We start from the raw sequence: 1,153,433 nt of genomic DNA, 5'->3' as shown, positions 1-1,153,433 counted from the left end.
GTACGCGGCTGGTCTGGCGATGGGTGCCCCATCTTCATATTGGTCCTCGTCATCCTCCTCCTCCTCTTCCTCTTCTTCAATGGCCTCCTCATCAGAAGATGATTGACAAGCGCCTTGGTTGTCCTCCACCTCTAACCCTCACTGCTGCACAATGTTGTGCAGGCCGCAACATACCACTATGATTCTGGACACCCTTGCTGGTGTGCACTGAAGGGTGCCTCCAGACCTATCTAGGCATCTGAAATGCATCATCAACATGCCGATGGCTTGCTTGATGATACACCTGGTGGTCATGTGGCTCTCGTAGTGCTCTTGCGCATCACAGGTGTTATGAGCCAAGTTTGAAGGAGGTATCCCTTGACTCCTACGAGCCAGTCCTTAAGTCTGTTTCTTGATACAAAGAAATTTGGAATGTTGGACTGCCGCAGCTCCCAGGGAATCTGGTGCACAGCTGCATGACTCTCTTGTGATTGTACACCAGCTGTACATTGATGGAGTGAAACCCCTTGCGGTTGATTAAAAACTCCTGGTTCATGTGATGTTCCACGGATTGCCACGTGTGTGCAATCGATGGCACCCTGTACCTGTGGAAAGCCAGCCAGAGAGGGCGAAACCGATTTCCCCGCTCATTCTGGCTATTCTCGCGCAGTGGAAGTTGACATTAGTCGACGCCATGGCAAACAGCCCATATGTTACCTGCCTGACACATTTACATGCAGCTGACTGAGAGACCCTTGAGATGTCTCCGATGGTATATTGGAAGGAGCCAGAGGCAAAGAAATTGGGGGCAGTGGTAACTTTGACAGTAACCGGCAATACCTGGCCACCAGGACCAGCAGGGAGCAGCTCTTGTGCAACCTCCTTCAAGATGTCAGCAACCACTTGCCGAGTCAATCTGAGCCTGCGGAAGCACTGCTCTTCAGATAGGTCGAGGAAGCTGAGCCTCTGTCTGTAGACCCTCTCATGTGGGTAGTGCCCCCTGCGACGTCGGCCCCTCTGTTGCTCTCCCCTCTGCTATTCTCCAGATCTGTGTTGTGCACCTGCAGATCCCACCACAGCATGATGTTGCAGCTGTGGATGTTGATTGTCTTCCTTGTCCGATGTCTTATGGAAAACATCCATGGTGTTCCCCCCATCCTGATGTAGTCTTTTTGAAAGACTCCAAACTTCTGAAACACATCTATGATCACAAGAACTCGCTGCAAAACATTTGCCAGAGGGAACTGAGAAAGCAGCTGTAAGCACTGAGCTTTTATTCACATCGGGCAATCAGAACTTTAAACAACCCCATGAAGTGCTGCTCAATCTCGCCTTCGTTTCACTGATGAGTTTCCCGAGCCCCAGGAAACCTCTGCTTGAGACGTTAAATTCAAATCCCTGTTGAAATCTCTTCAAATGCGCCTTATTAGCATGTGATAATCATCGAACCGCCTCCGTTAAAAATGGAAGTGGGCAGGTTAGTATCGAGTTTGAGAATTTTCTAATTGTACCCAACCCACCCCTCCTTGGGGATAAAATTCCTCCCATTGTCTTGAGTAGGGCGAAGTGAACCTATACTGCTTGTAAACAAAAGTTAGTGCTAGATACTTACAAGGACAGGTAACTTGTAAGTGATTTTACCCTATAATAAAGGCAGAAATGCATGCTCTGTTATTTTATGGTACAAGGATGATAGGGAATTGTTTGATTCTCATTGGAAAACTATTTTGTACATTCTTATATTTCATGTAAACATATCCAATATGTTGGTTCACAGTCAGCCTCATCTAACTAGTAAGCTTTTTAGTATGCCTTACAAAATGACAGAATACGTGGCAGCACTTGTGAGATCATAGTATCCAGTAGACACAACAAGAGGTCTATGTTATGATCCCCAGGTCACTCTATTGTTTAACTAGATATCATGCAGCAAAAGTGCTCTTCAGATCATAGAGAATACAAGGTCCACTTACACAATTGATGGTGACACACAACCCAAGAGAATATGTAGCAGACCCATGAAATCTGGAACAGCCCCTACTATTAGGAGGAACGGGGATGGAGGGCAGACCTGCACTCTAAATTAAGAAACGGAGATTAGGAATCTTGTAGAGGGGGTGTAATAAAAAAAGTGGGACACCTACACATTCAACTCAAAGGTCAACAAAAGCCATAGAATCATAGAATCATAGAATCATAGAAGTTACAACATGGAAACAGGCCCTTCGGCCCAACATGTCCATGTCGCCCAGTTTATACCACTAAGCTAGTCCCAATTGCCTGCACTTGGCCCATATCCCTCGATACCCATCTTCCCCATGTAACTGTCCAAATGCTTTTTAAAAGACAAAATTGTACCCGCCTCTACTACTGCCTCTGGCAGCTCGTTCCAGACACTCACCACCCTTTGAGTGAAAAAATTGCCCCTCTGGATCCTTTTGTATCTCTCCCCTCTCACCTTAAATCTGTGCCCCCTCGTTATAGACTCCCCTAACTTTGGGAAAAGATTTTGACTATCGACCTTATCTATGCCCCTCATTATTTTATAGACTTCTATAAGATCACCCCTTAACCTCCTACTCTCCAGGGAATAAAGTCCCAGTCTGTCTAACCTCTCCCTGTAAGTCAAACCATCAAGTCCCGGTAGCATCCTAGTAAATCTTTTCTGCACTCTTTCTAGTTTAATAATATCCTTTCTATAATAGGGTGACCAGAACTGTACACAGTACTCCAAGTGTGGCCTCACCAATGCCCTGTACAACTTCAACAAGACATCCCAACTCCTGCATTCAATGTTCTGACCAATGAAACCAAGCATGCTGAATGCCTTCTTCACCACCCTATCCACCTGTGACTCCACTTTCAAGGAGCTATGAATCTGTACTCCTAGATCTCTTTGTTCTATAACTCTCCCCAACGCCCTACCATTAACGGAGTAGGTCCTGGCCCGATTCGATCTACCAAAATGCATCACCTCACATTTATCTAAATTAAACTCCATCTGCCATTCATCGGCCCACTGGCCCAATTTATCAAGATCCCGTTGCAATCCTAGATAACCTTCTTCACTGTCCACAATGCCACCAATCTTGGTGTCATCTGCAAACTTACTAACCATGCCTCCTAAATTCTCATCCAAATCATTAATATAAATAACAAATAACAGCGGACCCAGCACCGATCCCTGAGGCACACCGCTGGACACAGGCATCCAGTTTGAAAAACAACCCTCGACAACCACCCTCTGTCTTCTGTCGTCAAGCCAATTTTGTATCCAATTGGCTACCTCACCTTGGATCCCATGAGATTTAACCTTATGTAACAACCTACCATGCGGTACCTTGTCAAATGCTTTGCTGAAGTCCATGTAGACCACGTCTACTGCACAGCCCTCATCTATCTTCTTGGTTACCCCTTCAAAAAACTCAATCAAATTTGTGAGACATGATTTTCCTCTCACAAAACCATGCTGACTGTTCCTAATTAGTCCCTGCCTCTCCAAATGCCTGTAGATTCTGTCCCTCAGAATACCCTCTAACAACTTACCCACTACAGATGTCAGGCTCACTGGTCTGTAGTTCCCAGGCTTTTCCCTGCCGCCCTTCTTAAACAAAGGCACAACATTTGCTACCCTCCAATCTTCAGGCACCTCACCTGTAGCGGTGGATGATTCAAATATCTCTGCTAGGGGACCCGCAATTTCCTCCCTAACCTCCCATAACGTCCTGGGATACATTTCATCAGGTCCCGGAGATTTATCTACCTTGATGCGCGTTAAGACTTCCAGCACCTCCCTCTCTGTAATATGTACACTCCTCAAGACATCACTATTTATTTCCCCAAGTTCCCTAACATCCATGCCTTTCTCAACCGTAAATACCGATGTGAAATATTCATTCAGGATCTCACCCATCTCTTGTGGTTCCGCACATAGATGACCTTGTTGATCCTTAAGAGGCCCTACTCTCTCCCTAGTTACCCTTTTGCCCTTTATGTATTTGTAGAAGCTCTTTGGATTCACCTTTGCCTGATCTGCCAAAGCAATCTCATATCCCCTTTTTGCCCTCCTGATTTCTCTCTTAACTCTACTCCGGCAATCTCTATACTCTTCAAGGGATCCACTTGATCCCAGCTGCCTATGCATGTCATATGCCTCCTTCTTATTTTTGACTAGTGCCTCAATCTCCCGAGTCATCCAAGGTTCCCTACTTCTACCAGCCTTGCCCTTCACTTTATAAGGAATGTGCTTACACTGAACCCTGGTTAACACACTTTTGAAAGCCTCCCACTTACCAGACGTCCCTTTGCCTGCCAACAGACTCTCCCAATCAACTTCTGAAAGTTCCTGTCTAATACCATCAAAATTGGCCTTTCCCCAATTTAGAATTTTAACTTTTGGGCCAGACCTATCCTTCTCCATAGCTATCTTAAAACTAATGGAATTATGATCACTGGTCCCAAAGTGATCCCTCACTAACACTTCTGTCACCTGCCCTTCCTTATTTCCCAAGAGGAGGTCAAGTTTTGCCCCCTCTCTAGTCGGGCCATCCACATACTGAATGAGAAATTCCTCCTGAATACACTCAACAAATTTCTCTCCATCCAAGCCCCTAATGCTATGGCTGTCCCAGTCAATGTTGGGAAAGTTAAAGTCCCCTACTATTACCACCCTATTTTTCTTGCAGCTGTCTGTAATCTCCTTACATATTTGCTCCTCAATTTCCCGTTGACTATTTGGGGGTCTGTAGTACAATCCTATCAAAGTGATCTCTCCCTTCTTATTTTTCAGTTCTACCCATATGGACTCAGTGGGCGAACCCTCGGATATATCCCCTCTCACTACTGCCGTGATGTTCTCCCTAATCAAGAACGCAACTCCCCCTCCTCTCTTACCTCCTGCTCTATCTTTCCTATAGCATCTGTACCCTGGAACATTGAGCTGCCAGTCCTGCCCCTCCCTTAGCCATGTTTCAGTAATAGCTATAACATCCCAGTCCCATGTACCCATCCATGCCCTGAGTTCATCTGCCTTGCCCATCAGACTTCTTGTATTGAAATAAATGCAGTTTAATCTAGTCTTCCCTTGGTCTTTGCCCTGCTTTCTCAGACCATCTGTCCGGTCATGTTCTGTACACTCTCCCTTACTAGAGAAGGAAACGGTCCTACATTGATGTGAACTTTGCCAAGTTGAGATGAGGAGAATACATGATCCATTATGCGCTGTCAACTATAACACAGGTGTAACTCAGATCTCAAAAGGCTAGGATACATCAACAAACAGCAAAAATGGTCAACCAAGTACCCTGTATTAGAACTCAAAGGGAATTCCAGTGGGAGCTCCAGTGGAAGTGAAGTGGATTGGGCTCAACCATGAGGCCAGTGATCATTTTAATTTTGTTCATAATTATAGCCAAGTATCCAAGGATAATGTGAGATGGGGCAGAACATACAAAAATGACAGGCAGGAAAAGACCAGATGGTCTATCGAGCCTACCTCACTCTCACGATGTTTGAAGCATCGTGACTGGACACTTCCTACTCTTTCCTCGCACCCCCCCCCCCCACCACCCTCACCTTGGAGCCATGTAATATCCTGGGAGAGGCAAAAAACAAGAAAAAATATCCCAGGGCCATAGGGAAAAAAAATGTCTGGAAAATTCCTCTCCAACCATGCCAAGTGATCAAAAGCAGTCCAGGAGCTCACATTGACCATGCATTTGTTGATTGTTAATTCACTTACCTTCTAAATGATATAATCTCTGCCCCAGCCAAGGACTGGTCCAATTCCTTCTTGAGCATACATTAGGATGTGGTCACTAGTGGTTCAAATCATCTTTTTAATAAGCCTTCCAATGTCATTATTCTTTGTTGCCCTGTATACCTTTTTAAAATATTTGTGTTTGACCTGCCGGTTAGTTTTTTTTAATCTAGCTGTTTAGCCATTATGGTCTTGCTATTGTTCCTCCTCGGAGAGAGAGGCTCTTAAAATCACTTACATAGTCCTTTAAACCATCCATTTTTCTTTTTGATTTCCTTGTTCAGCATCCTGCTTAATGTTTCCTGGATTTCTTCCCATAGCTCCATAGTTTGCTGTCTAAGGTCTTGCACAACCATATTTTTTTGACTTGGTGTTAATTACTATATCCAATGAACCTTAGAATCGTCATTGAAATTCAAGTATTCAGCTACTTTCAGGCTACTAACCAATTCTAGTATAACATCGAGTTACATCAAAACTACAGTACAGAAACAGGCCATTTGGCTCAACTGGTCTGTGCCGGTATTTATTTTCCGCATGTGCCTCCTCCCTCCCTACTTCATCTAACACCATCAGTTTACCCTTCTATTCCTTTCTCCCTCGTGCTTATCTAGCTTCCCCTTGAATGCCCTATGGTATTTGCACCATTCTGCAAGTTTATTAATGTCCTGTTGAATTTCAACACATTCTTCCTTTGTATTAACTACACCCCCAATTTGGTGTCGTTCGCAAATTTTGAAATTGTACTTCCAATTCCTGAATCCAAATTGTTAATGTAAATTGTGAACAACAGTGGTCTCCACACCGATCCCTGTTCAACAGCATTTCCCACCTTTTGCTACTCTGAGTAGATACCCTTCACCTCTACACTTTCTTCTGTTTTGTGGCCAACTTGCTATCCATTCAACTAACTGTCCCCTGACACCATGTGCTCTGACCTTAGCCATTAGTCTACAATGTGGTACCTTATCAAAGGTCTTTTGAAAATCCAAATATATTACATCTACTGCATTACCCTTGTCTACTCTTTCTGTTACTTCTTCAAAGAATTCACAAAGCTTGGTCAAGGATGACTTTCCCTTCTGAAATTCATGCTGACTATTCTTTATTATATTTTTGTTCTCTAGATGTCTTTCTATTACATCTTTGAGTAAAGGTTCCATTATCTTTCCTACCACTGATGTTAAGCTAACTGGTTTATAGTCCCCTGAACTTGTTCTATCTCCTTTTTTAAATATTGGAATTATGTTAGCTGTCCACCAATCCTCTGGCACTATTCCCTTTTCTAGTGATTTTTTATATAGATGTAATAGTGCCTCTGCTGTCTCCTCCCTAATTTCTTTTAATATTCGTGGATGCAATCCATCCAGTCAAGGGGTCTTATCCTCCCTAAGTTTGATTAGTTTTTCAATTACTTAAGAAGTAGTCACTGGTTATTTTCCATGCAGTACAACAGTGATTACGCTTCAAAAGTGCTTCATTAGCTATGAAGTGCTTTGGGACATCTGTGGTCATGAAAGGCACTATATAAAAGCAAGTTCTTTCTTTATGTCTTTGAAATTGTTAGTACAATCTACCGTTAATTTAAAGTATTTTTGTTTGAAAAAATCTAATTATCCAGCAGTTTGAATTGAATAATTTTAATAAGACAGTACAATAAGTTTTATTTGCACAATTTCAATTCAAATTAACATAATTTTAATCAACTTTGAAATAAGAGGAGTTTTCTGCACTTGCTCCCCACCTTCTTGGCTTTTTTCTCTCAGCACTTTATCGCTAGGATATTGAATTTGCACATAATTATCACATTATCACATCTTTGCCGGCTCTATTACATGCCTAAATTGTTCATTATCGACCTGTTCAGCTCAAGATATGAGTTGCCAGTTATTATCTGTTGCCCTTATCATTACTAATTTCGATCCATATTGTTTCAGTTTCCTTCTGCTGTTGGATCCACATGTATAGTAGTTCTTAAATTTAAATTTACCGATAATGCCAATCCTTCACCTAACCTGACAGTTACATCTTTGCAAAGCATTCTGTACTTTCTTAGCTTCATCTTTTCTCCACCTTGTGCTCACAGCCATGTTCAGGTAATGTCAATAGCATTTACTTTTTCGCTATGTACTCCTCCTATTCCAAATGCTGCTTGCTTTAATAGAAAAACATTCAAGCGGGACTATCAATATCTTTTTGTCCTTATTTCATTATTTTATAATATTTGTATTTCTGTCTTTTCCCTGAACAACGTTAGCCAGAGTTCCTGCCCTCCCTCTGATTTTTTTTTCATTGGGACTGGGGTGGGCTCATATTTACCTCAAGTGATGGGTGATTTTTACAGGATGATATATGGGAAGGTGTGTCTGGGCCACTTCTATTTACTGTGTATACCAATGATTTGGATGTAGGTCTAGAGGGAGTGGTGTTGTAATTTGAAGAAGATGCCAAAATAGGAGTTACAGTTAATTATTTTAGAAGACCAAGGGAAGCTGCAAAGGGATGTTGATAAGATGGGGGAATCAACTTTAAAAAGTGGTAGATGGAATTCATTGCCAGTAATTATGAGGTGGATGGAGTAACCACTGGCTCAGTGGTAGTATTCCTGCCTCTGAGTCAGAAGCGTTGGGTTCAGGCCCCACTTTCAAGTACTTATTCAGTTCCCTTTTTGAAGGCCTCCACCACCCCCTCAGGCAGTGCATTCCAGATCATAACCACTCGCTGTGTAAAAAAGTTTTTTCCTCATGTCACTTTTGGGTCTTTTGCACCTTACATCTATGCCTTCTGGTTCTTGACCCTTCTGCCAATGGGAACAGTTTCTCTCTATCTACTCTGTCTAGACCCTTCATGATTTTGAATACCTTTATCAAATCTCCTCTCAACCTTCTCTGTTCCAAGGGGAACAACCCCAGCTTCTCCAGTCCATCCACATAACTGAAGTCCCTCATCCCTGGAATCATTCTAGTAAATCTTTTCTGCACCTTCTCTAAGGCCTTCACATCTTTCCTAAAGTGCAGTGCCCAGAATTGGGCACAATACTCCAGTTGTGGCCAAACCAGTGTTTTATAAACGTTCATTATGATGTCCTTGTTTTTGTACTCTATGCCTCTCTTTATAAAGCCCAGGATCCTGTATGCTTTTTTAACCGCTTTCACAACGTGCCCTGCCACCTTCAATGATTTGTGCATATATAACCCCCAGATCTCTCTGTTCCTGTACCTCTATTAGAATTGTGCCCTCTAGTTTATATTGCCTCTCCTCATTCCTCCTACTGAAATGTATCACTTCATATTTTTCTGCGTTAAATTTTATCTGCCATGTGTCTGCCCATGCCACCGGCCTGTCTATATACTCTTGAAGTCTATCACTATCCTCCTCACTGTTTACTACCCTTCCAAATTTTGTGTCATCTGCAAATTTTGAAATTGTGCTCTGTACACCCAAGTCCAAGCCATTAATATATATCAAGAGAAGCAGTGGTCCCTGCACCGACGCCTGAGGAACACCACTGTACACCTCCCTCCAGTCCGAAGAACAACTGTTCACCACTACTCTCTGCTTCCTGTCACTTAGCCAATTCCGTATCCATGTTGCTACTGCCACCTTTATTCCATGGGCCGCAATCTTGAGAACAAGCCTACCATGCAGTATTTTATCAAATGCCTTTTGAAAGTCCATATACAGCACGTGAACTGCATCGCCCTCATCTACCTTCTCTATTACCTCATCAAAAAATTCTTATCAAGTTAGTTAAACACTATTTGCCTTTAACAAATCTGTGCTGGCTTTCCCTAATCAATCCACACTCGTCCAAGTGACTGTTAATTCTGTCCCAGATTATTGTTTCTAAAAGTTTCCCCACCACCGAGGTTAGACTGACTGGCCTATAGTTGCTGGGTTTATCCTGACACCCTTTTTTGAACAAGGGTGTAACATTTGCAATTCTCCGGTCCTCTCGCACTACCCCCGTATCTAAGAATGTTTGGAAGATTATGGCCAATACCTCCGTAATTTCATTCCTCACTTCCCTCAGCAACCTAGGATGCATCCCATCCAGACCTGTTGACTTATCTACCTTAAGTACAACTAGCCTTGCTAGTACCTCTTCTTTATCAATTTTTAGCCCATCCAGTATCTCAACTATAACTTCCTTTACTGAGACTCTGGCAGCATCTTCTTCCTTGGTAAAGACAGATGCAAAGTACTCATTTAGTACCTCAGCCATGCCCTCTGCCTCCATGAGCAGATCTCCTTTATGGTTCCTAATCTATCTATTTTTATATATTGAAAATCTATTCAGATGAACAGAAGTACATAAGGTGTAATTACTGTGAATTTTGTGATAGCAATGCTGGGCACCAGGGATAGCTGTTCAGTGGAGCACCATTTAAAGTTTGATTCGAAGATTGTTTGCATTGGCTTGAGTGCTTTTTGTGCTTTTAACCTTTTTTTTGGGACATCTTCTGCCATGACTGAATCCACCGGCAACATAACCCTGCCACAGGTCTCTGTTCCTTTCTGCAGAAATCCTCCCCGTTTCTCCCAGCCAGAGCATCCCACGGAGCATGTCATAATTATGTTAATAATCCTGCGGTCGGGGTTCACCTTAATAGCAGGAAGTCATGAGTGCTGAAGATACTCCCCATTTCACAAAAGTGGGGTATTATCTACTCCTATTGTTCTTCATTCTGCAAGAGAAAAAGTGACCAGCATTGAAAAACTGATGTTTTTCTGCATTATGGCATTTTGAAATTGAGAATTCTGCTACTCTTAAATTTGTGTAATCCCTTTGGCACTTACAGATTTAGATTAAATAGAAAGTTAGATTTTTTAAAGGTTAGTCTTATAGGTTATGAATCAGAATTTTTTACTCTTACATAAGAACATAAGAAATAGGAGCAGGAGTAGGCCAATCGGCCCTTCGAGCCTGCTCCGCCATTTAATAAGATCATGGCTGATCTGATCCTAACCTCAAATCTAAATTCATGTCCAATTTCCTGCCCGCTCCCCGTAACCCCTAATTCCCTTCACTTCGAGGAAACTGTCTATTTCTGCTTTGAATTTATTTAATGATGTAGCTTCCACAGCTTCCTGAGGCAGCAAATTCCTCAGACCTACCACGCTCTGAGTGAAGAAGTTTCCCCTCATCTCAGTTTTGAAGGAGCAGCCCCTTATTCTAAGATTATGCCCCCTAGTTCTAGTTTCACCCAACCTTGGGAACATCCTCACCGCATCCACCCGATCAAGCCCCTTCACAATCTTATATGTTTCAATAAGATCGCCTCTCATTCTTCTGAACTCCAATGAGTAGAATCCCAATCTACTCAACCTCTCCTTGTATGTCCGCCCCCTCATCCCCGGGATTAACTGAGTGAACCTTCTTTGTACTGCCTCGAGAGCAAGTATGTCTTTTCTTAAGTATGGACACCAAAACTGTATGCAGTATTCCAGGTGCGGTCTCACCAATACCTTATATAACTGCAGCAATACCTCCCTGTTTTTATATTCTATCCCCCTAGCGATAAACGCCAACATTCCATTGGCCTTCTTGATCACCTGCTGCAACTGCATACTAACTTTTTGATTTTCTTGCACTAGGACCCCCAGATCCCTTTGTACTGCAGTACTTTCCAGTCTCTTGCCATCAAGAAAATAACTTGTTCTCTGGTTTTTCCTGCCAAAGTGCATAACCTCACATTTTCCAATATTGTATTTCATCTGCCAAATCTCCGCCCACTCACCCAGCCTGTCTATATCCCCTTGCAGGTTTTTTATGTCCTCCTCACTCTCCACTTTCCCTCCCATCTTTGTATCATCTGCAAACTTCGATATGTTGCACTCGGTCCCCTCCTCCAAATTGATAATATAGATCGTAAAGAGTTGGGGACCCAGCACCGACCCCTGCGGAACACCACTGGCTACTGGTTGCCAGTCCGAGAATGAACCATTTATCCCAACTCTCTGCTTCCTGTTAGATAACCAATCCTCCACCCATGCCAGAATATTACCCCCAATCCAGTGATTCTTTATCTTGAGCAATAATCTTTTATGTGGCACCTTGTCGAATGCCGTCTGGAAGTTTAAATACACTACGTCCACTGGTTCCCCTTTATCCACCCTGTACGTTATGTCCTCAAAGAACTCAAGCAAATTTGTCAGACATGACTTCCCCTTCGTAAAGCCATGCTGACTTTGTCCTGACTTTGAGCCATTAGCCATCTCCATTTTACAAGCATTTGCCTGTTAAATCTAGGGAAATTGTATTAACTAATGTTCTGCAAAAAGACTCCCACAAATATAACCTGCTTTTCATGCACTTAAAATAAGATAATGTGGTTTTGCTGAAATTTATATTGCTCCATAACAAAGTATTTAACGGCACTCGAGTCCATTAGCATAGTATATTATATTTTGTCTATCATTATCTGGCATCCAAGCTGAAACTCATTATTTTGAATTGATCTTATAGTTACAAAGTGGAGAATCAGAAGACATTGTCTGATGGAAACATTTTGGAACACGGGGAATTTTTAATTTATTATAGGGCACTATAAATTTAATTTCTTATTCATGATCGGTGAACATGATTAACTTCTTAAAATTAGAAAGTAACAGCATCGATCTAGTATGAACCTATTGGAAGGAAGGAGCTTGCATTTATATAGAGCCTTTCACGACCGTAGGAATTCCCAAGGTGCTTCACAGCCAATGAATTTCTTTTGAAGTGTAGTCGCTGTTGTAATGTAGTATGCTCTGCCATACATATGGTTCATTTTTTGGGAGGAGGGGTTAAAAGCATATTTAAAAGAAAAAGCCACTGGCCATAAAATTGCTTGGGGACGTTACTGTGGGATCATGGTCTCTGGTGACCTCAGTCACTCACCTTACTGGACTATGTAGAATCAGTGGGAGTCTATTTAAATATTGCTGATGGGCACCTGTGTCCATAGGGATGCATCTTGGATGCTGGTCAGCCTGCTATCATTGGGGTTGTCCATTCCCCCCCAAAGTCAACTTTGTGGTCCCTGCAGCCTCCTTTTGTAAGGAGGCTGATAATATCATTAATATTAAAAAAAAGATAAAATGTCATTGTCTTCAAGGGTCCAGGCTGCTTCCTGGGCCTGGATATTCCCGGTGGAGTGCACTTAGACCCTTCAGGAAGCCAATATGTCTTATCTCACTCAGCATATATTGCCTCCAAACTTAAACCAGGCCTGTTTGAGACTCAAGATGCTGGAATTCCCAATGTAGAGAGACCGAACTTTCATCCCTGCCCCTTCAGTTTCAGTGGCCTTGTTTTGGGGAGGGTGAAGACGCTCTGCCCCAAGCAAGGTTACTAGAACTCTATTGCAATTCTGGGACTTGGGTGTTTCCATGTCCTGGAGGAGTTTGCGACCGTTCCACTGTTACAGCAGAAGTATGTCAGAACGGCAAAGCAATTTTGGGTCTACTGTACATAATTGGGTAATAGGGATATGCTTAGTATAACAGATTCATTAAACAGCCATATGCAGTCCAGATGTCTAGAAGTGCTATCCAAATTTGGACATTAGAGGGCAGTAACACAAAATGTTCCCTTACATTTAGCAGTGCTTGGAACATTTTAGATTGGGATATTTTTTTTCCTACCTCATGCTCCATCTGTTTAATAAAAGTAACATAGAAATATTTATTTCTGTTCCTCTTCAATTATCTTTACCTGAACATTTACTGCTTTGGAATATATGCAGTAGAAGTGTACTTTTGTATGACAGGCTTAATTAGAATAGAAATTATACTAAGGGTTGAAAAGAAATGGCCGCCAACTTCAAAGCGGTGGGCAATATACCCAATGAGCAGCTAGGTGTGCTGTATGATATGTTTATCGTATGCAGTACCTCCATAGCCAGTATTTTTCTGTTTTCAGGTCACTCTCAACTGTAGATTTTTCTATGGTCAGCATCAGTGCTGTTCTATGATCACTTAAGTAAAAACGATGATAAAAGCAGCATCTTCCATTTAGTGCTCTGTCTATATCCTATAACTGTTGAACATGCCAATGAATACCCTTCCTTTTAGAATTACTGTATGCTTCACAATTATGTTCAGTATCTTTTGCAATTGTGATAAGAAGCAATCACTAATTTTTGTTTCACCTGCCAAGATGCCACCTATCATATCTGCAGGCTTTGGCACACCTAACTGGCAGTAACTATAGGGATCTACTCTAAGGATCTAGGTCAGCGGAAAAGCAGATACAGCTACTATGCAGCACTGGCCAGGCTCGTCCAGTGACAATAATAATCAGTTGTAGCATCAGGCCTGCATCTATCTCCTTGCAGGCATGTTGTATTGCTGCCCTATAGGGATGGTGCCATGGAATGGTGCAGAGGTCCACTGCCTTCACCAACATCTCATGTCAGACCACCTCCACTTCAGGCAACCATCAAACAGGGTCAGGTACTGGGCTGCACCATCACTTCCTCATGCCTGCATCTTGGGTTTACCCTTTTCTTCATTATTGCCTTTCTTATTCATCCACCCCTTAAGCCTTGGAAAAGACTGTTAATAGATTGAGATCCTTTTTTAAGGTTTCCAAAGGCTTTCAGAATTTTGGTCCCTGTATTGTGACACTCTCTTTTAATTGTTTTCATCCTTTTAAATGTGACTTAAACTCTTTTTATCTCACACCACTGCTCTGCTCTTTCAGTCTGTCCAAATTTAAACTTGAAGTTATGCCACTGAACTGACCAAGGAAAATTGACTGTTAACAGCTCACCCCCATTCCAGTCTGTCTAAAACTCGCCAAAAGCCATTCTGATAGAAATAAACCAGAAGTAGAAAATAATTTTAAATTTTTTTGTAATGTACTTCGCTCCTCTTCTGGAGATGGCGTGTCCTCTTCTGTGAGCCTTGATAGTGAATGTCAGCAGATATATGCAATGACAGGTATCACAATTGAGCTCAATTCTTTACTCATCCAGTGTTCATACCCATGTTTATTTTCCATAACAATTACTGGATAACCATCAGGAATAGGGAGGTTGGGTGATTTTTTTTTCCCACCCTCTAGTCCAGGGAGGCTCAGATTAATCAGTTAAATCAATGCAGACCGGGAATCAAAACCGAGATCCTCCTGATTTGTATGGCTCAGTGGTACACCTATTATGTTTTTATCTAACTAATCATCTGGAGATTCCATCTTATAATTTTCATATGAGCACAAAGATGCCTGCCATTCAAGCACAACCAATGAATTACTGTTATCTGTATATTAGATTAGAATCATAGAAATTTACGGCATAAAAGGAGGCCCATCATGTCCGTGCCAGCCGAAAAAGAGCTATCATGCCTAATCCCACTTTCCAGCACTTTGTCCGTAGCCTTGTAGGTTACGGCACTTCAAGTGCATATCCAAGTACTTTTTAAATGTGATGAGGGTTTCTGCCTCCACCACCCTTTCAGGCAGTGAGTTCCAGACCCGTACCACCCTCTGGGTGAAAAAATTTCTCCTCAGCTCCCCTCTAATCCTTCTACCAATTACTTTAAATCTATGCCTCCTGGATATTGACCTCTCTGCTTAGGGAAATAGGTCCTTCCCATCCACTCTATCTAGGCCCCTCATAATTTTATACACCTCAATTAAATCTCCCCTCAGCCTCCTTTGTTCCAAAGAAAACAATCCCAGCCTATACAATCTTTCTCCATGGCTAAAATTCTCCAGTCCTTGCAACATCCTCGTAAATCTCCTCTGTACCCTCTCTAGTGAAATCACATCTTTCCTGTAATGTGGTGACCAGAACTGTACACAGTACTCAAGCTGTGGCCTAACTAGTGTTTTATACAGTTCTAACATAACCACCCTGTTCTTATATTCTATGCCTCGGCTAATAAAGAACAGTATCCTGTATGCCTTCTTAATCACCTTATTTACCTGTCCTGCTACCTTCAGGGATTTGTGGACATGCACTCCAAGGTCCCTCGGTTCCTCTACACCTATCAGTATCCTCCCATTTATTGTGAATTCATAGAATCGTAGAATGGTTACAGCACAGAACGAGGCCATTTGGCCTGTCGAGCCCGTGCCGGCTCTCTGCAAGAGCAATCCAGCTAGTCCTACTCCCCAGCCCTTTCCCCGTAGTCCTGTAAATTTTTTCCCTTCAAGTACTTATCCAATTCCCTTTTGAAAGCCATGATTGAATCTGCCTCCACCAACCCCTCAGTGCATTCCAGATCATAACCATTCACTGCGTAAAAAGGTTTTTCCTCATGTCGCCGTTGGCTCTTTTGCCTTCCTTGCACCGCCCCCCCCAAATGCATTACCTCACATTTCCCCAGATCGAATTCCATTTGCCGCTTTTCTGCCCATCTGATCAGTCCATTGATATCTTTCTGCAGTCTACTGCTTTCCTTCTCACTATCAACCACATGGCCAATTTTTGTATCATCTGCAAACTTCTTAATTATGCCCTTTGCACTTAAGTCTAAATCATTGATATATACCACAAAAAACAAGGGACCTAGTACTGAGCCCTGTGGAACCCCACTGGAAACAGCCTACCAGGCACAAAAACACCTGTCGACAACTGCCCTTTGCTTCCTGCCACTGAGCCAATTTTGGATCTAACTTGCCACTTTCCGTCGGATCCTATGGGTTTTTACGTTTTTGACCAGTCTGCCATGTGGGACCTTGTCAAAAGCCTTGCTAAAATCCATGTAGACTACATCAAATGCGCTACCCTCATCGACCCTCCTTGTTACCTCCTCAAAAAATTCAATCAATTACATGGATTACATGGATGGATTGCTTAGAAAAGAATGTCATTTTATAGAGGAAATCTCTTGATGATTAAAGGATTACCATCATGCTCTAAAGATTTTCCTCGAAGTTTACTGACTCTTTTGGCATCTTAGTATCTCTGGATATTTCCTTTCTGAAAGGAATAATTGATTCATCATCTTCCTGAATAGGGGATTCCTTGGCTTTGATGCTGGTTTGCATTTTATCCACACATCCATGATTGATTTATTTCGTCCTAAACCACATTCTGCAATCTGGTTTTAAGATTTTAAAGCAGCACTTTTATTTTAAGCAATGTGTGTTAATTTGTATCATATGTGATGATCTTGCAACCTCACAGCTGTTAATCTGGTACAGTAATTGTATAAGCTTGGACAAGCTCAAGATTTATGCTTCATCCCTCGTCTTAAGGCACTATTAATCAGCTGTCCAGTTATAGTACTTGTGCCTAGTCCTGTTTGAATCATCTGCATTCTTCTGCTATATTCCAGCCAACTCTAAATACAGGAGCATCTCACAATAAAATTGGTTACAGCGCAATCTAATGCACTTCATCAGTGACTTCATCACCCATAGCTGAAGAAACTCTCATATACTCTAGGGCTGGTTTTAGTCTTTATTTTTCCACAGAAACGTGCACGGACAAAATGTGAAATTTGGCAGCGATCAGTACTGACTGATTGAGACCCATTCTGTGTGCTGTTGAGGTTTGTGGTGAGCATGTTTGGTTGGCTGGCAGAAGCTCCCATTCAGAACAGGCAGAAGTTTCATTTAAAATTTAGTAGTGGAGATGGGGACATCCTGCATGCAATTTCCCAATATGCAAATGTGCAGGATGTCCAGTGTAAAGCGCATCCAGGGTAACTGAGGACTGAGAGGTCATGGGGTACTTGAAGGGCACACTGGACATTTTTGGAGAATTGTTTTCCTTGTTTTCTTTTCTGCTCGCAATTAAATTCACATGAGACTTTGTGCCAATTGTTCTAACTTTTTTTTGCCTCCTGCACTGTTACTGGCACCAAAGGGGTTGCCAATGACAATTCTCCTATTCAAAGTGATTGGGAGAAGAAGAACAACCTACAGAGAGACAGTAGGCAGGCAGATTGCATGAAAGGCACTCTATACTCACCTGCCAGTATTATCACACCCATTTCTCTTCTAAGGTGTAGTAAAAGATCCCAAGGGAACTATTTGAACATGGAGTTCTGATGTTCTGGCCAATGTTCTTCTCTCAACCAACACACAAAAGCAGATTAGCTGGTCATTCATTCTTTTGCTTCGTGTGGGGCCTTGCTGTGTGCAAATTGACTGCCACATTTGCTTACCTAAGTGACTGCACTTCAAATTAATCTGTTGGTTGCAAAGCACTTTGGGACTTTCTGAGGACACAATGCTGTGCTATATAATGCAAATACTTTCTTTCTTTGGCAGATTGTTAGTGTATGCAGAGGTTCTCTTTCCCAATAGAGGCAGGGAAAACAGTAACAATGGCATCACTGAGATATATAAATGCTTGACTAACCTTGATGTTTTATGCCCCCTCAGTAGCACCTTAAGCACAGTATGTCCTATTTTCAGTGGCACTGGATAAAAGAAGATATGCAAAGGTAACATAGCCTGTTTGCCTACACACACTAAGATGCCACCAGACATATCTGCAGGCCAGGGCATACCTACCTGACAACAACAATGGATAACTATCTATGCAAGATCTAGGTCAGCAGAGAACCAGATGCAGAGCAATGCCAGCTCCTGCAAGGACACCTGCAACTCCTGTGTGGCATGAGACTGGCACATCCAGTGTCAGTACCAGTTAGCAATGCTTAGTCAAGGAGTGGCACTGCCTCCATTTCAGCAGCCATCAAACAAGGAGTCAGATGCTGGATTGCTCAGTCCCTGGCCTGAAGACTAATACCTCTAACTTGCATTTCGGTTGCTTTCATTTTTGCCTGCCACTTCTTAGTCCTCTATGCCATTCAGTTTTGGCAAAGGCTGCTAATGGGTGCCTTTTGAACTTTTGCAATAGCTTTCAGAATATTTGTGACACTTCCCTTAAATTGGTCCTATCCCTCTAAATTTCACACTCACCATTGGTGTACTCATAAAACCATTTGAATTTGCATTTTGACCTAAGAGTGATTGTGGAATTGAGCTTATCCCAGAAAATTAGTTGCTGTTAGCACTTTGCCATGCTGGCAGGATTCACATCAGTTCTTAATCAGCCAGAATTGCCCTGCATCTACAGATGAAAATTGTCCCCCCTCTGTCAATTGTGTGTGCTACATTCTTCATATGAGTTCCATAGACAGCATTACAAAAGGGTCTTTAAATTATGGAAAAGTAATAATATATGCTGATATAAGCAAATGTTTGTCATATGTCAATTTATTTTACCCTCAATAAGTAACTTTATAGATCTCGTAAGAATCGATGTCTTCATATGTTTTTGTCTCCCAAACGATTGTGTATGGCTAGATTCTACCGTATTTCTAAGAATTTTGTATTCAATTGAATTTAAAGGTGAAAGTATAACTTATGTGATTTTCTTTTTTCTAGAAATAGGCAACTGGATATTAATGGCTATTGACAACACAACATCCCGTCATCTGGCACAGGACTCAGACTGACATTCCCCACATAGACATGCAGTCCAGGTTAGCGCCTCTCTGATATTTATGGCATCGCTACATGCTCAGGCTAATAAATTATTGTGCATTAATAAATGGCAAAATGTCCCTGGATTCTTGGTGCCAAAACAAACCACGAAGACTGTCAAGTTTTATGCAGTGGTATTTAATGTTTCAAGCTTAGCATCTCCTTCAATATATATGTGGCTTTAAAAAATATGTAGACAGTGACAGAGTTTAATTTTTTCGTCAAGTATCAGTGCTGACTTTGCAATGTGTTGAAAACATGGAGAAAGATGGATAGCTTTTTTTTATTCGTTCATGGGATGTGGGCGTCGCTGGCGAGGCCGGCATTTATTGCCCATCCCTAATTGCCCTTGAGAAGGTGGTGGTGAGCCGCCTTCTTGAACCGCTGCAGTCCGTGTGGTTGTGGTTCTCCCACAATGCTGTTAGGAAGGGAGTTCCAGGATTTTGACCCAGCGACGATGAAGGAACGGCGATATATTTCCAAGTCGGGATGGTGTGTGACTTGGAGGGGAACGTGCAGGTGATGTTGTTCCCATGTGCCTGCTGCTCTTGTCCTTCTAGGTGGTAGAGGTCGCGGGTTTGGGAGGTGCTGTCGAAGAAGCCTTGGCGAGTTGCTGCAGTGCATCCTGTGGATGGTACACACTGCAGCCAAAATGCGCCGGTGGTAAAGGGAGTGAATGTTTACGGTGGTGGATGGGGTGCCAATCAAGCGGGTTGCTTTGTTCTGGATGGTGTCGAGCTTCTTGAGTGTTGTTGGAGCTGCACTCATCCAAGCAAGTGGTGAGTATTCCATCACACTCCTGACTCGTGCCTTGTATATGGTGGAAAGGCTTTGGGGAGTCAGGAGGTGAGTCACTCGCCGCAGAATACCCAGTCTCTGACCTGCTCTTGTAGCCACAGTATTTATATGGCTGGTCCAGTTAAGTTTCTGGTCAATGGTGACCCCCAGGATGTTGATGGTGGGGGATTCGGTGATGGTAATGCCGTTGAATGTCAAGGGTAGGTGGTTAGACTCTCTCTTGTTGGAGATGGTCATTGCCTGGCACTTTCTGGCGTGAATGTTACTTGTCACTTATGAGCCCAAGCCTGGATGTTGTCCAGGTCTTGCTGCATGCGGGCTTGGACTGCTTCATTATTTGAGGGGTTGCGAATGGAACTGAACACTGTGCAATCATCAGCGAACATCCCCATTTCTGACCTTATGATGGAGGGAAGGTCATTGATGAAGCAGCTGAAGATGGTTGGGCCAAGGACACTGCTTTGAGGAACTCCTGCAGCAATGCCCTGGGGCTGAGATGATTGGCCTCCAACAACCACTACCATCTTCCTTTGTGCTAAGTATGACTCCAGCCACTGGAGAGTTTTCCCCCTGATTCCCATTGACTTAAATTTTACGAGGGCTCCTTGGTGCCACACTCGGTCAAATGCTGCCTTGATGTCAAGGGCAGTTACTCTCACCTCACCTCTGGAATTCAGCTCTTTTGTCCATGTTTTGATCAAAGCTGTAATGAGGTCTGGAGCCGAGTGGTCCTGGCGGAACCCAAACTGAGCATCGGTGAGCAGGTTATTGGTGAGTAAGTTCCGCTTGATAGCACTGTCGACGACACCTTCCGTCACTTTGATGATTGAGAGTAGACTGATGGGGCGGTAATTAGCCGGATTGGATTTGTCCTGCTTTTTGTGGACAGGACATACCTGGGCAATTTTCCACATTGTCGGGTAGATGCCAGTGTTGTAGCTGTACTGGATCAGCTTGGCTAGAGGCGCAGCTAGTTCTGGAGCACAAATCTTCAGCGCTACATTTCGGGGCCCATAGCCTTTGCTGTATCCAGTGCACTCAGCCGTTTCTTGATATCATGTGGAGTGGACCGAATTGGCTGAAGACTGGCTTCTGTGATGGTGAGGATATCGGGAGGAGTCCGAGATGGATCATCCACTCGGCACTTCTGGCTGAAGATGGTTGCAAACACTTCAGCCTTGTCCTTTGCACTCACGTGCTGGACTTCGCCATCATTGAGGATGGGGATGTTTGCAGAGCTTCCTCCTCCCGTTAGTTGTTTAATTGTCCACCACCATTCACGACTGGATGTGGCAGGACTGCAGAGCTTTGATCTGATCCGTTGGTTGTGGAATCGCTTAGCTCTGCATATAGCATGTTGCTTCCGCTGTTTAGCATGCATGTCGTCCTGAATTGTAGCTTCACCAGGTTGGCACCTAATTTTTAGGTACGCCTGGTGCTGCTCCTGGCATGCTCGTCTACACTCCTCATTAAACCAGGGTTGATCTCCTGGCTTATTGGTAATGGTAGAGTGAGAGTATGCCGGCCCATGAGGTTACAGATTGTGCTGTCAGAGAATTACAATGCAGAAATAGTTAGGTTCGGATGTCACCTTATACTGTAGGAGTGAGTGGTTTATGTTTGAGATGGAATCACTTCCTTGAACTCACTTTTTGTGGAGGTTTTTTGATGTTTGAATTTCAAAATATTACCATATGATTTAGGATGAAGAGTATCGCCTATTTTCCTCAGGTTGCTTTTTTAAACGAAATTGTAAATATAAGTAAAAAGGTGAGCGAGATAGATAAAAGCGGTAACAGACTATTTGGGAGTGAAATTAATCTTGTGCGGTAACGCAAAACGGGCAACACAAATCAGCAGCCCGATTTACACACCACAAAGAAAATTAGGCAGATTGTAAAACGCGCTGCCCATTCGCTATCGCCCATTTTGTGGTATTGGCCAAGACGAATTTCACCCCCTGTCTATAATTAGTATTGCTCTGAGTCTTGGTCTCATCATAAAATAGGTGAAAGCAAATTAGCATGAAAAAGAGAGAAAATACTTCTTAAGGACAGTTAAAGCCTTATCAATGTCCTATCCTGAGAGTATTGTTGGGAGGGGGAGGGGCATGGTTATAAATCAAAAGTGAGTCCTGAATTTGATTAGTCAGTCATATAATGGAATCAGAATGATTGATACTTACTGTTTAAAATTAATCTAAATACTGTGCAGTTCAATAACAACATAACAATGCTATAGATAATTCAGATTTATTTTTATAAAATGTCATTATAGAACCGTATTATAATTTATGGCAATATTATATTAAGAATATAGTGCAGTTTTTCAGTGTCAAATGCATTGTAAAACATCAGTTACAGTTTCTCTGCAGGACAAATTAATCAATTGCAGCAGTTTCATAATAATAAAATACAGTGTTATGATTTAACAATGGGTTGATTGTACAAAATATGAATTTCTAAACATTTCAACACCATTTTAGAAGATCTATTCCATTGATATCTAGGCGGTCTTGGACCACAGGACTAAATGCCTGGTATTCTGATAGCAGCCATGATGTCTTCACTTTGTACTGTTCCTCTATTATTTGAAGGAGAAGGGAGACTGGGTGGTTAGCTTAAGGGGAACAAGGAGCCTCTCTGGAGTCCTTACTGATGACCCCATTCAGAAATCCACACATGCACAGATCGCTATTATAGCAAGGCTCATGTCATCGCTAAAATTCTGGTGGAAAATACCATTGCTCAAGTCGAGATTCCATTGTTTGGATTGTTGGGGAAGGGTGGGGTGCAGGGCGGTGTGGCTATATCTCCAAAGTGGTAGCCATCTGTTGCATCTTGAACAATGTTGCCATCAATAGAGAAGTTAGAATGCAAAAGGTGACTGAGGAGGCTCAATCCAAATATTTAGTAGAGAACAGTGAGGAATAGGAGAAAATTACTTAATGCCTGTGAAGACATGTGTGCTAATCACTGACAACACATTCACCCAAGTGACTAATCTGGCTCCTGCACAAATTGTTCTGTCCTGTTTTTCACAATATAGCGCACCATCAACACTACACCCTCCATTACACTACTGTACCTCAACTACCGTGCATCTGCTACCAACTTACTCAAATAGATTCTTGGGACCATGTTTGAAAATAGCACTACCATTTATATCCCTACAAGTGAAATGTTTGTATTGCACTACTGCTTGAAATCACAGTACTTCCCCTTTTGCTTGTCTTCTCGAACCTAATCTACTGGATGTGGTCCTGTTCCTCAGGATCTTCATGCACAGCCCTCCTCTATTTATATCTCTAGGTTCATATCCCAAGTCACTTCACAGAAGTTATGCTTTTCTATGTTAAAGATGCTATAAAGATGTAAGTTGTTTACCATATACATTCACCAACCTAGAAATCTGCTCTCTTTAGTGAACCACTTAGCAAATGTTACCTGTGGGGCCATTTGGTGAGTGAATTATAGGGAATTGTAGAAGATTGCCCTGCATGATAAATGTGAGCCAATAAAATAGTGCTGATCAGGTAGTAGTGTGTTAAATAATGGGCCGGAAATTGCTTTAAAAATAATGGTGAGCCCAACAGAGGGGTCATCGTTATTAGTGGAGTAATTGAAGAGCAAGTCCTGGCGAGCACATGTGCACAGTCAAATGTGGAAATCCAGAACTTGTTCTTCCTAGCTGGCGATCTGACAGCTTCGCCTTAAAGGTATATCGACAGCTGCAATCAATAGAATCAATGGACCGACGTCAACTTGCTCTCCTGCCCAGCTGGAAACTAACTAATATCGCCACAAAACAGGCACGCTCAATTTTTTAAGTCTAAACTAAAAAAGTTTAGCTGTTTAGTGCGCTAAAAATGAACTTTTAAAAATGTGGAGTCTCATTACTCTTGATTTTTAATAATTTTTGGAAATTTAAAAAAAAAAAAAATTTTTTTTCCAACTTTTTCGTTCTGTCTCTTTATCTCAGTCTTCTAATCTTATCCTCACTTTATTTTGCTTTCTCCATGTCATTTTATAATACCTTATCGGGCACATCCGGGTTTTTAGTTTGCACTGTTTGTCTATGAACAGCACTTCCTAGTTGTCGCAGTGTGGCTTGCTTCAAGCTGATTGGTTGAGGGGACATAGAGATCTTTCCACCACTCACACAGCCTGGGAAAGATCGCTGATGTTATTTGAACTTGCAGTTCAAGGAAGTGACCGCTAAAAAGAGCAACTTACTCACCAATATTGCTATATTGCTCGGACCAATTTACGAGCTAATATTATACATTTGCATTTTTTCTTTAGATATAATACATGTCACCTATTCATGTCTCTGCCCAATGAATCCACAAAAGTGATAAATGTAATACCAAATTTTAATGGCCCAAGAAACAAACTGGAGAATGCAGCTGTTTAAATGATTGAGATTTGAATTTACCCAACTTTCATTACTACTGAGGAATTTAGTTCTGGCCAGTTATCAACTAGACTGTGACTGCATTGGCATCACCCTCTTGACAATAGCATAGACCACAATGCAGACAAATAACATATCCCATCAAATGTTTTATGACAAGTTATGATGCTCATCAAGCCATTTGTGAGGAAGTCCTGGCACCAGTTGCCTACCTAATGAGGGCTTAAACCTATGCTTGTCATTTGCCTAATGACCAGCTAATGACCATCCTCCTGGGGATGGGAGGAGAGTTAAGCAATGTCTCTTTGGGATCGAGAAGGCTTCAAGATGATATGCATGGCAATGAAAGATTGAAACTGAATCATCTCTCCAGGAAAGACTTGTTAATCTTTTATCTAAGCTAGGCAGGTTTGCAGTACTTCAAGGTACTGTTGATTGCACAGCCAGTCTAGCTCATTAATGGGATCTGGAGGGATAAACCTGTTGCAGAGAGCTGGGATTCTGCCCACTTGGCTTCAGATATAATGCAAGCCAACGCCCTAATGGGTGATGTGGTCCTGCCTGGACAAGTAGTGAGAAGTTTATCAATGTTAGTAAGCTGTGAGGCTTTAGCTGGTCTCTAGCAGTATACTGTGCATACATGAGGGCTCCTAAGCCATGGCTCTTGCCAGCCTGCACCTATGCTCTCTCTACTTGGGGAAATGTGGTGTGTACCTACAGGGAGAGCCATATTTTTCTATATGTTCTAAGTTTGCAAAGAAACTTACCAGCCACTGTTGTGGGAGACCTCCACCTCAACTTTTTCAATTTCCTCCAAACTCTCAAAAATAAAAGGTATGTCACTGTCCGTTTGGCCTCAGAGAGCTTGTTCATATCCTGGGTTCCATTTGTGGTTGTGATCCTTATTCAGTGATGGAATGCATTTTACTCCTTCACAGCCTTTTCATGTCATTGAACAATATCCTGACATGGCATGTCCTCCCAGGAGCAAACTTCTCTTAGGCCAGCTTTCTTGTTCATTGGAATACTTAGTGTTAGTGGCTTGGCAGTACACATTAGTATAAATTCATTGATCTTGTGCTTCCAGTGGGGAGCCACACTCAATATGAATGTGAGTTGGAGAAATGTACCCACAGTGTTGAAACCCTATCTCTGACTTGTGCTCCCTTTGATGCGGCTCCCCATTGGAATTAATGTGGAGAGTAGTTCATTCATCCCGAGCAATTGCAATGATTTATTCATTTTATGTAACTCGGCACTATTTGAGGGGCAAGAAGACTGGATGGATGGCCACTAAGGGAGCAAGGCTGCTTTACACCTTTTAAAGGAGCCCAAGGTCATGAGGAGAAGAGCGATATAATTAAGCGCACACTGCTCCCAAGGGTGTGGTCCATCATTCTCTCTAGAACCTCCTACAGGAGCAGCTGCAAATCAGTAACTTAAAGTGGTACTGTTCTGCCTCTCTGCCTTACTTCTGTCATGTTTTAAATTTGCAACCAGTTTCCCTTTAAGGGTGACCAGCAGCCCTTTAACAACTACTGGCACCAGATAACCCAATTCTTGGGTCTTCCCAATTCATCATGTGCTCGGAGTGCCAAAAAGGATGTGGGGAAGGGTGCAGCTCCATTTGATGGCCAGTGGGCTTGCTGAATTTTAAGTTCCCTGCATACCTTGGAAACTTGGCAAGAAGGGGGCATGGGGCGAAGGTGGGTGGACCTTTAAAGGCCCAAGGATATCTGAAAGTATGTGTTCAAAGGGCTTTTCTGGGCTCTCTTTGTAATTTCTTTTGTTTATTTTAATGCTGGCATTTAGCCTTTTAGAGCCTTTTGTTGGGGCCTCGCATGCAGTGAGTGGCATATTTGGGAAAAACATGGCTGCACTGCCTGTGATTTTCTATCCATTAATATCAGTGGATTTTCTTATTAGCCACTTATTGTATACGAGATCCTGACGATGATCCATGTGCATTCCTCATAATTGAGGACAGTACTTTGTCAGCTTGGCTCAGTGGTAACATCATTGCCTCTTAGACAGTAGGTTGTAGGTTCAAGCACCACTATAGGGACTCAACCATATAATCTAGGCTGACACTCCCTATGAGCATTGCTTTTTGGTAGGTGTTACCGATTGGGCAGTCAGCTGTCAAAAGTAATTCCTTGGCTGTGAATCACTTTAGATCATTTTGAGGATGTGAAATATGCTATATAAATGGAAATTATTTTAGTGCAGGGAAAAGGCAAATGGTGTATATCTAAGAAATGATCAAGTTGCATTTCAATTTAGAAGCATATTGGAATGGTTTTAGATGGGAAGAACAAATCCTTCAAAAAACTCCTTTCGTCCAACAGCAAAGAGGTTCAACACACTATCACCAATGCCTTTTGTCCATTTGAAAGTTACTATTGGAATGGTTAGATTTGAAACTTGGGACCTCTAAAAGGGACCACACTATGGAGCAGTCAATAGATTTTGGCAGACAAAAGGCATTCTATGTGAAAAGAACATGGTACATCAGAAGAAAAAAAAAATTCTACAGTATTTGCATAAACATGTCTGTAATGCAAGATACCACAGCATTGGTTATTTCTATATTTACAGTTCAGTTTAGTCTTACCGGCTGGAAGCAGAATTAAATGTCCTGGAAAAAATGGATCCAAGAGCTTGTTGGAGAAAATGACAAAGAATGTAAGACAGGTTTAAGTGATATGAGGAAATCAAGAACAAGTGATGATACTGAAAAATAATTAGATGCACATCAACCAAAAAGGAGTTTTTTTGCAATTTGCTGCAAATCATATGTATTTGAACCTGGGACTTCAATAAATAGATATATGACATTGTAGAAATATTGTTAAATGCAATTTTTATTTTGATTGGATAATCATTCCAATATTTATATAAAATATGCTTTGCTGAAAAAAAGAGTAAAATGATTAAATAATCAATCTTTACTAAATTTCTTGTGAACCAACCAGAAGAGAAAATTGAAAATGCTGGAAAAGCTCAAAGTCAGGCAGCATTTGTAGAGAACGTTAGTTAACTTTTCAGTTAACTCCCTTTCTTTCTCCACAGATGCTGCCTCAATTGCTGAGCTTTTTCAGCACTTTCTGTTTTTATTTTAGATTTCCAGCATCCGCAGTATTTTGCTTTTGATTCAGAAGAGAAAATTGCTTGTTCTGAGTACTAATCTCAGTCCTTGTGTCATTATTTCTGTTCATTTGTTCCAACTACTGTTCAACCATAGGATTAAGACATTGTAGTCAGCAATGTGTATGCCTTATTTGTGATATAGTAATGAATGGCTTGTGGTAAATATTAAAGTTGGCTTGGGCGCTTGCCAATCCCCACCCAACACATACCCACCTTAATATTTATTATTAAGCTGGCAGCTGAACTAGTGGTCATGAACTGCAACTTTTAATCTAAAATAAAACAGAAGTTCTATAATGCTGCAGACATATCGTCTTTCTAAAGAGTGGTGAGGTAATTTCTTTACTTTAGTCTCAGTATGTGGATTAGCATAATTGAACTTTTTTTTTCTCCCTGCTGATTCCAGCGCTGTTTCCATTTGTGGTTAAACCCAGATAGTCTCTTTGCTCTTGTGCAAAGCGCTATTCTCTCTCTTGAATCTGCTTCATATTTACACTCAAGACATTATGTTTTTTGCTTCAGGATTCCTGGCCCCACTACAAGGGCAGCAGCAGCAGCCAGCAACAATACCAAGTCTTTCACTGCCATGAACAGACAAGGTCAAACTATTAGCAGTTTGAACAAACACAACCCCCTGCAGTGCAAATCCGGGAGTCAGAAAGGTAAGGACAAAATGTGTACCGGTGCATTTTAAAAGTCAGATAAATTTGAATGGTGGCAAAATAAATTAAATTACAGTACCAAGGAACAAAGCTTTGGGAGCATTGTTGTATTAAGTTGATAGAACTAGGGTTGCTTAACTTGATAATAATAGTGCTACTTATAGGAATCCAAATTTGTTATAATTTGTCTTTTGCACAGGGTTTGCATTTCATGTCTTGCTTCAATGTGCTATTGAAAGATTCAGTATTGTATTACATGAGATTGCTGTATATATTTTACTAAAAATTTTATCTTAGATGAAGCAATATTATCATTACCAATATTATGAGGAAAAATGATGCAAAGCAAAATATTTACAATTCAAAGTTAGTCTTCTGTTTTAAAGTCTGAGTATTGCAGTGGTGAGATTTATAAACAGGGTGTGGTGCCTTAACAGGCTACAAAATGTTTTTCTGCAGTTATTCAAAACTACCAGTAAACGGTTAATTGCTGTGTTCATCCAGTACATGGATTTGTAACCTTTTGTACTAAGTAAAATCGTCTACATTTGTTAAGCTGTTAGCTGTTGCTTAATATTTTAACTTTATTTTAACACCGTGGAAAGATTTAGATACTTATTAAAAATGTTGAGATTTATTTACTATTTTGACTATTATGCTTAAAACAACTAGAAAATGTTGTTAAATACCTGTGTCTAAGTAGTGCAACAAAATTTTTATTCTTCTGGCCAGGCACACTGTCGGGTGTATTTTAACAGTGATGGAAGCAAGAAGCTATGGTTATATTTTCCACTCACATCACTGTGGAGCGGAGGAAGGCAGATGCATACTCAAATTCACATACTGAGTTCTAGTTACTGGCCTTCAATTATCTATCCAACCTCCAGTGATTGAGAACAGATGACAAGATACTCGGCTCTTTCTTTTCAATCACTGGAAATGGAAATGTGGTACAATAACGTAATGGTGGTTTAAACCTTAAAGGTTAAAGTTTGAAAAACTTCTATGCTGGCTGCAGTTGGCCTGTAGACGATGCCCATGCAATCACCTTTTCCAAGTGTGGTCCTAAGTGCCATCAATCGGTCTTACAATGTCAGATCAGCAGTTAAACAGTGGAACTCGCATGAGGGAGGCTATAACTTGGGTATTAACTGCAAGTCTTGCTAAAGACCTGAACAGCCTTATTGTTTAGTGTGTTTTATCAGTTATGTATAATGTGTTCATATGAACGTTTCATTTTAAGTAGTAGTAGATAATGTAACATATGTACATTTGATTATTTATGTTATAGCCAAACTGTTTTATATTAAAATGTCAAGGTAAATTGTGTAGAGCAATTAAAAAAACACTCTGAAGTTAGTATGATGCAAAAATTATAATTTAGATGTTGATTAAATCCATTTGTAGATAAAATTGATTTGAATCAGATGTGTAAAATTGTAGCTCCAAGAAAAACCGTGGCTCATGGGTTGGGTTTAATGTACTTTAGTAAGGCAGAGAAGAGTGTAAATGCTTGATCCAAAATAAATGTCTTTTCCCAATATAAAGGCGGATTTTCATGGAATGGCAGTCATGGTACATTTACACTGTAGCCTCTGAGATTGCATTCAGCTTAACTGAGGATGATCTGGATTGAATAGGATGTCAGAGGATTTATATCTACAGCTGCCTCATTCACTTCATGTGCTTGCCAATATTAAATTACCAGCCCAAGGCATGCGGTAAAATACTCATTCTTGTTACAAATGCAGATTTCCTGCTGTTTTCAATACTCAAATGTGAATCTCCTATTCCGTAGTCGAAGTCAGATGACAGAGGTTTTTGCTTTAAATTATCAGTATATAAATAATTCTGCAACAGATATACTTAAAGGTTTACCGTAAGTCAGGCAGAAGATCGTGCCAAATGCAGACATACAGCTGTAGCATAAGAAGGTCATTTGTAACTTTCAACAATGTTGCCAGCATTCAAGGCATGGTAAGTGCCCGCTGAACTAAAGTATTCAAGTGATAGATAAATATTAAAATAAACTGTTAATGTTTATTCTGGTCTTTGAGAACTTGTCAAAACCAAATACGAACTGCAGATTTCAATTAACAGTAAACAGCTAAAGGGTCGTATCTTGGCAGTAAAGATGTGTAGACAGGGAAAGCTAGCCAACAACCTTTAAAACATGCCTTTGGATATTAGCACTTATTAACTATAATAGGAAATAGTTTGTACTTGATTTTTAAAATAATGGGAGTAATTTTGACTTTGGGCAATAATGATTCAGCCGCCCGTTATACATCTATCCTAATTTTCATTTCCGCAGAAGTCAATGTGTAAGATGAATAATGGGTGCTGAATTGATATCGCCCATTTTACACTATTGCCGAAAGTTAAAATGACCCTCAATCTAAAAAGATAAGTGCAGAACTCTTTTACCATATTTGATTTTCATGTCTTTTGTAATTTTGACAAGCAACATTGAAACACTTCTACAACTGCTACCAAAGTTGCCATAAAATGTAAATGAATAGACCCTAATCTGGTTAAAATACAAGTTTTACAAAGCTATGTGTTAATAATGCAATATGCAAAATGCTCCTGATAGCAAAAGATTTCCTTCAAATCTGTACTTAAATCACAATTGTTTGATGAAAAATCAATTGGAATGGAATAATGTCTAGTATAAGCATAACAGTGTTCTCGGGTCAAGACCAGATGTTTGTCATTAACTGTTTTTCCTTCAGATACAAGCACAAGTTGCAAAGTGCCAAAATAAGTACGGAAACAATTAAACTAAGGTTTTATTTTCCAAGTTATTTGTATACAGGAAAGTCATCAAGGAAGTATTAGAAAATAAGTCCTGCATGAGCAATAAGTTATTTATAAGTAACATTTTTAATTTGTTTTACTATTTACTTCTGCATTTCTTTTTGTTTCTCACTTATAGTTTTGGTTATATTTATCTTGCTGACATGTCTCCTTTTGCATTTATTCTCTTGTTGCTTGTTTTTGTATCTGTCTTTGTCTTCTCTTCTTCACAAGATTGCAAGATGAGGAAACCTTTTGGCTCTTTTCTGAACCACCTCCAGAGCTTGAATGTCTCCCTTGTGACCAGAACTATGCACAGGTGTGGTCTGTAGTGATTAGGCATGTTGGGAGCGTAACGTGCAAAAACCAGCCGACTACTTTCAACGTCATTAGTGTTTCAACACCATTCATGAAATAATTATGTGGCCAGTTGATTCTAATATGCAAAATGTTATTTGTATTAAATTTCATTTCTTATTGATCTGGCTATATACATACCATGTGTAGCTCAATTTTTAGTTCCCAAGCTGCCTCGTTAAATTCACCTGCTCCACCAAGTTTGGTACCATCTGTGAATTTGACCAGTTTGCATCTCTTCTGTATCTAAACCTTCTCTTTTCTCTGCTGTCTATCTGTTCACACATACCTGTCGGGAGCATGTTAATGGTTGCACTGGCTCTGGCAGCTAGCTGAGTAGTATGGAGGGACAATTATGGCCATAGAGATTCTCCTGCCATTTTGGAAAAATGGTCAGGGCATATCGTGGCATAAGCTTCCGCACATTAACAGAGTTTGGCATCGTCTTGCCTGTATCTGTGTATGAATCAAGGCTGTTACTGCTGATGGGGATCTCTATGAGCTGGGGAATATTCAGCAATATATCTAACTAAAAGGCCTTTTATGGCAGGAGGCTGAATAGCAAATGTTCTCATTCTAGTCTTTAACTCGCATCATAGATCATAAAACCATTGTGAAGCTATGCCTAACTAATTGAATTTTATGCTACATGTTCTACAAGGACAAGAGCAGTAAAGTCTGTCGAAAGACACTGTAATTTTTAAGTTCCCAAACCTAGCTTGGTGGCATGGAGCACTGATAAATGGGGAGTGAAATTAGACTTTGCCACTAGCGTGAAAAATGCTCTTTGCGAATTGGCAGTCCGTTTTACACTGCTCCCGATTTTCTTTTCCATTGAAGTCACTGGAACTTGGCCCCCAGTTCAGTCTGGGCGGCAGAATCGATATTGTCCATTTTACACTATCGCACAAAGTCAAAATTATCCCTCCCCCCGCCGACCCCCCCGCCCCCCCCCCCCACCATCTGCAAGGTTACAGGCGATCACTTAGTTAGATTAGCAAAGTCTCTTGTTATTTGAAAAAACGTGCTGTAAAATGCAACTTTGTGCTCTAAATTATCATGTATGAGTTTATAGGTTGAGCTTCAGTATACCTGTAAACAGATTAAGGTGTTCACGAGGAATCGTTTTTTATCCGTCCCACTAACCACTAAGTACTGAATGAATTGTGACCCCGGCCTAGTACCAAATGTAGCCCAGTGAAAAAGACAAGGATGCTACAATATACATCCAAGTTCTGATCAAGCAATTTTCTTACTTCCTTTCAGCATTGATGAAATCCGAAATTGTAATATTTCTCTTTTTAAAAAAAATAAATCCTGTTTATAATTTTAACCCTCAGAGTGTTGGATCTGTTTTATTATTCATAATGGGGAGAGAGGTTCATCATATCTTTTCTCCCTACCAGAAAGATATCTCTCTCCCTCTTTCTTTCTGTATTTCCTCTCTCCCTCCTCACTCATTCTTACAAATAAAAGCTGTCCAGACAAATACAATTTTAGCCAGCTTCAATCTTGTAAATGTCTCCCACTTACGAACTGAGATGATATTACATAAATTATTGCTAGAATGTTCCAGGGTAAGTGTCAAATTGAATTAGCTATCTTGTGTTTTTTTTAATTCGTTCATGGGATGTGGACATCGCTGGCGAGGCCAGCATTTATTGTCTATCCCTAATTGCCCTTGAGAAGGTGGTGGTGAGCCGCCTTCTTGAACCGCTGCAGTCCGTGTGGTGACGGTTCTCCCACAGTGCTGTTAGGAAGGGAGTTCCAGGATTTTGACCCAGCGACGATGAAGGAACGGCGATATATTTCCAAGTCGGGATGGTGTGTGACTTGGAGGGGAACATGCAGGTGGTGTTGTTCCCATGTGCCTACTGCCCTTACCCTTCTAGGTGGTAGAAGTGGTGGGTTTGCGAGGTGCTGTTGAAGAAGCCTTGGTGAGTTGCTGCAGTGCATCCTGTGGATGGTACACACTGCAGCCACAGTGCACCGGTGGTGAAGGGAGTGAATGTTTAGGATGGTGGATCGGGTGCCAGTCAAGTGGGCTGCTTTGCCCTGGATGGTGTCGAGCTTCTTGAGTGTTGTTGGAACTGCACTCATCCAGGCAAGTGGAGAGTATTCCATCACACTCTTGACTTGTGCCTTGTAGATGGTGGAAAGGCTTTGGGGAGACAGAAGGTGAGTCACTCGCCACAGAATACCCAGCCTCTGACCTGCTCTTGTAGCCACAGTATTTATACGGCAGGTCCAGTTAAGTTCCTGGTCAATGGTGACCCCCAGGATATTGATGGTGGGGGATTCAGCAATGGTAATGCTGTTGAATGTCAGGGGTAGGTGGTTAGACTCTCTCTTGTTGGAGATGGTCATTGCCTGGCACTTGTCTGGCGTGAATGTTACTTGCCACTTATCAGCCCAACCCTGGATGTTGTCCAGGTCTTGCTGCATGCGGGCATGGACTGCTTCATTATCTGAGGGGTTGCGAATGGAACTGAACATTGTGCAAGCATCAGCAAACGTCCCCATTTCTGACCTTATGATGGAGGGAAGGTCATTGATGAAGAAGCTGAAGTTGGTTGGGCCTAGGACACTGCCCTGAAGAACTCCTGCAGCAATGTCCTGGGGCTGAGATGATTGGCCTCCAACAACCACTACTATCTTCCTTTGTGCTAGGTATGATTCCAGCCACTGAAGAGTTTTTCCCCGATTCCCACTGACTTCAATTTTACTAGGGCTCCTTGGTGCCATACTCGGTCAAATGCTGCCTTGATGTCAAGGGCAGTCACTCTCACCTCACCTCTGGAATTCAGCTCTTTTGTCCATGTTTGGACCAAGGCTGTAATGAGGTCTGGAGCCGAGTGGTCCTGGCGGAACCTAAACTGAGCATCGGTTTATTTCAGAATACTTAAACCCGGATCAATTTAGGTTCAACTGGCCAAATTGCAAATATGTATAATGTGATTTTGACTTTCCTAGTAATTTTAGCTTTTGGTTTTGCAGTTCACGTGCAGTAAATGTTTAAAGAATCTATAATTGGTCCCAACACCATATTTACAAATATTAGATCATTCGGTTTTCAGCTAAGGATGCCTGAGACACCTAATGGCTATGGAGACCATTCTATAACGCAAATGGCTGATATTCCTTCAAGCTAGAGATATTTCTTAGGAAATAAGTAAATACATATGACTAAACTCCTATTCCAACAGAAATGGAGGTCCCGATTTTAACTGCCCCCACGTGGCAGAAATTGGGTGGGGGGGGGGGAAACAGTTGAAATAATGCGAGTCATTTACCCTCTCCGAGCCCATTGCCTTCCCACCGTGTCCCGATATTAACCTGCTCTTTTGAGCAGGCAAGCAGGATACCCGCAGGAAGGAAGTGGGGCTCCTAGTTTAAATACACAGATCGGATCTAGTGATGTCATCAAGACCTGATCTGCAATTTTAACCTGAGGCCTGAGCGGGGGAGCAGTGTTGACTTCCCCTTCAGGCAAACCAGTCGGGAGCCGGATCCTGGGCCAAAAGAGGCCCAGAAGGTAAATTTTAAAGTTTTATTCTAGGCTTCCTTATGGGGCAGGAGCGCTGGGCTTATCCCCCCTCCCCGATCTTTGACTGATTTTTTTCCCCCCCCTGATCTTTGACTGATCCTCCCCCTTCCCCAATCTTTGATAGATCCTCCTCCTCTCCTCCGCCCCCCAACTCCTGTAGGTGGCCAGAGGCTTCCAGCACTCACTGATTGCCAGGGACCTTTTACATGGGTCCTCAGCTGCGGCCTCTTGCTGCTAGATCTGCTAGATGCACACTCCCGCCCGCTGGCCAGGTAGTCATATCTGGCTAGTTGTCGGTTGTGACTTCGCATAATTTTATTTAAATGAGGCCCTGCCATTAAGATCAATATGGCCACCACGTCCCCAACCTTGCCAGGATCGTCGCCCACCACGGGGTCCTCCCCTTTCCACCTCCCCGCGTTCCCCCACCCCCCCGTGAAAATCGAAGCTATAGTCTTTTCTCCATTTACTTTGATATATTTGCATTCTTTTTAAATCCTTATTCCTTTGCTGCACATAAATAAAACTCACTTATTTCAGATGTTTCGTCTGCATTGAAATTATTTTTTTTTAGTCATGCATTAGAGGGGAGAATGACTTCCCAGGGAATTGGTCGTGCAAACACTCCTCTTCCAAAGTTGCAATAGTAGCATCTTAAAGATAGTGCTGGTTGGGGATCTGAAATTTCACAGGTGTTTCAGGCACAAAGAGTACAATATCACTTTGTATGGATGAAAAAAGCACACTGAGGGAAAACTTGAGGCCTGTGGCATACTACTATAGTAAACTTTATGCAGTTTAATTAGACATTACCTAATTATGTGAACCAGTTGTGCAGTATGCATGAACAGTCTTTAGGAATCCACGGTACACTGAAGATCTTGTTCTGTGCAGCTTAAAAGTATAAAACTGTGTGATTCTACATGTCGAACTACAAAGCAAAACCTTCATTTCAGAAGTCAATCTTAAAAACTTCAATCTACCGTAGCACCTACTTTCCATTTTATGTTGGTTGTAGTTTTATTTTTGATAATTTTGGGACGCAGTATTTGAAGATAACATTCCAGACTGTCCAGATGGTGAAAGTCATAAAGAGTTCGTTAAATATGGATAGGTCACACAACCAAAGAGGATTTTGAGCTCTAGAACTGCTGTACATTCTGAAGATTATATAAACCAGTGGTTTGATTCCTCTGCTGGATTACTCATGTTGCTTTAGTCTGCTATCTGAGGACTACATGTAGACACAGACATGCTCTGAAGAGCTGACCTATATTTTTCCATAGCCATCAGCAAATGAGTATGCGCTGTTATCTTTCTGCAATGCAGTGTATTACCAGACTTGGCAATTGTACAGAATCAGAGTCTTTTTCAGGATTATTATTACTCTCTTGAATGTGTGGAGGATGTTTCTGGCTAAACCATATACATTATGTTTTTGCATATTTACAATTGAACATTATTTTTGTAGGTTTGAAATGCCAGATACAATCAGAAATTATAGACAAGTATTACCCCTTCACTCTCCCATTTGGAATATAAAACAATTGTCTATATTGTGCTGTTTCTTTACTCGAATTCTGAGCACTACTCTTAATCCTTGGTTTTCCAGCAGGTGTAAGGAAATTGCTGTTAATCTTGGTTATCCAGCTTTTGCAAGTTTTCAACTCACTCATGTCACCTACTAACACTTAAATTGCTGTAATAAAGCTATTCAGACACCAGAAGTAGCTTTATTAGAGATATTAAACACGAACAATTAAATTGATTCCTACCAATAGTCATCAATATATGTTTAACATCTCTGCTAATAGAATACAGAGATATTTAATACAATTTTAAATAAAAGAATTAAAACACTTTTTACTTGGCTTCACTGTGTTGTCTCATTTCCCCCTAATCTTTCTTCCTCATCTTTTTCTCACTTGTTTTTGTTATTTTACTTTTAATTTTACCCTTCTAAATATTATAATTGATTCTATCCTAATTTTTGAAGTTAAAATACTTCACATACCTATCTTGTTTCCATAGCCTCCTTGCTCTCACTGACCACATTCGAGGAAGGAACAATTTACCTCCAATCATATGATACAAGATCTCAAGACTAATATGATCAAATCAATCTTTGATGTATTTTCCTCATCAACGAGAAGGGACTACTGACAGATGAATATAGTCTGTCCTCAGAAGATAAGAAAACTGGGGAAAGGAATTATCTCCAATCATAATAACATTTGGGGGTAAATTTTAACCCCGAAGAATGGGTGGGTTGGAGGCGGGTGGAAAGTGAAAATTGTTGGTTTTCAGAGTGGGACCATATCCCGGCAGCGTGTTGACTTTCAGGTTGGACACAGATGCATCTAGGTGTGCGCGCGCTTCTGAAACCCGGAAGTCTGGTGAGACAATATTTAAAGGGCCAATTCAGGTACTTGAACTAGTTAAAGATCTTAAATTTTTGTGGTTTGAACTGTACAAATCATTTTAACTGCTTCTGAATGTGTCTCCCTTGGCCTCTGAAACACACCATGGAAACAGAGGCGAGTTGCAGCCGGCACCCATTTGGACCTTGAAACCAGTGATTGACGCATGTGAAGAAAAGGTAAGTTTTTGCAGCAGGGCAATCAGTTCTCTCACACAAACCTTTGTCTGGGAGTTATCATAGAGTCATAGAGTTATACAGCACGGATAGAGGCCCTTCGGCCCATCGTGTCCGCGCCGTCCATCAGCCCTGTCTACTCTAATCCCATATTCCAGCATTTGGTCCGTAGCCTTGTATGCTATGGCATTTCAAGTGCTCATCCAAATGCTTCTTGAATGTTGTGAGGGTTCCTGCCTCCACAACCCTTTCAGGCAGTGAGTTCCAGACTCCAACCACCCTCTGGGTGAAAAAGTTCTTTCTCAAATCCCCTCTAAACCTCCCGCCTTTTACCTTGAATCTATGTCCCCTTGTTATAGAACCCTCAACGAAGGGAAAAAGCTCCTTAGTATCCATCCTATCTGTGCCCCTCATAATTTTGTACACCTCAATCATGTCCCCCCTCAGCCTCCTCTGCTCCAAGGAAAACAAACCCAATCTTCCCAGTCTCTCTTCATAGCTGAAGCGCTCCAGCCCTGGTAACATCCTGGTGAATCTCCTCTGCACCCTCTCCAAAGCGATCACATCCTTCCTGTAGTGTGGCGACCAGAACTGCACACAGTACTCCAGCTGTGGCCTAACCAGTGTTTTATACAGCTCCATCATAAACTCCTTGCTCTTATATTCTATGCCTCGGCTAATAAAGGCAAGTATCCCATATGCCTTCTTTACCACGTTATCTACCTGTTCCGCCGCCTTCAGGGATCTGTGAACTTGCACACCAAGATCCCTCTGACCCTCTGTCTTGCCTAGGGTCCTCCCATTCATTGTGTATTCCCTTGCCTTGTTAGTCCCTCCAAAGTGCATCACCTCGCACTTTTCCGGGTTAAATTCCATTTGCCACTGTTCCGCCCATCTGACCAACCCATCTATATCGTCCTGCAGACTGAGGCTATCCTCCTCGCTATTTACCACCCTACCAATTTTTGTATCATCAGCGAACTTACTGATCATACCTTTTACATTCATATCCAAATCATTAATGTAGACCACAAACAGCAAGGGACCCAGCACCGATCCCTGTGGTACCCCACTGGCCACAGGCTTCCAGTCACAAAAACAACCTTCGACCATCACCCTCTGCCTTCTGCCACTAAGCCAGTTTTGTATCCAAAGTGCCAAGGCACCCTGGACTCCATGGGCTCGTACCTTCTTGACCAGTCTCCTGTGGGGGACTTTATCGAAGGCCTTACTGAAATCCATGTATACCACATCCACTGCGTTACCCTCATCCACACGCCTCGTCACCCCCTCAAAAAATTCAATCAAATTAGTCAGACATGATCTTCCCTTGACAAAGCCATGTTGACTATCCCTGATTAATCCTTGCTTCTCCAAGTGGAGACTAATTTTGTCCTTCAGAATTTTTTCCAATAATTTTCCTACCACTGATGTTAGGCTCACTGGCCTGTAGTTCCCTGGTTTTTCCCTACTCCCCTTCTTGAATAATGGTACTACATTAGCGGTTCTCCAGTCCTCTGGCACATCCCCTGTGGCCAGAGAGGTTCTGAATATATGTGTCAGAGCCCCCGCAATCTCCTCCTTTGCCTCACACAGTAGCCTGGGATACATTTCGTCCGGGCCTGGGGATTTATCCATTTTTTGGCCTGCTAAAACCGCCAATACCTCCTCCCGCTCGATGTTAATATGTTCGAGTATATCACAGTCCCCCTGCCGTATTTCTATGTCTACATCGTCCTTCTCCATAGTGAAAACAGATGCAAAAAATTCATTTAGAACCCCTCCTACATCTGCCGGCTCCACACACAGATTGCCATTTTTGTCCCTAATGGGCCCTATTTTTTCCCTAGTCATCCTCTTACCCTTAATATACTTATAAAACATCTTAGGATTTTTCTTTATTTTGCTCGCCAGTGTTATTTCATGGCCCCTCCTTGATCTCCTAATTTCTTTTTTAAGTATCCCCCTGCACTTTTTGTACTCTTCTAGGGCTTCCTCCGTCTTTAGCCTTTTGTATCTGCCAAAAGCCCTCCCTTTTTTCCTAATCCATTCTCGTATATCCCCTGACATCCAAGGTTCCCTGGAGTTCTTGGAACCACCCTTGACCTTTACGGGAACATGTTGCCATTGTATGGTCTCAATCTCCCTTCTGAAAGACTCCCATTGCTCCGATGCGGATTTTCCTACAAGCAGCTGATCCCAGTCCATTTTGGCCAGATCCTGCCTTATCCTATTAAAATCGGCCTTCCCCCAATTTAGAACCTTTATTTCCGGCCCCTCCCTGTCCTTTTCCATGACCACCTTAAATCTCACCGAATTATGGTCACTGTCACCAAAGTGCTCACCTACTAGCACTTCTTCCACTTGGCCAGCCACATTCCCTAGAATTAGGTCCAGTACCGCCCCCTCTCTTGTAGGACTTTCTACATGCTGGCTCAAAAAGCTCTCCTGGATGCACGTTAAGAATTTTATACCCTCTAAGCCTTTTACACTCTGAGTATCCCAGTTAATATTGGGGAAGTTGAAATCCCCCACTATTATTACCCTATTATTTGCACAATTTTCTGAGATTTGCCTACATATCTGTTCCTCTATCTCCCCCTGACTGTTTGGGGGCCTATAGTACACTCCCATCAAAGTGCTTGCCCCCTTTTTGTTTTTAAGCTCCACCCATATGGCCTCATTAGAGGAACCTGCTAATATATCATCCCTCCTTATGGCAGTAATTGATTCTTTAATTAATATTGCGACCCCCCCTCCTCTTATACCTCCCCCTCTGTCTCGCCTGAAGATTCTGTACCCCGGAATATTGAGCTGCCAGTCTTGCCCCTCCCTCAACCATGTCTCTGTGACAGCAACAATATCATACTCCCATGTGTTTATCAACACCTTCAGTTCATCCACCTTATTCGCAAGACTCCTTGCATTAAAATAGATGCCATCCAGCCTTGCCCTCACATATTTGCCCTGTCTTCCAAGCTGACTTGTTTTTTTCTCAATATTTGGCTGCACATCACCCCCTATTGTAGCTCCACTCTGTATCCCATCCCCCTGCTAAGTTAGTTTAAACCCCCCCCCAACAGTGCTCGCAAACCTCCCCACAAGGATATTTGTCCCGCTCTGGTTCAGGTGCAACTCGTCCGACTTGTACAAGTCCCACCTTCCCCAGAAGCAGGCCCAGTGATCCAGGAAACTGAAACCCTCCCTCCTGCACCAACTCTTTAGCCACGCATTCATCTGTTCTATCCTCCTATTTCTATACTCACTAGCCCGTGGCACTGGGAGTAATCCAGAGATTACAACCTTTGAGGTCCTGCTCTTTAATCTGCTACCTAGCTCCCTGTGATGTTGCACAATAGTGGTCTCTTGGTGCAGGTCTGCTGCTGCTTTTATTCCACAATCTCAGTCTTCTACTCTCAGGTCCACTACCGCTCTGCAGGAGTTCTTTGTGTTTAGTTTGAGATTTCTTGGTTCACACTCAGAATTCTTGTGCTCACACATTTACCTATATTTTGGACCCCCTCAAACTGACACCATCAAGAAGGGGGGCGCAATGGATTTATTCAGCAGTACATCTGAGAAGGAGGCATATCAGCATCCGTGGCAGGCACGGCGTGCAGTTCTGGGAGTTGCAGCTCCACAAGACAGAGGTACACCACAAGGACCTGCAGAAGAATAGAGAAGGGACCAATGGAGGGGCCGACGTCGCAGGAGGCACTACCCACGTGAGAGGATCTACAGGCAGAGGCTGAGTTTCTTGGACTTCTCTGAGGAGCAGTGCCTATGAAGGCTCAGGTTGTGTCGGCAGGTGGTCGCAGACATCTTCAGGCTCCTTCATGCAGAACTGCTCCCGGCATCTGTGTCCAACCTGAATGCCCGTCGCAGTTAAAGTCACCAGTGCCCTCAATTTCTTCACCTCTTGATGCTTCCAGGGCGCCACCGGTGACATCGCCAGGATGTCTCAGTCGTCTGCACATAAGTGTATATGACAAGTCATGGTGGCTTGTTTGGCAGGGCATCCGACGACTTCAACTTCCCCATTGACAACATCAGCCATGCTGAGAGGGTAGTGGGTTTCCACTCTCTGACAGGCTTCCCACGGGTGCAGGACGCAATTGATTGCACACACGATGATCTGTGCTTGAGCCAGCGCTGTTCCTCCACAGAAAGTGATATCGCTCCATCATTGCGCATCTGGTTTGTGACCACCAGAGGAGGTTCCTGCAGGTGTGTGCCTTAGTTCCTTGGCAACTGCCAAGATTCCTTCATTTTGCGTGAATCTAACATCCCGGCCCTCTTCCATGCACAAGATAGACTTGAGGGCTGACTCCTGGGAGACAAGGGATAGCCCCTGCAGATGTGGCTCATGACACCTCTGAGAAACTCCACCAGCAAGGCACAGCAACGGTACAATGACAGTCACATCACCACCAGGTCTGTCATTGAATAAGCCATTGGAATGCTCAAGATGTGCTTCAGGTGCCTGGATCGATCTGGGGGATCCCTTTAGTACTCACCGGCAAGGGTGTGTAGAATAATAATAGTGTATTGCATCCTGCACAACATCGCTCAGTGGAGAGGGTTACAGGTGGATGAGGTCCCATGCACTCATGAAGCATCCGCACCTGCCATCTACATTGAAGAGGAGGAGGAGGAGGACGATGGGCAACCCATTGGCAGTGTAGCGGCACACCTGGCTGTTTGTGATGCCAGGGTGTCACTGATTTGAGTGCAGATCTCCTTATGAGAATCTAAGTGAAGATAGTCAAGTACTCAGATCTCATGGAACGACCACCACCACCACCAACACCAGCCCCCTCCCCCTCTGTTTGCACAAAACAGTCCTACACCCATTGTAAATGTGCCCAATGGGTGGCATCAGGTCTTGCAGTTCATGATGAGGGACATGAAAGGGACTCAAGAATGGACAAGACATGGAAATGGTGGTGACAAATATTACATTTATTGTGAATATAAAAAAAAGAGAAATGAGGAATATGACATTTAGTCAAACTTCCTTGTGCATACCCTTGGTGATGACAAAATTTTGCCTTCCTCTTCCTACTACTTCAACGGGGTGCATCCCTTGTGGCTTCAGCAGAGGTAGTGGCAGGTTGCTCAGGCCCCTGCCCTGACTGCTGAGATGCTGTCTGCCTATGTCCTCTGGGATTTGGTGCCCATGAGGGCCCCGCCAAAGACTGCTCCACCTCCAGACTTGGCCATCTGGAGAGGAGGCAGCATTGCGGGTACTGGTTGGGGTGGTGGGGGGTGGGGGTGAGGAAATAGTGAGATGTGGGAGCGCATTGAGTGGAGTCTCCACTTCCATGTCCCCTTTTGCCATCGTCCCTCTCCTGGGCCAGGGCCACATCACTCCTACCACTCCGCTGGACAACAGCTTGGAGGACATCTGTGACGCGTTGTAAGGCCACTACTAAAGTATCTGTCTGCCTGTTTAAGGCAGCAGAATGTTGGTCACCCTGAGTCCGCACGGCTGTTGTCAGGGCCTGAATGTACTCATTTGTGAGCCGTGCTCGAAGCTCAAAGGAGGCTGCCATTTTCTCAGTCACAGACATTCCCGCACATACCTGCGACACTATCTCAGACAATCCCGCACTTAACTGTGCCACCATTCTAATGCTGGAGGTGGACTCCTCCATCCTCTCTGCTATTGTGGAGAGTGAGCATGGCACATCTTCCAGTACGTAGCAAAGGTGCATCTATTCCTCAATCATTCTCCTTTTAAAGGATGGCTCCCGGGGCTCAGCATCTGTCCAGATGAGCAGAGCTTGGAGAGGAGTGCGTCCACCGACGTGGACTCTCTACAGCTGCCCCTGCCACCAGTGTGTGCTTGTGCTCACTTGTGTGTGGTGAATCACCAGGTGACAATCCAACTAACTCTCTGATGAACCCATCGAGGTGTGAGTTTCTGTTCTGCTGCATGGCTCGCTATGATGTGACTGTACCCCTCAGAGGTAAGGAGCTCTTCTGAGGAATTGCCCTTGTCCATGTCGTGTGCCTCTTCAGCACTCTTTGAAGGCCCTGGAAGAGAACATACAGCAATATTAAGAATCATCGCAGAAGTGATGTTGCGATGAGCACCCAGAGGTGTGCAATAGGTCAGTCGTTGGTAACATCAATTCATGATGCTTGTGAAGGATGTTAAAGTTCTGTCACCAACCGTTTGTGGGTTGTCAGTCTCGCCATCTCCAACGGCTGAGCATTCCTCCGCCTCTGTCAGGGCCATTATTTCTGGTGGGCCCCGTCCAGACCTACTCCTCTCGTGTGTATTTTGCACTCTCCTACAAGGGGAGAAAGAACAAACGTGTGAGTGAGTGAAGGTGATGTGTTCACCCGATGGATGCATTGCTTTGGGTGAGGCTGACAATGAAGCAAATACATCAGAGGGTGACCAACAGACAGATTCATCACATTGCATCAGGATTGGGGTGAGTGAGGGTGGTAGGTTCACAAATGGGGAGGTGAGGAAGTGCACAGAAAGTGAAGGTAAGTTGGTGATAAGAATTAAGTGGGTGTGAGGAGTGATGTGATGGAGTATGCTTGGCAAGACAGAATGGGGGGGGGGGGGGTAATGTACACCACAGGGTGTAGGTGAATCAGTAACTGTACTCACTTTTCCTGAACTGGTTAGGTCATTAAATCGCTTCCTGCATTGTACCCACGACCTTGCCACCATGCCCCTGCTGCTCAGCTCCTCTGCCACCTCGAGGCAGGCATTTTTGATGGCAGAAGCAGGGTGCTTCCTCCAGTCAGTCAGGTATAGTATCTCCCTCCTGCTCCTGACACCAGCCAGTAACAACTCAAGAGATGAGTCGCTAAAGGGGAATGCTGCCTTACACCTGTAATGTGGAATCTCTGCACGTTCCTCCTTTCTCCCTCAAAATCCAATGCTTGCAATGGCCCTTTAAATACTCCAGTTCCCAGCACATCATTCGGGTGTGCAGTATGCCGGCTGCACAGTTTGGAGACGCAAAACCCGTAAGTAACATTAAGGGCCTTCAACTTAGTCGTGATCGCTTGAGAAAAGGCACACACATTTCCTCCTGGTTTTCCACCCACTTATTGACCCCCCCCCCCCTTCTGAGATCCTGCCGTTAGGTTAAAATTTACCCCTTGGTGTCTATTACACATGAAGAGAAAGCATTTCAATTGCACACTTCAGCAATGGAAAAATATTCTTATTCTTTTGAAGTAAAGTTGTTAACGGGAACAACTACATACACACAGGAAGGGGACTTCTTACTGATGAAATGTCTTAGAAAGAATTGTTGACTTGTGGAATGAACTTCATGTAATACACTTAAGGAAACTAGGGTCTAATGGATTCCCATCTCCGTGTTCTATAATTGTCCCAGTAAAAATAGTTCTATAGGGCTATTATCTGAATAGTCTACAGCAGGACATATCAAGATATCCAAATAGTTTGGATATAGAAACAGGCTGTATGCAGATTCTGTTTGGTGTGAGTTCCTGTCATCAAATATTTCATCATTTCTATTCTGTGAACTGAGTTGGTTGCCATGTATTCCAGGGCTTTTAGCTTATTCCATATGAACTGTTGCTCTGCTTTTCCTTTAGTGGCGAAATTAGACAGTTGTTTTTGGAAACACTGGGGTATATTTTCCTCGGTATGTAAAGCTAAATCTCCCCATTTAGTAAAAATAAATTGTTTTGAACTCAACACACATTGTCTAATAACAGGACATATCCAAATGAACAAGAATAGCTGTTTAGATAGTGTAACAGTGTGGATATGCAGCTGTGAATAATTGAAACGGTATTTTAAATGGAAAAGTTGTCACAAAGGTACAGTAGGAGTGCTTTTCTGCATGTTGTTAGAGTAGAGTTGAGAAAGCTTTACACTCTGTATCTGGCTTTGCTGCATGTGATTTAACCTGGGAATGCTTGATGCTAATACTGGAGCCCTGGAATTCCTCTGCTTTTGCATTGCAGAAAGGAGGAATTTTGGGGCTGGACCCAGTTCTTCACACGTTTCGCTGCATGGTGACTTGTTCTTGGCAGGACCATCAAGATCCGTAAGGCAATTCCCTTAATGACGGAAAACTGGGGAGTGAGATCAGCTATGTCGATCACCTTTTAACAAATGGAAGATAACCTTGAATAATGTTACTTGTTCACCCTGTTTGACTGTGAAATGGGTTATAACATGAAGGAACAAGAGAAAAATATTGTTATTTGAAATATTAGGCATTTTGGTAATCCTTCCAACAATAATCTTTAAATTTATTTTCTGATTGTTAAAATCAGTTACTTCATTATTCCATTGCTGAGTCCTTTGCCAAGTTTCCAAAAAAACATTACATTTTCCAAGCCAAATGTTTGGAAAGTACTTCACATATGTATAGCAAATGATGTATGTTAGTAATATTATAAAGTGATGAGTTACAATGTCAACACCCATTAGGGAATGCTGCACCTTTTTGCTAATCTTGGTTATTAATGAATGAAGAGGCAAATCCTTCATGAGAACAATTTCCACTCCTTCCTTGCAAGTTCTTGCATAATTTTTTCATTTTTTCCCACCCTCTTTTGCCTTCCATCCTCTTTTGGAGTTAGACTTGGAGAGGCATTTCTACATAATGAATCTTTTAATGCATAATATCTTACCATTTTTCTTGAAACCAATGCTTCCTGAATTTGAGGTCTTCACAGTAACGAGCCCTGAAAATCTGCAATGGGGCACATCCCTATGTAACTACTAAGATGTACCTGCAAGGAACATAATCCTGGTGAACCTAGGGGATTTTCTGAGGCTGAGCAAGGTTCCCTCATTAGGCTGCCAGTGGTGAGCACCTATTCTACAAGGGGTATATCAATTGTGCCTACTTGCTGAAGAGGCTGGAATGTCTGGCTGAAGATTGGTGCTGCCCCCCACTCCCCATGCCCCTTTGAAACAAATGAGAAGTGGCTTCCTTTTGTAAAGGATCCACTTTCAATGTTTTTTTTTAAATAGCTCCTCCTGTTCATGGATCCAGGCCTTGATCGCAGTCTGAACTCCCAACTGGGCTCCATGACCATCCATCAACTATTCACTATCTTCCCTATGTATTACTATACTCCAATTACTAATAAGGCCTCAGAAATCCTCAATACTTTCATCACTAATACTCATGACCTCCTCCCCTCACAATTCCTCGTTCCCTTTCCCTCTTAGTGAGTCCCACATATCTCCTAAATCCGTATAAACCAAGGAAACTGTTCCCAAAAGGAGCATTGTCTCATGTATCATAATAAATGCTACAATTCATCCATTTCCTTAGAAAAGAAAATACATTCACTGACTATAGGCAGTGTTGCAGATGATTTCCTTGTAATTAGAATAAAACACATATTATAAATCCATTTTGCCTGCCAATTCCTAAAGCCTGTGACTTTACAAGATTGCTTATTTTGTCACAGTCACAACAACCTTTGTGACAACATAGACCAAAGGCTTGACTAGGCCCAGGCCATCACTTTGCTAACTTTTCAGTTAAAAATTTTAAATGATCATAGTTATTTTAATTACTTATTTAAGCTTTTATTTTTTGGTGTGCTAGTGTGATGGCTGATTTCAGTGCTTGTTGAAAAATGTAAATCTTGGCTATTAATACCACATGGTTATCCAGGACCACTCAGAAAGCAAGTTGAAATGCTGCATTCACACTCAAAAAAAATATTTTATAGAATCATAGAAAGGTTACAGCACGGAAGGAGGCCATTCGGCCCTTTGAGTCTGCGTCAGCTCTATGCAAGAGCAATCCAGCTAGTCCCACTCCCCCACCCTTTCCCCATAACCTTGCAATTTTTTCCCTTTCAAGTACTTATCCAGTTCCCTTTTGAAGGCCACGATTGAATCTGCCTCCACCTCCCCCTCAGGCAGTGCATTCCAGATCCTAATCACTCGCTGTGTAAATAAGTTTTTCCTCATGTCACCTTTGGTTCTTTTGCCAATCACCTTAAATCAATGTCCTCTGATCCTTGACCCTTCCACTAATGGGAACAATTTCTCACTATCTACTCTGTCTAGACCCTTCATGATTTTGAATACCTCTATCAAATACATACGAACATACGAATTAAGAGCAGGAGTAGGCCATTCGGCCCCCTGAGCCTGCTCTGCCATTCGATAAGACCATGGATGATCTGATTGCGACCTCAACCCTACTTTCCCGTCTACCTACTATAACCTTTGACTCTCTTGTTAATCAGGAATCTATCTAACTCAGCCTTAAAAATATTCAATGACCCTGCCTCCACTGGGGAAGGGAGTTCCACAGACTCACGACCCTCAGAGAAAAAATTTCTCCTCATCTCCGTCTTAAATGGGAGACCCCTTATTTTTAAACTGTGGCTCCTCGTTCTAGTCTCTCCCACAAGCGAAATGGTCCTTTCCATACCTTGTCCTTAATTTTATATGTTGACCTTCTCCACAATGTTTACTTAATGTATGCCTGCTGCTCTAAATCCAGTTGTTGATCTGCAAGAAACAAATCAACACCAATGCTCATGCAAATGCATCCACACTCGTACGAGTGCACGCAGGCGCACACACACAAATCTGCCACATCTACTATTCAATATATAACTAGCCTCTGACTTGAGATAGCTGACAAGAGTGCATTACTTAAAATTCATCGAAAATGTTGCCTAGTAAGTAATCTGAATCAGAAATGCATTTAATGCATTTTCCATCTAGCTCTACTGTGTACTGTTGCATCTACTACTCTGAAAGTTGCATCAGGATGTAATTACTTGAGCAGAGGGACAATTTTCACAAAAAAAAATTTGGTCATGGCAATTGAAGGACTGTTGAACCTGAATGGCACCAATATGTATATTTATTGTTGCTAAACTTTGGAACAGGATAATAAAGTGTCTTGTACAAAGTGAATTGTTAAAACTAAATCTACTTACCTGCCCGCACCCCCCGCCCCCCACCCCGGCCATTATTATCTTATCCTGGGGGAATTTCTTAAATGAGTATAGTCTTAAATTGAACAAGAAATCTCATTGTTTACTTTTCTCAGAACAATGTAGTTTAGTTAATGCTTCCTATATTTATTTTTATATATACATCAGCCATGATCTAATTGAATGATGGAACAGGCTCAAGGGGCTGAATGGTCTACTCCTGTTCATGTGTTCCTATATGCATACTGTGGAAAGTTTCCTATAATTAGCATGTATTCTTGGCAGAGTAAACATATTGGGAAGAGATTTTCTCTGCTTGGTATTTCCAGCAAAATCATGACTATCTCCTATGTTAGTTATGGCTATGATCCTGCTAATGTGTAGTGACCAGAACAAATCTTATCTCTGTGTTAAATTGTGTTGAATACTTTAATGGTGAATTTTTATTTGTTGCAAGGTACTTCCAGTTAAAGATTTAAAATACTTAATACGAATAAATCGCAAAATGCACATACAAGGTATTGAATTATTTTGGTAGATAGATTTGTTGCAATTACTTCTTTCTTTCAGAAAATAAGTGCTTACAGAACCGAAATAAGGATGTGTGTTGACATAATGCCAGAGACATTGCTAACATTAGGAACTAGCATCATTCATCCAGGAAATATATGAATACAGATACATTTCACTGCTTATCCTTTTCCAACATTAGTTAAGTCTTGAAATTTACTTGAATTGATTTGTATTGATTTTTGTTTCTTTTTTTAAAGTGCTTTGTCCTGTTTAATACATTTATTTTGTATTGCAGTCACCCCTTAAAGGATACACTGGAATGGCATTTTTCAAATTTAATGTCTTTTTAACAACAATTTGCTATTGAATTATGAGGGATGGTGACTTTACCAATGTAAAAATAACTCTTTATTACCATTTGCAGATTATTTAAGTCTTCCACCAATTTTTTCATACATGTACCAATGAAATATCATTATGTATCTGGTTCTGAGTTGGTTTTGGGTCAGCATGTGGATGTGTGGTGTGAGACTCGATGCACACTTGTAGTTTAATCCCTGTCCATCTATTGATAAATATATGTGCACACACATTACTTTTTGTGAAAAGTATTCTCTGAGAACTGTTTATGTCTGTTATTAGCTGCCACTAGTATTAATTGTGTTTGTCCATGTTAAATATCAGTGATCTTCATGAAAGTTTGTCTCCAAAGATACGTAAGCCGGAGCATTAAGTGTATGATAGTAACCTACTAATAACAGCTAACATGGATTCAGACGATGAGCATGTCTGACTAACCTCCTTTTAACTTTTTGAGGAAGTGGTGTGTGTACAGTGCTGTGGCATGGTGCAACTAGATTTTCAAAAGGTCTTAGACAAAGTTCAGCATCAAAGGCCACAACTTGATCTTATAGCAGTGGTGATTCAAGCTATCCATGGGTAAGAAATTTGAAGGATTGGAAGCAACCGGTACTGTTAGGTAGGGGGAAGAGATAAGTATAGTATCCCAGTGATTTGTATTGGAATTCCTACTGTTTCTAATTTACATTAGTGACTGTATTCAGAAACTCAATGATGCTCAGCTAACATACAACTGAATGTGAGGAGGCAGCTAGGGACCTACAGAAGTCCAGAACAAGGGGGCATAATCTTAAAATTAGAGCTAGGGTGTTCAGGAGTAATGTCAAGAAGCACTTCTTCACACAAAGGATGGTGGAAATCTGGAACTTTCTTCCCAAAAAGGCTGTTGAGGTTAGGTCAATGAAAATTTCAAAACTGAGATTGATAAATTTTTGTTACGTAAGAGTATTAAGGGATATAGAACCAAGGTGGGTAAATGGAGTTAAGATACAGATCAGCCATGATCTAATTGAATGGCGGAATAGGCTTGAGGGGCTGAATGACCGACTCCTATTCCTATGTTCCTAACTTGGGGTTGAACAAAGCACCAAGGTTGTGTACAGTCTGGTTCAGCTTGAGACAGAATGAGTTAGATAAAATATGTAAGTGCATGAAACAGTGGTAGATGAAATTTAATACAGACAAGAGTAAAGTATTGCACGTGGGAAGAAAAAAAATGGGCTTCATATTTACTCCCAAGAGTGAAGTTGAAATAAATAAAGATGAAGTTGCAAGAGATCTGGGAATATGTCAAGTCACTGCAGAGCAGCAATCAACAAGGCCAATGTAATGCTGAATCATATAACAAAAACAGCAGAGTAGAAGTCAAATGGAATCATACCTAAACTATTGCAGTCCCCTGGTTAGACGACGCCTTGAGGACTATGTGCAGTTCTGGTCACTGAGACATAAGGGATATGTTCAAGCCTTGGAAGCACCACAGAGATGAACCACAAAAATGATCCCTAGCATCAGAGGATTGGGTTACAACGAAAGACTGAAGAAACTTGGGGTTTTCAGCCTTGAATCTGAAACACTTCAAATAAAACCACAGCAATAGGACAAGAGGGTGTAAGTTAGAACTAGTGAAAGGCAAATTTAAGGCTGGTGCTAGGAAGTAGTTCTCCGTAGAAAAGTATGATCAATACGTGGAATGGACTTAATGAATAAAAAATCCTGGAATTATTTGCCAGCCTTGTCATAATGTGTCAGCTTTGGCTCAGTGGTATCACTCTGGCCTCTGAGTCAGAAGGTTGTGGGTTCAAGTGTCACCCCATAGACTTGAGCACATAATCTAGGCTAGCACTTCAGTGCAGTACTGAGGGACTGCTGCGCTGTTAGAGGTGCCGTCTTTCAGATGACACGTTAAACTGAGGTCCTGCCTGCCTTTGCACATAAAAGATTCCATGGCACTATTCGAAGAAGAGCAGAGGAGTTCTCCCAGTGTCCTGGCCAACATTTAACCCTCAACCAACATCACTAAAACAGATTATCTGGTCATTATCTCATTGCTGTTTGTAGGAAGTTGCTGTGCACAAATTGGTTGCTGTGTTCCCTACATTAAAACAGTAACTACACTTCAAAGTATTTCATTAGCTGCAAAGTGCTGTGGGACATACCAAGGTGGTGAAAGGCGCTATATAATGCAAGTTCGTTCTTTATGATCACATTAGAGCACCCCTAGTGATTCTGCCTCTGATTACCTTCTCTTGTGGGAACTATGCAACCTCTACTTCTCCCAGTTGAAAAACCAAGGGTAAAATCTTGTCAAATGGGATGTCATGACAAACTACTAGATTAAAAAAGACGGGCGCTAAATTGGGCCATGTAGCGCCCATTGTTTCGGCGCTACACAGCCTCTCCAACCTCCAAGATGGCATCTTGGATGCGCACGCCATTTCCAGCGTGACGTGCGCCGGATGCCTTCTTGGTATAGGAGTTAGCACAGGCGCAGGCAACAAACGCTGGAATCATGTGAAGTAGGGAGAAAATGGCTTCAATCAGTGTGCAACGCTGATTTAAAGTGATAAGTCCCAAAATGGTGTCTAACGCTCAACTCAATGCACAGTCTTAACCCCAACCACCTGAATGTGTCTTAGAGTGCCTGGATGACCTCCCACCAGCGCTATTTAAAGGGACCATGCAGGATTTACAGGTTAGTGGCTGGACTATTGCTTCTGGCTGCCGAAACATGTGTAACTGTTTTTGGAGGTCTCCTACACTTGAATACTAAGACGCGGGGACATAGCCTAACATTTAGACCCAGGATGTGCAGGAGTGAAGTTAGGAAATGCTTCTACATGCAAAGGGTGGGAGATGTTTGGAACGCTCTTCTGCAGACGGCAGTTGATGCTAGATCACTTTTGAAAGTTAACTCTGAGATTGAGAGATTTCTGTGAATCAAGGGTATTAAGGGATATGGGGCTGAGACGGGTATATGGAGTTAGGTCACAGGTCCACCATGATCTCACTGAATGGCGGAACAGGCTCGACGGGCTAAATGCCACTGCCACTTGCTGCCTCTTGAGATGCGCCACCTTTTCCTGCAAGAAAGCGGGACGTGTGTCTGGGTGATGTGCTGGTCATGGTTGAATAGCTGTCAGTGTTTGTGGCCAGTGAATTGCGCGTGGGCGGCTTGAAACAGTGGTAATGTGTATGGGTGAGAGGAGGCATCTGGTTGGAAGAGTTGAGTACTGATGGAAAGAGTTTGTTGGTATATGAGGGGTGTAGTGCGTGGTGCAGTTTGTAGGAGATGCCACTTGACAGTTGACCTCACTCACCTTGACCACTCATTTCAAAGCATTGAACTTCTTCCTGCACTGCATCCACGTTCATGATGCCTCCCACTGCTTTTTGGATATATGTCTGGAAGGCCACTTGCGCCCACCCCCCCACCCCCCCGGCGGCTATAAGATGTCCCTCCTTCTGTTCACCTCTTGCACCAAGGTCTCCAGTGCATCAGCAGAGATCCTTGGTGCATGCGCTCTCGCAGGCCTGGTACCAACTCAGATCGGCAGATTGGTGAGGTCTGGCGTGCAGATTGGAGGGTGTGGGATTTAGTAGTGCGCAACCTTTATTCAATGTTTTAACATAAGTCATCAGTGTGTAAACATAAGGATGGGACCTGCATCTGTGTTTCACGTATGCGAAATTTGCGTCCTGCTTGCGCAGCGGCCATTGGGCGCAGGGTAATAGCACATCACGCTACCTACACCCAAAAATGTCCCCTATCGAATTTTTCCTCCGACATCTCTAAATATTTGTATTTCACAATTCAGGCTTTAATGGAAATAACAATTAATGGTAGTGGGAAATGTTGATATTTTCTCCTAGAAAGAGTATCACCCCAATTTTGAGTGAATGGCAAAACAGGGTTGTGCTGTTCCATGGCACAGGCTCTCCTGTGCCAGCAGCTTGTGTGGCAGGCCATGCCATGCCAAATTTTGCAATAGGAATACTACCCTCTAATTTTGAATAGGCTACTGGCATGTAAAAAATGTGCCCAAAGAGAAAGGCCTGTAAATGCACTGGGCTGGGGAGCGTAAAATGCAGTGAGGCAGCAGCTGCTAACGGACCACCATTAAAGGGGAAATTGTGATTGTGGCAGCAAAGTGAACTAATCATTTACAATGTCACAGTGGAGACATAGACAACTTTGCTTCCTTTGGTGATGAAGATTTGGAGGTGCAGGAAAGGAGGATGGACCTATTTGGGGCTGATGACCACCTTCCAGTAAAGATATGGATGCTAGCTGAATGGAGGAAGGTCGCTAACTGAGTCAATGTAATCACCCCGGTCCCTTGGACCTGGCTGCAAATGAAGAATGTATTAGGAGGAAGGTACAACTAAGTATGTTGCACATTGAAGCCTATCATGCATGTCACAAACCTAAGTTGGGAACTCCCGCTCTCTCTGGGAGCTACCATTTCAAACACTGCACTCAACCATTGCCCTTTTTGCTCACATCCTTTCAGTGTGCCAAAGCTGGACAGCACAATTTTCTTGCCAATAGAAATGAGGATGTGGAATAGCAAACAGATGTTCAGTCTTCCAGCCCAAAGCTCTCCTTTGTTGTTGAGGGATTTCTTAGTGGGGTCAACAGCCATGCGTGCAGAAATTAGCCCTGGCCTCCTAAGAGGCATCCCTCCAGTGTTTTGTCTTTTTCCAAAAATGCAGGCACAGTAGACTGTAGCATAATGAATGCATCACAGCTTCTTCCTGGATAAGGGCCTTTAGCATGCATAATAATGTTTGTGGTCATCTGAACAATAATTGAGTGCAAATTTTTTGTTATTCATGGGGTTTATATGAGGAGCCCTAATGCCCACACGGATGCTATCTGCAGTGCCTTGCACTTGGAAACCTGTCACAGCGTAAAACTTCCGCAACCCGTCCAGCTGATACTTTCCTTCAACAGAGAAAGTGATGATGTTGTTTCCCCTTGTAAGCATTGCCTTTGTTACATGCTTGATAAATGTGTACATTGCAGACTGCCTGAAATGGCAGATGTACCTAGGGTGGCTTGGAAGGATCGAATATGAAGGCTTCATGCAGTGGTAATCTTCATTTCTGTGGGACAGAACCTTTCATGTTCCAGATGTTAATCTACAGGTTGTCCTGCAGCAGATGGTTCAGCTGTGTGACAACCTGCCTTGTGAAATGTAGGCAATGAAGACATGCCTCCATTATATATCCAGGTATGTATGGAGGGGTCTATACACATCGATCCCAGAGTAGTGACAGGTGCTGATGAAACACCTCAGGCGTCACTGCATTTATATTTGTTGGCCCCTCAGGAAATTATCTTCCACATCTAAATCATACAGAACCTACAAAGGAATATTCAATCTCACCACTCACCTCACCACAGGTATTATGTTTTGATGATTGGGACCAAGGTAATTGCTGTGTTGTTTGCAAGAATGTTCAACTCAGGTCAACTCATTGCTAATTTTGTATTATAAGATTTCTGACTTTCCCTACATGATGTAACCAGTACAATCTTCATAATCGAGGCTTTTAAATTTCTGGGAAAGCTGATCTTCAAAGCTACTTTTCAGGCAATAAAAAGTATATATATTTTTTAAAAGTTTACTCCCAGCTCTAAAATGGACAGTGCAAAAAGAAGAAGAAGGAAAAGTGGAAGATTTTAAAATTAAAATGGCACGAAAGGATAGAATAATTAGAAAATAATAAAATTGAAGGTAATAAATAAAAGGCAGACAGAGCTTGGGAAAGAACAGAAAATAAAAGGAAAAAGATGAACAGGGTAAGCACAGGAAAAGTGATCACATTATTTTTGTTCTGATGTGAAATTATGTTTTAGGTGTTTATTAGTTTGGGATTAATACAACATTTAAGTTATTCCTCATTAAGTAGCTTTATTGCTTTAATAGTGTTTATTTCACCAGCACAGCACACGAACTATAAACAAATAAAACCAGTCGACCAAGGAAGGGAAGAATTTCCTTGAGCCTGTCAGCAGGCAAACGGTTAAAAGCTTTAAAAAATGATCTTGATAAATTTCTTATTGGGAGTGGCATTGAGGATTATAAGGCTAAATATTCATTAGAGCTGATTGAATGCTGGGTGGGACATGATGTTTTCTGAATTACTGGATCATATAACTGTCATGCCAAGGAAAGCAATGAGTCATGAATGAATAGTGTAGGACATAAGGTTGGATAGATATTGTGGAATTTTGCTCACTTTAGCTTTAGAAGGCGGAGGACATTTGCAGAATCTTTCCATTAGTCATTTGAATGTTTTGGGTAGAGTTCAAGACCAAACTTATCAATAGAGATACAAAAAAGAAATTACCTGAATGAAGTGGTAACAATGAACATTGGCATATTGTAATAAAAGTTGCATTCAATTTTTTGCAGTTCCTGATGCAGACATTTATTTTCCAAGATCATGCTTTTAAAAATTGCTGATTACTTGGTTAGCTACAACTGCATAATTTGTGAGGTTTTGCCCACAGATAATTAACTTGGAAATGTTACTTTCTACAGGCCGTTCCCACTTCGCACAACTGCAGCAAGAGTCTACTGTGACTTCCAGAAACTGTAATGTGAATAATGCCAGATTTTTTTAGGAAAGAGTGAGCTATGTATATAAGGACATAAATACTGAGTATAAAAGTTATGACGTATTTCAATTTGTTTTAATTTTCCTGCTTTATCTGAACTGTTTTAAAAATGTACTCAAAATGAAATCCATTCTTTTTTCCCTGCAATTATAAAGGTTGAGGTATTGTCAGCAAATTTAAAGAAAGAAGATTGCATCTAGACCGAAAATTCCTTTTGCAACAGTGTTTTCTTAATAGGCCTATAAAATGTGCCGTTTCAACTTTAACTGTTAGTTTAAACTAGAAACCATCCACAAAGTGACAGTTTAGTTTAAAGTGGATTTTCAATTTTGTTTCAGATTTATCTGACAATATTTCTCAACTGCCAATCATGAATGGGAATATACAATTAAGTTCAACCACAAGGCAACAGCACGTTTCAACCATATCTCAACCCAGAAACCTACCACCTAATAGAAAGCAAACCACAGAGGCGTCATCCAAACAGACTCTCAGGCAGTTTAATCCTTCAGTTTCTTCCTCAGTAAATGATTTGCAGAAGGTACCTGCTTCAGGAAATGAAAAAAGCTTATCTAATGCAAATAGACCAGTGGAGGACTTGAAATATCACAGTAAAACTTCTAAAAATGCTACGCAGAGTAGAACCGAAGTCTTTTTGAACAACAAAGGGCAGGATAGTTCATTAGAATTTGGCAACACTGAGTTATGCAATACTGAAATAGATGCTGGAGGATCTGCTTACAACAGTCCACGGATACCACGAAAGGGGATCGTTCCGTCTTTGAACAAAACTCAAGGTATGAAGAAGTCAGCATCCAAAACCCCAGACAGAGGTCAAAAAGAAGAGAGGAAAGATAGTAATGGAATCAATTCTAGAGGAAATGTTGCTCCTACAAAAGCCTCTCGAATTGCAGGCTTGAGCCATACAAGAAGCAAAATTTTGTATGATGTGCAAAAGGGAGTTGCAACTCTTCCTCCCAGGGGAAAGTGTAAATCCAGATTCAGTATTTCAAATGATAATCTATTACATCTGTCGAGTTGTGGAGGTACAACAGATATAGAGAGACCTAAAAGCAGTTCAAGTCAAAGACAGTGGAAATCTGATGTTAGCTGGAAGTCCTACAGTTTCTCCAATTTACTTTTAGATGAAAATGAAGATTTATCAGAATTGTCTGTCTCCTCTGTGAGTTCTCCTAAACGCACATTTACAGGTGGTGTAAAAATGTCAATCAACAGCAATGTTATCAAACTTCCTTCTCCAACACATAATAGTCATCCTAACACAGCTACGGTGGCTCCTTTCATGTACAAGTAAGTCAATTTTTTCATTAATTGTTCTTATTAAAATGCACAAAGTTGCAGTTCACAAAATAAATACAACTGAGGGAAGTCATTTGACCTTTCTTAGTTCATCCATTTAGAATTATGAGTTTGATGTTACAGCGTCAACCTGACCTATATTCTTTGCATACTGCCAAGTTTAAGCCATAGTAAATCTAGCCTAATTGCACTCCAACATGACTTCATAGATGTGGTATGGGCATCAAAAGTGTTGCAAAGTGAACTGATATATTTTAAAAGTTACAAAAGCTGGAAAAGGAACTTTGTAGTCATGATTATAACCTTTTTAGTTATTTTTGCTTTTTCCCCCCAATTTTGGTTATTTGTTAGACCTCTGGACAGTCAGTTGGCCTGTACCCAGGCCAATGAAGTGCACAAGAGTAGCTGGGGTGACTTGCCATCTGATTTTTCCCTCTTTCGGTTGGTGAGTTTATGAACTCTGTTTGTTGACTCCACCAAATGCATGGATGAGATTAAGAACATAAGATTATAAGAAATAGGAGCAGGAGTAGGAGTAGGCCATACGGGCCCTCAAGCCTGCTCCGCCATTCAATAAGATCATTGCTGATTGTCAACCTCAACTCCACTTTCCTGCCTGACCCCCATATCCCTTGATTCTCTTAAGAGTCCAAAAATCTATCAATCTCAGCACTGAATATACTTAACGACTGAGCATCCACAGCCCACTGGGGTAGAGAATTCCAAAGATTCACAACCCACTAAGTGAAGAAAGTTCTCCTCATCTCAGTCCTAAATGGCCGACCCCTTATCCTGAGACTATGCCTCCTAGTTCTAGACTCTCCAGCCAGGGGGAACAGCCTCTCAGCATCTATCCTGTCAAGACCTCTAAGAATTTTATACATTTCAATGAGATCATCTCTCATTCATCTAAACTCCAGAGAATATAGGCCCATTTTACTCAATCTCTCCTCATAGGACAACCCTTTCATTCCAAGAATTAATCTAGTGAAGCTTAGTGGTACTGCCTTTAAGGCAAGTATATCCTTCCTTAGATAAGGACTGTACGCAGTACTCCAAGGTGTGGTTTCACCAAAGCCCTGTACAACTGTAGCAAGACTTCCATACTCTTATACTCCAACCCCCTTGCAATAAAGACCAACATACCATTTGCCTTCCTAGTTGCTTACTGTACCTGCATGTTAACTTTCTGTGTTTTGTGGACAAGGACACCCAAATCTCTCTGAACACCAACATTTAATAGTTTCTCACCATTTAAAAAATGTACTGTTTTTCTATTCTTCCTACCAAAGTGGCATAGGTTGGCATTGGGGTCATGAGTCATGGGGATGGGATCGGGGGTTAGTCATGGGAGGAGGCGGAATCAGGGTTCGTGGCAGGGGTCCACGATCATTGAGGGGAGGGTCGGAGGATTGGGGTTGGGGTTGGAGGGGGAGGATCGGGGTCAGAGAATCAGGGGTCGGAGGGGGATGATCAGGTTTGGGGGATTGGGATCGGTGGTCGGAGTCGGAGGTCCGGGATCAGGGTCCACAATCGGTGGGAGGGAGTATAGGTAGGCCTGTTGTTCCTGGGGGAAGCACTCCTGCTCCTCCGGGCCCACAAGCTGTGCCTTTCTGGGCACCTACCTACCTGTTAGTCTCTGGACCTCTTGCCTTGTTTCACCAGGCGTAAAACAGAAGGCCCGGGAATCCTGGCCCCCCGGGGTTGAAATCGGAAATTAGTGAAAAATGGAGGCCTGAAGCCCCCTTGAAAGGTTTTAAGGCCCGACCTGCCTCCTGGAGCAGGTCGGTCGCCCGCCTCTCGTCCTACTCCCGTGAAAACTGGAAATGGGCAGGTTGAAGGTGGGTTGTGGGCGGGCCTGAAATGGTGGCAATTTTCAATGCCCCCCCCCCCGCCCCCAACCCACCCGTTTTTTCCTTTTAAAATCGAGCCCTTTTGTCTCCTCCTCACAGCTTACTTTCCCATCTAGCTTTGTATCATCAGCAAACTTGGATACATTACACTTGGTCCCTTTATCTAAGTCATTAATATAGATTGTAAATAGCTGAGGCCAAAGCATTGATCCTTGCGGCACCCCACTAGTCACAGCCTGCCAACCTGAAAATGATCCGTTTATTCCTACTCTCTTTTCTGTCCGTTAAGCAATCTTCTATCCGTTCTACCCCCAACCCCATGAGCCTTTATCTTGTGTAACAACCTATTGTGTCGCACCTTATCGAATGCCTTTTGAAAATCCAAATATACTACATCCACTGGTTCCCCAGTGCTCTACCCTGCTAGATACACCCTTAAAAAGTTCTAATAGACTTGTCAAACACGGTTTCCCTTTCATAAGACCATGTTGACTCTGCCTAATCATATTATGATTTTCTAAGTGCCCTGTTACCACTTCGTTAATAATGGATTCCAGCATTTTCCCGATGACTGATGTCAGGCTAATTGGCCTGTAGTTCCCTGTTTTCTTTTACTTTTGTATAAATGGCTAAATTGCACATGTGCTTCAAGAATAAGGAAGACCAGACTGAAGGTAGCTAATCTTAAATTCATCCTTAACGTATATCAGGAGAATACCAAAATGGTATGCAGAAGAGAATTATAGGATTTGATGATATTTATCTGCCAATATGAAATTATATATGAACGTAATATTTAGTGAAATACATGGCTATTTCTCCAAGTGGCTGATCTGAAGATCGCATCTAAGGTGTTTGTTTTGACAGCTCATGAAGTAGCAATGACCTGAGTAGAATGAGCTTTTGTTTACCCTCACAGGTACTCAGCAGCTATTTTTCTAACATACTCTGGCATCAACCCACACACTGCTTGAAAAGGGATTATCAGAAGTCCATCACTGAGAAATAATTTCTTACAATAAGGTATCTGCTGATCCAATCAACATAGCTTGGCAGGGCTCAGAATAAGCTCTACAATGTAACTTGCATTGGACATCCGAGGAATGTGGTTGTGATTTAAAAAGTCAATATAGTAATATTCTGGGACAAAGCAAGTTCCAAAACAATTTGTAGGTGAAAAATTTCAATTGGGCCAGAGAAGACTGGTATGTGAGTGCAATAAACAACATGGTTAGTTTGCCACCAAGGTGTGCAGCTCATATACTGTTTGAATTGTTGGGTTAATTGAAGGCTGCGGTGTTTTCTCTGTAGACATATAAAGGTGTGTCCTAAGTTGCCTAAACCAATGCTGTTGAGGTGATTGGTGACGCAACCAAATATTCTTCTGCACCCAGTGAGTCCCTCTGACTGCTGCTAGGATTTAGATTGTTGGCCCAGCTCCAAAGAGTCACTCCTGTTAGGAGGAAATAAGTTATACCGAGTAAAACTATTTTGTACTCTTCTTGTCATTGAGATTTCCCCTGCCTGTTTGTGTCTCTGGGATCCCTCCACTATTTCTGGATCTTTACTCCTGTTTGCTCCCTTCTCTGAGATTTGCCTCACCTGCTCTGTGCCTCTTGAAATCCCTCATTCTCCAAGCATTGTACCTAACTGATTTCCACTTTTGGCATCAAAAATATACCCTCCAAATTTGATAAAAATAAAAGTTATGGTATTTAAATTGCAACAAAATCCTATCTCTTCTAACTGTTGGAAACTACTTTATATGGTTATATGAGCCATAAGAGATGATCACTTAATGTTCATGATGTGGAGATGCCGGTGATGGACTGGGGTGGACAAATGTAAGGAGTCTTACAACACCAGGTTATAGTCCGACAGCTTTATTTGAAATCACAAGCTTTCGGAGCTTTCCTCCTTCGTCAGGTGAGTGACCTGACGAAGGAGGAAAGCTCTGAAAGCTTGTGATTTCAAATAAAGCTGTTGGACTATAACCTGGTGTTGTAAGACTCCTTACACTTAATGTTCCTGAGAGTGCCTATTCCCAACTACAGCTTTAATCTGGAGATATGTTTTATTGCTTCATGTAGTTATGGTAGTATTATATCCAGTACTTGTTAGGATGTAGACTAAAATGTCAAGAAATAAATGCTATGCGTTGAGACTGTTTATAGAATCATAGAATCATAGAAGTTACAACATGGAAACAGGCCCTTCGGCCCAACATGTCCATGTCGCCCAGTTTATACCACTAAGCTAGTCCCAATTGCCTGCACTTGGCCCATATCCCTCGATACCCATCTTCCCCATGTAACTGTCCAAATGCTTTTTAAAAGACAAAATTGTACCCGCCTCTACTACTGCCTCTGGCAGCTCGTTCCAGACACTCACCACCCTTTGAGTGAAAAAATTGCCCCTCTGGATCCTTTTGTATCTCTCCCCTCTCACCTTAAATCTGTGCCCCCTCGTTATAGACTCCCCTACCTTTGGGAAAAGATTTTGACGATCGACCTTATCTATGCCCCTCATTATTTTATAGACTTCTATAAGATCACCCCTTAACCTCCTACTCTCCAGGGAAAAAAGTCCCAGTCTGTCTAACCTCTCCCTGTAAGTCAAACCATCAAGTCCCGGTAGCATCCTAGTAAATCTTTTCTGCACTCTTTCTAGTTTAATAATATCCTTTCTATAATAGGGTGACCAGAACTGTACACAGTACTCCAAGTGTGGCCTCACCAATGCCCTGTACAACTTCAACAAGACATCCCAACTCCTGCATTCAATGTTCTGACCAATGAAACCAAGCATGCTGAATGCCTTCTTCACCACCCTATCCACCTGTGACTCCACTTTCAAGGAGCTATGAATCTGTACTCCTAGATCTCTTTGTTCTATAACTCTCCCCAACGCCCTACCATTAACGGAGTAGGTCCTGGCCCGATTCGATCTACCAAAATGCATCACCTCACATTTATCTAAATTAAACTCCATCTGCCATTCATCGGCCCACTGGCCCAATTTATCAAGATCCCGTTGCAATCCTAGATAACCTTCTTCACTGTCCACAATGCCACCAATCTTGGTGTCATCTGCAAACTTACTAACCATGCCTCCTAAATTCTCATCCAAATCATTAATATAAATAACAAATAACAGCGGACCCAGCACCGATCCCTGAGGCACACCGCTGGACACAGGCATCCAGTTTGAAAAACAACCCTCGACAACCACCCTCTGTCTTCTGTCGTCAAGCCAATTTTGTATCCAATTGGCTACCTCGCCTTGGATCCCGTGAGATTTAACCTTACGTAACAACCTACCATGCGGTACCTTGTCAAAGACTTTGCTAAAGTCCATGTAGACCACGTCTACTGCACAGCCCTCATCTATCTTCTTGGTTACCCCTTCAAAAAACTCAATCAAATTCGTGAGACATGATTTTCCTCTCACAAAACCATGCTGACTGTTCCTAATTAGTCCCTGCCTCTCCAAATGCCTGTAGATCCTGTCCCTCAGAATACCCTCTAACAACTTACCCACTACAGATGTCAGGCTCACTGGTCTGTAGTTCCCAGGCTTTTCCCTGCCGCCCTTCTTAAACAAAGGCACAACATTTGCTACCCTCCAATCTTCAGGCACCTCACCTGTAGCGGTGGATGATTCAAATATCTCTGCTAGGGGACCCGCAATTTCCTCCCTAACCTCCCTTAACGTCCTGGGATACATTTCATCAGGTCCCGGAGATTTATCTACCTTGATGCGCGTTAAGACTTCCAGCACCTCCCTCTCTGTAATATGTACACTCCTCAAGACATCACTATTTATTTCCCCAAGTTCCCTAACATCCATGCCTTTCTCAACCGTAAATACCGATGTGAAATATTCGTTCAGGATCTCACCCATCTCTTGTGGTTTCGCACATAGATGACCTTGTTGATCCTTAAGAGGCCCTACTCTCTCCCTAGTTACCCTTTTGCCCTTTATGTATTTGTAGAAGCTCTTTGGATTCACCTTTGCCTGATCTGCCAAAGCAATCTCATATCCCCTTTTTGCCCTCCTGATTTCTCTCTTAATTCTACTCCGGCAATCTCTATACTCTTCAAGGGATCCACTTGATCCCAGCTGCCTATGCATGTCATATGCTGCGATAACATTAATGTACTGACTAGCAACAAGTAAGCTGCCTATGTCGTAAACATTTTGCTAAGGATTTCAAAGCTAAACAAAGTAAAATCATGCAGATACAGGAAGTTTGACAGTGTTCTAGACAGTGTATGTACTTGCAAAAATTGCCGACTTAACACATATATTGTAAAATTTTGATTGTAATTGTAAAGGCCAGGACACAAAATATTATCTCTATGACTGCTAACGACAGCTTCCCAATTAATGCTTTGTGTGTCAGCATGCAAACCTTTCAAAAAGTCTGCAACATATTTTGAAAATAAGCCATTACAACAAATTTACAGATGTTTTTGTGAACCAAATTAGAATCGTAGAAAGGTTACAGCACAGAAGGAGGTCATTCGGCTCTATGCAAGAGCAATTCAGCTAGTCCCACTCCCTCGCCCTATCCCCGCAGCTCTGAATTTTGAAAATCTGTTAAGTAATTTATTTAATAAATATTTCAATAACTAGAAGATGACAAACAACAAATTAATGGATCACTGTAAATGCTGTGGTGGAATGCGAAATCTTTAATTGAAAATGTGTGAACTATTGCGTATAATTTTGAAATTAGTGTATTGGCAAAATTACTTGAAGCTTGCTGAGATTATTATTGAACAAATCACCTCGAGATGCATTACAGAAATATATGCAATCCTAAATTGGTTTCATGATGCTGAAAGAGTAACTGGCTGTGCACTATAATGTAAGTAAGGAGTAATTGATAGTCCTGTGACATGATATCCCACTCATTCATATACAAAGGACACAGGTTCTATGCACATTGAAATTCGGTCTGCTTGTAGAAATCACCCTTTTTGCTGTGAGCAGTAGACAAAAGTATTGGGAAAAAGTCCAAATCATGAGACTGATTTTGTTTTACTTTCTTTCATAACCCCATAAAAGGTAGCTTGTGCTTCAAGGTATGTAGCCTGCGCAGGCAAGAAACAATTCATTGCAATTTTTGCTGTAAGGTTTCACTGGCAGAAGAATTTGTTAATGGAAAAGATAACTAGGCAGGAATATTATAAGCCTAAATTATTCACTTCGTACATACTCTACTTCATTATTTTGTAAAATCCTCTTTCCATTTCAGAGACTTCCATAGTTGAAGGAAAATAGGAACAGAAGTAGGACATTCAGTCCCTCGAGCCTGTTCCGCCATTCAGTTAGATCATGGCTGATCTGTATCTTAACTCCATCTACCCACCTTGGTTCCATAACCCTTAATACCCTTGCCGAACAAAAATCTATCAATCTCAGTTTTGAAATTTTCAATTAACCTAGCCTCAACAGCTTTTTCGGGAGAGTTCCAGATTTCCACTACCCTTTGTATGAAGAAGTTCTTCCTGACATTACCCCTGAACGGTTACTGCATAGTGTCCAGAAGGTCACATTGTTAGTTCAAAGGAAAGAGAAGTGAATGTGCTCCTCACATGCCTGCTAACCCACATGTATTTTGGCACAGTTTAGTTTTTTTGCAGAATTATCAGGAACCATCTATTTCTTTTTATTGCAATAACACCAGAAAATGTGGGTTCAAATCCCACCATGGCAGTTTAAGAATTTAATTCAATTAAAATAAATAAATCTGGTAATAAAAAGCTGGTGTCAGTAAAGCAATCATGAAACTGTTGGATTGTTGTAAAAACCCAACTGGTTCACTAATGTCCTTTAGGGAAGGAATCCTATTGTCCTTACCTGGTCTGGCCTATACTTGACTTGAGTCCCATACCAAAGTGGTTGACTCTTAACTGCCTGTTAGCAAGCCACTCAAACTGCTACAAAGAATAAAAAGAATAAAACCAACAGACCACTTGGCTGGGACCTAGGCATTAGAACACGATGAAGGCACACCAAGCCCAGTCAATCCTGCAATGTCCTCCTCACTAACATCTGGGGACTGGTGCCAAAGTTGGGGAGCTATCAAGCAACAGTCTGACTTAGTCCTCGCTGATCCCATGGACTCTGCTAATTGATCAATAATCTCCGCCTCGCTCTGCATCTCCCTCCATAATGTCCATTCACTTGTGAACAAGGCCGTTGCCATCCATGACCTTATTGTGGATGATTGCATTGACATCATGGCCTTGACTGAAACTTGGCTCATGGTTGATGACACCTTCCCCTTACTGAAACCTCCCCACCTGGCTACACCTGCCCCGTCCAAATCATCGCAGTTGAAGTGAGGCCTTTATCAACAAATCTCACTTTGGTCTGTCTCCCTACTCCTCTGGTACCTTCTCCTCCTTTGAGCACCTTACCTTGTTCCACCTTCTGGCTTCTCCTTTAAAATCCTCATTCGCTACTGCCCACTCCACGCCAAGTTGCTCACCGAGTTTTCCTCACTGCTTCATTCCTCAGCCTCTGCATCCTCAGTGATTTGAACCTCCATCTCCATTTACCTTGCCCTCTCTCCTCTGAGTTCACTTTCTTCCTGTTCTCTTTTAACCTCTCTTCCATATAAACTCTCCTAACCATATTCACTGCCACCCCCTCAACTTTGCTATCTCACATGGCATCTCTATTTCCATAAGCTAAAGCATAGACAAGGCTATCTCTGATCACTTCCTTGTAAACCTACCACTCGCATCCCCCTTCCAACCTCATTTCATTCTTTGTCCGCCCCTGGAAAAAACTCTCCAAGTTACTTACAACTGTCCAGTCTTTGGCCCTCCATTCGCAATATTTCTGCAGCCACCAATCTGCTCAATAACACCCTCAACTACACCTTTGATGCCCTTGTCATTCAAAAAAACCCTTACTCTCTCCCAACCTGGTCATTCCCCTTGGTATGGCCCCCATCTTTGCTCCCTTAAGTCTAAGGGACGTAAACTTGAACATTTATGGTGTTCAGCCATTCATCGCCAGAGCTGGCTGGACCATATCAAGCTCTATCAGGCCTTGCATTCCTCTGCCAAAACTGCTCACTACTCCAAGATCATTTGGGAATGCAAAGTTAACCCTCGGCTTCTTTTTTCTGCTACTAACTGTCTCCTTAAACCCGTCTCCCCTGCCACTCCACACTCACTTCCAACAACAAGTGCGAGGAGCTCATGGACCTTTTTGTCACTAAGGTTGAGACTATTCTTTCAGCTCCCTCTGCCACATACCTCCCTTCCCTTTGCCCACCAAGTCAAGCCACCCCATGGTTGCCCCCTGTCCTAGCCCTGAACTTGCATCTTTTTCTAGCATCTTTCCTATCTCCCCTCATGCCCTCTCTGATCTCATCTTGTCCACGAGACCTACCTCCTGCTCTCTCTCAACCCTATTCTCGCTAAAATGCTGACCACCCAACTGCCCTTCTTGGCCCCCATGCTAGCTGATATTGTAGACCTCTCCTGAGGTAATGTCCTCTTCCATTTCAAATCTGCCGTCATCACCCCCCTCAAAATAAAACACTCTCCTTGCAAACTACTGCCCTATGTCCAACCTCCTTTTCCTCTCAAGTCCTTGAACGTGTTGTCACTTCCTAATTCCATGCCTATCTTTCCCACATCTCCATGTTCGAACCTCTCCAATCATGTTTCTGCCCCTGCCATAGTACTGAAATGGACCTAATCAAAGTTACAAATGACATCCTCTGTGATGGTGACCGTGGTGGACTATCCCTCTTCATCCTTCTCAACCTGTCTGCATTCTTTGACACGGTTGGCCACATCATCCTCTTCCAACGCCTCTCCTCCGATGTGCAGCTAAGTGGGGCAGCCCTTGCCTCATTCCACTCATACTTATCTAGTCCTAGCCAGACAGTCTCCTGCAATGTCTTCTCTTCTTGCCCCCGCACCGTTTACTCTGAATTTCCCCAAGGATCTATCCGTGGCTCCCTCCTATTTCTCATCTACATGCTGCCCCTCAGTGACATCATTCAAAGACACAACATCAGGTTCCACGTGTACATTGACGATGCCCAGCTCTACCTCATCACCACCAGTCTCGACCCTCCACTGCCTCTGTGTTATAAGATTGCTTGACTGACACCCGTCCTGGATGAGCTGAAATTTCCCTCAGTTAAACATTGGGAAGAATGAAGCCATTGTCTTCGGCCCTTGTCAAAAACTCCGTTCCCTAGCCACCGATTCCAACCCCCATCCATGGCCACTGCCTTGTGCTGAACAGGACTGTTTGCAACCTCGGCATCCTATTTGACCTTAAGCTGAGTTTCCGACTGCCTACTTCCACCTCTGTAACGTCTCCCATTTTTTCCCCCGCCTCAGCTCATCTGCTGTTGAGACCTTCATCCACGTTCTTGTTACCTCCAGGCTTGACTATTCCAGTGCTCTCCAGGCCATCCTCCCATCCTCCGTAAACTTGAGCCCATCCAAAACTCTGCTGCCCATATCCTAACTCACACCAAGTCATGTTCATCCATTACCCCTGTGCACACTGACCCACACTGGCTCCCGTTCCACCAAAATCTCGATTTAAAAATTCTTATTCTCAAGTTCACATCCCTGCATGGCCTCACCCCTCCCTATCTCTATAAGCTCCTCTGGCCCTACAGCCCTCCGAGAACTCTGATTTCATCCAACTTTGGATTCTTGTGCATCTCCCACTTCCTTTGCCCTAACATTGGCTGCTGTGCTATCAGTCGTCCCTCCCTAATCCTCTTTTCCTTTAAGGCGCTCCTTAAAACCTAATTCTTTGACCAAGCTTTTTGTCATCTGTTTTAATATCTCCTTCTTTGGCTCGGTGTCAATTTTTGTCTGATTTACATTCCTGTGAAGCACCTGGGGATGCTTTACTACGTTAAAGACGCTATATAAATGCAAGTTGTTGTTGTCATACTCACAGAATCTTCCATCGCCTACCCTGGCAGGACAGACCCACCAGCAGTGGGGGCACAGTGGTATATAGTCAGGTGGATGTGACATTGAGTGTCCTCACATTGATTCTGGACCCCATGAAGTCTCATGTCTTCGGGTCAAACGTGGGCAAAGAAACTTGGTTACCACTTACTGCCCTCCCTCAGTTGATGAATCAGTACTCCTCCATGTTGTACACAACTTGGGGTAGCAAGGGCACAGAATGCACTCTGGGTGGGGGATGTCCATGTTCATCATCAGTAATGGCTCAATAGTACCATCACTGATCGAGCTGACCAAGTCCTGAAGGACATAGCTGCCATACTAGGCTTGTGGCAGATGGTGAGAGAACCTACTTGACCTCGTCCTGACCAATCTACCTGTCGCAGGTGCCTCTGCTCATGATAGTGTTGATAGGAGTGACCACCACAGTCCTTATGGAAACCATGTTCCGTCTTCACACTGAGAACACCCTTCATCATGCTGTGTGCCCCTACCACTGTGATAAGTGGGATAGCCATGATGTGGAGATGCCGGTGATGGACTGGGGTTGACAATTGTAAACAATTTTACAACACCAAGTTATAGTCCAGCAATTTTATTTTAAATTCACAAGCTTTCGGAGGCTTCCTCCTTCCTCCTTCCAACAACGTTCACCTGAGGAAGGAGGAAGCCTCCGAAAGCTTGTGAATTTAAAATAAAATTGCTGGACTATAACTTGGTGTTGTAAAATTGTTTACAATAAGTGGGATAGATTAAGAACAAATCTAGCAGTTCAAAACTGGGCATCCATGCGGCAGTGTGGGTTATCAGTGGCAGTACGATTGTATTCCACCACAGTCTGTAATCTCATGGCTTGGCATATCCCTCACTCCTCCAACACCAGCAAACCAGATGACCAACCCTGGTTCAGTGAGGAGTGTAGAAAAGCATGCCAGGTACAGCACCAGGAGTACCTGAAAATGAGATGCCAACCTGGTGAAGCTACAACACAGGACTATATGCAGGCTAAACAGCGGAGATAGATATTCTAGACTGAGCTAAGCGACCCCACAACCAACAGATCAAATCAAGCTCTTCAGTCTTGCCGCATCCAGTCAGGAATGGTGATAGACAATTAAACAACTAATGGGAGGAGGAGACTCCATGAACAAAACATGAACCAAAATCCATCGATCTGAATCTTGAAAGTTTCAATTGTCCCAGCACCCACAGTCATTTGGGGAGAGAGTTCCAGATTTCTACTATCCTTTGTGTGAAGAAGTGCTTCCTGATTTCACTCCTGAATGGCCTGACTCTAATTTTAAGGTTGTTCTGGACTCCCCCACCGAAGGAAATAGTTTCTCTGTATCTACCCTATCGAATCCTTTTATAATTTTAAACACCTTGATTAGATCACCCCTCAATCTTCTGTACTCAAGGAAATACAAACCGTGTTTATGCAAGACAAGGCTGGCATTTTTGCAACCATCTTCAGCCAAAAATGATGAGCGGATGATCATTCTCTGCCTCCTCCTGAGGTCCCCACCATCATAGATGTAGCCTTCAGCCAGTTCGATTTACTCTATGTGATATCAAGAAATGGACACAGCAAAGGCTACGGATCCCAACAACATCCTGGCTGTAGTGCTGAAGACCTGTGCTCCAGAACTAGCTGTGCCTCTCGCCAAGCTGTTCCAGTACAGTTACAACACTAGCAACTACCCAACAAATATTCTCTGTTTCTACTTAACGAGAAATAATATGATGAGCAATGTTTCCCTTAATTTAAAAATTTTTTTATTTCTCCTCTTGTTACACTTATCATTTACTTTTTAAATTCCCCCCTTTGCATTCTTCATCACTTCCTGTATTGTTCTTTCTTTCAAATAGACGCTACAGCCCTGTTTCTGCTTTCTGCCACCTGGTGGTAGAATCTAATATCACACTATTCTAATAAAATGTGAATCAGTCCATTACATTGACACTGTAATATCAGGTTAAAAAAGTACTAAGCATAAGCCTCCAGAGAAATATTTTTCCTAGCCCAATATAAAATCAGTAAATCAAAGCCTAATATAGTGATATTTTTGATCCAGAAATTAATTTCTTAATTAGCAGTCAGCCATTTAATAGGTGTCCTTCATCAGCAAAATAGTATTGGCCTGCATTGACTGCTACTATGCTTGCTTGTCCACTGATGGCTTTGGAAAACTGTAGCCTAGATTTTCTGTTTTGGCAAAAACCTGAGCAGAATAATGAGCAGAGTAGTGTCTGCTGGAAGTGAAGTAGGTTGACCTTACTGCATTTTCCAAGCATGAGCCCAATTTTAATACTAGAGACAAGCTTCTGCCTGTAGTACTGCCTCTGATTGGGAGCTCGCCATTTGGAGGGAGAGGAGGGGAGACAGGGGCAGGGGGCAGTGCATGTTGCAACAGAGTTTAAAAGCTCTCTCAGTCCCAAGAGGCTCACCTGGACACACAGTAGACAGCCACCTTGTGCTCTCTAGGGAACACTAGATTAGGGTTAAAAGCTCGTATTGCACTCACCCGTACCAAGGAGAAACTTTGTGGGCAGAAGCCCTGAGAACATTCACTCCTGGGTTGTAAATGAGGCTATGGTTGCAATGAAGTGGCTGTGTTTATAGACATTGTGGTAGAGTTTCGGCTTTGGGTGCAATCGGGAAATTGCATCCAAAATTGCATTGGTTTGGTTGCAGATCAAGTTTCCGCTAAATGTATTTGCATAATCACAAACATAAAATCTCCCATGAGCCAGCATAATAGAACGTAATCATTTTTTTTGCATTAAAAACATATTCCTTGATGTATTTAAGAGTGGTAACCTGGTGCAACTGAAAATGGGTTTATCGCAAAAAATAAGCATTTTTAATAAGCGTATCCACCTGTGAGTAACCTGATTTTAAATCACTGAAAATGACTTTAAAAACCTATGCAGAACCATTTAATTGTTTCATTGATGTACACTAGTCAGTTTCTTAGTAAATTAAATATTTTTTGATATGTAAAAACTTTTAAAACATGCCTACAAGTGCCTGTGCTCCTAAGAAAATGAGTGCAATCTGAAGAGCCTTCCCGAACCAGCACAATCGGTGGAAATTCACAATGTCGACCTAGGGACGTGGCCAATTTAATGGGCGGGACAAATTGAATCTTAAACCTGCGGAAAAGATCACAGAAAACCCGAAGTAAGTGGTTTCGGGTGGAACTCACTTACGTTTAAAATTTCCTGATCTTTTGCACTGGTTTGGCTGATTGCCCGGAATCTGGGCGCAAAACCAGTGGAAACAAGTAGAAACTCTACCCCCTTGTTCTTAGCAAGGACTCTAAGTGACTTTGATGGGGTGACATGGATTGAAACTATGAGAGCTGACGTGTACAGAGAAGAGTCTGTAGATCATGGCATCTTTGTAGTGTAATGACAATCATATAGACAGGGCTGTCCATGCTTTGACCAGATTTGGTGCACAAGAAAACATCTCAAATATCAAGATTGACATAGGAGTGCCTTGCAGGTGATAATGGTTTGTTCCCTGGGTCCTCTTCAGGCTGCTGCTGCTTCTTTGGGTGATTTTCCCCTACTGCCATTGGTGTTCTTCTTCCTCCCAGGCCTCCACAATGAGGTCTCATTGTAAGGCAAAATTGTGCACCAAGCAGTACACAAACACAATCCTTGAGACCTTAACTGAACTGTATTGCAGAGCACCTCCATGCACGTGAAGCATGCCTTCAGCATTCTGGTAGTGTGTTCTGTGACTCTAGTGAAAGAATGGACACTGTTACTGAGGTGCTCAGTTGGTGTTCTGGGAAAGTGCATGTGGTTGCAGTATGCAGTCTAAAGGATGCATTGCAGCAACTCATCAAACTTACTTCAACAGCACCTCCAAGTTCTGCAACCTCTAACACCAAGGACAAAAGCAGTAAGATCATGAAATACCATCACATGCAAGTTCCCCTCCAAGTCACACACCGTATTGATGGAAATATATTGCCATTTCTACATTGTCGCTGGGTCAAAATCCTGTATTTTCCTACCTAACACCATTGCGGGAGCAGCATGAGCACGAGGAGTGTAGCAGATCAAGAAGGCCCATCACCTTCTCGGGGCAACTAGGGATAGACAATAAAAATGTGATTTTTGCCAGCGTTACCTACATCCTGAGAACAAATATAAAAAAAATCCTTGTGGTTGATATAAAGCACATCTCATTACAAGACTCAATATCCCCACAATATTTTTAAAAAATTAAGAGAATTTACTATAGCTTCCTTATTAGCCCATTGTGATTTATTCTTATGTGCGTAAAATGTATATTTCTGCACCTGAGAGACCGGGCAGAAGCAATAACCGTAGGCCTTAGCTAATGTCACTCTGTAACGGGCTGCCATGTTCAGCATGATAGTGCCCCAGGGTGAATTGTCTTCTGATTTTTTTTGTCACTTTGGAAGCCCTAACTTCTGCTTACTGTCTGCAGCCAATGACACCACCAAAATCAGGAACTGGCTGTGTTGAGAAAGCAGTTGCAAACCCATAGCATGTCACTGCCTGTTTAAACACAGTACTACAGTTGTGAATTTTATTGAACACAACAGTTTTGAGTATTTTTAATAAATCTTATAGCTTTACTTAGCCACTAACTCAAATGCCCATCTGGTGCTTCCTTAGAGTCTAGAAATATGGGGAATTGGATGTTTCCTTTATTTATTCTTCCTTTACAAGCAGGTGTTCAGGAGAAAAAAAAGTTGGAACATCTAGCTACTTTTAAAATGCCAGTTCATAGGAAATGCAGCCTGCAAAGCTTTTGCAGACAAAAAAGTGCATTCTATTTTTGTTTATCCAAACTGTTAGCAGGATACGAATCATAACAGGATGTAGCAAAGCCTGGGGGAAGACCTTGCAGATGGCCTGCATCCTGACATGGCCAAAAATAAGAATATATGTCCATAACTTGCTAGGCCATGAGCAGTGTGCATTACCTTTAATGTGCCAGGAAGAACTACCCACAGTCCCATGTTTTTTGCGTGAATTAAACTTAAATGAGATGTAGTTCTGTTTTTCCTTTGGTACAAGTGAAATTACGTATTCAATCTAAAGTAGGACTGCTTTAAGAGAGGAGGGAGAGTAAGTAAAGAATGAAATATCCCGCTGTAGTGTATATCCACATTTGGAACTCACATCTGTGTCATTGATGTAGATAGTTTGAAATTTAGTTCCAAAGTAACATTAGAGTATATTTGCAATTGAGTATAATATAATAGCCCCATTGTAGCGAGAATGGTAAAATTTGGCTTGAGCTGGCCTATGACACACCTTGCTGTTAACAAGGAAGAAGTATCCTGGTATCAGGAGAGAAAGATTTACTTTTGCACAAATAGCAACAGTGTTTTTGGACCTGTAGGATTCACTTAGATCATGCAGCAGTAGGGAGTTGACACAACCACAGGTACTTGGATTGCTGCAGCTTTTTGGCACTTTAAGTTCAAGTGCAGAACAGTAAAAGTGGTAATTATGCAAAAAGGCAGCATCAGGGCCCTATAAATAGATGTACGTTGAGAATGCACAACTTTCTAAATGAGCCCAGGAAAAAATTTTAAAATACAGGCAAAAAAGTAACAGTGCAGCTTTAAGGGAATCCACTAAGAAGGCCTCATCTGCGTCAGCTTGACGCATCCAGTTGGCAGACACATACCCAAACCCTGAAATTCAGCATGAGAGTTGATTGCCCTCACTTAAATATTTAACGCAAGGCCCGCACATGCTGGTTGCATGTATCTTGGAACTCTCCCAAATAGCTCGAATTTACAACCCCAGCTGGGGCTAATAAGTCTATGAGTTTTCTCCCAGCATGAGTTTTCTGAATTTTATCAGGTTAAAAAGGTAAACTGAAAGACCTTTTGTACTCGGAAATCCACCCCAAATTCCATTTTCTGGGCAGCCTTTGAAGGGGGTTATTATGACCTGCACATTTTATGGCATTATTAATGAGAAAACAATCATTTTTTTTAGTGGTTCAATATGACTTCTTAACTGGGCAGGCATGTACTAATAAAAAAAAATACGAGGCTTAGACAGCTTTCTGTTCCAGTGTTGGGCATGTTTGCAAAAAGTTGTTTCCAGTTGTAAGTGTTAAGATTTTAGTGTGAATCAATTTAGCAATATGTAAAAAACAAAACTCTGGGTTTTGATCCTATTTTTCTACTAATATTTTGAATTATAGTAGTTATTTTGAGCTATAAATTTTTATGAAAACCCTATTATCCCGGGTTTTGATGTAAACGTCGAATAGTGGGGCAAAAGTTGTGACAAGAACAAATTGCCAGTTTACTGCTGGAGGTGCGCCCATTGCAGTTTTTGGGCAAGCTTCGATTTAGGCAGCCAGCGTCCCTGCCTTTAATCCCTGTCCCTGGGTACCCTTACCAAACAAATATCTAGCAATCTCAGTCTTGAAAATTTTGGTTGACCCAGCATCCACAGCCTTTTGGGGGAAGAGAGTTCGAGATTTCCACCACCCTTCCTGTGAAAACGTGCTTCCTGGTTTCACTCCTAAATGGCCTGACTCTAATTTTAAGACAGTGTATCAAATACAGTAATACCTCTAAAAGGAATCTATTAACAGGAATACCTCTATCACATGGAAAAATAAGTCATTCTTATCAAATTAGTAGGTTGGACTGGAATACATGATGATTGCAAATGCTTGTCTAATAGAATATAATTACAAAAAATAAAGCAAGTTGCATAGAAATTGCAACACCGAAACAGGCCATTAAGTCCAATCAAAACATGTTGATGTTTATCTTCCATGTGAGCAGTAGTTCTAAGACCATGTGCCTGCCCTGTTGCCATATCCCTTTATCCTTATTTACTTCAGCTACCTATCTAACCTATTATTAAAAGTTGACATGGTCAACACTTTAATCACGAACTCAAGTAGCAGATTCTACAACTCCCTTGTGTCAAAAAGTTTATTCTGCTCTCTGTCCTAAATCTCTTACATTTAAGGTAAAAAAGGTAAAGGCCCATGGGATCCAAGGGAATGTGGCAAATTGGATCCAAAATTGGCTCAGTGGCAGGAAGCAAAGGGTAATGGTCGACGGGTGTTTTTGCGACTGGAAGGCTGTTTCCAGTGGGGTGCCGCAGGGCTCTGTACTAGGTCCTTTGCTTTTTGTGGTATACATTAACGATTTGGACTTGAACGTAAGGGGCATGATTAAGAAATTTGTGGTTGACACAAAGATAGGCTGTGTGGTTGATAGTGCAGAGGAAAGCTGTAGACTGCAGGAAGATATCAATGGACTGGTCAGATGGGCAGAAAAGTGAGAAATGGAGTTCAATCTGGAGAAGTGTGAAGTAATGTATTTGGGGAGAGCAAACAAGGCAAGGGAATACACAATAAATGGGAGGATACTGAGAGGTGTAGAGGAAGTGAGGGACCTTGGAATGCATATTCACAGATCCCTGAAGGTAGCAGGACAGGTAGATAAGGTGGTTAAGAAGGCATATGGAATGCTTTCCTTTATTAGCCGAGGCATGGAATATAAAAGCAGGGATGTTATGCTGGAGCTGTATAAAACACTAGTTAGGCTACAGCTTGAGTACTGCGCACAGTTCTGGTCACCACATTACAGGAAGGATGTAATTGCAGTAGAGAGGGTGCAGAGGAGATTTACGAGGATGTTGCCAGGACTGGAGAATTTTAGCTATGATGACAGATTGGATAGGCTGGGGTTGTTTTCCATGAAACAGAGGAGGCTGAGGGGTGGAAGGACCTATTTCCCTTAGCGGAGGGATCAATAACTAGGGGGCATAGATTTAAAGTGATTGGTAGAAGTATTACAGCGGAAATTAGGAAAAATTTTTTCACCCAGAGGGTGGTGGGGGTCTGGAACTCACTGCCTGAGAGGGTGGTAGAGGCAGAAACCCTCAACTCATTTAAAAAATACCTGGATTGCACCTGAAGAGCCGTGACCTGCAGGGCTATGGACCAAATGCGGGAAAGTGGGATTAGACTGGGTGGCTCGTTTCTCAGCCGGCGTGGACACGATGGGTCGAATGGCCTTCTTCTGTGCCGTAAATTTTCTATGATTCTAATCTTATATCTATGTCCCCTCATTCTATCCCCTCAACCACAGGAAACAATCTGAGTGCTAAATTGGGCCATGTAACATCCGTTGTTTCGGCGCTACATGACCTCTCCATCATCCAGGATGGCGTCTTGGCTGCGCACGAACGTTTCCAACGTGACGTGTGCTGGACGCCATCTTGGTATAGGAGTTAGTGCATGCGCAAATACTGAACGCCGGAAGCATGTAAAGTAAGGAGAAAATGGATACAATCAGTGTGCAATACTGATTTAAAGTGATAAGTCCCAAAATGGAGTCTAACGCTCAACTCAACGCAGTTTTAACCCCGACCATCTGAACATGTCTTAAAGGGCCTGGGGGACCCCCACCAACGCTATTTAAAGGGACCACGCAGGATTTACAGGTTAGCGGCTGGATTATTGCTTCTGGCTGCCGAGACATTTGTAACTGTTTTTGGAAGTCTCCTATACATGAATACTAGGACTAGGGGTACATAGCCTAACATTTAGAGTCAGGACGTGCAGGAGTGAAGTTAGGAAACGCTTCTACATGCAAAGGGTGGGAGAAGTTTGGAATGCTGTTCTGCAAACGGCAGTTGATACTAGCTCAGTTGTGAATTCTAAATCTGAGATTGATAGATTTTCTGTGAACCAAGGATATTAAGGGATATGGGGCTAAGGCAAGTATATGGATTTAGGTCACAGGTCCACCATGAACTCATTGAATGGCACAACAGGCTCAAGGGGCTAAATGCCATTGCCACTTGCTGCCTCCTGATATGCGTCACCTTCTCCTGCAAGAAAGCGGGATGTGTGTCTGGGTGATGTGCCTGTCATGGTTGAACAGCTGCCAGTGTATGTGGCCTGTGAGTTTTGGGTGGGCAGCTTGCAACAGTGGTAATGTGTACGGGTGAGAGGAAGCATTTGATTGGAAGAGTTGACTACTGATGGAAAGAGTTTGTTGGTATGTGGGTGATGGGGGGTGTAGAGCATGGAGCAGTGGATGCGGCTAGTGGTGTCATTTGATAGTTGAACTCACTGACCTTGACCACTCATGTCAAAGCATTGAACATCTTCGTGCACTGCATCCATGTTCATGATGCCATGAGCCTGGCATTGACTTCATCCCCTGCTGCCTCCCACTGCCTTTTGGGCATATGTCTCAAGGGCCTCTCCCCTCCCCCCCCCCCCCCCCCCCCCCCGCGGATATAAGATGTCCCTCCTTCTGTCCACTTCTTGCACCAAGGCCCCAAGTGCATCAGCAGAGAAACTTGGTGCACGTACTCGCACAGGCCTGGTACAAACTCAGATCGGCAGATTGGTGAGGTCTGGCATGCAGATTGGAGGATGTGGGATTTAGCAGTGCGCAACCTTTATTCAATGTTTTAACATAATCCATCAGTTTTAAACATAGGGACGGGAGCTGTATCTGTGTTTCGCATGTGCGATGTCTGATCTCCGATTAGACTCCGTGCAGACAGCAGACTGTTATTTTCAGCAAATAACAGGTACCAGCTATCTTTTAGGAGATTTTTAAAAGTCAGCCTGCCTTTAAGAGATTGGGGCTCCCCCTGCTGGTGAAAAGTGCACGTTGCACGGAATCCTCGTGTCAATGCTGATTCGGAATGCTGCTTGAATGTAAGTCCTCGGTCCTGATGAAAGTCTCGTCCAGTCTGCGCAGGGGTCATTGGGCGGGGGATAATAGCGGATTGTGCTACCCCTGCCCAATAATAGGCCCTATCCAATTTCCCCTCCCCCCTCTATTTCTATCTACCCTGTCCTGTAATTTCAGAATTTTAAACACCTGTATCAAATCACTCTGTGATCTCCTCTTTCCTAACAAAAAACAGTCACAATTTTTCAAGTGTATCTTCATATTTGTGTGTCCTCATAATAGGCAGCATCCTTGTGAATTAGCGCTGCACTTTATTACCTCAACATCGTTTAATGTGGAGCCCAAAATTGCACACAGTACTCCAACTGTGGTCATACTAAGGTTTTATATAGATTTACCATTACATCTTGATTTTTATACTTCTTGCAATAAAACCATTAGCTTTTTTTAAGGCCTTATTGACCTGAGGTGCTGCTTCCAATATCTTGTGAACCTGAAACCCCCCCTCCCCCCAAATTATTACTTTTTAAAAATCAAAATGTACCATTGTAATGACATTTAATTTCATCTGTGAGTTTTATGCTCATTCCACCCTCTTACGACTATCCCCTTACAGCTTACTTTGGTTAATAATTTTTTTAAAGCGTATTCATATGAAATAAAAATTACTACTCTAAAATGTTAACATTTTTATTAGTCTTAAAGGAGCTATATGTGTTAATTAAAAGTAAATTCTATTAAATTAGAATTTGTGTTAATATGGAACAGCTGCAAATCTGAACGAGCCATTGTTTTCAAAATAGGTCTTGTCAATTGCTGTGTTCATTTGAATTGGGTAAAAAGCCATATCAGTTTACATCAAAATTCTGCAGCCTTTACATCATCATGGTTCACCACGGGTTACTGAGTCTGTGTAGTTTTAATGTGTGTTGTACAGTCCCAGTCAAAATTTTATTTGTCCCAGGTTTGATGCCCATTATGTGCTGAGTCCACTGATATCAGTAGTAAGTGCAGGACAATTTGCCTTGGACAAAGCAACAGCAAAAATCAATGTACATTCCCACTCAGTGACTCCTGCTGGAATATGCACAAATATGAACATTGATTCTCAGGGTCAAATAGCTTGCTGGCACTCCAGCTTAAATTTCCCGATCAGTGTCATCTTAGTGCTGAGGGTAACCCATTTAAATTAAAATAACACCGATCATAAAATCTAAGCTTTCATGTCTTAGACTCAAGCAAAAAGAGCAGCTATTTTGAGAAAATGCCAGTCAGGTGTGCCAGTGGAACTGCACCCCAGCATGAATCAATGCCTTCTGTAGAGGGAGGGTAAAAACAAAAAACAATAATGAGCAGCAGGTCAGTGGGCCACATTAACCATATATTTCCCAAAAAATCTCCTAACTGTAGTTGCTAAGACCAAACCTATACTGCATTGCTAAATGGTCAGTGTTTAAAGAAAATAAGACGGAACTAGGAATAATAGCTTACTGTATGCTTTTTTAAACTGCAAAACCTTTCAAATCTCTGAACAAATAATAAAGAGGATTTGGATAAATACAGTGGTAGATTAGAGTAGAGTTGTTTGTTGCTGGTAGATTTAAAGAACAGTTGCTTTAAACTGAGTATGGTGAGCTATGATATTTTTCTAGATATTAATGTAACACAATGCACTTAAATGCTCCTGTTTTGCGGGTCGTAAATGTATAGTGTTTTAATATTATTCACCAGAAGTTCTAATTCTAGTGTTTTCCTAACTGGTAGCTTCATCTTAAAAGAGGTTCTTTTGCACCATTCTTCATGACCTTGGAAGTGTCAAAACTTTTCTTTGCTATAGAAAGAACACAATTTTATTCTTGGCCAATGATATTTTGAGAGCTATAGAAGTGATGTTATGACTTTGCACAACTGGCTCAGAGTTTGCTCCACTGGCCATGCACTTCCCACAATTTTCTGTCCATTAAATGCCCCTGAATTCCTGAAATTTGCTTCTGGTGGATAAAGCTCTACACCAGAACAGATTTGTTAACTTTTCACTTTAAAAAAAATTACTGTATCCTTTCGAGCAAGTAAACAGATATTGCATTGGATATTGTATTTTCCAAAATGGTGGACTGCAAAATATTGTGCTCAATATCACAATAATAAGTGCCTAGCAAAGAATTCTGGAGAAATAGAAATTGCGATTCAGTGATATTTTGAAAAAAGATGATGCAACACAACGATATTCAAAAAAGTTTTGCTGTACAATTTGTAAATTGTTCTTCAAACGGCGTATTCATTGAATTAGGTTTTCATCATAAAAAAACCTGATTTTTTTGCATCAGATGATTTGATCGTTGAATCATTCTGTTTTCATCTTTCAGAGGAGAAACGAAGAGAGACAGTAGCAGCATAGAATTAAAGGACCCTGCTGGCCTTCCTAATGCAGGGGACTGCAACTGGAAATCCAAAACATGTCTTGAAGATATAGGTATAGTGAATTTTGGTGTGATTTTTGCTTTCAGTAGATAATTTAAATTTTAAAAAAAAATATGTCCATTTTTTATTTATATTTCATTGTCTAGGCATCTTGATGATCTACAATCTGTAGATATATATTTCTGAGAAGGTCTTGGTTACTAAATCTCTACTGAGCTTGGTCCTGGCAAAAAGAAGTATAACTTTTTTCTCCATGTAACTTTTTTTTGTCATTCTTATCTATTAGATATTACAAGTTTCAGCAGCATAATAGTGCTCATACAGTAGAACAACTGTGATATTATTACCACAGACACATTAGGAAATATTTTGCAGTCGATTAACAGGAAATTTTGCATTTGATGTATTCTGATTTAACTTTTGACTGTTCAATCAAAGTTGATTTTAAGATAGCTCAGCATAATTGAGGGTAATCCACTCAAAATTCTAGTTTGAAGTAGTAAAAGCATGTTCAAAGAAATTACTATGAATTGGTTTGGACTCATGGCAATTAAGATTTGGAGAAATATACATTAGGGGGTAGAGTTTCCGCTTTGGGCGCAATCGGGAAATTGCTTTGATTAGGTTATAGTTCAAGTTTCCGATTTTTAAAAAAATCATTTGCGTAATCACAAACGTAATATCTTCCATGAACCAACGTAATAGAATGTAATTGTTTTTTTTTTCTTTCTATTAATAAGTATTGATATATGTAAGACTAGTAACCTGGGCAGTTTTATTACTACAGCTGAAAATGGGTATATCACAAAAACAAGAGTGTCCAGTCCTCCACCTGTGAGTAACCTGATTTAAAATAACTGAAAATGACATTTTAATAAAAACTATACTGAACCATTTACTACTTTCATTGGTGTACAGTAGCCAGTTTCTTAGCAAATTAAATATTTTTTGGTATGAAAAAACTTTAAAAATGCACCCACTAGTGCCTGTGCGCCTAAGAAAATGAACTCAATTTGAAGAGCCTCCCCTATCCAGCGCAATCGGTAGAATCCCACAATGTCGACCTGTGGGCGTGGCTAGTTTTGTGGGTGGGGCCTGATCCAGTGAATTGAATCTTAAACCAGCATAAAAGATTGTGGAAAACACCAGCGTAAGTGATTTTGGGCGTAACTCACTTACGTTTAAAATTCCCCAATCTTTAGCGCAGGTTCAGCTGATTCTGCCCGGATTGCGTGATATTACTGGCGGAAACAAGGGGAAACACTACCCCTAGCTGTCCGTAATGCACTATAAACCAATAGGATGGAAAATTTAAACACTGTTCTACAGACACACTCACACTCGGACACAAACTCTCAGAAACTTTGTACTGCACAGAAATCATTTGAATATTATAGAAAGAAATAATAAGATCACCTTCCTTTTCTTTGAATATTTCTACAAAAAAGACAAGAACTCCTGATGTATGCACATTAACACTTGCAGTCCCAGGACATGAGAAATTGTGTGCCTGTTCATTTCAAACTATGAACTTCAGAAGAGATTTCTACTGCTCCAGTGTGACATTTCCCATTTCCTACACCAACCTTCCTGTGACCTTTCAGAATCAGATTACCAAATAATATTCAAAGAGGGACAGCTTAGCGCTGTGGTCCCTTTTAAGTTAGAAACAGGATTGAGTCTGGACAAACTTAGGATCTTTTCATCCCATCATTCTGGGTTGCATTGAAAAGTTAAAGACTGAATTTAACCCTCCCCATGCAGGGGGAACGGTGCGAATGGGGGGTTAAGATGGTGGAAATGGGAGGTTCTTGCGTGTTCCCAGCATGTTGCCGCCCATCACCATTTTTACTTGCCTAAATTCAGACAAGGGAAGGTCGCCCACCACAGATGATCGGCTGCCTAATTTGAATGGCAGTGTCGCATCCCGATGACGTCGTCGGGACGTGCATGCTATTTTAACCACGGGCTCTAGTCTTCCTGAACTAAGGAGAAGACAAATGAAAACAACTTTACATTTCTATAGCATCCATTATGTATAACGCAATGACCTAGAGTGCTTTGGGGGGGAAGGTTGCATGGAGAAAGCATGTCAAAAAGAAGCATAAGCACAGTCAAAAGAGATGGATGTGGAGGTTCTTGAAGGGAGGGAGGGGACAAAGTGGAGATGCTGAGGGAGAGAGTTCCAGAGGAGGGACAAGGTGGCCGAAGAAACCACCACTGATGGTGAAGTGAAGGTGATGGGGAACAAGAAGTAGGCCAGCGATGGAGGACCAGAGGATGCATGTAGGGGCATTGGGCTGGAGGAGAAGCATAGGTAGGGAGGGAGAAGGCCATGGAGAGATCTGAAGGTGAAGGTTAGAATCTTAAAATTGATTTCTCTGGGACGGAGGAAATTAGTGGAGCTTATTGAGGGATGATGGAAATGCAGGCATTAATGCAGATGAAGTCATGGTGTGGCATTCTGGATGGTTTGTAATTTCAATGGTGAAGGAGGGATGGCCAGCCTGAGAGTGTTGGAAAACTACAACTGTGAGGTGATAAAAGTGTGGATTAGGGTCTCAGCAACGGTGAGGGAGAAGTTGGGGCAGAGGTGTACAATATTATAAAAGAAAGCGATCTTGACGAGATTGAATGCGGGGGAGAAAGGTGAGCTTGGGGGTTTAGTAATATGCCAAGGTTCTGCACCTCTGGCATAGATCTTTTCCCACATCTTTTCTAATGCTACTTTGTAACCGGCTGTTTGGAAATGTATGAGCTTGGCTTGGAGTGACTCCTCCTAAATTATAATCATTTTTGGCTTCAGTGCCTGATTGTAAAGCATTGCTTGGGCAGAGCACACTGAGCACAGTTGGGCAGGGAGGATTGCACACCAGTGATGGAACCCGTCCAATATTCCTTCCATTTAAAGTGATGGAAGGAAAATTGTGTGGGCTTTATTATGGATGTGTGATCCTACCCATCCTGATTTTCCCTCTGTGCTCCACCCAGCTGATGTTTTATGTCTGGATGGAAAGACCAAAAATACCCTTCTGCATATAGCTGTGTCCTGCCACTCCATGGTGCAGTGTACTGGACTCTAGGCTTGTTGTAGCAATGTAATGCTTCTAACTTAACTCAAATTAAAATTTACCAAATTTTATTCACTTACTCATGAGCACAGTCATCTGCTGGGTGTTCTCACCCATCTGCAGCTGTGCTGTGGATAGACTGCAACTTCATCTCCAACAAGAGAGAGTCTAACCACTTCCCCATGACATTCAACGGCATTACCAACGCCGAATCCCCCACCATCAACATCCCGGGGGTCACCATTGACCAGAAACTTAACTGGACCAGCTACATAAATACTGTGGCTACAAGAGCAGGTCAGAGGCTGGGTATTCTGCGGCGAGTGACTCACCTCCTGACTCCCCAAAGCCTTTCCACCATCTACAAGGCACAAATCAAGAGTGTGATGGAACACTCTCCACTTGCCTGGATGAGTGCAGCTCCAACAACACTCAAGAAGTTCGACAACATCCAGGACAAAGCAGCCCGCTTGATTGGCACCCCATCCACCAACCTAACCACCATTCACTCTCTTCACCACCGGCGCACCGTGGCTGCAGTGTGTACCATCTACAGGATGCACTGCAGCAACTCACCAAGGCTTCTTCGACAGCACCTTCCAAACCCACGACCTCTACCACCTAGAAGGACAAGGGCAGCAGGGACATGGGGACACCACCACCTGCACGTTCCCCTCCAAGTCACACACCATCCCAACTTGGAAATATATCGCAGTTCCTTCATCATCGCTGGATCAAAATCCTGGAACTCCCTTCCTAACAGCACTGTGGAAGATCCTTCACCACACGGACTGCAGCGGTTCAAGAAGGCGGCTCACCACCATCTTCTCAAGGGCAATTAGGGATGGGTAATAAATGCTGGCCTTGCCAACGACGCCCACATCCCACATCCCATAAACAAATTTAAAAAAACTTAGTAGAATTTGCTGGGTGCTGCTGTTGCATATCCATTTACCATCTCCAAAATAGGATTAAATTCTCTTTAAAATTGTGATCTACATTTGAAATCGCAGATAAGAATCTCCTGCTGAGTTTGTTGGTGGTACACAGTGAATATGAAAAGGTCAGGCTTGGTAGTCTGATCCTTGCTTTGTTAAAAACTATGCAATCTAAACGAGACGGGGTCTAAATTCAACATCATTGCGGTCATTTTCCAGGCGTGAAATGGGCACAACGATGAACAGTTAAGCAAGTCAGAGGCCTGACCCCAGTCTGCATGGGCGTTTGGGCCAGTGCTAAATTGGTTGGGCCTTTTTTAGACGACCCTGGTGACTGCCTGAATGAGTACAAAATGGTCCTGCGCCCATTTCCAACTCTGTGATATAATTAATTCTGTTTTTTTTAAGGAGATATGCAGCATAAAATATATTTCTTGTGTGGTCTCTGACTGTTTCTTGCTCAATTGTATCCTGCATATAGCTTGGAGCAATACTTTAATATACAGTGTCAAAAGGATAAACAGTGATGATTTCAAACAGCACAAATTTCTGTATTTATTATAAATTGTGTATAAAAATATTTTTCAGCATTATTGGAGCGCAGATTGAATCAAATTTTATGAAGTATGTTGTGTGTTCATTCATTAGGACAGCAAAAAAAATGTTTGAAAGAACCTCCCGTCTTGGCATTTATTCAACACATGCTCCTGACAAATGGAAATTATTGCCTTTATATACCAGATGTGTATAAATATATGAGTATATTAAGCAAATATATTATCAAAAGGATAGTTCGAAATAGTGGCCCCGATATTAGCAGGGAGGCAGGATGGTAGCGGGGGGGCGATTGGGCACGTGGGTAACCCGCCCAATAAAATCTGTCCATTCCCCACGCGATCGCGGATCAGTTGGAGCCACTTAACGTGGCTTCCGGGTTTGCCGTCCGAAAGCTGCGCAGCGGGTGGACTGCGCACCCGTGTCACAGTCTGTCAGTTGGAGGAGCTCTACTTAAAGGGGCAGACCTCCAAAGGCTGCTCCTGGACCAAATACTCACATGGCACAGTGGAGCAGCACAGGGGAAAGGCTGCTCCTAGGTTTAGCGATGCCTCACTCCAGCAGCAGCAACATCTCCTGTACCTGGACCCAGTGCAGGAAGCACTTCAATGACCTAACTCGGTCAGCCAAAGTGAGTACACTTACTCATTCTCCTACATTCCGTCTTCCACATCACCGCCCTCCACCCCACAACACATCCTGCACTGCCAACACTACTCTATCACATCACTCTTCACACCCACGCAAAGCTCATCCCCAACTCACCTGCACTTCCTCAGCACTTCTTCACCTCCTCATAACTCACCCCACCACTACCACTCAACCCAATCCTCATACAGTGTCATGGCTCTGTCTCATACTCATCCTCTGATGTATCTCTTTCACGGTCAGCTACACCCAAACCAATGCATTCATCGATTGGCCACGTCACCATCACTCACTCACACGTTTGTGCTTTCTCTCCTTATAGGAGAAGAGACCCAGAACACATGGGAGAGGGCGAGGACCCGGAAGGGGGCCGCAACAGATAGTCGTCCTCACAGACGTAGAGCAGGAGGCACTGGAGCTGAGCCGTACCTTCGAGTGCCTGTCTGTCGGGGATGCCGAGACTGGCACCCGACAAACGTCTGGTGACAGAACTTTTAACTTTCAGCACACACAATATGATTGATGTTAACATGCCTTGCCATCTTCAGCACCTCAGTATGCTCATCGCAACATGACACATCTGTGATCATGTTTAATATTGCCTTCTGTTCTCTAACAGGGCCTTCAGCGACCGCTGTGACGGCGGAGGGCGATTCCTCAGAGGACCTGCCGGCCTCTGAAGGTGAACCGTCACAACTGAACGAGCCATCCACCAGCACAGATACACACACCTCGGTGGGTCCCAGTCCGTAGTTGGTTGGGATCGCAAATCGTGAGTTACCACACACATGTGAGCATGTGCAGACACTGGTGGCAGGGGCAGCTGTGGAGAGTCCGCATCGGTGGGAGCACTCCTGTCCAGGCTCTGCTCAGCTGGACACAGATGCTGAACCCTGGGGTTCATCCTTTAAAAGACGAATGATCGAGAGGCAGCAGCACATTTGTGAGGTGCTGGAACAGGTGCCACACGCACTCTCCACGATCGCGCAGAGGATGGAGGAGTCAAACTCCTGCATGAGTGGAATGGTGGCACAGGTACGAGAGGGAATCTCTAAGATACTGTCACAGGGATGTGAGGGCATCTCTGAGATGGTGTCGCGGGTAAGTGCGGGAATATCTGTGATGGGGGGAAGGCTAGCCTCCATGGAGCTTCAAGCACGGCTCACAAATGAGTCCATTCAGGCCCCGACAAAGGCCGTTCGAACTCAGAGTGAACAACGTTCTGCCGCCTTAAACAGGCAGGCAGATACACTAACACTGGCCTTACAAGGCTTCACACATGATCTCCAAACTGTTGTCCAGCAGAGTGGTAGGAATGGTGTGGGCCTGGCCCAGGGGAGGGATGATGGCGAAGGGGGACGTGGAAGTGGGGACGCCACTCAAATTGCCCCACGTCTCACCCGTTGCCACCCCCTCAACCAGTACCCGCAATGCTGCCTCCTCTTCAGGTGGCCGAGTCTGCCCCTACACAGGTGCAGGTGGACCAGTCTTTGGAGGGGTTCTCACGGCACCAAAATCCAGAGGGCGTAGGCCCAAAGCATCTAATCGGTCAGGGCATGAACAAGAGCAACCTGCCACTACCTCTGCTGCAGCCACAGGGGATGCACCACGTAGAAGTAGTCGGAAGCGAAAGGCGAAGGATTTGTATGCACCAAGGGGGATGCACAAGGGTGTTTGACGGTTGGTCATGTTTTTTATTTATGTTTGCTTTTTGTTAAACTCAAATTAAATATTATTATTGTCATCACTACTGCCACGTCTTGGCCATGCTTGACTGGCTTCTGAAATAAGGCCCTTTCATGAGGTTCACCATAAATGCCCACACGATGCCACCCATTGTATCACTCTACAGTGGGCATATGTGTAGTTGCAGGACTGTCTTGTTCAGGGAGTGGAGGGGGGTACTGGTGTGGCCGCTGCTCTATCCAGGTGGTGAGGACTGGACTCTTCACACTGTCTGATGTTAGGAGAACCGTTCACATATTAGTGACTCCCTGGCCTCACGAGTAGCCAGGTGAACCGCTGTTCTGCTCATGAGTCGCTCCTGCTACTCCTCCTCAATGTGGTTGGCAGGTGTGGATGGGACCTCCTCTGGGCACAACACACAACTATAATGCGTCCCACTCTGTCTGGTGCGTATTGAAGCGCTCCTCCAGAACGATCAAGGTACCTGAATTGCATCATGGTAGCCCTATAGCATGCTCAAGTGTAGACCTGGTAGAGATGTGGCTGTCATTATATCGATGCTGTTATTCGGTGGTGCGGTTCCTCAGAGGTGTTATGAGCCATGAGTGCAGGGGGTATCCTTTGTCCCCGAGGAGCCAGCCCTTACTGGTGTTCGGTGCGTGGAAGAGGGGCGGGATGTTGGACTCCCAGAGGATGAAGGAATCGTGGCAACTGCCAGGGTATCTGGCGTACACGTGAACAAATCGCTTGCGGTGGTCACAAATGAGCTGAGGGTTGATGGAGTGATAGCCCTTCCTGTTCCTGATGAGTCCTGGCTCGTGTGGAGGTACTCGTTTTGCTATATGGGTGCAATCGTTTAGACCCTGCAACCATGGGAAGCCAGCCACAGTGTGGAATCCCACTGCCCTCTCCGTTTGGCTGAGGTCGTCTATGGGGAGTTGACGTAATTGGAGGCCCTGCGAAACAAGCCGTCAGTGACCTGCCTTATGCACTTGTGTGCAGACGACTGAGGGACCCCGGCGATGTCCCCGGTGGCACCCTGGAATGATCCGGAGGCGAAGAAGTTGAGGGCAGTGGTGACTTTGACAGCGACAGGTAAGGAGATGCTGCTTGGCCCAGCCAGGAGCAGCTCGGCATGAAAGAGGCTGCAGGTGTCTGCGACTACCTGGTGACTGAGTCTGAGCCTCTGTATGCACTGCTCCTCAGCGAGATCCAGGAAGCTGAGCCTTGGTCTGTGGACCCTGTTGTGAGGGTAGTGCATCGCTCTCTCTGTTGTTGCCCTCCGTGCTCTTGTGCAGGTGCTTGTGGTGCAGCACCGTGTTGTGGAGCTCCATGTGGCGGAGGTGGACGCAATGCCTGGCGAGGCTGGTGATGTTGCTCGTCCTCGGATGAAGTGGTGAATGCAGCCATGGCGCCCCCCCACCCCCCATCCTGACGGTATGAGTTAGAGGGGGTCTGCAAAGTAGTTAAATATGTTTGCACAGCAAAATTTTGGTGGAAAGTAAGAATTTTGAGTGAAAACACAAAGGTCTTGCAGCCAAAACTTTGTCTGAAGTGACAAAGTGCCCTGCTGCAATAAATGGTGTTTTCTCCCCACCTGTCAAATAAGCATTTGCATCTCCCACTGGCTGCTGGCTGAAACACGTCTGTTGCAACAGGGAGTGTTTCCCACAGCACGGGAAACATGCTGAGGATGCTTCAAAATCGCAGCCCTGCCAAAATTCTAGTCGACCAAGTAGTTCAAGTACCTCAAGTATCGGAGAAACTATGCAAATTATCGCCCTGCCGGCAACTCCCACATTTGGGCGGCGCCGCGCACCCGAAGGCGTCACTGGGGAACCTGGAAGTCAGCGGGTTGGAGCCGGGCTCCGAATCCGCTCGGCATTTTTGTGATTTTCGGAGCCCCCCCCAGCCCCAACGCACCCGCTCCATCACCCGAAAATCGGCCCCCATATGCGATGAGATTTGGATCTCCAGGAGGATGAGGCAAATTGGACCTCATGCTACTTTATTGCTACTGTAATACAGCTATTTATTACATGACAGAAAGACTTAGTTTTATAGGCTAGGAAAAGAATCTTGGCCTTTTTTTAAAACCAAATAAAAAAAATCATCTTTTTCTCCTTCTCCTAATGTTGAAAATATTGCTAACTTGAGCCCAACTAATAAACAGTGCAACTCAAATATTGTAAATGTCACCATCACAATTTGAGTTTTTGTGCTAGATATTCTCTCTGGTTCAGCTTCACTGGTCACTCCTGTAAACGGAGTACACCCTTTACTGCCCAATGTCTATTTAAGTGCTAGCAAGACCCACAGACTGTAACAAAGAGTAGTTACTCCACATTTAATTAAATGAGTTTGGCAGTTTGAGGGCTAGCACCAGAAAAAGTTACCAGATTGTAATTAATAATCCAACTGGATCACTAATGTTCTTGAAGAAAGGGAATCTGTCAACCCTACCTAGTCTGGTCACATGGTTCTAGTCCACACTATGTGATTGACTCTTATTGCGCTCTGAACTGGTCTAGCAAGCCATTTAGTTGTACAAACAATTGCTATGAAGTTCAACCACCACTTTCTGAGGGCAACTAGAGATGGGCATTAAATGCAGCTGTTCCAGCATTGGCCACATCTTTAGAACAGATATTAAAAAACATTTAAAACTAATTAAGCAGAGCTGGTCACCTTCCATTTAAGTTATGGAAATTGTCCATTTCTAGCCCACAGAAGACATGATTGGAGTGATGGCAAGAAGAAAGATTTAAAAAAAAGGGGGAGAGGAGCATGGAGGTCATGGGTCTCTGAGCACTGCTTCCTTCAGGACTGCTTACAGTGATGTACACGTGCCTTTAGAAAGGCTCAGTAATCTAGCAGGAGAATAGGAATTGATGTGCAGCTGTATGTATGTCTGGCTGTAGGTCTCTCTCAAAACTAATTATCAGCCTACCAATTTTAGTAGAACTTTTAATAGAAACTTGTTATCGATACTAGTTACCAAATGGTCTCAAAATCTTCTGTTTAGGAGCTGCACTGTTGATCATTGAGTAACATTTAAATTACAGCAATTTGTTTTGTCATCCATTAATAAGCTTTAGTAAACCATTCTGGCAGTCATGGCCTGGCAGCAGCTAATTGTTGCTATAGAAACTAGAATTTGTTAGACAGACTGGCCTCTGGCCTCTGATGTGGTTACAGGCCCTTCTCTGCTTGAAGAAAGTGGTAGTCTAATATCGAACATCCAGGCTTCAACCTACAATTAAACTATAAATCTCAGCATTCACAGCAAATCTCTTGGCAAAGTGAAGGCAATTGCCATAAAATGTGGTGGAATGAGTGAATTTTCATGCAGGTGTTTTTAATGGCAGCAAACCTGGGGATGTGACTTTTACTCCAGTGTGGCCGATTCACATTCAATGAAAATCTTCCGTCGGCAATATTGGTTACCAATTTATTTCAATTTTATTGAAAGTGATGTAAAAGGCCTTGTTAATTATATCTGTATTAACCAAAATTAAGGTAATTTCAGAAGTTTTAAAACATATTTTAAAAACAGTGTGGAGATACAAAATAGATCATTATTAGCGAACCAAATATACACACACACACACACACACACCCCAAAATTCATTTTCCCTATATGTAAATAGCGCACAATATTATCAATGTAATTAGTGTGATAATACTACCCACCTAATATTGCTATAGTATTTATCTGGTCAGTGCAAATGAGTTGCATTTAATAACATGGCCTCACTTGTGCCAGCCAGATTACAAAACTCATGCATTCTGAGTCCTCTGGTTTCTTTTGAAAGAACACCAATGTGCATTGGTCTGCACAATAGTGTCCCAAATTTCACGTGGAACTATGTTAATGTGTTGAGTGTAGCTCACATTAAATCTGCTTACCAACACAAGTTCTCTTGCTGAAGGGGTTGAACTTGCACTGGTAAGTAGTTATGGAAGGGCTGAATTTACTCAGCGGTGATGGTGGAATTTTGCCGTAACTCCAGCGAGAATCTGGCTGAAAGACCAGAAATCCTGCCAGGACTTACCATATCCAGGTCCTAGCCTTGGTTTGGGGTGGAGCCTCCGCCTGCCCTAAATAACACCACTGACAGAGAGGGTGGGGCTGGGGGCTGGGACTCTCTACGCTGGGAGTTCCTGCTTCCCAACCCTGATGGGACTTGGTGTATGTTTGGAGGCTGCAACGCTGAGTCAAATGAGGTGTATTGGCCTCCAGAAATGCAAACGTGAGTGCCACCATGGGTAAGTCCAAGCCAGGGATGTGGCTGCACCTTCCAAGATCAAAGTACAATTTTTTCCAAAATTTATAGTATCAGCCATCTTGGTAAGTGGGACAAAGGGAGCGTATACATTGTTCCCCCGCAGGTGGAGGGGGATCCTGACACACGTGGCTGTCCCCCCTCCCACCAGCCAGGAGACAGCATTTCTGGCAGCATAGGGCTGACAGGCTCAAGATGCGCTGGTAGTGGCACAGGCACCTGCCAACCTCATACAGTTGTGGTGTCTTCCCATTGACGTTACATACTCTGTCAGTGTTGACCGGCACTGGTGGGTGCAATCTGAGCATAACTGTCAGGATCACGGTCCGAGAATATTTGGTCTCGAGTCCTTTCAATGTATGTTATGATATCAAGACAAACACTGAATATAAAGTATTATTTCCAGCTATTATATCAGTTTTGATATAGTACTGCGCCACTGCTACTTTGCTACCTTACTTGGGTTCTATTGTGGGTAATGCTGGTGAATCAGAGCGAAGCTCAACCACTGTATCCCACAATTGTTTCCGACATATTTATGCTGCAGCAGTGTGTGTGTGCCAGCGTGGCGTCTGTGAGATTCAAAGGAAACTGGACCACCAGTGTTTACAATTAATAACTAATTCTGCACATATAAAATAATATTCATTGGCATGTTTACCAGCGTGCGATGGTGGAGCAGACTCACACTGATAAGTAAGTTTAGAGCAGTTTATTCTTTTTTAATGTTTCTCCCACCCCAATTTACTCTTTCCTTCTGAAGGCACCGAATCTTGACTTCACAGAAACTAGTAGCACCCAAGTGGCCAATCTTCGTATGTGATCCTAGATGGTGAATATTAGCAGGCTATTCAGCCATGGAGGCCATCACAGCTGAGCTCGTCTCACCCCAATTGTTCCCCCTGTTGGCTTAGCACAGCCCAGGAACTGAACCTGGAACTTTATTGATATATTGGGCAACATCAGTACCCACTTGGTTATTAGGGAGCGTAGATGGAAGTTTCAATCCACATTGTGACATCTTGATGTGCATTGGATTGTGAGGCCTTGCACATAAGTCATACCTTCATGCATTTTTTTTGCTACAAAATATAGTGCAGTGACTTGTATGGTTTATAGAACTTTTACTGGGATCGCAACATTAAACATTGTTGGAATTTATACAGTTCTGACTTATATGCTGCTTTGTATATTTCACAATGTCTGGCAGCCAGTATATTGAATAAGTATAGACTGAAAACGGGATGCACAAAATATCCTTATATCGAGATGATAATGGCCCATACCTTTCCGGCCCATGGAAAATAATATTTATCTCTGATTTGTGATGATTAAATTTAGACAGTTTAATGCAATTACCCCCTACATATCGCCGTACCCAAATTCAAAGTATGCAGTGGCCAATTTTTGTTTCAATCAAAAAGTTTCATCTATCCAATCCAGGCACCCAGTTCATTTAACATAACTGTCATGGAACAATAATACGTACTGCTAACTGGCCTTGTCACCACTTATGTTACAGGGCCAAATAAAGAAAAGACAATCTTGTGCTAGATCACAATAATCAATAGCTCAGCACGTTTATAGTCAGCCCCACCCTCTTTCCTAAGGAATAGTGTTGGTTACCTACTCCTGATACTCAGTGGTGTTGGTGAAGGGATTTGGTACCATGACGGTAATTTCCTTTATCATTAATGACAGGTGAAAACCTTTAAAATTGGCGACAACAATATTATTTCTGGTTTTCGCTCGTCAAAAGAGTGCATATGTGCAGTATACTAGAAAATTAATTCAGTTCATCTATTAAGTTTAAACACACTTGTGCCACTGTAGGAAGGAATGAATGTATGTAGAAAACACCTATAATATAGCAGCCAATCACTATCATCTATAACCTTTTTCTGTATAGTTCTCCACCACAGAAAGTCCAGGCTGAATTTTCAGATGAGAGGGCACTAGTTCTTTCTGTTTCTGCTCTACCTTCCAATAAGGCCTTGAAAAAATTTGAATACCATCAGCATGACAGGAATAGATGATACATAACTCGGCAACAAAATTCTAACCTGGAAATATTTTCTTACTGTTGGAGATATTAGCAAACGAATGCTTAACACACCTGTGCAGCATTCCTTTGTCTGCCAGTTCAGCTTTGACGTTAACCCATTTAAAATAAACAACTTAATTACAATGTTAAAATAGTAGACAGAGGACTGTTGTATGAAGGTGTTAAATGTCCATCTGCTAATATATTCAGATATTCTTGTCGCTGAAATACACACCCTACTTGCCACAACAGTTGGTGTGGTTTAACATGGCTGCAGTTAAGCCCTGCTGAGGGTAAGATTTCAGCCATTTATAGAGCTTATATTTTTTAAATAATATGAATTGAATTACCAGAAATATGTTGAGAACAGCTTGGACTTGCTCTTAACATGGTAGAATAGAAATTAAGTGATCTATGTGGTGGAAGCAGGAGTATTGTAGTGTGGGCTTTGTGTCAAGCATGGACCAGCCCACTGAATCATCTCGATTTGGTCCGAATTAGTTTGAGCTCCTAGCATGAAATGTGACTCTCATTGGGAGCTCTTACAGTAGAGGGCAGCATTTATATAGCAGCTTTAGCTCTGTAAATGAAGGGCAAAATATTATAGCAACAAAATGTGGAGGCAAGAAATTGAGTCGATGCTGGGCAACTGATGGAGTAGCTCAAGACTTTAATCCCGTATTTGATGGTGATGAAGTGGAAATGTTGCTGCATGAAGTGGATACAAGGAGGGCTGCCCTCAGACACTGCAGGGCACCCTCACCAGAGGAGAACAGTGCATCATGCCTGGCAAGAAGTGGTGACCAGGGACACTGCTGAGTTCAGTATCTGCTGGACCCAGGAACTGATGCAGAAGAAGATTGCTTACTTTGAAGAAGCTTCCATGGTGCAGCTAACTAACAGAATGATAGCCCATGTGTGCGTATCACAAAAAATTGCCTGCCAATCTACTACACATTTACTACCGGCCCATCCAAAGCCATCAGACAAGCTTGCATCTCTTTCAATTCTTATTATGCATGCCATATTCCAGCAGAACACACATTCAAGCTGTGACTTACAACTGAACCCTTGGCAAGGAGCATTTTTAAATAGGCTTTACATAGCAAATCATTTTGATAAAACCTAGCTGCATGATACGTGGTCAGTTACTGATGACAGGATGTGCTGAAGTTTGGGCTGCTTAAACTTCTAGGGCTCGATTTTAGGGTCGGGTTTCCGGCGGGTTACCAGCGGGGTGGCCCCGAAAATCCCGATCTCCGGTCACGTGACCGGATCGCAACGAAATCCCGGCCACTTCCGGGTACCGCGCTGACGTGCGGGGCTGCGCGCGCAAGCCCCGCTGGTGGGAATCCCGCAGGCAATTAAAGCCAGCGGGGTTCCACTTGAGAGTACTTAACTTGCTCGTTGTGGTCAGTTAATGAGCTGAAGCAGCTGTCAAAAGAGGAAGTGTGGGATTTTAGGTTCAAGGCAGTGAGTTTCCCACACTGGGGGAAACAGTCTCCCTCCAACCAGGCGTGTTGCAGCCAGCAGCCTGTGGCAGGTGCCAAGGTACGCTCCACGGGGGAGAGCCCTCACCCACGCAGGAGGCCACCGCGTCACATAGGGCAACCCCTGCCCTCCACCACCCCCCGCCAAGCCAGAGGACAGACCGACACGAAACCGCAGCCCCAGTCCGAGGAACCACACACCTACCCTGCACAACCCCTCAGACCAACACCTGCCAGTTGGGTGGTGTGTGGACACCCTCGGAGGACGAAGAGCATGACCAGCACCAGCAGCCTCGCAGTCCACGCCGTCTGCCGCAGAGACGTGGATCCCCCCAACACGGTGTTGTTGCACGCCCACCTGCACAGCAGGAGGGAGGGCTACCGCAGAGAGAGACGCGTCGCAGAGGGCACTACCCTCGCCACAGGGTCCACAGACTGAGGCGCAGCTCCCCGGACCTCTCCGAGCAGCAGTGCACAGGGAGGCGCAGATTCGCTCGACATGTAGTCGTGGAGATCTGCAGCCTCTTTCATGCCGAGCTGCTCCTGGCTGGCCCCAGCACCAACTGCTTACCTGTCGCTGGCAAAGTCACTACTGCCCTCCACACCTTCTCCTCCGCATCCTTCCAGGGTGCAGCCGGCTACACCGCCGATGTCTCTCAGTCGTATGCGCGGACGAGCCCTGCAAATACACCTGCACCTACTCTGCAGTAACACGATGGGTGGCATCAGTGGTGGGTCCTCATAGTGATACCCAGGAGCGGGCATTATTGGACACAACGGACAGGATTCGCGGAGACATGGCAGTGGTGGTGTCAATATAATGTGTGCTGTTTGTTGCTCTGAAATTCAATATGGGTAACACCCATGACAAACCCTCAGACACCCTTGTGCACCCACTTCATGCTGATGAGACGTTTGCCTTACGCTGCCTACTGCACATATGTGATGCATGCCCTGTGACTGCAGCACAGGTGGTGGCAGGTTGCGTGAGGCTGGCCGTGAGGGAGATGCACGAGAGGGTGAGTATGGGATGGAGCAATGAGATTGTATGAGGATTGGGTTGCGTGTTAGTGGCAGGATGAGTACTGGCGAGGTGAGTAGGTGGAGGTAAGATGAGGACGGGGTGTGAGTGGGTATGAAGGGTGATGTGACAGAATAGTGTTGGTGGTGCCGAAGGAGATTTGGGGTGGGGGCAGTGTTGTGGCAGACGGAGTGTAGGGGAAAGACTTCGTGTTCTCACTGTGGCAGACCTACTGCGGTCATTGCAGCGCCTCCTGCACTGTATGCAGGTGGGCCATATGTTGGTGGCGCAGGTGACCCCCTCTGCCACCTCGAGCCAGGCCTTCTTGGTGGCAGAGGCAGGCCGCTTCCTCCCGCCCGCCGGGGGGAAGATCTGTGTCCTCCCCCTCCTCCTCACCCCATCTGATGATACCTGGGGTGAGGCATCATTAAACTGGGAGCAGCCTTCCCCCTGGACTGCTCCATGCTGCAATTTGTTCTATTGGTTGCAGCATCTGACAGTGGAGGACTGCCCCTTTAACTAGAGAGCCTCCAGCTGACAGATCGTACTGCGCATGCGCAGCCCGACCGACGCGCAGGCCAGCGCCGTGGACCCCGGAGGAGCAGGTAATTGATTCCTATTAGTGTGTTGCCTGCTACGATCGCGTGGGCAACCCACTAATTTCGCCGTCCGCGTTTTCGACGCTCCCGGAGGACCACCCGCTGGGAACCCGCAGGCCTGCTAAATTCGAGCCCCTAGTATCTTAAGACTACTTCTTTGCATGACAAGATGGCATCTAATATTTTGGTTGAAGGTGTTGCTTGGAGCTAGCCTGATAACATTTGTTACTTTTCTGTAAGTGTAGGCCTGATAGAACAGCCTGCTATCACTGCCTATGACCCAGAATACATACACTGCATTCTTGTCACCAGTGTTTACAACACCAGTTAAGCACACCGAGGATCCCAGTTAGTGATCATGAGGTAACACAGGATGGGTCACAGTGCACAGGTGAGGAGAGACAAGCTTCTATTGCTATTTCGGTAAAAAGAGATGAAAGTGTTGGCAATGCTGACAATGCATCAGACACCTATTTGATACATTAATGGGCAGCTGATATTGCAGATGATCCCGATGCTACGTTGAGGGAAATGGTGACCTTGATTGCCACTGGCTTGCAGGCCTCCTTGCAACTGATCGTACTGCTCTACACATAGCTCCATGCTGACGCTGAGCATATGCAGTTTCCCTCAGTCATTGCTATGTAGACGAGCCAGGGCCTGCAGATACAGTTGGTGGCATAATGGCAGGTGCATACAGTCCAGCTCTAGTGCCAGCTCATCTACTTGGCATGCCTTCTTTCATCATGTACCACTTCAACCATTAAATACTGTGATTGGGGTACTTTATAACAAACCCCCATCATTAATTTTAAGGTGACTTGCCAAACAGCACGCGACTCACTCCAGGTCAGAGAGTGACAGGGCACCTGACTACAACCTGCAGAAACTTAGTACTCTAAGAGCCACTTTTCAGATCCTCATTTGAAGGATCTTTCTATCCTATGGAACTCTTGTAAATGCTTTATTTTCAGTCACTTTCACTTTCTGGTGTTTGGAATATTCAGCTGCTTTTCTATTAACATTAACATTTCCTAAATATTTTGATTCAAAATAAAAACCCCACTGAACAAAAGCACGAAATAAAACAGGAAAAAACTGCCACATAATGCCTCTACCCCTTTAAGAGATGCTTTGCACGCAGAGCTTCCCTTTATGCTTACTCCGTGTGGGTTGGCTAAGTGCATTGTGCAATCCCACCATAAAGAATGGGAAATTGCACAAAGATTACTTGAAGTATAAGTCATTCTGGGCAGGAGCAGTTTACACTGACCTAAAAGGTCAGCCAAAAAAGAATGCACTGTGCATATCCAGCAGGGATCCAGTAAAAATTAATCAGTGCTGAATTTTCTGGACTGCTCCACCAACCAAAATATCTGCTCCAATTTTGCTTTCCAAGTTGGAAAATTGAGTATGGTGGGAAACTGCACTCTGTAATGGCCTGACTAAGCCAGTACAAGTTCTATGAGTACACATCAAAGATTGGCCGACAGAGGTTTACTTAAAGCGATGTATAATATTATGCCCTGCTTATTCTATCCACTTCCATTTCTTCATCTTATAGTGAATCATAAAGAACTGTCTTTTAAAGTGTAGATCACATTGAATGGCTTTCATTTTGCTATAATGTATCTTAACTATTTTCTCTTTGTACAGTACTCTTAATTCCAACTATTTAATCCTCAGAACACTATGAACCAGTTGGATTGTTAGGTGCATTTCTATGTCTTGACTCATTTCTGGAAAAACTGGCCTTTGGCACAAATTATTTAGCCAATGGTAGCCCATTTTTGAAAGTTGTTTCCATCTCCAAAATGGACGGTGGAAGAAACAGGATAAGTGAAGTATTTTAAGGCCAGTTCTTTTTTAAAGGGAAAAATAGAACAAAATAAATTATATAGGAAAAAAAGCAAATTAAATTTTGAACGAAGGATAGAGTAAGAATGGTAGAAAAGGTGATTGTGGATGTGTAAAACAAATAGTCAAGAATGGGTTTAGGATTTCCTTACACATAGCACACAGAGGAAATCTCCATTGAGCAGAATTACACTTTTTACATACAAGTGTTAATTTTAGTTGTGCAGGGTTATTATTACAGAATAGCCTTCAAGATTCTTGTCTTCAAGGTTTCTTTATTATTCTAATACTAATTTTTTAAACCGTGTTAAAGTGTGTGAGTTGAATCCGTGTAAAACCAGCTAGCGCAGTGAGACAGTTATTTGCATGTACATGATGGCACTCTAAACATTAATTGTAAAACAAAGAAAAGTTTTGTGCACCCACTAGAGGAGATACCACATTTTAAGTCTGTTGATACTCACACAAAAATGTTTTGTGTCTGCACTAAGTACTCCTTCTCTCTGCCAGAGAAAGTTTTGGTGGCTGTGATTGTCATGGTGGTATTAGCAATGGGGAGCTAGCACTGAAGTGTTATTGTGTGTATCAGAATTCTAGAGGATCAGCACAAGTAGAGGTGCAAGCTGCTATACTGAAAAATAATATTTGATTGGAAGGAAAAGCTTTGAAGGTCATAAATACAATTCTGTCCAAGATAGCATCAGTTATTTTTTTCTGGCAAAAAATAAGATTCATATCGCTGTGGAAACTAAAGTCCAACAACAATTCTTTATTTACAATTTGTGACAAAAGTAGACCTTTTTTAAAGCCATACTTTCCTGCGGGCCAGTGCCCAGTGTCAGTCATTCCAATTTAGCAGCAGATACATATGCTAAATTGACATTTGATTCACAAGTGGCTTCTGTAACATTTAACTTTCCTGCATGAAGATTAAAATAGTTTGTTTCCACCCAGGTTCAAGTTGACCACATCTGTGCAGAAATTGAGCCTGAAATAGTAACATTCAAATCATGCCTAAAAGTTGTGTTTAATTTTGGTTTAAATCTCAATATATTTTAAATAAAATGTTGCAGTTGTACCTTCCAACATTATTATTACTTTCAGTCTGTATAATTTTTTTTGAACATTTTAATTGTAGAAAAACAAAATTTTAAATGTTAATTACTAGCTGGCCCAGACATCCAAAATTAAAAGGAAATGACTATCTGGTGTACTTATAGATTAAGAAAGAAAATGATTATACTTAAAGAAAACAGGAAAAGCTTGAGGTTTGATGACATATGTGTGATTTCATGTGACAATGTTTCCCTAACTGAAACACTAAAATGCAAAGTTTTGTTCAGTGTATCACCATTATATTAAAGGTTTACTTTGGGTGCAAGTGTTAAGTGCACGAGACCAAAGGGGAAAGGAACACTCCAAATTTATTTGTTTTCTTTTCCTTGCCCTCTTGAAAATTATTTTCTTCCTGTAGTCTTGCCCCTCAAGAGCGGTTAAGGTTAGGTGTAGCAGATTTATTATTTGTACAATATATTACTTTATAGGAACTTACTGTAAAGCCTTTTGTGGTCTAATGTTCAACCTCGTACACGACTATTACATTTATATTGAAGTGTAGATTGGTAAATATTTGTGAAAAATCTGTATGAACGTTAATTTTAAGCGTTTTGAAACTAATCCTGTGAGATGACATTTATAGTGAAGGAATTGTATTGTGAACATTCTTGCACAAACTAGATGTGTTGGGTGGAATTTTCTGAGGAGCTGCGATACTGGCGAGGTCGCGCAAGCAGTAGGAGACCTATTGGAAAATTGTTGATGCATTGCCACTGATTTCCATCCATCAGCATCAATGGATTAAAAGTCACAGGCAAAAGATCCGTGATTTTCCGATAATCCAGTCACTCAGTTCGTGGCCTGACCAGTGACAAGGGGCCTCCAAAACGTCCACCCAGTATGCTTTCTACCAGCTACACATTACAAGCTGACTCAGGGAATAGTTGAGGCAGACACTATTGCATCTTTTAAGAGAAGAGTAGATAAGCATTTGAAGCAGAGGAAAGTACATGGCTATAAGGAGAAAGTAGGGCAATAGGATTAGTTTTGGATTTTTTCAGCAAAAAGCCAGCACAGCCACGAGGGACCAGATAGACTCCTGTCCTGTGAACTTCTGGGAATCTTAAGGATTTATGAAAACAACCAATTCTGTATGATCAGTCAGGAGACGCAACCAATATAAGAAAGAAGGTGAAACAAATCACTCAGAACAGTTCTTTCACCTAAATCTGTTGATGAACAGTAAGGAAATAGTCTAATGAATATGTCACAATATTCATTTGTAATGTGGACAATGGGATGAAGAAATCATGCAAAGTGTGTTGAACTAATTGCTCCCAGTTTCCTGTGGGTGCTTGAGATATCTGGGGAGGAAGTGCAGAAGCTCTGGCTGAAGAGTGAAGGAGATGATCAAGGGAAAAAAGGCGCAGAACACAGAGAACGATCAAGACAAAAAGCAGATGACTTAATGGAGAACATGACAGACAGGATACCACATGAGGTGGGCTTGTTCCAAGTTACTATATTCACAAAAATGCCAAATGTCTGCAATATACGCAAACAGTGTTTTGGATCCATTGATTACTTCCGTGGATGAAAATCAACAGCGATTCAGAGTTCCCAACCGGTATGGAGGTCATGCAATGAGCCACTGTGGCTCAGTTTTAATGTATTGATCCAACAAATTGCAGCAGAAGGTAGATACAGGTGAATGACGTTGCCCTCACTTCCAATGCTCACACTGTTTACAGAAGAGATGAGACCCAAGGATTGAGCCAGACAACTGAAACCCCAGCAGATGGTTAAAAGAAACAAGTTTGCCACGTTCATAGTACATATCTACCACCAGGTTAACAGTTGAGTCAGCAGGACATTGGTTATAAATGGACAATTTTTGCACTGTCATGATTTATAGTTCAGGTATGCCCATTATAGGATTTATGTGGATTCAAAAATGCTAGAAAATGCACCAAATAAAATATCAATAATCAAACCTTTCTGAGGGAGCATATCCTCGGAAAATGGATCTCACACCTTGAACATTTGCATCCTGCTTCTGTTTCAATGTGCTTTAGATTATTCCTGCTATACAAGTAATGGGATATTCGATATAGCTGCAGCTTAATTTGCAACAAGCTGGTGTCTCCCTTGCACTTTCCATGTAATAGGCTTATATTCAGGTCTGCTTAAAGTTGTCAGCCTTTCGGGATTTGTGTCAGCTGCTTTTAAGATAGGTTGGCATGTATGATTCCTTCAGTATGAGATGGATTTAAAACAAGGTACCAGTGGTGAAAGGCTAGTATTTAACTTACTGTGGCACCCAGGATTCCACCGCCCCTCCCCCCCAACCGCGATGTCCTCCCTTCCCCCCTGACCACTTAGTGTTGCAGACTGTGCCCTCGGATCCAGCCGCCCTAAATGTTGCTGCCGCTCGCTGGCCTGAACCTAGTTGGCATCACTGGGTGGCAAGAGTCCAACATGCAGATGAGGACCGGGAGTTAAAATAGGCTGGGCCTCATGCTGGCATCGTCATGCGAGCTTACTGCTTGCCCCACCCCCCACATGTCGCACTTGTGCTCTGAGTTAAAATCAGGGCTGTTATCTAACTACTTGTTACTATTCACACAGATATTACCCAATGCTGTAACTTGATTAACTTGGTAAGGCAGGTCCATACTGAATAGTTATTAATAATAAAATATTTGATTTTTTTTTCTCTGGGGATTGGTCAATCAATAAAAGTAAATGTTTTGGATAGTTCCGAATTAGTCGCTACTTGCATTTTCAGGCCCGAGTTTTACAGGGGCAGGGGAAGGCAGTTTTACAGCACAATGTCTGCGGGAGGCCAGAGTTTGGAGCATAGGCTTACCAACCCTCCAGGATTGTCTTGGAGTTTCCATAAATTATAGATTAATCTCCTGGACACTGCTGTGAGCAATCCAGGAGAAAAATCATAGGGGCATTAAAAACAATGTGTGTTTTTTTCATTTTCTTTGAACACTTAAGTTTAATAGTTATAAAAATATTGGAGATGGGAAAAAAGACTGACTGGGCCGGGCGATTGGAGGCGAGAGGTCATATGAGGAAACATCCAGCAGCCCTATTGGGGCAGTATCCAGATCCAGCAAGGTCCTACCTCTTTCTGGCTCCATTGGAAATCCTGCAACTTTTATTTAACATAATTTCCTCATTTGCATCCTTGGCACTTCTGAATGCCAGGTATGTTTGTGAACATCAACTGTTCAGTGTTGCTAGGCCGAGAGTTGGGGGAAAGGGTGGAGTTTGGAGTGGATGGGGAGGAGTTTTGAGCTTCCAGGCAAGGCTTGTAATGCAGTTGATCACTTTGCCTACACTGCCAGAAGAAGCCAGGATCAGGTTTTATAAAATTCCTTCTTGAAGGTTCTTAAATCTCGCAGCCTACTGACATCACGGCAAATTTCTGCAGCAAAATATCTTGCCTTTCTCTCAGGTGGGCACCCCAGTTGTGTTGGAAATGGCGCGAGTGCCCACTCAAGGTATGCTGAATAACCTGACCCTAAGATTTCCAACGGGGTCAGGGTCCTCCATAGTGGGAGGGTAAAGGTTCCGTCACACATCTACCTCTCACACCAGGGCCTTCCCAAGAATTTCAAGGCCTTAGTCTTTATCTTCATTTGTGAACGGCTTTGTGATCTTTTAAATTCCACACTGTGCTTTACAAACATCTGGATATTTTTATAATGTTTTACTGCTCTCTATTTGCTCTCTAGGTTGCAAGTGGATTACCTTGAAAGTGCAGAAAACACAGCTGGTTTTTTTCTAAGAAATAATTACTTTGGCATTAACCCACCATTAGAAAGAACCTGCCGTGACCTGCCCTTGAAATATTTGAATTTTTCTTTTGTCCTACATTGCTGAAACACTCAGTGGTTAAAAATGAACTCCAGATTTGCCTGTATTATTGTCTTGCATGTGTAATATTGCCACACAGTTATCTAAATGCAGCTGATTCATTTGTGGTTTGACACAGAGCATGAGTGAATGGATGCAAATGAAAGTTGAGAGCTGGAAAAAATTGATTTCAATGTGTTCTGAGAGGGACTATGCCATTTCCTGTAGAAGACTGGAATTATAATGCTTACTGTCTTATTCCACATACAGGCCCATTGTTTTCCCCACTTGCTCCCTAATTGCTTTACTGAGCGTCAGTGATCTGTTATGCTTTATATGTGTTACCCTCCGAGACAATAAAATGGATACACCTCTGTGTGTGATGGGGCAAGGCATTTATTCGATTGAACTTATTTGTTTTAAATATTATATCGGCAAAATTTTATGCATCTGTGAGCAAATGTTTTTTGATTATAAATTTCAGAAAATATGCTGCTAACCTTTCTAACAATTTTAACAGTACATTTTAGAAATTATTTAAAGCTATCCATTCACCCTTTGACAGTTACAATATGGTATCTTCCATCCTTACATGCACTTTCTGAAATTAATAATTATATGGTAATCTCATGCAGGTTTTACTATAGTAGCCAAGTGTATTGAGATCAGCTAAAATTAAAATGATATAATGTGTTTCTTGTGTTCTGCCTTTATACTGGTGGCTTTTTAAATGTTTTATGCTTGTGTTCTAATTTTTACTGAGATGTCTGCTGCCATGGCAGCAAGGAGCAGCCACTGCAGTGGAGGAAGCTGGGATACACTAGGGATGTGGGCTGAATACTGAGAGGGCTGAGTCCAGCCCATATTGTAGCTCTCACACTCTCAGTATTTCCTGCCTTGCTAATTGCGCTGATTTAATGCTGGTATGGAAGCTGCTGCCACAGCAGCTCTTCAAAATTGATGCCTGTTCTAAGCTGTGAGAATCATTCTGGAGAAAGCAATTGAACAAGCAAGAAGCTGCTCCCTGATTTCCCCCTTTTGCTGGTAATGATGGAATAGCCTTTTCTTTCCTAGCACAGAGCATCTTGGAAGCAGGGGAGGGCGTTTGGTGATGACATTCCTCTGGTGATCAATCTGCCAGCAGGAGCTGATCATCTGATGCTGCAACAAGCAGCCTGTGTGAAGAGAGCTGTACAACACAGGAACTGCTGTTTCAGGGAGGGTTATCTGGATTGAAAACTGGGGCTGGAAAGCAAAAAACCTCCCTATTATCCTACTGTTTGGATATAGGCGAATGATTACATACAAGCAAGATGCTTGGTGCAAATGTCAAATGTTGCGAAACTGATATGTGTGATGAGACCCAGGAAGATGTGAAGATTTATAAGCGACAACCAGATGGAAAGGGAGTGCAACATGGAAAGAAGGGTAAACCTCCAACGATGCATAGAGCCACTGAGCTGAAGGTGTTTAAAGGTGGAACTAATCTGAGGAAGCAAAAATCTCTCACTAATCTTTCCTTCCTGACTGATGCAGAAAAAAAGATGCAGCTGTATGAGCCCAAATGGTGCGACGATATGTCAAAGCCAGCTCAAACGTTTGGGAAGGGAGGGCTGAAATCTAAAGATGCTCCCATGTCTAAATCTCTCTCAAAATCTGAGCACTCACTGTTTCAGTGCAAATTAGCACCGAGTGTGAACAAACCTCTCGCAGCACCCTCTACAATCGGTGGGAAACCAAGCAGGATCCCAAGAGGACCCTGGGCTGAAGTCAAACCACTTAATAAACCAACTGAAGCCAGCACAGGGGATGGGAGCAAGTCTGATGATGAAATTTTGTCCAGCAAAGCAAAGAATATTAAAAAGCAAACTCCGGCAACAAGCAAGAGCCAGCAACCAGAGGAAAAAGCTTATTTAAAGGTGGATCCTGAGCTTGTTGTCACAGTGCTGGGTGACCTAGAACAGCTTCTCTTTAGTCAAATGCTTGGTGAGTTTTGCACTTGCTGTACTAAATACATGTCCATTAAATAGTTAAAATAGTAACTCATTCAGTTCCTACTTGCAGTTTTATTTGTTTCACAGTTTACACCACAGTTGTTTTTTACTGCATAAATACTTAAAAACGCTCTCTTTTGTGATCTGTCATTATAATTAATGTAAAGAAGGATGTCTATAATTAGACCATTGTTGTATTAATAGCATTCCTTGACTCAGTTAAAATTGTCATCTTTAATTACTGATGCAGTGCAGTGATGCTATAGTGGGCAGGTTGCTGCATTTGCAGCCTCATAATGCATTTTAATTGTGACTTAGCTATGTACCATCTGCACTTTATGAAATGATTAATGGTTAAAAATTGTATTGTCCATTGGAGGAATTTTGTGATTTTTATTTTTATAATGCACCAGGTACAGATTATGTTTAATTTGTGAGAAAAGATTTTATGTAAAAATCAGAACATCTGTAGCTACAAATAGGTGTTTTGCCAAATCTATTACATTAAGCAGTTTAAAATAATTGGCTGATAATATTCTCTGATAAAATCTTTATTTAAATAGTTAAGAGTTATCTCTAAAGCAATTTTTGACTGGTTACAAACATGGTAGGAGTTGATCTGATTGTTTTTAGTTCATTGTAAACAGAAACCTATGTTGACTTCTCTTTAAGCTTAATTCACTCGTGCAAATTATGGCATGTTCTGTATCTTAACAATTGCACTTGAAAAGAAAGTTTTAATACGCTCTTTAGATAATGTGCTTTTGCATTATTTTATATGTATTACACATGCACTGTGTCAGGAAAAAAAATCGATTACATGCTTCAGCATTCCCTTTTAGTTAAAAATAGAATTGTTGTTATTTAACAAGAAGAACGTCTTCTCTTTACCCTATTTTTATCACCTGCAGCATATGTAAAGCTGAGTGTAAAACTGAATTAGATAAATGCATTGAACCTTTAAACTCTTTTTAAAAAGTTTTTAATATCCTTGGGATAAACTCAGCAATTTTTGTATTGTTTTAGCACAGAAATGGTTCTGCAGTCCTTAAATGTCAGAAGTACAGCACCATTGGGTAGCATTGATTCTGTAATACTTCCTACTTGATAATTGATTACATTTTACATTATAATAGTTATAATATTCTGTAAGTACACTATTATTTCTCCATTTAAAAATCCAAATCTTACTACACTCTATGATAAGGTAGTATTTTGATGATAAATAAATAGAGTTAAAATAGTTTTCTATGTAAGGAGAATATTTTACTTTTTAAAATTATTTTGTAATATTTTACTGTTACTATTTACACACTATAAGGCCTTAGGATAACAAGGATATAGCTGTGTGCATTTGCACATATTAACAAATTGAGGCTTAAATCAGACTCATTTAATAAATTCTTTACAAAGTAATTTGTAGTTCTACTGTACACTGCTTAAAAGAAACTATATGTGAGCTATATAAATCTTATTTCATGCTTTTAGTGAATATGGGGGGACAAAATAGTTAATGACATATTTATGTGACAGCTATGATTGTATAGTTAGTGCTGATTTATTATCTCGGCAAGGGATTTCAAGGTTTTGATATTTAATTTAATGCATGACACTGTAATTTCCATTTCTGCTGTATTATCTTAATTGTCATGCGCATGGCTGAAGTAGGCACCTCCCATCAAAAGGTTCATAACCGTTTGAGGATTGATGGTGTGCTATTGCAGCATGACCACAGTATTTAAATGACTGCAGTGTTTTGTATCTGTATTAAACTGTGGACAATGTTGCAATATATTGTATTCAGTATGTGTGTTGCATAAACTAGACTGTTTCAGGTACGGAATTAGTTATGTTTGTTCAGGTTTCAAGCCGGTAACTAGTAAATGGCTTGATCTGCTGAACACAATTCCAATATAATGTTAAAAAGAGAGTTCAAAGTGGAATAGTGAGAAAAAGTAACATTTGGAATCCTGGAGATGCAGACAAAGGTTCAGATTCATGAACATTTACACAGTTCCATAAATTTGAAGTTCCTAAATGATAAAATATTTTAACTGACTTTCTATTTGTGGCAACTGGACACCAATCCACAAAAGCAGTTTGACACTTTTTATGTAAAACTTTACAAGAGCCGGTTCTGATTATAACACTGCATGAAATGCTTATTGCCTAAACACCATTTTAAAAAATGCAATATATAAATCTCATTTCATGCTTTTATGAAATTGCAATGGTTCTGTGTGTCACATTAGGAAGGTCGCAGTTTTGGCTACGTTAGTTGATCTCAGCGAGCAGTACAATTGGCTTTGGTGTCCCAGAGCTAAGGAGGAGAAAAAAACAATGTCAACAAAGAGTGGTGAGATGGGTTTGATCACAAATTCAAGTGAGTTCTTGATTTCATCTGTGCTTTTGTGGGCAACCGCTGATCAGAGGCCAGGCATTCCAGCACAGAATGGAGAGATGATCGAATGAGGAGTTTCCACTGGACTGCTGCAGTGTTTCTCTGACCAAAAGCAACATTGACAGTGGCCTGGTAGCAAAGTGTTTGCCTCACACAAGGTGTTTGAGTCGAGGTGGGACCATTGACAGGAAAAATGGGGCAAATCCCCTTTTTAAAAAATAAGTAGATGGAGAGCTGTTCTCGTATGTTGTAGTTATACTGGAGTAGATGTCTCTTTAAAAATTGCCACTGTAATGCATTGTATTTTTTGTTACTGCATAGTCCAAGTATGTAATTTGCACATTACTATGGCTTTATAGAGAGGAAAAGGTACTTACAGTGTAAACATGTTACTGGGCCTTTTCTCTCCCTTCCCCCTCCCAAACTTTATATATAAAATTCCCCTTGTATCTTCATTTTCTTCCCTTTGTATTCTCTGGGGCATATACCCTGGATCCCAGCAGAGTGAATAAATGGGTAATCCCAGGCTTCTTCACAACTTTTACCAATCTAATTCTGTTACAGAATGGTAATGAAAAGCGACTTGAAGTATGAAGCTTAACAAATTTTCCCCAACTTCCCTAGACTTGATATCTCACATATATAATGTATTGTATGTGATGACCTACTATACTTTTGGAGCCTGAACCACAGTGATTTACTGTGCACTAGCGTGCTGAGCAACAGTATTTTTTAAGCAGATCTGTTCCCATGATTCTGCACACTGTTCTTGGTCTCATCTGAGGAAAACATCAAGTGGACATGAGACATTTTACAAGAGGAAAGGAGGGAGTGAGATTCTGATTGCAGCTCTGGCTCAGTGGTAGCACTCTTGCTTCTGAGTCAGAAGGTTGTGGGTTCATAGTCCCACTCCAGAGACTTGAGCACAAAATCTAGTCTGACACTCCAGTGCTATACTGAGGGAGTGCTATACTGTCGGAGGTGCCATCTTTCGGATGAGATATTAAACAGAGGCTCCATCTGCCCTCTTAGGTGCATGTAAAAGATCCCATGGCACTATTTTAAAGAAAAGCAGGGAAGTTCTCCTGGTGTCCTGGCCAATATTTACCCTTCTACCAATATCAGTAAAACAGATTATCTGGCCGTTATCACATAGCTGTGTGCAAATTGGCTGCCGGGTTTCCTACATTACAACAGTGACTACACTTCAAAAGTTCTTCATTGGCTGTAAAGTATTTTGGGAAGTCCTGAGTTATGAAAGGCATTATATAAATGCAAGTTATTTCTTTCTTTAGAATCAGTTGTCTTACAAACCTCTTAGATCAGGTTCAGGTGAGCTGCCAATGCTCTGTGTCAGACAATGGAGAGGGGGGTATATAGGTGGTTAAAGAGGGGGAAAAGATAATTAACATAACTGTGAGGTAGGGAAATAAAACAGACATCTAAAATACTGAGAGTTCTATGCTTATTATTGCCCTTTAGGGATGACATCTATTTGGTCTTCAAACTTAGATAGAGTTTTAGATATTTAAATTACATTAAAATGATACATTTCTAGTTGTGCTTCAAGCAAACCTCCTCCCCCCATGGAAGGCATTGAGATAAAAGGCTTTTAAAAAGAATAGTATTTGTGAATGAAACACTAATTTCCTACATTGCAATAGTGACTATACTTCAAAAGTACTTCATTGGCTGTAAAGCGCTTCGGGACGTCCTGAGGTCATGAAAGGCGCTATATAAATATAAGTCTTTCTCAATTTTTGCATGCAAAGCATCTTTCAGGCAGATTCTTATTTTTAACAAATGGCCTGATGTAGAATAATAATTAATCATGTTCCCTTCAGGCATTTTGGTTAGCTATAAATTCTTTAAGTAAAATAAAAAAGCATACCAACAAATGAGGACGACGTCTCCCACACAGTGTGTAACAACCCATTAATAAAGACTGTGTTTATAATGCTGTCGCACAGAGGAAATCTTCCTCCGGTATTAGAAAGTTCTGAGTTTACAACTTCTGTTAGCTATGAGTTTGCAGCCTTTATTCTCACATTCTAGAATGCCATTGCTCTAGATGGTAGTTACTGAAATGTTTAAAAACTGCAAATGTTTGAATTCATATTTTTGCAAAATCGCCTCTTGAGAAAAAGGCTGATTTGTGGCTTTTTGTTTCTAATGGAAATATTCTATAGATTTCTACAAGTAAAAGTGAATGTACATTTGTCCTCGGAGGCTACAGTGATTATTATCCATTCTATACTTACTGTCCATGGTAATGTTACTCCCTTAAATAAATTGCAGTGTTCAACTGGAACAACTATAATGCAAAAACATCAACTGACCCATTACAACATTTTATAATCGATTGAGGCAAAAATCCAGAAATGATCTCACGTGTAAAATTGAACAGCTTTTTTGGCTGTACTCTGTTTGCAGCTGGAAAACTGCATACAGCTGACAAAGTAGGAAACATGTTTCTGATTCAGCTTAAGCTTAACGGATAATTTTAACATTAGGCAACTAGAAAATTGAGTTCACATTGTCCTGTATATGAGATCCATTTCAGATGTAGCAACACAAATTATTCTGAGAACAAAATGACTTTTCACTTAATTCTGTCATTTCTGTCAATTCCAACGCAAACACTTATGAATAATAACTTATTTACAGACAGTGATCGCTATTGTTATAAAATGATTATTCATAAAAGCAAGCAATGTTCACAACAAAATTGTAAGAGTCTGAAATACTCTACAGTGAAAATGAAAGGGATGAAATTGTTTTCACAGTGTAGGAATAACAGCCTTATTTTCAACTCATGGTAAGCATATGCAATTAAAGTACTCTGCAAAAACTCCTCAAACAACCTATATCATCCACTCATGCAAATTACATGACCTCAGTCTGCATCAAGGTTTCCTGTTGAGAAAGTAGATTATTCAGAAAGCTTGTTGAAAAAATTATGATGTATAATATTTCTGGAACACTAAGTGAATAATTTGATGAGATATTAGCATATTCCAATACTTCCTCACACTTAAGTGGAAGGAAAATGTTGATTTGGATTTACTTGACCTTGATTGTTAAAGTGTCCTAAAACAGCAGTGTTTACCAGTGATTTTTTTCCATAGCTTTGTCAGATTTCAGAATTACTGACAGTCATTTTAATATTTATGTACTATTCCTCATGTTAGCACCTTCTTTAAAAGAATTTATAGAGAATCCCAAAGTCGTAACATATTTCACTGAAAAAAAAATGACACATGTAACTGGGGAAAAATTGGATAATCCTGAATTAAGAATTTTCAAGTACACTTACTTAAATGCTGACAATATTGGCCTTTAAATTGCTCCGAGCGGCGAACCAGCAGTGGTCGCCGCTCATTAGATTTAAGTTCACCACGTTATTTTTGACAGCAACTTCCTTGAACTGCAAGTTCAAATAACATCAGCGTTCTTTTCCGGGCTGTGTGAGTGGTGGAAAGATCTCTAAGGCCCCTCAACCAATCAGCTTGAAGCAAGCCACGCTGTGAGAACCAGGAAGTGCAGTTCATAGACAAACAGCGCAGACTAAAAACCCGGATGTGCCCGATAAGGTATTATAAAATGACAGAGAAAGCGAAATAAAGAGAGGATACGATTAAAAGACTGAGATAAAAGAGACAGAAGGAAACATTTTTTTTAAATTTTAAATGTCCAAAAACTGTCAATCAGGAGGAATGAGAATCCACATTTTTAAAAGTTAATTTGTAGTGCCAGAGAGGTTGTTTGGCAGTCAGTAAGATGGACCACGCTGTTAAAACTTAGTTTGGACTTAATATACTGAGCGTACCTGTTTTGTGGTGAGATTAGTTAGTTTCCAGCTGGGCAGGAGAGCAAGGTGGTGCCGGTCCATTGATTCTATTGATTGCAGCTGGCGATGTCCCTTTAAGGGGAAACAGTCAGATCGCTGGTGAACCAGGAAGAACAAGTTCCAGATTTCCGCATTTAACTGCATGTGCGGTCACCGGAATTTGCTCTTCGATTTCGCCACTAATAACGGTCAGTGCTTTTGGGCTCACAGTTATTTTGAAAGCAATTTCCAGCCCATTATGTAGGAATTCAGTAAAACCAAGGCTACAACTCCCACAATATAATTGTAATACTATTTCCGTATTGCGGTGCCAGAAATTAAACATATCAAGCAATTAGACCAAAAAGCGTTAAATATGATGAAGCAATGTAAATATATAGTGGCTGGCCCTGACATATTTTACTCTGATATTATCAAGAGTAGGTCTCTTGAGCTCAGGTGATATGATAGCTTGAGGCTGTGACCTCTTAATGCTGTGACCTGAGTTCAAATTCTGGCTCATCCCAGATGGCAAGACCCAGCTGGACTCCATGGATCACTGGTTAGGGTAATACTTTTTAGTTATTTTATAAGAAAATGTAGCACTATTACTTAAAATGCACATGAGGCAATATTGCTAACATTTCCCAGCTGTCTACTACAGTACAAGTATAATGTGCTACATCAGTGAAGAAAGAGCCATTTAGAATAATGGCAATGACATTAAACAAATAGCAGCTCCATATCATCAACATAGGAAATCTCATGACAAGTGTTTTTAATGGTGCATAGAGGACTTGCTAATCCAATTATGTTGAAATTCATAAAGTATTGTGGAAAGTAGATCGAAGAGTGACCTTGAAATTCAAATTTTGTTGTCTGCAGTACATCACAGACATCCTGATTCTTACATTGAATATGGTACAGCAACCTTTTTCCTCACTGAAGAAAAGAATAGAAATCTGCATCTTTAATAATATTATTTATATTTGGAATGATTCGTCTTTTATTAGTCTGCCAAGGCCAGTCATAAAGGTCTCTGTCTTTTGACGTACTGGTCAGAATTATGGAATGATAGTAAACTGTAAGTTCATACCTGAGCAGCAAAATGCATCTATTGACAAAGTCAGATGATAGATTACAACCAGAATTGTACATTACCTGAAAGGAGATTTGATTTACATGTTGGTAATTACAATTTGTCAACTAATAAAGGTAGCAGTCTTGGCTTCATTGTATACTTGTTCCCTGAATTGGAGACGGCCTTAAAAAGTTGGTCTGTTTTTCCATTGGTAAATAAGCTGTCTTAATGTTTTCCTCTGCCTAACAGAGTAAGTACTGTAAAATTCTGGAAAAACAGGATATCTTGCATAATGCAATGATTGCCAGACCAGCTGAACTTAGGTTGCTCTATTTAATTGCAGTTAAATTCTGGTAACGTATAACACATTTAAAGAGAAATATTATGCTTGTGTTAGAACATCTGTATAATGAGAGTGGGTCTGCTGCCCATATCCTAACTCGCACAAGTCCCGATCATCCATTGTCCATGTGCTTGCTGACCTACATTGGCTCCCGGTCCAGCAACACATCGAATTTAAAATTCTCATCCTTGTGTTCAAATCCCTACTTTATCCTCGCCCCGCCCTATCTCTGTAACCTCCTTCAGCCCTACATCCCTCCGAGAACTCTGCGCTCCTCCAATTCTGACCTTTGTGTGTTCCTGATTTTCACCGCCCCATTGGCGGCAGTGCCTTCATCAATCAAGGCCTAAGTTCTGGCATTGCCTCCCTAAACCTCTCTGCCTCTCTACCTCTCTCTCCTTAAAACCTACCTTGTTGATCAAGCTTTAGGTCAACAGTCCTAATGCCTCCTTCTTTGGCTCAGTGTAAATTTTTGTCTAATTATGCCCCACGAAGTGCATTGGGACGTTTTACTATGTTAAAGGTGATTTATCAATGCAAGTTGTTGTTGGTAGATATTAACCTTCAGGCGGTCAACCAGTGGAGCGCGCTATCTGGCTGCCCGTTTCTGCTGGTGGGAGGCATGAGCCATATTGAAGCCCAGGCTTCATTTTCAAGCTGCCAGGGAGCTGCATGCCCTGAATGGGCATCCCCTGCAGCTCGTCGACTTTGGGCCGGCGCAATATCGGGCAGCTCAGATGCCGCGCCCATCTGTAAGTAGATCCTGGGGAGGGGAGGCAAAGTGGAAAGGGGGGTGGCGAACCTGGGCCATCAACGTTCCACTGTATTTTTGTGGAGCCAGCAGGAGCACTCAGATGTACATTTAAGAACTGCTGGTCTGGCTGGTTAACGCTAGGACACATGGGTGGATTGTACACGCACACGCTTCACCCATGTGTCCCTTAAGATTGCGAATGCGGGTCCTAACTACGTCATAGGACCCAGATTTGCATAGCAAAGAGGCCTACTGCCCGATACAGGTGGGCACTCCAGCTGCCCATAGCAAGACCCTCTTAAAAAGGCAGTGGCTGGAAGGTTAGCATTAACTGGACAGTATGGACAGTAAGCCTACCGACCCCAGTTTGAGGTTGTTAACGTTAACGATGATTTCAGCTAGTTAAAAACAGTCCCAGTGAGTGAGAAATTTTTTAATTCAATGCTTGAATTGGATATCCATTCATTGAGATTCCAATATATTGCCTAACTTTCAGAGGTAAAGCTCCTGCCTTCAGCCAATTTCAGTATAAATTCACTGATCCCGCACTCCCATCAGGGAGCAATGCTTGAAGGAAGTTAGAGAGATCACCAATAAGAGTGACCACCAACAATAAGAGTGACCACCAACAGTGCAGCACCGATTATTCAGCCTGCATTCCCTTCAAGAATGTATCCTATAATCTAGATAGATAAGTAACTAACATTCAAGAATTTTACAAGATTAAATTCATTAGGAGGAAGGGGTTTTTAGGAAGAATTTTGCACAGCCTTCCCTCAGGAGATAAATAAGTAGAGTTCATTAGGAGGCAGATTACATGAGGTCCAATAACACAGGCCCAACACTGAGCCATCTGGAGCACTGTTCTTTGGGCAATACATGTGTCTGCAGCTTGATAAAATAACCTTGTGCGTTGATCCAAGGTCATCTCCTTTGCATATTACTGCTGCATAATGCTTGAAGCAATAGAGTGATTTATCTGGTGACAGCAGTTTTTAATGGGATGCTAGTCACCCTAAAATTGCAGCTAAAAATAGTTGAGGAAGACTTGGATGACCAATGATATTCAACCAGGTTACAGCTATCCTGTAGTGTAATGGTTCTGTTGCTGGGTTAACAATAGAGGTCACAAGTCCAAATTCCACCACGATAAGTTATGAAATTGAATTCAATAGATCTGGTATTTTGTGGGCTAGCACCAGAAAAAATGATAATGAAAGCTTTTGGATTATCAGAGAAACCGAACTGGTTCACTAATATTCTTCAGGAAAGGGAACCTGTCACCGCTACCTGGTCTGGCCTGCATGTGACTCTAGTCCACAGTAGATGATTGGCTCAAAGTCCACTGAAGTGACTTAGCAAGACATTCAGTTGTACAAACAATCACAATGAAGAAGGCGGCCTTCTATCACCTTCTCAGGGTTGGACAATAAATAAAACTTGCCAACACCATGAAATAAACAGTGACATCCTTGGGGCAGCAAACAGCTACTTGATGTCACTACCAAGCAGACCTCACTTTAAAGAATAGGAACCAACATGACTGAATGGACTAACCATGAGGAATCTGTTTCAAATAGGTTTTGAGGCGTGCTCTTTAGGTGCTGAGACATGCAATATGGGACATTTTTTAAGGGCTTAATTCACATATACTTCCCCACCACATTATAATGTGTGGTGGGCACACAAGCAAGCCTCAGGTTGTCTGCACTTGATGATTAGGACCATTAGAGGCACAGGCCATTACATTATTGTCCCATGGTGTGTGAAAGGAATAGAATTGACTAGTCAAATGGCTTTTTCCTCATTGCATTCTTTCTTAATGTTCTAGTATAATTAGCTCAAAAGTGATGGGATTGATCATTATTATTAGTGTGTGCATGTGATTTTTCTCTAGATTAAAGGGCAGAGTTTCCGCTTTGGCCGCAATCAGGAAATTGCGCTCGAAATTGCATCGGTTGGGTTATAGTTCAAGTTTCCGCTAAAATTCATTTGCATAATCACAAATGTAAATTCTTCCATGAACCAATGCAATCGGGCAGCGTTATAGAATGTAATTGTTTCTTTTTTTCCATTAAAAAGTATTCCTTGATGTATTTAAGAGTGGTAACCTGGTGCAGTTTTATTAATACAGCTGAAAATGGGTTTATCACAAGAAATAAGCATTTTTAATTAGGGTGTCCAGTCCTCCACCTGTGAGTGACCTGATTTAAAATCCCTGAAAATGACTTTTTAAGAAAAACTACACTGAATACTAGTTTCATTGCTGTACACTGGTCAGTTTTTTAATAAATTAAATGTTTTTTGAGATGAAAAAACTTTTAAAATGTGCCTGTGTGCCTAGGAAAGTGAGCGCAATTTGAAGAGCCTTCCCGAACGAGCATAATTGGCGGAATCTCACGGTTTCGATCCTGGGGGAGGGCGTGGCCAGTTGCTAGGGCAGGGCCTGATCCAGTGAATTGAATCTTGAACCAGCGCAAAAGATCGTGGAAAGCACTAGCCAAGTGGTTTTGGTCGTAACTCATTTACGTTTAAAATTCCCTGATCTTTTGTGCGGGTTCGGCCGATTCTGCCCGAATTGCGCTGATATTACTGCTGGAAATAAGGGGAAACTTGACTCCTAAATGTCAAACCATATCAAGGCTAAAGAGAAGACTTTATGGAAATATCCTATAATGCTGGATTCTACTGCGCTGCTTCGTCTTGTGCTGGAGACCAAATAGAAAAATTTAAAGTTGGAGGTTAGTGTTCGTCATGGGCTTGGGGTAGGGGAAAGACGTGATCTTGAAACAAATACATTAACATTGGACAGTTTCCTTATACTTATGCAGCAAGACCTGCTTAAGACCAACTCTGATGTAATCAATTATTTCTTCAGGTTGGAATAACAACTAAATTCAATCTGTTCCTTTTAATTAACAACCACCTTTTTTCTTGGTTAATTGAGTAGATCTATTAGGGTTTCAGTCTATATTCAGGTACAGTTGAACTACCTGGGAATTTTGAAATTTGTCTTTCCTCTGATTGGAGTGTTCTCGCATATTAGTGATTTTATGTCGATGGGAAGCTTAAATTGCTTTGCATTGGCACAACTGACCTAGTAAGTAATTTTAATCGGCAGGAGGTGCTTCTGATTTTTGCTTTATATTCAATGGCAGACTTCAGATACACACTGAATTGTATCAAGTCATAGAATCATAGAAAGGTTACAGCACGGAAGGAGGCCTTTTGGCCCATCGAGTCCGTGCTAGCTCGCCCTATTCCCGTAGCCCTGCAATTTTTTTCCTTTCAAGTACTTATCCAGTTCCTTTTTGAAGGCCATGATTGAATCTGCCTCCACCACCCTTTCGGGCAGTGCATTCCAGATCCTAACCACTCGCTGTGTAAAAAAGTTTTTCCTCATGTCATCTTTGGTCCTTTTGCCAATCACCTTAAATCTATGTCCACTGGTTCTTGACCCTTCCATCAGTGGGAACACTTTCTCTCTATCGACTCTGTCTAGACCCTTCATGATTTCGAATACCTCCATCAAATCTCCTCTCAACCTTCTCTGTTCCAAAGAGAACAACCCCAGCTTCTCCAGTCTATCCACGTAACTAAAGTCCCTCATCCCTGGAATCATTCTGGTAAATCTCTCTGCACCCTCTCTAAGGCCTTCACAACTTTCCTAAAGTGCGGTGCCCAAAACTGGACACAATACTCCAGTTGTGGCCGAACCAGTGTTTTATAAAGGTTCATCATGATTTCTTTACTTTTGTACTCTATGCCTCTATTTATAAAGCCCAGGATCCCGTATTCTTTTTAAACCGCTTTCTAAACCTGCCCTGCCAACTTCAACGATTTGTGTACATATACCCCCAGATCTCTCTGTTCCTGTACCCCTTTCAGAATTGTGCCCTTTAGTTTATATTGCCTGTCCTCATTCTTCCTACCGAAGTGTATCACCTCTCATTTTTCTGCGTTAAGTTTCATCTGTCACGTGTCCGCCCATTCCACCAGCCTGTCTATATCCTCTTGAAGTCTATCCTCCTCACTGTTCACTACACTTCCAAGTTTTGTGTCATCTGCAAATTTGGAAATTGTGCCCTGTACACCCAAGTCCAAGTCATTAATATTTATCAAGAAAAGCAATGGTCCTAGTATCGACCCCTTGGGAACACCACTGTACACCTTCCTCCAGTCCAATAAACAACTGTTCACCACTACTTTCTGCTTCCTGTTACTTAGCCAATTCTGTATCCATGCTGCTACTGCCCCCTTTATTCCATGGGCTTCAATCTTGATGACAAGCCTATTATGCGGCACTTTATCAAACGCCTTTTGAAAGTCCATATACACCACATCATCCGCATTGCCCTCATCGACTCTCTCTGATTCCTCATCAAAAAACTCTATCAAGTTAGTTAAACACGAACTGCATGCTTTTAATTATTCTTTAGGAATGTATTTATATTTCCTTTTATAAAACATAATGAAATCAAATGTAACAGTGATGGTATTAATATTTTCAGTATCACAGTTGATACATTACTGTCCAGATATATTGCACACAAATGTGCACATTTCCCTTGAATTAGAATAGAATCATAGAATCATAGAAGTTTACAACATGGAAACAGGCCATTCGGCCCAACATGTCCATGTCGCCCAGTTTATACCACTAAGCTAGTCCCAATTGCCTGCACTTGGCCCATATCCCTCTATACCCATCTTACCCATGTAAATGTCGAAATGCGTTTTAAAAGACAAAATTGTACCCGCCTCTACTACTGCCTCTGGCAGCTCGTTCCAGACACTCACCACCCTTTGAGTGAAAAAATTGCCCCTCTGGACCCTTTTGTATCTCTCCCCTTTCACCTTAAATCTATGCCCCCTCATTATAGACTCCCCTACCTTTGGGAAAAGATTTTGACTATCTACCTTATCTATGCCCCTCATTATTTTATAGACTTCTATAAGATCACCCCTAAACCTCCTACTCTCCAGGGAAAAAAGTCTCAGTCTATCCAACCTCTCCCTATAAGTCAAACCATCAAGTCCCGGTAGCATCCTAGTAAATCTTTTCTGCACTCTTTCTGGTTTAATAATATCCTTTCTATAATAGGGTGACCAGAACTGTACACAGTATTCCAAGTGTGGCCTTACTAATGTCTTGTACAACTTCAACAAGACATCCCAACTCCTGTATTCAATGTTCTGACCAATGAAACCAAGCATGCCGAATGCCTTCTTCACCACCCTATCCACCTGTGACTCCACTTTCAAGGAGCTATGAACCTGTACTCCTAGATCTCTTTGTTCTATAACTCTCCCCAACGCCCTACCATTAACGGAGTAGGTCCTGGCCCGATTCGATCTACCAAAATGTATCACCTCACATTTATCTAAATTAAACTCCATCTGCCATTCATCAGCCCACTGGCCCAATTTATCAAGATCCCGTTGCAATCCTAGATAACCTTCTTCACTGTCCACAATGCCACCAATCTTGGTGTCATCTGCAAACTTACTAACCATGCCTCCTAAATTCTCATCCAAATCATTAATATAAATAACAATAACAGCGGACCCAGCACCGATCCCTGAGGCACACCGCTGGTCACAGGCCTCCAGTTTGAAAAACAACCCTCTACAACCACCCTCTGTCTTCTGTCATCAAGCCAATTTTGTATCCAATTGGCTACCTCACCTTTGATCCCGTGAGATTTAACCTTATGTAACAACCTACCATGCGGTACCTTGTCAAAGGCTTTGCTAAAGTCCATGTAGACCACGTCTACAGCACAGCCCTCATCTATCTTCTTGGTTACCCCTTCAAAAAACTCAATCAAATTCGTGAGACATGATTTTCCTCTCACAAAACCATGCTGACTGTTCCTAATCAGTCCCTGCCTCTCTATTACTGAATTCTCTATTACTGGGATCAATACATTATTGAAACACTATGGTAATCACATTAGCTATTAAAAGATATAAGGCTTAATTTTCCGACAGTTAATGCCATTGCTGTCCAGCTTCTTTTCTCCACTGCCAATCATACATTAAACCCCCTTCCCTTTGCTCCCTTCACCTTGCCTACAAAGCCAAGGCTCCCCCTGCCCTAGCCCTGAACTAGCATTTTTCTCTAGTTTCTCTCCTATCTCCCCTCATGTCCTCTCCCTCATCTTGTCCATAAGACCTACCTCCTGCTCTCTTGACTGTGCTCTCTAAACTTCTGATCACCCAACTGCCCTTCCTGGCCCACATACTAGCTGATATTGTAAACCTCCTCAGGTACTGTCCCTGCACTCCCCCCCCTTTCAAATCTGTCAGCATTACCCTCATCCTCAAATAACCTACCCTTGACCCCCCCCCTGTCCTCGCAAACTACTGCTCCATCTGCAACCTACCCTTTTTCTCCAATGTCCTTGAACGTGTTGTCGCCTCCCAAATCGGTACCCAACTTTCTTGCAACTCCATGTTTGAACCTCTCCGATCAAGTATCTGCCCCATCACAGCAATGAAATGGCCTTAAAGCCACAAATCACATCCTCTGTGACTGTGACCATGGTGCATTATTCCTCCTCATCCTTCTCGACCTGTGTGCAGCCTTTGTCACGGTTGACCACACTATCCTTCGCCAAAGCCCATCCAGCTGAATGGAACTGCCCTCACCTGATTCCACTCTTACCAATCCGGTTGTAGCCAGAGAATCTCCTGCAGTGGCCGCAATTTGCTTCAATTAAACATCGGGAAGACTGAATCCATTACCTTCGGCCCCCGCCTCAAACTCCTTTCCATTGCTTCCGTTTTCACCCCCTCCCTGGCCACTTACTCAGGTTGAACCAGACTGTTCGAAACACAGCATCTTATTTGACCCTGAGTTAAGCTTCTGACCCCATATTGTCTCCATTTCAAAGACATCACCCGTCTCCGTATCGTCCCCTGTCTTCGCCCCTGTCTCAGCTTATCTGCTGCTGGAACCCTCAATGGTGATTTTGTTACCTCCAGACTCGACTATACCAATGTTTTCCTGGCTGGCCTTCCATTTTCCACCCTCCATTAACTTAAGCTCATCGAAAACTCTGCCTCCCGTATTCTAACCCACACCAACTCCCACTAACTCATCATGCATGTGCTCACTGATCTACATTGGCTTCCGGTCCAACAGCACCTTAATTTTAAAATTCTCACCCTCGCGTGCAAATCCCTCCATGGTCTCGCCCCCTCCCTATCTCTGTAACCTAGTCCATCCCTACAAGCCTTCAAAAATCCTGCGCTCCTCCAACTCTGGCCTCTTGTGCATCTCCCACTCCCTTTTGCTCCTCCATTGGCTGTGCCTTCAGCTGCCTAGGCCCTAAGTTTCTCTGCCTCTCTAACTCTCTTTTCTCCTTTAAGGTCCACCTTAAACACACCTCTTTGGCCAAGCTTTTAGTCACCTGTCCTAATATCTCTTTCTTTGTCAATTGTCTTGTTGCTCTCCTGTGAAGGGCTTTTGGACATTTTGTTACATTAAAGGCACCTCCCAAATCCATGCACATCTTTCCCGCACTCCATGTTTGAATCCCTCCAATCAGATTTCCGTCCCTGCACAGTACTGAAACTTCCCTTTTCAAAGTCACAAATGACATCCTATGTGACCATGGTAAACTATCCCTCCTCATCCTTCTCGACCTGTCTGCAGCTTTTGACATGATTGACCACACCATCCTACTCCAATGCCTCTCCTCCGTCATCTAGCTAAGTGGGATTGCCTTTGCCTCGTTCCACTCATATTTATCCAATCATAGTCTGACAATCTCCTGTAATGGCTTCTTCTCTTGTCCCCGCACTTTTTACTCTGAATTCCCCCAAGGATCTATCCATGGCTACCTCTTGTAAATGTATTTCTCATTTACATGCTGCCCCTCGGTGACATCATCCGAAAACATGTCAGATTCCACATATACACTGAAGACACCCAGCTCTACCTCACCACCACCACCACCATCTCTCTCGACCCTTCCACTGTCTGATTTGTCACACTGCTTGTCCGACATCCATTACAGGATGAGCAAAAATTTCCTTCAACTAAGTATTGGGACGACCAAAACTATTGTCTTCGGTTCCCGCCATATACCCCGTTCCGTAGCCACCGACTCCATCCCTCTCCCTGGCCACTGTCTGAGGCTGAAACAGACCGTTCGCAACCTTGGTGTCCTATTTGACCCTGAGATGAGCTTCTGATCACATAACCGCTCCATCACCAAGACCGCCTACTTCCATCTCTGTTTCCACCCCTGCCTCAGCTCATCTGTTGCTGAAACCCTCATCCAGGCCTCTGTTATCTCTGGACTTAACTATTCCAATGCTTTCCTGGCTGGCCTGCCATCTTCCACCCTCCATAATCTTGAGCTCATCCAAAACTCTGCTGCCGGTATCCTAACTTGCACCAAGTCCCCTTCACACATCACCCCCGTGCTCGCTGACCTGCATTGGCTCCTGGTCCGGGAACGCCTCGATTTTAAAATTCTCATCCTTGCTTTCAAATCCCTCCATGGCCTCGGCCTTCCCTAGCTCTGTAACTTCCTCCAGCCATACAAGCCTCCGAGATCTCTGCGCTCCTCCAATTCTTGCCTCTTGCGCATCCCCAATTTTAATCGGACCACCATTAGCGGCTGTGCCTTTAGTTGCCTAAGTCCTAAGCTCTGGAATTCCTTCCCTGAACCTCTCTACCCCTCTCCTCCTAAAAGACCCTCCTTAAAACCTATCTCTGTCCTAATATCTCCTTATGTAGCTTGGTGTCAAATTTTGTTTGAAAATCGCTCCTATGAAATGCCTTGGGACATTTTACTACGTTAAAGGCGCTATATAAATGCAAGTTGGTGGTTGGAATTTGGGGCAGAAATTGTACTTGTCAGATCTCCACCTATATTGCACAGCCCAAGAACATTTGCTTAGGTATGACTTGAGGGCAGGAAGCTATTGGTGCAACATGTTTCCTGTTGCGTAATGGCCATGTGTGGTAATCCTTCAGAGTATTGTAATGTAGAGTAAGTGGTGGTACACATAGAAGGATAATTTTTCTGCCTCAGCCCTCCCAGGGTAAAGCATCACCCACTGGGAATGCATATCAGGTAATTATGTCCGCACATCCCTTAATTTTATATCCATTATGGATGGAAAATCAAGCACTGTTCCCAAACAATTTTTCAGTATATGCTTCCAGCAAGTGAGGCTCCACATCAGGAGTGCAGAGGTGTAAGATTACCATACTGTGCCATGCATACTTTAGAGAGCTAATTAATATAAGGTAATGTTTGGTGGTCCTACATTGAATGACCTAGTGAGGTCTGCAAACTTCCTCAAGTGCTGCCAGGTGTTTTGAGTGTTTCACTCTGTATTTAAATGCATGGCTATCTCCTCCCAAACATTCTGTGCTGCTCACCTGTACGGACGGTGCACTGGGGTGCCAAATAGGGCCATTCTTCTCTGCTGCACTTGCTCCAGCAGCACACTTACAGAACCTTCATTAAATTTTGGGCTTGCCATTGTTCTGCAGTTGAAGTACAAGAGATTTGAAATTTGATAGGGAAAAACACACCTCCCTTTTAAGTTGCCGCTGCAGGCCTTTAATTCCTGCAGCAGCATTGCATTTTCCACCCAGCCAAATAGTAAGCTCCCAAACACAGTCATTCTCCTGTGTCAGCAACTTTGATATTATGAAGAATTTTGACTGGGTCAACCCTCCTCCAAACCACCGTGCCCATTTCCTGCCTGGTCTGCACACAACCGGGAAAGTCCACGCTATGGAGAGGCACACAGCACAAAGCTGCCCACAATTCAGCATGAATTATCACTAAGTTAGCAGACCTACTCCATTAATCAAATTGGCACTCTCATGGCCATTAGGATTTTTTTTTGTTCGTTCATGGGATGTGGGCATCGCTGGCGAGGCCAGCATTCATTGCCCATCCCTAATTGCCCTTGAGAAGTTGGTGGTGAGCCGCCACCTTGAGCCGCTGCAGTCCGTATGGTGAAGGTTCTCCCACAGTGCTGTATGGAAGGGAGTTCCAGGATTTTGACCCAGCGATGATGAAGGAACGGCGATATATTTCCAAGTTGGCTTGGTGTGTGACTTGGAGGGGAACATGCAGGTGGTGTTGTTCCCATGTGCCTGCTGCCCTTATCCTTCTAGGTGGTAGAGGTCGCGGGTTTGGGAGGTGCTGTCGAAGAAGCCTTGGCGAGTTGCTGCAGTGCATGCTGTGGATGGTACACACTAGCCACAGTGCGCCGGTCGTAAAGGGAGTGAATGTTTAGGGTGGTGGATGGGGTGCCAATCAAGCGGGCTGCTTTGTCCTGGATGGTGTCGAGCTTCTTGAGTATTGTTGGATCAGCACACATCCAGGCAAGTGGAGAGTATTCCATCACACTCCTGACTCGTGCCTTGTATATGGTGGAAAGGCTTTGGGGAGTCAGGAGGTGAGTTACTCACCACAGAATACCCAGCCTCTGACATGCTCTTGTAGCCACAGTATTTATATGGCTGGTCCAGTTAAGTTTCTGGTCAATGGTGACCCCCAGGATGTTGATGGTGGGGGATTCGTCAATGGTAATGCCGTTGAATGTCAAGGGGAGATGGTTAGACTCTCTCTTGTTGGAGATGGTCATTGCCTGGCACTTGTGTGGCGCAAATCTTACTTGCCACTTATCAGCTCAAGCCTAGATGTTGTCCAGGTCTTGCTGCATGCGGGCACAGAATGCTTCATTTTCTGAGGTGTTGTGAATGGAACTGAACACTGTGCAATCGTCAGCGAACATCCCCATTTCTGACCTTGTGAAGGTAATTGATGAAGCAGCTGAAGATGGTTGGGCCTCGGACACTGCCCTGAGGAACTCCTGCAGCAATGTCCTGGGGCTGAGATGATTGGCCTCCAACAACCACTACCATCTTCCTTTGTGCTAGGTATGACTCCAGCCACTGGAGAGTTTTCCCCCTGATTCCCATTGACTTCAATTTTACTAGGGCTTCTTGGTCTCACACTCGGTCAAATGCTGCCTTGATGTCAAGGGCAGTCACTCTCACCTCACCTCTGGAATTCAGCTCTTTTGTCCATGTTTGGACCACAGCTGCAATGAGGTCTGGAGCCGAGTGGTCCTGGCGGAACCCAAACTGAGCATCGGTGAGCAGGTTATTGGTGTGTAAGTGCCGCTTGATAGCACTGTCGACGACACCTTCCATCAGTTTGCTGATGATTGCGAATAGACTGATGGGGTGGGATTTGTCCTGCTTTTTGTGGACAGGACATACCTGGGCAATTTTCCACATTGTCGGGTAGATGCCAGTGTTGTAGCTGTACTGGAACAGCTTAGCTAGAGGCGTGGCTAGTTCTGGAGCACAAGTCTTCAGCACTACAGCCGGGATGTTGTCGGGCCCATAGCTGGTAGGAACTGGAAAATACAGACTGATGCAATAGTGGGTGCCCTTCTGGATCAATGTTGAGCCAATTTTTTTCAGTACAGTAGAGGTAATATCTGTATCTAGCTATGTTGCTGTCAACTTCGGTATGCTCAATGGATGTATTGGATGCCCAAAATGGGCGCACGTTCTGTTCCCCATGAATCCTTCATCTTGATTAGCACAAAAGTAGAAAAGCAACAAAAAATTAAATAGTGAAAAACGTTGTCATGCTAGTATGAACTGCAATATGACCAGAAATGTCCAATGTTATCTCCAGAAGACTTTTTTTATATCTGATAATCTCTAAATTACTGGAGTAATATTGATTAAAAGTATTTACTTTAAGCTGCAATCTTTTAATTTGCGATAGTAATCCAGAATAATGAATACATCAATAGTCTGTTACTCATTACCTGTATTCAGAACAAATCATCTCGGAAATACTTTTTATATAGCAGCCAAAACTGGTGGCGTATGCATAACTCGTGTAGTGCTTTGTTAATCAAAAATTAAAACGAATTGGTATTATTAGATTATTAAATAGGGAACTTCTGCATCATTAATAGAGAATTTTGGTCAAGATGCTTTGTCCAATTTCATCCATCACTGTGTTTTTGTTTTAAAATACAGCAAAGAATGTCATTCGGGTTATTGCCTTGTAAGATAAAAGATTACTTCTGTCCGTTCTTTATTATAAGTTCATCTGTGGGGACCACCGATTACGGAGAGAGAGAGATAAATATACGTTACCTTTTGTCAATTCAAGATTAACTTTATTAAAGAAGCTGACACTGGTTATACATGGAAAGAATGACAGTAAATACAACCCTAACTTGGAGAGTGGCACTCAAGACCTTTGGTTGATCAGACCCTCAGTCTTGGTAGCTGGCCTGAAGCATCGTCTTCCGTTCCTTCTTCACCAGTGTTTCCTCGATGTCCCCTGACATCTCTTCTTCTTCAGAATCTCTTAATTAGGTGTCATGCCTTCTTTATACCTCATCTCTGGTTACATGTCTACACCTAACAGGCTCCAGTTTAGATAGGGATAGATTAAAGTCTTCTGTCGTCATTGTTTTGTACAATTTTTTCGAGTGGTGTTGATTAAGACATTACTTCGTCACAGCCGTGGCTTTGTTGATACAGTTCCTTCTGATAATCGCCTGGGCCATTGTGTTATTGTGTGTGGCTTTGACACCTATTTGCTTTGAAGTTTCAGCTCTCGATGATGTTACTGACTTTGCTTTGAAGTCTCAGAGTTTTCTTGTGACCTTGTTACAAGAAGCTTCTGCACATAGCAGACAAGCAGTCCATCATGCTCTCTGATGTTACTAAAAGACCAGAATCCCTTCAGCCTTGAAGGAGCTACTGAGCTTGACGGCTGGGGAGCTGCATCGCCATTGGTAGAAATGCAGTCATATATCTGGAGATCATTCAGCATCAACTGTATAAATTAATTCAGCTCTCTCACTCTGTTGGGGTCAGTAACCTTTCAAAGACCGTGCCTCCAGTGATCTCATCAGCAATTGCTGTTCAAACAAGCATTCAAAAGATCAACTGAAATAGACAACAAAGGGAAGTTACTGTTAATCATAATTTCTTGTAATTGATTTTTGAATCTGTGTCTTGGAACTTCATGCAATATTTGTATTTAGTATGCCTTGATATGTAGTCTCCTTCATTTCTTGAAAAATATGATTTTTTTTCATATTGGTGATATTTTCTCTTTAACCTTGCAACATAAAATATGAACTGATTTAATTGTTATCATATGTGCAAAAATTATTTTTGATATTGTTCCAGTGTCTATTCTCAACCTTTTTTGCACTCTAGATCACACATCCACCTCCAGGGATCATGTTGGCTGTGGACTTCTACAGCACTGTAGTGGGGGATGGAGTGTAAGTGGGGTAAAGTGATGTCAGTCTTACCTCCCTTGAGCTTCACGCAGTGTTCCAGCTAGCAACCAGGCTGGTAACTGCCCAAACTCATTCAACTGACACAACTGAATTGATGTGGCAGGCAGCCCTTGGCTTCAAGCTCCCCAACCATCTGGCGAGGAGTGAAGACCTCTGGCTCCTTTGGCTACTGGCCTGACTTATTTCTCCCCCACATTTACAGTGTGTTTCTTAGTGTGAACATTATAAAGCAGAATCAAACAACTGTATGGAATCATAAACCATTCCTTAATTTTAAATATATAGTGAATAAACCAAAAAGCCTTCTATTTCTATTTTTCTATTTTTTGTTTTTGTTATTAAAATCTACTGACGGTCCTAAATTGTTTAATATCTCGAATCTGATCTAACAGCATTAATGGTATTCATTCAAAACGGAACTTGTTTTGAGCTGCTGTTTTTGTTATCACTACTTCAGCATTCCGTTCTATTCAGTCTTGACTTTTAATTCTAGCTTGTAACAAAGTTTTGATCAGACTTGGGGGAGATGGGGGCGGGGGGGAAGGAGGTCGAGTTTCGTCAATTCATCCAATTGTAACCAGCTTGAAAGGTCCTGTTGGTTTCCCAGAAGATATCCTTGTGAAACATTCTATTTGCTTCCTTGTACACACCTGTAATGCATTAGCCAAAAATAAATGTTCGTATTTGGCTAATCTTGACCAATTGCAGAGCAGTGTAGCAAATTAATAAATTCATATAATCACTTAATTTTTCTTCTTTTGATTAAAAGATCCAGAGACGCAGAGAAAAAGAACTGTTCAGAATATTGTAGATCTTCGGCAGAACCTGGAAGACACCATGTCTAGCCTGAGGGGATCCCAGATAACCCATAGGTATGCCTTAAATTTAGTTTTACAAATATCTTATGTATAATTGGAACAAAAGAAAATTGTGTGTGTGTGTGTGTGTGTGTGCGCGCGCGCGCGTGTGACATTACCTATTTTAGGCTTTCTCTCCAAGGTAGAAAAAGCTTACAAATTGGTACGTATAACCAGAGGCTTCTGGCTATGTATTTGCCAAAAATTCATATCTTGATACATGTTACCTTCAGACATTTCACTCCAAAATCATGCATGACAACTTCTTAGATGCTGAGAGGCCAAAGCTCAATTTATTTCCTTAAGCTTGAAAAAGACATTCACACAATGATGATAAAATACTGTTTCTGTTAGTCAACCCACTTAGGAAGCAATGAATCAACTGGCTGTTTGGTTGCAGAATAAGCATGTGCCTCATTAATTTCTTCTCTCTGCTTGATGAGGACAAAGCTACAGTATTGCCATATTTACTTGTGGTCACCCTCTTATCTTGCTTGGCTATGACTGTGATCATAGATCATATCTTTTGCTGAGTCTTCCCAAAACTAAAATAGTGAAAATTCCTCAAACTTCAAGCAAGGCAAGGATGGCCACAGACTCTCCCCTTTTTATTGGATTACTAGGTTCACCAGCTAGAAAAGCAGGATCAACTCCAAGGAATTGGACAAGAGGTAAGACATTAACTAATGCACATTACAAGATGGCATAAGAACTACCCTTCCACACATTACAACATGGCTTGTTCTGCTACATCTTACAATATAACTTCATGGCAACACTGCTACATCTTACCTCTCTGACATTCTAGGCTATCCACCATATCTTAAACAGGATGAAACAAGGGTGGAACTTTTCTGTGCTAGCTGAGTTCAAGGAATGTTGACTGGAATAGCTGATGAGTATGTTTAAATACTACTGTACTCTGGCGGGACTTCCAACCCACCACAAACCACTTCCTTTAGCACTGGCCAATGATGATATTTTTCCTGTTGCCAACAGCCACTCTGATACTTGAAGCTGGCTTCTCTTAACCAGCAAGCTATGGATGGATTTTGTGTAGACACCAGTGCCTTCTTCCTGAAAAAAAGACATAAACAAATGTTCTGAAAATAATGATTATTTGCACCTTAAGTAATTTCACCTGAATATTCAAAAAGATTTCCGAAGACCAAAATTTAGAGTAGCTTGAGACTGCCAATAAGTCTGGCTACTAACTTGCTTACGTTGGAAACCTGGTTCGTTATTTTTGTCATGTGAGCAGTGCTTATTTTCATAGCAAATCATTTCATTTTTCTTTAAAAAAGGACTAGTACTTGTCTCATGTGAGGATTGTAACTAGCTTTAGAAGTGCAACCATCCACAAAAGGAAGACTAAATTCAGTTATATTTAATCATGCGAATAGAGGTGCAAACATTTTGGGCAGGCAAATCTGACGAGTAGGTAACCTGATGGGCTAGCACTTTTTGAGAAAAATTGTAATTATTTTCACCAGACATCAAGCATAGTCATTTTTAACTGAAAAAAATTAAGCTTGTTGTCAGATGGAAGGTGTTTTATTTTGCTAAAGAATTTAATGACCAGCATCAGTGGCCAGGATGCTCCATTCTGCTTTAAGCATGAAGACAGCTTCACGGTTTAGTCAAATTTGTGACAAAATCGTTGCATGTGGAATGTGACATATAACTTTACTCTATATAGCTGAAGTGATTTAAAATATCTGAAAAGATGTTGTTATTCTTTAAATCTCTTTTGTCTGCTTTCAGAAGGCATGTAAGTTGAGCATGACAAGCATTAAACCATTTGCAGTCTGAATGGTTTTCGTGCCCTAGTTACTGCCACGTACTGACATAGGCTTCATATAACAATATCACATGCATTAATTTCTTGCAGAAGCAACAAAAAATGATCTTTCAGCTTGTAACTTTTTCTCATGTTATTGTATATTAATCTGCATGCAGAATGTTTTCAGACAGCAGTGGGCTGTGCTGATGTTGGAATGAATGGATTTGCATGTAATAGATGTTCTGCTGCTGTCTTATATCGATTTGGTCTGTGCGAGGATAATTGGTGTCTGGTTTGTTGGTCATGGGAACTGGCTTTGTGTGAAGCTTTGGGAATAAGCTGCCTTTGCTCTAATATGACTAAATCTCTGCCATTCGCCATTAATTTCCTAATATAAAATGATCAGCTAGTACTTGATGAGGAGAAAATATGCAAATAAGGTAACTATTTTATAAAAAAAAAATGTACCTTCTCTCAAACTTATCCAATGACTTGCTGAGCCATAAAGACTAGTAAGATCCTAGGTTTGGTTCCCATTTTGTACAGTTAGATGGGTGCTAGTCAGCCTCAGCATCCTGGGTTAGAGCCATCCCGGGTTAGGAGGGAAAAATGCTTCCAGCTCACTTTTCACTCAACACTCATTGTTATGACTCACACATGAAGAATTGCCACTTGGGTGAAGTATCAGCATATAACGGGCTCCTGTGCAATTGTATTCTTGAGCAAAAATGAGTCGATGCCTTCACGATGGGAAACTAGGAGAAACACGTTTGGCAGGAGAAAAGAGAAACAGAAATAATGTATAAATAAACAAAACAGCTTTTGTGTTATTTTGTATTTATCTATTCAGTCTTATGGCCAATCAGTTTTTGATCAGTTAATATCTGGATTTACAAATTCTCCTTTAAGTAAACTTAAAATGTTTTTTCACTAATTGACACTTAGCACATTTGTGACATGTGTGACATTACTGTACAGATGCTTAATGTACTCTTATGAAATTAATTTGTCTGCTATTTTAACAGAGATCTTAAACTGTAAATAAATGGGCTATCACCATAAAAGATGGGCAAAGTAATTTCATATGAATACATTAAAGGTTCTTGCAGTATATTACTGGGTAATTTCTAGGCTTAAGTGCATTGGGTACACTAGTACAGAATTGTGTTGATATTTTTAAGTACAATAGGGGAAATATCTAATATCTGATTTGCTCAGGTCTTGCATCTTGTTATGTATTAATGCATCATAATATTGTATCTCGTGTTGTAAGGAATGTGTTGTGTACCTGGGTCCTAACCTTGTCCCAGAGCTTTGTGGGGGCCGAGTCTCCCCCCACCCCACGCAAGGCCGTTGTGGCAGGAGGGGTGGGCCGGGGACTCCCCATGTCAGGAATTATCATGTCCCTGACCTCTCAAAGGCCTGGTGAATCATGGGCAGACAGTTTCACCAGGTGTACCTGGCCACTGAGTGGCAGATGTAGCACCCACCTTGGATGTCCAGGCCAGGTATGCAGTCTGGACCTACGAAGCGGAAGGCCCATTTTGTGGCACAAGAATTGTTATGTAGCCCCCTTGGGGAGCTGCAGGTACAGCTGTTTGTTCCCCGGGTTGGAGGGAGGGGGGAGGGGGAGGGGGAGGGTCAGCGTGATACCCGCATTCCTGCTTCTAGGACCACAAGTCTTTGGCTAGACTTTCCGACCTTCCCAGCATGGCAGGCATCCTAGTGGCTTGGATGACCACCATTCCAATGAGAATGGGGAAACCATTGCCTAATCCTCTGGTGTTAGCGGTAGGGATTCCTGATGGGTACAGTCCTGGCGTAAATGCCGGGACCACAGCCTTGTGGATTTTTGGCCCCAGCATTTCTCAATGTTTCCAGTGTTATCGGCAATATAAAGCAATATTTTTAACCATGTTACTGAAAATTAAAAATGATGTAGCGTTTTTTTCCCCCTTATTTTATTTGTATAGGCTATAAACCATCTTCACTGCAAAATATTATTTCCTTTTCTCAATAATCCACTTCTCATTGCAGGGCTTAAGGTATTCACTCTGGAAATCTTTGTGCTATGCTAAATTTCTATTCAAATTTATGTTTTTTTTTCAAATCTCCAACATTAAACAACCTGTCAGTTACAGTTTTAATTGTTTGCTGATAGACAACTTTTTTCTCTTCCAAAATAAAACTTCTTTAACCCATACATTGCTGGCAGGTTCAGAAGAAATTTCTGGGCTGGCTAGTATAGTACAGTTTCATTTCATTTACTGTTTCACTGAAACAAGCACTAATATTACAGTAATAAAGCTACATAAAATATCAGGAGTAGTATTTCTGTAACTATTTTTATTTGTTCATGGGATGTGGGTGTTGCTGGCAAGGCCAGCATTTACTGCCCATCCCTAATTGCCCTTGAGAAGGTGATGATGAGCCGCCTTCTTGAACCGCTGCAGTCCATGTTATCAAGGTTCTCCCACAGTGCTGTTAGGTAGGGAATTCCAGGATTTTGGCCCAGCGACGATGAAGGAACAGCAATATATTTCCAAGTCGGGATGGTATGTGACTTGGAGGGGAACGTGCAGGTGGTGTTGTTCCCATGTGCCTGCTGCCCTTGTCCTTCCAGGTGGTAGAAGTCGTGGGTTTGGGAGGTGCTGTTGAAGAAGCCTTGGCAAGTTGCTGCAGTGCATCCTGTAGATGGTACACACTGCAGCCACGGTGCACTGGTGGTGAAGGTACTGAATGTTTAGGGGTGGGATGCTAATCAAGCAGGCTGCTTTGTCCTGAATGGTATCACGCATCTTGAGTGTTGTTGGAGCTGCACTCATCCAGGCAAGTGGAAAGTTCCATCACACTCCTGACTTGTGCCTTGTCAATGGTGGAAAGGCATTGGGGAGTCAGGAGGTGAGTCACTCGTCGCAGAATACCAAGCCTCTGACTTGCACTTGTAGCCACAGTATTTATGTGATTGGTCCAGTTAAGTTTCTGGTCATTGGTGACTCCCAGGATGTTGATGTTGGGGGATTCAGCGATGGTAATGCTGTTGAATGTCAAGGGGAGATGGTTAGACTCTCTCTTGTTGGAGATGGTCATTGCCTGTCACTTGAGTGGTGCAAATGTTACTTGCCACTTATCAGCCCAAGCCTGGATGTTGTCCAGGTCTTGCTGCATGCGGGCACTGACTGCTTCATTATCTGAGAGGTTGCGAATGGAACTGAACACTGTGCAATCATCAGCAAACATCCCCATTTCTGACCTTATGATGGAGGGAAGGTTATTGTTGAAGCAGCTGAAGATGGTTGGGCCTAGGACACTGCCCTGAGGAACTCTTGCAGCAATATCCTGGCGCTGAGATGATTGGCCTCCAACAACCACTACCATCTTCCTTTGTGCTTGGTATGACTTCAGCCACTGGAGAGTTTTCCCACTGATTCCCATTAACTTCAATTTTTGTAGGGCTTCTTGGTCTCACACCCAGTCAAATGCTGCCTTGATGTCAAGGGCAGTCACTCGCACCTCACCTCTGGAATTCAGCTCTTTTGTCCATGTTTGGACCAAGGCTGTAATGAGGTCTGGAGCCGAGTGGTCCTGGCGGAACCCAAACTGAGCATCGGATCAGTTAAATTATAAATAAAAAAGTAAGCATTTTAATTTTGGTTGGCTTTGTTTCGCCTCTTCCCCAATTCTTTCTCCCATTTCCTCTCTGCACTACCTCTTCTCCACCTGATTTTTCTTTACTACACTTCCCTCCCTCCCCCCCATTAAAAAAAAACCTTAAAATATTTGACTAGCTTTGCTTCTTGGTCACAGTCCCTTTTAGGTGAGAGCAATTTTCAAGAGAGCTTTCATTGGTTATCAATCATCTCCAAAAGCTGCTTTTTTAATATAACCAGTGAGAAAATACAAATACTGACATTAAAGATACATTCAATGAAGTCAATCCCTACTGATGGATGAATAAACTCAATTATAGTCCCTAAAAGAAAATGAAAAAACTCTGTGCTACATTAAGGGTTAAAATAGTATCAGGGGGAGGGGGGAAATTTTGCTTAATTATAATTTGATTTTATTTTTAAACTATGATTGACTGATGACAAATGGTTCTGACATGACTAAGATATATATATATATTTGAAAAGCTTACAGTACAGAAATTGCTGCATGAAATAACTGAGTGACACTGGTAATTTCATGTACTCATTTAATGTTGACTGAAACTTCAGAAGTGACAGTGAGACAATCACTATTTAAAATTTAAAATATTTTGATGATTTTTTTTACAAAGACAGGAGAAAATGGTGCTATGATGATATTGGCTTTGTGTGGAAAATTTTTAGTTAGATGTATAGGATGAAAGTCATTTTAAATGCATTGAACAGAAGACCCCAAAATGATTATTAACTATTTAGTTTTCTGCGTCACCATTCGCAATATGATTCTTAGGAATCTTGGACCTCTTATTAGATTTTCAGATCATATTTTTGGCATCAAGCCTAGTTGTCTTCTTCTACATTCAGCTGTTCTCAAGCTAGAAATATCAAAAGATAAATGATAGATCAATAATATGAAATTTCAGTGACCAATTTGATAAATATATTTACCCAGAAATTAGTTCACTTAAGGGATAGCAAAACCTAAATTGGACCAGTGCATTAGACCGCAAGATTTTTTCTAAATGGGATTTATTCTACCAGCAGGCCTTTGAAATGATGCTGCGAAGGATGCTTTGGTCCTTTTTTTCAGTGACAATAAAATCCCAATACAGTTTAAGACTGTGGCATATAGGATGTATGTTCTAACAGTTTGCCTTTGTGTTCTAAAACTCTTAGGTAATCACTGGAAGGGTTTCCTTTAGCCCATGTAAGAGATTCAGAACTAAGTTTGAGATGGATCTGTGGCAAAAACAGGAAGCAATTATGGAGGGTGAAGGAGAGCTCTGATGTACACTGACCTATCACTTAGTTGAGAAGGACTCATTCCCGCTACTAGTGGGAATGCATCCTTGCTCAAAATCCTTATGTGAGGTCTTGGATTAAGCAGTTGGTGACAAGTAAGCTTGGTATATGGCATTGGACATAAACATCCAGAACATTAAGGTCGCTGGCAAGTTGCCTGGTATTCTGCACAGGGCTTTCCATCTTGTTGATGTCCATCAAATAGCAGACGAAGAATCTCTCAGACTTGATATGACAGCCGCTGCAGTCAATACCTAGAAACTAGATAATATATCCTGGGTTCAATGCCTACCATGATTGGGTTGCAGTGAGGCAAGTAGTTGCTGCTGAAGCCATACACTCCAACTAGTGTATCCATTGTTCAGTGGGGTATGGTGTGCGTCTATGCTGTAGTCAAGAGGTTGGGGACAATGCACTGAGATTTTGTGGTGAGTCTTGCTGCTCACCAAACCACTTGAAAGGAGTGTCTTGTACCTTTTGCCCACCAATGGGAGCTCAAATCTGCACTTGTCACTTATTTAATGACCAACTGACTATCCTCCTTTGGGGCGAAGGGAGTTAAGCATATTCTTACTGAGGTCATGTTGGTACCAAGGAGACAGTTCTAGTGATGTGAGATTTGAACCAAGTCAAACCTCTGTGGCACACTCAGTAATCCAAGACCTGAGCCAGTTCTTGGTGCTGTTAATGCTGTGGCCAATTTGCCTAGTTAGTTTTGCAACTTTTCACTGGGGACTGGGATTCTTCCTATAGGAAATTCTGGAAGCCAATGTGGTAATGGATAGACTGGAGAAACAAAACATACCAGTGCTCTGCCCTGGTAAGCTACCCAATTTTAGATAGTTGAGTTACAGCAGTACTCCTGCACATACTTGGGAAACTGACATGCACCTAACTTCTCTGGATTTAGGTAAGTGTCCTTACAGTGGGTGTGCAATCCATAATCCGATAAATATAAACTACTTTTGTGGGTGTCTCTGTTTAGTTTGACAATGAAGAATATTTGCATTTTATAGTGCCTTGCACAATAAATTATTTTTTGTGGAGCCATAATTATTATGGGGCAGCTATTCTGCACCAGCAATGTTGCACAAATAGCAATGAGATTAATGACCAGTTAATCTATTTGATTTGGTGGGTGGGGTTTCGTGATATTGCTAAGAGGTGTTGGCCAGGATACCAGGAGAACTACCCCCTTTTCGTCGTATGCCATTGGATTTTTATCGAAACAGATTATCTGATTTAACATCTGCAGAAATGGATGCCACTCCAATAATGCAACATTCCTTCAGCATTGTACTGAAGTGGTAGTCTAGGTTATGCTGTTAAATCCTTGTGTGGAGTTAAACCCACGACTTTCTGACCCAGAGGCAAGATTGCGACCAACTAGGCCAAACTGACCTGTATTGGCATTCTTAAGCATCGTGATGGTTTTTCATACATGTCGGATACTTGACTGACCAACAAAAATAATAAGCTTTTATGAATGTAATTCCTAATGTAAACAAAGTCCAAGTTTCTTTCTTGGGTGCCTATGCACAAGAGTTTTCATGGAATTATTTTTCTTCTTTACCTATAGAAATCTAGGCCCAACATATTAAAGTTATTTAAGGTACCACTTACTTGTGCAAAAGAAAATGTTATATGGAGGCTGCCTTTGTAGGCATCTAATTCTATATATGGATTTGTCATTTTTTTGCATTAAACTGTGGGATGGAGTTGGTCAAGGAGATTCCCTTGGAGTGCATCTGCTCCATAATATTGGTGCCAGTAGATCAGACTATTAGGAAACTGATTACAGGTCACCTGCATTTCACTTTTCAGTCTCTGCTGAGAAGCCTATGAAATGAGTGGTGGTAATTTTCATACTGAATTAATGGGACAGAACTTGCTCCCGAAATAACGGAGGAGCTCAACAGCGCTCTCCGGTTTTAATGGCGAATTGAAAGAGCAAGTTTGCGTATGCGTACTAAAACGGGGAAATTGTGAACTTGCTCCTATTGGTTTGCCGGCGACTTGACAGCAGTGAATTAAAGGGCCATCTAACGCTGAAAAAATCACAAACTTGCTCATCTGCCCAGCTGGAAAGTAACTAATCACACCACCAAACAAGTACGCTTAAAAACACCAGGCCTAAACTAAGTTTTAAAAGCACGGTTAGTCTTAATGACTGCCAAACAACTAAAAATTAACTTTTAAGAGTGTGGAGTCTCATATTACTCCTTATTTAAGTAGCTTTTGGTCATTAAAAATTTAATTTTTTTTTACTTTTCCCTTCTGAATCTTTAATTCAATTATTTCTTTGGCTTTTCTAAAAAAAATAAATTTTTATTTTAATGACTTCAGAATACTAACTTTAAATGAATGAACTTTGCTTGCCTGCTTGTGGGCGTGACTTCTCTTCCTGACAGATATTGTGGGCATGTTTTCTATTCTCACAGACTCTTCCATGCGTATTGACTTACGCTGCGCAGAGGCTGAGTTGATAGCGCAAAATTTTTTAAAAGTTCAATATCAAGCAAGTTGACGCCACAGAGCCCGCAGTAAGTACTTGCGTTAATTTAGTTTGCAGGAGCTGCGGCGAGCGCTGCCACGCCGCTCTAGGCAAGTTCTGGCCCTTTGTCAATTGCAAAATTAGCAAACTAGTCACTCATGTTTGTTTAGGTGTTAACATCAAGTTGCATTTTCTTAGTGAAAAACTGAATAGCCAGCAGACTAAAAGCACCAATTGAGCCAGTTATTAGAGCCAGTAATGCTTCCTATTCTGGCATTGCTAAGCCTTTATCCTACTAATGCAATACATCTCAGTTGGATGAGGTTTTATTACCACATATAGACTAAAATCAATATCTTAAATGCTTTATTTTTGATCGGAGAAGGTTCTGTCTACTATATAATGAGTGTTTGTATGATGACAGTACGTTATAAATACTACTGACTGGGATATATTTTTAACAAGCCCTGTATAAAATTGGATTTCTATTTTTTTCACACTGGATACTGAAGGACAATTTGCATTTGTTAAACAGAAATTATTATATACTTGGTTCAGCAAAGCCCAAGCTACCTTCTGGGTAAATACATTTGTGAAAGCAGCACCTAGAGGATAAAAAGGAATTACATCTGGTTGAATAATCTTCTGAAATTCACCTTGGAAGAGGAAGGGGGACAACGCGACAGGGTTTTATGTATAATCAATAGAAAATAAAAAACTCTGTTTATTGTAAATTATATTGTAATCAATATATATTACAAGTGTTTTTGTTCTATTTATAGATAACCTTGAGCTGGCTGCCAAGTATTAGGAAGACTCATTTTTTGAAGGATCCTCCACTGGGGGCATCTTGTCAGCAATTTTCTTGGTGACTTTTGGGTAGTCCAGTGGTAATGATTTGACCTATTTTGTTGGCCTTCAGAGGACTCAAGTAAACTCTGAAAAGCAATATCCCAAATCTGTATCGAGGAGGTCTGTTGGTTTCACAATAGTGTCGTGAGCAGGTTGATTAGACAACTGGTTCCATCTCAATTATGTAATGATACATACTGCCATCATGTTATTGTGAATCTGGCTGTTACCAGATTGCACAACAGTTTTGATATTTTGAACAGGCCCATGCAGAATGTCAATAACCTCCTTTGGTATCTACTGAAATTGGAGCTCAGCAATACAGTCTGAACTCCAGATCTTGTGAGCATTCATACTGGTCCTTCCTCCTAGCAAGAGGTTAAAAAATCTACAAGTGTGTTGTCTTCATCATCTTCTGAAATTATGATTGCCTTCTGCTCACAGTCAGTGCGTGATATAGAAGGCTCATCTGTGAAGATATAAAGGATAGAGGCTCCAAAATTCTGCAGGCTGCGATTCCAACCATTAGGCCAGAATATTGCCTGCCAGCACTGCCCTCACCAGACTTTTCGGGTCAGTGTGAGGTCACCTCATTTGCAAACATGGGGCCGGTGTATGGCTACACATTATTGGCACATTTATGGTGCCCACTGCCCCAAGTTGGAAAATCTGGCATCCTCCCATCATGGGGGGAGGACTGCATCCCGAGATCCACATCCAGCTCCTCCTTGATCTTTCTGTAAGGAGGTTAACTTTTTTTTTTAAATTACCTTCGGGGGCTTGAACCGCTTCCCTGGCCTGATCTCTTACCCCCCGCCGACACCTCGGTGGCAATCATTTGTGATACCTAGAGGTTGGTCTCTCTCTCAGTAATACACCCGATCCCTTCCAAGTCAATAAACAAGAATTCCCAGCATAAGGAGTCCCTACCTTCAGCATTGTCATTGGCCTTGTAAGGGGTGGGCGGACCTGGGAACCTGGAATACAACGAATGATGAAGTGCACAAGTCTTTATTAGCTATGAATTGTAAGATTTTATTACATATTTTATTACATGGCATGCATATCCTGTGACAATGGACTTTACAGCGCAATTAGGGTATTTCTGATTGCAAATAATATTTCCTACATTTATTATATTCTGGAACAGTCTCAGAGGAGGTGCTGGTGTCATCATTGCATCTATGCTTATGTACCTGCACTGTGATTTTCTTTGGACTTGTTGGTGATGTTCTTGTTGACCTTTTGTGGTCCGATGGTATAATTTGAATCTTTTTGTTTTGTTCCAATTTACACAATTCACTCTTGATTGGTTTTCGAATGATTCATTTTTTTAAATCACATTGCTCCATGCCTAGCGCAGTCAGGCAGCATCAATGATAAATCTAAACTGTGTAGAAGAAGGTTCTTTCATTTCACATATTTAATAATGAGTGCACAAAGTTTTATATTGTTGTTGCCTGCCTACTGTTTCCATTTTTACCATCATCAGTATAATATCATAAAACTTTCACATAGCTAATTTGTAAGAGTAAATGTGGGAAATTTATACAGCATCAACTAGCATCTGACTGGATGGCTTGAATTACCAATAATAGTGTAAATAAAATCACTGAAGCTAATAATCCGTTTGCCATCACCTATGCACAGAACCTTTACATTCAGCAGTCTCAAAATAGGCCCTGGAGCATTTGTATAGAAAAGCTATGCAATTCAAATAATCTTTAATATTATTAATTATTAATAATTTTAAATCACATTATTTTAAACATTCATGGCTAATCCACTGGGCTAAACTTTACCACCATCTTTTTAAAAATAACTACTGTACATGTAAACATGACAGATTGCAATTTATTTAATACTTCCACCAACATTTTCTTGCCACTTTTCCTTTATTATGATGTTATCTTTCATTCTGAAAGGAAGGGAGAACAGGCCAAAGTTTCCTCTTGGAAATCTGACCCTTAGTGCTGCTCCTTACTTACCAAATAGAAAGAAAAACAAATTTTCATTTATATAGTGCCATCCACATCCACAGGACGACCCGGCATGCTATACAGGCAAGGAATTACTTTTGGCAGCCGTGCCTTCAGCTGCCATGGCCCTAAGCTCTGGAATTCCCTATGTAAACCTCTCTCTCCTCCTTTAAGACGCTCCTTAGAACCTACCTCCTAGATCAAGCTTTTGGTCACCTGTCCTAATATCGCCTTACGTGGCTTGGTGTAAAATTTTGTTTGATAACGTTCCTGTGAAGCGCTTTGGGATGTTTTACTACGTTAAAGGTGCTATAAAAATTCAAGTAGTTGTTGTTATTGAATTGTAGTCACTTGCCATGTAGCAAGTAAACTTGTGTGATTAGAGAGTTCTTTTTTTCCTGCAGATAGGAAGTCCTCTATTTTGTCATATCTAATAGCTCAGGCAAATAAAACATATCACAAGGCAGGTGGATTTGTGAATCAGGCAGAGCTGTAAGCATCTTAGTTGCTTTCTCAGTTGCAGCTCCCTTTGTGCGTGTGTGTGTGTGTGTATTTGTTTCTTAAAAATAAATCTGCATTCATTCCTTGCCTATTATTTTCTTTGCAGCGCTTTAGATACAGCCTTTGACAGCGACATAAGCGCTGACGTGAATGCCAGAGGCCGCGGCACAAGTTCGTCTAATCGATCTTCGCCCTTGTCCTGGCGATACGGCCAAGCAAGCCCACGTCTTCAGGCAGGGGATGCACCTTCTGTAGGCAGCGGATGCCAGTCTGGAGGAAATTCTGGCTGGTTTGTTCGAGGAGACACCTCTCATTACTCACACACCATGCCCATGCGGAGTTCCAGTAAATCGTGTAACATTTCTCGCTTGGACTTGGATTCTCTGGATGCTGATGATGTGGACCTGAAGTCTATCAGTGCTGATATGTCTGGCTATATGAGTGACAGCGATTTGTTGGGGAAGACGATGAATGATGATGACATTACAACTGGGTAAGTTGGAACTGTATTATTGCAACTTTCAATGGGATCGGCTTTAAAACTGTTTTTGAAGATGTTTTGGCATAAATAATGACTTTTTGGTGAATGACTACCATATGTTAAAATTGTAATGAATATTGTGTTGCATGACTGTGATATTGGTGTATTATTTGAGTTTTCATTTGCGCGTGTTTAAAAGTTGATTCGTGTTTAGGAGAGATTGGTCCTTTGTATTGTTAGTTAGATCAAATTTAGTGCAGAATTGAGAATATTTCAGTTTCTAATGTCTTACTGGTAATAAATATGCAGTATGTGCAGTATGACTGAATTAAAGGTAAATGCACAGCTGGTAAGTTTTGCTCTTGTAGAAAACTCCTGTACATTGCAGCTGGATTACTACAACCTGAAGAAGAGCCAAAAACCTGTCGAAGGTGACCTAAATATTCAGTGACGTTTGTTCTTTCTGATTGAACTTCATTTTGTTACAGAATTGTTCCATCCAGCAATAGCATTTATTCAATCATTATTATTGGCTTCTGTCCTAAATTAACGCTTTTCCCAGTCTTCATTTGAATTTTCTTTGTGCCTACCTGTTTCTACCTTTCCTATAATTGATTCTTGCTTCATTTTGCTGTGTGTGATCTGGATTTAACCTTGTTCTTGTTTTTGTGAACCAGTACTTTTCCTGCTCCCTGACATTCCAGTTAAATTCTCAAGATGCTTGACCTTGTCTTCTACTTTCAGTTTAGTTAATTACAATATTGTCATAAGCTTCATTGCCTGTATCAATCAACTCCAGTGCTGTATATTGTTCAGGGATAAAGCATACTATCTGAAAGAATGAGAAGATTCTCCTCCTAAATTAGCAAGATTTTTTAGCCATTTAAGAAAATAAAACACATAAAAATATGAATCATTTTAATGACCAAAATTCCAGAAGGTAAATTATGCATAATTATAATAGATTAAAGCTTCATAATAATCATTACAAGCTATGATGGCTAATTAAAGGTAGCAAGAAATTATTTGCATAATTGAGAAAAAAATGGTGTAGGGAGAAGTAAAGTACATCAGCATCGGTTTGGAGTTTTAAAATGAAAATGTGAGTGGTACTTAAATGACATGATGTAACATTTAAGTAAATGAACAAATTTTGAGTCACTGAAAGTCAGTCTGGCATTTAGGTTACAAGTTTTGTTCTGTAGTGAATCCAGTATGATTTCAGTTTTGCAGCAACGTTTGCAGCATCTTCATACCAAGAAGAAAAAAAATGACCCCTCGGGCTATTGCTCTTATATTCATCCAGAACCACTGGTTGGCCCGGCTGCCTTTAATATTCAATTTGTTTTTATACTTTAGAAAATAATTTGTGACATATGTACACCTATCTAAAACAAGAAAAATGATTTCAGTTCTTTCTGCAGCAGAATTGCATTGTGAATATATGGAAAAAATTCTGAATTACCAGCTTGATTGTATTGTGTAATTAAATCTCAAGCATTTTTTTGTCGTCTTCCCCCTCCCCCTAAAAAAACATTCGATAGATTCCCCTCCTATGCCAGATGTTGTTCCCAAACCACAAGGGCAGGCAGCCTGTTGAAGGCCAGCTGCTAGAAGGCCTGTACGAGTAGCACAAGTTGACTTAGCCTCATGTTGTTTTGTTCTTTTCTCCTTCCCTGGGGGCAGCACTTTGCCTCAACCCTGTATGATCTCCAGATGGCTGAGGGGAAGCTTGGGGAAAGCCATCTTGTTCTACTGTTCCGTGACGTAGACCTTCGGTGCAGTAGCACATTGCACCACGGGGCTACCTTGAATAAAATCCAAAATTAACTTTAAAGAAATGAACAAAAGCTCATAGTAATATTCACATTTCTTGTTTCAACATCCCAACTTTGTAACAAAATAATCGTGAAATAACATGAAAATACTGCTCAGTGTTATCACAGTAATTATTCCTGACAAAATTGTTTGAATGTTGATGTGCGATTTCCGGAAGGGACTGGAGGTGTACTGAAGAAACATTTCAGTAGATTGGAAAACTGCTAATGTAACACCCTTATTTAAAAAGGGTAGTAGGCAGACGGCTGGAAATTATAGACCAGTTAGCCTAACATCTGTGGTGGGTAAAATTTTGGAGTCTATTATTAAGGAGACAGTAGCGGAACATTTGGATAAACATAATTTAATAGGACAAAGTCAGCATGGCTTTACGAAGGGGAAGTCATGTCTGACAAATTTGCTTGAGTTCTTTGAGGACATAACATAGAGGGTGGATAAAGGGGAACCAGTGAACGTAGTGTATTTGGACTTCCAGAAGGCATTCGACAAGGTGCCACATAAAAGATTATTGCTCAAGATAAAGAATCACTGGATTGGGGGTAATATTCTGGCATGGGTGGAGGATTGGTTATCTAACAGGAAGCAGAGAGTTGGGATAAACGGTTCATTCTCGGACTGGCAACCAGTAGCCAGTGGTGTTCCGCAGGGGTCGGTGCTGGGTCCCCAACTCTTTACAATCTATATTAACGATTTGGAGGAGGGGACCGAGCGTAACATATCAAAGTTTGCAGATGATACAAAGATGGGAGTGAAAGTAGAGAGTGAGGAGGACATAAAAAACCTACAGGGGGATATAGACAGGCTGGGTGAGTGGGCGGAGATTTGGCAGATGCAATACAATATTGGAAAATGTGAGGTTATGCACTTTGGCAGGAAAAATCAGACAGCAAGTTGTTATCTTAATGGCAAGAAACTGGAAAGTACTGCAGTACAAAGGGATCTGGGGGTCCGAGTGCAAGAAAATCAAAAAGTTAGTATGCAGGTGCAGCAGATGATCAAGAAAGCCAACGGAATGTTGGCGTTTATTGCTAGGGGGATAGAATATAAAAACAGGGAGGTATTGCTGCAGTTATATAAGGTATTGGTGAGACCGCACCTGGAATACTGCATACAGTTTTGGTGTCCATACTTAAGAAAAGACATACTTGCTCTCGAGGCAGTACAAAGAAGGTTCACTCAGTTAATCCCGGGGATGAGGGGGCAGACATATGAGGAGAGGTTGAGTAGATTGGGACTCTACTCATTGGAGTTCAGAAGAATGAGAGGCGATCTTATTGAAACATATAAGATTGTGAAGGGGCTTGATTGGGTGGATGCGGTGAGGATGTTCCCATGGATGGGTGAAACTAGAACTAGGGGGCATAATCTTAGAATAAGGGGCTGCTCTTTCAAAACTGAGATGAGGGGAAACTTCTTCACTCAGAGGGTGGTAGGTCTGTGGAATTTGCTGCCCCAGGAAGCCTTGGAAGCTACATCATTGAATAAATTTAAAACAGAAATAGACAGTTTCCTAGAAGTAAAGGGAATTAGGGGTTACGGGGAGTGGGCAGGAAATTGGACATGAATTTAGATTTGAGGTTAGGATCAGATCAGCCATGATCTTATTGAATGGCGGAGCAGGCTCGAAGGGCCGATTGGCCTACTCCTGCTCCTATTTCTTATGTTCTTATGTTCTTGAAAGGTGGCCCTGAGATAGGGACCTGACACCTGCAGCGTGATGCTCAAATGTACTACCGCACTGCCTTGGTGTACCATAATCAGTTTAGATACGCTCAAAAGTTGTTTGTGAACCCAAATCACTTGGACCTTTATTCTTCAAATTGGTTTGGACATAGACCAACGTCTATTTCTATTCCAAAGAGCACCTGATATGACATAATAAAAACTGATTACCCTCTTAAGTAATCCCAATTAAATACTTTGGGCTCAATTTTGAAATGGTGGTGGGTTGGCAGCGAGGAGGTGAAGGTGCGCATGGCAAACCCGAATTTAAAAAAGCTTAACTTTTCCGTCGCGATCGCAATATAATTGATGGTGATTAAAGTTATTTCCAGGTTTTGTGCCCGGCAGCCAGCTTAATTGACGGGTGGGGGGTAGGGAGTGGTGGGGGGGGGAGAGTGAAAGTGAGAGAGCGAGATGTCATCCGCGCTGGATAGAGAGTGGAGGGCGCTGAAGATCGGGGGGGAGAAAGGGGGAGATCAGAGAGGGACATGGGGGGGGGGGAGACATTGTGGGGGAGGGGGAGATCAGAGAGGGACACCGGGGGCTGAGAGGGACATCGGAGAGGGAGACATCGGAGCGGGGTGGAAAGGTAGTTTTATTTTGTATTTTAAATTTTGTGCAAGGGTTTTTTATTTAATTTATTTTGTTTATTTTTGCCTGATCCGGCCCTTCACGCCTCGTGAATCAGAAGCCGCGGGAAAGCCGCCCAGGTAAGTTTAAAATTGTTTTAACTATCTACTACATCAGAAATAAAGTACCTTAAGTACCTCACTGAGGTAAATTTGTTTCTTTAACTATCATCCCTCCGGCTTTAATTGCCGACAGGACTTCTGGATTCATAAAGCGTGCGCGCACACAGTTGCGTCTGTGGCAACCCCGGAAGTCGGCAGGTTGGAGCCGGCTTCTGAACCCGCTTGGGATTTTCGCCATTTTCGCAGCCCCCCCTGTCCCCAATGCACCCACAATTTGAGCCTTTTGTGTTTACTGGTTTAACAAAAAGACTGCTCAGAATCAGGATTTTAGATTGGGGGGGAACATTCAAAATATGTGCTGGTGGCAAGAACTTCATTCGCTACCAGCGCCTATAAGAAAATTGAAGGCACATTTTACTGCCTCTGTCATGTATTTGGAAAATTTAGGCCTAGGATTTTGAGAGTATCCAAGCCCATGAGACAGTCTTTTCTAAAAAAAATTTATATATATATATATATATACATACTTTTTGGTGTGCTCTTGAAAAGTGAGGGATCTCACTATTGGAGACTTTCATGTCATTAATTTGTGCTAGATTCAAACCCAAATCTCATCATGCTAACCCAGTTCCCGCTGACAGTTTCTTAATACAGCTTAAAGTCTGAAATGTTAATTTACTTTTAGGAATTATTAGATCAGTCATGCATTGTAAAGACAGGTGATAAGGATAACGAGAGTGCTGCCTGGTTAAATTAAAATATCTTGCCTGTAAGGTTCACATAATCATTTAATCAAATGACTTTTTTAATATTTCTATATGCATGAGTAATTCTTAAATGCTTAGAACCTCAAACTTAAGTTGCTATGACTAACAAACTGGTTGAGACTGGCAGCGTCTTATCTGGGGGAGGCTGAAATGGAATTTGAGCCTCCCAGTTCATTGTGTAGTTGACTAGTATAGTGCCCATCAGATCACCCCCAAAGTTGGCAGTTTAATGATGCATTTGTAAAAATTGTGGTTTAGTTGAGTTAAATGAGTAAAAAGATTTTTTCTAGATCTATGATTCAAAACAACTGACTGAAAATTCTTTACCAGTTGTACATTTTGTAGGAAGTAAACCAGATGATATGCTTTAACCATTTTTCTTAAAATATCTACAATTGATTTTATACCTGAGGTTATACTGTGTGAAAATGGGTTTAGAATATTCTCAAAATAGAGACAAGAATTAGAAATGTTAGTGTGGTTATGATATCATGACAGGGATGGAGGATGTCTGTAGTAGGACCTCATCCTATGAAAGTAATCTGGACCAGGTACATTCGCTAGATTGGAAATTTGGTTGGACCAGAGTTGCAAGATGCGGCCTTGTACCGCTGGCCTACTAAAAGTCTAGATTTAGCGAAGGTCTCACAGCCCCAGAGACCTGTCCTCCAGCACATGGCCTGTACACCAATGAGGGAACAGTGCTGATCGGACCTACTAGAGCCCAAAATTCAAATAGTTGGACCCAGTCAGCATTACTAGCATAACAAACATTATGGAAAATACAAAGAAGTAAGTAACTAGAGCTGGTAGTCCTTAAGTATGGCGAAGTTCTAGTCTATATGATGAGTTCCCAGTGTTAACAATTCTATCAGGGAAAGACTATGATTACCTATGCGGAGGAAGGGAAAAAATAGAGGGCAAGTCACCTATATGTATTTTTGTGGACCTCAAACAGCTGGTTATATAGCAGTAGCCGGGGAAACCTGGAAACATATTGTGTGCCCACCTGTCTGCCAAGATATGTGCATACTACATGAAGAGCCAAGGCAGGAAGAAAGTATATAATAATAACTTCTAAAAAGTACGCATAGTTGTTATGCATTATTCACTGACCTGCAATCAGATTTATACTTGTGTTATTCTGTATGGACCACCCAGTATTGTATCTGTTATAGCCACAGGGCAAAGAAATGATAAGTTGCAATAGGAGACATCTGCCCACAGCTTTACTATCTCATCTGTTTGAATTGATGCCTAAATCCTTTTAGTTTCAAAACACGATACGCTTCGAGGCCAGCAAATTAAATATCCAGATCATTAGGCATCTCATATGCTGATCATGAAGTCCAACTCTAACATTTTAGAGATCAACACTTCACAACAATTTGCACTTTGGATATGGTATGTAACATATGTTGTACAATCCCACAATGTAATGTTGTTGGAATGTGTTTATCATTTTGGACACTTGGTCCATTGTGACTATTGTTTGGAGTTTCAGTTACTGTCTGACACTGTTGCTTACTTCATGTGAAGGTGTATTGATTTTTGGGGGGAGAAAATGCAGTCATCAGCAGGGGAAATAAAGGAACAATATATATTATGGAATTCGATGGAAAATAGAATTAGATTCCAAGTGCGGTTTACTGTAAAGATGCCACCACATCTTGCTACACAGATTCAAAATAGAGGATGAAAAGCTCTGAAAACACAGACAAGTGTTGCTTTGTAAGAGCTCCATTTTCTGAAATCAATAGGAAATGAAGCCTTGCAATTTGCAGTGTGCTGGTGGCATGATAGCATCATTGGTATGCCATAACAATTGTTTGGGAAGCTGGAGTCCTCAATCTGGTCTATTGAATTAGCTGATCTTGTAATTTTCTTTTATCATAGGGCACTAAAAGAAGTGGTTTGTATAAAATAATGACTATTAATGGTTACCCGCAAGTAAAAACGTTTAGTGGGTTTACTCAAAGACCTCTTTGAATTAATTAGATGAAAGGGATGGTTATGCCCGAAGCAAATTGCCTACTCACTAGGTGTCCCAGGACAATATGTGTTGGGGGTGCATGTCATGGAAAATAATTGCAGTCCTTAAATTAATCAAGCTAGTCAGAAGTAGTGAATGAGTGAAAAAGACATTGTTAATGTTTCCAGACTCTTGGTACTGTTCACCAGTTTAGGGAAATGTTAATCAGTGAGAATGCCAGTTTTGTTCTCATAGTCAAGGCGATGTAGTAATGCTGACTAAGTTTGTTCTGTTTTGCACTAGATAAACATTTTTGAAACAGGAATGTCTTTGTACTTAAACATTTTCTATGTACATGCATATGAATTAAAAATACTTGTCTGTGAAAAAACACTATTACTAAATTAGATCCCTTCTAAAGGCAATATATATTTTTCCATAGGTAAATAATATCTGTGATGCATTTTTAGCAGAAGTGTTGATGATCTCTGCTGTTCATCACTGAGTTCCTGCCATCTGCAGACCCAGAAATCTAGTGAGAAAGCAACAGTGGGATTAGCACGGCCTTCAAAGATAGATTAAGTGTTAGAAATAATGTTGATTACCAGAATATTATATCTTCATTAAAACTCTGTACTTTTGACCTGTAGATGAAAGATAAGCAGAAACCTATTCATTTTAGCAGACTAATGGAGGGCTGCCTCATTATTTTTGTTTGCTGAATTTTTAAATGCAGAACTTGTGCTTTTTATACTATACTGACCTAAGTACTGCTAGATTGTACTAATTGAATAGATTTTGTTCATTTTTTCACATTACATCACTTACTGTAAATAATTCAATGAATGACATGCTTGCAAAGCCATCTATAATTTTGATTTAGCAGTCACACATGCATTTTACACCCAACCACTCCTCTGTTAGTTGGATTTGAAAATCTACAGACTGTTTTACAGTACATATTCAACTATGCACCAATATATTGTTGCCTTGATCGTTGAGCTTTCTTAGTAAATACTTCACTTTTACCCTTGTGCAACTATCATAGGTAGTTCTTAGGGAAACTATTTCACAGGCTGCAGCAATTGACCTTGCTGGATGGGGAGAGAGGTGGAGGGGAAGCTTTTAATATGGAATACAAAGTCCTTTACCAGAAATTCAAACTTTAAAACACTCCTCTTTTGATATTGCTAGCACTGTTGCTCTTGTGTCTATCTAAAATGGATTTTCAATAAATGTTTGTAAACAAGTGGAATTTCTCACATCAAGGTCAGCCTAAATTGGGGATACAGTTTTGTTTTGGGGATACATGCTAAGTGTTATGCCACAATTGTCTTCAGTTAGGGACAAAACTGATCATTTCAGGATGTAGAATCATGGAAATTTGGGAATATTTGGGAATACTTGTCTTTCTAGGAATTGGTATTTAAGGAATGCTAGAAAATAAAAATGTACCTAGTGCCATATAAGATATGCAATAATGACAGCATAATCGAACTTAACAGAGCTTAGGTCTTCAGTGTTGTTAATGATGTATCACACATCCAACAGATGTATCTTTATCAGAGTCCCTATTAAAGAATTTCAACCCTTCAGGATAATTATCAGCATCTTATAAACTTTTGGAAAAAGTGTTTTTCTGATGCATCTTGGTTCTCAGGGACTAAAATTATTCCAGCTTGTGTCAATGCCTTCAGAGCAGCTGTTGGAGTTAAAGAGTCCCACGCACCAGCTGCCCATTCACCATCTCCGACCAGTGTTATTTTCACATTCTGCTACATTAGGTACATGTTTCAAAAGCCATTCGCCATCTATGGTTCCCATGGATTTCTTCCTGCAAGTTTGAAAACATATTTGCTCTGATATCTCACAGCTGGAAGAGTTTAGTTTGATCCATTTGTCTCCTTGCAGATGTTGTGTTTGTTCAATGTTACAGGTTTCAACATGCTCTATTTATAAGCTTGCATGGAATCCAAAACTAAGAAACTTTTATGACTTTTTTTTGATGGTACCAAACTTCATCTGATAACACCATCTCACTTACACTAAGCAATGTATTGTGATAAATAGGAATCTCTGTCAAATTTTAAGTCATAAGAAAATCTCTATATTTTAATCATAGAATCATAGAAGTTTACAACATGGAAACAGGCCCTTCGGCCCAACATGTCCATGTCGCCCAGTTTATACCACTAAGCTAGTCCCAATTGCCTGCACTTGGCCCATATCCCTCTATACCCATCTTACCCATGTAACTGTCCAAATGCTTTTTAAAAGACAAAATTGTACCCGCCTCTACTACTGCCTCTGGCAGCTCGTTCCAGACACTCACCACCCTTTGAGTGAAAAAATTGCCCCTCTGGACCCTTTTGTATCTCTCCCCTCTCACCTTAAATCTATGTCCCCTCGTTATAGACACCCCTACCTTTGGGAAAAGATTTTGACTATCTACCTTATCTATGCCCCTCATTATTTTATAGACTTCTATAAGATCACCCCTTAACCTCCTACTCTCCAGGGAAAAAAGTCCCAGTCTATCTAACCTCTCCCTATAAGTCAAACCATCAAGTCCCGATAGCATCCTAGTAAATCTTTTCTGCACTCTTTCTAGTTTAATAATATCCTTTCTATAATAGGGTGACCAGAACTGTACACAGTATTCCAAGTGTGGCCTTACTAATGTCTTGTACAACTTCAACAAGACATCCCAACTCCTGTATTCAATGTTCTGACCAATGAAACCAAGCATGCCGAATGCCTTCTTCACCACCCTATCCACCTGTGACTCCACTTTCAAGGAGCTATGAACCTGTACTCCTAGATCTCTTTGTTCTATAACTCTCCCCAACGCCCTACCATTAACGGAGTAGGTCCTGGTCTGATTCGATCTACCAAAATGCATCACCTCACATTTATCTAAATTAAACTCCATCTGCCATTCATCGGCCCACTGGCCCAATTTATCAAGATCCCGTTGCAATCCTAGATAACCTTCTTCACTGTCCACAATGCCACCAATCTTGGTGTCATCTGCAAACTTACTAACCATGCCTCCTAAATTCTCATCCAAATCATTAATATAAATAACAAATAACAGCGGACCCAGCACCGATCCCTGAGGCACACCGCTGGTCACAGGCCTCCAGTCTGAAAAACAACCCTCTACAACCACCCTCTGTCTTCTGTCGTCAAGCCAATTTTGTATCCAATTGGCTACCTCGCCTTGGATCCCGTGAGATTTAACCTTACGTAACAACCTACCATGCGGTACCTTGTCAAAGACTTTGCTAAAGTCCATGTAGACCACGTCTACTGCACAGCCCTCATCTATCTTCTTGGTTAACCCTTCAAAAAACTCAATCAAATTCGTGAGACATGATTTTCCTCTCACAAAACCATGCTGACTGTTCCTAATCAGTCCCTGCCTCTCCAAATGCCTGTAGATCCTGTCTCTCAGAATACCCTCTAACAACTTACCCACTACAGATGTCAAGCTCACCGGTCTGTAGTTCCCAGGCTTTTCCCTGCCGCCCTTCTTAAACAAAGGCTCAACATTTGCTACCCTCCAATCTTCAGGCACCTCACCTGTAGCTGTCGATGATTCAAATATCTCTGCTAGGGGACTCGCAATTTCCTCCCTAACCTCCCATAACGTCCTGGGATACATTTCATCAGGTCCCGGAGATTTATCTACCTTGATGCGCGTTAAGACTTCCAGCACCTCCCTCTCTGTAATATGTACACTCCTCAAGACATCACTATTTATTTCCCCAAGTTCCCTAACATCCATGCCTTTCTCAACCGTAAACACCGATGTGAAATATTCATTCAGGATCTCACCCATCTCTTGTGGTTCCGCACATAGATGACCTTGTTGATCCTTAAGAGGCCCTACTCTCTCCCTAGTTACTCTTTTGCCCTTTATGTATTTGTAGAAGCTCTTTGGATTCTCCTTTGCCTTATCTGCCAAAGCAATCTCATGTCCCCTTTTTGCCCTCCTGATTTCTCTCTTAACTCTACTCCGGCAATCTCTATACTCTTCAAGGGATCCACTTGATCCCAGCTGTCTATGCATGTCATATGCCTCCTTCTTCTTTTTGACTAGGGCCTCAATCTCCCGAGTCATCCAAGGTTCCCTACTTCTACCAGCCTTGCCCTTCACTTTATAAGGAATGTGCTTACCCTGAACCCTGGTTAACACACTTTTGAAAGCCTCCCACTTACCAGACGTCCCTTTGCCTGCCAACAAACTCACCCAATCAACTTCTGAAAGTTCCTGTCTAATACCATCAAAATTGGCCTTTCCCCAATTTAGAATTTTAACTTTGGGGCCAGACCTATCATTCTCCATAGCTATCTTAAAACTAATGGAATTATGATCACTGGTCCCAAAGTGATCCCTCACTAACACTTCTGTCACCTGCCCTTCCTTATTTCCCAACAGAAGGTCAAGTTTTGCCCCCTCTCTAGTCGGGCCATCCACATATACTAGAAATGTGGCCAACCATTTTAAATTTGTTTTACTCCAGGTTTATTTTTTTCTAGGTTGGAGTACACTCCACATTTTTATAGGTAGCAGGAAATTGTCATTGTGGAGGGATTATTCACGGACTGCTTTGTCCTGAAAATAGCAATTTAAGGTGAAGGGCTTGGTAACAACTACAATTGGATTTGTGTCTAACATCTTTAGTCTGGCTTATAGGAACATGAGTAGGCCATTCAGCCACTTGAGCCTATTCTGACATTCAATTAGATCATGGATGATCTATACCTGAGTTCCATTTACCTGCCTTTGCTCCATATTCCTTGATATCCTTACCTAACAAAACTCTTATCGATGTCAGTCTTGAAAGTTTCAATTGACAGAGCATCCACAGCCTTTTGGAGGAAAGAAAACTCCAGATTTCCACAACCCTTTGTGTGAAAACGTGTTCAGGCCAGGTGCCCTTTCATCTGCAGGATAGAGATTGAAGTCTAGATGCCTTTGGGAACTCGGTGCTTTTCATAGCAAGGGATGGTCCACAAGGTATCTTTTGTGAGGTAAGGGGCCTGGGCACCTCAGGCAGAGGAGTATATTTTGACAGCCTTCAGTTCTATCGGGCCCATTAAGATGGAGGCTGGAGATTTTGCAGTGGTTAGTGTTGTGTACTTCATTATTTTTGTATATCCAAAGAGCTAGAAATAAAAGGTTCTGGGATCTGCTGTATTTATTTTTTGCTATTGTCAACTCTATTTTTAATGATCCAGATTTTTAAATTATAACCTACATTACATGGTTTGAAAATTAGGAGAAGACAATATGGGGTGAAATTGGTGTTCAGTGATAGCAGAAAACAGGCAACAGCGAAATGGCAGCCCGTTTTAAATCCCTCCCAAATTTTTTGGGCGGGGTGTAAAATTTGATGCTGTTTCGCTATAACCGTTTTATGCTACCACCAAAGACCAATTTCACCCCTGAGGACTCATGTCGAGTCTGGAGGTGACAAAGGCACGGATGAGGGTTTCAGCAGCAGATGAGCTGAGGCAGGGGCGGAGACGGGCGATGTTACGGAAGTGGAAGTAGGCGGTCTTGGTGATGGAGAGGATATGGGGTTGGAAGCTCATCTCAGGGTCAAATAGGACAGCCAGGTTGCAAACGGTCTGGTTCAACCTCAGACAGTGGCCAGAGTGAGGGATGGAGTCAGTGGCTAGGGATCGGAGTTTGTGGTGAGGACCGAAGACAAAGGCTTCAGTCTGTCCAATATTTAATTGGAGGAAATTTCTGCGCATTCAATACTAGATGTTTGCCAAGCAGCATGACAAATCAGAGACAGTGCAGCTCGGTGACTTCTTTGCTTGTGAATTATATGGCTTCCCTTACTGTGGAATAAAAAGTGTAGCTAACAGTTTGTTATGTGGTATCCTCTGCATCCTTTAAGCACCCTGGGGCTTTTTTTCTTTACATTGAAGTTGCTATATAAATGCAAGTTGTTGTTCTATTGTTGGGTAACTTTTCATAAAGTGCAGTTTTTCCTTCTTTCTTTGAGGTATTAGCATGAACTTGCTTCTGTAGGCCAAGCATGCATTCACAACTGTGAAATTAGTTCATGCATGGCCACTTATTATCATAGAAATTGGCTCCTGACTCAACTTTTGGAAGATCCATTTTGTATTCATCAGAGCTCCTAGGAACCTTATCTATATTTTTGGTGATGTTTTCTAGTCTGATTCCTTTTTACATGTCAAAAATTCATGTAAATTGTCTCAATCAGGTGTCACTATTTACCACATTATTATCTGTGCATGTAGTGCTCCAAATGATTTATTTCCATTTTTTTTCACAAACTTGTCTACTGAATCACTGGGGAAGTTGGTTGCTCAGCAACTGCTTTTCCAATTCAGACCACTTAGCATTAAGCCACAACAGCATACCTGCTTACCAGACAGATGCCTTCTTTTCCTCCAATCACAAGCACCAGACACAAATTAAACTGTGTGGCTGCATCTTTGTTGATTTCTGTTGAGTTGCCGAGTACTTTAGCAGCATCAGTGATTTAGTTTGACAGCTACGATATATCTATTCCTTAAGAGATAGGAGTAGCTCAGTCACTAAGGCAGTGTAAGAAGCAGTATTGAAGCCTGTGGATATTTAGCAGGAATATTGAATGAGGCCTTATTTTTAGTGGTGGTGATGAACTAGGTAGTGTTATATTAGGGTGGATTGTAACCCTACCAGCCAACCAGAAACCGGGCAGGCAGGCAGTTAAAATCGTCCATGGGACTCACCCACATCGTCCCCCATTCTTTTAACCTGCTCTTCTGAGGAGGCAAGAAGGACACCCTCCGTAAATCAACAGGGTCCTTCTTTAATTATGTAGATTAGGGCCCGACTATGATTTTGACCAGAAGCTGTTGTGTCTTTCCCGCCAGGCCAACCTGGGGGAAGAAGAATCGGCCCAAAAGAGGCACAAAACTGTAAGTCTTTTTATTTTTTTCACTTTCCCTGTGGAGCCCAGAGTGACAGTCCTGTTCCTCCGGGCCACTCAAAGAAAGTTTAGGCCCAATCCCACCCCCCAGCGCAATGCCCTCCATTGTTGCAGGTGTCATCTTTTGGATGTGATGCTAAACTAAGACATTATTCTCCGGACACTATTTGAAGAAGAACAGGAGAACACCCCTGGTGGCCCAGACAACACTTATCCCTCAACCAACACCAATAAAACAGATTAACTAATTATTTATCTCATTTCTCTTATCTCATTTACCTACATAACAACAGTGACTACACTTCAAAACTAATTAATTGGCTATGGAGCACTTTGGGACATCCTTCAGAGCCAATGGATTACGTTGCAGGGCCTTGGCTTAACGTCTCATCTGAAACACTGCACCTCCAACAGTCCAGCACTCCCTCAGTACTGCTCAACTATTCCAGTGCTCTCTTAACTGGCCTCCCATCCTCTACCCTTCGTGAACTTAAGCTCATCCAAAACTCTGCTGCCCTCATCCAATCCCGCACCAAGTCCCGTTCGCCCATAATCTCTGCTCTCACTAACCTGCATTGGTTCCTTGGCCTCCAACTCCTCAAATTTAAAATTCTCATGTTTAAATCTCATCATAGCCTTGTCCCCTCCTATCTCTATAACCTTCTCTGGCTTTACTATCCTCTGAGAGCTGTGTTCCTCCAACTCTGGCCTTTTGTGCACCTCCCACTCCATTCGTACAACTACTAAAGAACAGGAAAGTAAGCACACTCAGCCCATCTACTGATTCATAAACTTATTCCTTGGGAAGAGGCTTATTCAGTCTAACAATTAAAAAGCTAAGAATATTCTTGTAAAACTTTTTCCCTGAAACCCTAAAGTAATCAAGCAAATAATCTGGATCAACTGTGGCTCAGAAGCAGCACACTCGTCTCTGAGTCTAAAGGTGGTGGGAGCACACATAATCTAGACTGACACTTCAATGCAGTACTGAGGGAGTGCTATACTTTCATATACCGTCTTTCAGATGAGACGACAAGCCAAGGCCTCGTCTGCCCTCTCAGGTAGACATATAAGATCCCACGGCACTATTCAAAGACGAGCAGGGGAGTTCTCCTGGTACCCTGGCCAATATTTATACCTCAACCAACATCACTAAAAAGTGATTATCTGAACATTTATCTCACTGCTGCTTGTGGGACCTTGTTGTGCATAAATTGGCTGCTGCGTTTCCCTACATTACAACAACGACTACACTTCAAAAGTACTTCATTGGCTGTGAAGCGCTTTAGGACATCCTGAAGTTGTGAAAGACAAGTTTGCTCTTGCTTTAAGCACAGTGTTGGTACAACTGATGGTACCGTTATTAACTTGGCCATTGGCGGAGGTGCCCAGTATTCATTGGTAATTTATTTATTATATTGCAGATTAAGTGAAATTATGAAGCACAACATGAAGCAATAATGTACTAGAAGAGTTTAGATTGGTCCTTGCAATGATTGTCCTTATCAGTACCTTTTATTAATGGCTTGCTTTTCGTTTGTCTGGGTAAATATATAGTCACATGTATGTAAACTCAATAGGAGTTATTTTAGAATTTGTATTTTAGAAGATTTAGCCAGAGAACAAACAAAACTTTCAAATTTAGTTGCAGTGCAATTTACAGCTTTAACTGAGCATGAAAAAGATTTTAATTTAATAATATTGTATTGTTTTCGGCTGTTGTTGATGTGCAAGAATAACTTCTGAAGAACAGCACTCGAATATCGATGACAAGATTTAGAAGTGAAACATTACCTGAGGTGCATGAAAATTCCATACATGTGAATTTTTTATATTTTTGTGTCAAAACATATTTTCGATATTGATTTGTTGTCATAGGCAGGGATAGCAAGGTCAAAGAAAATGCAAAGCAGCAAGGATGCACAGTGCCAGAAAGAATTTGAGCTGTCAGTTGGTAAACCATGGGGCAAGGTGGGGCATGTGCCAAGAGTCAGTGGGGGAATGAATGGCCCAATTTAGATCCACTATTCTTTTGTATGTGACTAATCCTGCTACTTCATCTGTAATTAGTACTTGTCACAGTTGCAGTATTCTATGTTAACCGTTTTATTTGTAATTGCAAATGAGCCTCATAAATATAGTTTTTCTTTCAAATGTTACCTTGTTAATATTCAAGAATTAAACTTTGAACTACCTTACACCCAGCTCTGTACGTCATTTCCATGCAACTGCTCTTTTTTTACTGCAGCTGTGATAGATGACATTATTTTACTCCTATTATTTTAAGTTCAATTACATCAGTGTCACAATTAACTGTGCAATTACACAGCAAGGGGGCAATCAATGGCAGGCAATTAGTTTTGGTAGGACAATGACCAAGAGGTACTTTTTATGCTGTTAAAGTTGTTATTTTCAGAGCTGTTCGACATATTATAATTTGTTGGCTGCTTTGAGTTTTTCAATGGCTCAGCTGTAACCTAATAGTTTTTATTTTTGTGTAATAGGGTATTTTTTTAAAAAAAGAATTAGTTTTAAAATTTAACATAGTGATGAATTGTTAATTTGATTTTTGATAATTGAAAGCATCACCTCTCAGTATTTATCTTCCTTCAACGAATAGGCAGTCTATCCTGGAACTGGGGTTATTGATATTATTAGCTGCAAAGAGCAATTTTTCATACAGCATTTGAAACTTTGAAAAATAATTATATTTCAAAATGCAACCTAAACAAAATAAAATAAATAAGTGAGTCTATGGAGTAGTACATTATAGAAAACATAAAACTATTAGTACTTCAACTAGTGAAAGTTGTCTTGATAAAAAATGTATCGACAGTTTTGTTAGATGTAATTTAGTTTTTGTGTTAGGTTTGGTATACACTTGATGAATTAATACTACTTAGAGTATTTGCTGAAACATTTTTTGAATGGCTTTCCATTCTAATTTATTCATGTTTCAAGAAACAATCTTTTCTAACAGCTAAGCTCCAGCCTACAAGGCCCCCTTGGAGCACATGATTTTAATGGGCTACCTAAAATAGCAAGATTTGCTCAACAAAGCAATGTTTGTTATGGTGGTCAGAGGTCTGAGTGTCAAGAACCCTCAAACAGACTCGTGTTTCCATTAGCTGTTATTGTTATTGACTGACAAGTGGCGCATTCATGCTTGTCTGACACATGGCTGGTTGGTGAGGTAACATTGTGAAATTAATGTGTTTAGTTCTAAAATAGCCTGGGTGTAGTGTGTTATTTGGGCTTCATTTACCTTGCATTAGTTACACACGAAATCCAATATGGATTTTACTGTAGTATAACTCTGTACACCTTAAATAATTGAGTTCTGTGACTATGGGTTTTATACCAGTAAATTATAACAACAACTTGCATTTATATAACGTCATTAACGTTCTAAAGTGTCCCAAGGCACTTCACAGGGCGTTATCAAATAAAATTTGACACCGAGCCACAAAAGGAGAGAGTAGGACAGGTAACCAAAAGCGTGGTAAGAGGTGGGTTTAAAGAAGCATCTTATAGGAGGAGAGAGAGGTCGAGAGGCAGAGAGGCTTAGGCAGCTGAAGGCACGGCCGCCAATGGTGGAGCAGTGAAAATCGTGGATGTGCAAGAGGCCAGAATCGGAGGAACGAAGAGATCTTGGAGGGTTGTAGGGCTGGAGGAGGTTACAAAGCTAGGGATTTGAAAACAAGGATGAGAATTTTAAAATCGAAGTGGTGCTGGACCGGGAGCCAATGCTGGTCAGCGGGTACAGGGGTGATGGGTGAGCAGGACTTGGTGCGAGTTAGGATACAGGTAGCAGAGTTTTGGAGGAGCTCAAGTTTGTGGAGGGTGCAAGGTGGCAGGCCAGCCAGGAGATCATTGGAATAGTCAGAGCATTGGAATAGTCAATGTAGTATCAATCCAATGTAAATCTAGACTTTCCTAATGTCAAAGATATCTGTTGATCAGAATTTCTTTTCTCCAGCAAGCATATGTAATAACAAGGCCACTGTGTCAGTGACCTTTGAGTAGCTGTGCAACTGAATTCTAAGGCCTAAATTTTGCTGTACTCTAAACATTGCAGACTTACCTAGAGTTCTCAATCACTTTTGGAACAAATGAAAATACAACTTAATAGTTATCGTTAGCTGTTGGGAAAATCGATTTCAGAGTGCAGTAGCCAGGCAGCTGTTGTACATTATACAATTAAACTCGATTGTACTTGTGATTTACTTGCTATTTCACTTCAAATCATAGAAATTTCATTACAGGAGAAAGCCATTTGTCCCATCGTATCTGTACAGTGCCAATTCTGTATTGGAGCTTTCTACTCTCATCCCATTTCCTAACCTTTTCTCAGTATCTTTATATTTCTCACCTTCAAGTGTTTAATTATCTCTCAAGTGCTATGATTGATTAGGCTTCAATAACCACTTGCAATAATGAATTCCATATTCTAATACTTTGTGTGAAGCAATTCTTCTACTCTCACCCTTTCATGTTTTTATCAAAATGTATTCCCTATTGTTACTAATTCACTAGAAGTACTCAAAACAGCAGACAGGACTATAGTTCTGCTTAACCAATGTCTTCTACAGATTCATCATCACATCCTAGCTTTTGGTTTCAGCGTTCTCTTTCATAAAGCCTAGAGCACCAATTGCCCAGTTGATTATTTTTTTCCACCTGCATTTCTACTTTTGAAGATCTTTGTGACGTGCCCTGAATGAGGGAAATGAGTAGGAACAACAAAACTATCACTCAAGAGATTTTAATTACCCACTCATTGTTCGGGATAGGGATGGACTAATCAGAGAAAAGAGAATGGATTTCTTAAAATCTGTGCAGGATTTCTTCCTTGAGCAGTATGTTTATAGAGGTGTTTAAAATTAGGAAGGGATGGGGCAGAGTAGATAGAAACAGAGTGATCGATTTTAACTTCCTCACCCTGCTCCTCCGATCTGGCGGTATCTTACCGCCCAGATCTGACCGACTGCATTTTAAAATTGCTGGTAGCAAGGACATCTGCCCCAGGACGGCGGGGTCCTCTTTAAATATGCAGGTCGGGCTCCAATGACTTAATCGGTGCCCGATCTGCTATTTTAACTTGAGGCCTGAGCAGTGATGGCTTCCTTGTCAGGACAAACCTGCCGGGAATAGGAGCCAGGGCCAGAAGATGCCCAGGAAAGTAATTTTTCTTGTGAGCCAGGAGGAACCCCACCCCTCCTCTTCCCAACTGGGTTTCCCCTCCTGGTGCATTAACTTGTGCCGGGGACTTTTTTCTGCGAGTCTCTGGCGGCAGCCTTCTGCCGTCTGATATTAATGGCCGGGCAGTCGCTTCCCATCAACGTTTGGCTGGGAAGTCGGTAAGCAGCATATTAATGAGGCCCAGCCATTAAGATCGGCTGAGCCTGCCTGCTGCCACTCCCAGAATGGCACACTACTTGCTTTGCTGCGTTCCTGCCCGGGAGTCAAAACCAAGCTCAGTGCTTCCAGTGATTGAGGGTCTAGAATGAGGAGGCATATATATAAGATTTAATGTAAAAGATTTAGGACAGAGAGCAGAAGAACATTTTTACACAGAGTGCTGTGAGGCTGTGGAATGCACTACCAAAGTTGGTGATTGAATCAGGGGCTAGCTTTATCAAATCACCACTTAGTCTCCTCTGTTCTAATGAAAGCAGCCCCAATTTTTTTGTCTTTCAAGTATATTTTCTCATAACAGGCAGCATCCTCATGATTCTGTACTGTTCCCTCTCTGTTGTCTCAACGTCCTTCCTAAAGTGTGGAGCCCAGAACTGCACACAGTTCTCCAACTGTGGGCTTACGATGGTTTAATATAGATTTAAGGATCAGTTAGATAGGTGGTTGAAGGAAAAGAAAATAAAGTGGTATGAGATTAGAACTACTGCTCATGTGGATGATAAACACCAACACATATTGGTTGGGCCAAATGGCCTGTTTCTGTGTTTTCATTTCTATGTAATTCCAGATAATCTCTCTGTTCCTCCACTCCCTTGAGCATTTTATTGTTTAATATTTACTGAAATTCTCTTGTCTTTTTCCCAAAATGTATTAATTCACATTTGAACTGCATCTGCCGTTCACTTCTCAAACCCATCTATATTCTACTGTATTCTTTCTCACAGTTTGTCTTGCCCCCTAATTTGATAATGATGTGGAGATGCCGGTGATGGACTGGGGTTGACAATTGTAAACAATTTTACAACACCAAGTTATAGTCCAGCAATTTTATTTTAAATTCACAAGCTTTCGGAGGCTACCTCCTTCCTCAGGTGAACGATGTCGACATTTCCACATCGTTCACCTGAGGAAGGAGGTAGCCTCCGAAAGCTTGTGAATTTAAAATAAAATTGCTGGACTATAACTTGGTGTTGTAAAATTGTTTATAATTTGATAATGTCAGCATATTTTGATTTTAGTCTCTCTGTGCCTATATCCAAATCATTTATTTATAATAGAGAACAAGAGGGGCCCCAACACAGATCCCCAGAGAACACTACCGGCTACATTTTGCCAATCTGAGAAATATCCAATTACTCCTACTCACTTCTTCACGCCATCATTAACCTTTAATATCACGGGACTTAACCTTCACATGTCTAACATGTTGTACTTTAAACACTTTTGAAAATTATAACATTTCCAGTCAATAAGTTCAGTGATTTTCACTAAGTATTTGATTATATCAGTCAAGCATGACCTGCATTTTATAAATCCACATATTTCTTAATACTTAAGTCCAAAGAATTATTGTTCCTCGGGTCACTGTTTGTGTTGAAAGAACTTGTCTGCGTTCAACATCTTTGTTTATAAATTTAAAATTATGATGTTTTGCCTTTTAAAAAGAATTATATATATTTTAATAAGGTGTCTATCCAAAGAATCTTGATTGCGTTTTGGTTTCAAGCCAAACCTTTGTATTTTATATAAATATTATACGCTTGCCCGGACTTAATATTTAAAGCAACTGAAATCTATGGCACCAATAGATTTTATTGATGAAATGGGCCCAGTTGACATTTTGAGACTTGGTCATCCAAAGGAAAGAGTTCTTGTTCTGGTTTCAATGCTGTTGTACAAAAGTTTTGCTAATCCTTATATTTAGTTAGTGGAAGCAGTCATAAGTCAAATTATTGCATTTGATTATGTAAATATAGCTATCACTGTATTCTAATCATCATTTAGATGGCATGCTTAAAAAGTGAATTTTAATCTCTGAAAGGGTCATTTTAGCAATTTATGGAGAAGACAATGGATTCGTATTTGTTATTTAATAAGAACTTCCATTTATATAATACCTTCCACGAATTCATGATGTCTCATCGTATTTTACAGCCAATTAAGTATTTTTGAAATGTAGTCACTGATGTAATAGGGAAAAGCAGCAACAAATATGCACACAGCAAGATCCCACAAACAGCATTGAGATAAATGACCAGATAATCTGATTTAGTAGTCTTGGTTGAGGGATAGATATTGGCCAGGACACTGGGAGACTGTCGCTGCCCTTCTTCGAAAAGTGCCATGGGATCTTTTACGTCCACCTGACAGGGCCTCAGTTAAATATCTCATCCGAAAGATGGCACTTCCGACATTGCAGCACTCTCCCAGTACGGCACTGAAGTGTCAGCCTGGATTATGTGCTCAAGTCCTGAAGTGGAGCTTGAACCCACGACCTTCTGACTCAGAAGCACTCTATGTTACTACTTAAGAAAGAAGAGTTAGCATTAACAAAAGGTTCTTATGATATAATGCTACAATAGGTTTTTGATTTGAGCAGCTACAAGCTTCATTATCACTTTTTACAATATGCTTTCTTCACCGGAAGCGGGGGTATATGTGGGAACGATCAGTGCGAGGTGCCTAGTCTTCCCAAGAAGCCCAATGGCAAACTAACAGAGCAGAGACCGGCTGACTCATCAGAACCTTTGCTCATTGCTCTTCAGGCAATCTATCTCCCGTCGGCACTCAGGACTGAGTAATAACATGCATTATTAATGCGAGAGAGGGCATCAAGCTTAATTACCTTCTACAAAGATGCACAGCAAATTGGGTATTGGTAATGATACAGGAGACATATTACCCCTTTCTTACATTCCCATCTCTTAGAAAGTCAGGGAAGAGATGGTAATTGTTTTGCAGTGAACATGCAGGCGTAATTTGTATTTATCTCTATTCCTTCCAACACTTCCAGATGTGAGGACGATTTTGGTACACAGTTCAGCCTCTAACTGACTATTAAACAGAAAAGGCTACAGGAAGAGGTAATGTAGTCCTAATGATACCCAGAAGATATCTACCACACAAATTATCTGTAACAGAAAAACAAAAATGTGGTTTCTGATGCTAAGACACTTTTTCAGAATCTTCAAAATCCTTTCCAATCCTTGGAGGTTATCAGACTCTTGTCCACCTAACAACAGGGTGTATGCAACCGTGCCAGTTGAATTCCTCTGGTAAGATGCAACTTCATCGGGGAAGATTTTTGTTGACCAGATTTGTAAAAGCCCTGGTGAGCGAAGATGAGAATTCTAGTCTCTGAATACTGGGTTGACGTCCAGTGACATACTTGGCTTCGATGGAAGTGGAGAGGAGTGGGGACTCCTTCCTTTGTAGCCCTGGCGAAAAGGAGATCAGGGGCTCGATTTTCGGACGTCCGAGCGGGTGGGTTCATGGCGCCCACTTCCAGGTTCCCCAGTGACACGCTGAGATGCACGCGCAGCCCCTGCATGCGGGACTCCCGCCGGCAATTAAAGCTGGTGGGATCCCACTTAAATCAACTAATTGGATACTTCAGGTCATTAGCAGACCTGATTTGTAGGATATTTTAGGAGGGGTGGGATTTTCATCTAAACTGAGTGCTTCCCGTACTGGTGGAAACACTTCCAGTTGAAATGGACGTGTTGCAGCCATCAGCCTGTGGCAGCTGCAAAGGTCCATTTGACAGGTGGGGGTTGAGACCCTCACTCATTGCAGGGGGCCACTCTGTCACTTGGGACAAAGTTTGGCCCGCACCACCCACCTCCTATCACTAAAATTCACCAACTTGCAACCTCAACCCCGGTGTCCAGACACATTTACCTACCTTGCGGACCCCCTCAAACGTACATCTTCCGGATGGGGGCCGCCATAGCTGCAGTCATGACCTCCTCAGAGGACGAACAGCATCACCAGCCTCGCCGGCCACCTCTGATACGTGGAGCTGCACAACACAGTGCTGTGACACATCCACCTGCACAGCCAGAGGGAGGGCAACCGCAGAGAGAGATGCGTCGCAGAAGGCACTACCCTCGCCACAGGGTCTACAGACCGAGGCTCAGCTTCCTGGACCTCTCTGAGGAGCAATGCACACCGAGTCACTCGACATGTAGTCGTGGACATCTGCAGCCTCCTTCATGCCGAGCTGCTCCCAGCTGGCCCGAGCATCATCTTCTTACCTGTCGCTGTCAAAGTCACCACTGCCCTCAACAACTTCTCCTCTGCGTCCTTCCAGTGTGCCACCGGGGACATCGACAGCATTTCTCAGTCGTCTGCAAAAAAGAGCCCTGCAAATACACCTACACCGACTCTGCAGTGACACAATGGGTGGCATCAGTTGTGGGTCTTCATGGTGATCCTCAGGAAAGGGCATTATTGCACTAACCAGACAAGATTTGCAAAGACGTGGCAGTGACGATCCGGATTCTTTCCCCTCAGTCTGGTTCAGTAATAACTGAAGTCGAATACATTTTAAAGTCCAACACATCTTTAATAGCAGGGTTCTTAGTCTGCAGCATTGATTTGGACTCCTGATAGAGTCCCTCTATGCTGGCAGAGCAAGAACAAGAAACATACAGAAATCCACACGTTTTTATACAAATCAATAGGGTTGGAACATACTTAACGAGGGTCAACACCAATCATAAGCCGGGCATAGGTTGCCATGCGAGGTTACATTATTTCCGGCCAATCATAAATAATCATGTGCTGATCATGCTGCTGTTAGACATCAAAGGGGATAACTTCCTCACTTTCCAACTTGGAATGTTCTTCCCTGTTCCTTCTGTTCCTTATCTCCCAACCTGGAATGTCTTTCAACTTTGGCTAAGCTCGTTCCCTATATTGATCTGCCATAAACATGGAGACATTCAGACCAGTCCTTGACTCACATCAAAGACCTATCATTGATAAGACAATGCAGGCCTGCTGACTAAGCAAACATATGGCCCAGCAGGAGGGCCAGGCCACTTGTATCAATCTCAGTTACTAACTAATTAACCCTTTCTAACCATTTTGCATTCTGCTTCTTTGCCACGTAGGCATCTTAATATTTTACCGAAAACTGACCACGTAGGGATTCTCATTCCCCCCTTTTATCATTTTATGATAACCAATTATTACGGTGCTCACTGGTTCTGCAGGTTCTGCAGCGCAGCAACATTTAAGTAAGCAATAAACTATAAGAATTATAACAATGAATATGACTAGCCCTTGAACTAGAGAAGTCCCAATAGAACACAGACATGTTTCATCAATACGCCTTTGTATCTTATCTGTTCTCAGGAACAGACTCCTTCTAAACATCTCTCAAGTAGGCTGCGAATGTCCTTGGTCAGCTAAACCTATTCATGTTAGTTTGAAAAGGCTAACATAGTCAAATATCCTATGGTGCTTTATATTTTGTTTCCAGCCTAACTAGACTGAATGGTACCTTTCAGACCATTTTACACCTGTGAAGTGGTGCCCTCCCCATTATATCCCTTAATCCAAATTCTCCCTACAGTATCCCGTTAGATGCTGTACCTCATCTTAACCAGGTTCCCTTCGTGTTGGCCACCAGTCCGGGTGGAAGAGAGGCAGAGCATCTGATAATCCTATCAAACTATAATTGTCTTCCCTAATACATGCACCTTACCCCAGCGGGTGCTACTCCCGGTACCATTAAGATGTGTTCTTAGTTGAAACCACAGAGACAATGGGGACATTCTCACCCAGGCTCTGTTTTACTATCTTTGCCAAACCCTTCATCCTCTGCTTACATTTATTACATGCAATGAAAATCAAGAAGCACATTACAACAAACTGCACTACGACTAATACATATGAAATTAATCTAATCCAAGGATGGATCTGTATATTCAGTCCCAAATTCCAGAGGTCATTTCACCAGGTGGTGACTTTAATTTGGTCAATGTCATGCTTAATGTTGTTATTGTCCTGTTGTAGGTTATAATAAACCTTCTGGGAGAGGCGTATCTCCATTCGCAATGCTTCCAAGTATTTAGGCAACAGGGGTGTCAGATACCCAAATGTGTCCTGATATGCTTTGAAGTCCTTTCTGACATTCTCAGAAACTTGTAAGGTGGTGAGGTTATGCCGGTGTATCTCTACCAGTTCCTCTGGTCCAATCCGAACCAGGACTTCAGAAATGGAGTAGAATTCTGGACTTAAAATATCACAAGTTAGATTGGCATATTTAAACGTTTTCAAATTAGTTGTAACACAGTATTCGCCCTCTCCGGCATATGCCACTTAAGTGGGTTTTAGATCCACCTCTAGGACCTCCATGGTACAGTTAATATCCCGATTGGTACCGGTATTATTAAACCCACACTGTGCTTCTAGGCTGTGTCCAACACTATGTGGACACACAGTGACAGCATGTCTAGTAACTCAGCAGTAGTGGTGACAATATAATATGTAATGTGAGTTGATCAGAAATCAAATATAAGTAAAACCATGACAAACCCTCAAACACCCTTGTGCATCCCCTTCATGCTCACGACACGTTTGCCTTATGCTTCCTATTACACATATGTGATGCATGCCCTGTTGCTGCAGCACAGGTAGTGGCAGGTTGGGTGAGGCTGACCATGAAAGAGATGCATGAGAGGGTGAGTATGAGATAGAGCCATGAGATTGTATGAGGATTGGGTTGAGTGGTAGTGGCGGGATGATTACTGGCGAGGTGAGTAAGTGCAGGTAAGATGAGGATGAGCTTTGAGTGGATGTGAGAAGTGATGTGATAGAGTAGCGTTGGCAGTGCAGAAGGAGATGTGGGGTGGGGCCAGTGATGTGGCAGACGGAGTGTAGGGGAATGAGTAAGTGTACTCACTTTGGCTGACCTACTTAGGTGATTGAAGCGCCTCCTGCACTGTATGCAGGTGAGTGATATGTTGGTGGTGCTGGTGACCTCCTGTGCCACCTCGAGCCAGGCCTTCATGGTGGCAGAGGCAGGCCACTTCCTCCCGTCTGCCGGAGAGAAGATCTCTGTCCTCCCCCTCCTCCTCACCCCATCCAATAGGACCTGGAGTGAGGCACCATTAAACCTGGGAGCAGCCTTCCCCCTGGGCTGCTCCATGCTGTAATTTTGGCTCCTTTCTGCAGCATCAGTCAGTGGAGGACTGCCCCTTTAAATAGGGCTCCTCCAGCTGACAGCCTATGATGCGGGTGCGCAGTCCGCCCGCTGCTCAGCTTTCCAGTGCGAAACCCGGAAGCCAAGGTGAGTGGCTTCAATCAGGCTGCGATCGCGTGTGGAGCACCCCGAATTCACTGGGCGCGTTACCCACGCGCCGAGTCGACCCCCGGCTGCCAACTCGCCGTCCTCCTAATATCGAGCCCCAGACCTCTGTCCTTTGAATACTGGGTTGACATCCAGTGATGTACTCGCCTCCAATGGGAGTGGAGTGGCGACCCCCCTATTGCATCTAGCCGGTCCTTCTGTTAGGTGGTTGTGAGTCAGGCTAACAACCAGTCCAGATAAAAAGGGTCTTTGTTGCGGAAGTAACTTAGAGCATGATCTGCTGGATGTAAAAGCAGTGGAAGATATGTGTTGCCTCAGATGCTACTAGGCATAGAAGAGAAAGAAGATTTGTAAAAGATGTCTTTGCGCTCCTCTTCCACCTAAAAGCTATTGGAGCTGAACGTATGTACACATTCCACCCTCTTCCCCTACCTCCCTGCCTTTGACATCTTTTGACATCCTGTAATCGCAAATGTCTGGTCTTGGAAAGTTCAGTGAACTGCATGCCTCAGTCACTAATCACTCCTAGCTGATATGACATGAGGTGCCTCACCCGAAATTCCTATACAAAATCTTTTTGACTTCTAAATAGCTCAAGAGATCAACAGTTAGTTTACCCCCACAGATTCTGCTTTGAGGCTATTCTTAGGTTTAACCAGCAGTACATAGACAAAACAAAATCTTCAGTAAATTTAATCAAATATATGTGCTCCATTGAATCGAAAAATTGAGTAATCCTGAATGTTACTCACTCAGTAATGAGTCCTGATGGCAAGGACAGCAAGAATTTAGTGACAATATGGGATAGCTTTAGAAGAGCCTCTTACTGGGAGAGGAACCATTTTCAATGTGAAATATTCTCTTCTTTTAATGTTTTAAGATTCATGTGGAACTCTGATTTTTCAGATGAGGAAGGTTCCTGGTTAGTATTTATTGTTGGCAACAAGCTCCATCAGTGAGTTCCTCCATCAATTCCACATTCCGAATGCTGAACCAAAGCTGTCTGTTATTAAATGGTTCAGTAGTAAATGAGTATAGGCAGCACTTGAGTTTTGAGAGTGGATGAAAATGAGAATTCCTGCTAGCAGGTGGGAAAGGCTTTAAACAAATTGTAAGAGACCTAAAAGAGGAGGGGGGGTGTCCTTATGTCTTATTGATCTATATTTATTGTTTGTTTTGTTCTTTATACCTTTTAATTCCTGTAATAGCTAATTGATTATAGGCCACTATTATCTGTTTGGAAGTTGAAAGACTCTGTGAGCTTCTTTGTTGTTTTTGACAGTGTTAGTCCAATGATTGGCCAGAAAAATGTGTATTTTTAGTGGGTTTTAGTGTTGTAGCATAGCAGTATGCCAGGCTGCTGTGGCACTGTGCTGCCCATATATTAGTTACTTTTGGTCAATTTTGTACAAGTACTGAATCACTATTTGTAGTCCTTTATATCGTTATGTCTTAAGGCTCTAATTTGGAGGCAGTGTTTCTTGCCAGTCAGTGTTTACTAAGAAACTGAAAGATAAAGTGGTGAAACAGTCTCTGTCATTAAAAGAAGCAAGCAAACTGAATTACAAGTTTGCCAAAAAAAAGTACTGTACCATCTAACAAAAAAGACAACATGACATATATTTAATTCTTAATATATGAGTTTGGTACGTTAATATAGCATACTTTGATGGGAAAGAAGTAGACTGTTCTGTGATTTAAAATATACTGTGGGTTCCAGTTGAAAGGAAATGAAGAGACAGCATTAGAATACCATGCAAGGAAAGGAAGGTCACATGAAGAGATGATGCAAAGAGCTCATATAGGAACAGACATCCTGAAAAGTTGCCCCCGGGCCCTGCTGACTTCAAATCATTACCATATCCTGTGGAGGAGAGCTTCATTTAAACAAAACTATTGGACCTTTGAAAAACTCTACCTTAAGCTGCAGCTTATGGCATCTTTTGTACATGGTAACTTATGATATTCTGCAAGCAAACTGTAACCACAGATGATTTACTCACCAATGGGTAATTTCACCTGATTTGCTTTATGTCTTTCCAGTCATTTTCTAATTTTAATTTTCTATTTATTTTATAAGTGTTATTCTGTTTATAAGTAACATTAGCATGAATTGATTAAGTTTGAATTATGAGTAACAAATTTATTCAATGTTTTGTCCCATTTTCCTCCAGAAGTAGTATGAACTTTATCTTCCATTTCTCTATTGAAAGTTACTTATATTTTGGGTAAAAGTAACAAAGCATTGCATATGAATTTTATTTTGAGTACCATTCAGTAGTAACTTTCACTCAATATTATGTAACAGTAATATGATGAAATACTCAAAATAGATTTAAGTTCAGACAACATGGCAAAATGTTGTTACTCACTCGGAATTCTCTCTTATGCAGTTTTGTTTTAGGTATTAATATCACAATCTGAAATCATTGGTACAACTTAGGTCAGTTGCTAATTATTCTAAATGCTCTTTAAACAATACGATGAACTGTTTGGTGTAAAATGATATTTCCAGTGATTTTGCTAATTCAAGTGTTCTGGGTTCTATTTTGTCCTCAAAATCATTAGTGTGTCTCATTTCCTGCTGTATTTCCTAGAATATGCAGAAATGCAATATCAACTGTTGAATAGTAATGCTGTGAAACCGAAAATTCTAGATTAGACTTAACATTAAGTAGGAATTCAGCAGTCAAAGGTTTGTTTTAAATTGTATCTATTGTATTTGAACAAAGTCAGAATCACTGTTAATGGTATTAACACACAGTTCTGTTAAGGAAGTTCTGGTCCAATTTATTGCCAACCACTTTGTATCAATTGTCACAAATAAACAAAAAAATTGGAATTATTGGAGAAAATGAAAAGTCACCACCAAGCTTCATGTAAAATACTAAGTTTAATGGCTAGTAATAATAATCCTGATGTCTAGATTGTTTTAGGGTTTTCCTCCCTGAAACTATAGTTGATGATTCAGACCATATGCGTTTCAATGGATAGTGTTTTATTTTACTCAATGACTATCACTTTATCTACTAACAAAAAGGAGAAAGGTAGTCACACAACAAATTGTGACGCCAAAGCTCTATTAGTTTGAAAAGTATTATCGACGATAAAAATAAATAAGTGAACTAAGTCAGCTATGGGTTTGATTTACAGCTTTCATCTTGGTTCTGGCTTATGTTTGTTTGCTATATTGATGGGCACAGTGGGTGTGACTGTCCTCAAAAGGCCCAGCTGTTTTCCCATGAGCTAGCAATCACACGGTTACTCCTCAACAAGAAAGATACCCTTTTCGGGCACAAGCATTTGAAATAGGTATATAAAATAAAAGCAAACACAAAATGAGAAAATTAGTTTGGATTTAATAATTAATGAAAGACAAGCAATTTTCCTATTTTAAACTGTATTTTTACATTATGAGGCAAGCGCTGCATCTAAATTGTACTTTGTGTTGAAGGCCTTGTGTTTTAATGTCCTAAATTCCTTATCTGATTACAAAAAAAATCTGCTAAGGGAAGTTACCAGGCACATTCATCTGATAAAATTAAACTACAGATGCACAGGTCAGCTATTACTATAAGAAGTTGGAATAAAAAGCAAAGATCTGTGGTGAGATACATCTGTCCAAGATAAATTGATGTGTCGTGTGTTGAGTACAAGATGGATATTAAACATTACAATGTGCATTGGAAATGTTATGGGCTCAATTTTGAAATGGGTGCTGGGGGGTGAAGGTGCGCATGTAAACCCGAATTTAAAAGTACTTAACGTTTCCAACGCGATCGTAACGTAATTGATGGTGATTAAAAGTTCTTTCCGGGTTTCGCGCCTGGCAGCCAGCCTGATTGACAGGTTGGCTGCCGACAGGAGCCGCAACGCCGGGTGGGGGGGGGGTGGTGAGGAGGAGAGAGAGCGAGAGAGCGAGACATCTTCCAGTGCTGGAATGGAAGATCGGGGGTGGGGGGAAGAGGGGAAGATTGGGGGGGACATGGGGGGCTGAAGAGGGGGAGATGAGGGGGAAGAGGGGGAGATCGGAAAGGGAAACATCAGACATCGGAGCAGGGTGGAAAGGTAGGTTGATTTTATGTTTTAACTTCGTGCAGTGGTTTTTTATGTAATTTATTTTGTTTCTTTTTGCCTGATCTGGCCCTTCACGCTTGATGAATCAGAAGCTGTGGGAAAGCTGCCCAGGTAAGTTAAAATCGCTCTAACCATGTAATCTATCACAGGTAAAGTGCCTATAGTACTTCAATGAGGTACATTTGGCTCTTTAACTATCATCCCACCAGCATTAATTGGCGGGATGATAGTTAAAGGTGCGTCCGTGGGGAACTTAGATGTCAGGGGATTGGAGCCGGGCTCCGAACCCGAATTGGATTTCCCCGATTTTCGGAGCCCCTCCACCCCCAACGCACCTGCAATTTCCTGGGAAAATCAAGCCCTACGTGTCTGCTGCAGGTCACCTGTCTTCAGAAGTAGAAAACAATCAATACTGTCGGTCTGTCTATAAAATCACTGCACTTAAAATGTTGTCAGCTACAAATGTGCCACCGTAATTCTGATCTTTTTGGCTTATTAAATATTCTTAGTTTCAGGCCACTGTTGGATGTGATTACTATATCAATTGTGTTGCTTTACTCACAAGCTATTTTTCAGCTTTATACCATTATGTGGCAACACGTTGCAATCATATTTTCTTTACGTAGGAAAATATACTAAACAATGAATAACAGACCAGAAACAGTTTATTTTTAAAAGAATAATGGATATCTGAGATAATTGCAAGGCATTGTTTGAATTGGGATTCAGAATGACTGTAATGATGCCACCTAAATTCCAAGTTGCAGTTACAGCCTTAAAATCTTCCCACACTATTATATTTAAAATGTGTGAACTTCATGAAATGCTTTTATTAGATTAAAAGCATTTTTTGGCTAATTTTACAGACACCAATGGCCATTGTGCTCTATGATGCAAATACAGTGATATGCTGGAGTTCAATGACTTTGATATACTCATTGTTAGTTTATTGAGAAATCATTTGTAGTTGATTACTGATTATAATGCTTTTAATATCTAATCAGATTCATAACTTGAGTGATGCCCAAAATATTACTCATAACGAAAAGCAAATGAACCTTTTTAAATAAATTATTCTGTGGCTCCCTTATTTCAAAACTGTGTTCGCCTTATGCACGTGTGCATGTTTCTTGTAATTGCTATAGTCTTAATATTGGACTGAAGAAGAAAGCCTTACAATTTCTGATGTTTAGATCCCAAAGTTAGCATATTCTCAGTTTTACAAATACTATTATCAGAAAATCATTAAAATGTTTTTCACTTTGTGTCATTTTTAAAAAGATGTGTTAATCGCTATAGGTTTAATTTCAAATTAATTCTATTCATAAAAAATGAATTTGAAGTATTCTCATATCATACCATAGGATTTTATATGAACTTCAGAATTAGAAAGCAAATATAGGTGGTGCATTGGATTAGAGTGCTTACTCCTGAGGGCAAAAAGAAAGTCCCGAATAGTGGAAATATGAGAATGGATGATTACTCCAGAGTGTTGCTTGATTCATTTTGGAGATCAGGGAGAATTTATGTTGAGCTTTACATCAAGAGATTAAATAAGTGCAGTAGAGCCCATGATAATGTTCATAGGAACATAGGAATTGCTAGACGAAAAAAGATCAATGTCCATCTAATTTGTCTTCTACCATCCTGGTAGTCGCATGATACAACAATAATGGCAATCAATTTCTATTAATTAGTCCACAACAGACCCAGACAGGAGACGAGGAAAATCCCTCGTGGTGGAAAGCTTTGGGAACCATAGGTTCAATGTCACTTGCTCCTCCCAAGCATGCTACACTTGCCATATGTCATATCTCAAGTTACTCATATACTCTATCCCAAAATATTATTTTCTGAAAGAAATCTATCTAATTTGCGTTTGAATGAATCAACACTAACTGCATCCAACATCTCCTTGGGGAGCCTGCTCCATAAATTTACCACTCGCTCACTGAAATAATGTTTTGAATTTACCCCCCTTCAATTCAGGCCATGTCCTCTGGTTCTACTGTTCTGGACAAGGTGAAACAGCTGGTCATAGTCTACATTATCTAGTCCCTTTAGAATCCTAAAACGTGTAATCATATCGCCTCTCAACCTTCTCTTTTCAAGTGAGCACATGCCCAATTTATGTAATCGCTTGTCATAATTCAATTCCTTTTTCCCCTTAAACATTCTGGTTGCCCTCTTCTGTACCCTCTCAATAGCTGCAATTTTCTTTGGGTACTTTGGTGACCAGAGCTGTACACGATATTCTAAATGCAGTCGCACCGATGATTTATAAAGTGGCATGTTAACCTCATTATTTGGTTCAATATTGACCTTTTTGTGTTCTGTGCTTTCTTGTGTTATGATGTGGGGAGGCTTCAGTTAAATTGGAGGGGAAGAAGAAAGTAACAAAATAATGTGCAAAAAGCAAGCGCATCCACAATATGGAAACATATAATTCAGAAATGACTACTTGATAGGTTTCTCATAGATTTTTCAAAATAACTAGATCACTAAATATTTGTCCAGATATTGCTATCAATGTTGAGCCTTATGCTGGTGGCAGGAGTACAATAGTATCCAGCAATGTTAGGAGTGCAGTTTAGCATTTGCTGACCACATAGTTCCTGGCTGTTTGATGAATTTTTAGTTTGAGTGCTAAACCTGGAAAAATAGTTACTTAATCATGAAATACACCTTATATTTTGCTTGTTCAATGTGTTCATCTGGCTTAAGTAGGACAGGTGTTGGTGGAAAGACAGCAATGAGAGAGCTATAGTTTTCATTTGAAGGTGAACAACTGCAAATTTTCTTTTTACATTCCAGATTTTAGTACACTATAGAGACTACATCCAGTGATCCACTAACAAAGGCCTTAGCAGAAGAGGATAACCAAGAGCAGTAGCAGGCTGCTTATGGTGTCATACTAGGTATATCACTACTCTGCTACACTGTGGGTCTGCTGTACCAGCTACAGTTACCTGATGATGACAGTGAAGAGTTCCTAAGGAGACTGAGGTTCAGTGACAGAACTATTTAATCTCCTTCAGTAAGACCACCAGACAATATGCAACATCTGTACAGCACTGCCAGTGGCCGTCAAAGTCAGCACGGCCCTCAATTTTTATGCATCGGGTTTCTTCAAAGCCAGCACTTCAAAAGATCTGCCCATTTATTGTCCACAGATATATAAAGGAAGTACAGCTGCATTATTCAACCAAGCCAACAACTTTATCATCTTTAGCACTGGCTAGCTGCAGCAGCTAGATAGGAAGCGACAGGACTCCCTGATTTCCCAGAGTCCAGGGGTCATTCATCGTACCCATGTTGCCATTTGTGCTCCTGTTCTCCCTTATGTAATATGACTGAGTTTAAGGTGACAGCTACTAAAGCAATACTAAATTAAAAAAAGCATTTTTATCACACCTTCCAATAGCCCTTTTTGCAATACTAACGCCAAAAGAGGAAAATCTAGGCTAGGGACTCTGGTCAAATCAAGGCAAGCTTATTTTAAATGAACACACTGGCAAAAAATTCCAAGTCTGCCCACCCTGTTGCATTGCAACAAAAAATGTGACAAAGTTGGGGATTCCTTTGTATATTGCATTTTGTTTTAAATCAGACTGGAGTAGTTTGCTCTGCTTTTGCAAGGATTTATCATTTCAGTGAATTAGAATAATGGGAAAACAGAAATTATAAAATTCTGTATTGTATGAAAATTGATAATTACTAGTATAAAAGAAAAATAAAGAACTTGCATTTATATAGCGCCTTTCATGAACTCAGGACATCCCAAAGTGCTTTACAGCCATTGAAGTACTTTTGAAGTGTAGTCACTTTTGTAATGTAGGAAACGCGGCAGCCAATTTACGCACAGCAAGGTTCCAGTAACAGCAATGTGATAATGACCGGATAATGTTTTAATGATGTTGGTGAGGGATATTGGTCAGGACACCGGGGAGAACTCCCCTGCGCTTCTTCGAATAATGCCATGGGGTCTTTTACATCCACATGAGGGGGTAAACGGGGCTTCGGTTTAACGTCCCATTTGAAAGATGTATAGCAGACAAAAATTTGCTGCATGTTGTTGGGTACAGAACACTGGTATAAGTACAGTAGGTCTTTGTTCAGGTCTTGGTTAAAGAAATGATGGCATGTCTGTTGGCTGCATTAAAAATAACATACTGTAAGAGCACTGTGTGCAGTCTGTCATCTGATAGTCGTACGAATTATAGGAGGAGGGGGAACTGTTTCTACATGTTTACACATTTTCTTAGCCTCATTCCTCCTCCCCTCCTTTTTTGTTCAAGTAATTACTTACTTCAAATCTTACCATGAATTGAAACCACATCTCAAAAAGAAACACCAAAGATTATGAATTATGGATTGTTAGTGATTTGTGTTTCCTAAATTTAATGTTTCCAGAAGATTTAATTGAATCCTTGAACAGGTTTTTACGAAAGATGAGAAGAGATGTGTGGTAAATTAATAGGAGAATAAATTATATGTGCAACCTAAATTTCTGTCTTCTGTTTCTTCTGAATGCATCCCTGTTTTATTCAGTCATCTGTGCTCAGCTCTTCTATTACTCGGCAGAACCGTTTACAAGATTTTATATAGAAATTTACCAGTGATGCAATATAAATTGAACAGCAGTGTTTTCTATTTTGAAGGTCAAGATCTATCAGGAGAGTTTAAACCAATAAACTATTTCCTACACTATGTTGCACTGTTTGACAAGCGTAAACTTTACTGCTCAGTTATAGAGAAAATGGTATAAATAATACAAAAACAACAGAATAAAATGATTTTTAAAGAATGCTTTTTGTTAGTATAAATTGTGCCAATAAAGTACAAAGTAATAATATATACAGGGCAGTGAAGTCTTTGTGAAACTCTTTATGTAATATAAAAGATTGTGGGAAATTCCAAGACATTAGGAATGGACTTTGTATTTTTTTTTAAGCCTGGGGGATGGGGGGTGGAGGGTGGGGGTGATGGTGGTATATTTCTGCTATGCTTGTGGTCCATGTCTGAAAACCAAAACTCGTGCATGAGGTTTCCCTGATTATCAGGCAACATGGATGTAATTTCAGCCTTCCCATCCCCCCCACTAATTCACCTCAGATCAGATATTTTTCTCAATAACCCACCAGGGAACGTTGACCAAATTGGATCTTCTGTTACTGTCATTGTTTTCTGTACAATCTCTGTTCTGTATATGGGTTTTGCCACTCTAGTCTATGTCACATCATAGGCCTAGAAATTTGTTGGCACCACGCTGGTTTTTCAGGCGCTAAACGGACGCCTAAGCATCCAATACATTGGGTGCCACGCCCACGCTCATTCCACGCTAGTAGTGTTCCATCTGCCATATTGGATCGGCATGCTGTGCAGGCATCTAGGGTCCATGCCAGAAGTATGTTAAATGATCATTAAAATATTTAAATAAGAGTCGTACGCTTGTTATAGCACCCTTTTGTGATAGTGGTCTGCCCCAGCACGTGATCACCACATGATAAACTTGCTCAGTATTTCATTGCATGAACAGGCAGGAAGGACTCAGCACTATTTAAAGGGATCATCCACTACATACAGGTTAGTTGTTGCTTTGAACTTTTAGGCTGCTGGTTAACTTCTGGGTGATTTTTGGCCTGTTTTATAACTTAGAAAACTTAAACCTTATTTATGAGAAGAAGTTTTTGCTGGTGCTTCACTGTTTTTGGCTGCCTTCAAAACAGTTTTACTGTAGTCATGGGTGGTTTGGTAGGATTGCCTTTCGGGCCTGAGGACAAGGGGGAGCAGCAAAGAAGACAGAGAGAGCAGGAGAAGCTGGGAGAAAAGGAAGGAGGAAGACATACCCATGGTGGGTCTTCAGGGAGCACTCCTCCGACCTGAACTGATCTGAGGAACAATGTTCCAGGCGCCTTCGCTTCACAAAGGAGGCTATCACCGAGCTATGTCACTTGCTGCAGCCACCTCCTGAGCCTCAAACCAGGGCATGGACTGTATTGCCTGTGGCTGTCAAGGTCACCAAGACACTTAACTTCTATGCAACAGGTTCCTTCCAGGCCGCAACAGGTGGCAGCAGTGACATCTCACAGTTGCAGTCCACCACTGTATCAGGGAGGTCACTGAGGCTCTCTACACCAGAAGGAACACCTACATTTTGTTCCCCATGAACACAGCAAAGCTCGACGAGAGCGCACTGGGCTTCACCCACATTTTTAAAATTCGTTTTTGGGATGTGGGCGTCGCTGGCGAGGCCGGCATTTATTGCCCATCCCTAATTGTCCTTGAGAAGGTGGTGGTGAGCCGCTTTCTTGAACCGCTGCAGTCCATGTGGTGAAGGTTCTCCCGCAGTGCTGTTAGGAAGGGAGTTCCAGGATTTTGACCCAGCGACGATGAAGGAACGGTAATATATTTCCAAGTTGGGATGGTGTGTGACTTGGAGGGGAACGTGCAGGTGGTATTGTTCCCATGTGCCTGCTGCTCTTGTCCTTCTAGGTGGTAGAGGTTGCGGGTTTGGGAAGTGCTGTCGAAGAAGCCTTGGCGAGTTGCTGCAGTGCATCCTGTGGATGGTACACACTGCAGCCAATGTGCGCCGGTGGTGAAGGGAGTGAATGTTTAGGGTGGTGAATGGGGTGGCAATCAAGCGGGCTGCTTTGTCCTGGATGGTGTTGAGCTTCTTGAGTGTTGTTGGAGCTGCACTCATCCAAGCAAGTGGAGAATATTCCATCACACTCCTGACTTGTGCCTTGTAGATGGTGGAGAGGCTTTGGGGAGTCAGGAGGTGAGTCACTCGCCACAGAACACCCAGCCTCTGACCTGCTCTTGTAGCCACAGTATTTATGTGGCTGGTCCAGTTAAGTTTCTGGTCAATGGTGACCCCCAGGATGTTGATGGTGGGGGATTCGGCGATGGTGATGCCATTGAATGTCAAGGGGAGGTGGTTAGATTCTCTCTTGTTGGAGATGGTCATTGCCTGGCACTTGTCTGGTGCGAATGTTACTTGCCACTTATGAGCCTAAGCCTGGATGTTGTCCAGGTTTTGCTGCATGCGGGCTCGGACTGCTTCATTATTTGAGGGGTTGCGAATGGAACTTAACACTGTGCAATCATCAGCGAACATCCCTATTTCTGACCTTATGATGGAGGGAAAGTCATTGATGAAGCAGCTGAAGATGGTTGGGCCAAGGACACTGCCCTGAGGAACTCCTGCAGCAATGTCCTGGGGCTGAGATAATTGGCCTCCAACAACCACTACCATCTTCCTTTGTGCTAGGTATGACTCCAGCCACTGAAGAGTTTTCCCCCTAATTCCCATTGACTTCAATTTTACTAGGGCTCCTTGGTGCCACACTCATCAAATGCTGCCTTGATGTCAAGGGCAGTCACTCTCACCTCACCTCTGGAATTCAGCTCTTTTGTCCATGTTTGGACCAAGGCTGTAATGAGGTCTGGAGCTTGCAAGGTTCCACAGACTGCACCCACATTGCCATGAGTGCTCCCCATCTTTCTGAATAGAAAGAGATACCATTCACTCAAGGTCCAGCTTGTTGGTAGCCACAGGCAGCGCATCTTGTGCCCGGTTTCCTGGCAGCAATCATGATGCATTCTTCCTGTACCAGTCCTCTGTGCCGCCTTTGTTTCAAACAGCCCATCAGGTTAAAGGCTGGGATAGTGGGCGAATAAGGCTATCCCCTTCAAACTTGGCTTATGACTCCTCTCGGGAAGCCAGGCACAGCTGCAAAGCTGCCCAATAACAAGAGTGATGTTGCCACCAGAAACCTCATTGAGTAGACAGTTGGCATGCTCAAGCAACGCATCCGCTGGCTGGACCGTTCGGGAGAAGCTTTGCAGTACAGCCCGGAGTGGGTATCCAGATTTGTGGTATTCTGCTGCATGCTTCATAACTTTGCCATCATGAGGGGCCAGCCCTTATTACCACCTGAGCAGCAAGACGTGCAGGTGGAGGAGGGGGAGGAGGAGCAACAATCGTCCACTAGTGCCCCAAGCTGCCAGAGTAGATCACTTCATGTGAATCAATCCTCCTGTCCCCAGTACACCAACAGTGCCACAATCCATATCACCACCGTCCTTAATACCATCATCCAATTACTTTCCTTCAGTCCAGCCTTATGGGTCTTGCTGTCACTTCACTAAAAAAAAATAAAACACCAACACCAAATCCAGAACAGAAAACAAATTGATCCAACAACCCCATCTGTGACTAATAGAATTCTGTTTGGGACCACATGAACAGGCATGTGCTGCACACTCCGCCCCCTGCGCATGGCCCACAACCCTTGTGCCCACCTCGCCCGCCTGCTCGCCCCCCGCCACTGCCCACTCCACACCCCCTGCACACACCCTGACCCTTGCTCGCCCATTTTCCGGTGTGATCTAGGCCATGATGTTTCTCAACTTTGTGACACCAAACCAGGGTTAAGTTTGGGGCAGCTGTTAGAGTTTTACTGAGATATATCACACTTTATTTTACAGATGTGGAAAACACACTTTCTTATTGATAATACATTAATCTGTAACCTAGTGGAAAAAATACCAATTTCTCTTTCTTTTCCTGTCATGTGGATCATGTTATTATAAGGGCTGTATCACTTAAGATACGATGATTGCAGAAGATCTAAGCCACAAAATGTGGCAGCGGAATAAAACATATAAAGCAGAAGACTGCAAGTAGGTAAGTTATGGGGACGGGTTTCAGGACACCCCGATTTGTACAAATTCATAAGGCTGCAATAAGCAGTTAAAATGTTGGCCATTGCGATTCTAGCAGGAATGGGGCAGCAAGGCTGAACACACCATTTTAAAGACCCCTACTCCCGTTTCTGCAGGGCAGGGTGGGTTAAAATTTCCCCCAGTACATAGCATGGATAGGTTAACAGCATCATGGTTTTCAGATAGCATTTAAATTGCTTGAGCACCTCTAAACCCCTTGATTTTGATTCCATTCTCTAACACTCCAAGCCAGACATTCTACTTAACATATACAATGCATAGACCTGTGAGTTTGTTTTTGATCTTCGTTGGTTCATTTGCATGATTTATTCTGGTGCATTTATTTTTATTCCACTCCGCTCCCAGTACTGCCCCGATGAATTTTACAAAAAAGTATAACTGTATAATTTGATCATAATTTCTTTTTCAAACCTGTGACAACCCAAATATAAATTCAATTTAAAATTGGCAGCTCAGGAAAGAAAAATGGAGAGTGCGTACTCCTGTTATCAGTAGTTTGTGCTGATGTCACATGTCAGCGCTGATGACATCTAATTACACGCTTGTTAATATATAGAATGCCAAAAAGTTATGGAGCTAAAAATCAAAATTAGCTCCACAATAAGTCACTGAACTTAAAGGTTTTGAGACTTTATCTGGCCATGATTTCTAATTGAAATTCCCACTAACTAGATCTGGACTGACATAAGATTTATATATTTATAATATATACTCACTCACCTGTATTATTTGTGCTATCCTTAAGAACATACTCTTAAGGAGTAAGTTCTATATTCAATGGTTTTAAGTTCCTCTTGATGTAGAAATACACAGCATGGGGCATTTTCAAGGACTGAAATTAAATGCAAGTTATTTCAGTAATTAAAATATATGAATCATCTAATGAATTTGTAATCTAGTAATTTAGATCTGAATTTAATGTCAGCGCTAAGGAGCTCTGTGACTTACACCGCAATATAAAAGACCTATTCCCAAATGAAGTAAGCTTCTACATATATATTTCTGTTAACCAATGCCTGTTTTCTTCATACTTTCTTGAAGTACTTCAAGGCTTTTGCAAGCTTTTTCAAGCAGTGCTTTTGTTTCTTCATGAGTTTCAGGACAAACTCTGGTTTTAAAAGTTGTGTTTTTGGAAGAGCTGCTGTTATCATAACAAATACACTGTAAGCACGGACAAGTAGTTTTACCAGGGAGACCAGAGTTTGAATCCTAGCCATGAATAATATCTCTATATTCAGACTTCCCCTGAGGATAACTTGCAGTTGTGTCAATTGTGCAAGAGATTAAAGACTGGGTGTTTCAGCCAGCATTCAGCTGTACCTATTGCAAGAAGACTAAATAACAGTATTGCTGACACAGATGGAGATTTTTTTTCTTCAATTTTCTTTCTTTCTGTCATGAAGCTGCTGACTGTCACTTGCATACAATTCTATGGCCTCCAGCAGCACTCCATCATCATACCCAAATGTTCATTTGTCGTATGTAAGCTTAGCTAGTAAAGATCTTCAGGCGATTTGACCATGGAGGGCACCACAGACAAGTCTTATTCTTTCCTCACTTGAGGTTCATTCATGCACATTTTCCATCAGGTATCACTGGATAACAATCAGAAGAGGGAACCCTGGTTGATTTTTGCTCTCTGTAGCTTAGGGATGCTAATCCCAATAAAAGCATCTCAACCTATGTCTCGGCTGAAATCAGCTAATCCAGCAGAGCCAAGGAATTGAACTTAGCAATGTCTGGTGTATGGCTTAGCACCACACCACATTGTGCATTGTTGAAACTAGCAATATCTGGTCTATATGGCTCTGTACCAGACCATATGGTGCATTGTTGAACCTAGCAATATCTGGTCTATATGGCTCTGTACCAGACCACATGGTGCATTGTTGAACCTAGCAATATCTGGTCTGTATGTCTCCGTACCAGACCACATGGAACATTTTGCTTACGAAGAATCAGGGAGTTCTAAGTGGGGATCTCTGTGTGCCGTACAGTCCAACTTGTAAAAAAAAATCAGGGATACCATAAGCATAATATGAGTGTGGGAGCAGGGTGAAGGAAAAAAAATCTATAATTTGGCTTCTAGACCAAAATAAAAAGAATATATTTTTCATTGAATCTCATGAAAATAGCATTGTTTTCTTTAAAAAGCTGTATAATGACATAATAACACATAATGTTAAGAACTTTGAGATCATAGTTTTCCTCACCTTGATGAAATTTTAACCTAGTTGGGAAAATATTGTGCCCTCTGGGCTCTTTAGCTCAAATATCGATTTTTATTTAGTTTTAGATTCATCCCCCTCCTCTGCTAATAAGGGCTTGAGAGTAAAGATACCTTCTTTATTTACTAATGGAACTCCATTCTTTGCTTCTGTTATTATCTGGTTGTCAACCCTGAGATTATTTTCTAAACTAACAATTTGGAAGTAGGTCACAGACGAGGGTCATCGTCTTGGTTCCTGAATTATTTCCCTTTTGTCCAGTTGGTTTTGACTGCAACTGCAGTTTTACATGTGAGGGTGAATTAGATTAAAGTATCAGTGAAACCATATAAGCGGTTTTAGATTTTAATACACTGTACTTTAGAACATCTTAAAGCAAAAACATTTTTAAACTATATTTTAGTTAACTGGGTTCCTAATTTGCGCAGCAGTTTAGTAATGACAGCCTTCAGCCTAGAGTTTAAAGTCCCATTCTCATTTAAGAAAGAATATTGATTTGTCTGGACAAAACTAATATTAAGGTTTCCATCAAGGGAGGTAATGAGATAGATTGTGCAGAAACGGATCCTTGATATTTTGGCATCAAAATTCCAGTTCAAACTGTTTCAGCTGAACGTTTCTCTTTGCTCTGAAGGTAAAACACTTCAGTTAAAATTATAGAAAGTTTTTTTTTTAAAAAAAAGAAATTTGGTTGAACAACAAAACTGGTATTTAGAATAATCATGGTTTGAAGCAAAATCTTTCCTTGTAACATGGGCTTCTTATGAAAATAATGGTGTATTAGTGACCATAAAATAAAGTCTGAAATCTGATTGCACACAAATTTCATGTGGTCCAAGCAAGCCAAGATGATTCTGAACATTTGTCCATTTGACTTTTAAATTAGTTGACTGGATTTTTTCTTTTTCATAAAACTTTAAAAACCTGAGTCAGTGAACAACAAACAATATTTCAAAAACTGAATACAAAGCACCCTCTGTACTGGACATAATGATTTAATTTTTAAAAAATTTGGCAACCTGAAGCAGATTTTAAAATATTTTTCTTTTTCCTGTGCTTCTGCAACGTTCATATTTGCGTCTGGATTTGAAAGGGACTTGCAGCATCCAAATCCAACTGAAATTTGAGTGCAAAATGTGCATAGAAAGCCTGTTTTAAAATTTGTTCAGCTTTATGTTTTAAATGACTTTTTGATTATCCCTCCTCTTTAGTCTTGCTGATGAGTTCTGGACAACAATTTCCACTACTTGTATGTAGTTTTTAAAATGCTACAGTTAAATGAAAAATAATTTTATCCAAAATGAACCTCCAAATTCAGCCCAGTTCATTCATTCCTACAGATACTGGTAATGGGGAATGTAACCATAGATTTCTCTAGACTTGCTTTGCACAGTAACTGGATTGAAATACAACAGACCTTGGGTTTATTGACTGCCCCTCTGATTTTTGATGTAAATAAGTTAGCAATCTATAAATGTCAAATTTGAAAAATAATTGTGATGTATATGGACAAGTATGTTCCAATAAAGATGGGCTATAAAATATTGAAATAATGGGAATTTAAAGGAAGATTTCCACTGTGCATTGGATTATCTAGAGGATCATGAAATAGCGCCAGAAAAATGAGGAAAAAATGGGTCTAATCCTTCGCTCCCAATCTGTCCCCGATCAGCACTGCACTCAAACTTCCTCTATTGCCTTCTTAGTGTTTGCAGCTGATTACACCTGAAGAGGGTGCAGCCATGGAGTTACATGCAAATGAATGTCAGAGGTCCTTGCACCAAGATTTCCTCTATTAACAAGGGTGCAGATCAGAGGCAGACTGCCTCCATAAAAACGTGGCACTACTGCTTTCTGAGTTGCTGCTTACCCAGTATCAGATTAAAGGATAGGCTGGTATTATTATTCAGGTCTTTAGTTTTTGAATGAAAATGGGTTTTTTGTTTCAGGACTTGTTGCAGAATAATGCCAGTCTTTTACACATGGTGATGAAGGCCATCTTTAGTACTGTGCCAAGCCTCCCCCTTTTGTGATGTGGCATATTTGAAGGAAGACAACGCTCCCTTAATAGCTGCATAGGCTTCTCCTGAGCCACTAACACACATTTGCCTACCATAAATTTCCCCCCCCCCCCCGCCCCGACTGTATACCCAGTCCATGTCGTCTGGAATAAAGAGAAGGCTCACAGTCAAGCCAATATCCTCTCTTATTCCAGTAGCCTCATTCTTCAAAATGACACTTGTTTTCCCTATTCCTCCACCTACTGCTTGGCACTGTGGTATTGCCGTCTTGCCAACTCCCTCCAAGCAGACAGCAGGGGATCCTGAAGCTGTTTGAGGTGCTGCCGCCATTCCAGCCATGGCATAGCAGCACAAATTCATTCACAATGGATAGAACCTTTAAATAAATGTGAAGACTACTGACATGCAATTCACAGCTTCTGGCATGCATGCATTAATTTGGAAAGACATTCAACAATAATCCAGCACCATTACCTGCAAATAAATAAAATTGATCTCGCTCTCCCACGGGGCTTGAACTAAGCCTGCCCATTTAATGATGCTGGTGCCTGTCAGGCCCAGGAAGTGCCCAGATAGGTTTTGCTAACTCATCATAGTTCCACTGTTCAGATTTATTGCTATTTTAGCAGTATTGAGCCAATTAAGTGCAAGTGCGGCATAGAAATTTGCATATATAAACATCATGACAATAATGTAACACTTGAAGTGAGGTATACAGAAATGCATGCATTCTCAGCATTTTTAAATAATGAGAAAAGATAGAATGATATCTGTAATATGTTAAAAACATTACGGCTATGTGTACTTCCTCTCCATCACACTCAAATATTATACTTTGTTGGTTGGCTCAAATTTCATTTCCCTAATGCAGCACCAAATGAGAACTCTATGCAATGGGAAGTTATAGACGAAAAAAGTGAACCAATTAACTCATTCAAAAAATTTAAGATCCCTTTGAGTTTTAACACTAGTTTTAACACTAGTTAATACTGACGAGGACTGCGACAAAATTCAGGAAGACATTAATAAACTTGCAGAATAGGCATGTAATTGCCAAATGAAATTTCATACAGATAAGTGTTTGGTGGGAAGAATAAGGAGGCCATGTATTCCTTGGAAAATAAGGGCATGATTTTAGCACCCGCTATCGGGTGCATTCCTGGCGGGGGGGCTCCGAAAATCGGAGAATCCCGGCGCGGTACCGGAGCCCGCTCCGAACCCGCGCACTTCCGGATTCCCCGCTGACGCGCCGGCGTGCGCGCACAGCCCCCGCTGGTGGGAAACCCGCAGGCAATTAAAGCCAGCGGGGTTCCACTTGAAGGTATTTATTTAGGTATTTCAGGTCGTTAACTGACCTGATTAAAGGATTATGTGGGATTTTAGAGCAAACTGGGACTGTTTCCCACACTGGGGGAAACACTCCCAGGTCAAATGCACGTGTTGCAGCTGTCAGCCTGTGGCAGCTGCAAAGGTCCATTTGACAGGTTTGGGGGGGAGACCCTCACCCATTGCAGGAGGCCACTCTGTCACTTGGGACAAAGTTTGGCCTCCACCACCCTCCTCCTGACAGTCAAAGTCACCAACCTGCACACTTACCCTGGGGTCCAGAGACATGTACCTACCTTGCGGACCCCTCAGATGTACATCTTGCGGATGGGGGCCGCTGTAGCTGCAGTCATGACCTCCTCGGAGGGCGAACAGCATCACCAGCCACGCCGTCCACCTCTGACACGTGGAGCTCCACAACAGAGTGCTGTGACACATCCACCTGTACAGCAGGAGGGAGGGCTACCGCAGAGAGAGATGCATCACAGAGGGCACTACCCTTGCCACAGGGTCCACAGACCAAGGCTCAGCTTCCTGGACCTCTCTGAGCAGCAGTGCACATGGAGGCTCAGAGTCACTCGACATGTAGTCGTGGACATCTGCAGCCTCTTTCATGCCGAGCTGCTCCTGGCTGGCCCGAGCACCATCTTCTTACCTGTCGCTGTCAAAGTCACCACTGCCCTCAACAACTTCTCCGCATCCTTCCAGGGTGCAACCGGGGACATCGCCGATGTCTCTCAGTCGTCTGCGCAAAAGAGCCCTGCAAATACACCTACACCCACTCTGCAGTGACACAATGGGTGGCATCAGCTGTGGGTCCTCATAGTGATCCTCAGGAGAGGGCATTATTGCACAAACCAGACAGGATTCGCGAAGACATGGCAATAGTGGTGCCAATATAATATGTAATGTGAGTTGGTCAGAAATTCAATATAAGTAACACCCATGACAAACCCTCAGACACCCTTGTGCATCCCCTTCATGCTCACGACACGTTTGCCTTACGCTGCCGACTGCACATATGTGATGCATGCCCTGTGGCTGCAGCACAGGTAGTGGCAGGTTGAGTGAGGCTGGCCGTGAAAGAGATGCACGAGAGGGTGGGTATGAGAGGGAGCCATGAGATTGTATGAGGATTGGGTTGAGTGGTAGTGGCGGGATGAGTACTGGCGAGGTGAGTAGGTGCAGGTAAGATGAGGATGAGGTTTGAGTGGGTATGAGGGCTGATGTGACAGAGTTGTGTTGGCAGTGCTGAAAGAGATGTGGGGTGGGGGCGGTGATGTGGCAGACGGAGTGTAGGGGACAGACTACGTGTACTCACTTTGGCTGACCTACTGAGGTCATTGGAGCGCCTCCTGCACTGTATGCAGGTGGGCGATATGTTGGTTGCGCTGGTGACCTCCTCTGCCACCTCGAGCCAGGCCTTCCTGGTGGCAGAGGCAGGCCGCTTCCTCCCGCACGCCGGGAGGAAGATCTCTGTCCTCCCCCTCCTCCTCACCCCATCTAATGATACCTGGAGTGAGGCATCATTAAACTGGGAGCAGCCTTCCCCCGGGCTGCTCCATGCTGTAATTTTTGCTATTTGTTGCAGCATCTGTCAGTGGAGGACTGCCCCTTTAAATAGAGCGCCTCCAGCTGACAGATCTTACTGCGCATGCGCAGCCCGCCCGACGCGCAGATCAGCAGTGGGGAACCCGGAGGAACAGGTAAGTGGATCCAATTAGTGGATTGGATCCTACAATCGCGCGGGAAACTGACTAATTTCACCGGGCGCGTTACCCACGCGCCCGATAGCCCCCCCGCCAAAAACCCGCAGCCCTGCTAACATCGGGCCCTAAGAGTCTAAATGGGGTAAAGGAGCAGACGGATCTGGGGGTGCAGATACACAAATCATTAAAAGTAGTGACGCAGGTTAATGAGACTATCAGAAAAGCAAACCAAGCCCTGGGGTTCATTTCTAGAGGGGTAGAATTGAAAAGCAGAGAAGTTATGTTAAACTTATATGGAGCCTTGGTGAGACCACACTTGGAGTACTGTGAACAGTTCTGGTCTCCATATTATAAAATGAATTTCGAGGTACTGGAGAAGGTGCAAAAAAGATTTACTAGGGTGATACCAGAACTGAGAGGTTTTACCTGTATAGGCTGGGGCTCTTTTCTCTAGAAAAGAGAAGACTGAGGGGTGACCTGATAGAGGTCTTTAAGATTATGAAAGGGTTTGATAGGTAGACATAGAGAAAATGTTTCCACTTGTGGGAGAGACCAGAATTAGAGGCCACTAATAAATCCAATAGGGAATTCAGAGAAATTTCTTTACCCAGAGAGTGATTAGAATGTGGAACTCACTACCACAAGGAGTAGTTGAGGCAACTAGCATAGATGCATTTAAGGGGAAGCTAGATAAACTCATGAGGGAGAAAGGAATAGAAGGATATGTTGATGTTAGTTTGAAGAAGGGTGGGAGGAGGCGCATGTGGAGCATAAACACCGGCATAAACCTGTTGGGCCACATGGCCTGTTTCTGTGCTGTACATTCTATGTAATTCTATGTAACAAATCAGAACTTTGTAACTCGGAAGTGCTAAAAGTCTAATAATCAAATTTCATTTTTCTTTCTCATAAATTCACAGGGCTCAAAATGAAGTTCATAACATAACAAAAATACTTAAAATTTACATATTTCACAGCAACAAGCTTAGATTTGACTAGAGTATACAATGATTATAGATTCTGTCCATATTGCCTGACCGTGAGATTCTATTTGCATGTCTAGTGGTATCTGTACCATTTATGGTTGAGCAGCAGCATGGACTTAAGTTTTTGGCTCCAGCTTTTAGACCTCCTGAGGCAACAATGAAATCAGTTTACAATCTTAGTGACAATTTTTGTTTCTAGATTCTTTGTTGCACAATAATGGGTCTAATGATGTTGGGAAAAGAGAAACAGCTTTATCTAAGTTTGACGAGGCTGTTGCGTATTGTGAGTTTATGAATTGAAGCTTCAGTGGGGCCCACACCATCCACCATTTTACTTCTTATAATTTTAGGAGTTTGCATTATCTTCAATTGAAACTTAACATTCTATTTATTCTTGATTCATTCAGAAGGGGTTAATCCACATTTCCATCTGTTGCTAAGCTTCATTGGTTCTTATCCAGACTGTGTGGGGCAACCCACCACTAGGAATAAGCAATGCTGCAACTGTTTTGGTGAAAGGATGCAGCTGGTTCTTAGAGCAGCATTGGTGTCAGATGCTGTAAAGTAGACCACAGACCACAGGCCTTTTTGGCTGGCTGGTGAAGTGTGGCTCAGAGCCAAATGACTGGGAATAGGGATAGAAACACAATCAAAAATGTGGGCACTGTCTTTATATGCAAAATGGCATTTTCAATGTCAGTGGAACAGACTGCAGTATCAATAAGAATGATTCAACGGCATTGCTGACTAGGTGAGTAATAATTGTGACTTTATGCTCCTATGAATAAGAAACATTTGACACTTCGGTCTCATAAAATTGATATACACGGATTTATGATGCTGCTTTCACTGATTACAGCTGTGACTACATTGGCAGAAAACTAGTGCTTATTGCATTTTACAGAACCTGAGGGGAAAATGTTTAGCCAGTATTGGAGCAGGTGTCGGTGCTACTGTCCAATTATAAAAATAATATGGAACTTTGTGAGGAAGTTGAAAGGAAAGCAAAAGCAAACGTTGGAAAAAATCATAAATCACTATAAAATGAACAGAGTTTTAAATGTAGATAAATTTAACTAGCAGAACAACAAATAAACTAAACTATGATAAAATGCATTCAAATAAAATGTCAGGACATTAACAAGATTGTAGAGTGACTTTATCAGTGCTAATGTTCTATAGGTTTCAATGTAATCTTTTTCATGGAGGAAAGTAAGCAAACAGAATTCGTCACAGTGAACATGTAGACTATTGTGTTGCTTGTGACTTTCATACATAACTGTGGTAAAAAGGGTATGACGAAAACCTTTTAAAACTTTAAACCAAAGTTCTTGTGGTTTACCTAATACTTCATTCACTAATAAAGTTATTAGTGCCCTTGTTCAATGTTACTTTTACCAAGATTGCAAAAATAAATGAGTCGACTTCAATTGTTCAGCAAAGGAAGATACACTTGGACAGAAATAGTTTAATTTCTAGAACAGCAGCAAAGTACAATGTTAAATTTCACTTCATTCATCAAGAATCAGATTCTCATTAGTGACCAATGCTCTTACTCAACAATTAGTACGTATGATGAATATTATTAGTTCTTAGGTGCAGAAACATGAGAATGCCGTAGATAAATAAAGAGGCTAGAAAAAACTAAAATTGAAGAAGTTAGCATTTGGGGACTACAGGTATGACAATAATAATTTTTTTTTAAAATGAGAGAATACAAGAAAATAAGGAAAGAGGTTAAGAAAGGGATGGGAAGGCAAAGAGGGAGTATAAGGAGAGAATCTCGAAAGAATATTAAAAAGAATAGTTCAGTAATCTACAAATATATCAGTGAAAAGAGAATTGTTAAATGTGAGATGTGACCCTTTTGAGGAGAGGATACTGAGTTAGTGGAGGATAAGCGGAAATTGGTGGTGATACTTAACAAATATTTTGCTTCCGTGTTTATGCAAGAGAAGGATATTGAGGAGGAGATAAATCAGGACCGCGACCAGAAGAGCTGAGGTCAGTTTTATTTTTAAATTTTTTTTTCAACTGTTTCCCTGTGGGCATGAATGCTGCTTCGGGCCCCACAAGGATACTTTGGGCTTCCCTTCCTCTCCCCCGACTACTATCATCTCGGGACTCACAGTTTGTTGACTTACCTGATTGCCGGAGATCATCCCCTCGCATCCTGCTCCCGCCCATCGGTCTCCACAACATTCCCACTGACTTCGGGTGGGAGTCCTACTTAAATTAATTAAATGAGGCCTGGGAGTTAAAATCTCCTAACCGTCATTCTGTGGCTGGTCATTCAGATTACCAACCGGATTGGTCACCGCATGCCGCACTCCTGCCTCAGGTTAAAATCAGAGATTATATTTCAGAGGTTTATTTAGAGTGAATGTATGCTGGAGGACTGGAGAGTGGCCAATGTAATAACCATTTTCAAAACTGGAGACAGAGCTAACCCAGGTAATTACAGACCAGTTTATTTAACATCTGTGGTAGGGAAAATTTTGGAATCTTTAATTAAAGATGAAATTACTAAATGTCCCGATGAAAAGAAATTAATTAGAAGCAGCCAACCTAGATTTCAGAAAGGGAGATTGCGCCTGACAATCCCAACAGAGTTCTTTGAGGAAGTGACATATGGTGGATGAGGATAATGCAGTGTACGTAGTACACGGACTTTCAGAAAGCCTTTCACAAGGTGCCACACAGGACACTATTGGAGAAGATTAGGGGGTTGAAATTTGGGGGAGGGCAGCAATTTGGATTAAAAACTGGTTAGAAGAGAGAAGCGTAGGAGTTAAGGGCAGTTTCACAAAGTGGTTGGAAGTGGGTAGCAGTGTCCCACAGGATTTTGTTCTGGGACCTTGTTTGTTCACTCTGTACATCAATGATTTGGATATAGAACTACTTATCCAAAATTTGCAGGTGAAACTAAAATAGGAGGCACAGGAAGTAATTCTGAGGACCAAATGAAGCTGCAAGTGTAAGTAGGTGTGAAGTGATAAATTTGGTTTTAAAAAAATAATAATTATACTTTGAATGGGGGAAATCTGGGTGACGTAGAAAAGCAGAGGGATTTGGGGTTTTAGGTTCACAGAACATTAAAAGCAGCACCTCAAGTCGATAGGACCATAAAAAAGCTAATGGAATACTGGGTTTTATGACAAGAGGTATAAAAAATAAATGTGGAGATGTAGTAGTGAATTTGTATAAACCTTAGTAGTACCACAGTTGGAGTACAGTGTTGGGTTTGGGCTCCACACTTTAGTGGAACAGGTTCGATGGGCTCAATGGCCTACTCCTGTTCCTATATTCAGATGTTGAGGGAATAGAGAGGGTACAGTAGAGTCACTAGGATACTGACTGCTATTAGGAAATTACAAATAAGAAGAAAGACTTGAAAAATTGGGGCTTTTTTCAATATAGCATTATGATTTGATGGAGGTGTTTAAAATTATGAAGGGAAACAGCAGAGTAGATAGAAACAGACTGAATCCTCTAGTTGAAGAATCTATAACAAGAATCTATATGATTAAATGCAAGAGTTTTAGGACAGAGAGCAGGAGAATCTTTTACACAGAGGGGTGCGAGGCTGTCGAATGCAATATGCCTGAAATATTTTGCTTATTGTTTATTGGATTAGTAAAGTGTTCTCACCGGTCATGTTGCAGTATTGGCCCAGAATCTGCGGGGAAAATAGCAGCGAGTTCATGGCGCGCACTGTTATTAGTGCATAAAATACCTAGCAATTTGTGGCAAGGAGAAGAAACGTCGTGGGTTGCGAATCACCACACATTGCTGGACGGTTTGCACCCACCGTTAGCTTCGCTAAAAGCGGGAGCTCGCTGTCAACCTACCCATGAGTGTCAAGAATTTGCTGCATTTGCGCCGTAAATACAAACTAACCCCCCCCCCCGCATAAAGTTAAGGCTGCTATTTCATGGCATAAGGACGCTGTTAATGGGGTGATTTCTGGTCCTGACGTGCCACTCAAACTTGGAGGCTCAGAAAGGGAACAAACTGTGGAGTCTCAGTCCTGCAGATAGTAAATTGTTCCTAGAGGTTTTTCAAATTTTAAATTTAAAGTGTTTTCATTTTTTTCTTACCTTTCCTATCTGTCTCTTTTTTCTCTCTCTCTTAATCCAATCTTTTTCTCTTTATTTCTCTTTCTGTACCTAATTTGATTCTAATTCACCCTATTTCCTTCTCCGTCATTCACTCAGTTTCTTTCTCTATCCTTAAATTTAATTATGATGTGGAGATGCCGGTGATGGACTGGGGTTGACAATTGTAAACAATTTTACAACACCAAGTTCACCTGACGAAGGGGGAAGCCTCCAAAAGCTTGTAAATTTAATTAGTTCAGGAGATGGACTGTTGGTCCCATCGTTCACCAAGGTCCCAGATACCCCATTGACCTCGCTGTGCTGTTATCAATTCGCACTTCCAGCAATTTGCTGCGCACAAATAATTGGAGCTGAAGGGTATGGAAAAAAAATCCAACTCACGGCATGAGGTGCCCCCCCCTCCCCCCAGCAAATTCTGGACACTTTTTTGTTTGTTTCAATAAGCTGATAAAAGTAAATTTACATTTGGTAATTAAACCAGAGAAGTTACTGGCAACTGAAATAGAAATCTTCAGTTTCTTTCAACTAGCTGGGTTTTGACAAATGTAATATTTTCATAAATTCTATTTTCCTGACACTTTCTTTTCTTGAAAGTTTTTATATTAGAATGGGCTGGAATGGGTTTGTTTGATTTAATTATTTGAGAGTAATGTATAATTGTTTCCAACTTCATTATGTTTTCTGCTTAGATACAGCCTGCACTTTGTGGAGATTGTAAAGGATGTAGCAATGAAATGTTTGGACAGAAATGTTTTGCTTGACGTTCATTAGGATTGCATCAGTTCTTTAAAGTTTTACCAAATGATTTCAATCAAAAGATGATGTCTGCATGTTTCATTGGCTTACAGGCACTTTTGTTAATTTTTAACAGCTTGTTGAAGTGAACTGCAAGATTGAACTTTGCAATTTATAGCAAACCATAATTATGTTGCAGTTTCCTCAGTCTAGATATATAAACAAACTCTAACATCCTGTTGCATTTGATTAATAACACAAAGTCTAGCTTATATATAGGCATATAGTTCTTCATTTTGACCATGTTTTAGATATTTCATTTAAAAGCCAAACAAGAGCCTAGTATCTACAACTGGTCTTGTAGGTAGTAATGTTTCCTGATTGGTGAAATTAGTTTAAAGTATCAATGTATTTGTTCAGGAAAGGAGGACGATTTATTTTGTTTTGAGAGGGGTCATGATCTTCAAGAAGCTTACTCCTTTTATTGAGATTAACAAACTAGATTTTGTTTGAGTTTATTTCCCCCGCTACTTTTTTCCATTCTACATGTACATATAAACTATTCCCTGGTTCAGAGGGTATACATGTGACTTGCCTTTTTGGCTTTGACTGGATGTAAGGAGGTGAATTGGAGCTGCTTAGGTTGACTCCTCTTAAGTTTATCCTCATCTCACGTCTCTGCTCTGTGCATTGGCTTGATGACGTCAGGTGAACTGCTCATCCTAACATTCAGTGGTACTATGGATTAGATCATCAGGGCTGTTTGCATAATTAGACCCTGTCTTGGGAATTCCTTTCTGGATCACTTAAGCATATGCTCTGGAGGTTCATCAAAGGACCAGGGTTTGCACTTTTTGGGGAGATATCCCTCCTTTTCCAATTGGGAGGGTAGTGTGGATGTGGGGAGCTTACTATGATGGAGGGGAGGAAACTGAACTACAGCATCATCTAAACTGTTGTCACAGAAGAATGACTTGTTTCATATGAGAAGAAAGACTTTGCTGAATTTGACTGCATGCCCCAAACTGTCTTCCTTGCACGATTACTGTCTTTTCATTTTTGACAGCAAATTTTGTCTTGCTTATGTTTTGATATTTAAAATGTGGAATTAAACATTATAGTAAAACAATGCATTATAAAGCCATTAGATATTCATGATCATGTCTAGGGTCCTTATTTCTCCATAAAACAAGAGCACATCAACATAATAAAGGCTGTACCTAGCATTAGCTGATACTTCAGCTACCAGGACCGTTGCTTCTGCAGTGTATTATTGCTAAGTCTCATTTGGAACTATTTATCACAGCCATAGTGTATCACTCCCCAAGAATTAATTATTGAGAGATGGAAGTGATGAAATTAAGCCCACTAATGATTTTGTACCACTTTTTTTAAATGTATAAGCACAAAATGTGTGAATTAAGGAATATTTGAAATAAGGTTTAGTAGGTCCCATCTGTAAGAGAAATACTGTCTTGAATTTGCCATATGTCTTCTGCAAAGCTGCTGTGATTTATACAACTTGTGATGTATTAACTATGATCATGATGCAGAAATACAGGACTTTTAGAACAAGTAAAGGATGTATAACTTTTGCAAACTAGCTATAGGATTAAAATGTGTAATCTGGTATTCTACAAGCAATGGGAATAAATATATATTTGAAAATTACATTCTTTTCTACTACACTACTAGACTACAAGCCACCTTCTACTTGTATGTTTTGAGGAAATGGTAATCTGTAGAAAAAAGGTACAGCACTTTTGACAGACAGAACACTCAAGAAAGTAAAAGTGCAGGGCACCAGTTTTTACAATGTTTTTGAAAGCTTGTTTTGAAATGGAAACTAATTATCTGGCATGGGAAAAGGTGAACTTGATTTATATTTTTCTTGAACCAACCTCTTGGGCCAATCTTTTTCAGCCCTATATAATTAAAGCTGTCTTTGGTTCAAGAATTGTTACATTTGCACTACATAAAGCAAATATTTGTCATGATATGAAGGATGAAGGCCCCTCTCATGAAGCATTACTTCATGCAGTAGCAATACAGAAACTTTCTGTATTTTCAGAAAGCTGAATAATTATAGTATCCTGAGAACCAGAGACCAAAGTACTTTCATTAATATCCTAGATGCTGGACATGTTTTGTTATTTTGCTGCAGTACATGTACCATTTGATTGTCTGCTCATGCTGTCTTTATATACACAAGGAATATCCTGAAGTATCCCTCATGTCAATGGATCTTTATTGTATGTAAAGACTTTAAATTTTATTTCCTCATCAATGTTTTAATGTGGCCCATTGACAGTGATGTTTCATATGTTTATATTTTGATATACTGCAAATGGTTTATGGACAGTATTTGCATGGAACTAGTAATCTAGAAGCCTACTTCTGTCAGTTGACTTAACAAACCTCCAGTAGGTTCCTGTTACTTCACAGTAAAATCAATGTATCCCACACAAATAGCATAGCATTGGATTGTAGCTGATGACCAGAGTGTGTACGTCTACACCAGACTTAGTTAAAATGAGGCATTTTTGGTTTCACTTCCCAAAAAATGTGAGGATCAAAGCGGGAAAGGCATGAACAGGAAAGAGACCAGTCCAGTAGCCACTTCAGTGCAGTTTTGTGAAACAGTTTTGAGGCCCTATAATTAGTTAACATTTTAAAGAATGAGCCAGACCTATTGCACATAATGATCCTCATTATGTATTTATCCTGTGGTAATTACAGCTAATGTCAATTGAGGTGGTTTATCCTTCTAATACTGAATGGCCTTTCTAAATTTAAATAGTAGTTTGGTATCTTATAATTCTGCAAAAATTATTCAAATTTAAATTTCCATTTCTAAATATTGTGATGCAAATTATTGGAATTTATAGAACTCTTAAGAACACAGCCTTACTTTCTATGCTTTTTGGAAAAAATACAACTGAAGTACTCAAATCATTAATCTTAAAACTTAATAATGAATAGGAGGAGTCAATTGTGCATTTAACAGCTAAGTAGGAGACAGTTACACATGTAATAATCTATAGGTAGGATGCAAACAGAGAAAATTATATTTATGATAGGCAGTTACATATATGATGGAGGGGTGGGAACAAGGAAGATATTTATGCATAAAATAATAGGTAGGTCGGAGGCAATTATATGTATAATAAAGTATAGTTGGGAAAGAGTTACATACAAAGTAATGGCTAAGTAGCAGGGAGCAAAATAATCAACAACGTGAGATTGTACTATGAATTGTTGAGAATGAAGCTGAAGCTGCTTTTGAACATTATCAAAACCCTTGATTTTGTTATTGCCTTTAATTCTTTTCTATTTTATTTGTAATGTTCTCCTTATTTTTTCTCACTCATATTTAGGTCCCTGCATCACATGTAGCCTCCTACCTTGGATAATCCACTTTTTGGATGTCTTCTTCCTAAGTAAGGTTGTCATCTGTCTGGTTTCAAACTGGACAGTCCACTTGTTAGAGTTTTTATCAATCACAAGGCCATTAAACATTAATTAGGGATTATTAATGATCTATTAACCCTCTAACTTTCATATTTTTGTATAGAATATTTACACAAAAATACAAGAAAATGGCTGACCGCACTGTGGTATATTTAAGTGTTGTGTTTGTAGCATCCATTCAGGTGAACAACTACCCCAGCCTGTTGTGAGGAAACTCATTGCATGAGGGTAACTTTTTTTATATAGAATAACACTTCCCAGGTGCCTTCATATTATCCTTTCCTCCAAATCAGTCTTTTAAACCTAGTTAATATGTAGGTTGGATCTTTCAGTATGATGCTCACTTTCCAGGTAAAACTACTTCTGCTACATTCAGTTTGATTTGATGCTCCTCTTTCCTGCAGTCCTGACTACACTGCGTTATCTATGTGGAGGGTGTCCTGCCTGCTTCCAGTTGCATAAATGCAATTATTTTTTCGAAACACATATTACATATATATAAAGTATCACTCCATATGCGATCATTCAGAGTAATGCGCAACTGTAATGCAATGTAAATTGAGTTTGTAGAACATAACATTGCTTAATGATGCATTTGCCAATCATTTATATTGATACATGGGCCTCAATATTAACCCCTCCATGACAGACGGGAGAGGGTCGGGGGATGAAGAATTTTAAAACGGAGAACGCGTCCCCAACCCACCATGTTCGTTGCCATTTTTGCGGCGGTGGGTGGCATGCCATGCAAGTGTCCCGTCTTCACGAGGCGTGCCACTTCATTAACATATTTAAATCAGGCTTCCACTGTGCAATTGGGTGCCTGATTTAAATTTAACAGTTGCTAGCCGGGTTTCCCAGGGCTCGGGAAACAAGGCAGTAAAAGGGAGGCTGGAGCTGCCGGCTCAGGAAGGTTATTGCCTTTTAAAGCACTCCTTGTAGGCCAGGAGGAGCAGGACTGCGCCCCCGGCCTCTCATGGAAGACTTCGGCCTCCCTCTGCTGATCGTTGCCTCTCTCTAACCCCACCCCCCACTGCGATCGCCGACCTCCCCACATCCAGCCCCAATCTCTCACTACCTTCCGGCTTCGATGGCCTCCCTCTGCCCCCTCCAGCCCGGATCTCTCGGTCCCTCCCTCCCAATTGCCAGTCTCTTTCTCCCCTCACCCCGCTCCCACCAAGCCCCGATCTCTCGCTCGCTCCCTCCTGATTGTCGGGGACTGTCCCCAAGGGTCCCCGGCTGTGACCTCCTGCCGCTGGTTTCCCGCCTGGCAGCCAGACAGCCTGTCAATTTGGCCAGCTGCTGGGCAGGAAACAGAAGAAAAATATTATAATGAGGTCCTGCCATTAAATTCTGCACAAGCTCCGCATCCCCGGCCTATCCCCACGCTCCTCCCCACCTCCCCGTAAATGTCAGGACCATGATGTCTGCTGTGCATCAGTTTTCATCACTTTGATAGCAAATATGGCATAATATACTCTATTCTTACCACACAGATTTTAAATTAAGGCCTGGACTGAATGTCACCATTAAAGTCTGCTGAGTTGGGGTTTCTTGTGTAGATTCAAAATTAATTGAATCCAACCCTCACCGCCCCCCCCCCCCCAATAACGTGAGCGTTAAAATTGCATTGCCTTATTAAGCCCTTGGAGAAGGTGAATCACTTTATTACTGTCTAACAGCACCTTTTTGGCAAATCGTACATAATTCTTATGGTATTAAGCAGGCATTAAAAACTACCTTAAAAAGATGGCATGTCAGTGGGTGTGATTTTTCACTTTAGCAGTGCCAGTGCAACTTCTGTTGCTAATCTAACACTAAGAACTTTCTGGTGCTTGTGCAAGAATCTCATTTTCTTTTTCCCACGTGAGGTCAGTCACAACAAATATTCCAATCTAATTTAAATCTACTTCTAATGGGCATTGCCCACCTTCACCATTTCATGGAAACTGATAAAGCAAAGAATGCACCCATTGCAAAATGTTTAATTTTAGTAACTGCTCTCCCCTCATCCTTCAAAACATTTTGCGCAACAAGCCTAGATGATCAAAAGCAAAATACTGCAGATACTGGCTATCTGAAATAAAAACAGAAGATGCTGGAAATACTCAGCAGGTCAGGCAGCACCTGTCGAGAGAGAAACAGAGTTAACGTTTCAGGTCAATGACCTTTCATCAGAAGTGGAAGAAGTTTGAATTTTAACTTTTTAAGCAAGTACAGAGCCAGGGAAAGGGTGGGGGGGGGGGGGAAGGAAAGAACAAAAGGAGAAGGCCTGTGATAGGGTGGAGGGCAGGTTTGATTAAATGACAAGAGGAATGATGGTGCAAGGCAAAAGAGGGTGGTAATGGGTCAAGTAAAGAAACAAAAGATGGGTCTATGTAAATGGCAACAACAGAACCATTAACAGCGCCTGCTGTCCAAATAAAATGGGAGCAATGGTTTTGATCTGAAATTATTGAAATCATTGTTGAGTCCAGAAGGTTGTAAAGTGCCTAATCGAAAGATGAGGAGCTGTTCCTCGAGCTTCCGTGATTGATCTACTGTTTCAGGATGGGCAGGAGTATGTTTTCAGATAAGTGATGTCATTAAAAATATGTCTAGTTGTTTTTTGAAAGTAAAAGGCTATGGAGCATAAATAACAGTTCTGGTTCATCTTTTTTCTGCTGAGGTTTGAAACCGTTTAGCACAGAAAGATCAGGATGTAAGTTGTTCCTTCCGCTGATGTATTGCACTGTTGATCACCATGTCTTATTCATTGAATCCTGCCAGCAGTTCCATACCAGTGATTGTAACTTCCTTGAAAGTGTATGGATAAAGACATGTGTGGTACAAACAACATTTTTTCCATTACTGTGGGATTGCAAGAAGACCATTTGTGCCAATGTGTTAAGTGGAAAACTTTTGCCAATAGCTTTTAATATTCTATTTAATAATGTTGCATGGACATCTTTTAAAGCAGATTAAATGTTTTGATGTGCCCATAAACGTCACGATCATCATTACTGCTCACTTTAATTAAGTTTATGTTAATACCATTGAAAGTTATAAAAAGGTATGGGCACATAAAAAGATTTATGTACTTCTTGATTTATGAGACTTGGGTTGAGATAAAGGTTCACTTCATACAAGTGTTATGGGAGCTTAGATTATTTGCTCTAAAATACTAATCATATTGAAACCTTCTTTATGAAGTTGGTTTGCATCTGCTTGTTAATAATTTTATCCTATAGCCTTGCAGGTAGACATCAGCTGTACGCAATTATATCATTTTAAAGATTTGTCTAGTATTGTGGCAGATGCTTATTTCACTGAACAAGTTGCCTGTACTCCCTGTAACTTTAAATCAAAGAATGCAGAACTAAGGTTGAAACATCCATGTAAGGAAAACTATAGTATGTTTTTTTCTCTTTTGTACTGTGATGCTGATTTATCATACACTTAATTGTGAAATACAAAGAGTTAATACCTCTGCCTTAAAGCTTTGAATTATATATAGAAAGTGAACTCAATTGTATAAACCTTTCCTGCCCATTTGAGTCTTGTTAAACCTGATGCACACTCTTCTGAGTCTTGCTTCACCAGCTAACGTTTTCTATTTGGATTGATTCAACTATCAGTGGCATATTAAGTGTAATATAAACTCAATTACAGTGGTGATCTTATCTCAGTATTTTTAAAAGTACATTTGAGCACAATGATTAAGTATTTGCATCTCTTCCCTGATGTAAGAAAAAGTGTCCATATATATTGTTAGCGATGTTATTTTCTACAGTTAAAGAAACTGTATCCCCTTTACTTTCTTTCATGACTTGAGTTCAATATTTGTTTGCCTTTGGCAAATAAAAAGTATAAACGTAAAAGCAAGATTAAAAGCTACTGATCCAAATAGCCAAGATTAGTTGTAGTCCTGAGGGTTGATCTTGAAGAACACAATTAATTACAATCTAACCCAATAATTGTAAAGTAAGATTTTTTTTGTGCTGAGTTGTTGCTGAAAATATAACAGGTTCCATCTACGTGAACAAGTATTTGCATAGCATCTTATTTAGTAATAGCCATATTTTCCTCTTCAAAACAACTTTTTAATGGGAAGTACATATGAGGAAATTACTGAGAAAAACTCAAAGAAACAGTAATGGACCTTTCTTGCCTTATTAATCAATGGCCCTAATTTCCTCCTATGCTTAAAAGTGTTAATGGAAATGAGGCAGAGAGAAAGCTGTTGCTTGTCAAGGACTTGTTAAAGGCTGATTTGCATGGAAACAGAATGTTCCTCAGCTTCAGCTATTTAAGGAAATTGAGCTATTTTTCAGTGGTGAAGACAAAATAATACCTTTACTTTTTGGTGCTTTACCATTGCAGAGGACTGGCATGTGATCTGGTCATTTTGCATTGAGGATTTAAATGTTGGAAGCAGAATATCTAATGTGTACTGCATGAAGGTTTGAAGTTTAAAAAAATACAGATAAAGGTGATAGATTTGGATTAAAAATAGGGCCTTTCACCTCAGGGACCTAGGTTTATTTCCAGCTGTCCAGTGCAAAATGTGCTGGGATGCTATGCACAAACTGCATGCATGGCTCTTTAGGGCCATAAAATATATTAAAATTAGGGGTCCTCCCCAGAATGCAGTTGGAGTGTCTTAGTATTTTTTGATTACGACTCTGTGAAGCGCTCTGCGGTGTTTTTCTACATTAGAGGCACAATATAAATGCAAGTAATTGTTGTAATAGTTGTCGAGCACTTCCGAAAGGGGAGCTAGTTAAGAAAGAATGTTTTATTTTTACCTGGGTAGCCCCTATCTTTACCTGGGGTCACACAACTCTTCTGCAATTCAGTCTAAAATGGCAGAAATGCTCCACTGCTGCTGTTGTCCTCTTCCCCCCCCCCCCCCCCCCCCCCCACAACCCTTGGAAAAAACATGTCAGCACTGCATGGTCAGCCATCAACTGGCTGCTCATGACTGAAATGGCAGCCCCTGCCCCTGGTGCTCCCAGCACAGCATGCACTACATGCCCCGAGCACCAGGAAAATATTTAATTGAGGTTACCTCACATTATGGGGCAAGATCAAGTCATTACTGCACTTGTGTATCAATTAAATTACCGTCCCCTGTAAGTCAGAAAAAGTGCTGGCTTCAGAAATAACCAATTATAAACAAACTGTGGTGAGTCCTGCCGTATTGAATAAGGATTACTTCAATGTAGATCTGATCACCAGTGGCATACAGATCAAAACATTGTAGGGAAATTAGAATAATTCCATAGCACTGTTCAGACTAGAAAAAAAACCAAATAATCCTTGTACAAATACTGTATATAGTGCACACTTCCAAGTGTCACTTACTTCCTGTAACACTTTCCCCATCACAATTTAGTGATTGCTTCAAACTGAACAGCAGCAAATGAGGACTGAAGAGGCAGGGAGGGTACAAATTAAAAGTGAGGAAAGCAACTGGAGTACCGACAATAACAAACTACTATATTGAGGCAGAGACCATTGCTCCATTCGAAGCAGAAGAAAATACAGAGCTTTAGGGACGTAGCAGAGCAGTCGGATTAATTTTGGATTGCTTTAACAAAAAGCAAGTACAGATACAATGGGCCAAGTGACCTTCCTTTTATGCTGTTAATTTCAGTGGTTCCAAAGACATGAAAATAAGCAGTCCTGAATGACCAATCAGGAGAACCTATCAATAGAATAAAGGAGAAGGTGAATTGAATCATTCAAAATACTTTTTGAAACCATTTTTATTGTCATTTTTTTTCATTAACTGAAATTCCTAATGTCTAAAATAAGGTTTTAAACAAAAAGATCAAAAATTACATATTTCACAATAACATGATTACATTTACCTACTTTTCTGTCTGCATTAAAGTTTTTGCATCAAGCCCTCAACCTCTCTCAAAAGATAAGGCTTTGACTAGATATTTTTCCCCAGCACACTTGAAGGGAGTTACCATCCACATCTGTGGATTGTAAACACGTGCAGTTTGCAGAATTTTCCAGTATGCATCAGTAAGTTTCCCCAAGTTGAAGTAACAGGGTGTCTGCCCTTATCTGGTGAGGATTTCAGAGTTTCTTGCTTCTGCCAGTAGATTTAACAACTGCTCTGTCGCATTTTTGGGTTTTTAGACTAGAAATATTCTCGGGTTCAATGTCACATACCACTTAAATGGAGCTCACATCCCTTACAATCAGGCAGTACCTTGCTTATCTGATACTTGAATGATAGCAAGACCCAGTGATTGTAACAAAGAATTCTTACCCTGTACACCAGCGTGTGCTGGGGAAAAATATCCAGTCAAAGCCTTATCTTTCGAGAGAGGTTGAGGGTTTGAAGCAAAAACTTTAATGCAGACAGAAAAGTAGGAATGTATCATGGGATTCACGTTTGAAGAATGGGCGGGTGGGGGGTAAAATTTCCGATTTCAGAATGGGACGGCATCCCGGCTCCAACACGCCTGCTTCTGGGTTCAATCCAGGCAGGTTTGTCTGCATGTAGAGCCCCCCACTTAAATCTGGCGGAATGATACTTAAAAGGGCAACATACCTCATTGAGATACTTGAGGTACTTAATATTTTGTGTATTGGAAAAATAAAATGAATTTAACCTTACCTTTTCGGGTTTCCCATCGCTTCCCATTCATGTCAGGTGAAAGCAGGCAGGAAGGGCCGGATCTATGAGTTAAATGCCTTTATTGCACTGCTTGTGGGCCCAGAGGAGCAGGAGTGTTTCATCCAGGCCCAACAAGCTCACCTGGCCGACAGGACCCCCGCGATCGGCCATCTCCACCCCCCGTCATGGTGGACCCCACCTACCTCGGACTCTTCACCCGACCTTCAGCGACCTCCGATCTCTTCCTCAGACCCCCAATCTTGTTATCAGCCCTCCGATCTCTTCCTCAGCACCTCCCCTCCCCCCAATCTTCTCCCCAGTCTAGGATCCCTCCCTCCCTTCCTCTGATCCCTGTCAATCAGGCTGGCTACTGGGCGCGAAACCAGGAAGTGAAATTGATGGGCCTCATTAAGGTCGCGATCGCAGCGACCCGCCCACTTTCCTTCCGGGTTTCACACCCAGAAAGCTTTTCCCCCTGCTCCCTTCCCTTCCTGGTTAAAATTTACCCCTTGAATTCTGAGCCAACAAGTGTGTTTATTTACATAAGACAAGTGAATGAACAGTAAATGGTTTCAAACAGTGAATCATGTACTCCACTACTCACCACAATACATAAAGTAATAAAGATGCCACTTGCTTTCTCTCTAAACACTGGTTTAAACATAAATTTACTTGGTTTAGTTTCAGTTGGGCCTAAGTTTCCTGCTAGGTTGACACAAAACTTAAAATAACCAGCTCTTCTGCTGCTGGCTGCAAGGCTCATCCACTCACTTTAAACTGAATTCTCAGACAAACCTATCCTCAGAGTGATGAGGGGGATTTTGAGGCCTTCAGCGCAGCAGAAATGGGGTGGTGGTGCACTGACAATTGTATCATTTTTACCGGGGCCCTCAGAATAGGGAGCTGACTGAAGCAAACATGCAGCTAATTTAGATATTTAAATCGGTGTCCTATGATGTCATTTTAAGACTCAACTGGGCGGAACGCACGCCATGCAAGCTCTGATCAGTATGAGCTAGTGGTCCAGCCAAAGAGGAGCTCAAAGGTAAGATGTTCTTTATTTGTGTGGGGACAGGAAGAGCAGGTGATATTTCATAAGAACAGAAGAAATAGGAGTAGGAGTGGGCTGTATGGCCCCTCAAGCATGCTGCGCCATTCAATAAGATCACGGCTGATCTTTGACCTCAACTCTGCTTTCCAGCCCGGTCCCCATATCCCTTGATTCCCCGAGTGTCCAAAAATCTATCGATCTTAGCCTTGAATGTACTCAATAACTCACCATCCACACCCCTCTGGGGTAGAGAATTCCAAAGATTCACAACCCTCTGAGTGAAGAAATTCCTCCTCATCTCAATCTTAAATGGCCTCTTATCCTGAGACTATGCCCCCTAGTTCTAGACTCTCCAGCCAGGGGAAACAACCTCTCAGCATCTACCTGTCAAGCCCCCTCAGAATCTTATATGTTTCAATGAGATCACCTCTCATTCTTCTAAACTGCAGAGACTATACGCCATTCTACTCAATCTCTCCTCATAGAACAACCCTCTCATCCCAGGAATTAATCTACTGAACCTTCGTTGCACCGCCTTCAAGGCCAGTATATCCTTCCTTAGATAAGGAGACCAATACTGTACACAGTACTCCAGGTGAGGTCTCACCAAAGCCTTGTACTCCAACCCTCCTGCAATAAGGGCCAACATGCCATTTCCCTTCCTAATTGCTTGCTATACCTGCATGTTTACTTTTTGTGTTTCATGTACGAAGACACCCAAACCTCTCTGAACACCCACATTTAATAGTTTCTCATCATTTAAAAAAATTCAGTTTTTCTACTGTAATCTACCAAAGTGAATTACCTCACATTTCCCTACATTATACTCCATCTTGCCCACTCACTTAACCTTTCTATATCCCTTTAACGACTCTGCATCCTCCTCACAGCTTACTTTCCCACCTAGCTTTGTATCATCAGCAATCCTGGATACATTACACTCGATCCCTTTATCTAAGTCATTAATATAGATTGTAAATAGCTGCGGCACCCCACTAGTCACAACTTGCCGACCTGAGAATTACCCATTTATCCCTACCCTCTGTTTTCTGTCCGTTAACCAATCCTCTAACCAGGCTAATATATTACCCCATCCCCATGAGCCCTTATCTTGAGTAACAACCTTTTATGTGGCACCTCATCGAATGCCCTTTGAAAATCCAAATATACTACATCCCCTGGTTCCCCTTTATCTACCATGCTTGTTACATCCTCAAAAAACTCTTAGGAAAATCGTGTTTAACAAATTAATTTTCATGAAACCATGTTGACTCTGCTAATCATGTTATGATTTTCTTAGTGCCCTGTTACCACTTTGTTAATAATGGATTCCAGCATTTTCCTGACAACTGTCAGGCTAATTTTTTTGTAGTTCCCTGTTTTTTCTTTCCCTTCTTTCTTGAATAGCGGGGTTACATTTGCTACCTTCCAATCCACTGGGACTGTTCTAGAATCTAGGGAATTTTGGAAGATGCTTATTAAATTCATGTCTGTAAGTTGGCAAATACAGTAAGAGCTTTAATGTAGAAACTTAAAGGCAGGAACAAGCTGATGATGGGGTTAGTGGTGGGGGGCGGGGGACACTGACTGGTCACAGGAGAAGGCTGATGAATGGAAATGTGCTGGGGGGCACTTGATGTAAATGGGCACCATCTCCTTTAAAGCTGCCAGACCCTCCCACCCCTAATACTTCTAGACCTTGGCTCTACAGTGCTACCTGGAATCTAGGAATTCCTTCCCTCTCCCAGTGCTCAACAACCTCTGGATTGACCTCCCAGTGTTCCCTAATCTCAGGACTGCTCCAATGATCCCACATCCCTGGACCCCCTCACAGTGGTCCCAGACCCTGTTGCATTGATTCCCAGAGCCCCTTTCTGCAGTGCTCTTAGATCTTGAGCCCGAACCCCCTCATAGCAACACCCTAAAGCCCCATTCCAGACCCTGAGACCTCATCTCAGTGGTCCGATATCCCAGGGTCATTCCTAATGCCAGTAATTCAGTATCCTTGATAATACTACTTGGCATAACACTCCTGTTCTTAAAGAACCTCCAATGCACCTTGAGCAGTGCCACAGGACATCAGCTGGTAAATCTATAGTATATTAAATTCAGTACATGGAACTCACAATCCATTGAAACTCCTATATAAACAAACTCATACCAAGACCCCACTGTAAATGTTAACAAATTTTTTGGTGGCATTATGATAGGACTTTCAATGTTCAAGTCACCACACCTTCCCTGTCAACTAATACCCACAGCCTGAGTGAGCGCATTGCAGGGTAATCATATTGAAATGCTTTTCCACACCGTTCACCTGAGGAAGGAGGAAGTCTCCGAAAGCTTGTGGAATTTAAAATAAATTTGTTGGACTATAACTTGGTGTTGTAAAATTGTTTACAATTGAATCTTCAGCATGCAGTTGCAAGCCTCTCACCACTCCAAGTGCTGTCATGTGCTGCCAAGTTTTATTTTTAATCCATTTCATTATTTTAATTTGCAAATTAAATATATTTTTTATTTCTAACCTTTTAGAAAAAAAACACCTTTGAAATACCTGATTGGCAGTATGGTTCCACTCCCTACTCTGCCAATTCTGGCCCACTCCATTAGAAAAATCACCCACCCTGCGGCTGCATATCCTTGGCCACCCGCTGCCTGCAATCTGAAGGTTGAGATCTGTCTGAGATCTGTCCAGGAACCAAGAAATTGTGGTGAACCCTGGAACTGCAGCCTTGCATCCAGCAATATGCTCCTCAACCAGTAAAAAGATCTCGCAAAAATTTAATATGGGCTTGAGATTGTGATTGCTGCTTTTGTGGCAAGGACAAGGGAGGCAGCTGCCTGAAGGAGCACGCTTGTGATACCATAGGCGTGACTGCTGCCACTAGAAATTAGATAGGAGAAATCAGGTGGAGAGAAATGGGAGAAAGAGAGTGTGGGTGCACTAAGGGGAGAGAGAAAAATTTAGGAAAAGGCAGAAATTGATGGGAGAAAGAAATGTTGGTGGGAGGGTGAATAATCAGGGGAAAGAGAAAGATTGATGGAATAAAGAAAATCAGTGGCGAGAGAAAGTGGGGCAGACAGAGAAACAAAGGGAAAAAGGGAATGGATGAGAGGGGATGAGAGCGGAGGAAAATACAGGCCTGTATTTTTCTCTGCTATCCCACTCCAAATTGGATGGTTTAGCAGCAGAAAAGGTGGTAAAATTGAGCAGCATGGCCTACCACTGAGTTCTCACTCCAGCCTCAATTTTCCTCCACCTCCCCCCCCCCCCCCACCCCAATCCCATCTGGGTAGGCTGCCGGCCACCTCTTCTTTGTCTGCTGCATGTAAATGTAATGGGAGGCCGCCCATATCCCTGCCTTCTGCCTCTGATTCCACTGCACCTTATTCCCTTCTGCTTTTGCCGTGCAGCGGAAGTCGCACTGCAACAACTGGCATTTTCCTCCCTGGCAACAGTGAGCTCACTGTTGGTGGTCGGGAACCCAACCTGCAAATTTAATGACTCTTGACCCAGTAAAATTGAGGACACCGTGGCACATAGAAGCTCACCTTGACTAACCTGAGGTTGGTTGAGGAAACTCTAGGTCACAAAGTCAGACAGATGAGATGTGATATCAGGGAGATCCTCACCACCACTGGCATGTAACCCTGTTCCCCCTTGTCACTCCCCACTGCACACCCCACTCCACCTCCCGCCTTCACCCCTCCCCCCCCCCCCCCCCCCCCCCCATCAAGCTCAACCTTCTTCCATTTCTCTCTTCTTCCCTGAAACTTTACAGTCCTGCCTCCGCCCTGATCAGGAGATCAGCTAAAATAAAAGCTTTGTGGTGGCAAATGGTAGAGGTAGAGAAGAGTGATTTCAGCCAGGTATTGGGGAGTGGTTGACAAGAGGCCATTGTTTCCATTCTCCCTAGGGAAGAAACACCTCAAAAGTCAGTTCACTGAGCCCACTCGTGTGAGCCTCCTAGTAGCCAGCTGTAGATTAAGTGTCCTGTCTGTCGTCCTATACACCATGTGAAAAGAGGAAAAAGGTAAAATACAAAATATTGGCCCAGAATTTGCTGGGAAAATAACAGCGAGTTCATTGTGCATGCTGTTACTAATGTGTAAATTGTCCAGCAATTTGTGGCAAGAGATACGCCGTGAGTTGCGAGTCGCCACACATTGCTGGACGATTTGCGCCGCTCCGCCTTTAGCTTCCTGAAAACGGCAGCTCGCCATCAACCTCCCCTTGAGTTTCAAGAAATTGCTGCATTTGCGCAGTAAATACAAATTAAACTCACCGCAGTAAGTTAGGGCTGCTACTTTCCAAAGTAAGGACCCTTTTAATGACTAGATTTATGTTCCTATAATGCCACTCAACCTCTCTGGCCCAGAAAGGGAACAGTTGAAACTGTGGAGTTTCATTCCTGCAGGTAGTAAATTGTTCCTAAAGGTTTTTAAAATTTAAAATTTCAATTTTTAAATTTTTTTTATTACTTATTCCTTCCTGTCTCTTTTTTTTCACTCTCTCTCTTCATCCAATCTTTCCTTCCCTCTCTTTATTTCTCTTTCTGTATCTAATTTGACTCTAATTCACCCTATTTCCTTCTCCGTCGATTTTCTGTTTCTTTATCCTTCAGTCTCATTGGATAAGGAGATAGACTGTTGGTCCTGTCGTACACCAAGGTCCCAGGTGACTCGTTGACCTCTCCGTGCCATTATCAGCTTTCCCTTCCAGCGATTTGTAGTGCAAAAACTTTTCGAGCTGAAGGATGCGGAAATAAATATAACTAACGGGGCAAGCCAAGAGATGACCCTCTCCAGCAAATTCTGGGCCTTTATTTATGAATAAAGTACAGCAAATAAAGAATGGTCTACAGTTTTATTTAAGTCTCATTTTACTTTGTAATATCCAGTGTTGGAAAGGAATAGGAAGCCCTTTTCAAGGCATCATTTGACACAAAATACATTGATTTTAAAAGCTCCATGATTTACAGTACTCAAAGGGTTAAAAGGAAACAGAGTTTATCTTTGTCCAATCATGTATTTTTTTTTATCTCCCATTTTCTGCTTTCCTTTTTGTTTTATCCTCTTAGGGACTCTCGCCCACAAATTCCAATTTATTTTTTCAATCTAATTGGAAGACAAGTGCTGTGCCACTTCTGTTACACCAGTTGTGCTATTAATCTGTCCAAAAAGGCAACGTTGCAGATATTTATTTGCTTGGAGCCTTTTTGTATGTACCATTTTCCTCCATAAATACCTTAGTACTAGCAGCTATTTTATTAACAAGTCCTAGCCAGGGTACTTTTAGATCTGTCAATGGTTGAATATCAGTGACATAATTAACCCTTTTGAAAAGACTGCCATATTTCTGAAAAAAAGTATCTTGCAAGCATTGTTTTTTCTTGATATCAACACAAATTGCATCAAAATATTTCAATGGTGGAAGTGGTACATGACACAATGGGCTTTTCTTCGTTTCCAGACAAAACAAACAAATAAAAAAAAAGATTTCTATGAGATTTTTGATAAAGAAAGTTTCCAGTTAAAAAGTGAACAAAGTTATCTTCTTTATCTGGTGCAAGAATACAATTTTCCAATTGTTACCAGGTCAAAGAGAAACATCATCTGTGCTGGAGAATGTTGGTGGTCTTGTTTAGCGCTATGATGTTCTTCGATATCAACCAGAGTTGCGCAGGATGGAATATGCATACATTCAAGTATTGCTGGCCAAGTATATGTTGGCTTTATAGTAAATACAAAACATGTGTAGTTTTCAGCAAATAGGATATTTTATTGAACATTTTCAATGAATTACAGGGTAATGTATACTTTTCTGTGCATTTATTTAAGTGATAGCATCTTTCCTTGACGATGAAATATATTGTATAAAATTGAATCCGAGACAACACAGAATTATGTATCATATTGAGCTGCACACAGCAGTCGAGCTCCTTGCGCGTAACTTCACAAAGTATTTGGCCAAGTTTCATTTGAATGTTACTGTTTTGTATCCAACATTATGACTTCTGCTGAATTGTTGTATTATGTATCCTTTTTTTAAGATCTGGATCTGAACTATATACCAAGAAAAGCCTTATGCTTTACTTGGCTTTTTAATGCTTTGTATGGTTTCAAGCATTCCTGTTCGCTGTATAAATTGGTTCCATTATTAGATTATAAGCAGTGTAGATTATAGACAGTGTAGTGCGATTGTCTTTCAGTGGCGGTGGGGTGGGGGGAGGGTGGTGTAATATTGAACTAGCTTGGTAAGCTGCAGCCCTTCATTGCAAACTGTACACCAACTCTGGCCTACTGTAGTAGAATGAAAATCGCAAACACAATTACTAAATTTCTTCGATAGGTTTTTAAATGTATTGGTATAAAATTCAATCTCCCTTCTGTCAGAATCTAGGGGTTCAGTAGCTTGATCACAATTTTTTATGTAAAGAAAATTTTTGGTGTTGAGCAAGAAGCTCAGAAGGCATTTTCAGAATTACTGGTGATCATGAGAATGATTGAAATGGCTTGGACATTTGCACTGTTCTACCATTTCAATTGAAATTGGGTGCAATACTTTCACATTGACAGAAGTTGGGTGCTGAAAATACAGATTTTATGGGTTGATATGAGGAATGTTTGACAAGAACACAATTACATGTCCACTATCCAAACATTTAAAAATATGGCCAAATGTTCTTGTTTACTTACAATGTCAGCACTATTGTCCAGTTCAAAGTACTGTAGAAAAACATTGCAAGTCTGGTAGAAATTTCTTTCTGGCAGTAGAAGTACATTCTTTTTAAGTTTAAAAAAACAAAGTTATGTTCCCACTTTTGATGATGTATGTGCAGGTTTGATTTTAGATTGTGCTGAATAAGTCTGTGTTGACTAACAAAAAAAAATCTAAAACAAACTGAAGTCATCCAAATGTTAGTTGTTAGCGCATGTAAATGTAGGCTGTTCCACGCGGAACTCATTTTTCAGACATGTAATTATGTAGATAATTGCAAATAGAATTAACTCTTTGAATACTATCCTTCTGTACTTGCAACAAAAGACCAACTTGTTACTCCTGTTACAGAAATAAGGTCAATGTTATGCATGACTATAAAAAGGAGTTTTAACATTGCACAAAGGAATATTGGTGTACCAATGGTTTTTCAGCTAGTTAATGTGGTCTCATTAGGCACAATATTGCTGGACACCAATAGAGTTAAGCGGCTATTGTCACCATAGAAACCAACTGGACTATCAGTCATTTGTGGTACAGTTGAATATAATCATGGGGATTGTCTTCTTTTACCCCAAAATGTCAATATTAGGAATGTTCTTGAAACTTTGGCATTTTATTACCAAAGATCACACATTTCTGACACGATAGGGAACACTTCCACAATGTACCAACAGTACATAAAACTACTATAGTTCTCAAAGGGTTAAAGAAGCTTTTATCTGGTGTGCATTTGTGAGTGAACAGCTGCAGTCATATCCATGTGGATTCCAGCCAGTTGGCTCACAATAGTACAATTCCCCAGTGTTGAAACAAAAGAAGCCTTGGTGGCGTTAGAATTAAAATTTGGAGAGTGGATTCCCTTACACTAAACACAGAGTTATATCAGTCACAAAATTGTCTTTAATTGACTCTGAAAAACAAGAAAATGTCTATATGAATTGATGAATAGGTTACATTGTGAAGAACCGCAGTAATCCATCAGTACATTTGCTTTTCAATGTATTATTCTAACATAAAATTGATCACATCGTTCAGCATTTGATTTTCGGTGGTATCTATTTAGTTGATCTGCAGGCCATCCATAAGCAGCGGGAAATGCTCTGCGGGAGTGCTATAACTAAAAATGTTTCCAGAAATAATCTCATTGTTTTACTGCGCTGGCAATCATGAACAGTACAGAGTTTAATAATGTGTGTGTCACTGAGTTTACATTATATTTATTCTGGTTGGACATGGCAGTATAAAACCTTAACCTTTCCAACATTAGAAAAAAATCCAAATACCCAGGGAATGTGAAGAGTTAAAAATTAGTGCCAGAGACTTAAAGAGCACTAACTTTGTGAAAAAGTGTTTGGAAAACTTATTTTTTGAAAAGGGAGAGGAGCTGTGCCATTTATGTCGCAGTGACATCAGCACAATTGATGCAGTGAGGCGTTTTGACATAGTTTATATCATTGTATCACATGTTTGTAAAAAGAAAAGAGGATTAACCAGACAGTTTTGTTTAACAGTCTTCCTTTAGGAGAAATTGGATTGCTTTTCCAGTCCTCAAATGACCTTTTCTAGGTCCGACTGAGCACCAAGGCTGGAGCTTTTCCACTTTGTGGCATTTATTACTAATGTCCAGCAGTAATTAATAGTAGATTGTGGATAGAGTTTTGTTCCCACTGTTACTCCACTCTCGACAATGGGACTGTTAGTTTAATACTTGGTATAAATGCTGAATTGAATTGAATAGACCACTAACGGGGGGATAATATATGTAAATGCCTTTGCCTACTACTCCGTCACATAAACATCATCAGGGCACTAACACTGTTAAGTGGCATGATACAAATAGACTAAGATACTGCATTAAAGATACGCTTTAATGTAATTGCAGTCATTTGTTTAAATTCATACCATCATTGATATACAGATCACTGAATATAATAAGGGCAAGCTAGAGCTAATGCATTCAAGTCATGGATTCTTTTCCTATTCATTTTATGCTACTGTATTCATTTTAAGGGCAAACTGTTCCTCAAGAAACAGCTTTAGCTGCAGTGTACCCCATTGATATATGGCAATCTAATATCCTTTTGTTTTGAGCCACATTAACTATTGACTATGTAATAAAGTTTGCTAGTACTATATTTAAAATTGTACAATTTTATGGGTTATCTTCTTAAAACTAAAAGGATTACAAGGAGTTTATTCCTATGTGCAATATTTTAGTTTACAATTAACAGTGGAAAGTTGAATTCTTGGTTAAAAGCAATTTCTCTTAGCAAGTCCAATATATTTGAATTAAAAAATACTTTTAAGAGGAATTACTATATACAGAACTAAAGTTTGTAGTTTATCTTAAAATATTCTGGGTTGGTGTAGCAATGGTAGCCATTCTAGGCCAAATCTAGTTTCAGCTCAATATGGATGCAGTTTAATTTAACCATATTTTTAAATGAACAGTGTTTTTTTCAAGAAAAGGAACCATTTGAGAAACTTACTTTTTTACCCTCACTACTGATGAAAGTTTCACATTTTTCAATGCATTGCTAATTCTGATTACATTTGATGTAGTGATGTCTCTACAGTCTTTTAAAGGTATTATGAGATTGTAAGAAGTTGTTTAACTGAATAAAAGGCCATTACTATGGTAAAAGCAAGGTCAGCGATTATACACTGCCCTTTGATCATGTTTATGGAAATGTGGTTCTCATTACTAGTTCACCCTTTTTTTTAGCCTTTATCTTTTTTTCTGACATACATCTCTACTTCACTTATGTTAATTTTTATTGCTTTCATTAATCATCTCTCCTTTCTTCTCATTTCCCTGTTTACTGGCTAATCACTCTTTTCTTCCCCTCCTCTTTTTTAATTGTAAACAATTTTACAACACCAAGTTATAGTCCAACAATTTTATTTGAAATTCACAAGCTTTCGGAGGCTTCCTCCTTCCTCAGGTGAATGTGGAAATGAAATCCTCGAACCCTTCGCATTTATCGACATCGACGTCCTCTTTTTTAGTTCATTGGATTGGTTTTCTTTTTGCTGCTCCATTCATCCGATAGCTGTTTGTGGGACATTATGACACACAACGATTACTGCATTCACCTACTTAGTCACTGCACTTCGAAAGCGAATTCATCGTGTGAAGTGTTTGGAGATAGCCAATCACTTGGAAATGACCAGAATCTAAAAAGACGAACCTAATACATAGAAAAGTTGGAAGTGTTGTTTGTATGGCAATGAAGCCAGGAGAGAAAGTCCCTCGGAAATCATTTCAAGTAATTTCTTACAAATTCAGTTAAATCAGTAAATAAAAACAATCTGATAATATTGAATCTCTTTTTTTCCCATTTTGGAGCAGATACTATTTTTAATTTTTGTTTTGAAAATTTGTTTTTTTTTCTTACCATTCATTCAGCAAAAGGAAAGTTTCTTTTTTGTCCTTTTCTGTTTCTAATGACAGTGTGTTTTGGCTCATAAAGCTGCAACATGTTCCTCTTACAAAGACTAACTTTGTTTCAGTTGAAGTAAAAGGACCCTCGGAAAATGTTCGTTTACTGGTCAGGGGTGAGTCTGAACTCCCACAAGACACCACATTGGTTCAATTAACACAGATGTCTCAAGCAGACAGAAGTGACAGTTCATTGGCCGATAGGGTATTTTTGTTTAAAATCATTATTCTAAGTAGAAGACCCGGCTTTACTGACCAAAAAAAAATCAGAAAATAAATACGTTGTCAGTCGTTGAAAAGCAATGTATTTATATACAAGGGTAGATTGAAAATTTACTGGTCAGTCTGCTGTTTTGAATCTAGGTCTGTAACTACAGCTGAGAGCTTTCAAAGGGAGTGACTGGGAGCAGCTCATGTTGCACTTCCCCATGTGGCTCATTTTCTGATTGTGAAGCAGTCGAATGGATGTGATTAGGCCTAACTCTAGGCTTGTTAATGAATAGTATTATGCATTCCAACTGAAGAAAGTATAAAGTCCTAATTGATAAAATGATGCACTTTCCTTTAGCGAAGATGGGCCGGATAATACATTTTAATTCCAGGTAAGGTAAGATAACCTTGCACGCTCTGTTTGAGCTTTATTTTAAAACTCCAGCACTTGGTCTGTAGTGACTTAGCTCAGAATGCTTCTAGGGTTCCCTCATCGAAAACCATTGAATCCATTCATTATAATGTGTTCTGTATATTGTTCTGAGCAACCTGTTGTAACTTAATACTATAACAGATGAGCAAAAATTGGCACTATGTCCACAAGCACACTGGCTTTTTCCAATAAAACTTGTAAAATACTGTTAAACCAAACTTCTGTTTGCTCTACTGAGAGGATGGTGTGAAAATCTTTTTACCAAAGTGTTATAAGTTGAGCTGTGCTTTGTTATGAAAGGAGTTCACACAGTTCTTTTGGACTGTAAATAATTTCAGAGTAATTAGTGTTTGTGTGGTATTGTGTGTGTTAGTAATGTGATTAGCACAATGCTTTTCTCCCCTCTAATTTTATCCTCTACTCTCCTGAAACAGGTCAGGGTCCAGTTTTGCAAAAGTTTGCAGACTATCCAAACTGGGGGAGGGGACATTACCGACAAGCCTAAGCCTGAACCTGTCCTTATCCAACATCCCCTCACATGAACTTTCCAGCAGGGATAATGGATTGTAATAAGGAACAGGAAGCCTGGCTGTCCTCCCCTCCCCCAACCCCAAATGGTAAGGCTAGTTGCACTGCCCTTAGTGGCATGCTAGCTATAATCAGCTATCTTAGGGGAGAGCAAGCATCGAACTGAGGACTTTCCAAGTCTATAAAGCCCAGCTCCTCACTGGTTACGATCTTCAACCTCTGCCCAAAACGTGCAGGAAGTCGGTGGAGCGGGTGCAGCACCCGCCCAACGCTGGCATCCGGAGGCCGGAACTATTTTCAGTTTGGGCATCATTTAAATGCCACCAGCAAGATTCAGGCACCAGACAGGTGGCTTGCTACAGCTCGCTGGTAGCGGAAGGGCAGGAAATCAGCTGGCTCTCACGCTGAGTCGGCTGACAAATCGGATCTGAGAGGGGGCATAGTCCCAGCAGAAGGTGGGGGTGGGGGGTGGCGGGTGAAGGAGCCTTGCATGGGCTGCCGCGGTCTGGGAGCTTTTGTTTGGACCAAGGATGAACGCTCCTACTGCTGTCCCCACAAAAATTAAGATAAAACATTTTTTGGGCCGTTTATTGAGTGACCTCCAGAGGTCCCTGGTCAGGATGCTCACTGCTTGGTACAAATGGATGGAGTGTGCATGGTACACGGTAGACCCATTTATACCTGAAAATTGCAATTGGGGTCCCATAACCAACGTAGGATCCAACTTGCATATTTAAGCAGCCTTCTAACTATTTCAGGCAGGCGTGCTGCTCCACCATTTACAGGCCGAACAGTTGCATCAGGCGAGCCTTGGGCACCAATGGGGCAAATGAATTCCCTCCCCCCACCCCAATTTTCAACTGCTATTTGTCAGGCGAGAGACGGGCGGCCGGCAATCGAAAATCGCCCTATCTTTATAGCTCAGTTACTCTGCGGATAAAATCACTGAGTCATTAGGGATGTCACACACTTATAATCTGATGATGTGCATTGAGAAAAGTTTTGTTTTTGCAGAAATATTTCTCATTCAACTGCTGATCCATGGCCCCATATCATGGATGACTTCTGTTTGAGAAAGAACTTCCTAAATCTTTGTGCTTTCCCCCCAAATTCACACTTGTTAGAGATCCTGGCCCCCCTTTCTGCCTCCCTTCTGCAGCACTGTTGCAGCATGTCCCAAAAATCTGTGACCCTGCAGTAAGGTGATTCTCCCACACTGATGGTTAGGACTGTTCTTGACCAGGGACCAACTCTCCTGGTGTCTCCAACCAGATGGAAGGTGTTTAGCATCCTTGCAACAGCCAACACTCTCCACTTTTAATTATTTTTCATTCCTTTCCTGCTCTGCAAACAAGTGAATTTTATCTCCTTGAAATCAATAAGCTTTGAAGTACCCAACCCAAGAAATCTCTTAGGTTGGAGTCCCACGAAACCAGTGCTCAGGGCTTAATTGTATCCAAATGTTAGTTCAAAATCTCTGTACTTCCCAGCCTTCTGCCAACTGAGCATCTCTTCTGCCACCCCGCCCCCATTCCCGCTGAACATATTTTCCATGTAAACCACCTCCCTAATCTCTGGATAGGCTTTTCAAAGCTACTCTCCATCCTCCACTGTTCTTCTATCCTCCACCGTTCCTCTATCTTCCGCTGTTTCTCTGTCCTCCACTGAGTATGTTTTCCAGCTGTTTCTCCATCCCCTCCGAGCATATTCCCCCTCCCCCAGCTATGCATGTTGTCAGCTCCCTCGCTGAGGTAGTTTCCTAACTTTCTCCTCACCCCTCCCTCCCAATTCCCATCCCTCCATCTCCCCTCGTTCTCCTTTCCCCTTCTCGCTTCCTTTCACCCTTCCCACCCCTTCTGCTTTTCCCATTCTCCCTTTTCACCCCCCCCCTCGTCTGTCTTTCCCACTCTCTCCTTTCCCCCTCCTCCCTCCTACACCTTGGTCCAATTATTCGCCCACCCTCTAACCTTGCTTGATCTGAAAACCATAGTTGGCCTCTAGTCTCTCAGCAATGTAACAAGACAGCAAGTAGTTTTATATATTTGTGATTATCATAGCCAATACACAATGCCATTTGGAGTGTCATAATTGAATTGTGAGACAACAGGCCAGATATAGTTCAGTAACCAGCAGAACTCTTAGTATAACGTATAAAAACAGAAAATGCCAGAAACACTCAGCAGGCCAGGCAGCACCTGTGGAGAGAGAAAGAGAGTTAACGTCTCAGTATAACGTGCTGGCTACAGCCATTATAGCCATTTTAATATTTTATATATTTTTTTTCGTGTTTGTTACTTTCTCCTTACCCCGTCCCCACATAATGACAAGTATTTGGATGCATAAAAGGATGTTGCTGGACAAAGAAATGAACTCCACTTGAATTATCCTTTACACATCCTCATTCTTTAACATGATTTATAAGGAGATGCTAAGCTGTTCTCATAACATTGTGCTAAAAAGCTAATAGTTGTGAACATTTTGATATTAAATATAACAGATGATATGTTGTATGTTGCCTACGAAACAAAACTTTATATTTTGGTTTGGATCACTTAGTTAAACACAGCACTATGAAGATTGTACAGTAGTTACAGTAGATAATCAGGTAAGTCATGTGTTCAAATCTGATTTACAATAATATGAAATTTCTGATTTATATTTTTGGAGAGCATTATGTCTTTTTGCCAAGTATAACATCTAATTTGTTGCAATTTTTTTTGAAAAAGTATATGTTTATACTGCACTCACCTGATGCACTTCAAGTTAGTGTAATATTAATGTTACTTTGTTGGAATTGGTGTTACTGGGGATATCACATGACTTAATTGAAAATATTAACTATTTCAAGAAGCGTTGAAGATTAAAATGGAAGCAAAACAGCTGTTCAGAGCAGAGACATTAATAATGAATATATTGTAGGAGCTCTGAATATGCAAACACAACCTTTTGAGATTGAATAGTGATGTGATTTAATCCTGCATTATTCCTTAACGAAGATTGAATTCCTTTTAACCTGACAGTAGGGGAGATTTCCCAGGTTAATAGTTGTGTTTTGCACTATTTAGATGCTGGTGTTCAAAGGTGAAATGGCTTGTGCTAAACTGTATTAAACAAAAACAATATTAAATAGGTAATTACCTAATTTGCATTCCTTTTTAAATTCTTTTCAATATTTATAATACAAGATATTTATAATACTAGATATTTTAATACTGTAAATGTAGTAGTAGTTTGTATAATGTCCAGTTTCAATCATAATCATTTAATTGCTTAAGTTGTTATATCCACCCCGAAGTATGAATGTGTTAAACTGATTTGTACTAATTATTGTAACACTGACATTAGATTTTAGTACTTTCTCTATATCTTCCTGTGCTATACGCCATCCCCTCTGCTCAAGATGATAGTTGAGCAATCTGAATTGACACTCTATCCCTGGGCCTTGGACCAGTGACTTGGCACGACTTGCTCTGATTTTTTTTTTCTTCCTCTCTCTACCTCTGGAGAAGTGTCTTACTTTCACTTCCTGATAGCCTGACTGAAAGCAGAAACTCACCAGGGGTGAATTGGTATGTGACTTTTTATTTGCAAAAATGGAAGTAATAATCCAAACAATACACAAGCAGAATAACAAAAAATGTATTTTGCATACAAAAAACAAAGCATATCCGCCACAAAATGGCATCCATTGTAACAGGATGTCACCTGTGATAATTCAAACAATACTTAGTAAATTATAAAATATGTAACTAAAAAGGAAACTTCTGCATGCACTAAGAGAATGCGAAAGATATCTTTAGAATAATGGATAATTAAGGGGGAACTACAGGCATGTATCGATGTCCCAGGCTGGTTTTGAAGTGATTATGAACAGTGAAGCTACCAGATTGTAGATCAATAAAGACCCACGCAAATCTGTAATTGAACCTTTGACCATCTGTTGTTTTGTATAATGCATACAAGCTAGCTTTTTTCCTGTTTTGATCGTAAAAATTGTGATGGGTAAGCTTGCTGCACAGATAAGGAGGCTGTTGGTTATGAAAGAGAATGGTTGTGTGATGTCACAAATGTAAGAAAAAAAGCATCTGATATCAGAATTAAATAAATTACAGAAAATTTGCATATTTTGATGAGTATCTAGTTTGCAGAAATATAATTTTCAAAAAATACAAGGTATGAGATGCTGACCTTAAGCTATGAGTGAAACAGTCTTGCCTGTGTTATTTCTCATAATATATTTGGATTTAATTGTTTCATACAGTTTTAAACAAACAGAACACATAATAATAAGCCTTAAAGATGTCCAAGATATTAAAACAGATGACATATAATTCAACTGAAGTGATTTTCAACTGCTAGCTGCCCATTGTTTGCTAACCAATTTAAACCTTGACAGCATTTTACCGACTAAAAATTATATCCAAAAGGGAATTTGTGGATTTTAATGATAAAAAGGTATTTAACTGGGGAAAAAGACAGATATTTGAACAGTTCTGGAATATACTTTACTGTTTTTCCTTGTTTGATTATTAATATTGCTTTCATTGTTGCTGAAAAAATCATCTGAATGCATAGCTTCTTGTAGTAATTGACTTCAACTCTACCCCATTTCCTCTTTCTGAGAGGTGATACTAGGAACAAATCGTTTTTTGCTGACTTGTTGTGAGATTATTTTTTTTAAATACACCAAATTTAATTATAGTGGGATTTCAATCTGGTTTACAGTAATTTCCTTATTTCAGAAAATACACAGAAGGTGTGTTATGGTTCTATAGTGTTGTGGTGAAATTAGCAATGCCTGGGAACTTGAGAAGAATACCGAACTTTTTATGTACACTTAGAAACCACTTTCGGAAGAAGACACAGAACGCACGTAATACACTTTCAAATCACTGATGAGAAGATTTGACATACAGCTGTTCCAAACCACAACATTTCCAAATGTATCAAGTCACTCTCCTGGTTGAGCTTTGGTCAGTACAGAGGAATGTAATTTGATCACTATGTTCATGTCAGGCATCACATTTTTGTGGCAAAAAAATAAGTCGTACAGTACCCTATTTATGCTGTTGCTGCAATGTTCTCATAATAAATCTTTTGAAATAATCCATCATTAATAAACTACATCTAGATTCAGCAGGAGGCCTGAATACTAGACTGTTCCTGATATGGATAACAGTTACTAGCTGGAAACAACTAGGCCAATTTTACCCAAAGAAATAACTTGCATTTATATGGCACCTTTCAAGACCTTAGGATGTCCCAAAATGCTTCATTGCCAACAAGGTGCTTTTGAAGTGTAGGCGCTGTTGTAATGTAGGGAAACAGTTATAATTAATTGTACATCTTTCTAACTTATACATCTCTAGTCATTTATTTCCTTCATAGCCATAATCCCTCTACTTTGGTCTCTACGATCCTTAGTAAAATGTTTGTGTCGTGGAAGATGCCCATGAACTGCAATTTTTAAAAAATATTGTAATTTTTACAACTCAAATAAAAATGACAACTAATTTTTGTGGTTTGAAAATTCCTGACAACTTTATTGATTTCATCAATACAATTAAAAAATCCAGGCATCATGTGATAGTATTTTTGCAACAAAAAGCTGCTACCTTTCAGGAGTTTCTCTTCAGAAATGGTTTATGTGATTACAGAATGAATTGTTATGCAGGTAGAGCTTTCTTATTAGAGTTACAGGTAGGAGGCGTGTGTAGGAGGATAATGTATGTTGTTAAGGATGTAATATCTAGTAATAATGTGCTCTGCATATTAAAAATAAAATAATAAGTGGCTTGGAGTAGGTTGGGAACTTGATGTAATAGAAGGGTTCAAGTCACATCATAAAATGGTTATTATGTGTTTTTTAAAAAGCACCTTGGATAGAAAGGAGTTACAAGCAGGAACACATTCTCAAGATTCATCTGCCTCATAAATCACTGGAACATCATCTTTCAGAGACAGGAATTTTCCAATTGTTGCGCAGATTTCTGCCTTTTATTTTTGGAAAATGACTGTTGCAAAAGCTTATTTTAAAATCTTAAAATGTGTGATCAGTAATTATATGTATTACGTACTAGAAACATCTAAGAGTGGTAGAATGGACCTGAATGTCTTGACATAGGTTGTACCTCATCAGTAGTGACCAGTTCCAATTTTAATTTCCAGCTCATTACTTATCCCAGGTTATCACCAACTCTCAATTATGGCACATCCTGTAATTTGCTTTACTTAACTATTATTTAATATGTAATTACTGACCTGTATAGCATGCAAAATATATACAATCCAGCTCCATGCATGTGTGTGTGGATCCCACATTTTAAAAGTAGATACTTATGGTGCTTGCATCACTTTTTTAATGTAGTTTGAAGAAAAAGTTGGATTTTTAGTTTTATTTTATAAATGTGCAACTAATAACCATTGATTGTGACCATCTGTAGTCTGTCCTGTGGTGGTAATTCCACTAGTCATTTCATCTTTCCGAAGGATAATATTGCAGCTGTGGGTGAATGACCACTGCATTAAGTAGTTTTGCTTCTGTGTTTATGAAATATTTCTGTCTGGTTCAGTAAACCTTCCACATGTCCCTTGATCTTTAAATTGCTGAATTCCCTTTGTCAAGACATGGACATAATACAGAAATTGATCCTCCCCCAAATTATATGTTTTCAAGATAAACCTCCTTAAACACACCTCACTCTTCATAATATGTTACTGTATGACATATGCATATTTGCAGTGCCACAGATACTGAGAATCACTTTTGAGGAAGGGAGTCAAGTAGTGCAGCTTTCAACTATCTTTGTTTAAAAATTACTTGGCGTTGGGAAACATGGCTGTCCATCAACTTGTGGCACCACAAGGGAAGGAATCCAGACTCAATCCCCACACTGCTGAGTTTTTGATCTCATTTGCATCTGTGTTGAGGAGTCTAGCCTCTGTCCTGGTGTTGACAGAAAAAGAAAGTGTCATTGATTGATGCCTGGGGCAAAATCATGAGGTGCATGGCTCTGTAAGACCAAAACAGAGGGAATTCATGCAGTATCAATGCACCTTACTTTCTCATTACATTTTTTAATATTTGTTCATGGGATGTGGGCTTCGCTGGCAAGGCCAGCATTTATTGCCCATCCCTAATTGCCCTTGAGAAGGTGGTGGTGAGCCGCCACCATGCATAGAAAGAATAAAGTACGTCAACGAGGTCAAAAATGTTTTTAAGTTCATTCTACAATTTTTTAAAAACATAATCCCAGTCCGAGGCCGTTCTTATACTATAGCTACCAGTGTGAATTTTATATTGTGTTCTTGTGAATCAAATTCTTGTACAGAGCACTCTTCTAGTCATTAGATTTTAAATGTTTTAAGAGCACAATAAGTCTGTGTAAGTTACAAAATGATCCTGTGAACATTTTAAACTAGACTTGATGTCCACTGGAGCTGTATTTTGTGCAGTATCACACCCAGTGATGTGACATTATGTCCTTCGTGGGGTCCCTGCCCTGCTCAAGTCAATTAAGGACCTGACTCCAGAGCTACACTAAGTGTAAGTACACCCTTAGCAGTTTACTTTCTAAATCATCTAAGGTAATTATACAGAATAGTATAGAGCCTATTTTCTACTCTTGGCCCCTGCAAGATGCGGGACATGTGCAGCACACCAGAGGTGTAAAGTGCTTGAGAGGTGAGGAGTGCATTAGTTTTCCTGGCCAGAGCAATTTGTATGAATCACCTCTGGCAGGACTTTACACTGGGATCGAAGCTACAGGCCTCCAAGGCTTGCAGCTGTGCTCTTGGCTGCCAGCATTAGGGCCTTCTGGCTGTTGCTCTCCTGCAGCAGCTAAAAGGCCTAAGGCCAAAGATATTGGAGTGGTGGGGGTGGGGGGGGGGCCGGGGAAGGGGTAGTTTAATAACATCTGAATCCATTCCATTCCCCAGGTGTAACAGAGAGGAAAGTCTACGCCAATAACTTTAGACAACTGAGTCACTGTACCTTGTCTGAATGTACTTCACTCACTACATGGGATTGTTTGCAGAGTCAAGGAAATAGGAACATAAGAAATAGAAGCAGGAGTAGGCCATACGGCATCTCAAGCCTGCTCTGTCATTCAATAAGATCATGGCTGATCTTCTACCTCAACTTCACTTTCCCAACCAATCCCCATATCCCTTAATTCCCTTAGTGTCCAAATATCCATCGACTCAGTCTTGAAGATACTCAATGACTGAGCATCCACAGCCCTCTGGGGTAGAGAATTCCAAAGATTCACAACCCTCTGAGTGAAGAAATTTTTCCCCATTTCTAAATGGCCACCCCTTTACCTTGAGAATATGACCCTTAGACGCCTAGTTCTAGACTCTCCAGCCAGGGAAAACATCCTCTCCGCATTTACCCTGTCAAGCCCTCTAAGAATTTTATACGTTTCAATGCGATCACCTCTCATTCTTCTAAACTCCAGAGAATATAGGCCCATTCTACTCAGTCTCCCCTCAGAGAACAGCCCTCTCATTCCAAGAATCAGTCTAGTGAACCTTCATTGCATCCCCTCTAAGGCAAGTATACCCTTCCTTAGGTAAGGAGACCAATACCATACACAGTACTCAAGGTGTGGTCTCACCAGAGCCCTATATAATTGCAGTAAGACCTCCTTACTCTTATACTCCAACCCTCTTGCCATGAAAGCTAACATACTATTTGCCTTCCGAATTGCTTGCTGTACCTGCATGCTAACTTTCTGTGATTCGTGTACAAGGACACCCAAATCCCTCTGACTACCAACATTTCTTAGTCTCTCACATTTTAAAAAATATTCTGCTTTTCTATTCTTTCTACCAAAGTGGATAATTTCACATTTCCCCATATTATGCTCAATCTTCCACCTTCTCGCCCACTCGCATAACCTGTCTTTTTCCCTTTGCAGTCTCTGTGTCCTCCTCACAGCTTACTTTCCCACCTAGCTTTGTATCATCAGCAAACTTGGATACATTACACTCGGTCCCCTCATCTGAGTCATTGATATATATTGTAATCAGCTGAGGCCAAAGCACTGATCCTTGTGGCACCCCACTAGTTACAATTTGCCAACCCGAAAATGACCTGTTTATTTCTACTCTCTGTTTTCTGTCCGTTAACCAATGCTAATATATTACCCCCAACCCCGTGAGCCATAATCTTGAGGAACAACCTCTTGTGTGGCACCTTATCGAGTGCCTTTTGAAAATCCAAATATACTACATCCACTGGTTCCCCCTTATCTACCCTGCTAATTACACCCTCAAAAAATTCTAATAGATTTGTCAAACACAATTTCCCTTTCATAAAACCGTGTTGACTCAGCCTAATAATATTATGATTTTCTAAGTGTCCTGTTACCGCGTCCTTAATAATAGATTCTAGCATTTTCCCAAGTACTGATGTCAGGCTAACTGGCCTATAGTTCCCTGTTTTCTCTCTCTCCCTCCTATCTTGAATAGTAGGGTTACATTTGCCACCTTCCAATCCACGGGGTCCGTTCTTGAATCTAGGGAATTCTTGAAGATCACAATCAATGAATCTACTATCTCTGCAGCTACCTCTTTTAAAATCCTAGGATGTAGGCCATCACGTCCAGGAGATTTGTCAGCTTTTAGTCCCATTAATTTCTCCAGTACTTTTTCTTTACTAATCTTAATTACTTTAAGTTCCTCACTCTCATTATTCCCTTGGTTTCCCACTATTTCTGGTATGTTTTTTGTGTCTTCTACTGTGAAGACTGATACAAAATATTTGTTTAACGTCTCTGCCATTTCCTTATTCCCCATTATAATTTCTCCTGTCTCTGCCTCTAGGGGACCCACGTTTACTTTTGCTAATCTCTTCCTTTTTACATACTTGTGGAAGCTCTTACAATCTGTTTTTATATTTCTTGCCAGTTTATTCTCATATTCGATTTTCTCCCTCTTCATCAATTTCTTGGTCATCCTTTGCTGATTTCTAAAACCCTCCCAATCCTCAGACTCACTACTCTTCTTGGCAATATTGTAGGCCTCCTCTTTTAATCTAATACTATCCTTAACTTCTCTAGTTAGCCACGGTTAGAACACTTTTCCTGTGGAGTTTTTATTCCTCAAGAGAAGGTATATTCGTTGAGAACGATGAATTATTTCCTTAAGTGTTCGCCATTGCTTATCTACCATCATATCTTTTAATCTAATTTCCCAATCAACCTTAGCCAACTCGCCCTTCATACCTACGTAACTGGCTTTGTTTAAATTTAAGACCCTAGTTTCAGATTTAACTATATTCTCAAACTCAATATGAAATTCTAACATATTATGATCACTCTCCCCAGTGGATCCTTAACTATAAGATTACTAATTAACCCTGTCTTATTACACAATGCTAGATCTAAAATAGCCTGTTCCCTCGTTGGTTCCTTGGCATACTGTTCTAGAAAACTGTCTCAAATGCTTTCCATAATCTCGTCCTCCAATCTACTTTTGCCAATTTGGTTTGCCCAGTCTATATGAATATTAAAGTCCCCCACGATTATTGCATTACATTTGATAGATGCTCCTTTAATTTCCTCATTTAGTCTCTATCCAACACAATAACTACTATTAGGGGGCCTATAAACTACTCCCACCAGTGCTTTCTGCCCCTTGATATTTCTTAGCTCCACCCAAACTGATTCTACATCCTGATTTTCTGAGTTAAGATCCTTTGTCACTGCTGCCTTTATCTCATCCTTTATTATCAGGGCTAACACCCCTCCTTTTCCATTTTACCTATCTTCTAAAGTCAAGTACCCTGGAATATTTAGTTCCCAACCTTGGTCACCCTGCAATGGCTACTCGATCAAACCCATTTATCTCTATTTGTACCATTAATTCATCTACCATTACAAATGCTTCATGCATTCAGGTGTAGCGCCTTTAATGTTAACTTTTTACTACTTTTCCCTGAAGTGACCTGAGTCACTAATGCCCTATTACCGTTGTTAAACTCTCTGTCCCTTCTTGACACACTCTGCTTGTTTTTACCCAAGTCGCTACTTTGCTGTACTGACTTGACATTTCTCGTTAGACTTATAAATTTACCCTTACCTGAACCCTCCCCTCCACCCCCTTTATTAGTTTAAAGAGCTATCTACTGCCCTAGTTATTTGATTCGCCAGGACACTGGACCCAGCCCGGTTTAAGTGGAGCCCGTCCCAAAGGAACAGCTCCCTCTTTCCCCAATACTGTTACCAGTGCCCCATGAATTGAAGTATCATTGAGGGATTGAAAATAAAATAAATGACTTAATAGTTTTCAAGTTGATATTGATTGTAATGAATTGGACACTATTTTTGTACTAAAACATTTGTAATTAATAATGTTTCACAAAGCCTGCATGATTCTGCCCACTTCCAAATTATACCACTTATACTCCACAATTTTAATACTTGCTCTATAGGGATACGTCAGTTTATACATTACAAACCAGGGTAAACAGACTATGCCCCAGACAGCATTAATACATATTTCACTTTGGCTTAAATATCATTTTATGTACATAGAACATCCTGTGAGTGAAATGTACTTAAATCAAAGAATTTTAGAAAAATTATATGAACAGCAGATGGAGAAGAAAGCAAAATTCTGTCCCAGTTTCATACCAATTAAAATTTTATACACTAAGATTCTGCATCACCAAAACTGATGAATGAAATGATTAACCAGATTCTGTGTTATCAAAGCAACTAGTTAGAATTTTTTTGAAAACTCAGATTTGTGCATAAGATCTGAATCTATTCCAGCTTGCAGACTCATACTGTAGTCACTGGGTCTCCCAAGAGAATTTAAATCTGTTTGGAAATGAAATTGTTTGTGACATGACAATTATGCAATGATGTATATGCTAAACCTATTTACATGGAGTCATGTTCATTGCTGGTTAGTTCACTAGATAGTGGAAGGTGCCATATGTCAACTAAAAGTTTTTGATATAAATCATGATAAGAAAGAGCTTGCATATATGTATATATAGTGCCTTTCATGACCTCAGGATGTCCCAAAGCACTTTACAGCCAATGTAGTTTTGCAGTGAAGTCACTGTTGTAATGTAGGAAACATGGTAGCCAATTTGTGCACAGCAAGTCTCCACAAACAGCAAGGCTTCATGAACAGCAAAAAAATAAATGACCAGACCATCTGATTTTTTTTTTTAGCTGTTAGTTGAGGGATAAATATTGGCCAGGACACAGCAAGAACTCCTCTGATCTACTTTGAATAGCCGTGAGTTCTTTTACGTCTCCGTGAGAGTTCCGACAGGACTTTATCTTCTCATCCAAAAGACAGCACCTCCAACAGCACTCCCTCAGTACTGCACTGAAGTGTCAGTCTAGATTATGTGCTCAAGTCTCTGGAGTGGGGCTTGAACTCAAACTTCTGACTGAGGCGAGATTGCTGCCACTGAGCCAAGGCTGATACCTAAGTCTAGTCATTGCAATTAATCATCAGACTTTTTCTCCCAGACACTGGATTTTAGGTTTCCTAGCTTCAAGGGTCTACCACATGTCAGGAAATTCCAAAATTAGTTTTTATTCTGATAATTTATTCACCAAACTTAACTGAGATAGACTAATGATTCTTCCCTATTTATTGATTTAATGACTAGAGTAACTCTAAAGGACACAAAAATAGAAAGTGCTAGAAATATAGAGCAAGTCAGCCAGCATCCGAAAAGAGAAAAGACAGGCTAACAGTTCAGGTATACCTGAAATGTTAATCTGCCATTTATCTTCATAGATACTAAATGATCTGCAGTGTATTTCCAGCATTTGTATTTTTTTTCTTTTTCTCTTAACTTATTTGAGTAAATTATCCAAAGTTCCATGCTCTCAAGATGATACCTTCACATTTCTAAGGATATATGTTCAAATCTCCGTTAATGCTGTCACTTTAAGATGGGTAAAATTGACTCCTTATGCAGAAATCTTTAGGCACCAAAGCTTAAGATCTTCTTCCATCCCATTTGGAGAATGCCATTTAGAATTTAATATGGACAAGCATAAAGTACTGCATGTAGGAAGAATAACAGGCAACATACATACTCCATGAATGCTGTTGAAATAGCCAAGAATAAAATTGAAAGTGATCTTGCAATCTTAGTAGACTTGGTGCTCAATATGTTTAACCATTGCAAAGCAGCAACCTATGAAGAAAATAGAATACTGCTCTATATGCTGAGTACTGTGTCCAATTCTGGTCACTGAGACATAAAGGAAGACATTCCAGTGCTGGAAGCAGCTCAGAGAAAAGCCTTGAGGCTGGTACTTAGTGATAGAATTATGAGGATACACTGGAGAATTGTGGACTTTTCAGCCAAGAAAGGATGGAACTGAATGGTGATCATATGGAAGTAAATAAAATGGTAAATAACGTGGAATAGGTAAATCTGAAATATTACTTAGAACTAAATTGTGACAGTAGAACAAGGGAACATTGGTTCAAACAAGCAAAAGGCAAATTCAGAACTGATTTCATTAAGTGGCGAAGAGTGATAAATACATGGAATGGACTCCTGGGTAAAGTGACACAGGCAAAAATCCTAGATTAATTTAAGAAAAAAAGATGCTATAATGGGAGTATAGGGTATTTCTAGATGGATAAATTAAGACAGAAAAATGGCCTTCTTCTTCTGTACTTATCTTATGATCCTTCTTGTGATGTCCATGATACTGTACCTAGCTGAGGTGAAGCAATGACCAATTCACAGACCACTGCCAATGCAACTCAGACCTATAGGAGTTTGAGATTCCTGTGTTACCTACCCTCTGATTTTCCCTCCCTTCCCAAGGGAAGTGCCTGAGACACTGTAAAGCACCTCCCATCAGTAGCAAGGCTAGAATCGTAAATTAAGCATGTGGGGAATTGCAGCCTGAACTTGAATCCTTCCAGTCTGAAGCTCAATGTGTTGAAACCGCCTGCCACTGAATCACAATAAACTTGAGTTTTAAACAATGTGACATGACTTGAGTCTGACAGCGCTTGCTCGCCTGTGAAGTTGCTTGGTGTACTTACCTATTAGAGGGCTGGGGGAGTTGATGCTGGTTTTATAAAGTGGCACACGCGCATTTTAACCTCAACAGCATACCACTTTCCAAAAGGAAGTCAATGCGAAGGGATGTACAACTTAACATAATAAATGGTGTGGCTGATGGATTTGTACAGCTTGACAAGGTGGTGTGACCTTGTTCACTGTAAGAGATAGATCTGTTTAATTTTACCAGTATTTGTTATAAGAAGAGATAAACAGTCTGGTTTTGTTTCCTTGGTGTCTGTCTACTAACTCAATAGAACAGTGACTTCAATAGCCACAATTCATGGAAGTTTATAATGAAAGCATCAAAGCTGAGCAATTGCAGATGGGATGATGAAACTACAGGGGGTTATTTGCAGAAAACTTTATCTGAGATAAAACTTAAAGATCCGAGGGTGACAGTTAAACTCTTTCCTGTATTCCTGCATGATTCAGTTCAATCAGAGCTCAAGTTGTTTAAAAAATTTAATTGAGAGAAAAATCCATTCTTTCCCATCTTAGCAGAGATAAAATGTTTTTATATGGATCATGACGATACTGAGTACAGTTTGTCCTGGGGTTTACTGTGAGGGTGCCTCAATCTGCTCCTTGGCAATGAGGTATTAATTTATTACGGTTACCTGTGTTAACACTTTATCTAAAGCAAGTTTTCATGTCAGCCAATTTTGCCCAACTTGTAGGGAAGAAGTGAGATATTTTACTCCAGAATCTGAACATTGTATTCCCCACTGTTTATATGTTTCCAATCTCTAAGGTTGTATCAGAAATGCACAAATGTAAATTTCCAATTTGTGTTAGCAAGGTATCAAAAAAATTGATGAATGGGAAATAGCCAATTAGTAACTATAACTTTTTTCTTGTGCATCCAATTTATAATAACCACATATTGCACTTATATAGCACCATAAAGTAGGAGAGGTGACCAAAAGCTTGATCAAAAAAAAAGTTTTTAAAGATGGAGAGGTTGAAGGAGGTGGCTCAAAATCTGCCATCACTGGAGGGGGTGAAAGGAGAGGGGAATGCACAAAATGCCAGGTCGGAGGACTGACAGGTGTGGAAGGCAATATCAGGCTGGAGGAAGTTGCAGAGTTAGGGTTGGGTAAGCCATTTGAAGGTGAAAACAAGGATTTTAAATTCAATGTGTTGAGGATAGGGAGCCAGTGTAGGGTAACGAAGACATGATGAATGGCCAAGCGAGACTTAGTCGGGACACTTATTTATGAACGAGTTGCAGTTTATGGATTTTAAAACATGGGAGACCAGCAATAAATTGATTCTAGCGGTCACAACCGCGTGGATAATGGTTTCAGCAGTGGTGGGAGAGAGAGGCATGGAAGGACTCAATGTTGTGGAAGAGGAAGTAAGTGGCCTTGATGCTGGAAAGAATGTACGGTCTGGATCAAGATTTCACACGTTCTGGTTCAGCTTGAGTCAGTGGCTAGGGAGGGGGATGGAATAAATGACAAGGGACAAAAGTTTATTGCGGAGACCAAAAGCAATGGATTCGGCTTTCCTAATGTCCAGTTGGAGAAAGTTTTGACTCATCCATGATTTAATGTCAGAGAGGCAGTCTGGCATCACAGAGTTGGTTGTGGGGTCGACTTAAGTGTTGGAGAGGTAGAGCTACGATATCGTCTTATAGAAGCTAACTACGTGCCTAGTGGTGATGTCACCGAGGTGCAGCGTGTATTTGAGGAAGAGAAGGAGGCCAAACAAAGGTGCTGGGAAACTCCGTAAGTAACAGTGTGGGAGGCAAAGCAATTGATGGAGATGCGCTAATGGCATTCAGACAGGTAGGAGTGAAATCTACCAGGGCAGTCCCAAGGAGAAATAAATGATACAATAGATACAGCCACTGGGGGGACTTTTTTGACCTTCCCTTTAAGAGGTGTTGGCTGCCTTTAAGTGACATCAAAGACGTCCGATCTCCGGTCCCCCCAAACAGGCGTGCAGCCAATGAGTAGCACAGGTAGTGCTGGCTGCACGCCTGAGTGATGATAATGAGCAGCCAGCATGAATATTATGTGCTGCCTGGGACAACATTAACAGGCGCGTGCAGTGCCCGGCCTGCCCCCTGCGGCCCGTTTTTTGGGAGCGATCGAATTTCTAGGCCTATGTTTCTCAGTGAATCTGGTCTCCGGAGTAAAACTGTTTCATACTGTATCCAAAGTTGCTTCAAACTTCCCTCCCTGTGTGCACCTCCAAGCTGTTACAGTTTAATTAAGCTGCCAAGTTTTATGACAGAATAAATGGTTCCTGAACACAGAACAAATGTCGAGGCACATGCCAAGCTACTTCTGAGTGCACAGGAGCTGCTTTGCAAAGTAAATTTGGTAGCTACATTATTTACAGTTACTTCATGACACAACTTTATTATATGGTCATTTGACTTTTTGGTGTAGTTAGTAAAAGGATGCAATTACCTTGCTGATTTAATGCTTTCAGCCTGGAATAATGTCTGCCCAATACAGTGGATTGTAAACTGGTCAGGGAATGACAGGAAGAGTGACACACAAATATCATATTATCAGACAGCAGGATAATTTGCGCTTTTATGTTCTGTGTGAAATAAACAATTATTTTTATGGAAAGTTGTACAAATCTACTTGTGGGTGTATCATTTTTTACAGTCATGATATTTTGTAATGTTTTAAGAATGGAACTTTAATTTTTTTTTACATTATATTTTTGGTTAGTTACTGGGTATCAGATCGTGATTTTGAGCAGTGACACCATGATGAATTTTAGATTGTAAGTAATGGTAAATTATCTTTCTAATTTTCCACTGGAGTTACCACTGCAGCTCAAGAAAGCAGACAGCCTGGCAGAAAAGGAATAAATTGCCAAAACTACTGACCCTGAGGACTGGCCAGCCTATTTTCCTCTGTGCAGCAGTGCTGTTGCCCTGTGTTCACATGATAATCAGTAAGACCAAATGAAAAGATAAAAAGCAAATCAATTTGACTTCCTGTTCATTTTTATTTTAAATAAGCTGGAATTTTTGAGAGCAGTACATTGAAATTATCCACTTTGGTACCTTCATTTGATTACAAGTACTTCGCTCTCCTGTGACATTAAATTTAAGATGAGTTCCACTTTCTTTCAAAAATCCAGTTTAAATGCTGGGAATGTGTCTCATTTGTATCTGCTTTTAGTCATATTTCCCCTGCCAGTCTTTTTTTTGTATGGTTGGGGTGTCTGGCTCAGCTGTGAAGCAGTTCATAGTTATGTGTTGCTCACCACTTCCTCTAGCTGGGAAGATTCAAGAATGATGAAATGATAACGGAAAGGATGAGATGGAACATCAAAGTCACCCAGTGCAGCAAAGTGAGCAAAATTAACAAGGTGGTGACCTGGCTAATCTCAACTGCAATAAGCCTGAAATTCTAAATGTCATCAGGGGCTATCGATAATTCTGATATCCTTTGCAGGAGTATTGTTCTGGGAAGAAGGATGGGAGTAATGTTCCATGTATACTTTATGAAATAAAAATGATCAATTATGCCCTTGGCAGGAGTAATGGAAAATAAAACGCTCTTATGAAATGTTCTCAGTTGATGAAAGTAACTATTTGCAGAGCTAAATTTGTCTTTTTATAGTTCACTAATTTGACGGTAAAACAAAAATGCTAATCCCACATCTTTATTAAACTTCAAATGTATATTTTAGGCTCCAGGCGCATACATATTAACAAAGTAAGTAGCAATCAAACTATCTTGTAGATAAATGCTATCTGGCAGGCAAAATTTAATGTTCCAGAAGCCACAAATGCTAAATTCAGACTTTTCAAATTGGCTTATCATTTCCTAACATGGACTAATATTGAGAAGTACATCAAATAGCAAATGTTAAGCACTGATGCTATTCAAAGTAGTGCAAATAATTTAAAGATTTCATTGTAATTTTTCAGTGTAAATAATATTATTAATATTTACAAGCTATTATTTACCAGTTAATTTTTATGTGAATGGAGGCCTACATATAGATTTAGATTTTGTATATAGACTCTGATTTCATTTTATTGCATTATAATTTTCTTCACAGGAGGGTCATAGAACTGCAGTGAGAGCATAGTTTGGCAGAGCACTGCCCATGAATTTTAATTTTCAATGTAATTTAAATAATGTAACACAAAGGAAAATGCACATTTTGTGCTGTTTTAATTAAATCAGCATTAGCTAATGTTAAGCACCAAGACTTCAGACTTTCCCTTAGCTTTTTTTTTGGCATTCAGTCCATAATCTTGCATGGATTGCCATTCACCTCCCAGCTTTGTTGTTGGTTTGTTGCTGAGTTTTACTGTGCACATTGATTAGCATTAAAGTTGATCTACATTTACTGGTGGTCACCTTCTTAGGTTAATAGCCGTGTTTAACCCCCTTTCTTTAATAATACCTTGCATTTGTATTCTCAGTGAGGGCTTGGGACAATTCAGAAGTGAATGCAGCAGTATTTCCCCATTCGTGGTCAGCACTTCCACTGGTAGAGATGATGACAAGGGAAGTTAGGCTTGTCCTCACTACAGTAGATAGTATTAGTTCCCAAATTTCTTGCCATTATTATTGCAACTTGCTGCGCGTTATTGTACAGTCAAGTAGCAGATCAATGGTGTGAGAGGAGAGAGAACCTCCTGAACACCCGTAGCTTTATTAGCTGAGAAAGATAGCCAGTACTGTAGACAAATCTAACATGGTGAACACTTACACTCATAGTGCAACTTACAAACTTTAAAATGTAAGTTGCCTGTTACAGGGAAGTAGAAGACAATAGAACCAACAATAAATCTGTTACTGGCTGTTCCAGGGAACATCTCATCTGAGGTTTTAAAACCACTTCTAGCCAACATCTAAACCCTGTTTACGTGCAAGAGGAAATCAGTCTAAAAATTACTGTTGGTAATTTTAGTGGATGAACACTTAGCATGCTCATAGGACATTTGTATTTTTTTTGGCAAAGGCGTTTACCCATGTAAAATAAATAGTTTAATTAATACCTGTGTTAAAACAGTAAGAAGATATATTGTAGAAATGCATTAAACATTTGTCAGCTTAATACCACCAAAAGCTATGCAGTACAGAAACCGATCTTTAAGATTTTGATTATCTTGTATCTTTTAACAAAGTAATTTGAATACAAGTTGTCCCTTATATATATATTGGCTCGCATGGAGGGTAAACGTTGATATGGACAGGTTGGATCGAATGGCCTGTTTCCATGCTGTAACTTCTATGTATTTCCATATCCAATATTTTTAATTAATTTTATCACTTACATACAAATCATAAATGAGGAAAATATTCAGTAAGCCTGATTTTCTTCTCTTTCTTGTGCGTATTCTCTAATACAGCAACTCTTATCTACCCATAATGAGTAAGAGAAGTTCTATTATGAATGAGAAAGGCCTCTTAACTCATGAGTGAGATATGGTGGCCTTTCACACGATGAAAAGAATGCCTGAAACTTGCCATAATAGCTGATAGGTTCTATTTATACTCTCAGTGCCGAGGGATTTTCTGTGTGATTTTTTTTCTCTTCTACTCGTTAAGATGCATGTGATAACAGAAAACAGACCTTTGTTTGTATAACTGTTGTGGCATCTCTTTTTTCCCCCTTGTCAAAATAAAACCCTAGGTAAAGCAAAGTACACTTCTGGTGTTGACAGAAGCAACCCATTACTGCTGAGAGCAAGTTCAGTTTGCCAGAAAAATATTGCTTACGTCGGGAATCACTCTTTAAGAATTCTCCCTCCTACTGTTACTAATTGCTACCAGAACTGATACATAGGGATAAATAGGTTCTAAACCATACATTGTGGGGACAACCATACAGCAAAGCTGAGTAATTTCAATTGTATTATATTACAATTATACTGGACATCTTGCATCGATGCATTGCAGTGTCTGCTTCACAGTAACGTAAGATACATAGGATAATTGCGGCCTTTTGTGTCAGTTGTGAGTCTAAATGATAAAGATTGCCTCACATCATCTTGGTTTTGTCGAAGTACAACTGAACTGAAGCCAACATTTTAAAAAAATAACAATTTTAATGTTTAGAAAAAGCCCAGCTATTTCATGGGACCTCACTTAAGTTTCTAATGCTTAAAAAAAGCCAGTTATTCAGTCAGCTGTTTTTTACCATGAGTAATTTCACCCACAGACGAGGTTTTTCTTCCAGTCACATGATGGAAATATCATAATTGAAGATTGCACGTGTAATAGACACAGAAAAGTAGGTCAGCACTCTTTGATTACGCATTTTAAAATAAATCAAATATGTTGTGAAAGAGAACAAAAATAGCTGCTTGCTTTAGGATTTGTTTTCACTGGGCTAAATTTCTTATAAGAAAACGTAATTGCTGTTTTCGGTTTTTACTGATTAAATTCCTGGAATTGGAATTATTCATAATCCATTTATTGATTTTTTTCATAACACAATTTACAGCTTTGCCAAACCACATGATTTTTGTGACTCTCATGAAACTTGCTTTCATGCACCTATTTGAGCTGCTTATGATGAGAACTTCTGATGTGGTCTCTGGTATTTTCCATCGTTTCTTGTCCAATACACCATCAAAAAATATTGTAAGTAACAGAATGTCCTTTGATTTCCGGCACCCCTGGATTTGAATCCAGCTTAGAACGATGAAATGAGACTCTGTTCTGTTGGCTCTATGGCTTGCACATCAAATGAGTTTGGGCAGTTTCAGTGCAGTTCCTACTGAGTGTGGCTAAGGATGGTTGGAGTGAGAAGTTTAAACATCGCACTGGGGATGCTGTACTGAAGTTGGGGCTAAAGCACACTGATGGTCTAGATTTCTCTTCATTTAACATGTGCATTTAACTGATGTAGGAGAGATTTATGATGTCACTGGGTGCCTGAAATGGGAGGACCTTTCATTTTTTGGCACTTATATCATTATCTCTTAATAGCACAAACATTTACTATTTTAAATACTTGCAATACCTATACAAAATAAGTTAAATAAATGAAAGAGGAAAGCATTACAATACATAAACCTTATAATAGAAACCAAATGCTGGGGGTTTTTTTCATCAGATTCCCACTCAATTCTTTTCACCCAGAAAACATAATGTTTTTTTTTCCAGTTGATTTTGGCTTGAATTTAATCTTTTAAAATGAAAATTAAAAATAAACTTGGGACATTATAATAAAAACTGAAGAATGCCAACAGCGAATTTATTCCTGAAAGCAGATAATCTTGATGCAATGCAATTGTATTCTGGTTAATCACCACTGGCATGGCTCACAAGAAGTCTGTGATGTGTGATCTTGTGATGCTTAGTTGTCAAGATTGAACAATGTTTAAGTTGTCTACTGCTTAGATATTCCCCGTGGGGAAGTGGTGTAAACATCCCAAGGCCAATTAAAGGACAACTATTGAGGGAAGTTCTGTGTATTGGCAGCCAGTTGTGAATCCCTGGCTCCTACCCCTCGGGAGAAATAAGGTACGGTAACTTTGAAATGGATCATCTGAAGTGTGATATCTGACATGTAATGGAGAAGTGCAAAACACAAGAATTGTATGTATATGCACAAATGCGCGCACACACATAAGTGGATCTTCTGTGGTAATGCCGATAAGTATTTATCTTATGATTCTGTTCTGTTTTGGCTTGCAAGGCCATTTCAGAGGGCATTAAGAGTCACGTGTAAAGCGGTGTTAGCTTTGATCATTTTTCCGGGCCCATAAACTATTTATTGAATTCAGTTTTACAACATGCCATGGTAGGAAATGGACCATAACCACAACACTACCATTCCTTCTAGTTACAGAGTTGTTATTTGTTGTAGCTGAAAAAAACTTGCAAAAATACTTTATAAGAACATAAGAACATAAGAAATTGGAGCAGGAGTAGGCCAATCGGCCCATCGAGCCTGCTCCGCCATTCAATAAGATCATGGCTGATCTGATCCCAACCACAAATCTAAAGAACACAAGAAGTCGGAGCAGGACCCGGCCACATAGCCCCTGGGCCCTCTCCGCCACCCACAGGGCATTGACCGATCCGAACTCAGCTTCATGTCCAATTTCCTGCCCGCTCCCCATAACCCCTAATTCCCTTTACTTCTAGGAAACTGTCTATTTCTGTTTTAAATTTATCTAATGATGTAGCTTCCACAGCTTCCTGGGGCAGCAAATTCCACAGACCTACCACCCTCTGAGTGAAGAAGTTTCTCCTCATCTCAGTTTTGAAAGAGCAGCCCCTTATTCTAAGATTATGCCCCCTAGTTCTAGTTTCACCCATCTTTGGGAACATCCTTACTGCATCCACCCGATCAAGACCCTTCACAATCTTATATGTTTCAATAAGATCGCCTCTCATTCTTCTGAACTCCAATGAGTAGAGTCCCAATCTACTCAACCTCTCCTCATATGTCCGCCCCCTCATCCCCGGGATTAACCGAGTGAACCTTCTTTGTACTGCCTCGAGAGCAAGTATGTCTTTTCTTAAGTATGGAGACCAAAACTGTATGCAGTATTCCAGGTGCGGTCTCACCAATACCTTATATAACTGCAGCAATACCTCCTTGTTTTTATATTCTATCCCCCTAGCAATAAAAGCCAACATTCCGTTGGCTTTCTTGATCACCTTGATTGGTTCAAGGTAGGTTTTGTTTGTTGGTAGATTTTCCTCACTGATCATTATTACAGAGTTTCAGATATGTTTCTCCCTGCCTCATATATTGCATTCACAAATCTGCTGTAAGAAATTTACATGTGAGAAAGTGATGACACAGGAAGGATAATGGACAGAAGAGCACTGTATGATCATGTGTGCGGGTGTGCCATTTTGAAACCATACCAGTAAATTGTTCATGGCATTGCCCATGGTCAGTTGATGATTATAAGCATCTTGAAATTCCACAGATGGCTATCCCAGTGAATATTTGACTGATGAAATATTATATATACTTGTGTATAAGATGAGGAAATTTACTACATATGCTTCTGTATAAGATGAGGAAACATAAATCATTGTTTAAGGATTGAAAGTTGGGGGGGTGGGGAGAGACTTATACACCAGTCATTACAATCGATGATATTATACCTCATACTGGAGGAACATTTATCTGCTCCTAGCCTAGTCCCACTTTTCTGTACGCTTGTAGAATCTTCAGCACTGCTATTATCTGTCCAGTGCTCACTTATGTCTGGTTGCCGGTTTTCCGCTGACCTCTCTTGGGCTCCCTTCTCTCTAATGTTTTCCTGTGTTTGAAATACTATCAAAGTTTGCGTTATGATTCTTATTTACAAGTCTTTGTGTCAGAAGGAAAGGCTCTGATTTTCATTGTAAAGTTAATAATCCTTTCATTGCTGGTCTCCCTCTCCACAATTGTGCTTGTGTGCAACAGCGGCAGTGCATGAAACAATGTGCAGTGAAATTAAATCTCCTGCTCTCTGAAGAATTCCCCTATCAGTCACTGTAGCTCCCCAGAGAGCGGGAGATTTGATTTTAATGGGTGTTGACTTTTGGATGCACTGCTACCATTGCGTACAAAAACAATCAGCGAGCAGGAAACTGGAAATCAAATGATAAACTTTTCCTCCAGCAAAACAAGTTGTAAGTAAGGATAGTGATGCAAAGTTGAATAGCATTTTAAATATATCTGCACTGTCTAAAAGAATATTGTAATGTTAACCCTCATTTTATACACAAGTCATAGGCCGGGAATTTCCTCAGAGCTACTCCTGTTCTGCCACTGTAACGATGCTGGAATCGCAGCGGAAATCCCTTTTACAGGCATAAACTGAGTTTCCGCCACACTTCCGGTGAAGTTACGGCAGTGGAGCAGGAGCAGATTTGACAAAATTCCCAGCTATAGATCTTTTTTTTGGGGGGGGGGGCTGGCGGGGTTGTAGACTGGGAAGTGGGATCTCATGATATATGTGGATCACCTTAAATGCAAGCATGTATGGTACTTCAAAATATTTAGATTTGCCACGTGAAAATTTCCTACATTACAACAGTGACTACACTTCAAAAGTACTTCATTGGCTGTGAAGTGCTTTGGGATGACATGAATTGTGCTATATAAATGCAAGTCTTTCTTTCTTTCATGAATTACATAGAATGTACAGCACAGAAACAGGCCATTCGGCCCAACACATTTATGCTCAACACGAGCCTCCTCCCCCCCACTTCATGTAACCCTATCAGCATATCCTTCTATTTATTTTTCCCTCGTGTTTATCCAGCTTCCCCTTAAATGCATCTATGCTATTCGCTTCAACTACTCCTTGTGGCAGCGAGTTCAACATTCTAACTACTCTCTGGTAAAGAAGTTTCTCCTGAATTCTCTAGTGGATTTATTAGTGACTGTCTTATATTTATGGTACCTAGTTTCCCCCGCAACCGGAAACATCTCAATGTCTACCCTATCAAACCTTTTCATTATCTTAAAGATCTGTATCAGGTCACCCATCAATCTTCCCTTTCCTAGAGAAAAGAGCCCCAGCCTGTTCAATCTTTCCTGATAGGTATAACCTCTCAGTTCTGCTATTATCCTAGCAAATCTTTTTTGCACCTTTTCCAGTGCCCCTATATCCTTTTTATAATATGGAGATTAAAACTGTTCACAGTACTCCAAATGTGTTGTAACCAAGGCTCTATACAAGTTTAACAAAACTTCTCTGCTTTTCATTTCTATCCCTTTAGAAATGAACTTCAATGCTTTGTTTGCTTTTTTTAATGGCCTTCTTAACCCGCGTTGCTACTTTTAGTGATTTGTGTATCTCTACCCCCAGATCCCTCTGCTCCTCTACCCCATTTCGACTCTTATTTTCCAAGGAGTATGTGGCCTCCTTATTCTTCCGACCTAAATGTACCACCTCACACTTATCTATATTGAATTTCATTTGACAATTACATGCCCGTTCTGCAAGTTTATTAATGTCTTCCTGTATTTTGTTACAGTCATCCTCAGTATTAACTATACTCCACAATTTGGTGTCTTCCGCAAATTTTGAAACCAAATAGTTTAGCGAAATGGTGAACAACAGTGGTCCCAACACCAATCCTCGTGGAATACCACTTCCTACTTTTTGCCAGTCTGAGTAACTACCTTTAAGCCCTACTCTCTGTTTTTTGTTTTGTAGCCAGCTTGCTATCCGTTCTGCTACTTGTCCCCTGACTCCACCTTAGTCATGAATCTACTATGCAGTACCTTATCGAAGGTCTTTTGAAAATCCAAACATTTTACATCTACCGCATTACCCTTGTCTACCCATTCTGTTACTTCAAAGAATTCAATAAGGTTGGTCAAGCATGACCTTCTCTTTTGAAATCCGCGCTGACTATTCTTTATTATATTTTTGGTTTCTAGATGTTTTTCTATTACACCTTTGAATAAGGATTCCATTAACTTTCCTACCACCAATGTTAATCTAATTGTTCTATAGTTCCCTGGACTTGTTAGTCTCCCTGGTAAATACTGAGGCAAAGTAATTATTTAATATTTCTACCATTTCGCTGTCATTACCTGTGAGTTTATTGTGTGTATCCCTTAGTGGCCCTATCCCTATCCTGATTTTTTTCTTGTTATTTATGTGTCTGCAGAATAATTTATTTCTTCTTAAATTCCTTGATAATTTAATTTTGTAGTTTCTCTTTGCCGTCCAAATTGTTTTTTTGACTTCTTTCCCAACCTTTTCGTATTCCCTTTTGTCATCCTCTCCTTTGTCTGTGTATTTCATGTATGTCTTTTACTTTAGTTTCAATTTTGCCCTGATTTCTTTATTCATCCATGGTATGTCATTACTGGCTAGTTTGTTCTTGCTTTTTATTGGGATATATTTCTCCTGGACTCTATTGATACTGTTTTAAATGTTTCCCACTGCTGTTCTATTTCTTTGTTTATCAGTAAATTTTTCCAGTTTATTTTCCCTAGTTCCATTCTCATCACCATAAAATCAGCTTTTCTCCAATTTGTTACTTTGGCCTTTGTCTTACTTATGTCCTTTTCAGTCTTTATTTTAACCTTATTATGTTGTAATTGCTATTGTCTAGATGTTCCCCTACATTTACTTCTCTTATCTGTTCTGATTCATTTCCCATTACTAGGTCCAGCGGTGATTCCTTTCTTGATGGGCTTTTTACATACTGGGTAAGAAAGGAGTCCTGTACAAATTGTAAAAACTCCATTCCTGTACCTCCTTCCCTACCTCTTCTTGCCAGTTTATTTGGGGGCAGTTAAAATCTTCCATGATTATTATTCTATGCCCTTTACTCATTTCACGTATTTGCTTACTTATTTCTTCCTCCATCTCCTTTCCACTAATAGGTGGTCTGTAGTATACCCCTATTAGCGTGATCAATCCCTTATCCTTTTATTTAAATCCATATGGATTCTGTTTCTATCCTTCTGTTAGTTGCATCCCCTTTTTCTGCTGCCATTATGTTATCTCTAATTAGTACAGCTACTCCATCCCGCTTCTTCCCTATCCTTTCTGATTATGTTATAACCTGCAATATCTAGTTGCCAGTCCTATTCATGTAGCCATGTTTCAGTTATTCCAACTACATCTGGTTCCTCGCTACGGATTATTGCCTCCAGTTCCCCCGTTTTATTTTGGACATCAAAGTTGTGTACATTGCTGCGCAGGCAGTTTAATTCATCTTTAATAGTTGTTCCTTTTCATTTATATTTAACGGTCCTTTTATACTTCTGTTTTACAACTGTATTTGTTCCTTGACCATTTATGTTATCTTTATTCCTTACTCTGATCTGACCTTCACACTCATCTCCTCTTTCTTTCATCTTTAGGCTTTTGTTATTGCTACCAGATCCCTCCCCGCATCTTGCTATTTTAAAGCCTTATGCACTACCCTTTTTATCCTTCCCGCTAGGACCCTGGTCCCATTCTGGTTCGGGTGGAGCTCGTCCCAGGGTACAGCTTCATGTCCCAGTACTGGTGCCAGTGTCCCATGAAATGGAACCCCTCCTTTCCCTACCACTCTTTCAGCCACGCATTCACCTTTCTGATCTGCCTATCCCTATGCCAATTAGCACGTGGCTCAGGTAGTAATCCTAAGATTACCACCTGTGAGGTCCTGCTTTTCAATTTAGTTCCTAGCTTCTGATATTCCCTTAGCAGGACCTCTTCCTTGTTCTTCCTTATGTCATTGGTGCCGACATGGACCATTACAACTAGATCCTCCCCCTCCTTTTCCAAGTTCCTCTCCAGTTGTTCCGAGATGTCCTTTACCCTTGCACCAGGTAGGCAATACACCCTCCTGGACTCTCAGTCGTGATTGCAGAGGATGCTATCTATCCCACTGATTATAGAATCCCCTATAACTACAACCTTTCTTTCTGATCCTCTCCTCCCTTGGACTGCCTCATGCTCCACGGTGCCATGGTTAGCATTCTGGGCATCCTCCCTGCAGTTTTCATCTTTATCCTCACACATATCAAATACCTCGTACCTGTTGGTTAGGACCATAGTTAAATTTAAAATGGCATTTTATAAAAAAGTGAGGAACCATTTATCATCCACAAAGACATAGTGCAAAGATGTAAATCACATTGCAACTCACTGTTTACAACTTGTGCATGTACAAGGGTTTTCTCTCTTGCAAAGAGAAATAACATTTGCAAAGTGATTGTCATGAACACCGTTTTAAGATTATTCTAAAATGGTGTTCATGAAGGTTATTCTAAAAGCTTCTATTTTTCTCCTTCCTCCTTAACAATATTTCTGAGAATCCTGGAGATGTTATTCTATCTTGTTAATCTTTCTCATGGGGTGTGATTCAACCTCACAGCTTACATTAGGTTGTAACCTTTTCACTGTTCCAAGTTTTCTGATGTATGCAGCCTTTTCTTTGGTTGCGGTGCTGTCTGTGACTCTATATTTTCATAGTTAGCACAGCTCTTGATTTTATTAGCAGTGTTCAGTGGTTAGATTTGGTAAAAAATGTCCTCACTGATAGAAATCAGCATTCAGAAAGAATTGAGATTCATACAACAAAATCAAAAAAAAGAAATCTTAACTCCTATTTTCCAATGTGTGAATTGTGAAATATTAGCAATGTAATTAAAGAAACCCTTCATATTTTCATTACAAATAATCCAGTGGAATGAAGGGAAATGTTCAAAATTATCCCATTGTAGACAGATTTGTAATTATACAAATAGTGTCCAAACAGATCATTTTCAGAGTGCATTGCACTGTGCCATTAACATATAATGGCTCACAGCCTGAGCATATGTGCCATTATTGTATTTTCTGTCATCAAAGCAGGTGGTGGGTAAATGGCCTCGTGAGGAGGGTTCAAGCCTTGGCAGACTTTGGATAGCACTGTTTTCTGTTTTTACCGATTTGAGAAGAAAGAGTTAGGAGGTTGCATTCAAATTCTGGAAATGTACGAAAGTGTTTCTTCTTCTTCTTTCCCCTCCCCACAGACTATGGTAGGAGAGATCCATCAGGGTCCCTTAAAAGTCTAGGAACATTCTTATGCCAGTTGGCAGGTACTGCTGTTCACATTTGGCCTCACATATATTTGAAGTTTACAACCTTTAATGCAGAATCTTAGCAAAACCTGATCAATAATTCACAGCAAACCAAATGAATACAGTGTAAAAACAAAACTGCAACAGTAAAATATAGATTCAAATTAGCACTTTAACACATCAAAACTGCATTAATTCCACATAAAAGTGAAGCAAAACGTCCGGAAGAGAGAAATAAGGGGATGAAATTCAACTTCGGTGGGGATGCAAAGTGGGTGGTAGGGGACCAGCTGGTCATTATACACCCAGCCTGCTTTACATTGGTTTTAATGGAAAGGAAAATCCGGGGTGTATAACGAGTAAAGTCAAACAACTGAAGGCTCCACCACCAGTAGTAACGTGAAGGGGGTGAGGATGCAAAGGGGGCCAAAAGGGTTTGAGACTTAAATTAGGATAGAACAGAGTACTAAGCTTTTACATTATCTAGTTCAGGCTGAGTGAGTAGCTAGGGAGGGAGAATGGAGTCAGGGACAAGGGCATGGAGTTTTTAGCAACGTTGAATAAGATGGCTTTGATTTTCTCAGTATTCAGTTGAAGGGAGTTCTGGCTGATTCATCACTTGATGTCAGATTTCATCTGACATCATGGTGGTGGTTGCAGAATTGGTGGTGTTGGAGAACTAGGGCTAAGTGTTGTCAGCATAGATATTGAAATTGACTGCATGACTATGGGTAATGTCACCAAGGGGCAACATATAAATGAGGAAAAAGAGGGGACTAAGGTTGTTACTCTGAAGGTGATCGCATTGAGGTTGGAGAAGAAGCCATTGTTGGAAATTTGCTGGATAGAAGCAGGAATAGAATCACACAATGGTGATACTGCAGTGGTGGACCACAGAGGGGATGCAGTGGAGGAAGATGGAATGATTGACTGTGTCAAAGCCATATAAAGGTTAAGGAACGATAACGCACCTCGATCACCATCACAAGGGATGCCATTGGTGACTTTGACCAAGATGGTCTCAGTGCTGTGGATTGTCAGGAATGGAGTAGGAGGAGAAGGCAATAGCTGAGGCAGACATGCAGGTAGTTCTAATCTTAAAGTCCCTAAGCCTCTCACACAGGGTTAGAGGTGAGGAAGGGAGGGGTGGGAGAAGGAGGTTGGTCATTGAAAAGGGGAGTATGGGATTGTCCTTATCCTTGGACTATCAGAAGGATTTGGCCATAGAGAGGGAGGTGTGGTATTGCTCAAGATGTTCAAGCTAGATCTAGCAATGGATGACCTGGACAGTCAAATGTGAGGTGCACTTGTGCTTGCAGCTTTCAGACTTAAAGGAGTGGGGGTGAAAACTGCTGGGTGGTTGCAAGTTATTTGGTGGTGATGAAGGTATTGAAGTTATATCTGAGGAAATTGTTGATTAGGCCAGTAGAGGCAGATATGTCACGGCAAATCAGGGGGGCCAGAGGAGACAAAATTGGCAGTTACTGTATTGGCGAGGAATCTGGGGTGGGGGGGGGAAGTATTTCCATGTCCAAATGGTAAGGATAATGAGGAGGTTTGCAGGCAGATGTAGATGTTGAGAGAGAAGACAACGTGAAGTGACCCAATATAGATAGCCTTGTGGAAATCTTGGAAATGGTGAGACCTAAAGTAATGCCAAGGTCAAAGAGATGTCTTTAGATGTGGGTGAGGGAGATTGAGTGAGGACAGAAGGGTAGAAGAGCGGGGCAAGGAACTTTAGATCGAGGTTGAAATTACTAACGATATGGAGTTGCTCTAATCCCTTAGAGTGAAGAAAAAGGTGCAGATATTGGTGAAGCAATGACTGTGGAACTTGGAAAGTGGTAGACAATAAAGACTTCACAGGACAAGCAGGAAGGGTGGAAGAGGGTGGGAAACTCTAACAAAGAAAAAGATTAAAAAGTTCTGCTTTTTCACACCAGCCCTCATGAATATGCATGTTTGAACACTTCTTTCCAGAGGAGTCATTGGACTGATTGATTATTGTCCCCTTATCCAGTTGCACTGAGGAAATTGTAGTCTTCTGACCTGCACTTCAGCTTGCTTACTTAATTAAAAAGAAAATTGAAATAGAATTTTTTTTAACCAGAATGGTATCCATTACAAGCTACTTTACATACAAATACCATTTATCAATTCTTGGCAGCTGATCAGGATTGACTGTCCTCTTTATGCATTACATCTGTCTGTCCATCCATCGATCCGTGGAAGTGGGTCACATTTTGCTCTGCCCCACTTCACCCTCAGCTGAATTCAAGATATGACAGTGTTCGCAGTTATTGAAAATTACTACAGTAAAATCATCTAAATTCTGTGTTAATGTTTCTGATTCTTTTTGATGAGAAAGGCCCAGTAAATATTCTAAATGATATGTGCACACATTTATGTGCCTGAAAATTATGACTATATTTAATAGGTAAAGACAGCAAAGAGCACCTGCAGGTTGAGTAAATGCTGAGGTAACAGGCTGAAACCTTTACTCATGTGAGAAAGCTGTCATTCAAGTACATCTTTATTCCTGAATTGATCATTATTGCATAGCATGTGTTAGAGTAACAGGAATGTTTGACAAAAACTTGCATTGGCATTTACATTACATATTGACCTGCATTAAGAGATGGTGTGTGGATAGATAATGATTTTATGTTATCTATTTCTGCTGTTTGGTATAATGTGGTTGACTTGTCATTTTGATTGGCTTGCAATAACTTCATGGCATGCAATGGATAATGTAGGTCACTATTCTTTCCTTTTTGGAAGTCTCTAACAAACAATTATGTGATATTCAAACAATCTGATATGTCAGATTACAACCAAGGTCAATGAACAAGTCTTGATAAAGTGCATGAAAGCACGAGAATAAATTGAACAGGACTTGATGTATAACACTATTCAGTGGCCGTCTGGCTTTTCTCCAGATAGGACTTAGTACCGAGCAATCCAAGCAAGAGCTTTTATAACACACAATGCAACTCTGTGCACATACATGGTTTGATTTACAAGGTATGCCATGTAGTACATTCTTGTTCAAGGATAGCAGTTTGTTTATTCTCCACGACTGGTATTAATTTAAACTTTATGGGATGACTATTGTGAGGACTCCCAGTGAACATAAGGGGTAGAAATTGGTATGCGTTGCGCCCGTTTTACAGGGGATAAAACCATCACAAAGCATACCAATTTAGCAGTGGGGCAGCCTGTGCCCAATCAGCGCAGGCATTGGTCCCACTGCTAAATTCGTGGGGCGAGCACCTAAAATAGGCATTGGGTCACTTGAATATGTTAATGAGGGGCCTAATGCCTGTTGAAGGATTCCTTTACAAAATGAGTTACCAATGAGCAAGGCTGCTTCAGTGGCCTCCATGGTCACCAACAAAAAGTAAATATTAATTTACTTTAAAAGAAAACACCCTTCTGTGGAGCTAGGAGGAACAGGATTGCTCCCTCCAACTCTGCAGTCCTGGCGATTAATCCCCCCCACCAATGCCCTCTCGAATCCCCCCCCCCTCCCCCACAGAACATACCTGAGGGCTGCTGCTGGCAAGGTAACATAAGAAACAAGAGCAACAGTATGCCATACGGCCCCTCGAGCATGCTCTGCCATTCAATAAGATCATGGCTGATCTTCGATCTCAACTCCACTTTCCCACTCAATCCCCATATTCCTTGATTCCCTTGGAGTCCAAAAATCTATTGATCTCAGCTTTGAGTATACTCAACGACAGAGCATCCACAGCCCTCTTGGGTAGAGAATTCCAAAGATTCACAACCCTCTGAGTGAAGAATTCCTCCTCATCTCAGACCTAAATGGCCAACCCCTTATCTTGAGATTATGACCCCTAGTTCTAGACTCTCCAGCCAGGGGAAACAGCCTCTCAGCATCTGCCCTGTCAAGCCCTCGTGGGTAAGTGTACTGAAATTTATTTTTCTGTGGACCGAGCTCCTTATGGAGGAGTAACAGGTGCCAGCAGCTCACCCCAAATATGTAGATGAGGCCCGAGGCCCAATTTTGGGCTGGCCTTGGGTTTTCTGTTTGGATGCGTGCTTTTCGCACAGAGTCGAGCCTGGGCCCAAGTTGGGCCCAGACAATTTCCATCCCAAGGAGTCATTATATATTTTTTAAAAATGCTTTATCCCAGCTCTCAACTTGTTTCTGGTTTCTGTATTTATGTTTTTTTCACTTGAAACTAGAATGTGACGCCAGTAAGTTGATATCATAATTACTTAAACTTGTAAATGGGTCTTAATAGACTATTTTCTGTTAAAGGTTATTTGCCTCACCCACCAAAATCATGCTACAATACTTGTTAAATAGGGCCATGTGAACATTGTCAAGAGAGCTTCCAGTTTTATTTCAATACAAGTTCTGAAGCTTGATATGTCGCTGGGCAGTGGAACAAAGTCTTCCACCCGGTCATGAAGAAAATTATGTTATCAATTTTTTCCATATGAAGATTGTGTTTCTATCAATTGAAGTTATTTTCCTCATTTTGTTTCACAAAATTCTGTTTATCTTCTCCAGTATTTTAACATTTAATGTAATGTTTAAACAGCAAACATATATGTATGAGTAAATCAGTGCCACAGTTTAGAAAAAATTGGGTAGCTTCTTTTCCCCTTTTTCCCTCTCTCTTCCCTTTGGCTTCTACTTTGTGTTTCCCTGTGGTGGCATCATTGCAATTAACAACTCACCAAATGTATATATGCCCAGGATCAGCATTTTAAGCAGTAATCAGCATTTCAATCCAGGTGTCAGCTTGATAGCATTTCACAATTAAAACCATTTTTTAAATTGAATACTTGTCAGTATTAACTAATCGAATCAACTGGAGGATGGGAGTGGAGGCTGTCAAAACAATCAACCCAGTTGGAGCGTGAGACTAGAGACTGTCTGAACTAATCAATCAGCTATTATTTTCCCCCACTAATAATTGCACACAAACTTGAGAAACGTTTTAAAATGAGCTGATGGATTCTGAAAGTCGTAGTTAAAGCAGTGATTATTTAGTACTTGTTTTCCCAAACTCGTACAGAAAACAAATTGAAGTAAAATTGAAGTCAATGGGAATCAGGGGGAAAACTCTCCAGTGGCTGGAGTCATACCTAGCACAAAGAAAGATGTTAGTGGTTGTTGGAGGCCAATCACCTCAGCCCCAGGACATTGCTGCAGGAGTTCCTCAGGGCAGTGTCCTAGGCCCAACCATCTTCAGCTGCTTCATCAATGACCTTCCCTCCATCATAAGCTCAGAAATGGGGATGTTCGCTGATGATTGCACAGTGTTCAGTTCCATTCGCAAACCCTCAAATAATGAAGCAGTCTGTGCCCGCATGCAGCAAGACCTGGACAACATCCAGGCTTGGGCTCATAAATGGCAAGTAACATTCGCGTCAAACAAGTGCCAGGCAATGACCATCTCCAACAAGAGAGAGTCGAACCACCTCCCCTTGACATTCAACTGCATTACCATCGCCGAATCCCCCACAATCAACATCCTGGGGGTCACCATTGACCAGAAACTTAACTGGACCAGCCACATAAATACTGTGGATACAAGAGCAGGTCAGAGGCTGGGTATTCTGCAGCGAGTGACTCACCTCCTGACTCCCCAGAGCCTTTCCACCATCTACAAGGCACAAGTCAGGAGTGTGATGGAATACTCTCCACTTGCCTGGATGAGTGCAGCTCCAACAACACTCAAGAATCTCGACACCATCCAGGACAAAGCAGCCAGCTTGATTGGCACCCCATCCACCACCCTAAATATTCACTCCCTTCATCACCGGCACACTGTGGCTTCAGTGTGTACCATCCACAGGATGCACTGCAGCCACTCGCCAAGGCTTCTTCGACAGCACCTCTCAAACCTGCAACCTCTACCACGTAGAAGGACAAGGGCTGCAGGCACATGGGAACAACACCACCTGCACATTCCCCTCCAAGTCACACACCATCCTGACTTGGAAATATATCGCTGTTCCTTCATCGTCGCTGGGTCAAAATCCTGGAACTCCCTTCCTAACAGCACTGTGGGAGAACCTTCACCACCCGGGCTGCAGTGGTTCAAGAAGGCGACTCACCACCACCTTCTCAAGGGCAATTAGGGATGGGCAGTAAATGCTGGCCTTGCCAGCGACGCCCACATCCCATGAACGAATAAAAATAAAATAATCTACCACAATACCATCTTTTAAAAAAAACCCACACTTTCCTTAAAACCGTCGTTCTTTTGAGATCAGAAGGATGTTCCTGGTGTGAATGCATGAGCTGACTTCATTTGAGCATTCCTGTCTCTGCACTTGCAGAATTACCAGGATTTGGAAATAATGTGGGGAGTCTGAAATTCTCCTATTTTGGATTTTACAATAGTGTACTACCATGGTGTCTGATATACCTCATTGGCCTGTTTATGGATAAGTTGTTCCACTTGGTTGTATTCTACAACTTTGAAAGCTGTTTTTACTTTGCTTACGTGCTCGTGGTGGACACCCCTTTGTTATCGTGCACTAACTGAGGACACGTGTCCTCATTAGAACAGCCAACAATAATGGGAGATGTGAGGAGTGACGGTAATTAACAAGAATATAATAGACTACAAGCCCCAGTTGGAGGTAGGCAGTTAGATCCATTCTTCTGAGCACAAAATTCAGCTTTCCATGGCTGTTTTTGTTCATTTTTGAAGCCACATTCAAATAAATAAAATATTGGTGAAACAATCCCATTTTATATTGGATGTTTTTTCGCCACCAGTGAACTTGCTTCTATCCTCGTGTTTCTGTCCTGCTGCCTCCATGTACAACATAATGGTTAGTACATATTTTTTGCCACTTTTTTAAGATCTCCCTTTGGAACAATGTGACAAGGAATCACATTAATGATAGTTCCAGTTAAAACCATTTAAAGAGTAGGCTGGTATCAGCTATGCAACTTCAAACTTCTAAAGATCAATTCCCTAATTCCAAGATCCCAACTGGGAGTCATGCTCAAAGGGTGTGTAGGTCAGAAAATTGGCAATGTAATGACTCACTGCTGATTGTGTAGGATTGGTGATTTTACCCTTTATATTGGTGGAAACTCCTGTGTTCGAGTTATAATTTTTCCCTTCTCTCTTCCAGCTCATTTGATTTCTCCCCAGTTAATTCAGCTGCCATTTTCTGCTAAATATAGGATGCCATTTGTAATGCCACACTTCCACTAAGCACAAAAAAAAGCGAATAAAGACTCTAACCAGGTCTTCACGCACAAAGGATAAGGTTATATTTCAGGAAAATTATAGGATTTTGCAGATCTGTGATCATGATCATCCTTGTGATGGTATTCCTACTTTCACAACAGTATTATTGGGCTAAATTTTAGGGGGCAATTACAGGTGCGTTGGGGGCAGGGGGGGTGCTTAGAAAATGACAGAAATCCCATTTGGATTCGGAAGCTGACTCCAACCCGCCGACTTCCGAGTTTCCCAGGGACCCACCTGTGTGCGCGCGGGCGACCCGAAAACGAAAGTCTCGCTGGCAATTTAAGCCAGCAGGATGACAGTTGAAGAGCCAAATCTACCTCATTGAGGTACTTAAGGCACTTTACCTGCGACAGAGTAAGTGATTAGAACGATTTTTAACTTACCTGGGCGGCTTGCCCATCGCTTCTGATGCAGGCCTGCCGGATCAGGGAAAAAGAAACAAAATAAATTACATAAAACACCATAGAAGGAAGTTAAAACACAGAATGAACCTACCTTTGCACCCTGCTCCGATATCTCCCTCTCCGATCTCCCTCTCCGATCTCCCCCTCCGATCTCCCCCTCTTAACCCCCCTGATGACCTCCCGATCTTCCCCTCACCCCCAATCTTCCCTTCTCCCCCCGATCTTCCATTCTCCCCCCCTAACTTCCACCCTCCCCCTGGAGCTTCCAGTCTGCCCCTCCCGGTCTTCCATTCCATCGCCGGATGACGTCTCTCGCTCTCTCTCTTTCTCCTCTTCCCCCCCCCCCCCCCCTTCACGTTGCAGCTCCTGACGGCAGCCAGCCTGTCAATCGGGCTGGCTGCTGGGCGTAAAACCCGGAGAGGATGTTAATCATCAGCAATCAACATGCGATCGCATCAGAAACGGTAAGTTTTGTTCATGCGGGTTTGCCACACGCACCTTCATCCCCCCTCCCCCCCCGCTGCCAACCCACCACCATTGCAAAATTGACCCCATTGAATAACAAAAATGAATATTGAATTTACCTTGTAAACAATAATTTGTAGTGTACAGTTGATTGGTATGGATATTGCATACTGTGGTATGAGAGCAAACCTTTGTCAAACATGGATGTGATATTTAATTCACAGTTGAGTTAATTCCTTGGCATAAAATAGTTTAAGTTGTGATTCACTCTAGGATTCATGCTCATTAATGTGTTTTTCAAGTTTAACTCATGAGGACATAATGACAGTTAAAATTAAAATAATTGTGCAGATTTCTCTCGGAAAATGCATTAAATTGATTGCAGGTTTTTGCTCTGACAACTTTCTGAAGATTGAGGCAATGGAAAACAAATATCCTCCCTGCTGCATGAACTTTTTTTTATTATAGTTCCATAACTGATACAGGTGCAGTGAGGAGTATCTTTTTCATGTGTAACACTCAAAACTGTTTGGCACTAAATCAGTCCAAAACTCAGTCATAGTGTAAACTGTATCGCACCTCATACGTCAAAGAATCACAAAATGGGTGGATGGTGTTAGCATCTTAGACTGCTAAGTCTGTGATTTAAACTAAGTAGTCTTTCTACATTTACATAGCACAACAAAATGGTCTTTCATTTGTGTGAAATCTGACTGCTGCGTAGAAGACAGAAATGAGATTTTGGCATTAAAAGATTTTACATCATATTGTTTAGTTTATCACTACCTCTCTCCTTCCTTGTTCCTATTTAATAGCTCCACTGATGAGTGTATTGAATTAATGTGTTAGACTAATGAAAGATACCATTATCCAATGTTTGAGACATTCTATATTCACTAATAATGTTAGTGCTATTGCCAGTACTTTGTGTTCCAATGTGCCATTGATAGCCTAAAATGATATGGTATACAATGTAGTGTTCAGTAGCATTGAATGAATATTGCAATGCAAAATAATGTCATAGCTTTGGTCCATGTGGCACCAAAGAAGTTTCTGGAATATTGTTCTATCTGCTCATTGTTAATTCCCCCCACCCCCAGTGTTTTCCCCTGCTTCTTGTCCTACCCCCTAAGCATTGAGGGTACACGCAGCACCACACAACTGGAACCAAACAAACACTCTCCATTAAATTAACATGAAAAATGGACTCTATATATACTGTAAGAAACACACACACAGGATCCCCATAAAAAAACTACAATTGCTGACAGCAACACAGAAAATAATACAGTCCTTGCACAGGGGGACAGATACCAGCCAACAAATATCCCTTTAACTCACATACTGCGATACTTTTTTACTACTAGATTTGTTTACTTTTCCCCTTCTATTCTTTATGTCGATGCAGTGGATATGGGCGTGGAACTGGGTAAGTGAGGATTTGCAAATACTTGTACTTCTGAATCCAAACTGTTTGAATTGGACATGATTCTCATTTTGCTAAATAAATCCTCCTAACCTGGACGAATTTGGCTTCCTGCTGTGGATTAGCTGCTGATTTCTGGTGAATACCCATCATCTTTAGCCTGTTTGGTTTTGTTCAAACTATGTACTTTTCCATTAATGATGTAGCAAACCATAAATAATTACAGGAAACAAGTTTTATCTTGCATAAAGCAAATTGGACTTTAAATTTGAATTGTCTCAATTTCAAGTATTCATGTAATCAAATGTGACTTTGTGTTCATCCTGTTGTGGTTTGTAAAGCTGACATATCGAAAAAATAATACTTAATGCCAATGATATGGAGGAAGGAAAAACTTGGACGCTACATGGTAAATTCACTGATCCCACACTCCCAGTAATGAGCTTGGTTTGAAAGGAGCACAGGTCGGAGAATTGGCACTATGTGTTGTATCCCTATCTCCTACTTATGAGTGTAAGATTGATGAATATCCCCTTACATTTTATTTAAGAAAATCATTTAATGTGAGGTACGTCACTTTCCTGAAGTTATAAAATTGAGCAGCTGATAAAGAAGTATAGATATTGTGCGCTATGGTTGTGCAGAGCATTTGCCAATATTTGGTGCCACATAGTGGAGAAATGCAGGTTCAGTGCTGCCCAGTATATTACATTACATTAAATTTGCAGCACAGAAACAGGCCATTCGATCCAACTGATCTATGCCTGTGTTAATGGTCCACACAAGCCTCCTCCCACCCTACTTCATCTAACCCTATCAGCATATCATTCTATTCCTTTCTCCCACATGTACTTATCTAGCTGCCCCTTAAATGCACCTGTGCTATTCGCCTCAACTACTCCATGTGGTAGTAAGTTCCACATTCTAACCACTCTCTGGGTAAAGAAGTCTCTCCTGAATTCCTTATTGGTTTTATTAGTGACTATCTTATATTTACTTCTTCTAGTTTTGGACACCCTCACAAGTGAAAACATCTTCCCTACATCTACCTTATTAAACCCCTTCATAATTTTAAAGACCTCTCTTAGGTCACCCCTCAGCCTTCTCTTTGCTATAGAAAAGAGCCCAAGCTTGTTCAATCTTTCCTAATAGTTCTAACCTCTCAGTTCTGGTATCATCCTTGTAAATCTTTTTTGCACCTTCTCCAATTCCTCAATATCCCTTTTGTAATATGGAGACCAGAACTATGCACCGTGCTCCAGGTGTGGTCTAACCAAGGTTCCCTATGCAAGATTACCATATCCTCTCTGCTTTTCAATTCTATTCCTTTAGAAATGAACCCCAGTGCTCATTTCCGAGCAGTGCTGAGCAGAGAGAGAATGTTGAAAGAAGAGTTATAGTTGAATTATATTGATGTCTGGTACTTCGCAAAAGAGTGCCATTAATGGAGATTTAAGGGTGGATATCCCACCGACCCTTCTCAGCCACAGTTGGCACTTGGGTTACTGAGATTTTAGTAAGGAAATGGGAGAAAGTAATGTTTTTTTAAAAAATAGAGGGACACCCACCATTAGCTAAAAAAGGTATAAAAACATTGAAAAGACCCCATTCACTGCCATCTGCTGAAACCCTGCATTTACTTGGAATGAAAGCATTATCCATTTTCAATGGATTGAAAGTCCACTGCTAGATCAAGATGGTTATTTTGGCACAAACGTGTGATGTAAATACAAAATCAATGCTATTATCTATGTGTGGCTTCCTGAGACCTTTTTATGTGAATTCTGTAGTAATAAATATTGCCATTGTCTCATTTTTTAAATGGATGGTTTACAGGATTGTGGAATATTATGGATTGTGGTTTGCTGCTTTGTTGCCATGATCAGAAAATCAAATGATCAAATTTGTTCATTGGTCTTCTGGCTTCACTTACAGATCGGATGTTGAAATATTTCAAAGCTAGATTAACTGCACATATTTTGAGATTTGTCAACCAAACATTTGATACAAATCTACCAAACAGTACATGGAAATGAGGTAGATTTTTTTTCAAATATTTAACTAAAATTAATATTAAACATGCAAATTAGGATATTAAATTATGCAATCGGCTGCATTGTATTTAGTCACCCATCTTTTGTTTTACATATTTCTTTATGGCTAATAATTATGACTTAATTTCATTCACACACACATACACACACACACACACCTCTGCTTATGAAAAGTATTGTGCCAGGAACACACACATTGGGATCTGGGGGTACAGATACATAAATCACTAAAAGTAGCAATGCAGGTTAAGAAGGCCATAAAAAAGCAAACAAAGCACCAGTGTTCATTTCTGGAGGATAGAATTGAAAAGCAGAGATGTTATGTTAAACTTGGTTAGACCACACTTGGAATACTGCAAACTGTTCTGGTCTCCATATTATAAAAAGGATATAGAGGCACTGGAGAAGGTACAAAAATGATTTACTAGGATGATACCAGAACTGAGAGGTTATACCTATCTGGAAATATTGAACAGGCTGGGGCTCATTTCTCTAGAAAAGAGGAGACTGAGGGGTGACCTGATAGAAGTCTATGAAAGGGTTTGATAGGGTAGACGTAGAGAAGATATTTCCACTTGTTGGGGTGACCAGAACTAGGGGCCATAAATATAAGATAGTCACTAATAAATCCAATAGGAAATTCAGGAGAAACAACTTTACCCAGAGATTGGTTGGAATGTGGAACTCGCTACAAGAAGGGTGGGAGGAGGCTCGTGTGGAGCATAAACACCGGCATGGACCTGTTGGGCCAAATGGCCTGTTTCTGTGCTGTACGTTCTATGTAATTCTATGTAACATTGCTCAAACCGGGCATCTGCCATTCATCTGTCTTTCACTTTGATCAAACCCAATATTCAAGATTCACATAGTAATGAAGAGGCAGAACATCTTTCATATGTTAACAATAGAACAGCACTCCTTATCTCAAACATTGCAAGTTGTGTACCTGAATAGACCATGTCTTCCCTTGTCAAATCTCAAGAAGTACATCTGGCTCCAAGATCACAAGATGGCAAATCACAAGGTCAGGCAGATATGGCTAGCCATCATCTGATCAAGATCATATGGCTCTGTTACAGTTACAGTAATGAAAAGCTACTTTGTATACTTTACTGTTATATTGTCAGTCGTTCACTTTGTGACTAAAGCCTAATAATTACTGTTGGTAATACGATCAGGCAAACGCTTAATGTGTTCATATGACTTTCCTGTCTATTACTTTAGTGAAGATGTTAACCCGCTTAAAATAAATGGGTTAAGTCCTGTGTTAGAATTGTGAACAGAGGAATATTACACTAATCTTGCCAGCAGTAATTTCTAGGTTCAACAAAGTAGAGTGGTCTGTCAAGAAACAAAAGTCAAGAAACTAGTATTTTTTTTAAAGAGAGTGCCATGATGTAAATGATTCATTATTATAGTTTTTGGTCCAACTAATAGAGTACATTCTCTCATATGAAGTAAAATACTCATCACAGAATATGTTATGCATACATAAATAGGGAATGTGTACTGTAAATTGCGCTAAATGAAGTGTTTGATCGAATGTTTTTGGGGATGATGGATGCCCCCGTCCCTCTTGGGAAATAATTCCTATATGTGTAGTGTGTCCACTTCTACAATTGCCCCTGTACCACTGCCTTCAGCTGTGACCCTTAAAATACTTGCTATTCAGTGTGCCTTTGGACCTCCATTCATGGCCTATCCAGCTATATGATGTTGACCAAACTTGGATTCAGTAAAAGAAGATAAGGGAACGCTGTCAGGAGTCAGTGTTATCCCAACTTCCATACGGCAAGTAAAAAGGCTCCATGTAATATTGGTTCAATAGCTTTGTTTCTCTCTTAGAAAAATGCTTGGCCTCCAATTGCCAATGGCCCATAGTGGCTCATTTAGGATGAGGAGCTCACTGTGTGGGGATTTTTGGGCATAAGCCCATGCCCCAACACTCCATAAAGCACTGTGTTGAAACGTTTCTCAGACACTTCTGGCCTTCAAACAGTGTATCGATTGGGACTGTGCTCTTAAAGGAAAAGTTAGTGAGTACCATTGTTTTGTATTTAGCCTAGTTTGTGAGTTAATTTGAAAAGTAGGAGAGAACTATGGTGGAAGTTTCCTCTGAGAGGTGGGTGTAGCAAAATCATGAACTCATTCTTTGTTAATGCATTATAATTTTGCAATGCCTAACATACAGAGGAAGTCTCCCCCTCATATTTCATACAATTCAATAAAAATGGCCTTAGATTAAATGTGTAAATTGTACAAGTCATAATGATTATCATCACAAAAATATGTAATCCATATGTTAAACCATTTTTGACCACGCATTAACCTATTTTGCAAGATAGTAAAACCAGGGAATATGTATTAGGGTGGTAACTAATTCCACAACATTGCATAAGGAAATGTAAAAGACCATTTTCCAATATAAATGCACTAGAGGAAGTTTGCAATTGCCATGTGATGAGCCTGTGGTTGCACAATTCACATCAGGTTGCTTAACAGTGTGACTATTCAGATGATTAGGAACCATTTCATGAAGGCATCTGCAAACCATTGTGGCAAGGGGGAAATCATGTCTGCCCTCAGAACTGTGATATCCTGTACAATGCAACATGTCAGTTTTAATCCATGTGTGTAAGAATTGGAGGCTGCAGGACTTTCATTCAGAGCTTTAGCAGACAATAGGCCAGAATTTGCTGTAGCCGGCGAGGGAACGGCACTCGTCGTTCGTTAGACTTGCCCTTGCCTGTTTAATTTCCATGAGATTTTGCACGACAAGTTGCTGTAAGTGGGCGATTGAAATGGCACGGCGCCCTCTACAGGGCATCTGGGATCTGTGTGAACAGGGCAAGCAATTGTCTATCTCCTTAACCAATCATCTCGAAGGATTATAAAATGAACAGCACTGTCTGAACCAGGAAGTGTAAGTTAGAATAGTGAATTCAATGTCAAATCAGGTACAGAAAGCAAAATAAAGAGAGGGAAAGAAAGATTGGATTAAGAGAGAAAGAAAAAAAGAGACAGAAAAATTGTAAAAAAAATTTTAATTTTAATTTTTTTTAAAAATCAACAATTAAAACCTGAAGGAATGAGACTCCACACTTGTAATAGTTAATTTTCAGTGCCAGAGAGGTTCTTTGGCAGTAATTAAAACTTATCATGCTATTAAAAAGTGTACTCAGACTGAAATGGACAAGCCCTAGCTTTCTGTGGCAAGTTCAGTTCATATCTACCATGCAAGTACAGGAACTTCACGCTGTTTGTTGCATTTGAATGGTGAGTCAGGCCGCGAAGCTAAGGGCGGAGTGGCACATCTCGGACAACAACTTCCGTATTTTCGTGTTTAACCGCGCATCTGCCCTCTCCTGAAGTTGCTGTGCGATTTGCGCATAAATAACGATGAGCGCTGTTAGCCTCACCGTCATTCTGACAGTAAATTCTTGTCCATTACATTTAATCTTGGGAAATATATATAACTTTGAATGTTTAGAAATTTGGATAGATTTTGACAATATTCTGTGCAGAACATTTGGAAATGCTGTTTTATAGTTCTCCTCCCATTATTTTTTTCTTTGGAGACTGGTACATTATGTCCTCAGCGTATTTTCTAAAAACTTTGGTTAACAAATATATAACACTGACTTTTTGTGCCGTCTTCCAAGACATTTTTGAGATGTTAGCCAGACAACTTGTCTGCTGGGGCTCACACAGTGGTGGCGGTCTATATCGAATTGCATAACATTGATGATCTTTGTCTTGTTTCAGTTAACTGCATTATGAGTTATTAGCATTAGATCCCATAAGCTATGCCAAGTCATTACTTTTCTCACAAACTGCAGGATTAATACAAACTTTTGCTATTGTTTGGTTTACATTTCAGGTGTCCAAAATGTTGAGATTTATTTTTAAAAAAAATTTTGATGCCATAATTTTGAAACCAAGATTTTGTACTGCAAGTAATTAAACTGTTGATAAATATTGAAAAAATAAATTTCACCCTGCTGGAAAGGAACTTCTTCACTATAGTTGTTGTAAAATCTGACCTGATTTTCAAATTTATCTGGGTTATATTTCTCTAACAATTTTTCCAGTAAAATTTGTAAGCATCTATAAGAGGATGCAACCGCTGGTGAATAGATGCAGAATAACCCCTCCCTTCCCAAACGACAGATGTGAGATGTTCGGGGGGGGGGTTAAATTGGTAAATATGTGAAACGCGACCCCAACCGCAGTGGGTTTGCGGGTATCCGAATAACCCGTTCTGAAGAGGCGGATCCGTGATTATAATATTTGAATGAGGCTCTGTTACTCAGGTTTTGGGAGCCGTTTGAATTTAACGGCTGTGGACTGGGTTTCCCAGAGCTTAGGAAACCCGGCAGCTAAAGGGAGGTTAGGATTGCCAGATCCAGCAGGTAAGTGCTTTTCCAGCACTGCCTGTGGGCCAAGAGGAGCAGGAGGAACAATTATAGGCTGGTCAGTCTTACCTCGGTGGCGGGCAAACTATTAGAATCAATATTGAGAGATAGGATAAACTGTCACTTGAAAAAGCATGGTTTAATCAGGGATAGTCAGCATGGATTTGTTCAGGGAAGGTCATGCCTTACAAATCTCATTGAATTCTTTGAGGACGTAACGAGGAGGATTGATGAGGGTAGTGCAGTAGATGTTGTCTGCATGGATTTTAGTAAGGCATTTGACAAGGTCCCATATGGCAGACGGGTCAGAAAGGTAAAAGCCCATGGGATACAGGGAAATGTGGTGAATTGGATCCAAAATTGGCTCAGTAACAGGAAACAAAGGGTAAAAGTCGATGGATGTCTTTGCGAATGGAAATCCGTTTCCAGTGGTGTGCCACAGGGCTCAGTGTTGGGTCCCTTGCTGTTTGTGGTATATATTAATGATTTGGACTTGAATGTAGGGGGAATGATTGGCAAATTTGCAGACGACACAAAAATTGGCCGTATAGTTGATAGTGAAGAGGATAGCTGTGGACTCCAAGAGGATATCAATGGGTTGGTGGAGTGGGTGGAAAAGTGGCAAATGGAGTTCAACCCGGAGAAGTGTGAGGTATTGCACTTAGGGAGGGCAAACAGTAAAAGGGAATATGTAGTAAACGGGAATATATTGAGAGGGGTAGAGGAAGTGAGAGACCTTGGAGTGCATGTGCACAGGTCCCTGAAGGTGGCAATACAGGTAGATAAGGTTGTGAAGAAGGCATACGGAATGCTCTCTGTTATTAGCCGAGGTATAGAATACAAAAGCAGGGATGTAATGATGGAACTGTATAAAAGACTGGTAAGGCCACAGCTGGAGTATTGTGCGCAGTTCTGGTCACCATATTACTGGAAGGATGTAATTGATCTGGAGAGAGTGCAGAGAAGATTTACAAGAATGTTGCCAGGGCTTGAAAATTGCAGCTACGAGGAGAGATTGGATAGTCCGGGGTTTTCCTTGGAGCAGAGGAGGCTGAGGAGAGATTTGACTGAGGTGTACAAAATTATGAGGGGCCCAGATAGAGTAGACAGGAAGTACCTGTTTCCCCTAGCAGAGAGTTCAAGAACTAGAGGATATAGATTTAAGCTGATTGGCGAAAGGATTAGAGGGGACATGAGGAAAAGCCTTTTTACCCAGAGGGAGGTGGGTGTATGGAATTTGTCGCCCGAATTGGTGTTAGAGGCAGGGACCCTCAACTCTCTTAAAAAGTACGTGGACCTGCACCTAACGTGCTGGAAGATGGGATTAGAATGGGCACCTGGTTGTTCTTCGAGCCGGTGCGGACACGATGGGCCGAATGGCCCCCTTCTGTGCTGTATCTTTTCTATGGAATGCTACCCCCGGCCCCCCAAGCAAATCTTCTGCTGCAATCCCTCCTTCCCCCGCGATCTGCCGACCTGCTCCCCCCCCCCCCCCAATGTCAGGCCCAGTGTCAGTAAGATGTTTTACTGTGGGAGCCATCATAGGCAAGCCCTATCCTGTCCTCAACTGACAGCCACGCACTCACGCTTGCATTCCAGCAGAGATCACTGGCTGGTGAATGGGTGTGGGAACTGTGGCTAATTTTGTTTCCACCCCTAGTCCTGTTACGTTTATTCAGGAGCTGATTCCATCCCTCTACTCGCACTCGTCTCTCTGTAAACAGTCACTAGAAAATGTCTGAAAGCTGCTCAAGGTAACTCCCCTCTTCTTGATGGCCCAACTGAGATCTCTAAATCCGTAGCACAGCAATTCTGGGTACACAAAAGCTCACTCCCACTGTCACGTACAGACCAGCAGGTACCTTTAGGCTGTCATCTTCATAGTCCCCTCTAATCAGTGATCTGTTTCTTTTCACAATACTAGATGACCTCTTTCCCTTTCTCTCCTTCTAGCTAATCAGCATTGTGATCAATGATCTGGTTATTTCAAATCTAAATCTGCATGTTAATAAAGAACAGTAACAGAAATACATGATATCATAATCATTTAAGTCATTGGGGTGGTCTAACTAATTATGAGTGCGTAAGTTTTCTGACCTCAGACAACACTGAACAAATAGAGAGGGGTCTGGAATGTAGGTCGTTAAACTGAAACTGTTGTGTTTCCATGGCACCTCTCCTTTTGAATCTGGGGCTTTATTTTAAACAAACTCCACACAAGAGTGCTTTCTGTTGGCTTCTTTCTTTGTGTCAGAATTGCTCAGCTAATGCCTCACAATTCTAAAAGGCGGGAGATGGTCTCGAAAGCACTGTCAATGTTGTGGTAAATACTTCTTATTGCCATTATAAAATGATTAAGGTGCAAAACAGGATATTTGCAATGTTTCTATTAAAAGCACTGATTTCTTTATATGCAGCAAGTCTCCTACAGCAAAGCTGGTGAAGAGCAGTTATGCTTGTTGAAAACCTGCCAGTTTTACATCCCTAGGAGGTGAATTTCCACTTAGTACACTGAGATTGTATTAAATAAGAGTTCATTTTCCTCCCTTTTTGAGCTGTATTAAAATAATTGTTTATAAATGCTGATAGGACAGCTCTTTGCTAACAATTTTATAAGGCTTTTTTCAGTTCCAATATACATATCCACCAGCACCCGAATTAGGTTAATAATTGTTTAAAACTGTATGCAGCAAGTAGCATCATATGTCCTGTGAGCACTTTTTTTGATTCCTTATGGGCCAGGAAGTGCAGGTCTTCCCTGCCCCGGGCTTCCCCCCCTCCCCAACTGGGATTACCCTCCAGGAACACTTGCCTTGTGCCGGGGACCGGTCCCTTGGGTCCCCAGCGGACCTGTCGCCCGATTGTGACGACTGTGCAGCCACTTCCCACCATCTTGGTCAGGAAGTCGGTAAGAGGCATGTTAACGAGGCCTGGCTGTTGTAATCGGCAGAGCCTCCCTGCTCCTGCTCCCGGACGGGCTGCCAACTAGCTTTGCTGCGTTCCCGCCCAGGAGTTAAAATGGAGCCCAAGACATATTTAGCACAGGAGGACATCATTTGACCTTTCTTGTCTGTGCCAAATTTAAGGCCCTCTCACGCTGATTTTACTACCTAATTGTTGTGCTTTCTCCCCAAACTAATCCCAGTTTCCAGATTTCTCTTCATAAGTTTTTATATTCTTCTTTAAGCAATTATCCACTGATTATATGAAAGAGGGTATTAGAAATAAGATCTGCAGTTTGCAGCCTGACATTGCAAATTGTGGGTAATTACTCTGCATGACCTTTCACTGATCTATGCGTCAGTATCAGTACAAAGCTATCATATAAAAAATAACATGAAACCAAGAATATTATTAGTTAACATCTAAGACTTAATGGGGTCAATTTTTGTCTCTCTCATGGATGGAAAATCGGTGTAACTGAAATGTAAAAATAGGCGGTTCCACCTGATTTCCACCTATTTTGCCCCGCTTCAATTTTCAGTCAGGTCTAGGGTGGGCGATAGAAGCTCCCATCCGAAAGCAGGCAGGGGTTTCATTACAACTCAGTTTTCAGAGTTGATAGAGGCAGAACTTGCCTCTGTACAGGAGGCAATTGAAAGAGAACGTGTTGAAGGCAATTTTTTTTTTGCCATTTCTGAGCAGTTTTTGTTAATTTTTTTCCTGTTGGCACTAACCTTTGTGCCAGCTGTGCTACATCATTACTTTTTTGGCCCCAGCGCCATCGCTGTTACAAGTGGGTTTCCCAAAGGGAATTTCTTCGGACTAAAGTATTTCTGAAGAGGAGGAAAACCAACCGAGGATTTCTAGGCAGGTCAGGCCATCCAGTAGGTGCTCTGTTCCCATCCACTGGTACCTATATGGTTGGAGCTGCAGAGAGAGGTGAAATCAGCTCTTTGGCTGTTTTAGTGCTGGTGGAGGCTCCTCATCCCAAAGGAAGCTGTACCAGCAGGTTCCTGATGGCATCACTGTTAAAGCTGAGGGCCTAACTATGCTACAGAGTTCTCCAGCAACAGCCCAATCCCTGCATGTTGTACTTTATGTGGTACTGTATGAAAGAAAGCGTGTCCAAAGGTTATCAAGAGCCAGTGTTGCCTGATTAACTGCACCTGCACTAACTACAGGTCCTGGAACACTTACCTGCCAAAGACCATGGGAACCTGTTTTCGCAAAGTCTGGGTCAGCAGAAAGGTAGATGCTGAAGTGAGCCATCTGCTATAAGAATACCTGCGGCTGCCATGCATGATAGGCCTGGCACATCAAGTGACAGTAATGGTCAGCTTAGCCTGATACTTGGCCAGCGTCTGCAATGCTGACCCATGGGGATGGTACTATGGAGTGGCACAAAGAACAACCTTCCTCGCAACCATGCAGCACCACCTCCATTTTAGCAGCAATCAAACATAGGGTTGGGTGCTGGGCTGCTCTTTTACTTGTTTCAGACTGATGCCTGTACCTTGAGTTTCCTTTCCCTTCCCTTCATTTTTGCCTGCTGCTTTTTAATCCCCTGCTCCTTCACCTTGACAATGACTGCCTTATTATCCCCATCCCTTTTAACTTGACTTGCACACAATATTTCTCACCCATCACTATGCCTATCTGAGGCTGCACCTGGTGAGGTGAATAATTATGAAAATGAGATTACACTAGAGAAATAAATGCTATTTGCATTTAACTTTTTGGTGGGAATTGAACCGTTTCCTAATCGTTTAGAAATGACCTAGATCTGCAGTTGAAAATTAGCACCAATACCTTCTTGTACACATTTCACAAAACACAACTACTACTACAACAACAATAACAACAGCTTGCATTTATATAGCACCTTTAAAGCTGAAAAATATCCCAAAGCGCTACATCTTTTAACATTAATATAGGATTTGATACATCACTTAAGTAAGCCTTCAGTGCTCCATATTGAGCAAGCGCTTAAAACTACAACACTGAGCACTAATTACAATAAGTGCTAATTACAATAGCAGCAGCCGGCCTGTGCTCACTTCAGAAAAAGTCATTTTAACACATGGCAAGATCAGTATATCTGATGCAGAAACATCCGTTTTCAGTCCACAATTTGAACGCGTGTACTCTGTAGAAAATTTAAAAAACAATCATCCCATGACAATAGCAGGTTGAATGTCAGCAGGTGTAGTAAAGTTTGGCAGCGCTGTGAGTAATATGCCCATCCTGTGCACAGAATCATTCACAGTAAAATGTGAATATGTTTCTGGAATTGTGTGATACTATTTTTCATCTCTGCCTTCTATTAGGTTCTACCAGGGAGGTTATGCTAGAACCGTATAAAACACTAGTTAGGCCACAGCTACAGTACTGTGTATAGTTCTGGTCACCACATTACAGGAAAGATGTGATTGCACTAAAGAGGGTACAGAGGAGATTTACGAGGATGTTGCCAGGACTGGAGAATTTTGGCTATGAGGAAAGATTGGATAGGTTGGGGTTGTTTTCTTTGGAACAGAAGAGGCTGAAGGGAGATTTAATTGAGGTGTATAAAATTATGAGGGGCCTGGATAGAGTGGATAGGAAGGACCTATTTCCCTTAGCAGAGAGATCATAGATTTGAAGTAATTGGTAGAAGGATTAGAGGGGAGTTGAGAAGCAATTTTTTCACCCAGAGGGTGGCGAGGGGAACTCACTGCCTGAAAGGGTGGTAGAGGCAGAAACCCTCATCACATTTAAAAAGTACTTGGATATACACTTGAAGTGCTATAACCCACAAGGCTACAGAACCAAGAGCTGGAAAGTGGGATTAGGCATGATAGCTCTTTTTCGACCGGCACAAACACGATGGGCTGAATGGCCTCCTTCTGTGCCGTAAATTTCTATGATTAGCAGATCTGCTGTAGCACAGAAACAAAACTCATGTACTTGACATCAGTGGCCAGATATCCATTAGGCACCCAAATGAATGATAGTGGCATCTGAGCACTTTTCTCTTGGGGCAGCCTGCAGTTTTCTGTGTTCTTCTTGCCACTATACATTTGTCTCAGGCTCTCTGCCAAATGTTAATTTTGTCTGTTTCAGATCATTTTATACACCTTCCCGTTCCTTCTGCTGCACTAATGCCATGAGTAGGTATCATATATCCACTGTTAACCATCAAGCATGAGGAATTTGGGAAGAAACCTGTCAATGCTTCCTTAACAAGCAGAAATATTGTTAACATTGAATCTGTGTGTTGTTACACGTATTAATGCCCAGAAGCAATTTTAGGAATGTGAGCAAAAGGTAGCGACAGCACAATTGATGCTAATGCGTAATATTACCAAACGTTTAACACACACTTACCATGTGCTCTACCGTATAGAGCAATTTTATCCCACAATGAACGAATACCCCATGTCACATATTTGGACTAATTTATTATGATATAACCATAGAATAGTCCATGAAGATAACTTCCTGCTTAGCAATCATATAATCATCTCCATACACGAGCAATAGACCAACCTGTTTTACCAAACCATTAACAATCTATTCCAGTTCACTATCAAAAGCGAGGCAATTACTAGAAATTCTTAACTGCAGTTTAAATTTTTGCTCTGTATTTGGAACACGCTCTTGCAAATTTAATGGAAATCATTCAAGTGCAATTAAGTTCTGATTTTTTTTTAAAAAATGCTGAATTCTGTCTTCCTCTAGGGATGTCTGACCTACTCAGATATTGAACTGGAAAGGATTTTGACAGGTTTTCTTAAATGAGAGACAGATAAAAGCAGGCATCATTATCAGATGTCCTGTAAAACTATATGTACCGTACAGTGCGCAGCTGTCATGTAAATGCTGCAGGCCCATAATGCATTTTCAAGAGGTGAGTCTGTGGTTAAGGGCATCTGCTGTAAATCCAGCTCTTCAGTATAATTTCAGCAGACAGAAAACAATACAGTATAAAATAGGATATAAAGTTATAATCTGAATTATTTTTATTAACTTTAGCTATATTATTATAAATAGTCTATCGTTGTGCAAGTAGGTACTTGAGAATCATAATTTTCACAGTAAAACGAACTCAGTGTAACTTCCTGTTGACAAAATTTGTAATAAATGTTACTGAAATTGGTTGAAGATACACTGTGTCCTTTAGAGGAGTTCAAAGTTGAATAAGACAAACCCCTGAAAAACAAACTGGTCAGTCCCTATGAGTTTATCATTGCAAAATAACGCTGCTTGAGATATAGGATGAAATGCCTATGTTCTGTTTTGCTCAGGAGCTTTTTTCAGTTTTTTCTTTAAATGAAGGCACTATTAGTAAAAGGAAATGTATTCCATAGTGTAAGTATTATAAAACAAATCAAAGTAATGACCACTTCTACAAATGCCAGCATGTTTTCTTTTTGTTAAGAGAATAGCTGAAGTTGCTAACTGTAATTACATGAATGTTATAACCAGATTATATTAACCTGACCCAATTAGAAGCCATTACTGGACAAAATGGTGACACAGCATTGTTAAGCCCCAGTGCAATGTGCCATGGTGGGCAGTGCTTCACATGCTGAGTTTCCAATCTCAGTCTTGCAGCCATAAAGGCATCAAACAGAAGGACTCACCTGCAGGCTGCTCTCAAGTAACTTCAAGCAGCTGGTTTCAGAGCAGCATTTGCAGAGACTTGAAAGCTTTCTAGGAGCAGTTAGCTAAATGTGATGTACTACAATTACCAGTCTCCATTCTCAGACTGGTATCTATAGAGTGCCATACTCAGTACTGAATTATGCTGCTGACTGCTGCATGGAGATTCCCATCAATTAATTTAAATCGTCATGAGAGAGCAGTTGGGAGAAGCATTTCTTAACAAGTAAGTTGTGAAGTTCCCAGAAAGTCCAAAGGACTATAATATTGTTTCAAGGCAGGCTGGACTTGTATCCCTGAGTGTGAGAGACTACCTACGAGAGGTGTTTTCCTATTTCTTGCTCTGGTGCAGTCGATCTGACTCTCAATTGATACACCCACTTTCACATAAGTGTGCAGCCCAAATCACTTTGTCTAAATGCAAAAGTGGTAAAATCACAGCACCCAGAAGTAGTATGATGTGGGGAATGGTGATAAAGATAATAATGAGACAGGACCTGATGGTATATGGCATTGTGTGATGCTTGCTATATGAACCAAATGTTTTTATTTGCATTGTTTTCTAGTACCACATTACCAGCAAATCTACTTTTCACTAAATACACATTCTTCTTTTGTACTTTAGAATTTTTTTAAAATGAAGACTGAAAGAACTTTCAGTATATGGTTTTAATTTACAATATTGCCACAAACTCTATAAATTAATGACAGGAAACTGTTTTTAGTACTAAACACTTCCTGAGCCAGTATAAACGAGTGTTCTATAATGATAAAATGGACTGTTTTTTGGAATATAAAGGAATGCTATTAGAACATTTAGTTGCACATAATTTAGATTGGTCATTACTGTAATAACTTGCCAGTAACTAGGCAGCTGGTCTTGTCTAGAGTTAATGGTCCAAATCTTGCTGGTGTATGCCACATTAGTTAGACTTTTCCCCTCACCCTTCAGCTTGAAAATTTTTTGTCCTGTAAGTTGCTGGATGTGTGAGCTGATAATATTTCCTCATGTCACCTCTGGCTCTTTTGCCAATCACCTCAAATCTGTGTCCTCTGGAAACAGTTTCTCCTTATGTGCTCTATCAAAACCAATCATGATTTTGAACACCTCTATCAAATCTTCGCTTAACCTTCTCTGTTCTAAGGAGAACAAACCCCAGCTTCTCCAGTCTCTCCACATAATCAAAATTTGAGTAAATCACTCCTGCAACCTCTCTTAGGTCTTGACATCTTTCCTAAAGTGCGGTGCCCAGAACTGAACACAATACTCCAGCTACAGCCTAACCAGTGTTTTATAACGGTTTAACATAACTTCCTTGCTTTAGTACTCTATGCCTCCATTAATAAAGCCCAGGATACCATATGCTTTTTTAACAGCCTTCTCAACTTGTTCTGCAAGCTTCAGAGATTTGTGTACATACACCCCCAGGACTCTCTGCACTCTCTTGCACTCCCATTAAAATTAAACCATTTAGTTTATATTGCTTCCTCATTGTTCCTACCAAAATGTATCACTTCACACTTCTCTGCCTTAAATTTCATCTGCCATGTTTCTGCTCATTTCACCATCTGTCTACGTCCTCCTAAAGCCTGTTACATCCTCCACATTGTTTACTACATTTCTGAGTTTTGTGTCATCTGCAAACTTTGAAATTATATCCTCTATACCCAAGTCCAGGTCATTAATATATATCAAAAAGTGCACTGGTCCTAATACCGGCCCCTGGGAAACACCAATGTACACTTCCTGCCAGTCTGAAAAACAACTGTTCGCCACTACTCTCTGCTTTCTGTCCCTTAACCAATTTTGTATCCATGCTGCCAATGTCCCTTTAATCCTATGGGCTTTAATTTTTCTAAGAAGTCTATTATGTAATACTTTATCAAATGCCTTTTGAAAGTCCATATACACAACATCAACCGCACTACCCTCATCAACCCTCTCCGTTACTTCATCAAAGAACTCAATCAAGTTAGTCAAAGAAGGTTTTCCTTTAACAATTCCGTGCTGACTTTCATTTATTAACCCATACTTTTCCATGTGCCAATTAATTTTGTCCCAGATTATTGTCTCTCGAAGTTTCCCCACCACCGACATTAGGCTGACTGGCCTGTAATTGCCGGGTTTATCCCTCTCCCCTTTTTTGAACTGGGGTGTAATATTTGCAATCTTCTAGTCCTTTGGCACCGTTCCCATATCTAAGGAGGATTGAAAAATTGTGGCCAGCGCCTCTGCAATTTCCACCTTTACTTCCCTCAGAAACCTAAAATGCATCCCATCTGGACCAGGTGACTTTTCTACTTTGAGTACTGCCAATCTTTGAAGGACTTCCTCTTTATCTATTTTTATCTTATCCACTATCGCCACTACCTCCTCCTTTACTGCTACAATGGCAGCATCCTCTTCTCTAGTGAAGGCAGATGCGAAGTATTCATTTAGTACCTCAGCCATACCTTCTGCCTCCACGAGAAGATCTTTTTTGTCTCTAATCGGTCCAACCTTCCTTTGACTACCCTTTTACTATTTATATGTTTATAAAAGACTTTTGGATTCCCTTTTATGTTAGCTGCTAATCTATTCTCATACTATCTCTTTGCCCTTCTTATTCCCTTTTTTAGATCTCCTCCATACTTTCTGTATTCAGTCTAGTTCTCTCCTGTATTATGAATTGTACATGCATCCTAAACCTCCTTTTTCTGTTTCATTTTAATTTCTATATCTTTAGTCATCCAGGAAGGCTTTGGATGCCCTTCCTTTCCCTCTCATAGGGATGTGTCTACTCTGTACCCGAACCATCTCCTCCTTGAAGGCCTCCTGTTATTCAATTACTGTTTTGCCTACCAATTTTTGATTCCAATCCACCTGGGCAAGATCCCTTTTTAACTGAAATTAGCCCTTCTTCAGTTAAGTATTTTCACATTTAATTGTTCCTTGTCCTTTTCCATAACTAGTCTAAACCTAATATTATGATCGCTGTTCTCCAAATGCTCCCCCACTGAAACATGCTCCACCTGCCACACTTCATTCCCTAGAACTAGATCCAGCACTGTTTCCTTCCCCGTTGGGCTGGAAACAAGAAAGTTCTCTTGTACGTATTTCAGGAATTCCTCCTCCTCTTTGCCCTTTACACTGTTACTGTCCCGGTCTATATTAGGGTAATTGAAATCCCCCATTATCACTACTCTATAGTTCTTGCATCTTTCAGTAATTTGCCTGCAAATTTGCTCCTCTATCTCCTTCCCACTATTTGGTGGCCTGTAGTGTACACCTGATAGCGTAATAGCTCCTCTACTGTTCCTTAATTCTAACCAAATAGATTCTGTCTTTGACTGCTCAACAACAACATCCCTTGCCAGTGCTATAATAGTTTATTTGATCAATAGTCCCATCTCCCTCCTTTCTTTTCTTCCCTATCTTTCCTGAATACCTTATAGCCAGGAATATTAAGTATCCAATCCTCCCTTCTTTGAGCCAGGTCTCTGTTATTGCCACTATATCATAGTCCCATGTGGCAACTTGAGCCTGCAGTTCACCAACCTTATTTACCACGCTTTGTGCATTTACGCACATGCACTCTAAACTCATCTTAGTCTGCCTCGCATTTGCCCCCTGTCTTATCCCTCCTATTTCTGAAATATTCTTTAAGCTAGTGCTATTTATCCCTCCCAGTCCTCTCTGCACCTTGTTTCTCCTCTCTAATGTTTCATCCTTACCTTATGAAATTCTGGAAGATGTATATAAGAGAAGGAATGATTGATGATGCAGACTACTTTGATTATAAATAGACTTCCCTTCTACGTATAAGTGCTTCCACTTGATCATTTGCCTAAAGGTAAAATATCAACTGACATGAAATCCAATGATTATGAACTCAAAAGGGATAAACAAAAAGTAACAATTTCCACAATCCATTGTAATATAATTCAAGAAATTAGTAAACACCTTTTTTTCAACTTTTAAAGTATTTTAAGGGTTATGGTAGTACTTGGAATTGATACACTTACTTTTGTAGGACTTTGTATGGCTACAAGATATTGAAATTACAGCCAGAAAAGATAGCTTCAATATGTGTGCTTATTTTATTCTGAGTAATGTTTCATCATTAAATAAATTCTGTAATTTAACATTTTAAGTTGTAATGCTAGTGTGAATTATTAAACTTGTGTATCATCTATTGTCATTTTGCTAATATTTATAATGATTTAAAATATCCATGCATGTAGATTTAAATATAGTTAAGCCTGAGCATGAATATATAGGCATGGATTGTTTTCGGCAATGCAGATATCAGGAATTAACCTGTACTGTATGGAATTGACCTTATTTACACTTCCAGGTATTCATAGAATCATAGAATCATAGAAGTTACAACATGGAAACAGGCCCTTCGGCCCAACATGTCCATGTCGCCCAGTTTATACCACTAAGCTAGTCCCAATTGCCTGCACTTGGCCCATATCCCTCTATACCCATCTTACCCATGTAACTGTCCAAATGCTTTTTAAAAGACAAAATTGTACCCGCCTCTACTACTGCCTCTGGCAGCTCGTTCCAGACACTCACCACCCTTTGAGTGAAAAAATTGCCCCTCTGGACCCTTTTGTATCTCTCCCCTCTCACCTTAAATCTATGCCCCCTCGTTATAGACTCCCCTACCTTTGGGAAAAGATTTTGACTATCTACCTTATCTATGCCCCTCATTATTTTATAGACTTCGATAAGATCACCCCTTAACCTCCTGCTCTCCAGGGAAAAAAGTCCCAGTCTGTCTAACCTCTCCCTGTAAGTCAAACCATCAAGTCCCGGTAGCATCCTAGTAAATCTTTTCTGCACTCTTTCTAGTTTAATAATATCCTTTCTATAATAGGTATTATACCAATACTTGGCAATTTTATTTCTGTAACATAAGCTTTAGCTCTTTATGGATTTGTATCCATTTCCTGCTTAGAAAAGTGAATTGTCAAGGCTACTTTTGAAACCCCTCTTCCCTGTCTCTAAACTGCTTTCTACTTGTTCGGACCCTGGTCACTTCCTCCTTGTTACCCTTTCATAGGCTTGAGGTCCGCTATTGAGGACCTTCCCTGCTTGGATGATTGAGGTATCGCTTTATGGCTGTCAGTTCTCCTTTTCCCATCTACATAAGTCATTTGATTTGGCAGTCCTCAGCATCCCTCTCGATTCTGGCACATATCTGTAAGTTTGGCAGGTATCCTTGACCTAGTTGTCTGTAGTGCTTTTCAGCTGTGTATGAGAAGGTATGTGAGAACGCGGTTAAATTCTCTTCTGTAAATGACCTCCTTTCTTAACTGCTCATCTTACCCAAGCCAAAAATGCACCATGTGTTACACTGCAGTGAAAGCCTGTCAACATGCTGTACCACTGGGCTGCTCGTGCGTTTGAGATATCCTTAATCAGAAGATCCATTTCTATATTTTATCCTAAATTGTTCAATCAGTGTCATTTTATTTTAAATTTGTTACCAGTGACATGAAAATAATGTCAATCATAAAATATAGGCTTTTGTGTCTACCAGCCTATGGCTCTTGAGGTCATCATCTCAGCTATTTTGCTTGCAGTGCTGCAACATACTTTTAAAACTTATTTGCACCTAATTCATTACTTGATTATTAATTTCCATGTGATAATACAGGAAATCTAATCACATGGAAACTATTGCTGGTAATGTTATCATGTGAGCACTTGAATTGCTTGAATCAAAGTCCTCTCTGTTAATTTAATGGAAGCATTTACCCATTTAAAGTAAATAGGCTAATGCCTCCATTAAAATAGTGGAGAGGGGATTTTGATTTGATCTTATTAGGCATTTGTGCAATAAAACCACTAACAGTCATTTCTATCCTACAGTGTATAGAAATGGGGAAGAAAAATGTCAAGTTTGAACTCTGTAAAAACATGATTTGAGAAATAATTTAATACCACAGAGTTTATGTCAAAAATCAGCAATAAGACCAAGAAGGGGGAATTGAGTCCAGAGTTGGGCCTCTAGAGACAAAGGCCAGTTACTTAAAATGCAGACTTTGCATCTTGTACTTGCCTTTGTTTTTGCATCCTACTCATGTGGGTTCTGCATAGGTGTAACTGTGTAATTTAATATAGTGAATTGTTGTGCATTCTTCAGAACTAATGAGCACACTGGTAATGGAGGCCAAAATGATGGGAGCTTCAGGTAGTGGATGAAAGCATTGATTCAGCAAGCATGATTAAGTACCTTTGGTTTATTGCAGATTTAGATCCCCATTGAGGCTTGTTACTGTAACTGGGTCATATTGAGTAATAATTGTCCAGTGCAGCTGTGGGGATTGTAGGTTTCTGTGGACGGGTGAGCTGGATGGGCCAAATGGTGTCTCTCATCTGTACTTATCTTTTGTCATCTTTGCAACAATGACTATGAAGTGTTTGACTGTTAAATGAAAAATTGCGATTAAAATAGCACACTGGCAGATTCTCGGGAAATCTTAAAACAGAGGTCTTTACATTGTATTGTAAGCGTCAGTGCCTATTACTGTTCAAGAGTAATGAGTTTTGCTTTTCATTATGCTTTTCAACTTCATTTTCATTTGTTTGTTGCAGCTGGGATGAAAGTAGCTCTGTCAGCAGTGGCCTCAGTGACACCTCCGACAACCTTAGCTCTGAAGATTTAAATGCCAGTTCGTCCCTCAACTCATATCCAACTACGCCTGTTGCTTCCCGAAGAAATTCTGGGATAGCGGTAAGAAGAAAATACTGTTGTAATAACCTGTTCATGAGGTGGTTTTATATATCCCCTTCGCTGGACAATTTAGACCAACCTAGATTGTTGCCAGATTCCAAGGTCATTCCTGTATCGCTGTGATACTGTTTGATATTGGAGAACTGGGTTATTTTCAAGAATGTAACTGCTGCTGCTACTCTTGCCTTTACCTTTTCAAAAAACCTAATGCTGCTCATTTTCAATTATATTATCCAACAGCCTTTTTAAAGACAGTAATATAAATATAATTCTGCCAATGAAAAAATATGCTTTATTTGTGCCATGTTTTCTCACCTTATGTTTTTGTGACGATGTGGCATATCTCAACATTACTAATGAAAGAAACAAAGAACTATACATTTCCCAAGCCTTTTTACGGTGCAGAAACAAGCTCTCACACCTTTATTTGTGCAGATTTTTTTCCAAGTATTGTATTACTGTTGTTTTATACAATCCCCTCTTGTTCTAATGTGCTACTTGGGTGCAAGCCAAGAAGTGTGTTATAACACTTTGTTTTTGGCACACAACAAGACAGTGGCAAAGGGGTATGATTGACATTGCATGCAAATAGGAAGCTAGAGCAAGGGGCTGAAGTTACATAGTTTTGTACAGATTATATAACCTTGCGCTCCTTTGCCATATAACGTGCTACTTGGAAGACAGCCAATTGGCCATTTATAACCGGGTGTGTTACAACGAAAAGCAGAGAGAAATTTGTACAGTAGTACAGCTGTGTTAATGTTAACTTTTGAAAAACATATATAGTAATGATTATATTTGCGTGTAACTGCTCATCTGCAATCGGGAATCTATTCTAAAGACATTTGCCAGTTGTAGCAGTTGTGCTTTCATATATAAATACACATATTTTTAAAATGACTATTCCAATTTGGGATTGAAAGAAGGTTGTCTCCCAAGATTGACGTCCACTACCTGTATTACAGAGGGTGAATTTGCAAGCTGTAAACACCAATAGGAGAAGTAAGTAAGTGTGGAAAGAAGTTTGTTCTTTAGTACTGGTCTTTCAATTAGAACATTAATCTTGAAACAAAACTTCTACCTCTGATAAGTAGCGACTTTTAGAAGTAGAATATTACATCGCTAGAAGGAACAGTTTAACCAGACAGCAGAAGGAAAATCTCGGAAACAGTGAAACAAACCAGTGCTTTATTTTTCCTTTGAAGTGGTAGAACTGCAGGGAGCAATGACCGTAATCATGAAATGAACAGCAGCATCAATTTAGGGGTCAAAATAGTTCTGTTCTCATTTTTTATGTTACAGCAGAAGGTGTTTGGCTTAAATTGTAAGTAATTGACATGTAACGCAAAGGTGCAGTGAATTTATTACAATAGGACAGTGCAAAACTGGTACAGTGATTTTTGTGAGAGAGCATATGTCAGTAGCACAATTTAAAATTCCAGCTGTTTAATTTTTATTTTTATAAAGCATGAAATAGCTAAATTACATTGTTATGTTCTTACAGGGAGAGCAAGAGGGGGAAGGAAAGAGATAGAGACTGTATTGTATAAAACAGATGCCTGAAAATTCTGATAGAGTGTAACACAAGTTCAGACATCTGTTGTTGTATATATTGTGGTCCATTAGTAGCACCAGATTCCAATTTATGAAACATTTAAATCATTTGTAGGATGCACCTAAGTAACTTAAGGAAACAAGATGGGAACCCATAATTGCCATATGCCAATGTAGAATTCTGTTTTAAAATATTTAATTTATAAAAATGAAACCTTATTTCTAAATATGGTAAATGTTCTAAATAAAAGCTGGCTGCTTATTTTGTTAGAGGTCTGAAAAAACATTGGCCAACTAACTCTGCAAGTGTCTGTATATAAATAAAGTAAATTAACTGCATGTTATTTTACAATTAATTTAAAACTTCTTGGTGCAAGTACAGTAATAAAAACTAAAATGTAGAATTTATCTTGGTGTTCCACAGTTAAATAGTGGTGTTGTAGCAGTGGAGCAGTGATTGGGTTGAAAATCTGCATCTACTACACTGTCTGATTGTGTGGATAGTCAGCTGTTCATTTTTAACCCTAAGGCAGGCCATGATGAAGGGCTTTGAATTGAACCTTGATTTGAAGTGCTTTGAATGAAATTAGTTATATAAATTATAGAAAAAAAAATCAAGGAAACTGAATATGTGCAGACAGGTGGCACTATTAACTGCTGCTAAAGCAGCATGTTCTAAACTATTGCTGCATTGGTTATTTAATCAAGTGGTCTGGCACTGGACTTTGGCCCCATCTGACAGCAGATGATTTACAAGTCTGCCATTATCTTGGAGCACCGTGTGTCTAGATGCCCCATGAATGCAACTGTAAGAGAAAGAGGAGGCTGGGAACACCTCCTTCACCTTCTTTACAGGACAGCACTAGGCCTGCACCTATAGCAGACGCAGGCCCAGCTCTGCCTCCCCTCCACCTGCCACCCCCCTCCCCCTGCAGAAATCATGGGGCTAAAGTTGTTGTTTTCATATCTTCACACTCTTCCCTTGGAAAATAGTTGTGAAGTAGTGGAAGGATTTGCAGGCTGATTACAGTCTGACAGAGTGTGATGTTAACACTCCTTCCATGGCCATAAACAGCTTTATCCCAGCCGATGAGGTGGTCAGTCCTCCACGAGCTCCCACAACCCATATGATGAGTGGGGCCGCCTACACCCACCAGATACGAATATGCTGCTGGATGTCAATCCAAAATTCAGAGCTGGAGCTCCGGTCTCCAGTCACCGGGACTGTCTGGAGCGGGATTCAAACCCTGCACCTTCTAACTCAAAGGTTGGAATGCTACCACTAAGCCAAAGGCATGCTCCAGGGCTAAAATAAAGGGGGTGGAGACACAGAGATTGGGGTCTCCGCCCCTTTTTCATGACCTTCGTACTCATGGAATGGGCATTCCCAGGGGCGAAGATCAGGAAAATCAGCCCCTGTTTATGTTTAATATAATTTGAACATCCGATTTATGATGTATAGTGCAAAATGAAATGCTACTACTCATTTATTTTGAATATTCTTTAATGGGCGAGTTTCAGTTCTATTTAAAATATGACAGAGAAGTCAGAATCAGTTATTGCGCCACTGTAGATATAGCACATACATGTCTGGTGATTGGATAGCATGTAGGATGATTGAATTCACATTTGCAAGGAAGGGAAAGTATGGAACTCTATCGTCAAATGGATTTAGAGAGGAGGGGCAGTATAAATAGCATCCACAGCAACAAACATTCAATGATGTGCAGTGATGCTAGTCCATTTGTTCTCTTTTTAAAATCTTTGGACAAAGGATTTAACTGATAATAAAAGTGAAGTTTGGCATTATGACTATTGGAGTGAAATGTAGTAATTAGATACTGCCATCCAAAGTAAGTGGCCACAGCTTCTTTGTTAAGTTGCTTTCACTGATGATTGAATGGCAGCAGCATCTGCCAATGTTTTTTTCAAAAGGCATAATCTAAATTACAGACTATGTACATGGCAAAATCACATTCCTTAATGAACTAACTTGTAGAAACCTCTAAATATGTCCTCCATTTTGAGCATAGAAATCTTTTCCATTAAAACAGAAGGGAGGGGAAAAACCTCCAGTTATCAACAGTTACTATATTTGTGGCTTCCACCGCCCACCTATTAGTTTTACAAGTTGTTGAACTGGTCGTCGTTCTAAAGCTTCATGTATCCAGCCTAAAGTCAGTGAATAATTTTCGTCTGGATGAGGCATTTTCGGCTGCTTTAGTTGAAGGTAAAAAAAAATCACAAATCTGCTTCAGGCTGCTTGGTTTTGATGTTGAAGAATGTGTTGACCTACTTGGGTGAGAGACTGTTAATAGTAGTAGAATTGGGCAGAAGTTCTCAGGATATTGCAGCTTAGAAACTGGAGTTTCCAGTCAGATAACGCCTCAGGGAAACTTCGCAACAATTTATCACTCGTGTGAAAGAGCAGATTTGGGTCTGTACTTGAGGCTGTCAACAAGCTAACAAAATAGCAGTTAAGTGCTGATAATGCTGCTTTTATTTAAAGTTTACATCTTGCACTAACTTTATCAATAATGAGACTGAGTATTATACAACCTATATTTCAGAATTTACAGTATCTTAAAGGGAAAGTTGCATTCTGTTGAACTGGTAGATTGTTCCAAAGAAAGATATTTGTCTCTTGTGATTGTGTTTAATACTTTGAAGCTGTTAGTTACAAAGATTCTGGCAACAGACTTTTGTGTAGAACTCACCCTGATGTGATGCAGTTTTGTTCTGCTCCAGTGACCTCACAAGTCGACATTATGGGCATGATTTTAGCCCGGAGCCGGGAAGGGAGCGGAGGGGGGGGTGGAATTCCTGACAGATAACTCGGAAGTACAGGTTTCTCGGACATCCTTACCATTTTGACGTAAGGACATCGTTTTTTTTTGCCGATTTCCCGCCCAACAGGCCAGCCTGATTGACAGACTGGTTCTCAGTCAGACGAGAGAAGAGGAAGGAAGAGGACGTGATCAGGTAAGTGTTAGATGGGGAAGGGGTCTGGGGTCATCGCAGGGTCAGAGATTGTCGGGGGGATCGGAGATCGTAGCGGGGGGATCGGAGATTGTGGGGAGGTTGCTGCAGGTAGGCTTGTTGGGCTTGGGGGAAGCACTCCTGCTCCTCCGGGCCCACAAGCAGTGCTATAAGGGCATTTACCCACAGTTTCGGGCTTTCTCGCCTCCTCTCACGTGGCATGAAGTAGAAGGCTCGGGAATCCCGGCCCCCAGGGGCTAAAATCAAAAACATTTTGAAAATGGACGCCTGCAGCCCCCTTAAAAGCTTTTAATGCCCGATCCTCCTCCTGAGAGCGGGTTGGTTATCCGCCTGTGATTTCTTGTAAACTCAATCATTTACTATTTCTATCCTTGGATTAAAACTATACTAATAATACATCATTTGGTTGATTTTCCATAAATTGATAGAAAAACGTAGTGGTGTAGAAATTGGACCTTGCTGCACCCATTTTAAGTGCGTAAAACAGGCGCAATGAGGTCTAATTTTGGGGATCAACATCCTGCACCTCAAGGATGCCTTAAAAAAAATCCGACCCAAAATTGGTTCGTGCCATTTTTCAGGCATCCCTGGCTGTCACCTAAACCAGGTGTTAGGTGCCATACATATATAAATGAGGGGCCTAATGCCTGTTTTATGTCCCCTCACTGAAATTGGGCAGCGGCCTTGCCCCTGCTCAGGATTCTTCAGTGGCCGCCAACTAAAAGTACGATTTTTAATTCAACTTCTTACAAAAACCTTCCTGTGGAGCCACCCGACCCCCAGATTCTTCTGTAATCTTGATTAACCTCCTGTTGCCTGCTTGAATCCCTGTCCTAGGACTCCTCAAATGTGCGAGCTGCCTATGGAGGCACAGCAGGCGTTGGCAGCTTACGCATAAAATGTTAATGATGCCCGAGGCCCAATTTTGGGTCGGCCTCTCGGCTAGGGTGCACGGTGCTCACGCAGCGCCAAGTCTGGGCCGGTCCCAAACCAACTTCTGCCCCAATATATCAAATACTATTCATAATAGCTTTAAATTCTCCCTGAGTCATCTACCATTCCTTGGGAGAAAAGCCAGGAACAAAACCTGCTGTGTAATCGTTTCCTGCATATGAAGTTTTCCTTTTAGTCATTAACAGTGAGTTGTTCAAGATCATTTAGGATTGAGCCATGGGTTGAGTCATCTTCATCTTGTTCTTATCTCCCACTGGGGAAGCAGAGTCTCTGCTCAGTGTCTCCATTCAAAAGAAAAATTCACTGGCCTAGATTTTTGCATTGCACCTACCCGTCTCTCTTTACCTTGACCCTGATACATGTCCTGGAGTCAGGCTCATTAGCATACTATTGGAGGACACTGGTTGATATTTCCACTACTGCTGGGTCTCCCGCCTTGGAGGGAGAGGAGAATAGCTGCAGAGCCTGCTGCACAGTATCCTGGTCGGCAGTGTTTAAATTTTTCAAATCTCCTGCTTTACCTAGAGCAAGCGATCCTGGAAATGGTAGCTGACACCATGGATCCAGCAGAATGGCACCCAAAAACCCATTTCTTTATCCTAATCACCCCACTACTGCTTGCAAATAGGTGCTAGCGACATGGAAAATCCAGCCCACACTGTGTGCAACCCTGTGTCATATCATTTCTTTCAATCACCCACATCAAATAGTTCTGAAGAGCTTTGTCATCAAATTTGCACAAATAATGTACCCCAAAACGGTGCTCGTACTTTTCTGCTTCAGCTTAGATTATAATAAAAATACGGTGAGGGATTGTGCTCAGATATTCTAGGAAACTTCGGATGGCAGAAATTGAGCATCTGAATTGAAGATTGGTCCGCAAGAGTGAGTGCACTGGCAAACACCTTGAGTGTTTTAACTAGTGATTTGTCTTTAGCCCCTATGGATTATTTAAGGAATAGATCTTTTTAAGACTTTGCCTATCATTTCCATTTTGCAGATTAGATCAAGCGTAGAACTCCCTTTCGGTTGCCCCAGCAATGACCCTTGACTTCTAAATCACATTGCAGTTCATCATTACATCCCTGGCTGTAACTTTGTGATGTGCAGCATTTCCAGACCTTCTCTCCTGTGAAGAGGGCTTGAGATTTTATTTTGATTTTTGTTATTTTTTGTTTACTTTCATTTATATTTCAGTTGACGTCATTTTTCCTTCAATCATTTTTCTCTATTGGAAACAACTCTGCAAGGTTTTTAGACAGGATATTGCCAGCACATTGAGTCAAGAAATTTCAAAGATCCTGTACAATAAAACTGTGTCTGCTTGTGCAGGAGCGATTTTATCGGGAGGTAGGATCAGTGCACGGGAGCCCCGGGGTGAGTGGCAAGCTCACATGCTGCCACCACCTGAAGCCCAAGAAGGTTTTAGCTTCCGGGCCTTGCTCCCATAATGATTCCTGCCCGAACCCAGGTGGGAGCAGGAATGCGGGCAGCAGGAGGTACCTGCCAGAGACAGCAAAGGAACGATCCCCAGCAGTCAGGTAAGTGTACCGGGCTGAGGGTTTGGGTAGCAGTCGGGGAAGGGGGTAAGCCCGGGGCAGGGGAGGCTCAAGATTTCCTTGTGGTGCCCGGAGTGGCACTTCTGCTGCTCCTGGCCCATAAAGAAAACTTTTCAAAAAAATTTAAAAATTGAAATTTACTCGTGGCTCTTCTGACCGTCGAACTAGCTCCCAGCAAGTTTGCCCTAGCGAGGAAGCCACTACTGCTCCCTTGCTCAGGCCTAAGGTTAATATTGCAGTCAGGCCTCAATGATGTCATCGGAGTCTGATCCGCACAATTAAGAAAGAGCAACACCGGTTTTAGACGAGTGCAATTTAAAATTGCAGTCAGCCAGTTCAGGGCGTGAAGACAGTGGGTAAGTTCCTAGCTCCATTTTAACTGCCGGGCTGCGGGCTGGAGAGCAGACACCGCACGGACAAGAAGCCTGAGGATTGGGAGCATTTTAGAATTCAGCAAAGGAGGACCAAGAAATTGATAAAGAAAGGGAAAATAGGACATGAGAGTAAACTAGCAAGAAACATAAAAACGAACTGTGAAAGCTTCTGTCGGTATGTAAAAAGGAAAAGACTGGCAAAGGCAAATGTGGGTCCCTTACAGACAGAGATGGGGAATAAGGAAATGGCAGAGAAATGAAACAAATACTTTGTGCCTGTCTTCACGGAAGAAGACACAAAAAACCTCCCGGAAATACTAGAGAACCAAGGGTCTGGTGAGAATTAGAACTGAAAGAAATTAGTATTAGTAAAAAAAAAGTACTGGAGAAATTAATGGGACTGAAAGTCGATAAATGCCAAGGACCTGATGATCTACATCCCAGGGTTTTGAAAGAGGTGGCTATAGAAATAATGGATGCATTGGTTGTTATCTTCCAAAATTCTATAAATTCTGGAATGGTTCCTGCAGATTGGAGGGTAGCAAATGTAACCCCACTATTTAAGAAAGGAGGGAGAGAGAATACAGGGAACTACAGATGGTTAGCCTGACATCAGTAGTAAGGAAAATGCTAGAATCTATTATAAAGGATGTGATAACAGGACAATTAGAAAATAATAATAGGACTTGGCAGAGTCAACATGGATTTATGAAAGGGAAATCATGTTTGACAAACCTATTGGAGTTCTTTGAGGATGTAACTAGTAGAATAGATAAGGGGGAACCAGTGGATGCGGTGTATTTGGATTTTCAGAAGGCTTTCGATAAGGTCCCACACAGGAGGTCAGTAAATAAAGTTAGAGCACATGGAATTGGGGGCAATATACTGGCATGGATTGAGAATTGGTTAACAGACAAAAAACAGAGAGTAGGAATAAACGGGTCTTTTTCAGGTTGGCAGACTGTGACTAGTGGGGTATGGCAGGAATCGTGCTTGGGCCCCAGCTAAACGCAATCTATATCAATGATTTGGATGAGGGGACCAAATGTAATATTTCCAAATTTGCTGATGACACAAAACTAGGTGGGAATGTGAGTTGTGAGGAGGATGCACAGAGGCTTCAAGGGGATATAGACAGGCTAAGTGAGTGGGCAAGAACAGATGGAATATAATGTGGAAAAATGTGAAGTTATCCACTTTGGTCGTAAAAACAGAAACGCAGAGTATTTTTTAAATGGTGAGAGATTGGGAAATTTGATGTTCAAAGGGACCTGGGTGTCCTTGTACATGAGTCACTGAAAGCTAACGTGCAGGTGCAGCAAGCAATTGGGAAGGCAAATGATATGTTGGCCTTTATTACAAGGGGATTTGAGTACAGGAGCAAAAATGACTTACTGCAATTATATAGGGCCTTGGTGAGACCGCACCTTGAGTATTGTGTACAATTTTTGGTCTCCTTACCTAAGAAATACTTGCCATAGAGGGAGTGCAACAAAGGTTCACCAGACTCATTCCTGGGATGGCGGAATTGTCGTATGAGGAGAGATTGAGTAGACTAGGCCTGTATTCTCTAGAGTTTAGAAGAATGAGAGGTGATCTCATTGAAACATACAAAATTCTTACAGGGCTCGACAGGGTAGATGCAGGGAGAATGTTTCCTCTGGCTGGGGAGTCTAGAACCAGGGGTTACAGTCTCAGAATAAGGACTGAGATGAGGAGAAATTTCTTCACTCAGAGGGTGGTGAATCTTTGGAATTCTCTACCCCAGAGGACTGTGGAGGCTCAGTCATTGAGTACATTCAAAACAGAGATCGATGGATTTCTAGATATTAAAGGCATCGAGGGATATGGGATAGTGCGGGAAAACGGTGTTGAGGTAGAAGATCAGCCATGATCTTGTTGAATGGCAGAGCAGTCGCGAGGGGCCGGATGGCCTACCCTGCTCCTATTTCTTATGTTTTTATGATTAAGTAGGCGAGAGAGTATGGCAGAGAGGTGAAGGAGCATAGGTAGTGGGCAGGCAATTGTTTGACATGGATTCAGGAACAATCAATCCAGCATCTTTCACAGCATGGTAAAAATAATAGGGTGTCAATTCTGGCTCCTCTCCACGTTCCAAACTTTGAGAACCAATGTGTTAGAACCTCAACTGATTTTGCGTTCAGTAAATGGATTAATTGCTTCAAATTGCATTTCTACCAATTCCTGTAATGCTATGTTTATGATGACTACCAGAGAATGCTTCTCTTGGCCCCACATAAATCATAGTGCACTATTTACCAACCTGTTCCCATTGGTGTCCAGTCCGGCGTGATTTTGGAATAGTCCAGGAATCAGGCCAGCAGTATTCCCGTCCAAAACAGGTGGGAGCCCACTTAAATATGCAAAGATGGGTCCTACGGTACAGCTCACTCTTAAAACAGGGGGTAAAAGCTGTGGCACTGATTTTTGTTCCCCCTGGGGGAGTGTGAATGTTGCTCCTGGCCGCTCAAAACTCTTCTGACCCGTTGCCGGTTTCTCCGTTCCCCTCCCCGTGGTAGTCTCCATCCCCCTTTAAGAGCCTACTTTCGGCTCGGCTATACGGAGGAGCTGCCAGATTTCCTGCCTCCCATTCGGCGAGCTGCCTGTCAGTGCTGGCAGTTAAAATTAAAATTCGGCGGGCGGTGCAATCGTCCGCCCAACGTCCGCCCAGTGGTGCACTCAAAACAAGAACTGGCCCCATTGTGTCTAACAAACTTTTTCTTTGCTAACACACAACACAGTGATATAAATCATATCAAAGCTCAAGAACCTCTTCCGTGAAAACAATGGCCTTTTCAACGATGAGCCTAGTTGCAGCATCTGACCCCAAGAACATAACTGAAATCGGCAGCTTACTGAGTGGGAAATTACTGGTATGAAATGCTACCCTACCACTCAAGCCATGGAAAACCTTTTTAATAGCTCCAAATCTAATAGTGTGATTAAGAACAGGACTTTCATGATCATTTCTACTATGCAACTTGGACATATTTTCTGCCGAGAATTTCCACAAAAACTTGAATGAGCATAAAATATATAAAAAGAAGAATTTGATAAATATATCATATAATTTATATCTGTTTTGTGAATGCTAAAACTCTTACTTTTGTAAGTGTCTCAGAATAGTGCTTCAGTTCTTAAGTAACCAGCTGTATTCTATAGAAGGTTTTGACAAATCAGAATATTGTGAAAATTAAAATTGTGTTTGGGTATCAACTGATTAGTCTGCATGCTATAGTTGTGTTTTATCTTACATAGCGTGGATTAGTTTGAGTGGGAACCACAAATACATTCAGTGTGAAAACCAGTCTCTAACTTCTCTCTCTTGTAAAAGAAAAGTGCTTGAAAATTTTAAACTTAAAAGTCTATACTTTTCCTATTTCCTATTTCAACATGTAATCCATATGTTTATAATGTTTTGTTGCTTGAAACAAAATAAAGGAAAAATGTACAAATAAATAGGCACACAAAAACCTTTGCCAAGGGTTCTGTAGGTGCAGTCATTGTAGGAAAGAGATGAAGGCGACACATTCCCATGCCCACCCATGTATTTTTTTTTGACTCGGGTTATCCCCCTGCTCTAATACCTAGAACTGCCCCTGAAGTTCCCTCGACTGCTTAGCCTGGAGTTTCCTCCTTGGGCACAAACCGGAAATTAGACCCAGAAAGGCACCCAGTTTTATGCCCATTTTGCTGATGTCAAATTATGCCCAAGTATCCTCCCAATCTCATTGGAATATACTGAAACTTAAAGTGGGTATCAATCAGCAGAAACAAATGGGTCCTGACAAAACACTGAGCCCACATCAGCATATTTCTTCTTTGAGTCTTAAAATTTAAATTTCAGCTCATTCACCTATCATTCATGTACATCAGGCACAGCATAGTTAAGAATCGGCAATCGGGGAAGTTTTTCAATTTTTAATGTGACTTACACTTATGCCATAACAATGCATTAAGTGAAACAAAAAATACAGAGCAGGTCTCAGTGAGAATTTTTTTTTTAAAACGCTGATAAAATTTCAATTAAAAGACCAGAAAAATGGCTCATTGTTCTGCTGCCCGGGAAATCTGGTCGCGATGTTGAGAGATCCCCGAACAAGCGCAATTGGAGGATACTCGCATTTGAGAGTCGGGGGTGTGGCCAGTTTTGTGGGTGGAAATTCGATCGGACAGAAGGTTTGTTGGACAGATGTAAAAGATTGAGGAGACTGGGGTGTATTTTCGTTATGCACTTACGCCCAAATTCTTTTAAGCCACGTAATTTGTTTGCGCCCAGATTACGTGTGCATCTGGGAGCCAATGAGAAGGAAACTCCAGGCCCTTATATTTTGTTGCATCTCTGAAGTTTCCTGAACCAAGTGCTGTACAGAAAGTATTTTTTCAACACTAGTATTTTTTCATAACCAATAGAACACCATTTTCTTCTTTCTAAAATGTAATTCGTTCTTCTCCAGATTGAAGCGACATTGGCTGATTTGTGCTTTGACGCTGAGTGCTCAAATTTTCCACATAATTCTGGCTTACAAATTTAATATCTGCCAAGACCAATAAAAATTTGAAATATTATTATCAAGCACATGCTGAGTCTTCAGCAACATTAATCTGAGTTTAATAAAGCAAAATAAAGTAAACCAGTATTTGTAAGTTTTGGAAGCTTGTCAGTGTTGCTTTTTGCAACGTACCAAGCCTTCATGTTCACCAGTAAAATGTTTTTATCATAATATCATTGAATGTAACAGGACATTTCATACTTGTGGAAAATATTATCAGAGCTGACTCAGTGCACTATAAATTTTAATTGTCTGTTTCTTTTCCCATGGAAATATAAACACAGACAGCTCAGTCTCATCCCCTCCTTCTCTCAAAATGATAAGTCACAGCAAGAAAAAGATGATTGTCTCTTTTCTGATAGAGGTCAACTTTGCTGTTTTAAAACATTTTTTTATTATCCAAGGTGTCCAGGGTGTGATCTTTTAATATTGTGTACTACATTTTAAGCCAGTATGATTTTCTTTATGTAGTAATGCACAAGAATATAAAAATGTCAGCATATGATATCAAGATATGAAAGGCGATAAAGTCAATTGTCAATGTTTACAGGGTTTCAGTTCCCTTGCCAGCTTTTAAAACAAAGGGCGTGATTTTAGCATGGAGCCGGGAATTGACCAGGTGGGTAGATGTCCGTATGGGAAACCTGGAAGCAAATTGAGTGCGTCGCAATCTGCGATCGCAACTCAATTGAAGGTAAGTACTTGTGCTTCCGGGTTTCCCACACGCCAGGGAGCCAGATTCACAGGCTGGCTGCCTGTTGGGAGGGAAAGGAGCTGCGAATCGGAGAGGAGGGAGGGAGAGTGCGATAGTGGGCCATAAATCATTTTTAAATGATTCAAAAGAGAAACAGAAAAGTTAAAATAGTGTATAACATTTAGAAATAACAAGACTAAAGTTTAAACAGCAAAATTAACAAAAAATATGAGAAAAAAGAAAAGACTGGGGAAGTCAATGTGCAATTTTTTTTAAAATGTAAGTATTTTAATAGTTTATAGTTATATTACAGTAATAACATTATATCTGAGCAGCTTTAACACTAATATTAAAGCTAGTTTCACTGTCGCTATGTGTGAGCTGAAATCTGAAAAAAATGGTTAGCTCAGGAGCCTGAAGTTCCAGAGCTTTTGGTAGTCAAACAGGCCAGTACCTGTTGGGGCTTCCCCGGTGAATCAATCTTTATTGGAAATACCACAAATGTTAAAAACCGGTGGCTGGGATTAAAGGTAATTGAGGGATAAATTATAAATTGTGGAATCATTTTCAAGAAGGAAAGGAGAAAGTACAGTAATGAAAGGATGCTGGGATTGGAGGAATATTTTACTGTAAGAGAGACATAGAGGGAGAGAGTGAAGGGAGAGGTAGAAAAAGAGCAGAAATAGGGAGGAGAAAGCAAAAATAAGCAAAGGGAGTGTCAGAAGAGAAGTGTGAGTCAGGTTATTGTGTGAAATTAAAGGAAGGAGTAGAAGCAGTGGAGGAGCAAAGAGAAGAATGACAAAGGATGAGTCACTGGACGAAATCGGAGAGGTGGGGGAGGTGAGATGACATGGATGACATCAGGTGGGTCATAGCAGAAGATCGGGGGGGGGCGGGTCCAGCATTGGGGGGGGGGCAGCATCAGAGGGAGGGTGTCCCTCATCGGGGTGGGGGGGTCCACCATCGGAGTGGGGGGAGGGGCCGGTCATTCATGGGGTCCTGTCAGCCAGGTGAGCTTAATGGGCCTCGATAAAGCATTCCTGCTCTTCTTGGTTCACAAGCAGTGCAGTAAAGGCACTCACTTCATGGATCCGGCCCTTCCCGCCTGCTTTCACCTGACGTGAATCAGAAGCGATGGGAAACCCGAGCAGGTAAGGTAAAAATCATTTTACATTTCTAAGCACAAAAAATTAAGTGCCTCAACTATCTCAATGAGGTACGTTGCCCCTTTAAGTATCGGCCCGCTGGCTTTAAGTGGGGATGGGACTACCAGGCTTCTGTTGCAAGCACGCATCCAAACGCACCTGGGTCAAATCCGGAAGTGGGCACGTTGAACCTGGGAAGCAGTCTGCTCCAAAAACTAACTTTTTATTGCCCACCCGCCCCCAACCCACCCATTCTTGGGGGTTAAAATTACCCCCAAAATATCTGTGCAGTTGTAAAAATTCTTGTGATAACTTGTTCTGTTGTAAGAAACATAAGAACATAAGAAATAGGGGCAGGAGAAGGCCATATGGCCCTTTGAGCCTGCTTCTCCATTCAATCAGATCATGGCTGATCTTCAATCTCAATTCCACTTTCCCCCCTGATCCCCATATTCCTTGATGCCCCGAGAGTCCAAAAATCTATTCATCTCAGCCTTGAATATATTCAGTGACTCAGCATCCACAACCCTCTGGGGTAGAGAATTCCAAAGATTCAAAACCCTCTGCGTGAAGAAATTCCTCATCATCTTGAATGGCCGACCCCTTATCCTGCGAGTATGCCCCCTAGTTCGAGACTCTCTAGCCAGGGGAAACAATCTCTCAGCATCTACCCTGTCAAGCCCCCTCATAATCTTATATGTTTCAATGAGATCACCTCTCATTCTTCTTAACGCCAGAGAGTATAGGCCCATTCTACTCAACCTCTCTTCATAGGACAACCCTCTAATCCCAGGAATTAATCTAGTGAACCTTTGTTACACTGCCTCTAAGGCAAGTATATCCTTCCTTAGATAAGGAGACCAAAACTATACGCAGTACTCCAGGTGAGGTCTCACCAATGCCCTGTACAACTATAGTAAGACTTCCTTACTCTTGTACTCCAACCCCCTTGCAATAAAGACCAACATGCCATTTGCCTTTCTAATTCCTTGCTGTACCTGCATACTAACTTTTTGTGTTTCTTGTACGAGGATACCCAAGTCTCTTTGAACACCAACGTTTAATAGTTTCTCACCATTTAAAAAATATTCTGTTTTTCTATTCTTCCTACCAAAGTGAATAACTTCACATTTCCCCACATTATATTCCATCTGCCACCTTCTTGTCCATTGAATTAACCTATCTTTATCCCTTTGCAGACCCTTTGTGTCCTCCTCACAGCTTACTTTCCCACCTAGCTTTGTATCATCAGCAAACTTGGATACATTACACTTGGTCCCTTCATCTAAATCATCAATATAGATTGTAAATAGCTGAGTCCCACCGATCCTTGTGGCACCCCACTAGTTACAGCCTGCCGACCTGAGAATGACCCATTTATCCATACTCTCTGTTTTCTGTCCTTTAATCAATCCTCTATCCATGCTAATATATTACCCCAACCCCATGAGCCCTTACCTTGTGTAACAACCTTTTATGTGGCATTTGATCGAATGCCTTTTGAAAATCCAAATATATTACATCCACTGGTTCTCCTTTATCTACCCTGCTAGTTACATTCTCAAAGAACTCTAATAAATTTGTCAAACATGATTTCCCTTTCATAAAACAATGTTGACTCTGCCTAATCATATTATGATTTTCTAAGTGCACTGTTACCACTTCTTTAATAATGGATTCCAGCATTTTCCCGAAGACCAATGTCAGGCTAACTCGCCTGTAGTTCCGTTTTCTCTCTCCCTCACTTCTTGAATAGCGGGGTAACATTTGCTACCTTCCAATCCACTGGGACCATTCCAGAATCTAGAGAATTTTGGAAGATCATAACCAATGCATCCACTATTTCTGCAGCCATCTCTTTTAGAACCCTCAGATGTAGGCCATCAGGTCCAGGGGATTTGTCAGCTTTTAGTCCCATTAGTTTTTCCAGTACTTTTTCTCTAGTGATATTAATTGTTTTAAGTTCCTCACTCATTTACCCCTTGGTTCCCCGTTATTTTTGGTATGCTTTTTGCCTTTTCTACTGTGAAGACAAATACAAAATATTTGTTCAACACATCTGCCATTTCCTGATTCCCCATTATAATTTCTCCTGTCTCAGACTCTAAGAGACCAACGTTTACTCTTTCTACTCTCTTCCTTTTTACATACTTGTAGAAGCTCTTACAATCTGTTTTTATATTTCTTGCTAGATTACTTTCACATTTGATTTTTTTCCCTTTTTATCAATTTTTTGGTCGTCCTTTGGTGGTTTCTAAAACTCTCCCAATCCCCAGGCTTCTTACTGTTCTTGGCAACATTATAGGCCTCTTCTTTCAATCTTATACTCTCCTTAACTTCATTAGTCAGCTGTGGGTGGATCACTCTTCCCGTGGAAAGAAATACATATGACATTGAAAGATCCAGAGTATGGACAGCAAAGTAGACTTGCACGGTGTCCTTTCATATTCTGGGACCTGGGTACAAATCTAAATCAGACAGATGGGATGGAAGTGTTTACTGACTATTGAGCAAACAAATTTGAATAGTCTCCAACCAGTTACTAATGGGCCTAAATCCACAGCTCAGAATTTCTCCAAATTCAGTACAAATTAGCATTAAATTAGCAATCTCAGTTTGGGAGCTCAAAAGGTTTGGTGGTGTGAGAAATGGAAAAAATTCACAATGATATATTAAAAAGATGCAACATAACAGAATGCCGTGTAAGAAGGCTTTATTATATAGCTGACATTTATCCTAATTACATTTTTTTTGGCTAGGTAATCCAGAAGCTCAAACAGTTGAATAGTGGAATCTCAACGAGAAGGGCAGGTGTATAAAAGCACTGCTGGCAGTCAATGTGGCTCCCTCAGGCATTGCAGCAGAAGCAAAGGGACAAAAATCCATTTCCATGAACAATAATTTATATTTCCATTACCCCTGTCTCTTTAGCCTGGCTCTGTACCACTTGTGGGGAGTTTTATAAATCCTGAACCAGGTAGCTGGATTGAATGTCACCTAAAATCAGATGATGGATTTCTGTGTACTCATGAATTTGTTAACACCTCCAGTAGTTTTGAAATTTGTTAGAATGCTTACTTTGTAACTTTCGATATTTGGATTTTCATTTTGCTCCTTGGAAAGCTTGTTTATCTGATCTATGTAAATTACTTTGCAGCTCCGAACTGATGCAGAGAAGCGTTCCATGGTTGAGAGTGGTCTAACCTGGTACAGTGGCTCTGAAGGCAAAGGTCAGAAGAAGTCTGAAGGTGGCTATGATGCCAGCAGCCTTAAGATGGATCCAAACACAAAATGGAGACGTATCCGGGCTGAGTCAGCTGAAGAAACAACAAAAGGAGAACTAAAGAAACCACAAACTACTGGGCAAACCAGTTCACTGAAAAGGGGTACAGCACCAGTAGGAGTAACTTCCCCAATGACCAGTTCAGGAGCAGGCTCTCTGAAAGTAGCTGGTAAGTGTTTAGAATAGCAATAATAGTTTTCAAAAAAATGTATTTAACACTACATTACAGGAAATCTAGCAAAATCTTTTGAGCAGATGAGTAAGACTATAGTTAGACACTTGCATTACAACTTCAAATTATTTGAAGGTATGAATCCACTACACTTGCATCTTTGTGCTGTATCCATTGTGACCTTTAAAATTATCTGGTTCTAGGTTGGAATCACTTTGAGGTCAGGTTGCAAGCAATCCCCATTCACTGCCAAGTAAGGGGAACGGTATGTGACTGGGTTCGCTTGCTCATTGCTCTCTTGTTTTTCCCCTTGATAATCTGCTTTATTTAAAAACCCAATTTTGCATGCTTTGCTGGATTTTAATGTGAAGTCTGGAGTATCTCATTCTGGATCACAATTGTACATTTTGCCACACATTACTATACCACTATTCGGTGTGAATCATCTCCTGAATTATCACATACTGGTTTACTTCAAGAACATGTTTTCGTGTTTGTGAATTTCTCACATAAAGTAAATATTGTGAATGGACAAGCCAAAAATAATACACTGTGATCAATACAGTGGTATCACTGTGTTGCACTAAATGTTACGAGTACTACACAGTGATTACTTCTCTCCTCCCCCACCTTCAGAACAGTTGTGCTCAGGCCCACTGGAAAACAAGTGGAGGACATGCAAAGGAGGGTGGGATGACGGTGTGGCATCATCCACCATATTTCCTGTCATCCCACTTCTATTACATTGGTCACAGAATAGCCAATTTGTCTTAAATTGTCAGCTAAGCTCAGTAGTAGCACTCTCATCTTTGAGTCTGAAGGTTGTAGGTTCAAGCCCAAAACATAAGTTGGACTGACATTACTGAAGAAATGCTACATTGTTGAAGGTGCCTTAATTCAGATGAGACATTAAGCTAAGTCCCCATTTGCCTGTCCAGGTGGATGTGAAAGCTTCCATGGTGCTGTTTGAAGATGAGCAGGGCAGTTCATCTTCAGCATCATCAGCAAACCAGCTTATCTGATCATTCATCCTATTGCTGTTTGTGGTACCTCGCTGTGCACGAATTGGCTATTCTGTTTGCCTACCAAACAACAGTGACTATACTGCAAAAGTAATTTGTTGACTGTGAAGCACTTTGAGATGTCCTGAGAACATGAAAGGCATGGTATAAATGCAAGTTTGTTGTTTTTCTTACTTTGTTTAACACATCTGTGATGCCACAACAAATGCCATAATTAGGTTAAGAGTTAAGAATTACAATAAATACTTTGTCCTATATTGTTCATTGACATGGAATCTAACTTAACAATATCTCAACCTTGGCTGGGTTTTGCTTAATGGCTGTATTACAGATCTGTATTCATTGCCCAAGACTAGTACAGCTTAGCAAATAGGAATGCAAAACATACATCCACTTCCTATTAGTAGACTGGCTGATGTAGCATTGCCCTCCTATGGGATGCTCAGCTTCTCCTCTGGGGAGGTCCTTGGCAAGTTACCACATTGTTCCTTTCTTTGGTCATCATCATCTTATCCTGATTAAACTAACCTTCCATGTGCATTATTTCCCTGTACTATATATTGTTACCTTACTCTCTAGATTCAGAGATTAAGTTATTAACTAACAGCTGTGATTTATTTTACAAGTTTTACTTATGCTTAATTAAACATTTAACATTTCCTAATCTTCCATTCTTTCCTCTTGATAATTTCTCTACTTTATGAAGAACTGTTTCAAAAGTTCTTTACAACTTCATTTTAACTTTCTGCCTATTCTAGAAAGTTTCAAAACCAGTTCTTGAAATCTTCTGAATTTTCTGGAGACCCTCCCTCCTCTCTAAGTTAAGAGTGGGGTAAAAGCACGGCTTTTATATGCCTTAATAGTCACTAAATCGAGCCCACTTAGAGGATTGAAACATTAGTGACCAAATCAAGACGATTAACCCTGTCACATGGAACCTTTCAAGGTGTCACTCATTTGGACATGTGTCAGAAACTGTTTGCCAGATGTCAGTTAGTTTGGATAAGACTGTTGCTATACTTCCCTTTGCCAGTGCTCAGTTCAATGAGACTCTGACCCCATCTATTCTAAAGCTCTTCGTGATTGTTAGACTTTTTTTTACAAGACCCGTGGAACAACTTTACATGGTAACATGGTAATAATTTCAGGCAGGAGAAGACCTTCAGTCTATCTAGCCCAGCTATCCACTGTATTCTCTTTGTGCATTTAGTTGCTAGTACTCAGTTCACGATGAGGACACTGAGGCGCTAGCCCCAACTTTTCCAAGGCTTTTCCTGCTTGTTAATCTTTTTTTATTGCAAGACCCATAGTACGTTACTGAGTTCATTATTTCATAATCTTGAGAACTCCCGTTCAGCCAAATAGACACCATCTCCACTGACCTCAGGTAACACTAAGGTGTATAGGACCTTTGTCTGAGTTTCAGTTTTGCACAACTCCAGGATTAACCTAACATTTCAAAGAATGTCTACGATATGGTTTGGATTGACAAGCTTTTCTACTTAGTCCTATCTCCAGCCTGTTTTTATGTCTAGCGAGACTCAACACTGGCAGCAGAGCCACGCAATCTCTGCCTTTAAGTCTGCTTTCTGGGTGCAGATCACAATTGCAAAGTGCTTGAGCTTTGCTATTTCAGTTCTACATCATATAAACTCCTTGATTAGATTAGTGATTTGTAATCACTTCCTGTTTTCATTATTCTTTATCATCATTTCAAGGTACTTATTTCTCATTAGTTTTGTTATTTTGATGTTTTAGTTCATACACCACCAGTCTCCATTCAGCACCAAAAGTGCTGTTGCTAAGATAACTCGTTTTGGCACGTGCTCCTATCTGGACTGCTCATGAGTTATCTTAGCTGTGCATTTTGCTTCCTAGAGTCAGTCTAATAACATGAACAGTTTGATATGCTGCTCTTGTGATGCAATCAAAACTTACTAATCCATCTCTAATTGACTGAAGAATGGACTTTCTACGCAGTTTTCCGCCGTTGAGAGGCATTTGAGAAGTTGATCCTCGAGATAATGAAGTCATGGATTAGAGTTTATGCAGTGGGATTGATTAGGGGATTAATTGCAGAACATTGCAGAGATGGAAGAAGGCGATCTTTGTGATGAACTGAAGGCAGGGTGGAAAGCTTAGTTCAGAGCCAAAGAGAATGCTAAGGTTGCACACAATCAGGCTTAACCTAGAGGAACTGCTAGAGGGGTTGATTTAGTCAGTGTCAGAGGGACATAAATGCTGACAAGAGCTGAACAGGTTAAACTGAAGGCAGTTTTGACTCATCCAGGACTTGATTGTGGCAGTTAGGTCAATAACAGTTGTGGAATCAATGGTGGTGCTAGGGAGATAAAGTTTTGTGTCATCAGCATACAACATGAAAGCCTGAGCCGTTGTTTGTGAATGATGTCGCCACGGGACATCATGAACATGAATATGAGGGGACGTGCTAAAGGTGACATTGTGGAGTAGAACCAGTATGTGGAGATATAGTGACTGAATTGGGACTGGTAAGATTGGAATCATGAGAGCACATTAACAGGGAGATCAATTGTGGGTAGCGATACTGTAGAGGAAAATGGAATGGCCAATAGTATCTAATGTGGCAGAGAGGTCTCGGAGTTCTCGGAGGGAAAATAAGCCATGGTTATAGTCATACGTGATGTAATATTGACCAGGGTGGTCTAGATGCTGTGGTTTAGTCAGAAAGTGTAGATAAACAGAAAAGTGAGTAGTTAGATGCTGTAGTTGGAATTTTAAAACCCAACTACACTATCCAAACTACATGCTTACTAAGGGGACACACCATTCCCTGAAGCTGCTGTTATCAGGGTGAACATATTGAGTAATTAAGGCAATTTTGTCCATAGGTTTAGTTATTTATATTGATCTTTGTGTTTTTCATGAAGTTTAATTGTGTACTTAGTACACATGTATCAGCCTGAGGCTGCTGAAGTATACCTTTCTAATTGCTAATAAATCTGCTTTAATACGGAGCAGTTTTCTGGACTGTGCAACTGGAGAGCATTTGTTAATACAGAGACCGTATGTTCATAAGTACAAAACTACCTTTTGAACTATGACTGGTAACTTGTTTATAAATACAAAGTTCACATTTGAATTCATAAATACAGGGATCACATCTGGACTTAAGTAAATAAAGCAGAAATTGGAAGCTGACTACTTTATTGAGGAAATTAATGATGACAGAGGGAATGTTTTTCTCCTCAAAACTTGTTATTTTTTGGGAGTGGGTAGAGGAACTGTTAAATATCTTTTCAAAGGACAGAAAAAAAAGAGCAAGGAACTGACCTCAATGACCAAGCGCAGCTGCCAGAAAAAAAGCACTCGATGCCTGATTGTCTGAAAAGGACTCTGTGGATCCTTTTCATTTTTAATGAAACTAGACACATTAGAAAAGCATTTCTCTAGAAAACAATTAAAGCACTGAACGATTAAAGGAAAATCTTCCTCAACCTAAGAATTGAGGGGAAGTGCCAGGTGCAAGCTAGGCCTCTCTACCTGGGGTTGGAGAACATAAGAAATAGGAGCTGGAGTGGGCCATATGGCCCTTCGAGCCTGTTCTACTATTCAATCAGAACATAGCTGATCTTCGACCTCAAATCCACTTTCCCGCCCAATCCCCATATCCCTTGATTTCCCTGGAGCCCAAAAATCTATCCATCTTTGCCTTGAATATATTCAACAACTCAGCATCCACAGCCCTCTGGGGTAGAATTCCAAAGATTCACAACCCTCTGCATGAAGAAATTCCTCCTCATCTCAGTCTTGAATGGCCGACCCCTTATCCTGCGACTATGCCCCCTAGTTCCAGACTCTCTAGCCAGAGGAAACAATCTCTCAGCATCTACCCTGTCAAGCCCCTTAATAGTCTTTTGTGTTTCAATGAGATCACATCTCATTCTTCTAAACTCCAGATAGAATAGGCCCATTCTACTCAACCTCTTCTCATCGGACAACCTTCTCATCCCAGGAATGAGTCTAGTGAACCTTTGTTGTACTGCTTTCAAGGTAAGTATATCCTTCCATAGATAAGGAGACCAAAACTATACTCAGTACTCCAGGTGAGGTCTCACCAAAGTCCTGTATAATTGTAGTAAGACTTCCTTACTCTTGTACTCCAACCCCCTTGCAATAAAGGCCAACGTGCCATTTGCTTTCCTAATTGCCTGCTGTACCTGCATACTAACGTTTTGTGTTTCTTGTACAAGAAATGAAGGGGAATTTGAGGGAGTTATCTCAGCTTCTGCCAGCCAATTAGAAGCACCTTAGGCAGAGATCTGGGAGCAGATCACAAACCTCTTGCTAAAGGTGTGTGGACTGAACAGAAATTCAAGAATTTGACAACTTCACATAAAAAATCCTGTCCTTACTGCAAGGAGGAATCTTCAATTTTCTTTTTTGCTGAAGACCTGTCACATTGGCCCCAATTTTCAAATCATATTGCAGGTGTGTTGGGGGCGGGGGGCTGCGAAAATCGGGAATATCCGGAGCAGGTGAGGAAGCCGGCCCCAACCTGCTGACTTCTGGGTTTTCCACAGATGCTCCTGTGTGCGTGCGCTTCCCCAATGCGGAAGTCCCGCCGGCAATTAAAGCCATCAGGATGATAGTTAAAGAACCAAGTGTACCTCATTGAATCACTTAAGATACTTTATTTGTGACAAAGTAGATAGTTAAAATGATTTTAAACTTACCTGGGCGGATTTCCCACAGCTTCCGATTCACAAGCCAGGCGTGAAGGGCCGGATCAGGCAAAAATAAAGTAAATAAATTAAATAAAAAACCATTGCGCAAAGTTTAAAAAAAACCAAAATAAACCTACCTTTCCACCGATGTCACCTGCACCCCCTGCACCGATATCCGATGTCCCCCTATCTGATGTCCCTCTCAGCCCCCGATGTCTCCCTCTCCGATCTCCCCCTATTCCCCCCAATCTCCCTCTCTCCCCCCTGATCTCCCCTCCCCCCCCATCTCCCCTCTCCCGATATCCCCCTCTTTCCCCCCCCCCCCCCCATCATCTTCTTTCCCCCCCCCCCCATCTTCAGAGCCCTCCACTCTCTGTTCCAGCGCTGGATGATGTCTCTCTCTCTCTCTTTCTCCCCCCCAACTCAGCGTTGCAGCTCCTGTCAGCAGCCAGCCTGTCAATCATGCTGGCTGCCGGGTGCAAAACCTGGAAGCAACTTTAATCACCATCGATCACATCGCAATTGCGTCAGAAAAGGGAAGTTTTTCTTTGTTCAGGTTTGCCACGCGCACCTTCACCCTGCCCCCTGCTGCCGTCACGCCACCATTTTAAAATTGAGCCCATTGTCTCTGATAACCAGAAAAGAGTCTGATATTAGCAACTTTGAGAGCCAACATGATGAATCTCCAGTATATCACCACTGAAATTAGGCGTAAAAAAGAGGATTTCTCCAAACAAAAGTAAGAATCCTGTAGCAGTTCCTTCCCCAACTGCAAATGGGAGAATTTTGGATTGGAACCATTATGCAGTGTAAAATATTTTTTTCTTTCTTTGATTACACCATGCTAAGCACAATAAATACAGGTACAGCCACTGGTAGACTGGTAGAGGCCATCTCCTTTTCTGACTGGGCAGATTGAGCCCTCAGCTTGACCATTCAGGCCTGTTATGTAGTATTTCATTTGCTGGTTGGTAGGTACCTTCCCTAGTCATTGGAAAAGATCCAGTGACCAGGAAACAAAGTTGTGACTCACAGGCTTCAAACAGCTGTACTGGCATATGCACATGTTGTTTGCCCGTTGCTCCTGTTCTTTTGGAATTCACACTACAGTATGAAAGGGGCACTGATGGTCTGCGTTCTTGGAGCAGGTCTAAAATATAAAGAGAGCAGTAGAAACCAACTGGGCTGTTGTAGGCTATGCCAGTAGTTTAATAAAGCTCCCACATGGCTTTGGGATTAACAAATTTAATTTAAATTTCAATTACTACTTCTGGTAATACAGATAAAATTTGCAGACCTTTTGGGTATGATTTAACTTGGAGCCGGGAACCCAGCTTATCCCTAGATAGTCGCATGGGAACCTGCAAGCCAAATGAGTGTGTCGCAAGTTGCATTTGCAACTTAATTGAAGGTGACTATTTGTGCTTCCGGGTCTTCCACACGCCAGGCAGCCAGTTTGACAGGCTGCGTTCCTGTCGGAAGGGAAGGGAGTCGCAAATCAGGGAGTGGTGCAGGAGGAAGAGAGAGATAATGGGCCCTGGAACAAATCAGAGGGTGGGGGGGAGGTGGGGGGAGACGTGGATGACATCAGGGGGTCGGGATTGGGTGGGGGGGAGGTCTAGCCAGCATCGGAATCGGGGGGTCCAGCCAGGATCGGGATCGGGATGTGGGGGCGTCCAGCCAGCATGGGGGGGGGGGGGTCGATCACATGGTCATGTCGCACCAGGTGAGCTTGTTGGGCCTGGAAGAAGCACTCCTGCTCCTCTGGACCCACAAGCAGTGCAATAAAGGCACTCACCTCATGCATCCAGCCCTTCCCGCCTGCTTTCACCTGACCTAAATTGGAAGCAATGAGAAACCCGAACAGGTAAGTTTAAAATCATTTTACTTCTGTAACACACAAAAACTTAAGTACCTCAACTATTTCAATGAAGTACTTTGCCCCTTTAATTACCGGCCAGTCGGCTTTAAGTGGGGGCTGGACTTACTGATATCTGTTGTGCGCACGCATCCTAACGCACCTGGGTCAAACCCGGAAGTGGGTGTATTGGTGCTGGGATGCGGTCTCGCTCCAAAAAGCTATTATTTTAACTCCCACTCGCCCCCAACCCACCCATTCTTGAGGGTTAAAATTACCTCCTTTGTATCCAAATTTCAAAATGAAAAGTTTGGAAGTGTCCAAGAGTTCAGACACTGTGCATGGTACATTTATAATTTTAACTGGTTTTGTAGACAGAGAGATGGGCTCACTCTGTGCACATTTTAAGCTGTTCAAAGATTTGTACAGAGTTTTAGAACACTTTATTTAGGGCACTGTTTTAATTAAGAACTATCTCAATGGCATTAAAACAAATGCATTACTTCCAGTGAATTCTCTTGATATTAAAGTAGGCTATTGGTGAAGTGACTTGCCCTAATTGCAGTTAGTAATGCCTTACAAATCCAAAGTATAGAATCAATTTTTAATATAATTATTGTGCAACAAATGCTTTACAGACTATCATCACATTGCATATAGTTTTGAACAACGACAAATCATCAGTTTCCATTAATGTTTTACATCACCGGGTTAGTCTGGCTTTACTATCTGCAGGAATTGCTATCAAACTGCCATACACAGGAAACTCATTGATTTTTTAAAAAATCCTCCTTACTTGCTGCTTTGTGCATATGAATTATTGGAATTTGCTTTGCTAAGGGTTTGGTTAAAATAACCTTGAGAATTTTGACCCTGCATTGTGGAACAATACACTGAAAGCTAGCTGAAAAGTAATAATGCCAACAAATTGATTGAGATATGACATGAACCTGCCTCTGGTGTGTATTTTGTGCATTTAGTTAACATATTTGTAATGTAAATTTATTAAATGAGCTGCAATTGCAGTTATCATGTGAAGCTAAAGCATATAGAATCCTATTGTCAGTGAGTGAGGTATTATATACTGTAACAGAGATACTTAATTCCAAAATCTTATCCACTTTGTCTCCTGTGGAGAACCATCTGGCCTCCCAGCGACAGTTTTTGCTCATGCCATGGTTGAAATTGGAAGCTCATTGTGTGGTAAATCGTGAACCAACCTATTCTCTTGGATAGCAAAAAAGGAAGAGGGCATTTAAATTAAGCACCTTAGATATTCTTTCAGGTACAGCGTTCTGACTGTCTTGTGTTCAGAGGTGTGCACTTTGGATAACGTCCCAGACCAAGCTCATTACTTCTATCTCCTTTTTTATTCTCTTGGCCCCTCTCAGGCCCTTCTCTCCTATCTCCTCCCCTTTCACCTTTCATTTCACCGCTGTTGGATACTTTGACCCCCATCGCTACCCCAAGCCATCACTATTCAACTGCCTTCCTACTCTTCTGTTGCAGTTCCAGATTTGAATCCTCCTTAAATAAGCCGACAGCCACCTTCTGTGCCACTCTAGGCATTCTCCAAAATGCCATCTGTCACTGCCTCCTAAGCAGCGCCCCAAACAGCCTCTTCCTCCTCTCTTGCCGACCTTCCCACCCAGCGCACTCTCTGGGGGGCTAATCTCGCCAACCTCCTTCCCATCCTACTCACCCCACCCACCGCTGCCACCTTGGACTCAGCCAGCAGACCAACAATCCCTGCTTCTCTCTGCATATTCCTCTAGAATGACCATTCACTCTCAAACAAGGCCTTTGCCATCCATAACCTTATTGTGGATGACAGCTTTGGCATCCCGGCCTTGACTGAAACATGGCTCATGGAAGGTGACACCCTGCCCCTTACTGAAGCCTCCACACCTAGCTATACTTTCCAACACATGCCCTGCCCAAACTAACACGGTGGCGGTATGGCTCTTATCACCAAACCACACCTTAGTCTCTCCCCCTACTCCTCTGGTACTTTCTTCTCCTTCGAGCACATTACCTTGTTCCACTCCTCTCACGTCTCCCTTAAGATCCTCATATGCTACCAATGCCTCCAAGCACCACCTCATATTTCTCACCAAGATATCCTTCCTCCTCTCCTCTCTCAGCCTCTGCACTGAGTGACACCTGATCCTTGGTGATTTCAATCTCCATATCAACTCACCTTGCTGTCTCGCCTCTGAATTACTTGTTAGGATGTCTGGAATACTCTCCTCCAAGGGAGCTCTGGACTTGTGAACCTCTCTCCATTTGGGATCTATTCCTTTGAATTGTGTGCCACCTTGTGGTACAATCAGAAAAGTAATCTTGAAATGTTCTATGTTGAAGGAGCACATGCAAAGTGATAGACATGCTAAACGTGAAGGACAACCTGAGAGTCAGTAAGTAACCATGCAGCTAAGTTATGTTACAGTGCTATAATATGTAAAGCTCTCAAAGACGTGAATGTGGAAAGCTTTCAACTGTATGTTGCATCTTGTCTGTGTGCCTTACTGAGGTATGTATGAGGTGCAACAACAGAGGTGTCTGATTGTGGGAGCACTTGGCATGGATGAACAGTAAATGTGGAACAGGTTAACAGGTGTGGAATCTTGGGCTATCTATCTGGTATCTGATACCGTTGGGTAGTTTTACTTTTCCATAATCCTTAAAGTGAGCCGTCCTCTCCCGCATCTGCTCCGTTGTCCTGCAGGTGATCTAGACCATGTTGAGCCTGATGGTCACCTACTGCTAGGCATGGTTCACTGCCATCTTTTAGGGCGGATGCCCTGGAGTTCCAAACAGGGCAATCTTCCTTGCACCCACCTCATGCAACAGAACCTCATTGTTCTTAGCGCAAGGTCTACAAATTGTGTCCATGTTGGTTTTCTGCCCTTTGGCTCTCAGTTATTACTTCATCCCCCCCACCATACAGCCTTTGCAAGTTGTCAGAAACATTTTTTAGCCTTTAAAAAACGTTCCAACAGTTTTTTTATCTCCATATGTGGGCTTTTCTCCTTATGGGCTGTATGCTCATGCAATTTCTTGCCTCCATGTAGCCATGCACACTGTGGAAGGCACTAGCCCCAGAGAGAGCTTATTCAAGTGATGTAAATGAACTGGGTTTATGACATCTGATGAACCTAGCTCCCACTGTTTCACAAAATCTGCCCTTTATTGTCTTCATAGGTATTCTTACTGCTGTTGTGATCCCATATTTCACATACTGTAGTGGACTACAACTTATTCTGATTGATGATTTAGGATTGATTTTACAAACTCATGCACCTAGAGTGTAAATCTAGAATTCTGGCAGGAAGATCAACTTTGGATTTTCTGCCCTGGATGAAAGCGTCCAATTCCTGATTAGCACTCCTGCCATGCAGTGTTCCATATTGGGAGTGCAAAATATATTTTGGAGCACTTGGCTCAGAGTATTATGTCTATGTTCTCAGGAAAAATAACTGGCCTTTTTTTATTCAGTGGATTACAACACACCATTGACTATTCAAGGATTGCCAACGATAATGTTGGCAATTGTTTGCATAATGCCAGAAGTTGACTAAAATTCTGGTTCATTCCAGAACTTTGCTGTTGTGAGTTTTAAAATAAAATGTTTTTTTCCTGTGAGCACATTCTTTGAATTATACTGTGGATATTTTATTTAGCTCAAACATGATGGAGCGAATTTTAACCCCCGCAGGAAGGGCAAGGGTGGGGATTGCATTCTTAAAAATCTGAAACCCCCGACCCCCAACCCGCCTCGAACGCGAATACTTCTGCTTAACCGGAGAGGTTGCGGGGTGGTCAAGTAACCTGCTCAAGGGGTGGGTCAGTCATTTAAATATGTTAATGAGGCCAAGTGCCCCAGATTTCAGCAGCCTTTTACACTTAACGGCTATGGGCTGGGTTTTCCAGGGCTCGGGAAAGCCGGCAGCAGAAGGGAGGCGAGAATGACTGGATCCAGCAAGTAAGTGCTTCCCCCTGGCCCACTAAGCTAATTTGTTCCGATCGGCTATCCCCCCTCCCCCCCACCCCGTGATGGCCAACCACTCCACACTACCCACCACCCGTCCCCGTGATCTCTTCCCCCTGCGATCTCCAGGCCGACCAACCCCTCTTTCCCCCTACCTCTCGCCCCCTCGGTGATCTCTCCCTCCCTCCTCTATGGTCCCCAGCAGGATCTCTGCGTTCCCCCCATTTACAGGTTTCCTGGCCGCTACAATCCCCCCTGCCACAGTGCAGCCAGTTTACAGGGTGGTTGGCTACACATTACAAAGGTAAACGTGGGAGAACAGAGTAATTAAGTCACTCTGCCAATGTCTGGTCTGCAATATGAATTGTAAACAATTTTACAACACCAAGTTATAGTCCAGCAATTTTATTTTAAATTCACAAGCTTTCGGAGGCTACCTCCTTCCTCAGGTGAACGATGTGGAAATGAGGAAGGAGGTAGCCTCCGAAAGCTTGTGAATTTAAAATAAAATTGCTGGACTATAACTTGGTGTTGTAAAATTGTTTACAATTGTCAACCCCAGTCCATCACCGGCATCTCCACATCATGACTGCAATATGAAAGCAGGTTTAGATAATGTAAACAACTTGCTACATTCCCATTGTTAATTATCTAATTTTTATGCTTAGATTGGATTACTGCTTTGTAATTTACCAAGCATTGATTATCTCCATATAATCTGTACGTGAAGCAGTAATGTAGTATTGAAGTAATGACAGCAGGCACGTTTTTAAACAACAGCCTGTATTTATACAGCTCCTTTAACGTAGTAAAAGGTCCTAAGGCACTTCACAGACAATGGCTTCAATCTTCCCAATATTTAATTGGAGGAAATTTCTGCTCATTCAATACTGGATGTCAGACAAGCAGCGTGACCAATCAGAGGCAGTGGCGGGGTCGAGAGAGGTGGTGGTGAGGTAGTGCTGGGTGTCATCAGCGTACATGTGGAACCTGACATCTAACCCATCATGGTTCACACAGGGCCTAAATGCAGTATTGCCCCAGTTGGCCACAGTGTTCATTATAGCTTGGCCAGGTTTTCATATGTAAAGTCACAGATTCACATTTCCGTTGGGGAGCCACGCTTGAAGAGAGCACAGGTCAGAGATGGGGCTACAACACTGTAGCACTAGTTCTTCAACCTGAACTCCCTTCAAGTGCAGTTCCCTGCTGGGAGCACAAGTTTGGTTAATTCAATCTGTATATTTGGTAATTGAGTAAATCTGAAGAAACCTCATGAAAAAGTATTTGATTTACACTATTTATACATCTACTGTTGTTTGATCTATTAGTTCTAGAAAATTAATATTAAAAGCAGATTTCTTTTTGTAGGAGAGCATTAAATAAACCTATCTGGTTGCTGATTCTATGCTTTTGCCCTTCAGGACTTTCACAGTGACCTAAACAGTAGATTTCCACCACAGCTATCATAAATTAGATAGCCATGTTAAATCCTATTAAGTCACAGTCACCATTATTAAAATGAAACTGTACCACCAGTACATGTAATACACCATTTAAAAAGAAAAGTAATAAGAAGAGTGTGAACAGGGGTGACATTTCCAGCCAGAAGGTCAAGAATTAAATTTCCTGTGCTGAAACTACAGTTTATTTCTTGGATCTCAGCTAGGCCTCAGATGAAGTGCTGTGTTCAATTGAGATATTTACACTGAGTGGTAGCAATGGGATGGGACTATGAAAGAGAAGGAGAGGGTCAATGCTCAGTTTGCTTTGCTTGAGTAATGCTGGGTAATCAGATTGGCATTGATTGTGCGAAAGTAAATTTGCAACACTGCCAACGCAAGCTTCATACCATCTCTTCACGAAAAAATGTGCGTGCTAAAGGAGGGACAGAGAGATGTAAACAAACATGCTTTTTTGTCTGTTATTAATTACACACTTAAACCCTGAAAAATACAACAGCTGAATGTTGCAGGCAGGTTAATTAAAATTCATTTAATGGTGAGAATCTGGTTATCTGACATTCTATCATAAATTCTGTCAATAAAATTAAAAAATACATTATAATTTATATTCTTCGAGATATGGTAACCAATATTACCATCAAACAATGCAAAGTCGGGGAAAGGATAGCTAGATGCAGATTAAAGTACCATGTATTGTCTAACTTCTACTTCACCTTTGCTATTCTTTTTCTGGTTTTTATTCCAGCCATTCTAATGATCTTAATGAACAAGACTGCCAGTTCAATGCTGAATTTTGCTGTGTAGTGGACCCACCCCCAGTATTGAATTAAGATCATTTGACATCAGGATATGATGACTTGTTTTTGCTAGCAGTTGGAGGCCAAGCAAAGTCATTGCCTGTCTAAATTTGACCTCTGACTGGTATTGTGAATGCAGTGAATTCTCTATATTAGCGAGCTAGCTTTAAAGTCATGTGCAATTCAAAGGTAAAACTCAGTGGATTTGCCATCGCAGTCAATTCTGCCTGCTATGTCAATTCAATTCAATATCATAAATTTGAATTTTCAGCCTTGATTAGGCTGCTTGGTCTCACTGTAAACAAAGTATAATTAAATTCTATGGAGTGGAATTTTTGTAATAACCATTCACTCCTCAACTTGTAAATCAGGCTAGGCAGACTACTTAAATAGTGTGTTAATTGTATTGAAAGTAGTGTTTCTTTTGTGTGAGCATTGAATCAAGTTGGGGAGGCGCCAGTTACCTAAATGGCTGCAGATTCCACACATCTGAATTTGAAGCAATTGGTAGAATTAGCACTTAGAAAACTATTTTAAGTTCAAGTAAAATAATTTAGCCACCCACAATGTTGCCATCTAATTCTTTGTCACTTTTTTCCTTAATTCCTGAAGCAGACTGCAGCCATTGTTTTATGCCTCTGTCGCTTCAATGGTCATTACATACACTCTATTGTGCAACTGAGCGTAAAACTACGTGTTAATTAAGTGACACTTTCAACACAGAAGCTTGCACTGTTGACCCTTAAGTCCACTTTCCCCTGAGAGGAAATAAATTAACATAAAATTCCTGCACTGAACATAGCTTTTCCACATTCAGATCCTAGATCCAGCTACTATTGGCTGCCTGAAGAGTTTCTCTGATCTTTGAACAGCTGATTAAAAGTTTGAAGTGGCACAACACACAATGTTTGGACATTTTAGCCAAATTGATAGCCCTGCACTACAGAACAAGGGGAATTCTGTAAATCTGTGCGCGTAATAGAAGTTTTATATAAAATATATGTCTATAAAACCATTAAGTACTAAAACATGTGGTCCCAGGAGGTGGAAAATCTATAAGTGAGGGGGAAACCACTCGCACGCTACACTTCACAAGTTAATAACCAAAACCACATTTCTGCAAGTTAGAAAAATATATAAAGTCTAACCTCCTGTTACCAGCACAATGTCATGATTGAAATGTGTGGAATGAAAATTCTAATTTTTAGGAGGCAAGATCTTTTACATCTTGTTTTGCAAAATATGGAATTCCTTCCATTTATTTTCTTCAAAGGGATGGTATCACCATTTTGACGTTTTTGGCCAGGCTATGTTCTTTGAAAAACCTTCTATAAATACTCTAGTGCAGAATTATTGCAAACAATTGTTCTTTGTACTGAAGTTCAAACTTCTCAATTTGCTTATTTTATTTTAATCAAAATTTAGGGCCAGATCTGATTGCTGAGTTTTCTTCTTTTTCCAAATTTGTCACTCCTGTAGGCAGTGACTCCTGCTATAGTGTGAACCCACATGAGCCAACAGCCCTCAGGTATCTTTTCCAAGTGACTTTTATATATGAACCATGACGGTGAATGTCAAAAGGTTATTTGATCATGGGGCATTACAGCCGCATATGACCTTGTGTTAACCCAACATCCGTACATGCAGTTTACAGCAGGGGCTCTGGATATCAATCAGAAGCCAGAACACTGGCTGATTTCCCTCCCCCAGCCCAAGATTACTGAGGCCAACTGCTGCTCTGGCTGAGATCAGATTAGTCAACATGGGTTAGGTAGCAGATGGAGGGCTAATGTGGGGAAATGTGAGGTTATTCACTTTGGTAGGAAGAATAGAAAAACAGAATATTTTTTTAAATGGTGTTCAGAGAGATTTGGGTGTCCTAGTTAAGAAACACAAAAAGTTAGCATGCAGGTACAGCAGGCAATTAGGAAGGCAAGTGGCATGTTGGCCTTTATTGCAAGGGGGTTGGAGGACTAGAGTAACAAAGTCTTACTACAATTATACAGGGCTTTAGTGAGACCTCACCTGCAGTACAGTGTACAGTTTTGGTCTCCTTATCTAAGAAAGGATATACTTGCCTTAGAGGCGGTGCAACGAAGATTCACCAGATTGATTCCTGGGATGAGAATGTTGTCCTATGAGGAGAGATTGGGTAGAATGGGCCTACACTGTCTGGAGTTTAGAAGAATGTGAGGTGATCTCATTGAAACATGTAAGATTCTGAAGATGCTTGACAGGGTAGATGCTGAGAGGTTGGTTGCCCTGGCTGGAGTGTCTAGAACTAGGGAGCATTGTCACAGGATAAGGGGTCGGCCATTTAAGACTGAGATGAGGAGGAATTTCTTCACTCAGAGGGTTGTGAATCTTTGGAATTCTCTACCCCAGAGGGCTGTGGAAGCTGAGTCATTGAATATGTTCAAGGCAGTGATAGATACATTTTTGGAATCTAGGGGAATCAAAGGATATGGGGATTGGGCATGAAAGTGGAGTTGAGGTCGAAGATCAGTCATGATCTTATTGAATGGCGGAGCAGACTCAATGGGCCAAATTGCCTACTCCTGCTCCTATTTCTTATGTTCTTATGTTAGGAAACAAACCTGCAGCGTCATGGCCTGTATAGATTGGTGGTACACTTCACCCACGTGCCTTTAGCCATCAGACCGTGATGGGAGCCACAATAATGAATAATGTATTTTTGTCACTGATGGGGTTCTTCACTCTTTCTAAAAGTACATAAATATGTGTTTACTTCTCACCGTGGTGATAGCTGTCCATTAATTGTAAAGAGTCCACACTGCATAAAATCCTGGCATTGTTATGTGTACCATAAGAAATTGTAAGTTGTGTGTATGAATCTGCTATAATTGTAACACTTTAATTTAGATTAATTCATGGGGCTGAGCGTGTTCTTGCCATCCTGTGTGTTACTGCCTGAATGAACCAGAACTTACAGTGCAATGTTACCGGAATGGCTTGCTGGTATGGTTGGTTGCACTTAGGGCTAGAGGGTTCCTGGAGTCAATATTTTAAACAATGTCTTACAGCTGGAGGCAAATGATCTGAAGATGTGTAAGAGTGTGCTCCATATCTGTTAACATAAGTGGACATGCACACTTTGAGGTATTGATTAAATCAACCATTCAAACCAAGGTTACATAAGCTATAGAGGCATGGTGGCTCATACAGTCAAGAAAAAAGGCACAGAAAGTATCAGTGAATGATTGTTAAATGATGTAATCTGTCTCAGTTCAGATGATTGTAAATTGTTCAAGCTTACTCACAATAGGATGTCATTTGAGCCCCTTGATTAAGTTACTACCTTGTAATCACTTCTCAATGTCCATTGTTCTCTTTATAATGTGCGAGAGTAAGTTTAAGAGTACATTGTGCATAATCTACAAGTCCGTCAGGCATTGCACCTCAAAAGTAAATGTCACACATAAGACTGTCACAGCTGGTGTCTTAGGGCAAAAAACATCATTAGCTGAAATAACTAAATGGTACTAATTGGCTGACGTATCAAATTGGCTAAATGCAAAAAGCAATCAAAAACGAGTTTGTGAACAGGTATAAAAAGTAAGGAATCTTACAACACCAGGTTATAGTCCAACCGTTTTATTTGAAAATCACAAGCTTTCGGAGGCTTTCTCCTTCGTCAGGTGAAGGAGAAAGCCTCCGAAAGCTTGTGATTTTCAAATAAAACAGTTGGACTATAACCTGGTGTTGTAAGATTCCTTACATTTGTCAACCCCAGTCCATCACCGGCATCTCCACGTCACAGGTATAAAAAGCTACTGATCACCAACTCGCAAATGTCAGCAAAACTAATGAAATAGCGCATGTTTTTTCAAACCCAGCAATCTGCAGCCACCAACTATCACAGAATGAGCTTATCAAGTTACATAAACAATTCTTTTCAAACTGCTTTTGGGTGTCAATTTTCTTTCCTCAGACCAAGATATACAGCAAAAAATAATGTTTATCACAAAAAACACGTTAAAAAAAATACAATTCTGAAAAAAGAAGCACTAAAATAACTCATAAAGTTAGTCGTTGAATGCAAGATATAATGCAAGAAGTTTCACTCACATGGGCTTGTCCCTCTATCTGGGGCCTGGAATTTGACTTTTGCTTCAGATGCAGGGTTGGAAATTTTCCTTGTGCCTTGGATCCTGGGTAAATCCAGTTCCTATGGACAAAGTCTGTGTGTATGGAAACACAGTTAAAGCGATTGTGAGGTGTGAGTAGTGGGAAAAAGAAACATTGAGAATAAAATGTTTCCATCTGGTTTATACTCTTAATTTTTATTTCAGTGATCTAATGAGTTACGAGTGTTGGTGGGATGAACCTTTTTTGTGTCACTGAGAGGGATTGGAAATTGCATCAGGGATAGCAGATGTTCTGATGCTGAGTTTGGACATTGCAGCCAGACTCAGTCAGGCCCAGAACGTGCCAAATGATCGCATATTGAAGATGCAGGTTACTCAAGAATGACAGTGGGGAAGCTTGCCTGGTGCAGTGCTACACTAAAAATAGCTTTAGCAAGAACTACAGACCCACCATGGGAGGTAAAGGAGAAGAAAAATATATTTTAAGACCATAGTAATTACCAAAAAATAAGAAAGGCATTGGGGATTGGAGAGCAAAGAATAAGAAAAAAAGTTTATTAATTTTAAGGAAACACTGCCAATCCACCATGGGAGGTACAGCAAGAAGAAATTATTATATAATGCCAGTAGATGAGAATGAGGTTTTGGGGAGGAAAGAACAAAGTTCTTAATCATCTGTGGCAAAAATGTTGCATTTTGTTTTCTTCCATCATTTATTAATTTTTGTTAGCCAGCATCTTAGGAACTAACTTGAGCAGTAAAGAACGAACTGCATCATAGCTTGACGGGAGCAATGAAGAACACTGTTTTGCATCTATTTGTTGACTTTTAATTCCTCTTCATTCCTTATTTTGCATTTGCAGGTAAAATTGATTCTAAAGTCCAAGACAAAGGAAAATTGGCTCTCAAAGGAACAAGTTTGCAAAGATCTTCATCCGATGCTGGTAGAGACAGAGTTGGAGAAGCACGTAAACCTCCATCAGGTATTTCTAGGCCTTCTACTGGTGGTTCTTTTGGCTATAAGAAGCCCACGACAGGCACAGCAACAGTGATGACAACTGGTGGGAACTCTGTATCTGGTGGGTCATCCACAGCAGGAAAAAATCAGAAATCCACAGGCATCCCTGTTAAGCCAACAAACTCCAGGAAAACCAGTCTTGATGTTTCCCAAAACCATGATGGCTTTATGTCAGCAGGTGCGAGGACAGCCGTGCAGTACCGTAGCTTGCCACGTCCAGCCAAATCAAGTTCTGTTTGTATCACTGGTCGAGGAGGTGGAAATAGGCCTGTTAGCAGCAACATTGACCCAAGCCTCATTAGCAGCAAGCATGGGGGCATCCCTGTTTCTCGTCTGAAAGAACCCTCAAAAATTGGTATGGGACGAACAAGTTCAGGACCAGTGAATCAAACTGATCGAGAGAAAGAGAAGGCAAAAGCAAAGGCAGTGGCTTCCGATACTGAATGTACAACTGTGTCAAGTTCAACAAAGACCATTTCAGCCCCAGAAAGTCACAGTAAATTGCAAGGAATGCGACAGCAAGGTTCCAAGTTCTCAGAGATGTCATCTCCAACAGCACAGAGGTAGGCTACAGGAATATTTAGATTTATGTATTTGGAATAAATTTTAATAATGTAATCCATATATTGCATATTTTTATTTTTACTTGTTATTTAACGTCACTACAGCTAAGCTAATTGTTAGTGGCCATAATTTTGCTAGCCATTTGGTTATGTGTTTTTATAGTACTGGAAGGTCAATTTAATTTCCAGTTTTGTTGATGCCAAAATGATTCTGATCTTTGTTTTTTTTTAACATTGTTGGTGCCTTTATCTCTGAAGACACTGTTCTTCACGTTTCCACGTGGTTCAAAGGTATTTCTCCATGACCACAGCCAGTGGGTGGCCCATGCCGTACCAATTGACAGGCTGTGCTTAGTTAGAAATGCTTTACCGCATCTTCCAGTAAGCTCCATTTAGTCGCCCAGATAAGAAACAACAAAATTCTCCAATAGAAGGACCTATCAAGTGAGCTACTAAGCAACCCGTTTGTTCATTTATTGTACTTCAACATAATTACGTACCTTGTGTGTCCAATTAATTTTTTATTACTAGAGCAGAGCAGATTGAATTGAAAACATTCCCATTGTTGCAATCATGATTGTTTAGTAAGGGCAATCCAAGAAATTAACCCAGCAACAAAAATTTCCAAAAGGACAGTAGACACTTCTGGTAAGTGCTAGGTTTTTAATTTTTTTCCAAAACTTCTATCACAATGACTACCTAATGTCAACAATAATACAGTGGCAGAGCTCTATATGTCTGTTGTAATACATGGGGCATGATTTTAGCTTGGAGCCGAGAACCCAGCAAATGTGTAAATATTCACGTGGAGAACCCGGACGTCAAGTGAGTGCATTGCAACCTGTGATCGCAACTCAATTCAAGGTGATTATTTGTGCTTCTGGGCTTCTCACGCGCCAGATTGACAGACTGGCTGTCTGCCTGTCGGAAGGGAAAGGAGCGGTGAATCGGAGAGGGGGAAGGAGGGAGAGAAAGATGGTGGACGATGGAAAAAATCAGGGTGGGGGGGGTAGGTGGGGGGACATGGATGACATCGGGTGGGACTTGGAGAAGATCGGGGGCTGGTGGTCCACCATCGGGGGGGTCCACCATTTGGGGGGAGGGGCTGATCGCGGGGGTCCAATCACGCCAGGTGAGCTTGTTCGGCCAGGATGAAGCACTCGTGCTCATCCTGGCCCACAAGCAGTGCAATAAAGGCACTCACCTTGTGCATCCGGCCCTTCTCGCCTGCTTTTACCTTATGTGAAGCAGAAGTGATGGGAAACCCAAACAGGTAAATTTAAATTTATTTGACATTTCTAATGCACAAAAAATTAAGTGCCTCAACTATCGCAATGAGGTACATTGCCCCTTTAAATATTGGCCCGCCGACTTTTAAGTGAGGGCAGGACTTTCGGGTTTCTGTTGCGCATGCAGCCAAACGTGCCTGGAAGTTAAACCTGGAAGTGGGTGCATTGGAACTGGGATGCGGTCCCGCTCCAAAAACAAACTATTTTTACTGCGCACGCACCCATTCTTGGGGGTTAAAATTACCCCCATGAACTTGAAGTTCACTTGTTTAATTTTGACAGTTTTGAGTAATAAAGGGAATCTCTGATCCACTGGACTTGTCATGCAAGCATATTATAGTTAAATGAACAAAAACAAGTGAACTCTGATCACTTGTAGTTTGAATTCTTGATGAGTGCCAAACCAAATTGGAATTCCAAAATTGCCCCATATTGGACATTGCAGATTTATTTGTGACAACTGTGAACAGAACCTTCTGTGGTCCTCCCGTCTTATAAAAAGAAAGGCAGTTGTCTTAGGGCGGACTTTCTTTCCTGTGCAGCACTATTTTCCATTCCCTTCCATGATACAAATTTCCTCTGGGATAATTTTTGGAGTTATGTCCTTGTGATACTAGAATTTCAAATGCAGCATGAGAGTTCCCTACAAAGATCTGCTACATCAAAAGAGCCTCTTTTTGTGTCTATGATGACCAAACTATTGAGAAAGATTGTATCAGTCTGAGCTGACCCAACACTCCTTAATCTAGTGCATATGATGATAACAGGGTGTATCCAACTTCTGGGTTGCTAGACAGTGCAGCACGAGGTAGGTGTAAATTGCACAGCCAAGTTAGATTGGCTGCATACATTTTGGCCCTCTGATTTCTTATGGAATTTTAAGCACTATTGGGCATATGCAGGCATATATATCACTCAGCACGTATGTGCCCATAGTGGCACTCAAAGTTTTTGAGGAATCTAAGCATCCAATATGTTGTCTGTGGGGATCGACTTAAGAACATAAGAAATAGGAGCAGGAGTAGGCCAATCGGCCCTTCGAGCCTGCTCCGCCATTTAATAAGATCATGGCTGATCTGATTCTAACCTCAAATCTAAATTCATGTCCAATTTCCTGCCCGCTCCCCATAACCCCTAATTCCCTTTACTTCTAGGAAACTGTCTATTTCTGTTTTAAATTTATTCAATGATGTAGCTTCCACAGCTTCCTGGGGCAGCAAATTCCACAGACCTACCACCCTCTGAGTGAAGAAGTTTCTCCTCATCTCAGTTTTGAAAGAGCAGCCCCTTATTCTAAGATTATGCCCCCTAGTTCTAGTTTCACCCATCCTTGGGAACATCCTCACCGCATCCACCCGATCAAGCCCCTTCACAATCTTATATGTTTCAATAAGATCGCCTCTCATTCTTCTGAACTCCAATGAGTAGAGTCCCAATCTACTCAACCTCTCCTCATATGTCCGCCCCCTCATCCCCGGGATTAACCGAGTGAACCTTCTTTGTACTGCCTCGAGAGCAAGTATGTCTTTTCTTAAGTATGGACACCAAAACTGTATGCAGTATTCCAGGTGCGGTCTCACCAATACCTTATATAACTGCAGCAATACCTCCCTGTTTTTATACTTTATCCCCCTAGCAATAAACGCCAATATTCCATTGGCCTTCTTGATCACCTGCTGCACCTGCATACTAACTTTTTGATTTTCTTGCACTAGGACCCCCAGATCCCTTTGTACTGCAGTACTTTCCAGTTTCTTGCCATTAAGATAATAACTAGCTCTCTGATTTTTCCTGCCAAAGTGCATAACCTCACATTTTCCAATATTGTATTGCATTTGCCAAATGACCGCCCACTCACCCAGCCTGTCTATATCCCCTTGTAGGTTTTTTATGTCCTCCTCACTCTCTACTTTCCCTCCCATCTTTGTATCATCTGCAAACTTTGATACGTTACACTCGGTCCCCTCCTCCAAATCGTTAATATAGATTTTAAAGAGTTGGGGACCCAGCACCGACCCCTGCGGAACACCACCGGCTACTAGTTGCCAGTCCGAAAATGAACCATTTATCCCAACTCTCTGCTTCCTGTTAGATAACCAATCCTCCACCCATGCCAGAATATTACCCCCAATCCAGTGATTCTTTATCTTGAGCAATAATCTTTTATGTGGCACCTTGTCGAATGCCTTCTGGAAGTCTAAATACACTACGTCCACTGGTTCCCCTTTATCCACCCTGTACGTTATGTCCTCAAAGAACTCAAGCAAATTTGTCAGACATGACTTCCCCTTCGTAAAGCCATGCTGACTTTGTCCTATTAAATTATGTTTATCCAAATGTTCCACTACTGTCTCCTTAATAATAGACTCCAAAATTTTACCCACCACAGATGTTAGGCTAACTGGTCTATAATTTCCAGCCTTCTGCCTACTACCCTTTTTAAATAAAAGTGTTACATTAGCAGTTTTCCAATCTGCCGGGACCTTTGCCGAGTCCAGAGAATTTTGGAAAATTATTACCAAAGCATCCACAATCCCCACTGCCACTTCCCTCAAGACCCTAGGATGTAAGCCATCAGGTCCAGGGGATTTATCCGCCTTGAGTCCCATTAATTTACTGAGTACCAATTCCTTAGTGATTTTAATCGTATTTAGCTCCTCCACCCCTGGAGCCCCCTGTTTGTCCAGTGTTGGGATATTCTTAGTGTCCTCTACCGTAAAGACTGAAACAAAATATTTGTTCAGCATTTTTGCCATCTCCATGTTTCCCACCATTAATTTCCCGGTCTCATCCTCTAAGGGACCTACGTTTGCCTTAGCCACCCTTTTTCTTTTTATATAACTATAGAATCTCTTGCTATCTGTTTTTATATTTTTTGCTAATTTATTTTCATAATCTATCTTCCCTTTCTTAATCAATCCTTTCGTTACTTTTTGCTGTCTTTTGAAGACTTCCCAATCTTCTATCCTCCCACTAAGTTTGGCTACCATATATGTCCTTGTTTTTAGTCGGATACTGTCCTTGATTTCTTTACTTAGCCACGGATGGCTGTCATTTCTTTTACACCCTTTTTCCTCAGTGGAATATATTTTTTTGAAAGTTGTAAAATAACTCCTTAAATGAACACCACTGCTCATGTACCGTCTTACCCTTTAATCTATTTTCCCAGTCCACTTTGATCAATTGGGCTCTCATACCATCATAGTCTCCTTTATTCAAGCTCAGTACGCTTGTTTAAGAACCAACCTTCTCACCCTCTAATTGGATATGGAATGTAACCATGTTATGGTCACTCATTCCAAGGGGATCCTTAACTAGGACATTATTAATTAATCCTGCTCATTACACAGGACCAGGTCCAAGGTTGTTTGCCCCCTTGTAGGATCAGTTACATACTGCTCAAGAAATCCATCCCTAATACACTCAATAAACTCCTCCTCAAGGCTGCCCTGCCCAATTTGATTTGTCCAGTTAATATGATAGTTAAAATCCCCCATAATTATAGCTGTTCCCTTATTACATGCCCCGACTATTTCCTGATTAATACTTCTTCCAGCAGAGTTGCAACTATTGGGAGACCTATATACTACGCCCACTAGTGTTTTTTTCCCCTTATTATTCCTTATCTCTACCCAAACTGTTTCATTATCCTGATCCTTTGTCCCAATATCATTTCTCTGTATTACAGTGATTCCTTCCTTTATTAACATAGCCACCCCACCTCACCCTTCATTCCTGCCTGTCCTTCCTGATTGTTAAATACCCTGGCATATTTAATTCCAAGTCGTTGTCACCCTGCAGCCATGTTTCTGTAATGGCCACAAGATCATACCCAAACGTAGTTATTTGTGCCATTAACTTGTCCATTTTGTTACGAATGCTACGTGCATTCAGATAAAGAACTTTCAAATATGTTTTGTGACACTTAGACTTGTTAGTTTAAAACTTCACAAAGATAAAACACATGGGGGAAGATTTTGGACTTTATGTCTGGGCGTTAAGCATCACAAGCTTGAAGCACAGAGGAAAGTTGGGTAGGAAGGATGGCATGCCATAAGGGAGCCTGCTTTTAAATTAAATTTAAATTAATGGAAGGAAAATCAGGCAGAATCCACTGCTGCTGAGTGGTTTTCCCCACATAATTTTCATCTCTGCACCCTGCCCAGATGATGTTTAGTGCCCGAGCTGTATCGGCCAAAATCTACCCCATGATATTTATTTTCTAACAGCTGTTAACTGGAGACTTTACATTGTGTTTCCAAAGTAAGCATTCCTTTATTTATATTATATATCAGGCCGGTTTTGTATCTTCTGCTGGGAATTATAAATTTACGTATGTAAGGGCACACATACATATTGATCTGCTGACAGACATACATACAGTGGTGTATTTTCTGGCAGATTAATGGCAGCACCGACTTTGTGTCCGCCTGAACCAGTGAGCACCGCTGCCAGGTCATCTGGCTCAGTGGGAGGCAGGGAAGTGGCTGCGGCGGCTGCCACAGTATAAGCATGGCAGGCAGCGCTGGCAGAACATTAACAAAAAAATGTAACTTTTTGAAAATGTTCCTGTCTTGCCTTTTGCAATTTTTTTAATTTTTTTTTTATTCGTTCACGGGATGTGGGCGTCACTGGCAAGGCCGGCATTTATTGCCCATCCCTAATTGCACGAGGCAAGGTGGCCCTTTAAATTTAACCACCTTCCTGCTATCTTAGCAATGCTGGATTGCCAGGAAAGCACCAGTGTTCCTGACACCCAGCATTGCTGAAGCATCAGTGTCCCCACAATCTCTTTAAAAGAAATTCCATTTAAGTTAGAATCTAAAATAAAATGAAATTTCCAAGTTAATAGAATCTGAAGGGATAATTTCACTTACCATACATACTGGAACACAACAACTGCTTGTACGTACTTGAGCTGGAGTTTATGGAGGATAGAGAATGGGAGGCCGGCTTGGAGAGCATTGGAACAGATGAGCATGGAGGAAAGAAAGGCATGGATAAAGGTTTCGGCAGCAGATGGGTTGAGATATAGACTGAGACAGGTGAAGTTACAGAGGTGGAAGTAGGCAGTCTTTGTGATGGAGGGGATATGGGGCTGCAAGCTCAGATCGGGGACGCAGAAGTTGCAAACAGTCTCATTCAACCTGAGACAGTGGACAGGAAGGTGAATGTAATCAGCGGTAAGAGTAAAGAGGTTTTAGTGGGGGCCATAGATGATGGCTTCAATTTTCCCATTGTTTAACTGAAGAAAATTGGGGCTCATCCAGGATTGCATGTCGGACAAATAGTCTGACAACACAAGCAGTAGAAAGGTCAAGAGAGGTGGTGGAGAGGTAGAGCTGGGTGTCATCAGCATATATGCAGAAGCTGATTCTATGGGCTCGATTTTCGGACGTCCGAGCGGGTGCGTTCGTGGCGGGGGGCTCCGAAAATTGGGGATTCCCGGGGCGGGTCCGGAGCCCGGCTCCAACCCGCCCACTTCCGGGTTCTCCAGTGACGCGCTTAGATGCCAGCAATTCAAGTCGGCGGGATCCCACTTAAATCAATTAATTGGATACTTCAGGTCGTTAGCAGACCTGATTTGTGGGATATTTTAGGAGGGGTGGGATTTTCATCTAAGCTGAGCTTGTTTCCCACACTGGGGGAAACACTCCCAGTTGAAATGGACGTGTTGCAGCCACCAGCCTGTGGCAGCTACAAAGGTCCATTTGACAGGTGGGGGTTGAGACCCTCACTCATTGCAGGAGGCCACTCTGTCACTTTGGACAAAGTTTGGCCTGCACCACCCTCCTCCTGACAATAAAATTCACAAACTTGCAACCTCAACCCCAGTGTGCAGACACATTTATCTACCTTGCGGACCCCCTCAAAAGTACATCTTCTGGATGGGGGCCACCGTAGCTGCAATCATGACCTCTTCGAGAACGAACAGATCACCAGCCTCGCCGGCCATGCTGTCCACCTCTGACACGTGGAGCTCCACAATACAGTGCTGTGACACATCCACCTGCATAGCAGGAGGGAGGGCAACCGCAGAGAGAGATGTGTCGCAGAAGGCACTACCCTCGCCACAGGGTCTACAGACCGAGGCTCAGCTTCCTGGACCTCTCTGAGCAGCAGTGCACATGGAGGCTCAGAGTCACTCGACTCTGCAGCCTCCTTCATGCCGAGCTGCTCCCGGCTGGCCCGAGCACCATCTTCTTACCTGTCGCTGTCAAAGTCACCACTGCCCTCAACAACTTCTCCTCCACATCCTTTCAATGTGCCACCTGGGACATCGCCGGTGTCTGCATAAAAGAGCCCTGCAAATACACCTACACCCACTCTGCAGTGACACAATGGGTGGCATCAGGTGTGGGTCTTCATGGTGATCCTCAGGAAAGGGCATTATTGCACAAACCAGACAAGATTCACAAAGACGTGGCAGTAGTGGTGACAATATAATATGTAATGTGAGTTGATCAGAAATCAAATATAAGTAAGAACCATGACAAACCCTCAAACACCCTTGTGCATCCCCTTCATGCTCACGACATGTTTGCCTTACGCTTCCTACTGCACATATATGATGCATGCCCTGTTGCTGCAGCACAGGTAGTGGCAGGTTGGGTGAGGCTGACCATGAAAGAGATGCATGAGAGGGTGAGTATAAGATAGAGCCATGAGGTTGTATGAGGATTGGGCTGAGTTGTAGTGGTGGGATGAATACTGACGAGGTGAGTAAGTGTAGGTAAGATGAGGATGAGCCTTGAGTGGGTGTGAGGAGTGATGTGATAGAGTAGTGTTGGCAGTGCAGAAGGAGATGTGGGTTGGGGGCAGTGATTTGGCAGATGGAGTGTCGGGGAATGAGTAAATGTACTCACTTCGGCTGACCTACTTAGGTCATTGAAGCGCCTCCTGCACTGTATGCAGATGCGTGATATGTTGGTGGTGCTGGTGACCTCCTGTGCCACCTCGAGCCAGGACTTCGTGGTGGCAGAGGCAGGCCACTTCCTCCTTTTCGCCGGGGAGAAGATCTCTGTCCTCCTCCTCCTCCTCACCCCATCCAGTAGGACCTGGAGTGAGGCATCATTAAACCTGGGAGCAGCCTTCCCCCTGGGCTGCTCCATGCTGTAATTTTGGCTCCTTTCTGCAGCATCAGTCAGTGAAGGACTGCCCCTTTAAATAGGGCTCCTCCAGCTGACAGCCTATGATGCGGGTGCGCAGTCCACCCGCTGCGCAGCTTTCCAGCACGAAACCCAGAAGCCAAGGTAAATGCCTTCAATTAGGCTGCGATTGCGTGACCCACGCGTCCAGTTGACCCCCTGTTGCCAACCCGCCTCCCTCCTAATATCGAGCCCTATGTCTTGGGATGCTGTTGCCAAGGGGCAGCATGTAAATGAGGAAGATGAGGAAGCCAAGGATAGATCCTTGGCGGCCTCTAAGAGGTAATGGTGCAGCGGCAGTAAGAGAAGACATTGCTGGAGATCGCCTGGCTACGTTTGGTTAGGTAAGAGTTGAACCTAGCGAGGGCAGTCCCACTGAGCTGGACAATGGAGGAGAGACGTTGGAAGAGGATAGTATAGTCGACCATGTCAAAGGTCGAGGAGGGATAGTGAACCATGGTCTTCAGGGGAGAATTTTAGGATTGTTTTGCCTATTTTTGGTGAATGATAGGGGAACGAATTTCGGGTTGTTCCCAATCTCCACCGTAAATTGAAACCTGGCGACTTCAAAAATGTTCAGGGTGCCCGATTGAAACAGATGTTGGGCACCTTGCATGTACAAATCAGGGTCCTGACACCGGTTGCAGGACCCCGATTGAAATTCATGTACAAATAGGCAGAGCTTGTTTTGAGTGGCCTAATCTGTAATCCTTGAAGGGATATAGAAACATAGAAAATAGGAGCAAGAGTAGGCCATTCGGCCCTTCGGGCCTGCTTCGCCATTCAAAATGATTATGGCTGATCGTCAAACTCAGTACCCTGTTCCTGCTTTTTCCCCATATCCCTTGATCCCTTTAGCATTAAGTAATATATCTATCTGCTTCTTGAATACATCTAATGACTTGGCCTCCACTGCCTTCTGTGGTAGAGAATTCCACAGGTTCACCACCCTCTGAGTGAAGAAATTTCTCCTCATCTCGGTTCTAAATGGCATACCCCGTATCCTGAGGCTGTGACCCCTGGTTCTGGACTCCCCATCCATCGGGACCGTCCTCGCTGCATCTAGTCTGTCTAGTCCTGTTAGAATTTTATATGTTTCGATGAGATCACCTCTCATTCTTCTAAACTCTAGTGAATAGAGGTCTAGTCGATCCAATCTCTCCTCATACGTCAGTCCTGCCATCCCAGAAATTGGTCTAATGAACCTTTGTTGCACTCCCTCCATGGCAAGGACATCCTTCCTCAGATAAGGAGACCAAAACTGCACACAATACTCCACATGTGGTCTCACCAAGACCCTGTATAACTGCAGTAAGACATCCCTGCTTCTGTACTCAAACCCTCTTGCAATGAAGGCCAACATCCCATTCGCCTTCCTACTGGGACTGCTGGAGACCGCTCAAAAACTGGCCAGATCACTTTTTATGTTACATTTCTGTGGTGCTAAGAGGAGCAGGCGTGCACCTCCTGACTCCACACTTGGGGCTGCTGCTATCCCGGGCTTTCCCCCCTCCGCACAGCCTCGCCTCGCCTCAAACTACTTACTTAAACATTTTTCTACAAAACTCCTGATCAGTTACACACTTCAGTAAATATAAGAATTATTTTCTAATTCTGCTGAAATATTCAGGTTGTGATTTTAAGGACGATTACTGTTGAATTTCTGACAGGTAATTTAACGTGAATTGTGTATGAACTTGCTGGCTTGTAAATCAGATTTCTAATTGCACACCTTTGGTGACAAGTGATATGCTTCACATACTGTGATGTGTGTAGGTTTTTGGGCTAATACATTTTATGCCATTGAAAATTTAATCAGCCTAATCGAATTGGCATTTTAGCAGAAATAATTATCGTGCAATGCTGTTGAGGTTGGAATTTGAAAATGATAACATTTCTGGCATTGAAATTACACTGTGTGTTAACAAAGTACAAACACTTAATGCACATGTCTGAAATTCCTCTCACCACTATTTATTACAGCTCTACTATAAGTAGTAAAGGAAGTAATTTCAGATAAACGTGTTAAAGTTCATACAATAGCAACTCAGGGCCTCTGTGTTTAACCTTAATGGTAATCTGCGAATAGGAAATGTGTGAATATAGTTACAGGGGTTATAATGTATTAGACCTGTTTTATATACTTTCTTAGTGGTAAATATTTGGCTTAGAATATTATGAGGCCAATTTTCATTGTTGGGTCAGATGAAGGTAAGCTTTTCCTAAAGTATTAGGTGCTGAATCATAGAATGATACAGTAGAGAAGGATGCCATTTGGCCCAACATGCTTGTGCCAGCTCTTTGAAAGACCTATCCAATTAGTCCCACTCCCCTGCTCTTTCCCCATAGCCCTGACATTTTTTCCCCTTCAAGTCTTTATTCAATTCCCTTTTGAAAGTTACTATTGAATCTGCTTCCACCACCCTTTCAGGCAGTGCATTCCAAATCATCATAACTCGCTGCGTAAAAGAAAAAATTCTGATGTCGCCTCTGGTTCTTTTGCCAATTATCCTAAATCTGTGTCTCTGGTTACCCATCCTTCCGCCACTGGAAACAGTTTCTCCTCATTTACTCGATTAAAACCCTTCATGATTTTGAACACCTCCATCAAATCTTCCCTTAACTTTCTTTGCTCTGAATGATACAGCACAGAAGGAGGCCATTCGGCCCACCGTGCCTGTGCCGGCTCTTTGGTAGTTTATCCATTTAATCCCATTCCCCTGTTCTTTCCCTGTAAATTTTTTTCCTTCAACTATTTATCCAGTTCCCTTTTGAAAGTTATTATTGAATCTGCTTCGACCACCCTTTCAGGCAGTGAATTCCAGATTATAACAACTCGCTGCGTTTATGAAAAAAAATGCTTCCTCATGTCGCCTCTGGTTCTTCTGCCAATCACCTTGAATTTATGTCCTCTGGTTACTGACTCTTCTGCCACTGGAAACAGTTTCTCCTTATTTACTCTATCAAAACCATTCATGATTTTGAACACCTCTATCAAATCTCTTCTTAACCTTCTATGCTCCAAGGAGAACAACCCCAGCTTCTCCAGTCTCTCCACATTACTGAAATCCCTCATTCCTGGTACCATTCTAGTAAATCTCTTCTGCACCCTCTCTGAGGCCTTGATATCCTTCCAGAGTGTGGTGCGCAGAATTGAACACAGTATTCCAGCTGAGGCCTAACCAGTGTTTTATAAAGGTTTTGCATAACTTCCCTGCTTTTGTAATCTATGCCTCTATTAATAAAGCCTAGGATCCCATATACTTTTTAAACAGCCTTCTCAACTTGTCCTGCCATCTTCAAAGATTTGTGTGCATACAACCCCAGGTCTCTCTGTTCCTGCACCCCTTTTAAAATTGTACCATTTAGTTTATACTGCCTCTCCTCAATCTTCCTACCAAAATGAATCACTTCACACTTCTCTGCGTTAAATTTCATCTGCCACGTGTCTGTCCATTTCACCAGTCCGTATTGATATTAATATATTACTATATATTAAAAAGAGCAGTGGTCCTAATACTGACCCCTGGGGGACCCACCACTGTATACTTCTCTCCAGTCTGAAAAACAACTGTTCTGCATTACTCTCTGCTTCCTGTCCCTTAGCTAATTTCATATCCATGCAGGCACTGTCCCTTTAATCCCATGGGCTTCAGTTTCCTTAACAAGATAATTAGGTGGTACTTTATCAAACGCCTTTTGAAAGTCCGTATACACAACATCAACTTCACTACCCTCATCGACCCTCTCCATTACTTCAGACTGAAGTCATAGGCATATGGAATTGTAAGACAATTATACATAAAAGCACATTTCAAATTAACTTACAAAAAAGGATGCAAGAGCTAACAGTGTGAAAATTGACAAGACTGTATTTTATGCATATGCAGTATTTTTATTAAAGTAACCTATGTGCTGCATTCTTCTAGGAATTGGTTAGTTTAATAAAAATACTGCATTTTCATAAAATATAGTCTTGTCAATTTTCACACTCTTAGCAGATGTATCCTTTTCTGTAAACTGTAAATAGCACAACTGTGGAATTATATTTTCTGTGGAAAAAAACTTCAGGAGTTTAAAAGGACAAACATGATATATATAAGGAAAATTCCTATTTCAAGGTGCATTAATTGAGTAATATCAGACTTTCCTACAGGTTACAGATTTTCGCTTGTGTTTCTTTGGCAATTTTTTATGTATAAAGTATCCAAGTATGCACATACAGAGAAAAGTATGGAAACAATTGAACAGTTAAAGTCATTTGGTCCAAGGTTTGTATGTAAATAGCCAAGGGAAAACAGGAAACAAATGCAAAGTATGCAGAAAAGGTAGTATAGAAACTGAACGAAAAAATTGATAAGTTTTGTGAGCGTAAAATATTTTAAACTTAACACTTTATGTCTCTTTTCAACAATGTCATTCTTTGCTGCCCCTGTCCTGTTGCACAGTGAAAATTGGGATAGTCTGACTTTGAATTCACTGCACAAGGACTTGAGTCAGCCAAGGTGAAAATCAATAAAATGAGACCTGGGGTTATTGAAGACTTTTTGTGACTATTTTATGAGTTTTCAATCTGGATGACTTACTTTGAAACTTAGGCATAAAAAACAATGGTGTAAAATCCATTAGTGGTAGTGGCCTTGGGGACTGAATTTGCTGAATATATGGGAACACTATAACAGGAATGCTACACAAACATTTTAAATCTCTACCTAAATTTGATTTAGTTGCATATCCCTGTTATGGTACAATATTATTAAAAAGATATATACTGTGTATTTTTAAAGTAAAGGCAGGAGCTGTACTACACTTTGAGTTTAAACTGGTTTGAGATAGCCTCCTAGAGGAGTTCTCATATCACATGGCCTTGGTGCACTTTTTAATCCCCTCAGTTATACTGTAATTTTTGTGTTAATGAACACTCAAAACCACTTTGTGTTGATGCCAAAGTGAACTCTAAATATACATATGTAACCTCACCCTAAATATCACATTGATCAATCAGGCCTGTATGGCTCAGAAAACCTTTTTGTACCCTTAAGATTTTTTTTCAGATATTCTCCCTGACTCTCCTATCCAGTTAAGACATCAACAAAACTAATTTTATAAAACTCCGAACTCCTAAACAAACCAGCAACGGCAACATTACTTAAGTAGACTAAAGTAGGATCCTTTTTTTGTAAAACTCAAGATCAGATTCCTTTTAGGAAGGATGTCAAGGCCTTGGAGAGGGTGCAGAGGAGATTTACCAGAATAGTACCGGGGATGCAGGACTTCAGTTACTTGGAGAGACTAGAGAAGCTGGGATTGTTCTCTTTAGAGCAGAGAAGGTTAAGGGGAGATTTGATAGAAGCGTTCACAATCATGAAAGGTTTTGATAGAGAAAATAAGGAGAAACCGTTTCCAGTGGCAGAAGGGTCAGTAATCACAGGACACAGGTTTAAGATAATTGGCAAAAGAATCAGAGGGGAGATGAAGAGACATTTTTTTATGCAGCGAGTTGTTATGATCTGGAATGCACTGCCTGAAAGGGTGGTGGAAGCAGATTCAATAGTAACTTTCAAAAGGGAATTGGATAAATACTTGAAGGGGAAAAAATTGCAGGGCTATGAGGAAAGAGCAGGAGAGTGGGACAAATTGGATAGCTTTTTCAAAAAGCCGGCGCAGGCATGATGGGCCAAATGGCCACCTTCTGTGCTGTATCGTTCTATGATTCACCCTGATGTTGAACAGAAGCATTGCACCTGAAGTGTGCGGCTCCTTTCCAGTCCCAGGAATGATGGGATTTCCGGTTCCAGGTATCAAAGATCAGGTGCTCTTTGCTGCCGACAGAGGTCAGGGCCTGAAGGTTCAAATTGGAGCTGAAGTTCCTGACCTATCTTGAATTCTTCAGCTTATACCCAGTACTTACGCTGACCTTTCAGATGGCGGGGGTTTGGAGCAGACTACAGCATGGTGTTTTCAGGGCTTCCCTGTGCTTCAGTGCCGAGCAAATGTTGGTCCCAGAAAATTAGGTGCGAGGGTGGTAACTCCCCCTGTCGCTTCATTTAAATGACTCTGATTAGCCTTCATCTACTGTAGGCACAGGCCAAGATCTGCCCCCCATTCCCTCAGCAGGAATATCCCAGAAATCCCATACCAACATAAAAGATGCGGAGGTGTAGAGAACCAGCAAACTGATTCGTCATCTTTTTTTTCCTGACTAAACTAGATGTTCCCTGGGCAAGGATCAGGAAAATCATCCCTTTTCCTTCAAGCAATTTGACTGATGAGCATTTTTGGAATATTTGCTTTTTGACTGATTTAGACCGAAAGCCTAGATTTTCCGATCAGCGTTACATTAATCCTGGTGTTAAACTGTTTAATTTAAATACTTGTTACTTCTGCCTTCATTTCAGATGGAGTGATGCGTGAGCTGGAGTGAGGGTGCCCATGAGCAGAGAAAACACCTTCAAAAATGAACATAAACTATAATACTTATCAAAAACCCCTCACAGTGCATTATGTAATTTTAAACATACTTGAGCTAATTGTTATATCAGTGTTACCCATTCAATACCCTTTTTTCAAATAATCAGTACGTGAGCAGAAATAAATTTGTTTGTCAAAGAATAGACCCGGAAATAAATATGAAAGACAAAAGTGTTCTGATAGGCATTTTTTAATCAGGTTTCTGCACTGTGTATCCTTGCAGACTAAACACATTTTATATTAATGTAGGCACTAATCTGTGGAACCATTCCACATTTTACATTAATCTAGGCACTGTCAAAACTGACATGATTCGTTTTTTGCCCATTATATCAAAATGGCTTGCTGTGACATTGGGTTAGACCATTGTCATTTGAATTGCAGGGTGTGTTTTGAATAGAGCCTAGGAAAATAACTGTTGCAGTGACTTCCTATTAAATGTCCTACATAAACTCAGTGAACTCAATGCAGTTCCCAGCGGATGTTAATTCACAGCACAAATTAACAATATTTATCTATCATTTAAATGGTTTGCATAAAGCTGACTGCTGTGGGAAATTGAGGGTATTTAATGGGGAAAGGGGGTAATCCATTTTTAATACCCATGAGAGATTGGCCTACTAACTCAAAGGCAATGAATTACACGAAAGTTATGTAGGCCTGTCTCTCATGTAATAAAAAAAATGACCCCCTTTTCTATTAATACATTGTTTTTATGTAATGGCAGTCTTAAACTTCTAACCATTTTTATTAAGTTTTTGTACTTGTTTCTTTTTCACACCAAGTTTTTTCCTCCCCTTCCTTGCTGTTGCCTTTGGGTACCTTATCCATGTGGCCATAGTTTGCGAGTTTCCACAGTGAGTGTCAGCAACCAGGATGTATCGCAGCTGAACCTAACGCCGTTTTTACTCAACTTCAACACACATGCAGTTCCAGCATGGATCACAGGAACCCTGTCTGATTCTCCCCTTGTTAACCCAGAGGTGCTGAGGCCAATTGTAGCACTCCAACTGATATCAACTAACTTTGTATTTTGCAGCTCAGCCATTCTGGATTATTTTGTTTTCAAATGTGTTCTGGATTTGTTTGTACAGAAGTGCACTGTTTTGTTTTAGGTATAACTGTAGAGTGTCTGGTACCACTTTTCTGGTTACTTTGTCCAGTATTTTTCAACCTATAGCAAAATGGAGTAGCAGACTTTATTATCACATTGAACGGTTCAACATGTATTGTGATTAAAAATTCTATTACACTGTACATCCCTGTCTCAGTCTGGTACCTGTATAGTGCGACATCCAGTTGCCAGTGCTAAATTACACTTATGGCTGCAAATTGCATTAAATTGAACAACAAAGGAACTCTGCACATTATAATTCTTTTATGTTATGAGAATCAGAAAGAACATTTGCTTTCTCCTAATTTTAAAAACATTCTTCATTAGGTATTGAAAGTTTCCAGGAGGTCATATTGACCATCTGGATACTTAAAATGTGGTTTTGCACCAGTCTGGAATTATACTATGGTGCAAACCCATAGTGGTTTGAGACTACCTACAAGAAATGGTGTCACACCTCTTAGCTTTAGTGTGGTCAGTGACTCCCAAGTTATATTGCAGCTTTTGTGTTGATACATATCCAAAACTGCTTCACATCAACAGGAATGCAGTAGTATAATGGGGTTGTAATTAAATTTATCTTTCAAACAGCAATTCGTACAAATACACATCATGCACTGGTGTGGTTATGGAGTACTATTTAAGTTCTGGTTCAGGATCTTTGTTATAAAGCTGTATGGGAACATTGCCCTGTATCTAACACCTGTTGTTTGATGCAAAAACAGTGGAAAATTATCTTGTTCCTCATCAATGTCATTACTCATCTTGATGAGAACACATAAAGAAGATGTATCCAAGAAGATAATCCATATTGTATAGAATCCATAATCCATTCAAGCTAAAAACAGCAATTGGCAACTGCACTCAATTTTCTTAATATTTTTACGTGCTTTTAAAGTGTCTGGTATTGGTGTCTGATTTTAAGTGGTTTTGACTTTCAATTTTATGCTCTAGTAAGAAAGTGCCCTGTTTTATTCCACGTTTACTCAGGATATATTGCAACTTTTCTCATGTATTACATTAATCAAATAGTTATTTGAATTTCTTTCTCTTCCTTCCACTCCAGGGTGATGAGCTCAAAGGGAATCAGCAAGCCACCTACAATAGCCAACATTGACAAAATCAACTCTAACAGCCTGGATTCTTCGACCTCAGGACATGCATTTGTCACTAGCAATGTTGCCAATGAAACTTTAACCAAACACCCTGACGTCCAGACAACTGGAAGCAGCTTGACTCCATGTCTAACACCAAGTCCTGCCCCTGTCCTTAATGTAAATTCTAGTACCTTTAGTCAAGGGCTTGGTCTAGTTAGCAATTTCACAATCACCAAGGAATCCCTAATGTATCCTAAACTAAGTAGCCTGCACACCAGCATGGAATCTTTGGATCTTCCATTGAGTGTTCCAAGTTCATTCTCTGCGAGTGGTACACTTTCAAGGGAAGAGGATCACAGTGCGCTCACATGGACTGGGAGTTCTAGATTCTCACAGATGGAGAGGTAAGTCAGTAATTTGATATAATATATTAGGATTGATTTATTAGTATGTGACTGGATACAGTAAGAGTGTTTTGTTGGCACCTTTTTGGGTGAAAGATGCTGATATAATTGAGTTAATTTTTAAGATTTTTAGATCCATATAAAGGAGCATACAATTATTTTCCTGGCAAGCAATAATGAATATGTTATAATAATGGCTGTCTGATATTAGAACACTCAGTATACGAAATAATAATGTCAAAGATTTGAACCTCAAGTGGTCTCTTCAACTCTCAGCAGATGATATTTGAGAAGTCGGGTTGGCAGTTTAGACAGGTATATGTGCTTTGTTGATTATTCATGAACTATGATCTGTTGGTTTAAAGTACTTATTATTTCCCTATTTGTACAGTTTGTTGCTAATTATGTGGTAAACCGTTTGACTCATTGAACTATGTTAGCTTATTTTCAGTTTCATCCTATATTCCTTCGATACTAAGTGGATGCACATCCTAAGTCATTCCATGAAAAAAGCATGTGATTTGCATTCCATCTGATTTGTTGAATGTCATCAGCAAATGCTGCCCTTGTTTGCATCCTCGCAGCTTGATAAAGTTCAAGCATAATTGATGTTACATAAGAAACATAAGAAATAGGAGCAGGAGTAGGCCATACAGCCCATAGAGCCTGCTTCGCCATTCATTAAGATCATGGCTGATCCTCGTCCTCAACTCCACTTTCCCACCCTATCCCCATATCCCTTGATTCCCTGAATTCCCTTAGTGTTCAAATATCCATCGATCTCAGTCTTGAATATACTGATCGACCGAGCAGTCACAGCCCTCTGGGGTAGAGAATTCCAAAGATTCACAATCCTCTGAGTGAGGAAATTCCTCCTCATCTTGGTCCTAAATGTCTGACCCTTTATCTTGAGACTATGCCCCCTAGTTCTAGACTCTCCAGCCAGGGGAAACATCCTCTTAGCATCTACCCTGTCAAACCTTCTTAGAATCTTATATGTTTCAATGAGATCACCTCTCATTCTTCCAAGCTCCAGAGACTATAGGCCCATTCTACTCAATCTTTCCTCATAGGACAACCCTCTCATCCCAGGAATCAATCTAGTGAACCTTCGTTGCACTGCCTCTAAAGCAAGTATATCCTTCCTCAGGTAAGGAGAACAAAACTGCAGACGGTATTCCAGGTGTGGTTTCACCAGAGCCCTGTACAATTGCAGCAAGACTTCCTCACTCTTGTACTCCAAACCCCTTGCAATAAATGCCAACATACCATTTGTCTTCCTAATTGTTTGCTGTACTTGCATGTTAACTTTCTGTGTTTCATGTACAAGGACACCCAAATCCTTCTGAACACTAACATTTAATAGTTTCTCACTATTTAAAAAATAACCAGTTTTTCTATTTTTCTTACCAAAGTGAATAACCTCACATTTCCCCACATTATACTCCATCTGCCACCTTCTTGTCACTCACTTAACCTGTCGATATCCCTTTGCAGACACTTTACATCCTCCTCACAGCTTACTTTCCCACCTAGCTTTGTATCGCCTGCAAACTTGGATACATTACACTCGGTTCCTTCATCTAAATCATTAATATAGATTGTAAATAGCTGAGGCCCAAGCACCGATCCCTGCGGCACCCCACTAGTTACAACCTGCCATCCCGAAAATGACCCGTTTATTCCTACTCTTTGTTTTCTGTCCATTAATCAATCCTCCGTCCATGTTAATATATTACCCCCAATCCCATGAGTCCTAATTTTGTGTAACAACCTCTTGTGTGGCACCTTATCGAATGCCTTTTGAAAATCCAAGTGTACTACTTCCACTGGTTCCCCCTTAACTACCCTGCTAGTTACACCCTAATATATTTGTCAAACACGATTTCCCTTTCATAAAACTGTGTTGGCTCTGCCTAATCATATTATGATTTTCTAAGTGCCCTGCTACTACATCCTTAATAATAGATTCTAGCAATTTCCCTACTATTGATGTCAGGCTAACTGGCCTGTTGTTCCCTGTTTTCTCTCTCCCTCCTTTCTTGAATAGCAGGGTTATATTTGCTACCTTCCAATCCACGGGGACTGTTCTAGAATCTAGGCAATTCTGGAAGATCAAAACCAATGCATCCACTATCTCTGCAGCCACCTCTTTTAAAACTCTCGGGTGTAGGCTATCAGGTCAAGGGGATTTGTCGGCTTTTAGTCCCATTCATTTTTCTAAAATTTTTTCTTTACTAACCTTAATTACTTTAAGTTCCTCCCTTTCATTAGACCCTTGGTTCCCGACTATTTCTGGTATGTTTTTTGTGTCTTCTACTATGAAGACAGATACAAAATATTTGTTTAACGTCTCTGCCGTTTCCTTATTCCCCATTATAATTTCTCCTGTCTCTGCTCTAAGGGACCCATGTTTACTTTTGCTAATCTCTTCCTTTTTACATACTTGTAGAAGCTCTTACAATCTGTTTTTAGATTTCTTGCTAGTTTACTCTCATATTCGATTTTCTCCCGCTTTATCACCTTCTTGGTTATCCTTTGCTGATTTCTAAAACCCTCCCAATCCTCAGGCTTACTACTTTTTCTGGCAACATTGTAAGCCTCTTTTAATCTAATACTATCCTTAACTTCTCTAGTTAGCCATGGTTGGATCACTTTTCCTGTGGAGTTTTTATTCCTCAAGGGTATGTATATTCGTTGGGAATTATGAATTATTTCTTTAAATGTTTGCCATTGCTTAACTACCATCACATCTTTTAATCTAATTTCCCAATCTACTTTAGCCAACTCGTCCCTCACACCTACATAATTGGCCTTGTTTAAATTTAAGATCCTAGTTTCGGACTTAACTACATCACTCTCAAACTCAATATGAAATTCTATCATATTATGATCACTTTTCCCCAGAGGACCCTTTATTATAAGATTACTAATTAATCCTGTCTCATTACACAATACTAGATCTAAAATAGCCTGTTCCCTAGTTGGTTCCTTGACATAGTGTTCTAGAAAACTGTCTCGGATGCATTCCAGGAATTTGTCCTCCAAACTACTTTTGCCAATTTGGATTGCCCAGTGTATATGAAGATTAAAGACCCCATGATTATTGCATTACCCTTGTTAGATGCTCCTCTAATTTCCTGATTTATACTCTGTCTGACACTACAACTACTGTTAGGGGGCCTGTAAACTACTCCCACCAGTGTTTTCTGCCCCTTGTTATTTCTTAGCTCCACCCATACTGATTCTACATCCTGATTTTCTGAGATAAGATCCTTTCTCATTCCTGTCTTTATCTCGTCCTTTATTATCAGGGCTACCCCTCCCCTCTTTTTCTATTTTGCCTGTCTTTTCTTAAGGTCAAGTGCCCTGGAATATTTAGTTCCCAACCTTGGTCACCCTGCAACCACGTCTCAGTAATGGCTACTAGATAAAACTCATTTATCTCTATTTGTGCCATTAATTCATCTATCTTGTTATGAATGCTTCGTGCATTCAGATACATCGCCTTGTTAATGTAATCCACAGATCACCATTATTTTATAATGCTTTAATCTGCCTGAGATGTCTTTGTTGCACAGTAAAATTGTTTACAAAGGTATTCTTTAAGTAGACTGATAGCAGAATAATTAAATCTGAGATAAAATATTTGCATTTACTTCACATATCTTGTGGATTGTAGCAAATGAAAGTGTTTTATATAGCAACTACACAAGATACTCACAGTTTATACTTACATGTGTCTTGGGAGGTTTTACTATGTTAAAGGCACTACATAAATGCAAGTTATTGTTGTCGTCGTTTATAAACGATGGGATATTTTATATTCTTAATAATACGTTTGGAGTCAATGTTTTCCATTTGAGGCTTTTTTAAGTGAAAAATCATACTGCACTTTCAATAGGAAAATCTAATTGAAATGACATTGATTTTTATCTTTGCTTAAGGATCAAATATTAGCTGTGTACTTAACATCGAGCATTTAGTGTAACATTCTGTTGGTTGCTGTAATGCATGTTCTAGCTTTCTAATTATTTCAATATTTTTGAGAAAATATTTTTAAAACCACCAGTTATGGCCCTAACCTTTCTTGTCCCTTACAAGTAATGCAACTAACTGGAAGAAGTGGACAGGAGTTAAAAGTATAAGATAAGATTGTATGGAATGAAAAGAGGCCATTTGGCATATTCATCCTATTCCCTCCATATAACATGCACAATTGTCTTGCTGTGGACTCCTTATAACCTTCAAATCTGTGCTGAAATATGTGTTTATCCAACACTATGTTGACTAGCTACAGTCGAAATGACATAACAGATTAGCATTGAATAATGATATGCTTCTCCAAGCGGTAACTATGCATTAAAATGCAATTACTGATGTGTGTACACATGCAGATAATATTTGATCAAGAAAGAAAGGACCATAGCACTTTCAAAAACTCTTACTCTGTAATTGAACAATGTCCATTATGTTTTTTGACAAAAAAGCCAAAAATACTTCCTCTGAAAATATGCTTACTTTTTTTCTCAAAGACACATCTTATTCAGTTCAGGCTATACTTTCCTTTTTTTCTGAAAAGGGTTTAATGTCTTCTTTTAGAATTTAATGACTGCCAATCAAAATAGGGATTTCCAAAAACCCAAATTTGTTAGTGGGAACACAAGACTGTCAATCTGGATTTTTAAGTAGTTAAATAACTACTTAAGCACGACTGGCAGAACGTTCTGTAACTAAGCTCTGCAGTATGCAGTATTTGCATGTAATGATTCCATCAAAGTGAAGAAAGTGCTGGTGTGCCGAAAAAAGTTCAGCATTCATGAAAAGCAAACTCCGAATCTAAAAGAGATTTGTGTTCTCCCAGTTTAGAGATGCTGTTCCTTAGGCAGTATCCATTTGTCACGTTCACACACCAACAACTATATGCATGCCTTTCTGCTGTAAACTCATGGTTAATTTGCGGGATGTTGCTTTGACTATCTGCACTTAGCTCAGCAAGATACATAGTGGCTTGAAGGAACACATCATCTTGACCATTCAGCTACGGATTTCATTTTGTATTCACTGGAGAAAGATGTTGGTGCATGAAAGTGACAGTTAGAGTGTAGTCCTGGTGCCCGAGGAACAGTATCGCCTTAAACTTGGAGACCACTGTCTAGTACATTGTAGATTTGAGGATTCATTGTTGCAGTGGTTTTCAAAAGGAATATATACTCTTTTAGTGAATGACTTGGTATGACCATTGGTGGTTGTAATGGTCATCGTTAGTGAATCATCATTTCTGCTGGTTCAGCATCTTTCCTTAATCAAGATTGGGTCCCGAGAAATCTTTCTGAGCAAAATCAAGAGCCCCAGAGGCAGCAGTTCTCACATCTCTCCATCTGCAGCTTTTTAAAGGAAAGCAGAGATTTGGTTACACTTGAACATTGAGGCTTTGGTAAAAGATCTATACATCAAAAGAAGGTCACATCAGGAAGAGGAAGCACGCTGCCATTTTGTAGGACAACATTGCTACAGATTGCCACTGGTGGTGTTTTATTTCTAGCACCCATATCTAATGGCAAATCAGGGACTCTCACTTTGATTTCAGGCAGCAACTATCACGACATGGTTGAAATCCAAATCAAGTAAAAACACTAAAAGGAATACAGAAAAGTGTGTTCAAGGCTTTTGGAGTTGGGACAAAACCCTTGAAAAGCCCTGCAGCATACTCCCAAATATCTATTTTATTCCGTTAAGATAATAAAAGTGTATATATGAGTTCACTATTGCTCCAAAAGTTAAGTTATAAAATTTGTGAAACATCCTGCAATATTTAAAATGCACAGAAGAGGGAAAACATAATCACGTTCACATGCATGCGTGATATTTTCATTCTCTCCCTCTCTCAAATTACTTTCTGCTTGATGGACTGATAGGAGTATTGTACTTTAATGTACCTCATGCCATCTAGTTAATGGAGGCTACGCATCCTAGGTACTCTGATTTCCTCTCAAATACAGAATCCCACCTTGCAACGGCAGGCTGAACATATGCAATCGTGCCCTGAATATCAAAGAGGTATAACCTGGGCACTGATATGTTTTTATTTACTGGCACACTTTCTATTAACCTGACGAGTTGGGCTTACGCCTGTAGGTAAATGTAAATGGTTGCATTTATGCGTGTTATGATTTGCAATAGATTCATCGGTGTTAAAACTGGATTTAGCGAGACTATCTCCTTGGGTATGTCTCAAACCTGTCTGCCCTGTTAAATGAATAATTATGCCAACAGGTCTGCACATTAAAGGAACTTGAAAGCAGCACTAAAAGTCAAGTGCAATGGCATATTACTTCTCAGAACTCAAGACAAGTAGGGACAAGCTTGCTAAGGTTTTCTGTAAGATTCTTTGTTGAACAATGTGTCATGGTATTCTGTAGGTTTTGAAGTGTGTTATGGACTTAAGAACCTCTCTCTGGCAATGCACCCTGCAATCTCTTCCAGCCCTATGTTGTCTACTGAATGTTTTTTTCCTCTGACTCCAGTTTTCTTGGCATTTTCCCCTCCCTTTATCACAACATTGGTGGCAAAGCCTTCAGCCGTCTTGGTGCTACTCTCTGAAGCTCCCTCCTTGAACCTGTCTGCTTCTCCACCTTAAAAAAAATCCTCTTCAAAACCCATCCCTTTTGACCAAGCTTCTGGTCACCCCTCCTAATCTCTCTTCCTGGATCAGCGTCCATTCTCCTTATTCCTAGTTGTAAAGTGCCTTAGAACGTTCTATTATGGTAAAGACTTAATATAAGTTGTTGTTGTAGCTACACATAAAATTATGGTATTACATTTAAAGTTTAAACCAGAAAGCAGTAATTGGTTTCTTCTCACCAGTGGTGTTCTAATCCATCTTCTTAATCATATGATATTCGCAATTTAGTGGTGTGCTTTAATTAACATAGGCTGGGTTGATTAGATGGAGCGGGAAGATGTCAACAGCTACATTTGAGGTTTGATATGATGCTGGAGAATATAGCATATTGTTACTGGCATACGGTAAGTGATTGGAACTTCAATTTGTTCTTCAACAGAACAAACAGTAACAGCTTTTCTATTCACCTTTACTTCACAAGAAGGAGCCAGCTGCTAATCTCCGGCGAAAAAAAATTGGATAGGGCCTGCCCCGCACTCAGTGGTCCATGCGCAGGCTGGATGAGACTTTTGTGAGTCCTGAAAACTTACCTTCAAGCAGCGTTCCGAATCAGTGTTGACACGAGGATTCCATGCAATTTGCACTTTCCACCAGCAGGGGGTGCCCCAATCTCTTAAAGGCAGGCTGTCTCTTAAAAATCTCTTAGGTAGCAGGTATCTGTTATTTGCTGAAAATAACAGTCTGCTGTCTGCACGGAGTCTGAACGGAGATCACACATCGCTCATGCAAAACACGGATGCAGCTCCCGTCCCTATGTTTACAAACAGATGAGTTATGTTAAAACACTGAATAAAGGTTGCGCACTACTAAATCCCACATCCTTCAATGTGCATGCCAGACCTCACCAATCTGCTGATCTGAGTTGGTACCGGGCCTGCAAGAATGCGTGCACCAAGGTTCTCTGCTGATGCACTAGAGATCTTGGTGAAAGAGGTGGACAGAAGGAGGGACATCCTATATCCACGGTGGGGGGGGAACCAAGAGGCCCTCCAGACGTTAAACCAAAAGGCAGTGGGAGGCAGCGGGGGACAAAGTCAGTGCCAGGCGTACAGCATCATGAACATGGATGCAGTGCAGGAAGAAGTTCAATGCTTTGACATGAGTGGTCAAGCTGAGTGAGGTCAACTGTCAATTGGCATCTTCTACCAACTGCACCACTAGCTGCATCCACTGCACCACACACTACACCCCCCATCTCCCACATACCAACAAACTCTTTCCATCAGTACTTAACGCTTCCAATCAGATGCTTCCTCTCACCCTCACACATTACCACTGTTGCAAGCCGCCCACCCACAACTCACAGGCCACACACACTGGCAGCTATTCCACCATGACAGGCACATCACCAGACACACGTCCCGCTTTCTTGAAGGAGAAGGTGGCGCATATCAAGAGGCAGCAAGTGGCAGTGGCATTTAGCCCTTCAAGCCTGTTCCGCCATTCAATGTGATCATGGTGGACCTGTGACCTAACTTCATATACCCGCCGTAGCCCATATCCCTTAATACCCTTGGTTCATAGAAATCTATCAATCTTAGATTTAGAATTCACAATTGAGCTAGCATCAATTGCCGTTTGCAGAAGAGCGTTCCAAACTTCTCCCACCCTTTGAGTGTAGAATCATTTCCTAACTTCACTCCTGCACATCTGTCTATGTCCCCTAGCCCTAGTATTCAAGTATAGGAGACGTCCAAAAAGAGTTACAAATGTTTCAGCAGCCAGAAGCAATAATCCAGAAGCTAACCTGTAAATCCTGCATGGTCCCTTTAAATAGCACTGGTGGGGGTCCTCCAGACACTCTAAGACACGTTCCGATAATCGGGGTTAAGACTGTGCGTTGAGTTGAGTGTAAAGTCCCAAAATGGTGTCTATCACTTTAAATCAGCGTTGCACACTGATTGTATCCATTTTCTCCTTACTTCACATGCTTCCGGCGTTCGGTATTTGCGCGTGCGCTAACTCCTATACCAAGACGGCGTCCGGCGCACGTCACGCTGGAAACCTGCATGCGCAGTCAAGACGCCATCTTAGATGTTGGAGAGGCCATGTAGCGCCAAAACAATGGGTGCTACACGGCCTAATTTAGCGCCCCTCATCTCAAATGGAATAAATTCTGAATATTTTGCTGACCAGTTGGGTATGTCTTCAATGCCAATTCTGTGTAAATTCAGCTTTGTTAAATGTTGCTTTGTTCGGTGAAATAATTTTTCATATATATCCCAAATTTAATCTTGTTTTGATAACAGTAAAATCCCAACAACTTGTTCTACCAATGTTTTAGCATTCCTTGGAAATTGCACTTTAGGTTTAAAAAAAACTACAGGGCTTTAGAGTAAAATTAACGGCAAAAGAATCCAAATAATTAATATAGCTTTAGTTCAATATATGGTAAGTTTATAATATATAAAACCATGAAGGAAAAGTGTGTTGTGTGGAGACATAAAGTGTTTGTGCTCCAATGTGCAGTGCTATAGAACTATCTTGATGAAGGAAGTGCCCAGATATTTCTCCACAGGAATGGACAAAAAAAATTAGAGGTAAAGTCATTCTGGGGCAGGTGTAATGCATGTTCAAAGTGCTGGCTCAAGCATGAGATTGACAGTAGGGTGACAGCCTGAACCTTCTGATTGAGGATGATGCTCGACCCAGGAAACCAAGAGAAGCAAACAATAAAATTAAATGTCCAAAAGTTGAAGCAATATTGGTGTAACTGAGGAAATTTAAACCATGCCTCACCATCCATTTTAATCACAACTCCATCAAATTAAATCCATATGTTTTTTTCCATGAATAGTTTGTTAGTAATTCCATACCTGTGTTGTAATGGTTTTGTCTGTTTTTGTGTATGATGTTGTATCAGTGTTCCATGTTTGTTTTTGTAGTGCACAACGTGACAGAAATACTCTGCCGAAAAAAGGACTAAGGTAACTACCTTTTGGTGCAGTTTGTTTCATGTTTTGATATTGAATTCTAAAATCCAAACTAAGTGCCTTTTAGATATTCGTGGTAAATTTTAAGACTCCTATTTAGAGGAACTGAATTTGAAACCTACCTTTAAACATTTTGACCATTGTCTATCGGTGGGTTTTGTCTGTATGTCGGACACCCAGTTGACCAAAAAAAATCTGAAGATCTCCTTGGAGATGGAAACACTGCATTTGGGACCATGATATTGAAAAATAATGGAACTTTGTGATTAAATGCACAGACTAAATTACAGATATAACATCCTTTTGAGACTAAGTGATACAGTTGCCTCAAGATTTAATGTTGTTAACTAAGCCTCCGAAAATCACAGTTTGAATCCACATTAGAGTTCCCCTATTGGTGTAGCAAGTTTATCTAGGTGAACCATACAGACCAAGAAAGCCTCCAATTTGATTCAGGTTGTGCTGTGTTGGTAGTTCTCAGCTGGGGCAACAAGGGTAGCACTAAAGTGGGCCCCCACTCAGGTTGGGGGTGTGGGAGAAATCAATCAGGGTTTCAGCTCGATTGTTATGTGTGGTAAGTAGCCTACTGACACTCAGAGCCAAGACTCGCACATGAACAATGGTGAGATCCTGAGGTGCTCATGCAATTGTCCCCCATCAAGGAGTCCAAAACTTCGAGAGGTGGTGAGAAAATTAGTGAAGGAAATATTTTTCAATATTAGTCAATGAATGTTATGAATTATGTCAATCTTCTCGCAGATCAGGAAAGAAGTGCAAAATGGCAACCTTGCCCAACAACTGCAACCACTAGAGAGCAGTAGAGCTTTCAATCATAAAAATATAATTTGCAAATTAAGCAAAATCATTAATAAAAATGTTGTGTGCTGCATTGTAGACTTTCCATTATCCATGACCATCTCATACAAAATCCATGTCCTTATACACTTGATGCTGATGCATTATTTTGTTTGTTATTTCCTAATAAGACATTCTCAGAATTTCTTGATAGTTGTGCAGTCTCACAATGTCTGTACGGAGCTCCAGTTACACCCTCAAGAGATCTGTCTTCAGATAATTCACCACTGGATATCTTTTAATTTGACAAGTTTGGAGACCTGTGAAGGAAAGCATGAATAAAATGATCAGTCATGTAACTTGCACTTGGAATTTTCTCTCATGCCATTTTACAAAAAGTGCTGAATATTTTTAAAGCCATGAACAGGATGAATAGCTCCACCTACAGCTCTATTGGTATATACACTAGGGGTGCAATTTGACTTAGTCTGGGACGTAAAACAAGTGGTATGGCATTGGCCGCCAGTTATATGCCCCTTCAATATTCGGTTCCATTGACTTTCACCTTTGAGGACTTTCTGTAGCACGTCGAGTAGCCTGTGAACAAGATGTACTTCAAAACTGATGAGTGATTATTTTATATGGCAACCTTACTAGCTTTTTCCCCAAGAGACTGTAGGTTAACAATAAATTAACTACTTGTATGAAAGAGGCATTGTTAATGTGCCACTGAGATGGAATCAATGGCGCATAAAATACATTAAATACGCCAACATCAATACAAATATCTCGAATAAGATGAACTATTTCACTCCCACTATAGAATAATATTCTGCATGTTCAAAGCAAATTAGCCAGGGATGAATGAACCTTTTAAAGGCAGCTTCAGAAGCTTGGAACCATAGAGGTTTACAGCACAGAAGGAGATCACATGTTTTAACTTACCTGTGCTGGCTTTTTTGCTATAACTGGCCAAAACTAATCCCACTGCCATGCTCTCCCCAGAGCCCTGTATCTTCCTTTGCTTCAAGTGTCCACTTTTCCCTTTAAAGATATAATTGTGCCTGCATCAACTACTCCCGAATGCAAAGCATTCCAAGCTCTAATTCGCTGCATGATTAAATTTCTCCTAACCTCCATCCTCACTCTCTTAGTGATAATTTTAAATGGAGGATCCCTGGAGACTGTTCCCCTACCAGAGGGAATGGTCTTTCCCTATCAAAAACCTTCATAAAATTTTAAAAACTATTAAACCTTCTCTTAACATTCTCTGCACCACTGCAAATGGTCCTAGTATCTCAAGCGTCTCTTCCTAAGAGTCGTTTTTCATCACTGGTATCATCCTAGTGAATCTATGCTGTATGGTCTCTATGGCTTTAATATCCTTTCTTCAACATGGTATCCAAAAATGCACATAGTATTCCGTGACCTAACCTTGGCTTGAAAAAATGTAGCATTACTTCTTTACTCTTTTATTCTATGGTCCCTATATATAACACCCAAAATGCCTTTGTCCTTTTTATGACTTTATCAACCTGCACTCAAACTTTAAAGGAATAATGCGGATGTTTCTTTTCACCACATCCTTCAGTATCTTTCCAGTGCATTATGCTGCTTTCCTTGTTTTCCCTCCCAAATGTCAAACACAGCTTTACTTTAACATATCCATGCTGGCTGTTTTTGATTCCATCAGATGCATCTCCAAATGCTCATTAATTTGATCTCAAATTATGGATTATAAGAGTTTGCTCACAACTGATGTTAGGCTACCTCGGAGATAGTTACCCAATTTATCCTTTTCTCCCTTCTCGAACAGAGGTGATACATCATCAATCCTATAGGGCCCTGGTACAATTTGTATATCTAAGAATAGCAGAACATTTGCAATTTTTAGTTGCTTTCTATATATTTATAAGCTCCTGACAGTATATGCCAGTGTCCTTGAGGACAGATGACTTAAGATTGTATCGCTATGGGATACAGTCTAGGTTTTTCAAATCTTCCCAAATATTTTGTAAATATTAAAACAGCCTGTTAGCCAGTATAAGAATTTTTGAGGCCCTGCGTTATGTATTTTTTTATTCCAATGTGAGAAAATATCATACGTACTTATTTATAATTAAAAAGAATGGTCAGCCAAGCAAGCCCATTGTAAAATTAGCATAAATACATGTTTTGCAAATGTGTAAAATCATGCCAAGCTCACTGCTATCTTTAAAATAATAAAAGTTGTGCTATAGGAAAGGCTAGGACAAGTACCCTACGTGTTTACATAAAAAAATGACCTGAGCTTAAGGACTGTAAGATATTTCTTCACAAATGGCTGTTTGGGACCATAGGTAAAATCAGGTCTTTCAGTCTCTTCGTGTAGTTTCTAACAGGTGCAACTTTTACTGCACCACAAAGTCCCTTTACAAAAGACTTCATCTTTTCTCTGAGGGTGCTGAAATGTTGCAGATTGAGAGTGGAGAATGAAGCTGTTATATGGTACAGTAGGACACTTCTAGGATTGTGACTCAGTGCTACGGCAGTACTGTAATGGAACTGGGCCCATTCTTTCGATAATTTGGCACAATACCAGATCTAGGAGTGTTCTTAGCATTAATATTTTCCAATATGTCCAATTAATAGTGAGTTTAAACCAACACATGCTCCCAAGGCTTTGAATTTTTCATTATATTTGTATGTACTATATTTCATTTGCAGACTATAGATTTTTGTCTTACTGTGCTTAGACATAAAAGATTCCCTGGGTGCAGCACATAGCGGAAAATCTGCCCCAAGGGAAAGCAAATATACAATTTAGTTTTTACTCTACTGTAGGAGAATTATGGAGAAAACAGTTGTGTTCCGTGTAGCTCAGAGGTCAACAAGAGTTTGACCCTCAACCAGAGAGCCACGAGTTTGATTCCTGGTGGTGGCTTTTACGCAGACTCAGTTCTCTTAATTGGGAGAATGTCTTCTGTATCATATCTCCCAAAGGTGAGGAAAAGACTGACAATTTTCTCTTTCCTCTGGTTTAACCATACTTTCTCCTATCCAATCTCTAAAGCGGTACTTCTGGTGGAACTCAAAGTACAGAACCCTGTGCAGAAATGTATATATGTCGGCAAACAATCAGAACGAGGCTTCTGCAGAAAAAGATATCCAATTGATTCCGAGTTTCACATGTTATATAGTAAAGAGCTCAGTGTTCTATATATTAATGCCATCTATTGTGTGCCATTTAAAATGTCTTGAGTCCATTACATAGTTAGTGGCAGCAAACATTTATAAATTATGTTTGTGACCTGAAATATTAATGAATGCATTTACTTCATTAATTTTCACATTCTTCGCTTGGCTTCCACATTAGTCAAGTTCTAACCTATTTGTATCTGGCTTCACTTCACTTACAGATATGGAACAAGTTCACAGCAGGAAGATACGAAGGAATGGCTCCATGCACGTTCTATTGGAGGCGCTGTAGACTCAGATAACCAGTTACTTTCCTCCCCCTCTGCTATTCCATTATCAAATTTAGGTCAGTACATTTTTCATTGCCAAATAAATTCTGGGAAAAAAAATTGTGCTCTAGATTTTCTTTTTACCAATTTATAGGTTTAATTTTACCGAAGAAGATTTTTTTTTGCCTGGCAGCAGGTGACTATAGAATGTATTAAAACTAAGAAGCATTATTCTGTACAGGTACATTTTAAAGAGGGGAAAAATCCACACTGCACTGGTTTTCTTGTTGACTTGTTTAAATTGTAGAAATTGCTTTTTAATGTGGTCAGAGCATCTGTTGATTAATGTGGTCAGAGCATCTGATGGTAGAAATTCTGATTAGCGAAGTTTACATACAAATACCTAACACACTGGTGCTGCATTTGTGTGTGCTATTTTTATAGAGGCATTAACCTGCTTAAAATAAATAGGCTACTGCCTGTGTAAAAAGTAGCACACACACCTAAAATGTTCTTTTATTTGTGTAATGTTTTTATGTAAACTTCACAGATTAGATTCTTTACCCTCTGAGTTTTCTGAATAAATGAATACATGTCTGCCACAAACAAAATCTGTTTATTGATTTGTTTGTTTATTTTCCACATCATAAAATAGACAGCCATTTTCAGTCAAGTAAATTCAGTACCTTTAATTTGTCAAGCAGTATTTAGAACTTGACACATTTCTCAATTTTTTTGTGACTACTGAATAAATCATTTTCTATGTTCCCATCATACAAAGAGCTAGTCCTGCACAGAGCCTCACTAGACTGAGGCATTGGTTGGAGAATCGGGCATATCATTGCCCAATTCATGGTGCTCCTAATATTCTGTTGGCCTGTATGCTCGATTTTCCAATCCATGTTCCCATCTGGCAAAGTTCTGCATCAGACAGAATTTATATAGGTAAATATGCAGACTTCATTGCTGTATTTCATTATTTGAATGTCTGTAAGCAACTACATTTTAGAGCTATGAGGATACGGTGCTCTTTTTCACTTCTATTTGCCTTTGCCTTGGAGCTACTTATAATTAGCAATCGGAGGAATATATATATAGATAGGTCCCATGAGATAAACCACGCAGATGGATATAATATTGCCTTTTGAAAACCTGCAATTGATATTTCATTTTCTAACATTTATTAAGACTGTTTATAATGGTTGTTACAAAATATATCAGATGTATTAAATCTGAGGTACTCAAGAACTATTTCATATCATGAAAATGTTCTGTTTTGGTGGCCAATATTTCACTTCTCAAGATTATTAGTTATTGTCACTTTGTCACTCACCTTCCTTTTACTAATAGGAAGGACTAAAATCAGAGCACCTGAACTTCTTGAGGTGGGAGTGTTGGGAAACAGTTCAATAAGGGCAGGCGAGCTGGAATTGGGGGGCGGAATTCAGCTTTGCCAAGTCTCTGATCCTTTTTTTAAATAGCCAAATTTCACCAGAAGTGGGGCACCTGCTTTTTACGTTCGCCCCCCCCACCCCTACATAGGCATCACTGGCAGAGGCAGGACTGGCAAGAAGGCAACATGATGTCATCGCTAGTTCTGGCCCTCTTTCCCCCAATGCTAAACACAGCTGCACGATGTGAGTGTATTTGCATGCTAAGACCATATCCTGGAGGACTGCTTCAGGTGCCATTTCTCCAACAACAGAGCAATCGATTGCTGTTGGGAAAGTGGCAACTTTGAATTGTTCAAAATGTTTCACTGCTCTAGTCTTCAGCCAGATTGACCAGTCACTTAAAGTTGTGGCAAGGTGCTGCACAGAAATTTCTGCCCCTGCTGAGACGGGCACTCCAGTAATACCACAAATGGCATGGGTGCCCATCCCCACCCCTTGATTTGGGACAGTCAAGGGTGCAACAGACTGACAGCTAGAACAGGATCCCAGGAATTTCAGGCTCGGAGTGTCAGAGGGCCACTGTCTTCTGCTCTCCCTTTGGGAGATAATTGGTATTATAAAACAGTTCTGTCCAAATATTACTGTGCTATTTTCAATGCGTACACCTTTCTCACAAGCATGATTGCTAAAGAAATGCCAGTCTTCCCACTGTGGAAGTGAGAAACTAGAGCTATCAATGTAACTCGTCTCAGTTGAAGTATTGGAGATCAGTTTTGTTCTGAAAGGAACAAGATTCTTTTATAATCTCAGTGCAAATCTAAACAGCAAATAACTTTTCTATGATTTACACACAAGCATACCAAACCATGTTAATATTTTTCTTACCATCAAACATTGTTGTGGTCTTTAATAGATGCCGCACAATATATATCTCAAACAGGATAGTTCTCAACAGAACATCTAAGTAACTTTATTGTTATAATACTAGTTCCTGTTACAACATCTTAGTGTGTAAAGTAAAAGCTTAAAAATGGCTGCCTGTGCAACCTGGAATTTCTCAGAACCTCCTACAATCTAAGAGTTAACTTTGTTTGAGGGAACAGCCATCCTGGTATAATACTTGTGAAAGTCAGAATCTGATTTTGCTTTAAGTCTAAGATTTGTTAAGTTGGCAGCATGATGAGATGATGCTGGAATTAACAGTTATTTTAGACCAGAAGACTCATTAGTGACAGTGAGGCATGACAAAGGGGTCTTTTTCACAGACTTTGCAGTAAATGAGCAGATAGTGTACAAAATATGCAACATTCTCAGAATGAATGCCAAACAACAGCTGCATACTGGGAAATAGGACATGCATTAGTTATATCCAGCACCTGTTCATAAATTCTAACCCTTACAGCAGATTAACATGCTTCTGCAACAAAAATCACAATATATTCCAAGAAGTAGCGAAAAGATAATTTCTTCAATAATTGGATTTGATTGCTGTGATAACAGTAGTAAATTGGAAGTGAAACTTGACGAACTATTGTAGTTCAGGCTTAGTGAAAAATCTTGTTTGTTTCACTTTTTGTACATTAACAAAAAAAATTGTTTTAAAGAAGTCCCGAATTGCTGTATCTGCGTCCAGATGCTTCCATTTCCACATCACTGAATCAAGCTTCTACTATATGTAAAAGTGCAAACACCTGGATTAACATTTTAACTATTGTTGGTTTTAGTAAAAATATGTTAATTATACAGTCATTATTTCTTGTAATATTGGCACTTTTCCTTCAATGCCAAGGTGGTTTCAAGTACTCATCAAGTGGCAGTATAACTTGGGAGTAAGATCTTGAACAGCCTTCTGAGCTCACGAAATCCAAGAGGTGTGAGACTCTTCTAATGTGGCTAAGAATATGATTTTGTAAATGTTACTTGGTGTATTTTTAACAGAGCTTTTTACTTGCATACACCATCTTATTTCATCTTTGTATGTACATCAAGAAACAGATATGAAGCTATGAAAATAGTTTTGTGGGGATGTGTATTGCTCATTTATCACTTTGCCAGCATGTAATCCTCAAAAAAATGTTAATGCAAGTGCACTGGCAGCGACACTAAAATTCAGAAGTTGCAGACGTAATTGTGCCAATGCAAATAACATTAACACAAATGTTGCTAGAGAAATATCTGACCCAGTTACCTGAATGAGATTCAGATTAATGAGCAATCATGTCCAGTGCAAGAGAAAGCCAACTACTAAATCTTTTTTATTTCTCTGTATATCTCCTCACATCAAAGTCCACGTAAAGACTTGTTTCTGTTTACACTTTGCAATGTGCAGTTTAGCTGAACATATTTATCCCTTCATTAACAGCAAGCCCCACTGTAGTGTCCCAGCTCAGCAGCCCCACTCCAAAAATGATGCGGTCAAACAGCATTCCAACTCACGATTCCTCTTTTGACTTGTATGGAAGTTTGCAGATGGGAAGCACTATATCTTTGGCAGAGAGACCAAAAGGAATGATCCGCTCAGGTTCATTTAGGGATCCTGTGGATGATGGTAAGATTATATTTTTTCTCTTTCAAACAATATTAAGTGAATCATTTTTAAGATACTTGATTTGCAGGATTATTTGGCAACGTAAGTAATTATTATTTTTAAGGTGCATTTTGAAACCATTGCTCATACAAAGCATATCTAACTTTAAGTAATGCTGTCGCAGTCAAACCTAACAAGAAAGAAAGCAGACAGAACTTATATTTATTTAGCGTCTTTCATGACCTCCGGATGTCCCAAAGGACTTCACAGCCAATGAGCATTATAGGCATACGTTATATACATTAATATCTGTGAAACTTGATACTAATCCTTTCTGACTAGTATTAATAATTTTATACCATTCATAACACTCAAACAATATTTTTGTCCTAGTGGAAATATTAACATTTTCATCATGTGATGTTGCAATGGTTGTTTTTTCAATCAACTTTTGTTTCAAAGAGCTGACAAAATAATTTGACAAGAAAATCCGTGGTCAAGAAGGAATTATTGCTCTTTAAGATGACCTGGATACTATAACGTTGTTGACTCAAATCTCAATTTTGTCTGATAGTTTGAATTGCACTTCCCCTAATGAGTAATTATATTAGTTTTGGCCCAGACAGTTACACAGAGTGAGTGCCTTGTGGTAGCAAAGTGCCCTGACTCAGCAGGGAGATTTTGATTGTGCCCCTCATAAAGTGCTTGTACAAACAAGGTCTATTCAACATGATCCTGAGAAGTTGCCTTATACTCTTGACAATGTGGACGTAGAAAGTGCTTAGAGTTTATTTTTAGAAAGGAAAAGAATTATTCACTGCAACATCCAGGGCACGATTTTAACAGTGAAAAACGGGTGGGTTGGGGGCAGGGGGCATTCAAAAACGTAACCATTTCAGACCCACCTCCAACCCACCCATTTCCGGTTTTCACCGGGGCGGAATGAGGCGTGGGCGACCAACCCACTCCCAGGAGGTGGATCGGACCTAAAAACCTTTCAAAGAGGCATCGGACCTCCATTTTCCCACAAATTCCAATTTCAACTCTGGGGGGCCGGGATTCCCAGGCCCTCCATTTAACGCCTCGTGAAAGGAAGCGAGAAGGCCCGAAATTTCTGGAACAGCTTGTGGGCCGGGAGGAGCAGGATTGCTTCCCCCAGGCCCAACAAGCCTACCTGCAGCGACCCCCCAACGATCGCGGACCCCCGATCGTGGACCCTAGATTGCGGACCCCCGACCCCGACCCTCACCCTCAATGATCACGGACCCCCGACCCCGATTGCGGTCCCCTGACCCCAATTCCCCCGCCCAATGATCACGGACTCCCGCGATGACCTGAATCCTGACCCCCCCCCCCCGTGACTGACCCCCGATCCCTCCCCCCATGACTGACAACCCCCGTGCCAACCCATGCACACCTGTGCCCACCACATGCCTCCCCAGCCCCCCCATCCATACAAACAAAGACTTACCTGAACACGTCCTCTCCCTGGCTGGTCCCCTGTCCAACTGAGACCAGCCTGTCAATCAGGCCGGTCAGTCAGACGGCAAACCGACAAAAAAAATAAAAGACATCCTTACGTCAAAATCATACGGATGTCAGGGAAACCCATACTTCCATAATTTGAACCCTCCGACCCCTTCCCGGCTCAGAGTCAAAATCATGCCCTCAGTCTCTTGCATTCATTTAATAAAAGGAGTGACTCTGTCCAGACCCCCAGTGTGTCTTATCTTTTATGGCTAAAGAAGCCATAGCAATATTATGGCCTCGATTTCCTAACGGTTTAGAGCATACTGGGGGTGTTATCTAGGGAGAGCGGGTCATCAGGGGTGGAAATTGGGTCAGGACCTGTTTATGCTAGATCTCTGTCCCATTCTTGATGTGCCAATGTTTCCTGAGGGGGCCCCTAGTTCTTGCACCCTCCCCATTACAGCTAACATCAGAGAAGGAGGTGGTACTGGTGGGGTGATATACTTAAGTTCTACCTCTGTAGTTCCCATAGAGTATTTGTCAGCTGTCTGAAGTGGGACCCACTGAATTTAGTGAGGTTGGTTTCTTTACAGCACCAAACCACAAAGCGATTACCTGCTTTAAGGAAAATGGCTTTCTTGGAAAGTTCGTTAGTATACTTCTTCAGCGGGACCCGCTAACAGTCAACCCCAGCAGCTGGCCGATGCCACTATTTCTTCCCCCTCCAGCTTGCCCCCAGCCTCACCATTACTGACACAGGCACCCACTCGCTTTATTCAAGTATCCCTGAAGCTGGGAATTCCAAAGTTGTCAAGACCACCAGTGGGCAGAACACGTGGATTTTCGAGGCCTATATCTTTTTTGTAAAAGTCAACAGTACATTGGTAGAATAATTTCTTTTTCTAAATAAGGAAATCATGTATATATATAAAATGGGCAATAGATGATCAATGGTGTGGTTTGGCATCTCTTTCAGTTACCTTGAACACATCTGTAAATTACATCATTTTACTTGTGAAATAAATTTACATTAAACTGGTAATTGATCTGTTTTTCTTTTGAGGCATGATTTTTTTTTCTCCCATGCCGTATCTTGTTTAATTTTTTCGTGCAATACATTTCACTAAGTTTCTCCTTAAGTTGCATCGCTATTTATTTATTTTCTGTCTTATATTAATTTCTTTCTTTTACCTGGCACCAGCCCGCTGTGTCTGTGTGCCCAAAGATATCACCGTTGTCTGGAGCATAGGAACAGGAGTAGGCCATTCAGCCCCTCGTGCCTGCTCCGCCATTTGATAAGATCATGGCTGATCTGTGATCTAACTCCATATACCTGCCTTTGGCCCATATCTCTTAATACCTTTGGTTGCCAAAAAGCTATCTATCTCAGATTTAAATTTAGCAATTGAACTAGTATCAATTGCTGTTTGCGGAAGAGAGTTCCAAACTTCTACAACCCTTTGTGTGTAGAAATGTTTTCTAATCTCGCTTCTGAAAGCTCTGGCTCTAATTTTTAGACTGTGCCCCCTACTCCTAAAATCCCCAACCAGCGGAAATAGTTTCTCTCTATCCACCCTATCTGTTCCCCTTAATATCTTATAAACTTCGATCAGATCACCCCTTAACCTTCAAAACTCTGGAGAATATGACCCCAATTTGTGTAATCTTTCCCGTAACTTAACCCTTGAAGTCCGGGTATCATTCTAGTAAACCTACGCTGTACTCCCTCCAAGGCATATTCAGATAATTAGTGTGAATTATTCATCTGCCTGTCGCCTTTACATCTATTCCCTAGTTTATAATCGAATTTTTTTAGTTTTCCATTGTAATAGACAAACCCAAAAATCACAGTGGGAAAATAACCACCCTGCCACCCAGATCAGATAACAGCAGGACTATCTACCTTGAGGCCACATTTAATATTATCAGAAAATGCTATCTATATCCAAGTTTTTAAATTATTCTTTCACAGGTTTTCTTTCTTCCTCATGGAATTCTGTATATTCATCAAGTGCAGATGGACAACTCAGTGGTGGTCCTTCAGCAGTGTTAAATGTCAAAGAACTCATTAGCAAAGACAAGCGCTGTTGTCTGAAGCTAAAAATATGTGCTTCATTACTAAACGGCGATATTGTAACTTTTCTGTAGAGCATAGGTTTTCAAGCTGGGGTCCCAGACACACTGCTTAGGGATCCCAGAGGTCAGCAGTTTCTGTCAGTCTCACTTGATTGCTGTATTTTTCTGTGTTTGTTGACTTATTAGTACATTAATTTCTCTTACTATAGGCTATGAAAATATGTTTCTGCCGTAGTAGCACTGTTTCATTTGGGTGGCTGAAACTACCTCTTGTCAAAAATTGCTGCTGTCCCACACCCTAAAGTTTGAAAACTGTTGTAGAAGCATCTAGCAATAGTTATGAGTTATGAAAGACCTATAATTGCTACTAGATGTTTTAGCGTATTTTGAAAATGCTCCTTAATGTTATATTTACTGAAACCTCTGACATCTGGCATCATATTTTCCTTTGTCATCTAGCTTTACATGCTTTTCCCAAGCTTTCTGTCATATAATTAAGATAATAATCCTGCCTCTAACAGCACATGTTTGGTAAAAAAAGATTGTGATAAAGCTGCTGTTTAGGAAAATTGGGTAACAGATTTCTCTCTCATTCTTATCCATATTTGCTTGTTTTGGGTTTCTTTTCTTTTTTTTGTTTTTGATTAAATTTCAGACTGTGTAGGAGTGCTTGAAATGGTTGCCTAGCCCAAAAAAGGGTAACAGGCGAAACTGCAGTTAACTAGGAAACATATGTGGATGAGATTGGGGAGGATTGAAGCAGAGGAGCAACAAAGTCAGGATTGGTAATGCAAGCAGTAAATTGTGTGTGATGTAAATAGGAACTCCTAAGTCTTCAATTCTGGCCTGCCGTCAACCAAACTATATAAATGTAACAAGGCTTCCCCAGATCCAAGTGCATTCTACCTTCGGTACATACTTAAACTGTAACCTATGTGTAAAAGATTTCAGTTGTTTACAATACACAACTGTTGTGTAATACATCAACAATCCTATAAAAATAAAACCCTATGTTAAACCTTCCTCTGTACCTCCCTTAATGACTACGCTATCCCAATAAGGAGACTAATATACTTACCGTAACAAATCACAAGTTGAGGTCTTAAAGTAGGTCTGAATGTTTTATATTAGTGCAGAGTGGCTTAATAAGGAAATTTCTGAGTAGCAATGACTCACATACGTTTCTGGCTTATAATTTAGTTTCAGTAATTAGCTGTTGAAACTGTGATACTAATGGTTGCTGTATAACAATGTGCATGCAGTTACTTTTCCTTCCCTCTCAGTAAAACCAGACTCAGGATTAATTAGTAAACACACTATAATGCAATAACAACAACAAAAACAACTTGCATTTATATAGCGCCTTTAATATAGTAAAACGTCCCAAGGCACTTCACAGGAGGATTATCAGACAAAATTTGTCACTGAGATAAATAAGGATAAATTTGGACAGGTGACCAAAAGCTTGGTTAAAGGGGTAGATTTTAAGGAGAGTATTAAAGGAGGAGAGAGAAGTAGAGAGGCAGCGTAGTTTAGGGAGGGAATTCCAGATGGGTGAACGGGACTTGGTGCGAGTCACGATACGGGCAGCCGTTTTGGATGAGCTCACGTTTACGGAGGATGGAAGATGGGAAGCTGGCCAGGAGTGCACTGGACGTAACAAAAGCATGGATGAGGGTTTCAGCAGCAGATGGGCTGAGGCAGGGGTGGAGACAGGCGATATTACGGAGGTGGAAGTAGGCAGTCTTGGTGATAGATAGGATATGGGGTCAGAAGCTCAGTTCAGGGTCAGATAGGACGCCAAGGTTCAACCTCAAACAGTGACCAGGGAGGGGGAAAGAATCAGTGGCTAGGGAATGTAATGATGCAAAATAGAACTTTTTGAAGTCTGCAAAAAGACAACTATAAAAATTATTTAGGATTTCCACTACAGTACAAGTTATTTTGTTTGCTCTCTGATAAGAGGAAATTTATTGCCCCAAGGAAAAATACGCACATTTGTATATGTCAGAATCTGGAGTTCTGTGTTTAGTTTTGGGCACCGAACCTCAGGAAAGATATATTGGCCTTGGAAAAGCTACAATGCAGATTCACCAGAATAATACCAGAGCTTAAAGGGTTAAATTATTGAAGACAGGTTGCATAAACCTGGCTGGTAGTCCCTTGAGTTTAGAAGGTTAAGAGGCGATCTAATTGAGGTGTTTAAAATGATAAAGGGATTCGATCGGATAGATACAATGAAATTATTTCCTCCGATGGGGAAATACAGAAAAAGGGGACATAATAAAATTTTAGAACTAGGCTATTTAGGAATGAAATCAAGATTTTCACACAAAAAGTAGTGGAAGTCTGGAACTCACTCTCACCAAGGTTGTGGATGCTGGGTCAGCTGATATTTTCAAAACTGAGATCGATAGATTTTTGTTGAATAAGGGTAAGGGATATGAATCAAAGGTGAGGAAATGATGCTGAAGTACAGATCAGCCAGTCCAGTAACATAACCACAATGCTACCGTACCCCACAGAAGTTTATGGTACAGGAGGTCATTCGGACCATTGTGTCTGTGCCGGCTCTGAGCTGCAACAGTCCAAAATTAATCCCACTGCCTTCCTGTCTCCCCATAGCCCTGCATTTGATGCTCCATCAACTCTGCATGAAGAAATTTCTCCTAACTCCTCTCCTCACACTCTTGGCGATAATTTAAATTGAGGATTTATAATACTCAAAATGCTACTAGTCCTTTAAATGACTTTATCCTGCAATCACACTTTTAGGGAATTATGTATTTGAACCCTAGATGTCCCTGTTGATGCACACTTTTCAGCGTTTCTCCTTTGCATCCAAAGTCCCGTTGTTTTTTTGCCTCCTAAAATATATTACCACACTTCTCCACATTAAATTGCATCTGCCATCCATTACTCGGATGTCCTGAGGATGCACTGTGTGAAAAACATTCTTCTAATCTCTCCCTTTATGCTTTTAGTACTAATCCTGCGTTTACGAACTTAATTCATGGAACATGTAACATGGAACCAACCAGGGAAAAGGCTATTTTAGATCTAGCATCGTGTAATGAGACAGGTTTAATTAGTAATCTCACAGTAAAGGATCCTCTGGGGAAGAGTGATCATAATATGATAGAATTTCACATTGAGTTTGAGAGTGACGTATTTAAGGCAAAACTAGAGTCTTAAATGTGAATAAAGCCAATTACATAGGTATGAGCGGTGAGTTGGCTAAGGTAGATTGGGAAATTAGATTAAAATGTTATGAAAGTAGATAAGCAATAGCAAACATTTTTTTAAAAATTCAATATTCTCAACAAATATACAATCCACTGAGAATCAAAAAAGTGATTCATCCGTGGCTAACTAAAGAAGTTAAGAGTAGTATTAGATTAAAAGAGGCCTATAATGTTGTGAAGAAGAGTAGTAAGCCTGAGGATTGGGAGAATTTAGAAACCAGCAAAGGATGACCAAAAAGCTGATAAAAAGGGAGAAAATAGAATACGAAAGTAAACTAGCAAGAAACATAAAAACAGATTGTAAGAACTTCTACAAGTATGTAAAAAGGAAGAGAGCAGCAAAAGTAAACGTTGGTCCCTTAGAGGCTGAGACAGGAGAAATTATAATGGGGAATAAAGAAATGGCAATGACGTTAAACAAATATTTTGTATCTGTCTTCACAATAGAAGACACAAAAAGCATACCAGAAATAGTGGGGAACCAAGGGACTAATGAGAGTGAGGAACTTAAAGTAATTAATATCAGTAGAGGAAAAGTACTGGAGAAACTAGTGGGACTAAAAGCCGGTAAGTCCCCTGGACCTGATGGCCTACATCTGAGGGTTCTAAAAGAGGTGGCTACAGATATAGTGGATGTATTGGTTATGGTCTTCCAAAATTCCCTAGAATCCAGAACGGTCCCAGTGGATTGGAAGGTAGCAAATGTAACCCCACTATTCAAGAAAGAAGGGAGAGAAAAAACAGGAAACTACAGGCCAGTTAGCCTGACATCAGGAATCCATTATTAAGGAAGTGGTAACTGGGCAGAGTCAACACGGTTTTATGAAAGGGAAATCATGTTTGACAAATCTATTTTGAGGGTAGATAAGGAGGAACCAGTGGATGTAGTATATTTGGATTTTCAAAAGGCATTTGATAAGGTGCTACAGAAAAGGTTGTTATGCAAGATAAGGGCTCATGGGTTTGGGGGTAATATATTAGCATGGATAGAGGATTGGTTAACAGACAGAAAACAGAAGGGATAAACAGGTCATTTTCAGGTTGGCAGGCTGTTACTAGTGGAATGTAATAAGGGTCAGTGCTTGGGCCTCAGCTATTTACAATCTACATTAATGACTTAGATAAAGGGACTGAGTCTAATGTATCCAAGTTTTCTGACAATACAAAGCTAGGTGGGAAAGTAAGCTGTGAGGAGGACACAAAGCATCTGCAAAGGGATATAGACAGGTTAGGTGTGGGCAAGAAGGTAGCAGATGGAGTATAATGTGGGGAAATCAAAATTATTCACTTTGGTAGGAAGAATAGAAAAACAGAATATGGTACGAAACTATTAAATGATGGTGTTCAGAGAGATTTGGATGTCCTTGCACAAGAAACATAAAAACTCATCAGGCAGGTACAGCAAGCAATTAGGAAGGCAAATGGCATGTTGGCCTTTATTGCAAGGGAGTTGGAGTACAAGAGTAAAGAAGTCTTACTACAATTTTACAGGGCTTTGGTGAGACCTCACTGGAGTATTTGCCTGAGGAAGGAGAAAATCTCCGAAAGCTTGTGAATTTAAAATAAAATTGCTGGACTATAACTTGGTGTTGTAAAATTGTTTACAATTGTCAACCCCAGTCCATCACCGGCATCTCCACATCATGGAGTATCATGCACAGTATTGGTCTCCTTATCTAAGGAAGGATACACTTGCCTTAGAGGCAGTGCAACGAAGGTTCATTAGATTGATTCCTGGCATGAGAGGGTTGTCCTATGATGAGAGATTGAGTAGAATGGGCCTATACTCTATGGACTTCAGAAGAATGAGAGGTGACCTCATTGAAACATATAAGATTCTGAGGGTAGATGCTGATAGGTTGGCCAGAATTTTGACTCAGAGCCTGGAAGGGGGTGGGGGGGATCGAATCGCGGACGGGAAACCCGGAAGTACGGGTTTCCCGGACGTCCTTATGATGTAAGGAGGTCTTTTTTTTTTGTCGGAGTCCCGTCCGACAGGCCAACCTGATTGCCAGGCTGGTTTTAGTCGGATGGGAGCAGAGCGAGGAAGAGGACGCGAAAAGTTAAGTGTTCAGGTAAGTCGTAGATTGTATGGATGCTGGGGCGGTGGGGGCATGGGAGTCATGGGGGAGGGTCAGTCATCTGAGGGGGGGAGGCAGAGGTCAGTCACCGGCGAGCGGTCGTGGGGGGTGGTGGTGGCGATAGGGTGTCAGTCACCCAGGTTGGGATGGGTCGCGATCGTTGCGGTGGGCGTCAGCAATCGTTCGGGGTGTCGCTGTAGGTCGGCTTGTTGGGCCTGGGGGAAGCACTCCTGCTCCTCCGGGCCCACAAGCTGTGCCAGAAAGGTACCTAACTGCAGTTTCGGGCCTTCTCGCCCCCTCTCAGGTGGCATGAAGGAGAAGGCCCGGGAATCCCGGCCCTCAAAGGCTAAAATCACAGAACCTTTCAAAATGGAGGCCCGCAGCCTCCTTGAAAGTTTTTAGCGACCAACCCGCCTCCTGAGAGCGGGTTGGTCGCCTGCCCCTCGTCCAGCCCCGGTGAAAACCGTAAATGGGCGGGTTGAGGGCGGTCTGAAATTGTTGCAATTTTCAATGCCCCACCGCACCCAACCCACCCGTTTTTCCCAGTTAAAATCCTGCCCGTTGTTTCCCCTGGCTGGAGAATCTAGAACTAGGGGGCATAGTCTCAGGATAAGGGGTCGAGCATTTAATACTGAGATGAGGAGGAATTTCTTCACTCAGAGAGTTGTGAATCTTCGGAATTCTCTACCCCAGAGGGCTGTGGATGCTCAGTCGTTGAATATGTTCAAGACTGAGATCGATAGATTTTTGGACTCTAAGGGAATCAAGGGATATGGGGGTCAGGCAGGAAAATGGAGTTGAGGTCAAAGATCAGCTGTGATCTTCTCGATTGGCGGAGCAGGCTCAACGGGCCTTAAGGCCTACTCCAGCTCTTATTTCTTGTGTTTCTTATGTAATTCAGTGTTAAATTTGAATTTCTCCTAAAAGTAATGGCTTCAAATGAATTTTTTTGCTGGATCTGTTTATTTTATAGCATAGTACTGATTTCAACAAAATAATTGTTGGCTCTCTCAGCTTTCAGCAACAGATTCCAGCGTGAAGTAGTCATATAACAGAACTGCCATTACTGATCCCAGCAAATGGTTAAAAGCTGAAAATCGATACACAGCTTTAAACATTTTAATTTTAACTGTCTTAACCAATTTGAGCCTGTTTTTGATGCAATACTATCATCCCTTGTTATCCTACTACATCAAAGTTCATTTCGCTGAGAAAACGGTTCCTGTGTTAAACTAACATTTCTCCATTTGTCAATTGTTCATTGGGACAGCTTTCCTCTTGGGGAGGGCAGGAAATATTGACATCCATCTCACTCTTCTAATTTTGCAACTCTTGTCAGACAAGACATGCATTGAGAGCACTCATGAAGAAATGAACAACAGACACTTTCTTGGCTGGAGGCTGTGTGAAGTGATGAGCAGTGTGCAGTAGATCAGGAACGCATTGCCTGAAAGTGTGGTGGAAGCAGATTCATTAGTACCTTTCAAAAGGGAGTTGGATAAATATTGAAGGGAAAAAAATTACAGGGCTATGGAGAAAGAGCAGGGGAATGGGATAATTCGATAGCTCTTTCGAAGAGCCGGCACATGCACGATGGGCTGAATGGCCTCCTCCTGTGCTGTCTCTACTACGTACTATGAAATGGGCAGAAAGTATCTGTAAAGAAAACTAGCATTGGTCCAATAAAGAACTGATCATGTAACCGATGTTTGCAAATTGGAGGCTCCAGTGAGTTTTACAATATGCTGGGAAAGGGTTGTCTTTGAGAACTGTGATTGAATTTTAGTATTGTAATGTGTATCAATGAAAATGATGATACACAGGGAAATGTGATGTTTATATTTTGTAGTTGTAAACATATTTTAATACAACAATCACACAATTACTTATCTTAATTTGAAAAAACTATTTTGCAGTTCATGGCTCAGTGCTTTCACTTGCCTCCACCACATCATCTGTTCATTCCACGGTAAGTCTTGTTTTCCCTTTTTAAAATAAAATTCTAGAGTAAGTTTTTAGTAATGGCTTTAAATGTATGTGTATTGGAAAATATATATTACTGGAGCATGAGATAGATGATATTTTGTTAATGTGACTTTGTGAATACAGTCGATAAAGTAATTGGGCTTTTTTGTTTCGTGTTCTCCCTAATTCTATTTAAATTACTATGCAATGTGCTGAAGAGCATAATAATTTCATGGGCTGTTTGTCAGTCTCCATAAAATCTATGTTTCTAATCAGTCCGCACTGTATCTAAAGATAGCTCAGTGTAGGAACAAGATCTCATCAGTTCTGTGTTGCCTGCTATGTAGGCAGCGTTACGATACTTTCCCCTGTGGTTTCCTCTGTGATGAAGAAATGAATGAGTCTGGCTACCCTTGGCTGTAATTACCACAGTTCATAGAATCATACAGCACAGAAGGAGACCATTCGACCCATCGTGTCTGTGCCTGCTCTTTGAAAGAGCTATCTAATTAGTCCCATTCCCCTGCTCTTTTCCCATAGCCCTGCAAATTTCTCCTTTTCAAGAATATAGCTAATTCCCTTTTAAAAGTTACTATTGAATCTGCTTCCACCACCCTTTCAGGTAGTGCATTCCAGATCACAACAATTTGCTGCGTTAAAAACAAATTCCCCTCATTTCCCCCCTGGATTTTTTGCCATTTATCTTAAATCTTTCTTGGCCGGAGGCTGTGTGAAGTGATGAGCAGTGTGCAGTAGATCAGGAACGCATTGCCTGAAAGTGTGGTGGAAGCAGATTTATTAGTACCTTTCAAAAGGGAGTTGGATAAATATTGAAGGGAAAAAAATTACAGGGCTATGGAGAAAGAGCAGGGGAATGGGATAATTCGATAGCTCTTTCTTAAATCTGTGTCCTTTGGTTACCGACCCTCCTGCCAGTGGAAACAATTTCTCCCCATCTACTCTGTCAAAACTCTTCATTATTTTGAACACCTCTATCAAATCTCCCCTTAACCTTCCCTGCTCTAAGGAGAACAATCCCAGTTGTGCTGCATTTCCTTTTGACTAGGGGAGGAGATCAAAAGGAGAGGGGGAATTCTGCCTAAAGGAAAGAACAATACAGAAAGAGCTTTCATTTATATAACGCCTTTCATGACTTCAGGACTACCCAAAGCGCCTTACAGCCAATGAAGTACTTGTTGAAATGCAGTCACTGTTGCAATGTAAGAATAGTGGTGAGTCTGTTGCCAATGTCTGAGATCTGGAGACACTGAATGTGGTTGGGCAGTCCCAAAATTACAGTAAATATTGCAACTCGTAGTCATTTTAAAAACTTCCACTGGCTATTGTGACTTCCAGTAGCAAGCCATTCCACTTTAATGGAGAGGAGAATGAATGCTGCTCATCCTGCTACACTACAAGCTAACTTCCTACCAGCTTTGATTAATTTTCTAGACCACATGGGCATGTTGTCCTCGCTAAAGTTTATGCAGATGTGTGATCATGTGAGGAGAATGAAATTGTGTTTTTTAATTTAAAAATGTAGTGCTGATATGTTTGGAGAAAAAATTTACAGTTTATACTAGAATGAAATATCTCAAAGTAGCTAACTTTGTCAGACAAGAATTCCATGCTATTTTTTATTCATACTAAGATGAACTTTAAATGGCCCTGAATTCCACAAGAAAAATGGTCACCTGTTATTATCATAGTCTGAGAAAAGCCAGTTAAAAGATCCTGTTTTTTGTAATTATCTTGTATTTAATGTGACAAAGAATTACAGTGCAAAACAAGTAAATATAGAGACTGCATTGCAGAGATAGAAGAGTGACAGTCTGCTTAAAGAAAGGGTACCTTTTCTACAGTTCAGTAAACTAAACCAATTTTTGTTGGTTTTGTGTACTGATACATTTGATGTGTGGAAATGTAGGGTGTTGTCTACATCTGTGCTGTCAGTTTTCTAAATTTACTGAGCTATAGAATATGTTCAGAAGAATGAAAGGGACTTGAATGTTCCCTTTCAGCATCAATTTACTGCTGTTGCACACCAGTTTAGATGGAAGGTGTCAACGTTTAGAAGGTTTCTGCATTATTGGTTAATTTGTAGGTTTGAAAACAATGATTTTTCTACTTTTTATAGAGTGAAGACAAGATCCAGGGAGAGGTATGGATATTTGAAGATTTATTGATTTTTCTCAGTGCAGAGCAGCAGTTAATGAACATTTTGTTAATTAGAATATTTGGTTAAATGTATGTTTGCTCAGGAATAGATTCATTCCTGCTCCTCCTTATCATACACTGAAATCATTTGAAACTCAACATTCAACTTCGTGTGCTGTTTATGGCTAATGCAAAGCTGCAATTTATATCACTTCTGGGGCACTGACAAGACACTTTATTGGTAATTAGAATCAGTACATTCAATGGTGCTTGCTTAATAAGGACATTTGAATTAAATGGATGTTTTACATTCCATGGCTTCAACTGTATGTTGTAATTGCAATCTTATAAATAATTGGAGTTAATACCGGAATTCTTTGTTACAGCATATTCGCAAACTACGTAGGGAACTTGAATCCTCTCATGACAAGGTTTCCGCGCTTACATCACAATTGTCTACTAATGTAAGTTCTTTCTTTGCACTTTCTTCATAATGACGGGCATAAAACAACACTCTATTTAGTACAACACATCTGTTATTGCTTTTCTGTTAAAAGTAGTGTGATAATGAATAAAGTCATGAGTCTGTGCACTACAAGGAATATTCAGAGTAGTGGCTGGCTTTTGATGGTTGATACCAGTATCATGAAAACTAATCAGGAGCAACATCCATATCTGTAATTTTGCATCAGATTGAGTAACAACAATAAACAGGTGTTGGTAATGCAGAACAATGAATGGAAAATACGACAGTTGATTAACATACTGTGGCCAGTGCTCCTTGAGCATGCTTTGTGCATAACAGAAATGAGCTGACCTCACACAACAATGCACGGTCAGCTCATTTAAATATTTTAATGGCACGCTCAGCATGTAGTACATGATGCTACAGGAGCGTTACGGGAATCGTGAGTCAAGTTATTGCGTGCAGTGGCCAGTGGATGTTTGCTGGTCGCCTTTTGACCACCAGATTTTTTTTTAAAGTGGTGGGACATAAAGTACCGAGAGAAAAATAAGCCACTGGGGGCCAGGGAAATGCTGGGGCAAGGTTAGGGTTGCCTCATATAAAGGAGAGGCAATAAATAAATAAAACTTCCTCATCCCATATTTCTCCCATAAACCATCCATTCCAAATAGGCAATAAGAGGGTGATTTTAAACCTCAAGAACGGGTGGGTTGGGGGCGGGTGGGAGTTGAAAATAGTTGTTTTTTGGGTCGCGACCGCAACCCGGCTTTATTTCCAGGTTTAACATCGGCACATTAAAGTACAGGCTTCCCACTGAGAATGCAAAGTCCAAAAACTTTGCAGTTGCAACCCAAAAAAAACAATTATTTTCAACTCCCACCCACCTCCAACCCACCCGTTCTTGGGGTTTAAAATCACCCCCTAAATGTCTTGCATGCCACTGAAATACTCTAATTGCATTATGGGGAAGCCTCCTAATTTAACTATTTTCTGTTGTCTTAATGGGTCTTGTACATGTCCTGCACACGTGGTCCCAATGCTTCAATCCTTGGCCAATTGGTTGCAGAGTAGATCTTGGGCTCCATGACCAATCATAGGGGGAACGCAATAGGCATTATTTCACTGTGTCCTTTACTGTTTGGGATCTACGTTTGAATCTAGTTGATGAAATGAAAGCTGCTTCTCTCTGTCAATTCTAAGGGACCTATATGAATTAACATTTAGCTGTCTCAATGGAGTGTCTTGTGGGTGCGATACCACAATATGAAACTACCCATTAAAGCTACTGGTTGTGAAAATGGAACAATTCAAACTAATGCAATAGGTTGGGGTTGAGCCATATTTTTGGGGCAGTATAGAGGGAACATTCATTTCTATGCGGCTCCTGCCATAATTAGCCTAGGAATATTTGGTGTTCACACTGGAAACCAAAAAATCGAAAAGTGTTCAATTCCCTATTGCCTTGCAGTCTGCTAACACTGGACTGGTTAATGCAGATGTATCCGGTTTACTAAATGTTGGGTATAATCAGACAAATCAGATAATTTGCAGCATTATCAAGATTTATGCTGGATGAAAATGTCCTGATCTCTTCAACCTGCCTTCACAGCCAGCTCAATCATTACCCCAACTCTGCAATCTCTCCAGCCTACTCTGACCATGTCATCTTCTCAGCCTTCACCAACTCTGTGATCTTTGCAGTGTCCTGTTTCTCAACAATCTAGGAACATAGGAATTGCTAGATGAGAAAAGACCCAGGTCCATCTAGTGGGCCTTCTGCTATCCTGGTAGTTGAATGATAAAACAATAATGGAGTTGATGACTAACCATGGCAATCAATCTCTATCAATTAGTCTACAAATAGGGAGCCTGTTCCATAGATTTACCACTCAACACTGAAATAATGGGGTCGATTTTAACTTCCCTGCTTGGCGAATACCAGGCTGGGGGTGGGCAATTAAAATGCAGCGGGGGACTTACCCACTCCTTTCCCACCCTCATCTGACCAACTGTAATTTTAAATTGAAGGCGGGAAGGACACCAGCCCCAAGTTTTGGCAGATTGGGCCCCAATGACCTCAATGGGACCCGATCTGCTATTTTACTCTGAGGCCTGAGCGGGGGAGCAGTGGTGGCTTCTCCACCACGCAAAATCAGCTGGGTACAGCAGCCAGGCCCAGAAAAGGTCCAGAAGGGTAAGTTTCTGAAAAAAGAAAAATTTTCAGTTTCCTTGTGGGCCAGGAGGAGCTTGAGTGTTCCTCCAGGTTCCTCAAAGAAACCTTAGCCCACCCCCCCCCACACGCAACTAGGATTCCCCTCCTGAAGCACTTGTGCTGTGGACCATTCCCCTAGGTCTCCGGCAGCGGCCTCCTGCCGTCCAATTTTAATGGTCTGGCAGGCACTTCATGCCGAATTTCCTCTCGTTTTGGTCAGGAAGTTGGCGGGCGGCGTGCTAATGAGGCCCAGCTGTTAAAATTGGATGTGCCTTCCTGCTACCACTCCTGGACAGCCCAGATGCTCACTAGGCCGTGTTCCCCCACCCCCCCACACCAATAGTTCAAATTGGTGCCTTGCCTAAATAACCATTTTTCATCTGTGCCTAGAAGATGATTATTTTCAGGCTCTTGTACCATGAAGGACAATCCCAGCCTAGCCACTCCTGCTCTCACTCAAGATACAAAAACTTTGCAGTGGAGATCAAGAACCCTCGCTGATTTGTCTAGTCGCTAGCCCAGGGAAGCTGAGGCCAATTGGTAAAAGATGCTGCCTCAGCTAAGATCAGCTAACTTAGTACAGACCAGGAATTGAATCTGTGAGCTTCTAGTCTTCTTTGTGTCTTTGCTCACTAGGCTATCAGAGGACCTGCACTTTTTGAGCACTTAAAATATACAAAACTGTGCTATTTATATTTAGTTTGGTTTGTAAGATGAAATCCAATTAGTCTGAGTTGGAATAAATGTAATTGTAAAATAAAAATTGTATCTGTGTGAATGGTTTTGAACATATGTGCTTTAAAAGTAGACAAAGTAAAAAAGTTGCCTCCTTACTTAGTATTTTTCCTCCTAATTTTTAGGCTCATCTTGTGGCAGCATTTGAGCAGAGTTTGACTAATATGACATCTCGTCTGCAGAGCCTTGCCGTGTCAGCAGAACAAAAGGTCAGTCAGAATCAAACTTCGATGCTTCTGAAATTAAATCTTAGACAAAATAAAGTCAGATCTCAATGAACTACTAGATTCATGAGATCCATTTTTTAAGGGGAGGATAATGAAGATAGTGATACAATACGATAACAATCAAACTGCTTTTTGAAGTAGGCCTACACAGGTCATTCTGTAGTCACATATTGCCAAGTTGCTAAGGTACATTGTGATCTCAGTCACTAAATAATTTTATGTGGGAGTATACTGAGAAAGGAAAAAAATCAATGGAAAATTGCCATCTGTTCTATCGTATTGGCAGATGGTGGACAGCAGGAGTTTCTGATATAACAGGATAAATACCATCAAAGAAGATTCATTGCAATAATGGTATTTTGGATGCTGTGTGAACATGGCATTTATGAGTGGGGACTAACATGGCAAATTCAGATATTTGTATGAAAATAGGAAACTCTTTAAGGAACTGCAGTGTATGTCTGAAGGGAGAAGATAAGCACCTCCAGGTAATGTAGCAAGCTAGGTGCTTCCTAAACCCTGGTCTGATTGTAAATTGGAAAGATTGCATAAGTGTATATTCCAATGCACTGGCCAACATGACTGAGTTTCTTCAATTTGGGCCCTTTGATAAAGCCCTAAGTATAAGACTAGAATAAATAAAGGATAATATCACACAACTATCTTGTAAACTTAGACTAACAGAATAGAAAAAAGAATTAAATTATCCTTCTTCCCCCCTGCCCCTCCCCAACAAGGGCAAGGGGAGGTCAGATGCAAGAATGGTGTAGATTGGTCTATTTATTGTCCAAAATAGCAATTTCACCCTTAGAACCAAAGAATTATATTTAAAAATATAGATGCGAATAGACTATATATATCTGCCAGTTTATTGTTGACAGGAAGAATAGCCATCTGTGTCTTCAAGGATGTTGTCATTAACCTGTTAATATGTATGTAAATATTTGTTTTAATTGAAACCAACCCATTCCTAAATCTTTGCTTTCATTCCACTCAGGACACGAAACACCTTCTATTTTTAGTAATTTTTTTCCTTCAAAGGAAGAAAATGCTTTGACACAGCACACAAAAAAAATCCATGTTGACTTTTGTTGCTCTTTTTCTGAGCTTACACAAAATGTAAGTGCAAAAGAGGAGAGAGGAGGCAGGTGGCTCGCAATTGGTCTGAAAACAGACCGAACCATGTTGATTATCAATAGTAGAATGCAGATACGCTCGAAGCAAATTCCCCATGATTGGAACACATGCACCTCACTGCATTACAGAGCAAGAGAACATACAGGGTTTCACAAAGGACATCTAAAACTATGATCATTTCTTTTCAAAAAATGTTATAAACATTTAAACTTCAGTCTATAAGGTCCTATGCATAAAAATCAATTAGAGCAAAATCTCTACTATTATATTATAGTAAAACTCAGCAATAGATACCACATTTCTTTCTCATTACAAATAAATTACCAATATAAAATCATATTAAAATTTGAGCTAGGTCTGAAATAACTACTTAAATTATCCCCAAACTGTATAAAGTAATTGGGTTCATTACATTAATGCACTACACAGATTTGGTTCTATTGAATATTACAAGCTACAGTCAGTATACCAGCCTTTCATTATTGCATACACTATTTTTGATTATCTAAGATAGCATTTATTTACTCTTACTATTTTCAGGCTAAATACTGTGAGCTATTTTGCTAAAGATTAAGTTTTTCCTTTGATGGTAATTGCATTTTTCATCATAACTTTGAACAGGATTCTGAGTTATATGACCTTAAAGAAACAATTGACATGTTGCACCAAAAGAACGCAGAAGCACAGGCTGTTATACACGGAGCACTGAACAATCCTGACTTAACACCGAAAGGTAATTCTTGTAATATTTGTATAAGAACTGGACAGCGGCAGCTCCTCAACCTTTGAACCTTAGCTAGCAAAATGTTTGAACTTTCATGTTTCCTTACTTCCCATTCTTTCTCTCCTTATAAGTCAGCTATATTCATTGTAGACCACTTAGAGAGACTGTTCTATGAAAACGTGATTTGTGCAGTTTACCTGATGTTGATTGTTACTGGACAAAACAGGTTGACTGTGGAACCAAATGTTAAGATTCAACTGAGAAGTGTGGAAAAAAACAAATTACACACATTCCAGATTGAAACTCCCTTTACCTAAGTAATCTGCTGTGCCAGTTTCTCCTGAGGAGAAACTTTCTGGCCAGCAGGATCATACCTACTGCCACAGTTCAGATAGCAGGGACCGGGAAAATCAGATCCCTGCTGAGTCCAACTGTGTGAGATTTTCCAGCCAGACTTAATACCCGCATAGATTGATCTAACTCACATTGTGCGAGAACATCATTCCATTATTTGGAAAAGGGGATAATAAATGCAAATCCGACTACTCACAATTTTGTGTTGTTTTTGACCGGATTGCACTGTGCACTCAACCTGTCCATTTGGAACAAGAGAAGCGCTGTGCATAGAGTAGTTACTAATGGGATTGGGGCATTTTTATCTGATGTTTTCAGTTTTACAATGGCGTTTTACTGCTTTTTCAAAATAGTTTATATTTTCCTATTTATTTCTGTTTATTTTGTATTTTTTTCTCTTTTTGGCATTAGAACATGTTGGAAATATTGATGTGGAAACAAAAATGAGAGAGAATAGAAATGAAAATAGTGGAAGAGATTAAGGAAACGATAAGGAAAGCAAAGAGGAAGTATGAGGAGAGAATAACAAAAACATTTTTAAAACAGTGAAGCATTCTGCAAATATATCAGTAGAAAGAGAATTGTTAAATGTGAGCTGAGAGCTGAGAATAGTGGGTTAGTAGCAGATAATCAGAAATTGGTAGAGATAGCGAACAAATACTTCACATCAGGGTTTACAACACCGAAGGGTATTGGGGAGGAGGTAAATTCTGAATAGGTTAAAAGCGAGATTAAAAAAATTAGAATAAATAAAGGGAAAGTGTTAGAGAAGTTATTTAAGCTAAAGGAGGACAAAGTGCTGGGATCTGATGGGACACGTGAGGATCCTGAGGCATATGGGGGAAGAAATAGCGGAGGTCCTAGAAATTATATTTCAGGCATCTGTTGAGAGTAAATGTGTGCCAGAGGACTGGAGAGTGGCCAATGTGATACCAATTTTCAAAAAGCAGGACAGAGCTAACCTGCATAATTATAATCCAGTTAGTTTAATATCTATGGCAGAGAACATTTTGGAATCTTCAATTAAAGATGAAATTACTAAATATCTAGTTGAAGAAAAAATAATTAGAAGCTGCCAACATGGATTTCATAAAGGAAGATTGTGCTTGACCATCCTGTTAGTTCTTTGAGGACAGATATGGTGGACGGGAGAAATGCAGTGAATGTGATATACATGGACTTTCAGAAAGCCTTTGAAAAGATACCACACAGATGACTTTTGGAGAAGTTTAAGAGATATGAAATTAGGGGGAAGATAGCATATTGGATTAAAAACTGTTTAGAAGGGAGGAAATAGAGAATAGGAGTTGAGGACAGTTTCTCGGGGTGGTTGGAAGTGGGTTGCAGTGTCCCAGAGGGGTCTGTTCTAGGACTATTTGCACGTGATATAAAAATAGTTGGCATGGTAAATAATTCTGAGAACCAAAAGAAGCTTCAAGGGGATATTATTAACATGGTGGAGTGGAAGAAAGTGGCATATGAAATTCAATGTCAGTAAATGTGAGGGGAAAAAAATAAAAGTAAGGGAGAAAGCTGATTGTTGTGAAAGAGCAGAGGGATTTGGGGTTTGGATTCACAAGACATTAAAAGCAGCACCTCAAGTGGATAAGGCCATAAAAAAAGCGAATGTAATACTGGGTTTTATAGCATGAGGTATATTGAAATATCACGGTGAATCGACATAAAACCTTGGTAAGACCACAGTTGGAGTACTGTGTGCAGTTGTGGGTTACACACCATGGGAAGGATGTTGAGGCGGTAGGAAGGGTACAACACAGGTTCTCTGGGATGCTGTGTGAAATGAGGAAACACAACTACAAACAAAAACTTGAAAAATTGGGTCTGTTTTTGTTAGAATGAAGGAGATTATGGGCTGAGTTGATAAAGTTGTTTAACATTGTGAAGGGATGCGACAGAGTGGAAAGAAACAGACTATTTCCATTGATTGGTGGGTCTAGAATGAGGGGACGTAGATATAAAAGTCCATTTAAGAGCTTTACACAGAGGTTGTAAGGCTGTGGAATGAACTAGCAGAGTTAATAATTGAAGCAGCGACCAAGGCCTAAATTTTAAATCAGAAAAATGGGCGGGGGGCAATAAAAATTTTAAGGGGCCGATTTTAGGATGGTCGAGCGGGTGCGTTTGGGGCGGGGGTCTCCTAAAATGGGGGAATCCTGGAGCAGGTCCAGAGCCCGCCTCCAACCCGCCCACTTCCGAGTTCCCCAACGACGTGTTCGGGTGCGCGCGCAGCTCCCGCATGCGGGTCTCCCACCAGCAATTAAAGCCGGCGGGATGACAATTTAAATGCTTACTTACCTTGAGGTACTTGACGGACCTCATTGACTGGAGATTTTGGCAGGGGTGCAATTTTCATGGATCCTCAGCATGTTACCCGTCCTGTGGGAAACACTCCCTGTTGGAGCAGAGGTGTTTCAGTCAGCAGCCAGTGGAAGATGCAAAGGATTTTTTGACAGTTGCAGGGAGAACCTCATTTATTGCAGCAGGGCACTCTGTCACTTCAGACAAATGTAAACAATTTTACAACACCAAGTTATAGTCCAGCAATTTTATTTTAAAATTGCTGGACTATAACTTGGTGTTGTAAAATTGTTTACAAATGTCAACCCCAGTCCATCACCGGCATCTCCACATCATGACTTCAGACAAAGTTTTGGCTGCAATACCTTTGTCTTTACACTCAAAATTATTAATTTATACCCTAAACTTAGCTGTGCAAACACATTTACCTATTTTGCGGACCCCCGCAAACTCACACCATCAGGAAGGGGGGCGCCATGGCTGCATTCATCACTTCATCCGAGGACGAGCAACATCACCAGCCTCGCCAGGCACGCCGTCCACCTCCGCCAAATGGAGCTCCACAACACAGTGCTGTGCCACAGGCACCGGCACAAAATAGTCGTGCAACTACACATACATCCACCCAATAGGTGGCATCAAGTGTGGGTGTTCATGGAGAACCTCATGAAAGGGACTTATTGCACAAGCCAGTCAAGAATGGCCAAGACGTGGCAGTGGTGTTGACAATATAATATTTAATGTGAGTTGAACCAAAATCAAATATAACTAAAAAAACATGACAAACCATCAAACACCCTTGTGCATCCCCTTTGTGCTCACAAAACCTTTGCCTTACACTTCATACGTGATGCATCCCCTGTGGCTGCAGCAGAGGTGGTGGCAGGTTGGGTGAGGGTGACCGTGAAAGAGATGCATCAGAGGGTGAGTATGAGTCTGAGCCATGAGATTGTATGAGGATTGGGTTGAGTGGTAGTGGTGGGATGAGTACGGGGGAGGTGAGTAAGTGCAGGTAAGTTGTGGATGAGGTTTGAGTGGGTGTGAGGAGTGATGTGATAGAGTAGCGTTGGCAGTGCACAAGGAGTTGTGAGGTGGGGGGGGTGATGTGGAAGACAGAGTGTAGGAGAATGAGTAAGTGTACTCACTTTGGCTGACCTAGTTAGGTCATTGAAGCGCTTCCTGCACTGTATCCAGGTGTGGGATGTGTTGCTGGTGCTGCTGACCTCCTCTGCCACCTCGAGCCAGGCCTTCTTGGTGGCAGAGGCAGGCCATGTCCTCCCGTCTGCCGGGTAGAAGATCTCTCTCCTCCTCCTCCTCACCCCATCCAGTAACACCTGGAGTGAGGCATCATTAAACCTGGGAGCAGCCTTTCCCCTGGGCTGCTCCATGCTGTAATTTTGGATGTTTGCTGCAGGAGCAGCACTGGAGGACTGCCCCTTTAAATAGGGCTCCTCCAGCTGACAGCCTGTGATGCGGGTGCACAGTCCGCCCACTGCGCAGGTTTCCCCGGAAGCCAAGGTAAATGGCTTCAATTTACCCGCGATCGCGTGGAGAACCCACCGATTTTACTGGGCGGGTTATCCACGCACCCAGTCGACCCCCCCCCCCCCTCCCCGCTGCTGACCCGCCTCCCTGGTAATATTGGGGCCCAAATATCTAAAACCCGCCTCCAACCTGCCCATTTCCAGTTTTAACGGAGGTGGGACGAGGGGCAGGCTACCAACCCACCCTTAGGAGGCAGGTCGGTCACTAAAAGCTTTAAAGGAGGCTGTGAGCCTCCATTTTTACAGCTTTTTTGTTTTTAGCTCCTGAGAGCCGGGATTCCCAGGCCTTCTACTTCACGACACGTGAGAGGAGGCGAAACTGCAGTAAGTTCCTTTATAGCACAGCTTGTGGGCCCAGAGGAGCAGGAATGCTTCCCCCAGGCCTAGCGAGCCTACAAGCAGCGACCACACCCCCCACAGTCTCCGACCCACCTTCCACACCCCCCCACAATCTCAGACCCTCCCCCACGATCTCCGACCCACCCACCCCCCACTCCCTCCACGATCTCCAAACCCCCACGATCTACGACCCCAACCGTCCCGATGACTCCCGACCCTCCCCAATGACTCCCGACCCCACCCCCGATGACACCCGACCCTTGATGACTCTAGACCCCGACCCCCCCCCCCGATGACTGATGATCCCCCGGCACCCCCCCCCCCACTGATCCCGATCCCCAGCCCCAATGACTCCCAGCCCCGACCCCCCATCTAAGACTTAGCTTCTCGCATCTGCTTCCTGGCTCTTCTCCCGTTCGACTGAGGCCAGCCTGTCAACCCCCCACCCCGCCGTCTTCCCGGCTCTGGGCTAAAATTTAGGCCCAGGTCAATATTTAACAATAGCTCAGATAGGAGAATGAAGGAAAGGGGAATAAAAGAATATGGGAACAGGGTGGGCACAGTGGATTCGGACTACTGCTCATGTGGAAGATGAACACCAACACTGACTGGGCCGAACAATCTCTTTCTGTGTTGCAATTTCTACGTGATTCTATGTTAAGAAACACAATTGAATATTGTCTATAAATGACTGGGAAACTCACAGTATTTGCAACATTTACAAGAGAAATTGTAAGGCACCACTCACAAATTTTAACTGGTTCAGTTCATACAGGATGTTCGAGTGTTTAATATGAATGGGTGTGCAGTTTTTCAAATTTTTTGCATGCCGAGCATAGAGAAGCTTTTAATCAATCAAATTTGATTGTTAACCTTGCCTCCGAGAGTGGAAAGTTGATGATGTTTGTTTTTGAAAGTTGGAATGTAGATTTTTTTCCCCTACTGTTACTGTGTAGAGTTTTGTTTTTGCAGTATTACTCACACTATCAGTAGTGGTTTTTAAAAAGTCGTACTATTTTATATCTTTATAATCTTGATGTTGTGATATTGACCTTTGCATAACCTGCATAATATGGGAGGACTTTTTTGTACTCTCAATCAGTGTCCCAATTTTTTTTTTTTCGTTCATGGGATGTGGGCATCGCTGGCGAGGCCAGCATTTATTGCCCATCCCTAATTGCCGTTAAAAAGGTGGTGGTGAGTCACCTTCTTGAACTGCTGCAGTCCGTGTGGTGAAGGTTCTCCCACAATGCTGTTAGGAAGGGAGTTCCAGGATTTTGACCCAGCGACGATGAAGGAACGGCGACATATTTCCAAGTCAGGATGGTGTATGACTTGGAGGGGAACGTGCAGGTGGTGTTGTTCCCATGTGCCTGCTGCTCTTGTCCTTCTAGGTGGTAGAGGTCGTGGGTTTGGGAGGTGCTGTCGAAGAAGCCTTGCATCCTGTGGATGGTACACACTGCAGCCACAGTGCGCCGGTGGTGAAGGGAGTGAATGTTTAGGGTGGTGGATGGGGTGCCAATGAAGCGGGCTGCTTTGTCTTGGATGGTGTCGAGCTTCTTGAGTGTTGTTGGATCTGCACTCATCCAGGCAAGTGGAGAGTATTCCATCACACTCCTGACTTGTGCCTTGTAGATGGTGGAAAGGCTTTGGGGAGTCAGGAGGTGAGTCACTCATCGCAGAGTACCCAGTCTCTGACCTGCTCTTGTAGCCACTGTATTTATATGGCTGGTCCAGTTAAGTTTCTCGTCAATGGTGACCCCTAGGATGTTGATGGTGGGGGATTCGGTGATGGTAATGCCGTTGAATGTCAAGGGGAGGTAGTTAGACTCTCTCTTGTTGGAGATGGTCATTGCCTGGCACTTGTCTGGCGTGAATGTCACTTGCCACTTATCAGCCCAAGCCTGGATATTGTCCAGGTCTTACTGCATGCGGGCATGGACTGCTTCATTATCTGAGGGGTTGCGAATGGAACTGAATACTGTGCAATCATCAGCGAACTTCCCCATTTCTGAGCTTAGGATGGAGGGAAGGTCATTGATGAAGCAGCTGGAGATGGTTGGGCCTAGGACACTGCCTTGAGGAACTCCTGCAGCAATGTCCTGGGGCTGAGATGATTGGCCTCCAACAACCACTACCATCTTCCTTTGTGCTAGGTATGACTCCAGCCACTGGAGAGTTTTCCCCCTGATTCCCATTGACTTCAATTTTACCAGGGCTCCTTAAAGGAGCATGATGCCTAATGGAACTACTGTAATGAGGTTCTCAAACAAAAGTATTCAATTAATATGCTTACAAGCTAATTATTTATGTAAATTATATGCCTCCTCTCCTTGCAGCTCAACAACATTGAAACAGTTTTAATCTGTATTTTTTTAACGTATATCAACTTTATAAACATTATGAGATGTTTTCCTCTGTTTATTATTTCTGCTATACTAGATCCTTAGAATGTGTTTACGATTTCTCTGAAAATCATGAACAAAGGAAATCTTCCCTCTATGCTTAAGATGTCACTACATATAGCAACCACTGAAAATCTTGCTCACAATCACAGACTTTGGTGATGAGGAACCCTGCAAATAGCAACTTTTATTCTGATCTGCTATATTGTGGTTTGAGTTATTTTATCAGTTTGGGTAATTAGCCAAAGTATTTTAGGAATGCAGCCCACCAATAGTGAAATCAGGATTCCTGGACCAATTATGTTAATGTATAGAATGATCATAAAGAAAATGTTAATTAATTGTGATTTTGATTTGGCAAATTTCCCTAGGGTTTTCATAAAATAACAAACAAAAAGTGAAGCAGAGATGAGAAATATTAGAACTTCTACCACTAGAGTTTATCTTACAAAGGATTCACTGTACCATCTGATACCTTAATGCTTAACACTGAAGACTGAGTAAGAAAGAAATGCTATGTAATGTGCTTACATTGCATTATCTCATTTAACAGAATTACGTTATCTCATTTAACAGAATTACGTATAAAGAGGCAGAATTCATCAGACAGTATCTCCAGTCTCAACAGCATAACAAGCCATTCTAGCATTGGGAGTGGTAAAGACGCTGATGCCAAAAAGAAGAAAAAGAAAAGCTGGGTAGGTTATGCTTTCATTTGCTCTTGCATGACAGTCAAATCTGATACACTTGACACCTGTCACTTGACACTTATAATTTTATACTTGTTAAAAGGTGAGAACACTATAGTACGCCATGACTGACACTCTTTGAGTTTTCACTATCAGGATTTGAAGTAGACACAACAAAGCCCTTTTAATGGAACTTTCAAATGTGTGTTTGACACCGCTGTGAAAGCTTTTATTTCTTGTTATCAATCTTGGTTATCTGTAGCTCCTTGTATACGTTCACCTACAGGTGTAAGCATGTCCCTTGTTCCTAGACTGCTACCTCCAGGTTCTATTCTGTAGCACTTGAGTTTGTTTTGATTATTGCATTCTACAGTTGAGAGCAACAAAGCTTCAAAGGTTAAACCTTTTGCAGTGAAATCATTCATGTTAGAACCAAAGTGTGTTTTTGATAATGTCACAGCCACGGCACAGAGAACTAAAGTTTAACTCGTCAATCCCTCACTCCCAGTGGTGAGCAGCACTTGAAGAGCCCATAGGTCAGGGATAGGGCTACAATACTGTAGCATTGATACTCTGACACACACTCCCTTCAAATGATGTTCACTGCTGTGTGTGCGAGAGCTTTGAATTTATCCGCTAAAGATAGCCTTTTGGGAAAAAGTTACATTTGTATTTTCCCCAGCTGAGAACTGTGGGGCTGATTAATGGACGGACAATCACAGGATGTGAGCCTGCGCTTCCTGTCAGTGCCACTCCTCGCTGGGAGCACCCAGTTGCAGGATCAGGCCCTGCACATCAATAAAGATAGATGTGACTTTTTGCATTTTAACTAATAAATTAAACTATTGTGTCCACCTGTGGCTTATGGCCCATATGCATCTCTCAGAGTCTAGGCAACTCAATTTTGGTTGCACTTATATTTATTATTTGCTCGTTTGTCCTATTTGAATTTTCTGGGCTTGGAGGATTGGATGTGGTTGCTTTTAGTGCTGTTGCCTCATTGGTGAAACAAGTCCTAATCAGAGCACTTGAATGCGTTGGTTTCATCGACTTGAGCTGTTCTCAAATTAATGGGAACATTGATTTAAATTTTATATGTGGCTCCCGGATATGCACTATGTAGCCCATCAAGACAGAAAGCTCAGACAACCCTTAATTAAACACTTCAAACAGATTCTTTATATTTAGGTTATAAGATCCATATTGCAAAATATATATGACTATTAGACTACCCAGAAACTCCTAGGTTCATGACCCACTGGTTTTGTTTCTTTTCGAGCACTGTTTTCTATTTGTTGCGCACCTTTTTTTGCTTACTTATGAGGTTTATAATCTTTTACTTACCTTTCTTCTTCTGCCCCCTACTTTAAGGCTTCCAATAGCTGCTACTAATTCCAGTATTTCTTTCCTTTTGCTTAGAAAAGCGAAGTATTAATTTTGCTTAAATGGGGATGCTTTGCAGTGAAATATGTTGATGATATATAACGGAAGAATGTATTATGAAAAATATTCCATAAGCCAGTTGACCTGATAATACTAGGAAACTTAAATTTATTAAACCTATTTATTTAAATCAATAGCCTGTCAACAATAGCTAGAAACTTAAAATTGCTCTGCAATAAATGGGTATTATGTATGGGATTGGGGTAATTCTGAGGCCAAGAAGCTAGTAAATTAGTTCCAGTCACTATAGCTGATGTCATTCCTGTATAAACCTTAAACATTTCTAAGATTACTGTTCACAGCTGTGGTATGAAAACTGATGTCTCACTGTAGTCCATGAAAATTGCTTCTTGATGTCACAGAAGATTTGTCATGATTTCCTAAAGTGCTTTCATTGTTTAAAATAAGGAAACAAAGCACAAAGGAGTTAATATTTTTATAAATTATACTTTCTTATTAACATTTTATGTGATATTGCAAAATATATAATTGGTAACTGAAGTATATTTTGCTTTGAAAGATTATTAAACAAAAGTTAGTAAAATTTCTCCTAGTACCATATTAATAATAATGTGGTTCATTTAAATAAGTTGGATTAATTCACTCACTTTAGCAAAGGAGATCTGAATAAACAGTGGTCCTGCCTGCTATGCAACTGTTAACCCATACTAGACTTACCAGTGATACCAGTAGGAATTATAGATTAAGTATTTGAGATTATTAATTTTAAATCTACTTTTTTTTAACTGTTATCTATGTACTAATAGCAAAGATATAAAGCAATGCATTTACTTTTAGCCTTTCAGAAGCTCCAGAAATTCTCCCTGTAATCCCTAGCCTTTTTTCCCCTCAAGATCTCATATTACACACACTGAGGTTGAAAAATACTCTTAATACTACAATAATGCTACTGAGCTATCAACAGTAGCTACATGATTCTAATATAAATGCAATACCAATGTGACTTAAATACATTATTAAAGATTTTTTTATGTTCTGCCTGCCGTTTTATAACTCTCACTCTTTCCTTATTAATTGCTACTTCCTTTTACCTTATTTTTTTACTTTAAAAACAAAATTCTAACTTATTCTGCTTTCACCATACCACCATACATTATTGACCTGGGTCCCATGTACATAAAATTTAGTCCTGATTGGCTTAAGACTGCTTCCAAAGGTCAGGTTTTCCAGTCAATGAGGAGACTGAATATTAAAGTTTGACCCGGTCATGTTGTTGGAGCACCCAAGTCAAACTTTGCTGTGCTTTTGCAAATCATCATGCAGAAGCCCAAACTAAATTGTCACAACATTTGACACCCTTCCATTTCTCTCATTGTTGCTTGTTTAAACAATGGATGTTTGTCGCTACATCCAGAGGACTTTTGGGGAATTATGGGTTACTAGCTTGGAGTTATTTTTCCCAGCAATGTGAGAACTAAAGTAACATCAGCAAAGATTGTCAATGCAGGGTATATCGTCTTGGACTGTACATGTCAATTCAGCTTCATGACACTGTTCTGCTCCTCCACATTCATTGCTACGGATGATATAACTGGCACTCGCTGTTTGGATAAACTATATTGAGGGGATGCTCCTGGGTCTGCGCCAGATGCACTGGATCACTTGGACACAGCAAGTATTGGAAAATCGGGTGGGTTGGTGCACACGCTTGTAAAGGAAACCGTCCAATTAATTCCCTCTATTAATTTAAATGGAGGGAAATCAGGCATGTGCTTTGATTCACCTGATTTTCTGATATTCCAGGTGATCCAGTGTATCTGGGCACAGACCCAGAAAAAATCTACCTTTATATTTTTGAAAGAGAAAAATAAGTTAACGTTTAGAACAATCACTTGTAAAATTCAAAAAGGGATACTGATGCTGGCATTTGTACTTCAATGTTGACATAACCACCTTTTGTGAAAATGTGGTTTGTTTGAGATTTTCTTAATTTGGGAATTAAGTTCTGCAATGATATAGTTTGAATACAAGTGATGTTGCTGATTTCTAGCAAATGCCAATAGGTCCTTCCAATCACACTTGCCATTTAGAAACTGTGCAGTTATGAAATTTAAATATCAATACAAATTTTCTTTAAACCTCTAAATCTAATTGTGTTTGCAATGCAGTCATTCGTAACTAACCTATTTAGTAAAATAATTCACAAAAATGGACCACTGCAACTTTAAAAAATATAATTGTAAACAATTTTACAACACCAAGTTATAGTCCAGCAATTTTATTTTAAATTCACAAGCTTTCGGAGAGTTTCTCCTTCCTCAGGCAAACATTTGCCTGAGGAAGGAGAAACTCTCCGAAAGCTTGTGAATTTAAAATAAAATTGCTGGACTATAACTTGGTGTTGTAAAATTGTTTACAATTGTCAACCCCAGTCCATCACCGGCATCTCCACATCTTAAAAAATATAGTTGATATTGATCAGGAAAAGAGGTATTATTAAGGAGTAAGCATTTCGCAATTGAAATTACATTAGACACATTTTAATTTCATAATCCAAAAATCATAAAACAGCTGGATTATTAAAATACATGGAAAGGTAACAAGTATTGCTTTGTTTTTCCTCCCATGCTGACACAAACTTTTTTTCAGGTTTATGAGGTAAGTGCTCTCAGTATGTCAACCATGCGAGGAAATCACATAATACATCCAGTGCAGATGCGTGCCATCCACTGACATCTGAATCCATCAGACTCATCAAGACTCTTAAAGCACTGTTACTTACTTTCACAGTTCAGCAGTGATGCATGTCCTCATGATTTATTAACTCTTGACATTTGTGTATTGTAGTAGTTTCATTGTAGTCTGTGTTTTGTAACTTTTATTTTGTAATATTTACATTACACTATCCAGTATCACTTGTTGGAATTGGGACTGCAAGTTACTAATTTAAGTACACATTATTGCATTTTGAAATTTTAAAAATTATAATGTGATTGTACTTCATAACAAGTGCTTTAAGGGTAGATATGAACAATACATGTATGAACAATATGCATCCATTAGTATCACTGCAAACAGAGTGAATTGGATATTTCAGTAATGGACTATTTGTTGCACTCTCTTTGCTATTTAAGATAATTTCACAAATAGGGCTGTCATGAATGTTTGAATATGAAAATTTTAAAAAATTATTTTAAAACTGGATTCGTTTTGTTTCAAAATCTTCATTGAGAATTGAAGACTGAATTTCCCAGAAACTCTTAAGCAATTCCTGTGTTGTAGCTAAGTATACATTTACAGTGGTAGCAAAGGTTAAGATTAAATTAATAGAATATATGATGAGAACAAGTATGTTTGCAGTATTAATCAACGTGGGGTATTGGCCACAAAATTCACAAATGTCAGAAACCTAATTAAGTTATCAAGCTATAAGGTAAGTGACATATTTTGTATAAATGTGCATGCTATTCATGACATTTTGTTTAAAACTAATACAACTTTTTAGTGTATGAGTGGATCTCTCATATCATTGCTCCTGGATACAAATTGGAGAAAAAGCAGTTTTATATACATGTGTGTGTATATATATATATATATATAATCTTAACACTTAAAAGAAAACAAGCAAGTTGAATTTTAAAACAAGCAAAGCCTCTCTAAGGAAATAGATATGAGGGAAGGATAGGAAGTGGGGACAGGAAGAGAGAAACAAGTGATGGTAGGAGGGGGAGGGACTAATGGGAGGCCGATGAGGTTGGGGACATGATGGCAGTGAAGGGGTAGGTGGAAGAAAGAATAATGTGGATCAGAACTGTTAAAAGCCAGATTTTCATGGGAAACTTCCTGTAATGTGTTGCAGTTGCGGGTAAGAGCCACCTGCAGCACTTGGGCGTCAGGCTGGAGCCATCGGATTTTTGTTCCTCTCTCATCAGCAAACTGCAATTCGGAAATGAGGCCTAGCCATGAAAATTTGTCTGGCTGCAGACCGATTCCATTGGGCAGGCTGGTAGACTCTCACCACCCACTGCTGGCCCAGGAAACCATGCACACGAAAATCACACCCCATAATGTAATGAGGTTTAATGTCCAAATTGAAAAGTAAAATGTTACTACAAAACCAAGGGCACCAGATTGGAATAGTGCAAATTTTAGAAAGATGAGGAGTGAGTTGGCTGAGGTGAGGTAGAAAGATAAATTGGTTCATGGGGCTGTGGATCAGCCATGGGATATTTATGAATATGAGATTGCAATGTTGAGAATAAATATAACATTTTAAAACAAAAAGGAGACAACTTCAAGTTTCAAAATGTCATGGATAAATAGAGGTTGGAAACAAACTAACAGTGAAGAAGAGGGAATATGGGCCTGCAGGTATGATTAAAAATAAGAGACAATATGAGAAAGTAAAGAAAGCGGTTAAGAAAAGGATAAAGAAAGCACCGACAGAGTAGAAGAAGATTATCTCAAAAATATTTTTTAAATCATTAATGTATCCAACAAATCTATCAGTAAAAAGAGAATTATTAAATGTGAGCTCAGACTCCTGAGAGGAGAGGATAGTTTAGGACAGAGAGTAGGAGAAACGTTTTCACACTGAAGTTGTAAGGCTGTGGAACGCGTTAGTGATTAGTGATTGAAGCAGAGATCACGTCAACATTTAATAGGTTAGATAGGTGGTTGAAGGAAAATCAAAAAAGGGATTTGGGAACAGGGTGGGCACATGGGATTAAGACTTCTGCTCGTTGGGAGAATAAATATCAAATGGACTAGTTGAGCTGAATGGCCCGTTTTCGTGTTGTAAATTCTATGTATGTGAATGTGTTAATTAAGTTTGCTAAGGAATTGAATGTTTATAAAATGTGTTGCAAATTTGGATTTTACAAATGTGGTAATTAATAATAATAATATGCAGTTGGTAAATTAATGAAATTATTTAAGCTACACATAGTGTAGAGCAACTGATTAATTTAGTGAGCCACTAAATTTTAAATTTTAGTGAATAATCAAGCTCATTATAAATTGGAGTGAATAATTTATTGAGTGGTGAGATAATGCCTGAAGTGTTGTTCAGATGCTGGCTGTGCTGCTAGGTTAGTTTGTAAGATTGAGGATGTTCTTCCATTGTGGGTGGTCGCATGCAGACACTCCATGGAGCTGAGGATCGATATGTAAATTCCACAGAGCAAGTTTGCTTTGCATTTATGTGAGATGTGGTGTCAGTGTGGTGGGAGGGCTGTGTAACTTTTAGTGGGTAGCTAAGAATGTTCAACATCCAAAGATGTTTAAAATTTTGGTAGTATTTGTCATCCCTCTTGTAAAGGGGCCCGATGATGCACTGTACGCATTTCTGGGGTGGTGGGAGGAGCTTGGCACTCCTCTGAGCGAGCACATTCTGCCACATTTTGTGGCCTCTCTCTACTGATGACCCGCTATTGATATGAAAATTAGGGTACCTCCCGCTGTCTCCAGAAGGTCCACTGAAGTCAGTAGTGGAGGATCCTGGTGGACGTACTCACACCGGATGTCGTCCCTGCAGATTTTCTCAGAAACTGAGCTGGACGTGACTGTGTGCCAATATACTTCAATCTTGTGAATAAAAGTAAGAAAATATTGGCCCAGATTTTGCTGGAGCGGGACATCTCGTGGTATGCCCTGTTAGATATTTTCCCTCACCCTTCAGCTCGAAATTTTTTTGCCCTGTAATTTGCTGGAAGTGCAAGCTGATAATGGGCAGCGAGGGCAATGAGGCATCTGGGACCTTGGTGAACAATGGCACCAACATTCTATCTCCTTAACCAGAGATTTAAGGATTGAAAAAGAAACAGAGGAATGATGGAGAAGAAAATAGGGTGAATTAGAGTCAATTCAGATACAGAAAGAGAAATAGAGGGAAAGATTGGATTAAGAGAGAGAGAAAAAAGAGACAGAAAGGAAAAGTAAGAAAAAAATGCAAAAATTTAATATTTTAAAAATTTCTAACAACAATTTGCTACCTGTAGGAATGAGACTTCACAATTTAAATTGTTCCCTTTCTGGGCCGGAGAGGTTATTTCCCATTGCAGGAACATAAATCTCTTCATTAAAAAGGTACTTATGCTGTTAAGTAGCAGCCCTAACTTTCTGTGGCAAGTTTAATTGGCAATTAATGCGCAAATGCAGCAATTTCATGAAACTCACGGGGAGGATTAGGGTGAGCTGCTATTTTTGCGAGGCTAATGGAAGAGCAGCACAAATTGGCCAACAACTTGTGGCAAATAGCAATTCGCAGGGTATCTCTCCCTCACCATACGTTGCTGACGATTTACACATTAATAACAGCGAGCGCCATTAAACTCGACGTTATTTTGGCAGCAACATCTGGCCCATTATTTTCTAATCTTGAGTTGAGATTTTGTAATAAATTGTATAATCAGGCTTCCAATTTATTCATTACACTAATCATTAGTAAAGTGGAAAATTTTATAAATTTTGTGAACTCATTTTATTTATGCAAACCTCAAAACAAGAGAGTATCAGTTTTGCAGTAAGTCTTAATAAAGTGATGGCATTTAGTTAGGTTGGTTTACAGGCAGTTCATGAAATAATTTTACAATTCGATTGTTTTTAAAATGACTTGCCTTCCCAACAAAACTCTCACGAGGACTATTTTGTGGAATGAATAAATTCTACAAATCCCTCTATATCGACACAAATCTTTTGAAAATTTCCCCCAAGTGAATGTAATCTCACTGTTAACAAATTTCAGATCTGCTCTAGGTCTTCCCCTGGAATCAGCATCGCTGCTCTCTCCCATAAGGCAGCATCAAGGCAGCATTTGACCAAATGTGGCACCAAGGAGCCCCAGTAAAATTGAAGTCAATGGGAATCAGGGGGAAAACTCTCCAGTGGCTGGAGTCATACCTAGCACAAAGGAAGATGGTAGTGGTTGTTGGAGGCCAATCATCTCAGCCCCAGGACATTGCTGCAGGAGTTCCCCAAGGCAGTGTCCTAGGCCCAACCATCTTCAGCTGCTTCATCAATGACCTTCCCTCCATCCTAAGCTCAGAAATGGGGAAGTTCGCTGATGATTGTACAGTATTCAGTTCCATTCGCAACCCCTCAGATAATGAAGCAGTCCAAGCCCGCATGCAGCAAGACCTAAACAACATCCAGGCTTGGGCTCATAAGTGGCAAGTAACATTCGCGCCAGACAAGTGACAGGCAATGACCATCACCAACAAGGGAGAGTCTAACCACCTCCCCTTGACATTCAACGGCATTACCATCGCCGAATCCCCCACCATCAACGTCCTGGGAGTCACCATTGACCAGAAACTTAACTGGACCAGCCATATAAATACTGCGGCTACAAGAGCAGGTCAGAGGCTGGGTATTCTGCGGTGAGTGACTCACTTCCTGACTCCCCAAAGCCTTTCCACCATCTACAAGGCACAAGTCAGGAGTGTGATGGAATGCTCTCCACTTGCCTGGATGAGGGCAGCTCCAACAACACTCAAGAAGCTCGACACCATCCAGGACAAAGCAGCCCGCTTGATTGGCACCCCATCCACCACCCTAAACATTCAGTCCCTTCACCACCGGCGCACAGTGGCTGCAGTGTGTACCATCCACAGGATGCACTGCAGCAACTCGCCAAGGCTTCTCCGGCAGCACTTCCCAAACCCGCGACCTCTACCACCTAGAAGGACAAGAGCAGCAGGTACATGGGAACAACACCACCTGCACGTTCCCCTCCAAGTCATACACCATCCCGACTTGGAAATATATCGCCGTTCCTTCTTCGTCGCTGGGTCAAAATCCTGGAACTCCCTAACAGCGCTGTGGGAGAACCTTCACCACACGGACTGCAGCGGTTCAAGAAGGTGGCTCACCACCACTTTCTCAAGGGCAAATTAGGGATGGGCAATAAATGCCAGCCTCGCCAGCGACGCCCACATCCCATGAACAAATTTTTTAAAAAGCAGATTCTGTATCCCTAACAATCATGAAGTTCACCTTTATTGCCCAATATCTAGTATTGTGACTTGGGGCTGTAACAATAAAAGCTCCATATTATATAAGAAATTGGATACCATAATCCCGCATGTAAACCATGTGCATTTCTCCAATCTTCTGAGGTGGAACTGACGAACACTCTGGTCAAACGAAGTCAATGAAAAATCAAGAAGCTGGTTTATCTCATAGATTATAATTGACTGAACAGAATAGTAATTCCAGCTGTTTAACTTCTTTTATGACATTTCTCATAACACATAAAACAACGAAGCATGCTACACCACCTTGTTAGCAAGCGAACTTAACTTGCCCTGGTCAGCCTTATCAATGAATCTGTCCAGCTCTCTTCTTAATGGAAGCTTGTCTCCTACCTGTCTCCCTCAGCAACCTTTTTTTGAATTGACTCACTGACAATGTCTCTCGTCCTTTTGTTCTCTTCCGGGACAGGAAGTTAACAGTTCGATCTCTGTTCGATCTCTGACTCCTTCCCTGTCTAGGGGTTGGCCATCAGAGCTGTTAACTAAACCGGCCAGCACCTCCTGGATGGAAGCCCTGAGCAATTATAATTGCTGCTCTCAAAACGTATAGAGTCATCCCAACACAACGTGTCGGAATGGTTCACAGGAAAGTCTAAATGGACTTCCATTGTTTATCTGAAGTTTGATCCATTTTGCTTGGTTTCAATACATATTTTTCCTCCTCCTCCCCCCAGTTCTGGCTACAGAAAAGATTTAAAAACTTTGTGAACTGAATCTAACTTAAAAGTAACGCTCAAATATAAATCACACCCAGAGCATTCCGTGGCAAATAATCGAAAATCCCGAAACATGACACTCGCTGTACTTTTAAAAGTGCGCCCAGGATTGACCATCTGCTTTGTTGTGAGGCAGATGTTTTCACTCATTACTCCCCACAAACATTAATTGTAAAATCGTTCATGAAGATAATATCTTTTTTCTCTCTCTCATTTGCTACTCAGCACAGTAATGCAGAGTTTCGAATACATTTTTTATGCTGTTCACCCCAATTCAGTGGATTTGTTCCTGCCGCTATATAAATTAAAAACAGAAGGATCATCTGAGGATGAGCAAATCTTGAAGGCATGTTTTAGGCTTTTCAACTCACCCATTTTAATCTTGGCATTCTACTGGTAGTGTTTTTTTTGCTATTGCTGTTCACATTTATCTGATATATACACATCTGACAAAATGGACTATTACACAATGTGTTATAATTTGGTTTGGCAGAAAATTCACGCCAGCATTGGTTGGGATATCAGTTTATTTCAAGCAAGTTTTGTTTATAATGCCATTTACAAAAACTATATTCTAATTTGGTGTTTATTTCTGTTAATATACTATACAGCAGTGCATCTCCACATATTTAGGGAAGATGCATTTTTTTGGGGGGAAAATTATAATTAAATTCAAAGCACTTATGTCATGACAGCCCTAAAATCATCACATGTAACCCCAGTTTGTATTCCTTTGTAAAGTTGCATATTACTGAAGTTGTTGGCAGTTTTACATCTGACAGGATTACATCTGACAGCAAGTATTCTACAACTTGTACTTGAGATTTATTTAACCGTCTGATGTTTTAAATAAATGAAAATTGTTATACAGTATTTATGTTTCTGTAGTATGATTTTTGGAATAATTTTCTACAATTCTGAATTATTCGAATCAAATAGACAGAACCAAATTCCAGTTGAAAAATTGTGTCTTTTAAATCTCAATCGATGTTTTTATTTCTGCTTCCAGGTTGAATAGTTTATGGGAATAGAGCAAATGTTAAAGATTTTTAGTAAATCAAAGTGATATTTTTGTACTCGAATGAAATTGTGGAGTGAAGGATAGTTTGACATCTGTAGCAGTGGAGTATCGGACTCCTGTTCACAGGCTTGGGTTTAAAATTTGAAACTCATCTGTTCATATTCTGTAACTTCCTTTGAATGAACTTTGCCAGATTTCAATTGCATACCTAGGTGGAGTTCCTTATTGTAGTTAAGCCATTCCATTCAGGGGAAGTAAAAAAAATATAGATAATATCACACTAGCAAACAGCTAGTATAGCACATAGCAAATTACTATGGAGGACTTCATGTCCCAAAGCAATCGACCTCTTGGCTAAAGCAAGTCTCTGGCACAGGAAAACAATGAAAAGAGAAAACAAACATTTAAAGTATTTTTTGTTGAAAGAAAATGCTCTTGCCCCTCATTTTAAAATGCTTTGAAGCCTTCACAGAAATGTACTTCATGCTTTGAGGATTAAACATTTCCCAAACTTGCATAATTTTTCTTTTGCTTTTCTTTCCTATAAACAGAAGGCGCATATGCAGACATGAAGCCCATTGCTTTGCAAGCTGTCATCTTTGCATGTTTGATAAAAGTGTTATACCATGCTGTGAAAATCTACTCTTTTTCAGCTGAGAAGCTCATTTAAGCAAGCCTTTACCCTCAAAAAGGCACCCAAATCAGCATCCTCATATTCTGACATTGAAGAGATAGCAACACCAGACTCTTCAGTCCCATCATCCCCTAAAGTGCAACGTGAAGATACAGAATCATCATCTCCCTCCATGAAACCATCACTTTCGTCCACTGAGTAAATAAAGATTTAAATATTTTAAACTTGATTTGTTTATCAACTGTTCACATAGACGTATTATTAGTTGACTTTATGTGAATTAATTTGTTGAATTGTAATGAAAATCTGAAAAGAAAAACTTGGATTTATATAGCGCTTTTCACAACCTCAGGATGTCTCAAATCACTTTACAGTCAATGAAGTATTTTTGAAATGTAGTCATTGTTGTAATGTAGGAATCGCGGTAGCTAATTTGCGCACAGCAAGGTCGCACAAACAGCAATGTGATAATGACCAGATAATTTGTTTTCGCAATGTTGGTTGAGGGATAAATATTGGACAAGACACTGGGGAGAAGTCCCCTGCTGTTCTTTGAAATAGTGCCATGGGATCTTTTACATTCACCTAAGAGGGCAGATGGGGCCTTGGTTTAATATCTACGATGAATGTTTAGTTCCTTTTACACATTTATTTCATCTCTATAGGTTTATGTCATGATGCATTGAATTATAACAAATTATTCTTGTAGCTATTCGGGGGATTCATTGAGACCATTTTTAAATATATAAGAGATTTTTGAAGCTCTGAGAAGTGGTAGAAAGTATTACAGAAGTATTAAATTTTCCAAAAGTTCCCTCGTATGGACGCATGCATCCCATGATGATGAGAGATGCATTGTAGCATTTAAATTAAGTACCCTTGAAGACTAACAAAGTCTTTGTTGCAGGCAATGTGAGTTACATAGAATGTACAGCACGGAAACAGGCTTTTCGGCCAACAGGTCCATGCCAGTGTTTATGCTCCACATGAGCCTCCTCCCACCCTGCTTCATCTAACTCCATCAACATATCTTTCTATTCCTTTCTCCCTCATGTGTTTATCTAGCTTCCCCTTAAATGCTTCTATGCTAGTCACCTCAGCTACTCCTTGTGGTAGTGAGTTCCACATTCTAACCACTTTCTGGATAAAGAAGTTTCTCCTGAATTCCCTATTGGATTTATTAGTGACTATCTTATATTTATGGCCCCTAGTTCTGGCCTCCCCCACAAGTGGAAATGTCTTCTCTATGTCTACTCTATCAAGCCCTTTATAATCTTAAAGACCTCTATCAGGTCACCCCTCAGTTTCCTCTTTTCTAGCGAAAAGAGCCCCAGCCTATTCAATCTTTCCTGATAGATATAACCTCTCAGTTCTGGTATCATCCTAGTAAATCTTTTTTGCACCTTCTCCACTGCCTCTATATCCTTTTTTAATATGGAGACCAGGACTGTTCCCAGTATTCCAAGTGTGGTCTAACCAAGGTCCTATACAAGTTTAACATAACTTCTCTGCTTTTTCAATTCTATTCCTCTAGAAATGAACCCCAATGCTTTGTTTGCTTTTTTGTGGCATTATTAACCCATATCGCTACTTTTAGTGATTTGTATACCTGTACCGCCAGATCCATCTGCTTCTGTACCCCATTTAGACTCTTATTTTCCAAGGAATTGAAAAATATTACATCTACTACATTATCCTTGTCTACCCTTTCTGTTACTTCTTCAAAGAATTCAATAAGGTTGGTCAATCATGACCTTCCCTTTTGAAAACCATGCTGACTATTCTTTATTATATTTTCAGTTTATAGATGTTTCCCTATGACATCTTTGAGTAAGGATTCCATTATCTTTCCTACCACTGATGTTAGGCTAATTGGTCTATAGTTCCCTGGACTTGTTCTATCTCCATTTTTAAATATAGGAAAAACATTTGCTGTCCATCAGTCCTCTGGCACTATTGCCTTTTCTAATGAACCTTTATATATATGTAATAGTGCCTCTGCTATCTCTTCCCTAACTTCTTTTAATATCCAGACCAGGGGTTTTATCCTCTCTAAGTTTGATTAGTTTAACAATTATCGCCCCCCTTTCTATCTTAAATGTTTTTATACCTTCTTTATCTCTTCTAATGTCATACCCACCATGTTGGTCTCCCTGATAAATATTGAGGCAAAGTAATTATTTAATATTTTTGCCATTTCGCTGTCATTACCTGTGAGTTTATAGTGTGTATGCTTTGGTGGTCCTATCCCTTTCCTGATTTTTCTTTTGTTATTTATATGTCTGTAGAATACTTTACTATTTCTTTTTATATTCCTTGATCACTTAATTTCGTAGTTTCTGTTTGCCTTCCTAATTGTTTTTTTACTTCTTTCCTATCCTTTTCATATTCCCTTTTGTCATCTTCTCCTTTGTCTATATACTTAGTGTATGCCTTCTTCATCAGTTTCAATTTTGACCTTATTTCTTTATTCATCCATGGTGTGTCATTACTGGCTGGTTTGATTTTGCTTTTTAGTGGGATATATTTCTCCTGGACTCTACTGATCACTGCTTTAAATGTTTCCCACTGCTGTTCTATTTTAGTTAACAGAGCGGTTTTGAGTAATGATGGTTGTTGAGTGCTGGCAGACGTTGTCTTTTGAATCAGTAAGTTCCCCTGATATCCAAGTTCTGAGAGAGAAAGAGTATGACGGGGTAAGGAGGTGATTGAATAACATAAGAAATAGGAGCAGGAGTAGGCCATATGGCCCCTCGAGCCTGCTCCGTCATTCAATAAGATCATGGCTGATCATCTACCTCTACTCCACTTTCTCATTCTATCCCCATATCCCTTGATTCCCCTCGTGTCCAAAAATCGATCAATTTCAGTCTTGAATATACTCAACAACTGAGCATCCACAGCCCTCTAGGGTAGAAAATTACAAAGATTCACAACCCTCTGAGTGAAGAAATTTTTCCTCGTCTTGGTCCTAAATGGCTGATCCTTTATCCTGAGACTATGACCCCTAGTTCTAGACTCTCCAGCCAGGGGAAACAGCCTCTCACCGTATACCCTGTCAAGCCCTCTTAGAATCTTATATGTTTCAACGTAAGATTCCTTACATTTGTCAACCCCAGTCCATCACCGGCATTTCCACATCATGTTTCAATGAGATCACCACTCATTCTTCTAAACCCCAGAGAATGTAGGCCCATTCTACTCAATCTCTCCTCATAGGACAACCCTCTCATCCTAGGAATCAGTCTAGTGAACCTTCATTGCACCCCCTCTAAGGCAAGTATATCCTTCCTTAGGTAAGGAGACCAAAACTGTACACAGTACTCCTGGTGTGGTCTCAGCAGAACCCTAGATAATTGCAGCAAGACCTCCTTACTCTTATCCAACCTCCTTGCAATAAAGGCTAACATACCATTTGCCTTCCTAATTGTTTGCTGTACCTGCATGTTAATTTTCTGTGATTCGTGTACAAGGACACCCAAATATGTCTGAGTACCAACATTTATTAGTCCCTCACCTTTTAAAAAATATTCTGCTTTTCTATTCTTCATACCAAAGTGGATAATTTCATATTTCCCCACATTGTACTCCATCTGCCACCTTCTTGCCCACTCACTTAACCTGTCTATATTCCTTTGCAGCCTTATTGCGTCCTCACAGCTTACTTTCCCACCAAACTTTGTATCATTAGCAAACTTGGATACATTACATTCGGTCTCCTCATCTCAGTCATTAATATATATATTGTAAACAGCTGAGGCCCAAGCACTGATCCTTGCGGCACCCCACTAGCTACAATCTGCCAACCCGAAAATGACTCGTTTATTCCTACTCTCTGTTTTCTGTCCGTTAACCAATCCTCAATCCATGCTAATATATTACCCCCAATACCATAAACCCTAATCTTGTGTAACAACCTCTTGTGTGGCACCTGATCAAATGCCTTTTGAAAATCTAAATATACTACATCCACTTATCTGCCCTGCTAGTTACGCCCTCAAAAAACTCTAATAGATTTGTCAAACATAATTTCCTTTTCATAAAGCCGTGTTGACTCTGCCTAATCATATTATGATTTTCTAAGTGCCCTGTCTATATTCCTTTGCCACCTCATTGCATCCTCCTCACAGCTTACCTTCCCACCAAGCTTTGTATTGTCAGCAAACTTGGGTACATTATACTCGGTCCCTTCATCTAAGTCATTAATAATAGATTCTAGCATTTTCCCTACTACTGATGTTAGGCTTACTGGTCTATTGTTCCCTGTTTTCTCTCTTCCTCCTTTCTTGAATAGCGGGGTTACATTTTCTACCTTCCAAACCACAGGGACGGTTCTAGAATCTAGGAAATTCTGGAAGATCAAAACCAATGTATCCATTATCTCTGCAGCCACCTCTTTTAAAACCCTAGGATGTAGGCCATCAGGTCCAGGGGATTTGTCAGCTTTTAGTCCCATTAATTTCTCCAGTACTTTTTCTTCACTAATCTTAATTACTTTAAGTTCCTCACTCTCATTAGAACCTTAGTTCCTCACTATTTCCGGTATATTTTTTGTCTTCTACTGTGAAGACAGATACAAACTATTTGTTTAACGTCTCTGCCATTTCCTTATTCCCCATTATAATTTCTCCTGTCTCTGCCTCTAAGGGACCCATGTTTACTTTCGCTATTCCCATCCTTTTTGCATACTTGTAAAAGCTCTTACAATCTGTTTTTATATTTCTTTCTAGTTTATTCTCACATTCAATTTTCTCCCTCTTTATCAATTTCTTGGTCATCCTTTGCTGATTTCTAAAACCTTTCCAATCCTCAGGCTTACTACTCTTTTTGGCAACATTGTAGGCCTCTTTTAGTCTAATACTTCTCTAGTTAGTTACGGTTGGATCACTTTTCCAATGGAGTTTTTATTCCTTAAGGTAATGTATATTCGTTGAGAATTATGAATTATTTCTTGATATTTTCACTATTGCTTACCTACAGTCATATTTTTTAATCTAATTTCCCAATCTACCTTAGCCAGCTTGCCCCTCATACCTATGTAATTGGCTTTGTTTAAATTTAAGACCCTAGTTTTGGATGTAACTATATCACTCTCAAACTCAATATGAAATTCTATCATATTATGATCACCCTTCCCCACAGAATTCTTAACTATAAGATTACTAATTAACCCTGTCTCATTACACAATACTACATCTAAAATAGCCTGTTCCCTCGTTGGTTCCTCTACATAATGTTCTAGAAAACTGTCTCGAATGCATTCCATGAACTTGTCCTCCAAACTACTTTTGCTAATTTGGTTTGCCCAGTCTATATGAAGATTCAAGTCCCACACAATTATTGCATTACCCTTATTACTTGCTCCTCTAATTTCCTGATTTATACTCTGTCCAACACTATAACTACTGTTAGGGGGCCTATAAACTACTCCCATTAGTGTTTTCTGCCTTTGTTATTTCTTAGCTCCACTCATACTTATTCTACATCCTGATTTTCTGAGCTAAGATCCTTTCTCACTATTGCCTTTATCTCATCCTTTATTATCAGGGCTACCGCCCCCCCCCACTTTTTCATTTTGCCTATCTCTTCTAAAAGTCAAGTACCCTGGAATATTTAGTTCCCAACCTTGGTCACCCTGCAACCGCGTCTTAGTAGTGGCTACTAGATCACACCCATTTATCTCTATTTGTGCCAGTGGTACAGGATATGAATGGGCAACAGAGCTTTGACTTACCTTAGCTACCCTTGGTTAAATATTTGAAGCTCTTCAGGCAGCCTGTGGCAGTTCTTGGGATGGTGGAGATTGCATCCAACCTCTCCGTACAGGCTGAACAACTCTCTAATGGGGCGACCTCAAACTCCCAACAGTCTTGTTCTTTTGGTCCTCACATCTACCAAAAGGATCTCCACAGGGCTCCTTCACACTGGTGTCACTCCCTAGGCTGCTGCTGTCTGTGACATATTTCCCACTTTTGCCTCTTTACTTAGTTGCAGCATTTTAAATGCTGTAATACTGAATTTCCCTCCCTACCAATAAACCTTGAGGAGTGGTAATACTGTTTCAAACCCATCTCGCATAACCAATGAGGACCCTGGGATGAAAAAGTGGCAGGTCAACGGAGGAGTCTTATCTCCTGCCCACCCCCCACCCCCCCCTGCTTGCCCATCAATCAGAGGGAAATTTAGCCCAGATTCTTCCTCTTACTCATCTTGTGCATAGACAGGCTTCCTCCTTGACAAGTTCAGGGTGATTCCCAGTAGGAGCTCCATTATTCCCAAGTACTGAAATAAATGGAGGGAGGACACCTGACTAGTGGCAGACTCACCCACTGAATCCAGGTCCAGAATTAGTCCACTGGTCATAACACCCTTTTGATGGCACACTATATCGTAAATAGCACTAAGCAGGCTTTAATTATTAATACAAGGCTAAATAGTTTAAGATTTAAAAATGTGGAAACTGGGGGCATGTAGATGTGGAAGAGGAGGGGGCAAGGATCCTTGAAAAAGAAATGTGATTTTAAATTCACTGTTTTTGTAGAGTGTATTGTTAATGATATAAGAAAATCTCCAAAGGTAAAAAAGATTAGCCATTTTTCCCATCCTAATCACCTCAGATTGTATTTCATCATGTTAATTTTTGTTTATATATGGAGCAAAAGTAACCATTTTAACATATTTGGTCAGTTAAATTTTAATTAATTTTACTAGATTCATGACATCCAGCTCTACCTCACCACCACCTCTCTCAACCCCTCCACTGCCTCTGATTTGTCACACTGCTTGTCCGACATCCAGTATTGGATAAGCAGAAATTTCCTCCAGTTAAATATTGGAAGTCTGACACCATTGTCTTCGGTCCCTGCCACAAAGTCCGTTCCCTAGCCACCGACTCCATCCCCATCCCTGGTTACTGTCTGTGGCTGAACCAAACTGTTCGCAACCTCGGCATCCTATTTGAACTTGAGCTGAGCTTCCGACCCCTAATCCTCTCTATCACCAAGACCACCTACTTCCACCACCATAATATTGTCCGTCTCTGTCCCTGCCTCAGCTCATCTGCTGCTGAAATGCTCATCCATGTCTTTGTTTCCTCCAGACTTGATTATTCCAATGCTCTCTTGGCCGGCCTCTCACCTTCCACCCTCCATAAACTTCAGCTCATCCAAAACTCTGCTGCCTGTAGCCTAACTCACACCAAGTCCCGTTCACCCATCACCCCTGTGCTCGCTGACCTACATTGACACCTAGTCCGGCAACACCTCAAATTTAAAATTCTCATCCTTGTGTTCAAATCCCTCCATGGCCTTGCCCTTCCCTATCTCTGTAACCTCCTCCAGCCCTACAACCCTTTGAGATCTCTGCGCTCCTCCAATTCTGGCCTCTTGCGCATCCCCGATTTCAATCGCCCCACCTTTGACGGCCTCGGCCCTAAGTTCTGGAACACCCTCCCTAAACCTCTCCACCTCTGTACCTCTCTCTCCTCCTTTAAGACGCTCCTTACAACCTACCTCTTTGAGCAAACTTTTGGTCATCTATCAGCTTAAGTGGCTGTTAACGCACCTGCGAAGCACCTTGGAACATTTTACTACATTGAAGGCGCTATATAAATGCAAGTTGTTGTTATGTTGCCACAGATCCCAACACAAGTGTGTTGAATTTTATTAATAACACCTCTCTAATTAAACTGACCAGTTCAACCTGGTGGGTTTCTGGTGTGGTGTGATACAACTTATGTAGTCCTGAGAAGAATAAGAATATGTTTTTAATGCAGGGTCTATGACTCCAGTGAGCCTGAGTTGAAGGAGGTATCAAAGCTACGGACTGAGTTGTGGGATAAGGAAAGGAAACTAACGGATATTCGCCTGGAGGCTCTTAGTTCAGCTCACCAGCTGGAGCAATTACGAGAAGCCATGCATAATATGCAGGTACGTTGTATATTGTGTATGGGAATAAAACTTAGACAACACAGAGAGTTTGCTGGCCACCACATGTTGTCTCATTGAATCAATCTTAATGCTTGTCCGGTTACTAAGTGCCCTCAAAGACAGTCAAAGATTGCTGCATAATTATTGTGACATACAACAACAAATAGATATTGTGTGAGAATAGTTAGCATTAAGTAGGATTGCCAGGCCTGTCATTTTTAAGGTGAAAGCTTCTAGTATTTGACTGGGAATTTCCCTTGCTGAAGGGCGTGTGCATCTGACAACAGCAGTAACTCTGCTCGATGGGAGGTTAAGCACTCACCTGCTTTTGGCAAGACTTAAGGGACATGCGGATATTTTCTACACCAAGCATCTGTGAATATCTCAGCCGTCTTTAATTTTCAAGAGTCCATATCGCTTTGTTAATGTCATTAGTCTGATTTCAAACCTATGTAACATTGTCTTATTTGTCTTTGGATGTGTCATAGCCTTTTTCATGCATTTGAAAGAAGCCTGTGTACTGAAAATTGATTGTTTTTGATTTTTTTAATCTTTGAAAGAAATGGCTTTGTGATATTCAGACTAAATTATTTGTGAAATTCTGATTGTAGCTAGACTCCCACATAGTTCAAATTCTTCCCATTAGGAGTGCTTCTGAAAATAATGAGCAATTAAAAAATTTAATTTAGTATTAAATGTTCATTGTTTGCACATGCACCAGATGGTGCTGCACTGTGCATTGGATGATGATAAATGTAGTGTAAAAATGTTTAACTAGTGAATATGTCAGAAATGATTGCTAGATTCAGAAATTGCAGTAATAAGAAATTACAGTATTTTTAAAGGAATATTCAGAATAAGGTCCTACAGTAAATTTCTCCTTAAATTATGTATGTAATTTTTTTAAAAACTGATTTTTCCAAAATGCCACATAGTATCCAGCCTCCCGATCATGTGTCTCATCTTCAGCATATATCTAAGGTTGGTTCACAGAAAAATCCATCTGATACAATGATAACTACTTTCATTCCTACTTTTAAAAGCTTTTTTTAGACGTCTATCTACCACACGCAACTTCTCAGCTGAGAGAACAGTTGGGCAGATCCATACTGACCCTTCCAACTGATCACTGGGAGTGTTGCAATAGTGGCCAAGATTAGATCGTCCTCTGGTTTTCTTGTCCTCCATCTTACGGAGAAACACCTCTTCTTCACGCAGTACCCGACACTCCAGATGGAATCAAGAACTTGCTGTGCAGAGAATTATTGTCACAAAGTTACATCCAGTTACTCTATTGTACATTATTACATCACTGGCCACATTTTAAAGTACAATTAAACCAATATAAAGAGCCACAGAGTTTCTTAATTTAACACAAAATTAGAATTAAGCTGAAATATGACAATCTAGTTATACTTACACTGATTTTACTGCAGCCATGAAATTCAGATTCTGACTGGTGTGTGAAGCCTCATTTTCTCTTGGTCTATAATAATATGAGTAATATGCTTGAAACCAGATGACTGTTTATATTGGCTTTTTTTTAAGTTGTGGTGTAACTGGACGGGAATTTTCTGTTCCTGCTATTTTTCCTCTGTTATATTTTGTGAACCAAAATTTCAGAGGATTTATTTGGTGCAACGTAATCGGTTCAGGACTGATCTTCATGTTCATAATTATGTGACCACAACTAAACAGACAGTATCAGTCTTCAGATGATTGTGTGAACTACAAGCAGAATCCAATGAATAAAAATTGATCAGAATAACGAAGTGGTGCAGATTTTCGTCTTCACCGTTTGGGTAGTAATCTGGTGGAGTGGATTGCCTGCCCGTTATAAAACCCACCTGATTTCCTTCCATTAATTTCAGTGGAGCGAAAAGCAGGCGAGTTTTACAATGGTTAGGCATTCTGCTCCGTCAGATCACCCCCCAGGTGGCGAAAACAGAAATCTACTCCCGTGGCTTCCTCAAAGATTGATGTAATCTTTAATTTGTGCAACATTTCATTACAAAATCCTTCATAAAAATATTTACTTCATAACAGTTTCTAGCTTAGATTTTGTGAGGCGATTAAATTATGAAAAATTACACTAACAGCATCTAAATACCTTTTCTGTAAAATATGAGGCTTCTCGTAGCCAATTGGTTATTTTGTTGCAAACAAAGAATTATTTCTAATTCAACTATAAAAAGTATCAAAACCGTGTCAAAATAATATTGGAAGCAGAAACTTCAGTGATGAGTTGTCTTTTTTTTATGACTTAAATACTTTGCCTGTATTCCCAACACAAAATCAGAGACAAATGTGTTTATTAAATTACTGTTATTTTTTATAGGTGGAAATTGAAGCATTAAAACTGGAAAATGACCGTCTTAAAACAGATACAGGTACTGGAGCTCCGCAGGCTGTAACATTATCGTCTGCCACTTCCTCTCCTCGGCGATCATTAGGGCTCACCTTAGCTCATTCATTCAGTCTAAGTCTTACAGATTCTGTTGACCAAGGTAATGATGAATACACTTTACACTGCATTCTCACATGTTTGTCTTGAAAAGATTTTTGATACACAAAACAGAAAAGCCTCTGAAATCTACTGTCCTATAAGGTTGACTAGTATATTATTAAGATCGTCAGAACTGATTTCATATCGAGGTCATTATCCCTAGCATTTAACATGAACTCAATTCACAGTGCTGAAAGCTCGTTCTCTGTCTCCCCCCTCCCTCCTCCCCCCCCCCCCCCCCCCAAATCAGCAGTTGTTTTCCCCCTCTCTCTTATTACTGTCACTTCTGCTTTTTATTCAGTCTCCCATTGGACTTATTCCTCACAGTTAATCAGTCTGCTTGAAATCTGACGTCAGACACTGATGGGATTCAAGTGCTCAATCACTTGACTTAACATTCAGGTCCCAAGATTGCCTGTTAGTTGGGAATCTCTCAATAATATTTGCATCACATCTTATCATATCTCAAAGTGCTTCATGCATTGAATTATTTTGAAGTGCAGTAATTGTTGCCATGCAGGCACATATGGGAGACATTCTGCTCCAGAAAAGTCCAACAAACTGCCATAAGATGAATAACTAGTTAATCTGATTATTGGCAGCATTAGTTGAAGGAGTACTATTGATGAGGACACTGAGAGAGCTTCCTGCACTGCTTTGAATAATGCAACGAGATGTGTAAGGGGAGATTTTCCTAGGTCTGTACCCAGGTTCACTGGATCGCCTGGACACTGCAAATATCGTAACATTGGATGAGTTGAAGCACACATCTGTAAAGGAACCCGTCCAGTCTTCCTCCATTTGAATTAAGGAAGGAAATTCCAATGAGTCCCTTCACAGGCCTGCATCCTGGCTCACCCAATTGTCCAATATTCATTGCCCAGACGATCCTGCACATCTGGGTGTGGACCCTGGAAAATTTCCCCCTTTACTGTCCACGTATAACCAGCAGATTTTGCTTTAGTTTAATGTCTCATCCACAGGGCATTTGTTATCTCAGTTGAAGAGAGAAAGAAGTGCATTCATTATAGTCAATTATCAAATCTCAGAGGATGGCCCAAAGTACTTCATACATACAGTGAATTTCTTTGAAGTGCAGTTACTGTTGCTACGTAGGAATTGTGTTCATTTCACAACTTCTCAGCCACCAGATGGAACAACTACTATTTCATCTGGCCTGATCTTGGCTGACTCTTCATGCTTCAATTCTACTTCTTGTTGGTTTGCCAATGAGATCCTTCTTGGGAGGTTGAGTCCAAGTTGCAGGCAGGTGCAACCAATGATAAAACTCAGGTCTTGTCAGCTGCATCTTGCACTCGAGTGTTCCCACTCTCAGATCGGTAGTGAATTACAATTTATGAAATAACACAAATTTCAGATAGAGATGAATTTTAAAAAAGTGTAAAAGGGAACATAAAAAAGCAAAAAATAGAAGTTAAAAAATGGTATTCATAGCTAAAGGGACGAAGTAAAATCCAAGAATGCATAAAGGTATCAAAATTGGAATATCTTGTATAAATAAACATCAGACTCAAACTAACCCCAGTAATGACAGAGTCAGCTAGCAACAGCAAAAACATTTTTAATGCTATCAATAATGTACATATGTATATGTATAAAAAGATTTAAGATTACATTTAAAATTAAAGTCTTTAGTATAAAATGTATACTGATAATTATTTGCTGTAAGGGGTGGATTTTTGTCTCCATTGCCTGGGTGTAAAATATTGCTTGGGTGGAGCGCAAAGATATATACAGGTGGAAAGGATTGCACACCCATAACAGAGCCTGCCTCATTTTCCTCCTAATTAAATGGATGGTTGGAAGATTCTGCGGACTCTGTTACGGCCATGCAATTCTCCCCTTCCGATTTTCCTCTTTGCGCTCATCCCAGGCCATGCTTTCTGCCCAAGAAGTAAAGACAATAATGTGGCTCTAGGATTTCATTTGTATGTGCAATTCTGTCTTTTCCCCTCTCAATCATTCAAATGTGAACTTGCTGAATTTTTAAGTGTTTGCTGTTAAGAATACAAAGGGTGTAGCTAAGACATCTTAATTTATATGTGAATCACCTAATGTTACAAATGAAACCATTTGTTTTGGGTTTTTTGGATATGGAAACTATATTTTCTGTAAATGCTGATTCAGCAACATTTCATGGTATTGTTCTGGTTTTATGTATCAAAAATCATTTAGAGTGGACATTGATTTGTGCAACACTACAGAGCTCTAACACACCCAGTAAAAAGTATGGGGCCTGAGTAAGAGAATGGGATTAGGCTAGTTGGCTCATATGGAGAAAAACACCAGCACAGACGGGATGGAGTTAAAGGCCTGTAACATCTGTGCTGTAACATTCTGTGACTCAATCTTATAAATATAATCATAACCATAGTTGACCTGATTCTATATTTTCTAAAATGCCAATAAACTATGATAGATGTCTTGGTGCAAATGGATTGAGCACAGTCCAAATATAAGTATACAGTGTTGGTGAACTTCAGCAAAATGGACAGGGCATTCCATTTAAATTCGGTGTGTTTCACTGCTACTTGTGGCACCAACAAAACCTCATATTTTTAATGGCGTGATAAATGCCTTTTACTGAGAACTCTGTAAAATGCTGCTTTTGATGGAGTAATCACTATGCTGTTTTCCTTGTATGTTGTGCTTTTATTTTCCTTTACGTACATAATGCTGCCTTATTAAATACTCGGAAGGGATGACAATGCAAAGCAAAACAGCCCAACTTTTTCTGGTGCTGAATAATGGCACTGGTGACAATAGTATGTGTGTGTGTGTGTGTGTGTGTGTGTGTGGAAGAAGTGAGTCTAAATTTGCGTTTAGTTACAGAGGGTGAAATTATTCTCTTTGCTAATTTTAGCAAAAAAGTAGATGTATGTATAATTCACTTTATTTACACATCTACTCTTATAATTAAAATAGCAAAGACAGGCATTTCACCCCCACAGTCGCACAATACATTAAAGAACAACAAATGCACACTTAAGCACATTGTCGGTGTTTGTGTCAGCATAAATGAGAGAGAAAAGATTTGTCCTTGTCTGAGGGGTCCGATTGTCTGATGTGAACTTTACTCCACAGTCTAAGTCTGCTTCTTTGTGTTAGCAGTCCAGTAAAATTATATTTCAACACTTAAAATTACCTGAATTTTCAATCTGAAATAAAACAGAGCATAACCTACCTAGTTAACTTAATTAGTGAAGTAGTTTGTCATTCTTTTTTAAGACATCCAGTTACAGATAATTTCAGTCTCGTTTAAGAAACAAGTTTTATTTGGCTTTAGTGGCCTTTAAACTTCTAATGCTTGAATGTTGTTTTACCCCTACGTATGAATAAGAAAATTATGGCAAAGGTTTGGTCCCATTTGTTAAATTCATGTTTGTGGCAATAATATTTTCTCTGTTTCTGATTCAGATGTATCCCCAATGGATGGGGTGACCAGTTCCTCCCTGAAGGAAGAAAGAAATGTTAGAATTGTGGTCCATCTGACTGAAGAGCAGATTTGTAATGAAGTAAGATACATATTAATATAGACATGTTTTGGAATCTACGATATAGTGAAAATGAATTGCCCAAGGCCTCCCCAGTTAAGACCATAAATAGCTGTATCATATAGACCAGGATGATCTCTGGTTTGATCCTTGGTCTTTCACTGAAGTAGCTGAATGCATTACAGTTGGCAGTGAGAATACTACAGTTGACTTCTGTACCCTTGTGGTAAGGAGGGGAAAATCAGTTAATGTTCCTGCTCCCATTGCACACATATTGATGTCAGATGAGGATAGAATCAGGCTCAGAAGTCATGACCCCTGTGCTCAAATAGTTTTCCAATACTCACCACCAGCATGTATCAGAAAATCACCCTGGCAATATTTGCATGTGGGTGAAGACTGGGAAAATTTACTCCCACTTGAAGTATTGCCACTTGGGTGAAGTAGCGTAGGGTGACCAGTGTCTGGGGAACTGTATCCTAACAAAGAGTTAACACCTTCAGGCAAGGAGGGGGACAGGGAATAAAATTGGCAGAAAAAGAAATGAGTGGAGAAAAAGATGCCATTGCCCCATTTTTCCATTTTTATGCGTTATTTAAAGTATTACCTTGATTATCTATTCTTCTGTATTCTGTATTATCCACAAAAGATTTTGATGTATAATGGGAATTAGGGGTAGCAGAATTGTTTTTTTTGTTTCAGGCTATGGTCCTTCTGCGAGCAAGATTAGCTGGCACTACAGCAGCTGAACAGTTGGCTGATCTGTCATCTCATAACTTTCCCACCATGTCTGGCCACAGATTTAAGATAGCTGGAAAAAGAGCTCTCCTGACAGGAACTACTGTCCTCCAGCTACAGAGATGATAGCAGTAGGTAGTATGCACTTACTTGCAGTGATCACATCAGCTGTCTCTACATCACTGGTCTTAGAAGAGCTTGCAGCACAGCGCTTACTTAATGCCGTTAGTGCTCACCTCTTTAGGTGGGAGGTTGTGGTTGGCATCTGTTGGGTCTCTGTGGAGTCAGTGGCTGCAGTTGCAGGCAGGTACATGGGGAACCCAGTAGATCAGATAATTGATCAGCTGTTACAGCAGGAGCTAAATTTGCTAGCTGGAGTAATTGAGATGAACGCTGCTAGAGAAGACTGTGGTGGGTGTATGGGGAGAGGCAGAGTAATCAGCAGTGTATCGTATGCTGGGTACTCTCCATTATCCAGCAAATTTTATTGTAAGATGGGAGGTGTCTCCACATCCATTATGGGGGTTATTGAGGTCACACTGTATTTCATACTGCACAGGTCATTTCTTGATGATCGTTTTTGTAAAAGAAAAATCACTTATTATTTTAGTCCATCTGTTGCAATAAATCTCAGCATTGAACCCCACAGCCTATATATTTCTAGAAAAATGCTTAAGTACACCTCAGAGTGCAAAATTTATTGATAATATGGGAGGAAAGCTCTTTGGAAAAAGTATATATTACTGCAAATTTGTAGTGAACGGGACAATAATAATGAAGTGCAGTTGGTTTCATGTATCAGTGTTGGCAGCGTCCTAACAAAACCATATATAGAATCATAGGAGTAGGCCATTCAGCTTCTGGAGCATGTTCCGCCATTCAGTTAGATAATGGCTGATCCGTATCTCAACTTCTTTTACCAGCCTTTGCTCCATACCCTTGGTACCCTTATCTAACAAAAATCTATCAATCTCAGTTTTAGAAATTTCAATTGACCCAGCATCCACAACCTTTTGGGGGAGAGAGTTCTAGATTTCCACTACCCTTTGTGTGAAAAAGTGCTTCCTGATTTCACTCTTAAATAGCCTAACTCTAATTTTAAGATTATGCCTCCTTGATCCAGATTCCCCCTCCATAGGAAATAGTTTCTCTGTATCTACTTTACCTAATTCCTTTATCATTTAAAGACCTTGATTAGATCTCCCCTCAACCTGCTAAACTCAAGGGAATAGAAGCTAAATTTATACAACCTGTCCTCATAATTTAATCCTTTTAAGCCCTGGTATCATTCTGGTGAATCTGTACCCCTTCTAAGATCAAAATATCCTTCCAGAGGTGCAGTGCCCAAAACTGAACGCAGTTCTCCGAACGGGGTCTGACCAAGGCTTTGTACAAGTGAAGCATAATCTCCTCCCTTTTGTATTACAGCCCCTTGAGGTAAAGGCCAACATCCATTATCCTTTTTGATTACTTTTTGAACCTGTGTACTAGCTTTTAGTAATTTGTGTAAATGGACTCCCAAATTCCTTTGCTCCTCCACAGTTCCTAGTTTCTCACCATTAAGAAAATATTCCGATTTTTCTTTCTTGGATCTACCCTTGCACCATTTTCACATTGGACCTGCCACATTAAAATCGAAAATTTTATTGGACGAAAGGAAAACAAAAGCCTTTTTTTGGTCAGTCACAAGAAACATTATTGCAGTTTTACTTCATTGCAATGTAAAGTGAAAGGTCAGACAACGTGATGCAATTTTACCAGAATCAAACTAGTAAGAACTTATATAACAACTTACTCAATTGACTGTCCCCATGTGAGATTATTACAAAATAAGACTATGTTAGCATTGGTCTAAGCCATCATAATTAGATTGAGAGTCCACGATTTTCCTCCTACCCCTCATCCCAGCCTAAATCGGGTGGTATGCTTATCATAAGCACTTGACTTGACCTTGGCTGACCCCAGCTTTTTAAAATATGTTGGATGAGCGCTGGGCATGGCGAGAATTTGGTGGTTGCTCCAAGTCAGGCCCAGAAAGTTGGCTGATGCTCCTCCTTAAAAACCTGTAGCAGTGTTAACTGGTGGTTAACTGAGCTTATGGCCCAGGCCCTGCAATATGGCTCTGCTATCCCGAAAGGAGAAAAAGACCTTTCCTGGAGTTGCAGGTCCTCCAAACTATTCTGATGCCCAGTATTCTTGGGCAGTTTTTGAAGGTGGAATTTTGGTGAGTCCCTGGAAAATGATGTGTCAATCATCATATTCCCGCATCATTTGCACCATGCGATGAGGATTTAATATTGTGGGCTTTAGTAACTTTTTCTCAGCCTAATGCCCAGAAACGTGGGCATGCAATGCATTAGGCTGAGGAATATCGTCTCCCGATATATTGAAAAACTTCTAGGGCATGATTTTGACCCCGAGGCGGGAAGGGGGTGGTGGGGTCAAATTGCGGACGGGAAACCCGGAAGTACAGGTTTCCCAGACGTCCTTACGATTTTGACGTAAGGATGTCTTTTTTTTAATAATAAATAAAAACAGAAAATGCTGGAGAAGCTCAGCAAGTCAGGCAGCATCTGTGGAGAAAGACACAAAGTTAACGTTTCAGGTCAAAGACCTATCGTCAGAACTGGAAGATGTGAAGAGTTAAAGTTTTTGAGCAAGTACAGAGCCAGGGAAAGCGGGGGAGGGAGGGGAAGGGAGGAAAGAGCAAAAGGGAATGTCTGTGATAGGGTAGAGGGCACGAGTGATTAAATAACAAAAGGGATGATGGTGCAAGGCAAGGTAGGTGGTAACGGGACAGATTAAATTGTTTTTTTTCGGTTTGCTGTCCGACTGACCGGCCTGATTGACAGACTGGCCTCAGTTGGACGAGAGGACGGGAGAGACCAGGTAAGTCTGCAGGTAAGTCTTTGATTGTATGGGTGGGCACGGGGGCACTGGTGAGCACTGGTGGGCATGGGGGCACCAGTGAACATGGGGGCCCAGGTGGACATGGGGGTCACAGGGGGGGAGTCAGTCATAGTGGGGGTGGGTGTCGGGATCGGGGGTCTGCAATCGTTGTGGGGGGGCAGAGTCGTTGCAGGTAGGTTTGTTGGGCCTGGGGGAAGCACTCCTGCTCCTCTGGGCCCACAAGCTGTGCCAGAAAAGCACATCTGCAGTTTTGGGGCTTCTCGCCTCCTTTCACATGATGTGCAGGGTAAGGCCTTGGAATCCCTGCCTCCAGGGGTTGAAATTGCAAATTCTGCAAAAATGGAGGCCCACAGCCTATTTTGATTGCCTCCAACCCATCCATTTCTTTAATGTAAAAATCATGCCCTTGATCCTGCACCTTACACTGTACTATTATTAATCTCAGGTGAAAACAGCACCAGGTTTAACACAAAAATATATCTGCTTTCTTCAGCAAAGCAGTTAATTTCTTCAACATTTTGATTAAATGGGACAAGTCTATCAGGGGATTGAAGTTGGTCTGGTTGATTGAAAGGCTTAACTTGCAATCTCATCTTTTTCTTTAGTTCCCAAAAGCTTAACATGCTTACTATGTTATTGCTTAGCTCTGAAAATCCTGTTTCTTAAATGAGCCCAAGTGTACAGGGGTCACTGTTTGATTTCCATTTTATGCAACTGTCAGGAAATTCATGAGTTAGAGCACTGGAAAAGATTTATTTTTAATTTCAGTTCTCTACGTACTTAAATCCCAATTACAAAGCAAACACTTTTGTCAAAAAACATGAATATATATATATAATAAAATGTTTCAAAATATTTCAGTAAGACACAGAATCTTACCACTTTATCCCGTTTGCACTTGGTTCAGATTTTTCTCTCTCTCCAAACAGACCACAAAGCAGCAGGAATTTTTCATTGGTTCTACCAAAGTAAATGGAACAACTGACTGGACTATGTTAGATGGAGTTATCTGCCAACTATTTAAGGTTTGTTTGCTTTATTGCGAGGATCTGTTCTGAAAATTGTCGTACCGCATGTAGTCTGCTTTCTCCAGGTGATGCTCATCACTGTATCTTCAAAGATGAACTTTCACAGTCTCCAGATTTCTGAGCTAACTGAGTGACATCCTTTTTCCAGTTTTTCCCTTGAGGAAAATCCACACAAATCAACCTTGTAATTTTTCTTCAATATACAACCCCATTCCATTTGCACTGCCTTCTGGATCAGTTCTAGCTTTGAGGGACACAACTTCATTTGTTCCCATTACTGCTGTTGGTGAAAATCTTTTATTAGGATTACTGTACCCTTGGTCTGCTAACCCTTTGGCAACACTACACTCAGCCAGCACTAAACTACTGCTGCTTCATTCTCGTGCCTTTTCTTCCCACAATTTATTGTCACTTCAGTTCTCCTTCTACCCCGTTACATTGCAGACCCAATCTCCTGTCAGTCCCTCCTCCATATTCTAACCCTATGGGAAGAACAGAACAGTGCTTTGGTGAATATAAACTTGTTGGTTTATCAGGAGCATTTTCAGCTGGGAGATCCATTCTGGTTGACATTTATTGACCTTATGTAGGATTAACATCTTCAAGTGATTTCCTTTAAGTGATTAAATAAACGTGAAATTATTATAGATAGAAAATGTGATTTACTAGAGAACTTCTTAACATTATACAATGAATCTGAAATATTCAATATATTCTACAGGTATGGAAAGCCTTTTGTGAGCCTTCCTGGATTTTCATGTTTATTTTTGCCAATTTTCAGTCCTTTGACATTTTAGGATACACTAAATTTTTGTTCTTTTGTATGATTTTTGGTGCTAGTATTTCACGTACCTTTCTAGATTGGCTGTGTTTCTCAAAACTCACACAAATTGGCAGCTATTATTTCTGGTGCAAATGATGATCCTGTGGAATCATTTTCTGTTTCTATTACTCTGAAAGAAGCTCAGAAACAAAATCCAGCATTATTAAAATGCAAATGATTATGGAATAATGAAATTTGAGGAATGCATTTTAGGTGATTTCTTGGTACAGTATTAACAATAAAAAAACACTGATTTTAGAATAGTTGGGATTAGAAGAAGGGCAAAGTTGTGATCAGTTTAATCGCAAAACAGGAAGCCTACTTAAAGTTTAAGGCCAATAATCATGAATTCTAAGTATTTCATTCATATGAAATGCTTAAATTGAACAAAAAATCCTTTCCCACATGTTATTAAATACACGGGGTGTTTCAGTACTTCAGTGATATTATAAAATATTCCCAATCTCTCCCTTCAGTGGAGGTTTTACTTTGCACCTTTAGCTGCAGTAAGGGAAAGAACTCTGATTGGAGGTCTGTTAAGATGATGGTGTTACCTAATTAGTTGTTTTGAGACACAATTTTTGCTAATCCTACTCGGAATTAACTGGTTTATTAATCATGTGTCACCGTGCTTTTGTCCAGTATTTTTTCTTGATCCAATTTTGTATCCTTTAATCTTGAACTATTGGATTTTGAATTGTTTTGGACTTCAGAAGTATACACGAAACTGATTGATAGGCAATCAACTGATTCCGAACCTCAGTCCAAAGCTGTAAAACCATGTGATCCATTAGTTGTCTAGTTCCATTGCCTAGTTTAATGCCTACTTTTGGCACAGTCTCACTTTCTATCCCCCAATTATTTTTTAAGATTTTCCGTAGCATGTGAAGATTTCCCAAACTAGGTAATAAAACTGGACAATTAAGCAATAAACTAGTCATTAGGTTTTTTGTCAATCTCCAGCAGCTCGACATAATGGTTCCATTGTAACTGCAAAACAAGCTTGTTTAGTAAAATGTTACAAATAATAAAACCCATGTAATTCACTGTCTCCAAACCAACTATGAATGTAAATTTATTACTCAAGATAAATGCAAGATATACAGCCTTCAATTATTTGCCATCAGTGTTAAGTTCTTATTGATTGCCGAGAGGTTCAGTGTCTGACTTGCTTGCTTTCTCTCAAAACCATTTTCAATTAAGTAAAAAAGCTACTCAGTCTTAAAATGTAACTTGAAACCAAGGAAGGAAAGTTGGGAAAATCTGTCATGAGGGAATTGAAGTTCCAAGAAGACAGAGTTTTGTGGAAAATCGGTGTGGTGACGTACTGAATGGGAGCTTTTTGAGAATAACTAAATGTTTTGTTAAAAAAATTATTTGATAGAGCTGGGAAGGGAGTTTTAAAACGTAAAGAGTTGCAGTTGAAGGAGGAGCATCTAAAAAAAGGTCAAATGTATCAGAAAACTCCACTTGAGGATGAAGAAATAAACTTAACAGTGCCGATTTGACCAAAGATGTATTCCGTGATCCCGTGCACTCAGCAGAGAAACAAAGAGATGACATGTCAAGATAGAGTGCAATGTTATAGCCCTGCTTCTCTAATCTGCGCTCCCTGTGAGCATGGAATTCCCTTTATAACATGTTCTTCCATTGAGTCGTAGAGCAACTATGAGGCTTCAGCCTTGATTCTGTTCATAAGATGTAAACAAAATGTAAAATAAATCCGATTTCAGAGGCTGTGTCAAATTGAGTAGCAGTACAACATTTTAATTACAGGCAAAAGCCACCAAATTCAGATTTCAATTTTTTTTTGTCCTTAAACCTATCTCTAGTTAAGGAGTTCATCATAACTCAACTGTGTTGCGTTAAATTATGTTCCAAGTGGAAATAGCCCCATGAATTTTTTCATTTTCATAGAATTTTTAGTATGGAAGAAGGTTCTATCTCTTCTCTCTAGAGATATGTGAGAGAGGAAGAGGAGACTGTTCAACATGTTCTGTTGGGATGATGCAAGAGTATGGATGGTGTAAAAAAAGGAGTGTGAGTGAGTGTGTTTAAATTCCACATTCTACTCTCTCCTGATAACTGAGTTTACCCAGTGAGTAGCTGGGCCGTACATATGAAGAATGTCCTGGTTTGATACCCATCCTTTGCTGAGTTAGCTGATCTCAGCCAACAGCAGAAGGGGTGCTAAAGTTTGCTTCAGTGCTTCTGAAAGAGAAAATCAGTCAGGATTCTCGCTTCCAATCATTATCCAGTAATACCAGTTGGAAGTATGTGTAATTGGACATTAGGTGAAGACAGGATTGGGCTAGCCTGTGGTGTCCACCAGTGACAGAACAGCCTGCTGATACTCATTATCAACACTCACATGAATAGCAGCTACTTGAGCAAAGCACTGAACAGTAATTGGTGCTCATACAAACATATCTCAGCAAGGAATTAACCTCTTCAGAAGAGGGGAGAAGATTGGCAGTAAATATATTCCACACTTGCCCTGCACTTCTGAGTTGCATAATATGTGCACTGTGCTGAAGGATCTGTCCATATCTGTGTTCCTAATTATCCTGTTGCATCATTGGCAGGATGGGAGTTTCACTAGCCACAAGAATGCTATCCTGAACTATGCTGATTTTCCATGTTCAGGATTATTTGCATATTTAAGTGAGCTTGTCTCCTCTGTCAAAGAATCCACCTGCAGGGAAGGTGAAGATTGGCTGCAGCAGATCTTGGGAGACCTGTTGCAATATACTGTGGCTGAAGAAGGGCAAAATTTGAAGGGAAAAAAAGAAAAAAATGACATAGCCAGTTCAGTCAATCCAGCCCTTTAATTTTTAACCCCCCCTCCCTCCCTCCTGCCACCCATAGCAATGCTAGACACCAGGGACATGTGGGCATCCCTTGAGCACAGTGTTGCTAAAGCACAAATGATAGAAATGTGTCAGATGGTGCATTCCCATCATTTGCATGTAATTGTAATACAGCTGCCCATATTTATAAAGAATATGTTAATAATTTCACTGAACATAGGGAACCTTCCTTTGTAACTGAAAACAGTAGCCTACATTTTCTACAAGAATGCAGCAGAAACTTTGAGATTCTGCACTTTCCCATGAGTATTCTCTGACGAGGAGATAAACTACTGGGAGACTTTAATCTGATTGTTCTGAGATCAAACTTAAAAGAAACCTAATAGACAGCTTTCTGTTCATACTGAATGAACTCGTTTTAATGAACATTGCTCATTCTTAAATTGAACCTTCCAGTACTTAGTTTTTAAAAAAGAAAAATCTGTAGATTCTTATGATTTAGGAACATTAAGAAGTAATAAAATACAATTGGATTCAAGGGGCACACAATGAATTTCTATTTCTGGGTTATTCTTGGATTATTGCTTCAAAAAATATTTTCTAGTTTTTCCTTTCAGTCATATAGTATACAAACCCAGTGTTATACCACAGATCCTTAAAACCCTAAGTGCTTGATCTTGCATTACAAAAATGAAAGAAATGCATAAAATGAAATAAATCGATTTTGGAGGAAACCTAGTGCTGACGCTGCATTAGAAAATATTTTTCAAAATTAAATTAGGGCTCAATAATGGATTTTATTATATACAATATATAATTACTCTCTGAGGCAAAATGGGTGCTCATAGAATTTTACATAACAAAACATTCAATAAAATCTGCCACCATCTTACCTAGTTGTACCGTTCTCTTAGGACTACATTACGAAGGTGGACCCAGTATCTTGTCTTGGGTTGAGCACAGATGCCATCTACAGCTATAGTGTCGAACATGTAAAACGAGTATTCGGAACTGATGCACCGGACCTGCTGCCCTACAGATATATGGGAAAAGAAGCCACGAGCTTCTCCGTAACTTTGAAAGGTCAGTGAATAAAAGAAACAATGGGGAATCCGCAAACATTTAGCCTAAATGTCTCTCTTTTTGTTTTAAGATCTCCTTACTGTTAATTAATGAACAATTCATGAGTGTACATGTACACTGGACTGTCTTCATTTTTTGGGAGTCATGCAAAATGTGTGTTATAGTGAGGGTAGTGTTTGAATGAATGTATAGAGGAAGTGCTGTTTATTTAAACTGAACATTGTGGTTGGTACTCCACTTTAGCCTCTACTCAGCACCCAAGATTTTCACACTGCCTGTCCTTGAGTGCAGTGTATCTGAGAATGCAACATGTCCATGTATATTTGTGTCAGCGCAATTGCTTTATCAGTGCACCATGGTCAAAATCTGTCAGAACAAGCATGTGGCAGAATTTGATACAGTCCAAAAACTGGGATTAATAGTCAATTTTGAGAAGTCCCAGCTCCAGTCGAAGCAAGAGCTATTATTCATAAGGGAGCGTAAAATCAGGTGGGATGTAAAACGGGCGTCCGTACCACTCCCGCCAGGCTGGTTAGATTAACATCGGGGCTTAAGTTAAACAAACGTATATGATATCAAATCCCAAAACCACTTGTAATTTGTGTTAGAAAATCACTTGTTTCATACTCATGAACACCTATTCAGAGGTGTCACAACCTTGAAGTCCAGTGATGGCTATTTATTGTCCAACTTATCCATGTATCTGGAATTCTATAATTTCTGGATGACCAAAATGATGGCCGTCCTTTGTTTTTTTGAAAAAAAGAAACACAGTGCCTTACTTGTCTTGTACTATGAATGTAAATCTTATGCCTGTTAATCCACAAAGGATAACACATTGTCGTGGCTGATGATGGATGGTGTAGAAATGAACAAACTTTATAAAAGAAAGCAAAATACAGTTATACAAGTCATGCGATGAAGTCAATGTTCCCATAATGTAACATTGTACGGGGAAGTTTCCATTCTAGTGCACAAGTGATGCAAGCAGGGGGTTTGGTTATTTGGGTACCACATCAGAACGGCAAAATTGCGGGGGTTGATATTTTCCGACTGGACAGCACCAAAAGCAGGAAGGGCTCATACTACTAGCATGCACGAATGTTATTAAAGGTCCCAAAAGCATATAAATTAAGATGCCCCATAGTTCCTGTTTGTTCACTCCTGCAGCATGAACCTGACTGCACTTGGAACCTGACTTCTTGGTCAGTAGAAGAAAAGCTGTTAAAGCAGTAATGTCACTTATTGTTGCAAATAGATTGGAGGTGAAAATTTGTTTTGGAATTTTTAGTTAGTTCTTGCAGGTGTTCTTTACATTTCATTGCTTTTTAGGCTAGTTCTCAAGCTTATTGCTGATTTTTACACATTTTTTGTGTCTGCTCCTACTGTTCAGGAGAGTAGTCCTCTACCTAGAAATAACCCCCCACAGCATAGAATGGGCATTCCTTTGTGTTCCTTCTATGTTCATGGAGAAAGAGGATGAGGAAGAGTTATACAAGTATGAACAGAGGCAGCTGTGACTGCGTCGGAGAGGGACTTAGCAGATTTGCTCATACCCAAGGAGGATGTTGTAGCGACAATGCCATAATTATTTGGACATGTCAAAGGAGGTCTGCTTCAGCAGGGAAGACAGTCTTGGAACTGTGCAATCTCTTGCAGTCAGACCATCAAATTTGTTGCACATCTGCAGTGACTTCCTGACCACAGATATGGTATTGATCTGCCCCCCCCCCATTTCTTCCTACGCGGTCTACACAGCTCTCTACAGAGGACGGTGCCCATCCGACCCAGAGATTGCAACCGTCCTTTGATTTACCTCTCTGAGTATAATCTCAATGGCTCTGTCTAAAAAAGGGAGCCATCCACCCTTCTCTCCAGACCCTTGGAGTCTCCTGGAATGTGATCAAAATCCAACAAAAAGCAATTGGCCAACACTGAACTTTACCAACATAGTAAGTGCAGGTTACCCTTTAAGACATGGCATCTGCTCTCTTATACTCTTGCCCAGGATATTACCCTCCCGCCCCCACCCACCTCCAGTCATGACACAATCAATGCCAGGAGCGCTGCATAATAATTTAAATGAGGGGACCTTGGAAAATACCAGGAAGCTCTCTCCCCATGCCTGTGATGCAAGATACACATGTGCACTTCGAGTTGCGCTACTGCTGTGCTCTCCGAGGAAAATCCCTTCTATAATGCGCAACATAATTTGTTTTTATTTAAACAGTGTACTGCAAATTTTGGAACCAAGTCGTATCGGACTTGTAACATTATTCAGAAAATTTGTAATGGGTAAGTTCAGAGGCAAACATATATTTTACTCCTATAGGAAGCTTGTAACCTGGAAACACACAGGGTCTGTTGGATACAATACAGTAAGCAAGTGTAGCCTGATTTCCAATTTTACTTCCTTAAAGTGATATAAATTAGCTTCCTTTATGCCATCAACAATATTGAAAATAATCAATTTAATTGGAGAATTAACCAAAGTGATTTCTTTTCAGGATTAAAAGAGAAAAGTGTAGACAGTTTGGTTTTTGAAACCCTGATTCCCAAACCAATGATGCAGCATTACATCAGTCTTCTGCTCAAACATCGAAGGCTTATCTTGTCAGGCCCCAGTGGGACTGGCAAGTCCTACCTATCTATTCGCTTGGCTGAATACTTGGTTCAGAGATCAGGACGAGAGGTCACAGATGAAATCATTGTAACGTTTAATATGGATACACACTCATGCAAGGTAATTTTTAGAAGGTATTGTTCACAACTTGATTATTGAATCTCCTTTGCAATGTGGAAAATGAGTACGTGTGTTTTTTTCTACTAGAAGCTGCAAGAAGTGGAGGGGGTTGAAATTATAAATTAGTACTTCACAAATGTGCAGAATTTTTTTCTTTGTGTGCTCTGAATTACTGCTTGTTTATGTCTGTGACAAAAACAGAGCTCCATTATGCCTCAAACAGGAAGCTTTCTGTATTCTACCTTTTTTAGATGATGACTTTAGAAAACAAGATGATGTGATTTAAAGACTGACTTTAGGTAGCTGTATTTTTAAAAGAGGTCTTTTGGCATAATCTGTGATAGCCAAATACACAATGCACGATTTTCACATCGTTCACCTGACGAAGGAGGTAGCCTCCGAAAGCTTGTGAATTTAAAATAAAATTGCTGGACTATAACTTGGTGTTGTAAAATTGTTTACAATTGTCAACCCCAGTCCATCACCGGCATCTCCACATCAGTTTCTAAGAGACAGTAGCCCGCAATCCTGTTCTGCCAAAAAGATGGAGCAGGACTTCCTGTTCACTGGCTGGTTACATCCCCAACCCTACTGCAATTCCCAGGGTGAAGCTTTTTTTATAAAATGGGTGGGTGCCCTTGCTAGTATCAGTTCAACTGGGGCACCTGCTAGTTGGGCAGAGAGGACTTTACAGCATTTGCTAGCTGTTGGGAATCCAGTGCCAGCTGTTGAGAATCCAGTGCCAGCTGCTGGGATCAAGTACCAACTGGTCCGGCCAAAGAAATACAGAACCATCAAGGATTTGCCATTTATAGGAAGGCTGCTTTCCTTACGGCAATCAGTTGCTTTGTGACTGGCTGACGTAAGGAAACTAGCCTGCATCCTTCTCTGACGTCACTTCCGAAGGGGGAAGTGGAACAAAAAGGTCCTCCCCCTCCCCAGGATAACACCGGGACTTCAAGAACAAAGCAGAGATCTAGCAGTAGCAGTATCCCAGAAGAAATTCAGGACCGAGCTGGCTTCATGAGAGCAGGCTGGTTGTTTTATATGAAAGACAGACAGGATAAAGTCACTTTATTCTAAGGGGTCGTTGCTTTTTGAATTCTTGATCCTTTGAAGGATAATGGATATTTTTATGAATAAGCTCCAGCCACAATCCATCAGACATTAAGGATGACTTCTCTGACAGGTTTAGATAAAGTAAATAGAGAGAAACTGTTCCCATTGGTGGAAGGATCGAGAACCAGAGGACACAGATTTAAGGTGATTGGCAAAAGAAGCAAAAGTGATGTGAGGAGAAACTTTTTTATGCAGCAAGTAGCTGATCTGGAATGCGCTACCTGAAAGGGAGGTGGATGCAGATTCAATCGTGGCTTTCAAAAATGAATTGGATAAATATTTGAAGAAAAAAAATTTGCAGGGCTATGGGGAAAGAGCAGGGGAATGGGACTAACTGGATTGCTCCTACAAAGAGCCGGCACGGGCTCGATAGGCCAAATGGCCTCCTTCTGTGCTGTAATGATTCTATGATAGGTTGCTGTCAAAAGCAAATGAAACCACCAAATGGCCAGAAGAGACGGCTATTCGAACCTTATCTAGTTCAGTAATAGAAATGATTAACTGTCCTGATTGCCCATCTATTGAAAAAGAACCCCTTTCATCTTGGGTGTTGAAATTTGTCTTTTGAAGTTACAAAAATGTTGTATAAGAATTAAAAATTTTCACCAAGGACTTCAGTTCCCTGCTTTGCACTACCTCATCCAGAGGAGTTGGCCAAAAGGGCCTCCAAGGAATCTTTGCCATGTAATGATTCACTAGAGAATTCATTCAAAAAGTATTGAAAGGAACTGCTGAATATTTAGGACTTTTTATTGTTTTGAAATAATTTATGCATTGAGTAACTCAAGTATTGTACTGTTTGGGCCTCTGTGTGTTTCTGCTTCTGTGTAATTATCTTGTAAATAAATCTATCAGTTTAGCTTGAATGTTATGGTCTGGCAGTGGGGACAGAATGTGGTTAGAGAATGGTCTCTGGTGCATAATAATGTGAAAAGGGTAATATTGTGGCATGCTACCCAATTCACATGATGCATTCTATCCAAATCACATCACTCATAAGGTTGTAAGTTTCAATACATAGGAGACATGGAGCTGAATATGCAAACTGCTTTTTACTGCGAGCATGAGTTAAAAGGATTGGAATTCACCCCAAATTGTAACAGTGCTGGTTAATTCCCAAGTTTATAGAAGGAATAATCAAACTTAATTGCATTAAAAGTAGAATAGAAAGACATTATCATGCAGTGAGCTGAAAAGCACATAGCCTTGAAATGACACTGTGAATATTATTGTACAAATGTTAACACTTGACTATTATTTTAGTGGGTTACCATCTCAGTTAAAATAAGAGACAAAGTAATTTCATATGAAATTAAGTGTAGATATGCTAATATTCAGTGTCATTTCAGGGCCCTTGAATCGTCAGTGTTTAGGTTTAAAGAGGAATGATCATGATCAGCTAAAAACAAATTGGTCCTAATGAGCTTTGCATAATGTTATTAACTAAGCAAAATTTCATTAAGGCTGCTTCATCAGTGTTTTTATGATGAGAAAATGTTATTTCAGTTTTGATGTGTGTATGTATTTCCCCTGTAGGATTTGCAGCTGTACCTTTCCAACCTCGCCAATCAAATTGACAGAGAAACCAGCACAGGAAATGTACCATTGATTATAATACTTGACGACCTCAGTGACCCTGGTTCTCTAAGTGAACTTGTCAATGGCGCCCTTACATGCAAATATCATAAATGGTAGTTATGCATTTTTTTTTACTGTTAATTGTATGCTAGAATACGGCCAATTGTATTCATTACAGGTCTCTTGGTCATGTTATTTGATCTACAGTTAAAAGCACACAGAATTGTTAAAAGTTTATGGTAAAATCTAACATTTATCACAATATTAGGAAAGACAAAAGCCGCAATTTTAATCTAACCTGCCCGATGAGAACGGGACAGGTTAGTTTAAAATCGGGGCTAAAGTAACTTGCGTGATACTGTCACTAGAGCAACGAAGTACATAGCTTTTGGGGGCCATACAGCTTCTTTCATCAGCTCCCCACCAAAATAATGCGCACTAAAATATACCACATTTCTACAATGGATGGAACTAACTACAGTAATAAAGAAGATGTGGAGCTTTAAAACTGTGGAATCACAGTAGCTATGCGATGCACTACCCATGCAATAAAGTGCTGAGAAAAGTATAAAGGCAGTTTTATTTGAATACATTTGCTTAAAAATGTAAACAGAAATGTGAATACCTGTTTCTACAGAAGCAGAGCAGAGCCCAAGAAAGACATGTGGTGTGTATTTTGCTATACCATAATGCTAGGATTTGATTTGGTCTTGTGAGACATGGTAGTATCAGCTAGCAGTGAATTATTGTCATTTAACAAATAAAAAGATAACTTTGTTTTAATCTATGTGAGTTAATCTTTTTTTAGAAGCAAATATTACAAATATATATCTCCTTCTGGCAACCTTCAATTTGTGATGTTAAGGTATCATTTTTATTACTTTAAAATATGTCTTAATATTTTGTTCTATGATGCACTAAAAACCTAATTTAGACATCTTTTTCAGTTGATGTATTTTGATTATTACAGTTCCTGGCTATAAATATAGATAGGATATACGATGATTAGTGGTAGTTAAATTAATCATTCAGTGATAGATTTTTTTTAACCCTCAAGTTCAAAGTTAAAATGCCTCTCCCATCAGGGATTTTATTCATTCTGCAATTGTGATTTGAAGTTGAACTTGATTAAAAATATATATATATTCACAGTAACAATAGGAAGAAGGTAAAGGAACAGAATAATCCTAGTTCGGTAAAGCAGTTTCTGTGATGCAGTATTCAATATTAGTCCTCTGTATTGTTGCTATAATAGAGATGATGGTGGTGGGCACAGAAAGAGTCCATACTAATTGGCAGAAGGAAAGAGGAGTGGAAGGCCAAGAATGAGAGCCCAAAAAGAAACAATGAATCAATAGTGTTCATTCATTGATGAATGAACACTATTGTGTTCATATAGCAGACTGTGCAGAATGTGAGATGAACATTGGGGGCCCAAAAACCCAGGAGTGCAGCAGAAGGGACAGAAAATTGGCCAGGTCCCAGATAAGCCGGATCTCGGCCTTCGCTACAACTATCTTTCGGGGGAGGGGGGGAGTGCTGCTGTTTGGGGTGGAACTTTCAGATGAGGTGGAGCTGGGGACGCGTAGTTTCCCATGCTTGGGAATTCCCTCATCATCAGGTATATCTGGAGGAGCCAGTCATATCGGCTCACCAGAAGGATGTGTGACCCAAAAAAAAATTTGCCAGCATTTCCTTAAATCAGCCACCTGTGTTCACTGACGTACATCGACTCCCGGTCCGCCAACACCTTAATTTTAAAATTCTCATTGTCATGTTCTATTCCCTCCATGGCCTCACACCTCCCTAACTCTAACCTCCTCCACCCCTACAATCCTCCGAGAACTTTGCCTTCCTCCAACTCTAGCCTCTTGTGCATCCCCCACTTCCTTCGCCCCACCATTGGCCGCAGTGCTTTCAGCCATCTAGGCCCTAAGCTCTGGAATTCCCTCCCTAAAGCGCTCCACCTCTCTCTCCTCCTTTAATACGCTCCTTAAAATCTGCATCTTTGGCCAAGCTTTTAGTCACCTGCCCTAATATCTTCTCCTTTGGCTTGGCGTCAGTTTTTTGTCTGATTATGCTCCTGTAAAGCACTTTGAAATATAGGAACTATATACAGGTATAATATAAATGTAAATTGTTGTAAAGAGGTCCTTAAAAACATTACCTACAATGCATGTGGCACTTGCTGACCTCTGAGTGGCTGCATCTCTCGTCAACTCCCCTCCTGTAATGCCCTCCTCCCCATGAAAGTAACAATAAAGAAAGTTGTTTAAAAAAAAATCTAGGTGGGAAACAGAGAAAACGAAAGTTGTTAAAACTCTTTGTGGTATCTCGCCTCCTAATCAAGACTACCGTCTGTACTGTAAGTGCATGATTAGAAATAACACAGTCATTGATGCCACTGGGACGTATATTAATAAACATTTCAGTTTGAATGAGACTATTATATATGTCAGTGAAAAAATAAATTCTGATGTTGAGGCCATATACTGCATTTCTTTTTACAGTGTATCTTTACAACAACTCTGCCATCGTCGCACCCCATAGGTTCAATTTATTGTATATAGTCTGTCTCTTCATTCTGGAGACCATTCTCTGTTAAATATTGATTAGATTGTCATTTGTTACTATTTCAAATAGAACCTGTTGAGAAACATTGAATACAATGCAATTATGAATTATACATGTATTTCGTTGTAGCCCTTATACACTGATACTAAATAGGAATGTGCCATTGCAGTAAATCACCAACCTAACATATATACCCACCAAAGAATGTTCAGTTTCTACATTTTACAGGTCCTGTCTCTCTGAGTTAATTTTATATTCACAGGAGAGTACTTACACACAGTGGAATACTTTTAAGTGCAGTAGGTTGGAATGTTACTTATAAATGAACTTATATGTATTGAGAGACTACAGCAATATTGTCGTACAACTGCTTAATACATTTGAACCAATTTCCCCTCTTCACCATCCAATAACATCACAGATAGTAACTTCTACCTTTAAATCCAATCAGTACTGTAATTGGGGAAATATGAACTTGGTTATTGAAAGATTCATGGAAGTGGATTTGACTGTACATTTTTCTGCAGAATTACACTGAAATTAAACTCTGCTTGACAAATGCTACCCTCTTAATACACGTGGAGCTTGAAACTATTAAATAATCCAGCATTCTTTGTACATTACTAATTCCCGCCCCTCACTCGTGAATACATAACGGTTACTTCAATGATCTGTACTTCACCACATTTTACCTTAACATAAGATTCAATTTCCAGATAATCTTGTTCAGATGTTAAAAAATGTAATTATAATCCAAGCCCCTCATCTCTTCTTTTTAAATATCTGGCAAGTCATATTCCAGGTCCGCACCGGCAGTGGGCGAGGTTCCTCCATCACCAGCACATTTTGGAAAATTAACCCCTTACTGCTCATACCAAACTTATATCTGCGCTACAAAACAAGCTTCCTTTTTAAATGATGGGCACACTTCGATTTTTATAATTTTGTATTTTGTGTGTCCTGCTGAGCATATTGTGAATAATTGTTGAGTGACTTGTACAACCTTCCTCATTAACAGTAAATGATTTTTCTGAGTATCACTGTCATTTCTAGTTTAATCTGTTGAAGGTGTTAAATGGATATTAGAAAATGACACTATTTCTGCAACTGCAGAAAATGCATTGCAAAAGTTAATTACTGTTCTGAAATTGGAAACAGATCTATATAGTAGTTTAGATATTGCCCCTTTTATTATCTTCGGTATTAATTTTTTGTTTATCTTTTCTTACAATGTAGTCCATATGTAATTGGAACTACCAACCAGCCTGTCAAAACTACACCAAACCATGGCCTTCATCTCAGTTTCAGGTAAAGTACAGATCCATATCTTTAGAAACTGGTATGTATGGTAATCATGCCTTTGGTTGATGCAAGCTTAATTTAATTTCCATATTAGGGATTGGCTTCTCATGTTCAGTGAAGTAAAGTTTTTAAATAATTCGGGCCAAATCATTCACTAATGCTATAGAAATAAAACTGTGGAAGTCTGAAATAAAAACAAAATAGGCTGGCCTGCCAATATCTGAAAGAGAAAAAGCATGTTAATAAATTAGTTGCAGACCCTTGGCGTATATTGGCATGTTACCTACAACAAGGAATTTGTATGAATTAGAACTATTGCTTTATATGCTCCTTCTCTGATCTTTATTCCTCTTGAGAATTTTCTTAGATTTTACAATATAATTTTTTTTATGCACAGTTCACTCCCCCCGCCCCCCCCCCCCCCAACCATTAGCACTGGCCTTTTAAATTCCACTACAATAGGGTTGTGCTGGATCTTCTGCCTACATCCCATACAACAAAGACTTGTATCTGGGGGAATTTGTGGGTTATCCCAGAAATACTGTCTTTTACACCCTCTGCGGGCCTCAGTAGAAGATATGCCTTAAGAGACGTCAAACCTTTTCTAGGGAAAGACAATTGATCCCAAAGGCGATTGATTACATTCCCAATGGTCCCCACTTGGTCCATTAGGAGAAGAAGATAAAAAAATGACAGTTTTCTTCAAGACCTTGCTGGGCCTCCTTTGGCCATTGGAGCGACATGGTGCTGCTCCAATATTCCTGCTGGTGCTTCAGGCGGATGCTGCTGGTGCACCCATCCTGGCCATGCAAGTGACCCCATCCCTGGTGATTTGGGGCAGAGTTTCTGTTCTGCTGCACTTGCACCTGCAGAGCAGGCCCCCAGGGATTTCAGGGCTGTAGTGTTTTAATTTGTGTGGTCCTCCAACACCCATTAAGATGGGCATGTTTTAATTTGTAGCAACAGGCAACTTTTTGTGAATATTTTATTAAAATTAAAATGGAATACTTCAAAGAGTTGGTCCAGGAAAGTTAAAGGAAAGGATAACTGGACAATTAACCGATTGAATATTTAAGAGATAGTATATTTGTCATTGTGATTGTAATAAAATGAGACAGTAGGATTAGACTCTATTGAATTGATAATATGACTTTTTCAGCTGAACAGCAAAAATTGCAGAAAATCAGCTGGTGATGGATGAACTGCGGCTGTGGAGTGGGAGAGGATTACTCTCTCCTTCATAAATTGAAGAGTTGTGGTAGTTTTCTCCTGAGATTGTAACAAGATCGAAATGCTGGTTTTTTACAGTATTTTCTTTGTCTGTCATTACAAATTATGGAATAACAATAACAATGCCGAATGTTGATCTCTAGGCTGGTGCCATTTTCTAACAATGCAGAGCCTGCTAACGGATTCCTAAATCGCTACTTACAACGGAAGCTGATTGAATCAGAAAATGATGCAAATGCAAACAATAATGAAATCCTCAATATTCTTAACTGGGTGCCCAAGCTATGGTACCATCTGCACACATTTCTGGAAATGCACAGCACTTCTGACTTCCTCATTGGTAGGTGCTGTTTCATGGATGGCAATAGTGATTGTTTGATAACCTTCAATAGATGACTCATTAATTTGATATCAATTATTTTAGTGTGAATGCATTTGAATCTTGAAATTATAAATTCACGGGAATTAGTCAGAGTTCTTCTTATCAGGGACTAATCTTGAGGGGCTTTGAGCTCTTCCCCTTGTGGTGAAATCCAACTAGGACCACGGAACACATTTGCAGTAATGAACAGCAGTAATATTTCCTCTCTTAGTGTGCAAATACAATTTGTGTGGGAAACAATACCATAGCAGCTTACTGGTGCTGTACATGGTGAGCTTTGCTTACCTCAGCCATCAGTTTTATAATTTGGACTCGTAATGTTGGCTTTAGCAGCCTCCTGGTTGGACAGGGTAGGATGTCTAAATGTCTAAGCCAAGCATTGAGGGAGAATATAGAAACTGGAGTAGGCCATTCGGCCCCTTGAGCCTGTTCCGCCATTCAATCAGATCATGGCTGATCTGTACCTCAACACCATTTACCTGCCTTTGCTCAATATCCCTTGTAACCCTTACCGAATAAAAATCTATTGATCTCAGTCTTAAACTTCAATTGTCCCATCATGGGGGAGAGCGTTCCAGATCTTCACTATCCTTCATGTTAAAAAGTGCTTCCTGATTTTTGTTTTATCATTCTTTCGGATGTGGGCATCACTGGCAAAGCTAGTATTTATTGCCATCCCAATTGCCCCTGGGAAGGTGGTGGTTGGCCTTCTGGAACCGCTGCAGTCCATGTGGTGAAGGTACTCCCACAATGCCATTAGATAAGGAGTTCCAGGATCTCGACTCAGCGACAATGAAGGAACAGTGATACATGTCTAAGTCAGGATGTTGTGTGACTTGGAGTGGAACTTGGAGCTGATGGTGTTACCATGCACCTGCAGCCCTTGTCCTTCTAGGTGGTGAAGGTCACAGGTTACTCCTAAAAGGCCGAGCTCTCATTTTAAGATTATGCCCCCTTGTTCTGGATTCCCCTACCAGTTTCTTTTCTGTCAAGAAGAGATGGGAAACAAATTATTTTTCTGCCCAAGGGCAATCTTGCAAACTTGTAGTCATGTCGGTAGGAATTTGGATAAGTGGGAAATAGATAGATCTTCACAGCTGCTCTTGTTCTTTCTCCTTGCCAAGTAAAAAAATTCTATAATCACATCAGATGGCTGATAACATCAGTGCTTGACAAGATTCAAGTCCACTGTAGTTAAATCTGGCACAAGAATGGAAATTGAAAATGTATCTCTGTTATCAGAAACACTCCCAGCACATCCCTTTGCTGAGCGCTGCTGATACCTTCCTGCTGCTACCACAGAATATTGAGTGAAATTACCAAGACTGACATCTTAGTCGGCTAAAAATCTTCACTGGTCAGGGTTTGTTGGAATGAGGTCTGACTATACCTTTTTTGATACTTTGTTTTCTGTTCCACAATCTCAGCTGTAATTGGTGGTACAGTGAATTGAACTGAAAAGTCAAATAGATGGTCAGCCAATCAGTCTATTTCATCAAATATTTGAACTTATTCAACTTGCTTCATCTTATTAAATTTCAAAACAGTAAGAATCTGAGACACGTAGTAGCCTCTATGGAACATTGTTATGAATTTTTATTCATTCTCTCGCAGGTCCTTGTTTTTTCCTGTCCTCTCCAGTCAATGTGGCAGAGTTCAGAGAATGGTTCATCGACCTGTGGAATTATTCCATTCTCCCTTATCTTCAGGAAGGAGTTAATGATGGTATCAAGGTGATTATATGTGTAGATTAAATAACTACATTTATAGGAATGGCACTATTCCTCTACCAGATCAAGAAACTGAACATTAACTTTATGAAAAAGCCATAAACATGTGAAACTGTAGAGTCTGGCCTAGCCTTTAGGGCCCTTCCCATTGGTTTTCTAATGGATCTGGGGTGGACAATTGCAAAAGAAAAAAATTCCAGGAAGTTTGGAGGCTGCCTGCTCCTTCAAAGGCTTGCCATAGAAGTTTTGCGGCTTGAGTTTGGTGAGGCTCATTGGTGGTTACCGAGAAGCCTGCCTCCAGTATGTGATGATCCCAGGGACAACAATAACTTGCATTTATATAGCACCTTTAACATAGTAAAAAGCCCCAAGGCACTTCACAGGAGTGTTATCAAACAAAATTTGACACCGAGCCACATAAGGAGGTATTAGGACGGGTGACCAAAAGCTTGGTCAAAGAGTTAGGTTTTAAGGAGCGTCTTAAACAAGGAGAGAGAGGCGGAGAGGTTTAGGAAGGGAATTCCAGAGCTTAGGGCCTAGGCAGCTGAAGGCACAGCCACCAACAGTGGAGCGATTAAAATTGGGGACGCGCAAGAAACTTGCACAGAGAATTGGAGGAGCGCAGAGATCTCGGAGGATTGTAGGGCTGGAGGAGGTTACAGATATAGGGAGGGGCGAGGCCATGGAAGGATTTGAAAACAAGGATGGGAATTTTAAAATCGAGGTGTTCCCAGACCGGGAGCCAATGTAGATCTGCGAGCACAGGGGTGATGGGAGAACGGGACTTGGTGCGAATTAGGATACGAGTAGCAGAGTTTTGGATGAGCTCAAGTTTATGGAGGGTGGAAGATGGGAGGAGAGCATTGGAATAGTCCAGTCTGTATGTAATAAAGGCATGGATGAGGGTTTCAGCAGCAGATGAGCTGAGGCAGGGGCGGCAACGGGCAATGTTATGGAAGTGGAAGTAGATGGTCTTGGTGATGGAGCAGATATGGATAGCAGAGGGACAGAAAATTGGTCATGGTCAAGGTGACATTCCCTGGTGGGTGGAAGTCCTTTATAGGCAACCTCATTAATAAACTAAATCAGAAATAACCTGCAATAAAAGCAATGATCCTGTTAGCTAAGTACAGAGAATCACTTGGGAAAGGCACACGGGGTAATTTCAAAAAGACCACCTAAATAAACATTTCCAAATTAACAGCAGCAGAAAGAGCAAAAGAGAACTATTTTCTGTTTTGTTGGTGAAATTGAAATTACTAATCTACTAGGATATCTCCCTGAAAATGGTTGCTTTCATGCTGTTGGTAGAAATCATAGTGTATGCGTCTTGTTAAGCTGTGTCTATGGTGTGGTGGTATGCTTATTTCTGCTGTTTCTTTTTTAAATAGTTCTACAAGTGTTTTGTTTACATTTCTAATCCACACTAGTATCCTTCCATTTGGAAAGTTGCATGACTTTGACCATGGATTTATTTACAGACACTGTCACTGTCATTCCATACTGATTGGCGGGACTTATGTTTGGTGGGTGGAGACCGGCTGCTGTGATTGTTTGTTTCCCCACTAGTGCTCGAGATGAGCACTTTGCTACGGAGAGGCACTCAATCTAGAATCCCGTCTGAAAACTAGCAAAATTCATTTGTAGAGGAGGAATCTTCAAATACCAGTTAAGGTTACGATTATAACCTAGGCCATTTCAGTGGGAACCCAACTTCGAATTGCAGGAGCTACCATCCCTTGTGTTTGTTTAATCATAAAGGCACCATTTTTAAAATTTATATTACATCGTCTCAGCTTTCGTAGTATATTCATCGCAAAGATTACTTTTTGTTTCACTATTAAGAAGTTCAGAAATCCCAGGGAGGGAATTCCAGAGTGTAAGGCCTAGGCAGCTGAAAGCATGGAGGGGCAAAGGGACTAGGGGTGCACAAGAGGCTGAGGTGGAAGCAGGCGGTCTTTGTGATGGAGAGGATACGGGGTTGGAAAGCTCAACTCAGGCTCGAAGAGGAAGCCAAGTATTTGAATAGTATATTCAGCCTGAGATGGTAGCCAGGCGGGGGATGGAGTTGGGGACAAGAGTGCGTAATTTGTGGCAAGAGCCAAAGGTGATGGGATTGGTCTACCCAATGTTTAGCTGTAATAAATTCTGAGTCATCCAGGGCTGGATGTCGGACAAGCCGTCTGACAGCACAAGGGCAGGCAGTGGAGGGGTGGAGAGAGATAGAACTGAATGTCATCAGCGTACATGTGGAAGCTGATCCTATATCTGCAGATGAAGGGGCATCATGTAGCTAAGGAAGAGGAGAGGGTGTAGGATAGATACTTGGGGGACTCCCGAGGTGACGGTGTGGGGATGGGAAGAGAAGCTATTGGTAGAGATGCGATAAAATAAATTATCTCATTTAAATTGTTCTACGTCTCCTTCCATTTCTCACATTTTGTACAAATGGAAGTTAGGAACCTTGATGAAAGCAGGTGAAGGGACTATATTAACTTTAAATAAACCTGTAGTCAGTATTGCTGAATACGACATAGCTGGAGAAGATTAATGAAGGGAGAGAAATGACTCAACTGAGAAAGGAGTTCTCATAATCATCAATCATTAACAAATGCCTACAATAGGTATTAAAAATTGACAGATATGATTGTATTCCCGAATTTGTAATACAGGGACTACTGAATTGGATCAAGTATATAGATTAATTCTTTGAGGAGGTGGTTTCTGAAGTGGCATCTTCAGAATGATCTGAAACAAGAGAGAATAGATTTGTGGAACTGCTTGGAGTGAAGCGAGCCACAGCTTGATAATGAGTTGGTATATAGTAAATCTGTAGAAGGTAGATTCCTAACCCATGACAGGTGGATAGATGTGTGAACATGATTCCCATTATGACTCAATTTACAAAGAAATGTAAATCTGCTTCTAGTTTCTTTTTTTTTAAAAAGTGTTTTTTTTTGTTTTCTTCTTTATTACTTCTCCTTTGACTGCTACTGGTGTGCAGTTTTATGCGTGCAGCCGCACCTGAGTACCTTGGTCAAGTGACCATTATTCATGTGTGATTGTGGACAGAGTGTTTTGGTTGGCAGTTCAACTGTGGACAACATCACAGCAGAAATATTCCTGTCCTCCCCTGAAGTCTACACCTGAGCACTTTCCACCACAATTCACTGAATTATTGATTCGGAGCAAAACCCTGGCTGGTTTTCCACTTCAGAGCCTGGTTTTACTGAGGCCAGTTACCACACCTATACTGTAACTCAGACTGAGATCAACCAACTCAGCACAGACCAGGAATTGAATCTGGTATCTTCTAATCTGCCAGCAGGGCTAGCACTAATCTTCAATCTAAATACTGTTGGATTAATGTTTTCTTCAACCAGTGGTGATCGTCACCATCTTAGTGCAGCTGTCTTACAGTGAATGGATTTTTATCTCCTCCTTTGAATATGCTGACTTGCTGCAGTACAGTTTCACAGTGCTGGCCATTCTTCATGTGTGACTCTCTACTGTGAACGTGGACAAACTATGCTACGGGGGGAGTCAGGGATACACAGCTTCCTGTCCTCACTTATCCGCACTTTCCAGCAGGCATGATTAGATAATGATCTGAAGTGATACTCCTGGCTGATTTCGCCCCAACCCCAGCCCAGAGATATTGAGGCCAATTGTGGACCTCTGCTACTGCCCAGGCTGAGATTTGCTAATTAACATAGATCAGGGAATATACCTGGGACTCTCCTGTTCTGTATGGCTCAGTATGTTCTCAATTGGCACTATATACTGAGGCATTAGAAACATAGAAAACAGGAGCAGGAGTAGGCCATTCGGCCCTTCAAGCCTGCTCCGCCATTCAATATGACCATGGCTGATCCTCTAACTCAATACCATATTCCTGCTCTCTCCCCATGCCCCTTGATGCCTTTTGTGTGTAGAAATCTATCTATCTCCTTAAATATATTCAGTGACTTGGCCTCCACAGCCTTCTGTGGTAGAGAATTTCACAGATTCACCACCCTCCAAGTGAAGAAATTTCTCCTCATCTCAGTCCTAAATGTCCCACCCCGTATCCTGAGACTGTGACCCCTCGTTCTAGACCCCCCCAGCCAGGGGAAACATCCTCCCTGCATCCAGTCTTTTTGGCCCTGTCAGAATTTTATAGTTTCAATGAGATCCCCTCTCATTCTTCTAAATTCGAGTGAATACAGGCCGAGTCGACCCAATTTCTCCTCATACGATAGTCCTGCAATCCCAGGAATCAGCCTGGTGAACCTTCGCTGCACTCCCTCTATGGCAAGTATATCCTTTCTTAGGTAAGGAGACCAAAACTGCACACAATACTCCAGGTGTGGTCACACCAAGGCTCTGTGTAACGGCAGTAAGACATCCTTGCTCCTGTACTCAAATCCTCTTGCAATGAAGGCCAAAATACCATTTGCCTTCGTAACTGCTTGCTGCACCTGCATGTTTGGTTTTAGTGACTGTTGTACAAGAACACCCAGGTCCCTTTGTACATCAACATTTCCCAATCTATCACCATTTAAATAATATTCTGCCTTTCTGTTTTTCCTTCCAAAGTGGATAACTTCACATTTATCCACGTTATACTGCATCTGCCATGTATTTGCCCACTCACTGAACTTGTCTAAGTTGCCTTGAAGCCTCTTTGCATCCTCCTCACAACTCACAATCCCACCTAGTTTTGGGAGAGCAATGTGAATAGAAAGAAACCAAAATTCTCAACTGTCATTTTTTGTAGAAAAACAATACTATTTGAAAATGTTATGTAATAATGATGAAGTTGTTTAGTTACTGGATTCAACCCACCACCGTCAACAAAGACTGAATACCAAATCTCGTCAGAATCTGCTTTGATTCAATAGGAAATTCATATTTTATGCTGAGATTGATTCCTTTAGTTTTGGATGCTGTGGGTGACATTTTTTGTCCTGTATGTACATGTTCAAACCTGTTTTCTATCAGCATTTCATTTTTACACAATTTACACCATTAACAGCCATAGTCCATGTCATAAACGGGCCAACATGTTTTGTGTTGTCAACCTGTTGTCATTTGTGTCCAAATCATGACTTATGGTCAATGTACAAATAATGAACCAAACTCTGTAGTTTTCCATGAGATAACTTCCTTGTTGGGACCCAGAAGTAATATCATCTGAGAACATCCATACTTCCCAAATATCATTCTGTTTCTAGCTGTTTAGTACAGATTATTCACACGACTGATTTAGGCAAAGGAAACAAAAGCTGTAGGAGATACAAACTTCCCACTGAAAATACTTCAACAAACAATTTGATATTATGTTGAACTACTGTTCCCGTATCTGGAGCATTCAAATACTTAAGTCAATGTGATCCAGCTATCTTTCTGAAGTTAGAATCTCTTGAAGTTTATATTTGTGCAAAGCTTGAGGGAAGGACAACAATATACTTTCAAAAGGAAATGTTTAAATGGCCTTCTGCTTCAAAAAATAGGAAAAAAAACCTGAATATCATCTGTAGATTCAGATTGAAGTATAAAAATTGGTTTTAGAAATTCATTTTAGTTGTCACCTCTAATTGTAGAACATTTTTTCTATTAAATATATAAACTGGATAGCTACGTTTATTACAATCTATAACCTTTCCTATTTTGTCTTAGACATATGGAAGAAAAGCTGTGTGGGCAGACCCTGCTAAGTGGGTACAGGATACTTTACCATGGTCAACTGCTTCACAAGACCGCTCCAAGATCTTCCATTTGCCTCCTCCAAGTACAGGATCACAAGTTACGTGTCCCCCCGCAGACGAAAGAAAGATCAAAGAGACGGCACCGACTTCACTTGAATCAGACCCACTTGTAAGCATAGCGGCACTACGTTATTATTTAGTGGCGGTGAAATTCTGACCTTCGCTAACTGTAGAGAAAAAGTAGGCATGAGCGCAAACTTTGAAATAATACTTTTTATCTGTGACTGCCCTTTTGCTAAATTAACAAAAGTAGGAATTGGTTGAGGTTGGAATTTTGTCTGGGAGATCGGGAAAACTCCTGCTCTTCATTGAATATCGTCATGAAATCTTTATAAAGATTTCATGACGATACCAAAACAGACAGATTAGGCCACAGTTTAACATCTCATTTGAAAGGCAGCACCTTTAACAATGGAGCACTCTTCAAAGACTGCACTGAAGTGTCAGCCTAGACTGTGTGCTTAAGCCAACTTTGAGGGAAGAATGCTACCAACTGAGCCAGACTGACAGTTTAGAGGGATTATTACCCTGCGCTGCTGGTGGAAACCAGGCAGGAAGGCAGTTAAAATGGACCGGGTTACTTTCCTGCCGGAAAGCTGCCCGTATCCCAGCATTTCCTGGACAGACGGCTAAGCTGCCCACCTAAAGCCAGGGGTTCTAATTCACATCTGCTAATCAGGGCCCGATGACATTGTCGGACCCTGATAGCGATTTTAACTACGGCATGAACAGGGAAGCTGCCACAACTTTCCCACCAGATGAAGGCCAGCATGAAAAGGATCAGGAAGCTGAAGAAACCCTCCAATTAAGTCTTCTACTTTCCTTTGTGGGAACAGGAGGACCAGGAGTGTTCCTCCAGACCTCACAAGGAAAGTTTAGACCTCCCCTGCCCCGGGTTTCCCCCTCCCCTCACAACGTTCCCAGCACAAGACCCTCGCCCCCCGGAACCTCCTTCCCCACATTTACCTGAGTGTTGACGAGCGGCTAAGGGCTACTCGATTTTTCAGAATCCAGCAGCCATTTTCTGCCCACTTTTTGCCTGTTCCAGGTGGGAAATGGTCTGGTGGCAGTTTGATGAGGCCGGGTGGTTAAAAGAGCCGTGGCCTTATACTGCCACAGGCGGGCAGGACACTAACTGAAACCAGCAGTTTCCCACCAGAAACCTGCTGGCAGTTAAAATCCCCCCACCGTGTGTCAGAAAAGTTGAAGTCTGCTCAGATTATTACTTATTTAAAGTATGTTCAGACGAGGTAATATGCAGAAGCTTTGTTACACTAAATGTGATTCTGTTATTCAAATGTTAGATTAAATATTTAAAAGAAAGGATTTCGGAACATTCAGGTTCTTTAATTGTGCACGTGTGTGTGTATATATCAGTATTAGTTTTGCTATGATGGTCTCTTAGGCAAATAGGCTACCAACATTCACTCTCCAAGATTTAACAAAAAGAATGGTTGCTTGAGCCAAGTACGGGAGGAGTGCGAGTGACTCATCAGCTTAAGGAGAGGCAGAGTGTGATGAGAAAATGAGTAACCGTATTTTGAAGAAAGAAGGAGAAATGCTTGTGACAAATGCAAGATAAGAAGCTGTTGTATCTAAGAATAAGAATACAATAAAATTTACTTGATTGTGATCAGTGACACTAAGGACATAAGAAATCGTGAAATTAGAAAAATTAGGAACCAATGAGTCATTCACTCAGCCCAGCAAAGCTACTCCATCCTTAAATAATGTAAAATCTATCCTATTATTGACTACCTCCCTTTTTTCTATAATTTATTTATACATTCTTTCACCTCCTGAGGGCAAGTCCTGCACAATGTGTCCCTGAACCCGGTGATGATCATGTGTAGTTATATCTATCAAATATCATAACTACATACAAATAATATTGTTGAGAAGCAGCTAATTGTTTTATAGTGTACAACTGAGTAGACACAGTACCTTAACAGTTTAACAGAAAACTAAACTCCCCCTTTATTCCAGGCTGAATAATGTAGAAGTGTTTCACTCACTTTGATTTGTAACTTTGAAGAAAGGCACAAAAGGGTCATTGATTCAGAAGTATTATGTGTCCTCTAACTTCACAGTCCGTTAGCTTTGCTTCAGTTACAGCAACATTGTGCCGAAAATTGGGTCTTTGCCCTTTATTCAAATTCAGTAGCTACTTGATATTTCAGGAAAGGACCACATGACTGGTATGATGCAGAACCATCACTTGTATGATATTACAGTGCCCTTAAATTTCAGAATTTTTGATAGACTTGCATATTTCTCTGCAACATAGCAATAAATTGCATCTTCCCGCAACACACGCTGCATTGAATATTGATGACAAGAGGCCTGCATCTTTAGGTTACTTCACATTGGAGCCCTTTTGAAGGCAGTGAAACCTACTTTAAAATTATCACAGCGAGTTAGTTTTTGTTAGTCAAATAGTTCATCATACCAGTATGAATAAAGCTAATGCCATACCTGGAAACTGATCCAATTACATTACATTCATCAGAAAAATCCTGCATGTACATGTGTTAATAAATTTGCTTATTTCTTCATCATGTATATTATAATAAAGGTCAAATATAACATCAAATGAACATAAGGCAGAGAGTAGCAGTTCCTAATTAATCTTGGGGCAGAAAGGAAACTGTTAAATTTGATGCAGAAGTGTTGATCATTTGTTTTTACTTAAAAATATACTGCAATGTATCCTTCCTGTAAAAAAAACTATCATTTTGGAAATTGCTTGCATCATTCTCGTGCATTATAGGCATCCCTCTCAAGTCCAAAACAGGTATCATGATAACACAAGGTCTGCTTAAACTGTAGGCTGCATGCTTTAAAAAGAAATCATCTCAATGCTGCGAAGTACTTTTTAGAAGTTTGCAAATCTTTACGGGGACTGCATTTTATAATGGGTGAGCATGCTGAGAGTTTTAAGCATTTTCTGTTTTTATTTCAGATTTCCAGCATCCGCAGTATTTTGCTTTTGTTTTAAACATAGAAAATAGGAGCAGGACTAGTATCTCAATAGCATATTCCTGCTCTCTCCCCATATCCCTTGATGCTTTTTGTGTCTAGAAATCTATCTATCTCCTTCTTAAATATATTCAGTGACTTGGCCTCCACAGCCTTCTGTGGTAGAGAATTCCACAGGTTCACCACCCTCTGAGTGAAGAAATTTCGCCTCATCTCAGTCCTACTTATCGACAGTAACTGAAGTAAAAGGAAAGGGAAGGTCTGCTGGTCTTATAGGAAGTAGCGTTTATTTTTTAGTGAATCAAGGTCCCTAGTGTAGTTAACATTCTCTAAATTGAGAACAATTTAAAGGAGTAAACTCCTTAAAGGGAGTGGTAAGTAGTTTTTCTTTCCTTTTTTTTCTCTTGACATTGCAGTTGTTGTTAAGCTAACTTAAGGGTTAAGTCATGGCAGGAGATCCCAGAGCCGTGTCATGTTCCTCTTGTGAGATGTGGGAATTCAGGGCTCCTTCCTGTATCCCTGATTCCTTCACCTGCGGGAAGTGTGTCCAGCTGCAGCTATTGTTTGACCGCTTGACGGCTCTGGAGCTGCGGATGGACTCACTTTGGAGCATCCGCGATGCTGAGAAAGTCGTGGATAGCACGTTCAGTGAGTTGGTCACACCGCAGATAAAAATTACTGAGGGAGATAGTGAATGGGTGACCAACAGACAGAGGAAGAGTAGGAAGGCAGTGCAGGGGTCCCCTGCGGTCATCTCCCTCCAAAACAGGTATACCGTTTTGGATACTGTTGGGGGAGATGGCTCACCAGGGGAAGGTGGCAGTGGCCAGGTTCATGGCACCGTGGCTGGCTCTGCTGCACAGGAGGGCAGGAAAAAGAGTGGCAGAGCTATAGTGACAGGGGACTCGATTGTAAGGGGAATAGACAGGCGTTTCTGCGGACGCAACCGAGACTCCAGGATGGTATGTTGCCTCCCTGGTGCAAGGGTCAAGGATGTCTCGGAGCGGCTGCAGGACATTCTGGAGGGGGAGGGTGAACAGCCAGTTGTCGTGGTGCATATAGGCACCAACGATATAGGTAAAAAACAGGATGAGGTCCTACAAGCTGAATTTAGGGAGTTAGGAGTTAAACTAAAGAGTAGGACCTCAAAGGTAGTAATCTCAGGATTGCTACCAGTGCCACGGGCAAGTCAGAGTAGGAATGACAGGATAGCTAAGATGAATACGTGGCTTGAGAGATGGTGCAAGAGGGAGGGATTCAAATTCCTGGGCCATTGGAACCGGTTCTGGGGGAGGTGGGACCAGTACAAATTGGACGGTCTGCATCTGGGCAGGACTGGAACCAATGTCCTAGGGGGAGTGTTTGCCAGTGCTGTTGGGGAGGGTTTAAACTAATGTGGCAGGGGGATGGGATCCGATGCAGGAAGTCAGTGGGAAATAAAATGGTGACAGAAACAAAAGGCAGTAAGGGAGAGTGTACAGAACATGACCGGACAGATGGTCTGAGAAAGCAGGGCAAAGACCAAGGGAAGTCTAGATTAAACTGCATTTATTTCAATGCAAGAAGTCTGATGGGCAAGGCAGATGAACTCAGGGCATGGATGGGTACATGGGACTGGGATGTTATAGCTATTACTGAAACATGGCTAAGGGAGGGGCAGGACTGGCAGCTCAATGTTCCAGGGTACAGATGCTATAGGAAAGATAGAGCAGGAGGTAAGAGAGGAGGGGGAGTTGCGTTCTTGATTAGGGAGAACATCACGGCAGTAGTGAGAGGGGATATATCCGAGGGTTCGCCCACTGAGTCCATATGGGTAGAACTGAAAAATAAGAAGGGAGAGATCACTTTGATAGGATTGTACTACAGACCCCCAAATAGTCAACGGGAAATTGAGGAGCAAATATGTAAGGAGATTACAGACAGCTGCAAGAAAAATAGGGTGGTAATAGTAGGGGACTTTAACTTTCCCAACATTGACTGGGACAGCCATAGCATTAGGGGCTTGGATGGAGAGAAATTTGTTGAGTGTATTCAGGAGGAATTTCTCATTCAGTATGTGGATGGCCCGACTAGAGAGGGGGCAAAACTTGACCTCCTCTTGGGAAATAAGGAAGGGCAGGTGACAGAAGTGTTGGTGAGGGATCACTTTGGGACAAGTGATCATAATTCCATTAGTTTTAAGATAGCTATGGAGAAGGATAGGTCTGGCCCAAAAGTTAAAATTCTAAATTGGGGAAAGGCCAATTTTGATGGTATTAGACAGGAACTTTCAGAAGTTGATTGGGAGAGTCTGTTGGCAGGCAAAGGGACGTCTGGTAAGTGGGAGGCTTTCAAAAGTGTGTTAACCAGGGTTCAGGGTAAGCACATTCCTTATAAAGTGAAGGGCAAGGCTGGTAGAAGTAGGGAACCTTGGATGACTCGGGAGATTGAGGCACTAGTCAAAAAGAAGAAGGAGGCATATGACATGCATAGGCAGCTGGGATCAAGTGGATCCCTTGAAGAGTATAGAGATTGCCGGAGTAGAGTTAAGAGAGAAATCAGGAGGGCAAAAAGGGGATATGAGATTGCTTTGGCAGATCAGGCAAAGGTGAATCCAAAGAGCTTCTACAAATACATAAAGGGCAAAAGGGTAACTAGGGAGAGAGTAGGGCCTCTTAAGGATCAACAAGGTCATCTATGTGCGGAACCACAAGAAATGGGTGAGATCCTGAATGAATATTTCACATCGGTATTTACGGTTGAGAAAGGCATGGATGTTAGGGAACTTGGGGAAATAAATAGTGATGTCTTGAGGAGTGTACATATTACAGAGAGGGAGGTGCTGGAAGTCTTAACGCGCATCAAGGTAGATAAATCTCCGGGACCTGATGAAATGTATCCCAGGACGTTATGGGAGGTTAGGGAGGAAATTGCGGGTCCCCTAGCAGAGATATTTGAATCATCCACCGCTACAGGTGAGGTGCCTGAAGATTGGAGGGTAGCAAATGTTGTGCCTTTGTTTAAGAAGGGCGGCAGGGAAAAGCCTGGGAACTACAGACCAGTGAGCCTGACATCTGTAGTGGGTAAGTTGTTAGAGGGTATTCTGAGGGACAGGATCTACAGGCATTTGGAGAGGCAGGGACTAATTAGGAACAGTCAGCATGGTTTTGTGAGAGGAAAATCATGTCTCACGAATTTGATTGAGTTTTTTGAAGGGATAACCAAGAAGATAGATGAGGGCTGTGCAGTAGACGTGGTCTACATGGACTTCAGCAAAGCATTTGACAAGGTACCGCATGGTAGGTTGTTACATAAGGTTAAATCTCATGGGATCCAAGGTGAGGTAGCCAATTGGATACAAAATTGGCTTGACGACAGAAGACAGAGGGTGGTTGTAGAGGGTTGTTTTTCAAACTGGATGCCTGTGTCCAGCGGTGTGCCTCAGGGATCGGTGCTGGGTCCGCTGTTATTTGTTATTTATATTAATGATTTGGATGAGAATTTAGGAGGCATGGTTAGTAAGTTTGCAGATGACATCAAGATTGGTGGCATTGTGGACAGTGAAGAAGGTTATCTGGGATTGCAACGGGATCTTGATCAATTGGGCCAGTGGGCCGATGAATGGCAGATGGAGTTTAATTTAGATAAATGTGAGGTGATGCATTTTGGTAGATCGAATCGGGCCAGGACCTACTCCGTTAATGGTAGGGCGTTGGGGAGAGTTATAGAACAAAGAGATCTAGGAGTACAGATTCATAGCTCCTTGAAAGTGGAGTCACAGGTGGATAGGGTGGTGAAGAAGGCATTCGGCATGCTTGGTTTCATTGGTCAGAACATTGAATGCAGGAGTTGGGATGTCTTGTTGAAGTTGTACAGGGCATTGGTGAGGCCACACTTGGAGTACTGTGTACAGTTCTGGTCACCCTATTATAGAAAGGATATTATTAAACTAGAAAGAGTGCAGAAAAGATTTACTAGGATGCTACCGGGACTTGATGGTTTGACTTACAGGGAGAGGTTAGACAGACTGGGACTTTTTTCCCTGGAGAGTAGGAGGTTAAGGGGTGATCTTATAGAAGTCTATAAAATAATGAGGGGCATAGATAAGGTCGATAGTCAAAATCTTTTCCCAAAGGTAGGGGAGTCTATAACGAGGGGGCATAGATTTAAGGTGAGAGGGGAGAGATACAAAAGGGTCCAGAGGGGCAATTTTTTCACTCAAAGGGTGGTGAGTGCCTGGAACGAGCTGCCAGAGGCAGTAGTAGAGGCGGGTACAATTTTGTCTTTTAAAAAGCATTTGGACAGTTACATGGGTAAGATGGGTATAGAGGGATATGGGCCAAGTGCAGGAAATTGGGACTAGCTTAGTGGTATAAACTGGGCGACATGGACATGTTGGGCCGAAGGGCCTGTTTCCATGTTGTAACTTCTATGATTCTATGATTCTACATTTTGTGACACCGCAAGTCCTGGCCAGAATGGAGATGATTGGGTAATTCCCCTGTCAATCACGCCTGGACACCGCACTGCTATAAGTGACTGGGATTGATTTTACGCACATAATTTCTATTATGTAACTATCCTCCACTCACTGCATTTTGCTGGAGAAATAATCAGTTTATATTATGTAACTGTTCTCCACTCACTGTATTTTGCTGCAGAAATAATCCTGCTTTTATCAGGAGACTTAGCTGTAGTTTCGGTCATGAATTCTGTTTGCTGTAGTTCATAAAGACTCTGTTTAAATAGACGATGTTTGCTGAGTAAATAGACTTTGTTTGCTGTAAATTCTGCCCACCTCCAACTCATTGGCTGACACAGTGGTGTCAATACTGGCTTCATAAATTATATTCTGATTTATGTATTTGGCATGCCTATTGATTAAGTAAGCAGCCTGAGTTTCATTAGAATAGAGGGGGAAAAACCGACTTGCGTCTGGAATTTCTGCGTCAATTCTCTGACAGGAGATCAACAGCCAAAAACGGCCAGTTACGTCATTTCTCTGGGGGTTCTGCCAATCTGCCACCAAAGTTATGGTTGGAGATGGAAAGAGCCCCATGGAAATTCATGGTCCTCGGTTCTTCATTTAAAGCACTGGAGAACAATCAGTGAATGGAGATTTGAGGTTCAGAGAATGGCATGAACCTCAAGACTGAATCTTGAGTGTTTTTTGCACACAATGAGATGAAATTATATTTTTGTAATCACTTACCCATCCATTTCTGAATACAGTTTTTTCAGCAGCAGTCATTGACCAGGTTTTCCATTTACTTGATGCAGTGCATTCCTGGGAAATAACAAGGCTGTGTGTATCTTCCATGGTATAGCACAAAGTGCAGTGTGTTACGATACCTAAACACTTTACGGTGTCCAGATAACATAAATTACCAGACCAAAGCTCAAGTGATTTATCAGCCCCAGTCCCAACATTCTACTCCAGAGTATGGTCCTCTGAATAATCTATAGAAATACATCGATTTTTTTTTTACATGTGTAATTTAATATTTCTGTGCTTTGCCTGGGGAATGTGAGTTGTCAAAGTGGACAATAACAGACATTTGTATACCATATGATTCGACCAGGAATTACGTATTTACTGGGTGATATGGGAGATTACTATGGACTGTATATAATATTAAATGCAAATTCACTAGAATGCACTTTTTGTATAGACTCCAAAAACAGCCTTTTTAAAAGAATCCAATATGTTTATTTGTAATATCTGTAAAAAGTCCTTGTGATTTATTCCTCGGTAACATAACAATATAGTGATATTTGTACATTTAATAAACTGAGCTCACAATATAATGTAGAAAATTTGTGTTTGACCTTAAAACCATTATCTCTCAGTGCCAGTGCCTGGACTTTGAATTGCCTTTGTAGCAGGTAGTGGTCACTAAATTGCAAGTTAAGTTAACTGAGGAAACATCCTGATGCTGTAATCTAATGTGGCTTTGGCTGCCTGATGAGACGGAGCTTGGCATTTCTCAATGTGTGATTGTTTTGTTCAGTATTGTACAGTTGATTTACACAGAGAGCTGGCTGGACAGCTGTGTATCATTAAGCTGCTGCAGGGTTCAACCATTGCTCTGTGAAAAACTGGTGAAGTTCAAAGCAAGTGGCAATGTTCAAAGCTGCAGTAATTTTGAAATGAATCTGTAACAATTCCTCTTCTAAAGGTCACCCGAACTAAGTTGCAGGAATAGATTATTTTTGTTGTTTTTCTTTTCTTGTGAAGTCTGGTTACATGTTGACCATTATAACCAATATTGTTCTGATTGTAGTAATTTGTTTAAATTCTTATGATCATTTTGGACTTTAAACTGAAGAATCGGGTGATTGAAGTTAGAGAGAGAGAGAGTTCTTCTGGCTTTTTAATATACATCATTCTACATTCTTCAGTATTTGAACTGTTTCTTCTCCGCCTCTTTTTTGTCAATTTTGTCTCTATTTCATTCTACACATCTGTACTTGTTTTGGTGACACTTGACTCTAAATCACGTTGGTAATGTTTCCCCATTTTATTTTTTTAATACAATTCCTAAAACCATTAAACTATACATGTTACCATCACCAAATCCCCCACCATCAATGTCCTGGGGGTCACCATTGACCAGAAACTTAACTGGACCAGCTAAATAAATACTCTGGCTACAAGAGCAGGTCAGAAGCTGGGTATTCTGCGACGAGTGACTCAATTCCTGACTCCCCAAAGTCTTTCCACCATCTACAAGGCACAAGTCAGGAGTGTGATGGAATACTCTCCACTTGCCTGGATGAGTGCAGCTCCAACAGCACTCATGAAACTAAACACTATCCAGGACAAAGCAGCCTGCTTGATTGGCACCCCATCCACCATCTTAAACATTCGCTCCCTCCACCACCGGCACACCATGGCTGCAGTGTGTACCATCTACAAGATGCACTGCAGCAACTCGCCAAGGCTTCTTTGACAGCAGCTCCCAAACCCGCGACCTTTACCATCTAGAAGGACAAGGGCAGCAGGCGCATGGGAACACCACCACCTGCACGTTCCCCTCCAAGTCACACACCATCCTGACTTGGAAATATATCGCCGTTCCTTCAAAATGCTGGGTCAAAATTCTGGAACTCCCTTCCTAACAGCACTGTAGGAGAACCTTCACCACACGGACTGCAGCGGTTCAAGAAGACGGCTCACCACCACCTTCTCAAGGGCAATTAGGGATGGGCAATAAATGCTGGTCTTGCCAGCGACGCCCACATCACATGAATGAATTTTTAAAAAAAGTTATTGCTACTGGTCACATTTTTGGGTTTTCATGCTAGACATTATGTCTGGTTCAGTGACACCAGCTACTCCTGTAACAGGACCTCATAGCCTCTGTAATCTGATACCTTTTTTTCTGCACGATATCTGGGTAAGCAATAGTGAGACCAAGGGATGGTATCAAAGAACCTTTGCTCTCTACATTGGCTACTAGAATGTATCACATACTGCCACATGATTCACCTCTTTGTAACAAAAGGAACGAATATACACTCTTACCAGACCAAAACTCAGGCTGTGAACCAACAAGTGATTTTATTTACATGAAACAGATGAACGAGCAGTAAACTGTATAACACGGTGAAACATACATTACTCCCCTGAAATAATGACACCATTCCCTTTTTCTCTAAACAGACTCTAAATTGATGTTTACTTGCAATAACCTCATTCTGGCCTAACTCTCTTGGTATACTATCAGAAACAACTTAAAAAATAGCTCTCAGCTTTCAGCTGCAAGACTGAAACACTAATTTTCAGGTAAAACAGGCATCCTGTAGAAATATAATTAAACCTCCATTCAAGTTATACAGAAATAAAAGGCAATAGATAGCTGCATCTCTCTTAACTTCATTAGATCAGTCATTCGTCAATGTTGAATGGATAGCAGACCTTTCACAATGACACAAATGTTTATGATAAATCTAACGAACCTGGGTCTATTAAACGGTTAACATTTTAGACAATCCACTGTCCTTGTCCCAGAGGACTTTTCCGTTGAAAAATGCTTTGTATGACCTTGGGTGTTAACTCCTAAGATGCTTTTTCTAGCAATACAAAATATACTACCTAATACTGGCAAATTGTTATAAGTTTTCTTATAACCTACCAAATATATTTGAGTTCAATTCTAAATTTTTCTTCCTTTATATATTTGCAGATGACTATGCTACTGAGGCTCCAGGAGGCAGCCAATTACACACAAGGTTGTGAAGGAGATAACATCCTGGAATCATCTTTGCAATCAACACTTTGAAAGAAAAAACACACCAAGGAATATGGGAGCCATCTTGTTTTTAATCATGTCACAACTACATTTTGGATATAGTAGTCCTGAAACAGAAGTATATTCTGTGATAGATGTAGTTAGGTAGGGGGCTAAATTAATTGATGGGTAAAATTGTAGGTTTAAGGCCCAAAATCATATGTAAGTCAACTGTGATCATTTATTGTAAATCATATTACCTAGCCATCTGGAAGAAAAAAAACATCTAACTATATGGACTGTTAATGCTGTATTTGTACTTTATAATTCAATCTTCAAAAGTGCATGGCAATCATTTAAGCAGAAACAAATAAGATTTTAGTGAGCTTTATCCTAATCCCAATCTACAACTCAAACAATTATAGGAGCCATCGCTGTTCCACTACTGCTGTCATCTCAGATGTCACAATGGTGCTGACTGGAGGACCTCTCCACCAATCTCTGCAGTTTACAGTACTCAAAACCTCATTAGTCCACACAACTTGTGTGCACAAAAGCACAGCTAAAATGTGAATCATGGTGAAACCACTAAAACAGGAATTTGTTATTTCCCAAGTGCTAAATAGGTGCACTTTGTAATTGGAACATTTTTATGTCCTGAATTTAAAAGTGAAATGGTTTCTGGAATTAGGACATTCATTGGCTTTAGGCTTAAGGCGGTAACATTTATAACAGGAACCCTTTAAGTACTCTTTTCCTTTTGCACTTCTTCAAACATTAGCATGCTTTTCAATCAAAGTGTGGTTTATTAAATTTCGGTTTGTAAAGGATGGGGGAGGGAGAGTGCATAATATGGAAGCAACATTATTAACCCCAGGAACTATTTTTTTTCCCTCTTCAACACCCCAACTTAAATTAATTATTTCCTTCAGGTCCCTTGCACTATATACTGTTCTAAGAGGGCAAACCATCTGCTCCCAGGGCTCTGTTAATACCAATCTGTAACTAGCTGTTTGGAGATGTACAAGAGCAGTCCAATTTTCCTTGCCCTCTAATTTTTATCTCTCTCTCAGAAGGTGCCTTGTATCTCAACGGCTAGCCAATTTTGTCATATAATCTTGTGGCACAACCAACATGTTGTACCACAGGTCACCCATAATGCAAAGACCACTTTTTTTTTTCTTCAGCACAGTATTCCTTCCTTACAATTATAATAATTTAAAGTAGTAATATTTCTTTAAATAGTTACAGAAATTACATATTTTTTGTTCTCTTCTGAAGTATTTAAGCCTTGCTGTTAGGCACACTATAGACACACGTAGCATAAATAATAACTCAGAGCCTATGCTATCAAACTGCGTAAATTTTTCTCAAAATGTAAGATTACTTAAAAGGCAACATCATCTGGATGGAAAGTGCTCTCTATATTAAGTACCACTCCAAAACAGCTATTTTAAAAATAAACATGAATATATGTCCATGCTAAGAGGCGATATTCTTATGTGTTTGGGTCCAAATTCACACTCACCATGTCGAGTTTCCCAGCGAGAATGACACATCTGATGTATCAATCCTGAGCCGAGTGCCAATAAGATGAATGAGGATCAACATCCTGAATGTCCATGTGGCTGTTCAAATGAAACTTAAAACCTTGTTGCTGGCTTTTGAGAATTAGCTTCTACTTAATGAAATGTGTTGAACACTGGATTCATTTCAAGGCAATCTTTTCTAGCCAGGAGATCCAACTTGGTAGGTTTTTCTAAAGGTTGCATCTGGAATTGCTCTCAGATTTCTGTTATTTTTCTTAAAGGCAAAAACAATCTTTCTGGGAAAAGTACTTATTCTTCCCTTCCAAGAAATTTTGTTTCCCCTTAAAAACAAAGTATATTGCACTGAATTGTCATATAATCCTAAACTTTTCTATGAATGGAAATAACTTTATCCTTCCTTCTCTCTGTGGATTACCCTTTGTTAATTTACTTTTGCTCTGAAGGTTTTAAGGCATTGTCACAACAGCTGCGGCTGAATTCCTTGTCCTTGCTAATGGATTAATTGGGGTAAATTTTAACTCCACAAACAGTGGGTTAGGGGCTGGTGGGAAGCTAAAAATCGTAAAAAAGTAAAACCTGACCCCAACCCGCCTCCAACTCGCTTCCAGTTTTAATGGAGGCGGGTCGAGGGGTGGGCGACCAGCCTGCTCTCAGGAGGCGGGTCGGTCAGTAAAATCTTTCAAGGAGGCTGCAGACCTGCATTTTGACAGGTTTTTTATTTTTAACTCCTGGGGCCGGGATTCCTGGACCTCCTTCTTCACGCCACGTAAGAGGAGGCGAGAAGGCCCAGCTCAGCAGGTAAGTGCTTTTATTGCAGTGCTTGTGGGCCAGGAGGAGCAGGAGTGTTTCCTCCAGGCCCAACAAGCCTACCTGCTGTGACCCCACACACGCGATTGGCCAACTCCTTCCCAATGCCCGACAGCTCCCCACGATCGACCCCTTCCCCTCCCACGATCTCTAACCACCCCTACGATCTCCGAACACCCCCCCCCGCGATCTCCGAACACCCTCCCACGATCTCCGACCCCCCCCGGCGATCTCCGACTCCCCCTGATGACCCCCAAACCCCCGCCCCTCATCTAAGTCTTAACTTCTGGCATCCGCTCCCTGGCTGCTCTCCCAGACAATCTGGCTGGCCTGTCGGGCAGTAAACCTACAGGAAAAAAATGAAAGACGTCCTTACGTCAAAATCGTAAGAACATCTGGGAAACCTGTACTTCCGGGTTTCCCGTAAGGAATTCACCACCCCCCCCCCCCCCCCCCTCCGCCCTCTTCCTGGCTCCCTGTTAAAATTTACCCCTTGTCTCGGTTTGACAATGGTCTCATCATTCCTACTCTTCTAAAAATGGATTAATGAAAATTAGCTTTTGCTTGTTAAGATTATTAATGATGTTCAAATTGAAAAGTGAATGTTTTATTCTAAGTCAGACCAGATATTAGTGAGCTTAACAAAAGAAAAGGTTTTAAAATATCACTCTAGGCAAAGGCCTAGCTCTTAGATCCAGACTGGTGGCCAGAAATGGGGAATGGCACATAGTTTAAGGGAACAGAACAAAAACACAAAATAAAAACATGTTGATTATATTTGATAACAGATTGATTGAGATTCTATTCTACTTGAAAAGCCACTGGTAACTGTTAGCTCAGAAATTCCTGAAGGGATGTGAGTGCTAAAGGCTCCCCTCCTACCTTGGATGACAAGGAAAATACATTTTGCACTGGCCATTCTCAGCTGTTGCCTTCCAACTCAACAGTAATTGCAGTGAGTTGATCTACATGTCAATCACATTTCAATTAATTTTCCATGTTGTTTCTGGACAGGCTTTTCTCACAGTATACTGTGATTGTCCAGTTACCGATTAAATCAAGCCATCAACCTGAACAATTTCATTCTCATCAGTCATTCCATTGGTTCAATTTGCTTTCAGACCCTGAATACAACGAATTCAATTTGTGAGTCTGAGACTCTGGGGGAGAATTTCTGCGGGAGTTCTCCCACTCGTCTAGCGTAACTTCAACGAAAGAGCTGCAGGAACCCTGGAAAAACATCGTAAGCACCATTTCCACTATTGGTCAGGAGTTTCCGCAGCTCTTCCGCTGAACATACATAAGATTATAAATCCCACTCCCTAAACTATTACATTTAAAATCTGTTTAATTTTATACATTACCTTTACACAATCATCTTTTATTTGTACCAATTGCTGATACAAAAGTCAAAAGATTTGTGACTAAAGCACCAATTACTTCCCTTTGCTTTTTTAATTATGTTCTTGATCGTATTTGTAGATGGCGTCATATTTCTTAATCATGATACAATTTAAATATTTAAAATTTGCTTTGTCACTCATATAACTTTCATTATATTATTATACAGTAAAGATTCAACACCCACTTTCCTTCAGTTTATCATTGTTTCTATTATGTATTCAGAAGTAAATCTGACTACTTTGAGATCCCTTCTTTACAAAAGGATTAAAATAAACCCTGAATTTTTATCAGTTGGGATATCTGCACTGACAAATAAATCACACCTTTCACTATATTCTAATAACAGTATGGCAAGGCATGTGCAAGTACTGCAAGCTACAATGCACTATAAAGGTGTAGTGAGAGTACTTTAGTATTAAATATGGTGACTCAATATACAATGCTATTTAGATGCAGTAAATTCATACGTTAACATAAAGATCAAAGACATCAGTATGACTTCTTAAGTGATATTTCATTCTTCTGCATTTCTACTTTATTATGAGTTGTGCCTGATATTTTTAAATATATTAGCATTCAAAGCTGTAGAATATAAGAAAATGCTGATCATCAAGGTGAACACTGCACAGGATGTTCAACAGGTAAATGTGCAATGTAGTTTCATCCCACATTTGATGCTGTTCAAAGGTTATTACGTGAATATATGGAAACTATATACACAAAGGTTACAACCTCTGATATCCTATGAAAGCAACGTTCCATTTCACACTTAATCTTCTGGTCACAATGTTCTTGACAGTTTGGAAATGGTCAATATTTTCAAATCTGATCTCTGCAGAATGGCATCATAAACATAAATTACTTAAGTTTACTGCAGGCAAGGTAAAGTTAACAACAAAGAACATCCATTTACATAACAGCAAATGAAAATTTTCCAAGGGCTATTATATCAAGCTTCAGGAATTTTGGGAATAATTTTTCTATTAATCTACGACTGTACCATAAAGCCCTAAACACTGCCCTTTGAACACGCTTTTGGTCACCTCTCCTAATCTCTCCCCTCCTGGCCCAGCATTCATTTTCCCTACCGCTATTTGTGAAGCGCTTTGGGATAGTTCTCGTATTAAGAGAAAGTTGTTATTGTACAGTAACTATAACTGAATATATAAAATGCAAACGGAAATTTTATATTGCAAAATAAATTATGCAACTTAAAACAATTTAAAATTCCAAAAATAATGAAGCACATCAAAGTAATTAGATTATGCTGTTATATAGAAACACCACTAGTGTCAAAAATTAATTTTTTATCCATGCTGCACTTCTAACTATTCTTCAGCAGCAAAGTTGAGACTACTACTATGAGCCTGAGCACATGAACTGCCTATCATTCAGCATTCTACGACAATTGTGCACTCCACAGTTGAATGAATGAACCTTTCAATATTTCTACTGATTAAGTGCTGTTGCTGGCTGTTTAAAAAAACCATTAAAGACTATTTACTGCAGTTGTGTGGTTATTGGCTGATATTTTTCATTAATACTAATGAAATTACATTGTCAGGAATCTCACATTTCAAGAATGTGTGTTTGTAGTTCACTAACTTCGACAAAAAATGGGCTTTTTCCCATTTTTTAGAAAAATAGAAATTGCAGCTCCCATTATGTGTAAAACTTCTGCAATGCAACATTTTGCAGTTATACGGATATCATGAATGGGGAAATGCTGCCCCCTGTTCATCATTTCCATTCATGATGTTATTGTAACAAGAAATTGTAGACCATCTGTTTTCAAGTTATTTCCAGCATTCAGTTATAATGCATAAAACATGGGTATCAAATTGTTGACTGAGGAGTAGTTATATTGAAACGGTCTGATTTTCATTTCTTTAACTTAAATGGAAATGAAAATCGGGCAATTTCTATAATAGGCAGCCGATCCGCAAGGCCAGTTTTAGGCCTAGTTGAATATCTACCCGAGTGATGATAATGAGAATAGATTTCCCCTTCCATACCATTTAGAATTATGTGACAATTCAGCAAAATACCTTTCGTCCTTTAAGCAAGATTTTTTTCATTCAGATTTTTGTATTGGAAGTGGAACTTATTTGGATGAAATCACATTGGTGCTAGTCTGATTTACTAAAATATGGTACTTCGAGTTCCACAACCAAAAGCACAAGGTGCAGCACAACCTAATTTGAACTGTTGCCAATTTTCAGGATAAATTGTTGATTGCAGTGTGTTCTGATAAATGGATGATTCAAGCAATGCGTACCAATTAGATTGCTGATCGCTGTGCACACATTAAGATAATTCTGTTTCCTATTATTTGCTTTACAGGTACTACAAGCTGTGATGGCTAAGTATATGGTACATACTCAAAGGAAAGCTTCAGGCTGAGATAGTGGCTCAGCTCAAAACAATTCACATTTAATAAGTGAAAGGTTCCACAGGTTCTACTTCCTGCCATTAATTATTTTCCAGTGTTTACGTAGTAATAACATTTCAAAGTAGAGGTTTTCCACTTACATGATATGAACCATTAATAGTTGCAGCCTTGCGACAACAATGGTAATGAATAGCAAAGATGAATATCGCTGGCTTAAATACATGGACAGCTAAAAATATCAACAAATAATGACTAATTAATTGTTTTATTTTTTTTTGTTTTTTTTCAGAAATAGAACAAAATTGAGATAACATATTAAGAACATAAGAAACAGGAGCAGGAGTAGGCCATACGACCCATCGAGCATGCTCCGCCATACAGTAAGATCATGGCTGATCTTCTACCTCAACTCCACTTTCCCACCCTATCCCCATATCCCTTGATTGCCTAGGTGTCCAAATATCTATCGATCTCAGTCTTGAATTTACTCAACAATTGAGCCTCCACAGCCCTCTGGGGTAGAGAATTCCAAAGATTCAGAACCCCTCTGAGTGAAGAAATCTTTCCTCATCTCGGTTCTAAATGGCCGACCTCTTATCTTGAGACTATGACCCCTAGTTCTAGACTCTCCAGCCAGGGGAAACAGCCTCTCAACATCCACCTTGTCAAGCCCTCTAAGCATTTTATAATTGTTCTTTCACTTCATGGAATCTGGATTCATATCTAACTAAGACTATTAGAATGAAAGTTTCCTCTTTTTGACAGGTATTATACGCCATTCTGACGTGAAATAAGTCGAAATAGTCATAGTCAATTTTTATTTGATGCTAGGCCCACCTCATAAAGCTGCTCATAATTCGGCATGAATTGCCTCTAAATTGGCAATCTCACCCAGCGAAGTCACAAGGATGGCTAGCGTGGGAAGTGGATAAGTCTACACTGGCTGCAGTAAGGATTGATGGTCTGAAGTTGTTTGGAGAAGTGTCAAGGGAGCCTATATGTTGTGCTGTGCCTGTCCTGGTAATCCGTGCTGCTGATGCTCAGAATTAAAGAGTGTTCGGTTCACTGGCACAAATATCTTGATATTTTGATCAGCACAAAATGAATTTACCAGAAAACTAAAAGTAAAATCTAACAATGTGTTTCTGTTGGTGATTAGGCATTTTGTAATATGGTCATCCAGATGAAAAAAATTAAAACACAGAACTCTTATTTTCTTGCACTCTTGCCCAATAACAAAAATCTGTACTCCTCCCAAAGTTATTACTCTTTTGATTTCAACAGTACCAAGAAAATCTTTATTCTTTGGGTCAACCATTTTAAAAAAAAATCAGCTCCCGCATTATGAAGATGAAAAATCCTTAGATATTACAGTAATAATGCTATTGACATTTTAGTAACTAATATAATAGCTACTTATAAAATGTAGACTTTTTAGCATGTTTTTTTCACAGTCACTCCAATATTTATTATTTTAACTTTTATTTTACCCTTTTTCATTCGATATCTGTTTTTCTGTACCTCAACAATACTGCTGTCCTTTCTGGAGGTGGGACCTGGATAGCTGAAAAACAGTTCCAAAGACTGCTTCTTCAGCAATCGAAAGTTTAAACATTGACGTTTAACCTGGTCCTGTCTTTTAACCAAGCCAAACTGAGGTCCATTAAGGTGCTCTTCACAAATACAACCACCCACAACAGCAGCTCAGGGAAGTAGACACTTAAGAAGTAGGGCACAGGGTTCATGGAACAGTGTGGCTATTTTTGTGCTATCCTCCTGTGTGATTTAAGTTTATTTTTGTTCATTGCTTTAGCACTGTTTAACCAAGCTGGTTATCATTCCATCACCTTCCTGTAACATTTGGGCAGGCTTCAGGCAGGCTGGAATGTACAGACCCACTCACATCTAAAACATTAACATTAGCAGGGTGATAGAATGCTACAGTGCTGAGATTTTATATTTAAAAAGGACTAATTTTTAGTAGACAGTAGAATTTGAATGTTAACAGTTGTACTTCAATAAGGGATTTTGGGAAGTGTCTGGTGAGTGGAAAACATCTACTTAAGTTTTACTGTGCAGGTGGAACAAATTACTGTAAAGAACTAGACATGAGAATGTAATGTACGTTATTTAGAGCCTGAAGGTTTCCTTCAATGTCTTAACACCAATCCTTTCTGTAATTAAATCAACTCTATGGTGCTGAAACCACACCTTAAAGGTTACAATGGTTAATCACTCATTCCTATTCTTTCTGTTTGACTATTTAAGGTTAATATTACTGTTATAAAGTACTGTATATTAAATATTAGCCTAAAACCTCTGCCAGGACTGGTAGTCTCTTAGATGAAGAACACATTCACATCTTGAGTGTACTGTGATAAAAACAGAAAATTCTAGAGAAGCTCAGCAAATCAGGCAGCATCTGTGGAGAAAGAAACAGAGTTAATGTTTCAGGTCACTGAGCTTTCATCTGTTTCTTTCTCCACAGATGCTGCCTGACCTGCTGAGTACTTCCAGAATGTTCTGCTTTTATTTCAGATTTCCAGCATCTGCAGTATTTTGCTTTTGATTGAGTGTACTATGTGTATAAATAAGCACCATATTTACATTAGTGTTAGAAACATAGAAAATAGGAGCAGGAGTAGGCCATTCGGCCCATCGAGCCTGCTCTGCCATTCAGTGTGATCATGGCTGATCCTCTATCTCAATACCATATTCCCGCTCTCTCCCCATACCCCTTGATGCCTTTTGTGTCTCGAAATTCATCTATCTCCTTCTTAAATATATTCAGTGACTTGGCCTCCACAGCCTTCTGTGGTAGAGAATTCCACAGGTTCACCACCCTCTGAGTGAAGAAATTTCTCCTCATCTCAGTCCTAAATGTCCGACCCCGTATCCTGAGATTGTGACCCCTCGTTCTGGACCCTGTCAGAATTTTATATGTTTCAATGAGATCCCCTCTCATTCTTCTAAACTCGAATGAATACAGGCCGAGTCGACCCAATCTCTCCTCATACAACAACTGTTTGTCACAACTGTTGTGTACACAAAAATACCACTGGTAATATTGAATGTTATTTTCTAATATTATACGGATGTCCAAAACCAATGAGATTTGGCATCAGGCCAAACATTATCCAACGACTTCATTTCTTTAGTTGGCTTCTGCCGGTTGAACTTAATTTTGAAACTGGTAAAATAAACCGTGTTTTTTTTTAAACATATTAAACTCTTCTGATTTTAATATTTGAATCTCAAAAAAAGTGAATGAAAGTTGTATCTGTGAGGTGTCCCAGTAGGTTCAGTACTAGATCACTAAACTCTTAACAGCAAATTCCAAGTTTGAATCCCAGTCTCAGTTGACATTCTCACTTAGGCTTCACCCTAGAGGAAAGTTTATCATGTTGCATACAGCTTGTCAACGGGAAGAAGTGGAAAGGGATGGGTCCCTTTCTGCAGCATTCAAGTGTACCTACCAGTAATTCAACCATGGACCAGCACTGTTTAGCAACCAGCACCATCCAACCCTCCTATTGGATGCAGGCAGTCAGTTTTGGTGGGTGAAGAGGAAACATTACAAAAAAAAATACAAATTGTTTTGGTAGTGGGGGGGACGTCAAAAATTGTAATTCCATAATATTATTTAGGTTGCATGACCTAAAAGATTTTCTCAAAATTAACACCAAATTGAAACAAAAATGACAATAGTTAACTGAGATTAAAGGATTGTTTTCCTTTTTAATCCTTTTTGGTAGTCTTTTCTCTCTAGAGCTATCAATCAGGTAGGATTGACCAGAACCATAGGTTATCAGATTACACCTTGAAATCTTATGTTGCAAGTCTATTACAGGCACCGGCACATGTGAGGCTTATTAAACAGCACCGCTTCACATGTGTATGCAAGATTATATCTGTCTCTTGCTGTACTGCTCTCATTTCCTCTGAAACTCATACACAAGTGGCACGTATACACAAATGTGAGGCAGAGCCCCAAATTTGTATGCTTCACTTCACCTGGCTCAAAACATTGCAATCCACTCACTGTTGTAAATCCACTGCCCCCAACAGATCAGAATCACATCAGGAAGTTAGAATGATTTTTTATGATGCTCATTGTTTTCTAAGATGTTGTGTCACCTTCTCATACTGGTCCTGCCATAAAGTGAATCTAGGGAATGGCCATCAGTTTCCTTGAAATAGGCTAGCAGCTGAATAGGAGTACTCATTTAAAATTTGATAGTGAATGTGGTGCCAATTTTACATGGATAGCTGTGTGAATAAGATGCTAAATTCATAGAGTAACAACAGCCTTATGGCTCACTGACTGCTGTAATGATGAAGTACAACAAAATTTTACAATCTTTAATTCAATAATATTGGAGGCTGGCTTTTTATTTTACTTCAAATGCTTAAGGTTAACTTTTTGGAGTCATCGGGGGAGACTTTCAACTGCTGGCTGTCTGTTTCTCACTGACAAACGAACAATTGGAAGTTGAAAGTCTGGTGGGGATTTGATTATAATCACTTGTTACAGATTTTTGTGGATTGTATTTGATTTGAGTGCTGAAAATTGCGATTTCTCCTTGATTTCGCAATGTAATTAATTTTACAAGAATACCTTGGGGTTCTGCATTTCTGTGCCAATGTTGACTGAAATTCACTTTTCAAAAATTAATGTTTTTGCTTTTTGCACAGATATAATCGTTGATGTGGGGGTGCGAGAAAGAGTTACATTCATGACGATCAAAGCAAAATAAATTTCTCAAATTGGGATACTTAGTTACACAGCACCCCAAGTTATACTAGAATGGCATGTTCTGAACTGGATTGTTCTGCTCTGGACACAGATGCTATTTGGGCAATATGAACAGCCCTTTAACAATTGTGCCTTTAATGTTACAGCACTCAATGATCAATCTACCTTGATTAATCTCATAGCCAAATTTCATAACTAAATCTGCTTAATATATATTTTAGATACGCCGTTCTGAAATGAGCAATCTAGTAGATCACAACCAAAAGTGATGTTTCAGGAAAAGAAATCTTTTTAAATCTGTTTTAAAATCTTGTACATTTCAGCACTGTTAAATGAGAAAGTTGTGGAAATCTTCTGGTTAGTAATCAAATTAGTCTAGCCCAAATGGCTGTTATCTCAGTAATAATAATTATTTGCAGCATACAGTAGCCTAGTGGTTATAGTATGATTATGGAAACTAGCAACCCAGAAGTCAAGAGTTCATATCCCACCCACCATTGCAAATGGCGATATTAAATTCAATAAATCTGGTCATTTATGAACTGGCACCAGAAAATTACCATGAAAACTGCTGTTTTATTGTAAAAACCTAATTGACTTTCTAATGTCCTTCAAGGAAGGGAACCTGCCATCTCTACCCGGTCTAGCCTAAATGTGACTCCAGTTCCACACTAACTTTTGTACTATTTTGTGTTTAAGCATTTGTTTTTGTGTTTTTTGGACTGTGTGATGTTCTCCAATGCCATGTAATAGAATTTCATTATTTGTGTCATTATGCTCTTTTAAGTTAAGAGTAAATACAATGTTTGATCTGGTCGTGAACAGGAAATTCACCTGTAACTTTCAAAATACTCTAGTATGAAACATCCCACTCGTAATTATTTAGCAATGAGCAGCTGTGGTTCTAAGGTGGCTAAATATTGTAACTAAAATAATCAACACAAGGTCATAGGTTTGGAAGATGGGAAATATTTCTCTCATTTAAAACTCTTGTTTTCTTTGGTTGAATGTACCTTTAAATTTTCTGGTCATAATACATTAACAAACGATACAATTTTTAAGTATAAACTTGCAGAATGCAAACAAAAATTCTCTAATAAAAACATTCATTTAAAGACATTAAATTAAATTAATTTTGAACCTTACTAATGTGAAACATATCTGCACCAGTTTATATTTGTTGCCAGAGCAACTTTAAACTTGTTATAAAAGCAAAAAAGAAATGCAGATTGAGTGTTCACCATTGTGCCACAGTTTTCAATTATATAAACATATATTTGGTGCTTGTTTCTTCATGTAAATATACACTGCAGCAACCAAAAAAAACTTAAATGTTTAATTCTGGTGAACTGTGTAAATATGCAGTATGGAAAAACTCATTAACAATGGTCAAGTGTTACCCTAAAATATTGTAAATGAATAACTTGCATTTCCGGTATTTAGAAATATCTCTTTCTCGCTCTCTCTCTCAATTGGTTCTTTTTAATGCATATGGTCTCGTGAAAATGTTAATCATTGAAACAAGGCTATGGCAATTGACAAGAGATGAGTATCAAGACCCTTTTACATGCAAGTAAACTCATTTGTTTTTCTTAATTGATATCTTCCAATACCAGAAGGTATCTGTGATATTTAAAGAGTGCATTTGGTAGATGCACTATAAATAATTTATAAGTGAGCAGTTGTGGACCAGCGGGTGTTCCTTTGTGGTTATGTATAGAGTACAATTGAGCAAAAATTTAAAGAAAGCCGAAATCATATAAACAGTAACTGTCTGTTAAGCATGATAATATGTCATGGCATCTTAATATTTTGCTATTTAATTTTTTTTAATGTTATTCAATGTAACTAGAAATGTTAGTAATGAAGTTAAGCTCTTTAATTTCACTTGTGTTACTTTTATAATTCCAAATGGTTCTTTATACAAATGTTGAGGTGAACAGTTACTCTGAGTTTATTATCAGGGTATTTGCACAGTTACTGGTTAAGTAATTAAAAAGAAAACTGCCTTTTACAGTATCGAATTTTTTACAGGTTTCTCTTGTGTCATGTTTTTGGAGTTGTAGGATATATTTGAAGAGGTTTTTTCTGTAAGTATATAGAGTTTGGACTACCACTTTCAACCAAGCCTATGTGATGTGCTTCTGATGGTTGTTTCCAATAATGTGTGTGGATTAATGTGCTAAACAGAAGCAATGATTTATTGTAAGAGGCTGTGCAACAATTTCTATTGGCATTTTAAAGATCAGCTCCATAAAGATTATTGGCAACCTGTTTTATTAGATTGCTGATAAAGCTTCTCTTTGACAAACACCTTTTAACCAAATGTTTAAGGAATTAACCAAGCAGTGGAGACATTTCCCGATGGTTTCATTGTATCCAATTGGATAGCTGGAATGATAATTTTGATTGGATGATTTTAAGTCTGAATATAAACACATCATCTTCACACCCCTTGCTGATTGAATATATTGGCCATAAAATTCAACAGCCTGACAAAGTAAATGTCAGACATTATCCAATTTCATCAGATATTGAAAATATATTCAGTCAGTGATGTGTGTTTTTACACAACATTCTTTTTTTTTTGTCATACATAGACTTTAGTATAATGGCGCAAATATTAGCAAAATGAGTAACCAGAACTCTATGCAACTCCTGCTGTATTGCCTCAGCCTTAAAATTATGTATTGAAATCCAAAAATAATTAGAAATATTTTAGAAAAGACTGGAGATATCAATAAAGGTGTTCATATTTTGATAGTTTTGAAATCCTATGTAGACAAAACAAAAAGGATGTTGTTTGCTAATTTGTTCATTGAACCATTAAATAATTCAGTTGTGATTTTACATCCCATTCACGTTGAAGTTCATTTAAAAATGCAGAATTCAAGTGATTTTTCTGTTAAAGTGATCAAAGTAAAAGATTTTCCACACACAAAGTGTGAATAGTGGTTTAACAAATATTTGTGGAAGATAACTTCCAAATTTCGAAGTGGCCGATAAAATTTTAACTAATTTGAAAAACTGAATTAGAATTAAATATGTGTTTCTCTAATCACAGAAATGCATCTGTCCAAGATCATACTATGATTCTTGCACATGTGTCCTTTTTTACCCTAACAAATGAAAGTGGAGCATCATAGCCAATACAGATTGCTGAATGGTCTTGTTTATATGCCATAAAGTTGGATTGCTAGAATTTAAAAGCATTAACATTAAAATGTTTACTAAACTGTGAAGTCATAGACTCTCATATTAGCATGTTATTATGTTTGCCTAGGTGCTCTGTTTTCAGTTACTTTTTATGAACAAGTTTTGCGAAGCAGTTCTTTGTAAACTCGCTTTCTATTTTGTACATTATAATGTATACAATGTAAATAGGCAATGTCAGCGACAGCAATCATTTAAAGTGTCTGTAGTCTTTCAAAGAAACTAATGGATTCTGTACTTTGTGCCAGAGTAAGCTGTCAGTAAGTAGCCTTGCTCTTGGCCTAAGACCAACCTGAAGCATGTTTCTTCGACAACAAAATTATCATCTGTCTAACTTTCTGTCCATTAAAGTGATGCAACATATTCGTCTGTTATTTTTCTAATGTCAAATGGAAGATGAATTGGGCTATTTACATTCAAATTGTCTTTTTTGTGTTATGAAAACAAATGTAAAAATGCAGGTGGAGATAATGTATGGTTTGTTAGAAAATCAGTAGAGGGGCCCAAATTAGTATAAAGACAAATTGTTGCATGCCACCTTGCTTCTGTCTTTGCTGATCTGCAGCACTTAGTATGTAAGTGGTATGCAGTAGCAACAGCCAATTGACACTTCATAGTTACTCATGGCTTGTTTTCTTCCCTAGAAACCTGGAAGCATGAACTTGTGGACATATTCTCTTTCTCTTGAAGCGCTATTCCTACAAACCCAATAAGCCTAAATACAATTAACATGAAAGCAAGGTAAACAGGTAAAACAAACACCCAAAAATATTCCTCTCATCATAGATAATTGGCCCACCAGCTCTACAGTATGTGCCTCACCAAAGCCTGAAATGGAGGAATAAGCACATTAATTTGTTAGTACTCATCATATTGTATCCATTTCCTGTCAACCAATGTTTTGACTATAATCTGATGAAACTCAGCATACAAGCACTTGCTCAGATATTTGAGCCTAGAAATAATTGTTGGGGCTATTAGTGAGCGAATGCATAATGCTTTCATATTACATTCCTCAATGCTTTCATATTGCATTCCTCTACTATTTTAAAGCAGACATTAGCCCATTTGCTTTAAATAGATAAAAGCGTTTGTTAAAATAGGAGATGAAGGAATGCCATATGTCTGTCTGCCATTAGTGCTAACAGTAATATGAATGTGCCTTTTCCCCCAGCTGGTTCCTTCTAGACAGCAAGATTTTTAACAGTTAAGACAAATAGCTCAGACATTACCATTTTTGTTTTGAAATAGATTGCATCTTGCAGAATAACCAAGTGCTCACAAATGAGACTGCTGGCCATTTGGTCTTGTCAAATGCAGATATGTGGTGGGCAATTTTAACCTAACCTGCCCATCGGGAAACTGACTGGATCAGGTGCAAAACTGGTTTTACACCTCTCCTGATTTTACTTTCCATTGAATTGGAGAGTAATGTTGGGCGGGGTGTAAAATCGGCATTCCATCCGATCACGTTGGTTTCCCGCCCGGCGAGTTAGATTAAAATTACCCCCCGCGGTTTCCAACTACACCCATGAGTAAACAGGATGATAGAGCATGCACATTGGTTCCACTCTTCTTAATAGTAACCTCACTCCATCCTGTCTACTGGCTGAAGGAACTTAAACCTGATGTAGAATGTGTGGCTAGCTCAGAATCCATTCAGGTGTTGGTTGTTAAATGTTCATTGTCCAGTTACCCTTCGCAGCCAGGTGTTCAGTTTGTTGAAATGACTGTAAGGCTAAGATATTGTCAGTAATTAGGCTCCCCATCTGTACTGCAGACTCGTATATTATCCCCCATGTTTCATGGCCAAGTTTGTCCATCACTGTAATACGAAGACACGAGGCTTGTCTTAATCTCCTGAAATAACATAATAGGTGTGATAGCATTCTTCTTGCCTTACACCGCAGAAGGCTAATATCACAACAATACTCAAAATTTAACTGGGAGAGATGGAGAAAGAGCAGCAATCTGTGTATTGTTGCAGCAAGTTATTTTAACAAAGATGACCTTTCCCCACCTTTTCCCCCCTTTGTTGTAGGTCCAAATGAAGTTACTAGAATTATCACAAGTCAGTATTGAAAATGTTCCTCAGCATAGCCCATTGATACAACAAACTGCAAGACCAACATATGTCACAGGTTTGAGTTTTCCCCTGATGCTGAGTTATGCTATTGTGGAGAAGTGCTGAGTAGAAGTCAGATGGTTCCCTACACAATGGAGAAGGGAGAGTTTTCCATTGGCCACTGCTATGTGTCTGCTTGTAGCTGGCTCAAGAGTGACATTGGCAGGTTGCCTACCCTCTTAGAGGCTGTAGGAATGTGACAGGGATCTGGAGAAAAAATAGAGGAATATGTACATTCACAACATAAAACATTATTCAAGTGACATTCTTTGTTTGGCAGCTGTCATAAATGTTGGTGCTAAATTACTTTCCAGCAGGGTTCACTGGTCAGGAGCAAGAATCCTACCTAAAGTTTCCCTTTGACTACTGAGGCTAATTGTCACATCTCTACTCCTGTAACACAGAGATCAGATAACTCAGCACAGATTAGGGTGCTATTGGAACATTCTTAATTGTTATATGAAATATTAATTATAATATTGGTCAATATAAGAATGCAAGGTGAACATTTTTCATTTAAAAATTAGCTGAGAATCAAAGATAATTAAGTAAACTATAGCAATGGAATTTTTCAATGTATTTTTTAACCTAATGATGATTTGGTACTATACAGCCACAGGATGCTTCGAGGCAGCCAAGAATATTTCTTAAAATAGCACAGTTTGTCCTTGTGAAGGTTTTGGATCTTAGATGCACATGAAAATTATTCTTAGCAAATAATCTTGAATCACCTTGAGCACATAATGGGCAATGACAGATTATCCTTAGGCATTAAAGATATGCTTCTTCAGGATATTTTGAAGTACAACAGAAAATCTACCGGTATTGGAGAGCAAATTATATGAATGGCCTTGAAGAGGTTGCAGAGGAGATTGACTAGACTGATACCAGGGATGTAGGACTTCAGTTATGTGAAGAGACCAGAGAAACTGGGATTGTTTTCCTTTGAGTAGAGAAGGTTAAGGGGAAATTTAATAGAGGTGTTCCCAAATTATGAAAGGTTTTGAGGGTAAATAAGGAGAAACTGTTTCCACTGGTAGGTGGGTCGGTAACCAGAGGACACAGATTTGAGATAATTGGCAAAAGAACCAAAGAATTTCATTGAAACGCATAAAATTCTTAGAGAGCATGACAGAGTAGATGCAGAGAGGCTGTTTCCTCTGGCTGGAGAGTCTAGAACTAGGGGGCACAGTCTCAGGATAAGAGGTGGGAGATTTAGGACTGAGGTGAGGAGGAATTTTTTCACTCAGGATGGTGAATCTTTGGAATTGTGTATCCCAGAGGGCTGTGGATGCTCAGTCGTTGAGTATATTCAAGACTGAGATCGATGCTTTTTTGGACTCTAAGGAATTCAAGGGATATGGGGATTGGGCAGGAAAGTGGAATTGAGGCCAAAGATCAGCCATGATCTTATTAAATGGCAGAGTAGGCTTGAAGGGCCATATGGCCTACTCCTGCTCCTATTTCTCATGTTCTTAAGCAGAGAGGAGATAAGAGAATTTTTTTTACACAGTGAGTTGTTATGATCTGGAATGCATTGCCTGAAAGGGTGGTGGAAGCAGTTTCGGTAGTAACTTTCAAAAGTGAATTGGATAAATACTTGATGGGGAAAATATTGCAGAGCTATGAGGAAAGAGGAGGGGAGTGGGACTAATTGGAAAGCTCTTTCAAAAGAGTCGGCACAGGCACAGTGGGCTGAATGGTCTCCTTCTGTGCTGTATGATTCTATGTTAGAAGCAATTTTACAGATTTCCACTCCTGGCTCGGACTTTCACTCACTGGGAGCACAAATTCATAAAATCACTCCTTAATGTCAATATTTAAAATCTAAAAAATAGTAAATAACTGTGAAATCTATAAGAAAAAGAATGACCTGGAATTTCCTTGGGGCCCTTCAGGAGCAGCATAAATGGCTGTTTATATTATATTTCTGGAGTTTCCACCCATCTCCCACCAAAGTTATGATGGAAGATCATGAAAACCCATATAGAAATTCTACCCCATGCTGTTTTTAGCACAACAAGAAAACAGAATGTGGCTGAATCCTACATCAGAGTTATCCTGATTGTACCCTTGAGGATACTGTCCTCATTTGTTAGAAAGTTGTAAAGTACTCAGTTTGAGTTTATCACCCGCGTGTGCTCCTCTATTTCCTCGTAGTGTGCTCGTGAATTCACTAATCTGGCCCATCAGAAAGGCAAATCCACAGTTTCGCACTTCTCAAACAGCTGACAAGCTGCTTAATGATTGGAAAAGGTGAAAAGGAGGTTCATTGAGCTGTTTAGGTGAACGAAACAGAGTTTTGTCAAAAATCTGGTTCAAAATGCTCGCAAACAGATCTGAACTGGCCCCTCTCTGAGACGTGAACCGTCGCCCAAATGGCAGACGTGACCTGTCCCAATGTCACTGCCAATGAACATGAAGTTCATGAGGTACTGTGTGGTATTTTTGTTGCAGCCTAAATGCCAAACTCAGCATAGATCATTTATGCAGGGGCCACTAACGCTGTCAATCAATGATGGGGAAAATAGATTATTACAAACCTCTGCAAAATACTTTACAAAGGCATTAACTCATATAAAATCGTGTACCTCAATAATGAATGTAAGGTAAGACTATTGCTAGACCAGCCTGTACTGTGGCCCCGCAATGGATTCATTTGTGGGAGTCAGTAAGAGTAAATTTATGATAATCAGCATTCCTCACCAGTTTACTCACTTCTCCATTTTCATCACACTTTATTCCATGAGTAAAATGTACAGCTCTGTCGTTTCGATGACCTCACTCTGCTGACAACAGCCATTACAATTATGGAAATACAATAGAATTTTTATGTTACCAACTTAGTGCACAGCCAGGTAGTCTGGCTGCACTTAAAGGTCACACTGTGGAGGAATAATAATGGTTGGTTTAGAAATGAGAAAGCCCTGCAATAGTTCCAGGAAATTGCATTTCACATTGAATGGTCTGTTTTGTTTCACTTACTCCAGCCTATGCTCTATAGGTGTGAATCATGGTGATGTATCAACATATTAACATACAAGAGACACTTGGGTGCTTTATTTCCTCATAACATTAACGCACTGGATACTGACTAGAATTCATTTATTCCCACCCCCACCCCACAAATGAAGTCTGTTGACAGATTCAAAATGGCTTATGTGTTTTATACAAGACAAGAGGGGATATGACTGTTTCTGGGCCAAATGTCTCACTGAATTTTCTTTCAAATAGGTTTTATAAAATCCTACTTTCCAATTTAAAAAAAGCATTGTACCCAAATTTAAGTTTTAAGGGCATTAAATGGGTACGATGGCCAATTTTAGGGAGTAATGCCCCACGCCCGATCACGCCAGGGCTACAGGCACCGTCATATTCGCATATGTAGGTGCCCATGGTGCAGCCTGATACATACGTTAGGCCTCTTACATATGTAAATGAGGGGCCTATGCCTGCTTCAGGATCCCGACATTAAATTGTTGAGTGATGTGCGGAGCAAGCTCTCGGTCGATGCGGCCTAAGCAGTGATCATCACCAAAATATAATTATCGAGGGCAGCTGTCAGCCTGCAATCAGCCCCCCTCTCATTATCCTTCCCTTCTCCCCCTGCCTCTCCCAGAACTTACCTTAGTGCTGCTACCAGTGAAGCAGGCAGCCCGAAATTGAAACTGTAACAATGGACGAGCTGCTCCTGGAGACTCGACAAGCACCGGCTGCTTTTCCAATTTATTACACTTAGGCCCGAGGCCCAATTTCGGCAAACCTCAGGTCTCCCAGTTCGGTTGTGTGCTGTCTGCTCACCTTTGGTTATATTGCTAAAAACAGCCATAACCAATTTTTACCGCTTTGTGTCCTGATGAAAGTACTTGCTGAGTAAATGTTACTTTTCAAAGCTTCAAATGAACCAGGCAAATGTTGGGAGACAAGGTTTAATAGATAATAGCATAAAAGAGACTCACACTTCGAGTGAAGTATATTTTAAAATAAAGCAGAGATCAGTTTTCTCAATTTTGGGCCTCTGGTTTCTTGATAATGTGAAACATTATAGTAAAATCTTCCATTGAAAACCTGAAGATTCTGCACATAGGAGTGCCTCCAATGCAGAGTTTGGAAATAAATATGTTGAAGAGAGGTCAATATATAAGAATGGCCCTGAATTCCCATGAATTGCTCCCAATCTCTGCTGTAACTTTGTCCGGAGATCAGCAGAGCCGCCAGAGAAATGGCATAAATCGCTATTTTTAACCATTTTTGGCATTCTTTTCCAGGGGCTCTCCCAATTTCCTGGCAGACAATTCTCATGTCCCTATGTTTAATACTGGATTTCTGGTTTAATACTACGTATCTAATGTTAGTTTGTAAGATATGTTATCAGATAATAAATAAAAACAGGAAATATTAGGACAGCCAGCATTTGTGGGGAGAACAGACAAGTTAACGTTTCAGATATAGAATCTTCATTAGATGATAAATTCCACAGGGTATCTTTGGAAATCAAAAGGAAACCAAATGTGTGTGGTTGAAATAGCTGCTGCACAAATTCTTTTTTGACAGTTTGCAGATTGTGAAGAAGCAGTGCCCTCCCGTGGAAATGAAAGAAAGTCAAAAAATGTAAATTGAAGCTAATGTTGTCACAAAGGTAATTTATTGAATGCCTGTAAAACGGAGGCAATAAGGTCCAATTACTGCCCCCATTACGGTGCATTATATATCGGGGCACATGCTGACTGTATGGAAGATCTACACAGTTTATTCAGCAGATGTACCTATCTGAGATGTGATGTTAATTTAGGTAACTGGATACTGGCACCTCCCATCACCAACACAACTTGTTTCAGAGAGCAAGTTATTATCTTAATGGCGAGAAACTGGAAAGTACTGCAGTACAAAGGGATCTGGGGGTCCTAGTGCAAGAAAATCAAAAAGTTAGTAAGCAGGTGATCAAGAAGGCCAACGGAATGTTGGCTTTTATTGCTAAGGGGATAGAATATAAAAACAGGGAGGTATTGTTGCAGTTATATAAGGTGTTGGTGAGACCGCACCTGGAATACTGCATACAGTTTTGGTCTCCATACTTAAGAAAAGACATACTTGCTCTCGAGGCAGTATAAAGAAGGTTCACTCGGTTAATCCCGGGGATGAGGGGGCGGACATATGAGGAGAGGTTGAGTAAATTGGGACTCTACTCATTGGAGTTCAGAAGAATGAGAGGCGATCTTATTGAAACATATAAGATTGTGAAGGGGCTTGATTGGGTGAATGCGGTAAGGATGTTCCCAAGGATGTATGAAACTAGAACTAGGGGGCATAATCTAAGAATAAGGGGCTGCTCTTTCAAAACTGAGATGAGGAGAAACTTCTTCACTCAGATGGTAGTAGGTCTGTGGAATTTGCTGCCCCAGGAAGCTGTGGAAGCTACATCATTAAATAAATTTAAAACAGAAATAGACAGTTTCCTAGAAGTAAAGGGAATTAGGGGTTACGGGGAGCGGGCAGGAAATTGGACATGAATTTAGATTTGAGGTTAGGATCAGATCAGCCATGATCTTATTGAATGGCGGAGCAGGCTCGAGGGGCCGATTGGCCTACTCCTGCTCCTATTTCTTATGTTCTTATGTTCTTATTTCTATATCTGTTACTCTGTTATGGTGGACCTGTAAATCTATGTTGTAGCCTCTCTTAAAATCATAAGAAATAGGAGCAGGAGTAGGCCATCTGGCCCCTCGAGCCTGCTCCACCATTCAACAAGATCATGGCTGATCTTCTACCTCAATGCCATTTTCCTGCACCATCCCCATATCCCTTGATGCCTTTAATATCTAGAAATCTATCGCTCTCTACTTTGAATGTACTCAATGACTGAGCCTCCACAGCCCTCTGGAGTAGAGAATTCCAAAGATTCACCACCCTCTCAGTGCAGAAATTTCTCCTCATCTCAGTCCTAAATGGCCTACTCCTTATTCTGAGACTGTGACCCCTGGTTCTAGACTCCCCAGCCAGGGGAAACATCCTCCCTGCATCTACCCTGTCGAGCCCTGTAAGAATTTTGTATGTTTCAATGAGATCACCTCTTATTCTTCTAAACTCTAGAGAATACAGGCCTATTCTACTCAATCACTCCTCATACGACAATCCCGCCATCCCAGGAATCAGTCTGGTGAACCTTCGTTGTACTCCCTTTATGGCAAATATATTCTTTCTTAGGTAAGGAGACCAAAATTGTACACAATACTCCAGGCGCGTTCTCACCAAGGCCCTATATAATTGCAGTTAAGACATCTTTACTCTTGTACTCAAATCCTCTTGTAATAAAGGCCAACATACCATTTGCCTTCCTAATTGCTTGCTGCACCTGCACGTTACATGAGTCATTAGCTTTCAATGACTCATGTACAAGGACACCCAGGTCCCTTTGAATATCAAATTTCCCATTCTATCACCATTTTAAAAATACTCTGTATTTCTGTTTTTCCTACCAAAGTGGATAACTTCACATTTTTCCACATTACATTCCATCTGCCATGTTCTTGCCCACTCACTTAGCCTGTCTATATCCCCTTGAAGCCTCTTTGCATCCTCCTCACAACTCACATTCCCACCCAGTTTTGTGTCATCAGCAAACTTGGAAATATATATTTGGTCCCCTCATCCAAATCATTGATATATATTGTGAATAGCTGGGGCCTAAGCACCAATCCCTGCCATACCCCACTAGTTACAGTCTGCCAATCTGAAAAGGACCAGTTTATTCCTACTCTCTGTTTTCTGCCTGTTAACCAATTCTCAATCCATGCCAGTATATTACCCCCAATTCCATGTGCTGTATCTTTGTTCAGCAACCTTCTGTGTGGGACCTTATCAAAAGCCTTCTGAAAATCCAAATACACCATATCCACTGGTTTCCCCTTACCTGTTCTACTAGTTACATCCTCTTAATATCCTTCCTGTAGTGTGGAGCACAATACTGCATTCAGTACTCTAACAGAAGTCTCATTAATGTTTTATATAGGCTTATCATTACCTCTTGGTTTTTATATTCTATATGTCTTGTGGTAAAACCTAGAATTTGATTACCTTTTTTTATGGCCTTATCAACCTGAGGCGCGTCCTTTAATGTCCTGTGAACCTATATTCCCAAATCCCTCTGCTCTTCCACAGCACCGAGCCTACTAATTACTATTGTTTTTTTTAAATAAAATGTATCATCCCCTATTACTGACATTGAATTCCATTTTCCACTTTTTATCCCATTCCACCATCTTATCAATGTCCCTTTGCAGCTTCCTTTGGTCTTCTAAATAATTAACTATTTTGGCATCATCTATACATCAATAATCAAGTTAACAGCAATCAGCATGGACTCAGAAGGGAAAGATCCTGCCTGACCAAACTCCTTGACTGCTTTGACGAAGTGACAACCCATAATTTACCTCAACTTCCAAAAGACTTTCGATAAAGTTCTATTATTTAGTCTCAAAGCTGTGGCGATTCCGGGTAAACCCTGGGAATCGATATGAAACTAGTTGAAATGTTGGCTCATAAGTATAAGTTACATAAGCATAGAACTAGATTTCTTTTCATAGAGAGTTCGCAACCTATTGCTCATACAGTGAGTTCAGATTCACTGTAAATGTTCGATAGGTAGCTGGACGAGTACGTAACTGTAGCTGACATCTCTGTGTATAAAAGGTAGGTGGGTTATTGGAGGATGTGTCTCCCAGTCACTGTGCTCTCCTGGAAGTTAAAGGGTCAGAGTGAAATTTTCCAAAGTTCTTTTTACCCTAAATTGCCTAGGATTTTTTAAAACAAATTTTTGCCTCCCAGGAGATTGTGTGAATGGCTGGTGAGAGGGCGGCATATATGGGGGTGGCAGGGGTCATGGTGTGCATAAGTTGCAACATGATAGTATGGGATTGGCTTCGTGGACCCAGTTGGTCTTTTCCTGTCTGTCGTTTTCATATATTCATTAACAACGCAGACTTGTTAGAAGTTATGCTGGAGCGGAGGGAGTACTGAGTGGGGTACCTCAGGGCCCAGTGCTGGACCAATACTGTTTCTAATTTGCATAAATTATCTGGTTCAGAAACTCAAAGCAAAGTGATCAAATTGACAGATGACACCAAAGTAGATGGGGCATTGGAATCGGAAGAGACAGCTCAGAAATTGTGGAATGAGTTGGACAAAATCAACAATGGCAGGTTAAATTTATAGCAGATAAGTGCAAGGTGCTACACATAGGAACAAAAAATAGACAACATGCTTACTCCATGGAATGGTATTGAAATAGCTAACGATGAAGTTGATAGAGAGCTAGGAGTCTCAACAGAATTGATGCTAATCATGTCTAAATAATGGAGAGCAGCAATCATCAAAGCTAAAAGCATGTTGAAGTACATAGCCAAAACTGTACAATGTAAGTCAATGATCAAACTTTATAGTGCTCTAGCAAGACTGCTCCTTGATAACTAGATATACTTGGGCTTTTCTGCCTGGAAAGGAGCCATCAGAGAGGTGATCATACAGAGGTACATAAGATTGTGAAGGGTATAGAAAATGTTTTCCCCAAATACTATTCTAAATTATATTGTGGGAGTAGAACAAAGGGATACAGGTTCAAAGGAGTAAAAGGTAATTTTAAGACTGATATCGGAAAAGTCTTCTTCAAACTAGGAATGATCAACGTGTGGAATGAAAGAGGAGGCACGATCCCTGGAATTATTTAAGAAACAATTGGATGCTACAATGGGGAAACTTTGGCATCTGTTCTGATGGATGAATTAAGATGGGCTGAATGGCCTTCCTCTTCTCTGATTATCTTGTGATCTTGTAAGGAACTGGATAAAGTAACCATTATATCATCCATGGAAACTACAATTTTTAATAAATGCCAACATGCCTAAAAGTAGTGGCAGGCCAGCGCAAAATGAGCCCAGGAAACTAACCCTGCACCAGAATGGGTATGCCTGAGGCACACCCAATATTGGGCCTCAGGCCTCATTTATATGAGGGAGCTCACCAGTGAATAGGATTTCAATTTTGGGCCATTGCCTCGCTGGCAGCTGTCCTTAGGTAGCTCCTGGGTAAGGGAGGGAAGTGATCGGGAGGGACGAGGCAACCATGAGAAGGGGGGAAGTGATAGGAAGGGAGGGAGGGGGCCGAGTTCAGGCTGACAATGGTCTTCGGCATTGCAGTGGAGCCAGGAAGAGCACTCCTGCTCCTCCCGGCTCTACATGCAGGTAAGTATTTTTTTTAAACTTACCTTTTTGGTGGTGGCCTCCAGCGGTGCCTATAAGATCCGTTGGTTAGGCCACATGTAGACTATGTTTTCCTGAACGCAGCCAACCTGGTACCGGCTGCGTTCAGATCAGCCTAATATTGCAATGGAGGCCTCAAACAGACGTTAGGTCCCCTATTTGCATATGCATAAGGCCTAACACCTGTTTCAGATGTAGGCCCTGGACGCTTATTTTTCTGCCTTTACCAATATGGCGGGCGACACGCTTCCAGCGCATAACAAGTGTACGCACCCCTACCATCATATTGGATGCTTAGGCGCTCGAAAAACGGAAGCGGTACCATCTAGGCCATGAAGTCTAAAGTCTATTTTAAAAAGGGTAATGGTGAATTCATTTGCAATACTAAAAAATAACAAATAGAAAAAACCCCACTAATTATATGTGAATATAAATCAGGCAAAACTGAGTGATGGGCATTATGAGCTGATCACTGTAATTGAGCTTGAAGATAACAAAGGACAGGACTGCAAATCACTGGATCAGTAATCGTAGAAATAAAGAAATGGGAAATAATGTAAAAAATAAATTTTCATAGAAAAATAGAACTACATTTTTAAAGAGGATAACAGGAATAGGAAAGAGAAGAGACAATGATATAAAAGATTGGGAGAGGTTAAAATATCCGAAGAAACACTGTTAGTGGTGTGAAATTTGTCTCAAATTGCAAAACCTTAAACTGAACATCCACATTTGCAGCAAAAGGAATACAGTTTCCCATTGGTTGTACATTCTGTTGCTTAGCAACCTGTAGATTCTTTTCTTATGGGTTCACAGAGATGTTTGTTTGCCTGCAGAGTAATTTACAGCCAAAGGGATTTTACAATCATTTGGATCTGATTGAAGGAAGGAAACACAAGTAACAAGTATTGCCCTATTAAAGAAACATTGGTCCCAAATCTACGTGGTCATTCTAGCAGATTCCTGCTGTAACTCTGGTGGGAATCCAGCAGAACAGCCAGGAGCCACAGCAGGACCTGGGTTGGACAGGTTCCAACTTTGCACAGTGCCTGTGGCCTTCTTTGGGGCGGGGGAGCCTCTACCTGCCACAATCAAGACCACTGACTTAGAAGGGGTTAGGCAAGGGCAGGGAGTTCTCACTTCCTTGGCCTTAATGAGACCCAGTGTATCTATGGAGGCCAGTACGAAGAGTGGGATATGGCGTACTCGCCTCCAGAAATGTGCCCCACTGGGGGAGGGGGGTCCAGGCTGGGGTCGGGGGTTGATGTCAACATTTTCCATGGTCTTCGACAGGGTGGGGGGGCATCGCCACACAAGCACCCCCACATCACCCAAGCCATTCTCCCCATACCCAAATATTTTCATCAAGGTCAGCAACAAAATTCCGCAGAGGGCAGAATCTTGGTCAAACTGTTGGGGTTGGGTCATTGTCCTCATGGAAAAATGTTTGATGAACTTTTTTTTCATTTGAAAGCGTAAGGCGGTGTCATAAATTGTATCAATATCGCACATTTCTACACCTACCAATCCGCTCTATCACACCCTCACCTCCACCTTTGACGCCCTTGTCCTCATTAAAACCATTACTCTCTCTCACACTGTTCATTCCCTATGGATGGCCCTCATCTCTCCTCCCTTACGTCCAAGGGACGCAGACTTGAAAGTTAATGGCAGACAATTGGTTTAGCCATTCATCGCCCGATCTGGCTAGACCACATAAAGCACTATCAGGTCCTGCTCTCCTCTGCCAACACTGTTCACAATTCCAGGATCATCCTGGAATGCAAAGATGACCCCTGGCTTCTCTTCACTACAAACAGTCTTCTTAAACCCCTCTCCGCTGCCTCCTCCACCAGCAAGTGCGAGGAGCTCATGGGCTTCTTTGTTACTAAGATTGAGACTATCTATTCATCTGCTTCCGCCATCCCTCCCTTGCCCTAGCCCACCAAGCCAAACTTCCCCTGAGGTTCCCCCCTGCCCTAGCCCTGAACTCGCACCTTTCTCTTGTTTCCTATCTCCCCTCATCCTCTCCAAGCTCATCTTGTCCATGACACCCTAGACCCTATTCCCACCGAAATGTTGATCATCCAACTTCCCTTCCTGGCCCCCATGTTAGCTGATACTGTTAACGGTTCCCTCTCCTTAGGTATCGTCCCCTTCCACTTCAAATCTGCCGTCACCATCCCCCTGCTCAAAAATCAATCTTGACCACTCTGTTCTTGCAAACTACCACCCCATCTCCAGCCTACCTTTCCTTTCCAAAGTCCTTGAACGTGTTGTCGCCTCCCAAATCCATACTCATCTTTCTCGCAACTCCATCTTTGAATCCCTCCAATCAGGTTTCCGCCCCTGCCACAGTACTGAAACGGCCCTGATCAAAGTCACAAATGACATTCTATGTGTCTGTGACCATGGTAAACTATCCCTCTTCATCCTTCTCGAACTGTCCGCAGCATTTGATATGGTTGACCACACCATCCTCCTCCAACACCTCTTCTCCGTCGTCCAGCTGGGCAGGACTGCACTCGCCTGGTTCCATTCTTATCTATCCAGTCGTAGCCAGAAAATCACCTGCAATGGCTTCTCTTCCCACTCCCACACCATTCTTCTGGAGTCCCCCAAGGATCTATCCTTGGCCACTCCTATTTCTCATCTATATGTTGCCCCTCGGCAACATCATCCGAAAACACAACGTCAGGTTCCACATGTATGCTGAACACACCCAGTTCTACCTCATCACAACCTCTCTCGACCCGCTCCACTGTCCCTGATTTGTCACACTGCTTGTCCGACATCCAGTACCGAATGAGCAGGGATTTCCTCCAACTAAATATTGGGAAGACCGAAGCCATTGTCTTTGGTCCCCACCACAAAACTCCGTTCCCTAGCCACTGACTCCATCCTTCTCCCTGGCCACGATCTTAGGCTGAACCAAACCATTCGCAACCTTGGCGTCCTATTTGACCCTGAGATGAGCTTCCAAACACATATCCGCTCCATCACCAAGACCGCCTACTTCCACCTCCGTAACATCGCCTGTCCCCGCCTCTGCCTCAGCTCATCTGCTGCTGAAACCCTCATCCATGCCTTTGTTACCTCTAGTCGTGCCTATTTCAATGCTCCCCTGGCCAGCCTCCCATCTTCCACCCTCCATAAACTTGAGCTCATCCAAAACTCTGCTGCCCATATTCTAATTCTCACCAAGTCCGGTTCTCCCATCACCCCTGTGCTCCCTGATTTACATTGGCTCCCGGTCCAGCAGCGCCTCGAATTTAAAGTTCTCATCCTTGTTTTCAAATCCCTCCATTGCCTCACCCCTCCCTATCTCTGTAACCTCCTCCAACCCTATAACCCTCTGAGATCTCTGCGCTCCTCCAATTCTGCCCTCTTGCGCATCCCCGATTTTAACTGCTCCACCATTGATGGCCGTGCCTTCAGCTGCCTAGGCCCTAAGCTCTGGAATTCCCTTCCTAAACCTCTCTGCCTCTCTACCTCTCTCTCCTTTAAGACACTCCTTAAAACTTACCTCTTTGACCTAGACCTGTTCTAATATCTTCTTATGTGACTTGGAGTCAAATTTTTGTTTGATAACGCTTCTTTGAAGCGCCTTGAGATGTTTTACTACGTTAAAGGCGCTATATAGATGCAAGTTGTTGTTGTATCTCTCAACATACACTGAACTTTGAAAGCAGATGTTCACTTCCTACATGATGAAAAACTGCCACAGAGTAGCCCAGTCCCTCTGCTGGCGACAGAGTGACTGATGATGTGGGTGCCACAGTCCTGGATAAACCCACCTTAGAAACTTCCAGTCACATAGCCATCCATAGGCAACAGTCTGGAACTCTCACGGGTGAGGTAGGTTTGATATGAATAGCTTGGGTCATTTAAATAATCAACATATTAAACTCTCTTTAGTTTGATAGAAATCAAAACTCAAAATCTTAATAGGCCAGGTTTTGCTGCAAAGAATAACGGTGAGGCTAACAGCAAATTCCGGCGACCGCACATATGCAGTTAAACGCAGAAATCCGGAAGTTGCAGCCCGAGATACCCTGCTCCTCCAAACGCTGCGTGAAAATGGCATTTCGCTGTCTGACTCATCATTCAAATGTATTGAATGGCGTGAAGTTCCCGCACTTAGCTCATAGATACAGACTAAACTCAACAAAAATGATTGGGGCTTGTCCATTCCAGTGCAAGTACCCATTTAATGGGGTGGTAAGTCTTAATTACTGCCAAACAATCTCTCTGCCACAGAAAATTAACTTTTACAATGTGGAGTCTCATTCCTTCAGCTTCTAATTATTGTTGGACATTTAAAAAAAAGTAAATTGAATTCACTATTCTAACTTACATTTCCTGGTTCAGACACTGCGCTGCTCATTAACAGTTCTTCAGTCTGATTGGTTAAGGAGATACACAGCTGCTTGCCCTGTTCACATAGAGCCCAGATGCCCTGTAGAGGGCGCTGTGCATTTGGCTGTCCTGTTGACAGCAACTTGCTGTGCAAAACCCCATAGAAAGCCGAGAGCCAAGTGCAAGTCCAACGGATGGCCGGTGATGTTCGTTCACCACTCACAGCAAAATCCATTCCAATAATTCACTTTGGCTGTCTGACCAAAATGTATATGCCTGTAGTTTGCAGAAAGAACCAAAAGTAACCAACAATAACCATGTGTGTACTGTGGCCTACAATAAAGAAACCAATTAATAAACTGACAAAGAAAAATGGCCTGAAATTCCATAGCCCTTTTGGTGTACTCCTGTTGCAACTGCAGTGTGATTGTAGCAGAAGGGCCACAAAACTGGCTGAGACCTTGTCTGTGTTGCCAGTATTTGTGAAACTTTATTAAGGTGCAGTGTAGGATAGTGTACAATATAATAGGTTAACAGCTTGGCATAAGTAAAGGCTATCATGGGATAGTTGGCATACAGAGTTACCGTAAAGGAGGACATGTACAAACCGCAGACATACATTGGGTATAATTCAGCAGAAAGTTTAGAACATTCGGTGTGAATTGAAGAAAAATAGCGTAACAATATAGAAATCAGTATCAATATCTGTATATTATGAATTTATTCTGCAGTGAACACATGGTTTGATTTGGTGAAAACTAAGCAGGCAAGAGGTGTCCGTTTAATGCAATTTAAGAAACATCAAAGAATCTGTGTAAAGAATTATGACCTAGTATGGAGATGGCATGTTTAGTTTAGGTTGCAGATATCTTGGAAAAGGCATGAATGTTTATGATCATGCAAGATTATCTTATCTTCTATTGATAAGAAATGAGGCCCTTTACATTCCAGTGATAAATATATGTGGTTTAATATTGCTACCTACATGTGCAGTGGCATCTGACACATAAGGACCACGTGACAATAATAGCAGAATTGGTAGGTTCAGAGCAAGTCATTTGACGTTGCTTAGAAACTGTCTCTCGGTGGCCCCATGCTAATTAAAAGCCCTTCCCCCCCCAACCCCACATACTCTGGCAGGGTCAATGCTGGAGGGCACAATCCATACCAAGATCATGGCCCATAGAATTTCGGGGTCTTAAATGCATATTTTTTGTCTGTCACACAGTCTCTTAATGTACAACATATTTGTGACCAATGGCACACCAGTGTGCAAGTGAGTGTATACTTTCCTGGTAGCTTCCATTGTAACTTTATCTTAAAGCAGTCATTCTTTCATCCAGAAAGACAAGACTCTGGGTGGCTTCTCAGATCAGAGATACCCTTTACCAGCATGGCTGATGACCTATACACTTTCTGGCAAGGTCATTTAACTTTTTGCAGTGCTGAATTTCCTTGCATGGGGTGGTGCTATTGGCACTCATTGCCCTGGCCACCTCCTGCCACTGCTGATGTGCTGTTCTTGGAGATCTGCATTACTTCATGCCATATCTACCGTGCTTACAGAATCATCTCTACAGCTTCTTTAGAGAACCTTGTGGCTCTCTGTGCTCTTACAAACTTTAAAGATCTAATAGGCTTTAAGTGGAAAGCTTTTTGCTTTTTTAGCTAAACAATTTTGGATGTGGTGATCACTTGAAGCTGCAGGCCTTTAATCCCTGCACCAACACACGCATTCTAATGGCCCCCCCAGTCCTGCCCAGCAGTGGCCTCCCACTCAGTAGCATTCATAATGAAGGGAGAATGCAATCGATATTAAAATGAGGTTGACCCCAGAAATGACACCAAGGTCGGCCACTTTTCACTTGACAGATGGAAATTGCGCTTGGCCATACTTCCGCTCAGGATTTCATCCAAGCAGAAAACCTAGGCTTGTGTGAGAAAGATGAACAAAGAACTCTTGATAGCAGATGAACTATAAGCAGGTCCTGCAGAAATGATACAGCTGAGAGTGAAGAATTTCGTCTGAAGCAATCTGCCTTTGAGATGCAGTAAAGCTGCAGTTAATGCCTTGTTGTGCTGAGCTTTACGTATCCTGAAATTTGTACAGCAAAAGGACATTCTGAATATACTATTTATTAAAGGCCAAAGGCTCGACTGTGCTGAATTTGCATTTTATATGCAGCCTGCCACAAAAAAGAAATAGTGGTATCAGCTGATTTATGCCGTCATCTACAAAAAGAGCCTTTTGCTTGTCCGATGGGTATAGAAAAGCATAATAGATTTAAGTAGTCCGTAATTATTTATTTTATAAGGAGCACAATGGCCTCCCAGTAATCATTACATTTTAAAATGAAGGTCAAGACCAACATCATTGAACAATATCCGAGTCAGCCCCAGCCTTCAGCTGCATGCTGGTAAATGCTGTGAAGCTGTTAAACTTCAATTTATCTCTTAGAGGCTTCCATGTCTCTGAAAGCGGATTTATTAAATAAACCAAAAATAGCATCAGTCACCTTCAGAAAAGTTCTAGGCACATCCCCAGGATGCAGTATCGTAAATCCAATCATACTTCAAAAAATACCTGATTTTGATTGAAAGTACAGTATTCAGCCAATATAGGCTGAAGATAGCGGATGTAATTGCGATACCCTTGTGACAAAGACCACAGCTTATAATGTACTATTGCCACATGAGCTTGACAGCGCACATGTTTTGAATCAGAATTTGTTTTATATTTTGACACTCCTGGAGACTTCTAAGTTTAGAAGATATGATCAAAAGGCAATCATCTATGTTCACAATGTTGTAGCAGGGAAATGAAGATAGGTTGGATGTGATCAGTCCTCCCACTCGACATAAACTCTACCCTTTCAAGCTATACACTGGTTCTTCTTGTGCCATTAAAACTTCAAAAATATACGTAATTTTTTTGTGAGAATGAAAGGCTGCCATTTCCTTTGAAGTAATAACTTGATTCTTATTAAGCCTCATCAACAAGACGTATTTTGAAAGCCAGACTATCATATTAGCATTTTATTCAAATTTTTATAGCAAAAAAAAGGACATTCAGAATTAGAAATGCAAAATCTTCCCACCTCTGTCCAGTTTTGACCGTTTTAAACGATTTACAGAGGAGTCTGTCTTCAATGCTCACTTGTAATATTTCTTAATACAAATGCTACACTGCATGTTATGCATGAATAAAGAATCTAATTTGTATTGTATTGTAGTCAGCTGGAGACTTACGGCAAGTCCATGCCAGGAGACAATTTTCGAAGATTTGTATAGAGTTGAGTAACTTCTATGTGCTGTGAAAATGCATGAGGTAAATTTAACTGCTCTTGTCGAACAGGAGCAGCAGACTGGGCTAGAAGACCATGCACCAAACCAATTGTATAATGTCTGTGTGATCAAGTACAATGGCCGAGAAATTCGGGCACACCCATACACCTCCGGACTCCACATTCAGGTAAGTAAATGTGAAAAACTTAATTTGTAGCTCGCAGGCGATCGATCCCAAGGTCTGATTTTACTGAACGAAGCGCGAGAGGCCTCAGGCTAAACCAACTTGAAGCGGGGGCCTCATTAGGCCCATTATTTGCATATGCAAAGGGACACCTTTTTTTTCCGTTCGAAATATGGCAGGCAGTGCACCACCGGCTTGAAATGTGGGCGCTTCTTGCCCATTATATTGGAGGCCTAGGAGGCCAGTTAGCGCACGATAAATGGGCGCTGCATGGCCTAATTTATAGGCCTATGTATTATGTACTTTGGCTGCTCTGGCAACTTCTGAAACTTGCTGCACTCCATTTAATATTGTGGGGGTGTGCTTCCCTGCTTATGGTTTACAGGATATGTGCAAATTTAAATTAATGCAATATTTATCACTAGTGTAAATGTCAAATTGACCATGTATTTCATTTAAAAAAAACATTCCGAACAGCATCTTATAGAATTTACAGCACAGAAACAGGCCATTCGGCCCAACTGGTCTATACCGGTGTTTATGCTCCACACGAGCCTCCTCCCACCCTACTTCATCTAACCCTATCAGCATGACCTTCCATTTGTTTCTCCCTCATGTACTCATCTAGCTTCCCCTTAAATGCATCTATGCCAAACTCCTAGAGTTTTTGTGTTATCCCTTAATAATCTTATGCATAGATGAAATGTAATCCATCTAATTTTTGAATAGGTATATTCGCTTTCTTGTGGCATGTAACTCTGGATATTTATCCAGTTTCTTTTGGATACTGCTGCCAGAGCTTATTATGGCCTCCTGTTGTGAAGAGAGGAATCCTGGCAAGTTATTACACTAAAAGCACAGTGGGACATGGGCTTTTAACTTAAACTGTGGGTGTACTCAACACCTATTCACTTCCCATATGCAAAACTCTGAAAGTGGATATAAATTTTTCTGGGGAGGTGTGGAGCCATGCCCCCAGAAAATTTTGATTTTAATACTTTATTTTCCAATATTTTGGAATGTACAATGAACATTGCACTTTTTCATCTAAAATGAAAGGCAGCTCACTGCCATGGGACAGGAAATTGCAGGGCAGCCAACTTTGCTGGGCCTGCAGCAGCACCTTACAGGGAGGGGTGGAAGCACAGGAGTGAAAGGAAACATCAGCCTTGAGGGGAAGGGAACGTTTTTTGGCATCACTTACAGCAGCAAGGTCATTTACTGTGGAAGCATCTAAGCCTCAAAACCCACCAACGACTGCAAAAAAAAGTGTCAAGCTTGCCTTTCCCTGACTGCAACTGACGTACGCTCAAAATGGCCGCCTCCTAATTTCTATTAGATGGGTGGGAGCAGGAGCTGATGGTAACCTGGTGCGCAGAGACAAATATTGGCATCCAGGTACATTACTCTTGTCATCTGACCCTGATTACCACATAGTTCAGAGGCCCCTGCTTGTTTGCAACGGGCGCTTCAGCTGCCAGGATAGAGGTCCTCCTCAAAATTAGAATAGTGGGAACTCAGTAGTAGGTCAGTGTTTCTGTTTCCCTTGCTATTTTGGTCCCACAACTGCCCCATTTTAAAAAGATGCTGCACTTCTGGCAATAAAGATCGCTCCACTTGTCACTTTAACACTCTGACTTGTTCTGATTGGATTTTTATACCTGAATTGAAAGTGAAGTTCATATCTGAATGATTGAGATTCCATACAGCAAGCCCCAGTGAACCTTCTTAAGCAGAGTGAAGATGTATGCAGATCAATGTAGATTTGGAAGTTTGACCTTATTTGCAATTAAAGAAAGTCTGTAATGGAAAATTGGATTTGTTAAAAATTTTCTGGAGCAAAAATTTGTTCCTCTTTAATATGTCTGAGATACATTTTCAACCAAGGTGTGTTTTTCACTGTTTTTCTCTTTAGTCTGCATCCTTTTAAAGATTAGTGTCAGGGATGATCACTTTGGAGGATGATGTTGAAGACATCAGGAGGATTGCAAAGGGGCTATTTAATTCTGTGGTGGTTAGGCCCAGAACCATGGACGACATATCACTGTTCAGAAAAAAACTCATACTGGGTTTCACCATTTACATCTTAGTTCTTATCATAATCACTATCATCACGGTGCTTCTGAGTGTTAAATTAGAGGAATGCTTAACAACGGCACAGCAGGTTAGGAAATGCCACTGTGATTGACCAGGGCAAGTTCAACCAACCTAAAAAGAGTATCAACATTGCCAGGCATAGTAAAACTGCAGGATATTCTGGGCTCAGCTAAGGTTGTCAGTTTCTTAAAATACCATCGTTATAATCTGAAATAACTAATGAGCAGAAGAAGTCCAGCGTGCAGATAGACCGCCTGACTTTGCTGAGAATATTAAAGATCTGCGACCTGCTTTTAGTGAGAACTGACCTGTTTCAAATTCAGGTCTGCCGTATCTATCTACTTGGGGTCAGAGGTATCAGACACTCCTTTAAGCAATCTGGTTGCCTGCTTTTTATGGAAGTTGACCCCCACTGCCCTATACTTCCGAGTGCAATATCAGTACTCAGGGGTATAACAATGAAACTCCTTTGTTTCTGGTTCGGATCTCTGTGTTTTACGCACTTGTATTCCTTCAATGGCCATGATTTTATCTTCTAAGTCTGGGTGCATTGGAGGTCGGGGGGGCAAACAAAATTGGGGATGTCCAGAGCAGGAAGGAATCCCGGCTTCAACCCGCCGAAAAACGGACACGACCCAGATCCACCTGAGTGCGCCCGCACTTCAGGAAGCCGGACGATATTTAAACCCACAACTAACGTAGTTCAAGTCATTGGAATTGTGATATATATTTTTGGTTCACACTCAGAAGTGTTCTGTTTACACATATTTAACTACTTTTTGGACCTCCTCAAACTGACGACATCAGGATGGGGGACGCAATGGTTGCATTCACCGGTACATCCGAAGAGGAGGCATATCACCATCCACGGCAGGCACGGCGTGCACTTCCGCCACTTGCAGCTCCACAAGACAAAGGTGTAACACAGGGAGCTGCACAAGAGCAGAGAGGGGAATAACAGAGGGCCCAACGTCACAGGAGGCACTTCCCTCGTGAGAGGGTCAACAGACCGAGGCTGAGCTTCCCGGACCTCTCTGAGGAGGAGTGCCTACGAAGGCTGAGAGTGAGTCATCAGGTGGTCACAGACACCTGCACGATCCTTCATGCAGAATTACTCCCGGCTAGGCCTGGTGGTGTCGCATTGGCCGTGGCAGTGAAAGTCACCACTGTCCTCAACTTCTTCGTCTCCAGATCCTTCAGGGCGCCACTGATGACATTGCCGGGGTCTCTCAGTCATCTGCCCACAAGTGCATATGATAGGTTACTGATGGTTTGTTTCACAGGGCATCCCCTATGTCAACTTTCCCATGGACGACCTCAGTCAGACAGAGAGGGCAGTGGGTTTCCACTCTCTGGCTGGCTTCCCGTGGGTACAGGGTGCAATTGATTGCACACCTGTAGCAATCCAAGCACATCCACACGAACCAGGACTGTTCATCAACAGAAAGGGCTATCACTCCATCAACGCGCAGCTCGTTTCCGACCACCGGAAAAGATTTCTCCGCATGTGCTGCCATGATTCATTCATTCTGCAGGAATCCAACATTCCAGCCCTCTTCCACGCACCAAACAGCCTTAAGGGCTGGCCCCTCAGAGACAAGGGATACCCCCTGCAAACGTGGCTCATGACACCTCTGAGAATCCCCATCAGTGAGGCAAAGCATCAGTACAACAACAGTCACATCACCACCAGGTCTGTCATTGAACGTGCGACAGGACTGCTCAAGATGTGATTTCGACACCTGGGTGGATCTGGAGGAGTGTTTCAATACGCACCAGCGAGAGTGGGTAGAATTATCGTCGTCTGTTGCGTCTGGCACAACATCACGCAACAGAGAGGGTTACCGTTGGATAAGGCCCCATGCCCTCATCCAGCATCTGCCATCAACATTGAGGAGGAGGAGGATGAGGATGGGCAATCCATCGGCAGAGCAGCAGCTCTGTGAGGCCAGGGAGTCACTAATATTCTTATAAGGACATATGTAGAGTGAGGATAGTCCAGTCCTCAGACCACCTGGAATGTGCACCACCAACATCAGCGCCCCCTCCCTGCACAAAACAGTCCTACAACTACACATACCCCCATTGTAAATGCACCCACTGGGCGGCATCAAGTCTTGCTGTTCATCATGAAGCACGTGAAAGAGTGCTATCACAAAAGGGACTCAAGAATGGCAAGACGTGGCAGTAGTGGTGAGAATGCTAACAATGAAAAACATGACAGTCTGTCAGACACCTTTGTGCATACCCTTTGTGTTTTGGAGCTAGTGAGGGCCCCGTCAAAGACTGTTCCACCTGCACCTGTGCAGGGACAGACTCTGCCACCTGGAGAGGAGGCAGCATTGTGGGTACTGGTTGAGGTGGGGTCAACGGGTGAGACGTGGGAACACTTTGAGTTGTGTCCCCACTTCAATGTCCCCTTTTGCCATCATCCATCTGCTGGGCCTGGCCCACATCACTCCTGGTGGACAACAGCTTGGAGGACATTTGTAAGGCCAGTGCTAATGTATCTGTCTGCCTGTTTAAGGCGGCGGACATGTTGGCATCCAGAGTCCACACGCCCATTGTCAGGGCCTGAATGGACTAATTTGTGAGCCGTGCTTGAAGCTCAATGGAGGCTAGCCTTCCCTCCATCGCAGACATTCCCGCAATTACCTGCACCACTTTCTCATACATTCCCGCACGTACCTGTGCCACCAGTCCACCAGTCCACTAATGCTGGAGGTGGACGCCTCTATCCTCGCCGCTATTGTGGAGAGTGCACGTGACACCTGGTCCAATACCTCGCAAATGTACTGCTGTCCCTCAGTCGTTCTCCTTTTAAAGGATGGCCTCCAGGGTTCAGCATCTGCGTCCAGCTGAGCAGAGCCTGGAGAGGAGTGCGCCCACCGACACGGACTCTCCACAGCTGTCCCTGCCACCAGTGTCTGCTCGTGCTCACTTGTGTGTGGTGACTCACCAGGTGACAACCCAACTATCTGACTACCAGGACCCACTGAGGTGTGAGTATCTGCGCTGATGGATGGCTCACTAAGATGTGACGGTGCACCCTCAGAGGCCGGGAGTTCCTCTGAGGAATCTCCCTCTCCCATCACTTCAGTTGCTGGAAGAGAACAGAAGGCAATATTAAGCATCATCACAGATGTGTCATGTTGCGATGAACATACTGAGGTGTTCAACATGCCAATCATTAATAAGATCAATTCATGTTGTGTGTGATGAATGTTAAAGTTGTGTCACCAGACGTTTGTGGGGTGTCTCAGTGTCCCTGACGGACTGGCACTCAATGGTGCAGGTGATCTCCAGGGCCTCGTCTTCTGCCTCTGTGAGGACCACTATTTGTTGTGGCTTCCCTCCAGTCCTCGCCCACTCCCGTGCATTCTGAGCTCTCTTCTCCTACAAGGGGAGAAAATACAGACGTGTGAGTGAGTGAGGGTGAAGTGGTCAGCCAATGAATGCATTGCTTTGGGTAAGGCTGACTATGAAAGAAATGCATCAGAGGATGACTATCAGACTGAGCCATCACATTGGATCAGGATTGGGATGAGTGGTAGTGCTGGGATCACAAATGGGGAGGTGAGGAAGTTCTCAGGAAGTGAAGGTAAGTTGATGATGAGGCTTAAGTGGGTGTGAGGAGAGATGTGATGGAGTAGTCTTGGCAGTGCAGAATGTGACATGGGGTGGGTGGTGATGTGCACCACAGAATGCAAAGAATCAGTAAGTGTATTCACGTTTGCTGACCTAGTTAGGTCATTGAAATGCTTCCTGCTCTGCACCCAAGTGCAGTAGATATTGCTCCTGCTGGTCACCTCCTCAGCCACCTCGAGCCAGGCCTTCTTGGTGGCACAGAGACAGGGCGCTTCCTCCTGTCCGCCGGGTAAAATATTTCCCTCCTCCTCACCCCGGACAGCAGCACTTCAAGTGAGGCGTCACTGAATCTTTGAGCTGGCTTGCCCTTCTGCTGCTCCATTCTGCCTGGTTCTTCCTTCGTCCAGCAAAAGCCATTGATGCAATGGCTCTTTAAATAAAGACACTCCAGCTGACAGCAGGTCATGCGGGTGCGCAGTCCGCCCCCTGTGCAGCTATCAGATGGTAAACCTGGAAGCCACATTAAGGGTCATCAATTAAGTCGCGATCGCGTAGGGAAAGGTGGGGATTTATTTTTCCGGTTTCCTGCACGTCTTGAGTGAGGCGAATTTTGCTTCAAATTGCAAGCTGCTTTATTCCACAGTTGACCAAACACACAGAATAATGCGATTGATGAAGGTCGCTTGATTTTCATAGAATCATAGAAAGTTACGGCACGGAAGGAGGCCATCAGGCCCACTGTGTCTGTGCCAGCCGAAAAAAAAGCTATCCAGCTTAATCCCACTTTCCAGCACTTGGTCCGTAGCCCTGTAGGTTACGGCACTTCAACTGCACATCGAAGTACTTTTTAAATGAGTTGTGGGTTTCTGCCTCTACCACCCTTTCAGGCAGTGAGCTCCAGACTCCCACCACCCTCTGGGTGAAAAAAAATTCTCCTCAGCTCCCCTCTAATCCTTCTACCAATTACTTTAAATCTATGCCCCCTGGTCACTGACCCCTCTGCTAATGGAAATAGGTCCTCCCTATCCACTCTATGTAGTCCAGTCATAATTGTATTTACCTCACTTAAATCTCCCCTCAGCCTCCTTTGTTCCAAAGAAAACAACCCCAGTCTATCCAATCTTTTCTCATTGCTAAAATTTTCCAGCCCTGGCAACATCCTCGTAAATCTCCTCTGTACCCTCTCTAATGCAATCATGTCTTTCCTGTAATGTGGTGACCAGAACTGTACGCAGTATCCAAGCTGTGGCCTAACCAATGTTTCATGCAGTTCCAGCATAACCTCCCTGCTCTTATATTCTATGTCTTATCTAATAAAGGAAAGTATCCCATATGCCTTTTTAACCACCATATCTACCTGTTCTGCTACCTTCAGGGATCTGTGGACATGTACTCCAAGGTACCTTTGTTCCTTTATAACTTTCAGTATCATCCCATTTATTGTGTACTCCCTTGCCTTGTTTGCTCTCCCCAAATGCATTACTTCACACTTCTCTGGATTGAATTCCATTTGCTACATTTCTGCCTACCTGACCAGTCCATTGATATCTTCCTGCAGTCTACAGCTTTCCTCCTCATTACCAACCGCACGGCTAATTTTTGTATCATCTGCAAACTTCTTGAACAAGCCCCCCACATCCAAGTCCAAATCATTAATATATACCACAAAAAGCAAGAGACCTAGTACTGAGCCTTGTGGAACCCCACTGGAAACAGCCTTCCAGTCACAAAAACACTCGTCAACCGTTACCCTTTGCTTCCTGCCACTTGGCCAATTTTGGATCCAACTAGCCACTTTCCTTTGGATCCCATGGGCTTTTACTTTTTTGACTAGTCTGCCATATGGGACCTTGTCAAAAGCCTTGCTAAAATCCATGTACACTACAGCAAACGTGTTACCCTCATCGACCCTCCTTGTTACCTCCTCAAAAAATTCAATCAAGTTAGTCAGACACGACCTTCCCTTAACAAATCCATGCTGACTGTCCTTGATTAACCCGTGCCTTTCTAAATGACTATTTATGCTGTCCCTCAGAATCAAGTCCAATAATTTGCCCACCACCGAGGTTAGACTGACTGACCTGTAATTACTGGGTCTATATCTTTCTCCCTTTTTAAACAATGATACGATGTGGAGATGCCGGTGATGGACTGGGGTTAACAAATGTAAAGAATCTTACAACACCAGGTTATAGTCCAACAATTTTATTTGAAAATCACAAGCTTTCGGAGGCTTTCTCCTTCATCAGGTTAATGTGGGAATCCTTGAACGTTTCGCATTTATATTCAGAGAACAATACCTGGTGATTACAGATAATCTTTCCAACTGCCCGTTGTCAAGGCAATCAAAGTGTTCAGACAGAGAGGTGTTACCTACAGGACCACCAAATATACAAACGGCCAGAACACAAGACAGAGAGAGGGAGAAACATCCGAAAGGAAGAGAAAGACAGAGAATGACCTGTTGTATTAAAAACAGATAACTTTTATTCGCTGGTGGGGTTACGTGTAGCGTGACATGAACCCAAGATCCTGGTTGAGGCCATCCTCATGGGTGCGGAACTTGGCTATCAATTTCTGCTCGACGATTTTGCGTTGTCGTGTGTCTCGAAGGCCGCCTTCGAGAACGCTTACCCGAAGATCGGTGGCTGAATGTCCTTGACTGCTGAAGTGTTCCCCGACTGGAGGGAACCCTCCTGTCTGGCGATTGTTGCGCTGTAGCCAGGGAGGATCAGAATTTTATCATTATTTTATCGGTACAACTTCTGTTCACGTCCTTTTACAAAAATAAAGAACATGCGTGTGCTAGCCCACTGCTGTGGGTCATCAACTCAACAATCTTTTATACCTTGCTCTGTGTTCTGGTTTTTAAAAGTCACTCTCACAATCCCACAGAGATCAAAAAAGGCTTCCAACACCATGCAAAGTGACTTTCTGAATAACCAGACGTGACTAACAAATTGCCCATTGTTTAGGTCTCTGAGAAACACCTTCCCATTTCGCATTGTAATTACCACTTGTCGGTCTACTGATCCACTGCTCAGCATGGGGCTGTCTAAGGAAGCCAACCCATTTTTGACAAGTGTTTTTGCTTAAAAAAAGACACATCTTAACAAAACTCATGTCCAATTCCTTTCAGTGAAAATACGGCCAAGAAATCCTGAACCTTGAATGATAGTTGTAGGTAAATCAGCACTTACACACAATCCTCCACACCTGAGTGACCTAGGGCTCGAATTTAGCAGGCCTGCGGGTTCCCAGCGGGTGGTCCTCCGGGAGCGTGGAAAACGCGGACGGCTAATCGTGTGCGTCCCCCACGCGATCGCGGGATAATTGGACCCATTAAGCCCAGCTTCTGGGTTCTGCGCTCCCCAGCTGCGTGCCGGCCGGCTGCGCATGCGCAGTACCGTCGACGCGATGTAGGAGCTCCAGTTAAAGGGGCAGTCTCCCAAAGCCCCTCCTGCTGCAAGCAAGAGGTCTGAGAGAATGGCTCAACAAAGGGGAAAGGCTGCGCCCCGTTTTTCAGATCTGGCACTGCAGCTGATGCTGGAGGGCGTGAGGAGGAGGAGGGAAACACTCTTCCCAGAAGATGGGCGCAAGTTCCCTGCCGCCGCAACCAGGAAGGCATGGGCAGAGGTGGCGGCGGAGGTGAGCAGCAGGGGCAACACCCCAAGGACTTAGGAGCAGTGCCGCAAGCGCTTCAATGACCTGACTAGGTCTGGCAAGGTGAGTACACCAACGCACCCTCCCACATCCCGTCCCCACCATCACGCCAAGCAGATCACAACCCCCTCCTGCACAGCCACCACTGCGCTCCATCAGCAATCCTCACAGCCACTCATTCACCATCCTCGCCGTGCACGCAAGTACCCACCGTCCCTGACCCCACCCGAACACTACCACACACCCCAATCCCCATGCAATGGGATGGCCACGTGGCCCATGTTTCCCCCCATCCGTTCCGCGCCACGCTCAACCCAACCACACCGATGCTCGATGCGTCTCACGATGCAAGACGCACCCACTCACACATCTGTGTTTTGCCTTCACAGGAGAAGAGAAGCAAGAACAATAGGGAAAGGGCACGCACCGGAAGTGGGCCGCCGCAAGTGGTGGAGCTCACCGACGCAGAGGTGGAGGCGCTCGACCTCGCCCGCACGCGACATTGCCTGTCGGTGGCCGATGGCGAGTGTGTCGCTGCCGAAACGGCCGGTAAGGGAAAGCTAACACTCAACACCCATGATCGCGAGTTACCGTCTCATCACCTGCCATCAGGCGCACTGTCAAGTTGGTCCACATGCCTCAAAGTGCCCTCTGTTCTCTTGCAGGTACGTCTTTGGGTCAAGCGAGCGTGGAGGGCGATTCCTCAGAGGACATGGCGGTCTCTGAGGGTGCATCGTCACATCAGAGCCAACCATCCACCAGCGCAGAGACACGCACCTCGGTGGGTCCCCCTCGCCAACTAGTTGGGGTAGCACTTGGTGAGTCACTGCGCACGAGTGAGCATGAGCAGACCCTGGTGGCAGGGGCAGCCGCGGAGGGTCCGCGACGGAGGGAGCACTCATCTCCAGGCTCTGCTCAGCCGGACCCAGATGCTGAACCCAGGGGGCCACCAGTGAAAAGGAGAGTCGTCGAGGGCCACCAGCTAATTGCTGAGGTACTGGCAGAGGTGCCGCGCGCATTGTCCACAATAGCGCAGGCGATGGAGGAGTCCACCTCCTGCATGTGGGCATTGGTGGCGCAGGCACAGGAGGGTACCGGCGACACAGTGTCGCGGGTAGGTGCGGGACTGTCTGCGGTGGAGGACAGGCTGGCCTCCCTCGAGCGTCACGCACAGCTCCACTTCGAGTCCTTGCAGGCCCTCACAACGTCTGTACGGATTCAGGGTGAGCAACATTCCGACGCCACCAACAGGCTGAGGGATACACTAGGGGTGGCCTTGCAAGGCCTCACACATGCCATCCAAACTGCCGTCCAGCAGGGTGGAAGGGGTGATGTGGGCCGAGGCCAAGAGAGGGATGATGGTGACCGGGGACATGGAAGTGGGGACGCCTCTCAAGGCGTCCCCACGTCCCACCCGTCGCCCACCTCTCAACCAGTACCCGCAATGGTGCCTCCTCTCCAGGTGGCCGAGTCTGCCCCTGCCCCGGTGCAGGAGGAGCAGTCTGTGGAGGTGCCCTCACGGGCACCGAAACCCAGGGGCCGTCCGCCAAAAGCATCTACCCGGTCAAGGCAAGAAGACGAGCAACCTGCCACTACCTCTGCTGGAGCCACAGGGGTAGCACCACGTAGGGGTTCCCGGAGAAGAATTGCAAAGGCCTTATAATCACAAAGGGAATACACCAGGGTGTTTATTATTTTGTACTTTGTTTCTTATATAATGTCACATTCCAGATATTAAATAGTCTATTCTCACCACTCCTGCCACCTCTCGTCCATTCTTCCGCGGCTTGTGCAATAGTTGCGTTCCGTGGAGGCCATCATGACGGCGAACACCTGCTGCCACCCATTGGGCACACTGCTGTGGGTGCAGGATTACTGGCAGCACTCTTCAGTGGAGGGGGCTGGTATGGCCGCTCGCATGTGCAGGTGAGGAGATGCGAGCGCCTCGCAGTGTCTGACTCTAGGAGAACCGTTGACGTATGAGTGCGTCCCTGGCCCGGCGACCATCCCGGTGAGTCGCGGCTTGGCGCATGGGTCGTCCAACATCCTCGGGCGCGTCCTCCTCCTGCGCCTCCTCCTCCTCCGCCTCCTCCTCCTCCTCCTCCTCGCCCTCGCCTTCCTCAATGTGGGTGGCGGGTGTGGATGGGGCCTCCTCCAGCGGCACCCCTCTCTGTTGGGCCATGTTGTGCAGGGCACAGCAGACAACTATGATTTGTCCCACTCTGAATGGTGTGTATTGGAGCGCTCCCCCAGAACGATCAAGGCACCTGAAGCGCATTTTGAGAAGCCCTATGGTCTGCTCAATTGTAGACCTGGTAGCAGTGTGGCTGTCATTGTACCGACGCTCCGGCTCGGTGATGGGGTTCCTCAGAGGTGTCATGAGCCACGTGTGGAGGGGATACCCCTTGTCGCCGAGGAGCCAGCCGTTGCCGGCGTTGGGTGCCTGCAGGATGGGCGGGACGGCGGACTCCCTGAGGACGAAGGCATCGTGGCAGCTGCCGGGGTATCTGGCGCACACGTGTAGGAATCTCTGGCGGTGGTCACAGATGAGCTGGGCGTTCATGGAGTGATACCCCTTCCTGTTGATGAACAGCCCTGGCTCATGCGGAGGTGCCCGTATTGCGATGTGCACCCGTGGGAAGCCGGCCATGGCATGGAATCCAACCGCCCTCTCCATCTGGCTGCGCTCGTCCATGGCGAAGTTGATGTAGTGGGAGGCCCTGCGGTACAACCCATCGGTGACCTGCCTTATGCACTTGTGTGCAGAGGACTGACAGACCCCGGTGATGTCCCCGGTGGCACCCTGGAAGGAACCGGATGCGAAGAAGTTGAGGGCAGTGGTGACTTTGACGGCGACAGGTAAGAAGATGCTGCTTGGTCCATCAGGGAGCAGCTCGTCGTTAAGGAGGCTGCAGATGTCGGCGACTACCTGGCGATTGACTCTGAGCCTCCGTATGCACTGCTCCTCGGAGAGGTCCATGAAGCTGAGCCTCGCTCTGTACACCCTGTGCGGAGGGTAGTGCCTCCTGCGACGCATCTCTCTCTGCGGTTGCCCTCTCTCCTGCTGTGCAGGTGGGTGTGCCGCAGCACCGTGTTGGGGGGCCCCACCTCTCCGAGGCGGACGGCGTGGACTGCGAGGCTGCTGGGGCTGGTCATCCTGTTCGTCCTCCGACGATGTCAACGCACCACCCATCTGGCAGGTGTTGGTGTGAGGGGTTGTGCAGGGTAGGTGGGTGGGTCCTCGGACTGGGGCTGCGGTTTCGTGTCGGTCTGTCCTCTGGCTTGGCGGGGGTTGGTGGAGGGCAGGGGTTGCCCTATGTGATGCGGTGGCCTCCTGCGTGGGTGAGGGCTCTCCCCCGTGGAGCGCACCTTGGCACCTGCCACAGGCTGCTGGCTGCAACACGCCTGGTTTGAAGGGTCCTGTTTCCCCCAGTGTGGGAAACTGACTGCGTTGAACCTAAAATCCCACACTTCCTCTTTTGACAGCTGCTTCAGCTCATTAACTGACCACAACGAGCAAGTTAAGTGCTCTCAAGTGAAACCCCGCTGGCTTTAATTGCCTGCGGGATTCCCACCAGCGGGGCTTGCGCGCGCAGCCCCGCACGTCAGCGCGGTACCCGGAAGTGGCCGGGATTTCGTCCGAATCCGGTCACGTGACCGGAGATCGGGATTTTCGGGGCCCCCCGCTGGAAACCCGCAGGTAACCCGACCCTAAAATCGAGCCCCTAATGTTTCCTCAGTCATACTGTTAAGTGGCTATTTAGCTACTAGAGAAATGTAAAGGCTACATCGTGAATGCCTGTGTTCTTTTTGTTGTCCCCACTAATCATCCACAGGAAAATCGAGTACACTTGACCTTTTGATTAGTGATTGGTAAGTTCTACAGAAGAGAGGGAAAAAATGCATACAACAGGACATAGAGATACCCACAGCACAGAAGTGAATTAGTGCTCACCAACATTCTGCTGGGCTGAGCTTGCTGGGTCTCCTGAGATAGGTCCCACTTAGCCACGTGAGGTGAGCTCCCTGCGCTGGGAGCTTGTCAAAATGGCCACATCACTTTAAATGTGTAATTTCCCACCAGATGTCTTGTACAACTTTAAGCTTGAAGTGTTATGATTGGTGTGTTTTCAAAGTGATCCCCGGCATTAAATTTGCAATGACTTGTCACGTGACACTGGACTCTGTAGCTTGCAGTTAGATGCTCTGGTGCTTGCTAAGGTGGAGTGAAAGTTGGTTGTAGGATCCACATTACAAATTAAAGACCTTTCTGCTTTTCTGAACTTTTGTACTGTACTATCTTTACAGTCAGCTTCTCTGTTTCCAGTATCACAATCATTGTCTAGTAACACATCCTAAATGTTCTGATCCAAAAATTAAGTACAAATCTAACTAAAAATGTTCTCAAAAAACTAGTCAAATTCCATCAAAAATCCCTAATTAAAAATGCCTGTATTTCTTCAATAGCCTTCTGATTACACCTTACCTTTAATGCCTGGTGTGAATGGATGAAATTAACTCTGGGTGGGAGGTCCGGTAAAGATCAGGAAATAGCTTGGGGCATGTAGTATGTGTGCAAAATGAAGCTCTTATTCAAATACATGAGAGCAAATTACGTGAATGTAAAGCCCGATAGAAAAATCATGATTGGCGGGGGTGGGGTGGGGGGGGGGTCCACTGGGATTTGGGCAAGATCACTAACCAGCTAATTCCCTGGTCTCCACATTTCCAAATCTCACTGGCAGGAATTATTACACTGAGTAGAAATTCTATCCCATAATGCTTTTTGAATTCATAACATCTCACTGCCAGCTCACATGTTACTAATCAATCCTGGTAACAACCTCAGAAGATTATCTTGTCAAATGAATTTCTGAGTTTCCAGCAGAAATATCAGATACCCTGACATTGCTTTGGCAGACAACTTTTAGATGACTCCTCATTAATGTAAGTGAGTTCACAATCTAAATTGCTCATAATAAGAAAAAAATTAATCTCTAGATAAGACTTCTAAATTTAGGGCTGTTCGTGCTCTGCACAGGTCTCAAAAGACTGATGGCTTGACTCAGTGGAATAAACTATCCGATGTTGAGGAGTCATCATGAACATATATTGCTTTAGGAGGTAAATTACAACAAAATAACTTGCAATTCAGTGACACTCCTTGTAAAGAGAGAGATGTTTTAAGGTACTTTACGGAGCAGAGGAAAATAGTGGATGCCAAGCAAGAGGAAGGGGAAAAATACAGTAAAAGGACTTAGCCGCTGACACCAAAAGCAAATTTTTAGGAGGCCTTTGAAGGCAGGGAAGACTGGGCAAAGCACATCGACTTGGGGAGGGGAGTTCTGCAGGGTAGCAGTGATGTCTGAAACATCTGCCATCAACAGTGGAGTGGAGGGAGTGGGGGTACAAGGAGTAGTTTGGTGTTGGAGCAGCAAAGGGTGCATGTGATTGAGTCTTAGTAGATTCAATGCTCAACATACCCAGACGATGTAGAAGAGCAATCAACAAAGCCAATAGAATATTGAACTACATAGCCAAAACAGTGGGATACAAGTCAGAAGAGGTCCTGATCAAACTGTACAGTGCTCTGGTTGGGCCATACCTTGAGTACTTGTCCAGTTCTGGTCTCTGTGAAATGAGGGAGATATTTAAGCATTGAAGGCAGTGCAGAGAAAAGCCACAAGGCTGATCCCCAGGGGTGAATTTCTGTGGGGTTCTCCCATTCATCCGTAAGGAGGGTTTCCATGGCTCTTCCATCAAAGTTATGGAGGATGAGTGGGAGAACATTCATGGAAATTCCCTAGTGTCAGGAGTTTAAGTTATATGGAAAGACTGTAGCGACGTAAACTTTTCAGCCTAAAAAGGAGGCATCTGAGAGGTAATCAAATCGTGGTATCTAAGATATTAAATGATATGGAAAAGGTTGATGTGGAATACTACTTTAAATTAAACAATGGTAGTAGGACAAGAAGACACCAGTTCAAAGTAGTAAAAGGTAACTCTAGGACTGATATCAGTGGAGAGTGACTAAAATTTGGAATGGACTTCCAAGCAGAGTGATGGAGATGAAAACCATGGAATCATTTAAGAAACAATTAAATACAGCAATGGGGGGAGTGTAGGATTGCTCTGGCAGGATGTATTAAAATGGGCTGAATTCTTTTCCTCATCCATAAGTATTTTGTGATCTTGTGAAATGTATTCAAAGATTGGAAAATCAGATATTGAATCTGAGTTAAAGCGTAGATTCACACCAACTGTGCCCTTACGGAGTGTTAGCATCAACTGTGGGTGGAGGGGAAGAGTGTCAGCATGAAATAGGAAGGGAGCCGGAGATTGTCAACATGAACAGGAGAGAATATGAACTGGGGAGGAGAAGGAGAGTGTCAGCATGAAGGGGGGTGAAAGGAGAGTGCTAGCATGAACTAAGGGATATTGAGGCGACAGTATCAATTTGAACTGGAGGTGGTGGAAGAAGAGAGCCAGGTTGAACCAATTGTTGTGGGGGAGAGGGGCAGTTGGGGACAGAATCTGGAAGGACTGTGTATATTTATAAATTTGCTGCCTACGGCTTTGACTGGAATGGTCCCATAATTAGGAAAACGGAGTTCAAATTTACTGCTGGGCTTTTTTTTCTGAAAGCTCTTTTTTCCTAGTAATGGAGTATCTGCTGTTACTGGCAGGAAGAAGTTTTGAAAAGGAAAGAAAAATAATTTATTCCCAAATAGTAAATCGAGATTAGATTTCAACAAAATTGCAAACATGTCCTTTGCTCTATAAATAAAAAATATATGTAATCACCATTTCATTGTAGATGCACCAAATAAAGGGTCAAAAGTCAAAATTTGCAGGGGGACCATGATCCCAACCCACCATCCACCTCCCCCCCACCCCACCCATTGAAACAAATCTTGTTCCTCAACACTTTTATTTCTCTCTAGGTTTTCCTGTACTTATGCCCCCATCCAATGCAATACAAGTGGAGGAATGTTGGGTATACCTTTAGCATAAGTTACAAGCCCATGTCTCACTGCACTTTGAATGTGATTATTTGTTTTCACATAACCCTAATGCAGCATGTTTGAGTTATCAGCTTTTTTGAAGCTGTTGCTAGTTTTCCTGGTTGGTTCATACGTTGGCAGAGATGATGGGTGGTGTTGAGTTCCCTACATACTTTGGGACACGGCGCTTGAAAACTTCAGGCTGAGGAGAATTGCTCAAAGTTGAGTAAAGAGATCTAAGTTTTCATTCTCAATACTCAACCATCAGGCCTGTTTCAATAGGCCCAATTCTGCATGCAACTGAACAAGACAACTTGAATCAAATAAATATTTCTGTTTCATGCACAGTCCCCTTTAAGTCATGGACAGATTTACTACTTGTCACAGAAATGAGGCATAGTTGAATCTGGTTGTATCCTTTACATTCTGGACTGAAACTACATAGAGAGTAATGGGGGTGGCTTAGAATTAAATAGCTTACTGTGCTAAACTATCTAATTTGCATCTCAACATTATTATTAACCACAACTCTCCTCTTTTGTCTGTGTCACCTGCTTAATGGACTATTTAATAATCTGTTTGGAAAAGTAATTATTAGATGTATCCAATTTACAATACTATCATCTTGACAGATCTCAGTTCTCAATCTTAGAATTTCCAGTTTTTCTAAACCATTATGGTACAAAAAGAAACCATTAGCTTATTGATGCACTGTTGAAGTGCAGTGAAAATGTTCTATTTTTGCATATGTCTAACAAAGCTTATAAGGGCTGAAAAGAGCTGATTTGTGACTTTCTTCACATTCAATGCACTTGTCAGATTTTGCAATCATTCAGTAATTAGCTGACTCGAAGTAAATCACGCCCAGTATGACTAAAATAAGAAATCATTTTTCAAATGAGCAGACCTGAACTAGAAGTAATATCACCTTGAGTGTTGTATAAATACAAAGCAGCTGACACATTCCACTGCACACTTGAGGCTGATCTTGACTTCAGCCAAGTTCGACATCTGTAGGGGTGAAATTCCTCAATTCAATAACTTGAATGAGAAATTCAACACGGTTGTAGAATGGGATTAAAATTATCGTCAGAAGAGACTTTGGGGATGAAATTCGATTTGATGGAAACCGGGCAGGCGGGTAGTTAAAATTGCCCCGGGACTCACCCGCCGATGTTCCGCTCTCTTCCCACAGGCATCTCTTTTAACCTGCTCTTATGAGCAGGCTAGAAGGTCGCTCGCTAAGAACCAGCGAGGTCCTTCATTTAATATGCATATCAAGGCTCCCTTGACATCATCAAGGCCCTCAGTACTGCACTGAAGTGATGGCCTAGATTATGTGCTCAAGTGCTTATGTGTCTGGGGTGGGGCTTGAAACCACAACCTTCCCATTCAGAGGTAAGAGAGCCACCACTGAGTCAAGGCTGACCCTTGATGGAGGTTGATTTGAAGGGAATTTGGATTTTTTTTCATTGCTGCCAATAGCTTCCCATCTGCCTTTATGCCTTCTGTTGTGGAACTCCTATTCTCCCCTCACTTCCCTCTGTTCTAAAGAGGGTACAACAGGTTTCCCATTGGGAATGCACCATTACTTATGTGTTTTGGAAGGAGCAGCAATGGAGAGAGTCCAAGCTGGTGAGGCTGCATTGCTGGCACTTGCACCCACCTACCTGTACTCCCATACCAGAACATACAGGTGGGAAGCTCCTACCTACACTTTGCTTTCTAAAGGAAGCTGTGGCAGAGTTATGCGACATGCAGTAAGCAGGTTTGCAGCCCACCTCCACCATATGCATCAATTTGCCAGTATCTGTTAAGGTCACATCTGTCCCTCACCTCTATTCCATGAGGTTATTCCAGGTTGCAACTGGGAGCGACTGCAACATGAGCCAAACAGCTGTGCACAGATGGCAAGCAAGTCATGGATACATTGTTCTCTACAGCTAGCAATTTCATCAGCTCCTCAATTCAAAATTGGTAGCAACATGACAGGACATTACAATCTTACCAAGTGGCAGGATTCCCCAAGGCTCAAGGAGGCAGAGATTGCAACGACACGGCTATACACCATCAACAGAAAAGGACACCTCTCAATGTGTAGCTCATTTGCGACCAGCAAAGCACTATCATGTAAATGAGTTCGTTTCCTGGGGAGCTGTCATGATGCCTTCATTTTAAGATGATTCACTGTGCCAGCACTTTTTAACCCAGAAAGGCAAATCTCTGGATGCTTCCTCAGAAATCAAGGCTACGTTCTACAGTCATGGCTGATGACACTAACGTGTTCTCCAAAGAGACCAGGTGAATGCCAATACAACAAAGTCCAGAGTCATTTTTGAGCACACCATAGGTATGTTGAAGGGGCATTTCAGCTGCTTAGACCGAATTGGGGCATCCTGCAGTAAAGCATGCCTTGTAAAGAAGCTTCCTCAAGATACACGGGAACTTCTCTTGACTAGCACATCTGACTACTGCAATGAACAGTTGTATTATACTTTCTTCCTTCTCTCCTCGAATTTGTCATCATCTAGGACAAGAAACTGGTTGAAGGGTAGGAAACAACAAATACTTGTTGGAGGAGGGGACCACTGAGCAGAGTACCAGTGCTTGGTGTTGGCACCATTACTCATCTAATTAACATGAATGGCCTGGATTCAGATAATTAAAGCAATGTGGTCAAATTTTAAGATGATACCAAACTGGGAGGGGCAATGGAATTAGATAAAGCAGCTCAGAAACTTCAGAATGAGTTGGATATGTGAGTGGGCAGAACAATGTCAGATGAAATTTAATGCAGAGAAGTGAAAGTGCCTGTGGAGTTGGGGAACACTTCCGCTCCTCCTGGCTCCCAGGAAGAGTTTCTCTTTAAATTTATTTTAACATAAATTTGCCTTTCATTGGCAGCCGTAGGGGCCACGAAAGAAACCTGAGCCAGGTAGGCCTGACACCTGCCCTGCTCATCACTAATTAATTTTGAAAAAGGGGAAAAGGAAAGACATGGGGATTTCCTGATCTAGTTGGCTGATGGGTAATGCGTGATACAATATGATGACAAGGAATGTCATGATGAATTTGCAGCTGGCACCTGCCCCCCCGACTTTTCCAATCTCCTACTCAATCTGTTGTCTGCCTGCCCCAGGAGCTCCGAACCTTCCTTCTGGTATAGGGCGAGAGGGTGGATGTTGGGTGGTCCACCACCTGCGGGCAATCCGTTTCTGCTGTATGGATGGCCTTCTCCTTTCAAAAAAAATTGTAAAAAGTGAGAATGCCTTTTGATTGCCGTGAGATGCAATCAAACTCAGGTGCCAGCATGCAGACCACTATAAGGGTCATGACAGGTGTATGAACTGAGTCCTTACATGCCATGTGTGGCTTTTAATGGGATGCATGCATATAAGGCTATGAGTAGGCTTTGGGTGTAAAGGAGCGCACACTACCTCCTAGTCATTGATGGTAAGCTCTTAAAGCACTTTAAACCACGCTTAGTACAGCATATTCTTGCAAGGCTTCTCTTACCTTGTCTGGCCTGGTAAGGTCACTCTACTTTTTGCAGAACTAAGTTGACATGTGTCAGGTTGTGATGTTGGCACTCATTGCCCTGATCACCTCCTTCAACTTGGCCTGACATTTCGCTTTGGGGGGCTTCTGCTACCTGTCCCGAACTGGGCCTCCTTCCTCTTCCTCACTTGGTCTGATTGCAATTCCGTAGTTTTCTCTCGGGGGTTTGGGGGTCTTTTGCAGTACTAACAACAACAACTTGCATTTATATAGCGCCTTTAACGTAATAAAATGTCCCAAGGCGCTTCACAGGAGCATTATCACACATAATGTGACACTGAGCCACATAAGGAGATGTTAAGTCAGGTGACCAAGGGGTAGGTTTTAATGAGTGTCTTAAAGGAGGGGAGAGAAGCGGAGAGGTTTAGGGAGGGAATTCCAGAGCTTAGAGCCTAGGCAACTGAAGGCACAGCCACCAATGTGGAGCTTTTAAAATTGGGGATGCGCAAATGGCAAGAATTGGAGGAGCGCAGAGATCTCAGAGGGTTGTAGGGCTGGAGGAGGTTACAGAGATAGGGAGGGGTGAGTCCATGGAGGGATTTGAAAACAAGGATGAGAAATTTAAAATCGGGGTGTTCCCAGACCGGGAGCCAATGTAGGTCAGCAAGCAGAGGGGTGATGGGGTGAATGGGACTTTGTATGAGTTAGAGTTTTGGATGAGCTCAAGTTTATGGAGGGTGGAAAATGGAAGGCCAGCCATGAAAGCACTGGAATAGTCAAGTCTGAGGTAACAAAGGCATGGATGAGGGTTTCAGCAGCAGATGAGCTGAGGCAGGGGCGGAGACAGGCGATGTTACAGAGGTAGAAGTAGGCGGTCTTGATGACGGAGCAGATATGTGATTGGAAGCTCATCTCAGGGTCAAATAGGATGCCAAGGTTCCAAACGGTCTGGTTCAGCCTCAAATGGTGGCCAGGGAGAGGGATGGAGTTGGTAGCTAGGGAACGGAGTTTGTGGCGGGGACTGAAGACCATGGCTTTGGTCTTCCCAATATTTAATTGCCAATAAACAGCCATTTTACTGCTCCAAACTCTCAACTTCTGCTCCCAAGTTAGTTTTCAGTGTGTCTGGCCTTTTAAGCTTCTGCAGACATTTATCTCCTCCAGCCACACACTACATCTCACCCCCAAGCAGGCAAGCTTCCAATGTTTGCAATGTTGATGGTTTGTCAGTCTGATAATTTGGTAAGTAAGATGACCCCATCATTTTCAGCAGGGTCAGTCCTAATGCAGTCAGGCAGAAGTCCTGTCCCCACTGGAAAGTTTAGGCTTCAGACTTAGAAAGTCACGATTTCAGCTTCGAATGATGTTGCAACAATTCTGTCCCTATTGGGAATAAGAACATAGGAACATAGGAATATAGGAACAGGAGTAGGCCATTCTGCCCCTCGAGCCTGCTCTGCCATTTGATAAGATCATGGCTGATCTGTGATCTAACTCCATATACCTGCCTTTGGCCCATATCCCTTAATACCTTTGGTTGCCAAAAAGCTATCTATCTCAGATTTAAATTTAGCAATTGAGCTAGCATCAATTGCCGTTTGCGGAAGAGAGTTCCAAACTTCTACCACCCTCTGTGTGTAGAAATATTTTCTAATCTCACTCCTGAAAGGTCTGGCTCTAATTTTTAGACTGTGCCCCCTCCTCCTAGAATCCCCAACCAGCGGAAATAGTTTCTCTTTATCCACCCTATCTGTTCCCCTTAATATCTTATAAACTTCGATCAGATCACCCCTTAACCTTCTAAACTCGAGAGAATACAACCCCAATTTGTGTAATCTCTCCTCGTAACTTAACCCTTGAAGTCCGGGTATCATTCTAGTAAACCTACGCTGCACTCCCTCCAAGGCCAATATGTCCTTCCAAAGGTGCGGTGCCTAGAACTGCTCAGAGTACTCCAGGTGCGGTCTAACCAGGGTTTTGTATAGCTGCAGCATAACTTCTGCCCCCTTGTACTCTCGTCCTCGAGATATCAAGGCCAGCATTCCATTAGCCTTATTTATGTTTTAGCAATATTTTGTCAAGCCACTAGATGGAGCAGCGTTGGTCTGAGTGATCATTAAGGGGGAAAAGAAAGCTGTTTGGACCAGTTCCAGTCTGAATAAGCACACTTCCCTCAGATAGCTGCCAAGTTGGCATGAGGGTATGGAGCTCATCGGATGATCTAGGTTTTGAACATTGCTTAGAACTTTCTGTTGCTATTATTTCTCCAGTGCAGCTTATGTTTTACTTGGAGCACCTGTGTAAAATTTCTGTAGTTACACATCACTGAACTGGCTAAAGACCAAACAGTGAATCTATTGCTTAATGTGCTTTTAAGTGAGGTATCACACGACAGTTGTACATGATTTTCAGTAGGAGCTGTTTGATGTGAAGAAAATTTAACAGACTTAAAGGGAAAATCAACCAAAATAATATATAATCTGGAGGTACCTGCATCTTTAAGAGTGTAGCGTGGAACTTTTGAGAGAAAGGTCAAAAGTCTTTTGGTCTTGCCTACTTTCCACATGATGGACAGATTCAAGTTAATGTAGTAGTAAAGAGGACTACTCTAAAGCTCAGTAAATTGACCAATAGTCAACAACAAAGGTATCAGAGACACAGTGCTCCAGTAGAGCTCCCAGGGATTGTCATAGAATCATAGAAAATTTACGGCACAGAAGGAGGCCATTCGGCTCATTGTGTCTGTGCCGGCCGAAAACCCAGCCTAATCCCACTTTCCAGCACTTGGTCCGTAGCCTTGTAGGTCATGGCACTTAAGGTCACATCTAGGTGTTTTTTAAATGAGTTGAGGGTTTCTGCCTCTCCCACCCTTTCAGGCAGTGAGTTCCAGACCCCCACCACCCTCTGGGTGAAAAAATCTTTCCTCAGCTCCCCTCTAATCCTTCTACCAATCACTTTAAATCTATGCCCCCTGGTTATTGACCTCTCTGCTAAGGGAAATAGGTCCTTCCTATCCACTCTATCTAGGCCTCTCATAATTTTGTACACCTCAATTAAATCACCCCTCAGCCTCCTCTGTTCCAAAGAGAACAACCCCAGCCTATCCAAGCTTTCCTCATAGGTAAAATTCTCCAGTCCTGGCAACATCCTCGTAAATCTCCTCTGTACCATCTCTAGTGCAATTACATCCTTCATGTAATGTGGAGACCAGAACTGTACACAGTACTCAAGTGCCTTGATAGTGTGCTTAAAAGCAATGTGTATATTTTGTATTTGTAAGTAATCCATAAAACAGATTATCAAAAAGTTTACCCTGTAACAGCTGGCTCCCAACTGAGATTTGTTACTTTGAAATTACTGTTCCTTTCTATCAATTGTTACAAATTCTTGATCATGGATAAACATGAGGGGATTGACTAACAGATTACTTTGTTACACCAATGCTGTTCTCACTAACACACAGAGCACCTGAATGTAGCAAGATTGTATTAGGGTCCTCTTAGTTTTGAAGTTTTAAAATTTGACTGCAGTGACGGCCGAATACAGTTCGTCGTAAGTATAAAAGCAGATTGCGATGATCTGCACAGTCTCACGACAGGCCAGGCTGGAACAGAATATGTCCCATAGTGGGAGCAATCCTTAGGCCTGTTTCATCAATCTTCATTTGGACACAGTTAATGGAGTTAATTTTGATCCATTAACTAATCGAGATGAGAGCCCAGGATAACAGTTGCCCTTTTTCTGCCTAGTCAACAGCTGCTGGGCCAAACCTAACCCATAAGCATAGCCTGAGAAATCTGGAGCAACGAAAGCCTAACTGTTGTAGAAAGAAAATATTCCCATTTAAACCCAGGTTTGGCCCACAACATGAGCAAATTCTGCCTCTCTATCGAGTTCACTGATGTTTTTCTGCGAGCAGCCTTTTGGCTGTTCAGCAATCCCCTCACTGTGGAGAGAGATCAAGAGCAAAGCAGCTCATAGTTGTCTGCCATTTTTAGCTTCCCTCTTTGTCCTTTAATCTGTTGCACATCAAACCTTCCCTCTCCCAGCTCAGATGACTGTTACTTAGAGTGTACATTTTATCGTTTTATGCTTTTGTACCTTGGCATAGCACTCCTCCTCTCTCTGCAGAATTCTCCTTAATTTAGTGCAGGAGTATAGAAAGCAGCAGTCCCAGTAGCAATTGCACAGGCCCCTTTAATGATTTCCAGCACCTTGATGGGAGCAGTCTCTGGATATACACATCATTAGTGCAGCAAATTCCCGAGTCCTCTAAAGGATTGGTGTGAGAATCTGTATTTTTGGACTGATGTTTGTTTTTTGTCTTATTATTTTCCAAATAACCTGTCAAGTAAATTTTTTGTCCAAATATACATTAATAACAGAAGCCCAAGGGGCTGACCTACCAGGTTCATAAATCACTATACATTTTTCCATGAAGTGTCTGTTGCTTCAATTATTACATTCTGAATGTGACTTTTAATGTGTTGCAACTGCAACTAAATCTTTTGATATGTAAATAGTTGGATAATGAATTATAAATTGGGTTCAAACTTGCAGATAGCTGAATAAACCAAACTATTCATGCAAAAGATTAGAAATCATACTAATTATTGAAAAGGAATTATTCAATGATTTTTAAATTTCACTAGTTGGCAGGTGGTATTTTTGAACTGGCTTAATTTACTTTTTCTGTTTGTTTAAACATGTGGTGCATTAAAAATCTGTTCAAATTGTGACTCACTGTGGTTATATTTATAGCTGTACTCTCTACCCAATCACGACAGTCCGCTGTTAGAAAAGCAGTAGTTAGAACTCAATCCTACTTTTTTTCTCTGCAACAATCTGGAATTGGCAATTAGAAAATTTCATTCAAAAGACATCGGAAAGCCATTGAAATGAATGAGGCAAGCTTGTAACTTTAAAAAATTGAACGTGAATGTATATTGCACATATCCAAATTGCATTTATATAACTGGATTGTTCAGTCAAGCAAAGAAGTGATGAAAATCACAAATCAGAGTTACAAAATACATTTGTCTGGTGTATTAAGTGGACATAAACTTATACTAAGAACAATAAGCTTCGCTAAACACACTGTATATAAAAAAAAGACAACTGGCTTGTCACATCACTATTCTTGAATGCTGTATCTCCTACTCAAGAAGTTGAGCCCTATAGAGATATTATTAGTCATACATTTAATAAATATTGAAGCTTACAATTGTTTCATGTAATTGCTACTGATTAATTCTCCTTAAATAACAAATTGTATTTATATAGCGCCTTTAATGTAGTAAAACATCCCAAGGCGTTTCACAGGAGCGTTATCAAACAAAATTTGACACCAAGCCACATAAGGAAATATGAGGACAGATGCCCAAAAGCTTGGTCAAAAAGGTAGGTTTTAAGGAGCGTCTTAAAGGAGGAGAGAGAGATAGAGAGGAGGAGAGATTTAGGCAGGGTATTCCAGAGCTTAGGGCCTAGGCAGCTGAAGGCATGGCCGCCAATGGTGGAGCAATTAAAATCAGGGACGCGCAAGTGGCAAGAATTGGAGGAGTGCAGAGATCTCAGAGGGTTGTAGGGCTGGAGGAGGTTACAGAGATGGGAAGGAACGAGGTCATGGAAGGATTTGAAAACAAGGATGAGAATTTTAAAATCGAGGCAATGCCAGACCGAGAGACAATGTAGGTCAGCAAGCACAGGGATGATGGGTGAACAGGATTTGGTGCAAGTTAGGATATGGGCAGCAGAGTTTTGGATGAGTTCAAGTTTATGAAGGGTGGGGGGCCAGCCAGGAGAGCAGTGGAATCGTTGATTCTAGAGACAACAAAGGCAGCCTATCTGCTTTGTTTACCTCCCCTTTAAATTTTATATATGCAAACACATATATTTAAATTGCCACTCTATTTAAAACACACTTACCTGTAATAAAAAAAAATTCTGCAGTATAGAAAATTATCAAGAAAATTATATATTTTTTGAAAAAGTTGATAGATTGATATCCTAATTTTTTATTTGATTATACAAAGAACAAAAGGCAATATTTCTAACTTTGTAACTAACAGTGGCAAGAAAATCTTCCTGGCAAAATAATTTGAAAGTTTCATTTATTTATTTCAATTTCCTGATGCATTTTAGTTAGAAGAAATAGAGAATCGTTCCCCTTCCTCCTGAATTTGTGGAATTCTGCAAGTGTACACCAGGGGGATCCAAACTGCTAACTATCAATAGTTTGTTCACCAGTTGCTTAAGCAGATTTCTACCACATACCAAAGTAAAGTAGGTTTCCTTGTTCTCTATTGCTTCAGCAGGGCATTCACTGATGCCTGCAGAGGACTTAACTCATTTAGCTCATATAAAACCTTTGGTTTGTATTAAACACTCCAAAAATACATCAATTACATGACATAAGCTAAAAATATGTCAAGTCTGCAGTTTGGAAATACGTGCAGGTGACTTTCAAGCTCAATAAGGACTTCTCAGTCAATAATACGTGAAACTATCTTGATCCCAGATAGTGGAACAATGAACAAGTTTGCAGGGCCTCTTGGTGGGTATTCTTCATGTCTGAAAGATATCCTGAAGTCTCTTCTGTAAGCCTGAAACCAAATCAGTCAGAAACCTGGCGTCCCTGATCATATCCTTTGATATTATTCTTGCAATATATCCAGAAATGTTTAGAAATAAAATGTAATCATATCAGATTTTGGAAGTGCGTATTTTTGTTGCAAATTTTTTAGATGTGTTTTAAATATCAGTTCTCGGGTAATGGGACATCTGTTTATGTTCTCTTCCAAATAGAGAGGTGAAGTTTAATATCTCATCTTCAAGCTGCAAAATAAATCAGATCAACTTTGGAGAATGGCTCTTGTTCGTGGTGTAATCAATCATGAAGACAGTGCTTGGCTACTCATGAGGTTTACAGCGTAGGGATTAAGAATATGTCGACTTCTTTCCTTTTAAAGAGACTGAAATATACCCCGAGGGCAGGACCTGGTACAATCTTGCTGAATTCCACTGCCAAAAGGTTGTGCACAGCTACTGGGGGATCATTTATATGGGCACACAGATACATGATGGGGTGGGGGAATGCAGGGGTACTGGAATATGGAATTGAATATTTTAACAGCCTCCAGGAATACTCAGTCTTAAACGTTATGATTTCAGAGTAACAAACTCAGAATTCAGCTCACATGGTCGTATGTCTCTGCTTGATCAAATAATAAATGACTGCAGCTGCGTGGCCTCTTATGGGCGAACCGCCAGTGAAAAGGATACAACTCAGTCAACATTTTATTGTGGCGCCAGCAGCTGCCAGCTCCCAATAACTTTGCTCAAATGCCACCATCATGGCTGCCCAAGCAAGTCAACACTAAAGCAGTAAACTCTGCAGTGCAGAGTTTTTGTAAACTGTTATTTCATTTTGCTTTAATATTTTGTAGATGCAGTTGGTGATGTGACAGTTTAATTTGCACTGTCATTGCATAATTCTCTGTTTATGATCTTGGTAAAACTTGGCACAATCCTTCAGCAGATGAAGATGACCCTTTAAATTTATTTTATCTCAACAACAACTTGCATTTATATAGCGCCTTTAACGTAGTAAAACGTCCCAAGGTGCTTCACAGGAGCGATTATCAAACAAAATTTGACACTGAGCCAAATGGAGAGATACTCGGACAGGTGAAGCTTGGTCAAAGAGGTAGGTTTTAAGGAACGTCTTAAGTGAGGAGAGAGATGTGGGAATTCCAGAGCTTAGGGCCAAGGCAGCTGTAGGCACGGCGCCAATGGTGAAGTGAAGAAAATCGGGGATGTGCAAGAGGCCAGAATTGGAGGAGCGCAGAGATTCTCGGAGGGTTGCAGGGCTGGAGGAGGTTTGTTTCTGTTCAGTTTTGGAGTTTCCTAATTCTGATGTGAGTTTTTATTTTTTTTCTAAAGCATTCCCTTGGTTTCATTTTCTCCACTCTCAGACACCTTAACAGCACACGTCCATTCTAGATGAGAGGGCAGCACAGGCTGACCTACGGACTTCTTTGTGCTGCGAGTGTTGCTGTGACTCTAGTTGGACAGCAGGGGGAGCACGACTGTCTTCCTGCAACGGATCCTGTTGCAAATGCTCAGCGACTGGAGCTGCTGCTCAAGTATTATTTTAACCGATGCAATTCAATTAAAAAAATAAAAGATTTATGAATCTAAAAGTCAAATACATACTAGTGAATGTCAAGCTTAATGTTAGGTCAGTGCCATAAAAAATGAAAAATGATAGGCCAGTAGGTCAGCAAAAGCTGTTGATATGTTAATGCTCAATGTCTTATTTTTATTAAATATTGATGATATACTTTTAAAATCTTTTCTGTTGGGCAGACAGCACTGTGCCAGTGGCTGCTGTTTAGAGCTTTCTAAACATGTAGCTGAATATCTCTGCACAGTGTTCTTTTCCTTCAGTACCACTGCAATTTTAGAAGAAGTAATTTATTTTTAAAATAAAATTATAAGCTTGGTGTAAAGTTATATCTTTCATGCGTTCTGGCACAGGTACCAAACGTTTATTGTTTTCATGTACTAATCATGTCAGAAGCCAGATAAATTCAAATGTATTTTATAGCACTTGCAATATAACGGCCCAGAAATTGCTCGGAGTGGCAAATCAACAGTGCTCACCGCTCCATAGATTTATACTAACCAAAAGCTTACCGGGGTCTTTACTGGGTGCACTTCCTCTAATAGGAAGTGGAGAAGAGCCCAGCGAAGCTAGGACCCATTGGGGAATCAAGACGATCACTCTCTCCCATCGACCAAACAGATTGCAGCATTTTTGACCAGCTGTGAACATTTTCTGCAAGGTTGGAACGTAAAATCCAGGAAGTGAAAGGTACAACACTAAAATCATTTGTGGAAACAGTTATAAACAGCGAAACAAAGAGAGGGTAAGAAATAATCGAATTAAATAAAAGAGACAGAAGGGAATAGTTTAAAAAAAAGTTATATTTTTTAATGACCAATAATGATTAAAATAATGAGTAATGAGACTTCACATTTTTAAAAGTTAATTTTTAGTTGTTTGGCAGTCATTATGACTTACCGCACTGTTATAAAATTAAGACGTGGTATTTTTAAGTGTATCTGTTTTGTGGCGATATTAGTTACTTTCCAACAGGGCAGGTGAGCAAATTGGCGCTGGTCCATTGTTTCCACTGATTCCAGCTGGCGATATCCCTTTAATTCGAAGCTGTCATATCGCCGGCGAACCACAAGGAGCGAGTTCCGATTTCTCCATTTCACTGCGCATGTGTGAATGCTAGAACTTGCTCCATGATTTTGCCACTAACAACGGTGAACGCGGTTGAGCTAACCGATCTTTTTTAAGCAATTTCTGGGCCCATGTCATGTTTTAGAAGTATCCATTGTGGGTCGTGTTGTCATTAGGCATAAACCATGTAAAGCACCAAACATTGCGTTGTATCAAAGTTATTCAGGATACAATTTAATACTTTGCTATTTTGCGACATATTGGGCCAGAATTTGCTGCTAAAATAACAGTGAGTTTATTGCTCATGCTGTTATTTATGTGTAAATTGTCCAGCAATTTGTGGCGAGGAAGAGATACCCAGTGAGATGCGAATCATCACAAATTGCTGGATGATTTGTGCCGCTCCATTGTTAGCCTTGTGAAAACGACACCTCGCCCTCAACCTCCCCGTGAGTTTCAAGAAATTGCTGCATTTGTACATTAATTACCAATTAAACTCACTGCAGAAAGTTAGGGCTAGTACTTAACGACGTAAGGACCCTTTTAATGACTAGATTTATATACTTGCATTGCCACTCAACCTCTCAGGGCCCAGAAAGGGAACTTTTGAAACTGTGGAGTCTCATTCCTGCAAATGGTAAATTGCTCTTAGAGATTTTTAAGATTTAAAATGTTTTAATTTGTTTTCTTGCTTTTTCTTTCTTTCTCTTTTTTAATCTCTCTCTCTTAATCCAATCTTTCCCCCTCTTTATTTTTCTTTCTGTACCTAGTTTGACTCTAATTAACCCTATTTCTTTCTCCGCCGTTCCTGTTTCTTTTTCAATCCTTAAATCTCATTGGTTAAGGAGATAGACTGTTGCCCAGTTGCCCCGTTATCAGCTCGCACTTCCAGCAAATTGCGGCGCAAAAATTTTTCAAGCTGAAGGGTGTGGAAAAAAATCTAACAAACGGGGTGTGCCATGAGATTCAGCAAATTCTGAGCTATTGTATCCACAAAACTAGAACTGGGAATATATGATGGTCAGCTAGTAGAGTCTATTATAACAGACTTCACATTGGACTTTCATGTGAAGTAACGGGTTTTGAAAATCAATTCAGCCAAAATCAAGTGGCATTCACCTCTAATAATCAGCTTAATATTCTTGTCTTGTGACTGCAGTATACCATGACTGCAGTGTTTAATGCTTGCTGGATCACATTGTGCAGTGGTAAGACACCAAAATTACTCTTAATTTTAACTTTGGCATGTTTGGTGGTAACCTTATCATATATCCAAAAATCTCCTTCGCTCCCAAGATATTTTATGTCTATGGCTCCAAATTATTATTGCTTTGTGAGTTGTTGCAAGTAATTTTATACCCTTGTTCTCAATATTTGTGATTGTTAGTACTTTAAAATATTGAGCAAAATTGTTGTTTACACCGTGCTTCACTACATTCTGCTGTAGATTCAACGTGAGCAGGAGCAGTGATTTCCAGCCCGTGTCCATATCTGAATGTTGTGCAGTGTTACCCCTTCTGGTTGAAAGAATTAAAGGTGGCACTCGAAGGAGAATCCTATCATGTAGCTTGAAGGTTGGTTTATTGAACACAGGAAGGAAAGTGTGGTTCTTGCTGAAAATCCTTTTAAAGGTAGAGACATCAGTCAGTTCCCCAGTTAAAATACATACTTTATCCATGGTATGTGTAATATAACTGTGCTCCATCCAAAAGTGGATTTAGGGAGTTCCCAGCAAGCTTAGTCAATGGGACCTCTGTCTATCCTGGCCCTTTCAATTTGAACACTTGGGATTTGGCCCATCCAATACACACCAGCATACACAGTATCTTGTGTTCTGTAACACATCCCTTTTGTTTTAGTTCAATCATGAAATACCTTTTGAACTTGGGCTATTACAAAAGGCTTACGTTTTCAATAGGACAGATCTCTGAAAGGTGAATTTCAGCTTCCCAACAATACTTTGCCATTTTATAATCAAATAGACCTAGAATTCATAGTTGTAGACCTTGATAGCCACCAACAAGGGTAGTTTTTGAACTGAGGCGGAATCACATTTAACATATTTACCTTGAAGGTTTTTTTAAACAGCGTGGATAGGTTACATTTAAAACCCAAAAGAGAAAGAGACTGAATGTATGCTCAAACTAGATCTGGTCCGCTTCAGATTGAAGCAGACAGTCTTTATTACTGTGGATTGTGTAAAGCAATCTATCTCTTCCTGTACTTTAACTCAATATCCTGTTGTAATACTGTACTATTTCAGTTCATCTGCAGACCTGGAACTCTTGGTAAATGCTGTGATTTATCATAATACCAGTGAGAATTCTGCCGTCACCAGCAGACTTCATGCTGGGTGATGCGGTTGGCCACGTGTCTGCACATGCTCACTGGGAAAAATTGAGCTGGTGGAGATATTACCTTGCACAAGAAAACATCCTTCGTGAGCGAGCCTAGACAGCCAGTAGCTGCAAATCAGCCACTATAGGCATCACAGCTGACCCTAGTCAGGTGTACACTCCATTCTGCCACCAATATAGCATGAGTGAATTTCGCTCATTTGACCATAGAGTTTGAACAGAGAGATATCCTAGGCTGCTATTAATTCCATACACAGAAATGATGACGACAAGCTGGGAGCCCAGTAGCCGTGGGTTTCGCAGGTGACCTAATCTGACTCTGTGTCGGTGAAGAATGGCAAGGTTTGCAGCTACTCTCGGTTTTTATTCTAAATTGAAAAAAAATACGATTTAAAAAAAAATCCTTTTGTAGACTCTTGTCAAATTTTAAAGTTGTTTAAATGCCGTAGAAATACACCACTTAATAATTTAGAAGTGACCGATAAAGTTTGTCTTTGATTCGCCCGGTACCAAGAAATTCGGAGTGACAATAGGTCTGCAAAGTGAGCAAAGAAATTCTGGCACATTAAACATGACTTGCTGACAAACTATCCACCAACACTACATCTTGTACGTCAAACTCATATTAAATATCATTAGATGTATTTACTGCTGCAAAAAGCCACTTTTCAGTAGTGAGTAAAATGACAATGGGCTCAGTGGCCCTCTTTCAGACTCACTATGGCTGGTTAGAGCAGACCAGAACTCATGGGTTACAATACACACACAAAGTAAACATTGCCAGTGAAGAAAGTTAGGAAGCTTCTTGACCTATGCTGATCTCAGCCACAGAAGCAGTAGGGATGCCACCATTGATCTCAGTGTCTCAAGGGCTAGGAAGGGGGATATAAGAAGCCAGGGTTCTTGCTCCTGATCAATAGTCAGGAAAGTGCACTTACGTCAATAAAGGCTGAGGATCGGAACAGGCTTGTTTTGTGATGCCGTAATCAATTTGCCAATACTTGATGCCAAGGCTTGCAGATGAATAATGTCCGTTTAGATGAGCTATTGCACCTTAGATAATAGTAGTTAAGCTTAGGGATAGGGGTGAGGGAGGGAGGCCCTGCTTATTTGTTATGTTAGTTGGGGCCGTTGCTCTTTCATGGTCATGGTTTTCAGCTATGTTTGCTATGTTTGGAGAAGGGGCAATTTGTGCTGAGTGAGTATCTCAGACCAGACCCCGGGCTACTTGGTATTTCTCCAGTTCCCAGTGAAGGCCGACCAGCTCTCATTGTTGACCTATGGCCTACATGTGCTTCAGCTATGTGTCCTGTGGGGAGATCTGCACCTTCTCGGAGCTATTGGCTTCTAACTCTCCAGCAAGCACTGAGTTTGATCTTCTGGCATTGCATTGTCTGTCTGGTCTGCTGGACAGAACAAGACCAAACAAACTGTCTCAACCCTTTGACCCACACTGCTTTCAGTGTGAGAACAGTCATTCCAAGAATATTGGTTGTTGTGTTCCTCTTGCAATTATCATGCAGTCAGAATGTGCAATGGCTTCATAAAGTATATGTGTGAATGTAACTTTTTTGAGAATTCAACTAAGAAAGAAAAAGTACTGAAGAGCTGTCAGACCTGTGGAACTATAATCCCGCAGGAGTCACTACCTTCAGGGAAAAAAAGAACATTGGGACAGGAGGGAAGACAGCACATATTTAAGGACTGGGAGATTACATTTTGACAAAATGACTTTCATAGGAATTAGAGCTACATTTGTAAATAGGAATGCACGGAGATGTGGTCTATATGGACTTCCAAAAGGCGTTTGATAAAGTGCCACATAATAGGCTTGTCATCAAAGTTGAAGCCCATGGAATAAAGGGGGCAGTGGCAGCATGGATATGAAATTGGCTAAGTAATAGGAAACAGAGAGTAGTGGTGAACGATTGTTTTTCGGATTGGAGGGAGGTATACGGTGGTGTTCCCCAGGGGTCGGTACTAGGACCATTGCTTTTTTTGATATATATTAATGACTTGGACTTGGGTGTACAGGAAGAACGAGGCGAAGCAATTAAACTAAAAGGTACAATTCTAAAATGGGTGCAGGAACAGAGAGATTGGGAGTATATGTTGAAGGTGGGAGGACAGGTTGAAAAAGCAATTAAGAAAGCATATGGGATCCTGGGCTTTATAAATAGAGTACAAAAGCAAGGAGATTATGATGAACCTTTATAGAACACTGGTTCAGCCATAACTGGAGTATTGTGTCCAATTCTGTGCACCACACTTTAGGAAGGATGTGAAGGCCTTAGAGAGGGTGCAGAAGAGATTTACTAGAATGATTCCAGGGATGAGGGACTTCAGTTACATGGATAGACTGGAGAAGCTGGGATTGTTCTCCTTAGAGCAGAGAAGGTTGAGAGGAGAATTGATAGAGGTATTCAAAATCATGAAGGGTCTAGACAGAGTAGATAGAGAGAAACTGTTCCCATTATGGAAGGGTCAAGAATCAGAGGACATAGATTTAAGGTGATTGGCAAAAAAACCAAAGGCGGCATGAGAAAAAACTTTTTTACACAGAGAGTGGTTGTGATCTGGAATGCACTGCCAGGGGGAGTGGTGGAGGCAGATTCAATCATGGCTTTCAAAAGGGAATTGGATAAGTACTTGAAGGGAAAACATTTGCAGCGTGGGGGAGTGAGACTAGCTGGATTGCTCTTGCAGAGAGCCGGCATGGACTCAATGGGCTGAATGGCCTCCTTCTGTGCTGTAACCATTCTACGATTCAATGTTTAAAGTTGTGCTGAACCTAATAGATAATATCAAAAAAATTAAATCCAGGGACTGTGAAGCTACAGTACATGTTGTACGGTCTGTTTCAGTGAATATTTACTGTGGTTAACAGCACAGTGGAAACCGAGCTTAAAGCAGGTTTGTACCAGGAAAGCTGCTTATCCAAAAACTCCTGGAGTGCATGACAAATCAATATCCCTTTAATTCATAGTTCACTCGCAATAAACATAATGAGAGCTTAACAGGATCTTGCAAGGTTTTGTGTCTAATGAGCATTATTGTGAGAACAAATGAAAGCTAAATACAGTTCGTCACATTTAACAGGCCTAATGAGTTAATGTAGCTCCCTTTTTGATATTTATGCCATATTTTTTGCAAAAATGTTTTGATTCATGATTACAGCCATATGTATAACAAGGGTTCCCTTTTCTTTCTCTTTTTTCCTTTTGTTCGGTACCCACGCTTTTCTCACAACTTGAGTTGTGTCTCTCTCGCACTATGCATTTTTATTTACTGCATAACGTTTTTGAAAGATTCCGTTTATCCTCAACAGATTTATTCTTGAGTACTGCCCCTGGAGTTTATGTTAGTAAGCTCAGCCCTTGTACCCCTGAAGTTTGCCCGCCAAAAGTTGTATCTTGGGGTTTGGTTGCATTTCTGTCCTTTGCTGTTTCAGAAATCAAACATTGGAAGTTATTCTGCTATGGTCACAATTCCATAGCATTTTAGCTAATTGTACTCCCTGAATAGTGTCCCAAGTGCTGAAGACTGGCATCTCTGATGGGCTCCCTGACACATTAGGCCCCATTTTCAACTCTGCACATTGATGTCACTCTCTCTTCCCGTAGGCTTCGATTTTAACCTGCTCTTCTGAGCAGGTGAGAAGAACACGCAACAGAAACCTGCAGGGTCCTGCTTTAAATGTGTGGATTGGACTCTGATGACATCACTGGTGCCCAACTGCAATTTTAACCAGAGACTTACATGGGGAAGTCGGGCCTACCAAGTGAGAAGGAAAGTCAGGAGTGCTTGTTCTGACTCCAGAAAGAAATTTTAGCCCTCCCCGATCACGGGCTCCCCCCCCATCCCTCCACTGACCGTGAGATTCCTGAACCCCCTCCCAACCACTTACACCTGCGCTGGGGACAGTTCTTTTGGGTTCCCGGTGGCAGCCTCCTGCCGTCCGACATCCTCCTGCCATTTCCTGCCGGGTTCGGGCGGGAGACTGATGGGACCTCACACTGCTGAGGTCTGGATGGATTGCTGTCCATCGAGGCCCCCCCATATGCACAACTCCCACCCCATTAAAATTGTGGCTATTGAGTCTGGAAGGAATCATACACTAGATTGATAGGTTGTAAGCCTTTCCCACTTAGGCATCCTCAGTTTATGTTGGGTTGAGTAAGAGCAATGCTGGACAGTAAATGTTAATTTGTTATGCTGTAATTAAGTGAAATCCCGCTAATACTGAGATATTCTTTTTTTTTATTCGTTCATGGGATGTGGGCGTCGCTGGTGAGGCCGGCATTTATTGCCCATCCCTAATTGCCCTTGAGAAGGTGGTGGTGAGCCGCCTTTTTGAACCGCTGCAGTCGGTGTGGTGAAGGTTCTCCCACAGTGCTGTTGGGAAGGGAGTTCCAGGATTTTGACCCAGCGACGATGAAGGAACGGCGATATATTTCCAAGTCGGGATGGTGTGTGACTTGGAGGGGAACGTGCAGATGGTGTTGTTCCCATGTGCCTGCTGCTCTTGTCCTTCTTGGTGGTTGAGGTCGTGGGTTTGGGAGGTGCTGTCGAAGAAGCCTTGGCGAGTTGTTGCAGTGCATCCTGTGGATGGTACACACTGCAGCCACTGTGCGCCGGTGGTGAAGGGAGTGAATGTTTAGGGTGGTGGATGGGGTGTCAATCAAGCGGGCTGCTTTGAGCTGGATGGTGTCGAGCTTCTTGAGTGTTGTTGGAGCTGCACTCATCCAGACAAGTGGAGAGTATTCCATCACACTCCTGACTTGTGCCTTGTAGATGGTGGAAAGGCTTTTAACTTTACTGTTGTACTTTTGATGATTTGGATTGTGTTGATTGATATTAATTATCCATTTACTTTTACCAATACAAAGCCCTGTGTGATGGTACAACAACAGCAACTTGCATTTATATAGCGCCTTTAAGATCGTAAAACATCCCAAGGCACTTCATAGGAGCGTTATCAAACAAAATTTGATACTGAGCCACATAAGGAAATATAAGAACAGGTGAAAGAGGTAGGTTTTAAGGAGCATCTTAAAGAAGGAGAGCGAGGTAGAGAGGCAGAGAGATTTAGGGAGGGAATTCCAGAGCTTAGGGCCCAGGCAGCTGAAGGCATGATAACCAATGGTGGAGCGATGAAAATCAGAGATGTGCAAGGGGCCAGAATTGGAGGAGTGCAGAGCTCTCAGAGGGTTGTAGGGCTGAAGGACGTTACAGAGATAGGGAGGGATGAGGCCCTGGAGGTATTTGAAAACAAGGATGAGAATTTTAAAATCGAGGCATTGCTGAACCGTCTTAAAGGAGGAGAGCGAGATACAGAGGCATGGATGTTTAGGGAGGGAATTCCAGAGTTTAGGGCCTAGGCAGCTGAAGTACTAATTGCATCATTGTATATTGTAGAGGTAGTCAAAGAAAGTTATGTTAGTAATGCTTCCCACTATTTGACTCGGTCTTTGATTATTCTGAGAAGTAAGAGTTCACTCTCTTGTACTGTGCTTCTGTTGTTTACAAAACTGGCATAGTCAATATCTTTGTTGTGTAGGACAGTTCAAAACAAGAAAATGTAGGCATCCTATCTGAAACCGTAGATATAAACAGTAAATCCCATTCTAATTTTCTGACATCTCTGCGTACATTGGAGAAAGGAAGAGGCGTGAACAAATATAGGTTATATGAGCCCTTCTCCCCAGTTCCTCTGTCTTCCAGTTGTTTGATCGGCAGACACCGGTCCCAACGTCATCCAGTCTGAATTCCTCACCTCTGACAGCCATAAATGTTTCATAGCACACAAACAACACTGCCTCACATCCCTCTTTATTTCTCATCTTTTGGACGTTAAACCGAGGCCCCGTCTGCCCTCTCAGGCGAACGTAAAAGGCACTATTCGAAGAAGCGCTGTTATTAAATTTAAGGTAAATACTTAGTATTTTGGTCAACATTTATCCCTCAACCAACACCTAAAATAGATGATCTGGGCATTTATTGCTTTGCTGTTGGTGGGAGTTTGCTGTGTGCAAATTAGCTGCTGCGTTTCCTAAATGACAACAGTGACTACACTTCAAAAGTACTTAATTGGCTGTAAAGCGCTTTGGGACATCCTGAGGTCATGAAAGATGCTATATATATAATATATATATATGCAAGTTTTTTTTGTTTAGTGTTTGCCTTAATCCCAATTGAAATGTTTTTACTGGATTAATAGCCTTTTAATTAATTTCCATGTTACATTTTAATAACCTTTAACTCCTAAAGATATTTTTTGACTTGCCTTAACTTATTAACCTAACGTAACATGTTAATAACTTTCACAACTTGTGATTTAATATACTAGTTTAGTAAACCTTTAAATACATTTCACATTTCAGTTTAATCCATAATCTAACTTTATCTTTACAATTACTTTGTATTTACCTTAAATTTAATAACCCCCACACTGATCGTCTCTGATTAAAAGAAGAGCAGGTGGGAGGTAAAACAATCAGTAATGCATTGTTCGGGTTTTAGTGAAGAGAAAGCTTTGTGACCTATTCTCATCCATGATGTGGAGATGCCGGTGATCTTGAAACATTTACCTGAGGAAGGAGAAAATCTCCGAAAGCTTGTGAATTTAAAATAAAATTGCTGGACTATAACTTGGTGTTGTAAAATTGTTTACTATTCTCATCCATTTACAGTGACTTCTAAATATGCAAATTGAGGAATAGGAGTGGTAGGGGAAAGACCTAACATGCATCTACTCCTCACTGTAAGTAAAGTATAAGAAAAAAGCAGCACACTGCTGAAGGTTCTCAACATGCCCCCTTTACTGATTCTCACATGCTGTTCTAAAGCATTCGGTCATATTTCATTTTTTTTTTGCTAAATATTTTCTCTAGCAAATTAGGCATATATCTTCACTGGTCCACTAAAAAGTTAGACACACACATAGCAAAAATCACTTCGGAAAATAGATACATAGTTTAGATCACTACATATATCTTTTAAAAGCTATCTTTGGAGTCTTCTCCCATTTATAAATTAAAAAATCTGAACTTGTCCTCACCCCACATCCATACACACAGATTTTCCAGCAATAACACTAGAATATTGATCAAGAACGAAAATCCTGGCTGATTTGTCACCTCCATAGCCCGGGCTCTCACTACCCCACATTGAACTCCATTTGCCACAGTTTTGTCCACTCACTTAATCTATCAATGTCCCTTTGTAACTTCCTGCTCCCATCTGCAAACTTCGATGTACAACTCTCTCTTCATCCAAGCCTTGGTTGCAAAAGTCACCTGCTTATTTCAAATAAGCATCTAACACATTGTGCCATCTGTGCTTTAGTGGTCCAGAACTAGCAATCAGCATGTTGTTATGGATGGGCTCGCAGAAGTGAAACCCTGTCAAATTTGGATTTACAGTCCTCAGTCTTCAAAGCATTTATTTTTGTCTAGACAATCTGCCAGTAATTTAAAACTAATTAGTACAGATAGCCTCAGCTCTGCATAATGGTACATTTGAAATCTGTTGAGTCACAAAAAGAATCACAAAGTAGTGAAGCAGAGCAAGAAAAAAAATGAAGTACCGTTACTTAGTCGCCCACATGCATCAGCCTGCAGGCTTTATTCACTCGTGATTAGTCTAAATGATACATAACTGTTTGTCTGTACTGATTGCTTCTCATTTATCACAGAGGAATGTATGGAACATAGGAACAGGAGTGGGCCGTTCAGCCCCAATTAGATCATAGCTCAGCTGTACCTCAACTCCATTTACCTGCCTTTGCTCCATAGCCCTTAATACCCTCACCTAACAAAAAATTATCATTCTCAGTTTTGAATTTTTTAATTGACCTAGCCTCAACAGCTTTTAAAGGGAGAGTGTTCCAGATTTGCACTACCCCTTGTGTGAAGAAATGCTTCCTGACATCAGCCCTGAACGGCCTAGCTCTAATTTTAAGGCTATGCCCCCATGTTCTAGACTCCCCCACCATAGGAAATAGTTTCTCTCTCTCCATACTATCAAATCCTTTAATCATCTTAAACACCTACGGTTTGAAATATTTAATTTATTGCATTATTTCTCATTCAATATGAGAATGTATTGTGCTGGGACTGTTTGGTCACACTGCCATACTTTATTTTGTCTGATAGATCCCACGCAGCCCGATTAAATCTTCAGCTACATGGAAGTTTGTACCTAGCTACAATTAGCTGCTTACCACGGGGAGTGAATTGATTCAGCCTGTCTCCAAATCATTTCACCATTAAAGGTTCAGGGTAAATAATGGTTTGACTAAAAAGATCTAATGCAGCAGGAACTGGGAAAGTATGTTTTTTTAAGGCAAGGTATTGTTCGGGAGCGGTACTTAATTTGAAATTTACTTTAAATTATTTACTAGTAGTAATCTGCACTATGTATCCATTTTCTAAGATGATTTTTGCTATGCGTGTATCTAACTTTATTGAACCAGTGAAGATATAATTTGCTATGGAGGTGTTAATTATTACTAGAGCATTATTCTCTTTTTCTGATGATTCAGACCACAGAATTTATTTTGTTTCTCCCCAGTGATCAATATTCATTCTATTTTCACTGAACGTATGCTCTCTCTGTTCATTCATTCATGATTTTAGATCAACAATTCCGAATCCAGACTCTAAATACTTAAGTCAAATTACTGTTGGGTCCAATCTAAGGTCCCAAATTAAATTGTTGAATACTGTACAACATGAGAATGGTATGGCTGTGCATTCGTGTATAGCCTGGTCTTGGGTAGGAAAATAAATGCAGGTAACCAAAACAAGTGATTCAGAAAACACAATGGGGGAGAAAATTGGATAGGGGCCATTTTTGAGCGTAGGTAGCATGATGTGCTATTAACCCATACCCAATGACCCCTGCGCAGGCAGGACACAAGTTTCGGCCGGCAGGAGGACTCACCTGCAATCAGCGTTCCATTCAGGGCCTTGCACGTGGAATCAATGCAATTTGCACTTTCCACCACAAGGAGGAACTCAATCTCTTAAAGGGAGGATGTTTCTTAGAAATCTCTTAAAGGTAGCTGGTGCCTGTTATTGGCTGAAAATAACAGTTTACTGTCTGCACGGAGTCTAAACGGAGATCAGACATCGCACACGTAAAACACAGACGCAGATCCCATCCCTATGTTTACACTCTGATGAGTTATGTTAAAACATTGAATAAAGGTTGCACACTACTAAATCCCATATCCTCCAATCTGCACGCCAGACCTCACCAATCTGCAATCTGAGTTGGTACCAGGCCTGCGAGAGTGTGTGCACCAAGGTTACTGATGCATTAGAGACCTTGGTGCAAGAGGACAGAAGGAGGGACATCCTATATCCACGGTGAGGGGGAGGGGGCAAGGGCAAGAGACCCTCCAGACATATATCTAAAAGGCAGTAGGAACCAACGGGGGATGAAGTCAATGCCAGACGCACAGCATCATGAACATGGATGCAGTGCAGGAAGAAGTTCAATGCTTTGACATGAGTGGTGAAGGTGAGTGAGGTCAACTGTCAAGTGGCATCTCATACCAACTGCACCATGCACTACACCCCCCATCACCCATATACCAACAAACTCTTTCCATCAGTACTCAACTCTTCTAACCAGATGCTTCCTCTCACCCTTACACATTACCACTGTTTCAAGCCGCTCACTCACAACTCACAGGCCACACACACTGGCAGTTATTCAACCATGACAGGCACATCACCCAGACGCACGTCCCGCTTTCTTACAGGAGAAGGTGGCGCATATCAGGAGGCAGCAAGTTGCAGTGGCATTTAGCCCCTCGAGCCTGTTCCACCATTCAATGAGATTATGGTTGACCTGTGACCTAACTCCATATACCCATCATAGCCCCATATCCCTTAATACTCTTGGTTCACAGAAATCTATCAATCTCAAATTTAACATTCGCAAGTGAGCTAGCATCAATTGATGTCTGCAGAAGAGCGTTCCAAACGTCTCCCACCCTTTGCGTGTTGAAGCATTTCCTAACTTCACTCCTGCACGACCTGGCTCTAAATGTTAGGCTATGTCCCCGCGTCCTAGTATTGAAGTCTAGCAGACCTCCAAAAACAGTTACAAATGTCTCGTCAGCCTGAAGCAATAATCCAGCCACTAACCTGTAAATCCTGCTTGGTCCCTTTAAATAGCGCTGGTGGGGGTCCTCCAGGCACTCTACGACACGTTTAGATGGTCGGGGTTAAGATTGTGTGTTGAATTGAGCTTAAAGTCCCAAAATGGTGTCTATCACTTTAAATCAACATTGCACACTGATTGAAGCCATTTCTCCTTACTTGATTCCAGCGTTCGTTATCTGCGCCTGTGCTAACTCCTATACCAAGATGGCATCCGGCGCACGTCACACTGGAAATGTGCGTGCGCAACCAAGACGCCATCTTGGATGTCGGAGAGGCTGTGTAGTGCCGAAAAAACGGGTGCTACATGACCCAATTTAGTGCCCAATGGCTCCAAATAAGGCATCCTATATACTCTGCCTCTTCCCTGGATCCTCACTGTCTCCAACTATAAGCATTCATTTCTGGAAGCTCAAAAATATGGAACTCCTTAACTCTTTGTCTTCGCTTCTTTCTACAATTGACAGGCTTCTTGGCCTCTGGTGCCATATTCAATTTTATTTCCTCTTCTTTTTAACCTCCATAGTGTCCTGTACAATGGACCTTGGCTTCACCCAGGTTTATCATTCTTTTTTTAAAATAGTACTTTTTTGAAAAAATAGTTCTCTCAGCTCCATCTAAAGTTTCTGATTAAGTGAGTTCTGAATTTTGAAAGTCAAGTGATGCCACTCTTCACTGCTGTAAACCTAATTTCTGGAAATGGATTGGACTTTGAGCAATTGGTTTTATTTTTAAAGCTGGGTTAGAAACTATTGGTTGTCCTTTCCCTGTAAAGCTAATCATTTTGTGAAGACTGGAGGTGACTGGATGAAGATTTTGTTATATCTATTTTTTCATTGAATAGTATAGGCTGAGTGTTGGCATTTAGTTGGAATGTTTCTTCCTTAGGCATCAGTTTATTCCGTACACATTTCCAGTTTACAGAACCAAGTTAATGCTGTTTCTGCTTCTATAGGCAACTGTTCCAATATTAGAATAATAGATGAACTAAAGTACCGAGGGGTGATTGGTGGTGGGGGGCGGAGCTAGAGAATGAAGGAATATGCAAATTAAAACCCAGAAGAAGTAGTTCGAATTTTGTTTGAATGTAGCTACATTGGTCCTGTGGCTCTTTCTGACTGATTGCTGATTTGTCCAACATTCTGGCAGTGGGTAATAAAAGAAATAACACTTCACAGGCACTTGCCAGATCCCAGTCTGTTAAATTTTAATGGTCCACCCTTTCCAAAATAAACAAGTCCCAAATAACAATATGGGGATCATGGAGGTCAGCACAATGAGTGCACAAACTCTCCTTTTTTTTAAAGTAAAGCAAGATCATGACAAATGCTCTTATAAATAATATAGGGGTCTTCTGGTTCTTATCTGTATGTCAGCTTTATGGGGTACAGCAGTTTTATAGGGCAATATATGGCCCAATATAATTTCCCTCTTTTTACTCCTCCTCCTCACCACTGCCATCTGAATTTTTGTGCAGTACCTCTTGTTACTGTTGTACTAATTAAGTAATCTCTTAGTGTTTTCAGCTTACAGAAAGAGTCAAAGACTTCCATCAGTGTTGCTGTATAAATGCCTGCTCAAGAATCTGTAGGTTGACTGGAACTTCAATTTTTCTCTCCTTTCCTCGGGGTTAGTGGAGAGTGGCCTAATTGACCAGTATCCTATCATGCAAAGTGACCATGTGCAACCCTGTGTCATACTGTGTTGGGTCTCTGTGCTGCATTACCCCTCCCCATGCAATACCTTTAATGTTGTCTGTGTTTTTTTTTAAGCAATGATTGAATAACAGAGCCAGGTTCACGTAAACAAAGCTGTAGAATGTACATGGTCAATTCATTTTAATGGCAAGCAGAAGTTTCCAACAATCCTTACCTTCAGAAAAAAATGCAGCTTTCTTTTTTCATAACTAAACTTTTATACCTGAGCGCTTCCTTCTCCATCCTTTTCTGTTTTTTTATTCTCTTTTTTGAAAAGAAATGTTGTAGCGTAACCCACCCTCAGTTTATGCAGGCTGCCATTGCGCAGCGGTCAGTCATTGTTAGATAGAGTGATTTGGATCACGTCTGTCACAGTACCAAGCATGACCAGCGAGAAATGGTCAGATTTGGGTGAAGAAAGCAGGAACAGCGACTGCTTCCTAGACTGTCATTCATTCACAACAGCTCTACTGCAGAGCCAAGAGATGAAAAAATTCAGTAGTTGTTAACAATGAAATATTTATGTTGAAGATTTTTACTATTGACAACTGGACCTCAACAACAACAACTTGCATTTATATAGTGCCTTTAATGTAGTAAAACGTCCCAAGGCATTTCACAGGAGCGTTATCAAACAAAGTGACACCCGAGCCACATAAGGAGATATTAGGACAGGTGACCAAAAGCGTGGTCAAAGGGTTAGATTCTAAGGAGCGAGAGAGAGGTACAGAGGCGGAGAAGTTTAGGGAGGGAATAGGCAGCTGGAAGCACGGCCGCCAATGGTGGAGCGAAGAAAATCGGGGATACGCAAGAGGCCAGAATTGGAGGAGCGCAGAGATCTTGGAGGGTTGTAGGGCTGGAGGAGGTTACAGAGATAGGGAGGGGTGAGGCCATGGAGGGATTTAAAAACCTCAGCAGGATTGTGCTTGTATTTTATGATGGTTGTATTTGCACTATTCCTACAAAGATTTGTAACTTTTTAAAATTGCACTTGAGGTTATTTCTTCTAAGCAATGTGTTTGGGCTCCCTTAATTTCATAACTTTAAGATGTTTACTGTTCAGATTTTAGACATAAAGCAAGAGATTTAATGTGTAAAGTGGGAATTTTTCTATTATTAATGGGACACAAATATAAATGAGTCTAGCTTTGTGAGGCGATATTTCATACACAGAGCAGTTGCTTTGGTGTGTGGGTAGTGCCTCACCACTGCAGTAATAAAACAATCTTATAATGCTTGTATAGTCACAAGATCAAATCCTGGTTGAGGCTAGGTTCAGCCATATGTGGAATGTTAGTGAATTGTTTGGTGTAAGTTTTCCATCAGTTTCAGTCTGCTGTGACAGGAAATTATTACCATGACTCTATGTGTTGACTCAAAAGCTTTTTATTTTGGTAATTTGTGCCTTAAGATTTCTTTATTCTGAATGATGGTGTCAATTCTTTGAGAGAATATAATTCTACCAACTTGTTACAAAATTCAGGTGTGCACTAGATATTTTCTTGGGTTCAGTATTCCTGTAAGTGGAACCTACACCCCCTATAATCAGGAGTATACTTTTGCTGCCTAATATCTAGTTAAACAATAGAGTGACCTGGGGACCTTGAGTGAGACCCCTTGTTGTGAGTCCATGAGTTGCCATGTGCATTTTCCCTATATTCCAGGAAGTGGAATGAGCACTCCAATGAGATGAGGACAATTGTAAACCAACAATCTGGTTTATTTTTACATGAGATGTATGAATGACTAGAACATAGTTTTCCAGTGAGTTCAAACAATTCCCTACTTTTCCTTGTAAAAACAAAATAATAAATAACATGAACTTTTCCTTCTGATATGATCCTGCCTCACTTTACAAGCCAGGATTGCTGATCTGACTGGCTGTCACTTAGAAATTAAGACTTCTCTGCCCCCTGACTGTTCTAGAATCAAATCTAATGCAGTTTGTCTCTTTCCAAAGAGAAGGAGAAAGCCAAAAAGCCAAAGGCTTAACCTCTAGCCCTCCCCTATAAATGCTGCCTGTGTCAAGGATTGGCTCCCTCAGCTGCCAATCAAAACTACCACCTTGCATGAGGTACTTCCTCCCACCCCACAACCCCAGGTCTTTTGCTGTGCTCAGTGAAACTAATCAAACATTTTAGACATGAACTTCTCTGGAATGTGCTAAAAATCCTTCATGGTCTCAAACCGTTATTGGTATTGTGATACGATGCAATTCTGAAAGCTCCTTCATCTGGAATCCCAGCTAATGATCCTAATGAACATCCTGAATAACTTATATGTTCTTGGGAGTTAACCCCTCGTGAACAAAATTTAACTTTGTAGCAATATAATAATATAAGTTCACCCTCAAATCCTTTCCAGGCAAGATGTGCAAAAAATTTTAAATAAGGCACCACAACAATCACATAAAAAATATATTTTTCTCCCAAGGGGAGAAATTAAATTAAATTAAATTATATTTTTGCTTGATGCTTTCTAAAACCATGGCCTAGAAAGTGCTTTGTACTGGTTGGGTGCAGGGAACGATCCCTGCGCTGGAACGAGGAACACCCAATATTGAATCGGCCTGGCACCGGCGGTATTCAGGACAGCACAATTTTGCAAAGGACAGTTCAAATAGGCATATGCAAAGGGCCTAACGCCTGTTTCAGGTGTGGGCTCTGGATGTCTCTTTTTCTGCCTTCATCATGACGGGCAGCTCACTTCTGACACGTAATGAGTGTATGTGCCCGCCCACCATATGCTTAGGTGCTCTTTTGAACCTGAAAAACGGATGCAGCACCATTGAATTTCTAGGCCAGAGAGAAAATTTAATTTTTGTTCATCAATATCTTGTATAAGAATTGGTTTAATTGCGTGATTCATATTATTGCTGTATGAATGTTTTCTCACGGGGTTATTTGTAGGATCATGGTTGCCAAGAAAGATTCATTGTTCCCACTATATGTTGTTCTTAAGATACTTAGATAAAGCTGCTCATAATTAAATTGGTTTGGTGTCTACTGGTTTAACAGAGGACAATAAAACTCTGGGTCATAGCATTATCCCAGCATATTATCTGAAATAGATACCAAACTGTTTTAATAAGGAAATGTTTCTAGAGTGCAATCAGTAAATAAGAATGATTAAAATTGCCCTTTCCTGATTTCCACTATAAATTCCCAAACTTTTTGGATGTTGCCCTTTCTGCTGAAAATCAAATTCCAAGATGTGCGTGCGTTGCATTCATGCTGTCATTGCACACGTTACATATGTGTTGTGTTTGCAGTGAATGATTCATGGCGTGTACAACATGCAATCCTGCCAAACCCGCGACCTCGACCACGTAGAAGGACAAGGACAGCAGGCGCATGGGAACACCACCACCTGCACGTTCCTCTCCAAGTCACACACCATGCTAACTTGGAAATACATCGCCGTTCCATCATCAGCACTGTGGGAGAACCTTCACCACATGGACTGCAGTGCTTCAAGAAGGCGGCTCACCACCACCTTCTCAAGGGTGATTAGGGATGGGCAATAAATGCTGGCCTTGACAGCGACGCCCACATCCCATGAATGGATAAAAAAAATGTGTCTGATAATGCACAAATACAATATGCATGCATTATGGGGCCTCATTTTCAGCACCAAATTCAAGTGAGAATTGTTTGGAGACTTCAAAATTATCCATCTGTGTTTTAGGGGTATTGGTGTATGTTATTTTATGGGCAGTTGGTGTGTGTTTTATAGGTTTTTAAATTGGCAATTAAAAACTGACTTTAATGATCCTTATTAGTAAAGCAAATAAAAGGGCAGCAAGTTATTTAAAGGATTTTGAAGATATACTAAAACAAGGAGCATTACTACTTTGTTTCTCACAACTCCATTAGATGGTTGAATTGAATTGAATAGACTAGTACAGCCTTATTCATTGATCTGTGCCAAATAGTTCAGTGGGGTTCTACCCTGGTACAATGGCAGCAGTTAAACCATGCATGTGGAGATGCCGGTGATGGACTGGGGTGGACAAATGTAAGGAATCTTACAACACCAGGTTATAGTCCAACAAATTTATTTTAAAATCACAAGCTTTCGGAGATTATCTCCTTCGTCAGATGAATGAATGAAAAGGTTCTCAAATCGCATATCTTATACTATGTTGGGACAGCATCACACCAATCAAAAGGTGTCGTTGTTATTCAAACAGGCCAGTCACGGAGAACAGCACGTCCCAGTACACTCGATATACATTGTGTCTATTACACAGGCAGGCAGAAAGAAACTCAAAATGGCAGAGAGAGAGAGAGAGAGAATTTTAAAAAACATATAAATTTTTTTTCCCCCTTTTTGCTGGTGGGGTTACGTGTAGCGTGACATGAACCCAAGATCCCGGTTGAGGCCGTCCTCATGGGTGCGGAACAAGATCTTCCTGGAGTGTGAATATTAGCCAGACTGTGATGTATATTTTAAGCAACTTGCAGAACCATCTAGAAGTAACTGACCTAAACCCTGTAACGTCAACAAAGAATCCAACAAAGAACCTAACATGGACAAAAATGCTTCAGCTGTGTCTCACCTGCTAAATAGACCAAATTACCTTTTCGTAGTCAAAAGGGTAGGTCATGCCTGATGAACCTGATCGAATTTTTTGAAAAGATGTCTGAAGTAGTGGGCAGGGGTATGTCTATGGATGTTGTTTATATGGACTTCCAAAAGGCATTCAATAAAGTACCTCATAAGAGACTGTTTGCTAAAGTTGAAGCTCATGGAATTGAGGGGAAATTATTGACCTGGTTAGGAAATTGGCTGAGTGGCAGGAGACAGAGAGTAGGGATAATGGGCAGGTACTCAAATTGGCAGGATGTGACTAGTGGTGTCCCACAGGGATCTGTGTTGGGGCCTCAACTATTCATTGTATTTATTAACGGCTTAGATGACGGGATAAAGAGCCACATATCCAAGATAGGCAGCATTGTAGGCAGTGTAGATGAAATTACATGGAGATATTAATAGATTATGTGAATGGGCAAAACTGTGGCAAATGGATTTCAGTGTAGGCAAGTGTGAAGCTATCCACTTTGGATCTAAAAAGGATAGATCAGAGTAATTCCTGAATGGTGAAATGCTCGAAACAGTGGAGGTCCAAAGAGATTTAGGGGTCCATGTACATGAATCATTAAAATGTCATGGACAGGTACAAAAAATAATCCAAAAGGCTAATGGAATGCTGCCCTTTATATCTAGAGGACTAGAATACAAGGGAGTAGAAGTTATGCTACAGCTATACAAAGCCCTGGTTCGACCATACCTGGAGCACTGTGTTTAGTTCTGGGCACTGCACCTTAGGAAGGATAAAATGGGCTTGGAGGCAGTGCAGCATAGATTGACTAGATTGATACCTGGATTCCAAGGGTTAAATTACAAGGAGAGATTACACAAACTAGAGTTGTATTCCCTGGAATTTAGAAGATTAAGGGATGATTTGATCGAAGTTTTCAAGATATTAAGAGGACCTGATAGTGTGGATAGAGAGAAACTATTTCCGCTGGTTGGGGAGTCTAGGACTGGGGGACATAGCCTAAAAATTAGAGCCAGGACTTTCAGGAGTGAAGTTAGGAAACACTTCTACACGCAAAGGGTGGTAGGAGTTTTGGAACTCTCTTCTGCAAATGGCAGTTGATGCTAGCTCAATTGTTAATTTTAAATCTGAGATTGATAGATTTTTGTCAACCAAAGGTATTAAGGGATATGGGGCTAAGGCAGGTATATGGAGTTAGGTCACAGATCAGTCATGATCTCATTAAATGGCGGAACAGGCTAGAGGTTCTAAATGGCCTACTCCTGTTCCTTTATGATGGTTGCCCTTGTCACTGAATTGATCTCCTCTTCCTGATTTTGCATTTCATTTTAACTATGATGACATCACCACAACTTGTATGTTTGCATCATCATGCATACATTAGCATCCTTATGTGAAAAGTATTTATTTTTGGAGATGCTGCAGTGCATGGGAGCTGTTTAAATAGCACAACCTATATGACATTGGAGATTCAAGCACTGAGCCTTGATTAAGGCACAGTGTCTCAGTATAACTATTATATTAGAATGATTGACAGGTGTCAGGAATGTGAATCATACTTGGCAAATATCTCTCCAGAATGATGGCAATATCATATTACAATAAATTGTAAATTTAATTGACATTCTAAAGACCAGAAGTATGACCTTAATTAATGCTGTGATCGTCTGCAATTCCTTTTAATTAGATAACTTTTATCACTGGAAAAGCTTAGGGATCCATGACTCATTGGCCTAGAAATTGGTTTGCGCCCTTCAATCACGAATTGCCACGCCAAATCTGATGAGCAAGAAGACTACGCAAAATTGGTCCTCCTGTGTCATCAGGGCATGACTGGCATGCTGGGGACATGATTAGCGTGCTGGAGACATCAGTCATGCCCCAAGAGGCAGTGTGTTTGTCGCGAAAAAGACAAAGACCTACTGGCGGGGACACTGGTACTGGACCTACCATGAGTCCGGGAAGGGGAAAGGGGGGTGGGGGTGGGAGCGAGCAGCGCCCCGTAGTTTTAATGTGGAGCAGGGAGGAGCACTCCTGCTCCTTCTGACTCCACATTCAGGAAAGTAAATAATGTTTTAATTTTTTTGCTGGCAGCCTGCATTGGTTCCTATAAGGACCATTGGTCCTGCTTGCCTGAGAAAACTGACCAGAATATACACTATGGTCAGTTGCAATTCAGTATTGGAATGGGGCCTGAATTAGGCATTAGGCCCCCGGTTTGCATATCAATGACTGTTTCAGGTGGGTGCCCTGAACAACTACAGAGCGCCCTAACCAATATGGCGGCAGCGCATACCCTACACCATATTGAACCTTTAGTGCGTGTTATTTTGCCTGACAAAATGGGTACTGTGCGATTCAATTTCATGGTCATTATATTTGTTTCCTAAATTGCTCACCTTCCTGTACCAGTTGCATAATTTTGAGACACAGGATTACTCCCAGTCCTCAACTCTGCCTCTAATATTACTCGTCCCTCTTCTCCAAGTTTCTGGGATCCATGACCCAACTTTATGTTTAGGATCTTCCACATCATGTCGGCCTCTGAAAGCCTTCAACTGCCTGATTTCCCTCAACATGTCTGGACACATCCAAAAGATCACCTAAAGCCTGCTTTGTGCTTCACAGCTCTTTCTATGATTGCTGCTCCCTCTCGCAATGAAACAGTCCAGTGAGATTTTATGTTAAAAATATCCAGGTCACTTTAGCATCATTGAAAATCGTTTATAATCCTACCCTCACATGAGGACCACAGTAAGCCTGCTCAGCAGCGGTGAATTTTTCATGCCTCTTCTGAGTAAAATATTACAAAGGGTAAAATGGCATGGCAAACATGTCTTGTTAAGGATTCTTTCATTCCTATTTCTTTACACTGTAATTTTCCTGGAATTTGCTCGGGCAAGATGCATTTGTAAATATTGGATGTAATTGGTTGTCATGCAGCAGAAATCTGAAAGTTTTATTTTGATATTCATGTAAATTGTGGGTTTTAGTTTTGGAGCTGATAAAATTTGAATATATGCAACAGTGGAGGTTTTGGGCTGAACTTGCAACTGCAATTCTGCCTAAAATCGGATAGGACAATGGTGGAAAAATGGGGTAGTGAGGGCGACTGCCGCCTCCTCACGCTGACCTGAATTTTCCACCTCTTGCTCCCACCGGGACCATCACTGGTGACTCCTTCCCTGCCCTCTGCATGTAAATGCTGGTGGGGAGGAGGGGCCCAGTATCCTGGCCCATTTTCCTCTCACCCGCTTTTCCTGCTGCTCTCTCAGACCACTTGGTGGAAGTTGGCGGTAGCCCGGTAGCAGCAGTAATGACTTCAAAGTCTTCTGGTGAAGGGAGAGGGCTTAGTACAGTGTTTCTTCCCTCCTCCATTTCAGCCCAATGGACATATTTTTAGGCCTAATAAAGCCTAAAAAAGATTTCTGCCTTCTTCCCTTTGGTGCTCTTCAATTCCATTTAAATATCTGGCTGTCTTTTCTGGTCCAGCAGTAATGGTCATGTTCCAGCACCACAGCGATTTTCCTGCCTTTCGGTGGTGGGATTCCTCTTGGGGCGAGGATCCTGCCAGGAACCCAGCTTGCATCTATAATGACCCCGGACACAGGAAAATGGGTCAGAATTATGGAGGGGCAGGTGGAAGTCCCACCCCACTGCTACAATAATCCAGCCCATAATTCCAAAGCCCGGGTCACAAACGTCAGTGCGATCCCATAGACTAGAGTGCAGATCTCTAGGGCATGTGAGAAACTGATACATTGGGGGTAATTTTGACTGTGATGAAAATGAAAATCGGGAGATGTAAAACGGGCTGCTGATTCACTAGCTCCCGTTTTACACTGTTGCCCAAAGTCAAAATTCCCCCCATTGTCCTGTCCTGCCCCCTCTCTGCTAAGAGAAACAGGGATATAATCATCTGCATCACCAGGAAAAAAACTGTCCCCAACCATACTAGAGAAAATTGATGAATTAGTCCCCCACTGAGGTGTTAGTAGTGATTAGACCTTCCCGATACCCCTAATATTCAGCCATCACTTGAAAACAAATTAAACTCATGGAATTGTTTTAATCTCTGACAGCTGCTGTCTAATTTCCACCAACCATGAAGACAGGATACATAAAATAACTATGTGCATGCACATGAAGATTTTTTTCCTCTGGTTTTTTATTTGTTTTTTGTCTAAAGGAACTGGGATGTTTGAATGTGAAGTGAACTGAAACAGACGAATTCAGCTCATAGTAGAATGACCTGTCAATTAAGCTCTTGGAAACACATTTGACATTGAGATAGTGGGAAGGACCTAAAGACACTAATGGTGATGTTCAGTGCAAAACAAAGTATCAAAATTGCATTTATGCATTTAATACAGAAGAGGGCACCAAAAGCTTATTGTTACCAATCACAATTTAGTTTATATTTAGAGTAAGATGCTCAGTTACAATCAGTATATGCAACCAATAATTTAGCCAGTAGTTTGAAAGTCAATCCCTCCATTATGTTATATTAAAATCAATAAAATTGCCACTGGTATGATATGCTCTCAGACCACAGGATTTCTGTAAGAGACAAAGATGGAACTTGGAAAAAAGCTAGCAACAGCAGATTAATGTGAGAGTAGCAAGGTTAACAGCAGTTGTTATAGATGTAGGAAATCTTCATTTTCCCTCAAATACAATGTAATTCTTTAGAGCTATTTATAATTGTCTTAGATGGATCGGATTTCTGCATAATCTCAGGATACTGATTAAATTGGTTGGTGATTTTTATGAACTATTTATTAAAGTTACATAGTGCTCTTTATTATTGTTACAGTTCAGGGCTCTCTCTCATCCCTCTTGTCTTGTACTCATGGCCGGGAGGCAGTTTCTATAAGCAGACTGAAGCAAAACCTAAATCTTCACATATAATATAAGTGGGTTCGCATGCCATTGATCTAACAATAACACCTTATTGGAGTAAAATTTACTGGAGATTTTTTTTTATTCGTTCATGGGATGCGGACGTCGCTGGCGAGGCCGGCATTTATTGCTCATCCCTAATTGCCCTTGAGAAGGTGGCGGTGAGCTGCCTTCTTGAACCGTGCAGTCGCGTGGTGAAGGTTCTCCCACAGTGCTGTTAGGAAGGAAGTTCCAGGATTTTGAGCCAGCGACGATGAAGGAACGGTGATATATTTCCAAGTCAGCATGGTGTGTGACTTGGAGGCGAACGTGCAGGTGGTGTTGTTCTCATGTGCCTGCTGCTCTTGTCCTTCTAGATGGTAGAGGTCGCGGGTTTGGGAGGTGCTGTCGAAGAAGCTTTGGCGAGTTGCTGCAGTGCATCCTGTGGATGGTACATACTGCAGCCACTGTGCGCCGGTGGTGAAGGGAGTGAATGTTTAGGGTGGTGGATGGGGTGCCAATCAAGCGGGCGGCTTTGTCCTGGATGGTGTCGAGCTTCTTGAGTGTTGTTGGATCTGCACTCATCCAGGCAAGTGGAGAGTATTCCATCACACTCCTGACTTGTGGCTTGTAGATGGTGGAAAGGCTTTGGGGAGTCAGGAGGTGAGTCACTCGCCGCAGAATACCCAGCCTCTGACTTGCTCTTGTAGCCACAGTATTGATATGGCTGGTCCAGTTAAGTTTCTCGTCAATGGTGACCCCCAGGATGTTGATGGTGGGTGATTCGGCGATGGTAATGCCGTTGAATGTCAAGGGGAGGTGGTTAGACTCTCTCTTGTTGGAGATGGTCATTGCCTGGCACTTGTCTGGCACGAATGTTACTTGCCACTTATCAGCCCAAGCCTGGATGTTGTCCAGGTCTTGCTGCATGCGGGCACGGACTGCTTCATTATTTGAGGGGTTGCGAATGGAACTGAACACTGTGCAATCATCAGCGAACATCCCCATTTCTGACCTTATGATGGAGGGAAGGTCATTGATGAAGCAGCTGAAGATGGTTGGGCCTCGGGCACTGCCCTGAGGAACTCCTGCACAATGTCCTGAGGCTGAGATGATTGGCCTCCAAAAAACACTACCATCTTCCTTTGTGCTAGGTATGACTCCAGCCACTGGAGAGTTTTCCTCCTGATTCCCATTGACTTCAATTTTACTAGGACTCCTTGGTGCCACATTTGGTCAAATGCTGCCTTGATGTCAAGGGCAGTCACTCTCACCTCTGGAATTCAGCTCTTTTGTCCATGTTTAGACCAAACATTATGTGAGATGTCCACCATATTCTCCTGTCTTCTCCGAAAGATAGTAAATATGCCACTGATAGATGATTATGTTCCAGCTAAAACTAATAATCAGATTTATTTATGATTACGGTAATATATTGCAGCATTAAGACTCAGCAAGTTACCAATGCTAAAATACATAGCGAACCATAAAGATTGAATGAGTCCACAAGGGTTCAAAAATACCTTTTGTAGAAGGTACTTCTTGCGTAGTTTTTATGATGAGGCTTTTCGATGAAATAGTTGTAGATCTTAACCATTTGTTATGTCGGTCGCCATCGCAAAAGGCCCAGTTGTCAATTAGACTGAACGGAACGAGAATTAAGCAGCTAAAGCATTGAAGTCACAAATAAATTTGTGCCTTCCCCAAGTCTGCAGAGGAAGATTGCGCAAGCACCAGGCAATCTTTTAATTTTATTAATCCTTGAGTACAAGCAATGACACCAACAACGAAGGCTACCCAACTCTCAGTGAATGTGCTTTGTGAAAGGGAAATCATGTTTGACTAATTTATTACAGTTCTTTGAGGAAGTAACAAGCAACATGCATAAAGGGGATCCCGTGGATGTGGTGTGCTTGGATTTCCAGAAGGCTTTTGATAAGGTGCCACATCAAAGGCTACTACACAAAATAAGAGCTCATGGTGTAGGGAGTAACACATTAGCATGGATAAAGGATTGGTTAGCTAACAGGAAACAGAGAGTAGGCATAAATGGGCCATTTTCAGGTTGGCAAGATGTAACGAGTGGAGTGCCACAGGGATCAGTGCTTGGGCCCACACTATTCATAATCTATATCAATGACTTGGATGAAGAGACCGAATGTATGGTTGCTAAATTTCCTGATGACACAAAGGTAGATAGGAAAGTAAGTTGTGAAGAGGACATAAGGAGTCTGCAAAGGGAGAGAGATAGGTAAAGTGAGTGGGCAAAAATTTGGCAGATGGAGTACAATGTGGGAAAATGTGAACTTGTCCACTTTGGCAGGAGGAATAGAAAAGCAGTATATTATTTAAATGGAGAGAGATTGCAGAACTCTGAGGTACAGAGAGGGATCTGGGTGTCCATGAATCACAAAAAGTTAGTATGCAGGTACAGCAAGTGATTCGGAAGGCAAATGGAATGTTGTCATTTATTGCATGGGGAATGGAATATAAAAGTAGAGATGTTTTGCTACAGTTGTACAGGGCATTGGTGAGACCACATCTAGGATACTGTGTGCAGTTTTGGTCTCCTTATTTAAGAAAGGACATAATTGCTTTGGAGGCGGTTCAGAGAAGGTTCACTCGACTGATTCCTGGGATGAGGGGGTTATCTTATGAGGAAAGGTTGGACAAGTTGGGCCTGTATACTCTGGAGTTTAGAAGAATGAGAGGTGATCTTATTGAAACATATAAGATCCTGAGGGGACTAAAAGGGATAGATGCTGAGAGGATGTTTCCCCTTTTGGGAGCGACTAGAACTAGGGGCCATAGTATAAAAATAAGGGGTCTCCCATTTAAGACGGAGATGAGGAGAAATTTTTTCTCTCAGAGGGTCGTTAGTCTGTAGAAATCCCTTCACACAGAACGGTGGAGGCAGGGTCATTCAATATTTTTAAAGCTGAGTTAGATAGATTCCTGATTAACAAGGGAGTCAAAGGTTATAGTAGGTTGACGGGAAAGTAGGGTTGAGGTCACAATCAGATCAGCCATGATCTTATCAAATGGCAGAGCAGGCTCGAGGGGCCGAATGGCCTACTCCTGCTTTTAATTCGTATGTTCATATGTTTGTTGCTGTTGGACTGGTCAGTTTTATGTATTGACTACTTCCCTGATACTGAAATAAAGGAACCCTTTTAAAAGATGCAGCTAGCTGAATCCAATTTTTAGTCCACTTTTACCTATCTGTCTAATGTCATATAAAATATAATACATTTGTCCTTTCCATTTAATTGACTGGTGTCTCCATTGGCAATGGCCCAGAATTTGCTGTCAAAGTAACGGTAAGGCCAACGGCGCTCACCTTTATTTATGTGCAAATCGGACAGCCACTTCAGGCAAGGTTAAAAGCGAAAATCCAGAAGTTGCTGTCAGGGATGCACCACTCCGCCGTTAGCTTTGTGAAAACGCCATCTCACTGTCTGGCTCACCATTGAAATGCATTGAATGGCCTGAAGTTCCTGTACTTGCATGGTAGATACAAACTGAACTCGCCACAGAAAGTTAGGGCTTGTTCATTTCAATCTAAGTACCGTTTTTAATGGCATGATAAGCGTTAATTACTGCCAAGCAACCTCTCTGGCACTGAAAATTAACTATTACAAGTGTGGCGTCTCATTCCTTCAGGTATTAATTGTTGCTGGAGATTTTAAAAAAATTAAATAAAAATCTTTTTTTTTCTTTTCCTTTCTGTCTCTTTTTTCTCTCTCTTGTAATCCGATCTTTCTTTCCCTCTCTTTATTTTGCTTTCAGTACCTGATTTGACATTGAATTCACTATTCTGACTGACACTTCCTTGTTCAGACTCTGCACTGTTCATTTCACAATCCTCAATCTGATTGGTTAAGGAGATACACGGTTGCTTGTCCTGTTCTTACAGATCCTAGATGCCCCGTTTCCATCTCCCACTTCCAGCAACTTCCAGTGCAAGGTCTCATGGAGATGAAGTGGGAAAGGGCAAGTCTAACTAACGGCGGGTGCCGTTTGTTGACTGGCTACGGCAAATTGTCTGGGCCATTGTGTCTTCAACACTGTATCATACTTATGCACAAAAGAGGCTGCATTGACATGACTGGCAGTGTACCATTATGTCATGGGCCACATTAGATGCTACTGTTTATATTTATCTACAAATACTAGTGGATCTCCTGTTGAATTGCCAAAGGGAAATCAGGGAGGATGTTGTGTTTTATAATGAAGTGGTTGGATGGTGGGAAGTGGGTATTTGGGAGAGGAGGGCCAATAGGTATTTAGGGAGTCAATGGGTTATTGGCGGATTTGAATAGTTTGGAGGGTACTGAGGTGATAGTGGGCATTAGTGAGATAGTTGGTACTGGGGAGGAAGCGAAGGTAGAGTGTAGGATGGTCCAGAGATAAGGGTTACAATTTGAAGTAAATGGATAGGAATAAACTGGAGGAATGGATATTGCATACAATTGAGTGAGGGAGCAAAATAAATTTATATAACCAAACAAAATATACTAACTAGGTGTGGGGCAGTGTTTTGGAGCTTGGGTGGGGAATAGAGTCAAGCTTCTAGGCAGGGAATGAAGTGGCCAATGGGAATTGGAGTGGTCAGCTAAAGGGGAGCAGAATCAGGCTTCTAGGCGGAGAAAGTGAATGTGCAGTGGGAAACAGGGCATTGGCAGTACCAAGTAGGGAAGTCGGAGCCAAGAATGGGGGCCCAGACAATGGCAGGCATGGCAGAGCCTAAAAGGTCAGTGACTGCCATTTCTGCTGATAATGGCTGTGACCCAGCTGCTCTATACTGTACATAGGAATTCCTGTTCTTGCAAGAATTCCCACCTACAATATACAGAGGCTGGGAGCAATGCTGTTTGTTGTGTTAAAGAAAGAGACTCCAGTCCAGTTCTTTAGCAGATGGGGGAGTGGGAACTCAGAGGCTCAGGTAGTGAGGGGGAGCAGGAGAGTGAGGAGTGGTGGGACTGAGGGCAGTATGGGCCTCGTTCACATTGATTTCACAAATGTTGATACGCTGATTGGACTCCCAAAACACTGCCCGTGAGTACAAAATGCTGGTGGTTGGCATGTATTTTTTTAAAAGTTGGTTCACCACAGTCTTTAAAATGTAAGCAGCTATACAAGAGTACTGCCAGAGCGAGTGCTGAAACAGGGCCTAAGTAGCTTAAATTTCCAGCGAGTGGAGGTGGACAATGGAGGTCAGGGAGGCAAATTGTGAGGGGAGTAGGGCTAGACAATATAGGTCGAGAGGAGAGAATCTCAGAAAGGAGAGATGGGAGAAGAGTGGGGCCAATCTTTATGTTCAGAAGCCAAAAAGTTGGCAACAAAGGCTCAATATAAGCGCCCATTGAACTATATTAATAGGAAAGGTTTCCACTCACTCATTCTGCATCAGATATGTGATGCCGGCCACATTATTCTTCACCTGAATGCACATCATCCAGAAAGCTACCATAAAGCTTTTGCACTTTGCCAGCCTGCAATACCAAGATCCTCAGTCGGAAGCATGTGTTTGGATGATTGATCGGTAACCGCGGATACCCTCTGCACCTTGGACTGGTGACCAATTCATTGAAGAACTGCAGAGAAAAATAGGTATATTACAAGAATGCTAATAAAGTGAACAATCAAGATACTGAAGTCCTGCTTCAGTTCCCTTACTAGGTCTGGGAGGTCTAGTATAGTGCAACAAGGATTTTAAGCCATAATTTTGTTACTCAGAAAGTATTGATCCTTCCCTCTGCAGATAAAAGAGGATGCAGCATACCTCCATTAGGTTCAGCAGCAGGAAGATGCTATGAATGAAGAGGAGGAGGACACACAAGAAAACCCATTGCCACCAGCAAGAGAACTGAGGCAGCAACTCATTAGAGGCAAACCCTCAGAAACAACAGTCATTCCATTGATGTCCCTTTGTGATGAACAACTATATGCATTTGTGTCCACAACCTTACAAAAAATGATACAAACAGCCCAAAATCCATCTAATTTGTTCTCCTGCAGTGAAGATCCAAACTCCAGCTCGATAATGAAAAGCATAAGCACACCTAAATGAAATGAGTTACAAACTTTATTACTTTATACGTCATATATTCCTGCTGTGTCTTTGTATTGTGTCCTCTAGTATCTACAACTCTGCCTCCCCATGAACATGGGCCTGGAGTCCGCTTTGGGCGCAATTGGCATTTGGGCGGAAATAGGAGGGATCAAACAGGGGGGGAAATGCAAGGCAGACTAAGATGGGTTTAGAGTGTATGTGCGTAAATGCACAGAGTGTGGTAAATAAGGTTGGTGAGCTGCAGGCACAAGTAGCCACATGGGATTATGATATAGTGGCAATAACGGAGAGCTGGCTCAAACAAGGAGAGGAATGGGCACTTAATATTCCTGGCTACAATATATTCAGGAAAGTTAGGGAAGGAAAAAAAGGAGAGAGGTGGCAGTATTGATCAAAAATACTGTTACTAGAAAGGGTTGATGTACTTTAGGAATTTATTTGGTTAGATTTAAGGAACAATCGAGGAGCTATTACCTTCTGGGTGTATACCACAGGCCACCAAATTGTGGGAAAGAGATAGAGGAGCAAATTTGCAAGCAAATTGTCGAAAGATGTAAGAACTTTAGAGTCGGGAAAATGGAGGACTTCAATTATCCCAATATAAACTGGGAAAATAACAGTGTTAATGGCAAAGAGGGGGAGAGATTCCTGAAATGTGTATAAGAGAACTTTCTTGATCAATATGTTTCCAGCCAACGAGAAGAAAGCTGTTCTGGATCTAGTTCTGGGAATGAAATGGAGCAAGTGGAGCATATTTCACTGGGAGAACATTTGGGAAACAGTAATCACAATATCATTAAGCTTAGAGTAGTTCTGGAAAAGGAAAAGGATAAATCAAATGTGCAAATACTCAACTGGAGGAGGGCTAATTTCAGTGAATTGAAAAGGGATTTGGCCCAGGTGGATTGGAATCAAAGATTGGCAGGTAAATCTAAATGAGCAATGGAAGGCCTTAAAAGAGGAGATAGTTTGTGTACAGACTAGATACATTTCCACGAGGGGGAAAGGAAGGGCATCCAAAGCTAGAGCTCGCTGGATGACTAAAGTAATAGAGATTAAAATGAAACAGAAAAAGGAGGCTTGTGATAAATGTTAGCTTCATAATTCAGTGGAGAACCAGACCAGTACAGGGGAGAACTGAAAAAGGAAATAAGAGGGGCAAAGAGGCTGTATGAGAATAGATTGGCAGGAAATGTAAAAGGGAACCCAAAAGTTTTTTATAAACTTATAAATAGTAAAAGGGTAGTCAAAGGAAGGGTGGGGCCGATTAGGGACAAAAAAAATGATCTTGTGGAGGCAGAGGGCAAGGCAGAGGTACTAAATGGGCACTTTGCACCTGTCTTCACTAAAGAAGAGGATGCTGCCAATGTCACAGTAAAGGACGAGCTAGGACAGAAATTGGATAGGATAAAAAATAGATAAAGAGGAGGTACTTAAAAGATTCACAGCACTCAAAGTAGAAATGCATCCTCGGTTGCTGAGAGATGTAAGGGTGGAAATTGCGGAGGCTCTGGCCACAATCGTCCAATCCTCCTTAGATATGGGAGTGGTTGGAGAGGACTGGAGGGTTGCTAGCGTTACATCCCTGTTCAAAAAAGGGGAGAGGGATAAACCCAGCAACTACAGGCCAGTCAGCCTAACATCTGTGGTGGGAAAACTTTTAGAGACAATAATCCGGGACAAAATTAATTGGCACTTAGAAAAATATGGGTTAATAAATGAAAGCCAGCTCGGATTTGTTAAAGGTAAATCGTGTTTGACTATCTTGATTGGGTTCTTTGATGAAGTAATGCAGAGGGCTGATGAGGGTAGTGCGATTGCTATTGTGTGTATGGACTTTCAGGAAGCATTTGATAAAGTACCACATAATAGACCTGTTAGCAAAATTGAAGCCCATGGGATTAAAGGGGCAGTGGCTACGCGGATACGAAATTGTCTAATGGACAGAAAGCAGAGAGCAGTAGTTAACGGTTGCTTTTCAGACTGGAGGGAAATATACAGTGATGTGCCCCAGGGGTCGGTATTGGGACCACTGCTCTTTTTGATATATATTAATGACCTGGACTTGGGTATAGAGGGTATAATTTCAAAGTTTGCAGATGATACGAGACTTGGAAATGTAGTAAACCATGAGGAGGATAGGAACAGACTTCAGGAGGACATAAACAGACTGGTGAAATGAGTAGACACCTGGCAGACGAAATTTAACGCAGAGAAGTGTGAAATGATTAATTTTGGTAGGAAGAATGAGGAGAGGCAATATAAACTAAATGGTACAATTTGAAAGGGTTTGCAGGAACAGGGAGACCTGGATGTATCTTTGAAGGTGGCAGGACAAGTCATATAAAGGCATCCAGGATCCCCAGCTTGATAAATAGATGCATAGAGTAGAAAAGCAAGGAAGTTATATTAAACCTTTATAAAACACCGCTTCGGCCCCAGCTGGAGTATTGTGGCCAATTCTGGGCACCACACTTTAGGAAGGATGTCAAGGCCTTACAAAGGGTGCAGAGGAGGTTTACTAGAATAGTACCAGGAATGAAAGACTTCAGTTACATGGAGAGACTAGAGAAACTGTGGTTATTCTCCTTAGAGCAGAGAAGGTTATAGGGAGATTTGATGGAGGTTTTCAAAATCATGAAGGGTTTTGATAGAGTAAATAAAGAGAAACTGTTTCCAATGGCAGAAGGGTCAGTAACCAGAGGACACAGATTTAAGGTAATTGGCAAAGGAACTAGCAATGACAAGAGGAAAAATATTTTTATGCAGCAAGTTGTTATGATCTGGAGTACACTGCTTGAAAGGATGGTGGAAGCAGATTCAATAATAACTTTCAAAATGAAATTGGATGAATACTTGAAGGGGAAAAATTTGCAGGGCTAAGGGGAAGAGCAGGGGAGTGGAACAAATTGGATAGCTCTTTCAAATCGCTGGCACAGATACGATGGCCGAATGGCTTCCTTCTGTGTTGTATCATTCCATGATTTGAAGAAAGCTGAATTATATCATTGTCACACAGTCCACAAACTTGAAATATAGTTTTGTGGTCTTGGAATTAATTTTTTCAGCATGTCATTTTGTGTAAAGGTCTGGAATGGAATAACTTAATATTAACAAACTTGGAGCTGTCTGACTCTAAACATCTCTTTAATCTAATGTTCTTGTGCTGTTTTTATCTGTAATGGTGTTGCGTGCCAAAGTGCTCTTAATCAGACTAAATGACGCTGTTCTTTTTAACTTGGACTTTTGCTGCATACCGAAACAAATAGCCATCCCGAGTGTTTTTGTTTGTTAGTGGTTGTATAGACAGGGTATGTCACAGTGACCTTCCTGTCTGCATTAATGGTGCTGACCACACATTCAGTCCTCCTCAGCCTTACAAGTGATAACTCCATTTCCTAACCAACATGTTGCTTGTGGTTGCGAATCTTTTTAAACGTTCAAGGGATTGAATCAGTTTCTGGAACCAAGAAATAGACAATCTAAAAGGTCTTGAATTTCCTGGAAAGTTTCTGCTTAACTGATTTACGCAGTTTTAACGCTAAAACACCGCTACGCATGAATTTCCTCGATCATTTGCGGCGCTTCCAAGTTACGTCTGTTGAAACCCCACATACCTCATTAACATAGCTCCACCCCCATGCAGAAGGCTAGAGAATGTGAGTTTCCTGCATTTATGCCAGTTCTGAACTGGTGTACATTTACAGCCAAATTTTGGACAAAGTCACCATTTCTGGTGTTTTATAGCGTTTTTTAAATTTCTCCTTACTGAGATGCACTGCAGCAACTCGCCAAGGCTTCTTCGACAGCACCTCCCAAACCCGCGACCTCTACCACCTAGAAGGACAAGGGCAGCAGGCACATGGGAACAACACCACCTGCACGTTCCCCTCCAAGTCACACACCATCCCGACTTGGAAATATATCGCCGTTCCTTCATTGTCGCTGGCTCAAAATCCTGGAACTCCCTTCCTAACAGCACTGTGGGAGAACCGTCACCACACGGACTGCAGCGGTTCAAGAAGGCGGCTCACCACCACCTTCTCGAGGGCAACTAGGGATGGGCAATAAATGCCGGCCTTGCCAGCGACGCCCACATCCCGTGAACGAATTAAAAAAAAGACCTGCCCTGTATTTCCAATATCTTTGAATGCTCTCTTACAGCATCAGACTCTGTTACAATAAAAGGAGAAAAACATCCACAATTGCGTTTTCATGTACATGCTGTGCTTAGTGGGCGTAAATGATGGTTTGACGGCTTTAAACTCTAATTTTCGTAACATCAATACTTTTGATTGGGAGGGACTTTGAGAGGGACTTAAAGTAGATATACGGCATACGTTTCGTGCTTTCCTCATGCCTCAATTTGTTTCTGCTGATTTCCATTTGTTTTACGCTGGTTTATATATTCAGGTATATGTGGACGAGGTTCTCAGGAAATTTCAGCCTAAATTGCCACTGACAAGATTGGCATCGAAATCAGTGCAAATTTCTTTGTCAATTGGATTGAGGATATTCTGGCCCATAGTGAACATTCTTAAAATAGGCTAAGGGTAGACTGAACGATCAATTCTGTGTCCTTTGCGTTTCTCAGTTCCATCCTGACTTCATTGCTGGATTTTTCCTTTAATACCCCTTGGTTAAAATGGTATGTAAATATTTAAATTAAAAGAAAAGTCCTTTTTAAAATAATGGTCTTTTTTAAAGTTACATTTCTGAGAAAAAAATGCTGTTCTATGTTTGACCCAGCATAATAAGATTCTGCTATGATGCAGCAAAATCTTCTCTGTGATAAAGATGTCCAGTTCTTGGCTTTTTCTGGGAACACGATTAGGATAATTGCTTTCTTGGCATCTTTTTGGTTTTTTTTACTAAATGAGAAAAGTTCATGTGTCAAGAAACCCCATACAGCTCCGACTGAGGCAAAGCATCTGTCCCAGAATAGTTCCAAGTCCATTTGCCTTAATTTGTAGTTTAGCACAGCCATCAGAGTTTATTATTTGTTATGGTTTATTGCTTGTAAAGTTGCAGTATGCTGAAGGAATCAGTTTTTGGTACAACCTGTATTGAAAGGTTTTGTTCATTTAGCAGGAGATCTATGTGTAGTAGCACTGACTTAGCTAAAGAGTTAGGATCTTTTGGTGAGATCCCATCTGGCTAATGTAACTGGTAGATTATGGCTCCAGTAATTTTATTTTAAATGAATGAGTGAATTGCCATACAAAGCATTTTGTAAAAGGAAATAGAATTTTAATACAGGTTCATTGATACAAGAAATCTACTAACCATAACCCATAATTCCGGACAAGAGAGGGAACTGAGGGAGGGAGTGGAAGAAAATGCTCTTCTAATCCAGAGGCTCTGCACCCAGGAAGGAAAACAGCCAAGACAGTCTCTGAATAAATAGCACTACTAAGATTGAATTACAATAGGTTTGTATTCTATTTCTGTTGCAGTGATGTTTTCAGATGGGGTGGACAGTATTGTCTAGGTTCTAGCTTCATACACTCCTGTGTCAGAGGTGATAAGCAGAACAGTTAGTTAAGTAGTAATGATGGCTGCTTGTACAGTCTTGGGAAATTGAGGGCACATAGGTTGATATTTTGACGGATGGACCATGGGTCAACTCCATTAGCCCCTGCAGTTGTCCATTCTCAGACAGTACAGGTTCTATTCTTATCACTTAATCACAGTTTTTGCCACTGTTTGATCTTATTTTAATGGCAGGTTTCTGAAGTTGCTTTCCCAGATCAAACTATCAGAAATAACTTCTCTATTGGTAAGGAGTGGGCTTGTCGAGTGACTCATGATGGTATTCTTAAACAGGCCTGACCATTCTCCATTCAGTGTGAATGTATACCAGTCAAACAATCACGTCTTTTGGTTTTGGTGATGAGCTAGACAATTTTGTGTGAAAATGCTCGTGCTGATTACTTTTTTAGCAACTTTTGTAAGTGTATGCTGCTGCTTTGCAGAAAGACAGCCAACAAAAAGCTTTACCACAGAACTGATTCCCAACACAGTGACTTCTGATTTCAGTTATATTGTTGTGGGAAGATGACGACCAGAGATCAAGCACTTAACTTTTTCTGAATCCCTGCAGTTATCAACAGTCTCTTTTCTGTTCTCATGGAGAATCGATCGACTGTCATTGGCAGAGGCCTATGTGCGATTATCCTATCTGTTGTATTGGTTGCAGATGGTGCAGAACACACAAAATACATTTCTTGTCATGATAAAATGTGCAGTAACAAAAATTTTAGAGTTCAAAGCATTCTTTAAAATTAATGTTAGTAGAATGTAAGCATTGACTGTTGTCTTTGTTCACTAACCACTGAAAACCTTGAACCATCATTGTGCTTTCTGTGGTATGTGGGTGAAATAGTTGTCTGGCTGCTTCACTAATATGCTTGTGTTGATATCAGTGTGTTGCCATTTTAATTGTGACTGACAGGCAGCCCGGGGATTTCTTATCTTCAGTGCATTGCAATGCTGCCTTTCGAAGATATCAAGAAAACGGGTGTATTTTTAAAAAGATTATACAGGTATTCTCTATGTGCACTTCAAATATAGCATCTAAAGGGCATTATATAAACATGAACCAATATTAAAATTTAATTGACTGTATTGATTTCATTAACTACTAAGAAAGCATTAATTCCTATTCAGTCCCCATATTCTTAAAACCTGTTAAATTTTCACATATTATTGGAAATGAGTTCTTCTGATTGCTATATGCTATATCTAGTGACATTGTAAACAAATACAATATTATCAATATTTCTATTGAATAATCAACTTATTCAAAAGGGACGTAACAATTCTACTTGAGATACGATAGAATCTTTGTATTCAGACAATATAACGATTTAACTTAGACTTTAAATTAAAGAAAGAAAGAACTTGCAGTATTATTGTGTCTTTCACATCCTCAAGTCCTCCCAAAGTGCTTCACAGTCAATGAAATAGTTTTTCTTTTTTAAAGTGTAGTCATTGTTGTTTTGTGGGCAAACATAGCAGCCAAACAGTGCACAGCAAGGTCCCACAAACCATAATGAGATAAATGACCAGATAATCTGTTGGTCGGGACACCAGGAGAACTCATCTGCTCCTCTTCGAATATTGCTGTCGGATCTCTTACAAGATGTGATGGACAGGACCTTAGTTTAATGCCTTGTACAAAGGACAACACCTCTGACAATGCAGCACTCCCTCAGTACTGCACTGAAGTGTCAGCCTAGAATATGTGCCCAAGTGACTGGACTGGGGCTAGAACTTGCAATCTACTCAGTCAGAGGCAAGAGTGCTAACACTAAGCCAAGGCTGATACCTTTTGTAATGCAGTTTTTAATCTGAAACTATAGTCCCATACTAACCTTGTTCCTTCCTATGAGTATTATGTTGCAATGATATTACAGAAGCATCTCAGTTTTCCACTAATGAAATTTCAGCCATTTTGTAATTTGGAATACCACTGATGAATCTTCACTCACCGAATGTCGTGCCTGTGAACTCCCTCGTAGCTACGGCCATCATCTGGAACTTTGCCTTTTGTACACTGAAGTGTGAATAAAGAGATAACTGTTACTTACTACATTTTGGCTTTTAGAAGATGAATTAGGAAATCAGGCATTCCTTTTTGTACCCAGCATGTGGGGGTCAAATTCATAAGACATTTGTTCTTTCTCCAAAATATAACAAAAAAATCTACTTGTAACTATAGAATCATTTTGCTTTTATAAAGTGTCTGTATCTCATATATTGAAAACAATAAGTCTGTGCATACTCCTTGTTTGTCAAATTCCAGTATCATATTTTTGTTGATTGGCTCAAATTTCATATTCCTGAAACTGCAGCAAATTACAATTCTATAACTATGCGAAGTAAATAAAATCAATCAATCAGATTGCTCAAAATGTTTTTATTAAAAAACCTTTTGACTGCCATTTTTATTTTTCAGAAACTTACTTTTCTATGATTCAAACTAAGGTTTGTAACATACTAAGGACACTTAAAAATTACATATTTTACAATAACATGATTAAACTTGCCGATAAAATTATCTTTTGTGTCTGTGCCGACCTTTGTTTTTACTCTGATACCTCAATCTCTCTCAAAAGCCTTGGGTTGGAGTTGTTAGTAATCTTCAAACTAAAAGATTGAGTATATTCTGGGATCTTTGTATGAAATAGGAGGTCTACATGCATTCTGGTATAAGTGAATTAGCATCCTTATACCAGCTTGAGCTAGGGGCCTATCAAATTTGAAGAACAGAGATTAATTAATATGCAATGGATGACCATTAATGGGACCTTGAGAGAGGGAACTGTTATCAAAGTATTTTTCAAGATAGCCCCTAGTGAGATATAGACGAGGAGCTGTTATCAGAGGTGTCTTTGGAGGTAATTTTAACTTCTATTGCCAGGCAAAAAATGAGTGCTTGTGCATTGGCTGTCCATTTTACACCATGCCTGATTTTCTTTTCCATTGATGGTGAGGTGTAAAACAGGCTGCCAATTCACTATTGCTTGTTTTTCGCCTAGCAATAAAAGTTAAAAGGACCTCCTTCGTGATTTAGATGCTGGGAAGAAACAAACAGTAGTGAGAGATAATGGGGGATTGCTTTTTGTTTTCTCAAACTAATTAAAATCTAGCAGTTCTAGTTCCTGACGCATGTCTGTTTAGTTGAATGACACCATGGATAGTGCTCCATATGGCTGAATTAGCATTCTGATTACTCGTTATTGGTTATGTCACTTGAGTGATCTCCTTTGAGAAGGTTTTGAGAAATTAAGAACTTTCAATAAAGAAATCAAGAAGATCTTTGAGAGAGAGGATTTAACAGTAAAAGCTTGGAAGGTTTAAGAAAGTTTATGTTTTTTGTTCTAAACTGAAGTAGAGTCCAGGAAGTGTGCTACATTGGTTAACTTAATAGTTTTAGATAGAGGGAGAAAGTGCACTATTACAGGCAACAAAGAAATATAGTACTTTCAAGGTTAGCTAAAACTGGGAAGAGAAGAAGACAATAACCATGGATGATGACTCACTGAGGATGTCCCTAAAGGAGAAGCCAGAGTGTCATAAGAACATAAGAACATAAGAAATAGGAGCAGGAGTAGGCCAATCGGCCCCACGAGCCTGCTCCGCCATTCAATAAGATCATGGCTGATCTGATCCTAACCTCAAATCTAAATTCATGTCCAATTTCCTGCCCACTCCCCGTAACCCCTAATTCCCTTTACTTCTAGGAAACTGTTGATTTCTGTTTTAAATTTATTTAATGATGTAGCTTCCACTGCTTCCTGGGGCAGCAAATTCCACAGACCTACTACCCTCTGAGTGAAGAAGTTTCTCCTCATCTCAGTTTTGAAAGAGCAGCCCCTTATTCTAAGATTATGCCCCCTAGTTCTAGTTTCACCCATCCTTGGGACCATCCTTACCGCATCCACCCGATCAAGCCCCTTCACAATCTTATATGTTTCAATAAGATCGCCTCTCATTCTTCTGAACTCCAATGAGTAGAGTCCCAATCTACTCAACCTCTCCTCATATGTCCGCCCCCTCATCCACGGGATTAATCGAGTGAACCTTCTTTGTACTGCCTCGAGAGCAAGTATGTCTTTTCTTAAGTATGGACACCAAAACTGTATGCAGTTGTGCTTGAGGAAAGCAAAAGTGCCCAACAGCACAAAGGTATTATTCAAAGACAGATGTTGTATGATTTTATGCTCACTTCACCAAGCAATAGCCTTAACAATGGTAATCTAGCAGCAATATGATGAATACAGACTGTAAACATCACCTTCCTAAGCCTGTACTTTATTCTTGGTCATGAAATGTGTCTTTGTTGAACTATTATCAAACAAAACCCAACTATGGCTGAGATGTTAGGATACATTTAACTTACCATTGTGCTTATGATGAGCACGATGCTGTTGATTGATGCTAAGTATCAGTCTGTTTTGTTAAAATTGGCAATGTTGAATCTTGTGATGCTATTAACCGTATTAACACAGATATTGTTACTGCATCTCATTGATGCCTCTAATCTGGCTTGGGCAACAACCAATGGGGGTGAAATACATCTCGAGTGGTAACGCGAATTGGCCGATAGCGAATTGGCCGCCTATTTTACAGAGTGAGAGCGGGAGGATAAAGTGCGGTGATAGCACAAGGCCCGAGAGTGGAGCGAGAGCGGGAGGATAAAGTGCGGTGACAGCACAAGGCCCGAGAGTGGATCGAGAGCGGGAGGATAAAGTGCGGTGATAGCACAAGGCCCGAGAGTGGATCGAGAGCGGGAGGATAAAGTGCGGTGATAGCACAAGGCCTGAGAGTGGAGCGAGAGCGGGAGGATAAAGTGCGGCGATAGCACAAGGCCCGAGAGCAGAGCGAGAGCGGGAGGATAAAGTGCGGTGATAGCACAAGGCCCGAGAGTGGAGCGAGAGCGGGAGGATAAAGTGGGGTGACAGCACAAGGCCTGAGAGTGGAGCGAGAGCGGGAGGATAAAGTGCGGCGATAGCACAAGGCCCGAGAGCAGAGCGAGAGCGGGAGGATAAAGTGCGGTGATAGCACAAGGCCTGAGAGTGGAGCGAGAGCGGGAGGATAAAGTGCGGTGATAGCACAAGGCCTGAGAGTGGAGCGAGAGCGGGAGGATAAAGTGCGGTGATAGCACAAGGCCTGAGAGCGGAGCGAGAGCGGGAGGATAAAGTGCGGCAACAGCACAAGGCCCGAGAGTGGAGCGAGAGCGGGAGGATAAAGTGGGGTGACAGCACAAGGTTTACACAGTTGGCGTCAACTCACCACAGGCAGAAATTGAAAGAGTAACGTCACAGGTCACCAGGTAAGTGATTGGTTGGTGAGTATTACTGGTTTTTTTCTCTATGTCATTGCAGCGGTTTAACTAAGAGCTTAAATCAATAACTTAAACTAGATAAATTAATTAGTTAATAAAACTAAGAATAGCGAGTCATTAAAAACTCTAATAAAGTAAATAAATAAATTCTGCTTCAACAAGCGATGGCAGGGCAGGTGGTGTGTCGTAATTGCAGCATGTGGGAGTTGATGGAGAGCAGCATGATCCCCGGCAACCACATCTGCAATAAATGTCTGCAACTCGAGGAACTTCAACACGGAGTTGTTGAGCTGGAGTCCGAGCTGCAGACATTGCGATGCATCAGGGAGGGAGAAAGATATCTGGACACTTTGATTCAGGAGGCAGTCACACCCTGACGGACTTCATCCTAGGGTCTTAAAAGAAGTGGCTGCAGAGATAGTAGATGCATTGGTATTCATTTTCCAAAATTCCTTAGGTTCTGGAAGGGTCCCATCAGATTGGAAAATAGCGAATGTAACTGCTCTGTTCAAGAAAGGAGGGAGACAGAAAGCAGGAAGCTACAGGCCAGTTACCTTAACATCTGTCACAGGGAAAATGCTAGAATTTATTATTAAGGAGGTTATAGCAGGGCACTTAGAAAATCTCAATGCAATCAGGAAGAGTCAACACAGCTTTGTGAAAGGAAAATCATGTTTTCACTAATTTATTAGAGTTCTTTGAGAAGGTAACAAGCAATGTGGATAAAGGGGATCCTGTGGATGTGGTGTACTTGGATTTCCAGAAGGCATTTGACAAGGTGCCACATCAAAGGCTACTACACAAAATAAGAGCTCATGGTGTAGGGGGTAACATATTAGTATGGATAAAGGATTGGTTAGCGAACAGGAAACAGAGAGTAGGCATAAATGGGTCATTTTCAGGTTGGCAAGGTGTAATGAGTGGTGTGCCACAGGGATCAGTGCTTGGGCCTCAACTATTTACAATCTATATCAACGACTTGGATGAAGGGACCGAATGTATTGTTGCTAAATTTGCTGATGACACAAAGCTAGGTCGGAAAGTAAGTTGTGAAGAGGACATAAGAAGTCTGCAAAGGGATATAGATAGGTTAAGTGAGTGAGCAAAAATTTGGCAGATGGAGTATAATGTGGGAAAATGTGAACTTGTCCACTTTGGCAGGCAGGAGGAATAGGAAAGCAGTATATTATTTAAATGGAGAGTCATTGCAGAACTCTGAGGTACAGAGGGATCTGGGTGTCCTAGTACATGAATCACAAAAAGTTAGTATGCAGGTACAGCAAGTGATTAGGAAGGCAAATGGAATGTTGTCATTTATTGCAAGGGGAATGGAATTTAAAAGTAAAGATGTTTTGCTACAGTTGTACAGGGCATTGGTGAGACCACATCTAGAATACTGTATGCAGTTTTGGTCTCCTTATTTAAGAAAGGACATAATTGCTTTGGAGGCGGTTCAGAGAAGGTTCACTCAACTGGTTCCTGGGATGAGACGTTATCTTATGAGGAAAGGTTGGACAAGTTGGGCCTGTATACTCTGGAGTTTAGAAGAATGAGAGGTGATGTTATTGAAACACATAAGATCCTGAGGGGACTAGAAGGGGTAGATGCTGAGAGGATGTTTCTCCTTGTGGGAGAGACTAGAAATAGGGGCCACAATTTGAAATTAAGGGGTTTCTCATTTAAGATGGAGATGAAGAGAAATTTTTTCTCTTGGAGGGTCGTGAGTCTGTGGAACTCCCTTCCCTAGAAGGCGGTGGAGGCAGGTTCATTGAATATTTTTAAGGCTGAGTTAGATAGATTCCTGATTAACAAGGGAGTCAAAGGTTATCGTAGGTAGACGGGAAAGTAGTGTTGAGGTCGCAATCAGATCAGCCGTGATCTTATCAAATGACAGAGCAGGCTTGAGGGGCCGAATGGCCTACCCCTGCTCTTAATTTGTATGTTCGTATGTACCCCTTAGGTTAGATAGTAGCTTGGATTCATTCTGTGATCAGGAACAGCAGGATATGACTGTGAGTCAGGCAGGTAAGGGGACTCAGGATGTAGTGATGGAGGAGTCTCAGCCCTTGACCTTGTCCAACAGGTACGAGGTACTTGCTGCCTGTGTGGATGAGTACAAGGGCTGCAGAGAGGATGGGCACACTGACCACAGCACCATCGTGCAGGAGGCCATTCAGGTTGGGGGAGTAAACAGGAATGTACCAGTTATAGGGGATAGTATAGTCAGGGGGATAGACACTGTTCTCTTCAGCCACGACCGAGAGCCCTGAAGGCTGTGTTACCTGCCCGATGCCAGGGTTAAGGTCATCTCCTCGTGGCTGGAAAAGAACTTGGAGCATGAGGGGGAGGATCCAGTTGTCGTGGTCCACGTAGGAACCAATGACATAGGTGGAACTAAGAATGGAGTTCTGCTGAGGCCGTTTGAAGAGCTCGGGTCCAAATTAATAAGCAGAACCTTAAAGGTAATAATCTCTGGATTACTACCTGAGCCACATGCAAATTGGCATAGGGACAAACAGATCAGAGAGTTAAATGCGTGGTTCAAAGAGTGGTGTGGGAGACAGGGCTTTCGATTCATGGGGCACTGGCATCAGTACTGGGGAAAGAGGGTGCTGTTCCGTTGGGATGGGCTCCACTTAATCCGGGCTGGGACCAGTGTCCTGGCAAATCGAATAACTAGGGCTGTCGATAGGGATTTAAATAAAAAGGGGAAGTGGGAGGGGTCAGGTGAGGGGAAATTTAGAAATCTAATGAGAAAAGTCAAGGCAACAGAGCAGTGAAGTGATTTCAGTAAAGATAAGCAGAGTGTGGCAGGAAGGGTTAGAGAATTTACCAATAATAGTGCATCAGCAAATAATGTCATAGCAGGAAAAAATGGTAAAAAGTCAAAATTAAAGGCTCTTTATCTGAATGCACAAAACATTCGTAACAAGATAGATAGTTGCACAAATAGAGATGAATGGGTTTGATCTAATAGCCATTATAGAGACATGGTTGGGAACTAAATATTCCAGGGTACATGTCAGTTAGAAAAGACAGGCAGAATGGAAAAGGAGGGGTTGTAGCCCTAATAATAAAGGATGACATAAGGACAGTGGTGAGAAAAGATCAGGAAGTAGAATCAATATGGGTGGAAATAAGAAATAACAAGGGGCAGGAAATATTGGTGGGAGTAGATTATAGGCCCCCTAATAGTAGCAATACTGTTGGACAGGGTATTAATCATAAAATAATAGGAGCTTGTAACAAAGGTAATGCAGTAATTGTGGGGAACTTTAATCTTCATATAGACTGGGCAAATCAAATTGGCAAAGGTAGTTTGGAGGACGAGTTCATGGAATGCATTCGAGACTGTTTCCTAGAGCAATACATTATGGAACCAACCAGGGAACAGGTTATTTTAGATCTTGTATTATGTAATGAGACAGGGTTAATTAGTAATCTGACAGTAAAGGATCCTCTGGGGAAGAGTGATCATAATATGTTAGAATTTCACATTGAGTTTCAGAGTGACATACTTAAGTCAGAAACTAGAGTCTTAAACATAAATAAAGCCAATTATATAGGTATGAGGGGTGAGTTAGCTAAGGTAGATAGGGAAATCAAATTAAAGGTATGATGGTTGAAAAATAATAGCAAACATTTAAAGAAATATTTCAATATTCTCAACAAATATACATTCCATTGTGAAATAAAGGGCCCGATTTTACCAGGGGTGCGGGTTGGCAGCGGGTGGTCGGGCGGGCTCGAGGAAAACGCGCCGGCCAAATTGAGTGCGTTGCGCACGCGATCGCGGGATGATTGATGTGATTAGCCGGCAGTTACGGGTTCCGCGCTTCTCAGCTGCGTGCCGGCGGCCTGCGCATGCGCATTGACGTCTGAGCGATGGTTGCGCTCTATTTAAAGGGGCAGTCCACCAAAGCCCCTCCAGCCACAAACTACACTCCATCAAGGATGGAGGAGCACAGGGGTAAGGCTGCTCCCCGTTTCACGGACCACGCCCTCCAGGTGCTGCTGGACGGGGTCCGCATGAGGAGGGAGACGCTGTTCCCCACGGATGGAAGGAGGTGCCCTGCCAGCGCCACCAAGAGGGCATGGGAGGAGGTGGCCGCGGAGGTCACAAGCAGGGGAAACACCACCCGCACTTGGATTCAGTGCCGCAAGAGATTCAATGACCTCACCAGGTCCGGAAAAGTGAGTACACTAACGCATTCTGCATCACTCCGTCTTCCACATCACCTCAAACACCTCACAACCCCATCTCCACTGACAGTACTGCGCTCCCGCACCAATCCTCACAGCCACCCAACTATCATCCTCACAGTGCCTGCACGTACCCACCGTCCCTGTCCCCACTCGACCACTACTACACACCCCAATGCCCATACAATGGGATGGCCATGTGGCACACGCATCCTCCCATCCATCTGGCACACGTTCAACCCAATCACACCAATGCTTGAAGCGTCTCACATTGTAATCATCACTCAATAACGTTTTTGTGTTTTGCCCTCACAGGAGAAGAGGGCCAGGAACGCACGCGATAGGGCATGCACCGGAGGGGGCCCGCCACACGAGATGGCCCTGACAGACGCCGAGGTCGAGGCACTGGAGATCAGCCGCACGCTGCATTGCCTGTCGATGGCGGATGGCGAGTCTGGTTCTGGCGAAACGGCCGGTAAGGGAAAGCTGGCACTCATCACTCATGATCGTGAATGATCGTAGCATCACATGGCATATGCCGCACCGCCACATTTGGTCACATGCCTGATATTTCCCTCTGTTCTCTTCCAGGACCGTCTGCGATCGACGTCTCGGTTGAGGGCGATTCCTCAGAGGACATGCCCGTCTCTGAGGGTGCATCGTCACACATGAGCCTTGCATCCACCAGCGCAGATACACACACCTCAGTGGGTCCCCCCCCTCAGCTAGTTGGGATTGCACATGGTGAGTCACCGCGCACACATGAGCATGAGCAGACCCTGGTGGCAGGGTCAGCCGCGGAGGGTCCGCGTCGGTGGGAGCACTCTTCTCCAGGCTTTGCTCAGCCGGACCCAGATGCTGAACCCAGGGGGCCACCTGTCAAAAGGAGAGTCGTCGAGGGACACCAGAACATTGCTGAGGTACTGGGAGAGGTGCCACGCGCACTCTCCACAATCGCACGGAGGATGGAGGAGTCCAACTCCTGCATGAGGGGAATGGTGGCACAGGTGCAGGAGGGTATCGCCGAGATAGTGTCGCAGGGACGTGAAGGCATCTCTGAGATAGTGTCGCGGGTAGGTGTGGGAACGTCTGCGGTGGAGGACAGGCTAGCCTCCCTCGAGCGTCACGCACAGCTCACCAATGAGTCCATCCAGGCCCTCACAACGGCTGTTCGGATTCAGGGTGAACAACATTCTGCCGCCATCAACAGGTTGACAGATACATTGGAGGTGGCCTTGCAAGGTCTCACCCACGTCATCCAAACTGCCGTCCAGCAGGGTGGAAGGGGTGATGTGGGCCTTGGCCATGAGAGGGAAGATGGTGAACGGGGAAATGGAAGTGTGGACGCTACTCAAGGCGCCCCCAAGTCTCACCCGTTGCCCCCCTCTCAACCAGTGCCCGCAATAGTCCATCCTCTCCAGGTGGCCGAGTCTGCCCCTGCACAGGTGCAGGAGGAGCAGTCTGTGGAGGTGCCCTCACGGGCACCGAAACCCAGGGGGCGTCGGCCCAAAGCATCTACCCGGTCAGGGCACGAACAGGAGCAACCTGCCACCACCTCTGCTGGAGCCACAGGGGTAGCACCACGTAGGGGGTCCCGAAAACGAACGCCTAAAGTTCCGTGAGCACACAGGGATTGCACCAGGGTGTTTGTCGTTTTTTTTTAATTTTCTACTCTTTGAATGTCACCACAAAATAAACTCACTTTTTCTCACCAATGCTGCCACCTCTTGTCCATAATTCTGCGGCTTGTGCAATATGTCCCTTCCCTGCGCCTCATCATGACGACGACCACCCCGTCCCACCCATTGAGCATAATCCAGTGGGTGCAGGTGTACAGGCACCACTCTTCTGTGGAGGGAGCCTGTATGGACCCTCGTCTGTGCACGTTATGACATGTGAACGCCTCACACAGTGTGATGTTAGGAGAACCGTTGGCATATGAGTGCCTCCCTGGCCTGACGAGCACGCAGGTGAGCCGGTGTTCGGCGCATGGGTCGTTCCTCCTCCTCTCCCTCTTCCTCCTCCTCCTCTTCCTCCTCCACCTCCTCCTCATTGTCGTCCTCAATGTGGGTGGCGGGTGTGCATGGGGCCTCCTCCAGCGGCACCCCTCTCTGTAGTGCCATGTTATGCAGGGCACAGCAGACAACTATAATTCGTCCCACTCGGAGTGGCGTGTATTGGAGCGCTCCCCCGGAACGATCAAGGCACCTGAAGCGCATCTTGAGCAGCCCTATAGCCTGCTCAATTGTAGACCTGGTAGCAATGTGGCTGTCATTATACCGACGCTGTGGCTCGGTAATGGGGTTCCTCAGAGGTGTCATAAGCCACGTGTGCAGGGGATATCCCTTGTCGCCGAGGAGCCAGCCGTTGCCGGCGTTGGGTGCGTGGAAGAGGGGCGGGACGGTGGACTCCCTGAGGACGAAGGCATCGTGGCAGCTGCCAGGGTATCTGGCGCACACGTGTAGGAATCTCTGGCGGTGGTCACAAATGAGCTGGGCGTTCATGGAGTGATACCCTTTCCTGTTGATAAACAGCCCTGGCTCATGTGGAGGTGCCCGTATTGCTATGTGGGTGCAATCGATTACACCCTGCACCCGTGGGAAGCCAGCCACAGCATGGAATCCAACCGCCCTCTCCGTCTGGCTGCGCTCATCCATGGCGAAGTTGATGTAGGTCGAGGCCCTGCGGAACAACCCATCGGTGACCTGCCTTATGCACTTGTGTGCAGACGACTGACAGACCCCGGTGATGTCCCCCGTGGCACCCTGGAAGGATCCGGAGGCGAAGAAGTTGAGGGCAGTGGTGACTTTGACGGCGATGGGTAAGAAGATGCTGCTTGGTCCATCCGGGAGCAGCTCGTCATTGAGGAGGCTGCAGATGTCGGCGACTACCTGGCGAGTGACTCTGAGCCTCCGTATGCACTGCTGCTCAGAGAGGTCCATGAAGCTGAGCCTCGGTCTGTAGACCCTGTGCGGAGGGTAGTGCCTCCTGCGACGCATCTCTCTCTGCGGATGCCCTCCATCCTGCTGTGCAGGTGGATGTGCCGCAGCACCGTGTTGTGGGGATGCATGTCTCTGAGGCGGACGGCGTGGACTGCGAGGCTGCTGAGGCTGGTCATCCTGTTCGTCCTCCGAGGATGTCAACGCAGCACCCATCTGGCAGGTTTAGGTTTGCGGGGTTGTGCACGCTAGAAAAGTGTGTCCTCGCACAGGGGTTGGACTTCCACGCCGGTGAATCTTCTTGCTTGGAGGAGGGTGGTGGAGGGCAGGCGTTGCCCAATGTTACGGAGTGTCCTCCTGCGTTGGTGAAGGCTCTCCCCCCCCCCACCTGTGGAATGCACCTTGGCAGCTGCCACAGGCTGCTGGCTGCAACACGTCCGTTGAGAGTGTGAGTGTTTCCCCCAGTATGGGAAACAGTCTCATTTCACTGTAAAATCCGACACCTGTTAAATAAACAGCTCAATCAGGTCATTTAATGACCTGAAATACCAAGATAAATACACTCAAGTGGAACCCCGCTGGCTTTAATTGCCTGCGGGATTCCCACCAGCGGGGCCAACGCACGCACCCCCGCACGTCAGCGCGCAACCCGGAAGTGGGCGGGATCGAGGCGCGATCCGGTCCCGCTCCTCGAAACCGGGATTTTAGAGGCCCCCCCGCCGAGAACGCACCCGGAACCGGGTGCTAAAATCGGGCCCAAAAACTCCACGGGAAAAGTGATCCACGCATGGCTAACTAAAGAAGTTAAGGATAGTATTGATTAAAAGAAGAGACCTATAATGTTGCCAAGAAGAGTAATAAGCCTGAGAATTGGGAGAGTTTTAGAAACCAGCAAAGAATGACCAAAACATTGATAAAAAGAGAGAAAATAGAATATGAAAGTAAACTAGCAAGAAATATAAAAATGGATTCTAGGAGCTTCTACAAGTATGTAAAAAAGAAGAGAGTAGCAAAAGTAAACGTTGGTCCCCTGGAGGCTGCAACAGGAGAAATTATAATGAGGAATCAGGAAATGGCTGATGCATTAAACAAAAATGTTGTATCTGTCTTCAGAGTAGAAGACACAAAAAGCATACCAGAAATAATGGGGAATTAAGGATCTAATGAGAGTGAGGAACTTAAAGTAATTAATATAATACGAGGAAAAAGTACTTGAGAAACAAGTAGGACTAAAAGCCGATAAATCCCCTGGACCTGATGATCTACATCCGAGAGCTCTAATTGAGGTGGCTACAGAGATAATGGATGCATTGGTTTATGATCTTCCAAAATTCCCTAGATTCGAGAACGGTCCCAGCAGTTTGGAAGGTAGCAACTGTGACCCCGCTATTCAAGAAAGAAGGAAGAGAGAAAACAGAGAACGAGGCCAGTTGGCCTGACATCAGGCGTCGGGAAAATGCTGGAATCCATTATTAAAGAAATGGTAACAGGGCATGTAGAAAATCATAATATGATTCGGCAGAGTCAACTCAGTTTCATGAAAGGGAAATCGTGTTTGGAAAATTTATTAGAGTTTTTGAGGATGCAACTAGCAGGGTAGATAAAGGGGAACCAGTGGATGTAGTATATTTGGATTTTCAAAAGGCATTCGATAAAGTGCCACATAGAAACATAGAAAATAGGAGCAAGAGTAGGCCATTCGGGCCTGCTCCGCCATTCAAAATGATCATGGCTGATTGTTTAACTCAGCACCCTGTTCCCGCTTTTTCCTCATATCTCTTGATCCATTTAGCATTAAGAAACATATCTATCTCCTTCTTGAATACATCTAATGACTTGGCCTCCACTGCCTTCTGTGGTGAAGAATTCCACAGGTTCACCACCCTCTGAGTGAAGAAATTTCTCCTCATCTCGGTTCTAAATGGCATACCGCATATCCTGAGACTGCGACCCCTGGTTCTGGACATCACAGCCATCAGGAATATCCTCCCTGCTTCTAGTCTGTCTAGTCCTGTTAGAATTTTATATGTTTCGATGAGATCGCCTCTCATTCTTCTAAACTCGAGTGAATACAGGCCTAGTCGACCCAATCTCTCCTCATACGTCAGTCCTGCCATCCCAGGGATCAGTCTGGTAAACCTTTGTTGCACTCCCTCCATGGCAAAGACATCTTTCCTCAGATAAGGAGACCAAAACTGCACACAATACTCCAGATGTGGTCTCACTAAGGCCCTGTATAACTGTAGTAAGACATCCCTGCTCCTGGACTCAAATCCTCTTGCAATGAAAGCCAACATACCATTCGCCTTCCTAACTGCTTGCTGCACTGAATGCTCGCTTTCAGCGACTGGTGTTCAAGGACACCCAGGTCTCGTTGCACCTCCCCTTTTCCCAATCTATCACCATTCATATAATCTGCCTTTCTGTTTTTACAACCAAAGTGGATAACCTCACATTTATCCATGTTATACTGCATCTGCCATGTTCTTGCCCACTCACCCAACTTGTCTAAATCACATTGGAGCCTCTTTGCATCCTCCTCACAGCTCACATTCCACCCCAGCTTTGTGTCATCTGCAAACTTGGAAACCTTACACTTAGTTCTCTCATCCAAATCATTGATATATATTGTGAATAGCTGGGGCCCAAGCACTGATCCCTGTGGTACTCCACTAGTCACTGCCTGCCACTCCGAAAAAGACCCGTTTATTCCTACTCTTAGTTTCCTGTCTGTCAACCAATTCTCAATCCATGCCAGTATATTCCCCCCAGTCCCATGTGCTTTAATTTTGCACACTAACCTCTTGTGTGGGACCTTATCAAAAGCCTTCTGAAAATCCAAGTACACCACATCCACTGGTTCTCCCCTATCTATTCTATTAGTTACCTCCTCAAAAAACTCCAGTAGATTTGTTAAGCATGATTTCCCTTTCATAAACCCAAGCTGACTTGTCCAATCCCATTAATGCCTTCCAAGTGTTCTGTTATCACATCTTTTAAAATAGACTCTAGCATTTTCCCCACTACTGATGTTAGGCTAACTGGTCTGTAATTCCCTGTTTTTTCTCTCCCTCCTTTTTTAAATAGTGGGGTTACATTTGCCACCCTCCAATCTGTAGGAACTGTTCCAGAGTCTATAGAATTTTGGAAGATGATCACCAATGCATCCACTATTTCCAGGGCCACTTCCTTTAGTACTCTGGGATGTAGATCATCAGGCCCTGGGGATTTGTCAACCTTTAGCCCCATTAATTTCCCTAGCACTATTTTTTACTAATACTGGTTTCCTTCAGTTCCTCCCTCTCACTAGACCATTGGTTCCCGAACATTTCCGGGAGGTTATTTGTGTCCTCCTATGTGAAGGCAGAACCAAAGTATGTGTTTAATTGTTCTGCCATTTCTTTGTTCCCCATTATAATTTCCCCCATTTCTGACTGTAAGGGACCTACATTTGTCTTCACTAATCTTTTTCTCTTGACAAATTTATAGAAGCTTTTACAGTCAGTTTTTATGTTCCCTGCTAGTTTACTTTCATACTCTATTTTTCCCCTCTTAATCAATCTCTTTGTTCTCCTTTCTTGAATTCGAAACTGCTGCCAATCCTCAGGCTTGCTGCTTTTTCTGGAAATTTTATATGTCTCCTCTTTGGATCTAATACTATCCCTAATTTCTTTTGTAAGCCATGGGTGAGCCACCTTTCCTGTTTTATTTTTACGCCAGACAGGAATGAATAATTGTTGTAATTCCTGCACACATTCTTTAAATATTAGCCATTGCCTATCCACCGTCATCCCTTTTAGTAAAGTTCCCCAATCTATCATAGCCAACTCGCACCTCATACTTTCGTAATTTCCTTTATTTAGATTCAGGACCCTAGTTTCGGATTCAACTACTTCACTTTCCATCTTAATGAGGAATTCTATCATGTTATGGTCATTCTCCCCAAGGGACTCCGCACAACAAGATTGTTAATTATAGAGTCATAGAGTCATAGAGTTATACAGCATGGATAGAGGCCCTTCGGCCCATCGTGTCCGCGCCGGCCATCAAGCCCTGTCTACTCTAATCCCATATTCCAGCATTTGGTCCGTAGCCTTGTATGCTATGGCATTTCAAGTGCTCATCCAAATGCTTCTTGAATGTTGTGAGGGTTCCTGCCTCCACAACCCTTTCAGGCAGTGAGTTCCAGACTCCAACCACCCTCTGGGTGAAAAAGTTCTTTCTCAAATCCCCTCTAAACCTCCCGCCTTTTACCTTGAATCTATGTCCCCTTGTTATAGAACCCTCAACGAAGGGAAAAAGCTCCTTAGTATCCATCCTATCTGTGCCCCTCATAATTTTGTACACCTCAATCATGTCCCCCCTCAGCCTCCTCTGCTCCAAGGAAAACAAACCCAATCTTCCCAGTCTCTCTTCATAGCTGAAGCACTCAAGCTCTGGTAACATCCTGGTGAATCTCCTCTGCACCCTCTCCAAAGCGATCACATCCTTCCTGTAGTGTGGCGACCAGAACTGCACACAGTACTCCAGCTGTGGCCTAACCAGTGTTTTGTACAGCTCCATCATAACCTCCTTGCTCTTATATTCTATGCCTCGGCTAATAAAGGCAAGTATCCCATATGCCTTCTTTACCACGTTATCTACCTGTTCCGCCGCCTTCAGGGATCTGTGAACTTGCACACCAAGATCCCTCTGACCCTCTGTCTTGCCTAGGGTCCTCCCATTCATTGTGTATTCCCTTGCCTTGTTAGTCCCTCCAAAGTGCATCACCTCGCACTTTTCCGGGTTAAATTCCATTTGCCACTGTTCCGCCCATCTGACCAACCCATCTATATCGTCCTGCAGACTGAGGCTATCCTCCTCGCTATTTACCACCCTACCAATTTTTGTATCATCAGCGAACTTACTGATCATACCTTTTACATTCATATCCAAGTCATTAATGTAGACCACAAACAGCAAGGGACCCAGCACCGATCCCTGTGGTACCCCACTGGCCACAGGCTTCCAGTCACAAAAACAACCTTCGACCATCACCCTCTGCCTTCTGCCACTAAGCCAATTTTGTATCCAAAGTGCCAAGGCACCCTGGATTCCATGGGCTCGTACCTTCTTGACCAGTCTCCTGTGCGGGACTTTATCGAAGGCCTTACTGAAATCCATGTATACCACATCCACTGCGTTACCCTCATCCACACGCCTCGTCACCCCCTCAAAAAATTCAATCAAATTAGTCAGACATGATCTTCCCTTGACAAAGCCATGTTGACTATCCCTGAGTAATCCTTGCTTCAGCTCCCTGGATGACTAATGATATATGGCATGATTTTAACTCAGAAAAACGGGTGGGTTGGGGGCGAGAGGGGCAGTAAAAATTTTTAAAATCTAAAACTCGATCCCAACCTGCTTCCAACCTGCTCATTTCTGGTTTTAACGGAGGCGGGATGACATGCGGGCTCTTAGGAGCTGGGTTGGTCATTAAAAGCTTTCAAGAAATCTGCGGACCTCCATTTTAACAGATTTTTTATTTTTAACCCCTGGGGGCCCGGATTCCCGGGCCTTCTACTTCACGCCACGTGAGAGGAGGCAAGAAGGCCCGAAACTGTAGCTAACTGTGTTTATAGCACAGCTTGTGGGCCCAGTGGAGCAGGAGTGCTTCCCCCAGGCTCAACAAGCCAACCTACAGCAAACCCCCCCAAACGATCTCCAACCCCCCCCAAATGATCTCCGACACCGCCCCACCATGATCTCCGAAACCCCCACAATCTCCGACCCTCCCCATGACCTCTGACCCCTCCACAATCTCCGATCCCCTCCACAATCTCTGACCCCCCCACGATCTCCGCCCCTCGCGATGACCCCTGATGACTGACCCCCCGCCCCCCGATGACTAAGCCCCCAGATGACCCCCGATGACTGAGCCCCTGATGACTGAACCGCTCTGGTGATCCCTGACTCCCCCCACCCTCTCCATCTAACACTTACCTGTTCAAGTCCTCTTCATGGCTGCTCTTCTGACTGAGAACCAGCCTGTCAATCAGGCTGGCCTGTTGGGCGGGAAACAAACAAAAAAAAAATGTTTAAATGTCTTTACGTAATTCCGGGTTTCCCGACAGGAATTCCACCACCCACCCCCCCCCACCACCCCGGCCCCTTCCCGGCTCCCCGATAAAATCATGCCCATAGAGATTAGAATGAAACGGAAAAGGGTGGAAATTGCGGAGGCCCTGGCCACAATCTTCCAATCCTCCTTAGATATGGTTCAAAGCTCATAAAAGAGCAGCAAAACAAAATTCAGTAACTATGGACAGTGAGGAAAATCTACGAATAAACAAAACTAATCACATTTCTCAAAGAGAATCAAAATATTTTTGAGTGCTATTTTTTTCTTCAGCCTTGTTCACAACTGAAGGCAAATCCAGTGGCAGAAGGGCTGGTAACCAGAGGACACAGATTTAAGGTGATTGGCAAAAGAGCCAGAGGCGACATGAGGAAGCATTTTTTTAATGCAGCGAGTTGTAATGCTCTGGAATGCACTGCCTGAAAGGGTGGTGGAAGTAGATTCAATAATAACTTTCAAAAGGGAAAAAATTTACAGGGCCATGGGGAAAGAGCAGGGGAATGAGACAAATTAGATAGCTCTGTCAAAGAGCCGCACAGGAACGATGGGCCAAATGGCCTCCTCCTGTGCTGTACCATGCTATGATACTATATTGAAAGTAACGTTTATAACCTAATTGACATTAAAAATGGTAGTTCGCCATAAAATGCTTGAACTTCTAAAACCGTATTTGAGTCCTTTCATTAATGTTTTTACTTGGAGGCCTCAGCCTCTCTAGAAAACCAAGAATTTGAGTCAGTATTCTTCCCCAGAGTTATTACTGTTAGCTAGAGAGATAATAACTACATGTGTGGTTGCGGTTCACAAAATGCTATGGCCTGTGCATGCATTCACGTCATTCTCTCAGCTAATCTAGGAAACAACTCAAAAGTATGTCAATCTTCAGCAATAATGAGTTTTTGTTTTTCCAAATAATTTCGAAACAACCCAGAGCATGAACTTTTTGAGGTTACCATTGACAGGAATACTATTTTTAAGTGCATATTTTTACTTGACTGTGTGTGGCTAGCTGATAGAGAGATGGAGGGGGAGAGACAGACACAGAGACAATGGTTACAGTATCTGCTTTTTTTGTTTATACTGAGAATTCTACTATTATTCATACAGAATGTTCATTTATGTAGCTATGTACTATTTAATTATGTAGCTGCAGTAGATAAGGAGACAATATTTATTTTCCAGAATAATCAAAAAATACTTGTTCACTCTTTCTTGGCAGAACTGTTATAGACTTCTTTCATATTCCCCCCATTTCCACACCACAACACCCTCTCAGGAAACATCATAATCTTTGACTCACCATAAGCAATGCCACAAGAGGTCTGCCAATAACATAAAAACTATGACTGTGTTTCCTATTGTCCGTCATACTTCTAGAAATTTCTGTGCCATAATTGACTCAACTTTTCATAAATCAGGAAAGCACCACAGCAATCGGCAAGTACCAGCAAGAACAAAAATTGCCAGTCATGAAGTTCAAAAAGCTAAAGACCAAAAAGCAGCAGTCAGCAACAACTGCCAGTAAAAGAAAGAAAAACTAAACCAAACAAACAACTCCCAAAATGTTATGAAGTTGAATTTTCCTCCAGAAAATTTGCAGGTAAAAGTAATATTTATATCACATTATGCAGAATTACTTTTAATGATTTTTTTAAAGTGCTTTTCATCATAGAATTGCCTGCGCATTGCTATAAATCCCTGGAGGAGAAAAGTCTTAAAGATGCCTACTCTTGTGTTGCGAGCTTAATCTGGAATACTTGCCTGGAACTTAAATTATTGATTTTGGCTTTGCTGACTGTATTGGAGATGTAGATGTAGATAGGTTTAAGAATTCTTCCCTTCTGAGTCAATTGGACATTCACCGAATTAGTGAATCATAGAATCATAGATAGTTACGGCACCGAAGGAGGCCATTCAGCCCATTGTGTCTATGCCGGCCGACAAAGAGCTATCCAATTTAATCCCGCTTTCCAGCACTTATCCGTAGGTTACAGCACTTCAAGTGCACATCCAAGTATTTTTTAAATGAGTTGAGGATCTCTGCCTCTATCACCCTTGCAGGCAGTGAGTTGCAGACCACCACCACTCTCTGGGTGAAAAAATTTCTCCTCAGCTCCCCGCTAATCCCTCCACCAAATACTGTGAATCTATGCTCCCTGGTCACTGACCCCTTTGCTAAGGGAAATAAGTCCTCCCTATCCACTCTATCTAGTCCCATCATAATTTTATATACCTCAATTAAATCTCCCCTCAGCCTCTTTTGTTCGAAAGAAAACAACCCCAGCCGATCCAATCTTTTCTCATAACTACAATTCTCCAGCCCTGGCAACATCCTCATCAATCTCCTCTGTACCCTCTCTAGTGCAATCACATCTTTCCTGTAATGTGGTGCCCAGAACTGTACGTAGTACTCAAGGTGTGGCCTAACCTATGTTTTATACAGTTCTAGCAAAACCTCCCTGCTCTTATATTCTATGCCTCGGCTAATAAAGGAAAGTATCCCATATGCCCTTTTAACCACCTTATCTACCTGTCCTGCTACCTTCAGGGACCTATGGACATGCACTCCAAGGTCGCTTTGTTTCTCTACACCTCTCACTACCCTCCCATTTATTGTGTACACCCTTGCCTTGTTTGCCCTCCCCAAATGCATTACCTCACACTTCTCTGGATTGAATTCCATTTGACAGTTTTCTGCCCACCTGACCAGTCCATTAATATCTTCCTGCAGTCTATAGCTTTCCTCCTCATTATCAACGACACGGCCAATTTTTGTGTCATCTGCAAACTTCTTGATCAAGCCCACCACATTCAAGTCCAAATCATTAATACATACCACAAAAAGCAAGGGACCGAATACTGAGCCTTGCGGAACCCCACTGGAAACAGCCTTCCAGTCGCAAAAACACTCATAAACCATTACCCTTTGCTTCCTGCCACTGAGCCAATTTTGGATCAAACTAGCCACTTTACCTAGGATCCCATGGGTTTTTACTTCTTTGACCACTGTGCCACGTGGGACCTTGTCAAAAGCCTTGCTAAAATCCATGTACACTACATCAAACGCAGTACCCTCATTGACCCTCCTTGTTACCTCCTCAAAAAATTCAATCAAGTTAGTCAGACATGACCTTCCCTTAACAAATCCACTGTTGACTGTCCTTGATTAACCCATGCCTTTCTAAATGACTGTCAGAATTGATTCCAATAATTTGCCCACCACCGAGGTTAGGCTGACTGGCCCGTAATTACTAGGTCTATCCTTTTCTCCCTTTTTAAACAACAATTCTATAAATGCTAACAGTCCTTCAATCTTGTGGCATCATGCCTGTAGCCAGGGAGGATCGGAAAATGATGGTCAGAGCCTTGGCTATTTCCTCCCTTGCTACTCTTAACAGCCTGGCGATTTATCTACTTTCAAAGATGCTAAACCCCTTAATACTTCCTTTCTCACTATGTTTATCCCATTCAATATTTCACACTCCTCCTCTTTAACTACTATCTCTGCGTCGTTCCCCTCTTTTCTGAAGACAGACGCAAAGTATTCACGAAGAACCATACCCACATCTTCCGCCTCCACGCATAGGTTAACTTTTTTGGTTTCTAATAGGCCCTACTCTTTCCTTAGTTATCCTCTTGCTCTTTATGTATTTATAAAACATTTTAGGGTTTTCCATAATTTTACTTGTCAGTATTTTTTCATGCCCTCTCTTTGCTTTCCTAATTTCCTTTTTAATTTCATCAATGTACTTTCTATACTCCTCTAGACTTTCCACAGTATTGAGCTCTCGGTGTCTGACATAAGCTTCCTTTTTTTGCCTTATCTTGCTCCTGTATGCTCCTTGATATCCAGGGGGCTCTAGATTTGGCAGTCCCCCCCTTTTTCTTTGTGGGAACATCTTTACTGTGAACCCCTTGAACCTCCCCCTTGAATGCCTCCCACTGCTCTGACACTGATTTACCTTCAGTACCTGTTTCCAGTCCGCTTTGCTAAAGCACTTCTCAGCTTAGTAAAATTGACCTTTCCCCAATTTAGAACTTTTATTGCTGTTCTATCTTTGTCTTTTTCCTTAACTATGCTAAATCTAACTGGATTATGATCATTACCACCAAAAGGCCATACACTGATACTCCATCCACCTGCCCAGCTTCATTCCCTAAAATCAAATCCAGAACTACCCCCCCCCCCACTCCTTGTTGGGCTTGCTATGTACTGGCTAAAAAAAGTTCTCCTGAATGCAATTTAAGAATTCTGCGCCATCTATACTTTTCGCACTGATTGTATCCCAATTAATATTCGGGTAGTTGAAATCCCCGACTATTATTGCCCTATTGTTTTTGCACTTCCCAGAAATTTGCCGACATATTTGCTCTTCTATCTCCCTCTAACTGTTTGGGGGTCTATAGCCCAGAAGTGTGACTGCCCCTTTTTTGTTCTTTAGCTGAACCCATATGGCCTAATTTGACATCCTTCTAACATATCATCCCTCGTCACAGCCGTAATTGTTTCTTTAACCAATATTGCCACCCCGCCCTCCTTTTTTATCCCCCTCTCTGGTTCGTCTGAAAACCCTGTAACCAGTAATGTTGAGCTGCTGCTCCTGCCCCTGTTTAAGCCATGTTTCAGTAATAGCTAAGATATCGTACTTCCACGTGTCTATCTGTGCCCTCAGCTCACCTGCTTTATTCCCTATACTTCTTGCATTGAAGTATATACCATTAAGCACTGCCAAATTCCTTTGTCGTCTAGTTTCTAACCTTTATTTCCTCTGCCTTCCAAACTCACTTACTAATTTTCTGCCTTCCATTTCCAGCTCTGATTCTCTCCCTTCTGAATCTATGCTCAGGTTCCCATCCCCCTGCCAAACTGGTTTAAACCCTTCCCAACAGCACTCGCGAACCTCCCCGTGAGTATATTAGTCCCGGCCCTGTTGAGGTGCAACCCGTCCGGCTTGTACAGGTCCCACCTCCCCCTGAACCGGTCCCAATGCCCCAGGAATCTAAAGCCCTCCCTCCTGCACCATCTCTCCAGCCACACATTCATCTGCTCTATCCTTCTATTTCTATACTCGCTAGCGCGTGGCACTGGGAGTAACCCGGAGATTACTACCTTTGAGGTCCGGTTTCTTAATCTCTTTCCTAACTCCTTAAAATCTGCCTGCAGGACCTTATCCCTCTTTCTACCTATGTCGTTGGTACCGCTATGGACCATGACCTCTGGCTGCTCACCCTCTCCCTCCAGAATATTCTGCAGCTGCTCAGTGACGTCCTTGATCCTGGCACCAGGGAGGCAACATACCATCCTGGAATCACATCTGCTGCTGCAGAAACGCCTGTCTGCTCCCCTAACTATAGAATCCCCTATCACTATTGTTCTTCTGATCTTTCTCCTCCCCCCTGTACAGCAGAGCCACCCATGGTGCTCTGGCCTTGGCTCTGGCTGCACTCCCCAAGGGAATCCTCTCCCCCACCAGCATTCAGAATGCTTGCTATTTGTAAACTCCACCCCTCAACAGTGCCGTACTGACAACTCCTCAAGGCTTCTGAGGTACATACGAACATACGAACATACAAATTAAGAGCAGGAGTTGGCCATCCAGCCCCTCGAGCCTGCTCTGCCATTTGATAAGATCATGGCTGATCTGATTGTGACCTCAACCCTACTTTCCCATCTACCTACTATAACCTTTGATTCCCTTGTTAATCAGGAATCTATCTAACTCAGCTTTAAAATTATTCAATGACCCTGCCTCCACCGCTCTCTGGGGAAGGGAGTTCCACAGACTCACAACCCTCTGAGAGTAAAAATTTCTCCTCACCTCCATCTTAAATGGGAGACCCCTTATTTTTAAACTGTGGCCCCTAGTTCATGTCTTTCTCACAAGGGGAAACATCCTCTCAGCATCTACCCCTTCTAGTCCCCTCAGGATCTTATATGTTTCAATAAGATCACCTCTCATTCTTCTAAACTCCAATGCATTCAGGCCCAACTTATCCAACCTTTCCTCATAAGATAAGCCCCTCATTCCAGGAATCAGTTAAGTAAACTTTCTCTGAACCGCCTCCAAAGCAATTATGTCCTTTCTTAAAAAAAATTCTTAAAAAAAGTACTTTTATACTCCATTCCCCTTGCAATAAATGACAACATTCCATTTGCCTTCCTAATCACTTGCTGTACCAGCATAATAACTTTTTGTGATTCATGTACTAGGACACCCACATCCCTCTCTGTACCTCAGAGTTCTGCAATCTCTCTCCATTTAAATAATATACTGCTTTTCACAGGATCCCCTTTATCCACGCTGCTTGTTACTTCCTCAAAGAACTGTAATAAATGAGTCAAACACGATTTCCCTTTCACAAAGCCGCGTTGACTCTTCGTGATTGCATTCAGATTTTCTAAGTAGCCTGCTATAACCTCCTTAATAACAGATTCTAGCATTTTCCCTATGACAGATGTTAAGCTAACTGGCCTGTAGTTTCCTACATTCTGTCTCCCTCCTTTCTTGAATAGAGGAGTTACATTTGCTTTTTTTCCAATCTGATGGGACCCTTCCAGGTAACTGAATTTTCTTTAGTATAAAAACCCAAAAAAGTGTACGTCATGAACATTTAGACTTCGAGTGAGCACCCAGCATGTTGCAGTCAGTGTGCAGTCACTGGACAGAATTCCCTACATGCATCAGTTGATCCTATCACGTAATCTAAGCAATAACTTGAAGCATGTTTTCTTCAGGCCGTAGCAGTAAATCTAAGTTTATTTTTTTCCACATGACATAAAAGTAAGCTCAAGCATGATCTTTTGCAACTGTTTTGGGGTATAGGTTGACAGAAAGTCTATTTCAAGTGCTTATTTTTACTTGAGAACCTGAAGTAGGCTGGCTGAGACAAGGACCGAAACTAGCTGAGAGGATCAGACAGACAGCCTGAGAGAGATACAGGGGGAGAAATTCTGTAGCCTAAATGTCTCATTCATCTTTGCCCAATAAGTAGCAGTAAATAGGGCAAAACTGACCAATTTCTCCATACTAAGTTTGTAAAGTGTCTGAATTGCCCACCAGTTTGCAGCAGTTTCTTGACTTTCATGCTGGCATAGTGATGTTTCATGTACCCATTCATATAAAATGAGCATCCAGGATTGTTAGGGACTGTGCTGTTTACAGAGGAGCTTTAAAGAGCCCTGTAAGAAGGGTTGGAGCAGCTTTTGGAGGCTATTTATGAACAGTGTTTCTTTTTCACTGTTGGCATTTAGGTTGGAGCAACTGTTTAGGCACTATCATTTTCAATTACTACCAGTGGGTGTGTTCTTTCCACACTGTAGACTACCAGCCAAGCACACAGCTGATTGGAAGATCCAGACTATAGTGGTTCAGTTTGAAGCACTCTTTCCTGAGTCAGATGGGGTCAAGCCTCAATCCAGCACTTGATCATGCAAATTAAGATGACACTCCAGTGCAATGCTGAGGAAGTCCTGCATTGCTGGAAGTGCCATTCTTCAGAGGAGATGTTAAATATATCTGGTGTAAGGGAAGAAGGGGAAAAAATGACACAATGGCACTATTTGAAGAGGAATTCTTCTGGTGTCCAAAATTCCTCCCTTAACTAACCCTACCAATAACAAATAAACTGGTTATTCATCTCATTGTCATCTTGCTATGTGCACATGGCTGCTGCATTAGCTTACAGAACAGTCTCTGCACTTCAAAGTTATTCATTTTGTGTGAACTGCTTTCAGACATTTTTGAGGGACATGATAAGGAGTCATATAAATACAAATTCTTCTCTTCACAAGTAATAGACTAAATTTCCATGAGATTAAATAATACAAGGAAGTCAGTCACCCTGATTTTGAAAGTATAGAGCATTGTGCCTAGCAAGTTAACAGAGCGACTGGAAATGTTGAGCCTGTATATTTTATAACAGTTATTCTGGATGCAATTTTCCCATGGTCGACAGTGAAGAGTAATTTGTTTTAGTTTTTCATCTGGTGTTGTCAGACGAATAGGTTGTCACCAAGTTTCAATACTTACTTGTGCTTTTTCTCCTGTCTGAGTGGCCATAATACTGCTGAGGCTTAGGGAAGAGTATATGACTTCCTATATGATATTTTCTTTTAGATGGTCACTAGAATATGGAAAATCTGCTTGATATTTTTTGTTAATTTTTCTCACCACTCCTGAAGATGGGTCAAAATTTGCTGGAGCGGGGCATCGTGTGGCATGCCTGCTCAGTTATACTTTTGCCTGTACCCTTCAGCTCAAATATTTTTTGCTGTTTAGGTTGCTGGAAGTGCGAGCTGATAACAGGGCAAGGGGGCATCTGGACCCTTGGTAAACGACAGGACTAACAGTGTATCTCCTTAATCAATGAGATATAAGGATTGAGAAATAAACAGAGGAAGGACTGAGAAGGAGGGTGAATTTGAGTGGATGAATTCAATGTCAAATCAGGTATAGAAAGAGAAATAAAAAGAGGAAAAGAAAGATTGGGTTAAGGGAGAGAGAAAAAAAGAGACAGAAAGGAAAAGTAAGAAAAAAAATTAAAATTAATTTGACACTTTTAATATCTCCAACAACAATTCACTAACTGAAGGAATGAGATACCACACTTTTAATTGTTCACTTTCTGGGCTAGACAGGTTGATTTGCAGTCATTAACAATTATCAAATTGTTAAAAGGGTACTTACACTATTAATTACTAGACTCCACTTTCTCTGGTGAGTTTAACGGGCAATTAATGTGCAAATGCAGCATCTTCATGAAACTCATGGAGAGGTTAAGGGCGAGATGCCGTTTTCGCAAAGCTAATGGCAGAGCAGCGCAAATTGTCCAGCAACTTGTGGCAATTCGCATTTCACGGGATATCTCTTCCTCACCACAAGTTGCTGGCCAATTTGCACATTAATAACGGCGTACGTCGTTCGCACTCCATTATTTTTTCAGCAAATTCCGGCCCAATGACATCTGTTGGGATACAGTTTCACAGCACTACATAGAAACATAGAAACATTGAAAATAGGAGCAAGAGTAGGCCATTCGGCCCTTCGGGCCTGCTCCACCATTCAAAATGATCATGGCTGATCATCTAACTCAGTACCCTGTTCCCGCTTTTTCCCCATATCCCTTGATCCCTTTAGCATTAAGAAATATATCTATCCCCTTTTTGCATATATCTAATGACTTGGCCTCCACTGCCTTCTGTGGTAGAGAATTCCACAGGTTCACCACCCTCTGAGTGAAGAAATTTCTCCTCATCTTGGTTCTAAATGGCACACCCCGTATCCTGAGACTGTGACCCCTGGTTCTGGACTCTCCAGCCATCGGGAACATTCTCCCTGCATCTAGTCTTGTTAGAATTTTATATGTTTCGATGAGATGTCCTACAGTAAGTACCTTGACTAAGCAATTGTTCTTCATGTATGAGCCTAGATATTGAGAGTTGGAATCAGATCATTAGATAGTGGGGAACTTCATCATAGATCCACATCCTGCCCTCAAAAGATGTTAACACTCATTCAGTTCCCAACAGGCAACAGGAGTGGGAAACCTGGATAATTTTTTTCTCCCTCTGTCCTTACCCAGGGATGCGAAGGCCAATTTAGTGTCTCTACTGCCACCCCAAATGAGATCAGCTGACTTAGCACAGACTGGGATCAAACCTGAGATCTTCCTGGTCTATCTGACTCAGTACCACACCACCACAGTCTATTTACTCACTCAGCTCTGCCACTGGGGAGAAAAATTGCAATTTTGAAAAGGTTTATTTGCAGCAAAATTCATTTGAAAGTCCATTGTTGCTCAGCTTGTGACAATATTAAGACCCTGAAGTACACAACAGGCTCTTCCTTTGGGGATCCACTGAACTGAACCTACATTATGGACTCAATTTTAGGGGGAAATTGTGAGTGCGTTGGGGGTGGGGGCGCTCTGAAATTCGCAGAAATCCTGTTCGGATTGGGAAGCCGGCTCTAACCTGCCGACTTCCGAGTTTCCCAGGGACCCATCTGTGTGCGCGCGGTTGACCCGAAACAAGAAGTCCCGCCGGCTTTAATTGCCGGCGGGATGAGAGTTAAAGAGCCAAATGTACCTCATTAAGGTACTAAAGGCACTTTACCTGTGACAGATTAGGTGCTTGTAATGATTTTTAACTTAACTGGACGGCTTGCCCACCGCTTCTGATTCACGCCTGGTGAAACCAGGCATGAAGGGCCGGATAAGGGAAAAAGAAACCAAATAAATTAAATAAAATACCATAGAAGGAAGTTAAAACTCAAAATGAACCCACCTTTCCACCCTGCTCTGATGTCTCCCTCTCCGATCTCCCCCTCTTCACCCCCCCCCCGATGTTCTCCCGATCTCCCCCTCTTCACCCCCCGATCTTCCCCCTCCCCCCCCGATCTTCCACCTCCCCCACCGTCTTCCATTCCAGCGCCAGATGACGTCTCGCTCTCTCTCTTTCTCTCCCCCACCCCCCCCACCCCGCGTTGCAGCTCCTGACGGCAGCCAGCCTGTCAATCAGGCTGGTTGCCGGGCGCGAAACCTGGAGAGGACGTTAATCATCAGCAATCAACATGCGATCGCGTCAGAAACGATCAGTTTTGTTCATGCGGGTTTGCCACGCGCACCTTCACCCCCCTCCCCCCACCGCTGCCAACCCGCCACCATTGCAAAATCGACCCCTGTGTTCTTACAACCATGGCAAATGACTTACTACTGTTTCGATCTGCTCAAATTTTTACTGCCTTCAGGACTTTTTAAGCAAAATTATGGTACTACAGCAGCAAATTGTGCTACATACAGTAAGTTTAGAAATTTGTGGGATTTAATGGGGAGTGAGATGCTGCAATAAATCAGTTGTCTATATGATAGAAATAACAAAAAAAGTAGTTTGTGATTTTTAAACTCTATGCTAGTAAGTGAGTTCCATTATCGATAATAATAAGTTCCAATAATAATAAGTTGATACATCAACTTCACTGCACTAATGTTAATAAGAATTCTTGAAAGTTTATTTTTTCTCCTAAACTAACTCAGTAAGCTAGTTCTATCAAAATTAGACAACAGGATTAGATAATTGTTAAAGATTGCCATCATACTTTAGCTGTCCTTAATGTGCAGTCTGCCAGTGCTTGGTTATTCTTCAACTACTTAAAAAATACTGAATCATTTAGAAAGGGAAGGGGGATCCTTATCTTGTCTACCACCTTTTTACAGATTTGAACCAGGCAATATATCTATTATTAAAGTAGATGAAGACATTGTGCTCGTCAATAGCTATCACTTGTACAAATTGTTGTTTTATTTTAGCTGAATTGGATTTCTAGACAGGCACTGGTCATAGATGCCCATCAATCCTGTTCTTTTTTTTTCCTTTGGAGATTATTTGAACAGGCCCCGGTGTTGAGGGAATTCAAATTGAAAAACAGCACGATACATTTCATAAGAAGAGATTGCTTTGCTCTACATGCCTAATCCTCTTATATTGTGAATGACATGCAGAAATGTTTTCATCTATTCAGGGTTCAAAATCAATAGATAAAACCAAAGCACTAACACTTGGCTGAGCAAATAACAAGAATTTTAAGCCCATTTCACCTTTTATTTGGGTGAGCAAGAGGCTTTTAAATATTTAAAGATAACATTTATGACTGTGTAGCGGCAATTTGTCCATGCATGTGAACATTTTGACCAGGATATGCTCGAGGCTTGCAAATTCATTTGGATGTCAATCTTGTGCATTTAAATTTGATCTTAGCACACTTTGCATTAAATAGAAGCTGATTTTAAAAAAGTTGTTAGCAGACTCAAGGAAAACAAACTTTTGCTTGTGGGCCATTCTCATGAAAACATGCTAAAATGATACTTAGACACCCAATCTGATTGTTTAGTTTGCAAACTTAAGTGTTGATGGAGGGAATAATTTAAAGTCCATTTTATTGATGAGAGCCTTCAGGTTATTGTGAATGGTGTGAGGAAACAGAAAAATGTCTTTTACAGATCAGAATACTAACCCACCAGTAATCAAAGGGACAAGAAATGTGATAAGCAACCACTTGAGTTGTTTATGTAGCCTTCTCAACCTGCCAAAGTTCCATGGATGTGGAAGAAGGTAGCCACTTTAAAGAAAAGTGGCAACAGAAGCAATGAGGGGTTACTCTCAACTATGTTATCTGCTATACATGGATATGACTGCCAATTATTATATATTGTTATATAGGCCATGTTTGTCTGAATAGTTTCACAAGATTATTGTTGACCTGAACTTTGACCAAAGCTTGCTGAAAATGAAGCACAGAAGAGAGGTACTGATATTTCCAAACTTCTAAAAAAAATAAAAGCAAGCCTCCCCTTGAAGACTGCTGGTTTGGCCGTAGCATGAATGGCACATGAATTGGGAGTTAGGCCCCTGATTTGCATAGGCAATGGGCCTAACTCTGTTTCTAACTCTGGATAACTATGGGGAGCCCTAACCGATATGGTGAGTGGCGCATATCTGGTGCAGAATGTGTATGCCATGCCACATGCCATATTGGACCCTTCAGTGCCAATTTCCAGCCTGCAAAATGGGCACTGAATGATCCAACTGCTAGGCAATTTAATAGCTCTTGCTATACTGCCTTCAGTGGTTTCAAACCAGCTTTAAAAGGGAAAAAATAATGCAATGTGTGAATGAAGTAAACCTCCGCTGTATCGGCATATTCAACATTGATTGCTGCCTAACACGTAAAAAAACCTTGAGCTAAACCTGTGCGCTGATGTGTATTTAGAAGAATTTTCTGTCAGGAACAAGTTTAGGAAGGTGGAAAAAAATTAATGCCAAATCACAAAATGAATACTGCATAATGGACAATTAGTGTGTTAGCTAGCTCCAAATTAGCCCCAAAATGTGCAGAGTTGCTATTGCTCCTGTCTGCAGTTCCCACCAGTAAACATGGATATGTAACAGGCTAGAATTTCCATCTATTAACTATGAATGAGCAGTAATTCTAACCCTTGTTAAGAGTGCATATTTTCAACCTAACAGAACCCAAATCTAACATGTATAAACTGGAAAGGAAGCATTTTTTTTCTGAGCTATTACTGATTCCCCATAACACCTTAACAATTTTAATAGATGTTCAATCCAAGCAAGTGCAGGACAGATTCTGTCTTGATAAGATGTATTCCAGATTGAGCACATAACTGGAGTGTATTTGCAACCACAGTTGAATTAAGCACAAAAATAATTGTTCTAATAGGAGCATACTACACTGAAGACAAGTGCAGAATTGGAAATCTACACACTTTCATGTATCAAGTGGGGTCCATACACATGTATTATTGGACCTCAACTTTCACATCTATGTGCACTAAATATTCTAATTAATTTCAGTCTATCCAGGCTGACCTGGCAACCCAAAAATTGTTGAAGAACCTAGTGGACAATCTTATAAAACAGGCATGTCTCCTTATTTCATTGCTGTGTTTAAATCAATGCAGTTAGGATGACGTTTTTACCCCGCCCATGCTATATTTAACAGAGATCATGCATTTGGGCACCATATAATGTGATTGTAAACTGCAGCAGGTCAAAATTTATGTGGCATGGGGGAAAAGACTTCACATTTGATACAAATCGCTGCAGTTAAACAAGATTTAATGAGGATTTGGGTTATCTTAACTTTCAATTTACTAGTTGGCTTTTCCGGCATTGAATAGAATGTTATGGTCCATGATTCTTAAAGTAATTTGAAACAGCACATAGTGTGTCCCTATTCACTTGTAGCTCATTTACTGTTGGTTGTCACCATATGTTGCTAGGAATTAAGACTTGATGTGTGATAAAATATTTAAGACTTTGACTTGGCTTCCCCCTGAATTGGATTCTAGATATGATTTGATTATTTAAAAATATATATATTTATATTTATAAATGGTACTGTTAAAACTTGCAAAGATTTAAAGAACTAAATTTATGGAGATTTTTACAAGTATCCTAAGGTTTATCTTAATTTAACTCCAGATCCATAAGCAATCTATTGGCTCCACTTGAAAAGTTTCTGTATAATAGTTCAAAAATGACATTGTTTTCAATATAATTTTACAGATTACTCCTGAAATCACTCAATCACCTTGAAGTGATTTGTAAGAAGAATAAAACAAACAAGCCTCTAATTAAAATCAGAGATGAAAATTTATGGATGTATTCTTTCTACAAACCTAAAAATGAATATTCAGCAATCAGATGGGGCATATTTAAAAATAATGTTATTGACTCTGGTTTCAGTCATAAATATGGAGCTCAATTTTAAAACTGAGCCAGGAAGGGGGCAGGGGGATCAAATTGAGGTCGGGAAACCCGTTAGTCCTTACGATTTTGACAAAAGGAAGCCTTTTATATTTTTTTGTCTGTTTGCTGTCTGGCTGACCGGCTGATTGACAGGCTGGCCTCAGTCGGATGGGAGACCAGCCAGGGAGAGGATGTGTTCAGGTAAGTCGTCAGTTAAGTCTTTGTATAGATGGGGGAGGGGCATGGGTGGGCATAGATTGGCATGGGTGGGCATAGATTGGCACAGGGGTTGTGAGTCTTGGAGGATGGAATTGGGCGTCAGTCATGGGGGGGTGTTGGGATCGGGGATCATCGCGGGCGATCGTGGAGGAGGCAGATCGGGGGTCGGAAGATCGGAGTGGGGAGAGGATCGGGGTCGGGGGAAGGATCGGGGTCAGGAGGTTGGGGGGTCTGGGGTCCGCAATCAGGGGTCGGGGTTCTGCGATCGGGGAGGGGGTGGTCTGCGATCGGGGGTTGGGTGTCCGCGATCGTTGGGGGATCGGTGCAGGTAGGCTTGTTTGGGCCTGGGGGAAGCACTCCTGCTCCTCTGGGCACACAAGCTGTGCCTTTCTAGGCACCTACCTGTTAGTCTCGGGCCTTCTCGCCTCCTTTCACAAGGCGTAAAACAGAAGGCCCGGGAATCCTTGCCCCCCGGGGTTGAAATTGGGAAGTCCAGAAAAATGGAGGCCTGAAGCCTCCTTGAAAGGTTTTAAGGCCCGACCCACCTCCTTGTAGCTGGTTGGTCACTCGCCCCTCTTCCCCGGTGAAAACCGGAAATCGGCGGGTTGGAGGTGGGTTGGGGGCAGGACTGAAATGGTGACAATTTTCAATGCCCCCCCGTCCCCAACCCACCCGTTTTTCACTTTGAAAATTGAGCCTATGGTCCGAATCTGTCCCAATGAAGCTGCAACTCCAGCCACATTTGATTGGAGAGGCAGTGAATAATCTCAAAATGGCCTTCTGTCTGTTGCCATTATTAAAATGAACAAAGAAATTCGGTGAAAGTTTGCAATGTTGAACTTTCAAAATATATTTTTGAGAAAAAAACCTTTTTACATTAATATTGATGTGATTAGCCAGGTAATAACTCCTGGGATGATTCATTCATATGCTGAACGTTTTGAAAAATACATAATATTACGAACAGCTTTTTGAGATTAGTGTAGCTAATTTATGGATTAGGCTGCCAACTGGCATAGTAAATGCTAGAGCAGTTGAAGAGAATTAGACAGATTCCTAATTCAGCAAAAAGTCATGATGTGGAGATGCCGGTGATGGACTGGGGTTGACAATTGTAAACAATTTTACAACACCAAGTTATAAAATCGTTGGACTATAACTTGGTGTTGTAAAATTGTTTACAAAAAGCAGAAAGTATGGTTAGGAAAGACATCACTATGGGTCTTGATAAAGGCCTGAAAGATGTGGTGAGCTGGATGCGTTGAATGGCCCTTCTCATTTCTATATTCATTACAATTTTGAATTTACCAGAGTAGTTACTTGGTTATATTTCATATAGTTATATGTTCCCTTTGAACTTGTTGATGGATTGCCATAGACCTTTCAGTCCTCAGCTTTCTTGACCCGATGCAGTTTCTCTGATTTGCACATTACTTGTTTTACGAAAAAACGATGCTCTAGGGATGGAACACTGTGAGGGGAAATGAGCTCCTGTTTAAATCGAGTGATGATCTATGGTAGAGAAAATACTTTGCAGTATGAGAAGCATTGAAACTAAAGGCAGAGTGAAATAGAGACTTGTGGAGGAACCCAAACCAGCTGCTAATCTTTTATTGATGTTCTGTACTAAATTGTTTTAATATCAAAACCCCTAAATCTATTAAAAATGTAATCATTAAAGTGGTGCTGGATTTTATTTTCTCTTTTTTACTGTTTTGTAGTCTGGATCTTCTGTAACCGTAATTGTGCTGTCAAAATTCTGTTCTTGAAAAATTAAGGTTTACAGTGCACAAAGGAACTTTAATCGGAAAAGGAACTGACAGCACTGGATAATGAAACACTTCTGCTTCTTTGAATCTGGTAGTGACAACTGGAAAATCATTCAACTTTAATAATATATATGGAGCTTGCATAAGTTGCTGCAGTGACCTGCAATCGTGATTTAACAACAGATTTAAGAGCTAGAGCATTGCATCATGGGCATATAAAAGCTGTTACATATCCATTTGTTATTATAAAGTCAATGCAATTTCATCCTTGTCAATACACTAATTGTGCAATACTCTGATTGAAGAGAACAGGTATTGGAGGGAATTTACATTACCCAGACTGCGTTTCATACACGCATTATACTCAGGCTATGTTTTGTGACTGGACACTGTGCCAATAGGGCCCCTTCCATTGTCAATTCATGTGCAGAACAAAATTGTACTGTTGGTTCTGTACATTATTCTCATATTCAAAACCTACTTTATTAAACATGATGTGGAGATGCCGGTGATGGACTGGGGTGGACAAATGTAAGGAGTCTTACAACACCAGGTTATAGTCCAACAGCTTTATTTGAAATCACAAGCTTTCGGAGCTTTCCTCCTTCGTCAGGTGAGTGTAGGATTCCATAAAGGTACAGCATATATATTCAGAGAACAATGCCTGGTGATTACAGATAATCTTTCCAACTGCCCGTTATCACCCTCGGCAGAGATATAATCAAAGCAATCAAAGGAGTAGAATGGTGTTCAGACAGAGAAACATCACATACAAGACTACTGAATACACAACGGGCAGAACACAAAGACAGAGAGAGAGAGGGAGAGACCCGAAAGGCAGAGAAAGAGAGAGGATGACCAGTTGTATTAAAAACAGATAACTTTTTCTCGCTGGTGGGGTTACATGTAGCGTGACATGAACCCAAGATCCCGGTTGAGGCCGTCCTCATGGGTGCGGAACTTGGCTTTCAATTTCTGCTCGACGATTTTGCGTTGTCGTGTGTCTCGAAGGTCGCCTTGGAGAACGCTTACCCGAAGATCGGAGGCTGAATGTCCTTGACTGCTGAAGTGTTCCCTGACTAGGAGGGAACCCTCCTGTCTGGCGATTGTTGCGCGGTGTCCGTTCATCCGTTGTCACGGTGTCTGCATGGTCTCGCCGATGTACCATGCTCCGGGGCATCCTTTCCTGCAACGTATGAGGTAGACAACGTTGGCCGAGTCACAGGAGTATGAACCATGCACCTGGTGGGTGGTATCCTCTCGTGTGATGGTGGTATCTGTGTCGATGATCTGGCATGTCTTGCAGAGGTTGCTGTGGCAGGGTTGTGTGGTGTCGTGGACGCTGTTCTCGTGAAAGCTGGGTAATTTGCTGCGAACGATGATGTTCGTCGTTATCGATGACATGTTGAAGGCTGCGAAGAACATGGCGTAGTTTCTCCGCTTCATCCTGGATCACAATGTCTTCACCTTCGATAACCAGTTCTTTACCCAAACACACGGAACAGCCATGGGGACCAATTTCGCACCCCAATATGCCAACATTTTCATGCACAAGTTCGAGCACGACTTCTTCACTGCACAAGACCTCCAACCAACGGTATACACCAGATACATTGACGACATTTTCTTCCTATGGACCCACGGCGAAGAATCACTGAAGAGACTACACGATAACATCAACAAGTTCCATCCCACCATCAAACTCACCATGGACTACTCCTCAGAATCGGTTTCATTCTTCGACACACAAATCTCCATCAAAGACGGGCACCTCAGCACCTCTCTCTACCGCAAGCCCACGGACAACCTCACGATGCTCCACTTTTCCAGCTTCCACCCTAACCACGTCAAAGAGGCCATCCCCTATGGACAGGCCCTGTGAATACACAGGATCTGCTCAGACGAGGAGGAACGCGATGGACACCTACAGACGCTGAAAGACGCCCTCGTAAGAACGGGATATGACGCTCAACTCGTCGATCGACAGTTTCAACGGGCCACAGCGAAAAATCGCATAGACCTCCTCAGAAGACAAACACGGGACACAACCAACAGAGTACCCTTCGTCGTCCAGTACTTCCCCGGAGCGGAGAAACTACGCCATGTTCTCCGCAGCCTTCAACATGTCATCGATGACGACAAACACCTCGCAAGGCCATCCCCACGCCTCCACTTCTCGCCTTCAAACAGCCACCTAACCTCAAACAGACCATCGTTCGCAGCAAATTACCCAGTTTTCAGGAGAACAGCGTCCACAACACCACACAACCCTGCCACAGCAACCTCTGCAAGACATGCCAGATCATCGACACAGATACCACCATCACACGAGAGGACACCACCCACCAGTTACATGTTCATACTCCTGCGACTCGGCCAACGTTGTCTACCTCATACGTTGCAAGAAAGGATGCCCCGGAGCACGGTACATCGGCGAGACCATGCAAACACTGCGACAACGGCTGAACAATCGCCAGACAGGAGAGCTCCCTCCCAGTCGGGGAACACTTCAGCAGTCAAGGACATTCAGCCTCCGATCTTCGGGTAAGCATTCTCCAAGGCGGCCTTCGAGACACACGACAACGCAAAATCGTCGAGCAGAAATTGATAGCCAAGTTCCGCACCCATGAGGACGGCCTCAACCGGGATCTTGGGTTCATGTCACTCTACATGTAACCCCACCAGCGAGAAAAAGTTATCTGTTTTTAATACAACTGGTCATTCTCTCTCTTTCTCTGCCTTTTGGGTGTCTCTCTCTCTCTCTCTCTCTCTCTCTGTCTTTGTGTTCTGACCGTTGTGTATTCAGTAGTCTTGTATGTAATGTTTCTCTGTCTGAACACCATTCCACTCCTTTGATTGCTTTGATTATATCTCTGCCGAGGGTGATAACGGGCAGTTGGAAAGATTATCTGTAATCACCAGGCATTGTTCTCTGAATATATATGTTGTACCTTTATGGAATCCTACACTCACCTGACGAAGGAGGAAAGCTCCGAAAGCTTGTGATTTCAAATAAAGCTGTTGGACTATAACCTGATATTGTAAGACTCCTTACTTTATTAAAGAGGGGGTCAAAAATGTATTACTGTGCAGTGTTTTGGGATTGCAGCAGAGTAACAAAGGGCTCTCTGATGGAGGCTAATTCCACTGTATGTCCTCAGTCTACTAATCATAAATAGTACAGTGATCTATTATTCTTATGGAGGATGTTACATTCCCTGATGTCAACAAAAGCTTTGAGGAAGTTACTCATTGCGCTATTGGGTTATTTGAAATAAAATTCAAAAATGATGGAAATATAATGCAGTTCTGAGAGTATCTGCAAAAAGCAAAAGACAGGTTAACATTTTAGGTATACATACTTCATCCGAACTGCCAATAGAAAACATCCAACTGCCATTCGAAAACTTCCATCCCTTTCTGGGATTGGACAAAATGAGGGAGGAGGAGATTACACCAAGGAGAAGTCAAGCCAAGTTGACATGCACCTGAGCCACTGGAACAAGTAGTCAGAATTTCAGCACTTCATCTGACAATGCAGCACTCCGTTAGTACTGCACTAAAGTGCCAACCTAGGTTTGTGCTCAAGTCCTGGGGTGGGGATGGAACCTACAAATATCTGACTGAGGCAAAAGTGATACTAACAGAGGGAGAAAAAGCCAAGGTAATGGGATGAAACTGTTTCCATTGGCAGAAAGGTCAGTAACCAAAGGATACAGATTTAAGGTAATTGCCAAAAGAACCAGAGGCGCAAAGAGGAGACATTTTTTTTAATGCAAAGTCTTGTTATGAGACGTTAAACCAAGGCCCCGTCTACCCTCTCAGGTGGATGTAATAGATCCCCGGCACTATTTTGAAGAAGAGCTCTCCCTCGTGTCCTGGCCAATATTTATCCCTCAACCAACATCACTAAGAACAGATTAATCTGGTCATTATCACGTTGCTGTTAGTGGGAGCTTACTGTGCACAAATTGGCTGCTGTGATTCCTACATTGCAACAGTGACTACACTTCAAAAGTATTTAATTGGCTATAAAACACTTTGGATGTCCCATGGTCCTGAAAGGTGCTCTATAAATGCAAGTCTTTTTATGATCTGGAATGCACTGCCAGAAAGGGCGGTGGAAGCAGATTCAATAATAACTTTCAAAATGGAATTGGATAAATACTTGAAGGGGAAACATTTGCAGGGCTATGGGGAAAGGGCAGGGGGATGGGACTAATTGGATAGCTCTTTCAAACAGCTGGCACAGGCATGATGGGCCGAATGGTCTCCTTCTGTGTTGTATCATTCTATGATTCTATTTGCATAATTGGAAATCAGAAACTAAATATCGTAGAGAAATTGACAGTACAGACATCTTTTTTTGTAGGCCATTGCAGGTAGTTCATGCAGCATTGAGCTTGTGGAGAGGCTGCGCTGGAAAGTGGCAAACAGATTAACCCTGCTCAAACAGCAGGAGCTCCACTTCGCCAGTCATCATACAGGGCTTTGAATACTGCACAGCTGCATCAGTAGCTCACAGAATCTGTTTTCTACCTCATTTATTCTGCCAATCAGTGGGTTTTGTCAGTCACTTTTGCCCCAAATAGTCTTTTGAAAGCTGAAGTAACCATTTGAAACATTTGTAGCCTTTTTAAAGGTTAACACAACTGCTGCCCCCTGATTTGGTCACGTATCTTTAAGTGGCCATATCCGGTTAACTTTTCCAAGTACTTAAGGGCGTGCTACCACTCAATTTCCCGTTCTCTCTCTCTCTCTCTCTCTCTCTGTCTGATAACCTCCCAGCGTCAAGCCCAATATGAGCTAGGAGCTCCCTGAACCTATTCAAATTAGGCTGACCTTCAGAAGTTCAATGGTGGAGTTCCGAAGCCAATCGGGTAGCTACAAATCCTATTGTTTCTGCATTCCACCAGGCCCTTGCACAGACCTGAATCAGCCTTACAGTAACTTGAGATCTTTTGTACATACGATTCTCTTGAAAGTTCAAATCAATTTAGAATGTCGAGTAATTGAAATTCCTGCAGATGTCAGTTTGCAGTTTTTAAATTTCATGGACAAAATTTGATAAGGTTTTAGAAATCTCTTCATTGAAAAAAGAAAGCCTCTTTGATAATGGGACTCTACAACTGTTGAGTGTGAGGGAATTTTTTTTGTGACGGTTAGTGTGACGAAGATGTAGCAATTCTGTCTGTAATCAATCATTAGATTATTTCTTGCATGTCACAGTATGCACATGGTTGAGATTAAATACTGCTACCTGCTCCTCAAGATGCAGAGAATATACACTATGATCTGGTATGTTGAAGACATTAATATGCATCTAGCTTCATCCTGTGGGATGAACGGTAGTTAAATATGCTCATGTATTAGCCCTATTCAGTCCAAAGCAGTATTATTGAGTGCTGACTGGACACGTATTAATTTCATATTGCAGATTGATCAAAATGGTTGGAACAGCAACACCTTGCAGTTATATAATGCCTTTAATGTTGGAAAAACATCAAGGGTGCTTTACAGATGCATAAGGGAAAAAATAGATGCCGAGCCAAAAAAGGAGATAATAGTAAGGGTAAAATCTTTGTCAGAGGGGGGTTTTAAGGAAGGTCTTAAAGAAGGAGGGGTTTAAGGATGAAATTCCAGAGTGGTGCCTGGGACTAAGGTAGAAATGGAGGTGTGATGTTATGAGGGCGGAAATAGAAGATCTTTGTGATGGGTGGATATAGGGTTAGAAGCTCAGCTCAGGATTGAATAGGACGCTGAGTTTGTGAACAATCCAGTTCTGCCTGAGTCAATGGCTAAGGAGGAGAATAGAGTCGGTGGCAAGGGTACAGAATTAATAGCAGGGGCTGAAGATAATGGCTTTGGTCTTCTCAATCTTTAGCTGGAGGAAATTGCATCTCATTCATGACTGGATATTAGGCAGGCAGTTTGACAGCGCAGAGGCAGTGAAGGAGTCAAGAGAGATGGAGGATTAGTAGAGCTGCGTGTCATCAGTGTAAATGTGGAAGCTGAGCTGATGTTGATTGATGATATTGCCAAGGACAGGGCGTGGATGAGGATAAGGAGGGGACCAAGAATGGATCCTTGGTGCACTCCGGAGGTAACAGTGCATGTGAGAGAAAAGATCTACTGGCTATGATTGATAGGTAAGAGATCAACCAAGTGAGGGCAGTCCTACTGAACTGGACAATGGAGGAGAAGTACTTGGTTTCTTGGAAAGGAGTCAAGTCATTTAATGGAAACATCCCATGTGATTGATGTTCCCATGATCTTTTTCAAGCAATAGGTTTGAATGATATCCAGGTGTTCCCAATTGTAGACTTTCGTCATCTACACTCAACACACCTGTCAGCAGTGATGGGGCAATCAGTGTGCTCTGTGGTAGTGCATTGCCACATAAGAAATGAGCGACCATGTTTCAAGGATCAATTTTATGTTGAGGGTTAGTGCAGGGGAAACATCTTGTTGTTTTTGACATTTTGAGGTGAACAGCAAAGTTTCCAATTACTGTAAATACATTGTACTGAGTACTGTTCACTTATCTGTTCCGTGTTCAGTAAATATAAACTTATAGTCTAAGCCATGATGTATGTTTATTCCACTACCTTTCTGAAGTGGAAGAAATCATGAGGCATGACAATATATTCCATTAATTTGGTTTGCAGTGACAGGGTTCTGTGTTTGACCTCTGAGTCTTGCTACATTTTTCTAGATACTGGGCAGGTAAAGGCATACTTTGGTTCATATCGAAAGTTTTTTTTATTTATTTATGGGATGTGGGTGTCGCTGGCAAGGCCAGCATTTATTGCCCATTCCTAATAGCCTTGAAAAGGTGGTGGTGAGCTGCCTTCTTGAACCGCTGCAGTCCGTGTGGTGAAGGTTCTCCCACAGTGCTGTTAGAAAGGGAGTTCCAGGATTTTGACCCAGCGACGATGAAGGAATGGCGACATATTTCCAAGTCAGGATGGTGTGTGACTTGGAGGGGAATGTGCAAGTGGTGTTGTTCCCATATGCCTGCTGCCCTTGTCCTTCTAGGTGGTAGAGGTCGCAGGTTTGGGAGGTGCTGTCAAAGAAACCTTGGCAAGTTGCTGCAGTGCATCTTGTGGATGGTACACACTGCAGCCATAGTGCGCTGGTGGTGGAGGAGTGAATGTTTAGGGTGGTGGATGGGGTGCCAATCAAGCGGGCTGCTTTGTCCTGGATGGTGTCGAGCTTCTTGAGTGTTGTTGGAGCTGCATTCATCCAGGTAAGTGGAGAGTATTCCATCACACTCCTGACTTGTGCCTTGTAGATGGTGGAAAGGCTTTGGAGAGTCAGGAGTTGAGTCACTCACTGCAGAATACCCAGCCTCTGACCTGCTCTTGTAGCCACATATTTATGTGGTTGGTCCAGTTAAGTTTCTGGTCAATGGTGACCCCCAGGATGTTGATGGTGGAGAATTTGGCGATGGTAATGCCGTTGAATGTCAAGGGGAGGTGGTTAGACTCTCTCTTGTTGGAGATGGTCATTGCCTGGCACTTGTGTGGCGCGAATGTAACTTGCCACTTATCAGCCCAAGTCTGGATGTTGTCCAGGTCTTACTGCATGCTGGCACGGACTTCATTATCTGAGGGGTTGCGAATGGAGTTTAACACAGTGCAAACATCCCAACCTCTGACCTTATGATGAAGGGAAGATCACTGATGAAGCAGCTGAAGATGATTGGGCCTAGGACACTGCCCTGAGGAACTCCTGCAGCAATCTCCTGGGTCTGAGATGATTGGCCTCCAACAACCACTACCATCTTCCTTTGTGCTAGGTATGACTCCAGCCACTGGAGAGTTTTCCCCCTGATTCCCATTGACTTCAATTTTACCAGGGCTCCTTGGTGCCATACTCAGTCAAATGCTGCCTTGCAGTCACTCTCACCTCACCTCTTGGTAAGGTTGCTTATGGATTTGATTAATGATGCTAAACCCAAGGAGAATATTTAGTGTAAAAACCTAATTGTGTAACGATAGGACACTGCTGCTTGGAGACTAATGGGGAACATCTGCAATATTTAAATATATTCTGAAGTGGAAGTATTCTGTTATTGTGTGAAGATATACAAACCCTGGTATCTCTAAGCCTCCTGTCCAGACAAGCAAAATTATCAGCTCCCAAATAAAGTTTAGATTCCAAATATTATACTAAAAGTAGTGCACTGCATTGAAAGCCAATATAGCAATAACATTTAGAGCTGAAGGTCACAATGAGCCATTACGGTTGTCTGACTAATTAACAATAATAGGCAGAGATGCAAGTCATCATCCAATTAACTGGGATATTTATTAACATCACATCACAGACTGTTTTCACTAACTGGCTCCCTGGCACATTTCACATTAGCCTGAACGCTACTTGACACTGTATAACCTTGTTACCTGACTGTGTACACTAGCCCTGTCTTAACTTCGAATTTATCCGTGATAGCAAATCTATGTTGTAGCTTGCGGCCTTCCTTGCTGCATCTGTGCCTTGAGCGATAGTAGGGCTGAATGGTTAGATCTGGATCCCTGGCAGTATGTCTCTGCCAGCAATTGACAGCCCAAAAGTCAAGCAGCTAAAAGATACTTCCTGTTTGTAGTCTTTGAATAATTGTGCAACCAGTATCCCCTGCTGTCCAGCAAGGGAGGACCTGATGCTGCGGAGGCTTGGAGCAAGTGGAAGGCAGGAGGTTACACGTGGCTTCACGCAGCCTGGCAGGGCGCTGCCTGGCGTCTGCCATCATGGCAGCTGTCGCTTTAATTATTTTGTGACTCTCTCACTCTCTGAGGTCTGCAGTTTAAATTTTAATGGAGAGGAAAGAAAGAAGAAAAATAACTTTCATTTATATAGTGCTTTTCACAACTTCCGGATGTCACAGAGTGCTTTGTCATCAATAAATAACTTTTTGAAGTGTAGTCACTGTTGTTACATAGGCAAATACGCAGTTTGCGTACAGCAAAATCCCACACAGCAATGAGATGAAGGGCCACTTAATCTATTTTGGTGCTGTTGGTTGAGGGATAAATGTTACCCAGGATAACTCCTGTGCTCCTTTTTTACCATGGGATATTTTGCATCCACTGAACAAACAGACAGGACCTTGGTTTAATGTGTCATCTGAAAGAAGGCACCTCCAGTAATGCACCACTCCCTCAGTATTTCACTGAAGTGTTAGCATAGGTTGTGTGCTAAAGTCCTGGAGTGTGGCTTGTGCCTATGACCTTCTGACTCAGAAGTGTGAGTGCTACCACTGAGCCATGCCTGACAGGAAGGACCCAACTCGCAATCTGTGACCTGTGCGGGGTGTGAATTTGCTTGTGGATCCAGTCACAGACCTACTGGGCACCTGCTCCAGCACGACGCCTCAGAAATCAATCTGTCATTGCCAGAAGCTCAATGGAAATGATGCAATCCTTCAATTAACAGGGACCAATCAAAGCTTCATTCATAAAGCTTTCATCAATCTGCTTACTGCAATTTATTTATTTTATACTAATGGTGATTTTCTGATTTTTATTTGTAGCACTAAGCTGCATTTAGGAAGATCAGCAAAAGCTTCATGAGCAGAGGCCCCAGGCGTTTTGTGTAGACTGGAAAATATACGGACATTGTGACACACCTCATTTCTCTGACCTCTACTGCTGTTCTTGTCTCGATAGCAATAGTCCTAATGCTTGAGCTGGCAGGCACTTCACTGCCTCGCTTTCAGTGCTTATGGATCTAAATTTACATGTAATTAATGGAAGGACATAACATTCCCTGCCAGACCTCTTGCAATTATTTCAAACCAAAATGTTTTAATTTCTGAACTAGCGTCATCGGATTCAGATGCAGCCAGTAAAATAAGTTAACCCTTAATGCAGAGCATCCCAATACTGTGCTCCAAATTTCAGAGCACTTTCCTCTCCGCTTGCACATTCTTCTGAGTTCTATTTTCATCTTTGATCCTGAAAAGATGAGAAGGCTTAGCTCTGTAATTGTGTCCATGTAGAATTGGACTGAGATTGTGAAGTTCATATAACTCATGATCTTCTTAACTTCTTCGAGGTGACTTGTATTGCTCTCTCTTTCCTGAGCTGGATTCACTGCTGATTCTCTCGGGTACTATCAGCCATGACCTACATACACTTATTAGCTATGCCAGCCACCACTGTGTCCATATACATTATTACAGGAAGATTTGTGTTCTGACTTCCAGTTAAGTTGCAAAAAATCTGTCCATGACTGAATGACTTAACTTTCCAGAATACGATTGCTTACAGAGGGATCAGTGTGTCATTTTGTTCTATATATTAAAGGCTCCTCTTGCGGTGGATGTAAGTTGCATGTTAAAAGCATAACATGCGCATGATAGAAATGACTAATTCAGCAAATCTACTATTAACCCATTAAAGCCAACTGAAAAAAGACCTAAAAAATGAAGCAATTCTTCTGTTTTGCCTGGGGACAGGGAGATGTAATGCATTTGGTTTCTTGGTAGTAAAGGGAAAAAGACAAATAGGAATGCCTTTCATAGCAGCTCTGAAAATGTTCTTTGTGTCAAATCTGCCTGCAGTGTTGAGTACCTTCTTTTAGGAATCCTAGAAGCTGACTGTTACACCTTTGTACTATTTTGAGTATGAATATAGGTGTTTTAAATACAAAACCAAACTTCAGTTGGGAGGAAGGGGAGGACGAAGAGAGCCGCGTTATTAGAGACAGATCAGACTGTATGTATCAGTTGTCTCTGAGGAAAATATAGCATTCCCTGTGCAATTCTCTCCTCAATCTGACAGGTTTCTTTCCTATTTACCGGCTTAACTTATTCATAGTTTTTTTTTCATTTCATCTTTTTATTATGGAGCTAGTGAGCTACAAATTGCAACACTACAAAACAAACTGACTGTGTAGGGCTGCCGGGATCTATTAAAGGAAATGTGGTTATAGTCTGTAGGATCCTGTAATACAGTAGTACCCCTGGCAGCAGGGATTGCTTTGATGGTTGAAACAGCACTGTGGTGTAATGATAAGTCAAGTCGAGGCCTGAATAATAAAAACAAATATTTTTAACTGAGGAAGTGTTGAGATTCAGAGCCTAGATACTCAGGAATTATTTGACATTTCACATCTAAGGATTACAAACATCAGGGAGGATTTTCAACTAATTTCTTACCTTTTGATTTAACAGGCAGTAAAATCTACATAGTCTTCTGCAGTAAACCTTTTTATTGATTTGTAGTATTTATTTCCATGGAGAGATATTGGCAACTTTTATCCAGATTCAGAATCCTCTATTGAAGGTCAAGCTATAATATAGAAGATGCTCGGTCCAACAATATTGCAATGGACAGTTTGTATATAGCTGAAAATGTACTCTGAAGTCTGTTCTCTGCTTTCAGTTTATGTGGCAATTTTGCTCAACAAGGAACCTGCAGAAAATATTTAATAGTCATTTGGCTATAAAGATGGAGGAGCACTGTCTCCTTTCAAAATTTTATTTTATGAGCATAAAAATATGCTCTGTTAATCTGCTCCTTCCTCACATTGTTATCAATAGATTTTCAATTAAAACACTCTTCCACTCTTCCCTCCATTAATTCTCCCTCCTTTTCTCCTTGGGATCCCTAACATCTTTTACCTTAAGGACTCTAGTTAAGGGACACATGCTGTGAATGAGACAAATATTGCGAGAACCCATTGCAGCAGTACACAAGATATATCTTTATGTAAGGGTTTGACATGCATTTAGATCATGTTACCTCTTGCAGTGCTCACTAGGTTTGCTTACTGAGACTAACTGCCACTTTGCTTAGCTGCTACCAATTACTACACGTGTGTGTTGTCTTCTAACTTTATTAATTGCCAGTCTGTCATTTGTTTGAGTACAAAATCTTAGCACTTTTTTTTGGTCAGTCGGGTGTCCAGCATGGTTAGAATCATATAATCATAGAATGGTTACAGCACAGAAGGAGGCCATATGGCCCGTCGAGCATGTGCCAGCTCTTTGTAAGAGCAATCCAGTTGGTCCCATTCCCCCACTCTTTCCCCGTAGCCCTGCAAATTTTTTCCTTTCAAGTATTTATCCAATTCTTTTTTGAAAGCCACAATTGAATCTACTTCCACCACCCTTTCAGGCAGCGCATCCCAGATCATAACTACTCGCTGCCTAAAAAATGTTTTTCCTCATGTCGCCTTTGTTTCTTTTGCCAATCACCTTAAATCTGTGTCCTCTGGTTCTTGACCCTTCCACCAATGGAAACAGTTTCTCTTTATTTACTTTCTCTAGACCCTTAATGATTTTGAACACTTCTATCAAATCTCTTCTCAACCTTCTCTGCTCTAAGCAGAACAACCTCAGCTTCTCCAGTCTATCCATGTAACTGAAGTCTCTCATCCCTGGAACCAATCTAGTAAATCTTTTCTGCACCCTCACTAAGGCCTTCACATCCTTCCTAAAGTGCGGTGCCCAGAATTGGACACAATACTCCAGTTGTGGCCAAACCAGTGTTTTAGAAAGTTGCAACGTAACTTCCTTGCTTTTGTACTCTATGGACTCGATTTTCAAATGGAGGCGGGATGGCACCGGGGGGACCAATGGGTGCGCGGATAACCCGACTAATAAAATCTTACCGTTTCCCATGCGATTGCGAGTTCATTGGTGACCCTTATTGTGGCTTCCAGGTTTGCTGTCCGAAAGCTGCGCAGCGGGCGGACTGCACACCCGTATGACAGGCTCTCAGCTGGAGCGGTTCTATTTAAAGGACCATTGCTCCAAAGGCTTTTGCTGTAGCAAAGACCAAAAAGGCTCAACAGAGCAGCACAGGAGCAAGGCTGCTCCAAGATTTAATGATGCCTCGCTGCAGCAGCTACTGGCCGGGGTGAGGAGGAGGAGGGAAGCGTTTTACCCCGTTGACAGAAGGAATGCCCTGCCTCTCCCACCAAGAAGGCCTGGCTCGAGGTGGCAGAGGTCACCAGCAGCAGCAGCATCTCCCGCACATGGGTTCAGTGCAGGAAGCGGTTCAATGACCTAACTAGGTCAGCAAAAGTGAGTACATTTATTGATTCTCCGACATTCCGTGTTCCACATCACCCCCTCTCCCACCGCCCCCCAACTCATTCTGCCCTGCCAAGACTACTCCATCACATCACTCCTCACACCCATTTAAGGCTCATTCTCAACTTACCTTAACTTCCTGAGCATGTCCTCAACTTCCCATTTGTGACCCCACTCTACCACTCACCCAAATCCTCATCCAATCTGATGTCTCTATCTCATACTCACCCTCTGATGCATCCCTTTCATGGTCAGCCTCACCCAAAGCAATGCCTTCATCGGCTGACCACTTCACCATCACTCACTCACTCACATGTCTGTACTTTCTCCCCTTCTAGGCGAAGAGAGCGCAAAATGCACACGAGAGGGCGAGGACTGGAGGGGGGACCACAACAAACAGTGGTCCTCACAGATGCGGAGCAGGAGGCCCTGGAGATCAGCCGCACCCTCGATTGCCTGTCTGTCAGGGACGCTGAGACTGACACCCCACAAACATCTGGTGACACAACTTTAACATTCATCACACGCAACATCAATTGATGTAAACAGTGCTTGGCATGTTGAACACCTCAGTATGCTTATCGCAACATGACACATCTGTGATGATGCTTAATATTGCCTTCTGTTCTCTTACAGGCCCTTCAACAACCACAGTGACGGCAGAAGGGGATTCCTCAGAGGAGCTCCCAGCCTCTGAGGTGCACCGTCACATCATAGCGAGCCATGTACCAGCGCAGATATTCACACCTCGGTGGGTCCTAGTAGTCAGTTAGTTGGGTTGTTACCTGGTGAGTCACCTCACACAAGTGAGCACGAGCAGACACTGGTGGCAGGGGCAGCTGCGAAGAGTCCGCGTTGGTGGGCGCACTCCTCTCCAGCTCTGCTCAGCTGGATGCAGATGCTGAACCCTGGGGGCCATCCTTTAAAAGGAGAATGATCGTGGGACAGCAGCACATTTGCGAGGTACTGGAACAGGTGCCACGCACACTCTCCACAATAGCGCCGAGAATGGAGGAGTCCAACTCCTGCATTCATGGAATGGCGGCACAGGTAAGTGCGGGAATGCCTGCGATGGAGAGGAGGCTAGCCTCCGTTGAGCTTCAAGCACGGTTCACAAATGAGTCCATTCAGGCCCTGACAACGGCCATGCGGACTCAGGGTGAATAACATTCTGTCGCCTCAAACAGGCTGACAGATACTTTAGAAGTGGCCTTACAAGGCATCACACATGTCTTCCAAACTGTTCTCCAGCAGGGTGGTAGGAGTGATATGGGCCTGGTCCAGGAGAGTGATGATGGCGAAAGGGGGCACAGAAGTGGGGACGCCACTCAAAGTGCTCCCACGTTTCATCCGTTGCTCCCCCTCTCAACTAGTACCCGCAATTGTGCCTCCTCTCCACGTGGCCGAGCCTGCCCCTGCACAGGTGCAGATGGAGCAGTCTTTGGAGATACCCTCATGGGCTCCAAACCCCAGAGGCCATAGGCCAAAAGCATCTAAGCAGTCAGGGCATGAACATGAGCAACCTGCCACTACCTCTGCTGCAGGCACAGGGGATGCACCACGTAGAAGCGGTAGGAAGACGAAGGCTAAGGATTTGTGAGCACAAAGAGTATGCACAAGGGTGTCTGACAGACGGTCATGTTTTCCATTTATATTTGGTTTGTGTTATATTCACATTAAATGTTATCATTCTCACCACTACTGCCACGTCTTGCCCTTTCTTGACTGGCTTTTATGATAGGGCCCTTTCATGAGCTTCACCATGAACGGCAACACTTGATGCCACCCATTGGGCCACTTTACAGTGGGTGTATGTGTAGTTGCAGGACTGTTTTATGCAGGGGGTGGAGTGCTGGTGTTGGCGCTGCTCTTTCCAGGTGGTCTGAGGACTGGACTCTTCACACTTCCTGATGTTAGGAGAACCGTTCATATATCAGTGATTCCCTGGCCTCACAAGCAGCCAGGTTAGCTGCTGCTCTGGCCATAGATTCGTCGTCCACGTCCTCCTCCTCCTCCTCCTCCTCCTTCTCAATGTGGATGGCAGATGTGGATGGGGCCTCTTAAAGCAGCACCCCTGTCTGTTGTGCCATGTTGTGCAGGACACAACACACTACTATAATACATCCCACTCTGGTGCGTATTGAAGCGCTCCCCCAGAACGATTAAGGCATCTAAATTGCATCTTGAGCAGCTTAATTGTAGCCCTGGTGGCGATGTGGCTGTCGTTGTATTGACACTTTTGCTCGGTGATGGAATTCCTCAGAGGTGTCATGAGCCACGTGTGCAGGGCGTATCCCTTGTCCCCGAGGAGCCAGCCCTTAAAGGGCATTCGGTACGTGGAAGAGCCCCAGCATGTTGGATTCCCTCAGAATGAAGGAAACGTGGCAGCTGCCAGGGAATCTGGCGCACACTTGAAGAAATCTTTTGCAGTGGTCACAAACGAGCTGAGCGTTGATGGAATGATACCCCTTTCTGTTGATGAACACTCCTGGCTCGTGTGGAGGTGCTCTGATTGCTATATGGGTGCAATCGATTGCACCCTCCACCCATGGAGGATACAATCGATTGCACCCTTTTTTAACTCTTTCTTAACTCTCCAGCCACAGAGTGGAATCCCACTGCCCTCTCCGTCTGGCTGAGGTCGTCCATGGGGAAGGTGACATATTGCGAGGCCTTGCAAAACAAGTCGGTGACCTGCCTTATGCACTTGTGCGCAGGGGACTGAGAGACCCCAGCGATGTCCCTGGTGACACCCTGGAATCATCTGGAGGCGAGGAAGTTGAGGGCAGTGGTGACTTTGACAGTGACAGGTAAGGAGATGCTGCTTGGGCCAGCTGGGAACAGAAATCGACAGTTTCCTAGAAGTAAAGGGAATTAGGGGTTACGGGGAGCGGGCAGGAAATTGGACATGAATTTAGATTTGAGATTAGGATCAGATCAGCCATGATCTTATTGAATGGCGGAGCAGGCTCGAGGGGCCGATTGGCCTACTCCTGCTCCTATTTCTTATGTTCTTATGTTCTTATTGTAACAGCTCAGCATGAAGGAGGCTGCAGATGTCTGTACCTGGCGACTCACTCTCAGCCTCCATATGCACCACTCCTCAGAGAGGTCCAGGAAGCTGAGCCTTGGTCTGTAGACCCTGTGGCGAGGGTAGTGCCTCCTGCGACGTCGCTCTCTCTGTTTTTGCCCCCTGTGCTCTTGTGCAGGTGCCGGTGGCACTGCACTGTGATGTGGAGCTCCAAGCAGCAGAAGTGCACGCGTGCCTGGCAAGGCTGGTGATGTTGCTCGTCCTCAGATGTAGTGTTGAATGCAGCAATGGCAATTAGGGATGGGCAATAAATGCCGGCCTTGCCAGCGACGCCCACATCCCGTGAACGAATAAAAAAAAAAATTTTTTTAAATGGCGTCCCCCATCCTGATGGTGTCAGTTTGAGGGGGTCCGAAAAGTAGGTAAATATGTGTCAACAGAACAATTCTGAGTGTAAACAAAGAATTTTCAGTGTAAACACAAAGATCTCCCAGCCAAAGGTTTGTCTGAAAGAACAGAGTGCTCTGCTGCAATAATTCACCTTTTACCCCAATCTGTCAAACAAGCATTTCAATGTCCAACTGGCTGCTGGCTGAAATACGTCTCCTAAAACATGCAGTATTTCCCACATCACAGGAAACACACTGAGGCTGAAACTTGTTACCCTGCCTCAATCACCATAAAATTAACGACTTCAAATACTTCAACTATGCAAGTAACTGTGTTAACTATCATCCCGCCGGCTGTAATTGCCGGTGCGATTTCCGCATTCGTGAGGCGTGCACGCACACAGACGCGTCTGTGGGGAACCCGGAAGTCGGCAGGTTGGAGCCGGCTTCCTCACCCGCTTGGGATTTTCCCGATTTTCGGAAACCCCCGATCACAACGCACTTCAGCTTGAAAATCGAGCCCTATGCCTCTATTTATAAAGCCCAGGATCCCGGATGTTTTTTTAAGCGCTTTCTCAACCTGTCCTGCCACCTTCAAAGATTTGTGCGGCTATACCCCCAAGTCTCTCTGTTCCTGCACCCCTTTAGTATTGTACCATTTAGTTTATATTGCCTCTCCTCATTCTTCCTGCCAAAATGTATCACTTCGCACTTCTCTGCATTAAATTTCATCTGCCAAGTGTCTGCCCATTCTACCAGCCTGTCCATGTCCTCTTGAAGTCTATCACTATTCTCCTCACTGTTTACCATGCTTCCAAGTTTTGTGTCATCTGCAAATTTTGAAATTGTGCTCTGTACACCCAAGTCCAAGTCATTAATATATATCAAAAAAAGCAGTGGTCCTGGTAACAACTCCTGGGGAACACTACTGTACACCTCCCTCCAGTCTGAAAAACAACCGTTCATCACTACTCTCTATTTCCTGTCACTTAGCCAATTTTGTATCCATACTGCCACTGCCCCTTTTATTCCATGGGTTTCAATTTTGCTGTTAAACCTATTATGTGGCACTTTATCAAACACCTTTTGAAAGTCCATATACACACCATCAACCACATTGCCCTCATCAACCCTCTCTGTTACCTCATCAACAAACATAATAAAGTTAGTTAAACAAAATTTTTCTTTAACAAATCCGTGTTGGCTTTCCTTTGTTAATCCACACTTGTCCAAGTGACTATATTAATTTTGTCCCGGATTATCGTTTCTCAAAGCTTCCCCACCACCGAGGTTAAACTGAACAAGTGTGTAACATTTGCAATTCTCCAGTCCTTTGGCACCGTGCCCACACCTCCAAACTCATCTTAATGTGTAAATGGCTCCAAATCAAACTAATAAGAAATCCACTAAGGTTGGAGTTTTTGCTTGCTTGATATGGAGTGTGCACACTTTCCCTGTAGGGACACAGCCCACTTGCCTAGAGCCCTTGTGCAGGTTGGCAAGAATCAGGACCTAGACATCTGCTAGATGTGTGCTATTACAGTTTAATCAACTAAAGCCATGCGGCTTACTAGGACAGCGTGCTGACGAGCTTCATTTGCTAGTCCAATCAGGACTACCCCAGTATGAATGTCGAAGCTCTTGCCTCAGTACTCCTCATGGAGGTTTGGGGACCGTGGTAAAATCTATGTTCCTATTAATTCGCATATAACTCAAGTTGTGACACAGAAGAAGTCTTATTGTACTGATTTACGATTTATCCATCAATGGGTTAAGATTTATCCATCAATAAGGAAACCGCAATGGATCGCTGACACGGGCTGAAAGAAACCTTTCTGTTACACGCCTGTGAGTTCTCAACCATGTCCTATATGCCACAAACTTATCCCTGTATTGGGACTTTGCTGTCATTAAAGAAAGACCAATATGCCTTCTTCTTGATATGGTCCTGGAGAAACATAGAAACATAGAAAATTTTACAGCTCAGAAAGAGGCCATTCAGCCCATCGTGTCTGCGCTGGTCGAAAGAGAGCTGCCCTGCCTAATCCCACATTCCAGCACTTGGTCCGTGGCCTTGTCGGTTACGGCACTTCAAGTGCACATCAAAGTACTCTTTAAATGAGTTGAGGGTTTCTGCCTCTACCACCCTTTTAGGTAGTGAGTTCCAGACCCCCACCACCCTCTGGGTGAAAAAATGTTTCCTCAGCTCCCCTCTAATCCTTCTACCAATTACTTTAAATCTATGCCCCCTGGTTATTGACCTCTCTGCTAAGGGAAATAGGTCCTTCCTGTCCACTCTATCTAAGCCCCTCATCATTTTATACAGCTCAATTAAATCACCCCTCAGCCTCCTCTGTTCCAAGGAGAACAACTCCAGCTTATAGAATCATAGAATCATAGAAGTTACAACATGGAAACAGGCCCTTCGGCCCAACATGTCCATGTCGACCAGTTTATACCACTAAGCTAGTCCCAATTGCCTGCACTTGGTCCATATCCCTCTATACCCATCTTACCCATGTAACTGTCCAAATGCTTTTTAAAAGACAAAATTGTACCCACCTCTACTACTGCCTCTGGCAGCTCGTTCCAGACACTCACCACCCTTGGAGTGAAAAAATTGCCCCTCTGGACCCTTTTGTATCTCTCCCCTCTCACCTTAAATCTGTGCCCCCTCGTTATAGACTCCCCTACCTTTGGGAAAAGATTTTGACTATCGACCTTATCTATGCCCCTCATTATTTTATAGACTTCTATAAGATCACCCCTTAACCTCCTACTCTCCAGGGAAAAAAGTCCCAGTCTGTCTAACCTCTCCCTGTAAGTCAAACCATCAAGTCCCGGTAGCATCCTAGTAAATCTTTTCTGCACTCTTTCTAGTTTAATAATATCCTTTCTATAATAGGGTGACCAGAACTGTACACAGTACTCCAAGTGTGGCCTCACCAATGCCCTGTACAACTTCAACAAGACATCCCAACTCCTGCATTCAATGTTCTGACCAATGAAACCAAGCATGCCGAATGCCTTCTTCACCACCCTATCCACCTGTGACTCCACTTTCAAGGAGCTATGAATCTGTACTCCCAGATCTCTTTGTTCTATAACTCTCCCCAACGCCCTACCATTAACGGAGTAGGTCCTGGCCCGATTCGATCTACCAAAATGCATCACCTCACATTTATCTAAATTAAACTCCATCTGCCATTCATCGGCCCACTGGCCCAATTTATCAAGATCCCGTTGCAATCCTAGATAACCTTCTTCACTGTCCACAATGCCACCAATCTTGGTGTCATCTGCAAACTTACTAACCATGCCTCCTAAATTCTCATCCAAATCATTAATATAAATAACAAATAACAGCGGACCCAGCACCGATCCCTGAGGCACACCGCTGGACACAGGCATCCAGTTTGAAAAACAACCCTCTACAACCACCCTCTGTCTTCTGTCGTCAAGCCAATTTTGTATCCAATTGGCTACCTCACCTTGGATCCCATGAGATTTAACCTTATGTAACAACCTACCATGCGGTACCTTGTCAAATGCTTTGCTGAAGTCCATGTAGACCACGTCTACTGCACAGCCCTCATCTATCTTCTTGGTTACCCCTTCAAAAAACTCAATCAAATTCGTGAGACATGATTTTCCTCTCACAAAACCACGCTGACTGTTTCTAATTAGTCCCTGCCTCTCCAAATGCCTGTAGATCCTGTCCCTCAGAATACCCTCTAACAACTTACCCACTACAGATGTCAGGCTCACTGGTCTGTAGTTCCCAGGCTTTTCCCTGCCGCCCTTCTTAAACAAAGGCACAACATTTGCTACCCTCCAATCTTCAGGCACCTCACCTGTAGCGGTGGATGATTCAAATATCTCTGCTAGGGGACCCGCAATTTCCTCCCTAACCTCCCATAACGTCCTGGGATACATTTCATCAGGTCCCGGAGATTTATCTACCTTGATGCGCGTTAAGACTTCCAGCACCTCCCTCTCTGTAATATGTACACTCCTCAAGACATCACTATTTATTTCCCCAAGTTCCCTAACATCCATGCCTTTCTCAACCGTAAATACCGATTTCTTGTGGTTCCGCACATAGATGACCTTGTTGATCCTTAAGAGGCCCTACTCTCTCCCTAGTTACCCTTTTGCCCTTTATGTATTTGTAGAAGCTCTTTGGATTCACCTTTGCCTGATCTGCCAAAGCAATCTCATATCCCCTTTTTGCCCTCCTGATTTCTCTCTTAACTCTACTCCGGCAATCTCTATACTCTTCAAGGGATCCACTTGATCCCAGCTGCCTATACATGTCATATGCCTCCTTCTTCTTTTTGACTAGTGCCTCAATCTCCCGAGTCATCCAAGGTTCCCTACTTCTACCAGCCTTGCCCTTCACTTTATAAGGAATGTGCTTACCCTGAACCCTGGTTAACACACTTTTGAAAGCCTCCCACTTACCAGACGTCGCTTTGCCTGCCAACAGACTCTCCCAATCAACTTCTGAAAGTTCCTGTCTAATACCATCAAAATTGGCCTTTCCCCAATTTAGAATTTTAACTTTTGGGCCAGACCTATCCTTCTCTATAGCTATCTTAAAACTAATGGAATTATGATCACTTGTCCCAAAGTGATCCCTCACTAACACTTCTGTCACCTGCCCTTCCTTATTTCCCAAGAGGAGGTCAAGTTTTGCCCCCTCTCTAGTCGGGCCATCCACATACTGAATGAGAAATTCCTCCTGAATACACTCAACAAATTTCTCTCCATCCAAGCCCCTAATGCTATGGCTGTCCCAGTCAATGTTGGGAAAGTTAAAGTCCCCTACTATTACCACCCTATTTTTCTTGCAGCTGTCTGTAATCTCCTTACATATTTGCTCCTCAATTTCCCGTTGACTATTTGGGGGTCTGTAGTACAATCCTATCAAAGTGATCTCTCCCTTCTTATTTTTCAGTTCTAACCATATAGACTCAGTGGGCGAACCCTCGGATATATCCCCTCTCACTACTGCCGTGATGTTCTCCCTAATCAAGAACGCAACTCCCCCTCCTCTCTTACCTCCTGCTCTATCTTTCCTATAGCATCTGTACCCTGGAACAGTGAGCTGCCAGTCCTGCCCCTCCCTTAGCCATGTTTCAGTAATAGCTATAACATCCCAGTCCCATGTACCCATCCATGCCCTGAGTTCATCTGCCTTGCCCATCAGACTTCTTGCATTGAAATAAATGCAGTTTAATCTAGACTTCCCTTGGTCTTTGCCCTGCTTTCTCAGACCATCTGTCCGGTCATGTTCTGTACACTCTCCCTTACTGCCTTTTGTTTCTGTCACCACTTTATTTCCCACTGACTTCCTGCATCGGTTCCCATCCCCCTGCCACATTAGTTTAAACCCTCCCCAACAGCACTGGCAAACACTCCCCCTAGGACATTGGTTCCAGTCCTGCCCAGATGCAGACCGTCCAATTTGTACTGGTCCCACCTCCCCCAGAACCGGTTCCAATGGCCCAGGAATTTGAATCCCTCCCTCTTGCACCATCTCTCAAGCCACGTATTCATCTTAGCTATCCTGTCATTCCTACTCTGACTAACCCGTGGCACTGGTAGCAATCCTGAGATTACTACCTTTGAGGTCCTACTCTTTAGTTTAACTCCTAACTCCCTAAATTCAGCTTGTAGGACCTCATCCTGTTTTTTACCTATATCGTTGGTGCCTATATGCACCACGACAACTGGCTGTTCACCCTCCCCCTCCAGAATGTCCTGCAGCCGCTCCGAGACATCCTTGACCCTTGCACCAGAGAGGCAACATACCATCCTGGAGTCTCGGTTGCGTCCGCAGAAACGCCTGTCTATTCCCCTTACAATCGAGTCCCCTATCACTATAGCTTATCCAATCTTTCCTCATAGCTAAAATTCTCCAGTCCTGGCAATATCCTCGTAAATCTCCTCTGTACCCTCTCGAATGCAATCACTTCTTTCCTGTAATGTGGTGACTGAACTGTAGGCAGTACTCAAGCTGTGGCCTAACTAGTGTGTCACACAGTTCTGGCATAGCCTCCATGCTCTTATATTCTATGCCTCGGCTAATAAAGGAAAGGATAACATATGCCTTCTTAACCACCTTGTCTACCTATCCTGCTACCTTCAGGGATAATGAACATGCACTCCAAGGTCCCTCTCTTCCTCTATACCTCTCAGTATCCTCCCATTTATTGTGTATTCCCTTGCCTTGTTTGCTCTCCCCAAATGCATTACCTCACACTTCTCTGGATTGAATTCCATTTTCTACTTTTCTGCCCACCCGAACAGTCCATTGATATCTTCCTGCAGCCTACAGCTTTCCTCCTCATTATCAACCACATGGCCAATTTTTGTATCATCTGCAAACTTCTTAATCATGCCCCCTACATTTAAGTCTAAATCATTAATATATACCACAAAAAGCAAGGGACCTAGTAATGAGCCCTGTGGAACCCCACTGGAAACAGCCTTCCAGTCACAAAAACACCTGTCGACCATTATCCTTTGCTTTCTGCCACTGAGCCAATTTTGGATCCAATTTGCCACTTTCCCTTGGGTCCCATGGGCTTTTACTTTTTTGACCAGTCTGCCATGAGGGACCTTGTCAAAAGCCTTGCTAAAATCCATGTAGACTTCATCAACCCTCCTTGTTACCTCCTCAAAAAATTCAATCAAGTTAGTCAGACTCGACCTTCCCTTAACAAATCCATGTTGACTGTCCTTGATTAATCCATGCCTTTCTAAATGACGGTCTCTACTGTCCCTCAGAATTGATTCCAATAATTTGCCCACCACCGAGGTTAGACTGACTGGCCTGTAATTACTAGGTCTATTCTTTTCTCCCTTTTTAAACAATGGTACAATGTTAGCAGTCCTCCAATCCTCTGGCACCACACCTGTATCCAGGGAGGATTGGAAAATGATGGTCAGAGCCTCCGTTATTTCCTTCCTTCTTTTAACAGCCTGGGATATGTTTCATCCAGGCCTGGCGATTTATCTACTTTCAGAGATGCTAAACCCCTTAATACTTCCTCTCTCACTATGCCAATCCCATTCAATATTTCACATGTCTCCTCCTTAACTACAATCTCTGCATCATCCCCCTCCTTTGAGAAGACAGATGGACAGTATTCCTTAAGAGCCATACTCACATCTTCGGCCTCCACACATAGGTTACTATTTTGGTCACTAATAGGCCCTACTCTTTCCTTAGTTATCCTTTTGCTCTTTATGTATTCATAAAATAATTTTGGGTTTTCCTTAATTTTACTTGCCAGTAATTTTTCACGCCCTCTCTTTGCTTTCCTAATTTCCTTTTTAATTTCACCCCTGCACATTTTATACTCCTCTAGGCTTTCTGCAGTATTGAGCTCTTGGTGTCTGACATAAGCTACCCTTTCTTGCCTTATCTTACCCTGTATGCTCCTTGTCATCCAGGAGGTTCTATATTTGGCAGTCCCACCCTTTTTCTTTGTGGGAACATGCTTACACTGAACCCTTTGAATCTCTCCCTCTGAATGCCTCCCACTGCTCTGACACTGATTTACCTTCAAGTAGCTGTTTCTAGTCCATTTCTGCAAAATCACTTCTCAGCTTAGTAAAATTGGCCTTTCCCCAATTTAGAACTTTTACTCCTGTTCTATCTTTGCCCTTTTCCGTAACTATGCTAAATCTAACTGAATCATGAGCACTACCACCAAAATGCTCTCCCACCGATATTCCTTCCACCTGCCTAGCTTCATTCCCTAAAACTAAATCCAGAATTGCGCCCCCTCTTGTTGAGCTTGCCAGGCTTGCCATGTACTGGATAAAAAAGTTCTTTTGAATGCAATTTAAGAATTCTGCGCAATCTATACCTTTTGCACTGATTGTATCCCAGTTAATATTCGGGTGCTGGAATTCCCCTAATATTACTGCCCTATTGTTTTTGCATTTCTCAGAAATTTGCCTACATATTTGCTCTTCTATTTCCTTTTGACTGTTTGGAGGTATATAGTACACTCTGAGCAGTGTGATTGCCCCTTTTTTGTTCTTTAGCTCAACCCTTATGGCCTCATTTGATGATCCTTCTGACATATCATCCCTCCTCACAGCTATAATTGTTTCTTTAACCTATATGGCCACCCCCCTCCTTTTTTATCCCCTCTCTAACTCATCTGATAACCCTGTAACCAGGAATGTTGAGCTGCCATTCCCGCCCCTGTTTAAGCCATGTTTCAGTAATAGCTAAGATATTGTACTTCCACGTGTCTTTCTCTGCCCTCAGCTCATCTGCCTTATTCACTAGACTCCTTGCATTGAGGTATATACCATTAAGCACTACCAAACTCCTTCATTGCCTACTTTCTAACCTTTGTTTCCTCTGCCGTCCAAACTCGCTTACTAATTTTCTGCCTTCCATTTCAAGCTCTGTTTCTCTCCCTCCTGAATCTAAGCTCAGGTTGCCATCCCCCTGCCAAATTAGTTTAAACCCTCCCCAACAGCACTAGAAAACCTCACCATGAGGATATTGGTCCCGGCCCTGTTGAGGTGCAACCTGTCTGGCTTGTACAGGTCCCACCTCCCCCAGAACTGGTCCAATGCCCCAGGAATCTAAAGTCCTCCCTCCTGCAGCATCTCTCCAGCCACACATTCATCTGCACTATCCTCCTATTTCTATACTCACTAGTGCGTGGCACCAGGAATAATCCGGAGATTACTACCTTTGAGGTCTTGCTTATTAATTTCTTTCCTAGCTCCTTAAAATCTGCCTGCAGAACCTCTTCCCTCTTTCAGCCTATGTAATTGGTACCGATATGGACCATGACCTCTGGCTGATCACCCTCCCCCTCCCAGAATGTTCTGCAGCCGCTCAGTGACATCCTTGACCCTGGCACCAGGGAGACAACATACCATCCTGGAATCACGCCTGCGGCCGCAGAAACACCTGTCTATTCTGTCTGAGAACTGTATCCAGGCTGAAGCTGTCATTGACCGATATTCTAAAGTATCAAAATAGATCAACAACTGTGACTCTCTTTGGTCATACAAAGACATAGCCGCAAATTGCTCTAAGCGGCTAACCAGCAGTGCTCACCTCTCATTAGATTTAATGTCAGCCATTAAAAATTAAAATTCTTTTGCTAATTCATTTTTTTTAAATATCCAAAAACTATTAAAGTCAGGAGTATTGAGTCTCCATATTTTAAAAAGTTTTTAATGCCAGGGAGGTTGCTTGGCAATCATTAATATTTACCACGCTGTTAAAACTTAGCTTAGACCTAAAAAACTCAGCGTACCTGTTTTGTGGCGAGGTTAGTTCGTTTCCAGCTGGGAAGTGCAGCAAGTTGGCGCTGGTCCATTGATTGCAGTCGGGAGGTCCCTTTAATGCAAAGCTGACAGATCACCGGTGCGCCTGGAAGAGCAAGTTCTGGATTTCCGTGTTTGACTGCGCATGTGCGGTCGCTGGAACTTGCTCTTCAATTTTGCCACTAATAACAGTGAGTGCTGTTGGGTTCACTGTTATTTTAAAAGCAATTTCCAGCCTAATATTGCACTTGGGGCACCCACTACTTTGAAGGTACTCTGATTTTGCCTAATGGTTCTCCTTCCTTTTCTAGTTATGTTAACATGACCTTGTTTAGTTAATAAGTGTTAGCAGGCTCTACCTTCTGTTTATGACTTTAGTTGCAGAGGCAAATAAATCATCGGTCACATCACCTGTTGTCAAGTTCACTTTCTCAGTAGTCTCATAGTCCTAGTTCCAGGCTGTGTGATCTTAGTATTGAGTGAACAAAGTCTTGCATTGATCATTTATCTTTCATACAAACTGATTTACATTAGTAGTCAGTACTTAGGTGACATCAATTATTCAGGTTACACATACCACTTTACTGTTAATGACATTTTAAATAGCATCCTTGTAAAAAGAAAGAAAGACTTGCATTTATATTGCACTTTTCACAACCTCGGGATGTCCCAAAGCAGTTCACAGCCAATTAAGTACTTTTTGAAGTGTAGTTACTGTTGTTATGTAGGAAACCTGGCAGCCAATTTGCATACAGCAATGTCCGACAAACAGCAATGACCAGATAAAAGTTTTGAGGGTGCAACAGAAAGTAAAGCAGGGAACTAAAGGAGTGGGTTTGTTCCAATTGCTTTCATTACAATGGATGCAAATGCAGCAGTTTCTAAGTAAATAGAATCAATGGCCCAGAAATTGCTTTTAAAATAACTGTGAGCCCAACAACGCTCACCGTTGTTAGTGGTGAAATTAAAGAGCAAGTTCCGGCGACCGCACGTACGCAGTCAAACGTGGAAATCTGGAACTTGCTCTTCATGGTTCGTTGGTGATCTGACAGCTTCGCCATAAAGCGATATCACCAGCTGCAATCAATGGAATCAACGGACCAGCGCCAACTTGCTCTCCTGCCCAGCTGGAAATGAACTAATCTCGCCACAAAACAGGTACGTTCAGTTTTTTTAAGTCTAAACTAAGTTTTAATGGCGTGGTAAGTCTTAATGACTGCTAACCAACCTCTCTGGAACAAAAAGGAAATTATAAAAATGTGGAGTCTTATTACTCCTGATTTTAATAGTTTTTGGACATTTAAAATTCTTTTTTACTTTTTCCTTCTGTCTCTTTTATCTGAGTATTTTAATCTTATCCTCTCTTTATTTCGATTTCTCTATGTCATTTTATAATACTTTATCGGGCACATCCGGGTTTTTAGTCTGCGCTGTTTGTCTATGAACTGCACTTCCTGGTTCTCGCAGCGTGGCTTGCTTCAAGCTGATTGGCTGAGGGGTCTTAGAGATCCTTTCACCACTCACACAGCCCGGGAAAGAACGCTGATGTTATTTGAACTCGCTGTTCAAGGAAGTTGCTGCCAAAAAGAATGCGGTAACTTAGTGGGTGAATTTAAATCTCATGAGCGGCCATTGAAATGCATTGAACGGCGTGAAGTTTCTGTATTTGCATGGTGGATACGAACTAAACTCGCCACAGAAAGTTACGTCTTGTCCATTTCAGTCTAAGTACCTTTTTAACAACGTGATAAATGTTAATTACTGCCAGTCAACCTCGCTGGCACTGAAAATTAACTATTACAAGTTTGGAGTCTCATTCCATCAGGTTTAAAATGTTGGAGATTTTAAAAATATCAAATTTAAAATTTTTTAAAAAAGTCTTTTTTACTTTTCCTTTCTGTCTTTTTTTTCTCTCTCTCTCTTAATCCAATCTTACTTTCCCTCTCTTTATTTCTCTTTCTGTACCTGATTTGAATTCACCCACTCTAATTTACACTTCCTTCTCGGTCTTTGCGATGTTAATTTCCCAATCCTTCAATCTGATGGTTAAGGAGATATCCAGTTGCTTGCCCTGATTACTCAGGTCACAGATGCCCTGTTTCTCTCGCTGTGACATTATTAGCTCGCACTTTCAGCAACTTGCCACGCAAAAAATTTAAAAACCTAAACATGCAAGGGCAAGTCTAACTAACGGCAGATGCTGTTAGATGCCCTGCCATAGCAAAATCTGGCCCATTATATTTTTACACCTATATCAGAATTCTACACAATTTTACAATGTTAATTATACAATGGCCATTCTATATTGTAACTGATTGATTGAAGTTTCAATTATGCTCTACAGGACCTGGGCTGAGACTGTTCAATCTCCTGAAATTGTTCAATGTCATTTCATTTAGAAGAGCTCTAGCCATTAGGTTATGCCTTCTGCCTCAAACCCCACCACCACTGCCCCCCAATTTCTCAGCAGATCTGGGATTGGAGATGGAAAGTAGCTTGGGGGGATGGTGGGGGCAGGGGGACATCGCTGCATCCCTGCCTCCCCACTGCTTTTCATGGGTCGGTTCCAGCACCAGGAACTGTGCCCACCAATGAGATATGTAAATATGGAAAACTGAACCGTGAGTGTAGTGGACACCTATTAGACTTGGGTTAAGAGGTAGGTGGAAGGGCCGGGAGTGGGGGGGGGGGGGGGGGGGACAGTACAGAACTTGAAGACGGGCCTGTGCAAGTGCTCTCAGAACACTGCATGCATGAAGAAAATTGGATATTTTAAAGATATAAAACTGTTTTTAATGCAGGCAGGGCGCTGGCCGTTTCCTTCTCCTCATGGTGTCAGTGCCCCAGGACCTGCTGCAGCACGTTTCAGCACCCATACTGGTGTGACTCCCTGGTGGAGGTCAGGAAACCTGCCTGCTGTACGACAATGACCTGGAAGCAGGAAATACACCCAGGTCAGGAGGGCAGTGCTGTCCACCCACCTCACTTCCGCAATGACCAAGCGGAAAGCCGGGCCCAACTTATTCATATACAACGATTCTACCCAACTTACTTTTTCTCCTTACAATTTTATTTTCTTGGAAGTTTTATATGAAATATCTTCCTCTACAGAAATTACCCAGAGGTATTTGAGCAAATCTCCAGGACGTTAATTTATCATTACAATCTACTTATTGTATCGTGATCAGTTGGCATTACCAGATTCCAACAGGTTTGGTATCATACTGTTCCACAGTGAACCTGATCATCACTGACCATGATCACCTTAATGTGAGATTTATCCATCTTGGTTTCAAAAGAGTTAGCAATGAAACAATTTCTCTAATGGAAGTTAAGTCTACCATGTATGATGTGTAACTGTATTGTGCTGGTTTGAAATTGCGATATTTAGATTGAACTGTGTGTATCTTTAAGTTCTATGAAATAAAGTATATTTTGAAATTTAAAAACTGTATCATTTGTATTGTGATTTTTGAACTGTACTGTATGTACCATTGCAAATTGTATGACCTGTATTGTATTGTTTGAAGTGTGATACTTGAATTGTACTGTATGTACCTTTACAAATTTTATGACAAAAGTATATTTTTGAAACAAAAAAAAATGTGGAGGAAGAACATTTTTCTAATGTACAGTCTTCCCTGATAGCATAACCCTGATCCTATGAGCATAGTTAATGTGAATGTAACCGGCTTACTTATTTACTATTTTCACTAATTTCCTCCCCTCTCCTGCTTCCCCTGGATGGCAGTGCCCACTTGGAGCACAGTTCCAGAGATGTTTTTGGTGCTCCGCTGCCTTATCAAAGTGGCCATTATTCATGTGTGAATCCTGGAATTGGGAGTACAGTCCCCACTCCTGGTCCCCCTCCCCGATGTCTGTAATGATGCACTTCCAGCAGGTGTCACTAGATGGGGATCAAGAGTAGAAACTCACGCTGACCTTTCCCATCCCTAACCTACCGGTGATGAGGGTGATTATTGGGCTCATAACCACGGCCTGGCTGAAATCTGCAAATTAAAGCACAGAGCAATGTTTGGACCTGGAGCCTTTGTGGTCCTCGTTTCTGTTCAGTACTGCATTTCAGTGTCATACCAAGGGAGTACTGCATTGTTGTAGTACTGCATTGTCTTTCAGATGAGATGTTAAACTTCTCAGGTGGACACAAAAAATTCCAAGGCACCACTTGAGGAAGGTCAGGGGAGTATTTCCTGTGTCCTGGCCAACATTTATCCCTCGATCAACACCAAAACAAATTAACTGGTCATTATCGCATTGATGTTTGTGGGACCTTGCTGTGTGCAAAATGGTTGCCTTACGTAACAATAATGACTATACTTCAAAAGTACTTCATTGGCTGTAAAGCTCTTTAGGACAGCTTGAGAATGTGACTGCATCTTTCTTTCTCTCTCTCTTTTTCTCTTGCTTTTTTTGTTTCTCTTTCTCCAGTTTCTCGCTGCATCAATTAGGGCAGCATAACCAGCTGAATTAACTTCGTCACATTATTTGTATCTTTGCCAGTTTAATAATTGATCCTGAAACTAAACCTACATTAATTTTTGTATCATATACTATTTCCCATGGTGTTGTTTTATAAGGATAGGAGCGTTACGCTATTTAATGCACAATGTATTTTTCTGGAACTGTGTACCTTTAAGGTCATAAGGTCTAATAGCTGTGAATAGGTACATCCAGAGATCACTTAGAAGGTAATTGTTTCTTTTTCTGTATATTGGCAGCTGCTGTAAATCCCTAGCTCCTCCTGAAGGTCAGAAAACTAGCAGGAAATAATTAGCTTTCTTTATCTTTTTTTAAACAAAGCCTAACGAATCTTCCATGTTCTTGCTGACAGTCAGTCAGGAAATGACGGCTGGGAAAATGGACCTCGTTTCGCCCGATTTTTTTGTGTAAAATGGAGGCAAAAAATAACCAATTTTGCAGGGCTATGTCCTGCCCCAAAAGACATTTGAAACACGTGAGATGCTGTGATCACCTTGGACGATATTCAGGCACCCTGTTGGCTGTCTTAAGCAGGCATTAGGCCCCTTGCATAGGCTAATTGGTCAGCACTGAGCACAGCATGCGGTGGGCGTGCTCTTTTCCAGTTTTCCTGCGCTTGCTGTGGCCTAAGCAGCGGCTGCCAACAAAAGGGTACTTTTTTAAAAAATTATTTACCTTCATGTGAAGCCAGGAAGGGCAGAAGTGCTGCTCCTCCTGGCTCCACAATACACCTGAAAGTCACTGATGCACGGGATTGTTCCTTCTCTCGTTCTCACCACAGTTGGTCCCAATTGGCAGGGATACAACCGGCGAGCTGCCTCTGGATGCCTGATTGGTGCGTGCAGCTTGCCAGAATAACGCTGATGAAGCCTGAGGTCCAATTTCGGGTGAGCCTCAAGCCTCTGACTTCTGGCCGAGCTCCGAGTGCTTCGTCTATTTTGGACCCGAAAATGGGCCTGAATCAATTTCTAGGCCGGCGTGTCTGTTATGTGTTTGTTGTAGCAGGCTGCGGAAAGTTACAGCACCACCCTAAAGCAAGGAAGAAAAATAGGCATGACTGTTACAGCATTACCCAATCATTTCAATGTATTTGGGCTGTGACAAGATTTAAATACATGCAAAGGCAATGCTCAGGATGGAATAAGTGTTCCTTTTATCTGTATAGACTGGCCTAACCCTAAGATTGTGTTGTCCAGAAGCATGAATAATTTTTTTGAAAGCTGACCAGAATGTCTTTTTGTATGGAAATGTTGATGCTTCAAATACTATTCACTTTCCATGGAATAAATACTGTTAAACTCCTTAAATCATTATGCACATATTAAAGTAACAAATATTTATTAATGAATGAATAACATTGGTTTCTAGATCTACCATATGTTGGCATATAGGACATTTAATTTTGGGTGTGAACCTTCAGAATCTGTTCTTTTGGCCGTAGGCAAAATGTCCAAGCATACAATTGCCACTTGTAAATTCTGTTTCCCATTTGAGCTGTACTTGCTGAAAAAGTAGACCGTTTGCTCCATAAATTGAATGGATTCTGCAGTGGTTCGAGACAATTATAAAATGTGTTCCATATGAAGGAACCATCTGGTGTTTTGCTAAGAGCTGTGTTTTTTATATGCTGTAAATTAGCATGAATGCAACATTAAAACTACTATTGGCAATATTAGTACATACTTAACCCATTCCTCTGATATTTCTCTTTGCTAATTTAATGCGGGCATTTGCCCATTTATCACTTAAAAAGGGCAAAGGAATGTCATATGAACTTGTTAAGCAATTGTCTTCCAATATCACCAACAGTCATTTCTAGGTTCAAGTGTTTCATGCAAAATAAATCTTTGATAAATAGCCACGTGTCAGATTTCCTGATAAATGGGATTGCTAGTCTAGAATTTTAATTATTGAAGACAGAAGACTGCTATACTTTATCTGGACGATAATATTGAAGAGTTTTTGCAAATCATAGCTAGTTTTTGCCAAACATATCTATGTTAATGTCTTGAAAATTGGTGTTAACATGGGGTGATCTTACCTCTGTTAATTAACCAGTTAGTGATGAGCTCTGACCATGAATATGATTATCAAATTACGGAATAACACACAGAGATATTGTACTGGAGCAATTGAGGTCAAGCTGGATAACTGAAGATCACAAAGTTAAGACAAGAGGGCAGGATCTCCTAAAACCATATTGACTGCTATTTACTAGGTTATTTTCCTAAAGGTCTCTGCTGAATTAGATGGCTGCAGCCAGGGCAGTGATAAGAGAGCTACATGGCCTTTGTATTTGTGAGTTAGGGAGAAAAGAAAATTAGCCAGGGTATTACAATTTGGGCTTTTATATTGTTTTCTCTTTGAGATGTTGTATCGCATTTCTTATGAGTGAGCCTTGTTCCTCACAACCAGGAAGTACACTTCTTACACACGTTGCCCTTCCAGAGGCTGACATGGCTTGAGTCTAATAGTTAATCCAGCTATGCTAAATTGTGTACTGGAACTTGTAAGGGATTTCTACTAGGTCTTCAGTCTATTCAGATACAGAAATGTCACACCAAACAAGACTTGTACATGGATATTTGTTCACCACTTAAGTAGTAAATGTTTAAAAAATATGGAGGAGCGTAAGAGCTTGGCAATATGATAAGCACAAGGCAACATTTTCATTATATTTTCTGAAAGAGCCCTTCGTTCTCTCAGCTTTTCTTGTATAGAAAAATTCTTCCTTAGTTTTAATGACACCAACAGTCAAATAACGACGACTCCAGCAATATCTTTTGGTTTCTAAAGTTCTCCCCTTGTGGTATAATTAACAACAGCTTCTGACAGGCTCACGTTGAGAATGACCTGGAGAACTGCATTCACCATTCGGCGTTAAGCCCAAATTCTCTTCAATCTCAAAATTGCAGATCAAAACACCAATACTAATTGGGTGTGTAACAATGATTTGACCCCTCCTAAGAGTACTCTATAATTAGGTGTAGCATTATGGAAATTAACTGCTGCACACTACTGAACTGAACCCTTTTTAAAATATAGTCGTGCAAAACACACTTCTGAAGTGTAAATTACTGCAATCTTGGCATATACGGCAACCTAGGGAACTCACAAAATCTGACAAATAGCTTCAAGAACGCTGATGATTCAAAAAATAATCAACAACTCAGAAACAGTGCTGGATATAGGTCTAACATCAGGGCCAGTGCTTTAAGGTTTCTGAATAAGTTAAATTTTATATTTATTATGTGGGATTCCAGAATTTTTACCATTGTTTTAAGGATCATATTTTGCAATTTGACCCTTTTGTTTTCTTTGAAAACCAAACGCCAAAGGTTTTGTCCATGACATGTGAAACAAGTAGTTAAACAAAGAGTGCAGTGGAACTTGAGCTTACCGTAACTTAAGCTGCATACTCAATATTCAATCACTTGGAGTGCAGCGAACAGCTACAGTACATGTAACTGAAATTTTTGCAGTGCTGAATTAAAATATTTCTGAAGGGAGATGTGAGTATTGAAAATGGGGGGGGGGGGGGTCTAGGTAATTTCTCCCCACGGGAAGTGTTCCAGCTTTTTGGAGTCTACAGTGATTCTGCCTTTGATGCCAGATATTTTAAATTCATATCAAAATCATTGTTAGAAATTATAATTGACTCTTGATTTTTTTACCATTGGAAGTGAATACATATCAAGTATAGCAGCAGGCCTAATGTATACAGGTATTATTGTTGAATAAAGTAAATAATAAGTGGTCCTGCATCTCATACAAGGGTCAATGGAAGCCCTTCCTTTACATGCCTAGGAGCACTCAACCATACAGGAGAAGTGCTTGAAGAAGCCTTATATACGCCACAAGGTTAATATGCATTCGGACTCTGCTGTCATTGAAGAATGGTGATAAACACCAAAGTGCCCTTTGCCCATTCTCAGTGTAGTCCTGAAAGATTGTGCCCAGGCTGAAGGTTGCAACCACTCAAACCTTGAGATAGGTGGCACTTTCAAGATTCCCTCTCAAGCTGTCCTTAAGCTATAATTCCACAATTGGGGGCACCCTCCTTCATATCCCACTTGTAAGCCCATTGCTCAAGATAGAGTGTAGAATGCACCAGATCACTAGGTGAATTTGGCAACAACACATATCATCTATAAAAAGGGACACCAGAATTCTTTTAGAAATGTCCAGAACAGGCATTCTGTAACAATGCTATCTAACACATCATTTATGAAGACATTGAACAGGATGCTTGATAGTGGACACGGTTTCCTCACTCCCCTTTTAAGAGAGACAGGTTTACTGAGTCTCCCATTTGCCCTCCCACATATTTTGGAGCTATTGTAGACATCCTGGATAAAAGTCAAAATTTGGTCACGTACTTCCATTGTTTCCAGCTTTGTCAAGAAGACAACTGAGACACTAGAGACACTAAATCAAAAGCTTTACTAAAATTAATGAAATCATTGTGAGTAAGTTTCCTCTGAACGTCATGGCACTCTGTGATCTTGTATAAAACTATAACCTGCCTTATGCATTTCTTACAGGAGCAAAATGCTGCCTGTTCTTTTCTGATTACTCTGCAGGATTCCAAAGCATCTACTGTGCATGCCATGTAAACCCAAAATACTATCCGCAAGATTCCTTGTAGTTTTCCTGCTCACTGAGACCCCCTTCCTATGGAAAGAAATGACCACTTCATACTTAAATACCGAGGGCATACAGGCCTCAAAGAGAATCCTATTCACTAGCCTCAGGAGATGCAGTGCAAAGACTAGTCGGTGGTTCCAGTCACATGATCACCAAGATATTGGCATTCCCCCTTATGCTTAGAGCAACACTTATGGCTGACATGTATGTAAAACCTCCCTGATGCACATTTTACATCATTCTCTTCAATGTAATCTCCACTGCATATCTGCCTTTAATATATTTTTGTATCACTTATTTTCGCCAGTACAATTTATACAATCAGGAACCACAGTCTACCTCCTACTAAAGGTTTAAAGTAGTTACATGCCCCCAGGTGTTATTGTATCAGGAACCAGCATGTAACCCACATGACCATGCTTGCACACAAGCTCTGGTACACGAACATGCAGGATGCATTCTGTGTCGACCTTGGAAGACAGCTCAGAAAGCGCCGAATTTTGTCAACAAATGCTGACATGCAGACACAACTCTGCAAAACTGAAAAAATATATAGAAATACATTTTATTTTTAAACCGCTTTCCCCCATCCACCATCCCTCAGCTGTGAGGGTTAGCAGGTGATCTTCTCCCAGCGCCAATATCGTTATATAATCAGATGTAAAGGCAGCATGCGCCAACTTGGCTAACAGATCTCCCTCCCTCTATTCCGCTGCTTGAGCTCATCGCATGGTTGAACTTGCCACCTGAGAAATCTTCAGCCTCCACCCACCTCCTGCCACAATGTGTGATATTGCTTTATTCTTAACCAAAAAAATTTTCACAGCCCTTCCATGTCATCTAGCATTTAGGAAATAAAATTGTTATTTTTTGTATCTCAAACTTAAAATATACGAGTCCAATCTCCTCTGACATTTCCCATGCTGAGTTGGAGAGTACAGTCTGTCATTCAAGCTTAGCTGAAGTCCTGCTGGTGCTGTTGATGGTGTTGCTGTCTTCCTGCATTGCCCCATCCAAAGGTATCATGCCATTATTCGCATGCAAAGCTGCCTTGTTGTCTTGCACTCGCCAATGCTAATGTACCATTGATTAGGCACCTTCTAAAATAATGAAAGAGGCGATGTAGAATAAATAATAAATAAAAAATAAAAATGCGCTACTTAATAAAAAAAAATTAAACCGGCTTTTTCTATCCAGGCAGGAAGGCTGTAAAGTTGGTTGAGCTGTGGAAGTTCTGAGAGTGCATAATGGTGCTTGAGCCGAGGGGGAGCTGTACAGGCTTTTGCAGCTCCATCTCGTGGTTGAGCTTGATTTGCTGGCATGAAAAGGACAGCTAATAGTTGTTCACTTAGCAATGGGAAATTGTGTCGAGGGACCACCTCGAGGCACGACAGGGAATTGTGATGCCCAAATGTTGTCATCTTAACATTGGAAAATCAATAGGCGATGTCTATCTAGCTTTAAAACGGAGCATGTGACACACATACTAATTGTAATATATCACTAGTCGATCTCTAGTGGCGTTGTTTGGTCTTCAAGTGAAGTGATGTTAGAGGACAGGGGATAATTAAATCTGAGTGCACAGATGTAATTCTATCCCCAATTTTTGGTCAGACATTCTGTTCTTATTTTGAATAACACTTCAATTACATATGATAATTTATAGTTAAATAGTAAAAGTTACAGGAATTTGGGAAGCAGGAAAATAGAGTTGGTTGGAGAATAGGAGTTTTTCTGAAGTACAGGCTGAGGAGCTGAGATGCAAAACTGAGGCAATAAAGCACCACCCCTGGCAGGATGGGGTAATTACAGTGTGACAGTTTATCTGGGTTGTTTCCATTCTAAATGTGACATAGGAATTTATAATGGGCAAAATTGACAAAAACAGCAAGATTTTGTAGACAAGAAGTGCATATAGACATAAAATTTTTAATGTAGCTAGATTGATTGCTTTTCATCTTATGTCAGAAATGTTTGTCAGAAAATGTTGACAAGCAGACGCAATACCGTAAATGTTAACTGTCAGCACAATAAGCCGATGGTTGACACGTATGTACCAGAATATATGCTCAGGCGTTGATGCCTTACAATCTTCATTTGAATTCCACGCACTCTGTCTCTGATCATACATCCGATCAAAAAACCCCTCCAGCTCTTGCAGAAAAATTTGCACCGGTTTTCTATTTTTGAGCAAAGTGAAAGAACAAGAGAGCAGAATCCATTTAAATGTTTTTTAAATACATGTGCAAGCCTAACTGGCAAAATATTTCTGGCTGTCACAAATTTCCCACTTCTGGAAAGTGTGCATATCAGCATCTGGTGAAGGCAGAATTGGGCTTTAATGACCCTACAATCAAATAGTCTTCAGAAACGCATTGCTTAGGTTCACACATGAATACTAACTATTTAGACAAGGTATAGGAGAACAGCTGGCACCTTGGCAACCATACCAGAGCAATGCTTGACATCCCTACTCACCTTGATAAGCATAAAGAACTAAAAGAAAGGAAAAATAAGTTTATCTTATGATTACTGAGATCAGGGCTTTTCCATGTTCTAATGCATGCTCCTATAATCTTGTCTTAGCAAACGAGAAGCTAAATCTACACTTAAATTTCTGCTCTCAAATTTCCTTTCCTCCCTGGTTCCCTCTCCTTAGGCACTGTCCCCCTCCCAGTCATCACCCCCTCCTCAAAAAACCCACCCTTGACCCTTCTGTTCTTACAAAATACCAACCCATTTCAGACCTTTTCCTCTCAAGTCCTTGAATGTGTCATTGCCTGCCAAATCCATGTTCATCTTTCTTACAACATCCTGTTTGAATCTCTCCAATCAGATTTCTTCCTGGCCATAGCACAAGAACAGCCCTAACCAAAGTCATAAATATTATCTGTGACTGTGGCCATGGGTGCATTATGCCTTCTTGACCTCTCTGTAACCTTTGACACAGTTGACCACACCATCCACCTCCAACACCATTCCTCCATTGTCCAGCTCAGTGGGACTTCCCTCGCAGTTCCACTGTCACCTATCTGATTGTAGCATCTCCAGCAATGGCTCCTCTTTGTGCCCCTGTACTTTTACCTCCAAAGTCCCTCAAGGACATACCCTTGGCACCCTCCTCTTCCTCATCTACATGATCTGCCGCTTTGCAACATCATCTGCAGGCATGGGATCAGCTTTCACATATACACTAATAACACCCACTTCTACCTCTCCACCACCTCTTCACTGCATTAGTGTTGTCAAACTGCTTGTCCAACATCCAGTCTTGGCTGAACTGCAGTTTCCTCCAGCTAAACAACGGGAAGATCGAAACCATTGTATTTGGCCCCACCAAAAATTCCATATCCTTGCCACAAATTCCATCCCCTTTCCTAGCCAGAATGTTCACAGCCTCAGTGTCCTGTTTGACCATGAGTTGAACTTCTGACCCTATATCCTTTCCATCACAGAGAACGTCTACTACCACCTGCGTATCATCACCGACCTCCGCCCCTGCTTCACTTCATCTGCTGCTGAAACAAGCATCTAAACTCAAGTATTTGAATTGTTTTCTAGTCAATGTCCCATCGTCCACCCTCCATAAACTTCAGCTAATCCAAAACTCTGTTGCCCATACCCTATCCCGCACTAAGTCCTCCTGACCCATTGGGCTCGATATTAACAGGGCGGCGGGTTCTCAGCAGGGGATCGACTGGGCGCTGGGTAACGCGCCCGGTGAAATCAGCAGAATCGCAGGCTAATTGGAGCCACTTACCTGTGCTTCCGGGTTTCGCGCTGGAAAGCTGCGCAGCGGGCGGACTGCGCATGCGCAGCAAGGTCTGTCAGCTGGAGGAGCCCTATTTAAAGGGGCAGTCCTCCACTGACTGATGCTGCAGAAAATAGGAAAAATTACAGCATGGAGCAGCCCAGGGGAAAGGCTGCTCCCAGGTTTAATGATGCCTCACTCCAGGTCTTATTGGATGGGGTGAGGATGAGGGGGAGGACAGAGATCTTCCCCCCGGTGGGCGGGAGGAAATGGCCTGCCTCTGCCACCAAGAAGGCTTGGCTCGAGCTGGCAGAGGAGGCCACCAGCACCACCAACATATCGTGCACCTGCATACAGTGCAGGAGGCGCTTCAATCACCTAAGTAGGTCAGCCGAAGTGAGTACACTTACTCATTCCTCTACACTCCATCTGCCACATCACTGCCCCCACCCCACATCTCCTTCTGCACTGCCAACACTACTCTATCATATCACCCCTCACACCCACTCAAAGGTCATCCTCATCTTACCCGCACTTACTCACCTCGCCAGTACTCATCCCGCCACTACCACTCAACCCAATCCTCATACAATCTCATGGTTCTATCTCATACTCACCCTCTCATGCATCTCTTTCAGTAGTATGTTCCGACTGCAGTATGTTCCCACTGCACATATGTGATGCATGCCCTGTAAGGCAAACGTGTCGTGAGCATGAAGGGGATGCACAAGGGTGTTTGAGGTTTTGTCATGGTTGTTACTTATATTGAATTTCTGACCAACTCACATTACAGATTATATTGGCACCACTACTGCCACGTCTTCGCGAATCTTGTCTGGTTTATGCAATAATGCCCTTTCCTGAGGATCACTATGAAGACCCACCACTGATGCCACCCATTGTGTCACTGCAAAGTGGATGTAGGTGTACTTGCAGGGCTCTTTTGTGCAGACGACTGAGAGAGGTCGGCGATGTCCCCGGTGGCACCCTGGATGGATGCGGAGGAGAAGTTGTTGAGGGCAGTGGTGACTTTGACAGCGACAGGTAAGAAGATGGTGCTCGGGCCAGCCGGGAGCACCTGAACATGAAAGAGGCTGCAGATGTCCACGACTACATGTCGAGTGACTCTGAGCCTCCGTGTGCACTGCTGCTCAGAGAGGTCCAGGAAGCTGAGCCTCAGTCTGTAGACCCTGTGGCGAGGGTAGTGCCCTCTGCGACGCATCTCTCTCTGCGGTTGCCCTCCCTCCTGCTGTGCAGGTGGATGTGTCACAGCACTGTGTGGTGGAGCTCCACGTGTCAGAGGTGGACGGCGTGGCCGGCGAGGCTGGTGATGCTGTTTGCCCTCTGAGGAGGTCATGACTGCAGCTACGGCGGCCCCCATCTGGTAGATGTACATTTGAGGGGGTCCGCAAGGTTGGTAAATGTGTCTGGACCCCAGGGTAAGTGTGCAAATTTGTGAATTTTATTGTTAGGGGGAGGGTGGTGGAGGTCAATCTTTGTCCAAAGTGACAGAGTGGCCTCCTGCAATGAGTGAGGGTCTCCCCCCACATCTGTCAAATGGACCTTTACAGCTGCCACAGGCTGATGGCTGCAACACGTCCATTTGAACTGGGAGTGTTTCCCCCAGTACGGGAAACAGTCTCAGTTAATTTCAAAATCCTACCCCTCCTAAAATATCAGGTCAATCAGGTCTGTAAATGACCTGAAGTACCTGTTTAAGTACTTTAAGTGGCACCCCGCCGACGTTAATTGCTGGCGGGAGTCCCACATGTGGAGGCTGCGCGCGCATGTCAGCGCGTCACTGGGGAACCCAGAAGTGGGCGGGTTGGAGCCGGGCTCCAGACCCGCCCCGAGAATCCCCGATTTTCGCAGCCCCCCCGCCACGAAAGTACCCGATCGTGGGTGCGAAAATCGAGCCCATTATCCCTATACTCACTGACCTTTTTTGGCTCTCGGTGACCAAACGCTTCAAGTTTAGAATTCTTATTAACCTGTTTAAATCCCTTCATGATCTCACCCTTCCAAACTTCTGTAACTTCCTCCAACCCTTCAACCCATCCCCAAACTTTCCATTCATCTGGCTCTGGCCTCTTGTGCTTCACCCCACCATTGGTGTCTGTACCTTTAGCTGCCTAGGCCCCAAGCTCTGGAATACTTCTTTAAACCTTGCTGCCTCTCCAAATCCCTCTCCTCCTTAAAACACAACTCTTTGACCAAACTTTTGGTCAACCCCCTCAATATCTCCATGTCCATTAAAAAAAATTATGTCTCTATGAAGTGCCTTGGGACATTTTAATAAAAGGCTAAGGGTGGTATATAAATACACATTGTTGTACAAATGACAGCATTCTGGTTGACAACTCCGAGTAGGAAAGCATTCTATAAGGAGGAAAAATGGTCTGTAAAGCTTGATTGCTGGCATTCTGTGCGGACTTTGTGGAAAAATGTGTAATATTGAAGCGCAGCTAAAGTTCTTTTATTTGGCATAACACATGGATCTTACATAAGCAAGAGCAACTCAAGAAGGTGGTCTCTGGCAGACAGTAGGCCATCCTTACCCAGTTAGCTGGTCTTTAATAGCTGTGAACTACACTGAATCCAACAGCAAGACATGGGTTCTCATCACAACTTGTCAAGTCAGGCTTCTTTCCTAATTCGATTAATATAGTTTTGTTTAGGACACCAAAGTTGCCAACTGAGACAAGTATTGTTGAGCTTTTTTGAGGATTCCCACTCCTCGACCAACTTTTTCCTGTTCATCTTAGTGCAGCTTGGAAGTGATTAGAAAGCAAAGAGCTAAAACTTTATAATTAAGGAGATCTTGATAACATTATTGAGTGAAGGTAGGTGAGCAACATCATGATCAAGCTTTCTTGACATGGTTATCGACTCAGTCTTTTCAGGAAAAGATAAGACACCACAGTTGTCCACCCACTATTGAGTTCTGTCTTTATCTTCTTACAATGAATCAGTTACTACTTGAGGTTTAGAATGGGGAGTTAACCATTCCATAAGTATTGTTAACAAAAAGATGCTTTAACTGATTGTAGTGCAGGTTCCAATTTGAAAAAGAGGACCTCAAGTTAATTAAAACGGTAGTAGCATTTAGGTCAATACTGACCTAATGACCTAGTGTTTAATGGCGCTGAGTTAACAAGTGCATCATATCCTCCATGCACGTGTGGTGATAAGATCTTTTTCGTCACAGATAGGGCCAGTGATGCACATGTTCTAAATGTTACAGTAAATGTTACAACTTTTACTATTGAACAAATAATGAAATTGAGATCCTTGAGCTGATGTTGAAAAGTATTAAACACTGTAAAGCAATCAGAAATTAATTTTTCAATTTCATGTTATATCTGAGTCACATCTTGGACTGTTTATGAAATTGTAATAGTTGCAAATTCTATTTTCACTAAACTTTAATACATAAAATATCCATGCTGTGCTAGCTTATCCCATAGCTTTGCACTTATTTATAACATGAAAGACACTGAATACTGTGAAAGTGAACTGATGCCTCATCACTGTGTGTAGCTATGGTGAACATAGCCATTTGGTGTTTTAAAAAGGTGTCAGCTGTGGCTCAGTTGGTACCACTCTTACCTCTGGAGTCAGAAGATTGTGGGTTTAAATTCAACTCTGGAAACTTGAGCACACAATCTAAACTGGTACTCCAGTGCAGTACTAAGGGAATGCTGCACTGTTGGAGGTGGCATCTTTTGGATGAGACATTAAACCGAGGTGCTGTCTGTTCCCTCAGGTGGATGTAAAATATTTATCTCTCAACCAACGTCACTAAAACAGATTATCTGGTCATTATCACATTGTTATTTGTGGGACCTTGCTGTGTGCAAATTGGCTGCTATGTTTCCTACATTACAACAGCAACAACACTTCAAAAGTACTTCATTGGCTGTACAGCGCTTTGGGACGTCCTGAAGTTGTGAAAGGCTTTATATAAATGTAAGTCTTTCTTTCTTTTGCTGAACACTTCATTCAATAATGTGTAGGATCTGATGTATTTAAGAATGTTTCCAATATGGGAACAAAATTCCAACAATCTTAAACTGCCTATGGAATCAAATTCTGAAAATGTAAAACCGAATTATGAATCAATAATAATAATATGTTTGTGGTCCCACATTTTTAAAGATGTACACTTTATTTCTACACGGATTTGTTCGAGTGAACTAATATTTAATGGGGCAGAAATTGCTTGCGAAATAACAGAGAGCTCAACAGTGCTCGCCGTTGTTAGTGGTAGAATGGAGGAGAATTCGCACATGCGCAGTGAAATGCGGAAATCTGAAACTTGCTCCTAGTGGTTCGCCAGTGATATGACAGCTTTGAATTAAAGGGACATCGCACCTGCAATCAGGGAAATCATTGAAAAAGTGCAAACTTGCTTATCTGCCCAGCTGGAAAGTAACTAATTACAACACCAAACAGGTACGCTTAAAAATACAGGTCTAAACTAAGTTTTAATGACTGCCAAACAACTAAAAATTAACTTTTAAAAATGTGGAGTCTCATTACTCCTTATTTTAATAGATTTTTGTTGTTAATTTTTTTTAAAATTAAAACATTTTTACTTTTCCCTTCTGTCTCTTTTATTTAATTCCATTATTTCTTACCCTCTCCTTTTTAGCTGTCTATAACTGTTTTTACATTGTTTTAAAATGTTTTACTTTTCACTTCCTGGTTTAATGTGGCAAGCCTGCAGAGACAGTGAACGCAGCTGTCAATAATGCTGCGATCTGATTGATTGAGGGGAGAGATCAATCCTCTCGCTTCTCCCAGGGTCCTAGCTTCACCTTAACTGACGCTGGGTTCTTCTCCGGTCCTATTTGAGGAAGTGCCCGAAGTAATTTTGTGGGGTTAGTATAAAACTATGGAGTGGCGAGGAGTGTTGGCTCGCCACTCTGAGCGATTTCTACCCCATTGTTCTAAGAACACAAAAAACTAATGTAAAGGAGAAACCAATTTTATATTTTTAATTGTTCAATCAAAAATAATTTTACCACAATAGAGTAAATATTTACAGATTTAGTTTTAATAAAAAATATAATTTAATATGGATGGAAATGTATATTGGGCTGGATTTTGCTGTAATAACAACGGTTTTGGGGGTGAGGAGCTAAATACGATTAAAACTACAAAGGAATTGGTACTCAGTAAATTAATGGGACTGAAGGCGGATAAATCCCCTGCACCTGATGGCTTACATCCTAGGGTCTTGAGGGAAGTGGCAGTAGGGATTGTGGATGCTTTGGTAATAATTTTCCACAATTCTCTGGACTCGGCAAAGGTCCCGGCAGATTGGAAAACTGCTAATGTAACACCCTTATTTAAAAAGGGTAGTAGGCAGAAGGCTGGAAATTATAGACCAGTTAGCCTAACATCTGTGGTGGGTAAAATTTTGGAGTCTATTATTAAGGAGACAGTAGCGGAACATTTGGATAAACATAATTTAATAGGACAAAGTCAGCATGGCTTTACGAAGGGGAAGTCATGTCTGACAAATTTACTTGAGTTCTTTGAGGACATAACGTACAGGGTGGATAAAGGGGAACCAGTGGACATAGTGTATTTAGACTTCCAGAAGGCATTCGACAAGGTGCCACATAAAAGATTATTGCTCAAGATAAAGAATCACTGGATTGGGGGTAATTTTTTTTTTTTAATTCGTTCACGGGATGTGGGCGTCGCTGGCGAGGCCAGCATTTATTGCCCATCCCTAATTGCCCTCGAGAAGGTGGTGGTGAGCCGCTTTCTTGAACCGCTGCAGTCCGTGTGGTGACGGTTCTCCCACAGTGCTGTTAGGAAGGGAGTTCCAGGATTTTGACCCAGCGACGATGAAGGAACGGCGATATATTTCCAAGTCGGGATGGTGTGTGACTTGGAGGGGAACGTGCAGGTGGTGTTGTTCCCATGTGCCTGCTGCTCTTGTCCTTCTAGGTGGTAGAGGTCGCGGGTTTGGGAGGTGCTGTCGAAGAAGCCTTGGCGAGTTGCTGCAGTGCATTCTGTGGATGGTACACACTGCAGCCACAGTGCGCCGGTGGTGAAGGGAGTGAATGTTTAGGGTGATGGATGGGGTGCCAATCAAGCGGGCTGCTTTATCTTGGATGGTGTCGAGCTTCTTGAGTGTTGTTGGAGCTGCACTCATCCAGGCAAGTGGAGAGTATTCCATCACACTCCTGACTTGTGCCTTGTAGATGGTGGAAAGGCTTTGGGGAGTCACTCGCCGCAGAACACCCAGCCTCTGACCTGCTCTCGTAGCCACAGTATTTATATGGCTGGTCCAGTTCAGTTTCTGGTCAATGGTGACCCGCAGGATGTTGATGGTGGGGGATTCGGCGATGGTAATGCCGTTGAATGTCAAGGGGAGGTGGTTAGACTTTCTCTTGTTGGAGATGGTCATTGCCTGGCACTTATCTGGTGCGAATGTTACTTGCCACTTATGAGCCCAAGCCTGGATGTTGTCCAGGTCTTGCTGCATGCGGGCACGGACTGCTTCATTATCTGAGGGGTTGCGAATGGAACTGAACACTGTGCAGTCATCAGCGAACATCCCCATTTCTGACCTTATGATGGAGGGAAGGTCATTGATGAAGCAGCTGAAGATGGTTGGGCCTAGGACACTGCCCTGAGGAACTCCTGCAGCAATGCCCTGGGGCTGAGATGATTGGCCTCCAACAACAACTACCTTCTTCCTTTGTGCTAGGTATGACTCCAGCCACTGGAGAGTTTTCCCCCTGATTCCCATGGACTTCAATTTTACTAGGGCTCCTTGGTGCCACACTCGGTCAAATGCTGCCTTGATGTCAAGGGCAGTCACTCTCACCTCACCTCTGGAATTCAGCTCTTTTGTCCATGTTTGGACCAAGGCTGTAATGAGGTCTGGAGCCGAGTGGTCCTGGCGGAACCCAAACTGAGCATCGGTGAGCAGGTTATTGGTGAGTAAGTGCCGCTTGATAGCACTGTCGACGACACCTTCCATCACTTTGCTGATGATTGAGAGTAGACTGATGGGGCGGTAATTGGCCGGATTGGATTTGTCCTGCTTTTTGTGGACAGGACATACCTGGGCAATTTTCCACATTGTCGGGTAGATGCCAGTGTTGTAGCTGTACTGGAACAGCTTGGCTAGAGGTGCAGCTAGTTCTGGAGCACAAGTCTTCAGCACTACAGCTGGGATGTTGTCGGGGCCCATAGCCTTTGCTATATCCAGTGCACTCAGCCGTTTCTTGATATCACGTGGAGTGAATCGAATTGGCCGAAGACTGGCTTCCGTGATGGTGGGGATATCGGGAGGAGGCTGAGATGGATCATCCACTCGGCACTTCTGGCTGAAGATGAATATTCTGGCATGGGTGGAGGATTGGTTATCTAACAGGAAGCAGAGAGTTGGGATAAATGGTTCATTCTCGGACTGGCAACCAGTAGCCAGTGGTGTTCCGCAGGGGTCGGTGCTGGGTCCCCAACTCTTTACAATCTATATTAACGATTTGGAGGAGGGGACCGAGTGTAACATATCAAAGTTTGCAGATGATACAAAGATGGGAGGGAAAGTAGAGAGTGAGGAGGACATAAAAAACCTACAAGGGGATATAGACAGGCTGAGTGAGTGGGCGGAGATTTGGCAGATGCAATACAATATTGGAAAATGTGAGGTTATGCACTTTGGCAGAAAAAATCAGAGAGCAAGTTATTATCTTAATGGCAAGAAACTGGAAAGTACTGCAGTACAAAGGGATCTGGGGGTCCTAGTGCAAGAAGATCAAAAAGTTAGTATGCAGGTGCAGCAGGTGATCAAGAAGGCCAACGGAATGTTGGCTTTTATTGCTCGGGGGATAGAATATAAAAACAGGGAGGTATTGCTGCAGTTATATAAGGTATTGGTGAGACCGCACCTGGAATACTGCATACAGTTTTGGTGTCCATACTTAAGGAAAGACATACTTGCTCTCGAGGCAGTACAAAGAAGGTTCACTCGGTTAATCCCGGGGATGAGGGGGCGGACATATGAGGAGAGGTTGAGTAGATTGGGACTCTACTCATTGGAGTTCAGAAGAATGAGAGGCGATCTTATTGAAACATATAAGATTGTGAAGGGGCTTGTTCATAAGAACATAAGAACATAAGAAATGGGAGCAGGAGTAGGCCAATCGGCCCCTCGAGCCTGCTCCGCCATTCAATAAGATCATGGCTGATCTGATCCTAACCTCAAATCTAAATTCATGTCCAATTTCCTGCCCGCTCCCCGTAACCCCTAATTCCCTTTACTTCTAGGAAACTGTCGATTTCTGTTTTAAATTTATTTAATGATGTAACTTCCACAGCTTCCTGGGGCAGCAAATTCCACAGACCTACTACCCTCTGAGTGAAGAAGTTTCTCCTCATCTCAGTTTTGAAAGAGCAGCCCCTTATTCTAAGATTATGCCCACTCGTTCTAGTTTCACCCATCCTTGGGAACATCCTTACCGTATCCACCCGATCAAGCCCGTTCACAATCTTATACCGATTGTGTTAAATTACTGAACGACATTTTTATTTCTAATAAATAGTTTCTTATTCTTGTAGAATTATATTTCAGTTCAATTTTAGTAAAGTAAATTGCACACATAAAAACTGCACATCTTGTCCACTAAAATACTGTCATTTCATTATTTTAGTTTTATAGTGACTTTTTATTAAATGCATCTAAATTATCCACTGTTGTTGAACAGTGCTATATTTAGTTTAATTTTAAACAATGTAAGTATCAGCTATGCCAATGGTGCCTTAAATTGTTGCCTTTCCTCTGTATGACTAACTCACAAGTCTGAATGTGAGGTCACCCTTCCTTCTACCCCATCCCCATCAGCAGCCCAGCACAACAATGCAAGAGTTTCTCATAACTGACTTTTAACAAGGTCTTAACTGTTCTGTTTGGCCAACATTCACATGAATGGGAACAGCAGGTGTTCTCTATTATTGATTTCTGCTGGTCTTGTTTACCTGTTTGCTCTCTTCTAGTTTTTCATAAAACTAACACTGAGAAGAATATATGTCACTCAGCATTTACATGTTGCAAGTTAACGAGCAAGTAACATGATTTGCTGTATCTAACCAGAGCGCACTTGTTGTCAATTAGTATAAAGAGAAAAACTGTCTCTTACGATCACTGTCTGCCTTTGTTACATCTTGCCTGAGAAAAAGGTGACCCAAAAAGACTTTGAAATAGGTTTGCCAAGTCCAAGTGATGTACTTCCTGGAAAAACTCCAACATTACCGAAACCTTGGCAAAATATCAACTTTCTTTTTTGGATTAGTCTGACTTTTCTAAGACCTGTATCACTGGACAATGATTCCTTTGTCCTTGAGAATATTAGAATAGTTCAGATAATTCCTCTGCATTCTTATTTGGGTTCAAATCTCAAGACTATCTTGGCAATACTATTTGCGCTCCAGAATTGACCGCCTGTACGTTTCGCGGGTGTACGCCTCCTATGTCCCGTCGGCCTCCATACGGCTGGTGTCGTGCTCGGACCATCACCTGGTGTAGATGGAGCTTACTCTGCTCCGCGCTCGGGCGGGGTCCGGGTACTGGCACTTTAACAACCAGCTGCTGGAGGACGCGCGGTTCCGGGACTCGTTCCGTCGATTCTGGACCAACTGGGGAAGGAAGCAGGGAGGCTTCTCCTCCTTGAGACTATGGTGGGACGTGGGCAAAGCTCACGTCCGTCTCTTCTGTCAAGAGTATGTGAGGGGGTCGACCAAGAGGCGGGAGTCCGAGGTCAGGCGGTTGGAGCAGGAGGTGCTTGACCTGGAGTCCCGTCTCAGTCAAGCCACCCAGGATCCGGCCCTGCGATGGGCGTACGAAGAGAAGAAGGGCGCTCTGAAGGACCTGCAACTGGTCGGGTCCTGAGGAGCGTACGTGAGGTTGCGGCTCCAGCTCCTTCAGGACCTGGACCGCAGCTCCCCCATCTTCTACTCGCTGGAAAAGCAGCGGGGGGGTCCGTAAGCAGCTCCTTACGCTGCTGGCCAACGACGGGTCCCTCTTCTCGGACCCGGAGGGAGTCAGGGCCCGGGCACGGTCCTACTATGAGGCTCTGTTCTCTCCGGATCCGTCCAGTGAGGAAGCGCGCAGAGTTTTGTGGGAGGACCTGCCGAAGGTCGGCCCGGAGGGCGCCGACCGGCTGGACGCTCCGCTAAGTCTGGCGGAGCTGACCGGTGCCCTCCACCAGCTCTCAAGGGGGATATCCCCGGGGCTGGACAGGCTGACCATGGAGTTCCTCAGGGCCTTCTGGGACGTCCTGGGGGGCGACTACCCGCGGGTCCTGGGGGAAAGTCTGGCGACCGGGGAGATGCCACTTTCGTGGTGCAGGGCGGTCGGCGTCCTGCTGCCAAAGAAGGGGGATCTCCATCACCTTAAAACTGGCACCCGGTCTCCCTCCTCAGCACGGATTATAAGGCCTTCGCCAGGGCGATGTCTGCTCGCCTTGGCACCGTGCTGGCCCACATGATCCACCCCGACCAGTCCTATACGGTCCCGGGCCAGAGAATCCATGATAACATCCACCTGGTCCGGGACTTGATTCACCATCCCCAGAGGGCTGGTCTGTCGGTCGCCTTCCTTTCCCTGGATCAGGAGAAGGTGCTCGACAGGGTGGATCACGAGTACTTATTCGGGACTCTGCGTGCTTTCGGGTTCGGGTCGCATTTCGTTGCCAAGATCTGACTTCTGTACGATGCCGCAGAGTGTCTGATTGAGGTTAACGGATCCTTGACGGCGCCCCTTCGTTTCGGGAGAGGAGTGCGTCAGGGATGCCCCATGTCCGGCCAATTATACACCGTCTGCGTGGAGCCTTTCCTGCGCCTCTTGCGGAAGAGGTTGTCGGGACTGGCTCTGCGCGAGCCGGGCGTGGAGGCCGTCCTTTTGACTTACGCCTTCGGCGTGCTCCTCATGGTCACGGATCCCGTTGACTTGCAGAGGATGCGCAACTGCCAAAAGGTGTACTCTGCCGCGTCCTCCGCAAGGATCAACTGGGAGAAATGTTCCGGACTCCTGATGGGTCAGTGGCGGGTGGACTCCCTGCCGGAGGAGCTACGGCCTTTTGCCTGGAGCATCACGTACCTCCGGTACCTGGGACTCTACCTTAGCCCTGCCGAGGAAGCCTGGCCGGCGAACTGGCAAGAGCTGGAGGCCAAAGTCACTGCTCGCCTAGGGAGCCTGTCAGGACTGCTCCGAGTGTTATCCTACAGGGGTCGAGTGCTGGTCATAAACCAGCTGGTGGCCGCGATGTTGTGGTACCGGTTGGTCAATTTGATGCCTCCTCCTGAGTTTGTCGCCAAGATTCAGAAGAAGCTCGTCGACTTCCTCTGGGCCAAAAGGATGCACTGGTTCGCTGCTGCGGTCCTTAGTCTCCAGCTTAGGGAGGGCGGTCAGGGGCTGGTGTGTGTCCGCACCCAGGTGGCGATTTTCCGCCTTCGGACCCTGCAGCGATACCTGTACGTTGAGGACCCTCCTAGATGGCGTGCGCTGGTGACGTATTTCTTCCGCCGGCTTCACGGCCTGAACTACGACACGCAGCTCCTGTTTATCACGTTGCCGGGCGGCCGCACGTCTTTGCGGGAGCTGCCTGTCTTTTACCAGGATCTGAAATATGGTTGCCTCCTGCCGGTGCTCTCTCCCGTCGGGGGTGGGGCCGTCCTGCAGGAGCCGCTGCTCAGGAATCCGTTCCTCCGCGGTGTTGGTTTCGGCGGCTCGCGGCTGATGGCGCGGTAGGCCCTGTCCGGTAAGGTAACCAGAGTCAGGGACGTCCTGGATGGCGGAGGGGCGGGCTGGTTGGCGCCGGGGACACTGGCAGCACGGATGTCCTAGCGGCGTGTCCGGCTCGCGGCCGCCGCCATCCGGGCGTTGAAAGTGGCACTCGGCCCTGACTCCACTCGGGTGTGGAGGAGGCTCAAGTGTGTGGAGCCATCCCCCGAGCTGACCCCCGTTTGGACGGAATTCCTCATTGGTGTCAGGCCCCGAAACCTCCCTTGGGGGGCTGTGTCTCACAACTTGAGCCGTCTCTCGCAAACTCCCTCCGTGCCATTTCACTCTGCGCAGAGGGATTTCCTGTAAGGGCTGCTCCTGCACACTCTCCACTTCGTCGCACTCGTCTCTCGCCGGGACATGCGTTGGCGTACCATCCTGCCGTCCGGCGGGGGTCCCCAGTGGAGGGCTCTCTACTCGGGGATCCTCCCGTGTGCCATTGGGGATCTGGGGTGGAGAGTTTTGCATGGAGCAGTCGCGACCAATAGGCGGTTACGCCATCTCACGGACTCCCAGGCCGCCTGCAATTTCTGCGGCCTGGACGAGTCCGTGTTTCATTTGTTCACAGGGAGTGGGAGGCTGCAGCCCCTGTTTGACTATTTAACGGGGTTGCTCCTCAATTTCTGGCTGCACTTCAGTCCCACGCTCCTGATCTTTGGCCGCCCGGTGAGGGGGGAGGCGGGCAGGTCGGTGGACGTCCTCGTGGGCCTGCTCCTGGGCCTGTCCAAGATGGCTATCCACAGGTCCAGGTTAGACGTGACCCGTGGGGGTGGTCGCTCCGACTGTCTGCCTCTCTTCCGCGGAATTCTCCCTGGAGAGGGAGCACGCGGTGTCTGCCGGTACGCTTGAGGCTTTCTGCGACTGGTGGGCAGCGCAGGGACTGGAGTGCATCCTGGACCGAGTTAATAAAATTTTAATTTGCCACTTATTTTGGGTTTTTTGTTTTTTCTGCACATAAACACACCCTAAAAAAAGAAAAAATAAACTATTTGCCAATCACAGATCGGATTTTGTCAGTTCTTAGTAAGCCTTGGCGAGGTGTTGCATCAAAAGCAAACATATAACCCTGGAGCCAAGAAGAAAGCAATGTTCAGAGTTTTGCTCCTGTCAGCTAAACATGCAGCATTAGTAATGACAATGGGCAGTAAAATGTTCGGTAGCCTTGTCTACATCCTGAAAATGAACAACGATGATTAAAATAAATGTATCTGAGTTTAATTTTTTTCAAAGAATGTTCTTCTTAAAATTTGAACTATGATTCTGATTTTTTATGTATGTGGCAATGAATATGCATTTGTGTACAAAAGTGCATCTTAAATTAAGATATCCACTCCTTACAAACCAGAACTAACATTTACCAGCATAAGAATATAATTGTCTGTAATGTATTTCCGCATATAATGTATCTAGAGAATTGTGGATAGACTACTGAAGGTCAATATCTTTAATTGAATGGATTATTCTCCATTTCATGTTTGTTTATGTTGGATGATATTTTTAAAATGTGAATAAAATTACTCCTCTGAAGACACTGGTTGTATTTATATGTGTTTAAAAATGTTACAGGCATTGCTTCAGGCTGGAAAGGATAGTTCAGGACCGAGCGTGTTTCGCATGTGTATCTTCAATGGAGTTTGAAAAGATGGTCAACGGTCAGCCAAACATGGGACTGTCCACAGGTATGAAAGAAATTATTAATTTCTAGCCAATAGTAGCCAGCATCAGATTCATTTCACACTAAAGACAAAGGGGAAGAATAGTGGGTGGAGCAGGAGCCATCTTCCTGTTTTATTTAAATGAAGATTTGAGTAGAGGCAACTACCTTTGCATCTGTTTATTTATTTCATACTGAAATGCCAAGAAGTCCCTTGGAGCAGTGATGGATGCCTCCTAGTTCTATGTTTTAATACATGATGTATATAATTAATTATATCCTTTAGTTCACAATTATGGCTACCAAACCAAATGGATTGACTGAAGGGTGCCACTTGCAACATCTATGCCTAGCTAGATCTGAATATCATCAGTCAGTCAGTCACACAGTAATAGAACTGCACCAGTGTAAAAATCAGAGTTAATAAATGTCCATTGCTGTACTTTGAGAAGTATATATTTTCTGCAGTAAAGAGCTATAATTTAAAAGAGTCTTTGGTTTGTGTGAGATTCCTGCCTGAGTTTTGGGAACCAGTTTGTGGAAGGACACATTGAGATAACCCTAAGAATATGGAGGCTCTTCAGTGAACTTTAGAAACCTGTACAAACCCTGTAGATTACTCCCAGTTGTTGACATCCTATTGTCCTTGTGCTCAGAAATTCCATATTTGCTAAAGTAAATACAATAATAGAAAGGTCACTGCTCCTAGAACTGATTTGGAATGTGTGTAAATTCCCCAATTTAATTCCTTGTAACTTTTCAGAATGGTTGACTTGACAGTCATACTCGGGTATGTGAGATTTTTAAAAGGTTACCTAATTTACTTACAAATATCATAGTGTATTTGTTCATGTTTTGAATGGAACTATTTATTTTTTCCTTTTCTTTCCAGAAGAGTGGCTATGGCTTTAATTTGAACCAATGCATGTATATTAAATTTGCAACATTTAGCAGATCTAATTGATTCAAAATTAACTGGCTAGCAATTTCATGGTCCATGGGGTCTCTGCATTCCTCTAGGAATGTGGGTAGACTGGCTCATTTGCCTTGATGATGAAAGATGTTGCACAGTGACTCAGTCATATTTGTGCATGTAGCACCGAGAATGACATATTCACCTGAGGTAACAGCAGTATTTCTTTAATGGATGTTTGTCACTGTGATTGCTGACTAAATCAAACTGGACTGCTTCATGAGAGAACAGGAGGGGTTCATGCTCACCACTTACTTCCTGCATCCTCGGGAACCCGATTCCTGCTTCACAGTACAGACAGTGAGTTAGTTTTTATTAAATTTATTGAGAACAACATGATCTAGCACATGTTGACTAGTTAATTTGTTTTTTTTTCACTAACAGCAAGTAAAATATGTCTTGCACGATGAATACAAATTGAAATCTTAAAGCCATAGTAAACTATGTGTAGTCTGAAAAACATGCACTATATACATTCCTAAAAAGAAAAATAATTCATTCATCCATTCATCTTATGTTCTGATAATGATGCCTGTTTACATTCTCTATCTTATTTAAACAACATTTTTGCAGTATAATTCATGTCAGTGAATGTAAACCGATACATCAGATTAGTGAGCTGCTTAACCTAGCAGGGTTTTTTTTTACAATTAATAATGTACTGTGCAAGGCTGTCAGTAGCCAGATTCTGTTTCTTGTTCTATTTTTTTAAAATTAGGATGCTGCTTCTTGCAGATTGCATTATCTATTGATCTGTTCTGTTTGTCTGCCTTGCTGAATCATTTACGCATTGAACATTACCGCTGAAATGTGGACTCCTCATACTGTATGCTAGTGCTGGTGTCTGCTGTCATTTCAGTTGTATTTGATTTTGCCTCATTGTGCTGATCCAGCAATACTTGATGCAGGGGTGGAGAGTGCACCACAAAAGGGACCATCCCCAATTAATGCCGAGATTCGACATTACCAAACAACACAGCAGCCAATCAGCTGCAAGCACTGTGAAATACAGCAATGTATCACTAGAGGGATTTCTGGGAAACTGCAGTGCTTTACTATGATGCTGACCTAAACATTTCAGCACTTCTCTCTTCCTCTGTCTCTCTCTCTCTCTCTGCTTCCTCGTCTTATGTTGTGAGTCAGTGTTCATTTAAAAAGGGTGAAGTTGTCTTAAGTCTCTAGGAAGCAGTTTTCTTTTCCCTGTTCTATCTGTGAGAGTGTCCTGAAAATCCTTTTGACGAGAACTTCCCTATAAGGAGCACAGGCTAAGGTAAGGCTGCCTAGCTGCAATAGATGATTGAAAGTACTTCTCTCAATTGCATGCATCATTGTCAGGCTGCTGCTGCCTCATCCCGTACTGCACTGCAGCCAGAGGTTTCCCAGTATTATACAGAGCTGCAGTCCTCCTTGTGTGTTGGATATAATTTGGTAAGAGTTTGATGCCTTTGTAATAAATTGAGATGAATGACATACATGATAAACCAAACTATAATGCTTGAAAAGGAGAAAGGAGATTGTACTGTGTGCAGTGTTTCTCTAACGTATAGATTCCTGATAAAAAAATAGTCTGTGCTAACAATGTAGATCATTAGTGTCTTTTCTTCGCAGTTGTAGTTTATTAGTCTTGATGAACCTGCACAGCCAGCATTGTATTGCTTCTGCAGTTTTAAAAAGTAAATAGTTTTCGATTGTATGATGCCTACCCCTTAATGAAATATTACATTCTGAATCTTATTACTGTTACAAATCAGACTGAGTGAAACGGAGAGATCCTGAGGACAACTCTTTACTGCATTGTTTGATTAAACTGAAACTAGTCTCTGATTTATATTATGTAGAACAATACTGCTAAGACTTGATCACGAATTTCAATTATTCTTCTGATATTGTCAATTCATTAAATGAGTGAAAAGTTAACAATTGGTTGAATCTTTTGCCCATACCCTTGTAATACAGCTGTGGTAAAAGATGCATATTAGGGATAAGTATGAATAATCTGCACAAAAACTTCAAGATGCCCTGGAAAAACCTGAAGATGACCTGAATTGAAGTTTGCTTCAAATACCTTCAAAAATCTTTAGAGAATCTCCTATTTTTCAATAAAATGAGAACAATCTTTCAAGAGTTGCAGCTTTATTGCCATTTCTTTGCTTTGGGAGCATTGTAGGGGTAAATCATAATCAGAACAGTTGTGGTGTAGAAACTATTTGCTACTGGGCTGTTGCCAATGATGGAGGAGAGGAGCTAGAGTATGAAGGGTAGTGAATCTCGAGTAAAAGAAAATTACTGTAAGAGGCTACACTTCAAAGCTTTGCAGTACATTACAGATCTGACCACGGTCACATTAGGTGTAGTTGTATGGGTATTAGGACTTAGAACACAGGTAATTGCAGCTGTGTAGAGGAGAAGAGCTTTTGCTCCCCAAACTTTTATAAAGGCTCACGGCTACTTGTTATAAAGTTCTTAATCCCTTTTTCTGTTAAGAATAATCTGAGTCGATCATGGACTTCCTTGAATCCACCGTCAATACCGTCCTCTAATCAGCCAGCTGATCGGCTTCCAATTGTTTTTCTCCATTTGAGGTGGAAGGTTGGGCATTTTTAGGGCTTGGTTTCAATTATGAGTTTAATTGGATTGGATCAAATTAAACCAAACTGCACAGTTTAGTTCATTGCAAACTTAATGTACTTTAAATATTGATGTATGGATCTTTGTTTAAGTATATGAAATGAAACCTATTCAGTTAACGATTGTCATCATATAGATAAGTGAGTAAAGTTTGTTGAGATGGATCATTTCTTTAGTGTATTACTTTAAGGAAGGTAATTACTTGGGAAGAAAATATAGCTAATGTCATCAACATAAACTGCCAGACCAGAAGCAATAGATGAAACATAAAATTGGGAAAGATCTCAATGTCAAATTTGACAATGTATAATTGAATTAGATTTGAAAATGTCTTTATGAAAAGCCTGGTGAGAGATCAGTATTAAAATGAAGGCAGCATGAAAATTCTCCAATCCATTGGGCATAGACAACGACTGCATTCCTAATAAATGACTGCCACTTTAGTATTTGTCCTCCTTCATTAGTAAGAGACAAGAGTTGTGTATTCAGACTTTGATCGATAGTAGCTCTGAAGGAGATCTGATTACGTATTCCATATTTAAGTCTTTTTAAAAATTATTTTCACTACTTTTTTTGAGGTGGTGAGCATTGGATGATGAATTAAAGTATTAGTCACATTGGACTTTCACTGTATTATAGCATAATTTATTTGCTTCTTCGCTATTATAGAGTTGGGGAAGAAATCAGCTGTTTCGCACCTAAATCATGGTGGGGAAGAATTCATTCCTGCTGTCAAAACTTAAAAAAAATACAGGCTCACTATAGTGATGCAAAATGTTTACAGTGCACTGCTATAGAGTGGTCAAGGACAGGCATATTCTCTCTGATGTCATGTGATGAGCACTGCACTGCATTGCCCTTGGCTCAATGCCATTGATAAGTCCCGCCTTGAACGTCTGTAATCCTATCTTTGACTGTGATTGGACAGGGGTCTCAGCCAATCTTACAGTGGTTCCAAATTTGAATATGTGCATATAAAATTTTACTTTGGCGAAATAGCTGAGGGACTGGTCAATTTTAAGTACGGGCGGGATGTGGCCATTCGTAGAATTGGTATGCGAGTAGGGTGAATAAATGTGCAAATGATTATGCAGCACATTGAGACTTCAGGTTTGGTGCTGGTGCAAAGCAATTTCTTGTGGGGTGTAAATTGAATGTCAAGACCCCAACTGACTCTGAAACAAAGTGCATTGAGATTTCCTCCTCCATGGAGTCTCAGTCCTCCTTGCTCTGTTGTCAGGTTGGTCCCTGACTGCAGATTCTACACTGTAACTCCAGTGTTGGTGTGACGCAAAACTGCTTTGCAGGGATGGCAGAGTAATGTACCCTTGCACATAGCACTAGATACGCATATTCTGCAGTGTGCTGCTAAATAAAATACATTTTAGTGGCACATTGATAAAATTGCTATTGCAATCAGTGTTGACACGTAACAATTATGTTGGAAAATTGCATGGTGCTTCAACAATATTGTACAACTGCATATTAGAAATCACTAAAACTCCTTTTATACTGATCAATTAAACATGCTTACCTAAGCTTTCTTGCAATTATCAGAAGACCAAGTCAATTACAACCATGCTGAGGCTGTGATTTTAAAGCGAGCTCTTGTTATGTTTTCTGATTTTGAATCACTTAGCACTTTTTAAGACCAACAGTTTTTAATCATCTAAGATTTCACTATGCCTTTTAGAACAATATTGGATAGCTGACCAGCTGTTTCCTTTCAATGTCCTATTTTTAAATTGGGGAACAAATTATAAAGAAAAGACTCCAAAATTCTTTATTTTATATTTTCACTTTTTATTATTCCAGGAACCTCATCAAATGCTGAATACAGAGCTGCTGGAGAAAGAGAAGTGTTGTTGTAGCATTGAGAAAAAGTCTTCTCCATACACTGCTTTTAAAAAAGCCCTTCCTGTCACAGATAGTAACGCGTTGCAGTACTTGAGATTCTCCTGGAGTCTATTCCAATAGGTTGTCTTTGTAAGTGCTTTTGTGCACAGTCATCCACTTGCATATGAAGATGTATGAAACACTGCCAGAGAAAGTTCAATAGTTCGTATAACCTTTCCTGACTGCACAATATTTGAAGTATTGCATGCTGTTATACTGCTAATTTAGTGCTGGAGTTCCAATGGTATTAATTTGTTAGCACAACACCAGTGTATATCCACTGATATAGAATCTAAACCCATTTACAGCTTCACACCAGACTCTTGAAAAAGTGAGAATCTGAGTGCTAGAGCTGAAACTAAGCAAATGAACTCTGGGCAATCAACTCACTACCACGAGTCAGCTCCCTTCTGCTGGCAGACTTGCAATGGCAAGATATTTCTGTGTGTGTTTCTCCCGAACTTGGAGCATCACTGTGCATGTGCAACCATGCACATTGTTTGGTGTCACCTCACTTGTGTAGTGCTGGCACTGTTATGTGGATGTTACAACAGTAATGTTATGTTACTCTATATAAAATAGCCAGTAATTTAGTGTCAGAAATGGCTTTTCTAATTGTGAAGGTGCATTATAAAAATACCTTTAATTGATCTGTATAAGAATTTCTAACCATGGTAATATATTGTCACAACACTCGTAAATGTAGCCCAGAATACTATTAACAAACAGATCATTAACTAAGGTTAATTTTTGTATCATGCTCTATGATGTATCCCTTTTCATAACTCAATTTTATTTATAATAATATGATAAAGATAAAGCACAATAGAGTAAAACATCACCTCTTTTTGGAATATAATTTTCTCACCTGCAGCAAAATTATATTAAATTATATTGAAAAATGGATGGTTCTTTCATGATAGGCTGAATGCCTCTTTCTGTGCTGTATGATTCTATAGGACAGCAGTTATATCATTCTTTGCAGTCCACTATTCCGAGCCATCATTCTCAATAATAATATTCTAAATGAGCTTTCAGTTGTATTGCGGAACACATTCCCTGAAACGTAGCCACAATTCTCCATGTGTTTTAGTGTAATATTAAAAAGCATTGATTGGATATAATTACTTCTCAAAATGTGTTTGCCTGTACTTTGAAGCTCAAGCTATGAATACAAACAATGACCAGCAGCTTTGAAATGAGGGGCTATAGTTATGGAGAGCGACTTGCTAAGTTAGGGCTTTTTCACTCAAGCTGAGAAGGTTAAGGGTGACCTAATAGGCAGTTTAAGATTATGAAAGGTTATGATGGGGTTAATATTCACAGATCATTTCCATTGGCTGGCAACACAGTAACAAAAGGGCACAAATTTAAAGTAATAACAAAAAGGATTGGAGGGGAGGTTAGAAAAATCCCTTTGCATGAAAGGTGGTTTGAATGTGGAATTCTCTGATACTGTTAAAGCAAAGTCCATAATAAATTATTTGAAAAGGGAATTAGATATTTATGTGGCAGAGGAATCTTGAAAGATATGGGGAGTAAAGAGGAAAGTGGGATTAGACTAGGTGGTTCATGTGGAGAAAAACGCTGGAGCAGACCTGATAGGCCAAATGATCTGTTGCTGTGTTGTAACCTTCCATAATTCTATGAAAATATAAGTAAACCAGCAGTTTATATGAGACAGCAGATTGCCAGTACTGAACTGACTTTCCTTCCATTCTTTACAGAGAGAAATAAACTCTTTATTAAAAATGCCCTTTGTGGATGGAATTTTCAGTTTGCCCGGTGCCTGTATGTGCAAATGGGAGCTGTATAATTCCTGAAAACAATTTGGGCCCAAAAATATGTATTTTGATTTATCTTCACCTTTTATTTCTTTCACTTTTGGAAGATGAACCCTTTTGTTTGTTCATTAATTTTGTCTGATTGCTTCTACATTGATTCAGTTCAACTTACTTAATGGAAAGGTTTTAACAGAATAGGAATATTTCAACAATACTTGCATTTATTTAGTGTCTTTATCATAATTCATCACAGAATCAACCAAGTGATAAGAGAAGGATTAGGAGAAATGACCAACTTTATAGTCAGAACGATAGGTTTTGAGAAGCCTTTTAAATATGATGAGAGAAGTAGGAAGATATAGAAAGTTGAAAAGGTTTGATGAGAGAGAAGAGCAGGCAGCTGAAGGCTGTGACATCAAATGGGGAGGATCAGATGCACAGGAGGCCAAAATGCATGGTGTGGGACATAGGGCTGGTGGAGGTTACAGAGTTATGGTGGGACAAAGCCATGGAAGGATTTTGCATACAAGAACAAGGATTTTGAAGTTAGTGCATTTGAAAACAGGGAGCCAGTGGATGTTGGGGAGGGCAGGGGTGATGGGCAAATGATTCTTAGTGCAGGACAGGATGCAGAAGGCAAAGTTTTGGATGAGCTGGAGTTTGTATAGGGTAGAGTTCGGAAGGCTGATGGTGTGGGTGTTGGAGAAGAGGCTCAATAGAAAGAAGCAAACTTGCATTTTAATTTTGAATAGCACTATTTTATAAATGAGTTAAATTAGTTTAGCGCTGATTTAAAAAATAGAAGACTTAGAAATGATCTAATTGATGTTGTTCAAACTTGTGAAGGAAACTGACAAGGTTTTTCCAGGAAAATTGCTTGCCATGGCAGCAATTTTCACGTTTTGGGAATTTTTAAACCATTTTTCCACAAAAAGGATTTGGAAAAAAGAGTTACTTTAAATTTTGAGTTTTTAAAGCAAAGTGTATTGATGTAACTTTAAAAGGCATTGAATCAAAAAGTGGTTAATATGCTAATAACCAGGACACTAAAGTTGTTTTCCTCAAAGACTGTAAACAATAAGGAATTCATCAGCCTATGTTGGTAATTGGTAATCACCTCACACCCATTCTCTTGAGAATTCTCTGGTCTCCAAGACTCAGCAGGGGTTGTCTGGCAGGCCTTTCCTTCTGGCTGTGAACATAGGGAGATTAAAAACTCAGTCAGAAACAAACACTAACTGTCCAGTTTTAAACAGAAAGCTGCAAGGGCAAGCTTTGGCCAGGCTCTGAAGGATCATGCAGGGGGATAGTTACTTATTTTGTTTAAGTCAAGCAAGATGAGTCACCGATGTGAGGAAGTGTGGCTTGTTCATTATTTTGTAATACTATGTACAGATGCTGATTTAAATTTAATGAGTTCAATCATCAAAATAGGATGAAGAAGAAGAAAAAATAATATTTTCACTATTAATAAGAAAGGTAGAATTTATTTTTACATGAATGGTAATCGACTTGTGCAAGAAGTTTCCAGAGAAGGCCTTTGAATAGAATTCAAGAGACAGTTTGATGCACTTCTGGAATGAGAAGGGTTGAGAAATTTGGGCCTGTTGAGGTGGGTCAATGGGGTTGAGACCACTCAAAAGGGATGGGGTTGTTGAGCTCAACTGCCATTCTTGTTCCTAAAATTCCTTTATGGTTCTATGTTGTCATGTCATGATGAGATTTTGTCACATGGCTCCATTATTAACTTATGTGTGTATTATGTTCACCTTCTGGCATCACCACAACCCCCTGTCGTTGCCAAGCTCCACTGACTACCCATGTCCAAGAGAATGGACTCTAAGCATTTTTGTCCTCGCCTTCAAATCCTTCCACAGCCTCATTCTTCCATACCTCTGTGATCTTCTCTGGCCCTAAGTACAATCATTTCCCAATTCCCTTCCATAAATATTTAGCACTATCTTCCCCTCTTATTGGCCCCAGTGTTTTGCATTATCTTTTGGCTTTAAGAGCAGCCGACTAACCTGCTCTGAGATCTTCTCCTATCTGACTCTGCAACCAACTGCTAAGAGAGGAATAAGAGTGTCGCTGAATGGCAGTCCCTTTTAAATTTCCTTTCTGTGATTGGAGCTTATCAACGCAATTTACTCCAAATTTTTATTTTCCAGCTCTATGTTCTATATGTATTTGATAGTGACATAACATGGAATATTTAACAACTCAACGCTCCCACGTTAATCAATTCCTACAACAGTTCAAAATAGCTTATAACTTAACAGACAACCCCTTCTATGCAGGAGTGTATTGTGGTTTTGCTCTATATTGCTTTAGTATGTTGGAAAATGAAATCAACTTGATTTCTATTGATTGTTAAGGCTGCATTTAGTCAGCAATATTAGTGTTCCTGTGAAGCAATTTCTACTTCTGAGTGATGCTAAATTTGCAGTATAAATCAGGATTTGGCCTGACCCTACTCCACAGTGAAGTGTTGCCTAAGACACCTAGAGGAGAGACTCTCATATATTGCTTGAGTTTGTCACTGCAGGAGTTTGACGCTCCAGTGTGGTATGAAGCCTGCCTCAAAAAGTTTGCGAGACCCCTTGAACCTCCTGGACACTTTTTAAATCTACCTGGAGTTCATTTAAATGTTTAGAAAGTGCAGACTTTCCCACCTGTGCCATCAAAACATTTAAACTTGAATGGCTGGATGAATGGTTCTGCGCATGCATGTGAGCAGGAGTTGCCGGAGAATCATTGTTGGAGCCAACACAATATAAACAAGGTGCAGCCAGACTGAAATCGATACTGCAACTGCTGGTCTCGACCCTTATATGTACCATAAATTCCTATTACTTGTAATGGCAGCATGTTCCAAGATTTCAAAGTGAACTGTCCTGAAATGTGGTTTTCCGTACGTCCTGACAATTTTAGCTGGAAGAATTATTGATGTGTTTTAAAATCTTATTTTTTCACTGGTACACAATAGGTGAGGCTTGGGCATATTCTGTAATGCAGCACCTTGTCATGATGGGCTTCCCCTTGGGGCTATATTAAATGAGTAGGTGTCCTTTATCTGTACTTAAGTTTACAATGACGCCATACGTGATTTTAAAAAAAATTCAAATTAAGGCATTTATTAATATAATGCAGGAAACCAAGTTTCTGGTCTAGTTCCACTCTTCGTTAATTACTCACTATAAATATATACATATGTATTATATTGTATTAATCAATGTACTGCATAGCATCATCAAAAATTGAAATGAAGTATTGGGTTATCTTCACTAAATACAAAAATATGTAGCTCAAAAAGAGGAATTTAAACTTTTCTAATAAATTTTACTTGGATCACCTTTGTTCAGATATTTCCCATTATTTTTAAATGCTTTTAGCCTTTGTAGTCATTCAGGTTAAATCATAGTGAGCTTGAAATTTAATTTAAATGAATAGCTCTGGCCTCTATAGTCAATATTAGCTTTTTCTTTATTACTGTCTTCAAAAAAAAATGTTGACAGGCAAAAGAATGAGGATGCATTTATACTGCAAATTAGCAGCTTCTCATTTACATTGATACTAAATTTTCGGTATAGTTCTGTGGTTGAGTCGGGAGAACAGTGGATGTGAGATCCCTTGAAAGGGGCCGTCTCACACTGCTTAGGTTTGACGTTATATGGAGTCTTTCTTTTGTGTAGTATCTAATTGGGTATGTAAAGCGATCGGGGACCTGTTTGGCATCCTAGGCATTTTATAAACTTAAATATACTGACAGCAAGGACACTCCCTCTCTTAAAACATTTAAAATCTAACAGCTTGGAGTTGTGCATGCATAGAGCTCTATCCTGGATCTGGTGGTCCAAATTGTGGATGGACAGTATAAACAAAGTACTGTGAATGGATAATGTAGCTATTGATCTGAGATCAGTAGTTCCAGTATAACTACACCTTGAAATGTCTCACCATCCAACCCATGACATTAGTATGGCAAAAATAACATCTAATTTTCTCATAAAAATGTTTGGAATAGTGCTACTTTATGTTACCTGGTTAATCACAGCATTTCCCAAACTCTTTTGCTCCCCCTCCACCGCAGTAGTGAAGACGAGCACTCTTGCCCCCCCTCCCCATAAACGTAAACATTAGATATTTGTTGATAACTTACAAAACATAAAACAAAGTTCAATAAATCACAAGTTTAAAAAAATAAAACATACTGTTTTCCGAATGGTACTGGCCCCTACCCTACTGGTCTTTACTGTAAAGCAGCGTTTCCCAAACTGTGGGGCGTGCCCAGTGGCGCGAAGAGGTCGGAAAAATAAAATGCGATAATCCACTCACGTGACCGGGGAAGTCCCACGAAATGGCAATGACGTCGCTCCGGCAAATGACATTTGCCGGAGCGACGTCATTGCCATTTCGTGGGACTTCCCCGGTCACATGAGTGGATTATCGCAATCTAAGGCAGTGTCCCAAACCGCTACACATGTAGGGTGTAGGGAGCATGGCTAAAATGTTCATTTTGGGACACACCTCAACATCGTTTTTTCTGAAAATATTTTATTTTTCCGACCTCTTCACTCCCCCCCGCCATCCCCCACTTTGGAACCTTTCAGGGGCACGCCCCTCGGTTTGGGAAACACTGGTTTACAGTATAATATTGAATCAATTGAACTAAAAAAAATAAAGATACCATCTTTCTCTTTTACTTATCCCTATCCCAAGTTAATTGTAAACAATTTTACAACACCAAGTTATAGTCCAATGATTTTATTTGAAATCTACAAGCTTTCGGACTCTTAATTACTCTTACCTCCCCTTTAAGAGCTTCTGTGCCATTCACTAATTTTTGGCCTAAAGAACGGGCTGTCAATCTAACCCCAGGCCTTAGCAAATGACAGTTCTTCACCAACTGCTAGTAGATGCCCAATATGATCCAACGATGGTTGCCCCTACAAATTTCCCTCCCTTTATGTGGGAATGTGCCTTTTTTTGAATTGCAGGTATGATCTGCATTTAAATATAACACATCCTGAATCCAGTGTGTTCTCCAACTAGCCACCCAAATAAAGAATTAACACTCGGAAATTCTACCTTACAGCCGTCCCTTTCCACATATATTTTGTAACAGCTTAAAAAATCTATAATGAAAAAGGTAGCTGCTGGAAAATATCACTCTGCAATAGCTATTATGAAAACCAATTACATTCTGAAGTTTCATTTTTAATAGCGTAATTTGGACAAGTCCATCAAAAAGTGAATGCACATTTCTACAGAACAAGAATAACCAGACTCGTATCATTAATGGAAAGCATAATTGGAAAAAAGAATGTCTGTCGGGTTGAGCAGCGAACTGAATCTTCGACCAAAATTATTGAATTTGTATTTGTACAGGTATGAGCTTTATATGTCTTGCCATTTTACCTGCCCCATCATTGCAATGTTGCTGCTCAGAGCTACAATGTGTCCTGCTGGTCTTCTAGCAGAATATGTCCATATCCATAGTACTTTGGTGGACAGGATGCATCTGCTTTATCCGGCAGTGACAACAAGCTTACTGTTTCTCAGAGAGGGGCGTCTGCATCCAGTCTCTGGTAGTATAGTGATAACTGCATCGGATTCCCATGGAGTGTGGAAACAAATTGTGAATATGCTTCATCTTAGGTGGTCTATGCTACAATGGGCTCGATTTTTGGACATCCGAGCGGGTGTGTTCGTAATGGGGGAGCTCCAAAAATTGGGAATTCCCGGGGCCGGTCCAGAGCCCGGCAATTAAAGCCGGCGGAATCCCACTTGATGCAATTATTTTGATACTTCAGGTCGTTAGCAGACCTGATTTGTCAGATATTTTAGGAGGGGTTGGATTTTCATCTAAACTGAGAGTGTTTCCTGTACTGGGGGAAACACTTCCAGTTGAAATGGACGTGTTGCAGCCACCAGGCTGTGGCAGCTGCAAAGGTCCATTTGACAGGTTGTGGGGGAGACCCTCATTCATTGCAGGAGGCCACTCTGTCACTTGGGACAAAGTTTGGCCTCCACCACCCTCCTCCTAACACTAAAATTCACCAACTTGTAACCTCAACCCCGGTGTGCAGACACATTTACCTACCTTGCAGACCCCCTCAGACGTACATCTTCTGGATGGGGGCCACCATAGCTGCAGTCATGGCCTCCTCAGAGCCACGCTGTCCACCTCTGACACGTGGAGCTCCACAACACAGTGCTGTGACACATGCACCTGCACAACAGGAGGGAGGGCAACCGCAGAGAGAGATGCGTCGCAGGGGACACTACCCTCGCCACAGGGTCTACAGACCGAGGCTCAGCTTCCTGGACCTTTCTGAGCAGCAGTGCACATGGAGGCTCAGAGTCACTCGACATGTAGTCGTGGACATTTGCAGCCTCCTTCATGCCGAGCTGCTCCCGGCTGGCCCGAGCACCAACCTCTTACCTGTCGCTGTCAAAGTCACCACTGCCCTCAACAACTTCCCCTCCGCATCCTTCCAGGGTGCCACCGGGGACTTCGCCGGCGTCTCTCAGTCGTCTGCACAAAAGAGCCCTGCAAATACACCGACACCCACTCTGCAGTGAAACAATGGGTGGCATCAGTTGTGGGTCTTCATGGTGATCCTCAGGAAAGAGCATTATTGCACAAACCAGACAAGATTTGCAAAGACGTGGCAGTAGTGGTGATAACAATTTTTTATGATTTTTTTTGCAAAACAAACAAAAGTAAATAAAAAACATGATATTTTGTCTTACACCCTTGTGCATCCCCTTTGTGCTCACAAAACCTTCGCCTTACATTTATGGGAACCCCTACGTGGTGCTACCTCTGTGGCTTCAGCAGAGGTAGTGGCAGGTTGCTCTTGTCCATGCCCTGACTGAGATGCTTTGCGCGGACGCCTTCTGGGTTTCGGTGCCCATGAGGACCCCTCCAAAGACTGCTCCACCTGAAACTGTGCAGGGGCAGACTCGGCCACCTGGAGAGGGGGCAGCATTATGGGTACTGGTTGAGAGAAGGGCAATGGGTGAGACGTTGGAGCGCATTGAGTGGCGTCCCCACTTCCATGTCCCCTTTCACCATCATCCCTTTCCTGGCCCAGGCCCACATCACTCATTCCACCCTGCTGGACGGCGGTTTGGAGGACTTATGTGAAGCCTTGGAAGGCCAGTTCTAAGGTATCTGTCAGCCTGTTTAAGGCGGCAGAATGTTGCTCAGCCTGAATCCAAACGGCCGTTGTCAGGGCCTGAATGGACTCATTGTTGAGCCGTGCTTGAAGCTCGATGGAGGCTAGCCTTTCCTCCATCGCAGACATTCCTGCACCTACCCGCGACACTATCTCAGAAATGCCTTCACGTCCCTGTGACAGTATTCCACTCATGCAGGAGTTGGACTCTTCCATCCTCTGCGCGATTGTGTAGATTGCGCGTAGCAACTGTTCCAGTACCTCGGCAATGTGCTGCTGGCCTTCGATGACTCTCCTTTTCACAGCTGGCCCCCAGGGTTCAGCATCTGGATCCAGCTGTGCAGAGCCTGGAGAAGAGTGCTCCCACTGACTCGGACTCTCCACGGCTGCCCCTGCCACCAGAGTCTGCTTGTGCTCACATGTGCGTGGTGACTCACCATGTGCAAGCCCAACTAAGTGAGGACGGGGTCCCACCGAGGTGTGTGTATCTGCGCTGGTAAATGGCTGGCTCAGATGTGACAGTGCACCCTCAGAGGCCGGCAGGTCCTCTGAGGAATCGCCTTCCGTCGTCACGGCGCTCGCAGATGGCCCTGCAAGAGAACAGAAAGCAATATTAAGCATGTGGACAGATGTTGAGGTGCTGCAGATGCCAAGTGATGCTAAGATCATTCGCTATCATGAGTGCTGAGTTTTAGATTTCTGTCACCAGCCGCTTGTGCACTCCCAGTCTCTGCGTCCGCCACGGACAGGCACTCCAGCGTCCGGCTTATTTAGAGTGCCTGCTGCTCCGCATCTGTTGAGACCAACTGGTGTGGCGGGCCCCCTCCAGTCCTTGCCCTTTCCTGGGCATTCTGGCATATCTTGTCCTATCAAGGCAAAACACAGAGAGGCGTGATTGAGTGATGGTTGCATGGTGACCCGTTGCATGCATTGGTGTGGGCGGGGGTGACCGTGAGGGAGATGCATGGGAGGGTATGTGTGAGACATAGCCACGAGATTGTATTAGGATTGGGTTGCATGATAGTGTTCGAATGGAAACTGGGGCAGTGAGTAAGTGCAAGCATGGTGAGGATGATGATTGAGTGGATGTGAGGAGTGATGGCAGTGCAGAAGGAGTTGTGTAGTGGTGGAGGTGATGTGGAAGACGGAGTGTGGGAGAATGCCTAAGTATACTCACTTTGGCTGACCTGGTTAGATCATTAAATCGCTTCCTGCACTGGACACAGGCTCGGCACACATTGCCGCTGCTGCTGACCTCCCCGGCCACCTCCAGCCGGGCCTTCTTGGTGGCGGAGGGAGGACACCTCCTCCCATCTGATGGAAAAAAAAATTCCCACCTCCTCCTGACCATTGAGCAGCACCTGGAGTGAGGAGTCAGAGAACCTTGGAGCAGCCTTGCCTCTGGCCTGCTCCATGATCCAAAATTGGTTCTTTGCTGCAGGAGGAGCATTGGAGGACTGCCCCTTTAAATAGGGCTCCTCCTGCTGACAGCCTGTGATGCGGGTGCGCAGTGCGTCCGCTGCACAGGTCTGGAACGGGAAACCCGGAAGCCGTGGTAAGTGCCTTCAATTAGGCTGCGATCGCGTGCGGAGCACCCCAAATTCACTGGGCACGTTACCCACGCGCCCAGTCGACCCCCCGCTGCCAACCCGCCTCCCTCCTAATATCGAACCCAATGTATTTGATCTTTGGTTTCACCACTACACAAATGGAATGGAGTCTAAAACAGAAGCCAGTGCCAGGCTCTTATAAAACCCACTCACACTTGCTGAATATTGCACATCATGACATCCTTGATCTGGCATTCGGTTCAAAAAGTTGAAGCTATTCCCTTGCACTGTCAGACTCAGGAGAAAAGAAAAACTTGCATTAACATGGTTCCTTTCACAACCTCGGAACGCCCAAAGCGCTTTACAGCCACTGAAGTACTTTTGAAGCGTCGTCACTGTTGTAACGTAGGAAACGCGGCTGCCAATTTACACTCAGCAAGCTCCCACAAATAGCAATGTGATAATGACCAGATAATTTGTTTTAATGATGTTGGTTGAGGAATAAATATTTGGCCAGGAAACCAGGGAGAATGCCCCTGCTCTTCGAAATAGTGCCCTCTGGACCATATCCCTAATGTTGAATACCAAGCTATCCTTTCCCAGATTGTTACCAAGTTAATCTCTTCTGGACATCTTCCCCCTACAACTTCCAATCTCTTTCACCAACCCTGCACAGCCCATTCCTACCTCCATCCCAAAATACACAAACGACTGTCCTGGCAGACCAATTGTTTGTTTATTCCTGAACCATTGAATTTATTTCATCTTATCTAGACTTTATCCTCAACCCCCGCCCCCTCCCCCCACCTTGTCCAACCCTTTCTCCCAATTTCTCTGTCTCCATTATATTTGCTGTGATGACTGCACTTTCCACACGAGCGTCTGAAAGGAACTCCTTTTTCATCAGCTGAGGTTTCCTCTCTACAGTGGTCAACAGGATGCTTGACCATGTCTGCCCATTTCCCGTGGCTCTGGTCATACCCTTTCCTCCTCCTACAATTACCACTGCTACTATAACAACAATGTAACTCTTGTCCTCCCCTTCCATCCCACTTCTGCATTTGTTAGGTCATTTTCTACACCAGCTAAACAATCAAACAACCAATTCATTTTCCCCTCTCTTCCTTTTTGGAGGGACTGGTGGTTTTTCCACCAACCCTACTTCCAGTTATTCTTCCTTGGCATCTTCTTGTGCAACTGCAGCAGATGCTACACCTGTCCATTTACCCCCTCCCATAACACCGTTCAGGGCTCCGAACACTCTTCCTACTCTAGTATACTGTATTTGTTGCTCACAATGTGTCCTCTACACTGGGAGACCAAATGCAGATAAGGACCGCTTTGCTGAACACCTCCGTTCTGCTCATAAGTGCTTGTGGTCTTCACTTTAATTCCTCCTCCCATTCCCATTATGACCTTTCTGTCTTTGGTCTCCTACATAGTTTCCCTCCATCAGAACACAGCACTCGTGGGCTCTCAGCCCATAGTGTGCACCCATTCTTTTCCTCTTCACATGACTGGTGGATTCACCACATCTTGCATATATTTTTTGTTTTAATTTCATATCTATTATATCTTACTGCAATTTTCTCTCTCTCCTCTCTTTATTCTCTCTTTATTTCTCATGCTGTTGTTGTATGTGGACCTCTCCTATGTCTTTCCCACTTACCCACACAGTTTGCACATTGTTTTGTCCTTTCTATACATTTGCATTATCTCAGTGATAATTTGTTATATCACCGAACTGTTGTCCTTTTACTCCCTCTCTGGTGTATCTATTGGTTCTTCCTGCTCTGCTCTCCCCTTTTCTCTCTACTTTTCCAACCTTATGAAAGTCCCAGTTTATCTCTTAGCCTTCAGTCTGATGAAAGATCATAACCTATTTTTCTGCACATGTACTGACTGATCTGCTGTGTATTTCCAGCATTTTCTGTTATAATTTCAGATTTCCAGTATTTCATAAGGTGAATTTTTCCCTTAAATTCTCAGAACAATTTGACAGTGTAGTAGGAAGATTGCTAAGGAGGGTGGAGGCAAAACGTGTAACTCGGATTGGAAAAGTATTTGTCTTCTGATTTCTAGAGAAATGTTGGTGCCTGACATGGTGTATGAGAGTATTGGAGTGAGTGCCTACCTGGAAAAATACCAAGTTTTTAACAAATATAGATGGGACATGAACATTTACGCATTTAATATCAAAAACTAACCTAATATTGCACCCCTGACTACACGCATAACGAAAATGCAGGGAGGGATGTTGATGTAGCACTTGAATCCGTAGGTCCATATGGGAATAGCCTTGTAATTGATAAGAGTATGAAGGGGGCACCTAATCACTATGCCACAATGCATAATCACTTTTGTTATTGCAGATGCTCAAAGATCTTGTTTGTATGGTTGCCTGAAATTAGTATTGTAGAAGCCTTTTTATTTCTTGTGAATTCGCTTCACATCCACAAAAATGTCACCTACAGCTATTTTACATAAGCCACAATTTACATGCAACCTTATCATCAAACAAAAGGACATCTGGCTCCTAACAGATGGAAGAAATTGTACAATTATCAAAGGAGTATACAGAAATGTCCCAACTTAACTACCTGCAGTCATTTGTCGAAGACAGATAACAGACAGTGATTATGTACAATGTTGCTACATTTAAAGAGAGGTAATATAACGCCACCTGCAGCAAAAGAATGATGCCATTTTTGAAGAGAATTTTATGGGATTCGTATTAAAAGAAAAAGTTTTCTTTTGACATTAATCACCTCAAAAGTTGACTTATACACTGCATTGGAGCCTTCTCCACACACCAAACCTGTCATTACTTAGATTTGCACATTTCTAGGATGACCTCAATTCAGAATGAGCTTCTGTTAATTAATGTTCCATTAGCTGAGTCAACACAAAGTTTGTGCATCATCATTTAACAGGTCATAAGCAATTGCTGAAATATTTTTGATGAGCTAGCCCACATGGACAATTGGTTTGCACTCATGTTAGAAAGAAGTCCAATTGGTTGGCAGTCAGATGCTGACTAATATTTTATTGTATAACATTCATTACAATTCTGCTTCATGATTCAGACGTACAAGCTAGTGTTTTGATCAGTTTATTGAGCAAACCAAGCTGAAGATTTTGAAACATGAGGCAAGATTCTGAAATTCATCTGTGATTATTTTTCTTCTGAAAATTTATTCATCACCATTTTCTTCATGATAACTTTTCCCTTGTAGATAAGTGCTTTGGTAGATTAAAAACATTATTATTCAACCCTCAAAACCAAAACAAAGCACACTCAAAAATGCCATCTATATGTGTTGTAAGAATGATTTAGGTATGGATTGTTTGAAATATCAGGGAAGAACTGAGAGGTGCAAAGGGTTACCATACTCTTCTTTCACCCCTCAGCTCAAGTTTTAATCTAGCTAGAAGTGATTACATGAAAGTCTGGTCTCAAATGGCTGAAACGTAAGTTAAATGAGTTTTAACTCAGTCCTAGTAAGTGTGAATCTACAACACAAAGCTTCCAACAAATGTCATTCACATTTGGGAAAAGAAACATCAGGCTAGTGTAGAAAATGGGAAAGAAATCACATTGAAACAATAGGGAGTATGCTAATATTGAGTTTAAGATGCATTATTGCATGGGAGTATGCAAGTTTATTCTGTATCTAATTCATGCTATACCTGACATGGAAATGCTTGAAGTTAACACCAAGGGGCTGATTTTACAAGGCTCCCCCATTGTTATGGAGTCTTGCTGGTGGTGGTCAGAGGTTGAAAAATCTGATTTATGGCATGCCCAATTTTGTGAAATGTAATTTTTGGGGTTAGAAACAAAACAGCACTGAAAACAAGCCAAACTAACATTTACATACCCGAATATTGAAATGAGGTCCCCATTCAATGTCAGGACTTTGGGAGAGGCTCCAAGCCCACCCACACAAAATGGGCACATGACATGTTAATAAGCTTGGCCTACTTTGAAGTCATTCTTAAAGCAAGGTTGCAAGTGTTTCAATTAGTGTTGATGTGTGATTTCTCTTGAGTGATCATTTATTCACTTTTGCATTGACCATATTGCATACTTTCCATTCCTCCCTTCAGTTTGCTAGGCAACACTTTGTTGAAGGTATGCCTGAGGGTATGGAGAGATACATTTATTTTAAGATGACACATTTTACATTTGAAGGTCAAGCATGCATACAAAGATGGGTACATTTATTTTGGCACTTCTGATGCCACTGAACTTTGTTGCATTTGCTCCCGAGTTTAATGGATGTGGGTGGCTGCATTCATTTGCTTTGCTACCTCCATTCATGAAGCTCACACCTGTGCTTTAACAGCTGGGTTAAAATTCAATACCAAGACATGTCACCTTCCTTCATAGAACCTTTTGTTTCAAAACCCCCAAGGAATCTGTAATGTGGAGATGCCGGTGATGTACTAAAGGCAGGAGAATGCCTCACTCCATCATTGCACACATTTTACTCTCAAAACAATGGTATACCTCCTTTTAGCAAGCTGCTTCATGGCGATGCTGAAAGTACAGAATGTCCCCTTAATGGTGAGCAGCAGCCTTTTGTGACTCCCAGCAAAGAGCACAGAGGAAATCGTCCTTCCTTGTGTTTGCTTTGTGGGGTTCTGAAATAAGGTCCATTTTACAGGATGTTTCGTACTGCCATTTTCATTGGTATAAGCCACATGTGAATGTGAACCCGGATGTGCTACAGGACACCTCTTGTTAGAAATGGTACTTTATATTTGCCCATGTAAGGAAAATAAAAATTTGCTGGATTTCCCTTGCAAGTCAATTGATCAAACCAACTAAAGCTTACATTTGCAAACCTCTTGACCAGTGTTGGAATGACTTCTACATACTTCAAGCCATAAGGCAGTAACCAATTTATTGGCATATTTTAGGAATTTTAATGACTGGTTCAGTAAACTGGCTAGCAAAGAGTAGGTTCATTGTTATTTTAACAAGCAGACTGGGGAATTAATCAACAATTGTTGGCAAATTCCCCAAATTATTTATTAAGCTATTTTTAAAAAAAATGCAGTCAAAAGATTGACGCCTTGCAAGTATACTAGTTTCACGATTTGTTGTTTTTTTTCTGTTTATTGACTAGATTTATCTCAGCCAACAAAAAATCCAACATAACTTGCATTGTGGAAATAGGTCAATGTGCATAAGATAACATGTGCGATCCATCATTGGGTAATTATTAAAAATGAATGCATTTTTTTTTTACCAGTCTGTTTTTGACAGTAAACATGAGCTCCAAAATGGTGTGGGCCAGAATATATAAACAGAATTTAATTTTGGCTTGAAAACGATATTTGTCTGCTCTGAATTTGAAGATTGAGTAACAATGCAAAAACCATATTATATGCTCACATTTAATTTGGTTGAACTGTGGTTTCCTTATTTTTCCCATGTAATTTATTTCCAATTCTATCTAGTACAGTGCAAAAGTTTTAAACAGATTGCATTCATTTGAATTGCTGACCCTCAGTGTGAAGTTTTGGATTTGATTTACTATGGAACTTGCCAAAAGATAATTAACTGGTGCTGTGTATTGGCATCACAATGGCATTACAGAAGTTTCTATTTACAGTCTGTTCTATGTTCCTTAATGATGTACAGTTCAGTCATTTCCACACTTTATAGTAAATGTCACATTCCACACACACACACTCCCACGCAATCTGAAAAGGTGACCCAGAGTAAAGTTCTAAAAATGTTTCCAGCAAATTTCTGGATTTTGATGAGTTGTTTATCGAGAGCCATTTGTGCATATAAAGTTGATTTGGAGCATCCTGTATTATCAGGCTGTGACTCATTGAGGTTTTTAAAAGTTTGTTTATTCTTAGCAGTGGTGATGCAAATATTTGTTGTCCATCGCTAATTTCCCTAAGGGCGTTCAGAGTCAAGCACATAACATGAGACTGGGAACATGTGTAGGCCAGATTGGGTAGGGATGGCAGGTCCCTTCCCTAAAGAACATTAGTGAACCAGTTGGGTTTTTACAACAATTCAACAGCCTTCATGGTCATTTCTCATAGTGCCAGCTCACACATTACCACATTTATTAAATTCAATTTTATAATTTCCCATGGTAGGATTTGAAGTCATGACCTCTGGGTTACCAGTTCAGTACTATAACTACTAGGCTACAGTACTCTAGATAGGGTGTCCATGATGTCCTAAATATTGTGACCATCATCTGAACTCCAACATAGCATTAAAGCCTGTAATTATTTGAACACATATATGATGGAGTGGTTACATTATTTTTTTGCTTGCATGTAATCAGGGTGCTGTAAAGTTTACTGCAGCTGCAGAGCCCTTCATTGATGGTGATATGGTGATCTTCTGAAGGTGCTGGGGCAGAATGATTTGGGTTGTTTATCAGGAGGCTTACATACATAACCAGTCTGTATCTGAGAAGAAGGGTAGTGATACAAGAAAATAGTTCACTGCTGTAATACTGGGGAATGATATGACGTGTACTATGACTTCACATAAAACTTTTGACCGGTTAACTTAAATGTTAATATCTCTACCCTTATTTTTTCTAACAAAAAGAGGAAAAAATATTTTTAAATCAACACATAAGAGCGAGTGTCCAGCCACAAGAAAAGTTGCAATATTTGTTAGACTGCACCTGGAGTACTGTGAGCAGTTCTGGGCACCGCACCTTCAGAAGGACATATTGGCTTTGGAGGGAATGCAGTGTAGGTTTAGTAGAATGATACCCAGACTTCAAGAGGAGAGATTACACAAATTGAGGTTGTATTCCCTGGAGTTTCGAAGATTAAGGGGTGATCTGATCGAAGTTTATAAGATATTAAGGGGAACGGATAGGGTGGATAGAGAGAAACTATTTCCGCTGGCTGGGGATTCTAGGAGTAGGGGGCACAGTCTAAAAATTAGAGCCAGACCTTTCAGGAGCGAGATTAGAAAACATTTCTACACATACGGGGTGGTAGAAGTTTGGAACTCCCTTCCGCAAACGGCAATTGATACTAGCTCAATTGCTAAATTTAAATGTGAGATAGATAGCTTTTTGGCAATCAAAGGTATTAAGGGATATGGGCCAAAGGCAGATATATGGAGTTAGATCACAGATCAGCCATGATCTTATCAAATGGCGGAGCAGGCACGAGGGGCTGAATGGCCTACTCCTGTTCCTATGTTCCTATATGGGTCAATTGACGGGTACTATTCATACTCGCACAATGACATTCTTCGTAAGAGTGCTGCAAATCGATTCCAGAGCTTCAACGGGGAATGGCTAGTGCCATTTATTATAAGACTATCAAGACAGATGTATGACTGCCTTACAGTTTGACAGTAATAGTCCAAGCATTGTTACTTTGCATCTCACTCCTACTAGTCATTTCCAAGATGTCCTTAACACGGTGCATTAACAAATCTGCTTTTAGTTGTAGGTGTTTAAGTGAAATATTTCATCCATTCTTCTTCAGTTTATGCGGAAAGCATGGATAATATTTTCCTGTAAAAAGGGTCAAGCCTGACTTGTCACTCCACCTCCTCCAGCTGTAGCCTAAGCAGCAATCCCAGTGGAGGTCTCTCATCTTGCCCAAGGAAAGTGTGTCAGTTTAGTGTAAACGCTTAGTTATTTGTGATAATATTTATTAATTCACCATCCCCAAAACTAATTTTTAAAATGCCACATTTATAATGCCAAGCTGGCGAGACCTCCATTTATAGTAATGCTGCAGATGGCACTGTTGTAAAATAATTAGCATTGTTTCACCATGCTGCATGGTTCATCTAATGGCTTAATTTATATTAGTTTAAAAAAAATAAAGGTTTCTAACAATAATATGATCCAAGTACGGAGAAGCAAGACTGGATCTGCAGTTTATGTTTATTTTAGGTTGTCTTTAAAGAGCTTGGTGTTTGTCTCTCGATTATTAGGACAGATCTTCCTCTCGGGGGTGAGGTGGGCTGGCACTGGGTATCTGATGGGCACTGAGGTTACGAGAGGAAAGGTATACTATTTTCCTATCCCGGGCCATTTGCTTGGCCCAGGGCGACTCCCGGTGTGGGCCCGTCCCCGGCAGTGCCTTGTGCTTGAATCCAGAGGTGGAAATGGGAATGTAGCTGCAGGCTTGAAAGACATAAAGCTATGCTCCTGGCAACTGGCATCAATGCCTTCTCACTCCTGCTAGAGCCAGAGAGCATCACAGGGCTAGGAGGGTGGAAACGTAGAGAAATGCTTTCTTGCAGGTGTGTTCAGGCTGCCCTGGGACTCCTACAGTCCCACCAGTATTCAGGAGTCCTGGTGCAAATCCCAGTGCCACGTTTCTTTGGACATCTCTGCACTTCGGTGCTTAACAGTCTATCGCAGAGGAAACAGAGGCAGGAAGCTATAGGAAAGATAGAGCAGGAGGTAAGAGAGGAGGGGGAGTTGCGTTCTTGATTAGGGAGAACATCACGGCAGTAGTGAGAGGGGATATATCCGAGGGTTCGCCCACTGAGTCCATATGGGTAGAACTGAAAAATAAGAAGGGAGAGATCACTTTGATAGGATTGTACTACAGACCCCCAAATAGTCAACGGGAAATTGAGGAGCAAATATGTAAGGAGATTACAGACAGCTGCAAGAAAAATAGGGTGGTAATAGTAGGGGACTTTAACTTTCCCAACATTGACTGGGACAGCCATAGCATTAGGGGCTTGGATGGAGAGAAATTTGTTGAGTGTATTCAGGAGGAATTTCTCATTCAGTATGTGGATGGCCCGACTAGAGAGGGGGCAAAACTTGACCTCCTCTTGGGAAATAAGGAAGGGCAGGTGACAGAAGTGTTAGTGAGGGATCACTTTGGGACCAGTGATCATAATTCCATTAGTTTTAAGATAGCTATGGAGAAGGATAGGTCTGGCCCAAAAGTTAAAATTCTAAATTGGGGAAAGGCCAATTTTGATGGTATTAGACAGGAACTTTCAGAAGTTGATTGGGAGAGTCTGTTGGCAGGCAAAGGGACGTCTGGTAAGTGGGAGGCTTTCAAAAGTGTGTTAACCAGGGTTCAGTGTAAGCACATTCCTTATAAAGTGAAGGGCAAGGCTGGTAGAAGTAGGGAACCTTGGATGACTCGGGAGATTGAGGCACTAGTCAAAAATAAGAAGGAGGCATATGACATGCATAGGCAGCTGGGATCAAGTGGATCCCTTGAAGAGTATAGAGATTGCCGGAGTAGAGTTAAGAGAGAAATCAGGAGGGCAAAAAGGGGATATGAGATTGCTTTGGCAGATCAGGCAAAGGTGAATCCAAAGAGCTTCTACAAATACATAAAGGGCAAAAGGGTAACTAGGGAGAGAGTAGGGCCTCTTAAGGATCAACAAGGTCATCTATGTGCGGAACCACAAGAGATGGGTGAGATCCTGAATGAATATTTCACATCGGTATTTACGGTTGAGAAAGGCATGGATGTTAGGGAACTTGGGGAAATAAATAGTGATGTCTTGAGGAGTGTACATATTACAGAGAGGGAGGTGCTGGAAGTCTTAACGCGCATCAAGGTAGATAAATCTCCGGGACCTGATGAAATGTATCCCAGGACGTTATGGGAGGTTAGGGAGGAAATTGCGGGTCCCCTAGCAGAGATATTTGAATCATCCACCGCTACAGGTGAGGTGCCTGAAGATTGGAGGGTAGCAAATGTTGTGCCTTTGTTTAAGAAGGGCGGCAGGGAAAAGCCTGGGAACTATAGACCTGTGAGCCTGACATCTGTAGTGGGTAAGTTGTTAGAGGGTATTCTGAGGGACAGGATCTACAGGCATTTGGAGAGGCAGGGACTAATTAGGAACAGTCAGCATGGTTTTGTGAGAGGAAAATCATGTCTCACGAATTTGATTGAGTTTTTTGAAGGGGTAACCAAGAAGATAGATGAGGGCTGTGCAGTAGACGTGGTCTACATGGACTTCAGCAAAGCATTTGACAAGGTACCGCATGGTAGGTTGTTACATAAGGTTAAATCTCATGGGATCCAAGGTGAGGTAGCCAATTGGATACAAAATTGGCTTGACGACAGAAGACAGAGGGTGGTTGTCGAGGGTTGTTTTTCAAACTGGATGCCTGTGTCCAGCGGTGTGCCTCAGGGATCGGTGCTGGGTCCGCTGTTATTTGTTATTTATATTAATGATTTGGATGAGAATTTAGGAGGCATGGTTAGTAAGTTTGCAGATGACACCAAGATTGGTGGCATTGTGGACAGTGAAGAAGGTTATCTAGGATTGCAACGGGATCTTGATAAATTGGGCCAGTGGGCCGATGAATGGCAGATGGAGTTTAATTTAGATAAATGTGAGGTGATGCATTTTGGTAGATCGAATCGGGCCAGGACCTACTCCGTTAATGGTAGGGCGTTGGGGAGAGTTATAGAACAAAGAGATCTAGGAGTACAGATTCATAGCTCCTTGAAAGTGGAGTCACAGGTGGATAGGGTGGTGAAGAAGGCATTCAGCATGCTTGGTTTCATTGGTCAGAACATTGAATGCAGGAGTTGGGATGTCTTGTTGAAGTTGTACAGGGCATTGGTGAGGCCACACTTGGAGTACTGTGTACAGTTCTGGTCACCCTATTATAGAAAGGATATTATTAAACTAGAAAGAGTGCAGAAAAGATTTACCAGGATGCTACCGGGACTTGATGGTTTGACTTATAGGGAGAGGTTAGATGGACTGGGACTTTATTCCCTGGAGAGTAGGAGGTTAAGGGGTGATCTTATAGAAGTCTATAAAATAATGAGGGGCATAGATAAGGTCGATAGTCAAAATCTTTTCCCAAAGGTAGGGGAGTCTATAACGAGGGGGCACAGATTTAAGGTGAGAGGGGAGAGATACAAAAGGATCCAGAGGGGCAATTTTTTCACTCAAAGGGTGGTGAGTGTCTGGAACGAGCTGCCAGAGGCAGTAGTAGAGGCGGGTACAATTTTGTCTTTTAAAAAGCATTTGGACAGTTACATGGGGAAGATGGGTATCGAGGGATATGGGCCAAGTGCAGGCAATTGGGACTAGCTTAGTGGTATAAACTGGGCGACATGGACATGTTGGGCCGAAGGGCCTGTTTCCATGTTGTAACTTCTATGATTCTATGATTCTATAACATCCCCTGCTGCCTCAGTGTAATACTTGCACTGGACCTGGGCCTATACTGTGTAAAAGGAGACTGATGTTACTTTCGGGAACCCCAGGAAATACAAGGGCAGGGGACCTGATATGACTGGTCTCCACTTCAATTCATCTTCTCTGCATGTGAGAACTGAGTATTCTGCAGACACAGTGAAGAAGAAAATCCACCATTATTTGTTTCTGCCATGTATTTTTAAGCCAGAAAAAAATTGAGGTCAGAAGGAAAGGAATATTCATGACAAATACGTCTGTAGTAAACTATGGATGTAACTATCTAAAAATTAATGTTTACTGATGAATAAATCAATATTATAGAAAGCCTGTATAATGCTTTTCTTACACAGACCATCTTAATTCATCCATCCAGAGAGGAAAACGTCACCCCATTGATGCATCCAAGGTTTTTGTCTCCACTACTCTATCAGGAGATTTATTCCACATGTTGATCACTCTTCGTGTGAAGAAGAATTTTCTGGTATCAGTCATCAAAAATTCCTTTTCCTTGTTTGAACTTGTGAACCCCTTGATCTACTCTCGCAGTCTGACTAGAGCACTATAGAGTTTGATCATTAATCTCCACTGACTTCTATTCTACTGTTTTGGCTGTGTAGTTCAACTTAGCTTTGTTGATTCCTGCTCTGTATTAGTTGGACGTGCTTAACGTTGAGTCTACTAAGACTCCAAGGTTTCTTTCAACTTCATCCTAAGCTAATTCAACACCATTCATAAGAGTATATTTGTCTTATTTTTCCTTATAATGTGTAGAATTTTATACTTGTCTCCATTAAATTTCATGTGCTATCATTCTACACATTTGAATATTTTTTCCAACTCATCTGTAATTTCTGAGCTGCCTCATGCACTTCCACTACCCTTGTCGACTAGTATAGTGGAGTCCACTACCCACTGGTGTGGTGTTCTCGTGCATGGAAACTGAACACTGCAGTCAACCATGGAGCGTACTGTTACTTTGGGGCTCTTTGCAGTTAGGAGGGTAAGGGTTTCTGTCAGAATACCCACTTGCTCACCATCTAGCTGGAACTCTGTTTCCTCCTCCCAGAGTTGGATTCTAAGAAAGAACTCTGATGAAGATGAAGATTTGGCGCTATAAATTTGAGGTCTGACAACTTGAATGCTGAAAGCCCACTTACAGAACACAGCCTATATAAACAGATAATAAAATTGCATGACCTGTAAGGAAAAATTATCCAGTCCTTGAGAGCAGCTCCTGGTCCCTTTTTAAGTAATGTTTGAAACACCTGTCTGAGAACTTCAACCGCTCAAAGGTAGTGGGTGGGACCAGAAGATGGCAACACTGTGGTAGAAAGGTCGGGAAATTGTGCCTGCATCTTAATGTGACCACATTTGCATACATTAATGAGGTTCCCACGTTTTTTCAATTGGGAGCTCTGTGTGCTGATTGCCCAACTACTACCATCCCATTTTCGAGCAAAAATGGGGTAGGGAAGAAGTGAAAATTCCTTTTCACCCCTGCTCTCCTGAAGGCACTAACTGATGCTGGGGTATGGTTCTATGATGCTGACTGCACTTTGGTGGCTCACTAGAAGACATGCCTCATAAGTGAACCTGAACTGTATACACACGCGCACACACACACACTGCCCCTCCCTACTGCAGTGTGTGTTGAGTGCAAGCTGAAGGCAGAAGTGTGGCTGAAGCCCCATTTATCTGTGTAAAAGAGGTTTCTGCCCAAGTTAAGGCTGTGGACCAGGAGAAGCTCTGAGGAAATTCATTCTATTTTTAGGGGGCTTTGGAGGCAAGGAGAGCGGTTTCAAGGTTAAAAGTGTGTTCGGAGAGAGCTCCCAAGATGAGGGAAGTAGGGACGGAAAGCATCCTGGATCTGGTGGGGTTGAGATTGTGAGAAATGGAGGCAAGTTGTGGAGCAAATCAACAGAGGTATTGATATTTGTTTGAGTGATGGGCCAGAGGAGAGGGAGTAAGGAATTAGAGATTTGTTTTAATATTCAGTACAATAGCACTACTAATGAAGGGTTCTGCTATGTGGAAGGCTACTGAATAAAACATGCAATGGAATTGGCTAGGGGCTAAACTCAGAAATTACTGATGAGGTAAGTCCCAGACGGAATTTATTTTTTATGACAGAAGTAAATTCAATGGTGTTGCCTGATCTTGGATCACTACAGGGTCATGAGCATCAACACCATTTTACCTTTATTATTTGTTTCTGTTCCACGCCAACACCAATCTATTAGAGATAAGCAACTTAATGAAAAATATTTCTGAGTGATGTTGATAAGTATTTAGCCTGCTTACTTTTAAGCCCTATTTCAGTCATTTTCTTCTTACATATTCCACTGTCCCCTTTCTTTATTGTATATGTTTCTGTGATTTATTCTTTGTAAGGTCTGTTCTGCTCTGGATTTCTAAAAGCCCACATTTATTTCAATTGAAATATGTTCTGTTAGATGCTGACAGTTTATTTAAACCGGTCAATATAATCCTTTTATTATTTAAGATTAAAAGCTTCTCAATGCAAGTGTCATACTTAAAAAGTAGCTTTTGCCTTTTAAAATTTCATTTTTATGCATCCTCTCTCATTCAAAGGTTGTTTTTTAAAAATATGTTTTGTTTGATATTTTCAGATTAGGTGACCAATTTCTTGCTGACCCAGATATAGGAACCATTTTAGTTCTGTAAGTCATGTAAACTAACTGCAAAATAACGACACAGTAATTTTGCGACCCTTTCAAGAATGCTTTAAGTGCTGTTCCGACTTTTATCCCAAAGTAGCATATTTGGTACCATTTGCACAGCTTTAGTAAAGCGTTCATAATTTTGCTTCACTGAAACCATTTGTGATCCAGTCAACAGAACCATTAAATATGAATTTACACCTAAAATGGACATAGTATACTAAGGCCAAGATTCTGCCCTGGACATAGCTAGTGGACAAAGCTGATTAAAGCACGAGGAAACAGCTAATTATTTTAGTTGTTTTGCGCGCCGAATGCTGAATTAAGTCTGCTCATACCTACAGGTTACAATATAGCCAGTAGTATATTGCAGCTCCTTTTTAAAACTACAGGGCTACTCAATTAGCCTGATACCCACTTACTAGAAACATAAGTGAGCCAGGGTCTGCTTCTTTCGCTATTTAACCTTGCATCCTAATTATTCACCCTTGGCCATTAGGAGAATCTTGTCAGAAGAGAGTTAGGATGGGTACCCATCAAATTGGACAGGACACCAAAAACCTCTGATACTCCACACCACAAAGTAATAATTCACCAGATGGTAAGACATTCATTTCCTACCAGGATTGACCATGACATAATGTGGAGTGAATTTCCACTGCAACAATAAGATGTCTGCCTATGATAAAACAGATTACCATCCAAGCTTGAAACATTTTGGGACAGAAATTGCTGCAATGGCGGGTTTGGCAGCGAATTATGTTAATTGGACTTCTAGTACATGCAAACCGTAAGGAGGTTGAATTTCCATTCGATTGTCCGCTGTAACTTCGCCGGAAGATCCGTGGAAACCCCACAGAAGTAGTGTAAACAGGAGATCCAAAGAACTCCCGCAAAAATTATTGCCAAAGATTTTTAATATTTTATGTAAATGTGCCTGCTGTTTTTGGGTTGGTCTATTTACAAAAATTGTTATCTGACTTTATGCGTACATGAAGAAGAGGACAGAGACCATTGAAAGGATTAAATCTTCTAATTATTGTAACCAGGGCCTTGTCCATGGTAATAGTATACAATTCTGCATGAATCATACACAAACTTCAGATTTGGGGAAGGTGCTGGGCAAAAGACTGGCAGCAGCTCAGGACAGCTGCTGTGGTGAAAAACTGGCTGGGAGTAACCAATCTCAAGCCATGATACAGGTATAAGAACTTCCTCATTTAATCCCGCCGAGTTCTGTTCCGGTCAGGAATTCGGCTTGAAGCAGTGCAAAATCGCACAGCCCGGAGGCCACCTGCCAAGACCAGGTAGATGGCGGGATCAATGGCCTGGGGCATCCCGTGGGAATCTTGCAATTGGGAAGGGAGAAACAACCCTCCTGGTCCCACCAGTAAAGTAAAAAAAACACTTACCTTTTTGGGTCTCTTCTGGTCTGCTCCTCGTCCTTTTCGGCCGTCAAGTTAAAATTGCGGTTGAAAAAAGGCCTCACCGGCTTTTGACAGGTGTCCTTGCTGCAAGCTCAGCTGAACAGATAAAATTTGGGAACCATCCATTCCCAGCGTCTCCGGGGAGGGTAAGTAACAGGGGAGATTTTAGCTACAAGCCGCTTGGTTTCTGCTGGACGACTAGGATTAAAATCGCTCCCTAGATTTTCCAATTGGAGTTAAATTATCACCAGTGTTAAAATAACAGTAGTCAGAAAATCTAGGCCATCATTGTCTATTTGATGGTAATGGCTCTGCAAAAAGCATAAAATATCTGGGTGTGTTCTTTACCAAAACCATCAATACAATTTTTGTGAAAAATCACGAGAAAAAACTAAACCTAGTCAGACCATTTTAAATAATGTTTTGTGTGTAAAATTTAGTGGTTTTTTAATTGTAATGAGATGCCACTGGTTTCACTTAATTCTATACAGAGCAACAAAATGGACACAGTCTTTTTAATGAGATTTTGAATCTCTGTAATTCAGATAGTAAAAAGAAATTGTACAAATAATTTATTAGTATTTGAAGAGGGGTATGTTTTAATCCAAAATGCTAACACAGATAACAGGATTCAAATCTAAACCCATGCTATGTTTAATCAGTGAGAAGCAAGATTGAAGGCAGTTTTGGAAACAGTCCATGATGAAGATCTTTCAACATGAGTATGCTAGGGTAGACAAAGGTACATGTCCTCCTCTGTCTGGTGTCTTTTGGGGTAAACAATAATTACAGGAGCGGTGATCCGCTGCATTTCAACTAGTTAAGAGCTAGATGGTGTGCAGATAATGAAGGAAATAATTATGTAAATGTTAGATGCTTTATGCTGTCAAAATAGACAAAGTACCTGCCCCAAACAACCTGCAACCATGAGTCTTAAAGGAGGAGGTCTGCAGTTAGTGAAACTTGCACTGATATTTTTGTAAATTTGCTAAATTTAGGATTGGAAAGTGGCTAACATAACTGCATTGTTTAAAATAGGGTCAAGTGGGATACCTGGGAACTATCAAACAGTAAGTACATCTATTATAGGAAAAGGATTTTGAGAGATGAACACTTAGAAAAGCGTAAGTTGTTAAAAGGCAGATAGAATGTATTCAGGAAAGGGAGGTCACGTTTAATTAACCTGATGTAGTAGACTTGGGGAAATGCAATTGTTATGTACTTGGGTTTTTAGAAAGCAATTTCCTCAGTAATTAATGACTAAGGTAAAAAGTCACACAAAATACAATAAGGAGGACTCGACAGGGCTGGGAATTCGCTGCTGAACTTGGTATGCTATTCAGGAAATAACACTAAATGCTTAGCAAAGGCAAATTGGGTTGCGTCAGCAGACCGATGGATTACAAATCAGAAGCGATTGTATTATTGCAGTATAAAGCATTGTTGGTCATCCCACATTTGGAGTACTCTACGCAGTTCTGGCCACATAATCATAGGATGGATATTATTGTTCTTGAGAGGGTACAAAAAGAGCAACAGGGATGAATTCTAGTATGCACTTGGCTCCTGCATTTGGAGGGCCACGTGGAAAGCTGACCATTGCAATATGAGTCAGCCTGGTAGGGAGCTGGCTGCAGCATTCAGAGTAGGATCAGGCAGGGCTGGGCTCAGAGATGAGTCAGACAAGAGGAATACAGCTGGAGCTGAAGTACCAAGGGCAGGTTTTGGTGGAAGGCAGGTGCTGGAGCTAGAGGACACCAGGCAGACCTGGGAGGAGAGATACATGTGAACACAGCTGGAGTGCCCTGGCAGGCCCAAGAAAGAATAAAGCAGAGGCCGAGAGGAAGAAAAACACAGACTCAGGAGGGAACAGAGTGGACAAAATGTCTGGGGTGGAGGATTAATAGGCTGAGGAATTGAGAACTATAATGGTGGCAGAAAATGGGTTGAAATTATTTGGTTAGAATGGACCAACATTGAGATCTGATTGGTGCATTGCACCGTATGGCTAGCAAAATGAAGGTGAGAGCAATTAAAGAGGAACATTTTCACAGATCCAAAAGCATTTGGATCTTTCAGGTAACTGGCCCAACAGTTAGCAGATTCAATTAAAATAATTAGTGTCAGAGCAAGGAAATAAAAGTGTGATTATGTCTTACTCAAACAGTGGACAATGTGCTGATCAAGAAATAAATCTAACTGCTTAGCTCTATTTTTAAAAAAAACGAACATACTGGATCACATTCTCAGAGAGATAGGGCCCGATTTTAGCACCCGCTATCGGGTGCGTTCTCGGCGGGGGGGGGCCTCGAAAATCGTAAAATCCAGGATCCCGACCGGATCCCGCCTCGATCCCGCCCACTTCCGGGTTCCCCGCTGACGCGTGTGCACGCAGCCCCCGCTGGTGGGAATCCCGCAGGCAATTAAAGCCAGCGGGATGCCACTTGACAGTATTTATGTAGCTATTTCAGGTCATTAACTGACCTGATTAAGGGACTGTGTGTGATTTTGGATCAACATGGGACTGTTTCCCACACTGGGGGAAACACTCCCAGATCGAATGGACGTGTTGCAGCTGTCAGCCTGTGGCAGCTGCAAAGGTCCATTTGACAGGTGGAGGAGGGGGGGGGGGGGAGACCCTCTCATTGCAGGAGGCCACTCTGTCACTTGGGACAAAGTTTAGCCTCCACCACCCTCCTCCTGACGGTCAAAGTCACCAACTTGCACACTTACCCTGGGGTCCGGAGACATGTACCTACCTTGCGGACCCCCTCAGATGTACATCTTGCGGATGGGGGCCGCCGTAGCTGCAGTCATGTCCTCCTCGGAGGGCGAACAGCCTCACCAGCCTCGCCATCCACGCCGTCCACCTCTGACACGTGGAGCTCCACAACAGAGTGCTGTGACACATCCACCTGTACAGCAGGAGGGAGGGCTACCGCAGAGAGAGATGCGTCGCAGAGGGCACTACCCTCGCCACAGGTTCCACAGACCGAGGCTCAGCCTCCTGGACCTCTCTAAGCAGCAGTACACACGGAGGCTCAGAGTCACTCGACATGTAGCCGTGGACATCTGCAGCCTCTTTCATGCCGAGCTGCTCCTGGCTGGCCCGTGCACCATCTTCCTACCTGTCGCTGTCAAAGTCACCACTGCCCTCCCGAACTTCTCCTCCACAGCCTTCCAGGGTGCAACCGGGGACATCGCCGATGTCTCTCAGTCGTCTGCGCAGAAGAGCCCTGCAAATACACCTACACCCACTCTGCAGTGACCCAATGGGTGGCCTCAGTGGTGGGTCCTCATAGTGATACCCAGGAGTGGGCATTATTGCACAAACTGGACAGGATTCGCGAAGACATGGCAGTAGTGGTGCCAATATAATGTGTGATGTGAGTTGTTCTGAAATTCAATAGAAGTAACAACCATGACAAACCCTCAAACACCCTTGTGCATCTCCTTCATGCTCACGACACGTTTGCCTTACGCTGCCTACTGCACATATGTGATGCATGCCCTGTGGCTGCAGCACAGGTGGTGGCAGGTTGAGTGAGGCTGGCCGTGAGAGAGATGCACGAGAGGGTGAGTATGGGATAGAGCCATGAGATTGTATGAGGATTGGGTTGCGTGGTAGTGGCGGGATGAGTACTGGCGAGGTGAGTAGGTGCAGGTAAGATGAGGATGGGGTTTGAGTGGGTATGAGGGGTGATGTGACAGAGTAGTGTTGGCAGTGCAGAAGGAGATGTGGGGTGGGGGCAGTGATGTAGCAGATGGAGTGTAGGGGAAAGACTACGTGTACTCACTGTGGCTGACCTACTGAGGTCATTGGATCGCCTCCTGCACTGTGTGCAGGTGGGCGATATGTTGGTGGCGCTGGTGACCGCCTCTGCCACCTCGAGCCAGGCCTTCCTGGTGGCAGAGGCAGGCCCATGTATTGATACCTGGGGTGAGGCATCATTAAACTGGGAGCAGCCTTCCCCCTGGGCTGCTCCATGCAGTCATCTTTGCTATTGGTTGCAGCATCTGTCAGTGGAGGACTGCCCCTTTAAATAGAGCGCCTCCAGCTGACAGATCTTACCGCGCATGCGCAGCCCGCCCGACGCGCAGACCAGCAGCGGGGAACCCGGAGGAGCAGGTAAGTGGCTCCAATTAGTGGGTTGCCTGCTACGATCGCGCGGGAAACCCACTAATTTCACCGGGCGCGTTACCCACGCGCCCGCTTGCCCACCTGCCGAGAACCCGCACCCCTGCTAAAATCGGGCCCATAGAGTACAAATCAAAAGAGGTGGTTTTGCTGCTGTGTAAATATTGGTCAGACCCCATCTGGGATACAGCAATTCTGGCCATGTAATCCTAAAAAGGTATTATTGGGCTTGTGAGGGTACAGTGGGGAGAAAAATAGATGATTCCAGGTATCAGAAATTTAAATTATAAGATCGGGGGCCCTATTTATAAAGTAGGATGTTAATTAGAAGGGAAATAACGTAGAATCATTTCACCTACAGAGTAATAGCATTGTGGAATAAGTTAAGAGAGCAGGCCATTGAAGTAGGTTGCTTGAATGGATCCATGAGATGACTGGCTGCCTTCTTGGAGACAAAAGGGATTGTGGGATATTGTGATAGGTAGGTGAGATCCATCTCTGAAAAATAGTCAGATTTTTGAGCCTAATATATCTTTTTCCTGGATATTTAATTGCTGCAATAAGTAGATTAATATATTACTGCAATATTGTATGAAGTTGTTGCTTGTTTAATAAATCAGCTTTGCATTTATGGATATATCAATGTGATTTTTAATTCTGGCAATATAGCTAATCAAGAGGTGGAAATGGTGGTGCTCGTACAGAGGCAAATGTAAATAAAAGGATCAAATAGGGGAAATAAGGTAATGAAGGATAAGCTTAAATGGTTTTAAACTAATGCAAAAAGCATTAGGAGTAAGCTTTTGGAATTAGAGGTTTATGCAGACAGTGAAAATAGTGACATTAGCCTTATAGAAACAGACTGTGAGTAGAAGATGGGCATGGGATGGAGTTAAGAGGCAAATGACTGTTTTACAATGGTAGGCAGAGAGTGGGTTTATTGGTAAGGGAGCTTGTAACAGTTGTCTAGTGGGTGGATAAACAGTGGAATTTTAGATGGCAAAAGAAATCGGTATAGAAATCAGTAGTGAAAAGAACAGCAAAATAAACTGGCAACTTCAATTAACCGCGAGCTCATGCTGAACAGCAGATAAAGAGCTGCTTCAGCAAGTAAGAGGGAATACCAGAAATCATAGCGTGATAATCATTTCTTGGGGCATTGCAATGTTCCTGAGATAAAGTGGGTAGACCAGGGATTTAAAGGAGGGGGATATAAATTTGAGTTATTTCACAGAGGTAAGCAGTGATTGGTAATTAGCTCAAATGTAAAGCAGAGTACTGGGCCAGGTGCTGTAATAGACCTACTGATTAGTAGTCCACCAGAACTAATTGTTAGTTTAAAAATGAATATTACAAATTCAAGTAAATGTGGGTGGAATATGATCCATGACAAAAGTGGATTGCGCATATGTAAAGAATGAATGGCCATCCCTTGTTCCACGCTTTCATAGTAATTGCCAGTTTAAAACTGTATTTTGTTCCCTTTTTTGTTACTAATTTCTATCCAGACTTCTTCAATTTCCCTTTCCACTGCTCAATCCAATTTCTAGACCGTTATATACTCCCTCACCAAACATATCATAACTCCACTGAGCCTACGTTCGTATGACTCTGGCCGTCTTTCAGATCCATTGTGTAAATACAGCAGCATGGCAGAAGCAATCCAATCTCTATGGCATTTTCAAGCTGGAGTATAAACTAAGCAAAACTGTTGAACTGAACTGAATTTTAAACCCAAAATGACAGTTGAACAACAACATCTTGCATTTATATTGGGTCTTTAACGTAGTGAAACGTCCCAAGGTGCTTCGCAGAAACGTTATCAAACAAAATTTGACACTGAGCCACATGAGGAGATATTAGGACAGGTGATCAAAAGCTTGGCCAAAGAGGTAGGTTTTAAGGAGCGTCTTAAAGGGGGAGAGAGAGGCAGAGAGGTTTAGGGAGGGAATTCCAGAGCTTAGGGCCTAGGCAGCTGAAGGCACAGCAGCCAATAAAATCGGGGATGCACAAGAGGCAAGAATTGGAGGAGTGCAGAAATCTCAGAGGGTTGTAGGGCTGGAGGAGGTTACAGAGATAGAGAGGGGTGAGGCCATGGAGGGATTTAAAAACAAGGATGAGAATTTTAAAATCGAGGCATTCCTGGACCAGGAGCCAACGTAGGTTAGTGAGCACAGGGGTGATGGGAGAACGGGACTTGGTGTGAGTTAGGATATGAGCAGCAGAGTTTTGGATGAGCTCAAGTTTATGGAGGGTGGAAGATGGGAGGCCAGCCAGGAGATCATTGGAATACTCGAGTCTAGAGGTAACAAAGGCATGGATGAGGGGTTCAGCAGCAGATGAGCTGAGGCAGGGATGGAGACGGGCAATGTTATGGATGTGGAAGTAGGCGGTCTTGGTGATGGAGCGGATATGTGGTCAGAAGCTTATCTCAGGGTCAAACAGGATGCCAAGGTTGTGAACAATCTGGTTCAGACTCAGACAGGGAGTGTGATGGTGTCAGTGGCTAGGAATGGAGTTTGTGGTGAGGCCCAAAGACAACGGCTTCGGTCTTCCCAATATTTAGTTGGAGGAAGTTTTTGCTCATCGGACAAACAGTGTAACAAATGAGTCGTTGGAGGGGTCGAGAGAGGTGGTGGTGAGGTAGAGCTGCGTGTCATCAGCATACAAGTGGAATGTGACATTGTGTTTTCAGATGATGTCGCCGAGAGGCAGCATATAAATGAAAAATAGGAGGGGGCCAAGGATCGATCCTTGGGGAACTCCAGAGATAACGGAGTAGGAAGAGAAGCCATTGCAGGAGATTCTCTGGCTATGACTGGATAGATAAGAATGGAACCAGCCGAGCGCAGTCCCACCCATCTGGACAATGGAGGCGAGGCGTTGGAGGAGGATGGTGTGGCCAACCATGCCAAAGGCTGCAAACTGGTCGAGAAGAGTGAGGAGGGATAGTTTACCATGGTCAGCCACATAGGTTGTAATTTGTATAAGGGCCGTTTCAGTACTGTGGCGTGGCGGGAACCTGATTGGAGGAATTCAAATATGGAGTTGCAGGAAAGATGGACATGGATTTGTGAGGCAGCAACATGTTCAAGGACGTTGAAGAGGAATGGGAGGTTGGAGATGGGGCGATACTGTGCAAGGACAGTGGGGTCAAGGGTGGGTTTTTTGAGGGGGGTGATGACAACAGATTTGAAGGGGAGGGGGATAGTACCTGAGGAGAGGGAACCGTTAAAAATATCAGCTAACGTGGGGGCTAGGAAGGGAAGTTGGGTGGTCAGCACTTTAGTGGGAACAGGGCCGAGGGAGCAGGAAGTGGGGCTCATGGTCAAGGTGAGCTCAGAGACAACATGAGGTGAGATAGGAGAGAAACTAGGGTCATTTGTCTAGTGGGTGTGTGGTGGGAAGGTGATAAGATGAGAAACTATTCCTTTGTTGTCTTTTTTAAAAATTCGTTCATGGGATGTGGGCATTGCCGGCAAGGCCAGCATTTATTGCCCATCCCTAATTGTCCTTGAGAAGGCGGTAGTGAGCCGCCTTCTTGAACCGCTGCAGTCCATGTGGTGAAATTCTCATCAGTGCTGTTAGGTAGGGACTTCCAGCATTTTGACCCATTGACGATGAAGGAACAACGATATATTTCCAAGTCGGGATGGTGTGTGACTTGGAGGGGAACGTGCAGGTGGTGTTGTTCCTATGTGCCTGCTGCCCTTGTCCTTCTAGGTGATAAAGGTCGTGGATTTGGGAGGTGCTGTCGAAGAAGCCTTGGCGAGTTGCTGCAGTGCATCCTGTGGATGGTACACACTGCAGCCATGGTGCACCGGTGGTGAAGTGAGTGAATGTTTAGGGTGATGGATGGGGTGCCAATCAAGGGGCTGCGTTGTCCTGGATGGTGTCAAGCTTCTTGAGTGTTGTTGGAGCTGCACTCATCCAGGCAAGTGGAGAGTATTCCATCACACTCCTAACTTGTGCCTTGTAGATGGTGGAAAGGCTTTGGGGAGTCAGGAGATGAGTCACTCGTCACAGAATACCCAGCCTTTGACCGGCTCTTGTAGCCACATTATTTATGTGGCTGCTGCAGTTAAGTGTCTGGTCAATGGTGACCCCCAGGATATTGATGGTGGGGGATTCGGCGATGGTAATACTGTTGAATGTCAAGGGGAGGTGGTTAGACTCTCTTTTGTTGGAGATGGTCATTGCCTGGCACTTGTCTGGCGTGAATGTTACTTGCCACTTATCAGTCCAAGCCTGGATGTTGTCCAGGTCTTGCTGCATGTGGGCACAGACTGCTTCATTATCTGAGGGGGAGTCTTTGTCTTTTATGATGGGGAGGGAGCATTTTGTCCCCTTGTAGCCAAGTAGCGACCATGTATGCTGGTAGAGGCACTTTCATCTCTGCCACTATAGGTAGGATGATTGGATTTAAGTGTGGAGGGGAGGATCTGCAAGCAAACACTTGTATAGGGATCTTTATGCATCCATTTTCTCCGTTGATATATTTAGAAGGTGAATTTGTCCAGGAATCCAGAAAGACTCTGAGACTCATGAGCCAGTAACAGAGTTTGATCCTTTGCCTTTGGATTCAACAATACCACAACGTTATAGGTGTCAAACCCAAAAAAAGATCCATTCTTCATCAGAACTTGAACGTAGATAGAATCCACAGCACAGAAACAGGCCATTCGGCCCAACTGGTCTATGCCAGTGTTTATGCTCCACTTATAATGCAAAAATCAAAATGCTGAAATGTCAGTGAGATCTAGTAGGTACCATAACATTTCTGACAAAGTGAATAAATGCAAAAGATAGATACCTGAAACACCCTAGGTTCTGTGTATCTTGATCTTGATATTGTCAATGAATATTGACTGAATATAATATTTTCCAATATCTAACATAATATAAACCATGGATTTCACAGGTTTATTACTTTAAAATATGGCCCAAAAACCTACAGGCTATTTTGGTAAGTCTGTTAATAAGCTCTGGAAGTCTTCTACTCCAGTAAATCACTTTGACGCTATCTTGCATACACTATAAGCTGCTCCTGTAGTCCTCAGGGTAATATTTCACTTCTGTTGTCCTCCTCGAGAGTGCTCATAGTGTATATATTACAGTAAGACTGATGTGCTGTCAAAATATCTGTACTCGAGTATTACAAAGCAATTTAAAGAAAAAGTACCCATTTTTCTCACCCTATAAGAAAACTGTAGCAGTAGCCATTTAAAAAATGTTGCGATCTTCAGACATTTCAGAGGTTCTCGTTTAAAATTTAAATATTGCACAGCTCTCCTGATAGCTCAATCAATTTATTGGGTGAGTGGCTTTGCTGTGCAGTCCCAAGTTTGGTCCCTGAAATGGCCTCAGTTAGCTGATCTCAGCTGGGGCATGTTGGGAATGCTACAGTTGGCCTCAGTACCCTTGGATTCAGGGAGGGGAAAATTAGCCAGAGTTGCTATTCCTGATTACTTTCCGACAACTCTTACTGGAAGTCCTGGTGTATCGACAATGAATGAGGACATGATTTAACTCACCTGTGATGTGCCTCATGGTCAAGTAGCCTGACAAGCATCACCGTCGAGCCTCATACATCAATAATGGCCATTTGGGCAAGGTACTGGAGGGTGGCTGGTGTCTGTTCAACTGTACTCCAGTCAATGCCTTCAGGAGAGGAGGAAAGGAGAAAAAAAAACTGGTAGAGAAAACTGTCAAGAAAAAAATAAAACTTCAATGTAATTGTGAACTTCAACTGTGTTTATTTTTAACTAAATAAATTAAAATGATAAAACATAAGTCATTGTGGCAATAAATTATTTAAACTTTTTCTTTTTCATTTCTTCATCTCAAAATGTTGCATTATAAGTGTCCTCTGTACCTGTGTATCTCTGGATCTAAATTGTTTGCCATGTCCCAAGAACAAATAAAAAAACAATGTTGTAAACGTTGCATTTATTGCCCAACCCTATTGGCCCTGAGAAGATGATGATGGGCTTTCTCCTTTAAGCGCTGCAGTCCTTGGTGCTTCCACAATAGTGTTAGGCAGGAGAAGCTTTGAGGAGTTCAGAGGTGAGCCACTCATTGCCAAGTAGTCAGCCTCTGCCCTGCTCTTGCAGTCAAGATGTTGATATGGCTGGTCCAGTTAAACTTCTGGTCAACACTGTACTCAAATAATTATAGGAATATGACTAAAATAATCAGGATCTGAGATATCACTCCAGGACACTAAAGATATTCCTTCAAACTTATAAGTAATCCTGAACATATGAAGATGAAAGATAGAAGAGCTATCTTAGACCATCATAAAATATCGTGAACTTCACACACTAGAAGCATGATAAGATATTCAGACACATTGTGGAATGACCCCTAAACTCAATCTATCATTATAGTAATCTTTGTACAGGAGAATTCAACAGGTCAAGCATTGGGGTGCTAAATTGATAACCTGCTTTTCTTCTAAACATTTTTTGAACCTTTAATTTAATATTCGTTGTTCTCAAATTTATTAGCCATTCTTTTGCTATAGGTTCTAGTTTAAGTATTTGTTGCTACCAGTTATTTTTCTTTAATTTATCTAGTATTCCCCATTTGTGGTGCATTTGTTGCCTATTCGTAAGGCGAATGGACTGAGCCCTGGCCTGATCAGTGGTCACCCTCAATGTCATCATTCTGCAGTTGCCAGAAATATTTGTGGTTTTCACTGGGCTTAGCTGGAACACCTTACCTCGAACTGATAGTCCACAATGTAGCAGTCTAAGAACTAACAAAACTCACCCAACTGAAGCAAGTAAGCCAGCATGGTAGACAAGACAGACTTGGGGTTGAACTTGTGACCTATCAGTTTGGAGTTCAGCAAACACATGACTTGAGGCTACTGTTGTAAGAGTTACTTTTAATATATCAAAAAGGAAAGTATCCCTAAGGAAAAACAAGGCAACACTTTTTATCCTATACAGTCAGTTCTACGTTGAAAGCAATTAAGCTGTCAGTGTTGTTAGTGACTAAGAGCAGCCAACAAAAGGTGCTTGTGGCTACTGCTCTCTGTAAAACTTGAAATTTTCTATAAACTCTCTGGCTGTTAAATAAAGTTTCATGTTATACCATTTGTAATCATTTGATGTACAATGGGACTATTGTAAGGATGCAAAAACACAGCTATAGGCGCACAACTTGGTCCCAGCAGTTCCTGGCAAGACACTTCTGTAGAGAATATACCTTATCTATTTCACTCTATGGCAGTGGAACCTTTATTGGTTATATCATGTATAAAAGAGGATAAGTATTAGAAACCATGCAGACCTGGCTCACTCTTTTGACTGGAGAAAAAGCTTTGTTAAGATGAGCAGCCACAAAAAGGAGGAAAAGCAAGGGAAACTGACAATTTCGATATACACAAGCTAATAAACATCTTGATGACATACTGTAAAATTATCCTTTATAACAGACCCTTTCTATCTTATGATGTAAATATTACAGAAGAAGTCAGTGGATCAGAGATCTTTTCATTATTATCAAAGAACAAGTTGGAGTGGTTAAGCAGTGCAGCATGATAGTGTGCAGCGCACACAATAGTGGATGATGGGCTCACAGCTGTGATTCACTGTACAGTGAGTTCCCAACAATCGGTGGCAGGTTAAATATTGCTTACCTTGGTGTGTCAAGAGGAGAGGATCCATTATCTCACATGGAGGAAAAGAAAATCAGACAGAATCAACCTGGTCTACTCCTGTGCATTTGCTAGTGGCTGACTCAAAAACACATGGGTGTATTAATGTACTGCAAAGCATAATGGTCAGCATGGATTCTCCCATGAAGTGAGTTTCCAAATTCACAAATGCTCCCTGGTCAACATATTGCCCCCAGTGAGAAGGAAAGGAAACTGGAATGAATTTGTTGAAGCGCAGCTGTGTCAAAAAATTAGGAACAGGTCATCAAACCTCTGCACGGAGTTGGGGGGGGGGGGAACAATCTAAGAGAAGGGAACAAAATAATTTACAAAGAGGAGGGCAAGCAGTGTTCTGTGATGTTCATGTACAATAGTCTCAGTTACGCTCAATGGCCACAATTTGCAGGCAATAAGATTTTATTTCCTCATGTAGTGGTCTTCAGTCAACTTTTGGTTCATGGAAATAATAAATATGATGCAGTAGAGCCCATTATAATTCAACACTTGCAAGTTGGACACAAAATGCATCGGTGTGACATCTGAAGCAAAGAAAATGCAGTCATTACAAATGCTACTGTAGCTCTGGGTGGCATAGTGGGTTAGCATGGGACCTCTGGTTAGCAAGAAAAATGCAAATATTAGAGCCCTGATTTGCACGACTGAGAAACTCTGTACTGAGAAAGCCTAGCTACCATCTACTATTCCACAGGTAAACTAAAGAAGGTGTTGCTACTTACAAAACAGGCCTCTGTCACTTGCTTGATGCATCTGTGAACATCCAGATGACGGATTTAGCATAAGTCACCATTAGTGACTTGGAAGGATCCTATGGCTAACTTGCATAGGAAGACGCATGCTTTTGTGGTACAAGTTGTTTGCAGGTTGGCCTCCAAGAGATAGCATGGCTGTGCAGCAAAACCTTTTTGAAGTGTAGACAACAAAGACAGGTCTATTGTGATGTGTGCAGGTTTGACAGGATGCACAGGCAGGACCTGGGGTAATGATGAGTGTGGACCAATCACCTTGGGTGCTATTATCTTTCTCACCCCTAAAACTGCAGATCAATGCCACAAGAAATTCAATGACCTGACAAGGGCAGGTAAGGTAACATCGGCCACTTTGTCTTTTCTTTCTGGGACACGCTCTAAAATTAAGAGCAGCACAAGTAACCCTTCACGCTGCACTCTGATTAAGGAGGTCCACTAACTCAGGACTCTTACAATATTGGGGAAGAGTTCAAATTCCCCATCAGCAGGAAAAGGGCAAGGGAGTCCTTAAAATGGAGCAGCTCCATTTCCCGTTTTGTTGCTGCCGATTTCCCATTTTACCCACATCTGGTTTTGTTGGCAGATGAAGTTCTTGCCGACTCCAGTGAAAGCCTCATTAATAATTTTAAACTGCTCCTGAGTGAAGCACCTTGATCAGCAGCCTCACCAGGTGAAGCTCTGAGAAAGCCGACAAGGTACTCTAAGGTAAGTTTGAAAAATAAACTTACCTTAGTGGGGTTATGAGTGCTTGTTCAGGTCCCACAAGGAAAGTCTAGGCTTCTGCTGCCCTGGGATCCCCCCACACCCGGCTGCAAGGCATTAAAATCACCCATCCCTTCTCTTAGTGCTGTCAGGCAGCCTCCAAGTCATTCATGCTTTGTTCAGTTAAAATCTGTCAGGCCTCCCATGGAGACTCCCAAGCGGGATTTCTGTTTGCTTTTGCTGGAAGTTGAAATCGGCCCTCAGGTGACGCCATCTCCCCTAACAGCTGTTAATTACATACACAACCTTAACAGCCTTTCCCCCACTTTAACAGATTAATGTCACCAGATCACATACATCAGTTGTCTGATACCACCTGAGAGATGAACATCAATTACTCGCCTTCACCTAAAGGTGATACAAAAATTGGCTGTGTGGTTGATAGTGAGGAGGAAAGCTGCAGACTGCAGGAAGATATCAATGGACTGGTCTGATGAGCAGAAAAGTGGCAACTGGAATTCAATCCAGAGAAGTGTGAGGTAACGCATTTGGGGAGGGCAAACAAGGCAAGGGAATACACAATAAATGGAAGGATACTGAGAGGTGCAGAGGAACAAAGGGACCTTGGAGTGCATGTCCACAGATCCCTGAGGTAGCAGGACTGGTAGATAAGGTGGTTAAAAAGGCATATGGGATACTTTCCTTTATTAGCCGAAGCATAGAATATAAGAGCAGGGAGGTTATGCTAGAATTGTATAAAACATTGGTTAGGCCACAGCTTGAGTACTGCGTACAGTTCTGGTCACCATATTACAGGAAAGATGTGATTGCACTAGAAAGGATACAGAGGAGATTTTGAGGATGTTCCCAGGGCTGGAGAATTGTAGCTATGAGAAAAGATTGGATAGGCTGGGGTTGTTTTCTTTGGAACAAAGGAGGCTGAGGGGAGATTTAATTGAGGTATATAAAATTATGATGGGACAAGGTAGAGTGGATAGGGAGGACTTATTTCCCTTTGCAAAGGGATCAGTGGCCAGGGGGAGTAGATTTAAAGTAATTGGTAGAAAGATTAGAGGGGAGCTGAGGAGAAATTTTTTCACCCAGAGGGTGGTGGGGGTCTGGAACTCACTGCCTGAAAGGGTGGTAGAGGCAGAAACTCTCAACTCATTTAAAAAGTACTTTGATGTGCACCTGCAGTGCCGTAACCTACAGGGCTACGGACCAAATGCTGGAAAGTGGGATTAAGCCGGATAGCTCTTTTTTGGCTGGCACGGACACGATGGGCTGAATGGCCTCCTTCTGTGCCGTAACTTTCTATGATTCTAATTGACTCCTTCGATCTTTTTGCAGGAGAAACTTGCACACGGTGCCTTTGAGAGGCAGTGACTGCAAGGGAATCCCTGACATTAAGGAGCTCATTTCCTACAATGAGCAGGCCATGAAGTTGCTGGGCAGGCACTCTGCTCTAGCTGTGGGAGATGATGGTAGTACAGTGCTGGCACCAGTTTAGTGGGTGCATGCCTGCACAGTCTCTGCAGCATCCCTGTAAAGCCACGCATACTGACAAGCTTACGCGTGTTTGTCTGTCCCTAGGGTGTTACTCTCACTCAATTTTAGCTGTCATCCTCCCTTCCTGCAGATTTATCACAGCAGCAGGAGGCAGAGGATGAAAAAGCAGATGATGATGAGCAGCACGAGGGAAGGGAGATTATCCTCATGGACTATAACGATGTGAATGCTGAAGAGATGGCTGATGATGAGGGAGAGGATGCATAGGTCAAGCCTTCCGATAAGTCCCTGGACCTTGATCCTGCCCCACGTTCATCTGTCATAACCTCCTCTATCTCACTCCCTCCATCACTTGCTTTCTCACTCCCACGCACCAGCTCAGACACTTTCATCTGGGAGAAATTGGGTGGTGTTAGTGAGAATGTGGCAGCGGGTGATGCACAGATCATGAGGGAGCCAGAAAAGTGGGAAGTGGGTCAGGACTGGTCACCTTCCAAGCATAGGCCATGAAGAAGTCTGCCCATGGCTTCTGAGTTGTGGTACCTACAATCACTCGTCTGAACAGAAGGATATTTGAGGAACATCACACCTATGTGGAGACTCTGCGGTCAGTTTCCAAGGATGTGTGGCAACTAGCAGCTGTGACTCTGGAGCCCTTATTTGTGGCAACTCCAGAGAAGCTTTTTCTTTGCAGTATCAATGAAGCATATGTCAGCTTCACTGGAATCTGCCGCAGCCCCAGCTAAGAAGGTGCCTCTTCCTCCTCCAAGGAAGCACACACTGCAGATATGGTGGCAGAAGGGAAGATATTGCACAGCATCCTGTGTACCCTGGGGGCCAGGATACATGTCGCTATCTTTCAGGATCTGATAGCTGTCATTAGATTGACCAGCCCACTGATCAGTGGGGAAAACAGATCCAAGGCCCAGTGGAATGGTGACACCTTGGATAGACCTGCCTGAAGCTGCTGTTTCTCAGGACCTTAGGGCATTGTCAGGCATCTGTCCTTTTCCCTCAGAGCACCACACCAGTGGCATGGAGGAGGCAACACCTGGCTGCCCAGATACAAGTTCCAGAGATGCAACCAGCAGCAGATCCCTCCCAAGCTGATATAAGAGAAGTGCCATCTCAGTCCCTCTAGTCTTTTGTAGCACAGGAGAATCCAACCACCTCCCACGATACTGGCCCTCAGGCTGCACCGAGGAGAAGCAGTAGACTAGGTGAAAGAGAGACACGTTTAGGCAACCAGGGGAAGCACGGTGGTAGGAAAGCGTAGGTTGGCTTCTGTTCACTTTGAAGTTTGCTGTATTAAAGCAGAACGCGGACTTACATAGTGCTTTGTTTTTCATGGAGATTATAGTCCTACAGGAATAAGCTGCACTTAACGTTGTGCTGACTTATTCAATCAGGTCATTATTATTGGCATGGTGATGTAGGGACAAATAGGTCTGATGTGTTGTGACGTTCTAGGATGGATATGTCCTTTACTGGGAGGTGAGGGAGAAGGCGTTAAGGCAGTGGTGATAAAGGTAGACTGTGTTTAACGAATAAGAACATTTCAGTGATCAGCTGTGCTCTGATGCTGCTTGCAGCAGTTATTGAAGAGTCCTCAGACTGACAGTCAAGCTGATGCTCTCTTGCATGTACTTCTGCCTCCAAATCAGGCTACCTCTCCAGGAACATCCAGATACAGGCATTTTTGGATGGGAAAGTGGCGCAGGGCACAGCAAGCTGCAACATAATGCAAAGCTCCTCTCAACCTATCAAGGCAGTGAAAACACCCCTTTTAAGACTACAACGGTCCTCTTGATGATCGGTATGGTAGAGGCATATGCCTCATTGTAGCGCTCCCCTGCTATTTGTGCAAATCTCAGAGGGGTCATTATCCACAGGAGAAGGAGGTAGGCCTTGTTATCCACAAGCCGTGAATTTTTTTTTCTTTGAAGAGTTCAGGGAGGGCCAAATTCTGAAAGATGAATGCACTGTGGCAACTTCCAGCAAATCTTATGTTGACATGCAGGGTTCTTTGTATGTTGTCACACACAAACTGGACATTTAGGAAGTGGAACCCCTTTCTATTCAGAAAGTTGAGGGGATTAACTGTTGGAGCTCACAAAGCAACTTTGGTGCCATCTATTGCACCCTGGACCATGGGAAAGCCAGCAGTCCCAAAAAATTGGATGGCCCTTTCTTGCTGCTGCCTTGCAGTGATGCCCAACTGCATGAATGCTTCAACTCTGCAGAAAAGTGCTTCAGTTACCTGACATCTGCATGCTTGTCCTGTGGCCTGGCTGACATCATGTCGATCCTCTGTAAATACCTGAAATGAGCCAGTGCCATAAAGGTTCAGTGCAGCCGTCACCCCCATAGCCACAGAGAAAGCAGTGTGGGCAGATGACCGTGGCTCCAGGTCCTCATGCGGTAGATGGCACAGCTCATTTTTTGCTTCTTTGGTGAAGTACACTCTTCTAACACACAACTCCTAAGTTCTTCATAAGACATGTGTTGCCTGTATATTCTTGGGTGGAGTGGTGTGATAGCTTGTGGGGGTGCATTCTCCTTAAATGCTATCTCACTCTCCTTTCCTCCATCCTCTCCTGCCCATCCTCCCCTTTCTCCTCCATGATACTGGCATACAAAGGCAGTTCAAAGCAAGTCCATGACTGTGGAAGCGCAAAGCAAAAAAATAAATTGCTCCACAGGGCCGTTCCCAGTGCAGTAATCACTACTGAAACTGTTAGCAACCATCAGCCTCAAAAATTCCTCACTTCAACCAGTCTCTGCGAGAGCTGCACCTTCTATTTCTCATTCTAACTTGCTCCTAGTGCACTGTGAGGTTAAGTCTAGATAATGCAGTGCCATTGCCCTCATTTTAATATATGTCAATTCAGTGCAGAGGGATTCAGTGAGCAGAGCGTGGAAGGGCCAAGCTTAGTTTTCAAAATTCCAGTGCTTCATCTTTGGGGTGGAAAACCAGCGGAAGCAGCTTCCTCCCCCATCTGCTGGCCAGTAAAGTGACTTGTCCCGATTTTAGGTCCACAGAAACTCCAAAACCGGCTCAGAATTTTGGGGCCACAATTTCAAAACACTTGAGTGCTCTGATTGAACACTATATCACAATTCAGCGTTAAATTCCCGGATTACGACCGTCCGGATTCTACTGCAGCAAAGCAGCCGATTAATTTGGAAAATTAAATCTGCAGCAAACGAGTTAAGAAATGAGTAAATGTCAATAAGCGTAGAGGTCTAAAAAACCAGTTGAAATGAATTCAGATTCAAGAGAAGCACTGCAGCATGTAATGCAGTCCCAGGCCCTCGTTTATCAAAACTGTCATCAATTCACTGCGGAGCATGTTTGTCGCAGTAATATTCCTGGGGCACTGGGGCTTCAGCGAGACAGGGAACATGGTGCTGAGCAGGAATATTTAATACCGTGGCTGGTTTGGTGCCATGCTGTGGTCATAAAATGCACTGCAGGACGAAGTGCTGCAGTGAAGGGATATTTGGAAGCCCCCATGACGCTGGCAAAAGCAATAACCTTGAGATCTAAATGCAAAATGAGAAAGATGCTTGCGAAGTGACTTTTGTAATGAACCTTTAAATACAGTCAGGAAACGGAAATGCATTTGTTGTACACTGTGGTGTGTTTAAGTCGCCCTGGCTCATTGTGAAACCTACAGGAAAATAAAATAGGTATAAAACTACCTCAATGACCCAGATAGAAGACATCATTATTTTGTATGGTACAGAGATATAACTCGTGCAGCTGAGGCTTGCTAACATGACTTTAACCTTTATTATTAGTAGCTTTGAAACAGTCAGCGAGGGTACAGCTATAATCATTATTTTTCAGCACTAAATCAAATATGTTGTTTTAAATGTGTCATGTGTTTCATTGGAGTCAGGTGTATGCAACTGTTTCTTTGTGCTTGGTAGGGGTACATAATAAACACACATCATCATAGAGTAATGCCCGCAACTGTGACGTGACCGTGCATAGATTCCTTATACCCTCAATTATACAGCAGGAATATCCAATCGTGCTATTGACTCTCGAATGATAATCACTTCACTAGTGCATGACAAACCCAGCCAGATAAAGGTGTTTCAAATTCATTTGCCACATCAACTGGAAAATCAGTTTGATCTGCATTGTAAAAAATTATTTTTCCGAATTTATTTTTGTTGCCTCTGATCCGTCTGCTTTATCTGATCAAGAAAGTAACTATAATTTTAGCTCATAAATATGTCAAAACATGCAGTCTGAATCTGCATCTATGCACGATCCATAACTGCTGTTTTCTTTTCTGGATAGCTATCAATGTAATGCCTCTCCGTGTGAACACACACTCCATGTTGGGAAAGCATTAAAAGTAACATCTGCTAAGGTTTGATTTAAATCAATGGCCAATTGCTTTGGCAATGCTTCATTCACAGGAGGAAATTACAGACATGACTCTCAGCAATCCATTATTTTATTATAAATAGAATATGCAAATCAGCATTATATAAATGTATCTGCAAACAGTGTATTTTCACTCTTTGTTCCAACAACTGTTAGAGGGTTGAGATTTATGAGGTGCTGACAGTCATGATGGAGATGAGGGATATTGGGATGGTCCTACTGGATTGAACTAGCTCATGTGGTACCCATTGTCAAAGAAGAACAAAATAGATTCAGATGGATTTTAAGGAGGTTCTTAAAGAAGGAGAGAGAGGTGGAGATGCGGAGAGGTTTAGGACTTAGAGCATGGGACCTATGCAGTTGAAAGATGAGGGGGATGCACAAGAGACTGGAATCAGTGAAGCGGAAAGTTTGGGGTGTGAGTTGTCAGGTGGGAGAAGGTTACAGAGATAGGGAGAGGCAAAGCCATGAAGAGCACAAGGATGAGAATTTTGAATTTGAAGTGTTGGGGGACTGGGAGCCAATGTAGGTTAGCAAGGAAAAGGGTGATGGGTCAGCAGGACTTGGTACGGAATATCATATTGGCAGCAGGGTTTTGGATGAGTTGAAATTCATGGAAGATGACCAGGAGAGCACTGGAATAGCCAAGTCTGGAGGTGACAAAGGTATTGATGAGGGTTTCAGTTGCAAATGGGTGAGGTAAGGGTGGAGGCAGGTAATGCTACAGAGGTGACATAGGCATTCTTTGTGACTGAGAGGATATGGGGTCAGAAGCTCAGCTCAAATAGGATTCTGTGGTTGTGAACAGTCTGCTTCTGAAAAGGCAGCCAGAGAGGGGGATGGAATTGGTGGCACGGGTACCCAAGTTTGTGAACGAGGTTGAAGACAGTGGCTTTGGTCTTCCCAGTGTTTAACTGGAGGAAATTGCAGCTCATCCAAGACTGGATGCCGTCTGACATCACAGAGGCAGTGAAGGGGTTGAGAGAGATGGTGGAGAGGTAGAACTGGGTGCTGTCAGCGTACATGTGAAAGCTGATCCTATGCCTGTGGATGATGTCTTCAAGGGGCAGCATGTAGTTGAGGAAGAGGAGCAGCCAAGGATAAATCCATGGGGGAATCCAGAGTTAATGGTGAGGAGGTTGGAAGAGAAGTCTTTGCTAGAGATGCTCTGGTTATGATTAGATAGTTAACGGAAAGGTTGCTGTGTTTGTGATCCTGGGCACATTACTGAAAGCTTGCCTCGATTTCAAGGCTAGTGAAAATACTTTCAAAGACATAGGGCAATGAGACTCACCAATGAAAGTGATCTAAGAAAAATGAGTCTGAAATTCAAGAGAAAGAAAGATGGAAATAAACCAAAATTGTAATGCCAACTTAGGTTTATGGAGCGTTCCTCATGTATAGGAATGTCTCGGCATTTTGCATGAGTGGGAGGAGGTTGTTGAGCAGAAGATGAGTGGTTGATGAGGCGAGAGTGCTTCAACTGTATGTATGGTCAAAGAAATGGGTTTTTATGAGGCTTTTAAAGGAGAAAAGTGAAGTGGCGAGGTGGAGTGGTTTAGGGAGAAAGTGTCAGACAAAACAAGACTCTGATGAACTTGGGGCAGAATACCAATAGAGCTTTTGCAAGAGACGACATGAACTACAGAATTTTTAATTAATTGTTTTATGGGGGAGGCAATGCTGACAATCGGGCGTCAGGAAATCAATTCTAGAAATGATGACAATGTCGATTACAGCTTTGGCAGCAGAGGCTTCAAAAGTGGAAATTCTGGTCTTGGAGATGCACCAGATATGGGATAGAAGGTTAACTCATGGTTAAACAGAAAGCCAAGGTTGTGTACCATCTGGTTCAGCCTGCTACGGTAACCAGGGAGGCTGATGGAGCTGGAGCCAGAAAATGATGATTCCAGTTTTGCTGAAATTGAGTTGAATGAAAATTTGGCTTATCCAAGACTTCATGTCAGACACGCAGTTGGACAGTATGGTAATAGTCCTGGAACCATTAGTAGTGGTGGAGAGGTAGAGTGCCATTGAAGTGCATGGGAAACCTGACCTTCTAGTTGCAGATGATAGTGGTACAATGGAGATGGACCATGGGGAGGAGAGGCAGTGGTAAGGAATGGAATGGTCAACAGTTTGAAATCTTAGAGGTTAAGGAAGATGAGAAGGGATAACAAGCCAAGACCACAGTCATATAGAATTTAATTGGTGGCTTTGACTAGGACAGCCTCAGTGCTGAATGTAGGTCAGAAACCAGATTGGAGGGAATCAAGGAGAGGGTGCTGGGTGAGGTAGACATGGGGTTGGGTGATGATGACAAGTTAAAGAACCTTGGAGAGATAGGGCCACAGTTTGAGATAGTGGTCGAATTAGGCTTTTTTGGAAAGGAGCTTGATGATAGCTGTTTTGAATAGGAGGGGACAGTGTCATAGAACAGGGAGAGTCTGAAAATGTCAGCAAGCATGGGACCAAGAGGCAGGAGTTGCATTGGAAGATGGTTGAGGGAGAGGTTTAGCGAGAAATGTTCACAGGGAACAAGCATCTTGAAGTTGATGAACTCGAGGCGGAGAGCCAATAGAGCTTGTGCAAGAAGGGGCAGGAATTGCAGAAATTTGACTTACCAGTTTGTGGAGGAGGTGAGGCTGATAACCAGCGCATTCAAGAAATCAACTCTAGAAATGATGAAAATGTAGATTAAGAAGGAGATTCTTTAAACTCCACTGCCTTAACCACACTATTATGTTCCAGTCTCTTTCTTAAAGGTTTTGTTAATATTGCTTAATCACCTTGATGTTTCTAACAAGGTAATTAATTTGCATGCAATAGTTCCATTGAGTTATAAGATCTCCCTCAATTATATAATTGTTATACACATATCAACTATTTTAAACTGACATGGGGTTTGGTCATCTGTTCTAGCGACACAGTTATTTAATATTCATCTCTATTGAGTCTAAAATTTGGGCCATTATTACATTGAAACCTTCACTTCAGCATGTAAGCTAACTGATTGCTTATTTGTAATTCAGAAGGGTATCTCAAGTAGGATTGTAAAGCAATGAGTCCAAAATCTCCAGTGCAAATACCCATATGCATCACAAATAAGTAACTAGTTTTCTATAGTGGAGATCTCGAATGAGTGTGATTTTGTCATATTAAATATTACAGAGGAATTGATCCAAATATTTGTGTGTTCTGCATCTAAAGTGTTTACTCAGGCCTTACTTCCTTTTCTATTTTTGTTTCCCATTCTAGTTATACAAACGTGAGCTCGCTGAGAAATAATGCTGAAATAAATTGTGATACATATTTCAGTTCTTTCATGTGAAGGTAGCACACTCTTTTATGTAAAGAAACAAAGTCAATGGGGTAAAAATCGTGCCTCGTTGTGCTTATTTTATGCCTCAGGACCAACAAAACCCACTAGAAGAAATGGCCTTAATATCTGGAACAATTTACGGGTATGTCAACTCTGCTGATTTAGCCGTGCCACTGCTTATGCTTCCAGCTCAACCGTGGAGTGTAACTTTGGCCTGGAATTTATGGGAAATTCTCCCGCTCCACTGTTGTAATATTGCCGGAAATCCCGGTTATGCATGGCTGCGAGGAGATTCCCGGCTTTGGTCGTCTTAGCCTAGAAAAGAGGAATCTGAGAGGTGACCTTATTGAGGTAAATATAATAGTTAAGAGAATGGAAAAAGTAAATCCAAAATATTATTTTAAATTATATTACGAGAGTAGGAAAAGGTAAGTTTAGGACTGATAACAGGAATGAATGGATGAATTCAAAGGGCTGATCTTGTGAAAGGAAAGTGATGGAAAATTGAATCCACATGCAGTTCACACACTTACTGCTGTTAATTTTTTCGCTTTATTTTTGGTTCAGGTGTAGAGATTTGGGAGTAGAATCAGTGGTCCAAGTATATTGGGAAGAAAGCAGCGGTGAGGGAAGGGAAGCCAGATATAGGAGGGCAGCAACTGATGCAGGTCAATCAGCATCTATAGAGAGAACAACTGACTGACCTGCTGCGTGTTTACGGCTTTTCCTGTTTTTGTTTCAGACTTTCAGCATTTTGCTTTTTATCTGCTCGTTTGTTTCCTCTCCTGCTTTGTGATGTCACATCACAGTATAAGTAGATGTTTCAGTTTCATGAATAGGTGATTTTAGATGGTTCATTTGAATGCAGAGATATTGGATCTCCGTTTAAACAAGGTAGCAAACTCTCAGCTAGCCCTTTGCTCAGAAAATTGCTGGTGTGACTGACATTTAAAGTTCCCAATGCTCAAGGGATGAGTTTTGACTTTTCTTGATGACGTTGTTAAATGTTGCATGATATTCAATTTTTCACTCCCTTGAGAAGGGAAGGAGGAATAAAAGATAAAACTTAAACAGCCAGCCCCATCCAGTACATGTATAGCTCTTTGTGACTTGTCACAATGTCACATTGAAGCTAGCAAATCACAAGGAAATCTAAGGCTCAGATTATAAAATCCCCCTGGCAGAAGGAGAAAACAGTGAAGATGGTGAAACCTAGAGATGAAAAAAATGAGGAAAACTTAATTGAAGACATAATTGAAGGTGATATTTTCTTGACCAAGATAACTGCCAGATTACAAACCCCTCGTGCCACATTTGTTTAGGCCACAGTCTGGTGTGCGGCAGTATAAAGGATTAGAAAAAAAATCTAACTCGCCATATATCACTATTTTTGGTAAATTTCAGTTTACAGTGATGCATTATCTCATTTCTAAAATGAGGCGGCAGTTTAGAATTATAATCTGTGAAATAAGTGTTATGATTGGAGAATATACTTCAGGAATCATTAATGAGATTTAATAATACCATGATTAGGATAAGTGATTTAGGCTGGCAGTACATCCTGTGATAAATTCTACAATTTCTATGCATACTACATGTAGCATGATTTGCTGCTCGAGTAACACAATTTTGCATGAAAAGTCCCGGAGGCAGTGAAAATGCAGCTTTATGAGTGGATTTGAGTGATAACAAATTACTTGCCACAACAAATCACTTTGCTCTAACCATGATGGATTGCAGTAGCTGCACAGTATCCTTCTTTTAAAATTGTCAGGGATGCGGGAGCTGCAATTTATTGTTTTATTTATATATAAAACAATATTTATTTCTGTTATTGTGGACAAGATTATTCATGCTGGGTAACAGACCATCTTTATTTCACTTTCTGTTAAGTAGACCATCAAATCAAGTGTGGCATGAGACAGATGCAATATCAAGCTCCCTCTTGATTGCCTTCACAATGTAACACAACACAACTTTAGAAATGTGTTCCTTTCTTGACAATTTGCTTTCTACCTTCTGTACTGTTGTGATCTGCCTGTGCAAGGTTGCTGAACTACAGTGACAGTCACATAAAATGTGAATGCGGTTATGTGAAATTAAACTGGCCCTGCTTATTTCACACAGGATCGCTGAACTACATTAGCCAGAAATTATTTTCATTCTATTCTTCTCAACTGGATTTGTCCCCCACACCAGAAGAGAAAGAAGCGTTTTGTGGAAGATTGTTCCCATCTAGCTGTTGGAATTGGTTTCCATCCAATCGAAGATTGGTAGATGGGAAAAACTAAGTTTAGATCTATTGAACATAGCGATTATTCTGCTCCTTTTACTTGCTTGCAACTTATGAAGTAGAATAACATATGAAATTTGAATTGATTTTGAAATTTCTATTACAAGACAGTTTAGCAATCCCATTTTTTGTTCAGTTTTACCAAATTCCAACCTTTCCTTCTGATGTGCGTATATTTCCTTAACCTGTAGTAATATTTTAAAGGGAATGAAAGGGAGCAGTGCAGACTGCAGAATTCACCATGACCAAGAATCTTACTCCACCGTGAAATGGTGAAAGCCACATTTATTGTGGAGGTGAGTTTTGCCAAGGTCAGCCTGCTATTATTATAAAATTATCCTCTTGGAACAACTAGCTTAAAAACTGCTAAAACTCATCATATCGCAGTCCCTTGCTGTTTACATGAGGAATTCTACAGTTCTGTTATTTGACTTGTCTGCCACTTGCCTGTTAACGCAGAAAGACTTTTGAAATTAAGCATATATAGCCAACACTAGTTTTTCTTTCTTTTGCATGCTATGTATGGGACTATCTTAACTTAGTCTATGAGCTAGTGGTCATTATTCCCCATTCAAATACAAATTAGGTCTGCATGGTGACTACCTGTGGATTTTAAGCCTCTCCTCCATATATGTAGTAGGGCCACTCCCAGTTCATTTGTACCTGAACAAAAATGTCCTTTAAGCCGGAGGAAAATCATGTCTATACCGAGGAGAGTTTACTTCATTTGTTTACTTCATTTACTTCAATACATTTGTATTGATAGACCACTAGACAGATAGCAAGTCTATTATAGTTATTCAGACACTAGAGGAGGAGCAAGGAGTTTTCTGTGGATCAAGGACCATCATGTAATTGTATTATTTGTAACAACTAAAGACTTTCCTGCAATCAGTGATTATAATTACAAATGCAACATTTTGATGATTAAGGTGATCCAAGAATATTAATAAGAGGATCATGGATAATTTAGGCGGAGTTAAACATAAGTTCAGGGATATGAATATGATTAAGTACTGTACCTAACTCATGCTTCATTTAGTTGTAGGCCGGTGTATGTCTGCAATGAGTCAATAACTATAAATCCAGTGTGTCCCATATATCCATATTTATCTAAAATAACAATACAGTTCTATTAGTAATATGGCCTCAGGATTGCCAATATACCCCATTTGACCTATACAACGAACCCACTTCAGTCCCTTCAAGGTTGCGGAAATGGGTTAAATGTTTTGTGTATTGGGTTTTGATGTCACCACAAACATGTAAAAGAGAGCTTTGCTTTTCATTATGGGAAAAACATTTGCAAGTTATATTTGACATGCTGGAAATGGTGCAGACTGTGATACAGCTACGAAAAGTCTAACTGATCATTTCATTCCAAAGCAAAACACAAGACATAAATCAACCATATTTTGATGGGCCACACCACGCAAGAATAAATCTGTACATGATTTTTGCACATGTTTAAATGAACAAGCAGCAAAATCTAATTTGACTAATTTCTTGAAATCAAAACACAGATTATAGAAGGTTAATTGTCTTAAAATGTTGTGCCACTGAGCCCTTGTGAAAGAGCGCACCTTGGATGAACTTTCAGAACTGGCCAGAGCAGTCCATGTAGCTGAGTGTCGTGAGCAGATGTGGAAAGTAAACAGTAAGGTTCCATCTACCAGATAAACATCAAGTGCAAACCGTATTGTGCCAATGCAGAACTACATTCAAGCCAGGTCAACTCCAATTGTTTGTGATATTAACCGCATACCAAAGAATGTCTGTGCAATATAGTCACTTTTGCTGGTGCTGTCAGCCATTCTACAGAAGACCTCTACAAAAACATGCAATGGAATAAGGTGGCTCAGATATATATCTACAGAAATATAGCCAGTCGAAACAACACAATGTGCAGCAAGTTACTAAAACAAAACTTACTGTATGCAGCTCTGGAGATGGTGAAGCATAATTATTTGCTACAACAGAACAATGCACCATCAATTTGGTAATCAGCAATGAACTGACCACAACAGTGCATTCAATGTGCAGAGGTATAAGGACACACATTTTGGGAGAAAAAGGTGGAATAGAAGTATAAATTCAATGGAGAGATGCCAAAGGATGTGGAGAAACTGCAAGATCTAGGGGTTCAAATACACAATTCTTTGAAAGTGCAAGTGCAGGTAGATAAAGCCATAAAAAGGCCAATAGCATTTTGGGTTTTATAATTAGTGGCATAGAGTAGAAGAGAAAAGAGCTTATGATAAATGTGTATAAAGGCAATTATTAGGCTACAGTTAGAATACTGTGTGCTGATTTGGGTGTCCGAATATAGAAAAGACATTAAAGTCATAGAGAACTTACAACATAGATTCACCAAGATAATATTAGAGATGAAAAGGTATTGTTATGAGGAGAGGTCTGGGACTAATTCCACTGGAGCAGAGAAGACTAAGAGGAGATTTATTGAAATTTTTTAAATTATGAACTGTTTTTATTGGGTGATTAAGAAAAGACTGTTTCCTCAGGTTGGGGGATCAGTGATGAGGGGTAATTTATTTAAAATTGATTGTATATTGGTGTTATACACTGCTGAAGGTACAACGCGATTTGCAGTGAATTCTCAAGTATTCGGCATAGTCAAACTGACTATTGACAAGTCTGTTATTTCTGTTGTTCAGCACCATTGCTCTATGGAAGAAAGTCGATACAATGCTAAATGAGTTCAAGTAAAGTGATTTTGCAAAGGATCCTATATCTTGGGTCTCACCTCTAGTAATAATTTTCAAGCCCAAGAATCCTAAATGTATACACCTTTGTGTTGATCTCCTTACCTAAGAAAGGATATTCTGCAAGAGAGGGAGTGCAGCGAAGGTTCACCAGACTGATCCCTGGGATGGCAGGACTGTCTTATGAGGAGAGATTGGGTCGACTCGGCCTGTATTCACTTGAGTTTAGAAGAATGAGAGGGGATCTCATTGAAACATATAAAATTCTGACATGGCTAGACAGACTGGATGCAGGGAGGATGTTTCCCCTGGCTGGGGAGTCCAGAACAAGGGGTCACAGTCTCAGGATACAGGGTAGGACATTTAGGACTGAGAGGAGAAATTTCTTCAGTGAGGGTGGTGAATCTGTGGAATTCTCTACCACAGAAGGCTGTGGAGGCCAAGTCACTGAATATATTTAAGAAGGAGCTAGATAGATTTCTAGACAAAAAAGGCATCAAGGGGAGAGAGCGGGAATATAGTATTGAGATAGAGGATCAGCCATGATCATACTGAATGGCGGAGCAGGCTTGAAGGGCCGAATGGCCTACTCCTGATTCTATTTTCTGTGTTTCTATGTTTTGATATGTGAGCAGCAAACAAAACAATTTCACATGAATGACATGATACTCCAACCCTGGATGAAATTATCACAGAGGTAAATGGATCATATGTTTTCTCAAAGCTAGGCCATTTCTGGTAGCACCAGCTACAGCTTGATAACATTTGTAACATATCTTGGTCTGAAGCAATACAAGAGATTAATATCTTCAGCAGTAGAGATCTAAGAAGGTCAATGCAATCTACAATGTCGCAGTCCCAAATAATGCATCAGAAGTACACGGTGTTCTCATGTTGTTCCCAATTTAGCTAAAATTACAGACTTTGGGGTTGATTCTAACTTGCTGAAATCGGAGTTAACGGGGTGGTAACAGCCACAAAATGGGGTTGGTTGACTTACCGCCCTGTTAATGCCAACGCTTGGCCCACTGCCACTTTCAGGAGTGCTCCTCTTGGCCCCTCAAAAATAATCAATTAGACCTATCATCTATGTCAGTCATCCATTCAGTTTTACAGAGTAATGTGACAGCAAGATTTTGAACATGAAGGATCAACAATAACAATTTGCATTAATATAGCAACTTTAACGCAGTAAAACAACCCAAGGCGCTTCACAGGAGCGATTATATGGGCTGTGCAATGATTTTACCTATATATTAATGGTCAACAATTTACAGTGTTAACAGATCACAAACCTTTTATCCCATTGTGTGTTCTAACCACATCTAAGCCACTTTCTAGTACCCAGTGCTACTGGTTACTGAAAGTCCAGAATTATGACATGATTGTTAATTATCACCTTAGATCTGATAATCCAGCTGAGTAAAAGTCACGAATCATAGATCCAGATGCAGCCATAAATCAATATTGGAGAGAGCTGAGGAATTTAATAATTTTGTAGCTCAGCATTCTAGACCCAAGGCAAGCACTTTAGTTGATACTAAAGATTAAATAGAAGGATCATAAGCTACAAGCAGCACAAATGAAAGGCACAATTTGACTTCTGGCAGCTACAGCAGGTTTCCTAGGAGTTCTCTGTCACTGAGGGTATCAGTCTATGGGGTGAGCGTATAGTCAGCTGAATGGAGCTCCAGGATTGAGTGATATCTCCCCTCATATCGGTCATTAAAAGATAGTGAAAATCACAAGCCATCTCAGAACTGAAGTGGGTTCCCAGATATGTATATTAAAGTGAAAGAAGTTATTACAAGAGGCCTCCGCTATCAAGCGACAACTGTCGAACATAAGACAGCATCACTCGCCATGTCAGATCTACTAGAGTAGCAATGAGAGAGGGTTGCTTTTTGTGAACCCTTTCCATTAGGAGACTATCTTTTAGTATTGGTCAACAATTTTTTAATGATTTCCAGTAGTTAACATAACTAAGTCCATAATTGTTAAAACCACTGTTCCACGCCTAGACAAGATTTTTGCAGCGCACAGAATTCTGGAAGTGTTAGTCAGGCCACAGTTTTCCACTCCAGTATTCCACATTCTAATAATTAATAGAACACCTTGGATTTCCCTGCCAATGAATCACACCACAATGGCCAGTCTCAAATGCTGCTGTGACAACCATGAAGAAGTGTGTTTAGACTATTCAATTGAACGGTTTATCTTGGCAGCAACAAAACTGGGAATTCCTGCACCAACTACTGAGCATGACTCACTCCACTATGGGTGAAGCATCTGAAACAGCTTTGTTCAATTGCTAATTGAGAATCATAGTACCTTATGATATCACTCCCAAGCAAGCTAACATCATTTTAAAGATCTTAATGTTGGGGCAAAAATAAAGCAGTGTACTCATTGGAAGTGCAATATCCAACCTAGTGAACAACAACAACAACTTGCATATATTTAGCACCTTTAACATAGTAAAAGTCCCAAGGTGCTTCATGGGAGCATTATCAGACAGAATTTGACACTGAGCCACATGAGGAGATATTAGGACAGGTGACCAAACACTTGGTCAAAGAGGTAGGTTTTAAGGAGTGACTTAAAGGAGGAGAGAGAGGTAGAAAGGCGGCAAGGTCTAGGGGGGAAATTCCAGAGCTTAGGGCCTAGGTAGCTGAAGGTTCGGTCACCAATGGTGGAGTGAAGGAAATCAGGGATGCACAAGAGGCTAGAATTGGAGGAACGCAGAGATCTCGGAGGGTTGTAGGGCTACAGGCCAGTTAGCCTGACGTCAGTTGTCGGGAAAATGCTGGAAGCCATTATTAAGGAAGTGGTAAAAGGGCACTCAGAACATCATAATATGATTAGGCAGAGTCAACATGGTTTTATGAAAGGGAAATCGTGTTTGACAAATTTATTAGAGTTTTTTGAGGATGTAACTAGCATGTTAGATAAAGGGGATCCAGTGGAGGTAGTATATTTGGATTTTCAAAAGGCATTCGATAGGGCACCACATAAAAGGTTGTTATGCAAGATAAGGTCTCGTGAGGTTGGGGGTAACATATTGGCATGGATAGAGGATTGGTTAACAGACAGAAATCAGAGCGAGTAGGGATAAACAGATCATTTTCAGATTGACAGCCTGTAACTAGTGGGTATCGTAAGGATCAGTGCTTGGGCCTCAGTTATTTGCAATCTATATTAATGACTTGGATGAAAGGACTGAGTTTAATGTATCCAGGTTTGCTGACGATTCAAAGCTAGGTGGGAAAGTAAGCTTTGAGGAGGACATAAAGAGTCTGCAAAGGGATATATACAGATTAAGTGAGTGGGTAAGAAGGTGGCAGATGGAGTATAATGTGGGGTAATGTGAGGTTATTCACTTTAGTAGGAAGAATAGAAAAACAAAATATTTTTTAAATGTTGGTGTTCAGGGAGGTTTGGGTGTCTTGGTACAAGAAACACAAGAAGTTAGCATGCAGGTACAGCAGGCAATTATGAAAGCAAATGGTGTGTTGGCCTTTATTGCAAGGGGGTTGGAGTACAAGACTAAGGAAGTCTTACTACAATTGTACAAGATTTTGGTGAGACCTCACCTGGAGTACTGCGTACAGTTTTGGTCTCCTTATCTAAGGAAGGATATACTTGCCCCAGAGGCGGTGCAACAGAGGTTCGCTAGATTAATTCCTGGGATGAGAGGGTTGTCCTATGAGGAGAGGTTGAGTAGAATGGGCCTACACTCTCTGGAGTTTAGAAGAATGAGAGGCGATCTCATTGGAACATATAAGATTCTGAGGGAGCTTGACAGGGTAGATGCTGAGAGGTTGCTTCCCTTGGCTGGAGTGTCTAGAACTAGGGGGCATAGTCGCAGGATAAGGGGTCGGCCATTTAAGACTGAGATGAGGAGGAATTTCTTCATTCAGAGGGTTGTGAATCTTTGGAATTCTCTACCCCAGAGGGCTGTGGATGCTCAGTCATTGAGTATATTCAAGGCTGAGAAAGATAGATTTTTGGACTCCAGGGGAATCAAGGGATATAGGGATCAGGCAGGAAAGTGTTGAGGTTGAAGATCAGCCATGATCTGATTGAATGGCAGAGCAGGCTTGAGGGGCCATGAGGCCTAGTCCTGCTCCTCGTTCTTATATGTTCTTATATGTTAGAGGAGGTTTCAGAGATAGTGAGGGAAGAGGCCATGGAGTAATAAGAACATAACAAATAGGACCAAGCGTAGGCCGTATGGCCCCTCGAGCCTGCTCCCCACTAGTTACAGCCTGCCAACCTGAAAATGTCCAGTTTATCCCTACTCACTGTTTTCTGTCCGTAAACCAATCCTCTATCCATCCGAATATATTTCCCCCAACCTCATGAGCCCTTTGAAAATAAGGATGAGAGTTTTAAAATCGAGGAGTTGCCAGACCGGAAGTCAATGTAGGTCAGCAAGCACAGGGGTGATGGGTGAGTAGGACTTGGTGCGAGTTAGGATACGGGCAGCAGAGTTTTGGATGAGCTCAAGTTTATGGGAGGTGGTAGGTGGGAGGCTGGCCAGGAGAGTATTGGAATAGTTGAGTCTGGATGTAACAAAGGCTTGTATGAGGGTTTCAGCTGAGGAGGGGCAGAGACGGGCAATGTTATGGAACCAAAGTTGGTAACTGTACCCTTGTAGGGAAATCTACTACTCCCATGCAAACTACTCATTCACACTGATTCCACTACAAGTGGTCAAACAGGTTTATATCAACTGACCAAAAATGCATCTTTTTTCAAGAACATAACAGCATCACTGGAATCTCACCAATTCATGTCGACCAAACATGAATCAAGTGGTACCTATTCACATTTTCCCTTTCAGAAATGGAAGACTTCTGTTGCACCTAAAGAACTACATGCCTTAAAAGTTTGTTTGTTATCTTTTACAGCATTTGGGTTTTTGTTTAAATAAAATATGTTGCCAGGCTATCTTAATGGGAGGGAAGGATCGAATCGGGCCAGGACCTACTCCGTTAATGGTAGGGCGTTGGGGAGAGTTATAGAACAAAGAGATCTAGGAGTACAGGTTCATAGCTCCTTGAAAGTGGAGTCACAGGTGGATAGGGTGGTGAAGAAGGCATTCAGCATGCTTGGTTTCATTGGTCAGAACATTGAATACAGGAGTTGGGATGTCTTGATGAAGTTGTACAAGACATTAGTAAGGCCACACTTGGAATACTGTGTACAGTTCTGGTCACCCTATTATAGAAAGGATATTATTAAACTAGAAAGAGTGCAGAAAAGATTTACTAGGATGCTACCGGGACTTGATGGTTTGACTTGTAGGGAGAGGTTAGATAGACTGGGACTTTTTTCCCTGGAGAGTAGGAGGTTAAGGGGTGATCTTATAGAAGTCTATAAAATAATGAGGGGCATAGATAAGGTAGATAGTCAAAATCTTTTCCCAAAGGTAGGGGAGTCTATAACGAGGGGGCATAGATTTAAGGTGAGAGGGGAGAGATACAAAAGGGTCCAGAGGGGCAATTTTTTCACTCAAAGGGTGGTGAGTGTCTGGAACGAGCTGCCAGAGGCAGTAGTAGAGGCGGGTACAATTTTGTCTTTTAAAAAGCATTTGGACAGTTACATGGGTAAGATGGGTATAGAGGGATATGGGCCAAGTGCAAGCAATTGGGACTAGCTTAGTGGTATAAACTGGGCGACATGGACATGTTGGGCCGAAGGGCCTGTTTCCATGTTGTAACTTCTATGATTCTATGATTCTAAGGATGTGGTTTATTCATCCAAACACTAGAGGGGGAACTATGAGTTTTCTCTTGCAATTATATGACTCCTAACAAGCATGGACTTTCCCTGCAAATAAATAATTAGTGTTTATAAAGATAAATATAACATCAAGAAAAGATAAATTTATGAAAAAGCATTATATTCCTCTTGCATATACAATTCTCTAGCTTATGAAACAAAATATTACTTTGATTTATTTTGTACATGATATATTAAAACCAATTGTCACACTGACTCCTTTCAAAATCACGAACGCAGTAAAGTTCTGCTAAGAATCAATGAGTGAATGATTCTTTAAAATGCTCAGATAGTACCAGCTAATCAGAGTCGCAATTGTCATGTGTACTTACCTAATAATATGTATGGACAATTTAATTGTTATATCATTTCACTGGCATTTTAAAAGGAATTGTCTTGAAGCCACAAGAAGATAGTCAAAATAAGTTAATGAAAAATATGCATTGTGAATTTTTATATCCATTAAAATGGTATCAGCCTGGTAACAGATTCTGGTTCTCCTAGGTATTTACATTGATGATATGGGGAGATTTTTCTCTCCTAATGCACTTGAATCCAATGTGGGCACTTCACACTGGAGTGTGCTCCACCAGGACCTTGACCTGAGAAGCTGAACTTCCTCATGGGGTTCATATGAACACAGTGGATGTGCATCAGGTGCACATGGTTGGCACCGAGGCATAGTATTAGGAGCAGACCCACAAGGGAGAGGAAATTCGGACATTTCTAGGACCTTATAGGCAGTGACACGAAAGAGACTGGAATAGTAGGAACCCCATGACAGAAGCTGTAGATACAGTCAGGATTTCTGTGGACTTCTGGAACTAGGAAAGATGCCACTGAAGCTCTTTCTGCATTTCAGATTTCCGCATTGTAGCCTGAAGTTTTGATCAGTTCTCCGTTGCTCTTATAGCTTTTAATATACGTTCCCCTTGACTGTGTTTTTGCTGCTGCATAAATCTGGAATGGCTGCAGTACCCCAAGGAAGAATCAATTAAAAGGAATGCACCTTGGTGACGAGAAGTAAACACACACAGATGTGCTTGTTTCAATAAAGCACAGTCTTGATGTCTGTGTACTTTGAATGTGGAGGAACAAAGAAAACATGGGGGTGATTTTAAACCCCAAGAATGGGTGGGTTGGGGGCGGGTGGGAGTTGAAAATAGTTGTTTTTTGGATCGCGACCACAACCCGGCTTTATTTCCGGGTTTAACGTCGGTGCATAAAAGTACAGGGAATGCAAAGTCCGAAGATTTTGCAGTTGCAACCCAAAAAAACAATTATTTTCAACTCCCACCCGCCCCCAAACCACCCGTTCTTGGGGTTTAAAATCACCCCCCGTGTGTGGGTTTGAAGTGTGACAGTGCAAAAATAGTGGGAATGTTTGATTGTGAAGCTTCTCTTTTTATTCTGGATGGGATGGAGTAGTTGCATGGTCAGGGAAAGGGGGAATTTTTGCTCCATGGTAGGGAAATTACTGTTTGTGGCTCAGAGGAAGGACATGTGAATAAAATCAGAAGTTCTCGAGGGGTCTTGTGGTTTTTGTTCTTCCTCTGCCTACAAATAAGTCATAACGCAAGTGGACATGGGTGGCACAACACTGAATTTGGATCCCATCACAATTGCACGAGACCACCAGCATTTAGCAACATTTTTAATGCCAGAAGCAAAATATAAAAACCTTAACAATACCAGCCTATTCCTTTGAGACAGAAAGGGGTAATTTTGACTTTGGGTGGTATTGTAAAACGGGCGATATTGATTGGAAATGGAACTGAAAATTGGGAATGATGTATAACTGGCAGCTGAATCAATATCGGCCAAAGTCAGAATTACCCCCATAGTATCCAAACAGCAGGCCAGGAAGCAATAGCACCAGGTTTTTATAGGGCAGTCTGTCCTTGGCCTGCTCTCAGCATTATTAGAGGAAATCTGAGCATAGGCCTGGGTGGTGTAGTTTGGTGAGCATTTAATTTAAATTGCAGCATCCCCTTCAGGTGCAAGCACCAGAAAAAGCGTAGAGAAAGTTTGTTGTAGCATTAATCAAGGGCAAAACCGGACAAAGGGATTAACACCCATTTTTCCTCTGCATTGTGCTGTACAACATGATGGCAAGATTCTGTAGCAGTCAATTTTTAAAAATCTAGTGAGTGAAAATAAGAACTCTTAAATCAACAGAGCAAGATCAACAAATTATTCTTTTGACAACAGATGTAAACTGGAAGCACTTTTGACCTGAACATTAACAAATTTACTGTACTGTAAAGAACAGAATGGCTGCAACAAGAAAGAAAAAGAATCTCTAATCCATAATGTCATTAGCTTTCCATCGAGCAAAATAAAGGTTTTGGAAATGGTTATAGCTTTTAGAAATAAAAAAAATCAACTCAGAATATAAAATATACATAAAACATTTATTTAAATCATGTAGCTTATTGAATAAACATTTAAATTCTGTTTTTGCAGGCTAAAATGTACCTTCATACAAAGTACAATTTTTAATCATAGAAATTATAGTAATTGAGAGCTCATTATGTACATGTGCTTCATAACTGCACTGTACTATTATTATTAGTGTGCTAGAAATGCTTCAGCTGTTACATGGGTCAATTAAAGGGTGTTGATTGACAGCCATCAATGACCATGCTTTGTAATGTGCAAAGAAGAAATAAAGTGCTCACAATAAATGTCAAACTAGTTACCAAGTATTTAACCTTGTAGACCATGGATAATTTCACAATACATTCTGCTTGGAGCACAATTAATTTAGGCCTTGATATAAGAAACAACTTTGAAAAACACTCGAATTCCACCACCCCCCACTCCCTTCACCATCGAGGTACTGAGGCAGCAATGTGTACTGTCTACAGGATGCCACACGGACTGCCAGCGACGCCCACGTCCCAATTATGAATGAAAAGAAAAGAACAACCCAGCATTCTGAGTGCTGAGAGCAAATGAAGAGATTCTGCTATAGAGAATATATTTTAACATTTGTAAATTATCTTTATATGCTTGAACTCAATATATATTATTTTACTGCACCAGAGCTAAATAAACTTTGTGATGGGAAAGGTATTTTACAACACGTAGATCAGGAAACCAATAGCTACCTTTATTTGAATACAACACTGAAAAAATTGTCTGCTAAATGTGCTTTGGTAACTTTACACCGTGCGGTGGACTAAAGCCAAATTAATTCAGGGATGAAATGTGATCTGAGATAATTTGAGAAGTTATTCATGTATAGCAAAAAGGTCTTGCCATGCAGTGAGAGTTTCTCACAGCTGAGCTGGAGTGAAGATTGAGATAGGTAGGTTAGGTTTGCTAGAACATCTGGCTTGAGGGAACTTGTAGCATCACTTCCTTGGTTGGTAACTTCAAGCTTCAAGCTCTTGAAGTTATTAAGAGGATCCACCAATGTTCTCTGATTTAAGAGAAAATCAGGTGATTTATCTGCTTAATTAAGAAATCATTATAAATGTTTCATTTAAGCATCTCCTTTACTACACCATGATTTCTATACAGGAATTAAGGGCAGTACTTAATACTAATCTAAAGCAATGATAATTTGGCAGGGGGATGGGCACCAGGATGAAACATTCGAGAGGAGAAACAAGGTGCACAGAGGATGGGAGAGACAAATAGCTCTAGATTGAAGAATAGTTCTGAAATAGGAGTCATCAGACAGGGGGCAAATGCGAGGCAGTCTAAGATGAGTTTAGAGTGCACGTGCGTAAATGCACATAGCGTGGTAAATAAGGTTGATGAGCTGCGGGCTCAAGTCGCCACATGGGACTATGTTACAGTGGCAATAACAGAGGCCTGGCTCAAAGAAGGGGAGGATTGGGAACTTAATATTCCTGGCTAAAAGGTATTCAGGAAAGATAGGGAAGGAAAGAAAGATGGTGGGGGGAGGGGTGGCAGTATTGATCAAAGAAACTATTATAGCACTGGAAAGGGATGATATAGTTGAGGGGTCAAAGACAGAATCTATTTGGTTAGAATTAAGGAACAATAGAGGAACTATTACACTACTGGGTGTATACTATAGGCCCTCAAATAGTGGGAAGGAGATAGAGGAGCAAATTTGCAGGCAAATTACAGAAAGGTGCAAGAACTATAGAAAGGGACAGAGTATTGATAATGGGGGACTTCAATTATCCCATTATAGATTGAGATAGTAACAGTGTCAAAGGACAAAGGGGGAGGAATTCTTGAAATGTATACAAGAGAACTTTCTTGATCAGTGTGTTTCCAGCCCAACGAGGAAGGAAGCAGTGCTGGATCTAGTTCTGGGGAATAAAGTGGGGCAAGTGGAGCATGTTTCAGTGGGGGAGCACTTGAGGAATAGTGATCGTAATATCATCAGGTTTAGAATAGTTATGGAAAAGGACAAGGAACAATCAAGCATAAAAATACTTTACTGGAGGAAGGCTAATTTCAGTGAGTTAAAAAGGGATCTTGCCCAGGTAGGCAAAACAGTAATTGAATAATGGGAGGGCTTCAAGGAGGAGATGGTTTGGGTACGGAGTAGACACAAAGCTGGAGCTCCCTGGATGACTAAAGATATAGAGATTAAAATGAAACAAAAAAAAGGAGGCTTATGACAAATGTAAGATTCATAATACAGTAGAGAACCAGGCTATATACAGAAAATACAGAGAAGATCTAAAAAAAGGGAATGAGAGGCAAAGAGAGGGCATGAGAATAGATTAGAAACTAACATAAAAGGGAACCCGAAAGTGTTTTATAAACATATAAATAGTAAAACAGTAGTCAAAGGAAGTGTGTGGTCGATTAGGGACAAAAAAGGAAATCTTCTTGTGGAGGCAGAGGGTATGGCTGAGGTACTAAATGAATACTTCGCATCCGTCATCAGCAGAGAAGAGGATGCTGCCAATTAGCTGTAAAGAAGGAGGTAGTAATGATATTGGATAGGATAAAAATAGATAAAGAGGAAGTACTTAAAAGGTTGGCAGTGCTCCAAGTAAAAAAGTCACCTGGTCCAGATGGGATGCATCCTAAGTTACTGAGGGTAGTAAGGGTGGAAATTGTGGAGGCTCTGGACACAATCTTCCAATCTTCCTTAGATATGGGAGCAGTGCCAGAGGACTGGAGAATTGCAAATGTTATACCCCTGTTCAAAAATGGGGAGAGGATAAATTTGGCAATTATAGGCCTGTCAACCTAACATTGGTGATGGGAAACTTTTAGAGACAATGGGCTCGAATTTAGCAGGCCTGCGGGTTCCCAGCGGGTGGTCCTCCGGGAGCGTGGAAAACGCGGACGGGTAATTGTGTGCGTCCCCCACGCGATCGCGGGATAATTGGACCCATTAAGCCCTGCTTCCGGGTTCTGCGCTCCCCAGCTGCGTGCCGGCCGGCTGCGCATGCGCAGTTCTGTCGACGTGATGTAGGAGCTCCAGTTAAAGGGGCAGTCTCCCAAAGCCCCTCCTGCTGCAAGCAAGAGGTCTGGGAGAATGGCTCAACAAAGGGGAAAGGCTGCGCCCCGTTTTTCAGATCTGGCACTGCAGCTGATGCTGGATGGCGTGAGGAGGAGGAGGGAAACACTCTTCCCTGAGGATGGGCGCAAGTTCCCTGCCGCCGCAACCAAGAAGGCATGGGCAGAGGTGGCGGCGGAGGTGAGCAGCAGGGGCAACACCCCAAGGACTTGGGAGCAGTGCCGCAAGCGCTTCAATGACCTGACTAGGTCTGGCAAGGTGAGTACACCAACGCACCCTCCCACATCCCGTCCCCACCATCACGCCAAGCAGATCACAACCCCCTCCTGCACAGCCACCACTGCGCTCCATCAGCAATCCTCACAGCCACTCATTCACCATCCTCGCCGTGCACGCAAGTACCCACCGTCCCTGACCCCACCCGAACACTACCACACACCCCAATCCCCATGCAATGGGATGGGCACGTGGCCCACACTTCCTCCCATCCATTCCGCGCCACGCTCAACCCAACCACACCGATGCTCGATGCGTCTCACGATGCAAGACGCACCCACTCACACATCTGTGTTTTGCCTTCACAGGAGAAGAGGAGCAAGAACAACCGCGAAAGGGCACGCACCGGAGGTGGGCCGCTGCAAGTGGTGGAGCTCACCGACGCAGAGGTGGAGGCGCTCGACCTCGCCCGCACGCGACATTGCCTGTCGGTGGCCGATGGCGAGTGTGTCGCTGCCGAAACGGCCGGTAAGGGAAAGCTGACACTCAACACCCATGATCGCGAGTGACCGTATCATCACCTGCCATCAGGCGCACTGTCAAGTTGGTCCACATGCCTCAAAGTGCCCTCTGTTCTCTTGCAGGTCCGTCTTTGGGTCAAGCGAGCGTGGAGGGCGATTCCTCAGAGGACATGGCGGTCTCTGAGGGTGCATCGTCACATCAGAGCCAACCATCCACCAGCGCAGAGACACGCACCTCGGTGGGTCCCCCTCGCCAACTAGTTGGGGTAGCACTTGGTGAGTCACTGCGCACGAGTGAGCATGAGCAGACCCTGGTGGCAGGGGCAGCCGCGGAGGGTCCGCGACGGAGGGAGCACTCATCTCCAGGCTCTGCTCAGCCGGACCCAGATGCTGAACCCAGGGGGCCACCAGAGAAAAGGAGAGTCGTCGAGGGCCACCAGCTAATTGCTGAGGTGCTGGCAGAGGTGCCGCGCGCATTGTCCACAATAGCGCAGGCGATGGAGGAGTCCACCTCCTGCATGTGGGCATTGGTGGCGCAGGCACAGGAGGGTACCGGCGACACAGTGTCGCGGGTAGGTGCGGGACTGCCTGCGGTGGAGGACAGGCTGGCCTCCCTCGAGCGTCACGCACAGCTCCACTTCGAGTCCTTGCAGGCCCTCACAACGTCTGTACGGATTCAGGGTGAGCAACATTCCGACGCCACCAACAGGCTGAGGGATACACTAGGGGTGGCCTTGCAAGGCCTCACACATGCCATCCAAACTGCCGTCCAGCAGGGTGGAAGGGGTGATGTGGGCCGAGGCCAAGAGAGGGATGATGGTGACCGGGGACATGGAAGCGGGGACTCCTCTCAAGGCGTCCCCACGTCCCACCCGTCGCCCACCTCTCAACCAGCACCCGCAATGGTGCCTCCTCTCCAGGTGGCCGAGTCTGCCCCTGCCCCGGTGCAGGAGGAGCAGTCTGTGGAGGTGCCCTCACGGGCACCGAAACCCAGGGGCCGTCCGCCAAAAGCATCTACCCAGTCAAGGCAAGAAGACGAGCAACCTGCCACTACCTCTGCTGGAGCCACAGGGGTAGCACCACGTAGGGGTTCCCGGAGAAGAATTCCAAAGGCCTTATAATCACAAAGGGAATACACCAGGGTGTTTATTATTTTGTACTTTGTTTCTTAAATGATGTCACATTCCAGATATTAAATAGTCTATTCTCACCACTCCTGCCACCTCTCGTCCATTCTTCCGCGGCTTGTGCAATAGTTGCGTTCCGTGGAGGCCATCATGACGGCGAACACCTCCTGCCACCCATTGGGCACACTGCTGTGGGTGCAGGATTACTGGCAGCACTCTTCAGTGGAGGGGGCTGGTATGGCCGCTCGCATGTGCAGGTGAGGAGATGCGAGCGCATCGCAGTGTCTGACTCAAGGAGAACCGTTGACGTATGAGTGCGTCCCTGGCCCGGCGACCATCCCGGTGAGTCGCGGCTCGGCGCATGGGTCGTCCAACATCCTCGGGCGCATCCTCCTCCTCCGCCTCCTCCTCCTCCTCCTCCTCCTCCTCCTCGCCCTCGCCTTCCTCAATGTGGGTGGCGGGTGTGGATGGGGCCTCCTCCAGCGGCACCCCTCTCTGTTGGGCCATGTTGTGCAGGGCACAGCAGACAACTATGATTCGTCCCACTCTGAATGGTGTGTATTGGAGCGCTCCCCCAGAACGATCAAGGCACCTGAAGCGCATCTTGAGAAGCCCTATGGTCTGCTCAATTGTAGACCTGGTAGCAGTGTGGCTGTCATTGTACCGACGCTCCGGCTCGGTGATGGGGTTCCTCAGAGGTGTCATGAGCCACGTGTGGAGGGGATACCCCTTGTCGCCGAGGAGCCAGCCGTTGCCGGCGTTGGGTGCCTGCAGGATGGGCGGGACGGCGGACTCCCTGAGGACGAAGGCATCGTGGCAGCTGCCGGGGTATCTGGCGCACACGTGTAGGAATCTCTGGCGGTGGTCACAGATGAGCTGGGCGTTCATGGAGTGATACCCCTTCCTGTTGATGAACAGCCCTGGCTCATGCGGAGGTGCCCGTATTGCGATGTGGGTGCAGTCGATTACACCCTGCACCCGTGGGAAGCCGGCCATGGCATGGAATCCAACCGCCCTCTCCATCTGGCTGCGCTCGTCCATGGCGAAGTTGATGTAGTGGGAGGCCCTGCGGAACAACCCATCGGTGACCTGCCTTATGCACTTGTGTGCAGAGGACTGACAGACCCCGGTGATGTCCCCGGTGGCACCCTGGAAGGAACCGGATGCGAAGAAGTTGAGGGCAGTGGTGACTTTGACGGCGACAGGTAAGAAGATGCTGCTTGGTCCATCAGGGAGCAGCTCGTCGTTAAGGAGGCTGCAGATGTCGGCGACTACCTGGCGATTGACTCTGAGCCTCCGTATGCACTGCTCCTCGGAGAGGTCCATGAAGCTGAGCCTCGCTCTGTACACCCTGTGCGGAGGGTAGTGCCTCCTGCGACGCATCTCTCTCTGCGGTTGCCCTCCCTCCTGCTGTGCAGGTGGGTGTGCCGCAGCACCGTGTTGGGGGGCCCCACCTCTCCGAGGCGGACGGCGTGGACTGCGAGGCTGCTGGGGCTGGTCATCCTGTTCGTCCTCCGACGATGTCAACGCACCACCCATCTGGCAGGTGTTGGTGTGAGGGGTTGTGCAGGGTAGGTGGGTGGGTCCTCGGACTGGGGCTGCGGTTTCGTGTCGGTCTGTCCTCTGGCTTGGCGGGGGTTGGTGGAGGGCAGGGGTTGCCCTATGTGACGCGGTGGCCTCCTGCGTGGGTGAGGGCGCTCCCCCGTGGAGCGCACCTTGGCACCTGCCACAGGCTGCTGGCTGCAACACACCTGGTTTGAAGGGTCCTGTTTCCCCCAGTGTGGGAAACTGACTGCTTTGAACGTAAAATCCCACACTTCCTCTTTTGACAGCTGCTTCAGCTCATTAACTGACCACAACGAGCAAGTTAAGTGCTCTCAAGTGGAACCCCGCTGGCTTTAATTGCCTGCGGGATTCCCACCAGCGGGGCTTGCGCGCGCAGCCCCGCACGTCAGCGCGGTACCCGGAAGTGGCCGGGATTTCGTCCGAATCCGGTCACGTGATCGGAGATCGGGATTTTCGGGGCCCCCCCGCTGGAAACCCGCAGGTAACCCGACCCTAAAATCGAGCCCAATAATTCGGGACAAAATTAATTGGCACTTGGAAAAGTATGGGCTAATAAATGAAAGTCAGCACGATTTGTTGAAGGAAAATAGTGTTTGACTAACTTGATTGAGTTCTTTGATGAAGAAACGGAAAGGGTTGATGAGGGTAGTGCGGTTAATGTTGTGTATGTGGACTTTCAAAAGGCATTTGATAAAGTACCACATAATAGACTTGTTAGCAAAATTAAAGCCCATGGGATGAAAGGGACAGTGGCAGCATGGATACAAAATTGCCTAAGGAATAGGAAGCAGAGAGTAATGGTGAATGGTTGTTTATCAGACTGGAGGGAAGTATACAGTTGTGCACCCCAGGGGTCGGTATTAAGACCAGTGCTCTTTTTGATATATATTAATAACCTGGACTTGGGTATGCAGGGTATAATTTCAAAAATTGCAGATGACACAAAATTCGGAAATGTAGTAAACAATGTGGAGGATAGTAACAGATATCAGGAGGACTTAGGCAGATTGGAAAAATGGCAAACACATGCAAATGAAATTTAACACAGAAGAGTGAAGTGATACATTTTGGTAGGAAGAATGAGGCGAGGCAATATAAACTAAAAGATACAATTTTAAAGGGGTTGCAGGGACAGAGAGACCTGGGGGTGAGGTAGAAGAGGTAAAAGAACATAAGAACATAAGAAATAGGAGCAGGAGTAGGCCAATCGGCCCCTCGAGCCTGCTCCGCCATTCAACAAGATCATGGCTGATCTGATCCTAACCTCAAATCTAAAGAACACAAGAAGTAGGAGCAGGACCCGGCCACTCAGCCCCTGGGCCCGCTCCGCCATCCACAGGGCCTTGACTGATCCGAACTCAGCTTCATGTCCAATTTCCTGCCCGCTCCCCGTAATCCCTAATTCCCTTTACTTCTAGGAAACTGTCTATTTCTGTTTTAAATTTATTTAATGATGTAGCTTCCACAGCTTCTTGGGGCAGCAAATTCCACAGACCTACTACCCTCTGAGTGAAGAAGTTTCTCCTCATCTCAGTTTTGAAAGAGCAGCCCCTTATTCTAAGATTATGCCCCCTAGTTCTAGTTTCACCCATCCTTGGGAACATCCTTACCGCATCCACCCGATCAAGCCCCTTCACAATCTTATATGTTTCAATAAGATCGCCTCTCATTCTTCTGAACTCCAATGAGTAGAGTCCCAATCTACTCAACCTCTCCTCATATGTCCACCCCCTCATCCCCGGGATTAGCCGAGTGAACCTTCTTTGTACTGCCTCGAGAGCAAGTATGTCTTTTCTTAAGTATGGACACCAAAACTGTATGCAGTATTCCAGGTGCGGTCTCACCAATACCTTATATAACTGCAGCAATACCTCCCTGTTTTTATATTCTATCCCCCTAGCAATAAAATCCAACATTCCGTTGGCCGCCTTGATCACCTGCTGCACCTGCATACTAACTTTTTGATTTTCTTGCACTAGGACCCCCAGATCCCTTTGTACTGCAGTACTTTCCAGTTTCTCGCCATTAAGATAATAACTTGAGATGCAGGATGGGCTAAAAATTGATAAAAAGGAGGAACTAGAAAGGTTGATTGTACTTAAAGAAGATAAGTCACCCGGTCCGGATGGGACGCATCCTAGGTTGCTGAGGGAAGTAAGGGTGGAAATTGCAGAGGTACTGGCCATAATCTTCCAATCCTCCTTAGATATGAGGGTGGTGCCAGAGGCCTGGAGAATTGTTTAAAAAAAAGGGTGTAAGGATAAACCCAGCAACTACAGGCCAGTCAGCTGAACTTCAGTGCTGGAGAAACTTTTAGAAACAATAATCTGGGACAAAATTAGCAGTCATTTGGACAAGTATGGATTAATTAAGGAAAGCCAGCATGGATTTGTTAAAGGCAAATCGTGTTTAACTAACTTGATTGAGTTTTTTGAGGAGGTAACAGAGAGGGTTGATGAGGGCAATGTGGTTAATGTGGTTTATATGGACTTCCAAAAGGTGTTTGATAAAGTGCTGCATAATAGGCTTGTCATCAAAGTTGAAGCCCATGGAATAAAAGGGGCAGTGGCAGCATGGATACGAAATTGGCTAAGTGACAGGAAACAGAGAGTAGTGGTGAACGGTTGTTTTTCGGACTGGAGGGAGGTGTGTAGTGGTGTTCCCCAGGGGTCGGTATTAGGACCACTGCTTTTCTTTATATATTAATGACTTGGACTTGGGTGTACAGGGCACAGTTTCAAAATTTACAGATGACTCAAAGCTTGGAAGTGTAGTGAACAGTGAGGAGGATAGTGATAGACTTCAAGAGGATATAGACAGGCTGGTGGAATGGGTGGACACGTGGCAGATGAAACTTAACGCAGAGGAGTGCGAAGTGACACATTTTGGGTAAGGGAGAACGAGGAGAGGAATTATAAACTAATGGGTACAATTCTAAAGGGGGTGCAGGAACAGAGAGACTTGGGGGCACAAATCATTGAAGGTGATAGGGCAGGTTGAGAAAGTGATTAAAAAGGCATATGGGATCCTAGGCTTTATAAATAGAGTTATAGAGTGCAAAAACTAGGAAGTTATGATGAACCTTTATAAAACACTGGTTCGGCCACAACTGAAGTATTGTGTCCAATTCTGGGCACTGCTCTTTAGGAAGGATGTAAAAGCCTTCGAAAGGGAGCAGAAGAGATTTACTAGAATGGTACCAGGAATGAGGGACTTCAGTTATGTGGAGAGACTGGAGAATCTGGGGTTGATCTCCTTAAGCAGAGAAGGCTAAGAGGAGATTTGATAGAGGTGTTCAAAATCATGAACAGTTTTGATAGAGTAAATAAGGAGAAACCATTTCCAGAAGGGTCGGGAACCAGAGGACACAGATAAGAACCAGAGGAAACATTTTTTTACGCAGTGAGTTATTATGATCTGGTATGTACTGCTTAAAAGGGTTCTGGAAGCAGGTTGAATAGTAACTTTCAAAAGGGAATTGGATAAACCTAGAAAGGAAAAAAATTACAGAGCTATGGGGAAAGAGCAAGGTGGTGGGACTAATTGGATAGCTCCACCAAACAGCCAGCACAGGCACAATGGGCTGAATGGCCTCCTTGTGTGCTGTATCATTCTATGATACTACCATGAATTTATCTGTGAAATCCACTCCTCTAAACATCAATACTATATTACATTTTCTATGTATGTCGCACACCACTTATTTGGACATCATCATTCTGTGACACACAGTCACGCCTGCAGCTTCACGCTTGTACCACTAGATGAAGCTTCATAAGGTGCAGAAGCTGAAGATCCCCTTACCTATACCTACAGTATCACTGATGTACTGTGAGCGAAATATGCTTTACCCTGATTTTCCCTGGCAGATCCACGGGAGATCCATTTGTTTCTATAAAAAGTGAAGATATTATGGAACTGTTACTGGCATTGAAGAGACCAGGATGTATGAAAACAGTATTTTAAGCATAAAGTTATGCTGCCTTTGATATGTGGCCTTTTGGAGAGGGACTTGCACAAGAGTTTTTAATGTGCTTCTTAGTTGCCCGAGTTTACAACTATTTTGCATTGATCATAAGAATATATCGCCGTTCCTTCATTGTCGCTGGGTCAAAATCCTGGAACTCCCTTCCTAACAGCACTGTGGGAGAACCGTCACCACACGGACTGCAGCGGTTCAAGAAGGCGGCTCACCACCACCTTCTCGAGGGCAATTAGGGATGGGCAATAAATGCCGGCCTTGCCAGCGACGCCCACATCCTGTGAACGAATAAAAAAAAAACATAAGAAATAGGAGCAGCAGCAGCCCCTCGGGCCTGCTCTTTCATTCAAGAAGATCATGGCTGTTCTATGACCTCAACTCCACTTTCCTGCACGATCCCCATATCCCTTGATTCCCTTAGAGATCATAATTCTATCGATCTCAGTCTTGAATTATCTACTCTAGTCTATGACTAGAGTAGATAATTCCAAATATTCACCACCCTCTGAGTGAAGAAATTCCTCCTCATCTCAGTCCTAAATGTCCAACCCCTTATCCTGAGACTACTTCCCCTAGTTCTAGACTCTTCAGCCTGGGGAAACATCCACTCAGCATCTACCCTGTCAAGCCCTCTGAGAATCTTATATGTTTCAATGAGATCACCCCTCATCTAAACTTCAAAGAGTATAAACCCAATCTACTCAATCTTTCCTCATAGGACAACCCCCTCATCCCAGGAATCAATTTAGTGAACCTTCGTTGCACCGCCTCCAAGGCAAGTATATCCTTCCTTAAGTACGGAGAGCAAAACTGCACACAATATTCCAGGTGTGGTCTCACCAAAGCCCTGTACAATTGCAGCAAGACTTCCTTACTCTTGTACTCCAACCCCCTTGCAATAATAGGCAACATACTATTTGCCTTCCTAATTGCTTGCTATACCTGCATGTTAACTTTGTGTTTCGTGTACAAGGAGATCCAAATCCCTCTGAACACCAACATTTAATCGTTTCTCACCATTTAAAAAATATTTTGTTATTCTATTTTTCCTACCAAAATGAATAATCTCATATTTCCCCATATTATACTCCATCTGCCACCTTCTTGCCCACTCACTTAATCTGTTTATATCCATTTGCAGATTCTTTGCGTCCTTCTCACAGCTCACTTTCCCACCTAGCTTTGTATCGTCAGCAAACGTGAATACATTACATTTGGTCCCTTCATCTAAGTCATTAATATAGATTGTAAATAGCTGAGGTCCAAGCACCGTTCCTTGCGGCACCCCACCAGTTATAGCCTGCCAACCTGAAAATGACCCATTTATTCCTCTCCTCTCTTTTCTCTCGGTTAATCAATCCTCTATCCTCTATCCATAGAGTTTTTGCACTCTATACCTCTATTTACCCCCAACCCCATAAGCCCTTATCTTGTGTAACAACCTTTTAAGTGGTACATTATCAAATGCCTTTTGAAAATCCAAATATACTACGCCAACGGTTCCCTTTATCTATCCTGCTAGTTACAGCCTTAAAAAATTTGTTAAAAACGATTTCCCTTTCATAAAACCATGCTGACTCTGCCTAATCATATTATGATGTTCTGAGTGCCCTGTTACCACTTCTTTAGTAATGGATTCCAGCATTTTTCCAATGACCGATGTCAGGCTAACTGGCCTGTATTTCCCTGTTTCCCCTCTCCCTCCTTTGTTGCATAGCGGGGTTACATTTGCTACCTTCCAATCCATTGGGACCGCTCTAGAATCTTGTTGTACTTTGCATTGATACAACAGCATATTGCACAGTAAAATTAATTGTTTCAGTATGTAAGCACACAATAGATAACTTTAAACTTTCTCACTGCTATATATAAACTAAGAAAATGTATTAGACTGTCATTGGCAGGCTGAAACCTGGCCCAGTCAACAAATTGTTGGAACATTTTCTGACTGAAAGAGTAAGATTGAATAAGTGGCAGTACAAATGGACCTACAAGAGAAACAACATAACCTACCTTAACTTAAATTGTACAATGTCTCCAATGCAGCGTGATATAGCTTCTCACTTGATTATTTTTGATCATTGCGAGGTCACTGTTGCACCACATGATTAAATTTCATACTGACGGTATCGTTCGGTATGCAGACCAAAATAAACCTGCAAATTTCATTTCAATGAACGGAAAGCAAAATAAATTAAAACACAGTATACAAAAATCCAATACAGAAATAGCTAACCTTCAATAAAGATGTGACATATTACATATTTACCTCAGAAATATTCAAACCAAATACCTATAATTCTCAGCACTGCAGCATCTAGAAACATCCAATGATTTCATATCATTTTTTTCATGGCCACCATTACCATGATCCAATTGTAAAACAGAAATGGGTAATGCAAAACATGACAGCCAGCTACTATATATAAAAAAGACAAAACAGTATTAAACACATGAATAAAATTCAATTTAGTTTCCCTAGAATTCTTTCCACAAATAAATTAAGACTTTCAAATGAGACTTGAAATAAATACCCTTCACTGCAACACAAATTGCACAGGCACCAGCCATAGAAAGTGAATGGCCAGGCCTGAAGTGTTGACTGAAAAAATGACCAAACCAAATATAAACCAAAAAACTCAAAATGATTCTGCTGATATAGAAGACAAGACACAGAGAAAAGTTCATTTCTTGCTACTGGACTTCATATTGTCGCATGCTTTGAAGTTAAGTGGACTCGGGGGTGAGAATAGTCTATTCCATACTACAGTCCATGGTGCACGACACTGGAGAGATAGGCATATTGTCAGTCCTTTAGAAATCAAATCAGAATTAGTTGCACAAAAAAAAGTTGTCTGTTCTGAAGCCAAACCTAAAGAGGCATCACCACCCAAAAAAAAACATTGCTACATCTTTCTTTCTGTATTTGTCAATATGTAGTGTGATATGTAACTTGAATTATATGACTTTATTTTCACTGCTAAATATTGTTGCTTCACTTACTCTTGATGCATCATGCTGTTAAATGATGTTTAGCTCTTTTGGGCTATTTTTCTGCCCAAAATGACAATCGATCCTCTTTAATGGTTATGCCATGGCCTCGAGAGTAGTTACAGCTGCACAGCAACATTCCTATTCAATTGAAGAGGGTATGTGAGAAGACCAGTGGTTTTGTTTTACATGCCACTTGTCCTGTGTGTAGAGCTGACTTGCAGACAGTGTGGTCAGTTGGCAAATGTTCACAATCAGACTAATCATTACTTACTGAACCAGGGTTTCGTAATCATCCATTAGGCCGTAAAAAGATTTTTGGCTTTATGCATTGGCACCAGTTCAAGTTCCAGGTGTCATTCTGTGTTTTTAGAATCCAGCAATATCAGTTCCAGTGAGACATCTGTCCTCTTTATTGTTGCCTCTTGATGCATGTTGTGTCATTTAAATGTACACGGGAAATAAGCCAATGGATCAGTGGGAATTTTACGACAAAATGTGGAAGCTGAATGCTAAAGTACTTTCGCTACCTGTCCTTTCAACTCTGTTGCTTGGGGTTAAAAAGGTCAAAAATATGGCTGATGTGCAAAGTGGTACCAAATTAAAGGGTATAGAAAACTGTGAGGAACAATGCAGAAGATTAAACAAAGATGCAGGTCAGTGCATATAGGGCAAATAGGTGGCAGAGAAATGTGAAGCAGTACATTTTGGGAAAAAGAACAATGAAAGGAGGCATGCCCCAAATGATAAAGCAGAACTTGCATTTATCTAATGCCTTTCATGTCCTCAGCACAATTAATTACTTTGTAAGTGTAGTCACTGTGGTTTTGCAAACAGCCAATTTACACAGAGCTAGGAACAACAAATGGCAATCAATTTGAAGACCAGATAATCTGGTTTAGATGTTGTTGGTTGAGGCTGTAATGTTGTCCAGGTCAATGTGAGAACTGCCTCACCTTTCTTCAAGTAGTTCCATGGGATCTTTTACATCCACCTGAGCAGATGGACAAGACCTCAGTTTAACATCTCATCAGAAAGACTCACCTCTGATAGTGCAGCACCCCCACAGTACTGCACTGAAATATCAGTCTAGTTTATGTGCTCAAGTCTTTGGAGTGGGACTTGGACCCACAACAACCTGACTTAAGATTCTAATCAGAGTGGAGAAACAGAGAGATCTCGGGCTGCGTATACATCGATCCTTAAAGGTAGGACTGCAGCTAGATAAGACCATTGAAAGGGGAAAATGGAATTATGGGTCTTATATATATGGTCATTGAATATAGAAGCAAGGAAGTGATGTTCAATTTTTGCAAGACATTGCATAAGCCACAGATGTAATATTGTGTGCCTTTCTGGAGATCCCATTCGAGCCATGGAAGTGGGATAACAAATTAGAGTGATGTCAGAAATGAATGGTTTTAAAGAAAGGCTCACAATAATTAGGGGCTTTTTTTCTTTACTGGAACAGAAGGGATCTAGTAGTGGTTTCCAAAATTATGAAAAGTTTTGAGGGTAAATAGTAAAAGATTGTTTCCACTGCTTGGTGTATTAATAACAAATTCAGAATTATCATAGGAAGAACTAAAGGGGAACTTATTAGAATATAGAATATATTACCACAATTGGCTTTTGAGGCAGGGACTATAATTTTAAAAAAAATTAATATTGTAAGAGTACTAAAAATATTGAAAAGTATTGAACAGGAAGAATATTAAAGAATATGGGGAAAGGGCGGAGTAATGGGATTAGAGTAGACAGCTCTGTTTCTGGAGCTAGCATTGCTTCAAACACGATGCACTGAATGGTCTCCTTCCATGCAGTCATTTCTATGATTCTATACATGATGAAATCCTAACCACATTAAAGTTGGTCTGTGAAATGAAAGACTGTCAAACCTTCAGCTCAGCCCATAGCCTTATACTTAAGGAGGCAAGCAAGACAAAGTGAAGCTGTCAATAAACAACTTTAGAAACTTGACAGATGGGAAAGCAAATGTAAATCAGCTAAAAGCATGGGTAAACCTCAATAGCTTACTAAAGTAGCCCAGCCAAAATATGCTTTGAAATAAAGCCAGAAATGCAAGGCAAGCCTGCCAGTGAACAGGGGCTGACATTCATAACCACAGTCCAGTCATATTCCCTGATAGAGACTCAATGTGCCACATATGACAGAAGAATAAGCATTTCCAGGTAGTATGCTGGAAATAGGAACCCATCATGGCCATTTTATAGGGAACAAGAATATGTATTCCTGGGTGAAGTAAAACAAAATGATAGAAACCACTAAACGGTAAGATTGCACCTTAATAATGTCTCCATGATTTTCAAGATTGACACAAGAATAGGAGTGACAGTTGTTACGATATCCCCGTACCTGGAAAAGCTAGTGATTGCACTACAGTAATCTTCACTACAGAAACCAACTAAATTCCTGCGGCAACCACAACATAATTATCTGAATGTACAGTAGCTTAGTGACTATGGTATTGGGCTAGCAACCCAGAGGTTGTGAGTTCAAGCCCCATGGCAAGTTGTGAATTTAATTCAATAAATCTGGTAAAAATGACAATGTAAGCTGTCAGATTTTTCTAAAAACCCAACTAGGTTGCCAATGCCCTTCAGTGAAATGAATGTACTACCCCTATCTGTTCCAGCTTACATGTGACTCCAGTCTCACACGACATGGTTGACTCTTAATGCTCTCAGCGCAACTTGCGATAAGCAATAAATATTGCCTTCCCAGTGTTGCTCACATCCTAAGGGCAAATTTTTAAAAAATTAAGGGATACCTGTCCAAAGAACAGAAAGTAATGTAACAAAAATCTGTAATAAAAATAGAAAATGCTGGAAAAGCTCAGCAAGTCAGATAGCATCTGTGGAGAGAATCTGTGTTGTGCAAGATTTCCAGTGCCATTATGCTGTCCAATGCTCTTAGACAGAGTCGATCCAAAGTAGGTACAGTAAAAATGGAGACAGTCAATTATAATGCCAAGTTTTCCAAACTCTCGAGAGAATACCAGATCAAACTGAAACCCGATGTAAAACCTTTTTGCATCTCTGTTCCCTGTTGTGCATTTATTATAATAATACTGAAGGTGAAAGAGGTTGTTACCGGCATGGAACAACTAGATGATTTCTGAGATAGAATCATTTACAGACTGCTGTGCTGGTGTTATTATAGTGCTGAAACCAAACAGCAAGGTATGAATCTATATGGGTTTCACTAAACTAAATGAAAGTTTATGCCAAGTGCCACCAATGTAAACCAGAAGTCATCCCTGCTGGGAAGAGCACAACTGTTTCCAAACAGGATGACAATGCAGGATTTTGCCAAATACTGTTTTTGGAAGAGTTAGCTCTGCTAACAATACTTATTAAAATGTTCAGGCAATTCTTCTTCAAGAGACAACTATTATTCAGGATTTGCTCAGTGCCAGAATATTTTCATTGCATGTCACATTTGGAAGACATTGTCTGCCACATGGATGATATCCTGATAGATGAGCAGTCCTAAGTGGAACATAATTGCCAACTCAAAACACTACGAATGAAGCTCAAAAGTAAAGGAGTTATGCTGAATTGAATGACAACTGTGAATTCTCAAAGCGCATTCTAAAGCTCTTAGGACACGTGATAAACTTATGAGAAGGTGGTGCAAACCCTGAGAAAGTACAGACAAGTAATATCATACCTCTTGTCGATAAACATCTGTGAAGTTCTAGCTAGGAGAGTTTACGCCCCACTTAACCGAGAAAGCAAAACCTCTCAGGAATTTGCTGTGGAAAAACAATGGGCGCTAAGTTGGGCCTTCTAGCTAAATGGCATCCGGCGCACGTCTTCTAGTGTGACGTGCGCCAGACACCATCTTGGTAAAGGGTTTAGCACAAGCGCAAATAACGAACGCTGGCAGCATGTAGAGTCAGGAGAAAATGCGTACAATCAGTGTGCAATGCTGATTTAAAGTGATAGACACCATTTTGGGACTTAATGCACTGTCTTAACCACGACCATCTGAATATGTCTTAGAGTGCCTGGAGGACCCTCCCACCAGCGCTATTTAAAGAGACCATGCAGGATTTACAGGTTAGTTGCTGGATTATTGCTTCTGGGCTGCTGATGCATTTGTACCTGTTCTTGGAGGTCTCCTATACTTGAAGACTAGGATGAGGGGACATAGCCTAACATTTAGAGCCGGGGCGTGCAGGAGTGAATTTAGGAAACGCTTCTACACGCAAAGGGTGGGAGAAGTTTGGAACACTCTTCTGCAAACGGCAGTTGATGCGAGCTCACTTGTGAATGTTAAATCTGAGCTTGATAGATTTCTGTGAACCAAGGGTATTAAAGGATATGGGGCTAAGGCAGGTATATGGAGTTAGGTCGCAGGTCAACCATGATCTCATTGAATGGTGGAACAGGCTTGAGGGGCTAAATGCCACTGCCACTTGCTGCCTCCTGTTATGCCCCACCTTTTTCCGCAAGAAAGCGGGACATATGTCTGGGTGATGTGCCTGTCATGGTTGAATAGCTGCCAGGGTGTGTGGCCCGTGAGTGGTGGTAATGTATAAGGGTGAGAGAAGGCATCTGATTGGCAGAATTGAGTACTGATGGAAAGAGTTTGTTGGTAGGTGGGTGGGTGATGGGGGGTGTAGTGTGTGGGAGCAGTGGATGAAGCTAGCAGTGTAGTTGGTAGGTGATGCCACTTGACAGTTGACCTCACTCACTTTGACCACTTGTGTCAAAGCATTGAACTTCTTCCTACACTGCATCCATTTTCATGGTGCTATGCGCCTGGCATTAACTGTGTCCCCTTTTGCCTCCCACTGCCTTTTGGGCATATGACTGGAAGGCCTCTTACCCACCACCCCCCCACCTCCATTTAGTAGTGCGCAACTTTTATTTAATGTTTTAACATAACTCCATCAGTTTGTAAACATAGCGACGGGATCTGCCTCTGTGTTTTATGTGTGCGATGTCTGATCTCCGTTCAGACTCTGTGCAGACAAATAAAGGTACCGACTACCTTTAAGAGATTTTGGCAGGCTGTCCGAGAGACTGCAAGTGATTGGGGCACCCCTGCTGGTGAAACGTGTGAATGTCATCCATTCTTCATGGCAACGCTGATTTGGAACGCTGCATTCAGGTAAGTGCTGAGGCTGGACGAATGTCTCGTCCTGCCTGCGGCGAAGCACCGGGCATGATTTAATCACAGATCGTGATATACCCGCGCCCGGTTTCGGGCCATATCCAATTTAACCCCCACAACTTCCAGTTGAAGAAATGCTCAACAGCAAGCCTATTAGGAGAGAAAAAATGAACTGAGCAGCTCATTCATATCAGCACTTTATGAGCTGAGAGGAAGACATACATGTAGCACGTGGTGTACTTTCTGTAGAGTCACAGGAATCAGAGAGCAAAGATATACACAACTAGAAAATGAGGCTTTGGCCAAAACATTAACTTGTGCAAATTTCACCAAGTAATTAATAGGAAACATTTTCCACATTAACCATTCATATCAATACAGGGGTCTAAAAATGTGAATGAATTGCAAGCACAAATACAAAGGCTTTGCTTATACCATATGAGGTCTTTGTATGTGATTTCTCATGTGCCCGCCAAGGATCGGACGATGGCTAATGTTCTATTGCAAACTCCAGTATCAAGACAGTTCAGAGCTTCTGGGAAGATGTAGATACTTGTATAAACCTGATAGTTTCTAGAAACTATCAGCAAGTGCAAATCGCCTATATACAGGCCTGGTATTTCTTGGATCATATTTATGCAGAAATGATGCCGTAATTTATGTTGGCTTCTGCACCGATCTTGCTGACAGGAACTTACGCCCAAATTTCCTGCAGAGCTCATTTGTCTACACCGGAACATAAAAACGAGCAAAAAACAAGCGCAAATTCAGCTGCATTATCTTGCATTCTAACTTCTATATTCTAAATGGCTGGTCAGAGGCTTAAATTAATGGTTGTTTTAGTCATGTCCTAATAAAGTTGATCAACACTATACACCTGTATTCTAACACTTTTATTTCATTGTATAATTCAGGAAATGTGAATATTTATTAAAACCAGATTTGAATAGTAGCTACAATTGGGTCACATGCTTTCATAAAACCACCTTTATAATTGTATTGCTGAATTGGACCAATATTTATTTATTTATTTTGATATATACTTGCAAAATCTCTCCTACCCAATGCTTCAATCTCTATTTCAGCAAATTCCATGAAACTCCTTTAGAAATTCCACATGCACTTATACAATTCTATGGAGAGTGGTCTGGATCTTGTAATTTATATATTCAGGTTGAATATTCATTCAAATAAGTTGATTGTGCATTGGAGGGGAACTTCAGCAAGTATTTGAATCTCGAGGACAGACACTGCCTATTTAACAGTTAAAATTATTTATATAGAAGTAATTAAAAATGGTATTTTGAACAAGGAAGAATCAATAGTTAAAAAAGTGTTTTTCCTAAAAAGATTAAAGCAGCTGAGGGTTTCAGAGGATGTACCTCGGAAGTGCAAACTATCGAGGATATTCGCACATAGGGATGTTTTGGCATAATCCAACCAAAGGTTGGCAACCAAAGGTATTAAGGGATATGGGCCAAAGGCAGGTATATGGAGTTAGATCACAGATCAGCCATGATCTTATCAAATGACGGAGCAGGCACGAGGGGCTGAATGGCCTACTCATGTTCCTATGTTCCTAAGCCAGTTACATCCGAATTTCCTTGGGGAAGAAATGCCGCTCTTGCCCTGTAGTTACACTGAAAATTTCCAGCAAATTCTGGGCCATAAATATTATCATGCTATCAATACTTAGCTACTTCATGACAACGTATAGTCTGATTACAAATACTACTGGCCAGAAAAGAATGAACTGCACAGCAGACTGAAACCATACTGATCCTGAAAAATGAATTGTCAATGGAAGGTGGATTGATTTTGAGAAGCATCCATCTAGTGATTCCTACAATGATGCGACTGCTGACACTAGAAATAAGAGTTACAGCACAGCAAGACATTAGGAAATGCAGAATGTGCTCAATGGGCCATATGGTGGCCTGGCTTAAATAAATAACTCAAGATGATATATGGAACTTTTTCACGGGTTCGGAGAAAAGGAAAAATCTGATCAAGCCCATGATACCATCTGTTCTGCCTGAGTGACCCTGGCAATAGGTCCAATTTATTCAACTGGGAAGGTAACACTTATCTCTGGGTTGTCGGCCACTTGCCTTTGACAGAGGTAGCATGTCATGAAATACCACAACAGGTAATTTCAGATAATGAAGCACAATCTTCAGTTCTCAACTTTGATACATTCACTAAGCAATATGGGCTTGTTCATCTAGATATCACAAAATCATGGCAAGATGGAAGGAGTAGTGCAGACTATCAGGAACTTAGTGAGGAAGCTGAAAGGTTCATATTTAGCTCTCCTAACACGTAGGGTTTGAAGCTGGGACTGTGAGATAGTCTCAAGGGATCCTCAGATATTCACACAGCATAATTTCAAGATCTGAAAGAATGATAAAAGATTAGAAAAATTACGTGAAGTTAGAAACAAGCATTTAAAATAATAGGAAAAAGCACAAACACAGCCCAGCACTGTCACACATTGTGCTTGATGAACTATACACGTAGAAACATCTTGGCCTTTATTTATCTAGAGAAACAATTTTCTCCTTCCCCACCACAACCCCTCAGTCACAGTGTCTGGCTTACATACATTTGTGAAGCATTGTCATACTTATTAACGTTTTTGTCAGGGTCACAAGCCCTACAAGTGTCTTTCTCAAAGTTCATAGAATAACATAGTGATGGGAGACAGTTCTGTGCTTCTGTTCCCCAGGCAGTGAGCTGCTGGGTTGAATCATGCCAAGCAGGCAGTGACCAAGGAGACCAGGAACTATCCCAAAGGAGAGAAAACAAAACGGCAACAATTCTATTAACTAGTTCGGTTTTAATGGGGTCCTTTTACTGCTGTAAGGGATTCGAAGTAACCTTGCCTCCCAGTAGCATCCCCTTGTATTCTTATGCTGGAGACTAAGAAATTGAGACTGAGCTGCACAAAATCCCAGATCAGTCAATATTCTGATCACGAATACAAACCCAGAGGCAAATGGAAAATCAAGTTTGCCAGAGGCACAGTCCGAGGCAAGGGGGAAGGTGTACAAGATGTAGAATATTTCCACTCTTGACAGGCAAAACTGAATACAATTTAAAGAATGTCATGTGTTCTAGAAAATCATATTATTTAACCAGTAGCAAAATAGAATTTTCTTTAATCAGTGCCAGCTTTGTGAGGTAGTTGCTTCAGGAGATTGGCTTCCAGTTACTGTTCTATATGTGGATATTTAATTAAATGAATAACCAATAATGTAAATACTTATGCTGTCATAAGTTGGTTAAATATATGTACAGTTCCACAATTTCTTTGCGTCAAAAACAATCTCAATTAATGTAGTTTCTCAAGCCCAGTGCACTGTTATTTAATTCTTTTTTAACATCAGTCCTTGTTTTACATCTGACCTCCACTTCCCTGACAGGGTTAAGAAGATTTGTGTCTACAATACTTCCTGGCTAGGTAGAGAACTCAAATTCAAGGTGACATTTCAGGGCAGCAGAGCCAGTCTGAGCTGACATTCAGTCAACTATATGAAAAATAAGTGAGGTGACCACATAAGGATTCATCAAAGGGACATCTAATTGCTGCTTAGTGGAGCTGACTGAATCTTTCCTTTCACGCACTTAACGTAAGCTCCAGCTGCATGTATGAAATGTAAGCTCCAGCTGCAGTGCATGAGTAAGGTTCAACTTGTAACCTCCAGGTTGGGAATCAAGTGCACAGCTGCTCGAGCTACTGGCCTTCATAATCAAAGGCATAATTGTGAAACACCTGGCTTGCAGCTTGTCTTTTCTGCTCTCATCTGTTAAATCTTGAAGGAGCTTTAAATGATGAAGCTATTCTATCAGTTCATACCTATATTGTCACAAAAGAATGAATAAATAGCACTTTAGGTAACCGAGTTCATAAATCTCTGTAGCGTTCAGAATAAAAAAACATTGGTGGATAGTGCCACTGAGACAGCCCCACTTATGTGCACATCAACAAGGCGTGTTCTCAAGTACAGTTTTTGTTAAAAGTAGAATTGTTCCCTTCATTTTCATTACTTCGAACATTTTAATTGCCAAAGGGGAAGCATCTAGAATGTAATAATTAAAGTATATTTGATTTAACAGTAGGTTTTGGGAGTTTATACATACAGTGGACACTCAGTAAGAAACTGCTGGCCACCTTTCTCAGTCAAAAAATGCTAGTCTGATAATTGGTCTGGTAAAAGCATAAATTAAACAACCCCCAGAACAAGGGGGCATAATCTTCAAATTCAAGCTATAGTAGACTGTAAGATGCTTCATGAGGGTGACTCTTGGATTCAGAAACAATTGTATGAGAATCAGTTCTATACTTAATTCTGCATGCACCATTGTACCAGTTTGAATCAAAAGGAGAAAATCAATAGAACTCTATCAAATGTGTATTGGAAAAAAAATAATTAAACAATGTATTTTGACATGATATTTTAACTATACATATTTAATATGCATGCATCTTTAACAATCTAGCTCCACGCTTTTGGGTTAATTCACCAAATAAGGATGAGCAAAAAAAGTTAGACTAAAATGTCATTGCAACATATTAAACGAGGAGAGTAGACAGCGGTGAGATATAAACTTGGATTTTAACCCAGCCCGCCTGGCATGAATGGGATGGACTAGTTGTTAAAATGGTGTATTCACGCACGCTGCCATTTTTACTCACCTCAAAACAGGCCCGGGTGGTCCGCTCACCTCAGGCAGGTGGGGGCCTGCTTTACTTGAAGTTGATGGAAATAATAATCAGGAGAAATGTAAAACGGGCTGCTGATTCACTTTCACCCATTTTACACTATTGCGCAGTCAAAATATACCCCGATGATGCAAAACCCCACCTTTTATTTCATATGAAATAATGCATACAAGGCTGTTAGCAGCTTATTTTGCAATATCTGTCGTTGGTTCTATCATCTAAAAATAAACATTTAGCTGAAAGAAAAGCATTGTGAAGTCAGGCAGAAAATGGAAAAGTCGTCTTGCTAATAATCCGTGCCCCATGAAACTCTCAGAGCCTGTGGGCTTTGGCTCAGAAATTAGAATCAGTGATTGTTGTTGAATTAACATTAGTCTCAGTAGAGGAGATGATACTAGGCCTTATTATTTATAATTAAAACAAGTTCTTATTCAATGTAGAATGCAGCTGGAATGGTTACAAACAAGAGCGAGAAATTATCCTGGACAGCATTTGGATTAAACTGGTCCAGGTGGTGTTTGACTTCATTTGGACTGAACCACAGCTTTAACCGAACAAGGGAAAGATGTCTATTGAAAGTTAAAGATGCAGTGTGACTGTTAATATAAGAATTCAGAAAAAAAAAACAATCTTCTGTATTTTATAGAAGGCGAGGTGTGAATTTTTGGCCCATGTTCTTGGTTACTCAAAGCCTCTCCATCAACTACAAGATTCAAGTCTGGAATGTGATGAAATGTTCATTACTCACCTGGATGCAGCTCAAACAACACTGAAGAAGTTTGACAGAGCAGTCGATTATATAGGCTTCCCTGGCACTGAACCAAATATCTATCTTTTCTACCATTGATGGTCTATGGCAGCAGCATGCATGATCAACCAGATGCACTGCAGCAAATAACTAAGCTTACTTTGACAGCACCTCCCAGTCTTGCGACCTCTACCACCAAGAAGAACAAGAGAGGCAAGATCATGGGCTCGAATTTAGGGTCGGGTTTCCTGCGGGTTTCCAGCGGGGGGGCCCCGAAAATCCCGATATGAGGTCACGTGACCGGATCGCGCCGCGATCCCGACCACTTCCGGGATCCCCGATGACGTGCGGGGCTGCGTGCGTGGCCCCCGCTGGTGGGAATCCCGCAGGCAATTAAAGCCAGCGGGGTTCCACTTGAGAGTACTTACCTTGCTTGTTGAGGTCAGTTAATGAGCTGAATCAGCTGTCAAAAGAGGAAGTGTGGGATTTTACCTGCATTGCAGACTGTTTCACACACTGGGGGAAACAGTCTCTCTCCAACCAGGCGTGTTGCAGCCAGCAGCCTGTGGCAGGTGCCAAGGTGCACTCCACGGGGGAGAGCCCTCACCCACGCAGGAGGCCACCATGTCACAAAGGGCAACCCCTGCCCCCCACCACCCCCCGCCAAGCCAGAGGACAGACCGACACGAAACCGCAGCCCCAGTCCGAGGAACCACCCACCTACCCTGCACAACCCCTCAGACCAACACCTGCCAGATGGGTGGTGCGTGGACACCCTCGGAGGACGAAGAGCATGACCAGCCCCAGCAGCCTCGCAGTCCACGCGGTCCGCCGCAGAGACGTGGAGCCCCCCAACACGGTGTTGTTGCACGCCCACCTGCACAGCAGGAGGGAGGGCTACCGCAGAGAGAGACGCATCGCAGAGGGCACTACCCTCGCCACATGGTCCACAGACCGAGGCAAAGCTCCCCGGACCTCTCCGAGCAGCAGTGCACATGGAGGCGCAGATTCGCTCGACATGTAGTCGTGGAGATCTGCAGGCTCTTTCATGCCGAGCTGCTCCTGGCTGGCCCCAGCACCAAGTGCTTACCTGTCGCTGCCAAAGTCACCACTGCCCTCCACAACCTCTCCTCCGCATCCTTCCAGGGTGCAGCCGGCTACACCGCCGATGTCTCTCAGTGGTCTGCGCGGAAGAGCCCTGCAAATACACCTGCACCTACTCTGCAGTAACACGATGGGTGGCATCAGTGGTGGGTCCTCATAGTGATACCCAGGAGCGGGCATTATTGGACACAACAGACAGGATTCGCGGAGACATGGCAGTGGTGGTGCCAATATGATGTGTGCTGTTTGTTGCTCTGAAATTCAATATAGGTAACACCCATGGCAAACCCTCCGACACCCTTGTGCACCCACTTCATGCTCACGAAACATTTGCCTTACGCTGCCTACTGCACATATGTGATGCATGCCCTGTGGCTGCAGCACAGGTGGTGGCAGGTTGAGTGAGGCTGGCCGTGAGGGAGATGCACGAGAGGGTGAGTATGGGATAGAGCCATGAGATTGTATGAGGATTGGGTCGCGTGTTAGTGGCAGGATGAGTACTGGCGAGGTGAGTAGGTGGAGGTAAGATGAGGATGGGGTTTGAGTGGGTATGAGGGGTGATGTGACAGAGTAGTGTTGGCGGTGCCGAAGGAGATGTGGGGTTGGGGCAGTGTTGTGGCAGATGGAGTGTGGGGGAAAGACTTCGTGTTCTCACTGTGGCTGACCTACTGAGGTCATTGGAGCGCCTCCTGCACTGTATGCAGTTGGGCGATATGTTGGTTGCGCAGGTGACCCCCTCTGCCACCTCGAGCCAGGCCTTCTTGGTGGCAGAGGCTGGCCGCTTCCTCCCGCCCGCCGGGTGGAAGATCTCTGTCTTCGCCCTCCTCCTCACCCCATCTGATGATACCTGGGGTGAGGCATCATTAAACTGGGAGCAGTCTTTCCCCTGGGCTGCTCCATGCTGAAATTTGTTCCATTGGTTGCAGCATCTGTCAGTGGAGGACTGCCCCTTTAAATAGAGCGCCTCCAGCTGACAGATCGTACTGCGCATGCGCAGCCCGCCTGACGCGCAGATCAGCAGCGTGGACCCCGGAGGAGCAGGTAATTGATTCCTATTAGTGTGTTGCCTGCTACGATCGCGCGGGCAACCCACTAATTTCACCGAGCGTGTTGACCACGCTCCCGAAACCCAACCCGCCGGAAACCCGCAGGCCAGGTAAAATCGAGCCCCATGTTCCTCTCACATACTGTGCTGACTTGAACGCATACTGCCCCTCCTCCATCATCGCTGGTCCAAAATCCTGGAAGTTGCTACACAATATCATCATTGGGGGAGGACAAGGATTGCAATGGTTCAAGGCCCAGCACCACCTTCTCAGGGCAACTTGGAAGGTATTCTTGCAAGTATCACCTGAGAGCAAATTTTAAAAAAACTTTACTATGAGAATGAGCTGCTGGTATAGTTCATCTATTTAGTATTCATGTATCTTTTTGTTTTAATGTATTGATCCTTAACTACTGCACTGAAAGCATGCGCTCAAATTATCTTTTCTATGTTGCTGTCTTTTGTTTGACTTTTAAGTCTTGAAGAATAAAAATCCATAGACTTTAGAAGAATAATGAGGTAAAAGGTCGACAATTATTATCTAAGTGCACATCCTCCTTTCCATTAAATAAAAGAGCTGGATACGTGTGTACTCAGAAAAATTGATCTGAAATCCAATTGAACTTTTTAAAATACATTTCAGAAAGGCATTGTGGAGCTTGTTGCACATCAGGTATTTTAACAATTAAATTATTTGAGAACAGTTCAGAACTCAGCTCAGAATTCGGAATTTAATTGTCATCTGGCCTCTTGTCTGTTTTAGGACTCAGCCTAGAAATTCTGATTTTTTTTCTGTTTGATTTGGAAAGATCTACTACTACAAAGAATATTTTCTATTTGGCAATGTTAAGCTATATGACAATCAAAATGCAATCAATAGAGATAGAGAGAGACAGACTGACTCTGCCACTGTTGGCTGGTTATTCTGCTGCTACGTGTATGAATCAGCAAAAGCATCCAAGTCTGTTGAGAATTATAGGATTGTGCTGACATTGGGTGAGAATGGGAAATACTGTATTAGAAAATGGAGATGTTTTTTTTTTAATCAGCTGTTTTTGCAACTTTGGCTTTAAAAATGTTTTTAGAATTATTAGCAATTGCAGCAAGAGGCATAAAATGGAAACAACAGGAAACAACAACCAACCAAATATATAAACCACCAGAGAATGAAAGCATATTCTGTTCACAGCATGCAAGTGTAGCTAAGCCTTTATTGTTCTTGAACTTGAGAGTTTTGATAAAATATGAGCCAAGTTATTCACAACACCATAATAATTAGGCTTAGAGAAATTCTAATTTTTGAAAGCGACTCAACTAAAGATTAATTTTTTTATAGTACAACTTCGACATTTGTCTCAAATGCAACACAGAAATTTGTAGATGTGAATTAAATTGTACATAATTTCAACTCCTACCTCTCCAAAAAAGGTAAAAGAAACAGCAAAAAATGAAAAATTAGAAGATTCATTATGGTGGATGCACGTTTTAACTTAAACTATTCGGATTTTGCGAGGCATGAATACAAATTTAGTGTGAGACCAGAAGAATTGCTCCTCAGAGTCATAAATATGGATAACAAGCTCCCCACAAAAATAGTTGGTGCAGAATTTTCTGGAATGGCGAGATTGGCGATGCACACTGTAAATTTCGCCATTTTGTGCATTGATCTCGTTGTTGCAAAGTTACTCCAAAATGTTTTGGATTTGTAATTAGAATATGCTGCAGCAAGCATAGCACAGCCATATGCTACATGTGACTGGTCACTCAGATGTTTGTGTGCTTTTGTTCTTTCACCTCATGGTCAAAATAAAGCATCAAGACACTATGGGCTTGATTTTCCGATGTCCCAGCGGGTGCGTTCGTGGCAGGGGGGCTCCGAAAATTGGGGATTCCCGGGGCGGGTCCGGAGCCCGGCTCCAACCCGCCCACTTGCGGGTTCCCCAATGATGCGCTTAGATGCGCGCACAGCCCCCGCATGCGGATCTCCCGGCAATTAACGCCAGCGGGATCCCACTTAAATCAATTAATTGGATACTTTAGGTCATTAGGAGAACTGATTTGTAGGATATTTTAGGAGGGGTGGGATTTTCAGGTCAACTGAGCATGTTTCCTGTACTGGGGGAAACACTCCCAGTTGAAATGGACGTGTTGCAGCCACCAGCCTGTGGCAGCTGTAAAGGTCCATTTGACAGGTGGCGGGGGGAGACCCTCACTCATTGCAGGAGGCCACTCTGTCACTTTGGACAAAGTTTGGCCTTCACCACCCTCCTCCTGACAATAAAATTCACAAACTTGCAAACTCAACCCCGGTGTGCAGACACATTTACCTACCTTGCGGACCCCCTCAAACGTACATCTTCCTGATGGGGGCCGCCGTAGCTGCAGTCATGACCTCCTCGGAGGACGAACAGCATCACCAGACTTGCCGGCCACACCGTCCACCTCTGACACGTGGAGCTCCACAACACAGTGCTGTGACACATCCACCTGCACAGCAGGAGGGAGGGCAACCTCAGAGAGATGTGTCGCAGAAGGCATTACCCTTGCCACAGGGTCTACAGACTGAGGCTCAGCTTCCTGGACCTCTCTGAGCAGCAGTGCTCCTGGAGGCTCAGAGTCACTCGACATGTAGTCGTAGACATCTGCAGCCTCCTTCATGCCGAGCTGCTCCCGGCAGGCCCGAGCACCATCTTCTTACGTGTCGTTGTCAAAGTCACCACTGCCCTCAACAACTTCTCCTCCGCATCCTTCCAGGGTGCCACCGGGGACATCGCCGGAGTCTCTCAGTCGTCTGCACAAAAGAGCCCTGCAAATACACCTACACCCACTCTGCAGTGACACAATGGGTGGCATCAGTTGTGGGTCTTCATTGTGATCCTCAGGAAAGGGCATTATTGCACAAACCAGACAAGATTTGCAAAGATGTGGCAGTAGTGGTGATAACAATTTTTTGTGTTTTTTTGCAAAACAAAAAAAAGTTCATCAAAAATATGACATTCCGTCATACACCCTTGCGCATCCCCTTTGTGCTCACAAAACCTTCGCCTTACGTTTACGGGAACCCCTACGTGGTGCTACCCCTGTGGCTTCAGCAGAGGTAATGGCAGGTTGCTCTCGTCCATGCCCTGACCGATGAGATGCTTTGCGCGGACGCCCTCTGGGTTTCGGTGCCCGTGAGGGCCCCTCCAAAGACTGCTCCACCTGCACCTGTGCAGGGGCAGACTTGGCCACCTGGAGAGGGGGCAGCATTGCAGGTACTGGTTGAGAGGGGGGCAACGGGTGAGACGTGGGAGTGCTTTGAGTGGCGTCCCCACTTCCATGTCCCCTTTCACCATCATCCCTCTACTGGCCTAGGCCCACATCACTCCTTCCACCCTGCTGGACGACAGCTTGGAGGACTTGTTTGAAGCCTTGGAAGGCCACTTGTAATGTATCTGTCAGTCTGTTTAAGGCGGCAGAATGTTGCTCACCCTGAATCCGAACGGCCGTTGTCAGGGCCTGAATGGACTCATTGTTGAACCGTGCTTGAAGTTCGATGGAGGCTAGCCTTTCCTCCGTCGGAGACATTCCTGCACCTACCCGCGACACTATCTCAGAGATGCCTTCACGTCCCTGTGACAGTATTCCACTCATGCAAGAGCTGGACTCCTCCATTCTCTGTGCGATTGTGGAGAGTGCGCGTGGCAACTGTTCCAGTACCTCAGCAATGTGCTGCTGGCCCTCATTGACTCTCCTTTTCATGGCTGGCCCTCAGGGTTCAGCATCTGGGTCCAGCTGAGCAGACCCTGGAGAAGAGTGCTCCCACCGACGCGGACTCTCCACGGCTGCCCCTGCCACCAGAGTCTGCTCGTGCTCACATGTGCGTGGTGACTCACTGTGTGCAAGCCCAACTAAGTGAGGACGGGGACCCACTGAGGTGTGTGTATCTACGCTGGTGGATGGCTGTCTCAGATGTGACAATGCACCCTCAGAGGCCGGCAGGTCCTCTGAGGAATTGCCCTCCGCCGTCTCGGCACTCACAGAAGGCCCTGCAAGAGAACAGAAAGCAATATTAAGCATGTGGACAGATGTTGAGGTGCTGCAGATGCCAAGTGATGCTAAGATCATTCGCTATCATGAGTGCTGAGTGTTAGCTTTCTGTCACCAGCCGCTTGTGCGCTCCCAGTCTCGACGTTCGCCACGGACAGGCACTCCAGCGTGCGGCTTATTTCTAGTGCCTGCTGCTCCGCATCTGTTAAGACCACCTGGTGTGGCGGGCCCCCTCCAGTCCTTGCCCTCTCCCAGGCATTCTGGCATCTCTTCTCCTATCAAGGCAAAACACAGAGGCGTGATTGAGTGATGGTTGCATGGTGACCCGCTGCATGCATTGGTGTGGGTGGGGGTGACCGTGAGGGAGATGCATGGGAGGGTGCATGTGAGACATAGCCATGAGATTGTATGAGGATTGGGTTGTGTGGTGGTGTTTGAATGGGAACTGAGGAGGTGAGTAAGTGCAGGCAAGGTGAGGATGATGGTTGAGTGGATGTGAGGAGTGATGCGAGAGCGATGTGGTGGCAGTGCAGAAGGAGTTGTGTGGTGGTGGAGGTGATATGGAAGACGGAGAGTGGGAGAATGCATAAGTATACTCACTTTGACTGACCTGGCTAGGTCATTAAATTGCTTCCTGCACTGGACACAGGCTCGGCACACATTGCCGCTGCTGCTGACCTCCTCTGCCACCTCCAGCCAGGCCTTCTTGGTGGCGGAGGGAGGACACCTCCTCCATCCGATGGAAAAAAGATTTCCCTCCTCCTCCTCACCCAACCGAGCAGCACCTGGAGTGAGGAGTCCGAGAACCTTGGAGCAGCCTTGCCTCTGGCCTGCTCCATGATCCAAAATTGTTTCTTTGCTGCAGGAGGAACATTGGTGGACTGCCCCTTTAAATAGGGATCCTCCTGCTGACAGCCTGTGATGCGGGTGCGCAGTGCGCCCGCTGCGCAGGTCTGGAATGGGAAACCTGGAAGCCGTGGTAAGTGCCTTCAATTAGGCTGCGATCGCGTGCAGAGCACCCCAAATTCACTGGGCGTGTTAGCCACGTGCCTAGTCGACCCCCCGCTGCCAACCCGCCTCCCTCCTAATATCGGGCCCTATGTACCAAAAATGAAATTGAGAGCATTTTTATAATGTTGCGGCCGATTTCCTAATTAGGAAAAGACGAAGTCACAGAAAGCTGCTCAATTTATTTGCACTGCTTGTACAAGTGGCTACTTTAAAAAGTTTAAAGAGCATCTCTATGAACACTAAAGGATCTGTATTAGCAGCTGGACCTGCAGTAAGTGAGATGACCACTTTATTAATGTAGTCTTTTTTGGTGAATATTCTGAATTCACAAGGATTGCACAAACATACTGGACACCATTAAATTAGAAAACGATAAGCACAATGAAGCTGAAACATAAAGTACATACAGCCAAATCCAAATACAATTTTAGACAGACCTAACACAAGCATATTGTTACAAATTCAAATTTGTTCCTGACTCCATTTTGGTATAGCCTATGGTTTGGAAGCCTTACTATAAGCAGCAGTCTTTGTTCATTGTATATATCAATTATATTTATTGATAGATACCAGCTGCCTTTTGGAGAAGCAATAAATGGGCTCTTCCTTCTGAGGGATAAAGTTACAAATAGCACAATTTATATCAGAAGCGTTTTCTGTGGGATCTTTATGCTAACAATATTTGGTGGCAATCTCCGATGTGTTAGTCATAATTTTCCAAAGCTCTCTACATTTAGGAATTGTGATTTTGGATTGAAAAATTCTAAATGTCACTCAATTATTTAAGAAGAGAGGGAGGGAGAAACCAGGTAACTACAGACCTGTCAGTTTAACATCAGTTTTGGGGAAGTTACTGGAATCTATCACCAGGGACAACGTGACTGAGCACTTCGAAAAGTATAACCTGATCAAAGAGAGTCGGCATGGATTTGTAAAGGGTATATTATATCTGACTGATCTCGTTGAAGTTTTTGAGGTCACTAGCATGGTGGATAGGGAATGTCTACAGATGTTGTCTATATGGACTTCCAGAAAGCATTTCACAAGGGATTAGTAGCAAAAATGAAAGCGCACATAATTGGATGTAACCTTGTGACATGGATTGGTAATTGGTTAGGAGGTAGGAGGCAGAGAGTAAGGCTAAAGGGAATATACACTGATTGGCAGGATGTGACAAGTGGTATTCTCCATGGATCTGTACTGGGGCCTCAGCTTTTTACCATCTATATGAATAACTTGCATTCCTACAGTGCGCCTCACATACAGGAAGATGTTTCAGAACACATTGCAGCTAGGAGAAACAGTGGACATTGAACAGGAAAACAAAAGGCAAAAATAAAGAGATTTAGGGTGGGGGACCAAAGACACAGTCAAAGAGAAACATTTTGAAATCAGAGAGGACGGTGGCAAATTGAAAGGCTCTAGGCAGACACTTCCAGATAGTAGGAGTGTATTGGCTAATAAATAGCCATCAGTAGTTGAGCAGAAGGAGTGAGGAACAAAGAAAAGCCCAATTTTGGAGAAGGAGAGAATACATCTGGCGGTTGGGTAGGATGAGGACATGGAGAGATTTGAAAGTGAGGGTAAAAATTGTTAAGTCAACTTGCTGGGGTATGGGGAGCCAGTGAGGCTTAGAGGAAACAGTGATGGGATTGCTGGTTAGGATATGGCCTGCATAATTTTGGATAATTTGTTGCTTCTGAAGTTTTGAGGCAGGGAGACCACCTAAAAGAACATTAGCGAAAATGGGTAATATAACAACAAAAAAAATGATCTTCGGTGTGTACTTCCTGAATATTAGAAATTAAAATTTGTTTTTTTTTCCCTCCCTGAACTAAAGTTAAGATTTATCTGTGAAGCTGTCTGGATCAGGTATATTCCCTTAAGTCACATTAATAGAGCTTCTGATGTGGAGATCAGCAGAATAGGAAGCTCAGAGAAAGTAATGGCCAATGTCACAAGGGGGATACAAGTTGCGTCCCTTGGGGCCTCAGAATTTATTTTGTTTATACTCCATGTAAAAAAGAATAATTCAATAAAGAGATAAGAGACGTGTTTAATGGTGCACTGCATTCATTTTTGGCTGTGGATTGGTTCCAGTACAACTGGAGCAACGTGAATGCTAATTAAGCTATTGTTATGTGATTCAGTTTGAGAATGCCAGTGCTCTGATTGTTCTCTTCAAAGGAAGGAAAACAATTCCGGTACAGTAGTTAGATGTGGTGCGCTGATGCCATGTTAATTAAATATGAAAATGTATGGGATTCTATTCTTGAAAGTACAGTTCGATTCTTGTTGAAGTTCATCCATTTTATCTGGAAATCAATGTGCTCAAATCTGTTTCCTTGTAATTAAATTTATGAATTAAATGAAAAATCTCCATAAAATAACCATGAAAATGAGAAATTGTAATAATGGCCCAGAAATTGCTCGGAACAGAGAAACCAACAGTGCTCAAGGAGGTTATGATGGAGCTGTATAAAACACTGGTTAGGCCACAGCTGGAGTACTGTGTGCAGTTCTGGTCGCCACACTACAGGAAGGATGTGATCGCTTTGGAGAGGGTGCAGAGGAGATTCACCAGGATGTTACCAGGGCTGGAGCGCTTCAGCTATGAAGAGAGACTGGGAAGATTGGGTTTGTTTTCCTTGGAGCAGAGGAGGCTGAGGGGGGACATGATTGAGGTGTACAAAATTATGAGGGGCACAGATAGGATGGATACTAAGGAGCTTTTTCCCTTCGTTGAGGGTTCTATAACAAGGGGACATAGATTCAAGGTAAAAGGCGGGAGGTTTAGAGGGGATTTGAGAAAGAACTTTTTCACCCAGAGGGTGGTTGGAGTCTGGAACTCACTGCCTGAAAGGGTTGTGGAGGCAGGAACCCTCACAACATTCAAGAAGCATTTGGATGAGCACTTGAAATGCCATAGCATACAAGGCTACGGACCAAATGCTGGAATATGGGATTAGAGTAGACAGGGCTGATGGCCGGCGCGGACACGATGGGCCGAAGGGCCTCTATCCGTGCTGTATAACTCTATGACTCTATGCTAGCTGCTCCATTGATTTATACTAACCCACTAATTTACCACGGGCTTTACTGGATGCACTTCCTCGAATAGGAAGCGGAGAAGAGCCCAGCGTTAGTTCAAGCGAGGCTAGGACTCCATGGGAGAAGCAAAAAGATCACACTCCCCTTTGACCAGTTTGCAGTATTTTTAACAAGCTGTGAAACTGTTCCTGCAGGCTTGGAACGTTAAATCCAGGAAGTGAAAGGTACAACAATAAAATAATTGTAAAAAAAACGGTTATAGATAGCAAGAAATTGAGGGTAAGAAACAGTCAAATTAAATAAAAGAGAGAAGGGAAAAGTAAAAAAATTTAAATTTTTTTAATTACATTTTTTTAAAGACCTAAAATATTAAAATAAGGAGCATTGAGAGTCCACATTTTTAAAAGTTAATTTTTAGTTGTTTGGCTGTTATTAAGACTTACAGCATTATTAAAACTTAGTTTAGACCTGGTATTTTTAAGCGTACCTGTTTTGTGGTGATATTAGTTGCTTTCCAGCTGAGCAAATGAGCAAGTAATTATGTTAATGAGCTGTTGGCAGCATTCTACGCACTTTTCGCCCGCAATATACTGTAGTCATTGAATGCCCATTTAAAATGGGAGCTGCAATGAATGCACTTTCGTCCATTTTAGTTATAATAGTATTAAAAGAAGATCTAATTGTTAACTTTACAACTTTCTTTGCTACAGTGTTCATTGCTGATTTGAGTTTCCTTGCAGTTTTTCATAGCACTTACTGTTAGTTTTGTTTGGGTGACTTTTTGACATTAATTTTCAACTATTGGCCATGTTCAGGCAATCCAGTGCACCAGGATTACTTCATGACACCCAGGATGGCTGCAGGATGGGGACATGTCTATCACTGTGTATGTGATCCTTCATCTTATATCTTAAGAATACACCTCTGCTTGCCCAACAAGATTTATACAGGCATGCAGTCAGACCCCCGTGATTGGCCGGCCCCACCACCCCCCTGATGTCTGAGACCCCACCCCCCCAGATGTCCAAGACCCCCTCACCCCGGTGTCCGAGACCCACCAATGTCTGTGACCGCCCCCCCCCCCCCTCCCACACTGGTGTCCGAGACTCCCCGATGTCCGACCCCAACCCTTAACTTTCCAAATATAATTATAAACATTTACCCATCTTCCAGCCCTCCAGCATCTGCTCGTAGTGAGCTCCCTCCTGGCATCCGCGCCCTGGCTGCTTTCCCGCCTGACAGGCAACCAGCCTGTCAATCAAGCTAGCTATCGGGTGGGAAACCTTTTGAGAAATTTGAAAACAAGTCCTACCGTTAAATTCAGTAGGACCTGTGAGAAACCCTTACTTCCGGGTATCCCCTCCCCCCAACCCTCTCTCTTCCCGGCTCCAAGTTAATATTGGGACCCTGGGTTCCATCCATCTGTTACAAATCTGAAGTAAGTGTATTTTGTTTGGTTTATATAACAATAAAAGTGCACAGGAGCGCTGAACTGCCTTCGGCTGATTTAACTGAATTGGTATCGAGAATACAAAGGGGTGATACAAGTGCTGGCCATCCTGAGACAAGGGGCACTTGATCACCATATATACACACATATACATTTATGCAAACAAATTGCTCATGTAAAAAAATTAATACATAATTAATAACAAATAGCGCTCAAATCATAGGATTAGTGGATTAGACCGTACACTGAGTAAACATCCAAGATCTGGGTTTGGGGCCAGGCCCAAATGATGAGATGAGATCTTCTTTCTTTATCCCCTGAACTTATGCAGTCTCAACCTAACTTATAATGTTTTCCAAGCATGAAATTGTGCATAGTCCAGACAACTTGTTATGAAGTTGGCAATTTTGCTTAGGAAGAGGGAAATCTATAGGATGGGGAAAAAAGGAACAATATCGCAATGGGGTAGGAGAGGACTTTATGGGTGTGATTTTAAAACCCCAAGAATGGGTGGGTTGGGGATCCGTGGGAGTTTAAAATAGTTGTTTTTTTGGGTCACAACCGCAAAATTTTCAGACTTTGCATTCTCAGTGGGAAGCCTGTACTTTTACGTGCCAACATTAAACCCGGAAATAAAGCCGGGTTACGGTTGCCAATGAAAGATTTCAGTCTAAAGGAAGATAACCCATTCCTCTGTGATTTCTAGAATACAATATCACCTTCAGAAGTTATTTGCTCAAAAATAGAATCATTCCTTTCCTCTTGTTTATCAATACTCTTTAAGCAAAACTGCTTTGGAACCAGTTAACATAATGATCTAGATATTTTGGGCGCACCCATTCTGGGCATGCGGGGGGCACAGAGACCAATCCCTGTGCCTGAATGGTTTGACCCAAGGCACACCCAATATTGGGCTTCACTAACATCAAGCCGGCAAGCTATGGACAGTAATAGGCAGCTCACTGGCGGAGTGGGATTAAAGATTGGCCATTGCGGTGCCAGCAGCGGCTCTTAAGTAAATAATTAAGGGACGATTGGGTCGGGAAGGGGCGGTGGCTGGGAGAGTGGGTTAGCAGCGGCGATCAGCTCCACATTCAGGTAAGTATATTTTAAGATCATACCTTGTTGGTTGTAGCCTGCTAGGCCACATGTAGACCTGGTTTTCCTGAATGCAGCCAGCACCAGCGCCATTTGCCTCAGGGCAAACCAATCTTGTAGTGGGCTCTTCATGTCGATTTTTTAGCCTTCACCATTATGGTGGGCGGCAAACTTCCGGCTCATAATGAGCATTCACTTCCTGCCTGCCATATTGGAGGTTTAGGAGACCATTTAGTGCCAGAATAACGGGTGCTGTGCGGACAAATATCTAGGCCAACATCTAGAACAGTTCCATCTCGAGGATCAGTCATTTAATTATAAAACGTTGCTCAAGAAATACCAATGAAATTTTACAACTTTAAATCCAACTAACTAGTAATCATTAGAAACACAAGCTGGGCATTTAATAGATATATCAGTACTGTGAGATTGCAAAAATGAAACTGCAGGAACTTTTTAACAAAAAAAGTGGCCCAGAAAATCCTGTGGTTTGGTACCCAGTGAATCTATCTGGGGCAAGGTCGGAATTTGGTACTCAGAATGAATCTAGCTGTTTTATGCCCCATTTACGTTCTGCCCTAAATGCCATTGGACATGAAAGAGTAAGATGCATTCATCCTAGCTCAGCTGCAGCTGTGCAAAGGATGGGTTTGGACCAGGCTGACATTATCAATTGGACTCTTCCACGATCTCATCCAAAATCAGCTGGGAGAATAAGGGAAAATTTGGCCGGTGAGGTTTGCCGCCACCTGACTGCATTTTCCTCCTCGCCTGCCCCCACCCAGATTGCCTCTGGCTGCTCCTTCAGCACCCGCTGGATGCAAATGGGGAGGGAGGAGCATGCCCAGGACCCCATCAGGTTTCCCTTCTGTCCACATGTTTTATCACTGCCAAGGGGAAGGTGGCGGCTGGCCCCGCAAAGCAGCAGTAATGGCCCTGAGGTACCGGCATGGAGGGAGAGGGCTTTGGAATGGCGTCCTCTCCTTCCTTAGCAGTGACCTGATAAAGGCCCCATTTCCATTGCAGAACCAGCAGAATTTCCCTTCAGCAAGGTTTGCTTCTTCTTGGTGGCATGGAGTCTGCCCTCCATATGAGATGACCCCTGACTCAGGAAATTGGACCTGGGTTCTTATATTCATCAATTTGCATTATATTTACCATCCTGTATTATACTTTTCATATTTTTAGACATTGTTCATGGGATGTGGGTGATGCTGACAAGGTCACATTTATTGCCATCCGTAGCACTGAGAAAGTGATGGTGAAGCTGCAGTCCTTGTGGGGATGCTAATTTATGCTCGAGGCAGTGTGGTGCGTGATTTGGAGGGAGACTTGGAGGTGCTGATGTTCCACAATATTGCTGCTCTTGTCCTTTTCAGTAGGAGAGGCTGTGCTGTCGAAGTAAGCTTGGTGAGCTGCTCTGCATCCTGTAGACTGTATATATAGGAGACACAATGCACCAGTGGTGGAGGGAGTAGATACTGAGTTCACTGGCAGGGGCGCTGATCAAGGGAATTGCTATGTCCTGGATGCTATTAAGCTTCTTGAGTGTTGTTGCTGTTTTATATTATTATATTTACCAACCAGTATTATGTTATATTTATTATGCTGTATAGTATTTTATTATTCACCATTCTGTACTATATTATCATCCTATACTATTATATTCACCATCCTGTATTATATTATTATCCTGTAATTTTGTTATTATGTTCATCCTATATTATGTTATTATCCTTTTTTATTATATTCACTATCCTGTATGTATCATGTTTGTGTTTTAAGTAATATTCTTAATGGTTTTCCTGGTGGAACATTTGATTGGTAATGTGGGAAGTAGTACCATAAAGTTAAATCAAAAATAAAAATGAGTGAAATTTCCAAAGGGGACGACCAAAAGGTAAACACTGAAATCAGAGAATGTTGTTGTTGTCCTCCATGGAGAACCAAAACATTTTACTGGCTACCTCCTTTCCTTCTCATTCTATTCTCCATTCTTCCTATGCAACCCTCTAAGGACTCATCAGTCTAGAAATACTTAGAGATGATTTCCAGAATGGTAGTTCATCAACCCACAGAGTGTGCTGACGTTAATCGCTCTTCACAGCAGCACCCTTCACTCTGAAAAGTCATTCCAGTCCCCCCTCTTATGGCTACATTCACATTAATTTTACACAGCAACCATGTGATTGTCTCCAGGTAAAGCCCAAGAGCAAAGGATACACTCCAGTGACACTAATCAGGCTAGACTACTGTTTTGAATGGAATTTTAAATTGAGCATATTATAGGAAGCATCTGAGCTAAGCGCAGCTCAACTTGTACAAGAACAGTATGAATTTCATTCAGTTGAGTCAAACACAGGTCCATTGTCAGTCAGACTTACTCTTTCATTGTCATTGTTCACAGCCTAATATATTGCCCAGAGTTCAAAATGAAAGTTAGCTAGAGAAAGTGATACAGATAGTCCTATCAGTTTTTAAACACTATCTTTAAAACTAAAACCTTTATTTGATACTTGATTATATGTGATTTAACAACTTACTTCCCTAAATTTACATGTTCACATTCTTGCATGATAGTATCGGTGTTGCATTGTGTCATGTAACAATCCAAATTCTGCTATTGCTTTTCAGTAGCTATATAGGTCATTCTGCTTCACTCCATTAACACTTACTTGGTCTAGTCTAAATCACATCAAACTCTTTTACAACTCTAATTGAAAATAACTGCATCTAGTATAATTACTATAATTCCCACATGATACATATATCAGAAAGCATGAGTAACATGCAGAAAATGAGGCCATTTCCTGCCCTTCTTCTAACATGACAGATATAGGCTTGCACAGTAACGTTAGGTAAGATGGGTCAATGAAAATAATGTAGGAACCTACTCGGGGAAAAAATGATGAAACAAGACATTGCATCGCAGAACAACGTTCAATAAAATGAAGTGTGAAATGCTCCAGTATTTTAATACTCCAAAAATATACTCTTGCCCCTTTAGTCTAGAACCACACAATGCACTAATTAATTCAGGTAAGCTTAATGCAAAATAATTCCCCATGAGCTATGAGGAGAGAATGCATTAGCATTAGTACAAGATGTACTATTTATCTAAGCCATACAGAGAAGGTCTGTGGAAATCATTGACTGATGCAGAATGAGTTGAGCAAACTGAAATGGCTACTTGAGAACGCTGCACACTTTCTCAGAAAGGACAAGCATAGCGGTATTTCAATATATTTGGTCCTTTGAAGCTCTTATTCTACCCAAAGTTGATGCAATATGTGTATCTCTTTTGAACTATACTAGTAAAATTCCAGTTTGTGGTGAGCTCAAGAATAACTTGGATCAATAAGATCCCAATTACCTTGAACAAGTTCTTGGATTTGATTCTGTTTACATTATGTTAAGCTACTACTGGAGTTCATTGATTACTGATTTTTGTAGTAGCTGTTTTATGACTCACAATTGAGGTTAACAGTTGTATGTTGCGGGCCACATGCTCTGCTCCTCCAATTCTAGACTGCTCTGCTCCACCTCTTATTACACCCCTGCTCTTTGAAATTCTGCGACTATCACGTCATTTGCCTTCTTTCCCTCAAAAGTCTCTTAAATACCAATCTCTCAAACCAGGGGCTCAATTTTAATATGCCGGCGGGAAGGGTCCGGGGTGGGGGGGATTTGCGGGCGGCAAACTTGGAAGGGAAGTAGGTGTGATCGCAACTCTAATAAGGCCAATCAAAGCCTCTTCTGGGTTTCGGGCCCGGCAGCCAGCCTGCCGACAGGAGCTGCACATCCGGGGTGGGGTTGGGGGGGGTGGTAAGAGGGAGGGAGAGACCTTAACGGCAGTTAGGATAGAAATGAGGGGGGGGGGGGCGGGGGTAAGCAAAGATTAGAGTGGAGACATCGGACATCGGGATCAGGGTGGGAGGGGGGGTCCAAGCAATATTGTTTCTTAAGGTACGCTTATTTAATTTGTTTGCAATGGGAAATGTAATTTTATTTAGTTTATTTTTCACTCATTATTAGCCCACCGGATTTAAGTGGGGGTGGGACTTCCTGGTGACTGCTGTACGCATGCACACGGATTTGCTCGCGTCTCATTCAAAAATGTGTGGGTTCCAGCCGGGACGTCTGCCCGCTCCCAAACACAGCGATTTTGATTGCCCCCCAGCTCCCAACCCACCTGTTTTTCCCTTTTAAAATTGTGCCCATGATTATTCTGGTCTTCCTGTAAATCTTAACTATATCTTCTTGCAATGCTGCAGTGCATTGGTCGAAAGTGAATTGACACAAATTTTAATATAGAAGGGCTGTAGAGGAGTATCTGATCTACTGTCCTGGCTGGAAAAGGGTAGTGCAGAGGTGAAGAGCTGGAATAATAGGATGTTGGAATAAATGTTAACTCTTGCACGACAAAGTCACCATCTGACAACATTCCTACTACAGTCCATGATCTCAGAAAGACACCAGTTGAAAAGTCATCACTGCAGTTGTGCAATACAGATGTTGAATATTTCCAAGTTTGCTGACGATACAAAACTAGGTGGGGTTGTGAGTTGTGAGGAGGATCAAAGAGGCTTCAAGGCGATTTAGACAAGTTGAGCGAGTGGGCAAACACACGGCAGATGCAGTATAACATGGATAAATGTGAAGTTATCCACTTCGGAAGGAAAAACAGAAAGGCAGAGTATTATTTAAATGGTGATAGATTGGGAAATGTTGATATACAAAGGGACCTGGGTGTCCTTGTACACCAGTCACTGAAAGCAAACATGCAGGTGCAGCAAGCAGTTAGGATGGCAAATGGTATGTTGGCCTTCATTGCAAGAGGATTTGAGTACAGGAGCAAGGATGTCTTGCTGCTATTATACAGGGCCTTGGTAAGACCACACCTGGAGTATTGTGTGCAGTTTTGGTCTCCTTACCTAAGAAAGGATATACTTGCCATTGAGGGAGTGCAGCGAAGGTTCACCAGACTGATTCCTGGGATGGCAGAACTGTCGTATGAGGAGAGATTGGGTCGACTAGGCCTGTAGTCACTAGAGTTTAGAAGAATAAGAGGGGATCTCATTGAAATGTGTAAAATCCTGACAGGGCTAGACAGACTGGATGCGGGGAGGATGTTTCCCCTGGTGGGACGTCTAGAACAAGGGGTCACAGTCTCAGGATACGGGGTCGGACATTTAGGACTGAGATGAGGAGAAATTTCTTCACTCAGGGTGGTGAACCTGTGAAATTCTCTACCACAGAAGGCTGTGGAGGCCAAGTCACTGAATATATCTAAGAAGGAGCTAGATAGATTTCTAGACATAGAAGGCTTCAAGGGGTAAGGGGATAGATCAGGGGAATATGGTATTGAGATAGAGGATCAGCCATGATCATATTGAATGGCGGAGCAGGCTCAAAGGGCCGAATGGCCTACTTCTGCTCCTATTTTCTAAGTCTATGTTTCTATGAATCTTCAAATGTCATCACATGGCAGAGTGCGAATTGAGATACATAAAAGTGCCATCCTTCTTCAACTTGCTTTATCTGTTCTCACTTCAAACTTTTCTGACATGATTTTCATCTCGTGTAGTACAGGAATACTATGAGATTGACATCAATTGTATCAAACCAAGTTGAAATGTGAGTCAGACATGATTGACATAACAGAACTCTGCCCTATTTGTCTTTGAAGCTGAAGTGATAGAAAACAGCGCTTCTAGCCAAGTAAATGTAGCTTGAGGTGCAAGGCTATTTTCATGTAGTAAAATAATAGTCTCATGTAGAAATGACTATTAGAATGTATTGTTACAGCCCAAGTACTTGGGTTTAATGGATTCCACTCACTGGCCTGGTGAGGTACTGCCGTTGCAGAAGGCATTTTGTGTTGATGTGCTGCGTGAGTGACATTTAAACTTGTATTTACAATAATGTAACGTAGAGGGCATTTTGTTCACACACATAAGTATAGGTCAGTGCTGGTGAAGAAGCTTGACAGAGCTGGTTTGGCAGTCATTCTCTCCAGACTCCCACCCATAATATTGTGCAGTCATTTTTTTTTGTTCCCATAGAACTCCCCTGTCTAATCATTGATCTGACAAAGAGCTCTCTAGTGTAACATAATGCTTGGTCTGCTGCTATACTGCACTGCAGATGTCCCAGAATACTTTTGTGGATTGGGATTGCTGATAGGGTGCTTGGGAGCACTGCTGTGCAAATAATAATTTTTAGTCGACAGCTTCCTTCGTGAAACCATTAAAATGTTCACTTCTGCAGGGGATGGTGAAATAGAAACATATACAGCGATGCATATTATGATTACATTTCACGAAAAAATTGACAAGAAAGGAATCCCTTTGAGTACTGCAGTGCTTTGTCTGCACCAAACTAACTACATAGAGGATAACTGTTAGCTGCAATTGATTTCATTTTATTATAAGATTTGGATGGTTTTTATGGAAAATTTCTAGCCGAGAGTAACGACACGACAGTCATTTTATTATAGGTTTCAAATGTAAACCCTGAACCCCATAATGAGATTATTACTCGCTGTCACTCCAAGGATTTTATTATTTTTTTATAGATAGATAGTGACATTTATGGGACTTGTTTTATTTCAGTTGGGCTCCTTACTCTTCCTGGCAATGCCTGTGACCAAGATATTATTTGTCAGTTCCATGTAATTGAGGCAGGCTGTAGGGATGTGAAGTAATTATTGCATGTTTATCTAATGATAATCAAAATATGATGAACTAAGAAAAGAGGAATAGTTCTTGGTATTTCTGCAATTCGTAACATTATTCAACAGTACAAAGTTACACTATTTTTGCAAGGGTTATGCAAAAGAAGGAGTATCATCAGACAGTGCATTGATAAAGTCAAGTACTGATATGTTGCACCACAGAGTGACAATATCCATAATCACCAGTATGCTGAATTCCTGATTTCAGCTGTGCTGCCATGAGCTTCTCCACAGAGGGGGAGGAGGAGCTGGTGCAGGACTGATCACTGAGCTACTCTTGTGCTTTTCCTAGCAGCCAGTTTCAGAGTGGCATTGAGAGGGGACTAGGGACTCCTTTCCAGTCCACCTTCTCCATAAGGAATAAGAAATTGGCAGTGAGGGAGCAAGGAGGAATTGAGATGAAAACAGAGGGGGCGGAACTTTCAACTTTGGTGTGGGTGTAAAACGGGCGATAGTGGATTGATTGCCTGTCATACAACCTGCCCAGTTTTCCTCTCCATTGATCATTCCAACAACTGTATTTCATCTGTATATAATATTTAACAGGAATAATTAAGAATCACACTTGTGCAACCCCCTGAGTGCCTGTCTTCTGTGCTTGTTTGGCTATCCAGGTGCTCCCCAGGGGCTACAGCTTGGGAGGTGGAAGGTTGTTGAGTTTCCATTTCAGATGGCCATGGTGGATGACATCAAGCAGCTCTCTCCATGTCGCCATGTGCAACTTATCTTTCATACTCCACAGAAATGGCTGGCTAGGGTCTAAAACACTACACTTTGGAGAAAAGCTGTAACTAACTGAAGATTTCCCAGGGTTTGTCAACCCCCTTCCCTCATCTGGTGCAAAAATTAACTTCTAGACCCCTAAGCAGATTCAACACTGGCTTGAGAAATGCATTGCAATCTGAGACCAGCTGCTTCTTATGGGATAGGCTTTGCCTTTTCAACAACTGGCCAGCAATACCATCCTTCCCAGCAGTACTAATTCTATTGTCTCCATTATCACCAATTCTAGGATTCCATCCTATTCTACAAACTGTACTGTGAACATTCACTATAGAGCTATGTCTGTGTAATCAAGATTGACCTTGTCTACATTTAACCCTTCTCCTGAAGCATATATCCACTAGCACATCATGTCCATATCTTCAGAAAACTTCAGTGAGATCAGATTATCTGCTCATTTATTTAATTGCTATTTGTGGGAGCTTGCAAATTTGCTGCTGCATTTTCCACATTACAACAGTGACTACACTTCGAAACACTTCACCGGCTGTAAAGTGCTTTGGGAGGTCCTGAGCTCATGAAAGACGTCATATAAATGCTCCTTTTTTTCTTTCCATCATTGTCATCTTAGCAACACTGGACATCAGTAACACCAACACCATACTGGCATTTAGCATTGCTACAGCCACAGCACTGGATTATAAAGTTTAAATTCCACCCCGCACCCCCATATCCCTCTGGTAAGTGCATTTGATCACGGGGTGATTGATGCACACTTGCAGGCCACTATTTTTAAATTTCCTTTTCAGAGGCCCCTCACTACATAATAACCCGAAGGCAGCAGATCCCTTCAAGCTGCTGCAACAGGAATTTTCTTGTCACCCTCGTGGCAAGATCTCTGAAACAGGTGGAAGCCATGAAAGAAGCCCGCCAGGAACACTTAAATTAGATTGACACTGAGAAATTTGTCTGGGCGAGCCTCCATTTTCCTGCGGGGGGAAGGTGGGGGGGAGGGGGTGGGGAATGGGGGGTTGTGTTTAGATGTAGCTTATTGAGATCAGGATTCAGCTTACAAAATACCAATGCTCGTTCTTACCAACAATGGTCATGCCATTCATTTAGATATTGGAACAAATGTTTTATTAACCATATTCTTTCTGCTTTGCTAACTTTTCAATTATTTTTGATGTAAATTTTCCAAACTTTTAAGGCTTTTTGCTGCTTAGTATCAACCATATTATTCTAAGTTACATCAATTCATTTCTAAGTTGCTGTTACAAAGAACAATACCACATAAAAATATTTCTTGCAGCTGGGGTTGCTTTTTGGCAGCCTACTTTGATTTGCAAACTCAACACAATCTTTGCATTGTTTAATTAAAAAATATTTGGCCGATGTTGATGTATGCACATCGGACAAATTGGAATTAAATTCAATGACCTGCCAGAGTATTTTAAAGAAATATGCTCCAATAAGTTGTTCGGATTCTACATTTTTTTAATCAGCTTTAAAACATGTGGATGCAGATCATTCAGGGTTGCAAATAGTTTGCACCTTTAGCATGACATTCAGAAAATTAAAGTTCCTTAGTCAAATGCGTGAAATTCTTTATAAGTTGTGATAGTGAGATTGATTTGGGACAACTCTGAGTTTTGAGCGTCAAAGCTGCTTGGGTTTTATAGGAAAAGGGATTTGAGGTGATTAGAATATAAGTCATGATATAAATCACAATCAACAAAATAGATTACTGTAGAACTCATAGTCACATTGGAAATTCCTTATATTGTGAATTCCTACCAAGACACCAAACTTCCAAGGGAAAGGATAAGCCACAGCTAGGTGTCGTCTCATGTTGTGCTTATTGACAACTAGAGTTCTCCCAGTATCCTGGCCAACATTTATCCCTCAACCAACAAAACTGATTATCTGGTCATTTATCTCGTAGTTGTTTGTTGGACCTTGCTGTGCACAAATTGGCTACCACGTTCCTCTACATTACAACAGTGACAACACATCAAAAGTACTTCATTGGCTGTGAAGTGATTTGGGACGTCCTAAGGTTGTGAAAGGCACTATATAAATGCAAGGTCTTTCTTTCTTTAATGTTATGGTTCAGCTTTTTCCCAACAGTTTTGTCATGTTTTTATGGCTCAAAGGAGGTTTCTACAAACAGGCTTGGTATATAAATCACAAACTGCACCTTTATACATGACCAGGTTTAACAAAAATCCTCTCCGATCACCTCATCATTGGTAGCAGAGCCTTCGGGCACCTGGGTCCTACTCTCTGGAATTCCTTCTTAAACCCCTCTGCTTCTATACCCCTCTCTCCTTTAAGAACCTTTACAAAACTTATCTCTTCAACCAAGCTTTTAGTCACTGCTCATAAAGTTCTCTTTCCTGGCTTGGTGTCCATTTTCCTTGTACTGATCTGTGAAGTGTCTTGGGGTTTTTTTTAACATTAAAGGTGCTTTACAAATGTAAATTGCTATTATTGCAGTATCACGTGGAATGCCCAAATTGTTCACTGATCTATTCCAAAAGATGGAAAATGCCACGTTATCAGACTGATGGATATAGATTAAATCTACTTGGTCAGATTTATTTACAGGTTGAGTAATACATAGAATCAGTAAGGCACAACAAGATATGGAAAAGGCACAAAACTTAAAAACAATAAAAATAGAATCAGTCCACAAGGCTTTAATAAACCCTTTTTAGAATGTGTTTTTTGATAGAACCTTATAAATAAAGTGACTTTTCAATAAAACAGGCTTATCTTTTGGTAGCCCTTAAAGATGTAAATATTGCACATGAATTAAATGGATTCCAGTTCACCCACTGAGTTTAGATCTCTTGCTAGAACGGAAGACTGTAAGATAATTCTACAGTTCTTACTCAGTCAAAAGGCTCTAAAGTCAGTGCTGTTAATCATTTGTAATCAATGGGCACAAGCCATAATGACATTTGCACAAAATGCTAATATCCAATTTGTCATCCAATGTCTGACTCACAATACTTGCTAAAGCCTTGGCAATGTACAATTCAATTTGCACTTAGAACAAAGCCATTTGTCCTGACTAATTTCAATTAGGCTGATCTGATTCCCATACACAAACTCTACTATTCTCTATTTTGAAACCTGGTAAAGGGAACAGCTTCCATTTTGAAACCATTTTATTAATGGCTATTTTATAATATTGTATGAAATAAAAACAGAAAATTTCCCATTGTTACAAGCAGTATTGGTGGGACACAAGAGGTGCTTGTGGTGTAGATAGCAGTAACCTGGAAAATATTTGAGAGGTGGGGACAAGAAACTCCCCTTAAAAAGGTAATTTGTGTTTATGGATGACCATTTTGCACTAGGATTTTATACACAACTTATTATAAAGTCTGGAGCACGGTGTCCTGTCCACAGACAACATTCCCCTCCCTAGCTTTTTTACTACTGGATTGACTAAGACTGGCTAACTCAGTATATGATGTGGAGATGCCGGTGATGGACTGGGGTTGACAATTGTAAACAATTTTACAACACCAAGTTATAGTCCAGCAATTTTATTTTAAATTCACAAGCTTTCGGAGATTTTCTCCTTCCTCAGGTAAATGTTTCAAGATCTCCTTGAAGCCTACGCATTTATACATATTGAATAATACATGGTGTTTACAGACTGCCCCTGCAACTGCCCGTTGCCAAGGCAATCACCGTGTTCAGACAGAGAGGTGTCATCTGCAGAACCCCCGAATACACATTCAACAAAAAAACAAACAGGGAAAAAAAACAGAGATAAAAAAAACACAGAGAGAGGCAGAAACATCCGGAAGGCAGAGAGAGCCAGCAAATGACCCATTATATTAAAAACAGATAACATTTGTTCGCTGGTGGGGTAACGTGTAGCGTGACATGAACCCAAGATCCCGGTTGAGGCCGTCCTCATGGGTGCGGAACTTGGCTATCAATTTCTGCTCGACGATTTTGCGTTGTCGTGTGTCTCGAAGGCCGCCTTGGAGTACGCTTACCCGAAGGTCGGTGGATGAATGTCCATGACTGCTGAAGTGTTCCCCGACTGGGAGGGAACCCTCCTGTTTGGCGATTGTTGCGCGGTGTCCGTTCATCCGTTGTCGCAGCGTCTGCATGGTCTCGCCAATGTACCATGCTCTGGGGCATCCTTTCCTGCAACGTATGCAGGAAAGGATGCCCCAGAGCATGGTACATTGGCGAGACCATGCAGACGCTGCGACAACGGATGAACGGACACCGCGCAACAATCGCCAAACAGGAGGGTTCCCTCCCAGTCGGGGAACACTTCAGCAGTCATGGACATTCATCCACCGACCTTCGGGTAAGCGTACTCCAAGGCGGCCTTCGAGACACACGACAACGCAAAATCGTCGAGCAGAAATTGATAGCCAAGTTCCGCACCCATGAGGACGGCCTCAACCGGGATCTTGGGTTCATGTCACGCTACACGTTACCCCACCAGCGAACAAATGTTATCTGTTTTTAATATAATGGGTCATTTGCTGGCTCTCTCTGCCTTCCGGATGTTTCTGCCTCTCTCTGTGTTTTTTTTATCTCTGTTTTTTTTCCCTGTTTGTTTTTTTGTTGAATGTGTATTCGGGGGTTCTGCAGATGACACCTCTCTGTCTGAACACGGTGATTGCCTTGGCAACGGGCAGTTGCAGGGGCAGTCTGTAAACACCATGTATTATTCAATATGTATAAATGCGTAGGCTTCAAGGAGATCTTGAAACATTTACCTGAGGAAGGAGAAAATCTCCGAAAGCTTGTGAATTTAAAATAAAATTGCTGGACTATAACTTGGTGTTGTAACTCAGTATAGACCAGAATCAAACTAGGACAACCCTGATCTTCATATATGGTTCAGTTACTTACTGGATAGATGCACTGAGCCATGGAGGAAGCCACAATTACTGTTCTCACCATTGTGGTGCCATATTTCTGCTTCTGTTTCAAAGTGCATCATGATATAATATTTGAAGGAATATTGATTTAAGAGCATAGCAATGGAAGGAATATTGTATTTGTGAAGTAAGGCCTGAGTAATATTGGATTTGTGACGTAAGGCCTGAGTAGTAGTGGATCTGTGAAGTAAGGCTTGAAGTAATATAGTGATAAAGGATCTGTTTTGCCTCTTTCGAAAAATCTTGGGCATTATTTTAAATGTAATTTTTTCCCCCCAATGTGACCCCTGCTAACTCATTCACTGTTCCCCAGTTCTAACAGTGGTTGGTCCTATATAACTACTATATAGCTATCAATGCTCAATCTATGTTCGAGCATGCTCTATACTCAAGTCAATTTTTTTAACTATTGTCTCAGCTTATCAATTCACCTTGCTGTTACGACCTGCAGTAATATTGGATTTGTGATGTAACACCAGAAGTGGCGTAGAACCTGTAGAAGCTATCGTTTTGATAATGATTTGTTGAAAGGCTCACTCCCCTGTATGTATCTTAAAGGAATATACAACAGACCTCCTCGCATGTGTTCTAACTTTTCTTTACACTTCTTCCTCATACATCGAATTAGACTGTCAACACTCATTTATCCTTTGGCATTCACACATGTTGGTTGAGTCACAATCACTTCCTTACATGAGCCACCTCAACTAATCTCACCCTTGGATTGACTAAAACCATCATGCTAACAAAACATACTAACAAACGACTTTCCATAGGGGTTCTCCCGATCGTCTGCCGTAACTTCCATAGAAGAACCCTGAAGGAATGGCCTAAACAACGTTTACACCACTTTTCCCGGGTTTCTGCAGCTCTGTTGCCCAAGTTACGGGAAAGATCAGGAGAAGCCCCATGTAAATTAATAGCAGTAACACCTGCTCTGACATTTCCATAGCTTACAGTAATATAATTTTTCTCAACATCAGATTGTCTGAACTGAAACCTTACAAACCTGACTTGGAAGATAAGAATTTCCCTGGAACCTGCAGCCAGTCTAAGGGTTAAGAAGCCTGCTGCTTTTACATTTCTGTCCAGCAATGTAGAGTTTTGCTGCTGTACCTTGTTTACGCCCTTGCACAGACTTAATCGTTTCTTTTGCTAAATGATGACTTTCATTCAAGTCATCACTGCTCTTTAATTTTTTTCTAATATCTTTTTAGTGATATCTTTTGGCTATGATTGGGTACAATTGAAAATAAATTCCAGAGAAGAATGTTGGCCAAAACGAATCTATTTGCACAAAATGGAGAAAACCCTCTGTTCTCAGTCACAGGACACACTTGGATTCTGGCTGTTAGTGCAAACTCATCAATTTTCGGTGGTATGTGTGAGGAGACGGCTATTTTTAGACTGTTGCTGACTCGTTCCTTGAGCACATAAAATACCTGATACTGTATATTGGCTATGTGCCCAGCACATCTAAGGTTTTCAAAGATGAAGCAAATAGTAATTATTCAATGCAAAAATTGTAAAGCAAAGAGTTTAATTTCAAGCTCAACTCATGTCTATCTTTATGTACATCAGAAAAACCAAACATTGAAATACTTAAAAAAATATATATTTTTGTGGACAAAATATTGAGTGAGCACATTTAAAATTTGCCTATAAGAAGTGATACGGGCAGAAGGCAAATGGTTTCAGTAACTAAGACAGGTGTTGAGATATACTGTTATAAACATGCACAAAACACAATAAATGTTTTATTGGTTTTTATAATGCCAGAATTGAAGCTATGTTTCCCACAGTGTTTGTATTTCATTTGAAAGCATTCCTTAAATTAATTCCAACCTGAAAAAGTGTCAGCTTGAATTTCTGTTTACTTTTTAAGACAAAGGGCTCAGTTTTAAGGTCTTTTTACTGGTATCAAGGGTATTTTATAACTGCCACAGTTAGAATTGGAGAATTAGCAGCAGCATCTGCTAAAAGGGATTTAAAGTGTCTTTGCAGTGCTGGTGATTTTGAGAAAGCATGGTGACTAGAATTCATGTGGGTGGCCATAATTTTAACCATTGGTGCATTGACACTGCCATGTTGGTTTACCAACATAGTTTGGAACATGGTTTTAGAGTCATAGACAGGAATGCTACACTACAAACACAGTAAAATCTCCTGATTTTTTGGGGGGAAAACAGCAGTATGAGTGAAAAATTACGTAGAATGTACAGCACAGAAACAGGCCATTCAGCCCAATTGGTCTGTGCTGGTGTTTATGCTCCACATGAGCCTCCTCTCACTCCTCTTCATCTAACCCTATCAGCATAACCTATTCCTTTATGTATTAATATTTTAATATTAATGAAGTTCAATTTTTAAATTGACTTCTTTGATAACTAAAGTTTAGGGAGAGTGGTTCAGGTTTCACCTGGTACTGGCTGTATTCATTGCTCCTGTCGTTGGCATATTCTGGACATAATGCACAGTAATTTATATCTCATTTACATACATCATTCTCCGCAGTATTATTTTTTAAGAAGTGCTGCTTGGGTGCAACTAGAGTTCAACTGTCCTCCATTGGCAAAAATTGCAATATAAAATTTGCTGCCAAAACAAAAATATTGTTGACTTTGAACTGGTGAATTGATCTACAGGAGAGAGAAGTAGACAAGGGCATCAATCATCTCTGAACCTTCCCATAAAAAACAAGCAACTCTTGTGATGTATTCCTCTTGCAGCACTGTTGCTGACTTCAGTCCCATCTTAAGCAGCAGCTCTGTATGGTACAGAAGATGGCACTGATGCGATGGTTTTCACCCAAAACATTGTGGCGGCAATCTAAATGCTTTGCTTTCCCTAGCCAGCAGCCAACTGAGCACACAGCCCATTTGTACAGGCCAATGATGCATTTTTTTCAATTGCTGCTCTGTATGGGCCATCCCCAGTCATCCAGAAAGCCTGGCAGCCAGAAGGTAAGTTGCAAACTCTGACTTTGAAACACTGCGCTTCTGCAAGCTTCTCTTTCTATTGTTCAGTGCTTTAGGATCCAGCCCATGATGTAAATGGGATAGATTTGACAGCACCAGAAGGCAAGGCTATGATAGAAGCATTTCTTCTTGAAATGGATCTGTAATATATATGCAACATTTCTTCCGTCCTGCAGTTTATGGTGCGTACAAGTCGTATGCTTGGTGCAGATTAACAGGTCCTCGTGAAACAATAGTGATATGAGGTGCATTTTGCACCAAGCTTTGCATCAAAGTGTCTGAAGATTAAACAGAATTTCCAGTGGTTTCTATTTTTTGTAGAGTATTTGTAAATTAAATAAAATACTTCACATATTTGGCTTTGTTTGCTCTTGAAACTAATTACTGAATCTCTAAGAAAGTCCAGGGCTTAATGCCTCAGAAGCTCCCAATGCTTCTTTTCAGTTCTGTTTTGTGTGGCTTTATAATTTATGTCAGGCTTTGGGTCGAGTAGACCTCTACTCAGCTGGAGTTCAGAAGTCCATGGTGCTGTCTGTCACTATAAATTGCTACCTAGACTTTGCATTCCGTATGTAGGCTGTTCAAATAAGAATTTGACTTGTAACATCACTCTCCCTAGTGTCCTAGCAAAGCAGCCACACCAATCTGCCAATGTCAGCCACACTAATTTGTTCTTTTTTTCAATTACATTCCACCCACATTCTAATACAATCCTCAGAAGCCAAACATTTTGAGTTGTACTAAGATGCTCCCCTGTAGTGGATGCCGCAAAACATAATGTAAGATGTAACCAGAAGTAAAGTTCAGAGCCTTTGTTTTGGAGCATCATGACAAAGGGAGTCTTATAATAAGGGTGGGTATAATTCACAATGTCAGAGAGATGAACAACAGTACCTCAGCCCACTTTGGTGCTGTACGTAATCAGCACAGGCAGTTTCATTGTTTGGATCATCTGGAGCTGTTGCTATTGTCCCAAGAATAGAAAATTGGCTCTGAGAGTATGATGATGCAACTGTACTTGATCACTTTAATTGTACTGTATAAAACCCCCAAAATGCCATCATAGCATCCAATGCTAAATGAGAACAGTCTGGTATAACAATGTTTTTATTCTGAGTGTATAAAAAAGAACCATACCAACATTTTTAGGACTTTTACGCCATATGGAAATTGATGGCCACATGGTTCACTCCTTTTTTTTTCTTACTTTTCAATTAATTAAAGTATCACATAACAGATATTAAGGCTTTATGGGGTTTCTTGTATTTCATTTTGATAATTAGCAAAGTTAAGCATTAAATACAAATGCGGACAGCAAACCCAAGCTGGTCCACATTGGGTTGCTTAAGTGACAACGTGACAGCTTTCTGTTTTAAAAAGGCAGAACTTATCTTTTTTTTAACTAAAATGTGAATTTGTTACAGTTTTACAGTTCGGCATTGATGAGAAAATAAATTTTTTAGGAGTTCATCACTAGCTTTGAGTTTAATTGGTGTTAGTTTTTTGGGTCTTTTTGATGTTCTTACTGTAGTTTTTTCAGCTCTCGTATCTTGGATCCCACCCATAAGTGACTCCCGACTCCCCAGGGGTTAAATTTAATAACCCCTGAATCCGGGCGAGGGGATCGCAGTGTGCGATTATCCTGTGCCTGGCTGTTCCGATGCAGGCAGCACGTGAGAATCGTTCTGTCTGCTCACTTACTTGATTCCAATATGAGCAGCCAGGCTTAGCTGCATAGTTCAATGACCTCTCACCAGCAGGGGGCCAAGATAGCGCGAGTGGCTCACGCCTCTTAAAGACAGCCTGCACCTCTTAATTGCAAAAAATAAGATATGGATCCGCACAGAGTCTGAACTGAGGTCAGACATCGCACACGTAAAACACAGATGCTGGTCCCATCCCTATGTTTACAAACTGTTGAGTTATATTAAAACATTGAATAAAGGTTGTGCACTAATAAAACCTACATCCTCCAATCTGCACACCAGACCTCCCCAATCTTCCAATCTGAGTTTGTATCAGGCTTGCAAGAGAGCATGCAAGATTCTCTAATGATGCACTAGAGGCCTTGGTACAAGAGATGGATAGAAGGAGGGGCATCCTATATCCACGGGGTGGTGGCGGGGGGAGGGGGGGCGGCAAGAGGCCCTCCAGACATATGCTCAAGAGGCAGTTGGAGCCAGTAGGGGACAAAGTCAATGCCAGGCACATAGCAACACGAACATGGATGCAGTGCAGGAAGAAGTTCAATGTTTTGACACGAGTGGTCAAGGTGAATGAGGTCAACTGTCAAGTGGCGTCTCCTACCAACTGCTCCACTAGCTGCATCCATTGCTCCACACACTACACCCCACATCACCCACCCACCAATAAACTGTTTCAATCAGTACTCAACTCTTTCAATCAAATGCTTCCTCTCACCCTCACACATCACCATTGTTGCAAGCCGCACACCCACAACTCACAGGTCACACACACTGGCAGCTATTCAACCATGACAGGCACATCACCCAAATGTCCTGCAGGACACTCACTGACACACATTCCGCTTTCTCGCAGGAGAAGGTAGCGCATAACAGGAGGCAGCAAGTTGCAGTGGCATTTAGCCCCTTGAACCTGTTCCGCCATTCGATGAGATCATGGTTGGTCTGTGACCTAACTCCATATACCTGCTTTAGCCCCATATCCCTTAATACCCTTAATTAACAAAAATCTATCAATCTCAGATTTAAAATTCACAATTGAGCTAGCATCAGCTGCCGTTTGCAGAAGAGCATTCCAAACTTCTCCCACCTTTTGCATGTAGAAGCATTTCCTAACTTCACTCCTGCACGTCCTGGCTCTAAATGTTAGGCTCTGTCCCCTAGTCCTACTATTCAAGTATAGGAGACCTCCAAAAACAGGTACAAATGCATCAGCAGCCAGAAGCACTAATCCAGCGTGTGCACAATAGCCTTTACCAAGATGGCGTCTGGCGCATGTCATGCCAGAAGCGCCCACGCGCGTGTATTCTGGACGCCATTTTGGGACCTTAGGAGTCCGCGTAGCGCCTAAAAACGGGCGCTATACAGCTCAATTTATAGCCTTAGATATCTTCAAGAATATCTATTTTGTCTTGAAATCTAGATAAATTTTCAGTAACAAGCCCAGGAAAATGAGTAGCAAACCCAGTTTGGTAATTGCTATTAACTATTGGACTATCTTATGCCTCCATAAGGTTTCACTTCTGTCATAAATGGAAGATCAACACATGAGACCTCGGGGGAGAAATTTGATTTGCACCCACAGCGTGTGATTCCTGCTGGCCTGAGGCCCGAAACAAATTCAGCTTCAGGCCTCATTTACATGCTGCCAGCGAGCTGCCTATTTGTACCTGAATTTTTCAATCGGGGCCCAACAACTGGCATAGGAAATGATTTGCATATTTAAGCAGCCTCACACCTGTTTCAGGTGTGCAGATGACACGCACATTTACGGGCCCGCATGAATATGGCATTAGGCAGGCCTTGGACGTCAGTAGGCAGCCGAGGTGCCCTCAATGTTCAGTTGCTGGCTGCCCATTTATCAGGTGCAATACGGGCGGCTGTGAGTTGAATTTTCCCCTGTCATTTTTAGTTTAAGATATCAAATGAATTCATTAAATGAACAATGAATAAGTGGATAATCTAACAGTGATATAATAGCTATATATTTGTAGCAAAAAGCCTTTTATCTAACCCCTCAAGTCAACAAAATAATAAGTGTTGCAATCTAACACCAAGTTGTTCTTTTACAGAAAACTTCTATAAACATAGTCCCTTTCTTATAATCTTCTCCAATGACAGGAGTTAGCTAGTCTACTACGTCTCTTCTTATGAAGTACCCAATCAGTTTGATTATCATTTGATAGTCCAGTTCAAGGAATAGATCCAGTCACTTAAACACCTCTTCATCAGCTGCTGTGGCTCGTTCAGATTTTTTATAACTGACATTAAGGGGCCGATTTTAGGATGACCGAGCGGGTTTGTTCGGGGCGGGGGGGCTCCTAAAATGGGGGAATCCGGAGCAGGTCCAGAGCCCGGCTCCAACCCGCCCACTTCCAGGTTCCCCAGTGACTGTTCGCGTGCGCACAGCTCCCGCATGCGGGACTCCCACCGGCAACTAAAACCGGCGGGATGACAATTTAAATACTTACTTATCTAGTTGAGGTACTTGACAGACCTCATTGACAGGAGATTTTGGCAGGGTTGCAATTTTCATGGATCCTCAGCGTGTTTCCCGTGCTGTGGGAAGCACTCCCTGTTGGAGCAGATGTGTTTCAGTCAGCAGCCAGTGGGAGATGCAAAGGATTTTTTGACAGTTGGGGGGAATACCTCATTTATTGCAGCAGAGCACTCTGTCACTTCAGACAAAGTTTTGGCTGCAACACCTTTGTCTTTCCACTCAAAATTATTAATTTATACCCGAAACTTTGCTGTGCAAACACATTTACCTACTTTGCGGACCCCCTCAAACTCACACCATCAGGATGGGGGGCACCATGGCTGCATTCATCACTTGATCTGAGGACCAGCAACATCACCAGCCTCACCAGGCACACTGTCCCACCTCTGCCACGTGGAGCTCCACAACAGAGTGCTGCGCCGCAGGCACCTGCACAAAATAGTTGTGCAACTACACATACACCCACTGTAGGGTGACCCAATGGGTGGCATCAAGTGTGGGTGTTCATGAGAACCTCATGAAAGGGACTTATTGCACAAGCCAGTCAAGAATGGCCAAGATGTGGCAGTAGTGGTGACAATATAATATTTAATGTGAGTTGAACCAAAATCAAATAATAATAAAAAACATGACAAACCATCAAACACCCTTGTGCATCCCCTTTGTGCTCACAAAACCTATGCCTTACACTTCCTACTATTCATACGTGATGCATCCCCTGTGGCTGCAGCAGAGGTATTGGCAGGTTGGGTGAGGGTGACTGTGAAAGAGATGCATCAGAGGGTGAGTATGAGACAGAGCCATGAGATTGTATGAGGATTGGGTTGAGTGGTAGTGGTGGGGTGAGTACTGGGGAGGTGAGTAAGTGCAGGTAAGTTGAGGATGAGCCTTAACTGAGTGTCGGGAGTGATATGATAGAGTAGCGTTGGCAGTGCAGAAGGAGTTGTGGGGTGGGGGCGGTGATGTAGAAGACAGAGTGTAGGAGAATGAGTAAGTGTACTCACTTTGGCTGACCTAGTTAGGTCATTCAAGCGCTTCCTGCACTGTATCCAGGTGCGGGATATGTCACTGGTGCTGCTGACCTCCTCTGTCTCCTCGAGCCAGGCCTTCTTGGTGGCAGAGGCAGGCCACTTCCTCCCGTCCGCCGGGTGGAAGATCTCCCTCCTCCTGCTCCTCCTCCTCACCCCATCCAGTAACACCTGGAGTGAGGCATCATTAAACCTGGGAGCAGCTTTTCTCATGGGTTGCTCCATGCTGTAATTTTGGCTGTTTGCTGCAGGAGCAGCATTGGAGGACTGCCCCTTTAAATAGGGCTCCTCCAGCTGACAACCTGTGATGCGGGTACGCAGTCCACCCGCTGCGCAGGTTTCCAACGGGAAACCCGGAAGCCAAGGTAAGTGGCTTCAGTTTACCCACGATCGTGTGGGGTGCAGACCGATTTGACTGGGCGGGTTACCCTCACTCCCAGTCGCCCCCCTCCCTGCTGCCAACCCGCCTCCCTGGTAATCTCAGGGCCCAAGATTCCAAATAATTGTCTGTCATGCATTTAATTGAACATATGACACCATCTGTGTTTGTTCAGTTACCTTGCTTCCTCACCTCAAGCCTACAGTTCAAAAGCCAATTTGAACCAACGTTGCAACATTTATATCAAAATAAACTTAATACAGAGATCTGAACTGCAGTTATTTTTTTTAATTGCTTATATACAGTGACTGGATTTAAAAGGACAGCCACTAACTAGAACTAGACAAATATACAAATTTTTTGCCACAATGAACGTGGTTCAATTTGGATTGAACTTGGCTAAATCCTCTTTTTTTTGATTAGCCAGATACCTGGCATGTTGGGGAAGCACATCACAATACTTAAGAGTTTGCAAAACTTAAGCCACTGGGAAATCTAGCCAAGGAGAGTTTCTGTTTTTCTGATATGGAGTGCATTTTCTTTCTCATAGGCACAGACCCCATTTATCTAAATCAAGGGAGCTTAGGCACAAGTTGGCAAGTGCTGAATATTTGGGACTTCCCAAGGGTGCACAAGAGTACTGACGAACCTAACCAGCTACAACTGTGCAGCTTGCCAGCATAAAGTACTGCTAAGCTTCCTGCTGCTTGTCCAGCTAAGACCATCCTACCCATTGCGGCACTGGCTTGCAGAGTTATCTGAAGGCAAGTGGAAGCATCTCGGCCCCACATGTCAGCTCTAGTCCTTCAGGTCTCAGTAATAAGGCTGGCTGGTTGATCAATCTTTAATGCACTGGAGTCTTACGTACCTGTCAGGCTGCCTGGTGTTGTATTGCCAAGTCTGCCAGAAGGTCGACTGGGTCCTAGTTTTCATTGCCGGGTGTGTCACCCTGTGATCAACCTGACCCCAAACAGTTGAACCCAATCCTGTGTCCCTCACAAAGCATAAAAATAAGTATTCACTATAACACTCTCGTAGATTCCACAGCCTTTGCAGGAACGTGTGTCATTCCACATTCCACTTGCTAATTGAGAAGCCATGGAGAACATCCCCTCTGTAAAACCCTTACATATTTCTAATGGCTTTCCTCCTAATTCATAAATGATCTGCTATAAAAACTGTGTCTAATACTTCGAACGCACATTGAACTCATTTTCAAAAAGCACATACAGCAACAAATGTGCTGTTAATTAATTTGACTAGTTTTGTTGTTTTAATGACTTGCCGACTGGATTATGCAAAGTAATTGCAGAGGATGGTTCACCTGCTATTTAGTTATCAAGATCTGGAAACTTGTCAACAGAAAGTGGCTGCTTGTTTCTACAAAGCATGGAACCAGTCAATAAGCTAATTGCTAGGTTATTTACGGCAGATATAAGCAGTTAGGTTTTTTTGACTCTGTGTACATCAGTTGTCAACATTCGAGAATTAGTCAATAGTGCATTGAGATTTGTAAACAAACATTTAAAACATTTATATGTAAATAGGCTATAATAATACATTTTCAGATTGTATATTAGATTCAATTTATCACATTAGTTTCCTTTATTATTTATCCTCCTCTAAGTCTCCCTGAACCATGCACCTTCTCTGGTTGAAAGGATGGCTGGACACTGGGTCTCAGGCAACATAGGCAGGCATTAGGAAATGTGCAAGAGCAGCCTGGCCCCTCCCTCTCTCCATGTGGGACAGCATCTATTCTCTGGTTAGAGCCTGCTCATAACAGCATGGCTGATGTTGGGAACTTATGTTGCTTGTTTACTAGATTTAATCTACTGAACTAAGAAACTGTTTCATGGCTCCTTTGTTGGTAGGAGAATCACAAAACACACCTCCTCTGTAATATATCCTTTACAATAACACACTCATACGCTGCCCATTGGGTGATGATTTGACCTTGGAGTAGTGCAGCAGCTGCTGCTTCCTTTGGCCAATCCAGATGTATTGTTAAATCTGCCTCTGGAGCAACTTATCCAGTGCCATTATTGTTAAATTCCCCCACAGCAGAAACAGCACGGAGCTACCGGGGCAAAAAGGCTTGTTGCTGGTAGCAGCAGTTGAAAGGTAAAGTTATCCAAACAAAGCTTGAATAGCTTCACGTGACACATTGAACGTAATTGCACTGCTAATATGTCCAGGAAGAGATATTCTTTGGTATTTACTTTCATTGCAAAATAATAACGTTTGGTCTGTTCAGTTTACTCAGTTTTGCACTGGCACTAAACAGGACCAGCAAAGCTTTGCTATGTGGCTGTGATGTTAACAATTGAAGTTTATGCTAGGGAGATGTACTGTTTTGCTCCCAGAACGATTATTTTCTCCGTCTCTCTAGGAAATGTGTTACCAGATAAAATGAGGCCAAATCCAGTCGTTTGCCTATGCTCCCTCAATACTGTAAAAACTATTTAGAATTTCCTCTGTGTCTCTCTTGGTCTATAATGTTTTCTTTCTGCAGTTCCTAAAGATAATATAATGAGGCTATATGGTGTTATGGAGAATTTTTTTAAAACCCGAAGATTTAAGGGACATGTTTCAAAGAAGACACTTCAAAATTAATCTTGATTTTAATGTGACCTTGTTTACTCTCCCATAACAGTTTAGTTATAGCAGTTCATTATTCATTTTGGAAAAGTGCAATCCTTTTTGTTTCTAAGACCTTAATAGAACAAGATCAGTACAGAAACATAATGGTGCTTAAACCCTGATAGAATATTTTTAATAAATAATTTTTCTTTCTCTATGTAAGTTCCCCATCAGTGCCAAAGGCCTAGTCAAGGTCACCTTGTCAAGAAGTAAAAATCTGATCAATGTGTATCCTTTTATCTATTACATTATTTGTCACTTATCAATATCAAGATATTTCTTAGCTTTTGCTGAAGGTGATTTTATCAGAGTTGGACTGTATTCTTTAATCAGTGAGCGTGCTTTGCTCTATGCAGGAATTTTGCAAGCACTGCATTGCAGTACTTTAAAGCAACAGCATTCCCTATAGTAAGCTGTACTTCACATACAGAATTTCAGGACTACTCAATAACATACATGCAGACTACAGTCCTTCCCATTCAGATAATTCACTCTCCTGGCTTACAGATTTAATACCATTTTAAACTCATGGGCGCACATTACAATTTAAGATTTTTTTTGGGAGATTGGTTAACTCTACCAGGTATTTAATTACCAGTTAACCTATTCAGTAGCAGAAAGCTGCAGTTAGGTTTGCACAAAATAGCTTCTGGAGAGTACGTGTGATTTTCATCATGTATTTGTACAAGTAATGTTTCGCAGATATAACCTCGGGTATATTGATGTAAAGGTTGTGCTCACAGTTTTTAAGCGACATGGCTGGCTGACAAAAAAAAAAATCACAATTGAACAGACTTATCTCCTGTCTTGCAGATTGTAAAAATCTTCACAAAGATCTGACATACACACTGGAATTTATTGTGTATGTGGACCTCGATGATATTTGCTAAAAGTTTCATTTACAAAAAAAATCGTGCGACATTTCGTGCCAGAGGGTGGAAAGGTGAACTACTCTCGGGTTTCATTATAACACTAAGCTGCTACAAGCTGTGTCAGAACAACATACATTGACTTTTCCTCCCTTCCTCTCGCTTAGGGCTTGTCCTGCACTCTGCACTTTATTGCTGACAATGCAGGCATGATCAGGAAATGATGGCCATGACCCCACATTGGGCCGTTCCATACTGTTATGCCGTGGAGTCGAGAGGCACTGTGCCATTCGCCATTGAATCCTGTAATGAATAATGACACCTCTGGCTGCACAGTCAGTTCTCAGTAAATCAGCTGAGATATAATCCATAACAGTCATTCGTAAAGAGCCAGTATATTCTTCCAGAGACAGAAGACATCCTTGATGGAAAAAAGGGGAGCAGCAACTGACTTTTCCCACTCACCCTAGGATAAGAATTCCTTGATTACTAAGTGAGGCAATGTTCCGAATGTTTTTGTAAAAGTTTGAGTTGTGATTTCATTGGAAGTACCAGAAGGAATCTTCGCACACTCATTTACAATGTTACTACACATAGTGACTGGAGGAATTCTTATTCTCCATGAGATCTGCGAAGGGAAGTGAACTCTCAGGGGGCCTCCATAAATGCACTTGACCACTTCAGTGCATAGATCGTGACAAAATACTGAAAACAAGATTAAATGATGCTTAATAATGATGAGATGAAAAACATACAAGAATGTATATGCACTAACGTTTAGAGAGATTCCCAATGGCCCAGTTTGCATCAGCAGAATGTGTCAATGAAAATGAAAAATTCTTTACACACAACTCATGTGGATAGAGTTTCCTAAACTAGACAGGAGGTAGAACAGGGGCAGTGTAGAGGATAGGATCGTGCCTGGAGTTCTGATGTTTGCTTTGCTGGTGATGAAAATTCATTGAAAATCTTGGAAAAAAAAGAGAACAAGAGAACTTACATTTATATAGTGCCTTTCACATCTGCAAGACATCCCAAAGTGTTTCACAACCAATGAAATACCTTTGAAGTGTAGTCACGGTTGTAATGTAGGCAAATGCGGTAGCCAATTTTCACACAAGATCCCATGTACAGCAATGAGATAAATGACCAGATAATATTTTTAGTGATGTTGGTTGAAGGATAAATGTTGACCAGGACACTAGGGGGCCGATTTTAGGATGGTTGAGCGGATGCGTTCGGGGCGGGGGGACTCCTAAAATGGGGAATCCCGGAGCGGGTGCGGAGCCCGGCTCCAACCCGCCCACTTCCGGGTTCCCCAGTGACACGTTCGGGTGCGCGCGCAGCTCCCGCATGCGGAACTCCCACCGGCAATTAAAGCCGGCGGGATGACAATTTAAATACTTACTTATCTAGTTGAGGTCCTTGACAGACCTTATTGACAGGGGATTTTGGCAGGGCTGCAATATTCATGGATCCTCAGTGTGTTTCCCCTGCTGTGGGAAACACTCCCTGTTGGAGCAGACGTGTTTCAGTCAGCAGCCAATGGGAGATGCAAAGGATTTTTTGACAGTTGGTGGTGGGGAGGGTGCGGATGGATAGAAGATCTGCCCATGGCTCCCATGACTGGAGTTTCAAGGTCCAGTTGAACTGTGACAGAATCTGAGCCCATTTTCCAGCCTCCCTCCCCATCCTGGGGTGTAACTGCTACAGCTTCTCCAGCCCCAGGTAATGAGAAGTTTTAGGCACCCCATTATAGAAAGGACATGACAGATATACAGAATGTACAGAGTAGATTCACCAGGATAATACCAGGGTGAGAAACGATAGTTATAAGGAGACACTGAGATATTGTTTGATATCCATTGGAGCAAAGAATGCTAAGAGGAGATTTAAGAAAGGTTTCTAAAATTATGAAGGGTGAATAGGGAAAGATTATTTCTTCTGGTTGGGAAATCAGTGATGAGGGTACATCAACTTAAAATTATCACTGAGCGTGAGGAGAGAGCTTAGGAGAAATGTCCTTATGTAGAAGGTTGTTGAAGCAAGGATTACTTTGGCTCAGGGAATAATTAAGGCAGAGACTACTGCATCTGTTAAGCGAAAAGTGGATAAACATTTCAAGCAGAAGAAGATATAGGGCTACGGGGAGAGAACAGGGCAGTAGGATTAGTTTTGGGTTGCTCCTGCAAAGAGCTGACAAACATACGATGAGCCGATTGGCCTCCTTCTGTCATATGGTTGGGTTCACCACAGGCAAGGTTCAAAAGCTATTAGTTTCTGTCATCCCAAGGACGCTGGAAATCTAGAGCAATTTTGAAAGGAAAATTGGTAAATTGCTGCTAACGGAATATTCCTTCTTGTTTGTGAATATCTTTATTGCTCATTAAAGTTTTAACTTTGCTGCATCAGATGCAGTTTTCTTGGGGTTTTTTTGTTTAATGGTGTAGTACGGTTTGTGTTTTTAGACTATAAACTTGTAAAGACTGTGACAAAAATATTAAACTGATTCTGTTAGTTTATAGTATTTCCATGTTTCAGGCAACAGAAATAGAGATGTTTGTTCTTTGGAAAATACCTCTGGAAACCTGCCCAAACAGTATCAGCAAATACTTAACCTTGTCTGTACTGACTGTAGCCTGTTGATGATATTAGTGGGCATAAGCGTAATGCATTCAAATGACATTCCATTTTAGCGTAGGTGTTAACCCCATTCAAAACCAATGGTTAATAATAAACTAGCACAGATGCTGACACTTCCGTGCAATGCTGAGCGATTGTTGAATTGACGGAGGTGCCGTCTTTCAGATGAGGCATTAGACTGAGGTCATGTCTGCCTGCTTAGGTGCATGTAAAACATCCCTTGGCACTATTCAAAGAAGAGCAGGGAGTTCTTCCCTCAACCACCATCGCCAAAAACAGATTAACTAGTCATTCATTTTGTTTGATTTTCTGTTTGTTGGACCTTACTGAGCACAAATTGGCTGCCACATTGTCTACATAACAGCAGTGACTACAATTAAAAAAGTAATTCATTGGCATGTGCTGTGGATGTAAATGGTGATATGTAAGTGTATGTTTGCTCTTTCTTTCTTACTGTCTGCCTTACAATAGCAAATTGAAAAATATCATATGAATGGGCTAATTATTCATTGGCTAACGTCAGGCATCAGTAACTTCTAGGCTTATGTATCCTACGTCAGTCCTGTTCTTTTCCAATCCTCTGTTGAAGGGAAATTCTTTAAATATTTATAAGGAAGACACACTGGTTAGAAACTGGCAAATTTGGTACATCAGCCCTACACAAAATAATACAATGGAGTGCATGTTTGAAGAGAAAATTGTGAACATTTTGAGCTTGATGTTTTCTTCAAATTTTCACAACTTAGTATCCTCATTAGCTGATTTCAAAAAATCACCTGAAGTGGGAAGGAGTAGCAGTTATTTTATGTATGATAACAGTGCTTTGATTTTTATTCAAATCATTAATCTTTAATGACAAGTCCAATTTGCTCAGCTTTTGTTGTTTGAAGCTGCTACACTGAGAATTCAATGGAAATTACCCGAATACATAAGTTCTGCAATATCAATGGACTGAAGACTGCCTCTGTTGCTCTTGGCTATCGCTTTCATTTTAACATGCCACTTGTCTGGCTAATGGATGCTGCCAGTTGATTATGGTTGTGAGCCATTAAATCTCCAATCCCTTCTTTGGGTGATGCATGAGGTATAAACATTGTTTTACAATACCCAAAATTAACCCACTGGGGTGGTTCCCAACACTTCCACTGTTGAATTGAAGAAAATCTTGAGCCTCACACTGAATTGAAAGTTGATTAAGTTTCAACTTAAGTCCAGAGCAAAAGTTCTAATTGAAGTCATTTAACCAGAGATCTACAAACAGGCGGCTTATAATGAACACATTTATGTGTTTGTGTAAAATTTCTTTGTCTGCTTTTTTAACAGAAATTTTCAACCCATTAGGTGGGATCAGACTAAGAGAGAATATGAGAAGGCCTTAGATGGGTTTAGAGTGCATGTGTGTAAATGCACAAAGTGTAGTAAATAAGGTTGGTGATCTGCAAGCGCAATTAACCACATGGGAATATTATGTAGTGGCGATAACGGAGACCTGGCTCAAAAAAGGGCAGAATCGGGTGCTAAATATTCCTGGATACAAGGTGTTCAGGAAAGATAGGGAAGGAAAGAAAGGAGGGGGGTGGCAGTATTGATTAAGGAGAATATTGCAGTGCTGGAGAGAGAGGATGTCCTTGAGGGATCAAGGATAGAATCTATTTGGTTAGACTTAAGAAACAATGGAGGTGCCATTACGCTACTAGGTGTATTCTATAGGCCACCAACTAATGGAAGGATATAGAGGAGCAAATTTGCAGGGAAATTAGAGAGGTGCAAGAACTATAGAGTAGTGATAATGGGGGATTTCAACGATCCTAATATAGACTGGGATAGTAATAGTGTAAAGGGCAAAGAGGGGGAGGAATTTCTGAAGTGTGTTCAGGTGAACTTTCTTCATCACTTTGTTTCTGACCCAACGAGGAAGGAGGCATTGCTAGATCTGGTTCTGGGAAATGAGATGGGTCAAGTAGAGCAAGTGTCAATGGGGGTACATTTAGGGAACAGTGATCATAGTATCATAAAGTTTAGATTAGTTATGGAAAAGGTCAAGGAGCAATCTAGAGTAAAAATACTTAATTGGAGGAGGGCCAATGTCACTGGGTTGAGAGTGGATCTGACTCTGGTAAATTGGAATCAAAGATTGGCAGGCAAAACTGTATTCGAACAATGGGCAGCCTTTAAAGAGGAGATGGTTCGGGTACAGTCTAGCTGCATTCCTATGAGGGGGAAAGCTAGGTGACCAAAGCCAGAGCTCCCTGGATGACACAAGAGATAGAGAGTAAGATAAAGCAGAAAAAGGGGGTATGACAGATGTCAGGTTGATAATACAAGTGAGAACCAGGCTGAATATAGAAAGTACAGAGGAGAAGTGAAAAAGGAAATAAGACGAGCAAAGAGAGAGTATGAGAATAGACTGGTGGCTAACATAAAAGGGAATCCAAAAGTCTTCTATAGGCATATAAATAGTAAACGGGTAAGAAGAGGAGGGGTGGGGCCAATTAGGGACCAAAAAGGAGATCTACACATGGTGGCTGAGGGCATGGCTGAGGTACTAAATGAGTACTTTGTATCTGTCTTTACCAAGGAAGAAGATGTTGCCAAAGTCACAATAAAAGGGGAGGTAGTTGAGATACTGGATGGGGTGAAAATTGAAAAAGAGGAGGTACTAGAAAGGCTGGCTATGCTTAAAGTAGATAAGTCACCCGGTCCGGATGGGATGCATCCTAGGATGCTGAGGGAAATAAGGGTGAAAATTGCAGAGGTGCTGGCCATAATCTTCCAAACCTCCTTAGATACAGGGGTGGTGCTGGAGATTGAAAAATTGCAAATTTCACACCCTTGTTCAAAAAGGGTGTAAGGATAAATTTGGCAACTACAGGCCAGTCAGTTTAACCTCAGTGGTGGGGAAGCTTTTAGAAACGATAATCTGGGACAAAATTAATAGTCACTTGGACAAGTGTGGATTAATAAAGGAAAGTCAGCACGGATTTGTTAAAAGCAAATCATGTTCAACTAACTTAATTGAGTTTTTTGATGATGTAACAGAAAGGGTTGATGAGGGCAATGTGGTTGATGTTGTGTATATGGACTTTCAAAAGGCATTTTATAAAGTGCCACATAATAGGCTTGTCAGCAAAATTGAAGCCCATGTAATAAAAGGGGCAGTGGCAGCGTGGATACAAAATTGGCTAAGTGACATGAAACAGAGAGTAGTGGTGAACGTTCGTTTTTCAGACTGGAGGGAGCTATACGGTGGTGCTCCCCCGGGGTCAGCATAAGGACCGCTGCTTTTTTTGATATAGATTAATGACTTGGACTTGGGTTTACATGGCACAATTCCAAAATTTGCAGATGGCACAAAGCTTGGACGTACAGTAAATAGTGAGGAGGCTAGTAATAGACTTCAAGAGGACATAGACAGGCTGGTGGAATGGGCGGACACATGGCAGAAGAAATTTAATGCCGAGAAGTGCAAAGTGATACATTTTGGCAGGAAGAACGAGGAGAGGCAATATAAACTAAATGGTACAATTCTAAAGGGGTGCAGGAACAGGGACGTGGGGATATATGTGCACAAATCTTTGAAGGTGGCAGGACAGGTTGAGAAAGCGGTTAAAATATCATACGGGATCCTGGGCTTTATAAATAGAGGCATAGAGTACAAAAGCAAGGAAGTTATGTTGAATCTTTATAAAACACTGGTTCAGCACAACTGGAGTATTGTGTCCAATTCTGGGCACCGCACTTTGGGAAGGATGTGAAGTCCTTAGAGAAGGTGCAGAAAGAGTGGTCCAGGGATGGGGGACTTCAGTTACGTGGATAGACTGGAGAAGCTGGAGTTATTCTCCTTCGAGCAAAGAAGGTTGAGAGGAGATTTGATAGAAGTCTTCAAAATCATGGCGGGTTTAGATAGAGTAGATAAAGAGAAACTGTTCCCATTGGCAGAAGGGTCGAGAAACAGGGGACACAGATTTAAGGTGATTGGCAAAAGAACCAAAGGCAACGTAAGGAAAAACTTTTTTATGCAGCGAGTAATTATGATCTGGAATGCATTGCCTGAAAGGGTGGTGGATTCAATCGTGGCTTTCAAAAAGGAATTGGATAAATATTTGAAGGGAAGAAACTTGCAGGGCCACGGGGAAAGAACATGGGAATGGGACTAACTGAATTGCTCTTACAAAGAGCCGGCACAGGCTCGATGGGCTGAATGGCCTCCTTCTGTGCTGTAACAATTCTATGATTAAAAATGAACAGATTAGGGCCTTTGTTAAAATAGCAGAATTTGAAACAATCTGTTAACGCTATTGTTACATACATTTCTACCCATAACTCACTCTAGAGTCACTTCCTGTGGTACTGACAGCCAGGCATTGCCAGTAGAGATAAATTGGCATTAAACTCAGTGGCCCACTCTATTTCTGCTGGCATATTATACCCCATACTCCTAGTATTGGCCTGATACCACCAATAAACGCTGGCGAAACTGGGAAATTGGGTGCAAGCTAAAACCTTTCAGTGAAGTGGATATGAGCCTATATCCATTCCTCCTCCCTCAAGTTGCCAGTACACCTCCAATAGTTGTATATGCAGCATGTGTACCACTACTGATACTCCACCAGTACAGTATATCACTTGCACACCAGTCATACCTGTCAATCCCTTAAAATACTTTCCCTGCAGCTCTCAGGAGGAAAATCACTCATTTGTGCTTCTGTCACATGACTGAAATACCAAAAGCATTAACAGTAATGCTTTTCAGGAATGTTTTGCACATTTTGACTTGTCAATGTTACTGAAGTCTCGCTGGGACAACATCACAAATAGGAAGTTGAAAAATCAAGTGCTTTGGAAGTTGCGACAAATCTAGAGTCACAATAAATGAAATAAAGAAAAAAAAATGCAGAGAAACTAAATTGTGTTGTTGTGCAGTGGCAAGTAGGTAATTGTGTGAGGAGAGAGCATTACTGAGCAGCTGTTAAAGTGCTGGGTTGGACATTCCCAGATGGAGCTATCTTTTATATTTGAAGTGGTTTTGTTCCCTCAATAATTTATTATATTTTTAAAAAAACTTCATGGTTTTTTAATAACAGGAAAAAAAAGCCCTGTTTTCACTTACTAAAATGAAATGAAAGGGATCACAATCCATGTACCATGTACATTAAGTATAATAGATCTGCAATAGGAATGGGAGCTTCTGAGACAATTCCTAAGTAAAAAATAAAAAAAAATCGGACAGCACATTTATTTGCAGTGTTAACATGGTTTTTTGTCAGAGTTAGAATTCTCCTGAACCCGAAGCTGGCCTGGAGTTGAGATGCTCCAGAGAGGAGTTGGCTTTCCTGGAGGGTTATCAAGTGTTGCCAGGTAACAGCATGTATCTGTGCAGCTCATACTTTGGACTCCTGATTCTGTGCCAATGTAAGCAAGGCCGAGCAATGAATGGATGGACTGCAGTCATGAGAGGCGGTATCAAAATGATAGCTCTCCAAATATAATCACCCAGAGATAGATGATAGCAGCATTGCAAATTATGTACATTAAATTATTAATAAATATTGTATTGGAGTAATGAACAATTGGTCTGAATCTATGCATTAGATTTGTAATACAACAGAAAAAGGCAATAATTTGTAAACAAATATAGTGTAAGCTGAATAAAAAAATACCTTAGGCAGAAAATAGATACCGATGGAATGAAGTTAAATCGTGGAATGATGTTGTTATATAGGTTATGGGACATTTAACTTGAATAAACGAGACTTTTCAGTTGTGCCTTTGCTGCTCCACAGTTCAGCCAGTAGGAGGTGTAACACACATTGCATCCTAGGCAGCCAGATGCTCATCAGTGACCAGAAGGATGAGGCACACGCATTATTGCTGCCAAGGTGGCTGATTCCATGGCATTTTTCTCATGTGGTCTAACTTTGTTTTTCACTAATACAGGACAAAAACTTATTCAGATATCAAAGCAATTATTTAGCAATCCACTGTCACAAAAATTGACGCTTCACTCACACTTTCATCAAACAACAAAAAAAAAGTTTTGTGCCAATTGCTTTAAAAAAAAAGTGCAAAATCTTTGCAGAGACATTTAGGTAGAGGGAATTTTTGTATGTTGCTATCAGTAATAATCATCATCACAAAACTTCCAGTAAGAACATTTTTGAAAAGCAGGAGCTGCTTCATTCTGAGTGTAAGAACGATGTTACATGAAAGATGATTAAAGTATCACTTTGACTGAATAAAAGGCGATTATACACTTTTCAACCCGTACTTTGGTTCGAACAGTGTGGCTCCAAGAGTGACATAAATCCATATTACTGTTTTGTGTGAACAATCATTTGTAATTCCATTTTTTAATTGTGATTTACATTTTTTGTATGAAATATAATTGTAGGTCTCTGATTTAAAATGAGTTTACATGGATTTAATTTCTTATTGAATTTGTGGCGTGAATACATCTTTCTGTGTTCATTCATTTATTCTTTCTCTATTTACCTATATACACACAGAATTATTACAAAATGTCAGGCATGAGAAACAAACAGTTTCTATAAATATGCCAAAATACATATTAACTAACAAAAAATCAGTACAGTTCCGGGCGGGATGTCGGTGGGAAGCGATGGAAAGTTGCGCGGCCCAGAGGCCGCCCACCTAGATCAGGTAAGTGGCAGGATCAACTGCCAGGACCATCCCTTGGGGGTCTCACAATTGGGAAAAAGGCCTGAGTCTGCAGCACACACGTACTCCTCCTGGCCCCACAAGGAAAGTAAAAAAAAATATCAAAAACCTGCCTTTTTTGATCCTCTTCCTCGACAGGTTGACCTGGTAGCTTCATGCTCAGGCCGCCAAGTTAAAATTGCAGTCATATTCCGATGACGTCATTGAGACCTGACATGCATATGTAACAAAGGACCCCGCTGGCTTTGGGCAGGAGTCCTTGCCGTCTGTTCAGTTAAGTAGGTTAAAATCGCAAAGAGGCTGTGCCCGGTGGCTCCAGGGTGGGTAAATAACCGAGGCAATTTTAACTGCCTTTCTGCCCGATTTTTGCTGGGTGGGTAGGGTTATAATTGCACCCAGCCGAAAGTTACAGCAAACAATATTAAGATGTTACATGGGTGGGGGGGGGGGGGGGAAGGGTGAACATTTATTTACAGCTATCAAAGAGTTGCCTCATGGAGTGGTGGGACTCAGGTTATGCCTGTGTACATGCACTGAGCTGTGGAGATTTCTGAGTGGAGGCAAACTTCTACCTCACAAGGAGCGATGAGTGCGAATTGCCTCAAAATTGTGCTCACACACCTCCAGTTCCAGAACCCTGCTCCCTCCCCCTCCTCCCCCCACCCCACGCAAACACTCTTTTGGAAAATAAAGTTTCAACAGCAGCCACAAAGCTCGTGGGGTTTTCAGCACTGTACTGACAGTGACATGCTTTCTTACTGGCAATTTAGATTGAAGACTATCTTTTAGAACAAATAATAAACCAAACCTTTATGGCATGTAATATTTATGATGTTGCAACAGAAAGTTTCAATGACCTCCAAGACTTGAAAGTAAAGAATATGTATTTCCGGAAAAGTGTGCAACCTGATTCTATCGAAGGTAACTTTTGTGCTTATTTAGCATTGAGCTTTGAAGGCCATTCTAATTTCCAATTAAGTGTCAGCTTCATTATTTAGTAGTACTCCCACTTCTGAGCTAGAAAATTATGGTTCAAGCCTCACTCCAATACCTGATCATATAATGATATAATAAGGGTAACACTTCAGTGTAGCACAGAAAGAGCCCTGTAGTGTCAGAGAGGTCACCTTATTGGTGAGATGTTAAACCAAGGCCCCTCAACTAAGTAGGTGAATGTAAATGACCCTATGGCACTCTTCAAAGAAAAGATGGGAGTTCTTTCGGTGTCCTGGCCAACATTCTTCCCTCAACCAACATCACAAAAAACAAATTTAATAGCCACTCATCTTATTTGTTGCTTTTAGGATTTACCGTACACAAATTAGGTGCCACGTTTGTCTATAAAACAACAGTGATTAAACTTTGGAAGTAATCCATTGGTTGTGAAGAACTTTGAGATGTAATAGCATGTTATATAAGTTTCTTTGAAATGGAAACTAAGCATGCTTCTATTTTTAAAAAATCTGGGCTACTTTTGTTGGTTGAAAGCTATTTTTTTTAAGTGCGTGAATGTCTCTATTGAACTAACTTCACCATACTTGGTGGCTCTGTATTTTTATGAAGACAAGAAAATGACTGTACAGAAAGCAACTTAACAAAGTGAAATTCAGAGTAAAAAGAAAAATCAAATACAATAATGCAAGATCCCTTCAAAATACCTAGAATTATTAATAAAAACAGAAAATACTGGAAATACCCAGCAGATCTGTCGACATCTGAAGGCACAGGTTAATGTTTTGGATACAGATCATTCCTGAGAACTCTCTTCAAAACACTTGTTCCTGAAATATTAACTTGCCTGTCCTTTTTTCAGATGCTGATGGACCTGTTCTGTATTTCTATCATTTTCAGTTTTTGTTTCGGATTCCAGGATTTGCTGGGATGTTTTTCATTTATCTCCACCTGGAATCATTATTTCTGAAGAAAGCCGAGATGGTTTTAAATGGGAGCAAGAAAGAACCAGCTGCCCCCTAGGTTCCCATTAAGGTAGGAAATCTCCATGATTCTGCAGAGGTCTGACTCCAGGTCAGTGCAGAAACAACTGAAAGTGAGACATGAAAACACAAACTGAATAAACTAAAAGAAGCAAGAGGCAAGAGAAGAGGACAGCAACCATTATAGAAGGAAGAAAAACATGCAGGAACTGAAATCAGGGAAAGAGAAACTGAAAAGCAAGAATTGACTTCAGGTGTAAGCCTTGAATAAAGAGAGAAGAAATAAAAGAGCAGGGGATTGAAATTGAGGGGGAGTACTGAAAAATCCTGGAGTCACTAAATAAGGGGGGTGGGTACTGAATAGTAGCACAACATAAGGGGAAGGAGGGTATAGAGAATTGAGGAGGGTGGAACGAAAAGATCCTAGATGACAAGAAAATAGTTTATCGGGGAAAGTTAAACTCTCCAGTGGAAGTCGTTCTACAATCAAGAATGATGACTATAAATCTCTGAACACAGAGGGAAAGGCCATAACCTGAGAAGTGAAGAGAAACTGTTGAGTTTAATTGGAAGCTTGGAATAAATCTGCAGAGATACACTAGAGAAATAAATAATTCTATCTGTACAGAAACTCAAAGAGAAGCAGAGAAGTACAAGAACCAGTGACCTGTTCCATCATTGGAAATATTATTGTTATTCGTTACTGATCTCATAGCTGCTTGTTAAATAACACTTCTGTTTTTTTAACAAAATAGTTATCAGAAGTTTCCTCCAAGTCATATAGCGAAAAGGCCATTGAATTGCATAATCACCCTTATATGAAGTCAATTTGGTCTTTTTACATAATAATGTACCTCTTAATTATATTCTGGTGGAAAAAGTAGGTCATTTGACATTTTGTGTCTTTGAGAGATGTGCAATCTCCAGTAATGGCCATAGTGTAAGAGACATCAGTAACCACATTTATACGGAAAGGATTTAAGAAGTTCGTTGGGGATTAGTTTTTTTAAGGTTAATTTTTTTTAATGTAGTATGTCATGTAAAGATCACAGAATATTTCTCTTATGGACACTGAGCTAATGATAAAGTGGTTTAACAAGCAGCAGTCTTCATTAGTTTAACATAATGTTGAGAATAAGTGAGTCCTGAGAGGGATGCAAATAGAATTTAGTCAATGTAATTTAATTTAGATAGAAGGCAAGGAATTATAGTCAGAAACACAGTCAATAATTAATAACTCTTTCCTTTTTCACCAGTTCTAGCTTTTCTCAATATTTTATTCCTTGCTGATACATTCAATAGATGCATTTTGATTTGACTTTAATTAATTTACAGCACAGCAGTACCATATAAACTCTAGTTATGCATGTGTTTACAACCATTGCATTCCAGGCAGTGGGCAATATATTGTTTGTGCACATCAACGTTGGTTAATTATTAGTTCAAAAAGGTTGATCTAATATCTTAAATTTGATCTTGCATTCCAATAATGTTGTATAGTTTTCAAGGATCAACGTCAAAGTAGTGAGTGGAGTGAAATCAACTGTGCTGTTGCTTTCCATTTATTTCAACCAGAAATCCTTAAAACATTTAGCTCCATTTTTTGCTTCAGAAAGTCTTGAAGGGTAAAATTATTAAGTCACTATTTTATGTAGGTTAAAACAGTCATATTTTAAGATTTGAGTGTAATTTTTATCTTAGGTAGGTAATAACAGGTTTATTAACATTCAACTGGCAAGTTCATGACTGCCCAGAATTGATAATTTACATGGGACATTTATATGAATATATAAAAATGCACCCAATGGCCTTTCAATATGTACCCTCACTTACCATGAGTAAATATTGGAAATTTGGGCGTAAGAATTCACATGATATTTTTCTGACCGTTTAAATTAATGATCAGAAAACTGTAAGCAACACATCCTCGAATTTCCGATCAACATTCTTGATGGGTAAGGCTCCCCACTGAATGTGCACACATGTAAAATTACCTCTTTGAAGTATTTAAGAGACAGGCTCTAACAAATGTGCACTAAATAAAGACCATGTAACCTAGCAGTGTAAAAAGGGCAGTTTGGTTAATCTCTCTTACCCTGCTCACTTCCTCTCAATGCCTCACCTGAGCAATTTATTAAATTTGTAGTGATCTCTTTATCTACTATTATAACCTATTGCACACCATCATGAGATCGCTAGGCAATTGAACCTTCTCTATTTGACGATAAAATAAACCTTTTGGAAGCATACTGCACCAGGAATCAGGCCATTGGCCAATGTGTAGGCACTTAAATAAATGTTACCTCTGTTGCTGTGGCCTTGTGCAAACACCATCTTGTCCCTCTGCATGCCTGTGCCGCCATTTTGACTTGGGTTTGGAGCTCATTTTCCTGCTGATTTCTGCTGCCCTTATATGAAGGAAAATTAAGAGAATATGATTTGACTCCATATAGAGCTGCCTCAGTGGCATTTATACGATTACTACTCTAGTTAATGCAATTTTCATAATAAATTTCAACACAGAACCTTTACACTAAAAGCAGCAGTTATGATGAAGCAGTATTTTAAACTTCAGCTTATTAAAATCAGCACCGTTCCAGTTTCTGTCTGCTTCGTTCCATAAAACAATAAAAATGTTGACAATTTTAAACGACATTTAGGCTGCATACACAGCAATAGGCTTTGAATCTTGGATATAGGCTTCAGCACCAAGTGAAATGATTAACCACATTTGACATAAGAATAGTTTCCCATTAAAAACGATTGGAAAGCTGGGCTTGTGAACTTAAGCAAGCAAATAGTACTGCAGGTACATCACTGGTGCATTCCAGGGAGCCAAGATCACTGCATCTTATGAATATAGTCAGTCCTACAAAGTCTATAATTTACTTTGCCCAGAATAACCTTATCCCAATAAACTCTACCGTTGTGCTGCAAAGTAATAATGAAATGCATTTAAAAAAAAGTTCCCTGAAGATAAGAGGTCACAGCACACAGAGAGACCTGTAGTGCATTATCACTCTCCTGGTTTAGTACGTGTTAGCCAGTGCCTGCCTGCATTCAGAGATCAGCCAGCTGTAGCAGGTTACATTATAATACAGGTCAATACTTGAGACTTTTGTAACACTGAATCACACACTTCTATTCCCTCTGTCATTCAGTCTCATTAGTGTGGCTCAACACTGCAGTCAGATCAATACAAGACAGCTGTCAACTAAACTCCCTTTTTTACACAGCGCTTTGCAGCAAACTGCTTTTTCAGATTACATCCTTGGTAAAGATACAGAAGGAACAGTTTCATTTGTTTTGTAAAAATATGAGAGGGGCGATTTTAACCCTATTATGACCCAATTAGGACCCCAACGCCATTTTAACAGAAAATCACAAATGTCCCATCTAGCACCTAACCCGCCAATAAAACCTAGCAGGATGGTCTCAGAGCCACTGCAGCAGTATTTAAAGGGCCACTCACCTCCAGACATTTGGACTGGTGTGCCCTTGTGCTGTTTGAATTGCCTGGCATGTTTTCGGCTTCCAGATCGCTCCTTTCTCACTTTCTCTTTACCTTACTTACCCTCGGTTAGCTGTCTCTGCTTATTATGGGTGCTTTTATTGCCAGCTTCATTGGGGTGGAGGAACAGTTGGAGGAAGAGGAGCAGCAGCAGCTGCCTCAGCAACCAGCTGTCCTCTGCAGCCTCCAACAATGGGACCCGGTGCCTGCTGGACCAGGGTGCTATGCTTTGCCAGTGGCTGTCAAAATCAACTATAGACCTTAATCATTTCAGGTTAACTTGTGAATTCCCAAAAAACATGCCCAACTTGAGTCATTTTGGGTTCAAGTTGGCGTATCCCATTAATGATTTATTCATAAAAATATGAATGTACCTTTTTCACTGAATTTGCACACTTAATGATGATGAGTGGATGGGCAGCTGCTGGAGTCATAGCAACAAAAATAGATGTAGTTTGATTTTAAAAAAATAATTGTTCTAATAGGTGAGCTCCAATTCCTCATATTGATGGTGGTTGGGAGGTTACAGGAAAGTAGTCTCGTGATGGGGTAGTCATCAGTTGTCTTAACTGCAGTTGATGGGCTGATCAGTCTGAGTTGTGATAGAATCTGCATGCAGTCCTTGGCAGCATACAGTTGAGTTTACATATATTTTCTATAGTTGTACAATTTGGGGATCTATCTTTTGACTAACCTATGATTCAGGGTGACTCATGATTCAGTCACACAAACAAAAAGGAACGTCAAATTCCAAAGATAACCTGTTCCATATCTGCGACGTATAGTGATAGCCTTTGATCAGGATGGAGGAACAGCAGTTCATTAACAACTTATATTGCTGATATTACACACTAACCTCAACTACTTATTTATGATGCATGGATGTGAGTGATAAACTTCACAGTCTCAGAATTTATGAAACATTGAATAGCTGCTCTGTGAAATAGTGGCAGCAGGTACAGATGTCATTTGTTGCTGAGCACAATGAGGGATTTCCTCTTTATCACTGTTCTAGTTTGACAAACCCTTACACTGAGTTTCCAATGAATAGATTGACTGCTGTGCAACCTCATTGTGCTTCAAGCCATGAGACAGATCTGTCGGGCCTCGTGCATTAGCAGTGACACTCAAGCAAGTCAATTAAAAATACAATCTATTTGGATGCATGTTAATCTTTAAGATAAATTCTTCTTAAAAAAACACACAGCTCCATTTGTTTAACTGTATAACGTAACCTGTATCACTTTTCATTTCATAAATCGTGCACCTAAAATTTCCATCCATTATACAGCTCTCCCAATTTCCGTTTCTATTGGCTTAAATGGAAAGAAAATCAGGAGAGATGTATAATTGGCAGCTGATCTGATATTGCCCATTTTACACTATCACACAAATTCAAAATTATCATCTTTGTCTCTTCAAAGATCTTTGCAGCACCATGAAAGGTTTGCTAGTAGCTATAAAAAAAAATGACAAGTTTGAACATCCCAGTTTTTTTCTGTCAATTCCTCTTTCTGAATATTTACTTAAGCATTGAATTACATATAATTATACTGATGACATCAATGAGTTAATCAGTCAGGAGGAGTTATTGAGCTGACCTTGTGAGGGGAACTGATTTAATATCGGTGGATGTACAGTCATTAACTCAGGGAGTTCCAGCAGCATTGTTATTTCACTTGTGTATGTCAATATGGCTCCCACACACTATTTGATACAATAATTCCTCCCAACTAATTCCTATAATTGATTTCATCAAGACCCACCATTAAAACAATTTTTGTGAATGAACACAAATAGAGAAAAACACACTGATATTAATTATAATTCTTTGCGGTGACTGAATTTTTAAAGGATTTTTAATGGCAGTCCACTTTAGCATGTTAAATGCCTAGTGAGTGGCTACAGGCTGATTTTTCAGATGCAATAGAAAATCATGGTGAGCACACTGACAACTTCCTTATATGCAGAATGAGAATTCATAGTGGGAATGATCATTTGGAAGTTCAGCCCTGTACTTATTCATTTAACCAGAGGCGCCACCCAAAGTTTTATTCAAATAACTGCATTCAAAACAGAACCTAACTTGGGGTAACACTTTTGCCACATAAAGTTTTGATTGCAATATGTTTGCGTGAATTAGGCCATTTTTAAATTGAGTTGATGCTAGCTTACATTGATATATCTTGTGCATGTAATGGTAACAGTGCAACAAGTTAGTAAGCAGTTTGGATTGATGGTCATTGTTTGGAGTTGGGAAGCTCAGTGTTAAGATCTGAGGTAAGTGCTCACATGCAATGTCATTGCTTTTGTCTTGGCCACATTCATTTTAAATTCATGCCTATTCTTGGTGATCACACAATAGTGGTCTCCAGAATAATAGTTCAAGAGATAACAACATACCAGCCCTGTAGTGCCATACAGATACAAGATTTCATAATTACATGTCCAGAAACTATACATGCAGATTTCCATCATCTATGCCATGCCTCATAAGAATAAATGGTAGCAAAGCGTGTTTTTTTTCTTGTAAAAGAATAACTGAAAAATGTGGGTTACTTTGAACAGAATATTGCTTTAGGCTGTGGGCATGGGTTGGACACACAGCAGCTCACCAAACACAATGCATTTCAGCTGCATCCACTGAACCTGTACATCCATGTACATTAGGTCATTCCAACCCAGGTGAATGGGAGTCATTGCTTTATATTCATTTTCAATAGACAAGTGCTGCTTAAAAGAAGTTTGCTGTTGAAAACACTCAAATTTAAAATGATGGTTCCTATTCCCAGACTCTAATCTGGGCTTTGCCCACCAGTTGTGCCCATCAGGAAAACTGCAGTCCTGCTATCCTTGATTTTCTATATAAAGATTTTCTTCTGGTTCCCCGCTGGTAATGCAAACTCAAAAAATCAATCCCTATGGGCCAGAATTTACTGTAAGCAGGGAACCTAAATTTGCCCTTGCCCATGTACTCTCTGTGAGCTTTTGCGCTAAAAGTTACTGTAAGTTAGAGGTCCAAATAGCGCGGCGCCCTCTACAGGGCATCTGGGACCTGTGTGAACAGGGCAAGCAACTGTGTACCTCCTTAACCAATCAGATTGAAGAATCGTTAATGAGTCTGAACCAGGAAGCGTAAGTTAGAATAGTGAATTCAATATCAAATCAGGTACAGAAAGCGAAATAAAGAGAGGGAAAGAAAGATTGGATTAAGAGAGAGGGGAAAAAAGGGACAGAGTTTTGATAATCAACTTTTCACGGTTTCAATAAGGGTTTTGGCGGTGCTGCTCAAAAGTCCCAGCAAATTGTGACGTAGTGTGAATAGTGGCGCAATTCAGTTACTTTAGTGCATGAAAATGGACCCCACAACTTAGACAACCCATTACAATAGCGAAAGTTTCGAGGAAATTCCTGGCCAAAAATAAACAGAAAATGCTTGAAATATACAGTAGGTCAATCGGGTTCTAAAGCAGAAGGGGGAATAGGTTAGCATTTCAGGTGGGATTTTTTCTTTTTAATCTTCACTAGTATGTTGCAGTGTTGCTGAGAATTATTGATCTAACTGAGGAGGTTTCTTTCCTATTGAAAGCCCTTGGTTGATATGATCTACACAGCAAGAAATTTTGAGATTTATTTACATCCGTGGTGATAGTGCCATCTCTGCTGTATGGAATGTTTCTCGTATTTCATGGAGAACAGATAGCGTGGGTTGAAAAATATGTCTATATCCAGTCTTTAATCAGCACATTAATATAGTTCATGTTTAAAATTAATATTTACTTTTAATTACTTACTTAACATGCTGTGTAAAAAGAATCCAAGATGAGGGATTGTACAATAACTTCTGCAGCCCATTCACTGCACTGACCATAACTACAAATGTCAAAGTAAGGAGTCATCAAGTCATCCCACGCTCAAGGATATAAATCGTATCCAATGGCTTCTCGTTATGTGTCCTCTATTTGTCCAAGTAAATCAAAAATTTCATTAAGTAGCTATTTTTATTCAATTCTTAAATAGCACAATGAGACATTGAGGTACTGTGGTGATGTCACAGGAAGGGGATTACACAGGAAATAGCTCTCCTGTGTTATGATATCTTTGGTTTTTAGTGGCAGGGCCTGGTCAATGCATGTTAGTCTTGTTTGCTGTAGAATTTGTAATTCTTTTCACTACAACATGAAGCAGACAAAGAAATGTGAAAAAACTAAATTACTTGGGGAAGTACCCGCACTGGGCTGAGTTCACCAATTATGGATATTCAAGTTAAATGTGCTCCAAGTTGATTTTTAAACTTAGGGGCTTAAATGAAGAAGGAGCATAAAAAAGGCTTAGAAACACAAAAGGCAGTTATGCCTATGAAATCCAAGACAATATACAAGTTAACAAGTTTCAAAGTTACCACAAACTATTAGAAAGCAATTAACGAGGATTCAAATATTTATATTTTAAAGAAGAATTATATGATCTGCCAGTTCTACACAGCTTCTTAGATCCGCTAAAAATGCAATAATCACCCGTGTTGTATATCCAGCTCGACAGATTTTGATTAGGTAAGGGTATTGAGGGATATTAATCAAAGGCGGGTAAATGGAGTTACAGATCAGTCGTGATCTAATTGAAGAGCAGATCAGGCTCGAGGGGCAGAATGGGCTATTCCTGTCCCTATTGTCAAAATCAGCTTTAATTTAAAAAAAACTACAGGTTCCAAACCGATGCTGCATCAGTCTGGTGCTCATTGACATGATGCAATGTTACGCCCACTATGCATTGAACCAGTTTACAGTGTTTTGAGTCATAGAAATTTCAGCACTGTGCCAGTGTTTGGTCCATGGTGGAGCTATCTAGTCTAATCCCATTTCCCTGCATTTTCCCTATACGCTTTAATATTTTCTTCTTCTTCTTCTTCTTCTTCCAGTATTTACCTAACCCCTTTTTCAATGTTGTGATGTCTTGACTTTAATAACCATTTGTAACACTTCATTTCATATGCTACAAACCCTTGTAACTTTAAACTCCTAGTACTAATCTTGGGTGTATGCCCCCACTGTTACTGATCCACTGACCAGTGGACATGATCTTTCATTATTTACACTTTAAAATGTGGCACATTTCTGTTAGATCCCTTCTCCGCTTCAGATTAATACAGCCCTAGTTTTTCAAATATCTCAACATAATTATATTCACTCATCTCTGGTATCATCTTTGTGAATCTATGTTGCAACTTTTTCAAATGCAGCATTTAAACAAACGTAATTTAAATCACAAATTCTATAGTAACGGCAAAGTTTTAAAAGAAAATTGGTATCAATTATGTAATTTGTTAAACATTACACCAAATATGTTGCAATTTGTTGAGCATCATAAACTCAATAATGAGCACTGCTTGATTAATAAGATTTTGTACAATTTAGGACAAGCTGCACTGTGCACAGCGATGAACAGTAAACAGCCTGTTTATATGCAGATGGTTGAATGTACCTATGTCTCATATCAGAAGAATTTTACTTAACATGCTCCCTTAATCAGAAAAATTTAGAATGCTTTTATTGCAGATTAGACTGATACGTTCTACATACGAACATATGAATTAAGAGCAGGTGTAGGCCATTCGGCCCCCTGAGCCTGCTCTGCCATTCGATAAGACCATGGATGATCTGATTGCGACCTCAACCCTACTTTCCCGTCTACCTACTATAACCTTTGACTCCCTTGTTAATCAGGAATCTATCTAACTCAGCCTTAAAAATATTCAATGACCCTGCCTCCACCGCTCTCTGGGGAAGGGAGTTCCACAGACTCACCAACCTGTGAGAGAAAAAATTTCTCCTCATCTCCATCTTAAATGAGAGGCCCCTTATTTTTAAACTGTGGCCCCTAGTTCTAGTCGCTCCCACAAGGGGAAACATCCTCTCAGCATCTACCCCTTCAAGTCCCCTCGGGATCTTACATGTTTCAATAAGATCACCTCTCAATCTTCTAAACTCCAGTGTATACAGGCCCAACTTGTCCAACCTTTCCTCAAAAGATAACCCTCTCATCCCAGGAATCAGTCGAGTGAACCTTCTCTGAACTGCCTCCAAAGCAATTATGTCCTTTCTTAAATAAGAAAACCAAAACAGCACACAGTATTCTAGATGTGTTCTCACCAATGCCCTGTACAACTGTAGCAAAACATTCTACTTTTATATTCCATTCCCCTTGCAATAAATGACAATATTCCATTTGCCTTCCTAATCACTTGCTGTACCTGCATACTAACTTTTTGTGATTCATGTACTAGGACACCCAGATCTCTCTGTACCTCAGAGTTCTGCAATCTCTCTCCATTTAAATAATATACTGCCCCATTCATTTCTGGATATGAAAGTGAGTTAAAGTTTTGCTGTTGTTTCAAATACTTAATTGAGTTCTTTCTTTACACTATGGTTCTGGTTTTGGATTTGATTTTTTTTATATCACTGTGTTCCTACCATATATGGACATTCCATCATGAGCTTCATTAGACACACCTGACAGGTGCACTCCTGATCGCCATGAGATATTCAAACCAAATACATCATATGGTGTACTTTCCTTACCACTGCCAGAGCAACAGATTTCAATGTAGAACCAACAGTTCTTTCTCACTTCACCTGAGGCTCCAGATACAGAACTATTGACTTGATTCTCCATTCTCCAGCCTGACTCTTACATTCACACGCAAAGCAGCCACTCCTACACCAAGTGTCCCGCCACAGTCTCCCATGACTTTCTCTAATACTGCCATTATACTGTAGCAAGAGCAAGTTATACTGCCTGTTCCACAGTCAAAGAATAGAAGAACTCTGTGCATGTGTACTTGAATGCATAGACGGAACTCTGCTAACCAGCTGCCAGTGAGCTGTTTCATTTCAGCATGGAAGTTATTGTCGTGTTGGGTGTTTACTAACATTAGGTAGTGCTGCACTGTCAGAGGTGTCGTCTTTCAGATGAGACGTTAAACCGAGGTGCCTGTCTGCCCTCTCAGGTGGACGTAAAAAATCCCATTGCACCATTTTGAAGAATTGTCAACAATTTTACAACACCAAGTTATAGTCCAACAAATTTATTTTAAATTCCACAAGCTTTCGGAGGCTTCCTCTCCTTCCATTTTGAAGAAGAGTAAGGTAGTTTTCCCCAGTGTCCTGGCAAATATTTATCCCTCGACCAATATCACTGAAGAAACAGATTATCTGGTCATTATCTCACTGCTGTTTGTGGGACTTTGCTCTGCGCAAATTGGCTGCCGTCGTTTCCTACATTACAACAGCATCCACACTTCAAAAGTATTTCATGGCTGTAAAGCACTTTGGGACGGCCTGAGTTCACGAAAGGCACCATATAAATGCAAGTCTTTCCTTTCTTTCTTTTAATAAAAATGGTGACGTTGCAATTTTGAAGTTTAAGAAGTTGGCATTACGGCTCTATTGCCTAAGGCAAAGCAGTAAACACGCATTGTTTTTGCCTTATAAAGTTCTAAGTTTTTATATGGACTTTGCTAATTGACTTTGTTGGTTGTCCCTGGTATCTTCAGATATGTCTCATTTACATTTTTTTAAAAACCCTGAAGTTTGCTCAACCAATAAGAGAATTTGAATTCAGAGATCCCAAAAATGCAAACATGCATACAGATTTACCTACAAAGTTCATAGCTAATTGTAAATTTGTGATTAAAGTTAGAAATCCTATTAAGTCATGGTCTGTTAAAATAAACACAGCACAACACATTGTAGTGTGAGTAATAATCTATTCATGTACAAATTGCAGTAGAAAAATGGGAGGAAACTGCTATTTGGTGACATTTTGTTTAACACAGATTGAAGGTCCAACCTTCTATTATCCAAGACACTCATTTAAAAGACACAAAGACAAAAGTTAATGTTTAAACCCTGCATGTTGCTCAATTCCCTATGGATACTGGAAGTGTCAACAAAAGAGTCCTGAAAAAAAGTCTGACAAGCTAAGAAAAATTTCCATTTGAATGCACACTGAATTTTACTTTCTGAAACAAAACTGCAATCTTATTCATTAAAGAACTGAATCCAAGGTTTCTTCACATAAATCCAGTCAGTAAGGAAATAGTAGTGAGATTTGTTTTTAGGATGGGGGACACCTCCAAGGCCCTTTACTTTTATTAAACATCAAAAGATTGACTTTCCCATTTAAAAAAAAGGAAGAATAGAAAAGCAGAATATTTTTTAAAAGGTGCGAGACTAAGAAATGTTGGTAGTCAGAGGTACGCGAATCACAGAAAGTTAACATGCAGGTACAGCAAGCAATTAGGATGGCAAATGGTATGTTAGCCTTTATTGCAAGGGGGTTGGCGTATAAGAGTAAGGAGGTTTTGCTGCAATTATAGGGCTTTGGTGAGACCACACCTGGCGTACTGTGTACAGTTTTGGTCTCCTTACATAAGGAAGGATATACGTACCTTAGAGGGGGTGCAATAAAGGTTCACTAGATTGATTCCTGGGATGAGAGGGTTGTCCTATGAGGAGAGATTGTGTAGAATGGGCCTATAGTCTCTGGAGTTTAGAAGAATGAGGGGTGATCTCATTGAAATGTATAAAATTCTTAGAGGGCTTGACAGGGTAGATGCTGAGAGGTTGTTTCCCCTGGCTGGAGAGTCCAGAACTAGGGGTTGTAGTCTCAAGATAAGAGGTCGGCCATTTAGGACTGAGATGAGGAAACGTTTCATCACTCAAAGAATTGTAAATCTTCAGAATTCTCCAACCCAAAGGGCTGTGGATGCTCAGTCATTGAGTATATTCAAGACTGAGATCATAGAAACATAGGAACAGGAGTAGGTCTTAAATATTCACTCCCTCCACCACCGGCGCACTGTGGCTGCAGTGTGTACCATTTACAAGATGCACTGTAGCAACTTGGCAAGGCTTCTTCAACAGCATCTCCCAAACCCGTGACATCTACCACCTAGAAGGACAAGGGCAGCAGGCGCATGGGAACACCATCCTGACTTGGAAATATATCGCTGTTCCTTCATCATCGCTGTGTTAAAATCCTGGAACTCCCTACTGAACAGCACTGTGGGAGAACCTTCACCACATGGACTGCAGCGGTTCAAGAAGGCTGCTCACCACCACCTTCTCAAGGGCAATTAGGGATGGGCAATAAATGCTGACCTTGCCAGCGACGCCCATATCCCATGAATGAATTTAAAAAAAATTCTGCCAATTTGAGTACCTGCCGCTCAGCCAATTTCCTAACCAGGTCAATAATTTGCCCTCAATTCCATGAGCTTCAACTTTAGCTAACAGTCTTGTATGAGGGACTTTATTGAATGCCTTCTGGAAGTCCATATAAACAACATCCATTGACATTCCCCTGTCCACTACTTTAGTCACCTCTTCAGGTTCATCAGGCACGATCTACCCTTTACAAATCCATGCTGGCTCTCTCTGATGAGCTGAAAATTTTCAAGGTGTTCATTCACTCTATCCTTAATTATAGACTCGAGTAATTTCCCACCAACAGATGTTAGGCTAACTGGTCTATAATTCCCTGGTTTCCCTCTCTCACTTTTCTGAAGTAGCGGAGTGACATGTGCAATATTCCAATCTGAAGGAACTGTTCCTGAATTGAGATCAATGGATTTTTGGACACTAAGGGAATCAAGAGGTATCGGAATCGGGCGGGAAAGTAGAGTTGAGGTACAAGATCAGCCTGATCTTATTGAATGGCGGAGGAGGCTCAAGGGGCCGTATGGCCTACTCCTGTTCTTATTTCTTATGTTCTTAAGTCGACCAGAATAGTGCCCACGAGATTTACCATAAAATCATATTTTCTCACACTTCATTTTATACCTATCCACATATTCTTTTTCTGTTCGATCACAGAGAAATATAAGACTTATGATTTGTACTTGTATTTTTTAATGCAAAAGGTATTGGAACTGTTCCCTATGATGTTCAGGGCAGAGACATGGTGGTTGACCAGCAGACATATGGCTGCTACAATCATTTAAATCTGAATTTTTACTGTTGCTACTTATGTTGTAGAGTGGACTGCTATAGATTTAAACAACAGAAGATTAACCTTACTAAAGTGCTTATGTTGGCTGTGAAAACAAACGGGTGTGAAATTCAACTTCAGCGGGAGCGCAAAATGGGCAGTAGCAAATTGACTTCAACGGAAAGGAAAATCGAGCGAGATCTACAATAGGCAGTCGATCTTGGTCTCCCCCGAAGTTGAATTTCACCCCTACTAGCTTTAATTATTGGTGCACTGTCATATTTAGAAACACTAGGATTTAGGGGATGGGAAGGTGCAATGGGTCACGTTGGGACCCTGGTTCAAATCCAACCCTGACTGATGAGACATCTTTTTTAATCTGAGGCTTGTCAGCATCCTATATGCAATTAATCTGGGCAATGTCAGTCCAGTTCCTAATGGGCATTAATGAATAGCACATTTGAGAACAAATTGTTATTCAGGGAGACCTTAAAAATGGCTAGCGTGAAATACAAAACTTCAAATTTATACCTTTGGAGAGCTGCTGGGGCTGACTTTAACTGGCCGAGCTCAACCTTAATGGGGCAGCAGCAGCCTCAAAATGGTGTTGTTGGTAGACTTTTCATCCTGTTAAAGCTGACGCTCCTGCCACTGCCATTTTGAAAGAGGCCTTCCCTGGAGTGGTTAAAACGCCCACTTGCTTCAGGCCCTAGGCCTCTTGATTGTGCAAATCAGGGTCCTTTAACAGACACATGAGAGGAGTGTGTGCTGCACATGCTTCACCCATGTATCCTAGCGCTGAGCTGCCGATACAGTGGTCCTAAAAGCTGCTTAAACTGCTCAACACCAGGATACATGGGCGAAGCAGGCACAGCGCATGCTCTGTCCACGTGTCCCTTAAAGAGACTGCTACTGGCTGCTCCAAAAATGGCCTCAAAACTTTATTTTGTTCAAGGCTGTGTTGTGCCCTCGGAGGATGGATCCCCTGTGCTGATAACGTTCATCCTCTGGATATGTTGTCATCATTCATATGTTCTTCCTGCAACAAATTGGTAGACTCAAAGAATCAGCCATTGGTATATAATTCTGTGAAGAAGTGAACATGGAATTTATAACTTTGCACTGTGTGTTATCTGAGGGGGGTTTTATTCCAAACCGTCCCACACAAGACTTCAGACTCTACATTAAAAACTTTTAGGAATGCTGAAAAAGAGGACATCCATTTGAAATGTGCCCATATTACATACAGTTGTTATTCAGATACAGAGAATATCACAATGAAATTACCCACCAAAGTTTGAGGAGTCAGAGGATACGGTCTGCAGGTCCCATAAAATATGAATGATATGGTCATCCTGTTTGTGATCATTTTTCTTCCTTGCCATATCTTCATCCTGGCTTTTGTCTTTAGAATTTTACTGCAGGACACTTTTAAGTATATCGCATTTATAATGCCATTAAGGTATTTTTCACCTTCACCTTAATCCCTGTCAATAGCGATACCTTACCTTTAGGCCACTCATTTTATGCAGAGAAATGGGCAGGGGGAGAATCAAGCTTGTGGTTTTTTTTAGATATTGTCGGATCAATCTATGCTCCCGCTCCTCTATGAAATGCAGCAACTTTCATTTATGTGCCTTGAGGCTTCAGTACCATTTTCTGCACAGAACTTCTCTGTGTGCTATGGAATATGCTTGTTAAAGGTTAAATAGCTCATTAGCAGTTATACTATTGGATGCTGTAACTTACCTTCAGAAGTAAATTGCTCGGTGAAAAAGTGGAAATGGTATCCTTATGGCTTAGCATTTACTGTGTATCATTACCTTTCAATTGCCATCAAAGCAGCCTCATAGGCTGTACATGATAATACTCCTCCTTTGGATCATAAGACTCAAAGGGGTCAGTCTAATTTCATTAATCATTTATTTGTTAATAGTTCCAGTTTCGTAAAGTCTTCAAATATATTGATTAAGAATGTGAAATACCATATTCTTGTTGTCTAAGAAATTTATGCATTTATCATTTGTGAAGAAATGTAAGAAGAGCATCGCACCAAGAAAGGATAACATTCTTATCATTTGATTAATAAACTGTGTTTTGGAACATTGTGGCATATCAACTTCCTGCAATGATTAAAAAATAAAATATCATCTGAGATGACCTATTATACTGTGAATGGATAATCAGCGAAAATATCAATGAAAAGCAGCCTTGTTCCCTGGAGATTGTAGACCACATTTTGTAGAGATTCCAAATTAGGCTTCATTCTGGTCAGCACTGAGGCATGTGAATTTACAGTGATCAGAAGCACAACCACACACAAGGCTTTCAGCAGAACAGATGAGATTAATTTCATTCAAGGACACTATTAATGGATGTACAAATTGTTGGTTGAGATGATAAATCATCTTTAGGCACTTAGCAAATAATAAGAACAATCTATTTCATTTCCACGAATTCTGATTGACCACAATGCTGATGAGAAGGAATGGTCTTTTCAGTTGAAGTTTTGCATACCTAAACGTTAAATGTGTAAGTGAAATTAACACTAATGATAAATATTCATGTTGTGATGGATATTGCATTCTGTGTAATGCAATGGGTTAGTAAACTGCTCTCGCACCTCTGGGACATTAGCTTCAATCCAGCCTGGACAGATGGTGGAATGTTGGCCTTTTCCTGCCAAATATCAGGGGCCTACTACACAGGACTGCCCACAATTAGGAACAAAGTGATGTTGAATTGGCACTCTCACTGCAACAGGAGATCAGAATGGCTGATGTTGAAAATGGAAAAATTCATACTGTGAAGATACATTGTTAGAACAAAGTAGTATATAAAATATGTTTTATTTATTATTGAAGGACTTGATATAGATACTGAAAGCTCGAAAGAGAAAAAATATTATTCCGTAGTTAATGGGTTGAGACCAATACCTTCTGACAGCAAACACATATTACAGCGCTAATTCCATATCGCTCTCTTTCCAAGCAAAATGGGAGTTATGTGCATATTTATTTACGGTCATTACAGATCTAGGGCTGACTCTGGGTCCTTCCTGGTTGCTCTGGCTAAGTAACGCACCAGATATCCACTGAGCCATCTCAGAAGCTGAGAAAAATCTTTTAAATTAAGAATATCTTCCTGATTGCAATCTGGTGAATCCTGGAATAAATTTGTGTATATGGGCGGGATTTGGCTTGTCTGTGATAGCTCCAACGATAAAATAGAATGCTGACACTCACTGCCCAGTCTCACTTCAGGAACGGTAACATGGGTGGGGTGTGGGGTACCAAAGAGCCACTGCTGCCCATGAAACAAAATGAGTCACTGCCTTCAGGAGAAGGAGTGTGCTACAAGTTTCAGATCTGCCTTTGATATTCTCTTGGGCACAACGGTTCTGGTCACTCCTGTAAACAGTCTGAGTGTCTTACGCTTCTGAGTGTGCACATGCTGTCCAATATCTAATTATATAATAGCATAACTTGGGGCATGACAGTTGGACTCCCTTGTAATGTAAGCTAGATATTTTGTCTTTCAAATGTGCCTCACAGTGCATTCTCCAATCTTTCAGTAGGCACGCAAAGATCACTTTACTGAGATGCAAATTGTTAAGCTGCTTTATATTACAGACAACCAGCGAACATACAGAATGAAAGTCAAAGCAAATCCCACCTTCCTCACTTCTCTCCTTGAAAAAGGAAAAAAGTCAAATAAACCATGTGCCCTGTCCGTTTCGTGGATGACTTCATTGTTTTTGGCAATACTTTTCTTTCTTGACAACAACAACAATAAATTTGATTTATATAGCACCTTTAACGTAGTAAAATGTCCCAAGGTGATCCACAGGAGCGATTATCAAACAAAGTTTGACGCCGAGCCACATAAGGAAATATTAGGACAGGTAACCAAAAACTTGGTCAAAGAGGTAGGTTTTAAGGAGCACCTTAAAGGAAGAAGGAGAAGGGGAGAGGTGGAGAGGTTTAGGGAAGAAATTCCAGAGCTTAGGGCCTAGGCAGCTGAAGGCACGGCCGCCAGTGGTGGAATGAAGAAAATCGGGATGCGCAAGAGACCAGTATTGGAGGAGCGCAGAGGGTTATAGGGCTGGGAGAGGTTACAGAGTTGGGAAGGGCAAGGCCATGGATGGATTTGAAAACAAGTTCAATATTGCAGAAAGCCTAGAGGAGTATAGAAAGTACAGGGGTGAAATTAAAAAGGAAATTAGGAAAGCAAAGAGAGGGCATGAAAAAATACTGGCAAGTAAAATTAAGGAAAACCCAAAAATGTTTTATAAATACATAAAGAGCAAGAGGATAACTAAGGAAAGAGTAGGGCCGATTCGACACTAAAAATGTAACCTATGTGTGGAGGCGGAAGATGTGGGTATGGTTCTTAATGAATACTTTGCATCTGTCTTCAGAAAAGGGATGATGCAGAGATTGTAGTTAAGGAGGAGGTGTAAACATAGTGAGAGAGGAAGTATTAAGAGGATTAGCATCTTTGAAAGTCGATAAATTGCCAGGCCCAGATGAAATGTATGGTGCCGGAGGATTGGAGGACTGCTAATGTTGTATCGTTGTTTAAAAGGGAGAAAAGGATAGACCTAGTAATTACAGGCCAGTCAGTCTAACCTCGGTGATGGACAAATTATTGGAATCAATTCTGAGAGACAGCATAAATCTTCATTTAGAAAGGCATGGGTTAATCAAGGACAGTCAGCATGGATTTGTTAAGGGAAGGTTGTGTCTGACTAACTTGATTAAATTTTTTGAGCAGGTAACAAGGAGGGGTCGATGAGGGTAACGCGTTTGATGTAGTATACGTGGATTTAGCAAGGCTTTTGACAAGGTCCCTCATAGCACAGTGATCAAAAAAGTAAACGCCCATGGGATCCAAAGGAAAGTGGCAAGTTGGATCCAAAATTGGCTCAGTGGCAGGAAGCAAAGGGTAATGGTCGACCGGTGTTTTCGCGACTGGAAGGCTGTTTTCAGTGGGGTCCCGCAAGGCTCAGTACTAGGTCCCTTGTTATTTGTGGTATATGTTATTGATTTGGACTTGAATGTGGGGGGCTTGTTCAAGAAGTTTGCAGATGAAACAAAATTGGCTGATAGTGGGGAGGAAAGCTGCAGACTGCAGGAAGATATCAATGGACTGGTCAGGTGGGCAGAAAACTGTCAAATGGAATTCAATCCAGATAAGTGTGAGGTAACGCTTTTAGGGAGGGCAAACAAGGCAAGGGAGTACACAATAAATGGAAGGATACTGAGAGCCTTTAGAGGAACAAAGGGACCTTGGAGTGCATGTCCACAGATCCCTGAAGGTAGCAGAACAGGTAGATAAGGTGGTTTAAAAAGGCATACGGGATACTTTCCTTTATTAGCTGAGGCAAGGAATATAAGAGCAGGGAGGTTATGCTAGAACTGTATAAAACATTGGTTAGACCACAGTTTGAGTACTGCATACAGTTCTGGTCACCACATTACAGGAAAGATGTGATTGCACTAAAAAGGATATAAAGGAGATTTACGAGGATGTTGCCAGGGCTGGAGAATTTTGGCTATGAGAGAAGATTGGATAGGCTGGGGTTGTTTTCTTTGGAACAAAGGAGGCTGAGGGGAGATTTAATTGAGGTGTATAAAATTATGATGGGACTAGATAGAGTGGATAGGGAGGACCTATTCACCTTAGCAGAGGGGTCAGTGAACAGGAGGCATAGATTTAAAGTAATTGGTAGAAGGATTAGAGGGGAGCTGAGGAGAATTTTTTTTCACCCAGAGGGTGGTGGGAGTCTGGAACTCACTGCCTGAAAGGGTGGTAGAGGCAGAAACCCTCAACTCATTTAAAAAGTACTTGGATGAGCAGTTGAAGTGCTGTAACCTACAGGGCTACGAACCAAGTGCTGGAAAGTGGAATTAAGCTGGATAGCTCTTTTTCGACTGGCACGGACACGTTGGGCCGAATGTCCTCCTTCTGTGCCGTAACTTTCTATGATTCTATGAGAATTTTAAAATCAAGGCGTTATCGGACCGGGAGTCAATATAGGTCAGTGAGCACAACTTCCAACTACAAAAACTAACCACCTACATTTTAGCTTCCAGCTGTGTACCGAGGCCTGCACCTTGTAATCTCTTGTTTAAAACCTCTCTGACTGCCCAATTTACAATCCCTTTTGCATGTTGTTGCCAGTAATGAGCCTAATTTGCATGACACCCTCCTTGTTAATTTTAAATGTTAATATTAACCTTATTAAATTTTGTTTACATTGTCTATTCCTGCATTGCTACATTAGTAAATAGAATTGCTTCCTCAGAGTGGAAAAAGGCTTTATCTACCTATGTCGGTCATGTGGTGGCCTTTAGTTTGCATTTCTTCTTTTGTCCTATATTCACAGGAAATGGAAGGATAGGCCCTCTATCCCCATCCCCATTCAGAGATTCACCAATACATCTGTAACCAAACTGACTATCTCCTATCCCAAGTGTATGTTCTCAGCAGGCACCTCATGCTGGGCTCTCGTGAAATGAAACACGCCCACCTCAATAAAGCAAGAAAGAAAGAACTTGCATTTATATAGCACCTATCAGAACCTCAGGACGTCCCAAAGTGCTTTGCAGCCAATGAAGTACCTTTGAAATGTAATCACTGTTGTAATGTAGGGAAACACGGCAACCAATTTGCACACAAGGTCCCACAGACAGCAATGAGATAAATGACCAGATAATCTGCTTTGCTGGTGATGGTTGAGGGATACATGCTGGCCAGGACACCAATGGAAGAATGAATATCTGTAGTCCAAATGATATTTGATTTATTATGAATGTTCACAGGAACCTCAAAACATCTGAATACTGATCTACATTTCCCAGCTCTGTTGTTCTGTAAATTTAACCCTTTGAGAGTTACATTTAATAGTAGCATTTTGAACATAAATTATACCAAGATCCTCCCATGGAGACCTAGTCAGAAATTCCATATCATGATGAGGGCTAAGGGGGTTGTGGCTTCAAACCTAATGTAGCTGCTCATTCACTATCCACAAGGACAAACAGAATTTGAATGTAGTGCACAAAACAATATGCATGTACAGGAGACCAAAATGATTTCCTGCACATCTGTACAGATATGGCACAAGATGAAAAACAGCTGCTTTCTAAAAGAACAGGCACCTCAAAATCCAACATGATTCAGTGGCTGTGTTCAGCATTCAGCCCTGGCAATAATTGCAAATAATACCTAAAACATTGCTAAACAAAGCACTAAATTAATAATGTAAGGTGTGGACCTATATTACACTTTTATTACATCTTCATTGAAAAATGACAATTATACTATTCAAACATTAATCTAGGTCATGTTTTCTAGTAATCTCAACTCTCAAGATAAATATTGACTGATAGTTAATAATTATAGAATCTTACAGCACAGAAGGAGACTATTCAGCCCATCATGCCTGTGCCGGCTCTTTGAAAGAGGTATCCAATTAGTCCCACTACTCTGCTGTTTCCCCAAAGCACTGCAAATTTTTCGTTTCCAAGTAAATATCCAATTCCCCTTTGAGTAGAACTGTACTGACAAAGGTATCAGAGGTGTATTTAATGCTGTTAGGTGGGCATTCTTTAAAGGGGAAATTTATTCAGTTGCCTAATGAATCCCAATATATTTAAACCAGTCCATGACATTGCTAAAACAATCAACTTTGTATCCTGAGTGAAGAGGTTTGGAAAGATGTCTGGGAATGTTATGACAATCTGAACAGAGGGTAGAATTACACTGCACAAAATGTATTGAGAGGGAATAGCTCTAACATTTGCTATGGTTGCAGAAGGCCGATTTACACTGTCACAGGGAGCCCAACACAACTGCCAATCAGAGGATTAATGAACTAAGATCACAGGAAATACTAAAGAGATAACCTAGCCCTTTAGATGTTAGCAAGAGACCTGGCTGATGGAGCCCCAGCAAAAACAAGGAATTTTGAAAGCAGTATGTTTTCTGAATTTAGATACTACTGTAGCAGCATGATCCAGAGTACATTAGCTGAAATAATACATTATGTAGAGCTGGATTATTATCTGATCATATTTGGTTTTCTTGACGCTATCCCATCATGATTATAATCCATGTTGACTTTCTGCAATAAATGGGGGTTGTATGAACTGGTAGTGAAGGTATTGATCTTAAGGCTTTTTATTCCGAGTTAGTACACTCCAGTCATAATTGATTTTGATAGCAGGTGATTGGTATATTTGTTTCAGGGAGGGGGATGGTTATATACTGACTGGAAGCTTCCCTTGAGTAAAGTACAGACTGGAACAAAAAATCTGCAACATTTAGTAGAAGAACTTAAACATCAATTTGAGTCGTGATATGACAATGTTGTACGTGGGAGGAAACTTTTGCTGCCCAAGCCCTCATTTACATTGAGGGAAGAGATATGTACTTCAGGTGTGAAATCACTAGCTGCTTAGGATTTCAAAGTGTGCTGAGAAGACAGATCAGCAGCTTCCACCACAATGCTACATCACACCCGAACTCATTTTTTTTAAAAAAAAGAAAATTAGTTCCTAACAAGAAAGCAATAGGGCTGAATCAAGAGTAAAGGTAGATTTGGGTAGCTCTTGTAACTGCAGGAAAATACCATTTGAAATTTATAGGGGATCCTTAATTAAGGTGGAAACTTTCTCTTCAGCTTATGTAATTGTGCAGTTTTCAGTCTACTGGTAAAAGTTAATGGATAGTTAGTAATTTGGGAAGTCATGGTGTTACCACCTGAAAAATGGGCAGGAGCTAAAATAGTACTCAGTACAGGAAAATTATGCCCTAGGTGCTTCAGCACAGTGTTCAAAGAAACTGTGCTACTCAGTCATGCCTTATTTGTATTTTAATTGTACTCTCAATGCTAAGGTAGAATTCTGTTTCAATTTAAATTTAGAAATTTGATAAATTTCTAGTGTCAAGTTTTCTTCACTAAGTTTAGGTTAGGCAACAGCTAGAATCGAAACAAATTGGCTGCCATCTTTAATATTGCAGTGGTGCATTATGATAAGTATAGTTGGAAGGTCACAATTAATTCAAGACATTTATTGATTGACACTTGACATGACATGAATAGAGAATTGAGATTAGTTTTAATGAAGTGCACCTTACCAATCAGTTCATGAGCCATAAAACAATTTCGCTCAAAAACTAGGGTAGGTAAATGTGTTTAAACCAAATGTATAAAATGCAGAAGGGTTATAAGCAATTGGCCATTTTCCAAAGCAATAGCAATTAATTTATATGCTGCTGTTTCTACCAGACACCAAAAAATGCTAAATTTAGTGTTCAATGTGGTATGATATTTCATTGTCATAAATAACAGATTGAAGGTTAGTAATTTCATCAGATGCAAGGATGTCACCGTTACATTATGGTTCCAGTAATCAGGATTTTGTCACTAAGGAATCAAACACACAAGCTTCTTATGATAAAGTGGAGTCCAATAGCTTCAAGTCATCATGGTAGACTGCAGATCAGCAAACTGGGCACCCAGCAAATACTAATCAATAATAATTCAAATAAAAAATGGGAAGTACCAGGGAAATTTGCATAACTTTATTTGTTTCTCCCAGGTTTTGGCTAGCTCTGTTTTTTTTTTCATTTTGGGGCAAAATAGATTTAAGCTGCAAATGTTAAATGGTGATTCCACTCACACAGCCTTTGGAGATAAGGATTTTGCTGCTTCATGCCATAATGAATGTCTTATAACCTAACATAAAAAACAAACTGAAAATTTGAGGAGTTGAGGTCCAGTAGCTTTATAATAAGGATCATAATTTTTTTTTAATCAAAAGTTCAAACTCAAAATATTAAAATCTCCATGAGTTTCTCATCCACTGTAAAGATAACCTGAACCAAATATTCCATCACAGTACGCACTGCCATTAGAATTTTAAATGCCTCTCTAAATGCTGGTAATCAATATATCTGAGTCAGTTTAGTGTGTAACAAAATTGGAAGATTCCAAAAAGGATGTATAAGCAATCTTCAAAATGTACTTGTATATGAAACGTTACCTCACGAACAAAAATCAAAATACTCAACCAATCCCCAATTTGTGGATATATAGCACGTTGAACATATTTGTGTTGCAGGGAATTGTATATTTCTATCAAGTTTGCAGAAAATGATATTAAAAATTTCAGTTACTTCTGAGCAACGATGGGTGAACTTGCCACTGCGAAATGCAGGACTCAAATTTCTGAGATCAGCTTCTGCTAAAAAAAACATAGCTTCAATGTCATTAGCAGTGTATTTTGTTGCTAAGCAACTCATAGATGCTGTATATACATAAGGAGTAAAAAATGGCTAGTTTCTTTAGCAGCTCTGCTGAAGTCAATGATTGTTAGGTGAGGAAATGACTTCCACCATAGGCACAACAGTAATTTGTATAAGTTTTAGAACATCTATTGAGGGAGTTCTTTTTTAAGGCTGCAGTCTCCCACTTGAGACTGACACTTGAGAGTTCTACAATGTATGAGGGAGACTCAAAGCAGGTGCCTTAAGAACAGTATACAATTGTACTAACATTGTATAATGACAGAACAAGCATGAGACAGGAGAGAGTTATTTGTAAGTTATATGCTGATTTATGTATGTATAACACCAGAATTATCTGATAATCATAAGAAATTCCTGGTAAGATTGACTTTTGGAGAGGGGGGGTGGTACAGGGGCAGGGCTTGGATGTGCTCCTGACTCCTTCCCAATTCCCAGGATTGGGGGTGTTTTCATAATGTGAGTGGGCCACATTTGGCACTACTCGGGTACCAGCTTCAGCAGAGCGGCACCTTGCTGCACTATAAGAGGGCTGGCTGTGCCAGCTGAAGATCTTTACTTTTTTTTTGAAGAGTCCAGTTTCAAATTTGCCACTTTCCCAAGTCCGTGTGCAATCGGTTGCTGTGGGGAACCTAGCCTTTAAAAGAAAAACGGGCTCCACTCCTGCGAAATGTGATCCTAGCACATTGGTACACCTGCTTCATGCAGTCGCATTGGGGGCAACTGCGGTGGAAATGGCGGGGTTTGCAGTGGGTGAAGTCATCCTGCCACTCCCACCTCTGTAAGAAACACCCACATAGAAACAGGCGGATGCAAGAAACACCTGCGTCCACTTTGGGCTGCATTTTGACTTGGCTATAAAAAAGGGGTGGAGACCTGGTACGACATGGTTCCACCACAAATTCCTCTCTTGCATGCCCAGATAATAGTGGCTCTGCATGCCAACGGCCCGGGAATTTCAGGCCTTACATCTTTATTTTACAGATCTGGGAAAAAAGTAGCTCAAGTTTATTTTTCTTCCTAAATGTACATATAATTTCGGTTTGGAATTTTGTATGTTTTAAAGCCTCAAAATGCACTCATTTACTGAGTTGACTATCAATGATATATTTCATTCTGTAAAATTAATCAGTTCTTTTTTACTATCAATTACTGCTCTTTCCCAATTAGTCAAATCGATTGTCAAAGTTAAACCCTCTTCCTAACCACCAACACAACAAACAAAAGAAACATTTTAATTTCACTGCATTTTTTTTTATTTTGACTGGTCAGACTTCTGCAAATTAAATGGAGCAAAATGTAAGATTGATATTTGAAATACTGTATCAAATATTGGAGTTACTTCCCAATAAAATCAAACTGTAGACACTTTTGTATATGATCTGACAAATTCAAACTAAAATATTGATGGTAAACTTCTGTCTGTCAGGAATACGCGACAATAAATGGCTTCCGCACTTTAGTTGAACGTTTTGATCGGCAGTCTCATTTTGATCAATGTTGGGTCCATTTATTTATTCCTCATGCACCCTGAAAGTTGGAAGCTATCACCTAAATGGCTTAATTTACAGGTCTCAAAAAATACTATTATTTTACATATAGTCACTGAGGTGATGAAAAACAAGTAATACATGAATAATATTTAACCCTGGCGTTCAAGTGTGAAGGCTGGAATGTTTCTATTTAAATGCTCACGTTCAAGCAAGCAATTTTCCCCCCCAATATGATGCTTTGTTCGTCCACTGTATAATCAGCAACAAAAGAAGGTATTGCAGCTTCAGAATGAAATGCCTTTTCAATCTGCCTGGTAAGTGTTGTTTCTTTCCCCTCCCTCCCACCCCCACCCTCAAAGATACAGAGAGAAAGTACACCAAGAATATTTCAATTTGGTTGATATTAGATTTTGTACCACTTTCAAATATGAAAACTGAAAGCAAAGGTGGTTCCTCGAGACTGACATAGGTGACTCCTTTATGTTTTGAAAAGGTTCTCTGGGTTGAGATTTCTTCATTACAATGTGGTACGTTTTGTAATAACATTGAGAAAGTGATATCAAATGCCTCCAATGGATTATTTTTTCTCACTTGGATCAGTGCTGCTTCATTGCTTTTTTACAGAAAGGTTCACTTCAATGAAAAATTGCTAGAAAAACATCTAATATTTGAAATTCAATACAGTAGAACTTAAATCAAACAATCGAAGTTTACAGCACAGAAGGAAGCCATTTGGCCCACCATTTCCAAGTCAGCTCTTTGCTTGAACTAATCCCACTGACCCGCTCTCAAGCCGTAACCCTGCCTCTTCCTCTGCTTCAGATATTTATCCAATTTTTCCTTAAAAGATGCAACAGTCTCTGCCTCAACCATTTCCTGTGGCAAAACATTCCGTGCTCCAACAATCCTCTGCGGAAAGAAGTTTCTCCTAATCTTTCCCCCCTCAATCATAGGGACAATTTAAAATTAATTACCCTACATCTGCAAAGCCTGAACGTGGAGAATGAAATCATTAATGAGAACAATTTCTAATATAGCCATCCAAGGAATTTATATTTTACATATATAAAATAAATCACACATGATAATGATACTAATGGTAATTAGAAACATGTACTCTTCCCAAATTTATTGAAAAAGATGTTGTTAAGATTGTATTAGAAGCCTCATAGCTATAGAATAGTTAGAGCTTCCAACTGGCAATGGTAAGTGACAAGCGAAACTGCACAAGAATAAGCATAGACAGAGAGTTGTAATACACCATAGAACACCATGACCTAAGCTGCACACAATGGCGGCATGGAGAAAGCAGACATCTAACTGCAAACATCTCCACAACCTCTACCAATGCTGCTCAGCAGACAGATGTTATGGCTTTTTGAGGTGAAATTCCTCCCCATTCCCTCTGTCTCCTATTGGTTTGTTTATGCTTGCTGCAGCGCCTGATAGATTGTCTGAGACCAGGGGCTCGATTTTACCGTCGGGTTTCCTGTGGGTTTCCAGCGGGCGGGCCCCGAAAATCCCGATATCCAGTCACGTGACGGGATCCCGCCACGATCCCGACCACTTCCGGGTTCCCCGATGACATGCGGGGGTGCGTGCATGGCCCCCGCTGGTGGGAATCCCACAGGCAATTAAAGCCAGCGGGATGCCACTTGAGGTTATTTATTTCGCTTGTTCAGGTCATCAGCTGACCTGATTAAGGGACTGTGTGTGATTTTGGGGAAACATGGGACTGTTTCACACACTGGGGGAAACAGTCCAAGTTGAACTGGACGTGTTGCAGCCGTCAGCCTGTGGCAGCTGCAAAGGTCCATTTGACAGGTGGGGGGGGAGACCCTCACCCATTGCAGGAGGCCGCTCTGTCACTTGGGACAAAGTGTGGCCTCCACCACCCCCCTCCGGACGGTCAAAGTCACCAACCTGCACACTCACCCCGGGGTCGGGAGACATGTGCCTACCTTGCGGACCCCCTCAGATGTACATATTGCGGATGGGGGCCGCCGTAGCTGCAGTCATGACCCCCTCGGAGGGTGAACAGCATCACCAGCCTCGCCATCCACGCCGTCCACCTCTGACACGTGGAGCTCCACAACAGAGTGCTGTGACACATCCACCTGTACAGCAGGAGGGAGGGCTACCGCAGAGAGAGACGCGTCGCAGAGGGCACTACCCTCGCCACAGGGTCCACAGACCGAGGCGCAGATCCCCGGACCTCTCCGAGCAGCAGTGCACACGGAGGCGCAGATTCACTCGACATGTAGTCGTGGAGATCTGCAGGCTCTTTCATGCCGAGCTGCTCCTGGGGGGCCCCAGCACCATCTGCTTACCTGTCGCTGCCAAAGTCACCACTGCCCTCCACAACTTCTCCTCCGCATCCTTCCAGGGTGCAGCAGGGTACACCGCCGATGTCTCTCAGTCGTCTGCGCGGAAGAGCCCTGCAAATACACCTGCACCTACTCTGCAGTAACACAATGGGTGGCATCAGTGGTGGGTCCTCATAGTGATACCCAGGAGCGGACATTATTGGACACAACAGACAGGATTCGCGGAGACATGGCAGTGGTGGTGCCAATATAATGTGTGATGTTTGTTGCTCTGAAATTCAATATGGGTAACACCCATGGCAAACCCTCAGACACCCTTGTGCATCCCCTTCATGCTCACGACACGTTTGCCGTACGCTGCCTACTGCACATATGTGATGCATGCCCTGTGGCTGCAGCACAGATGGTGGCAGGTTGAGTGAGGCTGGCCGTGAGAGAGATGCACGAGAGGGTGAGTATGGGATAGAGCCATGAGATTGTATGAGGATTGGGTTGCGTGTTAGTGGCGGGTGAGTACTGGCGAGGTGAGTAGGTGCAGGTAAGATGAGGATGGGGTTTGAGTGGGTATGAGGGGTGATGTGACAGAGTAGTGTTGGCGGTGCCGAAGGAGATGTGGGGTGGGGGCAGTGTTGTGGCAGACGGAGTGTAGGGGAAAGACTATGTGCTCTCACTGTGGCTGACCTACTGAGGTCATTGGAGCGCCTCCTGCACTGTATGCAGGTGGGCGATATGTTGGTGGTGCAGGTGACCCCCTCTGCCACCTCGAGCCAGGCCTTCTTGGTGGCAGAGGCAGGCCGCTTCCTCCCGCCCGCCGGGTGGAAGATCTCTGTCCTCCCCCTCCTCCTCACCCCATCTGATGATACCTGGGGTGAGGCATCATTAAACTGGGAGCAGCCTTCCCCCTGGGCTGCTCCATGCTCTAATTTGTTCCATTGGTTGCAGCATCTGTCAGTGGAGGACTGCCCCTTTAACTAGAGAGCCTCCAGCTGACAGATCGTACTGCGCATGCGCAGCCCGCCCGACGCACAGACCAGCAGCGTGGACCCCGGAGGAGCAGGTAAGTGATTCCAATTAGTGCATTGCCTGCTACGATCGCGCGGGCAACCCACTAATTTCACCGGGCGCGGAGGCCACGCACCCGAAACCCAACCCGCCGGAAACCCGCAGGCCTGCTAAAATCAGGCCCCAGCAATTTGCTGATGGTGGGATCTGAACCCAGCTGTCCGGGTGCATGACTCTGTGCTCTCACACATTACAGTCTATCAATTGGTTGTCCAAGAGGAAAAGACAGCCAAACCGAACCAGCATCAGGGATACATGTAGAGTACATATCTGCAGTTTTAAGAATTTGTGTTGTAAGATGAGGAAATTCAAACTGAATTGAGCTGCACCGAACAAGTTTGATATATTGGGTAGAGGGTCTTTTCCCTGTGCGAATGGTAATGGTCGCAAAGTGAGTTTGGATCCGTCCTTACCCAGTTTCTAATGGGAACAATTCAATAATATAAAACTCATCATAACTTGCCGATAGGTTGCTAGTCTCACTCAAATGGGCTCCATGAATGCTTAGTGTAGGAAATATAAATGGCACATTGGTTCAGTAGGTGCTGAGGTATAGTGGCATCATTTGGCATCTTGCCCATGCTATACCGGATCAGGAAGTACTTTATTCGAACATTGGGTTCAAATAGTGGAAGAGTGTTCCTTTCCCCAGCACTTGGAATTCCTCACATTAATCAGCACAAATTCTCCATCACTCATCTCACCCCAAAACAAAAAAGTTTCTGTATAGAAATGCATTTTTCAGAAGCTTAAAAGTTCCACAGATTGGGAAATAAATACAAATGTCCCAGTAGAATTGGTTCAAATTTACTGCATTGCAGACTTGAGCCCTGTCGGGATCAATACGATATTTCATGTTGGGTTAATTCAGTTTGAATACAGATTTGCTCATTCATACTGTTCAAGGTCATTGAGAGCTGATAACTGCTGGCATGTATGATGCCTTTTATTAGTTTTCACCTCGTCTGCTGCCTGTGGTATCCCACCCACAGCAACAGAAAGCAAATCTTCCTGCTGGGTAATCAGCAGTGAACAGAGGGACTAGGAATTCCAAAGAAACCTGCAATACATTCTCCCAGCCAGGGCTGGAGGCTCTGAAAATGCAGCAATATTTTCTTAACAAAAGAATAATAATTGACTTCTTCACTTCAATCATTTGGGCATTGCACTAGCATCAAGATTCTGGCTATTTTTCTTACATTGCAGTAATGTGGAAGGCTGACGCATGCAAGATAATACTCAAAAAATTTAAAATCAGTGTTCATATAACCATGGTTTGCAATAATATTTGAAAAAAAATTATTTAGAAATTAAATAAGTAATAATGTTCTTACTGTTTCAAATTTAATCAGCTATGTCATAAAAGACTTTAAAAGTATCTTATGGTTTCACATCTTTGCCAGTTCTACTTTATAATATTCAGCATGAAGAGTTATGGAAAATCATTTTCATTTCATCTTTCATCTGCAATTTTTTTTCAAAAATCCCAAATCCACTTTTAATCAAATTTGGCATCTGATGATTATTCTTTTAGGGATGAAGATTAATGAATTATGTTAATTTGACCTACTTTACAAATCTGATTTAAGATTAATTGGAAACTAGTATTTTCGCTATAAATTAAAAGCCACATTCTTTATGAAACTTGGAGTGAGAGTGCTTCTACTGTTTGTATAAAATGTTAATGAATCATGGTAATTAGGCCTAATTTTCAAATGCCATTAGGCAAATTCGGAAGTAATCCTTTCCATATAGCTTAAAGAAACCTATCTTCATGTTTGTGAAAGTTTAGCTGCTATATTTAAGGAACAAATAAATGAATAAGTTCCACTAATTAGACTTGAATTATATATGCAAATTTGGGTGCACTTTCTATTATTTCTTGATGAAACTTAGGGGTACAAGTGAGACCACCAATGGCTTGAGCTCAGAGAAAACTCCATTGTAATATATTACATTAAAAAGAACTTTCACTCTCGCACCAACCCAAATTTATACTACGAACATGGCACTGAGGGCTAACTGAATATTATCAAATGGAACATGTCACAAAATTACTGTATGGATGATCAGGGATTGCTTACTGCTGAACAATATCCCATAACACAGTTGTATGTCTAGCTTCCCTCCACTAGAAATCCCCAAAAAACGTAATCATTGTACACCAAGTTTGATTTTTAAAAATTATGCTTTTTGACTATTAATGTAATTTTCAAAACAAAATCAGAAATTATAAACTGTACAGAACAGGCAACCATAAGACTGAGTGTGGCACCAAGGAGCCCTTGAAGTCAATTGGAATCAGGAGGAAAAGTCTCCAGTGGCTGGAGTCATTCCTAGCACAAAGGAAGATGGTAGTGGTTGTTGGAGGCCAATCATCTCAGCCACAGGACATTGCTGCAGGAGTTCCTCAGGGCAGTGTCCTTGGCCCAACCATCTTCAGCTGCTTCATCAATGACCTTCCCTCCAACATAAGGTCAGAAAAGGGGATGTTCGCTGATGATTGCACAGTGTTCAGTTCCATTCGCAACCCCTCAGATAATGAAGCAGTCTGTGCCCGCATGCAGCAAGACCTGGACAACATCCAGCTTGGGCTGATAAGTGGCAAATAACATTCACACCAGACAAGTGCCAGACAATGACCATCTCCAACAAGAGAGAGTCTAACCACCTCCCCTTGACATTCAACGGCATTACCATCGCCGAATCCCCCACCATCAACATCCTGGTCACCTTTGACCAGAAACTTAACTGGATCCAGCTGCATAAATACTGTGGCTATAAGAGCAGGTCAGAGGCTGGGTATTCTGCAGCGAGTGACTTATCTCCTAACTCCCCAAAGCCTTTCCACCATCTACAAGGTACAGGTCAAGAGTGTGATGGAATACTCTCCACTTTCCTGGATGAGCACAGCTCCAACAACACTCAAGAAGCTCGACACCATCCAGGACAAAGCAGCCCACTTGATTGGCACCCCATCCACCACCCTAAACATTCACTCCCTTCACCACCAGCACACCATGGCTGCAGTGTGTACCATCTACAGGATGCACTGCAGCAACTCGCCAAGGCTTCTTCGACAGCACCTCCCAAACCCGCAACCTCTACCACCTAGAAGGACAAGGGCAGCAGGCACGTGGGAACAACACCCACTTGCACATTCCCCTCCAAGTCACACACCATCCCGACTTGGAAATATATCGCCGTTCCTTCATCGTCGCTGGGTCAAAATTCTGGAACTCCCTACCTAACAGCACTGTGGGCGAACCTTCACCACACGGACTGCAGCGGTTCAAGAAGGCGACTCATCACCACCTTCTCAAGGGCAATTAGGGATAGACAATAAATGCTGGCCTTGCCAGCAACGCCCACATGTCATGAACAAATAATAATACAAGAAACATAATGGTACCCAAGGCCAACTTAGGGCAGCTGCAAATTCTGCAGTCTATAAGGATCCCCGATGCCAAACCGAATACATCTTATATAGTTCTAATTTATCTTTTCAGTCTGCTAAATTACTAAATGCACACGTCTCAGCCATTCAGAAGCTTGAGGAGCAACATATACTGTCCAGAAGCGCATGGAATGGAGGAGCATGAATGTTTTAAACAGTATATGCACTGATGGGGTTGTGAAGTTGACAGATTGCTGGAAGAGAAAGCAACTGTTGGAGATCACTGGAGGAAGGGATGCAGTTAGGAGAGTATGTAGGAATATAGGAACATAGAAAGAAGAGTAGGCTCTATAGCCTCTTGGGCCTGTTTTGCCAGTCAATTAGTTCACGGCTGATGTTTACCTCAACCATTTACCCGCCATTGCTCCATATCCCTTAGAGTATAGAAACAACTGGAGTAATATGAAAAGCATCAGGAATAGCCAAATTAATAGAGAGAGAGAGAGAAGAAAGTAACAGAAAAAAGAGAGTCATAGAAAAACACAGAAAAAGAAGAGTAATAGAGAATAGGAGAGGGAGTAACAGAGGCACAGAGAAAGATTTCTTCTGTGAGCTATATGTGCAATAAAAAAACTATTCTCCAGAAATAGATTTACAATTTTGGTACATTTAGCACAAACGGGAAATTTTCCCCAAATGTGAGACAGTAAGAGAGAGAGGAGTACGCGGAGAAAGAAGGTGAATCAGAGAGCCAGCACGAGATACAGGAGGAAGCATTTCTTTTCGCTGGAGATAGAATTACTGTATACTGTTTTCTACGTTTTTGCTATAATTCATGAAAACAACAATTTCAGCTCCAGGCAGATTGCACCATTTACATGCTAATTTTTGAGCTGATCCATGCACCAGATTAGAATAAATCCCATTTATTCAGTGTTTGACCACCACAGTACGTGAGCAAGGGCCACAAAGCAGCTCTTGCAAGGGCTCCCAAACCTCTTCTAATAGGTGCTGCTCATAAATTTGTAGAGCATAACTTCAAGAGAGAAATCAGGAGGGCAAAATGGGGACATGAGATTGCTTTGGCAGATAAGGCAAAGGAGAATCCAAAGCACTTCGACAAATACATAAAGGGCAAAAGAGTAACTAGGGAGAGAATAGGGCCTCTTAAGGATCAACAAGGTCATCTATGTGCGGAACCACAAGAGATGGGTGAGATCCTGAATGAATATTTCACATCGGTATTTACGGTTGAGAAAGGCATGGATTTTAGGGAACTTGGGGAAATAAATAGTGATGTGTTGAGGAGTGTACATATTACAGAGAGGGAGGTGCTGGAAGTCTTAACGCACATCAAGGTAGATAAATCTCCGGGACCTGATGAAATGTATCCCAGGACGTTATGGGAGGTTAGGGAGGAAATAGCGGGTCCCCTAGCAGAGATATTTGAATCATCGACAGCTACAGGTGAGGTGCCTGAAGATTGGAGGGTAGCAAATGTTGTGCCTTTGTTTAAGAAGGGCGGCAGGGAAAAGCCTGGGAACTACAGACTGGTGAGCATGACATCTGTAGTGGGTAAGTTGTTAGAGGGTATTCTGAGAGACAGGATCTACAGGCATTTGGAGAGGCAGGGACTGATTAGGAACAGTCAGCATGGTTTTGTGAGAGGAAAATCATGTCTCACGAATTTGATTGAGTTTTTTGAAGGGGTAACCAAGAAGATAGATGAGGGCTGTGCAGTAGACGTGGTCTACATGGACTTTAGCAAAGCCTTTGACAAGGTATCGCATGGTAGGTTGTTACATAAGGTTAAATCTCACGGGATCCAAGGTGAGGTAGCCAATTGGATACAAAATTGGCTTGACGACAGAAGACAGAGGTGGTTGTAGAGGGTTGTTTTTCAGACTGGAGGCCTGTGACCAGCGGTGTGCCTCAGGGATTGGTGCTGGGTCCGCTGTTATTTGTTATTTATATTAATGATTTGGATGAGAATTTAGGAGGCATGGTTAGTAAGTTTGCAGATGACACCAAGATTAGTGGCATTGTGGACAGTGAAGAAGGTTATCTAGGACTGCAACGGGATCTTGATAAATTGGGCCAGTGGGCCGATGAATGGCAGATGGAGTTTAATTTAGATAAATGTGAGGTGATGCATTTTGGTAGATCGAATCGGACCAGGACCTACTCCGTTAATGGTAGGGCGTTGGGGAGAGTTATAGAACAAAGAGATCTAGGAGTACAGGTTCATAGCTCCTTGAAAGTGGAGTCACAGGTGGATAGGGTGGTGAAGAAGGCATTCAGCATGCTTGGTTTCATTGATCAGAACATTGAATACAGGAGTTGGGATGTCTTGTTGAAGTTGTACAAGACATTAGTAAGGCCACACTTGGAATACTGTGTAAAGTTCTGGTCACCCTACTATAGAAAGGATATTATTAAACTAGAAAGAGTGCAGAAAAGATTTACGAGGATGCTACCGGGACTTGATGGTTTGACTTATAGGGAGAGGTTAGATAGACTGGGACTTTTTTCCCTGGAGAGTAGGAGGTTAAGGGGTGATCTTATTGAAGTCTATAAAATAATGAGGGGCATAGATAAGGTAGATAGTCAAAATCTTTTCCCAAAGGTAGGGGTGTCTATAACGAGGGGACATAGATTTAAGGTGAGAGGGGAGAGATACAAAAGGGTCCAGAGGGGCAATTTTTTCACTCAAAGGGTGGTGAGTGTCTGGAACGAGGTGCCAGAGGCAGTAGTAGAGGTGGGTACAATTTTGTCTTTTAAAAAGCATTTGGACAGTTACATGGGTAAGATGGGTATAGAGGGATATGGGCCAAGTGCAGGCAATTGGGACTAGCTTAGTGGTATAAACTGGGCGACATGGACATGTTGGGCCGAAGGGCCTGTTTCCATGTTGTAAACTTCTATGATTCTATGATTCTATTTATGCAGCTGCATCATTTTGAATTCTATAATCATTTCTTGTCCTGTAGTTATTAAATGAAAAGTTATCTTTTACATGTTGTTTTCTCAAACCAATGTAAAGAATCTTACAACACCAGGTTATACACTCACCTGACGAAGGAGACAATCTCCGAAAACTTGTGATTTTCAAATAAAATTGTTGGACTATAACTTGGTGTTGTAAGATTCTTTACATTTGTCAACCCCAGTCCATCACCGGCATCTCCACGTCATGGCTATTCTCAAACCAAGGAAGAGATATCACACGATAAATATTCGGGTGGATTCTAACCACAGAAATGTGATCCTGCACATTAATGCCTGCTATCTAGTGAGCACCCACGATGCTTTTGTTATTCAACAGTTCATGGTGCCTACGTTATTTGAAGGTCCCAAGAGAATGAATGCATGGTTGTTGAGAGACCAAGGCTACTCTTTGAAGTCATGATGCATGAGCCCTATTAGATAGCTCACACAACAGCAGAGAGCAGATACAATGAGATATATGCCACCTAAGTTCCTGTTGAGCAGACCAGAGGGATGCTGAAGCAATGATTCTGTTATTTGGATCACTCACGCTGCCTGCTGCCCTACAATCCAGATAAAGTCTCCAAAAGCATCACTATTTGCTGTATGCTGCACCATTTTGCCATCCAAAGAGGTGGTGAATATGCAGCAGGACATGGTATAGGCCCATGAAGCTGTCGACCAATGGGAAGAAGATGAGGAGGCCGTATGGAGGGAGATGTTGTACAGGCAGTAAGATTGGTGCAGACTTCTGTGATTGAGAGCTACTTCCATAATGATTAGACACTGGCCAACTTCATTTCCCAATGAAATCCCCCAAGAACATATTGAATTATCCCCACGGTTGAAGCTGAAATGTCATTTTTTATCCCGCTCATATCTCTTTACTATTCCACAGCCCTTTCCAACAAACGCTGTCCATACTAAGGAGAAATGAAAATAGCAATATTTATTTTTAATATTAACATTCCAAATGCGTTCTGAGCCCTTTGCCTCTGTTTCCCTTTGGTGACCCAATAAGTTGTGTTTGTCCTACTTCGCTGCCTAATGCTGTGGCTAAGCTGGAAGAGAAACTGTGGTCACAGGATGTTGGTGAATAATGCAGCATTGTTGGGATGGTCACTGCTTTAAACCTCTAGATGCAGTGTCATGTGATAGCCCTGCAGCCGTGTAATGGCTGTCAGAGCATGCCTATTCTCAAGCATTTCCTGGTTGTCATGGGAAGATGTGTTGAAACCTTAAGAAGAAACCACCTCTGAGTCCTTTTCACTGCCATGTCTTCCCCACCGTCCCTGTGCAGAGCAGGTTAACTTGATGACCAGTGATCTGCATGAGAGCAGTCCTCAAAGCGCCTTTACTACTCTGTCCAAACAATCATCTAGTTGGCAAAAACTGGCAGTGACAGACTCATGTAACTGGAAGAGAGAATGTATTTCTATGATTGTTCTCTCTTTGCTTTAGAGCTCACTTGCAAATAGTTCTGAAGATGTCATTCACTTAATGGTACTCCACATTTCTGTAAATCCCTTAAGCAGGACTGCGGTGATGTTGGTGGTGCACTGTTGTCCATTCTGCACCAGCTGTTTCAGGGTGCTCATGGTGCTGAAATGAAGCTGAAAATGCTTTTTGCTCCTGTATCTGAAGGAAGACCCAGCAGGATATCAATTCCTTGCCTGTACAATTGGCTCTCAGCTTGACCAGATTTTTTTCTTCGCTCCTGCCATCTCCACTTGCTCCTCATTATTTATTTATGGTTCAGCCAGTGCACCTTCTTCAAACTAACTTTCAAAATTCCCCAGGTGCTTAGCTGAGGGACTGCTTGATGAAAGCTGCTGTGATGGGTTAGCGTCTGTGTGACACTTGCTCTTGTCTCATCTTAAGAAGAACCATTTGGAAAGAAAAGAAAGATTTACAGTACATCCTGAGACGGTGCTTTCTAAGAGAGATAAGATCATAAGGCATCTTGTGCCTCATGCAACTCCTTTGCAATGTAGTCCCAACAGTGGACAATATAGTGATTGAAATCTTTTTACATTGCTGCCAAAATTTTGCATGGTAGACTTATGAATAGCAGCACATTTACATTACTCCATGATGTGCTAAATAATGCTAATGTAACTGTTTCTTTGGGGATGATTTAATTAAGGACTTACAGGCTCCATGTATACATGCTTGTGCTTTTGTGGGAATTCAATTTAATCAAAAGCGGAAAATAATCAACTGGTTTCCGTTTTTACCAAAAATTAGTGGTCCAGTCAAAGCCTCTAAGCCTTAAATACTTTTCCCATCCCTGGTAGCTTCAGGGTCTGAGCAGGATATCTTCCAGACATTATTCATCTCAGGCAGATAAGGACAATAAGAAATCACAGAACCAGAAAAAACCATTTGGCACTTCAAGTCCACTTCTGCCACAGATCATGTGCAATTTCTCCAATCACAGATTCTACCCCATTTGCTTTCATTTGGAAAAGTTATGCAACATTTCTCCATGAACCTCAAAGATAATCAAGCAATACTTCTGAATTTTTATCCATCCCCATGTCTGGCCTGTTCAACTCTGGCTGAACAATGCTTTTCCTAAGTTAGGCTGCCTCAAAATGTAAGTTACTAGGACATTACAGTAGCAAGAGAAGGTTAAACATGGCCCCAAACAAAGAATGAACTTTCAAATGTCTTGAGACTAGTCTACTGAGCTCATGGCTCATAGACTACCCGCTGATGAGGACATTTTCATAAAACTTTAATGTGGCAATACCACTCCAGCCCAATTTATGCTTAAGTATATAGGCTCTGTAGCTTTTGCAAATTCTCCAGGTTGAGTACCTCTGTGGTAGATTTTCTTTATCTCTGGTAGATTATATTTTCCAGGCCAGGATTCTGCACTTCTATGCTCACCTGTCTGTGACTTTCTGCCCATTAAAATGAATGGGGGTAAACTATGGGCTGGCGAACACAGAAGTAGAAAACCTCGTCCCCAATTTTAGCTTGGTCTTCATGATCACCAAGTTGATCTGGAGGTAGGTTGGTTGCTTAATTTCACAACAGCTCAACCATTTTCTGCTATTGGTGTCGTGTCTGATCATTTTATTCCCTGGCTGTTTCTGTTATTTTTTTCGCTTAATCATGAACTCTTTTAAGCATACATGTTGTTTGTGTTATGTTTGTGACATCGATGTGTTATGACCTAGCTCTGACAAGCAAAGTGAAGATATGTGCATACAAATTAAGATGTTGAGCACACCGTAATAAATTTGACATTCCATTTAGTAAACTCTATAGCCACAGACATAAGCTGTTTCTGCATCAGTGCATAGTTTGAAAGGTGTGAGGAACCATAATTTTCAGGTATTAGTTCAACACTGTTTTGGATCTACAGAGAAAGAATATTGACGCCTACTGCGGATGGGGATGCGAACTTGGATGAATTCAGATTTGGATTCAGATCTTTTAAAATTCAGAATATCTGAAGTGGTTCAAGAAGGCGGCTCACCACCGCCTTCTCAAGGGCAATTAGGGATGGGCAATAAATGCTGGCCTTGCCAGCGACGCCCACACCCCATGAACGAATAAAAAAGAAAAAAAATGTCAAGCTGAATGTTCTTTTTTTAAAAAAGTATATTTGGTAAACTAAACAGTTCTTAATTGAGCATCACATATAGAAGAGTGTTTCATGTTGTTTCCTTAAAGGGATAGGCCATTTCACTTCTAAATTACCCCAAAATTCTGAATTTTGATTGAATATGGATTGATTTGGATTCAGAAAGTACTTTGGAATTGATGGCATTCAGCACGTTTTCCACAGTACAATTGTGCTTATGCGAACATTGCTGGAAAACGTTAACTATTAGAGGGTAGACCAATTGATACATTGCCTACATATGTGGTTTGGCACATGATATTGAGGATGCAGCGCTACAGTTACACATTCCCTGAACGTGATATCAAGAGTGAACTGAATACTAAGTTGTGCATTCCAGGAAAACTATGTGTTCCATTGTTACATTGGAATGGAATTGATTGATACTTCTCTCCCCATCTCCCAAATCTGACAGCAAAATCTCATTCAATCCACTATTTAGAAGATGGAGACTTACAGTACATTTTTACATGTCACTAAATAGCATAAGTACCTCAGATCAATGAACTATTTAACAGTGCTAGATTAAAATATAACCCCCCCACACTAGATTTATTGCAAACCTAGTTTCCATTTAACCTCTTTTAATGCAATACATAGGGCCAGAATTTGCTGTCAAAATAACAGTGAGGCTAATGGCGCTCGCAGTTATTTATGCACAAATCGTACAGCAACTTCAGGCAAGGGACAGATGCGTGGTTAAATGTGGAAATCCAAAACTTTGTGTCTGAGATGCACCACTCTGCCGTTAGCTTCGCAAAAACGGCATCTCGCTGTCTGACTCACCATTGAAATCCACTGAAAGATGTGAAGTTCCTGTATTTGCATGGTAGATGCGAACTAAACTCACCACAGAAAGTTAAGTCTTGACCGTTCCAATCTAAGTACCCTTTTATGATAAGTGTTAATTACTGCCAGTCAACCTCTCTGGCACTGAAAATTAACTATTACAAATGTGGAGCGTCATTCCTTCAGGCTTTAATTGTTGTTGGAGATTTTTAAAATATTAAATTTTAAATGTTTTTTTTACTTTTCCTTTCTGTCTCTTTCTTTCCTTCTCTTTATTTCTTTTTCTGTACCTGATTTGACATTGAATTCACCCACACATCCTTCCCAGTCCTTGTGCTGTTAATTTCACAATCCTTCAATCTGAGTGGTTAAGGAGATACCCAGTTGCTTGCCCTGTTCACTCAGGTCCCAGACGCCCTGTTTCCTTCACTGCGATGTTATCTGTTCGCACTTTCAGCAACTATCCAAGCAAAAAATTTTAAAACCTAAATGTGCAAGGGCAAGTCTAACTAACAGCAAATGCCGTTCGATGTCCTCAGCAGATTATGGCCCAATGTTTCAACCTACCAGGCCAAATGATAATTCACCAACTGCAAGTAAAATACCGCAACGATTCTTTAAATCAGAGCCAATCAGATAAAAATTCAACCAGTAAGAGACCTTAAATACCAGCCCCAGTGTGTACAGTAATACTATTCCCCAGGGAATTAAAAAGAATGATTGCTGAAGCACTGACAGCTTTGGGGAAAAAAAGCAGACCAAACACTAAAAGAGAAATATTCCCTCTGTGCATTATATTATCTCACAGACAAAATCATAGTAGGTGCATGAGTTTGTCCCTGAGATAAACATAATGTATGGAGAAGCATTTATGAGCACTGCAGATGTGAAAATATCCTTTAAAGGCAAAATTGCAGCATAAGGAATAAATGAAATTGTGTTATCACTTGAAAGCACACAAATTCCTATTTGGGAGTCCCTTGTGCAGTGGCTCATCTGCCCAACTGTTTGTGAACAGCTGCTCCCACTTGCATTTTTGGTTTTGAGCTTTATTTAGGTATGAAAGGCAAGCTTCCACACATGCCTCTGGGAATTTGCACATACCTGGTCAGAAGTTCCGAGTGTTGCTGTGACTGTTTCAAGGGGAGCACAGTTGGTGCAGAAAAGCTACTGTGAAAGAAACCAGCAGCCTGGATATTCTGCTATTGGTGTAGTTAGATTCAATGGCTAGTGGTGAATTTTGAGCAGACTCAAATGGAAGTATGCTATTTGCACCCAATTTTTGGAAGTTAGCTCATTTCCACAGCTTCAGGTGCAGGAATACCAGTGATGGGAGCAAAAAACATCATGTAAGTAACATTTAAAGAGGAGATAATTAAAAGGAAGTGTCAGAATAGGGGAATAAAAACTCAAAAGCCTTTGAAAAAGCTCAGAAGGCGTCTCAACATTTTTCCAAGAAGGAGAAGACTAAGAAGTGACAGGAAAAAAATGAAGAGAAAGAAAACCTAAAGTGCAGGCACAAATCTAGTGATGGAGCAGCCTAGCACCCAACACCCTGTTTGATGGCTGCTGAAGTGAAGATGGAGTGGCATGAGGCAGATGTGAAGAAGGTGGCCCTCTGTGCTTCTCCTTAACACCAGCTGCATACATCCTCAATGTATCATGCCTGCAATGAGGCCAAGTTTCAGGCCACAGCTGACTGTTACTGCCACTGGATGCAACAAGGTTTTAAATGAGTAGGTGTCCTTGCAATAATTGGGATGGGCTCTGCATCTGTCTCTCTGCTGCCCTGGAAGACAGTTCTCCAAAGTCATGCCAGGTCAGTGCAAAAATACCTGCAGATATGGTTGGTGGTATTTTGGAAGGTGTGGCCTGTCAGGATATGCTGGCTCTTGATTACTCTTTCATGCAGTGCCAAGTAGTTTTCTTCTGAGGAAGCATTGAACATTAAGATTCGGCAGGCATTCACATATCTTAGTAGTGCAATCAGATGTGCTGTCCCAGCATTCTTTAGGAAGAGGAGCCTCCACGCTCACTAATTGTCTACCAATTGAGTTTGGCCATCTCTGTCCACAGATTCAGGTTTGAGGTTCTTGACAAATGAATACAGAACATACTTCTCATGCAACTTGACCTGCTGTGTATCCCACCATTGGCCCTACTCTTCTTCCAAGTACCTCAGCTAAGTGGATTCCCACTGGGTAACACATTGTTGCCAGTAATGATGCTGAGGGCAAAAAAGAAAATCATTTCAACAATTGGCACAAAAGCTCACTTGAATGCAGGGAAAAATTCAATGGATGAAATATTATTGTGCCCATTCCATAATCTTCCACATGCTGCTGCCTAGCATTACATTTGTAACTTACATCTGACATTCTACACGGTTAGGTCTCTTTGTATTGCAAAATTGTGCAGCATGCAGCAAACAATGATCATAGAGACCTTGGTTGACCTGTACTGTAAGGCACCCCCTGTGCTTCAACATGGTGATTGAATGCTCTGTAATGATCTTGGTAGCCTGGATAGATTTTGCTGTACCTGTGCACTGCTTCTGTCCATGATTAATGGAAGGATGTCATTACCCATGATTGAAGATGCTGACTCGGTTTCTGAGGACCCATCCCTACAGTTTGCCTATGCCTTCAAATAAATCTGCACAAATGATTGTTTAAATGGAAGGCAATGTCACTTTTTTATGGGAAGTGGCCATTGACATTTATGCTCTGGTATTCCTGGTCAGAGACCAGCTGTAGGGCTGTAGAACCCCCTTCTGTTCATGGTAAGTTACTGTATTGTGTTGAAAGGCCCAGATAGCCACTGTTCATTAGGAAATCCTGCAGTGCAGTGAGATTGGATATCCTGTCATACTGCAGTTGCTGTTCAGTGGGAAAATAAATAAAAGTATTGGCCTTGCTGAACAATGAATCATAGAATCATAGAATCGTTACAGCACAGAAAGAGGCCATTCGGCCCATCGAGCCTGTGCCGGCTCTTTGTAAGAGCAATCCAGTTAGTGCCATTCCCTCACTCTTTCCCCATAGCCCTGCGATTTTTTTCTCTTCAAATATTTATCCAATTTCTTTTTGAAAGCCATGATTGACTATGCATCCACCACCCTTTCAGGCAGCGCATTCCAGATCATAACGACTCGCTGCATAAAAAAGATTTTCCTCACGTCGCCTTTGGATCTTTGGCCAATCACCTTAAATCTGTGTCCTCTGGTTCTTGATCCTTCCACCAATTGGAATGATTTCTCTTTATTTACTTTATCTAAACCCATCATGATTTTAAACACTTCTATCAAATCTCCTCTCAACCTTCTTTGCTCTAAGGGGAACAACCCCAGCTTCTGCAGTCAAACAGGCACTGGCTTGTTTGATACATCTGTGGATAGCTACTTAAGTGAAACTACATATGGCCCCTGGATAGCTTGTAAAGAGCTGGTGTCATCAAAGGTGAGGACTGTGGTCACCTTGACTGCCACTGGTAGTGCCGTCCCTATGGTGAAAGTTGGCTGCATGTCTGTTTGCAGCAGATGGCACATCTTTGCAACTGCCTCCCTGCTGCCCCACACCCTGCAGAGACAGTTACCATTAGTTATTGCCAAGTAGGTGTGTATGGCCTTTGATTTCCCTGGCATGTCTTCTTTCATCTTTTCATCCCCTAGCATGAAGTCCTGTTAAAGGAGTGCTTTGAAAACAATCCCTATTTCATAAATTGCCATTTTAAAAAATTACAGTGTACCTTTTAAGAGTTCCTTTCCCAACTGGCAATAATGTTGCTGGCCTTTAACACCCACTTTAAATGAGCAAACAGAGCTGGGTGGGAACTGCGCCTGAAGCAAGGAAGATCAAGTGCTGCATCACAATTGCCTCATTATCAGGGAATATGAATGTCAAATGAGACTCTCACAACAATACCGATGAGAAAGGTGAGGAGATGCCGGTGATGGACTGGGGTGGACAAATGTAAGGAATCGCACAACACCAGGTTATAGTCCAACAGCTTTATTTGAAATCACAAGCTTTCGGAGCTTTGCTTCTTCGTCAGGTGACCTGACAAAGGAGCAAAGCTCCGAAAGCTTGTGATTTCAAATAAAGCTGTTGGACTATAACCTGTTGTTGTGCAACTCCTTACAGATGAGAAAGGTATAAGATAGCACAGTATGCAAAGCAGCTGGAGAGTTCAGTAAGTCCCCACTTCTCATTTACCACCAACAGAATCATTTCACCAAGTGCGACTTCTACCCTATAAAATCACCCACAGGATAGACAAATTGAGTTGCACACACAGACAAATGAGTTAATTATTTCTTCCTAATATAATGGGCTATAGTTGAATGAACCATCCAATGGGACTAGATGAGAGGAAACACCCAATGTAAATTAGTCTAGAAGTGAGGTGTAGAAATGGATAAAACTCAATGAGGATGGGCTATTCTGCCCATCTTTCACAATATCAAATTGATGTGGCCCCACCATCACTCTTTCACAAGATCATGGCTCAAACATCACTACAAGATTTGCTGGTGCTTTACCCAAACCCCCAGGTATATGCCAGGAGCATGAGCTGCAGCAGTTGCACCTCAATATTGTTGTATCAATCAAACCGACAAGCAATACCAGATACAAAGAGTTGCACACCTCTACTTGTGTCTGGGGAACTTGTTCCTGGACAGTGTTTTCACCTGGAACTCTGCTCCTCAAATACAGAAGTCCACGTCAAATAAAGTGCTAACCATCACTTGCTGAACCAGGATTCTTGGAGGTTATTGGGCCAGGTTTATGGGCCACAAAAATATGTACCATGGAACTTTAGGAGCCACCTATAAAGCTTAAATTCATGTTCCTGCTAATTTGCATAAACCCTAAGTTGCTAATGATAACAGATCTTGGTGTTTTCATTTAAGTTTTCTGCACCAATGAAGCAAAGGTGCTAAAACATTCCTTCCAAACCTCCCAGGCCTACAAAATTCTAACGCATCAAACCAGCAAATAAGAATTATGAGCATAGCTAGGACTTAGTCACCTTGGCTTTGAGGGCCAAATTGTCAGGGTTTAGAGCTGCAGGTTGGATACCCCTATATTAGACAGTGACAAACCTCTGACTTGCTTATTGGTGTCACAGTGCGATTTCTCAAGTTCTTTAGTGCTCCTGGCAGCCATCAGGATCAAATCTAAGAGATATCAACTCTCAATACCTTTACTCCCATTTGCACCCTTCTCTTAAGTCACCTAACATGCAGGAACAAGAAAAAAGATTGTGTATGTGAGACTAGCAAGGACAAAGATCACTGCAAGGATTAAAGCTTCTTATAGAGCAAATTTCAGCAATGGGTTGGGAAAGCTGGGCTCCAAGATACTGCAGAGGAGAAGAGTGGTAACTGTAATTTACAATTGTATTAACTCAGTCAAAAATCATGGTAAACTTAATGCCTGTTACAAATACAATTACAATTTCCTATTTAAATAAAAAAGAATTTAAATTTAATCTGGATTATCCCAGTCTATTATTAAGCTAACGCTTACATCTACAACACCTGGTTATCGCTCAGATTAAGGATCTTTAATAAAACCCAACAAAGGTGCATAAATCTAACAATATATCAGTGGTCAGAATAGTAGGTAAAGCCAGGAGCAGCCTGGGTGCTTCAGTGAAATACTTCTAATTAACTAACAGTGGATCACATTATGATTGAACGAGTGAATTAAAAACCCAATTTTCTAGTGGGTAAGGATTCTGCCTCACATAGTATTAAAACATACAGACCAGAAGATTGCAGGCTTGATTCTTGTTTTATACTGAGTTAGTTGACCTCAGTCAGCAGAACAATTAGAGAACTACAATTGGTGTCAGTGCTCCTGGGCTAAGGCCAGGGAAAAGTTCAGTCAGGATTTCCACTCCTCTGTTCTGTTGTGCCCTGCTGGAAAGTATGTTTGTAGAAATTGATTGAGGGCAGGATTGGCTTATCCTCACAGTCACTGTCTAGACTCACTTGTGAAAAATGGCCACTTGGGCCACTCAGAGACTGTGGATCCATACCCCGGTATTAATCTATGACTTCCGGAAAGGAGGGGAGAAAATCTACGGAATAACAAAAATTACATTAAAAAACATAGAACAGAGTTGGGTTTCTTTAGAATCCTTAAGTCAACTAAAGTTTGTAGGTTATCTGAAATCCAAATTCTAGACTTTGCTGTCAAAAGGACCAGATACTCTAATATAATCACCATGAACCGGGATTCCAAAACCCTGACGAGGTCAAAAACCATGGGCGATCCAAATAGGGCCAATAGTGAGGCTCATTTAGCTGTTAATCTACAGGCCAAACAAACATACTGTAGATGATTGGCATGAATCAGGAGAAATACCCAAAGAGTAAGATGACAGGCGAGTCTGTCACTGAGAAAAACAGACGTAAAGGCAGAGACGTAGGACTTAATAATAGTTCTCTTTTAGATGCCTTACTATACTGGACATTTAGGGTTGAGATGTGTAATGACCAAGTTGTAATCTGTGGTTCATCATCTGTCCCAGTCAATAAATTCCCTGAAGATTCTGTTGTGAGATTTGCCGAAAAATTATTTCCTGGCTGCCAGGATAAGGACAGTCTACTCTGACAGCGAGAAACCTATCCTGAAATGAGATGTGATCAGAACAGAGATGGCCATTGAGGATGTTCTGTATGGCTGACATGAATGCTATGTGATTGTAGGGTTTGGTACCATTGTACTTTTGTCTGAAAAATAGGGGAAAGGCTTGTTTCCAAGCAATGTTTTCAGCAAATAAAACTCTTACATTGCAAATATGAATGACTTGACATAATCTAAATTAAATACTAGGAATATAAATTAATTAGTCAGGATATCACCAATGTTAATTACGGGCAATTTGGCAGCTGATGCATCACTTCATTGATAGTAACTCTTCCACTAACGCATTCTACTAATGTAGATGCTCATTGAATTGCACCAACTTCTGGTTGTTTAAGGATTATTTTTGCATTTCACTTTTGACTGTTAATTGCTGAGTTAAGCAAAGTAAATCCTTACTAGATTTCATGTAATAGCTTGAACCATGAGATACGTTCTGGAAAACAATTAAAGGCAGAGCACTGAACACTAGGAATTTCTAGAAATTCAATTTTTGATCAAAAAGAATGAGACTGATTGCAAATCCATTTATATGGAGCTGTGTCTATTTGTGAATTACAGGCATTGAAATGGCTGATTATCACTCCAAATGAGTGAGAGTTGACAGATGTGGTTAAAGAGCATTGTTACATGATACTTTACTAGATTGGCACACAGAGGAATGCATGATCAGTGACAGGATGATGTCACGTCAACCACTATTTCTGAGGCTACATTGTTAAGATATTTAATATTTTTTTTAAAAGAAAGAGCTTTTGCACTGTAGTGATATAATTCCCGACCTTGTGAGACTTTGCAGTCAGTGCAGAGCCTTGCTAGGTGTGAACGCAGGTTTTGAGCCTGCGTGCCTGATTCATATTGTGCCATGTTACATAGCAAGGAAAAATTATGGCTTTGTGAAGCCTGCACTGGTGACCAGTGCAAGCCCCCCTACAGCTATTTTTATTTAAATAGGTCCAATGCTGGATTCGATGGCTTTCTCACCACCTTTTCAGCAGTAGCCTACTTGCTCGTAAAACACTAGTGCAGAAGTGTATGGATGTCCTGGCCTAGAGGAATAGGCTTCTTCAAGATAGAATTCTTTTACGTTATATGTTATCTATACTTTTATTGGAGCGTTAATTTTTGTTTTATAATCTTGATTTTTTGCATTGTAAGACTTTTAATTCTAACTTTTTTACAACAGTTTTGCTTCCAGCTACCAATTTGCTTACAGCAACCAAAGTGACCAGAGTGGGGATTTGAGGGATCTAATGGTACTTCTGGCTTTGGAGAAGGAAGAGCTATTCTTGTGGGGACAATTAAGGCAGGTTCAACTAAAGCTCCTTCCTTATGTACGCACCCATCCTTATCCCAATGCCCTGACTTACTGGCCCAGATAGTCTTTCCTAAGAAGACTTTGGTACCTCTGTTACAAAGGAAGCAGCCACGTAGCTGTGGCATCTCCTGGGGGACAACCTACAGGAAACGTTTAACACAGGTATGGCTCTTCCCATAGACATGAATGTCACTGCTGCATTCAACTTTTACACAACCCAATCCTTGCAAGCCAAAATTGGCAACATACCTCAAATCAGTCAGTCAGCTGTGCACAGATCCATCATGTAAGTGAAGCCTTGTTTGCATGGGGCAAAGTGTACATCACATTCCCTGTGGGAAGGAAGCACCAGCCCAATTCAGAATCAAATTTTTCCTGGATGGTGGATTTATCAAGAGTGCTGAACATCGTAGATAGAATCATAGAATGGTACAGCACAGAAGGAGGCTATTCGGCCCATCATGCCTGTGCCAGCTATTTGACAGAGCTATCCAATTAGTCCCAACTCCCTTGCTCTTGACCCATAGGTAATTTTTTTCCCTTTAAGTATTTATCCAATTCCCTTTTGAAAGTTACTATTGAATCTGCTTCCTCCATTCTTTCAGGCAGTGCATTCCAGATCATAACAACTTGTTGCCTCTGGTTCTTTTGCCAATTACCTTAAATCTGTGTCCTCTGGTTACCAACCCTTCGGCCACTGGAAACAGTTCTTCCTTATTTAATCTATCAAAACCCTTCATGATTTTGAACACCTCTATCAAATCTTCCCTTAACCTTCTCTGTTCTAAGGAGAACAACCCCAGATTCTCTAGTCTCTCCACATAACTGAAGTCTTTCATTCCTGGTACCATTCTAGTAAATCTCCTCCGCACCTTCTCTGAAGCCTTGACATCCTTCCTAAAGTGTGGTGCCCAGAATTGGCCACAATACTCCAGATGGGGCCTAACAGTGTTTTATAAAGGTTTAGCTTAACTTCCTTGCTTTTGTACTCTACCTCTATTTATAAAGCTAAGGATTGCGATTGCCTTTTTAACAGCCTTCTCAACTTGTCCTGACACCTTCAAAGACATGTGTACGTATACCCCCAGGTCTTTCTGTTCCTGTACCCTCTTTAAAATTATACCATTTAGTTTATATTGCCTCTCCTCATCCTACCAAAATGAATCACTTCACATTTCTCTGTATTAAATTTCATCTGCTATGTGTCTGCCCATTTCACCAGTCTGTCTATGTCCTTCTGAAGTCTGTTACTGTCCTCCTCACTGTTTACTACACTTCTAAATTTAATGTCATCTGCAAAGTTTAAAATTATGCCCTGTATACCCAAGTCCAGGTCATTGATGTAGATCGTAAAGAGCAGGGGTCCCAACACCTACCCCTGGGGGACACCACTGCATACTTTATTAGAAAAACAAATGACGGTCATGTTCTGTATTACCTGGCCGCCACCTCCTGATGAGAAGGGTGCACTGCCACCATCTAGGAAGTTCACCCTGCTCATCAGGAGATGGTGGCCAGACTAAACAGCCCTGGAGTGCCAAGCAGGGCGACCTCCTCACACCCAGCTCATGCAACAACATGTCCACTTTGTCAGCCATCAAACAGTGGGTCAAGTGCTGTGCTGCTCTAGCACTTGTCCACAGCCCCCATTTCACGACATTGGATTTCTTTACACTTTACTTTTACCTGACACCTTTCTGCCCACCGGTCCCCAGTCTTGGTAAAGGATGACAAATATTTAAAATCCATTATTAAGCTTTATAAAGGCTGTCCCATGCAACCTTTACATGACCCCATCCCTTTAAATTTGAGCTGCTGGCCATGTTTTCTGCTTTCTTCATTAGGCTAGCTGCCAGTGCTAGTCCAAAGCTGTTCTGAGCTTCTGCTAGTTATTCAAATGAGCTGACACTGCAGAATTGAGCCCAGTCACCTCAGTGCACGTCTGGCTGCCTTTTCTCTGGCAGTTAGACATTTCCAGCACAGATGTTGCTAGAGCTACAAAATCATGGCTATAGTGTCAGCTGCAGTGGAAAATTTCCATACGCAAAGTCAATACCATATTAATAATTAATGCATAGAGAAAATAAAATAGCCCAGCAGAGATGCTATTTTACAGAAGTTGTTCATTTGAAAGATCATGGGTGCTAAATTGGGCAATGTAGCGCCCATTGTTTCGGTGCTACGTGGCCTCTTGAGGTGCCAAGATGGCATCTTGCCTACACATGCACGTTTCCAGCGTGACGTGCGCCGGACACCATCTTAGCACATGCGCAAATACCAAACGGCAGCTGCATGTAAAGTAAGGAGAAAAGGCATACAATGAGTGTACAATGCTGATTTAAAGTGATAGACACCATTTTGGCACTTAACGCTCAACTCAACGCACAGTCTTAACCCCAACTATCTGAACGTGTCTTAGAGTGCCTGGAGGAGCCCCATTCGCACTATTTAAAGGGACCATGCAGGATTTACAGGTTAGTGGCTGGATTATTGCTTCTGGCTGCTGAGACATTTGTAACTGTTTATGGAGGACTCCTATTCTTGAATACTAGGATGAGGGGACATAGCCTAACATTTAAAGCCAGGACTTGCAGGAGTGAATTTAGGAAACACTTCTACATACAAATGGTAAGAGAAGTTTGGAACACTTTTCAGCAAACATCAGTTGATGCTAGCTCAATTTTGAATTCTAAATCTGAGATTGATAGATTTCTGTGAGCCAATGGTATTAAGGGATATGGGCTACGGCGGGTATATGGAATTAGGTCACAGGTCCTCCATGATCTCATTGAATGGCAGAACAGGCTCAAGGGGCTAAATGCCACTGCCACTTGCTGCCTCCTGATATGCGCCACCTTCTCCTGCAAGAAAGCGGGACTTGTGTCTGGGTGTTGTGGTTGTCATGGTTGAATGGCTGCCAGTGTGTGGCCTGTGAGCTGTGGGTGGGCGGCTTGCAACAGTGGTAATGTGTAAGGTTGAGAGGAAGCATCTGATTGGAAGAGTTGAGTACTGATGGAAAGAGTTTGTTGGTATGTAGGTGATGGGGGATGTTGTGCGTGGAGCAGTGGATGCAGCTAGTGGTGTAGTTGGTAGGAGGCACCACTTGACAGTTGACCTCACTCACCTTGAACACTAGTGTCAAAGCATTAAACTTCATCCTGCACTGCATCCATGTTCGTGGTGCATGCACCTGGCATTGACTTTGCCCTCTACTGCCTCCTACTGCCTTTTGAGCATATGTCTGGAGGGCCTCTTGCCCCCACCCCACCCCACCGTGGATGTCCTTCCTTCTGTCCACCTCTTGCACCAAGGCCTCTACTGCAGCACCAGAGAATCTTGGTGTACATACTCTCGCAGGCCTGTACAAACTCAGATTGGCTGATTGGTGAGGTCTGGCATGCAGATTGGAGGTTGTGAGATTTAGTAGTGCGCAACCTTTATTCAATATTTTAACATAACTCATCAGTGTGGAAACATAGGGACAGGACCTGCATCTTTGTTTTACAAGTGTGATGTCTGATCTCTGTTCAGACTCCGTGCAGACAGCAGACTGTTATTTTTAGCAAATAACTGGTACTGACTACCTTTAAGAGATTTTAAGAGACAGCTTCCCTTTAAGAGATTGGGGCTTCCCCCTGCTGTTGGAAAGTGCGAATTACACAAGGCCTGGATTTGAACGTAACTTGCATGTGAGTACTGAGGCAGGAGGAAGTTCTCGTCCTGCCGGCGCAGGAGCCATTGGACGCAGGTTAATAGCGGATCACGTTACCAACGCCCAATAATAGGTCCTATCGAGTTTTTCCCCCCATATCTTATGACCACTGACTTATAGGTTTTCTCATGCAGAAAAAAATACCATAATGGACTATCACTGCTACACGGTCCTTACATAAATCATATTGGGATTAAGTTCCGAAAATAGGATTTTTCTCTTTTCTGAAAAACTCTGCTTCAGCTGCAGATTGTAATCATTAAATGGCTTCTAAAAGTACATTGTTAATAGGGAAAAGAATTGTATAATACTGGTTTTCTTGGAAATCTTCTCTTTTCCCCATCTCTTTAAGGAGGCATAACTCCTTTCTGGGTTAAAATACTTCACCCAAGTGTCCTCCACTCATGAATCCAGGCAACCGATGTTGGCAGACTGTTCGACTGCAAGTGGCATCCAGGTTCATAGCTGAGCCTGACCTCACCCAACATCTACATATATGCACTTCCACCAGGAATCAGTGGATAGCAATTATTAATGAAAACACTGGCTAATTTTATCACTCCCTTAACCCTGAGATACTGAGACCCCTTGTAGTAGCCTTCCTGCCTGTCAGCTCACACAGCACAGACCAATGAACAAACCTGGGACTTTGCTGGACCGTATGGCTCTGCTACTCAGTAGATAAACCCATTGGATTATAAGGGAAGCCTATCAGATTTTTTATATTGCCTTAAGTAATGGTGTTGTAGCTGTCTGCGTTTTTCTTGAAATATAATCTGTGCTGTTGAATGCAGATAAGAGATGAACAGCTCTTAGTAATATTCAGAATATCAACCTATTGTTATAAATAGAGTTCTGCAGCCAGATGATAGTGAAAAAAATATTAGCCATAATACCAGCTCTTTTGGGATGGAAATTATATAGCACAATGTTATAATTCCAAAAAAAAAAGAATTGCAATTATCCCCTGTTTTAAATTACAATTAATATATAAGTAGAGGAAAGAAAAATACTCAACTGATTTCTAGAGACTGCAGCAGTATCATCCAGGAGATCTGGAGTGCAATGTTGCCTGTTAGCAATTAAACAAGAGAGGGAGAAACTCCAACCATAACATCCATATCGAAACACTTTGCTTACCTAACAACAACAACTTGCATTTACATAATGCCTTTAACATAGTAAAACCTTCCAAGGCACTTCAAAGGAGCGTTATCAAATACAATTTGACACCGAGCCACATAGGGAGATATTAGGACAGTTTGGTCAAAGAGGTAGGTTTTAAAGAGCATCTTAAAGGAGGAGAGGGAGGTAAAGAGCCGGAGAGATTTAGGGAGGGCATTCCAGAGCTTAGCGCCTAGGCAGCTGAAAGTATGGCCGCCAATGGTGGAGCGATTTAAATCGAGGATGCATAAGAGGCCAGAATTGGAGGAGTGCAGAGATCTCGGGGGCTGTTGTAGGAGTGGAGGAGGTTATACGCACACTCCACATGTCAAAATTATTCAGGTGCACCTTGTTGGCTCAAAGGTAAAAATACAGTGTAACAATGAGCCATACAGACCAGGGAGCTCCCATTATCGACCTCTGGTCTGTGGCAAATTAGTTAATCTCATCCAGGGCACTGATGGAGCATGACAGTTGCTTCACTGAAGGAAAAAATTTCTACTGCGCAGCAGTTGCTGCAAAATTGCAAACTTGTTTACAATGAACATGTTTACAATTTTGCGACATCTCGTGCACAGAGGAAATCTTCCCCCAGCATCTCTGGACGAGAGGAGGGTAAATCAGCTAAGGTTTCTGGTCCTTATTGCTATCCTGTGACTTGTGCTGGAGAAGTAGATGTGTGGGGATGCTAGATGGGGCCATCATCCGACTTGGCTATAGTGCCTCTTATGGTTCAACAGCATCACCCATGAAGTATGGCCATTTGTGCCAGGTTTCTGAGGCTTGTTGGCATTCATGAAACTGTGTACCCCTTCAGAAGAGGGGAGAAAATAAGTAACAAGGAGATATTACCCAGCTACGTTAAATCTTAGGACACCAATATACACCTGCTCTACCTATTATTCCCTCCCTCATTTCCATTCACTCAGCTGAGTGCTTTTCTGTAATACAGAATCTGTGATAAATTTGAAATAAAATTAAATTAAAGTCTAGTAGTGAAGTGAGACGAGTGAATATGAGAGAGTAGATTAAACTTTACTTTATTTAACACTTTCTCAAGCCTAATGGCAAAAATGACCATAAATTTCCATTGTAAAAAATAATGGAAGCTGCTGAATTGTCTGTGTGGGTGTGAACAGAAGAAATTGGATAAGAGAAAGGTGTGCTTAAGAACAGATGTGATCCACGTTTGCAAATTATCCTTTTTCTATGGCAGTGTATTTTTATGAAACCAAATTGATAAGAATATTAGCAAAACGATTTCAAGCTGCTGTATGCTTGAGTGATCCAAAGTGGCTTTCATACATTATTCCTGGAGAATGCACCATTCAGCCTCCAATGGCAAGCCACCATTAAAGAAAGAAAGAATGTCATGACCTTAGGTCGTCCCAAAGCGCTTCACAGCCAATTAAGTCCTTTTGAAGTGTAATCACTGTTGTAATGTAGGAAGCGTGGCTACCAATTTGCACACAGCAAGGTCCCACAAAACAGCAATGAAATAAAAGATCATCTTTTTCAGTGATGTTGGTTGCGGGATAAATATTGGCCAGGAAATTGAGGAGAACTCCCCTGCTCTTCTTCGATTAATGCCATGGAATCTTTTACGTCTGCCTGAGAGGCCTCAATTTTACATCTCATCCGAAAGATGGCACCTCTGACAGTGCAGCTCTTCCTCAGTCCTACTCTGAAGTCATGATGTGGAGATGCCGGTGATGGACTGGGGTTGACAATTGTAAACAATTTTACAACACCAAGTTATAGTCCAGCAATTTTATTTTAAATTCACAAGCTTTCGGAGGCTACCTCCTTCCTCAGGTGAACGATGTGGAAATGAAATCCTCGAAATGAAGTCGCATTTATAATTCACAGAACAATGCTGGGTGAGTACAGACAGTTTTTTCAACTGCCCGTTGCCAAGGCAATCAGTGTGCAGACAGACAGGTGTTACCTGCCAGGTCTCAGAATATACAAATTACCAAAAAAAAACAACAAACACAAAAAAAAACAGAGATAGAGAGGTAGAAACATAGAAAAGACAGCAACTGACCCGTTATATTAAAAACAGATAACATTTGTTCGCTGGTGGGGTAACGTGTAGCGTGACATGAACCCAAGATCCCGGTTGAGGCCGTCCTCATGGGTGCGGAACTTGGCAATCAATTTCTGCTCGACGATTTTGCGTTGTCGTGTGTCTTGAAGGCCGCCTTGGAGTATGCTTACCCGAAGGTCGGTGGCTGAATGTCCTTGACTGCTGAAGTGTTCCCCGACTGGGAGGGAACCCTCCTGTTTGGCGATTGTTGCGCGGTGTCCGTTCATCCGTTGTCGCAGTGTCTGCATGGTCTCGCCAATGTACCATGCTCTGGGGCATCCTTTCCTGCAACGTATGAGGTAGACAACGTTGGCCGAGTCACAGGAGTATGAACCATGCACCTGGTGGGTGGTGTCCTCTCGTGTGATGGTGGTATCTGTGTCGATGATCTGGCATGTCTTGCAGAGGTTACCGTGGCAGGGTTGTGTGGTGTCGTGGACGCTGTTCTCTTGAAAGCTAGGTAATTTGCTGCGAACGATGGTCTGTTTGAGGTTGAGTGGCTGTTTAAAGGCGAGTAGTGGAGGTGTTCGTCGTCATTGATGACATGTTGAAGGCTGCGGAGAACATGGCTACTCTGAAGTGTTAGCTCAGTTATGTGCTCAAGTCTTTGGAGTGGAGTTTGAACCCTGATCTTCTGACTCAGAGGCTAGAGTGCTACCACTGAGCCAAGGTTCACACTGATAGGCCTATCTTCAAAGAAGAGGATGTTCTATAGGATCATTTTGTGCTTATTAATTATTCTTAGATTTCTGATGTCTAGTCAGACTGAAGAGCTTCATAAGCCTCTAGCTTCTAAATTCCCTGTGAATTCTTTTGCATGAAAGTTAAAGCAGGATGCTGCAACATTATGTATATCACAGAGGAAGACCTGAAAGAGCCTACTGGCAGTCGTGATTGCTGGATTGTTGTTTCAATTGCAATAAGTATGAAGCATGAGAAGGTAAATTAACCCTTTCTGGACTGTTTCTCAATCTTTTGTATACATTTATTGCACTAGTAGATAAGGGAGTGTCTATGGATGTTATGTATATGGACTTCCAGAGGGCATTCGACAAGATTTCACATAGGAGACTTAACAAAAATGAGAGTGCATGGAATTGGAGACAACCTATTGGCTTGGATAGGGAATTGGTTAGGAGGTAGGAGATAGAGAGTAAGGATAATGAGTGTGAATTCAAATTGGGAGGATGTGACTTGTGGTGTCCTCCAGGTACCTGTACTGGGTCCTCAGCTTTTCACTATATTTATAAATGACTTGGATGAAGGAATAGAGAGATGTATACCTAAGTTTGCTGACTACACTAAGTTAGGTGGCACTGTAAATAATGTAGATGGGGCAGAAAGTTACAAAGGGACATTGATATGTTAAGTGAGTGGGGAAAACTATGGCAGATAGCGTTCATGTGGGAACATGTGAGGTTATCCATTTCGGACCTAAGAAAGATAGATCAGAGTATTTTCTAAATGGCAAGAAGCTAGGAACAGTGGATGAGCAGAGAGATTTAGGGGTCCAAGTACAGAAATCACTAAAAGCTAGTGGACAGGTACTAAAGATAATTTAAAAGGCTATTGAGCCTTTAGCTCAAGAGGGCTGGAATACAGAGGGGTGGAAGTTATGTTACAGCTGTACAGAGCTCTGATTAGACCCCATCTGGAGTACTGCATTCAGCCCTGGGCACCGCACCTCAGGAAGGATATATTGGCCTGGAGGGGGTGCAATGCAGATTCACCAGAATGATACTGGGGCTAAAAGGATTAAGTTATGAGAACAGGTTGCATAAACTAGGCTTGTATTCCCTTGAATATAGAAAATTGGGGGTGATCTAATTGAAGTGTTTAATATGATTAAAGGATTTGAAAAGGTAGATAGAGAAAAATTATTTCCTCTGGTGGGAGAGTCTAGAACAAGGGGGCATAAGTTTCAAATTAGAGCTAGACCGTTCAGGGGAGATGTCAGAAAGCACTTCATCACACAAATGGTAGTGGAAATCTGGACTCTCTCCCCAAAAAGATGTTAAGGCCAGGTCAATTGAAAATTTCAATACTGAGATTGATAGATTTTTGTTAAGCAAGGCATTAAGCGTTACGGAATCAAGGCGGGTAGATGGAATTAAGATACAGATCAGCCAAGATCTAATTGAATGGCAGAACAGGCTTGAGGGGCTGTATGGCCTATTCATGTTCCTAAATAAATAAATTTATGTATTTCACTTACATGAAGCTGGTTAGTGTGTTTTATTTTCCATTTGTCGAAAGATTGGAGTCATGGTGCGAGTCCTACATACAATTCACTACATACCCAGGCTAATTGTTAGCCCCAGACTACACTCCTCTACAAGAATGAAAGTGAAAGATGTAGATTTCACATCATAAAAAATGTATTTCACTGTAGTCAGATAATTTGAGCAAAAACAAACTGGAATTTGAAAAGCTAGAACCATAACAGTTTGCTAATCGTCAATAAAAGAGCCACACCATAGGTGATGCTATCACATAGTTTAATCAAGGTTTCTAACTTGTTTGTGTACTCCATATACATTTATTTCTATGTGCATTTATAATTCTGTACAAGCTTGGTATGATCTTTTATGCAGGTGGACATCTACTTGTCACAACTTTGGGAAATCTTTTCCAAACAAAGATCATAAAAATTGAATTTGGAGAGTTCATAACATTTAGTCACTAGGATGTTGCTTTGTAATGGATCAGATGAATGTTAAGATAGAAACATAGAAATATAGAAAACTTATGGGCACAGAAGGAGGCCATTCGGCCCATCGTGTCTATGCCGGTCAAAAAAGAGCTACCCGGCCTAATCTGACTTTCTAACACTTGGTCCATAGCCTTGTAGGTTATGGCACTTCAGGTGCATATCCAAGTACTTTTTAAATGTGATTAGGATTTCTGTCTCTACCACCTTTTCAGGTAATGAGTTTCAGACCCCTACCGCCCTGTGGGTGAAAGAAAATTTCCTCAGTTCCCCTCTAATCCTTCTACCAATTACTTTAAATCTATGCCCCCCGGTTATTGACCTTTCTGCTAAGGGAAATAGGTCATTCCTGTCCACTCTATCTAGGCCCCTCATAATTCTATACACCTCAATTAAATCACCCCTCAGCCTCGTCTGTTCCAAAGAAAATAACCCCAGTCTATTCAATCTTTCCTCATATCTAAAATTCTCCAGTCCTAGCAATATCCTTGTAAATCTCCTCTGTACCCTCTCTAGTGCAATTATATCTTTCCTGTAATGTGGTGACCAGAACTGTATGCAGTGTTCAAGCTGTGGCCCAACTAGTGTTTTATACAGTTCTAGCATAACCTCCCTGCTCTTATATTCAATGTCTCAGCTAATAAAGGAAAGTATTCCATATGCCTTCTTAACCACCTTGTCTACCTGTCCTGCTACCTTCAGGGATCTTTGGACATGCACTCCAAGGTCCCTCTCTTCATCTACACCTCTCAGTATCCACCCATTTATTGTGTATTCCCTTGCCTTGTTCGACCTCCCCAAATGCATTACCTCACACTTCTCCAGATTGAATTCCATTTGCCACTTTTCTGCCCACCTGATCAGTCTATTGATATCTTCCTGCAGTCTACAGCTTTCCTCCTCCCTATCAACCACACAGCCAATTTTTGTATCATCTGCAAACTTCTTCATCATGGCCCCTACATTTAAGTGTAAATCATAAATATATACACCACAAAAAGCAAGGGACGTAGTACTGAGCCCTGCAGAGCCCCACTGGAAACAGCCTTCCAGTCACAAAAACACCCATTGACCATTACCATTTACTTCCTGCCACTGAGCCAATTTTGGATCCAATTTTCCACTTTCCCTTGGAAGGCATGTGTTTTTACTTTTTTGACTAGCCTGCCATGTGGGATCTTGTCAAAAGCCTTGCTAAAATCCATGCAGACTACATCAAATGCATTACCCTCATTGACCCTCCTTGTTACCTCCTCAAAAAATCCAATCAAGTTAGTCAGACACGACCTTCGCTTAACAAATCCATGTTGACTGTCATTGATCAATCCGTGCCTTTCTAAATGAAGGCTTATACTGTCTCTCAGAATTGATTCCAATAATTTGCCCACCACCGAGGTTAGACTGGCCTGTAATTACTAGGTCTATCCTTTTCTCCCTTTTTAAACAACGATACAACGTTAGCAGTTCTCCAATCCTCCGGCACCATGCCTGTAGCCAGGGAGGATCGGAAAATGATTGTCAGAGCCTCCGTTATTTCCTCCCTTGCTTCTTTTAACAGCCTGGGATACATTTCATCCGGGCCTGGCGATTTATCTACTTTCAAAGATGCTAAACCCCTTAATACTTCCTCTCTCACTATGTTTATCCTATCCAATATTTCACATTCCTCCTTCTTACCTACAGTCTCTGCATATGATGCTAACACTACTAGTGGCAAAAAGGGGACAAGAGATAGAGATAAGAATCTATGAGAAAATAGAGGGCTGCAACAGAAAGACTCAAAAATGCTAAATTTATTTAAAATTAACTGAAAAAGAAAGAAAGATGCAATTTTTATGCCTTTGCTGACCTCTGATCCTCTCCAAACAGCAGTTCATTAATTTTGCCTCTTGTTGAACACTGTAAAAAGAGGCTATCGTTTTTTTTTAATGGAATGATTGGTCTTGGGCAGCTCCATTCCTTTGAAATTATTTTGTTCTCATGTTTGTAAATTCAAGTAGAGCGAGTCTTTTCATTTCTGTGCAGATATGCAGCAGTGTGGGAGATTGGAAATTGATATGCTGTAGAGGTTTTTGTTTATTTGGAAACAATTACTGCTTCTGTGTGTGGGTGTGGAATATTTTTCTTCAATTTTTTGTAATGGAGATCAGCTCTGTATTGCTGGACAGACATTCTTATCACATTTTTATTCATTTTCATCTGTTCAATATTGTGGTGCAGACACTGTCATGATAGACAGGAACATTTATTTCGTGAGAAAATTGATAAAAGTAAGACAGCGAGGGATGGAGATAGAATGATATTAAGACACAAATAAGTAGAGCACCAGAGGAAGAACAATAGAATTGACCAGAGGCAGAGACAGAGAGTGAGACTCAATTGAACTTAGACAGAGATAACATAACCTGAAAATGTTAGAGGGAAAGAGAGAAGACTCATCAAAAGCACAATAGGATTGGAGAAGATTGGAGAGTGACAGTTAGGATACCTGCAGATCTTCTTGCTTTCTTTTCATCTCCTAATCTATTAAAACAGCCAAGGCAGGAATAAACTGGAATTTTCCAACAATTTGCTTACATTGGCATTGCCCTGAATTTGCATAAAGGCACAATATTTTCATCATAAGCAGGGAGAAGAGTGAGACAGCCTGCATCATTTCCATTACAATAATTGTTTTGCAAGACAATGACACATTTCAGCATAAGTAACATCTCACTGTTCGGCAAACTTTATTTTGTCGACCAAACAATTTTGAAGATTATGGGCTCGATTTTACCGTCGGGTTTCCTGTGGGTTTCCAGCGGGGGGGCCCCGAAAATCCCGATGTCCAGTCACGTGACCGGATCGCGCCACGATCCCGACCACTTCCGGGTTCCCCGATGACGTGCAGGGCTGCGTGCGCGGCCCCCACTGGTGGGAATCCCGCAGGCAATTAAAGCCAGCGGGATGCCACTTGAGTGTATTTATTTTGCTTGTTCAGGTCATTAACTGACCTGATTAAGGGACTGTGTGTGATTTTGGGGAAACATGGGACTGTTTCACACACTGGGGGAAACAGTCCAAGTTGAACTGGACGTGTTGCAGCCGTCAGCCTGTGGCAGCTGCAAAGGTCCATTTGACAGGTTGGGGGGGGAGACCCTCACCCATTGCAGGAGGCCGCTCTGTCACTTGGGACAAAGTGTGGCCTCCACCACCCGCCTCCGGACGGTCAAAGTCACCAACCTGCACACTCACCCCGGGGTCCAGAGACATGTGCCTACCTTGCGGACCCCCTCAGATGTACATATTGCGGATGGGGGCCGCCGTAGCTGCAGTCATGACCCCCTCGGAGGGCGAACAGCATCGCCAGCCTCGCCATCCACGCCGTCCACTTCCGACATGTGGAGCTCCACAACAGAGTGCTGTGACACATCCACCTGTACAGCAGGAGGGGGGGCTACCGCAGAGAGAGACGCGTCGCAGAGGGCACTACCCTCGCCACAGGGTCCACAGACCGAGGCGCAGCTCCCCGGACCTCTCCGAGCAGCAGGGCACACGGAGGCGCAGATTCACTCGACATGTAGTCGTGGAGATCTGCAGGATCTTTCATGCCGAGCTGCTCCTGGCTGGCCCCAGCACCAACTGCTTACCTGTCGCTGCCAAAATCACCACTGCCCTCCACAACTTCTCCTCCGCATCCTTCCAGGGTGCAGCCGGGTACACCGCCGATGCCTCTCAGTCGTCCGCGCGGAAGAGCCCTACAAATATACCTGCACCTACTTTGCAGTAACACAATGGGTGGCATCAGTGGTGGGTCCTCATAGTGATACCCAGGAGCGGGCATTATTGGACACAACAGACAGGATTCGCGGAGACATGGCAGTGGTGGTGCCAATACAGTGTGTGATGTTTGTTGCTCTGAAATTCAATATAGGTAACACCCATGGCAAACCCTCAGACACACTTGTGCATCCCCTTCATGCTCACGACACGTTTGCCTTACGCTGCCTACTGCACATATGTGATGCATGCCCTGTGGCTGCAGCACAGGTGGTGGCAGGTTGAGTGAGGCTGGCCGTGAGGGAGATGCACGAGAGGGTGAGTATGGGATAGAGCCATGAGATTAGATGAGGATTGGGTTGCGTGTTAGTGGCGGGGTGAGTACTGGCGAGGTGAGTAGGTGGAGGTAAGATGAGGATGGGGTTTGAGTGGGTGTGAGGGGTGATGTGATAGAGTAGTGTTGGCGGTGCCGAAGGAGATGTGGGGTGGGGGCAGTGTTGTGGCAGACGGAGTGTAGGGGAAAGACTACGTGTTCTCACTGTGGCTGACCTACTGTGGTCATTGGAGCGCCTCCTGCACTGTATGCAGGTGGGCGATATGTTGGTGGCGCAGGTGACCCCCTCTGCCACCTCGAGCCAGGCCTTCTTGGTGGCAGAGGCAGGCCGCTTACTCCCGCCCACCAGGTGGAAGATCTCTGTCCCCCCCCCTCCTCCTCACCCCATCTGATGATACCTGGGGTGAGGCATCATTAAACTGGGAGCAGCCTTCCCCCTCGGCTGCTCCATGCTGTAATTTGTTCCATTGGTTGCAGCATCTATCAGTGGAGGACTGCCCCTTTAACTAGAGAGCCTCCAGCTGACAGATCGTACTGCGCATGCGCAGCCCGCCCGACGCGAAGACCAGCAGCGCGGACCCCGGAGGAGCAGGTAAGTGATTCCAATTAGTGGTTTGCCTGCTACGATCGCGCGGTCAACCCACTAATTTCACCGAGCGTGTTGACCACGCTCCCGAAACCCAACCCGCCGGAAACCCGCAGGCCTGGTAAAATCAGGCCCTATGTCTCCTTTAGAGATTCTCTTATAATTATATGTATTTTAAAATGAATCCTATATATTTCCTGACACCAGACCTTTAAAAGATGGTTAATATGCCCACAAATTCACTCTTCTATGCTGTTGCTAAGCTTCAAGCTGCAAGAAAGCTCTCTAACATCCTTCTATTGATAAATGTAGCAGTAAAATGGCAATCTTTCATTATATATCAATTTACTGCAATGCACGTCAATATAGATCTGTTGGTAAAGGTAGCATATTAAGTGCTATTTATAATTTTTATCAAACAAAACACAACTTGAAAGGAAATATACCTCATTTTCTAAGAAACTCAGTGTCCTCTAACTCGTGCACCTCAGAACGGCAAAATAAAATCTGTAACTTAATCTAGACATTTTCCATAACCATCTGTACTTTAGCCACATAATGTATTGAGAACATAGGATAAAACTATCTGTCCTAACAAATCAGCTCCTTTTAGTTTGTTCCCAGGCTATCTCTCGCCATATAGCTCTTTCAACAGAACCCATATTTAATTGTCTCTTGAACCCATTTATAGTATTTGCTTCAGTGGTAACTTATTCTATGGCCTAGATTTTCCGCTTTAGCAGAACTGGGGCGTGTCTTCAAGGTGGTGGGACCTCTGTCCACCACAAAGATGCACCTTTGACCTTGGCTAATTTTATTGCCTTGAGATCATTTGCATAATTGTGGTGGGATGCCCAGCCTCCACCTGTAACATGGTAGTGAGTGGCTGTGGCAGGCGTCGGAGGCCTTCTACAGTGTAGTGATGCCTCTGAGCTGCTGGTTGAATTTCATTAAAAAAAAAATCAATTTTACAACCTAAGCTAATGTAATTGATTGTTCTATAATCGATTGTATTGGCTTTTTCCTCCATTAAATTTTAAATTCCCCTCCTTGTGCCACCCCTTCAATGTTGGACACAAGGAATGAGCAGGCATCCCTTGCGTCCAGTGTTGCTATGATGCAAATGAACGGAAATAGGTTCGGTGATGCAGTTCCCATATTTGCATATTATTACAATGCACCCACCCATATATGAGTGGGAAATTCCAGAAGCTGTGGGGAGTCAGCAAATTGGCTCCCATTATAGTTCTCACCCAAGTTCTCCCAAGTTACACCATGGAATTTGCATTACTCAAGCAGAAAATCGAGGCCTATATGTCTGTTATCTTTTGCGTGAAATGGTTTTGCTGATTTTGCTATTTCCTAACTTTTACATTATGCCCCTTAGATTTAAAATCCTTTGTCAATATGAACAATTTGGATCAATTTATCAATCATTTTCTGGGATACCTGCAAGTCTCATTTTTTCCGAAGAGACCAGCCCTGACTTCCTTGATCTTTCCTCATAATTTAGATTCCTGAGATCTGGTATTATCATTGTTGCCATACACTTCATGCTCTCAAGAGCAATACTGTAATATCCTTACAATTATATAGTGATCAGTACTTCACACAGTACTTGACATGGCGTCTAACCCAATACTGCATGTAGCAACAATACCGCTTTCTTTCGATTATATCCATTTGAAAAAGTGCCTTGATTTTTTTACTGCAGCCATATATTGGGCTGACGATTTCAACTATTTTTCCCAAATCCTTTTCCTGATCACATTTAAAAAGTACTTAGATATGCACTTGAAGAGCCACAACCTACAAGGCCACAGACCAAGAGTTGGAAAGTAGGATTAGGCTGGATGGCTTTTTTTCCGCCAGCACAGACACGTTGGGCCGAATGGCCTCTTTCTATGCTGTAAATTTCTATGATTCTATCAGCCCATTCCATACCTTTTCCAGTTAACCCACTCCCTCTTTGCTTCCTTGTTCCCAACCTCATTATTTTACACTTATCTACATTGAGCTGTATTTACCATCTATTGGCCCAGCTACCTAAAGGATCCCAATCTTTCTGAAACTAATTGCATTTATCTTCATTATCTCTGCCTCCAATTTTTGTATAATTTGTAAACTTGGAGATCTCATTTTTGATATCCTCATCCAAGTAATTTATCTGTCGATCGATAAATTACAGGAGTCCCTAGTCCCAACCCTGGAGTGATCCACCTGTAATCCATTTCCAATTTGAGTAAGTTCCATATTAAGTGAGCTTCTAATTACCTGTTTTTGAATCAATTTTCTATTCAGAACTCTATTGCCATTCCATGACACAAATCTCACTGCATAACATCCAATTCATCTGCCTTGTTCACCTTGCCATGGACATCTTTGATGAAACCCTACAGGTTTGCCAGGCATTGGCTGGATGTACTTGGCTTGGACTAGGATGTCATTTGTGTATATCAGCAATGTGTCATCATTTGATCTTGTAGGACTTGGGTACTTCATCTACATATTTGCTCTGCACAATTGAACGTGTCCTAAATAAATTTGTTTTCTATAAAGTACCTTATTGAGCAATGTGGAAAGCATTTAACTGATTAGAACTTGAAGTCTGGTAGAGGAAATGAATCACCCACGCAGTGCAAAAGTTGAACAAACAACATCTTGGATTTAAAAATTGGCAGGTTAAGTGAGAATGAAATCAAAGTGCACCCATGGGAGACGTCTTTAAAATTTTTAGAAAGGCCTCCCACCCAGAATGCAAAAAAATGCAGGTCTTAGAATTGCCTTCACTCCAATCCCCTGTTTCAATGATGTTGTCAGCCCTCAATCTGAGCCACCATTAGTTTCTCATTTTAGTGACACTGGGCAGGATTTTAAAAGGGAAAAACGGGTGGGTTGGGGTCAGGGGGACAATCAAAATTGCTGTTTTTGAGAGCGGGCAGACATCCCGGCTGGAAACCACACATTTCTGAATGAGACTCAGGCAAATCTGTGTGCATGCGTACAGCAGTCACCAGGAAGCCCCACCCCCACTTAAATCCGGCCGGCGGAAAATTAAAGGGGCAGATGTACCTCATTGAGATAGTTTATTTTTTGTGTATTGGATAGTTAAAAAGATTTTAATGTTACCTGGGCGGCTTTCCCACGGCTTCCGATTCACGCCTGGTGAAATCAGGCAGGAAGTGCCGGATCAGTGAAAAATAAAGAAATTAAATAAAATTACATTTCCCATTGTAAAAAAAATGTAAATAAACATACCTTATAAACGATGTTGCCTGCCCCCACCCCCGATCTCCGATGTCTCCACTCTGATCCTGATGTCTGATGTCTCCACTCTAATCTTTGCTCCCCCCCCGGCCATCTCTATCCTAACTGCCGATGAGGTCTCTATCTCTCTCTCTTTCTCACCCCCTCCTTTCGGATGTGCAGCTCCTGTCGGCAGCCAGCTTGTCAATCAGGTTGGCAGACTGGTGCGAAACCCAGAAGAGGCATTAATTGGCCTCAGATCGTGACCCGCCTAATTCCCTTCCGGGTTTTGCACCCGCAAATCACCCCTGCCAGCATATTAAAGTCCTGCCCATTATCTTTCTGGTTGAGGGAAACAAGGGCCTAAATTTTGACTCTGAGCCGGGGGAGGAGATTTCCTGATGGGAAACCCAGGAGTACGGGTTTCCCGAACAACCTTACGATTTTGGTGTAAGGACGTCTTTTATTTTTATTTTGATGGTTTCCCGCCCGACGGACCAGCCTGATTGACAGGCTGGCCTCAGTCGGACGGGAGAAGAGGAAGGAAGAGGATGTAAGAAGGTAAGTCTTAGATGGGGAGGGGGGGGGTCGAGGCCGGGGTCATCGGGGGGGGGGGGGGGGGGTGTGGGTGTCAGGGTTGGGAGTCATCAGGGGGGTCTTCGGGGTCAGGGTCACAATTCATGACGGGGGGAAGTTGGAGATTATGGGGAGGTCAGAGATTTTTGGGGTTGTTGTTGATCTTGGGGGGAGTGATAGATCGTTGGGGTTGGTCGCAGTTCGTGGGGGGGTCGGAGACCGTGAAGGGAGTCGCTGCAGGTAGGCTTGCTGGGCCTGGGGGAAGCACTTCTGCTCCTCTGGGCCCACAAGCTGTGCTATAAAGACACTTCGCTGCAGTTTCAGCCTTCTCGTCTCCTCTCATGTGGTGTGAAGTAGAAGGCCCGGGAATCCGGGAAATCCCGGACCCCAGGGGTTAAAAACAAAAAAGCTGTTAAAATGGAGGCCCACAGCCGCGTTGAAAGCTTTTAGTGACCGACCCGCCTCCTAAGAGGGGGTTGATCGCCCGCCCTTTGTCCCGCCTCAATTAAAACCAGAAATGGATGAGTTGGGGGCGGGTTTTAGATTTTAAAAAATTATACTGCCCCCCCCCCACACCCCCACCGTCCGCAACCCACCCGTTTATCCGTGTTAAACTCATGCCCAAAGGAAATGACATTTCACAACCTGACCCACTCTTACTTTCCCTCAGATTTCTCCCCTCCTAGGCAGTATAGCAGAGGAAAATGAGAGGAAATTGGATGGGGAGGTCGAATGTCTCATCCCGCTCTTACCACCGGAGACCTGGATTGCCCCTCCCCTTCCTGTCGAAAGAAAGTCTGCTGCCCAAGCCCGTACCACCCTACCACATGTAAATGACAACAAAGAGTTGGGACCCGGGTTCCTGTCTGATTTCCCTCCCTACTGCCACTGCCACTGCCAACCCCAGAATCACCAGGAGAGGTGTGGCAGTATACTCTGGAACAGCAGAGAGGCCGCAATAATGGGCTCCTCTCCTTTTAAGGCCCTGTAGCTCATTTTCCATCAAACCGGCTCATGGAGAACATATACTGAACTTTTTTTAAAAATCCTCAGGGTTGTTCTGTCCTTTTGATTGTGCCTCCCTCTTCTTCTGGTACTGGAATGGTTGACCCGCTGCCAAACTCTCAGAATCAACTGACTTCAGAAAACTGTACTTCCCAACAAAATGTTTCCAAATGCAATATAGCAATTTGTCAAAAGCATGGCAATTTCAGAACATTTACTTTTCATGAGGTTTAGTAAAATCCTGTAGTGATTTTGACCATGGTAACAACAGAAAGTAGCAATGGTAATGGGACATCAATTTCTCTAGTTTTTAGCAGTCTAATTATACTGCAATCAAAGCTGAATAGTGCAATGTAAGATTAGATCTGAAATATTAGGCTTCAGTAGTTTTATTGATTACTGTATAAACGGCCTTTTTCTTTTTCCATTCAGCTGAACCAGTGAAAAGAATCGTCTTTGACCTGCAGCGCTATGTGTAAGTGTTTCTCTGCCTTTTCTATCTCTTGTATTAAAAAAAATCAAGTTATATGTTCAAATACATGAGATATAGGTTTTGTTCGTTGGGCAATAGATTTCTCCAAATTTTGATCAATGACTGTGGATTCTTTTGTGGGCAAAAGCTTTACTTCATGGAATTCTATGACAAAAAACAATTAATGTACATAGACTTAAAACATGTGTTTCTCTGCAAACATTACTGTGGTATTGAACTGTTCGTTTATGGAAGCTGACTACAAACATGTTACATTTATGCTACTGGGGGGTTAGAGGATCACTTTAAGGTCCAAAACACACACAAGTTCCAATCCAATAAAGGACCCATACACATTTGCACTTTATTCCTGTCCACCTGTTATTTTGTAAGGTACACTTTTTTTTTTCTATTTATATTCATTCATAAGATGTGTATGGGGGATGTAGAGATCTTAGCTGCAGATGAGGAGGGCCTGTAGGTGTTTAATGTCACAGGCACAGTAACAGAATTTGTGTAAGATTTACAGAATCCTGCACACTCAGATACAAAAACATTCAACACAAGGTGGAGAGATAACAGTGGAAATGGAATTCATATGTTCAAAGGTATGACACTGCAATGACAAGGGGACATTACAAAAATAGCTTCAACTGGATGTGTTGAGATTCAAAACCACAAAAAAATCAGTCAGAAACTTATTTCAAATGTCATAGAAAGTCATTGACAACAATGTTGTATATGATAAATATATCACTCATGACATGACTGTATTTTCTTCAAGCTATTTACACCCATTAATTCCAAAATTGCTCAGTTTGGACAAACTTAGGTTTCTGCTTCAATTTGAATCTCATTCCTGTTTGATTAATGATTACTTATTGCAGTTTCATCAAGTACGCCCTTATCCTCTGAAAAAAAGACTCTCTCTCTCTCTCTCTACCTCTCTATTATTGACTGGTGAACAGAATTTTAAAAAAATACAGAAACTTCAACTAAAGGGAAATGGATAAAATATGCCTCTAATATAGATGAACAAAGCCACCGCCAACAAAGGGTCAGAAACCAGAGAGAAGCCATGAAGGATCAGAGATGGACAAATAAATACTAATTTTATTTGCAAACTGGTGAGGTCTGTTGTTGTTCAGCTGAGAAAAACTGACAAAAGTTTTCCACAGGCTAGTTGTTGAGTAGAATGTATCAGCCTCGGGCTATGTCCTGTTTTATTGATACATACATTCCTTTGTCTAAGTGTGCATATACATGGCGCCTATGAGTTCTTTGTAAATATAGGATTTAGGCCTTGAAGCACCGTTACTTCAATTTGTATCAAAGATGGATTCACAGCTTATGCAGTTACATTGTAACTGAAATAAAAATTGCAGCTTAGGAGGCCATGTGGATGCATCATTGACTGGAAGACCTAGGCTCAATTTTCAACCTTGATTGATATTTCTACTCAGCTGTATCCCATGCTAAGGTGGTGCAATCATGTTATGTAGCCACTGGGTACGAAGGGAAATTGCTTGGGGTTATAACTAAGATGAAATTCAAAATTTCCCCAACTAGGGAAATGACAAAATTAAATTAGTTGAGATGGTGGCATTCCCATGGTCATAAAGAAGATCCTGTCAAATGGGGTACAGGGTGTGTGGCCTAAGGGACAAAGGAGCAAAAAAAAGGAATAGCCCCCATCACATAGCAACATACCATCATGAAACTAAATTGACATGACCCTTGGAACTCTATGACCCATCCCAAATGATGCTCCCAGCTGAAGGAGAAAGTGTGGAAATTGGAACGTAATCTTGATGATGAAACCTATAAAAAGTTACAATGGGCCAGAAATCACCCTGGAAATAATGGTGGAGCTCAACAGCGCTCTCAGTTTTTAGTGGTGAATTAAAGGGGCAAGTTCCCGCATTTGCGAATACGCAGTAAAACGCAGAAATCGTGAACTTGCACCTAGAGGTTCGCCGGCGATATGACAGCTTCGAATTAAAGGGACGTCGCACGCTGCAATCAGAGAAATCATTGAAAAAGCGTCAACTTGCTTGTCTGCCAGCTGGAAAGTAACTAATTACACCACCAAACAGGTACGCTTAAAAACACCAGGTCTAAACTAGGTTTTAACAGCGTGGTTATTCTTTATTACTGCCAAACAACTAAAAATTAACTTTAAAAAATAATAGAGTCTCATATTACTTCTTATTTTAATTGTTTTTGGTCATTAAAAAAAAATTTTAAATTAAAAAATTAGTTTTTTTTAATTTTTCCCTTCGGTCTCTTTAATTTACTTTCAGTTATTTCTTTGATGTTTTATTAAAAAAAATTAAAATTTTTATTTACAATGACATCTAGAATATTAACTTTAAGTGAATGAAGTCCGCTTGCCTGTTTGAGCAATGCAGCCTGAATCTGTGGGCGTGACTTCACTTCCTGACAGATTTTGTGGGCGTGTCTTCTCCTCACAGGCTTTTCCTGCTCTGCGGCAACTCACGCTGCTCAGAGGCTGGGTTGATAGCGCAGATTTTGTTTAAAGTTCAAATTCAAGCAATTGGATGCCACAGAGCCCGCAGTAAGTATTTTCGTTAATTAAATTCGCAGGAGCTGCGGTGAGCATTGCCTTGCTGCACTGCACGATTGCTGGCCCAATGTATTTATTCTACTTAATAAGTGTTATACATTGTGAATAAACTCTCGCAGCATAACTAATCCATCTGTCACTATCTTTTGACATGCACTGCAGAATCCTTGAGCATATATACAAGTGAGAATGATTATAAATTGTTGATGGCTCCCCAATGGCATTGCAAGTCTAGTCATTGAGTAGCTGAGCTATACAGGCCAGGAAGCAATCAACAGGTCAGATTGATCTGTACTGAGTTGGCTTAGCAGGGGTACGGGCCTGATAATTGGCCTCAGTGCTCTTAGGGTTAAGCAGGAAAAAAAGACCGAGGTTACCCATACCTGATCACTATCCCTGTTGGCAGTGCAAAAGTGTGAAAGTATGTTGAGGACATAATTTTGCTTTGGGGTAATATTCCCTACAGTTGAATAGCCTGTTGACTCTCACTCCCAAGACTTACACACATGAACAATGGTTATTTGGATGAAGTACTCAAGGATGTCAGCCACCCAAGTCATCAAAACTTTCAGGCGTGCAAGAGAGGGGAAGAAATTGGTGAAGAAAATTGATAAGAGAAAATAAAACAATAATTTAGATAGTTTTCATATTAGAATTGTCATCTGGGTGCATAATGTGTAATGAAAGCAAATTGTCAAGTATAAATGTTTTGAAAAATCAGTGGCAAGTTATTAGCAGCTCTGATTTTTCTTATTTTCTATATATAAGGAATTGGCAATTATTTGCGGATAATCCTTTGTGCACTTTGCTTGGTTTGAGCTCAGATTTGGGAAGAGAGAACCCAATACAGTAGCATAAACTGAATGACTTGGAGAAGAACAAGCTTTGCTTGAACTGGGTTATGCCAGAAGATGCTATTTTAAAACAATGCCAACAACAACAACTTGCATTTATATAGCGCCTTTAATGTAATAAAATGTCCCAAGGCGCTTCACGGGAGTTAGGTTTTAAGGAGCAAATTAAAAAAGGAGAGGGAGGAGAGAGAGATAGAGAGGCCTAGGGATTTAGGGAGGGAATTCCAGAGCTTAGGGCCAAGGCAGCTGAAGGCATGGTCACCAATGGTGGAGCGATTAAAATTGGGGATGCTCAAGAGACCATAACGTAACATAGCATAACAAAGAACATTTTTTTAATCTCATTTCTTCTCATTTGCAGAGGTTTTGCTGTATTACCATTTGCTTTCACAGAGATTTTCACAATTTGAACCAACAGGTTCACCTACTATGAGGCAACTTTTAAAACATTGATATAGCTACTGCACAGTATTTCGTGTCAGCGTTACCAAGAACTCCGGATCAACATAAATATTGATACTGAATTGAAATGCCATGCAGGATGTGAACTTGCAGCCGCAGGGGTTTGGAGTGAGTTTTTTTAAAGTGTTGTAATAAGTAATCATTGCCCAGTAGCTAAAACAGTTGGACAATTGATTTCCAACCAGAAAGCGTTATGCTCAAGTCCGAGGGCAGCCTGATATTCAAGCTTATTTCTGACTGTTGGTTAAGGTTAATCAGTTTTTCGCTAGATCACTGGAGGGGGTATCTCATCCTTAAGTATTTCAATTTGAAGTTGTGGAAAAACAAATACCATTCAACTTGCTTATGTAAACTGTTTTGCTGATAAGCAGTTGTAGTGGCCCTGATGGTGGGTCATGGAGGAATCCAGAACCAAGGCTACATAGTCCATCTACCCACTGTTCCAAGCTGGAGATGAATACTTGATAGTGTTGGGAATATATATATGGTCTACGTGACCGCTTAGGGAGCCCCTGCTCCGCTACTCACTTCCTGGTTCCAAAGGATTCGAGTCGACCCCAATTGGTTACGACGGCACGTACTTTATTATGAAGAACTGTTCAATACACTCATTATTTAAGCAGCAGTTTACAGGATGGAAACTGGAGATATATTATCCACTTCCACTCTGGGTAGAGGTGGTGCCTTGGCCTCTCAACCCTTGCGGTCCTCAAGGCCCCCACCCTCTTGGATCCCACGGATCCTGCCTTCTTTGGACACGGGCGTTGGGCTCCTGCCAGCATGTCCGCCTTAACAACTCTGGTCTGCAGCTCCGGAGGGATCCTTTACGCTGAACCTTTGTTTGAGCTGTGTTTTTATACACTGTTTAGCAGGAAGTCCTGTGGCGAGCTGATTAAACACCCTCAGCACAGATAGCGAGGCCAGATGTAGCCCATCAGCTTGACAAAAGGGATCCCGACTGGACGGCACCTGACCTGACATCATCGGTTTGCTGAAACAATGGCAAGACACTTAACCTCATCAAGAGGAGATGGGCTAGTGATGCTACCTTGCTCAGGACAATGGCAAAGCACATAACCTCATCAAATGCTTGACCTCTTATCTCTCTGGGGGAAGGCGGCTTGCCCGTTCCCAGACATCTCAAACAAAAAGTGAGCTGTGGGCTTAAAATACACATTTCTCCAACTAACCACCTTAATATACTGAGTGTCTGTGGCTATCCCCAGTAAAAGTCCCTGATACAGACTTATAAATTGTACAATATGTGTGGTTACATACTAAATGTATTTCATGATAACATACATTGCGTAAAAACAATTCTTTGATACTTGTTCCACTTTTAGCACCCACCTGCATAGTCTAACAATAAAACTAAAGTAGATGGGAAAAGAGTCTTTAAAAAAAATTGGTATCTCTGTTGTAACTTTAGACCTATATCATTGGATTGAGGTAACAGTACAAGCATGTTAATGGACACCAGCAGGTGAGAATTGTCTCATGCAGTTTTATTGTCAAAATACTCTAACAGACAATACTTGGCTTATACGAACATTTTAGTCTGGGTTGAGTGCTTTATAATTACAGTTATTAGCACTGAACTGATCAGTTGATAGATTCACAGGTATAAGAATTCTATTTGAACAAAAAAAAAATTTGATCTGTATGTGCTTTGTCTAAAGTTGCGAGCCTTCATGATGAGTGTTGATTAGATTTTTCAGAAACAGCTGAATTACAGAATTTGAACAAAGGCTTGGTCATGTTTGTATTACATCGAGGCGTTCTAGATTTTGGTGTTTTTATTGAATTTTGCCCTTTTGACTTCAAAATGAGAAACCCTAATTATATCCTGCTATTGCCATAAGTGGAGCAGTTGCTAAGGACCTCAGTGGGAGAACTTTGATGCTCTTCGAAGGCTAATGAAGACCATCTTAAGCGATGGTTGAATTATTTCATTTGCTGGCCTGTTCAGGGACATATTGTGGCCAATTGGGATTAGGGCACACATTGATTATTGAGGGGTCTCTCATTGATTATTGAGGGGTCTCTCATTGATTATTGAGGGGTCTCTCATTGATTATTGAGGGGTCTCTCATTGATTATTGAGGGGTCTCTCATTGATTATTGAGGGGTCTCTCATTGATTATTGAGGGGTCTCTCATTGATTATTTCACCAAACGATTACACTTTGCAGAAAAAAATATGAATCCTACTCAGCCAATAATGCATTCTGTGCATACATTCATTTACATTACTCGCCTGCCATAAACTCCATGGAAAACAACTCATTTCCATTAACATTATCCTTCCAGCTTCCACCTTACCTTTGTCATGAATAATTGCAGTTCTGACAGACTGACAAGTAGATTAGTCATACAAAGAATTAGTCGTGCTCTAATACACTCTCCCACACCTTAAGTACCAGAGTCCAAATATATTCTTGCATCCAATTAGATTGCCCTTTAAATTGTTACTATATTATAACTATTAACATGTTTGATTGTTCAGAAGACTAAGGATAAAGTTAATAGTAATCGTGTGAATTTAGATTATGACAAATCTTAATGAGTGCAATTACAAAAAGATTGATTTAAAAATAGTTGTTTTGCAATATAGAGAGGACATTTGTCTTTAGTGTTTGGAGGTTTAATATAAATTGTGCCTCTTGTTGAATGTGCATTTTTATTTTTCGATATCATTAGGTGAAGTTGAAGCAGCTAAACCTGTGGAAATTTTTGTTATTGCTCTTGACCCTGAGCTGAGCTTCTGACCCCATATCCTCTCCATCACCAAGACAGCCTACTTCTACCTCCATCACATCACCTGTCTCTGCCCCTGCCTCATCTCATCTACTGCTGAAATCCTTTGCTACCTCTAGATTCAACTATTCCAATGCCCTCCTGGCCAGCCTCCCACATTGCACCCTCCATAAACTTAATCTCATCTAAAACTCTGCTGCCCGTTTCCTAACTCGCACTAAGCCCCATTCACCCATCACCGCTGTGCTCCCTCCCTAAACCTCTCCACCTCTCTTTCCCTGTCTCCTCATTTAAGACGCTCCTTAAAACCTAACTCTTTGCCCAAGCTTTTGGACACCGGTCATAATATCTTCTTATGTGGCTCATTGTCAAATTCCTGTGAAGAGCACTTGGGACATTTTACTATGTGAAAGATGTTGTATAAATGCAAGTTGTTGTTGTTGAATTAATTATTTCAGTACAGAATGCTATCTCTGAAGTAATAACAACCTTGCATATTTTTCCTTTTTTTTTTATCACAAACCACTCTTCTGTAAAATGTTGACATTTGTTTCTACTGTGTGATTGGCAAATCTGCATAGCCATCTGGTGTGCTCAGCCACTTTGAATTCCATTCTCTTCAGATACTTCAGTTGCTTGTTACTTACACTCAGGAGACCTACCCTGGCACCCCTAAGACACAATTAGATAATGGATTGAAATGTAGGTTTTTCTTGCCATTATTATTACTATTTTGTGCTATTTGAAGGAAGGAAATGGATGTTGTTGGATGTGGCTCACAGGTTAATGGGTGCCCCAACTCTGAGTCAGAAACAAAGAAATCACTCTACGAGCTGTTCCTCATCCCATTTCTCACAGTTACAGGTTGCAATCAAAATACAATACCATACTGATAGAAAAGACGATTAGCCTTAGACTATGTTATGGAAACCAAAACTGAGTATAGAGTCAGAATATTTCATTTGTGAGATTATTTTCACACTGACAGTGATCCAATAACTTTTTGAAAGGTGCGTCATATAACAGAGTGTGATACACAAACTGGTTTATCTTTTTCAAAGTACTATCTGGTCATATCGTGTACACATATGCCAAAATAACTTTCACCAGCTTTTACAAATGCTACTGTACAATTTGGATTCAGTGATCTGACATTTTGTATTTCCCTCATTTATAAATGTTATATAAGTTCTGTTGCTGTTTGGACTTCTCAAGGTGACATTACTTTGAAATACCAAAATGATAGATGCATGGAAATTACTCAACAGTTAGATTTCTGTTCCTCCAGAGATGCTGCCTGACCTGCTGAGTATTTCCAGCTTTTTCTGTTTTTGTTTTCAGATTTCTAGCATCTGCAGTATTTTGCTTTCTGCTGCTAGATACATGGACAGTATTTATAGCATGATGCCTGAAACCCAGTCTAAAATGTTGACATATATGGAAGCCAATTAATTTTCTAAAGACAGCACAATTTTAGGTGGTATCTGATATTGAATCATTCTGACATGGGCAGATGTGGTGGATCAGTTCCATTTTACTAATGTGACATTTCTATTTCCCGCTTATTGTACCTTATGGCTTTTTATGCCAATTAGTGTAGCATTTTTGGGCAATTTTAGTGATGTCAATTCATTCACTGGGGACAAGTTGCTACCTGCTATATTTGCTTCACTTAAGATGTCCAACAAGCATCAGAGCGGAAACTTGATTCTACATGCGTGGTTTGGCTTCAAATCCTAGTCATAGAGGTGAGTACAGACTTCTAGCACATAACACAACAAAATCTCCTTGATGTATCGGTATTATTAATGATTTGTCAGCTACAGACTTATCAGTGCACTCTCACAGTTCATGGTTACCCAATGCTATTTTACCACAGAGATCTGTACAAAGCACCATTCTCTTTGTTGGACTTATAGAAGTCCAAATCATGTTTTGTGGAATATGTCAGACAAGGCCTCCAGTCGGAGCAGTAAATTTTGTCAACTTAATTCAGTAATTGAAGATGACTAGAACACCTGCTTTTGTTTGTCGTTTCCAGTCAGTACCAAGATGACTCTTAAGCGCTAAACCAAGAATCTCTTTTGCTTCCAGCAATATATAATTATGCTGTTTAATTTTAGTCATGGTTATCAAAGGTCCTGAATCATGAACAATGCAAATGTTGTTATAGTGATGGTTTCCATAGTAGCCATTGCGCCATTTAGTCTTCCTAAAGGTGTGCACTGCCCTTAACCTTATGCCTTTGGCAGCTGTACACAAATTAACACGTCAATAGCAGACCTAATAGCACAAAAATTGTTTGAGAGGCTAAACGTGCAACAATTCTTATTGCATATTGTCGGTAATGGCAAAGGAGAAAGAATAGTTCAGCATTCATACCGACATTGCACATGTACATCATCTCAATATGTGTACATTCAGTAAGGTAACACTATTTGAAAGAATAATAGGAAAAATCAAAAAGCAATTAACAATAATATACAATACCTTCCCAAATGTACTTGCCTAATTGTACTTGTTTGTAGGGAAATATGTCCACAAAAAAAACTTAACAGGAGGCATCAGTGTAAAATAAAAAAGCATAGCAAAAAGTAAGGCAAGCAACTTTTAGCGGCATATTGATTTGCCAATGTGTTGAGCTACAAAGCATCAGGACAGGTGCTGGTGCTTTCCTATTTGTTCAGTTCCTATTACATGTCCATAAAACACTAATAAAAAGATTTAGCCATCAACTGAGATCTGAAAAGGCATAGCTTGTGCTGACTGGTTATTTAGTGTGCTGGTGTAGCTTGGCTTGTGCCATGGAGGATGGAATAGCAGAATTCAAGTTTACGCCCTGAGAAAAATAAAAACAAGCAACCAATGTCAAATGAAGGCATCTTATAACTCTTTAAACAGACCTTTTGATGGGTTCCGCCCCTTTGGGGACAGCGGGAGACATATTTTCTTCCTAATTCTGGAAGCAGAGAAATTGAAAAATGCTGATGATTACAGATGCAACTCACTTTGATCAATCTGGGCTGCACAAACTCTCATTAACCTGTTTGGATACCAGGTGCTAATGAAACAGCAATTCAATTTGGTCATAGGCAGCATCCCAATCACTATCCAAAACTCTGCTCCTTCTTTTGTTGCTGTATGTTAAAGAAAGTAAAATACTTTGGGTTTAATCTGATTAGATTCTCCATCACCATTTTTTTTTTACTTATATTGAATCTAGTTATTTCCTTCCCTTGATTTATTTTTATTTTTCCTTGTATCTCTGGTACTTTATCCTCATCCTCTGTTGTGAAAACCGTTACAAAGTAGCTATTTAGTAAGTCTGCCATTTCCTGATTTCCAATTACAATATTGCCTGTGTCTGTCATTAAGGGGCTCACATTACTCTTCGCCACCCTCTTTCTCTTAATATAGTTGTAAAAAGCTTTAGCGTCATCCTAGATATCCCTCACAAGCTTTGCAGTCTTATTTTGCCCAACTGCCTATACAGCATCCTGTTTTTTAAAAAGAGACTACCTTTTTGGTGTCTGTATCTCTCTTCTGAACCCCCAATTCACAGAACACAGGATTGACTCACACAGTAGGTGAGAGGCTTTCTGAATTACGGAGACAAACTAACGAATCATTTATTATTTAGGCAATGGGAGAAGCAGCATATTAACCATCCTTTAACTAGCTGCCCCTTTAAAAAGAAACTCAATAGAATATATGTAGCTTTTAAATTCTCCCATCCAAAGGAAATCCTCTTTTTTTTGCACTGGTGTCTGACTGTATGTTGTCAGGTTTCAAGAATTTTTTGACTATTTTTGCACAGAAAGGATTTAGGAATAGAGTTACATAGTGTCTTTAACAGCCTCCTGAACCCGATGGTTTCCATCCCAGGGTATTAAAAGAAATAAGTGAGGAAATTGTTTATATGTTAGTCATGATCTTCCAAAACTCTCGATCCAGGAATTGTCCCCTTGGATTGGAAAATTGCCAACGTCACTCCATTATTTAAGAAGGGAAGGAGAGATAAACTAGGAAATTATAGGCCTATGAGTCTAACGTCAGTTGTGGGGAAGTTACCAGAATCCGTTATTAGGGACAGTGGGCGCTAAATTGGACCATATAGCGCCCGTTGTTTTAGCGCTACACAGTATCTTCGACATCCAAGATGGTGTCTTGGATGCGGACGCACGTTTCCTGCGTGACTTAGGAGTTAGCGCAGGCGCAGATATCGAAGGTTGGAATCATGTAAAGTAGGGAGAAAATGGCTTCAATCAGTGTGCAAAACTGATTTAAAGTGCTACGTCCCAAAATGGAGTCTAACGCTCAACTCAACGCACATTCTTAACCCAACCATCTGAACGTGTCTTAGAGTGCCTGAAGGACCCCCCCACCAGTGCTATTTAAATGGACCATGCAGGATTTACAGGTTAGTGGCTGGATTATTGCTTCTGGCTGCCAAGATATTTGTAACAGTTTTTGGAGGTCTCCTAGACGTCAATACTAGGACGCGGGGACATAGCCTAACATTTAGAGCCAGGTCATGCAGGAGTGAAGTTAGGAAATGCTTCTACACGCAAAGGGTGGGAGACGTTTGGAACTCTCTTCTGCAGATGGCAGTTGATGCTAGCTCAATTGTGCATGTTAAATCTGAGCTTGATAGATTTCTGCGAACCAAGGGTATTTAGGGATATGGGGCTAAGGCGGGTATATGGAGTTAGGTCACAGGTCCACCATGATCTCATTGAATGGGGAACAGGCTCGAGGGGCTAAATGCCACTGCCACTTGCTGCCTCTTGATATGCACTACCTTCTCCTGCAAGAAAGCAGGACGTGTGTCTGGGTGATATGCCTGTCGTGGTTGAATAGCTGCCAGTGTGTGTGTGGCCTGTGAGTTGTGGGTGGGCAGCTTGAAACAGTGGTAAAGTGTAAGGGTGAGAGGTAGCATCTGATTGGAAGAGTTTGAGTACTGATGGAAAGAGTTTATTGGTATGTTGGGGATGGTGGGTGTAGTGCATGGTGCAGTTGGTAGGAGACGCCACTTGACAGTTGACCTCACTCACCTTCACCACTCATGTCAAAGCATTGAACTTCTTCCTGCACTGCATCCATGTTCATGATGCTGTGCGCCTGGCATTGACTTCGTCCCCCGCTGCCTCCCACTGCCTTTTGAGTATATGTCTGGAGGGCCTCTTGCGCCTCCCCCCCCCCCCCTGCAGACATAGGACGTCCCTCCTTCTGTCCACCTCTTGCACCAAGGTCTCCAGTGCATCAGCAGAGAACCTTGGTGCATGCACTCTCGCAAGCCTGGTACCAACTCAGATCGGCAGATTGGTGAGGTCTGGCGTGCAGATTTTCGGATGTGGGATTTAATAGTGCGCAACCTTTATTCAATGTTTTAACATAACTCATCAGTATGTAAACACAGGGATGGGACCTGCATCTGTGTTTTACGTGTGCGATGTCTGATCTCTGTTCAGACTCCGTGCAGACAGTAGACTGTTTTTTCAGCAAGTAACAGGTACCAGCTACCTTTAAGAAATTTCTAAGAAACATCGATCCTTTAAGAGATTGAACTCCCTCTGGTGGTGGAAAGTGCGAATTACGTTGATTCCACGTTCAAGGCCTGGAAAGGAATGCCAATTGCAGGTAAGCGCTCCAGTGGGTCCAAACCTGCGTCCTGCCTGCGCAGGGGCCATTGGGCTTGGTTACTAACGCATCGCGCTACCCTCGTCCAAAAACGGCCCCTAGCGAATTTCTCCCCCAGTGTGTCTGAGCACTTGGACAAATATGAGCTGATCAGAGAGAACCAGCATGGATTTGTATAGTGTAAGTGATGTCCAATGACCCTCGTTGATTTTTTTGAGGAGGTAAATAACATGAGTTCATTATTTTTATATTTTTAAATGAAGATAAGTTTTACCAATTATATCTGATCATATCTATTGCTCTGTACTGTGTACCTTACCGTGTAACAAAGCCGCTTAATGATTCAAACAGACCGTCATCTCAACTAGTGTTAACTCGTCGTTTCACCTCCGGGTCCAGATATCGTACAAGTAGGTATAAGGACATGATTTTAACATGCTGGCAGGAAGTCAGCGGGTGGGTGACCAGTCACATGGGAAACCCAGAAAAATTTTCTGCGGGTCGGTTTGAGCGATCGTGCCTGAATTGAAGGCCCTTAATTTTAGTTCCGGGTTTTGCATCTCCAACCTGCGCAGTGGGCGTACTGTGCACCCGAATGACGTGCTGTGAACTGGAGTATTTAAAGGGCCATTGCAGCAATGGATTTTGAAGGAGAAAAGGAGATAATGGGGCAAAGGCTACACTCTGTTTCAGCAACACCTCCCTTGAGTTGCTACTGACTGGTGTCAGAAGCAGGAGGGAAGTCCTGTATCCAGCTGATAGGAGGAAGCGCCCTGCTTCTGCCACCAAGAAGGCGTGGCTGGAGGTGGAAGAGGAGATCAGCAGCAGGAGCACGGTGCACAGGTCATGGTGCAATGCAGAAAGTGATTTAATGATCTAACCAGGTCAGGAAAGGTGAGTGCTTTTGGTGATTCACCCCCATCCTGTGAAAAGAATCCCTCTGGGCACCCCTGAGCGTGCACTGTCACATGACACCCATCCATGCACCAACACAGATACTGGCACTCCGGTGGATCCTCTTAGCCAGATAGTTAGTTTGTCACCTGGTGATTCAATACTCATAAGTGTGCACCAGTAGACACTGGCAGCTGTGGAGAGTCCGCGTCGGGGGGGTGCACTCCTCTCCAAGTTCTGCTCACCTGGACATAGATGCTGAAGCCCGGGGGCATAATTGAGAATGAGAATGACTGAGATGCAACTCCACCTTTGCGAGATAATGGAAAAGGTGTCACCCACACTCTCCACAATAGCGGCTAGGATGGAGGAGTCCAACTCCATCGCTAGTGAATTGGTGGTGTAGGTAAGTGCAGAAATGTCTTCAATGGAGAGAGTGGCAGCCTCCATTGAGCTTCAAGCACGGCTCTCAAATTAGTCCATGCAGGCCATGGCAACAGCCTTGCGGACTCTGGATGCCAACATGTCTGCTGCCTTAAACAGGCAGACAGCAACGTCGTCCATGGCCTTAGAACACGACACAACTCCTCACCAGCCTGCTGGCCAACAGAGTTGTAGAAGTGATGTTGCAGTGGCCCGGGAGATGGATGATGGCAAAAGGGGACATGGAAGTGGGGCCTCCACTCAAAGTGTTCTCACCCATTCTCCCCCACTCAGCCAGTACCCGCAATGCTGTCTCCTCTTCCAACGCACAGGGGCAGGTGGAGCAGTCTTTGGCGGGGCCCTCACGGGCTCCAAAACTCAGAGGCCAAGAGCATCTCAGCAGTCAGGGCAGGAATTTGCCACTGCCTCTGCTAAAGCCACAGGGGATGCACCATGTAGAAGCGCTAGGAAGAGGAAGGCTAAGGTTTTGTAATCACCAAGGGTATGCACAAGGGTGTCTGACGGAATGCCATGTTTCTCATTTATATTTGTTTTTTGTTAACTGCACATTAAATGTTATAATACTCACCACCATTGACACGTCTTGCCCATTCTTATGTCGCTTTTGTGAAATCGCCCTTTCATATGCTTCACCATGAACGTCAAGACATGATGCCATCCATTGGGCGCGTGTGCAACAGGTGTATGTGTGGTTGAAGGACTGTTTTGTGCAAACAGCGAGAGGGCTTGCGGCTGCTGTTGGTGGTGGTCGTTGTTGTTCTGGGCAGCCTGAGTAGTTCACAATCTTCAATTTGAAAAATGAAGGAATCATGGCAGCTGCCAGGAAATCTGGCACACGCCTGCAGAAACCTCCTCCGGTGGTCGCAAACCAGCTGTGCATTGATGGAGTGATATCCCTTTTGGTTTATGAACAGTGCTGGCACATGTGAAGATCCTTGTGTTGCTATGTGTGTGCAATCCCTGCATCCGTGGGAAGCCAGTCAGAGAGTTGAAACCCACTGCCCTCTCAGTCTGACTGATGTCATGACGGGGGAAGTTGACGTAGTCGGATGCCCTGGCAAACAAGCCATCCGTCACCTGTCATATACACTTATGCAGATGACTGAGAGATCCTGGTGATGTCACTGGTGGTGCCCTGAAAGAATCCAGAGGTGAAGAAGTCGAGGCCAATGGTGACTTTAACTGCCACGTGCAATACATGGCCCTCAGGCCCAGTCGGGACAGCACTTCATGAAGGAACGTGCAGATGTCTGCGACCACCTGCCAACTCGATCTGAGCCTTCATAGACACTGCTCCTCAGAGAGGTCCACGAAGCTAAGCCTCTACCTGTAGACCCTCTCACGTGGGTAGTGCCTCCTGCGACCTCGGCCCCTCCCTTGGTCCCCTCTTTGCTCTTCTCCAGGTCCTTGTTGTGCACCTGCAGATCCCAGAACTGCACGCTGTGCCTGCGGATAGTGATGTGCCTCCTCCTCAGATGAACTGTGGAATAGATCCATTGCGTCCCCCATCCTGATCTTGTCAGTTTGAGGGGCTCCAAAATGTAGCTAAATTTGTCTGAACACAAGAATTCTCAGTCTCAACAAAGAAATCTCAGTCTAAACACAAAGAACTCCCAGCCAAATGTTTGAGAGAACTGAATGCCCAGCTGCAAAACTTCACCTTTTATTCACATGTATCAATCACTGGTTTAAAGGTCCAAATGAGGGTCGGCTGCAACTCGCGTCCGTTTCCATGATGTGTTTCAGAGGCCATGGGAGACATGTTCAGTGTAAGTTAATATCATTTGTCTTACTGAATCCACAAAAATTAAATACCCTTAAGTACTTTAAGTACGTTAGTTGGCCCTTTAAATATCGGCCCGCTGGCTTTAAGTGCCGATGGGACTTCCGGCTGTCCGTTGCGCACACGCATCCAAATGCACCTGGGTCAAACCCGGAAGTGGACGCTTTGGAGCCAGGATGCAGCAAAAAGCTTTTATTTTAGCCTCCCACCTGCCCTCAACCCACCTGCTCTTGGGGGTTAAGATTACCCCCAGTGAGTCAACTCCCATAAAAGTAAGATGCTCAAACCTCTTACGGAAGTGACTGAACCTGAGAAGGTACCTATGGCAGACTTAAATTTCCAATAGAAGGTTACAACCTCCCCAATGCCCCAATGTAATTCCAGTGTGTCTCGTACTGGAAATCTATCTAACTGGCATTATCTAGTCCCCCAGTGGATGCGTGCATAAATACTATACATAATATGGTCTTAGCTACAGTCAGGTAGGTCCCAATTTTCATCTTGTTCTATGCCAACATAAATTATCTCAGGTAGTAAGGAGCACAAAAGTTGATCTCACCTAGGAAGGGAAAGGAGGGACTCAGCCAAAGTTCTTGCTTCTGTTCACTAACTAATGAGTCCATGTGTGAACATTAAATGAAGACTGAATCAGATTCAGGTGTTCTAGCATCCGTAGTCCATAAACGTTCATAATTAAACAATAAGAACTTGGGTGAGGCATCACAGAGCAGCAGCACTGTGGAACTAAAACACAGCAAGAGTCAGTGCCTTCAGAAGAGGAGAATTGCAAGGAGAGAAACAAAAAACTTTAGCTGGGCAGCATGTTAAAAATGTACACCAATGATTTCAATGGAAATGAAAATCAGGCAGTTTCTATAAGGGCGAATGGTCCACAACACCAAGCAGCAAGTTGAAAATCTGCCCCATTTAATCTATGCCAGGTCATGAAACAATGTTTTTCTCAAAGCAGATAACTGGAACAGTGTCTCAAAGCAAAGTGATGCATTACACCTATAGCATTGCTGATTTACTTCAACATTCAGCCATGTGTGAGTTATATTTACCTCCTGTGTAATAGGAATAATGGAGCCCATTATGATTTCCGATTATTGTCATAGGGACTTTTGAAGCCAAATGGTGTGGTGAATTTCAACTTATCATGGAAAAAATTACTTAAAAACAAATTTTCAGCTACAGTCAATGAGAAATATCAAATGTCTGATGTAGTTTTATTTTGAAGCAAGTTGAAAGCTTTGAAGTTGCAGCCTTTAGTTACAGCTCTGTTTCTAGGTGCCACTGCGTTATTTACCTTTCTTGTCTTATTAGACATCTTTATCTGGGTCAGAGAAAATAAAATACAGAACAGTTAATTGCTACAGCTTTGAAGGGGCCTGGCATGTTACTTACTGGCTCAGAAATGATTTCAGAATGTACAATTATTGAAAAGCCTTAAATACAGCCTTGAGCATATAATTATAATAGAAAAGTTGCTCTATAAATACAAAAGCAAAACATGTTCTTAACTTTTTCACCACAAAGCAAATCATCCAATTCTACCAGGAAGAAACTCTATAACTGTTCAGAATAAGGCTAATGGTTAATGCTCATATTTGAATTCTATTCTGGTCCCTTTTGAAATCAGCCATTTTTCCATTCCCAGCAATTGTATTTACTGAACAATCTGAAGAGTTGCACAACTCAAAACAAAATGCAAAATCACTAGCAAGACGAATATGGAGTAAATTTACAGGGATCCTTAGAGTAATAGATTCTGAGAATTACCTTTACTGGGTGTGTCAACTGTGACTCAGTGGTAGTGCTCTTGCCTCTGAGTCAGAAGGTTGTGGGTTCAAGTCCTACTCCAGAAACTTGAGCACATAATTTAGGCTGACATATCTGTGCAGTATTGAGGGGGTTCTGCATTATTGGAGGTGCTGTCTTTTGGATGAGACATTAAACCGAGGCTCCTTCTGCCCTCTCAGATAGATGTAAAGGATCCCATGACAACATTCGAAGAAGAACAAGGGAGTTCTCCTCGGTGTCCTATCCAATATTTATCCCTTGTTTAGACTCTGTGCTGTTCATTTAACAATCCTTTAATTTGATTGGGTAAGGGGATACACAGCTGCTTGCCCTGCCACTCAGGTCATGTTTCCATCTCACTTTTCCAGCCACTTCCAGTGCAAAATCTCATGGAAATTAAATGGGCAAGGACAAGTCTAAATAACAGCGGGCGCCCTTCATTGACCGGCTACAGCAAATTCTGGGCCATTGTCTTAAATCATTGTATTTATTTGGGACATGCAAGATCATTTGCACGGCAAAAAATGGTTATGAAAACTTTAGTGCTGAAAACAATTCACGTGCCTGTTCTGAAGTGAGCTGGCCTCGCTCAATAATTGTTTAAATATTTTTGTGGCACTCCTGCTGCATAGCACATGATGCATTCGAAGCACTACATGGGTCAGAGCCCGGAATGTCAGCATCAACAGCCAGTGGAGAGCTGCTGGCTACTTATAGATTGGTGCCATTTTTTTCTTAAACCACTGGGGCACAAAGGAAGCCCTTTCGAGAATTGGCCTCTGAAGACTGAAGAACAATAGGGGAATCGAGTCTAGGTGACACAGTTACAAGGAGAGCGTCAAATTTGTTTAGGAAATCTGATCTCCCCTTCACCACCATTAATAACAGGCACTGGGCAATTGGAGTGCTATGCGGCACTCCAGCCACTGGGAAAGCTCCTAATTTAAACAATAATGAGCCTTATGCACTGTTTGTGTGTAGGCTTAAGACTATACGAACATAAGAAATATGAGCAGGAGTAGGCCATACAGCCCATCATGCCTGCTCCGCCATTCAATAAGATTATGGCTGATCTTCGACCTCATCTCTACTTTCCCGCCTGATCCCCAGATCCCTTGATTTCCCTAAAGTCCAAAAATCTATCAATCCCAACCTTGAATATACTCAACAATTGAGCATCCACAACACTCTGGGGTAGAGTATTCCAAATATTCACAACTGTCTGAGTGAAGAAATTCCTCCTCATCTCAGTCCTATATGTCCGACCCCTTATCCTGAGACTATGTCCCCTAGTTCTAGACTCTCCAGCCTTTTCTATTATCGGCTCTCTAATGTTGGGACTTATTCATGGCTCAAACCTTCACAATCTGTTTCCCAGGATAAGAAAGAAGTCAGGGGTGAAACACTGAACTCTGAGCTGATCTTTTTGAATACAGGAAATCAAAGTACCCCACCTGTCCCTTGCAGTAATATGCAAGCAACTTCCAATGTCCCAAATGTGGTAGGTATGGTGAAATGAGATTTCAGAAAACTGAGTATGAAGGTGTGGACTTGTACCTAAGTACCTGTGTGGACACCCCCTTTCAATGCAGTCTAGCTCTCATTAGCCAAATATAATGTGTATTCTTCCCTGGGTGAGCATAGTAGCAATAATTTTATGAGTGCCTGAGGGGAACATGTAAGGCTGAAAGATAGAACCTTCAATTGGCTGAGTCCATGAAGTACTACAGATTAGTACATGGAGATGTGTGTCTTTCATTTCTACCAAATAGGAGGAATCCCCTGCTCTGACACACCCTGTGATCAATCCCAGTGATTCAGTTTGAAAAGCTCTCATGAAAGCACCAACTTAGCTTACAAGAATTATGTATTGGTTGAAAACTCCAGTAACTACTAGGAAGTACTTAGAATAAACTCTTCTTATTTCAATGGATCTTAAAGGCTGAAGCCAAAGATATCTTTATCTCTCAAAGAGTAGCAGATTTCTCGGAATTAAAGGTATAATTATTCCTGACTGTAGTGGAGGAGGCTTGCTCCAATGTAAGCCCCAACTCCGTTGTCTGTATTATAATAGAATTCTTGGAATTTTTGACTCAATGCCTAATGAAATTTAATGTATAACTTCCCCAATTGAATAATTGGACTTGGCATGTTAATGGTTATCTGGACTGATGTATATTAAGACTTGCTGGTAATCTTACTGTTGTGGGCATCATAAGGGTAGTCTTTTCCAAAAGTAACCTAATTCTGGTTTACTTGGCACTTCAAACCCATTTCCTCCACAGGTCATATATAATTTACCCTGGACTCCACCAAACCCACTCAACATCTTGAGGGAGGCAGCCGACAACAAGCAAATTCCAAGAAGAAAAGCATTCCTGAACTGTAGGAGTAACCATTAAAACGTCAGATAATTCCAGAAAATTTCAGATTTAATTGCCTGTTCAAACTGATCTCAGCCAGAACTTCCTGGTTCTGACTCTGCATGGCTTATTAACATGCTTCAATCTGATTGGTTAAGGGGTTACACAATTGCTTGCCCCATTCACACAGGACCCAAATGTTAAAATTGGATAGCCCTGTGGTGAAGGATAGAATAATGGAGTTGAGGTCAAAGATCAGCCATGATCTGATTGAATGGTGGATCAGGCTCGAGGGGCCATATGGCCGACTCCTGCTCCTATTTCTTACATTCTTATGTTCTTAATACTAGAGCCTGATCTTTAGTTGTTTCCAAACCTTTATTCACAGAGATTCCCCTTACTTACTTACACACTTACATATACATATATATATATATATATATACACACACTGGCTAAGCTCGCCTATAAAAACGATACAAGAGAGTCCCCAATTTATACAAACCATCTGAATCCAATTAACACTAATTGATATAAATCATACAATTAACACCAGATACCCTGGAGAGGGCACCTCATTGGATTGAGTGCCCGATGAGAGGAACTTGCCATGCAAAAGCCCAAGAAAAGTCTATGGTCAAGTGCGAATCTAATGCTTTTGCGCTCAGAGGAAATTCCAACCCATTAGAAGCAGATGTTTTGGACTGAACTCATGAATAAAAGGTGCTCAATTAAAGCCCTGTATTCCTTATTTGTAGCAGTCTTTTCTGTCTCTAACCCCAATATTTACAATGTTGATTTGACTACATTACTCTTGTCTACCCTTTCTGTTACTTCTTCAAAGAATTCAATAAGGTTGGTAAAGCATGACTTTCCCTTTTGAAATCCATGCTGACTATTCTTTATTATATTTTTGGTTTCTAGATGTTTTTCTATTATATCTTTGCGTAAAGATTCCATTATTTTTCCTACCATCATTATTATTCTATGCCCTTTACTCATTTCACGTATTTGCTTACATATTTCTTCCTCCACCTCCTTTCCACTATTAGGTGGTCTGCAGAATACTTCTAGTGTGATCGATCCCTTCTTACCTTTTATTTCAATCCATAGGGATTCTGTTTCTATCCTTCTGTCAGTTATTTCACTTTTACTACTGCTATTATGTTATCTCCAATTAGTACAGCTACTCCACCCACCCCCCCCATGTCTTCCTTTCCTATCCTTTCAGATTATGTTATAACCTGCAATATTTAGTCGCTAGTCCTGTTCTTTATGTAGCCATGTTTCAATTATTCCTACTACATCTGGTTCCTTGCTACAGATTATTGCCTCCAGTTCTCCCATTTTATTTTGGACACTGTGTACATTGCTGTACAGGCCGTTTAATTCATCTGTAATAGTTATCCCTTTTACTTTATTTTTAATGGTCCTTTTATACTTCTGTATAACTGTATATTTTTATAACTGTATTTGCTCCTTGACCGTTTATATTAAATTTATTCCTTACCCTGGTCTGACCTTTATACTCATCTCCTGTTTCTTTTATCTTTAGGCTTTTGTTATTGATACTAGATTCTTCCTCCCATCTTGCTAGTTTAAAGCCTTATCCACCACCCTATTTATCCTTTCCGCTAGGACTCTGGTTCCATTCCAGTTCAGATGGAGCCCGTCCCAGCGGGACAGCTCCTTCATGTCCCAGTGCCGGTGCCAGGATCCCATGAAGTGGAACCTCTCCTTCCCACGTTCACCATTCTGATCTGCCTATCCCTTTGCCACTAGATTGATTCCTGGGATGAGAGGGTTGTCCTGTGAGGAGAGATTGAGTAGAGTGGGCTTATATTCTTTGGATCTCATTGAAACGTATAAAATTCTTAGAGGGCTTGACAAGATAGATTCTGAGAGGCTGTTTTCCCTGGCTGGAGAGTCTAGAACTAAGGGTCATAGTCTCAAGGATTGGCCATTTAGGACCAAGATAAGGAAAAATTTCTTCATTCAGAAGATTGTGAATCTGTGGAATTATCTGCCCCAGAGGGTTGTGGATGCTCAGTCATTGAGTATATTCAAGACTGCGCCCAATGGATATTTTGGACACTAAGGGAATTAAGGGATTTGGGGATAGGGCGGGAAAGTGCAGTTGAGGTAGAAGATCAGCCATGATCTTATTGAATGGCGGAGCAGGCTCGAGGGGCCGTATGGCCTACTCCTGCTCCTATTTCTTATTTTCTTATGTTTTTATGTTCTTATGCCAATTAGCATGTGGTTCGGGTACCATCCGTGAGGTCCTGCTTTTCAATTTAGTTCCTAGCTTCTGATATTCCCTTAGCAGGACCTTCCCCTTGTTCTTCCTTATGTCATTGGTGCCGACATGGACCACGGCAACAGGATCCTCCCCCTCCCTTTCCAAGTTCCTCTCCAGTTGCTCCGAGATGTCCTTTACCCTTGCACCAGGTAGGCAACACACCCTCCTAGACTCTCAGTTGCGACTGCAGAGGACGCTCTCTATCCCCCTGATTCTAGAAACCCTTATAATTATAACCTGTCTATTCTGACCCTCCTCCCCTTGGACTGCCTCATGCTCCACAGTGCCATGGTTAGCATTCTGGGCATCCTCCCTGCAGCCTTCATCCTTAACTTCACAAGTATCAAGTACCTCGTGTCTGTTGGATAGGACCAGTATCTGCGGGACCTCCTTCTCTACCTCTCTTAGGTTTCCACTACCCTGCTAACTAACATCCCCCTCCCTTATATGTCAGAGTGTCTCTAACTCAGACTCCAGATCAAAAGCTCTGAGCCAGAGACATTTACTGCAGATGTGGCAATCCAGGACAGTCTTGCTGCCCACAAACGCCCATATATTACAGTCTGTACTGCCATTTTTAGTTTTTATTTATTTATTTATTATTAGCAGTTTACTTCTAGGATTAATAGAATCACTTGAGATCTAGATCATACTTAGTAAATGGATTTAGCTTGATTTTGAAATAATTAGTGATTAGTCTTTTTTTTTATTCGTTCATGGGATGTGGGCGTCGCTGACGAGGCCAGCATTTATTGCCCATCCCTAATTGCCCTCGAGAAGGTGGTGGTGAGCCGCCTTCTTGAACCGCTGCAGTCCGTGTGGTGACGGTTCTCCCACAGTGCTGTTGGGAAGGGAGTTCCAGGATTTTGACCCAGCGACGAAGGACCGGCGATATATTTCCAAGTCGGGATGGTGTGTGACTTGGAGGGGAATGTGCAGGTGGTGTTGTTCCCATGTGCCTGCTGCTCTTGTCCTTCTAGGTGGTAGAGGTCGCGGGTTTGGGAGGTGCTGTCGAAGAAGCCTTGGCGAGTTGCTGCAGTGCATCCTGTGGATGGTGCACACTGCAGCCACAGTGCGCCGGTGGTGAAGGGAGTGAATGTTTAGGGTGGTGGATGGGGTGCCAATCAAGCGGGCTGCTTTATCTTGGATGGTGTCGAGCTTCTTGAGTGTTGTTGGAGCTGCACTCATCCAGGCAAGTGGAGAGTATTCCATCACACTCCTGACTTGTGCCTTGTAGATGGTGGAAAGGCTTTGGGGAGTCAGGAGGTGAGTCACTCGCCGCAGAATACCCAGCCTCTGACCTGCTCTCGTAGCCACAGTATTTATATGGCTGGTCCAGTTCAGCTTCTGGTCAATGGTGACCCCCAGGATGTTGATGGTGGGGGATTCGGCGATGGTAATGCCGTTGAATGTCAAGGGGAGGTGGTTAGACTGTCTCTTGTTGGAGATGGTCATTGCCTGGCACTTATCTGGCACGAATGTTACTTGCCACTTATCAGCCCAAGCCTGGATGTTGTTCAGGTCTTGCTGCATGCGGGCTCGGACTGCTTCATTATCTGAGGGGTTGCGAATGGAACTGAACACTGTGCAGTCATCAGCGAACATCCCCATTTCTGACCTTATGATGGAGGGAAGGTCATTGATGAAGCAGCTGAAGATGGTTGGGCCTAGGACACTGCCCTGAGGAACTCCTGCAGCAATGCCCTGGGGCTGAGATGATTGGCCTCCAACAACCACTACCATCTTCCTTTGTGCTAGGTATGACTCCAGCCACTGGCGAGTTTTCCCCCTGATTCCCATGGACTTCAATTTTACGAGGGCTCCTTGGTGCCACACTTGGTCAAATGCTGCCTTGATGTCAAGGGCAGTCACTCTCACCTCACCTCTGGAATTCAGCTCTTTTGTCCATGTTTGGACCAAGGCTGTAATGAGGTCTGGAGCCGAGTAGTCCTGGCGGAACCCAAACTGAGCATCGGTGAGCAGGTTATTGGCGAGTAAGTGCCGCTTGATAGCACTGTCGACGACACCTTCCATCACTTTGCTGATGATTGAGAGTAGACTGATGGGGTGGTAATTGGCCGGATTGGATTTGTCCTGCTTTTTGTGGACAGGACATACCTGGGCAATTTTCCACATTGTCGGGTAGATGCCAGTGTTGTAGCTGTACTGGAACAGCTTGGCTAGAGGCGCAGCTAGTTCTGGAGCACAAGTCTTCAGCAATACAGCTGGGATGTTGTCGGGGCCCATAGCCTTTGCTGTATCCAGTGCACTCAGCCGTTTCTTGATATCACGTGGAGTGAATCGAATTGGCCGAAGACTGGCTTCCGTGATGGTGGGGATATCGGGAGGAGGCTGAGATGGATCATCCACTCGGCACTTCTGGCTGAAGATGGTTGCAAACGCTTCAGCCTTGTCTTTTGCACTCACGTGCTGGACTCCGCCATCATTGAGAATGGGGATGTTTGCAGAGCCTCCTCCTCCCGTTAGTTTTTTAATTGTCCACCACCATTCACGACTGGATGTGGCAGGATTGCAGAGCTTTGATCTGATCCGTTGGTTGTGGAATCGCTTAGCTCTGTCTATAGCATGTTGCTTCCGCTGTTTAGCATGCATGTAGTCCTGAGTTGTAGCTTCACCAGGTTGGTACCTCATTTTTAGGTACGCCTGGTGCTGCTCCTGGCATGCTCTTCTACACTCCTCATTGAACCAGGGTTGATCCCCTGGCTGGTTTTATTTTATGTATTTTTATTTAAGTTTTAAAGTTAATAAATTAGTCACTTGGTTTAAACCTCCTTCCCCCTCTGCACCTAATTCCCACACTCACCAAGTTCCCAGCTGAAAGTCCTCACTCTGTTAGCAATTCATTCCATTAGAAGCTCACTCTCTGTCCTTACCAACCTCCGTGCCCAAGTTATTTTACATCTTTTTCCATTTGCAGATCCAAGTTCTCAGAGTCTCTTTCAACTCTCTCTCTCTCCAAGACATTCTCACAGCATGTGAATAAGCAAACATAAAGTATAATTACATCTCCAGTAGATAGGATCATTATAGAGGCCCTTGTGATATAATCTGGAGGGATTCTAATAGAAATGATGAGCATCTCAAATTGTATCAGTTGAGATGAGCTTCTCACTGTTGAGTTACATCAATGAAGATAGAGAGATTAAGTTGTTAGACCTCTATAAGACAAGGACCTGACATTACTATGCGCGATGTTATCATACAAGTTCTTAATGTTTTCATGAACAGGTTTGAAATAGTTTAACGCCAACATTAAAATAGTGGAGACAGGAATTTGACGTGAATGTGTTTGTACCATAACATTACTCACAGTCATTTCTAGGCTCAACTCTGTTCAACATCATTGTGTAAAGGGTCATCCTACTTTTAACTCTTTATTTAAAACAAAAAACATGTTCATCTAAATAAGAAGATGGTATTCCAAACCAAAAGCGAAATAGTGCGAATGCTGGAAATCTGAAATTAAAACATAAAATGCTGGAAACACTCAGCAGTTCAGGCAGCTTCTGTGGAGAGAGAAACAGAGTTAATGTTTCGGGCCAATGACCTTCATCGCAAATGTTGTTATAATGCAGTGTACTAGTTGAGTCAGTAGATAATATTACCTGTGGTGGCCAGTCATAAACAGCATAAACCACCATTATAGAGATGACAAGCATTGTAGAAATTGAAATAATTATTTCTTAAATATAATTGTTTATTTTTTTCTTCCCTTTTTCTGTTCCCAATGTGTTTGTTGCTTTCATCTTTGTATGCTTCACATTTTATATTACATAGGATGCGCAGTGGACTGCGCATGTGCAGAGCTTAAGGTCATCTGCAGTATCAGCCAATGCTGATCACAAAAAGTGGAGCTGGTACTTTATCAGAAAATATGGTATAATAGAGACACAAAACACCATGTGGAAACTGACTTAAGCCCTGGTTAATCTTTTTGAATAAACAAATTGATTTGCATTCTACCAGATTAAAAGGATATTTCTCCATCTTGGCCCGAGGTGATTTAACAAAAGGTAATTGTGAGTTTTTCCAGTTGATGAAATAATAAACTGAATACACTGATAACCAGACAACTCTTCAGACAGCCATGTAAACAGAGTATACACGTTGAGAATCCATTGCATAAAATATATATCCCACAGGCAAATTTTTTACCTTGAAAATGCATTGTGCTATGAAGGCCATCCACTGGATAAACATCTGGGAATTACAAGAATTAAATTGGAATGAAGAGCGACAGGAAAAATAAGATGAGAATATGAGAGGACACATGCTGAAGAAATACATGCACATGTTCATGAAGGAAAAACTGGGAAAAAGAACAGGAAGAAACCATGTACACAGAAGTGAGTTGGAGGGCATTGTTCTTTGAAGAATATTTCCAGTAGTATAGCGAGAAGCTCATGAATTAATGCATAAATGCCACATGTGAAGTATAAAGTATGGTTAATAATAAATAAACAATATCAACACTGTACACTATTTTATGCATGTGAACTAGTCATTCTTGTGAATTCTGGTGGTGAAGTAAGTGGTTTTACTGCTAGAATGAAGTTAGGCAGGAGGACAAGGTCATCCTTGTCTTATGCCTCCGAATAAATGAAAAGGTTTCGTATAAAATCATTGGTTAAAAACTGCTGCAGGAGGCTCAGTATGCAGAAGAAGTAGCTATCAAATAAAAAGAGGCCCAAAGCCACACTTCACCTGGGAGTGAAACAAATACTCATTCAAAAGCTTCCCCAGCATTTAAAGATAATTTGGCTGTTGGCAAATCTCTTGCAGCAGCTTTCTATCTAATACTGAAAAATAATTTTCTCCAAAATATAGATCTATTTTTTAAACAGCCGGGTCAGAATAAAATAATTGTCAAATCGTTTCTATTCAAAAGAACATTTCACTAAAATTTTAACCTGAGTTGAGGTGAAAGATTGCCCTATAGTTTGCATATTTCAACAGTTATTTTTTTTCTGGTTTGAGAATCGAGGTGGGAAACGTATAAAGATATTGCAAGTTTTCGAACACAAAATTCCAATTACATTTTGTTTCAGTGCACAAAATTCCATCAATAGATCATCTAGACCTGGGATGTTAGCTCAGGATATAAATTTTATTGCTGCTTAAATGTTTTCCTTTACTCTCATTCCATTTATCCTCTTTGATAATTTTAGACAAATTAAATTTGGAGGAAAAATGATTCTGTTCAAATGAACATGGATCACAAATCAGTTAATATAGCTAAGACTAATACTATATAAATTCTGTACTGAAGTCACCAGACATCTTGTGAAGGAATTTTTGATTTTATGCCTAACAAGTGCAGTTGTTTGAGGTGATCAACAAATCCAACAATAACTTGTTGGTCCTATCGTGTCCAACCTCAGAGAATTGTAAACAATTTTACAACACCAAGTTATAGTCCAGCAATTTTATTTTAAATTCACAAGCTTTCGGAGATTTTCTCCTTCCTCAGGTAAATGTTTCAAGATCTCCTTGAAGCCTACGCATTTATACATATTGAATAATACATGGTGTTTACAGACTGCCTCTGCAACTGCCCGTTGCCAAGGCAATCACCGTGTTCAGACAGAGAGGTGTCATCTGCAGAACCCCCGAATACACATTCAACAAAAAAACAAACAGGGAAAAAAAACAGAGAAAAAAAAAGAGAAAAAAAAACAGAGAGAGAGGCAGAAACATCCGGAAGGCAGAGAGAGCCAGCAAATGACCCATTATATTAAAAACAGATAACATTTTCATGCACAAGTTCGAGCAGGACTTCTTCACTGCACAAGACCTCCAACCAACACTATACACCAGATACATCGACGACATTTTCTTTCTATGGACCCACGGCAAGGAATCACTAAAGAGACTACACGATAACATCAACAAGTTCCATCCCACCATCAAGCTCACCATGGACTACTCCTCAGAATCAGTTTCTTTCTTGGACACACGAATCTCCATCAAAGACGGGCACCTCAGCACCTCACTCTACCGCAAGCCCACGGACAACCTCACGATGCTCCACTTTTCCAGCTTCCACCCTAACCACGTCAAAGAGGCCATCCCCTATGGACAGGCCCTGCGAATACACAGGGTCTGCTCAGACGAGGAGGAACGCGATGGACACCTACAGACGCTGAAAGACGCCCTAGTAAGAACGGGATATGACGCTCGACTCATCGATCGACAGTTCCGACGGGCCACAGCAAAAAATCGCATAGACCTCCTCAGGAGACTAACACGGGACGCAACCAACAGAGTACCCTTTGTCGTCCAGTACTTCCCCGGAGCGGAGAAACTACGCCATGTTCTCCGCAGCCTTCAACATGTCATCAATGAGGACAAACACCTCGCTATGGCCATCCCCACACCTCCACTACTCGCCTTTAAACAGCCACCCAACCTCAAACAGACCATCGTTCGCAGCAAACTACCCAGCTTTCAAGAGAACAGCATCCACGACGCCACACAACCCTGCCACGGTAACCTCTGCAAGACATGCCAGATCATCGACACAGATACCACCATCACACGAGATGACACCACCCACCAGGTGCATGGTTCATACTCCTGTGACTCGGCCAACGTTGTCTACCTCATACGTTGCAGGAAAGGATGCCCCAGAGCATGGTACATTGGCGAGACCATGCAGACGCTGCGACAACGGATGAACGGACACCGCGCAACAATCGCCAAACAGGAGGGTTCCCTCCCAGTCGGGGAACACTTCAGCAGTCATGGACATTCATCCACCGACCTTCGGGTAAGCGTACTCCAAGGCGGCCTTCGAGACACACGACAACGCAAAATCGTCGAGCAGAAATTGATAGCCAAGTTCCGCACCCATGAGGACGGCCTGAACCGGGATCTTGGGTTCATGTCACGCTACACGTTACCCCACCAGCGAACAAATGTTATCTGTTTTTAATATAATGGGTCATTTGCTGGCTCTCTCTGCCTTCCGGATGTTTCTGCCTCTCTCTCTGTTTTTTTTCTCTTTTTTTTTCTCTGTTTTTTTTCCCTGTTTGTTTTTTTGTTGAATGTGTATTCGGGGGTTCTGCAGATGACACCTCTCTGTCTGAACACGGTGATTGCCTTGGCAACGGGCAGTTGCAGAGGCAGTCTGTAAACACCATGCATTATTCAATATGTATAAATGCGTAGGCTTCAAGGAGATCTTGAAACATTTACCTGAGGAAGGAGAAAATCTCCGAAAGCTTGTGAATTTAAAATAAAATTGCTGGACTATAACTTGGTGTTGTAAAATTGTTTACAATTGTCAACCCCAGTCCATCACCGGCATCTCCACATCACAACCTCAGAGAGGAAGAGAATTCACCTCAGAGTATTACCTCAGATCTAGTGCTCTTACTGTGTAATAAGTCTGAAATAAAACCATACTACCACCCTACAGTGCAGGAGCAGAGTTCCCAAAGAAGCTACTGGGTTTTAAAAATTTTTTAATTATTTTTAATTCTTGGAATTTTTTTTTCCAGACTTTATTCCCAAATCTGTTATATTGGTATGTTAGATTAAAGTAAAGTGATTGGATTTTCATTGTCATGTTTACGCTTGTGCTTTCATTATCCTGCTCGTTTTGTAGAACTGGTACAATATTCTTTCAAAACAGCCCATAAAATCACATTGTTTTAGCAGGTACTTTGTTACTATTCCATTGGTAACACAATTTATTTCAATTATTTTTATATCTATCAATATTTAAATGTTAAATCGTGATTTGGTTTTGAAATTACATAACCTGAGGACAGATGTAGAAAAGAGTTGGGAGAGGGTGTTCCCAGCCCCCCAGCCTCATTTTCTTTCCGTTTCACTGGAAGGATGCCAGAAGAAGTTGGTGTTGGGCCATATGCCTGGACTCTTCAGATCCTCTGATCCAAGGAAGGCAGGCAGAAAGCAAGGAAGGCCTGAATAGTCTAAGTCCTGGCTTTCTCTTTCAACCTCCCCCATGGATCTTCAGGCCTTGATGCCTTCTGCAAAATGTATTCAACAGCAAGTAGAAGACCCTTAGACAGGCTGCATATAGTGACACTGCTGTTCCCGACCAGAATGGAGATGATTGGGTAATACCCCAGTCAATAACGCTTAGAGGCCACACTGCTGTACGTCACTGGGATTGATTTTATGGAGGATTTTTGTTTGCTGCAGTTTGTAGAGACTATTTTTAAATAAACTTTGTAAACAGACTTTGTTTGCTTTGCTGTAAGCGCTGTTTTGCTATAAAATTCACGTCTTGCCGGCCGTAAGTCCGCCATGCCTCCAACTCATTAGCTGACAAGTGATGTCAATAGTCATGGCGCCTTAGGACAGCTGCCGGGCCTACCAGGGACGGGCCTGTATTGGTATTGTGACTAGGCCATTCGAATGACCTGACCCATAAAATACAAGTATAGTCAGGTCAGAACAGGCACTACGCAGTTTGGGTACAATGCTCCTATATAGTGCCTGAGCAAAGGTGGGGGAGGAATGCACTGCCAGAGGGTGTGGTTGAGGCAGATTCAATCATAGCTTTCAAAAGAGAACTGGATAAATATTTGAAAGGAAAAAATTTGCAGGGCTAAGGGGATAGGGCGGGGGAATGGAACTAACTGGATTGCTCTTGCATCAAGCTGGCATAGACTTGATGGGCCGAATGGCTTCCTTCCGTGCTGTAACCTTTCTATGATTCATCTTTCTAGGAATATTGTGGCCACCATGAACAGCTAGCGGGGGCAAATTTATGTGAGGATGTATCAGCGGGATAATCCTGAACCTGGTCAAAGTTCTTCCTCTCTCATGGTCACCAGGACTGATTCCATCATATACATTTTGTTAAGAACTTCTGAATAAAAATCAAGCCAACAGGAATTTTTTGTACATGAATGATCAATGAGTGATTGCAATTTATATAATTCTAGTGATGTAAAATAAATATTCACTCTGGATCCTAATAATTATAGAAACCATTATTTTTTTCCTAATGACAATAGCAATGCCACATTTACTGGCTGAAAGTGATGAATAACCCGCATTTCTTATTCATCGTAATTTTAATTTGTGACTCTTTATCATGTAAGCAGGGGTTTTTTTTTGTAGGAGTGCAGTATTGCATACTATTTTTCTGAGAGATCGTCCGAAGTGCATATGTCAAGATTTTCATTTTGTGGAAATCGGAAACAGTCATGCTATTTCCAGAGAGAACTCAGGTTATGGATAAAGAGTTATGTGCCCTCAAGGGGCTATCTGAGAAAGAAATTGGAGTTGGTGAGGATGAAGGACATGTTAGTGATAACTACATCTTCTGAAGCTATCTATTGAACTGTGATGAAAAACAAGTGGTGTAGGGAAATGTTTAACCATGTGGAGAGACACAATTTTGAAATGGGGTGAGAAGCAATTCAACCTTTTTCTAAGCTATGCTTTCACAATTTCGTTTTTTTTACTGACTACAGTTTTCTGGTATTGGTTGCTTTAATGACTAGTGGAGCTAAGCTTCTGTGAGATCAAAGTGTTTATTTTCCATTGTTTACCAAGTACTTAGAGTAACTAAATTGCATATTCAATTGAGACAGAAACAGCTATCTGAATGGAATACTTTTGTGAGGGCAAAAGATTGAAAATGCCACATTATTAAGCAGTTGGGCCTTGCTTTAGTCACAGAACAAATCAAAGATTTTTCTCTTTTATTGAAGGCTTTACGGTGGGTTTGAAATCAAAGTCAAATTTTGAATTATTCTGTTAGAATTTTTGAACATTCTCATGAAAGGAGAAGTGAAGGAAGCAGAAGAGAATGGATTATGCGGTTAAATTCAGTGACCCGCTCCAGGCGAGGAGCACACTTAAAGGGTGCACAGTTCGGAAAATTGAGGTTACATTGTTGTACCCATATGTCCATCCTCCACTTCTAACCAATGCAGCCGGGACCACTAAATTTACAAGATAGAAGGCTATACACATTTAATATTTTATTGAATGCCTATAATTATTTTTATTAATTTATAATTTGTACAAAAATAAGGAGCAGACAGTCATATGTTTAAAATATTACTGCATTTATGTATGGTCCATCTAAACTCGTTCTAAATGCCTTGCTCACCTAATGCAGTTTCGTCACATCAAATGAGATTACTTACATATAATATATAAAATCTGCTAATGATACGTGCCATAGAATCATAGAGTCATAGAAGTTTACAACATGGAAACAGGCCCTTCGGCCCAACATGTCCATGTCACCCAGTTTATACCACTAAGCTAGTCCCAATTGCCTGCACTTGGCCCATATCCCTCTATACCCATCTTACCCATGTAACTGTCCAAATGCTTTTTAAAAGACAAAATTGTACCCGCCTCTACTACTGCCTCTGGCAGCTTGTTCCAGACACTACCACCCTTTGAGTGAAAAAATTGCCCCTCTGGACCCTTTTGTATCTCTCTCCTCTCACCTTAAATCTATGCCCCCTCGTTATAGACTCCCCTACCTTTGGGAAAAGATTTTGACTATCTACCTTATCTATGCCCCTCATTATTTTATAGACTTCTATAAGATCACCACTTAACCTCCTACTCTCCAGGGAAAAAAGTCTCAGTCTATCCAACCTCTCCCTATAAGTCAAACCATCAAGTCCTGGTAGCATCCTAGTAAATCTTTTCTGCATTCTTTCTAGTTTAATAATATCCTTTCTATAATAGGGTGACCAGAACTGTACACAGTATTCCAAGTGTGGCCTTACTAGTTGTACAACTTCAACAAGACATCACAACTCCTGTATTCAATGTTCTGACCAATGAAACCAAGCATGCCGAATGCCTTCTTCACCACCCTATCCACCTGTGACTCCACTTTCAAGGAGCTATGAACCTGTACTCCTAGATCTCTTTGTTCTATAACTCTCCCCAATGCCCTACCATTAACGGAGTAGGTCCTGGCCCGATTCGATCTACCAAAATGCATCACCTCACATTTATCTAAATTAAACTCCATCTGTCACATGACAAATGTAAACATAATTCCAAGAGATCTGGACTAATTAAGCAGATGGACTTAGGAATGGCAGATGGTGATGCATACAGCAAATGTGTACATGATAGAGGGAACCTAGTTTATTGCAGAAATCTTTGAATTGTGGGATTAGAGAAATCCAAAGCCCAACAGGATACATCAGGTGCCTCCCCTTAAAGGCTGACACATTCCAAATTGGTGGGAGTTCTCAAACAAAATAAATTAACAAAAAGTAACCAAAATAACAAAATTAAATTAAAATGGGAAAATCAAAATGAAGTTTCCATTTGGTGCCCATCAATCATAACCCAGTGAATCAGTAGACATTTCAGCCTGGTAGAGGGGTCCAATTATAAATACGTAATTTGGATTCATGGGATTAGACTAAGACCAGAACCTTCTAGCCTCCCACCACCCACCCCTCCCCAACCTGGGATAGCAGTGATATGCTAATGTAGTGGTTATGATACTGAACTAGTAACCCAGAGATTGGGTCCCCGATATTAGCGGGGAGGTGGGATGGCAGCGAGGGGGGGGGAAGGGGTGATTGGGCGCGTGCATAACCCACCCAATAAAAAAGTCTGTTTCCCACGTGATCGTGGGTCAATTGGAGCCACTTAATGTGGCTTCCGGGTTTGCCATCCAAAAGCTGCGCAGCGGGCAGACTGCACACCCGCATCACAGACTGTCAGCTGGAGAAGCTCTATTTAAAGGGGCACTCCAGGTGCTACTGGATGGGGTGAGGAGGAAGAGGGATGTCTTCTACCTGGCGGACGGGAGGAAGTGGCCTGCCTCTGCCACCAAGAAGCCCTGGCTCGAGGTGGCAGAGGAGGTCACCAGTAGCAGCAACATCTCCCGCACCTGGGTCCAGTGCAGGAAGCGCTTCAATGACCTAACTGGGTCAGCCAAAGTGAGTACACTTATTCATTCTCCTACAATCCATCTTCCACATCACTGCCCCAACTCATTCTGCACTGCCAACACTACTCTATCATATCACTCCCGACACTCATTTAAGGCTCATCCTCAACTTACCTGCACTTCCTAAGCACTTCCTCATCTCCCCATTACTCACCCCACCACTACCACTCAACACAATCCTCATACAATGTCATGGCTCACCCTCTGATGCATCTCTTTCACGGTCAGCCGCACCCAAGCCAATGCATTCATTGATTGGCCACGTCACCGTCACTCATTCATGCGTCTGTACTTTCTCCCCTTATAGGAGAAGAGAGCCCAGAATGCACGGGAGAGGGCGAGGACCAGAGGGGGGCCACAACAAATCGCCGTCCTCACAGACGCGGAGCAGGAGGCCCTGGAGCTGAGCCGAACCCTCGAGTGCCCGTCCGTCGGGGATGCCAAGAATGACACCTGATAAATGTCTGGTGACAGAACTTTAACATTCAGCACACACAATATGAATTGATGTTAACATGCCTTGCCATCTTCAGCACCTCAGTATGCTTATGGCAACATGACACATCTGCTTAATATTGCCTTCTGTTCTCTTACAGGGCCTTCAGCGACCACTGTGACGGCAGAGGGCGATTCCTCAGAGGACCAGGGGGACAGCTGTGGAGAGTCCACGTCGGTGAGAGCACTCCTCTCCAGGCTTTGCTCAGCTGAACACAGATGCTGAACCCTGGGGGTCATCCTTTAAAAGGAGAATGATCGAAGGGCAGCAGTACATTAGCGAGGTGCTGGAACAGGTGCCCCGCGCACTCTCCACAATAGCGCAGAGGATGAAAGAGTCCAACTCCTGCATGAATAGAATGGTGGCACGGGTATGGGAGGGAATCTCTGAGATACTGTCTCAGGGACATGAGGGTATCTCTGAGATAGTGTCGCGGGTAAGTGCGGGAATGTCTGCGATGGTGGGAAAGCTAGCCTCCATTGAGCTTCAAGCACGGCTCACAAATGAATCCATTCAGGCCCTGACAACGGCCCTTCGGACACACAGTGAACAATATTCTGCTGCCTTAAACAGGCAGGCAGATACACTATTATTGGCCTTATAAGGCTTCACACATGTCCTCCAAACTGTTGTCCAGCAAAGTGGTAGGAGTGATGTGGGCCTGGCCCAGGGGAGGGATGATGGCGAAAGGGGACATGGATGTGGGGACGCCACTCAAAGCACTCCCACGTCTCACCCATTGCCCCACTCTCAACCAGTACCTGCAATGCTGCTTCCTCTCCAGGTGGCTGAGTCTGTCCCTGCACAGGTGCAGGTGGATCAGTGTTTGGAGGGGCCCTCACAGGCACCAAAACCCAGAGGGCGAAGGCCCAAAGCATCGAATCGGTCAGGGCACGAACAAGAGCAACCTGCCACTACTTTTGCTGCAGGCACAGGGGATGCACCACGTAGAAGTAGTCAGAAGCGAAAGGTGAAGGTTTTGTAAGCACGAAGAGGATGCACATGAGTGTTTGACGATTGGTCATGTTTTTTATTTATATTTGATTTTTGTTAAACTCACAATAAATATTATTATTGTCACCACATTATCATGTGATGGGGTTTCTTAGAGGTGTCATGAGCCACATGTGCAGGGGGTATCCCTTGTTCCCGAGGAGCCAGCCCTTAAGGGTGTTCGGTGCGTGGAAGAGGGGTAGGATGTTGAATTCCCGGAGGATGAAGGAATCGTGGCAGCTGCCAGGGAATCTGGCGCACACGTGAAGGAATCTTTTGCGGTGGTCACAGATGAGCTGAGTGTTGATGGAGTGATAGCCCTTCTTGTTGGCTCGTGTGGGGGTGATCGTATTGCTATATGGGTGCAATCGATTGCACCCTGTACATGTGGGAAGCCAGCCACAGTGTGGAATCCTACCGCCCTCTCCGTCTGGCTGAGGTCATCCATGGGGAAGTTGACGTAATGCGAGGCCCTGCGAAACAAGCCGTCGGTGACCTGCCTTATGCACTTGTGTGCAGACGACTGAGAGATCCCGGCGATGTCCCCGATGGCACCCTGGAATGATCCGGAGGCAAAGAAGTTGAGGGCAGTGATGACTTTGATAGCGACAGGTAAGGAAATGCTGCTCGGCCCAGCCGGGAGCAGCTCGGCATGAGGGAGGCTGCAGATGTCTGTGACTGCCTGGCAACTGACCCTGAGCCTCCATATGCACTGCTCCTCAGAGAGGTCCAGGCAGCTGAGCCTCGGTCTGTAGACCCTGTTGCGAGGGTAGTGCCTCCTGCGACTTCGCTCTCTCTGTTGTTGCCCTCTGTGCTCTTGTGCAGGTGCCTGTGGCGCAGCACCGTGTTGTGGAGCTCCACGTGGCGGAGGTGGACACTGTGCCTGGCGAGGCTGGTGATGTTGCTCATCTTCAGGTGAAGTGGTGAATGCAGCCATGGCGCCCCCCATCCTGATGGTGTAAGTTTGAGGGGGTCCGCAAAGTAGTTGAATATGTTTGAACAGCAGAGTTTTGGGTGGAAAGTAAGAATTTTGAGTGAAAACACAAAGGTCTTGCAGTCAAAACTTTGTCTGAAGTGACAGAGTGCCCTGCTGCAATAAATGACGTTTTCTCCCCACCTGTCAAAAAGCATTTGCATCTCCCACTGGCTGCTGGCTGAAACACATCTGATGCAACAGGGAGTGTTTCCCACAGCACGGGAAACACACTGAGGATGCTTCAAAATCGCACCCTTGCCAAAATGTTGAGACAATTAAGTACTTCAAGTACTTCAACTAGCTGACAAACTATGCAAAGTATCATCCCGCCAGCTTTAATTGCCGGTGAGACTTCCGCATTCGGGAGGCGGGCGCGCACCCGAATGCGTCACTGGGGAACCCGGAAGTGGGCGGGTTGGAGCCGGGCTCCGAACCCGCTCAGGATTTCAGTGATTTTCGGAGCCCCCCCCGCCCCCAACGCCCCCGCTCCTTCACCCGAAAATCGAGCCCTGTGAGTTCAAATCTCACCAAAGTTACAACAGAAGCCTAGTGGAACACCCATGGAATTTCGAGACTCTAGTCTTTAAGATACTGAGAGACACAGGAGACGTAAATGCGAGACAGAATGTGAGCATGGAGCAAGAGTACTCAGGTTTAAATCAACAAGGCTCAAGCAAGATTACAGATTAGAATAAATGTACGCCCTGAAATTCTGTGGATGTCCTCCCAGTCTCCGGACATAACTCCAGCTGGACACTAACAGAGCCTGTCAAGTTGGCTCAGTTGAGCTCGTTGTGCATTCCAGTCCCATTCCAGGATTTGAGCATTTAATCTAAACTGACATTCTAGAGCAGTACTGAGGGAACACATTTACCGAGCTGCTGTCCTTCGAATGAGATATTAAACTGAGGTTCCACCTGCTTGTTCCAGTGGTTCAGGTAGATATTAAACTCCCATGGCACTACTCAAAGAAGAGCAGGGAGTCCTCTACGTGTCCTGGCCAACATTCCTTTCTCAAACAACACCCACCAAAAAACGATTAACTGGTCATTGATATCATAGTTATTTGGGGATTTTGCTGTACACAAAATGGTAGCACTGCTTGCCTACACAACAGTAATGCACTTCAAAGTATTTAATTGTATGTGAAGTGCTTTGAAACATGATAAATCACTATATAATTGCAAGTTCTTTCTTTCTTCTCAGCTGACTTGGTTCCTAAGTTATACAAACTGATAGGGATAAACTTTAATTTCACATCCACAAACAAGTACATTCCATTATTTGAATGAAACCTGAATCCAATAATGTACAATTTCAGCAGCAGGCAGCTTCTTCACTCAGCAATCAAGTGTATCTTGCAGCACACCGTTCTATCAGGTCCAACCCTGACATTGTCATTAAACCTGCTGACAAGGGCGTTGATACTTGGCAAGCAGATCTCTACCTTGCAGAGGCTGAACACCAACTCACCGACGCCTCCTCCTACCTCCCCCTGGACCATGACCCCATGGCTGAAAATCAAGCCATCGTTTCCTAGACCGTCATTGACCTCATCTCCTCTGGAGATCTTCACCCCACAGCCTTCAACCTCATAGTCCCCCAACCCCACAGAGCCCCCTTCTACTTCCTTCCCAAGATCCATAAACAGGACTGCCCTGGTAGACCCATCATTTCAGCCTGTTCTTGCCCCACAGAACTTATTTCTTCCTATCTCGACCCTATTTTTTCCCCCCTTGTCCAGTCTCTTCTGAACTACATCCATGCCCTCCACCACTTGAACAGTTTCCAATTTCCCGGCCCTAATTGTCTCCTTTTTGCCATGGATGTCCAGTCCTTCTACACCTTCATCCCCCACCAGGACGGCCTGCAGGCCCTCCGCTTCTTCCTTGAACGGAGGCCCAACAAGTCCCCATCCACCACGCTCCTCTGCCTGGCTGAACTTGTTCTTACATTGAACAACTTCTCCTTTGACTCCACTCACTTCCTCCAAATAAAAGGTGTCGCTATGGGAACCCACATGGGTCCTAGCTCTGCCTGCCTTTTTGTTGGATACGTGGAACATTCTTTGTTCCAGTTCTACTCAGGTCCCTTCCCTCACCTCTGTATCTGTGCCGCTTCCTGCTCTCTCCCCAACTGAAAAATTTCATCAACTTTGCTTCCAATTTCCACCCCTCCCTCGCCTTCACATGGTCCATCTCTGACTCTTCACTTCTCTTCCTCAGCTTCTCTATCTCCATTTCTGGGGATAGAATGTCCACCAATATCTATTATAAGCCCACCGACTCCCACAGCTACCTTGATTACACTTCCTCTCACCTCACTTCCGGTAAGGACTCTATTCCATTCTCCCAGTTTCTCTGTCTCCATTGCATCTGTTCTAATGATGCCACCTTCCACACGAGTGCTTCTTATATTTCTTCCTTTTTCCTCAATCGAGGATTCCCCTCCACTGTGGTTGACAGGGCCCTCGACCGTGTCCGTCCCATTTCCTGCACTTCTGCCCTCACCCCTTCCCCTCTCTCCCAGAACTATGATAGGGTCCCCCTTGTCCTCACTTTCTACCCCATCAGCTTCCACATTCAATGGATCATCCTCCGCCATTTTCGCCACCTCCAGCGCGATGCCACCACCAATCACATTTTCTCCTCCCCTCCCCTTTCAGCATTCCGAAGGGACCGTTGCCTCCCTGACATCCTGGTCCACTCTTCCATCAGCCCCAACACCCACCCTCCTCCCCGTGGCACCTTCCCGTGCAAGCACAAGAGATGCAACACCTGCCCTTTCACCTCCTCTCTTCCTACCGTCCAGTGCCCCAAACACTCCATCCAGGTGAAAGTGATTTACTTGTACTTTTTTAAATTTACTATACTGTATTCCCTGCTCACAATGCGGTCTCCTCTACATTGGGGAGACCAAATGCAGATTAGGTGATCGCTTTGCTGAACACCTCCGCTCAGTCTGCAAGCATGACCTTGAGCTTCCGGTCGCCTGCCATTTCAATTCTCCATCCCACTCCGACCATTCTGTCCTTGGCCTCTTACACTGTTCCAATGATGATTAACAGAAGCTCGAGGAACAGCATCTCATCTTTCGATTCGGCACTTTGCAACCTTCCGGACTCAACATTGATTTCAATAACTTCAGATCATAACCACTGCTCCCATTTTTTCATGATGTGGAGATGCCGGTGATGGACTGGGGTTGACAAATGTAAGGAATCTTACAACACCAGGTTATAGTCCAACAATTTTATTTTAAAATCACAAGCTTTCGGAGATTATCCCCTTCGTCAGGTGAATGAGTCAGACAGCAGGTGCTTGTAATGGTTCTGCTGTTGCCATTTACAGTTCCTCTAGACCCATCTTTTGTTTCTTCACTTGTTCCATTACCATCCCCTTTGCCTTGCACCATCATCCCTTTTGTCATTTAATCACTCCTGCCCTGCACTCTATCACAGACTATCACTTTTGCTCTTTCTCTCCTCTCCACCCACCCACAACCCCCCACCCCCCGCCCTTCTTTCCCTGGCTCTGTACTTGCTTAAAAACTGTTACATTTTTACTTCTTCCAGTTCTGACGAAAGGTCATTGACCTGAAACGTTAACCCTGTTTCTCTCTCCACAGATGCTGCCTGACCTGCTGAGTATTTCCAGCATTTTCTGTTTTTGTTTCAGATTTCCAGCGTCTGCAGAATTTTGCTTTTGAATCAAATGTATTAGTCGGGCTTGCAGTCAAAAATTCAAAACAAGTCCTTTAGCTCATTTATAGCCTCTGCAACTTGGTATCATATTATACCACAGACTTTCATCACTCTGATGAAAAGCTGGATCTGTGAAATCTGCACATTGTCTTGGATCAGATAAAGGATTATTCAAAGTAGTGTAATTTTGATTTCCCCAGATACAACATCAACACAGCAGAGAATAATGCAGCTAATGCAGATTGCAAAAGGTTCTCTGTTGACCAGAAACTAGCACTATCTGCTAATATATTGAGCTGTCATGTAAACAAATAAGATACCATTCACCTGATTAAAAACCAAATTACTTTCTTGTATTTTTTTAATAGCATGGCCATGCCTTTGCTTTGTTTTTTTTTGTTTGTGTGCTACACACAATGTAGGCTGGTAGGAGTGGATAGACTGGATTATTATTATATTGTTATTGATTTTTCCTAGGGACAGGTTGTGGTTGTCAGATTTCTTCCAAGGTGAAGGGATTGAAAAATAACAGAAAATCACATGGATTTTCTTCCCATCAGTTAAGATGCTCACCGACCCAGAATTTTAAAGTGTTAAATTTTGCAGTTCAGGCGAATAGTAACAAGTGGTATTTTAGAATACCACTTTAGAAAAGGTACTTTAGAAATGCTTCAGTTCTACATGTCAAAATGTATCTTTATGTGTCTCTATCTGTATCAGCTTGTACCTATATTTCTGATTTTGAAATCTGACTGTCCTCTATGCATGTATCTTTTTCTCACTGTGTTGTTGCAAAGTGTATGTGGAATTAGTTCTCCAATGAAAATTGCAGTAGATCGTATACAAGATTGATGTACGAGTGATGGTGCTGCATGTTCTAATGTAAGGATCTCACATCTAGAAGTAAAGCTGCTCTCTGTCTACTACAGTGTAAAGAAAGATTAAGAACAAGGTGAAGTAAATACTGATTACGAACATATGAACAATGACGGACAGGAAAAGACCCTCTATTCCATCCAGTCTGTCTCACACAATCGTGATACCTTGTGTATCACAATATATACACTCCCCACCCCACACCATGTGATCTCCTGGGAGAGGCGAAAAACCAAACAAAAACCCCGGCCAATTTGGGGGGGGAGAAACTGGGAAATTGCTTTCCGATCCCTTTGGTGGTCGAAACTAGTCCGGGAGTTCACTCTGGCCCTGATAATTCTATGCATTACCTACCTTTTGTAAGAGGTGATCACCGCCCCAGCCAGAAACAGGTCCAGCTCTCACTTGAAGGAATTCAGTGAATTGGCGCCCACCGCATGAGCCGGCAGCCTGTTCCATAGGTCCACTATTCCCTGGGAAAAGAACCACCTCCTGACATCTAACCTAACTTAAAATTATGACCCCTGGTCCTCCCTAACCTATTTAATTGGAACAAACTGTCAACTTGAAAACAATTCCTTTCATCATCTTATAAACCTCGATCAGATCACCCCTAAGTCTACGTTTCTCTAAAGTATAGAGTTCCAGCTCTTTTAGCCTAACTTGATAACTAAGATGCTTTAAGCTGGGAATTAGTCTAGTGGCCCTCCTATGCACCCTTTCCAAAGCCTCAATATCACCCACCATGTGAGGGGACCAAAACGGGACAGAGTATTCCAACTGAGGCTTGATCAAGGTCTTGTACAAGGACAAAATAGTATGCTTTATCTTATAGACAGTTGTCCTATAAATGCACCCCAACACCCTATTTGCTCTAGCTATCGCTTCATGGCATTGCTCATGAACCTTTAGAGACCTATGCACTAGAACGCCCAGATCTTTCTTTCTCCACCTGCCTTAATGCTCTTTCCTGAAGGGTGTATGTATGTTGAGCATTTGTCCTGCCCACGTGCATAACACTGCACTTCCCCAAATCAAACACAATTTGCCAGTTACAAGCCCAATCCTCCAACACATCAAGATCTGCCTGAAGCAGTCAAGCATCGTCTACAGTCCTGACACTCGCACAGATCTTGGATCATCTGCAAATTTGCAGGTCAGACCCAAAGCACCTACATCTAGATCATTAGTAAAAATAGTAAAGAGCAACAGTCCCAACACTGATCCCTGGGGGACACCACTGGTGACCTGTCTCCTAACAGATCCAAATCCATCTGCCTATGTCCTTCCAGCCAGTTCTCAATCATGCCTATTTTTTACCATTAATACCGGAGGCTTCGATTATTAAGGAGAAGAGCAGGGAGTTCTGCCAGTATCCTGGCCAATATTGCTCCCTCAACCAATCTCATTTACTATTTCAGGGATCTTGCTGTACCTAAGTTGCCTACTGTGTTTGTCTACATAACAATGGCTATAAAGCACTTTGAGAAGTTCGGAGGATGTGATAAGGCAATATATAAATACAAGCTCTTTCCATTCATTTTTGATGTAAATCAGATTTAGTGAGTGACTTATCGAAGAGAGAACTTGTTAGAGCTCAATTCACAGACTGAGGTAAAAAAACACCAATATCTTCTTTCGAGTTCAAGCTAAGTGCCGTAAGTTTGACAAAGCACCAAAAACATTATGCTCAAATTATTTGTGTCTGTTTTATGTTTCCCATAGCTGCATTAACATTTTGTTAAAATAGAAGATATAGGAATTTCATATGCTCAAGTTAATGTGTTTTTACTAGCATCACGCTGTGTGATTTCAGCAAAAAAAACATTCATTCTATTGAGAGCAGGAGCTCACTGCACATGAAGGCAAAAATATCGTATTGTAGGTTAAGTGAAAATGATTCAATTTTACACTATCTAGTTAGTGATATCAACTGGTTACAAGCTGTATTGCTGTTTGTTTTCAGTTGTTATATTTTGGACATTTTTCTACTTTGTGGCTTACTTGCAAGTAAACAACTGCAGTAGCACTACAGTTAGAGCAGGTTAACTGAAGCTGGTGGACCTCACACCAATGGGGTTCATAGGCAGTTCGACCACGACGACGACGACGACGACGACGACAACAACAACAACAACAACAGCGAGTGCTTATTTAGTGCTCTTAACGTAGTAAAACATCCCAAGGAACTTCACAGGAGCATTATCAACAAAATTTGACAACGAGCCACATAAGGAGACAGTAAGGCAGGTGCCCAAAAACTTAGCCAAAGAGAGAGGTTTTAAGGAGCATCTTAAACGAGGAGAGAGATAAAGGCGGAGAGGTTTAGGGAGGGAATTCCTGAGCTTAGGGTCTAGGCATTTGAAGGCACGGCCAGCAAAGGTGGAGCAATTAAAATCGGGGATGCGCAAGAGGCTTGCATGGAGAATTAGAGGAGTGCGGAGAACTCGGAGGGTTGTAGGACTGGAGGAGGTTACAGATATAGGGAGGGGCGAGGCAATGGAGGTATTTGAAAACAAGGATGAGAATTTTAAAATCGAGATATTGGGATGCCAATGTAGGTCAGCGAGCACAGGAGTGATGGGCAAACAGGACTTGGTGCGAGTTAGGATACGGGCAACAGAGTCAGGCCAAGGTCACTAACAGAGTACAGAAATAAACTCCTGACACATCCTTAGCAGAGGTCATTGAAGTTATTAATACTGCTGATCCTCTGTGGCTCATCTGGATGATGTCAGTACAGAAACACAGACCCAGAAGATTGTTCTTAGTGAACTCGGAGACCTTTTAAAAAATAATAATTTGTTGGAGTGTAGCATCTGCTGGGAAAGTAGAAGGCAGTTTGACCTTCACCTCTTTCTTGAAGGTCCATGCTGATCTTCCCTCAGCACTCTGCAACATTTCCACCAACAGTCTTTCCACCATCTATACAGCACAAGTCAGGAGTGTGATGGAATACTCTCCACTTGCCTGGATGAGTGCAGCTCCAACAACAATCAAGAAGCTCGACACCATCCAGGACAAAGCAACCCTCTTGATTGGCACCCCATCCACCACCCTAAACATTCACTCCCTTCACCACTGGTGCACTGTGGCTGCAATGTGTGCCATCCACAGGATGCACTGCAGCAGCAACTCGCCAAGGCTTCTTCGACAGCACCTCCCAAACCCGCGACTTCTACCGTCTAGAAGGACAAGAGCAGCAGGCACATGGGAACAATACCACCTGCATGTACCCCTCCAAGTCACACACCATCCCGACTTGGAAGTATATTGTCATTCCTTCGCTGGGTCAAAATCCTGGAACTCCCTACCTAACAGCACTGTGGGAGAACCTTCACCACACAGACTGCAATGATTCAAGAAGGCGGCTCACCACCACCTTCTCCAGGGCAATTAGGGATGGGCAATAAATGCTGGCCTCGCCAGCGATGCCCACATCCCATGAATGAATAAAAAGAAACATGACCCTCCAGAACCAGGGAGAGGCTGATGTAAGAGGGAAGGTGACAGCACAACCCCTAGTCCAGGTTACACAAGATAAGTGAGACCTAACCCAGTGACACCGACACCGCTGTGCAACTATACCCCCTCTTCTCCACCATCCATGAATACCCTGATCCTAAATCACATAAAACAACCGTACCAATTGGCTGATTATGCTGACATTATATCACTGTACACTCTGGTAAATTATTTTTTTCTTTAATTGCGCATGCATCAACATCCAAACCAAAGTGCAACTTTTTCTCTTTTTACTGAATTTTAAAAGGAACGAACAGTGACAAATGAAGCATTGGCACCTGCTGTAACACAAATATCCTATGGTATTGTGGAGGAGTTAGGATCCTTGGGCTGTTAAGGAGTCCGTAGGATACAGCTGATGTAGGAGGCTGTTGCCACATGGTTACCAAAGAAGAACCTACCAAGCGTGACACCAGGAGAATAGTCCAAATTGAGAGAGTATGTATTTCATGAAGCTATTCCAACTTGATGAAAGGGGTGTTATTTACAGAACTGAGTTACAGCCTGTTGTCTGGGAGGACACAGGATGATAGGTACATGTGACAGAATGTTTTTGGAGGGGCGCACATCGTGGTACTAAACGATTTTAGTTAACCCTCTAGTCACACTTGAGGCATCAGAAGCTGAAATATTAATTGAACACCAATAAGAAAGAGATTTATTGCTGGCTTCCTTCTCTTACAAAAGAAAATTTCTGTGCAAAATACAATATTTCAGTCTTACAAATGGAGCTTTCTGCACAAAATAGGTTAATAGAACTTTCTGCTGCAGTTTCTCCAGTGGTGCAATGTGGGTTTCATGCTGTATCAATACGCAAAGCACAGTATAACTATGTTTTGAAGTCACCCATCAGAGGATTGAACTTTGGCGAGCAATGGAAAACCAGCTTTAGGAGATATCCTCACAAATAGCTTGGGCTGTACACTGGCTAAGATATAGTTGGTGCAAAGCCATCTTTCAAATATAATTTTTAAAGTTTACAAAGATCCAGTCTAGGTACACAAGTTTGTTGAATATGTATTTCATGAACCTATTCCAACTTGATGAAAGGGGTGTTATTTACAGAACTGAGTTACAGGCTGTTGTCTGGGAGGAGAAAGGATGATAGGTACATGTGACAGAATGTTTTGCCTGATTATACAGTGGTACAGAACCAGCAGTATAACTCAGTGCTGTTAGTTTGCTTGATTTAAAGCAGGTACCAGCCTCAGATCAATACCTGCAGAATTTCAAACTTCCCTCGGAAGCTGGCAGCTATATCATTGATTGGCAGTGAGCATTTTTCTCATTCTTTTAAATGACTTTTAATACTGTGGTAACATTTTGCACAGTGTTATGTTACTAAGTGTTTGAATGCCAGGGATGCAAATAGAAAGTAACACAGTAGGGGTCATTTAAAAAGAGCTGCATATCTTAGAGAGTAAAATCTCAATGTGATTTATTCCTCCGTGGATTAAACCCCATATTTCTACAAAACAATAGAAAGGGATACAAGAATGTTGTAATCCCTTTTTCATTATCAGACTAAATTGCTTCTCTAATTGCTTTTGAGGCTTGATTATCCTCTGTTTGTCGCTGGTAATTGCAATCAGTTCCTACACATTTGCATCACTTGTTAAAGTGCGACACTGAAATTCAGTCAAACGTTAATCTGGGTAAAAGTTTGAGCCATAATTAGCAGTTATGGGGGTGGGGGGCATAAGGGGGAGAAACTGGATCTGACAATACTGGTGAAGTTTGACATATTTTTCCTGTATGTCCATAGTTGAGCTCACACTTTGAAGCCTTGGCCCCGTGTAACTATCAAGTACAGCAGTTAGTAATGCCTGGTTAGTTTTTACTTTAAGTACATAAATTTGTCAAATATGGTCCTACTGTATCATCTACAATGTTGGTACAATCCAAAATTTACCAGTGCCCAATGGGATTTTAGCAATGGTTTTACATGACTGACAGGGATTCTCATCCACCTGGAACTAATGCTGGGATTTTCCATCCATTAAATCCAATGGAAAATGTGGGCAGTGTGCCGTGATTTCCGATATGCATTCTCAGCGGTGAGACTCCTCGCTGGTACTGTGCATTCCTAAAATTAGGACAAACATATTCCGATAAGTTTTAAACGCTGCAATGCAAATTAGGAGTCACATCTGGGTCACAAAAATGTTAAAATTGTTATTGTAAACCCTCAAACACTGCACAGATTGGTACAGCGGTTTAAAAATTCCTGCATGACAACTGTATGCATTTTACAAACACATTCGCATGGGTAAAATGTCAGAACCGTTCCCAGCTCCATGCTTCACTGTATCTTGCGGTTCCTACCTAATTACATTGGTGCTGCTTTACTCAACGGATGAGACTCTGCTGCAAGATGTAGTTGGGAATTCCTCATCGGCCAAGTAAACCTGAAGCAGCACGAGGCAGGAGATGGGAGTGGAGAATTAGGGATAGAGGGTGCCATTGGAAGGAGAGGGGGAGAAGAGTACCAGATTAAATTGTGAGGGACGAGTGCCACCTTGAGCTGGAGGAAAAGGGGAGAAGAGCACAAGCATGAACTGGTGGGAAGGGGTGCAGAGTGCCAGCATGGAGGGATTGTGAGAGAATTGGAAACGTTGGTGGGGGAGAAAAGTGCAGCATGAGCTGGCAGGGGAGAAGAGTGCCAGCATGAATTGAGAGAATGGAAGAATTGTGCCAGTGTCAACAGTGTGGGGCAAAGTGCCAACATGAACTGGAAGGGAGAAGAGGTCAGGAGGGGAAATGACTGCCACCTCAGACTGGGAGTGTGGAGATAACATGCTCGTGTGAATGGAGCAGTGGAGTGCCAGAATGAACTGTTAGGGGAGAAGAGTGCCAACTTGAACAAGAAGTAGGAAGAGAACAATAATAGTGTGAACTGGAAAGGAGGGGAAAATTCACAACATGGGTGGGGTGGGGGTGGGGGTGGTGAAGAAAAATACCAGCATGAACTGGGAGAAAGGGGGAAGTGCCAGAATGAACTGCAGAATGGAAGAACAGTGCCAGTGTGAACTGGGCAGAGCAGAGTATCAACATAAACTGGGAAAGGAGAAGAGAGCCAGTATGAATTGGGGACAGAATAAGAGAATACTGCTTTTGTGAACTGGGCAAATGTAAGGAATCTTACAACACCAGGTTATAGTCCAACAATTTTATTTTAAAATCACAAGCTTTCAGAGATTATCCCCTTCGTCAGGTGAATGAGTGAAAGGTTCTCAAATGGCATATATTATATTAGGCTGGGACAGCATCACACCAATCAAAAGGTGTCGTTGTTGTTCAAACAGGCCAGTCACGGAGAACAGCACGTCCCAGTACACTGGATATACATTGTGTCAATTACACAGACAGAAAGAAAGAGACCCAAATGGCAGAGAGAGAGAGAGAGAGAGAGAATATTAAAACACATAACTTTTTTTCCCCCTTTTTTGCTGGTGGGGTTACGTGTAGCGTGACATGAACCCAAGATCCCGGTTGAGGCCGTCCTCATGGGTGCAGAACTTGGCTGATGCTGTCCCAGCCTAATATAAGATATGCCATTTGAGAACCTTTCACTCATTCACCTGACGAAGGGGATAATCTCCGAAAGCTTGTGATTTTAAAATAAAATTGTTGGACTATAACCTGGTGTTGTAAGATTCCTTACATTTGTCCACCCCAGTCCATCACCGGCATCTCCACATCATTTGTGAACTGGGGTGAGGGGTAAAGAGTATCAGTGTAAACTGGAGGGATAATAATGCCATTGTGATGTGGGAGCGGGAGGAAGAGAGTGCCAACTGTTTAAACAACTTTAAAACAACTTTACAATTAGATTTCGAAACAGGGAGTACTAATACATATCCACAATACCCCAGTTTCTCTACTAGAAATAAGGGAAAACCCCTCTATTTTTGCCACCATCTTCCCTCAAACACATGATGAATGTTGGGTACACTTTCTGCTCAAGTTATAAGCCCATTTCCCACTGCACTTTCAGTGTAGTTACATGTCAAAGGCATATATTCAGGGCTATTTTTGCACTGTCAATTTTTATTTGGAGCTGTTTATCAGCTTTTTCTTGTTTTCCCTAGGTTGGTAAGTATGAAAATGACTAGGAAATGATGACCAAGGCCTAACACTGTAGCACAAAGTACATTTTTATATAACATTTTCAAAGGACTTTATCCTTAAAGAGTAGCTTTCCTTTTAATAACTAACAACCTTATATAAAACTAAAATTACATTAAAAAAGTTAAAAGTAAGAAAATGAGAATGGATTGCCAACACTTCTTGTAACCTTTCAGCCTATTACAACTGATAAAATTATGGATTTAGCGCCTGATAATGCCTTAATCTGAATTGTATTGCAAATTATAGACAGCACCCAGAGCAGACAAGTGAAATTTTACTTTCCATGTGGCTGAAACTACAATCTGCCAGTGCGAAAATACAAAATAAAGTAACGTTGGTCCTATTCATTCTTGTTGCTTCTTCTCACTGACTCACTCAAGTGGTTTAATTCATGTGTTTTTTATAGTAAAGGCCATTTTCTACATGGGCAGTAGTTCAGCAATGTCTTGTTATTTCCATTTTAAAGGAGGTTAGATTCTATAATTCTCCAACCATCCCCTCCTTTAATTTTTGTAAACAATTTTACAACACCAAGTTATAGTCCAGCAATTTTCTTTAATTTTATCAGTCTTGGCTGTCTTCATAGATATGTTTTTTGATTGAACTTTTATACCTCTGAGTATATGTTTCAAGGTGCTTTTATGATACTGACATTATTTATGTAATGGCCAAACCAGTAACATTCAGTTATACCAGATACTTGTTTCACCATAGGGGAATGGAACTGTTCCATGCATAGACATGTGAAGCGCAATTTATTGGCTTCCTGTACCATGACTGTGTTTTATTCTAACTGAATAGAGCTGACAGGGCACTTGCTTTTTTCGATCTGCAGAAAACGAATGGTATTACAAGAAGCCACCTGAGAGCTCCCTCAATGGCTCTGTTAGTAAAGACAGCATATAACTGAACCAGCTGGACTAGAGGCTTCAGGGTCGACTGTGTTAAGTTAGCTGGTCTCAGCCATGTGGCAGTTATGATTGGCCTCAGGCATGGGAGGGGAAAATCAACCAGGGTTCCCATCCTTGATAGCTACCAGTACCTCCTTCTGGAAAGCAAGTGCGTGTGGCGGTCAGGTGAGGACAGAATTAGGCTCACTTGTGATGCTCTACACAGGTGAATAGCCTACCAACACTCACTGCCTAGGCTCACACATGGAGAATGACCACTTGAATGGAGTAAAGTAAGGCGGCCAGCACCCGTGGAACTGCAACACAGCATGAGACAGTACCTTCGGGGGGAGAGAGAAACACTGAAGGGAAAAAAGAAGCCCTGAGATTTCATTATAGTTGGATATGCTGCCACTTGCTGCTGTACCAAAAAAATCAACCTCACATCAGTTGGGGGCAGAACCGGGGATGGGGGTTAAAATTTCCTCTGTGAGTCACACTTGTAAACATATTTATAAAGAATGGGTTTACAATTTTGTTACACATAACACGCAGAGAAAATCATCCCCAGAGATTGCTAGTGCCATGTCACCAGTAGTTGTCACTCACATTTTTAGGACTGACATGACTGACAGTCATGACTGAAATGACAACATGGCAGCAGCTCCAAATCAGGGGTGGGCTATATGAGAGGCCTCCCCTTTGTTTTCTGAGGAGTGAGCATGGATGACCAAATCATCTTCTGTTCCAGAGAGAACACACAGACACGGCTCTCCCATGAGTGGCCACTTGAGGTGCTACCCACACTCATGGACCCATATCAAGGCATCAGTCAGTGCTTTCAACAGAGGAGATCGAAGGGGATAAAGGCTTATGCTGCAACTGGGCAAGACTTGCTCAGTTCAGTCTATAAACAATACTCACATAATTGGACTTAGTTGTGATATTAGTACATCAGCATAGCAGTGCAGACTAAATGTTGAGTCAGTTTCTTCAGACGTGGGACTAATTTCTATTCCATTTGCAACACAGCAAAAATACATCTTACATCACATATTCAGGGCCAGCAAATTTCACCATGAATCAAACTATGTGGCTTACTGAGCCTGGTCAATTCTAGCAGTGTTTCTCTTTAGCAGTGTATTACAAAGGAGGGAGCAGGGATGGAACTAAGAGGTGCTCAGGTGCTGTCAATTCTATTTTATTATTTTGATGTAGGCATGCTTCATACAACATTGCATTCCTTTGCCAAGTACTATTGCCAAATGTTAGATTGTTTTTTGAAAGTAAAAACATACATACAACTGACCCCAAGTATTTACAAATCCCTGGAAAGTTTCTTTTTTCGGCCGAATCCTTCATCACTCTTGGGAAGAAATTAGCCCTGGGATTTGAGTTGCATGGTTATTTTCTTCGCATTGTCATTCTAGAATTATGGTGCAAAATTGTTCACTGGGATTTGGTCTAATGTCTTTTTTTGCTTTGGATTGTAGAATAAGAAGAATGCACCATGCAATTAAACCAAAACACACACCAATTGTAGATATCTGCCTTAAATGTCTGCATGGGGAGATTACTTTTGTCTTTTTTTGACAAAAACTTGGGAGAAGCCCTGACGTCTAACCCCAGAAATTTTCAGGGAAGTGTCTTTACCTTGTGTACCCATGAAAACACATTGGGCGGTAAATTGGGTCACGTAGCGCCCATTGTTTCGGCGCTACACGGCCTCTCCGACATCCAAGATTGCGTCTCGGCTGCACACGCACGTTTCCAGTGTGACGTGTGCCAGACGCCATCTTGGTATAGGAGTTAGCGCAGGTGCAGATAACGAACGTTGGAGGCATGTAAAGTAGGGAGAAAATGATTTCAATCAGTGTGCAATGCTGATTTAAAGTGGTAAGTCCCAAAATGGTGTCCAACGGTCAACTCAACACACAGTCTTATCCCCGACTATCTGAACGTGTCTTAGAGTGCCGGGAGGATCCCCACCAGTGATGGGGGGTGTAGTGCATGATGCAGTTGGTAGGAGATGCCACTTGACAGTTGACCTCACTCACCTTGACCACTCATGTCAAAGCATTGAACTTCTTGAAAATAACAGTGTGCTGTCTGCACGGAGTCTGAACGGAGATCAGACATCGCACATGCAAAACACAGGTACAGCTCCCGTCCCTATGTTTACAAACTGATGAGTTATGTTAAAACATTGAATAAAGATTGCGCACTACTAAATCCCACATCCTTCAATCTGCATGCTGGACCTCACCAATCTGCCGACCTGATTTTGTACCAGGCCTGCGAGAGTGTGTGCACCAAGGTTCTCTGCTGATGCATTGGAGGCCTTGGTGCAAGAGGTGGGGGCGGGGGGCAAGAGGCCCTCCAGACATATATCCAAAAGGCAGTGGGAGGCAGCAGGGGACAAAGTCAATGCCATCATGAACATGGATGCAGTGCAGGAAGAAGTTCAATGCTTTAACATGAGTGGTCAAGGTGAGTGAGGTCAACTGTCAAGTGGCATCTCCTACCAACTACACCACTAGCTGCATCCACTGCTCCACGCACAACATCCCCCATCACCCACATACCAACAAACTCTTTCCATCAGTACTCAACTCTTCCAGTCAAATACTTCCTCTCACCTTTACACATTACCACTGTTTCAAACCGCCCACCCACAGCTCACAGGCCACACACTGGCAGCTATTCAGCTATGATAGGCACATCACTCAGGCACAAGTCCCACTTTCTTGCAGGAGAAGGTGGCGCATATCAGGAGACAGCAAGTGGCAATGTCATTTAGCCCCTCAAGTCTGTGGCTGATCTGTGACCGAACTCCATATACCCGCCTTAGCCCCATATCCCTAAATATCCTTGGTTCACAGAAATCTATCAAGTTCAGAATCAGAATTCACAATTGAGCTAGCATCAACTGCCGCCTGCAGAACAGCGTTCCAAACTTCTCCCACCCTTTGCGTGTAGAAGCATTTCCTAACTTCACTCCTGCACACCCTGACTCTAAATGTTAGGCTATGTCCCCTAGCCCTAGTATTCAAGTATAGGAAACCTCCAAAAACAATTACAAATGTCTTGGCAGCCAGAAGCAATAATCCAGTCATTAACCTGTAAATCCTGCATGGTCTCATTAAATAGCACTGGTGGGGTTCCTCCAGGCACTCTAAGACTCGTTCAGATGGTCGGGGTTAAGACTGTGCGTTGAGTTAAGCGTTAAGTCCCAAAATGGTGTCTATCACTTTAAATCAGCATTGCACACAGATTGTATCCATTTTCTCCTTACTTTACATGCTTCCGCTATTCGGTATTTGCGCATGCGCTAACTCCTATACCAAGATGGCGTCCGGCGCACATCACGCTGGACATGCCACACGGCCCAATTTAGTGCCTATAACCTTTTATTTGGAAATTTAAGGCCCACCAGACATAACTTTTAGCCAAGAAATTATAAACATATTGTTAGCTGATTGTTTTGTGTTATAATTCTTAAAGCTAGGGAATGGTTACAAAAGCATTTTTAAACTTTTTTCTATAAAACTGCCACTTAATCTATGTGGATGCAGCTTTGATTCCAGTCCAGGGAATGGTCGAGAAGGTTACATCGTTAAGGTGGCTCATAAAGGTTACTGTGAAATGAATTCTGTCACTCACCTTCTCTCTCCTGGTGAGTGCATTTAACTACTTCACCGCTGTAGGTATTAACATTTCAATTAATTCTTTTTAAAACCTTCATTAATCACATATTCTTTAGACGGGGAACTAATCTCCAGTGGTGAAGGCATTCAGTTAATTAACATTACACACACAGCTCTGCATTTAGACACTAGATTCTTTCTCAGTTGATTCTTATTCCCCTGGTCAGAGTGCTATGTGTAGAGCTGAGTTTGTGGGTTTATTTTGGAATCAGCTCTTGATGATGCAATTGCAGGTCTCCATGTGGCCTGAAGCTGGATCTAAGGCCATAGCCATACCTAATCAGCAGGGACACTGACACACACATCTTTTAATACTTAGTAAACACTAACCTCAAGACCACCTGGAATTGTATACTCCTTATTGTGCTATCAAATAGCAAATAGTAAAAATAAAACAGGGTTGTAAATATCTAGTGAGGTTGGTGCAGGGTGACCTCAGTCAATGCAAAGCTCGCTGTTCCTTAGTCCTGCTACTTCAGCACTGGGGCCACAACCTTTACCCCAAAGTGTATATGGTAATCATTTCTCCCCCTGCTTTCATGGCTTCTTGGTTGTTCTTCAATTTTCTGTCTCATTCATTTACCTTCTCAGATGCTTTGCCTTTCCCATGAATTCCGTTTCCATTTCTGCTCATTTCCTGGTCCAGGGTGTCAGTTTTTTCTATAAGAGGCAAGGTTTGCGAACTGCTCTGATTGGCGATCGAACCATTTCACCAATGCTAAGGAACATGAGCAAGAGTGAGATCAGGAGCAAAAATATGGACTGTGAATTTAAGCCAGGAAAAGGTGACAGAAACAGGAAGAGAGAGTAACATTGCACCAGGAATTCAATGCTGCTTTTATGCAAGTTTTATGGGATTAGGTCAGGGTCCTACACAAGTGGGCTTGACTGTATCTGTGTGGGCTCATTTGTATATATTGAATGCTGTCCAAAGATAGATTGGATTATTCATGACTAAAGGGGTCAAACATTTATGTACAAACTAAACTCAACCTCAGTTACCCCTCCCCACCCAATCAAAACGTTATTTGACTGAGGTTTGGGTGAGAACAGACCTCACTGAGTGGTAAATGCAAAGGCATGAGAGTATCTCCTCTCATTGAGAAATAGTGGGGCATAAAAGAGGTACTCTTTTAAAACCAATTAATCTTTGTTGCTGTGGTTATAGCTATGGACCCTTGTGACTTGCTGTTAGCCACTGTGACAGCAGGGAAGTAATTTGGGAACACATAAAATGCTATTGTGGCCACACAGAAAGGCATAAATTATATCCCTGTGAGCATACTTGTTATAATAGTTCTAAAAGGGCTGGTAATTCTGAACATGAAGGAGTCAAATTAGTTTGTTCACAAATGGATGGATCTGTTTAAGAGACTTCAGGCTTTGGATTCAATTCAGCATTCTTCTCAAATTCTATATCCAGTCATTTAGGCCATCAATGTTGCTGTGACATCTTTTTGGTTTCCATAATTAATGTAATTTAATCAAAGACTCAACATCTTATATAAAATCTACCTTGGTCATGTAATTCTTAATTAAATAATAAAACTCTTTTTATAGAGGTAAAAGAAATGTTGCACAAAGGCTATAACTTCTTGTGGTGCCTTTTAATAATCAACCTTTTCAGGGTTCAGTTGTCCTTGATCTCAAATGGTTGATCCTCTTGGGATTATGATTAAGATATCCCATAACATGTTTGGCTGCCATTCACTTAAGTTTGGAACTTACATTTATAGATGTTCCAATGTCTGAATGAGAGCATCAGGAAGGCCATTTTCATTCTTCAGGAAAATTGTAATCCCAGTAAGTGCTTATTTGTGGCAAACTGCATTTCTAACCATCTGTTCTAAAGAACAGCCTAAAAGAAAGTTTGTTAAATAATTTCCGAAAGAGCCATATTTTGGCTCTCGGCACTTGTGTTCATTTTGCATCTTAATACAGTCAGTTATATAGCGATATCAATCTGACTTCATAACATTGATTGACATCATAACATTGATTGACATCACCAAATCATCTCCTCCCTTCCTATTTTCAACTTGGTCCATGGACTTTGGTACATCACCTTAGTTTATCAATACAGTAGAATTCAGTTGTAGCGATCACTGGTTGTAGTAATTTGGATATAGCACTCACATTTTAAATGTCAATACTGTATTGCATTGAATGCTATGTTTTGACATTCATTTGTATTGCTCACTGCATCAGTTACACCACTCAGAATTGGAGGCTGCTTATACAAACTGGTCTCCCTATTTTTCCCATGCAACATCTTTACTTTGCATCTCTGTTGTTATTTCTGAGAATCTATATTCCTCTTCTACCAGAACTCACAATGCTTAATCTCAGGATAAAAGCAGTCAATGATGACTTTAGTTTTTCTCCAATTTCAAGCCTCTTATCCATGTTTTCGGTATGACCAACTTAGACATCAGCTCAAGCTTTCCAATTGAGTTGCATTACTTTTTTTTTTATTCGTTCATGGGATATGGGTGTCACTGGCAAGGCCAGTATTTATTGCCCATCCCTAATTGCCCTTGAGGAGGTGGTGGTGAGCCGCCTTCTTGAACTGCTGCAGTCCACGTGGTGAAGGTTCTCCCACAGTGCTGTTCGGTCGGGAGTTCCAGGATTTTGACCCAGCGACGATAAAGGAACGGTGATATATTTCCAAGTTGGTATGGTGTGTGACTTGGAGGGGAACGTGCAGGTAGTGTTGTTCCCATGTGCCTGCTGCTCTTGTCCTTCTAGGTGGTAGAGGTCACTGGTTTGGGAGGTGCTATTGAAGAAGCCTTGGCGAGTTGTTGCAATGCATCCTGTGGATGGTACACACTGCAGCCACAGTGCGCCGGTGGTGAAGGGAGAGAATGTTTAGGGCGGTGGATGGGGTGCCAATCAAGCAGGCTGCTTGATGGAGATGTCCTCCTGAGCCCAGAGTTTTTCCGGCCCCAGAGTCATCAGCATGCTGGAGGCAGGCCCCCTGGCCTTGACTGGTGAGTCGAGCTGAGCGAGAGCCAGAAAACTGCAGCGGAGGGCCTCGGAGGCCTGCTGCAGGAGGAGGAACATGGCAGCCTCCTACTGCATTGCTCTTGGTGCCTCTGCACAGCCATGCCCTGAGAGTGATAGCTCAGACCCCTCTCTCTAGAATCATCTGAGACTTTTCCCACCGACCTTTGCACACTGGATGCCAGGGAGTAACGGGCAACCCTGGTGCCCAACATTCAAACAGAACAAATGGCAGGAAACATGACGGAAATTCCCTCATTTAAAGTTATTGTGTATGCGCCCAGCTTGTGAAGCCACCAGGCTCACCCTCCAGGAAAGGAGAGAGGCAGAACCCGTCTCCAAGCACTTTTTCAGCCCCATCTTCCCCAGATCCACTGGCAAAACATGAGTTGCAGAAGTGTCCAGGCCATCTTTTCTGAACGTTTTTGTAACCAATGAGCCTAGTCTTTATTATGTGACAGGTTGCATTGGCCTTAGCACCAGCAGGTCCCTCTCCAGTAACGTAGTCTGAATGGAAATGTGCCTGAACCAAAGGCCACTTTGATAGAGTGGACTGTGAGGGTCAAAATCCCTCCACTTCCCTGGAGAGACAGTATCAAACTGACATTTTCAAAGCTTATGGGAAATCGATCTCAGCCCGACCTCATGACCCTGAGCCATTTTCCTGGGTTGGGATCAATTACATTTGCAGGACAGGTTCCCAGCGGTATCTCCACTTTACAGATGGAGCCCACCACTGTCGGAGAGAAAAATCCAGTGGTGTTGGAGTGAGGCACTCACTACAGCTCCTCAAAGAACCAGAGCTCCCTAAATGCTGCTGGCATCAACTGGGCTTCGAATAAGGGCTTCATGCTCTGTGTTGCACAGTACTCACCATTTTTATTTCCAGCTGAGGACTTGGAACTATAATTAAATTTATTGGCTCTCACTGATTGTAGTGTGAATAAGACTTGAAATGAACACCCTTACCATTATTCCTTTGTTATTTCTGCAGGTTTTCCTGGTCAAGCATCATTTCAGCAATTATTAGATCGAGGATTGCTGGACTGGACTTTGACAGATATATTGCTTGGTCGGATACAGTGCTCTTTTGCACTACTTACTAAATTGAGCACTATATCTGAATTGTACTTTAATTAGGAAAAAATACAGCTTTGTTACCTGTCATTAGAAGGAAATTTAGTTTTTTTTTAACGACAGTTTTCAATAGGTTACTCACAAATAAAATGCTCTAGCGAGAGTTGAGAATGCCTGCTGCTGCTGTACTATGGAGAACACTGGCTTAGACTGGTGAGCATTTTCATCACACATCACTGTTTCTCCAGGTTGTAGTTTGCCTCAGGTACAATTAAACCATTGCAGCCAGCTTGCGTTCTGTGGCTGTACTGTATAATAGTTTTAGTTCAGAAATAAAACACTGCAGCATGCAGTTTGTTCCCTATTTTTGTGAAACATTTTGGCAGTTTTATATTTTTTCTTCATGTTGATAGTGCATTAATCTAGCAGCCAGAGAGCAAGTCATATTGGACAATGACCGAGTAGGAGATTAATGCTGAGATATTCGCATGTACCCCTTCTGCCCACTGAAGCTCTAACCACTAGTATTCCCAAATCATGCAGACCAGATGTCACTGCTTGTGGTGTGTGAATCACAGTGCTGGATATTGCCTGTTTAAAAACCAAATTATATCCCTCTCTTCGGGAGGGGAGTTTTTGTAAAACATTTTTTCAATAGTTGTTTCTCTCTTTCAGGAAATAGAATTACTTATCTCTAATTACTAATAGGAAACTGCTGATTTTTTTAGAGATAGTTGTTATCTTATGGATTGCTGTTGGAACACGAGAACATAATAAAAGTACAGGATAAGAAAAGGCCATTCAGCCCCTCAAAGCTCATCCCTCCTATACCCTAACACTTACATTATAGTATCTAACAGCTTTTAAAACATTCCTAACTTCTTTGCCTCTATTTTTCAAAATAATGGATTATTCCAGTTCATTGCAATTTTATTCTCCAAATTTATATTTTATCCTCCTGTTTCCAGGCATCTTCCAATGTTGCCTTTCAATTAGATGTACAGAGCTGATTGAGGGAGGCCCAGAGTTAACTTGCCCTGCCATTTTCACTCTCAGTTTAGGAAAATAACTTGCGTTTACTCACCGTTTCTTCCAAATGACCAAAGCTGAGAATGGGAATCTGTTTTGGGCTGAATTCTGGGTGGAGACCCAGGTCCTACCATATGCTAACGTCTGCAGCCTCACTTAACAGAAGTCTTCTGTTTGATTTATTTTGCCTGTAGCAGAGAGTTCTCATTCACCGTCTTGTTTCATGTTCCTTATGGTTCCACAAATAGAAGAAAGTAAAAGAAAACTAACAGTGACATGAATATACTTGGGAATTAAGCTGTCACAAAGCTTATGATGACAAATATTGCTTCAACCGTAGTTGCATATACAGCAAAAAGCTAACTGTAAAGTTGCAGTTCAGATTACATTGTTTCACGCACACTCTGTCAGTTATCATTATTCATGCATTTCTACATCTCCTGGCATACTGAGACTACTGTACTGTGTAACCAGTTTGATTTAATATGCAGTTACATCTTAAAAGAGCAAACTAAAATTATAATGACACACCAGGCTAGACATGCAGGGTTGAGCTCTCCTGATGGTGTGGCATGCAAAAGGAACAACCCAGCAGGGTATTGAGCCATATGAACCTGAATTCTACCAGGTTTGATCCTTGGTCTGTGCTGGGCTAGTTACTCTGTCCCTGAGCAGCACTATAAGGGAGGGGAAAAAATCAGCCAGGGTTCCTTCTTCAGATTGATGTCCAGTGATCCCTGCTGGAGGATGTGCTTTTGTGAAAGTTGGATGTGAACAGGATTTGGCTCTTATACTGTCCATGCATGAATAACTTACTTAAGCTCACCATCTATGGTCACACGTCAACAACGGCCACCTGGGTGAGGTGTTGGAGCGCTGCTGGCAGCCATGGAACCATACCCAGCAAGAGTCATTGCCTTCAGGAAAGGAGAGGAGAAATGGGGAGTAAACTGGGAAAGTTTGTAGCAGCAGTATAACCTGCACCAAACATCCAGTAAGGCTTCCAATTGTGCGTGTGTTTGTTTCCTACAAGGCTTGCTGTCTTCCCAGGGATGTGGCTGGGAGTAGCAGAATATGAAAAAAGGCAGAAGAAGTAAAACAATAATTTTAGACATAGGTAGAACCAGGAATGAGGTTCTGCTGAGGGAGTTTGAGGAGCTAGGGTCCAAATTAATAAGCAGAACCTCAAAGGTGATAATCTCTGGATTACTACCTGAGCCATGCGCAAATTGGCATAGGGTCAAGCAGATCTGAGAGTTAAATGTGTGGCTCAAAGAGTGGTGTCGGAGACAGGGATTTCGATTCATGGGGCACTGGCACCAGTACTGGGGAAAGAGGGAACTGTTCCGTTGGGACGGGCTCCACTTAAACCAGCTGGGACCAGTGTCCCAGCGACTGAAACAACTAGGGCGGTAGATAGGGCTTTAAACTAAAAAGCGCGAGGGAAGGTTTAGGCAAGAGTAAATTTATAAATCTAAAGAGAAAGGTCAAGGCCATAGAACAGTGTAGCGATTTGGGTAAAGATAAGTAGAGTGTGTCAGGAAGGGACAGAGAGTTTAACATGCATCAATGAATAAGGTCAAATCAGGGAAAAATAGTAAAAGGTTAAAATTAAAGGTGCTTTATCTGAATGCACGAAGCATTCGGAAAAAGATAAACAAATTAAAGACACAAATAAAGACAAATGGGTTTGATCTAGTAGCCTTTATTGAGAACGTGGTCGCAAGGTGATGAAGGTTGGGAACTAAATATTCCAGGGAACTTGACTTTTTGAAAATACAGACAAAATGGAAAAGGGCGGGGGTGGGGGGCATCCCTGATAATAAAGGATGTCATAAGGACAGTGGTGAGAAAGGATCTTAGTTCAGAAGATCAGGAAGTAGAATCAGATAAGAAATAATAAGGGGCAGAAAATACTGGTGGGAGTAGTTTATAGGCCCCCTAACAGTAGTTATTCTGTTGGACAGAGTATTAATCAAGAAATAAGAGGAGCTTGAAACAAAGGTAATGCAATAATTGTGGGGACTTTAATCTTCATATAGACTGGGCAAATCAAATTGGCAAAAGTAGTTTGGAGGACGAGTACATGGAATGCTTTTGAGACAGTTTCCCAGAACAATACATCATAGAACCAACCAGGGAACAGGCTATTTTAGATTGTGTCTTGTGTAATGAGACAGGGTTAATTAGAAATCTCATCGTAAGGGATCCTGTGGGAAAGAGTGATCATAATATGATAGAATTTCATATTGAGTTCGTGAGTGACCTACTTAAATCCAAAACTAGTCTTAAACTTAAACAAAGCCAATTACCTAGGTATGAGGGGCAAGTTGGCTAAGGGAGATTGGGGAATTAGATTCAAAGATATGACGGTGCATTAGGGTTAGGCAATAAGCAATGGCGAACATTTAAAGAAATATTTTATATTTCTCAATGAATATACGTTCCATTGAGAAATAAAAACTCCACAGGAAAAGTAATCCATCTGTGGCTAACTAAAGAAGTTAAGGATAGTATTAGATTCAGAGAAGAGGCTTATAATGCTGCCAAGAAGACTAGTAAGCCTGAGGATTGGGAGAGTTTTAGAAACCAGCAAAGGGTGACCAAGAAATTGATAAAGAGGAAGAAAATTGAATTTGAGAGTAAACTAGCAAGAAATATAAAAACAGATTGTAAGAGCTTCTACGAGTATATAAAAAGGAAGAGAGTAGCGAAAGTAAACATGGGTCCCTTAGAGGCTGAGACAGGAGAAATTATAATGGGGAATAAGGAAATGGCAGAGACGTTAAACAAATATTTAATATCTGTCTTCACAGTAAAAGACACAAAAAACATACCAGAAATAATGGGGAACCAAGGGTCTGATGAGAGTGAGGAACTTAAAGTAATTAATATCGTAACGAAAATTAGGCAGGGTCAACATGGTTTTATGAAAGGGAAATCGTGTTTGACAAATCTATTAGAGTTTTTTGAGGATGTAACTAGCAGGATAGATAAAGGGGAACCAGTGGATGTAGTATATTTGGATTTTTTAAAAGGCATTTGAAAAGGTGCCACACGAACGGTTGTTACACAAGATAAGGGCTCATGGGGTTAGGGGGTAATACATTAGCATGGATAGAGGATTGGTTAACGAACAGAAAATGGAAAGTAGGAATAAATGGGTTATTTTCAAGTTGGCGGGCTGTTACTAGTGGTGCTGCAAGGATCAGTGCTGGGCCTCAGCTATTTACAATCTACGTTAATGACTTAGATGAAGGGACCGAGTGTAATGTATCCACGTTTGCTGACAATACAAAGCAAGATGGGAAAGTAAGCTGTGAGGAGGACACAAAGAGTCTGCTAAGGGATATAGACAGGTTAAGTGAGTGGGCAAGGAGGTGGCAGATGGAGTATACTGTGGGGAAATGTGAGATTATTCACTTTGGTAAGAAGAATAGAAAAACAGAATATTTTTTTAAATGGTGAGAAATTATTAAATGCTGGTGTTAAGAGGGATTTGGGTGTCCTTGTTCACGAAACACAAAAAGTTAACATGCAGGTACAGCAAGCAATACGCCGGCAAATGGTATGTTGGCCATTATTGCAAGGGGTTGGAGTACAAGAGTAAGGAAGTCTTGCTGCAATTATACAGGGCTTTGGTGTGACCACAGCTGGTGTACTGTATACAGTTTTGGTCTCCTACCTAAGGAAGGATATGCTTGCCCTGGAGGCAGTGCAATGAAGGTTCACTAGATTGATTTCTGGATGAGAGGGTTGTCCTATGAGGAGTGATTGAGTAGAATGTGCCTATACTCTCTGGAGTTTAGAAGAATGAGAGGTGATTTCATTGAAACATTTAAGATTCTAAGAGCGCTTGACAGGGTAGATGCTGAGAGGGTGTTTCCCCTGGCTGGAGAGTCTAGAACTAGGAGGCATAGTCTCAGGACAAGGGGTCGGCTATTTAGGACTGAGATGAGGAGAAATTTCTTCACTCAGAGGGTTGTGAATCTTTGGAATTCTCTACCTCAGAGAGCTGTGGCTGCTTTGCTGTTGATTATGTTCAAGGCTGAAATCAATAGATTTTTGGACCCAAAGGGAATCAAGAGATATGGGGATAGGGCAGGAAAGTGGAGTTGAGGTCAATGATCAGCCATGATCTTATTGAATGGCAGAGTAGGCTTGAGGTACCATATGGCCTACCCCTGCTCCTATTTCTTATGTTCTTAATAAGATCTAAGTCCCTCATAGTGCTAGCTTTTATCCTGTGCTGGGCAAGGAAATACAACACTGATCATAAGAGGGTCATAGTTCTTCATGGTTTGTTTTGTTTGGTACTGTGTGGGAATGAATAATTTAGCAAAAGCTAACAGCATGGTCTGATTGAAAGCCTTTGATTCTGAGCATAAATGAAACAAAGACATGAAATTTTTAAAAAGACATCAAAATCAACCTTTGGGATTGTGCAGGGGAACAGACCGCAGCATCTTAGGTCATTTTATGATCAAGTTTGCAGCCCAGAGGGGAAGCAAAGGGACTTCATTCTCCAGAACAATGGCAGCAATGTTTATTCCAGGGTTTCAGAATTCCTTATGGAGCAGAGTAACAATGAAAATACATCCCCCCACCCCCATCCCACACACATCTGGCCTGTACTAAACCTGCTGTAAAAATGTTAGGGGCTAATCGGGCACAAAATAGAAATGTAATTCTCAGGTTCTGTTCAGTCCTCATTTTTCATAACTTCAAAATGTGTAAACACAAAAATTTCAATATAAACCCCAGAAATCCTTGGAGGGCCAAAAGTAGTTAGATAGGATAGTCCAATAAGGACTAATGATTGACTAGTAAAGATAATTGTGTTGAATGGGGATCATAAAAGCCTGTGCTGTTGGCTCAAAACAGTGTCCAGCATCACAATGGGAGAACAGTAACTTGAATATTGGTGTTGATGAAGTGTAGTGAAAGGGTGTTTGGTTAATTAATCTGAAGAGCAATGTGTAAAGAATTCCAATGGTTAATACTTAGACTTGCAATTAATTTAAGACAGCATTATGGAAAATAAGATTTTGATTGGACAGTATGTAACCAGCTCTGCTTTTTCTGTAAGTTGTTGAGGTTGGTAATCAAATTATTTCAAATCCACAAACTGAATGTATATTTTGGTATAAAGAGCAACATAATTGCTGAACCTGCCTTAATAATGTTTTAGGAGTGTTTATGTAATGCTACAGTGCAGTCCAGTAGACAGCAACAGCACCAAGACTATATTTTAAAGCAATTATAAAATGAGCGTTCTACTCTTAGTAATTTGCTCACAATTGACTTTATGAAATTGGTCATTGTGGTTTCAAGCATCCATCAAATCCAGGTTTACAATAACAAATGTTTAGTGAAAAATTGTATAACTTAAAATTGGGACATCTAAAAAAAATCTACAGAAGAAAACTTCAAGGAGCAGCATTCCTTAACTTTCATTCTATTGTCATCAATTAAAATTATGTAATACATTTTTTTAACTCAATTAAATTTAAGCAGAGTAGTAACTTCTGCAACTAAGACATTGCTGCCATTTTCACTGAGTTGAGCTAACAGTAGCCACTTACTCCTGCCTCCGCAGTACACCCAAGCCCATTTCACAGGCTGAATGTGGGCAGCAACAGATTCAGCTCCAGTTGTGGAAGGATGTGGGAGTAGCTGGGTTAGAATTGTGCTTGTGTAACTGTAATGAAAAGGAAGTCATGATTATAAAAAGACCTTTACCCAAGTATGCAATTTTAAAGCGTATCATTCCTTTAATCCTCGGGAGGTAAGGATTGGAAATATAATACAGACTAAATTTTTTTTTCTTGCCATGGAAGGAATCTTACTGCCAAGCCTCCACCATTTACTAGTCTTATAAAAGTGGTCTTGATGACATGCCCAATGATTTTCTGTCTCCGCCCATTGGGTAATGCCTAGTCTTCAATCGCTACCTCTCACTCATGTCTACAATGTGATCAGGATCTTACTGTGTGGTGAATCATAAGCACAAACCCACATTGCATTGCCCTGTGGTGCATCGGACCATTGTGCCAAACCCGTGCACTATAAAGTAAGATTTGTTGCTGAACCTGGGAACAGGTCTGATGAGTAATGTGTGAAATGCTCAATAAATTCTAGCAGTGAAATGCTTCCTTTCATTACAGTACTCACTGTGCTCATATTTAATGTTTCGTATTCTGCTACTCAGAGCAATGTGTGCTCACTTATTTAGGGCACCTGGGTCACCATAGCATTTTCTTTTTTATACAAATGATGTAATGATGTAATTAAGTAATACAAAAGATTTGTTCTTTGGTTGATCATTAAACTGATATCTTAGCAAAATGTACAATTAGTTTTGATTCTTTTTCGCTGCATTTGTTGTGTTGAGCATGTGGAATTCCCATTTGTTAATCAAGGTAATGATTACAAAAAACTTTTGGCTGCACTGATTAGAATAAAACTTTGTCTTGTGAAGTTTCAGTGAAAGATGCATTAGGAAGCCAATCTAAACAGCAATTAATTATTTTGACATGTTTATGTCCTAGATGAATGCTTCTAGAATGTTATTTCCTGTTGCTGGTGACATTATCACAGCCTGGACATACTGCTGCCTAAAACATCCCATTTACCTATCGTTTCATCAGTGGGTAACTCAATCATGGATTTAAATGCACTGCTATTGGTTGCAACTTTTAATTTCACTCTGCATTTTCTGCATGGGGGTCTGAATAGTTCTCCTCCCTTTTCAGCAGAAGACATTATGAGAAGGTCAGAGCTGCATTCTGAAGAGCAGAATCACCGATTTTATTGTCAGAGCCTCTCAGCACAGTTTAACCAAGAAGCCTATTATTTCCAGCCTTTAATAGGATGCACACATAGCAACGACTGGGATTTTGCATTCCAGAACAATAAAGTGTTCTAACTAACCTCAGATTTTATGGTCTGTGTCATCGCATTTCAAGAAACTAATTTAATTAAAATAGCTTTCATCCCTTAGGGTTAAGGTTCCGGTGATTTTCTGTTTTCCACTTACAGTAATGGAAAATATTGACAGGAAAAATAATTGGCAATACCAGTACTACATAAATCTAAGTGTTTTGTAGGTTTTTTTTAAAAAAGCTTCTGCTTACATTATTTTGATGGAACAGTTTTTTTTTATTGTTACCCCAAAACACCAATTTATTTTGTTCCTGTAGCCCAGAAAACTTTTTGTTACTTCAGACGACTTTTGGAGAAGAGCTGGGAATTTACAAGCAGTCGCCAATCTACAGCAAAGCTTCACCCGCAACAAGAAATACTCTCTAATTAACCTGAAGATTTTCCCAAGAGCAATAATCCTCTAATTTATCTTAGGATTTACAACAGTGAGATCTTGGGGTAGATTTTGGCTTTCACTGCCTGGCGCAGCGGATAGCCCACCCATTGTAGAACCAGCCTCATTTACATTCCGTTGATTTCAGTGGAATGAAAATCAGACAGGTTTTGAAACTGGCGGGTGATTCGCTCCGACAGATTACCACCCAGGCTGTGATGTATAAAATTTACCCCCTTGTGTTCTTAAAGTGGTGTGCCAGATTGCATACCTTAGCAGCAAAATGTTTGCATTGGCTGTTATATGGGATTGTGCTCCTATCCTTATGAAGCAGTATCACATAGAATTTACAACACAGAAACAGGCCATTCGTCCCAGCTGGTCTATGCCGGTGTTTATACTCCACATGAACCTCCTCCCACCCCTCTTCATCTAACTCTATCAGCATAATCTTCTATTCCTTTCTCCCTCATGTGTTTATTTAGCTTTTCCTTAAATGCATCTATACTATTCACTTCAACTACTCCTTGTGGTAGCGAGTTCCACATTCTAATCACTCTCTGCGTAAAGAAGTTCCTCCTGAATTCCCTATTGGATTTGTTAGCGACTATTTTATATTTATGGCCATTAGTTCTGGTCTCCCCCACAAGTGGAAACATTTTTTCTACTCTATCAAACCCTTTCATTATCTTAAAGACCTCTATCAGGTCACCCCTCAGCCTTCTCTTTTCTAGAGAAAAGAGCCCCAGCCCATTCAATCTTTCCTGACAGGTATCACCACTCAGTTCTGGTATCATCCTTGTAAATCTTTATTGCACCTCCTCTAGTGCCTCTATATCCTTTTTGTAATATGGATACCAGAACTGTGCACAGTTCTCTAAGTGTGGCCTAACTAAGGTTCAATATAAGTTTAACATAACTTCTCTGCTTTTCAATTCTATCCCTCTAGAAATGAATCCCAGTGCTTTGCTTGCTTTTTTATGGTCTTATTCTCCCCGGTGTCCTGGTCAACATTTATCCCTTAAACAAACCACTAAAAAAACAGATTATCTGGTCATTATCACTTTGCTATTTGTGGGAGCTTGCTGTGTGTAAGTTGGCTGCTGCGTTTCCTACATTACAACAGTGACTACACTTTAAAAAGTACTTCATTGGCTCTAAAGCGTTTTGGAATGTCCTGAGGTCGTGAAAGGCGCTATATAAATGCAAATCTTTCTTTTGTGTCGCTAGTTTTAGTGATTTGTGTATCTGTACCCCTAGATCCCTTTGCTCCTCTACCCCATTTAGATTCTTAATGCATGGGGGTGTTTTTAATTTGCAGTGTACATCAGGCACGCGGTGGGTGGATTGGAATGCCCGCCCAATGCTGCCAGCAAAAGGCCTGAACCATTTGATGGTTGCACCTCATGTTCATGGAACTGGTGAACAGCCCACATGTTTCTAGCGCTGAAAAGCAGCTCACTGATTGGCAGGGGCAGGAATTCTTTTGGCCCATCCGCATAGCCGAACCAGCAGAGGACACTTAAAGGGGAGGCCCAGACCGATGAGGGGGAGGGCTGAAGGTTAGGCAGCAGTCAGGAGGATGCTCATCCTGCCCCGAAAAAATCTTCCAAAAGCCTGCATTTTGGCCTTTTCCGAACGACCTCCAGTGCTCCATTTACGGGACGCTGATTTGGCTGCTTAGCGCTCAGTGTCAGTGGATAGGCTTGTGTAGCACAGGTGCTGCACATTTTCAGTTCAAAATTATATTGGGTTCTCTTGTATGACATAGGGCCCCACTTTGCAGATAGTAACGAGGCTCCTGCCAGTTTCCAGCAGGAGCCCGGCTACCTATTTCGCAGGCTATTCCAAAATTGCAGCAAAGACAATGGAAAATTTCTCATTGCAATTTTGTTCTTGCCTTGTTCCCATGGACACACGGGGTAGCAGAGACACTAAAATCGCCCCCATATCTTCTGACTTATTTTAAGCAATGCTACCGGTGATCCGTTAATTTATTGCAAATACAAAACATTTTGTGCCACAAGAATCTATAGTATTTTTATACTTTTTTTAAGTACATTATGTGAATTATATTGGCTTGAAGTGACACTGGTGTATGAGTTGCTGCCCTATTAAAGGCCCAGAAATATCCCTCAAATAACTACTTATATTTGTATTTCTATGAGGAAACAATTGAATTATGATCCACATGCAAAATTAACACAATACTAGTCTCATTCTTTTTCTGTTGATCATATGCTAGAAAATAGATTGAATTTGATTCTTTCTGGGGTTTCAGTTATAATTACAGCACCTCAAAGTTATTTCCTTGACAGATACAAGTATTTTAATTTTTAATTCTATAAAAAAAATGTTTGATTTAATGAGTTGCCATAAATATTCTGCTCCTTGATAGAATTTCATGCAGCTCAGTGGTTGTGACAGAGACTGGCAGTGCTTTAGAAGCCACATTAACAGAAGCTCCATCTTCCTTCCTTCTGCTTCTCCATCAACAAGTAGAGAAATACACTTAACAAATTGGGGATGAAATTGGTATTCGCCAGTAGGGTTTTACATCATGCCCCATTTCCTTTTGCATTGAAGTCAGCGGAAAAAAAATCGGGTGCAGTGTAAAATGGCTGTCGATTCGCTATGAGCCTGTTTTGCGCTACTGGCGACTACCAATTTCACCCTCATTATCTGGTCATTATCTCATTGCTGTTTGTGGGCCTTGCTGTGTGCAGATTGGCTGCTATGCTTCTCTACATAACAACAGTGACTATACTTCAAAAGTACTTCCTTGGTTGTGTAGTGCTACGGGATGTGCTGATGTTGTGAAGGGTTCTATATAAATGCAAGTTCTTTCTTTCTTATACCAAATTGGGACAGGTAGCATAGGCCCTTTAAACTTTGGGGGTTGGTTTTTGTCTCACCGGCACCCCATTTTTCAGTGTGAACAGAGAGGTAGTTGGGAAAATAGACTTACCGCTGAGTTTATGCCCAAGGTCCATCTGTCGTAATTTTCGAGCAACCTTGATTTAGGTGGCCAGCACTCCTGCCGGAAACAGGCAGGAAGCTTTTGCATATATTTAAATCAGGGGTCCTTTGATGTATTAGGACCATGATGCAATTTTGGGCTGTGACTAGGCAGTGCTGCACAACCCCGCCCAGTGGAACTGAACGTAGAGCAGTCAAACCAGAGTTCCTTAAAGGGACCACTGGAGGTAACTCAGAAAACACAAGTTTATTTACCTGTCCCCACAAAAACCGTCCCACCCGCTGCTGGTCCCACGTACCCCCCACCCCCCCACCCCACTATTGCCATCTCCCCAAGGCCTCCCTGCCAGCTTGGCTCCACATTGGCTGTCCCACTCCCCTAATTGGCCAACTGCCTGTTAGTGCACAGTCAGCACTGCCAGCTCTCTGATTTTATTTAACTGAGGCCCAGTTGCCAAAATCGATCTAGGCCTCCTGCCTATGACATTGGGCGGGTGATGTGATTGCTCTGCCCATTGTCCGCTCTGTGTACAGGCCTGATCAATATGACTAATACTTTGTTGTACTTAATCTTCAGGATTTGATTTCACGGAATATAACATTTTGAATTTCGAGATTATAAAAGGGTTTAACTGATTCTCTGATGAAGACTTTTAACTAACAGTGATTCATCGGTCAATGATGAAGATCTCACATACTAATAGAATAATCTGACACTTTCTTGTCTCATGTTGGTCCAATAGACTTAAACCTAGAAACAGAATAGAATTACATAGAATTTTACAGCACAGAAACAGGCCATTTGGACTATTAGGTCCATGCCTTTGTTTAAGATCCACACGAGCCTCCTCCCATCTTACTTGATCTCACTAATTTATTAATAAATTAATTAAATTCATTAATTTATTGTTAAATAGTAAGACATTTAATGAAGAGATGCTTTTAATTGAGTAGAAACCCATGGAATATAGCTGAATTTCTTCATGGCATCCTAAGAGCTGTGATATCAGAGATGAAATCACAATGAAAGTATAATCAGAAAGGCTATTTAACAGCAACATATTGAGAGGTTTCCACTATCCCAGTGTGATGTACAGTGGACCAAGTTTTTCTTCAGAAGCCAAAGCACTCCTTCAGTTGTGAGGAGTTTAAACTAAATTATACACTGTTCATAAAGAAGCAAAAACATCAACTATTATGGGATTTCATATATAAGTTCATTTTCAGCAAAATGCTAATGTTGGAAAACTGCAATTTTTAAGATATCTGCATTAGTGTTCCATTGAAAAAGGTTCCAAGCACAGTATATGGAGAAACACACTGTTATTGAAATCTTTATTTTGGTGTAAACAGTATGATATTGTGTTTTTAAGAAGTTCCATGGCCCTTTTATAAACATACAAAAAGATATTTTATATCCTTGCCATTAAAAATGATCTACTAATTGATTAGCCTTGAATAAGACTGAATAATGCTGAAAATAATTTACTCATTACTAATTATCTAAACCATTTTCTAAAGTGCTTTGGTCATCAGTAATGTTCAACTTTTTATGCAGTTATTGATCTAAATGAACGAGTATCCAAGTGAATGAGTATTAATGAAATGTGTATGTTATTGTGTTAGTAAAGATTTTTGTAAATATCAGCAGACAGACCAAATAAACCTTTCAGTTGCAGAAATACGGCCAATTTTAAGCCTTTGAAAGATGCGGCAGGATTTTCGCAGCAAAATGAAAGCTAAATAAGCAAAAATATTAATCGTTGCGCATGTACTCTGAGGTTGGAAGTGTTATCTGGATCCATTTGTTGTTTTTATTCTAGTCTGTAATATTTGGTAATATTCCAAAATGTACAGAAATGTTCCTGTTTTGATGCCAGAAGTAGAATGCCATTGTAATGGCTCATCATGGGACATGGGTTGCATCTGTTTTTTTTTGGCTGGTAAACAACTATGTCATATGCCATCATAGTTATCGGCACAATCTGGGAGAGCTAGTCGTCTCAGAGGAATCAAAGTGGAGAGGGCTCTCTTGGAAAAGGCTAGGTACCAAAGGCTGTATCTTCCCAAATCTTAGATAATATGATGCAAGGAAAAAAGTTTTTTTAATACCTCATCCAAATGACGATTCTTCAATTATGAGCCTGTCCATTGAGTGAGTGTCAGCAGGCTATTTGATTGTGACTTCACTTCTGCTTTGGTTGCAATCATATAATTCAACGTTGACCATAGATTGAACTTGGCACCTTGTGGCCTGTATGGCTCAGTATTGTACCACTCAGCACATTTACCCAGTGAATCATTAGGGAGCACCTTTCAATTTTTTAGTAGGTGGATAGACAGCATAGACTTGAGGTCTCTATCCTACAGAGCATGGAAAGGGAAGGGATATACTCTACCTCAACTGTAATCAAACAATGACTAACAATTACAAATAATAAGAATGTAGGTGTTTTTAGGGAATTTATGGTGAGATGCAGCTCTTAAAGGAGATACTTCAGCACCTGTTCAGTGTTCGTGTATTCTGTCTCGGGGTAAAGTGTTCACATCACTGACTCAGCGTTTCAGTACTCAAAAGGGTTAATCTGAAAAAAGCGACATCACTTAAGTTATGAAGCAGCTACTTAGGGGACGGGAATATTTTAACGTCTTTGGATGGTATTGGCTAGGCACTGATCTGACGCTTCTGGTCATTTAATATAAGATAGCTTATTAAAACTTCTTAGTGTTTTGGAAAAGAGCTTAAGTTAAGTTCTTCTGCTTGGATCGCACATTTGATTTATGCCTGAAGTTCGCGCACAGGTCTGAGTGTAGCAGAGCCAATCTCTTGGGAAGGATTTGCATATTGATTCCTGGGGAATGCCCTTGAATGTGCGTCCACGCCTGTCATCTCTGCATGCAGGGCTGTGTGAGCAGCATCGCAAGCAGGAAAGCAGAGAGCCGCATGTGTACTATTGCGGGTAGTGCTTGATAGACAACCGGATTGCATACAAGAGAGGGGACTGCAGGAAGCAACGGATAAGCAATAAGGTTGATTATCAAACTTCTAGAGGAAGCTACCAGGAATCATAGTGCACCTGATAAGTGGTAAGGGGATTTTTTTTGTTGATTGCTTTCTTTGCTAAAAATTGTCTTTCATTTTCACTCAGCAGCCAACTTTATAAATCAGTTGTATGCATTCAGTGTCAGAATAAAACCAATCCTTTTTATTTTTAACAATGCAATGTTAACCGGATATTTATGTTCTAAATATATAAGCTTATTTTGTAATTATATCATTTTCTGATGGATCTGCAAAAAGGTTTAATAATTTGTTAAATATTTGTACATGGACTTGACCAGACTAGTTACTCAATATTATACAGTCATATTCTGGTTTACTTACTGTCATAGAAATGAGTACATTTATTCTCCTGGTCCAGCTTTATTTATTGCACCCAAGGGCACAGCAGTGGTACTGTGAAAGAATCTATCAGATTTTGTACAAGTAGCATGTGGTCACGGATGGACAGTGCGGGATATATAAGTGGCTCATATAAAAATATGAAGAAAGAAACTCGAAGGATTAGTACTGCAGTGGTCTCAAAATGTACCTGTACTTCAGAATCTTGTACCATAGTGCTAAAATGTGTAATGCCTGCATCAGCATAGGTCCCATATCTTTCCTGCATACAAAAATTAGGCACGACTATACAGTACACCACAAGCCTCTTAATGGAAACACCCCCGTGGGTTCCCATTAATCAAAGACCGTGCAGTATATGATGATGGGATTGATGCTTAACCAAATGTTCCCTTAAAATGGATGTTTTCATTTACCCTGTAGCTGGTGTTTACTGCTTTTAAATTTCTTTCATTTGCTTTTAGCAATGAAATCTAATATCTTATTTCTTTATTTCAATTCATAAATCTTTATCAGTTATATGAAACACAATATTCCAAATGTAATTATATTAGTTATGTGTTACACATAAAAGAGACATCATTTGTAGCACAATTTACATTTGTAACAAGCCTCCCATGTAAATAAACTGTACGCACTGAAAATATTTGTTTCAAAATGATCCTCTATATGTTATAAGTTGCATTCTGAGTGTCCGCTTGAGTCAGTGGTAGCACTCTGCTCACTGACTCAGAAGGTTGTGGGTTCAAACCCCGTCTCCAGGACATGAGCACACTTCAGTGCAGTATCAAGGGAATGCTGCGTCGTCAATGGAGCTGTCTTTTGGAAGAGACGTTAAACCAAAGCCCTGCCTGCCTGTTCAGGTGGACATAAAAGATCCCATGACACTGTTTGAGGGTGACCAGGGAGTTCTCCCGTTGTTCTGGGCAACATTCCTCCTTGAAAGACCACCAAGAACGGATGGACTGTCATTCATCTCGTTGTTGTTTATGGGGCCTTGCTGTGTGCAAATTTGCTGCATTTGCCTACATAACAAAGTAACTACACTTCAAAAGCAATTCATTGGATGTGAAGCACTTTGGGGTATTCTGAGGATGTGATAAGGCACTTTGACGGACAAAATTGTCTGCTTTCTTTCCTTTATCTGAATGGCTCCCTCAACGACTTATTGGGAAAATGGGCCCCATGTTGTAGTATTAAGCCAGACAGATCAGAGGATTTCAGTTTCAATCCCTGGACTGCACTGAATTAGTTGATCTCAGCTCAGTCAGGAGTTGGGATGCTAAGGCAGATAATGTCAGCTGAAATAAAGCATATAAAAATTAAGCAAGATTATGCGGGACACTATGAGCATCTGAATGGAAACATCCTGTGGGTTCCCATTAATCCAAGATTCTCACTTCTGCTGGAAAGTAGATGTGTGATCATGAGGTGAGGGCAAGATCAGGCTCAGCAGTGAGCTGGATGATACTCACTGTCTTTGTTCACACATGTGGAATGTCCACTGGGAGTAGGTATTAGAGGGTGGCTGGCACCCATAGGAATGCAAGTCAGTCCCTTCAGGAGAGCTCGAAAAAGACACTAGTGTAATTTATTAATTTGTTCATTGGGTTGATCATTTAAAAAGTAGTCATTTCTAGATTTGGTTATAATGAAAAGATTTTACGAACCTTCAGATTCCAGGAACTTCTAGTGCAACAAAAACTCGTATTGTTTTTATTGGAGCTAAAGCTAGTTTTAAAGTAAATTGGATCAATAACTTCTGGTTTCACAGAGTGAGCCAAACAATGGGGGTAATTTTGACCTTGGGTGATCGTGTAAAATATCAATTCTGCCACCTGTTATACAATCTCCTGATTTTTCATTTCCATTGACTTCGATGGAAATTAAAATGGGGAGAGATGTCTAACCAGCAGCTAAATCAATATTGCCCATTTACACTATCGTCCAAAGTCAAAATTACCTCCATTGAGATGTCCATCCGAAAATTGCCTGAACACTTTTGGAGAAGATCCCTGTACTTCATTAGCTCCTGAACAACACAATCTCTTATTTGACCTAAGCATGATGAGCACAGGCTGCACCAGACGCCTTTGAGCTGTTAAAATATACAACACATCGATTGCTAAAAATTATCAATTGCTTGTTTATAACATGGGAGGTATTGGAAAAAATAACTTGTTTTGAAAGACGTACCGTCTGTTTGTGAGATAGCTACCAATTTTTGGCTCCTGTACGTAGTTAATATGCTAGATGCATGAATTCTTGCTCCTGTTTCACGAAGCAAATTTGCTATGTCTAGCAATCAAAAGAAAATGAGATAATCCTGGAAATCTGAAGTACAAACAGAAAATGCTGGAAATACAAAGCTGGTCTGTTAGTTTCTGAAGGAGAAGGATGGATTAACATTGTGGGCGAATCCTCTTCAGATGAAGAGTCTGCTCAAAACGTTAACCTATCTTTCTGTTCCTATGCAGTCCTAATTATTTCTAATAGCTTAATGCTAAAGGGATCAAGGGATATGGGGAAAAAGCGGGAACAGGGTACTGAGTTAGATGATCAGCCATGATCATTTTGAATGGCGGAGCAGGCCCAAAGGTCCAAATGGCCTACTCTTGCTCCTATTTTCTATGTTTCTATGTTTCTAATGCTAATTATGGTTCACTAACACAAGCTATTTCACTCGTAAATAGTGGGACTGAGATTCTTGATGTCAGTTATGCTGTTGATTTGCTGGAAAGTTATGCCGTTCACCAGCAAGGTTCCTAGGGTAAGTTCATTTAAATATTCTGAATGCAACTCTGGTGTAACTTGTGTGGGGAAAGGGAGTCAGTTGCCTACCCTCCCCACCAGCCCCCACCCCACCCTGGAAACACCCGTGCAACAATGGCGTAACTCTTCAAATATACTCTACAGACTCCCGGCAGCAATGGAACACTGATTGACAGCAAGGTAAGCAATTGAAAAGTGGTTTCGCTGTCAATTTTCATCAAATCACTTGAAGGCATCTCTCAACCACATCATCAGTCCAGATTGACACCACCATGCCAACTGGACACCACGCCAGGGCAGCAGGCAGAACCAGCTTATCTGATGAAGACATTCAAGCCATCTTCTAAGAGGTACTAGACAGGAGTCTCTCACTCCTGGGTCTTCCTAGCACCAAGCCAGACACCAGCATCAGTTTTGCAGCTTGTAGGGAGCTGGCACTGACTCCAAACTCCCTCACACCCAGGACTGATCAACAGTGCAGAAAGAAGTGAAAATACTTCGCAAGGATAGCACATAACCACACTTTCCCTTTCCACCCTGAGCATCATCACACTCTTCACCCTCTTAAAGATACATACACACTACCAATCCTTCACACAACTCTCTGGTAAGGGTGCTTATAACTCCCTAACACAAACCAACAGCCTTGCACAACTGCAAAACATCTTCTTCCACTGTAACACCCTCACCCCGACACATGTCCATCTTCACCTCGTCCATCGTGGTTGCCGCACACTTCTTAACTGACAGCCTTACCCTCACACACACAACCTTCCACCTCATTAGCTTTCAATAAAAGAAATGTTTGCTTTGAAATACACGGCACACTTGTCTCATGATTTGTTATTTATGAATATTAGAGTAGGTCAGGAAATAGACAGTATATACATTCTTCTTCGAAGGTGTCTGTTACCTGATGGGTGCGATCCCTCACAGCTCCCTGGTTAATGTTGCACAGATCCCCTGTTGCAGCCTGGAAGGATCCAGAGCCATATAAGTAAGAGGAAATTATCATTTTAATTGCTGCAGACAGAACAGTTGTGGCAATGGAATGAGTCTGCAAATCTTTGTGATGAAGTTGGCAGAGATGCCCAATTACATCCTTGGAGAGACACAGCCATTGCCCTTGTCTGACCAGTGCGGCCTGTACATATGTTGGGAGGGTTATACCTGGTGGGCTGTTCTCCTCTGCCATGCTGCCTGATTCTCCTGGCCTCGACACAATGCTGCTGCTGTAACTGTTCCTCCATTAGGTTGGCATAGAGTGGCATGGGGAAAGCCATCCCTTATCAGAAGTCGATCTGAGTGTGAGTTTAGGGGCAGGTGTCAAAATTTTATTCTGAGAAGAGATGAAAGCTATGGTAAAATGAAGTGCACGTGTCAGTGATAACAAATATGAAGGAACAGGTTTAAAAAAAAGCTTCTTGGAAGCCTGTAATCAGTAAGTCAAGTTGGTGTCCTCTTCAGCTCACCAACACCTCAATTACTCTTGGCTGAAGTGAAAGGGGGAGCTGTTAGTCTGAGTGCAGGAGTGGCGTAAACCAGGAAAATCTGTGTACTTGAATAGTTCAGCCAAGCAAAGGAGCCCTGAGGGGCTTTGGCAGGCATAAGGCTTGCACTGTTAAAAGGATCAAGGAAACTTGATCACAAATGCGCTAAGGCACAAATTTCCTTGATCCTTATAATGCAGTAATGGCATAAATGCTGAAGACAGTGATGAAATTTACTCCGTGTCTCCTCTATTTAACAAGCATGCATAATAGAATAGGGCACGCAGTACAAAGGTATACTGTACAGGGAGTGTAAAGAAATCTGTTGAGCATTTCCTACTGCAGCGGTCCCTTTAAGTACAGTCGGTTAGGCCGCTTTACACCGAGCCCTTTAGTACCTAAAGATTGCATCAAGGACCTACAAACAGCGTCGGACCCCGATTTGCATATTACAAGTAGGTTCCTGCCAAACAGGTGGGCATTCTAGCCACCCATTTCCACGACAGATGGCGGTGAGCGGGAACGGAATGGTAAGTTCAGCACTGCAATTTTCAGAGCACTGTCTCCCCGTTCCAGCTTGTCAGAGTCCTTGAAAATAGACCCCGTAGTATGTGTATTTGCAAGTGCCAACTATCCAGTCAAAGAGTCAAAACCATAAGTCCACGTCCAATTGGAATTTTACCATCTAAATCAGAGCTTATTTGTGACAGGTTTAACTGTTGCAGAGTACAGACTGCTGGATAATTGTACGTAGATACTGATGAAATTGCTTCAACTTTGAAAAGGCAAGTACTTAAGCAGCTCAGACAGTGCATTTTGCTTTATCAAAGTATTATATCATAGAGTGATGAGGCATAAATTCAGGGCTTGCAATTCTTCTCAAAGCAAGTTCTAATCTCAGCCAGCCAAAAAGAAAAGATATGAAATACAAAGAAGGCACTGCACCCCTGACAAGGAAGGGAGATTGACATGCAAGTCACACAGACCACTCTTATGAACCTCATAGTGGCCTTCAGGGCCATTATCAGTGGTTAAATTGTGCCAGAACATCCCAGAATGATATTCCAGTTCTTAAGCCAAAGTGCATTTGTGGACAACAAAACAATTTTTCCTTAAGTATCAGATCATTGTTCCACAATGTTCAAGCTCACTTTAACTACTAGGCCAGATAGTAGCCCTGGTCAGTGTCCTGGATGGGGAATGATGTACTTAAAGAGGATAGCATGCCGGAAATCCTAAGAAAACTAATATTGAATCGGGGACAGGAACTCTATAAAATTAACATAAGTAAAGCAACAGTAATGAAGAAAATAATAGCACTAAAGAGTGACAAATCCCCAGGACCAGATGGTTTCCATCCCAGGGTTTTAAAGGAAGTAGATGAACACATTGCAGATGTCCTAACTATAATCTTTCAAAGTTCTCTAGATTCAGGAACTGTCCCTCTAGATTGGAAAATTGCACATGTCACTCCGCTTTTTAAGAAAGGAGAGAGAGGGAAACCAGGGAATTATAGACCAGTTAGCCTAACATCTGTTGTGGGGAAAATGCTGGAGTCTATAATTAAGGATAGGGTGACTGAACACCTCGAGAATTTTCAGTTAATCAGAGAGAGCCGGCATGGATTTGTGAAAGGTAGGTCGTGCCTGACAAACCTGATTGAATTTTTTGAAGAGGTGACTAAAGTAGTGGGCAGGGGAATGTCAATGGATGTAATTTATATGGACTTCCAGAAGACATTTGATAAGGTCCCACGTAAGAGACTGTTAGCTAAGATAGAAGCCCATGGAATCGAGGGAAAAGTACGGACTTGGTTAGGAAGTTGGCTGAGCGAAAGGCGACAGAGAGTAGGGATAATGGGTAGGTACTCACATTGGCAGGATGTGACTAGTGGAGTCCCGCAGGGATCTATCTTGGGGCCTCAATTATTCACAATATTTATTAACGACTTAGATGAAGGCATGGAAAGTCTCATATCTAAGTTTGCCGATGACACAAAGATTGGTGGCATTGTAAGCAGTGTAGATGAAAACATAAAATTACAAAGCGATATTGATAGATCAGGTGAATGGGCAAAACTGTGGCAAATGAAATTGAATGCAGACAAATGTGAGGTCATCCACTTTGGATCAAAAAAGGATAGAACAGGGTACTTTCTAAATGGTAAAAAGTTAAAAATAGTGGATGTCCAAAGGGACTTAGGGGTTCAGGTACATAGATCATTGAAATGTCATGAACAGGTGCAGAAAATAATCAGTAAGACTAATGGAATGCTGGCCTTTATATCTAGCGGACTAGAGTACAAGGGAGCAGAAGTTATGCTGCAGCTATACAAAACCCTGGTTAGTCCGCACCTGGAGTACTGTGAGCAGTTCTGGGCACCGCACCTTCGGGATGACATATTGGCCTTGGAGGGAGTGCAGCGTAGGTTTACTAGAATGATACCCGGACTTCAAGGATTAAGTTACGAGGAGAGATTACACAAATTGGGGTTGTATTCTCTCGAGTTTAGAAGGTTAAGGGGTGATCTGATCGAAGTTTATAAGATATTAAGGGGAACAGATAGGGTGGATGGAGAGAAACTATTTCCGCTGGTTGAGGATTCTAGGAGTAGGGGGCACAGTCTAAAAATTAGAGCCAGACCTTTCAGGAGTGAGATTAGAAAACATTGCTACACACAAAGGGTGGTAGAAGTTTGGAACTCTCTTCCGCAAACGGCAATTGATACTCGCTCAATTGCTAAATTTAAATCTGAGATAGATAGCTTTTTGGCAACCAAAGGTATTAAGGGACATGGGCCAAAGGCAGGTATATGGAGTTAGATCACAGATCAGCCATGATCTTATCAAATGGCAGAGCAGGCTCGAGGGGCTGAATGGCCTACTCCTGTTCCTATGTTCCCATGTTCCTATGTTCCTATGTTCCTAGGTACAGAATGGCATAGAGAACGTTAGGAATGGTGAAGTGTTTATACTGTCAAACTGGAGATCTGAATTTGAATTCCCTTAACGTGTTCAAACTATAAATTAGGTAACTAAAGAGTAAATAACCACTAACATTAGCCATTTCAAAGATAGAAATCTGTGGCCTCTTAATTCAAAATTCAAATTTCACTAAAGTAGGACCATCAAAGAAAGGTGAGGTGGGGAACTGGGTGTTGCAGTGAGAAACACTATCATTTCACCTCTGAAACATAGAAACATAGAAAATAGGAGCAGGAGTAGGCCATTCTGCCCTTCGAGCCTGCTCCGCCATTCAATATGATCATGGCTGATCCTCTATCTCAATACCATATTGCCACTCTCTCCCCATACCCCTTGATGCCTTTTTGTCTAGAAATCTATCTAGCTCCTTCGTAAATATATTCAGTGACTTGGCCTCCACAGCCTTCTGTGGTAGAGAATTCCACAGGTTCACCATCCTCTGAGTGAAGAAATTTCTCCTCATCTCAGTCCTAAATGTCCTACCCCGTATCCTGAGACTGTGACCCCTCGTTCTGGACTCCCCAGCCAGGGGAAACATCCTCCCTGCATCCAGTCTGTCTAGCCCTGCCAGAATTTTATGTTTCAATGAGATCCCCTCTCATCCTTCTAAACTCGAGTGAATACTGGTTGACCCAATCTCTCCTCATACAACAGTCTTGCCATCCCAGGAATTAGTCTGGTGAATCTTCGCTGCACTCCCTCTATAGCAAGTATATCCTTTCTTAGGTTAGGAGACCAAAACTGCACACAATACTCCAGGTGTGGTCTCACATCTGGGAAGATTTGAACTGAGATCCCAGAGATAAAGGTACAGTACATCAGGAAATTCTAAGCACCGGATATATTAGAACATGATTGGATTTTATTTTCTATGATCATGTCTCCTCTGAAAGGACATTGGCCAAGATTTTGCTGTCAAAATAACGGTGAGGCTAATGGCACTCGCCGTTATTTATGCACAAATCGTACAACAACATCAGGCAAGGGGCAGATGCGCAGTTAAACTCAAATATTCAAAAGTTGCTGTCCGAGATGTGCCACTCCACCGTTAGCTTCCCAAAAACGGCATCTCGCTGTCTGTCTCACCATTGAAATGCATTGAATGATGTTAAGTTATATTTGTGCGATAGATACGAACTAACCTTGCCACAGAAAGCTAAGTCTTGTCCATTCCAGCCTAAGTACTCTTTTAACAATGTGATAAGTGTTAATGACTGCCAGTCAACCTCTCTTGCCCAGAAAGTGAACAATTAAAAGTGTGGAGTCTCATCCCTTCAAGTAGTGAATTGTTTTTGGAGATTTTAAAAATATCACATTTTAAAATTATATTTTTTTCTTACTTTTCCTTTCTGTCTCTTTTTTTTTCTCTCTCAATCCAATCTTTCTTTCCCTTTCTGTACCTGATTTGACATTGAATTCACCCAGTTTAATTTACACTTCCTTCTCAGCCCTTGTTCTGTTTATTTCACAATCCTTCAGTCTGATGGTTAAGGAGATACACAGTTGCTTGCCGCGTTCACTCAGGTCCCAGATGCCGTTTCCTTCGCTGCGACGTTACCAGCTCTCACTTTCAGCAAGTATCCACACAAAAATTTTTAAAACTTAAACATGACCTAAACTTGCAAGGGCAAGTTTAACTAATGACAGACACCGTTAGATGCCCTATCTCAGCAAATTATGACCCAATGTCCTAGCTTGCTATGTCCCCAATTCTCTAATGATGCCATTCTTACCTTTTATGTTCCACATGAATAGCTCACCAGAGTAGTCAGTTATCCTGCAGTAAAGTTGAAACTAGCAAACCCTAGAAGTAGGGCACACAGTATGATTGAGAATAGAACGGCCCGCATTTTTTCTTCTCAAATGACGAATGGCTAAAATTATATCCTCAGTCAACATAAAATATTCAAAGCAGTTTTTAAGTATAGTCTTTGACTTCAGCCCAGATCTGACACTGATGTGTGGTAGTACAGTTTTCATGTAAGCTGGCTATTTGTATTGTTGGGGCATTTTTTTAAAAGTGATTTTCCTTGAGGTTCAAGTGATGAGAAGATTCCAGGCTCTCAGGAAGGATCCCAAACTCTTTCAGCATGAAGTAAGTTGCTTATGAAACCAAATCACTTTGACCTTATGCATCTAAAGTGTCCTATGGAATTACTGGATTAGAATAGGTGCTATTGAAACTTTTTAACATGATGGAATTAATTTTCAGTTCGACTCTTTAAAAGGTTTGCTAAATGTCATTTAAAGGTCATTTTTGTCCTTCTCATTGTAGTGAAGCTAAAACGTGCTAGTTTCCCTATCTTTGATGTACAATCTAAAATAACTGATACCTCTGTATAAAATAGTTTGACATTTAGCACAATGCCATCTTTCTCATGAATGGGGTTGGGTTATTTATGATTTTAAAGTTAGGTGCTACGGCTACATTTCTGGCATTAGCCCCTGAAACATCGCTAGCATATTACCGCTGAAAATTAACCTTGAGACACTGTTGTGGATCCAGGTGTGCCTTTGCAATGTTTGGAGATATTAATAAGCTCATTACACCTTTTAAACAGCCACTATCATTGGTTGCAGGCCTCACATTTCATTACGTACACTGCTTTTTTTATTTAGTAATTTGCAGAAAAATTGCATGGAAATGCATTTTAGCAAGTAAGCAAAAACTTTGTGAACAAGAGGCATAGTCTGTATCTTAAAAGTGTTAAATAGAAAGCAGTTATATAACCCTTGCACATTGATCACACTCTCCTTCTAATGTAAAAATGTGTTTTGATTGAAAATTAATTCAGAAATGCAAATAGCATTCATTTAATTTCATTTTAATTTACAAGCTATGCAAAAAATGTATTGCATCATTCAGACAGAACCTTTTACTATTTTTCTCTTGCAAACAAGCATGACAACGAGCTCAGGAGTTTTCAAACCATCCAGTTAACCTTGGCCAGCAAAACCAATTCCAGATCTCAAATATTTTTAAGTTGCAGCGGGCAGCAGCACTGTCTGAGCTATGTGGCCTGGATCCTTAGCAACTTACTGTAGCAATGCTTAGATTTGCTGGGGAAGGGCCAGATTTTAAATAGGGTCGACGTGAGCCACACTTTGATATGACAGGGTAATTAGGAGAAATTATCTTTGCTGCAAGGAAGAGGATTTGATTACTGTATAACACATTTTAATTCAAAAAACCATGCAGGCTGTCGGGGATAATTTTAGCTGTAGGGTCTGATATTCATCAGTTCTTTCTAGGTCAGTTTGAGCCCGGTTTCTGAAACAACAGTTGAAGGAAACAGTCAAATGATGAAGTATTGTTTGTTAGGGGTGATAATGAGCTGGTAATTCCACCTAAGGACACATTTACATTGTAGGCTGAACTTCAAATGAAATTTAAAATGACACTGTTATGTCGACAAAATAAGTTAAAACTTTGGCTTTAAAACTGTTACTAAATAATAATGTGCAACATCTGTAACATGACTGTAGAGGAGAAGATTTACTAAATTTTCTTTAAGAATTTGATAACTTCTGGACAGACAATCACAAATTTAGACACTTAAACGCTTTATACTGTGGACAGCTTCCTTTAAACTTCTAAATATTACGGGGTTGAAGGGAATGAGGTTTATGTGAGGGTTGCTCAACTAGTCTCCAGGAGAGCTGTATTCAATTTAAAATTAATGTGGTCTAAAGATTATTGTTTAACGTATAGGAGCAGGGTAGAGTCCAGAGTCCAAATGACCTGATAAATAGACGGCCATTCACTGGGACCTGAATTAAGCATGAGTGATGCTAGCACCCATCATGGCTCAGTTGGTAGCTGCATTGCACAATTCAAACTATGAAGGTTTGAGTTGGATGATCTCAGGTGGAATGTCAGGGCCAGAGCTATAACTGGCCATCACACCTTGGTCCAGGGAGGGTAGAAATCAGCCAACGTTCCTGCTTCTGAACATTATCGAGTAACTTCGACTGCAAAGTGTACGTTTAGATGTCAGATAAGGAAATGGGCTTGGCCATGATGCTCTGCAAAGTTGAATAGCCCGCTGAAAGACTGATTGGATGAGATTTTGGAGGGTGACCTGCACCTAGAGAACTGTACCCCAACATGAGTCAGCACTTTCAAGGGTGAAGGGGATAGTGTTGGAGAGACAGAAAGAGAATGAGTCATGCACCAGAAATGGAAATCAAAAATTGTCTAAATTCATATCAGATCATAGTTGGACTAGTTAAGACATGTATATCTCTTTGAACCCTGAGGGGTTAAGTGGCCCTCTGCACATGTATAGTGCCAAAAGTTGTGCTCTACCATGGCGACTGGCAGATGGAGCCATAGTGACAAAGGAAAATCAATTAGAAAAATAAAATTTCCTGGACGAGAAGAAAAGATCGGGTACAAATCAGATTCCTGGTGGTCTAGTCAATGGAAACCAGAGTATGCTCAATTCCTCTCCCTTTCTTGTAGGGTGTACAGTTGATTCTTTGTGGTCCAGTGGGGCAGTTGGTATGAATCTGATCCTTGGTAATCAGGGGAGTTAGGCATATGGCCAAGTCCTTGCCAGGCAATTTTGTTGGCAATGTCTTATCAATATTCAGACCAAATTCATAAGATCCAAAACTTAAATGTATCTATTCATTCTTATTTATAATGTTCAACCCTGAGAATGTGAATTGAACTCCTTTTCTGGTCTATGAATCTATTGACATAGTTACTACAAGAAAGCTTTTTTTTTAATCCTTAAGGGATCATGATTCAAACAGAGTAATTTGCCATTCAATTGAAATGTCAGCAAAAAGCAAATATGGATCAAAGCAAAAAAATGGACAGGAATTTTGAGAAAGAAACTTTGAAGGAGAAATACATTTTGACAATGGAAAAAGGAAAAATTCCTTTAGTTTTCATTCCTTTGATAAAACAAATGTAAAAGGAAAGAGTTACATCTTGGGTTCCAGAGAAGAGAATGTCATGGAAGAGTTAATCAATATTTATTTTAATTATTCCCATTTTACAATACTAAAGGCTGGAATATAATCTTTTAAGAAAAATAAAAGTGCCTATTTTTCATCATTATTCTTGCTGACAAAATCACCGGAATACACAGCTTTGAACTTTGTAATTCCACAGCGGGTGATTTCATTAGTGACAATGAAAATACTAGGAACCAACCATGATAATGCTGCAATAATGATCATTTAATGTGTCCGAAGCAGTTAATAAGTCAATTAACAGCTACAAAAGCCTAAAAGTTTGGTAACTTGGCAAAGCTCAGCAGAGTCCAATTTTGAGAGAAATGCAAATTCACTGGCAATTCGACACCCAGAGTGTACGCAATGTCAACCATTCGGAGGATCTGTCCAGAAGTGCAGAAGAAATTGCATCACTAAAGTAGCAGCACAGAACATATATGGACATGAGACAGTCATAATTGTTAAAAATATGTGCAATAAATCCATTACTAAGCAAAATTGTTCGCAAGGATGAAGCAAGTAAGGTAGTAGAAGTGGAAAAAAGCAGTTACGCAAATTCAAATTATACGTGCAGTGATGGGAAAGAGCAGCAAGAAGGAATTCCCATGGCTCATATCATTCTGTCTCAATCCATACTACTCTTGTGTTTCAAGGCAAAAGTGATTCATAACAAGAGGGCACAGAATGGAACAGATGGTGGGCCCCTATAAAATGAAAGAATTCGCTCCATAGAAGAAAGCATGGTTGATTTACTCAAGGAGAGTTTGGAAAGCATTGCGACAATGGAGATTGGAGGAGTGCATTGAACTATTATATGTATCACCTAAATCACATCTTCTATGATTTGCATATGTTAAATTAACATGTTCATACACATTGTGCACAATCACATAATAGTGCTTGTAGTGACAATTCTAGATGGATAAATGTGCTTATAGACTTATAATGTCCCATTTGCTTTCTTCAGAAAACAGAGCAACTGAACAACCATCATTCACCTGCGCACCAACCATCATCACTCCCACTTGAAGCCGACACCTTCACAAATTATACATAAACCACAGTGATCTTCACAGGGTGAGGTCCAGAGCACTGGTGAGGATGGAATAGAGTAGAGTGATTAGGGTTGATGAGGAGCCAGCTGATGAATGGAGGAGGACTAGCATGCTGAGTGCCTGAATTGTGTGGATTACAAATTTAGTTGGGTAACACCAGTAGCATCTGCAATTCAGATTTTCGTTATGCAGGCAATAGACACAGTAGAAGCATCTCTATTGCGTGCTCCCAGTGCTACTATGGAGCCAAACACCAAGATGCAATCCTGATCACAAAATAATTATGGATGAGGGAGGCCATTCAACCCACCTTGGTTCATCCATTCAAATATCCTGAATTCCCCCCCCGCTGCCCCCACACACCATTGGTTAACCTGCACTTCTCCATCCAAGAGTCCATTTCATGTTTTGATCACTTTGTGTGATGCAAAACTTCCTCATATCAATTCTAAATTTGCATTACTATTTTGAACCTTGTCCCACTCAGACAATTTGCTTTCTCCATACCATTAACTATGTGATATACTTCTATAAGATTACTTCCTAGATGTTTACCTTCAAGGCTGTTGCCCGAGTTTATTCAATCTTTCCTTATAGCTGAGAACTCTGACATTAGGGATCGACCTCGTGGCTTTTATCTGCACTGTTTCCAGTGTTTCATTGCTGTGTTGATACTTCAAAATCTCTGCCTTTGTTAAACTGTATTAATACCTTAACAAGTACAGATTTTCCCCAAATTTTTATAACACATTGTTTTACTTCTCTTTAGGATAAGCAGGAAGCCTCAGCTGTAGTAAACAGGGACAAATAGTATGTTGGTGCTTCCTCTTGGCAATGTACCCTTCACATCCACTTTTTCACTAATTCTTCTGAGATTATAAATGGAAAATGTTTCTGTTGACTAAACCTCCTATTCATTTAGCTTAATCTTTTAGTGCTATCACCAAGAAGACATGCCCAAGAAATGCAGATTTTAATATTTAGATCTTGGTTATAACTCCCCAAAACATAGTTAAAGTTAATGGGGGTGAAATTGGTTTTCAGTAGTAGCGCAAAACGGGCAATAGCGATTTGGCTGCCTGTTTTACCCCCCCAGTGACTCTTCAATGAACCAAATCAATTAGTAAAGAACATAGTTATAATTTGGGTACTAAGCCACAGAGACCACCATGTTAGTAACATCTCATCTGTTGAGGTTATTTGGGGCTTTAATGAAAATGTGTTTTGTACAGTACTTTATCTTCATTTGATAGATATTCATAGAATGATATACATTGCTGGGGTAAAATAAAGATACAATAACACCAGAAGGAAAAATTAAAGATGCATTTTTAAAAATTTGTTCATGGGATGTGGGCGTCGCTGGCAAGGCCAGCCCTTATTGCCCTTGAGAAGGTGGTGGTGAGCCGCCTTCTTGAACCACTGCAGTCCGTGTGGTGAAGGTTCTCCCACAGTGCTGTTAGGAAGGGAGTTCCAGGATTTTGACCCAGCAACGATGAAGGAACGATGATATATTTCCAAGTCGGGATGGTGTGTGACTTGGAGGGGAATGTGCAGGTGGTGTTGTTCCCATGTGCCTGCTGCCCTTGTCCTTATAGGTGGTAGAGGTCATGGGTTTGGGAGGTGCTATCGAAGAAGCCTTGGCGAGTTGCTGCAGTGCATCCTGTGAATGGTACACACTGCAGTCACAGTGCGCCAGTGGTGAAGGGAGTGACTGTTTAGGGTGGTGGATGGGGTGCCAATCAAGCGGGCTGCTTTGTCCTGGATGGCGTCGAGCTTCTTGAGTGTTGTTGGAGCTGCACTCATCCAGGCAAATGGAGAGTGTTCCATCACACTCCTGACTTGTGCCTTGTAGATGGTGGAAAGGTTTTGGGGAGTCAGGAGGTGAGTCACTCGCCGCAGAATACCCAGCCTCTGACCTGCTCTTGTAGCCACAGTGTTTATGTGGCTGGTCCAGTTAAGTTTCTGGTCAATGGTGACCCCCAGGATGTTGATAGTGGGGGATTCGGTGATGATAATGCCGTTGAATGTCAAGGGGAGATGGTTAGACTCTCCCTTGTTGGAGATGGTCATTGCCTGGCACTTGTGTGGCGCGAATGTTACTTGCCACTTATCAGCCCAAGCCTGGATGTTGTCCAGGTCTTGCTGCATGCGGGCACGAACTGCTTTATTATCTGAGGGGTTGCGAATGGAACTGAACACTGTGCAATCATCAGCGAACATCCCCATTTCTGACCTTATGATGGAGGGAAGGTCATTGATGACCTTCAATGATCTGTATGTATGTAATGACCTTCATTAATGACATACATATGTTTTTAGTACAATCGTACATACTGACATGTCAAACTTTTTATATTTCTTGCCCCCTGCTAGTTTTGAACCCTTTTTCTAAAACAAAATTTGTACGAGTTTCTGTGGTCGAGCTGCATCACTGTACTAATAACGTATTTAAAAAGCAGATTGTAACTGGTTTGCACGGAAAGATTCTTATCAGGGCTTTGCAGTGTGATTTGCTGTTTACATACATGACCCAAAAATTTGTGCCTGCAGAGATGCCACTATGTGTAGGTTGGCAGTATGGCATAGAAGCAGAAGCTTCTCCATTCCCATTTTAATGTATTCACATGCAAGAGTGATGCACAGTATATTTTATTTTGATCTTCTATATAACGTATGGTATTCAAATTCAAATTAATGAACCATCACACAGCGGCCTTGTATAGAACAAAGTTTGAAAAACAATGTTTGTGCAAAAAGGCCTGAAGGATTCATGTGGTCGACCATCATGGGGGGTGGGGGGAGATTTTCTCTGCACTCTAGGTGTTGTGAAATCATTAACACTATTATAAATCCTCCCTCTGCAAGGTAGTTTACTTCTGATGCAATTTAATTCCTCCCGTGTAAATGTCATTTTACGTTTAAGTATAGTGTTTGATAATACAAAACACTGCGTGAAGCAATTATTGTCTATTTTGGAGACAGTGTGTAGCACAACAGAATGAGGAGGAAGTGTATGATGCAGACCATAAGTTGGCTGCTTCATTTCAAGATTTTTTTAAAAATTTAACTTTAATGCTAATGTAAAATATCATGTTCTTCATAATTATTTTATGTTGTTTATTTTATGAGAAATAAATTGTGATGCCGCAATGTGATAAAATGGGATTCTCATCAGAGGCTTCAAATATTGATGTTGCTCCGTGATTCTGTGTTCATCAGGGTGAAAAGGAACAGTACTGACAAATGCAAACAGTGACAGCAGCAACCAACCATTCCCCAGCCAGCATCAGTGCAGGTTGCATAAAACTAGAGGTCTTTCTACATTCCCCCAACATGTCCCATAACCCATATTTGCCTCAGAGAGCAGCTCCTACTGCACTGCTGGACATTTCTGTGCCATGCACCAGACATCCTTTTGACTTCTCCGAATAAGATTATCCAATTAATTATAAATTAGGAACAGTTTTGTGCTGCAGGTTCGTCCATTGGGAGCGAGATTGAAAATGTCCAAGCTGATTTCACTTAAGGCGCATGACAGCTGTCAGAGAGAAGAGACTTTGATCCCATAGCATAAGTTTACAGCGATAAGATGAGAGAGACAATAGGATTGTTCTCTTCAAAGATTTCCATATCTTGACAGTTTACGATTTAATGAGAATTACTTTGGTACACTCAGATGTGTTTTGCTCCCCAGGGTCTGTTCAAAGCTAATGAGTAAATAGCTGTGTAAATTGCTTTGTCATTTAGTGTAATATCTTCCTTTCTGGAAAAGCTGGAGGATTTAACTTTTGAAAAGAACAGCTTGTTCTTTGTCCTTTTGGCTTCCTTCATATGTAAGTTGAAACTATCGAAGTAATAATATCCTAGATTACTTTATAGAAAATAGCTGATAATATGTAATATATTTAAATCAATACCTGAGTTAAATAATCTAGATCTGTTATTTTTGGCGTATGAAGCTAAAGTGGATCACATTATTATTTTTATGTCCCCCCCCCACATAAGGTTGTTCCATGTTTACACCATTCCCCAACCGAAAGAAAGGGCAGATCAATTCCTCCAAGCTCTCTGCCTAAGCTATTTTTGAGGCAGGACAAGGAAGCATGTAAAAATGATTCAAGTTGACTCATTCTCCAATTCTCCTTCCTGTGTATTGCTGTCGCACAATGCTAGATGCGGAATATTGTAGCTAGGTGTAAAATGCGAAATTGCAGTTTTGTTAATTCCTGATAACGTTTTCACATAAGTAATGAGTACTCAGAATTGAAAATTTGTTTCAGCTTGTCTTTCAGGATCTAATGCATCGCAGTGTTCATTACCTCAGATTTTGCATCAGATTCAGCAAGTTCAGAATGTTATACCAGGCTTCTGCCACCAGTGAGTGGTGTAAGTAGAAGAGCTCTCTGTAGTTGTACTGTGGGCACTATGGACTTTTGGCCCCATAATGTTTGTGATATATTTGCCCATTTGTAGTATGTTTCCTTTCTTATAACTTCTGTGCTCCATAATAACTTCATTATAAGCATGGAAATGAAAGGCCAAAGTATGCAAAGTGGTACATTTGTGCCCTAGTACCTGTGTACCTGTGTACCATGTGTTACAGCTATTTTGTTGTTTTCCCATCGTAAGAGTTTTGCTAAATGCAATGTAGTATTTTATCATGATTCTGCCATTCTGAGGACTGAATTCCCCCATTATCTTCTTCTGTGAGATTCCCAAAATTTTAATATCAATAATCACTATAGAAATGAGGTAATCTCTGGCTGAAACTATCTCTGCCTTTTCAGTTACAGATGAGCCTCCTCTCGTGTCACACCAATAACTTCCTATCACTGGCATTACACAAAGGGCAAAATTACAAGTTGGTAATGTTTACGGGAGGTAGCACCAGGCCTGCAATCACATGAGGAAATTGCAGCCCTTGTTTTTATATTCCTTTCCTGGTATATTTCAAGCATATTACAGTAGGTTCACTTTATAGTATAATCTGTGGGATATATTCAAATAGTATATTCTAGAGAAGACAATTGAAGGCAGGAGAAAGATAGCGAGGAGTGCTGTATTTGGAAAGCTCTGTTAATTGCTGAATTTAACTTTTGTCTTGTTAATGCAATCTGGTAAGTGATATTGGTGCATGTCATAAATTATTCACAAAAGCACGAGTAGGACCTGCATTACTAAACATAATTTTTGTGAAAAAGAGAAACAATTATTGATAAAGGTAACAAGAAACCCATGCATAATGTCCATAATTCATAATTGTTCCATCAGAGAGGTTTTAGTGATAATCAGAAATGATGTTGGAGCATTGAGGCGAATATACAACGAACATTATAGATTTGATCTTTGTGTGAATCTGGAAAATGAGAAATATTTGAGATTTGACTCAGCAGTTGGGAACATGATCCAATTTGTTTTCATGAACCCATTGCTTTCTTCCATAATGATACAGCGTCACTGCAGTGCATTTCTATGTACTTTAGCAATTATTCACATTAGTGCTGTGATAAAGCTGGAATATGAAAAGTAGGTAAGATTAGTTCGCTTGACCTTATTGAAGAAAAGTTTATGGACCGCATAGTACATCATATTAGTGAACTGATCCTTCATTTCTGGGGCATGAATTTTAAACTAGCACGAGCAAAGGAGGTTAAAAGATCCCCCCTCTCCGATAGTTAAGGGAGCTAAGTAAAATGAGTTTGGGCAGCCTCAACTCTGTTCTTAATAGAACATAACTGACCACAGTTCAAAACTAATTGGGCAGTTTCACTCGCACTAAAGCTAACTGGTGTAGAAGTATTTACCTGGTATAGAGTTTATGTATAAGATTAGGGACATGGCAATTTTGACTCTGGCAATAAAAGGTTCCTTTTCCCAGTGGTGACCTTGATGAAGACAATGGAAATGAACGTCTACATTTCTCATATGCACTTCAGCTTCAGGTAGCCTCCTTTAGGAGCGAGTATGAGTAGGAAGAGATAGATTGTTCAGTAATATCAATAGTCACATGTTTCTGTTTCATCCAACAGCTTAAACTGTTAAGCAGTTGTGGTATTCCATCTTGCAAATATAATGTTTGAAGGGAGCCCATTAACTGCTGTGCTCTGAGTTTGACATTGATGACATGCACACTGGATGTCAATCCAGTATGACACAGAAATTGGAATGTCCCTGCTTCAAAATATGACAGCACTCCTGACAAATAGACAAACGACAGCTTCTTGTTAATTAGATGGCTGTAGATACAAGTTGCCCTCTAATAAATACTACTCCAATATACAGAGTAAAGGAAATACAAATGTTCGAAATAAGTCTAAGATCATCTGTTCTGATGTCAATCCAGCATGCCCTCTCCATTCAGATGAGTAATGCAGCCTCTAAAAAGGATTTGTCAATTAATTTAAAAAAAACACCTAGGTCGCTTCTCGGGGCAAATACTAACATTTGAAATATGAACCCTAAGATGACCCTTTTCTCCTTCAAGCCCTGCGCTAATACTGGCTGAAATGTACTTGCTGTTGTTATAAAACCTTCAAAGGGTTCCAAACATTTTGTGCAAGAATTTACTGACCTCACATCATTCTGCTATGTTAAATTGATTTTGTCATCAGTGCAGTAAAACTACTGGAGTGGCACAGAGTATTGGAGAAAGATCCATCTAAAAGTCATGCCTCACTGCATTTAGAGCCGGTCCTCTTGTGTGCAAATAAAGATTAGAGGAAGCATACAGAATTCATGCAACTGTTCTAGTTTAGTGGGATTTAGTCAGGAGGAAGCAATCCAGCTCAAACCTAGATTGTGAATGCAATTTCTTTTTACATTGTCCTGAATTCATGGTCAATAGGTCAATATCTTGGGATATTTGCTACGTTAAAGGCCCAAATAAATGAAAGTAGTTGTTCATCTGTATCATTAGTCCCGATTTTAACTCAGGGCGTGAGTATGGCAGGGTGGGGGAGGGGGGAAGGCAGGGCAAATAACCAACTTACACAGCCCTGCCGGCGAGAGACCCAGGCCATTTTAATCCCCTGCACATCATTTCCATTTTCTAAATGAAGCTCCCACCTGATCACAGCAGGAATCACTAAACAGCCATTTTTTTTCCGGACTTTAATTTCTTGGTTAAATATTTATACAATGATTTTAGCTGGTCATTATTTTGAATGACTCTGCAATGCCACACCAGTGGAGAGCATATCAACTTGGCATGAATGTTCAGCTAGGTATAAAACAATATTGCGCCATTGCACCGAGTGTAAAAAGGGAAAGGACACATATACACAAGATAAGGGCTCATGAGATTGGGGGTAATATGTTAATGGACAGAAAACAGAGTAGGAATAAATGGGTCATTTTCAGGTTGGCAGGCTGTAACTAGTGGGGTGCTGCAAGGATCAGTGCTTGGACCTCAGCTATTTACAATCTATCTTAATGACTTAGATGAAGGGACCGCGTGTAATGTATCCAAGTTTGCTGATGATACAAAACTAGTGGGAAAGTAAGCTGTGAGGAGGACATAGTCTGCAAAGGGATATAGACAGGTTAAGTGTGAATGGGCAAGAAGGTGTCAGATGGCGTATAATTTGGAGAAATATGAGGTTATTCACTTTGGTAGGAAGAATAGAAAAACAGAATCTTTTTTTAAATGGTGAGTAACTATTAAATGTTGGTGTTCAGAGGGATTTGGGTGTCCTTGTACATGAAACACAGAGTTACCATGCAGGTACAGCAAGCAATAAGGAAGGCAAATGGTATGTTGGCCTTTATTTCAAGGGGGTTGGAGTACAAGAGTAAGGAAGTCTTGCTGCAATTTTATAGGGCTTTGGTGAGACCACACCAGGAGTACTGTGTACAGTTTTGGTCTCCTTACCTAAGGAAGGATGTACTTGCCTTTGAGGCGGTGCAACGAAGGTTCACTAGATTGATTCCTGAGATGAGAGGGTTGTCCTTTGAGGAGAGATTGAGTAGAATGGGCTTATACTCTCAAGTTTAGAAGAATGAGAGGTGATCTCATTGAAACACATAAGATTCTGTGAGGGCTTGACAGGGTAGATGCTGAGAGGCTGTTTCACCTGGCTGGAGAGTCTAGAACTAGGGGGCATACTCTCAGGATAAGGAGTCAGCCATTTAAGACTGAGATGAGGAGGGATTTCTTCATTCAGAGGGTTGTGAATCTTTGGAATTCTCTACCCCAGAGGGCTCTGGATGCTCATTCGTTGAATATATTCAAGACTGAGATTGAGGGATATTGGACTCTAAGGGAATCAAGGGATATGGGGATCGGGTGGGAAAGTGGAGTTGAGGTAGAAGATCAGCCATGATCTAATTGAATGGCGAAGCAGGCTCGAGGGGCTGTATGGCCTACTCCTGATCCTATTTCTTATGCTCTTATGTCCTTGAACACAGCAATCGTGTGGTTCTTCAATACACAGCCACCATTTGGATTCAGGAGGTTGCTTTCTTTTCTTTGAATTTAACAATTTTTTATATTTTAATTGGCTCAGGTTGTTCTTAAAGGATCACCTAAATTATCAAATATCTGAGATATACCTTTTAGCTGGGGTGTTCAAATTGTGGCCCATTTTCAACATACGACCCTCAAAGCCCAGAAAATGAAATCCTATTTGAACTTATATTTCTTTTTTGCTATTTTGTCCTGTTTGAATTTTGCGGGCTTGAAGGTTTGGAAAGACTTGTTCTTAAGTGCTGTTGCCTCATTGGTGGATAAATCCTAAATCAGAAAACAGAGAATGGCTCATATCAGCAACTTGAGATATATGCAAATTAATGGGAATGTTCATTTGAAATTTGTACGTGGCTCCGAGGTTCTATGATACATATCTATGCAGCTCAGGGAGACAAAGACTTGGACACACATGCTTTCCAGCACAGTCTGTTGTTCAAGTGTTAAATTTACCAGTCCAATCTTTTTCCACTGTGTGTCACTCGAACTCAGTCCCCTCCATTGCTATTAGAGTGTCAAGGTCCTTATCTCTTAAATGACAGTATCCTCCCTAGACTTAATCAATAGCCATTTCTGTGTCACCTAATCTGATGTTATGGTCGTCCCCTGAGCTGCATTCTTTTAGGTACGTGCAATTTCTGCTCCTGCTGCTGATGGTTAAGTGAAGGGGTCATTGTTAACAACAACAACTTGCATTTATATAGTGCCTTTAACATAGTAAAACGTCCCAAGGCGCTTCACAGGAGCGATTTCAAATAAAAGTTGACACCAAGCCACATGAGGAGATATTAGGACAGGTGACGAAAAGCTTGGTCAGAGGTAGGTTTTAAGGAGCGTCTTAAAGGAGGAGAGAGGGGTAGAGAAACAGAGAGGTTTAAGGAGGGAATTCCAAAGCTTAGAGCCTAGGCAGTTGAAGGCACAGCTGCTAATGGTGAAGTGATGAAGATCGAGGATGCGCAAGAGGCCAGAATTGGAGGAGCGCTGAGATCTCGTAGGGTTGTAGGGCTGGTGGAGGTTACAGAGATAGTGAGGGGTGAGGCCATGGAGGGATTTAAAAACAAGGATGAGAATTTTAAAATCGAGGCGTTGCTGGACCAGGAGCCGATGTAGTTCAGTGAGTTATGGTCGTGCCCATGGAATTACAGGGTATTTACATGACTAAGGTAATATGTAGGACATTTTCATGACGAAGATGATCTATGTTATATATTAATCAAATTGAATTCTTAGGAAAATCAGATATTCAAAAAGAATGAAATCTAATACTGTATGGACCCAGTACTGCATTGAGAGAGGTTGAGATCGCATGCACACCATAAATAAAAGTTACCTTACTGCCAGAATGATGGCGTACAAGGGACACCCAATGTATTTTATAACTTTGAGCTGTGACACTTCACGCAGGTTTCAATTTCTGGGTGTGAAGAAGAATATTTGTCCCTTTCACTAAATCCTTGACTTCAATCACTTCTTACCAAAAGTGAAAATTAACTGGCATTTATCAGAACAAACATACTATGGTTCCTGGGTATTTGTGACAGTGGTGGAATGCTTGTATCCATATGTTTAGCATTCTTATGAGATCTGATGGCTCAATTTAAAGGTTTTATTTAATTGAGCCTTACAGACCAGACGGTTCCAGGTTCAGTTCCCAGGCTGAGATGAGGATAGAGGCACAACAATTAGCATCAGAAGCACTGGACTGTTGAAAGAAAAATCAGCTGGAGTTCCTTCTCTTTATTGCTATCCAGTGCTGCAAAGTCCACATGTTTGGATGTTGGATGAGAATAGGATTGGCTTGGCTGCGATGCCCCATTGGTCAAATAACCTGCCTGTACCTGCTGTCTGTGCTCACATGAAAAATGGGCAAAGTACATAGAGCACTCACCAACAGGAATCAATGCCCTGAGGAAAGTAAGAGAGGAGATAATCTTCAGTTAGAATGATTATCTGGCTGATTTTAGTTCCATCTGATGGAGCTTGGCACTTTATCAGGTTGCATAGGTGTTCCATTCTATTTGCAGGTTCATTTGAATATACATTTAACAGAACGTTGAGCTTCAGTATTATTTTGCAAGATGAAGTGCCATTCTCATCATACCACCATCCTCAATAGATGATACATGAAACAACTAATATAATCGTGTCTAACCAAATAAATTGACGTTTACATCGCCTCCTCTTATCAGTGCCATATTTCACTGATTAGTTTATTTCTCACAAGTTGTATAAACTTTACAGTTAACAGAAATGCACTGTACTATATATTATATAGTAACTGCAAAGGAGTTGGTGAAAGATATCAGTCCATTATATGATAACAGTAGCACAACAGTTGCATGGCTTTCACTGTCAATCTCTAATTCCATATTGAATCCTAGAAGCATTTCATCTGATTTGATAGCTTAGATACGAGCTGCATGCTTGTTGGGCTCATGAAAAAAATCTATTGGAGCTAACTTTGCTAAATATTGATCTAAATATCAGCTGTAAGGTTGTTATTGATCCTTCCTCTGGAAAGCAATGCATAAAACCCCTGAAGTTTAGACTTAAGTTCACCTCTTTAGACTTGAAGATCAAATAAACGAGCTCAGTCTTTCCTAGATAGCCTGTCAAATTTGAGCTCCCAGGTGCCACATGCAAACATTGCAAAAAATCTGAGAAATGAAGATTCTTATTACAGTTCAGCATTCGTCCTGGTATAAGGTGACAGAGATTATCAGATCACTGGTTTCTGGAAGACATTACTTTGTTTCTTTAGTTGCCCCTAATGAATCTTAAATTGTGCAGTGGACTGGTTTGCATACGTATTTAACAGCTGCAAAGGTTTTGAAAATGCTGCACCTTCTACAAGGAGATAAAGAGGCACAAAATCCTTAGCCCCACAAGCAGTCCTGAAGTGTGTCAGGTGCAGAAGACCCAAAAGAGATGGAAAATCTGACAGGACCTGGGAGCACCAGGGGATAGATTTTGAAGTCAATGGAAATAAAAATCGAGAGTTGCATAATGGGCGGCTGATCTAATATCACCCAATATAGACTATTGCCCAAACTCAAAATTACCCCCCAGGTCACCCCTCAGATTCCCACCAGCTGAAAATCCGCATGGGAGGTTGGGGCAGGCAGAACTTCAGTCCACCCAAATGAGGCACCTGATGTCAGGTGGAGGAGTCAAGGTGAAGGAAATTCCTTGGTCCAGACCCCCATATCACCAAGCAACCTGGACACTGGGATGAACCCAACATACAGATCAGCTGAGCTGTCTGGCAGTCTGGACCTGGGTCCTAGCCTGGGTACAAATAAAAATTGCAGACCATGATGCTCTTTGGTGCAAACTGGGCCAATCTTAAAAAAACAAAACAAATTCCATGGCCGATGGCATCCGTTGCAGTACTAGCAGCTTGACAGTGCTGCTTTTTCCACCACCCCCACCCACCCCTTCTGGTGGGCACCCAAAATACACCTGCATTGGCATGGATGCCCTTCACTGGTATTTACATTATATGGTCTTGCCCTGACCCTGGATACTCTAGCAGGATCAAAAGCAGAGGTCACCAGTGCCCACTCTGCCACACTTCCACCAGCAAAGTGGAGCCAAAGATTTGTGGCTCCAAATTCTATTGGTTGGTATTCTCTCCTGCCTTTGCCAAAGTAATACATTTGTAGTTCCTGGCAAAGACAACATATCATCTGAAGTCCTGCCACACTGCGTTTTGGTTCGTGCACTGTAGTCAAAATACATCATGGAGGACTGGAAAATATGTACGGCATCTATGTAAATAGATCAGAAGTATTGCATATAGCAAACACTTGCTACAAGTGTCACACTTATTTGCTATCACACTCTCTTCTGACTCACCATGAGCAATGCCACATAAGATCTACAAATAGCCCAAATATTATGACACTGCTTTAAAATCTCTTGCTTAAAAGGTATTTTAAGCATATGAACCTTTCTCCTGCATATCTTTGTGTCTTGTTTCTGCCATACGAGGCCATTGCTACCTTAAAATACCAGTAATACTGATGTCAAAGTGAACCAGAAACCCTTTAAAATATCCTCATGAATATTTATTTGGTTGTGTGAAAAGCCATTTGCTCTGCACAGTAACATTGGAAAGTGCATTGAAGTGCTGAAGGACCTGGTGCATCAAGGTCAGGATCAGCATACTAATAAAGTAGAATCAGCCATTATGTTTTAACCATTCAGGTGCCTTCAAGTTAATGTAAACCTATTGGTGCACATTTTAAAAAATATAGCTGCTAGCTACTTTTGCATAAAATTTAGTAACCTTGTAATATTAGTCCAAGCTGATTCTGAATGTTTGCAGTCCATCCAATCTTACATTTTTGCCATTCAGGTTTCTTACACTGACTTTGCAAAGTTTCTTATGCCAAGTTTGACTTTCAGCATTGTGTATATTGCTGCCATCAACATATTTTGCCATTTGAGATTGGATCTTTCGCAGCTGTTATAAGGACGTGGTGGATAGGGGAATCCAGACCAAGGGGGCATAATTTTAAAATTAGAGCTCGGCTGTTTAGAGGTGAAATGAGGAAACACTTTTCCACACAAAGGGTAGTGGAAATCTGGAATTCTATCCCCAAAAGGCTCTTGAGGCTAGGTCAATTGAAATTTTCAAGACTAAGATCAATAGATTTTTGTTGGGTAAGAGTATCAAAGGATATGGAGCAAAAGCGGGTAAATAGAGGTGAAGTACAGATCAACCATGATCTAATTGAATGGTGGAACAGGTTCGAGGGGCTGAATGGCTTACTCCTATTCCTGTGTTCTTATGAAGATAATTTTGAGTGTTTCATGAATGTTCATTGTCTTTTTTACAAGTTATTATGACTCTCCCATGGAAGGTGAAAGTGTTTTTTTAAATAAGAAATTCTGTCTTATGCTGTATAAATGTGTTTATAGTGTTTTAGATCTGTGTTTAGTAGTAACAGCTTAATACAAAAAAGGCATAACATCAGAGAAACGTAATTCTACATTGGGTTTAAGGGATTAATGGAAAGAGAATTGGTATTTAGCACAGTTAGAAAGAACATATCTCAGATTTCACAGTTAAATGCGTGTAAACACTTTGTTATTTCTCTGATATATTATTCAGTATTAAACTAAACACTACAGAGAATTGAGATCCATGAGTGTAATACTGATTAATGTCTCTTCTGTCAAGCTAGGAGGGTTTAATACTAAAACAATTTAGGGGAATATATTTTTTCATATTACATTTTTTTCCAAGTCCATTATAGTTCATCAGTGAGCTTCTTTCTTCTGTAACAGTTTCCACAGTAAACATGCATCTTTTAAAATATTCTAAAATTATAACCATAGTCGAGGTACAAATTTTGTACTTCAATCTGAATCCTTTTTTAAATGTAAATTAAGTCTCCAGTCTTTTGTCTCTTTCCTTTCTGTTTTTTCTCTCGGTTTTTGCTTTTTGCTTTGTGATATTTCAAATCCAATTACAGAACTTGCTAGCAGATCAATGAGCATCTGAGAGTGAAAGAAAGGGTAATTTATTTGGATGTGACTCTTCATCAGAACTATGCTAACTGCTGACTAGAAATAAGTAAGTAGTGCAAAATGCTGGAATATCAACACACAGTCCCACAGTAATGGTGGTGTTGTGTTGATTCTCTGACCACTTCAGCTTGCAATCTCAGGTGTTCTTGTATGGGGAGGCACTAATGGAGGCCAGTCATCTCTCCGCCATGGGGAGGAAGAAATTGGAAGCAGGCACTGGAAGAAAAAGAACTTGGATTTTTTTATAGCACCTTATTATCTCCTCAGGACACCTGAAATCACTTCACATTTGTTCTCTAGGCACTGCTGTGTTCCTTCTAACAATTAGCTCCAGAGGGCCTGGGATCAGGCCACCCTTACAACATCCATGGGAGTGGATATTGTAAGAGAGACCAGGGATATTGATGAGAAAATTAAGATTCATGTTCTCACAAAAAAACAGAATAATAATTAAATTGGAATCCTAAAATTTATGAAGTTACATGTACCTCAAAGTTGTGTCACATCTTGTAATGCACTCTCCAGGTGAGTAGTTATTATCGGCAATGTATATAATCTTTTATTTGGCAATTCAGCTTAGTGTCTTCCACTTCCTGTAAGTTTTGACTGTTAAGATTATGCATACTGCTGCATAAATATGTGGCAGTTTTGATTTATCTATTACTGTTGTGCAGGGGGAAAATCATCTTCATGTGAAAAATATAAAAGTATGTTTAATGTTTATAGCATTTGTGGTCATTTGAATTTTCAAGCTGACTTTGCAGATGGATTCTTATAGTTATCGCTTGTTGTCTAAATGTATGCAGAAAAATGGAGGTTTAAAATTTTAGTGCAAGGGCAATCTGTTCATTTAGTAAATTCTGTGGAACCCAACTATGCAAACCAGAAAAGTTCCTGATTCAATCCCCCATTCCTGCTGCATTAGATGATCTCAGCCAAGGTGGGATAGAACTACCCCAGTACTCTAGGCTAGGGAAGGAGGAAATCAGTCAAGGTTCTCACTCATGATTACCGTCCAGTGACTTTTGCTAGAAAGTGCACTTGTAAACATAGGGTGAGGACAGAATCAGGTTTGGCTGTGATGCCCTTCAGGCTCAAATAGCTTTTGACGTTCACTGTTTAGGCTCATACATGAAGAAATGCCACTTGGACAAAGTACTGGTACAGTACCCAAAAATGATTGTGTGGCTTCAGGAAGAAAATAGGAGTGGAGAGAGGAATCCAGGCCTGCTGCAATTTGGTTTGAATTTGTTTCTTTAAATAATAGTGCAGATTTAAATTGATTTGATCTATCAGGCTTCAGAAATTCAAAGAAAATTTATTAATGCAATTAAAACTAATTATGATTTTTAAAAGGATATATTACAAAAGGATCTGACATGATTAAACAAGATAATCAGTGATGATTGACACTGATACATTTTATGACTATCTTTTCTTTAACTTCTGCTGGGTCTGCAAGCTACTGCTTCTGGAAGAATTTTCACTTGATAGTTCTTTGCATTCATGTCACAGATGATGTGTACTCACTGACTTGCTCTTTTCTACACTGAAGACTGGTGGACAGTTGGTGTTTGCCTTGCTGTGTCACAATTCCAGAAGGAGTGCTTCAGCACCTGAGGCTGTGGTATGGGAGGCTGAGATGGAGCTTCCCTTCTCTGACCAAGGGGTTGGTAGCACTATGTGTACTTGACTCTCATTTAGACAAAAAGATGAAAGGGCTGTCATAACCGAAAGCTCTTGGATGCCATAAAAAATCCTTCCTGTTCTGCTAGAAGCCCTGGCTAATGTACGTGGCTCTCATTGACTATCTCTGATGTTGCTATTATGGTACTTGTACATCAGGACCCTGGACAGAGGTATTTATTATGGGAGAGTTACACTGCATGGTATTGCAAACAGTTTAGATTAATGAATGATTTTAAAGGACTTTTTATATATTTGAGCACCAACTCATTAGCAATCCTTTATTTGAGCAGGAAATTAATTTCCCACTTCAAATTAAGCTACACTACTTTGTTAATGATTTGTTTTCTTTAAACGCTGCCATGTAGTCTGAACTTAGTAACCTATGTATATGTATAATTAAACTCCTCTCGCCCTTGTATATATTAGCAAATGTTTCTCTTCCTACTTTTGTGCATGTAGATTACAGAAGTAGTGAAAGATGTAAACAAAATAACAAAAGGACTGTTTCAGAATAAAAGTCCATATTGATGATCTCGCAATTCTCATAGTAATATATCTCTCAATTAATTTGTTTTGTTTTAATGCTTACAGTTTAAACATTTAAAAGAAACATTAACACATAGAGCTATAGATTCTCTGATTTTAAGTGTTGATGCATACCATATACATTAAAAAAAAATTTAATCTTAAAATTTTTAAGAATTAATTTCCATGTAAGGAATACCCAATTTGTTGATTATGAATGCAATTAGATCTTTAAGTACATAATCTCTGAAATCTCTCCTGATCTTAGTAACTCCATTCACGAATGAAGGAAAGATTTGAAACAACAGGAGTGGGAGAGGGAATAGGAGCATTCAGCCAAGTATTAAAATATAAGGCCTCAGTGTCCCAGCCTCCCTAGCCCTTCCAAATAATAGGTAAGTGGAAACACTACCAAGTGCATCATGTCAGGGCCTTGTTTTTGACACATTTCAGGTTCTACATCGAGCATAAATAAATCACAATGGGCATGAGAGAGTGATTACAAGGAAATAATATAATTAAGAGATTCAGATGTTGACATAAACTGTGACTGTTTTGCTCAGTCCTGGCTTTGAAATTGTGCTGTGCAAACCCACTTACTTTAGACCGGTTAATGCTTCTTTTAAAGTAACAGACAAAGGAATTGAATACCCAATTCAAGTGGCATAATTTCAAGACCCCTGAGACTAAATTGTTCCTTTTCCAATCATTTCCTTTAGTGTAGACTTTAGCATTTGAGGCACAATATTGGAGAGGAAAATCACAAATGAGGTAAGTAAAGGCAGAATAAGACAGCTTCATGTGGTGCGTTGCTGGTGGTTAGCTTGTTCATTGGTTGCTGTGAGAGCTATACTTGATTCTTAGTGTGTAATTTTCTGTTACCTGCTGGGGTTCAACAGTAGCACACATCTATATGTCCATATGTGGTCCAAAAGCAATGCTGTGAAAATTGCATCTCATGGGTGTTATCTCATTGAATGAACAATGCTACTGAGCTACGCCAAAGTTATTTCTGTGACTTTGTATATCTATTGCAGAGATGTCTTTTTTTCATGTGGTATTTCATGATTTTATCCCCCAAAAATTGTAATGAAATAAAAAGTTGACACAAAATGTGATAATCAGAATAGGAAGAATGACGGTTATATTATCTCACTTAGCTTAAACAAACTTGTATTAAGCACAGAGTAAGTGGGGGTGGGGGGGGGAGGAAAGTATTTATTTCAGGCTTCTACTATCTGTTTAAACACCAAAAAGAAGCTGAGCTTTCTCATAAGTAGGAATTGGTCTTTTCATTATAAGCAGCAACATCACAAACATGTGAATGAAGTTTTCCTCTTCTATATTTCTAACAAAATCATGAGCTGGTTCATTTTGAACTTGTCTACAGTTTCATTAGGAATACTGACCTGGAGAAATCTGCATGAACACACTCAATGTCGCTACAAATAGCGACCAGAGCAAATTGTCCCCTAGGGTGGGCATAAGTCTGCTCAGGTTTCCTCAGGTGACAGTGTGTCTGAGATCTGTTGTAATTGGTAGAATGATTGGGGACTCTTCTGATTCTGAATTAAATATTTAAAAAATACACTGGAAAGCCATTAAGAAAAATGCTGATTTTTATTCTTGGTTTTAAAGTTAAGATGCCAGGAAATCAGCTGGAGGGATCTAGGGTGGTGCAGAACTTCTGCCCATTCCAAGGATTATCCACTGACTGTGGCCCAGCCTCTAGGGTCAAAGGCAATTGTATATTTTGATCAGGCACAATGGAGCATCCACCTCCAGGAGGAGGGATGGACATTCACTGCAGTAACTATGCTGCAGTGTAAGGAGACCCCAAGACTGCCTGGTGATTTTTTTTTTAAAATGTAGTCAAGTACCACTATTGTTTTGAATAGACCAGTTTCAGCACTGCAATGGATGCTGTACAATCCATTGCAGTAGGGAAACCAGCCTTAATCCCATCTCTTAATGCCCTTAGCTATGCTAGGCACCTGAGTCCAGCATTACTACATTACAAAGTGACTACACTTCAAAAGTACTTCATTGGCTGTAAAATGCTATGGGATGTCCTGAGGTCATGAAAGGCGCTATATCAATGTAAGTCTTTCTTTTTACTAGGGCTCAAATGGAGAGAAATATGTAATATGATGTATTTCCCTCATTTGAACATTGCCACAATAAGCCCACCCAGCCATTTGAGGGTTACCGTCCCCAAAATCAATGGAAATTTTGATAGACGGAAAAGGAGGCAGGAAGACTCGGTGCACCAAGTCCTGCCCCCACCTCCCTCGATTATGACATTTTAATGTCAGAAGAACAAAGGGAATTCCGGGCTAAGAACCTTTTTATATAGTTAAAATATAAATAAAAATATTGTATGGAATTATCCAATGGATCACAAGTTACACGAATTTTATTTCTGTCATTAAATTTTGTTAATTACACATTTGGAGGTCTTGGAGAGAACATTACTTCTCAATGTGGATCCGCACATTTAAAACATATTTTACATTGTTATAGGGTTGTAGTTTGAAGTGAAATAAGCTCAAAAAGGACTAGAAACAGGTCTACAAAGTCAGTTTCATACATTTTCTCCATCTCAGCTGAGATATCATGGTATATTTAACTCGAGCTGAATGGACATTGAGTACTGTTTGAAATAGATCACTCAGGTTCATTCCATTGCTAAATGAATGCACGTATTTGGGTGTCTACAAAGCAGCAGATCAATGCACAGAATAGATGAACATAACTAGTAGCTGAACTGCCTCTACCACTATCATGACTTATCTGAAGTTCGATAAATTAAAGCAGTCTTGAATACACACAACAGGCTTAGAGTTCCAGTTTCAGAGAGAATGGCAACAGTCCAGGTTTTTAAAGATCTGTTCTATATATATTTCTGGATGGGTTTTTATTTCTGATTGCTGATGACTACACAAATTACCTACAGGTCGTCTACATCCATGCAATCCAGCTGAACCGTAATTCCATCCAATTGTAAGAAGCTCAGAATAATATAAACAAGTGACAGACTATAGATGAAGCATTTTCAAATTTTCTAATCTTCATGGGTGTCTTCAAAGAGCAACTGAGATTTGAGCCATTATGACATTGTATGGAATACTGACAATATTACCGGGCCTAAAAGGGTTAAATTATGAGGACAGGTTGCATAGACTAGTATAGAAGATTAAGGGGTGATGTAATTGAGGTGTTTATGATGATTAAAGGAGTTGATAGGGTGGATAGAGAGAAACTATTTCCTCTGGTGGGGAGTCCAAAACAAGAGGGCATAACCTTAAAATTAGAGCTAGACTGCTTAGGGGTGATGTCAGGAAGCACTTCTTCACACAGGGTAGTGGAAATCTGGAACTCTCTTCCCCAAAAAGCTGTTGAAGCTAAGTCAATTGAAAATTTCAAAATTGAGTTTGTTAGATTTTTGTTAGGTAAGGGTATTAAGGGTTATGGAACCAAGGCAGGTAGATGGAGTTAAGATACAGATCAGCCATGATCTAACTGTGTGGCACAACAGGCTTGAGGGGCTGAATAGCCTACACCTGTTCCTATGTTCCTAACTTAATCCATCCAATGGCCATTATAGGCAGGTTTTCTAGAATTATTTTTACTATGCATAGATGAAGGGTTACAGGCTATAGTGGAAAATAGTACGAAGGTTGAAAAGAGTGGAAGGGGAGGGGGGCAGATTTTCCATTATAGTTGTAGATGGTGGAGGAGCATTGTGGTGGGCTTTGCATGTGTCCAAGAGATGCAATGAATCACCTGGGTTTTGATCTAATTATATAGTAACAGCATTGTGTAATTCACCACTCACAGGAAGCTCACTGATTCAGGAGTTAGATTTCCAGCACTATATTTAAAGGGAAAGAAAATTTTGGAAAGAAGTTTTTGCTGCTTGTTTCTAGTCTGCAGACTAACAATGCAGTCCAGAAAAGCAGCAATAGAACTGCTGCTGCAAGAGGTGAGGGGAAAGGGGAATTCTCCTGTTTGACATTCCAGGGCACCCTCCCTGCAGGGAAGCAATCAAGTTCTGGCAATTCTGTCAAACCTCAATTCAGTCTGCACCCTTAGAGACACTGGCACCAAATGAAGCAAAACGTGTCGGTAAGATGACCCACCTTATTATCAAGCGGATAAGCAAAGCGTGCATGGCACAAGACCACAAGAAATAGGAGCAGGAGTGGGCCATATGGCCCCTCGAGCCTGTTCTGCCATTCAACAAGATCATGGCTGATCATCTACCTCAACTCCACTTTCCTGCCCTATCCCATATCCCTTGATTCCCTTAGTGTCCAGATATCCATCGATCTCAATTTGAATATGCTCAAGGACTGAGCACTCACAGCCCTCTGGGGTAGATAATTCCAAAGATTTACAGCCCTCTGAGTGTAGAAATTTTTCTTTATTTCAGTCCTAAATGGCCAACCCCTTATCTTGAGACTATGACCCTAGTTCTAGACTCTCCAGTTCGGGGAAACAGCCTTTCAGCATCTGCCCTTTCAAGCCCTCTAAGAATTTTATGTTTCAGTGCGATCACCTCTCATTCTTCTAAACTCCAGAGAGTATAGGCCCATTCTACTCAAGCTCTCAATTTCACAAAGTTTTTCTTCATGCCTTGTTACACATTGACTGTTGTTCCATGCAAAGCACTGAGTGCCTTACAGCCCTTTGAATGTTTACTATGCATCCCCTTACTGCAGCATGGCACCAGTTCCAGGAAGCAGGCATTGACCTGCATGATCCTGTGCTGCTGGTGACTGACCACCTCAACACTGATGAAGTAGAAACCCTTGGGGTTTGTGAATGCCACGACATTGTACCTAGGAATCTGGAGGGCCACATAGATTCCATCAGAATGCTCAGGGCTTTGGGAAATCCTGCAATGTGCTACTGCGTTTGCTTTTGCTTGAGAAAATAAAGAAGGTTTTTGCCCTGATGAATAAAGCATCAGTGATCTGCTTGATGCATTCGAGCACTGCAAATTGACTGATGTTGCAAATGTCCTCTGTACCAAACTGGAAAGACCTGCAGGAATAGAAGTTAAGGGAGGTTCTTCTACTAACAGTGTAGTTCCTGCAGTTGTTCTTGTTTGCAGGTCAGCGCGCATAACTTTGTCGCTGCTTCGCTGGTGAAACTTAGCCTGTGAAAACATTCCCCTTCTAATAGCTGCATCTGTGTCCCTAAACACAGCTCACTTGATAATGGTGGGTGCAAATGGGCCCCTTCTAGACAAACTTCCCTGGTATCCTTTTGTTCAGCCACCTCCAAAAACCCCAGAGATAGAGGAGCACTGAGTACGCTATCCATTTTCCCAATTTTGGTTGCAGCACCCAAAATTGAAACATTTCTCCAAGAAAATACTTCTGAAAAAGGTAGAAAGTGACTCGTGACTTTTTAAAAGAAATGAGGCACCCACTCAGAATGAGCAGGTGTAAATGTCCACATAGCATAAGAGCATAGTGGGTCTCATGGGTTAAGAATTGAGAACTTGTACAAGGGTGCATATACAGGAAATTTCATATGATTCTAAAGTGGTTTACTCCGCATAAAAGGGCCGGCTGGAAAAATTGCATCCCATGTAAGACCAGCTAGGAGCCAGCCCCCAACATGACCCAATTGCACCACTGGCTACAAGATATTCCCCGAGGTGAGGTAAATCAATCTAACTTTGGATTTTCAAAGCATGTAGATTGTAGGTGGGAGGTAAGAGGTTCCACAAAGGATTCTAGGAAAGAATGTGTTAGAGGAGATAGCACAATGAGTTTTTACACATTGAGAAGGAGGATGAATGTGTAAAGTTTCTTTGGAACTTGAGAGGAGCAAGAGAGGAAAGTTTAGGAGCAAAGACCATACTGAAAAAAGACAAAAACGGGTTGTGTGCAAGTACTAAATAGTATGCCATTGATAGACATGTAGCAATCCGATTGTTTGAACTGTGGATTTGATTTTTAATGATAGTGTAGCATTTTCCAGATATTTGCTATCCATTCATTACAATGGAGAGTTGAAGCTAAATTATTTTTGCACCTGTCTGAATGCTATTTGTTACTGTATAGAATTCCTAAAAGCAGCACTAACAAAAAAAAATTAAACCATGGACCACATTTATAGGAACATAGGAACAGGAGTAGGCCATTCAGCCCCTCGTGCCTGCTCCGCCATTTGATAAGATCATGGCTGATCTGTGATCTAACTCCATATACCTGCCTTTGGCCCATATCCCTTAACACCTTTGGTTGCCAAAAAGCTATCTATCTCAGATTTAAATTTGGCAATTGAGCTAGTATCAATTGCCGTTTGCGGAAGAGAGTTCCAAACTTCTACAACCCTTTGTGTGTAGAAATGTTTTCTAATCTCGCTCCTGAAAGGTCTGGCTCTAATTTTTAGACTGTGCCCCCTACTCCTAAAATCCCCAACCAGCGGAAATAGTTTCTCTCTATCCACCCGATCTGTTCCCCTTAATATCTTATAAACTTCGATCAGATCACCCCTTAACCTTCGAAACTCGAGAGAATACAACCCCAATTTGTGTAATCTCTCCTCGTAACTTAATCCTTGAAGTCCGGGTATCATTCTAGTAAACCTACGCCGCACTCCCTCCAAGGCCAATATGTCCTTCCGAAGGTGCGGTGCCCAGAACTGCTCACAGTACTCCAGTTGCGGTCTAACCAGGGTTCTCCTTTCTTCACATCAGACATTAAATGGAAAATAAGAGACTTGGAAATTTGTTTTCGGCAATGGAATTACCACCTCTCCCGATGAAAATAAACCAGATCTTCCCCATGATTTGTCATTTTTATCAGCTCATTGATTTTTTTTTAGTATTTTATTTGGCAGTCGAATCATATTTGTAAAATGACAAGTTTAATAAAATATTTCTATGAATTTCAAGAATGTGAAGTGAATTCTGAAATCTGCCAATTTCATTTTTATTTTCAGTAGATATTCTGTACCTTTTCCTGAAAAAGTAATTACGATTTAAATGTCCATCTTTGTCAATCTGAACAATAACCTAAACAAGTAATCTCTAACTAGCTTTAGACCTGTTACGTGAGTCTCTGTTTCTCATTGTTCTGCAACATAGAAGATCATGGCTTAGAAGTTGGATCTTCCAGTGCCCGTTTTTCAAGTGTGAGACGGACACCTAAGGATCCAATATGGTGGGTGGTGCACGCATATCCATCCTGCACCAGAAGTATGCTGCCCGCCATATTGGATCAATCTACGTGGGTTGTAGGAACCTTTTGTGAACTTGATCTATCCTAACCCTTTTACCAAATCCAGGGAAAAAAAGCTTACTGCAAGAACTCACCACAGTTGGATTAGTCAACATGCAGAATTAAGAATCTTGCAGACCCCTTAATGCCTGACTTCTGCACTTATTCGCCTATCCTACTGCTCTTACAAAGTGTATCCCCAATTCCTACAGCTTGGGAGATGGAAGGTTTCTGCGCTACCACTGACGCTTCAGATGGCCGTGATGGGTCACCTCAAGCAGCCCTGGGTCTTGAGGGCCCAGTTGCAGACTGCAGCATCTGAGTGTGGCCTGGGAAAGTCTAGCTCAGCTGGTTGTGTGGCACTGGCAAAGGCATTGGCAGACAGGTTGGCATGTGTACAATTGTTCTCCTTTCCGTTTGAAATCAACAGTACAATTTTCTTTTTCTGTTCCTTTCCTGACTCTAGGCTATTAATAGTTCTCTAGCGCTTAATTTAGCACAGATGATGTTAGCGCTGCTTATATTGGATTTCTCTAGCTAACAATATGCCAAACTTGAAAATAAATTTAAACGCGATGTTGAGAAACACTCTTTATAGCCCATCAGTGCTGACATTTTGAATGTGCAAGGAGTGAAGGAACTGCGGCTACACATTCCCATCCACTTGCAACCTGACCTAGTTTCCCAGGCAGCCGCTGGTGCAATGACAGTAGTGATAGGCTCATCATCATGTCTGTCATTGCACCTGACCCCATAAACCAGGTAGGAAGGGATGAATCCTGCTACATTGAGGCATCTCCACCCATTAAAAATAGATGCATAAAATTAAATTAAAATGATTTTATGAAGAGTATCCTCATGAGGAATTAGGATACATTTAAAATTTATTGTAAAAATCAATAAGTAGGGAAGTTCCATTAAAGTCTGAGTAATCTGGTGCTGCAAGGTTAAGGTAAGATAATAAGAGTTGTTTTTATCGTAAGATAGCAAAACTGCACTGCTGTCCTCAGTCTCCAGACTCTCACTGAAGTAACTAATATATTGTACTGAAAGATTAATGTGTAGCTAATCATTGTTTGATCTCTGCAATAGCTGAAGTAGGCTTCTATGAGATTCAGTTCTATCGCAAATTTGCCTAAAGGAATGGGGCTGTACAGAACAGATTATCTTCGTGCTGAGAATGGCAATGTGTTATCCTTTCTAAAAATCCAGTACTTCCTGGACAGGATCAAGAGGCCGTTATTAAGTAATTTTATTTTTACCTTCAGTACCATACTTCTCTCTTATATTTTGTAGTGATTCTTCTAAAGAGAAACTAAGTGCAGAGGAATTTCTTTTTGCACTCGCCCTGTTTTTAAAGTATGTTATTTTCTCCTTTTCCTCAAGCTTTGGCCATCAGACACAATTCCAGAGGATGAGTAGGTGGTCTTCGCCTCTTAATCCAGCTGATAAAAAGCCCACAACAAAGGGTGAGGAGTGAGGGTTATTGCCTTCTGATTTGCTTTCCTCCCTGTGGATACATGTACAGCTTCCACTCAGGATGTTCTCTGAAGGGCCAATAGAGCTTCATAACTTATGGGTGGAAAATTATTGGTGGGAACCTCTGGTCCTAACACGGGTATGTTGAAGCAGTCACACTGAGCTACTAGGGGGCAGTGTCCTCAATGTAAAGTACCATACCTCTTTGTTCAAATAAATTGCTTCCACTAGGCAAAAAATATTCTAAAATGTTACTAGACATTTCTTTGAATCAGATATGCTTCCCTTAGGTAAAGTGTAAGTGTTGACTGCCATATTATTAGCCTGTGTACACATTGATCAGGAGCTGACTTTTGTACTTTAAGCCAGTCTTGCCAAATGTTGTTGTGTTCTCAGCTAAGCAGCAAAAAAACTTGTTGGAGACATACTTAAAACTAAAACTCCCAATCAGTAAGTACTCAGTCTTACTATTCAGAATTTGATAGCAACTAGAGGGTGTGCTGTGCAACAGTCACCTTGCCTGATGCCAGCAGACCACATCTCCCTTCTCATGTGTCTCAATGTTGGGCAGAATTCTGCAGAGAAGACTTTCAGAAACAGGAATTTTAACATGTGGAAAATGGCCATTTGGGCAAGGTACTAGTGGGTGGCTGGTGTCTGTGGAACTGTACCCCAACATAAACCCATGCCTTCAGGAGGGGAGGGAAGAAAATTGGAATTTGCCTTGGTAGGTTGAAACATTCTTATAAAAACTGAGATTGTGGGGCACATAAGGGGTTGAGCGTTTTACACTCAAACTGGTGCGAGTAGCAGACAAGCTCCCCCAAGTGTATTACAGACACAAACAGCCTTACTCAGGATGGAAGGCTGCTGCTGTCCGTGTTTTTACTGTTGCCACTTCTTCAGGAATGCTGGTGCTGCTCTGTAGCACTGCTCACCAGCTTATGCCATCCCTCAGAAGATTTTCTTAGCTATAAACATTAAGATTAGAGAGCTTAAGGTTGTGCTTCAATGCATGTTTCATCTCTTTTGCTGTAGAAGCTGCTTGGTCTGGGCCTGTTCCAGCTCAGGTATCATTTTGACATTCTGGAGTCTTCCATATGTCTGACCAGCACAGCTGTGCTGTTATAGGCATCGTCTCTCAATGCTAGTAGTCTTGGTGCATTGGAGGACCTCTAATTTGGTCTTGCCACTCGCTGTGCATGATGGAGCGTAGCTGCTGGAAGTGGAAATTCGTAAGGTGCTGAATGTGACAGCAACAACACATCCAGGTCTCATTTCCATATAGAAGAGGAGTTATGACCACAAGCCCTGTACACTTACACTTTTAGCTTTGTTATTAACTTGATCCCATGGTGGTTCAAATGCACACTTTCTTCGGTCTTCCGAACGCAGTTATGAGAGAGCTCTTCATCTGCGAGTGCATCATTTGACAGCACATTACCAAATAAGTTAATACTCGGACCAGAATTACCAATGGTGAAGGTTGGTTTGGTGTTGGTTCTTTTTCATGAGCTAGTTGCCGACAGGAGTTGCAACGCCAATGGGGAGGGGCAGAGTAAGAGAGAGAGAGATGTCATCTGGCACTGCAAGAAAGTAGAGGGGCGGGAACAAAGATCGGTGGGGGGGACATCGGTCATCAGAGCGGGGGGGAGGGTGAAGACATCGGTCATCGGAAGGGGGGGTGAAGACATTGGAGAGACATCGGACATCGGAGCAGGGGGGGTGCAGGTGACATTGTTTCATAGGTAGGTTTATTTATTTTTTTAAGTTATGAAATGTTATTTTATTTCATTTATTTATTTTTGACTGATCCGGCCCTTCAAGCCTGGTTTCACCAGGCATGAATCGGAAGCCGTGGGAAAGCCGCCCAGGTAAGTTGAAAATCGTTTTAACAACCTAATATATAAGAAATAAAGTACATTGAGTACCTCAATGAGGTACATTTGCTTCTTTAAATATTGTAAAGCCGGCTTTAATTGCCGGAGGGACTTTCGGGTTTGGGAACGGCGTGCACACCCAGATGCGTGTTTGTGAGATGCGGAAATCGGCGTGTTGGAGCCTGGTATGTTTCCAGCTCCTCAATTCCCCGATTTTCATAGCCCCCCCCCCTCCCGCCCACAACGCACCCGCGCTTCCAAATTAAAATTAAGCCCATGACCTCTATTTTCTTCAGGCTTATTACAACAACAACTTGCGTATATATATATATATATATAGCGCCTTTAACGTAGTAAAACATTCCAAGGTGCTTCAATGGAGCATTATCAAACAAAATTTGACACCGAGCTACATAAGGAGATATTAGAACAGGTGACCAAAAGCTTGGTCAGAGGTAGGTTTTAAGGAGCATCTTAAAGGAAGAGAGGGAGGCAGAGAGGTGGAGTGATTTAGGGAGGGAATATCAGATCTTAGGGCCTAGGCATCTGAAGGCACGGCCGCCAATGGTGGAGCAATTAAAATCAGGGATGCGCAAGAGGCAAGAATTGGATGAGTGCGGAGATCTCGGAGGTTTGTCGGGCTGGAGGAGGTTACAAAGATAGGGGGGGGCAAGGCCATGGAGGGACTTGAAAACCAGGATGAGAATTTTAAAAATTGAGGCGTTCCTGGACCATGTGCCAATGTAGGTCAGTGTGGAACAGGGTGATGGGTGAACAGGACCTGGTGCGAGTTTGGATATGGGCAGCAAAGTTTTGAATGAGTTCAAGTTTATGGAGGGTGGAAGATGGGAGGCGGCCAGAAGAGCATTGGAATAGTCAAGTCTAGAGGTAACAAAGGCATGGAGGTTTCAGCAGCAGATGACCTGAAGGAAGGGGCGGAGATGGGCGATGTTATGGAGGTGGAAGTCGGCGGGCTTGGTGATGGAGCAGATATGCGGTCGGAAGCTCATCTCAGGGTCAAATCGGACACCAACGTTGCAACTGTCTGGTTCAGCCTCAGACAGTGGCTGTAGGTGTTTATTTCTGTGGCAAACCTGTTTGCAGTGTGATGCAGGTCCTTTTTGAATATGAATCTCTAGAGCGGAGTTATCTATAAACAAAAGCTGCCATTTGATGTTTGTGGCTTTTGTTTGGGCTTGTAGTCTACGCAAGTTGAATAACTTCCTGATTGAGCAGAAATACATATAAACACCCATGTCCAGGCCTGTGATGTTATGGGCAAGAAATGTGGGCCAGACATACTATGTTCACTATATATATCCTGGAGTGGTTCTGCCAGACATTTGCTGTAAAACTTTTATGTAACATGTCACACTTCCTGAAACACTTTTGTGTAACTTCCTGTTACACATCTGTAAAATGTATAGCGTTTATTTTGTTATTGCTGAATGGGTGGAGCAAGAACGGGATTGAATCATGTAACACAATCAGCCAATCAGAGGTAGGTAAAATGAATTGAAATTGGCATTTTTATGCAAATTTATTCAATTTATTGAAATTTGTTCTACGTACCCCTGAGTGGCTGATTATATCATGTGATTCACTCCCTGACTTGTTTCTCTTACAGTATAAGTTTTGTATGCACTTTAAAGGACGGAAGTTAAAATAGCAGTCAGGTCCTGATATCATCAGCGCCCAATCTGCATATTTAAAGAAGTACCCTGCCAGTTTCTGGTGGGTGTCCCTCTCACCTTCTCAGGAAAGCAGGTTAAAAGTGGAACCTGTGGTGGGCGAGTTGGACCTCAGTCTCACGGGTGATTTTAACTGCCCGCCTGCCAGGTGGGCAGTGTTAAAATGACCCCTACAATTTAAATGATTCAGTCAAGGGGCCTATATTACATGGCTACAAAATAAAGTAATTTAAATGTGTAACTAAATGCGATCAACGTGTGAATCTCGCAGTAAAGCTGTTAGTGGATGTTGTGCCATCTTATTTTTGTGGAAACATCATTTCCAATGCTTCCTGGTAAAAAAAAAATCTCAGTATGTAAGATTGCTTCAATTAAATGCACATGTTGCTAGTGCCTACGGTTTCTGTCAGCAGAGAATGATCTCTATCCTATGAAGGTGGACCTCGTGTTTCTTCACTGTCTAGTTTATTCAGTGATCAGTAAATTCTCTGGATGCAGATTCATTTCTTTCTCGGTGTTCCCATTTCATATGAAGCATGACCTGTTTCTCTTCCACTGTAACCTATGTCCAGTTGAAACCCCAAAATAGTACCTTCCATAACCTGATCCTCATTTGCAATATATTTTAGGATAAAGTGGCACGATTTTCTCCCAAATTCTGACGTAGATTTGACAATCTGGTAATTTAGGAATCATATGCTCACTCTGCATAGTAATTGGCTGGGGCATCTACATCCAATAGACAGCAACTGACTTGCCAGGCCAGCAGTACATAGCGAATCTCGAAAGCCATTACAGAGATTAGATATTCACCCCAATTTTCCGATAATGAGAGAAACAAAGTCGCACTGGACCAATAAGTAGGCTCACCAGTACATGCAGCACAGAAGGCAGACCTGGCTCATCGTTCCTATTGAAATGCTTCCCCCTAATTTCAATAGGCTTTAGACACAGGAAAGGTTTGGCTAAGGAACTTGATTGGGGAGCCCAAAAACCAGTAAGTCAGCTGCTCCTTATGGGCTGCAGCTGGCCATTAAATGAGAAGCTGTGGTGTGGATAGAAGGGTGGAGTAATTGATCACAATGGCACAATGCAGGCATGTGGGCAACACTGCTGCTTTTGATGCTGAAGAGTTGGAGGTCCTGCTCCAGGAGGTGCACCAAAAGAGAATAGATAAAAGCACTGGCACAAGCTGTATAGAGAGAGGTTGCTAACTAAGTCAATGCAGTCATTCAGTTTTCTGGTATCAAATGGAAGGAATGCTAAGCGTGTTCGTTACTTTTGTACACATTTCTTATGGGACTCTCCAAGGACGGTAATGAGACATATGCACACTGGAGCACAATCTCACTTTAGCGCCAAAAAATGCCAGTGACAAAATCAAGTCAGGCAATGGACCTAATTTCCTGACCACATTCACTTCCTGTAAGGGTCCGCACCATCGCAGAGTTGTGGAAAATTTACTCCATTGGCTGGAAGTAAGAGAAGGTTCCACTGGGATGTAACAGAATATAGTCAGAAGTTTAACCCAATTGTGCCATTGACTTGATTAAGCTCTACCACTCTTGATTTTGTTATGTATTTCTGATAGAGTAGCCATATCATACCCTCTATATAACTAATATCCAAACTCAGACTGTTGGCCCCAAAAATCCATTGTAAAAATGGCAGAGCTTGACCCTAATGGAAAAGAAAATCAGGCGGAGTGTAAAACGGGCTGTCGATGCACTGCCGCTCGAGACAAATTTAACCCCCATTGTCTAAGCTCACATGAAGAATGGTCACTGGGTGAGGTACCAAAAGGTACCCTGTGTCGATGGAAGTGTAGCTGAAGAGTCAACACTTTCAATAGAGAAGGAGGGGAGGAAATTGGAAGAAAAAAGAACATACTTAAGGAATTGGGATAAACATTAAAGACTGAACAGATGAGCTGACATATTCAGTTACATTTTGGTAAATTTTACCAAATATTCAATCTTCTTCCTGGGATCAACTATTACTTCCAGGCAAATTGAATTCAAAATGAATAAATCTTTAATTATCCAGTCTAATTTCTATACATTGCATAATCTAATTCCCCTTTAAAATAGTAATCCATGTGAAAGAAGCAACTTAATGGTCATATTGTTAATGGTAGGATTGGAGACTTGTTGGATATTGATACCAACTTGAATGGGTTTTTCCAACTCACAACCAAGTGACTATAAAAGAAGTATTCTCGCTGTGGTGCAGAAATACTATTAATCAAGAGAGCGTCTGTCTCATGACTTGATCCATACAGGAATCCTTGTGGAAAGGTGTGGATCAGACTTTTGCATCTTTGCCTGTTCTCCCGACTGGAGGGCTGTTTTGGGGTGAATTATGGAAAGGGGAAAAACAGAGAATGAAACACAAAATAATGATAAGCCACTAAATAACTAGAAAAAGCCCAATAATTGTCTATAGGTAAAGAATACAGCCAAATTACGAGTGACAAATTCTGTACTGTGTCGTATCTCAGAAAGTTTCTGTTGTTGCCGAGAAGCTCAGTAAGTCATGCATGTAGTTACAGAAGGTGCTTTTAAATTGAGATTGACAAAGTGATTATTAAGTATGTTTCTGCTTCACTGGATTTTTATTAGTGAATAATGTACCACGCCTGTGACTGTATTTAACTTTCTTCTGCCACGCAATGCAACTATCCTTCTCCTTCCCAAGGGGAAAATGGATGAATGGTGGGAAAACAAATTATGTGGATGTCTGCGTTTTATACAGCAACCTTTGGCAAGAGTCCATTTGCAGTCAAGCTTCAGTCAACTAGAGTTCTGATATGTTATAAAACATTTGTAGTCTCCTGTGTTGTTGTTTCATTTTTAACCTTGTCTTCCACTGACTGGAAGTCTTCCTCATCTGATTTGATCTCTGACCTTTGTCCTCTTGAACATAAAATCGGAATACCAGGGAAAGGTTTTCTTTTTTTTTGTTAACTGTGGGAGCAGTGAATTTATGTCCACTTGGATCGTCTGTATCTCTCAATGACTCCGAGCAAGAGAGCTCTTCAGCCCATCTGTTCGGACTGGATTCAAACCAAGATCAGCATTTCTCCACTAAGTCACCATTAAATGTCTGTGTGCATTATCCATTGGATGTAAATATAGCTGGGGGCTCAATAGGTAAAATAGGTAATTTTGGATTAACTCTGAGTACCACAAGCAAGTTTACTCACCCATGCCGACTATTTAGCTTATCATAAAATTATTATTAGCGATACACCTTTTCATTTTATTAGGAGAGAATGTTAGTGCCCTATTTTTTTTTTAAAACTGTTCACTAACAGTTGAACAGTTATTGTAGGTTATAGTACGTTGACCGGACCGGGACATCAGTTACGATTATTGGCTTAGTACAAAGAGAAGAGTCAATTCTCTCTTAACTCTCAACTTGCTTTATTCACGCCGTTAGATCATATACATATAGCTTATACATCTGGTTAGATATAGACATGCAGTTTGCACCAGGTTATACAGTTTTATACCCAAACTAGGATCTAAACACACACCCACTAGGTTTCTCTGACACTCCCTGAGTGGTCACAGAATATAAAGGATAATACCCGAAAAGAAGAGCTGACGCTGGCCAGGCGTTCTGTTCTCTCTCTCTCGACATCGTCTCTACGTCCCTGACGTAGGGTGTTCCAATTCCGCGCTGGTTGGTCTCCAGAGTCTTCGCTCTGGCTCCACGCCCCAGATCCTTCATTCTTATTCCGAATCTTATCTCTTCAAGCTGTGCTGTCTCTCTCCCTTTGGTTTAGGCTTGCTCACCTTAGCCTGTGTCTTCTCCTCATTGGCTCTGTTCCAAGGACTTAGGTAGCATTACCTCATTACTCCTTTTCTAAATAAGGACTTGTGTCTTATCACATCTCCTTTGTCTTTCACAAAACTTAGCTAATTCAAACCGGTTCCAGCCAGCTCAGGCCAGCGACTGAACTCAGATTACTTCAGTTCAGTTCTTGCCTGTGTGTGTCGGTAACTGATGTCTCAGGTTACTTTCTGCAGCCCCTGGCCAACAAGTAGGTTATTGAATGACATACTGACTCATTCAAAAATTCCTATGGAATTCGTAATGCACAATATGTTAATATGGCTTTTGTGGCTAGGATTTTCCAATTTGCTGATAGAACACACTCCTTATTGTGATATTGTGCTGATAGTCAGACTAAATGAAGTGGATTCATATCATAATTTTACTGAAAAAATAAGTTTCTAAAAGAATACTCTCTCTGTGGACTGCAAGTGTAACTTTCCTCTTTAACATCGGGAACATTGTGAATGTGTTGAGGTTTGCACTTTTACAGCTTTTTAAAATTCAGTCACATGGAGCTGAGCCATGGCTAAGAATAATCCAGTCTGTAGGTTTAGAATTGGATGCTAAATGACAGTCAGAGCTGGTTCTCAGAGCTTGGTTTAGTAAAGTAAAGCTTTCCTCCACTGCATCAACACCTTAAATGTGGGTCTTGTGCAGCCAACAGGACTGGCACACGTAATCCTACTGATTTCCACACGACCAAGGAGAGCCAAGACCCACTTTTTTGGCGGTCTCCCAATCAGCCACCAAAACTATGACACGATGGGCCGAAAGGCCTCTATCCGTGCTGTATAACTCTAAAACACTGAACTGGTTCAATTCACCAGCAGGCGTGCACCTTGATGCAGAATAGGTGTCACGGCACAAGTATATTGGCACACAGGACTTGGTTCAGTGTCAAAATCAACAATTGCCAAGTCGAAACAAGCCACTTTAAAAAAAGAACCAGCAGAGTTAAAATGTTGGGGTGATATGGCAGATCTAGTCCCGATAATATTTGGGCATTCTGTGTATGCACAGAAGAACAGATCTCAGTGAAATTAACCTAAACTGGTCTGTAAAGGAGTTTAATATAAAAACAAGACACCAACACAAGTAGCTCATTCTGATGTTGCCATAACATAAACTGGGTCCTAGTTGTCTTGGGTAGATACCATTGCATAAAAGGTTTGTAAGTAATGTCCCAATCAGACAGAATCCCAGTTCAATCGCTTTCGGTGGCTGCCTTTGAATAAGAGGATTTGAATTTCAAAAGTCAATTTTGAGGGTACACATTCCTTTCCAACCTGCTTTTGCAGTACCTGGTGTTTTCTTCACACTCAACATCTTTTTCTTCTAGCACCCGCCCTTTAAAATCTTATTCATTGTACTCATCTGTGTGGCAAATTGAGAAATGATTCCCAGAGCCGTTACATTCATCACAGTATATTGGAGATTAGTACAAAACATTTGTCCTTCCAATTAATGTAACACAGCAGCCCTGCGGGCTGTACTGCTCATGGAGTGGGGCCATGTTAGATTGAGAATTCAATAATAGAGTTGGAAGTAGCAGCAAACACAATTAGGTAGCTGCACAACAAATCATTCTTCACCCAGTACTCTATGACACATGCGGTAAAAATGACCCTGAATTCCTGATCTTACTCTAATACCAGGCAGCTGGACAGTCAACACATGTACACAAGCCGTTTCTACACCTGTGCGGTCAAACGTTAGTTTCCAATATGCTGTAATACTATGTAAACATCTGTAACAGGCTGTCACTAACTTTCTTCAGAAGTTGGACTCCTTAATAAATTCTGGCCACGGTTGAGCGACTTGCTGACTATCACCGGATTTGTGTGTGTCTATTTAGGGTGATGCTGAGAGGAGTTGACTCCTCTAAGCCATATTTTAGGCACGCTATTTTTAATATTTTCCCACAGGATTATACACCTTTCATTATTTCTGCAGCGTCAGCAAGAGGTCCGTGTCGCCAAAATTTTATAGACAGAGAAACGGATATTTTGCTTTGCTGTTCATGCGACCATCTCTCTATCCAGGATTTATGGTTTATTAGCTGGGCTCCCTCACACTACAGTGCTCCATGTACATGACTGACTTCTAAGTAGGGATTTTACCACAGACTGCATCAGCGATATTTTCCTCTGTGTAAAAGAATCTCTTCCTGGTGCTTCATGGAAGCCAAAGAGGTGGAGGTTGTTTCTTTGCCCTCGTGCTTGGACTCTAGTTTGCAGATTATGTTCGCAATCAGGATCTGAACCTATTTCCATAGTGGGGGTTTCAGCTACCACTTCTGGTGGTGATTATCCATTAATAGCTAAATGGAGACAACTTTGATGGTGAGGATCTAAGTAGTCTCCACTATAGCCTACAGTTAAGTATACCTTGTGCCATTTATGCCGTTTCCCTGGGAGTTTCTACTGGTCTTCTGCCAAAGTTGCAGTGGGAGATTGTGAGAATTCCATTGGAATTTCAGGATTTGAATCTTTTTACTGTTTGCCTTTTCTGCAATCAGTATACAACTGGTTTGAACCCATTCTCACTACTTATATATTTATGAAACAGCAGAACAGAATGCAGTGGTCCCAAAATATTCTCAAAACAACATTACATATGTGTAAAGTCAAATAATTCTGTGATAATTGCAAATTTAAAGTGAGACGGGAGGTAGTTTCAGATTAACACTTGGCTTTAAAGAAAATTGCGTAAAGCTCACTGCCTGCCTCAGAGAAAGGACATTAGTTAGACTAGACTTCATTCACTAGGAAGACTGTAGAAAAGCAGGTAATAACATGGACGTAGTGTTTTTTTTAAAAAAACAATATTATTGATGACTATAATCTGTTGACCTTACCGCCATAGTTAATTAAGGAAGAACTCCAGAACTAGCTGCGCTTCTAGCCAAGCTGTTCCAGTACAGCTACAACACTGGCATCTACCCGACAATGTGGAAAATTGCCCAGGTATGTCCTGTCCACAAAAGCAGGACAAATCCAATCCGGCCAATTACCACCCCATCAGTCTGCCCTCAATCATCTGCAAAGTGATGGAAGGTGTCGTCGACAGTGCTATCAAGCGGCACTTACTCACCAATAACCTGCTCACCGATGCTCAGTTTGGGTTCCGCCAGGATCACTCGGCTCCAGACCTCATTACAGCCTTGGTCCAAACATGGACAAAAGAGCTGAATTCCAGAGGTGAGGTGAGAGTGACTGCCCTTGACATCAAGGCAGCATTTGACCGAGTGTAGCACCAAGGAGCCCTCGTAAAATTGAAGTCAATGGGAATCAGGGGGAAAACTCTCCAGTGGCTGGAGTCATACCTAGCGCAAAGGAAGATGGTAGTGGTTGTTGGAGGCCAATCATCTCAGCCCCAGGACATTGCTGCAGGAGTTCCTCAGGGCAGTGTCCTAGGCCCAACCATCTTCAGCTGCTTCATCAATGACCTTCCCTCCATCATAAGGTCAGAAATGGGGATATTCGCTGATGATTGCACAGTGTTCAGTTCCATTCGCAACCCCTCAGATAATGAAGCAGTCCGAGCCCGCATGCAGCAAGACCTGGACAACACCAGACTTGGACATTCAACGGCATTACCATCGCCGAATCCCCCACCATCAACATCCTGGGGGTCACCATTGACCAGAAACTTAACTGGACCAGCCATATAAATACCGTGGCTACGAGAGCAGGTCAGAGGCTGGGTATTCTGCGGCGAGTGACTCACCTCCTGACTCCCCAAAGCCTTTCCACCATCTACAAGGCACAAGTCAGGAGTGTGATGGAATACTCTCCACTTGCTTGGATGAGTGCAGCTCCAACAACACTCAAGAAGCTTGACACCATCCAAGATAAAGCAGCCCGCTTGATTGGCACCCCATCCACCACCCTAAACATTCACTCCCTTCACCATCGGCGCACTGTGGCTGCAGTGTGCACCATCCACAGGATGCACTGCAGCAACTCGCCAAGGCTTCTTCGACAGCACCTCCCAAACCCGCGACTTCTACCACCTAGAAGGACAAGAGCAGCAGGCACATGGGAACAACACCACCTGCACATTCCCCTCCAAGTCACACGCAATCCCGACTTGGAAATATATCGCCGTTCCTTCATCGTCGCTGGGTCAAAATCCTGGAACTCCCTTCCTAACAGCACTGTGGGAGAACCGTCACCACACGGACTGCAGCGGTTCAAGAAGGCGGCTCACCACCACCTTCTCAAGGGCAATTAGGGATGGGCAATAAATGCCGGCCTCGCCAGCGACGCCCACATCCCATGAACGAATAAAAAAAAACATATATTAGTCAGCCTATCCACTGATGAAGCGGTTGAAAGACAACAGCCCCAATTTTGCAGGAAAGGCAAAAATAGGGTTGTGCTGTTCCCATGTAGAATCGCACCTGCCTCTGTAGCACAGGGGGCAGGCTACGCCAAATATCATGATATAAAGCCCGTTCCCTATTTTAAATAGTTCACCGGCACTGCTTGGCCTGTAGTGCACAAAGCTACAAAGTCTGGAATGCAAAACTGGGGAGGTAGCAGCCTATTAAGGGGGAAGCTGTGATATAAAAACTTAACTAATCGTTCACAATGGCACAGAGAAAAGATGTATGCAACACTACTTCCTATGATGCTGAAAACTTGGAAGTCCTGCTGCAAGAATTCCAGAAAAGGTGGACGGTCCTATTTGAGGCTGAAGACCATCTTCCAGCAATAGCACAAGTGGCACCTGAATGGAGGGAGATTACCAACTGAGTCAATACAGTCAGCTAGCTGCTTTGTACTTTGCTGCAAACGGTGTCCTGGTTTCAGGAGCTAGGTGAAGGCTAATGTGTTGCTTGCTTTTGCACACATTTCTTGTGGAATCCATCAACAAACTTTACTTGGGAACTCTTCCATTCCCTGGCAGGTAACATTTCCAGCATTGCCTACAACCATTTTGCACACAGTTGTTCATTGTACCTAAGCTGGACCGCACACTCTTCTTGCAGGTGGAGGTGGGAAGTGAGGAAAGGCAAACAGCTGCTGAGGTGCACCTCTGTTGTTCGGGGGTTTCCCAGTGAAGTCAATAGCCATGGATGCAGAGTATAGCGCTGTTCTAAAAAAAAAACACTCACCCAGTTTTTTTCCTTCAAATAATGTGAGCACTGTGGAATGTCACACAATGAGGGTATAATGATGTTTCTATGATCAGAGATCACCTGAGCATTAATTAACTGCAAAACCCTTCTCTTCCTGAAGTCCATAACACTGATGCGAAGAGTGCCATTGCCCATATGGGTACCATGTGCGGAACCCTGCCACTCCGTGAAAGCGGTGTGTGCTATCCTGTTGATGCCTCCTTTCCACAGGGAAAGTGATGGTGTTGTCCCTTGCTAACAATTGTCACTTCCCTAATGCATGTGTGCACTGCAGACTACTATGTGGCAAATGTCTTGTGGGGTGTGTTGGCAAGCTGCATTACCATGACTACCTCCTGCTGTGGTAACCTTCATTTTGACCTGGAGAGTTGTCCCTGCTCCAGATGTTGTGTGCAGGTCAATGTGGAGCAAATAGCACAACTCTTTGACAGCCTGTCTTGTGAAGTGGAGACAAGAAAAACAGGAGTTCTCTGACATGTCCAGGTGCAAATCATGGGATAGTGATGGGTGCGCCCAAATGCATCAGTGGTCAGTGCAACTGAATTTGTTGGCGCTTCAGAAACTTCTCTTCCACATCTCCTTTATGCAGTGCATTCAGAATCCCCAAAGGAATACCCATCCTAACCTCTTTGTGAAATGTAACATCAAAACCAGCAGCAAGCAAGAATAATGAGGAAAAGTATTGTTGGGAAAAGAAATCCTAAAATGGAGGCCTACTCAGCAAAACCAACTAATACATGGAGCAAAATGCAGCAAAACAACATGAAACCACAAAATAACTGACAAAAGCCTACCTTCCCCCTTGCTTCAGCAGATAAGTTCCTCAGACTCTCATTGCACCCAGCTTTTAAGGGCATGGTTTGTGCTGTAGGTGGAGCTTCATTCAAACTTGTAAAATTTAGGGCCCAAAATCTTTCCATGGACTTTTGATATTTAAAAGACACCGTGCACGCCAGTAACACACTCTTGTTATTGGCCCTAAATTGCAGCTTGTAAAATTGGGTGCGTGACCTCACACGCTCAATTATACAAGCTCTGAACACCGCATGGTAGCATGGAGACTGATAAAATTTACCTTAGTACCTCATCAATGCCATCATTGTATTGCTTAAACCCAGCAGCAACAGATTAGGGTGCTGAAACATGCACAATAATGTGAAATTAGGCATCCAAATGCTCTTTTCTCCCTGCAGATCTTCCTTGGCAAAATAATATTTTATCTTCCCCGTTTACTGTTAAATGGCTTGACAATTTACCTAAGTGAACTTTTCTGGTTCTCCCAATCCTATACGTTCAAATGTTCCGCAGTGCAGATGCCTGTTTTTCCTTAATTTTGCTGCATTTTATTTAGCAAATGATGCTGTTAATCACATACATAGCTTTGGTGTTTGCAGAACATTTAGTAATGGACAAGTAGCCAAGACTATGATCACAGACCTTGTGTCAGCCCTAAAACTAAGCCAGATTTCCCCCCTCATTTCCCCATTCCCCATATCTGCCCATGCTCTGTGGTGTTTTATTTGTGGCAATACGTGTCAGGATCAGGTACAAATTATACCTCAGAGATCTCGGAGAACATAAATGATGATTTTCGCTATCTTCCTTCTAATGCACAAAAAGAACTGCAAATTATAAAATAGGCTACAATGGTTATCTGTCTTCATGAGTATGTATATGCATAATAAGTTTACAAAGATAAATCAACATTAGGAATATGTTCTTGTAGCGAACTCGGAGATTGAGGCCAGATGCAGAAATAATAACGCAAATTATAAACAAGTGGAAAACTAGTACAGAGTCATTTAGCAGCACTGCGGTCAAGTAGATGCAGGCTTTTGAATTATACAGCCGGTAATGTTATGCATAATTACACCCAGTCGAAGATGCAATTAACTATTCATGAACAAAAACCTAGGAGACAAACGTTGTAACAAGGTAACTGATTCCCCACTGATTGAGATTTTGAGTTGCAGAATGAGGCAAAAGGAGTAATAGGTAAGCTTCCTTATTGTTATGATACCCACTGTTTAACTGTGATAGGGAATTGAAAATGTCCTTTGGCAAGGCATCCACTGGGATGAACTTGTATAATATATAGACAATATTAACCGTGAGCTCAGAGAAATGTGCCTCAGACTGTCCAATTTTTTTATTGTTTACCTACATAAACTGACTTTACAAACTATGGGGGCTAAATTCGTTATCATCCATTTTCAGGCACATAACTGACAACAGGGTTCCAGCTCACGCCCGAACCGGGAGGCCTGAAGCTCGACCGATGTCGAACCTCAGGCCTCATTGTAATAATCGGGGCAAGCTGCCGGCGCAGTTCAAGCCTCCAGAGGCAGCTCGCCCATGTGGTCGGAAGGCATTTGGGCTGCTTGCCTCATCGGCAGTAGCTCTCAGGTAAGTGCTGGGAGGGGAGGAGAACAGGAGGGGGAATCGCGTGCCATCAGTGATCTGCAGTAGTGCTATCAACCTGAAAGGAGCATTCCTCCCATCTCCACTGTAAAGTGAGTTTTTTCATCAAAAAAACCTTACCTGTTTGTTGGCGACTGCTGATTAGGCCGCAGCAAACTGCTGAAACCCTGAGCGGAGCAGGCCCGACGCCTGATTCGCTAAACGCCGACTAATTTCACCAAGGTCCTAAAATGTTAGGCCCCTCATTTAACATATTCATGGAGCCTGATACCTGTTTAAGGTGGCCGCGAGGACCACCTGAGAAAAAAAAACAGGCCCTGACAATTTTAGCAGCCACCCGAACGCATGTGCAAATCATTTGCGGGGCTTCATGTTGCTAAGTTCGTCATCGTTGAGCCCATTTTACGCCCATAAAACAGGTGCCATGATATTGAATTTCTTCCCCTATGTGTTTTGGTATATTTGATATATTCGTCCAATTTTCTTCAGATCTCCCAGTAGTACATATCATTGACTAATAGAAAAACTCTGGTGGTGACTTATCAATTATGAACTATAACTGGCTGCATGAGAGTGACACAAGGTTTGTCATCCAGGTACATTGCCTGTGAGAATATGGCTGAGATCGAGACCTTGCTGCTTAGTTATTCACGGATAGAAGCGCACCATATCACGAACCCACTGCGCAATTGCCACCAGTTAAAGACCAATTTTAATTCCACAACTGTAAATGATTTTACTACCTAGTAAAATATTGAACTACAGTGAACTATTATTGTAACAATTGAAGTGAACATCACTAACAAGCAGAGAACAGTTCATAGAATGATACAGCACAGAAGGAGGCCATTTGGCTCATTGTGCCTGTGCCATCTCTTTGAAAGAACTATCCAATTAGTCCCACTCCCCTGATCTTTCCCCATTGCCCTACAAATTTTTCCACTTCAAGTATTTATCCAATTCCCCTTTGAAAGTTAATTATTGAATCTGCTTCCACCACCCTTTCAGGCAGTGCATTCCAGATCATAACAACTCGCTGCGTAAACAATTTTTTTTTCATGTCGCCTCTGGCTCTTTTGCCAATCACCTTAAATCTGTGTCCTCTGGTTACCCACCCTTCTGCCACTGGAAACAGTTTCTCCTTATTTACTCTATCAAAACCTTTCATGATTTTGAACACCTCTATCAAATGTCCCCTTAACCTTCTCTGTTCTAAGGAGAACAACCCCAGATTCTCTAGTCTCTCCACGTAACTGAAGTCTTTCATCCCTGGTACCATTCTAGTAAATCTCTTCTGAACCCTCTAAGGCCTTGACATCCTTCCTAAAGTGTAGTGCCCAGAACTGGACACAATATTGCAGCTGAGGCCTAACCAGTGTTTTATAAAAGTTTAGCATAACTTCCTTGTTTTTTTACTTTATGCCTCTATTTATAAATGATGTGGAGATGCCGGTGATGGACTGGGGTTGACAATTGTAAACAATTTTACAACACCAAGTTATAGTCCAACAAATTTATTTTAAATTCCACAAGCTTTCGGAGGCTTCCTCCTTCGTCAGGTGAATGTTGTGGAAATGAAATTTTCGAATCCTTCGCATTTGAAAATCACAGAACAATGCCTGGTCATTACTGCCCGTTGCCAAGGCAATCACAGTGAGCAGACAGAAAGGTGTCACCTAAAAGGCCACCGAATATACAAACCCCCCCAAAAAAAAGAGAGAGAGAGAGAGAAGGAAGACAGTCAATGAACCGTTATATTAAAAACAGATAACATTTGTTCGCTGGTGGGGTTACGTGTAGTGTGACATGAACCCAAGATCCCGGTTGAGGCCGTCCTCATGGGTGCGGAACTTGGCTATCAATTTCTGCTCGACGATTTTGCGTTGTCGTGTGTCTCGAAGGCCGCCTTGGAGTATGCTTACCCGAAGGTCGGTGGCTGAATGTCCATGACTGCTGAAGTGTTCCCCGACAGGGAGAGAACCCTCCTGTTTGGCGATTGTTGCGCGGTGTCCGTTCATCCATTGTCGCAGCGTCTGCATGGTCTCGCCAATGTACCATGCTCTGGGGCATCCTTTCCTGCAACGTATGAGGTAGACAACGTTGGCCGAGTCACAGGAGTATGAACCGTGCACCTGGTGGGTGGTGTCCTCTCGTGTGATGGTATCTGTGTCGATGATCTGGCATGTCTTGCAGAGGTTACCGTGGCAGGGTTGTGTGGTGTCGTGGACGCTGTTCTCCTGAAAGCTGGGTAATTTGCTGCGAACGATGGTCTGTTTGAGGTTGGGTGGCTGTTTAAAGGCGAGTAGTGGAGGTGTGGGGATAGCCATAGCGAGGTGTTCGTCGTCATCGATGACGTTGAAGGCTGCGACGAACATGGCGTAGTTTCTCCGCTCCGGGGAAGTACTGGACGATGAAGGGTACTCTGTTGGTTGCGTCCCATGTTAGTCTTCTGAGGAGGTCTTCGGAGGGCAGTAATCACCACGCATTGTTCTGTGATTTTCAAATGCGAAGGATTCGAAAATTTCATTTCCACACCGTTCACCTGACGAAGGAGGAAGCCTCCGAAAGCTTGTGGAATTTAACATAAATCTATTTATAAAGCTAAGGATCCCGTTTGCCTTTTTAACAGCCTTCTGAACTTGTCCTGCCACCTTCAAAGACTTGTGTACATACAGCCCCATGTCTTTCTGTTCCTGCACCCCCTTTAAAATTGTGCTATTTAGTTTATATTGCCTCTCCTCATTCTTCCTACCAAAATGAATCACTTCACACTTCTTTGCATTAAATTTCGTTTGCCCATTTCACCAGTCTGAAGCCTGTTACTATCCTCCCCACTGTTTACTACATTTCTGAGTTTCGTGTCATCTGCAAACTCTATAATTATGCCCTGTATACCCAAGTCCAGGTCATTAATATAGATCAAAAAGAACAGTGGTCCTAACACCGACCCTGGGGGACACAACTGCTCATTTCCCTGTAGTCTGAAAAACAACCATTCACTACTCTCTGCTTTCTGTCCCTTAGTCAATTTCATATCCACGCAGCAACTGCCCCTTTAATCCCATGGGCTTCTATTTTGCTAACAAGTCCAGCATGTGGTACTTTAACAACTTTTGAAAGTTCATGGTGATTCTGAAGTGACACTCCCTTTGGACAATTCTGTTTCTTATAAACAGTACCATCATCATAAGTATTTTAGGGTAATTCACCAGTCCCATGCTCCTGGTGGGAAACTACCCTCAGAGTGTGTGCCTTGGCCTTAGGGCTTCGAAACTGGAGTGCAGATTTTCTGACCTGCGCTTTCTTTGAGTTTACACTATTGTAAATCTCCTCTACTCTCTACCTTTCCTCTAGATTTTGCCTACTTTGAGCAATGATTTTAATATACCAGCTTGACTCATTTCTTTAATTGCTCCATCTATGCTTTGAAGACTTCTTTGAAAATGACAGGAAAACTATATACATCAAAGAAGAAATAAAGCAGAACACAATACAATGCCACCAAAATCTAATTAGATCATCCCAGTACCAATCTTTGCAAAGCTGTGCAGTCATTTTGAAAAATGGAAAAATCGAATGCCCCAGATGTCATTTAAAGGCAGCCTGCTCTTTATTGGGAGGTGCACAGTGCCTGCTGTCAGCTCTATTCAAGATTACAGAAGCTGAAATGGCAGTGAGGAGAAGCTGCAAGGACTCTCCGCTTTTTGGACGCTACCTTGGAGGCATTGGAGGAGAAAGTCAGCCTGGGAGGAAGCTCTCCAGGCAAGCTGCCTTGCGTAAGTGGTCAGAGGTGCCACAGCAGATGAGTGCCTGGATCATCGCCCCAAAAATCCGACTGCAATGCCGCACAAAATTTAATGACCTGACAAGGATTAATAAGGTAAGACTCCCAACTCAAATCTCTGATTACTCTCTGCTTAACCCTGCACTACCTGTTGCTCTCAACCCTTCTCTCCCCTGTTTCCCATCATTCTTGTTCAATCACGGCAGCACACTTCACTCCACCTCCTTCTGTTGCTGCACTCCAGACCGGCTACTGCCCTTGGCATTACCTCCCACACCTCTTCACACCTCTGCCACCTTTTACTCACCAGCAACACAATTCGACCCTGACATGCATAGCCTCAAAACATTTCATTAAGCTACTATTAACACACTGCCTTCTTGCAGGTCAAGCTCACACAATGCCAAGGAGCAGGTGGAGACAGGAGCAGGAAGAGACTCCATACACGCCCTATCCCCATTAGAAGAGAGCCTGTTAGATATCTAGGCAGGGGGCGAGTTAGGAGTGTCACGACTGGTGAGGCTGGAGGACACGAACCGCAGGGTTTTTTTTGGCCCTTTTTCTCTGCTCAGTGAAATCTCACCCTCAGACACTCTGCATGAAAAAGTGCTGTTGCTTTTAGCAGTCACTCATCTGTTTCTGCTTACCCTTGCCACTAAATGCTAACCTTAATCCCTCTCTTCCGTTTCAGGTTCACAAGATCAACAGGACAATGAGGGAGCAGAGGATGAAGAAGAGGGCAGTGCACTTGAGAAGATGCATCTCTCAATCTTACCCTTGCTGGCACCAGCTGAGACTGGCACCACACGTAGTTTAGAGGGTAGGCTAGTGGAGTCTGCACTGAAGACACATCACGCACAAGTGCGCAGAAGCAAGGACAGGGGGTAAGAACGACCTAGGAAGCAGCTGACTGGAGGGAGAGTTCATATCCTTGCCCTACTGCAGAGGGCACAGAGGAAGACCTCCAGGGCACTGCCCACATCATAAGAATGCTCACTATATACAAGGACCCTCTAAGTGCACTGGCCTGTCTGCCAGCAAGCCTGCGCACAATGGTGGAGAGCATAGAGGAGACAAGCTTCAACTTGTGTGGAGTCATTGTGCACGGTATCGAGACCATGCGGTCAACCATGGAGCAAGTGGGGCCCACCATGATGGAGTCTCTAGCTCTGACAGCTTTGATAGGAGCTCAGACTGCTACCATCTGGGCCTTGGGATCCAGCATCTCCTCAGACTTTCAAAGCCTGTAGGAAAGCTTTGATGGGAGCTTAGAGAGCATGCCTTCCGGAGGAAGAGGCATATAAGTTTGGAGCCACGGTGACCTTTACTGCCATAGGCAGTGCACTGCATGCCCCGGTGCTGGGCTCCAATTTTTGCTGCAATAGGTGACATAGGTCAGTCACTGCCTCCCTGTTGATGCAGAGCCACTTGACACACTACTCCTGTGTGAGGTTGAAGTATGATGCCCTATTTTAGACGACCCTCATGCTGTAAGGCCTCCTGTGCCCTTCCCTTCTCCACCCTTTTCTTGCAGCCTCTGCAGGTCTTTGCTGCCTTCCTTGCTGCTGCTGCTCTTCCTCCCAAATTGGCAGCCTCAACGGTAACCTCAGCACCAATGTTCAACAATTCTGCTGAAGCCCATTCTGTGAAAGAGTTCAGCACCTCCAAAAACTCACTCCACAAGTATTAAACAGCGAAACACCAGCGAAAACAGCACAAAAATTGGCCCAAGAGATCCCAACAGCTTAAAACAACTAACCAGAGATTTGCCTTAATGCTGGTGAGGATCCCTTTAAATATCGCCGCTTCCCGACTGTTCCCGCCATGATTTGCTGGGTGGGCTAAGGAAGTGACAAATCAGGCGCCAATTTCTCAAAAGGGTCCTGATTCAGGCGCAGGACCCATTTTTAAAGACCATATTTTAATGATGCCGGCGTTTGTTCAGGCAGCCTCCAGGGACACCTAAAGAACACCCGACCCAATATGGCGTTGGACACACTTCCAGCGCAGCTCGAACGCGGCACCTCTCGCAGGTAAATTTGTTGTTCTAACGCCCATTTTAGGCCTGGTAAACGGGCAAAACACAATCCAATTTCACCCTCAACACTCTTATTGATGAGTTGCTGTTACAGGAGACTCCATAAATGACTGACCTATGGCATGTGCAGAATATTACATAGAATTACATAGAGTTTACAGCACAGAAACAGGCCATTCGGCCCAACCGGTCTATGCCAGTGTTTATGCTCCACAGGAGCCTCCTCCCACCTTACTTCATCTTACCTTATCAGCCATTGATGGTATATTACAGATAATAAACTATCTCACTCAGAACGGCACATCATCCAGTAGAATAACCAATGCCACGATCTGATTTTGAAGATAGTTTTCTGGATATTACGAGAATGATTTCACAAAATAAAGCAGTTTACATTTTAATGAAACCCTGAAATTCAACATTTTGTTCACAACTCATTTAAAATGTTTTTGCATTTTTTAGATGAAAATATTGGATTTGAAAATAAACTGCAGTGTAACATGGCTCATGAACAAAAGGAAACAGCATAGTTTCATTGTCATTTATATCAAATATCAAACAAGAAAACTAATTGACGGAAATGCCAATTGGTGAATCAGTCAATGAAACCGATTGAACGAAGTGGAGTGTAAATTGAGAAATCTCCCAGTCAGAACACAACTCCTTACACAGCATAGCAACGTACGGAACAAGAAAGGAAAATAGTCGGGCCAGTGAGCTCTCTCCTTTCAACAGACCGTGTACAATCTCCACAGTCATGGACTCTCTGCCCAATTTATTTGATCGCTTGAGGGAGGTGAATAATCGCAGGAGATAAAACTGCCAAGATGATTAAAAAATGACACATCTCCCTGACTCCATGTTCTCAATTTGACATTCCAATTTCACATTCTTCAACTTTGACCAGTTGCACTTCATGGGTAACATTCCCATGGTCCCAAAAGGAGTGGAACCCATGTTATGCAGTGTATCCATTCAGCTAAATCTGTCATGTATCGTTTCAGGGTCCAGTCTTGTTTTTCACCAGCTATTTTTCCATTTTTTTTTATAAAGGAGTTAATCGACATGCTTTTTGAGGGGTCTATTCTTCATAGTTATTCTTCAGAGTGATTCTGCGCAAAGGCGTCCCAGTGAGAAGCTTTGAGGGAAGAAATTCTAATCTCACTCAACCTATCGACTCTGTATTCATGTCCTTGAGTTGTGTGGTCATTGTTTAATTTAAATAACCTGCTTAGATCCATATCATCCATGCATTTCATCAATTATTTTCTTTCTATAGTGAAAACAAGTTCAATTCTGCGTTTCTCCTAATAAATTAGTTTTATGTCACAGAGGCATCCTTGTTACTCTACAATGTGTTAACCCGACTCAGTTAATAGCGCTCTCTCCTGGGTTTCAGCTCCCTAACCTTCTGACCTATGACCTGAGCTCATAATGTAGACCGGCACTCCAGTGTTATTCTGAGGGAGTGCAGCACTGCCTGAGGGAGCATCCTTTGAATGAGATGTTAATCTGTGCCGTCCGCTACATCTGCCTGTTCTGATGGTTCCGGTGAATGTTAAAGATCACATGGCACTTTGCCCTGATGAGCAGGGTGGATGACCAACATTAGTCTCCCAATTAATACCACCAAAAAATTGATTAACTAGTCATTCATCTCTTTGCAGTTTGTAGGATGTTGGTGCAGGTAAGCGGTTGCATTTGCCCACTGAACAGTCATTGAATTTCAAAGTAATTAGTATGTGAAGTTCTCTGAGATGTTTTAATCTGATCTGCAAGTATTATTATTTATTATAACAACATTTGTCTGAACGTTATTACAAAACTAAATTAAACACGCAGGTCACACACAATTGAAATCATTTAATTTCATTCTCTGCTATATAATGGGCTGCATTTTGCTCTGAAGATAACGGCAAGCCTAACGGCGCTCACCGTTATTTCAGTGCAAACAATAGAGCAACTTCCGGTGCCTGTGCAGGCGCAGTTAAATGCGGAAATCCGGAGGTTTCACTACCAGATGCCCTACTCCTCCATAAGCTTCGCGGGAAGGACATCTCACCGGTGGGCTCCCCATTCAAATGAATGGAACAGTGTGAAGTTCCTGCACTGCTCTGATGGATATGAAGTAATCTTGCCCAAAAAAAGGTACATCAAGTTATTTAAGACTAAGCATCCTTTTAACAGCGTGGTAAGTCTTAATAACTGGCAAACAACCTCTTTGGCACTAAAAATTAACCTTTACAAGTGTGGAGTCTCAGTCCTTCACATTTGACTTTTTCTTTGTCTCTTTTATCTCTGTCTTTTAATTCAATCTTTCTTACCCTCTCTTTACTTCACTTTCTGTACCTGATTTGACATTGAATTCACTATTCTAACTTACACTTCCTGGTTCTGACTTCGCTGCTTATGAGATGCTTTAATCTGGTTGGTTAAGGGGATAGGCAGTTGCTTGCCCCGTTCACACAGGTCCCAGATGCCCTGTAGAGTGTGCCGCACTGGATTCATCGCCCCATTAGAGGAACTAACCGTGGAAAAAAAACAAAAGTTTATGGGTAAGTGCAAGTCTACCGAGCGGCGGGTGTGTTCGTTCACCGCTCAGAGGAAAGTCCTGGCCAATAAAACTTTCTATGGTAAAAGGTCAGAGTCCTAGCAGTAACCATTCGTTAAACTCATGGCCAGCTGTCACGGTGCTGGATTGAGCTGCCCTTTTGTCAACCTCAGTAAGGTAAAATGGAACAACCCTGCCATTTAATCCACAAAACTCAAATGCATCTCTTGGCGTCAACTAAGGCATGACATTGGAAGTGCCATAGAGCTATTCATGGGCAAACCTGGGCTACCCTCCCAACTAAAAGCCAGGATTTGGAAGGGAGAAGAAGTACATGCTTATGAATGCTTCATCGATTTTTATTTGAACCACTGGGGGAGTGGGGAATTTTCCAACTGTTAAATCTCTGTCCATTTTGGCCAGGCAGAAAATGGGGAATGGGTTTTGGCTGAAGCTAAAAACTGTGCAGAGTTTAGATGCCTTTTAAAACCTGCATTACTTACTACAGAAAAGTATTTATCAGCAATACATCATGACACCATAATAATAATTCATTATACTTCAAATGAGTAATGCATTATGTGAAGGGCTTTTAGATATTTTGACATGACAGGTGCTCACTAAGTGCAAGTATTAACTTTAGTATAAATTAAATGACTATGTATTCATTACATAATGTCTATGAAAGTTCACAATTTTTAATTTTTTTAATTCAGAAGTATTACTGTGCAAGTCAGTGCAAAATGAAAATTGCAACTAAGTAATCGTAAAGCAAGAATTATGAGGTAGATAAATGTTAATGTTGTGAAAGAACAGATTGGAGCAATACTACCTACACTTTTTATTTATTTACAAATCTCACATCACTATCTGAGAAGCTTAGGGATTAATGCTTAATGGAAATGCCCTCTATACCCTTAGGATGCAGTGGTTAATGGCTGCAGCATCAATGGTGTAAACTCCAACATTGCCTTTCAGATGGCCTTGAAATGACTCCTTGGATATTTGAATTATTGGATCCAAGCATACGAAGCAGATGAGCCAATAAATGTGCATCACATTGATCAACGGGATGATGAGCTGCAACATTTCTGCCGAATGATATTGCAAAATGGTTTGTGATGTATTTATGTCACTTTGCACATAAACCACTGACCTTTGGAGCTATATTCTCCCTCCTGTGATCTTGGACAGATGCGTTCGTACTTAAGTTGGACCTGTGGAGGATACCTCCACAATAGAGATTGCCTACAGCTGCCTGACTCTAAACTTCAGAATCTATTCCCTACAAAAACTTTGTATCATCCAACTTCACGCCAAGCAAAAAAAAGATCCTGCCTTGAAATCACCAATAGCTTGCTGTTGTGTTGACTCTAAGAACTTCAAAGTGGAAGAATCATCTTGAAGCTGTAAGGACGGGAGTCCTATGGCGCCTCATAGGCACAACCACACTGAGAGGATGTCAATTTTTTTTTGCCACTAGGTTATGAGCCTGTTCCTCATCTGGTACAGTGCGTCTGATGACCTCCCCAATGCAGATTATGGGCCCCAAATTGGGACGTGTAGCACCCATTCTTTCGGAGCTACGCGGCCTCTCGAACATCCAAAATGGCGTCTTGGCTGCACACGCATGTTTCAAGACATGCACCAGACGCCATCTTGGTATAGGAGTTAGCGCATGCGCAAATACTGAACAGCGGAGGCATGTAAAGTAGGGAGAAAATGCGTGCAATCAGTATGCAATGCTGATTTAAAGTGATAGACACCATTTTGGACCTTAATGCTCAACTCAACGCACAGTCTTAACCACGCACACCTGAACATGTCTTAGAGTGCCTGGAGGACCCGCCACTAGCACTATTTAAAGGGACCATGCAGGATTTACAGGTTAGTTGCTGGATTATTGCTGCTGGCTGCTGGTGAAATAGGAAGTGTTTTTTGAAGCTCCCTATTGTTACTGAGAGTTCCTAGAGTACATTTCAGAGTGGTTTGGCAGGTACTGCCTAATGGTTCGGAAAGTTACAACCGTGGTTGAACAACATTCCTGGCAACCATGAGTGGGGGGGTCTGCTCGGGCTCCTGCTGGGCATTATGCACGACTGGGAGCATGCAGAGAGGCCACGCACACCAGGTCATGCTGTGAGGAGAGGGAGGACGAGGAGGCGCAGGGCACTGAGCAGGAGGCCTTACCAGTGAGGGCCCTCAGGGACCAATTCTCTTACCTCAACATGACCGAGGAGGATTGCATCCGACACCTGAGGTTCACCAAGGAAGCCGTGACCGAGATCTGTCAACTGGTGCAGCCACAACTGCAGCCTCAGAGCAGGGCGAGGACAGCATTGCCTGTGGCTGTGAAGGTCACCATGGCGCTGAATTCCTACGGCTCAGGATAATTTCAGGCCTCTGCTAGCAACGTGTGCTGCATCTCGCAGTGTGCAGTGCACTGCTGCATAACAGAGGTCACAGACGCACTGTACCAGATGAGGAACAGGTTCATCACCTTCACTCTCCACAGAGACAAGCAGAACGAGCAAGCACGGGGGTTCGCCCGCATTGCTGGCTTCCCCATGGTGCAGGGTGCCATTTACTGCATGCACATTGCCCTGCTTGCCCCGCTTATCAACCCTACTGTCTTCACCAAATGAAAGGGTTTCCACTCCCTGGACGTGCAGCTAGTGTGCGACCAGATGCATCAAATCATGGAGGTCAATGTCTGCTACCCTGGGAGCAGTTACGATGCCTTCGTCATGTGGCAGTCCAACGTGCCAGCTATCTTTCACCCACCTTGGCAAGTCATAGGCTGGTTACTGGGCAACAAGGGCTATCCCCTCACGCCCTGGCTCATGACTCCGGTCAGGAACCCATGCACACGTGCACAGCAGGCCTATCATGTGTGCCACGCTGCCACATGCAACATCATGCAGCACACCATTGGCCTCCTCAAACAACGCTTCCGCTGTCTAGACCGGTCTGGAGGAGCCCTGCAGTACTCCTCTGAGCGGGTGGGCAGATTCATGGTGGCATGCTGCATGCTGCACAACCTCGCCATCATGAAGGACCAGCCTTTGCCACCAATGATTGCAGAAGACCAGAGGTGGAGGCTGAGGAGGAGCAGGGGGAGGAGCCGGAAGAGGAAGTGGAGGAAGACGCAAGGGTGCAACAGGGAACACACACAATGTCTGCAAGGGCTCTGCATGCACACCTAATTCGTGCCTGCTATCAATAATGTCAACTACATCCCCCAACTCACCAAGAAGTCCTACATTCCCCACCTTTCCGTTCCCACTAGACAATCAAATCGCCCTCTCTCTCTGATTACACGTTGATTTCCCCCTCAGCTCATCGCACAAATGAAAACCACCACCAAATGCAAATTCAAAGTCACATTTATCAATGAATAAATGAAATTGTGGAAACAGAACAGAACAATTCACCCTTGTGCATTGCCTTAGTGCCTGTTGTTCATGTGCCTTTACCTATCTTAGTGCTCTTACAAGGTGCTTCTCCAGTGGCTGGAGCATGAGTGCTGGAAGGCAGATGGCCTTGGAGGACAACCTCAAGCAGCTCTGGGCCGGGAGTTCCTGGCTTCAGACTGCACTATCTCAGCATGGGCTGCTGCAGTCTGACCTGGCTGGCCGATAGGCAACAACAGGGGCACTGGCAGAGAGGCAGGGGTGGGAGCAGGAATGCTGTCGTCCTGAGAGGACAGCAGGTCCGCCACTGCCACTCTCCTGGGGTGGTGGGTCAGCAATCCTGATCAGCTGGAGAATGGATTGCTGGAGTGCTGTGATGCCCTGGAAGCCTTGTTCCACAGTCGTCCCCACAGCCACGCAGGCAGCAGTCTGAGGTTCCATTGCAGCAGTCTGATCTGAGCAGCAACCATAGCTTGCGGACCTTTGACATCGATTTGTGCTGCAATGGAAGCCACGACATCGGCCATCAGACGTTGCATCATGGTGGGTTCCACGGGTGTGCTGATGGAGGTGACCACCCCTTCTATGTTGGAAAGGATGGGCTCCAAGTTCTGCGCAAAGCCCTGTGCCAAGTTGGAGCTGAACTCCTCCATGCTCCTTCTCATTGTGCCTAGGCTTTCTGGCAGGTTTTCCAGTGCCCCAAGCATTAGGTGGTGTACGCCCATCAGCCGTCTTCTGTAGCCTGGCCCATCGAAATCCTCATCTGTTTCCTCTGCAGCACAACTAGTGAGCGACTTCGCCATCCGGCGAGCTGGAACCTGTGGTATCCGTTCCCCCCACCCCCGGTTCCTGCACACTTGTGCTCCATGTCTCTCCATGTGTGGATCCCTCCTCAAAATTAGCCACTAAAGGACATGCAGTGTCAGTCTCGAAGTTGGTGGAAGCAAGTGTCAGATTGAGTAACAGTGTGGCTTCAGTGTCCCCCTCCTCCTCCTCCTCCTCCTCTTCCTCGGACGGTGCCGCCATGTGTTCTCGGGTATCAGCAATGACAAAGGGAAACAGGTTGAGTTGTGGAGTGGGGAGAGGAGTAAGTAAGATGTGCGCGCTGATAGCATCTGCAGCATATGAGTCAGAAAAGATTATGGGAGGAGGGAGATGTGGGAAACAAGAAGGAGCATTAGATGTGCAGAGACCCCCTTTGTCGGGACCTCCAGTGCGGCATGTTGTCACGGCTGCAGCGACGGTCCGTCCAATGGTCCTAAGCACCGTCTCCTCTTGGGGTGGGGGGGGGGGTCAGGATGTGTAAATGTCCCCGCCCACCCTCAGGTCTCTCCTGCTGCCGGCTGTAATGCACCACCTTCTCCTGCAAGACAGAGGACAGTGTGTCAGTGAGTATCCTGCAAGGTGTGTAGGTGATGTGCCTGTCGTGGTCGAATAGCTGCCAGTGTGTGTGACCTGCAAGTGTGGTACTATGTGCAGGTGAGATGCAGCATGCCAAGTGCAGCATTGCATATGGCTGGGCAGTGTTTGTGGTGATGGGGAGTGTGATGCATGAAGCAGTGGTACAGTTGGTAGGATGTGCCACTTGACACTTGCATTCACTCAACTTGACCACTCGTGTCAAATCATTGAACTTCTTTCAGCACTGTACCCACGTGCGTGGTGCCTTGCTCCTGGCATTCACTTCCTGCGCCACAGCCTGCCAGTGCCTGCACAGCTGCAGCCTGGAGGGCCTCCTGCCACCCTACTGGTACATGTTGACCCTCCTTTCGTACACCCCTTCCACCAGGGCCTCTAATGCATCCTCGGAGAAACGTGGGGCCCTCTCTCGTGCTGGTCCTGCCATCCTTGCGACCATCTTTCCCTCCTCCTAGTGAACTGTGCATGTCCCATCTTAAAGGTGCAAGTGCACGTTTTAAAGGTGCAGGCTGCTGATGACGTGCGCTGAGCACGCCCCATTTCCGGCTTCCTCATTCTCCGTGCAGCCTCTCAGCAGCGCGGTGGTGCTGGCTGCTCGGAGATATCATGGTAAGTAGCAGGCAGCTTGAAATTCACGTGCTGCCTGCGTATGGACCATCAGGCACGGGGTAATAGCGGATCACGCTATCAGTACGGTAGCATAGTGGTTATGTTACTGGGCTAGTAATCCAGAGGCCTGGACTAAAATCCACAGTCATGAGTTAAAATCCCGCCACGGCAGCTGATGAATTTAAATTCAATTAATTAAATAAAAATCTGGAATTAAAATACTAGTATCAGTAATGATGGCCATGAAACTACCGGATTGTCGTAAAAACCCATCTGGTTCACTAATGTCCTTTAGGGAAGGAAACCTGCCGTCCTTACCCGGTCTGGCCTATATGTGACTCCAGACCCACAGCAATGTGGTTGATTCTTAATTGCCCTCTGAAATGGCCTAGCAAGCCACTCAGTTGTAAAATCTCGCTACGAAAAGTCAGAATAAGAATAAAACTGGACGGACCACTAGGCACCGGACACGACAACGGCAAAACACCAAGCCCAGTCGACCCTGCAAGGTCCTCCTTACTAACATCTGGGGACTTGTGCCAAAATTGGGAGAGCTGTCCCACAGACTAGTCAAGCAACAGCCTGACATAGCCATACTTACTGAATCATATCTTTCAGCCAACGTCCCAGACTCTTCCATCACCATCCCTGGGTATGTCCTGTCCCACCGGCAGGACAGATCCACCAGAGGTGGCGGTACAGTGATATACAGTCAGGAGGGAGTGGCCCTGGGAGTCCTCAACATTGGCTCTGGACCCCATGAAATCTCATGGCATCAGGTCAAACATGGGCAAGGAAACCTCCTGCTGATTACCACCTACCGTCCTCCCTCAGCTGATGAATCAGTCCTCCTCCATGTTGAGCACCACTTGGAGGAAGCACTGAGGGTAGCAAGGGCACAGAATGTACTCTGGGTGGGGGACTTCAATGTCCATCACCAAGAGTGGCTCGGTAGCACCACTACTGACCGAGCTGGCCAAGTCCTGAAGGACATTGCTGCTAGACTGGGCCTGCGGCAGGTGGTGAGCGAACCAACACGAGGGAAAAACTTACTTGACCTCGTCCTCACCAATCCACCTGTCGCAAATGCATCTGCCTGTCGCAAATGCATCTGTCCATGACAGTATTGGTAGGAGTGACCACCGCACAGTCCTCGTGGAGATGAAGTCCCGTCTTCGCACTGAGGACACCATCCAACGTGTTGTGTGGCACTACCACCGTGCTAAATGGGATAGATTCAGAACAGATCTAGCAGCTCAAAACTGGGCATCCATGAGGTGCTGTGGGCCATCAGCAGCAGCAGAATTGTATTCCAGCACAATCTGGCCCGGCATATTCCTCACTCTACCATTACCAACAAGCCAGGGGATCAACCCTGGTTCAATGAAGAGTGTAGAAGAGCGTGCCAGGAGCAGCACCAGGCGTACCTAAAAATGAGGTGCCAACCTGGTGAAGCTACAACTCAGGACTACATGCATGCTAAACAGCAGAAGCAACATGCTATAGACAGAGCTAAGCGATTCCACAACCAACGGATCAGATCAAAGCTCTGCAGTCCTGCCACATCCAGTCGTGAATGGTGGTGGACAATTAAACAACTAACGGGAGGAGGAGGCTCTGCAAACATCCCCATTCTCAATGATGGCGGAGTCCAGCACGTGAGTGCAAAAGACAAGGCTGAAGCGTTTGCAACCATCTTCAGCCAGAAGTGCCGAGTGGATGATCCATCTCAGCCTCCTCCCGATATCCCCACCATCACGGAAGTCAGTCTTCGGCCAATTCGATTCACTCCACGTGATATCAAGAAACGGCTGAGTGCACTGGATACAGCAAAGGCTATGGGCCCCGACAACATCCCAGCTGTAGTGCTGAAGACTTGTGCTCCAGAACTAGCTGCGCCTCCAGCCAAGCTGTTCCAGTACAGCTACAACACTGGCATCTACCCGACAATGTGGAAAATTGCCCAGGTATGTCCTGTCCACAAAAAGCAGGACAAATCCAATCCGGCCAATTACCGCCCCATCAGTCTACTCTCAATCATCAGCAAAGTGATGGAAGGTGTCGTCGACAGTGCTATCAAGCGGCACTTACTCACCAATAACCTGCTCACCGATGCTCAGTTTGGGTTCCGCCAGGACCACTCAGCTCCAGACCTCATTAAAGCCTTGGTCCAAACATGGACAAAAGAGCTGAATTCCAGAGGTGAGGTGAGAGTGACTGCCCTTGACATCAAGGCAGCATTTGACCGAGTGTGGCACCAAGGAGCCCTAGTAAAATTGAAGTCAATGGGAATCAGGGGGAAAACTCTCCAGTGGCTGGAGTCATACCTAGCACAAAGGAAGATGGTAGTGGTTGTTGGAGGCCAATCATCTCAGCCCCAGGGCATTGCTGCAGGAGAACCTCAGGGCAGTGTCCTAGGCCCAACCATCTTCAGCTGCTTCATCAATGACCTTCCCTCCATCATAAGGTCAGAAATGGGGATGTTCGCTGATGACTGCACAGTGTTCAGTTCCATTCGCAACCCCTCAGATAATGAAGCAGTCCGAGCCCGCATGCAGCAAGACCTGGACAACATCCAGGCTTGGGCTGATAAGTGGCAAGTAACATTCGCGCCAGATAAGTGCCAGGCAATGACCATCTCCAACAAGTGAGAGTCTAACCACCTCCCCTTGACATTCAACGGCATTACCATCGCTGAATCCCCCACCATCAACATCCTGGGGGGTCACCATTGACCAGAAACTTAACTGGACCAGCCATATAAATACTGTGGCTACGAGAGCAGGTCAGAGGCTGGGTATTCTGCGGCGAGTGACTCACCTCCTGACTCCCCAAAGCCTTTCCACCATCTACAAGGCACAAGTCAGGAGTGTGATGGAATACTCTCCACTTGCCTGAATGAGTGCAGCTCCAACAACACTCAAGAAGCTCGACACCATCCAAGGTAAAGCAGCCCGCTTGATTGGCACCCCATCCACCACCCTAAACATTCACTCCCTTCACCACCGGCGCACTGTGGCTGCAGTGTGCACCATCCACAGGATGCACTGCAGCAACTCGCCAAGGCTTCTTCGACAGCACCTTCCAAACCCGCGACCTCTACCACCTAGAAGGACAAGAGCAGCAGGCACATGGGAACAACACCACCTGCACGTTCCCCTCCAAGTCACACACCATCCCGACTTGGAAATATATCGCCGTTCCTTCATTGTCGCTGGGTCAAAATCGTGGAACTCCCTTCCTAACAGCACTGTGGGAGAACCGTCACCACACGGACTGCAGCGGTTCAAGAAGGCGGCTCACCACCACCTTCTCGAGGGCAATTAGGGATGGGCAATAAATGCCGGCCTTGCCAGCGACGCCCACATCCCATGAATGAATTTTTTTTTTAAATGGGCCCTATCGAATTTTGCCCCCTATGTCTCTCTATTCCCCTAACTGCTCCAAATTGCATAATAGCTCCCAATGGCCTCGTACTTTATATGCGATTATGGCTCTGACTTACTTTGGACTACTCACAAACCGAGAACTTTAAAGTTCAGAAAGCTGATATTGAAGATTTTTTAAAGCAACTGATCTGTAACCAAAGTATTTAGATATGCTTGAAAGAACTTGAACATATGTTATCGAGTTTATATAATATGCACTTCTAGTAGCTGAGACTGTAATATCTGAAATAGTAGAACATGGGTTTGATAAAACAAGGTACTACTCACCAGTCACTGGAGTTTGAAATACTGCATCCCCCTGTTAGCACTTAATCTTTTTTGTCATCTTTTTGTATTGGAGTGCAGCTTTCATTTTTGACAAAAAAAATTCTTGTCCAGTATCATTACGCATTTGACAGCCGTCAGGCATTCAAACTAATTAAAAAATATTGTTGAATTTTGTGATAATGTTCCCTTCATGCCAACCAGCCTCAGTAGTGACCATTTTGTTTTCTGCCTAGGAAACATACTTCATAATTTGGCGTACACATGTGGAGAATGTCGATTTTCTGCAATGTGTTTACTGCAGCTGCCACTTTTCTGTTTGCTCTGTAGGTGTCGCAGGTGGGAGTTGGGCAATCACAGGCCATGTTGGGGGCTCCCGGTAGTTACGATGATTGTCAATTGTCTTATTTTTGTACCAGAAGAAGTATTCGCACTGTTGTTGTGATGGTGGATGATTTGGTGGAAAATGGTAGCTGATTTTTTTTTTGCCCCCTAAAAACTCCTGGAAAATCCAACAGATGTGGCCTTTTGTTCTATTGTAGATGATTAAGCGAAAAGTGGATGAACATTTGAAGCAGGGTTTGGGGCAAAATGCAGGGCAGTGGGATTAGTTTAGCAAGGAGACAGCTCTGATACAATGGGCTCATTTTTGAAATGGTGGCAGGTTGGCAGCGGAGGGGTGAAGGTGTGTGTGGCAAACCCGAATTTTAAAAAACTTAGCTTTTCCGACACAAACGCGATGTAATTGATGGTCATTAAAGTTGTTTCCGGATTTTGCTCCCGGCAGCCCCTGATTGACAGGTTGGCTGCTGGCAGGAGCTGCAACGCCAGGATGGGGGGGGAGAAAAGAGAGAGAGAGAGAGAGAGACGTCATCCGGCGCTGGAACGGAAGATCGGGGGGGGAGGGTGAAGTGGGAGAGATCAGAGAGGGACATGGGGGGGGAAGAGGGGGAAATCAGAGAGGGACGGGGGGAATGAGGGGGCGATCAGAGACGGACTGGGGGGGAACAAGGGGGAGATCAGAGACGGACTGGGGGGAACAAGGGGGAGATCAGAAAGGGACATCGGTGGGGAGGAAATTAGGGGGAAATCAGCGCAGGACATCGGGGGGGAGAAGAGGGGAACATCGAAGAGGGACATCAGGGGGGAGAAGAGCGGGACATCGGGGGGAGGAGAAGAGGGGGAACATCGGTGAGGGGCATCGGAGGGAGAAGAGGGTGACATCGGAGAGGGACATCGGAGGGAGAAGAGGGCGACATCGGAGAGGGACATCAGAGGGAGAAGAGGGCGACATCGGAGAGGGACATCGGAGGGAGAAGAGGGGGGCATCGGAGAGGGACATCGGAGGGGGAAGAGGGGGACATCGGAGGGGGAAGAGGGGGACATCGGAGGGGGAAGAGGGGGACGTCGGAGAGGGACATCGGAGGGGGAAGAGGGGGACACCGGAGAGGGACATCGGTGGGAGGGGAGAGGGAGACATCGGAGAGGGAGACATCGGAGCAGGGTAGAAAGCTAGGTTTATTTTGGTTTTTAACTTTATACAATGTTTTTCATTTTTTTGTTTATTTTTGCCTGATCTGGCCCTTCACACATGGTTTCACCAGGTGTGAATCGGAAGCCGTGGGAAAGCCGCCCAGGTAAGTTTAAAATTGTTTTAACAACCTAATGTGTCAGAAGTAAAGTATCTTAAGTACCTCAATGAAGTACATTTGGTTCTTTAATTATCATCCCGCGGGTTAGAGCCGGCTTCCCAACTCGCTGGGGATTTTTGCCATTTTCGCAGCTCCCCCTCCCCCAACGCACCCACATCCTTCTGTGCTGTAAATTTCTATGGTTCAGTACTCTCTAGAGGTTTAAAGAAGGGAATCATATATTTTAGAATAAAGCAGCAACATACAGGTAGCATTAGAAAGAGAAACCAGGTTGATACTATCTTTTTTTCTGAGTTTAAAAGAAGACACCCATATGAAGTTTGTTGACAGTGTGACAGGAACTCCAATGTGGAAGTGCATTTGCTCCCATTATTCCCCATACAGCTACATTGCTGATGTGAGCTGTGTCAAGCAGAACCAGGCAGTTCCCTGGCAAGTGTTGGTTAGGAAAAATAACTTGGGGGGCATTGTCACTGGTTCACTCTTGTGTACACCAAACCCCCAGCCAGCTCAATAATGGCGTAGGTGGAGTCCTTGGAGCAAATTGCCTGCCGTCTAGTTCATGGGAGACCTGAAAGAGGGGGAGAGAGAGAAAGTAACTTGGAAACATTTAGTGGTGAGAATAGAAATGGGTACTTGTAAATCCAAACACCAAACAATTTAACATGGAAGCAAAAGAATATATTTTCAGAAAGAAGGAAGAAACAAACAAATGAATGAGTAAAATCCCACAAATAAGGAAATACAACCTCGGCAATTTTTTTTAAAATGCATTGGAAATGTTGGAGGCTAATGGGTATCGTCTGAAAAGGGAGTAATTAACACGAGTTACATAGAGCAATCAGACAGAGCAGTAATTCCCCTTACTGAAGTATCTGAGCCAAGCAGGCATTCTAGCAATGTGCACACAACATCCATCGCTTTTTATTCTTTCATAGAATCATAAGGTAGTGGGTTCAAGCCCTACTCGAGAAATCTGAGCACTTAATCTAGGCTGACGCTTCAGTGCAGTACTGTGGTAGTGCTGCACTGATGGAGGTACCGTCTTTTGGATAAGACATTAAACCAGGACCTGTCTGCCTTCTCAGGTGGATGCAAAAGATCTCATGGCACTTTCCGAAGAAGACCATAGATTTTTCATGATCTCCTGGCCAACATTTATCCCTTAACTAACACCATCTGAAACAGATTATCTGGTCGTGTATCTCATTGCTTTTTGTGGGATCTTGCTTTGTGCAAATTAACAGCCATGTTTGCCTACACTAAAACAGAGACAACACCTCAAAAGCACTTCATTGGCTGTGAAGCACTATGGGACATCCTGAAGTCGTGAAAGATGCTATATAAATGCAAGTTTTTTCTTTCACTTTAGAATAAATCATATTAAATAGGAATAAAAACTCTAAGATAAACTGATTTACTTATTTAAAAGCGTAAGATTTTTCTACTTTCCATGATGTTTCATCATTGTTAATATGCCCAAAAGGAAGAACATTTCTATGTGGATTTGATATTTAATTCATGCACTGTATTCTTGTTGATCCAAACATTGTGTATCTCTGCTTTACTGAATTCTTATAACAAGTAATGTGGAAAAGTTGAGAGCCAAGATCCAGCTGCTGGCAGAAGAGAGAAATTATTGAATTAAAAGCTTTTAATGAGGATGGGATTAATTAGTTTTGGATCATTGAACAAAAATGCCCAGTCTGCATTATTGTTAGTGTGTTGAAGATTATTAATAATCCATAATCTGTAAATTAAAGCTTTTAGCAATTAAAAATGAACATGCTTTCTTACTAGAGTACATTAGCTACTCACTCAGAACTTGTGATTCTATTTATCCATATGGGATAACTTGTTTAATTTATTGTTTGGATTTTCCTATACTGTAAACCTCAAATAATTGCAACCAAAATTCAATCTACTCCTCAAGATTACTTCCATAAATTTGCCATATTCATATATGTTGTTGTACTACACGGTTATAATCTGCTGCAGGAGACTAAAGCATTGATAAATCCTTTTCTATCCATACAGTGATCAGGAGCCAATTTGAAAGAATATTTTGCTTTTTTTTCTTTATATTGTCACAAACTTAAATATTTTGATTAGATTTCTGACTCTATAATATAAATCTTATTATATTTGAGTCCCTGTGAGAAAGCATTTGCAGTGAGTGGCCTCATTGGATGTCCACTGCACTGCACCTTGGAGTGGTGTGACACAGGTTTGTTTCCCCCATACCCGCTATGGATGATTTGTGGATGATACCAAGTGATGTTCCAGTATTGCCCATGGGGAAAGAGATAAAAAATGAATGGAGAGTCAGCTCAGGTAGGTCTTGCACACCTCCAATGCTTAATTTCAGAATGACATTCCCAGAAGCCTGGGAACAAGGTGGAAACCCACCACTGTCTCAGCCAGTGACCGCGATGGGAGACCCAAAAACAGGAAGGAAAGTGAACCAGATTTTTTTTTCTAAAAAAAAATAAAAAGCACAAATATAATTTCAGTTCATTTGATCTTCCTTCTCTCCCCCAATTTTCTCCCTTTCCTGCTTTCAAGGCATTGACAGGCACTGCAGTTCGATGGTGCCTGTAGCCCTCCCGTATCTCACCCGAGTGCCCATTTTTTCACTTATGTGCCAAGAGAATATGTTTCCAGGCAAGTAAATTATGTGAGACGTAACACACCTACATTGTATCCAGTCTTCTTTTAATGTCCATATTTTCTAAAAGGGCGATCGGAAGCAGGAACCTTTGCTGACCTTTTCCCCCATCCTAGGCCAGGAACACTGAGGCCAATTGTAGTATCACTACTATTGCTCTGGCTGTGAGAGATAACTCAGCTCAGACCAGAGATCGAGCCTGGCACCTTCCTGATTCGTTTGACTCAGTACCACACCATATAGTAGATTTATCCATTGGTTTCTCTTGTTCTCAGTGTTGGACCCTCATCAGCTGTAATAAAACTCAAAATCCTCATGTGAAATTGCATTCCCACAGTAAGCTGTGAGTGAATCTCATAATTGAGAGGCAAAGTGCTTGACAACATGTTGCCTTGATCATGAGGTGTTTGATATAAGTTCACTGTTTAGGTTGTAATCTTTTCATTGTCAGCTTTATTTGGAGTAATTTCCTTCATTGTGAATCTCTACAACATAAGGACAAGCTACAAGAAAAAACTGGAAATAAAATGTACAAATGTAAAAGAGATATATACTGGGAAAGAAAACAGTTAAATGCCTTGGAAAAATTTGCATTGGTATTTTCTCTCAGGAATTTAAATGCTTTGAATACTTCAAAGTAATACACTGCAGATAGAGAGAGATTCATAGCTTATGCAGGTAGTGTTGCACTGCTCTCTCTTTATTTGAATATATATTAAATTGTACTAAATTTTACAGAAAGTTATACCATGTACTATCCGTAATTTTTAAACCAACAAAAGGGAAATAATTTTCTAACCTTGTGCAGACAAGAAACAAATCCTTTTAGGTAAAATGTCAGGCTTTCCACATTATAATTTTACTGCAATAATGGCAGCACATTCCCTGTAGATATGGATTATATATTTCAGCCACTGATTTGGGAGCTTTCATTCATTTTTCATCAATCAAGTTTACATAAGTGTCTGAAGTCTCACTGAAGTGACTACGGATTACTAATTTGGTGCAAGTCTATTTATTAGACAAAAAAATCTTCTTTAGTGATATTTACATGAGATCATGTAAATGTTTATCTTAATTATTTTCTGAATTCTCACTTATCGCTCTTTTTATTCCCACATGCTCCCTGGCTTGTTAATCACCCTCACACAGGACTCTGGCCTCTTGTCTCCCACATTTGGACAGTTTATTGTAGATAACCAGGTTGTTTTGTTATCATCTCTCTGAGTTCAAAATGGAAAAGCGTTTGTGTATCAGCAATATATGCAAATAGCTTATTTTACAATGTGAATGACTTGGCAAAGATCAACCCACATTCTGATTATATATCAGTCACAGTGGAATCAGAACTGAGTGTCATTGTAAGTCATTTTAATGCATATTATATATCTTCATTTAAGTCGGAAATAATTCAACAGTGGCTGACGCATGCAGAAACCCATCTCCATGTTTGAGTCTCCAAACCAAGCTACTGAAAAATCTGTACCTGTTTCCATTTTTTTGATAGAGTGCAAACTATTTCCTAATAAGGACACACCTTACTTAAATATGCCTAGAGAGTTTAAGCGTAGGATTGCAGAGACACAAGTGTGAGCAAGGGTCCTGCTAAGATAGACAACCCTGCCCATTAAAGCATTGGCTTGCAGGGTTATCTGGAGCCACAGGTATCAAGGAATATGGAGTGAAGGCGGGTAAATGGAGTTGAGGTACAGATCAGCCATGATCTAATTGATTGATGGAACAGGCTCCAGGGGATGAATATCCTACTCCTGTTCCCATGTGAAAAGAATCCCAGGCCCCCAGTGACTATTCTACCCCTCCAGATTTCATTAGTGAGCCAGACCAACTAGTCAAACATCAACAGTGCCCTGGAATACTGCATCCTTGCCTGGTTCAGATAACTGCTTGCTCAGTCTACTATAGAATGTTCACTTGATTCTGAACTTTCATCACCAAGTGTGCCATATTGGAGCCACCTCAATCCCAGATAGACCTCACCTACTCCTCCCATCACCTCCCGCTCCCCCCTAAGAAGGATAATCACTTGTTGTCATTTGACAACTTTGCAAGAAAATGTAATACTTTCTTAAGTGAATCCAAAATTTATTAGAACAAAGCCAAGCAACAGCCTCCTTGTACTTGTCCCTACCTAAGTGCTTCGTTGGTCGTAAAGCGCTTTGGGACTGAGGTCGTGATAGGCGCTACATGAATGTCAAGCAGCAGCTATGCAATTTTATTTGAACAACGTAGCTGCACAGGCTGTTGAGGTTATTATAAAAGTCAAAAAGATCATTTAAGCCCCAATTTTAACCTCCCGTGTCTGAGAACAGCGTGGGTGGGGTCTAAATTAGCAGTAAAGTATTTGCCGCTCCATTCTCGTCACGTCCCCGCCCGCTGCCATTTTCACTCCCGGATTTTGGGAAGCATCAAAGGCACTCATCGCAAGCTGGTGGGGCCTCGTTAATATGTAAGAGTCGGGGTCCCATGACCCATTTTTTGGGGGTTTCCTTGTGGGCGAGGAGGAGCAGCAGCATTCCTCCGAGCCTCACAAGGAAACCTTGGGTCTCCCTTGCCCCAGGGCTTCCCCCATTCCCCCAACTACTTACCTTGATGCCGGGAACCATTCCCTCCAGTCCCTAGCGGCAGTATCCTTGTACTTGACCCTTCAGAAGTACGTCATTGGCAGTAAAGAGTTGTGGGACGTCCTGAGTCCGTGATAGCCACTATATGAATACAAGTTATTTTTTCTTTCTTAAATGCTGAGAAATTGGGGACTCTCCCATTCCTGTTCTCTAAACACTAAACTTCTTTCGGGAGACAGCTTTGCATATGGTACAGTTCTTTCCTAAACAGGGCAGTTTGAGTTCCAGCCAGGCTGGAGCCAACAGTGTAAACAGGCTTCTTCCTGGCTGGAACCCCAGCTGCAGCAGTCTGAGACCAGGAGCTGCAGTGGAAATGCGTTCTTTATGGACAGCTGGCAGTCTGGTGTGGAATACTCTTTCTATTCTCTGTGAAAGAACCTTATCGTGGATAACTAGTTATTTGAAACAGGACTTTTTTTTTAAATAGCAGGCAAAATGTTCAGAAGTTACTCATTTTGTAAAGTAATGAACATGCTAAGTACCATTTATAGGATTGTTAGCTCTGGTTGGACATATTCCTGGAGGTTTCATCACATGACCTCCCACCTCCAAGTGCCCCATCCCATCTCCAATATTTTTATAACTAATAAACAATTTTTTAATGCCTCTATAATTTTACACCAGGTTTGTTTGCAGCAGTATCCAGGAGATTGATCTTTATTTCTGTAGGATCCGGGACAATGCTGGAGGGCTGGCATCTCTAACTATTTATGCAATCTGCCCACATTCCAGCCTGCATATATACTTCACATTCTAAAACAAAATATGGATGCTGCGTTGGATTTTCATCTACTTTTATTTAAATAAGCTATTATTCAATCTTGGAGATAAGAATTTTCACCAACCTCATGGCCCACAATAAAACTATCTCCTCTCAACAGCCCATAATACAACCTGACTCTGCAATTAAGAGAATTCTATGTCGTGGCCAAACACTTTTGGAGAGATGAAAGCTGCCACACATGACTCTAGCAAGAATTAAAAGGCCTAACATGCTTAAGTTTACACCACATGTAATATTCTATTCATTTTAATTTTGTAAGTCTTTGTTATAAATTGAGTTCTCAATGCATGGCTGGAATAACATTTTTATCCAACGCATGCAGAAAACTTCTTCTAGAATTTCATATTTCAAGTTTTTTTGTATTCATTCTTGGGATGTGGGTGTTGCATCAAGGCTCGCATTAATTCCCTTTGAGAAGGTGGTGGTGAGCCGCCTTCTTGAACCGTTGCAGTCCATGTGGTAAAGATACTCCCACAGTACTGTTAGATAGGGAGTTCCATGATTTTGACCCAGCGCCGATGAAGGAATGGCGATTATATGTCCAAATAGTAATGTGATCCTTTTCACTGTCAGGTAAAGAAATGATATTCCACAGTTCCCAATGGGTTCTTCTTTATAAAAATGTAGTTTATATAATATTCTAGAGATGGTGATAGCTTGCTCTTAAATAGGACTGTTAGAGTTCCTATGGTAAAGAGGTAATTTGTCACGCCAAAATGATTTCACAATCTTTGTTACTGTTAAGATATAATCAGAATCTGCACGTGCAATGATGCTAATACTTAATTTTATTAATATTACTGTCATGCCTGTTAAAAAAGATATTATAAAAGAAAGTACATGGAATGAGAAATAGTTTTTATCTGTAATGAATTCAACAGTTTAAAGAGCTAGTGTCAAGCAGCCTTCTGAAATTTACTGTTGCAAGATATATCTTTATGTAAATCATAAAAGGAATATGCAGTATTCATTTTATTCCTAAATGGCAGACAAAACAATGGGTTGGATGCCAAAGAATATTAGAAAAAATTCTCTTGAGAGATATAATCTTATTATATTTGAATTACTTTTTCATTTTCAATTCATTTTCAATTCATTCATCAGGCAAAAGTTATTGAAGTATAAATAAGTAGTATTAAATCTGTATAGTTTTAGGATAAGGGGTGTTAGATAAATATTTTTGAGTGCCACATTTTCATTGCATTTTGTTGCACATCAATGTCTCTCCATAAATGGATGGGAAAATTGTCAAAGAATTTGACTTTGGCTGTATCCGATCTGTTGTGGATACACAATGGAATACTCAGGTAGGGTAGCAGTGGTGGTGTTGGAGAAGGCTTCGACAGTTAAGTGGGCCTGCTGTGCTTTGATTTCTTCTGGCCATAGCTGTTACCACAACATGCATAGTTTTCGCATTCTGTGACACTTGTACTTTAAAGGAGGGGAGTTTGCAAAAAAATACTTATACTGTGAGATAAGAGTTACACGTCTTTCTCATTTCCATTTAGCAAAGAGACAGTTGTGGGTTTTGTTTTAAAATATTGCCATTACCCTGTAATCAACAGGGATGATAGCCTAGTAAACAAATGTTAAAGAATTAAACAAGATTATACAAAACATTGACTTCGCAATACCATCCCTTAATTAAACTAAACTTTTCATTGACTAGGAATGACTGAACTAGCCAGATTTGGGATTTGGCTCCGATCTGAAGCACAACAAAGCACTTTCTATTCCATATCCATCACCGTCATTAACTAATTGATCACAAATATTGAACACCTTACTACTAATGTAAATGTCACAAGTAACAATAGGTAAGCCCATAGCATAGGCCATAAAAACACCCTCCCTCTGCAGATCCCCTGAAGATTCACTTTCCCTCCCACTGTATGCACCCTGAACTGCTGTTCCAGACTTCCCTTGCGGGTTGCTCAAAGCTCCACAGTTTAATGTTCAGTACAGCTTCCATTTTATAGTCAAGTTTTCTCCAGAAGATGGCTTCAGGCTTTCACCGATGAATTCTCATGTCTTCCTTGGATTGTCATTAATCTGGGAAGAGTCCCAGATTATTGTGTGCTTTCCAGCTAGAGTTTATAAATTCTCCAAGTTGATTCTGAAGGCTGTTCATCTCATCCTCCATTGGATACTCACCAATTTCCTTTCCAACATTTAAATATCTGTTTATTTTTTGCTTCTGGAAAGTGTTATTGAATATTATAGCAACCACACAGCTTTATGAGATAAGTAAAGGTGTCTATGTGCGTGTTTTATCATTGTTAGCTGATAATGTTGAAATATCACAAATTTTAATGAAATGGATTAAAATGGAACTTTTTACAGAAATTTTAATTTTGGATCCATTTTCATACTTTCCCATATTGTCTGCAGTTGTGGGTTCGAGTCACAGTGGTGGTTGACATTCTAACTCTCCAAACCTGACTGAGCTTCATATCAAACTTCAACAGACACCCAAACTATCATACTGCTTGGGGCTATTTTTATTTTTACTGAGGCACAGGATGACTCAAGTATCAGAATAAATGAAGAAGGTTATAAGTTGTGCAGTCAGCCTTCCTGTTGGAAGGAGATGAAAGGAGATGAGCTGCATGGCTGGCAGAGTATCGATGAATATAAGATGAAATTACTGTGGCAAAACACTACAGACTGCCTGTGTTCAATTTAATAATTTACACATAACATACAAGACAATGTAAGAATTAAGGTTTATTGTCCTAATTTGAAAATAATGTTTGCTTTCAGATTTACAATCGTTTTTCTTTTGGAATCACGTTAGTAATAGATAGATGCGTGTGGAACGATATTAGCAAGCTTTCCTCTGTATACAGCTTCTCTGTTTCATTGATTAATATGAGTTAATTCCAGTCGAATACATTCATTGCTACTTTGAGTCGGCATTCTATTCATTCTTCTTTGCTGTTTTAAATAGTAAATGAACCCAACAAAGTATCAATGCATTATTCACAAACTGTAACAAAGAAATCATCCGAAGGAATTCTATTAGTTTTAGAATCTTTTGACGCAAACGTATATTTTCCTGAATGCTGACAGATTGTGTTCTTTTTTACACCTGCTAGCTCTTTTCAAGATGAAGTCTGGACCAGAGGCTTTCGTGGCACCCATCGCCGCGACCACTATGATGCCTATCGACACTGGAGATAACTCGACAGAGGCCGGAGGCCCTGGGGAAGGGAAAAATGATGTCTTACAGAAGCTGAAAGAGAAATTTATGAATGAACTGCAAAAAATTCCATGTAAATACGTTTTCTTTCAACTCATGAGGTGGAGTTTTTTCTGTCACGCAGTTACTGTTTTTACTTAAATACACTTGATGCCATTTGTTCTTGGTTGCTAAAATGGCAGTGTTTTATTTCGAGCTCTTTCTGGTCAGAATGGCCAGGAATCCAAATTTGGTCATATATCCATATATGTACCCCAGATTTCTGCACCTCCACTGGAGCTCCACATCAGCTGACATTTCACTGGCTTTTTAGAGTGAAGGTCTTTTGAGGGGGAGAAGAGAAGGGGGGGGATTGTTGCATTTGAGCAAAACAAAAGCTAAGTAGAAATCCATACTGAACAATCAAGTTCTAATTAGTTAAGGTTATTATTATCATAATATAATTTAACGGTACCTCGATTAGTATTAGAATGCAGGAAGTATATCAGTTTTAATAAGTTTAAAAGATTCTTTAAGGTTTAACTGAATTCCATTTGATTTAGATATTAAGGCTTAGAAACTGGATTGCGCAGTGCCTATTTTTCAGGCACAAGACGGGCACTGAAGGGTCCAACATGGCATGTGTGTGCTCTTTCTACACCAGGAATACGCCACACAACCTTGTAGTCCTCCAGGGTGCCCACCTGAAACAGGCATTACGTCCCCTGATTTGCATAGACAATGACCTAATGCCTATTTCAGACCTTTTCCCAAAATTGATTGGCGCCTGACAGCAGCATACACCATGCTTGCTACGGTCAGTTTTCCCAGGTGCAGAGTAGCCAAGTCAGCAGTCTTTAAAGGGACCACTGGAGGCTGCCACCAAAAAGGTCATTTAAAGATGTTTTACTTACCTGACATGGAGCCAGAAAAAGCAGGAGTGCTCCTGTAGCTCCGCATTAAAACTGTGGGCCACTGCCGGCCACCGGTTACCCCCCTCCACATTTGCTACCCACCCTTCCTGGCTCATGGTTGCTCCGGTGCTGGTGTCACTGTCAGCTGATTTTCATCTTCATCATCACCAGTGCACTGCCTGTTGGGGTGCAACTGGCATCCCCAGCACGCCAGTTGTGCCCTCATGATGCAAGAGGACCAAGTTTGCGAAGTTGGGCACAAACCAATTTCTAGGTGGAAATATTTAGCTGTTAATGAAAGGTATGGCCTAGGTCAAAAATTAAATGTATTGCCAGGAAGCTACAGGCTCTGACATTGTGATTGATACCAGTTGACCAATTTTTCAAATCCATTTGCCAGTGCCACCTTGGGCTTTGATAGCCATAGCTGTTGTCAGTGGCCTGCTTCTTCTCACCTGCTGCCTCTGCATTTGCAAGAAATGCTGCTGTAAAAAGAAGAAAAACAAGAAGGAGAAGGGCAAGGGTAAAAAGAATGACATCAACATGAAAGACGTGAAAAACTCAGGTGGAAATCAGGTAATGTAATGGAGAGAAAACGTAAGTCCAAGTTTATCGAGTCTGGTTTTCCCAAACTATGGTACATTCAAATTAAAATGTGTTCTGTGGTGATGGCATATAATAAGTCATTTAGGTAATGAGATGTCATTTGTAACAATTAGTTACAAATTCCATGTTTAAGTTCACCTTTGTTCAGTCAAGGTATTCCTGTTTGATTACGTGCCAGCAACGGCCAATTCTGTCAAGTCACAATTTACTGTGTGATTGATAGAGTTGACCATACATATCCTGAAATGGTGAACACAGTATTTCATATAAGACATCTTTGACATCTGATCAGTTCTAATTTATCAATTGTTCAGAGCAGTACAGAACAGGTCATAATGAAGGTGGGTAGCGATGGTAGATTTTAGCACACTAGAATAACATCAACTAAACATAAATGGATTCTAAATTGCCATAATCCACTACTATTCAACTTTTGAATAATTAACAAAACTGGAAAATGATTGCTTTTGTAATGAACAAGGGTAGTCTGCATCCTCTGAGGAGCCAGGTTATTGTGTGTTTCTTTTGAGTTTCCATCATATCAAATTGGTTTGGAACATTCTTGCTGCCTCATGTTATCTGTAACTAGGGGAAAACTCATTACCTTGATCTTAGTCTCCTGGGGTAGGACATTGATTTCATGTTACATGAAAATTGTTAAAACGCACTGCAGGAACATAACAAAATCAGAATAGCCATGCCAAATGAATGTGTTCCAAAACCTGCACAATTATCCATGGATATGACTCGCAAACATTTTGGCCCATCTGTTCTTTGATTGATAAAGATTGCTTTATATTAATGAAATTTGTAATATGATTTCCACAAAGAACATATGGCTGTAACTTGTATACTTGTTCTTTCTTTTATGTATTTAATTACCTCAAGAAAACACTCCAATGATATGTCCCCGCTATGAAACACAGTGTTATATGGTAACATTATCAGCATTTGTAGGATGTAAAGAGCATGCAGAAAGACAACTAAAGAAATATGATGTATCTGTGCTTTGAACCTTTCACTTGTAAGTTATTTAAAGCTGGAATATATGTCTATTTTTAAGTTGGTAAGTCCTTTAATCCAGGGACATAATGCCAATTCTTTCAGCAATGGTTAATAAGCTAGCAAATTCTGCTTGACCAAAGAATATCTATTAACTTTGCAAATGGGTTTGGAAATGGTTGCAAACATTGAGTGATTACCAAGTATCGTAGCTTTATCTTGCTGGTTGCTGCCTTATTTAAAGAGAGAAAAAAAAATCACCATTTAAACTCTGAGTGCTATTTATATATTGAAGATAATATGCCAATCAGTGCCATGATTGACAGGCATCCCTCTGTTAATTAATACAGTTCAATGCAAGTCAAACCCCAATCGGGTGCTCTGTTTTATGTTAAAATACTCTAAGCAGCTGCAGTTTACTTTTCCGTGTACTCAATACATATTAGTTAAAATTGAACATTTGATGCCATCTAAAAATGTATGTTTAAAAAAATCAAAACCACATTCAGAATCTTCTTCTAGCGAAGAATAAAAGAGCAACCAGCACCAAACAATGGGGGAAAAATCTGTCTTGGGAGGTATGGCGAAACGGACGGTATTGTAGCGGCCGCCCATTATACTTCCCACCTGTTATTCAGTCCCATTGAAGAACTAAATATTAAGCAGTGCGTATAACAGACGGTTGATACAATACCGCCAATTTCACAATAATGCCCAAGACTAATTTCTACCCCATTATCTCTAAAATATTAATGGGACTGCATCTCTCCTCAGAACTGAGGAGGTTCCATGCATTCACAAGTGTACGTCTCGGCTATTCAGTAAGGTAGTTTTTTCAGTGTTGTTCTAACCTTTTGGATTTATTTTTGAGCTTCTTTACAAGTGATTGTTATGTATGCGTGTTTTGACTTCCTTGAGATATGACGGACCCAGATTTACATCAAAGTAGCTCGATGAGCACATGCAATTGAACATGTATGCGATCTTCTGCAGAACTGTTCATCTGCTCAAGCTTTTTTTGAAGCAGTGAACGCATTTTTAGAAAATAAATCTTCTTTAAAAGATCTGTCTGGGCTGCAATTCAAAAACATCAGAAAAAAATTTAACCTGCTTATCTTTTAGCTGGTTGGGTACAGAGAAACAACCTCAGAAATCCCAGCTGTTTCTTGTCAGGTCCAAGTTTTGGCATTTGTCCTGAACATTTTCTCACCTCCAAGTGTGCAGTGCAGCTGTGATAGATGGAATTACATGCCCAGCAGGAGCTGTGCCAGTAGACTTTGGCACGTTTGTACTTTTGAGCTTGAAGAACTGGGTTTCAAGTGCGACTGGTTATAAGAACTAAATATTCACCGCACAGCACATTTCTACTTTCACAGGACTCCCAGCAGCCCCAAAATCCAAGCCAGTTTATAGATAGAAAACATGGAGAATCCTTTTGATGGTGATGGAAAATGTGAAATCCTGTGCTTTTAAAGGAGATGTTTCCCCATAAATACATCTGTTAAAAAAGTCACTGAGTTAAAATTCTCATCTTCATTAATCTTAGTGAAAATGAGCACTCAGCAGTATTTTACCACTTTTTAATCATCTACACTTCACTAAAATTACCACACAGGAATTTTTACAGAAGTTTTACAGAATAAGGGTTAATAACAGTTCTGACTGTCTCTACTAAACAGTGAATGCTAATAACATAACGGCCCAGAAATTGCTCGGAGGAGTGAACCAACAGTTCTCGCCACTCCATAGATTTATACTAACCCACTACTTACCAGGGTCTTTACTGGGTGCACTTCCTCTAATAGGAAGCAGAGAAGGACCCAGCGAAGCTAGGACCCATGGGAGAAGCGAGAGGATCACTCTATCCCCTTGACCAAACAGATTGCAGCATTTTTGACGCGCTACGATGAGTTTCTGCTGGCTGGAATGTAAAATCCTGGAAGTGAAAGGTACAGCACTAAAATCATTTGTTGAAACAGTTATAAACAGCGAAACAAAGAGACGGTAAGAAATAATCAAATTAAATAAAAGAAACAGAAGGGAAAAGTAAAACAAAGTTTTAGTTTATAAAAAAAAATTAACGCCAACAACTATTAAAATAAGGAGTAATGAGACTCCACATTTTTAAAAGTTAATTTTTAGTTGTTTGGCAGTCATTAAGAGTAACATTAAGACTGTTAAAACTTAGTTTAGACCTGGTGTTTTTAAGCGTACCTGTTTTGTGGTGACAATAGTTGCTTTCCAGTTGGGCAGATGAGCAAATTGGCGCTGGTCTATTGTTTCCACTGATTCCAGCCGGCGATCTCTCTTTAATTAGAAGATGTCATATCGCCAGCGAACCAGGAGGAGCAAGTTCCGGATTTCTGTGTTTCACTGCGCGTGTGCGAACGCCAGAACTTGCTCCTTGATTTTGCCACTATCAATGGTGAGCAATGTTGAGCTCACTGTTACTTTTTAAGCAATTTCTGGGCCATTAGTTTTGGAAAAGCCTGAGAACAGTAAAGAGTTGAGTTGCAATATACAGTAGAAATTACAATTGCTTAAATGTTCTGGGATGATAACTGTGTCTGCACTGAGCCAATCACCAGTAATCATTGTACAAATAAAAAAAGACAAATATACACACAAAAAAAGACATTAAACGCACAAACATTCCTCAGCACCTTGGGCTGCTTATAACATTAAAAGCCATTTGTCGTTTGTAATTGTTTGACATATTGGTGGTCAGACCTCCTTTTCAGGCACTTATTATAATGCAGGAGAGCCATGCTATGCCAAAAACGGGCCTTCCCAACAGCCAGTCTAAGTGAGTCCCATCGGATTTTACATCTGGCTCATTGCCAGCTGTGCAAGAACTGCTCCTGGGGAGCCTGGCATCAGCTGTGCAATAGAAAATTTCCTTTTAACTAGAATCACTCCTTACATGAACTTAGTGTAGTATCTTCCTTGAGGTCATTTTACAATCAGACTAATACTTGCGAAAAAAAATCACTTGATATTCTAAACTAGACGTGGACATTGAAAAATATCATGGCCAGTAGTTAACAGGTTTGGTCAGCAGTCTGGTGAGTACTGGAAACATTTTTATTATAGGAACCATGATGATGATTTTGATTTGATTTGTGTTTATTGCTATTATAAATAGCATTAAATAATAGCTGAAGATGATAAAAACTGTTCTGTAGAATTCTGCTTGGAAATAAAAGTTCTAATTTGCAACAGTATAATTTATTTTTTTATCTAAAATTCAGTTAGAAATATATAGTAGCTGTCATTTGATAGTGCCAAGTCCGCAACCTCAGGAAGTAATGGAAAGCCAGCATGGTAGTGGATTTAAAGAGTTTCTGTTATCCCATAGCCGAGACGTGGAAGGGAGTGCTGGCCACTTATCGGGTACAAGGTCGGCCTGAGTTTGTTCATTCCACTCTGACTATGCCACTACAACCTCTAAACATTGCTGACAAGTAGAAAGCTATTTGAAGTGAATGACATCAGTGTCATACTGACACTCTTGTAAAAGAGTTTCCACATGAAGGACTTCTAATTAAACTAAAAGCCTTGGGGATCCAGGGTAGAACATGGTACTGGATAAAAAAACAGAAGACAGACTACTCGTGAGAGATGTGTTGTCAGCCTGGGGGACTGAGGGAGGTGTTGAGTGAAGACCCCCAGTGGTCAGTGCTTTGAACCACTCTTCTTTCTAACCTATATAATTGACTTTGGATGCCAAAACCACTTGTAAGCTTGTCAAATTTACAAGTGAGAGTAGAGGCAGAGGAAGCAATTTACAATTTGAAGATCATATCAATAATGCAAGTCAAATTTATTACTGACAAAAGTAAAGTATTCTTCATTGAGCAAATGTGTGAAATAAATATACAATGAATGGAATATAATTTGCCAAGGCAGATTTCAAAAGGTACCCTAGTAGTAATAGATGCATCACTTTCACGTCTAGACAATATTGCAAAACGTTTTTAAAAAGCAATAGAATGTCGGAATGTAAGGAGTGGCCTCATGAACAATGCTTCCAGGAGGGAACCAAACTCGTGGGGTAGAGAATAGGAGCTATAATGTTGTCGCTCTGTCTCTGACCCTCCCACGAGCTCACCTTTCCTTGGGAAGTGCAGGGTTGTGGAATCATCCCTGTATAGTCAGAACAGTACGATACATGTCAATAGAGGTTATGTGAAGGCTTTATAATGTACTGATCAGACCGCACCTGGGCTACGTGCAGTTTTGGACACCACAATAGGAAGGCAATGTACATGCGTTGGAGAGCAAATCAACAAAAGTGATCCAAAGCGTAAAGGTGATACCCTTTGAGAAAAGATTAGTACTACAAGCAAGAGAGAAGGAAATTCAAAGCAGGGGACCTCATTGAAATAAATAAAATATTAAACGGTACAAATATTGCTTCAAAGTACGTCAGATTAGTAGGATACGAGAACATAAGTTTAAATTAATGAAAAGTACAATTAAAACAGGTATTAGAAAAAAATCTTCACTGAAAGGATAATCAAATGTTTAGAATAATCTTTCAGATATGTTAATGGAGACAACAATTTACACTTATATGGTACCTTTAATGTAGCAAATGTCTCAAGGCATTTCACGGGGTGGAGGTTGGACACTGAGCAGGAGCTGGAGGTTGAGTTGGTGAAGTTGACCAAAAGTACATACGACATATGATAAAACCAATTGGTCAGTCAAGCTCCCCACATCCAGACATGGTGCAACTTTTAACACCATGAGCCCACCTCCTTCATCATGCAATCTATTAGGAGAGGAACACTTGGAAATTCCTTTCCAAACCCTTAAGACAATCAAGTTACTCCAGGAGATGGCAGAAACTCATTAGTCTCCTATTCTCAGTTATTCTGCAACCTATATGACTTGAAATGTCTTTCTCTCCAAGGAACTTGCCCAGTTCTCTTTTGAAGAACTACAGGGAATCCACCCTCACTGCACTTTCTGGTAATGTGTTCCAGGGGACAGTGACTCTCTGTGAAAAGAAATGCTTCCTAACCTTACTCTTTATTTATGTATTTTAGAATCATGCTCCCATCACAATCCATCTCAAATAACTTACCAAATTGGACAGGATCTATTCCCTTCATTATTTTAAAAACCTTAATCATATTTTCTCTAACTCTGTGTTTCTCTAATGGAGCTAAGAGCACTAAGATTGGGTATCATTTTGGTTGACCTCTTCTATACCTTCTCCAGAGCCTCGCTACCTCTGCCATGTGTGGGGACCAAAACTAGACCCAGTACTCCAAAAGCGGCTGTACCAAAGCCTAGTACAGTCTAAGCATAGGTATTCTTAGCTTTATGTTGCATTGTCCTAGCAATACAACCCAAAGCCTTATTTGCTTTCCCAATGGCCTCCTCACATTGCACGTGGACCTTCAATAATTTATCTACTATGACCTTTTGGTCTCTCTCCTGCTCTATAATCTTTAGTGGGCTGCCGTGCATACCTGGAGTTTCCCAAACCCAAATCCATAACATTGCATTTAACCACATGGAAGGACATCTGCTATACACGTGGTAAATCCTCTAACTTAACTAAATAGGTCTATATGCTACTCATTTGATCTAAATTCAAAAGCCCATGTGCAGTTTTATGTCTTCAACTTTGTGACTGGTTCTATTCACAACCTTATCCAAATCACTTATGAAGATGGTGAACAACTCCGATTGGAACACTAGACTCTGACCTGTCTCATTTAGATCCACTCCCTCTGATGGCAACCCTCAGCCTCCCTTATTTCAACCAATTTCCTATCCAACATAATATATGACCGCCAATCCCTTTTGGTGAAAACCCAATATCCTTCTGTGTGGCACTCTATCAAACGCTTTCTGAAAATCAAAATATAGAACATCACCGGACTGCCATCTTCCAATAACTTGTGCACTTCTTCAATTAACTCAATTGGGTTAGCGAGGCAAGACTTCCATTTGCTAAAACCGTGCTGGCATTCTCTAATACCAGCCAACGTCTCCAGGTGATCATATATCCCATCCCTTATCATGACTCCCAACATTTTCCCTACAACCGACATCAAATTAAGAAGCCTGTAAGTGTAGTTGAAGAGGTAGATTTTGAGGAGGCATTTAAAATTTTTACATTAATCATAGTTTTGGACTATCTTAGGAACATGATATTTCAAGAAAGCAGATTTATATTCGGAGACTTGGTATTATTCGTTTCTATATTTAAAACAGTCCAATGTGATAATGGTTATGATCAGGACAGATGTCTGTTGGCCATCATATTGCTTTTCTAATTCAGCTGCTTTGTTATAGCACCTATTTTTTAAACCAACCAGAATTTCTGGCTTGCAATCATATGAGACTCTAAGGACTCGATTTTCCTGGGAAAATGCAGGTGCGATGGGGGCGTGGGGGCTCTGAAAATTGCGGAAATCCTGTTTGGGTTCGGAGCCCAGCTCCAACCTGCCGACATCAGAGTTCCCCACGGACGCACCTGTGTGCGTGCAGGCATCCCAAATCCAGAAGTCCCGCTGGCTTTAAGAGCCATTGAGGTACTTAAGGCACTTTACTTGTGACAGATTACGTACTTAGAACGAATTTAAGTTACCTGGGCGGCTTTCCCATCGCTTCTGATTCACGCCTGGTGAAAAAGGGCCAGATCAGGTAAAAAGAAACGAAATAAATTACATAAAAAACCATTGCATGAAGTTAAAACACAAAATCAACCTACCTTTCCACCCCGGTCCAATGTCCGATATCTTTCTCTCCGATCATCCCCTCTTCACCCTACACCCCCCCTGATCACCCCTTCTTCACCCACCCCCTGATGTCCCCCCGATCTTCCATTCCAGCGCTGGATGACGTCAGGCCCCCCCCACCCTCCCCGTTGCAGCTGCCAGGCACGAAACCCGGAGAGCACGTTAACCACCATCAGTTACTATGCGATCGCATTGTAAACAGTAAGGTTTGTTTATTCGGGTTTGCCATGCGCACCTTCACCACCCGCCCCCCCGCTCCCAACCTGCCACCATTTCAAAATTGAGCCCTAGGTCTTTAGCAAAGTCATGTTTTAGGGATCTATATATCACACAGCAGCTGGCAATGGCAGTATAGGTGACATCATCTTCAACAGAATAGTTATAAAATTCATGTCCTTTGTGTCAGTAAGAAATAAAGTAAAATGTGTAGGAATTATTTGATATTTTCACTTGGGTCTGCGTTGAGTTAGCTCATCTAAACTGGGGCAGCAGTTGGGAGTGCTGCATTTGGCGTTAGTACCACTGTGCTCTGAAGAGAAAAATCAACCCAGGTGACTGCTCTTGATTGCTGTTGATAGTCTGGGTGTGTGGAGGCAGCACCGGGCTCAACTGCGATATCTCTGCCACTTACTGATGAGGCTCCTATGTAAAGAAAGGGCCCTTGGGTGAGGTACTAAAGGGTTTTTGGTATCCATACCCTAACTAAGAGACTCCAGGAGCGGAAGGGAGAAGAGGCACGAAAATCGGAAACAAAAAGATTTTGAATATTGTTTTTTGTCATTTTGAATTACAGCCTATATAAATCTTTGTGTGATGACAGATATCACACAGTACACATTAAGCAAACAGAATCTCTCACAACCTTCTGAGAACAGTTTTTCTAGAGCGAGTCTGTGTGTGTCATATCTCTTTGTAGCTTTTTGTGATGGTTCACTGCCTGTTTGTCTTTTCAATTTTTTTTCTGTGCTCTTCCTGATCTATATTGTCTGACATCGTGTTTTCTGACTATCCTGGATTTCAACTGGATGGTAGGTTCTTCCAAGAATTTGTTTTGTTTTGGCTTTAAGATTTAACCCTTTGCCTGCATTTGTCCCTTTACTTAGTCTTTTTATTAAAAAAAATATTTTGAATATCAGTGGTGATTTGAGAGCAAAGGATTAAGGATTGCTGAGGTAGCAATAATTTACTGTAATATAGAGATCGCAAGATAGAAAATTACATTTGTTGCAAGGGAACGAGAATGCAATGTTCTTTGCATGTTTAATGAAAAAGTTGGCTTCTTATTGGCAAACACACAAAACCAGATTTTTGCTGATGTACTGGAAAATGAAAATGTTTGATTTTTTTTGAGTCCAATTCAAAATGACTTTGTAATTTCACATTTTTAAAAAAAAATCACATTATTTCATTGCCAGAGAGTGTTCCTTTGACAAGTCGCAAATACCAATTTTTTTCTGCATTTACAATAAGACGGAGCAATGATTTTTTTTCTATATAAGCAGGTGGTCGCAGCTGGGGTGGAGGAGTGGACAGAAGAGGTCATGGCTGCATTAAGCCTACACCTACAAATAGTCTTTCTCGTGCTTGGCATAATTTTTTTCCCTGATAATATGTAACCCCTTCTCTTCCTCCTCAGTCACATTCACAGATATTACTACATATCTGTGGGCCAATGCTTGTCTGTATAGCAGGAGTTACAAATTTGAAAGATAGCTAGTAAAAATCACAAAGGCCTAAAAAACCGCAAGCCAGTTATCCCAGCAATTATGGTGGACTTTCTGGGGTCAGGGGGAGGTTCCCTGCTTTGAATCCCACTAGGGGTGCATCTAGGGTGCCCACCATACTCGAAGGGTTGGAAATGTCCATCGGAGGTTGCCCTTCAAGGAAGGATACCAGTCCCTTCCTCGGCTGCATTAAAAAAAATCATTAGAAAAAATAAAATTTGCATTCTCTTTAGGGATTCCAGGCCTCAATCCAGCGTAGATACCCAGGTCATCCCCCACTTCTGCCTATCTATCAGGTGCCACTGAATGCCCAGGACACTCCAACATTTATGATGATAGCCATTGGTGAAGTGGGTGGAAGCCAAAGAGGAAACTCTGGGGGAAGACTGGGACCCAGCATCACCAGGTCCCAGCCTAATTTCCAGCTGTGGGGCACTCCCACCGATGTTATGGCAGGAGTAACTGGAATGGCCGCAGATTTTCAGGCTCGCAGGCTACAAAGTCAATTGGAAAACTTTCACTTTAAAATGCACAATAAAGGCACAGTACCCATTTTACAAAAGAATACTGGATTCGTAGTGCAGTGGTCCATGAGCAAATATAGTAAATGATTCATGAATTCCCTAGTCTGGGTACCTCCACAGTGATAGAATTGTGTGGGAAAATTATTTATTTTGTCTGAGTATCAGTTATTGTTAATTACTAATTAATTATAGATTTTTTTCAATTGCAAGGTTATTACTGACAGTAATTGCTATACACAAATTACCAATTAGCAGCACACAGAAGGAATTCAATATTAATGATGAGCAATTTATTTCCAAGAGATACTTTCATAAACACATACAGGCAGTATATCACTGGTATGTAAGTTAGCCCACCTGCTGTGTCTTTAATGTTACTGCTTAGTATTTTGTCACTGCACACTACAACATAACTGCTTGAGTTGTAATAATATGGCACTTTATCTGGTCAAAACATCTCAGTGTTGACACAGTGAATTGCTTTTGAAGAATTGACTTTTGTTATGCAAGCAAACATGGGGGTCATTCAGTGCAGACCACATCCCTCAAATGGGTGAATGACCAGATAGTTGTGGCTGGGTTTTTGATGAAGCAGTTTACTCCTGAAAATATAAATTTGAATTTTGCATTAAAAACATTTCAATTATTCAATCATTTGAATTAAGCAATGTAAAGGACGCAACAAAATGGGAATTTGGTGCTAAAATAATTGAATTGTCAGATGAATTTGAATTAAGCAACTCACCTCCTGACTCCCCAAAGCCTTTCCACCATCTACAAGGCACAAGTCAGGAGTGTGATGGAATACTCTCCACTTGCCTGGATGAGTGCAGCTCCAACAACACTCAAGAAGCTCGACACCATCCAGGACAAAGCAGCCCGCTTGATTGGCACCCCATCCACCACCCTAAACATTCACTCACTTCACCACCGGCGCACTGTGGCTGCAGTATGTACCATCCACAGGATGCACTGCAGCAACTCGCCAAGGCTTCTTCGACAGCACCTCCCAAACCCGTGACCTCTACCACCTAAAAGGACAAATGTAAGGAGTCTTACAACACCTGGTTATAGTCCAACAGCTTTATTTGGAATCACAAGCTTTCGGAGCTTTCCTCCTTCGTCAGATGAGTGTAGGATTCCGTAAATGCACAGCATATATAGTCAAAGGACAAGAGCAGCAGGTACATGGGAACAACACCACCTGCATGTTCCCCTCCAAGTCACACACCATCCCGACTTGGAAATATAATCGCCATTCCTTCATCGTCGTTGGGTCAAAGTCCTGGAACTCCCTTCTAACAGCACTGTGGGAGAACCTTCACCACACGGACTGCAGCGGTTCAAGAAGGCGGCTCACCACCACCTTCTCAAGGGCAATTAGGGATGGGCAATAAATGCTGGCCTCGCCAGCGACGCCCACATCCCATGAACGAATTAAAAAAATACTTTAAACTAAAGAGAATAGACTGTATTAGCTGAGGAAGAGGTATGAATCTGAAAGTTCCCTGGTCTTCATCAGCTAATGCCATGGGATCTTAAATGAGACAGGGAATGAAAGTACTAGATAGTTTTATTATTAGCAGCATGATATATATATAATATATACTCTCATGTGTCGTTAGTCAGATAACTCACATATGACATAGTCACATGGACTACTGTCACTTTAATTGGTGGAGGTAACCTGCTGATCAAGAAATCTTTTATTTTTAATAGTTGTAGGGCTTTGACTATAAAAAGAGTATTTTCTTCTAAATTTTTAAAACCCAAGATCATTTGAAAATATATTTATTTCCACTCATTTCTTCACATCAATCTGATGTGGTAAATTCATTTTTTGTTAAAATGGGAAAACAAAGAAAATACCACATATTTATGCTTTCTTTTTAATTATATATTGATATAATTATAAAAACAAAGGTAGCTAAACTCCAGCAATTCTAAATTGCGGTAACGTGTTCTCTTCCATTTTTTTCATCGCCTTCAATCAACTGGTTAATATTAGTGGTTATTCTCCCGAGGCATTGCTCAGGGATAAAAAAAAGTTTTTAAATTGTCCCCCTCTCTTCCTGTACCTGTCTCTCTTTGCCTGATTTGCAGCCTACAACTCTCCATCTCCTTTCTCTTATACACTATCTTCCATTGATGTTACTCTGTATCTGTTTGTCTCTGAATCTTGGGATTGAGGATAATATATTAGCATGGATAGAGGATTGGTTAATGGACAGAAAACAGAGAGTAGGAATAAACGGGTCATTTTCAGGTTGGCGGGCTGTAACTTGTATATTAATGAATTACATGAAGGGACAGAGTGTAATGTATCCAAGTTTGCTAATGATACAAAGCTAGGTGGGAAAGTAAGCTGTGAGGACAAAAAGTCTGCAAAGGGATATAGACAGATTAAGTGAGTGGGCAAGAAGGTGGCAGATGGAGTATAATGTGGGGAAATGTGAGGTTATTCACTTTAGTAGGAAGAATAGAAAAACAGAATATTTTTTAAATGGTGAGGAACTATTAAATGTTAGTGTTCAGAGAGATTTGGGTGTCTTTGTCCACGAAACACAGAAAGTTAACATGCAGGTACAGCAAGCAATTAGGAAGGCAAATGGTACGTTCACCTTTATTGCAAGGGGGTTGGAGTACAAGAGTAAGGAGGTCTTGCTACAATTGTACAAGGCTTTGGTGAGACCACACCTGGAGTACTGTGTCTCCTTATCTAAAGAAGGACATACTTACCTTAGAGGCGGTGCAACGAAGATACACGAGATTGATTCCTGGGATGAGAGGGTTGTCCTATACTCTCTGGAGTTTAGAAGAATGGGAGGTGATCTCATTGAAACATATAAAATTCTTACAGGGCTTCACAGGGTAGATGCGGAGAGGCTGCTTCCCCTGGCTGGAGAGTCTAGAACTAAGGGGGCATAGTCTCAGGATAAGAGGTGGGCGATTTAGGACTGAAATGAGGAAGAATTTCTATCCCAGAGGGCTGTGGGTGATCAGTCGTTGAGTATATTCAAGACTGCGATCAATAGATTTTTGGCCTCTAAGGGAATCAAGGGATATGGGGATCAGCAGGAAAGTAGAGTTGAGGTAGAAGATCAACCTTGATCTTATTAAATGGCAGAGCAGGCTCGAGGGGCTGTATGGCCTACTCCTGCTCCTATTTCTTATATTCTTCTTTTCTTGTTCTGACTCTCCCTTTTTCTGTAAGTTTCTCTGTTGCTTGGTCTCCTCTCGTTTCTGTATGTTTCTCACTCTGCGTATGCCTCTTTCACACTCTCCTCTGTCTCTCTTCCTGTATGTCATTAACTTTGCCCAACTCACAGCATCAATTCGCTGATATCTGTGGAAGTGATTGTCTGTGGCCAGGACAGAACAAAAGAGAAACATAAGCAACGAGGCTGGAGATGCATATGGGTGAGAGGTAGCAAGTGGGAGGACGAGGGCCAGAAAGGAACAAGCAGGGAAGCCAGTGCTATACTGGGCTGGGAAGGAGTGACCAAGTTGTTCATAGTGCATGGGCTAGAAGATAGCAAGGCAGAAGGCTGGGGCCTGCATTCAGATGAGACGGGGTGACCAGGGAGGCCAACACCTGCTGGGGACTAGGGAACATCCAGGTGAGAGATTGGGGCCTCCCTCCCTTCCTATATTAATATAGAGTGAAGCCCCAATACTGGTATCATCACAAAAATTACAACAATAGTACTTTTCCTTTTAATATCACTGCAACCACTAGGGCCTTGTGCATACGATAACGTAGGTTTTACTTTGGGGAGAAAAGTATCTGTAATTGGGGCTCCAGTCAATATTCATGTGGAGGGTTGGGGGATGCACAGCACCTCTGCCTCCTGACCCCAGATTCTCTGCTTGTTTCTGTGGTGATTGTTTGTCTCTAGGCCCCAGACTTTACTGAGTGGAGAATGGCAACGAATAGGGCTTGGAGCCATGGCGAGTTGGTCCTGGAGCCACACATATAGTAGCAGGGGATCTGCCTGGAGCGGTAGGGAGCAGTGCAGCTTGTACCAGGAGATTGAGGTTTGCCAGAAGTTTAGCAGAGTGCACAGTGGGGGAGTTGTATGTCTCATTTTTTTTGGCACAATGGAATTGGTCATGTTTGTGACTGAACCAGTTTGTTCTCGACAGTGCTCTCTGGTTCTGTGATCAGATTAGTCAAAGGAACACAACAACTATACTTTCTTACAAGCACAAAAATTGAAAGATTGTTCTGAATAATATGGATTTATGCAAATGTTATTTATAATTGGCAGAAAGCATAGCGTGGAACTCACCGTCTTAGGGACAGTTTTGAGAAACATCAGACAAAACCAATTAATCCCTCTTGAGCATTCATGCACAGACAGGCGCATGGAGATTGTGGAGCCACAGAGGCAACTTTGAATTTAAAAGCTTGTGCACATTGCCATAAGTGTATTGCAGCTTAAGAGGTTTGATGGATAAGACTAGGCATGTTGGACTGTGAATTACACGCAAATGTGGTTTATAGACCTGAAGTTGTAGCAATGCAGGAAAATACCAATTAAGATTATTTTAATGACTCTAGTATTGCCTGCTCTCTTTGAAGCACATTATCATCTGCACGCCTGATTATTAATATTCAATCGCATCAGCTTTCTTCAGATCTGCACTGCAAAATCACTCAGCCATTTAAATGGTAGATTGCCTTTTGTGGCCTATGTTTTCTAGTTCAAATGTTTCAAAAATCAATAGCAGTCTCAAGATAATGTGTTAAAATGCTCCACAATACTGTTAAAACTCCACACAGTATTTTTATATTCAGTTCATAACTGAAGTGCCAGTTTTAATTGACCCATCAGCCAATATGGCAAACCTCTGTCAGTTGACTGAGGCTAAACCACTTTGTATTTGTACAAATTGTAAGTTTAATGGCTTTCAAAAGCTAGCAAAAGGCATACTCTACTGCATTTACTGCCTCTCTTACGGGGTTAAAAAAAACATTTCCTTCAAATCAGGAACCTTGCTGCCCATATATTGTAAACAGTAAAGGACCTCCTGGGAAACTCATCAAAGTTTTTCTTCCTTTTCGCAGACCAAACAGGATGATGATGATGCAGAAACTGGTTTAACTGAAGGTGAAGACAAGGATGAGGAACCCAAGGAGGAAGAAAAACTGGGCAAACTGCAATTTTCATTGGATTATGACTTCCAGGGTAATCAGGTGAGATGTCGGCATTCTGATTTCACTGGAAAGGCAAAGTGCTTACAAGATGTTGTAGAAATTAATGGAAATCAGTTAATTATGGGCTATTCCAACATTCAGTTTGTTCTTAGTTACGCAGCTGAGAAAGACTTTCCTGACCAAGGGGGAAAAGAAATGGACGGTTTGATTACTCACATGGTCATGTTTTACTTCTTGCTGAGCAACTGTGACCAAGACAGGTATTCGAAAGCTATGAGTCTCTATTGGAAGGAGATGTAATAATGAAACACTGATATGTTGCTCATTATAATTGGCCAGTCTGCAGCCTTCTAGTCCTATAATAAAATTGCTCTTAATAAGACCACTTATTGTCATGTCCTTGATTTATTACATTAGTGGATTTTAAACCATTATTTGTTTTTAATCCTATTTTTAAAATCTAATTTCCTCCTTCCCTTTACGCCTTCCTATGCTACTTTGCAATCTCCAGCAGTCGGAGTGATTTAGGTTATTCAGCTCCGAGGCCTGTCAATGCTGATCACGAACCAGCATTCACAGCCTTCTGAGGGAGAGATTTCCATATTTCTACTTCCCTTTGCGTGAAGGAATGCTTCTTTACTCAGAGAGTGGTGAGAATGTGGAACTCATTACCACATGGTTGAGCAAATAGCATAGTTGCATTTAAGGGAAAGCTAGATAAATATATGAAGGAGAAAGGAATAGAAGTATATGTTGATAGGGTGAGATAAAGTAAATAGAGTGGGAGGAGGCTCGTGTGGAGCTTAAACACTGGCATAGTTGGACCGAATAGCCTGCTTCTGTGCTGTAAATTCTATGTATTTCCTGATATCACTCCTAATAGGCCTAGCTCTAATTTTAAGATTATGCCCTCTTGTTCTGGATTCCCCCACCAGAGGAAATAGTTTCTCTCTATCTACCCTATTGAATCCCTTTATTATTTTAAATACCTCGATTAGATCACCCCTCAACCATTTAAATTCAAGATAATTCAAGCCAAATTTATTAAACTTGCCCTCATAATTTAACCTTTTAATCCCCAGTATAATTCTGGTGAATTTGCACTGTACCCTTCCAAGGCCAGTATATCTTTCCTGAGGTTCGGTGCCAAAAACTGAATGCATTACTCCAGATGCGGTCTAACCAAGCTCTATATAACTAAAGAATCACTTCCTCACATTTGAATTCCAAACCCCTTGAGATAAATGCCAACATTCCATTAGCCTTTTTGATTACTTTTTGTACCAATGCACTAGCTTTTAATGATTTGTGTACATGGACACTTAAATCCCCTTTCTCTTCCACAGCTCCTAGTCGCTCATCATTAAGAAAATATTCTGATTTACCTTTCTCAGATCCAAAGTGAATGACCTCACTTCCCTACATTGAACACCATCAGCCATAGTTTTGCTCACTCACTTAGTCTGTCTATGTCCCTTTGTAATTCCTTGCTCCCATCCACAATTTACTGTGCCTGCTAACTTAGTGTCATCTGAAAACTTGGATATTCAACTCTCTATTCCTTCATTCAAATAATTATGGTAAATATGGTGAAAAGCTCACTCCAGTATTGATCCCTGGGGGACATCACTTGTCATATCCTCTGAATCAAAGAATGTTCCCTTTATCCCTACATTCTGTGTCCAACTCCCAAACAATTACTGACCTGTGTCACAAGGTTACTTCCAATTCCATGTGCACTCATTCTGGTAATAATCTCTTGTGCAGAACCTTATCAAATGCCCCTGGAAGTCCATATATACAACATCCATAGACACTCCCCTATCCACCATGCTAGTGACCTCCTCAAAAACATTCAACTAGATTAGTCAGACATAGGCTATCATTCACAAATCCTTGGTTTGCATCTTGAGAATCTTGGAATGAAGGGAGATGATGAACTCATGTCCTATCACTCAGTGGCAAACGAATTGCAACATCAACATATTGTGACACCCACCTCAAATTCCCATCTTGTTTTCTGCTTTGGGTTCAGTACTGAAACTATAAAATATTTTTACTAGCAGACATAGTCATCAGTGCTATCGCCTCACCATGGCACACATTGCATGACTACATACTCCTCCATATTTAAACATGGCAAAGTCTCTTGCAAGACTCCTTGCCATGGCAACACTTCATAAATCTTTTAAAATTGGGTCCAATGGTCCGTTACACTTCTGTTTCCCTAGGCCTGCATGTAGCTGATCCTAATTAAGACCAAAGCGTGATGAAAGGTTCAGCACTCACTGGAGGGCTCTTGCTGCTGGCTATGTAACATTGCAAAGACATAGATGACATTTCAATCAGCAAAAGCCATTAAAGAGGCTCACTTGTGTGCCCAAGATTTTCATTTCTCGCTTATGCAACTGTAATACTCTTGGTTATGCCACATTAATGGATGACAGCGACAGTGTGTGCCATATATATCACACCCAAACAGATTGTTAGTGGCACATCAGAGAATAAAATCACACAATTCAATTATTTTTTCCCAAATTTCTCTCTTTCCAAAATGCATTAACTCTTGCTGCAATAGACCTCAACAGGCACTTGACAGGCCTCCATTACTTTGTTCTCCAGGCTGTTGAATAATGCACTGGCCCAGTGCTGACTAGCAGCAGCAAGGCAACCGTTTGGTGCCCGCTGCTGGCCCCTGGTATGGATATGAGGCCCAACCCACAAAATAGTCCATACCTCCTGCTGGCACTATTGGGCGGTCGGCCAGCGTGCTCCGCTGATCGACCTTCCGATAGTCAAAATCCAGCCCCTAATATCCACAAACATGCACTTTCCAGCAGGGATTAGGATAGCAATCAGGAATTGGAGCTGATCTTTTTCCCCTCCCTAACTCAGGTGCTGAGGCCATTTGTAGCGCCTCAACTGATAGCTTGGCTGAGCACAGCTAACTCAGCACAAACCAGGTGTCTGTATGGCTCAGTACCATACTGGGGAGTTTTTTTGACCACTTAAAGCCATCACGGGAACATTGAAACAGCAATTTTTATACAAATCAAGGAAAGAAAAGATTATATAGCATCAATTATCTCTGAATTGCTCAGTGTTACATTCTGCACAGGGGTCACTCAATAAACTGCAGTCTTCAGTCCTTTGTAATTAGACATGCTCAGTACACAGTGTGACCCCCGCAGAATGATTCATATACAAAGAAACACCTATCATCCAACACCAGAAAAATATTGTTCTAAGACAAATTAAAAAGCTGCTCTCCACCCCATATTTCACCAAAATATGTGAATACATATCACTGCTGTTGGCATGGACTGCAGGTTCTTTCTTATACTTAGCTCCAGGAGGATGGCATCCTGAGCCTCCTATGGTACCAGCACTCAGCTGGTTGTAAATGATAAAATTTACATGTATCATTTAACTTCTTAGTGGGAGAGCTGAAGTTTGCAATTTAAATTTTATTCCCATCCTATTATTACGTGTAATGATATTTGCATTGTATTACAAATCTGAAATGTCATTACACAATCTCATCTCTGCAAAACTCTTCATATCCTGTAGGCGCCGTCAAGATATTTAAATAAAATTAATTACGTTTAGTTCGTTGAAGTGAACATAGGATAAAGTTAGATTGGCATTAAGTAAGGTTTGTGTCTCTTTCGAACTGTCTATAACATTTTTGTCAGTATGTAGTGTTTCGAACTGATGCACTTCTATGCCATTTCTAAACATAAGACTTCAGCTTGTTAATTGAGGATTAATTATTCACTGGATTTCAAAATTAATTGGGAAAATTCTATTCTTAAGGTCTGTCTCCCTTTGTGTTTTAATTTAAGGACTAGGCAGTGCAGAGGGTTTCAAGTGTTTTATCACCATATGTTTGGGCCCTGGGATCTAAATCAGCTCATACAGGATGTATTAGGGTGTATTTCCATTATAACTAACATCAAAGCAAAGCATTTTCACTTCACTTCGATGCTACAGTTTTTAGTGTAAATGGGAGTCTCACTCCATTTTGCAACATAGTTTGCTCGGGCCTTGACACCAATTTTAAACTCCACAAGTTTAGCTTGTAGTGTGAATGCACCATTAATGTCATAACCTTCTCTGTTTGCCAATCTCAATCCAGTTCCCAGTTTACATTAGAAAGCTCTCTCGGCAAAAATTGGTATTGCTGAGTACCTTTACACCATTGTGTACACACAAGAACACGCACTACTTAATAATCACTAGGAGCCAAAAAACAGCTAAAAAATTTGATAAGATCTTCAGGAATCCAGATCAAGTCACAGGCCTGAGCCCCCCCCCCCACCCAGGTGGTACTCCTACCTTCTGCTGGATTCCTACACCGGGGACAAAGAAGCTCCGAGCTGGGAGTCCCCTCTCCCCATACACCAGCTCCCTTGTTTGGGATGAGCGGAGGATCCCAACCCAATTTCCGGCCCTTCCACCGACACCATAGGTCATGGATTTTCGGTCCCCATACTTGGGCCTGTGCCCATACAGTGGCACTTTAAGTTTTGACTTTTGTTAAGCTAGGATTTTTGCATTGCATTTACAATTTGCAGTAGTGTAAATATACAGTAAAAATCCAAGTATAGAATTACTTAACACAAAGCAGGCCTGATTGCACCACCTCCGCAAGACCTGCCCACGTTGGTGAAGTGTCATGATACATAACAGATCTATTTATACCAGCCTTATCACTATGAGACTGGCTACTTAGGTCACTAGATAGAATACACTGTGCATACACACTACGTGCTTCTGCTTCTCAAAAACTTAGAGTACCAGTGCCCGTGTGCAGGTGCATATATAATGCATTAAACAACACATATCTCCCCACTATAAACAGTGGAATTTAAAAGGAAACCAGAGTTCCCAATTGTGTTACGACAGATAATACCCTGGTCAATGCAAAATAGAATACATTATTCAGTGTCACTTGAGTGAGCAGGTTAGCTACACCACTGAATTAGGACGGCCTCCGTGATAAATGGAAAGGTGATAGTGTGGGGAAGGGGCTCTTCTGAGGTTAAGTAAAAATGTTGGTGCCATATTAGGGGTTATACTCTGATGTTTTATCCTGATCTGAATTGAGCACTCAATGTAGATCAGTTTGCATTGGCACAGGCCAGGGGCCAGTTCTGCCTTTTGTCACAGGGAAATCAAATGAGAGGAAGGGAAGAAAACTATAAAGCAGTTTAAAAAGTAAATTAAAAATATATCCATTAGAGGACACCGAAGTGTGAAGGAGTCAGAATCCAAACCCACACTTCAGATCTTGAAGGTCTGCATTTAAATTTGTGCATGGATTGTAAAGGAAGCTGTAAAACACAACAAACCAGGGATCTGTTCCACTCGATAAGCACAAAACCCATAATAAAATATTAAAATGATCATTTAGATACATATTGAAACCTAATTCTTTACATCAGTATGAAGAAAAGATTGACTTATTTGTTCATCTGTTCTTTGCAGTTATTCTTCACATTTCAGGTGGTTCTGAATCATATTTATTATTGTTTGCTGAACCTCTATTAATGAGCTATAACGCTACATGAGATCGTATAACTAAGCCTAGGCTGCATGGGAGGGCAGCCCTCCAGTGATGTAACCTGGCATTGATGGCTTGACGGACAGTGCTGTGATGTATTTAAGTACCCCAGGAGTAAGTGATGTGTTTTTCTCCAATGCTTCTACTAATTATTATGAGTGCAGAAATTGTCAGCTATAGGAAGGACGAGTCAGGATGAAGGATTGGGATTTGTCCTTACTGAAGGGAATACAATCAGGTTCAAGTGTTGTTGTTTTGAAGTCATCAATCTAATGCGTTAAATTTAATTTAGACAGCAGACTTAGAAAAGTAGTGAAGACATCTTCCAGTTTGGAAAAGATTATTTCATGTTTACAACTTACAGTATGGTGAATCCTATTAAATGACAGTGTTATTGTGACTTCAATATAATCAGAGTTTTCACTTAAGGTTTTGTCCTACTTAAAGGGGAAGGTAATTCTAGTTTGTTAAAATTCTAATTTTTATAAGAACATTAATTTTGCTGCCTGTATGGAAAGCCTTGAATCCGGTCTCCTTGATTAAAAGGGGCCAGAAAAGCCCATAGAACAGCAAAATAAAATGTGTGTAGCCCTTTAGATATTCTTGCTTGAACTGCTTTTCACCTGCCAGTGATAGAGAGCCAGATATAATAGAAATTATATCCTTTTCCAGTGGACATGTTGCAAAAAGAAGCAGATGGGCTCAGAATGGTACTCCTGCATCATTAACATTTATTACTGAAGCTCCTACGTATTTGAAGTGGGAGCTTCTTCCACCTTCCCAATGGAAATCAATAGCATTCAAGTCTTTGCATTCCACCCTGACACTGAACACCATTGCAACTCTCACCTATCCCTAGCTCACTGGCAAATCCTCCCCTCCACAGAGAATCAAATGAAGGCCCTGGGAAACTATCTCCCCTACCAATAATCATCCAAAAATCCTTGAGCCTCTGGTCTTCTCTTCTATCTCCCTCTCCCCCAATCTATTTCTACTCCCTCCTTGACCCTCACCCAATCTCCTCCTCTCCCCATCCTCCACAGTCTCCTCTCTTTTCCTCCCCTCCCTGCTCCTTCACCTTCTCCCTATTGTCCCCTCTCCTCCACCTCTTCTCCTGTTCACTTCTCTCCATTCACCTCTCCCCATACTCGCAACCCTACTCTCTCCCTCTATTCTCTTCGCTTTTCCCTCTCCGCTTCCCATCTACACTCCTCTCTCCCTCTTTTCCTCTTTCGCTATTCCATTTCACCTTCCTGTCTTCTCTCCCACCCCAACCCCCTCCCCCATCTCAGTCCAGTTACCCCCTCACCCACTGTGGTAAAATGATTGTATTCTAGCCCAGTACTCTTTGCAAGAAGTACTTTTGATATGGGACCTACAACCAATATTCTGAAACCGAATTTTATTCTGCAATAGCCACCTTTGTGGCCTCAAATCCACAGGCCATGAGCTCAAAAGTACCTGGCTTGCAACCAGCCTGGCAGTTCACCATAAGATCTGATTCAACACCCTTCCTCCATCATTTTTCCCATCTCCCCTACCCTCTACGAAGTGCACCAGTTGCCCTCTTGACCATTTTGTTTCCCAGTTCACGAGCACCCAATTCCCTTCCTCAGCCCCTTGCTTGTCAACATCATTAATCTATCACTATCTTCTGGCATTGTCTCTAGCTCCTTCAAACATCTGTAATCACCCATCCTCAAAAAACCCACTGAGGATCCTTGTCCTACCTTCAAATGCCACAACAACCTTACCCCGTCCTACCTCAGCCTTAAATCCTCATTTGCATCTTTTGTTCCTCTGACATAATGCAACCTCTTTCCCTGCTTATATTCCACCAATGGTGGAAGTGAGGATCCTGCTCTCTGGAACTCTCTTTCACAATCCTTCCCCCTTATTTCCTCACGCTGTTTTCAAAAATTAACAAAAACTTTCTCTTCAACACCCCTTAGGCCCTGCTCCTCACATCCATTCTAACTGTTCTTTCTCTCCCGCTCTGCGTCCATTTTCTTCTCACTGTAAAGTGTTCTGCGATGTCTTTTCAACATAAGGAGTGCGATATAAGTGCAAGTTGATGTTGGAGGAATAATCTATTTGGGAAGGATTCCTCTGGAGCTGCAGCTAGAGCATTGCATAGATGTGCTTCACAGATGCCATTGAAATAATTAAGGTGGAAAATGTCAACATGGGACCATCAAATATGTATAATCTGAACCCTTGGAATTTTGGTTGTATTTATTTGCATTTATTTATGAATTTATAAATGATTAGATGCCATGATTTTATTTTTGAGACAGTCCCCAATGGTTTGTAGTCTCCACTAACCAACGATGAAATCTGTTTTGGGATTACTTTAGAAAGGAAATAGTGGCTCATGGAGAGTCTCTAAGGATTCATACTGTGCTGGAATCAATAACTCCACTGCAACCTGGCTCCTTTTGCTGATGTCAGTGAAATGTACCCATGTGTATGCATGAAATGTCACACTGCCTGCAACGATAAAGAAACCATTTTTGAAACGTGGGCTTTGGAGTGAATAAAAGGTTAAATAAGTTACGTTGAAAGTAGTTCCTTATAAAAATAACCACCTTCTGTTTTTTATAACCTTGTGAAGTGACTTCTATGTTAGAAGTCTTGATAAAAAAAAATGACATTTGGCAAGGTTATTTTTGTGGCTTTTTTTGCAATGAGATACAAGGTTATCTGTTGCCTTGTACACATTATGCAGATTCTGTTTTGCAGATGATTGTTCAAATGTGTTTGTGCCAATAAAGGTATTAACTGTCAGAGGACAGCCATCTGTAATTCCCCACATTCTCACTTCATTGCAGAACAAATTATTGTTTCTGCTCACTGTACTGCATAACTCCTTAAATCTAACAGTTTAACCACCTTCACTGCATCCCTTCAAGGTCAGTTCAGACATGAGAATGTCTAACACCTCTGTTGTGGAAGCCAAAGACAGCCTTTCCTTCCCTTCAAGAGAAAAAGTAGGGAATTGCAGATTCCTCTTATTGATGTTTTAATTGGAAGGCAGAAAATTGCTGTCTCACTTGTGGATCTTCTGCATTAATATTGCAAAAAAAGGGAACCAAAAGCATGTTTTAAATTTCTAGGACAGGGTCTAGTGAGACTTATTATGGTATCTTTCCTGAATATTTAATTTGCATTTCATAAATTCCACTAGTCTTCTCAGTTAATGTCACATCGAAAACTTTGCCAAGGGCAGTGCTACCCCAGTGGGCATACTGTAGACCAATATAAAGACCTTCACAATGATACACCAACAATCATAAAATATCTCGAGATGCAATCCTGATGGTTAAGCGGGCATGGCGTCCTTTGGTGCCCTCTTGCACTGCCCTTACCGGAGTTTGCAGGGTCACTGGGAAGCACCTGCTTTTTCATGGGTCCAGTGGGTGCAAATGTCATTGAGGACACAATGCCAATGCCCACTTGTGCCATCTAGCCACAAACCCCGGTATGGAGAGGGGGAGGGGGAGGGGTGCGGGGGAGGTTGCCCACGCCCCAACCATGTACCCCTCAGCCCCCTGTGTAAGGGGGCTGATTGAGAAATTTGTTAAAAATAAAATTGCTTGTTTCTTGAGGAGTCAGCAGAGGTTCTGTCCCTTACTAGGCATGTTGGAAAATATTGAAAACAGCAGAGCCCAGGCAATCTGGATCCCTGCAGTTTTCATGTGGGTTCCACCGGTCTTCCACTGGAACTCCTTGGATTTTCAGGGCTCTCTTTATTAATGGTTGCCATTACAGACTTACAGATCTTCAACTGTTCTCCATGTCTTTTGCAGCTAACAGTGGGAATTATTCAAGCGGCTGAACTACCTGCCCTGGACATAGGTGGCACATCTGACCCTTATGTTAAAGTCTTCCTGCTTCCAGACAAGAAGAAGAAATATGAGACGAAGGTTCAGAAAAAGACTCTAAATCCTTCCTTCAATGAGTACTTTACATTCAAGGTAACATTTCATGGCAAGCTGCGAAACATTGAACAAGTTAAACTTCAGTTTCGGTTTTGTTTCAGTAAGAGGCATAGTTGTTTGTGTTCAATTTTTTATCTTTAACATTTATTACTATGCAATAAAATTCATCAGACAATGCCCATTAACGACCAAAGAGATTCCATAGTTTTACTGCCCTGCAGTTATTTTCATTCTCGCTAGCTAATTTGCCATTCACTCCATAGGCTTTAACTTTCTTTAAAAGCCTCACCTGTGGAACTTTGTCAGAATCCTTCTGAAAATCCAAGTAAATTACATCCATTTCATGGGATAATTTTTGTCCATTCATTTAATTATGAATTCCAGTACGTTCAAGAGGCTCAACCTATTATTAATTCTAAGTCCACAGTGACCATTCCTACTGTTTAGCTGAATAGTGAATACATTTACAAAATGTTCTTGAGCATTTTCCCCATAACAGATGTTAGGCTCACAGGGCTATAATTATGTAGTTAATATCTCTTCCCTTTTGGATAACATTCATCATCATAAACATCCACTCTCCAGATTCAAAATAAAATTATATTTTTCATTTAGTCGTAGACAATTTCCCCCCTGTTAGCTTAGTCAAACTGATAATAAATTTCTTTGGTCATCATTCCTTTCTTTCCACCCCCCTCTCCCATATACTCAATGGATTAGCTTTCCTCAACTATTGTGCTATTACTAATAACACTTTGCTCAATGACTGTTATTATGTAAGCAAATATTTACAATTTATCTATTGTATCAGTAGAACTACTGGCAGGTTTTGTTCTTAGGATGAAATTTCAATGGACCTGCTCCATCAGTGAAAGATACAACCTGCTCCTGCCACATTCCCCACAGTTGGGTGACGTGCCCAGCTCGGACCAGAATTTTAGGCCCAAATTGCTCCAATTTCTTCTCATTAATGTTTAATATAAATGTCATTAATATGGACTGCAAGTTTAGGGTTGCTCTTTTTCCCTATTATTGTTCAGAATATCAAACAATACAAGTTACAGGGTCTCTTCCCATATTATTGTTATACCTTCCAATCACTATAGGCACTCTCCTGCCAAGTACAGTACTGCAGCTGCAGAAGCAGACATGGTAGACCTGCTTGCTTCTTGCTTTTGAGTCAGCACTTAGGAAATGTGCAAGAGTGGCCTATTATAAGTCACCCTCCAACTTTTCTTACTTACCTATTACACTTCCTACTTGCTGAAATTAGAAACTATGCTATAGGGGAAATCAAGGGAACAGTCTAATCCAACTAAAAACAGAAAATGCTGGAGAAGCTCAGCAAGTCAGGCAGCATCTGTGGAGAAAGAAACAGAGTTAACGTTTCAGGTCGAAGACCTTTCTTCAGAACTGGAAGATGTTAAAAGAGTTAAAGTTTTTGAGCAAGTACAGATACAGGGAAAGCGGAGGAGGGGGGGAGGGGAGGAAAAAGTAAAAGGGAAGCTTTGTGATAGGGTAGAGGGATTAAATGACAAAAGGGATGATGGTGCAGGGCAAGGAAGGTGTTAACGGGACAGGTTAAGAAACAAAAGATTGATCAGGAATAGCTGTAATTGGCACTAGTGCCCCGAACTGGAAAATTTCATCAACTTTGCTTCCAATTTCCATCCTTCCCTCACCTTCACATGGTCCATCTCCCACTCTTCCCTTCCTCAACTTTTCTATCTCCATTTCTGGGGATAGGCCATCAACCAATATCTATTATAAGTCCACCGACTCTCACAGCTACCTTGATTACATTTCCTCCCACCCCGCTTCCTGTAAGGACTCTATTCCCTTCACCCAATTTCTCCGTTGCATCTGTTCTGACGATGCCACCTTCCACACCAGTGCTTCCAATATGTCTTCCTTTACCTCAGCCGAGGATTCCCCTCCACTGTAGTTGACAGAGCCCTCAACCGTGTCCGTCCCATTTCCCACCGCCCTCATCCCTTCCCTTCCATCCCAGAACCATGATAGGGATCCCCCTTGTCCTCACCTTCCACCCCACCAGCCTCCACAATAAAACGTATCATCCTCTGCCATTTCCGCCACCACCAACACGATCCCACCACCAAACACATCTTCCCCTCCCCTTTCAGCATTTCAAAGGGAGCGCTCCCTCCGCGACACCCTGGTCCACTCTTCCGTCACCCCCAACACCCGCTCTCCCCCCCCCGGCACCTTCTCGTGCAAGCGTAGGAGATGCAACACCTGCCCCTTCAACTCCTCCCTTCCCACTGTCCAGGGCCCCAAACACGCCTTCCAGGTGAAACAGTGGTTTACTTTAACTCTTTTAACATCTTCTAGTTCTGATGAAAGATCTTCGACCTGAAATGTTAACTGTTTCTTTCGCCACCGATGCTGCCTGACTTGCTGAGCTTCTTCAGCATTTTCTGTTTTTATTTCAGATTTTTATTTCAGATTTCCAGCATCCGCAGTATTTTGCTTTTGAGTTTAATCCAACAACTCAACAATACACTTCAATCCAGTTCACACTAGTGTAAATGCTTTTCATTTAGATCAGGCAGAGTTCTACGTGGCAGACATTCAATTTGTTTTTCTCTCAGTAAGAATACAAATATAATGGACACATACCTATTCGTGTAGTTGTGAGATTGTGATATCAGCCGTGGCTCAGTGATTTGCTTTCGCCTCTGAGCCAGAAGTTTGTGGATCCAAGCACTACTCCAGAGACTTGAATACATAATCTAGGCTGATATTTCAGTGCAGTACTAAGGGAGTGCTGCCCTGTTCGAAGTGCCATCTTTTGGATGAGATGTTAAACCGAGGCCCCGTCTGCCCTCTCAAATGGATGTAAAAGATTCCATGGCATTTTTCGAAGAACAGGGGAGTTTTCCCGGTGTCCTGGCCAACATTTATCCCTCAACCAACATCACTAAAATAGATTATCTCATTGCTATTTGTAGGACCTTGGTATGTGTAAATTTGCTTCTGCGTTTGCCTACATTACAACAATGACTACAATTCAAAAGCACTTCTCTGGCTGTGGGTCATCCTAAGGCCGTAAAAGGTGCTATATAAATGCAAATTCTTTCTTTTTTAATATGTATGAGAGTTATAAAGCAGCAGTCTGTAGATAGACTCCATATGCTTATGGTATTTTTTCAGATTACCTTTGATTTTCTGCAAATGATTACTTTTTTAACTAAGATATTTTGGAGTATCTCACAGTCACTGCTTCGTAAGTATTGTGCACATTTGAAAACTCCATTTGAATTGAATCATTGTTACAAAAATACCTATATTACAGCAGCGATAAATATTGGCTGTTTTATGTGGTTTATGTGATCTATATAACTGCTTCAGCGTTTGTGAGTCATGATTTCATCCACACTAAATGGCTACACGTAGGATCCTGGATACATCTCCCATTTAGCTGGAAAAACCTGCAATTTTCATTGATAGACACTGATTTGAGAATCCGTGCTTTACTGTTTGATATCACCAGGCTTATAACTCCTCACAATGCTTTCTGCATGAAGCAGCCCGACACTTGCTGAAACAGTAGGTTTTCAGACAGATTAAGTGAAATGTGCTGTCAAGTCAGGAATTTCTGCTCACTCTGAGCACGCTAATGGAATGTTAAAAACATATCACTCTAACGTACATCGGATCTGTGTTCCAGTGAAGTGAAAGCAATGCTATCTACTATGCAAAAGAAACATTAAATTATTCAAAACCTGTTATTTAAACAATGCATTCCACAGTCAGACGCCTCATCGTGTTTAGCTTTGACCCATTTCAACTGAATAATTTCATCAGTGCACTTTCTGTCCCACGATGACAAAATCCAGTGAGACTGAGCATAATTAAAATGAACGGTACACAGACAGTTAATTATCAGGCTGTTCGCACAGGTCGCAAGGTATGGATGTAAATATATTCAAACATATTGAATTATCTTTTATTCCTGTATATGCATCAAAGATTTAATCAGCATGTTCATTCACTGCATATCCTCCAACATGCGCTATTTGAAAAATGGTGACTATTTTGTTAATTATGTTCCTGGCGCAGTCTGTCTAATGCAAAAGAATTCACTATTGACGTGATTAAATCTGAAACAGCGCCACCTGTAGGATATTTCAACACACATCAACGTCACGGAAATTCAAGATGGCAAAGTGTTGGCATTGAGGTGTTACTAACAGATCAGTGAATTATTCACTCCTTTCCCTAATGTCTATTATACACCCACGAGTGTTATTTTCACATTTCTCTCAACTGTTATTCACACCAATGGAAATAAAAATGCTAATGGACAAATGTGAAGGCAACGCATGTTTCTGGCATACGCTGGTCAAACTGATGATTGTAGCCAATCCAACTCATCTTTGCACATCGATATTGCAGCAACAGCCTCCATTAGGGCACGACATTTCCAATCTCACTGCTGTGGAAACTGTTGCAGTTTCTCACAGCAAATGCCACATCATTTTAGTTAAAAAGTTCAAAATGTATATTGTGTTAGTAGAGATGTTACTGGGTATACTTTACCTTCAGCACTTCTTTTACTCTTCCAGTTTCTTTTTCTGATTTTCTCCCTCATCTTTAAAGTTCCCATGCAGAGTTTCACACATCAGGAGCATGCAGTGGGAATCCGGGTGCACAGTTCATTTGTGGGCCTGTGATTTTCTGTCCGTGAAAATTAATGGGGCGTACAGCCAAATTCTTGATATGTACTCCCAGTGTGGGAAGCTCTGCGCTGGGAGCATTAAAATGAAGATTTACTGTCTGATGGTCTGATGAATTATTGATCTTTCAGACCTATGAAATGCCACCGCCAGGGAACGACCCCCCTTGAACTATATCACTTACACTGTGATAGTAATATCTGGCTAGGGATTACACCATATAAAACAATCTCATATATAAATAGCCAGTGTGAAAATTATTGTTGAAATACTTGAGTATACTTTCCATTGTCAGGAAATGACTTTTTATGTGATGTCCTACAGATAGTTACATCAAATTACGTTTGCTGTATTTAAATTTATTCTGTTATGACAAAAAACAAAAACATCATTGTTTCCCTCTGTCAAATGTCTGATCAGGGCCAAGGTTTTCTTGTGCAAACTGAAGCACGTTGTTGAGAGTCACCAGCAGATTTACAAAGGAGACGTTACGAAACTGTCCACCATACTTAGTGCTGCAAGATATTTTCAATTAATGAATAGATTGCTTTGTCAAAACTTGTTAGACACTATGAGTTTTTAACTGCGGCTGAATGTTCATGACTCTGATTTGATAGTGTAGTCTCAAGACTTTTTGATACACTATTAAACTGTTGAGATGTCAAGCAAGAGGGATTCACTAATCTATTGAAACAAAACCGAGACAAGTACCTCAGATCTGGATATAAGCCCTCACCAATCATGAATAGTTTTGAATAATATTCCATAAATCACCATGAAATGTACCTATCATTTCTATAAATACTGTTGACTTTTTCAAAAATACTATTTACACAAAAATTTACCTGAGAATGTATATCTACAAATGAACCATTAACTGTCTGGTTCCTCTACACATGCCAATCTCTTGTTATACCTATAACAAATTGCATGGGATGGGGGGAGGGGTTCCCCCCTTCCCCCACCCCATGCAATTTTTTTTAGGTATAACAAGAGATTGGCATGTGTAGAGGAACCAGACAGCTAATGTTAAAGTAGATCCATAGATTTCTGTCATATCACTTTGCCTTTAACTGAATTCTGTACGCAGGTTCCTTATCAAGAGCTGGGAGGGAAGACCCTGGTGATGGCAGTTTATGACTTTGATCGATTCTCCAAACATGACTGCATTGGTCAAGTGTTAGTACTAATGACCAAAGTGGACCTTGGTCAACAACTTGAAGAATGGCGAGATCTGGAGAGCGCTGAAAAAGAAGAGGTAAGGTTTTAAATGTCTTGAAACAGTTTCTAATATCCATGTGCCACACTATGCAAAGGAAATAGAACTGCAGAGAAAGTAATTATAATGGCCCGGAAATTGCTCTGAGCGGTGAACCAACAGTACCAGAAGCTCATTAGTTTTAAATCTCATCCACTAAGTATCTGCGGGCTTTTCGTCAGTAACTTCCTTCAGTGGTGAGCTTAAACAGGTGTAGCGTTCTCTGAGCTGTGTGAGCGGGGAAACGATCTCTCTGTCCCCTCAGGCAATCAGCTTGAAGCATCATTGTCAAGCTGTGTGGTGAGAACCATCCTTCACAAGCTGTGCAGACCAAGAGCCAGGAAGTGTCAGATCGAATAGTAAATTCACTATAAAATCAGTTAGAGAAAGCGAAATAAAGAGAGGGTAAGATTAAAAGACGGAGATAAGAGACAGAAAGACAAAGTTAAAAAAAAATAAAAAATTTAAATTAAAAAAATTGGTGGGCCTCCCGAATCTGAAAATTAAAATGCCATTGTGGCACTGATGATGTAATCGAGCTGCGACTTCCCAATGTAATGTTCCCATCTGCCAGGCAAGGGCAGACCTCCCATGCCTGTTCTCAGGTAAGTTAAGATGGTGAGTAAGGGGGGGGGCGGTGGGGAGTGTGGTGGGAACCCATCGGGAATGCTACAAGACCCCCGTCACCATCTTAATCTCCCACCGGGATGAGAGGGATTAAAGTCTATCCTGATTCTACTTTCCTAAATAGTTCCGTTCATACCCAACCGCTTATTTCTGAAAATAGGAATGTTTGCTTTTACATATCAAAACAGTTTTTTCCACGTTTTAATCCTGCTGCAGCTCCAGACTCACCAGGACTGTTATTACCTGTAGTAAAAGTGCTTTACATTGAAAGGCTGGAAGTGGATTTTAATAGAAATTAAGCTCAGGCAACATTCGCGGCTGGAAATTCATCCATGTATAGCATTTATCCCACAAACAAAGTAATGGCTTTTCCCATGGGATAAATGCAAGGCACAGAAGAACTTCTGGCCCACAGTGTGAATGAGTTATAACAGGAAATTTTAATTTAAGCCTTATACACTCTCATTTATCTAATCCTGAAGGAAGACTAATTGGAGGATTCATTTCCATATCTTCTAAGTGCTAACAAAACAATTCAGAACAATTCAATGTAAAACCCCTTATATTTACAAATAAGTTGACATTTCATTCCACACATTGTTTTCTGCCTGTAGGTTATTGATTCATATAATATTCATATAATATAATATGATCTGCACTGCACGGCCTGAAAGGGTGGAAGAAGCAGATTCAATGGTAACTTTCAAAAAGGAATTGGATAAATACTTGAAAAGCAAAAATTTGCAGGGCTATGTGGAAAGAGCAGGGGAGCGGGACTAATTGGATCGCCCTTTTAAAGAGCCGGCACAGGCACGATGGGCTGAATGGCCTCCTTCTGTGCTGTACGATTCTATGAATATGTACTGACAAAGGGACTTGGTGACTTACTGAAAACAACCCACTGAATGACATGCCAGTAAGTCCCTCCCAGTGTGTGGTATATTGATAAAATCTATTAAATGGTTCAGAGGAAGTTTAAAGTGAGTAAGTGTACCATCATTTGCAGCTTTGAACACATATTCTGTTGTGTCAGTGGGCTATTTCTGCATCGATGGAAATGGGGAGATGTGACCATCTGAAAATGTACACCTTTCCTTAGCAAAACAGAAAAGTTAAAATAATTTTATCTATAATTTTTCTTCAGTCTATTTTACTGGTGCTGTCATTTTTGCTTTAAGTGGGAAATCCAAACTGTTGACTATATTGCGTTTGCTCTTGTCCCTCATCAACAGTTAAAGTGAACCTTATAACAGTCAGGAATTAAGAATCATAGCAGAAAAATAATCCACTATGACTGAAGTGCCCAGGCTAAACATGTGGTGCAATGTCCTTCAGAAAAAGCCTCACAATACTATAGCATTCTTGACATGAGTTGATGTTCCTTCAGATCCTAGGTCACTTATCAACTTTGCTATACTTTCACTTACATGTCACCGTTTTTACTATGCTCAGCAATCCAAACGCATAACATTTAAAAATACTTTAAAACTAAAAGCAATTACTCAACTTTACATTACATAGAATTACATAGAATGTACAGCATAGAAATAGGCCATTCGGCCCAACAGGTCTGTGTCAGTGTTTATGGTCCACACAAGCCTCTTCCCACCCCTCTTCATCTAACCCTATCAGCATATCCTTCTATTCCTTTCTCCCTCATGTGTTTATCTAGCTCCCTCTTCAATGTATCTATGCTAGTTGCCTCAACTACTCCTTGTGGGAGCAACTTCCACATTCTAACCACTCTCTGGGTAAAGAAGTTTCTCCTGAATCCCCTATTGGATTTATTAGTGACTATCTTATATTTATGGCCCCTAGTTTTGGTCTCCCCGACAAGTGGAAACATCTTCTCTATCAAATCCTTGCATAATCTTAAAGACCTCTCAGGTCACCACTCAGCCTTCTCTTTTCTAGAGAAAAGATATTCAATCTTTCCTGATATGTATAACCTACCAGTTCTGGAATCATCCTTGTAAATATATTGTAACATATATTGTATACAATAATTTATTAATAATTAAATAGTGAATTACAACTGTAAGTCACCCTCAGAGTCTGATTTACTCTTGCAGCTTATGACACCATCAGAACTGTTTCAATTTTACATGAAGGTCATATGAACTCTTAGACTAATGTAATACCAAAATTATGTGTTCATTTAGTTGTTGCAGAGTCATAATAGAATGGTAAATTATACAATAACTGAAGACTACTGTGTATTGGCATCTTGACTGAGGCAACACCCTACAGAGGTCATTTCTGAGTTTGGTTGCAGGAGGGGAAGCCTTGTTCACTGCCCATGTAGACACTGGGACATCGTGGGCAGCGTGCATGGTTGGCAGACGAGGCTTCCCTCCAGTAACGCCAACTTGGTAAATCAGCCATATATATGTGTATGTGTATATATATCTAAAGCCATAGGAATAGGCAGAAAATCACTTTTTGAAGCAGTAGATGATTACTTTCTGTCCTTAGAAATTTTTGATAAGTTTTTGTCATTGGTAAAATGAGGAATGTCAATAGTGGGATTGGGGTTGACACCCAGTATCAACACTAGATGCAGAGTAAAGTTTCCTCTGATTATCTCTAAATTCCAGTGCCATAATACCAATTTTAGAATAACAGTAATGCATCCGTACGGCTTTTCCATTTTCCCACACTACCCAATTTTATTGTCTGTTTGAGTAAGAAAGTCAATTTAGTGCCAGTGCTCAGATTTTGCTCGAAATCACACCCACCAAGACCAGGTTTTGAGCAAGTTCCAAACTCACTTCAACATGGGACCTTTACACCTAATAGATTCGAGCTCAAGTCCCAGAGGTGGAAAGATATTGTGCTGCCCTATTCCATTAATAAGTTCATTTTCTAAATGATTAAGTGCAAAAATTGGTACATTTTTGTAACCATCCAAATTGCTACAATTTTCTCCTACAGCCAGAAAAGCTGGGAGACATTTGCTGCTCTTTGCGTTACGTTCCGACTGCAGGAAAACTCACTGTCTGCATCCTGGAAGCAAAGAACCTGAAGAAAATGGACGTGGGTGGACTCTCAGGTAAGTAAGCCAACTGCTCATTTGAAAATGCCAGGATTTAAGAGAAGCATTAGAGTTTACAGTGAGCACACAGACACTATGTAATATATCACCATCTCTCCATGAAGGAAAAATAGACTGCACTTTATACAGTCTTTTCAACTAGTAGATCCCTCAGGAACTCTTCAGTTTTTATCCCTTGGCTGTCTGAAAACAATTTGATCAAAATGCATTACTAGTTACTGGTAAGAAAGTATCAGCAGTCACTGAATTAAGAATTATGCTTTGGTAAAGACATGGTTTTGGATTCAAATCCTGTAAAGAAAACAATTTGTGAGAAACATGTCACAAAAAGTACTTTTGTTTTAAAATGAGCTGTGTCATAAATATTGGATTCAATTTAAGCCGGTAAAGCCTGATAAAACTCCTGGAATGAAAAAAGTTAAGTTGGTTTTTGTTTCCTTAACAATAATAGGAATAAAGGGAAAAATAAACACCCAGCTCTGTATTTCCTGGTGTACTTGTGTTTTGTACGTAACATTTGTGACAACAATGCTTCCCTAAAATAAAAATGTTATTTTATTCACCTCAACAAGCTGCCAAATAATATTGAAACTGCACCGATTCTGTCTTGTTTTCATGCACCCAATTTTATACCAGTTTTATCTTTCATGAAAAAGAAACTGGGAACACACCAATAAAATCTGGATTCAGTGCAACTGAAAAATGGTACAAATAATCATACAAACTTGTAAAAAAAAGACAAATCTAATTGTAATTTTTTGATTTTTTTTTCCCCCATAATCCTCCACTTTTTTTTCCTAAATATCCTTCTGAGAGCGGTTAATTTGAGGTTATTGCCCTAATGCAATGGTAGTTTGATATGCAATATGGAACCACATTGAATCCCTTTCATTCTGCTTTCAGGAAGTGTCCTACCCTGTGACCTGACTATCAGTGCAATGCATCACTTCCATGACTGGAGAAGTTTTTTTTAAAATCCAATTATCTCTCCCGAGCATTTTCACTCTTCGTGCTGCCAGCCCTCTGATACTTCCCCAAAATGTCCACTCTTCATTTGTGAGCTTGGTGTGGGTGTCAGCGGGCTTATCCATAGTGCAAGGTTTGTCATCAGAGACAAGCCATTAAGCTGCCCTCACTCAATATTCACTTAAATGTACTTTGAAGCAGGAATCCATGGCCCAGGGGCATTCCTACTGTGGTGTTTTATATCATTCCTACTATGATCCTGACTAAGATCAATCAACTCAGTACAGACAGAGGGGTCAAATCTGAGACCTTCCTAGACCATAGATGGCACAATTTTAAAGGGGGTGCAAGAACAGAGAGACCTGGGGATTCACGTCCACAAATATTTGAAGGTGGCAGGACAAGTTGATAAAGCTGTTTTAAAAAAGTATACGGGATCCTTGCCTTTATAAATAGAGGCATAAAGTACAAAGGCAAGGAAGTTGTGCTAAATCTTTATAAATCACCGGTTAAGCCTCAGCTGGAGTATTGTGTTCAATTCTGGGCACCACACTTTAGGAAGTATGTCAAGGTCTTGGAGAGGGTGCAGAGGAGATTTACCAGGCATGAGAGACTTCAGTTCTGTGGAGAGACTAGATTGTTCTCCTTTAGAGCAGAGAAGGTTAAGAGTAGAGGTGTTCAAAATTATGAGGGGTTTTGATAGAGTAAATTAGGAGAAACTGTTTCCAGTGGCAGAAGGGTCGATAACCAGAGAACACAGATTTAAGATATTTGGCAGAAGAACCAGATGGGAGATGAGGAACGTAGGACTAGGCCATTTAACCCCTCGAGCCTGTTCCACCATTCAGTAAGATCACGGCTGATCTGTGACCTAATTCCATACACCCACCTTAGCCCCATATTCCTTAATACCTTTGTTTAACAAAAATCTATCAATCTCAGATTTAAAATTAAATTAACATTTGAGCTAGCATCAACTGCCATTTGCAGAAGAGAGTTCCAAACTTCTACCACTCTTTGCGAGTAGAAGTGTTTTCTAACTTCACTCCTGAAAGTCCTGGCTCTAATTTTTAGGCTATGTCCCCCAGTCCTAGACTCCCCAACCAGCGGAAATAGTTTCTCTCTAACTACCTCTTCAGTTCCTCTTAATATCTTGAAAACTTCGATCAAATCACCCCTTAATCTTCTAAATTCCAACAAATACAACCCTAGTTTGTGTAATCTCTCCTCGTAATTTAACCGTTGGAGTCCAGGTATCATTCTAGTAAATCTATGCTGCATTCCCTCCAAGGCCAATATATCCTTCCTAAGGTGCAGTGCCAGAACTGAACACAGTACTCCAGGTGTGGTCTAACCAGGGCTTTGTATAGCTGTAGCATAACCTCTACCCCTTTGTATTCTAGTCCTCTAGATATAAAGGGCAACATTCCATTAGCCTTTTTGATTATTTTCTGTACCTGTCCATAATATTTCAATGATCTATGTGCATGGACCCCTAAGTCTCTTTGGACCTCCACTGTTTTGAGCTTTCCACCATTTAGGAGAATTCTTTTTCTGCAGCAAATTGTTGCGCTCTGGAATGCACTGCCTAAAAGGGTGACGGAAGCAGATTCAACAGTAACTTTCAAAAGGGAATTGGATATATACTTGTAAAGGAAAAAATTGCAGGGCTACAGGGAGAGAGCAGGGGATGGGACTAATTGGATAGCTCTTTCAAAGAGCCGACACAGACACTATGGACTGAATAACCTCTGAAATGCTGTATGATTCTATGTGGCTCAACTACAGCAGATAATGCAGACAACTGAACCACTGTAGAAGGAGGATAATACGAGAATAGGTTTCATTTATGTGACTGCCTAGTTGTAAAACAAGCAACTTAAGGAACTGTACCATTATGCAGAAAGAAAATCCAAGGTACAAACTATGTAGGGTCGATTTGTGACTATTCAACAAGTTGGAACATTGATTGTTTTTGCACAGTTCTATCAATGGCATTTAAGGGTAAATTCACTAATCCCACACTCTGGAGTTAGGGCTAAAATGCTGTTGTGCCAATTTTCTGACCCATACATCTTGCAGAGCAGAAATTGGTATGCGTTGCGCTTATTTTGCAGATGCGACACGTATCAATTTAGCAGTGGGATGGCCTGTGCACAATCTGTGCTAAAATCGTGGGCTCCATTTTTTAGGTGTCCCGGGCAGGACACCTAAAACAGATGTTAGGCCCCTTGAGTCAGTTAATTATTGGCTTAACACCTGAAATTAGTCAATGATGAGCAAGGCAGGTGTCGGGCCTGTCCTGCTCAGGATTCTACAGCGGCCGCCAACCAAAGGTACGTATTTAAACATTTATTTTTAAGAAACACCTTCCTGTGAAGCCAGGAGGAGGAGTGCTTCCTCGAATCCACAGGAATCACAGTCCCATCACCTCCACCCTGCCCCACCCCCGGCCAACCCTGTAACCCGCTCCAACCTTCCTTCGTGGGACTTACCTCACGGCCACTGCCACGGAGGCATGGGGCGTGAAATTGACATCTCCCGTCAGGCAAGCTGGCTGTGGAAACACGACCAGCCCCTGCAGCGTGCCACAATTATTCAGATAAGGCCTGAGAACCAATTTCTATTGATCCTTAGGGCTTTGCTTAGGGCGTGCTCTGCCTATGCAGTGCTCCTAAAGTAATTGTTACCATTTTCGAGTGTGGCTTCCTGCAAAGAACATGGGCTCGATATTAGCACCCGCTATCGGGTGCGTTCCTGGCGGGGGGGGGGCTCCGAAAATCGGGGATTCCCGGGGCGGGGCGGGAGCCCGGCTCCAACCCGCCCACTTCCGGGTTTCCCAGTGACGCGCTGACATGCGTGCGCAGCCCCCACATGTGGGACTCCCGCAGGCAATTAAAGCTGGCGGGGTACCACTTAAAGTATTTATTTAGGTATTTCAGGTCGTTAACAGACCTGAATAAGTAGATAATTCAGGAGGGGTGGGATTTTGCAAACAACTGGGACTGTTTCCCATACTGGGGGAAACACTCCCAGTTCAAATGGACGTGTTGCAGCTATCAGCCGGTGGCAGCTGCAAAGGTCCATTTGACAGGTGGGGGGGGGGGGGAGACCCTCACTCATTGCAGGAGGCCACTCTGTCACTTTGGACAAAGTTTGGCCTCCACCACCCTCCTCCTAACAATAAAATTCACCAACTTGCACACTTGCCCCGGTGTCCAGACACATGTACCTACCTTGCGGACCCCCTCAGATGTACATCTTCTGGATGGGGGCCGCCGCAGCTGCAGTCATGACCTCCTCAGAGGGCGAACAGCCTCGCCGGCCACGCCATCTACCTCTGACACGTGGAGCTCCACAACACAGTGCTGTGACACATCCACCTGCACAGCAGGAGGGAGGGCGACCGCAGAGAGATGCGTCGCAGAGGGCACTACCCTCGCCACAGGGTCCACAGACCGAGGCTCAGCTTCCTGGACCTCTCTGAGCAGCAGTGCACACGGAGGCTCAGAGTCACTCGACATGTAGTCCTGGACATCTGCAGTCTCCTTCATGCCGAGCTGCTCCCGGCTGGCCCGAGCACCATCTTCTTACCTGTCACTGTCAAAGGCACCACTGCCCTCAAGAACTTCTCCTCCGCATCCTTCCAGGGTGCCACCGGGGACATCGCCGACGTCTCTCAGTCGTCTACACAAAAGAGCTCTGCAAATACACCTACACCCACTCTGCAGTGACACAATGGGTGGCATCAGTTGTGGGTCTTCATTGTGATCCTCAGGAATGGGCATTATTGCACAAACCAGACTTATAGGGAGAGGTTAGACAGACTGGGACTTTTTTCCCTGGAGAGTAGGAGGTTAAGGGGTGATCTTATAGAAGTCTATAAAATAATGAGGGGCATAGATAAGGTAGATAGTCAAAATCTTTTCCCAAAGGTAGGGGAGTCTATAACGAGGGGGCATAGATTTAAGGTGAGAGGGGAGAGATACAAAAGGGTCCAGAGGGGCAATTTTTTTCACTCAAAGGGTGGTGAGTGTCTGGAACGAGCTGCCAGAGGCAGTAGTAGAGGCGGGTACAATTTTGTCTTTTAAAAAGCATTTGGACAATTACATGGGTAAGATGGGTATAGAGGGATATGGGCCAAGTGCAGGCAATTGGGACTAGCTTAGTGGTATAAACTGGGCGACATGGACATGTTGGGCCGAAGGGCCTGTTTCCATAATATCCTATGTTTAGTGGATTGCTCACTTGAATTTCCAACATGCGTTATTTTTGTACGTCAGTAGTACCCCTATAATTGTTACAACCACACGCTGTAAAGCACCATTTGGGTTTGAAAGCATGGCAGCAATTTATTTCAAAGACTTTGACATATTGATTGATTCCTGGTCATGTGTTACTTTAGTAACTCCTGCAGGGATATGTGAAGCACAGGACTATACATAACATTCATTGGAATTCCAACCTTGAGAGACAGAGGGGTGAATTTTCACGTTTACCGCCTGGTGGAAAACGGAAGGTAACAGATCGTCCGGCCATTTCATAGCCCACCTGCCTGATTTTTGTTTCCATTGGAGTCAATCTAAACGAAAATCGGGCTGGGTGTGTAAAACAGACGGTCGATCCACTACCATCCGCTTTGCACCTGGTGATAAAAGTGAAAATTCACCTCACAGGGTTTAAATAAATATTGAAAACTGTCTTGCCTAGAATGTCAGGGGTAGAATTTGATCCTTGTTACGCCCATTTTCCAGGTGGAAAACGGGAGCAAACACGACCAATTTTGGGGCACACGTCCTGTGCCCGATTTGCGCCTGCGTTATGGACCCTGCCATATTGGTAGCAGCGGCTTTGCATGCCTCCCTGGCGGATGCCTTAAGCAGGCGTTAGGCCTCTTACAAATGTGAATGAGGGGCCTAATGCTTGCTTTAGGACCCAGTGCAGAAATTCTTTCAGATTGAGTGGAGCAGGAGCCAGTTCTGCTCTGCTCGGAATTTTTAAGCGGGCATTGCGTCCTAAGCAGCGACTGCCACCAAAATGTACGTTTTTAAAAGAAAATGAAAGGAAACGTTCCTCTGGAGCCAAAAGGAGCAGAAGTGCTCCCCTGTCTCCAAAGTTCTCAAGATCATCGTCCCCACACACCCTCCCCCATTGCTGTTCCAACCCCCCTCCCCCCACGCCCCCTTCCAGGACTTACCTTTGGGCCGCTGCCAGCAAGGCAAGAGGACTGATATTGTTCTTAGTAAAAAGAGCAAGCTGCCTGTGGAAGCACGACAGGCACTAGTAGTTTGCGCAAAAATGTTAATACAATCAGGTTTGGGCTGGCCTCGGGCCACTCGGTTGAGGCATGACTATCAGCACGCCACTGGTTATGGACCCGAAAACCGGCCATAACTAATTCCACTGCTCAGTATTGTTCTATTTTTACATTCTAGATTGAGAACACTGTTAAAGTAAGCAAAACCACATGCAAACTACCTTCACAATACCAATTTAAATGAAAAAAAAATTGCACCACAATGCGCAGAAGTGCTTAACTAAGGTGTGCAAACAAATCTAAAGTCAAAAATTTAATTTTCATGCTTACTTGGTTCATCTTAAAATTACAAATTCTAGAATTCCCAAGAAAGAATCAGTAGAGGTGAGAATGCCCTCTACAGAAGGGCAGGAAGTAATTTTGAGACACAACACACAACCCAGCCAATACTCAGCAACCTTATAATAAACCGTAACTTTAATTGGCGTAATAACGCTGGGACTAGAAAGCTGCACAGTCGGAATATATCTGTTTTGAGGCAATTTTCCACTAGACCTCGTTGCTTCTGCGATTGTCTGCCTTGCCCCTTTGCACCCCCCTAAACCCTGGCACATTACATCATCTGCCTGCTGCATCTATTTACAGGCTCAATAGAACACTGCCCTCCATTTTCTCAGGAAAGCATGCTTGCAAACAGGAGCAAGGTTCATTTGTTTAGGGTCTTCTAAGAAATCGCTACACTTCCCTAAGATGCTAAGAGAGACTGCATTACATTCATTCTGCAAACAAGTCTGTGCCATTATATATGCTTAATGCGACCGATCTTTTAAATGCAATTATGCACCTGACCTGTATAGAACCATAGAGAATTTAGAAACATAGAAAACTTATGGCACAGAAGGAGGCCATTCAGCCCATCGTGTCTGTGCCAGTCGAAATAGAGCTACCCAGCCTAATCCCACTTTCCAGCATTTGGTCAGTCGCCTTGTAGGTTATGGCACTTCAAGTGCATATCCAAGTACTTTTTAAATGTGATGAGGATTTCTGCCTCTACCACCTTTCAGGTAGTGATAAAAAAATGTCCTCAGCTCCCCTCTAATCCTTCTACCAAGTACTTTAAATCCATGCCCCCTGGTTATTGACTTCTCTGCTAAGGGAAATAGGCCCTTCCTGTCCACTCTATCTAGGCCCCTCATAATTTTATACACCTCAAGTAAATCTTCCCTCAGCCTCCTCTGTTCCAAAGAAACCAACCCCAGCCTAAACAATCTTTTCTCATTGCTAAAATTCTCCAGTCCTGGCAATATCCTCGTAAATCTCCTCTGTACCCTCTCTAGTGCAATCACATCTTTCCTGTATTGTGGTGACCAGAACTGTACATAGTACTCAAGTTGTGGCCTAATTAGTGTTTTATACAGTTCCAGCATAACCTCCCTGCTCTTAAATGCAATGCCTCGGTTAATAATGGAATGTATGCCTTCTTAACCACCTTATCTACCTGTCCTGCTACCTTCAGGGATCTGTGGACATGCACTCCAAGGTCCTTCTCTTCCTCTACACCTCTCAGTATCCTCCCATTTTTTTGACCTCCCCAAATGCATTACTTCACACTTCTCCAGGTTGAATTCTATTTGCCACTTTTTCTGCCCACCTGACCAGTCCATTGACATCTTCCTGCAGTCTACAACTTTCCTTTTCACTATGGCCAATTTTTGTATCACCTTCAAACTTCTTAATCATGTCCCCTTCATTTAAGTCTAAATCATTAATATATACCACAAAAAGCAAGGGACCGAGTACTGAGCTCTGCAGAACCCCACTGGAAACAGCCTTCCAGTCACAAAAACACCCGTCGACCATTACACTTTGCTTCCTGCCACTGAGCTAATTTTGGATCCAACTAGCCACTCTCCCTTGGATCCCATGGGCTTTTCCTTTTTTGACCAGTGTGCCATGTGGGACCTTGTCAAAAGCCTTGCTAAACTCCATGTACACTACATCAAACGCACTACCCTCATCGACCCTCCTTGTTACCTCCTCGAAAAATTCAATCAAGTTAGTCAGACATGACCTTCCCTTAATAAATCCATGTTTACTGTCCTTGATTAATCCATGCCTTTCTAAATGACTGTTTATCCTGTCCCTCAGAATTGTTTCCAATAATTTGCCCACCACCGAGGTTCGACTGACTGGCCTGTAATTCCTAGGTGTATCCTTTTCTCCCCTTTTAAACAATGGTACAACGTGAGCAGTCCTCCAATCCTCCGGCACCACGTCTGCAGCTAGGGAGGATCAGAAAATGATAGTCAGAGTCTCCGTTAATTCCTCCCTTGCTTCTTTTAACAGTCTGGGATACATCTCAACCAGGCCTGGCATTTTATCTTCTTTCAAAGATGCTAAACCCCTTGATACGTCCTCTCTCATTATGCTTATCCCATCCAATATTTCACACTCCTCCTTAACTACAATATCAGCATCGCCTCCTCTTTTGTGAACGCAAAGTATTCATTAAGAGCCATACCCACATCTTCCACCTACACACATAGGTTACCTTTTTGGTCTCTAATAGGCCCTCCTCTTTTCTTAGTTATCCTCTTGCTCTTTATGCATTTATAAAACATTTTTTGGGTTTTCCTTAATTTTACTTGCCAGTATTTTTTCATGCCCTCTCTTTGCTTTCCTAATTTCCTTTTTAATTTCACCCCTGTACTTTCTATACTCCTCTAGGCTTTCTGCAGCATTGAGCTCTCAGTGCTGACATAAGCTTCCCTTTCTTGCCTTATCTTACTCTGTATGCTCCTTCTCATCCAGGGGGCTCTAGATTTGGCAGTCCCACTCTTTTTCTTTGTGGGAACATGTTTACTCTGAACCCCTTGAACCTCCCCCTTGAATGCCTCCCACTGCTCTGACACTGATTTACCTTCAAGTAGCAGTTTCCAGTCCACTTTTGCTAAATCACCCCAATAGACCCTAATGGGTTAACTTCAAACCATCCATTTGTAATCCCTATGTCTGAATGTCCACATGGAAGATGAAAGTGTATCTCCAGATCTATATTTGCACACTACAATACCAATATCACGTCTGGTGTGAAACCTATGACCAGGAAGGTTAAACTATCATACCCTTTCATCCTCCCTCCAAGCTCACTCTGAAATGGTGTCTGTTTCAGATTGTGAACTGTCCAATAGTTGCACCAGACTGAGAATTACTCAAACATTCATTATAAAAATTATTGAAATTCAGCCCACAAACACACAGTGGCCCAGAGTGTTCCCAGATTATGTGAAAGGTATCTCAGTAATTTAGATACCTCCAATTGGTATCATTTGCCATCAACTGTTTTGACTACTTCAGTAATATTTCTGAATTGGAAACGATTACAAGTCTTTCAAATAATCAAAAATACTACCATTAAGAAACAGTCCATGTATTTCTTAAATTGTACTTCATAGTGTTCATCATAAAAATGTATTTCATGCTGTACAATGGAAAATTGCATATTTTTGAAACCTGCAAAGGTCTGTCAGCATTTATCAAGTCCAGAGAATTTGAGGCCTCAGTAAGAATTCTATATTGAATCAAGTTGGTGTTAGCCACACTAAGTACTGAATGACTTTATACCATATGTTAAACTATATTGTGCAGCCAATGTTCTCCCCAAATCCAAGAGTTTTATGTAATAAATCAACATCTTGATAAAATATGTTTTGTTGGACTGTTGAAGTAGTACTACAAATCATAATATATTTTGCTTATTAAAAAAAATCCAACCTCCAGTGGCCCCAAACCAGGGACAAGAAATTTAGCCAGAATACCCACTCTTCATTGCTGCCCCCTCACTAATGCTGGAAGGTTTGTGTGCAGACATGAAGTGAAGATAGGCTAAGGTCTTGCTCTGATGCCGCAAACAGCCTGCTAACGCTCATTGTCTAGGCTCATACATGTCAGTCAACCATTTGGGTGAGGTATTGGAATTGTGCCTCTGCATGAGTCACTCCCTTCAAGAAAGGAGAAAGCAAATTAGGAAGTTAGCAGAAAAGATTGAATCAAAAATAGCACTATGAGTGTCATGAGCTCTAGGCCATACATAAAACTTTTTGACTGGAACTAATGAAGAAAAAGCGCAGGCCATTCAATCTGTCCTGAGTGTTTACAATAGTAACTTCATTTGTAAGTAACTTCTGTGCAATGTTCTATACAGACTGAGACAATTGTATATCCAGCACAATAAAATTACACTACACATTACTAACTCAACACAAGAACTAAAAATTACATGACACTACACGAATAAACCTTACTTCCTCATCCATTCACCAATTAAATCATTAAAATAAATGTTTCTCTAAAACTCATCTGTTAATGTACTGTCACTAATGCAGCGACTTGTTTCTGGCAAGTACATGGCCTGCTAAGTTATCTGCTCATATATTCTAATAATTAACATTTTTAGCTATTGCTATACACAGGAGCTCTGAAAAAAAAATCACTTGTATCATTATTTGTAATTGTTCTTGTTTTTCATCATTAGAATATGCTACAAATCTGATAATGAGGATGTTAGCAACAACAGCATCTGTTTGCACTATTTACTTTGACATTTGAAAGTGCCTGGGTGTGTGTCTATGAATGTGTGCCTCTCTCTTACTCTCTTATAGCCATTTCAGAAAATATAAGCAATGTGATCGTTTTTTCCCCCTTCTATTCATAGCACAATGAAGTCTTAAGACAAGTAAATATACCTTGTGGTTAGGTCTATATAGTTAAAAAGGAAGGTGGAAGGCACTTATTAATTGCTATAATTTATTAGAACAGCTATTAGTAAAAGACAGGATGACAGGAAGAGATTTCAGAGAGAGTAAAACAAGTAGAAAGGGCCAGCTGCCCATTTCCTAACTTGCACCAAGTCCCATTCACCCATCACCCCTGTGCTTGCTGACCTACGTTGGCTCCCAGTCTGGGAACGCCTCGATTTTAAAATTCTCATCCTTGTATTCAAATCCCTCCTTGGCCTCATCCCTCCCTATCTCTGTAACCTCCTCCAGCCCTACAAACCTCCGAGATCTCTGCGCTCCTCCAATTCTGGCCATCAGGCCTCTTGCACATCCCTGACTTTTTTTTTTGCTCCACCATTGGCAGCCATGCCTTCAGCTGCCTAGGTCCTAAGCTCTGGAATTCCCTCCCTAAACCTCTCCGCCTATCTCTCCTTTAAGGCGCTCCTTAAAACGTACCTCTTCGACCAAGCTTTTGGTCACTTGTCCTAATATCTCTTTATGTGGCTTAGTGTCAAATTTTGTTTGATAATTGCTGCAGTGAAGCACCTTGGGACGTTTTACTACATTAAAGGTGCTATGCAAATACAAGTTGTTGTTGTTGTTGTTGTTGTCGTCGTTGTTGTTGTTGTTGTTGTTGTTGTCGTTGTTGTTGTTGTTGTTGAACCAATAGCAACATGAGAAGGGGATAGTAGTAGGAAGATAATGGGCCCAAAAGATTTGCGGGTCACAAACCCAGCTGGCGAGTGCCCGAGAAACGCCAGTGCTTAACTGTCACAGGATGGAGAGCTCCCCCTGCGGACGCCTCCCTTTAGCCCCTTCTCTAGGGCTGAATCCTAAAAGAATATTTAAATTCACCTTCAGTGATCCAGGCTGCTTCCCTGACCTGTAGACCACTCTGCCCTCCCACCCGGGTCCTATTTCCGCTGGTATGGATCATGTCACTCAGCTTACTGGCCTCCAATGTTACACTGGGTTCCTTATGGGCTGGGGAAGTGCTAACTCTCAAAATGGGGAGTCTACATCCCCAGCCCCGCTCCCTTTGACATAGATGGCCTTCTAAGGGCAGATGGATGTTCCACCCCTCACAAGGCCTACCGGATTTTGCACCTGAAGCTGGGAATGGCATATCCGGGTCCCAACCTTTTTCCAAGCTGTTACGGTGGGAGTCCAGCAGAACCGCTGAACAAATTCTGCCTCTCTAAGTGCAAAGACATCAGAATGCACACTAGAGACTGATTGAATGTGATGGAAAGACAGGAAAAGACAAAACTGAGATGAGATATGAGAGAAACAAAAGCTATGAATGGAAAAACAAAACATTGTATACTCCAACATTTTCAATTGGCCCTGGAGGAAAATATACAACGATAGCAATAACAATAACAACTTGCTTTTATATAGTGTCTTTAACATAGAATACCAGCCCAAGGCATTCCACAGAAGGGTAATAAAAAAATTTGGATGCCAAATCAAAGAAGGAGATATTAGGAGGGGTGACCAAAAGATTAGTCATTGAGTTGCGTTTTAAAGAGGGGATTAAGGAAGGAAAGGGAGGTAGAGAAATGGGTGGGGGGTTTATGGAGGAAATTCTAAGTGTGGAGCCTAGGTGCCTGAAAACACAGGTCGGCAAGGACAAGGGTAATGGATGAGTGGGACTTGGTGTGGGATAGGATATAAGAAGCGGAGTTTTAAATGAGTTGAATTTTACAGAGGATGGAGAATGGGAGGCTAGCCAGGAGAACAATGGAATAATCGAGTCGAGAAGTAGAAAAGACATGGATCAGGGTTATTGCAGCAGATGGGCTGAGGCAGGAATGGAAGTGGGCAATGTTATGGAGGTGAACGTAGTCAATCTTTGTGATAGAGAGAATATTGAGGATACTTAATAGACTGAGGCCAGAAGGAAAAAGGAAGTACAAATAGAGCACAAGAATTGGAAGAAAAATATGAAAGCATGTGCATTTGAAATGATGAGGCTATCCTGGTAATCAAACTATATAAGGAAAGCCCACTTTGCTTCTCAATCACCCACATATTGCATCCTATACTATAGTACTGAAGGCAGACAGTTCGACCTTTCACCTCAGTCTGTAAGATAGTTCTTGTCTTAAAACAATACCATTTGTAAAATAAACACGTGTTCTACATATTCAGTCTGATCATCCTTCTGTTCTTCAGTCTAAATTTAATTTATCAAAATTGTTACTTGAAATTAGGATAGTGGGGTCACAGTTTACAGCTAATCTTCAGCACGATGATATTATTAGAGACAGGATGCTATCATCTTACATTTAGAGACATTCTGCGGTTGTGTAGTTTTCTTAAGTACTTCTGCAGATGTTTGTAGAAAACCCTCCTCTTAGTTTGAAAGAAGTTATCTGTTTGAAAGACATAGAAGAATTCAAAAGGGCCGACCTAAATCTGCCCTACTGGTGGGGAGCCAAGCTCTCCAGCTATGCATATTTCTAATGTGCACAGGCAGTGAGCAAAGCTTCCCCCATTTGCGTAAATTCAGAAAATCAACACTAAACAGGACTTTTTTTGTTCCATGACACTGCCTCTGTCCTTAAATTAAATAGTATCAGTAGCTATGAACCCCATGAGGAATACTGCAAGCCAAATCCTATTTAGAATTATGAAGCAGATTGGCAAAAAAGCAATAGAAGCGGTTTTACAATGTTAGGCCTGACGCAGGGAATTAAACTTTCCTGCTCGGGGCATTGGGGAAGTTGATTTTACAAGCATGAAGATTAGACTGAAAGTAATTTCTGCACACAAACAGCAAATGAGGTTGGTCAGACTACAATATTCCAATCCAAAGAGGGCTGAGTGCTCAATAAAGGCAGCATTAAAGAATTGGTTAATTTATCGAAATGAGATTGTGAATAAAATTGAGCTGAACTGTTTTGCAGCGTTTTTCTCTCCTTGACAGCACAGTGATCAATCTATATCGAGAACTTCCTCTGCTTACCCGCCCAGATATGGCGGGAAAATGGGACAGTGAGGTCTACTGCCACCTCCCTCCCCAACCTCGAATTCCCTCCCAGCAGGCTGCCTCTTCCCTGCCTTTGCATCAAAATGGGCAATGGGGGGGTGGGGCCCGGCCTCTTGGATACCCCTCTCACCACTGCTCCCGAGACTGCCTGGTGAAAGGTGACGGTAGGCCTGCGGGTAGGCCCAGTACTGGCCCTAGAAGAGACCTCCTCTCTCTTTTCTTTGTAGGCCTTGGTCTTTGCTGAGGCCTATAAAACTGCGGCTCCTTTTCATCTTCAGGGTTCTTCTGCCCCTTTAAGGGCCCTCACCATCTCTTGTGGTGCTGTAGCTGCAACACCATCAGATTTCCCTCTTCAGCTCTAGTGGCGGGAACCCTGCTGGGAGCCCGCCCTGCATGGCCAAGTGGATTGAAGCTGAGGAGGGGTCAGAGGATGGGTGGAAGTCCTACCCTGCCATTACCCCACTGCTGGAAGGAAAATATAGCTTTTTCTGTGTGTGCACACTTCCATTTCCACTTACATATATATTACTGAACAATTTATATATTTCACATGAATTTATTTTACTCTTATTGTCCTTCACTGGCTGTAAAGTGCTTTGGGACGCCCTGAGGTTGTGAAAAGTGCTATCTAAATGCAAGTCTTTTTTTTCTATTATTTACTTTTTTTCCCTTATTTCCTTTTTTTCCCAAGTCGCTAGAATTCTTTAAAAATGTTCTCCTATACAAATTCATCTAAATTTTCTAGTGCTGACATTCTTTTTATTGTAATTTCTATATAGCTCTGTGAAGACACATTCTCCTTAATACCATCTAATCCACTTGCCTTTGCCAAACAACATATCCTCGAACTTCCAATGAGCAGTGCCACAGGAGATCAATTAGTGATATATTAAATATGTTATATCTCTGCACACAGTCAACTATTTCCATTCTAAATTCCTAGTCCACATTCATAGTAGAAACTACCAATGTTAACATATAATTATACCCCCTGCCAATAGTGATGTTGCAGTATGACAAGTTGCCGTAGGTAGTTTCCATTATAGCTGGGGATATAAATATTTATACTGTAAATATAAAAATAAGCACAGAATGTATGACTTTAAAATAAGGACTGAATTATATCTGCATTCCCTGGTCCAGTTATCTCCAGCCCTCTAATCCCACTTTACCTGAAGACTACACTTGATCTGGACTCCCCGTGTGCAACACTACAGGAGATCAACTAGTATTAATCATTTCTATCACCTGGGTGGATCATTTGTTAGGCACTATGGCTAGCCTGCTCCCAAATGAGATCTGTTTAAACAAATTATGTCTTGATGGAGGGGGATGCCTACAAGCAATTAACATAAAAGGGATGGGTTGTTTCCTCTTCATAACTACACATGACTTTGTGTGTGGCCTCTCTCTTCACAAAGTCCACAGACATATTTATTGTTGCTGATTTTAAATTGCTATACTAGCAAGTTACAAATTTCTTATAAAGGTACAGATAATGTAGAAATTCTTATCCTCTGAAGTGGGGCAGATTTATGCTCTGTTACAGGAGATAGACTTAAAGATGAACACAGCATTGTTGGTTTTCTTGTACAATAGCAAGTAACTGTCTAATCTCACTAACATCATGGGTGATAGATTGGAATGTCAAGTATCCCAGGACTTTTAACCTGCAACCTTCCAGTTCTGAGGTAAGAAACGATAATAGTTGTTGATGTGCTTTTATTCTGTTTTATATTTTGCTCTTAACCTTTTTTGTTGTGAGACGACAAAGGTCTAAACTGCAAAATACAGTTGAATTTATTCAATATCTATACCACTGGCCCACTGTACAATGCTACAGCATGTTTCTAATGAATAGCATCTATTTCACTGAAAATGAATAGTGTCGTATCCATATAAATGGTGTCACATTCAGCCCTTTCAGAGGACTCAGTCTTCATATTGGAAACAGATTGAGTTCTCATTAATATTCCACACACTGTTCTTGGTCTGACCTTATATGACAGTCTTGATACCCTGCAGGGACTTTTCTTTAGTATGTATACTTCCACTATGTTAATCAGGGGCTTCGAAGGACTTTGCAGGGGCATAGCTGATGTGTAGCAATGCACCATGTGCCTTTACAATTTTTGAAGAAGCAGTTCTGTCCAGCGGCTTGATGAAGCACATTTACTTTGCCTATTTGGAAAAAAAACATAGCTTTCAATTCTATAACATTTTTGTTGTAGTAATATACCCCAACACACTCCACAGTGGGGCAGATTGGGCATCGATCAGGAATTGGGAGAAGGTTAGGCAAGATCGAAGAGATAGATTTTGAGGAGGCTTTTGATGCTGTGGAGAGAGACGCAGCAAAGCAGAGAATACAAATGCAATTGGTGTCATTTTCCAAAGCAAAATCTAGACGTTTCCTAAACCCGACTCTCCAAAAAAGGAACGAAAAGTACAGATTCTTAAAAGTTTTCCCAGAGGCACCATCTTTTCTGATTGCAGCCCTACTGCAGTGCTTGCAATTTTTCTAGCTCTGACTTAGCACGAACAGAACAAATTTAGTAATTAACCAGGTGTTCAGCATGGTTTTGTGAAATGTCATAAAAAGCTGTTACTATAATACCATTTACAACTCCCAATTCTCCACTGAGCCAAAGATTGTCGACTGCAGTGCTCTAGTTTGTTTGTGAATGGGTGTATTTGTTATACACAGGAGAGAGGCAAAACTCTACATTTAAGAAATTATTAAATCAAGTTTAAAATTTCATGGAAAACAAACCTGATAATTAACCACAATTGAGAACATTTTCATATAGATATTCAATAAATGGATCTTCAATATACAATTTAAGCTTCTGTTATCTCATAATACGATCTAATTTCATGACATCAGGACATGGCAGTGGAGATAGTATATCCCCCTTTTCACTATATGTTCCTGTGTATTCCAGTGGGATGAATTTAAGCTGGCTTTGCAAAATAGAAGGGGGAGGAACAAAGCCTTTTTAAAATTGCTTACTAAGCATAAGGTCCTCCAGGGATGGCAGTGTGTATTTTTGAGAATACATAACAATTCAATACTCTAACCTTAAGACAAATACAGAATTTTGGACTAAAATAATCAAAGAGAAATTATTCAAACCCAGCAGAATCAGCTCTATATTACATCAACAGCCCTGAGATTATATGTTTCAGAATACTGACAACAGGCCTTGCAGTGTTTCTCTTCCTAATCTCCCCTTCTACTACCTAATTTTCAATCCAGTCTACAGTTATTGGCATTTGGATGCAAGTGATCAAAAGATTTAAGAGCAGTATTATAGTAATGCTGGCAATCTTTCAAAGTGCTTTTTTGAGTTTAAACTGTTCTCTCCCAAGAAGGACAGACCATAATAATATTGATTAAATTGAGAACGACAGGAAAGGTTGCAATGGAGCGAGAGAGGGTGGAGTGCAAGGTCAGACAGGGGCCACTTATCATATCACCGGATTTTTTCTAGTACCCTGTCCAAGAGTACAATGTGCTAAAAAGCCTCTCCAGATATGGGACTCAAGTACAGATGGTTCTCTGGCAAAGCAGATATTCACTAAAGAAGCCTTAATAAGAATTCCCAATTTTACCCCCTCTTTACTCTGAAGTCAGAACTGGAACAATGGAAGAGCAAAGGGGTTCCTTTCACAAATGAAAACAACTGACAATCACAAATAGATTTCAAAGATACACAGTCTGCTTGACAGGTTTTCCTAATATAATGTGTACATCTTGAAATAAAGCAAATTTCATACATAGACTCATGGCTTTGACCAGCTAGTTACCATCAATATTGGAGGTCATCTGTGAAACTGCTTAGGCAGTCGACCAAGACAGAGGTGGGTTATCTGTCCTTGAAATGGCAATCTGTATGTCATCCAATGATGCAGGTTCCCTCGAAAACAAAGAAAATGTCCTCAAAATATAGCTTGCATATACCACTTTAAACTGGTCAGGGAGCTGACACGCTTCGGGTTCCAATATTAATATATCATAAAGTAATGGAAATATATCATGAAGAGAAAAAGACAGACCTCTGATCTGTCAAAGTACCTTTAGCAATGAAGTAGACATGAGCGTTCCATTTCAGGTTGGAGGAGGTATTGACTACCTGCTACATAGGGACAGATGTGGTATATAATTAGCAGACATTTCATACAATAACAAAAACCCCGGAGGTTAAAAGATGCTATGAAGAAACACATTTTACCACACAAAATATAGGTGAGTTTAATTATTTTCTCATAAATTTCAAAATTTATTAATTTTGTTAGAAACCTTGAGATATAACCTAATGTGGCCGCTGACAGGACAATACAAAATTGGTCCGCCGGCCTCATTTGTTCTCTACTGGTGAGCTGTGGGCGCCAGGCATAGTCCCGGAGGCATCTTGCTGGTCCCAAAAAGAACGATGTTCGGCCGACTGGCATGCGCATGCTGCCCAATATATTGGACACTTAGGCGCCCGTTCTACGCCTATAAGAACCGAAGCGACGCCAATGAATTTCTCGCTCAATGCGAGGCAACAACAATGGCTGAAAGGATTTTCAAAACGTATTTCAAATAGTATCATCATTTATCCTTATTAATTTGTAGGTTTTACCGATTCCTTATTGTGGATTGGTAGCTATTGTACCTCTTGGTTAATAGTTTTTGTTCCCACGTACTGCATGTAACCATTCAGTTGGGATTGATCAGCATTTTGTGAAAGCAATGTTTCAACCAACTAGGAGCAAGTGTGAAACTTGGAGATGCGATACCTGAGGAAGAAGACACAGGCAGTGCTAGATACAAGGCTTTTGTTTTATATATTGATCTTTTGTTGTGTTCACGGTGAGTTGTAGGATACAGTATTTTATGAGTATTATGTCTTATAATGTAGAATGTATTAATCAAGGTAACTGATTTACAATGGCTGAATAAGTCAAATAGCATTTATATTGAATGGATCTGGGACTTTTGCATTAGGATCGAATTTCGCAACTCCATCCATTGGCAGGTCAAACATCTTAAATTAAATATGACAAATATACAAATACGTCACAAGTGTTAATATTTGCCAAGCTCAAAATGCTTGCTACTTCAATCAATAGCAAGCATGTGTTACTTTACATATACTCAATTTTGCCTATTACCTTTTTTAAAGCATGGGATATACACTGAAATACTAGGCAACGTCTACCAAGTTTGAGGCCAGTATTTAACAGCACTAGGAAGGGACAGTCATGGGGTTTAGGAGCACTGGTCAGGATCCTGGCCCCTGGTAGCATTAGAGGGAGAAGACAAGAGGTGCATGCTCTCCACACTATTTTATGTACCTCTGGTGGTATTTGTCACAGCAAGTTGAATGATATAATTTATAATGAGTGGAGTGTTATACTATGTAGGAGAAAGTGTATTAATTTATATTAAGTGCATGTACTGTTGGTGTTGATGGCGATTTCAAGGTTACACTGTAGGAACGCAGAGGGGTTGATGTGTGAGGGTGGAATAGCTTTTTATTGGAAGTTTATGTATGTGGTTTACGTGCTTTTGATCGATACACTCATAATTTGTTGTAGCTGAAATGAAACAAATAAGGTGAAAAGGATGTGGTTGCAAAGGAATGAAAAACTATTAACTTTGGAATGAAAAACTATTATCTGTTTTTTAACATTTTGGCCAAACCAAAAGTGTGACGGGGAGAAGTATGACACAAAAAATGTGATTTGATGTACATGAAACTATATACCTATGATAAATAGGAAAGATAGTAGTAAAGTGAATTTATAAATACAATAGAAAATGTCTTGAAGCTTTTAAAGAGAACTAATCATTTACGTAAATGTAAGCACTTTTTCTCCGTGTGCTTACAGTAAATGTGGCCCAAACTATGGTGGAAACTGTCAGTGAAGAACTGCAATTGTACAGTCACAGGTGTAACTTGCTGATAGTGTGCCTGATAGCAGGATATTTATTGCAAAGCTCTTTTTCTCCCAATGAGAAAGATGGTTTCATTGTCTTATATGATAATGTAATAAATGATCGAGATTAACAAGTGAGAAAACATATTAATAAAGTGCAGTTTATTGTATTAATAAAATGAATCCTAGTGAAGCCATCTTAATGAGATCATAATTACTACTTATAATTAAGAAAAAGACAAATTAACTCAGCTCAATTTTGAAAGGCCGGCAGGAAGAGTGCGGGTTTGTGGGGGGGGGGGTGATTTGTTGATGCCAAACCCGAAAGGGAAGTAGGCGGGTGATCGCAACGCTAACGAGGCCAATTAAAGCCTCTTCTGGGTTGCGTGCCCGGCAGCCAGTCTGATTGACAAGCTGGCTGCCGACAGGAGCTGCACATCCTGGAGGGGGGGGGGGAGAGGAGAAAGAGAGAGAGAGAGAGAGAGAGAGAGAGACCTCATCAGCCGTTGGGAGAGATATTTTGGGGGAGACAAAGATCGGGGTGGGGGGGAGACAAAGATCGGAGTGGGGGAAGACATCGGACATCGGAGAGGGGTGCAAGTGACATCAGACATCGGGGGGGGGGGGTGCAGGTGACGTCTTTGGAAGGTGTGTTTATTTATTTTTTTACAGTGTGAAATGTAATTTTATTTAATCTATTTTTCACCGATTGGAAGCCATGGGAAAAGCCGCCCAGGTAAGTTCAAAATTGTTTTAACTGCCCAAAAGGCAAAAAATAAACTACCTTAAGTACCTCAATGAGGTACATTTGCTGCTTTAAATATCGTCCCGCCGGCTTTAATTGCCAGCAGGACTTCTGGGTTCGGGAACGGCGCGCGCACCCAAATGACCCCGGGTCAAACGCGGAAGTCGGCGGGTTGGAGCCGAGATTCATTCCCGCTCCGGATTTCTCCGATTTTCTTTGCCCCCAACGCACCTGGACTTGGCTTTTAAATTGAGCCCAAGATTTTAGTATGGATCCGTAATTATGAGATTTAAATAAGCTTTCTTTAAAGAATAGCAGTATTCATTCTGAATTTAAAACTGACCAGAGCCACAATTATGGAATACTGGCTTATGGAATATTGAATTATTAATTTATATCATTAATAAATTAAATTCAACACAAAGAATGAACCCGAGAAGCTCTGTGGTTGGAGTAACTCACCAGGGCACTGTTGCCATGCAGGGAATTGTTGACATCCTGTTTTTTTACATGATTTACACAACAATCATAGTAATCTTCTAAATATAGTAAAATAACCCATGAAACTAGTTTTTAAAAAATTAAGATGTTTGCTTCTCCAAAATAGATGGTGGTAGCAGGGAGGTGGGAACTGAAAAGAAAGTTCAGCTCTTTAAACTTAGAAGAAGTAGGAAAAAGGGCTAAAATAGAGTGCGAAGAGAGTAAAATAAAAATGAAACAAGAATTAAAACCAAACAAGAGCTTAGATCAAATAATTCAAGATTGAAACAGCCTGCTCCCCACGTGCAGAATAAATTCTATATTCTGTTTCACTACTGTTACAGTTTACTTCTAGAAACCAATTTGTAAAGCAAACTCAGATAACTCACCGTAACACTTAAACATGTCTTCATTTGTTCACTGCATTATTGCAATGAGTTCCCAACAATCCCATTATACCCACGACCTTTGATACCCAATCAACCCAATAAATACCCTGTAGTATGGCCCACATTACTGAAAAATAGACCTTGCATTTATGTAGTATCTTTCACATTCTCACAAAATGTCCCAAAGCATTACTTTTGAAGTGCAGTTAATTTCCTCACAGTCAGGCCCCACAAACTGCAAATGAGATGAATGATCAGTTAATCTGTTTGTAGTGGTGTTGGCTGAGGGAAGAATGTTGGCAGTGACCCTGGGAGAACTCCCTGCTCTTCTTTGAATAGTTCTATAGGAAAAATTAGATCCATCTGAACAGGCAGATGGTTTAATGTCTCCTCTGATAAATAATGAGGTTGATTTTAAGTCCGGGACAGGAACGCAGCCTCTTCTTACCTTCTTCCTCCACTTCCAGACAGCTTTGGCCACTCAGTCCTCAGGTGAATATTGCATTCGGGTCCCGGTGACATCATCGTTACCCGATCTGCATGTTTAATTAAGGACCCCGCCAGCTTTGTGCAGGTGTCCTTACCACCTACAATTTAAAATTGCAGCTGGCGAGATCGGAGTGGGAAGCCAATGGTTAAGTCCCCCGCTTCATCATTACTGCCCCGAGCGGGGGTCGGGGTGGGTGAGATAGTTGTTAAAATTCCCCTCCGTACCATTGACAATCAACCCTCCCTCAGTGCTGCACTGATTTATTGCTTAAGTCCTGATTTCGCAACCTTCTGACTCAAAGGCAAGAGCACTACCAAATGAACCAAACTGATTAGGCTAAGTTTTACTTGCTTATCCATAATATTTCCCTGAATCTAGATATAAAATGAACCTACTTTGCTATAACAACAAGCATGGTATAGTAACAACACAGTATGGGAATACATTTATTAATTATACATTCAGGGTTATTCCCCGACTTTCTGCTCTAGGGGCAGAGCCTCTTCTAGTGGCCATGCAGAGTCAGAAAATTATCCCTTATGTCAATTGTAAATTTAACATGAGGCCGCTTTACTACTCTCTATTAATATCGGTGTAGCTTTGTATCCACTGCTAAGTATAGGAAGATCCCTGATTGTTCTCTCTGACCTGGAGTTGCTTGTACAATTGACAGTTGCATGTAGTTTAGTCTAGTTAAATGGTTATTTAGTAAACAGAACATGTTTTGCAGCTCTGAAGCTTTTTCTAGCTTGTTAATAAATGAACTTGATGTAAAATTCTACATTCCTCTAATATGATGCAACTGTCCGTATTGTCTATCTCCAAGCCCCTTAGTGGAGATTACAGGTTAAAATTAAGAGTGAGTGCAGTCCTAAAATTTATATGTTTTAACAGGCTCTCATAAGGCCAGTTTTAAAATTACTTATTTTGAAATCATTGGGTTGGATATTAACCTCGAGACGGGAAGACAGTGGGGGGAGGATGGGGAGGGGGCAGGACCCGTGGACGGAAAACCCGGTTTCCCGCAGGTCCTGCCGATTTTGACAGTGGGACCTGTTCTAAATTTTTTCAACAGGTTTCATGCCCAACAGCCAACCAGACTGATGGTCTGGCTATGGCCGGGGGGGGAGTTGGACTTCGCGACGGGGGGGGGAGGGGGAGTCGGACATCGCGACGGGGGGGGGGGGGGGGGTGGAGGGGGGAGTCGGACATCGCACCATTATCTGTTCAAATATTTGAACTGCACAAAGCTTATGGCCACTCTACTTGCTACTGGTAACGAGTCTTCTTCTCTGAGCTATTAAATGGGGAAATGACAAAAATTGTGTCCTTTCTAACCAGTGCTCAATAATAAGACCGTGATGCTGAATTTTGTTTTCCAATAATTACAGTGCTGTGAGTCTCTGATCTGAAGAATAAATTAGCCGCTCACGGACTGTGCAATCCACTGGTCTAAGATCAATCATTCTGGAGTAGTTGAACAAAGGAGACAGGAAAGGAGCTCCAGTCCTTGCAATAAACATCGCTGACTGTCAATTCAGGGACATCATGAGTGGAATTTTCCTATGAGAACAATAAAGGCAGGAATAAAAATTTGGATTTTAAATCTTTAAACGTTATAAAATTTTAATAAGCAATCATTTGTGTGTCAATTTAAAACCGTTCCATTTAATACTTAGTGATTTACATTAATAGATTACACACCAGACCATTTCAGTTCTGCTATCCCTTGGATGTCCTTATTCAGCAAACGTTCTGTCACTGTGTTTCAGCAAACAGAACCAGCTCTATACCTGGTACTGCGCAATCAAGAAACTTTTTACTGATTCAGCATGAGTTGCCTTTCTGTCACTGGGGATAATTTTGACTTTGTACGATAGGGTACATCGGGTGATAGTGAATTAGCAGCCCATTTTTACTTCCATCACAGTATGCCTTGCTTTCAGTGGTACTCCATGAAAGAAGTTAATACCATGGCCGTCAGCATACCCTGATTGGCTCTATCATCATCAACCATATGCGCAGGCATGGAATGATTATGAGGAACTGTCCTCTCAGGGTCCGGCTCAGCAGAGAATCAGTTACAGAGCAGTGCCATCTACTCCAAGGACTCCTGCAACTGTCATGCAGCATAGGTTGGCATATCCACTGATAATAATGGTTAGCTGTGGCTTGAACCATGGCTGCACCTCCTTGCAGACATGCTGCAACGTTAACCCATGGGAGTAGTGCCATTGGGTGGCATAGAGGGCAACCGTTCTTTCAACCACCTCCATTTCAGTTGGCATCAAACAGGGAATTGGTGTGCAGCACTGCTCCATTAGTTATCTGCAGATTTGTACCTTTCCCTTCATTTTTGACTGTCTCTTCTTAGACCCCCCTTCCCTTTTTAGCTTTGGCAATGGCTACTAATGGACTGAGAAGAAATCTGAGCCTATCGAAAGACTTGCAAAGTTTTTGTCTCCCTATTCTGATACTCACCTTTAATTCCCCCTCCCTTTAAATATGACCTAACATACAATTTTCCACTCACATCGGTGTGCTATCTGCACCCAACCAAAATCACACCCATAAGAAAAAGCTGGCCTATTGTGTTTAATATTAGTCATTAGGGGCTAGAAATTCGGCTGTATAGCACCTGTTTTTTAGGCGCTACAGTGCCTCCTAAGGTCCCAAAATGGCCTCCGGAATGAGCGCGCGCATGTACCGAATGCCATCTTGGTAAAGGCGTTTGCGTACGCGCAGAAAACGAATGCTGGTACCATGTAAAGTAAGAAGAATATGAATTAGATCAGTGAGCAACACAGATTTAAAGGGATAGATACCATTTTGGCACTCGACCCTCCAGCCAACGCACTGACTTAAACACGAACAGCTGAACATATCTTGGAGTGCCTGGAGGATCCCCACCAGTGCCATTTAAAAGGGACCATGCAGGATTTACAGGTTAGTTGCTGGATCATTGCTTCTGGTTGCTGATACATTTGTACCTGTTTTTGGAGGTCTCCTATACTTGAAGACTAAGATTAGAGGACATAGCCTAAAATTTAGAGCCAGGACTTGCAGGAGTGAGGTTAGGAAACGTTTCTTCACGCAAAGGGTGCTAGAAATTTGGAACTCTCTTTTACAAACGGCATTTGATGCTAGCTCAATTGTGAATTTTAAATCTGAGGTTGATAGTTTTTATTAGCCCCATATCCATTAATACCTTTGGCTAAAGCGGGTACATGGAGTTAGGTCACAGATCAACCATAATCTCATTGAATGGCAGAACAGGCTCGAGGGGCTAAATGCCACTGCCATTTGCTGCCTCCTGTTATGCACCAACTTCTCCTGCAAGAAAGACGGATGTGTGTCGTTGAGTGTCCTGCAGAATGTTTGGATGATGTGCCTGTCATGGATGAATAGCTGCCAGTATATGTGAGTTGTGGGTGTACGTCTTGCAACAGTGGTAATGTGTGAGGGTGAGGGGAAGCATCTGATTGGAAGAGTTAAGTACTGATTGAAAGAGTTTGTTGGTATGTGGGTGATGGGAGGTGTAGTGTGTGGAGCAGTGGATGTGGCTGGTAGTGCAGTTGATGGGAGATGCCACTTGACAGTTGACCTCACTCACCTTGACCACTCGTGTCAAAGCATTGAACTTCTTCCTGCACTGTATCCATGTTCGTGGTGCTATGTGCCTGGCATTGACTTCATCCCCTACTGTCTCCCACTGCCTCTTGAGCATATGTCTGGAGGGCATCTTTTTTTATTCGTTCATGGGATGTGGGTGTTGCTGGCAAGGCCAGCATTTCTTGCCCATCCCTAATTGCCCTTGAGAAGGTGGTAGTGAGCCGCTTTCTTGAACCGCTGCAGTCCGTGTGGTGAAGGTTCTCCAACAGTGCTGTTAGGTCGGGAGTTCCAGGATTTTGACCCAGCGACAATGAAGGAATGGCGATATATTTCCAAGTCAGGATGGTGTGTGACTTGGAGGGGAACGTGCAGGTAGTGTTATTCCCATGTGCCTGCTGCCCTTGTCCTTCCAGGTGGTAGAGGTCGCGGGTATGGGAGGTGCTGTCGAAGAAGCCTTGGCGAGTTGCTGCAGTGCATCCTGTAGATGGTACACACTGCAGCCCCCCGAGGATATAGGATGCCCCTCCTTCTGTCCACCTCTTGTACCAAAGCCTCTAGTGCATCATCAGAGAACCTTGGTGCATGCTCTCTCACAGGCCTGGTACAAACTCAGATCGGCAGATTGGTGAGGTCTAGCGTGCAGATTGGAGGATGTGGAATTTAGTAGTGCGCAAACTTTATTCGATATTTTAACATAACTCAACAGTTTGTAAAAATAGGGACGGGAGCTGCATCTGTGTTTTACGTGTGCGATGTCTGATCTCTGTACATACCAGTATCTTATTTTTTGCAAATAAGAAGTGCAGGCTTCCTTTAAGAGGTGCAAGCAACTCACGCGATATCTGGGCCCCTCTGCTGGCGAGATCGCTGAACAGTGCAGCCAGGACTGGCTGCTGCGCTACAATCAGGTAAATGAGGAGGCAGCACGAATGTTTCGTGCTGCCTGCATTGGAATGACTGGGTGCGGGTTAATCGTACACCGCAACCCCCGCACCCGGTTTCGGGCCTTATTGAATTTAACCCCCTAGGTTCTTTGGTTTTATGTATACACAAGGCATCAGGAGATTCAAGCATTAGTTATTATTTCTAGAATTGTCCGCCAATGTTAATAAAACCAGAAAACATACCAGTTGTAAGCAGGCAACCTGCCGCATTTTGAAAATTCAAATTAGTTGACAAAGGAACCAATTCTATCAAATTTATGTACATCAGATCAGTGTGTGCACACCTGCTAAAGACTCTCATTTACCACAGATAAGCAGTATGATTCAATAAGGCAACCCTCCATGTTGACACAATGCAATTCACGCTTTGAATTTGCTGTGAATTATCGTTAACAGTTGAAGATAGCAGATTGTTGTGCTCTGTGAACTGAGCTGTGCTGCTAAGGAGCACCTGTAAAAGTGGAATGAACCCATATCTTGGATGTGAAGCTTCATCAAAAGATGTAGAAATTGCTTAGCTGGGCATCGCTCTGAATTCTCATTCTCCCTCACAATCCCATGCCGAGTGAATTTCTCATCGACAGGAGATTGTGGTCAAGAAGGTCGACACCATTGGGCCATTTTTTTTAAAAGAGAAAATAAAATGGTTACAGCTAAAGTATTTCATATAATAGGAAATCAAATCAAATCTGTAAGCTCTCCAGGGGCTAAAATATAAATGCATAAGTTTCTAGGTAATTTTCAGTTTCAGCAGACACTGCCTGATCATCATCATGCTCCACACAATCCCTTAGTTTGCAAAGAATCGGTCAGGTGCTTCAAAACTGCCAGTAGTCATCAGATCCATTTTACTGATTTAGCAAACAATTTGAAAGCTCTTACTTTGCAACCACTGAAATAAGCCAGTAACTTTCATTATTGCAGTGACTTTGAATGAATATCAGCAACAGAATAGCACAGAGTCTGATCGATTTTTTTTTTTCTTTTCAGTACAAGGATTAGTAGAGCTCATCAGGACTAAACTGTAAGATGTGCAGAATTATATATTTGCACTACAGTGGGGTCTTGATAAGATCAACTCCATTTTGGAAAAGAATTGGTTGATTTTAAAGTGGATTTTGTACTCCAGATTGAGTAAAATAAAACAATTCATGCATACAGGATACTGTGGGCTTTGCATGTTGCTCAGCACTATGAAAAGAGTGTGTATTTCAGTCCCGTGAAGACTTTCAGGTAAAGTGGTTCAAATGGATAACAATCAGGAGCAGAAGTCCTGGCTAAATTTCCCCTTCCTATCCTGGGGTTACCATCTTTTGTCAAGTCCAAATCAAACAGGGGCAGGAGAGGGCTTTATGATGTGAAGAGATTGGTTGTGACGGTTGTCAGTGATTTTTCATCATCAGCAAAGAAAGCCCCAGAATCGAATCCATGCTCCTTTCTGATGCCCTAACTCTATCTGTTCAGTTTTGGGTGTAGCAAGAGATGGCAACACTATCCCTTGCCACCAGTTGTTGCAGGTTTATGAGTGATCCAAATGTGCCAACCATCGGCATTTTAAGCTGACAGCGTTTCAACCCATGTGTCAGCGTTTCAGAAGAAGAATCAATCAGCTTTGTCCACTAGGATTGGAGGTTCTCAGTATCAACCAGTCAGATTAGTTGGAGGGCTGGGCTACGTTATTCCAGTACCGTCCTGGAGGACAAAGATAGCCCTAGGATTCCTCTTTTCTATGATTAACCTTCTCCTTAAATCCCTCTCCCTGCCCCCTCCAGCAGAACTTTCTAGCTTCGTGTATTTTAAGGTTTTTAAAAAAGAAATGCACAGCAGGTTAAGCAGCATCTAAAAGGGGAAAAGATGGGTTAACGTTTGAGTGTGGTCTCCCATCAGAACTCGGTTTTGTTTGAATGATTTTGACTTACTTTTATTTCTCATGAAGCTACTTTAAAAATAGAAAATTACTTACTGAAATTGTTAAAGCAGCAGACTCTCAATCCAGATAACTGGGCTGCTGTGAGGTCCAATTGGTGGGAGATGCATCATTGACATTCTTGACTTTAGCCATCCATAGCCATAGCTGGCCTGACCTCATCAAGTTCTACCAGATCCTGTGCTCCTCTGCCAAAGCCACCCTCTATTCCAGGATCATTGTAAAGGTAGAGAGAACCCCAGCCTCCAACTACCTCCTGCAGCTCCTCTCCCTTGCTTTCTGCACCCTCATCTCTAACAACAAGTGTGAGGATCTCATGGATTTCTTTGTCACCAAGATAAAGACCATCCATTCAGCTGCCTCCATTACTTCACCTCTTCTGCTTAGCCAAAGTTACCCACTTCCTCAGTTCCCCTCATACTCTAGCCCTGAAACCCTCTCTCTCTAGTTTCTCACCCATTTCCCTCTGCCTCCTCAAAGCTCATCTCATCCATGAAACTGAACACTTGCTCCCTCTATCCCATTCTCATTAAAGCACTGACTACCTGGGGGACTTCAGAGGTGATGGATAGAGAAGCTGTTGAGAGATGTCCCTTCCTAGCCCCCATTCTAGCTGATAATTGTAAATGGTTCTCTGACCTTAGGCACTGTCCTCCCCTCTTTCAAAACTCTTGTTATGACCCCCTCCGCAGATACCTACCGTCAATCCTTCTGTCTTCGCTAACTACTCCCCCACCTCCAACTTCCCTTTATTCTTCAAGGTCCTTAAATGGATTGTTGCCTCCCAGATCCATGCTCACCTCTCCCACATCTCCCTGTTTGAAACCCTCCAATCCAGTTTTTTCTCTTCCCAGAGCACTAAAACAACAATGACAACTACTTACATTATATAGCACCTTTAATGATTCTAAGCAAAGTCACAAATGATATTGTTTGACTGTGACCATGCTGCATTATTCTTCCTTGTCATTACTGCAGCCTTTGACATGACGGACCACACCATCCTCTTCCAACGTCCCTCCTCCAACGTCTTCTCCATTGGCTAGTTTGATGGAACTGCCCTTGTTTGGTTCCACTCTTACCTTGCCAGAGCATCTCTCACAACGGCTTCTCCGTCCGTCACCTCTGAAGTCCCCCAACAATCCATCCTTGGCCCCTTTCTCTTCCTCATCTACATTCTTCTCCCTGGTGACAACATCTGCAGACATGGGGACAGTTTCCACATGAACAAAGATGACACCCAGATCGAACACTCCACCATCTCTCTTGACCACACCACTGCCTCTATACTCTCAGATTGCCATCTGAAATCCAGTTTTGGATAAGGCATAACTTGCTTCAACTAAACATTAGGAAGACTGAAGCCATCATCTTTACTTCCCACCACATACTCTGTACTCTCACTATCAAGTTCATCACCCTCCCTAGCCACTGTCTCAGGCTGAATCAGGCTGTTTGCAACCTCAATGCCCTGTTCCACCCTAAGCTCAGCTTCCAACTCCATATACTCTCTATCACAAAGTCTGCCTACTTCCACCTTGTAATGTTGCCCATCTGCCACCAAAGCCCTTTTCCACACCTTTCTCACCTCTTGAATTGATTATTCCAATGCTCTCCTAGCTGGCTTCCCATCCTCCATTTTCCATAAACTTCAGATCATTCAAAACTTCTGTTAATATCCTATCCCCCACCAAGTCCCACTCACCAATCACCCCTGTGTTCGCTGATCTACTTTGGCTCCCAATTCCCCAACGTCTCATATTTAAATTTCTCATCTTTGTGTTTATATCCCTTCATGGCCTTGCCATTCCTATCTCTGTAACCTCCTCAAGCCCCACAATGACCTCCGAACTCTCAGTTCCTCATACTCTGACCTATCGAGCACACCCTCCTTCCTTTGCCTGACTATTGGTGGCTGTGCCTTCAGTCACATATTTCCAACCATTGGAATTCTCTCCCTCAACCTCTCCAACTCTCCTTTAAAGCCTTCCTCAAAACCGACTTCTTTGACAAGCTTTTGGTCACCCTGCCTAATCTCTCCTTATTTGACTTGGCATTCATTTTTCCTTAAGCCTCTGTGAAGTGCCTTGGGATATTTTTTTATGCGCTGCCAACTGGGATCGTTGTAGGTGTTGGTTATAATTTAGCGAGCCACGCCCTCAGCCCAGCAGTGCTGGCCTTCAAGTCAGGTGTTGCGATTCTTATTGAGGAAAGTTTTGTTTCTGTCGCAATCTTGGGGTTGACAAATTAACATTGGATTAGGATCCCAATGAAAGGAACACTATCCTGTAAAAACTGTTTTGAAGCCCCAACAACTTTTATTTTCATATTTACAATGTCTGTAACTTTTCCAGGATGGCAGGATTCCAGTCAGCTCCAAAATGCTGGAAACTGCACCAAGTAGTGTCAATATTTTCCAGTTCCAGAATGAATCTCACGCTCACATCCTCCTCCAGTAATATCCAAAAACGTCACCCTGAAAACATTTGTCCTTTTGTGCACTTTAGGTTTTCCCACTTCAGTAAAAGTGATGAAACACTGGCTATAACGACAGCTTAAATGATGACAAGCTTGAGTCCTGCTCCACTTTCAGTCTAACTCCTTGTCATCGGGCCTATGTTCAGGCCTGTTTTTTGAGCTGTCAGATCTTTTGGGACTGTCAGCTTTTGTTGAAGCTGCTGGTCCGCTTCTATTAGCGTTTTGGATTGGCAGGTATAGTGACCATGTTGATGTAAGCTCCAATTCGCCGTCCCTTCTTTGGTCTCATCTCCACTTGGCACCTGCCCCTGACAGTCCAGCCAAAATCCAAAACTCAGAACTGCGTTGAACATCAAAGGTAAAAATCCATGTCAGACTTCTCTGCAACACAGTGCTTTGCTACAGATGTCTCTGTGCCACTGGGACACCCACCTCTCTTTAACTTTTACTTTTACCAAATGATTTTATCTAATCCTATTGCCTTAGTCTATAATTTAATGTTTGTTGCTGTAATGTTTCCACAAGTTCAGCAAATAATTTTGACAGTTCTGAGATCAACAAATGGCTGGATATAAATATGTGATGATGACTTAAAAATGATAAATTATTGGAAACTATAAGCAGGGTCTTTATTGGATTCAAGCACCATTTCTAAAAAGTGTTCACACCTGGCATGTCTACTGTCAAAAAAACAATATTTCCCCAATCACTTGCTTCTGTTGTGAAATGTACCTACTTCTACCCTGTCAATAAATAAATCTGCTATTTGGAGTGGCTTGGTACAAACAGTGCCTTTTAATCAATGTTCCAGTCTTCAAAGTGCCACTTTTACTATGCATATAAAGGGCAAGCAAGAGAACTAGCTTATTGCAGTATTGTAGACACTAATCACTCCCATAATCATTCAAGAATAAACAACAGCAAATTTCACCAAACTTAAGGCACTGGGACATGGGATGCATTGAATGCCAAGACTTGACTCGTTTAATTTGCTTCTGAAAATGAACTTAAAGGTGAAGTTACAGTTGGCTGATAAAATGTGTTTTTATGGATTTTTCTAGTTTCCATTTTAATCAGATTTTTCCCTCTGCGTATTGGGAAAGAATGATTCATTGTTGGAGCACTGTTTCAGATGAACATACAGTTCCTTCCCCAAGTAGGCATCCTTTAAGTGTGAGTCTAGACATTCTAGAATATTCAATATTCGGAGGTGGGGGGGGAGGGGTGGAAGGGTGCATCACTGTCCAGCCCAATGTCTGTACTCACATTAGGGGTCACCTGACAACAAACAGGAATGGGAAAGCTGCTCACCCAGGGTGGCACTCCATCTGCTGTACTGCTTGAGATCAGCTAACTCAACACAGACCAGGATTCAAACCCATGGCTTTCCTGGCCTGTGTGGCTCAATACCACACTGAGCCCACTCGGGCAGCAAGCTCCCCTTTATATTACCTTTTCCAGAGGAATGTTCAAGATTTACTTTCCCTAATTTGCCTGGGTTTTTTAAAATCTGGTTTTCCATCTCGCCCAGGAGATTCCTTGGCTTCCGGGTGGGGCTGGAAGCCTATATATTGTGATGGACAAGGTATCACAACTGTGTGGGACAGGCTGGATGGACCAGCAGGCCTTTTCCTGTCTGTCATTTTTCGTATGTTCGTACCTCATGAACCCCCTCATGTATTGGAAGTTTTTTGCAGCTTTCAAGATTGTGCCTTCTGCTTTCAAACATCTTCAAGGTGGATTTTCATTAATGTTCAAAGAAAACAACAAAATAGAAATTAAGTAAAGGTATGATGAACCAAACACAATGGGCTGTAACTTGCACCGACTGGCGTGGCAAGGCTCTCAGTACGAAAATACAAACTTCGTGGCCCGCGAGGTCCACTTGCTCCACTTTGAATTCTTTTCAACTTGTGCACTCTGAGATCAGTGTAGGTTCTCATTCACATCGGACAGACTGTGGGAATGGAAGCCACGCCCACAGAATCTGTCAGGAAGAGAAGTCCCGCCCACAAGCAGGCAAGTAGAAATTATTCTTTTAAAGTAAACTTCTCTGTCAGTGTAAATAAAAAATTAACATATCTTAAAAAGCCAAGCAAATGATTTAATTGAATGAAACAGACAGAAGTTTAAAGTTTTTTTTTTAAATTTAATTTTTTGAAAACATTTTTAATGATCAAAAAATATTGAGTAATATGACATTCCACATTTTTTAAATTTAATTTTTAGTTTTTCGCAGTCATTAGGAGTCATCGCACTTTTAAAAAGTAGCGTAAAGCTGGTATTTTTCAGCGTACCTTTTGGTGGCATAAGTATTTTCGTTCCAGCTGGGCAGACAGGTAAGTTTACGATTTTTGAATGATTTCAGTGATTGTAGCATTGCATGCCCCTTTTATTCGCATGCCCCTTTAATTCGCAGCTGTCAAATTGCCGGCAAACCAGTGGGAGCAAATTCACGATTTCGGGGTTTTGGAGCGCTTTTGTGAACTTGCTCCCTGGATTCCCGGGAGGAGAGAGAGGACGCCATTATGGAATGGCGTCCGGTGGTGAGTAATTTCTGGCCCAATATCCCAAAGCTCCAGGGCCTGCAAATAAAAATGTACAGCTATGAGTTCTAGAAGTCTACCTGATGTTAAAACTAAATAAATAAGTCAAAGAATCTGGGCCTGGAATTTCCTCGGAGCTTCTCCCACTCCGTTGCCATGACGTCAGCAAAAAAACATTAACGTGTGTGAACGGAGTTTCGCCAAACATCCGTCAAAGTTACAGGGGGCAGAGCAGGAGAAGCCCCAGGGAAATTCGTGGCGTAGGGTTTTGCAGCAGACTTCAATTAGATTGAGATCAATAGATTTTTGGACTCTAAGGGAATTAAGGGATATGGGGATCGGACGACAGTGGAGTTGAGATCGAAGATCAGTCATGATCTTAATTAATGGCGGAGCAGGCTTGAGGGGCCGTTTAGCCTACTCCTGCTCCTATTTCTCATGTAGAGCTTGTATACTTATATCACTGAGCTGTGCTTTTCACCCTGGGTTCCTGCTGATCAGAGAGGGACAAAGAGCTGAGATCAGCAACACAAGAACATTACTTATGCTTTTTCCATGAAACTTCAATATATTCGGAATGTATGGGATTAAGATGAAAATATTTCCTCCAGGCAGATATTCCTCAGACCCTACCTATGCATTGTGCTGGGAGGGGAATTTTGTTTTGCAAAGTCTGTGAAGCAGCACTGTTTTAATATTCTCTGGGCAATTTAAGGAGCCATTTTACCTACATCGAGCAACACAGAGGCATGCAGACCTGAGTAACACTGCCAGCTTTCCCATTGTTCTCGGAGCAGGTTTAGTATAGTTCTCAACATATGTCTTGCACCCATGCATTGAGCTGTGCTTGCCAGTGCAGAACAACAGTTAAATTTTAATGTTAGGAGAAAACAGTGGGACCGTTGACATCAAAACATTAAATTTGGCTTTGCACCAGCCTCCTGGAGGTAGTCTCAGACCTCTTGGTTAAGTGTGCTTATGCTTCAGCTGAGATCCCTCCTCAGTTACACTGCAGACTGTGTATTATAACTGGCCTATTAAATACGTGGGTTGAGAGTTTAGTTTGTAGTTGTGCTATTGGAGTCCTTGTGGTAAAGTATTAGAGAAATGACACTCGCCAGTTTATGAAAAGAATCTCGTGCCCTTTTAAGAATTGTCATTATTTGGTAGGCCACTGTGTTGCGTCCTTTGTTGATCCTACTTTGGATTCTATTCCCAGTTAAACTTCCCTTATCAACTGCTCCCGCCTACGCTTCCCCGAACCCATTTTTTCTTTTGCCATTCATTTCTATTTCTGAAAAAGCCATTGGAGAACAGAAAGCAAGTGACTATTTATTATTTGTGCTGCTCAGAGGCTGCAAAGGTCCCTCGCTGTTCTTCAGCTTTCATAGATAATGGCAATTTTATCTCAACCCTTCAAAGGCTACAGTGATATTTCTCACAAATCAAATGGGACTAAAATGACATTTCCTTCAAACAATTCATGGTTTTAAAAAAAAAATTCTGTGGTTGGTTCCATACATTTCTCTAATTAGCCTGTAAAATGATTGTAATTAAGTTTGGAATTCGATGATGGAGTACAAATTAGAGGTTATCAAAAAGAAAAGCGTCAAGATCATCCAGTTTAATGAGATTGGTTCTCTCTGGGCTATCTTTAAAATGTATACATTTCAACATAGAATTTTATATTCTTTCTTTGCATTTTGTTTTACAATAATTTAGTTCAAACAAAGCTGCATAATAAGCAGAGACCTGGTCGAAACAGAGGACAGAATTCCAACCATGTCAACTGCAGGATGTACCCAGGATTGGCAAGCCTGGTAGAGAACAAGCTCAGCAGATTCTGACTGTGTCACCCCAGTCCCTTTCAGACGGGCCTGGCCCCCAGCCCAAGCTCAACAGCACCCATGTTGGTGGGGGTGAGGTGGGCAGTCTGAAACCTCACGTTTCTAAAGTAATCCATTTTATACTGCTATCAATAAACTACGTCTGAGAGAACATTCCTCCCAATTACTGCCAGAAGAAGATCTAACCCAATAATCTGGTGAGCTAATCAATAAAGAAAAAAAGTTAAAGTTTTCAACAGTGACATGATAGTACTCAAAGTAAATGAGCCAGTCAAACCCAGCTTAGGAAAGGCTTTTTTAAAAACTTGGCAACAGCAAGCTTATCAGTAAAGCTGCAGGGACAGAAAATGATTGGTCTGCTTAAAATAATGAATTCCTCCAGTTCTATTTATATTCTTCCGATATACTCCTATCTAACTTTTACCAAGTATTGAAAAATGCTGGGATCTAAATAGGCTTGGTATAAAAAATTAGTTACAAAGGTGCCATGCTTCATTGTGTGTGCTGGTGTCGGGGTTTATGAATGTTTATAAAGGATTGGTGGGTAGGTTTGATAAGCTTATCTGCAGCTCGGAGGTTCTGCTCATGAGGTCATGACGGTCACAATCGGTTTTTGTAATTAATTCTTGTATTGCTCCTTGAAAGCAGTAGGATATACACAAATAAGCCAACTTCTAGTGACAGAAAGCGCACACCCAATCTTCATGCAGGGCATTTGATTTAATAACTTCACAGCATCACTGAATGAATTGTATTTTACACATCCCACTGCGTTCCATTGATCATTCTATGAATATTGTCTAGGACAAACCTCAATAGAATTAAACAACATGCTTAAATCTTAAAATTCATAGGATTCACCTCCTATTTCACTGCTACATGGGGCATGATTTTGACCCCGAGCCAGGAAGGGCGGGGGGGGGGGGTCAAATTGCAGACAGGAAGCCCGGAAGAACGAGTTTTCCGGACGACCTTACGATTTTGACGTAAGGACGTCTTTTATATTTTTTTTGCCGGTTTGCCGTCTGATTGACCGGCCTGATTGACAGGCTGGCCTCAGTCGGACGGGAGACCAGCCAGGGAGAGGACATGTTCAGGCAAGTCTTAGGTCTTTGTTTGTATGGATTGGTGGGGGGGGGGGGCATGGGGGGCACAGGGGGAGCATGGGTGGACACGGGGCATGGAGCATTTGGGTTGGCATGGGGGCATAGGTTGGCACGAGGCATGGGTTGGCACGGGGGTCACGGGGGAGTCAGTCATGGAGGGATGGATCGTGGGTCAGTCACGGGGGTGGTGGTGTCGGGATAGGGAGTCATCGCGGGGGTCCATGATCGTTGGGGGTGGGGGGTCGGAGATCGGGGGAAGGGGTCCGTGATTGTTGGGGGGGTTGCTGCTGGTAGGCTTGTTGGGCCTGGGGGAAGCACTCCTGCTCCTCCGGGCCCAAAATCTGTGCCAGAAAGGCACCTACCTGTTAGTTTCGAGCCTTCTCGCCTCCTTTCACGTGGCGTGAAAGAGAAGACCTGGGAATCCCAGCCCCCCCCCCCCCCCCCCCAGGATTGAAATCGGAAGCTATGGGAAAATGGAGGCCCGAAGCCTCCTTGAAAGGTTTTAAGGCCCGACCCGCCTCCTGGTCGCTCATCCCGCCCCAGTGAAAACCAGAAATGGGCGGGATGGAGGCGGGTTGGGGGCGGGTCTGAAATGGCTGCAATTTTGAATGCCCCCTGCCCCCAACCCACCTGCTTTTCACTTCTAAAATCATGCCCATGGTCATAGATGACCATAGGATGTATGAAGTCTCTGTTGTAACATACAGAAATGTGGAAGTCGATTCATGCACACCAAGGTCCTGCAAACAGCAATGAGGTAAATGAACAAATAATCTGTTTTAGTGATAAAGCAGATGTCCTCTACTAAAATGTCACATTTAGTGATGTTTTAGTAGAGGATATAAGTTTTAGTTTGTGAAAAGTCATTTTAAATAGATATTAGGGAGGATTTCTTAACTCAAAAGGATGGTGAACATTTAATTTAACTTTAAAATTCTTCTCTTTGTATCTTTCTCCTTCCATCCTGCTCCTATTATCCATTCTGGCATTGGATCAAATTTAATTTAAAGAAAAGATTATTCATAAACTGAAGAACAGCATTAAATGCTGATTGACCAGATCCCACTCAGGTCAATCTTGGACATGGAAATTGTGTGAAAACCTGGGAATATTTCCCAAAGACGAGAAGCTCCGGTGGTCTCTGTAGCTTAACATGGCCTAGACAAGTATATATGTTCACAACACTTAGTATTAAATGGTGAATAGGCTGCGTCAGGGCTGTATATATACTGTTGGTTCCCAGCCAGACTGGACCCTCTTTCATGACTCTTTAGGATTCGAAATGGATTACTGAGTAAAAGTAAACATTATTAATGATTTAAAAAAACTAGAAAATGGCTCATGTCATAACTTAAAGGTTAATTTATTCCCAAATTCTTCACCTTGTCAACCTTCAGAAGAAAGCCTACAAATAAAAGGAGCCACATAGCACAGACGTCAGCAAGTCTGCCCTTCCATCCATCCAGCGATGTTTACTGCTACTGACCTTTCTATTTTTACATAAGCCATTACCAAAGCCTTTACACCATTTACAATCTCTACATTTTTACTCAATGCACAGGTTCAGGGTGTGCCCATACAGTTAGATGGTATCACCATTCAATAAAATACATGTCTGCACCTTGCTAGGTTGTAATAGCAAAGCTTGATGCTAAATCAATGTAATCAGAACTGGAAAATCAATCTTTTCTCTCTTATCTTCCATTTAAAATCTCTGCCCCAGATATTGTACAACCATGGGAGTAATTCTGGGGGGAGAGGCGGAGGGCCAAAAATGGGGCCGATACCAAATCCACCAGGTTTCCACTCCATTCAAAAGATACAGACAAATCCGAATCTGTGCTTCTTGTGCCTACCCTATTTACATTTTTCTAAGATGTTGGGGCATTTCTAATGATGTTCCTGGGCTATCCTGGGAATCTCACCAAATGCGCTACTGATAGGTCCAGCAGGATCTGTGTCTGCTGAAAACAGGCACAGGTGCTAATGTGGGCCTAAAATGGGCCGCATTAAGAAGGGAGGAGAGCCTTGCCAGCGTGGGAGCCACACTGAGCACTTCAGGAGTTAAGTCCAGCTGGCCATCACTGTCCCCATTTGCAGGGTGCCACTCTACTATTCCCATGGCGGTGCAGGGCAGGCACCTCTGTTGTGCCGTTTCAGGCATGGGTGCCCATCCTTATCATTTAAATGACCCTGTTCCTGGAATTTTGACAGGGTCGCTGCCAGGTGAAAGCAACGGGGGGGATGTTTACCTCTACAGGCACAATGCCCTGCAGGATTTCTCGCCTTTTATTTCCTTTTGTTTTATTTCCTTCTGATTTTAACAGAGTTAGTTATTGAAGTGGAGACCATGTCAACATTTAAGAATGGGTTAGATAGGTGGTTGAAGGAAAGTCAATAAACGGGGCGGGCACATGGAATTAGAACTACAGCTTTGGTGGAGAATAAACACCAACATGGATTGGTTGGGCCAAATGCTTGTTTCTATGTTGTAATTTCTATGTAATTCTATGTGAAATGTTATTTAGAGATTTAGCTTAGTTCTTAGCATTGTAGTTTTTTTTATTATTTTATCCACGCAAAGAGTTTGGTGGAAGATTGTCTAATGTAAATATTATATGACTATTACTTATATGCTTGGTCATCTTCTGCATAGAATTATATAAAATTTACAGCACAGAAACAGGCCATTCGGCCCACCTGGTCAATGCAAGTGTTTATGCTCCACATGAGCCTCCTCCCAGTCTATTTACTTCATCTTACCCTATCAACATATCCTTTCTTTCTCCCTTATGTACTTATCTAGCTTCCCCTTAAATGCATCAATGTTATTCACCTCAACCACTCCACGTGGTAGTGAGTTCCACATTCTCATCACTCTCTGAGTAAAGAAATTTTTGCTGAATTCCTTATTGGATTTATTAGGGACTATCTTATATTTATGGCCCCTAGTTTTGGACTCCCCTACAAGTGCAAATATCTTCTCTAAGTCTACCCTATCGAACCCCTTCATAATTTTAAAGACCTCTATCAGGTTACCTTCTCAGTCTTCTCTTTTCTAGAGAAAAGTGCCGCTGCTTGATGCTTAAATGAGGTTTGATGTGATGTTCTACTGCATTCAAAGACCAGAGAAAGGCATACGTCCAGTAATTAAATACAATTGCCAGACAAGGTTTGCTGTTTGTTTCCAGGCACATTACTGAAAATTTACCTGGATCTCAAGACAAGGACAGGCACTCCCATAGGTGTAGGGAATGGGAACTTACTAATGAGAGGGATCTAAGGTGCGAAAGCTGAAATAATGTAAGGAAAGAAGTTTAGAAAAGACTCGAAAACAAAACAGTAGCATTTCCAAAGGAGTGATACCAAAAATGTTATAGAACCATCACTGAGGGTACACCCTGAATTTGCTACGTGTGGTCATTTTTTTGATGCCAACAGGATCTTTCGAACCATGCGTCCTTTTCAAACATCCTCACCTTGTCCTTTAAAGGATGTCTAAAAATAAATCGGCCTCGTAGCTCAGTTGTCAGCAGAGTTGCCCTCCCTCCACCCAGGGTGCTTGCTATTAAGCGATAGCTCACATTGATGGGGGTGATATTTCAGGGTTAAGAATGATTAAATGCAGTTTTACTTCATCCATATTCTCATCTACTGTTTCCATTAGAAATGGTGCTTCCAGGTTATACATCTAGTTACCATTCAAACTAAAGATAAATTGCAGTAAAACAGAAGCGATAAAACACCAGGAACTGATCCCTTCACTCTATCATTCAATACCTCAGCAACACTCCAGATCCAGGATTTACACCTCTTATCCTCATTTCACCACGTTTGAGAAAGAAAACAACCGAATTTACTGTCCTCGGCCCTTCCTCCCCCGAACACTGAGCTGATAAAATAATTATGCTGCGCACATTAGTAATGCGGAAGCCTGCAGGCCAATTCATTGCTTCTGCTCCTGGTGCCAATATTAAAGGATTGGCTGCAGAATTGCCCTACAGCAGAATTTTTCACTGATAACATTTCCTAGCTTCTTAGCAATTCACCAGTGATAATATTACTGCTGTATGGCCGAGAGATACAGTACTGTAGAAGTTAATTAGCATAATTGCTTTCAAACTTCCTTTAAGGCTGGGCACTTGACTTAAAGTGGGATAAACTGGAAATTCTTTAAATTAACACGGTCCTTTGTTTAGCTCACACTTGCAGGTACCCATTCAAATGTGTGTGAGATAAAAATGTAACTATTCTGCTAGTGTACCCTGTAGTTCATTATCAGCAATATTGCCTGTTGTGCTAAATTGTGGTGTAAATTGGACCAGACACAAAGGCCCTGAATACTAACCTTTATAGTTTGCTATTGCCCATTTATAAGTCTCTTTGGCCTATCTACTTCTCTCTGATGGATTCAAACGGACTGTTCAATTTGAACAAGACAGGCTGAGAAATACTTTCAAAAATATGCCTGAGACAAAGGAAATTTAATTGAAACATATATACAAACAAAGCTTCTGTTTTGAACTGAGTGGCTTGTTCCCTTCCTCTGGAACCTGGTAACTCTCATCTGCCAACCAGACTGAAAAACAGGATGGTAGGCAGACATTTTTTTAATAAAACTCTTACTGCTCACGAGCGACCTGAGGCCTGCCTAACTCAATTTTGAGGCAGGCTTTGAAACAGGCAGCCTGCACTCCTGTCTGAAACAGGTGGGAGCCTTATTTCAGTATTTAAATCAGGGTCCTACGCTAGTTGTAGGACCCCAACACAACTTTCAGGTATCAATGGGAAGAGCATGGTACCGGATGACGAGCAGCCCATCCAAAGGCCCTTAAAGGGACTGCTGCAGGCCTCTCCAAAAACGGGGCAAAGACCACAGTGCCACTGATTTTTGTGGGACCAGGTGGACCATGAATGCTCAGTGTGCCCCCCCCCCTCCTCCCCCTGTATTGTCTCGCCCCCTCCCTTTAAGGTATAACTTCCAGCTTGGCTCCACAGTTGCCTTTCAGAGCTCGATGAACACTTGCAACTTGGCGATCAAATTCAGTTGAGGCCCAACCTTGATGGTTCTGGCTTCTCTCTTCTGCCATCGTGTGGACAGTGTGATCACACCTCCTGCCTGATGTGCACTATAATTAAAGTAGGCCCCAATGTCTATTCTGAGGCATTGTGTATCATAAAAAGCTGGGCCATCTGGTTTTTAACCCCAGAAAGAAAGAAGCCAGTACCAAGGAACATTACAGATATGAGTGAAAGTCTATTATAAATGTTTATAACTTATTTTTCCTAAATGCCATGTAGTTCTTTTCCTATTTGTTTGCTGCTTTTCTGTACACATCTATGCAGTTTGGTATCTCTCCTGGAGGTTAGGTGGAAAATTATACCATGTAGTACAGTACTGAGTCATACAGATCAGCGAGGTCTAGGGCATATGTCCCAGTCTGTACAGAGTTAGCTCTCAGTCGGGGCAGCAGTGGAGGTGCTACAATTGGCCTCAGGGTCCCCAAGCTCAGGAGAGGAAATCAGGCGGCCAGAGTGTGAGCCCCTTATCACTATCCAGTGGCATCTGCTTCAAAGTGCACATACAGATGCTAGGAGGGGACTGGAACTGGCTCACTTGTGGCGTTCAGTAGTCTGCCAAAGCTCACTATCTAGGTTCACTTAGGCCACTTGGGCATGATGCCATAGAGATGCTGGTGCCCGTGGAATCATATGCCAGCCTAAGCCAGTAAGTTCAAGCAAGGAGGGGAGAAAATTGAATGAAACAAAACATGGGAGTTCCATTATTTCCACTCGTGGTGCTTTCTCTCCCTTTTTTGTACAATGTACAAGCATAAAGCAAAACACTTTAGTGCAGAAGTATCGAGAAACAACATCATCCACCGGAAACATCTGACTATCATCTGGGAAAACTAAACAGCCCAGTGACTGAGATTTGGAGTAGTACAGTTTAATTCTGAAGGTTTACATTGGCCAGATGGACTGCAGTGATCTTTCCTAGACCTACACATTCCTATATTATGAGGTGCACTGGAGTCCAGAGAAATTATACCAAATTAGTCACCAGTGCTATTCCTGCCTAAACAGCAAGACATCAAAGGGCTGCAACTAAAAACATATCATTTGATTGAAGCTGCATTAGAACTGGAGTCTGACAGGACTAACGCTGTTCATTTGTTTCATTAATGACCTCCCCTGGGGGTGTTCACACTCCAAAAGTCCTTTCGGCATGCAACGACACATCCCTGATTTACCCTTTACTGCACAGCCAAAATAGTTGACAAAGTATTGGCAGAGAATGTGATGGAAGTTTCTCAGGGACTGGAGAACAATTCATTCTAAATGCAGCCAATACCATTTTATTTGCTTCATCCTGATGGAAATGGGACCCGTTGCTAATGGACACAAATAACTAGCCTTCAAGATAATGAATGTGGGAAAGAGCCCAGGTATCTACTCAATCAACACACTGTCTGTAGAGAGCCACATCGCCAAACTAACCAGCAAGAAATCAGCTACATTTGCTTTTTTTGTAACATTATCAGCTCCTGCCTCACACATAAAGCAGCAGTCACGGTCCACAATGTACCGAGTCTGCCTCACATTGATCAGTGCAGCGTTACTTGGGGAGAGTGTTCGAATAGTGAGCTCTTGCAAAAGCTACAACAATTATGAGGCAACGTCATCTGGAGTATATTTAATTGCAATCACAAAACGTCAAAGGAAATGGTCTTTGCCAAACTGCACCGAACACTAGAGAGGGACTGCATATTACCACTGTAACGCACAGATGTTCCAGGAATTTATTAATTACCTGATGGAAAAACAACCCTCAGATCAGCCCACACACACCATACAGCAGGAGGGGGGAGGGGGAGGGGGGAGGGCGGGTTTGCATTTGCTGCTGAAGTGAATGCAGACTAGAATACAGAATATCCATCGTACAGGTTACTCGGCAACCCAGTGAAGTCAGCTCCTGGCATCACAAAGTTTAAACAAACCCGATTAGCCATTATTATCGAATGGCAGTAACCATAACCTGACGAATTCTGAATGTTAAAGATTGTACAATATTGGTCTTTGTCATATCCACATTGCCTTCTGAGCCACGCTGTACTGGCAAAGGACGTTTGTCAACAAGCTAACCATCTTAAACCAAACTCAAGCAGGTTATATTAACTATTGTTCGAACTCACAGATTAAATTCCAATCATAAACTCACTCTCTAGTATTGTTGTTACTATATGTAATATGCAATATTACTTAGAGGAATATATATATGATTTAAATTTTAGAAAGGGTCAGTTTCTGTGTTGACCGTGATTGTCAGTACAGATATCAGTTGTGAGTGTCCCGGGTGCCTGTGATACCACTCACCCACTCACCCTACAGAGTCATTCATATTATTACAAAAGCAAAATATTGCAAATGCAAGAAACTTGAAATAATAACAGAAAATGCTAGAAACACTCAGCAAGTCAGCCAGCATCTTTGGAGAGAGAAACAGAGTCAACGTTTCAGGTCGATGAGCTTTCATCAGAAGAGAGTGACTTTATTACTGTGGTTTATCCAAAAATAATCTTCAGTGGATTTCCAGCAAATCATACGTTCAGTACAGAATATTACTAAATAATCCAATTTATAAAGTCTGAATAAATATCTGAAAGCACAGTAACACAGCAGAGGGAAAATCTTAACTCTTACCCTGACAGGTACACAGACACTCCCCAACTATTGATAGAATCATAGAAAGGCTACAGCATGGAAGGAGGCCATTCGGCCCATCGAGTATTAGTTGCTTCATTTTCCTAATGTTGTATGAAATGTTTATCAAACACATTTCTTTGTCTTAGTTCAGTGTTGTTGATTCCATTTTGAATGTGGAACCAAAATAAATGCAACACTCTGACGAAAAACCACAAGCAATTTGAGAGGAAGAAATAGTCATTTTGAAAAATGTTTTATGCTTTTCTAATTATAAAGTAGAGTGCCAAATGTTAATATGAAAGATTCTGTGTGGGTGCACTAGAGCCATTCTGATATTCCTCAGAGTGTTCCCTTCAGCTGAGGTAAGCTGGACATCAGCACCAGTTGTAACAGTTTGTAAAACCTCATCATACACTACAGTGGAGTGAGCCTTTGGCTCTAGTGGTAGCATTCCCACCTCTGAATCAGATCATCACGGGTTCCAGCCTCACTCCAGAAAGTCCTGGTGAGTGGAGACTGGAGCTCTGGCTCTGAATTCTGGGTTGACATCCAGTAGGATACTCATTTCCAGTGTGGGTTGTGGGAGTCATAAAACCCTCTTGCTGGTATAAAGAAGGTTATGGTCTTGGAAGGAGTGTTCACATCATGGCCTAGCAGGCTGTGTATACCCTTCCACTGATTTTAAATCCAATCCCACAGTTTGCATTTGGATTCCTGGGATATACTAAATGCTATACATATAGTTTAGCAAGTCTAGAGAAGTGTACCTGGTTCTGCTAACCCAAAATCCAATATTTAATTTCTGTAGAATTTTATTTCTTCATCTGTGACAGCACTTTAGAAATTTGTGGTTAAACTAATCAGAATTGCTTTCTCTGCAGTACTTCAGCTTTAAGGCTTGTTTTCTATATCACAGACTGATCCTCTGCATGACTCCAGGGGTAACCAAGTGAAGAGAAGCTTGCAATCCAGCTGTTTTGCCCAGAGAGACATTTTTCACATGCAGTCAAGTTCTATGCACCTCAGTGACTGTGTAGTATTAATTTTATAGTATTCATTTCCAAAACAGATGGTTGTGTGTTTAAGCCCCAGGGCTGCCTAAGCTGCCAGCTGTTGGTGGAACGAACTTGGGTTGATCAATAAGGTGGAATGTTTTGGGAATAGAGAACCAGAGGATGAAAATACACCCCTCATAAACAGACCCAGTCTGAACCACACCTGCGGCTGGCTGAGCAGAGAGAGGCACCGATCACAGCTGTGGGCTGGCCCAAACTATCCCCAACAAGAATCTGTTTGGAAGAAACAGAAGCAACGGTGGAATGAACTTAGAAAGCAAGAGGATGAAACTGCAAGTTATAGAAGCTTGTGAAATGAGTAAGGAAGTTCATACAATCACAGAATAATAGAATCGTGCAGCACAGAAGGAGACCTGTGCCATCTCTTTGAAAGAGCTATCCAATTAGTCCCACTCCCCTGTTCTTTCCCTGTAGCCCTGCAAACTTTACCTTTTCAAGTATTTATGCAATTCCCTTTTGAAAGTTACTTTTGAATCTGCTTCCATTACGCTTTCAGGCAGCGCATTCCCGATCATAGCAATTTGCTGCATAAAAAAAATTCTCCTCACCTCCCCCCTGGTTCTTTGCTAGTTATAGAAACAAAATAGTTTCTGTATTATAACAAATCTTGCCAGGGTATTGATATGTTCCTGAGCTGTATACTGAGAATTCATTTTTTTGGGTTACTCATTTATTTCATTCCCATCCACACCTCTCTCAAAGCCGTCCTGCACTGTACACTGCACCTTTGCAAGGTCACTGCTCTGAGACTTTGTCAATGCAACTCCCTCTGACCTTCCATACAGCGAAATACCCAGCATCCACAACACTATGTCACCATGCCACCATTTTATGACTTTGTTTTGAAGACTGATCTGCTTTAACTTCTTATTTTGGAATTGATTACTAAGGGATGTCTATGTTATTTTCCAGATCCTTACGTAAAGATACATCTGCTGCAGAATGGAAAGCGGCTTAAGAAGAAGAAAACCACAGTCAAGAAAAACACACTGAACCCTTACTACAACGAGTCCTTCAGCTTTGAAATTCCATTTGAACAAATACAGGTACAAATATTTAGCATTTAGCCTGCTGAACAAACAGCACCTCCAGATGGTTAGCAAAACACAAAGTCTTGGTCAAAGACCTTAAAGGGTTAAAGGGACACCGCCTTCATAAAAAGCATTTGTCTAACCTCGTTTAATTTGTGGAGGTGCACATTACTTCCATCATCACACGTCTCACATTATATCATTTTCCTGTGTGTTTTGATACACATTATGCTACCATATTAAGTGTTTGACAATCACCTACGAGGTTTGTGTTTCTTTATGATGACAGTCACCTTTTTAAAAAAAATAATTAGCCGGCCAGGGTAATTAAAACAGTATCCAAACAGGGTTTGAAATCCATATTGTTACTGAAGCACATTGTCATGAAATATTCGTCATATCACCGTTTTTGTGCATTTCCCAGCTATACATTTGACATTCTTTCCCTATGTTCCACTCCATTCCCACATTATTTTTTTTCTGTTTCAGTTACTTACACCTGTCTGTTTCATTTCAGTCAGTTTCAAATGTAGTTTTGCCAGCCCCCATCTTGTGTGATAAACATGTATAGAGCCTTGGTCAGCTCCATCTGGAGTACTGTGTTCAGTTTTGGGCACCGCACCTCAGGAAGGATATATTGGCCTTGGAGGGGGTGCTGTGCAGGTTCACCAGAATGATATCGGGGCTTACAGGGTTAAATTATGAGTACAGGTTGCATTAGTTTGGCTGCTATTGCCTTTATATAAGATTGAGGGGTGATCTGATCGAGGTGTTAAAAGGGTAAATGGATTCGATAAGGTAGATACGGAGAAACTATTTCCTCTGGTGGGGGAATCAAGAACGAGGGGACATCTTAAAATTTGAGCTAGGCCATTTAGGAGGGAAATCAGGAAGCACTTTTTCACATAGAGGGTACTGGTAATCTGGAATTGTCTCCCACAGAAGGCTGTGGATGCTGAGTCAATTGGAGCTTCCAATACTGAGATGGATAGGTTTTTGTTAGGTAAGGGTATCAAGAGATATGGAACAATGGTGGGTAAATAGAGCTGAGGTACAGATCAACCATGATCTAATTGAATGGCAGAGAAGGCTCGAGGGGCTGAATGGCCTACTCCTGTTCCTATGTTCCTAAACTCTCGCTGTTGAATCAGGCAGTCTCCTATGATTATCATTTGGTAAAGAATGATCAGTGTCTCTCTTTTATGATTTTTTTCTTAACGTGAATTAATGATAACCAAACACAGAACAGTTCCCAAATGTTCTGCTCTGTTGTGTTTGTTTCATGGAGAAGGAATTGAATGCAGCTCCCCCAGTGGTCATTTCAGCACCAACCCTGGCTAGCGTTCAAAATGGCGGACAGTATTTCAGGCAGGATGTATTGTAATGCTGCTGAGAATAGACTTCCACCAATCGACTGTATCAGGGAACAGAACTTTCTGGCACTGCATTTAATGTTTTGCTGACTGTATTCAAATTTTAAAAAGGCAGTCTCCATCATGTCAGGAAATGTTCTTTTCAGCAGAGTGGGAGAATCAGCTGGAGTCAGAAGTCTCCAACAGAAGACCAATCTGTTCCAAATATAGAGCGAAATGCACCATCTATCACACTGTCTATATGCACCATGTATCACACCATCTATATGCACCATCTATCACACCATCTATATGCACCATGTATCACACCATCTATATGCACCATCTATCACACCATCTATATGCACCATCTATCACACCGTCTATAGGCACCATCTATCATACCGTCTATAGGCACCATGTATCATACCGTCTATAGGCACCATATATCATAGTCTATAGGCACCATATATCATACCGTCTATAGGCACCATATATCATACCGTCTATAGGCACCATATATCATACAGTCTATAGGCACCATATATCATACCGTCTATATGCACCATATATCATACCATCTATATGCACCATATATCATACCGTCTATAGGCACCATATATCATACCATCTATATGCACCATATATCATACCGTCTATAAGCGCCATATATCATACCGTCTATAAGCACCATCTATCACAAGGGGGTTCCATTACAGCATCTGTCTGCTTTCACTCCCATTAGACTAGCTACGCTCAACTTTTCATAGCACTTGAAAAGACTTGTATTTATTTAGTGCTTTATTGTCGCTCTCAGAAGCACCTTAAACAGTTTCACCTGCAGTCAATTGTGAAGTGTAGTAACTGTTGTTACGTAATTAAACTGCCTGAAGAAGGAGACGTACTTTTTGAGAAAGGTAGAGGGAAAATTGAAGAGCATGTCAACCTAGATCAGTCTCATGCATTTCCTAGCAACCCTATTGGTAGCATAGGGGTTATGTTACTGGACTAATAATCTAAGAGAATGTGGGGGGGGGGAGAAAAATTAGATAGGGCCTATTATTGGGTGCAGATAGTGCGATCTTCTATTACCCCGCACTCAATGGCCCCTGAGCAGGCAGGACGAGACCTCCGTGAGGCCTGAGGACTTACCTTCAAGCAGCATTCCGAATCAGCGTTGACACGAGGATTCCATGCAGATTGCACTTTCCACCAGCAGGGGAGCCCCAATCTCTTAAAGGCAGGCTGTCTCTTAAAAATCACAAAGGTAGCAGGTACCTGGTACCTGTTATTTGCTGAAAATAACAGTCTGCTGTCTGCACGGAGTCTGAACGGAGATCAGACATCGCACATGCAAAACAGAGATGCAGCTCCCGTCCCTATGTTTACAAACTGATGAGTTATGTTAAAACATTGACTAAAGGTTGTGCACTATTAAGTCCCACATCCTCAAATCTGCACGCCAGACCTCACCAATCTGCTGATCTAAGTTTGTACCAGACCTGTGTGAGTGCGTGCACCAAGGTTCTCTGCTGACACACTAGAGGCCTTGGTGCAACAAGTGGACAGAAGGAGGGGCATCCTTTTTCTGCAGTAGGGGTGGTGGGGGGGGTGTGGGGAAGAGGCCCTCCAGACACAAATCCAAAAGGCAGTGGGGGACAAAGTCAGTGCCAGGCGTACAGCATCATGATTATGGATGCAGTGCAGGAAGAAGTTCAATGCTTTGACATGAGTGGTCAAGGTGAGTGAGGTCAACTGTCAAGTGGCGTCTCTGAGCAACTACACCACTAGCCGCATCCACTGCTCCCACGCACGACGCCCTCCATCACCCACATACCAACAAACTCTTTCCATGAGTACTCAACTCTTCCAATCAGATGCTTCCTCTCACCCTTACACATTAACACTGTTGCAAGCCACCCACCCACAACTCACAGGCCACACACACTGGCAACTATTCAACCATGAAAGGCACATCACCCAGACACAGGTCCCGCTTTCTTGCAGCAGAAGGTGGCGCATATCAGGAGACCAGCAAGTGGCAGTGCATTTAGCCCCTCGAGCCTGTTCTGCCATTCAGTGAGATCATGGTGGACCTGTGACCTAACTCCATATACCCATCGTAGCCCCATATCCCTAAATACCCTTGGTTCACAGAAATCTATCAATCTCAGATTTAACATTCACAATTGAGCTAGCATCAACTGCCATTTTCAGAACAGCGTTCCAAACTTCTCTCACCCTTTGTGTGTAGAAGCATTTCCTAACTTCATTCCTGCACGTCCTGGCTCTAAATGTTAAGCTATGTCCCCTGGTCCTAGTGTTCAAGTATAGGAGACCTCCAAAAACAGTTACAAATGTCTCGGCAGCCAGAAGTAATAATCCAGCCACTAACCTGTAAATCCTACATGGTCCCTTTAAATGGCGCTGGTAGGGTTCCTCCAGGCACTCTACGACATGTTCAGATGGTCGGGGTTAAGACTGTGCGTGAGTTGAGCGTTAAGTCCCAAAATGGTGTCTATCACTTTAAATCAGCATTGCACACTGATTGTATCCATTTTCTCCTTACTTTACATGCTTCCGACGTTCAGTATTTGCGCATGCGCTAACTCCTATACCAAGATGGCGTCCGGCACGTGTCGCAATGTGTGTATGCAGCCAAGACGCCATCTTGGATGTTGCAGAGGCCGTGTAGCGCCGAAACAACGGGCACTACATGGCCCAATTTAGCGCCTCGTGAGTTCAAATCCCACCATGGTAGTTTGAGAATTTGAATTCAGTTTAATTGGAATTTAAAAATTGGTATCAGTAAAAGTGACCATGAAGCTGTTGGATTGTCATAAAACCCCAACTGGTTTACTAATGTCCTGTAGGGAAGGAAACCTGCTGTCCTTACCCAGTCTGGCCTATATGTGACTGCAGTCCCACACCAATGTGGTTGACTCTGAACTGCCCTCTGAAGTGGCCTAGCAAGCCACTCAGTTGTATCATCACCTTCTCAAGGGCAACTAGGGATGGGCAATAAATGCCAACAATGCCCACATCCCGAGAATGAATTTTTAAAAATAAAATCACTCTGCAGGCAGTAACGTGCCCATCCCGCAGTTATGATTTGCTGGATACTGCAGGAAAGCTAATGGAGCAAAATTACTTTTTCTCCTTTTTCGTTCTCCCTGCCTCACTCAGCATTCACCAGCAAGCAGGATGAATGGACAATCAGCCTATAGATTTCTGCCAATGTCAGTTTCGTTCTAAGTGCTAAATGCCCAAAAGTCATTCAAGATGACTTTTCTGCCAACCTTTCCCTCCATCCTGTAGTAGAAACTGAAAGCTCCTGCTCAGTATTTCTGACTAAAGGCATTTCAGAGGTCTGCCACTCTATGTGGGCTGTCGTGAGTGTGAAGTACTGTTCTAATGTAAGTACACCAGTCTGTGGCTCAGTGATAGCACTCTTGCCTCTGAGTCAGAAGGTTGTGGGTTCAAGGCCCACTCCAGAGAATTAAGCATAAAATCTATACTGATACTCCAGTATAGTACTGAGGGAGTGCAGCACCTTTGGAGGTGCTGTCTTTCAGATGAGATGTTAAACCGAGGTCCTGTCTGCCCTCACAGGTGGACATAAAAAAATCCTAAGGCAACATTTCTATTCAAGTGTCTGATGTTACAGTAATTTGCTCAGATACTTCCAGATTGTCAACATCCATAGGAGATGAAATTATTTAACATTGTCCAGTACATGTGATTCAAGTCCTGATAGCTGAAGAGCAGTCTGGTTCATCATGTTGCTTTGCAAGTCCTCACATCTCACAGAGATACATTTAAGGGGAAGCTAGGTAAGTACATGAGGGAGAAAGGAATAGAACGATATGTTGAAAGGGTGAGATGAAGTAAGGTGGGAGGAGACTCATACCAGCATAGATCAGTTGGGCCAAATGGCCCATTTCTGTGCTGTAAAATTCTATGTAATCTCCATGTTACAGTGCTGCTAATACAAGGGTGTAGATGTGTATGAAATAATAAAACAGAGATCAGCCATGCAATCTCTATTTTGATATTTCTTCTTTTCGCTCGTCTCCTGAGGTCCAGATCCCCCGGTGATTGCATCAATCGAACGCTTTGCTCCACTGGCCATTTTTCATGATCTCTAACAAACTGCAGGGGGCATCAGAAACAAATCTAATCCTGTCCAACCCCCACCCCCTCCAACCAGGGGTCACAGACGAGCAAACGTGAGAGCAAAGCATCTACTTTTGTTCTTGCATGGTCAGACTGGCAGGCAGATTTTTGAAGAGAGGCAAATCACTGGGACTTGGGCTGATGGATCGGCAGTGGCAAATGTCATTATTCAGGTAGGTGGATGGGAATAGACAGAACGTCAGGACTTAGACGGGCAGAGAGAGACAAAATATTAGGACTGGGGCCGGGCACTAGAAACAAATATAGCATCAGAATTCTAACGGACCAGAAGGGAGAAATAAAGCATTGGGCAGGTCGAGGCAACGCATCGAAATCCAGATTATAAATGATTCAGAACTTCTGTTAAAAGATGGTAGTTTTTGTTTTGTAATCACATATTTACAGTACTGTGCCTCCAATTGTTTCAGCGTGGGAGAGAATTTCACACTTCACTCACAGAATGAGCTGTGAAATTCTTTCCCATGGTGAAACAACAGAGTATAATTTGAGGAATGTAAGGAATCTTACAACACCAGGTTATAGTCCAACTGTTTTATTTGAAAATCACAAGCTTTCGGAGGCTTTCTCCTTCGTCAGGTGAGCGAGTGTGGGATTCCATGGAAGGTTACCGCATTTATAGTCAGAGAACAATACCTGGTGATTACAGATAATCTTTCCAACTGCCCGTTGTCAAGGCAATCAAAGTGTTCAGACAGAGAGATGTTACCGACAGGATCACCGAATATACAAACGGCCAGAACAAAAGACAGAGAGAGAGAGAGAGAGAAACATCCGAAAGGAAGAGAAAGACACAGAATGACCCGTTGTATTAAAAACAGATAACTTTTTTTCGCTGGTGGGGTTACATGTAGCGTGACATGAACCCAAGATCCCGGTTGAGGCCGTCCTCATGGGTGCGGAACTTGGCTATCAATTTCTGCTCGACGATTTTGCGTTGTCGTGTGTCTCGAAGGCCGCCTTGGAGAACGCATACCCGAAGATCGGTGGCTGAATGTCCTTGACTGCTGAAGTGTTCCCCGACTGGGAGGGAACCCTCCTGTCTGGCGATTGTTGCGCGGTGTCCGTTCATCCGTTGTCGCAGTGTCTGCATGGTCTCGCCAATGTACCGTGCTCCGGGGCATCCTTTCCTGCAACGTATGAGGTAGACAACGTTGGCCGAGTGACAGGAGTATGAACCATGTACCTGGTGAGTGGTATCCTCTCGTGTGATGGTGGTATCTGTGTCGATGATCTGGCATGTCTTGCAGAGGTTGCCGTGGCAGGGTTGTGTGGTGTCGTGGATGCTGTTCTCCTGAAAGCTGGGTAATTTGCTGCGAACGATGGTCTGTTTGAGGTTGGGTGGCTGTTTGAAGGCGAGTAGTGGAGGTGTGGGGGTGGCCTTAGCGAGGTGTTCGTCGTCATCGATGACGTTGAAGGCTGCGGAGAACATGGCGTAGTTTCTCTGCTCCGGGGAAGTACTGGACGACGAAGAGTACTCTGTTGGTTGCGTCCCGTGTTAGTCTTCTGAGGAGTTCTATGCAATTTTTCGCTGTGGCCCGTCGGAACTGTCGATCGACGAGTCGAGCGACATATCCCGTTCAGATCATCGACACAGATACCACCATCACATGAGAGGACACCACCCACCAGGTACATGGTTCATACTCCTGTGACTCGGCCAACGTTGTCTACCTCATACGTTGCAGGAAAGGATGCCCCGGAGCACGGTACATTGGCGAGACCATGCAGACACTGCGACAACGGATGAACGGACACCGCGCAACAATCGCCAGACAGGAGGGTTCCCTCCCAGTCGGGGAACACTTCAGCAGTCAAGGACATTCAGCCACCGATCTTCGGGTATGCGTTCTCCAAGGCGGCCTTCGAGACACACGACAACGCAAAATCGTCGAGCAGAAATTGATAGCCAAGTTCCGCACCCATGAGGACGGCCTCAACCGGGATCTTGGGTTCATGTCACGCTACACGTAACCCTACCAGCGAAAAAAAGTTATCTGTTTTTAATACAACGGGACATTCTCTGTCTTTCTCTTCCTTTCGGATGTTTCTCTCTCTCGGTCTTTTGTTCTGGCCGTTTGTATATTCGGTAATCCTGTAGGTAACATCTCTCTATCTGAACACTTTGATTGCCTTGACAACGGGCAGTTGGAAAGATTATCTGTAATCACCAGGTATTGTTCTCTGACTATAAATGCGGTAACCTTCCATGGAATCCCACACTCACCTGACGAAGGAGAAAGCCTCTGAAAGCTTGTGATTTTCAAATAAAACAGTTGGACTATAACCTGGTGTTGTAAGATTCCTTACATTTCTCAACCCCAGTCCATCACCGGCATCTCCACATTATAATTTGAGGAACAGTATTGCTAATCTAATCAATACAACTGATCCTAAAGATCATAATTCATCATAAACAAACACAATCGCAGCCTTGTAATATCCGTAACCTCCTACTGTCTATTCACTTCAAGTTGCATTTCCTCTAAAGGTCATTAACTTCTGGGAGCCAACTTTTGATGAAAGTAGGATGTTGCCATTCTACTTGACTGCCAACTACTCTCTTATGAGTAGTATAGATCCTAACAAGGGGATGGCATGCCGTCTAATACTTTAATAACAAAAGCCACGTAATTTAAAATTGTAAATTTGTGATAATGAATTCAGTATTTAGTAAAGGGAATGCATCTGTTAAAAACATTGTGCAACTTCCAAATGCCGCTCTAACTGAAAGAGAAACCATCTGCTAAGCAGAAGATGAGCCTGTGCACATCTAGAGGTGATTACCCAATGTAGAAAGCTTTCCTTTGCATTTCAGGCATCATTTCCTTAAAGTACTGGTGCAATTGCAATAATCTTTCACTTGCAAAGTGAATCTGAGTCAAAGTATTGATGCCTGAATTATTTTTTAATTTAGTATTCCTACACCTTTAACATATTAATGGAGCATTAATGTCCACATTTATTAATCAAGGACGCGTCATGACTGGCTGAGAAATATGATTTATTTTTCCATAAGGCTGAAAGTATAACGAGCACTCAGCTGTGCTGTCCAGGCATCACCCACTGCATCAGGAGTGCAAATGGAAATAGAAATTTAACCTTCTCCGCCTGGCGGGTATGGGCACACACACAGTTAAAATCGCCTCCCAAAACTTACCGCCCCATTCCCCCTCCATTCCCACCTATTGCCGTTTTAACTGGGCCCTTTTTTTAGGCCAGCAAGGTGCCCGCCTGGCTCAGGCAGAAGCTTCATTAATATATGCAAATCAGGGTCCTACGGCGTCATCGAGACCCCAATAAGCTCTTTAACCATCACCAACGCCCCACTCAGTAAGGCCCGCCAGGGAAGAAGTGGAGGCCGATATAAAGGAACATTTTCAACCTATTCTCGTGCAGCTAGGGAGTGCAGGAGTGCTCCTCCAGGCCCCACAAGGAAGGTCTGGCCACCAGTGGCCCTGGGCTCCCCCACTTCCCACCCATGAGAACCTCCCGACACCTCCTCCGCACCCCCTCGTGACTTGCCTAAGTGCTATTGGGTGGCCTCCAGGCTGTCTAATCTTCGCATAACAGCTGCCTCTTTTTGCCTGTTTCTGGTGGGCAGCTGAATGCTCGCCGGCCCCTGCCCGCCCTAAACCTGCTTCCAGTTAAAATACATCCCCCCACACTGTTTTTGGACTGTGATATACTTTAAATTTGATTGAATGTTACTTCAGTGTAATCTATTTTATTACTTCTATTTTGTATTGATCTCTCATTATGTTACACATGGCGAGTTGAAACCAAATACAGTGTTCAGTCTCAGCAGGGTTAGAGGGCCAAAGTAGGGAAGGAGAGAGAGGGGAAGGGATGAGGATAAGAGGAGGGGAAGGGAGTGATGGTGAGAAGAGGAGATGGGAATGAAGGGGAGAGGACAGGAGGGAGAGGAGGAGATGTGGAAGGGGAGGGGAAGAGAACCAGAGAGGGAGAGGAGGAGATGTGGCAGGCGGCAGGACAGGGAGGGGGGGTGGGGGCGGGGGTTCTGCCAAATTTTCTGAGCTGAATGGGAGATCGATATACTGCAGGGGTGGGGGTTGCCTGCAAAATGGTGGCGGGAATAAAGCATCAGGCAGGTAGCAGCGAAGCATCAAAATCCAGGTTACAAACGACACAGAACTTCTGTTAAAAGATGTTAGTCTTTATTTTATAAACAAGAAACATTTATCTCTCCACCAACACCACCAAAAACAGATTAACAACGACAATAATTTGCATTTATATAATGCTTTAATGTAGAAAAATGACCCAAGTTGTTTCAATCATGATCAGAATTAGGTGGATGGCAAGCCAATGAATGAGATATTAGGAGGACTGAACTAAAACTTGGTCAGAGGTAGGGTTTACGAAAGGTCTTAAAGGAGGAGATAGAGGTGGAAAAGTGGAGGGAATTCCAGAGGGTAGGGCCTTGGCATCTGAAGGCACGGCCACCAATGATGGGGCAAAATGGGGAGGGGATGCACATAAGGTCAAAGCTGGAGGAACAAAAAGTTTGGGGGGAAGGCTGGAGATGGTTCCAGAGATAGGGAGGAGCAAGACCATGAAAGGATTTCGACTTCAGGATCAGAATTTTAAATTGGCCTTTCCTCTTAACCTAACCTATGCCTAACACATTTCATCTGTTAAAACAGCTATTTGTCTCAGTTGCTGCCTCTGGTGGTCCTGGGCTGTAAGCCTGGGTCCACTGAGAACAAGGTTGATCTCTGTCTTACTCAGAGTAGTACTGCATTGTTCTCTGATGTGACAATGCCCAACAATGTACCATGATAGAAATAAGACGGGCATCTTTCCTGAGAACCAGTCTGCCTGTCATCTCTTCAGAGAGGCTGGTAAGCAGTTGAGCAAAGCTTCTGCCTTTTAGTCCAGCTCACTTCCCACCCTTCCCCAAGTCCATGCCTAGGGGGAAAAAAAATTGGAAACATCTTTCCTTTTTACGGCCCCAACAAATCAATTCTCTTCAAAAATAATAATTAAAACCTGTCAAAAATCCCCTTGCCATCTGAATGGAATTAAAGCCCATTCTTACTGCTTCAGCTCTGTACAGAACACAACAGGCTCAGTACCACTGTCATAAGGCACTGAAGATCTATGGGGTAGTTCTGTACCTCTGGCCTGCTGAACAGAATGGAAGTCATAAATACCAGATTTATTTCTGTACAATGTCTAGCCATGAACTTCAGCAGGGATTTGGCCTATTTTTAAATATTTCTATCTGATCACGAAGCTAAAAAATTTTGGCTTTGTGATCCACAATTTAAAATGGCTTGTATTTGAGTCTAATATGGGCCCATCTGTTAGGCCTGCTGAAACTGTGGTGCAGTGAGTGAGTGGGGGAGGGGTGTCTTTAGACCTCACACTGGCAAGAAAACAGCTGAATGATTCTGAAATATGAATAAAAATATCCAAGATTCCCAGACTACATGTGAACTATAAAATTACGAGGAATCATTTTAGTCCAAAAAATCCATGAGAAAGAAAATGGATTTGACATAGTGAAACCTTTGCAGGAAATAGATAAATATTTAATGACACTTGACTTAAAACAAGTTCCAATGTCCCATAGCTAAAGAAACACATGCATCTCATTTTATATAAAATTTCTTTCAACAAAGGCCTTTGTCTCTGTGCATCACATGGACATTAATAGTTTCAGTGATGAAACCAACCTCCAACAAAGCATCTGTTTTCTCTGAATGCTGTTAGTAAGTTGCTGTATCCATAAGACAAGGTGATGAAGACTGGGAAGCAGTGTTTTATCCCTGCCAGTAGTTTGACTTTCCTGTATGACAACCCCCTGTAAATACTGACACACTCTAGTGGACCCCTGTAAATACTGACACACTCTAGTGGACCCCCTGTAAATATTGACACACTCTAGTTGACCCCCTGTAAATATTGACACACTCTAGTGGACCCCCTGTAAATACTGACACTCTCTAGTTGACCCCCTGTAAATATTGACACACTCTAGTGGACACCCTGTAAATATTGACACACTCTAGTTGACCCCCTGTAAATATTGACACACTCTAGTGGACCCCTGTAAATACTGACACACTCTAGTGGACCCCCTGTATATACTGACACTCTCCAGTTGACCCCCTGTAAATATTGACACACTCTAGTGGACACCCTGTAAATATTGACACACTCTAGTTAACCCCCTGTAAATATTGACACACTCTAGTGGACCCCTGTAAATACTGACACACTCTAGTGGACCCCCTGTAAATACTGACACTCTCGAGTTGACCCCCTGTAAATATTGACACACTCTAGTGGATACCCTGTAAATATTGACACACTCTAGTTGACCCCCTGTAAATATTGACACACTCCAGTTGACCCCCTGTAAATATTGACACACTCTAGTGGACCCCTGTAAATACTGACACACTCTAGTGGACCCCCTGTAAATACTGACACTCTCTAGTTGACCCCCTGTAAATATTGACACACTCTAGTGGACACCCTGTAAATATTGACACACTCTAGTTGACCCCCTGTAAATATTGACACACTCTAGTGGACACCCTGTAAATATTGACACACTCTAGTGGACCCCTGTAAATACTGACACACTCTAGTGGACACCCTGTAAATACTGATACACTCTAGTGGACCCCTGTAAATATTGACACACTCTAGTGGACCCCCTGTGAATATTGACACATTCTAGTGGACACCCTGTAAATATTGACACACTCTAGTGGACCCCCTGTGAATATTGACACACTCTAGTGGACACCTTGTAAACATTGACAGACTCTAGTGGACACCCTGTGAATATTGACACATTCTAGTGGACCCCCTGTAAATATTGACACATTCTAGTGGACACCCTGTAAATATTGACACACTCTAGTGGACCCCCTGTGAATATTGACACACTCTAGTGGACACCCTGTAAATATTGACACACTCTAGTGGACACCCTGTAAATATTGACACACTCTAGTGGACACCCTGTAAATATTGACACACTCTAGTGGACCCCTGTAAATATTGACACACTCTAGTGGACCCCTGTAAATACTGACACACTCTAGTGGACACCCTGTAAATACTGATACACTCTAGTGGACCCCTGTAAATATTGACACACTCTAGTGGACCCCCTGTGAATATTGACACATTCTAGTGGACACCCTGTAAATATTGACACACTCTAGTGGACCCCCTGTGAATATTGACACACTCTAGTGGACACCTTGTAAACATTGACAGACTCTAGTGGACACCCTGTGAATATTGACACATTCTAGTGGACCCCCTGTAAATATTGACACATTCTAGTGGACACCCTGTAAATATTGACACACTCTAGTGGACCCCCTGTGAATATTGACACACTCTAGTGGACACCCTGTAAATATTGACACACTCTAGTGGACACCCTGTAAATATTGACACACTCTAGTGGACACCCTGTAAATATTGACACACTCTAGTGGACCCCTGTAAATATTGACACACTCTAGTGGACCCCTGTAAATATTGACACACTCTAGTGGACACCCCGTAAATATTGACACACTCTAGTGGACCCCTGTAAATATTGACACACTCTAGTGGACCCCTGTAAATATTGACACACTCTAGTGGACCCCTGTAAATACTGACACTCTCTAGTGGACCCCCTGTAAATATTGACACACTCTAGTGGACACCCTGTAAATATTGACACACTCTAGTGGACCCCTGTAAATACTGACACTCTCTAGTGGACACCCTGTAAATATTGACACACTCTAGTGGACCCCCTGGAAATATTGACACACTCTAGTGGACCCCTGTAAATATTGACACACTCTAGTGGACCCCTGTAAATATTGACACACTCTAGTGGACACCCTGTAAATACTGACACACTCTAGTGGACCCCTGTAAATATTGACACACTCTAGTGGACCCACTGTGAATATTGACACATTCTAGTGGACACCCTGTAAATATTGACACACTCTAGTGGACCCCCTGTGAATATTGACACACTCTAGTGGACACCCTGTAAATATTGACACACTCTAGTGGACACCCTGTAAATACTGACACACTCTAGTGGACACCCTGTAAATACTGACACACTCTAGTGGACACCCTGTAAATACTGACACATTCTAGTGGACCCCTGTAAATATTGACACACTCCAGTGGACACCCTGTAAATATTGACACACTCTAGTGGACCCCTGTAAATATTACACAATCTAGTGGACACCCTGTAAATACTGACACATTCTAGTGGACACCCTGTAAATATTGACACACTCCAGTCGACCCCCTGTAAACATTGACACATTCTAGTGGACACCCTGTAAATATTGACACACTCTAGTGGACCCCTGTAAATATTACACACTCTAGTGGACACCCTGTAAATACTGACACACTCTAGTGGACAACCTGTAAATACTGACACACTCGAGTGGACACCCTGTAAATATTGACACACTCTAGTGGACACCCTGTAAATATTGACACACTCTAGTGGACCCCTGTAAATATTGACACACTCTAGTGGACACCCTGTAAATATTACACACTCTGGTGGACCCCTGTAAATATTGACACACTCCAGTGGACACCCTGTAAATATTGACACACTCTAGTGGACACCCTGTAAATATTGACACACTCTAGTGGACACCCTGTAAATATTGACACACTCTAGTGGACCCCTGTAAATATTGACACACTCTAGTGGACCCCTGTACATATTGACACACTCTAGTGGACACCCTGTAAATATTGACACACTCTAGTGGACACCCTGTAAATACTGACACACTCTAGTGGACCCCTGTAAATATTGACACACTCTAGTGGACCCCCTGTGAATATTGACACATTCTAGTGGACACCCTGTAAATATTGACACACTCTAGTGGACCCCCTGTGAATATTGACACACTCTAGTGGACACCCTGTAAATATTGATACACTCTAGTGGACCCCTGTAAATATTGACACACTCTAGTGGACACCCTGTAAATACTGACACACTCCAGTGGACCCCTGTAAATATTGACACACTCTAGTGGACCCCCTGTGAATATTGACACACTCTAGTGGACACCCTGTAAATATTGACACACTCTAGTGGACCCCTGTAAATATTACACACTCTGGTGGACACCCTGTAAATACTGACACATTCTAGTGGACACCCTGTAAATATTGACACACTCCAGTCGACCCCCTGTAAACATTGACACATTCTAGTGGACACCCTGTAAATATTGACATACTCTAGTGGACCCCTGTAAATATTACACACTCTAGTGGACACCCTGTAAATACTGACACACTCTAGTGGACACCCTGTAAATATTGACACACTCTAGTGGACCCACTGTGAATATTGACACATTCTAGTGGACACCCTGTAAATATTGACACACTCTAGTGGACCCTTGTAAATATTGACACACTCTAGTGGACCCCTGTAAATATTGACACACTCTAGTGGACACCCTGTAAATATTGATACACTCTAGTGGACACCCTGTGAATATTGACACATTCTAGTGGACCCCCTCTGAATATTGACACATTCTAGTGGACACCCTGTAAATATTGACACACTCTAGTGGACCCCTGTAAATATTACACACTCTGGTGGACCCCTGTAAATATTACACACTCTGGTGGACACCCTGTAAATACTGACACACTCTAGTGGACACCCTGTAAATATTGACACACTCTAGTGGACACCCTGTAAATATTGACACACTCTAGTGGACACCCTGTAAATATTGACACACTCTAGTGGACCCCTGTAAATATTGACACACTCCAGTGGACACCCTGTAAATATTGACACATTCTAGTGGACACCCTGTAAATATTGACACACTCTAGTGGACCCCTGTAAATATTACACACTCTAGTGGACACCCTGTAAATATTGACAGATTCTAGTGGACCCCTCTAAATATTACACACTCTCGTGGACACCCTGTAAATATTGACACACTCTAGTGGACACCCTGTAAATATTGACACACTCTAGTGGACACCCTGTAAATACTGACACACTCTAGTGGACACCCTGTAATTATTGACACACTCTAGTGGACCCCTGTAAATATTGACACACTCTAGTGGACCCCTGTAAATATTGACACACTCTAGTGGACCCCTGTAATTATTGACACATTCTAGTGGACACCCTGTAAATATTGACACATTCTAGTGGACACCCTGTAAATATTGACAGATTCTAGTGGACCCCTGTAAATATTACACACTCTCGTGGACACCCTGTAAATATTGACACACTCTAGTGGACACCCTGTAAATATTGACACACTCTAGTGGACACCCTGTAAATACTGACACACTCTAGTGGACACCCTGTAAATACTGACACAATCTAGTGGACACCCTGTAAATATTGACACACTCTAGTGGACACCCTGTAAATATTGACACATTCTAGTGGACACCCTGTAAATATTGACATACTCTAGTGGACCCCTGTAAATATTACACACTCTAGTGGACACCCTGTAAATACTGACACACTCTAGTGGACACCCTGTAAATATTGACACACTCCAGTGGACACCCTGTGAATATTGACACACTCTAGTGGACACCCTGTAAATATTGACACACTCTAGTGGACCCCTGTAAATATTACACACTCTAGTGGACACCCTGTAAATACTGACACATTCTAGTGGACACCCTGTAAATATTGACACACTCCAGTCGACCCCCTGTAAACATTGACACATTCTAGTGGACACCCTGTAAATATTGACATACTCTAGTGGACCCCTGTAAATATTACACACTCTAGTGGACACCCTGTAAATACTGACACACTCTAGTGGACACCCTGTAAATATTGACACACTCTAGTGGACACGCTGTAAATATTGACACACTCTAGTGGACACCCTGTAAATATTGACACACTCTAGTGGACACCCTGTAAATATTGACACACTCTAGTGGACACCCTGTAAATATTGACACACTCTAGTGGACCCCTGTAAATATTGACACACTCTAGTGGACACCCTGTAAATATTGATACACTCTAGTGGACACCATGTAAATATTGACACACTCTAGTGGACACCATGTAAATATTGACACATTCTAGTGGACCCCCTGTGAATATTACACACTCTAGTGGACACCCTGTAAATATTGACACACTCTAGTGGACCCCCTGTGAATATTGACACATTCTAGTGGACACCCTGTAAATATTGACACACTCTAGTGGACCCCTGTAAATATTACACACTCTGGTGGACACCCTGTAAATACTGACACACTCTAGTGGACCCCTGTAAATATTGACACACTCTAGTGGACACCCTGTAAATATTGACACACTCTAGTGGACACCCTGTAAATATTGACACACTCTAGTGGACACTCTGTAAATATTGACACACTCTAGTGGACCCCTGTAAATATTGACACACTCTAGTGGACCCCTGTAAATATTGACACACTCTAGTGGACCCCTGTAAATATTGACACACTCTTGTGGACACCCTGTAAATATTGACACACTCTAGTGGACCCCTGTAAATATTGACACACTCTAGTGGACACCCTGTAAATATTGACACACTCTAGTGGACCCCTGTAAATATTGACACACTCTAGTGGACCCCTGTAAATATTACACACTCTCGTGGACACCCTGTAAATATTGACAGATTCTAGTGGACCCCTGTAAATATTACACACTCTCGTGGACACCCTGTAAATATTGACAGATTCTAGTGGACACCCTGTAAATATTACACACTCTAGTGGACACCCTGTAAATATTGACACACTCTAGTGGACACCCTGTAAATATTGACACACTCTAGTGGACACCCTGTAAATATGGGAAAATAGATTAAAGGGTAAGACGGTACATGAGCAGTGGTGTTCATTTAGGGAGTTATTTTACAACTTTCAAAATAAATATATTCCACTGGGGAAAAAAGGGTGTAAAAGAAATGACAGCCATCCGTGGCTAAGTAAAGAAATCAAGGATGGTATCCGAATAAAAACAAGGACATATAAGGTAGCCAAACTTAGTGGGAGGATAGAAGATTGGGAATTCTTCAAAAGACAGCAAAAAGTAACTAAAGGATTGATTAAGAAAGGGAAGTTAGATTATGAAAAGAAATTAGCAAAAAATATAAAAACAGATAGCAAGAGTTTCTATAGTTATATAAAAAGAAAAAGGGTGGCTAAGGCAAACATAGGTCCCTTAGAGGATGAGACCGGGAAATTAATGGTGGGAAACATGGAGATGGCAAAAATGCTGAACAAATATTTTGTTTCAGTCTTTACAGTAGAGGACACTAAGAATATCCCAACACTGGACAAACAGGGGACTCTCGGGGGGGAGGAGCTAAATACGATTAAAATCACTCAGGAGATGGTACTCAGTAAAATAATGGGACTCAAGGCGGATAAATCCCCTGGACCTGATGGCTTCCATCCTAGGGTCTTGAGGGAAGTGGCAGTAGGGATTGTGGATGCTTTGGTGATAGTTTTCCAAAATTCCCTGGACTCAGGAGAGGTCCCGGCAGATTGGAAAACTGCTAATGTAACACCGTTATTTAAAAAGGGTAGTAGGCAGAAGGCTGGAAATTATAGGCCAGTTAGCTTAACATCTGTGGTGGGTAAAATTTTGGAGTCTATTATTAAGGAGACAGTAACGGAACATTTAGATAAGCATAATTTAATAGGACAAAGTCAGCATGGCTTTATGAAGGGGAAGTCATGTCTGACAAATTTGCTTGAGTTCTTCGAGGATATAACGTATAGGGTGGATAAAGGGGAACCAGTGGACGTAGTGTATTTAGACTTCCAGAAGGCATTCGACAAGGTGCCACATAAAAGATTATTACTTAAGATAAAAAATCACGGGATTGGGGGTAATATTCTGGCATGGGTGGAGGATTGGTTATCGAACAGGAAGCAGAGAGTTGGGATAAATGGTTCATTTTCGGACTGGCAACCAGTAACCAGTGGTGTTCCACAGGGGTCGGTGCTGGGTCCCCAACTCTTTACAATCTATATTAACGATTTGGAGGAGGGGACCGAGTGCAACATATCAAAATTTGCAGATGATACAAAGATGGGAGGGAAAGTAGAGAGTGAGGAGGACATAAAAAACCTGCAAGGGGATATAGACAGGCTGGGTGAGTGGGCGGAGATTTGGCAGATGCAATATAATATTGGAAAATGTGAGGTTATGCACTTTGGAAAAATCAGAGAGCAAGTTATTTTCTTAATGGCGAGAGACTGGAAAGTACTGCAGTACAAAGGGATCTGGGGGTCCTAGTGCAAGAAAATCAAAAAGTTGGTATGCAGGTGCAGCAGGTGATCAAGAAAGCCAACGGAATGTTGGCTTTTATTGCTAGGGGGATAGAATATAAAAACAAGGAGGTATTGCTGCAGTTATATAAGGTATTGGTGAGACCGCACCTGGAATACTGCATACAGTTTTGGTCTCCATACTTAAGAAAAGACATACTTGCTCTCGAGGCAGTACAAAGAAGGTTCACTCGGTTAATCCCGGGGATGAGGGGGCGGACATATGAGGAGAGGTTGAGTAGATTGGGACTCTACTCATTGGAGTTCAGAAGAATGAGAGGCGATCTTATTGAAACATATAAGATTGTGAAGGGTCTTGATCGGGTGGATGCAGTAAGGATGTTCCCAAAGATGGGTGAAACTAGAACTAGGGGGCATAATCTTAGAATAAGGGGCCACTCTTTCAAAACTGAGATGAGGAGAAACTTCTTCACTCAGAGGGTAGTGGGTCTGTGGAATTTGCTGCCCCAGGAAGCTGTGGAAGCTACATCATTAGATAAATTTAAAACAGAAATAGACAGTTTCCTAGAAGTAAAGGGAATTAGGGGTTATGGGGAGCGGGCAGGAAATTGGACATGAAGCTGAGTTCGGATCGGTCAATGCCCTGTGGGTGGCGGAGAGGGCCCAGGGGCTATGTTGCCGGGTCCTGCTCCGACTTCTTGTGTTCTTTAGATTTGTGGTTGGGATCAGATCAGCCATGATCTTATTGAATGGCGGAGCAGGCTCGAGGGGCCGATTGGCCTACTCCTGCTCCAATTTCTTATGTTCTTATGTTCTTATGTACTGACACACTCTAGTGGACACCCTGTAAATATTGACACACTCTAGTGGACACCCTGTAAATATTGATACACTCTAGTGGACACCCTGTAAATATTGACACACTCTAGTGGACACCCTGTAAATATTGACACACTCTAGTGGACCCCTGTAAATATTACACACTCTAGTGGACACCCTGTAAATACTGACACATTCTAGTGGACACCCTGTAAATATTGACACACTCCAGTCGACCCCCTGTAAACATTGACACATTCTAGTGGACACCCTGTAAATATTGACATACTCTAGTGGACCCCTGTAAATATTACACACTCTAGTGGACACCCTGTAAATACTGACACACTCTAGTGGACACCCTGTAAATATTGACACACTCTAGTGGACACCCTGTAAATATTGACACACTCTGGTGGACACCCTGTAAATATTGACACACTCTAGTGGACACCCTGTAAATACTGACACACTCTAGTGGACACCCTGTAAATACTGACACACTCTAGTGGACACCCTGTAAATATTCACACACTCTAGTGGACACCCTGTAAATACTGACACACTCTAGTGGACACCCTGTAAATATTCACACACTCTAGTGGACACCCTGTAAATACTGACACACTCTAGTGGACACCCTGTAAATACTGACACACTCTAGTGGACACCCTGTAAATATTGACACACTCTAGTGGACACCCTGTAAATATTGACACACTCTAGTGGACACCCTGTAAATACTGACACACTCTAGTGGACACCCTGTAAATATTGACACACTCTAGTGGACCCACTGCAAACATTGACACACTCTCAGGAACCCTCTGCAAATACTGAAACGCTATTGTGGATCCCCAGCAAGTACCGAAACATCCCCAGAGACTCAGTGAACAATGACACGTTCCCAGGAACCCTGTTCTAACTTCTGGTAGTGCCAGTTACCCAAAGAAACCAGTGTCACCATTACGGAAATGTTTTATCATTATATAGCACAAAAATAATGAACTGGTAAGTCAACAAATCTGATGTGCAGTTATCATCCTAGGTTGGGTTGGCTGGTCTGAGAAATGGGGAGAGGTTCCTTTGAGATTGAAGACCATTAGGAAAGTAGATCATGTGACTTGCTTTGCTCCAGGTGTATTCAAATATTAGCTGTTTCAACTAGTAAATAGGTACTTAATATTTTTAAAATAAGAGTTAAATTTCATTCCATTTTTGTTGTCTCTGTATTTCATTTTTGTAATACAAAAGCACTATGTCACTCAGACCCAAGTACTGCTAAATCCACTCCATTACTGTAAAGCTGGCACAGTACTGTTTTGGGAATACACTAAAAATCATGTTTTCCTTCTGCCAACTTCATGCATGATCAACAGAACTTTTAATTCAAATAACAATTCACATTTTATTTTGGTTTTGGCAGGTCCTCTATGTTCCCATTTGTTGTGTGCAGGGAATGGGATAATTACAAATTTTTTTCATTTCCAGTACTGCGGTGCGTGTCGACCCTGTACCGCGGGTGCGTGTCGACCCTGTACCGCGGGTGCGTGTCGACCCTGTACCGCGGGTGCGTGTCGACCCTGTACCGCGGGTGCGTGTCGACCCTGTACCGCGGGTGCGTGTCAACCCTGTACTGGATTGACTGTAGACGCCTGTGGGAGTGTGTGTTGACCATGTTCTGAATTGTATACTGACCCTGTACTAGAGTGTGTGTTGACCATGTTCTGCAGTCTCTATAGACCCCTGTGCTGGAGTATGTGTTGACCCTGTACCACAGGGTGGATTGACACTGTCCTGGAGTGTCTGTAGACTCCTCCACTGGAGTGTGTGTTAACCCTGTTCTGTGTTGGCGCTGTACTGTAGTGTATGTTGAGCCCTGTACTACAGTAATGTCGATCCTCTACTGGAGTGTGTGTTGACCCCAGTGTTGGAGTGTGTGTTGACCCTGTACCACAGCATGTGTTGAACCCTGTACTACAGTGTGTGTTGAGCCCTGTACTGCCATGTCTGTCGATCCTCTACTGCAGTGTGTGTTGACCCTGTCCTGGAGTGTCTGTAGACCCCTCTACCGCAGTGTGTGTAGAGGGGTCTACAGACACTCCAGGACAGGGTCAACACACACTGCAGTAGAGGATTGACAGACATGGCAGTACAGGGCTCAACACACACTGTAGTACAGAGTCAACACACACTGGAGTACAGAGTCAACACACACTGCGGTTGACTCTGTACTGCAGTGTGTGTTGGCCCTGTACTAGAGTGTGTCTTGACCCTGTTCTTAAGTGTCTGTAGACCCCTGTATTGGAGTGCGTTGACCTGTACTGCAGTGTTTGTTGACCCAGCACTGCATTGTGTGTTGACCCTGGAGGAATAGAGCTCCATATTAATCTGCTTGTTGACACCATCCTCACACTCCTTGTGATAGTTCTGACACACTTGGGAGGTGTATGGACCCTGTATTGCATTGTGTACTGGTCCTGTACTGGATTGTCTGTTGACCTTGTACTGATGTGTTTTGATGTGTGTCTGAGTGATTTTTGCCTTGATCTTGGCCTGAATAATGAACTAATGTAATAAATGTTGGCTGCATTTTGGAGTGTGCAGTGGCCTTATTTTGAAGCATATATTTACCCTGTGATGTGACTGACTTAATATCACCTAATTAATGAACACACACTTTCACAACAAATTAATTAAAAATTAATACTAGACTGCATGAAAATATTAGAAGAGAAATGGGTTGTGGACAATTGCTGTGAAAACTATTTTTTTCTTCTGACATTCCCCAGAGAGCTTTATTTTTGCCTCTTCTCCGATAGTACAGAGATCTGCTTAGTGCTGCCCCTTCCTGTTAGTGATCTTTATTTATGGATTCTTAAATAACTAACAAAAACCAGACGAGGAAAATATTTTGTCAGTTGTTGTTTCCAAAACGGAAAATGATGCAAATAAGCTGTCTGGGCAAAGGAAATGGTGCTGGTTTGTATACAGCAGCATGGTGTTAGACTGGGACAGCACACCTGGAGCGACATGCAGTTGGTTGGCATTAGGTGCAGTTCAGTATGATTCTATACTACTGAATGCCCACACAGAAGGCAGCTGAAAGCAGAACAAATGGCAGTAACAGCTAGGTATTGCAGACAGTTAATGAGCTTTGTGGTCTCAGAGGAGCATTGATGATGTCCATGTGTCATGACAGTGAGATGTCATTTTGTGATGAGGTTCCAGTGCTTGCCCCTTCAGTGCAATCAGTGGCGTACTGGTCCAGGATCTATTTTATGGGAGACTCTTAAAACACAAGTGACAAATCTGTGACAACCAACTGCATCAGATATACTTGATTGGGCAGATTCAAAATATTATTAGAATTGTAAAGGACCTGTCTGCTTGTCACAGTTAGAAGGGTGGAAATGCCCTTTAAAAATAACTTTGCTGAAATGTATTTCTGAAAATCATGGCAGGAAACATCTAGCTGTTTCAGGCTCATTAACCACAACTGCCATTAAAGCAGGTTTTTCTGTGTGACTGATAACACTGATTTTTTTTTCTCCATGAGTAGAAGTGTTAATGAGGTCAAAAATATAGATTGAATGCAAATGAATGTCCTTTTATAGTGAAGCAATATCATGATGTGAGTGAAATAAAATACCATTCAGTGAATTCTTGCAAAGCAGAACCCTTCATTCGGCTTAAGATTTTTTATGTTCTGAAGTCACGAGATTAATAACTTCTCATTTGCAGTTGATTTTTCTTCACTAAGATTTGGATGATGGTATAATTCCCATGATTGAGGGCTCATTGGTGCTATTATTTCAATTGAAAGTCAAACTTTTCATTTCAACTTTTATTTGTGTAGCTATTAAAATTATTCTAATTTTTTTGATGACTTTGTTTTTGCACTTGAGTAATTATTAAAATGCAGTTGTCCCACACCAATATTGATATTTGGCAAAAAGGTGATAAAGTCCAAATTTAGTTCTACCGCTATTTTGAGATAGATAAATTTTTGGGCTCCAGAGGAATCAAGGGATATGGGGATCGGGCAGGAAAGTGGAGTTGAGGTTGAAGATCAGACATGATCTGATTGAATGGCAGAGCAGGCTCGAGGGGCCGTATGGCCTACTCCTGCTCCTATTTCTTATGTTTTGACAATAAAAATTCACTTTAGTGAAATTAAAGTAGATTAGTTGCTGCAAGGAATCAATGCTTGTAAATTTTGTACACAAGATATATGTAGTGACTATATCTTGAGTATTGAAACAATGACACAGCTTTTAAGCCAAGGACCATTCCCATTTAAATCCTAAAAATGGACCATGGTCATTCCAATTAACAGTGCCTCCTGGTGGCCAGATGCAGGATATTACAACATGCGAGGGGTCCGTGGTCCAGATTGTGTTGCCATTCCAGCTCGATGAGGATATAATGTGCAAGCAATTGCAAGTCCATAGTATACAGAGTTCAAGTTAGATCTCAAATTGCGAACAGCCTTGTAATTGTTACCAAAACAAAATACTGCGGATGCTGGAAATCTAAAATAAAGCAGAAAATTCTGGGAACACTCAGCAGGTCAGGCAGCATCTGTGGAGAGAGAAAGTTAACGTTTCAGGTCGATGACTTTCATCAGAACTTGAAGATGTTAGAGATGAACAGCTTTCAAGCAAATACAGAGCCAGGGAAAAAGGGGGGTGGGGGACAGGAAAAGAACAAAGGGGAAAGGTCTGATAGGGTGAAGGACAGGAGTGATTAAATGGCCAAAGGAGGTGTGAATGGTTACAGCAGAATAGCAGAGAGAGAGGGAGAGAGGGTTGCCATGGCCCTGAATGTGGTGGAAGAAAGGCAGTGGTGTGGACCACCCCGCCAGCTGTGTACCAATAGGGGATCTCCACCCCAAGCACCAACCCGCACCTCCTCCACTCTCAGTAGCTCTGCTGCAGCAATCCTCCATTATCAGCACCTGCTGTCTGAGTAATGGGAGCGGTGGTTAAGATCGAATGTTGTTAAACTCAATGGTAAGGCCGGAAGGCTGTAAAGTGCCGAGTAGAAAAATGAGGTGCTGGTCCTTGACCTTGCATTGAGCTTCATTGGAATAGTGTAGGAGGCCAACGACAGAGAGGTCAGAATGGGAGTGGGATGGAGAATTAAACTTGCAAGCGACCGGAAGCTGAGGGTCACACTTGCGGATTGAACTGAGTGTTCAGTATAGCGATCTACCAATGGTTTGGGGTCTCCCCAATCGCTAGTTCTCCCGGAAGGAGTGTTTGGGGCCCTGGATGTTGGGAAGGGAAGAGGTGAAAGGGCAGGTGTTGCATCCGCTGCATTTTCATGGGAAGGTGTTGGGGGTGATGGGGTGTCCCTTTGGAATGCTAGGAAGGGAGGGGAAGATGTGTTGGCAGTGGCATCGCTCTGGAGGTGGCATAAACGGAGGAGGATGATGTGTTGAATGTGTAGGCTGATGGGGTGGAAGGTGAGGACAAGTGGATCCCTATAATGGTTCCGGGAGGAAGGGGAAGGGATGAGGATGGAAGTGCGAGAACTGGGACCGACACGGTCGAGGGACCAAGGTGAGAGAGAGATGCTTGCCTGAGGAAAAAGGAAGACATTTCGGCAGCGCTGGTGTAGAAGATGGCATAGTCGGAACAGACGTGACGGAGACGGAGGAATTGGGAGAATGGAATAGAGTCCTTACAAGAAGTGTGTTGGGAGGAAGTATAATCAAAATAGTTGTGGGAGTTGCTGGGCTTGCAGGAGACATTGGTGGACAACCTATCCCCAGAATGGAGATAGAGAAGTCGAGGAAAGAAAGGGAAGAGTTGGAGCTGGACCATGTGAAGATAAGGGATGGGTAGAAGTTAGAAGCAAAGTTCATTTGTGGGCCTTCACAGTCAATGTCGGCCAGCTATTTGACTGCAAAGTGCCTCAGATGCTATTGCTCATAGGATACAAAGTGGGTTTTACAGTGGTGTCACTGGATAATAATGAGATTGGAGATCCTTGCTGATTTTTTCACCCCCTTTCTTTGCCCCAGCAGTTGTTGCAACCCGGGATCAGCAAATATAGCACAAACGAGGAATCAAACCTCAAACTTTGGTCCCATTGCTTGGCCTCGCACTGGGCATCCCCATTAACCAACTATGCCATCAGAGTCATGTATTTGCCGATTACAGTCTCTGTTCAGTTTATAAACCTTGCCATTTTCTGACATGGCTTTGTGTTTTACAGTGTGGGGTTAGGAAGCTGTGTACATATATTATATGTCACCCTTTTAAAAAAAAAATCTTCATGTTCAATTAATTAAAAACTTTCTCCAACTTAGCAACAGCAATAGAATGAGGGCATATGGAAGTTTTATTGAATGTTGTTTTCTGAGGTACGATGTTCTTCAGTCCTTCTTTATCTCTGTGATAAGATGACACTAGTGAAAAGTAACATCTGCAGTCAACTATAGGGTCAGTGAGGTCTTTGCTGCACCTTTACACAGAAATACGCCACAACTGATTACAGGGAAGCAGTCTCCAGTGTGCTTCGTATAATCAGCATCAATTCTGCTTCTAATAAATCCACCAGAAGCATGCCTAACTGAGATTACAGGAATAGACTTTTTCCCCTATCGTTTTACTGAGCTCAAAATCGGTACCTAGAAGTAAATTGTTATGAAATGATGATTGCTTTAAATACACCCAGTCAGTAGTGGCACACAAAAATTGTCTTTTTTTTTAACACGCAGAAAGTCCAGGTTTGCGTCACAGTGTTGGACTACGACAAGATCGGAAAGAACGATGCCATCGGCAAGATATTTGTCGGCAGCAACGCCTCGGGCACAGAGCTACGACACTGGTCAGACATGCTGGCGAATCCCAGGCGGCCTATTGCACAGTGGCACTCTCTAAAACCAGAGGAAGAGGTCAATGCAGCTCTTGGCCACAAGAAGTGAAATCATTCCCATCGTCCCACAAACTTCTCATTGATCAGATGCTATCAATACCTCAGTTATGCACCATTCTCCATTAACCCTTTGGGGGTTACTGTAGCATCTTTGCACCATGACAAATATATATGCAAGTTTGATGTGTTTTGTATTTTTTTTTTTCATTTTTAAGACTACTGTTACAAAAAGTGTTATGGAATTTGTGTTTTGTACTTTAGAACCTCTACACTCAAACCTTATAATTTTACACAATCTTGCAGTTAATTATTGATGGGATATCTATGTTTTGAAAGGTGCAAGAAAATCCAGTACTCAAAGGGTTAAGACATGATTAATTTTGGTACACACTAATCACCATAGTTCTGAACAAATAAATAAGCCATCTGAACCTCCAAGTTGTATTCCAAATTTCCCTAAATGCTCACTTCTACTTTCTGCAGTTTTAGCTCTATATGAAACTCTTGTTGATAATGCATGATGATAATCTACTGTAAATAGCAGCATGTTCAATGCAAACTCTTGTGTAGGTGTAAGTTGTCCATGGTTTACAATCACATGCATCTGCTATATATTTTTATGATGATGCTTGTATTTTACATGATTTGAATGGACTGGAACAAGCTGAAGTGAAAGCCAGTCACCTGATTCACACCCAAAGACTGGTAGAGCATTGACATCACATCATGGTACTAAAGTAAAGCCTTTGGTGGCCCACCAACCTGGTGAAAGCTGCCATTCCAAACTGTTGTTAATACGCAACTGACTGTTCACTAAGGGATGCTGCAGAGGCCTTTTGTTAAGTCATGTCTGGCTAAGAGGCTTTTGTTTTGGTATAAAAATCAGCTATTGTGTTTAGGTAGAAGTCTCAAAGGACATAAGCCCTTACATACCAAGTTCCCAGAAAATGTCATGGAAGTTCTGTAGGGGACTATAATGCACTTTCAGAAATATCTGTCTGGGTGCATAAAATCTGAACAAGGATAACAAACCATAGTGATATGGCTGTCTACCGGGGACATAATAACCTTTTAGAGACCGGAAAGTTCATATCCCTCATAGGCTTCCACCTTGCGTTAATGGCAGTCCAAATCAGGTTGGCTTTCATGGTAGAGATATTTCTCAAACTGCATGCTAGTCCCTTATAGGCACCTATAACACAGTCCACATCTGTTCAATTCAAATAGAACTTCACTCATCCTGATCAGGAGTGCATTGACCATGACTTTACAGCAATTATATGCAGTTGAACGATTTTTGTTCTAAAGCAAAACAGAAGTTGCCTACCTGGAAAAGCTTGTTTTATTTCCGTAGAATCCAGAGAGCTACTCTGAAAACCAATTTCACTTCAATAGGAGCCTCGTACACCTAAAATTTAAAGAAAAATAAGATTTTGTACTTATGGATTCAAGTCAGATTCGAATGAGTTTGGTGGGACAACATGGAATTTGGGAGGAGGATATTCTACATAATACGTTAATCAGAGATGTAAGACAGGTCTAATATTCGGTTTATGGGAAAATGATTTGCATAATTTACACAGTGAAATCTCATAACTATTTATTATTCGTGTCACTCAGGTTGAGACGAAAAGAATATAGTAACAGGATGTTAGCAAGGCACAGACTGTCCCCCTGCGCCCCCCCACCCCCATCTCCCTGATATGTGATGTTGCACTTTGCCAGTCTGCTGCTGCTGTTCACAGTGCATACTGTTAGGACAGGAACGATTGCTGAATGCAATGTAATGTTAACATTAACTCAAGAAGAATAAAATGCACTGATGTCTTTAAGGTTACAAAATGACTGAAGAAGTTATCGTGCATTGCAATTTTGATAGTCAAAATTGATGGTCTGTTTGTACAGTAACAAATCTTACTAATGAAACTGCCTAGGACTGAATTTTTTGATGGATTATTATAATATTACCTTTCGCTTTAAAAAGATTGCAATCATTAAAGTTTTACTGTACAGAGACACATTAATATTAATGTCCTTAAGCTCTTTTTTTGCCATTAGTCATGCTGGCTGGCTGCTTGATATTAAGCTGATGTTGAGTGAGGTGTACTTCTTCCTGTTTTTACAAAATGAGAAAAGTAAACTTATATGGCACCCCTCACTATGATACTCTGTTATGGAAGGAGCAATCTTTGTTACAGTACGAGTGGTGTTGCTGTCCTCCAGCAATAAGTACAATTCATAATCCCTCTCCCGCATCCACCTCCACCTCCTCCCCCCTCAACCCATGCCATTCCAATGTGCACTTGTGATTTTCATTTGAATTTCTGCACACTGGAGGGTTTGGATGGGAGGAGATGTTCTTACAAATGAATTCTGTAAATATTTCAGCCAAAGTCTTGCTGAACATGCAAGTAAATGATAGCACGAGCCTTTGTGATTATTTGATTCGCTCGTCAGAAAGTTGAAACACCTCATTTACTGGTACGCAAGCTTTGTTGTCCATACTGTTTCCTGTAGCTGGTAGACTAAGAGATACTGGCACATCCAAATAGCTGCTTCCTTCAGGCACCGTCAGGCAATCACATTGCTCCAGGCAAATAGCCCAGTTTGACCAAGTATCTTTGTACGCACTGAAGCCACTAATAATGAGAGGGAATGTATATGCCTTTGCACACATTTCTGAGGAAGCTGATGAGGCATAATTCAGTGGCTTTGAAAGCTCACTTTACATATCTGTTAAGTCTCAATAAAATATTGAGCAACAGCAATTTTGATGACGATGGGAATCAACTTCATTTCTTGGAAGGTTTTTGTACAAAACAGCATTGAGTATCACTGGGACACTTTCATGTAAATTTCTGCAAAAGTATATTTCAAATAAGTGCATACAATTTCATAGAAAATAGGTCATTATATAAGAAGGGTTTTCTTGTAATTGCGTGAGTTTGGTGAGATATTTTCTTATCTCCTGTAGACATTTATAAAACTAAAATAATGAGTTAGTAAGTGCCATAGAGCTGTGTAATTGTCCTTGTTAGACATAGATCTGTCAATCATGTTGAGGAATGGAATTTAATGCTGCTGGTTTGTGGAAGCTTTCTTTGTTGGGTGCAATTTTGACGTCTGCTGCCTTGCTGAAGGTGTCAGAGTCGGAACTCTTGGCTGACAGTTTATTGTGCCTAAGTGTCATTAACCTAAAGCTGCTGAGTTATCAGATAATGATCACATTGTGATTTGGATTGACTTGAAAATTGAACAGTGGAGAACTGAAGGCATAAAAATGGCTCCTAGAACCAACTAATCAGATGCTTTGGATTTGGTGAGTCATATAGTACTAAACGGAGACTCTTGATTGGCTGTTCCTAGGAGACTGTTAATAAACAGGTTCACCGATTGGTTGCTGCTCATAGTTATAGTTTACAATGTACATATGATCATGAATTTATGAATGCTAGAAGGGTTTACTTGTATTGGATTTTGTAGCTTTTTAAAGCACCCAGTCAATAGCTAGCATGGCTTCCTAGTACTGTTACAGTGACATTAGCACTACTGTTGGACTGGGCACATTTTTTTTAAAGTACCAATTAAACTATTCCCACCTTTCTAAAGAGTTGGTTCAAATCCTTCAATAAGAAAGTCAGTTTTAAGAATACTAGGTAATAGTTCTTGTTACAGACACAAGAGAACATTGGCTATAAGTATCAAATCATGTACTTTTTATTTGGCAGACAAGGATATAGATTAATTTTGTAACTTTGAATCATAGGATCTTACAGCACAGAAGGAGGCCATCATGCCTGTGCCGGCTCTTTGAAAGAGCTTTTCCAATTTAGTCCTACACCCTGTCTTTTTCCCCATAACCCTGCAAATTAATCCTCTTCAAGTACATGTCCAATTGCCTTTTGAAAGTTCCTATGGAATCTGCTTCCACCATCCTTTCAGGTAGTGCATTCCAAATCTTAACAACCCTCTGTGTGAAAAAATTTCTCCTCATTTCTCGTCTAGTTCTTTAAATCTATGACCTCTGGTTACTGACCCCCTTGCCAGCGGAAAGAGTTTCTCCATCAAAACTCCTCACAAGTTTGAATACCTCTACTAGGTTTCCCCTTAACCTTCTCTGTTACTTCATCAAATAACTTAATTTTTGTTATCTTTAACATGGAGCCCATAGGCACCGACAGTAAGAGATAATGTCCTACCATTTGAAAACCCAGTGCTATGAGGTTTTTTTTACTCTTCTGGCTGGCCTCAGAGTCTATATTAATACCTGATTATACAGAAGCAGAGTGTGTAGCTGGATACTGTACACTGCACAAAAGATATATTTGCGCCATTTCTGTAGTGTGAAGTGGTTCTGTAAACTCATTGAGTAGCAGCTTTCTGGAACAACACAATGAACTGCCTTGGTACCCAGGGAAATGGAATATAAATTACTGACTCCCTGCATTCCAACCCATGAGACTTGGTTCTAATTCCAGCTGTTGCCAACAGATTTTTTTTTAAATCAATAAATCATCACTGATTGGTAAAGACAAAACACAAACAAGTGGCTATAACACCAATTCTACTAACGTACCTGTCTAACAGTCACTCTCACCGGGTAAAATGGATCTCTGGTAGATATAAAGCCTGCACATCCTCGTTGGGATTTAACCGTAATCTTCAGATGAAATAATGGTGTGCACTTACCTCATGTTGCTTCTGTCACTTTCTTGCAGATTTATGGTTATGGAAATTTTTACATAGAATGGCCCAAAACACTCTTTTTGCTGCTGTGAAACATTTATATGGTGTTACACTCAGATGAGATTGAAGGCAGCAGAGTAGCATGTAATAAGATGAAAAAAAGAGAAAATAATGTTAAACTAAGACCAATATATATTTCAATTAACATTGAATAAATTAACAATATATACTTTAGATACTCATATAATTGTCTGTTGCGTCAGCAAAACACATATGCTTATAAAAAGAAGACAACCTTATTATGGAACTGCCACTAAACACTTAAAAGCACGGAGATACGACCATTGGTTCCTTAAACTTTCACTACATTTGCCATTACAGACACATTGTCACTTCTGGTTAGCAACCTTGAATCTAAAAAAAAATTTAAATTCAGTTGAAATATCTTTGCCTTACTAAAAGATTTCATATACGCTTTTCACAAGGTACAACAGTCTGCCTTAATGTATGTTGTAGAAAAATAGATTTGGGGCTTTTTCTGAGACAATTATGCTTAAAAATAATATTTCTGGCTGTAGAAATTCCTTCTATTGTGGAGCCCTCTCTAATATCACATGCACCTCTTTGTCTGGTTAAATTTTATTTGATATTCCCCTTAACCCTTTCTTCACTCTAGTGACAATTCCTTCCCTGGCTAAATCACTTCTTTATAAATCTGATGTGTTTGAAAATAATTTAGTTTTCAGAGAATATTGCTGTTAAGTTATTGTTCCCAACTCTTGACTATCAAAAAAATTGTCTCCTTAAAGTGTTCAACTTGGCTTCCCTCCTGTCGTTTCTCTTATTTGGGTCACGCATGCAGATGTGTCTGAAAATAGCTTGGCCTCCTGGGGAACTACCAAGGACTCTTAGACCTTCTGCAAGAAAACAGACTTCAGCATTATTTTCTACATGTAAATAAGCATTGGCAACTTGACGAGCCAAATGTATTAAATTAGATCTTTGGATGCCTTCCACTTAATGAATTGAAGCCTCCTGAAAATTGAATTGAAAACGTGCGATGCATTGGACTGTACTGTGAGGTAGAGTGCTCATAAAAGTGCCAGAATGAGCAGCCTGTGTCTAACCTGCAATAACTTATTTCAGGTGAGTGTCCTACCAAATGGAATCAAATGATCTGTAGGCCATTCTAATGAGTCTTCACCTCCAGCAACCACACTATTAAACTCGAGAACACGTAATGAAACTAAAAGACCTGTGTAAGTCAGTGGGAGTCGTTAAAATCAGAAACATTTTAACTGGTGAGGGGAAGTGGTTCTGCTCAGTGTCAGACAAATTGCATTCCAGGAAATCAGATTTGATACACAGTCAAGGCAATAATAAATATATTTAAGTTATGCATTGAGTTCTGCCAGTGTAAAGTTGATCTCTGAACAGCTATCATCGAGCAGAAAAGCTATTTCTTAATATTTTGAAAACAGTAGTCAGTTGCTAGATGCAGCAATCCAAAATCACTTGTCCTACATGTACAAATATGTATGTTAAGCTGCCTGTCTGTGCAATATACGGTATATGTGAGTGTGTCATAAATAAGCGTACTACGTTTTTTTTTTATCACCTGCTTGTTCTGTCTGGAGAATGCAGCTGTACTGTCCTTCGTTTTGATGAAATTTTGTACATTTTGTTTCTACTTTGTGTGAAAAAGTTTGTTGTGTCGTTTGAAATTACATAAGGGAATGTAAAGCAGAGTCCATTAAAAATGCCTCATATCTCACTGTCCATGTGTTGCCTGTTTGCTGACCTAGAAGCTATCAAAGATGGAAAGCCGTTAATAGACAGTGTGGAAACTCTGCCACAGTTAAGCATTTAGGAACATAGGAACAGGAGTAGGCCATTCAGCCCCTCATGCCTGCTCCGTCATTTGATAAGATCATGGCTGATCTGTGATCTAACTCCATATACCTGCCTTTGGCCCATATCCCTTAATACCTTTGGTTGCCAAAAAGCTATCTATCTCAGATTTAAATTTAGCAATTGAGCTAGTATCAATTGCCGTTTGCGGATGAGATTTCCAAACTTCTACAACCCTTTGTGTGTAGAAATGTTTTCTAATCTCGCTCCTGAAAGGTCTGGCTCTAATTTTTAGACTGTGCCCCCTACTCCTAAAATCCCCAACCAGCGGAAATAGTTTTTCTCTATCCACCCTATCCGTTCCCCTTAATATCTTATAAACTTCGACCAGATCACCCCTTAACCTTCGAAACTTTGGTACCCCTTCTCCAATTTCCTCCCTATCTTGGAGGTGCTGACTGAAGCTGTGGGTAAAGTTCAATGGGCATTTTCTAGTACCTCACCCAACAGGATATTTTTCACCAGGGATCCAAAATAGTTAATATTGGCAGGCTATTTAATTTTGGTGCAGCGGAGAGGGCATCACAGCTGAGCCCATTTCTGTCATCATCCAAGGTGTTTGTATGTACGCATGCACATGTACCCACATACACACATGTACATACACACACGGGTTCGCACATACACGAGTAAGTACATGCATACATACGGGTACATACACGCGGGTACGTACACGCACATACACACACACAGGTGCACACACCTTTTCCAGCTGAAGTCATTCGATAGTGACCAGGAGTAGAATTTTGGTTGACTTTTCCCCTCCCTAGACCAGTTCCAATATTACTTCCGCTAAAATAGGTTCATTTGTGAGGTCAGGTAACTCAGCACTATCAAGGGATCGAAAATAGGATCATCCTCGTCTGAATGACACAGTTCCACACTGGGTAGTGTACTGGCCAAATGAAGTCATCACGGTCCACCACATTTTGGAGTTTTTTAAGCCTCGCACATTGGATCAGCAAAAGGCTACAGGACTTCGCAGATTAACAAATTTTACAAACATTGCACTCAATTAGAAAGTGTTCACATATGCAAAGGAGGAGCAATGAGCAAAATGACCCCAATTCTCATGTCAACCGTGGGACTGAACCTTAGTTCTTGCTCTACAACCACTTTTAGAAATCTGCTTAACTTCAAAACACTTCTGAATAAGAGTTTCTAACAGGTTGTCTGACTACATGAAAAGGATACAGTTACACATTCAAAAAGATAACAATTTACATTTTCAGTGACTACGTGGTATATCAGTTTGAGTATAACCTTGCTAATGCCATTTTTCCAATCCTTCAGTTACAATTTTGGGAAGACAGGACATTTTAGTGAGGTTTCTCTTGCTACATCAACAAGTTTTTGACGAAAGCTATGGTCGACATGCAGAAAATCATCAGATTCCTGAGGTCACTTTTTAACTGCTTTTGAATTCAAGTGCTGCAAAGACACTTAATTCATTGAGTGAATCTGTTATGAAATTAATCAAATTCTAGAGAAGGAGTTGGAGAATATGGCTCTGAGGAACGACTGCACAAATTAATTAATACCCTAAGCTATCCAAAAGGCAAACTGAACACAAAGCTGAAAGGTCACCTTATATCTAAAATATTGCATACTGCTGTGTTATCTACAGTACAACACTGATTGGCGATCTCCACTGATGATACAAAACAAAAAGGTAACAAGCCTATGGTGCACAGCTGAAGCCTACATGGTTCCCACATTGCTACAACCCATCAAGGATATCAGATTATAATTGATTTCAAAACACTGAACAAGTATCCCAATGCACTAACCTTTCTGAAAGGAAGCTGGCAGAGCCCTTTGTGGCTTAACTTCGTGCAGCAGCAAGATACGAGAGACAAGCACAAGCTAAAAAGGTTATATGAAGTTACACAGTAAGGACATGACAGCAACAGATATCTTCAGCACAAACTCTCCAAATGGAAATGTTTTGCTAAGTGGAAACAACAACAAAGCAATGTTGCAAACATTATTCCGTGCTAAAAATATGAGCAACATCCAGACAAGATCTTACACTACCACACCAGCAAAAGCTATACACCCACAGAATTCATTCTATCACAAGGTACTACAAGGGGTAGGGGACAATACAAATCCCAAAATTACTGATTCGATACAGTGAGAATGGCACAAGCATCAGAATAAGCCCTGATCGTGCTTCACAAATTTATCCAAAGCATTCTGAGAACAATGAAATCAGGGCATCAGAACAGCTCATTTTCTCTTAACTGTGGCACATTAAACAAATGTCATCAATAACCAGTTAGAACTCTCAGTTCTGATGGATGACATATACTCATTGAATGGATAGATAGAGACCTTATGTTCACTATGCAGAATAATAAAGTGCACAAATCATGCTAATAAACTGTAAATCAATACCACACTTATAGAGCAACCATATGCATTTATATGTTGGCCTCCTTGATGGCTCAAGCTGGTTAAGTCAGTAAGTAGCTGAGCCATACAACTACTTGCATTTATATAGTACCTTTAATACAGAAAAACGTCCCAAGGCACTTCACAAAAATATCAGAATAAAAATGGACACTGAGCCAAGGAAGGAAAGATGAGGGGTAATCAAAAGCTTGGTCAAAGAGGTAGAATCATACAGCACAGAAGGAGGCCTTTCAGCCCATTATGCGTGTGTCGGCTCTTTGAAAAAGCTATCCAATTAGTCCCACTCCCCTTTAAGGAGGGTCAAAGGAGGAAATGGGAGTTGGAGAAGTGAAAGGGTTTAGGGAGGGAATTCTAGAGAGTGGGACCTAGACAGTTGTAAGCACAGCCACCAATGGTGGGCAGCAAGATTTTTAGCAGGATAAGATATGGCAGAAGAGTTTTGGTTGAACTGAAGTTTATGAAAGGTGGAGGATGGAAGGCCAGCCAAGAGAGCATGGAGGTGACAAATGCATGGGTTTCAATGGAAGATGGGCTGAGGTAGGGGTTGTAGGGCATAGGATTTTGGTAAACGTTAGCATGGCTAATTTGTAAGAATAATGACTCTTTGGACTTGTTAGCTAAATGGAAAAAAACATTTTTATTCAGATAACCGCACACCATAGACATGTATCTGCTGATAAGAAATCCAGGAAACAGAAATAGGACGACTCTGAATACTGCACTGTCATCAGACAAAGAAGACTCCCTTTTTATGTTAGTCAAAAGAAACAAGACTGAGCCAAAGAAAATCTCCTTATTCAGTATCAAGTAGGTTACCTCAACGCTGTATATAAAGGAGAATGAACAAGGGAGAGGAGAGGCAATCATCAGGGAGAAGCAACATGAAGAGACAACATGAAGAGGAGGCAGAATCACATTGGTAGACACTTCAGGGCTCCTCCCTCCATAACAAAATGGTTTGGTCAACCTGTGTTCTGAACTGTATTTCATTTGTAAGTATTGTTTAGATCTGTTGCGTATTGCCGTTTGGCAATCGAATAGAGTGCTCAGTAATCTTAGTACCAGTTTCTGTGGTTGTTGTCTCCGCCCAAGTTAGAACTAGTAATAGGGTTATTTCCCTAAACATAGGGACAAACAAAAATAAAATAATAATCCTACAGGGTGAAGGCCAGCAATATTATAGAGGTAGATGTAGATGGTTCTGTATACCAGCATGGAGTTAGTGGAGAAAAGGAAGAAGAAAATTGGCAGAAAAAGAAGAAAATAAATAAATATCTTATACATACATAACAATTTATACATAAATGAGAAAGGTAAATTTAATCTTGTTCTTTTAACTGGCACACACTTAAAAAAAAACTCACGTTAACACATTTTTTTTCTGGATCTAGACTATTTTGATTGAAATGGTGCAAATCCAGCGCCCTTACTACCTTCTCTCATTTGTCCCTTATTTATGACCATTTTGACTTCTGTTTCTACCTCTGTTACACTTACTTCCTTCAATCCAGCCTTCATTCTTGTTTCTCTTCTGAATGCTCTAGATCCGTCTGAGTTTGGACCTCTGGTCTTACAACACATTATCTAACCATAGATCCAAAACATGCACCTCTTAACTCCCGCCCTTCACATTAAAACAGAAAGGTTTTAAATCTATAATATTATATATTTAAAGAAAAGAGAAAGAAAGTCACAGCATACAGGATCCTGGGCTTTATAAATAGAGGCATAGAGTACAAAAGTATGGAAGTCATGATGAACCTTTATAAAACACTGGTTCGGCCACAACTGGAGTAATGTGTCCAGTTCTGGGAGGATGCAGAGGAGATTTACTAGAATGATTCCAGGGATGAGGGACTTTAGTTATGTGGATAGACTGGAGAAGCTGGGGTTGTTCTCCTTGGATCAAAGAAAGTTGCGAGGAGATTTGATAGAGGTATTCAAAGTCATGAAGGGTCTCAATCGAGTAAATAGAGAGAAACTGTTCCCATTGGCAGAAGGGTCATGAACCAGTGGGCATAGATTTAAGGTGATTGGCAAAAGAACCAAGGAGACATGAGGAACAACTTTTTTACACAGCGAGTGGTTAGGATCTGGAATGCACTGCCTGAGGGGGTGGTGGAGGCAGATTCAATCATGCCCGTCAAAAGGGAACTGGATAAGTACTTGAAAGAAAAAAAATTGCAGGGCTACGGGGATAGGGCGGGGGAGTGGGACTAGCTGGATTGCTCTTGCATAGAACCGGAGCGGACACGATGGGCCGAATGGCCTCCTTCCACGCTGTAACCTTTCTATGATTCTATTCTACTTCATATTAGATTCTTCCGATCTGGAGCCACAAATTTACAAGCACCCAGCAAACAACAACTTCCGTCAGCAAAAGCAATTAACCCCTGGCTCACCCCAGGACCTCCTATTTAAAATGGCCCAGAAACTGCTGGAGCAGTGCGCATCTTGTGGCGAGCACCGTGAATTGGATTTTTTTTCCTCACTCTCCAGGTCGTATTATTTTTGCACCCGCAAATTGCTGGAAATGCGCGTTGATAACGAGGTCAATGGGGCATCTGGGACCTAATGAATAGCTCTTCTCCAATGAAATTTAAGGATAGAGAAAGAAGCAGAGCGAATGGTGAAGAAGGAAATAGAGTGAATTAGAGTCAAATGATACAAAAAGAGAAATAAAGAGGGGAAAAGAAAGATTAGAGAGAGAGAAAAAAAAGACAGAAAGGAAAAGTAAGAAAATTTTTTTTAAAACTTCTAGGATCAATTTACTACCTGTGAGAGTGAGACTCCACAGTTTCAGTTGTTCCCTCTCTGGGCATCCAAGGTTGAGTTTCATGTCAGCATCATAAATCACATCATTATCAGGATCCTTACAACATGAATGAGCAGCCCTAAATGGCTGCGGCAAGATTCATTCGTATTAACGGCGCAAATCCAGCAATTTCATGACACACGGCTCGTGGCCAGATGGTAATTTTTTCAGTTTTGGCGAGGCTAATGGCGGAGTGATGCAAATCGTCCAGCAATTTGCGGAGAATCGGAGCTCATGGGTATCTCCTCTTCGCCTCAAATTGCTGAGTTTGTTACTTGTGGGGTTCGGAGGAGTACCCACTGCTCCTTCTGGCCCCACAAAGGACATTTTTTTTTGACTTACCTTTTCATCCTTCCCACCTGCTGCCGACCTGCTTCAGCCTGGTGGGAAAAGCATGAAGGCTTCCCCACTTGGGCCCCGGTTAAAACACCATCAGGCTCCTATTGGCATAATAGGATCCTGATCTGCCTAAATTCATGTGGAAAGCAGGCACCTCATCTGCCTGCAGAGCCCTGCAGGTTAATAAAGTGGGGGAAAGGGTAGCGTTCCAAAGGGATAAGTGACCTGCTCATTTTTAACTGTCCACGTGCCCGGTTTCCGCCAGGCGGGTAAAATTAAAATCGACCCCTTTGTTTCTCACTGTCAATATTTTAAAGAGACCAGTATGTGTTGTCCATGATTGACTGAATCACGATCCCTTATTCTAACAAGCACACTTTATTATTCTACCCACTGCTGGAAGACTTTCTAATGAGAAATCAATCATTCAGACATAACTCTGTCTTTTGTAGTTTATTCCTCTGAATTGTCACATTTCTGAAACTATTCATGAGCTCCCAACTGAACTGTTGTAATATGATGCCATTCTGTCACTGCCACTTCATTTCTCCTGGTCTCACTTGGGCAATTCATTATAGTCATATTGTCTTACTATATATAAAAAAAAGTAACTAATATTACTGTTTGTATCTGAGTTCATATTTCTACCATTTATAGCTGCTAAAATTAAAAATTACCAATTGCTACCTGAATAATGGGTAGGACGATTCTTAGTCCCACTAGACCAGGAAGGGATCACATTCAATCCTTAAAATGTGCTCAGATAGCTGATCTTATCCAGCAAAGGAGTGAAGCAATACTCATTCAACTTAGCTTGGGATAGGAAAAATCAGTCAAGATTTCCAGTACTGATTGCTAACCAATGGCAGGAATGCCCATTACATGTGAACATCAGCTGAGTACAGGATCGGGCTCAACTGTGATGCTGCCTGTGGTAAAACTGCCTGTCTACACTAAGTTATAGTCCAGCAATTTTATTTGAAATTCACAAGCTTTCGGAGGCTTCCTCCTTCCTCAGGTGAATGTTGTGGAAATGAAATCCTCGAACCTTTCCTCGAGGATTTCATTTCCACCTGAGGAAGGAGGAAGCCTCCGAAAGCTTGTGAATTTCAAATAAAATTGCTGGACTATAACTTGGTGTTGTAAAATTGTTTACAATTGTCAACCCCAGTCCATCACCGGCATCTCCACATCATGTCTACACTACACTACACATGAAGAATGGTCAATTGTGCAAACAATCAGAGAGCTGTTGGTGCCTGTAGAACTGGCACGCGTCACTGCCTTCAAGAGAAGAGGGAACAAAGGGGGATTAAAAAAATAACAATTACTTCCATCATCCTAAATCCATATCTGTGAGCTAGTCATATCCCTGACTAAAATCTTAGGCTCTTGCTTTATTTTTTAAAAATGCTCACAATTTGAAGAAAGCAAATGTTACTTGTTTTTTTTTGTAATTTGAATCCAGTCAAGAACAATGAGGTGAAAGTTTAGTTTAGAAGAGTTCTAAGTGTAATGTCTTTGGGCATTCTCACCTCGACAGGGTAGCTGCATTCAAAGATAGCTGAGGTAGAAAGTAAAAATTACCATATAACTGAAGTAGAGTTGGTCTTCTGAGATTGGGGTTAAGGGTACATTGATAGGACAGAGTGAGGGAGCTTTACTCCATGTACTGTACATGACCCGAGATTGGTTGCTGCCGACAACAAGTGCACAATGCAACATATTTTTAAAAATGCTCCATTACCCAGTATTAATATCCCTCATCTTGATGAACACAAAAGTTCACAAAAAGGCAAATTTTTCTTACCTCCACGTACTACTCCTGGGAAAAGGACAGAGCTATCCTGCTTCTAAACCTCCAGCAACACTGTTCTTAGCTAAGCACTAGGAGGTGCACAACACAACTGGTCAGGATGATACGATTAGTTTTCTAACCTTCTCTGGAGCCTGACCTCCCACTTGACACCTTCTCCAGCCTGAAAAATCCAAGATGAGGAACTCAATATCTAGGGAATTGTTGACGTGGCCTCAGCCCACCCTATCTTTGCAAACTCCTTGAGCTCTACATCCCTGTCTGCATCTTTGGCTCTTTCAATGCTAGTTTACTGCATTTTCCTACCTCCACCCCCTCCCCCACCACCCCCAATCTTCCATTTGTGGCAGATGCTGCAGCTGCCTTACCTCCACACTCTGGAATTACTTTCCTCGACACCTTCACCGCCCTCTTTCCACCTTCAACATCATTCTTAAAGATTAGCTATTCAACAGCATTTTTGGTCACCTTCTCATGGTCCTCTCTTACTCCTGCTCAAGTCTGATGCCCAACCATCAATCATCCTAGCACAGTTCATTACATTAAAGGTGCTATATAAATGCAAGTCGATGTTGGTTCATGGTCAAGACCGCAGATCAAAATTAGGTCACTTAATGAGGACTGTCTTTAGGGAATCCACCACGTTCTTCCAGAAGCTTTGTTCCATCAGGTTCCCCAATATGCTGTATGGTAAGATCCCTTCCATTTTGCCATCACATTGCCAACAGTTAGACGTTAATGAGATTCCTAGATACTTCAGCCTGCTAGAGGTTATGTAAAACCCCTCTCAGATTTTTAGTGGAATCACCTGTAGCTTTGCATTACATCCGTCTTTCTTTAAACTCTTCTGTACATGGATCAATAGTTGGAATCTATTTCTGCCTCGTGTTGAATGGCCAAACAGACATAAATGCCCAAGAGATGTTATCTGATCTTCAATAAAGTGAAAGCACTTCATAATAAACTGTACAGTGCACTTGTTCACCGCAAGAAAACTTCCTAATTTAGAAAGATGGCTTTTATGAAACTACTTTCCAAGGGTGTTATATTGCTGTTGCTTGGAGCTCCATGTAATTAAAACATTGATCTAGACCTAGGATTTGGCCATTTCTAACACGTGCATTGGATACAGGAAACCTCCCAGATACCATATCTATGCTGAATTCCACTTTTCTTGATAAATGTGTTGTTTTGTCAAGGGGTGCCAATTGGCGAATTGTTTGCACTGCCCAGAAGACACCATGCAATAACAACATTTGCATCTTCCATGCTTTTTATTTTCCGCATTGGCATCCCCACCTTGATAAGCAGAGAAAATAATCAGCAAATATTTCTTCTATTCTTCATACACAAACCCAAATGAGGCTTATATGCTATGGATCATTGAAAAGGAATTGGCAGAGTGAATAGACTATTTTTCAAAAATAAGCTATGGCAAGCTATTCAACCAGTAGAGGCGCTACGCATAAAATCTCTCCTCTCTGGAGCTACATTTTCGAGCACTAATATATAGGATTAGATCCCAATCACTTAATTTGTAAAGCTCCAGAGAACATTTTATACTAGGCTATTTCATTCCATCCTCAGGCTTGGGAATGTGCCCAGTACAGAATAAAACCTGATTTTCACATAGGGGCGGCTCTAGACCTGTCTCAATCTATCGTTTGACAATTTTCCAGATTTAACAATCCTCTCACCAAGGGTCCTGCTGGAATGATTGCAATATACAAACATCAGACACGCAGATCTCTCTGTTCTTGTACCCCTTTTAGAATTGTGCCTTCTAGTTTATATTGCCTCTCCTGGTTCTTCCTACTGAAATGTGTCACCTCACATTTTCCTGCATTAAATTTCATCTGCCACATGTGCGCCCATTCCACCAGCCTGTCTATATCTTCTTGAAGTCTATCACTATCGTTCTCACTGTTCACTACACTTCCAAATTTTATATCATCTGCAAATTTTGAAATTTTGCCCTGTACACCCAAGTCCAAGTCATTAATACATATCAAGAAAAACAGTAGTCCTAGTACTGACCACTGGGGAACACCACTGCACACCTCCCTCCAGTCCGAAAAACAACCGTTCACCACTACTCTCTGCTTCCTGTTACATAGCCAAATTTGCATCCATGTTGCTACTGCCCCCTTTATTCAATGGGCTTCAATCTTGATGACAAGGCTATTATGCGGCAGTTAATCAAATGCCTTTTGAAAGTCCATATACACCACATCAACCGCATTGCCCTCATCGACCCTCTCTGTTGCCTCATCAAAAAACTCTATCAAGTTAGTTAAACACGATTTGCCTTTAACAAATCTGTGCTGGCTTTTCCTAATCAATCCACACTTGTCCAAGTGACTGCCAATTCTGTCCCATATTATCGTTTCTAAAAGTTTCCCCACCACTGAGGTTAAACTGTAATTGTTGGGTTTATCCTTACACCCTTTTTTGAACAAGGGTGTAACATTTGCAATTCTCCAGTCCTCTGGCACCATCCCCCGTATCTAAGAATGATTGGAAGATTATGGCCAGTACCGCAGCAATTTCCGCCCTTACTTCCCTCAGCAACCTAGGATGCATCCCATCCAGACTGGGTGACTTATTTACTTTTAGTACAGATAGCCTTTCTATTACCTCCTCTTTATCAATTTTTTGTCCATCTCAACTACATCTTCCTTTACTGAGACGCTGGCAGCATCTTCTTCCTTGGTAAAGACAGATACAAAGTGTTCATTTAGTACCTCGGCGATGCCCTCTGCCTCCATGAGTAGATCTCCCTTATGGTCCCTAATTGGCCCCGCCCCTCCTCTTACATTTACTGTTTACACGCCTATAGAAGACTTCTGGATTCCCTTTTATGTTGACCGCCAGTCTATTCTCATACTCTCTCTTTGCCCCTATTATTTCCTTTTATACTTCCCCTCTGCATTTTCTATATTCAGCCTGGTTCTCACTTGTGTTATCAACCTGGCAACTGTCATATGCCCCTTTTATCTGTTTCATCTTACTCTCCTCTATGTCATCCAGGGAGCTCTGGCTTTAATTGCCCTACCTTTCTCTCTCGTGGGAATGTACCTAGACTGTACCTGAACCATCTGCTCCTTAAAGGCTGCCCATTGTTCAATTACAGTTTTGCATGCCAATCTTGGATTCTAATTTACCCGAGCCAGATCAGTTCTCATCCCACTGAAATTGGCCCTCCTCCAATTGAGTATTTTTACTTTAGAGTGGTCCTTTTCCATAGCTATTCTAAGCTATCCAGTTTGGAAAGGCAGGAGTTGTTGTTACCTGGATGCTGTATGTACCTGGATGGCTATCACGGGAACCATATGAATAAGCTCCATAAATGGATTAGTCTGGCCAACTGAGTCAGTGCATCACATTATGCCCAAGGAAAGATTAAAGCACTCCCTATGCTTAGCACTTCTTCAGGAAAAGAATTGCAACAGTTCATGAAGTGTTGAATAAACAATAATCACAATGTGAATGGAAGATTTAATAACTTACCTGTGAACAATTGAGATATTTTACTCTACCTCAATGTGCTTCTTCAATTTATTTTGCAGTCATTATTTATAAAGTCACTGTCCAATCATAGCATAATTTGTTGCAGTGAGATTAACCTTTAGATTGCTGGTGGGTTTTGGGGAACTTCAATCTCCCTGCGCTGATTTTTTTTCAAAATGTTTTTTGGTCCACACAATGTGATGCTGAAGCAAACATTATTATTATTGTTGTAAATCTACTCAAAGGTCAGGAGCAGCTTTATTACTGGAATATTAACCCTCTGTAACTAAAACAGACAGGCAGCTGCTCTAAATTGGCTCCGGGTCCCCTGACACCTCCAATTTAAAATTCTCATCTTCATGTTTAAATCCCTCCAGCCCTACCCTCCCGCCCTCCCCAACCAAACTCTGTTTCTCTGATTCTGGCCTCTTGTGCACGCGCACCATTGCTGCCGTGCCTTTACTCGCCTGGGATTCATGCCCTGGCATTCTCTCCCTTGGTCTCTCTTTCTCCCTCTCCTACTTTAAGACGTTCCTTACAACCATATCTTAGACCAAGCTTTCGGTCACCCCTCTGAATATCTCCTCCTTTGGCTCAGTGTCCATTTTTCGACTATGCCTCAACCAAGTACCTTGGGACATTTATCTACGTATATAAAGTGCTATATAACATGTGTTACTTAAGTAAAAAAATAAACATATGGCATCTGCTAATCTTATCCTCCCTACTCTCCAGTTACTCTCTCTTTTCCCAATTATCTTTTCTCGCTTCCTCTGAACTTCCAACATCCATTGGAGAGGAGATCAAACTGCAAAAACTTAGATTTCGAGTGGCTAAAAAATGGCTCCAAAGACCTTTTCAAGTTAACAAAAAACCAGAAGACATGGCCATATCAGAATAATCCACGGTATGCTAAGGGTTAAAAACAATAAATTGCTGCAGTAAAATCATGTAATCATCCTACTTAACATCAGGAATATGATAGTGTTATGAGTGCAATGCTTCTAAGATTAACAGTTCCCACTGCACCTCGGTATTAGACTTGCTAACAATGACTCAGAGAATAAAGGCCATGTCACACCAACGATGGTACATCGAATGTAGCTTTTCACTGTCAAAAAGGCCCTCATTGTTATTCACTTGTGCAGTGTTTGCAGGGCTTTTACACTCGTAGATAGAATAATTCTAAAACTGCCAGCACTGCTCCAACCTACAAAGAATACAAAATCACAGAACTAATTGATTCACAACATCATAAAGCACAAAGGCAACACTCAAGTAGTTTACAGGCATTAACTTGACTTTATAATAAATGGCAGACTCATTACTCACTCCCCACCATCTTGTCAGTAATATATAAAATGGTTTAAATGAAATGAAAATGCAATGAGAGTTAAAATAATGTTGCAGTGACTTTGAACAAAGCCTATGAAAGACATTGGTATCAGGAAATGACTCAAAGCAGGGTGTAATAATTTCTGTAGTTGGGAAGCAAAATCATAGGGCTATCAAGGTCATAGTATACCTTATATATGGACTTTTCTCTTTTTCTACCAATAGTCTTCTTTGATGAACGGTCACCACTCCCTTCAGATGGGACAACAGCTTGAGTAGCAGACTTCTGCACCGTCGCTACTGATCTATGATCGGCTATCATAGGAGGTACAACTGATACACGATGACCAGGCTGATGGTATTCTGCTCTTCCTGCCCCTCCCCAAGGGGTAGCAAAACTTACTGAGATGCAGAAGATGGACTGAATGGCAGGCAAGCAACCCTGGGACTCAAACCTGCTGACTATCTGATTGAGAAGCATACGTTTTGATGCTTGTGCTGCTAGATTGAATACAGGTATCATTTTCTAATTCTTCAAAGGAAAATACAAATCATTTTCTGATGTCTAACAGAAAAATCATGGAGTATCTCTTCCTCGCCACAAGTTGCTGGTCCATTTGTACATTAATAACGATGTTCACATGCCATTAATTTTTCAGCAAAATTTGGGCCATTGTTTCTGCAGCTTCATATACAAAGTCAAATCATTTAGATTTGACATCAAAGTGCAAAAGGAAAGGGACAATGTTGGTTTATCTTTTGAAAGAAAGAACTTATATTTATGAAGTGCCTTTCATGATCTCAGGACATCCCAAAGTGCTTTACAGCCAATGAAGTATTTTTTGAAGTGTAGCTACTGTTGTAATGAAGGAAAATGCAACAGCCAATTTGCACATAACAAGGTCCCACAAACAACAATGAGATAATGACCAGATAATCTGTTATTTTGTGATGTTGGTTGAGGTATAAATATTGGCCAGGACACCTCCCCTGCTTTTCCTCAAATACCATGGATCTTTTACATCCGCCTGAGGGGGCAGACAGGGCCTCAGTTTAATATCTCATCAGAAAGTCAGCATCTCCGACAGTGCAGCACTCCGTCGGTACTGTTCTGGAGTGTCATCCTAGATTATGTGCTCAGGTCTCTGTAGTGGGACTTTAACCCACAATATTCTGACTCTCAGGCAAGTGTGCAACCACTGAGCCAAGGCTGTTCATGTTGCTGTTTGCAAGAAGTCCCTCATCAGACACTTGCAGCTAACCATCCCCTGTTGCAACACTAGCTCATTTACCTCCTCCACACCACTGTCTAGGGCGTCAAACACTCCTTCCATGTGAGACAGCAATTCACATATACTTCCTCTAATCTCCTATACTGTATTGGCTGCTCAAGGAGAGACCAAACACAGATTAAGTAACCATTTTACCAAAAATCTCCATTGTGTCCACAAGTGAGACCGTGATCTCCCTGTTCATCAACACTTTGACTCCGCTTCCCAAACCCACTTTGACGGCCCAATTTCTGGTCTCCTACCCTGTTGCAACAAAGTTCAAAGCAAGCCTCAGGAACAGGATCCTATCTTTCTGCTGGGCACCCTGGAGTCCTCTAGTCTGAACATTGACTTTAGTAACTTCAGACCTTAGCTACATCTTCCATTTTTTTAACAATATGAGATGCTTGTGATGTAGCTGGATATGACGGTGCCCAGTGGGAGGGGAGTTGGGTTGATGTTTGGGCTGAAACCCCTTCACAGAACACAGTGCTGGTGGAGGAGTGGGGTGGGGGGGGGTCTGAGGATTGGCAGAGACATTGGGTCAAATTTAACTTTGGCGGGGGCACAAAACAGATGGTAAAGGATCGGCTGCCCCGTTATACAGCTCACCCGATTCTCCGATTGAAGTGAATTTCACCCCTGTTGTGTTTTGCTAGCATTTTCTGCTTCAATTTCATATCTGCTGAATTTCCAGCTGGCTTTTGTTCCCTCTTTCTCAATTTCCCCCCATTTTCTTACTTTATTTGTGTAGATCTCACCCATGTTTATCATCTGTTGTGTCTGCATTTCACCTCCCCCCTTCCCCCAATCTTACCAGTTACAGGAACTAAAAAAAACATTTCCGTCCGATTGGACTAATTATTGATATAAAAATAATCAGCCTGCAGTTCCTTCCATTACTTCACACTCTTCTCCAAGGGAAGTGTGTGAAGAAACAAGAACAACCCTATTGCCTCTGAAACCTAAACTTGATTGACAGCTTTGGTTAATTGTGAAGGTTACCCTTTGCATTATCAGAGGGAATGGAAAAGATAGAACCCAGACTGTTAGCAATGGCTGTAGTCCCCTCTCACTGCAAGAGCTGCAGAAAGGGGTTGTCCGTCCCATGCAAAAGGTTTTCTTCATGGATGTGTGGTTCTATGTGTATGAGAATTACTGCAGTTTTGGGACTTTTGTTTTGAAGGTGATTTGAAAAACTGGTGAGAAATGAAATATTCTTTAACTGTACTTCATCTGAATTATTCTTGCTTCTGTTTAATATCGCTTCTTAATAAACACAGTTTTTGGGCTGAGACCTGATCTGCCGGTATGTTAGATTCTGCCAATTTCCAAGAGGTCAGCAGGTAAGGGTACATTTCCACAGTACACATCCATGGTAAAAGGACTTTACTGTTCTGGGGATGCGACCCCTCCTCCCCCTGCACCCTGCCCCCCGATACTTTGTGCATTAGATCAAGTTTCTGATCACAGTGACCATGAGTTCACCAATGGAAGCCAACTTTTGACCTGACTGAGCAGAAAGTACTGGGAGAGGGCCCTGAATCATAACAATCATTACCAGCAGATTTGCTTTTCTGTTCATTTCAGAATAATATTGTTGATGTACAAATTTCAAGTTCTGGAAAATTAATTTTTTGTTTATATTGCAGTATTGTTCAAATAGAAGCAGTGCTATGAAAATCACCCATTCACATTGCAGCAAGGATTCCACTACACCAACAACAACAAACACCTGCGCAGTCACTTGGAAATATTAACTTGGAACTTCATCTCTCTTTGTTGGACCTCCCTGATGGCTGGGAAAAGTCAGTACAGACCAGCAAAGGGAAAGCTGCTTTGCTAGGCCATAGGGGTGCACTGAGAGAACAATGATCAGCTGCCATTGAGGGCTGCTTTAGTGCTGTTGCCTCCAGAGACACCAGTGAAAGGCACCTCTTTAGCAGGATATTTACCACGGCACCGACAGTGAACCCAGCTTTGGCAGCAGTTCTACAAGTTAAATGAGACAGTGCTATTATCTTCTCCATTTTTTCAAGAGCAGGAGTGTAAATGCAGATCTTTCTTTACCCAATTGGTGGCATTTACAGACTTTCATAGCCATCCTCTTTAGTGATGCATTTACCTTATAATGCTGCCACCAACAGTGCCCCCACCTATGGAAGCAGTGCTGTAAGGTAAATGAGGCAATACTGCTGCCTCTTCATTGACTTAAAAGCTCGGAAGCAGCAACATATTGGTGCCCCTGCTGGTGCTGGCCACCATTTCTTTTTTTCCAACTGTGCAGACCATCCCCAGACATCAAGGAAGTTCTAGTAGCAAGCAATTAAGGTCACCAATCACACCTTTCACACAATTGTCAATGTACAAAGCGAACGAATGCTAGTCCTGAGTCCAGTGACAGAACCATGAGGTAAGTGCAACATTAGAAATAAACTATTATAATCTGGTGGTTGGTAAGAGCTACTGAATTCTCAACTTGCATAAATATTACATGAGCTTCACATCACCATTACATTGTTCAAAAAGATAATTGTGGAGAAACAGAGTTAACATTTAAGGAAAATGACCTTTCATCAGAACTGAAAGATGTTAAAAGATGAACAGCTTTTAAGCAAGTGCAGAGCTGGGGAAAGGGGGGCGGGAAAAGAACAAAAGGGAGAGCTTTGTGATAGTGTAGAGGTCAGGAGAGATTAAATGACAAAAGGGATGTTCACTTTGCCAGATATATCTTTATGGTCTTCAAAATTTTCCAGACTGAGAAAATACTGATGTTCATCAATAGAATGGGAAAGAATTTCAGTTTTTAGAATTTCAAAAGGCTCAATCCAAAAAGATAATAAAAATATTGTAGATGGCATATTATTTTGCTGCAGTTAATTTACACTGTATATCACTGGTACATGCGGCAGTAATTGCATTGAATGACCTTGTAAAATGATGAGGACACTGTAGAAAACTCATGTATCATTAGCACCATCTGGTGATTGCATATGTGAAGGGCACCTTTTATATGTTTATTGCAATTTTATACTTAATTTTAAACACAAGTTTCAACAAAACTTTAATCATAGAAAGGTTACAGCACGGAAGGAGGCCATTCGGCCCATCGAGTCTGCGCCGGCTCTATGCAAAAGCAATCCAGCTAGTCCCACTCCCCCATCCTATCCCCGTAGCCCTGCAAATTTTTTACTTTCAAGTACTTATCCAGTTCCCTTTTGAAGGCCATGATTGAATCTGCCTCCACCACCCCCTCGGGCAGTGCATTCCAGATCCTAACCACTCGTGTAAAAAAGGTTTCCTCATGTCACCTTTGGTTCTTTTGCCAATCACCTTAAATCTATGTCCTCTGGTCCTTGACCCTTCCACTAATGGGAACAGTTTCTCTCTATATAGACCCTTCATGATTTTGAATACCTCTATCAAATCTCCTCGCAACTGTCTCTGTTCCAAGGAGAACAACCCCAGCTTCTCCAGTCCATCCACATAACTAAAGTCCCTCATCCCTGGAATCATTCTAGTAAATCTCCTCTGCATCCTCCCTAAGGCCTTCACATCTTTCTTAAAGTGCGGTGCCCAGAACTGGACACAATACTCATTACTCATCACAATTTCATTATTTTTAATTTCACGCAATAATTAAAAGTAATGAAATAGAGAACAGTAATATATGGAAAAAATGCCAAAATGGCATTACATAATTACACGTTACATTAAATTGAAAAAAAATCACAGGTGCTATGTGTTCATTAGTGGTCTGGTCTTCTAAATGTTGCTGTACCCAAATCATTTATTCTGTTCATATCAATGGGGTAGTTAAAATAAATATTTAAAAAATGATGGGCGCTATTGCTTTAAGTGTTTGGGGTTTAAGTCAGCCTGATTTCACTGATGTACTAAAGCACATCACTGCAGTGGAGGGAGGGAAGGGGGTAGACAGCAAATTTAAAATTGTGTACGTAATTATCAAATGCTTCTCCCCAGTACATGTGAGCAGGGCAATTACTAGTGGGTCTGGGGACATGTTCCACTGGAATTTTATTTCAAATTTATAGCAAGAATAATGTATTCTGGTTAATTTCAGTACACTTTTTAAATCCATAGGAGGTAGATTTTTAGTGTGGGGAGAACATTTCTATCAATTCATCAGGACACCTTTTACTCTGAGAATTCATCAATTTTTTTTCGAGTTCATCACTTTTTGCCTCAATCAATTTTTGACAATCTTTTCTAATCAACAGGTCCATAGGATAAACAAATGAAGCAGAGTAAGATTATGGGGCAATTGAGAAAAAAACAGGGCAGCGGGATGACCTCCTTCTCTCCTCCATAACATTGCCCGCCTCAGCTCATCTGCTGCTGAAACCCTCATCCATGCCTTTGTTACCTCCAGACTGGACTAATCCAATGCTCTCCTGGCTGACCTCCCACCTTCCACCCTCCACCCTCCATAAACTTGAGCTCATCCAAAACTCTGCTGCCCGTATCCTAACTCGCACCAAGTCCCCTTCATCTAACACCCCTGTGCTCGCTGACTTATATTGGCTCCCAGTCCGGCAGAGCCTCAATTTTAAAATTCTCATCCTTGTTTTCAAATCCCTTCATGACCTTGCCCCTTCCTATCTCTGTAACCTCCTTCAACCCTACAACCCTCCAAGGTCTCTGTGCTCCTCCAATTCTGGCCTCTTGCGCATTCCCAGTTTTAATTGCTCCACCATTGGCGGCCGTGCCTTCAACTGCCTAGGCCCTAAGCTCTGGAATTCCCTCCCTTAACCTCGCCGCCTGCTACCTCTCTCTTCTTCCTTAAGTCGCTCCTTAAAACCTACCTCTTTGACCAAGCTTTTGGTCACCTGTCCTAATACCTCCTTACGTGGCTCGGTGTCAAATTTGGTTATATAACGCTCCTGTTAAGCGACTTGGGATGTTTTACTACGTTAAATACTCTAAATAAATGCAAGTTGTTGTTAAATGACAAAAGTGATGAGGGTGTAAGGTAAAAGGGACAAGTAAAGAAACAATAGATGGGTCCAGAGGAGGTGTAAATAGTTACAGTAGAATAGCAGAGGGAGAGGGAGAGACGATTGCCATGGCCTGGGAATTTGGCAGAAGAAAGACAGGTGGACCCCAGGGGTGTGGACCACCCCACCAGCCATGTACCGATAGGGGATCCCCACCCCAAGCACCAGCCCACACCTTCTCCACTCCCTGTTGCTCTGGTGCAGCCATCCTCCATTACCAGCACCTGCTCTCTGAGAAAATGGGAGCGGTGGTTAAGATCTCAATTTGTTAAACCCGACGTTAAGGCTGGAAGGCTGTGAAGTGCCGAACAGAAAGATGAGGTGCTGTTCGTTGAGCTTGTGTTGAGCTTCTTTGGAACAGTGTAACAGGCCGAGGACAGAGAGGTCAGAGCGGGAGTGGGAGGGAGAATTGAAGTGGCAAGTGACTGGAAGCTCAGGGTCACGCTTGCAGACTGAACGGAGGGCTCAGCAAATCCATCATCCGATCTGCATTTGGTCTCCCCAGTGTAGAGGAGACTGCATTGTGAGCAGTGAATACAGTATACTAAATTGAAAGAAGTACAAGTAAATCACTGTTTCACCTGCAAGATGTGTTTGGAGCCCTGGACAGTGGGAAGGGAGGAAGTGAAAGGACAGGTGTATCATCTCCTGTACTTGGACAGGAAGGTGCCGTGGGAAGGGGAGCAGGTGTTGGGGGTTGATGGGGGTAATGAAAGAGTGGGCCAGGGTGTCCTGGAGAGAACGGTCCCTTCAGAATGCTGAAAGGAGCGGGGATGGGAAGATGCATTTGGTGGTGGGATCACGCTGGAGGTGGTGGAAATGGCAGAAGATGATCCGTTGAATATGAAGACTGGTGGGATGGAAGGTGAGGACAAAGGGGACCCCTATCATGGTTCTGGGAGGGAGGGGAAGGGGCAAGGGTGGAAGTGCAGGAAATGGGATGGACACGGTCGAGGGCCCTGTCAACCACGATGAAGGGGAATCGTTGGCTGAGGAAAAGGGAGGTCATTTTGAAAGCTGGTGTAGAAGGTGGCATCGTCGGAACAGATGTGATGGAGATGGAGAAACTGGGAGAGGGGTGGGAAGAAGCATAATCAAGGTGACTGTGGGAGTAGGTGGGCTTATAGTAGATATTGGTGGACATCCTATCCCCAGTAATGGAGATAGAGAAATCAAGGAAGGGAAGGGACAAGTCGGAGTTGATGAAATGTTCCAGTTTGGGGCGAGAGCAGGAAGTGGCACCGATACAGTCATCAATGTATCAGAAAAAGAGTAAGGAGTCTTACAACACCAGGTTATAGTCCAACAGCTTTATTTGGAATCACAAGCTTTCGGAGCTTTCCTCTTTCCTCCTTCGTCACTCACCTGACGAAGGAGGAAAGCTCCGAAAGCTTGTGATTCCAAATAAAGCTGTTGGACTATAACCTGGTGTTGTAAGACTCCTTACATTTGTCCACCCCAGTCCATCACCAGCATCTCCACATCAGAAAAAGAGGTGAGGGAGGTGACCTGAGTGGGACTGGAACAAAGAATGTTCCACGTATCCCATAAGAAGGGAGGCGTAGCTAGGACCTGTACGGATTCCCATAGCGACATCTTTTATTTGGAGGAAGTGAGTAGAGTTAAAGGAGAAGTTGTCAATGTAAGAACAAGTTTAATCGGGCGGAGGAGGTGGTGGCGGATGGGGACTGGTTGGGCCGCCGTTGAAGAAAAAAGCAGACTGTCTTGGTGGACGGTGGAGGTGTAGAGGGACTGGTCATCCATGGTGAAAAGGAGACAGTTAGGGCCAGGGAACTGGAAGTGGTTAAAGTGATGGAGGGTGTCAGAAGAGTCGCGGATGTACGCCGGAAGGCACTGGAAAAGTGAAGAAAAAAAGAGTCGAGATAGGAAGAACTAAGTTCCATGGGATAGGAACAGGCTGAAACAATGGGGCCACTGGGGCAGAACTGTTTGTGTCTTGAGAAGGAGCTAGAAGTTGGCTGTGTGGGTTTGGGGGACTATAAGGTTAGAGGTCGTGGGGGAAAGATCTCTAGATAGTCTGGAAAATGATAGCTTGATGTTCGGTGGTGGGGTCATGGTCCTTGGGAAGGTATGAGGTTAGAGTGTTGGCGTTCAGCCTCCATAAGGTAGAGGTCTGTTTGCCAAATAACAAGAGTGCTTCCCTTGTTAGCAGGTTTAATGACAATATCAGGGTTGGACCTGAGGGAATGGAGTGATGCAAATACAGCGAGAGGTAGGTTAGAGTGAGTGAGGGGAGTAGAGAAATTGAGACGGCCGATGTCACGGCAGCAGTTCCCAATGAAAAGATCAAGAGAGGGTAAGAAGCCAGAGGGAGGGATCCAAGTGGAACAAGAATTCTGAAAACAGGGGAACGGGTCTGCTGTCCGGGGAGAAGACTCCTGGCCGAAGAAATGAGCACGGAGGAGAAGGCGACAGAAGAAGAGTTCAGCATCATGTCGAGCTCAAAATTTGTTGAGGCGGTGGCGTCAGGGGATGAAGCTGAGGCATTTGCTGAGGACTGATCGTTCGGGGTCAGAGAGGGGAAGGTCAGAGGGGATAGTGAAAACGCAACAAAGGGTGAGATTGGAAGGAGGGATGGGGTCAGAGGAAGGTGAAGGGGAAGAAGGATCAGGAGGGGTGTTGAAGTTTGCGGTCCTTAACACCTGAAAGGAAGAAAAAAAGTTTTTTGTTAAAGCACCAGATGAGGCGAAGGATGAAATGGAACTGAGGACCAGGACAATGCTGAAAGAAAGTGAGTTGGTGCTGCTAAAGAGAGAGGTCAAGATAGTGCATGTGGCGGTCCATGGCGGTAAGCATGGATCTCAGGAAGCGGCAAGAGCAGTAATTCGAGGAACACTGAATATCACGGAGATATTTGTTATCGTGGGTGGATCCGAAACATGAAGGGTGGAATTTCAGTTGGAATCCATGTGGAATAAGTCAGAGCTGGAGACAATTGGTGGGGAAAGAGATGTGGTTGTGAAAGCAAGTTTTAGCAGAAACATGAACAAACATATGAAGGGAAACAGAAAGTAATGAAGATGAACAAGGTAAAAGAGGCAAACCGAAATCTCATCGGAGAGAAGAGCAGCACTTCAAGGTGGCCATTCCTGGAAGAAAAGTGGCAGTGAATTAAACACTAAAACTAAAAAGAAAATACTGCAGATTCTGGAAATCTTCATTAAAAACAGAAAATGCTGGAAAACGCTCAGCAGGTCAGGCAGCATCATCATTCAACACCTTATTTTTCACTGGAGATTATAAGGGCTATCTCCTCTCCCCTTCGAACAGTAGATAATACCACATTGTCACAGTGTCAGGTTTAGACTAAAACTAAGTTAATCATTTGCAAGTAATGCAATTATACAGAAGCAGAAACACAGGAAGATACTAATGGTACAAATCCTTATCAAGCAACAAAGATTGTATCAATCCACAAGATTTTAAATATCTTGTTTGTAACATAGACATGGTCTAATGATCTGTAAGACTTGGAGGAAATGGACTTTCAGACTTCAAGATGCTATGTTTGTGAAGCAATATTCTTGTTTACCATACAGAGTCCAGCTGCCCACTTTGGATGCAACTGAAAATTGATCTAAAAAGGACAGGAAAGGTGCTTGTTTCTATTCCCAAATTGACAGAGCTCAGAAATAAAGAACTATTACTGAGGGTACTTTAAAGACAAAATAGTGCATACAATATCTTAACGAGATGCTGTTCACACATTGCCTAGTGTCCCATCACTAAATGCTTTGCTGAGGCTAAATCAAATTGCCCTATTGCAAAGTCTCTGCATCCTGGTTAATCAAAGACCCCTTGCTTGTACCTTGGCAACAGATTCCATTTTGTGGTTTAGTAGGGAAATACAGCTTTCATCTTAAAGCTAATAACCTGTAATTCTGCAGTCATAAAAAATATGACCATTTCCTATTTGAAGCTGCTGTCATCAGAGCAACAATCGCCTGAAGTGAACATCAAGGGGATGGTGAAATTCTTCCTGTTGATGATCCTACCAAAAGGGTAAATAAAATTAGTGACTTTTCACTACAAATGGCATTATCCAAATCAAGGTCAGTGCAGTCTTTTATTTTTTTATTCATTCATGGGATGTGGGCATCACTGGCAAGGCCAGCATTTATTGCCCATCCCTAATTGCCCTTCAGAAGGTGGTGGTGAGCCGCCTTCTTGAACCGCCGCAGTCCATGTGGTGAAGGTTCTCCCACAGCAGTCACTGTATTCCTAAGTTTGTGTCACATCAACATATCTGACAAGCGTAGCATTAATTACCTGTGGTATATATAGAATGAAGACTCAAATTGTCTTTTTCTTAAATTAACTGACTGAGGGTCTGTGTTTATAGGTACTTGCACGTGTGTTTATAGTTCTTAGCAAGCCCACTTGTGAAAGAAACCCAACGTTTGATGAGTGGAACATATTTATAAAAAGTTTGTTTAAAGTTTAATCATTGAAGTCATCTATGAGGTATGCCAGTGTTTATGGAGTATATACAACTGCTTATATGCATATTTCCAAGGAGACCTATTTTCTAGTACAAATTCACTCAAGGGGGTGAATTTAAACCTAAAGAAACCTTTAGCATTAGTCGGGGGTGGGTGGGGGGGGATTCATAAAATAATCAAAAACATGTTTAATGAAAATATTATGGTTTGAATACAATTAGCATTGTCAAATGGGGACTTGCATAAGAGATGCTGCATATAAATAGTGAAAGGGTAGTCAAAGCAAGGGTGAGACAAAAAAGGAGATCTTCTTGTGGAGGCAGAGGGTATGGCCGAGGTACTAAATGAATACTTCGCATCCGTCTTCACTCGAGAAGAGGATGCTGCCAATGTAGTTGTAAAGGGGGAGGTAGTAGCGATATTGGATAGTATAAAAATAGATAAAGAGGAGGTACTTAAAGGGTTGGCAGTGCTCAAAGTAGATAAGTCACCCGGTCTGGATGGGATGTGTCCTAGGTTGCTGAGGGGCATGAGAGTAGAAATTGCAGAGGCTCTGGTCACAATCTTCCAATCCTTGTTAGATATGGGAGCAGTGTCAGAGGACTGAGGATTGCAAATGTTACACCCCTGTTCAAAAAAGGATAAACCCGGCAATTACAGGCCAGTCAGTCTGGGGAAACTTTTAGAGACAATAATCCAGGTCAAAATTAATTGGCATTTAGAAAAATATGGGCTAATAAATGAAAGTCAGCACGGATTTGTTAAAGAAAAATCATATTTGACTAACTTTATTGATTGCTATGATGAAGTAATGGAAAGAATTCATGAGGGTAGTGTGGTTGATGTGTATATGGACTTTGAAAAGGCATTTGATAAAGTACCACATAATAGACTTGTTCGCAAAATTAAAGCCCATGGGATTAAAGGGATAGTGGCAGCGTGGATACAAAGTTGGCTAAGGGGCAGAAAGCAGAGAGAGTAGTAGTGAATGGTTGTTTTTCAGACTGGAGGGAAGTATACAGTGGTGTTCCCCATGGGTCAGTATTAGGACCACTGCTCTTTTTGATATAAATTAATGACCTGGACTTGGGTGTTCAGGGCGCAATTTCAAAGTTTGCAGATGACATGAAACTTGGAAATGTAGTGAACAATGTGGAGGATAGTACAGACTTCAGGAGGACATAGACAGACTGGTGAAATGGGCAGACACATGGCAGATGAAATTTAACACAGAGAAGTGTGAAGCGATACATTTTGGTATGAAGAATGAGGAGAGGCAATATAAAATAAATGGTACAATTTTCAAGGGAGTGTAGGAAGAGAGAGACCTGGGGGTGTTTGTACACAAATCTTTGAACGTGGCAGGACAAGTTGAGAGGGCAGTTTGAAAAGCACAGGGCGCCCTTGGCTTTATTAATAGAGGCATAGAGTACAAAAGCAAAGAAGTTATGCTAAATCTTTATAAAACACTGGATAGGTCTCAGCTGGAATAGTGTATTCAATTCTGGGCACCACACTTTAGGAAGGATGTCAAGGCCTCAGAGAGGGTGCAGAAGAGATTTACTAGAATGGTACCAGGAATGAGGAACTTCAGATATGTGGAAAGACTGGAGAAGCTGGGGTTGTTCTCCTTAGAACAGAGAAGGTTAAGAGGAGATTTGCTAGAGGTGTTCAAAATCATTAACCTGTTTTGATAGAATAAATAAGGAGAAACTGTTTCCAGTGGCAGAAGAGTCGGTAACCAAAGGACACAGATTTAAGGTGTTTGGCAAACGAACCAAAAGCGACGTGAAGAACATTTTTTTTTTACACAGCGAGTGGTTATGATCTGGAATGCACTGCCTGAAAGGGTGGTGGAAGCAGATTCAATAGTGACTTTCAAAAGGGAATTGGATAAATACTTGAAGGGAAAAAATTCATAGGTCTATTGGGAAAGAGCAAGGGTGTGGGACAATTGGATAACTCTTTCAAAGAGCTGGCACAGGCACAATAGGCTGAAAGGCCTCCTTCTGTGCTGTACCATACTATGATAATGATCAAAATCAACTCCCTAAAGTGTTTGTGGATTAGGAGCTCCAATACCGTATGGAGATATAACATTTGATCTGAACTCTTTGATCATACTATGGTAAATACAGAACCATTTTTCTTGCTTGAGTACAACGTTTAATTTTATACCCAGATAGCTGTTGGAGATGATTACTTTGCCTTGGCTTAGTGGTAGCACTCTCGCCTCTGAGTCAGTAGGTTGTGGGTTCAAATCCCAGTCCAGAGACTTGAGCGCCTCATGGAGGCTAACACTCCAGTGCAGTACGGAGGGAGTGCTGTGATGTCGGAAGTGTCATTTTTCTGATGAAATGTTGAACAGAGGTCCCGTCCGCCCTCTCGGGTAGACACAAAAGATCCCATGGCACTATTTCAAAGAAGATCACGGGAGTTCTCCTGGTGTCGTAACCACTATTTATCCCTCAAGCAACATCACTACCAAAACAGATATCTGGTCATTATCACACTGCTGTTTGTGGGACTTGCTGTGCGCAAATTGGCTGCCACGTTTCCTACATTACGAATGTGACTGCACTTCAAAAGCACTTTGGGACATTGAGGCCGTGAAAGGCGCTATATAAATTCAAGTTCATTCTTTCTTTCTTTAACATGCATGTCCTGGTTTCACGCTTCTATTTTTGAAGTATTTTGTTTTCTATAAAGGGGATATTTTCAGTTGGTCCCACATGAAAAATTATTTGGAAATACCAAAAAAAATAGAAAAATCTGCAGAACTGTGGATCATTTTGCTTTGGATAGAATACTAAAGTTTCAAGCATAAAAATATTCAATTAATTTCCATTTTTACTCATTTTTTAATTCATTCTCGAGACGTGGGCGCCACTGGCAAGGCTGGCATTTATTGTCCATCCCTCGTTGCCCTGAGAAGGCGATGGTGGGTATTCCACTTGAACCACTGCAGGCCGTTTGGTGAAGGTGCTCCACAATACTGTTAGAAAGGGACTTCCAGGATGCTATTACTTCAATGTATTTTAATAGATATTCATTCACTGTAGCTTTCTTTAAGGCTGCTGTTATACTGTCACTTTTGTGTCAACACAAAGTGCTTTTGGGAACATATTTATGTAAAAGTGGCAGAATAATTCCAGAGCCATGTCCCGTTCTGACTCCAAAATGCTCTATAGCCAAACAGCATAAGATCTACTGTGGGATGCTATCTCAACATTTGGGTTGGCACCCTGTGGAGTATAAGTCCAATGTGCGGTCAAACCAGGTCCTCAGGTGGTCCACTGGACCTTCCAATCACTTCAAAGAATCATAGAAATTTACGGCACAGAAGGAGACCATTTGGCCCATCGTGCCTGTGCCGGTCGAAATATAGCTATAATGCCTAATCCCACTTTCTAGCACTTTGTCCGTAGCCTTGCAGGTTACAGCACTTCAAGTGCATATCTAAGTACATTTTAAATGCGATGAGGGTTTCTGCCTCTACCACCCTTTCAGGCAGTGAGTTCCAGACCCCCACCATTCTCTGGGTGAAAAAATTTCTCTTCAACTCCCCTCTAATCCTTCTACCAATTACATTAAATCTATGCTCCCTGGTTATTGGCCTCTCTGCTAAGGTGAATAGGTCCTTCCTATCCACTCTATGCAGTCCCATCATAATTTTATACACCTCAATTAAATCTCCCCTCAGCCTCCTCTGTTCCACAGAAAACAACCCCAGCCTATCCAATCTTTCCTCATCGCTAAAATTTTCCAATCCTCGTTACAACCTCGTAAATCTCTTCTGTATCCTGTCTAGTGCAATCACATCTTTCCTGTAATGTAGTGACCAGAACTGTACGCAGTACTCAAGCTGTGGCCTAACTAGTGTTTTATATAGTTCTGGCATAACCTCCCTGCTCTTATATTCTATGCCTCGGCTAATAAAGGAAAATATCCCATATGCCTTCTTAGTTCATAAACTTCCTACAGAATCCTTTTACTATTAGAAGAAAGCAGACACTATGGTCCAGACTCCAATTCAATGACACATGCATAGCTCTTGCTGCGAGAAAGATTTGAAGCCTGCAGCATAGAACCAATTTTGCCAGCTGTGCTTCACACTTTACAGCCACTAGTCTCAGGTCGGTAATGTAGTATAACTGGAAAGATTTATTAAGTGCTATGTCCTTGATTTAAACTCAGCAATAACAACTGTTGCTAGATCTTTAAAAGTGGACACTTTCACATTAAACTATTGCATGGAATTTTAAATGTGACTTAGGATTGTGACCTCTAAATTGTGAGGTTGATATTGTTATATGTTGGGCCACACACTAACAACATAAATCAAAGTGCTTGTATTGAATGGTGCCAATGGAGAATTGTATAAATATTTTTTCAGAGTGTTTCTTTTTCCCAGAGAAGGAGTCAGGATCTGAGATAATATTGGCTCTGCCTGTGTTTACATCACCAAGAATTTACTTTTAAGTTATTTGATCTCTTTCAACATTACCACTTCATAACATCAGATTTCCTTCTAACTTTGATTGTTTTTTTTCTACCAGTCTAAACTGACATGCTCCCTAGTAATTCAGCATGATCATATTCTGGAGCGTAATCAGGGGGTACATGCTGTATACCCATTATTAATTGCAGGAGAAAGGTATATGCTCACTACTGGCCCTTCTCCCCTCAGAGCTACTCACAATAATGGGTCAGTCCTGTTCCACTCAATGCGACTGCCAGGCATTGTTACTGTAAGAGATCATCACAGCTCACCAGTGCTGCTGCGAATGGAAGGTATCGCCATCTCTGCATACTGTAGGTAGAACCTGCGAGTATACAAGTTCCCGTCTGAAGAGATGGAGATCTCTTCCATAAGCTGTATCACTGTGTAACTGTACTGACGAGAAAGGGACCTGTTCCAATCCATTAATGGCAATACTGAGGTAGGAGTGGGAGAAAAGTCTATAAAAAATGTGGTTGAGAGTTCAGCATTGTCAGAAATAGAAAAACACATCAGTAGACTTGGCTATTTGAGGAATTGATGAAGTATAATAGAGGAATCAAGAAAAAATTGATTTTATAAAATATTATTTTCCCCAATTTCCAAACTTTCCAACCTGTAATCAAGCCCTCCCCTTTCCCTGTTTCTTCCAGCCAGTTTCAATGTGTTTAATTTAATTGGAATCTTGTGCTCAAAGCCATGTGCATTAATATCCTATGTACCTGTTTGGAGGGGGGCAGGAAGAGAAAATGATTGGCAGTTAAAAGAGGAATGGATGTCAATGAAGGGGAGAAGCAGGTAGAAAATGGATATTTATGAAGGGAAGAAGGTGGAAGTGGCATTTCTGAGGTGCGATGAGGGAGGGGGAGTGTCAATATTAACAAGGGAGATGGAAGAGTTCTAGCATTCAATGATACAGTTGGAGAAGGAATTGAATTGCAGCTTAAATTGGGGTGGGGGGATTGGGGGTTGTGAAAGAAGCATACAGCTCGAACTGGGTTAGAATGGAGAAGAGTGTTGGGTTGAATTGAAGAGGGAGAGTGAGAAGAGTTACAGTATAGGCTGGGAGGGTTGAAGGAGAACAGTATTTGTGAATGGGTGGGGAGTTGGAGGAGGGCAGTATTTGTGAATGGGTAGGGAATTGGAGTACGACAGTATTTGTGAATGGGTGGGGAGTTGGAGGACGACAGTATTTGTGAATGGTTGGGGAGTTGAATGGGGTGCAGTGCCTCTGTGAACCAGAGCAGGGAGGGGATTTGGGAGAGTGAGTGTTATAACTTTTGGGACGTGATAGTCTGGTTGGTCTATTAAAAATCCAATTGGCACTTAGATTTTGAATATAATAAAGAGGAAAAAACAATCAATTGTGAAATATGAAAGTGTTTAAAGTGAACCAGAATGAATATTTTTTAATGTATAAATTCAACATTTTCCGAGGAAGCATGTCATCAAACTTTGAGGAAATGCACCATCAATTTCGTGCCTACAATATTTAAATTTCTCTCTTCAAGCTTTTGTGTACTTACTGAAGGAATGTTGGGTATACCTACAGCTTAAGGTACTTGCAGGCTCAAATGGCTTTGGGTTCAGTTCGCTTCTTTGCAAACAAATTTTCTTTCTGGCCAGCAAGCTGTGGAACGTCTGGTACATTTTTCAGTATACCCACTGTGACAATTGCCTCTGAAGGATGTAATGCCTTCCACTGCAGAATGCTGTCAAACGCACCAAATGAATTTTTAAGGAGCAATATCTCAAACCTACTTCTACACCACTAGCTACATTGTTTTACTCAGTGATCAAGACAGCAAGCCAAGGAATGTAAATAGATTACTTACTAAAGTCTCCTCTTTACATAATTTATATTTCCTGCAGCTGCTTCGCAATTCACTGAATGTTGACTGCTGAGTGTACCTGCCGTTATAGCCAAATGCCTGCATAGTTAAATCACTTGTTAATCATTTGAGCCAATGTCCTAATGTAACAGAAAGGATCTCATGCACAGTCATTATGTTATTTGAAAGAAAACAGATTAGTGGTAAGTACAAATACCATTGCAGCACAAAGCTATGGATGGGTACACTGACAATTTTTTTTTATTCGTTCATGGGATGTGGGCGTCGCTGGCGAGGCTGCATTTATTGCCCATCCCTAATTGCCCTTGAGAAGGTGGTGGTGAGCCGCCTTCTTGAACCGCTGCAGTCCGTGTAGTGACGGTTCTCCCACAGTGCTGTTAGGAAGGGAGTTCCAGGATTTTGACCCAACGACGATGAAGGAACGGCGATATATTTCCAAGTCAGGATGGTGTGTGACTTGAAGGGGAACGTGCATTAAACATATGGTCAGTGAATTCTATTGGCTCAAAAAAACAGGCTGCAAGATCAAGCTTAATTGCAGCTCCTTTTTAGTAACAGAACAAATTAAAGCACCATTCTGAAAAGACACCTCTTAGGATAACAGTTGAGTATTGTGAATGCAGTAACAGATCTTACCAGCTATCAATAATGTGAAAATGCTGCTGCTTCCCCGATGCATAGGGGAAAGCGGAAAGGTAAAACACTTTAAAAAAAATTCAAAAGATCCCTGCAGAAGAACATACAGATCACTAAAATGTAGTAGTCAGGTACAAAAATAATCAAAAAGGCTAATGGAATGTTAGCCTTTATAACTAGAGGGCTAGAATATAAAGGGGAGGAAGTTTTGCTACAGCTATACCAAACCCTGGTTAGATCACATCTGGAGTATTGTGTACAGTTCTGGGCATCGCATCTTAGAAAGGATATATTGACCTTGGAAGGAGTGCAGTGCAGATTCACCAGAATGTTACCAGGGCTCCAAGGGTTAAATTATGAGGCGAGATTACATAAACTAGGCTTGTATTCCCTGGAATATAGAAGGTTAAGGGATGATTTGATTGAGGTTTTGTGGATTTTGAAAGGAATTGATAGGGTAGATAGAGACTTTTTCCGCTGATGGGGTAGTCCAGGACAAGGGGCCATAACCTTAAAATCAGAGCCAGACCATTCAGGAGAGAAGTTGGGAAAACACTTATTCACACAAAGGGTGGCTGAAGTGTGGAGCTCTCTCCCACAATAAGCAGTAAATGCAAGCTTATTTAATAATTCTAAATCTGAGATCGATAGATTTTTGCTAGCCAAGGGTATTAAGGGATATGGAGCCAAGGCGGGTGGATGGAGATAGGATACAGATCAGCCATGATCTCATTGAATGGTGGGACAGGCTCGAGGGGCTGAAGGCCTATTCCTGTTCCTATGTTCCTATATTCCTATATGCATGTAAAGACCAGTGAAAACCATAGCTCATCCAAAACTTTGCTGTCCGCATCCTAAATTGTATGAAGTCCCGTTCACCCATCATCCGTGCTTGCTGACCTACATTGGCTCCCGGTCCAGCAATGCCTCGATTTTAAAATTCTCATCCGTGTCCAGATCTCTTAATGACCTCACCCCTCTCTATCTCTAACCTCCTGAAGCCCTACAGCCCTCCGAGATCTCTGCGCTCCTCCAATTCTGGCCTCCTGCGCACCTCCAATTTTCATTGCTCTACCATTAGCAGCCGTGCCTTCAGCTGCCTACGCCTTAAGCTCTGGAATTCCCTCGCTAAACCTCTCCACCTCTCTCTCCTCCTTTAAGTCGCTCCTTAAAGCCGACCTCTTTGCCGAAGCTTTTAGCCACCTGTCTAATATCTCTAAGTGGCTTGGTGTCAAATTTTGGCTGATAACATCCTGTGAAGTGCCTTGGGATGTTTTTTCTACGTTAAAGGCACTATATAAATGCAAGTGTTTGTTGTTGAATGCCCAGGAGTGAATGCATACATGAAATACCAGTGACCAATCTACACAGCTTACCATCCTCCTAGCAGTTTTCAAGTTAAAACTCCTGATTGAAACATCTCTACGGAATTAACATTTTCAAAGGTTTCAAAAGAACCCTTTAAGACTTTGGGAAACAATGGACAAGTTCTCAAGGGAATTCCATTAATAAATTAACGGGCCAAAGTGACAGCCACGACAGGAACCTAAACAGAACTAATTCTGAGACAGGAAAAGCAGCTGAACTAACACAGGAAAATCCTTGAGTTGGGAGCACTCTGGACCAATGTAATGCTTGATACACCAATGAACGCACTCAACCCAATACAACCTCAGGTAGTTACCAGCCTCCATGTATCAAAAATAACTTCAGTGATAGCCTCCAGAGCATCAGCTATTACAGTTCAGTCACTGAGCTGTCAAACAAAGATGAAACGGGTTGGATAATTTCTCCCCAAATTGATTAAAGTACTCATACATAGACAAACTCCTTGCACGAAGCATCTTTCAAACAGCCTCATCTATAAATTCAGGATAAGACACAACCATCCATATCACACGTCTGACTCACATACTCACAGGTCAACAAAGGTAAGATATGTATCCACTGCCTGCGCTGAAAACTCGACACCTCAAGCTGGTGTAATAAACTCCAATTGCTGAGTTGGATGTCTGCAGTCAAATCAAATCTGAAATTTAGTAAACAGCCCATTCATCATAACTGGAGTAAATGACATCGTCTTAAGGGAATTCTGTTCTCAGAACTCTCAGCCTTACAATCGGGGTCATCTTGATCTATAGCAGTTCAAAAGTAACTATCAAACTAGAGCTGCTTTATCCTACATTGTTTGAGTCATGGGAACAGAAAGTTAGTAACAAATACAATTTAAAAAAAGACAATTGCTTACTTTGTGGGATCACATACACAGCTTTCTGGAGAGTTGTCTGACGTACCACATTCCATCCACAAATTCTTAATCATTCAGTTTATTGCACGTCCATTGAAGCTATAGTACAGTGGGCAATTTAACTTTCAAAAGATTGCTTTTAATCCTATGACAATAAGAAAAACTAAAGGGGAAAAACTAAAATTTACCTAAAATAATACACTCCAAAAACTTAACTTAGCAGAAACGAACCTTAAAACCGCTTTGGTACAGGTGAGCAGTTAGTTTGTGAGATAACCCAAGTAACAGGCTACTAAGGATCAGATACAGACACCTTAGGGTCCTTAAAATGATGTGGATAGTAGCCATGATGTGGATAGTAGTCCTGTATGTACTGTCTCTCCGTCTGATTGCCTTGACAACGGGCAGTTGGAAAGATTATCTGTAATCACCAGGCATTGTTCTCTGACTATAAATGCGGTAACCTTCAAGGAATCCCACACTCACCTGACGAAGGAGAAAGCCTCCGAAAGCTTGTGATTTTCAAATAAAACTGTTGGACTATAAACTGGTGTTGTAAGATTCCTTACATTTGTCCTTAAAATGAGTTAGTGTTTCTAGCATTGACTACCTGATCCACTGCAGATCACGAAGATCTCAGGCTTAACCAGCAGTCTGTGCTGAATTAGCTGATTTCAGATGGAACAACAGAAAATGGGCTATACGTGGCCACTGTGAACCTAGGTCCAGGGAGGAAAATCAGCCACGGTTCCTGGGATCAATTGTGAAGCTCCTTTCAGTCAAATAGCCTGCAATCACTTACTGTCAAGGTTCAAATATGAATAATGGCCACTTGAGCATGGTGCTGGTAGGACTGTGTCTCAGCAATGTCTTCATGAGAGGGGGTGGAAATTGCCAGAAGAAATCATCTGGGAAAACATTTTTTTAAAAGAGAGATGAGATGGGGAAGAAATACCGGCCTTTATTTTTTGTCAAAACAACAAGCTTTGTTTTTCAGCACAGCAAGTCTGGATTTGATTTACTGGAAGACTTAAGCAAATTTCCATCCAAAGTAAATGGCTTCTGTCTGCTTACATCTCCCAGCGGAGGATTAGGGGGACTGGGCCTACGACAGGCTTTGGGCTTTTTATTATCAGTCACTAAGATCTCAGAGATTACAGGAATTGACCTGGACCTCAAATAATGTTTAACACTCTAGAAAGAATAAAACAACTAAAAGCAGAATTATGGTGTGAGCTGTCACTGAGGCATCATGATACTAGGATTTAGTCAGCCATGGCTTATATAAACAAACGCATAATTTACAAAAGTACTTGCAATCGGAAACCTCTGAAGGTTGATCAAGGAAAAAAATTTAAGTTTAATATAATCACGAATAATGGCAATCCATGCAATGTAATGTGCAGTGTAAACAACTTGAAGGCTGCTGGGAACACCAAGGCAGAAAAAGATTGCAGATCAAAGGATTCGTTCAAAGAATAACCAAGGAAATTAACTGAAGTACAAAAATATTCCCAAATTAAGTTCTACATGAAACTAACAAAAAATATCAAAATATACTTTACTTAAAGTGATAGGTTACCTCATTGTCAGGAATTTTCAGCACAAGAAAGTTCATTTGGGATGACTTCAACATGAAGATACCATCGAGTTGCACACAATAGTATAAGCCAGCTATGCAACTGCAAAGACGTTTCTTCCATAATGCTAGAATATGTGCAAAATAAACGTGACAGAGGCAGGAATCTCCGAGTTGCACCATATACAAATCTCCCCAATTTCTATGGGAATTTTAATAACACTCCTTTTCCGTGTGCAGTTATGAAAAGTACTAGAGTGTAGTGTTGAAAGGGGAAAAACTGGCAAGTTAAAATGTTACATTATATTTAATTTAGAAGGAAAATCTCAAGTTACAATAATAGATTCCCTCTTATGTAAGTCACTCTCTTTACTTACAAAGCCCCAGAGGACATGAAAGTGCAGTACATACACTTTTCTTACAATTTGTGTTCATTAAAGAGGAGCAGGCTTTTCTGTGTGTCCTGGCCAACATTCCTCCTTCAACCATTACTACAAAATAAATAGCTGGACATGCATTTAATTTAATGCAGGTGGGATCCTGCTGGGCACAAAATGGGTGTCACGCTTGTCTACATAGCAGTCGCTGCACTACAAATTATTGTACATGAAGCCCTTTGAGAAATGTGATCAGATGCTAAATTAACCTAAGTCTCTATTTGCTAATACATTTCAATCCCAAAGGTGATCCAGCAGTCAATATTACTCAACAATCTTTTTTTTCTCTACTTTTAACTCTCCAGCGATCTTAAATGGCTTGCACCTGTATGTAGCTCGATTCCCATTGACAAAACACTTAGTGAACATCAAGCTTTGCTTTATTACAATATTTTATATCCCCCTGTTTTTGAAAATAGGGATTAGCTAACTTTTTTAAAAAACCGATAAGCAAATGAAAGTTTTCACCTCAACTGATTTGGTACACCTACATGATTACAGTGGAAGTGTTGAAAAGACCGAGTTAGCAACATGGCACCAATGTACAAATGTGGATTTTTTTTAACCCCATAACGAAGTAACCCTTAGAAAGGAATCCTGGAAAAAAATGTTTCACTAGTTGAGTTCCAAGTTGGTAACCTGTGAGCCAATGTCCATCATGGTGGAATGTTTGTTACATTTAAAGCCAAATCCCTCTCATACCAAAATTTTAATACATTGAAACAGTACTTACCCCAATAAGTTAATATAACTAGGACACAACTAACAGAAAGAAAGAAACAGAAGCCATATGGATTGAAATAGAAGTTAAGAAAGGATCGATCATGCTAATAGGGGTATACGACAGACCACCTAATAGTGGAAAGGAGGTGGAGGAAGAAATATGTAAGCACATATGTGAAATGACATAGAATAATAATCATGGAAGATTTTAACTACCCCCAATTAAACTGGCAAGAAGAGGTAGGTAAAGGGGTTCAGGGAATGGAATTTTCACAATGTGTGCAGGACACCTTTCTTACCCAGTATGTAAAAAGCCCAACAAGAGAGGAAGCACTGCTGGACCTAGTAATGGGAAATGAACCAGAACAGATAAGAGAAGTAAAAGTAGGGGAACATCTAGACAATAGCGATCACAACATAATAAGGTTTAAGATAAAGATTGAGAAAGACAGAAATAAGAAAGACCAAAGCAGTAAATTGGAAAGAAAAACTGATTTGGAGGGGATAAGACTAGAACTAAGGAAAATAAAGTGGAAAAATTTACTGACAAGCAAAGAAATAGAACAGCAGTGGGAAACATTTAAAACGGTGATCAAGAGAATCCAGGAGAAATATATCCCACTAAAAAGCAAGAACAAACCAGCCAGTAATGACAGACCATGGATGAAGAAAGAAATAAGGGCAAAACTGAAACTAAAGAAAAAGGCATACACTAAGTACACAGACAACAAAGGAGAGGATGATAAAAGGAAAATACGAAAAGGTTAGGAAAGAAGTTCAAAAAACAATTAGGAAAGCAAAAAGAAACTACGAAATTAAATTATCAAGGAATATAAAAAGAAATAGTAAAGTTTTCTACAGACACAAAAGAAAAATCAGGATAGGGATAGGGCCACTAAGGGATACACATGATAGATGCACAGGTAATGATTGCGAAATGGCAGAAATATTCGATAATTACTTTGCCTCAGTATTTACCAGGGAGACTAACATGGTGGGCATGACAATAGATGAAAAAAGAAATAAAGACATTTAAGATAGAAAGGGAGAGATAATTGATAAACTAATTAAACTTAGAGAGGATAAGACCCCTGGTCCAGATGGATTGCATCCACGCATTTAAAAGTTAGGGAAGGGATAGCAGATGCACTATTACGTAAAGATAAAAATTCATTAGAAAAGGGAATAGTGTCAGAGGACTGACGGACAGCTAATGTGATTCCTATATTTAAAAAGGGAGATAGAACAAGTCCAAGGAACTATAAACCAAGTAGCCTAACGTTGGTGGTAGGATAGATAATGGAATCCTTACTCAAAGATGTAATAGAAAAACATCTAGAAACCACAACAACAACAACTTGCATTTATATAGTGCCTTCAACGTAGTAAAATGTCCCAAGGCACTTCACAGGAGTGTTATCAAACAAATTTGACACCAAGCTACATAAGGAGGTACTAGGACAGGTGACCAAAAGTTTGGTCAAAGAGTTAGGTTTCAAGGAGCGTCTTAAAGGAGGAGAGGTAGCGAGGTTTAGGGAAGGAATTCCAGGAAGGGTTGTAGGGCTGGAGGAGGTTTACAGAGATAGGGAGGGGCAAGGCCATGGAGGGATATGAAAATAAGGACCAGAATTTTAAAATTGAAGCGGGAGCCAATGTAAGTCAACGAGCACAGATCTGATGGGAGAACGGGTCTTGGTGGAAGTTAGGATACAGGCAGCAGAGTTTTGGATGAGCTCAAGTTTATTGAGGGTGGAAGATGGGAGGCCAGCCAGGAGAGCATTGGAATAGTTTAGCCTGGAGATAACAAAGGCATGGATGAGGTTTTCAGCAGCAGATGAGCGGAGGCAGGGGCGAAGATGAGCGATGTTATGGAGGTGGAATTAGGCGGTCTTGGTGATGGAGTGGATATGTGGTTGGAAGCTCATCTCAGGGTCAAATAGGACGTCAAGGTTGCGAATGGTCTGGTTCAGCCTCAGACAGTGGCCAGGGAGAGGGATGGAGTCGATGGCTAGGGAACGGAGTTTGCAGTGGGGACCAAAAACAATGGCTTCTGCCTTCCCAATATTTATTTGGAGGAAATTTTTGCTCATCCAGTACTGGATGTCGGACAAGCAGTGTGACAAATGAAAGACAGTGGAGGGGTCGAGGGAGGTGGTTGAGAGGTAAAGCTAGTTGTCGTTAACGTACATGTGGAATCTGACATGTTTTCGGATGGTGTCGATGAGGGGCAGCATGTAGATGAGAAATAGGAGGCGGCCAAGGATAGATCCTTGGGGGACTCCAAAGGTAACGGTGCTGGAGTGGGAAGAGAAGCCATTGCAGTTGATTCTCTGGCTATAATTGGATAGATAAGAATGGAACCAGGCGAGCGCAGTCTCATCCAGCTGGAAGACGGAGGAGAGGCGTTGGAGGAGGATGGTGTCGTCAACCATGTCAAAGGCTGCAGATAGGTGGAGAAAGATGAGGAGGGATAGCTTACCATCATCAGAGTCACATAGGATGTCATTTTCATAAGGGCCGTTTCAGTAACGTGGCAGGGGCGGAAACCTGATTGGAGGGATTCACACATGGAGTTGCGGGAAAGATGGGCACGGATTGGGGAGGCGACAATATGTTCAAGGACTTGAGAGTCCTACCTGACAAAGTGGGAAATTGCCCAGGCATGTCCTGTCCACAAAAAGCAGGATAAATCCAACTTGACCAATTACCGCCCCATCAGTCTACTCTCAATCATCAGCAAAGTGATGGACGGTGTCGTCAACAGTACTATCAAGCAGCACTTACTCACCAATAACCTGCTCACCGATGCTCAGTTTGGGTTCTGCCAGGACCACTCTGCTCCAGACCTCATTACAGCCTTGGTACAAACATGAACAAAAGAGCTGAATTCCACGGTGAGGTGAGAGTGACTGCCCTTGGCATCAAGGCAGCATTTGACCGAGCGTGACATCAAGACGCCCTAGCAAATTTGGAGTCTATGGGAATCGGGGGAAAACTCTCCAGTGGCTGGAGTCATACCTAGCACAAAGAAAGATGGTAGTGGTTGTTGGAAGCCAAACATCTCAACCCCAGGACATCACTGCAGGAGTTCCTCAGGGCAGTGTACCAGGCCCAACCTTCTTCAGCTGCTTCATAAGGTCAGAAGTGGGTATGTTCGCTGATGATTGCAGTGTTCAGTTCAATTTGCAACCCCTCAGATAATGAAGCAGTTTGTGCCTGCATGCAGCAAGACCTGGACAACATCCAGGCTTGGGCTCATAAGTAGTAAGTAACATGCACGCCAGACAAGTGCCAGGCAATGATCATCTCCAACAAGAGAGAGTCTAACCACCTCCCCTTGACATTCAACGGCATCACCATCGCCAAATCCCCCACCATCAACATCCTAGTGGTCACCATTTACCAGAAACTTAACTGGACTAGCCACATAAATACTGTGGCTACAAGAGCAGGTCAGAGGCTGGGTATTCCGAGGTGAGTGACTCACCTCCTGACTCCCCATAGTCTTTCAACCATGTACAAGGTACAAGTCAGGAGTGTGATGGAATACTTTCCATTTGCCCGGATGAGTGCAGCTTCAACAACCCTCAAGAAGCTTGACATCATCCAGGACAAAGCTTGATTGGCACCCCATCCACCATCTTAAACATTCACTCCCTCCACCACTGGCGCACTGTACACCATCTACAACATGCACGGCAGCAACTCGCCAAGGCTTCTTCGACAGCACCTCCCAAACCCGCAACCTCTACCACCTAGAAGGACAAGGGCAGCAGGCACATGGGAACAAAACCACCTGCACGTTCCCCTCCAAGTCACACACCATTCCAACATGGAACTATATTGCCGTTCCTTCATCGTCGCTGGGTCAAAAGCCTGGAACTCCCTTCCAAACAGCACTGTGGGAGTACCTTCACCACACGGACGGCAGCGGTTCACCACTTCCTTCTCAAGGGCAATTAGGGATGGGCAACAAATGCTGGCCTTGTCAGCGACGCCCACATCCCATGAATTAATTTTAAAAAAGGGAGGTTGGAGACGGGGCGGCAGTTTGCAAGGTCCGAGGGGTCAAGGCTGTTTTTTTTGAGGAGGGGTGTGATGACGGCAGATATGAAGGGGAGGAGGACAATACCTGAGGAGAGGGATTCGTTAACAATATCAGCTAACATGGGGGCCAGGAAGGCAAGTTGGGTGGTCAGCAGTTTAGCGGGAATAGGTTCGAGGGAGCAGGAGGTGGGTCTTATGGTTAAGATGAGCTCAGAGAGGGCATGAGGGGAGATAGTAATATAATTCAAATATAATAATGGAATAGTCAGCACGGATTTCAAAAGGGAAGGTCATGCTTGACCAACCTTATTGAATTCTTTGAAGAAGTAACAGAAAGGGTAGACAAGGCTAATGCATGAGATATTATATATTTGGATTTTCAAAAGGTCTTCGATAAGGCACCGCGTAGTAGACTCATGACTAAGGTCAGAGCATGTGGAGTCGGGAACAAGTCGCAGAATGGATAGCAAGCTGGCTACAAAACAAAAAACAGTAGGGGTTAAAGGTAGTTACTCAGACAGGCAAAAGATGAGAAGTGTTGTTCCACAAGGATCTGTGCTGGGACCACTGTTGTTCACCATTTACATAAACGATTTGGACTCGGGAATCGGAAATACAATTTCAACATTTGCGAACGACACCAAATTAGGGTATTAGTTAATACTGAGGAGGACTGCGACAAAATACAGGAAGACATTAATAAACTTGCTGAATGAACATGTAATTGGCAAAAGAATTTCAATATAGATAAGTGTGAGGTGGTACATTTTGGTAGGAAGAATAAGGAGGCCACATTATCTTTGGAAAATAAGAGTCTAAATGGGGTAAAGGAACAGAGGGATCTGGGGGTACAGATACACAAATCATAAAAAGTAGCGACACAGGTCAATAAGGCCATAAAAAAAACAAAGCACTGGTGTTCATTCCCAGAGGGATAGGATTGAAAAGCAGAGACGTTATGTTAAACTTGTATAGAACCTTGGTTAGACCGCACTTGAGTACTGTAAACAGTTCTGGTCTCCATATTATAAAAAGGATATAAAGGCACTGGAGAAGGTGCAAAAAAGATTTACTGGTATGATACCAGAACTGAGAGGTTATACCTATCAAGAAGGATTGAACAGGCTGGGGCTCTTTTCTCTAGAAAAGAGAAGACTGAGGAGTGGCCTGATAGAGATCTTTAAGATTATGAAAGGGTTTGATCGGGTAGACATAGAGAAGCTGTCTCCACTTGTGGGGAAGAGCAGAACTCGGGGCCATATCTACAAGATAGTCACTAATAAATCCAATAGGGAATTCAGGAGAAACTTCATTACCCAGGGAGTGGTTAGAAGGAGAACTTGCTACCAGGAGTAGTTGAGGCGACTAGCATAGATGCATTGAAGGGGAAGCTAGATAAACATATGAGGGAGAAAAGAATAGAAGGATTTGTTGATGGGGTTAGATAAAGAAGGGTGGGAGGAGGCTCGTGTGTCACAAACACCGGCATGGACCTGTTGGGCCGAATGGCCTGTTTCTGTAATGTACATTGTATGTAATTAGTGCTCCACCTAAACCCATATTACAACAAATGTTGTTTGCTAGATTATATACTGAGTTTTATGATCATTACATTTTTGACTGGAGGAGCGGAGAGAACCACAGAGGTTTGTAGCACAGAACAATAACTTGCATTTATATAGCGCCTTTAACATAGTAAAACATCCCAAGGCGCTTCACAGGACCGTTATCAAACAAAATTTGACACCAAGCCACGTAAGGAGATATTAGGACAGGTGATCAAAAGCTTGGTCAAAGAGGTAGGTTTTAAGGAGCATCTTAAAGGAGAGGCAGAGGGCTTTAGGGAGGGAGTTCCAGAGCTTAGGGCCTAGGCAGCTGAAGGCACGGCCACCAATGGCGGAGCAATTAAAATCGGAGATGCAGAAGAGGCAAGAATTGGAGGAGCACAGAGATCTCGGAGGGTTGTATGGCTGGAGGAGGTTACAGAGATAAAGGAGGGATGAGGCCATAGAGGGATTTGAAAACAAGGATGAGAATTTTAAAATTGGGGCATTGCCGGACCGGGGGTCAATGTAGGTCAGCGAGCACAAGGGTGATGGGTGGTGCAAGTTAGAACATAAGACCATCAGAAATAGGAGCAGGAGTTTAGGGAGGAAATTGCGGGTCCCCTAGCAGAGATATTTGAATCATCGACAACTACAGGTGAGGTGCCTGAAGATTGGAGGGTAGCAAATGTTGTGCTTTTGTTTAAGAAGGGCGGCAGGGAATAGCCTGGGAACTACAGACCGGTGAGCCTGACATCTGTAGTGGGTAAGTTGTTAGAGGGTATTCTGAGAGACAGGATCTACAGGCATTTGGAGAGGCAGGGACTGATTAGGAACAGTCAGCATGGTTTTTAGAGAGGAAAATCATGTCTCACGAATTTGATTGAGTTTTTTGAAGGGGTAACCAAGTAGATGAGGGCTGTGCAGTAGACGTGGTCTACATGGACTTTAGCAAAGCCTTTGACAAAGTACCGCATGGTAGGTTGTTACATAAGGTTAAATCTCACGGGATCCAAGGTGAGGTAGCCAATTGGATACAAAATTGGCTTGATGACAGAAGACAGAGGGTGGTTGTAGAGGGTTGTTTTTCAGACTGGAGGCCTGTGACCAGCGGTGTGCCTCAGGGATCGGTGCTGGGTCCGCTGTTATTTGTTATTTATATTAATGATTTGGATGAGAATTTAGGAGGCATGGTTAGTAAGTTTGCAGATGACACCAAGATTGGTGGCATTGTGGACAGTGAAGAAGGTTATCTAGGATTGCAACGGGATCTTGATAAATTGGGCCAGTGGGCCGATGAATGGCAGATGGAGTTTAATTTAGATAAATGTGAGGTGATGCATTTTGGTAGATCGAATCGGGCCAGGACCTACTCCGTTAATGGTAGGGCATTGGGGAGAGTTATAGAACAAAGAGATCTAGGAGTACAGGTTCATAGCTCCTTGAAAGTGGAGTCACAGGTGGATAGGGTGGTGAAGAAGGCATTCAGCATGCTTGGTTTCATTGGTCAGAACATTGAATACAGGAGTTGGGATGTCTTGTTGAAGTTGTGCAAGACATTAGTAAGGCCACACTTGGAATATTGTGTACAGTTCTGGTCACCCTATTATAGAAAGGATATTATTAAACTAGAAAGAGTGCAGAAAAGATTTACTAGGATGCTACCGGGACTTGATGGTTTGACTTACAGGGAGAGGTTGGATAGACTGAGACTTTTTTCCCTGGAGAGTCGGAGGTTAAGGGGTGATCTTATAGAAGTCTATAAAATAATGAGGGGCATAGATAAGGTAGATAGTCAAAATCTTTTCCCAAAGGTAGGGGAGTCTATAACGAGGGGGCATAGATTTAAGGTGAGAGGGGAGAGATACAAAAGGGTCCAGAGGGGCAATTTTTTCACTCCAAGGGTGGCGAGTGTCTGGAACGAGCTGCCAGAGGCAGTAGTAGAGGCGGGTACAATTTTGTCTTTTAAAAAGCATTTGGACAGTTACATGGGTAAGATGGGTATAGAGGGATATGGGCCAAGCGCAGGCAATTGGGACTAGCTTAGTGGTATAAACTGGGCGACATGGACATGTTGGGCCGAAGGGTCTGTTTCCGTGTTGTAAACTTCTATGATTCTACACAGCCCCTCGAGCCTGCTCCACCAATTTCCCGCCCGATCCCCATATCCCTGGATTCCCCAGAGTCCAAAAATCTATCTATCTCAGCCTTGAATATAGTCAACAACTGAGCATCCACAGCCCTCTGGGGGAGAGAATCCCAAAGATTGACAACCCTCTGAGTGAAGAAATTCCTCCTCACCTCAGTCTTAAATGGTCGACTCCTTATCCGCCCCCTAGTTCTAGACTCTCCAGCCAAGGAGAGATATAGGCAGCAGAGTTTTGGATGAGCTCAAGTTTATGGGGGGGTGGAAGATGGGAGGCCGGCCAGGAGAGCATTGGAATAGTCGAGTCTAGAGGTAACAAAGGCATGGATGAGGGTTTTAGCAGATGAGCTGACGCAGGGGCGGAAGGAGGCCATTCAGCCCATTCTGTCTGTGCCAGCTCTTTGACAGGGCAATACTAAACAAATCCATTGCCTGATCTCTCCTCATAGCTGTGCATTGTCCTCTACTTCAAATATCTATCCAATATAGTATTAAACTGCTTTGATTTTTCTTGTTTTCTTGAGATATTTTTCTAAAACTACATGAACTAAGCAAAAATAGGCCAGAGAGAAAACAAGATCAGCTCACAACACAACAAACTACACACCATCAAAGGCAAAGATCCCAAGGAAAGTACAAAGGCACCATCAATCCAGAGTGATATTCCCACACTACAGCTATTTTGAACTACTGCACTAAGCTCAGAAAGCCTCAACCAAGAGCCAATTCCTATAATTAGACAACACACACCATATATTACTGAGGGAGGTCAAAACTAATTTGAGTGCAGTTACATTTCATTCCAATTTTCATTGTGAACTTTTTTGTTTTATTCTAAATATTGCTTAAAAGTATTTATTTTAAATATTGCTTAAAATGATTTATGAAGCCTCACTTTAAAATAACAGCATGCTAAATTCTAGAAGCTGAGGCATCAATGGTCAAGGGCAAGTCCTTAGTAGCATGGCTTTACTTTTCTCGTCATCCCAGAAATTAAAGAGATTGAAACTTAAAAAAAAATAATTACACTGTAAAGGGATAATGATCCTTAAAAGCAAGTAGAGGAGTTTCATCAATGTCTCTGCACAGGGCTAAAGGAGAATTGTTCATTTCTTCCCATTGCAAACAAAAGTCAGATAATAATCATCCTGAGAGTTTCACCTTCCTTTAACTGTCCAAGGATAGTTACTACAGGGTTGAGAGGAAACAAGGAATAAGTTTTCCTTCTAAATCAAAATTCATTTTCAGAAACAAAGGATGAAACACGAGATTTGTTCCCAAAAGTGGCAGCAATTAAGTTTATTTTTTTCCATAATTAGTAGCGGCAAAAAATTAACTTTAATCTATTTCCATTCCATAAACTTTAGTCAGCATTGTATTTAGACTAAAGTACAGTGAAACAGCCACTGCTGAACTCTAACTTAGAATTACGTTATATAATGACACATCTGCCTTATTGCTGAATTAAGGGCAAAGATTTCTCAAGTTACAGAGGTGACACTAAAGCTGGATTCTCGTTACCAAAGCTAGTCAAAAAACGAACATGCCAGATACATTGACAATTTTTAGGAAGGTAATTCACATCATCAGAAATACTGAATTTGGTGAAATTCCATTGATTTTTTTTCCACATATTGAACTGGCAGCTCAAAGTGTGATAACATCCTTTTTTTAAAATATAAAAAATGTCACAAGGGGAAGTCTTTAATTGATTACAAAACTATGTTTATATTTTGAGAGTTTAAACTGCCCATGTGAAAGAAACTAGTCCACCATAAGTGTCAAGTTATTGTGGTGGCAAGCAACTGTGTCAAGATATCTGCATTTAAATTAAATCTGTCCACAATGGTTCAGTTGGTAAAGCTGGCATGTTTGAGCCGTAGACCAGAAAACTGCCAGATTTGATCTCCAGTGTGTGCTTAGTTAACCAACGTTGGCTAGGGCAGCAGCAGGAGCTCTATAAGGCCATCAGCAATAATGGGCTGAAGAGGGGGAAAAAAAAACTACCAGGGTTCCTACTTCCAGTTGCTCTCTAATGACTAGTAGGCTGACCCTTCAATGGTCAAACCACTTACTGATGCTCAATATTGAGGCTCACACATTAAGAATTGCTACTTCAGTGAGGTACGAGAGGGCTGCCGTCACCCGTGGACTGTTTCCCGACACATGCCAGCACTTTCAGCAGAGGACAGAAAATTGGAAGGGAAAAAATGATTGAGTGGCAGGGTGCATAGCGGATTGTTATAGAATTTACAGCACAAACAGGCCATTCGGTCCAACTGGTCTATGCCGGTGTTTATGCTCCACACGAGCTTTCTCCAACTCAACTTGAACTAACCCTATCAGTATATCCTTTAACATAAAAACGGAAAACACTGGAAATACTCAGCAAGTCAGGCAGCATCTGTGGAGAAAGAAACATAGTTAACATTTCCGGTCAATGACCTTTCGTCAGAACTGGAAGAAGTTAAAGATTTAACAGAACAGCTTTCAAGCAAGTACAGAGCCAGGGAAAGGACGGGGGTGGGGGGTGGCTGAGGAAGGTCTCTGATATGGTAGAGGGCAGGAGTGATTAAATGACAAAAGGGACGATGATGTAAGGCAAGGAGGGTGGTAATGGGACAAGTAAAGAAACAAAAGATGGGTCTAGAGGAGCTGTAACTGGCAACACCAGAACCATTATCAGTACCTGCTGTCTGAAAAAAATGGGAGCAGTGGTTATGATCTGAAGTTATTGAAATCAATGTTGAGTCCAGAAGGTTGTAAAGTGCTTAGTCGAAAGATGAGGTGCTGTTCCTCGAGCTTCTGTTGAGCTTCATTGGAACAGTGTAAGAGGCCAAGGACAGAGAAGTCAGAGTGAGAGTGGGACAGGGAATTAAAATGGCAAGCGACCCTCAGGGTCACGCTTGTGGACCGAGCACAGGTGTGCAGAAAAATGATCACCCAGTCTGTGTTTGGTCTCCTCACTGTAGAGGAGACCGCATTGTGAGCAATGATTGAAAGAAGTACAATTGTAAGTAGTACAAGTAAATCGGTTTCACCTGGAAGGAGTGTTTGGGGCCCTGGACAACGGGAAGGTGGTGAAAAAGCAGGTGTTGCATCTCCTGCACTCACACAGGAAAGTGCCATTGGAAGGAGAGTGGGTGTTGGGGGTGATGGAAGAGTGGACCAGGGTATCGCAGAGGGAGCAGTCCCTCGAATGTTGACAGGAGAGGGAGGGGAAGATATTTTTGGTGATGGCATCTCGCTGGAGGTGGCGGAAATGGCGGAGGATGATACGTTGAATGTGGAGGCTGGTGGGTTGGAAGGTGAAAGCAAGGGGGACCCTATCATGGTTCTGGGAGGGAGGGGATATCCTTCTATTCCTTTCTCCCTCATGTACTTTTCTAGCTTCCCCTTAAATGCATCTATGCTATTTGTGTCAACCACTCCATGTTAGTAGCAAATTGGTATAATGTATTCAAACACTCTGAAAATAAGATAAACCATATTACTTCCTGTATAAGAAATCCTTAGTTTGAAGGAAAAAGCCCCACAATGGTATGCTTTTGAAGATCTTTTAAGTTTATTTGTTCATCAGATTAAACCGTTGACCTTGGTAAGATAAAGCACCTCATTTTAAGTATTATTATAACACATACAAATGGTATAAAATTGAAGATGCACGCAAATATTTAAAATGCATTTATTTATATTTGACAAAATACATTTTTCTGACAGTTTATTGAAGCCAGTTTCATGCAGATACAAGACGTGAACAGCTCTGTAAGCAGATGACATCTCAATGCACAGATCAATAAATAAACTTCATAAAATCTGAACAGCTGATGTAAATTACACACAGTATTATTTCTTTAAAACATACACACATCAACCACACTTAACAGTCTGTAGTGCACCAATTTCCAACTATGAGCTCCAAGTTATTTTACTACATATATTAAAAGAATGTTAAAATGCCAATAAAAATTAACTTTGGACACAGCTACTGATTTGCAAGATGGACAAAAACTGATACAAGTGTATTGGGCAATAGTTTAATAGAACATTTGCAAGTAATGGTAGAACTAGACATCTACTTTGCACTAATTTATACAACTTGCAATTAACATTTATTATGAATTTGCTGCATCTTATAGAAATGCTGATTATAAACAGCAGAAAGTTCTTTACTCCGATTTTAGATGGGCTGGCTGCATGAAGAATTCATATGAAGTTGTGCAAGTAGTCCAATGTGAACCTCCAACCACTTTCTGATCCAAGTCAAAACAGTACCAGGCTTCTGATGAAGGGTCACACCTGACACATTAACCTGGCTTTTCTCCTTTAGATGCTGACTGACCACCAATGTATTTCCAGCATTCTGTTTTTATTTTAGATTTCCAGCATTTGCAGTTTAAAAAAAAATCTACTCAAGAATGATCAAACCATTAACTGATCCAAAATTTATCAGTTATAGTGCAAAATTTAGTTCAATATATGCTATTAAAGGTGAGGGGAAAAGTTAGATCCCATGGATATAAATTCCTCGTAGACCACTAAAAAATGTCTAAAAATAGCATATCCCTTCTCCTGAAGCAAAGATCTAGGCAACTTGTGCCTCTTACCAATGCTGGCTATAGGTACAGGTTTACTTTGAATCAATTTGATCCGTTGTGGTACCATCGCGAATCAAAAGCTTCCTGCAGTTTTCCTAGCATCCTAATCATTTGATGCTGTTAAGAGCTAGCTAGGCCCAGACCAGTAGGAACGGAAGTTAAAAAAATATATATTTTGGCAAGGGCCACCTCAGTGTCCCAGTGGTACCATCATTCACAGTCGAAGCAAAATTTGGGATACTTCTTGTAACAAACTCCTCCATTACTCACAAATTCCTTAAAACAATGACTGTACTTCTCACAGGTACAATTTGCTTGCCAAGAAAGCAACGACATGATGACAGTTTATCCATTCGGCTTTTAACAATAGGAAGATTAACAAAATCCAGTTTAGGAAACCAACACATCAGTTTAACTTCTTTGTACAGCAAGGAGTCCTGGTATTGACCACGAACTGAAAATATAATGGATATAGGTTAGAAGTCCCAACTAATGCTGGCAGTTGATAGGGCACCTAATAAGTGGGAGAGCAGAAGTACTGAGTTCAGATTATTGACTAGTTTATATTGTAACGACTCTAGAAATAATGGCCATCAGTGGAAATGCAGTGGTTAAGTTTCTGGATTGCACAATTCAATTGTACTTAAACTGTCATGTCTATTCCACAGTGTAGTCTATACTAGTTTTATGCCAGTACATATCAGACATGGAACAACAGCCCTGGGGCTCGTATACGAGTATAATCCGAACTACAGTACTACCCAAGGTAGCAATATCAACACTTTGTTTATAGAGATAGGGTGCCTGATTTGGTCTTCGAATCGGAGTTTCATATCCCAAATGCACTCATAGCCCCATTTGCTAGTAGCCTCAATCAGACCCAAAATTGATAATAGGAGGCTGGATCAATGTTATTTACACTCCAGCAGCTCCAAATCCCCAATGTCATGGAATCCACATCCATAGTGTGGAAAATACAATTTGAAACCACTTAAAAACAATGGTACATTCTAGCAGATGTTTCTATTCCTGCATATACTCTTGGGAAATAAACTGATCATCTGCAACATCTCCACTCTACAGACATTTAGCTGGAGGTTCTTTGTGTTGTCAACTTTTAATTGAGTTGCCAGGGGCCAACAGAACATTATCTGTGGCCTAATTTAACCATTGGGACAGGTGACTTTTATCCTCTATGTATAGGTTCAATTGAAAAAGCATTTTTTAAAACAAAAACTGTGCACAAAGCATGTGCATTTGAATTTATGTATGGTTTGCAAAAGAGAGCTAAAGCTGATATATATTTTTACTAAAACACCTCAATTCTTTTAAAATCACAACTCTCAATGAAACATTTATTTAGGGCCGTTTTTGCAGTTTCCTTCCGTGTTGCTATGGGGAGTCACTGTATAAGGGTTGAACACTTCACAGAGGGAGAGAAATCACTGGGAGTCATCCCTGAGTTGCTTTAGCACATCTACACAGGCTAGCTATATGTCACTAGCAGTGACCTTAGAACATGTTACTGCACACTTTTAACAGCATGTGGAAAAAGATGAAGAAAAGGAAAGGAGGCCTCTTGAAGGAAACATTTTGAACTTTGGATTGTGGAAAAAATGCACAATTATTTCATCTTAACCTGGCAACTGAAAAGCTCTAAGTCATTCAATTTCAGTTTTGTCCCTCACAATGATTGAAAGGTTTAGATTAAATTAATAGCCAGCCAGATTCTACCGCCCCCCACCCCACCAGAAAACTTGTTCTCAAGATGTTGCACTGCAACATTCATTTTACTGGTCTGAGTATGTGCACTTCGTCTTCATTTTAACTCAAATTGCATCAGTCATGATATCTGTAACAGAAAGTCAAATGGAGAATTGCATGCACATTATGTCTCTTGTAAAGCATAAAAAGAAATGTTTTTTCTTAAATATAAGTTTGATTTATTGTTAAAATGTCAGATATGGCCATTTTACAAACAGCATCAATCTTGACCAGAAAAGATATTATCGGGGGGGGGGGGGGGGGGGGGGGGGTGAATCCACTACTCATCCACTAGGTGGTACAGTCAATTCTTTTAAAGTACACTGAACTGAGCCAAGGCAAGTTTCAATACATTCTTGAAGTCCAAAGTTTATTTTTCTTTAGGCAATTGTAAATCTAATGGCTATTCCAATGAGTCATAAGCACATTAGAAGAATGACCTTGTATCTGCACAAAACCCCTTCATAACACACATGAAGCTGCATCTCATGTAAAGTACAGCACTTCCAACCTTAGAACCAACTGCGTCACAAGAACTTAATACATTTACTGTATTACCAGAGCAATAAAGACTCACATTTAATAGAAGCATTTGCAAAGGTGACAATGTGTTTAGTCCTTTTCATTTACATACAATAACTGTACAATGTCATTTCAAACCTTGAACTCAGTGGTCTACTTAACCATAAAATACAGATGTGTTTACAAGCTTTAAATAACGTGCACATTTCCCACATGTACATTCCCCAACATGTGACAGAAATGTTCAAATTATAACACTAAATGATATCTAATAGCATATTCATAGATTTTAAAAAAGGCCACCAACAGTTGCATAATGTACATTCCCAGCAGTCTGATCAGTCTGAACCCTCCTATGGAGATTTCATATGTACATAATCTTTATACTGTATTAAGGACTTTTAATAGTTCTGTCCCTTTGTATTCTATTCAGTAGCAATATACTACTGCAAGTCCTGTTTTGCACAGGATTTAAAAAATAAAAAACAGCTAATGCATTTTCAGTAACCTGTAGGCTTGACTAAGGTAAACAAAAAACACGCAAAACTAATGGCCTTTTCTGTACCACTGAGAATGTGTGTATATACATACATATATAGTATGTATGTATGTATATACACACACACTTAGATTTCAGTACCGTATTGCCATTGCCTATACTAGACATTTTAGCCTTGGAATGCACTATACAAATCACTACATTTGTCAGTGAATTCCAACAGTTTGTCAAGGACTATACCATGGGTCTTTGGATGAATCCCTTCCCTGAACTCTATTGTATTTATATGGAGATGCTCTCTACAGAAAAGTACCATTTTGTTTTAAATTCCTGTAGCAGTAGTACATAGGGATACAGTATATTATTCATCATGCAGCGAAAATCTCAAGATTAAAAAGATGCCTTTCAGCCTACATTAAAGTCGTAATGTCCCTTATCAGTGTATAAAGTCAAGAGCAAGAAACAAATGATATAGCAAAGACTCATCTAAAAGTAGCTTCATGAGAAATAGGAGGTGAAGCACAAAAAAAGGAGTGTCTCAAGAGAAAAATGCAAAACCAGCAACCGTACATTAAAATGCATCTTTGAACCAGCCCTGATAAACAGTCTGAATCTGAATCAGCTTTATCTTTGACCAACGGCTGCTTGGATGGGAAAAACAAGACTTAGGGTGGTGACCGTCAACAGCACAAATATTTAACTTCACACAGTCACAGAGACACAACCAAAGGCTTCTGATCATTTTAAAGCTTTCACTACAAACCAAATCAAAAAAATTGAGAAAAAGAAATTAAAATCCACCGCTGACAATGAAGGCAACAGAAATAAAGTGAAAGGAAGGCAGTTAAATTGAATACGAGCGTCACATTAAAATAATAAAACAGCATATTGCACGTATAATTAATACTTTCTGTACCATACAGTCTAGCTGATGGTTTTTCTTTAAAAAGGAACGAGCCATGTTCTGCAGTGATTTTGATTACAGTGCAAAGAAGTGAATACTGCATAACAGAAAGATTCTTTCCAACGCACAGCTGACAAACCGAGGTGCATCATTAGCATGACTTTGAGTAGGTGTGGTAGTGAAAGGCATTTCTTAAAGCCATTTCTGAAACACTACAGGATGTGGCTCAATTGTGATAAGCTGCAAGCGTTCCCTCAACAAATACACACTCGTGTGAATTTTTATTAAATTCAGTACTTTCTCCTCAACTTTTCTCGTAAACAAGGCTGTTTGAATGCATCACTGAAGACCTTGTAGTTGCTGAGTAGGATCATAACCTGAAGAAACTTTACAGACATCAAATGCAGTGAGAAAGCCATGAACAGACAAGATCTACAGTACAAGCTCCCCCCATTGCTGAGGAAACTACTTCTTTATTGTGATGGCTCTTTTACAGAGCAAGCAGGCTCTTAGTTGGTTTTATTCCCCTTGCCTCTTGCTCAGAAAAACCTCCTTCATTTTGACAGTTTACTTATTACTCGGATTAGAGCTCCGTTCTCATCTTTCAGCCTTTGGTTGTCCGATTTCAGCTCTGTTAAAACCTGTAAAGGACAAAGAAGTATTTTTACAGAACGTTCTCAAAGTCTGAGTTTAAAGTGTGTAGTTTTACCAATTAAGTTTCTGCTATTCACCACCACCCCCGCCCCCACCCCACACAAACAATAACAGATCACTTAGACTTACATCCTTCAACCATCTCAAAGCAGGTGAACATGCTGAAAGCACATCTGGCACCTTTTCTGTTTTGGGACTCAATTAGGAAGTGTGCCAACTGCAGAGTAAAGCAGATGGCACCACAAACTGGGACTGAGGACTGCAACCTCAGCGGCATCAATCATGCACTGTAACAAAGATTCACAGGTAGGTGGATAGTCCTTAAAGTGGCCTAGAAAATAACCAATTTTAGATTTTGTTTCACAAAGGCAAGTCTGTGCGTTCAATGTAATATTTTGCTGAAAGTTTCCCACATTGTTTTAATAATGAACTATTTATACTTACACTGAGTGCAAAACAAATCTGTGTCAAAATGCAGCTTTAGCTCACTGTAGAAAACAACAAACTTTCCAGTCATAAACCTGAATGAAAACAGCAAATTACAGCTGCTCTGGGCTCAATATCCAAAACTTGGTTTTTGTTTTAAATCAAATACGGGTTGGTTTGGTGGAATAACCATATACAGAATCTGAAAAACTTTCCAACTTGATTTAATTATTTGTAAATGAAAATATTGATGACAAAACGGTTGCAAAATATCCAGCTACACTAAGCCCACATTTTTAAAAGGTTGCAAAATGAACATGCAGCTCTCATTATAATTGCCATGATGTGAAGATGCCGGTGATGGACTGGGGTTGACAAATGTAAAGAATCTTACAACACCAGGTTATAGTCCAACAATTTTATTTGAAAATCACAAGCTTTCGGAGATTATCTCCTTCGTCAGGTGAGCGTGGGACTCCTTGAACGTTTCGCATTTATAGTCAGAGAACAATACCTAGTGATTACAGGTAATCTTTCCAACTGCCCGTTGTCAAGGCAATCAAAGTGTTCAGACAGAGAGGTGTTACCTACAGGATCACCGAATACACAAACGGCCAGAACACAAGACAGAGAGAGAGAGGGAGAAACATCCGAAAGGAAGAGAAAGACAGAGAATGACCCATTGTATTAAAAACAGATAACCTTTATTCGCTGGTGGGGTTACGTGTAGCGTGACATTATAATTGGCAGCAAAATCCAGAGGACAGCAGTGGAGAACTTTTGTCATCAGCAAATCCTATTGGTGGCAGTGGTGAGTAAAAAGCACACATTCAGAGCGGAGAGATGCACCAAAAATCTGAAGCCCTCAGAGCATCAGAATAGCATCTTCCTAAGAATTCCCCTTTTCAGTAGAGGAACAATTAACAATTCATTTGGGTGCCATTACAAGTTTAAGATAAGTTTATAGAATGCTGATGTGAACTATACATTACAAAAACCTTTGGAATTACACCTTGTTGGAGACAACCATGCCGATTTACTATATGTGTTTGGGCATTCATATAGTGGAAAAAGATCAGTAGAAACAAAAGCAAATCACAGCAACAAAGTGACATTTTTGGGCTAATTAAAGTTTGCTGAACTCATCTGTTTCAGCAGCAATCCCACAAGCATTCTAAACAGGATGAAGGTTCTAGGCAGCAAGGAAATATGATAAATGCCTCAAGGTGTGAAGTGGACCAATAACAACTTGCATTTATATAGCGCCTTTAATGTAGTAAAGCACCCCAAGGTGCTTCACATGAGTGTGGGCACTGAACCACGAGTGATATTAGGACAGGTGACCAAAAGCTTGGTGAAAGAGGTAGGTTTTAGGGAGTGTCCTAAAGGAGGAGAGAGAGGTCAAGAGGTTTTGGAAGAGAATTCCAAAGCTTGGGGCCCAGGCAGTTAAAGGCACAGCCATCAACGTTGGAGTGATTAAAATCAGGGATGTAACTTTGCCACTTGCGAATCTCACTTGTGGAGATTTCCTTTTGTCATGTTTTATACTCTATTTATGCCAATGATGTGGACAAGTAGAACCCATGACAAACTGAGTGGTCTTCCTCACCCATAAGATAAAAATAATTCTCGGAGAATTTATAAAAAAACATCAAAGGGTGATGAAGATTTTAGGATATTTCAACATGTTTTTATTTTTAAAATTGCAAACTAAATGAGCTAAAGGACAGATCCCCAAAATACTTCTAAATCTGTTGTACATCGTAAATCTGATAACGTCCTGTGTAGTTGCACATGCATTGCAGGAACATCATCCACAGAAGTTGTCTTTCATCTCTGTGCTCAGTAATTCTGGCACAACATTGAAGTGATGTTATGAAGCAAACTGAAGCACCAAGGTAGAAAATGTAGCTTGTAGACAGTGCCCCAAAGCTTGTCCATCAATATTTTATAAGATTAATTCTATTCATTTCCTTTCTAAGCAATCATCCATACAACACAATTACCAGGAAATCTTGTTATGTAAATTCAGACCGCTTCATCTCATGTTACATGCTCCAGAACTAGCTGCGCCTCTAGCCAAGCTGTTCCAGTACAGCTACAACACTGGCATCTACCCGACAATGTGGAAAATTGCCTAGGTATGTCCTGTCCACAAAAAGCAGGACAAATCCAATCCAGCCAATTACCGCCCCATCAGTCTACTCTCTATCATCAGCAAAGTGATGGAAGGTGCTGTTGACAGTGCTATCAAGCGGCACTTACTCACCAATAACCTGCTCACCGATGCTCAGTTTGGGTTCCGCCAGGACCACTCTGCTTCAGACCTCATTACAGCCTTGGTCCAAACATGGACAAAAGAGCTGAATTCCAGAGGTGAGGGGAGAGTGACTGCCCTTGACATCAAGGCAGCATTTGACAGAGTGTGGCACCATGGAGCCCTAGTAAAACTGAAGTCAATGGGAATCAGGGGGAAAACTCTCCAGTGGCTGGAGTCATACCTAGCACAAAGGAAGATGGTAGTGGTTGTTGGAGGCCAATCATCTCAGCCCCAGGACATTGCTGCAAGAGTTCCTCAAGGCAATGTCCTAGGCCCAACCATCTTCAGCTGCTTCATCAATGACCTTCCTTCCATCATAAGGTCAGAAATGGGGATGTTTGCTGATGATTGCAGTGTTCAGTTCCATTTGCAACCCCTCAGATAATGAAGCAGTCCGAACGCGCATGCAGCAAGACCTGGTCAACATCCAGGCTTAGGCTCATAAGTGGCAAGTAACATTCGCACCAGACAAGTGCCAGGCAACGACCATCTCCAAACACCTCCCCTTGACATTCAACGGCATTACCAGCGCCAAATCCCCCACCATCAACATCTTAGGGGTCACCATTGACCAGAAACTTAACTGGACCAGCCATATCAATACTGTGGCTACAAGAGCAGGTCAGAGGCTGGGTATTCTGCAGCGAGTTACTCTCCTCCTGACTCCCCAAAGCCTTTCCACCATCTACAAGGCACAAGTCAGGAGTGTGATGGAATACTCTCCACTTGCCTGTGTGAGTGCAGCTCCAACAACACTCAAGAAGCTCGACATCATCCAGGACAAAGCAGCCCACTTGATTGGCACCCCATCCACCACCCTAAACATTCACTCCCTTCACCACCAGCGCACTGTGGCTGCAGTGTACAACATCTACAGGATTCACTG

At 41.9% G+C, this 1,153,433-nt stretch overlaps 3 protein-coding genes across 7 annotated transcripts in view; 2 read left to right on the top strand and 1 right to left on the bottom strand.

The window, feature by feature from the left end:
- The first annotated feature begins 19,083 nt into the window (after nt 1–19,083).
- On the top strand, nt 19,084–439,269 carry LOC137344431 (neuron navigator 1-like). 3 transcript variants are annotated; one of them, XM_068007396.1, is made up of 32 exons: nt 19,084–19,171; nt 28,059–28,198; nt 56,272–57,244; nt 80,143–80,249; nt 127,825–127,927; nt 140,580–140,966; nt 274,609–274,747; nt 291,759–292,053; nt 310,869–311,586; nt 328,675–329,109; nt 338,680–338,721; nt 342,921–343,045; nt 346,725–346,910; nt 357,678–357,730; nt 359,864–359,887; nt 360,270–360,347; nt 363,422–363,505; nt 365,282–365,393; nt 372,922–373,043; nt 384,862–385,040; nt 392,617–392,770; nt 395,109–395,277; nt 398,715–398,812; nt 403,369–403,464; nt 408,015–408,183; nt 410,691–410,926; nt 413,582–413,736; nt 417,434–417,505; nt 418,873–419,069; nt 420,726–420,844; nt 426,503–426,700; nt 437,739–439,269. In XM_068007396.1, the coding sequence occupies exons 1-32, from the start codon at nt 19,161–19,163 to the stop codon at nt 437,832–437,834; spliced, it is 6,072 nt and encodes a 2,023-aa protein (XP_067863497.1). In that variant the 5' UTR covers nt 19,084–19,160; the 3' UTR covers nt 437,835–439,269. The 3 variants fall into 3 exon arrangements, with proteins under 3 accessions (XP_067863497.1, XP_067863499.1, XP_067863498.1); XM_068007398.1 differs by lacking the exons at nt 19,084–19,171; nt 28,059–28,198 and having other exon boundaries at nt 56,671–57,244; nt 395,109–395,160; XM_068007397.1 differs by lacking the exons at nt 19,084–19,171; nt 28,059–28,198; nt 338,680–338,721 and having other exon boundaries at nt 56,671–57,244.
- A 116,243-nt stretch (nt 439,270–555,512) lies between these two features.
- LOC137344429 (synaptotagmin-B) lies at nt 555,513–1,091,798 on the top strand. Of its 2 annotated transcripts, XM_068007395.1 has the most exons (11): nt 555,513–555,680; nt 622,391–622,503; nt 829,195–829,237; nt 982,735–982,911; nt 984,132–984,307; nt 999,420–999,548; nt 1,008,885–1,009,052; nt 1,014,807–1,014,974; nt 1,018,536–1,018,653; nt 1,064,840–1,064,973; nt 1,091,407–1,091,798. In XM_068007395.1, the coding sequence occupies exons 3-11, from the start codon at nt 829,234–829,236 to the stop codon at nt 1,091,611–1,091,613; spliced, it is 1,281 nt and encodes a 426-aa protein (XP_067863496.1). In that variant the 5' UTR covers nt 555,513–555,680; nt 622,391–622,503; nt 829,195–829,233; the 3' UTR covers nt 1,091,614–1,091,798. The 2 variants fall into 2 exon arrangements, with proteins under 2 accessions (XP_067863496.1, XP_067863495.1); XM_068007394.1 differs by lacking the exons at nt 555,513–555,680; nt 622,391–622,503 and adding an exon at nt 624,517–624,721.
- Nucleotides 1,091,799–1,144,531: 52,733 nt separating this feature from the next.
- Nucleotides 1,144,532–1,153,433, bottom strand: part of LOC137344427 (protein phosphatase 1 regulatory subunit 12A-like) — a 211,413-nt gene continuing 202,511 nt past the window's right edge. For both annotated transcript variants that reach the window (XM_068007389.1, XM_068007392.1), the window contains one exon: nt 1,144,532–1,149,788. In XM_068007389.1, the coding sequence (XP_067863490.1) occupies nt 1,149,702–1,149,788 (87 nt within the window). In that variant the 3' untranslated portion in view covers nt 1,144,532–1,149,701. The remainder of the gene's footprint in view (nt 1,149,789–1,153,433) is intronic.

The sequence above is a fragment of the Heptranchias perlo genome, chromosome 27, assembly GCF_035084215.1.
Source record: "Heptranchias perlo isolate sHepPer1 chromosome 27, sHepPer1.hap1, whole genome shotgun sequence".
Taxonomy (NCBI): domain Eukaryota; kingdom Metazoa; phylum Chordata; class Chondrichthyes; order Hexanchiformes; family Hexanchidae; genus Heptranchias; species Heptranchias perlo.
Note: the sequence above shows the minus strand (reverse complement) of the source record. Positions and strands in the feature narration are given on the sequence as shown.

Bases quoted from the DNA above. Each gene is read 5' to 3' on its own strand.
- LOC137344429 (XM_068007395.1), top strand. The intron at 999,549-1,008,884 runs GTGAGATGTCGG...TGTCTTTTGCAG, and splicing joins ATGACTTCCAGGGTAATCAG to CTAACAGTGGGAATTATTCA. The intron at 1,009,053-1,014,806 runs GTAACATTTCAT...TTCTGTACGCAG, and splicing joins ATGAGTACTTTACATTCAAG to GTTCCTTATCAAGAGCTGGG.
- LOC137344431 (XM_068007396.1), top strand. The intron at 311,587-328,674 runs GTAGGCTACAGG...CTTCCACTCCAG, and splicing joins TCATCTCCAACAGCACAGAG to GGTGATGAGCTCAAAGGGAA. The intron at 329,110-338,679 runs GTAAGTCAGTAA...TTGTTTTTGTAG, and splicing joins AGATTCTCACAGATGGAGAG to TGCACAACGTGACAGAAATA.